An 817464-nucleotide genomic window follows, 5' to 3' on the forward strand; every position below is an offset into this window, starting at 1 on the left:
TCTCTCTCTCTCTCTCTCTCTCTCTCCCTCTCTTCCTCTCTATCCCTCTCTCCCTCTCTCCCATCTCTCCCTCTCTCTCCCTCTCTCTCCCTCTCCCTCCCTGCTCACCCCGCCCACTCACCCAGACCGTTCCGCTGCTCTCTCCAGTGGGTGAGATCCACTCGGTGACGCGACTCTCTCCAGCCTCAAGCGTCAGACCGACGTCAGCCGGCCGTGCCGGGCGGCTGAGCGCCACCGCCACGCGCGCCATCTGTCCGCCGCGCAGCACACTGCAGCTTAGGATGCTGGCCGCTGGGCGGCGCCCCTGCAGCAGCCAGCGGTGGTAGAACCACGGCGCCTGGTCGGACGGGTCCGTGAAAGCGGCGTTCTGGACCAGTTCCAGCTCTGCCGGGAGTGCCAGGAAATCAATATGAAACTGTGTGACAATCGGTAGATTGGCATCTTGCAGAAGCAGGTCAGCTGCAGATATTAAGTTAAAATTTCAATTCACGGTAAACTGATAGCACGTCTGCTCAAAATAGCGTGCGAGCATTTAGAGCATTCGATCGGTATCAATAAAAGCGAGTAAAAAACTGCTGGAATTATAAAGAGGACGTTAAACTCACAAAGACAATTCAATGCAACGTTCAAATCACTGCATAACAAACCTCATCCGACCCGCTCTGGTTTTATAAAAGAGATCCGCTTGGGTATTTCACGATACCCCTCCACCAAACTGCCGTCCCATCTCACCGTGCAGGTACTTGTCCTCTCTGATGGGTGTGGCCGTGCCGGAGGCGGGAAACAGCTCACTGAGCAGGTGGGAGCGGTAGTGCCAGGACGAGTAGTTGGAAAAGTTGGTCTCGATCAGACGGTCGGCCGAGGCCAGTTCGTCAGCGGCCGACCGGCCGGCGCCGGCCACCACGAACCGACGGTAGTCCCAGCAGTGGACTGTGGGTGGCGGACCGTGTCATTGCCAGCGGGGTGTACGAGCGAAACCGAGCTCTGATTTTATATCATAAAAGTCGTTCTTGTCGAGGATTCAGCAAAAACGATTGATTTTTATGAAACATTGAGAAATTGTGTGAACGTCTGCATGAGGTTACAGGTGATACCACACGAAAACATGAGCCGCAGGAACGGAATATGTGAAATGGGATTAGTCTTTTATGAGATAACCATAAATATTTCGCCCAAGTTTGTTTTGTACCAAGCCCATGGTAATGGCAGAGCAGCGACTCTTGGGACTTCGACAGCAAGCCTGTACGCGAACTTTCGGGTAAGTGAACGATATTGACATATCTCAAATGTACCACCTGCTTACCGATCCTGGGCCAAAAAAAAATGTTTTATGGTGTAATGAAACAGCACAGGTACCGGAAAAAATCGCTCTCCGACATCGTGCGAGGATCATACGTAACGTAGTACAAAAAAAGTCGTACCTATGTTTTTCTAAACAAAGTTAAATTTTAGCGTAATGATGAACACTGTTACCAGCCGGAGCTAAAAATTCGCCTTGCGTTTGCTGATAAGAAAATATTTGACACTTAGCAGGAAAACGAAAATGTGAAGATAAACAAGACACCTGTAAAACGTTAATCTTGAGCTGTTCCATGCTGACCTTTTCAATGGATTCATTCTCGTCTGCTGCAAAGTCCAACGACTTTCGACGAACGACAGAGCAAGGAAAATGGCCAACAAAAATGCGGTAATACCGGTTTTGCCGTAAAATATCAGTTCCGTCAACCAAACGTGCATGAGTGAACAAGAAAAAGCCATTCGTTACAACAACCCGCATCCATACTTTGAAAACAAGCTTATTAGTTAGTCTGTCATCAATAATTGATGGGATAGCTGTACCCCCGAGGGGGACGGTTCATCTCGCCGCCGCATCCGTCAGCAGCGTCCCGCCGAAGTGTCACTCACAGTTCCTTCCGTCCAGTTTGAGGTAGCGGTCACAGAGCTGGATCTCCGCTTCCCAGTCCGGGGCGGGCATATTCTCCATCACCCAACACCTGGCGAGAGCACAACATCGCCCGTTGGACCGTCCATCATAACCCGGCCCAGTCTCACGAGCGCGTCGGCAGCCCGGGTCTCCGAGTGATATGAGCGACATGACAGTGAAGGTGGGTCACATGTTAGAAGCCGATTAAATCTAACTATCCCGGCGGCAATTAATCCCGGTATATGTCGCCAAATGCAGAGGCACAAAAATCGGATCATGGGACTAAATATAGAATCGTAACCGACCAGTCCTCAAGATGGCAGGTACTTATGGCGGGTTTTAGCTCAACTAAAAGGAAATATTAATTGGCGTATTTTCTTCAACAGGATACCTGCAGCCACAGCCACACAACAGGCTCTCACTTACCTATGGTGCCAAGCACAGTAGGACTTTGGATTTACGCCGAGACATTGTTCGGTGAACTGAAGATCGGACTTAAGCATCTGCTGCAGATATTCCGAACTCCTGAAAAAAAACGAGTGTAGGGCGATGAGCGTGAACGCTATAGGGTAGACGTTGATGGCACTGGCTATAGACAGTGCTCCACAGTCCATGCGACCAACTTATAAAGAACATTTGAAGAGCTGCTTTGATGAAACAAGCAACTAAATACAAATAACGAGCAGGGATAAGTTTCTATGCGGGCAGCGCTTACTGGAAACGCAAACGATACCAATTCAACGTCATATGATGTCAACAATTTAAAAGCAATGGCCGTTGGTTGCTGACTCCAGCAAAGTAACAGTTTAGAACGTTTGTGACTGGGTAGTTGACAATACTTACTTTTCGGCCTTCCAGTGCAGGAAAATTTCACGACGGTAGTTCCATAACGTGTAAAAGTCCGGATTCACGGCCAAAATCTGAGACAACTGAAGTGCAGTCTCTTCATCGTATACTCTCTCTTTGCGCTGCGGAAAAAGTGCGCACGTGAAAAAAAAATACATAAAACACCATAAACTAAGTCAACTAAAAAAATGCCTAGATCACACAATTGTTGTTTCGGTACGTATTTTACAAGATTGCAGAATGAACATCGAATGGTTCGAGAAACACGTTTTAGCACCTCTCAGATTCACTGGCGGTACGTCATCCCTCTGTCAGTTCCAACTCCTTTGTCCCTTACTGGATCGGTACAGCCGGCTGGAATTTCCATTCTGAGAGCCCGTCAAGTTCCAATCGCTTTGGCGCTTGATAAATAAAACTCCTGGTAGGGATGGTGTATGCTTGGTGCAAGCAGCCACAGTCAGCTTAAACCAGTGATTGGAACGGACCGTGTCTGGCTACAAAAGAATGTTCCACTTTGGCTTTTCAGCTGTCTCAGCAGTCCAATGCTGACACAGTGGAAGAGTTTCAGGTCCCAGTGCAAGGAACTCTGCTTTGTACATGAGCAGACTATGTCTCTGTGTCCATTTCTTTGTTTGTCTCTCTATCCATTTAAAACTGTCGAAGATACAAACTAAAAACTGCATTACCGATTTGTTGGAGTATTTTGGTCAAATTTAATCAACTATCACATAAATATGTTCACTTTAAAATATCACACAACACAATCATCTGTCAAGCAAGCAAGTGACATAAAGCAGCAAAATTGTTGATAAAGTTCATACAATTACTTTCATATTTTCTTCACATGTTTCCCCTTACCTTTTTAAAAAGCAGAGCTGTGCCAGCATTGTATTTCGCAAGCTTCTTCTGGCGCTCTACAGCTTTCTCCGCTTCTTGTTGTTCTGTAGTTTTGACTCTTAGCCTACCATGCTGAAAAATAGCAATAATTATCTTAGTGTAGACTCATGGTTAACTAGGTAGGTACGGCTCTCGCGAGATTGAGCGGTAGCTTTTGCACTTTTACATTTCCCGTTATATCTCAGAAACTAATCGATCTACGATGGAGCCATTTTACGCGATCATGGCCGGCTTGTTACCCACCAAGTCGATCGCATCTTCAACACTCAAAAGCTTAAGACGACGAAGATATAGCCTGAAGTACACTAAACTTTCTAGGTGCAAAACCTACCGCTAAAACCCGTGAGACCTGTGCCTAATATACCAAAAAGTGGCAGTGACAAAAGAAAAATGGAGCACTGCATCACATGAGCCCATTCAACCTGGATGGAGGGAGGCCAAAAGTTAGTTGAGAATAAGGCTGCTGCAGATCTGTTGGCAGGAGTGAGTATTTGTGCAATAATTCTCATAAGCTGTCAGCATGGATAAATGTCTTTCATTCATCGAAGTTGAGTAGGTCTGGCCTCACTCTTCATGTGATTACATAGAAGTGGAAATTAAATAAAAGATTCCTTGAATATTTAAAAGTCCAAAATTAAAACACACAAGATAGTCATGAAGCACATCAGTCAGATTTTTTACATGATAGCATAACTGTTCCTGCAGGCTTTCATGCAAAGTGTTGTTTTTATCTAAGTAAGCATTCACAAAATTAAAGCTCTTTGTTGCTGAGTAAGGCAGCCTTCCTCAGTCCTCCAATCCAAAAGACTGTCAGACTAATACACACCTAACAATACCCATCACACCACTGACAACAGCCTTACTTTGATCAAAATTATGATGTTAATGGGCACCTAGAGAGGTGCCGGCTTCTGAAAAGTAACTGACAAATTGTCTCTGACAAAAATGTACAGATATGACATATACGTTAAGGTTTACTCGAATTGCCTGGTATAGATGATGTCTCTATTTACAGCCCAGTTAGTCAAAGTACTGGGATGATTGCAAAAATGAGAAAATGTTTTATCTATGAATTTGGCAAGCTCCTTGCATAATTTCAATTTGTCATTACAATATCTTTCATTAGCTTGGCCCATGGCCATGCACAGGTTAGGTAGGTATACTGCTAAAAAAGAGCTTTGACCTAGAGAAAAGTTTTATCTCTTCTTCTCTCCACTTCTTGGTGTGGCCTGTACATGTAGCCTTTTACAGGTGTTCATACACACAAGCATCAAGCCCTACGGAACTTGAGCCCCAAGTCAAAGCAAGTAACAGTAACTGGTGGAACTGGAATCTGGGCAGAATCTCATTGCACGCTGCTTATTCCATTTCGCAAGCTGATGTCACACTTGTGGTAGTGTCAGATCAATGGGCTTGTTGACATATCCATGAAAACCCAATTTGACACGTATAATAGCAGCGTGTTGCTATCATCGGTGAAACACCACCTGAAAACGGGGCGCTTGGGGCAATTTGATCAAGGATCTTGAAATTTGCTTGAGCTAATCACATGATAATTACCCTGTTGACACAAACGGGGAGAATATACCAATAATCATGTGACTAAAATGCCCTCCAGCGCCCCGTTTTCATATTCCACCCAGTAACCAATGATTCAGCAGGCAGCTGCCAGCTCCATTTTCTTGGCATTGATAATGCACAAAGAGTAATACTGGTACACTCATGTAAATGATGCTACCTACTGAATGCAAACCAAATACAGCATTGACATTGTATGGGGTAACAATTAAATTCTTAGTACCTACACCCACTGAGGCATGTGTTAAAATAAGAATAGCTATATGGCGATCAGAAGTCAACAACCAAGTTCTATCATTACCATTGTCTTATTACTTTCTTATATGCTTCTCAGTGCAGGAAAAGAGCACAGTAAACATGAAACACTTCCATCAAAACTATTTGAATAAAAATAATGAGAAATCACAAAGTTGCAGAAAAAGATTGTGTGCACCAGAATCGTAGCAAACGCGCAAGAAATGCCGACAAGCAAACCGAAATGCCCAGCAGCAATCAGATATCACGTGATACCTGCTTTGGAAGTGAATAGTTACCACAACTTGTTCTGCAACAGTGTTTTTAACTTTTTAGTATGCTCATTGAGTTATAAGAAATTGCTAACTTGGAAGGTATCAAATAAAAAATATCATATAAATGCAAATTTCGTTTCAGTAATAGTTTGCTGTCACATGACATTTATATCTATCGATGCCACCAAATGCACTATGTGCTACCTGGTGCTACCATATGAATTTATCCTTCGCCTGCAATTTTGTTAGTTCAGTGCAATCAAGGCGTACAGTGCAAGGTAAGCAGGGGCGTAATTTTATATCTCTTTGAGGGGGCAGATGCACCCACAATCCTGAAATATGCCCCCACAATGATGAAAATGCACCCACAAGTCTTTTACAAGCGCCCTTTCGAGAGCACTGCGCCCTTCGCCTGCTCTAACGGCGTCCTCCTGGTCCTGACCGTCTCGCGTTCCTGGATAATGTAGCGTTTTAATCACTCGGCGCCCTTATGGGTGAATGGCGCCCAGTTGACAGTACTGCGCCCTTCCCATAGTCTAACGGCGATCTTCTGACCATCTCGCGCCCTTATGTCTCTGTCCACCGTGCATCCCTCGACTGTTCGGCGCCCTTCTGGCCTCTCAGCACCTCTAGACCATGTAACGTTTTTAATCGCCTGTCGCCTGACGCCCTTCTTGGAGAATGGCGCCCCTTGTCATGATCTCACGGCGCCCTCGTAACCGTTTGGCGCCCCTACGTCCCCACCAACTTAGCGCTACTGACTGTTTGGTGCCCTTCTGGCCTCTTAGGCTCTCAGCTCCCCTGGACCATGCAGCGTTTCCAATCACTCGGCACCCTTCTAGGAGAATGGCGCCCTTTTCATGGTATCTGTTGAGGACGGCTCGAGCATCATTCATTCTCATTGATTCATTCATTCAATCATGTTTCATTTAGATGCGCACGTCCATCAGAGGACTGCAATGCCAGATTCATGTGCCTCTGCGCGAGGATCAATAAAATCAAGATCAGTGTGACAAAGTGATCATGTAAAAGGAGAGAGAAAATTATTGTTCATGGTGGATTTTAGTGTTTTGTAAGATGCCGATTTTTACAATAAACTAATATGATATCGCCATAGAACTAACTCTCCCTGTACAGTACGTACACTGTTGCAGTACGCAACATTGATGAACAATAATTTTTGCGTAATTTGCATAATAATTTGGCGATAATCTTTGCCTTGCTACGGTGTTGCAGTTCGCAATGCCTTCAATAGAGGTAAGATTTTAATTGCTTATTAGCTGAACCAACGGAAACAGTTTTAATTAACGTAAAGTTGATGTAGTAAAAGTGAGTTGCATCATCCGATTGACATGGATACTTCAAGGAGGCCGGTTCCGGCACCAAGACGATCGCTGAGCGCAAGACCGACGCCGACACCAATGCCGAGATCTAGCAGCTGGCTCACGGTGTCAGCTGCAGATTCGTCATCGTCTCTTCGTAGAAGCTATGAAGAAGAGGAGAAACGACTCGAGCTCCTAGTACAGGAAAGTCAGCTCTCTCTTAAGCGACTACGGGAGAAGAAGGCCGCGGAATTTGTACATGACATCAATGACAATCATGATTTGTCGATCGCTGGTCCTGATCTATCCCAAATAGAGGACGATGCAAGAAGTTCTCGCCATACACCGTATGAACGAATGGAATATGGTGACAATGCAAGTTTGCGAATGGGCTCCGGCACCCAGTGCATCTTTCTCAAGGAGACGCCGAAACTCGCATTTACTGTGTTCAGTGGACAGCCGGAAAGGTATCCCTTTTTCCAGCGCCAAGTTGAAGAGGCGAGGAGCAGTGGAAACTTCACGGATCTTCAGATTCTACAGCATCTCCAGGACAAGCTGAAAGGCCCTGCCTTCGATGCCGTTCATGGCACACTCCTCTCAGGCGGCTCCCTGAATGACGTTCTCGAGACGCTGGAGGTCAGATTTGGTAACCGGTTCATCATAACCCAGTCAGTGACGGAGAAGCTCCTGAGCGGGCCGAAAATTCGGAACGGAGACGTGGAAAGTCTGAGTGTGTTTTGCAGCGAAGTGCACAACACTATGTCTGTGCTGCAGGCCATTGGATACCAGGCAGAACTGGATAATTATCGGGCCATATCGTCACTGGCCGAGAAGCTCCCACCGGAGAGTCAGCTCGCCTGGGGTGGCTATGCCAGGGCAAGAATGGAATCCGGGAGCCAGCTGACCTGCCAAATCTTCTATGATTTCCTCTGCAGTCACGTGAGGGACCGGCAGTTCAGTGTTCCCAGAACCAGCAGTGGCGCTACAAAAACCAAACGTCATCCGATATTCGCCACGTCTGATTCCGTAGAGAAGGTGCGCCGGGAAGCCGGTCGGGGAAAACCAAAGGCGCGGAAGGTAGAATGCTACTTCTGCTCTGAAGACCACTGGATCGCAAGCTGTGACCAGTTTAAGCAACTCTCTGTAGCTGACAGGCGTGCCTGGGTGAAAAGGACGAAAGCTTGCGTTTGGTGCCTCAGTACGGGTCACCAGACATCAGCGTGCCGTCGCCAGCGGCCATGCGGCAAGGCTGGTTGCTCAGAGGAGCACCATGTCCTCCTTCATGATGACGTCACAAGACCGGACACCAGTGGAGTTATGTCAGCAGCCTCGCAGCCGTGCCTCGTGCTGATGAAAACTGTGCCGGTCGAACTGAGCGGGCCGGCTGGTAAGAAGCTCTGTCTCGCTTACTTGGACGAAGGGAGCTCTCTTACGCTGATCTCCCAGAAGGTGGCTGAAGAACTTGGACTGCACCAGCGTCCACGCAATCTCACGATGAAGACTTTGACGGGCGTCACGAAGCTCAAGTCGTCACTCATTGACGTGAATATCTCGAACGTAACGACGGGAGATACCTACTCGCTGACAGACGTCTACACGATGACGTCGTTACCTCTCGAAAAGGAAGCGCTCGGAACGACAAAACTTCGAGAGAGGTACGCTGAAGTGAAGGATCTTCCACACGTTGGCGAAGAACCACAGCTCCTAATCGGGATCGACCACGCGGAGCTGATTGCTTCACAGTCACTTCGGCGTCCTTCCAAGAACGGTCCTATTCTGCAGAAGACTAGGCTGGGATGGACACTCACAGGGCGCGTGCTAGACACCGAAGACTCCAGAGCCGCGTGGCAGGTTCATCGGATCGCTCAGGAGAGTCCTACCCTGGAGAGCTTGGTCAAAGCTAACTGGGAGACAGAAACATTCGGCTGCAAGTATCAGTACGATACCCCTCGCAGCCCAGAGGATCGAAAATCTGAAGAGATTCTCAAATCCCAAGTCTACCACAACGGGGAGCGTTGGGTAGCACCCCTGCTGAGAAGGGATCGAGGTGAAAAGTTTCCTCCAAGCCGTCAAATGGCTGAAAAGAGAGCGTTGGCATTCGAGAGACGCCTGGACAGAGACAAACTCTCTGGAGACAACCCCAACGGCTTGGCAGATCTGACAGAGGCGAAACTGCAGAAGATGCTGCGTAACGGTCACTTCCGTAAACTGACTCTGGAGGAGGCGTCACGAGAGCCAGACAACACCTGGTACTTACCTCTCATGGCCGTTAGGAACCAGAACAAGCCGAAAAAAGTGCGTCTGGTTCTAGACGCCGCAGCAAAAAGCCACGGAATGAGCTTAAACGATGCATTGATGCAAGGACCTGACCTGATGAACTCGCTGAGTGGCATCCTGCAGCGTTGGCGGGAGAAGGCAGTCGCTGTCACATCGGACGTGGTGGCTATGTTTAGCCAGGTCAGCATGGACGTAAAAGACCGCCCAAGCCTACGTTTCCTATGGCGTGGCTCACGACGCACCGGCGAGTTTGATGTTTATGAGTCACCAGTGCTCATATTCGGTGCAACATGTTCACCCAGCGTGGCCAACTACTGCTTCAGGCGAACAGTAGAAGACTTTGGAGATGGCGACTCTGTGGTGGCAAGAGCAGCAATGGAAGACACGTATGTTGACGACGTGATCACTGGGACGGACAATGAAGATGAAGCAGCTACGCTCATCAACAAGCTGACAACAGTCCTCAGTCGGGGAGGCTTTGAGCTGGGTCCTTGGGCTTCCAATTCACACGCAGTTCTCAGCCAGCTCCAGCCCGAGCAACGGAATGATGAGGACATCGCGCTCAATGATGAAGAATGTCACCGAGCTCTAGGCGTCGTCTGGAAACCTGGACAGGACATTCTCACATATCGAGCTCATGAGCCGCCAGAATCCCCAACGAAGCGCCTCATTCTGAAGACCGTCATGTCTGTGTATGACCCGATCGGTTTCTTGGCTGGCTGGCATCTTCGAGGCCGGCTGGTGCTTCAACAACTCTGGGATTACAAGCTCGACTGGGATGATGGTATCCCATCTGACATCAACACAGAGTGGCAGAGGTGGACACAAGAGCTGCGAAGAATCTGTGATGTACAGCTACCCAGGCATGTCTTTCAGGGGCATCTGATCAAGGAGGTGGACTTGCACGGATTTTGCGACGCTAGTGAGAGAGGATTCGCCGCAGTCCTCTTCTACCGGTGGGAAGCAGATGGCGAAGTCCACGTCAGCTTTGTGGGAGCTCGAGCAAAGCTAGCCCCCACCAAAAGACTTTCTATCCCCAGATTGGAGCTTCAAGCTGCGGTGCTGCTCACTAGAATGATCTCCTGCGTGAAGAAAGAGGCACGAGTGGTGATCAAATCTACTCTGTGCTGGTCAGACTCAAAGAATGTTCTTGCGTGGATTCAGTCCAGCAGGCGAAGATATCACGTGTTTGTCAGCAACCGGATAGCTGAGATCCATGACGTCACGAGGCCGGAGGACTGGCGATACGTTCCCACTGCGCTAAACCCAGCGGACGCCGCATCGCGCGGTCAGAGTCTTCATGACCTGAGGCCGGAAAGTAGCTGGGCGCGCGGCCCTGACTTCTTGTGGCTTCCAGAGACAGAGTGGCCTTGTAGCGATCATGTCGAACCTGATGTGATCCTAAAAGATGATCCAGAGACCAAAACAGTACTGGCGACAGTGCCGTCACTCGCCGCCACCACTGCCTCAGTTCTACCCGATCCAGACCGGTTCTCTCGGTGGACAGTGGCCGTGCGCGCTGTAGCGACAATGAGACGCTGGTTGACAAGCCGGCGAGACGGAGAATCAGGCGAATTCTCGGTAGAAGAGTTGACTGAAGCAGAACACTTATGGATGAAGTCAGTTCAGGAAGAACACTACTCGCAAGAGCTGAAGGACTTGCGAGCCGAGCTGCCAGCTGATCCGAAGAGCACGATCGCGGGTTTGTCACCGATCCTGGTCAACGGTCTGCTCTGTGTGGACACGAGGATGAAGCATGCTCAATCACTGAGCCCCAGCGCAAAGCAGCCTCCAATACTGGATCGTCGTCACCGGTACGTCCAGCTGCTGTTACAACATCTACATGAGCGGATGGGTCATCGGGCTAATGAAGCTGTTCTCGCAGAGCTGAGGCAGCGCTGCTGGATACCGCACGCGCGGTCAGCAATCCGCTCTGTGGTGAAACACTGTCAAGTCTGTAAAAACCGAAAGGCTCAGCCTCAGTCAGCACAGATGGGACAACTGCCGAGGTCACGCGTGACTATGCTGGATGGTCCATTCGCCTCTACTGCGGTAGATTATTTCGGTCCAATCCTTTCAACAAGGGGTAGGTCCACGGTGAAGTTGTGGGGCATTTTCTTCAGATGCATGGCGACAAAGGCGACCCATCTGGAGCTGACAGACAGCCTCGACACAGAGGCGACTCTTATGGCGATCTCAAGATTTCAGGCCAGGCGTGGAAACGTGAGAGAGCTGTGGTCCGATAATGGAACGAATCTTCGAGCCGCAGAAAAGGAACTCAGAAAATGCATTGAAAGCCTAGACCAGAACAGGATGAGAGAAAAGCTAGCAGTGAGCAAGATCACTTGGCACTTTTCTCCCCCCGCTGATCCGGAGGCCGGCGGTGTCTGGGAGAGAGGAATCCGCACGGTGAAGGAAACCCTAAGACTCATCCTAAAGGAGCAGAGGCCGAGATATGAAGTGCTGATGACACTCCTCTGCGAAGTGGAAAAGATCATGAACTCAACGCCCTTGACTCACGTTTCAGTGGACCCAGCAGATGATGACGTTCTGACACCGTTCCATTTTCTCATCGGAAGAGCGACAGCGTCATACCCTGTTGGAACGGAAGAGCAGGACGGCGACTTGAGGAAGAGGTGGCGGTACGCACAAACACTGGCGGACCACTTCTGGCGTCGCTGGATGCGCGAATACTTACCAGCTATAAGCAGGCGATCGAAGTGGCTGAACAGCACGCGGAATGTGGAAATCGGTGACGTGGTCATCGTGGCAGATGAACGCCATCCACGAGGGCTATGGCCGAAAGGCATAGTTGAAGAAGTGATGACGGGTCAAGATGGGGCGGTCCGATCGGCACGGGTACGGACCATGCACGGACATCTCCATCGACCGGTGCGGAAACTCGTCGTCCTCCCAATTATCTCGAGACAAGGCTCGAGGAGGCCGGGATGTTGAGGACGGCTCGAGCATCATTCATTCTCATTGATTCATTCATTCAATCATGTTTCATTTAGATGCGCACGTCCATCAGAGGACTGCAATGCCAGATTCATGTGCCTCTGCGCGAGGATCAATAAAATCAAGATCAGTGTGACAAAGTGATCATGTAAAAGGAGAGAGAAAATTATTGTTCATGGTGGATTTTAGTGTTTTGTAAGATGCCGATTTTTACAATAAACTAATATGATATCGCCATAGAACTAACTCTCCCTGTACAGTACGTACACTGTTGCAGTACGCAACAGTATCATTGCGCCCTCATAACCGACTGGCGCCCCTACGTCCCCACCAACTTCGTACTACTGACTGTTCGGCGCCCTTCTGGCCTCCCAGCGCCCCTGGACCATTAACATTTTTAATAACCCGGCGCCCTTCTGGGAGAATGGCGCCCTTATCATGGTCTCTCGGCGCCCGTGTAACCTTCGGGCACCCCTACGGCCTGGCCCCCCTACAGCTGGGCACCCACAATTATTTTAGGAAAATTACACCCCTGAGGTACAGTGCAAGGTGTATAAAGCATAGACCCGGGAACAGGGGGGGGGGGGCAGCGGGGGTGCTTGCCCCCCCCTCTCCCAACTTGGGAGCCGAGGGGGCGGCGCCCCTTCAACATTGAGGCAGCGATAAATGAGTTTTCCTCCCTTTTCCGTACTTTTCTTTTCCTTTATACACCTAAACATCAACAGGCACGGCATTTTCCTTGCCACCTGAATGGTTTCTGCTGAAACAGTATCGATTTGACAACATCTGCTATTGTCATCCCGCTTTGATTTGGGCCTGACCTTGGCCTAGGCCGGCAGAAGAAGTCCAGTGGGGTCTTTAGAGACCGGCATGGTACTGTCAGACGCCGGTGGAGCCCTCAGTCACCGGTGTGGGGCCCTAAAAAAGTCACCAGTGGGTGGCCTTTAGATGCGCAGGTGTTGGTTGGGTCCTCAGAGCCGCCGATACAGGGCTTTAACCCGCGACCGCCTGGGGAGGGGTCGGATCCGACCCCCTCCGTTTTTCTTAAATAACTCATGAACCGCCTATGCTATGAACTTGAAACTTAACATACCTTCTCCCCCATCAATTTGACGTCTCCTGTGTAATTTTTAAGAAAAAAAAAATCCAAAACTTTTTGAGATATATCGATTTTAGTGATGTAACTACATGGCGTTTTCAGTCAAAAAGTGGTAAATGTCTAAAAAATCACCAAAAATCAAAGTTTAACCCTCGCCGGTACGGGCCATTTTGCGTCCATCGACGGCACAAGGGGGGGGGGGAGGTTGGTACGACCTCCCTCGCGTTTGGCCCCTGATCGAGCTAGAACTTCGCGGAAAAAACGAGCGTGTTGCCCGTAACAAGACAAAGCCGATGATACCCAATTTTAAGGTCCTAGGTCATCGGGTGACCTTTCAGGTCAGGTCAATGACCCGAAAACCGGGAAAATCGGGACCTCTTAGAAAGTCGTAAAGTGAGGCTGCTATGTGGTTTTCCGGGGTGCTAATCACGAATATCGTGTTAGTTTTGATCACAGATGATGTCTTCAAGCATTTAGACCAGGTCGGGTCAGGTCAGGTCAGGTCAACCGGTAGGGGTTGTGACGGGTATTCGTAATACGTGTCAACCGCCTCTGACAGCTACGTAACATGTTACGAAGGCACCAGAACTACTTCGTTAATGTTCAAATGGTTGCTAATTTCGAATTCAGCTCCAAAAACTAGTCTAGAAACATGTAAAACTCGAAAAAGTGAACCGAGGTCACCCGAGGTCACCAAAGGTCAATGACATGACCTGACCTTCAGGTGACCTTGACTCGGAAAAGAGGTCACAGGTTAAATGTCATTTGGGTCAGGGTCATGAAAATTTTAGGGTAGGTGTAAAATTGATCAATGCGAGGGTACTGAAAGTTTCGTCGCGATCGGCCGCTTTTTACGCGAGTTATTCGCGAAAAACCTTAGGGGGGGGGGGTGGCATCAAACCCCCTGTGCCGGCGAGGGTTAACACGCGCAGTGGAAGGGTTGCGAGTACTACGCCTGCAGTGGAAGGGGGGCGGACGGCGCCCCCCCCCCCTCCCAAGATCTCAGCTCCCAGTAGAGCTAGGAAGACGAAATTTGGAGGGTAGGTGGGGGCCCCGGGGAACTATGTTGTGTGTGAATTTCATGACCCTAGGTCAATATCTTCAAGGTCAAATGTGGTCAAATCTGCCATTTGAGCGACTTTTTGCGTTTACACGCCGATAACTCAAAAAGTTACCGGCCGATTTTCTTTTTTCTTTCACTATACGAAAGAACAGACATTTGTGAGTATGTAGGGTGAACTTCTAGTTAATCAAGCAATAAATATGGCAGTTAGAACTTAGAAGCCTGCTAAGGGTAAGATGTCGCCGGCTGAAGCGGGATCGGCGGACGCGGGAAAAGCGGCAATCACAATTTTGTGTTTACACACTCATAAGTCATAACTCAAGTTTTTACCGGCCGATTTTCAAAATTATTTGACCATAAGATTGCCTGTACAAAATTTGACGCGAATCGAATATAATCAGCGGTAAGGAGCGCGATGTAAAGACGGAACCGTCCCGCCCCGGCACAGTCTACAATTCAGGCGGCTCGTAACGGCTAGCGCCGGCCGCCGCGCCGCCGCACCGCGGCGGCGGCAGGATGCTTGACTTTACACCGCTATTAGTAGAAAAGTTGCGAACCGATTTTCTTATTTCTCGCACGAGAAGATCCGCAATTCAATTCTGGACAAGTAGCCCAAATTTCACATTAATATTATGTTTGCGGCGCGAGTTATTGGCGAAAAACAGGAGGGGTGGGCGAAATCCGCCCCCCCCCCCCCCTCCACTGCGCGTGTTAAAGCAAAATGCAAATTACGGACATGAATAGACGCAGCTTAACTCGTTAAGCCTTAACGAGTTCTTTAAAATGGCCATCTCGAATTTCCATAATATGCGTTTTTCACCCCTAAAAATTAAAAGAAACTATATTTTTTTCGGAAAACCGCTAATAAAATTCAAAATTTTGATAATTAAAAAAAAAACGGAATATATCTTATAGAGCTCTATAAGAACATTAGATGTCCCAAATTTCAACTTTCTATCTTGATTTTTGACCCCCAAATTGTATAAAATAGCTCCAACATGCATAGGGCATGGTGACGTCATAAGCATTTTATCATTCTAAATTATTGGAACTCAATGTGATTCGTTTAGCGTCGGCTAGAGCCGCGTATATTCGAATCCAGTATGAGTAGAGCATGGGTCCCGAAGCCCGCAGAGTGCCAATATACCTAAATTTTTATATGTCTTACTTTGACGACTGACCTGTGATGCCATCAGTCGGACCTTAACCCTCGCCGGACCTATTGGTTTTCTACATACGCGCCGGCTGAGGGGGGGGGCTGTTACGACCCCCCCCCCTCGCCGTTTCGCCCCTGGTGGAGCTAGCGCGTCGCGGAAAAAAACGAGCGGGTGCGCCGTTACGAGACGCAGAGATTGGTACCCGATTTTAGGGTCCTAGTCAACCGGTGACCTCTGAGGTCAGGTCAAGTGCCCCAAGGTACGGTTCAGTTTTTGGTGAATAACTTCCCAAAAAACGGCCGCAGAGCCGCGATTTTGGCAGAATCGTATTCGTCTCGCTCAGGCGCGTCGAATGATATACTTTTTGTTCGGGTCAGGTCAAGTTGGGGTGTTGACCTCAGGTCAAGGTCAGGTCAGCGCCCCCGGGTCACGAAGTTGATCGAAAGAGGTCATGTTGCATATCATTCGATTTGGCAGGTCTTCCTGAGTCCAATGGTGGCTTTCCCGACTCGCTACCTCAATTTGATCAAGAGTTATTGACGAAAAACTAATATGACCTTGATGACGTCATAAATGACGTCACGCAAGGTCAACACTACAAAAGTGACGCATCTAACCTTGCAAGGAGTGCATCAAATCACGATTCTGTGTGCTTGAGATAGTTGGAGATCGTTCCCGGCGCCAGAATAGCAGTTTTTATTTTTCCCCATTGACTTATAATGGTGAGGTCATGAAAATGACCTGACCTCATATGACCTTTAGGAAATATCCGAGATATACAAGTTGTGAGACTCATAATGGATACTAGATCCTGCAAGTTTCATTTCCCTGTGACATCTCCTCTGGCAGTGAGGGCGTTGCGAAGTTGCGACATCTGAAGACCGTGCAGAGGTTCACTTATGACGTCATAGGTCAGTGACCTGACCTGACCCAAAAATGCAGTTCGTGTCAAAAGGTCCAACTTGAATCAAAGGTCAGGTATGCCAAGTTTCAGCTCTCTATCGCCAGCGTGTTCGGAGCTATCGCGAAAAAAACCTATGGGGGCGGCACCCGCCCCCCCCCCCCCCTCCCCTCGGGCGGCGAGGGTTAAGACCAACAAAATTAGGTTTCGCTGAACAGTTTATCAGGCTACAATTTACAGCAGCCGAGTTTGTCTGGAGTACGAATTAACCACCGCAAGGCTTCTCGCGTGATTGAAACCTCATGCAGTCCGGCCGCTAAAGTTTAATAGGATGACATATCACGCTAGTGATTTAATTACTTTTGCACCAGCCGAATCGTGCAACAGAAAATTCGACACTGATCCCAAAGAGTATGAAAGGTAAATAAGACTGATGACAAGAAACTGTGACTAGTGAGACGGCTATGGCAGGCTTATTTTCACCAAATGTCAGTGGGGTGTATAATGTATAATGTAAAAGAATTAGCACGGTGGATCGGAATCTGTCTGGTTTCGGACTACCTTAGCATGTGAACCGGTCTTATCAATTACAACTATACCGACTCCAGCCATAAATCCTTGGATTAAACCTGACGAGACGTCTGCGACGCAAATCACGCTGGATCCAAGTATGTAAATGGTAGTTTAAAAACACCTACAATATATTACACTTGGTTTGAAAACCTCTATACATATATTACATGTTATAATACGCAGGTATCTGTATGTCCCATTTTTCATGTCATTAACTTGCGTATGAAACGCTAAACAAAATGATTCCCTGACAGCTCGGAAATAGACACAGAAGAAACACATTTGAGCACTATGATTATTTAGGTGTATGCATATGTACTAAAGAGGTCGGTCGGCCAGTCAGCCAGACGCTATGCACTTACGCTGTTTGTCAAAGACTGCGTGAGCAATCAGACATGCAATCAGGGAGTGGTGAAACAGAATCGAAGCCTTTCTACTTCCTGTGTCCTGAATGTTGTCCTAGCGAATCTGCATCGGCATAATCTGTAGGTACCCTTCATTTTCTCCTGGCCATGACCTATGTTGTAGCACTGCGGCCCTCGCTAAAACATGCTGATTATAACCTGCGAGATGTCGATTCGCCTCCGCAATGACCCCGTTAGAAAATGTGATTTTCCGCATTCCAATTATCACGCGGATATAAATAGTTGCGGGTGAGCTGATATGATGGTTTAGGGCCAGTCGTATGTGAACGGCTTAGAAAGCAGTCCACAGCGACAGTGATCCGGTATAGACTGATTTTATCGAGATATTGTGGTGAGTTGTCACTACAGACGCACCTCTCAAGAGCCACATGGGACGACAGCTGGGTCAAAAATGCCCAAAATCCATCCACTAGATCGCACATTTGTACAGAGACCGCGCTAATCTGTCGCGTGTTATATAACTCATTAGTTGTTGGATTTAGACGCACAAATAGTTGCGGAGCCACAGTATCATTTATTATTTGCATTTACATTTTGCATCGCATTTATTAAATCATTACATTACGCTTATAATTGTTCTTGGTGAAATCACCAAGGAAAAATGCAAAAATGTAGCCCCAATCATAACTCTCTGTATCGGATTGCGTACTTCGGTGCCCAGGAAATGCTGAACTAATCACTGCATTCCTGAGGTTAATTGGCACCATTTACGGGAAGTATTGTGCGTCTGCGTCACAATTATAACCATTACGCATTGGTATTTATTTTCGAATGGTAGGAAATATTGTTATTAGCAGTGTGTCCCAGAAAGACTGCGGATTTACACGGGTTTTATATGCGTACAACTCATACCTCGGGTCTGTGTCAACACCTGCAACCGATCGTCGCTCAAAGGAGCCTCGAATCATGCCGAGCGACACATCAGCCGCACCGAAAGGCCTCAAAACCTGTAAAATGAATTCGACATAGCCAGTTCACTGGACTGTGAGAGAAATTCTGGAAATTTACGAACAGGCAGGGCTTTGCCTTGATCGCCTTTTTATTCTAGGAGTGCACTAAGTAGAATATTGATGCACTTCTTGTGTGTTTGTATCGGATGCCCAATCGGAGGCACTGTTGGGTCACAACTGTTGTCGCTTGAGACGTTTTAATGAAAGGCTGACCTTTCAAAGTGAGTGTCTTCAATAGTGAGCTGTGAACCGTAAGCCCGACCAACTTTGCTTGCGCTGGTCGCTGTCCTGGGCTTTTGTAAGTCTCTGCTTCGCGAGGACGTGTGGCGAATGCGTTTTCAGAGATCGGGTGGACTCGCTGATTGCGCTCCAGAAATGTGCCACTAGAAATGTGTGCGACTCGAAGATATAAACTGCACCAGTGTGGCACAGACTATATCTCGCTATGACTAATCAGACTAAAAAATGAATAATGAAAAAAGCAGTCAGTTTCACTGGGAAAACAAAATGTTGCAGAAACTCTATACAGTTCTCACCAGCACGTGATGTCACGATGTGCTGAATTTGAAGAAAAAAAAATGCGCCTGTGCCTTTTTACTTCTGTGATCTTAACTCCTCCGATCATATCTACAAGAAGGTCTGGAAAAGATTTCCCATAGACTCTTAATATAACTTACGGTTTAGCACTTACAAAAAGTATCTGCGCACCCCTGCCCTGGCCGTATGGGGGCGAAGGAACTGGCTGGAAAGGCGAGCCAATTTCATTCTCGTAATAAAGTTAATTTGCATCCAAATATACGATGTTTTTCTATGTTTATTGCTGAATGGCTGAACACGAACAAAAATACATATTCAGTCCTTGAATCATCTGGCCCTTCCCGCAGAAATTCAGGCATAATCAGGATCATGACAGGATCAAGGGAGACAGCTAGCTTAGACCTCGTTATATCGCGTATGAATGTGTCAGGATGGTCAATGCCCCCAATATCAGATCGCCATCAAACCGGCTGCCGTCCCACCCCCGTAACGTGCACGAATCTTCTCTGGAACTAGTTATTGAGCCGCGCTCTGCGGTATACCAGACGGACAGAAAACTCTCCAGTAGACAATATCAGCGTCATGGGTTCCATCATTACTGCCACTGGAACTTGTTTCCCCATTAGGTCAGAGTATTTCTAAATATGTGTGATATACCGGCTTTATAAGCTGCCTTTTGGAAAGCATCCAAGGTGCTTTAAGGTGTCTCGTAGAGTGACGGGGCGGCAGTGTGGTGCCGGAAGGGGCTGCGGACGGGTTACAGGCGACAATCAAGCACGAACGGGAAGTGACAATAGCAGCCCGCTAGGCTGCTACTGGATATGCAGCAGCTCGGCGCAACGGTGAGATAACAACGACAAAAATAAGCCACGGTGATGAGAGCGAACATGTCTTGAAAGAAGCTGAGTGATATAACGACATTGCAATTTGTTCTATAATTGGTGTTAACCTTGATATTTTGGTCTTGCTCCTATTTCATTTGGTTTAGCAGAACCTTGCGATGCTGTCATATTTTCCAGCTAGCAATTGCTTTCCTCAGAAAAAAAACATATAGCGACATTTGACTTCAGGTGACCCAAAATGGTGTGCTTCGAGTGTGATCAGACTTGGTTTTGTCGAATTATTTTCTTGGAACAGAACCACATCTGCTGACTACTTCAAGCCATCAATGCCTTTTGTTCACTTGTATATATGCAAAAAAAAAAGGTTTAATGATGTGCGCAAAAAAAAACATCATCGCTGTTTCAATGTGTTTTTGGATGCTTAAACCTTTCAAGCAGCAAGGGAAAAAGCATATGCCTACTGCCTTTTGAACAAGCACGCCGAAACAGCAAGATCTTTTTAGAAACCAAACATCTCTAGTCTCTACCCATGATTACAATGGACACCCCACAGGGTGCAGTTGATGGCTACATAGTGGTCACTCAAAAGAGCAAGGACATAAAATGTCACTTTGTAGCAGTTCTTACTACAGCAGTTTTTGATGAACACATGGTAGAGCGATGAAAGCACCCGGAATGTGTTCCGTTCTACGATATGGATCGACTAATGTGCAGTGTGACATTTTCAGGTCAGGTAATGATGACCTCGGCCTGAGATCAAATTTAACTTCAGGTTGACCTCGATCAAATTACCGCTGATTCGACGCGTTACGACTAATTAGACCACAATGGTGGTAAAATCAATATCATAGTAAATTCATTGCAGAAAAATTATTCGCGCAAAATCTGTCTATATTGATGGTTTTTGTGCTTTTCGGGCCTGAAGTGAAATATAAATGCGACAATGCGTGTTAGCGAAAACTGGTTAAAAGAGCTATCCAATGCCCTTTCTGCGACGCTGTAGCTCTTTTGGTTCACGAGTAATACGCGGATTTGTGAACAAAAATGCCAAAGTCGGGAAAAGTCCACTGGAAAATGACCTATTCGACGTTCAGTCATCTCAGCGTTGATCATAGCACAAAAAAATGACTGCAGGATTTAATAGCTAGATGCGATCAATTTAGTCATTAAACTACCAAAGTCACGTTAAGATTTTATCGATCACTTTTATAAGCCTGGTCCCGCGTAGGATATTTTCGTATTATCGGATTCTTCTATCCTCCCCCTGCTCTCTCGATAACCAATGGTTATATCGAGCCCCACGAAGTGGCACTCGAGCGCTCTTTATGGCCCGTGACAAATCATTTTAAGGAAATTTGCCCGAATGGGTCTAAGTGTGTATGAAGATGAGAGATTTGTGTTACAATTCATCGTTTTTGCGTTAAACTACCTTAAGTTATGTCTACTTGGTGTTTACAAGCTGCAAGAACGCTAGGGTCGGGTCAGCGGAGGTCAACTAAGGTCAAAATAACTTTTTGCTAATAACATGGCACGCGATGAGGCTAGAGCTTCAACCATGGTGTCATTGTGTTCCTTGCGATCAGGCAATTTGATTGATTTGCGATATGATGCACTTTGACTAGCTTAAACTTAGTTAATTACTTTAACCCTCGCCGGCACAGGGGGGGGGGGGTTGATGCAACCGTCCCTAAGGTTGTTCGCAAATAACTCGCGAAAAAACGGCCGATCGCAACGAAACATTCAGTGCCCTCGCATTAATCAATTTTACACTTATTCTGAAAATTTCATGACCCTGACCCAAATGACCTTTGACCTGTGACCTCTTTTCCGAGACCATCTTTGGCCGGAATCGCGATTCGGCGTATGTCGGCTCACAGTAGCCGCGCGTTTGCAAGCTTTTCGTGGTTTCAAACGTTCAAACATGTGATTTGATGTTGCTCCCATGCATTAGGGTGGGTGTCAAGGTCACCTGAAAGTCAGGTCAGGTCATTGACCTTTGGTGACCTCGGTTCACTTTTTCGAGTTTCACATGTTCTTAGGCTAGTTTTTCGAGCTGAATTTGAATTTAGCAACCATTTGAACATTTGCGAAGTAGTTTTGGTGCCTTCGTAGCATGTTACGAAGCTGTCAGCGGTGGTTGACAGTGACACCTACTATGGACATTGGACACCCGGCAGGACACCCTCTGGTTGACCTGACCTGACCTGACCTGACCCGAGCCAGCTTGAATGCATGAAGACATCATCTCTGATTAAACCTAACATGAAATTCGTGATCAGCACCCCGTAAAATTCCTCAACAGCTTCACTTTACGAATTGCGAGGCTCTAACAGGTCCCGATTTTCCCCGACTTCTGGGTCGTTAACCTGACCTGGAAGGTCAACCAATGAAATGACTCAGGACCGTAAAATTGTGTATCTTTTGCTTTCTCTTGTCACGGGCAGCACGCTCGTTTTTCCGCGAAACTCTAGCTCGATCAGGGGCCGAAGGGCAAGGGAGTCCAACGGACCCTCCCGCCCCAATGTTAGCGGCTGGCAAAACATCAATATTCAATAAGGACGAGAGTTAGCTCTTTTGACGTTTTCTCTTTTACATTTTGCTGCTTGTAACCTCGGTTTTAACGACTTTTTAAACATTTTCCATTTTTGACGAAACACGTCCTCAAACTAGGTCTGTAAAGTTGGTACATTTTAAAAACAGTTTTACTCAAATTGCGTCTAGTGTAATGCGCCAATTGATGTAGAAAAGCGTTTGTGAAGTTTCACGTTGCTCATTGCCGGCTAGAATAGTTTTATGACTTAATCAAGAAACATCGGGTGCGTTAAAATTTGCGTGTAATCTGAAGACATCGTCGTAATGATGGCGCTTCTCCTGTCCTCTGGACGACCTTCTGTTCACTTTATAAGTAACCCAAAAGCCCATCCGGCATCCACTCACCACCATCGCCACTAGACCACTATCTACCATGCTAACGGGTGTCCTGTGCTGCCTTCCAGCTGCTGCTGCTGCTGCTGCTGCTGACACTCCTGGTGACCGTCTGCAGAGGAGGACACCAGCGGCGTCACCATCCCCAGTCGGACTTCGCCACCAGACTCTCAGCCCTCTGCACGGCCCCCGCCCTCTGCCCCCTCACTGAGCCCCGCTATGTGGCCGCCTGCTCGCTACCCGACGGCTCCCGTGGCGCCATCTGCGCCCCTCAGCTCGCCTCGGACCGACCTCAGCGCCCTCTGCACGGAGGCCAGACCCAGCTGACGGTGGAGAGGTCGGCGCTCGCAGCGCCCCCTGGATCGTTCTCCGGCCCTGCCGCAGAGCGGCTGTCGGCACAGGCCTGGGCGGAGCTGCAGCGACTGGAGGAGGGGATGATGGCGGACCTGCACCGCGCCGGGCCGGCCCCCACGGACCTGGCAGAGGAGAGAGGATCGGAGGAGACAGAGGAGGAGATCCAGGAGATGGGCAGGATCGGTCTGCAGAGAGTCATCACCGTGCAGGCTGTCGGCAGCCAGACACACTTGTGAGTGGGAGGTGGAGGTCTGATTTATCAAAAATAAGTTTACAGAAAATGAAAGCAGCTCAATTTATTTCTTAGATTAAACTTTATTTCTCTACCGAGTGCTTATTCACACTGAATGCTCAATTTGTATCATTACACTTGTAGAAGAAGAGAGTAGTAAAATGATTCGATTGTGAGGTAGTTAAATTGAGATTTGTTATCTTGAGCATTGCTGTAACATCAAAAGTACTTAGTGCAAGCTTTGTTTCAGGTATCCTGTCGAACACTGGATATCTCCGCAACAAATTCCTGGATGTACTCCAGCCAGGAGCGTCAATTGTGACGTCACTTTCTTCAACCGGTCCCTCAGCGGGGAGTGCAACCACCCTCAGGTAAGCTTTAGACAGGCTGTGTAAGGCAGAACAACTCAGCCATTTATCCATGGTTTCACTATTTTATTCGTTCGGCATTAGCTGATTCGTCAATAACTGAAAATGCTAACTAAACAACTCCTAGCTGATTTAACAAGACCCCATCGAATTTTTGTCCGTAGGATCAACGGGAGGTAGAGCTAGCTTCGCTTCACCGCACCTCTATTGACAAAACCTTCTCGTTTCTGTTGCTACAGAGGCCGTTTCTGGGCCGAGCGCTGACTGGTCTGGGCCGGCTCAGCAGCGCTACCTACGAGGACCGTCTGTACACGCCCCGCTCGTCGGCTGAGGACGGTTCAGTGCTGCCTTCTGCCGACACTGCCGGCTCCCTGGTCTTCCGACACCGCTCACGGCGCCCTCTGACCAAATGGGCCGCCCTGTGGACGGAGCTACTGCAGCGGGACCTGGCACGTCTGAGCACCCTTCGTCTGCCCAGCGGCCGGAGACCCGACTGCTGCACGGAGCAGCACCCGGCCTGCCTGCCTCTGACCGTGGCCGGATGGTGCGTCAGCTTCGTGCGCGCGCTGCCCGCGCCGGAGCTGGACTGCGTAATGCGGCCGACGGCGCCGCTGTCTGCCGCCTCCTCCTACCTGGAGCTGGAGCCGCTGTACGGCAGCTCCGAGGAGGCCGGCAGGCAGCTGAGAGAGCTGAGTGGAGGGCGACTCAAAATGAGCTACAACTATGAGCCTGACTCAGACATCGGTCTGTCTGAGACACTGCCGTCCGATGGCGATAAATCCGCTGAAGACTCGTCTAGAGAACAGAGAGCCATTGGGCTGGGATCACTCAAAACAGGCAACAGAGACCGTGCGACTGGTAGAAGTATTATACCACGAGACTCTGCCGCGAAGCCGCGATGGATACGATTCGGATCGAAATCGGCGAAGGAATTTAAAGATAGCTCAGCTGCACAGTCAGTTTCTAAGCCAACTGTTGTTTCCATTTCAAGTCAGCAGTCAACTCAAAAGTCAAATGGCGATACTAAGGCAGACGCCAGGTTCATTGTACGGGGGGATGTTGTTCCAGATCATCTTAAAAAGGAACATGATTTGTGGCTGCTCAAGGATGCTGCTGGACTTCACGGAGATTCAAAATGGGAGGAGCCCATTGTTAAGTTATCCAATGACAATATCGAACTACCCGAGTCTGCAGATTCCCCTATCGTAGAGCTATTGGAGGACAAGTTGCCTGGTCCGGACAATCCAATTTGGCCAGAGGGTGACCTAAGCTTGCCCGAAGATGGATTCGATCTGTCAGAGGGCAATTTAGGGCAGTTTGAAGAAGACTTTGGTTTGTTGGGTGGCAGCACAGCAATTCTCGAAGAAGGATTACAACTGTCTGACAGCTTAGGACTGGAGAACGATGGCTTTGGTCTAGGCAATGCTGACCTTTGGAAGGAAGACTGCTTATGGGCATGGAAGGAGAATTATTCAGGATTTTTGAAAAGTGGCGCACGCTGGCTGAGAGATGATGTGAAATGGAAAGAAAAACATGGATCTAAAAAGCACCCGGGTATTGCAGAAATTTTGAAACTGCTGCTACGATGCAGAATTAAGGGTGAGAAGGGCATGAAGGGCATGAAAGGACCACCCGGCGAGCGGGGGCCTAAGGGCTGGAGGGGAGCACCCGGGAAGCGAGGGCCTCCCGGACGGGACGGGAGGCCCGGCGTGCCGGGACAGAAGGGAGACCCGGGCATGCCGGGCCCGCCTGGCGTTGGCATTCCGGGCCCACAGGGGCCTATGGGACCGGCCGGACCCAAGGGAGATCGCGGAGAGAAGGGTCACCCGGGACCCGTGGGACCCAAGGGGCCCAAAGGGAAGGACGGTATAAACGGTGTGCCTGGCACCCCAGGGACTCCCGGGGAGCCGGGGCCCCGCGGAGACCCCGGCGAGCCGGGAGTGATGGGCCCCCAGGGACCGGTCGGACCCAGTGGAACAGACGGTCAGACGGGGCCCATCGGACCCGCGGGTCCCGCCGGACCGAGGGGCCTACAGGGACCCATGGGTCCGCCCGGCGAGCGGGGTCTCAGCGGACTACCGGGCAGACCCGGCGAAAAAGGCCACCATGGTCTCAAGGGAGACGACGGGCCGCGGGGTCTGCCGGGTCCGGCGGGCCCCCCGGGTCGGGACGGGCCGGCCGGACCGCCCGGCGTGCCCGGTCTGCCCGGCCGACCCGGCCCCCCGGGACCGCCGGGACCGCCGGGACCAGTCCAGTACATCGTCCAGCGCAGTTCACCGGGACCCAGTCAGGTCCTTGTCCCCAGAGTTACACTTCACGACGTCATGCGGAACTCATTCAGCAGGCTGTTCAGCGGACGGAGTCTGGGTGCTCCTCTTGAGCTTGATCTTAGCGCTCTCGCTGTCCGCACCCCGGTGGAACCCGTGTCTGATCCACTGCTGGATCTACTGAGACGCGAGCACAACAGGGTGGCACAGATCGTCCGCAGCAACCACCCCCTCTGGGAGGACGAGCTCGTGTTCCAGACGGCGCGCCGGGTGGTGATCGCTCAGTGGCAGCACATTACCTACAGAGAGTACCTGCCGCACGTGCTGGGCACCTTTGCCGCAGCAGAGACGGGACTTGGAGGTCCGTTCGGAGACGTGGCCGACCCGACAGTCAGCGTCGAGTTTGCCGGGGCAGCGGTCCGATTCTGGCAGAAGGTACCCGAGGCGCCGCAGAGTGTAGTCGCTGTCACAGCTCAGCGCTCGACTCGCTCATTCTTAGACCTGGTCAGAGAGACATCCTCTCACAGGCAGGCCTTCGAAGGAGCTCCCAGAAATGGTACACTAGAGTTGTATGCTGTGAACGTACTACGAGGCCGCGACCTCGGGTTATCTTCCTACGCCACCGTTCGTCAGCTCTGTACAGGTCGCTCAGTGGCAGACTGGAGTGACCTGGAGGATGTCATGGACACTCCAGAGCTGGAGCAGCTGCGGAGCACCTACTTCAGTCCCCAGGACGTCGATCTGTGGGTGGGCGGCATGCTGGAGAGTCGCGCGCCCTCGGCCAAGGTGGGTCCCACCTTTCAGTGCGTGATCGCCGACCAGTTCCGGCGGCTGCGGGACGGCGACCGGCTCTTCTACGAGCGCAGCCTGAGCGGAGAACAGCTGCGGGAGGTGCGCAAGGCCAGCCTGGCGCGCCTGCTCTGTGATAATCAGCAGGGTCACCGCTTGGCGGCGCCACTGTCGTTCGAACCGCTCGGAGGTCAGAATCACATGGCGCTGTGCTCGTCAGAGGCGATTCCAAAACCCGACCTGAGTCTCTTTTGATTTAACCGGGTACAATGAATGCATGCTATAATTAGGACTCTGCACTGCTTAGGCTATTTTTCGGCGTTGTTAGCTTTGTTTGAAATGGGGTGTGTTGAAGTATTTAATTATATTTATTATTTACGTTTTACTGATTCGTTTATGCTTGTCTGCTGCTGTTATCCGTGATTCTCAACTGATATGTTTTGTTGTTATGGGTCTCGCTGTCTAGTGCCTACCTATTTATTGTGTGATAGTTTCGTGATTCTAGTAATGACTAGCCGTTTAAATGTTTGTCTGTTCAAGCGGGAAGTGGACACTGAATTCCGTTTTAAAACGATCATTCTGTCTACGTTTATCAATAGAGTCGTTAAAACAGCTCAGATCCCTTATGTCAGCGCTGTCATGTACATTATGAATACCTATGAGTTGGATTCATTTATCAGCCTAGCCATTCTTGATGTTCATTGCTGGCTGATCAATGTTCGTACGTCTGTCCATTTTGCTGAGCTAATAAATTTTAAGAAGCGAGTCTGTTTTATCTGAGTGCACAAATTAATATTTTGTGATAGCTGTCGGCTTTTCCGATGCATTTTTATTTGGCGGCTGGTATGATTTAACTACACTTGACTTCCACCAGGGAAAGCGCATTGTTTTGCACGGGTAAACAAAGGATGCGCAAAGTCTTTTCAGATGAGTTGAACAAATCGAGCAGCATTACCGTCGATGCGACACGGAATGAACATGACAGGCCACATGTCACAGAGCCCTGCATACCTATACTATAAACAACATTATGTAGTGTCATAACCATCGCCGGCGCAGGGGGGGGGGGGGTGATGCACCCTCCCCCCCCCTCCTAAGGTTTTTCGCAAATAGCTCGCGTAAAAAGCAGCTGATTGCTACAAAGCTTTCAGTACCCTCGCATTGATCAATTTTACATCTATCCTGAAAATTTCATGACCCTGACTCAAATGACCTATGACCTGTGACCTACTTTCCGAGACCATGTTTGGCCGGATTCGCGATTCGGCGTATGTCGGCTCGCATTACCCGCGCGTTTGCAAGCTTTTCGAGGTTTGAAACGTTCAAACATGTGATTCGATGTTGCTCCCATGCATTCGAGTGGATGTCAAGGTCACCTGAAGGTCAGGTCAGGTCATTGACCTTTGGGGACATCGGTTCACTTTTTTTACTTTTACATGTTTCTAGGCTAGTTTTTTAGCTGAATTCGAATTTAGCATCCATTTGAACATTTGCGAAGTAGATTTGGTAGCCTTCGTAACACGTAACGAAGCTGTCAGAGACGGTTGACACGTATTACGAATACCCGTCATGACCCCTACTGGTTGACCTGACCTGGCCTGACCCGACCCGGCTTAAATGCTCAATGACATCATCTGTGACCAAAGCTAACACGATATTCGTGATCAGCACCCCGAAAACCCCATAGCAGCCACACTTAACGACTTTTTAACACGTCCCGATTTTCCCGACTTTTGGGTCATTGACCTCACCTGAAAGGTCAACGACCTAGGACCTTAACCCTCGCCCGTAAACGGCGATCTGCCACCTTCGCCCATGCAGGGGGGGGTTGGTGCGACCCCCCCCCCTTGGCGTTTGAAAACGGAGCGTCGTAGAGCTTAGCGGAAAAGATCAACGGATTGCTCTCGCCGAGATCTCGCGATTGGTGGTATTTTTTTGGTCCTAGGTCAACATTTGACCTACTTTTGACCGGTCAAAGGTCAAATTTTCGGAAAAATAGACTTTTTTCAACTTTCGGCGGCGATTGCGGCAAAACAGTGGGAGATATCGACTTGAAACCTTCATTATCGTGTTCCTTGATCAATTCTCTATCGTTTGGTATGTATTTCGTTTCCCTAGCTCTAAAAATGGCGCGTTGGGAGCGCCGGAAGTCGGCAAGGTCACAGTCGGCGGCAGAAATTCGAAAAATCAAAATTTAAATTTTTGAAATCTGATTGTATTTTTGGATTTGGGAGGTCCATTTGCTCCCTATAGAAGCTAGTATTACTGCATATTCCCATTGAGGTGACAAGAATTAGCAAAATAGTGGTTCGGGCGCTTTTCAAAAATAGTACCGGACGCTGTTCCTCTTGTGACGTCATAGCTCCGTGACCTGACCTGACCCGGTCAAGTTTCTTATACCATATGATAGCCAATACTTGCCTCAACATGCATGGGAAGTTTCATCACGATCCATCAACCGATGTCCGTACCACCGGCAGGAAACCTCGGGCGTTGGCACTCAGTTTGTGAAAATCCGGCCGGAGGCTGTTCCCTTTGCGACGTCATAACTCCGTGACCTGACATGACCCGGTCAATTTTTTTTTATCAAAAGATGCGCAAGGTTTGCCCCATAAGGTATTCAAAATTTGGCGGCGCTGCGCGCCGCCGTTTTTGCACTATGTCCGAAAAGCCTCAGGGGGGGTTGCACCAACCCCCCCTACATGGGCGAGGGTTAAAATTTGGGTATCATCAGTTTCCTCTTGTGACGGGCAACACGCTCGTTTTTTCCGCGAAGTTCTAGCTCGATCAGGGGCCAAACGCGGGTGGTCGTACCTATCCCCCCCCCCATTTGTGCCGTCGAAGGACGCCTGAAAATGGCCTGTGCCGGCGAGGGATAATGTGTTATGCTAACTTATTAGGGTCAATTCGGAATACATTTATCTTAACAAAAACGGTTGATCATATTATTTAAAAATTGGGCGTCAGCAAATGAAGAACTTTGAAGAAACTTCTTTTATGCATTATTTTGTGAAGGCTTACAATTGCAATATTTGCAGTTCCTGTATGCCATCCCCTTATTCCGGCTATATGTACATATGTGCGCACATACTTATGGAACACTTTCACCGTTACATATAATGTACTGCATCTATGTAGGTGTGTACTTTGTACATCTCAATTACAAGTCATTGCACTGTAACACACATTGCATATCAGATGAGCCAGATTTTGCAACAGCTAGCATCCGAGCAATGGAGACTGAGGTTGAGATAGCCGACACGCCCCAGTTAAAGTGGAGCTCGAACTCTTTAGTGTGTGCCCCTTATCAAAACAGCACTGCGTAGACTGTGTGTATCCAAGTACAGCGCTGCCCGTTATACGTATCTAAGTAGTGCGATGACTGGGCTTATCGTTTAGGCCTACCCTTGACACGTGCCAGTCTGTGGAAATGTAACGGACGTAATATAAAGTTGGTGACCATCTAGATCCATAATCTCGTTCCAAACCCGCTGAACTAAAATATTGTTTATTGAAAATTTGTGTAAAAGTGTTTTACCTACTTACACTGAGCGACGACTTATGACTTACTTTTTATTTTGCGATGGGATTCATGACCGACCCTGGGATCCGGCGAGCTGCGGTTTTGTTGTAACTGGAAGAGTTAATCATAGTACAGTTGAGGAAAACGCAGGACCCAGATTATCACGGTAGAGTAAGTATTTCCGCCTACGGAGGCCAACTTTAAGTATTATGTGATTATATTCTTAGTATTACGTGTATGTATATTGCGCCTTGGGCTGTTTTGATGTGACGTAGAACACACTTATGCCTACTCGTAAGTCGTACGTTCGTCTACAGTGTCCAGCAGGACTTGAATAAGCTCAGTTTTTCAGCGTAGTGAGTTGAGCTGGCATATAAATCGTTCATGACATTAAAGCGGAATCCTTTCTGTACTTAAAAAAAAAACATGGCTTTTCGCGATCTTCAGCATTTTGTTCTGTTTGAGGAAAATACCGAGCTATTGTCAATTTTGAATGCTGCAAAATGGCGTATGTATATGCTGCAGAATGGCATATGTATATCCCGAATATCCCTTCCCTTAGCATCCGCCAGTGGAGTTCATTCCCGGAAACAAAAACATTTCCCAAGTCCAAAGAAGATCACCCATGCTAGCGCTTATAGTGTTACGCACTAAAATTACTCACGCGATGCACAAAGGCATTCCATGAGCGAAAATCGTGCATTTCTTGGCAGAAAAATCGTTCAACACTTACTTTAAAAAAAAAAACTGCGTGGGTAAAGAATGACTAAGAATACTACTTTGCATGCTTTTATGCCGTAAACCGGTGCAAAAGCCGGTGGAAGGAACTGTATGCCACACAACATGCATTCAATCAGTTATCCTAAGCTTGTCTTATCGTTGATGGATCGAATAACTTCAATAACAATTGCCGTCCGCGGTTCGCGGACGGCAACAGTTCCGCGCTGATTCCGCTCGCACGTGTCCAAATGACACCGATCTGTGCCCGTCTGCGGCACTGTGGGCAGCCGGATCGCGCGTGCTGCCCCCCCCCCCCCACGGCCTCACCTCCGGCTTTAGCGTTAATCACCACACCGCAGAAATACAGGAATGTCCACATTCTGCACGGAGCGGTCACTGACCTGCATTGTTGCGCCGCTGCGCCGCAGATTCAAACCGGCCGCGCTGGCTGTCCGGAGCGCGGTGCCAGAGGCTGTACGGCGGCGCTGTCAGGCGGTGTACGCGCCGAATTAGGTTAATGTTGGTGCGGCGGTGGGACGGAGGGCGGCAGTCGCAGACGGGGCGGCGGCCGGAGCGTGTGTGCGTGTGTGTGGTCCGCGGTCACGTGGCGAAAAAAAGGAACGGGCGACGTGCTCCTGACGGACAGATTGGGCTGTTTTGGTGGTTGGCTTCAAAGGTGAGTTCAGGGAGTGGGCGGCACAGGGAGGGGTGGGACTTAAACCATTTTGGGATACTTGGTGATTGAGTTTGATTGAAATATAATATTACTAATGGCGTAAATGGGAACTGTTCTTGTATCTTTGTTATTACCACCAAACTCTGCATGCCCGATGTAATGTTTGGTAAACATATGCAAAGCTTGTTGGCAATCACACGTCTTTCCTGTCCCGGTCAATGGGAAATCGACACATTTCGTCTTTTTATGAATGTCATGGATTGTTTTGATATTTCTAGGAATATTGCTTCGTTGGAAGTTTGAAATGTCTTGCATGGAAATGTTTGAAACTAAAAAAACAAGAATTTCGTAAGGTTACATTGATGAAGCATGGCTTGCTTAGCATGCCTAAGCGATCTTATAAAGTAATGATTCAATGATCTTTATGTTATATCATCTATCTTCAACTTTTTTTACTTGAGTTATCCACACATCCCCCAAGGTTGCAACACCCATAGAGCTTCCCGGTTCCACTATGACCCAGTGTTAAACATCATTTCTTTTACAACAATGGCAACCTTCATTGTCTCCCCAGATCATCAAATATCCCACACTATAATAGGCACCTGCCCGTCCCCCTTTGGTTGAACATGTCACAGCAGCAGTCCTACAGACTCCTGACACCGGAACGAACGGTGTGCCAGAAACGGGAGCCGGCGGCTGTCCGATGTCCCACTGCCGCCGCCGCCGCCGCCGCCGCACGCGCAAAGTCACGGCCATCGCCGGCGGCGCACAGTGTCCCGGATAGCGGCACAGAGCGGCCCGTGGCCTATTCAAACGCACCGGCCGCCGCAGGCTGAAAGACAGATGGTGACTCGGCTACAGAAGGATGGAATCAGATCCTGGTGACGACCTGGATGGATGGACGTCTGGAGTTTGATTTGGTACTTGCTTATCCTCGTCATTTGATGGTTTGAGTTGTTGTCGGATGCGGCCATAGAAGGGATGCGGATTTAGTGGCTGTTTATCTACCCGCATGGCTTGGAGGTTGTCGATAGAATCCAGCCCAGCGTCTTACTTATCAGCGGTTCAGTAGCATTCATTGCATTGGTTCGTAGCATCTAACGTAGATGGAGAACATTGATATGCAAAGGAGTCGTGCAAGGCGGGTGCAATCACAGCAGGATGCAGGAAGGAGTCCAGCGTTCTGCTTACATAATCAAGTAGCTTCTCTAGGTGCTCGCATCCTACTCTACGGTATTGGGTGCGCTCGTGGCACATATCTTTATGCTAACTGCAGGCTACTTCTACAAAGGGAGAGGGACACAGATTGAATGCTGTAGATCCATTGCCTCACAGCATCCCTCGATTCACCATTTGAATCCCAAAGAGCAGCTTCAGGCCGCACGTGTCAAAGAGTCGCCTCGGCCGTCTCGGGTAGCAAAGTAGCACATCCGGTCGGATCTGGCGGCGGCAGCGGGCCTTCCTCCGCGCAGCGAGCCGCACCGCCCGGCCGCAGGTTAACGGACCCCGGCCCGACATTGTGCCCACCGAGTGACTTGCACGAATGGACCGAATCTAGTGACCCACTGCTGCTGTGGTGGCGTCTGCGGTGGCGGCGATGGAGGCGCCGATTCGTGGGAAACAGGTCTCCTGTAGTCAGCTCGGACCATTCAACAGTCGCTGCTTTCCGAATGGTGGTGTGAATGAGACGAACCATTCGATCATGCCGATTGAATGGGGCTGGTGGTGATGCGTCATCATTTGTGGGTCACATTAGTCATGGACTATTATTGACCTGCTCAAAGGTGTTTCCCCGGACTAAATGTTCGTGTGAACTCGGCCTTTTTGTGTGGCCTTGCTGTTTATTTCCGTGGTAATGGACCAGTTTGCCGTGAACATGCATGCCGCTGCTATATCGGTAACACAAATGTCCGACAAATATGGCAACAAACTACGAGTATTGGCTTGTAGATCGCAGTTCCAATGCGGTGTAGCATTGTAAACTAGATAAATCATCCTGATGCGTGACTGAGACTTCAAAATAAGGGCCCCAAGTAAACACTTTGTCAGTTGCTGAAGTCCAGCTTTTGCATCGAGCGTTGTGCCTGACCTGCATAACTTTTAGCAGCTTTTGAGCAAGTTTTGAAACCGAACAAAAACACACGCACCGTTAACAAATGACGACGTATGTGCTTCGAAAACACGTCATCCTATTGATTGACAACCTCCAATATATTGATTACCTCACAACGCCCTTCCCTATTCAAACGCATCCATCCATCACTCCTCCAACGGACGTCCCGACCGCGTGTTCCGCCCGCCGACCGCCGCGGGGTCAAACACCGGCCCGCTGGCAGCGTGTCGGTGCAGTCAGCGGCGGCGGCGGAGCGGGCTGACCTCAATCCAACGGCCTCGATCGGGGTCAGGCGCGCTCCACGCTGCCCGTGCAGACGGACCGGTCCCGTCTGCTGCAGCAGCCGACCCAACCCGTCCGGAAACAGCCCTCGGCGGCCCAGCGACCGGCCTCGACCGGGTCCAGCCCGGCTGGACCCGACTCGACCCGGGAGTCTGACCAGTCCCCGTCCGTATAAAATGGCCCTCGGCGACCGACCGACAGAATCGGACAGGCAATGATTGACCCCGTCCCTTCGTCTGTATTTCCTATCGTCACCCGTCCGCCTGTGTGTCCGGTCGCCATTTCTTCAGCTCGTATGGGAAGCTACCGTTTCGCTCTGATGTGGACCGCATTAGCCATCGATTTGCGGCTTTTTCGGTAATTGTGTGCGCCGTAAAAGCGTTTTAGTGGCGATCAATTCAACACCGTTGAGTTGTTTTTGTTTATCCTCTCGGCATTGTTCAATTCACATCGTGAGAGAATTTCGAAGTCCAGATGCTCCCCAGCTTCACGCCAGATAGCTTGATTTTACTCTTCTCGTTCTGTTGCGTGGCCCCTCTCCATGCTGGTGCTACTGCCCTAGCCTCCAGTGCAGTCTCCCAGCTGGTATCCAGGCCCGGTGTTATGCCCTTAGCCTCCACTGCAGTCTCCCGAAGCGGCCGCCATATTGGTGTTAGTGTCCTACTGCCCATTGCAGTTTCCGGTTCCTGGTGTTATCTGTCTACTCTATACTGCAGTCTCTATGAGCGGCCGCCGCGCTGGTGTTAGTGCCCACCTGCCCACTGCAGTCTCTCGGTTTCTGGTGCTATTTACCGACTCTCTACTGCAGTCTCTATGAGCGGCCGCCTTGCTGGTGTTAGTGCCCTACTGCCCACTGCAGTCTCCCAGTTTCTGGTGCTATTTACCGACTCTCTAATACAGTCTCTCGTACAGTAGCCCTATTCCTGGCGGGCTCCGCCGGGACAAGAAACTGGCGGGGGGGGCCGATTCGGCCCCCCCCCTGAGATCTCGAGAACGAAGCAAGATAGCGACAAGCGGTAAACGGCATCGGATACGCACGGCCAAGATCTACAATTTTTACTAAGGTCATTTTCAGGTCAGGTCAAAGATGACGTCACAGGGGTCGAAAAAGTCAAAATGGCGGCGCTAGATATGGAGAGTTTTTCTCGAATAACTTTCGAATTAGTCAAGATAGGAACAAACTAAGGGCATCATCGTGATCCTCTCGTCAATCCGCATCGAATGATATATATGTTGACCTCGAAAGGTCAAGGTCAAAGGTTGACCTCAGGTCACGTGACCTCGAGGTCATCATGTATATCATTCGATGCGTCTTGACGAGCTGAACACAATGAGACCATCCACGCGTCTATATCTTGTTTTCCTGTACGGAGTTATTGGCCAAAAACCTTTGGTGACCTTTGATGACGTCACATGACCTCACAGCTGCCCAACAGCAAAACAGACCTCAAGGTAGTGAAGGTTGATCGTATATGAAGTCATGTATGGTATATGGGGCCATTCCGACCCGTTTTAGTGGTAAAAACAGGGAGTTGATTTTTCCCCCATTGACTTATAATGGGGAGGTCGCGAAATTGACCTGACCTTAGGTCACCGATATCAAAATTCCGAGATATACAAATTGTACATACTGGTACCCTAACTAAACCCTGAAGAGAAGAAATTGATCGGTCAAAAACTCTAGCTCTGGCGTGATTGCAAACTTTTCTGAGGTAGGGTCACCAAACCGCCTCTGGTGACCTGACCTGAGGTCAGATCAACTCAGAATTTTCAGACCTGTTGCGTAGAAGCCTTTTAGGAAAAGTCAGAAAATTTGAGCTTCCTAGCTCAACGCGTTTGGGAGAAATAACCAAAAAACCTCAGGGGGGGCTCCTGAGGCCCCCCCGCCAGGAATAGGGGTAGACGCCGCACTGGTGTTAGTGTCCTACTGTACACTGCAGTCTCCTAGTTTTCTGGTGTTACGTATCTACTCTTTCCTGCAGTCTCGTACAGCAGACGCCCCACTGGTGTTAGTGCCCAACTGCCCAATGCAGCTCCCTAGTTTCTGGTGTTACTTACCTACTCGATATCGCAGTCTCCTACCTCACAGTACCTGGTGATATGCTCCCTTGTATCAGTGCAGTCTCTGTCCGGCTGATATGCCACTGCCAAGCGCTGCAGTTTTTGACGTCTGCAGCCGCTGCTGCTGCACTGCAGTCCGACTGTGCACACATCTGCGCAGCAGGAACCGTTACAGTTAATCCGGTATGTCGCTGCTAAGTTTCCTGACGTGCCACTTACTGCTAGTTATAGCACTGCCGTCGACAAAGCCCACCGGGCACTACCAGACCGCCCTGCACCTACTGCCTTAAAAAACGGGGAGGCTCGCAGAGTTGTGACCTCTGGATGGCCCTCGTGCCTCATCCTCCTACCTTCATATCAACCCCATCCCCATCCCACCCTCCCTCAATATCGCACCTTTGCATCACCGCACCCAGAAGTGTGTCGAACACATTCAAAACACACTCGCTCCGGCCGAACCGGCTAGGCTAGGAGTCTCTGAGGCGGCGGCCGGTGTCCGGTTCATACCACGTGCCGCGTGCTAACCGGACGCGCTGTTGACCGGACGCTGCGCCGTCCCCGGCACCCGCCCAGCCGGCCGGATTGCTGTGCCGGAGGTATAGTGACGTCACTGGCCGGTGGAGTGCAGGAGTTGCCCAAGAGAACCGGACGCATGATGCGTAGGATTTGTTCTTAACTGCGACATAACTGTACTAAACTGCGCAGTTCCCGTCTAGGTTGTGTTGTGAAATAAGCAGTTTGGCATCCGGCTTGAGTAAGAATTCGATAACATTCTACCTCTCTCAATTCAAAATGCTTGGAAGACTGGACAATGTCCGTCATTGTGCCATCATACTTGAGGGAAGTGATGATGAATCACGCTTCTCTGCACTTATAACACGCACAGAGGGCGAGCCGCTAGTTCCTGTGATTGTGTGAGAGGTATGTTCCTCTCGCTCGCCACACACCCATCCCCAATCACATACTGAGGGTAATTATTGTAAGAGCCCATAATGAGGAGTGCCAAGTGCCTGAGAGCACGCCCTTCCCGGGATTCATTACTCACAGGGTAGTTGAGAGTCAATGGGCCTAGTCAAACGCCATTGGTCATTCTGGACAGGCTATTGTGGTTGGGCCTACAATTAACCTCAAATTGACGGAGCGTCTTCAGCGGAAAGGGGAACTCACCTGTCTTTATAGGTCAGATGTCATTTCATCGGATCTGCTCCAGCGTGGTCCTTGTGGAATTGATACCTCATATTCACAAACAATGACAGTCTGCGCTCATGATGCAGGCATGTAAAAGCAACAGATAGATTTACAATTAGTCATTTCCAAGTCCCTTGTTCCGCCTCTGCCGCAGCTTGCTCGCCCTCGCCGCACCTGTGCCTGGGTCCGCCCCTGCGTCGGTCGATGTGGGTCACTAGGTAGAGACCCGACCATGGCTAAACCACCACGGTCTGGCCGGAGCCATGCCGCGAGGGCGGGACCTTGCGTGCGTCTGTGGGGCTTTTTGTGCGCACCCCGACCCAGGCGGCTGCCCATCGACAAATGACGGATGATGACCTTTTTGTGGCCTGGGAGGTTTTAAAACGGTACTGTTTCCGGTGGACTGAAACGAAACGTTAATATCAACTTAGCGCAACAATTATATGGAATTTGATCGGCGTTAAAATATTTTGATTGCATCATGCTTATAACACTTTGTTCATAGTATTCTTTCTGCGCCCATTTAGGTCTGAATTATCAAGGCTGTTTCACCGCAAAATGTGTGCACTGCTGCAGTTCCCTTGGAAAATCCGACGCTCCTAGACTGTACACAATGGGAACACATTAACTTTGACTTTTTATCACTGCTTGCTAAACGAAAAAAAACACTAGTCTGATGAAATGCTGGATGCAGTGATATTGCTGCAGGAATTATTTTAATTTTATTGTTTTGCATACCATCGACATAAATTGCCACGCTTCTTTGCTTTCAAACCAATCTCCAAATGTAGCTTGCCGAATATGGTCCGCATTTATGTGGGATTTTATCAGAGAACTTGTTTGTACTACATCAACCCTTGAGGGACTATTTAATGATCAACCAATGAACCACCAATAAGATTAGCAAAGAACCTGTTCGCGTAACCCCATCTCTCTCCCTAAACAACCCTAACCATCGCCCTACCTCCCTCATCCCCTCACCCATCACCATCCCGTTCCGGAACCCCATCTCCGGCGCGGCGGTTGCCGGAACCGGATGCTGAGTGCCGCCCGGTCGAGCTCCACTCTCCTCTGTCCCAGCCGACCGACTCCACATCCGTCCCAACTGACCCACTGTGCTCCTGACAACCGGTTGGCATTCGTTTTGAGATCCGCCGCCCGTGGCTGACGACACGGGGCATGACACACCGGTTTCGGGCTCAGCCGCTGGTGTGACACTTAGGTATGCCTTTTGAGATTGTGGCATTTACGAGAATCATGACACATGTTATTTATAGTGAGCAAAAGAGCTGTCATTCCTGAAATATAAAGTAGTTCCTATTTCAAAATGAACGAAGTTTCAAACATCAAAGACCAAGCCTTATACCGAGAACTTTAGGCACGTCGTTTGTTGTTTTAGCACGAGGAGGACTTCCTACACCCCACTTCCTCAGCCCTCATCCTCCATCCTACACTATTTCTTTCGCACAACGATAAGCCTTTTTTGACATATCCTCTCTGCTTGTTGCAGAATGCAGTCTACGTCACTCAACCGTAGCAACTGAACTGTCATATATTGTTCAGGTAAGCCAATGTTGGAGAAGTACACTTGTCATACCTCACTAGTCGGTAGAACTTTCTGATCATTCTCTGTGGTCTTCCAATACAGTCACGTTAGGCTAGTTAGCCTTATTTTTTCTCACCCAGTCTGACTTCACACCCACCAAAAGGGCAGCCAAAAGTGGTTGGTTGAATGGTGCTATGCGATTGATTAGGCATGCCAACAACTTTTTCGATCGGGGGTTTCACGACTCAGAATCCTTCACAACTTACCCTGCTAAAAGTAGAGTATTCGTGCAGCGGAGGCTTAACGCCTTTGACTGCTAAGCAGCCTTTTTTCACTACCCTTGAACACTGACGAAAACTAAACCGCTTACTGGTCCATTGCTCCACCAGAAAACGTGCGTGAAGTAAGCATACGTATTCCTATAGAAAGAAAGTAGTTGGAAGTCTTAACTTGTTCTTGCTAGCTGAATCTGATCCTATGCTGATCCGATCTAGATCTGCTCTACTTCTGATCCTATGTCCTGTTTAAAACATGTCCCAGTTCGGGAGTAGTAGCCTTACGCTCCCACGGTAGCTCAAAGGCTTTGTCATAACGCTTAGTCATGGTACTTTTGTTTGGAAATGAAACCTGCTTTCTAGGTAAATGCGTGTCAATATGTGCGCACTGTGCACGCAATCCATTCACGAAATACCTGGGATGTAAGTAACAAATCAAAGTAGGAATGGAATGCTCATGCTACTTGTGCACTAGCACTACCGCTCATTACACATACACACCGTCAAAGTTCCCGTCATCAGCAGGCCACACGCAACCGTCGTTCAATCTCCTGCAGCACTGTCACGCTCTACCGTAGCACCCGCGTTACGCGCTTTCCCCTGTAAGGAGTTCGTTCACCTTTGACTCCCAGCACGGCACTCTGCTATCTTCGTCCGAATCAGCATCTGAACACGCCGATTTGAGCTAGCCGCAGGAAAAGTTATTCGCCGTTTATGTAACGCAAAGACCGGCACTTGTGGCTGAAGTCGATCAGGATGTGACCTCTGGACTAAAGGTCATACCACACGATTGCCAGACAATACTCCAGAGGCCCCATACAGGAAGAGAACGAATCGAGACGGCTTAGTATGAGACCCAAGTCCTGCACGGGTGCCACAGGTAGATTGGGGCTGCCCCGGTCAGGAAGTAGACCCACAGGACACGACAGAATAATCCCACTATTGTTTGGCGTCGTGCACCTGCCCCGCCCGTATGTTTGTTTACGGAAATGTTTTTGCCGGCCGAGGGAGTGCCGAATCTGCGGATATTGACCGTAAGCCGTCACGCTGCCGATCGAACACGATATGCCACGTCTGTCTGTCGCTCCGCTCTGCTGTTCGTGTTCAATCGCTGGTATCAGCGGTGGGCGCTATGGGTCAGCGGTATTTCTAGGCTCGTTTGAGTCCCGTTCGTGTGACCCATCGTGACAGCATCCTCCCCACCCCCGCTCCATTATCCCCCCCCCCCCCCGGACGGAAGTTCCTACGGCGGTCGGGGTTAGCAGGTCACTTGGGTTGCGCAACCCTGCCTCGAGCGCCGGCCGCTGCAGACCACGCGGACAAAAGGTTACGGTACTTGAGCGGTCCTCCCCTACCACGCCGAGCCGTGGGAGTGTGTCCGGCTATAGCGGAGCGGTCGGTAGCAGGACTTGACTCATCAGATATGGACCCAGTTCCTTCGCGTGACTGCCGCACGCATTCTCAGGGAAGTTGCACTGCATTTTATTCGATAGAATTTCAGACAGGTCTGTGAAACTGAATGCCACAATGCTTTAGTTCGGTGGCTTGAAAATACTTTGAACTCATTCCCAGCAATGACTTAAGCGCCATACAAAGGGATTCGAGTTTCTAACCATCGGTGCAGAGTAATGATGAGATGACTCATATGGAATCGCCCTATCATCAGTGACATTTTTAAATGATATCGATAGATTTACTGGGCTGATTCGATGGTGCACCAAGGAGCGCCCACCTGGCTCCTCAGTCGGCGCCACGGCGCGCCTGGTAACTCGGGCTCCACTCATGGCGCGGCGGCGGTGGCGGCGCGGCGGTCACTGACTGGAGTTTCTCTCCGAGGAGAGTTTCCCTCGCTGACCCTGATAGCTCCTGAGCCGTGGATGGACGAGTGCTCGGTCGGCTTTTTACGACCGCCAGCCACGCCGACCAGCCACGCATGGAGGCCCGTTTCGCTTTCGAACGGCGCGAAATATTGTCCCCCGGCTACCGAGGTGGAACGGAGGATACTTGGTGCCCATGCCCCAGTGCCGGTGGGAAAAATCAGAGCGTGCTGACTTCTCGGGGTCATATGGAGGGTCAGGACGTCCCTGAACACAATACGGTGTGGTACAAGTTCACTGTGCGGAAATAGGGGTCAAGTAGTGAAAAGAAAGCGCCACGCCTTTGCGCACTGCTCCAGATCATGTGCGGGATTTGTTGGTAGAAAGTGCGTGTGTTTTGAACGTTTGGTGTCTTGTTTATGCACACAACAAAGCAGCCTTCCATGATTTAAATGGCTATTATGTGTTGTTTTAATACGGCACAGACGCGCCATATGTAATTGGAGTCGTTATCGTGTGGGGAAATAGCACTCTAAGACAAAATGTATATCAATTTGCACTAACGAATTCTTTGCTGCTGAGAGCATCCGTTTTTTACTGAACCAGATTAGAGAAAGAAATTTGATTACATCGCTTCAATGTGTGTTTAATACACCCATCATCCACAAATGCCAATTAGTTGCGATTGAATCTACAAAGCCGTATCTCTAACAATGACGAAAAGCCCGTATCTCTCAGATCAGCGGGGTAGGTCACCCCAATAAGCCGTTATCTCCAATCTCAGTTCGGTGCCCCTGAGGAGCTTCCCGTTGCATGCCCTCGCGTCATCTGATTGTTCCCGGTAGCTGCAGTGTCCCCTGCGTCCCCCTTGTCATGTCTGGCTGTCGGCGGTCGGCAGATCGTGAGCTGACGTTGTCGGCGGCGGTTCGACGACCCGACGCCGTCGGCCGCTGCTGCTGCTGCGGAGGCGGGCACTTTCTCCCGGGCCAACGCCCGCCACTGGGGGGGGGGGGCGTCGGGGGTACCGCGCCGCCGTTGTGGGTAGGATTCAAGGAACTCGGCCGTCTGGCGGAACCGACGATACTGCCGTCGAGGAAGGTGCCTCTGTCACGGATGTGGTCCGGTTCGGCTACAACGGTTCGATGGGCAGAGTACGTTTGCATAGTGGCAGACTTTTCACTGAATGATCATGCAAATAGCGGTGACTTTCTCCGACCATGAGCCTTGGAATTTGATGCAAATGCACTGAATACATCCGGTTCTGCTGGTTTACTTGTTCCACATTATTCGTGAGGATTGGTATAAGACTTTGCATCACTTTCATTTTCGTTGACATCATATACCTACAAGTAAGATAAGCAGCAACATTGTATTTGATATTGATTTCTCTTCGGTGCATATAGATATCATTATTGCATGACAGATCCATGGCATAGTGCGGTGCTCCCAAAGCATAAATATCTAATCAAACTTCCCAAGAAATCCTGAGCTGTGAACCATGGCGTCTGTAGTATTTTTACCGTCTCGGCTGGCTCAGGGGGAGGTGCGTCATTTCGGAGCAACGGCCGGCACTCACTTTCCACGGCGCGGCCGGTCAGTCGCCTTTCCGGACGGCCGGCGCGGCGCCCCACCCGGTGGTGCGCAGTTGTGTGCGCCTAGCTTCCTCGGCTCTGACTCGCAGCTGAGCTGTCTCAGTCCTGACTCCTGAGCACTGGCACTCGGCTGTGTCAGCTCTAGCACGCAGCTTTCTTAGCTCTCATGACTGCAGCCATGCCCAGTTAGAGTCCAACGAAATAAAAGAATGCTATATTCCGGACTTTATTGTGAAGTGAGGGATAAACAATGCACTGCATAGCCACCCGACAAAATAATAAGTTACATGCATTTGTAATTGGCTATACCTAGTTACCCTAGAATTATATGGGTAAACATTGCGAGCTACAGGATTCTTCTTTTCAAAAGCTTGAACCGTCTATCACGTAGCACATTTTCTGTGAAGGGAAATATTGCATTCAAACTGTAGTCCTGCTGACTTAATCCACCACATTTTTGCTCAACTTCCCAGTGACGATCGCGTGACTTATCTCGCGAGCTCTTCCCGTATGGGGCCCCATAGCTGGCAGGTCCTTGATCTTTGAAGGCTGCCGGATAAATTCTGGTGAATCCAGGAGCAGTTCAATGCACCTCAGCTTAGAGCTGGCCTCGCAATGGATGCCTTGAACAGAAGGATTTTGGCCTCTCGTTCTCAGCGCCGAGCCAGCGAGGCTGTGTTTACAGCTCGTCGGTCAAAAGCCCGAAAGCTTTGTGAATTGTTGCCGCTAGGTAGTTATGGATGTTTTGAAGCCTTGAAAACAAATATTATCCGATGTGATAAATGAAAGCAGTAGGATATTTGCTGCCTTTGGGGTTGCCGCTAAGATAGGCGATTTTTTACAGATGAAGGATGCCTCCATTTAATCAAAGATTCTCGCTACTATTATAGTCTAGGCTTATCAACTTTAATAAAACTTAAATCAAGTAAACAGAAAATATCCTTCTACAATGCTCAATTCTTAATTTTAACGTTTGATTTTTTGACATATAAATGCGGAAAAGTGCGTGCGAAAAGACTAACACTGGCTGTCCCAAAACACCCGTCGATCTGGAAATCATCCAACTGCTTTACATCTTCTTCTCCAGCTAACAGCATGTCCGTCTTGTTGTTTCAGTTCCTGAGAACATCGAGAGCCACCACTCGAGTCCATCTGTAGCGACATACAGCGAGCCCATCCACAGCCACACACTCACACAACCTCACAGCGCACAATGAAGCTGTACCAGCAGACGTCCCCAGACTCGGTCCAGGCATGGACCCAGGAGGACTTCGGCTTCCCGATCGACAGCAAGGCCGGTCTGGTCTCCAGTCTGGACCAACTGTTTCGGCCCAGCTCCCCGGCACCGTCATCGTCCTCCGCCATCTCCTGTGCGGCGGCGTCATCCAGCTTCGCCGAGCTGAAGCCCGTGCCGCCGCTGAAGGCGCTCACCCAGTGCGACTTTGTAGGCAGTTCAGTCGGAGAGGTAGACTCACAGAGCTACTACCCGGAGCCGGGTCCCGGCACTCCTGAGGTCGTGTCCACGACTTCAGTCAGCATCGGCGAGCTCTCGGACTCTGTGATGCTGAAGCCGGCTGAGCCTGTCTCCCTCGAATCAGACTTCTCCTCCACCGACATCGCCGCCGACGACGACTTCGCCTCCATCATCGGCAACGCCATGGTGGACCCACAGCTGGTCGTGCCCGAGAACCTCGAACTGGGCAGCTTCACCAGCAGCGACATGCACGAGCTGGAGGCGTGGATCGACGGCCAGTCGCAGGCGGCGCGGCACAGCGCGGCCGCCAGCCTGCCGCCTCCGGCGCACACCACTCTCCAGTACGGCGGCAGCCCCATGCTGCAGAACCTGCTCTCCGGACACAGTTACGCACCGGCGCGGGCGCCGCCGCCTCCCGGCTACGGCGGGATGCTGCCCGGGGGTCCCAGCGGACCGCTCCACCAGCGGCTGCAGAAGCCGCTCAGCACGTACAGCCCGCCGTCCTACAGCAGCGACCAGGCGACATCCTCCTCCACCGAGTCGGCCGCCAGCGCCAAGAAGCGGCGCGCGCTCGCCAGGTCCTTCATCAAGATGTCGATCGTCTCTGAGGGCACCAAGGACCGGCCCATGCACCGCTGCACGATCTGCAATCGGCCCTTCCTCAACAAGTCCAACATCAAGGTCCACCTCCGCACCCACACCGGCGAGAAGCCCTTCAAGTGTGAGACGTGCGGAAAGGCCTTCCGGCAAAAGGCCCACCTTCTCAAGCACTATCACATCCACAAGCGCATCAGCAGGGACTGATAGAGAGCCAGTGCTGTGCTGTGGGACTGAAGTGCGTTACGAAGGGGGCCAATCGAACTCGCGATGGTCGCCCACGTGTGCGGGCTTTCAAGCGCTGCTGGCGCCGCTTCGCTGACGGAACCCCCCACTGCCGAGTCGGTGACACGACCGTGCCTTGAGATGACCCACCGACCCTCCCCACCCTCGCAGTCGCGGCCGCGGCGGCGGCGGCGGCGCGCGCGTCAGGGCTGACTTCCCAGCGCGGCGCGGCGCGGCCCGGTCGGCCCGGCGGCGCGGCCGGCCGGCCATGTGGGTCAGCTCCGGCGCCGGGCCGGATCTAGGCCGATGAACGCCCCGGTGACAACAGCGCCAGTGCGCATGCGCGGCAGCTGCGTGAGGAGAGAGTCGGCGAGCTGCCCAGTTGCCCCCAGGCGACTCGGGCTGGTGCCGGCTTTTGACTGTGAGAAGGGATGTGCTATAATAAGACACGTGCCTGTGTCAGGTGCATTGTTATGACTGAATGTTTTTTTTTATGTAGCTTGACCTTAGACAGTGCGCATTTCCGGGTTTTGACTTTGAGACATTTAACTAGGTATTTATCATCAAACTGACGTGATGGCTGACGTGAGACAGTTGCGACATTAGATCAGAAAGTTCAACGGACTCGCTTGATTTGGTCTAGCACATTTCCATTCACATTTTACGCCTTTTGTGCAAAACTATCACGGTAGTATATGATCTGTATCAGTTAAATCAGTGCAATGCGGATTTCGTGACCTAGTAATGTTCGACGTGAGCATTCAAAACATTGCGGCTAAGTGATTCCCAATACCCTTTCAAGCATTGACATGTTGTTAACACCAATCTCGCGTGATACTTTTGACGGTGATACACCTGACTCGACGACTCCCTCCCCTCCCCTCCGATCACATCCTGTTCCACATCCAGCCTCCGACTGCAGCCTACACGGCCGCAGAGCCACCCCTCTCGGCCGGCAGGACTTCCTTCTGCAGAGGCCGCCGGACCGGACCAAACGAACCGGGCCGGACCGGACCGGCCGGCCAGACCACTCATGACCACGGCTCGCTCGGCGGGCTCCGAGCCGCTGGAAAGTCGCTGCCCCAGATAGGCGTGTAACACTTCTGGAGGCTCGGCGCCGCTCCGCTGCCGGCGCCGCTCCGCTGCGCGGCTGGTCGGCTGGTTGGCTGGTCGGCTGGTTGGCTAGCTGGTCGGTTGGCTGGCTGCCTGGCTGGCTGACCGGCTAGCTGGTCGGTCGGCCGGTCGGCCGGCCGGCTGGTCTGCGGGCTGGCCGACCGGCTGTCTGCCCGGCTTCTAGGCCGCCCTGCCGACCGATGTTTTAATCTCTCACCCGGCCAAGAAGGACGGACGGCCGGGATCGGTGTCACCCACCGACATCCGGCTGTCCCCCTTCGGCACTCCGGTGTGCGGCTGTGGTTTTACGGCCAGGGGCAGGGTCACAGAAGGGGTGTGTAACCGCGGCGCCGCTGCGGCAGGCGGGTGGTAATCGGGGTCATGTGGAGGCCGGACGCCCGAGAACCAGGCCGGGTTCCGTGAGACGCACCCGAGCGCCGCCGGCGAGCTGTACCCGACTGACTGTAACAGGGACGATACGGAACAAACGCGACAGAGTAGAACCACTGGACGTAGCGCCATCGCCGGGACGACACGGGACTGACTGAGGGACGGACGTGCGCGCAGCGCCGCGGACTGACGGACAGGAGAGCCACTGTGATAGTGTCATGACACGTTGGTCCACCGTTCGGCCACCCAAGTCTGATGACAGCCTTAGAATCGTCCCTCCTGATACTGGTACAAACGCGATAGCACGGGTGCGCGCGCGGACAGAGTCGGCCGCTCTCCCCGGTGCCTGGCAATGTGCCGCTGTCGGTCCATATCCTCGCCTATTTATTCTGTTGTTTTCGGCTGTCGTACGGCGCCGCAGGGGTTCGCGCGGCGTGTCGATGCGCGCGAGACCGCGCGATGGGAGCGAGCTGCAGCGCTCGGCCCTTGGATCGCCGATCTCTGGTTGTTGTTGTTGAGTTTTATTGTTGTGACTGTGGGTGTTGCGTTGGTGCCTGTTGTTGCGGGTGGAACTGGTGCGGTTTCCGATGGTGGTGCGTTATAGTGTCTGCAGCGCGGGTCACTAGTTTCTGCGCGGCTGGAGCGATAGAGTGCGTCTGGCCCCGAGCGGGCTGCTTGTCACCTCGAATTAGTCATTATGTGTTCATAATACATGCGGAAACTGAGTAGAGCACCTGTCCAGTGCTGTTGACTAGACCAGTTACCACTAAGCTTTGTTCTTCTAGCGTGCTGTCTTCCTTTCTGTTTCGTCGCCTCTTCCATTTTAAGCTATGAGGTTATGGTGAGACACGGATGAGCAAATAAATGAACCGTTTTTGGTGAAAATGTCGTTTTATGACTGCATGCTCGTGTTCGCTCTTGATACAACTATCTATTCTCTTCACGAACTATTAGCGATAACATTTTTCTATGCAGGCCAATTTTAACACTTTGCATGGATATTCACGCAAATATCAGCTGCAGTGTGTACTAACAACCGAAGGACTCCTAAAAGTGCGTGTCGCTGCTACACAATCCCCAACTTCACGCTCTCATTGAACTTCTTGTTCTTGCCTCTAGTTGTACTCTTTCATGTTTGCGTTGGAGCTGCTTCTCTCAAATCTAAGTGACAATGTAATGTTTTTCTCCATTATTCTTACCTAAATCTTTGTGTTTTTTTTTCTCAGATACGTCCATCAGCTTAGCGTTCATCGACTTCACTTCTCAATCTTGTCGAACCACGATGTAGGCAGCTGTTGTCTTAAAATAGTTTTACCTCCTTTGGCATTCAATCATAAAAGAATATCTTGCGGCAATGTGCGTTGCATACCTTACCGCAATGACTAACAGTTTAATTATTTCACGTATCAAATGTCAACTTTTGAGTGATGACTTTCAAGGCAATCTAGTCCGTTCATGATAATGGCATTTATAGGTCGAAATAAATGTAATCGTTGGAATTAGTCGTATATTGCTACTGCAATACACGTCATAAAATAATGTTATGTCTTTCGCGTATTCATGATTTTTTGCCTTTTCAATAAGCGTTAAATAAGCAACAGTAATATGTGACTTAAAGGGACCCTCCCACCTTAACATTAGTTTTGAGTTGAGATAGCCAAGTTTGCGGCCAGGCTCAGAAACCACCATTTATCCTGGTCGCAACCCCCGCAGCTTTATGGTGTTCAAGAAATTTCTTCCCTTTACTTGCAGGGTGGGACCAGCGTGGTCCCTATCTCTTAACCATTACGGGAATCTGATGACGTCATCAGGCTTTCGAACGTCCGTCATTAAGTTTGACTAAAACGTTTTGTAGCACTCGGTGGTATATGCTATTTGCGCGCAACATCTGCCGCAAACGCCGCACTTCTAAAATAAAGTCGCTAGAAACAGCGGAGATCCCAAAAAAGTAAACAAAAGTAAAAGTCTAATATCTTGAAAACCGGTGAATATTTTTCGGTGAAATTTGGTATGATATTCGTTTTCGCTCTTTCTGAACCGAGCGACATCACTTTCATGCCAATTCATAAACTTTTTTGAAGGTGGGAGGGTCCCTTTAATTAGCAGGGAAAAATCATTGGAAGCGGAGCCTAATTTTGACATATGAAGAGATAAGAATAAGTAAATCCAATGGGACCAACTGCACCTAAAAAAGCGATATGCTGAAGTTACTTTACACGTAATTTTCTCATTTTCACCAAAGCTCGATAAATCATGCGCAAAGTAGTTTCGAATATCAGAACATGCCACCAGAGTGCAGGTGTCCTGGGAACTCGGGATTAGTCAACTTCAACAATTCATCGCATATTTGTTTTTAATTATTTGCCTATCTAATTTCACATCGGGAGGCACAGCCACTGCGTACGGTGGTTACTCCGTGCCTGGACTTGAGTTTTTAAACTCTTACTTTTTTCTCAATTAAATTGTAAGGATGTCTGATCTCGCCACTCGGCACACGCACATACTCGCAATCACATACAATCATGTAATCGCACCGCCTCAGGAACTGACACGAGATATTAGCAGCGCGCTCGCTCTTGTCGGAAGTAATGCTTAATAATTCAGTTCAGACTACACAGATCGGCCGATTTAAGCGTTAGCCTGCACTGAACTGCCAAAGCACGTGAAAAAAAAAACTCAAATGCGCTACGGACATCAAACAGGCACTGGCGAGCTTCCTTCGTAATTCAATCAGCACCAACCGGGGGTCAAATGACACACGATTGGCGGCTCGTCTGGGAAGGACCTGCCGGGTCGACGGACCCCTAACGGCCAATCTGACTGACTCAATCAGCACAGGGACGGATTACCGGGCGGTGGGTACCCTGGGTGGCCTGTCGCGGGGTGACCGGCGTGGTGGGCTGGGACCTCCCGTGGGGAAGGGACGGGGTGGGACGGACGGGTACGCACGGCTACCGACGCTGACCAGTGGCCACCGCGGGTCGTTTGAAGGAGGAAGATGGCGCTCCCATGGATGAAGTATCCATGGCGCTCCTGTGCTGTCACCGGGTCCAGGTGGGTGTAACCCTTTGATATGACCACCCAGAGCGGCCCGCGTTTGACAAGACGAAATCGCTCCGATCCGCGGCACTTGGACACAAGGAAATGTCACCAGTGTGTCTGGGTTGTGGTTACGTCCAGCCAATAGGGACCGATTCTACAGCATGGGCGCTCGCCGTAGCTTGCAGAAATGTTTGCAAACAATTGTGTGGCTTGTGCACTGAAAAAAGACGCTACCAGCTAGCAAAACAATGCAGTCGTGTAATTGCTACCTTCAAAACAGCCTCTGACGTAGCTGCTTGGGACAAAGAAGTCTCTCGGTGTTTTCAAATACCTCTAGTTTCGGAGATGTCTACATAGTCCTTCAGCTATACTGAGCTTCAGATTCAATTTAAGAGCCCATCACAGCAAATCCCCATCATAGTTCAGCGTTGAAGCCAGGGGTCACCGTATACACATCATAAGGCCAAAGGACATTATTTTATCCGCATGTCGTTGAATTGTGATGAATTGGATATCGACTGGCCAACGTAGAGAGATGGATGTCGGTATGTTTGTCAAAAGGACAGTGAACAGCAAATAGGACCTTTGATAAGGGTAGGCTGATGGATCATCATTGGTTTCCGTTGACGTAGGCATGCCCGCACAATGGACTGTGTATGCCTCGTGGGTCGTGGTTACCTGCGGTGATTATACAGTTATGATGATAAATGTGCCGTATATTTTCAGACCAATTAGCGGGTTTTGAGCTGTGCCATCACTTTGCCAGAAAATGTACCAAACAATCATTCAATCCAGGGGCGGTCACAGCCGTTTTGCTTTTTTCTCTTTGCCTGGTTAGTATGAAGGCCTATAAACATCTAAGTAGGGCATGTTGTACATTTTGCTACAAATAAATTCATCCAACAGTCAAATAGCTAAACATCATGTCAACGCTTATCAAATCATCAATCTTTAACGTTTTGTCTGTCACACAATTATCAACCTAAATTTATCCTCTCTCAAATGCTCAGCAAACAAGGTCATCTATCCTCAAACGATTAGCCATCAAATAATCGATCGACAAATCATCGGTCGTGCGCTTACGCCTCACCATACCGATACCGTCTGGTATTTGCTAAGTAGCTGCGTGTGAGTTCCGCTAAATTAGTTGAGGAGCCTCCCCACCGCGCCGGTTGCTAGGCGATCGGCTGGCCTCGTTCCCCACTCGTCAGCCGCCAGCCGGCCGCCCGTGCTCTGATTGCTCCGCTGTGTGACGTCACCAGGTCACGTGACCGGCGCCGGCGGCTGACCCCGTTGACCCGGTTGGATCGGCGTCGGTCCGTCAAAATGGCGTCGAACGGTACAGTCCGGTGGCTGGGGGAAGGGGGGGGGGGCGTTGCAGTGCCCACGTGTGCGTAGGAGTGGACGGGGAGGGGAGGGTGCAAACCAGTTAGTACGCGGAACGGAACTGGGCTGGGAAGTGTGACAGACGTCAGACGTGAAGCAACCGGAAAGGTCATTTAATGATAGAGAGGTCATATGTGCAATTATTGGCATTGTTGTCGATGCCAAGGTGTGTAGTTTGTTAAAAGTAAGATTAATTAAAAATATAGGGGAAGTTGGGGGAACGCCGAATACTTTTTTCTGACGCCCGTAGCACGCAAGGTAGACAACATAAGCTATTCTTGTTGGCGTCATTCGAGAGGCCAGTCTTTTGCCTTTCAAACATACCAGGCGCATTTGATGAATTCGCATACCGTTAAGCGCACAAACTAAAAATATCAAAGAAGTGACTTTTTCGGCGTTGCCCCGGACTGCGGGGAAAGCCGAAAATGGGAGAAATGATCTACGGGGAATGCCGGCATTGATGTTTTGCCACTTTATCTCAAACTTTATCCAGAATTTTTCAAAGCTGACACGCGTTTTAAGAGCTTGAGGACGCTTGGTGCACACTGGAAGTTATAATTGTGTGATATAATAAGAAAATGCCAGGTAAATAATTCCTTATAGGTAACAGGCCGTTGTGTCGGTTGGAAGTGTAATTTGTGTGACTAAAAATTGGCGTTGCTATTCTACAGCAGTAAAGTCCACGTAGCGTGCTTTAACGTGCGTAATTGCACGTTTTCGGCATTACCCCAGCCAGCCATACTTTCATTTGCAGGCCCATAACTTTTCAACGTGCCGTATAAATTTCAAATAGGCAGCACACTTATGCAAAGACATGCTGAAGATACTTGACCGAATTGGCCAGACAAACGGTAGCATAATGAGTAAGAAATGCAGCTTCAAAGGCGCATGTAGTACAAGGAACGCGTACCTTGAAAACGCTCTTGGCGCCCTCACAGCCGAAGTATTCCGAATGACGACTCGTAACAAACATGCGATAATTGTAGTCACTTAAGCTTCAGAGCATCACTGACAGGTGGCATCCATGTCTTACGGTTTTCGAAATATCTCGAATTTCGGCTTTGCCCCAACTCCAGCATTGCCCCAACTTCCCCTAAACATTTAACATTCCCATTATTTAAGTAAGCTTGGATAGGTTTCGTTAGTCAAACGTCTTTAATTCTTTATCTAAAATTCGTTTGCGAGTTGTAACCTTTTTATAACTTATTACAAACACATGGGTTATAGCGGACAGAAAACAACTGCTTAAATTTTGAATTCAACCCATGCTTGTTTTGATGTCTTTGATGTCTGTATTCACAGTTTTTATGACTTCGCCTGTTAGTGGGCCATGAGTCTGTTGGCGATTTATTTGAATACATAGACAAATAAATAAATGAATAAGCAAACAAATCAATAAATATATGAATAAATAAATAAATAAATAAATAAATAAATAAATAAATAAATAAATAAATAAATAAATAAATAAATATACATTTCTTATTTTTCCGATCAAGAGTGGAGTCCGCACTCCTTACCCCTCCACCAACGTGTGTGTAGGTATGTTCTTTTCAGCGGAGTGTGTTGATGAGCAGCACCTGTGTGACACGGTGTCCGGCTTGGGACTGATCCCCGACCCGGTTATAATAACTAACGGCATCACTAACTCAGCAGGTCCGGCGGCCTAACAGCGTACGCCGTCACACAGGGGGAGCCGGGTACTAAGTGTGTCAGTCAGTCGTATCATAGGTATGGTAGGTGATGGAAATACAGCTGCTAAATGTACGCATGTAGTTATCAACGACGCATGAGACTGTAGATTGCAGAATATAGAATTATGTCAAATCCAAGACGTTTGTTACTAGACAAACATAGACAACAGACACTTAACCCGCGACCTCGTGGGGGGGGCTATTTTTTGCCCCCCCCTCCAGACTTTTCGATATATCTCCAGAACCGCTGCGCCGATCGTCACCAAACTTTCAGTACCCTCCCGGACATCAATTTTACACATTGTGACCAAAAAAATTTCCAAAAGCTATGATAGGTTGGCCGGAAATGACGTCAGAGTGACGTCATGTTCTGCCGTTTTCGACCCAAAAAAGGGTTTCGCGGGAAGAGCTGTCAGGCCTATAGCTTTGCAAATACAGAAAAATGTTTAGGACATAAAAGCTGTAGAATTGACAGGGCTACAAAACTGCTATCTCGGATTTTTGAATTTTTTTGATTTTGACCCCCAAAAATCAAAAAATAGATTTTTGGGATATAACAGTCAAAAAATCCAAAAAGTTTTTTGAATTTCGCAAAAACCGGAATATATGTGATAGTCCTTACCGCCTCTCATCCACATACCAAATTTTAGATTGATATCTCTTTTTTTGGCGAAGTTATAGCGAAAAAACTGTTCAAAATTGATGATGTCAAATTTTCAAACTCAACTTTTAGCAATTCTAGATCTCGTAGTGCAAAACAAAGACCACCATTAGACTCCCCGTGACGAGCTGCATCGAATCGATACCCATTTTATGCAAAAATATCAACTTTGAAATTTGACCTTTTTTGACCTGACCTTGACCTGACCTCCACCAGAAAGTGACCTAAACCGTACCTGATGGTCTTATAACCAACACCATTGGGTTGCAAATGAAAAACTGGCCATAAAACATGCATCGCACAACCTTAGTAAAGTTGGGTTCATGTGGTGACCCTTGGTGACCTTTGGTGACCTGACCTGTGACCTGACCTGGTATGACCAGTGACCTCGAATAGGAACATATGTACTAGACAACTGACGTCTTATCGCTGATTTTCGACAAAATGCGTTTTACTCGGTGTTATAGCGCTTTCCCTAGAAGACCCGTGAACGGTGAAACATTTTATCTTTGATCTGACCTGTGACGTCATCGGTGACCCCGAGGTCAATGAAATTTGGTTTCCCTAGACAAATTTGACAGGGCTATCGAACGCCGTTTGAATTTTGCGGATCCGTCCAGTAGTTTCGGAGATACGAGGGGGGGGCAAAAAATAGCCCCCCCCCCACCACCACCACCAGGTCGCGTTATAAACAGACCCCACCAGGGCGCGGGTTAAGATAAGGCCAGATATATATAATCAGTTATTGTATGCATTTTGATTATTCAGTATCAAAGTCTATCACTTATTACTACAAGCGGTTATCATTTCCGCTATTCAGCCCGTTTTGTTATTCGGCACCGAATATCTATTCAAGCTTTTTAACGGATCTATATCTTGCACTTCGCTTTAGATAATCCAGTTGTCACGGGAGAAAGACAGAGCATAACAGGACAGTCAATTAGCACATTTCATTGCATTAGATTAAATTTTCCAAATGTTCTGATTTGCTCGCCGAATCTCTCGGCAATGCTGCAATATGCGCATAAATGTCTCTTTGGTCAGTTCGCCGACTAAAGTCAAACAATGCCCGCCATCTCACGCTACGCAGTCACATTTGTTTTCATGATAACTCCTTATCTTATACAAAGGTCGTTAGCATGTTTCCCTACTTATCGCAATGCGACAGATCAGAACCGCTTCTTGGAAACCCAGAGAGCAGTGTACTCCCGGAACAAATATGCCATTTTTACGATGAATTCCTCGAAGGCCTTGACTGATATCAGTAGACGTCCGGTGTCTCATTTGACCCCGTCCCCCTCCCCAGACATCTTCCCCTGCCTCCTCCCCACCGGCACCCCAAACGAGCGTCACCCACTCAGAACATCGGATTATCGAAGCGCTACTGTAACAAAGAAAGAATCCCGCCTTACGGGTCAGCGCCCTCGGCCGCAAAGCTCCGCCTGCAGCTGCTGCCTGACCCCAAAGCCGGGGTGCAGCCCGCCGTCTGCTGAGCACAGGCGCGCTGACAGGGGCCCAATCAGCGCTGGGCTCAGGGGGCCCCCGCGGACATCACACTCTCATGGTCAGGAGCGGGGAGGGGGCAGAGGGGGGGGGGGCGGCAGACAGATCATCAGACGGAGGAACGACCTCCTCATAGCGTGATGTTCCCCGGAACTGGAAAACCATGAGGTGGCTGACAGAAGGGTGCAGCGGCGCCGCAGAGGGGCCCCATCGTCACCTGCCTGGTTCGGCGGAAAACTGCAGAAAATGTGACCTCTCGGCCAAACACCTCAGACAGAGGGTGCGCTGCGAAAATTCGGGCAGAACGATGTCTGCGGAGAGGCGGATGTCTGCGGAGCGAGTGAGTGATTTCGCATTTTTCGGTAATGTTCTCGGTAATGCTCAGGGTTCAAGGCTAGTATTGTGCTGTTTGAATTATGACGTACTTTACGTAACTTTATCCGAATAACCTTCGGCGCATTAAATCATCATAAGTAATGGTTCCCACGCCATGCCATGCACTAAATGAATGCTACCTTATGACTTCCCAGTACACGAACGAATAGTCATGGTCAGCGTAAAGCATTTTTAAGAACTGAAGACTCAATATAAAGCTACAGTTACAAAGCTACAGTTACAAAGCATTTTCAAATTTATTTATATGGTCATGTAGAGAAAAAGCGGTGCTACCAAATAGCCATCTCGGATTTTCAAAAATTGTTTGGATTTTGACCTCCTCAAATTCAAAAAATTGTTTTATTTAAACGCAAAAAAAAATCCAAAAAAAAATCCGAATTTCGAAAAAAAACGGAATACATGTGATAGTCCCTGCGCTCTTCTATATACATACCAAATTTTACACTGAAAGAAAAAATGACACCCTGTACGGGGTATTGACGGTCATGTCAAAAATAACACCCGAGTGGGGTGTTTTGAGGGGAGTCGCTGAGCTATTATAAATGGGGTGTTTGGCGTACACCCCAGGAGGGTTTCGACGCATAGTGGGGAGTCGCAGCCGCTAAAGGGGGGTCAGCGCCGGCCCACATGGGGTTCCGTTAGACTGCAGGTGACACCCCTCAAATATCAGCCGAGCACCCCTTTTTGGTCCCTAAGCACCCGACAGGGTGTCAAACTCCCAAATTAGGGTGTAAAATATAGCAGCTCAACTCCCCTATTTTTCTGATATAACTCCCCATATTGTTCCTGACCCCCACGCGGGGAACCGCGCGCCTTCAGCAGGGAATCTCTCAGAGAAGTTTCACTCCCCTATACTTCCGAAAAACCCCCGGCGAGGATTAAATGTCCTTCGGAACGAGAATCTCAGACTATATTTATAACCGGGTGAGGAGTTACTCTTTCCGTTCGCGGCCTTGCGGCGCCCTGTAGTGTGCACGACCAACGTATGACACGGTAATCAGTCTAGATATCATCATGATATAGTTGGCCACTCTACGCTATGCACGCTTTTGCCTTAGCTCCAAACATGCACCAGCCATTCGTGAAAAACAGGTCCCGATTTTACCAACTTTAGTTTGCGCCATCTATCGGTAGGATTTGAAGCTGAAAACACGGGGTGTCACTCCAGGATAATGACACCCCAGAGGGGTTTCAACGGGGGTGTCTCAGCGACACTCCAATTTTTTGGCCTGCAATTTTTGGGGAGTTCGCTAGCCGAACCTCTCCCAAGGGGGTCATGTACATTTTTGCGGCGTCAAAAGGTAATGGGGCTCCCGTGTCGGGTGTCACAACACCCATGACATCCTAAAATCATGAAAACGGAGCCTAATTTAGGAGTATTTTGGAGTATGTGGTGTCAGATTGTAAGAAATGGGGTTCCCCGATTTTTTTCAGTGTAGATCGATACCTCCTTTTTTGGCCAAGTGATAGCGAAAAAACTGTTCAAAATTGATGACGTCAAATTTTTGAATTCAATTTTTAGCAATTCTAGACAACGTAGCGCAAAACAATGACCACCATTGAACTCCCCGTGACGAGCTGCATCGAATCGATACCCATTTTATGCAAAAATATAAACTTTGAAATTTGACCTAATTTGACCTGACTTTGACCTGACCTTGACCTGACCTTCACCAGAACATAATCTAAACTGACCCCAAAGGCTACCTGACCCACATAATCGCATTTGGCATATAAAATGGACCATAAAATATGCATCACATGATATTTTCATATTGTGACCCTCAGTGACCTTACCTCTAAGACCTGACCTGGTGTCAGTGACCTCAAATAGCAAAATATGTGTTTGACGAACATTTCCCCATCGATGATTTTCAATGAAATGCATTTTACTCGATTTTACAACGCATTTCTTGAAATGCCTGTAAACGGTGAAAATTCGACATTTGACCTGACCTGTGACGTCATCGGTTTGACCTAGGTGAATGAAATTGGGTCACAAGGTATTTCCCTGTTGGGGCTATCCAACACCGTTTGCCGCTTGTCGCTATGTTGCGTGGTTCGTGAGATCTTAGGGGGGGGGCAAATTGCCCCCTCAGCAGGGCGCGTTGCTCGGCAGACCCCAACGGGGTGCGGGTTAATTGACTTTTGGACAACGGGTCCAACTGGTTCCGATCCCAACTAAGACCGGGTCCGACTGGTTCCAGAAATGTCCAGCTGGGTCTGGTTCGAGTCTGCTTCCCAAAATTTTCATCTTTTGCCACCTCTACTGACGAACCGCAACAGACCTCGGCACACCTCCCAAACACCCTCCAAACATATTTGACAGTCCGGCTATGCCACCCACCCGCCCCAGGCAGCGACCATCGCCAGCTCGGGCACTCGGCGAGCTAAGCTGAACCCCAGCGCCACCTAGACGTGCTGTCTTGGCCCATCGAGCCAAAGAAAACCAGTGGTATGTGCTGCTCCCGCCAGGTGGCTGCACTTTGGACATTCAGTGTCGTTTTGCGGCACCACTCCGCCTCGAGCCCCGTGAATCGTGATATACGCCATCTTGCTGGAGCCGGCGACGGCCGTCAATGCCCGTACTGTCCATGCGTACTAACTCATGAGATGACACCAATGCCACTCAAGCAGTGCTGATCAGAAATGTCAATTCCAAGAAAGTATGTACATATAGGTACTACCTATAGGGGAAGGTGGGGTAAGACGGCCCAGCGGGGCAAGACGGACCACCAGCCCTCCCGGCTGAACCGCTGCTGGTATGTACTGCTTTATGCACTCATTATGTTTGTTTTCCTTCGTAACAATGGCCACCTTGAGCTCATGCTGCTAGGATGCATAGCTTTTGAGTTATTGAGAAAAATGTTGTTTTTCGTCAAACCGATCTAATATAAGAGGTCTACGGGTGATTCAATTACGGCGCCTTTCTTGCATGATTAGTTTCTATTTTGCACTTAACTGTGAAGAACAAAGTTATAAACTTAGTTATAGTCACACTTTAGGAAAGGCAAGGTTTTGCAATGTTGGGCTATTTGACATATACGTCATGATAATGACAGAATTTAGATTTGGGGCAAGACGGACCACTGTGGTCCATCTTACCCTGTGGTGGTCCATTGTACCCTGCATATGGAAAGTTCTTTTCCAAAACATTGACACAAGTTTAAGTAAGCTAATTTTTCATGAAGGAGTCTTTGTTGCATGTGAGCCATGCATGCAAGTGCTCAGTTAGCATGCATTCATGCCAAACGACAATCAACACACATGTTCCCAGCTTTTAGCTGCACTTCCATCACACATGAGTAAAGAATAAAGGCTCATTTTGTTATTTTACCATTCTGGTTACTTTTTCTTACAAGAGTACAGAGCAGAAGTGTAACTCACAATGAACGGATAGCAGGCACTGCTGGGTGGTCCGTCTTACCCCACGTTTTTTCTTGTCTGAGTTTTTGACATGTCCCTCTTTAAGAACATCCACCACCTAGATGTCTTTAATTTGAAATTTAGTCTTTACACATATCAACAGAGGAAGGATTGAGCATTCCGAAGACTATAAATAATATGAATTACGAGAGCAGTGTAGCAAGATATGCGGCCTCAAACCTTAGCTGGTCCGTCTTACCCCACCTTCCCCTACCTAATAGGCATTGATTATGCCAGTAGCCGGTAGGTACCTATAGGCCCTATTGGCAAAACTATGGGCCTGTTCCAGTCGCACTTCCTAACACCTCTAAAGTCTAAACTCCTCCAAGATTGCTTCCCTGTTCCAGTGGCAGCTCTAGCCCCTACAAAGCCAAGGAGGGCCCTGCTCCAACCTCCTCTATCTTGCTCTTGGAGGAGTTTAGAGGTGTTAGGAAGTGCGACTGGAACAGACCCTATGTAGCCTACTCCAACCATCAACAAAATGATAAGGTCATATCAGCCGACCAAACGACTGTCACGTGAGAAACCGTAATTACGGAGCGAGCGAAGCGAGCGGAGTCTTTCCTTAGATTAACGGAAATTTCTGAGTATGAGCGGCCGGCCGTGCGGACGCTTTTGCGAGGCTTATATCTCAGCAACCACTTGACCGATTTACATGCGGTAATTTTTGTAGGGTAGCTTCATTCCTTTTTCCAAGTATTGGACTATTTCCGATGCATTTGGGTGACCCCTTATGCACGTGCCACGTGCAAAACGAAGAGGTGTCAGTTTTGTAATTGTTGCAATATCTCGGTAACTACATACACTTGTACTTGGCCGATTGCGCTCAAAGTTGGCATGTAGGTATGGCACCCACTAGGCATTGCATATCCATGTGCCAGAGTTGGGGTGCTGCTGCACGTGCGCACGTGCAGGGGTCGTTTCCAGATCTCGAGAACGGCTCGACCGATTGCGCTTAAATTGGGTGCACAGCTAGGGACCGGTTAGTAGGGTGCCGTGCACAAGTCAGTTGGGACCCATTTTGCAAGTGCGCACGTGCAGGGTGCCGCTTCCAGATCTCGAGAACGGCTGGGCCGATTGCGCCCAAATTTGGCAAATCGCTAGAGACCGGTTAGTAGGGGGCCGTGCACAAGTCAGTTGGAGGTACCCCCTCGAAATTTCGCACGTGCAAGGCTCACCCTCTCGCTCGCTCCGTTAGTTGCCCCAAAAGGCGTTATACTGGTACTTTATCGAATTTGCCTTCTTTTGCAAGTTGCAACCATTTATGGTAGCTTAGGTTGATTATTCCTCGAGCGCTCCCTTCTAAACTAGTAGAGTAACTTCTTTCTATTCAGAGCTGACCCATTTTTTGCACGTCCAATGCGTCAGGCCTATAACGGTCTCCAAAACAAGGCATGATATCCGTCTTAATAAGCATTACTTATGTAGGTAGGGTAGCCTGGGGCAAGACGCCCCAGATAATTTATTTTGCTACACAACTTTTGTCCCACATCACCTGGAAGGCTAAATTTGTGCTCAATGCGTTCTTTGGACATTTTACTTTAAATTTCACCCCTAAAATTCATTCACTTATGATCGGACTCCTAGCTAGGAAGTGATTTGTGAAGCAACTGCAAATGGGGCATTTTGCCCCAACCCCAGGGCAAAACGCCCCACGGCCTGGGGCAAGAAGCCCCATACTCTAGATTAAAGATTAAACATGCTAGTTGACTTAAATCTTATATGAGAGGTCTGTTAGACCTTGGGAAGCACGGCACTGAAGTTAGCTCCTTCCACCCTATCAGGTGTTCAGCTAAAACACTATTGTATGAGCAGGTTTTTCACCTGCCTCATAAGGCCAAATAATAAATTATTGCAATGGAAATGTTAAAAAAATACTTCCTTTGCCATCCAGTTGCTGAGAAAAGTACATATAAATGCATAGAAACTTACTGTTAGCCAGCTACCGAACATTAGGAAGTGGGTATTCCGAACAACACATGAGGTAAAACGCCCCATGGGGCGTTTTGCCCCGCGACCTACTGGGGCGTTTTACCCCATCACGTAGTTCGGTCAGAGAACAACGCCTTGCACTCCAGCAAGGCATAATTCAACACGAACCAAGCCGGCATTATAAGCGTTAGATAAAGTTGTTCAAAATACATAAAAGTCGTTAACCTGATGTTGACCATAAAAGAACGCCATGATGCATAAGCTGACAACAAAACATAAAAATCACTCCAAAAACACATTTTTGGCTATATCTTCCTAAAGAGTCATCACAATTTCTTTCCAGTCTGCTCATATAATGATCATATAGTGCACGTTTTATAGAAGAGATGATGTTTCTCCAGAACCTTGCCAGTTCCGAGAAACATCGGTGAGGCGTTTTACCTCGGCGGGGCGACTTGCCCCGGTCTACCCTATGTATAGGTAGCACACAAAAAAACGAAAAAAAAGAAGCAACGTGAATTTACACATCAACGCTATCCTGGAAACACAGCCATAGTGCTGCTTTAGGTAGGTATTTATTGGTCAAAAGCACTTAACACTCAGTGTACACTTATGACTTTATCGACACTTTTTTACGTTCCTCCGACGGTAGCCAGCCCCTTTCTGACCACCCGGGAATCCACCAAACATCTGTCATTATATAAGTCGCTCAGTCCATTGGTTCCGGGCGCGCTCACAGACAACTAATGACGGTCAGTACCGTTCGACGGTACGGGTCCGTATCCCATCGCCAGCCACAGAAGACCGGTGCCCGGTGGCCAAGCCTTCGTCCCGTCACCGACGACTAGTGAGCAGTAGCCAATGGCCATCCCATCGCCAGCCACAGACGGCAGGCCTCAGCACTAACGTCCATCATGGGCTATTGAATTCGCAATGCTGTCTCCCTATCAAAGAATTTAATTTATCGGAATAAAAGGTATATGATATATGTCACTCGTGCACGAAATCCACGAACCAAACTTTCATCGAGGAGCGTTTTACATTTTTTAAGTTCTGTCACTGGAGACAGCCCAACCCTTGACCCAACCACTGATGTATCGGACTTATATTTATACGGACACACTCGTAGGTGCATAACAAAAAGTTCCAGATGGTAAGGCCGCAAGGTGCACCTCTCGTGTCCCAGAAAATACCGACTTCCCAGTGCACAAGGGCACGGCAATTCGTAATGCAGGCAGTTCCCATGAAGGAAGTACACAATGGTGCGTGACAATGCATAAGTACATGGGCAAATTGCATAAGCTGTCTCTAAGAGTAGGCTTAATGTCCCATGTAGTCGTTTATTTTGCCCATTTTCTTTGCTAGTTGGGAGCTGGGACAGCGGTATTATTTGATTACGATTATTATGCTAATGATAGCCCTCCAGGGATGTTACATGATTTATTCCCATCTCGTTCTCGTAGGAAATTATATTTGTCGCCTTACACGGCCTAAAAATAGGCAGCCCAGATGATATGCTTATGCATTTTTGTGATGCTACGCCTTCAGGTCTAACCTCATTCAAGCAAAATGATAAAATCCAGAGGCAAAACACGATAACCTCGTTTAATCATTTCGTTCAGCAGGTGGACCTTTGTTTGCATCATGCACGAGAGAGGTCCACTCGACAGGACCACCTTTTCCACCTCCCACGCTCGCGGCTCGAGACAGGCAAGCGACGGTTCGGCTACCGGGCCGCGGCGCTGCTCAACAGTCTGCCTCCCGGTGTCATCGAACAGCGCCCCGCCCAATCAAGGGCGGCGCCACCGTGGGGGCAGTGGGGGCAGACTGCCCCCACTGGCAGGAGGCCGTGGGGGCAAGACTATGTTTTTGCCCCCACAAAATTTGGCTGATGTTGAAAAGGGAACAGAAGGACCAGTGCAACATTCATGATAAGCGGTTATAATAGCGGTTATAATAGTACGCCTGTTTTTGACGGTCCCCGTATCAAGTGCATTATCAAAACGTTCGTTCTCGGACCGTCTGTCGCATATCTCCTACTCCCACTCATTCTCCTACTCATGTTCATTCACCATGATTGACTCCCGACAAATCATCGGCGTCACTTGCTGGCTGTGCGTCCAGTTAGCGATGGACATTGGCTGCAGACTGGTAGGCCTCAATCACCCTTAATCGTCGAGAATGGTCACGTGCTGACTAAATACCAAGACGTACCCGTATCGGAGACCTCTATGTTGCGGCGTTAGCCGTCTCTGTAGGAGGCGGACTCTCTAGCAAAAGCTATTTTGTCTACAGAAATTAGTTACTGTGGAGCATATTGCTACCAGCCATGGCAACCACGTAAGCTCAGTTACGAACCAATTTCAGCGTGCCTTTAAGCAAGAGAGCCTATAAAGTATAAACGTAAAACTTAGGTGAAAACGAACTTATGGGACACCCTGTAGATATCCACACCAATCTCACGTGCTTTCAAGCATTTTTGGGATGTTTCGGTTGGTTTCAGGTTCAGTCCGAGCTCAGTCTGGTTTTCGGTGGTTTTGCCCGGTGTGTGCCCTCAGTTCCGTTCATCCAATTCTGGCCCAAGGCAACGCAAGAGCGCTGCCGGCATCTAGTAATTAAGACATGTTTTCCCATCCTGAGGCTCTTAAATGAATGCTTAGAGCAAAATGGATGCCAGAATCGTGATCAGCGGCTACGAAATCATCACAAAGGACTTTTCATGTGTCAAAGTCAATCAAAGGTCATTCGAGGTCACATGAGAACCATAATAATTTTGAATGGCAACATCTGGGGGCAAGGTGCTCATGGATTTTGCAGATTGGCGTATGAGACAACAGTCAGGTCACCTCAAGCTTGCCCCCACTGGCGAAAATTCGTGGCGCCGCCACTGCGCCCAATTCGCCCGTGCGGCCAAGGCTGCAGTCTGTCCGGCGATGACGACCGCCCGACGATGACCCGTGTCAGGGGAAGGAGGTGCGACATCCGTGTGCTGTGTGCTGTCTTGAATCGTCCGTTTGTATATAGAGAGAGCGATGTCCAGCGATTGAATCTGTATACCTGTGTTTCTTGTCCCCGCATGTTTTTGTTTGTGCCCGACTCAGACTCTGGACTGTAATCGCCACGCCCCGTGTGGATTGTCCATGAAGGTAATACAATACAATACAATACAATGCACATGCAAGCGTACCTAATCTATCCATGCATAGCATCACGTCTGTTACAGCTAGATCGAAATGCATCTGGACATGATCGATACTGATATCATCTTTTCACTGATTTAATCATTGTAATTTATCTCAATCGCAACTGTAGCCGTTGCGGCGGTCATTGTGTCTGCACGGCGCGTATTTGGCACGCGTTGTCACGTGCGACGAGCTGTGGCGCACTTCCGCTATCGTCGGCCGCACGTCGCGCTACTTTCGTCGCAGTGGCGGCAAAAACCGACGACTGGAGGCGCATATTTCCTGTCCGTCTGTGCACATACCGGTAGTAACTAGTAAGGCACGCACGTCGAGCTTGAAGCACGTGACCGAGATATATACGAGTGCAATAGGAAGGTCTCGTGAAGGCAACGGACGCCGGTTCGTTGCGTTCGCCGTGCCGTTCGGTTAAGTGCTCCTCAGGTATGGCTGCTATTTTGCTGTCATTCCTGAGTACCTAAAGCTGAAAATATCTCATCTTTATTTTTAAAGCATTTTAAGGTTACCATAAGATTACGAAGCTTACTTTTGTTATTGCATTTTGATATTGCTCATGCCAAGAAATACAATTCTTGCTTAGGTATAATTTGTCTGGCTAACTTTAAATGCATTCTAAACTAGCAGAGACGTCAAATGGACTCACGTGACTCATTAGTCATTTCACGCAGTGTCATTGTTTTGCTACTCCTCGTCATGTAATAGCTCACAATGAGCCACTCAGGTCGACACCAAGGCTTCTCGTACCCGACCCCTGCGGTCGTCACATGAGAGGGCCCGGCCTTGGGACGGCTCCTCACAAAGGTACGGCGGTGCCGGAAACGCCCACCGAGCCGTGACACTGTCGCCAAATAGCCGTGAGTGTCGCGAATTACGGCGCGTGTATGGACGGTGGAGGACACGCCGAGTGTAAAGGCACTGGACCTCGCATGCGGGTTGCGAGTTTTTTTAGTTTTCGGGTTTCTTTTAAAAGTAAAGAATACACTCTATGCTGACCATTAATGAGTGACCCACACCACCATGTAACAAGCGAGTCTGCATGTTTTTAGCATGCGAGCCAACTTGCATCGCATTCCAAAAATTGATTTTGAGCTAAAGTTCGATTATCCTCGCTGCAAGGGCTGCGAGTTTTTGTGTGTTTTGTTGAAGTCGAATTTCGGTTCTTTGTGCTGTTATTGCGATAATATGCAATTTTCTGAGTGTGTACTGGCCTCACTGCATTCATGTAGTGACCATAAGAGAGTGGTTTAATCACTCCATGATTGAGCATTATGCCCGCGAATCCAAAACCCGCAGAGTCGCAACCCGCATGCGAGGTCCAATGTGGGGCGGCCTTACGACAGTGGACAAAGTACAGAGTGTGGACTGAGTGTGTAGACTGTATAGCTGGAGAAAGGATACATCCCCCTAAAGTTTAATCCGATCCCCACCCTCTCTCTCTCTCTCTCTCTCTCTCTCTCTCTCTCTCTCTCTCTCTCTCTCTCTCTCTCTCTCTCTCTCTCTCTCTCTATCTCTCTCTCTCCTTATACCTCCCCTTCTCTCCCTCTCTATCTCTCTCTCCCTCCCTCCACCCACCCATCCCACGGCACCTGCACTATCTCCACAGTCGCACCTGGCACCTGGCACCGACACTGACCGCCGCTGATTCGGTCACAGTGCATCTCTCGCCCCGCTTCTTCGGATAACGGACCGGTCCCCTAACGACCTGCTCTTCCGCAATTTACGAGAGCTGCCCGCTGCCGACCCATCCCCATGCTCTCTGGCAGATCATAGGACCGGGTGCTACTCACTGGGGTGCACCTATAGGAACGACGGCGGCGATGATGCCGATGGTGTTGTTGTTGTAGTTGCCAGTTGGTAGTGGTGGTGGTAGTGGTGACGTCACGGTAGACGATGACGTCTGCCGGGGTAGACGGTAGACGATGGCAGACGGTAGGCGGTAGACGGTAGCTTATGGTGGTGTTTGCTGCTGTTGACGCGAGAAGACGGTATACACGACAAACGTTAGACATTAGGTGCTGGTGGTGGTGGACTGGTGGGAGATTGGTTGACGACGGAGACTGTGCCCTGTTGCGTAGCATCATGTCTCGTGGCGTCCTGTCACGTGCTCGGCAGTTGCAGTTCCTGAAGGGGGAAGGACAGCCTGTTGTCGCCACGTGTGACGGAGTTATGGGAAGGACGAGGCTGTTGCTGCATAGAATGGGACGGAAGTGCAGCGTCTCGCAGTTGGCCCATTGTGCGCTGCTTGTTTGGCCGCTGTTGTTGGTCCGCTGGTGTTAGCTTACGAAAACGACCACACACACCTCGAGGACTCTACGCGCAAGGCCGACAGGGATGCGTTCGTTGCATGGAATACTTATATGAAAACCCAGTTCCAGGAACAACATATACGAGTATGGGAAATGGTACTGATGCTACTCCACACTCGCACGACTCCCAAGTGGAATCATATATGAACGAGCGCGGTGTCAAAGGGGTTACAGAATCGGCAAGGGCAGCACTTACGGCAAGGTCTCAGATCTCATCTCTTTAGAAGTCTCACAAGGTCCTCACGATGTTACATGTCGTGAGTTAATTAACATGCCGGCTGCATCAAGAAACTCAATTTCGATATTAGGCGGCTGGTTTTAATGCGCTGACGGTAACACTGAACGACTACCGCAAACCGTACTTCGGCACATACGTGCATTGCATTGATGCACCTCACTCTAATGGCTTATCTCTCGATCATCCTTGTGATAAGCCTCATCGTGTTACCCGCCGGCGAGGCTGAAGAACCAGTAGCCCCTAAGCTCGGCAACCGCTAAGCTCGGTAACCCACAGCCGCATTGCCATAGGCTCGTCACACTGGCAGCCTTCCGACACGTCTGTCGGTGACCTTGTGCGCTAACGTATGGTGATGGGATGTCAGTTGGTATCGGTCGTGCAGGTGACAGGACCCGCACGATCCCTGTGGGGATGGTCGTGCCGGTGACGCCCGCGCGCGGCGGAGATCGGGTGATCGAGATGGGATCCTGGGATGTCACGCGCCCGCTCTCTTCAAACCCAGCTGGAGTTGAAAGGCGGTACAACTGTACAGGTGGCATGAGCCAATGGTTTGGTGCCCACCTCATTTGTTTCAATGGATTGCTATAGGGGTAATGAACAAATCGGGTCTTTAAGTGATCATGGGTCTAAGGGGTGGCCGTGACCGCATGATTTCACGCCTGCGGTCGTCAGTGCTCAGTGGGCAGGTCGTCCGTCGCATTACTATTTCATCCTTTAGGCAACACGGATAATGACTGGCACCACCTCTTTACTTCACAGTAAATAACATTTTGTCTGTTGATAGTGGCGTTTTGGTCAGCAACTGACCCCGAGAATGGACGGTGGACACTTCTTTTCTATGAAGTGATAATTCATGGCGGCAAACGGGCTCATTTAGCTCCTATAAGATCGTGATGATATAATATAGGTACATTTGTTTCATTCATCCATTGTTTCTTTTGACTCCATGTGTAGCTTCCCATTTTTGTCAGTCTGATGCATTTTCACATCAGGGAAAACTACATGGCATTACAGTATCACCCGCTGCCTTTTGATATGTCAATGCCAAATCAGTCCAATTTATCTCCTATCGAACAGACCGGGGTCACATAAGAACCAGGGACAGGCGCACTCAGAGCAGGAAGAGCACATGACGGTGCCGGGTCTATATATTCTGTCTGCGGCCCAGTTCTTGCTGAGACACCGCAAGGGCATTGCTTCATTTCGGGGACAGAGCAGGCTACAATTGCACGCGACTATGACTAATAGCTGCAAAAACTCGGGCAGACTTGCTGTGCAGGAATGCAAGGAAACAGGAAGAACGAGTGATCCAAGAGTGATCTTGAATGCGTGGAGCATTGTGGTTTACGTACATGGAGAATACAAAGTGAAGCGGATTTCCTTTTTAGAAATGAAGACAAGGTCCATTTCACGTTATTTCCTCATTGCCGTGTGCACTGATGTTCTTTCATGCAGCACAAAGACAATGCTGGAAGTAATTTTACGATTGAGCTATTCTTGAGCCGTATAATGTGCATAACATGGGCAACAGAATAAAAAACTCTCCAGATAATAGGCATGTTCCAAAGTTTTAGACATGAATCATTGCTCAGCACGTGGCGATAGCAAGGTCACTTATATATGGCAAAGCCAAATATATACTAGTACACATAGATATTTGGCTGCTCGAATATCGTTTCAAAAAAGTCAGACAAAATGCCTGCATTTTTAGGAGAAGGGTCCATTGGTCAATAACGACTTTCGATTGAGCTAATAAAAAAAACAAAGTCCTATAGCCTGTCCGTGGCCGAGTGGATAAAAGCGCCGGAATTCGACGCTTAGCCGGAAGTGAGAGCCCGGTTCAAGCCCCGGTGCGGGCGGCCACATTTAGCTCCTACGTGTAATGGCGTGCGTGTCTGTGGCAGGGGCCGCACAGAAGCCAGGTAACGTGAGTGAGCGGAGGGGACCGTGTCCAGTCGCGAGGGCACGTTAAACGTTCGGACAAAATTCTGCCATACAACTGGAATTGCGCGATCGGGTGGTGGGGTCAGGGTCAGCACAACAAGCTATGCTTAGTGCGGGCTCTGATTCCTCAAATCCGCCCATTCAGCCATTCGGACTAAATTTATAAAAAAAAAAATAGCTTAGTTTGCTGCAAAAAAAGATAAAATGTGGATCTGCAATAGGAATACGATTGGGCAGCTGCCGTGACAGCGCTTCCAGCAAGCGTCATCAGCTACCATCACCAACTACCACTACCGCCGCCACCGTCATCGCCGCTGCCGCAGAAGAAGGGAGGATCGGGCGGCATCAGTGGCCCTCAATCCGATGACAGGCCGACGGAACGGAGGACGTAGCCAGATGATTTGCTGGACTCATTGGCTCAGGTCAGTTCCGGCAGACTGACAGGTGACTGATCGTCAGTTATTCGGTATTCGGCCAGTGGCTCAGTGAACGGTTTGAGCTAGCCTAGAACCATGGATGATAGAACCGAGGACTGGTGGCGACGAATACCTACTGGTAATGGAGTGGTGTGACAGATTACCAAACTTCCGAGGGCTTTCGCTTTTATCGAGCATCATTGATATGTCTCAGGTATGCTCCTTTTGAGCATATTGAGCTGGTGGTGTTTGGTGCATAACAAAAATTGAATTGATGCTTAGCTCAATTAACATATATTTTGAGATGTGTCATCCTATATTGATGAAGATAAATTTCAAGCTTATTGGCAAAAAAAAATAATCAATGAGTTTGCTTCCGCGCTGAATGACAATGCCAACGTTCCCACCCGCAGTCATATGGTCCGCCCTCCCCTCCCCCCTGGACCCTCACCCTCTGTCACAGTTTGAGAGCCCCGCTGTCGGGCTCACCTGAGCGAACTGGTTGTCAGGTGCGCACAGGTGTGGACCAACCAGCGGCACCGTACCACCATCCCAACCAATCAGCGCCGGCGTAACAGCGGCGCGGCGACCATTCGGAGAAAGGCTGCGGGCCCGGCGCGGCGGCTGCGGGGACGCCGGACGGCCGGCGACGGGCGGCCGGCAGTTGAGGCCCGCTTTTGTCGAGGTTCGCGGCGGCAGGTGTTCGCCAGTGACTGGAGGGGACTGTGCGTGTCCGTGGCGTTTCGTGGCGCCTGCAGTGCGGCGACCATGAGTGGCAGACGGGATGTCGCCGGCCTCTCGCTACGACAGCTGTAACGGGCCCAGACAGAGCCCGGAGCGAGCACCAGCCGGCGAGGCCCCGAGCGTGAGCCTGACCAGGTGAGTGAGTCACTGACCCCCGAGTCCCTCCCTCCCTCCCTTCCCGGCGTCCCCTGCCGCCGCGGCCGGCTGCGGGCCGCCGTCCAGGCTGGGGTAGCCGGAGAGGGCCCGATCGCCGCAGCCGGAGCCGGAGCTGCTGACCCGGGCCGACCACACGGGAATGGGGTCACCGTCAGCCGCCCGCGGGCATCCCGGCTCGCGTCGTGGCATTCCGATCTCTCGCCGGAGCGAGACAAGCGGTCCGAACGAGCCGCGCGATCAGACGCCGTTAGAAGATAGAAACTGGTGCTGAGGGAATAGAGGTGCTGTATAGGCGAATGGTTTGTCATATTGGCATGGATTCCTGGATATTGGAAGCTTTCCAGAGCATTTCTAGGTGATCGCTCAGGGCAGATAGTGCCTGTTACCAGTGTGCAACTCGATCATGCTGCTGAACATCTTTTTTGATTTGTGTAACCTGTCGTAAGCTTTTCAATTAGGGAAAAATGCCTCACCCTCCCCTTGCATTATCGATAGAATCAAGTTTGGTGTAAAGATGTGGGGACTTCATCGCAGCTTGGCGAGCACAAGTGACTAGCACCAATCTTTTCATGGCGCTAAAGCTAAGACCATTCTTACTACGCACAACGGTCTGTTGTTTCTTACGCTTTTGTTGTGATAAACTATGGCATCAGAGCGCATAGTTATCACCACATAAGGGATTTTTCTTCTGTTTTGCTCAGCTCTTAACCGGCGGAAGTCAAAGGGAGTAATAAAAAAATATCCATAAGCCTTGGTTTACTTCAACACGGGCACAATACCCTACAGCAGTTGTTTCATGGATGTTCTAATGCTTATTGGAGTAAAGTGACAGCATCGTTTCTTATATTCGTCAAGATGTCTGGCATTTGTTATCCTTAGCAATGCTGCTTCGACGCAGCACATTGTTTTCACCATGTGTAACATTGGGCCTCAATAGTTCAAAACTGCTTTGACGGCATAGCAGGCGACTGCTCTTATCGGGGCGTAAGTTTTATCTTCTGAAATGGAGGGAAAGGGAACATATTGAAAGACTGTCTGATTTTTCCACTGACGTTTCCTTCTGCTGCCATGCAGCGCACTTTTCTCGCTCCATTTAGCAGCGAATACTCGAGAGTCTATTTCGGAACTCCGACTGTCTGTCAGCTCCAGTTCGCGGAGAGGTCCTCACACCTGCCAACTGCAGTCCTCTGAGAACTTTATCGCCCGTGTTACATTGGCCATTTTTCAGTTGGCTGAACCAAACTATTAGAGGTTCTACCATAAGCGTCACAAGGCTTTGTCGCCTTCCACTTACGTTATTGCCCAAGACATTTACAGAAGATGGATATTGTGTTGTCTGCAAGAGGCAATAGACGTTCATATCAACCTAACGAGGCGAATAAGTGCAACTTGAGAGGGACGAACGCTTAGATCCGATGTGTTTTTCTTGGACGCTCATATCGAGACTCGAGTGGCATGCCTTCTGCGTATGTCGCTATTTGTCCGTTACAGTTGCATGTCCTAGAGCCCGGGTTATGTTCTTTGCTCAACGGAGCATGACTCAATAACGCACAGGCTTGTTGCCGAATTTGGCTAGAAAGGTCTTCAAAGTCTAGTTTTCTTTGATGAATTGCGACATAAAAAAACATCTGAGAGGCGGGTAATAGATGGCTAAGAATAGAAGAATACAGGTTTGGCGCAGTTTTTGCTTGTGAGACATATGCACTCTAGTGGAAATAACACACATTTTATAGAATTCTTACACGAGGTCTTGGCAGTTAAAATACGCAAATCTGACGAGAAATCGGCTGTCACTGCCACACAATTGTAAGCTAGGATAGTCGGCTAATCGACCACACGGAAAGCGTACTCTAAAATAGCATGAATTATTTTGTATTCCATCAAATTAAACTTGAATGAAATGATTGTAGCTATCTCGTAACGATTGTTTTCACATGTTACAAACATGAAACAAATTTACACCCATAAAGGGCTTTACAGAATAATGGATTTTAAAAGTACGCACTACGCACATGCATGTAGCGTTTATGCTTTTGCCAACGTTCTCAAGGTAAAAGCCAGACCTGCAGCATATACGATTCGACACGCTAGAAGGCACACAGTGTAGGACATGAATACCAATGTTGCGGTATCATCCGCCGACAGTATGCCGTCTTACCTGCAAAACGATCATGTCCGGACCAGGGCCGCCGCCTTGTTTGGATCTGTCCCTGAGAAATAATTGGACCGACGGTTATCTACTTATCCATGGCCTCGAAAAGAGCATCGCACATTGACAGGGCTGTCCGGCCACAGTCGACAGATGTAGACAGATGTCTGCTTCGCCTCGTCTTCCTGTGACGAAATGATAAGTTCAAATGCTGCTGAAAAGGCTATCGTCAGTCGTCACAGTTTTTGCTGAAAGCCGCACACATTCAGTGACCTTATTTCTAGCGCCGTGAAGAATACCTTTGCTAAAAGGTTTGGTACCATTTTCAGGTCGACATCTTGGTACAACAATGGCTATGTTGCAAGAACCGCGATTATACAGCCATTATAACACTGAACGAGTGAGATGACACGTATTCCCCTCCCTATTTCATGACCCAGAAGATAACAATCGCTGATCCTGCACCAACCAATAAACTCAATCCCAGTCGAGTCGCGCTGCTGGTCCTTATCGTTATCGTAAAACCCACTGAGGCCGATGCTGCTCTCCTTGAGTCGCCTCCTCTCATCAGCTCGTGCCGCTGATGGCCGCTATAACCCACTCCGTAAGACGGCCTCCGTACGACGGCCTCCGTACGACGGCCCTCGTCAGACGGCCCCAGTCCGCCCGCTCTGCAGTCATGGCAGGCGGCACCGGCCGGCTGACCCGCTCCAGAGCCACTTCCTGATTCTGTGAACTCCCTTACGATCGTGTCTCGGTCCGGCTAACTTGCCGTAATTACCGGTATAGGAGCTTCAGTGCGGTGTGCCGTCGGGTTTCTGCCGCCGGCTATTCTCTGCAGATGGAAGCAGGAGTAGATACTGAGGCATTGCCCAGAAGAACTGGCGTCGGTGCGTCTGTGACACCTGCTTACTGTGACGGATGCAGGATGTGAAGCTGTCAGCTATCTAGGCCATTTGGCAGGCTTACCGGCGCTGCAGCGTTTGTGCGCTGTACCTGGCGCGGACGACCGGACAACGGTGCCTTGTATTTGCACTCTATGGTTTTGGCCCGAAACAATGGAGGCCTGAATCACTCGTTAGCTGTGCCCGCCCACGCGCTGCCAGTTGATAAAACTGGCGGTAAAGTCGCATGGCGCATCTTCTTACACATGGCATGCCTACGGTGAAAGACATTCCTTGCAAGTGTCCCAGTCTTTGATAGCAGATATCACACCGGACATTGCATCAAAGTCTGAACGCCCGTAAATAGTGGTGAACCACTGGCCAGTTAGCGGGTGTGTTTGTAACCTGCTCAAGATTCCGTCCCTGTAACTTTTTCAGCCCACTGCCAGGAGTGCAGGTGTGCTTCATCTCATTCTCAACAGATTGTATTCATTAGGAACGTCAGATACCATAACAATTGGTGAATTATTGTCACAATGTCGACTATTTTGTTTTTGGCTTTCTTTCCCTGGAAATAACCAATGATTTGGACGGTGCTTTGAACGCTGGTAATCCACAAACCACAGAAAATGAATTGTGTAGGCAAGAAAACATAACCTAACTCTCACTGGTATGTGGTGAACGGTGGTATTTAGGAGAGAACAGGGTCCGTTAGATAAATGGCCCGATCGTGGCTGAAATTTCACTAATCAATGATAATTACCATTTCCAGCTGGTCTTAACCACTGGCGAAATCGAAATGTGAGGCAGATGCACTGCGATTTCCGACGCCATGGTATGACAGATGGTGATTGATTTTCTCGTCTTTTTCCCTCTGTCTGACAGGCATATCAATCGGGATGAGCTATGCAGCCTCTATTCACAAATGTGCATTGTGAATTCACATTCACAAAGGGTTTGTGACGCAAAATGTTGTCGCTCCCTTCCGTAATAAGATTTTCCAGCTCGGAACATTCCCCTCGGCTTCGAACAAACGGTTGCTTGATGTTCGCATGTTTCGAAGACTTCAAGCTCCCAGTAATGTACGATATGGATTTTCACAGTGATCTGTGTGTTTGCCCAGGTGGTGCGAGAAATGGGTGAGTTTAATCAGAGCTCGTCATTGTCCTGGGTGATCCGATTTTCCTCGCCTGTCACAATTGACGAATCGACAAGGACTGAGTCTTTTAATTCGACCTGTCGGACTTTCCCGTCTTTGACTGATGCCATTTCTGTCCAACGCTGAGGCTCCAAGGACCAAAACATCGATTCAGAAGAAATGTGGGTTATTGATTGGTTTACTAATTTAATTCCACGAGCTGTATTTGCCTATGGCTTGTCGTGCGTTGTTAGGTTGCAATGAACTGTATTATTCATCGACTTGCCCAATTATTCATGCATCTATGAGTGAGATCACTACAATTACACGCCATAAGAAAACCGCTATAAGCTCTGTTCGTGGTACTGCATTACCATTTTCCGAATATAGCTGGCAGTCAGCTGGACGCTGGAATCGGAGTCTGGACCGGGACGGGGTCGGTTTGAACCCCGGAGACCACGCCACTTCATCATGCTAACGGATCGTTCTGGCTTCTAATGAGGGGTTGACGTAGCCAATCGTCACGATCCGAGACCCCTACCTTGACATCACAACGGGAAGCGCTAAAATACTGCGCCGAATGCCGCTAATGGTCTCGGAATGGGGCGATTTCGGTCAGTTGCGTCCATGATCAACACAGCTGGGGCGTGAGCTGATTCAGTGGTCGTGTGTGCTGACCTCCAGCACGCGGTGGACAGGGGCCTGTCGTGACCGGGGGTGGACCGCGCCGACCGGCCGACAGTAGAGTGACCGTGACTCGCAGCACTGAGCGGCGACCCGGCCGGCGCAGGGCACAGAGCACACCGCTCGCGGAAGTGGGCCGCCCGACCAGCCGCAGTGCCGACCGCCGCGCCGGGCCGTGACCTCCAGCGAGCGCCGCCCAAACCGTGCCGGCCCGACACGCCGGGCGCCGTAAACACCCAAACAGTGGGCCCGTGTGCGGCGCGCGCCGTCACGAGCTAGTGGGTGGCTGGTTAATTCGGTTACCTCAACTGAGAAGGAAATTAGTTTCGATGGAATACAAGACTGGTGGCCCGCGGATCAGGGTCGAATCGCCCGCTCTGTGTGGGAGACGGGCAATAAAATACCGAGCCCGGCACCGCAGACCGGCAGACCTTGCCTCAAATGCCGTGATTAGCCATCTCTTCCAGCATGCTCTGAATAAGTGAAAAGGTTGTTTTGGAATTACGGTGCATGAAAACTACCTAATGTTGTGCAGTTGATGCTCCGAATATATGATGGATAGCGTTGCATGCAAAATTATATTTTCTTTCTCGTAATCCAATAAGGAGCATTCATCTTATTTACTTGATGTTGTTTGCTAGTGGTCAGCATCCATCGGTCGAGACTCGAGTCCATTGGTGCTGTTGCCTGTTGGTGCCAAAAAAGTGGGATTATTTTATTCAATAATCAGCCAGCTATGCACTGCCGTGAGACTCAAGATCATTTATACACATTGTTATATCAAAGCCAACTTTCCTGAGCCTGCGCACAAACCTCTTTCACCGATCGCATGCACAAACCAGTTACGTCACTCACATTGTTGGTCAGTTACTTGTCTGTCTGACGCATGTTGTGTGGAGAGAAGTGGGAGAGAAGACCGCATGTCTGGCGTTGTTGGCCAGCTGGTCTATATCAGCAAGGTGATCTTGTTGTAAAATGTTTGTGTTTCTGACTGGAGACTTTAGTGAGAAGATAGTTTGTGTCTTAGTATCTCCCAGCGATCGTGTGCGCTATGCGGTTTCTCGGGGACAGAGAATTTGAGATCGTCTGCACCGCAACAGACCCTCAGTGAAATGAACGGCCTGTGGCGTGTCATTCTGCCTCGCACGCCCATTTGGAAAGCGTCATAGTGTGCTTACCGAGCGGCTTTTGTTCGAAATGGCCGACAGCGGGAACGTCCCATTGTGTATAATCATTAGCGTGACTTGCTATTGTGGCTCTGTCAAAACAGAAGAGGAGCTCGTGAGCTGTCCAGTATCTACTCCCGTGCGACTTCTTTCTCCGAATCCTCGCTTCTGAGAAAGAAGCCAAAGTTTACGGTGTGAATTGTGAGTCGCAGTGTTTTGCCAATGTTTGCGGTGCCGGTTTTTGACGGAAGCGTCTGGCGGCGATGTACCATTCATTCAGACTCGGACGCTGTCCAAACATCCTCGGGGAGTCGCTAGTGCTAACTACGGCGCCAGAATGACTGTAGGTGTTCGCAGCTGCCGCCGCCCCGGGTGGTTTATACAGGATACGCAAACAGTCGAACACTCAGCCGTTCAGTGCACCCCAAACAGGCAGTCATGGACGCTGCTGAGGGACATGTAGAGAGCCATGGAACAACTGTAGGTGCCAAGGACTCTGGTGTTCGTCCAGCCGTGGTAATCGATTTGACCTACCGCGAGTCCCCGACGCACGTGTGTGCGGCTGCGAAACGCAGCCCGCAGCTCGCTGCGTGGTGGAAATTTATGGACACATGCGCTTCCGGATGTAAAAACTTCGATCCATCGTGTGAGACTGGCCTTGAACCTCACCTTCCACGGGTGGCCAGGCGCGGGAGGAAGCTGTGTGCTGCCCTGTTTGACTTCTTGTGTGGGCTTGTTTACACACCTACCTGCTCTTTGATGTGGCGAGTTTAGGTGCCGGCTACTGACCTTGACTTTCATCTATTCCTAAATGCGATGCGTGTTACGCTTCCATGTGTGTATGTCGATTGACGATTATGTATCTTGTGCCAAAGACGAGCTGCGCATTAAGCTAAGATAATTTTCCAGGGAGAGCCCAATCGCCAGTCGTATTTGTAGACGGATATAACCTCAACTTGTTGCATTGCCGGCCTCGTATTCTTCGAATGTTTTTTACGAGACCCCCTCGGATTAAATACGTGATCTAGGATTCACCAATAACCCACCAATTTCGGTTGTCTGATTTGATCTTCATATGGAGGCCGGTGGTAGTGAGCAATGGGCACCGTTGTTGATTACACAGCCAAACTAACATTTGCACGGCAATTGTTTCCTTCCGGTTCTGGTTCCGAGAGCATCCGAGAGTGTCCGAGGGGCAGCAGACTTAGCCAGCTACATACGCTCCTTCTTGCTATCACATTCATGACTGTTCCGTGTTAAACTGAACCTGAAAACGGGTCAGCAATCCGCTCCTTCACCTTTTGCTGCGTATTTGCTGACTAATTAGTGGCTATTTTCAAGGAAAGGTCCGATTTGATGCCAACCAGGTACAGCTATGTTCCGGCGACTTAAGCGCTTGGTCATGCTTACGTTTATACGAACTGGTATTTTACATGAAGAGTTTTTAAACATAAAGCCGAAACAATGGAATTGATAATGCGCTTGAAAAGATTAATGTTTACTTTCATTTTGCCACGAAACTTATGCTACCTGAGCATTGTACTATCTGCAGTTGTGAGGCACTATGCATTTAGATTCTGTTTTCACATCTACACTGCAAAGTTCCGACAAGCGGCAAAACGAGGGCCTCAACAGCAAGTCCCTTGACAACGCTCGGCCGAGGGCCCGGGGGAATTAAACGGTGAACGATGTTGGTTGTCCGATAGACTTTTGGACCTAACTTTTTGGGTCTCACATTTCCTTCAGGTGCTAGGCCTTGCTCGTCACCACAGCAGCAAACCGTGCCAATGCACCGACAATGGTGCAAGGTGCGTTGCTCGCAGAGATTGACACCTTGTCAGGGGTGAACAGACTCACCTCCTACATATATGTAGTTGTAATCGGCTGCACCGCCGTGTGTTCCGAGACTTGTATCGTCTCTGGTTGCATCTTATGAAGCCAGTGGTGTTAGCTCAGTCTTGAATTGTTTGTAGGCGGTGGCACGTCCCAGGGGCAGGATGTCGAAAACCGTTCCCGTGGTGGAGTCATTTAGAGGCGACGGGAGAGCATTAGATCGCCTCTAATCAGCTGTTTGGTTTCCACACCCCGAAACAATCACTGGCGAAACGTGACGCTGAATCAGAGTTAGGCATATGTCCAGTACTTTTGTATGGTCAGGGCTGACTTCGCCGTGTCACAAGACATGCAGAGTCATTTATGTATCGGTCAGACCGTTCCCTGGAGACAATAGCTATTTCGTCACTGCGGTAGTTTACCCGCCCAGCAATGCTTTACCTCGTCCGTTGGTGGCCGAGAGGCGTGCCGTTGAATAGTGCGCCAATGCTGAAAGGTACCGTGATTGAGCCAGCACCGATTACATCAGGGGGGGGGGGGGGGGGGTTCTGCGCTAGGCTGGCGATAGGGTCGTGTAGACATATTGTTCCCAAATAATGAAACACGCTCTCTGCTTGTAATTAACGACATCGACAGGCCTCCAATCAAATTAGAGTTGAGACGTTGTAGCTCTGATCGGATACATGCGTTCAAGTTCTGCGCGTGCCTCATTTGAATGCCGTTGAACACACACCGACCTAATGATCTCACATATCAAAGGTCACCTAACACCGGCACCTATTGGCACGTGGAGGTGCAGTAGCACATAACCCACATTCGCCATGGTCTACGGGCATTGGGGCTCGGCCTCAACGTCTACATTATCGACCCTGAGTTCTTCTCCTCTCCCTCCCTACTGTTCACCTGACACTTCAACCTGGGTCGGGGGGCAGCAGGTCATCAATTATCATCACTGCGCCCAGCCTGCTGGCAGCGCCTCCAGACTCAATGACCCCAGGGGCGCAGCCACGAGAGGGCACGGGGCCCAACCGGAAAAAATTGGTCTATTTCTGTGCTAATTCCCGGATAAGTGTCTGCTTTTACTCTGCGTCATCGTCGTTTATTCTAGTCCTCAACTCCAAATTGTTGTTTCTTCCTTCCCACTTCGTTTCTCTTTGTCTCCCTCAGTCTATCTCTCTTTTCGAACTGGCGTTTAGACGTTATCCCAGTCTCTCGCAGAATATTTCTCTTGGTCTCTTCAGTCTTGTCGGTACTCTCCTGTCTTTCTTGTTCCCCTTTCTATGTCTCTCTCCCTCTCATCTTCCTCTCCCTCTCTCTCTCTCTCTCTCTCTCTCTCTCTCTCTCTCTCTCTCTCTCTCTCTCTCTCTCTCCCTCTCTCTACCTCTCCCTCCCATCCCTCCTCGTCTGTCAGCCCGTCTGTCGTCTGTCAGTGGCGCACGTCGCCATCCATCAGACGAGCCCCCGATGACTGAGCAGGCCCCTAATTAGCGTCGTCTGGTGACACAGGCCTCGTGTGCTGCCGTCACACGTCCGAAATCTGACACCTGTCACCTGCCAGACAGCTGGCTAGTTACTATTATGTTGCATCATTTTGCTGTAGGCTCGCGTTTCGTATAATAATGCCCCTAATTCCTGCCAGGTAATGTGATCCATGCGGAGCGGAGATGATTTTGCCAGGGTTATCCGTAACAAGCACAATACGGTCCATGGTAACCTTCCTTCTCTCCTTCTCCCTCCTCTCTCGCCCTCTCGCCCTCTCGCCCTCTCTCTCTCTCTCTCTCTCTCTCTCTCTCTCTCTCCCTCCCTCCCTCCCTATCTCTCTCTCTCTCTTCCTCTCCCCCTCTCCATCTCCGTCTGTCCCATTTCTTTTTCTCTCTTCTTTCATCTCATCACCAGCCTCTGCTACCCCCTAGGCGTCCAATCTTTCTCTTTTCCTCAGCACAGCCGACAGGCCGTCCTCACCGCGGAGCCACGCGTTACCTCACATCCTCATACCGCCTCGCTGAGCCACGGAGCCGAGCACAGAAACACAGGTGGGGCATTCCACGTCAAATCAAACACCGAAATCCGTCATCCCCTTCGATTTTTCTGAAAATTTGTAGGCAGACTGGGCATGGTTCAAAACTGAGTTACGTATAATATTTTCGAAATTTGATAAAGTATCGCTGAGATATAGGTCATCGAATATAGCCAAAAATGCCACACATCAATTTTTTAAATGTCTATAACTCTGGTTCCTTTTCTGGTATCAAAATGATATTAACAGGGTCTTGTAGGCAATTGATATGGCTTTGATTTTTAATTATAAAATTAAATTGAAGTGACCTTGAAATGCATTTGACCTTGAATTAAAACAGAAAATTTTAAATAGCAAAAAACACGTCACCTTCGATTCGGGTAATTTTTACATATTATGTCCGTCACAATGTTCCTAACCATCTGTGAAAAAATTGGAGTGGGCCATTCATAACTCTCGCGGCAAACGCCGTTTTCATGCATCAACATCACGCAACCGCGCGTGACCTTGAAAGACAGAGTCAAGACATGTTTGCTTGTGTACACTTTCTGAAATGAATGATTGCTGATTAGTGATATCCCTAACTCTGCGAGAATGGAAATACATAGTCATCGTAGTCAAGCATTCAAGTTCCATAGTAAAAGTGTCTCAGGCAAACGGTATTTTGCGGTGAATTTTGAGCCGTGTGGAAATGTATCATGAAGCCAAAAATTCAACGAAAACATTATCACGCAACGATATCTTCACGTCTTTTTATCTTCACTATACGAAAGAATATATGTTTTTGAGTATGTATGGGGAATTTCTAGTTAATCCAATAATAAATATGGCAGTTAGAGACCTGCTAAGAGTAACATGTCGCCGGCTGAGGCGGGATCGGCCGACGCGGGAAACGCAGCAATCACAATTTTGTGTTTACACGTTCATATTTCAATTGTTTACCAATCGATTTTCAAAACTCTTACACCATAAGATTGCCTGTACATTTATTAGTCTTTCACAAAATTTGACGCGAATCGAACGTAATCAGCGGTAAGGAGCGCGATGTAAAGACGGAACCGTTCCGTTCCGTCCCGGCACAGTCTACAATTCAGGCGGCGACTAGCGGTCGGCGCCGGCTGCCGAGTCGCCGCGGCCGCCGCGTCGCCGCGGCGACAGGATGTTCACTTTACACCGCTATTACTAGACCAGTTGTGAACCGATTTTCTTCTTGCTTGCACGATGAGATGTGCAATTCAATTTTGGACAGGTAGCCATAATTAATTTCGCATTAATACTATGAGATACTGGCGAAAAACAGGAGGGGTGGGGCGAAAGTCACTCTTCCGCCTCCACTGCGCGTGCTAACATACGTTTGCATATGTGCCATTTTCTTCAAAACTTATGAATGGCCCACTCTAATTTTTTTCACAGGTTGTTGAGAATATGGTAGGCAATAAAATATATGAAAATTAGCCAAATCGAAGGTGACGTGTTTTTTGCTATTTCAATTTTTGTGCTTAAGAACAGAGTTAAGCAAATTTCAAGGTCATATATTTAAGTAGGTGTAATTCTAAACAAATGCTTAAGAAATTACCTAAACAGTAAGGTTTATTTCATTCAAATCAAACAAGTACAACCAAAGTTATGGTCGTTCAAAAATATAAAGATGCAACATTTTGTAAAAATTCGATGCCCTATATTTAGAAGACCTGTGGTCAGAATGTGCAAAAAACATCAATGTAATGTTCGGAGCGACACAGGAACTCGCTCACAAATTTATAATGAAATCGCTGATGGTAAGGTGCAAAACAGCCGATTTTTGTTCGATTTGACGTGGAATGCCCCAGGTAACGGTCGGCTGACCGGCTGACTCCGAGCGGGATGGCCGGTCGGTGCCGCTGGCTGCAGTGCTGCCATCCAACGGCAGTCAGGGGAACTAATCCCTTGTCTGAGGCCAAAGCCAATGAGGTGGACGAGAAAACGTCTCTGGGCAAGATTGAGAAGGATGCGATTTCAGCTGTCCACATGTTGTTGAGTAAAGGCTAGTGAAAACCGACAGAACCTGCTGCAAGCTCGTTTAAGGTTTGTTTAGCGAAGCGAAAAATGTGACCACTTGCTTGGAATCCTTTTCTCTGAGATTCTTAGTCGCAAGCCAATGACGTTTGCGGAAGAAGCCGCTCGAGTCGGGAGATAACCGTAACAGGATTCAGCGGTATCGTGATCTATAAACCTTCAGCTAAGGCGTTCGCCTGCTGCAGTCCTATTGTGTCCAGTGATGTTCGAATCACGTGATCGTGACCAGATCACGTGACCGCCCCTTACGCCCCCTCGCGCAGTCGTGGGGACCTTGGGAGTTGGACGGTCCGTGCAGTGGGGGATGGATTCTTCTCCCCGAGGCAGACCGTTCTGCACGGCAGGGGAGCTGGCAGACGGACGGTACGGTGGAGCTCGCCCTTACCTTGGGTTTGCCTCCCTGTATCTCCCTAGTCCCTACTACCCCTCGTCCCCTCGCTGTCCTGAGCAAAAATTCTTAGAGATCAGTACCGTCGTTTCCTCCCCCGCCGCCCCCGCAGTTCCCAGGGAACCGACGGAGAGTGGCCTCGATTTCGTGCCCCTGACAGCCAATAATGCGAAACGGTCGGCCATATTCCAACATTAAAAGGTTAGTTTTATGCCGGGCATCCTTCACTGCAAGCAGATCACGTACGCCGCTCGGTGGGAATTGTATTGATAAGCGTGGGCGGTGTGATGATCATTTCGTGCGGATTGTACGATGTTTTGACGTGAGAAACACCTGAATGAGATTCATAAAGTCAGCCTCATTAAGTTCTGACTACGCAGCTGACAGTGTGGGTGACCCCTGTGAATTTAGTTTGCATAATTTGGAGGTCAGCACTCGTGAATCTGGTGGTGTCAGGTGACACTCAGTACTCCCATTTTAATCGCCTGAGCGCGATAGGATATGAGTATTGCATTTTCAGTTGACAGATCAATTGTAGACTTATATCTTATATCGCTCTATCCATTCATAGATAAAAAGGAACAAAGCATGTTGGATACCTAACAAAAAAAAAATATGAAAAGTTAGGAAATCATCGTTTATTTTATCTTTATAAATAAAATGTAATATGTGCGATCTGAATATTCCAATGCCTTTGAGCTAGATTCCAAGGTTCCCAGTGAAACAGCTTCCTTTGTTGTTCCCGGTATCTCCGCCGCTATTTCCGCCTCTCACGATCTCAGTTCGTGAGCCGTGACTCTTCCTTACCTCGCACGCGTAAAACATCCTCTCTGCCCTCCAAATCGGCTCTCAATGAGTCTGCACCGATCACCGATCGTGTCTTCTCTGGCCTCTGAGCAGTGCCGACCGCCCGACCACCCCATAACTCGGCGCGTCAAGGTCGACCTCGGCAGAGGCGACCTCTCGTCTGCTGCCCTGGGCCTCGGTAACGTCCACCCTCGCCCGACCCCGAGTGACCCTGACGCGGCTGTCAGAGCTCAGCTGGGCCGACAGGGGGAGGGCCGCGGCGCCAGCGGCCTCAGCTGCTGGTGATGGCTGGGTCGTGAGCGACAGGGGACGGAATGGTTACCGCCCAATTCCTTTCAGGGCTCGGGGAGTGTGCCCGTATCTGCGCGACCGTGGGCTAGTGTCGGACGGCGGTCACTTCAAGCCGTTGTAGTTAATGCTGGGGGTTGCATTAATGGCGTTGTCAATTGTTCTGCTGGCTATTGTCCTTTGCGAGAAAAGCGATTGAGGCGGAAAGCGTTAGGACGGACATGTTGCAACTTCCTTGTGCTGGGGATGAATGCTCTGTTCTAGAAACTGTCTTGTTTATTGAGACTTGTCCCCAGTTGAAAAGGGCGGGGTTGGTTCACTTTTGCACACCGCTGGCCGCTGCAGCCTCGAGTCAACTATAAATTGGGTAATATCTTTGACTTCGGGTGTTGCCACTGGCACGTGTGCAGTAAATGTTTCATACATCTCCATCGCCGTTAGTGGTCGTGACTCGTGGACACTTGACGCGTGTATTTTCCAAACAATCACCTATTGACGGCCCCGCCCCCAGTAGAAAGTGACTCGGTCACGTGCCGCTCCGTTCCGCTTGCCCTACCAGGTGAGAGTCATTTTGCCGCTCTTGAGGCAACGGCTAGTCTGTTGCATTGAGAGCGTGTTATGCCACCCAGCACATAAAACAACAGGTGTCTGGATGTGCGGCGTTCATACGACGGCCTTGGAACCCGCTGTCCGCGGCCGGCGTGAAGAGTTACGCTCGCGTACCTTTCTGACTAGAGGACAGCAACACTGCGCTAAATAGTCTAAAGAGCAACAGTATAGCCGGATGGTGATGGGAGCGGTGAACGCTGCCCACGAGACGGACAATATCCGAACTTCTCTTCTTTATCAGGACTCGTGAGGGGAGCGTGAGCGCACGTGAGCGGACGTCGCCCGCAGCGGACGTTACGCAGCCGTTGACCGTCTCAGTCCGCGGACTGTGCGGCAGCGGATGAGCTCCCGTGCGGCTGCAGACCTTCCTGGCCAAATCTGCAAACCTCCCTGGCCAGCTTTATGAATCTCATCGACCCTGCCGCCGGGCAGCCGTCTGATTGAAAGGAATACGAGCATAGAATGTTCATTGCTTTTATTGGACTACAAAGCGACATCGATGGCGATGCGCATAGCCAACTAGCTAAAAGGTTGACGTTCTTTATCGCTGCATGCAAATATTTTACAGAACCGTGATAGTTGCACGATAAAAAATCACAAACTTAATCCACTTTTAGCCTTGATTGGGAAAGGCACGAACAATCGTCATCGTTGACCTGCGGGACGGCTCGAAATGGGTTTAAATTTAGCCGGACCGGGCCGTAATCACCTACTCCGCTCGGCTGGACGGCGGCAGTTCAGCTTTGACGACTGCACTGGTCGGTAACAGCCCCGGCCGGGGTCAGCTCCGCCCGTCGACCCAGCCATTAGCGTGCCGTGCCGAAACCACGCCGGCCGGCGCCGTCACGCGTCACGTCGTCACGCAGTCACGCGCCGGCCAGCGCACGTGACGGTGCCGGTGACGCGCGTGGCAGCCGGCGTGGCGATCAGAGTTGGTTGCAGGGTGGACCTGGTGATTGTTGGATACGGGTGAGCTGGGAGTGTGTCGATGGTGTCTTGTGTATTTGCCGATTAGGTGAGCCTCTGAGCTGCTCAAGGGAGGCGTCACGCTCTCTAAGTGGTATGATGGACTGTTGACGCTTCCTTTCACTGTCCATACGGTCCTCACTGGTCAGTGGTCACACTGATCTATGTAGACCACGTGATGTCAGATAGTGGTGAGACTTGGGACTGAGGATGACGAATGCGGATAACTAGTTATCTCAATGCTTCAATGGACCCCGTGATGAAATAGGATGAGTATTCGTTCTACACATTCTCTTCACTCTTGTCTCATCACATTTTAAGAACAGTCGGAACCAGGTTTCGTGAATTCAGTTTGTTTTTGTCACAGACCTCTGTACAAAGGTGTACCTACAGATGTCTCTGTTTTGATACATATGTTCCACTTCACTCAGCTGTTGTAGCGAGTGGACTGAATGTGTACAGAAGGGATGTGCTCCCACAAAGCCGAGTAGCTGACGCCTCCGGATAGTAGCGGTGATGACCCGCAGCACCACTCGTGGTGACCCGTGGAACCATTGGTGACCGCACGCCGGCCGGTGTGGGAACTGGCATCGCCACTCCACGGGCAGCGTGAGAGACCCCGGTCGGTGCGGCGTCGGCCGCCGGCACGACCCCGCCTGGAACGGGCAACACTTCCTGCGAGACATGCTCCAAACGAGCAGCACTCACTGGCCCTCGGGGGCGCCTTTATAGGATAGTTCACCCTCAGCGAACTTCCCCGACTTTCATGTATATGGACCTCCCAGATTTGACGTCGAATTCGAGAGCCTGTAAGCGGTGGGAATTCTGAAGATGTCGCCAGGCATCATAGTGGTGAGGTCCGTTGAAGACCTTTTTGCATCCCGCCGAACCAGAGTTCCGAGGTGTTTACCGTTCTCAAGGCAAGGATGTCCGAAAGGAAGCAATTTACTGAGGCATCAACGCACTAATGGCGCCAGTTAGGCTTCATAATAGGCAGTACAGTTATGCGTTTGCCTCGGCTGGGCTAGCGCCACCAAGTGTGTTCTTGTATGGGCATTTAGTCATGGGAAGCTGGTTTATGAATTTTAACGCCATTAATGTGTGTGAGTTAGCCTGGCTGTTTCCGTGGCTCCACACGCCTGTGAGGTGTCAATGTACGGGAAATGTGTTTCCTGAACACCCAGCCTCCGAGATCTGTCATGCTGATGGGTTACAGTGGCGAGGCGAGTAAAACGTGTAACCCATTCTAGACATTCTGCCGTCGTGCCGTCAACAGAACGACCGTCACTGACTCCGTTTTCAAACGGCTAAAGATGCCCTGAAGGGTATACTCCGGTTCCATGGTCCTGATTTTCCAGGACCATGGAGGATGATGTCGGGAAGGGGAAGGCATTTGCCTAACATTGTCCGGGGTGAAGGAAACGACGTTGGGGAGCAGACGTTAGTCCTGAAAGAGCTTTGTGGGATGATTTAGATAGCTGGGAAAGAAATCCTTTCCTGTAACTAGCCCCGGAGAACTCGAGTCGGCACGTTAGGTGCACGATAAGGCTGGTATTGTCCAATAACGGCTGAGAGGGGCAAATCATTTGATAAGCGTTCAAGGGTTACAGATTGTGTGAACGATGTGGCGTTATTACCTGCTTGACGCGAGTTTCGTCATCCAATTGATAGGCAAGCTCTTGATTACCGTGATATGTATGTGTCTGACCATATGAAGAACCGTGATCCTCGATAGTACAGTGGTGAATACACCCGCCTGATGTGTGGGAGACCGGGGTTCGATTCCTCGTCGGGGAGCGTCTGTGGTCCTAGGAGTCCTAGCATGCGGGACTTCGGGGACCACATTTTTCGGCAACCGTGCCTAAAATTCTGCTTTTCACGTTGTTAGTGCGTTATAAATATAATAGCTTATGTGCGAAAAGGACCCAACAGAAATGCAAGCAGGCAAGTTGTCACCATTTGCCCTGCCTTTTCTCCTTTTAATGCTGCAATAGCATGTTACACGTTATACCCCAGGGCTTAGTTGTTGGACCAATTCTTTTCATACTTTATAAGCGGGAGGGAGTCAAAGATAAGAGAAGGGATCGCCATTAGATGATTAGGTAACCAGATTCAAAATTATAGGTAATCTAGATTACCTAATTTGCAAAGAATTGTAAACGTATAACTGAATGAAAATGGGAAACAAATAAAAACGCCGTCTTCCCAATTATGAAAAAAGAATAAAAAGCCGTCGAAGGGTAATATGAAATCAAGATTTGGGTACAGATGGATTAGTAGATATCCTCCTGATCAAGCTTTCACAAACTTCAGTGTGTGGCTGTTCATGATATCAGAAATTGTTGTTTTGGCGATTTTAAACCAGCAAAATATTGATGAGCGTCACCAAAATTAGTTATGAAAAGTTGTAACCGATTGCAGGTTCTGAATGTGCATGTGTTACCATGTCGTCCTACCCACATTCACACATGCCACTTGCGGGCTGCGACAGCCCCCACAAAAGAGCCAGCTATATATAAACACACCGTACACATAGAGCTGGACCATTGCTATAGATAGTCCCTCTTCCATTGCCGCCCCTATTGTTGGGCGTTCTCACGAACAGTGACAGCTGTGCCAGTGACAGCACGTGCCGAAGGGACGACCCATCATGCCGAGAATGTGACACCGTCGTTGCCACACACGGAGAGCGGCAGTGGGTGGCCGTGCTGCGAGAGCGGTGGAAAAGTTCGGACACGCGGTGCCGTCGTTACGTAAGGCTTATTGCGACCGCTTGCTCACGGCGACATTTGCTGTGCAAGGTATACGTCAATACACACTCCAGTTTTTCATTTGGTTGCGCTTCCAGAAAGCTGGAGTTCTTTCTTTTTGTCACGTGATTGGCATGTCGATCAACATATTGGGGATCTCATATTGCGTCCAATGATAGTTGTTCATCTTGTTGTTCATCATTCTTTGCGATGTTTTCCGAACTATAGTGTCTCCTGATACGCATCCTGTTCTGCAACTGTGAAGGGGACTCGAGACAATCTGACATATTGATTGGATTGGGTTATTGTTTTGTCTGGGTAGATGGATAATACTTGATAGTTCAAGTTCATGTTGCATGCCTACCTGTCGCCGAAAGGGAAACAGCATACTCCCCGCCCCTCCCTCCCCCAAAAAAACGATAATATCAATGAGTGCAGTCAGGCACACAGTTCACGTACTTCACAAAACGTTCGTGCCGTCCACCGTTAACCTCCGGCGATCCTGTTTGTCGAGGATGTCTCCTTCTAACCAGCACCTGATGTCACATCTGATGTCACTGCTATCATCACGTCATTAGTACGACGTCGCGTGGGGAGATCGAGTTCACGGCGACATTAGACATTTTCGAGTGCCCTGCGCGGTATTGGCTGTTACGGTGACGATAGCCACCAATTCTGACTAGGGGGTGATATCGCTGAACTAACAAAGCTGAGGAGCTGTGAAGTGGCTCTCGGAATCTCTCTGCTCAAGCAGCTGAGGTTCCTGTAGCCAGCTGGCGATGCCATGTGAACAGGAGATAAGATGGCTGATGACATGATTTATTTTTCTGCGCATGAAATTTCGTCTAGGGTTGTCCAATGTCCAACATGAAAGCACATGTTGTCTGCGGATTGGCTGCGCAAGGCAGTTCAACAACGTTGGTTGCAGCCAAATCAAGTTTGTTGACCAATTGAAAATATTAGGAATAACGTTCAATGAGAATAACAAAAACATTACTCAGGTCAATTTCGAACCGAAAATCACTCAGATTCAAACAGAAATTCAACATTGGCGTAGAAGAAACATTACAACGTTAGGGCGAATAACAGTCGTCAAGTCCCTGTTGATGTCAAAATTAGTTCATCTATTTATGGCCCTACCTGACCCCTCTAGAAAAGAATTTAAAAGTCTTGAGAGAATCTTATTCGAATTTGTTTGGGGTGGTAAACGAGATCCAATAAAACGCGCGAAACTTATACAAAACTTTACCGCAGGTGGTCTTCGCATGATAGATGTCCAATCCTTCTGCGCCAGCATGAAGCTGACATGGCTCAAAAGAATAATGGCATCAAACGCATCATGGTCACGTATAGTCGAAATTGAACTACCACCAATTGAAAACGTGCTTCAATTTGGCAGTAAACAACTAGAGAAATTGATGAAGAAGGTTGAAAACAAGTTTTGGAGCGACGTACTAAAAAGTTTTGCAAACTTTAGCAGAGTATACGTACCTGATGAGGCTAACGTACTTTTCGAAAACATATGGTTTTCAGATTACACGAAATTCCAATGTTCAATAATACGTAGCTGGTACAAAAAAGGAATTCGGCTCATAAATGATTTGTTTAACGAAAATACAGGGACCTTACATACCAAAGAGAGCCTCGAAAATGCTTACAACGTGAAGATGACATTTTTATGTTATTCGAGCTTAATCAGGAGCTTACCTGATTACATAAAAAACCAACAAATAAATAAAACACTTGGGCCGATAATGCCACATAGAATGTGCGTGGTGTTAAACAATGAAAAATTTTCACGTCAAGCGTACGAAGCAAATGTAAAACATAAGCAGTTAGAAATACGGAATGCTAATGAACGCCAAAAAGCAAAGTGGATCAGAGATATTGGGGGTTTTGAGGAAAATAGCCTTGCAATCTTAAAAAAGGTCACAAAGTCAGCAAAACTGATAATGTTTCAATATAAACTCATAAATCGCATAGTAGCAACGAATACCTACCTTAAGACTATACACATTAAAGACGAAGATACTTGCACGTTCTGTAAAGTAGAACCGGAAACACTGGTTCATATGTTCTGGCATTGTAATAAAGTAAAGTCCTTTATAGCAGATATCAAACGCAGAATTTTAGATCCGTACGAAATACGCCTCCCTATAAACAGCAAAACTTGGTTCTTCCTAATCGATGCAAATCCACAACAGACACATATATTGGCTTTAGCAAAAATGGTCATATATGAAGCAAGGTTACGAAATATCACACCAGAGGTGACACACCTAATAAACAAACTGAAAATTGTTGTAGAAATAGAACAACAAGCAGCTAATCGCATAAACAAACAAATAGAATTCGAGAAAAAGTGGGGAAGACTAAAAAGCATCGTCGTACAAAACGATGCACATTAACTGCCGTATATTTTTTTTTTTACACAAATCTTTGTACGTCAATCCATAACACAGTTGCACACTTGCAGCACTCTTGCCTGCAAGTGCATGCATTTGCATGCATTTGTGGGCATGTAAATTGTATCTTCATGCAATTTGCATCTCATGTGAGATCAGTTTGCATCATTGCATGATGTAGGCTGATCTGCATGAGGAATAGAAATACGTAAAAACACTTAAAAATACATACATAAAATGCATACAATAAATACATAGTATACAGTATGCATAAATATACACATCATATTTATAAAACAAACATGCCACAAACACCCGGATGATCCCCAAGGTCACGAGCTCGCCGGTCGCGGGAAGGGACTAGCGGCTGTTTTGTCTTGCATGTGATGTGTGAAAGGAGCAAAACAAAGTAGAAAATAGTAGAGATTCCAGTCACGCCGCCGCCGCCTCGATCGCCCCGGTGACCGGGCTGGCCGAGTCGCCGCCGGCGCGTCTTCCGCCGGCGTCGCTCGCTGCATCTCCGGTGTCATTGATGGTTGATAGCCATTGATAGCTGTTAAAAGTTGATATAAAAACTGTTCTGTATTGATAAATGTAAACCTCTGGGCTTTGTTAAATAATTTGTATTTTTTGCAGTGTTGTTATCCTTATCTTGTGTTGAACGTTTCACCCGGACCTTGCCTCGCTGTTTTGCTCACTCTGACTTGTTTGGTTGCCTGTTCGCTGTTGGAGCAGTGCCGCAAAGACCGGTCCCGCGGTGGTGCCATGTGTGCCTTGACCTGTGTAGTGCAACCATTGCAGCGGCGCAGTGATAGTGGGACGCGTGTGAGCTGTTGGGGGGAGTTGTCGTTGCGCGTCGTGCCAGCTGAGGCAGCTGATGAAACGACTGATGAGCCACTGGTGGCGCATCATTGGAGTGGATGATGTCGGATGACTGTGAATGTGATGAGATGATCTGAGTGTAATAAATGTATATAATCGAAAAAAAAACATGAAAGCGCTGAACGAAATGCACTGAAATAATGTCCTTACCGTTTGCCGTTTCTTTTGGTCCCATTGTTTCTTTGATGCTCGTTAATACCTTCCTTGAACGTTCCTTTTAATAATTACCTTTGCAACTGCGAGATAAGCGTTTTCATCATCCTGTTTCGTCTATTATCAGCACGCACGTTTGATGACTTATTTCATTTTCCAGACGACTTTCTTAGTAGGTATTTTATGTTGGGCACACAGTCAGTGTATCCCACTTCACCATCATTACAGTCCCCAGTCCCCTGGTTAGCTTCTGCACTGCACCATATAGCTATAGCTCGTCGCCTCAACATAGGCGCGGGAGCCGGGGGGGCAGTTGGGGGCAGCTTGCCCCCCTCTCCCCCCCCCCAACTCTAGGGCCGTGGGGCGGTGCCCCCACAACTTTGAGACGAAATACTGCACTTTTTTGCAAATGTTTTTCTTTTTTGTTGAAAAAGCCAAGGGACGAAAAATAAGTGGCCTAAAACCGGTGAGAAAACTAGATTTGGGGGTACCCTAGGTTCATCTCCATTATGGTGTGCCCCCCCCCCCCCCGGTCTGAAAGTAGTTCCCGCGCCTATGCGCCTCAACGTCAGCTCACTCGTGCTGAACCCTGAATTATCACAAAATCGTTGTAGCTGTTTCCACTCTGTCTGAACTGGAGTGAACCGCGACATCGTCATTGCACATTGCACGTCGATATGGGACGGTACCGTGTGTCTTGTTCTCGCTGGACTCATCATTTACCTTTTTAGAAACTAAGAACATGTTGATATAAAGGTGTGCGGATCGAGATATGCGCACGTGGGTTAATATTTTTTAACATCATTAAAGTTATGAGGATCTTTAGGGTCTATCAAATATGAAACATGTTTAGTTTTCGTTGCACATCCTGATGAGTATTAGTTGTCACCAGTAGCTTTTCAACCCGATGCCAATATAACGTCCTTGTTTCACATTGACTGTTGTTTGTTGTCAGACGGCTAGACAATGTGTGCCACTTATTTTCCTATTTGTGTCGTGTGAATGCCCTGACGGATGCCCGCTGTCGTATCTGACCGACTGTCTGTCGCGTGTGTCGCCAGGTCTGAGTCTGCCACCGACCCAGCACGGCTCACCACCGACCACCGTGCAGATAAGGCGCGCGCCGCTTCCTTCAGCGCCGACCGCCGCCGAGCGAGCCAATGCCCGACAGTGGTGGTCGTGCTGCGACAGCGTCCGCACCGACTCACCGCCGCGCCTCGTCAGAGCCCGCCCGGCGTGACCTGGCGTGACCTGGAGTGACCAGAGTGAACGGACTGACCCGGTGTGACCTTACCTGAACTTACGTGACCTGGCACTACTTGGCTCAGCTCTATTAACGGATTCAACAATAAAACAGTGATATCCTCCGCAGTTTTGTCAAAACAAGTTGCCAACTGCACACACTTGCGCGAAAGAACATCGCCACCTGAACTCCATAACTCAGTACCCCATCGAGCCGGAGCGTCGCGCCGCACGTGCTGAAGACTATGACGACCCACGCGCTGGTGGCGCGGGTGGCAAAGCTGTGGAAGAAGCGCACCATCACCATCACCGAGGAGGATCCCACGTTCAAGACCGTCTACCTGGGCAACACCGTCACCCAGTGGGCCAAAGGTAAGGATGTGCCTGCTGGAGGGGTGTGGGTATAGCTCGGGGATTTAGCTGTGGGGATATAGCTATGGAATAGGTAGGTATGTCTGGAAGTTTGGCTGGGGACACTTGCGGGGAGGATGGATGCTGATTGCTGAATGCTTTGGTGGTTGGTCTGAGAGAGGATCCAGCATCGCACTTTTGTATCATTGGTTAAGATGTGGATCATTGTTTGTCTTTGAGCAATGTGCACTACAAAATTTGTGAATTTCAGAATGTCTGTCCCAGCCTCCCAACATTATACTTTTAATGCCTACCTACTCGTTATTCAGCTTCGTCATGTGCAGCGCAAGCGCGTCATCTTGTCCTTTGGTACCCTTATGCAGACAATTTGGGACTCGATTGGCTTTAGCAACACCTTCATGACAACTGCGTGCTTTGCCTCCTCCCCTCCCCACCCCCAACCCCTCCATGAGCGGGACCAACCCTCCTGGGCAATCAATATCCTGGCTACGTTTCTGTCCGTGCTGATAGTAAGAAGCTACCCAATAGTCACAAAACCCACGCTAAATTTGGGGACAACTTGCGATGACCTTATTAATTCACAGCAGAAGAATCGTCAATGCTAGGTACTATAGGATATCAGCGTAAACTTCACCGAACAGAGAGAGCGGAAACAGCGACAGATTTTCTGCGGCGCAGTATTTCGGGGAGTGATAGCGGAGAATGCGTAACGGTTTTTACTTCCGGCTGCGGCTGCAGCTGTGCTTTCCGCCAGCAGCAGCTTACTGGCTGCCGTATCCGCCCTTCTTGCCTTCTCTCCCTCCCTCCCTCCCTCCCTCCCTCCCCTCTCTCTCTCTCTCTCTCTCTCTCTCTCTCTCTCTCTCTCTCTCTCTCTCTCTCTCTCTCTCTCTACCTCCCTTCTCTCGCCGTCCCTTTTCCTCTCTTCCCTATTTATCTCATCCTCCTTTCTCTCATTCCCCCTCTCCCCCTCTCCCCTCTCCCTCCCTGTTCACCTTGTTAAGTTTGAAAGATTGGATATGCAGGTAGTGCTAGTGTTTATCATTATTTTTGTGGGCTCTAGATTATCCCATTAGATTTAAAAGAAAATGATGCAACTTTTCTCTCCCACGCGGCTCTTGGAAAGAACGCACTTAGTTTCGTTGGTCTCCCAGGTTGAGCATGCTCGACATTGCAGTGTGGCGCATGACGTAACGCATCTTCTTGGAGATGTGTGCAATCAGCCAAGTGTTTGCGTCCATAGTCCGGTATCTAAGCCACCTGTTGTGATGCACAGTTCTGCGGAGATCTCTAGTAGTTCAAGGTTAATATTTCTGAGAACCTTTTTACATACATTATGACCGTCTACTGTTTGAAATTATTCTTTCGCCGAAATTCATTGGAGAAATAATTCATGCTCAACCGCTGTCATAGTGTTTTCCCCAGGCTGTTTACCAGGGCATATTTTAACATACTGACTGCGTCCCATTTCGGGACGCAGCCCCCTGCCTTTGGGACGTAGCACTCGCGAAATTTGGACCACTGCGTCCCACACTGAAATGTCACGGTTTCAGCGGAAAAGTGCAAGCAATAATAATTAGCATGCCTCGGTCTTTTACTATGCAACAGATGTTGCCTTTCTGATTGCTTTGTGCCCTGATTTACTATGCACCTAAGCACATGTATGCGCTCTCCAGTCCTTGTGCCCTGCCCTATCCTGGGGTCGTACACCTTGTTATGTCCCGTGCCCTACTATACCCCTAGGATATGTGACCTGCCCAGTGCCCTGTCCTAAGGTCTTGTACCTTGCCCTGCACTTCCTTCAGGCCTTGCGCCCTGCTCTGCATTCAGGCCCTGTGACCCTCTCTGCCCTGCCCAGTGCCCTCAAACCCGATACCTTGTTGTCTTCCCGTCTTAAGGACCCCTTCGGTGCTGCTGCCGGTTCGGTGCTGGGCCCGGATTTCGGGAAAATTGTGCATATCTAGTCCTGTTCCTTGCCCTGCCCTCAGATCCAATAATACTGATATTGATAAAAAAAAAATCAAATGTAAGACTTTAGCTAAAGCTGGAGAAGATAATCCATCCCTGGACCTGGGCGGAACCCAGGGAGGCGAGGCGAGTTATCACAAGCAACATAAGTGTCACCTTTAATCCCCTCCGCTCCCCCTCCCCTGTGGCACCATCCGCCGCCCACCACCCATTCATGATTCACATTCGCGTAGTCGCCGTGCTGGACCTGTCGGAGCCGAGGCGAACGTGCGAGCCTGGATGTTAGGCTGACCCGGGCGGAATCGGCGCCCGCCCTTCCGGGGATCCCCGGCCATTGAAACCAAGGCCGTATAAGAGAGGTAGAATCATCCCGCGATTTCCAATGGACCGGTCGCTAAGCATTAGCGTGACTTCACTGGTGGAGACCGGGCGGCGCCCAGCTCCAAGCTGTACGTCGGGTACATTTGGCACCGTATAGTTGCTATTACTGAACGACGAACGTAACGACAACTAGGTAATGACTCTTAATAACTTTTTTACTCACCTAAAGCTGATTTCCTTGCCGGTACATTGCCGACCCGAGCCCCAGGGTTGACAATCATGGGATATGGGTCGGATGGGCGACCTCGCGACGGGAGGAGGAACGATTGCAATTGTTGTGTTCCGCACCGCCGATTGCATTCTCTATCTGCACCCGGGGGGAGGGGAAGCAGGGGCACGTGCCCCCATCGGATCAGGGGGCCTCTCGGGCCAGAGGGGCCTTGCGACGCCAATTGGCGGCTGAGGGTCCACGCTGGCATCTTTCGACTCAGAAGGGCCCCACAGGGCTCGGAAGAACACCTTATGTGCTCCGAAGAGCCACACTTCTGTCCATAAGAGCCCCACACCGGCTTTTTATTGTCCCTTGTCGGCCTTTGAGTGCCCCTTGCCGGCTTCTCAGGGCCTATTGGCGACCTCTGAGGGCTACTTGCCGGCCTCTGAGGGCCCTTACCGGCCTATCAGGGACCAGCAGCTCTAAGGGTTCCACACACGCCTGCGATGACCCCCTAAACCAGTGCGTGGTTGAAGGCCCCCACAACGGCGCCTGCGAGGGACCTCACCGGCGGCTGTGAATGCCCCACACCGGTGCCTAGCTGAGGGCCCAACACTGCCACCTCTGAGTGCAACCGGCATCCCTGAATGAGGTCCCGAAACCAGTGCTTCTTAAGACCATATATCGGCGGCTCTGGGGGCTCAACGCCGGAGCCGCATCGGACGGCCACTCACCGGTGACTTTTGAGGGCCCCACACCGACGACTCTGAGGGCCCCACTGGCGTCTGAGTGTACCTTGCTGGTCTCTAAGGACTCCTCAGGGCTCCCGAAGGCACCGCAGACCTCTTGAGCGCCCCTTGTAGGTCTCTGAGAGCCCCTGTCGGCCTGTAAAGGGTTCGAGCCAGCAGCTCTAAGGGTCCCACACCGGACTGTGACAACCCCACACTGCAGTGTCTCTGAGGGCCACAACGGCAACTGTGACTGGACCCTCACCGGCGCCTCTGAGGGCCCACAGCGGCACCTCTGGGGGCCCGCACCAATGCCTCTGAGAGCATCCCACCGGTACCTGTGAGGGCCCACACCAGTGCCTCCAAAGGCTTCATAACCGGCGGCCCTGAGGGCCCTACACGGGTGATTTTGAGGGGCGTACCGAAGGCACCACACAATCCCTTAGTCTCGCTGAGCTTCTATCCCAATCCCATACCGGTTTCTATCCCAATTCCGGCTCAACTAATTATCAGCCCCCCTCCCCCCTCTATGGGTCAGCAGCGCCGCGCCGGTGTCGGGGGCCAGCGCCATCGGGACGGCAGTCGGCCACGCGCACTCAGTGGTTAGCGCTTAGCAACGGCGGCTAGCGCACGCCCGGTGTGTTATCGGCCGTGAGCCGCTCCAAAACGGCTGCAGTAACTGGTCGATGTAGGTAGTAAGCAGATGCAGAGATGCAGTTGGATAAGGTATGTGCCCTTTCCGATCGAAGCATGTGCCCTATGCCACCTTTGGGACGCAGTAAAAAATCCTTAAAATATGCCCTGCTGTTTACAGTTACCGTATCAGCAAAGAAAGCCACGCGGACAATGTTTCATCATCTCTCTGACAAGCTCCCAACGTCACAGACGCGGATGTCCTCAGAGACATTTCGTGGCGTTGCTGGATGCCGCTGCTAACTGATGCACTGTATATGACAACTGTGTTGAACGGTGTACTGATGGCTCCCAGGCCAGACTTATTTCTTGTCGTTTTCTCGTTTTCAACTCGCATTCTGAGTTCCGATTGTGCAATGTGCGCAGTGTAGCTGTTCCGCACTTGCTTCTACGTCAAACGAGCAAAAAGCGATCCAGTTTTTGTTTGACTTTCCATCCTGCGCAAATATCTCAGCAATTCTGCACGGTAGGTGCGATTAAACATTATATGTGGGGTTATAGAGGCCATAGCCGGCCCTGGTCATTGCGCCTGCTATTAATCGTTTTGATAGCTTAGTTGTGGTCCCTATTTAGGGGTTGGTCTAATGAGAATTTAATACTCCATTCACACTACATAGATACAGTTACACGATACATACACTCTAAAATAACACGATACACCCTAGCACCGATCTACGCCGCGCACGAGGTACGCACTGTAAAAAATATTGACTAGCCCCTCGTCAAATGATTCTCAACGCTAAATGTCGGGGGTACAGACTAGTTTTGCATCCTACTTTTGACACACGGTGCGAGCCCCTGGCTTGTTTTGTGTTCGTCAGATGACAGTTACCAGGTGTCGGTTAGTTTTTACCACGTCCCAAAAATAGCTGGAGCGTTTCTGCCTTGTTTTGGAAGCAGGTCCTCGTTAATGCTGTGTATGATAACAACCTACCTAGTAACAATAATAACGAAAAACAATGTCAAAACGAGGGCGGCTTGTTTAGTGACGATGCTCAAATGAAGCATCGTCTTGTTCCTACTTAACGAATGAAGCTCAAACTAGGTCAAAACTAACGTATTGCTCAACCCATAGTCAGATGACCAGCAGATCCTACGCCGCCCAATCCAGTCATCGAATTTGCCAGCGAATTCGTTTGAAGACCATCATATTATTAAATATCGGTGGTCTTCAAACGAAATCTCTTACCAGTTTGATGACGAATTCATCCGGCCCATTCCAAAAACGCTCAAGATAAAATGAAAGTGTATTTCTGAAATAATATGCTTTCTTGCAATGCACCTTTCGTATATCAAGCGAACCTTTCACTTCCAGCGCCCGTTAACAGTTATCAATCGAATCAGAAGCATGCACATATCGATAGATCTGAACCTAAGAACACAGAAGACATTTTGTAGAGTACCTGTCTGAGCCTATGCAGTGGAGCCCGTGAGCCGCCCAACCGCAGCTGCCTCATGAACTTGATGATAGGTCTGAACCTCAGATTGGCCAGAGCTTGGCCGTCAATAACCAGCTTATTTATATCCACAGTTGTAGTGACTTAGGGTTTGGAATTTGCCAAACCTATGTTTTGATTACCAAGAGAAGTTTTGTACTTCTTGCACTTGCCTTTTCTTCATAACTTTGGCGGAAATCGTCGTAGTGAAACTTCAGTGATCCGTTAGATGTCGGTTCTTGAGAGAGTTGGCCAGGCCGGACACCGGGGGCGGCTCCACAACTTTTGAAAAATTAAACCAAAGTCCTATTGCACTGCATGGAGAGCAATTCATTTAAAATCGCTCTTGTTCCCCCCCCCCCCTCGACAACTTTGCAAACGTCTCTGCGCGATTTAGTTGAGAATAATGGCTTATGGCAAGTTATTGAATCAGAACGTCGATCACTGCAGGTCATATATCGGCAAGCAATTCTTCATAACTAGACACTGCACAAATGGAAACGATACAGGTTTGCCCAGTGATAAACACTCGCACTGCACAGACGCGCGCACCTCCGACCGAACGCGGCACGGCACAGCGCAACTGGCGCCGGGAAGCCGGGAACGCATTAAGTGAAGGATTCACAGGTGCGCAACTTTATTGCGAACAATAAAAACCTACCGCAAACGATTAAAAAAAAAGTTTTAGGGCAATCGGAAATACAAATGTATTGACTTATAGAAATAAAATTGTCATTCACCTTCCAAATAACCCAACAATTTATTTGCCGTAAAAAGTGTCTGGAAATGGAAAGTTGCTAACATGATTCAGCAAGTAGGGAAACGCAGCAGCTACCTGGCGAATAATCTCAGGCTGGTTTAGTGACGAGTGCATTGCTACGGCTTGTTCCTCACCCTTCACAGATTACTATGACAAAACTACACTGTAAAAAAAGTTTACCAACTAGTTAGTTATCCGGCCACTTTTCACTAACCATAGGCGTGTAAGCAAAACACGCATTTCATGACTAAGTGTGTTTTCAATTACACGCAAAAGGTTGAATAGCGTGTTTTGAAACACACCTCCTAGTTTTCGAATATTTGCCAGGTTACTAAGATAAGCCGTGTAAGCGTGTTTATTGACTATCATCGGTGTGTTTTGTTAATAACTACAGACGTGTTAGGTAACACATGTGTTTGTCACACGGCCACTTTTCACTAGCTATATGCGTGTACGCAAAACACACATATTGCGTGTTAGCTAACTAAGCTGTGCGTGTTAATAAACTAAATGTATTTTTGAGAACAGGCGTGTAACTTAACTAATGTGCGTGTTAGTCACCTCTTTTCACAGCCGCCCCCCCCAAAAAAAACGAATCGAATTAAACTCATCAAACATGTTTATTCAAAACTGCATTCAAGCTCCTTCCAGCAAGCTTACAACTGCATACAGTAATATTTCTCTATTGTACTAAAAATGAACCTAAAAAAGTAATCTTCTGTAGGAAACTGCCGAGCGGCAAAGGCGCTCCGTTCTAAAGTTACGTTCTAAGCTATATATAAACGATCAAGGGTCAGGGTCTGATTCTACGACCACCCCCGCCTGTAAATCCGCACCAGCCATTGCACCAAACAGTCTCCAAATACGTATTAGAACATTTAAAAAGCTTTATTTCTGTCGTAGAGGTAAATGAAACTGCAACAAAAAGGCAAAAATTATCTGACCGAACAATCGTGGCTCATATACCTACACAATTTTCTTTGACAACATATAGATGCAGTGAACATAAACCAGTCTGTGATGTGATGCACTGATGCAGTGGACATCACATAAATCAGCACCGCACCGCGTGCACTGCCTGAGTGCCCAATGAACTATTAGGTACATTTAATTTATTGTTTAAAGTTAAATGCAGCCTTAACCTGCAATATGTTCATTCTTCAGTCGGTCATAAATACTTATAGAAATCAATTGACAATCAACCAATGAACAGTGCCTCCACCCTGAGAAACTGAAACGCCAGCAATGCCTGCACTCATCTTCACCATAATCACTCACCATACGAATAAGGATGAAATCCATGTCCAATAATCCATATCATTTCACTGTCTGACTTCATTTAACACCACACCAGCTCCTTATGCCACGCAACACTTATACGCCACAGCAGCTCCTTTATATACCACACCACAACGCACACGTCCTCTCCCTTCTCTGACTTGGCACAGACTGAACATGGCGGGCGCAGAGGGGCGCACAAAATGGCGATTTTTTCAATTAACTAAGGTCTTTGTAATGCTACAACAAAAAGGGTAGTAAGAAAACTAAGATTGTGAATTACAACATGCGTTTGATTTGTTGGCTAACACGTTATCCCAGAAAAAAGACAAAGGAAGCATAAACAAACATGTGTGTCAAATAACACGGCATGGTTTGCACGGATAATATTTGTCGGCTTACAATGATGTTAGCTTTTCTGCTTCGATGAAATGGATGTGGTGTTAGGTTGCAAACATATGTGTTATCTGACCCGTTTTTTGCAACAACGTGTGTTTTAATACTAGATTTTGCTTGAAGAATTAACTAACTGGTTTGTTAGCATTTTTTACAGTGTACCCCTAGTATTTTGATCATCCTGAGGCTGGCTTTCACCTAATAATTTGATGAGGGTCTTCCTCGTTTCGGATTGAGGCGAAAACAAACGGCAAACAACCTTGATAGTTAATTCAGCACTTCAAAACAAAGGTACACCTAGGGTATCATCACAATACCGGATCATAACGACCTGGATAGTTCTCAGCCTGTAAGCTAACTAAGCGGTAACTAGTCAAGTGGTAGGTACCGGAAGCATTGACAACCTGGTGACTGTTTCGAGACCCTTGTTTTGACACATAGCTCGTCAATATTTTTTACAGTGCGGTGCCAGGTCTGGATCATCCAGAGGGTCGCGGCTCCGTGGAAGGTCTTGTGCAGCAAAATCCGCCCTCATTTCCTCATAAATTTGTCTATATCTCGCCAGGCGAGCTGAGATGAGGCTGTTGGCGGACTTTGGAGGCGACGGACACGGGTTTCCGGCAGTCTCCGCCTTCTCGCTGCACGGCTGCAGCAGCTGGCGGTCAGCGGGCGGCTTCGTTTGAGACCGCGGCGGCCACTGCCTTGGCTGGTGAGCAGCAAGGTGGGCTGTACCACCCAGCTCCTCGTGATGCCGTTTTACAGACAGACCGGCAGCTGTGGAGAGCACTGAAACGGCGTTTCCTCGTACGACGGCCATTGAAAGCCGTTGCCACAGCCAAGCAGTCTCCCTGCGGTCGCCTGAGACGTTGGTGAGCCTCGCTCCGAGCTGTTTGACGAATGACCTCGTCGAGGGACCGCAGCTTCCTCCAGTTTCAAATGCTACCGGCTCAAATAGAAAACGGTCCGAGAGGCTCATGTATTTTCTGCACTTCCTTTGCTCGGCGTCTTGGGCGGCGGCTCCGGCAGATGCGGCAGTGGAGGAGATGTGGGATTCGGCATATGTATTTACACAAGTAGCGTCCCACACCAGGCTGGCTCCTTTCGAATACGGGAAGACCGTCATGCCGTCCGGTCTTTTGCCGTCTCCCCTGTCAACTCCGGTGGGTTCCATGATGGACGGGGCTCCAGCTGACAGAAGGGCACGCCGAATGACGTCATTCAGTGTAGTGTGTCTGGGTAATCGGCCTGCACTGAGACGGCACGTGAGAGCGTGATATCCCTTGTTGTCTGCGATTGCACCGCATTTGCATTGATGAGGACTACACACATCCGCTCCAATCCTCAACGCGATTGAAACACGCAGTGTGTCGTTGTCGAGCAGAGTGCCTAGATTTCCCGATGGTATCGCATGCAGCCAAGCACCACTTTCAGGTGTGCCGGCGCTCAGCAATCTGGCCCGAGAAAACTGGTTTGCATTCCCGATTAGGGCATCTTGGAGGCGCTCCGCGATCACCGTGTCCCATGCACGCTGCTGTCCTTTGGCGTCCTCGTCAGGAACTTTCGAGTTACCACCAGTTGCAGCCAGCCAGTCTTCAACAGCTGATGTGCACTCGCGCTCTACGCTGATGGAGTTGGTGGCCTGACGGCATTTTCTCACGATCTCCGCGTCAACCGGAAGTAGAGCTTGGGAAGGGGCTGTAAGAAGCGCCAGATGGACTGCAAGCCGGGCGGTGCGGTTGCGGACCCTTTCCTGCCACTTATCATGCAAACTTGAATCGCACCCCTTCTAGTGAGTCAGCCGCTCAGGTATGGGAATGTCTATATATCTGAGGGAGCGTTCAACATGCAAACTTACACCGGTAATTACATTGCTGTACCCTTTTTAGTAAGCTTCATGGTGAACGTATACGAATACGAAATAGGTAAACCCGTATCAACCCGCAGTCAGCGGGGACTTTTCTCCACTCCTACAGGTGTGATCAGACGTCTATAACAAGCAAAGGACAATACCAAAACTCACAGCTAGTTGGCGTATGTAACCAGCGTGTTTGACTGATTCACAGCAGGAAAATATTGGCCGCCCCGGGTAATTCCGCGCCGGGTCGCTCGCCCAACTCCCAGCTGTCTTTGTTGTCCGCCCTACTGACGGGCTTTGAGGCCAGGTTTCCGGCTGAGGGCGGTGTTCTCACCGTGTTTGTGTCGCCTCGGTACCCGTGAGCTCACCACTCTACGACCGGCCTCCCCTGTTGTTCTCGCGGCGTACGGCCACAGTCATTAGACGGACTGCCCCAGGCGTCAGCAGTTGTCATGGTAACGGCGCCGCCACCGGTTACGGCCCGTGGTTGCGATGGTACGCTGCGGATGCACGTCCCTTGGACGAGTCTTTATAAGTTTGGGTCGCGCTTGGACATAATGGCTTGAGAGCATCATTATGCTTCATCGGTATCGACCAGGCTTATTCAAATTGTGTTTACGATAACATGCAGCAAAGTTAAGCTTCCATTTTGATAGTGCTGTGAATAGCTCAGTAGGGCATTAGGTAACCTCTCTGGCTTATTTTCCAAAGGGCACTTAATTGAAGCGTCAGTGGAACTTCAATGCATCAAGGGTCTTCAAAACAACGGGTGACCACTTAGGTGAATTTATTGAAGGAGCTATGCTGTAAGTGACTTTAATGTACACGTATAGGTGCAATAGAAGCTGTTGTAATCAACTTCAGCATCCAACATAAATTTTCACCGGGTTATGGAGTTGTTCCCGACCGTGAAACAAACATTCCTGCATATTCCGTACATCCCTGAGACAGCGCGCCTTTGGGGTGAGAGTGGTATTACCCAGCTCGCAGGGTGGCATACGGTCGTATACCGAGCCACTTTCTCCCATCTGTTAGACAGCTGTTCGGCGCAGAATGGCCCGGTGGTCCTGCTCGCCTCACCTGTTCCCGGGCAGATCGTGCATGTGTTGTCTTTTCACGGTGTACCGATCCCTGTTATTTCGTGATGGCCTGTTGGAAGTCGTGCGTGACTGAGCGCCTCGTCACGACTCTGTTGTCCCTCCTGCAGCTCGCCCTGTCCTGTGCCTCACGACTACATCTCCGTCCCGTCAAATATCTTGTCCCATCTCACTACCGACCTCTTTTCTCGTTCCAATTATGTGTTCACGCCTGTATGTGTTTCAGCACGTGTCGATGTCCGTTTATCGAAAGTATCTGTACGCGTGAGTATATCTGTTCGTGTAGGTATACGTGCGTGCGTGCGTGTGTGCGTGCATGCGTAGCTGACGCCGTGAGGAGAGCAAACGGTGGCCGTCTCAGGCCACTTGAGGGCGATGCACCCAAGTGACACGAGTGTGATCCGTGTTTGCCCTGCTGTGGTTTATTAGCAAAGCGATAACGAAACAGCTTGAACACACTCGTGAAATGCTCTTATCATCTAAAATCGGTGTTCTAAATCAACATAGCCTGATTTATGTAAATGGTAAACACAACACATTGTTCACAAAACCTCATATATATGCCAGTGGTTTTCTTGAAACTCTGAATGGCTCTTGTTGAGAAGACGTTGGCGTTCTTCACTGATCGTGAAGTACGTTTAATGTTACATTCGCTTTGTCCGCCAAAAAAAAAAAAAATCACTTGATTATGCATATTACTCATGCTTTTACATCCGCTAAGTTTTGCAAATTGTGAAGACATGACCTAAATTTCCCCTCAGAAAAGGCGTTGTGCAATTATTTCGGTGAAATTTGAACTATTGAGTTAGACCCTATTGCTCATTGCAGTAGCGGCTATACCTACCACACGGTCCCTGCTGTGGTTTTCCATTGTGACACGGCAACTTAGAATGCGCAGGGTGCTTGGGATATCCTACGGACTACACTATAAATGAAGTTTATTTGTTTTCTGTGCTGAGTGATATCAATCCATAATTTCTCAAAAATCAATTTCCATCATTTTTGACACACGTTCCGTTTCAAGTCAGTGAGGGGTTCTCTGGAAAATGGCTTATTCTCGCCAATGCCATTACGAACTTCTTGGCAAGGTTTTTGGTCAGGAACTAATCCCTTTCAATTTAATCTGGGCGAGTTTTCTATTAATCCGAAGTGCTTGAATAGAACTCGTCAATGTAGGCACAGGCACCTACATACTATTCCAAAGTATCTGCTAAGACTGGCGTGGGTCTATTTATCGCCCACTCGACCATACTCTTGAGGAACTCTCAGCAGCCTCCACCTTCAAACACACACACCCAATTGAATCAGCTATGCAATTGAGAATTCGAGACATACCCGCCCACTCGGAAACAGCGCAACGACTCGCTCGAACGACGGACGTTGCTACCGCAGAGAAGTCGCCGGCTGTCGGCTGTCGGACATCGGCTGTCCTGTCTGACTTCACTGCATCGCTCAGCGGACGGCAGTCGTTTCCGTGCCACCAGGCAGGGTGTCTCGTGGCTCGGTATCGCTCGGTCTGCCGTCGCCTCGGCCCTGGTGCCGTATTACCCGAGTCAAGGGCTTCCGGCTTAGCTGCTGGTGTCATTTTTAGAGGTGCTGAGTGGCTTATGGGGTCTCAGCGGAAGGGCAGGAGAGTAAGACAAATGTCTGAGTGTGTCGGCGTATAAAGTCAATCCTGTAAGGCGCGAAATCGGTTTGTCGCATGTGACGTGAATAAATTGAAAAGAATGGCTGGGAGCGTAGCGTATTATTTTGGAGGTTGATGAGCTGCTAGGGAATTGTTGAACAGCGTTGTTGGCGTTATTTGGCGTTGTTGGCGTTGGACAGTTATCGATGGTTCGTGCCGGTTGTTGTGGGCTGTGGCATGAGGCATGAGGCAGTGCGGTTAGCGGATGACGTGTGCCAATGAGTATACGCTGGGTGGATGACGAATTGATGGTGGGCACTGGGCAATAAATAGACGGTGGATGTGGGAAGGGGTAGGCGGTAGACTGCAGACGGTGGGGTCAGGCATTAGGCGGCGGGTGACTGACGTTGAACGGTAGACTGTGGCCGATAGCTCTCTCGGATCGGCCCGTGTCCGGTCGGGCGGAGTCGGGTTGGCGGATTGGGCGGTATAGATGCAGTGCCGTTATACACGTAAATACAGAGTTCTGAATTCAGTGTGACGATCGGTCGGGTAGACGTTGGGTGGCACCACGCGTTAGGCGATAAGTCCCCCGGGTCGGCCTCAGTGTCCGGTCGTAGTGGTGTCGGTATCGGCACCGTGACCCGGTGTGGAGCCGGGTCACCCGGTGGTGCTGATTATCACCGGTCGGGCGGGTCGGAGGCCAATGAACCGGAACCGCCCCGCCGCGCGGCTCCCGGTCACAGCGGCTTATATGACACGACAGGCTCGGTTGGTCAGGGAACAAGTATGGTGGTGGTTACTGGTTTGACTGTTTATCGCCAGGATTAGAAAGTTTTCAGCTAATTAAACAAACAATTGAACGAGTATCAAACTGCTGTGATTAAAAAAAGGAAAAAATGGGCGAAAGCAAAGTAAGTTGGGACCGCACATCTCTACACCTAGCCACACATTCAACCGCACTTAAAACTAGCCGTGTAAATTAATTTGGTAGGGTTGTGCAATGCGTCGGGCCTGCCTTCGCTTTGAATGTTGGTACGAGATTCGATTGTGTCCATCGTCTGTGATTTCGGTGTTATTGGGGTGTCGTGCGTTCGCTTGCATCATTTTGTGTAATTGTCTGGTCTCCACGCCTTCCCTAATTTAATCGTCTAGATATTGACCATACTTATTGCTCGTTTTAACAACCGATATTTCATTTCTAACATTGAAACAATGACGGCGGAAAATTCGAGCACATCTCTGAACATCGTCAGATACTCTCTAGGCTGTCACAGCTCATGGTGTGCATGAATCATGCCAATCACTCTGATGGGCAGCTTTATCTTTTCATCGACATCACACCACGGTCGGTTTGGGTTCTCTGAACTCGGCCACACTCGAGGCGTGACCACGTGTAGTGCTCGTGGTGAGGTCGTGATGGGGCCTGTCGAACTCACGCTGACTGGCACAGTGCCCCCGTGGACACCAGAGGAACAGTCAGCTTCAAATTATATTGGCAAAAATAGAGACGAAGTGGAACTTAGTAATTGCTTTTTGGTAAAACCTCCTGCACCGATTAAGTGTAAAATCGTATCATTATAGACTAATGGGAGCATTTATGATTGTAAAGCGAAGTGACTTATTGCAGTAATCTTGTGAAGATTGCTGCAATGCACCATCATGCCGTTTTGATTGCTTTCATTAGTCTATATGCTGAGGCGGCATGTGGCATGTTGGTCGCCAAAAACGAGTTGCACAGTGCGCAATACAGAATTCAGTAGGCCTCTGTGGGCTCCCTAATTTAATTCACGGGATGGCGAGGGCCGGATGGACCGAAAGGTCGGCAGACAGTGCGAAATGGGTTCGGCTGCAAGTGCACCATTGACCGGCAGCACGTGCAGCACGTGCGGCGCCGCGTGTATCACGTGCGACGAAAATTGGGCACGTGCGAGAGTGCTGACTGCCTGTCTTTGAGCGTCAGCCTGGTAGCATAACTAGGTTAGCCTCGGGAGAAGCATGGTAAGTGGTAGACGTAGACGCTGTGAAGTGGAACTGAAATCGAGCTCGTTTATGCTGAGAGGAGGATGCCAGGAGAACCAGAAACCGGAACTCCTTGCCGTACAGTTCAACTATCAATGCTGAGATTTGCAAAATATTTGGTTAGATCAATACCTCCTATTCATTGATGAATTACCTACGTAAACTTTTGATCATATTGACACAGCAAATATCGTTGATTGACAACGATGACCGACCATGTGTCGAAATGATGTGCCAGCTCTCCGCATCGTTATCGGCTTCTTAGACCGACATGGGGGCTTCTCATCAGTTTATCCATCTCTACCATCCTGCACCGTGAAACCTCGCTAATCGGGCCACACTCTTGGCGTTATTAACTGACCCTGCCCTCTTCTCCGGTAGGCGCCGGCAGCGTGGATAAGCCGCTGGCCACGCTCTGGAGAAACTACTGCCAGTCGACCAAACCGGACATCGAGATGCGCGTGACGGTGGCCGTCTCTGGCCTCAAGGCCACCACTCGGGAGCACGGCCTCACCGAGTACTGGAGCCACCGCATCACCTACGCGTTCGCACATCCCAGCTACCCGAAGGTGAGAGGAGAGATTATAGAGCTTTGTAAGAGATGCTGGTTTGAAGAATGACTGGTAGATTTTTGCTAGGAAGTGGACCTGGTCAGTAAAATGTCAGGCGTCTCGTCCTTTATGTAATATGACCTGCGTAAACTTTCGGCCTATTAAGCACAGCTGCCAACATCGACGTTTCCGTTTCTACTCCAGATGTCTCTGGCAAAGTTTAAGGGTTGCCCGACTCTGTCCCGCGTCCGCCGCCGCCATCAGTGGCTTTGCCCTTCTGCCGGGCCTATCGTCTCGGTCTCTATCTGGTTTGCCCGTCTGTCCTCTCTCTCGGGCACCTCGATGGGTTTGTCCATGTTCCGGTTCCGTGGCAGCGCCAACAGAGCGCCGTATATCCGGGAAGCGGCTGCACTGATAGCTGACTCCGAACCCACCGCCCTCTATACGGCGGAAACCACAACGTCACTGCGTATGGATGTGCAGCTAGCTGGAACCGACTGATATTGATGATACATCCGTAATATGCACCACTTTCCTCAACTGTGTCAGGACATGCGGTTGTCGCCGAATCTGCTACGTAGATGTTTATTTATTGAGACAATATTACCGCATATATTACGGCGATTACTTCCGTCGAGCGTGAGTTTCGAGATAAGATCCGCCCCGCCTGCGAACCGCCCTGATGACAATGGTGGGGACGGGCGATACAGGAAGTGATTTGGTGCGAGGACAGTACGGTGGTACCCGTAACCCGACTACCTGTGACGGCCGGTCGACCGCAGAGGATATGGTCGGTGGCTGGTGTAATCAGGCGCTATTTACCCAGGCACCGTCTGCGTCTGGTGAGGCATGAGTCATTCTTATCGACAGGTCTCTCCGCAGTTCTGCCTGAGTGGTCTGTGAAATAGATATTGACGGCCGCATGATGTAAGGCTTCAGCGGCGTCCTGAGCGTTAGCTCGCCTCTGAAAAATATAGAGACGGGAAGGATTATCGAAAAAGATTACCGAAAAAAGATAATCGGTATAGGATGATTTTTCAACAAAAATATATATGTTTAGCCATTTAGCGTATATGTATACGCTTTTAATATAACTATAACAGCAAGTATGTCAAAAGGAGACACAAAACATTGTCGCCCTCATTCAGGAGCCACATCTCCCGTTCCGTCATTCCACGCAGGCAGTAAGCGGTGGTCAGCTGTTCCAACTCTGTCTCACAGAACTCAGCCAACTCCGTGGGAAACTCAGACAAATCCGTGAGAAACTCAGTGAAACTCTGGGAATGTCCCCGCTACGCTCACAGGCAGCCGCAGTGACTGGTCGACGCGGGCGCAGATCGTTGTTTACAAATAACGTTTACATGTTATAAACGCGGAAACCCAGTGTCTGTCTGGCCCTATTTCCCGTCTCCAGTTGAAAAGCTGGACGAGTTATTGAGAGCTATTAGGTTATTGATAGCACAGCCACAGTGTATGTATTTACGTAAGATACGTGTTGCAACTGTACCTACTTGAAACGTGGATAGTGGTTCACGTGGCAAAGACACGGCGTTAATTGACGCATCGGTATTATCAACTTCTCGTTGGTGTTTTTCGGTGCCTTCTTCGAGTTCAAGCGGGTGTCATCAGGCTTTCCCTTTAGTGGATACCTATGATAGCGTACGGATGCTTTAGCCTTCAACTCATCGAAATTGTTCACGTCTTTTACGGTTATTCTTTGTTGTGCTTCCCTGGGAATCATGAAGGTTATTGTCTTGTACTCTTGCGGCACGAACCACGTCTTCCTTACTACATAGCCGGGCCCACGCGATATCACCGTTTGAACCGTGCTCACCAGCACTCTGTCATGACTTGCAGTTCACTGCCGTTGGTGCAGCTGCCTGAAGCCCATCGGGGCCGGTCCAGGACCACGCCCTTCGGCTGGGCCGTGCAGGGACGGCGGGCCGCGGGGAAGCACGGGGGCGGCCACCGGGCGGACGGGGTCGCTCGTGACAACTTCTGTGACCCGTTCGTGTATGAACTCGCTGCGATTATCGCGCTATGATCGCAGGTCAGGCCAGTGCCAACGGCCTATAGCCCCGCCCCGTCTCGACCCGCCCAGGCACGACCTGTTCAGGAGCTGGTTTTCAGCGGCGGGGGGGGGGGGGTCGGACGGAGAGGGTCAGGAGTGGGGCCTCAAGCGGTGGACCATGGACAGCCGATGCTTCGAAACAGCGGCGTAAGCTGCTGAATAGGCACAGTCTCACCTATCGCGAGTTTTGACTGCCGACTCGGTGACTTCCTACTCTGAGACTGATGGGCGCGGACCCGCTTATATCTCTGTTTTGACTGGACTTGCCGGCTCCGAGCTGCTGCTGATTTAGCTACTTCCGCCACTGTTCGCTCCAGCGTTATACCACATACACTCAGTGCTCAGTATGATCACCTGCTGTTCCTATCGCCGGCAACTACGCAGCAGCAGCGGCGGTCCGGGCCGGAGCCGCGGCCGCTGCGGTCACCTGACGGCCCGTCAGGCTGGCTAGTGGCTCCTGTCGATCCTTATATGTCGGCGCCGAGACGCCTACGGGCGGAGACTGTCGGCAGAGCGGCTCGGACCGCCTGCGGTCTCCTCTCAGGCAGAGGTGCGGTCATGTGCGGGAGCTGTGAAGGTCATCATCTGCCACCTCCGGCTGGGGAGGCGGTGTGGGTGTCACCGCGAGTGCATAACTTCCTGATTGAAATGAGCCGTGGAGATGTTAGGATGGTTAATTTGAGAAAAGTGTGTTGAAGAATGGCTCGCAGCTGTGAGAAGAATGATGTTAGAATGTGTTGTTCTCACCGGCTGTGACAGTTCCGTGAGAAGAATAGCACCTGTGACACCTATTCACACACAAAGGATACATCTCTGTAGGTCATCTCGGGGTCCGTGACTTTTTTGTGGTACGGTATTATTGTGGTCTGTGCGTGTGATGCGACATACCGTGACCTTGTGACGTGCTGCGGCAACTCCCTATCACTACGCAAGACGTAACTTGGTCTCCGAGTGTCCGGATCGTCAATCCCATCAGTCGTTCTTCAGTAGATTCAGTGAGGTGCTTTCTGTGTTTCTTATGACGTCATAAGGTGACAGCCGTACGATCTTTTTTACGACCTGAGCAGCCTGTTTCGCTCGCACATGAATAGTTCACTGACCGAGGACAGGGGTGGCCGGCGAAAGCTAAGAACGACGTCTCGCACTTGCCATGCACACTGCACACGTCCTCTGCATTCTGCAATCTGCCATCAAACTTGGTGCATCCATTACGCCATAGCGTGTGGCCACGCTCCAGCATATGGTTCGCTCCCAGTGAGAGCACCGGCCGGTCGGTGGACTGTCCGTGTTTGTATGCCCGTGTGTGCGGTTTCTCGCCCCGGGGCACCTGATCGCTGTAAAAACACGCGCCGGTGGGTCGGCCGCTCGCCCGTCCACTCCCAATTAGCTGGGGCGGGGAGGAGGGCGCCGGGGAGTCGGCGGGGAGGAGGGCGCCGGGGAGTCGGCGGCGAGCTGAGAGCGAGCCCCGCCGCAGCGCTGCGGCCGAGGCGGCGCCCGCGCCCAAGGTCAGAGCGGCGAGCAGGTCCGCTCGACTCCACGCCACGGGCGATGGAGAGGCGAAAAGCTCGTCCAGGGTCTGCCCACAGAGAGAAAACAACACGGCGCAGATTTCACTTTGGGTGGGACGAATGGATTCTGATGGAGTTTGAAAGGGAATGACAGAAGGTTCTATGCTGCTGGAAATTCATTACCGCGACGATTCCGTACAATAAAAGCGACATTAAACTCCAGGAATGTCATTAGCGCTGCGATTACCGACTCGTTTGCGTCAGCCGTGTGAGTTCCGTCAGCTGGGGCTCGGTGAACATGAGGCAATTAGTCTCATCGGCCGCTCACTCGCGCAGTCCGTATCGATATGACTGTGGACCAGTCACGTGAATGATGCAAACAGCCCATGACGTGCAGCTTTACCTGTCCAAAAACCTACCCTTCACCCAGATCGTGTACTGAGGGGGAGCGATCGGTGCTGATGGATAAACTACCATGAACTGAGCAGATGCGTGACTGCTTAGTTCGTTACAAATGCTCAGATGTTGTGCTAAAACAATGGTTATGGTCGAACACACGACAATAAATGTCACTCATTTGGAAGTTTTATATTAGCTGCCTATACTGTTTACAATTAGTGTTTTCAAGGAACCAGTCCTGGTCATGTGCTATGTTTTCACCCCTCCCCGTCCCTAATCGCCCTATGGCAGCTCAAGTTGTGTGACCGCTCTCTAAAGTCGTGTCCTCCCTATGCCCCCCTTCTATCGCAGGTTGTGTGACCGCTCACTGACGCCCTGTGCCCTCTGTGTTCCCAGGTATTCTGCTGGGTGTACCGTCACGAGGGGCGCAAGATGAAGCCGGAGCTGCGCTGTCACGCGGTGCTCTGCTCCTCCGAGACCAAGGCGCGCCTGATGCAGCGTCTGCTGACCGAGCGGCTGCACCAGGCGCTGGTCGAGTTCAGGAAGGAGAAGCAGCTGCGACAGAACGCGCGGCTCTCCGTGGTCAGCGTGCTGTACCCGGCCGCCCCGCGGCGAAAGGTGGTGCTCACCAACGGTGGCGCCAACTACCGGCCGCCGCTCGAGCGCAGCAAGAGCGCGCCCAAGCTGGGAAGTATCGAGGAGGACCGGCTGGGCGAGGAGGCGGCGGACGCGGCGGCGGCGCGCGAGGCGGCCGCCCGCCGACCGCCGCCGGTCCCCTCCCTCGCCGAGATCGCCGAGGAGGAGGAGGAGGAGAGGACACCCACAGCTCCCCGCTCCCCCAGACCCCGCGCCTTCAGCGAGCCGGTCGAGCCGCCGCCGGCCGTGTGCCGCCACCCGGCCGACCCGACCGCCACCCACGACCCGGCCGACGACTCGGACGCCGCCAGCGAGCACAGTGCCGCCAGTGTGCCCAGCGACCCGACCGGCGACAGCGACTGCGAGACCCTGGTGCTGGCCACCACGCCCGAGCAGTGCCGCGTGTACAGGATCGCCGGCTCCGGCCGCTCGCCGCCGGACGCGGAGGACGCCTGTCACCGGCTGCAGGGCGTCGTCGACTTCGGCGCCCACTGGAACTCGACCGGCTGGGTGCGTGTGCCCGACGAGGACACTGCCAGTGATGAGAGCGGCTACTCAGAGGAGCCGCTCAAGGCCGAGTGACCGCGCACCGCGAGGCAGAGGACAGATCTAGTCAGGGCGCGCGGCGCAGAGTCGGCGGCGGGTCGCAGGCTCTCTGTGTAATGTGCTCACTGGCTGGAGGGTTCCACCGCTGCGGGACGCCGCGGCAGGTCGCCCGGTGCGCCCGGCCGTCTCTGATATACTCACTGACATGTGTTGCATATTTATTGTTGGTGTTTGGCTGCGCGCGTGTCGCTGTTTGCCCCTCGTGTCTATGTGCCAAACGGCGAGCGGGGTCGGCTCGATCCTCCCGGTCGGCGGGGCGCCGGCCGCTGCCCAGCGGGCCCCCTCCGGGCGCTGTGTGCCGCTCCACTGCGGTGTCTCTGTTCTGTTTGTCGTTGTTACGGCTGGCCTGGCCTGGTGGGGACCCAATCTGTTCCGCCCCGGCCGGCGAGCGGTCGAGACACAACCCCGCCCCGAGACCGGGCGATATATCCTGTCTGTGCTACTGTCTACTGATGGAATGTGATACGTGATCGCGTATGGTGTAGTACAAGTCCGTAACACATGTATTAAATATCATTAATAGTGAATAAATTGTATCAAAGCTGCTGAGATTGTCGCTGACCAACCGACAGATAAGACAAATGCTTGGGTATCTAGCTTCAATGTACACCGAAAGTCCGCGTAGAGTTTAGCTTCGAACGTTAACACGCGCACTGCAGCGGGTCTGAGCCGAACACGAACTGCAGGGGGGGGGGTTGAAAACAAACCCCCCTGAGATCTCGAAAACGGCGCAACGTAGCGACAAGCGGTAAACGGCGTTGGATAGGTTAAGATGAGATCGACAAGAAATACTAAGATAATTTTTGGGTCAGGTCAAAAACGAGGTCACCAGAGGTCACCGAAGACAAAATGTTACGATTTTCACAACAGGAATTTCGCGGTAGTTTTTCTTGAATAACTTGTCTTGCACACAAGACAGAGGATCGATTCGAACGCCATCGTTCTTAGCTCGTCAAGGCGCATCGAATGATATATAATATGACCTCGAAAGGTCAAGTTGAAAATTTGACCTCAGGTCAAGGTCATGACCTGACCGAAATAGATCATGTTGCATATCATTCGATCCGCATTGACGAGAAAAACACGATAAACGTCGAACGGAGTCTCTATCTCTACTCAATCTCAAGTTATTTAAGAAAAACCGCTGGTGACCTCAGGTGACCTAAGATGACCTGGAGATCACCTTCCAAAGGTCATAAGTGATATGTTTCGGTGAAATCACCAACAGGGACCTGTAATACTATGATCCTGAGCGTATTGAAGTCATAGGATGGCATTCAGAGTAAGTTGAAATTTCTCCCCTTGACTTATAATGGGCCGGTCGCAAAAATGACCTGACCTTAGGTCATCGATATAAAAATTCCGAGATATACAAGTTGTAGCTCGTGATGACTTTACTATTTCCTGTGGGTTTCAAGATCATATCTCAACAACTGTGGGCTTGGTGGGATTGCAAACTTCGAAATTTACGTTTCGAGGTAGGGTCACTTGACCTGACCTGGTGACCTGACCATAGGTCACCTGGGGTCAAAATTTTTACTCAAGGTGTGCAAAAGTTGTGAGAACAGGTATGCAAAATTTGGCGGCGCTACGCGCCGCCGTTTTCTCGCAATTTGCGAAAAACCACAGGGGGGGGGGTTGAAAACAACCCCCCCTGCAGTGCGCGTGTTAAACGTATCCATACGGCGCAACTGGCTCACCGGCATTATTTGGTCTGGAACACGATTTCTGCCAACGTATCACTAACCGAAGGTTCGTCAGGATCATATTGCAAAAGCTGGAGCCGCGCCAACCAAGCTCTAACCACCGTGTCGTACCGGTTAGCTTCGGAGACGGTCGCACAATTCAGCTACGATTTACACACAGATACACCAATAATAACAACCTGCACATATCGCCATTTCCGAGAACCTGAGATGGTAGCCTGACCCGCAATGCACGAAGCGACTGTCAGCTGGGGAGAATCTGAGAATCTGAAATGGTAGACTCACCCGCAATGCACGAAGTGACCGCGCTCGGGTTGCGCAACGATTCGGAAACGGGAGGGAAGTTTTACACTACAAAGCGAGCATCGGTGATTTCGGATCAGTCAGGGTATCGATACCGCTATAAGAGCGTGCAACCAGCAAATGGATAAAGCTCATCAGATATCAGTATCTACTCATCAGTCGGACAAAAGAACCCGCTAATATCTCAGCTTCCTCGGTGGCCGTCGTGGGTCAGTTGGGTACCAAACGGATGCATGTTGGTACTGGGAAAAATACCCCAGTGCGAACTATTAGATCTATTACGGCCGCACGGTCGCTATGGTTCTTTATGGTAACACTATTCGTTCGTATTATCTCCTGGTAGCAGTTTCTGATTCGTTATCACAGCTCTGTGAGGCCGGGTGAGCTCATTTCCGTTCCAACTCGGTCACAGTTGAGACACGACACGACCTCGACGAATGCCGGAACGGTCTCCAGCCGTGACCGATCGCAGGGTACGCGGTAGATAGAGGTGCAAACTGCAAAGTTCCTAGAAGTTCAACTTGACAAATCCGTTTGCTTTGCCCTTTCATGCGCGCGGCACATATTTTACCTGGCGGATCTGCGCAGGTCATTTGGGTCAGAGAACACGATAGTAATTAACGTTTGCAAGCACCCATTGTATCCATAAATAGAATCCTGCGCCCGCGGCAGCGTTTCAGAGGCTGAATTGGCTAGCAGCTTCAGACGGACCTCAGTCATGCTTGGCTCGGGGTTATCGGTCATCTGGTGTATTCACGTGCACTAAATTTAGATACATCTTCAGGTAACTTCGGTCATACAACGGTGGTGTTAACACTGATTGCTGAGCGAAAATATCTTGGAATGAATTGAAGATCTTGGTGTCTATTGCCTAAACGAAATGATCATTAATAAGCAGTTAATTTATTGAATGAAGAAGACTAAAAGGTTAAACAGATGTCTGCTTACGCTGCATCGTGATAGAAGAGATAATTATGCTATTGACATCCGTACACCTTGACCTGGCATCACTATAAGCTGATGGAAACTATTATCCTGTCATAAATTGCATATATTGAACAATGCAAAAACACGTATAACATGCATTGTGTCTGGTGATGTGCTCGTATGCACGAAGTATTGTGCAAGTCATATATTAACCGGTATATCAGTGTGTTATTGCACATCGTCATGGTTTATGAATCATTACCGTGTCGGTAATCAATCACCATGGTGCAATAAGAAAAAAACGGTTACAATTACAGGCATCGACAGTCACAAATGATAAGAGTATAGCGATATAACTAGGTACAACAATGACAAAGAGACAGTTTTGATTAAAATTATGCAAGTGGCTCATGAACTCATGATACAACACAGGATGATTGCATCAATTACGAAGCAATGTCGGCATATTTAACGACATATCATCAGATAAAACGATACACTAATGTCGACATCACATGATAGCCCATTGCCAATTGTACATAATCATCGACTCGCAAATAGTTCGATGGATTACTCATGATTCATCACAAACACCGTTTCAACTTTTTTATCAAAAACACATCAAGTCAAACTCAGCGATTCATTTCGTGCCAGCATAGCTTTGCCCGGTACTAGCCGCCTGCTAGCCGCCTTCTCACTGGCTGTTGACATGCTTCATGAAGAACTCGACCTGCTTTGGATTGCGGAGGACGCGGGGCTGCTTGAACTGCCCCATGAATGCCGTCGTAGTGTCGAACTGGAACTGACGGAACGCCTTGAACGTGCCCGGCTTCACGGTCATCACCTGTGGAAGAGATCGGCGGGGATCAAGGTAGCTCTCAGTAACGTCTTTACACATAGGGGTAAAGATAATGTTCAGTTTTGGCTTGACGGCCGTCTATGTAAGAGCATCAAAGTATGTAGGAAGTAAAAAACAGCTGAAAGCATCGTTCAGTGAAAAGAACACGTAAGTATATAGTCCGACAACCACAGCCCTAATCGAACTTTGCCAAAAAGTATTAAGTACATTTTCATCGCTAATATACTAACTAGAAGACAAAGAAGATGAATTGTAGATACGGATACGTTTTGAACGGAACTGATTAAAACAGAAGATAGTTGCTAAACTGTATGACGTTACCTTCATTGGCGCGATGGAGTCTTTGACCCGGAACGATTTGTACACGAAATGCTGCTCGCACAGCACCTCGTCAATCTGGAAATAAATGGAAATTAGATCGAGGACCAACATGCGCAATGCGCAGCTTAGACTTTGATCACGTGTCTGTGGTTTCCTTCTCATGTGCAGCTCTCAGTTTTTTTTCAAATGTTGTACCTACGCTATCAGTCAATACTTTGATCTACAATTACCTACTTTTTACGTTGTTACGCTCCCCTTTCACATTTTACAGTTTCGTGATGTCTTTCGTGTGTCTCTCTAAGCACGTACAGGGTGGGGCAGCATAATCGGGAATGCTTTTTGGGCTCTGGTCATGAGTAGGCATGGCATTATTTTGATAAATTATATCATGGCAATGAAACGCCCAAAAGTTGTGCATCATCTGACATGACTACATCCATGAGCATGCAACTTCCTGGAAAAGAGCAGCAAAATAGTTCGACGGTGCTCCAAGTGCTTTGCGCGCGCCCATAGACACTAATGTTAAACGAGTAAAACAAGAACATTTTGTTTAAAACAATGCCATTCCACGTAAAGGTTGCTGGACAGGTCAACGTGTTATCACGGACGATAAGGATTGTGTGGGGATACTTAGGACAAAAAGTTAACGTAATCGTCGTAAAATAACTCTTAGCAGAGGACATACAAGATGACTCACTTGAATATAAGGAAGAAGCTCTTGAGCATATTAAAAAGAAACAATGTTCAAAACTTCAGCGACCAAAAATCTTATCACCGACTGGAATACGATAAAAAAGAATGGCATGCCATATAGGGGATTGTATCGAGAATATTGCAGCGGTCATGCAAAGTAAACATCCTGTTGAGGTGATGGACCTATGGGTGGTCTTCAAGGGAGGTGCACGTGGTGCACCCTACTTCATCGAGCCCGGATAAAACGAGCACCTCTGGTAAATACATCCACACTCTGGCAGACTCACGTGGAGTCGTCGGAAGAGAGGATCACTGACGGTCCAGATCACGTCTTACGAGGACTCTGTCCGTGCTGGTACTGCAGTGAGGACGACATGTTATTGTGTAGGGCACCTCCACCTGAGATGAACCAAAAACTTCTGGTCCTTCAACTCCGCCGATTTAAATCCGACCAAATTCTTTATATGGAGCGTTTTTTGGTAGAAGTTTAATGAACAACTTATCATCAGTAAAAACGGTCTTCAGTGCAAGGTACGAAGCTGATGGGCGATCATGGACAAGCAGGAGGTTGCACGTGCATGCGCGTGCTTTTGGACCCGCCTTGAGAAGGTCATCGACGCGAAGGGCGGTCAAATAGGATGAGGGATAGGTAAAAGGTGACCGATTGATGGGATGTTGTTAAAATAGTGCTTGGAGCTATATTTTTAAATTCATGACCAAATAATCCCGTTTGATATTTATTCCCGATTATGCTGCCCCACCCTGTATGCTTGTTTTCATTGACATCATGTCCCTAGGCTTCTCTGCCTGCTCCCGATGGCACTTTTCCATCTAATCCACCAAAATCATCCACCCCTCTCCCTCACCGTCTTCAACTGCTCGGCGGTGACCTCGCCCTTCTCCAGTTCGAGGAAGACCAGGTAATAGGGCGCGCCGGGCCGGGGACTGGGGTCCAGCACACTCTCCGCACTGGTGAAGTCGAGCAGGGTGGTCCCGCTCCAGCGTCCGGCGGCCGTCTGTAGGGCAGCGATGAACGCCTCCTCCGACAGCTTCTCCATGTGCACGTTCAACATCTGGCCGGCCCTGTAGGACAAAGAGGGAAAGAGAGGTTGAGGGAGGGAGGTAGATGGAGTGGAGGGAGAGGGAGCAAACACTGCGCTCACAACAGAGCAAGTATGAAATAATGTAATAAGTGTCCATCATATAGCGTGCAAAGTTCGCAAACGTGCAAACAAGACGCGTAAAAAAAGAAACAAGATAAGTCCAAGAGAGCTTCTTCAAAGGTCATATTTTACGGTGTTATGTGTCAAGCTCCTTTTCATTCAATGATTTTCTGCATGACGTCTTGTGGGTATTGCCATAACAAGTGTCAAATCATTGCATCCGCCACGATTGAACAATACAGGAACACCGCTAAAGAAGGTATCGAAGGCGGACATTTCCAGACGATGTTTCTTACACCCCTTTCTACCTGAACTGGAAGTCGACGCATGGCGCCTGGTGGTAGAAATCGACCACCTTGACGACGTCCCCCAGCCGATACCGGTAGAAACCAGACCAGTTGGTGATCACCGGCTCGTACAGCTCACCGACCTGCAGCGGCCGGAGTGATTTGACAGGGTTAAACGCGTAAACGTGGTGAAACGAAATATCGGCCGTCAGAACCAGTGATGTGGAGCGACGGGCTTGTGAAATAGATGGAGAAGGGGAGGGAGGGACATTGTCTGTAATAAAATAATTTATATATTTCCTAAAATCGTCGATAAATAAAATTGCAGGGCTTTGATGAAAACTTAAATTTAATAGTACGTTTCATAGCCTACAAGAAGCATTGGTAAAAGGCCACGAAGCATATGAACTCGGTTCAATTTTATTCGATCCCTTCTGCTCAACGTCATCAAGCCAAAGCTCCCTGTGCTGTCTTTCGGGCTGATCCTCCGCTTCCGTTATTCGGTACCGACCTTGACCTCTGTGGCGAGCAGCGGCGTGGCTCCCTCCAGCGGCGTCCCGGTGGCGTCCACCGGCAGGAACTCCACCAGAGCCATCGAGGGGATCAGCGCGTAGGCCGGCTCCTCGCGCGCCGACCGCACGTTGATGCCCATAAACGCCTCCGATGAGCCGTACACCAGCGAGACCAGGTCGACATTTCCCAGGTAGGGGAGACACTTCTTCTTGTAGAGCGCCATCGAAGTTCCCGAACTGAGCGCGCTGACGGCCTCTAGGTTCGGAAATATCCTCGATAGGATGCCGTCAAAGCCTGGGAAACAACATAATTGGTATTGCTTCTCAAAGACATTTTGTGCAGTCGAAGGTGTATATAAAGCAGTTCTTTAGTTATTTACTTAAATATGCACTCATGCAATATAAGTGATAAAAATACCGCATAGCTAGATGCTCAAGAAATATTTCTGAAAAAGTCTGCTAATGCCTTTAAAGCAGATACAATTGTAATAAAGTGACTTTAATGAAAACCGCATGACTTCAATTACGACTGACAATTGTTTAATAGCGTTTCCTAGCTGACTAACGCACGGACACGTTAGCATACCTTTATTGAACTCGTTCTCCAATTCGTCGGCCCGCTGCGGGTCGGCCACCAGGTACTTGGTGATGACGCGCCGCTGCTCCTCTGTGAGATCGAGCCCCTCCTTGAGGCGTCCCGACCTCACGTCCGCCACCAGGTCGCGCCAGTTGGTCTCGATGAACATGAGCATGTTGTAGAGACCGGACGCGAACCCGCCCTCGATCCTGCACAGGTTGCGGTCCCTGATTCCGAACAGCAACGACACATACATGGCCTCAGCCTCCGTATCCACCACGTGCGCCTCGAACGGAGTCGACCACTGGGCCAGCAGGATGGACTTGTTGGTGAAGTAGCCGGACAGCGGGCCGATGGGGATGCCAGTCGGCGAGTAGCGCCACCTGGGACGGCACAGAATCTGCATCTCTTTGTACAGCGGACGGTGCGCCGACTTGATCTGCGGCTGGAACGTGAAGAGGCCTGCGAGCATTGAAAGCATGGTGTTTTGCACTTCGCTCGAGATGGGGATGTGCTTCGACTTGCCGGTGGTGCCCGACGAGCAGGCCATCATGACCAGCTTGCTCTTGCCGAGGATGGCGTTGACGTCTCCGTTCTCGGCACGCTCCACGTACTCGGCGTAGTGGCTGTAGGTGGTGACCGGGTGCAGGCGGCGGAAGTCCGCCAGACTGTGGATCCGCCCGAACTGGTGGTCCCGACCGTACTGGGTGTTCTCGTTGGCACGGATCTGACGCAGCACGAACTGCTCCTGAACCTGGAAGAGGAGGTGGGCTGGCTGGGTCAGCGAACAGCGTGTCTCCGTACACCGCGGAATCCTGCAGACATAGGATGTAATTAACATCTAGAAAATGAATGTTTTTTAATCAATGTAGCCATGAAAATTCGAATGAAATGTGTTTCGAAAAAAAAATAGTTAGAATACCTATAATAAAAGTAACGATATCAGATAACTATAAAGTATCCGTAAGTTACGATGTCTTACGAAAAGTTAGGATATAATGTAAATAACGATATTAAATAACTTAACATTATCCGTAAATTACAATATCTTACAAAATGTGATTACGTTTATCTAAACTCGTTTAAACATTCAGCAATGTTGAAATGATTTTCTTTTTAGAAATATCTAAATTATTAACAAAAGAATCTCGAAATTCGTTCGTATCTTTTAGCTTACCGGTAAGAAGTTATCCAGGTCTTTTTTCATTTGTCGGCTTTTAATGGTACCCAGAATAGCTGCCACCACTTCAACGAGGTACATTTCTAGCAGGCTGCGAGTGGTGTGGAATCTCGACTTCTTCCTTGTGTACAAATCCACGGCAAGGATCGTAAACAAGCATATTAACGCTGAAAATGAACAGGAAACTCATTCGTTATAATAGGATTTTTCAGGCCTGTCCGATCCTTTATAGTGCACAAGTGAACACGGCACGAGACGAGCAATAGGAGTGAACGAAAATAAAAAGGTAAAATTAAGAGAGAGATGATATCAAGGCTATAGTGGGGTTATAGCATTCGGCTATAGAAACTAAAATAGAATAGTTATACGATGAATTTTTTGACTGGTCAGTGTATAAGGTATCGGAAATTCACGTGCGCTCTTCACTAAATCGCATGGCTTAAAACGTTTAGACAGCCAAAATCCGACTATAGTAGACTCAGACTGTATCTTATCAATGGCATCTGGGGTTCGCCAGAATCGCGATAGGTAGGTCGCTGAGGTCCCGACCCGCCCTTGACAATCTGAAGAGCCAGACAAGAGCCATGAAGAGCAAGTTTTATCTGGTAATCTTGTAAACGTATGTGACGTGTCATATTGCTGAAGGTCCAATTGCATCACACTGATAAAGGGCATAGGAAGAGGTATGGCATAACGTCGTGTTATAATTGTCATGCTACTTAGCCAAACCGTCCTTATGGCCTTACCGAAAAGAAATATAGGTATGCCATTTCTTCGCAATGCATAACGAGCTGGAACGCTACATGCTTTGCAATTGAAAACCAGATAAGTACTAGAACAGGATTTACTTTGAAGTTAAATAATACGGAATAGTTTATGTTATACATATAATACAATGTAAAATCGGTACATTAAACCACGAGTTGCTCAGGGCGGGGGACGCCTACCTTCACCATTTTTGCTATAGCTAAAAAAGGCACCCCGCAGACGCGCTAAATTTTGGATACCTGTGGAAAATTGATTGAAGCTCATTCATGCCTAGGTTTCAAAAATATCGATAGCATTTTTTTGAGACATTTAAGTTTTGCCGACGTCATGATTTCGGAGTTTTCCACCAAAAACGGCATATGTTTCATAAATCATAAGCACAGAACGGACTAGTGCTGTCAATCGGAACTTTGATCTTCGGAATCCTGATTGTGTCCAATGTCCAATTCGGACTTTGGTTGGACAATGCCACCAGCAGGTTTTAGACGACTTTGGACAATCACTTGTTATACCTCAGCATTTTCATGAAGTAAGCGTGCTTAAAATTGATTGACGAATAGAAAGCTCAGCTTTCGATATGATTAACAGTGTGAGCTGGTTACGAGCGAGCGAGCGCAGCGAGCGAAGCGAGTCTTTTCAATATAACGGAAAAATCTCAGTATGAGCGGCCCGGCCCGGCCCGGCCCGGCCCGGCCCGGCCTGTAACGCTTTTGAGAGGCTTATATCTCAGCAACCGCTGGACCGATTGGCCTGCGGTCTTTTTTGCTGGGTAGCCCCATCCCTTCTACCCCGTAATTGACTACTTTTGATATACCTCAGTGACCGTCGTGGCACGTGCCACGTGAAAAGTCAAGGGTGTTCAAGCTGCTTTGCAAAAGTAGTGATTTTGAGAAGCTCATATCTCAGCAGCCGCTTGGGCGATTGACTTGCGGTAACTTTTGTAGGGTAGCAGCATCCCTTCTACCAAAAATAGGATACTCTCGATGCATGTGGGTCACCCCCAGTGCACGTGCAAAATACAACAATAAGAGGTGCCAAATTTGTTCCCATTTCAATAACTCTGTAATTACTGGGGCGAATTCGCTGAAACTTGGCATACAGGTAGGCACCCACCAGGCAATGCATTCCCATGTGTTGCAGTTAGGGTGCTACTGCACGTGCGCACGTGCAGGGGGCGTTCCCAGATCTCGAGAACGGCTGGGCCGATTGCGCTCAAATTTGGTACACGGTTGGGGACCGGTTAGAAGGGTGCCGTGCAAAAGTCAGTTTGGACCCCGTTTGCACGTGCGCACGTGCAGAATGCCGCTTCCAGATCTCAAGAACGGCTGGGCCGATTGCGTTCAAATTTGGCACACCGCTAGCGACCGGTTAGAAGGGTGCTTTGCACAAGCCCGTTGGAAGTACCCTCACGCCCTTCCGCACGTGCAGGGCTCACTATCTCGCTCGCTCGTTCTTCGCCCAAAAGGCGTTTTACTGGTAATAGTAGGTAGGTATGCACATTAACAGAAAACAAAATAGTATTGTAGAGTGTTAACTATTGCGTAAGTTTCGGACCTCCTTGGACAAATTGCTGGCTTGGACATTTGTATACGGACAATCGACGTAAGTATTGGACATTGGACGGACATTGGACATACATATGCTGAAACTGACACCACTAGAACGGACGTACAGACAAGCGGTAAACGCTATTATAAGACTGCTAATACCACTTGTACTCAATTGGATTTCTACGATTTTTGATAATTTCTAGTGACATCTTCGCGACTAAGCTGCATGAATTTCTTAATTGATTTGTGACCAAACACGTACTCATATAATAGAATGAATGTTACCATCGTGTAGGTACCTACGTGTTCTACGCCTAAAAATACCATCAACATGCTTCATGTGCTGCGGATGCCAGATTTGAATTTCGAGGATATGTTCTTGCCTGGCTGACCTGAACTTGACCCTGACGTATGCTTGACTGACCCCTGCATGGATCTGACAGTCGTGTAGCACTTCAATGAAAGATTGTGCACAGTCTTGACAGAGTTTATTACGAGAGAAGCCCATGAGCACGAGGTTCTAAAGTTCATGCTTCTGGACAAGGCCTCGTCTAACATGTTAACTGGGGGGGGGGGGCAAACCCCGCAGTCATCGGCCTGCCCCCCCCCCCCCCAGTCAGGGCAAAAAGTCACTACTGGGGGGGGGGCCGGCAATAGCCAGCAAACGAGTTTTTATTTCGAGGCGTCAGTGCACATAAAAACAAATGCGTAAACGAAGCAATGTGAGCAGTGAGCACATTGATATACCCGATTACCTAGGGCTGTTATCAAGTGTTTATTTTGTTTGCCTGAACCATTTTTTCGCTCAGCAATACGTTACATTTCGTCTTTTCAGGCGCCCAACTCCGTACCCCGGATATTCTTTTTTATGAATTTAGTCCGAACCTTTTGAATGGAAGGACTCACAAGGACAGAGCCCCGTTAAACAGAGCTTGTTGCGTTGGCCCTGCCCTCTACCCTCCGATCGCGCAATTCCTTATCTATGGCAGAATTTAGAGCCCAAAGTTTAACGTATGCACATAGCCGCGCACGGCCGGTCCCCTCACTGACTTCGACTGGCTACGGCCTGTCACCAACCGTAACCATACTCGCCAGGAGGCTCATAAACATCGAGCGACTCTGTCGCGCTTCGAACCCGGACTGTTATAACCGGGACGCGTGCCCTCACCACGCGGAGTCCAACGCTCTACCGGCAAAAAATTCTCCTTTACGTATCAATCTGTTGTTTCTGTTCAGTGTTCACAGGGCGTCAATCTCTTGTTTTTGCCTATCGTCGTCCTCACTATATGCGGCGTCCAACTTCTAGCTGGACGGTCACCGGTGTGCGGCTTGAGTAGCTCCTAATCGTAATGAAGCAGGCTCCAGTTCTGGGTGGTCGTACGTACGTAGGCGCAGATTGGTGGCCCATCAGAAACCGATGTGGTTCGCAAAAAAAAAATATGCGACAAAAAAATATATGGCATGTAAATTCGTTAGACAAGGCACTGCCACTCAAACAAATGCTTAACACCGAGAAGTGTGATTATTACTGTCTGATGGGGCAATGTGAGGAGGCTACAAACTAATATAAAAGTATGGGTCTGATTGCCTACAATTTCCTTTTTTTTTGTTAAAAGATATTCATGGTGTCAGGGTTGTGATGAAAAAATAAGTGGCCTAAATCCGGCGAGAAAACAGGATTTGGGGTACCCTAGGTTTGGCTCCTTCAGTCTCTGGCCCCCCAGTGAAAATTCCTTAGACGAGGCCCTACTACTGGAAGTCCGTTCACAGGTGTTTGACCTGAACTTGACCCGACCTTGGCCCTCAAAATTCAATTTTCAAGCACTCATCAGAAGTGTTTCGTCGTGTTCCTTCGTTTGCCGCCTCGTGCGTTTCGTTGCGTCTATTGGTCCTCGAGTTATCGGCTGGGGGCGTTTAACGCCCCCCCCCCCCCCAGCAAACGGTGGGTGGCGAAGTACCCCAGCAACTGCCGGGCTAGAAAATAAGTTGATGCAAATTGTTTGCAAACCTAAACAAGACGACACCATTTGTATACAAAGAAAGCAAATCAAATCTGATGACCAAGAGTTGTAAACCAAAAATTGAAATTAAAAATTTTGTTTTACAACTCTTGGTCATCAGATTTCATAAATATGTCTAACAATACTGAACAAAGCAAATCAAGCTGACCGAATTCAGTTTGGAGAAACGTTGAATATATCCTTTCTGCTCTTTTGTCATGTTGTCTGCTGCCCTTTTGTCAATCTTTGATAACGGAGCGAGCGAAGCGAGCGAAGTCTTTCGTGGAACGAAAATTTCTGAGTATGAGCGCCCGGCCGTGGCCACGCTTTTGCGAAGCTTATATCTTCGCAACCACTCGACCGATTTACTTGCAGTAATTTTTGTAGGCTAGCTTCATTCCTTCTACCAAGCATTGGACTATTCCCGATGCATGTGGGTGACCCCTCATGCACGTGCCAAGTGCAAAACGAAGAGGTGTCAGTTTTGTAACAATTGCAATATCTAGGTAACCACTGGGCCGATTGCGCTGAAAGTTGGCATGCAGGTAGGCACCCACTAGGCAATGCATATCCATGTGCTGCAATTGGGGTTCTGCTGCACGTGCGCACGTGCAAGGGTCGATTCCAGCTCTCAAGAACAGCTCAACCGATAGCGCTGAAATTTGGTAAGTACATGGTTAGGGACCATGGTTAGTATGGTGCCGTGCAAAAATCCGTGGGGACCCAGTTGGCACGTGCGCACGTGCAGGGTGCAGTGCACAATTTAGTTGGAGGTACCCCCTCGCAATTTCTCACGCGCAAGGTCCACCCTATCAGTCGCTCCATTGTCGCCCAAAAAGGTGTTTTACTGGTAAACCTTGGTACTTGTATGCATAGGCGCGGGAGCCGGGGGGGGGGGCAGTGGGGGCAGCCTGCCCCCCCCCCCCCAACTCTGGGGCCGTGGGGGCGGTGCCCCCACAGCTTTGAGACGGAATACCACACTTTTTTGCAAATGTTTTCTTTTTTTGTTGAAAAAGCCGAGGGGTGAAAAATAAGTGGCCTAAAACCGGTGAGAAAACTAGATTTGGGGGTACCCTAGGTTGATCTCTATTATGGTGTGCCCCCCCCCCCCCCCAGTCGGAAAGTAGTTCCCGCGCCCCTGCTTGTATGCAATGTGCATTGTGCACTGTGTAATGTTTATAAAGGTGTATCTTACGGTCACGTTTCGAGTACAGGGCATACCTATTGGGCGTAAACTTTAAACATTTACATCCTATAGTATCCCAGTGTACCTTCGTAAAACGTACCTTCATAAAACGGCACGTTTAGCGCGATGTATCATTTAAAAATAAATGTTTTTTTGGTACCGTTTGACGATTGATTAATCGTTATAACGTTGCATAAAGGCTCATTTTTAACGGGAAATGCTCTGAAATTTGTACTGAATATGCCTATTGCCTTAATAATTAAAATGTATATTCTTATGATTACGAAGCGAGTACATATATTCTTATGATTATGAGCACAAGCGTGGTAATCTTTTCACGAGGGACCGACCTCGTGAAAAGATGGCACGAGTGAAGATGAAACGATGCTGAAGAAAACTAGTTGCTATAAATTCTTTAACTCTTTAATTCTGTAAGCTCAAAAACGGGTGATCTTGTCCCGGCTGGGAAAGATCACTTGATCTTTTCCCTTACACTTGATAGTGTGTAAGAAATGAAATTATGCATGGGAAAATAAAAAATTATCAGCATCGTTTCCCGAGTCGTTATCACTCGTGCTGATAGTTCTGTAACCGAGCGACGAGGGAGCGAGGTTTTCTGGAACACGCGAGGAAAAAATATCCGATCTTTCACGAGTGAGCCATGAGAAATCCTGTATCTTTCTAGGTAGAAGGTTATTCACAATGCATTTAAGTGTTATAGTGAAATATATGTATTTATAAAAAGTATATTTCGTGTAATTTGTTAGGGGTGTGAGATAGAAATATCCCTACACTGTAGACCCAATGGCTAATAAACCTCTACTAGACAGATAGAAAACATTTAAATATGTGGTCATTCAACAGAATACATAAAAGACATAAGCGTTTAACTGTCCAATCTAAAGTAGCGTTGTGCACGAAGATTGTCTCACCGTATCCCTTATCCACCTCAGGACTCAATAGCGTGTTAAAACGCGTCCTCTAGATCCCAAACTCGTTACCTGTGAAACACCATTGTAGCACCGACCAGAGCAGCGCCATGATGAGGCCGGAATGAGCGGCCGCCGCCGAGAGCTGGTGACCGAAAATGCCACCCCTCAGCGTGACACTGCGGCGAGGTCAGGTGAGGCACACCGCCTTCACTGTGCTGTCCTATCGGATGGCCGATTAGATATCAGACGTCGCCTCGTCGAGGTGATCGGATAGTTGGCGCACGTGAGGTGCGTGTTTGCTTTTGTTAAGATGAGGTTGCAGTTGTTTGCCGGAGGTCACGACGTATCTCACAGAATGGCATACTTTCCATTTCAGATTCTTCCAGATAGGCAGTGTGAAATATGGCCTACGGATGTAACTTTTATTCTACATTTATGTTAGGAAGCCATAATTATACATATATTAAATAGATTATAAAGATTATATTCTGTCCCGTATGATAGTTAAGCCTGTCCCATAGCTCAGTTGGTAGAGCATCGCTCTCCCGGTAGTGAGTGCCCGGGTTCGAGACGCTCTGGCGCTCGATATTTGAGACTCCTGACGGGGATGGTCTGCGGTTGGTGGGAGCAACCGCAGCCAGTTGAAGTCAGTTGAGTGGGACAGGCCGCCTGTCCGGCTTTGAAGGGCACGCTAAACTTTGGCATCTAAATTCTCCCGTTACCCGAGAATTTACCCGGAATACCCGGAATTGCGCGATCGGACGGTAGGGGTCGGAGTCTACGCTACAAGCTCTGCTTAGCGTGGACTCCGGCTTTGTCAATCCGTCCATCCAAACATTCGAACTAAATTTATAAAAAAGATTATATAGACATTTCATCCGACCGGCGACCACCTTTTGGACCAGAGCCGGCCCCTGATGGTCTCACGTGCGCGCCGGTATGGGAGGCTCGTGACCGTCTCTTCGAGGGCGTAACGCTAAACGCCATGGCCTGTGGGAGCCTCTCGCAGGTCCCTATAAGGGCTGCGTCAGGCCGCCAATGAAGGTCTAATGCAAGCGTCCGAGGAGGCACATCCCTACTTCTGCGAACCCTGTACGCCGGCTCATGTAGGTCCAATGCCGATTTCCGAGGGCTCCACGTTGGTCTCTGAGAGACCCAAGACAATCTCCGTTGGACTCCGTGCCTCGGTGTCTAAAGGTCCCACAGGCCGTCCCTGAGGGCTATTTGCAAACCACTATAAGGGCCAAGAAGGCTTACTGAAAGCTCCACGCTGACTCTAGAAATTCCATCACGGTCTCTCTAAGGACCCAAACCGGTCTCAAAGGCTCTTAGCCAGCCTGTGAACCCCTCCCCCCCCCCCACACACACACACCTGTCCCTGACGACGCAGCACCAGCATCTGAGAGGCGCTCCAACAGAGCCCGGAGGCGGAGTCGGAGGCTGCAGTTGCCGGCTGGCCATTGCTGCTCGCTCCCTTTCACCTCGAGGCGGAGTTTGTGTGTAATGATAATGGCATTGCAAAAATATGCATGGAATTAATATCACAATCTCTCTAGATTTTTCCTGAAGTTCATGGACCGGCCTCGAAGACCATACGAGCCCTTCCCATGCCTGCTAAAAATCATAAGAAGAGCTTAGCCCGGCTTGGTCACAGGCTTCCGTGCCTCACTGGGTCTGTGTTCTGAATCAGCTATAGGCATTCACGCTAATAATACATATGATCTGCACTGCCGGACGCAGACGGCAGAGGGTGGCGCACGGGTCACGTCTCATCTTGAACCCGATTTATAGCTTAATTAACCCGTTGTCAGTGTGTGGAAAAGTGAACGCTTGATGTTTGTAGGCATTTAATCTCCAGTTTTATTATCTCGGTTTTCGTTCCGAGAAGAGCTGGTAGGTTTGGATGCCTTGGGCTGGAGTGGGGGGGGGGGCTTGAAATTGAAAACACTACCAGAATCGAATACTGTATATTCCTGGCCGAAAAATTCGAAAGGCTCAGCCCCCGCGTGCCTCCATTCCCGCGTGTATACCTAATGAAAATATGCCCCAATCCAAATCCCCCTCCTGGATCCGTCAGTGCCCTCAGCAGGGGTGGAGAAATATGCCGAGTTTGGGTTGCACGGGCGCAACAAATCCGCCGCCGCCCTAGCGGTGACATTGACCTTCGCCGTCTGGTGCGGCTCCAAAGCCAAGCCGGCGCAGCCGGCGTGAAATTGGGAAGACTCGTGCTACCTCAACGAGTCAACTCGGTACAATTGTTCACCCCTGCCCCTCAGAGAGTATGTGGAACATGCACCTCTAATCTGAATACTCAGTAGTCAGTCGGCAACGCGCAGAGACAATCAATCCAATGTTCAGCAACGGCGCTGTGTTTTGATGAGCTTGAAATCTGGCGGCTCTTATTGGCACTCGTCCAGCAGATAACGCCCACCAGCGGAAAATATTCCATCCGGCAGCGCTGCAAAAATTTAAACTTATTATTTCTATCTAAGCTTAATATCGCTTGATGCTCCAGATACTGCCTATTTTATTTTGTTATTTATGCAATAGACGTACAAAGAATCTATTAAACCTCTTTTTCTAAGGAAATCTTTGGTGATTAGCAAGCCGCTCACGTCGACAAAAACACCGCTACGACGTAGAAGTTCTGCGTAGAAATACGCAAATACTGGAACTTCTGAAGTATTTAGAGCTTGATCCAGTTTGGTGTAATCAAACTGAATCAGCCAGAATCATGAATAGCATACCTAACCAGAATGGCATTGGACTTGAGCAGCAGGTAAGAGATTTCAAAGTGCGCATGTTTTGTCGCCTTTGTGACTTGTCACTGGAATGGATTGAAAATATGTAACATAGGTCCTTTTCAGGTTAATATATCAATGAGTTTTGATCCTGCCTTTCAGTTTGCAGGCTTGGACCTTCGTGGAGGCTTTCCACCCCCTCAGGCAGCTCAGCGATATGTCGCTCCACCTCATCCTCGGATGGATCAGTTTGATCGGACTGGAAATCAAGCATTTAACAATTTTAGAGGTGAGTTGGCTGAAGCAGAGTGAATCTATCCTTAGCAATTTTTATTAAATGTTTTGAGTTAACTTTGAGTAGTTCAGCAGCTGTACCTATGGCATTATTTTTGCATTATCTTGAAATTTTACTGCTGTTCAACTGCCTATGCTGATTGCTGGGTGTTCCCATGCAAAATATGGTCAAGATCCATCTGATAAGATCCCAAATATACACGAGTGTATTTATGTTTTGCAAAAGATCTGTTTAAATGGCTCATAGTTTTTGCTAAAAATAATTCAATTATTAACTTAAACATTATTAGTTTCAATTGTTCAATTGATTTTAACTATAAACTTTGATGGTAGGTACTATAGTTACCTAATTAGGAAATTTGGTATATTTTCCATGACTATCCAAACTATTGGAGGCATTTTATAGTGAATTCTTTATATTAAAATGGCAGGGATGTGGCCCTATGTGGAAATATTGATAGAGGCTGCTCAATGTCATATTAAGACACAATTTGTTGTCATTAGATGCCAAGGAGTATTTTTAGAAAGATATAGGTAGGTGCTTCAACACAGGTTATTAGCTCTGCCTATTCCAACTGCACACTGGTTCAGTTAGAGATAGACATTCTTATTGTTTCTCTCCTTAAACTTGTTCTAGTAGTGAGCACCGTGCAGCTGCCAAAACTGCTATACAGCCTTTTCAACCAACTTTTCTCCAGTAGGTTTACTTTTTACATCACAATAGTATTTAAACCATTGTCACATTGCATTGTACAACCAGTTATGTGCCCTTTGTGGAGTATTTTTTGCATGGACATTGGACTTGGAATATCATTGTAGCCCTTCTCATTTCCTGTAATATTGTGGTGATTGTGAGACCAGTATGCATTGCACAGCATACAGTGCCCTATGCTATGTGTATTGAGTACTTGAGTACCTCATGAGACCACGACTGACTGCACCAGTATGTTCTCCTGAGTGTGACGGTGTACGTGTGCTCTCCACAGTGGCCGGCCTGCCGGTGGGTGGCGGCTACACGCGGGGCGCCGCCGCCGGCCGGCCCGGCTTCGGCGCGTTCGACCCGCGCGGCCCGCCGCCGCCGATGCCGCCCAACTTCGACCGCGGCTTCCAGCAGCGCGGCGGGTACGGCGACTGCAACCGCGTCGACCGCGACCGACGTCCCGGCTACGGCTTCGACCGACCTGCCAACGGGTCTGCGCGCGGCGCCGGGTGTGACGATTTCGGGGCCGGCCGCGGGCGGGCGCGCGCCCTCCGCGGCCGGCCCGCGGGTGCCGAGATGGCGTGGCGTGAGCCCTCCTAAACACCGAGGCAGCCTCTCATCCCGTTCGCCGCAGCCGACGAAATTGGTGGCGCCCGGGCCGGAGTCGCGGCCCGGGGCGCGCGGTTGTGCCTGGCCTGTGCGCTCGGCACGTCGGCACTGCATGTGCTCGACACACGTCCGCTCTGTCTGTAGCTGGTCCTCTCTCGCTCGCGAGGGCGGCGCGCGCGGACGGCGGCGGGGCGGCCGGCGGCGGCGGAAGGCGCCCCGTCGCCGCCGCCGCCCCCGCCGGCGTCCGGCGCTCGCCGCCCGCAGAGCTCCGTGTAGGGTTGTCGGCGTCCTTTCTCTCTCTATTTGCTCTCGGTCCGACGTCAGGTCGGCCACGCACGCCCCTCGGTCTTGGCCTGTCCCGAGCTGCTGTACCTCCACCTTCATCCTGCTTGGTACCCAAACCACCTGGGGTGGTCCGAATGCAAAGAAAATGCACATTGATGTTAGATGCAAGTCCAAACTGTTGCTGAGATATAGCAATGCAGACCGGTGGTTTTGTTTGAATTGCAAATGAGCAAAGATACAAAAATCAGAGCATGCCATGTTTTCTCATAGCATGCTATCATCAATTGTGGTAGTCTCAGTCTACTTATTCTAATGTTCTGTTCACTCGATCTTGAAGCTACATTTGCCTTCTCTTGTATCCCACATTCAATGTGCATTTTCTGTGATGGTTTTCTCTGCTTGTCATATTTGTCAGACGCTGAACAGCTACATAGATGTGTATTGTGTATAGCTGTGTTGTATTCACAGACATTAGGCATGATACATAAATGTTGCTGTTCTACCATGGCTTAATAAGTTTGACATTTTTAAATGGCACTACATATTTTGCCATTTATTGACATATGATCAAAAGAAGTTGATGTCATTGGTATGAGGAGGAGCATGCTGCTTGTGCTTGAGTGTGAACTGGAATATTCTCTAGATACTATTTTTTATTCTGTTGTTTTTGCTTTTACGGTGTTGTAGGATAATGTATAAATAGTCCACCATGCCTATTCAATCGATAGTAACGTATATTAAATTACCGAGACCAAATCGGACAGATCACGGAAAGCATTCTATTTTTATCTGATTGCCTGATCGCAACCGAAAATTTCATCTCCATCGGCTGCCAATCCAAAATGATCTCATTTCGCCGAATTGTTCAGAACACAGCACGATTCCTGATCGCGCGCGTGACTGTTTCGTCGCACACCTAATTCCGATAGTATCGTGGAAACCGCTGACTCCGTGTGGTCGGCAGGTTCGCTGGTCGTGGCGGCCGCTTCGATCGCGCCGGCGACTTCGGCTTCGGGGACCGCCGCGGCGGCTCCAACAACTGGAACAGCTATGGCCGCAACAACAACAGCCGGTCGGGGTGAGTCGGTCACCGTCTCTGACGAGTCCAGGCTCTTGGTGCATGAGCTGGTCTGGCTCCCTCTCCCACCCTGTCTCTCTCACCTCTTTTTCTTTATTCCCCGTCTTCTTCTCACCCTTCCTTTCTCACTTTCCATTCCTTCTCCATCATTCCTTTTCCCTTCTCCCCTCCGTCCTACTCTTCCCTCTCTACCCTCTGTATCTCCCTTTCTCCCTCCCTCCCACTTTCCTCTCATCCCATGCTTCTGTCCCTCACTCCCTTCCCATTGCAGTGCTCTTACCAATATACCTCACCGATTGTAGGCGCCACCCGATCAGCCCGGGCGGGCACCCCACCGTTTCACCCCGACCCCCGCCGGGGTTCACGGGGTCCGGGGTGGGATCACCCCCGGAGTTAGGCACGGTTCGAGCCGAGCTGACGTGAGTCAGTTAGCGCCGCTGTTGGTGGGCTTCTCCGGGCCGCTAATCGTGTGCAGAAGGGGTCGCACGGTGCGACTTGGCCACAAGTGTCTGCCTTTGACGGTCGGCGGTGACTGGGGAGGATCGGAGCCGAGTGGCTTAAGTGCTTAATGGGATAGTGAGAGGATATTGTGTGTCATCGCGGGTTTGATGTATGTAAAGCTGGTGAAGCCTCCACTGTAGCGAATGGAGTGGAGGCACTTTAATTAGTTAGCGGGGTCTAGGGATTCTTCCCTCAATCAAGAAAATATTGATACAGCAAGAAATTACTCAGCTTTGCTTCTACCGCTTTGCGAGTGTGATTGATTAGCTGGGTCCAGGGATTCTTCCTTCAATCAAGAAAGTATGCATACAGTAAGAAATCACTAAGCTTTGCTTCTATTCATTTGTATCATCACCGTTAGTTAATGAGACTCGGGGATTCCCATTGTTTACGTTGTGTTTGAATGGTCAAGTGTTTTTAGTAAGGCAAATGATGTTATTTTGTCGCCAAACCGACTGAACAAACCGGATAAACGCTGTGTTGACACATTGTTCACAGTCACAGTCCGTTTTTAGTCGTAAATCGTAATGTCTGGCTATTCGGAAGCGCTTCACAAACGGATGTCATATGGTTAGTTCTGTTGTTTCGTCAGCGAAACGGCCCGTTGGGTAATCGGAATTCGACCTTTTGACCTGTTGATCTGTGTAATTGGCCTGCTACATCCCCGTTCTATAACTTAAGACTTCTGTTGAACTGTGGCTGATGGTTGGTTGCGGGACGAGTGGCGTGTCCCGCTTAGTTGAGCGTTAGTTGACCTCAGTATGGACCTCTGCCTTCCCAGTGCCGTGGGTGGTGCGCTGGGGCGAGCTTTAGTTTACCTTTGCTGACCTATCTCCCCAGTGCCAGCGGCGTGGTGCGCTTGGGAGAACGTTAGTTGACCTCTACTGAACTCAAATGACCTCTATTAACCTCTAATGACCTCTGATGACCTCTGACCTCTCTTTCTCCCCAGCGCCAGCGGCGTGGTGCGCTGGGGCGAGCGTGAGGAGGACCTGCGCATGAACGACCGCTGGAAGGAGCCCAACGAGGCCGACTGGACGGTGCCGCTGCACCGCGACGCCCGCGTCGAGGAGGAGCTCTTCAAAAACGTGAGCAGCTGCCGCCGACCGGCGCCTCCCGGCTGCTTATGGTTTCTTTTTCACTTGTGTACTTTACGTGTGTTTGTGTGGATTTATAGAGTGGCGTATAATTCTGCCGTATAAAGGCAAAACCCATTATGTTCGGGTGACCTCTGACCTGAGGCAATGGCCTTTGACCCGACATAATGGTTTTTGCCTTTGTACGGCAGAATTGGTAACCACAAGCTCTTTTCGCCTTGGTATCATAAACCGGTCTAAAATGTGCGAATTAATTACTTTTATGTAACGTTTGGGTTCGTTGAGCAGACGCTGCCATTAAACAACGGCGAACATTTGTGACTCTGAGCAGTCAATGAAGCAAGATGTTTTGCTATATGTGATTGCCTTATCTTAGCGCCTCCAGGGCCCAGGCTACTCCTGAAGGCCAGCTCAGTGTCTTGAACCAGTCATTTCGCTCATTCGTCACGTATATAAATGTCGTACATCTTTCGCGACTGTGGCTCCCCTGTGGCGGTGTCGCGGTCAGATTGTGGATTGTACTGGGCGTACCTCGCTGACAGCGCGGGCGCTGTGGTCACTGACGACCGATTCTCACTGTAATCTCACCCTCGGGAATGTGATAACCCCCTCCAATCCCGCCGCACCTCACACCAAGTCGCTCACACACCCTGTCTCACCAGCCCTTCTCACCAGCCCTTCTTACCGCTGACTTTCTTTCCAGGCGAGCACCGGCATCAACTTTGACAAGTACGACGATATTCCGGTGGATGCCACCGGTAACGACGTACCCGAGTGCATCAACTCGTTCAAGGAGCTCGACTTGACGCCCATCATCATCGAGAACATCGAGCTGGCCAAGTATACGACACCCACTCCCGTACAGAAGTATGCGTTCCCGATCATCCTCAAGTCTCGCGACCTGATGGCCTGCGCCCAGACGGGTTCGGGCAAGACGGCCGCGTTCCTGGTTCCGCTGCTGAACCAGATCTTCATGAACGGGCCGCAGGGCAACGCGCCGCCGCCCGATGTCAAGGTGGGTCACCGGGAGGGGATGCGATGACTATGAGAGGCGAGGGGCTTGGACCAGGCTGGGGTGGGAACTTAGGAGTAAAACAACCTTAGATGTGTGGGGAGGTGAGAAAGTAGGGAAGACAGGGGATGGTTTGCAGGTCTGGTGATGAGTCTAAGGTAGGTGATAAAGACCGATGAATGGTTGGCAATAGCCAGCTAGTTTTGTGAATGCATAGTTCTTACTACTGAAACTTACGTCGTAGTGTTCCCGCATGACGCCTTTTGTTGCTACTGCTTATCGCGTACCGATGTCTGCACATCTCACCGTACCTCCCGTCTCCCCTTTCAGCGTCCGATGGGCGGCCGTAAGAAGCAGTTCCCGCTGGCCCTGGTGCTGGCTCCGACCCGCGAGCTGGCCACCCAGATCTACAACGAGGCGCGCAAGTTCTCGTACCGCTCGCACGTGCGGCCATGCGTGGTGTACGGCGGCGCAGACGTGGGCGGTCAGATGCGCGACCTGGACCGCGGCTGCCACCTTCTGGTGGCCACCCCCGGCCGACTCGTGGACATGCTGGAGCGGGGCAAGGTCGGCCTCGAGAACTGCCGCTACCTGGTGCTCGACGAGGCAGACAGGTGGGTGGTGGAGAGGGCTGGGAGGGGAGGGAGGGGTCCGGCAGGTGCGAGCGCTCCCACAACTCCGCCCGTGGCAGTGTCGTAAACTGGGAAAAGATAAAGAGTGATGTAATGCCGGCGGTATATTTCAGAGGTGGAGAGCGGCTTTGATTGCCGAAACTTTGAATCGAGTGGTGAATGAGACAAAGTTCACTGATTTAATATGTTTTTGATTGCATCATTGTCGATTTAATCAAGTAGTGAATGAGAATAAGTTCACGGATTTAATGTTGTTTTGATTGCGTCATTGTCGATTTTCCCCATACTTATGCAGCTGACGATGATCGCTGGCCAGCTGCTAACCCGCCTCTGCCGTTTGTTGCCAGGATGTTGGACATGGGCTTTGAGCCGCAGATCCGTCGGATCGTGGAGCAGGACACGATGCCGCCAACCAAGGACCGGCACACCATGATGTTCTCGGCCACCTTCCCCAAGGAGATCCAGGTAAGATCCAAATCCATTAGCCAGGCTCCCATAGGAAATCCATGTAAGATCTGGATCCACTGGTCATAGTCCCTAAGGAGATTCAGGTAAGATCCAGATACACTGGTGACGTCCCCTTGGAAATTCATATCCACTGGCTATCTTCCGCCTTCGATACTTTCTCGGCGCTCTCAATCGCTCTGTAGCGCGGAAGTTCGCTGTATGATAGCTGATTCGTCGAGTAGGTACCGGCTCAGAGTACGTTTCGGGGTTATGTACGGCTACTGCTGAACGGCCGAACGGAGCGGCCATGAGGTGCAGTGACGTAGATTCTCAGTACCATGAGCAGTGGTGACTGTGGTGTCGGTGTTATGGGCGCCTGGTGTCGCTCGCCCGTTATGCCGGCCCCTGCCACTGCTGCCGTGTACCCGCCAGTCTCAAAACTCTGGCCCGGTTGTTGCGCCACACTCGGGTGTCCCCCGGGCCGTGGGTCGGGTAGGTCGGGGCTCTGCCAGTCTGTAGGCACCATGGCTCAATCGTATAAACGCCGTGGAATGACTGGCTTAAGTTCAGCTGCAGAAAACTGCCATCAAATGCAAAATGGTTTTCACGCATTTCATGCTATCGTATGTTGACGGTCCAAAGAATTAATCATTTCGTTAACTCGGATAACCGTTTGTCAGCACTGATATTGTAAATGTTGCCAAATGCCGTGAATAGAATAGTACGGCATTTTATCAGATTGGGCCCGTGAGAGGACGGCGGTCGGCCGCCCGGTCGGTCGCCGTTTATAGCTGGCCTGCCGAGCGGGCCGGCTGTCGTCAACCTATAAATACCCTCCCAGCGTCAGCGGCCCGGGGGCAGGGAGGGAGGTCCGTTCATGGGTCGTTCGAGCTCTGGCAGGCACAGTCGTTTCAGGCTCACATCGATCGTTAGACTGGAATGGTAGTTGGCGGTGTATGCCGATCATTCAGACTTGATAAGTCTACATTAAATGTGCCTCTATTTATATTTTGTATGACTGTCTCAGAAGAACTCCCCTTTGCATTATTTGTTTGACGCCCTCTCGTCTGCTCGGTGACCGCACCCCCTCCTGTTTCTGGTGTACCACCTCTCCCAAGTGGCCCCAGGGCCCAGCTATCTATCGTACTTGCACGGACCCCAGCACCCCATGCCGTTAGTGATCGGCCGAGTACCTGGGTTCGCCGTGCTTTAGTGCCTGACGCTAGGTGGCGGCCTCGTCGCACGCTTTGTGCTCGTGTCATCGGGTATCATATGTCAAATAATCGATCACCCATTCAGCCATGTTTGCTCTGCTAACGCGTTTGCCATTTTGCCATTTGCCGAGATCCGTTGTCTTGCCAACGGGCATCGCCTGTATAATAGGCATGACACCAATAGACCAGTACAGCTATCCACATAAAAGGTGTGCTGTTATTTACTTATTTTGCTGGTAAAGGAACGTTGCACGGCTACGTGTATCACGGTTGAGCTGAATGAAGTCTCTTTCGACCATCGTTCTGCCTTAGCTGCAGGAAAGAGATTAGACCAGTTTTCTCGGATTTGATGGTGCGTACCGGGCGGTGTTATAAAAGACTTGTCGCCATGGATTTTATGGCGTGTGAGTTTAAAAATTATTCGAGCCAGTGCACTGGCTCGAATAATTTTTGCACTGCATTGCACCACTGCAGTGGCGCAATGCAGAGATGTACGTCATCAGGTGCGACACCGATAGTCTGGGGAAATATGATGACGTTGATGGGAGATTTATAGCCAGGGGAATAGGATTTGGCAGCCGGGACCTGTGTGATGTGGGATAGTGTTACCAACAAACTGTCCGTCCCACCCCAGCGATGGAGTCCACGGACTTCCCACCGACAAAACCAATGTCCCAATGTTCTTCGACAGCTGTCCAGCCTCCCTCTAACCCTCTCCTCCCCCTCACAGCGTCTGGCCCAGGACTTTTTAAACGACTACATCTTCTTGGCGGTGGGTCGCGTCGGCTCGACTTCCGAGAACATCACCCAGGAGATCGTCTGGGTGGAGGATGACCAGAAGAAGTCGTTCCTGCTGGACCTGCTGCAGGCCACGCAGAACAAGGAGGGTGTCACTGCCGAGAACGGTGGGTTGGAGGGAGTGGTAGGAGGAGGGCCCGGAGGGGTGGGCGTCACTGCTGAAAACGGTGGGTTGGAGGGAGAGGTAGGGGAAGGGGAGGGTGTGACTGCTGAAAACGGGGGGTCATGGGGAGAGGTATGGGGATGGGTGGGGCTCAGGGTGACCAGGGGATGACCAGAACGGTGGGTCGGAGGGGCTGTCTGGAGGGAGGCCGGGTAGTGGGAAGGGTTAGGTGTGCATGGGAGTAACGGGTGATCCAGGGGACGCGGGCGGAGTAGTGTTGTTGGGATGGAAGGACGGGTTGTCCAGGAGTGTCCAGAATGGTGGGTTGGTAGGGGAGTCTGGGTTGGGACGTGAGAGCACGGGTCAAATAGGTAGTGTTCCATGGATTGAAGTCGGCAGTGTGTGGACTGTTGGTGGGTTGGATAAGTCGGAAACGGTGTCTGGTAGGTCAGGCTAGTTGGATGAAGCTTCAGACGAGGTGTGGTACGCCTACCCGCGCAGCTATGTTTGTTTGGGCGAACCTGGGCCGGTGTCGGGTAGCCTATGTTATTTGGATGGAACGGGAGTTAAGTTAGCAGTTGGCATTGTGCACGAGTTCGATGGGCGGCGTTAACCCGGCAGTTGCTGGGGTATTTCGCCACCCACCGTTTGCTGGGGGGGGGGGGGCGTTAAACGCCCCCAGCCGATAACTCGAGAACCAATAGGCGCAGCGAAACGCACGAGGCGGCAAACGAAAGAACGCGACGAGACGCTTCAGATGAGTACTTTAAAGTTGAATTTTGAGGCCACAGGTCGGGTTAAGGTCAGGTCAAACACCTGAAATCGGGCTTTCAGTAGCGTGGACTTCAGGACTTCGCAATGGGCGCCTCTCGTCATAAACTCTGTCAAAACGGTGCACAATCCATCATATAAGGTCTACAGGAGTGTCAGCTCCATGTAGGGGTCAGTCAAGCATAGGTCAGGGTCAAGGTCAGGTCAACCGGGTAGGCACATATCACCGAAAATCAAAACTGATATTCGCAGCCTGTGACACATGTTTTATGTGTAATTTGGGGCGTAGAACACGATGGTGACATTTATTTTATCATATGTGTACGTGTTTGGCTCAAAAAGTTCAATTTAAGAAATGCATCTATCATGGTCGTGAAGTAGTCACGAGAAATTGCCAAGATTCAGTTCACGATTTTGGAAAATGCGGAACGATAATCAATAATCGAAGATAGCCATTTGATTGTTCATGGTATTGGCAGTCTAATGGCGTTTACGGCATGTCTGTATGTCTATTCTGTGATTTTATATGCTTTTTTGAACATATTTATTTATTTATTTATTTATTTATTGAACGTCTTTGGACCATCCACAGGAGCCGTGGCTATTCTCAGTCCAGTGTCACAATCGCTGAACAGTAGTAAAAGTGGGTAAAAAGGTACATGCATTCACATACACACATAAAACGCATAATAAAAGAAAAAGAGAAACATCACAGCGCAAGTTACAAGTTTCACAAGCGGTAAATAAGCCTCACAGACGATAGGTAACTATACCGGAACAGCACCTACTCGTACTCTCTCTTGAGGTAAAGACGCAAGTTCTTTTTGAAGGCATCATGCTTGAGGGCAGTCAGCTCCACCGGCAAACCGTTGTAAAGCTGCGGTGCCCGGTACGCAAACTGGCGTCTACCTGCCTCCGATCGGATGCGAGGTAGGTAAAAACTGTTGTCCTGTCGCGTTTGTCGTATACGTAAATTCGAGCTTTTGATAAAAAGTGAGGCAAGTGGAGCCGGTTCTCCCCACCGGAGTGTTCGGTGGACTAGAGAAAGTGTGAGGTAATCCGACAGCTGTGTAGATGTAAACCAGTCAGGACCTTTCAAAATATCCGAAATATGGTCAAATTTGCGTCTCCCAGCAACCACTCTCGCGCAAAAGTGAATAATCTTTTGGAGTTGCCTATGATTTTTGCCAGTACAATTACCGAACACAGTTATACAGTACCTAACGTGAGAAAGTACTAGACCGTGCACAACTGTTGGTATCACCCTCTGAGGGAGGTAATGCCGAATATGGCTGAGGGCAATCAACATTCCGAAGCACTTACGCACGACATGTGCCACGTGTTCGTCCCATGACAGAGTAGGGTCGAATATCACGCCGAGGTTTCTCACACTCCGTTCCGGGCGTAGAGTCTCGCCACGGAAACGCACCTCGATCGTGGGGACACTGCGGAGGTTCGGCCTGCTGCCAAATACCATATGCCATTTTGACATATGCCATTTTTGGTCGAAAACTCAGAAATCATGACGTCACTAAAACCTCGATATCTCAAAAAATTTCCGACCGATTTTTTTGAAACTTTGTAACAATAAACTTCAATCAATTTCCTACAGGTACCCAAAATTTGGCGCGCCTGCGGCGCGCCGTTTTTATGCTATGACCCGGCAAAAAAAGTGGGGGCGTTTAACGCCCCCCCCCCCCAGCAACTCGCGAGTTAAAGCGAGAATAACGGGACGCTTTGTCTCAAAGAGGAAGGCTGTTCGTTTGTCTTGATTCTCACGGTTGGATTCTCTCACCGATCTGGTAAACATTGATTCGTATGGAAACTGCGGTTTTATTTGGCTGGGATGGTCCATTCATTGTTGTAATCTCGCAACACAATAGAACAAAAAGGATGAAGATATCCCGTCTTTAGTCGATCAGCCGAGCTCCCATGAATGATGTCTGTCACCTTTTTGTTGCGTGCTGTGGCCATACTTCAATGTGCTGTGAGCACGTACAAGTAGATGCCGTCTTGTGGAACGCCTTCACGCCTTCACTTCACTTTAAAGACGACAAATCAGTGTTCGACCCACTTCAACAAACACCATAAAACGCACATGATTACAAAACTTGTGCGTCTTATTATAACAAGACCCTGAGTCCACATCAACTCCTAGGCTGACGCGGTCCTCTCAAAGTCCGTGCGATTCCCTTCAGAATGCCGTCGCGACTCCGTTTAGAAGGCCGCCGCGATTCCGTTCAGAAGGCGGGTACCATGGTGATACTGAGGTCCGTCTGCCCCATGGCGGCGCTGAGGAAGCTGTCACGCGCGCCGAAGCCCGTCGGCGCGAACACGTCTCCCTGCGCCAGGTACGCCGCCCAGAAGCCATACGTGCCGTGAGTCATCACCGTGTGGTTGCACTGGGCGAGCAACGCCAGGTCGCGCTCCGCCGAGCCCGCGCCGCCGGAGCCGGCGATCACGATATCGGGCCCGCGCAGTCGCCGCCGCACCCAGGACAGGTCGTCGCTGGAGACGACGAAGACGGGCCGTCGGTACCGCCGCCGGCAGAGCTGCAGCGCCCGCGTCAGGTACCGCTCGCCCACCAGCGTGCCTTTGTACATACGCCGTACGGCGGTGCGGTAGTCTGTCCGCCGCACGTGCACGCCAATGTAGGTGCACGGGGGCGGTCCGCCACACAGGGCGGCAGTAGACTGCCGCAGTCGTCGCTGGGCCTCCTGGTGGACCGAGTGGCGAAATGTCAGCTGACGCAGAATGGTATCGCGGTATTTGTGGAAGCGCTTTGCATCACATGGATAGTCTGAGATGAGTATTGGACGGCGCCTCTTCGTTGACGCCATCTGTTCGAATTTACTGTATTTTACCTTCAAGAAGCGGGATTCGTTTTTGACGCAGGACTGGGGCAGTGTCGGCAGCGGTAGCTTGCCGAACAGTGGTGAGAGTGCCCGCTGCATCTCCGGCAGGATCCAGGCGGGCCGCGCGCGCGGGTCGTCCCGCTGCAGCGCCCACAAGGTGGCGTACTCACACAGCTTGTTACCGAGCCGACCGTGGGCGCTGATCGTGGTGAACAGGCCCGACGGACACGGGGCTCCTGCTGCTGCTGCGCTGCCCTTACCGCGCCGGACAGTCGGCCGACTGCCGGCGGGTCGGGCACCCTGTTTACCGTCTCTGGCGCGTTCTGCGCCTCTGCTGCCGACTGTCCTGCCTGTGTCCCTGTCGATGCTGCTCGGACTCCTTCCCGGCGGTCGGCTCGGCTGTATCGGACGCACCGGTCGATACCAGTCAGGGGTCGCCAGCAGCAGTAGCAGCAGACTCAGTGTGATGAATGTCGCACAGAGCAGCAAACGCCGATGAGATGGAAACATGATGCCGATGGGACGGTTAGGTTCCGCGAAGACGAGCACACACGTGTAATCCACTCGACTTCACACCACTTTGCAGCAACCGAGCACAGTTCTCCCTTCTGACAGACAGCTTCCACCTCCATAAGCTCTATCGATGGCTGGCTGTTTTTGTCGCGCCGCGCGGCTGCCGACCGCGCAGTTCGATATGTTGACGCCGCGCGGAGTCTCCCCCACACACTGACACCCCGCGGACTGGCGAGTCAGACTGAGGTGACCGCCGTACCGCACCCCACACCGCCGCGCCGGCTAGGACTGAGAGGCGGGGGGGGGGGACCGCGGGCCGCAGCCACATGCGACTCTCGGAATTGTAACGGCAGTCGTTCGGACAGATGGCTGGTCGCTGATAGCAAACCATCCGGTATGAGGGGCGGGGCGGGGCTGTTCGCTGCTCCCCTCCTCTCCGGGGGGGGGGGGGGGGGGGCGAGGGGGAGCTGCTGGACGCAGTGGCGTATTTAGCAGGGTGATGTCACTCCCCATGTTTAGTGCTCCCCATACTTCCATTGATGCTAATAATATATCAATTTTTCCACGGTGCTTGCAATGTGATGTGATTATCAGTTGTGACATTAATAGGTTTTAGAGTGGTAAGGTGTATGATACCCCAATATGAGACTGCTCTATCCGCCCCTTGTGATTGGATATGTGCCACTGCTGGCATTTCCAGTGCTGTGCAGCAGATTGCATGCTTGTTTTGATACCGATCTGTATCGTACCGCTTCTACCCTCCGCACTAGCTGAATTCCCCGACTCGACCCACCACATCTGTCCCCGCCCTCTGACTCGACCTGACCTCTGCCTTCCCCTCTCGTCCACAGCCGCCGAGTCACTGACGCTGATTTTCGTCGAGACGAAGCGCGGCGCCGACAATCTGGAGGAGTACCTGTACCGGTACGCCGGGTACCCGGTCACATCGATCCACGGCGACCGCTCGCAGGCCGAGCGAGAGCTGGCGCTGAAAAACTTCCGCAACGGCCGCTGCCCCATCCTGGTGGCCACCGCCGTGAGTGACGCCCCTGACCGGATGGAGGGGAGGGAGCGGGCGGGGGGGGGGGGGCAGACCGGAACGAACCGGCCAGTACCGGGTGGTGACTGGTGGACCTAGTGGGGGTATTGATTACGAGGCTTTGCCGCTTTGCGTGATGTAACGGCGCTTTTGTTTGAATGGGAGGTGGTAATTAGATAATGTTGAGTATGGTCTGTATTGGTGTGTTGCTATGGCTTTCGTGACTTTTGTAGCTAGGAAGACTAATGTTATGTAACCTCGCTATATGAACAGCCGTGCAGAGTCGCTTGCATATTAATGGTAATTTAGCGCGAATTCAAGCGGCCTATTTTCTGAATCATTAGCACGCCTTTGTGACATTGGACTGAACACATGGCGTGACACCATGTACCCCTCCCTATGTACTCTCGTTTTTGCTCGTCGCTCTCCCTCTGCCCTCCCCTTCCTTCACCCCTACCTCTCTCCCCCTGTGCCGCCGGACTGACCCCCCCCCCCCCCTGTCACCAGGTGGCGGCTCGTGGCCTGGACATCCCGCACGTGAAGCACGTGATCAACTTTGACATGCCGTCCGATATTGAGGAGTACGTGCACCGTATCGGTCGCACGGGACGCATGGGTAACGTCGGCTTGGCCACCAGCTTCTTCAACGAGAACAACCGCAACCTGGTGCGTGACCTGATGGAGCTGCTGACCGAGACCAAGCAGACTGTTCCCGACTGGCTGGAGAACTACTCGCTGGAGGTGCACAAGAGCTCCGGCCACGGACGGCGCGGCGGCAAGAGGTGAGGGCTTTAGGGAATGGATGAGAGAGGGAGAGGGTGTTTGGAGCAGTGTGGGGTGGGGATGGTATGTGGGCGAATTGGTGGTTTAGTGAATTTTATGAATGGAATATGTTGGTTCTCTAGGACTGAGCAGCAGCAAGCCACTTGGGGCTGTGTCGTCACTTCGAGGTCGAGTGTTGTGTTTGGTGACCTTGTTTTGTCAATAGGAGAGTTCATTCGTGGTCTTCCATCTGTAATGGTATTGCCCGATCGTGTGACTAGTTTAGTGACGCCTTTGTTTTCCTTTTTACTGGCAAATTACGGCACACGGCTTCCTTCGCTGGTCGGCTGCCGTCGCCGCGTTAGTTTATCACCACTGACTCCACGTGTATCTGTCTCAGGTTCGGCGGCGGTTTTGGCGGTCGCGACTACCGTCAACAGAACCGCAGCGGCGGCTACAACAAGACAGGCGGCGGCGGCGGCGCGGGCGCCGCGCAGGGCTACAACCAGGGCAAGATGGCCGGCGGCGGCGGCGGCGCCTTCCCCGCCTACGGCATGCCTCCGATGGGCGGCATGTATGGCTACCCGATGCAGATGAGTGGCTACGGCGGCGCGTACGCGGCTGCGCCGCCCCACGCCGCCGGCGGCACCGACAACACCTGGTGGGGCAACTAGGCCGCCAGCGTGCCGGGCCGGCGCGGAGCGCGCGGCCGCGCCGCGCCGCGCCGGTCCCCCTCCCACCCACCCACCCCTCTGTCTTAGTCGCTGTCGGCAGCAGCCCGTCCCGCCCCCGCCGTGTAACACTGGCAGGCGACGGCGTGTGCGGGCGCGCGCTCCCTCGGCGGGCGGGCGCCCCGCGCCGGCCGGCCAGATCCCCCGTCTCCCCCAACTGAGCCCGCCGCCCGCGGTCCAACGGCCGCGGGCGGGTGCGGCACTTCTGATTGTGATGTCGCTCAGTAGATGGCACTACTGCTCACGGCGCCAGCGACCGCCGCCGCGCGCCACCGTCGGCTCTCCGCTCCGCGCGGACGGGCGCACACCAAAGACGCGAGCTCTGACGTCAGCAGCCAGGTGATGTCACGCTGGAGCGCGCACACGCAATTTTTGGGGTGTTCGCTGCTGCCTCTTTGCTCTCATTTTGGTGTGTGTGCGTGTGGTGGCGACGTTTTTAGCGTTATCATTCCGCGGCGTAGTGGGAAACTGTGGTGTGTGCTGTTTGATTTTCGTGCTTTTGCGGTGTAGAAGAACTTGATTACTCAGCGTTATTATTTCCCTTCCTAATCTAGGCGATAGCTAACTATTTCAGCGTCGCGGCGCTTAGGTGTTAATATTTCCACGTCGGTCGGTCGGCGGCCAGTCGGCGCCGGCCCAGCTGCCGACCAGTTATCCGAGAAAACGTTGTATTCTTTCCTGGCCGGGCGGCTACCGGCCCAGCAGCTGCCCAGATTGAGCGGGGCCCAGGCCCGCCCCGCTGTGAGCGAGTCACACCCAGAGAGAGAGTGAGCGGAAAGTAGAGCGAGCGAGCGGCCCGGCCGGCCGTGGCCTGGCCGCGGCCGCCGGTCCGCCGTCAGTCGGCCGGCGGCGGCGTCGGTTTTCTGTTCTGTTCAGCACTTGTTTTGGGCGCGGACGCGCGCGCGCCGTGACGCGGGTTGGCGCGCGAGCTGGCCGCCGGCCGCGGATCTCAGGGCAGACGCGAGCCGACCCGCGCCGCCCGCCGGCGCGCCACCGCGTCTCACCAGGAACAAGTACAAACTGCGCGCGCGCGCGGGAGGCGGCTGACCGCGCTCTCGGCGGGCCGCCCGCCGGCGATCAGGCGGCCGCGCGCCGCCCGTTTGCTTCGTTCGTGTTTTGTAGCCTCTGCCAGGGGCGCCGTACGGCGGCCGCCGCCGTTCTGCGCGAGTAGCCTCTGCCGGGGACGCCGCGTCTGTGGCTGGGCGCTGCGGTCGGGCCGAGCGGCCGGCGCCGAGGCGGGACCCGGCGTCCCCGCCCTACCGGAGCTGCCCGGCCGGCCCCAATCGGCGGCCGGCGGGCAGACTTTATCATTTTTGTACGTGATCTTGCAGACCGATGTACTGTGCAGTGAAGGGGTGCGACTGCTAACGGAGAGAGGAACACTCGTGATCAAACAGCTGTATATCTTTGACCGTAGCGGCCAGAGGGCGGACACCTGCGGGCAGAATACAAGGAAAGAATATGATACCAAATTGAGCGTTTTGCTAGGTGTGTTGGGAAGAGAGGAGTGACCTGCGTGACAGTGACGGCGACAATTTTCAGTGATCTGCGGGGACCGTTCAGGACACACGTTTCACATCGGATGCAGTCGTAAAAGACTACACATTCGTCGTCCCGTAGAGCCCGTGTTGAGGGTTTCTGCTCAGGGGGGGCTTATAATGTTTGATGAAAGTCCATCTGGGTTCAGCAGCAAGTGCTCCGGCAGTGTTCAAATGTAGAGTGTTCAAATACCCAACCACAACCATTTCAACTCTTATATAAGCCTTTGCCCCCAGCAAGTCCCAAGATTCATTAGTTCCTCGCGGTGCCTCCCCTCAGCGACACTCCAGAGCGTTACGTGTGTGTCGTGTATTCGCACGTAGTAGCGGTGTATAAAATAACGGCAGCGCCACGGCGCCAAGTCAAGGCACAGGCAACAGATATGATCGCGGACCGCGGCTGGTCCACTTCGGACCACGGGTGGACCATCGGTCCGCGGCGTCAGTACATTCGTTCGCAGTTTAACAATATCGGCAACTATTTGTAACTTGCGTCGACGGTGGTCCTTTGAGCCACATCGGCAGAGGCGTCCCATAAACGACCTTTACACACGGGGGCGGCTCGCATCCCCGCTAATACAGCATATTTCACAGTAAGGCGGAGACGACGGGTATGAGGCGACTCTGGGCGCCGCCAGCCTCCACACAGTAGGTATCACAGCCTGAAGTACCTCCCGGTACGAGAGAAGGCGATTGACAACCCCCTTGGTCCCAACTGGAGACGAACGGCACACAGACGCAGAGCACCGAAGGCACCACACAACCACTCAGACCCCCAGCTCATCCCGTTCCATCACTGGAACAGAGCATCCCCTATCCGAGCGTTGTTAAGGCGACTCGATCCCACTGCGTCCCTGCGGTGCGCTCTGTCTCCCAGCGCCCCCTCTCACACGTCCATGGGATCCATGGCTCGGGAGAGCCGCGCCGTCTCAGTACGTTTACGCTGACTGCGGCGGACGGCATCGGCCCGCCGGTACGGCTCGTTTTTCAGACCGAGAAGGATGTCCTCGAGCGCGCCGTGGTAGACCTCCTCCTGGCCGAGCAGTTTCTTGTCGCGCACACCGGCGCCGCGCACCCGCGACTCCAGCTCAGACAGCACCTCCGCCTGCGAGGAGGAGAGGGGAGGGGAGTTATGACTCGGGGCCCTTCGTGGTGTGCTGGGATGGAGCAGTTGGCCCCCTCCTGTTATGTTGCGTGTATAGGACGGAGTAAATCATTGTCATGTGACAGAACAGCCAGAAACAACAAACAGACCAGGTGAAAAAGAAAAAGAAAAGAAGATATCATCAATATCAAATGCCAAGTCAAAAAGTAGAAGCCAACACCATCAGCTGCATAACTTTGCTTTAAGTCGCTAATGCTCACTGCAAAGCATAACGTGACAATCATCATGGCGAGAAAAGAGAAGTTGTTGTGGAAAAAAAGGATTGTATTTGGTCCATTAGAGAATGTAAGCAAGGTTCGTCAACGCAAGGCTAAGTGAGTTACGGCGGAGCATTCGGCGGTAACGGGTATAATTGAAGTGTCGAGCACTCGTGAGGCGATTCTTCGCACCGTCGTCCACACCTCAATACCAGCCATAGATAGCCGGAAAGCATTGGGATGACAGGGCTAAGAGAAAGAAAAGTCAGGACGGAGTGAAAGAAAGCTCGATAAGAGCGCTGATGCATATGTGCAGCAAGCAGAGCGAGTGAGGGAAAGCAGAGTGAAGCCGGGCAGATGTGAATTGCTTCACGTCATTGGATGGACGCGGAATAATTGATGCCATAGCCAGGTCGGACCCGCCACCGGTGCCACCAAGCCACGGCCGCCACCGCTGTCCAGCCCCGATTTAGCTGTGCACGCCGATCAAACGTCGGCACTAAGTAATTTCGATCGCCACTCACGGGACTTGGCGACAAGGTCACCTGACGGCCGTCCGCGGAAATACAGCTTCCCACGCCTGTCAACAGGTGGCAGCAGCGGCGCAGTGCGACCGACCAACGGGAACAAGCGTGCAGGCGTGCAAACTCCGTCAGCGCAAGGGAAAAGGCTCGGAACGCGCCGAAATTAAACTGGCATCACTACTGGGGATGGTAGTGATGCTAGTTGGTGTCCATGTCTCGGACGGACCTAAGGTTAACTACAAAAGATCAAGCTGACTACGGAACATATCTACGAGATTTGTTATTGGTCTGTAGAAAAGTGTAAGAAACAGGCGGCGTCCAAGAAAGGGGGAGAAACAGATAAACAAGCAATGAGACAGAAAACAAAAGAAAACGACAAGTTTGATAAAAACACGGCGTAAATCAAACATAGCTATGATAAAACGAAGAAAGATAAAAACGAAAACCGTTGAACAGCAAAGCACCCAGATAGACACCCCAGCCCGCCTGTGTTTCGGCCACAGCGCTCCCGCGCACCTGTTGTTTCTTGGCGTTGATTTTGTTCCTCCTGGTGACATTAGCCACGTTGTTGTTGTCGCTCTTGGCTGCAGCCGCGGCCACCGCCGCTGCCTCCATCTTACGACGCTGCTCGTTCTCCTTCTCCACGTTCTGAGGGTCAGGTCAGGTCAGCAGGGGTCAGATCAAGCCAGCGGCGGTCAGCGAAGATCAATTAATGACAATTTCAGTCGGATGAGTTGGTGAGTAGCCAGTGTTGCATCTAGTAACGCGGAAAACCCTCGCATCTCCTGAGTGGCATCCCCACCCCGACATCCACGCGGCCCCATCCTGTGAAACAAGTAATTCGTAAACAACTTTGCACTATTTAGCAGTTACCAAGTTTAAAGTGAGAAGCCTTTCCGCCACACCTGAGTGACCCACCTCCAGCTCGACTTCCCAAACCAGTCCTTCTCTCTACCAAACACTCGCAGGAATCACCCTGCCCCTCACCTGGTAGGCTCGTACGAAGCGGCTCAGGGTGGCGAAGAAAGTGGTGGCGTTGATGGTGCGCACACTCTCTCCGAACTGCTCCACCACTCTGCCGAACGCCTCCTGCGCGGAGGTGCACTCGGCACGCACCCGACTGCGGGGGGAAGCGGGGGAAGGTCAGTTCAGGTCAGGTCAGGGCTGGCCAGGAGTACTTTACTACTCAGTACTCGGGTCAGGCGGGCACAGGTGCTCATGACGTAGGAGTAAAGCAACGACGACTGGGTATTTTATCGCTCCTGCTCGGTAAAATAGCAGCCAACAAAAACAGCTTGGTGCTTGATATTTACAAGGAGCAGACATACCTTTCACAAATCACTTCCAAGCTTAATAATCCAAAATGTGACCCAGTCAGGTGGCAGCTACATCAGAACACAGACTTTAAGTCAGCCTGCATATTGTGCATAAGCAAAATTATTCGATATTGAAACCAGACATGTCACTATGACTCACTCCATCGTGAGTAGTTGCTCAAGGCATACCGTAGATTACACTATCAGTCAGACGAGGACACGTCGGTTTGATAATTAGCGGAGGACCGCACATTCTGCATTACATACCTACTGTGACTCAATGTAACTACCAGTTATCAATTTCAATCGTGCAAACTGCACAGATATAAGCGCTGATATTCGGACTACAATTGCATTCCCTCAGCGCAATGTGTGTCGATCTAATTCAGCCGGCCTACTTACAGCTGTATCTTCTAAATAGCACCCAATGCAAACACATCCGACCAGTCACACTCAACGAGCCCTGTGCTCGCTCCTGTCCTGTACCGCTCGTCCAGTCCCAACCCACACCGCCCTAAACCCCGTCAAATTACACCTCTCCACCCGTTACTTACCGCAGTTTCTCCTCAGCATTGGCCAGGAAGTCTCGGAGCGTGATCTTCATCGCCTCATCCTTGACGTTCTGCCGGACGAAGTTCTCCCGCCGCGCGCCCTCCATCCCCTTCTCCAGGTCGGCGACATCGGTTAGCACGTTTTCCATGGATACTGCGGGAAAAGGAGAGACGAAGTGAGTGATGACGAGATGGGGATACGACAGAAAGCAGCAACGAGCGTGGGTTTTACAGTGTTCGGGAACTGGAAGAGTCTGAGGGGTGGACTGATGCTGGTGACGTGGGTTGCTTGTTTAGTTTTGGGGGGCTTTAGGGCGAGCCGACTACAAATGTCATTTTTTGTGTCCCTAATATTACATGGTGGAGGTGGATGGGGAAACGGAAAGAGGGGTTAGGGAGGAGACTAGTCGTTGGGCAGAGGAGAGTGATGCCGGAAGGACAAAACGATAAGGCAAAGCCGAGCAAGAGATAGAGGCCGGGCAAGGCGGAAAGGGAAAGGGCTTTCAATGGCATAGCAAACAGAAGATTGCTTCGGTATTTGTTCTGTCAACGACGGAAGGTAGGAAAGTCAAGGCATAGACACTGAGTCACCTAAGTTTACATGGGAGGCCGGAACGGGCTGGTATCGTAGGGTGTTTGCGTTGCAATGATTTGTATACGGGAATCACTCCAAGAGTTGGCGACACCTCAACAAAAATGACGCGTAAAAATGTGAATCAATGAATCATCAATGGCTCCATCTTTCCGCACAAAAACAACAGGGAAAGGGTTCATGGAATTCCCTCTCCGGTCCATTCCCTCCCGAAGCATTCAAATTAGCATTCTAACCCACTCTGCCCTATACACCCCTCCCCCACTCTCTCCACCCCTCTCCCCGCTCTCCGCTCCTCTCACCCTGCGCGGCCTTCTCCACGAAGGTGAGCTCCGTATCGAACCCGACTGCCTCCGGGACCCGATCCCGCACGGTCTGGGCGATGTAATGCAGCAGACACTGGCGCTTGTCGGTCGACTTGGTGTCCGTCAGGTTATCCAGCGAGCTCAGCTTGAAGCCGTAGGCCGGGCCGCGCTTGGCACTGTTCATGTAGTTACCGAACGCCAGGATCACTTCCAGCAGGCGGCGGAACTTTTTGGAGTTGGCCACAGAGTTGGAGGCGGCCAGCACGGCGTGGATTTGCTGCCGGAGGAGAGTTCAGCGGGTTAGTAAGGCTATGCTCAGGTACGGCTGTCCTGATGTTATTCAGGCAAGATCGAGGTCTGAGATAAATAAAAGGTCCATGTGGGCTACCTGGACGTCAGCACAGAATGAGCCTACATACAGTGTAAAAATACAAAGCTACTGATACCCCCACTTCCAGCCCCCTGTCGGCACAGCGGCTACTCACCGGCTGTATAAGGTGAATATTATCGAAGAAGTTGCCCATGTAGGCCATGACCGACAGCTTGTTGGCCAGTCTCTCCACGCGACTGAGCTGAATCAGGTACTGGTCCTCGTCGGTGAGCGCCGACACGTCCTTCTTGTCGGCGATGTACTTGTTGTAGAGCTTGGTCTCCTCCTCGGTGGGCACCATCCTCTGTAGCAGCTCCACCATCTCCAGCGGCAGCTCCTTGAGGCTCAGCAGGTTGATGGCGCGCACCACCTCCTCCACCGGACGGTCCAGCTTTCGGCGGGAGATCGCTGGAGATGGAAGGGGTGGGTTAGAGGAAATTCTGGGAAGTAGTACACGATGAACCCCTTCATATTGGTGCTCGCATTAGAAAGAGAATAGAGAGTAGAGACTCGCGATTTATGTACAGAAGGAGATGCTTGCAACCTATACGGAAGCCTTACTCTAATGATTTCAATGGGATGTGCAAACTATTGCAAGCCAAACACACAGTTACTTTTCTTACGAATCACGGTCATCAAGAACCTAACTCTTCTCACAAAACCCCCTCCCCCCTCCTCTGACCAACACCTCCCCACCAACTGACCGATATTCCTCAGCCTGGTGTGCTCCAGCAGTGAGGTCTTCTCGGGTTTCTTGGCCCGCCGACTGCCCAGTGTCGACAGGCCGTCGGCCGTGTCCACAGAGCCGTTCGGGAGGATGCTGGTGCCGATCTTGAAGTGCTCCTCAAAGTCGGTAAAGTCGATCACACTGGCTAGCTTCTCGTCGTCCAGGTCGTTGAAGACAGTACCGCGCACCTACGGAGGAGAGGCAGAGACGTCAGACTGCTGTTTCCGAGGATAATTGTTGGTGGTATGGCGTTACTTTACTATGCTACGTTACCATACTATGCGGTACGTTGCATATTTTTGCTTGTGCTTTCAATATCATGAGTCATGACAGTGTCCCTCAAAAAGTCAGTCATATTGAAGCCAGCCATATTGATCAAAATTTAAAGTACTTCAGTTACAGATAAGATCATTTATCAATGGCAATGGAAACCAGTAAGATAAGGGTTGAAATGGTCAGCGTTGTCTTCGCTAACCCCGCAGCACCCTATGTGTCAATTATCTACCACAAATAATCGACCCGTAACGTCCTGTCCGTCACACACCATCCCCCTCTTTACTTCGTCACAGTCGGCAGCACAGTTCGGCTCACCTGGTTGGGTTTCAGCGCGATCCAGTTGAGCGTCGGCAGCTTGTACTTGGTCTGGTGTCTCCGTTTAATCGTCATCGAGCCATCGCCCAGCAGCTGATTCTGTCCGGGCGGCGGGGGCGGCGGCGGCGGGCCGCCCCGGCCCGGCAGGCTCGGGGCGGGCGGGGGAGGCGGGGGAGGAGGAGGCGGGGGAGGTGGAGGAGGCGGGGGCGGCGGTGGAGCGGCCGGTCCGGCTGGCTTCACAGCCTCCCCGCCCGCGCCGCCGGCGGTGCCAGCTCCCCCTCCTCCCCCTCCGCTGCCGGCCGCGCCGGACCGAGGCAGGGAGTTGGAGAGGGTCTCCAGCTCCTGGATCTTGTTCTCCAGCATCGACTGGCGCCGCTGTGACTCCTCCTCCTTCTCCGTGACGGCGCGGCGCAGAGTCGTCACCTCCTCCGTGAACTGGGAATCACACACACGAAAGCTCGTCAGTGGAAAGCTCAATACCCCCACCGTGAGCAGACATCACCAAGATATCGCATTTTACATAATGAGGTGATGACTTTTGAAGACTCGCCGCCGTAAGTTTGAACTACTATTTCGTTTTTACGGCTCGATTTTCAGAAGCCACAAAAAAAACGAAGCACAAAGCAATAAAGTACTGATAAAAGTAAGCTCCCAGGAAGCCAAGTAGACAAATGTCGGCACAGCGATATTTGAGGTTGGTCCGAACTTCGAGCTAACAGTTTACTGAGACCTAAAGGTGACTCACACACTGATTGCGACGGTGTGAACGCGTGTTTTTAGAAACCTGATTGATAGGACCGCGTCTGTAGATACAGAATACAACACCCATTTCGGGCCCATCCTTCCCTCCTATCCTAACTCAATACCCTTTTTTTTCCTCACTATGTCACGTCGTATCCCTCTATTTCTCTCTCCCTCTCCCCTCAAACCTTCATGCACCTGTTCATACAGCTGATCCCTCCTTCCCTCTCCCCTCTCACCTTTTGCGCCTGCTCGTAAAGCTGATCCCTCTGTCCACCTCCCTCCCATTTCCCCTCCTCTATCCCTCCCTCCTCCCCTCTCACCTTTTGCGCCTGCTCGTACAGCTGATCCCTCTCTCTACCTACCTCCCTCTCTCCCTCCCTCCCTCCCTCCCTCCCTCCCTCCCTCTCCCCTCTCACCTTCTGCGCCTGCTCGTACAGCTGATCCCTCTCTCTCCGAATCTCTTCCACCGCCAGCTCGGCGTCCGCCAGCTTCCGCAGCGCCTGCGCCTCGGCCTCCTGCAGCTCCTCCTGAAGCTGCGCCAGCTCAGACTCCAGCTCGTCCACACGCTCGATGTACACCACCTTGGTCATCGAGTCCTCCATGAGGGCGGCCACGTCGAACTTGTTGTCCAGGTAGGCAGAGATCTGCACCTGTGGGACGGGAGAGGGGTGGTTAGAGGCGGAGATGGTGCAGCTATGGTGGTGACGAGGAGTTGGTGGGAAGGGACCACTGATCTGCAGGAGAAGGGCGATGCAGAGCAAAGAAGGTGACTGTAAAAGGATAAGGAAACAATGTTTCGTGTTTTACACAAGATGTACTAAAGAAAGCATAGTCCTACAAAATGGCGAAAATGGCAGCACAAACTGTAGTCTGTAAGCTCTGTGTTTGATCTCGCCGAAACAGAATAGTTTCATCGAGTCATCCCAATAAAACCACTGCGAAAGCGCGCCTTCCCCGCCTGAACTAACTTGGAGCGGGGAGGCGGAGCGTCTGGGGGAGTATGTGTCCGCGGAGGCAGCGCTTCTGGGGGAGGGTGTGTCCGCGGAGGCAGAGCGAGAGCGCCGGAGGAGGAAGGGAGAGGAGATCACCGAGGCCGGGTCAAAGCGGCGATCCCCCGGCACACACACCTGCGTCTGACGGTATGGTGGCAGGGCCGGGAGCGAGGGAAGGCGAATTAGAGGCGGCTGGGGAGGTGGGAAATTGTACAGCAGTGGATCGATTTCACATGGAAGCTGCCGAAAAGTATTACCTGCTAAGATTATTGGGAAAGATAGAGTTGGGAAAAGGACAGCATTGGCAGACGCGCTGGTGTGGCGCCATACGCAAATGGTCAAGAGCGCATCATCATTATTTAGTCTTATGATCACACAGGGTGTATCCTATATTCCATAACATATCATCCAAATCCACATCTCGGCTCCACCTATTGATTCGCTCCGCACCCCTGCACTCCTCCCACGCCAATCCGCCGTCCTCCACCCCGGCGCGAGTCCCCCACCTGCAGTTCCTCGCTCTCAGTGTTTCGCAGCTTCTCCAGGTAGCTGTCCAGCCCGAGCACCGAGAACTCGTACTGCAGGTGCACGCGGAAGTTCATGTCCTCCACAGAGTGCACCACGATGTTGATGAACTGCATACAGGCCACCTGAGGAGAGGGGAGGGCGGTGAGATGCCGATCGCAGGCTGGGAGACGAGTTGGTGCCATGGAAAAACTTATGTTAGCTCATCAAAGGAGCATATAATTATTTCATTGCGGACGCCCGCATAATGCACATGAAGTGAAACGCGTGTACGTAAATTTGACCCATTATGTATGTATACTGCAACAAAAGGGAATCATAGAAGCAGGAAAAGGCATCCTGTAGATTTCAATGTTATGCTATTAGAGGCATTTCATCGACAACTGTCACCAGTGATCAGTGGCGGGTCAGAAACACTACAAACTAGGCTTCCTTCCTAGAAACCCTCTTGCCCTCACTCACTCCCTCCCTTTCCTTCTCTTCTCCTGCTCTCCCTTCCCATCCCCACTAACCATGAACTCGATCTGGAAGATGTCGTACTGCACAAAGTACTTCATCAGCGTCTGGAAGCGGAAGTCCTCGGCGCACACATCCTTGAAGTTGGAGAATGCGCCCAGGATGATCTGGTGCCCGCCTTTGACCAGGCAGATGGCCGCCAGCAGTTCCAGCACCAAGGCCTTCGTCCTGACGAGATGGAGGTTAATTAAATAATCAGCGATAATGTGGCATGATATGGGTCATGCATGACCGGGAACCGGCGGACTGGATGCAGCAGCGAGGGCATCGAGCTTGTAGTGTGGATGCTCAAATACTGAACGTAGATATGCGATTCAAACTGCTAGTCACTTGGTATAATGCATGTAATGATAAATTGGCGCAATATGGTCGAGTCATGAACACCGACTACGGGTACTTATGTTGCGTCCATACTGACATGCGTGCAAAATCAACACACGATCATGACGACAATGTCCCAAAATTTGTCGATTTGGGTGGGAAACGACATGCAAATGAAATTTATTTTTCACTCTAACCACCAATTTCTAAGAATAATTTTCCACTCCCAACCAAGAAAACCTAGATTTTTTACCAAGAGCAGTTGTGTGGATGCCAGGTTTAGCATCAACACATTACACGCTAGAATAAAATGCATGCTTTTTGTCGTTTCTCACTCTTTTTAGATCTAATCGAATCAGCGGTTTTCCACTCTCTCCCCTCTTTTTATTGGGTGATTTTCCCCTCTGACACCCAAGACAGAACTCGATTTTGGGACACTGATGACGATAACACATGGAAAATATGACAAACAAATTGTTTCGAGCCTGAACACACCAAGAAAATGAAAACGACGATACGCTTATAATTGACTGATAGTGAGCTATTTGTTTCTCAGTGGTTTTAAGCGATGTACGTCTGTCAGACCCCGAAATATGAAACAATAAAATGCTAGCCTACGAGGGAACTACGCTCCGAATGAAGGGTTACATGTGCATGCAATCAATATGAAAACGTGAAAACGCTTAACACAAAATCCGCTGCAAGCTCGACGATTTGTACCAACCCATTCATTTCTAGATCTTAAATCTAATCCATCTACCTAGGATATTCTTTTTTTTGTAAAACATGACACGATACAAGGATCTAGCGTGCTTTATCAAACGGGACTGGGTACGCCACGATCAAAACGGAATCCACACATCAACGCGGATCTGCTGTAATATAACACCATTCCACTAGCTACGCGACAGCATTCTAAATTTTACTCGACACCTGTCGGCTTACACGGCCCAAATCCAGACGGTCGCTGACAGCGGCTTTACAACAGGAAACAAGGCACACAAGTCACAGACACATTCTGCCGACATAGCCCCATAGAGCAGCATGGCAACACTACAGAACGGGTTAGACCACTACCCTCTCCCAGGACGGCGGGCATCTTACGGAAAAATAAGAATAAATGAAAGTGCAGCATGTTTCATACTAATTCAACAACGCTTTGCGTACACAAAACGCACCACTCTGCTTCCCTATATCGGGACTTCCCTAAAAAATACACAGCGGAAGTGTGTTTGGTGATTTCTTACCACCGGGAATATCCAACGACAACCACCCAGAAATAGTCAACCAAAGCGGTAGCTACACAAGGATAAGGGAATTCCCTAGACAGGCAGCGGCAGCCTGTGATAGGCCTTGTGGCCACAGTCGTCCTGTGTCCTGATTGGAGCGCAAAAGCAAGAGACACTGACATTAAATGTGCCACCCTTCCTCCCAGTCTGCTGTTGATTCCCTTTTGCCAATGCAGCCCCTTCCCTTTTGCCATCAGTGCCGTGCGGGGCGTTCCGCGCCATTCCCGTCCACATCGAGATATACCGAGGTCTCAGGTCGATGTCAACTGCCTGTGATCAAAATGGTCACACATCCAACCGACCTAAATGATCCCCCCGGCCCGTGCCGTATTGTAAAGCCGCTGAACCACGAACCATACTGCAACGCCATGTCATATGCCCATAACAAACGTCCGTACTATACTTTACAATCGTGGAACTCCGTGCCATCTGGCATGGTCCGGTCGAAGGCACTGCTCCCGGTCCGGCCTCCGGCACTCTACCGCACGTGCCCAGCATCTCTGCACTCCGTATGGGCTGTTAAATACCTGAACACCTGCCGCGGGGGCCCGACCTAACCCCGGAGGCAGGTGAGACGCCCACTCCAGCCCAGAACGACCCTACCGCTACCGACATTACGGCCGGCTGAGCGGCCTCGTGGTAAGGTACGATTCAGCTGCACGCGGGTTTAATTACATTAACTGAGAGGAGCTTCAAGTATGGGTTCAGCATTCGGAGCCAGCTATTTCCCTACATCTGCGCCAATGTTCGAGTCAGTCATGAACAAATATGCGCTGCTGCTGCCTGGACACATGTTCTTATCTCACCTCAAGCTCTTGTGGTTGAGGCTGAGGGCGATGTTGTTGATGGCCTCCTGGTGTTCAATGACCATGTTGAAGCCATACTGAAACAAACAAGCACACACAGGACGTCAACAACATCCATCAACAGCATCCATCACTACACCGGTCTGGGCATCACGTTCAGAACATCAGCACGCAACTCTGTCTATGTCATCGTGTGGGAGGTCGTAGTGGATGTGTTTGAAGGGAATGAAGGCGCTAATGCAAATAGCAGGGTCACCGCGCGCTGAAGGGAAGGGAGGACAGCGGGCGGGCAGAGGGCGGGACCGGGTATCAGAGGATGGGGTGGTAACAATGTAATTGTCAGGGCGAAGTCCGGGAGATGACGGGATGGTTACGAAATATTCCAACACACAGCAGTGGGTCCGGTGGTCTGAGGGAGGCAAGCTGGAGTCGCGAGGGCGGGTCTTGAGCCACAGAATAGGTGGAGGAGTGACTAGTGCAAAGCAAGATAGGTGTTGTTTGTAATCAGATGCAAGAGCAGATATGATAGCTAGAGCGAGCAAGTAAGAGTAACGCCTCTGCAACACAAATCATGTCCGTTATTCGGAGGTGCGTATTTCTAGATGAAATTATCAGCAGAGCAGAATGAGATAAATGAAAAAAGGCAGACCGAAATACAGGTAGAGAGTGAAAGCGGAGAGAAGAAAAATGAGTGAGAGTGAGAGAGAGAGAGAGAGAGAGGGAGAGAGAGAGAAAGAGAGAGAGAGAGGGGGAGAGAAAGAGGGGGATAGGGAGTGAGGGGGAGAGGCCGCTAGCCGGACGTCGTTCGTCGTCTCTATCAGTCATACCGGACGCGACCATCCGGTCAGAGCCGAGCTTCGTGTTTCAGGGCAGACAGCCGAGCCGCTCTGGGTGTCACAGTGTGCCGTGCCGGGAAAAGGCTGTCAGGGTGACAGGGTGTCACAGAATGTGACAGATGTGTCACAGTGTGTGACGGATGGGTCATACTGTGGGTAGGTGTTATCAGTATGATGATTATGATTTTGATGATTTAGAGGTTGAAGGCGCCCGGACTGCCGCGGTGGTTATCGGTGTAGCACGGTGTAGCAAGTGTTAGGGTAGCACTCGACTGTCGCCAGACTGAGAGGAACCTATCACGTGCGCACAACGGTGCAAACAGCGGCATTTCTGGCTCTCCCCAAGCCGGCCACAGTCCAGCAGGTACACCCAAGCCTGCCCGGTGACGCCCACACAATCAATCTCCCTCCTCCCTGAGTTCGGTCGGCACGGTGACAGTCCCTCCCCGGGTGGCCGGACCCCCACCCTGCCGCCCCTGTGGTGAGGGCAGCCAGCCCCGCTGTCCGTCGGGACGGGTACCGAGGTGTTGTTCACCTCAACAGCAGCGAGGAGGGAGGCGCGCCCGAAACACACCCCACAACGCCAAGCGGTTAGAAGGCACGGGTCAGTCGGTTCAGCGGAGTAGCCTTACCAATTACAGGTTTACCACCGCGGTAACGACAGGAGCCGTCGATGCCTAATGAATTTTGTCCCGCATGATCCCATCGAACGGAGCAGTGATATGCCTCGTATGATTCCTATCGAATGGAGCAGTGCTATGTCCCGCATGAACCCTATCGAACGGAGTAGTGCTGCCTGTGACTGCTCTCCCCCTGAGCCGTGACAGGTAGCCACGCCCTCAGGCGAAGCCACGTCTACCTGTCAAGCTCATGAACCGTGACACCCCATGTCGACGAACCTTACATAATTAAGTTCTCCTGCGAAGTCCCTGCGTGGTGACGATGCGACACTATTGCGAGCGGTATAGTATATGATGATTTATTACCCCCCCCCCCACACACACACACACTCGCCCAACCTCAGCTTCCAGTCTCATTACAACAGCCAAGGTCAGCGCACCGGTACCATTTCCGGTGCCGTGAGAACACAATGAGAACCCACTGAGAACCCACACGCCGCCGCCACCGGCGCATGAGTAATATGCATGAGAGTTGCAGGCTGCAGAGGCAAGGGACAAGCCATAATCAAAACAGCAGCTTGTCACTCATGTCAAGGATGCTCACAGAGGATATTTAAATATACAACGAGATACAATTTGAATAAGAAGAAGCACTGGGTGTATCTGACTGAAACAACATAAATATCAATATAATTGAACAAAGCACGTAATAAGAACAAGATAAGCCATCATTTAGAGCCAAACTCACCTTATTGTTCATAATGGCACGCAGACACATAATGCACACGTGAATATCGTCTTTGGTCTCTCCCATGTTGAGCTTGCTGATGTGCCGCGAGGCGTTTTTGAGTTTGTGCGAGTCGAGCTGGTCGAGGTAGCTCTGGCGCGCCCAGTTGGCTCGCTCGAAGCGCGGCGGCGCCTCGTCGGCCTCCTCGGCACGCTGTTCATCTACCCGCTGCTCGTGGCTGGGGAGCAGAAAAGACAGCAGACTGGTCAGATGGAACCGAGGGAAATAGCATGGATGAAGTAGTCCCTAGGTAGTTGGTAATCCATGGAAATAGTAAGCCGAGGGTGGGAAGAACACAGTGGGTGACGCGCCTCCGAGCTGCACTGGATAGAAGCGTTTAGAATGGCGTGATTTCAAAATCATATGCTTGCTCGCTCTCCAGATTTCTTCTTTCCCGGAAAAAGCTGCTAGCATTTGACGGGTGAAAATGACTGAATTTTGAAGATGGCCGGTTTCTATATACGACTCATCGAAAAGATTATGAATTCACGCTGTTTTTTTCCTCCAATAAGCTGGATATTACATGAAAGCTCTAAAGAGCTTATTACGACAGCCTTCGTGGTCAATGGTCATTATGCCGTGACTGGGTGGTCACTGGGCTCCCACACACCTCCCACTGCGGCGCAGCGGTGCCGGGGAGGGGCGGGGAGGCGGCGTTTCCGGTCCACGGGAGGTCATTACCATGAGCAGCACGGCACTTCGTCACGTCACCCACACCCGGGGCCACCCTCATACACCCCGATCAGAGAACATACGCTGCCCCAGCGGAGGGTTAACGTAAACAAACCGCGCCTCAATCTAAACAAACACCACAGGAAACATGACCTATACCACCAGTCCCAGATCGTCAGTAATTTACGGTAACGGTGCGTGGGTTTGGCGATACATGTTCATGACAGTGGCCCGATCTCAGACAATGGTCACCCTGCTGCTCAGTGCTCAGTCACGGTTTGGTGCGAGCCGCACCGCGCCGGTCGGGCCGCCAGACCACCGCGGCGGGACCAACGTGCCGTGACCGCGCTCACCGCCCGGCACCTAACATAGATCGGCCACCACTGGGCATTGAACATGGGCTACGCGCACTGAATCTAGGCCGGTCAAGACCACAACGAGGGCTGGTACGACGAGGATGGAAGGAGAGGAGTACAGTCTGTCTTTAAAGTACCGCGCAAAGTGACGGTGGATCCATCAAGCCTGACTGAGAAAGGGCCTGTTTTAATTAAAAAGTCACCGACCAATTGACCTAGGGAATGGACAAGGATGTCAATTGCTTTGGTGACCCAAATTTAGCAGGCCCTTGCTCAGTCAGGCTCGATGGATCCACCGTCACTTTGCGCGGTACTTTTAAGACAGACTGTACATTGCTTACGACGGGTATTAATCAATACATGGGTACCAATAAGTTGGGTTATGGCCTATGGGCAATGGCATGGCTGAAGCGAGTGGAAAGGTCAATGGTGCACCTCCGCACCGGCCTCACGAACCGGCCTCTGTCCACACCGGCCTCACGAACCGGCCTCCGTCCGCACCGGCCTCACGAACCGGCCTCTGTCCACACCGGCCTCACGAACCGGCCTCTGTCCGCACCGGCCTCACGAACCGGCCTCTGCCCGCACCGGCCTCACGAACCGGCCTCTGTCCACACCGGCCTCACGAACCGGCCTCTGTCCGCACCGGCCTCACGAACCGGCCTCTGTCCACACCGGCCTCACGAACCGGCCTCTGTCCGCACCGGCCTCACGAACCGGCCTCTGTCCGCACCGGCCTCACGAACCGGCCTTTGTCCGCACCGGCCTCACGAACCGGCCTCACCGAACCGGCCTCTGTCCGAACCGGCCTCTGCCAAGGCCTCGTACCGAACTGACCTAACATTCCCAGGTCAGTCGCCGAAAACGATACATACAGCCAACGACACTGCACACAGCACGTGGTTACGATGCAGATACCGGCGGACCGGACCCACCTGCCATTCCAACGGTGCCGGGTCCGTAGTGTTGCGCGGAGTCCATGGTCCGCGTCCCGCTCTGGCTCTCACCACCGTACCGTGCACGATAGAGGCTGCGTGATGCCAGCACACGCACGCTATCCTACCACACACGCGCAATCACACCACCAAACGCGCCACTCGCGGCCCGCCTCTGTTGTCACCGTCGTCCCCTCTCACTGACTGACGTCTGTCCTCTCGTCTCCTCCCTCGCCCTCCCCGCCCTCGCCCCTCCCCACGGACTGCCGCTCCCCAACCCACCTCCGACCCAGCTGGTCTTCACACTCCAGAGGGGCCACTAAACTTTATTAGGGGACCCTAATACCGATTGTGAGGGAGGTGACAATGCTGCATAGACCTCGTCAGCAAGGAAGTCCTGTTCAATGTCCCACATAGAACACGCTTGCAAGCAGCGGCGGGAACAGGAGAGAAGTCACCAAACACACTCACCAAAACTGATCGTAGACACAATACGGGAAGCACGACACTTCAGTACTTACCGCATCAGCATGAGGCGAAACGAGAGGTAGTCAATTAGCACCTCCAGACCGGCGTTGTGTTTATCCAGGAACTCTTGGACCCACCTGACGGAACACACGGGAGCACGGTCGGTCAGATGGTGGGAAGATAACACTCGCTAAGTCAATCAAAATGAGTTGGGAATGCAGTAGGCTTCTAATGAGATTATGTTCAAAGTTAAAAAGTAACAGAGCCTCTTGTAAGCTACCGATAATGAAGTGAGGTGTAATGTAATTAAAGTATAGACTGTTGCACCGAAATGACGATTATTTACTGCTGTTGTCGAAACTGAATACCAAGAGACAATCACTCGGCACAGCTTAACCCTAGGTATTAGTGGCAGGCTCCTGGTTAACGATCAATCAAAAGGCCCCCAAGGAGTCATCAAATATGTATGATGCATTTAACTCAAGGTTTCACAAACGATGCGTTTGGCAGGCACACTAGACATAAACGCTTCTCTAGACAGTGTACAACCTTTACAAAATTACCTTTCAATAGCATGACCTGCATTTCGAGTAGCCGCTTTGAGCTCGTCATCATTCCAATCTCGCATTACACACGTACGCCGCTATTTAACCAAATGAGCCATCACCTAACAAGAGCCGATCACCAATAAAACCCGGTTTGGCAGACGACCGAGGGGCCTACAGAATATACAACAACTGGCACCGAGCGAAAACTCTGACTCGAAGGTGCGGGGATGGCTCAGTCAATACCAGACGAGGTGGGTATGCTAGACGGTGATTCTATTCTTTGACGTTGTGAGAGATGACACTAAAACGATCGTGTCAGTTTTGCGATGGACTAGACCACAAGTTGTCGGTGAAGCAGTGTTAATTGCCAATTAAAGAGGAAATAGCAACGCAGAAGCTTCTGATAATGGGATTAAGCATCGAAGAAGAGGGATAAAGTCGCGGTGTGGAGGGAGAATGGCACAAGAAGACGATTTATCCAATAGATGTGGCACAAGTAATGAAAAAAGCATAACTGCTGGACAGTGGACATGTCCTAATCAAGCACCGAAACTGCCGGTCACCCTTGCAGCATTGCACGCAGTGGTCGGTCGGATAGGTCACGTCTCTCCACCATGACACGGAGAGAGAGAGAGACGCTGTCTCTCCCTCTCTCCCCGCGGGTCACGGTCACCCACCGGCGCGCCCACCACGGCTGGCGAGTGAGTCATCCCACCGCACCCACCAGAGAGCGACCCAGCAAAACCACGGGCCGTATGGCGACACAGAGCCCGGGCAAGACACCGGACATGTTGCGCAGGCCCTAGCATATCGTCCAGACAGCGTACTTCATCAGTGCTCGGTCCAGACTCGTATTGCATACGATGCGCTGGCGTGGCCTTATGGGGCTCGGGTCAGACCATAAACGGCAATACTGTCAACCCAAGAATGTCGTATATTACAGATGGACCTGCAAACGCACCCAGGTAGGTTTAGCGTCCAGTCTGAGGATCACTGTCATGGGTGATTCATCCATGATGTCAGCGACTTGACCAGAGCTCTCCGTCAGCAAGCCTTTCTCAATGCATCGAGGATAGGCCCACATTGTTGTAAGGCAAGTGGTTACAAACGGCACCTATCAGGCGATCGTCTCTTATGACGGATGGCTGTAATCATGACTGACATACACATAATCATCCCCACCACCTGCCTAAACACCAGCAGCTGCGGCAGACCCTCCCCCACCCCCACCCCACCCCCCCCCCCCCACCCCACCAGCCAATGGTGCAGTAACGGCCCATGGGACAACACTCCCGGACCCAAAACCTGCACAGCAGCAGCATGCTTCAGGCATTTTACGATGCGAGTTCGATTCGCGGATCGTCCGCGTCCGGTTCCGCCCGGGATTACGCGGTGTTACGCGTCTGTCGCCAGTTTCTCGGGTCATCTAACGGGGATAGACCTCTGGGATTACACAAAATCACACCGCTAACACGGCTATTGGAAATATCCCGAGCGCTGAGGTCCGGGTGAAGCACACGGTCGTGAGAGAAGAGCCGATAATCCGTATGTCGTTCACGTGATAACTCGTTCTAGATCGGCTAAAAGAGGTGAAAAGTTATACCAAACGGTACGATGTACGATAAACGGTACACGGTTTAAAGCGGCCGGTCCATCTGTCCTGCACAACATACCTGTTCATTATCTCTTCACGCCATTCAAAAGAAGACTCGCTTTGAAGTGGTATTTAAGGTTTGGGACGTTTAGCATTTTTAACCACATTGGGGCTTATGGTTTGTGGCTGTCACGGCAGGCACGATAACCCCAACGACAGCAGCGTGTAACATCTATCAGATCAGACAGCACCGTCAGATTTCCGTAATATAACTTTAGTGTTTTACCAAAAGGGGCCAGCACTTATACAACAAGCAAAAACGTTAGATCCATCAAATCAGCATCCACAAAACACACTAATCCTCTGCGACAAAATCAACGGAAACCTTCCAAAAGACGCCAATCAAAAACCGCACAAGGAAAACAAACAGCCACGCCAAACAGTCCGCGGGCATTGGGCAACAGTTGGCCGCTGAGCCGGTTCCACAGGTCTGAGACCGAGACGGCAGCCGCCGCCGATCTCGCCGGATGACTCAGGCCGTCATCGGGCGCCGGCGGCGAGTGACGGCGGCAGCTGCCGGGGGGGGGGGGGGGCACGTGCAACCCCCCCCCCCGCGCGCACACCTTAATCCTTGTACCGGCTCCACCGACGGCGCCACGGCCGGTCCCGGCAGCCGGGGAAGAGCGGCGCATGTCAAGGCACGGCGCAATGGTTGAGGGTTTCAACCATTGCACCGTGGACCTCCTAACGCAAAGCAAGACCACCGGGGGAGCACAGCACCCAATGACACCTCCTCTCCCACACAACTCTCATAATTAATCAGCTTGTTTATAGTGACATAAAAAACTAAGTGCACCGACAGCTGGAGGACATGCCTGCTCGGTACTTTCGTAGTTGATGACCTAGCATTTGCAGCTGGACTTTTTACTCTGGTCGTCTCAGAAAAAGCCGGCGTGACAGCTGCTGCGTGAGCCAGCAGCTATCAGCCGGTGTCGCTGGTCGTCGCGGGTTCCGTGCCAGCCCTCGCCGCAAGTTTCGGACATCAGAACCGTCGAGATCAGAGGCGCGCGATTCAGTGGCTCATGGCTCTCCGTTTCCAAGCCGTGGCTATCAGTGTCCGGATGGGCAGCACCCGTCACAGGACGGTCCGCTGCTCTGAGATAGGCTCCCTTCCGCCCGGCTGTGCCAGCCCACCCACACGCCACCCCCGCTCGACACAGCGCAACCTACGCTCCTCGCGCCCAGTGAGGGGTCAGTTGTGTCAGGGACCACCCCCGCTCTTGTCCGACGCCCCCCACTTGACCCCTGACTCACACCTCTTACGCATAGTGAGCTGTCCACTGTGCAGTGTGCACTGTGCAGTCCACCCGGGACCGTCGCACCACGCGACACCCCAGCCGTCCCCACAGCGCCCGGCCGCAACGAGAGCATGAAACTTGACCCCGGGTCCGCCCACCGCGCCAGCACAGTACTGAGCTACGGAGTCTGAGCCGGTCCACCATTGACGCAGCAAAACAGACTGAGGTACGCGACGACGTATGTCCCTTGTATGAGCAAATCAGCAACCTTTTTGAGCACATACTAGGCTCATACAGCCTAGAATGATTTAGACACTTGATAAAGATGAGCATCAACATTCGAGCAGCAAAGGGTCGAAGATTCACTCCGATTCACCTTCCGGTTTCATTGGTAGCCACCGCTGTCACGAGCTCTCCTTCATATCCAATTCAACGCTCGTCAGCCCACCTTCTCTCATACGACGAGCGAGCCGCCTCCGTGGACTGGAACTAACGCCCACTGCCAGGCACATTATGTGAGAACACTGCATGGTCGGCAATTCCGCCAGGCTCGCTAACTCTGCAGACGGTGGTAATTTGTACCATGCCCTGGTCGTTTGACTGTGACGCCAACCAGGGCCGACAGGCGTGGCCTTGGTCAGCATTTGGCTCTGAAAACACGGGGACCAGTTCGATGAATTTCATCAGCATCGATCTGAGGAGCCGCCAGAGCGGTCAATGATTCAACTATTGGATAAATAATGCGCGACACATGCTATCGAATCCAGCAGCATACAAGACCACTTAACACTACCCAGAAATGCAAAGCGATCTCTCTGAGCTCCCTTAGCAGCAGCCAAAAGCAGACCGATGGAGCGGCGCGCCCTTCCACAAAACCAACCATACAAAAACCACCGCACAAAAAGGCTTCTGGCGTATGCGCGCAGGCGGTGCTGCCGCTCTGTGGCCATCGGCGTGCTCCAGAATTTCGTCTGTGCACAGTTGGCCGCCCGCGCCCCCTGAATGCCCCATTGTGCCGCGCTGGGACCAGCACGATGGCATGACTCAGAACACTCGATGGGCCGAGATGGCTTGAAGCACGCGCTCTAATTGGTACCTGAGCTGTCTTGACAGCCAATTAGCAGCGTGTTTGATCGAGGGAGCCGACTAAATGCTTGTTATGGACAGCACGTACTCAATATGGAACCAGGTTTGTAGAGCAAACAGCCCAACACAGATACGTCGAGATAAGCAGACAGGTTCGATATTGCTTTACGCTTGTTAAAGCCAATGACTATGAGCTAATGGGGTTCGGATGGCGCTCATTTGAACCCCGTTCGAAGGCATATAGGTGCACAACTCGTGCCGGTCTTAAATTTATAACCGTACTTCATCGTTTTAACAAAGAGTAACGGTACGGCTCAATGTCATAGGCTCAATGCAAAAAGCGCCCCACACAATTCTAACATTTTTCTCCTATCCACCGTCAGAATAAAAACACACCAAAACGAAGCAGCCAGAGTACATCCACAAACATCTTACGCCTCTCTCATCCTTTCGACGCACCACTCTGTGGGCGCCCGTCCGTTCTTCACCGGCCCACACCGCAGCATATATCCTCTCCGTGTCCGTGACACCGCCACAGCCACCTGTGGCGTCGGCTTACGGCCCTCAGCTGCCGGGAAACGGCGATAAATCGTACCCACACGAGGCAGCACGGGGTGGGTCGAGGTACGGCGTAGAATAGAGTTCAAGGGGGCTCCGGGCGGGGACCAAAGCAGAGAGAGACATGGGGCCGTGACTGAGAGACATGAGACTGGGATGGGAACAGACACATAGGAAGCCGTACAGAATTGGGACAGGAATGGGATATGGATCCGATATCCGAAGTAAACATGGACCGTGACAGGGTAGGGTTGGGCGGCATGACTGTGTCGAGAAAAGGTGTGGGTTAATACGTCACTCTGAACCACGACATGGGAGGAAAATCTAGCCAACCAAGGTCGCAGAAGCCAACAGTGAATACCACACTCTCAAACTCAACTCACGGTGAGCCAAGCGCAGAGTTGTAAGGTGAATGAGTCATGTGTCGAATCCCCCAATCCTTCGTCGAGACAGGCAGCATGCGTGTCGAAAAGCAATTAAAACGTCACCCTGCAAACGACAGGTGCGAGCAAGGGTGCGAGTTCCTTTCCCGGAAAATGGAGCCATGCTTCCGGTTTTAAATGGTCGTGTTAAATTGCTCAAGAAAGGGTTGAGCAATGCCCAAAGCCCATGTTGTTTACGCAATGCCTATTTTTCCAGGAATTTCAGTTGTGATTAAGAGTGAATTTTCCCGTACGCACAACGTTTAAGCATATACCTCTGTAAACATCTATAGTTGTTAAGATTGCAAAGCAATAAATGACACCGCTGCAAGCCCAAGCAAATCGCATACGTATAATGAGAAAGGCCTTAAAGATGACACCTGAGCTAAGGAGCTGAGCTATGGAGCTCAGCTATGGAGCTAATAGGAAGCGATCAGAAAGGATCACGCCAGTTTTGGCCAAACATTTCACTGTAGCTTGCAATCAGACTTAACTCGGCGGCAGGCTCCGTTCAAGTCCATCTCAGTAAACAAAGCAGCATGTTGATAAACCACCATGCTGATGAGTGATAAGTCCCTGTGAAGAGATTTAGCTACCCGTCTACAAACGTCCGCGACAGACACAGGCCGGTGGACGGCTGTTTGGCGTTAGATCATCATACTGCGACCGTCGCAGACTCACAGCGATGACTCAGCACTGTGGCGCAAACGTCGTGTTTTATCTGCAGACGGGATTTTTGTGACCACAGAGACCCCACAAGTCTCCCCATACGTGTACAATCCCGTCCATGTGACCGACTGCTTCCGCTGGCAGCGTCGGCCTACACAACCACACGGCGTGTACATATGCCATGTCATCAAGAAATATGAACACCTCCGAGAAGATGAGACTGAGACATATTACATCAGATGTATCTTATTCCTCGTGTCATGACACCACAGCGGACAAGTCGCATCTCCGCTAGCGCAAGACTCGTTCACGGCATCCCCGAATGACGCACGGCGGATTCCGCGGATGTTTCTGTGAATCTTCCGGCGGTTTCCTCACCGATCCCCGGCAATCGGCTTGGCCGGGAGCCTGTGGCATTACGTCACCGGATCAGCGGCCGCAGTCTCGTATAGCCTCCGTGCTGGAACGTGGCTCTCTAGGCGGACCTACCTAGGGCGGACTGGGTGGGTACCCCAGCCCGCGGCCAGCTGACACCATCCCGGGAACTACTCTGGGTGGATCCCACTGTTTTCTGGGTGGGTACCCCAGCCCGCGGCGAGTAGACACCATCTCTGACATCGCGATTCTACCCCTGCGGCGACGGCAGCTCGTCATCCCCCGGCGGCTGCCGTGCCCAGAACTCACTCCTCTCCCGGCGTCGGTCAGCTGAGGGCGTAGTCAGGCCGTGACCAGGGCGTAACCAACGCTCCAGGCGGCCGTGGCGACCGCTTGCCACCCCCGTCAGCGACCGTAGCTGCCTTAGCAACTTGCTGCGTCTTGGTTACTCAGTTCGCAGCACGCCCCAGATTGTTATCCGAGAGCAGTCGCAGCGAACGCCGTATCGACTCCATCAAGGTTTCGTCAAGGTCTCGCCTGTGCTGCAAACTTGCATTTCAGCAGAATCCCGAAAACAGGAACGCTCAAAACACTGCAGCTTCCGACGCTGTGCTGCAGAGCGGAGCCTCTGCTCTGTCTGCTCGGTGTGGCGCAGCGCCGTAGATAGTGATGTGGGATGTCTGCCTCCCGCCCGAGACCCACCCCTGTCTGTAGAGAAACACCAGCTGGGCCGGGCTGTTGGATGACTCAGAACAGGTGTGCCTGGGACCCCACCACCCCGACACTCCCGCTGTCTTACAGAAACGCGAACCGCAAATCTGGCCGGACCGTAACCTCGAGAGGCACGTCTCCACGAACAGCATACCGACCCAGCATACATATACGTGTAATCGACTTGCAACTTCCCGCTAGTTGTAAAAAGGCAGTTCCGACCGCAGTCTTTTGTGTGGCATACATGAAGGGCTACAAGCAGCATTTAAAGTGATCCTTCCGGTAACTACAGTGCATGTACAAGATGTGGAAGTGATTTAATATGCACGACCAAATGTTACATTTTCAGCTGCATTAGTGAGGCTTGTCGACTACATATTACTGTATGTTTGTTCCAAATCCTCGCAGATATCAGAGAAAAGGTGAAGTTTTCACGTCAGCTGAGCGATTACCTACACGGAAAATATCGACCGGACTGCATCATCAGAAGGAAATTACCGGGCCTAGCGTTCCGGCCGGGACCACATCGGTTGTATCTGGCGCACAGCAACGGAGACACATGACGACATGGTCTCGACGGCCAGGAGACAAGACGAGGAACCGATGGTCGGACCATCCGGAAGTTTGCTGTGAAGGGTGTGAAATCGGATCCGACCCACCGGACGTTTGCCGGTTAAAAACCACAGCCACAGCCACCGCTGACGCCACAGCACCCATCGCCTCCACCACCGCTGACGCCACCACTACCGCGTTCACCGTCACCGCCTCTGCCAGCAACGTTTCATTCCCAGAGAAAGGCCAGATGAAGTAAGACCACCACCACACTTTCATACCAAATAGCTAAGCCAATTTAGTTCACGGTACCACTGGCTTCTCGCGAAATGGAATAAAACAAGCCTACTTACAAGCTGACTGATAACCAACCACGACACAGACCCGTGACAATGCTGACAACCTACGCTGAAACAGATCGGCCACCTTGCTGACTAACGCTAAGAACCTCGAGACATGTGCTACCACTCTATGTAGCCGTCAGATCCGGGGGCGCCTTGCTCCTGTCAGCACAGCGTTCATGGAAGTTGCGCCCTCACGTTTCTGGGTCTGATCGCACATACAGCGATCTCCATTGAATGGTGACGCTCCCCGTGTAATCTCCACCCAGTCTCCCACGATAGCGGCCTCCACATAACGCTGTCCGGTAGCCCGCTCTGACCGGTACACCGTTCCACACTCACGCCGACGCACCTTCACGGGCGGTGATGCGCGCCCCGCAGGTGGGACTAGGCTGTCATGCTGCCTTGACATGGCCGTCACACTGGCACGACATGGCCGTCACGCTTGACACTACCCCGGCGCGGCCTTACGCCCGCCACATCACCCACTGGGACGGCTTCGAACACCGCCTCAGTTGGCCGCATGCAGATCCTCCTCCATTGGCCACAACACGGTCGCAGTGCCGAGTCAACGGCTCCTACAGCCCTTTCTTTCTACATGACAGCCTAGAATTGCTCGCAGTAAGCATGACTATTGAAGGACGCCAGAAGACCGACAGCGAGTGTTGCACTGCTGGTGGTCGTCCCAACATGAGCTCGGACGGTAGACGCAGAACCAGTGACTCGACGGCACACAGAAGGAGTGCCGGGACCTTGGACTCAACGATGAGTGATGTTTTTGTCCTTGGGTCATTTTCCGCGACCACGGACGGTTGGCGATGAATGACCACCAGTGCGCCTACAGCGGCCACGATGACATCATTCGCGGCAGTCCATCTCATAAACATGAACGCATGCGGCCGAGACGGTGACAGCTACGGTCCATTTGAGAACTACGTTCATTTGAATACTCGTCAGGAGCTGACGGCTGGCGCGCGGCTGAATTATCCCGGCGAGGACGCTCAGCCAGTGCGTGCCTTCTGCTGCGCTGTCTGCGTTCGGGTCTGTATGCGTGTAACGCACAACAGAGCACATCAAAGACGCCGCCAGGAACGCAGACACTGAGACACCGCAGACCCGACAAATATCAGCGACTTTGGGTGGCAACACATTTGATGACCCGCCGCGTCAGCAGCGGCAGAGGCGGGCGGTGACAAGCACCAGCTCAGCACTCAGCGCTCAGCAGTCATCGGACCGTCATCTCCACAGCCGGAATCCTCGCAGACGGCGTATCACAGACCGGCGCCGGCCGGCCGGCCGCTCTCGCCACCACCCTGACCGGCTCGTCGCTGGCTCAGCACGCCCGATGGGTGGCGACCGGCGGTCGAGCTCCGAGAAGCCGCCGCCGCGGCTCCTGTTTGGATCACTATCGAGGTCGTGTCGGCGGCGCCGGCCGGTCGGTCGGTCACCGAGGCGGCCGACAGCCACCGGGACGGAGTCAGATGATCGGGGCTGACATCCAACAGAGCATGGCGCCGCCGAGATGTGGAGCCGACGTGTCGGTGACTTAAGCGCGAGGTGGGGACAGCCGCTCATGACGTTACAGCTGATCTGTGGCGTCAATCTATCAATGATATCCATAGATGCTCGATAGCTAACCTAACTATGACGGCAGGGGCTGGCTCGGTTTTGATGCCGAATTGGACAGACCGGGTTTCTGTCGCCGTGACAGACGGCCGGGCCCGACAGTCGTGATCCTCGGGTGGCTTTACAGCCCAGTGCCCACCCACCACGTCTCACTGCCCCGTGCTGTGTGGTATATCACTCACGGCGACTGGTATATCGCTCACAGGGACAGTGCTCCGAGGCGGGACTATGTATATGGGACGAACATATTACCCCTGGTAAATCAGCTCCAGTAACTTATGTCGGCCGAGTGAAACATACCGAGGAACAAAAAAGTTAAGGCTGCCTTCACCGGGAACTACCTAGTCGCTAAGCGCATCTACCTGGAATCCTATACCCGACCTTGCCACACATCCAGTGTGAGAGTCCGATGTGTGTCGACTGTAGCCCGAGGCCGGTACTCACTCGATGTGGTTGGTGCGGAGAGAGATCTCTAGGTCGCGAAGAACCTGAGTCGAGGTCGAGTCTCCCATCAGCCGCCGTTTCTGCAATAGAATGAACCGTATTGTCAGGGGTCGGGTCAGAGGTCAGAGGCCAGAGAACTCAGCAGCATGTTCAATAGTCAACAGGACCCAACAGCGTGAGAGGCCACTCGGGGTCGGGTCAGGTCACAGTTGCAGTACACATGATAAATTTGGGATTAGATAAGCTTTCCTTATATGCATCGCGATGTTTTTCACATCAGACACTGACGAATAGCCGTACTCAGCATTTCTAGCAATCCTCTCAGACTTGAAAGCCGCGTATGACAAATGTGGAGACCGCAGACAAATGTAGAGGCTCTCCCTAATGTAGAAGCCGTGTCCGCACATCACGCGTCACGCCATGGGCCGTGTCTCACGACAGAGGCGCCAGTGTCCGCGGTACAGGACCGAGACCGGACGCGATGCGCTCCACGCGACATTTAGACGCACTATTTAGATCTCACTCGGAGATAGCCCGCGTCGTAGCTCGGCTGCAGAGCAGACAGGGAAGACGGGTCTCGCTGTAGTGACTAAACCACTCTCAAGCTTCAAGGTGGAGCTCGTTTCGAGTCGTCCTAAGAGCTTAGGTTACCTGTCGAGCTGCAGCACAAACAGTAGCGGCCCCTCCTCTCCCTATCCCCTCCCCCCGTCTCCACTCTGTCCGGTGCTGGCAGCGGAGGCAAGTTGCAGCAAACTAGCACGCAGTTAAATCGATCCTGCACGCACTTCCACGTCACTCCGCCTCACAAGACGGCTCGAAGTCACGTAAGGTCACGGGAGATACAGAACGGCAGCGGCGGCTAAACGAACCCGCTGCGGCCTTCAGCTGTGTTAGTGTGACATAATTCACCACAAACAGAAAGACGAGCCGGGGCGGGACGGCAGCCCTGACGGAACGTCGCAACTGCAAGACAGTTTACTACGAAGCCTCCGGGACTAAGTGTGCCGTAACCATTTACTAAAGCCAAGGATTGTTGACTGGAGCATCCATCCAAACGTGGTCGCCGGTGGAGCTTGTTAGAAAGCAACTTTTGATCTATCACCAAGAAAGTTCGCTCCTACAGGACAAGTCACTGGTCGGCCATGCCTGGAAGTGGACAATGCGACAAGAAGAATGTGAAATCATCTTCACGTGTCACACTTTAACGACGACAGGCATCCATAGGGACATAACGGAGTGACATGTCAGAGTCTTGTTCTGGCGATGAGCAATGTCCAGCCTGTCAGCTGCCACATTCCTCTCGACATATGAATATGGCATCCACCCTGTCAGACATGGCTCCGATGGCTCTTCATCCAGCATACAAATCGACTGGCACGTCTCTAAACGGTACTCAATAGTCTGTCCGTACGCTAGGCGTCACCCTGTAACAAATACCAGTCGAGCAGGCACGCGAGCCCCGGAGCTGCGTGCGGCAGGTCCTGTCGCGCCGCCCAGCCTGCCGTACCCTAGCAGTGGCGCCGGCCAGGGACCGCGCTCCTCACGCTCCACGCTCTGGGCTTCTCCGTGCTCCGCGGGGGCCGAGAGGGCAGCGCTGCTAGGCCGCGCACGTCGGCCGCCTCTTTCTCATGCTAATGCCCCGACCCGAGCGGCGGACGGCGGCGAGCGCCACAGGTAGGGGCAGGGCGGCCGGGGCTGCGGACCCGCCGTCCGCCTTTCGCTGCGGCACGGTAACAGCCCTCCGCCAGGTATGCACAGCCACAGACGGGGGCGGCGAAGGCATTATGCACACGGGCTCGCCGAGCTCCATTCGCAACAGCAGCGGCGGCGTTGCAGCTGGAGCAGCGGTGCGCCGCGGCGCCCGGCCCACTGACTGTATACGGAAAGGGAGGACGCCCGGCCGTCGCGGGGCTGCCCGTCACTCCGTCAGCAATACGCCCGCATCATGGCTGTATTTGGTCATCACCGAGCAGCACAGCGGAGGAAGGCTGGGTGGACGGCCAGTCATCCTGTCCACCTTGCAATCAAGTTGACATCACGATCATTGGGCAGCCATCGGACACCATATTTTTACATATTCGGACAGTTAAACTAGCGAAGTCTTACGTTCTGTAACTTAGGGCTTTAACGTGGGACTTGGCAAAGCGATACGAAAACGATAAAGTAATGTTTAGTTAGTGACAGCACGCCAGTTCATATTGACTTATTTCACTTCACGTTTCCCTAGAGCACTTCTCACGATACTCGCTATCGTTAGCAAGATAAGGTAAACCGGTCCTAGAACCATTAATCACTTCCGTCGAGCGTGACTAGATATTCACAGTAAATATCTCAAGGTAAATATCGGAACTGAGTATCAGCCGGCCCTCCCGAAAATGGCAGAACTTACGCTGATGTCCATTCACTGGAGAGAAGGGGGACAGTCAGTTCGATGCAATCGATGATTTTAAAAAGTAGCTGCAATCGGTGTTGACATCAGAAGCTGATAGTGCACTTCACGTGCTATCGGTGCGCAGACGATTCCAACGGAAACAATCACATCCACAAGAGCGGTACTCAGTAACAATGATGATCATTGAACGTCGCAGAATCAAAGATAAACGGGTCAATGACGCTCCTGCCGAGTTACGACGCGCTGTGTATGAAGGACGTGACGTATTATCCGTGAAATTCTGGCAACTTCTACAGGAAGCATACCACCGAAAAAGATACTTGATAGCAACACGTTCGAATATTGAAACCACTTGGCACTTCTACGGTATCAACATAGTGACCTACTGTCTTCCATGATATAACTCCATTCTAAAAATGCAATCACACTTCAAGGATTATTGTGCTGCTGCTTTTTTAATGCAAAATATTATTTCCATCGGTCGCTCCTTAGTCCTTATCATTGAAGAATGCAAGCGATACAAGCTATCACTTGGCGTTTTCAAAAATCCGCGAACAATGCATTGCCACGTCACCCACCGAGACCAAGACAGTGGCATTCCTCAGAATTACGCATGCATTACGCAACGAGCATACCGTTCCGCGACCACTCAGCATTCCACCTAAAGTGGCCTATTCGAAGGCGCCACTACCGTGGTTTTGGTGTCTGCTTCACACAACACCAATATCGGCGCTCACCAGACTGTAACACAATCCTGTCGCAATGTTGCAATGTCATTCCACGGGAGCCTGGCGGGTGAATATTTTACGAAATTCAGACCGAAGTACAGCCGATTAGACTGGGAAGTGGCCCTGATACATTCAACGAGTAACATTTGGAACGGAACAGTTTTGATGCACGTGAGCAGTCTTGTTCACGGACCGTCCCAAACCGAAGCGGCCCTGCGGCTGATTCCAGCCACGGTCGAAGCCACAGACCCGCTGGCGGCAAGGTTGTGGCGACGGAAGGTCGCTCCGCACTAAACAGCAGCCCAGGGCGGGCGGAATTCACAGGTATGCACAGTGAACTACTGGTTTCAGATTGGGCATGGTAAATAACCGCGATAAGAAGTGTAGTAGGTGGCGTGTACTGAACAAGTTTTCGACACACACAGTGTGTCACTGTAAGCAGTATGCTAGAGGTTAACCTCTCGCTCAAAATACATATCCAGGTGACCATCTATCAGTAAAATAAAATACAGCTTAATCACACTTTCCAAAGCATCAAATCGGTACCGACAATGCGCGGCGATTAGTCGACTCACCCTGTGACTTCTCGACGCCTTCGGGTCGAGGTATGTGCGCAGCTTGTTCAGGTAGTATGCCGGCGCCTGCTTGGCAGATACACGCTCCTGTAAAACAAACGAGCCGCGTCAGCACGCTGAACGCTCCCTGCACCGCCACCCGCCGCTTTGTTAGCACACGGTACATGTTTGACGCACCGTACGCACCGCGCTATTGGTGAAGGTCAATATCACGTCAAAACAGATTCACGGCAAACACTGCAATATATCACCCCTGAGTGATGCTGGACTCAACCTCCCAGCATGACAAGCCGTTGTTTTTTAATCTTCTACGACTACGTCTTAAACCCGCATGCCAGGGAGGTCAAATTAGTTTCAGAGCGAAGCCAAAAATACACGGTCATGTCCCGCTGGATTGGTGGTCCTTTGATCATCTGCCAGCGACCCCAGTGAACCAGAAACCTGTGTGACACATCGCCAGAGTCGCCCACCCAGAGGAGACATCACTGCTCACAACAAACACGACACCCGGAAACAGAGCATTTCCGGCTGCCACGTGACGTCACCAGTGTGCGTGTGACGTCACGACCAGTGGTGGAGAGAGAGAGAGAGAGAGAGAGAGAGAGAGAGAGAGAGAGAGAGAGAGAGAGAGAGAGAGAGAGAGAGAGAGAGAGAGAGAGAGAGAGGGCTGGAGAGGGAGAGAGGCTCCGAAGATGCGGTTGGGTCGGTCAGGGTGTGGGGAGAAGAAACGGAACAAAAACGGACACTGATTCACATTTCACATGCATTGGGGCCGAAGGAAGTACGTCGATACGATTGGATGAGAGGAGGGGTACGGAATGCGTACTGGGCTGTCCAGAAGGGAACATCGGGACAGCTTCTCTATATAATTATACACGGCAATCCATCACATCAAATTGGATGAATTATGCGAAGGAAATAGAAAAAGAAAGCAGCAGTAGGAAAAAAGCAGCTGGCCTTCAGGGGAAATAAATCAAAATTTAAGAAAATGTCCGACATCAGTCTGACATACCAGCTTTGAGATGACTTACTGGGGCGGACAATATCACAGTAATCTTTATTATCCGTCGAACAATGCCACCTTCATTGTTCAGATGTTCAACGCCCTCACTAGTATCATTCACATTTCACACCGTCACCGACATTCCAGGACCCTCAGACTCCTCACGAACAACTCACGGGCGACTCACGAACTACTCACGAACACCTCACGACCGAGTCACGTCTGAGGTCAGAGCCGGTGCGGGGTCACGGAGCACCCTCGCCCGCCCGCCGACCGGCCGCCCACGCTCGTAAAAGCACCGCTGGTCACGGCGTGACCGCAGGGACCGGGCCAGTAGAGCAGCGTCTTCAGACTTTATCCGGGAGTGGTATGGGGTGAGAGAGGTGAGCAAATGTGAGCAGAGTGAGAAGGGTGAGAAGGGTGAGTATAGCGGGTGATGAAACAGAACGCATGGCGGAACAGATCTGCGAGCTGGTGGGTCGCGCACCCATCTAACCACCAGTCGCCGAGGCCATCCCACTTGGTTCTGCCCTGATGGAGCCATCTAACCAGCGGAAGCCATGGACTGGCCTCGGAGCCGGGACAGAGCCACTGCCGGCCAGCCAGCCGCCGGCGAGGCTTGTCAAACCGACCGGTGAGCTGTTTGAGACTGCAGTGGGCAGGGGCGGTCGGGAAAGAGAGACGTTCAGGATGCCGTTATGCCATTATAACGCTATATTTAGTAACAAACAAGGTCAGCTCTAAAAAGGTGTTTAGTTTCCCTGTCCATCTGGACGGCACCACTAGCTGGTAATAGGCCACCGTAAATTGGCTCCATTATGGTCCGTACAGAACCGAAAAGAGCTCAATTACGGGCGACCCGTCTGGAAATTTGTGGTCTGTGGTCAATTAGACCGTAAGAGTCGGTGATAAAAATATAGTCTGTAAATAACAGCTTTAATCGTGCGAACTTAGTAGGAACACGTCAGTGACAGCGAGGGCGGTCGAAGTCAATCAACTGAGCGGAAAATAAGCCTCCTTAGATAGCCCTGAAGGCTTTAAACTTCAATGTTCAGTGTTCCATACTGCTCTGACTGTATAAACAACCATAATTCTCAGTGCTGCATCAGTCACCATCAGCGGCAGTCACCCTGGCTCAGCAGCAGCCTAAACCCCGGATCAGCAGGTGCTGAGGACAGATAAGCAGCCGCCGGCGCGCGATCAGTCCTCATTGCGTAACCGGTTCGGCGCGGCAGACGTCAGCTGCCGAGGGCGGCTCCAAATTGCCTGTCGGTCTGTCGATACCACTTAGCGACCGGTCGGGCTGCGACAAACCAGTCGGCTGGCGCGGAGACCGGCTGTGCCTGACACCTCAGCCGCGCCTGTCCACCGCGCGGAATGCACGAGCGGGCCGCCGGACCGGACCGCCCGAACGGCCCACCAGCACGGCAGGAGGTGAGCCGCGGGGCGCACAAAGACACACGGACGGGCAGACGTAGCGTAACGGACCACACAGTGAAACAAGGGCAAGGCTAGACTGATTCGGGGTGAGTCAACTGACCTCTGAGAGACCGTATTTGTTAGGTAATTGTCGGCAGTGGTTGAGCAGTCTATAAAAACGGCGCAGGAAGCACGTTAGATGGTCCCGAAACCAAGTGTTTTGCAGGATAGTTGACAAATAATGGAGCAATATAACAACTGATCGCGTGTTTAGTCAACAAACAATAGCATTAACAGACATGTGCTTATGTTTTGCATGTTGCAGTACGAAATACAAACCCCATTACGTCTTCAGTTTGCCCGCACAGCACCATTATAACCTAACCTCCATCCCCCGTCTACCACCCCACGGCAGCTCCTTGCCGCCCCTCAGAAAGCACTGTTGACTGAACCGTGAAAGCCTTCGCCTGGTCGCGCGTCCCATTAGCTCAAAGACCGCACGTCAAGAGGGGCGTGTCGACATTCCGCAGATGCCCGGGCGATACCTGTCCACTCCAGGGCTTGGCGTTCACTCCCCGTGGGCTCGTCCCGACGAGTTCGCTTCACGAGACTTGCAAGTCTCGTCTGAGGCCAGGTGAAGACCGATGGATAGGCATTAGGCAGAAACCGCAAATGAGGAAGGTACAGGACCGTGCAATGTCTTCTTCTATATATAGAGACTGACAGAGAGTCGGTGGTAGGGAATGCACGACTGTCGACTAGGGAGGCTCAAATCAATTCAGGAACCTGCCGTTTTGTGACCTGTCTATCGTCGTTGTTAGCTCTTTCACTTTCGGCTCGTCCATCTCATGTGTCTCCTTTACCAAATTTTCTACCGCCTGTTTCACTCCATCCTGTCTCACAAATCGTCCCTCAGTCCACGGTCCTTCCCTGTCCCCCTCCCCTCCCTCTTTCCTGTCTCGTCCGTCCCGCCCGATCCGGGCCTCTACGGCCGACCGGCGCGTGGGGCCGACCACCATCACAATGGCCGTCGGCCCGCCCGGCGCGTGGCGGGGCATTTCACACCCGCCCAGCGGCGGAGGCAGGTGACCAGGCGCCTCCCGTGGCTCACTCCATCCCTACAGGAATCACCCAAACGGCAGCCGGGTGGTAGACGCGGCGGAGAGCTCAAAGTTAACGCGAACGTCCACTCCACCTGGTCAGTCCAGCATTATCCCCACCCACGCACTCCCACACCCCCACAAGACGCCTAGAGGGACAGGTCGGGGGATGGGTCGCAGCAGGCGCTGGGAGGGAGAGGGAGGGGGAGCAGATGTGGGCACCCGCGCGGTGTCGGATCGCCCGCAGCTGGTGCGCGTCTCACGTCAGTGGCGTCACAAATAGCCCACGTCACTGCTGGCTCACGTCATCCTGCCGACGGCGCAGACGTGGGACGAAACATCAGGTCGGCTGGGGAAGGATGGGTGCTTATGTAGATTCTGCTGCGAATGTAGCACATATAAAGAGTAGGATAAGAGTAGGATAAGGGTGACACTGTGGTGAAAGGAGGAGTCCTGCAGAAAGCAGCTTATTATGCAGCGCTGTTACCAAGCGGTGGATACAGAAACAAATATACAACGTCGTCATCACCTGCAGACCCCGGGAATGCTATCAGCGGAAACCCTGATAGTGTAAATGGTGCAGCTCATGGTCCTCCACTGAGGCCTGTGGATGCAGTGAGTCCTTATCAACCACAGTCGAGCCTGTGGATGAAGCCAGGCCCCATCCACCCGCGGTGAGCCCCGCCTCTGAATAGCCGCTCCCTGTGTGCATCAAAGGCCACCGCCGAGATACGGGCCAAAACAAACCAACCACCAAGATAGACATAAGCGTCTTTGCGTTTGAAGGCATCAGAAAAGCACCGCTCAAATGATGGATGGCGCAAGGCCAGCAAAAACCACTGCTGATGTGGCATGATGAATTTGATTGCCTATTGATAAGAAACTAATTAAAAATAAATAGTACCAAAAGAGTACCAAAAGATATCTGTTAAGAGTTGTGCCGAAGACGGCATATGCGGCACAACATGACGGTTGTCCCGCGTTTCTAATCAATCGTCGTAAATCGTCCTTCTTTCTTGTCTTACTCATTCTATAAACATTGCTCAGGGTATCGGTTAGTGGGAGTCTGGCGACCGTAGCAGCGATCTGCGGTGTGCCGGCTGTAAGTCTCCGATACACTTGGATAAACGATAAACACACTTCGGCTACATATGATAGCGCAGGGGACGCCAGGGTTAAGAGTGCCATTGGGCCGCTGATGGTAAATTGTCGGCAGATATGACACAAAACTCCCGCTCGGAAATAGACTCTAAAACCCACAAAATCTACATCAATCGAAAAACGGCAGATTTCTGCCAGACCTTGCAACGTTTGCAAGGTTTTCTAACAGTGGCGTGAGGTAGTGATTGATAGCAGCGGAGACATTGGAACTTTGATCATGACCCTTTTCAAAGTTTTGTGGTGAAAACAGCCAACGCGCACGACAAGCATGCAATACTAAATAAATATGGGCGAAAAGCATCTGAGTCATTCGATATGCAGCGGTAGTGTGGGAGCCGGGGTATTGGCTTCGTTTGTGGCTGCACGGCAGTCTACGAGAGCACGGCAGCACGGGAGCTGACATGGAGCACCACCGAAGCCCGTCAGTGGTCTGACGCGATGAGACCCGGAAGGCTGGTAGAGTCGTCAGTAGCAGCCTCCTCAGCTCTCTCAGAGGGTCCTGCCGCCGCCCGTGGTGGCCACTGCCCAGAGCCGGCGCGGCGGCCCTCTCAGCAGCCGCCGCCTACCGAGCTTGTCGACGCCGCTGCACGGTCGTCCGAGCAGCGTTTGTTTTTGCGTGGCCGCGACCGGAGCGCTCCACCCTTGCCCACCGCCTCCGCCCACCGCTCACCGCCCTCCGCCGGCGCGGCGGAGTCCGCTGCGGACGGCGGAGTCCGCTGCGGACGGTGGTAAACAGGGCAGGTGCCGGACCGGCCGGCGGACCACGGCGTGGCGGACCGGGCCGAGATTTTCACACCCGATACGGCGAGCGCCGGCCGACCGAGGTCGGTGCCAACGGGCCGCGCCGGTGGGGTAGACGGGCTGGGTGGACGGGAGCGGGACAGAGTGGGGCCGAGAAAGAGCGAGGGGTGGGAGAGAGGGAGGGCGGTACACCTGTGACACCTCAGCCACGCCGCGGACCGTCGCCGTCGGGACAGGAGTGGCTCCAAAGCGCCAGGACGGACGGGTTGGGAGGCGGCGAGGGGAGGCCAACGAGAATACGAGAGTCGGACCCCAACAGAGTGCTGGCACTGGGCCAGGCCGCGGCGGTCTACTCCCAACACACGGCAGTTACCGGGGTGAGCCAAGAGGGCAGCGGAGTGATGATGGAGTCAATACCGGACCCAGACGATCTCTCAACAGCGTTCGATTGCCACGATTAGATAACGCTTGTGTTATGAAACACCCACATAGCGGCTCCAACTTACGAGTGGGTCATACGCCGCACCAAGTTGGACTATCAGCTGCACGAGTCAACAAATATCGAACTAGCACTGCGTCCTAAGCGCGAGCAATAAAACAGGATTGCAGAAACGCCAGAGGAGATTCTGACAACGGTCAACTCAAAACAAACAGACGACGCGGTGACGAAGCTACTAACCATCCAACCAATCACTGAAATGGTGCAACAATGTTTGGCACTGAACCAGTTACCAACCGGCGGCTCCTGTTTCCTGGAACGAAAATGGCATGCAGAACTCTGCATGAATTACGACCCGGGCATCCGCTATGTTTAGCATACGCCACGACTTCGACATCAAAGCTGGGCCAACATCGGAGCTGCGCGGATAAGGCTGGCGATCAAACACGGCTGGGAGTGCCCACTGCGGAGTGCTAACTGCGGAGTGCTGACTGCAGAGTGCGGAGTGTGTACATAGTGGGTCACAGTCAGTGCGAGTCGCCACCAAAGACCTTCGAACTACTCTGCTGACTCTCACAGCCGAGCATGATTAGGAGAGCCAGAGGCTGACTTGGTAACAGTCGTCGAGCACATCATAGCCATCATCGGACATCACGGTACTGACGTCAATGCAACGACAGTTGAACATCGTCGGGCGCATCATCGCCAGGGCTTAGGAGGGTGTCGGTCTGAGCGAACGGGATGGGCAGGGTGTGGAGGGGGAGAGAGAGAGAGAGAGAGAGAGAGAGAGAGAGAGAGAGAGAGAGAGAGAGAGAGAGAGAGAGAGAGAGAGAGAGAGAGAGAGAGAGAGAGAGAGGAATGGAGAAAGAGAGCAAGGGGAGAGGAAGACTGAAGAGGAAGAGGGAGAGGGAAAGGAATACGAAGACGGAGAGGGAGAACGGGTGGGGGCGAGACAGCTCATGAGAGATATAAATTGACATACCTGGTCGCAGATCATCTCCCACTTCCGAGCACAGTCGTACTGACGGAGCACTTTGGCCTTATCCGGCGGCAAGTCCATGGAGGCCTGAAACACAGAGAGCATGGAGTAGTCAGTACTTGTCCCGAGAACCCGCTGTAGAAGAGACATCGCAGGACCGAAATATGTCTGAAAATCACAAAACTACAAATAGGGGACAATGACCTTCTGGGGTGTAAGTTGTAACCCAATGACGCTTCGTCTGACTGACAGAGATTCAAAGAATAAATAAATAGCCGTCAGAGAACCGAATTGACGATGATAAATCAATCAAACATGTTAAAATGATACTCCGATCGCGCTCAATGTTTATACCAGAGCCTTATAGTTATCATCCCAATCACTCCCATCATCTAAGGGAGAAACTGCCGTCAAAAGACAAATTGCGTGCGCTACGTCTAACTCTAGTGTAAAACATAGTATCGTGCTGAAAAACAAGCAAGTAACCGGTTTGAGTCGTGTAGTAACCAATTTTTTCGGCATACTCCCAGAAAGGAACAACTCATAGGAGGATAGCGAGCTAGCTACCTACGTCGGTCGGTGTTTTCAATTACCCTGCCTGTGATTACGTTGATTACCTGTTGACACCTCTCATTAACTATCCCTGGCTAGCGGTGCCTGGAAGAATGCAATGGGTGCTAATGACGGTGTTTGAGCGTCTGTTAAAAAAAAGTGTTTGGATGTTTGAACGGGACTATGAGACAACGGCAGTATTCCATCAGAGATGCGACAGTGGCGCTGGACGTCATAACCCGGAACGAGTTCACAGTCCTCACAGCTCACAGTATCATTCAAACTAGCTCAAACGAAAAATGGTGAACAAGTTGTTGCCAGAAGAAAATAACACACTACCGGCAACTTGAGACGAATGAGAGGTCACAGAAGTTTCCATCTACTTCGTCATGACCCTACCGGTACTGCTCATAATGGCCCGACCTTCCCCACTTTTGAACCTTCGGAGCAGCTCCAGAACATGGTTTACAGAACAGCCACCGAACACGGTTTACCGCCCTCAGAACACGGCTCCTAAGAGGTCGCCCTCCATGAGGTGCCGCCGACCGGAGTCGATCCGTCAGCACGGCGGGGCTGGCGCGTCTCATCGTCAGCTCGTCGGCACACGTCGCGGTAAACACGATCTAGCGCGCACGGCTCTGTACTGCCGGCCTGACAAACGGGCCGCTGACGGACCGCCGCCGCCCCCAGGTCGGTCACCGCCGCCCCCGTCCCCGCCCCCGGGTCGGTCATAGCCGCCCCCGCACCCGCCCCGGGTCGGTCACCGCCGCCCCGCCCCCGGGTCGGGTCATTGCCGCCCCCGCTCCGATCAGTTCGGCCACCATCCCACTCAGCCTTTGGCGCCGCTATGCAATTTTCACATGGCAATTGGCACGTCAATCTGGACCGAGATTTTCACTGGTGATTGGGAACGTTGAAGGCGGTCGATGGTGGCCGACAGGAAACGCATAATCGCGGATGTGCCATATGTGTCAACGCTCCACAGCACAAAACTTTGATAATGAAACATCGATATCGGTCCGTGCTGACCTCCAATTTCGAAGTCCTCGACTTTATCTTCTTGACCTTTGTACCTTAGCCCTCTCATAAACTAGTCAGAGGCTAAGGCGCTGGATATCTCCGTCAAAACTGAACATACGACATGATATTACATGAAACAATGCACTCAAACGAGCCGCAAACTATGCATACCACGCTACCTTACCCATCAGCAGCTGGCCAAGTTGGCCACCTGCAGAGACACCACAGCCCCCTCTGGACCCCAGGTACCCCCCCCCCCCCCCGGTGGCCAAATGACTCTATTGACCTGGCCCTGAGGATGAGTCACCCTCCTACTTTGCGACCCCTGATCACCGTCAGTCACTAAGCGCACGGCCGCGGGGCACATGTCACACGGCGTGATAAGAGACGCTGAAGGAGAGGCGGCGAGAGGGAGGATCGTCATTGTAAGTCATTACCAACTTGGTTACAGATAACGAAACAGTATCGGTTCACATCTTTGGTAAATGGAGAGATCGATCAGGTACGATTTAGACGACACATTATAGAAGCATACTAGGGTTACCCGCGTGCTCCGCAACGCGAAGGGGGGATTTTTTGACCCGTGGGTATTGGGTTGGTCTGTGTCGATTTGGTTGGTAGATATCCATTTCGTTCGATTGCTTTTTGACGGCCAAGCATTTTGTAAGAAAACAAAAAGATACATCGCATCGAGGTGCCCGTGTCGTATTATCATGCGTTCTACTTTAGAATGATTCGAAAACTGGCGTGAAGTCTTTTGAGGGCCATCGATGAATTTCGCTAAAAATGACAATGTAATGGTTTGGAACATTTACATTTTTAAGGATACTGTTGCTAATCATGCGAAAATGAAGAGTGAATATTGGACAGAATTGAATGCTCTATCCAATGGTACCATATTCAATTGCCAAAGGTATCAGGTTATGCAGCAAACCCCGTGTGATTAATAAAGTGGCACAAAATTGACAAACACCATTTTCTCCTGTGATTTGCACCACCTTGATTTGGATCAATCAGCTTTTCACAATTTTTATATGAGAGGCGGTACGTTTCTCTTGCAAATAGGCGTTGATTCAACTCGCTCCATTTAACGGTCACCAAAAAATAAAATTAATTCCAAAATCCCTCAAAAACCGCAATTTTTCAAATAAAAGTGCCCTCTCCGGTGCACGTGGCGCGTGCTATCCTCTGCATTGCACACCATTCAATAGCCCGTTCAATTCTGTACACGATGCTGTTTTCCCCGTGCCGGTCGGATCCCTGGTCACCAAGATATTGCACGGGAACTGGACCCGTGTCGGCCAAAATTAGCCATTTTCGCCCGATTTCGCACGCCGATTTATACATGTAAAGTATATGACGCGAATTTGCACTTTTTGAGCACGCACCACGCGCTCCCTATCAATCCGATCGAGCCCAGACCCCTCAAAGGCACGTCGCGCATCCTTGATCTATAAGTTGTGCAAGTTTAACCGCGCTAGGTGCAACGGTCTGGCCTGTAGTCCACGCAAAGCACCACCAAGTCGGGACCTCGGTAACGGACAGACGCACCCTCCTCAAATAGTAATATAGACAAGCGGCTGCGCCACTTGCTTTGCTGCGTGGTAGAAAAAATTGCGGCACCAGCCAATTTGCTTTCGAATGGTGTTTGATTCATGTCGATGTGTCGTCTAGAAGCATAGATATGGACGGAAATGTGAAGAGAATTTAAAAAGAACTGTTGGCAACACCCTGAACTGAGGGCGTTGTTGGATGAAATTTGGGTGATATGGGGTCAAGACGGGTCAAAGGGGTCAGCCCCGGTCACTTTGGGTCAGGCCAGGTCACATAGGTCACCTCTCGTCCGCTGGGATCAGCCCGGGCCACTGTTCTGCTTTTGCCTCCACCACTACCCCTACCCCTACCACTACCCCTACCACTACCCCTACCACTACCCCTACCACTACCCCTACCACTACCCCCACCCCTACCCCTACCACTACATCTACCCCTACCCCTACCCCTACTACTACCCCTACCACTACGCCTACTTCTACCCCTACTACTACCCCTACCACTACTACTACCACTACCCCTACCACTACCACTACCCCTACCACTACCACTACCACTACCCCTACCACTACCCCTACCCCTACCCCTACCACTACCCGTACAACTACCCCTACCAACACCGCCGGGTCATGTCAGGTCACAGAATAATTGGATCCAATCAGTACTAAAATATCAGACTTAAAGTGTTCCCAGCCCTGCCCCTATTCGTGCCATTCCATTACGCTTAATCGTATTTGTCGGAAATGGCGCTTTGTGGCATATGTGGCGCATTGCGACAAACGCGGCGCATTTTCACCCGGCGATTGAGCATGCATCTTGGCACCAAATTGCACCCATATCGGACTATATTTGACAAAACTGTGCGATTTGCGACGAAGATGGAGCCTTGGGACAAATGTGACGCATTGCGGCAAACGCGGTGCATTTGTAAATACCTATCAAAAACTGCACCCATTTAGCAACAATCAACACATTCTCTCGCCACTTTTTATTCAAATTAAAACTTGCCCATCCGCCAATGCGAGGCACCCGCCGCCGATCGGCATGCATTTAGTCCACAAAGTTTGTCGACCCCGGCTCTCAATGAAGATCTACGAACCGATCAAAATTTCATTGGCGTTCTTCCAGCGCGCGCCACGTGCCAACCGTGCACCCCAGCGAGTCGGAACCTAGAAAAGGCGCTGACCCGCTCTGTCACCTAGAAGGTGTGCAAATTTCAACCCCCTACGTCGTACCGTCTGCCCTGAAGCCGTAACAAATTGAACCCACTACACGGCGTGGCGGACACACACACACACTCACAGACAGACGGATTCTGTTAGAATAGTAAGTTAGATGTCATTTGGTTTGGTCTATAGTAGGTATCTTTTGTCTACATGCGACTGTCTAAATAATCAGTAACCTTTTTCGGCGCATAAACTCTGCTTCAGCCCCCAATCGAACATCAGCCTGGTATGGCCACATTCCCCGTAATAAGCCCATTAACACGCTAATACCCGATTCCAATACAGTAGCTGAGCTCAAGTATACCGCACACACGGACTGCATCCGTTCACAGAACGCACAACACAGCTCGCCAGGTAACCTCAGTCAGTTGGGCACGCCCGTGCGTAACCGATCCCTGCCAGGCCCAGCCCGCACGTGCAGTGGTGAATAGGTGCCGCAACAGGTCTCGACGGGAGGAGACGGCAGTGTGCGTGCCGAAAGGGTGTGAGGTTAGAGGCCACTGCAGCCGCAGTAAATGAGAGATGTGCCCGGTAATAAAGTAACTGCTGTCAACTGCCATAAAATCAGCGACAGGCACACCAAACATTGTTGCAGGGGCCCGGGAACGATTTTCAAGTTGGGGGGGCGAGCCTAAAATACCTGACATGATGCGTATGAAACAGTGGCGTAGCTAGGGGTCTAAGGGGACACGTACCCCCCCCCCCCCATCGGGATAAAAGGAACCCTCGGGTCCGAGGGGCCCTGCGGCGCCATTTGACCGCTGAGGGTTAACGATGGCCATATTTTCTACTCAGAAGGACCCCATGGGGCTCGTCAGAGCACCTCATAGGCCCTAAATAGCCACACTAAGATCTCCATAAGGGTCCGACGCCGGCGTCTGAGGGCCTCTTGCGGCTTTAAGGACACTTCGGTGATCTCCAAAAGCCCGTTACCGGCCTCTGAGAGGTCTTACCGGCCTATGAGGGGCCAGTTCTAGGGGCATTTCCCGCCTGTGATGGTCCCACACTTATTTTTCTGAGGGCCCCATAACGGCAACTGTGGGGCCCTCGTTGGCGCCTATGAGGGCCGGTCTCTAAGGACCCCACAGGACTTCTTCTGCCGGCGTAAGGTCCCCTTGCCGGTCACTGAGACCCCCTGCCGGCTTGTAGAGAGTTCGCGTCAGCAGCTCTAAAGGCCCCACACCCGTCTGTAACGGCTCCACACCAGCGTCTATGAGGATCCACAGCAACGCCTGTAAGGACCCTCATCGGCGCCTCTGAGAGAATCACACTAGCACCTCTGAGCGCCCACACCGGCACCTGCATGGCGGCCCCACACCAGTGCCTCTAAAGGCCCCTTACCGGCGGCTCTGAGGGCCCTACGCCGGTGATTCTGAGGGTGCTACCGATAACCGAAGGCACCACACAAGCCCTTAGTGTCGCTGAGCTTTAATCCCATACCGGCCCTCCGAGGGCGCCACGTCAGTGCACTCATTGCCCCACACCCCTCCATCACATCCGGAGCGGGTAAACTGTGTTATACCTGAAACACAACGAGGTCTCGGTCTAGACTGACTGTATTCAGACGGAACGGGTCCCTCGCCGGTGCCCAGTCACGTGACCGTCCCGGCCTCAGGCACGGTCAGCTGGCGCCGGTGGCCCGGCGGCCGGCACGCGACAACCCACAACGCCACATTCCTCCCCACCAGATCTTGACATAAAACAATGCACGATATATACACGAATTAAAACCTATCATACAAAGCGAACACGACCATGAATTGACAAAGCATAGGACGGTGCGTACGATCTTACGCATAACTCAATCGGTCCGGTCCGGGAAGCGGCCCGGGACGGAGCACCCGGTCGGACACTGCCGGCGCCGCTACGGCCGCCGGCGGAGCGCCCAACTCAGGGGAGACCGGCCCGGCCAGCGAGCCAGGCGGCCCGGCGTCAGCCAGCGGCGACGCCAGATCCGCCGGATCCGGACCCCAGTCCGGACTCTGCGCCCCCGGAACACCGCGGCATGGACGCACCCGATCGACATGTCGCACCAATACACGGCCATCATTCAAACGGACAGTGAGTTTCACACCGCGTCGTCCAATCAATACCCCCTGAAGCCAGTTTCTTCCCCTCGAGCCCTGCAACTGTCCGACAGCCGAGACATAAACTGGTTCGCCTATATTCACAGAGTGTGAGTCTGCCTGTCGACACCCCCGGTCCTTACACCGTTTCTGTCGGTCCTGTTCCCGTCGGACAGTTTCCTCCAGGTCGGGTCGCAGCATATCGACCGGCGTGCGTAACTGACGGCCAAACATCAGCTCTGCTGGTGACGTATGTGTCGTGCTATGGCTGACTGTGCGATAGTTGAATAAAAATCGAGACACTTTAGTGTTGACCGAGCCTCTACCCTGCTTATTGAGGCTTCGCTTAAACGTCTGAACAGCCCGCTCTACAAGCCCATTGGATTTCGGAGAGAACGGAGGTGAGGTCAGATGACAAATGCCGTTCACCCGACAAAACGCTTCGAACTCTGGAGAGACAAAACACTGGGCGTTGTCAGAGACTAGGGTTCTGGGGACTCCCCAGCACGCGAATGAGCTTCTCAGCTTTTCCAGGGTGGTTTCAGTAGTAGCCTGTCTGCAGGGAAAAACATCCATCCACTTCGAATAGGCATCGACTATAATCAAAAACATACTACCTTGAAACGGACCGCAAAAATCAATGTGCACTCGCTGCCAGCATCCAGACGGCCACTCCCAGGGATGGATTGGCGTCTCTGGTAGACTGGAGCGCCATTCCTGACATGTGGAGCATTTACTGACCATCTCAGAAATATCACGGTCCATGTTTGGCCACCAAACATAACGTCTGGCGAATGACTTGGTCCTGCCCTCCCCACAGTGTCCACTATGCAGGAGCCGCAGTACCGATGCGCGACCTTGGGGCGGAACGATCACCCGTGCTCCCCAAAGTACGCAGCCACCCTGTGAGCTGAGCTCAGACTCCCGACATTTATATGGCCCAAATTCAGAAGAAAGCGGTACACCACACGAAGGCCAGCCGTCCTGAACATATCGATAGACAGCAGACACGACTGGATCACGCGCAGTCCACTGACGAATCTGCTGTGCTGTTATTGGACTGGAGTCCAAAACCTCCATCATGTGGACCAGCTCCGCTGGCACCGGACTGCTGGCGTCCGCCGGTACGTCGGGCAGTGGCAGCCGGCTCAGTGCATCACAATGGCCCTGTAACCTGCCAGCACGGTACTCTAGCCGATAATCGTAGGCCGACAACATCATGGCCCAGCGCACGACTCTCGGCGACGCCATGAGCGGCAGAGGCTTCTGCTCACCGAGTAAGCCCAGCAGGGGCTTATGATCAGTCTGAACTCTGAACGATCTACCAGCCAGAAAATAGTGGAACTTCTTGACGCCTGCCACCAGGGATAGTGCCTCCCGATCAGTTTGCGAATATCTACGCTCAGTGTCGTTTAGGGTACGAGAATAGAAGGCCACCGGCCTCTCGCCGCCTGGCGTCAAAATACTAAGCACGCACCCGAGACCAATAGGGCTCGCATCAGCGGACAAAATCACATCATATTTCGGATCGAAATGGGCTAACACAGGCGGGCTTAGCAGCAGCTTTTTGCCAGCCTCGAACGCGGAACGCTCAGTGTCACCCCAGCGCCACGGCTGGTTCTGGCGAAGCAGGATATACAATGGCGCTAAGACTGTAGAGAGACCCTTCAGGAACTTTCCGTAATAATTAATACCACCCAGCCAGGACCTCAGCTGACCCACTGACGCTGGCTCGGGTGCCCGGAGAATGGCACGGACTTTCTCCTCGGTGGCTTCCACACCCCTGGCGCTCACCCTGTGACCAAGGTACGTTACCTCGGCCAGCCCAAACTGGCACTTCTCACGGTTGACTCGCAGGCCGGAGTCCTGCAGGCGGCCGAGGACGGCCCTCAGCGCGGCGTTGTGAGAGGTAATGTCTGCCCCAGACACAACCACGTCATCCAGAAAAACCCCGATACCGGGAATGCCCGCTAGGAGCGTTTCGAGGGTTTTCTGGAACAACGCCGGCGCTGAACTGTACCCAAAACTGAGACGAGTCGGTCTCAACAGCCCACGGTGGGTATTCACTGTGAGATACTGTCTGGAGCTCTCATCTAATGGCAGCTGGTTATAAGCACACTTTAAATCTATCTTACTGAACACGGTCGCTCCCGCCAGCTTGGGTAGAAGCTCTTCCACCCGCGGCAACGGATACTGATACGGCGTGGCCACTTTATTAGCTGTCAAACGATAGTCTCCACAGATACGCAGTGAACCGTTTGCTTTCGGTGCGATCACTAGTGGTGCGGCCCATCTACTGTTAGAGACCGGCTCCCAGAGACCCTCGCTGATTTGTTTGTCAAGCTCAGAATCAACCTGCGCTCTATATGCCAGAGGAACGGTTCTGGCTTTAAAGAACCGGGGCTGAACGTTACCATCCACACCAATATGAACAGGGTCACCGCGGTAGCAGCCCAGGCCGTCCCGGAATACTTCCGGAAACTCCGCCAGAATAGGCTCGACCTGGGGATGAGCTGTCAACCGACCTATGGCTGGCCAATCCAGCTTAATGGCCTCTAACCAGTTACGACCGAACAGGCAGGGTCCCTCCCCTTTCACAATCACCAATGGCAACCGGACCACCTGCTGCCCATACTGAACCCGCACAGTCGCCTCCCCACACACAGGTAACACTTCCCCGCTGTATGTCCTGAGACGGTACGAACAGCTGCCCAGGACGGGCGGGTTATCAGGCCAAATCTGTCTGAAAACACTCTCACCACAAACAGACAGCGCAGCGCCAGTGTCCAGCTCCATGGAGACGGGCCGATCATCCAGCATCACGTTCAGCTTGATCGGGGCGCGCCGGTCGCCCGAACACCGGAACAGCGAGTACAGCTCCTCTTCCTCCACCGCCGCGCTCACCGACCCGCTGGCAGAGGCCGCTGCCCCTTCCGGACGTCCCGAAGCACTGGCCGACGATGGCACTATCGCCGGCTGAGAGCCGTCAGCCCCCACATCAACCGCGTCACACTGCACTTGGTCAATGCCCGCACGTCGAGTGGCCGCACACGCGGCTCGGGTATGTCCAAGCTTTCCACACGAGAAACACACTCGCCTGCGGAACGGACACTTCTCCGATGAGTGACCCCGCCCCAGACAGCGAGGGCAGCGAGGGCAGGGACCGGCCCGACCACCCCGGGCAGGCGCATGAAGCCGGCCGACCGCCGCTGGCCGCTCCCCACCGGACACGTGGTGCACAGCTGACTCGCCAGACGGGCCCGTCTGACTCTGGGCGATCTCGCCGGCCTGGCGGGCGGCTGCCTCATGCGCTGTCGCAATCGCTGTAGCCGATTGTAGAGTGAGGTTCTTCTCGCTGAGCAGCCGGGACTGCAGGCGCTCATTCCGGATACCGCTGACGAAACGATCGCGCAGCATCTCCTCCAGTATCCCGGCACAGCAGGTGAACTGGCACGGCCGAGCCAGGTGACGCAGCCGGGACAGGAAGGCCGACACCGTCTCGGTATCCTCCCGGCTGCAGGTGTGAAATCGGTGCCGTGACAGGATCACCGATTCATCCGGCTCGAAGTGAGACGTGAGCACCTCGATGATTCTGGCACAGGTCACCTCAGCTACCCCCGCCGGGGCAAGCAGGTCCTCCAGGAGCGAGAATGTGTCCGGCTCCAGAGCAGTCAGGAGCACAGCACGCCGCTTAGCGTCCACTGAAACCGCGGCCTTCTTGTCGTCGGGAATAAGCAAATCGTTCACGACAAAGAACTGTTCTAGCCTCCTGGCATAGGCACCAAAGCTCTCCTCGTTCCGCTTAAACACGGGCGGCACCCCAAGCCACGCCATGGCTGGTTCCGCACTCGTCGCCAATGAAACACAACGAGGTCTCGGTCTAGACTGACTGTATTCAGACGGAACGGGTCCCTCGCCGGTGCCCAGTCACGTGACCGTCCCGGCCTCAGGCACGGTCAGCTGGCGCCGGTGGCCCGGCGGCCGGCACGCGACAACCCACAACGCCACAATACCTATAATAGCAACGATTTTACCACCGTTGTAGTACGTTATGTATTTCTCAAAGCTGACTCAAGCTGGTGCAGTATAAAATCTGGCCTGTCAAACTTATGGCCAAGATCAGGCCTAAATCAAAGCGGGATGACAATAGCAGATGTTGTCAAATCGATACCTACTGTATCAGCAGAAACCATTCAGATGGCAAGGAAAATGTCATGTGTTGATGTGTAGATTTATAAAGGAAACAAGAAGGAAAAAAGTCCGGAAAAGGGAGGAAAGATCTTTTCTCGCTGCCTCAATGTTGAGGGGGCGCCGCCCCCTCGGCTCTCAAGTTGGGGGGGCAAGCGCCCCCGCTGCCCCCCCCCCCTGTTCCCGGGTCTATGCATTGTTGTTACGTGTTGGACCTTGTGCAAACATGCGCGTAGCTCCTGAAGTCTGAAAAGGTTACATGTTTCAATGCTTAGGGCTTCGAGTCTCACGAAACTTTGAGAAATTTTGGTAATTGTTGGTCAAAACAACCCCTCTACTCGTTCTATGAAGGCTGGAATAGGAGAACAGCTGACATGCGATGGACATTACACCAGAATACTAACGCAATAAGATGGATGGAATTGTGGACAGAGCACCATCCCAATGCTGTTATCATATCAAATATGAAAGGTCATGCACGTTACATAATGTACAAATCAGATTGCATAAACACTACCAAAACAATTGCTCAACGACTGTCAAATGATATTGTTTATCTATTCAAATGCAAAGGTTCATACCACCAAAGTCTGGGCTAATATATACGATACTGATAAATGAATTTGAAATGCATTGCTCCATTACAGTGTTTGTTTCTGTATGAGCAATATATTTTAGTAGGGTGATGTTGAGTTGTGTTTAGGGACACCATAACGGTACCAACAGGCTAATAAATACGAAATTTGCCTTGCATGCAAGTGGCAGCCACTAAGCAGCGGCGCAACTCATCAAACAACCATCGCCTCTCAAACTAATGAAGTTCAGCCCGAATGGTAGCTCCCATTGGACATCTGAGCCTGAGCAGTAGAGGTGGCAAAATGTGAACCCGAGGACCCGGTCCAAAGAACCAGTCTGGACCCATATGGGTCCAGACCGGTTCCTGGATATTTTCTGACGGGTCCAACCGGGTCCTGCCATAACCTATACATCTTGCACACTACACATTATTCCAAAATATGAAGTGTATGTTTCTTTGCACACAGTAGCTCATGAGTATCCCCAGTGGGAAATAGGCTGTTTTACATGATGCAACTAATGATTCCTTCAAGTAGTTTGTATTAATTGACTTTTTGGGAACGGGTCCAACTGGCTCCGGTTCCAACTAAGACCGGGTCCGACTGGTTCCAGAAATGTCCAGCCGGGTCTGGTTCGAGTCTGGTTCCCAAAATTTTCATCTTTTGCCACCTCTACTGAGCAGACTCGGTGTGTACTCAGGTCTCAGCACCACCCACGAGCGCCTTGAGCGGATGTGCCGATCACGCAGCATCCTACCCCGTGTCCGGTGACCTCAGAGTGCGTCAGACGACGGCACCGTTTTTGTCATCGGCCTCAGATGATCGATGCGTCGTCGGTGACTCGCTCCCTCGCCAACAATCACGCCAATCGTCGCCACTTTGAGGACGGTGACGCGGCCGGCGAGCGGGAAGGACGGCGGGGTGGGACCAGGTGGGTGTGTTGGTGGTCGCGTGGGTGGCGGGTGCGTGGGAGGAAATGGGTGTATGTGAGGGGTGGGTGCATGGGGAGGATTGCACGCAAGAGATGCTGGGTGCATGGAGGTGTGAGTGTGGAGAATGCCGGGTGTATGGGATAGATGGATGAGTGTGTCAGGCAAACACAGAACTAGGGGGTAGGCTCGGTGTTGGGTGCGCTGGCGATGCGTACTGTGGGTGTGTGGGAGGGTGCAGGTTGCAGGCTCGCGACTCGCACCCTCGCCCCAGACGGACGGGGCGCCGCGGCGCCTGCAGCCGCGCCGGAAGCGACCGACCGCGCCGCTTCCGGTGACCATGACGTCACGTGTGGCGACTGCGTCATCCGTGGCGCATGACGAGAGGAGGCGGGCCGGGCGGGGAGCGACCGCGTCAGCCGCCCCGTCAGCCGCCGAGAGGGTATGACCGTATGTGCGGTACCAGGCCTTCCGGTCTGTCGACACGTCGACGGAAAGCTTCGACACATCAGCTCATACAATGAGGTACAGAAGCATGGATCAGGAAAACCACTCTAGGCAACAGTAACTGCTGCTTGTTGCATGACTCAGCATCTAACACAGAAAACATGAAGCCATCTTTGGCGAGACCACAATATAAAGCATGCACAACCATTACCAAAACTACAAATCAGGACAGCTTATCACATTAGCTTCAGCTTGTCAGTATTGTTCAACATGCCAACTTGTTCATTAGTAATTCAATCTGCCAGAAGCTTATGACAAACTGTGTCCAACCTCATAGCTTGCTTTCTACAATCAGCTACCTAGGTATTAAAAATCCCTGGGAGATGAAACAGGAAGCCACTGGACCTTTTCTCCTATAGTTAGAACCTGTAATAACATTATGCCAGATATGCCTATGACAATACAAGGTACAAAAAGCTTTCCAGGTTGCCCTTTTCAACCCCAGCTGGTTCGCTCAGGTATGTAGAGCACCTACAGCATCAACGTTACACAATTGTTGGGTTAATGTTGGCTGTAGCTGCCTCAATCAATGACACTGGATGAATTGATACCAGTAAGAAAGTCCTCCAATGTCCAGCTGCAATAATGGATGCTAGTTTATCATGTGAGAAAATCTGGGAAGCTCCCAATGACTGAAAGAAAATGAGCCGCATTTATAGATGGAGAATACTTTAAGAACACTTACCAAAACCTTGTTGAATTTTTCCTCCAGAGTATCTCTGTCTGGCATGGGTAGCTTCATTGATGCTGATGTTGTCACAGTCCCAGGGACAATTGTTGAGCAGTTGCCAGCACCTGTGCGCTTATCCATCAAGGGACTTGGAGATGCCTTCTCCTTTGCGCCACCACTGGATGAGTTCCCCATGATTATTACAATGTGAGGTGATCAATGTCAGGATCACACAACTAAAAATGATGAAACTTTCAACTTAGCACCTGCTCTTTCAAGACACAATTTTGCTTCACAAACTTCCTCAAACTTTGCAAAATGCAAAAACTGACTTTAGATTTGGACAAGCCTCACAAACAGACCATAATTTTGATCTCTCAGCTACTCGATTATTGAAAACCTCCGACACATAGGTATGCACTGTAGCACAGTCCGCCAGTGACACGATATATTGATAAATATGTCACAGCATATATATCTACAGTTTGCACCGCAATCACGCATCAACTGATGCCGCCCGCAGATCCACCACACTCCAACTCGCTTTGGCTTCCGATGTTGTTGTGCTGCTGGGGGCTGCCACTTTCAGCTCGCCACAAAGGGCTGCCAAATGAAGTAGCTAGTTATCGAGATATATATTTCAAAAGTCTCAGACCGTTGAGCAAAGTTGAATTTATTTATAGCTGGATCAAAACAAATTAATAATAATTCAGACTTTTAAGCTTTCATTGGCTTAAAGTAAGGCAACGCAGCTTAATCAATTGTCCTTTTTAGGACAGAAGCAAAAATGTTTTCGGACGCCAAAAAATCCCATGTCGTACATGCACTCTATTTCATTTTGGCAAATAACGTCTTTCGTAGATTGTCACTGCCTTATTTTTACCAAATTTAGCGACAAACAATGGGAAAATTTATTTTTTTACATTGTGTGATATCACTTGAACGATTAGCAAGTGGGTCGACTCGAGACTCACGGGAAACTGTCAACGTGTCATCACTAAGGTAGTAAGTTTTAATTTGACGGCCTGGACTCTTCTGGGAGTTATACAGCATTTCCCTAGGATATTTAGCAATATCGCCAGAATTCGCCGAAATATCTCAGCTACGCCAACAAGTAGCGGACAAAAGGAATTTTATAGGCCCCGTAATTGATTGATTTGAATCCGTACAAGGTAGGTTCGACAAAAACGAAACCAGAGGCAGTGCCCATTGTCAACTTATAAAGCACATGATTTCAGATATATTTATTCCTAAATATGATACCATGTAGAGCAGAGTTCCGAATTCCGCTTACTACGCGTCCATCGAACACGAGACACCGTATACACACCAGTAAACCGAAATGTCCGTTGACCAGGGTGGTTTGCAATGACACCATACAGCAGCAAGCTAACCATAGCTGGTTCCCCGGGTGCCGATATCCTCGCAGCCCTTAGTGCAGAGTTCCATCGCTCGCCTGACCGCGGCACCCGTCCTCTCGGCTCAGAGATCCCACCAGCTGCGCGGCTCCCCTGCCGCACACAGCGACCCCTATACCTCCCAGCGGCGGGACAGTCACCGGCACCGCACCAGACACCGCACGTGCCAGCGGATGGCCGTCGCCTCCAGCGGCCTACGACGCAGAGCGCGGAATGCGCCACACACAGTACACAGAAGACTACACGGCGGATAAAGTGCATGCACAGACACTCACGAATACACAGATAATGAAGTACCCACGGTACACGCGACAGGGATAGGACGAGAGATCTCCGCGCGGAAACCCAGGGCGGGGCACTGCCGGAGCGGCGGACAACCACCATGAACAGAGCCGCAGGGACCGCCGGCGGCACCCAACCGTGTTCCCGACCGGACACGCGGACTCGAATACGCGGATATTCGAGAGGGTTCGACACCGTGCCACAACGCCACAAACATGTACAAAATTATAACGGGAACCGCGGCGCGCATATTGTCTCAAAATTAATTCAGAAACACCCGACAGCTTAGCCATGAGTTTACAATGCACACGCTACACGTCACTCGCAAATCGATTCGCCCGTACAAGCACATGCACGACACAACACACACGCACACTTTAGACAGCCTAATCTATCTAGTACCTAGACCCCCACCCTCCCCATGCCCTGCCCCATCCCGCCCGTCCCCATTCACTAGCGCTCTGATCCAGAGCAGTTCACCACTTGTCTACATAGCTCGGAGACTCGGAGTTCTTCGCATCCCGGTTGCGCAGATGTCAAACTGTGCACAGATCCGTTGACTTCAGTGCTTCACATAGTGTAGTGACACTACCGTCGGTCACAGGGGCTCAAGTGCCTCTTCTGCCGCTCGAGTCGTGTGTATGTGTGTGTGGCAGACTCTCGTCGGTAAGGAGTGGTCGTCTTACATCATCTCGACGGTTTCCTTCTTACCGCCGGCAGCGAGAAAGTCCACGTCCTCTTCGTCGTCCTGTCGGGAAAGACAGAAATGCATGCAGTCAGAATTCAGACCAAGGGAAAGGCACGAGAGAACACAAAGCTAGCTGCATAAATCGTTGCATTTGCAGAAATATTCGAAACCCGGATGGGTAAATCACATAAAACCAAAAATTGTACGCACACAAAAGGCAAATTCTAACCACAAAGAGCATGATCATTTTGAGCCCTGGCACTCACATCGAACCCGAAGCAGTTCTGCATGTCCTGCTTGCTCTTCTGGACGGCCTGGTCGTCGACGCGCCGCCGTCCGCCGGGCGTGGTGGGCCGGCGCGGCTGCTCGCCGCTGGCGCCCCCTCCGGCCGCCTCAGGCAGCAGGTCGGCCGGCAGACCGTCGTCGGCCAGGCTGACGTCGGTGCCCAGCTGGGCGGCGTCGATGGAGGAGGCGGCCGGGCCGGCGGCCAGCTGCATGTCGATGCCGCTGCCGCCGGCGCCGGCCGCCTGGCTCAGCGCCGAGTCGGGCACCACGGCCACCGTCTGCTCCTCGCCGTTGGCGTCCTACACGGAATCAGACGAGGTCAGAGACGAGCCACGGCCGGGCGGGCGGACACCGGAAGCACAACAGGCAGCTATAAACATGATAAACATGCCGTCGGATACAAGGCTGTCCTATCGCCAATCACGTCATTTTATCACACCTCAACTGAAACGTACCCACTCCTCCCAAACTCCGGACTCTCCCGTTCCCCAGCGCCTCCCTCCTTGTCTAACGAAGCCCCACAGACTCTCACCTGCAGATGGATGACCTCCAGAACGACATACTGCTGTCCGTCCTGACCCTGGACGGCGACCATCTTCTGCTCGGCGCCGCCGCCGCGGCCCTGCTGCAGCGCCTCGCCGCCCAGGCCCACCTCCTCCTCCCCCTCGTCCTCGTACATCTCCATCGGCTGCTGGTCCAGCGCCTGGCGGAAGGGATCACAGGAGTGTTGGTTAGCGCTCTGGCAACGCTCTGGCACTAACAGCGCTCGGCGACACGCAAGAAACTGGCGCCAGTAGAAACTAGAGCAACAGAGAAAAAAGAGATCGCAACAAAGCTCGAAAACCATCACTTATTTTTCTAAATTAAAAAAGCTATCATCGTTAATAACAGTGAGTCAGGTATAGATAGACAAACTGTGTTGAATCGTTCGTTCAAGATATCACTAGATTACTAACGATGTCAAAATACAAACAAGAGCTCTGGATGGCAGCTATACAAATAAAATATAAGAAATTGACATTCATAAAACTGTCCAGTGTCGCAGCGGTTGAATTGTCGCCCTTACCGTCACTTTGGTCTCCCGTCCGAGTTTAAGGGCCAGCTGCTTCTCGGCGGCGCTGGCCTCCGGGTCGTGGATGGCCAGGTGGCGGATCAGGTTGCCCTTGTGGCGGAAGGCGCGGCCGCACTCGGGGCACTCGTGCGTCTTCTCGCGCGGCTGTGGCGGAATGTAGTTGGGGTTGTGGTAGAGGTTGACGTGCCGCTTCAGCAGCTGCTTCTGTCGGAACGACTGGTCGCAGTGCTGGCAGACGAACGGCTTCTGGTCGGTGTGGACCAGCATGTGCGACTCGAGGTGGCGCTGCGAGGTTGACATGTACGGGCAGAGGTCGCACTTGAAACACTTCTCACCCTCGTGCGTCTTGCTGTGTAGCTGGAACACAAAACAGAAATACAGCGTCAGCACTGGGACACTCCTAGCAGACGGCATGGTCACGACAATCCTATTTGTTAGTTCAATTTTAACAGTTAGTTATGAAATAGTTAGAGTCAATAAATATATCAGTGCTTGGAATTGTAATAGCCAATTCTCTCACATCCAATCTTAAAAATTGCTGCACTCACTACTCAACTCCGCTGAAGTGGCGTACCTTGAACGAGTAGCGGTCCGGGAAGCTCTTCCCGCAGCGTTTGCACTTGATTGGCCGGTCGGAGGTGTGCAGCTTCTGCACGTGGATGCGCAGGTCGGTCTTACGTCCGCAGGTGGTCGGGCACAGCTCGCAGTGGTAGACCGGCTTCTCCCCCGAGTGGATCTGCCGGTGCGCCTTCAGAGAGTTGCTCTGCGTGAAGCGCGAGCCACAGATGTCGCACTCGTACGGCTTCTCCCCGGTGTGGATCCGCAGGTGGCGCTTCAGCTTGAACGTGTCCGGCGAGGCGTACGTGCAGTGCGGGCACTGGTAGGGCCGCTCGCCCGTGTGCGAGCGCATGTGGCGGCGCAGCTTGCTCAGCTCGACGCTCGAGTAGTCGCACTCTGGGCAGGTGTGCGGCTTCTCCTTGGTGTGGATGTAGCGCACGTGGCGCACCAGCTCGCCCGAGGTGGTGAAGTTGGCGTCGCAGAACTTGCAGCAATGCGGCTTGGTGCCCGTGTGCGTGTTGACGTGGTTCTGCAGCGAGGCCAGCGTCTTGAAGCCGCGCTCACAGACGGAGCACTTGTGCGGCCGCTCCTCCGAGTGGGACTTCATGTGGCGCGACAGCAGGTACCTGAGAATAAGCAGAAAATGTCGATACGTCAGCAAAAGTTCGAAAGACGATTCAGACAGAAATTATGGCACTAGTGTGATAATATCCCGCTCCATGTAGTTAAACCCGTCAAAAACGAATACGATGATGAATTAATGAATCACGAATGAATGAACGATTTATTTATTTATCTATTTTTGAATGAATGAATGGATGAATGAATGAATGAATGAATGAATGAATGAATGAATGAATGAATGAATGAATGAATGAATGGAACGGAATGGAATGAATGAATGAACGACTTATTCTTTACTAGAGGCAAAAAGACTAGTTTTGGGAATATTAATACCGAACGAATGAGACATCTAGCCAGCTGGCTATCCCGGCATCTAGCCAGCTGGCTATCCCGCACCCTCCCCTTGCTGTTGCCCAAATCAGCCCCTCCACCCACCTCTTTGGACTGGTATAGTTGCAGTAGCTGCACATGTGCGCCTGCGAGACCGTCTGGGACGACTTCCTGGGGGCGATCCGCGTGACGCGGGCCTTGTCGTCCTCCTCACCCGACTCCTCCTGAAACGGACGGGTAAACCAGCGAACGCCGGTGAAAATACGAGACTTACACTTCGATCGAATTGAATATCGAATTCGACGTTCGATTTGATATTCGGCCAGGCGACGGAGACAAGAAATTAAACAAGAGAAAGCATAATAGGAGGAAAACAATATGACAAAATTTGAATACAAATACAACCACGCTAAAATTCGAAAGTTCTTTCAAAATCCACGGTTGGTGTGAAGCCTGGATGAATGGCGTGACGTTACGTAAGAAGCCTTATATAAATTGTATCTTAAAGGGACCCTCCCACCTTCAAAACAGTTAATGAATTGGCATGAAAGTGATGTCGCTCGGTTCAGAAAGAGCAAAAACGAATATCTACCAAATTTCATCGAAAAATATTCACCGGTTTTCAAGATATTAGACTTTTACTTTTGTTTACTTTTTGGGATCTCCGCTGTTCCTAGCGACTTCATTTGAAAGTGCGGCATTTGTTGCGCGTAAAGCAGCATATACCACCGCGTGCTACAAAACGTTTTAGTCAAACATTTAAAAATCGTTAGATATCTGCGCTGACGTCACACATTCAGAGGGGTATTCCTATGCATTAGCCCCTCTGAATCAAAATGCTGCAATTTTGAAATTCAATATTTCCGATTTAAGGCATTTCTCGATGTTGGGAGTACCGAAACCGGTAATTGTGAGCCAGGGACCCCATTTTGGCTATCTCAACTCAAATCTAATGTTAAGGTGGGAGGGTCCCTTTAACATTGTTTGTAGAAAAAATCCATGAAATGATATCACAAAAATCCTGCAATTACAAAACACAGAATCCTGCGCCATACCCGTCCGACCGTTACCCCGCCCCACCTACCTCCTCTGGCTGCTCGTCCCCGTCGTCAAAGTCGTACACGCCGATCGTCTGGTCGTCGCCCTCCTGCTTCTGGCCCTCCTCGGCGTCCGGCTGCCAGGTCAGGTCAGATCAGGTCAGCGATAGGGTAGGTACACAAGAAATAGAGATGTGGGTGGGTAACCTATCAAGGAAAGGCGCAAATGAAATGAAACAAACGCTACCACCCACGATAAAATGCGCCATCAATAACTTCGGCTACAGACTATCAGCACTCATTTCATGGTGAAATTTTGACGTACTTTCTTGGTTTGACACTACCAAGTTGAAGTGCGATATAACTCAGTCACAGCGACCCACAATCCCACTGCGCGGATCGCCCAGCCAGCCTCACAGCACTGACCCGACCGGCGCCGGCCCGGGGCGGATGGCGGCCGGTCGCTGACCCAGAGGTCACCAGTCAAGGTCACGATACCGCACTGCTGCTGAGCGCGCTACCGCCGCGCTACCGCCGCCGGACGGAGTCGCGCGCGTCCACGTGAGTACCACTGTTTGAGTGTTCGTAGCCTCGTAAGGCATAATTGAGATCGTGTGAATATGATGGAGCGTTAGATGCATTGCCTTTTCGATTTTTCACGATTTTGTTCCCATTTTGACTGGTACTGCGTCTGGTAACTGCTGTTTTGCATACGAAGATTTCATGCAACGAGATAACGAGACTTCCAACGAGATAAAGTGAAAGGAAATATTCAAGCTGCAGCTTTACTGCCATGATACCAAGTCCCCACTTCCCTAAAAAAGTTGATAATGGCTGGCTGGTGTTACCGAACTTTTCGCAATAACCTCCATCAGGACAAACCTAAGAGTCATTCCCTAAACGTAACGTTTCCATCGCAGTCAAGAGTCGAGGATGATTCGCCGCTTCAGCACCCCGCTGAGCCTCCCCCCCCCCCCTCATCTGACGCACACCCCAGAGCCCACCGGAGTCGGCGCTCGCAATTCGACACCGACCGCCACCGTCTCAGCAGTGTCATAGCGGTTACCACGGTCGGATACCGTGGTCGACACCACGGTGTCCGGTGTCGTATGGCGGTGATAGCACATGAAATTACGGGACGCGTGGGTAGGTACTTACCAGAGCTTATCAGACATTGAACTTAGACTCAATAGGCAAAACATGATTTCGGTAAAATATCAACGGTAAGCAGAGATGATGATCCCACCGCCAAAGGGTCCGGGTGCATGACACTCAACATGACCGAAGCATTGACTCGGATTGGCTAGCTGATTGATTGACCCATTGATTGGCATACACTCGTGAACCAGAAATCGAGAAACCCCGCAGAAAATATAGACGTAGAAAGCATTCAAGACCATCCAGCTCCCGGCATGCAGTTTTCACATGAGTACTTCACCGGCTGAGTCTGTTGTAGGTACCGGCTATAATACTGACCTGCACAATGAGCACATAGCTGACTTCGTCCGAGTTGCCGTCGGAAGGGACCAGCGTGACTGTCTGATAGGCGCCGCCGGCGGCGGCTGCCACCGCCTGGCCGCCGGCCGCCAGCTGCACGGTCTGACCCGCCTCCCCGGCCGCCTGCACCATCGCCGCGTCCGCCGTCACCGCCGTGGCCGTCCGCACCCGCTGCGGGGGAGCACGAGGGTCAGGTCAGGTCAGCGGTCATTGGTCAGTGGTCAGTGGTCGGGTCGGGGTCTAGTGGTCGGCTGGTCTGGTCTAGTGGTCAGGGTAATGGTCAGGTCCGCAGTATTCACCGGTTGCGGTTATCGGTACAGCAGTCGAGGCCACTCACTTGGTCGAGTGACTCGTCTGGGTAATTGGTGCCGGGACCCACTGGTCTCGGCTGGTCAAAGGTCAGGTACCGATCCGTTACGACTCGTAGTCCAACTCGTAACTTACGAGTCGGGGGGCGCTGGTCAGGTCGTCACTGATGGGATTCTCTGGTCAGGGTAACCGGTCCGTGTCACTAGGCAGAGCCAGGTCAAACGGCCAGTTGTTGGCTGGGTGCAAGGCTGTGCGTAACAACACATCAAAGTCAAACTGTAACCATCCAAGCAAAACCTGAGCCAAGACGTGACAGTACGAGCTGCCTACATTTCCTTTCACATAATTCCAGATCCAATACTTCCGCGCTCACCGGGCCTGTGACGGCGCCCCGACCAGCGACTGCAGCCTACCTTGGATCGTCGCAGGCCGCCATCCTCCTCGGTGGCCTCTCGGATGAAGTACTGTCCCGACTGGTCCACGTACACCTGTCCCACCTCGCCGCCCGCGCTGCCGGCTACACCACGCACGGCCGTCAGCGTCATCGGTCTCGGTAGAAACATGCTCGATCAGACGGGTCAGTGCTTATAAGTTGCTCGCGTTAAAGAAAAGTTCCAACTCATTTACGATATAAAGCGAGCTTCATTCTGAATAGCCAGTAAAATGAGCTGAAGGGCGGCCGTTTAACTTTACCCTACCGGACCAACCATACGTAAGTTCCGTTCCATCAATATCTTGACTGAAAAACTGATGTTATTATAATGGGAAAGAAATTAATCATTAACATGGCACAAATGTATTATTTTAGCAGATAAAAAAACGAAACACAGGATAACCTTATTCTGCCATGTTAATGCTTTTCCCCATTATATTTTCAATGATCATCGCAAAAACCACCATCCATTATACCTATTACATATGTAGCTCTGTCTTACCAGGGTCGCTGGTGTTAGTTTGAAGATCTTTCTGGAAATTATCCAGATAATTCTGGATGTCCGTCATGTTTTCTTGGGTTTCCATTTTCAGGCCGTCTGAAAAAGCGAAGGAATATCGGTAGATTATTATAATTGCCGTTTTGGTTCCAAAACACCGCATAACACCGTACATAAAATCAATGGGCAGGAATTGGGGCAAGTTTGGTACGCTGACCGTTTTCTGTAGGAACGCTCGTCAGACGTCAAATGCTTGAGAGTTTAGCATAGCATATCGATCCTCGTAATGATTTTCGAGCATCTCCCCCGAAATACATCAGTAGGTAACTCGCAGGGGTAACTCGTGCCAAAACGACGTTATATCACAAAATCATCTCTTATAATTGAGTTAAAACCAGTAAAACGCCTTTTGGGCGAAGAACGAGCGAGCGAGATAGTGAGCCCTGCACGTGCAGAAGGGCGAGAGGGTACTTCCAACGGGCTTGTGCAAAGCACCCTTCTAACCGGTCGCTAGCGGTGTACCAAATTTGAACGCAATCGGCACAGCCGTTCCTGAGATCTGGAAGCGGCATTCTGCACGTGCGCACGTGCACACGGGGTCCAAAATGACTTTTGCACGGCACCATACTAACCGGTCCCCAACCATGTACCAAATTTGAGCGCAATCGGCCCAGCCGTTCTCGAGATCTGGAAACGCCCCCTGCACGTGCGCACGTGCAGTAGCACCCTAACCGCAACACATGGGAATGCATTGCCTGGTGGGTGCCTACCTGTATGCCAAGTTTCAGCGAAATCGCCCCAGTAATTACCGAGTTACTGAAATGGGAACAAATTTGGCACCTCTTATTGTTGTATTTTGCACGTGCAGTGGGGGTCACTCACATAGATGAAGAGTATCCGACCTTTGGTAGAAGGGATGCAGCTACCCTATAAAAATGACCGCAAGACAATCGCTCAAGCCGCTGCTGAGATATGGGCCTCTCAAAATCATTACTTTTGCAAAACTGCTTGAACACCCTTGACTTTTCACGTGGCACGTGCCACGGCGGTCACTGAGATGTATCAAAAGTAGTCAATTACGGGGTAGAAGGGATGGGGCTACCCAGCAAAAAAGACCGCAGGCCATTCGGTCCAGCGGTTGCTGAGATATAAGCCTCTCAAAAGCGTTACAGGCCGGGCCGGGCCGGGCCGGGCCGGGCCGGGCCGGGCCGGGCCGGGCCGCTCATACTGAGATTTTTCCGTTATATTGAAAAGACTTCGCTTCGCTCGCTGCGCTCGCTCGCTCGTAATCACGCGCAAATGAGACCGTTTCCTCTTAAAAAATTGTATCCCAGCTTATTGAACTGAGATGGTAGCAAAATTGCCGCCTCAAAAAAAAGGAACAAGACATTAGATAGCCGATGTGGTGGGGTTCATATGATCGATAACTTTTGAAGTTATAAAATGCTTTCCCCAAAGAAGCTCGTCAGTCGGCTCAGTCTGCGGCCTCCCGTTTGTTTTTGGTTTGCTTATTGCCACAAAAATAATAACAACAAAAAAATGGTGCCGTAAACCTGTCGCTCGGTGCAGGAAAATTTAACGGGGTAGGCGGTAAGATTGATTATAGCTCCGTATCCGGTAATTGCTATTGGCTCATACTTGTTTCTGCCATTCCCCTGCCGTCTCAGTCTTCGTGTTGGAAAGTTTGGAAGTCTGGATCATAAAATCTCCGCATTTCAGAAAAAGATGTGCCTTTTACTCCCAAGAAATTAATTCATCTTTAAATCTGAATTTTAGATAGTATAGTGGAGTATTCAGCAGGCCACTGCATCGATGAAAATGCATTCCATCGCCGTAGACGCCAACTATCCTGCCCCGTTGATGGCGTCTAAACATTGAGGATCCGGAGACCGGACAGCATCCAAACCAAGGTGAGGCTAGGGCTGAAATGGGTTCCTGTAGGGTACCGTCTCCAATTCGATCTAATTTTACTCCAGGCGCCCTCTTCGACAACGCGTTCAGGCTCACCTTCATGATTTTCTCACTACTGGCGCTAGCGTAGGGGATGGGAGCGACCTCTGTCGGGGAATATGGACGTTCCTGCCGATTCGCGTCGGTTTTACGCATTGCAGGCAAGTATCCAGTGAAACGCATCCTAACTGTGATACGACGAACCAATTAAAAGTAGTATTTTCCATGAAACGTGACTTACCTGTCGACCTTCCCGAGAAACGACGGCGTAATGGCGTCCCAAAATGGCGGTCGATGCAGTGAAAATTTAATAGTGATGACAAAATATTATGCCAAATACGAAGCTTATTTTGCACTCATCGGTGAATTCATACAAAATTAAATGCAAAAATAAATAAACGACAGTTCACCACCTTGATCGCACAATTATGTAACAAGGGAACAATAGATTATTAAAATCAAATAAAATAATGATCTCGTAAAAATGCATATTTTACCATATTGCAAAACTAGAATACAAATGCTTATTCAAATTTCTGAGCAAATAATTTACGATGTTTCAAACTTCAGTTGATAGGCATTTACAACAACGCTCTGAAATATCTGACAAAATCATCAATTTTATTTCTTCTCTATTCCGCCATCTTTGGCTGTTTTCCGGCGTCGTGGCGGTCGTCGCGCGGTGTTGTTTTCCGGTAGGGTGGACTGCTGGTGTTTATTCTGTATTTGCTCACGATTGCTTCCGACAGGAAAACATCAAATGAATTGATTTTAACGTGGGTTTAAGTTTGATAGGTGCGTGGGGAGGATGGTAGTGTAGTACATTTTACCTGCGCCGCCTGCCGCACTTGCGGCTCTGGGGCGTTTTACGATAATGACTGATAGTTTTGTTTGTAATGATAATTTCACCCTGTTTAAGCATATTCCCAGCTATTCGTTTCAATATTTGTATGTTTTAGTACTATTCTCTTTTTGTTTGACTTTTCTTTGTTACGATCACTCAGGTTTCATTCTTGTTTCATTGAAGGCTTTCTGGTTTAACAATGAGAAAGGCATTTGTGAGCTTTGTTTAGCTCCACTTATAATATTATTTAACTACATATGTTTTCATGGTTGACACACACTTCCTTTATTATCCAAGCTATAAACTGGTTGATGTCTTAAGTGCACGAAGGCTGAAGGCATAAATAAACAATATGATCCAATCTACTATGGCAGACTGCTGACTGGGTCTGTCAATGAGCTGAGGCTGGATACTGCATATTATAATCGGATGTGGTTTAATGTTTGAGATAGGAAGCATTGTAAATCCCTTGGTTTTTACTAGTCATGCTACTTTCATTATTTGTGTAATTGTTCTTGTCTGGAATGCTTATTTTAACAATATTTTTCTTTTCAGTGGGTGATGTGAAATAGCTGCCAAGAAGAAGGGCATCTGAGAGCTGCACAGCAGATCAACGCACGAGGGTGACAGCCAGTTGTCACTGAATTGTCTAGAACAATGAGTGTTATCATACGGCTCCAGAACCTGCCATGGTCGGCAAACTCTGCAGACATTCGGCAGTTCTTCCGTGGGCTGTCTATTCCGGACGGAGGGGTCCACATTGTGGGCGGCGAGCAAGGAGATGCTTTCATAGCATTTAGGTAAAGGTCATTTATTATTTCATCGACTGTTATGTTTATGTACCTACTGACCAATGTTTCAGGAAATTGTCTGGTGTTATCCACACTACAAGGTCAATTGCACTTTTTAACTTATTTACCAGTATGCTTCTCGCATCAACTCTTTGAAAAGAGTGATTAAGATGATGTTAGTCACTCACTTCTCATTTAGAAACTAAAGCTTCAAAATGTTGACAGTTGATGCTCCAATTTCTTCTCTCAATTCTTTTGGCAGTTAATTGAGGCAAATTTTATATTCACAAGATGTGATCAAGTGCCATCCCCTCTTGTTGTGACCTGTCCTTCTTGCAATGCTATTTTTGCTTGACATCTGAATTGTTGACATTGGTTTCATCATCATTCAGCATAGCTAACATTTAATGCCTTATTGAAATTACTTTGCCTGTCCTTTTCTTCCATTAGCAGTTTTAAATAACTATAATGCTAGGTTTGACAAGTTTCATCCAGATTACCGGATTTAACAAGCATAATTTAGTGTCATGGTCATTGTCAATCCTAGCTCTCAGGCTATTTTATTAATGCTGACTACACATGAAGGTAATGAAATAGTCAGTTGGATCTAATGGAATGCCAAGATGTTTTCCACCTTTTGAACAAGGTTAGAAGCGCAGGATAATGTTTAAATGAGTCCCTGCGAAGCAATGCTTATCATGCTTAAAGCTTAGTTACGATCGGCACTAAGGATCGATCGCTCGGTAATTATTTCGGTTATTTGTTAACTATTCTAGGCGGGGATTTTATATTAACAGAAATACGTATCACTCCCGAAGCATCACCACACGATAAGTCTATTCGTAGCTCTTAGTCCTTTACCGTGACGGTCTTCAATGATGCGTAAAGGCGGCTCGGAATCGTCGCCGCTATGGCGTGCGGCTGATCTGCGGCGAAATCGAAACGGTGACTCCCGGTCTCTGTTTCACGGCGGAGCGCTGCAGTGCGCTGCGCGCGTCGGCGCGTTGGGTTTCCATGGCAATATCAAAAAACTTCCCTCTGACGCTGCGCTATGACGTCATTGCAAAACGCTAGCACCGCGGCGCCAGCATCATCCGCACGCTAGCAGTATTCGCACTTAAACTTCTGTTCAATCGGTACTAGGTTCTTCAAGGTCTCTGTTCGAAACGCGATTTATCATAAGCTAACGGATCGCACGCAACGTCATTCGAGTGACGTCAGGGATATGCCTCAGCTCCCAGCGCGCTGCAGCGCGTGCAGCGTCGGGCGGTGAAACAGGGCCCCGGTATCTGTTTCGCCTCGATCCTGTCGCTGCACAGCACCAGGTTACGGGGACCGAGACGGAGACGGGTACGGCAACACCTAGGCACCAGCAGCGCCGGTGTGTCGAGGCCAGCCCCGGACACCGCCCGCGTTTGCTGTCCTTTTAAAAGATACAGTTATTAGAAATCAAACTTTTTGCAATGATTTTATTTACGGATGATCAGATGGTCTTTGCTCCTAAGATCGCGTAAAAACATTTGATCTAGCTTACTTTCTACTATTTGCATCTTTTGAACATAACCACATTCATTATTTTCCAAAGCGCAGACAAAACGCTTTAACATGCGGAATGACTACAAATACTGAACAGCATAATCGGCACACTTGTCGATTGGCCCAACTTAGCGAACGCGAGTACGTATGGGGACGATGCATGCATAGTCTGATAATGATAGCTATTACGAGGCATAAACCATCAATACGGATAATGCTTATCAGATACTGCGGATACGAATCCTGCTAGGTCTGAAAAGCTCAAACACAACGAAACGGAACCTTTTCAACGGCCCAAATATTCCCTGGGTATATTTGAATCGCCCAATCAGTTACCTTCACCGTCACGCTGGCATGGAAGCCTAAAACACAGGAGCTTCATCGCTTCACGTGTGTCAACTGTCATCACAGCGACAATCCCTGTACATTGTACATATTGGGAGTGGGCGCGGATTACGGTACCACGCGCGGGTGCTAGCAACTGGGCACCACTCCAACTACTGGTAGCGGAGCCTCACACACGGGCTTCTTTCATGTCTTCGTGAAGGAGCTTTTGGTGTGATCCGAGACTGAAGCAGATGCCATCGTGCGCGGCATCACTGAGTCTTCACGACAGCACCAGCCAATCATAAGAGGGCGGCTCGTGCTTGGAAATATGCTACAAAAGTCATGCACAAATATGTAGTATGTTTTCGTACCCTGCCTCGCCACACACAAAAACAATCATTGTCCATGCACCTTGTCCTATCGTTCAAACGAAGTATCATTTGACCAGAACCACTCATGCAGAAACGAAAAAAAAAACTATCACACATTGTGTTCATTCCCGACTACCACGTGTAGCTTATAAACGACGTACGGGTGACGATTTACGACACAGTAAATATGTAATAGGTTTCGGGGCGCAGTGGCGTAGTCGAATTCGTATGTGGAATTTTATCACATCTAACATGGCTCAAATAGGGCAAATCATAACTCGCTGATACGAAGCAGACCTGACAAACCCGACGACCACAGGCTGGAGAAACGTCGCCAGACCTGATAGGCTATTTGGGGATTTTGTGCATTTACTAGCATGATTTCTGACGGCTCGGTCAGGAGCACGGGTCAATTTATAAACTGTTGAAGAACAGGGTTGATGACAATGGTTTGGTGTATGATTCTCGCATCTGCTGACTCCGGTTGTACGATTTTTGTTTTGGCATGGGCATTCACGTTCAGTTCAAGACACGATCAGCATGGGAATTCACGATCAGGTCAAGACAACCCTACGGTCCCTGCCTGGATAGGAATTTAAAGCAGTGGCGTAGAGTTCACTTCGTAATGCTTAGTATCATTGGCGTCACGCATACAATCAAACCATACACAAATCGAGCTATTAGTGGGCGGGCCGCTTGTCCTTAGCCTAGATTGAGCACTTCTGGAATCGGGCAATGCCGGAAGGTCGAGGTGATATTCTTACGGAGATATGGGAAGGAAATCGTTCATTATCTGAGTCTACCGTTTCATCTGGGTTAAGCTCCTCCCAACAAGTAAACTAGCTAAGAAAAATGCCTTTTTCTTAATGTTCATCGAATGGGTCATGCTGTCCAGAAAGTTCTTAGTGACTTTCGAGATGCAGCTGTCCAGGCTTTCGCAACAGCTCCGTCCAGCACTCGCGTTGCGCGTTGACAGTTTGCGCGTTGCACAGCGTCCATATGCTGTCTCGACGGTAGCCTTGGACTCTCTGCAAACGACAGGTCCTGCCGTGGCGATCAATAACGCTTGTCACGACGGAACATTGGGCACCTTTTGAAATGTTACCTCGCTGTTACGTCGTTAAAAGGCCAATGTCGACCGATCGCAGCTTCGGTACGCTGGTCGCAACGTGAGGCCCCGGATACGAAACCATTATGTTGAACCCTTTATCCGTTAGGGTTGGCAAAGCCATCATTTGCCTGGTTTGTTAGGCTTGTGACCTAAAGTTGACCCCTAGTCAAGATTCACATCGAGATCAGTTCGCAAAAAGGATGGCAAAAAGATGATACGCGAAGTCAAACTTAACAATTCGAAATCACCTTTGACATTTTTTTTTTTTAATTACATAGATATTTAACCTAAACCATAACCATAAGCTGCTTTGTTGACCTCAAGAGGTTTACAGGGGTCTGATTGAGCATACGTTCATCGAGGTCGAAATTTAGAAATCACGTAAATGTGCTTACTTTTGAATCGCTACTATCAGGTCTTACCATACAGCCAACTGATATATTGATCATCAATAATAGAAATTGGCGTAGTAACAAGCAACAAGAAATCAATGCCTAGCAAAATAACAACCTCAGGGGATGTCACCAGTGGACCATCCATAATGAGGGTTTACTGTGCACTGCGTACCTATTGTATTGTATTAAACACCCGTAGAGCATCCACGATAGCCGAGGCTTCATTGCTCAGTGTCAAAAACATACTTAAAGCATTCGTAAAACGAACGATTGGGGAGGTATAAAAACACACATTCAAAACATGCACTCGAGCATCCGCGCTCAGCTCGTCAAATCCGTACCGCCAGTGAGATGTGTAGTGAGCTGTAAAAAGTGTGCATGGTTGAGTGCGAGTGAGTGAAAGTGCGTAGGCTGTGTGAATCTGGCTCATGCTGAGAATTATATTTCCTGAGGTTTCTTTTGATCGGTATTGCTTGCTTGCTGCATCTGTTTGGCTCAGCCACATTTTTAATGTTTTAAAAGCTATGTCAGGTTGATATCATGTCATGGAAGTGTACAAAGCAAAAAATAATAATAACCAGCTTTGAATATGTTTAGATGTAGCATGAAATATTAATTGCCATTTGAACCATTTGACTTTATACATTTGTGACCAAACTATAAGAAGCCAAAGGCCTCAAAGTTCAGACTTATGTATATGCTGAAAATGCAGTAATGGTTACGGGAAACGAATGCGTATCATCATTACATGTAGGCAAATGCACCGCGCTCCACAAAATTTCTCCCGGCAGCAGTTGTTGTAGGGATCTATTTTTACATTTGCATGGCGCTGCCGCTTCTCCGTTCGTACAGCATACGGTCGTTGTTTATAAAAGCCGTCCAGGCTGCTATATTTATGCTTCATGCTCTTTATTCTGACTTTTAATCGACCGATCGTCTTTTACGTTATTTTCGTAATTACGCAGAACCTTTCTCAGAACCAGAACCTTTTGTGAGAGAACCTTTCAACGAATTAGTGATTAGGGAGAAGTAAGGAAAGAAGGCAAACATCCACCAAGTTCTCCCTATCGCGAAGAGCCATAAGCACCCCCGCAGAGGAGCGTTGGTCGGGCCGTCCGACCCCAATGCTGCCCGGTCGCCCGCGGCACGGATGAGGGAACTTGACCGTCGCAAGGGCTTGGGGCGGTTACCAACTAGCGTGACAATGACCGTCAAACACGAGCTGGACGGTGCTCCGTTACCTCGACGATTCTTAGACGGGCTTACGACCAGCCAGTCAAACCTCCGTCACCGGTAGCGATGATTGGAATCGATATACCTCGCCAGCGTTACTTCAGAATTCGAGACTGGCCGAGATGACATCGATTTGGATCAGTTATGCGGCAGACGACGCTCTGACTGGAAATTGGCATGCCTACGACAAACTGCAGAGGAAAGACACTTATCAGAAAACGCACTACTAGACGGACAAAGGTACCCGCGCCGTGGCGGTGGTCTTGCACATCACGCTGAAACTGAGAACACTTCCCGCTGCCCATTGAAATCGGCTCATAGACCACGAAGGGATGTGTAGCAATGGGCGTTCGAAGTTTAGTTTAGCTTCGTAAAGTCGTCGTGGACGGGGACACGACGACTTTAAAGACGAAGTCTTTAAGAAAACAACGAATGGTCGCCAAAAGGGCCTGCACGCAACTTGGATATTTTCTAAGCCAGTGTCAATCGAAAGATAGTTTTCGCGATTTGTATTTTTTTCCCCATATCGCCTGATGCCCCGAAGTCATAGGGCTACAACTCTATTTAAAGTATTCGAAAACTCGTCTCCGCTGTAGTTACTGTAAGCTAGCCCTACATAACTCTCCCGAACACTGAACACCACGTGGAAGTTGTGACTTCATAACTGGCAGCGAAAGTCCATTTTTTTATTAGCTCAAGAAAGATGTTTCGTGGGACGTTACATAATACATGGATACCTATTCGCTGCAACGAATTTTCTGAATATGACTTTGATGCTGAGTTTGGTACTGGGTAAACCTATTATGAACTTTAATCTTGGTTTCTGCCACCCTGTCTTCCCAGCGGCAGTAGCGGCCAACACCTTCAATTAAGGGGGGGGGGGGCACTGCCGACTTTTATTCCCATTCTTTCCATGCAACGCTCATGGGCTAATGTGAAAATGACAAAATCAAGGGGGGCACGGTACCCCCCTCCCCCGTTCCGCCGCCTATGCCCAGCGGAATGCGTCAAAGTAGAATATCCAAAGGTGTTTATGTACATTGGCTTAACTACTAACTAGGTACTGCCGTATCATGCTGAAAATGCCAAATATCAGCACGCCCGTGGCTGGTGGCCTGTCTCGGAAAACTTATCCTGCGTGTCTGTGCACCTGTAGTGTATAGGTACACGTGCACCTGTAGTGTATAGGTACACTCGGGGGCAGATTGATGTTCCACTACTCCCAACTCATCGGGCTCCCATGGCTCAGCACTGGCTGCTGCCAGTGACAGCACTGGCAGGCAGTGCTGAGGGCAGGCAACACTGGCAGTGCAGGCAGTGCTGAGCCATGGGAGTAGGGAGTGGTGGAACATCAATCTGCCTCCGAGTGTACTAATTCGTCTCGATGAGTTCGGCACAGATAACCGGGTCTCACGTCAAGCACTTGCCTCAGTCAGCAATCTAGGTGAAAACCAATTGACCTATGATCAAGTTACGTGGCTGCTAAATGTTCCTGCACTTTCCGGCCTCAGTGACGGAGAATCAATGATCTTAGACTTACAAAATAAAGAGCTGCGCGCTCGCTTCTTCGCTTACGACCTACCTTATCATTTTATTTCTGGAGCTCATTGTCATATGAACTATTTATTACGGACCCCGGACTAGGAATATCTTGACGGCTCCGATTCGGGCCGTTGGAAGTTCGGTAGCCGGTTGCACGCCCGAGAATTCCCGGCGTAACAGGGGACTTCTCTGACATCTCCGCCTGGGTGATGGCACTTTTTTTCTTATTTGTGCGCCCTCCTACAGTCGGGGCAGCGCACCACAGACCGTGACACTCTGACCTGCCTAGTCTGGTGGAGGTCACAGAAAGCACAGCGCCGGACTGGCTTTGTGTCGGCCAGCTCTGTGTGGCCGCTCCCGGGATGTGTTTTCTGGTCGAATGGCCAGTTGACTACTCAACCGTCGGCCCGCTCTGCCGGTCTCGGCTGGTGGCGTCGAATGAATCCGAGCGGCGGCAGGCGGAGCACGAGCTCAGGCTATATCACAACACCGGCACCCAGAGCATTGGTGCCACGTAGCAGTTGCTGCTCTTCGCGGGGCCGAGGGAGTAGCGACTCGCTGGCTTGAGAGCGGAAGATTGAGTATCACGCCTAGCAGAACAGCTTCTCCACTTTCCCCCACTTGAAATACCTACCCGAAATATCTTTGACTGCTGGGCGTCAGGTCTCGCATTACATGGCCTAAACCAGATGGCCGTCGACTTGGTTTAGTGAATACGCTGACTGATGCAGAGGACATTTTCGACTATGTCCTCCCTCAACCCCATCCCCAATTTCGGGAGTAGCTCATTTGCACATCCCCAAGGCGATTCCGATAGTTGGTCGAAAGCTCAATCAGTAATATCGGCCAGCTTTGCGGTTCTGCTCAGTTTCGGCTGTTGGCCAGCGACTATCTACGACGGGCCATTATCTTGAAAAACTCGCTGTTTTACCTATTGCATTCGCCACTCAATGCAAAGCTTAAAATTATGGCTGATCACTGGTCAAGGGTGTAGCACACGCTCTTATTCCTTGTTATTCGAGCTGTTTGGTTGAGTCTTAGTTGTTGGGTCGGGTGAATGCGTACAATCAATCGACTGAATTTGACGGCTACATTCTTTACTCTCATAGCTTATTATTCCGTTCTGTGGTGTAAGCTAGCGATTTCTATTTCTCAACTCTATTTCTCAACTTTTCTATGGTATAGGTGACACTGAATTTAACCCGCGCACCGACGGGGGTCTGCGCCAACTTCGCACCGACGGGGGGGCGGATGACCGTCCCCCCCCCCCGAGATCTCGAGAACGAAGCAAGATAGCGACAAGCGGTAAACGGTATCGGATACGCACGGTCAAGATCTACAATTTTTACTAAGGTCATTTTCAGGTCAGGTCAAAGATGACGTCACAGGGGTCGAAAAAGTCAAAATGGCGGCGCTAGATATGGAGAGTTTTTCTCGAATTACTTTCGAATTAGTCAAGATAGGAACAAACTAAGGGCATCATCGTGATCCTCTCGTCAATCCACATCGAATGATATATATGTTGACCTCGAAAGGTCAAGGTCAAAGGTTGACCTCAGGTCCTCGTGACCTCGAGGTCATCATGTATATCGTTCGATGCGTCTTGACGAGCTGAACACAATGAGACCATCCACGCGGCTGTATCTTGTTCCTGTGCGGAGTTATTGGCCAAAAACCTTTGGTGACCTTTGATGACGTCACATGACCTCACAGCTGCCCAACAGCAAAACAGACCTCAAGGTAGTGAAGGTTGATCGTATATGAAGTCATGTATGGTATATGGGGCCATTCCGACCCGTTTTAGTGGTAAAAACGGAGTTGATTTTTCCCCCATTGACTTATAATGGGGAGGTCGCGAAATTGACCTGACCTTAGGTCACCGATATCAAAATTCCGAGATATACAACTTGTAGCTACTAATGACCTAATAACATCCTGCGACTTTCAAAGGCCTCCGACATCTACTGTAGCTCTGGCACGGTGACAAAGTTGCAAAAAAGTGACTTGAGGTTGGGTCATTCAAAGTGACCTGGTGACCTGATCTTAAAAGGTAGGAGGTTCAAACTTGCACACCATGTGTAAAATTGATGAGGGAATAGTCGTACCAAATTTCGCGGCGCTACGCGCCGCGGTTTTCCCGCTATTCGCGAAAAACCTCAGGGGGGGGGCGGATATCCGCCCCCCCCCCCCGTCGGTGCGCGGGTTAATGTGCGACTGAGATGCAGTGGTATTACGGTCTTGTTACCAGACTTGCTAACCTCTCGTCCCAGCTGAAACGAGCGTATTACGCATTATACTTCTTGAGATAAACATCCATTAGTTCACTGAGAGCATGGCTAGTATGCTGTCCAACAGATTTAGCTTTAGCATTATGCTTCCTAAAAGGAAACCCCATCATCCTATCGGTTGCACTTAAGCCTGCTTTTAAACTTGTCGGGTGGACAGTTTGACCTGAGGTCAAGGTCATGTGATGACTGAAAATGGCCAGTGCTTATCACGCAGAACAGTTGATCGGTATCCACAGGACTACTCGATTATCGTTGTTGTAAACACTTGCTTTTTCCCTTACTTTAACCCGGCAGGCGGTGGGCCTCCCGGCCACCTTCCGCGCGGTGGGCGTAGGGGGTGCATTTTTTGCCCCCCCCCCCTCCCCCGTATCTCCGAAACTACTGGACGGATCGGTAAAATTCAAACGGCGTTCGATAGCTCTGTCAAATTTGTTGAAATTAAACAAATTTCATTGACCTCGGGGTCACAGTTTCACCGTTCCCGGGTCTTCTAGGGAATGCGCTATAACACCGAGGAAAACGCATTTTGTCGAAAATCAGCGATAGGGCGTCAGTTGCTTAGTACATGTGTACATATTAGTACATATTAGAGGTCACTGACAATACCAGGTCAGGTCACCAAGGGTCAGCACATGAACCCAACTTAACTAAGGTTGTGCGATGCATGTTTTATGGCCAATTTTTCGTTTCCAACTCAATGGTGTTGGTTATAAGACAACCAGGTACGGTTTAGGTCACTTCCTGGTGGAGGTCAGATAAAAAAGTCAAATTTCAAAGTTGATAATTTTGCATAAAATGGGTATTGATTCGATGCAGCTCGTCACGGGGAGTATAATGGTAGGCTTTGTTTTGCGCTACGTGTTCTAGAATTGCTAAAAATTGAGTTTGAAAATATGTCCTTATCAATTTTGAGCAGTTTTTTTTCGCTATAACTTGGCAAAAAAGAGTTATCGATTTCAAATTTGGTATGTGGATAGAAGGCGGTAGGGACTATGACATACATTCCGTTTTTTTTTTTCGAAATTCAAAAAACTATTAACAGTTAATAGCCAGTTCGTCGTACGTACGGTTCTCCAGGGTATTAGTCGTTGGTCGCTCGGCGGGCGGGAGGGCAACCAGTTCCGCCCCTGTATCGCGTGACCCATTGCTCCGCCCAGTTACGCACGAGCGTACTCCACGCCGCGTAGTAGCGTGGGGAGGGGAGGGTTAGAATGGTGGCATTGGTAGAGGCTAGAACCGGTTTCCACCGCCATGCCACCGCCCAGCGACATGGAGCGGGGTCAGTGACCAGGGCGCAGGGAAAGGTCAGAGGTCGGCTATAACGTAGAGCTTTGTGTCTCCCTCCCCTCCGCGTGTAACGACCGCACGACAGCGGCCGGCCGCCGATCAGGCTTGACATGTCAAGGTCACCCACAGTCAACGGGCTCAGAGGGTTGGTCGAGTGCGCGTCCGTGGCTGACGACAGTCTCGACCATGTGCTATGGTGCCGATAGACTAGCGTGCGTAATAAGTTTTTGTTCAGTGCATATGGCTGCTGGGGTGTGTCATCTTGATATGATGCTTTCTAACGTCTATGATACGCTTAAAACCTCGCTGGCAGTGGCCGAGAGGGGGGGGGAGGCGGGTGCCGCCTCCACAGGGTGCCGCCTCCACATATTTATTTTTGTTGATAGCTGCGAGAGCTGAAATTTGGCAAGCCTTTGATTCAAGCTGAAACCTTTGATTCAAGCTGAATTTTTATGACAGCAGCTGTATTTTCACCCTCGCCCATATTGGTGTTTTGCCAGCGTCTATCGTAAAGGGGGGAGGAGGGTCCGTTGGACCCCTTTGCCGTTCAACCCCTGATCGAGTTAGAGCTTCGCGGAAAAAGTGCGTGTTGCCCGTGACGAGAGGAGGCCGATGATACCCAATTTTAATATCCTAGGTCATTGGTTGACAGGTCAAAAGTCTAATTTGACAAAGTTGTCAAAGTTGACAGTTCAACAACTCAAAAGTCGGGGAATCGGGACCTGTTAGAGCTTCGTAAAGTGAAGCTGTTATAGGGTTTTGCGGGGTGCTGATCACAAATTTCAAGTTATTTTTGATCGCAGATGATGTTTTCGTGCATTTAGGCCAGGTCAGGTCAGGTCAGGTCACATGTTACGAGGGAACCAAAACTACTTCTTAAATGTTCAAACGGTTTCTAAATGCGAAATCAACTCCAAAATCTACCCCAGAAACATGTAGAACTCGAAAGAGTGAACAAAGGTCATCAAAGGTCAGTGACCTGACTGACCTTCACGTGACCTTGATACCCACTAGAATCCATGGGATTAACATCCTTTCACATGTTTGATCGCTTAAAGCCACAAAAAGACAATAAAACGCGCTCTACTCGAAACACGCCAAAACGCGATTCCGGCCAAACATGTCTCGGAAAACAGGTCACAAGTCAAAGGTCTTTTAAGCCAGGGTCATACAAATTATAGGGTAGGCGTAATATTGATTAACTCGAGGGTACTAAAAGTGTCGTCGCAATCAGCCGCTTTTTGCGCGAGTTATTTGCGAAAAACTGAGGGTAGGAGGTCTGTTCGACACCCTCCTACAAGTGCGAAGGTTAAGGTCAGGCCGTTGACCAATGACGTCAAAAGTGAACCTCTGTAAGGTCCCAAAATGTCGCGACGTCGCAGCACCCTTCGTGCCAGGGGACTTTTCAACGGGGAATGAAGCTTATATGATCTAGTACTATCTCCCAGAGATATAATATAATATGTCACATATCTCCCAGAGGCCTCACAACTTGTATGTAGCTATCTCGTATTTTTCTCAAGAGTCACCTGAAGTCAGGTCGGTCACGCAACCTCACGATTATTAGTCAATTGGGAAATATGAAAGCTGTTATTTTGGCGCCGGGAGCCATCTAAAGCTGTCGCAAGCGCATTAATTCGCGATTTTATACAATCTTAGCAAGCCCCAGCATTCACTTTTCCATTCTTAAAGTTAGGCGACTTCATTTATGACGTCACTAAGGTCACAGGAGTTTTCACCAAAAAGTCTCGATCAAATTGAGCCAGCGAGTCGTGAAGCCACCAGTGGACTTGTGAGGACCTACCGAATCGAAGAAGCGATATGACCTCCTTGAACCAGCCTCGTGGCCTGAGTGGCTCTGCCCTGACATGACCTGAGGTGAACACCTTAAATTGACCTCAACAAAAACAAAGCGTTTACTATTCGACGCGCTTGAGCATGCAAAACTCGATGGTGCCATTGTCTTGGCTCTGTAACCACTTATGGTAAAGTTGTTTACCAAAAACCGATCCCGCGACTTGGCCAGCACTTATACTGACCTCAGAGTTAATCGGTTGACCTGAGACATTCAACTCGGGTACCAGTTGCTGCATCTCATACGACGCACCCGCTCAGTTTCATCCGCAAGGCGCTAGCTCAATTAGGGGCAAAAAGACGGAGAGGGGTCGTAATCGCCCCCCCCCCCCTCGGCCGGGGTATATGCAGAAAACCCAAAATTCCGTTGAGGATTAAGCACTGAAGTGATATATTATGATGCGAGAAGGTATAGTTCAAAACAAGTATGCACACGAGGGGATTTGAATAAAACTGTGTTTGAGGTATGCCTTCTTATTATACATTCGATTTGCTTTAGTTATTGGTAAGAACAGATACAACCAAGAAGAGCGCCCCTGAAGAAAAGGTGGCGCACCGGCCGGGTGCTATTTTAAGGTCTAAGGTCAGTCGGGGACCTCTAAGTTCGGATCAAGCGCTGCATGTTAGGGGTAAAAAATGGGGGCAAAAAAGCATCCCGATTTTGGCAGCATCGTCATGCTTTTTCGCGGCACTCATCCACTCCCTTGGCCGAAATGATATTTCCTTTTTGTATGAGTTCTGGCATAATCCCGCGCATTACGCTGCATGTTGTTTGCGATGAAAAAAATGCATGTTCAGCTACGCTCTACGCAGTACGCACTGACCTAACCACCATCCCATCATTCACCACTAGCCACCATCCCGTTCTGTGCTCCCTTCACCCCACACGAATCAGCCGAGATACTAGTCAGTCGGGCTAGCGCTATCCTATGGTCCCTTCCTGACTGCACAGCGCTGAAACCCAGAGCCAAGACGTCCCGAGCGCGACCTCTGACCCCACGCGGTCCGAAGGGTCGGCCGATGCCTGAGGGCGCGCCGCGCGCCGGCCACCCGGATAGCCTCTGCCGAGTCTCCCTTTCATACACCATTTACTACGCACTCGATTCATTCATGATTCTGTGTTTCCGCGTTCCTCTCGTTAGATGGCTCTACTGATGTCATAGGCGACCCCAGGAAGATTGCGGCCAGAATACCCCAAACGGCAGAAAATGAGGTTTTTGGTGAATATCTCGGAAAGTATTTGGCATACAACGATGCAATTTCACAGTCTCGTGGTAAATGTGCATACACATAATTCGGGTTGATACTTATGCATTTGAACATTGTATAGGACCAGATATGTCCGAAAAAGCAAAACCAACAAGACTTTTACTGGAGAACCGTACCTATAGTCATTAGTCATGCCAGACACACAACATGCCGAGGCTGTGCGGAGCTGATCAGACACCCGATCCTAGATCGTCCACCGTAGCCCGCTTGTAGTGAACCGGCCCTCGGTGGGATGAGACGAGCCAACCCTGAGCCGTGTGTTGCATTGGTTGTGTCGTGTGTGCGAGCCCTGCGGAGCAGTATATCTGCAGGCGCATACTACTACCGCCATCTATGGACTGAAGCGCACAGTAAACACCAATGCCTTCCGCCACCGCTCCACACTGGGCCGGGGGCCCGGAAAAGTGCTAGAAATTATCTGTGATTGAGTTGTTAATCTCAGTGACAAGCAAACATGCTAAAAACGACGTGGGGCTGCTTAACCCTCGCCGGACCTATTGTCGGACCCCCCCCCCCCCTCGGCCAGCCGAGGGGGGAGGGTTGGTACGACCCCTTTTCGCCGTTTCGCCCCTAATGGAGCGAGAGCCTCGCGGAAAAAACAAGCGTGTGCGCCGTTTCAAGACGAAACGATTGATACCCGATTTTAAGGTCCCAGGTCAACCGGTAACCTCTGAGGTGAAGTCAAAAAGCCCAAGGTAGGGTTTAGTTTTTGGTAAATAATTTCGCATAAAATGGCCGCAGAGCAGCGATTTTGGCACCATCGTGTTCGCCTGCCTCAGGCGCGTCGAATGGTATACTTTTTGTCCGGGTGAGGTCAACTCAAGGTGTTGACCTCGAGTCAAGGTCAGTTCAGAGCCCATCAGGCCACGAACTTAATCGAAGGAAGTCGTATTGCATATCATTCGATTCGGGAGGTCTTCCCGAGTCCATTGGTGGCTTTCCCGAGTCGCTGGCTCAATTTGATCATGAGTTATTGACGAGAAACTCCTATGACCGTAGTGACGTCATAAATGACGTCACGGAAGGTCAAAAATGCAAAAGTAAAGCATCGGATCTTGCAAGGAGTGCATGAAATCACGATTCCGAGTGCTTGAGATAGTTTGAGATCATTTCATGCGCAAAAACAACAGTTTCCTTATTTCCCCATTGACTTTTATTGGTGAGGTCACGTGACCTCGAAGAGTAGCAGGCATTAGCAAAAATTGCGAGTAGGACATGACAGAAAGATGATTAGTGGTTTGTATGGCATGGTCATTTTTGGCGGCTCGAAATAACATTTCTCAAAAAGTCTGACTAAAGAGCAAGTTGTTGTTGATTATCACTGACTTGTGTTTGGGGGTTAATAACGACTGAATTTTTTAGTTTGGGCCAAAATTTTTAACAGCATTGTGTGCGTTGATCAATTCTGAGCTCAGGGACATATATTCTATTCTGATTATACGCGTTTGTTTTTCAAAACTTCCAGCGCTTTAAAGAGCGCCGGGCCTTCAGTAGAGCGGCGAGGTGACAATTGCCCCTACATCATGTGGTTTACTTGCGCATATCTCGAAAAGTAGCAGGGAAAAGCAGCAAAGCACCTATATGGAACGAAAGATGAGTAATCAGAGGCTAGTATAAAATGTTCATTTTTAGCTGCTCGAAATCACATTTTTATAAAAGTCTAATTAAAAGATTAGATATGATTTTTAATTACGTCTTGCAGCTGCTTGCAAAAAGCTAGCTTATCTTGCAGAAAAGCGATGCAATATGTAAGAATGATGTTGGCACAGTGAACAACAGTGCCCTAAACTAGTCTGTGAGGAAATTTCGTTCAAAACGACGATTGGTCAGCTAATAAATTACCACTGATGATCATCATGAAAATCGGTAAATGTGGTGGCCACTAGAGAGTCTAAATTGTCTTGTGTTTGGTGACAACTGACGACCTCAATTTTCACCTTAGGGAAAAACTGGCATCGGAATCGTATTCTTCGATCAATTTGGGATTAAATGATACCTATTTTGTTCATATTGCGGAGAGTCAGTTTGGGGGAATTTCTAGCGCTTTTTCGGGCTGCCGGCCTACAGTGCGCTCGTAGCCGTGCGGTCAGCGGTGTTCCCAATGACAGTCTCCGTGACAGTCAGTCAGTGACAATGACATTCTCCCGGTGACAGTCTCCGCTAGCGTTCAGTGGCTCTAGGGAACGGAGTAGATGCTAGATTGGATCTGGGTCACAGTTCCGCTTGCTATACGGAAACCCTCGCTAGTCGCTTCACATACCTAAAAGACCTTTGGTAAGACGCTCTACCATTTATAACGCGGACGTCGCTGGTGGATGATCATTGATTTAGCATTGTTCGCCTGCCTAAATGGCTGCGATGACCAGTTCCACGATGAATATGGAATTAATGGGACAAGTTGCACTTCAGACAAGGGATCACGGAGAGCCGAACTTTAAAAGAAATGAGTGCCTGTGCTTCAGGCACTGTGAACATTGTCGATAGACGTTTGGTAGGTACACATCGTTTTGATGTTTTATGCCTTAAATGGACGTGGTTTTACTCTAGTCATGAAACATCAATGTCGATGATTAATGCCGAATCAATGCGACCTTTTCACATTCCATTATGAAAGGTTTCCTGTTGTTTGACAGGAGCTGAAAATCCAAGTCCTACGAGTACCTACCTACCATGTTTGGCCTATCTTATTATCTTACGGCTTACCAAAGATCAGAATGAATACGAATAAATGCACACACGCGCCGAACCAGACGTTACGCTTGGTTATTTCGACGTCATGCACCGATCAATTGTGGTAGTTCCTTCCGTTTTTCATGATCATAATCATTTATTCTTTACCCTCGCCCCGCTGGGGTCGTGGATTTCCACGCCCTGCTGCGGGGTGTTTCAACACCCCTCCCCCTTTTAACTCTGCTCGTAGGCCACGTAGCGATTCGGGGAAGGCGGTGCTCGAAAGAGCGTAAAAAATAATGACGATATTTCTTCGGTCACTTTTTTGGTCAGGTCACCAAAGGTCATTGAACGCCAAATTTCGTCGATTTTCAGATCGAATATCGAAAAGTTAAAACGAGCTGACGCATAACTCGGAAACTATTGCTACAGCGGCCCAGAAAAGCGCATTGGATTGCATTGTTAACGCTCTTTCGGAGTATTTCTCTCGGATTTGACCTAACTTCAACGGTTTTGCCCGCAGGGGGCAAAAACTGCCAAAATAGACAACTTTTCAGAAAGCTTTTTTTGCAATAACTTTCGACTCACACCTTATACGACCTTACTTTCACCGGCACCGTGCTCCCCTCGTCAAGACGTATCAAATGAACATAAATTTGACCTTGAAAGGTCAAACATGAAAATTTTGACCTCGGGTCAATGCCATGACTTGACCGGAAAGGGTCATGTTGCATATCAGTCGATCTGTGTTTCGGGCTGAACGCATCTAAGGCGTTTTCATCGCTCTAGCATGCGTCTATCAACAGTTATTCACGAAAAAAAACTGTTTACCCTTCGTGACGTGAGATGACTTGATCGTGCGCGGCGCGCGGTGCCACGACCTCTAAACATGCAAGGTCACGCCCGCAGCCCGCTCCAAGCCGAGCCACGCGTAAACAGTTTACACCACCGGTCTCAGGGACGTAAACAGGAGTCATGGGTGCCATTTTCACGTTCAGTGTGTCCAGTCATAGTTACTTGTAATGCAGTTTTTGAGAGTGTTTGGAATGCGTTCGTTCAAAAGAGGCGCCTTTCAGTTGTCTCCCATTGACTTATAATGGTCGCAATGGAAGGTCACCAAGTTTACCTGACCTTAGGTCACCGATATCGAAATTCCGAAGATCTCGAGGGGTCGATATCTCGAGAAATTCGTAGTCCTTAGATATAGATTTTGATACCTGCTGCTGCTCTCATCAATCGCCGAAAGTTTCAAAGCGATCGGTCACTCAGTGTAGCACACATATGCGAATAGACCTTGATAAGACCGAATGATAGCGGCGCACAGTGCACACGCTCGTTTCCGCGAGGGTCTGGCTTAGTTTGGAGGGGAACGGCGAGGGGGCTCCACCAACCCTCTCCCCCTCGATCGTATGTAGAAAAATAGCGATTGTTACAACCTAATGTTGACGCAAATGTGTCTTTAAGCATTTTCCGGCCAGGTCAGGTCACTGACCTATGACGTCATACGTGAACCGCTGCACGGTCCTCAGATGTCGCAACTTCGCAACGCCCTCATTGCCAGAACAGGTTTCACAAGCAGATGCAACTTACAGTATCTGGTGTTCTCCAGAGGTCTCACAGCTTCTATATCTCGGATTTTTCCTAAAGGTCACATGAGGTCAGGTCGGTCACGTGACTTCACCATAATAAGTCAACGGCGAAAAACGAAAACTGCTATTTTGGCGCCGGGATCGATCTCAAGCTGTCTGAAGCATACGGAATCATGATTTCATGCACTCCTTTCAAGGTCCGATGCTTCACTTTCGCATTGTTGATCTTGCGTGGCTTCATTTATGAGGTCACTAGGGTCATACGAGTTTGTCGTCGATAGCTTCCGAGCAAATTGAGCTCGTGAGTCGGGAAAGCCACCAATGGACTCAGTAAGGCCTGCCGAACCGAACGCTGTGCGATATGACCTCCTTTGACCCGCTTCGTGACCTGGTGGCTCTAACCTGACCTTGACCCGAGGTCAACACTTCATTGACCTCACCCGAACAAAAAGTATACCGTTTGACGCGCCTGAGCGAGGGGAACACGATTATGCCAAAATGGTGGCGCTTCGACCGTTTTTTTTTTGCGAAGTTATTGATTAAAAACTGACCCGTGCCTGGGCAAAACTGGGCTCTTTTGACGATTGACCTGACCTCAGGGGTCACCAGTTGACCTGAGACCTTCTTTTATTCCCACTTCTTTAAAAACACTTATTTTATTGGAAACATCAACGGTACCATATATCGTATAAAGTTTTTGTGTGCAGCACCATGGAGTTAAAAATTCGTAATCACTTGTGGTGCACTCACATGCCTCCAGTGTTCATTCACCGTGGTTTTGCTCTGTCTTTATCAAATAGTCCTCACAGAAAAATCGTGCTGCACTTTTGACGTTGAGGTTGGGGTATGACGGCCAAGTATGGATCCAGTAGGTCTTAACCCACGGGGGGGGGGGGGCATAAAGTTGCCCCCTTTACGTTCTGTGGAATATCTCCGAAACCTGATGAGCTACGAAGGTGAAAGTTGACGTGGCTTCAAATGAATACCTAGGCAATGTTCGAGGAAAGTTTGGTAGTTTTAGCACCGAAGATGACGTCACAGTGACGTCATGAACTGTCGTTTTCCGATATGGACCGTTTCTAATGTCGCTGAGCATGAAACTCAACAGTAAATGAACAAGACAGCACGTGCTGTCATCCTAAAACATCTAAGCACACTTCCAACTAGTTCCTGACCAATATTTGGTCCGTTGTAGATGTAGGTAATCGGTCTCATAGGTAGGTATATCATATCGACACCTTTTTTTAAACCCCACATTTGTTCTCCCGTGAGGTTCAGACAAGTTTGTTAGAAACCTTCAAAAAAGGTACAGCCACTCGATTTTTCTCAAGTTTGTCTGTCTTGGCAGATCAAGCAATGCCAGAGCAAGCTTACAAACACACAAATTTGATCAGGATCGGACGATTGGACAATTCTAAAAAAGATCTTTCGTGCATCCCGGAAATTCACCGGAGAACAGATGTGGGGTTTAAAAAAAAAGGTGTCGATATATACCGTGAGCAAACAGAGTGTCGCAAATCTATAATTTGACTTCTGACGTCACTGTGACGTCATTTCAAATGGGATCGACACCAAATTTGGACACAACCTCGGCTAGGTATTCAGGAAGATGTGTGCAAAGTTTCGCTTCTCTATCTCTTCGCGTTCCGACGATATCGTACCAAATGGGGGGGGGGGGGCAACTATATGCCCCCCCCCCCAGCGGCCGGCGGGTGGCGCGGCATAGGCGGCGGAACGGGGAGGGCACCGGGGCACCGTGCCCCCCTTTGATTTTGGCATTTTAACATTAGCCCTATGGGTGTTGCATGGAAAGAATGGGACCAAATGTCGGCAGTGCGCGCACCGACGCGACGGGGGTCTGCGCCAACTTAGAACCGACGGGGGGGCGGATGACCGCCCCCCCCCCCCTGAGATCTGGAGAACGAAGCAAGATAGCGACAAGCGGTAAACGGCATGGAATACGCACGGACAAGGTCTACAATTTTTACAAAGGTCATTTTCAGGTCAAGTCAAAGATGACGTCATAGGGGTCAAAAAGTCAAAATGGCGGCGCTAGATATGGAGAGAGTTTTTCTCGAATAACTTTCGAACTAGTCACGATAGGAACAAATGGGTCAGGTCGGTCACGTGACCTCACGATTAGGCATAAGTTAACCCTCGCCGGCCGAGGGGGGGGCGGGTGCCGCCCCCCCCCCTAGGGTTTTTTCGCGATAGCTCCGAACACGCTGGCGATAGAGAGCTGAAACTTGGCATCCCTAACCTTTGATTCAAGCCGGATCTTTTGACACCAACCGCATTTTCGGGTCAGGTCAGGTCACTGACCTATGACGTCATAAGTGAACCTCTGCACGTTCTTCAGATGTCGCAAATTCGCAACGCCCTCACTGCCAGAGTAACTTTCACAGGGAAATGAAACTTGCAGGATCTAATATCCATTAACCCTATTCCTGGCGGGGGGGGGGGCCTCAGGAGCCCCCCCCCCTGAGGTTTTTTGGTTATATCTCCCAAACGCGTTGAGCTAGGAAGCTCAAATTTTCTGACTTTTCCTAAAAGGCTTCTACGCAACATGTCTGAAAATTTTGAGTTGATCTGACCTCAGGTCAGGTCACCAGAGGTGGTTTGGTGACGCTACCTCAGAAAAGTTTGCAATCACGCCAGAGCTAGAGTTTTTGACCGATCAATTTCTTCTCTTCAGGGTTTAGTTAGGGTACCAGTATGTGCAATTTGTATATCTCGGAATTTTGATATCGGTGACCTAAGGTCAGGTCAATTTCGCAACCTCCCCATTATAAGTCAATGGGGGAAAAATCAACTCCCTGTTTTTACCACTAAAACGGGTTGGAATGGCCCCATATACCATACATGACTTCATATACGATCAACCTTCACTACCTTGAGGTCTGTTTTGCTGTTGGGCAGCTGTGAGGTCATGTGACGTCATCAAAGGTCACCAAAGGTTTTTGGCCAATAACTCCGTACAGGAACAAGATACAGACGCGTGGATGGTCTCATTGTGTTCAGCTCGTCAAGACGCATCGAATGATATACATGATGACCTCGAGGTCACGTGACCTGAGGTCAACCTTTGACCTTGACCTTTCGAGGTCAACATATATATCATTCGATGCGGATTGACGAGAGGATCACGATGATGCCCTTAGTTTGTTCCTATCTTGACTAATTCGAAAGTTATTCGAGAAAAACTCTCTCCATATCTAGTGCCGCCATTTTGACTTTTTCGACCCCTGTGACGTCATCTTTGACCTGACCTGAAAATGACCTTAGTAAAAATTGTAGATCTTGGCCGTGCGTATCCGATGCCGTTTACCGCTTGTCGCTACCTTGCTTCGTTCTCGAGATCTCAGGGGGGGCCGAATCGGCCCCCCCCCCCCCCGCCAGTTTCTTGTCCCGGCGGAGCCCGCCAGGAATAGGGTTAAGAGTCTCACAACTTTTATTTCTCGGATTTTTCCTAAAGGTCATATGAGGTCAGGTCATTTTCGTGACCTCACCATTTTAAGTCAATGGGGAAAAATGAAAACTGCTATTCTGGCGCCGGGAACGATCTCCAACTATCTCAAGCACACAGAATTGTGATTTGGTGTTCTCCTTGCAAGGTTAGATGCGTCACTTTTACAATGTTAACCTTGCGTGACGTCATTTATGACGTCATTAGGGCTGTATTAGTTTTTCGTCAATAACTCCCGATCAAACTGAGCTAGCGAGTCGGGAAAGCCACCAATGGGCTCAGGAAGACTTGCGGAATCGAATGATATGCGACATGACCTACTTTGACCGATTTCGTGACCTGGGGGTGCTGACCTGACCGTGACCTGAGGTCAACACCCGAAGTTGACCTCACCCAAATAAAAAATATATCATTCGACGCGCCTGAAGCGCGATTTTGGCAGCATCGAGGCGAACACGATGCTGCCAAAATCGCGGCTCTGCGACCGTTTTTTGCGAAGTTATTGACCAAGAACGGAACCGTACCTTGGGGCACTTGACCTGACCTCAAAGGTCACCGGTTGACCTAGGACCTTAAAATCGGGTACCAATCTCTGCGTCTCGTAACGGCGCACACGCTCGTTTTTTCCGCGACGCGCTAGCTCCACCAGGGGCGAAACGGCGAGGGGGTCCTACCCGCCCCTCCCCCCCCCCTTTGGCCGGCGCGTATGTAGAAAGCCAATAGGTCCGCCGAGGGTTCATTGGGAAAAATGAAAACGGTTATTTTGGCGCCGGGAACGATCTCGGACTATCTCAAGCAATGGAATCGTGGCTTCATGCACTTCTTGCGAGGTTAGTGCCACACTTTTGCATCGTTGGCATTGCGTTACGCTATTAATGAGTAATGACGTACATGATTAGGGTTATAAAAGTTTTTCGTCAATAACTCCCAATCGAAGTGGGCTGGCGAGCTGGGAAAGCCACCAATGGACTCGGGAAGACCTGCCGAATCGAATGATATGCGATATGACCCCATTCGACCAACTTCGTGGCCTGGGGGCTCTGACCTGACCTTGACCCGAGGTGAACATCTGAACTTGACCTCACCCAAATAAACAGTAGACCACTCGACGACGCGCCTGAGCAAGGCGAACACGATGGTTCCAAAATCGCGGCTCTTCGGCCATTTTTTTGTGAAGTTATTTCCAAAGACCAAACTCGTGCCTTGGGTCATATGACCTGACTTCAGAGGTCACCGGTTGACCTGAGACCTTAAAATTGGGTACCAGTCGGCAGTCGCTGCGTCTCGTAACGGCACTCAACAACTCATCCTCCTTCCCCCTGCCCACTAGCTCCCTAGCCTACCTCGTCATGACTCGGGCTAATCGAATGGTTCTTGACCAACGGCCCGAATGAAGCTGATTTGAAGATAAATCAAGTTGCATATAAATATTAGCATACCTTACCTATACAATGATATCGAAAATGATTTCTTGCATTTCAAATGATTTCGATTGATAGGTACAGTACAATGTAACACAATGAAGAAAGTTAGGTAATCGTTGGGGAGTCAATTTATGCTGAAGAACCAACTTAACTTAAGGAATGGTGAACTTTGAAGACATACCGACTAACGAGCAGCTTTCATTTCTGATAGGAATGCTCAGAGGATATTTTTATACCACCACTCGGCACACATCTATTCGTAAATTTCGCACGAATGCATCTAATGCCCAGTCAAACCAATTGTTTCTTATTTACGTCTCATTGCTGTCCCTTTTTGTAGAATGCTTAGGTATTTGTGTAGGGGCCGTTTGATTGGTCAGTTGCTGAGATGTTACGTGTGATTGGGTTGGTGATGATGGTGTGATGTGCACAGTTTCACTGCTGTATCTTGTTTGTTCATGCAACACGACTGATAAATAGGATCGTACCATGAATCGCAAGGAACTGAACTATGAACCCTGTCATGCCGTGCCGTGCCGCTGTTGGGAGCCCCCTCCCCGTCCCCCGTGTGCCCCGCTCTGCCGCCGTGCCGCCCGGCACCGGTCGGGCTGCAGGTGCGGGCCGCCGATCACACCGTCACTCTGTCCGCCCGGTACAGCTCCGACGAGGACGCCCGCCAGGCCATGATGAAGACCGGCGGCCGGCTGCAGAACGCCCAGGTGACGCTGCTGCTCAGCTCGCGCTCAGAGATGCAGCGCGTGATCGAGGTGGCCCGGCAGCGCTCGATGGCCGCCCAGGGCCTGGCGCCGATGCCGACCACGGCCATCGCGCCGCTGCCGCAGCCGGCGGCTGTGCCCGTGCAGCAGACGCAGCAGCACGTGCAGCAGCCGGTGGCCGTGCCGCAGCAGGCCGCGCCCGCACCGGCTCCGGCACCGGCAGCTGCTGCAGAGCCAGAGGTCATCGAGATCAAATCGGTGAGTAGAACGAACTAGCGCCGGGTCGGACCTGGCGCAGAGTGGTCAGGTCACCAACCGATCAGAGCTATAGCAGAGTGGCGGGCCGAGTGGACGGGCGAGGAGAAAACGAGCGGTCAGACGGCCGGTGAGGCTGTATAGTTATTGTCCGGTGAATCGTTATGGTATGGGGCCTGACAACATATTTATACATCACTCTGGGAATAACCCTATCCCGATCAAGCCGAATTGCACAACCATATGCCGTATGTAGATGGCTTTATTGGCTTCGTTCCAAAACGTGTGATGAAACGTTTGATCATATTTATTAGACGCTAGCAATCTCAGCCGGTTCATGTTACACTCATTTCGTCCTCCGCATGAAATACGATTCGCGGCGCTACGAGCCTGACGGTTCCTTAAAGCTCCGTCACGTCCCGATCAACATTAGATGCTTTGTCGGTAATAGATACTTAAGGCCATGCGATTGCACGAATTTCTTCGTTCCTGAATTTTGATGGGGCTCATTAGTTCGTGGTGTCCCCATTGACGACCTCAGTTCATTAGATATGGGACATGTTTCAGTTGGAATAATATCTGGAGATCGTCAGACCGACATCTCGCCTGCGTTGTCCTCCGATAACCGATCCGCCACGCCCACATACCTGTAGGAGAGGCTGTATTGATCGCCAGAGTCGGATTGCCGAGTGTGCCTTGTGCACCCGCTGCCCTATAATAGGATAAACTTGGAGCGGCTAGTCGTAGCAAACAACAGTTGTAGAGGAACACGTTATAGGTTATATGGTGATTGGTGAGGACTTTTACGTGTAAGTTAACTCTAGCCGGACCTACTGGTTTTCTACACACGTCCCGATCGAGGGTTGAGGGCGGGTGCGACTTTCCCTCGCCGTTTCACCCATATCATATCGCACATCACTCGATTTGGCAGTTCTTGCCGAGTCCATTAGTGGCCTTCTCGACTCGCAAGCTCAATTTGATCGGGGGTTATTGACGAAAAACTTCTATGATTATAGCGGCGTCATGCAAGGTCAACAATGTAAAAGTAAAGCATCGGACTTTGTAACGAGTGCATGAAATCACGGTTTCATGTGCTTGAGGTAGATCATTCACGGCGCCAAAATAACACTCCATATTTCCCCCCCCCCCCCCCCATATAGGCCTATAATGCCGAGGTCACATACCTAGATGACCTGACCTCAGGTGACTTTTTTCGAAACATCCGAAATATGCAACTTGTGAGGCCTCTAGAGGATACTAGGCCCTGCAAGTTTCATCTCCCTGTGAAAGCTCCTCCTCTGGTACTGAGGGCATTGCGAAGTTGCGACATTTTAGGACCGTGCCGAGGTCTACTTAGGACGTCATAGGTCAGTGACCTGACCTAGCCTAAAAATGCGCATGGTGTCCAAAGATCCGTTATGGTCGGTAGGGTCAGGTACGTTAAGTTTCAGCTCTATCGCCATCACGTTCCGAGCCATCGCGAAAAAATAAGTACCTACCTACAGAGGGGCGGCACCCCTTCCCCTTATTCCGAAGTGTTTGAATTGTTCAAGGTCGTTCATCGCAGAACAATTCAAGCTATTTCGTTTATTTTAATTCATAAAATGAGCCGTTTTATGGAAGCAGACTCCATAATTCGTTTGAAGAACAACTCAGATGATGAAATATGAATATCAACCTGAGTAGTTTAAGTAGGGGTAACCTAGTAATAAAGATCAGAGAGGTCTCTCGTAGCGGGAATAATATTGCTAGCGATGATTATATTAGAAATGTAGCATGCTGTCGCAAGTGCAGCATACATATTACATAAGTGAGAGTGTATAGGAGAGATTGAGAAGCGAGCATTTCTGGGCAATTTTTTAGTTGGACTTTGGAGTCTTAAATTCAGAGATCCCGGATGCTAAACCGCTAGAACAATAATAACCTTTGAACGTCGAAATATTTAAATGGACCATCGAAGGGCAAATATCGAACCTGCTTGTGAAACAAGCTTAACTTCGATCCGTCCCTACCTATTGCACGACCATGTATATTACGACAGTTCATGGCATCGCTCTTTTTTAACCCGCGCCCTGCTGGGGGGGGGGTGTTTGAACACCCCCCCTTGTGGTTTTTCGCGAATATCTCAAAAACGGCGGCGCGGAGCGCCGCCGTTTTTGGTACACCTTATCATACATCAATTCTACACATGTTGTGAAAATTTCAGACCAAGGTCATTCGAGGTCAGGTCACCAGGTCACTTGAAGTGACCTCACCTCATAAAAACTTTCAATGTCTGTCATAGCTACACCGAGTGACCGATCGCTTTGAAACTTTCAGCGATTGCTAAGGGCAATAGCATGTACAAAATGTATATCTCAGAATTTTGATATCGATGACCTAAGGTCAGGTCAATTTTGCGACCTCCCCATTATAAGTCAATGGGAGAAAATTGAAATGAGCCTCTTTTGGATGAAAGACATTATAAACACTCCCAAACACCGAATTACAAGTGTTTTAGACACACTGAACTTAAAAATGGTGTCCGTGACCCTTGTTTATGCCCTGAGGTCATCTCAGGTCACGAATGGTATCTAACAGTTTTTCGCAAATAACTTTTGATAGAGGCATTCTAGAGCGATGAAAACGCCTTAGATGTGTTCAGCTCGACGATACGGATCGACTGATATGCAACATGACCCTTTCCGGTCAGGTCATGACCTTGACCTGAGGTCAAATTTTCAAGTTGACCCTTCAAGGTCAAGTTATAGTTCATTCGATGCGTCTTGACGAGAGGAACACGATGGCGGTAAAAGTAAGCTCGTACAAGGCTTGGGTCAAAAGTTATTGTAGAAAAACTGTTTTCGAAAAAATCGGCTATTTTTGCAGTTTTTGCCCCCTGCAGGCAAAACCGTTGACGTTAGGTCAAATCTGAGAGTATTACTCTGAAAGGGCGTTAATAGGGCTATCGAATGCGCTTTTCCGCGGCGCTGTAGCTCTATTGGTTCCCGAGTTATGCGTTGGCTTCTTGGAAATTTTCGACATTTGACCTGGAAATCGGCGAAATTTTGCCTTCAATGACCTCTGGTGACCTGACCTTTGCCCTGACCAAAAAATTGACCGAAGTGATTTCGTCATTATTTTTGACGCTCTTTCGAACGCCGCCTTCCGCGTATCGCTACGTGGCCCAGGAGCCGAGTTAGAAGGGGGGGTGTTCAAACACCCCCCCCCCCCAGCAGGGCGTGGAAATCCAGGACCCCCAGCAGGGCGCGGGTTAATGCGAAGATGTTTTGCGGATGTTCTGTGTGCTCTTTTTTCTGTTTTATTATTAGGTACTTAATTCCTTTCGTATTTGAAAAATAAACCGAATAAATAAGCTCAGATGACAGATGCACACATGAAGCTTCCGTCCGCCCCCCGTCCCGTGCGCAGCGTTAGAGAATTAGCTCATCGCTCCATGCAGTTGCTGTTATGCGGTGCAGCATACCTCTCAGGCGCTCCACACTGGGCCGGGGGTCCGGAAAAGTGCTAGAAATTATTTGTGATTGAGTTGTTGATCTCAGTGACAAGCAAACACGCTAAAAATTAAGTGGGGCTGCTTAACCCTCGCCGGACCTATTGTCGGACCCCCCACCCCCTCGGCCGGCCGAGGGGGGAGGGTTGGTACGACCCCTTTTTTCCGTTTCGCCCCTAATGGAGCTAGAGCCTCGCGGAAAAAACAAGCGTGTGCGCCGTTTCAAGGCGGAACGATTGATACCCGATTTTAAGGTCCCAGGTCAACCGGTAACCTCTGAGGTGAAGTCAAAAAGCCCAAGGTAGGGTTTGGTTTTTGGCAAATAATTTCGCAAAAAATGGCCGCAGAGCAGCGATTTGACACCATCGTGTTCGCCTGGCTCAGGCGCGTCGAATGGTATACTTTTTGTTCGGGTGAGGTCAACTTAAGGTATTGACCTCGAGTCAAGGTCAGTTCAGAGCCCATCAGGCCACGAACTTAATCGAAGGAGGTCGTATTGCATATCATTCGATTCGGGAGGTCTTCCCGAGTCCATTGGTGGCTTTCCCGAGTCGCTGGCTCAATTTGATCATGAGTTATTGACGAGAAACTCCTATGACCGGTGTGACGTCATAAATGACGTCACGGAAGGTCAAAAATGCAAAAGTAAAGCATCGGATCTTGCAAGGAGTGCACGAAATCACGATTCCGTGTGCTTTAGATAGTTTGAAATCATTAAATGCGCAAAAACAACAGTTTCCTTATTTCCCCATTCACTTTTAATGGTGAGGTCACGTGACCTCGAAGAGTAGCAGGCATTAGCAAAAATTGCGAGTAGGGCATGACAGAAAGATGATTGGTGGTTTGTATGGCATGGCCATTTTTAACGGCTCGAAGTAACATTTCTCAAAAAGTCTAACTAAAGAGCAAGTTGTTGTTGATTATCACTGACTTGTGTTTAGGGGTTAATAATGACTGAATTTTTGAGTTTGGCCCAGAAATGTTGACAGCATTGTGTGCGTTGATCAATTCTGAGCTCAGGGACATATATTTTATTTAGATTATAAGCGTTTGTTTTTCACAACTTCCAGCGTTTTAAAGAGCGCCGGGCCTTCAGTAGAGCGGCGAGGTGACAATTGCCCCTACATCATGTGGTTTACTGGCGCATATCTCGAAAAGTAGCAGGGAAAAGCAGCAAAGCACCTATATGGAACAAAAGATGAGTAATCAGAGGCTAGTATGAAATGTTCATTTTTAGCCGCTCGAAATAACGTTTTTATAAAAGTCTAATTAAAAAATTGGATATGATTTTAAATTTCGTCTTGCAGCTGCTTGCAAACAGCTAGCTTATCTTGCAGAAAAGCGATGCGATATGTCAGAATGATGTTGGCACAGTGAACAACAGTGCCCTGAACTAGTCTGACAGGAAATTTCGTTCAAAACGGCGATTGGTCAACTAATAAATTACCACTTAAGTTCATCATTAAAATCGGTAAATGTGGTGGCCTATAGAGAGTCTAAATTGTCTTGTGTTTGGTGACATCTGACGACCTCAATTTTGATCTTAGGGCAAAACTAGCATCGGAATCGTATTTTTCGATCAATTTGGGATTAAATGATACCTATTTTGTTCATATTGCGGACAGTCAGTTTGGGGGAATTTCTAGCGCTTTTTCAGGCTGCCGGCCTACAGTGCGCTCGTGTGCAGAGCTATCTAGCGGCCGGCCTATAAGTAGCAACGGACCCGGCCGCGCGCGGGAGCCGATGCGCTCAGTAGTCTATGGTGGATGGGTCGTGTGCCGTCGGGCTAGAAGCTGCATTCCGCAAAGTGCATTACTATGACGTGTCCGGGTCGGCATATTGTAAACGATGTAATTGAGTTGTAACACACAGCATGATCATCGATATGCTAAGCATTAAAGCATGAACAGTGAACACCCATAGCAACGCGTGCAGTCATTTCCCAATATCATCCGCAAAGCGCCGTATCACTCCACATCGAATTCAGATTGTCGTGATTGCAATTGCTGTGAAACGTTCCAGACCGATGATGGGAATCGAAAGTTTCGGGGTTTCGAGGGTCATACCTAAAATAGTGAACAACCTGCTCAAATGACACATTGGGCATATATGTAGACGGTTCGATCTATTAACCGTTAAAATATGCTAGAAAACAAGAGTCAGAAGTCATCACTTCGATCAGAATGGGTGCATTCAAAGAGTGACTAGTATTTTGTACGTTTAGGATCTTTTTACATAACATAAGTATATTTTGTATTTGGTATTTGGTATCACCGTCAACAGGTCATGGCCAATTAAAGACGGGTAAAAGTAAATATCTGGTCATCTCATGCATAATAACAGCGTTTTAGCAGTTGAAATGGAAAAGTTTGAAATACTACTCAGTACTCGATATTCATTTCCCTACTCGGTTCCTTGCCTATCTACTGCCTGATATTGGTTGGAAATCCACCCGTGTATGTTCAGTCTGCAGTATGCCACGAGACCAATCTAGCGTTGTCCATCAGCCTATCTGTGTGTCGAAATCGGTCCCTAATTTATCCGCCGTCTATTCTGACACTGTCCGTCTGTCTGTGTGTTTCCAGGACCGCGGTGGCAGCGCCGGCCGCTCCACGCGCCGACGGTCCCGCTCCCGCTCTCGGGACCGCGACCGGAGCCGCCGCGACCGCGACAAGGGCAGTCGGCGCTCGCACCGGTCCCGCTCGCGGTCCCGGTCCCGAGACCGGCGGGACCGCAGCCGCCGGGACCGCAGTAGGTCCAGAGACCGCTCGTCGCGACGAGACCGAGACCGGAGCGACCGCGGCGGGCGCAGCGACCGCGGCGGCAGGGAGAGCCGCGACAGCAGGGACAGCCGCTCTCAGGAGCGGAGCGAGCCGCCCGGGCGCCTACTGCCGACACCGGCGGCGCGTAGCAGTCTGCTCGGCGAGCGGCCTAACGAGCGGGATAAGCAGCTGGCGGCCTCCTCGTCTGGCGCCTCCACGCCGACGCCGTCCGGGACGTCTCAGGCCGGTCCGACGCCGTCCGGGATATCTCAGGCCGGCCCGACGCCGGTATCGGGGATGATCACCACGCCGGCCAGCCAGCCGAACCGCTGGGACGCGGCGCCGGCACAGCCGCAGCAGCCGCTCATGACTCCGACGCAGCTGCAGCAGAGACTGCTGCGCTTCCAGAAGGGTCTGCCCATGGACCCGCCGCCCAACCAGCCGCAGATTCCGCCGCAGCCGCAGCCGCAGCAGCTGCTGCTGCAGCATCACCTGCAGCAGCAGCAGCAACAGCAACAGCTCCAACAACAGCAGCTACAACAGCAGCAGCTCCAGCAGCAACAGCTCCAGCTGCAGCAGCAGCAGCAGCAGCAGCAGCAGCAACAGCAGCCGCCGCCGACCAGCTCTCAGTCCATGCTGTCCGGCCCTGGGGTGCCCCCGAACGGCTTCATGAACCAGCCGCCACCGGCAGCGGCCGCCCCGCCGGCACCGTCCCCACCAGAGGGCGTGCGTGCCATGCCGCCGTCCGAGGATCAGAACGACGGCGGCGCGGTCGCCGTGCGGAACATGCCCATGCACGCGTCCTACCGGGACGTGCGCGACCTGTTCCGAGGAATCTACGTCGGCCAGAGCGGCATCAAGATGATCCACGACGAGCGCGGCCGGCGCACCGGCACTGCCTACGTCAACTTCCGCTCCATGTACGATCGACTCAAGGGCCTGGAGCGGTCCGGCAGCTTCATCCGCGCCGCTAGGGTGGTGGTGACTCCTCTGGACGGCGCCGAGTTCGCCAAGGCCATCGACGCGTACCGTCCCGAGATGGGGCCACGTCGGAACTCTTCTGATAACGGCCCGCCGCGCGCTCGCTCGCCCGGCCGAGACGACAAGCCGGGCGTGCCGGAGCCGCGCAAGGGTCTGCTGGAGCACCCTACCGGCGGACCGCCGTCGGCCGGGCCGGATCAGGCGGTGCGCGGGGGCGACGACGTGCCGCCGGAGCTGGCCATGGCCCGCCGCAGCCTGGCAATGCGCGCCACCGGGCTGCTGGAGCGGCCGCAGACGGGACGGCCAGAGCTGGACGCCGGCCGCGACCAGCCGGCGCCGTTCGGTGACCGCCGCCCGGCAGAGTTCAGCCGGCCGCCGCCGGGCGCGCACGACCAGCCCTTCCCTCCGTTCAGCGGCGGCCCCGGCCCCGTGTCCGATCAGCACGCGCGCGGCTTCCCGCCGCCCACTGGACACGACAGCCCGATGGAGGGCGAGTTCGCCATGGGCCGCGGCGCCGGCCGTGACTCGGCCGCCGGTGACAAGGGCATGTTCGGAGCCGGCGCGCGCGGCCCCATGCGCGGCCTGCTGGACCGAGCCGAGTCGCTGGGACGCGGCGGAGCGTTCGGTGGCCCGCCGTCTCTGATGGGCGACGTGGGACGGCCCGACATGATGCAGGGCCCCGGCGACGCGATGGGCCGACCCAAGGGCATGGAGCAGCAGGACCAGTCTGGTCCGAGAGATATGATGGGCAGGCCGGGCCTGATGGACAGAATGGACCGCGGCGGAGGCATGATGGGCCGCGATGGACCAATGGGCCGCGATGGTCCGATGGGTCGCGATGGTCCGATGGGCCGCGATGGACCGATGGGCCGCGATGGTCCAATGGGTCGTGATGGTCCGATGGGTCGTGATGGTCCGATGGGTCGCGATGGACCGATGGGCCGCGATGGTCCGATGGGTCGTGATGGTCCTATGGGCCGCGATGGTCCAATGGGCCGTGATGGTCCGATGGGTCGTGATGGTCCGATGGCCCGCGATGGTCCTATGGGCCGTGATGGTCCCATGGGTCGCGATGGTCCGATGGGTCGCGATGGACCAATGGGCCGCGACGGAGGGTTTATGGGTCGCGGAGGAGGCATGATGGGCCGCGGCGGAGGCCCCATGGGTCTCGGCGGCGGCTTCCCGGGCCGTGATGGTCCGATGGGCCGTGGTGCAGGTCCCATGGGCCGCGATGGAGGTTTCATGGGTCACGGAATGAGCCCGATGGGCCGCGAGAGTCCGATGGGCCGCGGCGGAGGGCCCATGGGCCGTGACAGCCCCATGTCCCGGCTCGATTCGGGCATGAACCACCCAGAAGACCCGGAGGATGAGATCCCCGAACACGAAATGGAGGACGCCGAGCTGCCAGAGCACGAGATGGAGGACGTGAAAATGTCTGAGGACGGCTACAACGATCCCTACGAGGGCGATGAGTTCGACGACAGCTACGAGGGCTACGAGGATCCGCGCGGGCCGCCCATGGAGCCGTTCGGTCCGCCCGGCCGCAGACCGCCCGGTGGTCCGCGAGGCCCTCCTGGAGGTCCTCCGGGTCCGCCCGGCCTGCTGGGACCTCCTGGTCCTCACGGAGGTCCCCCTGGTCCTCGTGGAGGCCCGCCCGGTCCCCACGGCGGTCCGCCCGGCCGGCCGTTCGGGCCCGGGTTCCGCGGCGGTCCGCCGGACGCCGAGGGCGGAGAGAAGGGCGGCAGGCGTAACGAACCGTCTCCGTTCGTGCGCATGGAGAACGTCTCCTACTTCGCCACGCCGGAGGACATGATTCACCTGATGCGCGACTTCCCGTTCGTCGAGATGTTCTTCGAGCTGCAGCGCAACAGCACCGGCAAGCGGACGGGTGTGGGGTATGTGTTATACGACTCTGTTGAGACGGCCGGGGCGGCCATCGAGCAGCTGACTGGCTCCATGGTCAGCGCGCGCAACTTACGCTTCATGTTCAGCTCCAAGTCGCAGTACGACTGGTCGCGCCAGACGCTGCACGAGCCGCCCATCATCGGGCCGGCTGCGGACAGCGGCCAGCACGGCATGCCGGGACAGCCGCCGCTGGCGGGCGGTCCCCGGCCCGGCCCACCCGGCGGGCCGCCGCCCGACCGCCGACCCAACCGTGAGCACTCCGGCGGCCGGGACAGACACCGACGACACTCTGCACAGGACGGCGGCGAGCAGGAAAATGAACAAAACTCCGGCCAGGACGACAACAACGGCACGGAGGACGACTCGAAACCGGCCGAGACAGCCGAGAACAAGTCCAAACAGGATGACACACCTTCGAAAAACGCTCCGACGGAGGCTTTCAAGAGGCAGGACTCGACGCCAAAGAAACCAGAGCCGGTGAAAGACAAGCCAGAACCATCACCCTCTCCAGCTGACAAGAAGCCGCCGGGACGTTCTGCAAACGGCCAGGTGTGCGTGCACATCAAGGGCCTGCCGCCGGCCGTGACGGAGTCGATGGTGGTGGACTTCTTCTCGGACGTGGGCCTGCTGCCGCAGCAGTTACACCTGCTGCTGGACGAGTTCCAGAACCCCAGCGGCGAGGCGTACTGCGAGTTCGCCGACCCGGCCGAGACGGAGCGGGCGCTAACCAAGGACCAGCAGTACATGGGCACGGCCGAGCTGTCGGTGCGCCCCGTCTCTCGTGACGAGGTCCGCGCCGCCATTGGGGACGACGCCGGCGGCGGCGGCGGCGGCGGCGGCGGCGACTTCAACGGCGACGACGGATACGGCTACGACGAGGAGTCGGGCGACTACCCCCGAGAGGAGGGGAGCTACCCACCGCGCGGCCGGGGCTCGCGGTTCGGCGGCGGCCGCGGCGGCGGGGGCTTCCCCGGGCCCGGGCGGCCGCCCATGACCCGTGGACGTGGTCGCGGGCGCGGCGGCCGGGGCGGTGGCGGCGGCGGCGGCGGACCGGTGGACGGCTTCGGCCGGCCCGGCTGCGTTCTCAGTGTTACCAACATCCCTTTCCGCGCCAGTGCCGACGACATCCTGTACTTTTTCGGCGACTTCGGCGTGCGGCCCGAACAGGTGATCCGCAGGTACAACGAGCACGGCTTGCCGTCAAGCGAGGCGCGCGTGGCCTTCAACAGCGGGGCGGAGGCGATGGCGGCCATGAAACGACTCCACCGGCGCCAGATGCTGAACCGACCCATCTATCTGGAGCTGCTGTGAGTGAGCGCAGCAGCCAGGTCAGAGTGAGAACTGTAAAAATCTACTGGTGCCGCATGTGATTGAGAGTTCTGGGCATCATTGGAGGTTTTTAAGTGAGCTTCGCACATGCCAGCGAGATGCCTGTTACTTTGTGCTAGCGAATGAATGTGTTCATACTTTCGCCGAGTTTGATGCGAAGCTGGCATCGTTTGCGTTGTACATAAAGACTATGGTAGGTAGGTGAAGACGAGGACAGTATGTCATTTTGTGCGTTGTGGTTTAACAGGCATCCTGTGTATCATCTGAATGACTGTGTTTGAGGAGAGCGATTGGTCATCATAGTGTGGAAAGTTGTGGCTCTCGTCTCCACCAGCATCTATCTAGGTCGAGCATTGTGGTATGACTTGTGTACAAATCGTATTCAGATGTGTACCTTTCTAGTGTCCACGTATCTAGGGTCTAGGTACGTGTGTTGAAAAGCACTGTTTCTTAATACACCTGATGTGAGAAAAAAAAACTGGACATTTCAGTCGCAAAGCCGTGCCCGAGGTGGACGTTCCGATATGCAGTACCGCCAGTACCTACTGATTACAAATACACCCACACCGAGTTACTGCACAATGCACATTTATATCAATAGCTTTTCAAATATCTTCACCGCAATAGAAAATACTGCGTTAACGCCGTACACACGATTTTGTTCCATGATTAGATCTGAGTTGCGGTACTATACGAGGACAAAGACGGGCCTTTTTCCACATCGGGACGAGTCAAAGCTTGTACGATCGAGCCCAACCAGTTATCCGGACCCACGAAGGTCCTCTGAACGTGAATCTACCGCCTCCAAACGAGTAGCTGAAACTGGTCAGACCGGGTGGTGAGTCAGCGCGTGCCTACCTATCTACGTCATACGGTGACGTAGTCTTGCGTCACACTGGACCAGACGCTGACGGCTGAGCTCCCAGTTTTATGAGGAAAAAGCGGGTCAGCTGCTACGACGTCAGTGTAAAGAGCATTGACCCCGAATGGACACCCAAACGGAGCACAGAGAGTCGCTGAACAAACGTGCACGACATTTGGTGTTATCTTTAGCCACAGAGGGAGTGAAACACCTGTGCGTCCAGGGGTGGACAATTGTGCCGAGTTGGGGTAGCACGAGTCTTCCCAATTCCACGACGGCTGCGCCGGCTTGGCTTTGGAGCCGCACCAGACGGCAGAGGTCAAGGTCACCACCAGGGCGGCGGCGGATTTGCTGCCCCCGTGCAACCCCAACTCGGCATATTTCTCCATCCCTGTGTGCGTCCGTGCATTGCCGTGCCTCTCACGCTGCCGGCCGCACACCCCAGGCGGCGCCACCGAGGCGACCTTGATCGTGCACTCGGGCCGCTGGCTTACACGGCGGGCCGGATCAGCTGGTTCCTGGCACAGAGCGCAGGTTTCAGCACGCTCCCAGCTCCGGGCCTTGGCAGCGCTGGCGGCGCGGCGCGGGCCGAGGTTTTTGTGAGAGGATACTGCGGGACCTTGGACGGAGCCCAGGGACATCTGAACTGAGTCGCCCGTGGACCCTTACATGCACACGCCACATTCAGTACGCGCACGCCAGATTCACCACGCGCATTGCATCACGTGAGATACTGCTGGCCACGTTACTGAAATACATACACTGAGATCGGGAGCATGGCTGTGGTAAATGCGGTAAAAAATGCTTCAGATTTTAACATTGAGATTCAACAGGTGCCATGTGAGCGCTAAGTGGCGCTGGAGACTCAGTCGCGTCAACGATCGCCAGCGAACTCGTCGTGTATCAAACTTCCTTTCACATCCGATACCTACCACAGAGCACGAACCCCAGTATCGAATGGCCATGCCCCGGGCCACAGCCCACAGGCTGAGCCAGCGTTTTTGTCTCGCCGGATCCACACAAAAACCAGCAATGCCAACAAAGCCTGAGCTCTCCAGTCTCATGCGGAGCGACCTATGGAGGCAAAACATCGCGTGTCATGCATTTGGCAGTCGGACGTGTCGTGTCTAAATATGGTCAAGTGTAAAGCATGTCTGATGTCAGTCATTATAGTGCGACTGCGAAGCATTCTTGAGGATACAATTTCACTGGTCACGCCATGATTTGTAGACGAGTGAGCATGTCATACCCGCCTATCTTGCACTCAAGTCACCTATCCGAACGATGCGCCACGACCTACAATAAAAAATAAAGCACACGGGGTGGTGTTTTTAGGTGTATTTTATCACATAAACTAAGCGAACTGATAGGTTTTCGAGCCAACGGAATAGAGTCATCGCATGAAGCCGCGCCAATTGTTCAGGAGGGATCCACCGGGTGCGTGAAAATTCCAACGTCGACGCTGTCTTGGCAAAACAAGCCGACAACCTGTAGACCGTCGGCACCATCCGTAGCTCGCAGTCACGCCACACGGAAAGACAACAATTTGCTAAGTTACCGTTAAGATCCGCGGCGATCGAATACAGAGTCCCGCACTATCGCGCGATAAACTAAAGAACGCGGCTCCGTGGACCTAGCTTAGGATTAGCGCCCACCGTGTCCACAGCCCACACTTATCTTAATATATAAACGCACGGGATTATCATGACCGCCCAGGCTCCCAGGCGTAAAACGGGACACACGTGACAGCTAGTATTCAAAGGCGTGAAACCCAAAGTGTCCCATTATCGCTAACACGCAACAAAGAAACACGCCGCTAACTAAATCAACCACACAATAGCCGAAACGCGCAAATGCGGTCAAATATCACCGTTTTTATATTTGCTTTTCTGGTCCTGTGCAAGCCTACGTCTGACAACATTCCGGCGCGCCCGTGTCGCCGCAGCTAGCCGGGAGCGCGGCTCGGCAGTACCGCGGTGCGCGCCGCGTGCGTCCGCCATGGTCGCCCCGGGCGGGGCCCCTCTCCTGAGCAGGCGCGCGAGGACAGCCCGCCGCCCATCTACAGACCGTATACGCTCTCGTCGCTGTAGGCGATGTACAGGAAAAAGTCCTCCTCGTGGTGCTCCTGAAACGTGCAAATAGGAGTAAGGTGACGTTGTTACTACACTGGGAAGTAAACTTCATATAGTGTAGGCATCAACATTACGATGTAGAAAACATAGGTATATGAAACAACTGCTAATTTAATCTGATGAGGTTCTTGCAACGAATTTGGAGAGCAAAAAGATCAATTTCAAATTATTGTGAGCAGAAAGAAACTTTACAAGGATCACACATGGTATGTCTTGTGCTCATTTATGTAACCTTAGTTTTTAACTTTAACATTATTGCTGATAGGAACTCCAAGAGCTATTATTGGAAATACAGGCAATAAGTATAAGTCACAAACATAACCATAGATGTTGGAAGTGTCCTAACAATGACCAGCATCCCTGAGAACAGGTTCTTATCAAATGTCAGTGTCACATTACACACAGATATTTCAGCATCCATATGAAACATCCATTCCATACAGGTTGACTGCAAGTTCTGTAAAGGCTGACTGCCCAGCCTCCCACTGACCTGGTATAGCGTGCCCATGGTCGCTGAGGTCGGAGGGATCACATTGTTGACAAAAAAGAAGAGGGCGTCCTCTGGCCGCAGGTGGATCCGCTTCCTGATGAGGAAGTAGAACTGGCCCACAGTCAGGTCTGATGGCACCAGGTACTTCTTCTTGTCCAGGTCTCCAATCCTTGCCTTAGGGGCCTTCTCCACAATGACCTGGGAGTAGACCAAGACAGGGATTTTGTAAGCTCAAGCTATTCACAATGCAACACCTTAAGCCAATTGTTATTTGTTTATTGGGACTGCAGAACACACTAACTAGCAACTGCTAAAGTCAATCTATGCCGACTATGATATGATCTTGATCTAAATGATACAGTGTGCCCTCCCCTAAAATGCCATGGATATTTTGATTTCAATTTCAATTCACAACTTTGGCCATACATCTACAAGTCCCAAATGCCAAATGTCCATACCATAACCATACCATAACATATTTGAAAATTCTGTAGGCCACTTGGCCTGTTGGTCGCGTTCTCAATGAGCAGTGCATGGATCAATCATGAATTTGGTAGCTATCAGATACCATGTTGAAGTCAACAGATTATTCATCATGAATCAGGGACGTAGCCAGGGGGCGGGGGGGGGGGCATAGGGGCCATGCCACCCCTAAAAGCGAAAAATAAACTAAAATTAAATAAAAGATAAAAACAAATAAAACAGCTGCACCATACCCCAAAAATAGTGGGCCAAATCCAAGGAATCTTCCTTTTGAAGTAGGTACAGTCCACAGCAGAAGTAATGTGGGGTTTCAGACTTCAGTCATGGGTATGTTCTGCTTCTGAAGCTTAGGAACAATTAGCCAGACTACAATGAAACTTTGAATGTAGCTTATATGTATTGTCACCCTTGCAGCTGGAACTTAACCCGCGCACCGACGGGGGTCTGCGCCAACTTAGTACCGACGGGGGGGGGCGGATGACCGCCCCCCCTGAGATCTCGAGAACGAAGCAAGATAGCGACAAGCGGTAAACGGCATCGGATACGCACGGTCAAGATCTACAATTTTTACTAAGGTCATTTTCAGGTCAGGTCAAAGATGACGTCACAGGGGTCGAAAAAGTCAAAATGGCGGCGCTAAATATGGAGAGTTTTTCTCGAATAACTTTCGAATTAGTCAAGATAGGAACAAACTAAGGGCATCATCGTGATCCTCTCGTCAATCCGCATCGAATGATATATATGTTGACCTCGAAAGGTCAAGGTCAAAGGTTGACCTCAGGTCACGTGACCTCGAGGTCATCATGTATATCATTCGATGCGTCTTGACGAGCTGAACACAATGAGACCATCCACGCGTCTGTATCTTGTTCCTGTACGGAGTTATTGGCCAAAAACCTTTGGTGACCTTTGATGACGTCACATGACCTCACAGCTGCCCAACAGCAAAACAGACCTCAAGGTAGTGAAGGTTGATCGTCTATGAAGTCATGTATGGTATATGGGGCCATTCCGACCCGTTTTAGTGGTAAAAACAGGGAGCTGATTTTTCCCCCATTGACTTATAATGGGGAGGTCGCGAAATTGACCTGACCTTAGGTCACCGATATCAAAATTCCGAGATATACAAATTGTAGCTACTAATGACCTAATAACATCCTGCGACTTTCAAAGGCCTCCGACATCTACTGTAGCTCTGGCACGGTGACAAAGTTGCAAAAAAGTGACTTGAGGTTGGGTCATTCAAAGTGACCTGGTGACCTGACCTTGAAAGGTAGGAGGTTCAAACTTGCACACCATGTGTAAAATTGATAAGGGAATAGTCATACCAAATTTCGCGGCGCTACGCGCCGCGGTTTTCCCGCTATTCGCGAAAAACCTCAGGGGGGCCCCCCCCCCCCCGTCGGTGCGCGGGTTAAGCTATTGACATCTTCTTTTCGATCTCTCTGCATTAAACAATCGCCAGTCAAAGCCAACTGTTGAGATTGGTAAAACCCTACATTACTTTAGCGGTGGGCTGTACTGGTAGGTACCTACCTACGAGACTAGGCCGAGATCCAAGACCTGTGGCCCCTCCCTGAGCAAAATCCTGGCTACGTGCCTGTCGTCGTGAATAGCACTTAAAAAGCAAACTACAAAAATTACAGAAACGAGCAGAATGAATAGGTACTTACAGGAACTCTGTCAGGATACTTCTTTCTTATTTTATCGCCCTCAGCCCGTCTCTTCTCAAACGGGTGTTCTTCTTTGTATTGCCACTTCATGGTGACCACCACAACGATGCGCAGAGCAGAGTGTAAAAAGGAGAACTGTCAGGCTGTCCTCTTGAACTAATTTTCGACCGCGAATAACGATAATTTCACGCTCACCTTCACAAAGGCGCACAACTTGCGCACAACGCAATAATCCAAAACAGTGACTCAACACCTCAAGGTCACTCTGACGAACATCCATAACAATGCAAAAGAAATGTAGTACTAAAAACGATCGACATTCATCGTTGGTTCTTGGCAAATTTGGCTTCCTTTCATTGAAAGTTTGCAAAATATTATTAACAGTTGTATTATTTTTTACAATAATCTTATTTCAAGTCTTTCGTAGCTTGTTCGTAGCGTTATTTTTTATCAAGCGCAAGAACATTTCTGATAACATGCTCCAAAAACACTGCACATCAGCGATGATCAGCCAGCTTACTGCAAATGCGTTACAAATACGGGATAAATTCGTTCCTATTATAGGAGTCGATGGGCTATGTTTGTATTATTGGTGAAGTATAACTTAACATGTGATTTTTTAATGGTAAAAAGCCATCTCAAGCTTTAAAAACAGAGAAAACCATTTTATTTACTACACGCTGTGGAGAAAACAGCCTGATGCATTTTTGTCGGCAGCTTTATGAAAGTTATCTTAGAAGGTATGCATTGCCTTTTTTATCAACGCCATTAATATGTACGTTCCATAGGGATTTTATTTGTATTTATAGATGGAAATATTGGAGAAAACAATTTATCTTTTTTCACCAGAGGCGAGGAATCGATTGCAAGGCTAAATAAACGCCTGAATGAAATCAATATCAACCTATTTTGTGCATTCAAATTAAAAATGTTAATAATGAAATATAACAAAACACAAGTGACAACGGAAGAATATGAAGGAAAGTAGGGAGATGTGAAGTAATTTCCAAAAGTTATTGAAAAGTTCCTAAAAATTTCCTCCGATTCTATTGCTACCAAATCCAATGTATACGTGTTTTTGATACAAAACTGACGCAGCATCATCTATAGATGGCCTTGCATCATTCACTTTTCACGCCGGCGTGGTTGGTTACTTTTGTCGTATAGTTATTTATTTGATATTGATATAACTCGAGGGAGATCCAAAATCACGGATTCAGATTGTTGAAACTGTATTTCTTCTGTTTGGCGAAGAACTTATACCTTGAATTGCTGGATATTTGAATTTGAAGCTAGTGCAAGTTGAAGTGATTGTAAAGCAAGATCAAGATAAGCATAAGCAAAGCCCCACTTTGCTAGCTTGAGCTTGAACTTGAACTGGCGCCTACTTAGTTCAATAATTTTGAAACTGCTTGTTTTAGTTGAAGCAAGTTTTGGCACATTTGGGCAGAATGGTAAGTATCATCGGGTACTTTAAATGTTTCATTGACATGTTAAAGGGACCCTCCCACCTTAACATTAGTTTTGAGTTGAGATAGTCAAGTTTGCGGCCAGGCTCAGAAACCACCATTTATCCTGGTCGCAACCCCCGCAGCTTTATGGTGTTCAAGAAATTTCTTCCCTTTACTTGCAGGGTGGGACCAGCGTGGTCCCTATCTCTTAACCATTACGGGAATCTGATGACGTCATCAGGCTTTCGAACGTCCGTAAAACGTTTTGTAGCACGCGGTGGTATATGCTGCTTTGCGCGCAACAAATGCCGCACTTTCAAATAAAATCGCTAGGAACAGTGGCGATCCCAAAAAGTAAACAAAAGTAAAAGTCTAATATCTTGAAAACCGGTGAATATTTTTCGGTGAAATTTGGTAGATACCGTAAACCAGGGTGACTTTGTATCACTTTTGACCAGTTTGGTACAATATCTTGTATAATCACTTGATATTTCACTCTGGAAACTGTTTCATCATACCAATTGGACAATTCTCTATCTAACTGAGTACAATAAATGTCTTGAAATTTATCATAAATATTTTATTTTTTTACCAAAAAATTGATCATTCTCACCCAGAGGTCGGGGTGACTATGATCACTACATTAAAATCACCTTATGTGTGCCATAGGAGCCCTCGGAAGGGGCTTGTGTAATAAACTTACATGTTTTGAATAAAATCAAAGGCTTTGCTTGACAAAAACTCACACGTTTTACAGTAAAACTATGAATCATTGAGGCATTAAAACAAAGTTGCATGCTCTGGGTCTAAACTCACATTACAGAGCTATAAGCAGCAAAATTAGCTACTTTAACATCTGGCTTCAAGATTAAGTAACAGCCACAGATGTCCTAAGCCACAGGCTACCTGTTCTACATCACACTTTGTCTGCTGGTGGCTGTGGGACCAATTGCCACACTGCTCATGCCCCTCCCAGTTGATTGTCTTTTTCACTTCCCATTGACGCTCCAATTACCACTGAGATAGAGCAGCTCAATGCTCATCCTCCATCATCAGTATCTAAGCCTTTCCTTTCTCTTTCTTTATCTGGGTCTTTCTCATCTTTACCATTATTTTTGCTGGAGATGCTAGCGAATTTATACTTCATGCCAATGACAACAAAAAAACAAGCTGTGACAAGAACATGATTATTCTAACTGGGACCCAAAGTGTCTGCTATAATGCTTCATTGCTTTATTTGACCATTGGCATAGAAAATACAGTTCACAGCAGCTAAATGCTCATTTGAGGCCCGAAATTGGTCTATGATCAAAGTCACCCCGGGTATCATTGTCACCCCGGTTTACGGTATTCGTTTTTGCTCTTTCTGAACGGAGGGACATCACTTTCATGCCAATTCATTACCGTAAAATGGGGTGTTAAGGGACAGTGGGGTGTTAAGGGACAGTTGCATGGGAAAAACTTTGAGTCATATTAACTTCCTAATTTGAGAAGGTTCAATAAAAACTTCAGTGTGGTAGTTGACACTGTTTTGCTCTTGACCATAGGAGAAAATGGTATGGTTTTTCATGCAAGTGATTTGGTTCAAAAATGGATTTGAAAATCATGCTACATTTTCACAAAATTGAAACATCTCCAAAACTCTGTGTGTACCACATAAACTAGTGGGTGTACAGGGAAAATGAATGCATAGGTGTATTGTCACATGTATTGCACAGGTTTCCTGAAAAACTTGTGCAAATCCACCCATTCATTCATCATCCTCTTCCTCTTTTCCGGATACATGCATATTTTGAGGTGGATGTGGGGTGCTAAGGGACAGGGAAGAAAAAATAAAAAATAATATCTAAATATAATTTAATTAAGTAGAAATGGAAAACACCAAATTCCACATAAAATGCTGACAAGTTCATGCTTTTATCTCTAACACATCTTAAGTTATGTAACAAAACATCTCAACACTCTCTTTTACAATGACGGGTCAATGGAGACTGATGTAGGTAAATGTGATGTCATCATAAAAAGGCTAAAACAAAGAGGGCAGCATAATGACAAGTGACTAGCTTCAACATGGGTTTTTATTGATGACAGAAGACTACTTTTTGGTTCTGTTTATCTTACAATTAGCACATTTTCCACATGCGTAAACTGCATTACACGTAATTGGCTAAAAAGGTCATTAGTGGTGAATGAACCTGACTTGTTTTGTGACAGAATATGCAAAACATTTCAATAAATAAATTGTGTGCCCTTCCACACCCCAATTGTGGGCATTTGATGACCATTTCTTGGAATACTATAGGTGTCCCTTAACACCCCACATTGGGGTGCTAAGGGACAGTGATGAAAAATAATAAAAAATAATATGCAGGTATAAATCTTAAAAACTTTAATGTGGCAGGCATGTAAAGCACCAAATTCCACATAAAATGCTGACAATTTGATGCTTCTATCTCCAACCCTTCTTGAGTTATATAACAAAACACCTCAAAACTGTCCCTTATCACCCCGTTTTACGGTAACTTTTTTGAAAGTGGGAGGGTCCCTTTAACTTCAATTGTGGATCAACAAGGATTTATGTGATTCAAGTGCAATGCAATGCATCAACAATGCTGCAAATCAATGCTAGATTAAAAGGCTAAATATCTATCTCTTAATTTCTCTGGGGAGCATTCCGGTCTAGGGGTGAGATACTTGCCTCTAGATTCGGCCATCCGGGTTCGATTCCCGGGCAATGCACGTGGCATTGCCGCTACCTGACCGCTTGTAACAGAGTGAGAGTTCTGGTTAGCGCCTTGGTCCACTGGATGTGGTGCTCAACCCAAACCAACCATAATTTATCTATTAGTGCCATGTATTATGTAGGTATCTGTCCATCTACTACCGTGCTTACCTATATCTTTATTGATGGCTTTCGTACATCACCAGCTGGCCAGCCAGCTGATGCAATCCAGATATTACCAAGGCGGCCTTGGCAAGGCCCCACAGACCTGTCTGCTGAGGGTGGACTGTGGATGGTAAAAGCAGTTGCGAATGGGTTGTTTCACACCCCATCATTAATTCTCACTATATTGGCCATAATGATGACAGGCTTCCAAATGACATTCAGCTGTCTTCTGATTTCTGAACTGCTTGCAGGCACCTGCTTTTACTGTGCACTCTGCTGAGCCGCGTGGTGGCTACACTGCTCTGCTGTCCATGTTTTTCATGCCTCTGTGGAATTGCAGCAAACAACTTTCCGTTTCTGTTAGAGAAGAAAGCTGGGGCACAAATCCCTTAATTATTTGTTTTTAGCATAGGTGCTATAGAAGAAAAGTATAAAGGGGAAGAAATGAAAGAATAAAATGATCATTTTATTACTGCTTTGAACAATTTGAGATGCCCCCCCCCCCTTGCAGATCACTGTGTTTTATGTTAACATATTATTATTGATATTAATTCTGTGGCCTAAAAATATGGAGTACAAATAGGACATTGGGCAGACAATAGGAATAATGACCAAGATCTTTTTTACATATACACTGAAGTGATGACTGATAAGAACAGGAGAATAATTGCTAGCTGAGAGGCATCATGCAGCCCAAAAATGTTGTATCCTGTTCATATTCATTGTTTTTCATTGAGTATGTGAAATGGAATTAGTCAGCATTAGGAATGGGAAGTTTTAAAGTCATGTCTGTTGTGGTAAATGCTGTTTTACAAACAGGTAATTTAGAGCAAAATAGAGCTAGCTATAACATTGCCCATTAGTCCATGCAAAGATAACATGAATCATGTTATCTATGGTCCATGCTTTTTTATTCTTAAAGGGACACTCCCACCTTAACATTAGTTTTGAGTTGAGATAGCCAAATTGGTGGCCATGGCCTGCAAATACCGGTTTGGGCACTCACAACATCGACAAATGCTTTAATTCGGAGATATGGAATTTCAAACTTGCAGTTTTCGGATTCTAAGGGGCTAGTGCATTGGTATGCCCCACTGAACTCTATAATGTGGAATGCGCATCGGCCGCCAAATGGTGTCCAACGGTGCCGCCATGTTGCGCAGACCAGAAAGCGGCCGCCGCCTGTGCTGGGGAATAGGGAATTCGGGACCTCGATTTACGTTTGCGGTCGCTGCATCCGTTACGCTCAAGCTATGTGCACACGGAACCCGGCATCTTACGCAGAATTGAGTGGAGAACAAGATGAAATCCTAAGAAATCATCAGCTATAAGGAACTAATACGTTAAACCCTTATAAGTCAATGGGGAAATATGAAAATTGTTATTTTGGCGCCGAGAATGATCTGAAACTATCTCAAGCATATAAAATCATGATTTCATGCACTCTTTGCAAGGTTCTATGCTTCATGTTGGCATTGTTGCCCTTGCGTGACGTCATTCGTGACGTCACAAGGGTCACCATTTTTCTTCAATAACTCCCGATCAAATTGAGCTAGCGAGTCGGGAAAGCCACCAATGGACTCAGGAAGACCTGCCGAATCGAATGATATGCGACATGACCTCTTTCGACCAACTTCGTGACCTGGGGGTGCTGACCTGACCTTGACCTGAGGTCAACACCCTAAGTTGACCTGACCCGAACAAAAAGTATATCACTCGATGCGCCTGAGCTAGCTGAACACGATGATGCCAAAATTGCGGCTCTACGGCCATTTTTGGCGAAGTTATTTACCAAAAACCGAAGTCGTGCCTTAGATCACTTGACCTGACCTCAGAGGTCACCGGTTGACCTGAGACCCTTACAGCGGGTTCCTACCAGTCACTCTGCATTATACTTTGCCGCATACGACCACTGTACCGTTTAATTCAAGTTTAATTAGCGGTGCATTTGCGAGGTGGGTTCAATCAACCCCCTCGGCCGGGGCAAATGTAGGTCAGGCGAGTGAATTTGAGGAATTCTGAAGATACGATCGTGTTCTCCACTCAATTCTGCGTAAGATGCCGGGTTCCGTATCTACGTAACTTGAACGTAACGGATATGGCGGCCGCAAACGTAAATCGAGGTCCCGAATTCCCTATTCCTCAACACAGGCGGCAGCCGGTTTCTGGTCTGCGCAATATGGCCGCCACCGTTAGACACTACGTCCAATAGGGTTGAAGCGGCATTGCTCCCCTGTGGTATGCCCCCTTAGAATTTGTGACGTCAACGGAGATCTAACGATTTTTAAATCTTTTGCTAAAACGTTTCGTAGCACGCGGTGGTATATGCTGCATTGCGCGCAACAAATGCCGCACTTTCAAATAAAGTTGCTAGGAACAGCGGAGATCCCAAAAAGTAAACAAAAGTAAAAGTCTAATATCTTGAAAACCGGTGAATATTTTTCGATGAAATTTGGTAGATATTCGTTTTCGCTCTTTCTGAACCGAGCGACATCACTTTCGTGCCAATTCATTAACTTTTTTGAAGGTGGGAGGGTCCCTTTAAGATACTGGCATATATTAGTATGCCAGTAAGAGATAATTCTTCTAACCACTTTGATTTTTTTTTCAGCCTGCTGCAGTGGAAGATGACACCATCAAGGTCGACAAGTGGGATGGATCAGCTGTGAAAAATGCTCTGGATGATGCTGTCAAAGAGGTAAGGGTGTAGGCTTGTAGCGTCATTTCCTAAATTGTATTGTTTTCATTGAGCCTTTGTAGGCACTGGTGTGTACTGTAAAAAGTCACATGCGAAGTCAACTGGTCTACCTTAGGACATTTTAAAACCGTCTGATTTGATTATACTCAAGTTAGCGTTACAGTTAATTATTATCACTGTGATTCTATGCTCACGGAAACTGTACGGTAACATCGCTGCCCATCCGCCGATCGCCGCGTCATCTATACGAGTATATTTGCGACTGCCCCGCCCTCTGCCGTCGCAGACGCTGCTCACCAAGTACAAGTACTCTGAGAGCCACTGGCTGATGGACTGGCGGCTGGCCATCTGCACTCTGGCGGTCGGCCTGTCGGGCCTGGCCATCGTCTGGGACTTCCTGCACCCGTTCCCCGCCTCCAGGTGAGAGCGGAGGGAGACGCGCTCTCCGGGGGGGACTCACTCGGGAGGGGTGAGCGACATTGTGTGGAGGGACGACACTCTGGGAAGGGGGGGGGGGGGTGGCGGCACCTGGTACAGCACTTGTCGTCAAACCACCAGGTGATTGGATTGTTTGGTAGCAAACTCGGTGACGTTGGTGTCTTAGAGCCGTGGTAAAATAGATGAAGCTTTATATGTACAGTGTTAACATCGGGTAGATAATTTTAACAATTTCCAATCTCCCTCTGCTCCACGCTCCACTCGCCCTCAGCTTCTCGCGGGCAACAAAGCATGTTTCGGTTTTCACCCTCGGAAAACGGTGACATCACATTGGGCAATATGTTTTCCTATTGCCTGCTACCTTACATAGTAATCATGTATTGGCATGCTGCATCGATGGCTGCTGGAAAGTTTTTTTTTTCATTAGGTAATGTGTTCACAGTGCACACCGCAATTTTGCCAAAGCAATCAGTGACGGCAGCGCTGGCAGTTACTGTCCAGGAATAACGACTGTCCCGTCCCTACGTAGGCGTGAGAAACCCGATCCATGCGTGCTCTGCTCAGCTTTCTATGCCGGACCTGCCGCGGCCAGGCCCGTTTACTATACTGGGGTTGCCAGACCTGTTGACGCCGGCGGGGTCCGCTACCCCCTCCCCCCGCCGCTGGGGCACTGCGTGCCGTTATTACAGCCAAAATCCCCGGTCTGCTCGGACATTATGGAACGTGGCCTTATTCAGGACCGGCGCACGGAGGGGCGGGCCGGTAGAAGTGGGGAAGTCAGTGGTAGGGTCGGGGAGCGGGTGGGGTCAACTGGTCACACCGTAACGGGCTCAGACAGCAAAGTGTTGGTTTTATTGACGCGAAAAAAAAAATCGTGTCGAAGTTTCGCCAGTGGAAAACAAAATCAAAATTACCGTGCTTTACGGGAAGTTTGACTTTTTCAACAAACTGACGCTCGTTTGTCTGTTTTTCGGCGTGTAAGGGTGCGTTGGCAGCGGGGTATACTTAACGCCTCACCATTGCTTTAGTTAACTGTTTATCTCATTAAGAAGTGGGCTGTTTGTGGAAAACAGATAGTTATCAAGCATGACGTCACCGTCCTCTGTTTTACTTCCTTCAGTCAAAGCAAACATGTTTCTCCGAGTTTCACAACTCCTCCAGTCGACTGTTTGCGCTCCGTCCATTAGGGCGGCATATGGCTCTCGTCTGGCGCCGCGGCGGCTCGCCCGTTGGATCCCTTTCACACCTCTGACGTACGCCGGCTGAGCCGCGACCGGACACGGGCCGCCGCTCAGATTGATCCCAGCTGTGGAGACCGGGGCGGGCGGGATTTCGGGTTCCGGCGCCGTCCCTTTGAAGTGTGGTGGGTCTGAACCGGGCCGGGATTCTACTGTCGAGCTTCTCTGTGATCGGACTCTTCCCCCGCGGCCGACGGAATAATGCGGCGGTTCTCCGCGCCACCTCAAAGCCGAGGTGTCGCCTTTCGCCCGTTCGCTCTAGTTGTGACGTCGAATGTGTGGTTTCCATTTCATTGAGGATTTTTATGGATGTTTATTATCTATCGATAGTCGATATGGTGTCGGAATATCGCACTGATGACTGGTAAAAATGCCAGCTTTGTCGTCTTGCTTCATCAAAAGAAGTCGAGATTAATTTCTATATAAGAACCCGCTTCGTTATTTTCTGAGCCTCTTCTATTTCAGCATGGTTTTGCATTTATAAGCCAGCTATCCTATTCGCTGGCATACCTGTAGCCGGTTCTTTTTTCGTTACGGCGCCATTCTTCGTCAAGAGACTCTTGTTCGTTTACAGCCGCGCATTTTCCGCTGGCTCGTCTGCGAGGCTGCATAAATTGAATATCACATTTGCCTTTGTGCTGCGTGCTTGAATCAGGCTCGCTGTTATTGTTCTCACGCGGGCCGGCATTATGGAGCGGCTGGGTCGGGGCGGCGGGGCTGGGACGGCTCGCGCAGCCACCACTGCCGCCACGCTGAGTGTATTTCCGCCCTGCTGAAACGGTAATCGTCTGTGGCATTTGGTAATTGTCCAGGTACCGCGCTCGGCCGGTATCGAGCGCCGATCGGTCGGGGTATGTGATCGGCCGCGCCGACCGGTATTGGTCGCAGGGGTCCGCGCCGGGAGTGGCTCGGGGCTGCGCGCTCAGCTCGGGACGTATGTGGTCATTTGCTCCGTGACTCGTCAGTGAGTGCGCTGACTAACTGGGGTCATTTCTGATCAATCTATCCACCTCTGCTCTCTCTTGATCGCAGTGGTCAATCTCGACCACCCCTGGCTATCCTGACCCCTGCTGACTAATGCCGAGCAATCCTGACCAATTCGGACCAATTCTGACCGCCGCTGACCGCTCCCTACCACCGGCCCAGCTCAGGGCCAGCTCGGTGACAGGACCGGCTGCGTGTGGCCGACGCCGATATCGTGTGATGTATGGCCAGCTAACCGGACATAGGACCGGGGGCGGTGACGGCGGCAGTGGCCTCGATAACTAGGCGTAGCGTAATTATAAGCTGCCCAGTTTGGTGGATAATATAGGGTGACACTTTCAGAGCTGCAAATGTGTAAAAAGTCCACAATATCTCATTAACGTCCATTTTTATATCATCGTTGGACGTGGTGTGCGACTTTTTCTCGAAATATATGTAGGGGTAGTGGCAAAAAGATCATGATAAGATATCTTGAAAGTTCATTTGGCAACATACATACATACATACATCACATGTACATATAGTCCATAATCTATGCCAGACATTATGCTATCCATGCCAGAGTACTGTTCGCTATTTCTGAATGCCGGTTTTACCTGTTGTTCGTTGCGGCGGTGCCCAGGGGATCGGCTGAGCTGGTCTCCATACAGACGCTTCAGGCTCCCGGTGGGCCTGTCGGGCTGGAATGAGTGTTTGTTTAGCTCGATGAGGGTGTATGAACGGAGCTGTGTCCGAAAATCTATGGGGAATTTGGGGAATTGCTTCCGTTGTACGCGTCGTGTACATTGTGTGGGTTGTAGATTATTTTTTACTGAGACTTGGCGTATTTGCTGTTGTTTTCTTGTCTCGTATGTCCGCTCTGACGTGTGCTGTCGGGTTCGGCAGCAATATTTCGTTTCCGGTGCCTCCTCTCGTCTCCCTCCCCGCTCGTCTCCCGTGGCCCGCCGACGCTGGAGCAGCGAGTGCAATACCTCCACTTTTCTGAGCCGGCGCCAGGCTTCAATATCGGCCCGATCCGGCCGACCGCGGCACCGGCACCGGAGCCGGCACCGACTCGACAGGGGTCCGAGCGACTTATCCCGCTCCATGTGGCTATAAATGCTCACACTGGGCCGCTTTCAATGCGGCGGTTATTTCGAACACGTTACAGCACCGGCGGCGGTGCCGCGGGCGTGGTGGGCTGATTAAACCGGCGAATTTGAGGGCCGTCTATCATGGACATACCGGCGTTGGAGGTAAATTAGATAGGGCGTCTCGTCGGCCGTCCGTCGGTCGTCGATCACCGGAAGCCTGATGGACGAGCGGCCTATCGCTCCGGATGCTGAAGGGCTGAGGTCAGATCTATTTGAGACGCGTCTGCGTGAACTGTGGACTTTGAGGAAGTAGCTGTTATCGGTCATCACGCAGGGAATTTATTGGAGCTGTCATAGTGTGGCGCTTAGAGAAATGAGTCCTAAATGGTCTGAGAGACGCATGATTACGGAGCGAGCGAAGCGAGCGTAGTCTTTCCTTAGATTAACGGAAATTTCTGAGTATGAGCGGCCGGCCGGCCGGCCGGCCGGCCGGCCGGCCGGCCGTGGTCACGCTTTTGCGAGGCTTATATCTCAGCAACCACTTGACCGATTTACACGCGGTAATTTTTGTAGGGTAGCTTCATTCCTTCTACCAAGTATTGGACTATTCCTGATGCATGTGGGTGACCCCTTATACACGTGCCACGTGCAAAACGAAGAGGTGTCCGTTTTGTAATTGTTGCAATATCTCGGTAACTACTTGGCCGATTGCGCTGAAAGTTGGCATGTAGGTAGGCACCCACTAGGCACTGCATATCCATGTGCCAGAGTTGGGGTGCTGCTGCACGTGCGCACGTGCAGGGGTCGTTTCCAGATCTCGAGAACGGCTGGACCGATGGCGCTCAAATTTGGTACACGGTTAGGGACCAGTTAGTAGGGTGCCGTGCTCAAGTCAGTTGGGACCCATTTTGCACGTGCGCACGTGCAGGGTGCCGCTCCCAGATCTCGAGAACGGCTGGGCCGATTGTGCTCAAATTTGGCACATCGCTAGAAACCGGTCAGTAGGGTGCCGTGCACAAGTCAGTTGGAGGTACCCCCTCGAAATTTCGCACGTGCAAGACTCACCCCCTCGCTCGCTCCGTTAGTCGCCCCAAAAGGCGCTATACTGGTTTAACGTTTATCGGATTCGGAGTCGTGTGTCATCAGCTTCCGGTTTAGATCTCTTCCTCGGTCCTCCAACTATGGCCTCCGAGGCTGGTGATCTGTCATGTTTGATGTATGGCCCCGCCACTCCTATCTGGCGTAACGTTTTGTTTCAATCGTTCAGGGCGTCGTTTAATTTTTCAAACCTTAACACATGGCATTGTGAAAAATCACACGCGCTCTGGAATGACGACAGTAGCACTTTTCTTGATAACACATCTCCAAAACATTTTTGCATTTATTTTTTTAACCCAACACTTAGGTTCAACACTTAGGTATTCGACCGCCTTATCCGAGCAATAACTTATGTGTATTCTGAAAGAAAATCGTGTAAAACACCGCGCTTAATCCCTGTGTTTTCGGCAATGGCGTGACGCCTCGGGCTTCGTGTGCGTGTCGAATTGGTCCACAAACACGGCTTTTTTGGGTCGGCGCCAAATGAAAAGCTCTGCGAAAATCGCAGCTAGCTAACGAGTTGGCCCAAGTTTGGGTGACGGTGCTGCCCCTCCCTCTCCTGCCCCGGCTTTGCCGACCGCCGAGAGCGCTCGCCAGAGACCGTCGCCGGATTGAGACGGATCCTCCGCCAGCGCGGCGATGGATGCCGGTCATTCGGCTCGTGCAGAGTGGAGTGGTTTCTCTTCGCGCTCCGCCTCCGCGCAACGCCAACGTCACTGCTGTGCCCGTGTCTGTGTCTGTGTCTGTGTGATAGGAGTTCGCAGGGAACAGTGGATAGATCTGGGGAGCTCTGTTCATGTTTAGGCTGCTGAATTGTTGAAATGCTGAATTGTTGGGACCACGAGTTTTTGTTCACCTTGTTCTTACTCCTGATAGGTGCGATAGTGTGTCCGTCACTCCGTCATGCAATTCAGATGCAATCAAAGTCTCCCCTCTGTGTGTTTTCAGGCCGGTGCTGATTTTCTGCGTGTGCTCGTATTTCGTGCTGATGGGTGTGCTGACTCTGTACACCACCTACGTGGAGAAGAATATCTTCCTGGTGGCCGTGCAGAAGGATGCCGCCGGAGTGGACCCCGACTCCAAGTGGGAAGTCAGCTCCTCACTCAAACGGTAAGTCGGTCAGACTTGTTCTTTGACTAGTCCATCTCAGTATGCGATCCGCAGAGCCATTCATTACTGACTCAAGGCCGAGGTGGGGTATATTGTGACCTAGTACCATCCTTAGGTGACGGAAGTGCAGCCATGACTGTCCGGCCCTTTTACCCTATCCGGCAACTATCGTCTTATCGACCGATTCTTGGTACGAGCATACGGGCTATAACCCGAGCTCTCCATGGCTCACATTGACCCGGGCGTTCACGGAAATCGCGCTCAGATGAACTCGGCTGTGCCTGATGCTGGGCAATGACCAGGATGTGCTGGAATTTTGTTCGTTATCAGGAGATTGAACGTGAGCTCAGTTAGTGGGGTTAGACTGGACGGTGTTGGCAGAACTTTGGAGCTGGGGTGGGGCAGATTACGTTCGTCGGTTATCGCTGTATTGATTTCCGGGATTTGAGTGGATGCATCATGGGATTGTAGGCTTATCAAGTGGTCCGTCGGCTCTTGGAATACCGAGCAATATTCATTTAATGACCCAAGTGTTATGAGCCATTCTCTCAATAATTGCCTAATCTAATAAGTCATTGATTAATGTGTACAATAAATGTCTCAGTTCAACTCTCAATTCTCAATTCAAACATTGCGTTGTAAAACACACAAAAAAGTCGCTTCCAACTCGAGTCATTTTTCAAACTACACTCTGCGTGAAGCCTGCACCATTCTGTCCGAATTTCGTTAATGACTTGCAGATTCCGTCGGGTTATCTCTGTCCTGGGATCAAAGGCGTGAAACTTTCCGGGCCGGTCGTTCTGGTTCTGATAGTGTAACGTATTCCTTTGACCCGGAAGTTCAGTATCGAGCGCCGAAGTAGTTCCCGCTCGGCATTGCCGCCCGGCATTAGCGACCCCATTGAGGTGTCGCCAAGTTGGCGCTATCTGAGTGCAGCCTCTCTCAAAATTGTCTATGTCTTGCCCTGTGAAGAATGCGTTCAAGCCCCGGGGATCAGTAATGTGACAGTCGGCGGTCAAGATATCGACTGGGGCCGGGTGAGCGCACCTTTTTAGAAGATCAGCCGTCGTCCGGGCCGCCGTCATTGGGTCCCGCTGCAGGCTGGCCGGCCATTTCCCGGGCAGACCGGGAGCACGGGGCACGCTTCGAGCACCGGCGGCACCGGCGGCGCGCCAGAGACATATGAGACGCGTTCCACCGGGCTATTGCAGCCGTCCGTTGTGTTCAATTGCATTCCGCCGGTAATGGGCCGGCCATTTTATATAGCCGGCAAATGGCGATTATTTTGAAGATCTCGCTCATACATTTTACTATTGTTTTATTTTTGCTTTGGACCCATAGGTCCCTTTTTATGTTTCGTGCAAGTTTGGTTAAAATTCAAGGCTGCAGTCTGGTTCTGGTGGAAGCGTGGTTGAGCATAATGGTATATTGGTTTGAACATTCAGGTAATCATGGTCATTGCAATGCGGGCCCGCTTAGCAAGGGCCCGTGTCAAATGCAACTGTAAGAACAGTTTGATACCCTTGCAGTTTGTTGAGAGTTCTCTCGTTCGAAGTTCGTCTTCTCCAGAGCATGAGCATCGCATGCCGGCAGACCAACTTCCTTGATTGGTATCTAGAATGAAGTCGAACTTGTGGAGAGGCTGGCCGCTTTTATCTGTCGTGTCTCAATGTGTGCTTGCGTGTGAAACTTTGAGACATCGGGTTGTGACCATCGGGTCACAACAGTCCATAAACTCGAAGCGAAGTAGTCAAAGTTTCGGGCACGCTAGGAAATCCATTGCAGGAGTTCCATGACCTGATATCATACGTCTTTGCTTGAGGCTGCATACAGCATGCCTTATACAAGTTGTATTATGCAGTTGTTACCAGTGCAGTGCTGAAGTATCTGAAATATATAAGCATAAAATGAGTGCTCGGAACTGTTGCGTACTTGTGCTTATATTTGTTGGTGCTCTGCTGAGGAGGGTAACAAGTTCATTGTCTGAAATCTAGTACATAGTAAATTTATCGAAATTTGATTGACCTAAGTGAAGGGTGAGAATATTCTTTCAACTTAGGGTGCCGCTCATTCACTAACCAGACAATATTCCACGAATGCAGCCTCGACTATTTTACATCAGAACGTCGCCATCCCTTTACTCGAAGCGTGAGCCGTTTCCGAGTGCGATCCGGCCCGGAAGCTGGACGGACTTCCGGGAACTTCTGACAGGAACTGAGACCGTGCCCGTGTGTCGTTCCGGGTAACCTCCTGTAGGCGACATCCATCATACAGCGCCCGTGTCTGCGCGACCGGCGCCGAATTGGATTAGACCCGCGGAGACGAGCGGAATAGATGTCACGTGCTAGGCGATATGGCGTCTCATTTGGCGAGATGAGGTCGAGATGCCGCGTTTCGGTAACTGGTGTGTCGAATGTTGGGTGCAGGTAAATGTCATCTCGACCTAATTCAATATACCCTGATCTCGACTTTATTGTTGGCTTTATTGCACAGGTGTCTTCCACGGGAAGTGAATGGCAGGCGTATTGCTCGTCAAAATAGACGAGACACGCTGTTTCGTCGTAAGTTATCCTCCGATGCATGGTTCCGTTTGCCGTCTGACTGATGGAAGCATCAAAATGTTTCATGGCGAATGTAGGGCATGCATCTCATCTCCCCATATCCGTTTGACAATGGATCTTTGGTCTTTGGTAGTGGATAGCACAGCCACAGCCTACTCCTTGCATTTCATAGTCTCTTGCTCTTTTTCTATTCATTCAGGAGCTCGCTTCGCTTCTCATTTCCGAGTACCATTCGCCCTCGTCCATTGTGCCCGCTGTCCTCACCCGAGTCGGTCATGGGGCCGACACCCAGCAGGTGTCTAGCACTCGTGATCTGACACCCAGCAGGTGTCTGACACGGTGACACCCGTGTCAGGTGACACCACCAGCCGTCGTGTGCCGCCTCATCCTCTGATGTGTTTGCCCCCGACGTCCGACCGTCGCGGCCCGCTGGCAAGCACCCTGTTTGTTCCGGCGCCGAGCGTCAATGAACGGCGTGGACAGCCATTTTCATTTTGTAATGGCCCCTGGAGGCGTGAGCGGTCCCAGGTGAGGGCAGGGAAAGGGTGGTCATGGGGTGTCGATCTGGTGACTGTGTGGTCGACCGATTTATCCTCGGGGGATGATACTGATACTCCTCCCCGTATTATCGAGTTGGGTGCTCATGGGAGCTATTCATGCTGTCGCCAAACGCTTAGCGAGATTCGCTTTACGGCTGGTCGATGGACTTTACCAGGCATTGTGACCGCTTTACGTTCGCCCCGTTAAGCGGGCCCTGGGCCCGGGCCTGCCAGCGTCGTTCTTGGCTGCCGCTGGAACGTGTGATGAAGGGGCATTATTTGCTCGGATGGCGGCAATGAAAAGGCCAGGGAATGACTGAGTGCTCGTCGGATGACTCCCTCCCCCTTCCTCCGCCGCCGCCTTCACCACCACTCACTTCGGTGGGCTCTATTTTCCACCTCCTTCTCTTTTTCTTTGCTGTCCTGTTTTCTCTTCTGTGCTCTGGTTTCTTTTCCTCTCTCTCTCTCTCCTCTCTCTCTCTCTCTCTCTCTCTCTCTCTCTCTCTCTCTCTCTCTCTCTCTCTCGCTCTCGCTCTCGCTCTCGCTCTCGCTTCTCGCTCTCGCTCACTCACTCACTCACTCACTCACTCACTCACTCACTCAAACTACAGGGTGTCCCATAAGTTCCTTCTCACCTAAATTTTTCTTTTAGAGGCTCTCTTATTTAAAGCCTCGCTTAATTTATTATGTAACTGAGCTTTTGGGGTTGCCATGGCAACTGTGAATGTGCTCCACGGTAACTAATTCGTCTAGGCAAAATATTTTTTGCCAGAGAGTTCACTTCCTGTGGAGACGGCTTATGCCGCAACATAGAGGTCTCCGATACGGGAACGCCTCGGTATTTAGTCCGCACTGGGCCATTCACGACGGTTGAGGGTGATTGAGGTCATCCAGTGTGTAGCCAAGGTCTGTCGCTAACTGGACGCACAGTCAACAAGTGACGCCGATGATTTGTCGGGAGTCAATCGTTGCAAGTTTATGCCCTTTTTTGTCAGCTTTCACGAGTGAGCCATGTGGCCAAAACTGTGTGGCGCCAAAATGGCCGTCAAAAAGGTCTTAGCGTTAGAAAGTTGGTAAACAGGCTTTTCAGGATGCATTACCAGCTGTCTAAGAGTATCATTTCGGGGTACCTAACTCAAGGTGACTTCAGCTCTACTTACCGGAGGGCTCAAAACAGCCAAAAACGTCTTAAAATGGCCAAACATGTGTTTCGTTATGCCTGAGGCTAAAAAAACTGGAGGGCCGGTGACATCAATGTGGTCATCTGGACTACCTAGTCCGTGCTCGAGATAAAACACCGGTCCAAACCCCAAAACGGTCCCATATGGGCGACGGAAAAGGCTTTTATGTCACCCCGCTTTATTCCTATGCAAAAGGCCAGGGTCACGGTAATGTGGGGTAATATGCGTCCAGACACTGATCACGTTGCGATTGATACTCCAGAAACAGTCTTGGGACGCAGAATGCTTCTCCAAGAAGATCTACTAGGAGTTTCAGTTTTCTAGCTTAACTCGAACCGCAAGTATGACCACCTTTTTTAGGAGAAAATGGCATACGGAAGGTCGTAGGCCCATCTTCAAGCAAGACAGTGCATCAGTGCACAGGTCAAGCAAAGCTTAGAAGCAGTGCCAGGAGACTGTGATAGGCGTGTGTGGCAAGATCACATCCCAGCCAACTCATCGGATCCAAATTTCATAAAAATGTGTTGGGAATATTGAAATCGAGGCTCGTCGAAGCTAAGCGGTGTTCCAGCATTGAGGAGCTCACGGCGCATGCCAAGTCAGTCTGGGCTAACTTCAAGCCTGCTATGCTGCCAAACATGCCGGTTGGCATGTCGCAGCATGTATTCATGTGTTTGCCTATGAAATGGGGAGCACATTGAGGGTTTATAAACATATCAAAACGCAATGTACTCTGTTTTACATGCAAATATAAGGTGAGAACGAACTTATGGGACACCCTGTACTCATATGGGCTGTCATCTCGGGTGCTCTCTTCTGCATTTCTGCCGCCCACTTTCATCTCCCGTCGCCCTTCCTTTCATCCCCTTTCCTCTTCTATTCTCCTTGACTCTGCCACGCGTATCGCCATGTCCTGTCAGCGGAAACTCGTCTCTGCGTCTGGGCGTGCTCCTTGGCCCGCAGCCCGCCGCCTGGCTCAGCCGGTCTTTTATCCGGCCGCGGAGAATAGGTGAAGCGTTTGATCGGATCGGCTGGGGTGACGTGGGCTGCCAGCGGAGTCTTTATCAGCGAGCGGCGGGCAGTGGTGGCCGAGCGCTCAGTTTGAGCGCAGAGCCCATGGTGCGGAGATTGGATGGGCCCGAGCTGGACCGTCGATAACGCTGCAGTTTCGGCGCCAATTGACTCCCGGGGCTGGATATCGGGGAAGGGGCTGGACGCTGTCGGCCTATGGTGACCTTTGAAGTGGTACGCAGAAGTTTTTATCCCTCAGAAATCCTTTCTTTGGTTATGATTTTTTGCCGTCACGTCCTCACATTCATGTGCAGTCGGTAAATAGTGTCACGCGCCGGGCACTATCACAATCACGGTAATACGTGCCGGCGGCGTGGTCGTGATTTATGGTTAATAAGCGTGCCGACCGGGACGGGCCGTGATTCACTGTGCCGGCGGCCATCCGTGAACATGCTGATTAGTCTGGGATTACGCAAATGAGGCCGGCGGCGGGCCAGCTGTGTCGCCCGGCGACCGTGGTCCCACTGCTGGCGAAATGTGGCGCGTGTGATCCTCGGTAGCTGACATTGCGACCTCGCGGTCGTGCTATTTCATGGGACAGACCGTAGCCCCTGGTAAATTTTACAACATGCCGCATTTCATGCCTTGTTTAACACCGGCACATTGTGTCAGGTATGAATCAGTCGATCTGAAATATGCTCCGTGATGGCGGTCCAGTTGTGTTATTAATTAGACGGTCCTTGTTAATCTGAATCCATTACTCGATGGCGGTGATACGGCTATTTGCAGCGGTGACCCCGTTTGGCCGGACATGTCGCCGTTAGGTGGGCCGTGATCGGACCTCGGCCCGTCCCTGGCCCGATCAGATCATGACCAGTGTCCGGCTTCGTCTAGCCTCAACCACCGGAGTGTTTACTGTCTCGCTAGCGGCGACTCCTGTTAATTGCTCTATCGTTGATCGCCTGATGGCATTGCTCTATGGGGCGGCAACTCGACCGACGTTGGCCGATTTGACTCGGTTTGCTGGAGGGGAACAAGTTCCGGGATCCCTCCTACGCTCTGGCTAGGAGGTATCTGACCGTTTGGCCGACACGCCGTCCGCTTTGGTGTTCTCTCGCTGTCCTCACTCGCTGAAACAGCCTCGTGTCGCTGTTGATGGGGGTATTCCGTCGTACCGCTCGAGTCCGCTGGGTTAGAGCGCCCCCTCCCTGAGCGCGGCCTCACGTCAGCCGTGGTCCGTGAACGAAATGCACCAGGCCACTGCACGGGCGACGGCTGATAGAGGAGGAGACCCGATGTGACCTGACTCGATCCGACCCGACCCGACCCGACCCGACCCGATCTGATCTGACCCTACTTTACCTGACCTGATCAGACTTGACTTGGCCCGACTAGGCCCGACCCGCTCCCAATGGGAAGAGGAGGATTGGCTGCGACTAGGCCGATTATTGGTGCCGTCGATAATGCTGAGCCGTCGGCGGCGGCGGCGTATGACGCATGTCCTCGGCGATGGACGGCAGTGACCTGTGACCTTCCGTCGAGGGGCTCGGCGCGGGTCGGTCGGGTGACGGGTCATCTGCGCCAGGTCAATGCTTGTGCCCTGCCAGTGTCACCCTCTACCGAAATGTTTTCACTGTTTCATGTCGCATGCAGGTATTGTACTTGCTGACTTGTTCGTCGAACTTGTTCTCGCAAGAACAGCATACATAGAGGGCAGTTTGCATGAGGGGTTACAAACGACATTACACCTTAAAAACATTGGTGGCGGCTCTATAAATAATTGTAGTCTGTTGACCAATCGGTCCGGGAAGGAGCTTGCCTCCTCATTGGCTGACAAACTTTGGTTTGAGAATCCATTATTGATTGGATCCGTGCCGTTCCTTCATTATTGCGTGCGCCAGGCACATAAATTGCATTCAGCGCTTGTGGTGGCCATAAAACCCTACGTGTTTGGAATATAAGGTGCCTCAAATAGGACTTTGGCTGTTTCAGCTGCCGTATTGTGTGCTACTTTTCCATTTATTTTGCTTAATGATCATCACTTTAAGTACTGGCAACTGCGAATTGCCACGAAACGTTCGTATCCATTCATGTAAGCGAACTGCGTGAACTTTGCTAGAATGTGGTTTACGCCAGGACTCGTCGATAACAAGGCAGCAAGACTGACGTTTGTCGGCACGTTTGTCACCTTTATTTTTGCTACCGTACATTTTATATCTACGCATCGCAGATGTTTGGCATGCCGATTTAGTTTGGATTTGTTGCTGAAATGGTGATGACGAAACCCTCCTTCCGTGTCTGATTTTCATCGTCGTGGGGTCGTTCAGCTCCCTATATTCTGTCGCTCAGATTTCTGATCTCCGATCTCTGCCTCTCGTCGGCCACGCGGCGGGTCACGTGCGTCTGAGATGAGCGAATCGCGTCCACTGCGCCCTAAAGCTGCCGTTTGGGCTCCGGACGTGCCCGGTGTCCGCCATTCGAGTCATGACAGCTATAGAGTGGACATGACCAGTCACAGAGAGCTCCGGAGAGGGGTGTTCCCGATCCCCGCACTTTACCACCGCTACTCTCCCGTGTTTTGATTGCATCCGGGATGGTGAGGAGGGGAGAGGGGGTGCAACGGATAGGATGTGCGAGCATGGGTTTTTGAGGTTTCGATATCGTTAACCAATTAAAGACCTTTTCGTTATTTCGTTATAAACTTGCAAAGCTAATTATTTCGGCTCAGCAATGCAGTACTGTTAATTCCCTCGCAGTCTACTTATTTCGATCGTTGATGCGGTTTTTTGCGTTCACCTAACATTGCATCTCCAATGCCCATTGTGTACCGCGACTGACCTCTGAACACCCACAAGCCCCCTGGCCCCTACCGTTGATTTAGGACCTTCCCTCGACTGACCGTCCTCTGTTTTGCCGGCAGGTTCGATGACCAGTACACCCTGTCCGTGCGGTACGTGGACGGGTCGTCCAAGCGCGAGCGGCAGGCCTCGGTCACGCGATCGGTGGCCGCCTTCTTCGACGAGAACGGCGTCCTGGTGCGCGAGTGTCTGGTGCCCGTGGTCACCAAGCTGCACAACAGTCTGCTCTCGGGAAAGAAAGACAAGTAGGCAGCGCTGAAGAAGGGTGAAGGGCGAAGAGGGGGCAACGGCCACAAATAGTGACGCCACTGCCTTCGAAGATGGAGGTGTTTTCGAAGAGGGATGGGGTTGGGTAGGTGGAAGCTATTAGCGCTGCACCTCATGTTCCAGGAAACGCCTATCTCATCACACTGGTGACCCAGCCAAAGTGGCGACGGCGGAGCGTTAGTTTCCGTCACTCGGCACATGCTGGTGAATGTGGGGCGGGTGACAGCGAGCGCTGCGAAGTGCTGTGTGGGATGGAACTTTTAATCGAGAGATGCGAGGGTGAGGTGCGGGTGAACGCTTGCAACAGAGCTAGTTGGTGCGAGGCGCGCCTGAACGCGAGTGCACAGTTTCTTGGGGGCGTGTGGTATGGGCTCCTCTGTTGCCGGGTGCGTTATTTTCGTGTCGTTTGGTGTCCTTTTTGGTGTCGCAAGCCTAGTTCGGTGTCCGTTTTTTCTTCAGAAACAATACACAAAAGTATCGGGTGTTGGTTTTTCGGACGAGTAATACTACACACTATAGTTGTGTCGCCTCCGGTGTAACTCGATACCTCCGGGAGGCGCGCTGATCTCCCGGTGACGTCACGCAGCTGCCTCGGATGACGTCACGGCGGCCGGTGACATCCGTGAGTGTCTGAAGACCGTAGCCCTCGATAGGACACGCGGTGTCGATGGATGCTCTCGGTATCGGGCCGATCTGATGAGCCACTGACGTCTGGTGATGTCCAGTCTGAGGGATCTTACTGGTCATGTCAGTATGGTGTCTTGGGCCCGATTCTGACGAAGTTATATGCAGAAGTATATTAGCAATGACTAATAGTGATCCATTTTACACATGCAGTTAATTTTGAAGCTGATAGCCCATAACCGTCTCACATGAAGTTTCATCCGTAGACATACAACCTGTAAGGCATACAGTCTGTCGATTATAATTAGACATCTTCGTCCGCAATAATACCCTAAGAATTTCGGTCATATCAAATCGTTCATTGAATGATTTGATATGAGTGAAGTTTTTACGATACGATTGCTGACGAGTAACGAAAATATGCAAATACATCGAACGAAAGCTCCAACCAACTAACGAACCGGGTGGATAAAGTTTATTTCGAGTTTTTTTTTACACTTTAAACTCCACATCATGTCTTTAACCCGGCAGGCGGTGGGCCTCCCGGCCACCTTCCGCGCGATGGGGGGGGGGCATTTTTTGCCCCCCCCCCCCGTATCTCTGAAACTACTGGACCGATCTGGAAAATTCAAACGGCTTTCGATAGCATAGCCCTGTCAAATTTGTTGAAGGAAACCAAATTTCATTGACCTCGGGGTCACCGATGACGTCACAGGTCAGGTCAAAGATAAAATGTTACACCGTTCACGGGTCTTCTAGGGACAGCGCTATAACATCGAGTAAAACGCATTTTGTCGAAAATCAGCGATAGCGCGTCAGTTTTCTAGTACATATGTTGCTATTAGAGATCACTGGTCATACCAGGTCAGGTCACAGGTCAGGTCGCCAAGGGTCACCACATGAACCGAATTTTACTAAGGTTGTGCGATGCATGTTTTATGGCCAATTTTTTCATTTCCAACTCAATGGTGTTGGTTATAAGACCATCAGGTACGGTTTAGGTTACTTTCTGGTGGAGGTCAGGTCAAGGTCAGGTAAAAAAAGGTCAAATTTCAAAGTTGATAGTTTTGATTAAAATGGGTATTGATTCGATGCAGCTCGTCACGGGGAGCCTAATGGTGGTCTTTGTTTTGCGCTACGCGGTCTAGAATTGCAAAAAATTGAGTTTGAAAATTTGACGTCATCAATTTTGAAGTTTTTTCGCTATAACTTGGCCAAAAAAGAGGTATCGATCTCAAATTTGGTATGTAGATAGGAGACGGTAGGTACTATCACATGTATTTCGTTTTTTTCGAAATTCAAAAAAACTTTTTGGATTTTTTGGCTATTATATTCAAAAAATCTATTTTTTATTTTTGGTGTTTAAAATCCAAAACTTTCAAAAATCCGAGATAGCAGTTTAGTAGCCCTCTTAATTCTACACCTTTTATGTCTGAAACATTTTTTTCTGTATCTCTAAAGCTGTAGGCCTGACAGCTCTTCCCGCGAAACCTTTTTTGGGTCGAAAATGGCAGAAATGACGTCATACTGACGTCATTAGCGGCCAACCTATCATAGCCTTTGGAATTTTTTTTAGTCACAATGTGCAATAGCTATTCACTGGAGGTTACTGAAAGTTTGGTGACGATCGGCGCAGCGGTTCTGGAGATATAGGTATCGAAAAACTAAAGGGGGGGCGGCAAAAAATGCCCCCCCCACCGCCTGGAAGGTTAAGCCATTCCACAGGTCTAGCATCGCGACGATGAGCATTAATTACAGTTGATATCTTTGAACGAGTTAACTTTTAATTGATGTGAGCAAGAATAAACATAAAATAGATAGGCAATGAATAATTGCCGTCGAGCCAGCCCCTTTCAGAACAATTGCACGGAGTAAGGGCTATGGAACTGATTGGATTATCAGATGTCACGAGGTAAATTGTCGCTGTGCGGCCTGCGATCTGCTTTGGTCAGAATGTAATTGAAGGGGTGTTTCTTTGACCTTCATCAAGGAAATGAAGCTATTGCAATTAAGCAAAATCCTCAGTTTTTGGTCTGCTAATGGTTCGCTTCTTTTTTTTTAAAGAAAACTCAATAATTTGTAATGCAGTACCTAATTGCTGGGTAAATTGCGCTGCGATGCACAAATCACAATCACAGTGCACGCGGTTAGACTGCGTTAATAACGATCATTATATGCTGTAGAACGCTGGAGGAATCGGAGACTTTTGACCTTCCATTAATGAAGGTCAAATAATTACTTAAATGTATCTTCGCAGCAACCTGCAACGCAGCTGATACTTTGTAGGCACTACACTTTGCGCTTTGCATTAATGCTGAAACGGATATCCCGGATTTCAAGCATACCTAGTGCTGAATATTAGCTGCTATATGAGCCAAATCAAAACGCGGAACCTACAGCCAGTAAACGAATGACAATTTTGCGGCGCACATACTGCACCGTCCTTCCGTCTAATGAATACCCGCTGATGTTCGTCAATTATTAGGGAGTTGAAAATGAGCGTAATTAACCCTATTAGTGGCAGGCTCCTGGCTACCCCTATTAGTGGCAGGGGGGCTGTTTACGACCCCCCCCCCCCCCTCGATATCTCGAGATCTAACGGGCCGATTTTCAAAATTCAAACGGCATTCGATTTCGCTCAACGTAATCTACATTTCTAAAAAAGATAAAATTAAAAAATGTCAATAGGGGGGTAGAGGGGGGTAAAAACGGGCAAATTGCAGATACATTTTAGACTGTTTATCACGGCCAGGTTTCTGAACCAATCTTAACGCAACTTTTGCCGATCGATAGAGAATGAACCAGGAATTCACATGGATCCTAAAAATATGCATTTTCAAAAATCATAGGTGGATACAGATCATTGAGATTGGGGGTACACAAAAAGTATAGTAAATAAGGTTTTTGTTGGTACTGTTTCTAAAAAGGGTGGCAATGGTCTTGTTATGTTACAATTTTCTTATGAGACAATGACTACAATTGTATTGGTCATGCATAGGCGGTGTCAGGACACGTATGCTGGGAGGTAAAACATAACCCCCCTTTTTGGACGCCTGGATCCGCCTATTACAGCAAAAACGTGTCAAAAGAGGATGCACAATAACTTTGTATATGTTATCACATGATACCTTTCATTCACTGTTCGTAGAACTGGTGCAAACAGTTATAATACATCAGCATCGTGATCTTCGCCCAAATGACTCGCTTCACGAATAGGACCCCCCAATTCCCAGTGCTCTGGAGCCGCCCCTGGTAAAGTAATGAACTTGAAATTTTCAGGGAATGTGCCCAATTTAGTTTGAGGAAAAGTCAGAAAATTTCAGCATCGTAGCTTCAGCGGTTTTGGAGATATTCCCGAAAAACCTTGAGGGGTGGATGAAAACAACCCCCCTGCCACTAATAGGGTTGGGTATCTATCGTATGCAGCGTGCATTGGTTGATGGGTTTTCTTGCAGGATTATGTTGCATGCCGTCTTGGGGGCATTGCAGCGCAATGATCCAGGGGAGTAGCCAGGTCAAAGGATCTGTCAAATCCAAAAAGCATAGGATTTCATCCGCTATTTTTTGGAGGGGGCCGCAACTGCGTCAAAGGATCTGTCGCAGGGGCCTTTGCGTCGCCAAGGGCCCACTGAGCTAACCAGGGGCCTTAGGGAATAGGTGCCCCGTGTTCTTCAGGGCTCAATCTTATAAACGCCGTGGAATGGATATGCCAGCACTGGCTGAATTTCATCTGCAGAAAACGACTATCAAATGCAAAATGGTTTTCACGCATTTCAGTCCATCGTAATTTGACGGTCTAAAGAATCATTTCGTTGACTCAGATAAACCTTTGTCAGCACTGATATCACTGTGAATGTTACTAAATGCCGTAAATAGAATAGTACGACATTTTATAAGATTGGGCCCAAAGGGGCCATGACCCAAAGGGGCCATGGAGGGCCATGGCCCCTTTGGCCCCCTCCTTGGCTACGCCTACGCCAATGCATTGAATGCCTCTAATAAGTAATAACGTTTGGAATTTGCACATCGCATGTTTTGTTTTTCATATTTCATTCTTCTTACGCTACCTTTATTATGCCCTTTACAAAGCTTTTGACAACGCGATTGACCTTTTAGGCCCCAGGGAGTGGGCCATGGCCCCTTTGCCCCCCCCCCCCTTGGTTACGCCCCTGCATTGATTGGACCAAGTCACGAATTTATTGATAGATTAGTCATGAAGCCTTACCTATTGACATGCATTGCATAAGTTCATAACATTTTGAACATAACATAACAATAACATCATAACATAACAATTCATAACATTTTGAAGCAAACGACCTTTTGGCTCAGTTCCTCTCTAATGAAGCTGTAGGCAGTTTGCTGCTTTTCGCTCTTTCCATATCTACTAATTTTGGGGCGTGAAATCAGCGCTCTAATACCTTGCAGGTATCCAGGATGAAAATGCTGCAGTACAGAAAGAAGGAATGACTTATTAAAAATAGCCTCAAAATATCCCACCTGAACTGCGATAGATCACGATACATAGGCGGCGGAACGGGGAGGGCACCGGGGCACCGTGCCCCCCTTTGATTTCGGCATTTTAACATTAGCCCTATGGGCGTTGCATGGAAAGAATGGGACCAAAAGTCGGCAGTGCCCCCCCCCCCCCTTAATTGAATGTGTTCCGCCGCTACTGACGGTTGAGCATAAAAGAGCCACAGGCCCCCCGGCCTTAATAAGGCAGGTCTCGGCTGCGGCGATGGCCGGGCGCCCGGCGCGAGTGGTGCCTGGCGGTACAGTATAAGCGGTAGGCGTTTGGTGTGCTGCGGCACAGCCTACACTCTCCCACCGGCGCGGCGGTGGCTCATATAGTTTTTCACACTTCGCGCTAGCTTCTCTCATTTTTTATGTATCTAAGTTTTCTGTTTTCTTGAATGGTTTTGAGAACAGTTTTGAGAGACATTATGAATTTAATAAGAAGTATTAACCCGCGCCCCACTGGGCGCGGGCCTATTCATAGCCCCCTCCCGTTTTTCTGCAATAACTTCTAAACCGCTAGACGTATTGACGCCAATCTTTCAGTACCTTCGGTGCAAGGTACCTTCAGTGCCTTATGTGCAAGTTTCAAGCGGATCCAAGGTGTCCAGAATATGGGCTGAGTCCGGGATGGGGAATGGGATGGGGCAGTGCGTTAAATTTATGAACGTTTCGCGCGGCCCAGGTCAAACGAGGTCACATTTACTAGCGGTTTGTGCTGAAGTTACTACATTATATGGGCTTCCGAATGATGTACCTACTTCCGATCGCATTTTGTCGTATGCGTATATTCAAGAACTGCTGTGCAACTGTTTTTCTTTTTACCCTACCCGAAAATGATTTAAGGTCATCGTGTGACTTTGAGGGGTAAATTCGACCGTGGAAAAGTAGATCGAGGCCCTGGTGAGTCGTTTGGTGACATTTTAAGCGTTCTGGCTACTATGTGGGCCACAATCTGCAGTGAAAGTTTACGGGATCGTGATCTTTGTTAGTCTCTGTATAGGCCAAACGGCAATAGGGGTGAGTGACTGCAAATTATTTGGGCCACATATTTCACTTTAAGGGCTATGTTGTGTGCAAGTTTCAAGTGCATCCGAGTTGTTCCGAATATGGGCTAAATCCGGGTTGAATATGGACGGTCTTGACGGGCATCCCAATGGAAAATGCATCAGCAGTAGGTATAGAAACACGGCCTGAATGGTCTGGGGCCCGCCGCCCAGCCTGGTTGATCTTGCGTTTCGGCTAAAGGTGAAATCGTCGAACATTTTCGCTAATCGGCTCCATTATTTCTTTCTTTGAAAAACATGCCCTGCCCCTATGTGTTTGATGGTGCGCTAAATTCAAAGGCGATTCTTGTACCTAAGGTGTAAATAAACGAGCCCAGTGCGCTCAGCTAGATTTTCATGGCAGCATTTGAGTTAAAAAAAAAACTTTAGGACACCCTTGACCCTGTGCAACCAGCGACTCCAAGCATAACATCGGGGACAACCAATAAACAAGTGCATACAATTCCCCAAATGCCGAACGAGATATCTCACCTTTCGGGCAGACACGGGCAATACTTCTGCTTCTTCTTTATGGTGGATTAGGGCACGTAGCCGTCAGGCTCAAGCGTCCAACACGGTCAGCACACAAGCACCGCCCGCCACGCACGGCGTCCGAACAGTATCTGACCTGGTGAGGCCGCCGAGTGTTTGCCCTCAGGCGATCCCGACCCGACCCGCCGATTGGTCACCCGTGCCATGGCGGGGTCACGTGATTAGAGTGGCAGTTTTCCATAGAGCAGTGGCAGCCAGAGCCACCGGATTTTCTAACACCTACAGATGAACCGAAAATACTCGCCGTGTAGCCTTCAGTCTTCTAAATTCCGTAAACAATCCGCAAAATGACATAGCTCAATCGGGATCATTTCATCAAAACATTGTGTGCATTCAGTTTCACACTGAATCAGTGGGCACCAAACCTATTATCCACCCACAAGTATGGTCCACTTTTCTTCCTCCGCTGCCGTTACTGTCTCCGGACATGCAAAAACAGCTCATTACGTCCGCGCTGGCGACAAACAGTGCCACTCGGCCCGACATTGTGCGCTGTTTGTCAGTGTTTGGCCAGCTGCCGTGCCGTGCGACAGGTCCCCTTTCAGTTTGCTTAGTGTCCTGTTGTGCGTGTCCCTCAGCAGGTGGGCATTTGCCGTTTTACTTTCATCAAATGCATGGACGATGTAAAGGAATGTGTGCATTTGCATGCATCTATGTGGGGCATTGCAAGTAAGGTGCAAGTGAAAATCAGAATGGGATCGCCATGAGTCAAGTCGCTTGATGAACTTGCCTGACAAAATATTTAGATTGTGTAGGCATCCGGTAGTTCGGCATTCAATGCTTTCCGTTTCATCTTTCAATGCTGCTGTTCCCTGAGTAGCTCGAATAGAATGCTCTATAAAGGTTTAAGAGTCATTACATACATATTTCCTTCAGTGGGAGCCTTTTGTGATCATGTCAGTTGCAGGCGCCCGTCCTTTAATGAAGAAGGTGATATAAGTTAATCAGCTTTAATTACCTGTCCGTTTCCAAGCACGAGGCGTCTGTTATCTTTCGTCCGAACAACCCACTAAGTTGAATGGATGCTGGACAATGGGAAGATCGACTGCGAAAAAAACTATTTTCTTGTCATTTCACACTTTCCTTTTGTAGTTTATTATTACATACCTATACATAGGTGGTTTATCGAGGAGAGCATCCTTCTACTGAGCAGCCAGCGTCGCAGTCGCTAACATCAGACCGTTCCGCAGATAATCACTTGCGCTCTAATTTCACCCTTAGTTTAACCGACTGCAAAAAAAGATTTCGCCGACTGCATTAAATGAGTCATGAAAGGCACAGCTGAAATGTGGATTTTGCTTATCAAACTTAGCTCTGACGACCCACCCTAACATTTTGGCTAATCTCACTGGCGACATCATTGGCGGTGTCAAACAACCATATGACCATCCCTAATCACTCTTATGTCAACGAAGCGTATCCGTCAATTACAGACTCCAGTAAAGCCACCAGACACCCGCAGGTTGTGTGACCAGCTTTATTGTCGGATCAGCTGGGACCGAGGCGTGTGACAGCGACTGATTGAATTTCCGAGAGCGGTGCGACAGAGGCAGCCAGTGACACGGCATTGGTGAATACACAGTACACACACACATACACACCGACACACACACACCGCGCACATGTACAGTGACCTGGCGGGCAGCCGGCCCGGCGGCGCCCAACATTGACCCGTGCCCAGCTAACTGGCCTCGGTTGCTAGCAACCCCTATAGCTAAACATGGCACATGTGCTCCGACCTGCACGCACAGTTAACGGGCATACGCGGTATGGCACACAGTCATACGCGGTATGGCGCACAGTCATAGCCGCTTTCCCGTCCTTTCACCCGTCCAAACTGTGACAATGCACGCCAAACATGAAAATCTCCGTGAAATCTCTTATACAGTTTATAGAGTATTTCCCGTTTTCTGTTTTATCGCACATAACCATCAATGAAGCTAAATACAAAAGCCTTATCACGCAGTGACGAGTAGCCAGACATATACCGTTATACCGACCTATCCTGACAAAAATACATAGCTTCGCTTCATGCCTAATGCCAGAAAAGCTCCATCTAGGCTGCTAGCTAAGAGTATGGGCGCATTAGACAGGAGAGATGCTTGTGATGAGAGCCAGACAGATGCTCTGGCGGGGTATGATTGATGATGAGTTTTACAGAGCAGGTAGCCGATATCTGAACTCCCAAAGGTGCCGAGCAGGTGCGTTACACAGCACTAGGCGAGCGAGCGCGGCGCACAGTGCAACACTCCCACCAAACACCAACCGACACAGTGCACAGTGGATCAAACAGTTCCGTATAAATGACTAACAGCTCGGCCCGGACCTCCCTCCGATCGGGTCTTACATCAGATGGCACACAAGTCGGTCTTGTGATTCGCAGGGACATATTGTCTGATAGGTATATATGGCGCGTAGAAAATGATGCATGAAGTGATTGTTAATTTGTCGATTAATCTCTTACTCAAGCAGTAGGTGTAATAGCGCAAAATGATTTCCTTGTGTTAGCAATACACATTACACGCAGTGATATGTACAACCATTTTTAACTGAAAATGACATAACCCCCATTAAGCACATCAAATGTTGACTAATTTACTTTTGCCTGTTCGACATTTACAATAATTTCATTACCCTAAAACAACAAAAGTGTACAGTGTACATGACGATATGTCACACAAAACGTCAGCAGAGCGAACTTCCGTGAGCAGATAATCGACAGCTATATTATTATCCCATAGCTACTGGCCAAACACGAAAATGTTTCTAGTGAGGTTCTTGGGTGAGCTAAAAGCTGGCCGCCGAAGAGAATCACACTCGAGTACCGGGCGATAACACTACACTGATTTACATCGAACACCGCATCTGTAGGCCGTACCACCGAGTACCAGCGGTACCAGAGGTACGGTACACCTACCGCCAGACTATGTACACGGACACATACAACAGGTACATGAGTTCAGAACGTCCTCAGACAGTTTCAGACGGCTCAGCCCCGTCCGACTGCGCGCGGCAAAAGCAACGTCAACACCGACCGGAGAACACCCGTCCACAAACCGCCACACGCGCCACACACGATATGACGTCACATAATGTACCGTCTGATGACGTCACCTAGTACCGGTGACGTCACACGCAGCGGTGACGTTACGCATTACGGTGAAGTCACACACAATTGGGAGAGCACACGTGTTAAAACATGATGAAGGACTTGGCGGCGCACTCTCGAGTGCCGCCGACTCTCGCTCTTCCCTGAGAAACCCCTCTCTCCCAGCTCGGCGTCCGCGGCCTCCGAGTGACCCAGAGTGACCTCCGAATGACCTCAGAATGACCTCAGATTCACCTTTTAGTGACACAGTGTTCTGACCGACCACGGCGACGCGTCGACGGCAGCCACCGACAAACGACTCCATGCTTCAGTGATGTGACATCTATCCCTCAACGACAGACATCCACAGCCCACAGTCCAGGTGACCTTGAGTGTTGACCTTGACCCCGGGTGGCGCGGCTCCCGCTGTGACCTTCTGCTGACCTCTGGCTGCCGTCGCCAGCGGTGGCCGCCGCCGCCTGTCGGAGAGCACGGCTTTGATTCAGTACAGCTCAGTCCATGGTCCACAGACACAATCACCCTCATCAACAGCGCCGGTACGTGACGGTCAGCCGGCGAGCCACTGTCATGAAACTCAACAGAAATATCTGCGAGAAAAGAACCCAAAATAGCAAGGCCATCAGAGCCAAATCCCTATACAAATTGCTCAAGGTTAACGTGAGGTAGGGCCAGCTTCCACATTTATACATAATATTTGCTTGTGCTTATGCATAGGTATTGTATAGCGTGAAGTCTACTAATGTTACTATATATCTAGGCCAACCACAATGAACGAGCGCTCAGCGATTCATATCCTTCATAATATGACAATGCAGCTACAACGCCACCATGTCCTCGTAAGATTGCCAGGATCTGCCGCAGACGATTGACTTGGTGTCGGAGGGCCGTCTGTAGATTGATGGAGTTTATCTGGTACCATCCGGCACAATTGAGATGCATGTGCTGTGCTCCTATACGGGGCTTTCTAGCAGTAATGCTGGACAAGGGACATTCAAGTGACGCCCACACAGACCAGAGTTCATGATAAAGGTTAGGCTTAGGCCCACCAGGCTGCGTGGGCCTGGTGGGCCTAAGCCTATTGATCCGACATGGAATCGGCTCACGTGGGATCAATTTACCTGCCATCTCAATAGTTTTACTGGTTTTACATAACTGACATATGTATATTGATAGAGTCAAGTAGGAAAACACGGAACAAATAGTGCATGGACGCGTTTCGATTATTAAATCTTCATCAGCATGACATAAATCACATATCTTGTTTTCTCTGTGATTATGTCATGCTGATGAAGATTTAATAATCGAAACGCGTCCATGCACTATTTGTTCCGTGTTTTTCTACTTGTAACTGACATGCCAGATGGCCTATACAAAGTGCAGTCTATTCATTGATTTCGTCATATTTCGCCAATGTTATTGGAAGCTATTTTATTTCACATGTTCTTTATCCTCTATGCAGTTTATTTCCCACCGAGCGCAGACTAGGCAATGCGGCACAGTATGCTTTCAGGCGCTTACTATCAGCGCCATCTATGAACGAAGCTGAAAGGAATCCACTCATGTGAACTGGGTTCATGATCGCAAACCGGTAACCTCAAAACAGATTAGCAAAACTGTCTGGTTATGCATTTTGTTAAAGTAGAAAGGTTTTGTAAATAACCTGAATTGTGTCGATTCGTGCATTGCATAGGTAAACATTAATTTTTTTTAAACACACTTTCGCTGCCTCTATTTGGAGCGTACCGCTGTGACTGGTGTGACTGACTGACTGAAGACTTAACTCGGTAGAAAACGACCAAAGTTACATTTTCAATTTGATGCCGCACCGCAAGACATCATGACAATCTGAGACGTCGGACCTAAACAGTGTTTAATCACGTCCAGTCACATTGACCAGAGCGGTGGACTGGCACTTTTCTCTGCCGCCCCGCGATTACAGATCACTCTCGATGCGTTTCCAACAAAGCACACGTTTGTCTGGAGTATTTCCTGAGTCGCGACAGCCTGGCGTTTTCCCGGAGCCCCTGCACAGAGCGGCGCTCTCAGACATATGAAACACTCTGTGCTGATTGGTTCCAGTTCCATCAAATGAAGATGCTGTCTCGCATGCGATTGGTGTGCTTTTTATACCGTGATCGATACACCGCCAGGAGATGGAGAATTGATAAAAAGGAATGGAAAATTGGATACAATACTATCCATTGCACTTATCCATTTAAAGTACACACCGAACTTATAAATTATGGCACATCAAACCTTCCTCCTCAATTATATCCCTGTCCCCATTTCCTCAGTCTGTCCCCTACCCGTCACACCCACCTGCCTGGCTCTGTGAGAGGTCGGCGTGCGGCCGGCGGCGGCGGCCGGACAGCGCTCGGCTTCTACCACTCCTCAGCTCGCAGCTTGCCCGGGTCCGGGTCAGACACCATTGACGCCTCCGGAGGAACCGTCTGAAAAACGGCGCACCGCCGGCTAAACGATACATGACGCCACCGAACGTACGAACATGCGCCAGCGCGCGGCACAATTACAAATACGCAGTGTGGTGGTGGATCGATAAGGAGGGCGGTTATGCGACATTTGTGTTTTGGAACGGACGTACACTCATACATACCGTGTGAAGCGGTGAAGTACAGACGAGTAGTCATGTCAAAACAAACACTTCTGGCATTAGGTATTGAAAAATAAATGCAGTGTTAATCCGAGTGCCACAAAACACTATATAACAACAGTTGCAATTCACAAACCAACCAGAAGGGATAAACGAGACGGACAAAATACCAACACTGCTAACACTGCCAAATGACCAGAGACGCAACTTTACATTCACAATGATCAGATTATTTCTTACACAGACACTTGAGGTGGTTCGCTTGTAATATGTGATTTGCCAGCAAAGACGATGCATTAAAACGAGAATATAGAACGTTTTGAGCTGCGGGTTTCATGCAAGAACTCCTTCCGCCACATGCATATCCCAATGCAGAAGTGGCCTGCTATTGAGTTCGCATTTCATTTTGAATCAGGCGATGCATCAGCTGCAGACAATGTGCATGCAGCAGCGAGAGAAGATATCTGCATAAATGAATGCAGATTCGAACTTAATGCTGCGTTCGGATTCACATTGTGGGCCCAGCAAACGCACACTTGGTATAAACAATGTCTCTTGTGATAGTTTAAAACTCAACACAACTGGCGGGTACGAAATCCCGGTCCCATAAAAGACTGACATGAACATCGCGACTGACATGATGTGGCATGGGTCAGGGATCAGATCTGTCCGCCAGATCCCCGCCGATCCATGAGCAGGCATCCATTTCCTGATAACACTCCGGTTAATGGACAGACGATTCTCTCCGTTCCATCAAGCTTACGTAAACTGGAATGGATGATCGGTGAACGCTCTTGATATCCTCAGACCAGGGGGCGGACAGCCGAGGGGCACTGAGGACCCGGGAGACGCCGGCTGCGGTCGAACCGTCGCCATGGCCACACTCACCAGCGGGGAAGGTATGGGGATGTGTCACATGCCGATCCTCGGCCTCGACTTCTCAGCTAGCGGTGACTGGTGGTGAACAGAAGGCCGCGTGCAGGGGATTATCACCAAGGACAGCACAGCGGGGTGGATTCTGAAGGTTAACGAACGAAGCGAGCCAATAGAGCCACCGGTCGCCACCGGCAGTAGCGAGGGGCTTGACGGGATTAAAACCCGTTGCTCAACTCAGTAATTAACTGATAGGTGGCCGGCTAGCTCCTAAGACTGTGATAGCAGTGGACGCTGCACGTTGTGATAAGAGTTAATTATGCGGGGCACGCGCTCGCCGTATTGGGCGAGAGCATAGCGTTTGATTTAAGGCTCGAGTGCAGCGAAATGACCAGCGTAACTCAGCCTGAAGTGCAGCTCCAATTAATTTCGTGAGGGAAAGAGCGTCTCTTCCACCAGAAGAGATAATACGTTATGCGTCTGGAAGTTGAGATGATTGCCGTACAGGCAGAAATATGTAGTGACTGTTAAAGTTTTTCTTTTAAATTTTCGTGCTCATTAGTTAATTTATGATAGTGAAGGTCAGCCAGCTAGTTTCACGCAATGGCTTCCGCATTCAGAACATTACATTGTCCATAAAAAGCTCCAGAGTCCTGAACAAGTTAAAGAGCACGATAACTTCTAATAAAAAACCATCTCTGTATTGTACCTACAGAATACATATAGCCTGATGTGTATATCGGTATGTAGAGCCTGATAACATGTGAAATTACTGCCGCCATTTTCGCAGTGATTGAGTTAGCGCTGAGTACAGATCGACTGCAGGCCTTATGCGACCGTCTCGATGAGTCGGGTGTAATCAAATAGATGCAGTTGCATGATGCATAATCAAATAAACCATTTTCTGAGTATGAACGATATTCACAAAGTTTACCCATACCAGCCGGGTCCAGGAGCATTTCATCCGAGTAGCATACGCTGATATCCCAAAGGAGGCCGATTAGCACACCTAACTAACCAAGTTTGTCCCATCAGCTGACTTTGAACGTCAGCCGTGCCTGCGACGTCATGTTACCGAGACGGCCGCACCAGGCTGCTTGCAAACTACTTCAAAGTTAGCAGAAACAGTGGGGTCAATATTCGTGTCAGCTGCATATTGTTATATTTTAAACGGCAAATGAGCTCTCTAAGATGGCAGCGAACACTGCTAATATCCAGCACGTTCAACATGCCGTAAATCGACATAGGAGCTCTTCCATTTATTAATTGTTCATCACACATCTGCCACCGCGTGGATCGACCACACTGCTGCGAAGTCCATTGTTCAAAAGGATTAGACGATCCATTGTGTTGCCATTAAACGATTAAAGACCGACAAACGCCTCCTTATATCATACTTGCGATGCACTACCAAAAGAGGTTATCTCATCTCATCTCATCTCATCTGTATTTCACATACATGCAACATATATAAGGCATGACAAACGTCCTGGGATTGGTGCACAGCCCAAGTGTCTGTTATCTAATCGGCTAGCTTCACTAGCTACACAATTCATAATTCCTGTCATTTCGTAAAATGCCCAAGCACAACAATAATCCTTAAAAGCGTCGTGCATAGCAAGAGCTTAGCACGGCATTTGCGCATATACCGACCGGACAAAGTGTGCCGGTAACCACGGTTACGGTTGCGGTTGCGAAACGTAACCATGGTTAGGCACGCGTAGGCCGGTCTTCAACTACAGCGTTAAAGCATCATCAATCATGCGGCAAAATGATTAAACTTCACCACTCTAACAGCTTTTAACGTGAAATACCAATCATCCACCCAAACTTTCCACGAATAATGGACCTCCCAATATCGCTTTAGGCCCAGAGCATGACCGTTTAGCAAGTGTTAGGCAGTACTCGTAAATTCGTTCGCCCTGTCGGCTGCAGGATTCGTCGAGGGCCGTAATTTCCGATGCAGTTGACAGTGCCGGTTGCAAGGTTATGTCAGGTCGACGGACGATATGGGATCATATTCATCGCGGCCGATCGATGCAGCGCACACTTTGTGCCCCTGTGTGAGAGGACTCTATTCTAGATAGGAGGTGAAACAGTGCTTATCTGGGGACTGACTTATAGAAAGACTGAGTAGGTATCTGCCATCTCCCACATTGTATAGTTGCTAACCTTAGCAGTAGCACAGTCTTACTGAATTTTTTATCAGAAGGCAACAACTTTAGTCTAATAACGACTTACCATCTTTCTGCCTTCATTGTATGTGCACATATCATGGACCAGGAGGCTCTCCCATTCACTGCCATGAACTATGAACTTTGAGCTAGCTATGAACGATGTCAGAGATCCCGCTCCGACGAACCCAATCACACAGCCGAGCGTCGACTCTATTCCGTGCAACAGGCGACACTCTGACTGCCATTCCGGCGAACCGATCGAACCAAACGGCGGACCGATCGGACCAGACGGCGGACCGGGTGACACCGGCGCGGCGACCGACAGATATTGCACCGAGCTCGCCGTTCGGGACTGACAGTTGCCGCCGCCCGCGGCACCGGTCACGTCCGCCTCCCGGGGTAGGTTGGACAGATCGGGCACACCTCCGGACAGAGATTCATCGCTAGGGATATCAAACAAGTGAGTGATACTTCCTATTGGAGTTACGGAACTGTGGAGAAGAATAGCTGTGTTACAGCCATCTAATAATGCGATTCTGTGACATAGCTGTATTATGCCGTAAATTCTGAAACGAACAGAAAATCGTATGAAACAGTCGTTAAATCGTTAAGAATGAAGTCAGCCATTAACTCATTGCACAGTACATAGCAAAAATTAATCATTTCAACCAACTTACATCGTTTGCGCCTTTCTGCCTTTCAATTCATCCAAACAATGCGGAACGTTCGTGACGCCGCCACGCGGCCGAACTCTTTGCCTCCACCGCGCCGCTAATGCCTTTCGCCGACGGACGACGAGGCAACCAAAATATACGGCCCGCGACACTCGCGGTTACATGGCTCCTCTAAATTTGGTAAACAAAATTTACTTCTCTAGCAACTCCCACACACTTATCGCCACGCATATGACTGCGCATGACTCATAACTTCTCATAACGCTTAGGTGAGCACTTCTCACGGCACGTGTGACTCCCCATGACACTCAAAATGCACCTTTCACAACACGAGTGGCTCCTCGTAACACTTAGGAATGCATTCTCACAGCGCGTGGCTCCTCATAACACCACAGTCCGATCGTGAGAGTGCGTGTCTCGGCTGACACAACTCCCTGCCGGTGAATAGGTACACACACTGGCTCCGATCAGTCAGATGTCGGATAGCGACGGCCACCCGCAGATGGAGCCACCACCCTTGACCATCATCGCACGGCCACATCAGCCGCTCGAGTCCTCCATTCACCGAGTCTGTATCACATCTCACCCCGCTCGGCGCCCGGGCTGAGAGTCGCCACGGTCAGCTCCCGGTCTCTGCCGCGCCGGCCATGCCGCTCAGCGCGTCAGGCTGACGATGCCGTGCACAGGCCGCTCCAGGTCCCGGCCTCCGGAGCGAACCTTCACCTTCCTCACCAGGCCGTCACGGCTGGGCACGGCCTCGACGATCCGGCCCAGAGGCCAGCTGCCTCTCGGAGATTCCTCCATCAGGAGCACGACGTCGCCCGGTTGAACGTTGGGCCTCGCCGACCTCCATCGTCGGCGCTCTTGGAGTGAAGACAAGAGCTCCGTCCTCCATCTTGACCAGAAGCGGTCTGCTACTAGCTGGACTCTACGCCAGCGCTGGCGAGAGTAAGCATCTGCTGACTGGAATCTACCAGGGAGGGGCAGTACTCGTCTAGTCTTTTGAGTTAGTATTTGGTTAGGTGTTAGCGGTTCTACAAGGTCAGTTTGGGTCATGTCGGGAGAGGATATGGGACGGCTGTTCATGATTGCTTCAGCCTCCACCATCACTGTTCTCAGCGTCTCGTCGTCGAGCTGACCGGCGTGGCTGATCAGTACAGCGCTGAGTGCAGCTCTTGCGGAGCGAATCATCCGCTCCCACGTGCCGCCCATGTGGCTGGCGCACGGCACATTCATCTTCATCTCGACGAGATCACAGTTCTCTTTCAGGAGCTCCCTTTGAACTTTCTCGTGGTCCATTTCTTTCAAAGCTTCTTCCATCGCGTTCTTCCCGCCGACGAAATTTGTGCCCCTGTCGCAGCGTAGCGTTCTCACTGGGCCGCGTCTACCGACAAACCTCCTGAAAGCATTCAAGAAGGAGTCTGTCGTGAGGGAATTGGCCGTCTCAATATGCACAGCCCTTGATGCCATGCAAGTGAACAGAACTCCCCATCGTTTGAGCTCGCTCCGCCGTTCCTTGATGTAAAACGGGCCGAACAGGTCCACTGCACTGTGCGTGAACGGCTCGGCAGGGCTCAGGCGGTCTTCCGGCAGGTCAGCCATCTTCTGCTCCACTGGAGATCCACGGATCTTCTTGCAGGTCACACAGGCCAGGATGTGGCGCGAGACTACACCTCTGGCTCCAACTACCCAGAACCCTGCAGAGCGGATCTCCGCTAGGGTCATCCCGCGGCCAGCGTGGCGGGTTTTCTGGTGGCAGTGGTCGACAAGTAGGCAGGTGACGTGACTTGCTCGCGGGAGGATGACTGGGTGCAGCTCAGTCACTGGTAGTTCTGCCCTTCGGATCCTGCCGCCTACATGAATCAATCCATCGGCTCCAAGGAAAGGATCCAACCTCACGAGCCTGCTGGTCTTCTTGACGTTCATCTTCACTTCATCAGTCTTCTTCATTTTCTTCAACACTTTCAGCTCTTCTGGGAACGCTTCAGCTTGCGTAGCCCTTATCATCGCTGTCTCTGCTCTTTGCAGGTCTTCAACCGTCAGTGGTTGTCCAACTGAGTGGCGCCGTCCCTGCAGCACGTCCATGTACCTCAGACATAGCGCAACAGCTCTCTTGGCCCGGTGCCAGGTCGAGAAACGCTGAAGTCTCTCGGTCACGGTGGCACGGGGACGTGTCTCTGATGCAGCAGTCTGAAACGTAACGACTGGCCGAATGGTGTGCTTCACCTCGGGGTCACTCTGGTCCACAGTTGGGCTCACGTTCTGATCCGGTAGTGGGTCCGCACTGTTCAGGAATGCTGGTCCGGACCACCACAGGGTGCTGTCTCTGAGTTCGGCGGCGCTCGTGCCTCTTGAGGCGAGGTCAGCTGGATTCATCTTGGACTCGACATACCGCCATTGACGGGGCTCGGTACGATCCCTAATCTGTTGGACTCGGTTTCCCACAAACACGTGGAAGCGTCTGGCCTCGTTGGAGATGTAGCCAATGGCCACCTTGCTGTCGGTCCAGAAGAATTCGGCGACACTGCCGAGGTCAAGTTCTTTCTGAAGGAAACTGCTCACTTGAACGGAAATCAGTGCTGCGGTGAGCTCGAGGCGAGGGACTGTAACGGGTTTGGAAGGAGTCACCCTGGCCTTACTCATCACAAGTCTACAGCTGACTCTGTTCTGGTCGTCTATGAGGCGGAGGTAACTGCACTGACCGTATCCATGCGTGCTGGCATCGGAGAAGTGGTGCAGTTCCACTTGTTGCAGGGCTCCGAAGTCCATCGGTGTGTAACATCTTCGAATTTTCAGGGTTGACAGGGTCTCTAGCTCTGACATCCATTCATTCCAGCGCATCAGCAGAGTCTCTGGGACTGGTTCGTCCCAGCCGAGACCATCACGGCACAACTCCTTTAGAATCTGCTTTCCTCTCAGAATAAATGGAGAGATGAAGCCGAGGGGGTCAAATATGGAGCTAACCACAGACAGCATCCCCCTTCTAGTTGGTGGTTTCTCGTTGGGCTTCACACTGAACTGAAGTACGTCGTTTTCTGTGTCCCACTCTATGCCAAGAGCTCGCTGGATGGGCAGCCTGCCCGCTCCGGCTTCCAGACTCTGCGTAGTAGAGCAGCGGCTCTCTGGCGGCACAGATTTCAGGACTTCAACGCTGTTAGACGACAGCTTGTGTAGTTCAAATCCACCCTGCTTACACAACTGGCGAGTCGCGTCGATGAGGCGCACAGCTGTGTCTTCGTCATCTACGGACGTGAGACCGTCGTCGATGTAAAAGTTTCTTCTTACGAAGTCGGCAGCTTCTTTTCCACTTTCATCTGCGTAGCTGTCGGCTGCTGTTCTGAGGGCGAACATAGCACATGCTGGTGAAGATCTTGCGCCGAACAAATGTGTCGTCATTCGGTACTCCTCGGGCTCCTGATGCACGTCACCGTTTTCCCACCAGAGGAACCTCAGGAAGTTACGATCGGTTCTGTTGACCCCCACCTGATTGAACATGCCTCTGATATCACATGTAAGAGCGATCGGTTTCATCCGAAAACGACAGAGGATTCCAGCGAGGCTGTTCGTCATGTCGGGTCCTTGCAATAGATGACTGTTCAGCACCTCTCCCCCAAATTCGGTGCTACAGTCAAAAACGACACGGATTTTGTCCGGCTTCTTCGGGTGGTATATGCCGTGGTGGGGCAAATACCATACCCTGCCATTGCTGAGCTGCTGTTCATCTGTTGGGACCTTCTCAGCGTGACCATTGGCGATCGTGGCTTCCATGAACGTTGTGTAGTCACGCCGGAATGCATCATTTCGTACTAGCTTCGAGCGGAGTCCTTTGAGGCGCTGCACTGCTGCAGCTCTGTTGTTCGGCAGTCTGACGTCTCCCTTCAGCGGAAGCGGCATCTCGTAGTGCCCGTCTTCTTTCTGATGGATCTCTTCGGACATCATCTTCAGGAACATCCTGTCTTCAACTGACTGTGGTTTCTCCTCTCTTGTCTCCACAAAGTCCTGTTCAAACATCTCATGAAGCTGCTGAGGAGTCATCTCATGAGCTGTAGTCCTGAATGCGAAGTGACACAGCCTGCGGGTTCCTTTTCCTGCGTCGATGTACTGGCATCCAGAATTGATGTTCTCGCTGTCACAGACAGGGCCTACAATGCCCCATCCCAGTACGGTCCTTACAGCCCACGGGTCGTTGTCGTCACCTGTGATGACGTCTCTGGGCTTCACGGCTTTTGGGCAGTTCATCCCGACGAGGAGGCCGATTCCAGCTGCAGGGTAGTACAGCGGTATCTCATCTGCGATCGGCGCCAGGTGAGACCACTTCCTGGCAGACTCTCTTCTGGGGATGCACGAACGCTCTGCTGGAATCACCTCACGCGAATAGCACTGAGGAAGGACGATGCTGTCACCTCCCTGCACAGGCTCAATCACCAGGTCATCAACGACTGAGCTGGACACAACTGACTGGCCCGTGACTGTCTTCAGCTCCAGGGAGACTGGCTGACCCTGGATCTGGAGAGCCTCGCAAGTGCCGCCTGTCACAAAGCACGCGTCAGACTGTGGGTCAAGGACAGCATAGGTTAGAACCTTGACATCAGGGTGCTCCCTGTGACGAACGAACACAGGCAGGATCATTGAGTGGACGCAGCCTGGTCTCTTATCTCCAACTCCGGACATCACACGCAGGGATGTAGCTTGGAGCTGGTCCGTTGCTCCTTCAGGCCGACTGCTCCTCCTCTGAGTCTCAGCATCTCCGCGCTGAATGAGGTCCCTCCGAGTTTCGCTGATTGCCCTGCTCTGTGCTGCAACAGGAAACTTGTCATCATGAAGGGCAGTGGGGTGACCTTTTCCACAGGTTTCACACTTCATCTTCCTTTGGCAGGACCGCCAGACATGTCCACGCCTCAAGCATCCTCTGCAGAGCCCATACTTCATCACTGCAGCCTGCTTCTCTTCAAGGGTCATCTTGGTAAACTGTTCACACTCTGCCACTGGGTGAGCGGCAGCAACTGAAACACCTGAGCGGTCAGAGCACACCACACACCCTGGTCTGACAACACTGTGGCTGTCCCTCTTTGAGGCTGGTGCAGCAGTCGTCTGGAGCGCTCTTACAACTCTCCGGTCTCTGCGCACATCCTTCTCTTCTTTGTTGGCAGAGTCTTCGACGGGACCACAGGCCACTCTCGCTTCCTTCGCCAGGAACTTCACGAATTCCTTGAATAAAGGATATTCTGCTGGCTCACCATCTTGTGGCTCATACAGTCGCTGATCCACATATCTTCTCCAGCGATCAACCACATGTTTGGGCAGCTTCTTCAACATGTAGCTGTTTTCATGCTGGTCGTCCAACACCTTCAAGTGCCCAGACGTCCTTGACAAGGCATCACACTGCTGAAGAAAGTCTGCAAACTCTCTCAGAGCCTTGCCATCTCCACTCTTGATATTTGGCCAGTTTCGGATCCGTCGTTTGTATGCAGCTGCTCGTACAAACTCGTTTCCATATCTGTCATTGAGTCTGTTCTTTGCCTCTTGGTAAGCATCTTCTGTCCGCAGCTGGATGAATCCAAGAATTGCCGCCTTCGCTTCACCTTCAGTGTATTTACCCAGGTAATGCAGTCTTTCGATTGGAGAGCTGGTCTTGGCTTCTATGTATGTTTCAAATGACTTGAGCCACAACTCAAACTTTGCCACATCACCATAGAACACGTCCGGTTCCAGAGCAGGCAGGTGGCTCTGCTTCACTTCACGCTGCAACAGATTTACGAGGCCCTGGATAACATCCATGCTCTGCTCTTGTTCACTTGTCTGTGGAGCATGGACATTTGACGCTGGCCTTTGCTGCTGACTTGTCTGTGGGACTCGGGTTCTTGGGGCAGCATCTTGGAGTGGCAGGTCCAGCATCAACTGGGACATGCGTCTTGCTGTCGTTGCTTGGAATGCATCTTGGTTTCTGGTGTTGTCATTCATATCTCTTTCAAAATCATCAATGGCTCTTTCCCTTGCTTGGCTGACAGCAAACTCTGTCATCAACTTCATGTCTTCCTCCTCACACTGCAGTTCCAGTTTCCTCTTGTTCATTTCTTGGCTTTTCTTGATAACAGCTGCTCTTGCTGCCAGTTCTGCTTGCTTTTGTCTCTCCTTCAGCTTGGCGGAGCTCAACGTCGAGCTTCCCCCATCTGAATGTTGACTGACTCTAGACAGAGCAGTTCTTGACGTCACAAAGAGGTTTGAGGCACTATCTTGAGGTTCAACACCATCAGCAGGCATTTCTTCGGGCTTGATGTCCGCAAGATACTTCAACACCTTTGCCTTCATGGCATCATTGTCATCAAGCTGACTCAAATGCCTACTCACGTGGTAATCAATCTCATCATCTGGAAGCAGGGACCTTAACTCATGATCAGATGACGTCAGCTCCTGACACAGCTTCAGCCAGTTCTCGAGCTCAGCTTTGACACATCCTATGCCTTCGTTTGCAGACATAACTTCAACCAGCCTCTGACCACTGGACCTTACTGCACTCAATGCTCTCTTGTACACCTTTTGTTTTACACCGAGTTGATACTGAGCTCCCTTCTCTGTTGTCTTACGACTTCTCACGCCATCTGTCACATCATCTGCATTTTGATGCTCAGCCATCATGGAGTGAGAGGATGACCAGGGAATTCAGGTAATGAAATTCAGCCACAGGAAAACAATCAATGTCTACACAAGGTGACAGAGGAGACAATATCATACGTCTACAACTACAGGTGACAATTCGGAGTTGCGTAGAATTGGTCAGGTAAAATCAGTTCATGTAGGTTGTGTTAGTACAGGTCGTCAGCAATTCAGGAGGTCATAGTAACCCGATCAATACAGATCATATGAAATTTGCTATTCGTGGCTAGACTACGATAATTTACTGTTACAGCCATCTAATAATGCGATTCTGTGACATAGCTGTATTATGCCGTAAATTCTGAAACGAACAGAAAATCGTATGAAACAGTCGTTAAATCGTTAAGAATGAAGTCAGCCATTAACTCATTGCACAGTACATAGCAAAAATTAATCATTTCAACCAACTTACATCGTTTGCGCCTTTCTGCCTTTCAATTCATCCAAACAATGCGGAACGTTCGTGACGCCGCCACGCGGCCGAACTCTTTGCCTCCACCGCGCCGCTAATGCCTTTCGCCGACGGACGACGAGGCAACCAAAATATACGGCCCGCGACACTCGCGGTTACAAGCTGATAGAACCTTTTGGCACAAATCGATGGACGACAACACATGTCCCAGTTGCTACGAAGGCGAAGGAAAACTAGATTAACCTCGCTGGGGGACAGGGAGGTTTAGAAGAGATCTATGACCTTTCGCCACGGCAGCACTACCCACAGGAACCACGGCGATTTGATGCAAATGTTCACCTGTAAGTACCATCACTGTGGTGCTGGACTTGGGCCGCTCCATGCCAGATGGGTGCCAAGCAATATCAGAGGCAACGCTGACGGACTGTTCAAAGCAGTCTCCTCTCGATCGTGAAGTGAATCTCGACCCAAACAGCCGCTGTCCGATCTTCCGACTTCCTGGCGACTCCCGAGCGCGCCCGGAGCCCCGCCCGACCTGCCGACTTTCCCGAGTCACCCGAGCGCCGCGTCATTTATCGTGCTCGGTCTCGGCGGGCGTCGCGGGCCGGCGGCACGGAAGGACGTCGGCGGCGGAAGAGGATTGAGGGTGTCATTCCGACCACTCTGTGGGGGCGCCCCGGAAGGCTCCGCACGAGAAATGGCGGTCCGCTGAGACACATCGCGACAGGCCGTGATTGGTCGTGACAAAATGGTGATCGGTCGTAACGGAATGGTGATGAGTCGTGACGGAATGGTGATTGATTGGTGTCCGAGGAGTGAGAACAGATCGATGGTCACAGGTGTGAGCGATGTGAATGATCTCCGACCTCCGCAACACCGACTGTGACAGGTGATCGATCACCTTTTTCTGCTCTACTGGACGTGGTTTAGTATGAAGTTCTCACTGCCTCCGTCCAGTAAAACTGGCGGCAGCATTTACACGCCTATATTTCACATGAACTCCTACTTTTTGACTGACCGTTCACCTCCGCCTGTCTGTGAGCTTCTCCTCGCCATCAGTACGACTGTGTCAGCTCTCACAGTCCTAGACTGCTCACCTCCGCCTGTCTGTGAGCTTCTCTTCGCCATCAGTACGACTGTGTCAGCTCTCATAGTCTCCGTGGAAACCTCAGCCGTCGCCGCCACCGGCCAGAGCTCGCCGCACCTTCCCGTGTTTACCCTACCGTCTGCACCACTTTCGGACAAGGTGCGAGTCAACAACTGCAGACCAAAGTGGCGCTGGTGCCACAGCGGCGCGGCACAATATTCCGCCGGGCAGTGCCACAGGTTGCCGGAAGCCGACGAGAGCAGGGAGGATATTGGTCGCCGGCTGCAGCCATGGGCTGTCGCGGAGGGAAATTGTCTCAGGAAATCTCCGGCAGCTGCCAGACGATGGGACTGCGAGGCGCAGCTCATCGGTAGGTCCGCTGGTGACCCGACCTGGGTCGATGTTGATGATCGATAACCACAAAAATTGATGCGAGCAGAAAGGCAGAAAATGACTACGCATGTAGGTCTACACTCTACACTCTTCATTTACAATACCGAAGGTATAGCCATAAGGCCATATTTGAAAGACGACGGACCAGGCTCATAAGCAAGCGTAAACAAACGCAAAAATATGGTTGGTCCATTGACCTCAAAGGTCAATGGGTTGGTCTTTTGTCACGGCGGAGGAACCAGGCACGCGTTTTTTATTGATAAGATGCTCTGTGAATATCGTACATGTAAGAAGTCTACCATCTTTTCAATTAACCTTACCAAGCTCATTATTCCTGGGGTATGCAGCAGCAAAGGGTGGGATTTCAGTATAAATTGGTCTACAGCAATGTTTTCTGGAAGCCAGAGACAGGGTATTATGGAACATAGCCGCTCTAATTGCAACAAATCACAGGAAATAATCCACTGTATCGATAACAAACAATTATCTGGGCTTACAGCGACACTGATCTCCTATAGCAAAGCAAAAATGAGGCAGTGCGCTGCAGTCTGGTCAAACGAGTTCAGCGAAAGTATAAGCACCGATTTATTATCAGGTGATCCTATACTTACCTGAATGTCAGGGTGGCGACCGATAAAACAGGCCCATTATCCAAGCATTGAATAAAAATGGTATTATGCTTAAAGGGACCCTCCCACCTTCAAAAAAGTTTATGAAATGGCATGAAAGTGATGTCGCTCGGTTCAGAAAGAGCGAAAACGAATATCTACCAAATTTCACCGAAAAATATTCACCGGTTTTCAAGATATTAGACTTTTACTTTTGTTTACTTTTTTGGGATCTCCGCTGTTTCTAGCGACTTTATTTTAGAAGTGCGGCGTTTGCGGCAGATGTTGCGCGCAAATAGCATATACCACCGCGTGCTACAAAACGTTTTAGTCAAACATTTAAAAATCGTTAGATATCAGCGCCGACGTCACACATTCAGAGGGGTATTCCTAAGCATTAGCCCCTCTGAATCAAAATGCTGCAATTTTGAAATTCAATATTTCCGATTTAAGGCATTTCTCGATGTTGTGAGTGCCGAAACCGGTAATTGTGAGCCAGGGACCCCATTTTGGCTATCTCAACTCAAATCTAATGTTAAGGTGGGAGGGTCCCTTTAAAGCTGTTCATACATAGATGATACTTTATATAGGTACGACAGTGACTTTTTTAATTGAGTTTATAAATAACTGGTCTCCAGTTGATGTATATTTGCATTTGTGATAACGTATTCGTAGATTATACTATGTTTCGTATATTATGTTTCGTACTATGTTTAACTTTCCCATACCCCAATTCGCATAGGTAACATGCTTAGTGGCGAATGCGTAAGTTTATAAACCACTGACAGATATAAGCTGCTTGAAGATCTGGAATGGAAAATTCTGATATGCAACTGAACAATTATAACACGAGAAATACGGCACGATCTGAACAGAAAAATGGAGCTCGGGCACAAACTGCTAACAGTCAACATTACATCCATGCGTCGCTCGGTGTACAGCCACGAACTACGACAAGGCGCAAGCAGTCGATGCAAACAGAGGACACAGGTTGAGTGACGAATCTGCACGGAGCTGAGCAGGTTCGCTCGCCAGCGACACTGAAATAAATCGCCAGCTTTTCATCTATGAAAACACGGCGGCCCCGCCGCGGGCAGAGGCATCTGGGAGACGGGCAGACGGGCAGACGAGCAGACGGGCAGACGGGCAGCAGAGTTTTCCGGGCGGCAGAGGAGCAGCCAGACGTCAGGAGAGCCAGAGAGAGACAGGTAACAGACAGGCGGGCGGCAGAGGGCGACAGCAGCAGGGCGGGGGCTGGGGCGGGGGCGGGGGCGGCACACACCTGCGCTGAACGGGGGCGAGAGGCCGGGGCGGCGCGGGCCGGCCGCCGGGCCCGGGGGACGGGGGCGCCGGCGGCCGGCCGGCCCGCTCGGACATTATACGTCTGTGACGGCGCCGGGCTGGTCTGGACTGTCACAGCGTCCGCCAGCCACCTGACGACCGGCCCGGGTTAGTTAGACACACAGACAGACAAATAAACTCCCAGACAGACATAGACAAAGACTGACAGGGGCCACCCGACAACCGGCCATGTTAGTCAGACACACAGACACACAGACAGACACAGACAGACAGACAGACACAGACAGAGACAGACACACAGCGGCCACCTGACGACCGGCCCGGGTTAGTCAGACACACACACACACAAAGACAGACAGACAGACAGACAGACACAGACAGACGGACATAATAGACAGGCAGACAGACAGACAGACAGTTTGACACACAGACAAATATGCAGACAGGAGTCACCTGGCAGGACCGTTCGGCTAGTCAGACACACAGAGGCAAAAACAGTTGTTACCTGACAGGACGACCGAGTTAGGCACACACACAGAGACAAACAGAAGTGGCAGACATCCATCCCATCCGTTACACCACGTGGGCCGTATAAATTGCAGTCCATCCGTACGGGTTGCACACAGGCACACAGGTGCGCTTTAGGCGCACGGAAAATGCGGTGTTAACCTCACACTGACAAACCAACAGACAAGTTACGCCGTCACCTGCGGACAAATTGGTCAGTCACCTCAGCCGGCAAACAGCGCTTGACCACTCCCCTCCATTGACGAGCCAGCAAACGAGGGGCTTGCAAGTTCCGGTCAGTGCTCACGCTGAAAACCAGATGTCCCTGTTTTGCATTACGTAACAAAGTTGCCAGTACTGACAATGTGTAGTTTTTTTTTCTTATGCATCACAGCTTTGATGTTTGGTTTGTTTTGAGATTCTGCAAAATGCCAAGTCATCAAGTTGCACCCCCACAGAAATATATAAAGTATCCAATAAAACTGAAGCTAGTTGACAGTCAAACTGACATTTCGCGGCAGTGTACCGCATTCAAAACCCCTCGAAGCGCAGCTAGCCGTCAGCCCAATCTGTCATACCGTGCAGCAAATCACCCAAATTGACGAGACGTGCTGGAGAGAACTGACACGAAGCGCGACACAGGCTCGCAGACTGCCACTTAGCCATCACAATATCACGGGACGACACGCGCAACAGGTAAACAGGCTCATATCAGCAGCTAAATTCCGAGGCTGTACTGTATGAACGGCCAGGACCACCCTGTAGTCTTTCAACACGTTATTGTTGTCGCTAGATCGACAAAATACCAGCAGGCAGGGATGGCCCAAAAGCTGCTCGAGACAGATGTAACGCCCGCAACGTCGATTATGCTTCATAACGTGTGAATTAAACAGAGCCACATGCCTGAAAAACACATAGATATTTTACAGGACGACTGGTGCATGCATTAAATATGCGCACCTCAGTAACGTGTGACTTGACAGGTCACCGATAGGCCACAACATTAACCATATCTGTTGAAAACGGTGCGCTCCACATATTCGTCATCACTGGAGCAATAGGTACGTGGCAAAACACGAAACGTGTACCACTTCTCTGGGAAGTAAAATTACAGGTAATAACAAGAAAAACAGAAAAGCTTCGCCTTGTTCGTTTCGCGCTGCTTGGCAACGCTAGATGCACAAGTCCAGAGTGCTTGCAATACCTGAGACTGCATATTCTTCTCGCCCCAGATCCGTCCACAAAATAACAAAAACAGTGACTGTGCTGCTATCACCAATGCATTAAATATCAAGCACTCTGTGACATTTACTCTTGTCGTGGCAACTAATTCTTTTTCTCACTATTTTTTTTTTTTTATAGTGAGAAAAAGAATTTCATAAGGCTTCCCAGGCACGCCAGTAACTTATGATTGCTAGGAAAGGCGACACTCGTCGCATTGCTGCCGAGGCAACTACTCTGTGCACGTAGATCAATGTCGGCACAGAGGATCGTGATCAGTCTCAGACATTTCTGCCAGGCGTAACAAATAACGAACAAATTACCTCCGCTGACGATACCATCCATTACGTATTGCTTATCACAATTTGGCAGATTTTCCAGCTATTAGGAGAGCACAGGGGAGCAATTACAGGTGTGGACTTAATCAAGCCAATACTGCGCGCCAGGCCCCCTGTGGGCCATCCCATTCTGTCGGGAGGGCCCAATTTTGGAGTCGGGAGTCGGCAGGCAGCGCCGGAGAATTCCGCTGCTGCGGTGCGGCACTCGGCGGGGCATGGCCGGCGGTTCTGCGAACACGCCGCCTCATCTGCAGCCAAACTGCCGTCCACAGCGGCCCGACGGCGACCACTCCCTCCGGCACTGCCGGAGACGCCAGTCAGCGGCGACCTTTGCCAAGTCAGCCGGGAATGGTGCGACTTTTACTGAAATATCCCTCATAGTGGCTTAACTTTTCTGCCAGCGACTCTTGAATTAGAATTAGTGTGTTATTCATTCAACCGACTCGGCATTGATGCAGGTTTATCAGGTCAATGATGGAAATGATGTGACGTCTCTCCTGCAAAGAACACAACCTCTCCGCTTCAACTCCAAAATAGGCACAAGGCACGCCTAAAACCGGAAGGTGCAATGCACACCAAGTCAGTCACACATTCGCCATCATTGGCTACTTGGCATGTGCTCAAATACAGATTTCTCTCTATCGAAAACCCTGTGGCTGAAATAATCGAATAACTCAATTTTTGCGAACCTGCCTGCGGAAGAAACGCGACCGAAACTGCGCTGCCGAACGGAGCCAGCCTCCACCGATCTGCCGTCGGGCTGATGAGATGGTGCTGAGATAAGCATCAATCAGCGGAGTGTCGTATGACGCCCCTAAAACACTGCTGATGAAGTGCTAAAGACGTACCAGCTGTCCTTTAAGCGTCCTATTAGAGATCACATATCATGACGTGGAATCGATGGGTGAGTGAGTGCTAAATCTGACAGTCAAATCCGACGAATTACGAGTATGTCGAGTGGTGACTATGTAGATTTCATTTCTTCTGTATATTAATTAGAATCAGTCACCACAATTCGCCTCTCTCTCTCTCTCTCTCTCTCTCTCTCTCTCTCTCTCTCTCTCTCTCTCTCTCTCTCTCTCTCTCTCTTCCTCTTTCTCTCCCTCTCCCTCTCTCTCTCTCTCTCTCTCTCTCTCTCTCTCTCTCTCTCTCTCTCTCTCTCTCTCTCTCTCTCTCTGCCGTCCTCTTACGTCAAAGGCATGGTATGAAATAACACATTTTGTGGATATATATTGTGACAGTTGCGTAACGAACGGTAAGAAAAGTTTGGCTTTCATTGAAAGCAATTCAATCCACATTCAATCAACAATTATTGTGGTGTCCTATATCAACTGAAGATATCAATTACAGCAATACAATATTTATTGTATTTATTCGGGGTACGAACTATTGTTGGTTGAAAATGGCTTGGGGTCAATGGTAATCTTGTTTGGTAAATAACTCACAGCAGTAGCCCTTTGGGTTACCGAAAGAAGAGACCACACAAACGGGTTTCATACACTTTCAACCCATTCAATGGTTAAGCTTTAATTTGGATGGGTTCTCAAAACCGGTCTCTTTGGAGAACCAGGCCCATTCCGGTGGGCAGAGAGTATGTAGATCTAGCCATGGGAAGCCCCGAAGCCGTTTGATGTTCACAGCACATAGAGAGACTCCCGTGTGCCCCTTTACCCGGTGACATTTTGGCTGAGGTCTGTTCGGAGCTGTCACGCACACCGAACTTCAAATGGACCGCCGGGTGCCACCCGGGGGCTGAATATGCGATGATTCTCTGGCACTCCGCTGCGCGGCTCGGAGTGGTATGAATACGTTTTACAACTGAAACTTTAAAAAAGGCATTAGATTTTGTTTGACAATTCCAGCATCTGAACACTTTTTAGCTGATAAATTTGAAACAAATTGCTTGTTGACCTCCGTATAAAAATAGAACCACCAAACTTAGACCAAAACGGAAAAGCACACCTAATCATCTACCCGCCAGATTAAATTCTGGTAGCAGTACGCCACATTCTCTACTGCTTGGAGCTGCCTGTAGGCACCAGTAATTCCGTACCACCTTCCTCCAGAGCCGTCCGGCACCCTTCTGCCTGTCAGGGCTGTCAGGACGCCTGTCACAGACTGTCACCCCTGTCACCGACTGTCACCCCTGTCACCGCCGGACAGCTGCGGTGACGAGACGACAGACTGGCTCGAGGAGAAAAACACGACCCCGACACCGGCAACCCCGACACCGGCAACACGGCCAACGACACAGGGTGGAAACGATAAGGGCCGGAATGTTTTGTCGCTTACCGAGACAAGTGAACGGCATGTACGAGCATGTGGCATCTGCGGACCTATTCGCCAGTCGAGGAACTTTTATGAAGTCTCTTAGAGCCTTCTTAATCTCTCTGACATGACTATACGTACCTATATTTGACAACCCATGAGCACATGTATTTATAGGTTTTAGTATCGGACTGCGTCTGTAAATGGGTGTCATACCTGTGGGCGTTCAAATAAATACATACATACATACATACAACCGATCCGCTCTTAATCCTTTCTCTCTCTCCCTCTCTCTCTCTCTCTCTCTCTCTCTCTCTCTCTCTCTCTCTCTCTCTCTCTCTCTCTCAGTTGCTCTGTCTTTCTCCATATCTCTCACCACTCGCTCGTTCGCTTATCTTTCTCGCTTGTCTCTCTTGTTTTCTTATTTACAATCCACTTCAAATAATTCAATGGCGCATTAAGAGTGGACACAATAAAACATTATGAAGGATACGTTGGCGGAAGAATAAAGCACAATATAGACTACAATACAAAATGCCGTATCTTTGATTAAAAAAAAAACTTAATTTCAGAGGGTGGTAGCAATGTAGCAAATGTGCAAGCATAAACAATAGCATAGGGTCGTTCTGCTTTTGGTGCAGTTAGCTTTAAAGCACCGCTTGCACAGTGCACAAACATCAGCACTGCCTCTCCAGCGTACTTCGACAACTGGAGTTAGGTAAATGGCTGCTCGTTTTATTTCAAAGACAGTGTTTGATTAAATATGTGACTAAATAAAGGAGTAGAACACGACTGTGATTGATCGCAGAAAGCACTGATGAGGTTAGCGAAAAGCGTGCACCGACAAATTGAACCTTTGCAACCTCCGGAGAGCGAGGATACAACGTCTGACATTTCCGCATCCTGCATCTTTTTTTTCTACAAATACCACATTCCGTTTTCTGAACAAAGCAAGGCACCTTTCTTAACAATGCACCCACGTAGCCCCATGTCGGCGGTCCGCCCACGCTGCCCGATCAATACTGACAGGCATCATGGCCATCTGAGGTGATTGGTGTTCGTGCCACTGGCAGGAGCAAAGTCGGCCGGTGTGTGACGTGGGCGGGGCTCATGGACTCCAAACTGAGCTGATCAAAGTCGCCGGGCGCCGGCCGCCGCGGGCCCGGCCGGCCCTGCAGCCGGCGCGGCGCCGACACACGGCACCGGTCATGTAGCCGCGATACGGCCGTGGCCAGGCCATTTGGGCGGCCCCGCCGGCTGTCAGTCCGAGTTTTTATGCAGTGGCGATGGAAATACCGCGGTGATAGCCTGATAATAGGAGTGGGGCACAGGCGCGCAACAGACCGATACGGCTCCTAACGGCCGGGGCGGAGCGGCGACCGATAGCATAAATCGCAGTCAATTGGGCATAGCGGCCGTTTTGGATATAACTCGCCCAAACAAACTCTTAGTGTAGAGATATGGTGACTGTTGAGCCAGAGTCCACGTTTACTGAGGACATCTAAAACCGATAAATGGAAAGTAGCTGCGAGCAAGATAGACAATGCGTAATAAACCCGATCTAAGAAGGTGATTAAAAAACCAGCGATCTCTTTCCAGCTGTTATAAGGCTGAGAGCACGGACCCTGCACCTGGGATATTACTGATATAAATACCTTCCTACCCAGCCGCAAATTACCAATCAGATTTGGTGACATAAAGCGGCTCTGAACTTCCAGTATATGATCGATTTTTCCACCGAACTCTAAAACGGAGCCGGATTGGGGAGGTTCCGCGGAGAAATAGGCAATTTGCCCTCTCTGGGAGCATCGGGCACGGACTACGGACGGCACTGGCGGACCACGCTGGCTCGGGCTGGCGGGGGGGGGGGGGGCACTGAGGGGCAGTGCCCTCTGATAGCGGTCCACGGCCGGAGAAATGGCTCCTCGGCCGCGGAGTGCCGGGACCATCAGCGTCAGATGGTCGTCTCCTGGCGGCGCGGGTCAGATACGGTCCGCCAAATGGAATCAGGTATGAGAGGGAGAGGAATGCCGACGGCCGGAGCCGAGGTAGACGGCGAAGGAAAGAGGTGGAAAGAAGAGGAGGGAAAAGGTGGAAGAAAGATAAAGACGATGTGGAAAGAAGGAAATGGATGGGAAGGACTTTGCTGTTAGGTGGTTTTGGCTTATTTATTAATGGTGCAGGGTATTTTCAGTCAATGGCGAAAACAGCACAGTGAAGTTCTAGGCGTCAAATGTGAGCCTAAATTTCAACACAAGTCCAGGATCCGTCTCATCTCAATGTGCAGACGAAACCAGCTGCCCGAGTCACGATCGTGTCTTTCGCGACCTGATGGCGTACCTTATAGCAACTGTATTCCCGGGTGACAGGAACGAAATTAAAACGGCGATGGAAAGCTGCCATTGCGTCTGATACCGGTGCATTGAGTGCAGGTCAAAGGGCTGGCGGAAAGGTCACAGCCTCGGCAGCACTGACTTGTACTTCTCCAGAGGTAGAATTCATGCAGGTACTGAACGTGTTCGCAGGCTACGATGAGGTGTGCTGAGGTTCGCAAAATGAGGTGTGCTAAGATGCAATTATCATGGAACATGTCATAGGTAGTTCATCGATAATCATTTTGTCTTCCAAGATTATCATTTATCAGTGGTGCAAACGATAAATGCGGTTGAGAAGCATGCTTTCTTCAGAGCAGCCTAGTCTAACAGCATTCACGCATGGGTGAACTATATTTGGTAATGAGTCACACACGCATATTCTCACGCGGCTGAGTGTCGTCTTACCATCTTTTTCATCTTCTTACCATTTGATGAACATTAATATGCTCTTCTTTGAGGCTGAGCCCCTTTACCTCCAAATAATTTTCTGTAGGTAAATTATTTAGCAGCATTTCCACTCTGACATAGATTCTTTACGATCCACCGCCACGGCCATTATTAACAGCCGCATCGATGAAAGCATTATCAATAATTACCGCGCTAAGCCCCTTCGGCGAGCTGCGTAAGGAATATTTACTGCTGCTGATCTTCTCAGAGCATCCGCCGACGGTTAATGTCCCGGGAGAGGGACGGACTGGCACACCAAGCGTAAACACGGCTAGTGACCTTGGTAGTGGAGAGGTCTAGGGCTCGGGGAAGGGCCACTCCAGTTTCCGAAACAACTGCAGCCTATTGCGGGCTGTGAAAATGAGAACCTATGTGCGAACGATGATAGAGGGAAAACATGGGGCATGAAAAAGTGCGCGCTTACCAAGCCGATATCATGGAGCGAGGTAAGGAGATATTCGCCAATCTTGCGATCACAGCGGTGTTTAGGTACAGTAAAATGTTTCATGGCCACAGCTTTTCTTAAGCCAGCTAAATCAGTTAAAAGCACCTAAAAAGGGATTTTCATATTGCAAGAAAGCAATCAGACAAGAAAGCAATCATATAGAATGAGGCTTAAAAATAAAGCTCCAAACGAAGGAAGCCACAAAGCAGTCGGTGCGTGCCGTAAATTGAAACTACCACTCCCCCTTCCCCCGCAACACCTGTCGGTATTCTCAGTAAGATCTCAGAATAAGTTTATTTCTCGACGCCACCTTTGATCCAAACTCTTAGCGACAGTATAGAATGTGTCACATCAAAGGGCCTCAGTGCTTCTGGTCCGCTGTCACACGCCTCCAACCCGCTGAACTGGCAACACTTTCGCTGTAGTGACAAAGTAATGCATTCTGGCAGTATGTATGATACATGGTATGCTCATACAAATGCAAGCAGTTTGCGATAAGTTCAACGGCTTTTGTAAAATTACTGATAAAACAATAGCTGAGCGCTTCTGTAGGTAATAATACAATGCTTAAGGTAATATCAAATTGCCTACAATATTATATAAGCTAAGAAATCATCCTCGCGGCTCTGAAAATCTTGTTTCATCAAACGCGAAAAGGCTGCAAAGAATCTGTTTTCGCTAAGCATGTTGTGCGAGTAATATCCAGTAACGTTCTGCCAAAGGAAACGTTCAAAGTAGAGCGTTATAACTTATAATGCATTCTGGGAATATTGTCAAGGGTACACGGATGTATGCAATGTTTAGCAATGCAATGATTCTTTTCATGGCTAACATTTTCAAGAACTCATTCCGATGTGTTCGTGAAATAGCGCCAGGCAAGTATTCGTGTGGAATGTCCAATGTCCATGCTTTTAGTGGCTAGTTATTCGGAGGCATTATGTAAACTGCAATTTAATAAGAAGCATTTCAGGGTATAGTCTGCAGACACGAGCTCACACGCCAACTCCTCGGATACGCCCAATGAGTGCCCGCCCTCAGCACCATGCTGCTGAAAATACTTAGAAAATACGCTACAATACTCAGTGCCGAGTCCATCTAGCCAGTGCACTAAATACTTGTTGGCGCTTACACCTAGGGGAAAATTATTCTTCTAAACAAATCCCGGTCATTCATTTTTTCTCCTGCTGACTAGCTAGCTAGTATCTGATCAAAACGTGATAAAATTGTTTTCATTGAGGATTTCTAAAAGATCCTATCTTTTTCATGCCGACCCTGACATGCACTGAACTCACTACAAGTGCAAAAGCTACCTCGCTGTGCGCAATGCACCGAACCACACGAAAGCAATCACCAAAACAGTCCGGTCAACTGGGACGACCGAGCGAGCCTGACCTTGTGTTTGCTGCAGACTAATTTGCCATTATGTTCCTGCAAACATACGGAGCGGCTTTGACATCCTTGCCAAAACGTCCCGCCTCACTCCACGCTCGCTGGTTAGGGTTAGCGGCCACTCGTGCTGTGCAAGTTGGGCACACACGTCACACGTCCCGTATTATACACAGGGAGGCTCCCCACCACACCAGAGTGACAGACAGCACACAGCGTGAGAGACGGGACAGGTGCGTGGGAGACGGCACACAAGCCTCACCGGGATTTGTCCGGGGTTCGTCTACTCACGCTCATAGTCGTAAAGGCGTAGGAGTTGGTGGGCTTTCCCTTCATAATGCGCGACTGCTGCCATTTCTTTTTGAACTGCTGCAGAACCTGCGGAACGGACAAAACTGTTTAAAAAGTTGAGTTTAAATTCAAATAAAACGATGCGTGGCCTCCTGCAGCATGTCACGAATACAGACTGTACAGTATCTCTCATCATGCACTGCATTTTGCAGCGTTATTTCGCTACTATTCCACTGTAGCTGAAATAGCAGCCCACCCACCATAACCGTTCACATACAGCATGGGCCAACGGTATGCGCCGTCGCTGGTGTGTGTCGCGCTCCCAAAATAGAGCCACGGACGAGACACTGCACTCCCCACGGAGAGCACCATCGCTCGACATCGATTCCCCGTGCGTGATGAACAGGGCCGCGCCGTCTCTCGACCCGGGACGTCACGGAAATAGACGTGTCACGTCACGGAAACGGACGATCCCGTCACGGCACAGCGCGCCGCCGTCAGTCCGCGTCACGGAGAGGACGTGCTCCATAGAGCGCCAGCTTCACGGCACGGGGTGAATCACGGTCACAAATCACGGTTACGTCAGCGTATCGTGAACTGCATGGGTGTGTCAGTTGCCGAAAATGGCAGTAATGCTAATTTTTTGCACTTTGAGCCTTTGAGGTCAATTAGTAACTAATACCTAATTGCGTCCTAGAATTTTAACAATTTGTTATTGTGAGAACCATTTACATACATGATACAAACATGACAACCTAGGCAAACTCAAACGAGCTTGGCTGAAAATATTAACCAAAAGTGTTTGTGGCTTGACAGCAACTTTAACAGGCACATTTTATGCGTAAGCACGTATCAGCTTTGGGCGGGGCAGCGACAACAATCTAAAGGATGTACCCACTTGGCTTTAGTGCCTTTCTGGTGAGTGGCACACTTGATCCCACACATTTACATATTTTATGCAATGTAAACAAAGATTATACGGAGCGTCACGACACTGAAGACAAGGTCACTATCATGTGTACAAAAGGACATGCAAATTAAGTCCATCTTTTGAGATATTCTGCTTTCCAGTGCACGCGTTGTTGTAGTCGCTATCAAAGCGATCGTGGTCAGAAGAAGCTGCGGCAGAAAAGCTAAAGATTGTGTGCAAATCACTTATTTTCTCTTGGCGGAGGGGGCCGGGGGGGGGGGCGATTAATTTGTACTACTTTAAAAACACAACGCATCCTTTGAAGTCTAAGCATATTCTTCATCCAAAAATTATTAATTAGATTTAACCCTCGCCGGCCGAGGGGGGGGCGGGTGCCGCCCCCCCCCATAGGGTTTTTTCGCGATAGCTCCGAACACGCTGGCGATAGAGAGCTGAAACTTGGCATACCTGACCTTTGATTCAAGCCGGATCTTTTGACACCAACCGCATTTTTGGGTCAGGTCAGGTCACTGACCTATGACGTCATAAGTGAACCTCTGCACGGTCTTCAGATGTCGCAACTTCGCAACGCCCTCACTGCCAGAGGAGATGTCACAGGGAAATGAAACTTGCAGGATCTAGTAGTATCCATTATGAGTGTCACAACTTGTATATCTCGGATTTTTCCTAAAGGTCATATGAGGTCAGGTCATTTTCGTGACCTCACCATTATAAGTCAATGGGGAAAAATGAAAACTGCTATTCTGGCGCCGGGAACGATCTCCAACTATCTCAAGCACACATAATCGTGATTTGATGCACTCCTTGCAAGGTTATATGCGTCACTTTTGCAATGTTGACCTTGCGTGACGTCATTTATGACGTCATCAAGGTCATATTAGTTTTTCGTCAATAACTCTTGATTAAATTGAGCTAGCGAGTCGGGAAAGCCACCAATGGACTCAGGAAGACCTGCCGAATCGAATGACATGCGACATGACCTCTTTCGACCAACTTCGTGACCTGGGGGTGCTGACCTGACCTTGACCTGAGGTCAGCACCCCAAGTTGACCTGAGCCGGACAAAAAGTATATCATTCGACGCGCCTGAGCGAGGCGAACACGATGCTGCCAAAATCGCGGCTCTGCGGCCGTTTTTTGCGAAGTTATTCACCAAAAACTGAACCGTACCTTGGGGCACTTGACCTGACCTCAGAGGTCACCGGTTGACCTAGGACCTTAAAATCGGGTACCAATCTCTGCGTCTCGTAACGGCGCACACGCTCGTTTTTTCCGCGACGCGCTAGCTCCACCAGGGGCGAAACCGCGAGGGGGGGTCGTATCCCCCCTCGGCCGGCGCGTATGTAGAAAACCAATAGGTCCGGCGAGGGTTAAGGGTCTCGTCATGTAATGTTCATGTACCGTTCACATTAAAGTTACCAATGAATTAATCGCAAATAAGGGTGATTAAAATTACATTACTTGCTTCATTTAACACATATCTGAAAGAAAGATCACTCACAAGAAAAGTCGCAAAATTAGCCACTAAAAATACTGCTGTTAAATATCTGAAAAAGTGTCAAAAAGTGCCAAAAGTTCAAAGAATTTCGGTTTCATTTGGAAGTTCCCTCCGCAGAAGTAACTAAATAAATTCTGATTCACTCCGAATCGTCGGGGCGCTCGAATTCTCCTACATTTAGCCGAATTAATGCGGGATTTCCACCGACTAATCAGCCACTAATGCGCGCGAACTGTTCGGGTAAGAGGAGCTGCGTGGGCACCTAAGTGGATTTATAACAACTGACAGCACGCAGGCTTGATCAGGCCTCCCTAAAGGGGTGCCTAGATGGCGGAGACGACGTGCTTTTTAGAGGGCAAACGTTGATAGAGGTGAGACAATTAACAACAAGGAGAAGCTAGGCCGGTGACGTTACCTAGCTGTGTGGAGAGGAATGAAAGGTGAATGAAGTACGGAAATGGAGAGGGGAGACGGAATAGGACCGGAGTGGAAATGGAACGGAATCGGGGCTGATCCAACACGGATCAGAAGATGTTCGGGAAAGCGAAACAGGACAAGAACGACAGCATCTGTACATGCAGCTCAGAGTAATATGCGATAGAAACAATCAACTTCGCTTGTATAGTGGTAACACACTGCAGGTCGTCGTCATGACTTACCTCTCCATTCATGAAGCAGAAGAGCAGGGCCACGCAGAATCCCTGAAAACGAGACGAAACAATCAAATTACAGACAAATATTCCTAAACGCTGGGTTAATATCTACCGTACACCACGCCACCTCAATGACGGTAAACGTTAACAAAACTGCAATCAAGTCAATCATACGGTGCAGGTAAGTGAAAGCTAGGGAGGACGAATAGTCGTTTGGTACAGATAGCATTTCCTTCAGAAAATCGAGAACAGTTTGGAAATGATTTATCTGTTGTTCAGGTGTCCGTCTACTTTAGCCACTGATAATAGCGAGACTTATGCAACAACGGTTGTCGTTTGATGACCGGTGATATTGCAACAACGGCTCATCTTACACACCGGATTATCGAAATACTAGTAAGCAGCAACCCCCAGCTGCACTTATGGACATTGGCATCCCATGCGTACGCATTAGATATGTCAACGCATCAACAATATAATACCGCGATGAACTGGAATATGAGGTATAACATCGTTGTGAAGCTCGTCTCTACTTGCAATACCGCTGCGGCGGCCCATTCTACCAGAACTGCTCTCTTTCCAGCCGACAACAAAAAGCTCCATCAGGCGGGTCGGCGGTCCGTTCATTGAGCTGCAGTTCTGTGCCGGTCATTTCAGGACCGCCTCGGACTCGCGCCGCACCATTTCTCATCCTTTTTACTCCGGACCCGCTCCTCCGGCGCTCGGCAGCTCGCCGGCAGCACGGCCGACCTCCTAACCAGGCGTTTGACGCGGCCGACGGCCCGGTCGCCGCTCCGCTGTCCCGCTGCCGACTTTTGCACGGCGCCGCACATCGATCAGCTCGCCGCGTCTGCCGCAGACGCGGCCACATCGCCGCCGCGCGCGCCATCCATCGCGGCAGCCATTATTGCCAGTGCCGGTGCGCGGCGCGGGCGAGCCTGGCCCCCTCCCTCGCTCACCTCCGTCCCCGCTCTGCCGCTCATGAAATATGTCACCAATCAGTGACCAATTAGCGGCAGCTCGGAGTGTTGGCGGAGCAGAGATATAACGGTGTCCCGCACACCAGGGAGCGCCGGCCAAATTAGATCACGCCACCGCACTGCCGCAGCCGCTCGTGCGAGCTAACACGACCGGGGCCGCGTCACGCCCGTCTGGACACCTCTCAGTGATGTTTTTTTTTCCTCCTAATAATTATCCGGAAATCCTATGTCATGTTTCCAGGCGTATGACAAAACACAGTTTAACGCACCGCTCATCATGATACCAAAGTCCGATAAGGTTGGCAGACCTGCGCATGCCACAGAGCAAAGATAACATATCGACTTTTCACAAACCGGTGTCTGCTTTGCTACAAATATTTTGGGTATTTCTCATCAAATAGCAATAACCAATCAAAATGCGAATTGCCATTGCTATTTACGACTCTGAATGACAAGGTAGGATATGTAGCATACTTGCCGATGTTGACGGCTACATGCTGTAGTCTGACATGAGCTGAGCATGACTGCATAGTGCATAAGCCATGCACTTATAGATATTGCATTTTTTACATCATAGTTCTGAACGTTGGCATACCCTATCTACCAAGATTGATCCGCGATTGATGATGTCATTTCGGAGAGTGGTAAGCCCTATCGTAGCGAGCGAAGAATCACAGTCTGGTCACCCCAGCTTCAGTTGAGACAGCGTGACTGATCGCCCTTTTATGGAGACACGACACACTTTGTCCCAACTCCGTGACACTGGTCCGTGAAATGTGCTCTGACATGTCAGCCGAGCTGCTAAAATCGGCTTGCACCACCCCACCCGGGCATAACTACGTGCTGAACCGTTTCGAGTAGGTTCTTGGGCCACAGAACGTCTATTCACGCGACGATTTCAGACACTGAATTACGCCGTTTGGTTTTCTCGATGCTGACGGCTATGGGACTGCTACATGATAATTGTTCGCCCAAGTAATGAAGCTTCATGATTATTCAACAGGAATAAGGTAAAAGAAGCATCAAAGAGCACTATTCCAGGTAAAGAGCAAAAATAACCCAAGTAGGATACCGATACCTCCAAAGATACGTCCAGGAATTGTATTACGGGGCTCGTCTCAGCCTTAGAGACCGTCGATCAACCAAGTGGCAGCGTTAGATGCTTCCACCCGCGCTGAGAGAGATGCTCGTCAAGGATCAGAAACAGCCGTGAACCTTTGGTGCCTTTTGTGAGAGCGCTTCTGGTCAGTTGAGTACATCTGACTGCGCCAACACTCTCACTGAATCCCACATCAGCTTGATTTATCATGCGCGCTCAGGTGTCGACTTTAACAAAACCCAATAGCCAACATCTTATAGCACAATTGTTCAGCTGTAACCAGGCAGCGTGGCTAATTCAGGCCTTGTGCTGCATAAAAGTGGAGATTTAGTGCTCGCTTGGTACTTTGATGAACGAGTGGCTATATTGCGAGCAGCTGTGTCGGACATCAGTGTCAGCTGTGCCGCGTCAGACCGTACTGGAACATCAGTGCAACAAATATCAGGGATGAGTAAGGGCAGAACCCCTAACTGAATAATTACACCAACATGACACAAGGTTAGCTGGGAACTACTATCGAGCACGGACGGCTCACAAGACTTTTATTTGACTTAGGAGAAAAGTGGAAGGCTTCTTACTACATGTACTTATTCTTGAATTGTGCAACCAACAGACTAACTTAGGGTGTGTCGGGTATGTCAATCAAAATATGGAATCCGCTCATACAATTAGGCATCAAAGCTAACCGCAAGTCATGAAGAGCATCAGTGGACATGGTTATGGCAGATCACTGGCTGGCAACAAATAGCACAACAATAAGTCGGCAGCAATAGGTTAACAATAGCAGTGCTTAAGCTGCTACGGTGCTGTTGGCATGGCCGATATCGAATGCTATATCGAATCTGGTCCAATCGTGGAAACAATGAGGCTTCAGTGGCTCCTGAGCTCCGGATAAGTTGGTCGCCAACTATTCCAATATCGGCCGGCCGGCCGCTCCCCTTCCCCCTCCCCTCCCTGATAGTCGGAGAGAGGCGCACTTGTTGCATAAGACAGTTTGTCTGAGGAAGAGTCCAGCCTAGTAGACGTCAGAGAGCCGAGCCTTAGCTCGCTGGAATATTGGCATGGTACGGGGATACATGTCCCGATGCCATTTTTGTTTTATTCTTAGCTGCGTACTTATTACTTTTATGCGATACACTTTGCCTATTACAAGGGATGATCCATGATGATAACGTTCAATGAAATACGTTAGTAATGTCCAAATACCTATTCCCTCGAAAATACATTTCAAGCTTCTTATACCTGTCCGTATGCCGACTGATCAATACAACCGGTCACGGGCCATCCACAACAACACATAAAAGGTAAATAAGGAAACTTTAAAGGTTCGTGACACCCCTCGCACGGCTCCATATCGCCTAACTCGGCGTCTCCACGTCTCCCGGCGGCCGCGCCAGGAGACCCACGGGAGACCTGTACGGCGCGGAGACCGAATTGCGGCCATCCGGCCCCCGGACGCGATGGACCCCCCTCGGTACGTCGACAGTGGCCCGCCGACCTCCGTAAAGACTTGATCCGGCTCAATTTCGGCCGGCGCCGTTCCCTATGCATGCTTGGTGGGATTCGGCGCGTATGGCGGTGCGGAATGCCTCCGTCGGGAATCGTAACCTTCTGCCCTGTGTCAGTGATGCAAATTGAAGCCGTGGTCGGCAGTGTGTTAGTGATGTAAATTGGGGTCACCGCTTGTTCGCTGACATTTGCCGTGTCGGCTGATCAGATCAGAGTTTTGAGGTCGGATGTGGCATTGTGGATACTATGAGATGATTGGTTGCTCCTCAGAGGGAGTGCCAACTACATGGTGACTGTTTGAACGGCTATTGCATCCTATCAAGCATAGTCAAGATGTACGTGCACTCCAGAAGTTTTGAGACTTTTTCAGTAGAGACAGTTGTCTGTTTCAGAGAAGCATGAAACTTGTATGACTCTCGAAATGGAACTTCCCGAGTCCAATGCACCTGCTGTAGCGCTCCTGTCACTGCCTGAAGGCCTGCTGATAGGCCTTCAAAGTGAAGGTGCCCAGGGCCTCTGTCACAGCCTCACTCATCTCCTCCACATCCTCCGAAAGACGGCCCCTGAGCTTCCCTGTCAGTCTGGGGAACATCCAGAAGCCAGGGGGCCAGATCAGGACTGTGGGAAGGGATACGGACGGTTTTGACGCACATCTGTGTCAGATAGTTCGTCTCCATGGTGGACTTGTGGGTGTGTGCGCTGTCCTGGTGCAAGAGCTTCTCGGGCATTTTTGCCAAGCTAATCCCAAAATTTTATTGCACAGCGACCCTCCAAGTTGTCTGTACAAACAACCTGACTGTGCTCTACACTGGTCACTGTGACAAGCCGCGTGCGACTTGCCATGTTCAGGGTGACGCCGTTGCCGTCTTTTGCAACGTAGAAAAACAAAATTACGCAAGTACGTTTATAACAACTGTGGTAAGGACTTTTGAGAACAACAAGTATCTAGCACTGTTCATATGGATTTTACGAGGCCAGTCTCAAAACTTCTGGAGTGGAGTACCGCCTGTTTTTGTTGATGGTAATGCTACTAAGGAACTGAACAAGTTAGACACGTTTAACGCGAGAGCTTGGGAAGGCTAATTAGTCTGTTTAAAAGAGCTTTTCTTCACATGGGTTCAAGTCATTTGCTGAGTGCACTGAATGCCAGAACAAATGCGCTGAGTGTGGCTCTGTTCGCTTTTTCCAAGCAGACCTCAGCAGGTGCGAAACCCGATATACGATCGTCAATCGCCTTTACCAGCCAGGTGAGTATTCTGAGACATTGACGTCAGCGTCAGCCTCGTCAAGTCTTCAATAACGGCAGCAAAGGTGAGCCGCTCTGGACTGTTAAAACGCCACGGCTCAGTCCAACGCGTTCTTTTCTTTTCTTTTTGTACGTAGTACGTACCGATGATACCAACCGACATGAGGTGTCTGTATGGTGTTTTAAAAGTTGTCCGCTTCTCCGGCCGGGCCCAGATTTTACTCTCCGTGATAAAGACTAAAAATGACATTGACAATTCCAACACTGGACTGGGTGGGGCCATCATGAACTGCCTGGGACCATCAGGGACCGATTGGGACCATCAGGGGCCGATCGGTACCGACCAGGACCACCCGAGTCCACTGGCCTCCCTGCCCGTAACTCACCTGGGCCGACGTGGTGACGGCGTTCAGGATCTGGTAGACGTTCTCCCCGGGAGCGCCTGGCTCCGGTCTGAACGGTGCCAGCATGTAGTTCAGGCCGAGCAGCGGAATCAGGATCAGAGTGGCGCGCACAGCCCGCCACGAGTTGTTGTGTTCCTCATTGCCTGGAGACAGAGGGACGGATCGGAGTGACACGACAAACATGCGGGTGTCGGGCTAAATTAAACGGGAAGCAGCGCTGAGTGAACTAAAAGAAGGCGACGACGAATTGAGAAAAAGAAAGGCGCAGGATGAGAGCTACAAAATAAAAATGAGACTCTAGCTGGACGCAGGTAATATGCTGGGAAGGGAACGGGAATAGAAAGAGAACAAACGAAGACGGGGACGGGACTGAGGAAAGAAAGCGGTAGGCGCGAGACACCGTGAACAAGGACAGGGTCTTTCTTCGTTCCGACGCGCAGATTGCGTGTCCACACGGAACAACAGCGTCCGGGAAGTTGGACACAAGTTGGTGCGAGATCTGGCCTAAATGCGTGTCGCCAGCTTCGGGCCGCTGTCACCCTAGTTTGTGTGAACTCAACAACACCGGTGCGTTGATCCGCCACGGAAAAAGTTTGGTCGAGTCTTCACTCCCCTGTCCCCACCTCGCTCTGCGTCGTGAAAGCACAACTTCATGTAGTTGAAATAATGCTGGCTTTGTGTACGAAATAATATTCAAAGGGGATTTTACAAAGAGAAACGACTACAAATAAACAACGAATAAGTTAGTTTAAACCAAGTGTAGCGATCAGTGATGCACTTTGGAGACATTGACTTGAGTACCAATTTCAACATGTAATGCAATTTGCTGGGACGAAAAGTCATCATTGCAATTAACTCCATATGCTCAAACGGAGGGACTCCGCATTTCCCAGAGATGGCGTAATATTTTTGTGAGGCGTCGGCACCATGCGCCGTTTGAACGATTGCTCAGGTTCGGGGCCTTGTGTTGTCAAAACAATCGGTTAATTTTCTGTTTTCTGCCTTCTTCCCATTTCCATCTACGCTAAAACACATTTCTTTCTGCGGGCGCGCCCCTGCATGCGTGTTGGTCCCGTTCATTCTCTGACCGCGGCAGGCCAAACACATAAACCAGCCGCTAACGCCGCGCAGATAGCATCTTGCCGCCGAGACGGACTGTTGCTGTTGGCGCAACATTGAGCTGTTTATACAGCCCTATTTCAGCGCGCGCTCTCGGCCGGTGAATGCCCACCGACACTTGCTCAGAGGAGCACTATCGCGCCGCGGCCGGCGTAATTTACACCGGCTGTAAGGCCGACTTGTAGCCGCTTGATGATATTAAATTCGACACTGACATCACCCAGCATGGACGCTAAATGTACTGACGCAATCCGCCAGCCACCTGACGACGCTGAAGGCGAGCCAATCGACCGGCGCACACAGTCGACCCAGCCGAGGTCACTGATGCTGACCGGAGGTCACTGACCTCTGCGAGGTCACTCACCTGGGGCGGCGCGCAGCTTTCTGACCAGGATCCAAACGATGCGGACCAGGAACACGAAGTTGGCCAACATGGAGGTACAGACGGGCGCAGAGAGCAGCCAGGTGTAGGCCTCCTCCATCCAGCACCTGCGGAGGAACGGAGGGAGGCGGTGGTTAAAAGGGGAACGGAGGGAAAGCAGTGGTTAAAAAAGGAACGGCGAAAGGCGTCCGTTAAAAGTCAAACAGCAGAGGGCGGTGGTTAAGAAAGGAACAACGGAAGGCGGCGGTTAAATGAAGCACGGGAAAGAAAGAGGGGACGCGAGGAAGAAAAGACTTGTGGGAAGCGGCGACCACATACGATAACAGATGTGAGCTTCTCATTAGTTCGGTGACGCTGTGCTGCCATTTTTAAATTTCTTTCGTGTTATTTTCTCTCTTCTTTTTGAAAAACAACAACAAAGATTATTGCTCTCGCATATGTAACATGAAACGTAAATTCACATCAACCGTCCATCTCGCGCTTTGACAATACCTATTGCGAGTAATTACTTTTCCATTTTCTTTTCACTCATCTCAGGAATGTTTAATTTTGGATTATCTACCCAATACTGTCGGAATTTTCACAATCTCCCCGTCCAGTCTTTGTGAAGACGTCACCGCTTCTCGCCAGGCGACGAAAGTGGAAAGTGCGAGGGTCTTCAGAAACGTTTCGTTTTCATCACGCCCTTGTGATATTGGAAACCTCCCTCGCCGCTCGGCGAAATATGCCGGCCCGACGGAAGAGATGATGACACAATCGATGACATAATAGGAGGAGTGGAGTATGGAAGGAGACTGGGCATATATAGGCAATATCACGGGCTGAAGTGCGCCTTTGTCCTTATGATTGCGCATAGGTGCTTCAATAAAACACGGGCTTGACTTATTCATCGGCTGATTTTGAAGTTGGAACTTCGGCGTTTCAAACATTTTCGGCAATGATATGGGCAATGGTCAATAGACAATGACTTGAGGTGGGAAATCTAGGAAGTTCGTCAATTACTAGAATCGTAAACAAATGCTGCAAGCTGCAATCAAATTTATTTTGTAGTTACACAAGTGAAGGTGACGATATAAAGCATGAAAACCGAAGACTGAGGCGTTAGAAGAGAAAGGGACCAATTCGGAGAAAGAACACTACAATAAGGTATACTTATAGTGAGGCCAAAGGTGCAGTGTGATAAAATGCTTTGACTGGCCGAATTTTGGACCAGTGCTATCGCTGATAGTTGAGACTTCAATGCAGCAAGGAACTTCATCCATGTTTTTCTCTTTGCCTTCAAGAGTACAAGCAATTGACAAAAAAAAACATGTTGAGCAGACCACTTCCACTTCCAACAGCACATCAGCGCGCTGTTTGTTTCCAAAATTGTCTGGCAGCTTTTCGTCGCCATTTTCACGGTTCGACTGCATGCTTTGGCAGCGATCGCCTGCAGCTGATGGCTGACGGCGATTGGCTCGGAATGCCGTCTACCTGGCCCGGCCAACCGAAACATTGCAGCAAGCTCTGCAGCTCCCGAGGGGCTCCCACCGCTTCCCTGTGCCATGCTGACCCCTACAGAACAGCTGCTGTCGCCTCTGCCGCTTCCAGAGACGTCAGAGACGCTGCCGTAGGTCCGCAGTTGTCCTCGATCTCCATCATCCCACGGATTCCGCTATTTCCATGCGTTCCGCCGCACAATCCTGACGGATGCTCTGATTTGATGACTGCGGGTCTCGGGCGAATAGACCCCGCATCATTCACGTAAGTACAACGAATGACGGCCGGTTGTATGCAGACCATTATTTCATATATTTTTTTTTTCGGACAGAATGTGGCTCGTTATCCAGCTACTGTGAGCTGTAATAACTGCTGTGACCACTGGGAGCTATGCGGCCCGCACAGAGCCGTCGCATGAGAAGAGGCTCAGCCAAGGTAGCTACCTCGCCAGCCACTGGGGTCACATCATCATCTGCTGCCGCCGCCCACCGCCTTCATCATCATCTCATCCCACCTCGCTCTTCGTGTGAGCCGCTCCAGGCAACGCAGCCTAGATAGGCTCCGCAAAAACGCACGGACTGCAGCTGAGCTACGGCCCATTTGGCAGCTCCAAAAGCCGCGATGAAAGCAGTAGCCGTTCAGCTCGATTGGTATCATATTTTCCGACATCTTCACCTCTCAATTTGCTGCGCTCGTCGTGTGACCTGGTCGATGGGAATAGAGGCGCGCGCGGATGCGGACGGGACAGTCCCCTGTTCGCCGATTACACCAGAACGATGGAAAGTTCTGCTCGGCACAACAAGGCACGGACGCAGCTCCGGGGCGGGTCTGGGCGGCTCTGGGCGGGGGCGGGGGCGGTCCAATCACGCCGCTCGCGGACAAAAAGCGCCGAGCCGCCGGCCGCTCAGCACAATCGCCCTCTGATCGCTGGCCAGCCGCAGCCTTTGTCGTGAAGCGCTCGGCCGGACCGGAACGGCACAGATTTGGTTCACCAGTCGATCACGGGAAAGGGGGTTAGAAGGGGGCAGAGCGGGGCTGGCCAATACCACACGATCGACCTGAAGTAACGTGGCTTGCTTTGAGGTCCAAAAATGAGTTCAAACCAATGACTCCTAGTATTAAGTAAAACTTCGCTGTGTGTTTAAAAAACAACAATAAAACTTAACATTCAATAAAAGAAATTGAATCAAATCCCTACAATGACAATGCCATTATTGTCCTTACCGTTTTATTAAAAGCCAAGTTCAATAACCTTAAAACTAAGATGTTATTAACTGTATGTACCTCAGCTATTTTTAAGCATGGTATCCTTCCGTTCCGTCCTGCACCCGGAAAACATGTAGGTCCGCATAGCTCCCTAAATCATTTATCATACAATCAACGCATGTGGCCCATTACCCTAAACGATCTTTTCCATTTTCAAGATATCTGTCAGCACAAGACTCGATAGATCTCCTCTCAGCCAATCGCAGACCTCCGCGAGCCTACGTCACGACAGGTGACCCGGGTCAGCCAGCTGACTGCGCGGTACGCCCGCAGGCAACGCGGTCGGCTGTCGAAAGGCCCCGGGGCCGAGCACTGGTGAGGAGCGATGGCTCGTGACTGAGACGCCTAGCCTAGTGGCGCGGCGGAGGACGAAATGGATTCGGCAACAAGTCGTCGATCATAGTTCACTTATTGGGTCGGAGAATCAAAGAACATCCTTCAATGCTCCTTGTGCATGACACATATATGGCAATTGGTTAACTTCCTCTGAAAATTGACATATTTAAAAATCTTAACGTTTAAATATCTATGTAGGAAAGGCTCAAGTCAAGTCAAACTTAACGTCGCCAGTAAAGCGCTACGAGAGGTAAGAAATGAAAAGTTGCTCAAAGTTAGTTTAGGTTATTGGTAGCATCGCTTTGAAGTTTTTATATTAGCCGGAGACTTGGAGTGCTTTCATTCACAGACCTTTTGAAGCTGGGCGACTGTGTTTGTTACTGACCGTAAAGGAAGGTCGTGATTACATAATGTCTATTTCGGCTCTCTTTGTTGACCCAAAATACCTGCCTATGCAAGATTGCATGAAGATTGCATGGCAATAAAATATTGGTTTCGTAACGAGTATTTGTAAACGATATGACTCAAAATATGCTGCCTTTCAGACGTCCTCACATACGCAAGTTTCGCTCGATCCCGGTACTACAAATACATGGAAGTTGAACATTATATCAACTCCCTATTTAACAAATCATGCACCGATAAGTGCCACAATTTCAATTAATTAGACCCACCCAATCTAAGGACAACGTTAGAATATGTAGAAGCACGGGTATCGAGCACGCCTGCATATGACACGCCTCTTGTCAGCCGTCCCTGACAGAAAGTGACGTCACTCGCACCGTGGGCGTCCCGGCGTCCCACGCGATATGTGAGTTATCACCTCTGACGTCGGTCCCCCAGGGGTGCGGATGACACCACGGATGACGTCCAATCAGTCATTAGGTGACGGACGAAATGTGGTTTAATCACCGCGAGTGAAGGGTGGGGAGTGGGCCGGCGGCGGAGGCACGGGACTTTTACGGAAGGCGGTGCACAAAGTGCACAATTTGCGGTTTGTTCTATGGTTTATGTGCAACAGCGCACAATTAAGACGTCACAATTCGCTTACGTTCCGTTCGTGACGTGACTTATACATGCGTCCTTGGACATATCCAGAGAGTGTAGGCCGACGTGTTTTGCGTCAACAGAGTGCGTTGAACGGCCTTGGCCCTGGTCCCGGACCTCAGCACAACAGGTCGATTAATTTGACCGAAGCGGGGTGGAGAGCATTCACGCGAAAACTAAGTAACTAGAATTACGAAAAAAACGCCGTAGGGGCTTTAAAATATCACCTCCGTGGTTGTCAGAAACCAATTATCTCGTTTAAAATCCCTAAAAACAAATAGTTGGCTCTTTTAAAAAGCTAAACACAATAAAAAAATTAATTTGCAGTACTCTTTCAAAACAACTAGGCCACATTTTCATGAAATCGTTACCAAGATAATTTGTAGCCGTTAATTGCTATAGCTAGAACCCGCTTTGGCAACCCCTCACAGACATGTAAATTCATCATGACGTCCCATGCTCTGTTAAATCGGTCATAAGGCAAACAGCGACTTAACCGCAGTTGCGCCATGCTGAAGAGCGAATCGTCCGCAAGTTCTTCGACTTGATTTGGCGCTTTGATGCAGGGTATGAGACATTAGAATTAGCCCCATTAACCCACTGCAATTATTAGTAGGTCAGTGCTGCACCATTTGGTTCAGATATGGTTCAGATCATTAGATATCTGATCCTCAAAAGAAGCTCTGAAAAATATCCCCACGACGGAAATCAGCTCACAAAACTGCGCACCTGGCATTAACTAACCGATGCCCTCCTCGAGTAATCCAAGACAATCAGGCTCATCATTAAAACGAAATATATGGAAATGTAATTATGCTCTGCCTTTGATGATGGTGGGGTCTGAGGGTATTTTTTTCTGTTGCAGCGAACCCCATTAATTCCCTCTCTGCAGACTGCTAAGCGAGCCAACTAGCAGATAACGAAGCGATCATCTAGCGCGTGTGTCTGAATTCTCCCCAGTTGACGTCACGGGATATATAAAGCGCTTGTTCGCGAAGCTTCGTCGTCTTTGGTAATGGCAGGCAACGGAGAAGAAATCAGTGAAGGCCTGTACGAATGTATGAAACTGTAACGAATCAGTGAATATTTGATGCCACAAACTTGGAGGCATTGCATTGCTCATCATGAGAGAAGTTCAGATCAGACGAAAATAATAATGCATCCCACAACTTCATTTTGCGTTACATTTATTATAACATTGCTGTTTTTGAAGGCTTAAACAATCTTCGAACAACGTGAGTAGAAGAGGAAAAAAATGACTAGCCCAGGTACTATATCACAAATGGAAACCAGCCTTAACGATGTAGAAGTAAGCATTGACATCACTGTTAATTAATAGCAGCAATCGCCCCAAATTTGCCTGACCAGCAAGCGACAGTGTCCACCATCATGACTCCTATATGTTTTGCGCTGTTCCGACGGCGCCATAGTCAGTCGGTTAGCTCATCAGAGGAGATCAGAGCCGCCTGACCGCCCGGTTCCACTCCAGTGGTCCGAGCATCAACAGAGCCGGCGGCGCCCGCTCCCCTGAGACCGTCTGCTCCACTGACCGCTCCCCACTGTTTGGACCCGGCCCCGGTGAAGATGACCTGACACTGACGGGGATCTTCGACGGGCGGCGGCTCCGTCTGTGCCCCTCCCGACGGGACAAAGTGGGGTGCGATTGGTGGGGCACAGGCCGTAGGGTGTCGTCAGTTGGCTGAGATCATTAATACACCGTACGGGCGGGGTCGCAGAGTCGCCCGAAATTGTCGGGTTCGCACGTGTGATATGATGTCAGCAGGATCAGGGGTTTCGTCAGCGGCGCAGCGTACAGCTACAGTCATTTAGACGTCATTAATTAACGACCATGGCCGTTAACTTCGTAACGTAGTTTGAGATTAGCCCGTAGGTCGCTGGAAAGGTAGCTCAAAGCACGTAAATGCTCGAGTTTACTACAGGAAAACATATGGCAATGTGCGAAATTAATTGTATGAACAGCTAATTCAAATGTATGTCGAAATTTGATAGTGACCCCGTTCCACTCAACATGCCGTGGCCCAGTCCCCCCCCCCCTCCACTCACCAGGAGGTGGTCTCTGGTGGCACGTTCGGCGACAGGCCGCGTACCACCGCGTAGATTCCGGTGAAGATGACGGGAACGATCCAGCCGATGACGTAGAGCCACTTCATCAGTTTACCCTCGGTCACAAACGCCACCGCCAGCACCGTATGCAGGTAAAGACCTGGGGAAGAGGGCAAGAGGTCAGAGGTCTTGTCACGGCCAGCACCGTGTGCGGATAAAGACCTGAGGGTGGGGAAAGAGGTCAGAGGCTAGACACGGAAGTCAGGTGACCTGAGGAGGACGTACAGGTCAGCGATTGTGAAGCAGGGTCAGTCGCAGAAATAAGAAGAGTCTGGACGGGGTCAAATGCAGAAGTCGTCGCTGAAAGGTCAGACGTAGAGATTGGGTTTGTCGCCGGTAAGCTTTGCTTTTGTGATGATAGCGTGATTTGGGATCAGCGAAATCAGGGAGCTAGCAAAAACATTTTCTTACCACCCTGCCAAACAAAACCTTGTTCATATCAGGGCAGCACCAAACAAACAACAAACAGGTTCCCCACAACGATTCTGAATGAACTTATTCAATCATTCTAATATTACTGCCAATTGCTGCTGCAGCTGTCTACTTTAGCACTTAACATGGTTCTCATGGGTCGTTATCAAAGTCATAACTTCTCATGAACTGTCTTTGATGCCATAGTCGCCTTCTATATAGTGCCGTCGTGATGCCATAAATGAGCTGCCCAGGCGGAAGGTTTCGGGCCCGCAGTGATACCCAGCGCCAAGTGGCTGTGCCGCATTTATATCTCACCTATATAATTAGTTGTAATGGTCCAAGAACATCATGCAAATTTAAATTACATATCAGGCCCCGTTTCGGCAGTCATGAGACGATATGCTTAAGTCCCGTCTCCATATCCTCACATAAAAACGATAAAAGTGAAACGCCTTCCGTCGCGCTCCGCGGAATAGTCGCCTGGTCATTTTCTAATCCAAGGAGTCTTATTTAAATCCACCACTTGTATTCTAATCGCTGCCATAGAGCGAGAAATGCCCTTGAGGTAACACTTGGCATCGCCGTAACTTGACGCACTCCGGCTCTCCATTTGGCTCCATGGGAACGGGGCAGTTAGGCCGTTGTAAAACACGCTCGGTTACGGTTACGAATTGCGGACCATTTATTTCCGGTGTTAAGCGGGTCACAGAGAATTGCCTCATCTCCAAAACAAGGAGACGGACTCAGTAATAGGAGAGCGGTGGAAGGACCGACTAAGCGCATTAAAATGGATGAAATCGGCTCCCAAAGTTGCGTAGTTTGCAAGGCACGCTGTGGCACAGACGACGGTTGGAGCAGCTCCAAATGAGAAACAGGGAAGTTAACAGGATATCCTGTCTTATTACGTGATCAAATGTAGCATGAAAACCGCAATGAATAATTTAGCTTCCCCTTCTCTCTCCTCATTAAGCCATCACAGGAACTAACCGAAGCAAAAGAAAGGAAAACGGAAGTAAAACTAGTCATGCCTTGTAAAACGGTTTAGAGACCAAACTCAATGCTTGCCACACATTCGAGGCTCTTTGATTAAGCATATGTTTTCGATTTCATTTACAATAGTTGTTTACCTTCGCAGAACATCCAGAAGTAGTTGGCCACCATGAAGTACTGCACTACTATGTGCATCATGCGACACCAGATCTGAAACGCAAGCGCAAATATCAGCAAAACACCGCATCGACAAGGGCAGTCATTCGTATACGCACCACCATTGCTCTAATAGGTACAATCACTTCGATGCCATGCACGCTCCAGCTCTTTTCCAATTATCATGACTGAAAAGGGGTAGTTTTCATTGGGCATAATTTCATCAGAGAATCACCCCTGGCCACAGACGTGCGATAAAAGAAATATTTACACAGAGTCCTTAGCTTGCCGAGCACGGCATATTCATGTGCGGCGCATCGGGCGCCATCGAACACACGTGGAATGCGTAATAGCGTCAACCAAACATCCTGCACGAATATGTAATCCGCGCTCACGGCGGGAACTCGCCGCGCCCCCCTCTCGGTGGCACTCTGCACCCCTAGTCTGGCAGCCACTTTGCCAGCTGGTGTTGGTGAAAATCAAATCAGGGGCCGCACAAAACCGGCGGCTGCTGACACCGAGCAGCCGGCCGGCCGCGGCAAATTGGAGTGCCCCGCCCGCTGCACTGTCGACGGCTCTGGCGGGCCGGGCCGGGCCGGGCCGGGCCGGGCCGGGCCGGGCGCAGGGGCGACATTTTCCGGCCTGGGACGTGGGTCGGGTGCTGCCACAGGGGCGGCCCGGCTCCCGATCGACTACGGGCTCAATATCAATACCGGAGAACTGAATTATTGCGGTCTCAGCCAAACCTGAGCTCTGTTCGCACCCCGTTTATTTATCAGCAGGCTGCGACCATGCTGCTGCTTCTTGGCTCCTCATTGGTAGAATTCAAGTGGTCTATTCGTTAGACCAATGAGAGGCCAAGCCGCGCCAGCAATAACTTCCTTATATGGGGAAAACCGACAGCACGCTGATATAAAAACAGCGACCGAACAGGGCCCAGGGTAAATTTCCGATTTGGACACACCGGTATACAGTGTTGCAGACATACTTGTTGCTCGATGCTGTGACAGACCCCGACATGGATGGCATAGGTGTCTAAGTTTACAACGAGGGCAAAGTAAATTCACAGACGAAAAAAGAGTGCAAATGTATCTTTTAGAATTTAGGATGAAAAGGCAATGGAACTTCCGATAGACCATTTGAATAATGGTATTTTCTGCATTAAATTTAAATCAAAGCGGTTCTTACTAAAAATGAAATAATTCGCAGCACGACGGTAGCAATAAATTTGAGGTGATACAAATGCATTTACAATACATGCACCAAAGACCGTCAAGCACTTGTCATTCCTGTCAATACGCGCTGTCGCAGATCGATCGATCCGGGAATAAATCATACGCGAACAAGAATATTACGGTTGAAAGAATAATGGCACGCCAAATAGCTTTCGGTTTCCATCGACCTCCGTAGTCAGCAGATATTAATCATCGGTAAACAACAAATAATTCTTTTTTTAGCACAATATATAGTTTCCATCCGCTGGGCAGACGCCTTAAGTAGTTAGCAGCATATGAAGGACGGATAATATAACTCCTCAATCTTCTATCTATGCACCAATTTCAGTGGAAAACGGCGAGGGATCAGCGCTACAATAATTAATTTCCAAATACTTACTTTGAATTAAGCATTGCATCGTGTTTCACGTTATTCGATTTTAATAGATCACTAATTGCTTAAATCCGATCAAGTATGCATCTACGGCCTGTCTACCGCAAGATCTCACAACATTCACATTCTACAAGGGTGGTTCGGGACCGGTTTTCCGTTTTATTGACTTCTGATCGATACTGCACGCCGATGTTTGTTACAAACGACCGGGTCGGTACGTCTGTGCGCCGGTTCGAGCCGGGTGAGGTCTGCCGTCAATCCGAGACAGCCGTCAGGGTACCTCGGCCAAACGCACCATGTCGACATCGAATATTGGGTCGCGCGCGCCGGTAAGAATAGATCAGACGCACGCGGCGTCCGACGCCCGACCGCCCACCTTCACTACAAAGGCGCTCCCGACACAAAAACACGGTCACAGCGCGACCAGAAAACAGACTGGGGACTTCAGGAACTGATGGAAGCCGCACTGATTATGAGCGCGAGCGGGGAAGCGCCTACAGGGCAGGGGTTGGGCATGCTTTGCCCGTCACGGTGAATCACGTGGGGTGTTGGAGAGAAGTTGAATTTTGATGCAAAAAAAAAACTTTGAAAATGATGTTGATGCAGTAAATCGTTAGCCTTTTCCAATTCTTAAGCCCATTCAAGGAACTTGCACATACAAATAAGACACCAACACACTTTAAAATCAGAGAAAGGACAATTGCAGCTTGCAGAGTTCCTTGGCACAAAGTCGCTCATCGGCAGAGGTCCACTGGTCGTTAGTCTGTTTCAAGTACGTCCCTCGTTCGCCACTGCGGAAGGGCAATCAATAGCCCATCTGAAGGACGTATTTGTGAGGCCATCGCCAATTAACGGCACAATGGAAAATAATTTGGTGGCTTCGAATGAATTATTTTCACACCGTTTCCCGGGCGAAAAGCTGAAGTGGCGGTAATGGTAGTCGGGTCAATAAAACTCAATTCAATCAAACTGGCTATAGTCCGAGCATAATCGGCTACGTGGTTATGTAAAATGTTTGTTTTGATCAATTAACATACGAGTAGCTAATCGGACATCCAAAGTCAATTTCTAGCGGAAACAACGCATTTGTGGTTAGATGATAACATGTGGACCCAGCATAACGTTCTTTCAACCGGTTCCGAGTCGCCGTGGAAGCCCCCAAAGCAGGCAACACCATAGCGGTGGCTGGTGTCTCGACAACCACGGTGGTAATGGGGCTCGACCGGAGCGGTTCTAGGAAATTGTCGATCGGGCGAAAACATCCCCTGGTCTGCACAATGCAGAGTCTAGCGGTGGATATCAGAAATGCATTTGATCAAATGACTGGAGAATATGACGGGTGTCGGATACCGTCCATGTCGTATGCGCATTGTCATACCGTTAGTAAACCGTTCGGAAATAGAGAACACACTTGATGTGGTAAATACCGACGCTGATATGAAGCAGAGAAATTCATTAATAAAACCAAAGAACAATTTGAAAATTAATCGAATAACTATACTTTTTATGATTATGATAAGAGAGAAGTACCAAGCTCCTTGAAAAAACGCCGTTTCAATCACGATATCCTAGCAAACAGCGCTACAGCTTGCAAGTATGTTAAGGCTCTTCGATGGCACAATATTTGGCTCTGTTCATAGCTATGCTCACCGTGTTATCATTCAGAAGTTTGACGTCATCCACGATGAACTCGTACCACATGATCCACATGAAGTTGTTGATCATGAACGACACGAACAGGTTGATGTGAATCCGGACACGAGTTGAGTTGAGAGTCGTCCTGAGGAGAGAGAGGAGAGAGAGAGAGGAGAGAGAGAGAGAGAGAGAGAGAGAGAGAGAGAGAGAGAGAGAGAGAGAGAGAGAGAGAGAGAGAGAGAGAAACGAACGTTATAGCGCATGACAACACAAACTTTCGGTTACACCGCACAAAAGCGTTTGGCTAAGGCATCACAGTTTTGTTGCTAAGTTATCACTCGTGCTCTTTCTTCGATTTAAGTAGCAAATAAAATGCAGGCATATTAAGCGACCCGCATTGATTCCAACAGGGTATAAGCTCGGAGATTGAGACGAAGGCGCTGCACGGCGCTGAACTCACCGGAAGTACATGAAGATGAGAAGTGAGATGATGATGGCGGCGAGCGAGATTGAGTAGCCGCAAATGTACACGCTGTTGACGACCTGACGTAACTGTAAATAAAACAGATCAGACTGTCAACGGACAGACAGATGACGAAATAAATGTCACCAACAGTCGAGTGATAATTAGCAGTGGTAACTAGAAAATAAAGGTTTTATTGTGCCAATTTATAGCCACCCTGCTAAGGTTTGCTTACCCCTCTACAATACCGTCACATCGTCACAGTATACAGCTACCTAACTGCATGATACATAACCCTTTTGCCGTCCTCACACACGCACAAGAGGCATCACATCAGACCGCTACTCGATCGCTAGACATTCTTCTGACTAGGACACCCGGCCGTGTCCAACGTGTCCATTGTCCGCGCGCAGTGGACGGCCGGACAGCTCGCGTGCCGGACACGGGGGCAGCATCACCTGATCACCCGTGTCCGATGCCGCACTATGGGCGCACTAACGAGCCCAGGCAGGCACACCGCGCACCGGCACACAGCGCACGGGAGGGTTAGATTAATCCGGCAGGCGGTGGGCCTACCAGCCACCTTCCGCGCGGTGGGGGGGGGGGGGCACTTTTTTGCCCCCCCCCCCGTATCTCCGAAACTACTGGACGGATCCGGAAAATTCAAACGGCGTTCGATAGCCCTGTCAAATTTGTCGAGGGAAACCAAATTTCATTGACCTCGGGGTCACCGATGACGTCACAGGTCAGGTCAAAGATAAAATGTTTCACCGTTCACGGGGCTTCTAGGGAAAGCGCTATAACACCGAGTAAAACGCATTTTGTCGAAAATCAGCGATAAGGCGTCAGTTGTCTAGTACATATGTTGCTATTAGAGGTCACTGGTCATACCAGGTCAGGTCACAGGTCAGGTCACCAAAGGTCACCAAGGGTCACCACATGAGCCCAACTTTACTAAGGTTACGCGATGCATGTTTTATGGCCAGTTTTTCATTTCCAACTCAATGGTGTTGGTTATAAGACCATCAGGTACGGTTTAGGTCACTTTCTGGTGGAGGTCAGGTCAAGGTCAGGTCAAAAAAGGTCAAATTTCAAAGTTGATATTTTTGCATAAAAAGGGTATCGATTCGATGCAGCTCGTCACGGGGAGTCTAATGGTGCTCTTTGTTTTGCGCTACGAGGTCTAGAATTGCTAAAAATTGAGTTTGAAAATTTGACGTCATCAATTTTGAACAGTTTTTTCGCTATAACTTGGCCAAAAAAAGAGGTATCGATCTCAAATTTGGTATGTAGATAGAAGGCGGTAGGGGCTATTACATATATTCCGGTTTTTTCGAAATTCAAAAAACTTTTTGGATTTTTTGGCTATTATATTCAAAAAATCTATTTTTTGATTTTTGGGGGCCAAAATCCAAAAAATTCGAAAAACCGAAATAGCAGTTTTGTAGCCCTTTTAATTCCACACCTTTTATGTCTGAAACATTTTTCTGTATCTCTAAAGCTGTAGGCCTGACAGCTCTTCCCGCGAAACCTTTTTTTGGGTCGAAAATGGCAAAAATGACGTCACTCTGACGTCATTAGCGGCCAACCTATCATAGCCTTTGGAAAAATTTTTGGTCACCATGTGCGCTAGCTGCTCCCGGGAGGGTACTGAAAGTTTGGTGACGATCGGCGCAGCGGTTCTCGAGATATATCGAAAAAACTAAAGGGGGGGCAAAAAAATGCCCCCCCCCCACCGCCTGGAAGGTTAATGCGTGGACGGTATAAGGCGCACGGGATACCCACTGACCAGCGCGTGGATCGCGGCTATTCATTACCTCGGATTTATCGTGGCGTGCTCGACAAGGCCTACTGTCTCTCGGCTACATGAGATGAATGTAGGTGTGCCGTCCTATGGGCATCAACCAGGAGTGCTTAACTTAATTAGTGAGTGGAGAAGAGAGAAATGCGCCGAGGTATTGTGCGAACGATACAAGGGACTCACGCTAACTCCGCAGTGCTATGATCAACCATAACCGCAGGGTGTTTGAAACAAGCAAATATTTCTCGGTAGAATTGTGTTTTTCTATTAGAAGTGGGCTATCACAATTGTCAATTCAAGTAGCTTGAGTGGAATGTATGCGAACAGAAAGACATGATTAACTGAAATGATCCTTCTAGGTTTTTCTGTCCGTTGCAACCATAGGGTTTAAGCCCATCCTGATTCCCCGTTGCCTGCTTTCATATAAGGTTCGTAGATATTGCCTCGATATTGCTCTCTAACGCTTTAACGATTGACCGATCAACTTGACTGGAGGGACGGGAGGGGTGATGAGGTGAGCTTTGGCACTCGTAAGTCTGAACAGCCCTCAGCAGTTGGGTTTGGGGACCCTTAGGTGAATACCTGCACGGTGCTAAAACTGATTAGTATGATAAATTTCGTCGCTATTTCCGTGCACGATAAGCTACCAATGATTACCGAACAATGCAAATTGTTCCGGAAAATGCAAACTGCCAACTGTGAACGCAGAATTAAAACCACCCCACCTCCACGCGACATCCTTAATTCAGTTTCCAATAGCGCGCGCCGCCCACGGATCATCTGAAACTTGATCATTATTCATTGCTTGCTACTAACGAAGCAATAACTCAATCGATTTATGCAAAAGCGATCCATCTGGAGACGTCGACCCGATTAGGGCGTCCCGTGGAGCTGAGCTCTGCCCCCCAGAGGGGCCTGTCTGCCCTCCCTGGCCGCGGGCCGCGCACAGCCAAACCCTATTGATAAACAGGGCTGCAAAGCTGCCAACAGAAAACAAACGGCAGCGCGTGTAAAACAGACGATATTGGACCGCCCCCGGCCGCGGGCAAATCCTGGGCGGACGGGCAAATAGACATCGCGTCCCCCTTCCGTTCCCCGCGACGGACAAACGGCGCACAGTGGGCCAGGCGCTTCAAAAAAGCGGAATTAAATCAATGAGCACAGCTGCGGTGCCAAAAATGATTCGTTACAGGGTAAAATATCATGCTAAAGCCGAATCCGATATCCATTTCCAAATTTGATTGGTTACGCTAGGTCATTGACCTATGACGTCATTTTTTAATTTCTGCGCTGCACATATGCCTGGGACAGGCGGGCGCTATGCCGCATTGGCCGCGCGTTTGCAGTCTTTTCGTGGTTTCTAGCGTTCAAACATGTGATATGATGTTGGTCCCATGCATTAGGGTGGGTGTAAAGGTCACCTGAAGGTCAGGTCAGGTCATTTACCTTCTTCGATGACCTCGGTTCACTTTTTCGAGTTTTACATGTTTCTGGGCTAGTTTTTGGAGCTGAATTCGAATTTAGGAACCATTTGAACATTTACGAAGTAGTTTTGGTGCCTTCGTAACATGTTACGAAGCTGTCAGAGGCGGGTTGACACCTACTACGAATACCCGGCAGGACCCATACTGGTTGACCTGACCTGAGCTGACCCGGCCTGGCCTAAATGCATGAAGACATCATCTGTGATCAAAACTAACATGATATTCGTGATCAGCATCCCGAAAAACCCCTTAGCAGCCACACTATACGACGTTCTAACAGGTCCCGACTTTCGGCCATTGACCTGACCTCAGAGGTCACCATTTGACCTATGACCTTAAAACCGGGTACCGTTGGCTTCGTCTCGTGACGACCTACACGATGGTTTTTCCGCGGGGCTCTAGCTCAATTAGGGGCCAAACGCGAGGAGGGTCGCATCCCCCTGTGCCGTCGAGGGATGCAAAACGGCCTATGCCGGCGAGGGTTAAACCCTTATTTGTCCATTTCGCGCAAAAATGCGCAAAATATTTGCATTGGGCAGCAAGCTATACACCTTGAGGAAAGTCAGGCAGCAAATATCTTCGTGTTGTTCGGTGACGTTTTCTTTATATCCTTATATAAATTCATTGCGTCGTTGCACTACCACGGTTCCGAACAGGCACTGTAAACCCCACCGCTACTAGTAAGCATGAAATAGTTCCCGGGAACTTGAGTACGAGAAACATGCGCAGAAATACCGGCTGTTTTTTTAAAGCTATTTTGTACGGAATAACTTTAATGATTTTACGCTGAGAGCTTTTGAATCGGGGGAACGGAATATGGTACACAGCAGTCATTTCCATCTCCAGTCGGTAAGTCCTACTTTGCGACGTTATAGCATTATCTGCCTTGACATTGGGGAAATGAAACTTGCTTATTCGGAAACTTTGGACATTTTTACAACACTCTATCCCATAATTACAGGAATTTCACCGAAGTTGATTTTCGACTTAATTCCGCTTTTTTGATGCGCCTGGCCCACTGTGCGGCGTGGGCCTGGGTGGTGACGAAGAGGGAGCTACAGGACAGTGGTGCTTGACGCCGTGATAGGTAGTGGTGAAGGAGGTGGTGAAGCTAATGGTGAAGCTAATATATGTTTTTATTGTAATCATCCCTTTCTCAAAGAGCACCACAAGGCACCAGTGTTGTTAATTTATTAGGTCTCAACCACGGCCGTATCATTCAGGGGGGGCTGGCGGTGGTCGCAGGGATTAATCCGGGACCAATCGATACAGCCTCCACCGGTCTCATCAGGGACCCACGGCGGAGCAGCGGCGGTACGCAGCCACCCATCCGGCGACGGGTTCCTCCAGTCAGCGATAACGGAGAGCGTTCAGTGCAGCGGAGAGAGGTGGCCGAGATAGGCGACCGAACGGCTTGGGGAGGAACTCTGATATGACCCCTTGTATACCCTTGTCAAAGCTCATCGCCTTCTCACACTGCACAACATTGATCTCGTGTGAGCCCCACGTCTGTTTTTATTATCATCCCACCTGAGAAAGCAGGCTTGCAATCTGGCAGTGGGGAGCAATCGACAGCGCAATAAAGCCTGCGCGCGTGCCAACTCCAGCGGCCGAAGGCGCCGGTTCAGGCCAGGTGCAGGTTTCAGCCCGCGCCCCCCCCCCCGCAGTGCACGTGTTTGTAGGACTGTCTGTCAACTAGGACAGAGGATGCGCGGGGAGTGTGGAGGAAGTGAAACGAACACCCAGAGGGGTGCATTGGGGTGATCCGTTGGAGACAGGTATAATGGACGGTCTCGGATGACATTTCACCAGAGCGGCTTGTATTTGGGTGTCCTTTGAACGCTGAATGGCGGCTCGATGGCCCCGTTACCGATCTGTGGTCATTACAAACTCAGTGGTTTGATCGGTTCGATCGGTCACAGGAACGATCAGAACGCTACATAATGATTTGTAGATATCGAATTTGGATGAACAAGTTATCTTCATAACGAAATGGTCCTTTCATTTCCACTAAATAAATGAATTATCTATCGCAATCACGACTTCCTACACATGTGAAAGAACTGCCTAGCAACATTCAACAATACCAATTTCAACGACCACCAAATACAGACATCACTATCAACCTCGAACTTGGCCAAGAGACATCCCAGAGTCTCCTCACCCGCCCACCAGTGAAGCCTTTAGAGGATTCCGCTTTCATCTGTCATGGCGGCGCGGCGCGTCACCCAAATCCCATCACGTGCGCAGGCTTCGGCGGCGGCCCGGCACTCTATGGTGGTGATTGCGGAGCCCGGTACGGTATGAGACATGGCGATGGCCCGTTGGGGGGCACGCGCGCCGCCAACAGTGTTCGGATTATCCGTCAGAGCCGGTCGCCGGTCGCAGGAACGCAGTTATCATCGGCGGCGGCACGTCACACCGATGTATTGCACGTGCGAGGAACGCCAAACAGGAGTTTGGGCGATATCAGAAATACCGGAGACAAGATTGGAGGTAATAAGAGAGCTCAGCAGGAGGTGGATAAATACACCTTTTGTCAGTTTATTTCGGTACGTGCGCGTCCATTTTAGACCTAGCGGATTCTTTGTAGACATACCGCAAAGCTATGTATCAGTATAGCATTGCATGTCGGCTGTTTATAGCGATGATTGGCATTAGAGAATTTAATTTCGGCGCAGCAGCAAAAGACGCCCGGTTTCGGCGTGTCCGCATTGTATTTCGGCGATGCTGCTGGAGATTGGAGACGGCCGCACGATATTTAGAACGGCAGCAACCAAATTCGGCGATATTCATTCAATTTCGGTGGCTATTTGGAAGCAAGCAGAGACTTCTTGCTTACAAAATTAGCTTGTTGGAGCATTGTTATTCAGTCAAACGTTTTTCAAGGTGTTTACTGTTGCCACTGTCTCATTGTCTGGACTTGAGTGCATGCCTCCGGCCCTCCACCCTCTCCGTTATGGCCGAATATTCCTTTCGCCATCGCCAGCGATGAGCATGATTTCATGTTCGTGCTTTCTGTGGGTTAAACAAAGCATTACAATGTGCCTATTAATTTCTATCAAGGAAGTACAAATAACACAAGTGCATAGGCACCTGCTTAAAACGAAGCTGGCGGAGAACAAAATCAGGCCGACAGGGTACGCGACTACTGAACTTTGACCCCGCCCATGCGCCAGAGACGCCCGTCGCCCGGTGTCGTCGCGCGGTTGTTGAAAGGATGCGCCGAGCGCCGGATGGACAGTCAGATGCTCAGGGAGGGGGGGGGGGGAGAAAAATACACCTGCCGCAACTACGAGTCTTGTCCATGGGACGGGTTAGAATGTTGGCGCTAAGCCTCTGGGTCTGGTGGTGTTCGTGGGGGTGGGGTGGGGCGAGGGGAGGGGAGGCGTGATGATACGATACGGAATGATTAATTTATTTTCGTGTCCTTCTGCACACAGTAGGTAAGGGATGTTTGATATTTCACGCTGGCAGTTGATTAATAGGAGATGATAACAGGAAGTGCAATGATAACCGATTGGTAGGACTTATTCTGGTATGGCTGAGCTAATTGTGTTATGTTTGATTGACGAGGTGATGGGTTGCTTTCAAAGTGAAGTAAAATAACAGGTCTTTTGATAAAATGGGTTCATGTTTTGGGCAAAAACTTGGCACACAGTGACAACAGCACAGACGTGCTTCAATGAAAGAGAATCGGGGCTTGCCTCGAGTCCAACAACGATTGGCGTTTGCCTTGTCGATCGTCGTCCGCCATGTGCGGACAGGAGCGGGTATGTAATATAAAAAAGAAACCAGCCCACAGATGTTATCTTTTTAGGATAAATAGTACTAATTCAGTAAAGTTTATCAATTTTCACATCAGAATTCGAAACGGGAAACAGCGAAACGATCTTAGGTAGGTACTGTGACGCTAAACAAACAATGACCTGCTTTTCTCCCCCTGAGAATATCTCAAAGCCACAAAGCTGTATGAGGATTCATTTGATGCTCAAGAAGCGTTCCTGAAAATATGAATCACCTGGATGCCTCCGGTTACCCGCCGAAATTGAATGAACAGTGCCGAATTTGGTTGTTACTGTTGCTAAATAGCGTGCGCTACCTCTAAACCTGTGCTGGCGCAGCCGATTCTACTTGCGCTATCGCTGAAAATGGAGCGTTTTGCCGCTGTGCCGAAATTGAATGCTTTACCGCCGACTGCCTGACCTGCGCCGAGATATTATGTGATTCTTGTACATAATATTGCGGTATGTCTACACACATTTCGTTAGTTCTAAAATGGACGATTACGCCCCGAAATAAACTGACAAAAGGTGTAGACCAGAATAGTTCATCAAATTGCGTGTTGCGTAGTATTGGCCTCGATCGTTCAAGATGCAATAGTTATTTGGCGGAAAAAGTAAGACCGATCATGTCAGGAATGATTGGTCTTGCTTCTTACTCAAGGGGATCGATGGTCTATTTGTGCAGACCACCTTACAATGGCGGCTTTTTGCTCAAACCATATCCCAAGGCTATAGAACTCCATATCCCGTCCCAATGAGACCCCGATTCATTTTAACAGTACTAGAGATCGCACAATCAAAGTTCTACGAGTATTTGATAAAGCACGTGCTTTCATGTCGACCTCCCTCTAATTTGGCCCGTGATTTCCGCTCCCGTTGCGAGACCGACCAATCAATTTTCCATCAGTTTTGTGGGCGTATCGTGACCTTACAAGTTCAACGTCCGGCTCGCCAGCAAAGCAAAGCATCGATCGACGAAGGCTGTTTGCAAGGCGTTCGTGTGTGTCGTTTATCGATTTTACTGCTCCCGACCTAACCAGCGACCTAATGTGACCCGCAAACGCCTGAAACGATGGAACTTACGTTGAATTCTGTGGAACTCATGCCTCAATGTAATGGGACCGTATTAGAGCCGGCGATAATCACGGAACATTAGTGTCGGGGCAGACTGCGGCGGGGCAGACTGCGGCGACCCCTAGGAAGAACTAGGGAGAACAGCATTCGACAGATGGCAGCACTAGACGAGATAATCAGGCGATACTTTAATATTAATGGGAAAGAAATCATGCCAATGTTTGCCCTCACCAAGCATGTTACCACGACAATGGAAGAATGTAGTGTAGTACCCCTCCCCGGGCCCGCCGCGGACTGGCAGCGGCGGCCGGAGCCGGTCCGACCTTTGGCCGGCCGGGTCAGGTAACCGGGACGGCCGCGCCGCGGCGCCGCGCCCGGGCCGGCCGGGAGACGGAGTCGGGTGCCCGCCGGCGAGCCGTCGGCAAGGGCGCGGGGCACATTAGTCGAGTTGAATGTTCACTGCTCAGTCTTGAGTGCGAGTGATGTATGTGTGAATCGATATGTGAGCAGCAAAATCCAACAAGAAAACAAATCCGTGAAAGAAAGGCAACGCTGGCAAACATCACCACCATAGTCTTCCTACGCCGAACGAGTTCCACACCAACGTGCATCAGCGAGAGTAAAACTAGGATCCTACTGTGGTCGCGATGGCCCCTCGCCAGCGCACAAAACTGCAGGTATGTTACTGGACATTCCCGGCTACCTAACTAGGTCTGTCGACGGCTTTCACCGCGTGCATGGGGAGATTACCCCCCCCCCCCCGGCGCCGGGCGCCATTTTGTCTCGCCCGTTCCTCGCCGCGTCCCATAACACGCCGGTGGTGATTGCCACTTGCACCTTACTCACTCACGTGATCGCTAACGGCGATTCAATATAGCATACATGATAAGAGTTTGCCCCCATCGCGCCCCCCCCCCCTAGCCGAGGCCGGGCGCCGTGCGCCACATTACTGACCATAACGAGCCCCACACTGACTGCAATCAGGTGTCTCACCACCTGCAATGTGCCTGGGGAGCAGCTCACCCCGGTGTGATTTGCTCAGTGTATGAACCTGTGACTTTCTGTACATTTATCTTGTGCCCGGCCAACCAGGATGACCTCCTCTTCCGTACCTACAATGGTTCTTTCCACCAATGTCATTGCTTGCATGGCCCCAGTCATTGACGTTTCTTAGCCTGCCATGCATTTTTAGCCCTATATACTCTTTGCTTGCCTGGCATCAGTATTGATGTCCATGGCCTACGCCCAATGCCCTGTGGCCTGTCGCCCTGACGCCATCTTGGCGGGTCCGACCAGCCATAGCGTGATCGTGACGTCAGCTCTACGTGGCACTTCCAACGCTGGTAGCGCCGCGGGCGGCGGCAGCAACAATAGCTACTGATGGTCACGTGGTTGCCAGCGGCGCAGGCGCGGGCGTGTGACACTTGACCGTCCTCCGCACCGGGGGCGGCCGGGTGACTCATCCGGCGTGACGTCAGCTGCCCTTGAAAAGGCCATGACGGGCCTGTGGCCGGCGGTCGGACTGCCGTTGATCGGGGGTGTTGCCTTTCACCGGTCTGCAGCGGACCGACTGGGGGTCAGGTCACTGCTGGCAATGTGCCACACTGTGGATGCACGTATGCCTGCTGCTATGCTGCATTGCCGCCATGAGCCTGTCCACCGACCGTATACCTACACGGAACGCACACCTACCTGACACCAGTTGGCAGCGCCAGACTGTGACGCAAAGATGCATTTCCGACCCGGCGCCAAGACTGATAAATAATAAGGGGTCGGCAGACACCCCCTCCGGCGGCGCCTGTTTGCAGTAGTGGCCCTGTCCCATCCCCTCACCTGTCCACTTAGACTCCCCTACAGACATCAAGAGCTGTTTGTGATAGCTGCATCTACACACATACACGGCTGTCCGCGATAGCCCCACCTACAAACAGGCACGGCTGTCCGCGATAGCCTCACCTACAAAAAGGCACGGCTGTCCGCGATAGCCTCACATGCCGACATGACATGCACGGCTGTCCGCGATAGTCTCACCTGCAGACGTGCGTGGCTGTCCGCGATAGCCTCACCTGCAGACATGGACGGCTGTCCGCGATGGCCCCACATTGTCACACGTCAGGCTGTCCGCGATAGCCTCACCTACAAAAAGGCACGGCTGTCCGCGATAGCCTCACCTGCAGACATGCACGGCTGTCCGCGATAGCCTCACATACCGACATGCACGGCTGTCCGCGATAGAGTCACCTGCAGACGTGCACGGCTGTCCGCGATAGCCTCACCTGCAGACATGCACGGCTGTCCGCGATAGCCTCACATACCGACGATAGTCTCACCTGCAGACGTGCGCGGCTGTCCGCGATATCCTCACCTGCAGACATGGACGGCTGTCCACAATAGCCTCACATGCCGACATCCACAGCTGTCCGCGATAGTCTCACCTACAGACGTGAGTGGCTGTCCGCGATAGCCTCACCTGCAGACATGGACGGCTGTCCGCGACGGCCCCACATTGTCACACGTCAGGCTGTCCGCGATAGCCTCACCTACAAAAAGGCACGGCTGTCCGCGAGACGCAGACACCTGGGCGAGCGAGGAGGGGAAGTCGAGACCGTGTTTCCGCCAAAAGAGAAAACAACCAAGGTAGGTGGTAGGTAACTACACCTGCGCTATCTACATCAGCTGCCCGCATGACACTAATGGGACCGTATTAGAGCCGGCGATAATCACGGAACATTAGTGTCGGGGCAGACTGCGGCGGGGCAGACTGCGGCGACCCCTAGGAAGAACTAGGGAGAACAGCATTCGACAGATGGCAGCACTAGACGAGATAATCAGGCGATACTTTAATATTAATGGGAAAGAAATCATGCCAATGTTTGCCCTCACCAAGCATGTTACCACGACAATGGAAGAATGTAGTGTAGTACCCCTCCCCGGGCCCGCCGCGGACTGGCAGCGGCGGCCGGAGCCGGTCCGACCTTTGGCCGGCCGGGTCAGGTAACCGGGACGGCCGCGCCGCGGCGCCGCGCCCGGGCCGGCCGGGAGACGGAGTCGGGTGCCCGCCGGCGAGCCGTCGGCAAGGGCGCGGGGCACATTAGTCGAGTTGAATGTTCACTGCTCAGTCTTGAGTGCGAGTGATGTATGTGTGAATCGATATGTGAGCAGCAAAATCCAACAAGAAAACAAATCCGTGAAAGAAAGGCAACGCTGGCAAACATCACCACCATAGTCTTCCTACGCCGAACGAGTTCCACACCAACGTGCATCAGCGAGAGTAAAACTAGGATCTTAACAGACCCACCCACCGCCCCACCGTCACCCCATTCCTTCCCAAGTCTCCTTCCCCTCCGCTCGGGGCGTCTTTCAGCTACGCAAGAAGGAATCGGCAGACGCAGACACCTGGGCGAGCGAGGAGGGGAAGTCGAGACCGTGTTTCCGCCAAAAGAGAAAACAACCAAGGTAGGTGGTAGGTAACTACACCTGCGCTATCTACATCAGCTGCCCGCATGACACTAATGTGGAAGTTACGATAACGTTGGTGTAGAACACACGCAAATGTTGGTGCGCGGAACTCACGCTGAGGTATGCGAGGTCCACGCAGGCCAATGTGGAATGTTTAACTCACGCTGAGGTCTCTGAGGTCCACGAGGGTCAATTTGCAACTCTCACTCTGCGGTCTGTTTAACTCACGCTGAGGTCTCGGAGGTCCACGCAGGTCGTGTAGTTGGACCAGCCGGACACGCCTGGCGGCGAGTCCGGGTGCCGAAACCACTCCCCGTTCTCCAAACACGAGCGGTACGCCTCGTCTGAAACGGACAAAAAGGCCAGTCAGAAGTTTATCAACATAATAGATCAGTAGTTCAAGCAATGTGACGTGAGACGATTAAGTAACGATTGATCACCACATCATTAGGAGTAAATTCTTCTGAATTATTTAAGCATTCTTAAAAAAAAAAAAGATTCAACTTCTCTGTTTCACCAACTAACCAATTTATGCAATTTAGTCGCACCAATAAAACAAGTAGTTATTGCTAAAATAGAAGTAAAAGTAGTTTGATCGCCAAAATGGTCCATTTAAGTTTCGCAACACTTTCGCGTCGAATCAATCAAGATGAAAAACTCTTAAAGAAAATTATTTGTGGGCGGTATGGTCGCTCTTCTTCTGTTCTTCGTATTCGAGGAAGAGTTGCTGGTCAGAAGTTCAGCATACACTTTATCGTACTGTTTCGAAAGCGCCACTTCCGTAGAACTTTTCCACCACCTAGAACAAGGTTGGCTTACGTGGGCTTTAAATGCGTGTGACCGGAGATGAGGAGGGCATTGGGAGGAGAGCGGAGAGTTATTGATCGACCTACGGGAACTTAATGTCGCACGCCAAAGTTCACCTGACGACAGAGGCCACAGTGGGTCTTGTCCCAACAGCCGGCACACGAGGAAGAAGGCACACCAGACTCATACAGACCACAGACTGGGACGAGTTACTTAACAATGACATAGACACCGCCACCGAAAAATTCACACAAGCAATCTTGGAAGCCGCCCGTGAGACAATTCCTATAAAAATTATTCACGTTAAACCCGGCGATAAACCCTGGATAACAAGACATTTGAAACATCACATGAAAAAACGAGACAAACTTTTTAAAATCGCAAAAGGAACGAACTCGAGCTGTGACTGGGAAGCCTGGCGACTTCAGAGAAATTTTGTTACCAAACTGAACAAAGACTGCAAAGACATACACACCAAACGACAAGTGAATCAGCTCCTCACACAAAAACACAATCCACACCAGTACCACAAAATTCTTAAACAAGCTATTCGACCAAGGCCATGCACACAAATACCTCCACTAGAGACACACAATGGACAAGTAGCGACAGATGATGGCGAAAAAGCCACCATCCTTAATAGACACTTTGTCGCACAGACACAACTACACAACACACCTACGCTTCCACCTCCAAACACGAGAACCAGGCCTGTACCCGAACTAAACGAAATAACCGTAACCGAACAAGAGGTACTGTCAGCATTAAATTCTCTCGACCCACACAAATCTACTGGCCCTGATCAACTCCCCACGAAAATATTAAAAATGATAGCAATTCTCATAGCAGAACCATTAGCAAAATTATTTAATATGTCTCTCAGAACTTCAAAATTTCCTAATCTTTGGAAGGAAGCCAATGTCACACCAATTTTCAAACGTAAAGGATCGGCAGCTGACCCACAGAATTACAGACCCATTAGCCTTCTATGTTGCTGCTCTAAAATTCTAGAAAAAATCATATTCAAACATATTTACGACCACCTCATTGAAAATTCGCTTCTTTCTGACAATCAAAGCGGGTACAGGCCTCACCACAGCACGCAACTACAACTAGCCTACATGACTGACAGCCTCTACAAATCACTGGACAAAGGACAAGACTTTACTGCTGTTTACTTAGACGTGACAAAATATTTCGACAAGATTTGGCATAAAGGTCTCCTGTTCAAGTGCGAAAACGACTTCTCTATCACTGGCTCTCTTCTCGACTGGCTGAAATCATACCTAACTGACCGAAGACAGAAAGTAAGAATAGGGAACTCATACTCAACGACAATGACTTTAAACTCTGGATGCCCGCAAGGCTCAATTTTAGGTCCACTTCTTGCCCTCCTGTACCTTGACGGACTCCCTGGACAGCTGAAAAACACCGCCCTATTTTACGCTGACGACATATCATTATACGCATCATACACACCCGACAACATGACACAAGCACAACTTTCACTTCAAGAAGACCTTAACACAATTGAGCAGTACGCACAGCAATGGGCCATTACTTTTAGTTCATCAAAAACCATAACTCAGACATTCAGCACAAGAAATAACTATACTTCACCTCAACTTCAATTCAATGGGCATCTAATATCAAAAACGGACACTCATAAGCATCTGGGATTAACTCTATCAGAAGACCTGCGTTTCAAGACCCACGTTACCACAATCATTCAAAAAATAAACATTGCCCTCAGCCCCCTCTACCCAATTGCGAAATTCCTTCCACGACAGACACTAAACACCATATACAAGACCTACGTGCGACCATACTTCGACTATTGTGACTGCATTTACGACGGACACATCACTGCACACGACGAATTAAGACTGGAAAGACTACAAAACAGATCCGCTAGACTCGTGACGAACACACTACATCGGACATCCACAGACAAACTTAGAGACGAACTCGGTTGGGACAGTTTGAAGACGAGACGAAAAATCCACAGGCTTTTTCTATACAAAAAGATCATAGACAATACACCTCGCATACCAAACTACATTACAAACATGATCCCAGAGGAGAGAGGGCGCACGGCAGGACGAAATCTCAGAAATCAAAACCACCACACAGTCCCGCGAACTACAAAATCCTGCTACCAGAGATCCTTAATTCCCAAAACATCCCTGCACTGGAACCAATTGCCTACGCACATACGTAACTGCCAAGAGATGAAAAAATTCAAACAAAGCATTAAACTACTACTCGGCACACCACAGCCCCCACACTACAACGCACTAGGAACTAAGGTTGGGAACACTTTGCACACACAAATCAGACTGGGGATGTCCAAGTTAAACGCACACCAGTACTCTATACAAAAAGTAACAAGCCCCGAGTGCGCCTGTGGCTACACACAAGAAAACACAAAACACTTCATCCTTCACTGCCCACACTACGCACTGACGAGGTCCACACTATTTGCACAAGTATCCACACACCTCAACATTGATTTCAACAACCAATCAGACACCATGAAATTAGACACACTTCTAAACGGACACAACACGACAAAGCAAAACGCACCTCAGGTTCTCCTTGCCTTTCAATCCTTCCTCAAAAACACCTCCAGACTGACATAGCCCCGTCTCGGTGGACTGGCGCCGGCCCGCTATCACCGCTTATCAATGCCAACTGTCGCGGCAGCCGACCTGACTCTCCGCGGCCCTGGATTGTACCATATTCATTTATTCTGTTTACGTTGCCAGGTGGTGGTGCCTCGATTTAAGCATCAGCTTTTGCACCACCACCTGGACTATTTGCTTATTTCCATTTTATGTCTAATAAATGTGTTTTGTTGTTGTTGTTGTTTTAAGGGACTGGAATGCTCAGCATGTCATGTTTTTTTTTTTTTTACATACACTTATTGAACTCTTTATGAAGAAGGCGCCTTTCAGGACGGAGACATTTTCTCACAGACCAACAAAAGTCACTCATTTCGGCGGAAGGACTTAACCTCTCCCTCTATGCCAGCATACCTTGCGCCTGACCTTGGTATCAGCACCGTCCCCGAAAACACCACCACCCGTCACGTCACTTAAATACGTCTTAATTGCGCCGCAGCTGCCGACATGCATTCAGGCGATCCAGGAAGTAGCGTAACCCATGGGGTTCGGGGTCGGAAAGCCCTCCAGCGGGTCCCGGAAGGCGCTCCCGCGGCACCCGGCAGGCTGTCAGTCCAGTTAATACTGAGAATCTGCTGCAGGCCGCCTCGCAACAGCAGCTCTCACGGCCTCCTTAGGGAAACGGGCAATATTCGCGCCTAGAAAATCATCGGCCCACGGGCCACATTGGTGCCGACGCTGCCGGCAGCGGCACCAAAGGTTAGGGCAAAGGTGAACTTTCACGCGATTCCTGGATGATGAATTCTGGATGAAGTGTGTACACTGCACGGAACACGTGGAAAGAGCGAACTGTGCGAAGAGAATACATTTCCAACATGGCCATTATGGAACAGACACTTTGTTATAATGAGACAATCTGCAAGGGCATTACTGGGGATAAATACTCATCAGTTGCATATAACAAGCTAAACGGAGTTTTATAGCCTTTTGAACTTAAATAGGTATATCATATAACCAAATAAATGTGTTTGACAAGAGGCATTTGTTGCATGCACAGAGTATACCATAACCTCGACTTTCGCCTTCTTTAGAGAGAAAAAAAAAATAGCTAAGACGATCAACCAATTAATTCAATCTATGACAAAAGAAAAAAACATCAATATTTTTGGCTACCTTTTTACTGTAAAGAACCTTTCAGTCAGGAACGTTTTACTTCCAATAAAGTGGTGTAGCAATTTCGCAGATCTATGCCTCCGTTATCCACGCTCACTTTTTATGACATTTTTACGCGCACGCGTCGAATGGATACCGGGAGATTGGAAAATCCAGAGCCAAGCCGCCATCCAGATTCAGTGACTCGATTAGTCCGTGAGCTCACTCACTCTCTCGAACAGAAATGCTCTCATGTGACAGGATAAGATCGAACGTCGGACCGACTCACGCGAAAAGGAATCTTCCGTCTAAAAACATTTTTAACATCTTACTCGCAATCGCACAGTATGTCATATCAGATGATATGAATACCGAATAGTTGCTAAAGTGGAGACCAAGTATTCATATTTTTTATGACTGGAGTCTTATCATACCTATCACTAATCATATTTCGCTTTAATTAAAATGCAGGAATCTGATGACAATCTTCCTTACAAAACAGTTCGACTTCATTCGCTCCAGGCAATCTTTCCTTGCCACAAACACGTCATAATATGGCGGCCGATAGCGTGGCTGGTATCACAACAGGCCGTCACTCCTCCTCTCCTATCGCACCGGGTCCGGAAACAGCGGTCCGAACGGCGGCAGAGGACGGCGAGCGGCCCGGCCAATCCCGTCCAATCAGCGAGCCGGAGGCAGTATACGTCACTAGTGCCGCTGATCTACGTCACTGGCGACGATTCCGACGCAAAACACTTCCTGGGGCGAATGGCCCGATCAGGCCCCACGATGACCTCCCGGCCGGCCGAATTTGACCTCGGCGCAATGTCCACGGAGGAGAGTTGAATGAAGCCGATTAACCTTGGAGTGCGAGAGAGTGTCCAATCAAAAGAGAAAATAAAGATGAATGTTCGTTTCCATCTTTCTCTTGACAAAATCAGTTTGCCTGTCTAGCGAAGGAGTACTACCCGACTGGGCTTCCGGTTTCCACTTACTTACAAATCGACTATAGGTAGCCTCTAAAAAGTCTCATCGTTCTAAGAGGTGAAATTTACGATTTTGATGGGATTTCCATACGAAGAAAATATGCAAGACGATAATATGTAAATGAACGACAGTAGTAAATGTCAGTATGCGCTTTGTCGTGTCGGTGCGCGCCGTCGTGTGTCATTGCGCGCGGCGTCGTGTGTCATCACCGGAGGACAGGCGAGTGTCATACAGCGCAGCGCTGCCTTACATAATGACCTCCCGAGCTGCCTAATAGCACCCATTGAAGGGCATCAGCTGTGCCCGTTTGAACGCTAAGCATCTACACGTGTTGAATGAAGGCACACTTGAGCGTCGAAACTGCTGTCGATATAAAGCGGCCAGCACCGGGTCTCTCTCGCCAGGAGGCTGCCTCGGACGGACAGGCTAGGGTTACGAGTGTCGCGCCCATCACCGTGACGCCATCATGGGGGCCATCGAGCGGAAGAAGCGCGACTTTTACTGGACTAGCGCCGGCGAGCCGCACGCCATCCGTCGGAAGGCCATCCTGGAGAAGTATCCGCAGATCAAGGAGCTGTACGGCTCCGACTGGCACATGTGCGTGCAGGTGACGCTCCAGGTGCTGATCCAGTTCGGCATGTTGTTTTACGTCCGCGACCTCTCCTGGCCGTGGCTGGTGGCGGTCACCTACGTGGTCAGCGGCACCATCAACCACTCCATGGTGCTGGCCATCCACGAGCTGGCGCACAACCTCGCGTTCGGCCACAACCACGCGCTCGCCAACAAGGTGTTCAGCATCTTCGCCAACCTGCCGATCGGCGTGCCGCTGGCGGTGTCCTACAAGAAGTACCACATGGAGCACCACCGCTACCAGGGCACCGACGGGCTCGACGTGGACCTCCCCACCGAGCTGGAGGCGCGTCTCTTCAGCTCCACCCTCGGCAAGGTGGCGTGGCTCTTCGTGCTGCCGTTCACCTACTTCCTGCGCCCGGTCTTCGTCCGACCGAAGCCCTTCTCCTTGATGGAGATCGCCAACATCGTTGTGCAGGTGGCGGCCGATTTTGCCGTCTACCACTACTTCGGCGGTAAGGGGCTGTTCTACCTCATCGGAGGCTTCGTGCTAGGAATGGGCCTGCACCCGATGGCCGGCCACCTCATCTCGGAGCACTACATCTTCAACCGCAGCAACGAGACGTACAGCTACTACGGCTGGATGAACATGCTGGCGTTCAACGAGGGTTACCACAACGAGCACCACGACTTCCCCGCCGTGCCCGGCTCCAAGCTGCCCATGGTCTCCAAGATCGCCCCGGAGTTCTACAAGGACCTACCGACGCACGATTCTTGGTTCGGCACGCTCTACAACTTCATCTTCAGGGATGACGTCAGTCCGTACTCTCGCATCAAGCGGGAGAAGAAGGCCAACCAGCAGAACGTCGACCTGTTCCAGTAGACGAGCCAGTGGGATACTCCTGACCGTGATGAGGCCAGTGATTATGAAGCAATATAATAAAACATTTCAGGCCGTCTGTCTTTTGCATTATATGTATGCTGGCTAAGGCATGGCCGACTGAATAGCAAAGACGTGCGCAATATTTATCAACAATTTATGTACGTGCCAGCAAGATATTACACACCGTCCTTTCGACTTTACTGCCACAGCTCCAGGAATTTTGTTAATTATTATGAAAATATTAGGTTTTGAAACATCGGGACCAATAAAGCAAAGCTTTGACTTACGTACCTAAATACCGTGGATTTGCACAAGCATTTTGTCAACAGAATCTTCAGCAGTGATACTCATTATGAATTTAAAGCTATTCGAGCAGAAGTTAAATAATCCAATCGTAAAATTGAACGAATTCGGATTTGTTCTTAGCGGAAGTAAGAACGAAGACGATGGACTGACGCAGCTACCTGAAACAACAGCCATGCAGTCTATTTGTTTTGTTTTCTTTTTTCGAACGTGGATGGCACAACAGCAATCATTCTGGGCTCTGGCCTTGAATGTAAGGGCATAGTTATGATGTTAATTAGGGATCAATGACTGAGGTAATCTTATTTTTGTGAAAAAAAAAACTCTGACAAAGACGAGCATGAATGATGGCCGAAAATCACGCAAGGCACACCTCAGGTCAAAAAGAATGCATCTCATAAAAAATTGTGCACGCCTAAAATATAATTATACGCTCACACGAAGCGACACACTTACGTTTTGCGTTCATGCCGATGACGAAGTAGGGGCAGGTGACGGACTGGGTCTCTCCGGCTTTGGTGTAGTTGAAGCAGCTCCAGCCGTCAAACACCCGTGGACAGTACTCCTCGTCTGAAACAGACCAGAGTGGTGCGGTGAGACGAGGTCTGGTGATTGGTGAAGACGCCGTGGTTGGAGGTAGTTAGCAATGGTGACGAGTAAATAAGGGGGGGGGGGTTAGCACACACACAAAAAAAAAAAACACCGTTAGCGGTGTAATTGCACAGTACATATCTGAGCACTTGAGGAAAGTTAATTTAGTCCCTTCCCCGCTTAAATTACTCGCGCTTCTAAATGAACACCAGGAAGAAGGTAATAGAACACTGTTAGGAGGGTTGGGTGTTTTACTACATGTAGTACTACATGTAGTACTACATGTAGTAAAACACCCAACCCTCCTAACAGTGTTCTATTACCTTCTTCCTGGTGTTCTTTTAGAAGCGCAAGTAATATAAGCGGGGAAGGGACTAAATTAACTTTCCTCAAGTGCTCAGATATGTACTGTGCAATTACACCGCTAACGGTGTTAATATTTTTTGTGTGCAACCTATCACCGACTGAATGAGTATCGCTTAACCCGCGTCCCGCTGGGGTATTCAGCCACACGCGCCCTGCTGGGGGGGATATTTTGCCCGCTTGCACCCGACAACCAAATTTGATAAAGAGTGATTGATTCTTGCTCAGCTACGAGAAGCGGTGGGAAAAATAAATTGCGAATGCTTCTGTTAAGTTCTTAAATTTTCATGTTTACACATAACTGTCAAATGTCAGTGTCACTCTCATCGATGCATCATTCACTGACACGATATAAATTAGGACAAAGGCATCAACCTTCCACACAACGACCGTGAAAATAAGAAATAATTTAACATCATACCATAACAACATACAATTGCTTTGATGTACAAATTAGAATATGCGATGCCGCGGCTGCTGCTGGCATTGATCAAAGAGACCCAAATTGTCTGGACTGCGAGCCCTCCGTTGCCTGGCTGCAGATGTTACACATGCTTATATATTCATGAGCTGCTAGTGTCATTTCACCGTTTCGTGCATATGCGGTAAGGTCACCCACATTTGTCACCCGCAACTCGTTAGTAAATTGGCATTTTTACCACTTATCGTTGCATTATATAGGTCAAACGTTTCACAGTTATGAAAAGCTTCAGACTACATAACCAACTAGAAAGCCGTGCAAATTCTGAAGCCTCCCGTCAAAGTTTGACGACTTCCATCAACATCCAAAAAGCCACAGATTACCTACCTATACAGAAAAACATCACGACCCAAAACGAGAACAAGGCGTTACCCTTAAAGTCTAACGGGGGTAAAACGTGTTAGGGCTTCGAACACACGCACAAGGAGCATATTAGCCCACACACTTATTTTATACGTTTTAATGCCAGTAGAAAATGGTCGGACTTCAACTGATGCTGTGTCCTGATGCAGTTTATAGGCACAATTTATCATAGCTAGAAGATAACCGGTGTCATAAACCTCCTAATTAGATGCGATTAGGGCGTGCCTATCCCATTTAGGGGCGTATTGGTGGGGGTTGCATCACATTGCAACATGTCGCTTACGCACCACATGTGCGCATTATGCGCATTATACCTACGCAGCAAAGGGATGATGAGTTGGATTTGGTTATGCAACGAAATTAAATTAGGCCATCGGCTTAATCAAATGTATGGCACACATGTGATATATATTGAACACACGCATTATAGGTTAATGTGTTGGAAAGTCTTTCATTTTTAGCGAGGGATTGGTGACTGACGGCAGCAAAAAAAAATGATGAGCTTTCTTTTACACGCACGATGGTCTTTCGTTAAAAATAAGTTTTCCGTCAAACCATGCATAATGTTAAGATAAAAAATAATGATAATAGGATTCGACCATCTCGAATGACCTGTCGCTAGAATGCTCCTTTGTAAAAAAAAACTCAGTTTGAAGCCTCTTATTCAAATTACAATTTTTACCGTCCAGAAATTGAACAGGTCCTCAGTTTGCCTCCGGCTAAGTAAGACGAACGCATAAAGATTCGGCGGGACCATTGTCACGGCGTCAGCTGTCGGTGACGTCACCGTGTCGTGACGTCACCTTGGCAGTCGGGAGAGGACGCCACATGGCGTCTTGCGACGAACGCCGGACACTGAGCCTGATATTGACGAGATTATACCGAGCCTTTGGCTGCAAGGGGTGTCACAGGTGGACTGCTACTGATGCGTACCATACTCGTGCTTGGTGGAAATAGGCAAAAAAAGGCGATGCAAAGACAATTAATTGAAAAGAAACAGTAAGATATTGTACCTATCGCAGCAAAAAGAAGAAGAATTAAGATTAATATCACTGAACCCAAACTGTCGAGTGTTGCTGATGCTATAATCATCAAACAAACGACAGCTGCCATCCCTATTGAGAAAATAAATTTCGATTGTGAAATGAAGGTTAAAAAAAAACTCGATAATGTACGTAAATGTACCTTGTAAAAATAAATATATTAAACCAGCTGAGCATTTAAATACGTTGCAGCATTGCGTCAATATTCTTGGCAAACTGCCAAGTCTGCGATGGCGTGCCGTCGCCAAGTGCGCACGACGCTTATTTGATTGACGGCGTTTTCAATTGCTCTCTGGCAGGGTGTCCTTCCGTTACGTTGATGACGTCACTGTGCCAGCTGGCACGATACGAGGCACGTGCTGACCGATAACGCCAATAACGCTATACCCCAGTGACGTCATAGTGCAATCCATTGCTGGCAGAGCGTTGGTAAATGAGCCCTGACGAAACGTGCGTTTGCTATTTGACGGCCATGGCAGGGGAGGGTCGTATACGATCTGATCGACGTGTTACCGCATGCTCGTATTTTCAGATAGAACGAACTATGACTGCTGTTTTTATGGGAGAAGAGGAGAAAGAGAGAAAGACAGAGAGAGAGAGAGAGAGAGAGAGAGAGAGAGAGAGAGAGAGAGAGAGAGAGAGAGAGAGAGAGAGAGAGAGAGAGAGAGAGAGAGAGAGAGAGAGAGAGAGAGAGAGAGAGAGAAAGAGTGACCACGAGTAAAAAACATTTTTTGTGACATTTTAGTCACCTTAAGTCCAAGGGCTCGTTTCGATACTGCCATCAGTTTGAAAAAGCGATAGATGACGCTGAAACAGCTGTAAAAGAACACCTGCCAAATTGCTTCAGTCAGGACCATGACAGAGCTGTGGGATCAAATATAACAACTTGCTTTCAGATTTCGACCTTTTTTTCATTGCAATGCCACGGAAAGGCTATTTTTGATAATGCGGACGCATCCTCTTCCTACCTCAAATGGTGCTTAGGTACTGCTTTTATAGAACATGCTTAATGCTTTAGATGGATAAGAAAATGAAGGTAAAAGACACGAAAGAAAATACATCACCACGACATTTGTGTTTCCATGACCACCAATTACCCGGGAGCTACACCCATCTCTGGCGGGCATTCAAACTGCCACATGATCTTCATTGCCGCAGCAAGAAACCAATCAGCCACCATTGCTGCCACCTGATTCACTTAGAGGCGGCAATAAAGCCCGCACCACACCGCCCCCGCCCGGTGAGCTCTGCCGTCGACCTGAGAGCCGGGACTGGCTGAGGGACTGGCTGCGGGACTGGCTGAGGGACTGACTACGGGGATGATTGGGTCAGTGTGTAGGTGGGGTGGTGTGGGGTGGGGGTACTGGTGAGCGGATAAAACAGCCCGCCGTCGGAGAGAGGGCCAATTTCGGCCCGGTGGAACGGTCGCCGCGGGACCAATCTGCGGACCGGCCGGCGCCATCAATCCTGGCCTATCGGACTGCCCGCCGAGGTGGCCACGCCGCGCCAGGTTCGACGGCAGCCAGCGACGTCTGAGTTCGCAGGATTTAACGGGCTTAAGTATTTTATCGTTTATATGTGAACTGAAGTGTTTGCTTAGCTGAGGGTTAATCAAGGCTGCTGGCAGTGCCGAGTCAATATGCATAATAAGTGCGTGACGGAAAGCAATAATGAAAAACAAAATCGAATAGCTTAAAAATATGGGAGTAACATTTTTTTTGCACCAACGCATATTGTTCTAAATCAAACTCAAACAATATGTCCGCTCTAAAAAAGCTCATAAAATATCTGTATCAGCAGGGAAACATTCATCACAGGACTAAACTACGAACCCTTCATACGCAGCACATAGCGACCGGTGGAATTCCATCATGAGCATCAGGTTCTTTAGTACATCTTCGGCCACATAAGGATGAGGGCGGGGTTATGGGCGGGGGATCGATGTGAGCAGTCTTTTTTCTATGACCGCTCGAGACGATAGAGACAGATTCTTGGAATCACTCAGACTGACAGAATACAGACCAACTATAGCCGATGAACGAAAGGGTAGAGCGATCGCCGTATAGGTCCCGACTCACATGCACACAGATCTAATTCTTCGAGCTGGAGCCGCTACTTTAAAACTCCCGAATAGACAGACAAACGAACAGACTGAATGACAGGTATAGGTATGCAAGGCAGACAGATAGGTAGGCCGGCAACAGACAGATAAACAAACACTTAATCATCAAGGAATAAGACACCAGAAGGACGGCATAACAGCTTACTTAAACACAAGCTGTGACGATTACATTGTACACAAGACGTACAAAAAAAAAACTGAAATCATCGACACTTAAAGGCTTAACGCAAACACAGATTAAAAGAGGAAAACAATTCAGTGGGTGAGTTTAGCATCAGCAAATGTTATCTTAAATCGCGCTTTCCTCAAGTTGGGAGAGACTCCGGACCAGCTTACTTATTTACAGCGCTCCAGAGTTCCACATAACTCTGGCACGTGAGGAGTTCAGAAGTTTAGTTCCGCTTTAGAGCGCGCTGGACTTGCTCACCTTCCTGGACGGGGTAGCTGAAACCCAGACACCCGAGCGTCCTACTCAGCCGGGTTCGCTGTACCGGCAGCTCTACTGTTCTCATGGGAAGTAAGGGGCTAGAGCTTTGCATTCATTTATCGGCTCCTCTTCTGCCCGGAGAGGAAACTGGATAGAAGTTGCTCTACTTTTCACAAGGGGAGTGATAGACGGAGACCAATACACCCAACTTACTAAGACGTATTATTGACGAAATGAGGTAAGGATGTTTCAGAAGAACATGACATCAATCAAGGTTTCTGACCTTGGAAGTGCTGTTGGTCTTTGAGGACTCTCATTCCCTCCACCTCCCTTGACTTAGTTATCCCACTTGGCTCACTCTCGACTTAGCTGAGATCAGTGGTGTCCAAACACTCAGCCTTTGAAGAGCGGCCCTTCGCTGGTGAGATAATTTCTCCTGCCTAGCGTCGATTCTCTTCAACTTTAACCTAATTTGCAATCAAACTGACGTTGACTCGAAATAGTTTGGCCGGCTCAGGCTCGTTAGAAGCGGCTACGAAGTTACTCTAGCGGAGAAGCGGCAAAGATACCGACAACTTACACAAGAAGGCCGATCGTATCCCATCAAAAACTCGTCAAATCTACCAAAAACAGCGCCACTGACGGGCTCATTAGCCGTTGCCACTCGTTTTGGCACGGCCGCGGGGTCGGGCCGGAAACCAATCTGGAGATATGGTGGCTGCTCCCCAGCTGCCGACCCGACTTCCCCGGGAGTCGTCATCAGCGAGTAACAAGCTGTGACGCCGTCACCGCCGTCATATACCTCAGAGCGGACAACCCACTCGCGCCAGCCGACCTCCCAGACTGACGGGCAGCCTCCCCGACTGGGGGGGGGGGAGGGGGTGACTGTCCGACCGCCGCGCCGGCCGAGCCGACCTCTCCGACTGACCCGACCTCTCCGACCTCCCCAGCTGACCTCCCCGACAGCCCCGACCGGGGACCCATTGTCCGACCGCCGACCCCCCAACCATCCCGAGCAGGGTTTCAGGCCCAGCCCGCCCGTCCGACCGACATATGCTGCATCGTTGGAAGCCCCGCTTAGTAGTCAAAATTGCAGGGATCGTACTCTTTTAGAAGATTATGGTGTGAAATGTGTCAGAAGCTTTGCAAATCCCGTGGTTGAATACGATCAAGCTGATTTGAATTACTGACGCAACCCCTTGTAAATCCCACAGTGTTGCGTTAGTATCACTGTGGGGTCGATTATGATATGCTTGGCGTTTGGTAGCTGCTAAGAAGCATCGACGAAACAAGCTTGGACAGCAATCATGACATGCCTGTGAGCACATCAGACACAACTATTTATGCATCGCAGCATGCAAAATGCAGCCGCAAATGCAACTGCAAGAACAATTTTGTCTGTTTTGTCTTCTACACTCTAGCTACACTGTAGCTTTTCTCCGAGCCTTGCACCTATTTTTAGAACCCACTCCAAAACAAATGTAAACAAATCCGTCAACTCGTATACGGTGACATCAGGGTCGATCAAACTCCTGTAATGCCTTCTACGATTGGCCGTCGCCCTAGCTTTACAATAAACACACAAATCAACGAGCACGACTCAGGGCTCGTATCGATGAAACTGACGAGAGACTGGGACGGTCAAAGACTGTCAACGTGGACAGATTGACAAGTGTTGTGATGGCTCTGAGCAGCGATTGGACAGTCCCCAGTCATCACTAAGGCATCGGCATGGACGGCATGAGAGTGAATCATGACAAGTTGTGATGACAGATGTCCCCTGTGTCTGATCCCTGCATATTGCTTTACGTCAACAGCTAAAGGCTATCTGACTCCTAACTTCAAACAGCAAATGGTCACAAGAGACTCTCGGTGGCGCGCTGCAGAAATCAGCCAGCGTCTCTGCCTAAATTCTTGGCCTAACGTTCATACGGGGCACTGGGGTGAGGAAGAGGGCCCATTCGAGTGACGTGCACTCCGAGGTCGGCTAATGGGACCACTCTGTCACCGGGGCTGGCCACGCTCCTCCCCACTGGCTCTCTCGGCCTGATGCGCGAGTAGAGAGAGGAGGGGGAGGCACGGTGGAAGGGAACGGTGAGCGGAAAAAGCACAGCCACTAATCTGGATTTAAATGATGGAGCGTGATGGGCTTCGGTGCGACGCATGCTTTTTTATTAGAGGCGAAGAGAGAAGTGCAGCCCAATATACTCCATGGACTTGGTAGACAGCATATGATGACAGGTTGGTCTGTGACGGGCAGATGAAGCATCAACGTTTTTACATGAAAGCAATACTTGCAAAAAAAAAAACGCCAGGAAAATGGTCTGCTGGGTATAGTAGTTCTTTGCTAAGCCGTATGGGAGCCAATCGACAGATGGGGTCCCATTACCTATCCATCTCCCGATCACCGGAGTTACGAAACATTGACCGGGCAAGATTTCAGTAAGCACTGAGCATTCTAAACCGAAAGTTCTCCACCTTGCTGCGCATTTCGCCAGAAAGGGCCCACCTTTATCGTTCTCTCCCGAGGCGCACTCAGGCGCCCGCACAATGGCCCTGTGACCCGCGCCTGTGCCGTTCTTTCGGCATCTGCTTTTACCCCACCACCATCCATCTATGGATGTCACGCGGGGACAATGGGACGCCCGTCTGACCGGTCGATCCCGCCCGTGCCCCCAGGGCGCGTCACGTGACATCGGCTCGTGGGAGGTCATCCCATTCACCAGCGATCGGCGTGGGCCGCAACCCCACCGATCTGCACTAATGTGATTGATGTGAGGTGATGCACGATTGTTCATTTATTTGATCTAGTAACAGTGGGCAGTATGTGTGAATGGCAAACCGAAGAAAGGTATGTAGGTGCGAGGTTAGATTATTATTGAACTGACACAGCAATGATGGCACGTGGATTGTGTATGGTAATCCTGGCACAAGGTAACCTACCGCAAACTTTACTCATCATACTTTACATTCAAACCACGTGAAGGTCTTGGTAAAAAGGGATTATTTACAGTTTCTGGCGCGCCATTCTCCTGCGGCAGTGTTGAATTATTCAATGATTTTAGTCTAGATAAGAGGTGGGTAGCATCAACAAGGCGTTAGAACGTGCCACCCGGCGCCGACCAGAAGGCCAGTGGAGGCTCGCCATGCATGCTGATGGCGCTCCGGACATGTGGTCCGGCCCCGGCAGCAATGTGCCGCAGCAGTTCTCCTTATAAACACTAACGAGAGAGATCTAATACGACGGAATGGGCAAGGCCTCCCATGGCGCATAGCTTACGCCTCATCCAATTACGTCCAGAAAAGAAATAGCTTACCTCCTCTGTGCATGAGCGCGGATATATCAACACCATCCTGCCTCACACCAGCCGAGCCGACACCGGTGACCTGACACTACCGTGACCCTCCCTCGCCCCTCTGACCCACCTGCGGCGCCCGGGGGCATCTCGGGCTGCGCCAGACACTGGTGGTAGCGCTTGGTGATGGCGTCAATACGCCACTGGTCCTCGATGGGCACGTGGCCGCTCTTCAGGGCCACGTTCATGGCCTCCCGTAGCCCAGGGTCCTCGATGTTGAGCACCTGTCAAAAAAGACGAATCATTAGTGGATTGCGTAGAAAAATGAGTTATGAGCATGGTTTTGGTGGTGTGCTAAGCATACGAAGGTTTAATTGTGGACGAGCGAGAGGTAACGGATAGTTCAATCCGGTACTTTTTGTTGTGATGAATGCACCAGAATTTATCGTCATAGCGTAGTCCGCACCTATCGTTCATAGCTGTGAGACCTATCGACAACCTATTTGTGAGGTTCTCTTTGCTTCTGTTTCTAACATTAATTGAATAATGTGGTAAATATGAAAGGCTTTCTGCGTCAATCCCAGAAACCCTGCTTATTACGTGCATTAAATTCTACACAAAACTGGGCGGTGCAAGCGGCCAATCAAAACACGCTGTCAAATCGTCACCCGAAATCCGGCCGCCTTGACGCGACAAAAACATGTTTCTCTACCCCCTGTCACCTGAGGGCGGCGGCTAACGAGAACAACATTTGTCACACCACGTCACATGTCGTCACACAGCGTCACACGTCACCACACATCATCACACGTCACATATTGTGACGGCCAGTTCACAGTGCCGCCAGCGGAGCGTCAAAAAGGCGAGCAATCGTCGCCGCGCCCCGCATAGAGCCCCGACCATCGGGCGAGCGAGGCATCTCGTCTCCAGTTCGACCTCAAAAAGCATCCAGGGGGCTCCAACGTCAGAGATGAAGCTGGCCATCCTGCTCGTCGGGCTCGCACTGGTCCAGCTCTGCGCCTCCATACCACTGCCAGGCGCCGATGACAAAGGAAAAGGTAGGCAATAGTGTCGTTGTTTTGTCATCGATATTACGAGCCAGTTTTGCAGAGGGTGTCGTGTGTTGATTGATCGTGACATAAGGATAGCTAGTGGCAAGAAAATGAACCCTAGTGAGCCAACATCAAGATGAATTTATAAAGTAAATGCGTTTTTTTTTTTGGGGGGGGGGGCATTTGACTGAAAAACATAGTGGTTGGGTCGGTTTATAGTTGAGTTACCGCACCCAGAGCAATTTTGTCATTTCATTTGCTTTTTAACTACAATTTCCTGTAAATAAGAGAACTGACTACATGAACCTAAGAATGTAGCGAACATCTAATTTCTCATTCTCGTCGCAGATGCACAAGCAGAGGCGTTGGAAATATTGACCGGTGAGCCGGGTCCCAAGAACCGGCGGCGAAAGCGGGAGGCTCTGCCCAGCTCCACGGACGATATTCTGGGGGTGGACCCCCTCGGATCCTGCATGCCACCAGGTGAGTGACACCACAATATGCTCCACTGGGCCACCAATGAAGGAATCTAAGATCCAAAGAGGGTGACATATGCAGCTTTGCTGAACAGTTTAAAATTATGAATGCATCAATGAAAATTTCAAGGGAGCCCATGATGATCTCGACAACTCTGGGCTCTAAAAGAGTGATCCATGTCCACAGATGAAAACCAAGAAAACCCTAGTGACAAATACAAACCCGATGCGCCGCCGCCGCCGCCGAAGGAGACGTGCGGTCCTGTCGAAGAGGACAGGTAAAACAGGTCACTCCTGCTAAAGGTGTGTCATCATGAAAACAAGGAGGTGGGAGGGGGAAAAATAACAAAGAGAGTAATGGTTGTTGAATCCTGCACATAATTTGGCTTGAGTGGCGTGCGACATAGCGACAAATGTTGAGCATTGGTAAATGACGGTATGGTCCACGGAAAAGTGATACTGCATGAGAGTAGTTTGAATGTTAGTGGTGACTGGAGCGGCATTCTATTGATGCCTGAGTGTAAAAAATAAGAAAGTTCGTTGTGCGTTACGAATACCTGCGAAAATAAACAAAACAGAAATACGTGCAGGAATAATTTGGTTTGTACATTTTCCATCCTGTCTAGGGGTGTCTTTCCTTACGCAAAATGGTGCCGAGGCATGCAACCGATGTTTATATTTCTTGACTTTTTTCATACATTACAATCGCCAGGGGTTCAACAGAAAAACACGCGTCAAGTCAACGACCGACGCCCTTCTCTAGCTGACACACGGATTGCGCAAATCGCCGGGCATTGCGGCGCTAATTATTCCCTCGAAGCAGGTGTCATACATCAGTCGACACGACACTTGAAGCTGGGCTCTGCGCCAGCGGCCGACGGTGCCAGTTGAGTCTGATTGATGTCAGCCCGCCTAGCTCAGGTCGCCCAACCTCGCCTCAGTAAGTTTTGATTGCCCATGCTGTTCTATAGCAAACTAAGAACGATTAGAATGATGAGAGAAATGACGGAATGGATTAAATGCCAATTTGAAATATAAACGGTGTTCAATAGAAAACAAGGAATTAATTATTGAAAATAGTAATGTTGCTGCGTTTACAATGTGAGACGTACCGGTACCTCTGTAGCAACCCTCCGTTTTCAGTCTTGGAAATCGTCTCACGCCGGTCCCCCGTGTTCGCGCTCCAATTTCCGGACGGTGCAAAAACGACGCCGAGGGGTCGTACGTCTTTTCCGCGGACGGCAGGGAAAGACGCCCGAGACTCGATCAGAAAAAGAGCCGCCAACTTTCCACCGATGATACATGCGGATGACAATGCAGCGGCGGCCCGCTCGCCGATTGGACTGGAGGAATGGAAGGAGAACAAATGATGAAACTGTTGATATCGCTGCAACACCGGGTGAAATTGAATTATTGAACTGAGCCTCTATAGTTCAGTGATCGGCTGTAATTCGTGCTACTAAGGAACACCATAGAAATAATATGTAGCATGTTATATAAGCCCCAGGAATTTTGCATTCAAATACGTTGTGAAATAAGCCCCATTAAATAATATTATCAAATAATTATTTGAAAGAAATAACATTACCTCTGCTTTTGAACTTTTGAACTTCCAAGCGTTGCAATTTAATGGCAAAGCAGCAGGGGCATATTACTGATGATGTGACATCAAACGGCTTCAAACATCCACGGTTGAACGACTTTGAGGTCAATGTTTTGGCTTCCAACAGCTTTCTGAACTCAGATGAACCTTGGCCCAATCTTACCAATGCCGTGAATGGGCTCCATTCACGGCATTTTGCCTATTCACGGCATTGGTAAGATTGGGCCCTTGAGCCGGAACATCCCCTCTCTCCCTCCCCCAGGTGCTACGTGATGTGCGTGGGTGTGGGCGTGGCACCGGCTCTTGGCAGCGGCGCATACAGCCGTGATGAGAGCAGGGGTGTCCTGTGATGAGACTAGGGGTGTCCTGTGATAAGAAAGGACACCTTCGTCGCTGACACGCAGGGTCAGCCCACTTTCCAACTAATTACAGATGGGAAACACGCTCGCGCGTTTGCGTGTCACAGCGACCGACAGCAGCCCACATAGAAGTTTCAAATTTTCCAGCTCTCCGTCAATAGGACCCGGCAGGGGTTGTGGTGAAAACTCATTCATTCATTCATTCATTCATTCATTCATTCATTCATTCATTCATTCATTCATTCATTCATAGGGAAGAAACAAGCCGGACCGGAGTGCCTAGACGGCCTATTTACATCGATGCCTCCAGGGCGTATCTTATCATTTCAGTCATTTCCTTCTTTTTAGATTAGTTTAATTAGCTGGTACAAGACCGTGGTTAGATTCAGTGTCCGCATTACAGGATCACAAATCAAATGATGAGTGATATTTTTGATGGTGGAAGTTTAAAAAGAGCATGGTCTTCAACACTACGGAATAACACGACCGAGATAGAACAGGCAATCAAAATATTAGTTTGCTTGAACGGCAACGTTCATTGTCAAACAGTTCCGCCAAAGTTGGCACCACAAATAAGTTCTAATCAGTGTCAGATGGCATGTCCCATCAATGGCCTAGTCCATATCAAAAAGCTCCCAGATAACTTAATAACTAATAGCTAGTCCAACGAAATTCGAACTACAACGCAAACCGGACATTGCACAGCATATGGACACATGTAATAGACAATGCCTCTAACGACCTGACTTCACTATGCGTTTTCTGCGTGCGTTTTTTGCGGGTTTGCGGGTTTTGCGTAATATGAAATATCGTTCAAGAAAAATAGCAATATACGTTTTTGTGGTGTTTTCATATTAAATTTTAGTTGATATACAGGGTGTCCCATAAGTTCGTTCTCACCTTTTATTTGCATGTAAAACATAGTACATTGCGTTTTGATATGTTTATAACCCCTCAATGTGCTCCCCATTTCATAAGCAAACACATGAATACATGCTGCGACATGCCAACCGGCATGTTTGGCAGCATAGCAGGCTTGAAGTTAGCCCAGACTGACTTGGCATGCGCCGTGAGCTCCTCAATGCTGGAACACCGCTTCGCTTCGACGAGCCTCGATTTCAATATTCCCAACACATTTTTATGAAATTTGGATCTGATGAGTTGCCTGGGATGTGATCTTGCCACACACGCCTATCACAGTCTCCTGGCACTGCTTTTATGCTTTGCTTGACCTCTGCACTGATGCACTGTCTTGCTTGAAGATGGGCCTACGACCTCCCGGATGCCATTTTCTACTAAAAAAATGTGGTCATACTTGCGGTTCAAGTTAAGCTAGAAAGCTGAAACTCCTCCTAGATCTTCTTGGAGAAGCATTCTGCGTCCCAAGACTGTTTCTGGAGCATCATTCGCAACGTGATCAGTGTCTGGACGCATATTACCCCACATTACCGTGACCCTGGCCTTTTGCATAGGAATAAAGCTGGATGACACAAAGGCCTTTTCCGTCGCCCATATGGGACCGTTTTGGGGTTTGGACGGGTGTTTTATCTCGAGCACGGACTAGGTAGTCCAGATGACCACATTGATGTCATCGACCCTTCAGTTTTTTAGCCTCAGGCATAACGAAACACATGTTTGGCCATTTTAAGACGTTTTTGACTGTTTTGAGCCCTCCGGTAAGTAGAGCTTAAGTCACCTTGAGTTAGGTACCCCGAAATGATACTCTTAGACAGCTGGTAATACATCCTGAAAAGCCTGTTTACCAACTTTCTAACGCTAAGACCTTTTTGACGGCCATTTTGGCGCCACACAGTTTTGGCCACATGGCTCACTCGTGAAAGCTGACAAAAAGAGAGCATAAACTTGCAGCGATTGACTCCCGACAAATCATCGGCGTCACTTGTTGACTGTGCGTCCAGTTAGCGACAGACATTGGCTACATACTGGATGGCCTCAATCACCCTCAACCGTCGTGAATGGCCCAGTGCGGTCTAAATACCGAGACGTTCCCGTATCAGAGACCTCTATGTTGCGGCGTAAGCCGTCTCCAAAGGAAGTGTACTCTCTGGCAAAAAATATTTTGTCTAGACGAATTAGTTACCGTGGAGCACATTCACAGTTGCCATGGCAACCCCAAAAGCTCAGTTACAAAATAAATTAAGCGTGGCTTTAAATAAGAGAGCCTCTTAAAGAAAAATTTAGGTGAGAAGGAACTTATGGGACACCGTGTAAGTATTATATTAACATTTGAATATATCTAATGTAAAAGTTGAATTATTTATAACTTTTTTTCTAGAAAGACATTACGCAAAAAAAAACGTAAACGCGCAAAAAACGCAAGCAGAAAACGAATAGTGTAGCCAGCCCTTAAAGGGAGATAATGACCTTTTTCCACAAAATCTGAGTTAGGACCATTTTCTGACAAAACACAACAAGTTATAATGTAAATTAAAACCATTTTGCTCAATTCGGTACCTTGCCGCAAATATCTCAACTTGAAGTCACGTTAGCGGGGAGCGCTGAAAATGACCGTTGAATAAGTACTTACATCACTTTTTGGTACTTGCATGTAATTTTGTAAAACGAGCGTATTCCTTACATTTGATCTTCATCACATCTAGTTAGTTAATGGTCGTCTATAGTGCCTTCAAAAGATATTCATGGTTTGGGGGTGGTTTATGTCTAAATTTACGCAACTATTTTTCCTGTTCATCATCTGACGCCATATGCTGCTATTTAAGTAGCAACGACTCAATTTTGAATCGGTCCCGCCGACTGCACAATAAAAGAAGATAGATACAACACTTTTGCGGCATCACTGAAAAACTTATGCAGTACTGTTATCAAAATTCTCATAACACCGTTCGACAAACCTGAAGTCTTTTTGAAATAAATATGCTTGTATTTTTCGCTTCAGGCTCTGACGCCAAAATAATGAATTTCGTAGTCGCAGTCGCAAGATTTGGCTGCGTTTCTGGCGCATGCCGTTCATTTGTGGCGCAAAATAATACTTGGAAACAAAGAAGAGTAGGCACTATGTACCCCCGAATTAGAATCTAATTAATTCTAAACCGAATTAACTCTAATTCAAATTAGAATCCTTACAACCAAGCAACGACAAGGCGATAACATAAACAAAAACCCAAGCGTCGCTGTTTGAAACAAAAGCGCCATATACTGCGACTTTTTTATAGAGAAGGACAACGCATTTCGGTGGGTGTTACAAGTACTGCAAGTACTGCTTCTTTTTTGCAAAAATAAAAACCTTTTTCACATACGAAAATGTGCTAGGAAATTTTCATATTTTATAGAAACTACAGTTGAAATAGTATAGATGTCGAGTAATTTTTATTTAAGAAAAAAGAAAGCTCATTATCTCCCTTTAAGCCTCCCATGCAGTGGGTCTATAAAAATGCCATGCATTATACCATGCATTCACTACGATACGTCACAAATGAACACAACTCTCAAAAGTGGTAGCAATTCAACGCCGGGAGCAGACCGTAAACAGAAGACCTCCTCCCCCACTCCCATCCAACACATCGGTCTTGAGGCAGCTAGCTGCTCATGGGTCCGGATGAGGTCGACTAATAGGTCGACCCCAGCCCGACCCATAACCATGACCGACCTCAGCCCGACCCATGACCCGGCAGTGACCTGTAGGCCGCGGTCGGGCCCCGGGCCGTCCGCCGTGTCGGTCTGTGGGACAGTTGGCCGAGAGGTCGCGTCGTCGCCGACGTCGGCGGAGATGGATGCGGAGAGGTCGCGGACGACGGGGCGGCGCCGCCGGTCCGCCCCCACTGACGGACGAGCGGCGCCGTGATTCGACACGTGTCCACGCCTGACCGATGGCCCGGTGACACGAGCGGGCCGCAAGGTCACGCGGCACGCAGACGGTGCACGTGGGAAGGTGCGCGCGAGCGTTTTTTTTTGTGTTTGGTGAGCAATTTCTTTTCCATTGTGTATATTCTACATGTTTTTGCGTCATGCAATATGCATTCCTTTAGATCAGTGATGTGTTTGTTACAGAATAGAATGTTAAAGTTATTTTTAATTATTGGTGCTAAATGATATTAACCCTCGCATGTGTGCGGCGTTTGCCAGCTTCTAATGTGTAGGGGGGGGGGGGGTCGGTTGGACCCCCCCTTGCCGTTTGGCCCCTGATCGAGCTAGAGCTTCGCGGAAAAAACGAGCGTGTTGCCCGTGACGAGAGGAAGCCGATGATACCCAATTTTAAGGTCCTAGGTCATTGGGTGACCTTCCAGGTCAGGTCAATGACCCAAAGTCGGGAAAATCGGGACCTGTTAGAAAGTCGTAAAGTGTGGCTGCTAAGGGGTTTTTCGGGGTGCTGATCACGAATATCGTGTTAGTTTTGATCACAGATGATGTCTTGAAGCATTTAGACCAGGTCGGGTCAGGTCAGGTCAGGTCAACCAGTAGGCGTCGTGACGGGTATTCGTAGTACGTGTCAACCGCCTCTGACAGCTTCGTAACATGTTACGAAGTCACCAAAACTACTTCGTAAATGTTCAAATGGTTGCTAAATTCGAATTCAGCTCAAAAAACTACCCTAGAAACATGTAAAACTCGAAAAAGTGAACCGAGGTCACCCGAGGTCACCAAAGGTCAATGACCTGACCTGACCTTCAGGTGACCTTGACACACACGGGAGTAACATCAAATCACATGTTTGAGCGTTTGAAACCACGAAAAGCTTGCAAACACGCGGCTAGTGCGAGCCGACATACGCGAAATCGCGATTCCGGCCAAACATGGTCTCGGAAAAGAGGTCACAGGTCAAAGGTCATTTGGGTCAGGGTCATGAAATTTTCAGAGTAGGTGTAAAATTGATCAATGCGAGGGTACTGAAAGTTTCGTCGCGATCGGCCGCTTTTTACGCGAGTTATTCGCGAAAAACCATGGGGGGGGGGTCCATCCGACCCCCCTACACATGCGAGGGTTAATCGATATTCCACACATAATTTCACAAACAAAAGAAGCCGTGAAGAGCGAAACAAATGAAAACGGAAAACTGTTACCATGTCACCTGCTCTTAGGGTAGGTTCTGTGGTTAGGATGAATTTAGGGTGAGATGCATGTATGATCCCTTACTTAGCACTAGGCATTCTTAAACTGTTTCGTTTCAGTTTTTTTCTGCAACAGCCCCCCATTTTTGATAGGATAATCGGAAGTTGATATCAAACGTACAGCCGATTAATCGTTCACAGAACTTAAAACTGTTGTCACATTGATATTAGAGATGTCAATCGGATACCAACTTTTTGGTATACCGATACCAAACCGATACCAACTCGGTATTTGGTATTTCAATCCTAATGTGTTTGGTATTTTGTTGGTATCATGAACCATCGCTAATGTTTAAGAGGCTAAGAAATCGGTAAAAGGTTGGTATTTTCCTCATGTTCCCAAGTTGGTTTGGTTTCGGTATTTCTCCACGGTTTTGGTTGGTATTTGGTTTGGTATCGGTATTCCGATTTTCCGTAATTGACATCACTAATTGATATTATGCTGCAGTTGACAAGAACCAGCAAACTAGCTTGATGTAACATGTAACATGTAGCTTTTGATGTTCGCATAGAATCTAGGTGGTCCACAAGAATGTTTGGCCTTCTGGTAACGTTACTAAATCAAAAGTTGGATCAATGCAAAGAGTTGTTTGTCCCTGGCAACTGCACCTGAAAGACGGACACATAGGTGGCCGCGAACTGGACGTTTAGGTGGCCGTGCTATTACGGTGTGTGCAGTCGTGAAGTCGCACACAATGGAGCCATAAATCAAAATGTGTATCTATTTCACGCTGAAAGCACACCAAGGTGTGGGCAACCAGCGGGCTGTAAATCCATATAGCTGTCAACACACAGTCTTTGGGGCAGCCGAAATAGAAATAGCCATTTCCTGACCAAACTTGAGCGCAATCGAATAATGAGTTAGTCAGGTTACCATGGAGGAAAGCTGAGCGAAACCTGTTTTTCTCAATGGTCTATAGTACCTTGTGAGTAGCTCCATTTGTAAAATACTCAGTCATGTCGGTACACATGACACCCCACTTAAGCGCAAAACGTACATATAGAATGGTTGAATATGAGTTTATCGATCTCTGCATTCTGCAACGCATAAATCTCCGACCCTTATTTTTTATCCTCGAGTTTTATTTTCTGACTGCCCACAAAACAGCGATATACGAGTAAGGCATCCTCTACAGCGTGACGGACCGACTGCGACGGCAACTTGTGGAGCAATTGACTGTTATGCCGCGCCATTCACATATACTGCAAACAATTCCAAGGGCATAAGATAGACTCGTGTTTCCTATTCGCCAGTGAAAAGCTATTGAAATTGTTTGATTCAAATCATAAAAATGGACGTCAGTCTTGCTACAAATACAACACTTTTTAGAAGAAAAAAATATCCAATTTAATGCTGGACGAAATGGCATTTAATTCACAAAGAAAGTATAATATCGAGGCGCTGAACTGATATGCAGCTCTATCCAATTATCCCCGATAAGGCCGCTTTAGGAAAACGGCATAAATACCGACACATAAAGTGACACTAACAGACGAATCGATAGACTATGGGGCGACAGTCTTCTCTTTACGGGAAGTCTATGGGTACTCTGCTGACTGGATAGGCAAATAAAACTGATCATATTCACTATCATCGTTTCCAATTTTACGAAAAATAACAAATAATAAATGTACATGATTTGCCCGTATCCCATCACAACAGTTCGCTTTCCGAGCTCGACGTTATTTTAAACTAACACCGCAAGTATGTAATTGGCCGACTGACGGGAAAACAAACGGTGCGAAGTGGTCTCAAAACTCCACGCGTGGATCGCTCATTCAGCCGAAGTGCCGGGGGGGGGGGGGCGTGAGCGCCGCCGCGGCACCACCTGGGCCCGTCCGTCACACCCCGTCAGCAGTCACAGCCCCGTCAGCCGCCACACTCGTCACTCCGGCCAGCCACCGCAAGTCGGAGGGACAGCCAACACCAACAGGGCTATCCAACGGCCCGACGCCGCTCAGCCGGCCGTGAGAGACACTCGCAGATGCGTCTGAGAGTGTCCGGGGGCTGCTGAGGGCACCATGAAAGCCGCTGATAGCAGGCCATCAGCCTGACCCAGAGGACACCCAGAAAGGCGGGTAACCGGGGCGAAACCGACGCGGAACCGGCGCGGAACCGGCGCGCGTGGAACCGGAGCAAAGCCGGTCGCGGAACCGGTGCGAAGCTGATGTCAGTGTGTGTGGCCGGACCTCGGGGGAGCAAAGTGCTGAATACTTTAGACACACGGCACCTCCCCGCCCCCGTTTGGAGCTTCTCCTGAGGATTGAGTTGGGAAAGTGCGGCGAGAGAACGTCCAAACTATTATCGCCGGCATTATTGGAAAGGCTGCGAAAAGGGCAAGCGCTGCCGGAGTTCTGCAATGCCGGTGCTGCAGGCCGCATGCCTTGCGCCTTGTAGTAAGGCAAGCAAACATCTGCCCCACTTCTAGAAATAATCTGCGGCAAAGTAAATGTAGTGCTCGCTGGTTTACTGCTCTGGGAGTGTTTTCTTAACAAATCGCCTCTGTGACCTGGGCGCCTCGCGGCGGTCTGGCCTCTGGCCCGTCACGACTGAGTGTATTTCACCGCCGAGACGGAGCGAGTGCGCGCACCGCTCCGCGACTCACGCTCACACAAACACACGTCAGCGGGGCGCTGAAACGGCCTGGCACCGAGCCGCGCCCAGCCAATATCGCTCACGCATTCGACGAGTTCTGAAAACCGGCAATATTGACGCGCGCCCCACCGTCCGGTGAGTGCCGACACCGGGTCATTGGTAACGGGAAGTACCGCGCCTCGGGAGAGCGCACACAGTCCTGAGGACCGACAGACACGCGGCGGGACCCGCGGCAGTGCGCCGAGCCCTCATCTGCGCGACTGGAACGGAGGAGAGACACGCGTCTGGTGCCGTCTGTCACTGCCAGCGAGATCTGAGGCGGAGCGAGCAATATCGCCAGAGCACGGAACCGGTGCGTGACGACATTCCGCGCTGGAACTCAGCGCTGGAACGCTGGTGTGGGTCGAACCGAACAGAGGGGTGAACTTGGTGTGTGTCATGCCAACAGTCCAAACATGAAAAGAATGGCAGTTGTTTCGTAACATGTCAACACGAGCAGTTTTGTGGTCTGTTTGTGGCAGTAAATATTTGCAAATGTTTACAGCCGCTTTTGTGGTTTATGAGTGATGACTAATACCTTCATAGAACCCTAGCCAGTCAATAGTCATCTTTACGAACAAATCGACACATCCCGTTCAGAAAACTTTAAATAGCTCAGGGCTTTAGGCATGTGCATATGCGAGCCAGCATTGCAACAATTATGAAGTTCTTCTTTCGGTCACTTAGGGTGCTTAGATATATTGTTAACATTAAAAAACTCTTGGGGAATAATTGAGGAATGAAAATGAAATGTTTTCACCAAAAGTATCGGCATAACTAATGTAACTAGGTAATGTAACTTGAACGTATAGCAAACAGGGAATTGAGACCGCCCATCCGAGGCTGATAATCAACTCTTACGCCGTTTCGCTCAAACGAGATGGCTTCATGAAAAATGTGTTTATTATGCAGAATTTAGCTTTTCACTTTAAAATACTTCAACAAGAAGCTGAAAAATTTAAACGATGTAAACACAAGTTTTCAATACCAATTCTCCGGCGTTGTTTTTATACTTCTCCCGGGAAACGGACGGTTTGTGTCGGTCGACTACCCCTTGAATTGCTGTTCGGCGGCCCACTGTGGACAGCGCCAGTGCCATACATTATTCCCGGCTGCCGTGGCGACAGAATGACTCGGTAAATCAAATCCCAAATATAAAAGCCCATAAATTTGCGGAAGTGAAGAATGTGTCTCAGCCCCTAAAATATATAAATGACAGGCCTGACCTTCTCTGTCTCTGCGAATTCACTTTCAAATAATTTTCATGAAAGCTTGAATTCAATTATGTCGTCTTGCATAAATATGACACATTGTACAGGTCCATCATGGTTAGTGTTGCAAGAAACACCACGGGAAATCTAATTTTGAGCCATCGTTCCCTAGCTGTGTCCGCTGGAAGCTGCTGCCATAAATATTCATCTCACTGGTGGCCTGTCAGGATCCCCGGAAAAGACGAGACCCACGCGACAGTCGACCGACAGCGAGCGGTCCCTCATCGCGAGCGGCGGGCTCCGCCCCGGCCCATGGCGGGTAGGCTGGCCCGTCGGTCGGCGTGCACTGCGGCACAGCATACCCCTCGCCCGCAGGCGGCTGCCGCGGAGAAAATGGGCCGGCGGCGCCGCGGCGGCGCACGGTGGTGGCTCAGTTCAGCGACAAAAAGGAACACCAGCGCCGACGGAGGCTGGGCGGCGGCAGCGTGCCGCCCCCGCCCCCGCCCCCGCCACGGGACACGTGACGTGCCGCCGGCCGGTCGGCGGTGATGGACGCCGGCGGCGGACGGAGGCGCGGCTCCCCACGCGGCCAGAGCCGCCGGCCACCTCTGCCAAATGGCCACCGGGGCCGGTCTTTAGGGCACACTGATGGAGGCTATCGGTCGTCCAGGTCACGATGCCGACCTCGCCAACAGTTTAGGGTCGAAAAAATGGCCGACGACTCATAAAAACCGTGCCCAAGAAGGGCGCTTTCACACACGTTCGTCCCGTGCAGCGTGAGCGAGATAAAGCCGCCGAGATGTGTAAATGCCAGAATCCCTCACCTAGCAGGTAATTGAATTGTTATAATGTCTTTACTAGAGCGTAAGTGCCGCTCTGTGGAGTCATGTCTTAATAATGTTGCATACATCACGTGGAATGCATAGCATGAACGTGCCATAAATGTTAGGGGACCGTAAAATGATAATGATGCTTTGCCGCACCTAGCCTACCCTGACGTGCCCAATGATCATTTTATGAGCAGTTTGGATTTGGTTGCGCACCACGCAGCTATAGCAGAACTATGTATAATAACCCACGGACGCCATCGGCGCCTCGCACATTTTACGCACTGCAAGGCTGAGAGCACATAGCGAAACCGAGTGCGTGAAAGTGATGTAGAAAGGCTGCTAGACCGAACCGAGCATTAAAGGGACCCTCCCACCTTCAAAAAAGTTAATGGATTGGCACGAAAGTGATGTCGCTCGGTTCAGAAAGAGCGAAAACGAATATCTACCAAATTTCATCGAAAAATATTCACCGGTTTTCAAGATATTAGACTTTTACTTTTGTTTACTTTTTGGGATCTCCGCTGTTCCTAGCGACTTTATTTGAAAGTGCGGCATTTGTTGCGCGCAAAGCAGCATATACCACCGCGTGCTACCAAACGTTTTAGTAAAAGATTTAAAAATCGTTAGATCTCCGCTGACGTCACAAATTCTAAGGGGGCATACCAATGCACTAGCCCCTTAGAATCCGAAAACTGCAAGTTTGAAATTCCATATCTCCGATTTAAAGCATTTGTCGATGTTGTGAGTGCCCAAACCGGTATTTGCAGGCCATGGCCACCAATTTGGCTATCTCAACTCAAAACTAATGTTAAGGTGGGAGTGTCCCTTTAAGCTTCGAGTGTTCTTCACCTGATCACCCGTAAGAAACAAATACAGCATCGCATTTGCAACGGATGAAAAACGAAGGCAGCAGACATAGACGGACAGATACCTAATCATCACACAGGCAAAAAAAAAGAGAGTGAGGGAGTGAGAAAAATCAACAGCATGGCAATTGATGAATGTAGAATGAATGGGAACTAAAAGAGTGGTAAATGTGGCAACGAGGCTAAGTTACATAAAAAAACTTCACGGTAAACAGCATGTGTTATGCTCGTGTCCGGACAAAATTTCGTCTGACATTTTTTCGTCGGACAGTTTTTCGTCCGCAGATTTTCGTCCGACTTTTTTTCGTCTCGCATTTCTTCGTCTGTACATTTTTTCGTCTGTGCATTTTTTCGTCTGTACATTTTTTCGTCTGTACATTTTTTCGTCCGGACATTTTTTCGTTCGTATATTTTTTCGTCTGTACATATTTTCGTCCGGACATTTTTTCGTTCAATAAATTTTACGTCTGTTCACCCAAGGTTGAGTGAAAACAAACTACAATGCTATTCAACTGTGGAGGCAAATGACGTCATAATAATACTCGGGGCGAAGCAGTGCAGTGCCGAAGGCAATGCCTTAGGAGAGATTACAGGCAATGGTAAGTCAAATATTTTTAGGTTAAGTGGTTGTGTATCTGGCTTCAGGCCGAAGGCCTGAAGCCTGATGCATAACCACTTAACCTAAAAATATTTGACTTACCATTGCTTGCAATCTATTCATGCAAGTAACTTTTTCCTTATCCCCCGGTAGGCAAACATCAGTAGGTAAGGTTAGGTAAGGTTAGGTTAGGTTAGGTTAGGTTAGGTTAGGTTAGGTTAGGTTAGGTTAGGTTACGTTACGTTAAAATTGTAGACGAAAAAATGTCCGGACGAAAAACCGCACAGACGAAAAAATATACGAACGAAAAAATTTCCGGACGAAAAAATGTACAGACGAAAAAATGTACAGACGAAAAAATGCACAGACGAAAAAATGTGAAAAAATGTACAGACGAAAAAATGCGAGACGAAAAAAAGTCGGACGAAAATCTGCGGACGAAAAATTGTCCGACGAAAATCTGCTGGACGAAAAACCGTCATGGAATCGTTATGCTTCGTAGCTCCAGTTCCAAAAGATGAACAAAAAGGAGATTAAAAATGAGTAGAAAATGACATATTCAGCAACCAGCAGCCACTAAAAAACGACCACGGCCGCTACTTGCCTCATATCCTGTTCTTTCTGGGGCCAATGGATCATTCACGTTCACGTTCACGTGACTAGTTAATTTTCCAGTCGCTTGCGTCGCTCATCAGCCAAGAGACACACGATGCCAGATCAGTGGCATCGCTGGCGGACAGTCGCTAGCCGGTGAATATTTATCACCGGCTGACCGGTCACCCTCGCCGGCGGCCGGTCGGAGGGGCGCGGCGCCGCGGCGCGGGAGTCAGATCACCGTCCGATTGTCCGGCTGGCCGCTCCGCTTTAACAGCTCACTAACTGCAACTGGCCGGCAATTTGGTGGTCGCTATGGGCGATTGTCGGTGATGGACAATGTCGTGGGAGCGGGCCGGCGGCGTATCAGCCTTGATCCGCATGGTCTGGCCGACTGATGGGGATCGGAGTCCACCGTTCGAGTTACCGCCCGGCCGGCCGTGCAGCGACAGATGCAGGTCGACGTTAAATAGACGCGGCATAACCTTAGACATTACCCAGTGCAGCACAGAGGGTCACCGCCACTCTGATCCCAGATGGCCAGCCGAGGGGTTTAGTGTCCACTCGCGTGAAATTAGCTCTTGCAGGAATGGCGCGCAAAGGCTTAGCGAAGGCATGCGCTGGCCGCGTTTTTATTCCATAATAGAAGAGTACGTTTTCCGCAATTCTCAGCACTTATAGTGGTTTGGGATGTGAATGTACCTATATTAAACATGTAATTACATATACATATGCATACATTACATATAATTATAATAGTATACAGTGAACAAGATAGGGGTAAAAGACAAAGCGTCGTTGGCTAAACTGAGGATACGAATGGAAAACGAAGTCCTGCCCACTCAACGTCATTTTCGTCAAATCACTCCAAAGTCCAAGCTTTTTCAATTCAAAGCACATGAAAAACCTGCAACCCACATCCCACGATATTACCATTTAGGCATTGCATTTTCGTCGCCAACAAATAAACTCTGGCTGTGCAGCACTCTAAAAAATAGACGACAATCTAGCGGAGGCAGCTGTACAACAGATCAACAATCAATATATATTACTGACCGGGCCGACGAAATTATTTGGAAACGAGGTTTGCAAAATTGACGTAGGCCCGAGTGCGAAGCACGAGGGCCGGAGTCAAATTTTGCAAACAGAGTTTCCAAATAATTTCGTACGGCTGAGGTCAGAGGTCAGTAAGATTTTTCCTACATGCCGCATACCTGCTAAGTAGTTTCGACAGGTTTTGGTGACACTTTTATACAATTGTTTTGTCCATAATTTCCTAACAGTGATTGCGCTACTGCTGTGGATAAAGCTTTAAAGGAAATTGATAGAAGAAAATGCATCAAAACACCTACTTCAAAAAGAATCGTGTCTGAAAATATCAACTCAGAATAGCACAACAACTGGATATCCAAGGAACATAATAGGTACATGAATAATTTGTCACGACATAAGAACAAGAAGAAGGCATAATATTCCTAGTGATTAACGTGAATTTTCCAGTGTTCTTGCAAGAATATTTTCTTTATTTATGTAGTCGTACTTTGTTGATGCCCTATGGCTAAACTTTCGTGAAATACATTATATTTTCCATATTTTACATGTTTGCTTCGAGGAAAGGACTACAACTGTCAAATAATAACGAAATAACTTAGGCCCAAGGTATCAGTGAACATATCAAACGAAGATAAGACAACAAGCGATAACGGATTTCGATTACCTAGGCGCACATCTTACCATCATTTCGGCTTTGTAACCAATACAAATATTTCAAAACCCTTGATAAGCAGAGCAGATATTTTTTACCAAAAAATGTTAGTTTTCTAATTGTACGCGGCAAATATCATGCAATAATGATGTCAAATATACATTCCCTGTCAATCCTCTGGGCTAATGCGATAAACTGTAGTTTAGAGGTCATTGCCCTGGGCAGTAAACTCGGGCAGTAAACTTTTGTTTCTTGCCCGGCCTATCAAATAACATGGCATTTTGACACCGACAGTTTCTTGGTCATAGTTTTACTGCCCGGCTCGTGCTGTGCTTAAGACATACCCCGGCATGTAGGAAATGACAGGGGCGCCCAATTAGAGCTAAGTCAAAACATTATTCGATTCCAAGACTGCGAGAAACAGCTGCACCCAGTCTTTGACCTTTGCACTTTCGGTGAAGGATCTTCCACCGAATGAAGCAGAGGTGATACCAGTCGGCGCCTGCAGTGACCGACCCTTCCGTCAAATTGATGCTTACTCTGGTCGAAAGCCAAGAAGCCACATCGAAACCCCCATGGAGGACAATATGGTATATTGCAGTTTTATAAAAGTGTCATCGCTGTCATGCATGCCTTTATCTGGCTTTTGTTTTTGGGTAGGCATACGACGACGCAACTGCATGAAATGGCTATGTGCTAAGAGATTAAGCTCTGGTTAGTGTTTCCTTTGAAATTAAAGACCGAACTGTTAAAAGCATTCGAGAAATAGGTTTAAAAGTTGATTCTACGCTCGTAGCATGTAGTTAGGTATCGACTGCTATTCCAGTCTTGCTTTACAGCGCTTTACAATTGTTTTTTGATTTTTCGGTATGACAACAATTCAAGTGTTAGACCAAAAGGCCAAAAGCATTCGTTTGAACAGCATCCTCCAACAAACATCATCTCAATGTCAGCACTGTGACTAATTCATGCACTAATCCGAAAACCGAAGCCAAACATTCCTCGGGAGCACTCACCGAGTTGTTGTAGAGATCCATTGTGGCGTGCGAAGCTCGCGTGAGAAACTTCCACGGATGAGGTCACAGCAGCCCGATCGGTGACGACTGCAGGAGAGGAACGGAACGCAGTCATAAACAGATCGTACCGGGTTCACCCGCGGTCGAGGGCCGGCCTCTTGCTTGTCATGGCGCTACACAGTCGCATCCATGTCGTGGAGGGGCAGGGTGAGCGACAATAACTCCCCAATGACCCCAGGGTATCCCGTCCCACCTCTGACATCAACACCTGTGAACCGCACATGCTATGACGTATGCATAAGAAAACCGCAGGGAGGGAGGGACGGAAGGAGTGAGGGAGAGAGAGAGAGAGAGAGAGAGAGAGAGAGAGAGAGAGAGAGAGGGAGAGAGAGAGAGAGAGAGAGAGAGAGAGAGAGAGAGAGAGAGAGAGAGAGAGAGAGAGAGAGAGAGAGAGAGAAAGAGAAAGAGAAAGATTGAGGGGGAGAGAAAGACTGGCAAGCGATTAAAAAAAAAAAACATTTGGGGTTTCGTCCAATCACTTTGCATATCGGCTTGATGGGCACAACTTTGTCATGGTAAAGATCGATTCAATTTTTGGAAAGCGAGAACAATGCACCGGACGGTAATTTCGTCAGAAATGCATAAAATAGCTAACTTCCACATCCGTATTATGGTTCCAAAAATAGAGCAAAGTAAACAAAAGGTCGCCGAAATATAAGCATGGGTGATTGGCGACCCATCAGACGATAGTCTGCCTCCTTGACGAAAGTCGATTAATCGATTTGCACTAAATATCTCACGATGACCTGTTAACCGATCATCAAAACAGATCCAAGTGGCGTGATGCGACGTGGGGGAGCGATGAACGTTTATTTACAGCAACATTCACGGACACCTACGTCATCACAGAACATCAGTAATCTGAGTCGGACAGAGACCCTTCATCTTTTTCCACGGAATATTGCATGTAACATAAGTGTGCATCAATGGGAGCTATGCGTGTCGCTCCCATTGATTTTTCAATTGGACATGTAGGTATAGTGTTTTTAAGTGAATTTAAGAGAAACACTGATAGAGAATCGCCGTAATATAAAAGCGTTCCTTTCAGTTTTAGAGTTTTTTGAAAAGTAGAAAAGATTAAAGGATGAAATTATAGGTGCTAATAGGTGTTAGTGTGAATAGGCAATCACGAAAAAAGGAACAAAATTCAAAAAAAAAACATTCCTTTAATTGTCAGCGGGTTTGAATGACGCGTCACGTCTGATCAAGGATTATAAATCTTATGTGCTTCGCATTGCACGTTGTTGCGCTGACTGTTTTTATTTCGAAGTTACGTGCTATAAATTAGCCACTTGACAACCACATGCACTAAAGCTTGTAAGCTTGTAGTAGTCGTATGTTTTGCTAGTAACAGTTCCACTCAGCTTGTCATTGGGAAAGGGTTGCAGCTGGCACATATATCTGTGAGTAATTTATCGATGGGTCTTCACTTGGTCATAACAAACGTGAGGTTACTTATAAATTATTATGAGGTTATTATGAGGTTATTATGAGGTTACTTATTTACTTCTAACCTTGCCTAGTGAAGTTTACAGTGAAATCAATGCTTTCGTGTGTAAAAATTAAGTTAAAAAAACAATTGTCAATAAAAACATAAATACAGATCGTTCATGACGTTTAGAGTAGATAGAACATGCAGGAATGAAAACCTTTGACCGATTGTCTTTCCCTGTCCTCAAATTTGCTTCAGTTTTCTTTCTTCAAGCTATCACTTGTCTGTTTGTTAGAATGTATCGGTCCACCAAAGCCCAGCGTGACCCTCAGTTTCAGCTTTCGACATAAATGTCATAACTTCCTGTCACAGCACGTGTAAATTCGCAGCCCCAGCGTTTATGTTCGGAACACGCATTCTCGGGTAAACACCACGGCTCAGTTAACTAATGTATTATCCATGCACATCGGCTCATTACACGCTAATACACTGACCGCCCATCAGGCCGGACCAACTGTCCGCCAGCGCTCCCCTGGGCGAGCCAACCGCTCAGCCCCGAGCTCCACCCGCCGAGCGCACCCTTGAGCGCACCGCTCAGCGTCTGCCGCCGCCGGCGATGCACCGCCTTATATAGGGGGGCTGGGCACCCGCCGACCAATCAGCGGCCGCCACGTCACCCACGTCACCAGCCGGCCGGGACTGCAGGTTGCAGCGCCGGCGCACGCTGCCGGCGGCCGATACGAACGGCCGCCGCTCCCCAACACACACCCCCCCTACACAAGAGAGGTGTACGACCGCTCACATTTCTCAAGTATGTACAAAAACTTAAAACAACAAAGACCACAATGCACCAAAACGACATAAACCGCGCACACACACTTAAAGTAAACTTAACAATACGTTCTCGAGCGCTCGACAAATCGACACGTATGCGCCGCCTCCCTCAACAATCGGGTCCACCGCACGCTCCGGTGCGTGCGATCCACACAGCTCACGAGCCCCCCGCCTCATACTGTCCAGGGGGGCGGCAGAGCCGCCCGTGCCGCACTCGGTACGGCGCGGGCGGGCCGAGGGCGGCGAGAGGCGTCTCGGGTCCCGCACCGCGATCCGGGTGATGCCGCGCGCACCACACGGCAGCCACCTCTCGTGGCAAACAGCACATTCGTTCACCATACGGTGTCAGGTGGTCGTGGTGCCCCATCTTGGCTTTACCGGCGCCGTCCCGCACTCGGTAGGTGGCTCCTCTTCCTTCTCTTCTTCCGTGGCCCCACGGGCACTTGTGCCGTAGGCCGAACTTTGACTGCCCTCCAGTTGCCGCTCGGAAGTCGCGCTCGTTACCGGCTTTGCGCTCGAAGGGGCGTGTGACCGGCTCGGTCTGCACCGGGGCCCTTGGAGGTGGGGTGGGCCTTTTCCGCCTCCCCGCTCGATCACTCTTACCTCCAAAGTCCAGGGCCCTGCCCCACTTTCCCAGCACCGAGGTGTTGCAAGGCGTCTGATGGCTGAGACGCTGTCGGACGTGATTGTTCGGTGGGATTTCTTCTTGCGCCTTCTGCTTGCCGCTCCACTCCACCGGACTAGCGTCCCCTGCGTCGCCGTCGACGCCCGGACGGCTGATGGCGCGTGCTTCCCTGCCCGCCACCTCGCCAGCCGAGTTGACCTCGCCGCTGGTCTGGGCGGTCTGTCGGTCAGGTTGACCTGCGTTGCCGATGCTGGGCGACCCGCCCTCGCTTTGACTCACGCTCTCAGCCTCTGACCCATTCGAGGTCACCGTGACCTCACCGTGACCACCGTGACCGCTGCTGAGCTGCCCGCCCCCGCATTGGCTCGTCCCGGACCCGTCGCGCTCGACCGGGTCCCCGCATGGGGCCACTGGGGCTGGCCAGTGTCGCCACTTGTCGAACCCTGCTGACTTGAAGACGGCCCGAGCGGTGCAAGTCACCAGGGCCACTGCCCGCGCGCAAGCCTGTGAGCAGCGCCTCACCAAACCGGAGTTCGCGGTCCCCGGCTGCTCGTGATGCCCGCTTCCATCGAGCGGGGGTTGGGTTGTTGGCGGAGCCTCGCTGCCCGCCGGCTCTGACCTTACCGTGCACACGAACGACGGTGTGGTTCCCGGGGGCTGGCGTGACATGACCTCGGCGTCCCCGCGGGCGTGACCGCAGATGTGGGGGCACCCTTCCCACTGTCGTGTGGTGCTACTACCCCCCGTGTGTGTGGGCTGCCCCGCGGTGGGTGGACCGTAGAGTGCAGGTGGGTCAGCCACCCTCCGCTGCCACTCACGGCCGCACTCCGCTGCCGGTGTGTCCCCCCGCTGCCAGTGACCCGCGTGCGCTGTGGGGCCCCCCATTGTCGGGCTGGCAGGCATGCCCACGGCCGCAGTCGCCGGGGCAGGCGGGCGTCCCGCCCATCGCTGACCCCCACGGCTGCACCCGCGACAGAAAGGCGTCCATCCGCCGGCCTCCTCAGACGGACCACGGGGGCACTCCGCCCACTCCAGGCCCGCCTGCTGATGACCGCGTGGGAAGGACCACCCCGCCTGCTCATTAGCATGTGCTTGCCGCGCTGGACAGTCGCGGACCAGGTGGTCATGGCTATTACAACGAAAACAACGGCGCCCAGTACCCCGCCTGTTTGGGTTCGGTGGCCCTCGTTGGGAGTTCCTCGCCCCTGTCCCGTGCCCCGTGCGGTAGGCGTCCCGCCTTCCCGCCGTCTCAAGGGCTTGCAGAGCGCGCTGCAGCTCTTCAATTAGCCTCTCCAGCGCGTCCAGCCGCGCAGTGCCGGGCGCGCCTCGGTCTTGCACCGCCAACGCCTCGCCCTCGCTGGGCGGGCGCATTGCTCGGAGTGCGTCCTGCTGCCGTTCGAATTTATCGGCGACCTTCACGGCTTCGATGAGGCTGGCCGGCTCCTTCGTCAGCACCCGCACCCGCAGCTGCTCCTCACGGAGGCCGCATACGAAGCGGCTGACGACGGTCGCTTCCACGGACGGGTCGCCGGCTCTCGCCCCTGGGTATGCCTCCCGGCCTGCCTGGCGTACCCTGTCGGCGAAATCGCGTGTCGCCTCACCGGGCTGCTGCCGGATGTTTGCCAGCTCAGCGTGCGCCTGCATCGCACTTTTCGCTGTGCCGAAACGGGCCTCCAGTGCAGCCACAGTTTGCTTGAGGTTGCTCTGGGCCTCCTCCGACAGCGAGGCGAAATAGTCAAGGGCGCCATCTTGCAGCAGGCTGACCAGGCCCTGCAGCCGATTCTCTTCGGAGAACGCGATCGTCTTCGCCCGGAACCGTCGGTACCACTGACCCCATGATTGTCCATCTTTCCCCGTGAAATTTTCAAAGTTAGATAAAAGTAAAAGTTCTCTTTCCATGTTACGTTACTCTACTGAGCCGATTCAAAATAAAATAGAAATAAAAATTTACTTTAAATGGTGCAACCCAACGAATGCGTGCCCGCTAGTGTCCGAACCGTCCTACCGACCGCGCCAGTTGTTCGGAACACGCATTCTCGGGTAAACACCACGGCTCAGTTAACTAATGTATTATCCATGCACATCGGCTCATTACACGCTAATACACTGACCGCCCATCAGGCCGGACCAACTGTCCGCCAGCGCTCCCCTGGGCGAGCCAACCGCTCAGCCCCGAGCTCCACCGGAGTTCTATAGCCTTGGCTCCACCCGCCGAGCGCACCGACCCCCACCGGACACGATTTGGTAGCCGAGGTCTGTGACGTCAGCCGGGCGTGAAGTTTTCCCTTCACCATAGGCTTCACACACAAACTGGCCGAAGTTCATGCCAGGATAGCCCGGCTTGAAAGTGCAAAAATGATTAAATTTTGCCCTCAATAGATTCCTTGCTTCATTTTATAACTAAACACGTCCGTTATTTGGCCTCAATGAAGTTAAAAAGTACTCAAAATCGAAGTTCAAGAAGATGCTGTCCGAGCACAATCTGGTAACATCACGTGACCTCTTTTAAGCAGAATGTATATGATTCAAGGATGTTTTTACACGATTGCTGCCTAAAACATCATAAATAATACGCTTGTAACATTTATTGCTTCTGTTTAAGTCATAACATTGCAAAACGCAAAGTTTATCATGGCAGTCACGTGACCAAAGGTATAGCAGGGGTTGGGACAAGCACTCAAAGGATTTCAAGTTTTTTAATTAAATTATATAAATTTCATGATGAAATTGAAAGAATGTATTTTTTCCTAATGAAATACAAATTTTCGTATGTAAAATATTTTCCTTATGGGCGAAATTCTCCATATAAGAAATGTCAGTGACGTCACCAGGGCTTTACTCAAAACATCCGACCAACATCCGACCTACCTGTTTCTTATAGGTATCTTGGAGCGCACCGCTCAGCGTCTGCCGCCGCCGGCGATGCACCGCCTTATATAGGGGGGCTGGGCACCCGCCGACCAATCAGCGGCCGCCACGTCACCCACGTCACCAGCCGGCCGGGACTGCAGGTTGCAGCGCCGGCGCACGCTGCCGGCGGCCGATACGAACGGCCGCCGCTCCCCAACATTTACACGGCGATATCAACACCACCGTCCACTTTCATCGCACGCATCAATCGGCCGCTCTCGTCCCGGCCACCTCATTGCTACTCCGCTCCGCGTTCACACCGACCCCATCTGAGACGTCTGCGGCGCGGCTGCGGCCGATCCGGCGCTCACCACTCAGTCGAATACGACCTCCTCGGACCAGACCCGGCGCTGTTGTTCGATTCGACGGGCGGCCGCCGTCAGTAACGACAAGCCAGACGGCGGCGACGGCGGCGGCGGGTGCGGCATTTGCAGCGCGAACAGCGGCGTTTAGTTTACATTGGCGCAGAACTGTAGGTCCGGCGTTGCTCCTAGAATAGCCACCGGGCTGTGGCCACACTGGGTCTGAGGCGATGAGCCGTGAACGGGTCATGTCGCGCGCACAAAGACAGGCTTTTGTCCAACAACGTGCCGCGACGGTTCAGCCTCACCCGACAGTGGGGCGACGTGCTGCGCACGAGGGGGTTGCGGCTGGCTTGCAGAGGTGTGGGAACGAGGTCTCAGCACAGGGGGTGAGGGAGAGCCAGCCGGGTTTAGCCGGCTCGGCCGATCGACGCGCCGCCCTGGATGGATAAGCTCAGTGTAAGCTGGGATAATGCTGCTGTTTTCACCAATGGATGGGCCCACCCAGTGCTGAGGGGAGGGGGGGGGGGTAAACTCCCGGATTTGAGAGGCCCCGCCGTGGCACATTGTAGGGCAAGGACAACCGGGCGTTAGACCATCCAGTGCACGAGGGAATTACAGCATACCAAATCAATTGAATATGCAGCTAACTCTTACGGAGGATCCGTAATTTCCGGTAAGGTGATGCGCATTGAGCACTCATGAAGCCTGATTGACAGCGAAATGTCAAGAGCAGTAGCATTAAGAGCGATGTGTTCCATTGTAATTCGAGCCGTAAACCCTAATGTATTGCTGGTCCCTTCCCGCCCCCCGCCCCCCCCCCCCCAAAAAAAAAAACTAGAGGAGCAGCAGATGCGTGCAATATCTACGTTGAACGAATCGGTCTATAAACGTGGCGAGTATGCGTGCTACGTTGAACGGTGGCACGCATACCCGTTTTGTGTTATTGGCTGGTCAACGTTAATTGATAAAATAGACAAAAGAACTAAGAAGTGATATGCAGGATTTATTTCAATAAGGCATCGGTCCAGAATGGTTTATCTCCCCCTCTCCCCCCTCTCTCTCTCTCCCTTGCCCTCTCTCACTTTCCGCTCTTTCTACTCTTCCCTGCCCACCAACTCTTTTCCCACTTAAATTATATGTATATTCTATGATGTCTACCACGCCCTCCCATATTGCAGTCCTATCAGTCCACTGAATAGAGTCAATACTTAGCGCTGACCTTTATCCCACCTCGCCCGGCTCCGACTGTATTCCTTGTGAGAACGGAGCGGCATTATAGGCCGTCTCTCGCTGAATACTGAGGTTCAGGAACGAGTGCAGACCGTGACACGACCCACGGGGCGCAGCGAATATTAACCAGACCTGCCAATGCACCGGCTAAAAGCTACCGCGCCGCCGCGGGGCCTCTTTCCACATCAGTACAGATCAAGTCGTACAGTTTTCAGAGTAGGTTTCACCGCGATGGGCATACATGATGCCTGTGACTTCCAGGTACGGCGACTTAGCGATTGATCAGATCAGATCAAAGGATCAAACCAAAGCCTGAAAGGTTGTGGTAATCCGTCCATCTGCCATGGCAGTGTCATGAAGATATGAACGTTCATTTTATATTTAGTTTGTTTGGAGGCAGTAATGAGTAAACATGACAAGTTAGCTTAAATTGGCCGTGATGTAATCATGACAAGCAACGTTTGTTATTCCGTGCAACATTATAAGCACAAAAACATTTTTGCTCATACATACGCGCGTATAAGTTTACGCGTGTGCAAGGAATGCGAATCCACGCGCTGCGGGGTATTATGCTACATTGTTGATTAATTAAAACTAGACGGACCAGGTCACGAATCACGATACTATGTAGGGTTGATGGTCAATACAATCAACCAAGCTCAGCCATCACCAATGAATAAATCCAGACCGTGTCTATCGCGCAATTTGCTTCCAGACATCATGATCGACAGAGAGCGGCATTTGCCGTCAAACTTCAGACTCGGCGCGGGCACCGACTGGCTGAAGAGTTGCCGAGTGAAGCGGCTCTCATGCGCGACTCCCGACGGATCAGGTAACTTCCCGGGACTGGGGTCGCTCAGCGCGCCACTCAGGGACGGCTCGGCCCACACACGGGACGTGCCGAGGTGTTCCAGAGGTCTGCCAGAGCGACAGACAGTCTACCCGACAGCCGCCGACAAAATGGATTCACCGAAACCCTCTCTGTCGGCCGACTGGTGAGCGCTCAAGTTTCCACTTTGAAAACAGCAGCTAATGAGTTAAGAGCTACCGGTAAGAATTTTCATGAGCGTGTTGCAAATGTTTTCTCAAGAGAGGGAGCCGTGCTTTTTAAGTTGCACCTCAAAACGCCCGAACTTTCTGAGCGGTTTGGAACTGCTAACAACAGCCTCTGAACTGAAAACAAGTGCATTTACGGCAGCTGGGACGAGCCGCATTCGAGGCGTGGTCTTACCGAGTTCTCTGCGACCGTCTAAGCGAGCCAGTCCGATGGACCACTTCCCGAAACTCCAGCTGCAAACCGCCACCACACGGCAAAATTCCAACAAACACGTCCAGCATTTCGAGCCTGGTTAGGCAGTGGCGCGCTCGCGGAATGCCACATCAATTACTGGCGACGTTTGCAACTGTCAGCCGGTCAGCCGACCATGAACAGCGCCCCGGGCAGCGCCCGTGTCACACAGTCACGTGATTGTCACGTGACCGCCGGTCACATGGGGGCGGAGCGGGCCGCCAGAAAACAACCGACCGACCGGCGCCCGGCGCCTGGCGCCCGGTGCCAACTCCGCGGCGGCTAGACGCCTCAGTTGGAGCCAAGGTGGAATTCGGGTACAAATCAAGACGTAGAGACTGAACACGACGGCTGTGACGTCAGAGGTGGGTCGGACGAGACAGCGGCGCCGTCGGCGGTGTCGGCGACTGTTTTGGAACCTCTCACCGACCCGGCAGCGGGCCGGTGGATTTCAGCAGAGAAAACAAAACGTAACTCTCCGCCTGACACCGACGTCCGGGAAGGCAACTGGCGACCGTTCCTACTGCTCTGAAAGTTAACACCTCGTCTGTTTTTATTTACGACGAATGAACACGGCAGATGCATGGCACCAAAGGTATAACACTGGTTCAGCTTCCTTCAATATTGATAAAAATGCTGGCAGTTGAGAGCCCTGGCAACAGGACATACAATTAAATCGTTCGGGTCTTAAATGTTATTCACACTTGAATCCTTCAGGGAAAAGAATAAGGAGAACGTTGCAAGAAGTGTTGGGATAATACGCTGGATAGTGTCGCTGCTTGGGAGGTTTTGACTAGAGTTGCAAAGTTTCCCCCAAAGGCTGCTACCGGCACCGCCCCGCCCCACAAATTTTTTTTGGGGATACCGGCATGCTACCACGCCCAAAGCAAAAACACCACCAAATTACCGGCATACTAAAAAACCTGCATTGTTATTCCAGTTTACCCCTACAAGAGATGCCACATTTTCCTCTTAGTGTCCAAAGTTTGAATCATATGCTAATAATTTTTTTTTTTTGTGCAAAACCAAAAATACCGGCATGCTACCGGCAAGACATGCCAGATACCACAAAAAAACCTGCGGTAGTGAAAAATTACCGGCATGCCGGTAATGCGGTAGGGAAACTTTGCAACTCTAGTTTTGACATCTTCCTCACAATTCGACACACTAAGCACTTGCAACCACCTCGTCACACGTACTAAATCATCTTTGGATGTCGCCCGAAATTGAAACACGTTTCCTTGCCTTCTGGCTGGTAACGAGCATCATGGGACATTCGGCTGATTGAGGGGCCGACGGGCAGAGTGCAGGATAAATGGCATCCTGCGTCAGACGCCGGCTCTGCACCGCGAACCGTCCCCGGAAGTCGATAAATTACCTTTCATCTGCCAATAGTATGCGGGCGCCCTTGCGTCATGGGATGCAAATAAGGATATCTGCGGCGACTCGGTCCGCCAAAGGGTGCCTGCCGTGAGGCGCTAAGTGCCGTCCGTAATAGAGCGGTAATCAAGTGGTAATTGAGGGGTAGTCAAGTCATGATTTACACCATGGTCAATGTCATGGGGATGTTTGGAAATCCCGACAATGATACAGTGGCTTTTATTGCCTCTAATTGGATAACATTAGCAAATATGAACATCTCGAACATCTCGACGGACACAAATGAGAGGATATAGGCAGCTGCCTGCTATAAACTGTGGAATATTCAATAATACTTTCGCTGATTCCTGGATGCCACCTGAATAGCTCGAAGAATTTCATAACACACAAGCCATCTGAGGCTGCAGTAAATCTTCAAATAATAAGTGAAGCAATTTTGGCTGTCATGAACTGAATTATGACGTGATTTATCAATATGTTCAAGGTAGCGCTGGCCGTCGAACAAAAGCCGAGGGCTGCAGAATCGGAATAAATATTGTCTAAAATGCCTTCAAACAAAACACATCGGGATATTTACTCAAATGAGACCAAATCAAAGAAACAACAATCCCAGGACAGTAATCAATTTGCAGGAGAATTGGTCGGAGCCATAGGCTGGATTTCACTTGCCTTCATCGTGACCAAGAGATGCTTCGCGTTTTAGTGTGCATTAAAATAAAACGTCTATCGGCAGTTAAAATCTTACGTTCATAAATTCATCGACACGATCGCTCTAAAATGTCGGCCGAAGGTGTTGTGAAGTGCAGAACATTGTTAGCTCCACTCACGAAACGGCTTCAGGCTCGGGCGAGTGCCTTTCGAGGGCGTCGATGAAGTCATATTCGCTCGTAAATAGCGGCGTATTAACGATGGGCCGATAGTTTGAACGACTCACTTCACGGGGCGGAGAGGACCGTTAACAAAGCGGACCTGCCCTTGGGGCCGCGTGAACACGCTCAGGTTTGATCCCCCGACACTGCTCTATATTGCGTCACGCAGATGCGGTATACCATCACATACAGGGATGTGATACCTTCGTCATCACGCTTCTTCTACGTCATACAACGGTCGCTGTAGCTCATCAATCGGATTAAACATTGGAGAATGACAATAGAGAGAGACGAATAATAGGCACCACTACAAAAAATGACGGTGGGTTTGACCACGGTCGTTAGGAGATGTCCATCACTCAGCTCGTTGCGGTGTTCCGAGTCCACGCTAAGCATCTGAATCCGGCCTTCCTGAGGCTGCCAAGACCTACCTCGGACAATGGTGGGGGAAATGCGATTTGCACATTTTTTCAGGTGTGCCTTATGCCACTCAGGCGCGGATAAGACGCTACAGACGGTAGGCAGACAACTGAACCAGTGACAACTGAACCAGGGACAACTGAACCAGTAAAACTGAACCAGGGACAACTGAACCAGTGACAACTGAGCCAGTGACAACTGAACCAGCGACAACTGAACCAGTGACAACTGAACCAGCGACAACTGAACCAGTGACAACTGAACCAGTGACAACTGAACCAGGGACAACTGAACCAGTTACAACTGAACCAGTGGACAACTGAACCAGTGGACAACTGAACCAGTGGACAACTGAACCAGTAGACAACTGAACCAGTGATAACTGAACCAGTGACAACTGAACCAGGGACAACTGAACCAGTGACAACTGAACCAGTGACAACTGAACCAGTGACAACTGAACCAGTGACAACTGAACCAGTATGACAACTGAACCAGTGACAACTGAACCAGTGACAACTGAACCAGTGACAACTGAACCAGTGACAACTGAACCAGTGACAACTGAACCAGTGTCCAGTGGACAACTGAACCAGTGACAACTGAACCAGCGGACAACTGAACCAGCGGACAACTGAACCAGCGGACAACTGAACCAGTGGACAACCAATGTCGTACTGCGCTGTATAAGCATAAGGTAGCGGGTGGCTGGACGGACGGTCTGTGCCAATTTGCCGGTCTGCCAATTGATTTGTGTCCGATCTATTAGAGTGTCCGTCCGAGAGGGCTGACAGGGCTGACAGGGCTGACAGCTAGCCTGGTGGTCGCGAACTGGTGTGGCAACCGTTACGCCCACCTGGGACGCCCGAATAGTTAGCAACGTATAAATGATATTCACTTTGATGGCCTAACTCGGGACAGACAGGGCACGCAACGTGGGCTTGGCAGAGTTCAGCCCGCCTGGGCCCAGAGGAATCTCCGGTATATAAATGGATTCACTGCTCGGGCTTACATCGGGCTTACGCCAAACGTCGCACAACTAGGGCTAAACAACGGCTGTCCTGAGCTCGCCGAGAGGCCCAGAGGGCATACCACCGGCAGAGCATGGGCTTTAGTCGGCGTTTTTTGTGTCATACGCCGACTTTAGTCTTTAGCCCAAGCGCTAGCCGACTTTAGTCCAAGCGCTGGCCGACTTTAGCCCGACTAAAAATCTCGGGCAAGCCGCACTTCAGCTTGCTTGGGCCCGGAGTAAAATTGCTTGCTGGGCTACTGGTTAGTGGTTCAGTTGTCACTGGTTCAGTTGTCCACTGGTTCAGTTGTCACTGGTTCAGTTGTCACTCGTTCAGTTGTCTACTGGTTCAGTTGTCTACTGGTTCAGTTGTCCACTGGTTCAGTTGTCTACTGGTTCAGTTGTCACTGGTTCAGTTGTCCCTGGTTCAGTTGTCACTGGTTCAGCTGTCACTGGTTCAGTTGTCACTGGTTCAGTTGTCACTGGTTCAGTTGTCACTGGTTCAGTTGTCTACTGGTTCAGTTGTCCACTGGTTCAGTTGTCCACTGGTTCAGTTGTCTACTGGTTCAGTTGTCCCTGGTTCAGTTGTCCCTGGTTCAGTTGTCACTGGTTCAGTTGTCACTGGTTCAGTTGTCCCTGGTTCAGTTGTCCCTGGTTCAGTTGTCACTGGTTCAGTTGTCCCTGGTTCAGCTGTCACTGGTTCAGTTATCCCTGGTTCAGTTGTCACTGGTTCAGTTGTCCTGGTTCAGTTGTCACTGGTTCAGTTGTCATGGAACCGCTACAGACAGATGTCCGACCATCGGATAGCCAGGAAAAATCTCCTAATCACTTAACGTGCCATGTGAAAAATAATCATATGGTGCAAACCAAGGCACCTTTTTAATGGTTGTAAAGTCAGATGTCCGGTTAATAACAAAATCTGTCCTCTGTCGTCTGACGAGTTCCACCGACTGATGACAGCCAGCGCCGATTGACCCGCCGGCTGTCGCGATTTTGGCTGATTAACTTCACCCGTCGCGTCGGGCCTCCTCTAAGGCGGAGCGAGAGTCCTCAGCTGCCGGTTGTCAGGGTGTAAGAGACCCGTCAATGACGACTTGTCATCCGTCACAAACGGCCTGTCATCCGTCCGGCGCCCCGCAGACTGTCACCTGCGTGTAACTGGCACTGGGACTATCAGCCACGAGCTCAGTCTGTCATGGATTTACTACGGAGTACGAGTCTGCCATAAATCCAAAAGGATTTGTCACGGGTTTTTGTGGATCTACCGAGGATTTGTCACGGACCTCCAAAAATTCGCTTCCAATATTTTGCCTTTTCAAAGCGGAGGTCTGTCATGGCTCTGTCACGACTCTGACACGGATCTATCACGGATCACGGATATCACGAATCAGTCACGGATCTCTCACGACTCTATCACGGATCTGCCGATGCAGTGACGGCCGCCAGTACTGGGAACCGTGTGTCGGCCGGGTCCGGCCACCGGACAGGCTGCGGTCTGCCGTCTGTCCCCGCGCGGACAGCACACGAAGCCGGGATTAGTGCGGCGGCCGGCGACAGGCAGCGAACGTGGCGGCGGTTTGGTGGAATGTCGCTGCCAGCAGAGACCACCGGCAGTCTCTCCAGACGCCACCGAGACTCTAAACCAGTGATTAAAGGACTGGAGTCGCCCGAAAGGAGTCCTTATAGGCGGGATTGAAGGATTTGTGAAGAAGGTGGCAGTGGTCTCAGAGCTGCCTGTGGTCTTCGATGCCTTTTATCGATATTAAAGCCGAAATAATGATTTACTGCACGTGTCATTCAGATTCAGCGGTGGATTTTCCGTAGAGCATATTCATGTCCCTTTTATCAAACTTTTAAGCCTATATGATCCCCTGACCGACAGGTTCGAGTTAAAGCACCCTCGGCACGTCCATTCATTTAAAAAAGTTTGTGGGCTGGTGGGCGGTGCGGCGCTGCGCGGCGGCGGCGGCGGCGGCGGCGGCTGTCATCTCGGCGGGGAGGCGGTGCGCCGATCGCTGATGACGCCGTTGAGAGGCCCCACCCAGCCGGCGCTCAGCGGCCGTCGCCGATTACGGCCCGAGCGGCGACATAAACCGAGATAGAGCGCCGCTCCGGCCCGCCGCCAGCGCGGCCGCCGCGCCGCGGCCCGCCGAGTGACCCGGCCGGCGTCACACGGCCGGCCGAGCGGCGCGGGCCCGGGAGGGACGGCACGCGGCGCAGGACGGCTCGCGTCGGCCGACAACGCGCTCGCCGCTCGCAGGATGCATAAACGCTTCTGTGTCCCTGAATATGTCTGAAGCTCGCCTATTTTTCTCGTAGAAAGCGTAGAATAACCTATGTAGTTAGCGGTCACAAATTTCCTGACATCACAAATTCTTCCTTCACACGAATCAGGTTGGAGGGAGATGAGATCTAACGTTCTGAGCCAGGCATTGAACGATCTAAAATGATGAGAGCAGCAGCTAGTTTTCTGTTCAACTTCTGTTCAACTCTTTCTGGCCAGAAATGACCATCGAAAACTTTCTTCGCGGCTGGTCCATTTTCACATGTCAAACTTTTGCACTTTTTAGACAACTTGGAAGTGGCATTGTTGCTTTGCAATTGTGCTCGGACCAAATGTAACACAGAACAGTCCAACTCTTGCCGCGAAGGTTTGATGGGCTCTTTGCTTTGACAAGTAACCGGTGCCCCTTACTTCCATCGGGGCGCGGCGGGAGAGGCCGCCCGCGCCGCGCCACGCCTCAGCGCGCCACACCACGCCGCGTCCCGCATACCGAGCGCGTCATTATCGCCGCCAGCAGCGGGCTCAACGACGAAGGCGCGGCCGCGACGTGCCAATCGGTGCGCACCGCCGCGCCACTATCGTCGCTGCTGCACCACCATTGTCGCCGGCGCGCCACAGTCGCATCCGCAGTGGATCGCAGGGATTGTCAACCCGTCACCACGGCATTTGGGACAGAGGGTTGACCTGAATGGTACACGAGTAGTTCGAAATAGTTCAGCGGAGAGTCGACGTTATGAGTTGGACTCATGAGCCCAAAATGAGCGGTAGATCATCTCATGATGTTGGGAATTTAGGCGAGTCAACTTCCATTCAAATCCCTCACATTTTTTTTCTCCTATACATCGATAAAAATCAAAGCAGCATTTTATGAAAGCATGCGTTCACCAGGCCCGGTATTAAATTCCATCATAGCTGCACGCTTCCTTTCCCAAGTCAATCGCCCTTCCATTCTGTGAGCGCCCGGCTGAACGGTCCCAAAGCGAGCGTGGAGCCTCACAAAAGGCGTCCATTGTCTCGTGCCGCGGTCGATCGGCGCAGCGGCATCGGTTTGTTCACCTCACTCTAACGGACGGAAGGAAGCGAATTGATTGATATTCTGTTTGCCATTCACTTAGGTTTGACTAGCAAATACACTGTCAGTTAAAGTGGTTCAGTCAGTTAAATTATTTGCATTCGTCTCCCACCATATCATGTTATTCACACCGCTGTAAGATAGTAGCCAGTTGAATTATGAATGAAAGAGAACTCATCAGCCAAAGAAATACGTCACATATCTTTCATCGACACATGATAAAACACTACATAAGTTAGACCACATAAACATGCTGTAACTTTTCACTATCTATATTTCGCGCCCCATGTATGTCCCTTACAGCATTTTCACACCTCAGAGTTATTACCTCGCCCATTTTACCGTACTCCGTGACGACCTCGACCTCTCGTAACCCCCACCCCCGTACCGCCCAGGTAGGTAGGCTCCCCCTCAGCTGTGCACCATTTACGAAGCGTCGCCTCCGTCTATGGCCTGTTATCACTACATAAATTCGGGTGCGGCCACCCCGGCGGCCGGTGGCGGTGGCCGAACAAGAGTGTAAACCGGCGGCGACCGGAGGGGTGATGGAGGCCTCGTGCGACCACCAGCGGCGGCCGACCGACCAGCTGGGTGGCCAGAGCTGCCATCAGCATCGAAAGACCGACCAGCAGAGTAGTCAGGTCAGAGGCAGTCACAAACTTCAGACCAATCAGCGGGTGAGCCAGCGCACTGCGAGGAGGCAGGACCACTTCCTTGGATGGAGGGACCAGCAGGACCAGCATTGTGGTCATTAGTCAACGTAGCCATCTGCATCAAAAGACAGACCAGCCAGACTAGCACTGAAGACCCTGTGACCAGTGACCACTGACCACTACTCGGCTTCAGCGTGGGCCAGCCCCACCGGTGACCAACGCGCGGGGACCAGCCCGAGTCACGTGTGTCGGACTCTGACTCCAACCGACTGGAGATGAACTCTTGAAACCTCAGTCGACCCGTGGCCTTCACCGTCTGCCCTTGAGCCGTGGCCGACCGGTCGGGACGGGTGGTCCGATCGGACACCTTCTGGGAGGCTGGACAGCGACCGGTCGGCGAGGGAAGGGTCTGTCCCACAGCCCCACACCGATCGAGGCACCCGTGAGATGGGAGAAAGATCTAAGAGATCTGCGCCTCAGAGTGCTGCTGGAAGTGTAGAACGCTAATTCCTAAGGTGCCCCTAGGAATTTTGCGCATCTATATACGCACTTTGCTGAACTCGCTGCAAAACGTATCCAATGTCGGCTCATTTGTATGCAGAAGCTCGCTCCCACGTACTATATTTGATTACTAATCCGGATATCATATTATCCGGGTGTAATATACTGCCACCTGTCATGTTATTGCATACACGGACCGTGGACACCGTCGGTAGCTCACGGAGGACACTGGCGGTAGCTCACGTCCCCCCAGCTGCGTCACAGGTGCAGACTGACGCGGCACGTGCCGGCCGTATGGTGGCGCGTCATCCTTCGCACGGCCGTCATCCCTGACGTAATGACACGCGCCAGGACATGCACCATGAGCATGAGAAGTGAAACACGTGTTGACATAGAATGGCGGAAGGATGGTGCTGCTAGACACAAAAGAGCGTACGGATGGATGGACCTTCTTGGTAGGATGCGAAACTACCAAGAATTGTTGCGTGGATTGTGGTCGACTTATGGTAGTGGGAATATCGGGCATAAAATGTACAGTATGACGTCACCAAGTCTGAAACTAAATTTAACATGGGGATGAGCATTGTAAAGGCTGCTGTGGCTACCAGGATCCAAGTAATAAATCATACGTTATCACTGATGAATGACATTACAATAGAGTAACAATGCCAAAACCTCGGTAAAGGCATGTGTTGCTTCAAAAATCACCGTAGAAAAATAACGGCCGGTCATAAAAAGCGATTCGTTCCGTTCGCATAGCATAAGTAATATGTCTCTTCGGAAGTCTGGCGTCTAGCAAACGGGGCAGCATACGCGCCTTACTTTCAAACACCCCGCAGTCGAGTTTTCTGCTCTATTCCTTACAGCTCAGGTATAAAGATGCACCGCTCACATCTCCGATGCCGGTATGTAGATGCGCCACTCACTCGTCAGATGTGCGCCGTTCACGTCTGTCTCAGCCCGTGCCAGACCGTGTTCCGAAAGTGCAGACATCGCGAGCTCTCAGAGCCGGCGGGGAGCGCCGGCGTCTGCAGCTCGGCTCAATCCCTGTCGTACATAAAACCCGATCCACGCGTGGCACACAGCCAGACCGACGGCCCTCGGAACATAGGCTACGGAATAAATCTATCAACACGATGTGACCGCATTTTCACGTCATCGACGCTAGGTGAAGACGCCACAAAACGGAATGTTATGTGTATAATGATGATTGGTGAGTGAGTTATGAGTTTTGAGTGCGAGGAAACATCATATTGTGCAACAGTCATGATGATATGGAAAAATCGCAGGCGGTTGTTTAGAGTTGGAGATGATATGAGTCGGTATGTTTACCGACGACGTTGGCACGGAAAACCTGAGACCATTGATTCTCGCGTTTGCAATACCACAGGCAGTAGCGTTGCCAGCGAAATAGCGACTTAAATCCGAGACCTGGAACGCAATATTGCTCTCTTCCAGAAATAACCCGACAGATAAATGAGATTCAAGTGCGGCTTCGGTGTTGTAACCCGAATACATGCATCGCGGGTCAGATCAGATGAATATTTGAAGTGATTTGCTCCGAATCTCGGCTGGGGAGCTGTCTTGAAGTGCCGATGTTGATCGAACACATCAGGCTCCTTGAGAAGCCACTCGATCTCCATTCAGAGCAGATATGGCCGCACGTTTCAGATGCCGAGGAAGGTCAGCTCTCGACATTTAAACGGCGGCGAGTGTGGCGCTATCTGAGGATGACGCAGCCCGTGTGATGACGCGGTAGCGGGGAGTGGGCGGTGAGCGGTGTCGGTGTGTGTGCCAGGGAGCCGCCTCTGTGGACAGGGCGCTAATCTGCCGCCACACACCACCAGGAGCCTCGCAGTGGTGACCGCTAATTTATTCTGATTGATGAATGGTATCTATTAAATACATTATTTCAAGGGGGGGGGGGGGGGTTACTGCATAACTGGAGAAGTTGACAGTAACGGCTTTAATGTGGTGTTTTATTCTTGGAATAAGTCACTCTGGAAGCTGCAAAAATTTATCCGAAATTGAAAAAGCTGAAACATGTCAACGATCACTATTTCCAATCTCCATCTTAGCTACTGTGACGTCAATAAGAGGCCTTTGTGACGTCGGTTGCCTTGCCAAACACGTGTAACTCAATATTTTGTAGATCGTACACGATAGTCGTCTTTGGTACTCATAATCAATTATAATTTGACACTATCGGCTGTATTAGTAAAAATCATAACTAGTCACAAGCAACAGATTGTCTCATGATCGATGGTGACACTTTTCATGATGACACGTGACTTGTATTGGACGTGCGACAGTGCCGGATGGGGTTTTTGTCCGTCACACCGCTCCTGAGACCGGTGGCACCAATCCGGGAACCGGTAGAAGAGCCCGGCAGCAGCGGGAAACTGTCACATTGTTGATACATTGCACGTCTCAAATTGTTCAGCGAGCGCGCTCCGGCGACTTGGAGCGGAATAATCCCGACCGAAGTGGTTCCATAACTTTGTAATGCGATAAAGCACGTTTCCCCATAATGCCTGAAAAGCGCTTTAAAAGCAGGTTAAGCCGATTTGCATCGGAAGCTTGATTGGCTGCAATGTGTTAAAAAACCTGCTACTTAAAGCTGCTTAGAAGGGACAGAAAAAACTGCTCGAAGGACAGAAACATGAGAATATCCGTTGAACATGGTTTGAGAAGTCCTAAATCTGTTTATGGCTGTCAAAGTATATATACGAGTATTCCGCAGCAAGAGTAAAATGCAATAGGAGGGAGGCACTGTCTTATGCAATATGCACTGCCACACCAAATCGAAAAAAGCCAAGAGCGCATGATTGCCTTCCCGATCTTCCAAAAAGCCGGCTCAATGATTTAACCAACTTATTCTCAGCTTAAGTTGAAGTTCTGTGAATCCATTCAAACAGTGTGCAATAGATCAATCGTAAAAGGTCAACGATTGGTATGTGGCAGCCGCTGAGATGACTGAAAGATCTTTTCAGGTTGCATCAAAGCCGTTCAAGAAGCGTGTGTGGAAATGTCAAATATCTCCCCCGCCCCCCCCCCCGCCCCCAGTTTTAACTTGGCCAACAAATTGGAAACTCTGATAGCATATAGTGCATGATAACTTGTCACAAAGAGAAACGTGCTGACAGTGTCGACTCTTCTTGCCACTTATTGAAAGCGATCACTCTATCCTGACAAATGTACAACTACAAAATACAAATCCTACGACTACAATGGCTCCTTTGTTCCGTGGCCAGGTCAAATCACGTTGATTTTTAACAGCAATGACAACGCCCTGCCCAAAACCTTCTGCTCGTCACTGTTGTGACACTTTCCCTGTCACTTGTCAGTGCCTCCCTCATCTCACCCTGACCTCGCCCCACCTCACTCCATCCGCCAGTTGAGCGTCCCATCCCTCCCCGCCCCTCCAGCACCCCTTCCCCTCTGCGATAGAGTAACGAGTCCCATCCGCTGGAGCGGCGCCGGCGACCGGTTACTATCAACTGACCACAGGATGTCGATCGAACCAGCGAGCACAGCGACAGAGTTGGCCACGGGTCGACTGAGTCGACCGATACAGCGACAGATTCGGCCACGGGTCGACCGGCCAACCGATACAGACCGAGCCAGTCACGGGCCGATCGGCCAACGAGATTTGCGGAATATCAGCCATCGAGCATGCAAGATCGACTGAGACTGAGGTAGACCGACTGAACCGGCGACTAGACAGACAGACTCGTCCATCAACTGGAGGAACTGTGAAGCGAAGTGGTGGCAGTCGCGGCGGTAGAGGCCAGGTCTTTCCAGAGACACACGACTACGTTCGGCTACAGTCGGTTGGAGGGGTAGCAACAACCAGACCAACCGACAGACAGAATAGACAGACAGGCGGAGTGACCTGTGACATGACAAGGCTTCGCCGTAGCAACCCTCACAAACCCACTGACGCGCTCCTGGAGAGTAGACTCTGCGACTTGTCAGACCGTCACAACACATCATCACGAAGTTCACCGTTCATATCAGATACACCCTCGTGACATTGCGTAACGTCATATCACATCATCTGGAACGGAGGCTCACACCAGAACAGCCTAGAAACGCCCTCCAGACAGGCGTTCCAGTCAAAACAGACTGATGTGTCAGTGTCATTAATCCAGTCTGTCTGGAAGGAATCCCGCCCCGTGCCAAACTCGCCGCAATATGAGCGGCCCGCCCCGAAATCGTCTGATCGTTAGGCGATTTGGAGATTATTCCAGCTCGGCTGAATTTCGCAACTAGCTAGGACCTGATGAAACTGGCTGATATTTATGCTATGGTATCCTCCGTATCAATAGCGGTTTTTGTTATGATGTAGGAATTTTATACGGCTGCGGTTTGACTACTTCATAAAGTGCAACCACTTAGCTCATCATTTATCTCGTCAACCCCTAGCGTCAAAAAAGAAAAGAAAAAAACCAGACGTCCTCGGAAAGCCCCCGCCGTTTTTAGGAAGCCACGTCGTGCTCGAACAACTGTCGGGCCGCAGCTACCAACACAGTCGGTGATCGGGAGCCATTCCCAGCAGCAATCTCCATATGAGACGGTGGCCGAAGTGACAGTCGAGAAAGGGTTTTACGATGACATTACCGGAGCTGGGTACGTCGGGTCTTCCCGACAACATTGCACAGGCCAGTTTGCTGTTCGTAGGCACGCTTGGCGCGTGAATCTAATTGTTCAAATCAAGGCTATAGTTCAAACTTCAAATGCCAAAAACGTTCCAATAGTTGTAACGGCCAAGTGTTTCGGATTAGTTCAGCTATGGTCAACGGATAATTAGAGAATGATGACGGTCATTAATGCATTCTTCGAGTACATTGGATAATAAGATAAAAGCTGAGGCTATAGGCATTAATGCAGTAGGTATGTACCACAAAACTCACAATAATGCAGACGCTACGAGCAGCAGAGTCCAATCGCTAATGGTAGTAAAGTCAAGAAGCAATGTGTGCGAGGAAAGAAATGTGAGGAAGTGACTGTAAGACCTTCATCTAAGTATGCGAAAACGAATAGCATACAACATTTGAAGGAAAGACAATGAACTCAGATATTGTTAATTGGCAATATAGTTAAGAAGACCATAACAAATTGAAGTAGCGTAAAAACAGCTATCGGAATACAAGTGTGGATGAAAAGACAACTTCCTGACTGAATGGATGACCGTCTGGCCGCAGAGAGCGACTATCAAGTGACACTGTTGGTTAACTCCTGTGCCAGCGACCCCGACCGGGCCCTATAATGTCCCGACACCGGCTTTTTGTCCGATAAGCGTCCCATTACCGGCGATCGGCAATGCAAACGGCCCGTGTCCGAGGCTGCCGGACGGCTCCGGTGGGTGTCGCCGACGGCGGCCAGCCACGTTCCGCAGGGGATTAGTGGGCCGCACCTGACGGCAGGCAGCGCCGCGCCGAGAGACGGGCTGGGGCGCCCATGCCGCAGCGCCGGCCTGTGGAGCGTGGCCTGTGGAGAGTCGGCCGAGCTACCGCTGCCAGCCGACCGCCGAGCCGCCGAGCCGCCGAGTAAAGCCAGCCACCCGAGCGGCACCGAAAGGGCAGCTATCCGTAAAAAGCGGAATCGTGGCTATTTGATTGTTTTTACTCGTGCGTAAAATGCGGATTAAATGGCACGGCGGATGGGGGCTGCAAATTTGTGCTGACGATTACAAAAAGCAGCCTGCTTTAAAGGAAGTTATGGTACGGGTCTCGCGGGTTTTAGCGGTAGGTTTTGCACCTAGAAAATTTAGTGTACTTCAAGCTATATCTTCGTCGTCTTAAGCTTTTAAGTGTTGAAGATGCGATCGAATTGTTGGGTAACAAGCCGGCCATGATCGTGTAAAATGGCTTCATCGTAGATCGATTAGTTTCTGAGATATAGGTAACCGGAAATGTAAAAGTGCAAAACCTACCGCTTAATCTCGCGAGAGCCGTACATCGATCAAACTAAAAAGGCGAAGTGGTTGTAGAATAAAGCTTGTATACAGCCAAATAATAAGCAAGATTATTTGCACGATAAAAAGAAACATGTGAGGAAACGAGCGGCTCGATAAAACAACCACACTGAAGGGATGCATTACCTTTATCACTTCATAGTGCACCTGCGCTTGTCATTAGCATTTAATTCAGTTTAGACAATTAATATCATCACCCAACTACCACTTAAGCTCAGCAGCGGTAGACCTGAATTAAATTTTCTGCCACCGACTCTGGCACAATGCCAGCCGCCCGGCGGACTCAGAAACCCGAATCGGTCCGGTAATTCTAGGCAGGGGCGAATTAGTCTGTTCCGAGCACTGGTGAGGGGCGCTGCGTGTATCTTCTACAGCGAGTCAGTCTGCGCCTAGCGGTGGCCGTGACCGGACGCGCGGGGTCAGCTGGTGCGCGCCGCAACTGCTCCGGTGGTCTGGGCCGCGAGTGGTCAGTGGTCACGGGGGCGCTCAGTTGGTTGTGGCTGAATCATACGGCCCATGCCGAGATTTAACAGGAGTGGTAGCAAGTGTTCTGCTGAGAGAGTGGCAGAGACAGTGAGGACGGAACGACGGAGAACTGTGAGGACGGTGTCGTGAGTGCAGCGGACTGGGGCAATTTTAGTGGTCGAGCGACGAGCTCCAGGTTGGAGGACGCTGCAGGATTGGGAGCGAAAATAATGGGCTCAGCCAGGCAGAAGAAAGATGCAAGCGGTCGCGCTCAGGTTCGCGAGGGTTCGCAACGCCGGGCGGCGCCACCGCTGCCGCCTGGTGCGGCGCGTCGGGCCCAGGCGCCGCTGGCGGGCGGGGCCGGTGACCCGGGCCGCTCAGGTGGCGGGCCCAGCCGCGGCCAGGGGTCGGTCAGAGAAATGATCTCCCAGCTCAATTCGAAGAGGGAAGGCTCTGAGCACAGGAGCAAGCGGCCCAGAGATGCGACCGACGACTCGGAGACTGAGGTCGAGACGGACGCGGAGCGGGAGACGGAATCCGGCGTCCTCACGCCGAGACTGCTCCGGGCGGAGCTGGCCGAGCTGACGCGGGTTCTGTCTACCAAGATGGAGGAGTCCGTGGAGAGGCTACGACAGGAGCTCGGCGACATGCGGCAGCGAGTGCTGGACCTCGAGGGACACGTCGAGCGGCAGGGCGTCGAGCTCGACGAGCTCCGCTCGGCGGTCGACCGGCGGGATGTGAGGATCTCGGAGCTGGAGGGAGCGGTCACGGAGCTGGAGATGGATAGGAACCGTCACTTTCTCGTCTTCGATGGGCCCGGCGTTCCTCCTCCTCCGGACGACCGGGAGCCGTGGAAGGAAAACGTCTCGGAAACTGTCGTGAAGACCGTGCGTAAATATCTGCCGGACATTGAGGTGAGGGCGACTGACATTGTGCAGTCGTATCGTGTTGGAAAGGGGAAAAGGATTGTTTGTCAGTTTGTGTCTGTGGGTCAGAGCAGCGTGCGGGAGCGTATTTATCAAAAACGTGTTTCATTAGGAAAAGATGAGAATGGTCGTCGACGAGACAAAAATGATCAGCTTTACGTAAATGAAAGATTATGTGACGCAGCGGAGGCTGCCTACGCTAAACTGCGCAAAGCGAAAAGAGAAGGAACTATTCATAGTGTTTTTACACGTCAGGGACACATCTTTGTTCGGTTGATTGAGCACGGTCAGGTCATAAGAGTGCGTAACTGGAACGACCTGAGTGACGTTCTAAAAACCAGTGAATATCATGACGCTTAGGTCACATGGACATGTTTGTTCGTCATGCTTTTTGTCTTTGCTTGTTTGGATTGGGGCTTTTGTGTTGCGCTGTGTTCTGTGCTCGGTCTCGGACCGTTGCTCGTTGCATTGTGCCGCTCTGGGTCTCGGTGCTCCCGCAGCTGGCTGGCCTGGGTCCGCCGCTGCGTTGTCTCGCCGGCGCCGGCCGCTGCCTGTCGTCTGGGGTGTGCGTGCGTGCGCCGCCCCTGCCCGGTTGGTGGGTGGGGCTGGGGCAGGGGCTCGGGCGGGGGAATGCGGGGAGGGTTTGACGGGCGAGGTGTGGAGAGTGTGCGAGAACGTGTCCGGCGGTGAAAGCGCTAAATTTAGGTGGATTTCGAATGTTACGTGTTGGTATGATTTTTGTCAGTTTCATCTTTAGTCATGGCTGAATTAAGACTTGCCTCATTCAACGTACGAGGTTTAAGGCAGAGAAGTAAGAGACGTGCTATTTTTCATTTCATTCACACAGTATATCCCAATCACATAGTAGCATTACAAGAAACACATTCTTTGGCATCAGATGCTAAGGCATGGAAGGCTGAATGGGGTGGAGAAATCATTTTTGCACACAGTCCGAGCGTAAATGAGTCCGGAGTAGCCGTACTTATTCCCAGATCGTTACAAGCGCGCTGTTCTGTTCTCAGTGCGGAGTCCGATGATCAGGGCCGACTTGTTGTGGCATCCTTACAGATTGAAACATCATGTCTGACATTGTTTGCGGTTTACGCGCCTACGCGAGGGCACGACAGGCAGCAAATGATTTTTTATGAAAATATCCGTGAGAAATTGGAGGCTTTGTCCATAGAAGAACTAAAATATGTTGTTTTATGCGGAGATTTTAACGTACAGTTAAGTAAGCACGATGTCGCAAAACAGAGATTTCGACCTACACGAGCCACAAAAGTTTTAGCAGGTATTTTAGAAGACTTGTGTTTGGTGGATGTGTGGAGGGAATTGCACCCGGACACCGTTCAGTATACGTGGCGACGCCTTGAACCTATGCAGCAATCGCGGATTGATTACATAATTGTCAGTAGACACCTGGTCGAGAACCGCATGGTTAGTGGGGCGGATATCCAACCCGGGGTGTTGAGTGATCACAGTGTGGTAACTTTTACGGCAAAGCTTATTTCTCTCAAAAAGGGGCCAGGATTGTGGCGGTTTAATAAGTTGCTCTTAGAGGATAGTGAGTTTGTCTCGGAAGCTAAGCAAGAGATAAGCCAGGCAAGTAGGGCGCAACATATTTATGAGTCAGTTCATGACATGGGCTTAAGATTAGAAATCCTATTAGGTCAAATAAGGACTATAGCTGTGCGTAGGAGCAAGGCGATGGCTAGAGAAAAGCGAGATAGAATAGCGCAGGCCATTAAAACAAAAGAAGAATTAGAAAAGGAGCTTGCTAGTAATCAGTCCGCGGACGTGATATCGAGATATGAAGAAGCAAAAACGGCGTTGGATGAAGTGCAGGAAGAGAATGGGCGACGAGCAATGCTCTTTTCGGGAGCTCGATGGTTAGAGCAGGGTGAGAAGCCCACGAGATATTTTTTCGGACTTTGTGCTAAAAGAAACGCGGGTAAAAACATAACCGTTTTGAGAACAAGTAATGGGGAACTTCTATCAGAAAATAAAGAGGTATTGCGGATGTGTAAGGAATATTTTGAGAAGTTATATACTTCCAGAGTCAGTAGACGGGATGCTAATGATCCTGATGTTTTGGAATTTTGTTGGCCAGTATGCCCGCAGTTGAGTGAGCCCGATAAGGCATCGTGTGAGGGGCTTATTACGCACGAAGAGTGTAAAGACGCCCTCCAATCTATGCTTAACAATAAAGCTCCATCAGTTTCAGGATTTTCCAAAGAATTCTTTTTGTGTTTTTGGGACGAGTTAGGTGATTTAGTTGTCGATTACATAAACCAAGCAAGAGAAAAAGGTCAATTCTTTTGGACGCAACGTAGATGAGTGATAACTCTCATCCCAAAGAAGGGTGATCAGACTTTGTTGAGGAATAAACGTGCTATATGTCTTTTAGACACGGTTTACAAAATTGTGGCCAAGGTTGTTGCGAATCGTCTTGCGCGGGTTGTGCATGAGCTAGTATCTGAAGATCAGACCGGAGCCATTAGAAATAGATATATTGGAACCAATTTACGGACGATAGCAGATGTAATTGAGCTGTGTGAAAGGGAAGATAAAGAGGGCATTTTAATGGCTTTAGATTTTAGAGATGCGTTTAACTCTGTTGAACATGCGTTTGTATATGAAACGTTGAAGCGTTTTAATTTCGGAGATGATTTCATTGGATGGGTAAAGCTACTTCATAACGGATCTGAATTGTCAGTTATCAATAACGGTTATACCACAGATTGGTTTAAGCCATCTAGAGGATTGCAGCAAGGATGTCCCGCCTCTGCACCAATTTTCGCACTTGTGGTAGAAATTTTGGCTTTAAGTATTAAAGCGAATAATGATATTCAAAGAATACGATGGAAAAGTGAGGAATACATTATAACTCAGTATTGCGACGACACAACCATATTTGTCAAAAATCATGCTTCCGCAGAACGGGTCTGCAGCCTGGTTCAAAATTTTGGAAGTTTTTCAGGTTTGATGCTGAATGTAGATAAGTGTAATTTTATGTGGTTAGGAAAAAGTAAGTTGTCAGAGCGGACAATATGCAGGACGCGTCCTAAATCAGAAGTTAAGATACTTGGAGTTTGGTTTAGCGCTAAACATAATTGTTGTGCTGTTAATGTAGATCCTGTTATAGGCAAAATTAAACGCACTTTGAATATGTGGATGCAAAGGGACCTCACGATAAAAGGGAAGATAACGATAGCGAAATCACTTATAGTATCGCAAATGACGTACCTCATGGCAGCGGGTGAGGTTGATAATGCACGCATCCAAGAGATACAAAAGCTTATTATGAAATTCATCTGGAGGGGGAGGCCACCGAAAGTAGCTGGAAGAGTACTGAGACAGAATGTTGAGGAAGGTGGATTGAATGCACCTGACCTTGACATGATATATAAGGCGCAGCGGGTTGCATGGCTGAACCGAATGATGAAACATTCAGAGCTTACATTTGTGAGAATGTTTTGTCAGAGACTGAAGATCGAATCATTGAAAGATATTTTAAATGGTCACTACAGTGATAAGTGGGTTAAAGGACTGAATTTGTCACCTTTTTATAGAGATATGCTGCTGTGGTACAAAGATATCATCCCACGGAAGGAGCCCAGCTGCGGCAGAGAGGTGCGGCTGCAGCTAATTTGGCATAACCAGGCAATTAGGATTGGAGGGAAAACTATTTACTGCAACGCGCTCGCCAAAAAAGGGGTACGCTATATTGACGATTTCATTGGAGAAAACGGAAGGATGTTAAGCTATTCGGAATTCGTGAGTAAGCATGGGGTCGGATGCGTTGATCCTCTGACGTATACTGGACTGTGTCAAGCAATTCCTGTACAATGGAAGGCCCTGGCTGTTAATACTGCAAAGTTAACTATGGCAGAAAAGACGGCTACTGCTAAAATTTATTACGGAGATCGTGAGGTCGAATTGTCTGGGTTAAGAACTAGTAACTTTTATGCAATGCAGATGCCAACTTTTATACCTACTGCCCAGGAGCGGTGGACTGCGGAAGGAATCGATTTTGGAGATCGCTGGGCAAAGATCTATAGTTTGCCATTTAAAATAACCAAATCAACTCGTTTACAAAGCCTCCAGCACAGAATAACTCATCGATATTTTCCCACTAAACGATTTTTATTTAGCAGGAAAGTGGTGCCAGACCCCTTTTGCGACGAGTGCGGTGAGGTAGACGATCTGCAGCATTATTTCGTGACGTGTCCGCATTTGAGTGCTTTCTGGGATAGGCTTTCGGATGCTATCAGTAACAAGGTTAGGAGACGTGTTCATCTGCAATTTGACAGCACGACTGTATTATTTGGATGCCTGATGGGTCCAAGGTCGCTCAATATGGCTATATTGTATGCCAAGCAGTTCATTTCTCATCAGAAATTTTGGAATGGTGATGTGAGGTTGGATGGCTTTTTGAGATATATTTGTAAAATGTTCGAGGTAGAAAAATGTGCGGCGAAATGGAATGATAACTTAGAGGCATTCAGAGACGCATGGAGGCCATTCATGTCAGACGACCTCCAATTGGAACTGTAAAGTGTCGAGAATGTATTGTGCAACGTGCAGTGATTAGGTTGCATGGGTACTGGCTGCGTTCTTACGTAGGTAGTGCGTAGGGAGGAAAGTCGTGTTTATGTGGATGGTTTTATGTGTGTTTTAGGTGTATTTAGGTTTAAGATGTGTTTTTAATGCATATGAGTTGATGATCTTTGTAATAAAAAAAAAAATCATCACCCAACTACCACTTAAGCTCAGCAGCGCGTAGACCTGAATTAAATTTTCTGCCACCGACTCTGGCACAATGCCAGCCGCCCGGCGGACTCAGAAACCCGAATCGGTCCGGTAATTCTAGGCAGGGGCGAATTATACAAATTGGGATCCTAATTGCGGTAGTAGCACTGGCCTGTTCGTTATCTCCATAGTTTCTCACCCAGTCCCGTCAGCCGGGAACGCTAATTAGAGCATCATCTCACAGTGGTAAGTCGTCATCCGACAGAGGAGCGGGACAAACACACATCCGGGGTGTGCCGGGATCCCACCCGTCTGCATTGTGCAGATCACTGGTGTTCAATGTTGTTGAACAAGTTTTGAGCATTGCTGGTGAATAACTGAGCAATGCGGACGCTATTCGCCAGTACCTTATCCACCTTAGCTGGGTATTTTCATCAGAGAAATCCCTTGCTTCAGGAGGTCACTTATCAGCCACTGAACGCATGGGGATCAGCAAAAATAGTAATAAAAGAACAGACACTACAGCTACTCAAGAATAGCTGGCGTCCCATTAGGCCACAACTTACACTCAACTGTAACAGCGAATTGTGACATCTCACGTCTTTATACTCGTATTATTCTGCAACATTGCTGAATTCAACAGTGTTTGTAGATGCACTTTGTATGCTCAGAATTATTAATATAACCTTATATTCCCCGTAACCGATTCCACTCTGTCGATTGAGATTGACACAGGAAAGAACTCAATAATGCACAGTAATGCAGCCTGGTAAGTTAATCAGGATCGTCTGCTGCACTAATCCAATGTGCCCTCGTAAGTCGGGTGTTAATCAGGCTCGAATCGTTGATACTGATGGCGTTAACGATTGATCATGATATCGTAGGATTGAGTACGGTATTCACAGATAATAGCTACAAACCTAACTACAGATTTTTCGTACCTATATGTCAACCTTCTTAACGACTTCGGTCGCTTTAGCATGCTAATTGCTATTTCATCCATGGCTTTAGTATCGGCGATTTCGATAGAGATAGCTGCTTGAATTTGCAACTAATAAAATTATCTAAAAAGACGCTGAAGCGTGGAAAAAAATCGGAAGAAGTTGCAAAACGAGAAACTATATTGCATGATGAAAACATCTGAATTCTGGATGGTAAACTACCCAAATACAAACAAAAATGATCAGAGGGTAAGAGTCAGCTTACCTGCACCGTGTTATAAGCAGAATGCGTAGAACAGACCTCCGTTCTTGAATATTTCTGAAAGGAAAAAATACAAGCAATCAAAGACAGTCACCAATGGCATACCTATTTCACCAGCATTCATTCAATAAAATGATGTCAAATAAAAAACAATGTCAATCACAAGAACAATAAGTACTAATGGTGCGGTCAGCGGTATGAAAATATGTCGATACATTCGGTACATCGGTTTCGCTCATGAAAAACAACGTGACTTGAACGCTTTAGTTAGTTCATTCCCGCAAAAAAAAATGCTGAATTTCATTTGAATGGATCCATTTCAGCGCGCGGTGAGAAAACGTAATTCAGTCACTGTGTTACAGGGTTGTGCTCGACTCAAAAAAATTTGCCGACTCGACTCATCATTCAACTTCAGAATGCCCTGACTCAACTCTGACTCAAACAAGGAGCTGATTTTTTCCCTTGACTCGACTCATGACTCAAGCGGCTCAATGAAAATATGAGTTGACTCAAACTTGACTCAAATTTTTTTGTTGAGTCAAGTGTGTTGACTCAAAATTGACTCAGATAAAAAAGTTGTTGAGCGGGGGGGGGGGTGAAAAAATCCGGCAGGAGGGCCAGGCCGAAGTTGTTAAGCATGGGGAGGATGAAAAACTTATACTATATATTGTTTCTAGAAAGTTGAGTCAGCTGACTCATGTTCCTAAATGTTTTTGACTCAACTCAATGTCAAAAGTTATTTTACTGACTCAACTCTGACTCAACTCAACACCTTAATATTTTTGTCCGACTCAACTCTGACTCAACTCAACAGCTCAACATTTTATCCGACTCGACTTAAATCTGACTCATTTGAGTCAGAGTTGAGTCAAATTTCTGACTCGACTCATGAGTCAAGCACAACCCTGCTGTGTTAGCAGAGACAATAGCTATTTCATCTAACAGTTATCAAGTCATGGATGAAACATTCATCAAATTTAAATTATTTTACCTTCAGAACTCGGGTGAAACTAATAATGCATTTTTTCGTATTGCCAAGAGAGTTGTCAAATCAACAGCATCTAGCAAATTCGCGACAGTGCTATCGGCCCACTGGTAAACCGATCCGTCTGGCGCCACCCCTGTCCGGGATTCTATTTCATCCTGCAGCCAACCGTGTGCCAAGTTCGTCATTGGCTGCAACTGATTCGCTTTGATGGAGTTCTACGCCTCTTGTACTAGTCACCACGTCACCCCGCCCGCGCTATTCTGATGGCAGCCGCGTGAGGTTCTAACCCGGACTTGACTGAATCACTCGCGGTCCACGCCGGCTCTATCAGGATTCATTACCACTCCCCTCCCTTCCCTCCCTCTGAGAGGATCCCCGGCAGCCCCCCCCCCCCCCCCGGCAGCGGAGAGCACCATAAATTCATCTGTCGCGGGAGGGGCTGCGGGGGGAGGGGGAAGCCACCCAGCCTGTCGCCACCCATGTGGTAATGGAGCTTGACATTGCGGTCGGAGAGATGGATCCCATTGGTGCTGGTGGCTGGCGCAGGATCAACTGGGACAGCTCTGGGAAGATGGTGGGAGGGTCAGTAAGGTAAAAAAGGCGGAACACGTGTTGGATAGGAGCGTGTGTTCCTTTCTGGAAAGATGATTCCTAAATGGAAAGAAAAGATCAATACACTGTGACGGGCTGTGACGGGCTATAGGCGCGCGGTTACCACTGAACTGACGGAGAGGTGGTACTGGTATCGCACGAGTTGTGACTGAAAGAGGAGGCGGTCGCCTGGATATAACTAAACACTGATGACAGGGAGGAGGTAGCTGACATGGGGACAGCAGAGGACCACAATGAAGTGGATAAATGAGAGTTGGCATGTGTATACTGACAGAAGGGAAGAAATAGCCGAGATGGTGCCATTAAAAAGATTTACACGGCACACCTAATAGAAGTGATAAAGAACCCGTCAGCTAAAAATTATCGACTGGGAACTGTCAACTACTGAAAGCCAGACAGAGGGAAATAATAGCCGCAAGAACTGCAGTTTCAAAGAAAACGTGAGATGAATGTCAATTTCACAGGCATTTATTATGTAGAATTAGATGACATAAAGACGAAATATTTTCAGTTTGAGATCAATATTTACTTTTAAGTTTAACTACAATATGCTGTCCAATGCTTATTTGGAGTTAATTGATAACTATTTCTGTTTCATTTTCCTATATAGCGACGCATGTTCTGAAACATAGAAATCAACAAGGGTTGAATAGTGCCGTTTACATTTACCGACCTATCGAAAAAAAATGTTCAATGGAAATTATTGCAATCCTCGGCCAGGACATGCCAATCAACGTGCATTTCTGTGTTCAAATTCTTACTTCCTTATTACACCATGTGCTTTTATCATTCTCAATAAAATATTGTGAATGAATTCCATTCCACTCCTGCCAAGGTCCGCTCAATCCGTTGTCTCGACATTTCATCACGATTTGTTTTACCTACACCGGTTGACATTTGATTGCCGTTGAGACGAATGCCTCTTATCCGCTGACGTATGTCAGAGATGTTCTATCCAATTCCACATGGATGTCTGTTATGTGCTCTGAACAGCAATACATGTCGGCATTCAGTTCCATTGTTTGTGGGGAGTCTGCACCTGCACAAAACAGGCAGTTTTAAGATCGCAATTTCATTCAGAATCACGTTGATCGATATGTCAGTTTTACGTAGCCACAGAAATGAAGCCTTGAAGACCTCACTGCGACTTCAGATAACCGGAAGATGATAACAGATTTCGCTCGCTGCCTCCATCCGATCCTGCCCGGCTTTTCTCGCCAATACCCGGTTCAGCAAACGGGACAGTTTTTTCATGGCAATAAGCTGCAGGCAGCCGGCTGTTCATGAATAGCGATCTGCCAGAATTGGCCCTCGGCGTAACTCGGGAGCCACTTGACCTTGTGAAGAAGACGGTCATGAACAGATCTTGAACTGCCGCTACCATATCCACCACACACCAACCATATTTACGCCCCGGGTTTGCATAAACACATCACTCATATAAGCATGCAGACATGAATCACTGCGCCTTTGCAGCTTGGAAAGCTAAGGCATATTTTTTCTTTCCCATTTTTGGTAAACGGAGGGATGCGCGACACTAGCACAGTCTTTTGTCGTTTGATTTCTGACAATACTCTTCTATCCGATAAACATGCATAAGCGACGTAACAACGCCCCAATGAGCCTCGCGCCCTCAACTCAGTCCCAATTCCCCGGAGAACCCACCCACACAGAGGTCACACCCACCTTCAGGGGCGCGGGAACTACGTTCAGACTGGGGGGAGGGGGCACACCATAATAGAGATCTACCTAGGGTACCCCCAAATCTAGTTTTCTCACCGGTTTTAGGCCACTTATTTTTATCCCTTGGCTTTTTCAACAAAAAAGAAAACATTTGCAAAAAAAGTGTGGTATTCCGTCTCAAAGCTGTGGGGGCATCGCCCCCACGGCCCCAGAGTTGGGGGGGCAAGCTGCCCCCACTGCCACCCCCCCCCCCGGCTCCCGCGCCTATGTCCACCTTCCTGGCCTCCTGACCCCTAACCTTCACCCTGCGCCGGCGCCGGGGCGCCACCACACGCCGCCATCGACACGCGCTATCGGGACGTCATCGGCACGTCATCGACACGTCATCGGGCCGTTTTCCACACGTCAGCCGTCCGGCGGAGTATGCTACCGCCCGGTGAACTGTTTGGGTACGCGATAAACCAGGACCGTTTTTATGCCCCGGAGCACCGCCAGGGGCAGAGGAAGTGAGAATGGTGGAAGGGGAGGGGTAGACGGATGTGTGAAGAGGACATCGTGAAGACTAGATCGTCAACTCCGCCTTGATAGGAAAAGGATGGTTACCGAGTTTTAAGCCAACCGCTTGGGGATTACCATTAGCCTCGCCATACATAATTTTCATGATCTTCAACGGGAAAACGACCCTGCATATCGTCTCCATACACGATGCACCAAAACCGTCCTACCTTTATCAGCTTAATGCATATAAGCCGCCGAGCAATTCCACTCCATCGTCTGTATCTGTGTGTCATGCACAAACTGAGCAGTCCAGAGTGACTACACATCGGTCTATCGGATGCCACGTGCCACACGGATCGGTTAGATCACCTTCACCGGTCACCAACAGAGCTGGAGGGGCCGTGGGCGGCTGTAGGACAGAGGAGCGATGTCAGTACCATAGCAGGCACCGGCAGGCCCCGTGCGGACCCGGTATTAGGCGGACAATAGACATAACTCCACGACTGCGTCGTTCTTCATGGTTCCAGCTGCCGATGGCATGCCGCAGAGATACGCTTATCCAGGCATGACAGACGGAAAACTGACAGGCTCCTAGGTGAAATGAATAATGTGATCAGGGTCGGATAGCACAATTGAAGTCTGAGCGCGCAGGAGACCGAGAGAGGGTGCTGTGGTCGAATCAATCAACTGGCTGGACTATCACGGCTGCACGGCCTCAGAGTTATGGCATCCGTGACGTAAGAGAAATAGGGAAACATGAGATATTGGTGGCTTCGTCTCATCAATAATTCATTTTCCGCGGAGCCACATGATGCATTTGAAGGTGGAATACGAAACGATTGTTGTTTTTCACATGTTGTTGTTGTTGTTGTTGTTGTTGTTGTTGTTGTTGTTGTTGTTGTTGTTTCTTATGCTGCTGAATTGTTGTTTTGTAACGACTATGTTAAAGAACGGCGCATCAAGTGCCAAGAGCAAAGAGCTGACAGATTCTCTTCTTGTTAACAAGCTACGACACTTGATTTATTGCATGTCAGTGTGAATTAGCAAGCACCCTTCCAGTGAATGCCGTCACCAAATGAAGCTCATGATTAACTAAGACATGACAATGGAATGCTGGTGTCTCCAGCAGCCGGTTTTCGATCGCGATTCAATTTGTTTAGCCCCCATGGCCAGCTATGTGCGGTTATGGGTTGTCGAGGATTTTCATTCATTAGTGGATCTGAGATGCGATTAGTTCGAACCAAAGCAATAATAATTTTGTACATGGATTTATTATCTGTCAGCATACAGTGATAGCTAGATTTTGAAGGTTGCCAAGACGTTACCTTACGTCAGATTGTTTAAGTCCTAATCATTGCTGGCGAATGACAAGTGTTTGCCGTGTTGAGGATCCTAATCCACATCAGTTGGCAAAATCTGCATGTAGAAGTGTCATGAAGATGAGCTCTACCACGTGGCATACAAGCTACCGAACACTTATACGGAAACGCGCCACTCCCCTTACCTGTGTGTATCTCCTACCCCCCCCCCCCCTCCCTCCCCCCCCCCCGAGACCCGCAAATGCGGGGTCAGGGTCAACGCTATGCCATGGGCAGGGCTGGCAGCGCACCCACAGTCCGGCCTCATCGACAATACGACACCCGACAGCATTCCGATGGCTGTCTTATCCCGCGAGTGGCTCCAGGATGACCCTCTCCCCACCCGGACCGGCCGCACCCGCCCATAAAATCACCAGATTCCGTCTAGGCAGCGGTGTCTTCGGCGAAAATCTCCAGACTAAGGAACGTGACTGCGAATTTCACGTACTGTCAACATCGCAGTGCCAAAATGCGGCGGGTGGCGCGCTACCGCGTAACGCTTGTCGCGTGGCGCAGTTGCGCCACTCGCAGCGCAGAGCTGCGCCGGATAATCCGCCAAGCCCCTCAAGGTCACGTTAAACATCTCTGCATTATGCTAATCTGTCTTCGAGCCGCGTCCGTTGAGAGAGCGTCTATACGGCGAGTGGAGAGGTGACAGGGGGCCGGACGAGCCGCCCATTAGACCCCCGCCCCACCGCTTCCGGCACTGCGGTCGGCAGGGTTACCGTCTCTGGTCACTGGTCCCACTGGTCACTGGTATCTGGTCTCTGGTCTCTGGTCACTGGCCACTGGTCACTGGTCTCTGGTCTCTGGTTTCTAGTCTCTGGTCACTGGTCACTGGTCTCTGGTCTCTGGTCTCTGGTCACTGGTTTCTGGTCTCTGGTCATTGGTCACTGGTATCTGGTCTCTGGCCACTGGTTTCTAGTCTCTGGTCACTGGTCACTGGTATCTGGTCTCTGGTCTCTGGTCTCACTGGTCTCACTGATCTCTATTTACTGGCCACTGGTCTCTGTTCTCTGCTCATTTTGGTCAGTGTGACCGCAAATTCGCAGATGGCACGCAGTAGAATAATTTCGATGTTGAGAGGGGCACGTAAGCCGTATCTAAAAGGTGCAGCGCTGCTTAGTGCTTGACCATTAGGTGGATCGCTCGCAGTTAGCTTGTAATAACGCTTTACATGTTGTTATGCATTAATGAACTAGGAAATAGATTCATGACGAAAAGATGCCTTTTTGCCCTAGCGCAAATTTTGAAGAATACATGAGCTGAGATCACAAATGGGAGCTACTATAATCGTAAGCGACGATCAATTATCGATCGATCGACGATCGATTATAATCGTAGACGACGATAAGCTGGTAAAAGAATGAAAACACGCCAAATGATTCCAAGTTGACGGAGAACTGGGCTGAGAAAGCCACCCGAAGTAACCCTCTGGGTGTACCCAGCCACCATTGTGACACATATTAGCCCCATATATCAGCGCCATAACCCGAATAGGGAACAGCACATGATCCTCTCATTCGCATTCAGATCTGGCCTCCCGCCAAGTGCTAAACGTAGTTGATGCGAGAGGCCTCCATCATCCGCTCAGGGGCGCGGAGTGTGTTGACGGGCGCACACATCACCGAGACAGCGGGGCCGCAGCCAGCACCGCTACCGGATATACAGTGCACGCACCGCACACACACACACATACACACACATATCAGATCGCCCCGCATCCCTCGCACACGACACTGTTGATTGTCGCACGGGCACTCGAGAAAATAAGAGTGGCTAATGCGTCCACAAAGAAATATCGGCGGCCGCGACACGTATCCATTAGGTATGTCAACAGGGCTCCGGTCGGCCGGCCCACACGGTGGGGACCAGCTGCCGTCCGTCCCGGGGTCGAATGCGAGCCGAGGCACGACTATCGGACCGACCGACCGGCCGGCTACGGCCTCTCCAGCCCACAGCCGGAACCGTTTTGGCCGGAGGTGGCCACAGCGACACACCATGCATCATGCATCTGTGTAGTTTTCTACATGTTTAACTATATGTAGCTTGTGGGGTGCGGTGAAGTGCCCTGAATTCTGCTTGAGATGAATACCAATTACAAAAAAAAACACCGTGTTCAGCTGCCATTTGAAGTGGTAATTTATGCCATTTTAAGTCATTTTAAGTGGACGAGAAAATGGTGTATCAAATACGAGTATGGTGATGGATACCTACTTGCTGAGAGAGATAGCGTTTAACATACAATCCGTAAAACCATTCAAGCCCTGATGCTCAGTTTCTGGCAGAATTCACCGAGTAGTTAATTCTTATGGCTTTATTATATGTCACGAACAATTTTCAGCTCCAAATGGGGATAATCATCACACAAAAGCCATTGTCAAGTTCGATTCCAAACCGCACTTGAGCCTCTGAAGCTGCTTTTGCCCTGTTTTGAGGCTGAGTCCTCCGTCATAATTCCTCCACCCGCGGCTCCATCGACCCATGTGTATGTACGGTTCGAGCAGCGACCCCGTGCCGTTCCGTTTCCTGCGGCCGACCTCGCGTGAGATGACGCAACGGGCGGGGGCGAGCCCGGCGATGGGTCTCGTCACTAGAAAGCAGGTCCCATCACAGACAGGCACACGGAGATATCGGGCAGGGAGACGAGGCGATACCACTGCCGACCGGGCGGGCCGAGGGCGACGCACCGTCTGTTGTTGTAGGACCAGCCACAGGAAAATAGATACCACGCATAGCGCGATGTAATTAATCCCATAAGGGAATAGACGCGTGTGGTGTAATATAATTTACTGACAGCGAACAATACTAATCCCCAAAATTTGCAAAATTGATATCGATGTAAACGGCTATAATGAATGACAAGCATTAAATAACCTATTTATCTACAAATTTCAGGCTGAACGACACCTAAGCTTGGTGCATCTTGGTGCTCTTAGCAGCATGGTGAAAGTACTAACACTTCGGTATTTCAACAGCTACATCACGGTCATCCCTTTGCGATTTTACACGGGAGTGACGGGCAGCCGCCGTATCTGTTTCTATGTGAATCGGCGGCGGTCGCTGAGGGCCACGCGCGGCACCCTGGCCCAGTCACCTTCCGCCTTCCCGTAAAAGGCCACCAGATCGCCACCGTCGCGCCGGTCTAGACCGTTTGAGGGCCATGAGCACGAGCGTTCGGCGACCTCCCGGCGGCGCGGCGGCGCGGCGGCCTGCCGGGCTTACCTCATGTCCCCCGAGAGGGCCGACGCCAGACGTCGCGCCGAACGACAGCGACTGAATATTTAGATGCGTCGTGGGCACTGCAATGATACGTGGATAAGGAAATACGATACAGTCGAATGACAGGCATTGTTTAAGGCGCGGGGCGAGATAGAGATCTGGGGAGAAGCTACAGGAGTCGCCTCCATTTAGATAACGTTTAGCCCGTCCGTTTTGAAATAACGTACCGTAAATTTGGCTTGGCAGGGGATCAATTTGTCCGTATAAGGCGGTCGGAAAGGACTATGGTGAATGTCGCTGAGGAGAGCGCCAATAATGTCTTCTGGGTAGATGGTTGTTTTCACCTTGGCTGTCCAACTGCGGTTATCTGTGCGGGCTGGGCAATAAATCAATCATCGCTCCATCAGATAGCGTGGTGTCGGACGACGCATGGCGAGGGGACTCCAGACTCGTGGCGGAGGACATCCGCATGGACTGGCCCGCCGAGTTGGAGGTAGTGTGAGTGCCATATTCAGACACTCCATCTGCAGCGGGGACACTCATACGAGTGATAAAACTCTCTGACTCGTAACGGGCTAAATAGCATTAGACCGACGCATTAGACGCATTAGACTAAATAGCATTAGACGAAGTATGAGTGTGGTGCTTTCATACCAAAATAATCCTGCCTTACAATAAATCTAGCGCAACAACAGGTCGTAAGTGCCTTCACAGGGAAAACGTGGAGTGAAAACGATATCTTTTGCCTACTCTAGGATCGAGCTTACGTATCCTTAGTCCAAAATCGATCAGACATCGAAAGTCGAAAATAAGCCCTCACCAAATCCAGCTTACTGACCGGAATGTCCATGGACCGTTGTTCAAATCCTTCTCATGCAGTTGCGCAGCGCTGACTTTCTTTTCCAGCTACTGAATCAAAAATTTTACGCCAATGATGTATTTATGGACAATGCCAACAAATAAAAAACGCTGGGCGCCGGAGTTTTCACTCCCGGACAAATCCGTCAGGGCCTTAATTGACAAACGTTGTTGTATTGATAAACTCGGCAGCTTATCCTAACCGCGGCTCCGCGCCGGCTGTCTGTCAAATCATTTTATCCCTGGAGTGCCGGACTAGACAGCCGGGCACTAGCAATATAGTGTGCGTCACAATTGAAACACCTGCGCTTGGTACCCTGTAGTGGCCAGTCAGTAAGTCATTTATCGAAGATCGCTAACGCTAACTTCTTACGTTGCAGTGCCTCACTTCTGGTATTTACATCGAGCGACTCTCCTTCCAGGGGCCTGGGGAACCGATAAAAAAACATACGAGTAGGTAAAAGCAGGGAATATACGCCCACCAATTGAAACCGTTCACTGTTATTCGCCTTTTTTATTCAGAGGGATGGTCTGACCTTTCCCTGTTCCGACGCCTGTATATACTGTTTATACAGACAGATGCATGAAAACCAGGAAGTCTCAGAAGTGATTCATGATTCATTGCACAATGCACAGGGGTATTCTTTAGCGTGAACAATGTATAAACGAACACGAAAAGATACGGTTCGTCAGCTGAGCGCACCTGAGCGATGCGTGAGGGTATAATAGCCTTATACACCATTTCTCCATGGGAGAGTTGGACTAATCAGGTTTTATTGCCATCAGCTAGATATAACGTCTTGATTTTCATTCCATGACATAATTTCTGCAGATGCCAGCAAAACGATGCAATGTGTCGTCCATGTCAGGCTGCCACAAGCTGTTTCCTTTCCACTGAAAAGCCGGTCGGCCATCCGCGGGAGGCCCAGGGAGTGTATCGCTCGATATATTGACAATGAGCGTGGCTGGACGGTTTTTTGCCTCCCGCCGGGCCAGACGGGAAATAATGCCTGTCGACACCGGCTTAGCCCATCATTCCATATATCCTACACTATCTCCTCATCGGAAGACATGTAATAAATACCAAAAGCAGAGGCACGACTTTCCTATTAGGGGCTTATGTGAGCGATGTAGTGAATTCACTGACACAAATAGTTTCCATGGTAGTCGTTCACCTTTTAAAGGAATATCGATCAATTTCATGGAACAGAACTCATGCCTTATGCCATATCATGATATACATATTTTAAAGTTGCATGCCGTCTACATGGCCTTCAGGCAGCTCGAATAGTTCCTTAATCCTTCCTGATTTTTTTTTTTTGGGGGGGGAGGGGCAGAAACGAATTTCTACACTATGTAATGTATCCATCAAATAATATAACCTTCTAATAAATTGAAAACTCTACGAGCTATGACAGCCGCAGTTGCGGAGGTCTGCTGAGCAAATAAACGAACAATAAAAATGATCAACAGATGGTGCAGGCCAATAAAAGCATGGCATATGGCAAATCATATGCCATTTATCAGTAAACTGAAATTGCCTTTTTCAATTAATTATTGGATCGAGCAAAAGGAAAGAAACTGGATATATCCTTCCACGATCATGATCTGGTCCGATCCTGATTTCACGCCGCCGGAAAACCGGTTTCAGGTAGTACAAAGTACGCTCAGGAAGACGAGTGATCTCATCAGGGCCGACACAGGCCATTTCAGTCGCGAACTCGGCCTCAGATGTGCTGGTTTTCATGCAGACAGCGGCGCGGCCTGGGTGCCATTAGGGCGGCTAATCTGCGCCGAGCCAGGACAGGGACCTCAGATAGCGCTGACGAGCGTCTCTCGATGAGTCATTGAAACGCTAGACAAATACACATCCAGGATGAAAAATACGCGTCATGACTCACACGGCGCAGAAGTGTATGTGTCTTGGGCAGCAAACGTGTCTGTTTCTTGGCCACAGCGTGTGTAAAGTAACGAGCGCATATACAGGCCGAACAATGAGCATACATGAACGTCTGCCTTCTTGTCAGGTTTGGATCCCTGGCAGAGGAGCGCTCGTGTGGAGTATCTTTCATACCTGATGCGCTCTCAAATGACCACAAATCAGCACTCACACTGGCCGTTTGAAAGGGCGGCTGTCTGACGTATGTCACATCTCCGACCGGGGCCCGTGCGTGCCACGGTCACAGGGTCACAGGTCGGCCCGGAACGACGAGAGGTCAGCGGTGCGCCGTCTCCAATGCAGGTCACGCCCAGACGAAGGTCGCCACGAGTCTGATCACTCGAGCTCGGCTCCGTGGACACAGGTGACGCGCGGACAGAGACGGACAGACCGTGTCCTCCGCCATCGGACACGGTGGACACTATCGGAGGACACGGTCTGGCTGCCGCATTGGTCGCCCTGTCGCGGCCTTCGCACCGGGACAGCCAAACACATCAGTTTACATACGCAGTCCACGCCGCCGTGCATACCAAGTGTGATCTAAAAGTGGGTGAGAAACCTGGAATGTGCGCTGTGTGGTAACCTCAAGGACTAGACACGGCGTAGCAATACGTCCAAGTAGACGTACGAAGATTGACACACATGACAGTCTTAGACATGCCGTCTCTCCGACAATCGACAAGACGTACCAAGCTCGATAGACATCCCGCAGATCCACTCCTCCCATGAAGCTGTCAGGACAAAATCCCCAATGCGTCTCTGCACCACCGCGCACGTCGCGTGCCAACAAAAATGCGCCAAACGACCGCAGGCGAGCAGCGAGAGAAGCGGAACACTGGCAGCGCGCAGCTGGTAGCCAGCAGCGGCAGCGCGGCGGTGCGTTTGAAGTCGACACCTGCCGGTCCGCTCAGAGCGGACTGAGCCGGTTGAGCGGGTTTTGAACCCACTCAGCACAGACTCCTGTTCGTCTAGCCGCTCGCCGCGGCGCCAGTGCATCGTGTCTAGTTAATGAGCTGTCCATCCGGCCGGTTACGCTATAAATGAATCGTCAGTCGTTGTTCTATTGTTTAGTGAAGCGCTCCTTATCCGGGAAATCGCCCGATTGAGCTGATTTTTTAGCACCGTGTTTTGATTAGATCAATGACGTCGTCTAGGAAGTGGACTCCACAGGGTCATGATCAGGCTTCCTCTAATCCTACGTCAGTCTCCCGGCAGCCTGTCGCCGACACACCTCTCCCGCTGACGTCGACACTTCGAGCCGGGACAAGTCTCGGTCCGCGCCGGAGGAGCCGCAGCGCGCCCAGATACCGGATCGGCCAAGGACAAAAACAGCGATTCCGCCTCATAAGGGCGCTCGCTCGGGGCCCGTCCAAACCGTCTGCCCACCTACCGTATATCGCGGTCGAGAATCAGACGACCGCTGACCTGACGACCGGCGCACCGCTCAGTCCACTGGCACAGGATCCACACAGTCCACCGGCGACCGATCCACAGTCCACAGACGACGAGTCACAGTCCACCGCGACGGAGGCGGCGAGGCGACACGGACACGGAGCGACCCACCCGAGTGTCCCCACCGGACGGCGGCGGCGGCTCGACTGCCGGACTCCGGGGTGAATCCAGCCTCGGTGGCGGCGGCGGCGCGCCGAGGGGAGGGGCGGAGCGGAGGGGGCGGGGCGAGTGACCGCCGCCGCCGCCGCTACCGTCCCGTCCCGGTGGACACCTTTGATATGGCCGATACGGTACACTGTGTGATTATCCAGGTATGTTTACATGTATGGGTTTCAGGCTAAGTGGTGAAACGCAGCTTTGAATTATTCGTAGATAGCAGTCCTGGAAGCAAAGTGAAGAAAGGACTAAAAATGATTTACCTATGGATGCACAAAAATGAGGTCAATGTTTGCAGTGATTGTTAGTTATTTGAAAAGGATTACGGTACTGGAAAAAATCCTTTCAGCGTGATATTTTGGGTAAAACACAGTGTTCTAAAAAGTTCAAAATCACCGGCCACCGCAACCACCGCTAATCCCTCTAAACCCGGCTCCAGGGCCGCGAAACAAAAATGAACAACCTAGAGCGCCCCCTTATCCCCCCTTTCGCGTGCGCACACACACACACTGACCAGATCTCTGGGCAGCCGTCCCAGCTTGGTTGTTTATGTGGCGATTTGGACGCCGGCGCGGCATGCTAAGTGGCCGAGTGCGCGCTGCATTTGGGGGGCGGACACCAGGCCGAGCGGCGGGCGGTGACGCAATGGGGAAGGATGGGGAGGACGGGGCTGCCGGGAGTCCTACAAGAGTCCATACCACAAAGAGTCCTAAGCGTAATGAACATACCGGAATCCTCCTTGAGTCGCGATATTTTTTCTTGTAGTATTTATGTTTTACACCGAACTGTTCACAGGCAGCGCAGCTTGACAAAATAAATACGCATGAAGTTCTGGTGATCCCAAACTGTTTCTTTCGCCTCCGAAAAAGGCTCCCAGTGCTAAATTGTCGTCTTTCCATTCGTTTGAGCCCACCGATTCGCTTAAGACGTTACCAACGGTGCCAATTGCTCAGGTTAAGTACCAACCAAATTGGCGAGGAATCACCCTTTGGTCAGCATGGGTGAGCAGGGATAAAAATTGATAAATTGTGCTCATTGACCAGCCCCAGCCATAGACCTTCACGAATTATAGGTGCCATTTACATTATACAGCATATAGCGCACTTAATCAGCACCATTATCCACGCATTTACGTCCGTTCTTTCGAGATTGTGTCGATTATGCCAATCGGAAAAGGAGCTTGAATGGAGACCTTTCGGCTGCCATCCTTCTGAATTGCAAAGAGAATCCCATGTGAGTGCTTTGAAAAAGTTTCCCTGAAACGATTTAGAAAGTTTCGGTGGCATTTGGAAGTATTCGTCCACAATTCTGCGACCGGCGTAAAGGACAGTGCCCAAGAGGCAATGAAATACAGGTAGCTGGGTATCCGGTAACCCCCGGCGACTTTGAAAACTGGCTGGTGTTGTCATTCCAGCTGGGGCCGAGTTTGCAGAATCAGTTGAAAAATGTGCCGCGACCTGCGACTAAGGCTTGACCGAATGAGCTAGCCTGATAAGTGTAAAAAAAAAATATTGGCAACTAAAAAATACCTACCGAAACTCTGTCCCAAAGACTGTTTCTAGCGTTTCGTTTCAATTCACCACCAGCTCATGTATACCTGAACTAACATATTAAAGTTATTTCAGCCGCACCTACATTAAATTTATGAACACAGATCCATACATGAAGTATATTTGGCCGAAGTCATCCAGTGCTTACTCGCAGGTATGTGTTATTTCGTCGACGCTCGTGTTTCTTCTGCCCCGTTCACTGAAAGCCGCACTTTGTAACGCTTACACAAACGCACTGCTTACCTGTATACCATAAATGCGCAATACGCACACACGTTATTTCACCAAACAGCATGCGAACGGCAATACGTCTTACCTTCGCACACAAAGCCGATGGCTATTTTCCGTCGAGTCCGAACCGGCTACCTCGTGAATAGATAGCAGCGCCGGACTGAAGACGGATATCATTTGTCTTCCATGAATATTGGACGTTGACAAAAAGCGACCCGAGGCCGGCGCACAGACTGGCCCCTGGTTGGTCGATGTATGTGTGTGTGTGGGGGGGGGGGGTGTTTGAATCGGATTGCTTGAATGCGTATTCACTGCTGACCAAAGGCGCCAACGATAAATGCCCGGCGTGATCACGCATTTTGATGGATTATGCTCGCGCACTCGTGGAATATATGGTTGAATTCGCATACAGTGAGCTGTACTACAAATCTTAGTGGCACTTACCGTTAACCGATAAGTTTATTTGGCACGGTAGGTATGTAAAGTTATTCCTATTACCCACGCACAACAACGGAATAAATGAAATTAACGAACGTTAACTTTTATCACCTAAGTAGCCACTTATGATAGCGGTGTATTATAGCCGGTAAAGAACGCTTTTAACCCGGCAGTTGCTGGGGTATTTCGCCACCCACCGTTTGCTGGGGGGGGGGGGGGGGGCGTTAAACGTCCCCAGCCGATAACTCGAGAACCAATAAGCGCAGCGAAACGCACGAGGCGGCAAACGAAAGAGCGCGACGAGACGCTTCAGATAAGTACTTTAAAGTTGAATTTTGAGGTCACAGGTCGGGTCAAGGTCAGGTCAAACACCTGAAATCGGGCTTTCAGTAGCATGGACTTCAGGACTTTGCAATGGGCGCCTCTCGCCATAAACTCTGTCAAAACGGTGCACAATCCATCTTATAAGGCCTACAAGAGTGTCAGCTCCATGAAGGGGTCAGTCAAGCATAGGTCAGGGTCAAGATCAGGTCAACCGGGTAGGCACATATCCCCGAAAATCAAAACTGATATTCGCAGCCTGTGACACATGTTTTACAGGTAATTTAGGGCGCAGAACACGATGGTGACATTCATTTTATCATATATGTACGTGTTTGGCTCAAAAAGTTCAATTTAAGAAATGCATGTATCATGGTCGTGAAGTAGTCACGAAAAATTGCCAAGATTCAGTTCAAGATTATGGAAAATGCGGAACGATAATCAATAATCGAAGATAGCCATTTGATTGATCATGGTATTGGCAGTCTAATGGCGTTTACGGCATGTCTGTATGTCTATTCTGTGATTTTATATGATTTTTTGAACATATGCCGTTTTTGGTCGAAAACTCAGAAATCATGACGTCACTAAAACCTCGATATCTCAAAAATTTTCCGACCGATTTTTTTGAAACTTTGTCACAATAAACTTCAATCAATTCCCTACAGGTACCTAAAATTTGGCGCGTCTGCGGCGCGCCGTTTTTATGCTATGGCCCGGCGAAAAAAGTGGGGGCGTTTAACGCCCCCCCCCCCCCCAGCAACTCGCGGGTTAATGGATGGATAAATTCTTTCTTTTTCTAGTCACAGCTATATATACCCCGCTGGCATCTGTGTGGGCAAACTCTCCGATACCAACCAAAGACAGAGCACCTGGGAGTCCAACTGAGCTCGCAGTTACAGGGCGCCAACCAGGTAGCCGAACGAATCCGTAGGGGCAGGGGTGCATTTTTCGGTCTGTCCCCAGCTGGCATGTTCAGTCCGTTTCTACCGGGGGCAGACAAAGCCTTTCTCTGGCGTGCGATTGTGTCCCCAACCATGCTCTATGGCTGCTCTATTTCCCTTTTGAGTTCCGCGGACATCGAACGCTTAGAACGGTGGCAGGCAACTGCGCTTAAAGGGACACTCCCACCTTAACATTAGTTTTGAGTTGAGATAGCCAAATTGGTGGCCATGGCCTGCAAATACCGGTTTGGGCACTCACAACATCGAAAAATGCTTTAATTCGAAGATATGGAATTTCAAACTTGCAGTTTTCGGATTCTAAGGGGCTAATGCATTGGAATGCCCCCTTAGAATTTGTGACGTCAGCGGAGATCTAACGATTTTTAAATCTTAGACTAAAACCATCGTTAACACGTGGTGGTATACGCTGCTTTGCGCGCAACGTCTGCCGCACTTTAAGGCTGCCAAAGTATTGCTTCCAAATAAAGTCGCTAGTAACAGGGGAGATCCCAAAAAGTAAACAAAAGTAAAAGCCTAATATCTTGAAAACCAGTGAATATTTTTCGGTGAAATTTGGTAGATATTCGTTTTCGCTCTTTCTGAACCAAGGGACATCACTTTCATGCCAATTCATTAACTTTTTTGAAGGTGGGAGGGTCCCTTTAAGGCAGCGTTAAGGCTACCGCGAAGTGCTCATCACTCAGCGCTGATGAAAGCACTTAACATCCCCAATGTTCAGGCACTGTTGCGCCGCTCGCAATTTGCTGCCCTCAGGGATGCTTTTGATGGGGACCATCGTCTCCGTGACGTTTTGTTCAGTGCATTAGCGCGAATTTTTCTGAACACAAGTTCTACGAGACATACTGGCTCGATTGTAAACCATGTGCTCGCCTTGTGTGATGGAAGCCTTGGTAGCATTGTCAGGATCGCTGGCGGCCACGTATCGCCCGAGTGAGTAACATGTCCTACTGTCCCCTGTGGCTTAACCGACTCACTACGATGGCTGATGGCCCAGAACGATACCTGTGCCTGGAGCCTCGTCAGACTGTTGACATGCGATGCTCTCAATCAAGGCCATTCATAGGCCCCGTCGGCTGAAAAGCTGATCGTACTCGTAGTGTATGTAGGTGTAGTGTCCACCGCCGTCTCCGGATTCCGATGTATTCTCACAAACTCGCGGTGCAAAACACTAAGGCACTGCCGTGCTGTGCGGCCGGGCGGAGCCTCTCGACTGCTGGCTCTGACTGGAGCCGAGCAGGGTGCGGCCGCCTCACACTCGTATTACCGGGGGCCCGATGCCGAGCCTCGGACACCCGATGCACTAGGTACTCGATACACTACACATTCCCCCCTCTCGCAAAAAAAGGAACAGCATCACTGCGACACGTAGTAGTCCGGTCGTCTACAGACACGGTCGCTTCGCCTGGGACGCTGCACGCTCACATCGGCGGCGTCCGGCGACGGCTCGCAAGCTGTCTCGGTCGACGGGCGAGAAGCAGCGGCGAGCGAGGTCAGCGGGCCAGCGGCGTCGGCCTCGGAAGTCGTGGCGGTCGACGTGGTCTCGCCGGGCCCAGCGGGGGGAGATGCGGAGGGAGACGCCGGCGCGTATGGGAGACGGGCCAGATGGGCGGCGTTCCAGGTCCGGCCGTCAGCCAGACGGTACGTTGCGGGACCGACGCGCCCAGTGACTCGCACCGGAGACGTGAACCGACAGGACGTCTTCGAGCGGTGTCCCTGCCGTCTCACGCAGACGTAGTCGCCCTCAGTGATGCGCGGCGTCGTCACGCCACGGCGGCGGTCGTAGGACCTCTTGTTGGACTGCTGTCGGCGTCGAACTCGAGACGCCACACTGTCGGCTCCTGGTGTTGACGGCTGAATGACAGGCAGGTTCAGCCTCATCTGTCGTCCATGCAGGAGCTCTGACGGTGACTTCCCAGTTGTCGTGTGTGGGGTGGCTCGATACACCGCCAGGCTCTTGCGTACCTCGTCAATGAACGCTGCTGGTGGACAGTCTGTGATCCACGACTTGAACGTTTTGTTGAAGCGCTCTACGGCGGAGTTGCCTCTAGGCCAGTAGACGGACGATGTGGTGTGCTTCACCCCTCGGGCGGCCAGATACGCAGTGAACTCCCTGCTCGTGAACTGAGGCCCATTGTCCGTCACGATCTCGTCGGGATAGCCCTCTTTGGCCCACACAGTTGACAAGAACTTGATGACATCTTCAGTCTCAGTCGATGACGTCAGGCAGACTTCCGCCCATTTGCTTCTGTAGTCAATCAGAGTGATGGCGTAACGGGCAGTCGCTGGTGCTCCGTTGATTGGACCAACGATATCCATTCCCAGTTTCGACCAGGCGCGGTCCGGCAGGTCGACTGGCTGCATGGGCGCAGGGCGTGCGCGCTGGGAGAGGACTGCGTCGCTGTGCTGGCAGCGCTCGCAACTTCGGCACAGCTCCTCCACCTCACGGTTGATGCCGGGCCACCACGCCAGATTCCGCAGCGCCTGTTTCATGCGGACGATTCCGTCGTGCGCGCTGTGCGCCAGCTCCAGGTATCTGCGGCGGAGCTGAACGGGCACAACAACTTGTTGGGCTCCTCTCAGGATGACGTCGTCGTTGCGCACCCACAACTCGTGTCTCATCTTGAAGTACGGCTGCACTTCAACCGGGCAGGCCTTGGCGCTGCTCGGCCAGCCGCGCTTGATCTGATGACGCAGCTGCTGCAGCTCAGGATCAGCAGCTGACGCGGTGCGGACGTCTTGCTCGGTCAGCACGCTCTCTTCATCTGTCAGAAGAGCGATCACCTCTTCTTCAGCGGAGCTGTCTTCATGCAGGTCCGCTTCTTCGGCAGGAACTGGCATCCTGGAGAGGGCGTCTGCTGCAGGAGTTAGGTTCCGGCCAGGCACGTACTGGACTGTGTACGCATACGGCAGCAGGCGTGCCTGCCAGCGCGCGATCCTCGCGCCCGCTCTCCCCGAGAAGCTGGGCGAGAGCAGTGTCTGCAGCGCCGAATGATCTGTGCGGAGAGTGAACGGACGTCCCCACAGATACAGTTTCCAGTGTTCCACGGCGAGAACAGCGCTCAGTGCTTCCAGCTCAGACACTGAGTAGCGCTGCTCGGTAGGGGTGAACGCCCGAGACCAGAACGCTACGGCGTTTTCTTCTCCATCGGAGCTCAGCTGCGTGAGTACAGCTCCAGCGCCCTTGCCGCTGCCGTCGGACGTGACGAATGTAGGCAGGCTCTGGTCGAACGGCTTCAGTGTCGGGCTTGCAGCTATCTTCAGCTTGACCTCGTTGAAAGCTCGGTTCGCTGTGTCGTCCCAGACGAACTTGGTGCCCTTCTTCAGCAGCCGGTACAGTGGATGGACGGTCTCGGCGTACCCAGGGACGAACCTGAGAAACCATCCACACATCCCCAGGAACGACTTCAGCTCCTTGGCGTTCTCCGGCGGTGGTGCGTCAGTCACGGCCTTGATCTGTGACTGCAGTGGTGTGACTCCCGACGCAGACAGCGTGAAGCCACAGAAGTCGACAGCTGCTTTGCTGAACACAGACTTCTCTCTGTTGACTGTCAAGTTGGCCTCCTTCAGTCGGGCCATGACGCGCCGAAGACGGTCGTCGTGTTCTTCCTGTGACACTCCCACGACCGCGACGTCGTCCATGTAGTGAACACATCCCGGGATGCCGTCCAGCAGGTTGTCCAGCAATCTCTGGAACGCAGATCCTGCCGAGACCAGACCAAACGGAACCCTCGTGAACCGTCGTAGGCCTCGGTGAGTCAGGAACGTGGTGAGCTGACGGGAAGCAGGCTCCAGCTCCAGCTGATGGTATGCGCTCTGCAGGTCGATAACTGTGAAGATGTTGCCCTTCAGCTGGTCTTGGAGCTCCTCTGCCGTCGGCAGGGGATGAACTTCGGCGATGACCTGTCGATTCAGGTCCCTGAGATCCACGCAGATGCGCAGCTTCCCGTTCCTTTTCCTGCTGACGACCATCGGGTGAACCCAGTCGCTGACTTCGACCGGTTCGATGACTCCTTCCTCCTGGAGTCGGTCCAGCTCGCGGCTGACCTCTTCACGAACAGCATACGGGAGTCGGCGGAGCTTGTGACGCACCGGTACAGCATCAGGACGGAGAACAATCCTGTGCTGGTAGCCACGGACTGTCGTCAGTGAGCATATCTCGCCAGGGTCGGGCTGAGACGGTGGCGGTTCCGGGACTTCTGCGCTCCCAGTGACCGCCAGCTGATCGATTGCCCCACTCGCGGGGTGCAGGTTTACGTCTAACTGCTTCAGCAGGTCCAGTCCCATGACGGCTTCTTCACCGTCGGAATCTATGATGAAGAACTCTGTGTTGGCTCGCCGTCCACGGTAGGTCACCAGCGCTGGCAGCGTGCCAAGCACTTGAAGCTGGTGTCGACCAAAACCGAACAGACGAGCAGACGTTCTATTGAGACGACTGCCTTTGAAGAGACGTCTGGCGATGCCGAGTCCTAAAGCGGACACCGTGGCACCCGTGTCAACTTGCAGATTCACGGTCTGCGTGATACCTGGTACCTCCATCTGTACTTCGCACATCATCTTATCGGTATTTGGTACGGCGCAGCAGAGAACAGTCAGCTCGTGACACCTTCTGTCGTCGTTCCGTTCACCAGACCAGCAGACCACGGCAAAGTGACCCGTCCGCCCACACTGCCTGCACGTGGCCCCGGTAGCGGGACACCGACCGCGCTCATTGTGCTGGCGCCGACCGCAGCTGGGGCACGTGTCCGGTTGCAGCTGGGCAGGTCCGGGGCGACGGTCGGCTTGCAACTGGGCAGGGGCGGGGCGGCGGTCGTCTTGCCGCCGGGCGGGTCGCCAGGGCCGGCGCCCGCGGCGCTGACGAGCGTCAGATATCTGATGCAGTGACTGCGCTCCGTCGGCGGCGGGCCGCGCCGGCCCGGCCATGGCGGTCGCCTCGCGTCGGGATCGCTCGAATGCCTCGGCGATCTCCAGAACGCGGTCCAGGGTCAGGCCCTTATCCTGCAGAAAACGCTCGCGGAGAATCGGATGCACTGTTGCTTCCACGACTTGGTCACGTATCATTGCGTCTGTCATTTGTCCAAACGAGCAGTTTACTGCCAGGCGGCGCAGCGCCGCCACGTAGTCGGCCGTCGGCTCGTGCGACTCTTGCCGTCGCTGCCGGAAGAAGAACCGCTCCGCGATCACGTTGACCTGAGGTTCATAAAACTCGGCGAGCTGCCGCTCAGCCGCATGGAACTCGTCTTCGTCTTCTCTCCTCGGCTGGACCGGTAGGGTACGGTACACCCGTTGCGCCTCGGCGCCGACACAGTGCAGAAGGAGAGCCGTCTTCCTCTCCGTGCTGTAGGCCTCACCTCCCAGGGCAGTCAGGTAGTTGTGGAAACTGAAAATCCAGTCACTCCAGGGCAGTGCTGGTTTTCCTGGTCTCGCCAGGAACGGAGTTGGCGGCGACACCCCCTCGACGTTCATCGTCGGTAGTATTCAGGATCTCATCCTCGTCGCCAGATGTAGTGTCCACCGCCGTCTCCGGATTCCGATGTATTCTCACAAACTCGCGGTGCAAAACACTAAGGCACTGCCGTGCTGTGCGGCCGGGCGGAGCCTCTCGACTGCTGGCTCTGACTGGAGCCGAGCAGGGTGCGGCCGCCTCACACTCGTATTACCGGGGGCCCGATGCCGAGCCTCGGACACCCGATGCACTAGGTACTCGATACACTACAGTAGGTATAGGTGTGTATGTGTATGTGTACATGTATATGTGTTTGTCCGTCAAGGATGTTGTAATAAATTGATGATGATGATGATGATAGGAGCTATTGGCTCCGTTCCTCGGGTGTCATAGGCCTTCCAGTCCCGCCGCACTGCGGCGCGGCGAATGCCACTGGAAATAGTCGACACGGTCGGTCAAACCTCATACCGTTGATTTAGCACTTAGCAGAGCTACGCGCCGACGGAGGCGGTAGAACTGGCTCGTTTACCAGGCCAGGACACACGCTGTGTTCTGTGATCTCCGCTACGGAGTGTGTGCACTACACAACCGCGACATGACAAGAGCCTGTCCACAGGCCTCTGAACCAAAGCTGTGGATCAGAGGCACTCAGAGCACGGCTACTTGGAAGTGACCTGGGAACATATCAGCGAGCAAGTGTATGCTACTTGAGCAGCTAATTTCACAAGCTGAGGCTCGCCGTCAAAACCGTGAGAGATGTAGTTTTAAGGCCTGGCTACACTATGCGTTTTCTGCGTGCGTTTTTTGCGTGTTTGCGGGTTTTGCGTAATGTCGTTCTAGAAAAATAAATGATATTACGTTTTTGTGATGTTTTTTATATTCAATTTTAGTAAAAATATGAGTTATATTAGCTTCTGCATATAACTAATGTAAAAAGTATATTATTTTTTACTTTTTTTCTACAACGATATTAGGCAAAAAACGCAAACCCGCAAAAAACGCACGCAGAAAACGCATAGTGTAGCCAGGCCTTTACGCGATATTTAGAAGTCTTAAACACGGTTGTGCAGAAAATATGTAAAGATGTCACGCTTGATTTGCTAGGAGCCTGCAGAGACGACAAATTTGACGAGGCCTGGCAAGTCACATTTGACTTTATATCATGAAATGAAGGACAGGGATGGATACCTAATCGCTGTGTTTATGCCCGGCTTAAAATATACAAAAAAGCAATCTTGGTATACCAATGCCTATTAGCTTCCAACGACATGGCGGCGGCTACACAATCATGAGTTGCGAAACGTACCGAGTTTGAGCCCGCGTCCTTCCAAAAATAAGCACGCCGTATTGATTTGTTGATGTATGTACGTTTCAACCTGAAGAAGGTGCCCTCGGGGGCGGCGACTGTTGATACCGTATTTGGACAACAATCTTAAGTTGTTTGCTGATGCGACTGACAAACACGTAGGTACCTAGTAAATAAATAAACTGCATGCTGCAACAGTACATTACATAAGGGATGCTTTGCACTTAAAGCCTTATACCTACTTAACCCGCGCCCCACTGGGGGGGGGGGGGCTATTTATAGCCCCCCTCCCGTTTTTCTGCAATAACTTCCAAACCGCTTGACGGATCGACGCCAAACTTCCAGTACCTTCGGCTGCATCAATTTGACACCTTGTGTCGAAATTTGAACTTCGTAGCTACCATAGGTCGGCCGGAAATGACGTCAGAGTGACGTCATGTTCGTCCGATTTCGACGCAAAACATTGAACCACGGCAATCGCTCCCAAGAGCTCAGTTTTTAAGCTAGGTCCAATTTCTTTGCATGAAAGGACTCAGAATTGACCGCGCTATCAAACTGCTATCTCGAATTTTCAAAATTTTGAAAATGTCGAAAATTTTATATAATAATATTCAAAATTTATATTTTTATATTTTTCCAAAAAGTTTTTGACTTTTCGAAAAAAAACGGAATATATGTGACAGAACGCATTATTATGACTAACTCTAGCAAGTTTAAGCTGAATATCTTCAAAAATGGCCAAGTTATACGCATTATTGCAAAAAATTCACAATTATCAAATTTTCAAATCAATTTTTCAGTACGTATTTGACATCGTACACCAATATAAATGGCACCATCGTGTTCCTGAGCTCAAACTGCATCCGATAGACATTCAACTTTGAAATTTGACCTTTTTTGACCTAAAAGTGACCTGACCTAAGCTAAATTCGACTCAAAATGACCTCGAATGACACAGACGACATCAAATTCGAAATCTATGGCCTAAATGGACCATAAAACATGTGTCACGTGACCGACGCATGATATAATATTTTCGTGACCTGTGATGACCTGACCCCAGGGATGCGGAGCCGGAGCCGGAGCCGGAGCCGGAGCCGCCGGAGCCGGCATATTTTGCCCGGAGCCGGAGCCGGAGCCGGAGCCGTGAAACAATATAGCCCGGAGCCGGAGCCGGAGCCGGAGCCGTCAAAAAAGGGGGCGACTCCGGCTCCTTTTCTTAAGAGGAAACAATTATTTACCTAGTTCGGTTTGACAGTACAAGGCGTAAAACAATGTGGTATTCAAAATAGCCTTGTTATACAAATACAGAAGCAACGTGCACCAATCCCATCGCCTTTTTTCTTCCACCCGTATTTAATTGATCGCATAGGGGATGTACTGAGTAGAAGCCGGAGCCGGAGCCGCCGGAGCCGGATCATTTTACTCGGAGCCGGAGCCGGAGCCGGAGCCACCATGACATTTCACCCGGAGCCGGAGCCGGAGCCGGAGCCGATTTTTTTCTCCGGAGCCGGAGCCGGAGCCGGAGCCGTCTGAAATTTCCACGGCTCCGCATCCCTGCGGCTGACCCTGACCTGAAAATCAAGGTACAAGTTTGGTACCCTCAAGGTATCTAGAGTATCTGTTCACGAGTGTGGAAACCAAAAATGAGCCTGATCTGACTTGTAAGACGGCGGCCAGAGCCCAAAATGTGAACAAGCCAAAGTGCTAATAATTTTTACTTTGACCTGAACTGTGACGTCATCGGTGACCTCGAGGTCAATGAAATTAGGTTTCGCTCGACAGTTTTTCCGGGGCTATCAGACGCCGTTTGAATTTTGACGATCGGCCCAGTAGTTTCGGAGTTAGGAGGGGGGGCTATGAATAGCCCCCCCCCCCCCAGTAGGGCGTGTTATACACAGACCCCAGTGGGGCGCGGGTTAATTGCGACGTTCTTGGCAAAACGATTCGATTAAGAGACACAATCTACGAAATATTTTGTTGCAGTTAATATGAAACGAATAAGAAATACGACTACGAGGATCGTTTATGTAGAATATGACATATTCCGCACTCCTACGAGGAAAGATTGGATATTTTATGAAACAATAAACATAATAAACATGCACATAAATGCATTCACTAAAGTATAGCCGTTTCTTTTGCAAACAAGTAAAAACCATTACAAAAACGGCTCACTCGAATGCAGAAGCGACAAATGCCGCACACATCTTCCACTTTTGAGAATGTCACCTAGCTCCTGCAAAACGCGGAACACTTTCACGTCAACTAGCGCGCCGAAAAAAAAAAAACTTGGCGTAAAGTTCAGAGCTCGACTGCCAGTTTCGCTAAATAGACTGCATAATAGAGCGGCCCGACTGGTGAACAAACTCATTCGCCGGGTGTCACTCGCAGCTCGCCTAGCCGAGCCGTGCGTACAGTCAACTTCTCGACGCCAGAATAATATAAACGGCGAGGGATGCGGGCAATGTCGCTAGCTTTGTGCTTAGCAAGATATGATATCGATAGATTCTAGGCCGAAGTGTTGGACGTGCGCCACGTCTGTTGGAATTGGGCTGAAAATGTAAATTGAGGGCCAAGCTAGTGGATGATACCAGTCAGGATTCTTTCCGCTAAACCTACCGAGCTTTACGCTGGAGCTGTGAAATTTAGGGCTTCATCAGACAAGCTTCGGATTTAAGCTGTCAGTTGGTGGCTGGTGCCTCTCGATTCGAGTTTTCACTGCCGGAAAATCCACGGAAGGTCGGCTGCTGGTGATCAGAGTGGGCTGAGTCAGCAGACGGCGACTCGGCCGGACTCGGGACCAGCCAGGGCCACACAGGAACACTCGCTGCTCCGGGCCGGGTCGGGGGATATACCTACCTGCCTGAATCCAACTGCGAGACGCAAAACAAACGCTACGCTCGTATACACAGACAGGGTGTTGATAATTTGAATCCGGTACAAATTGTGCCGAGCGGATCAACGAATAATCTCCCTTTCCTCTGCCAAAGGTTTCTGCAAAATACCAAGCGACCAAATGACGAGAATAACAAAAGGAAGAACTACGTGGTGTCAGTGATGCGCGCAATAGAAATCAGCATGACAACAGCAGGCATTTCAGTTTAACTTCGTACAGCAATAAGTTTTAACGGTGCCTTAGGCATGAATCATTGCTCAGATTGCTGCGCAGCCCGTATGCAATTATCGCACAGCATGTTCACTGTTCAGCCAATGCACACAGATACCGAAATAGCATCAATAAGCAATAGCTTAGCTATGTAATGATCAACAATAAACCTACAATAAACACTTAGGTAATCATCTCCCCGACATAAGCGAATTGCCCAATTACCAAGTGTACAGTAGTTTGACAAGCGGCACACCTATAACAGCCCCCGCCCCGACTGCCTCGGGTCTTTCTCTGACACGGCAATCAGCTTACAAACAGCGTCATTACAGACAGATGTTCGGCTGAACATGTGGCCAGATTTGCCGCTAATGTGCACCCTGAGAGACCTGCGTGGCCCACAGTCCACAGTTATGGATGTTCGGAGAGCGGAGACCGTCTGATTGATGCGGGTGGCCCGCGGCATCTCTGTGAACGCGCACCGTCTGTTCCCTCCGACTGTTTTTGTTAGGGCCGCCCCTCAGCTTCTGTTATATAACTACCAAGATCGAGGTCAGCTGTACGAATATAGCTGAGAAGGAAACCAAACTGGGTTCAAAATGCTGTGTTCAGCAAACTTGGTTTGGTCATAATTATAATACAATATGTGTTTTGCCCTGTAAGTGTAGCCTGTAGCGTAGCAAGTAGCCGGGATGTGAGGTAATGATTTAGGACGGCAAAGGCGTCCAAAAGACAGTAACGAAACAAGTGGTGAACCCGGTGACAAAAACGGTGTGAGACGACACGACGAGTAAAAAGAGGCGCTAAGAGCTTCAAAGACTCGGGTCTCAAGTTAAAACAAGGAAGCACCGTCAATGACCGGGGTCACAGGCGGAACAGGACAGCACCACCAGGGACCCGGGTCGGTCACAGGTCACCCATCGGTCACTCCGTCGATCCTACACTTCCTCTCCATGGCGCCGCGCGGCCCCCGCCGACAAGCGCGTGGCCGGCTGGTGTGGTGTGGCCATTGTTTCGCGTCACAATACCGGCCGGGACGTGCCGACTGTGCGCACATTTGGCCATTGTGGCAGCCGACGGAACATCGAGCGCCGCGGCCACCGGACCGTCGAGCGCCGCGGCCGACGGACCGTCGAGCGCCGCGGCCGACGGACCGTCGAGCGGCCGTAGCCGACGGGAGGCGGTAATGGCTCGCGGGGGCGGCGCCACCTGTCTGATTCTGTGTCTGACCGCCGCCCACACAGCGGGAGATGGGAGGAGAGACGACTCGCGGGATGCTCCAGAGAGAAGAGGTGTGGGTTACTGATACCTACTTGCAGACTGATTAGAGCAATGTTGACCCCCGAACGATGAACAGTCGAGGTCGGTCGAGGTGGTCCGATCATAGCACATCGAGACAAGGCCGCAAGTGGATGCGGCAAAACGTGCAGGCGATTGATAGGTCAAGGACAAAGATGGATGAAAACAGATACCTACATACACACATAGACCTCTGTACACCACTGCATTGGCGCATTGGTGTACAGAGGTGTATGATACAAATCATTATCTTATGATTGCCACAGAAGTGGTAGATGGTCACCTACCTTGCTTTCGTTGGCTCGGTCCCCGAGATCCCAACCACCGTGTCTTGCGTTTGTCGGTGGAGCGTCTATCTTCGGTTTACCTAGAGATGATTCATCATCGCTCGTTCGTAACCAAATTGGTACAAAAAAGAAGCGGAACAAAATGCTTAATTTGATAGTTAACTTCATAGTTTGCTTTTCTTGGCTCTATATTTCACTGAACAGTGGCAAAACTGACTTTTATTTTGAGCTCGACAGTTCTATCCCCTCCGGCTATACTGCGCTCGAGGCCGCTCGACCGGCGCCCGGGTGGCCGATCGCCTGGGGCGCTTGTCCATCCGTCCGGCCAATCAGCTGACGACCGGCCGGCGCGGCCTGACCGCGGCTTCTGCGTGGCAGCCCCTCCCTCTCCCTCGCTACCCGCCCCTGTCTGCCGACCAGCCGCGGGCCCCGGGGCCCACAGGTGGTAATAACGTAAAGCAATGTAGTAAAGACGGAAAACAAAACACATGTAAGCTCGTAGGCAGTATATGAAGAGTCGACCAATGGGGAATGGTGCCATGAATGATTGATCGCTTTGAAAGTACCTAGTAAGTAGTTTATTATCACCAAATTCAGGCATTGGTGTGCTTCTCCGTTCTCGTTTCAATGTAATGTTTAGGTATAGGTGTAAAGGTAATATTTATAGGTATAGGTAATAGGCAATGAAGCGTACCTATCGATCACACTAGTTACAACGCATTTCGAAAAGCACTTCAATTAGGGCTGATGACGTCCATTGTGAATAAATTCCTCCATTACATGTATGGTAACCCAGGTGGCAGCGACAGGCGAGCTGAACAAGGTGGCCTCGCAGGGGGCTCAGTCATGGATGGCCTTAGCTAGCGCCACCTGTGATCATGCAATGCCGTGGAGACATCTGTGGACAATACAAGAACCAAAATATGGTCGTAAGTCGTAACCCAGTTTTACCAACAGAAAAATAGCCGCCTACCGGATTTTTTTGCCTAATAAAGACCGCTTCACATACGGAGCGTAAACGCAATGGGTAACGTAAGCGGATAGGGCTTTACCGTTTACGGTCCTTAAGCAAAATATTCCGGCAGGCGACTATTTTTCTGTTGGTAAAACTAGCCACGGCCGTTTTGTCAATTAAAGCGGTTGAGGAGGATAACAGGCCGTATGGAACCCATCTCGTTCTTTCTTATATCGATAACCTAAGGTCTGCACTGATGGGCTATCTACGCAACTCGCATCATGGCGAAGCGACACCCCCAGCCGTGCGCAAATAACAAATTCCTCCCCAGCTCTCTCACGTCGCCACCAGTAAAACAAATCGCTATAAGCAGTCCATGTGTATTTTCACCAATGTCACCCGGTCCACTGCGGGTGAGCCGTGCATACAAAAATAAGCTTCCGACGGCGGCGGCGCTGTGCCGGCCTGCCGGTCGGTCGGGGGCGGGCAGCGGCACGGCGGTTGGTCCGAGCGCTGCGATCTGTGCAGTGTGCAGTGGGACCGCCGGCCGCACTCCCGGGCGCCACGAGTCCGCAGAGTCAGTCAATCAGATAGTTAGAGTCAGATAGAGGCGGAATCAGATAAAGTCGGAGTGCATTTGAGCCTGAGTCCTCAAAAAAACAGAGTCAAAACTAGTCAGAGCTGGACAGAGACAGACAACAGTAAATCCTCATAATCGGACGGACATTAGTCTTCAGAGTCGGAGCCAGGTAAGAGTCGGTGGGTCAATCTGAGTCAGAGTAAGAGTCAGATAGTGATAGTCTTCAGAGTCAGAGCTGTGTCAGGGTCAATCGGACAATTTGAGGAAGTCAGGCCGAGTCAGAGTCAGAGTGTTAGACCTTATAGCCGAGGTCCGTGGGGTCTCAGCCGTCAGCCGGGCACGCCGGTCGAGTCGCCCACCCCTGGCCAACAGACTCTGCCGACTCTGCCTCGGTCTCCGAGAGGCCAGAGGTCGTCCATCCGTCCGCGGTCTCAGAAAGTCAGACGCCGCCCGTCCCCAACCAACGGCAGGCCCGGCCGCACCGCGCACCGCGGCAGCGCCGCCAACATAAAACGCACAGCTAACACCAATCATCCACAACAAATATCGAAGTGTTCCAACAAACTACACATGGGGGCGCGCCGGCCCGCGCCGCCGCCGCGCCGCTTCTGTCTCGCCCACCGGACGCGCGCAGCCAGCTGACTAGAACATACATCTACGTGGAATGTATACAAATAACGAAGCCACCGGCATGCCGTAAAATAGTTCATCTCTCTCGCTCTCACGATCACTCGGAGCCAGCGGAGGGCTGGTCTCGATTTTCTGCGGCGGCCACCGCCGGCGGTCGTGGCAGCGGAGGGGGGACCGGCCGCGGCGGCCGCCACCGTTGAACATTGCACGACTTAGCGTCCTCTCTCTCTCTCTCTCACTGCCGTTCTCACACTCGGAGCTCACACGGCGCCGCCTCTCACCAGCTATCACCGACCGCGGCGGCCGTGCCGCGCGCGCGCCGCTGCCGCTGCAGTGCCGCGGCACTAGAGCTAGGACACAGGTACGGTGCGGCGGCGCGCCCGGCGGCCGCCCGACAAAGTTCAAGTTGTACCGCTTGCCGACAGGTGTCGCGCTGGGTGGCGCGCCCGCTACTTGGCCTCCGACTCGTCCTGCTCCATGGGCTCCTCCTGGGTGGGCGAGACGGGCCGCGCCGGCGACGACCTGACGAGACACAGGGAACACGGTCAAACACTGCACGGCTAGGGAGAAACTAGCCATTAAACACTGCACCGTGGCGAGACAAACACGGCCAAACAGTGCACCGCCAGGGACAAACATAATCAAACACTGCATCGTGGAGAGAAAACACAGTCGAACACTGCACGCCAAGATACAAACACGATCAAACACTGCAACATGGCGACACAAACATAATCAAACCCCGCACTTTCACTCAATCAACCTATACATCGTACGAAAACCATCGCACACCCCACCATGACGGGAAAGACCCCACAACTCCCTCGGATCGTTCCCTGTTCACTGACCGGCAGGCGGCCGGCGGCGGCGACTGGTGCGCTGCCGGCGGCTGGCCGGCGTGTCGGTGGTGCACCGTCAGACCGGCCATGGCCGACAGCGTCTCGGCGTCTCGGTCCTTGAGCGCCTCGGCGTGCGAGAGCGGGATCAGGTGGGCGGTCCGCTTCACACACGGCCAGTGCGGCACCTGACGCGGAGAGGGAAATGGAGGTCAGAGCGCGTAAAAGGTGAAGGGGGAGGGGTATGAGAGGCAGGAATAGCCAGTCAGAGCATACTCGTATAAGACGGGCGAGCCCAATCAAGATCACACCGGGGGAAGATGACAATTGAATGCAGTCGGTTTGAGCACAGTCCGATCCAACAGCATTGATGTTCGAACACGGAGGTTCCACAGTTATTTAACAATGGTCAGACTTCGCTTGTCAGTTCATTCTTCCCTCCTCCCTATGCCCAGAGCCAGCTCCCAATCTCCATTCATATTCCTACATCACTCCTTCCGAGTCAAAACCCTTTTCATTGTCTCCCCGATCCCACTGCTCCCTTCCGCACCCCAACCCACCCACCACCTCTTCAGCACCCCACACCTGTATGTCGATGGTTTTGCGCAGTGTGTCGATGGCCGCCTGGCACGGTTTCCTGTTGAGCTCCTCGTCACTGATGGGCTGCAGGTCGTCTCCGAGCAGGGCGCGGATGGTGTGCTCCGTGGCGTCACAGATGGCAGGGATGTCGTAGCCGCCCTCCAGAGCCATCGCCACCTGAGGGAAGGCAGCGGGCAATGACTGTCAGGCAGCGGCAGGGGAGGCTGCATCGGCATCTGCATGGCCTCAAGATGGAGGAAGAGGTCCGGTAGGGAAGTTGGTCGAAACGAACGAGTGCTTTGATTCACGACTTACACGCGTCAGTAAAGAGAGCAGTAAAGCAATCTGGAGTAAAGACGCTTTTATTTCAAAACAAGACTGAGCAGATAAATTTAATTTAGTTTTTAGATAGCCTGCATTAGGGAATGGCGGCAACGTCCACAGCTTTCCCAAATACAACGCAAAAAAAATACATTGCATTAAAAACATGACCCAACTGAAGCAATACCTTTGTTTCCTTCCTTCCTGAGACGAACTGAGACGAAACTATTACCCTCTCTGCACACAAAGTACCCCACCCTCCTAACAAAGTCCTTTCCATTCTCGTGTACCACTGACCTTTCCGTTGGCCAGAGTCATCATCTGTCGCGTCATCCAGGCGAAGCACTGGGCCGACACCTGGTAGCCGCCGAGCGGGGACGGGTGGCCGCGAGCCGCGTCAAAGCCACTCGATACCAGCACCACGTCCGGCTGAAAGTCCTGCCAGTCACACCAAGGTCAGGGGAGGTCAGAACAGGTCAGGTCAAGCCAACACATCGCCCGACTTTGTCCGATGCAGACTCTCCTTCGTTCATTAGATTCCCGTAAATCTCAACACGACATCAGCTCATAAGAAAGCTTCATTCCTGCACTAACCCGTAGGCTGTCCTTCAGTTACATATGCATCACTGAGACGCTGACTAACGTGAGTAGCCCGCCAACCCTGATCACCTCCCATCCCCACGGGAGGATTTGTTTGTCACTAGGGCACCTACCCTGGCGATGGGCATGACGATGCTCCGGAAGGCGGCCAGGTACTCAGCGTCGCCCATCGGAGGGCTGCAGCCGCCCGACCAGGCCACGTTCACGTTGAAGCCCATGCCGTCCTCCACGCCGCACTGACAGAAGAGGAGGGGACAGGTCAGGTCAGACGGTGCCTAGGTCAGGTTGGTTCAGGCCAGATGGTGCCGGGTCGGTTCGGGTCAGGTTAGGCTATATTGGGATAGGAGATGCGCCACGAAGAGCGTGAAATTCGTGATACATATTGCGGAATGATATTGTCTCGATAATTTTAGAGACGCTGGATAAAATGCTAACAAAACCATCTCAGCATTTTCAACCAAGACGAAGCCACCAATCAACCAATCCTGGCAATGATCTAAGCACCACAGAAAAGTTAGAATCAAAAGTGTCCCACATGTCAAACGCCCCTCCCCTCCTCCCCCGCAGGGCTCACCTCCACGGGCGCGCCGGTGCCCGGGAAGAAGTTGCCGTCGTCGTGGCGGTGCAGTGACAAGTAGAGCACGTGCGAGCTGTCGTAGAACAGCTGCTGCGTGCCGTTACCGTGGTGCACGTCCCAGTCGACAATCATCACCTTCTCGACGCTGAGCTGGAGCCGCAGCAGGCGCGCCGCCACGGCCACAGAGTTGAAGAAGCAGAAGCCCATGGCCTGCTGGCGCTCGGCGTGGTGGCCGGGCGGCCGCACCAGCGCGAACCCGTTCTTGACGGCGCCCATGGCCACTGCGGAGAGAGGGAGGGAAGTCAGAGAGCTGAAGGACGGGGAGGGCTGTCAGGGATCGTCGAGGGATGGGGAGGATAAGTCGGGGAGGGCTTAGGAGCAGGGAGGGCCGGACGGGGTTCTGTTCACCAAACAACTTTAGATACCAAACGATGTGTGGCAGCAACCATAAAGATATATCGGCATTCGGCACTCAACGAACCTGACCTGATTGGCCTGATTTGCCTGGATCGACAAACTACACATATGGTACTTTGATCTCAAATCAGCCCACGCACTGACGAAACTACGGTGCAGGTGGAATTATTTACATTTATTACTCCAATATCACGTAAATACGTTTCCGATTCGTTGAAAGAAGCACCATAAAATAAAGCAACTTAACAATAACCCTCACAGTCGATGATCAAAGTATGTACAACCGTACAAAAGACAGGAAATAACTATTGAAAAAGGCCCGTCGCTCGCTGAGCCTGTCCGCAATGAAAGAAATGACCATACATCCGCCGCTCGAGCAAAGCGGGCCAATTATGACGTCAGTGGGGCGCGGCGACATTCATGACCATACATAAAAAATGAAATGCAATTTTGTCGCTGATTGAAAGCCACAAAATGAAATAATCTTAGAAACAAGGGCCAATTAAAGGCCCCGTAAAGTGGCAATGATAATTTCAATAAATCGCGACAAGTGCAGCTGAGCGCATGGTCTGAGGAATTCGACATGATAAGCTTATGAGTGACTTTGGAACGTCGCCGCGAGTCATACATATGTCAGTAGCGTCACCCGAAGTTCGAGGAGTGACTAGCTGAAGCACGCCATTCAGTGGCATTGCCCTGACGTTGTAAATGCATCTAAGCAATGTTAATAGTGTTGTGAATACACATCGGCCAAGGGAATCTGATGGTCTGACTATGATCCGGCTCTAAGAGCGGCAGAGTTTGGCAGTCCGATGAGCCCGTTAGCTAAAACGCCAGAGGACGTCAGTATTTCATCATCCCGTGATCACGCCCCATTGCTCACGATTCGGTGAACGACGGGGAGCTAAACACACCGAGCGCCAGCTAGTTTTGTAGCTACACCACCCTCTGAGAAACGGAAACCAAACCAAACCCCACCAACTGCAAACTAACAGGCCTCCTCTACCGGTGAAATCAACAACATCAATACACCGTTCGTTCACATAACAACCCCTACCAGAACCAAACAGCGCCCTTCCCTCCCCTCCCGGTCTCTGACCTTTGAGAGCCAGCTCGCTGACACAGCCGGCGGCCATGCGTGCCGCGCTGCTCGTGTGTAGCTCGTTCCACGTGGTGTCCAGATCGACGCCGATTCCGCCGCACGGCATTTTCACAAACGACCGAATCGGCAGCTCGCCCAGTTTGCCCAGATCGAGCTTCTGTCGGTTCAGCGGGTTGGTGCCTGCCGGACACGCGAGGCGGAAGGGTGGTCAGAGAGACAGTCGGACAGCTAGACAGCCCAACAGAAAGTCAGACAGATAGACCGCAGTAGACAGGTCGTCATTATCGTCATTACTAACTGCCTGCAGGCAGGCGGGGAGGCATGTGGCTAATTGCCTTGCAGCATCGCATGCTATTGTTATCGAAATCTCGTAATATCCTAGAAAAAAAAGAAGTTTGACATTCACTGACAAACTGTATCTCGCCACTCGGGTTTAGCCCAACAATCATCACCAACCATCCCATCCCCTGGGCCACGTTCTACCACTCCTTACCCTCCCTTCCCCTCCCCTCCTCTATCATCACAGTCTCCCCCGCCTACCGAAGAAGATGGTGTGCGCCTCGCTGTGGCAGGTCTGGATCTCCTCCAGCGTGGCCTTTCGGCTGCGGATGCGGTCACAGCGGTGGGTGAGACCCGTCTCCTGGAGCCGACTCCAGATGTACTGCAGGCGGGCGCTGTGCTCTGGGTGGTTGGAGCTGTCGCCGCACACACACTGGTGTTTGAGCATCAGCGGGTCGTACACCAGGCCCGTGCCGCAGCCCTGAAACGGAGAGGGAGGTCAGTGGGGCTACCTCTGGAGCTCCCTCTGGAGGGGGAGAAGACGATGGCAGGCACAGGGCTTTTGCTGATTATTTGGAGCTTTGAGGTGCCCCGACTAACAAGGTCAGTTTGTGCCCATCTGGTAGAGGCTGATACAATGGAATTAAATTTGAGCTGGGCGGTTCTAGCCAACTTTCAACGACCTACCAGTCCAGCATCTCTATTGAGGAACTCCTGACACCACGCTCCTGAATTCCTCTCGACCCACAAAACCGTCCGTCAGTCAGCCGCGGCCCTGGCGGCGGCGGAATCGGCCGACGTAATGAGTTTAATCAAGTTAAACGAGGTGGACACGGCGGCTGCACTTGGCCCCAAGGTCGCCCGGAACGCCGCGACAAATTGAACGCCGTCCGCCGCCGGTGTGCCGACCGGCCGCTCGCCGATTCGCCTCATTAGGCGAGTGGTAGTTTGGAATTACAAATCAGGCGACAAGCAACGGCAGGCGATTCGGCGATTGAAGTGGGCTATATATTGTTATGGTTTTACATTTAAGTCTACGTTAATAATGGTTCGATAGCAAATTAATTATCGTCGCGATTCCACCGCCCCAGATGCACACGCGCACTCCCGATGTTAACTGTATTGAGTCCGGCTGACGACTGCGCAACAATACTCATTACTCAAGGACGCCGGAAGCTGCCGGGCGGCACAGCCTACCATCAGGCGCCGGCCGGCGCCGCGGCGGCTGGCAACAGCTGTCAGCTGACTGCGCCGGCATAGTCCGTGCCGGCTCAGTAGCACGCATCACAACACCTCCCCCCAGACGTGGGGGAGACAACACGTCTCAAGAACAAAAACGGTGCCTCCGACAAACACAAACGCACCAACGCGTGTCAGCGCACGATGGCTACACGAACTCGTACACTGGGTCCGACCAAGTCACAGTCAGCCTTTTAGGCTGTCGACGAAGTCGTTTGCTGCGCCTCACAGAGGCGTCAGGCGCGGAGGTCGCTCCGCCAGGGCGGCTGCGGGGGACTTTGTCAGCGGCTGGGGTCCCGCTGCCGGCGATCCTAGTTCGGGCGCTGTCGCCGTCTTCGGTGATGGCGTTTCGGCTGCCATCGGGTGACGTGGTCACCATCGGCCGCAGCGGGCGGAGGTATCGTCGGTTCCGCCAGTAGGTGCGGCCGCTTGGCAGGCGAGCGAGGTAGTCTCGGCGGCTGCCGATGCCAACGACGACGCCTGTCCGGTCCCACAAACCAGTCTTCGGATCTTGCAGGAGAACCTGTTGACCGATGCGCAGAGGTTTCAGCGAGCGGGCGCTCGCGTCGTAGCGCTCTGCGGTCTGGGACTTCAGAGCGGCTGCTCTCTCATCACACTCCTCCGCCGCGCGCTGCCACACCTCGGCAAACGCTCGGTGGTGAGCTGGCACGGTAGAGCGCAGCGGGTGACCGTACAGAATCTGGGCCGGCGAGCGACCATCGGCCCGAGGCGCGTTCCGCAGCTCCAAGAGGCCGTGCGCGAACGCGTCATTGTCCAGGTTGCCTCGGTCGCTGACCTTCTGCACGAGCCTCTTCACTGACTTCACTGCAGACTCCGCATGTCCGTTCGACTGAGGAAAATGCGGAGTGGAGATCTCGTGGGTCACTCCCCACCGTCGCAGGAAGTCGCGGGTGTGACGGGCTGCGAACTGCGGCCCTCCGTCCGTTCGCAGAGTCTTGGGTGCCCCAGTGGCCGCGAAGGCGACCCTCAGGCTGGACACCAGGTCCTTTGCCGACGTCTCTCCAGAGCAATGAAAGACGAACGGCCATCCAGAGAGGCAGTCTACGTATACGAGATACGTTCGACCAGCCCACGAAAAATAGTCCGCTGAGACGGCCTCGAAGACTCGAGTTGGCACCGCCTCGGAGACTAGCGGCTCCTTTTGCTGGCTCGGAAGATACATCTGGCAGGACTTGCACGCTCCGACGAAGTTGGCGATGTCCTGGTCAAGCCCGGGCCAGTAGACAACTTGTCTAGCCCGACGCTTGGTGCGCTCCACACCTTGATGGCTGGCGTGAAGCCGCTCGAGCGTCTCCCGACGCAGACTCTGAGGAATCAGGAGTCGCTGCCCGCATACCAACAGGCTGCCGTCCACGGCGAGACGGTCTCTAGCTGTCCAGTAGGGCCGCAGCGTCGGCTCCAGCTGCGACTTGTGGTCTGGAAAGCCAGCCAAGACCACGTCTCGGAGGGCGCTGAGCTCTGCATCACGCTCAGACGCCGCCCGGACCCTCTGTAGGGTAGCGTCCGGGAACAGTGAGTCTTCCTCGGTCGGATCAGCCGTGGTGATCCTGGCGATCAGGCTTGCGATCTGGTGGGCTTCCTCTTTCTCCGCCTCTTCGTCGTCTGGAGTCGGAGTATCCACCGGTGCCCGGGAGAGCGCATCCGGGATCGCGTGCAGTTTCCCTTGCCGCCAGACAGCGACGAAGTTGAACGGCGTGAGACGTTGCCGTAGTCGCTGCAGTCGCGGGTTGTCGATGTCGATGAGGCTCGTGGAGTTCAGCACTGGAACGAGCGGTCGGTGGTCCGTGACCACCTCGAACTGCTGCATGCCCGAGAGGTACATGCTGCACTTCCGACAAGCCCATGCAACTGCCAGCATCTCAATCTCGCAGACGGCGTAGCGGGACTCCACATCGGTCAGGAAACGAGACCCACACTGGATCAGTTTCCATCGTCCATCTGCATCCTGTTGCCGCAGACAGAAACCCAGCCCTCGCAGGCGTGCGGCGTCGGTCTCCAGGACTGTCCGGCGCCGCGGGTCAAAGAAGTCGAGGACTGGTGGCGAGACCAGCGCCTTCTTCACATCACTGAAGGCTTTGGAGTGCAGCGGCGTCCACACCCACTCGTTCTTCGGTCGCAGGAGGTGTCTCAGAGGCTCGGCGGCGGCCGAGACGTCTGGTGAGAAGTCACCCAGCTGGTTCACGAGACCGAGAAACGATCTGAGGTCCGTGAGGCACGCCAGCTGCGGAAACTCCGCGATGGCTCGCACCTTCTTGTCGTCTGCGGTGTAGCCTGTCTGGTCGATCTTGAATCCACAGAACTCCACCTCATTCCCGGCGAAGGAACACTTGTCTGGGTTCAGTGTCATCCCGTGGTCATCACATCTCTGCAGGATGTTCCACACGTGCTCCAGGTGAGCTGAGTAGCTCGAGTCGTACGCCAGAATATCGTCTACGACTTTGCATGTCTGGGGGATGTCACCGAGAGCAGCGTCGCCTCTTCGGTTGTACTCGTCTCCTGACGAGATCAGACCCATGACGGCACGTTTGTAGCGGAAACGGCCCCATGGCGTGATGAAGCACGTTTTGTCCTGGTCCTCCTCGCGGATGGGGATCTGGTGGTAGCCAGACTTGCTATCCAGCTTCGTGTAGAAGTTTGCTCCGCTGCCGATCGAGGCCACAGCGTCGTGCGGCGACCTGACTGGGTACGCTGGCCTCTTGACGAATCGGTTCAGCTTGGTGAGGTCGACCGTCAGACGGCAGCCAGAGACCGTGCCGTCCGGCGACCGCTTTGCCACCGGCACGATGGGGTGGCACCACTCGGTCGGATGCTCCACCGGCTCGATCACGTCGCTCTCCAGCAGCTCATCCAGCTGGCGCCGAATGTCGTCACGCCAGCAGAACGGTACACTGCGAGCTGTGGAGACGGCAACTGGTGTGGCGTCTTCAGTCAACTCGATGGCCATTGAGCCTCCGGACATCTTGCGCAGCTTCGAGGTGACGTCAAACACTCGTGGGAAGGCTTCCTTCATCGCTGAGAAGTGCTTCCGTCGTTCTTCAGCCGATGGCACGCCTTTGCTTGCATCCCACGTCGGCTTCAGCGGGTGCACCTTCTGCGCCTTCCCGGCGTCTTCAAGTGCAGGAGCAGAGCCTCGTTTGACCACTCTGCGGGGTATCTTGCTCTTCCCTGGCATGGTCTTCAGGGAGCAGACTGCTGGAGCTGGTCTGGAGGTCTCCTCCTCGTCTGAGATGGCAGAACGGATCTGCTGTGGGAACTCCTTGTGCAGTATTCCCAGTCGAACAGCGTCGTGCCACGACAGCAGCGAGCTGTGCAGCTTCTTCACCACAGAGACGGCTATCGTCCTCTTGATGCTTCCCAGCTGCAGTGCGACTTGGCACGCTCCCAGGCAGGGCAGTTCCCGTCCGTCTGCTGCGAACAGGCTTCCAGAGGGCGGCGTCAGCTTCTTGACGTTGATGTCCATCTGCTTCGCTGCCTCCTGAGAGATAACAGACACCTCAGCGCCTGTATCTGGCGTCCATGTCGTTTGTTGCCTGCGACCGTCACTCCGATGCAGCAGAATCTGGATCTGCGGAGCACGCGTCGTGTGCAGGCCTTGGATCATGCAGTCTCGGGGCTGCTGGTCCACTGTCTGTCTGGCAGGTGCAGATGCCGCTCGCGTCTTCATTGTGATGAGCGACACACGTCTGCCTCCATCGGACCTCCGCTGGGTCCGGTCTGTGCTCGCCGCCGGAGCGCGCGAGCGACTGGCGCTGCGACCGCGGCAGACGGACGCGAAGTGGCCTACCTTGCCACAGGCTCGGCAGGTCCTCTTGACGGCCCTGCAGTCGCCGGCGCTACGGTGAGCTTCACCCCCGCAGCGGGGGCATGTCTTCTCAGCCGACCGGTCTCTCGGGCGACCGCGGCTGCGCTGGTACTGAGAGACCCTCGCCAGGGTCGAGCCAGCTGGTTCACGAATGGCTGAGCTGTTAGAGGCGGCATTCTCTGACGCTCGGGCGATATCCACTGCCTTCTGAAGCGTGAGATCCGGCTCTTCCAACATTCTGCGGCGTGCTTCTTCGTCTCGCGTGCCGACAACGACTCGATCTCTGAACCTGTTGTCCTGGCAGTGGTGACAGAAATCACAGAACGATGCAATCTCTTTCAAGCCACAGAGAAAATCGTCCACTGTTTCGCCCGCTTCCTGTACTCGCATGTAAAAATCTCTCCGATCAATGATGACGTTACGCTGGCGGCGCAGATGCGTCTGCATCGCCGTGATGATGGTGCTCATGTCAGCGTCTTCGGGGATCGGCAGGCCGTACCTGACCACCCTGGTCCAATCGTCATCAAGCAGAGCGAGTAGGGCTGCCTTCTGCTCGGGCTGGGCTAGCCTGTTGACGCCAGTCAGCAGACTGTAGCCGTGAAATTTCTGTCGCCAGGATTCAAACTCCTTCAGTGACGCCGATGACGACAGCTGTGGAGCGGGAGTCGCTGATGCCGGCAGTCTGGGCGGTAGATTGACGGCTGCGTTCGTATCGGCTGGGGTGGCCGCTGCAGTAGCCGCCGCGGCTGCAGCGCCGGTCCCTGCCGCCGGCCCGGCCCACATCCGTTCCATTACGGCCACCATACGCTCCTCCCGCTGCTGGCTTTGTCGCTGAGCCTCTTGAGCCAGCTCCAGTTGCTGGGCGAGGAGTTGGGTGAGGGCTCCCAGGTCTACCGACTTGCCCTCCTCCGTCATTGCGAGAAACGCGCGCGAAAACCGACGAAAAAATGCTATATTTAAAGGGACCATCCCACCTTAACATTAGTTTTGAGTTGAGATAGCCAAGTTTGCGGCCAGGCTCAGAAACCACCATTTATCCTGGTCGCAACCCCCGCAGCTTTATGGTGTTCAAGAAATTTCTTCCCTTTACTTGCAGGGTGGGACCAGCTTAGTCCCTATCTCTTAACCATTACGGGAGTCTGATGACGTCATCAGGCTTTCGAACGTCCGTTAAATGTTTGACTAAAACGTTTTGTAGCACGCGGTGGTATATGCTGCTTTGCGCGCAACAAATGCCGCACTTTCAAATAAAGTCGCTAGGAACAGCGGAGATCCCAAATAGTAAACAAAAGTAAAAGTCTAATATCTTGAAAACCGGTGAATATTTTTCGATGAAATTTGGTAGATATTCGTTTTTGCTCTTTCTGAACCGAGTGACATCACTTTCATGCCAATTCATTGACTTTTTTGAAGGTGGGAGGGTCCCTTTAATGATAAAAAGTAAATTATACCGATCGCGCCATGTTATGGTTTTACATTTAAGTCTACGTTAATAATGGTTCGATAGCAAATTAATTATCGTCGCGATTCCACCGCCCCAGATGCACACGCGCACTCCCGATGTTAACTGTATTGAGTCCGGCTGACGACTGCGCAACAATACTCATTACTCAAGGACGCCGGAAGCTGCCGGGCGGCACAGCCTACCATCAGGCGCCGGCCGGCGCCGCGGCGGCTGGCAACAGCTGTCAGCTGACTGCGCCGGCATAGTCCGTGCCGGCTCAGTAGCACGCATCACAACATATATCACCGGACAATGGTCGCACGCCGGCCGGCCGGCACCGGGCGAGCTCACACGCAGGGGGGTGACACGGCTATTCGCGCAATGTATTAATTTATGGGCCGCGCGGGGCCTCGCGATGACGCGGCTGGAGGCAAATGCTCAGCGCGCTAGGATACTTCTGGCGTGGCGGGGCGCTGAACGGTGTGCAATGAATGGGTTATGGTCGGGCAGACAGAGATGAGGTATTGAATTTGAATTGACATCAGCAATCGGGTGGGGAAGGAGAACGTTTCTAATCGAGCTTGGGATGGGGAAAGCCGAAAATATCGCGATCGGCTCATAGCTCAGACAGGGCCGGGTGCCGTACCATGTGTTGTATATTTAGGCTGGCAGACAGAGATGAGTTATTGGATTTAAATTCACCTTACCATCGGTTTCTGGTGGGGTTTGAAGACGTTTTTAGTCAAGCTCGGAGTGGGGCAACCCACTGGCGGATCCAGGGGAAGGCATTTGGGGCAAATGTCTTCCCCCACATTGGCAGCGCCCGAAATCGCTTTTCGAGAATCAGAGAAAACTTCACAACTTTTCTGAGGAAATGTTGGTTAATCACACTGCACAGGAGTGCGCAAGGAATCGAAATCCGAGTTTTTTTAAATTAATTCCGAGAAACCTTTTTGGGGTAAGCCCCCGCAGTGTCCAAGACCGCTTCCTGGATCCGCCAGTTGTGAATAAGTCACGGTCGATACCGAGCTTCGGCGGGACCAGGCGCTGTATACGTTGTTCTTTCAATGAAGAGGTGGACAGACACCTAGCCCCACATCCTACTGCTATGCCCGTGCTTCTGTGGGTGAAGCACTAAAGCATCACGGAATCCCACAGGACCTGCGAGTCGACGAGGTGGCCGCTTTGGCCGCCGGGTACTGCAGCTCCCTGGAGTTGCCTGGGACCGATGGCAAAACAACAGCTCCGGCGGTGCCCCTATGGGCCGTAGTAATTAGTGAATTCCTGTAATGTAGAGATCATATCCTCAATAATCTCCATTACCATTCTATATTCCTAAACAGTATGACAGAACAATTATGCTTGCCTACGTTCAGGCATTACCTCTGATGGTCATACGCCCAGTACAACATGTGTTGTCTGTCAAACAACAATCGACGACGGGATCCCTTCTCATCATCTCTTAAGCCATCGGTTGTCAATTCACCCACCCCGTTTCCCTAAAAATAGACGGTCAGATTCGGCCTTTACGACCCCTCTAGATTCGCCAGAGACGGGATCAGATTGCCGTTATTGCACCCGTCGGCCGTCTTAGTGTCTTTAATACTATATGACAGCTTCGACCACGGACGTCGGACGGGGTGATCGTTCCACGAATGTACGCACCATCCAGGCCTAGGATGCATCGAGGTTTAAAAGATTGCAGTCTGTAGATCAATCAACATAACAATGGTGGTATGCAACCACATTAAAATATCTCCCCGGCTCCCGCAACGTTCCAACGCCCCTCCGTTATGCATTCGCCTTGTGTGTCCGCCGAGCCGGCTTGCCTCCAATGACGTCATCGGCCGGCCGGCGGCGTTCAAGGTCAAACGGCTGGTGTCCTTACCTGGTATATAGGGCCTTGCTCACACGGTGAGTTTGTGTGGGAAGTGTGAGGTGGTTAGCAACAGCGCCGAGGTTGATGGGATCGCTTGTTCTGTGTCAATTAGTTAAGTTTTACACAGCCATCACAGAGTATCAGTTTGTTTGAACGAAAATAAATACAAAGTTGATCACTTATCAGAAGTATCTGCAATCCATACCGGTCATGAAACTGAATAGGATTCCCTCTCCAATCAAACCTCTAACATTTCCTACCCACCAGCGGCTTACTAAACAAGCCAACGCACCACATTCCTACGGCAGCCACGTATCCATCCCGAAGTAAGTCACCGCCCAGCAACTAGCCACACTACCGCCCAGCAACACAACACAAATCCAATGACGTCCGCCCTAACTGACCACTGACCCGTCACTTACCAATGACGTCACAGTGGTCATTCGCGTGGCGTGTGCCACCGTCACTTCCTCCCTCCTACGTCACACCCCGCGTGTTGTGCCTCTATCAACCCCTGCCCGGTGATCGTTCGTGACGCCCGTCACACGTCCGTGACGCCTTACTCGCGCGTGACACCGCCGTACTACCGCCGTAACGACACGTAACGCGAACGACACCGATCGAGAGAACGACGGCAGCTCTGACGAATCGTCCAAAGGCACGACAGCTGACCCGCGTCACGGGCGCCGGCCGGGCGCCCGTGTTTCATGCACGACGTGTGTGCCCTCAATTAGCCCCCATTCCCGCCGTCACCGCCGGCCCGGCCGGTGTGACGTGACGTCACCGCCGGTGTGACGTGACGTCACTGATGTCGTTACACACCTGTTTGCTGACGTAGGTGATGTGCGGGTCGCGCGCCGGGCTGGCCGTGGCCGCGGGGTTCAGCGTCACCAGAGGCGAGGAGAAGGCCCGCGCCAGGGGCCGGATGGCGTGCGTCACTCGCGAGTTGGGAGGTGGCCCTGAGGGAGATAGAGAGAGCGGACACGGTGGTTAGGGCATGTGAGGTCATATTTACCAATAGAATGCTGAAACAACAGGATGTGTGGGTAAGGGAAGCGACTCAAAGTAAACAGCACAATCAACAGTAAGTCGTAACACACGATCACATGCTTAGAACGAACACTGATTTCTCCAATAGTATAGTGATTACGGAGCGAGCGAAGCGAGCGGAGTCTTACGTAGAATAACGGAAATTTCTGAGTATGAGCGGCCGGCCGGCCGGCCGGCCGGCCGGCCGGCCGGCCGTGCGGACGCTTTTGCGAGGCTTATATCTCAGCAACCACTGGACCGATTTACACGCGGTAATTTTTGTAGGGTAGCTTCATTCCTTCTACCAAGTATTGGACTATTCCCGATGCATGTGGGTGACCCCTTATGCACGTGCCACGTGCAAAACGAAGAGGTGTCACTTTTGTAATTGTTGCAATATCTCGGTAACTACTTGGCCGATTGCGCTGAAACTTGGCATGTAGGTAGGCACCCACTAGGCACTGCATATCCATGTGCCAGAGTTGGGGTGCTGCTGCACGTGCGCACGTGCAGGGGTCGTTTCCAGATCTCGAGAACGGCTGGACCGATGGCGCTCAAATTTGGTACACGGTTAGGGACCAGTTAGTAGGGTGCCGTGCACAAGTCAGTTGGGACCCATTTAGCACGTGCGCACGTGCAGGGTGCCGCTCCCAGATCTCGAGAACGGCTGGGCCGATTGTGCTCAAATTTGGCACATCGCTAGAAACCGGTCAGTAGGGTGCCGTGCACAAGTCAGTTGGAGGTACCCCCTCGAAATTTCGCACGTGCAAGACTCACCCCCTCGCTCGCTCCGTTAGTCGCCCCAAAAGGCGCTATACTGGTGATTAGGGCTTACAATAAACCCCATGGACTCATCACAACACAGCTATCCAACAAAAATAAATAACTAAACAGTAAGACAAATCTCATGAGACAGCCTTCACTGGAGACGCATAACACTAAGCGACACATCCTGCTCAAAGATTCGACAGCGGCCCGCATTTGGCATTCCTCTCTCGCTTGACCCACTGACAGCTCCCGGCCGTCCCCGCTCGACATGGGCGGCGTATGCAGAGACCGTATCGATTCCCGTGCATACGGGATCCGCTGCATCCGTGAGCTGTTTCCGGCCGGTCCGGGAGTCACGGAGCACCCGTATCTGATCAGACAGGTCAACGGAAATAGCACCGGTCCCAGGCACCCGGCGAATGCGACTATTCTAGACATCAGCCACAGAGAAAGGTCAAGACATCGTCCCGAACGGAAATTCAAAAATCAGCACTCAGCTGTCCGGAAACCAAGTCAGACAGCCAGTCCAGACATCAACTCAAGTTCAGCCATCAGCTCAGACACATCTGACCATGGGAAATTGTCTCAATGTCTAGAAACCGACCCAGGCGGCTTTCAAGCCAGACAGCAGTGGTTCAGGACCGACAGCCGACAGTGACGGCGACTTCGTCAGTCTGGCCAGACATCCTTCCGGCCGCCGAGCGCACTACAGTGATACCGCATCAGCCAGATTGGATCCGGGTATTGCCCTTCTCTATGGGCGACCTGACACGCCACGGCGAGGGAATGTCGGAATCGAGCGAGTCGGATCAGATGATTGAAGGATATTCTTTAAAAAATAAAAGTAGATGATTAAAATAAGCACGACAACGAGCAGAAACTGGCAAGAAATGGGCCAGTTAGCTCATCATCACATCTTTAAAACGTTATGTAACGTCCACTGCGCTCACTAACAAGGAGTTCGCGGTTCTGTTCTTTCCAGAACTCAGCTGCAGGAAGTCATCCACCACAAGTATGAAAATGAAAATAGTTCCCGTCTTGACCGCCCTCTCCATAGAAACCAACAATATCCACAGATACATCCCAAGAGTGGCCTACCGTCAGCTACGTCCAACACAAACGCCCAGCGATACAGCACTAGCCAACGACGTCGGAATAAGGAAGTTTTAGCCTCACAAGGAGTACTCAAGCTCAATACATTGGATGCTTGTAGAGCGCATGATCCGCCCTCCCGCGAGTACTCGAGCTCGGCGCGCGGTGCACTCACTGCTCCAATCCCTGTCGTGCACCTCCCGCGGTGGCAGCACGTTGGTGACGTGGGTCACGTAGGCCACCACGGCCGGCGGGTGGCGGCGCCGGGCTGTGTGGCGCGCCAGGTGGCCGCAGCCGGGCCGCCGGCGCGCCCGGCACCGCCCCGTCCTCCGTGCGGCCGGCGGCGCCAGCAGTGCAGCCGGCAGCAGCGCGGCACGCAGCAGCTCCAGCGGGCCGCCCACCAGCAGCCGCAGCAGTCCCTCCAGCACGGCGGCGGCAGAGTCCAGCAGCGGCCGAGCGAAGTCCGTCCCAGAGTCCGGCTTCGCGTCCAGCGGCGCCGTGGCCTGGGGCGTCGGCTCGGCGAACGAGGGCTCAGCAGCCATTATGTGTGCGCTTGATTTGTTGCAGAAGATTGCTTAGAGCTTTCCTATTTGCGCTTTTAACTATAATGACTGCTTATTTTTCTAGTTTACATAAGGACAAAATTGTATTGAAATTTAAAGCTATAACACAAAAAAAAACACAAAAGGACAAAAATTTTGACAATGAGAAACATACACAAAACAAGCAAAATGTTTCACAAAAATGTGAGAAGTCGAATTGAAGTAATGGCGGAAATATAAATTTCACGGCGCCACCCACGTGCCGTAATCTACAATGCAGCAACACACCCGGAAGAGTCGGGTACAAAACTGAAGCTCACACGGTGCAGTAGACCTAATTAGTCATTTTCCAGACTCAAACCGATATAGTTCGTCTTCAACAACTTAGCACAGCAGTTTGGAACAATAGCAAATCCAACATCCGTCAACCATGAGAGGAATAGACTACCGGGAGCGAATCATTCGGTGTAAAAGTGCGGCGTGTCAAAACTACACTCTGAAACAAAATGTTTAAAACAGCGAGCATCTCTCAGGAGATCCGCTTCCAACTTGTCTGCTGCCTCCCACACATGAGCATGATACTCGGAACCACGTCGCCCACAAGTTGATTTCATAACATCAAAACGATTCGCTGCAAACTCTTCGAAACAGGGGTTTCATGGTTGTGATACGGGTCACGGGGTACCCCGACGTACCCACCCCTGTCCTGTCTATGGGCAATGTTGGACGACGCGACGCGACTTCGAGAAACGTCACTCTGACGCACAACACGGTACGGTTGAGCGTCACGGTTAATGCCAAACACCGCCGTTGCTGCAGCGACCTGCGTTATTGCTCCAGCTCAGGCAAGCACCAACTAACTACTAACAGGAAATAACACGCTAGGCTGACCGACAACTCGGGATGTCGTACACGGAACCAATAAACACCATCATTGAAAAGCAACTGAGTGAAATGACCCTTTATGTCGCCAGTGTCAAAATGAGACTTGGCTGAGCTATCGCGTAAGTCAGAATACAATTTTTCCAAAATCCCAGGACATCCACACTTCAACACGATCAACCCTTACTTCACAAAATCAAAGAGCACCACTCAGCCCGCCCAAACATTAAAAACATCGAACACAAATCATGGACAACTGGACTTATAGGCCACCAGCTTCAATCCAAAACCCTCAAAATGCAATATTCTCACCACAGCACGCCACTAAAACACGCTAATGACACACCCCGCACGCAGCCACGCTCGATTCTCTGTCGCTCCAGGCGGGTACTCACCGTGCCGTCCCGACAGGCCCATTTGGTGAGAAGGTTCTTCCCGCACCTCTGAGACGTCGATACGGTTCTCGGTCAGGTCGATCACCTGATGGAGGTGAGACACAGTCAGTGTCGTGACATCAAGACTGATATTGTCATTAGTCCAGGGAGCGGGTATAGGGGCCGTAGGGGAGTTGGGGGTTACGGGAGGTCCAGGAGTCGAGACAAGATGCTAAGGGGGCCTCAGGGTGCCCAGGGACTCCAGCGGTTAAGAGGAAGTCTCAGAGATCGACACAGGAGGGGTGGGGACAGGAGTCGCTAAGGCTAATGAATGGGAGAAAATTGAAATCAGGAATCGAACATGAAGATCAGGGAAGCAGGAGTCTCAAGAGTGACAAGGTGCTCAGAATATATCGTACAGTGCTCCGAGAGTCCATGAGGAGAGGCTCAGGAGTCACATGGTACCCGGGAGTCGCGGTCGGTCGTACTCGAATCTCCGACTCGGATCGTCCAGCGGGCCCAATTTGCTCCGCTGTGCCGCTCACACATCGCACACTGCCCATCAACGTCCCGTCCCGTTCCCGGTAGCTCCAAATGAGCAACGTCTGCCCCCCCCCCCCCCCACGGGTTCCGAGCAAGGCAAAAGAACGGAACGTGATAAAGGAAGAACGCCGTCCGCCATCTCTTCTCCCCAGGCTAGCCGAGGAGTCGGGGAGACGCGACACTATTCACAAATCTCATTAGCCAAACGCAGTCAAAGTTCCCGGATGGTGACGGGCGGCGCCCGAGCAGACATTCAGTACCGCCGCGCCGTGAGGCCGGAGATTGGATGTGGGGATTCGTAGTAACGCTACACAAAACGGCAAACGCCGCACGTTATCTCATAGCTACTGCGCGGATGGTTGAAATGAGCCGCGGAATGTGTAATAAAGTGTTCGTTCGGGCTCGACGGCTGACAGTCTGCTACGCCGACGCATCAAAGCAACAGCCTTTGATATACGAGTAGCAGTACATACGTAAATTTATGCAGCCTTCACGAGCTCAAGATAACGTTCCTTTACGCTCCAACTCACCGGAATCATTTAAATTGACTTCGCTTTGGGACCCACGCTTTGGGAGTCAACTCACACCACCGAGTCACTTTCTCGAATCGTCGATTTAACTTCATCCTCGCCGAGTCAGTAAAGTGGCGTTCAGAAGTTCCCAGTCGTATCTGACTTATGTAACGGTACCGGTGGGTGTAGGGAAGCCCCTGTATGTGTGAACGTTACGCCTACGGGCCGGGCGGGAGATTCACAAGAATATCGACGGAATCATTGGCCAGTGTAGTATTTAGTAGCCGCTGTCAGGGCAAAGAACATGGCGATCGTATGTTTTTTACATTAACGGTTGCAATCCACAGCCTATCCATCAAGTACTTGAAATTGTGCAAAGGTAAGGGACTTGCTCACTAGCTGATCTCATGTTATGTTTTCTAATGGACATGAACATTCCATGTCAAGCGTATGTGGTATTTGAGTAACAGCAAACTAAACCCCAGTCTACGAGCCCCGGCACATTGCGCGATCATGTCTCGTTCCAGCATCCATTGACAGATTATACGTCAAGAAGACTGTACCACACACCTCTTCCCGGTCCCCATTTCTGCCCTGCCGTGGCTCTGGCTCTGACCTCTCTCCCTGCCGTGTCCCCTGGCCATCCCGGAGTATAATCCCCCTCCCCACCGCGACCCCAGCCGTCCCCCGTGTCTGACCTCGGCGTCCTTGGCGTCCTGCATCTCGCGCGCCACGGCCGCCTCCGTCTCCTCCTCCACGTTCTCCACATGGTTCTTACTGCTGGCGCGCGTCAGCACCGTCTGACGAATGTGCTGTAAAGGAGAGGGAGGGACGGTCAGGTCAACGGCAAAGAGAAAGAACAGAGCTTAGACTGCGGAGACAGCGGCACCGCCACAGGCAGCAAAACACACACAGGCTAGTGATAAGGCAGCTGAAAATCTATGAAGCATTTCATTTTCGTTTAGGTTTTCACTTCCCGTTTATTGCATTTAAATATTGGTCAGTCTGAGGGAGCAGACACACCCAAGTCGGCTGTTCTTGCTATCTGGGGATGTTGGGTCAACACATCCTATCTTTAGACTGATGTGCTCTACCATTAGTAACACAATTGATGCAGCGTAATAGTAAGACCGTAAGGCGGGCGTGGGACTTGTGTCGAAAAGTAAACTCTAAATACGTAATTCACTGAATATATATTCATTATAAGCTAACTTCAATGCCCACTGGAGTGGCCTAACAAGGTGTTCATTAAATTAAAGCAATTAACTGGTTGCAGGGTCGGAAGCCGAGAGTACTGCCTATGAATAGACTATGAATAGAGTACAGAGTAAAGCCTACTTCAATGCAGTCGGGTTCGCCTTGATAAACCTATATATAGCTTGTAGACGGTACATTGAAGCGTTTCAACTTTAATGTGGTCGAACTTAATAAGGATGAGAAGATCAAACGAAAGTCAAAGCCAATGACACAAAGAACGAGCTATAGTCCAGCTAGAAACACGGACCACTTGGTCAGGTCGAGCTTAAGGTCAGACTTATGGTTAGGTACCCATAATCACTCTCAGTGGTTTTCCTAACAATGACCTCGTCCTCCCCTCCGGTCTCTAGCCGACCCAGCCGCCTGCAGAGCGGTTGACACCCCGGCTGGCAGGCCTCCCCGGCCCTGGTGCACAACTTTCCGCCCGGACCGCCGGGACTGGCGCAGCTGCCGCAGCTGCCGCGGCCAGCTGGGCAGCTGTGCGTCCGGGACAGCTCAGCCCGGCCGGCGAGCTGCCGGCGAGCACACGTCTCCGGCCGGCGAGCTGCCGCCCCGGGCCGGAGAGACTGGCGAGGTCGGCCCATCTGTCAGCACCGCCGTCACACCGCCATCAGAGAGTCTAGGACCGAATGAGGGAGCCTAGATGCCGACTGGGAGAGCATGGGTGCCGACTGGGAGAGTCTAGACGAGACTGGAGAGTCTGAGGTATACTGCCGATTGTGTCTAGGTAGGTCTACTCCAGCCAGCGACGACCATTCCGACATGGCTCCGAGATCACTCACCAGTCGAAAGCTCCCTCTCATCTACCGTCTCCAGTCCCATGCCGACACGACCAGCCTCGTCACCATCCATTCCCCGTATCCATCAGACAGCTTTCTCCCATACCCTCCCTTACCCCGTCTACACCATCCCCTGCGCTCCCGCCCGACCCGACCTCGGTCCGGCGGCACGTCCGGCCGGTCAGCGCGCCGGCCGACATCGATCCTCGTATCGGCGCGCACACACACCGTCGATACCGGCGGACGGCAGCCGGCAGAGTAACGACCAACGACCGACGACCGACGGCAGAGTAACGACCAACGGCCGATGGCAGAGTAACGACCAACGACCGAGTAAGGACCAGCAGCCGGGCAGCAGAGCGACCAGGGTAACGACCGGCAGACCGACAAGAGTAACGACGGGCCGCAGCAGACATATCAGAGTAACGGCCGATGGCAGTATACCAGCCAGAGTAGCGACCAACAACCAGCGAGAGTAACGACCAGCGACCGACCACCGACCAAACAACCTGACCAACAACAGAGTAGTGACCAACGACCAGAGGAGCGACCAACGGCATCAAAACAACCACAGTAAATAACGTCCAACGGAGCAGATCGAGTGAGATTAACGGCGGCCTGACCGAAAACCGATCAGACAGCCCGACCAACGTCAGAGTAACGGCGGCCCGACCGGGGCCCCATGGCGGCACAACGACCAAGGACACAAAATGAGTCGGCACAACGACCAGCGACCTGGCTGTACAGAATTGATTGGCTTTGGAATAACGCGGAAGTGGTAAGCCAGTGTCGAGGCAAGCACCAGCTAAAACCAGATTAAGCCAGACTGTGGCGGTGCAAAATATTAGCGAAATCAATCCAATCAATACAAACAGGGCAGTAGTACTTCAGAGGCTGCCTCTGAGACTGCGTTAGTGGGAGGGAGTTTTGATCACGAGCACCGGCGACTGGACGAACGGCTGGGTCGATCGACGTACATGTCTCGCCTGTCGGTACATGGCTCAGCAGCCGGCGCATACGGTACGGACATTGATCCGCTGAATGTCAGTGAGACTCCGGGGTATCTGATACAATCTCCCGGAGCTGACAAAGGCACAACAGAGCCGGGTAATGGGTATACGTGGGCGATATGCTAAGAAATCAGTGGTAGGGAAGTACAGAGAAAATGTGCACGTGGCGAGATAATGCACATCCAGCCCATGATGGGGATGCTACGAGACGAGGCCAATTAGGTTATGAGAAATCGCTGTTCAGTGCTGTAAACAACCCAATATTAATTTATCCAATCCCAGCCAGCGAACAGCAGACAATGCGCTACGATACCCATGCTAGATGATCATGGCAGAGACGGCCCATGGCTTCAGTGATACAGTATGATTGGCGACAAAAAAGCCGGACACTGGCCATAGTTTACAAAGAAGCCGGACACTGGCCATAGTTTACAAAAAAAAAACCGGACACTGGCCATAGTTTACAAAAAAAGCCGGACACTGGCCATAGTTTACAAAGAAGCCGGACACTGGCCATAGTTTACAAAAAAAAAAAAAAAACGGACACTGGCCATAGTTTACAAAAAAAAGCCGGACACTGGCCATAGTTTACAAAAAAAGCCGGACACTGGCCATAGTTTACAAAGAAGCCGGACACTGGCCATAGTTTACAAAGAAGCCGGACACTGGCCATAGTTTCTTTCCAGTTCTACCTGACAAAACTATGGCTATCTCTGGGGCGGTGTCAAGTCAGCAATAGAAGAAAAAAAAAAACGACCAACGCCCTGGTGCATATTAGCCCAGCAAGTGACGGCGATGGTTCCTAAATAAGACACAGCTTTAGCCAACCAACGATTCGCCTAATACAAAACAAACGCTACGTCAATGGAAAATAGTGGAGGTGGCGACCCAGCCATCCTAGGTACCAGCTACTAGCAGGTTGCGCTGGTGCTGCTTGTGTCAATCCGTGCTGTTTGTGTCTTAGTCTCACCTGTTTAAGGAGGTTGTGCTGGTACTGTTTGTGCGGAGGTTGTGCTGTTTGTCTAGCTCACCTGTTTGGGCAGGTTGTGCTGTCTATCTTTCTCACCTGTTTGAGCAGGTTGTGCTGGTACTGTTTGTGCGGAGGTTGTGCTGTTTGTCTAGCTCACCTGTTTGGGCAGGTTGTGCTGTCTATCTTTCTCACCTGTTTGAGCAGGTTGTGCTGGTACTGTTTCTGCGGAGGTTGTGCTGTTTGTCTAGCTCACCTGTTTGGGCAGGTTGTACTGTCTCTCTATCTCACCTGTTTGAGCAGGTTGTGCTGGTACTGTTTGTGCGGAGGTTGTGCTGTTTGTCTAGCTCACCTGTTTGGGCAGGTTGTGCTGTCTATCTTTCTCACCTGTTTGAGCAGGTTGTGCTGGTACTGTTTGTGCGGAGGTTGTGCTGTTTGTCTAGCTCACCTGTTTGGGCAGGTTGTACTGTCTCTCTATCTCACCTGTTTGAGCAGGTTGTGCTGGTGCTGTTTGTGTCACTCCGTGCTGTTTGTGTCTTAGTCTCAGCTGTTTGAGGAGGTTGTGCTGGTACTGTTTGTGCGGAGATTGTCCTGTTTGTCTCTATCTCACCTGTATGGGCAGCTTCTGCTGTATTGTCTCTAGCTCACCTGTTTGAGCAGGTTGTGCTGTCTATCTTTCTCACCTGTTTGAGCAGGTTGTGCTGTCTATCTTTCTCACCTGTTTGAGCAGGTTGTGCTGGTGCTGCTGTTCGTACAGCTGTCGCTCCTTGACCAGCTGTTCGTACTGCTCGCGGGTGAGGCTGGCCCGCTGAAGCAGCGGATGGCCCAGCGGCAGGGGTGCAGACTGGGTCCGGCTCAGCGGCCTGCCCTGGATGGTCCGGCCCAGCCGCGCCTGGGCCGCCTGAAAGGGAGACAGCAGGCCCAGGGGAAGGTTATAATACAGTGGGATATACACAACTGCTGGGGGGGGGGGGGGGTCACAGAGACACACAGCCAGACGGGACAGAGGGGGACAGGGTGTCAGCAGCACAGGCGAGAGCTCACTGACACAGCGGGGTTGCCACCATGACAGCAAAGGGGTCACCGACACGGCGGAGAGGACGCTAAGAGAGTCTGTCTGCAAGGCCGAATGCCTGTCGATGGCTCTGGCCGCCAGCTGCTTACAACAACAACACGACATAAGAGGGGAGCAGAGCGACTTGGCATTTCGGAGAGCTCTCGTACAAAAACAACCAAACATTATGACACAACCATGACGATTTCAGTACCCGCGTCAGCCTACAGCAGCTTCCTTCCATTACAGAGGCAACAAAAAACGATCGGTGTGTGAGTACAGGGGACACTCATGAGCATGACAGAAGTGGGGGCGCAGAGCAGCAAAAACAAAACTGTGTCAACAGTCAGGCATCGCAAACAAAGACCAATCAAATGTTACGATAACCTAGGTCATTGTAAACAAAGAAAACAAAGCCCGCAACATCGAAATAGCTTGACATGGTTGAATGAAACACTAACCTAGTTCGAGGCGACAGTGCAGCTATGTTTTGATCGCAGGATTCAATCATGGGTACTGATGTCGAGATGGAATTTCGCATTCATTCAGCATCATTCATTCGCATTATATAGAGAAGTCTGTGATTCAGCCTATCTCAAACTTCCATAAACAAATGACAATGCGGCTCTCGAACAATCCACATAATGAGGCATTAGTTACAGATCAGTTTCCATCGCTTATATCATTCCAAGTTACAAAACAAATGAAATAACGGGCCATCAAACCAAACTTCACTTCATGTCACAATGTTTGATAGATGAACAGCTTGGTATACCACTTTTCATCGGATTCCTAAGTACAGCGAGAGATAATACGGCTCGGGTATCTTAACAGAGGTTTCACATTCAAAAACCACGATAGAAATGCATTTTATATTTGAATATTACTCAGATCCATTTAAATATAGGTGCTAGTTTCCGACCGACAAATCGCACCAACCTGAGTTATGTCAATAAATACTAAACCCCGGCGCAGCTATCTGCGTCCGCGACACGCCCAGCCTTTCCACTAACGTTTAGGCGCTTCGAGAGCACGCCGCCATGTGTCTCGGTCGGAACTGACCTCAAAGTGGAGCTGCTGGCGTATTCGGCAGCTCCGTCGGAGTCCCGCCACCATCACTCGCGGGGCCACCTCCTCCCCTCGCCGAGTCACCCTCTCACAGCCTCAGTCGCCTCCCCTGCTCCCCGCGGGTCACTGACCCCACAGCACACCACTTCTCGATCCGGGAGTCCCGTCACCAGCTCTGCCGCTTCCGGTCACCACAATCTCCGCCCACCACTGATACTCGTACGCTATCAGGTGCTCTCGTGCGACCACGCCCACAGAGCTTCGAGCTTCGAGATTCGAGCTTCGAGATTCGAGCACCACCACGAGCAGAGCTTCGCCGTCCCGAGCGGGCCGCGCTTCTGACTCCTCTGCGCACCGCCGTTACCGTCCGCCTTATATGTGGAACTTGCCCCCGCTGATGTGATGCAACTCTGCCCAGTCATCGCGCAACATAACATAGAACGTAATACCCAATCGATGACGTCTTGCAGCCACAGAGCCTTCTCAAACGCAGATCGGGTCGCCAATTATCTGGTAAGACGCGTGTGTTGTTGGGTTACAGTTCTGATCACCACACAGTAAATTGGATCATTTGTGGGGTCACACACGGCGCTGAGACTCCCTCAGAATTGAATATCTACTCAGATATGTGGAAAAACCCGGTACCGCAAATCAGAGACCGATGCCAGAGCCACCTAGCGGCTAATGGCTGAAATAAGCCATCAGAGCTCCACAATAAAAAAAAAAAACAGTATCACCCGACTTGACATACAAGACGTACCTGATCTGGCAACTCCACCCCGGCGAGATCTAGAAACATGAAGATTTTTATAGGAAGCAATAACATAGTAACACGCCGTGGGACTATAATAGGAGAGCATTGACCTTGATTCGCCCGGCTACTGACCTTTGCACAGGTGATTCCATGCTGCGGGTACAGGCCGCCCAGCTTGGTTGGTTGTACCGGGACTGACTGACTGACTGACTGACTGACTGACTGACTGACTGACTGACTGACTGACTGACTGACTGACTGACTGACTGACTGACTGACTGACTGACTGACTGACTGACTGACTGACTGACTGACTGACTGACTGACTGACTGACTGACTGACTGACTGACTGACTGACTGACTGACTGACTGACTGACTGACTGACTGACTGACTGACTGACTGATTGGACTGACACCGGCTACTGACCTCTGCACAGGTGATTCCATGCTGCGGGTAGAGGCCGCCCAGCAGCGGGTTGTACCGGGACTGACTGACTGACTGACTGACTGACTGACTGACACTGGGTACTGACCTCTGCACAGGTGATTCCATGCTGCGGGTACAGGCCGCCCAGCAGCGGGTTGCGCACCTGCTCCAGAGACTCCATCTGTTTGCGGATGTAGGCCGGCGAGGTGGGCGGCGTACACTCGCTGTCAATCACTGAGGCGGAGCGGGGGAGGGGCGGTCAGAGAGGTCACACAGCGGTCAGAGGTCACAGAGGGGTTAGAGAGGCTACAGAGAGGTCACATCATACTGCCAAGAGGTTACATAGCCGTCAGAGAGGTCAACACAGTTAAACAATAAGTATTTCGTCATGCTTCCTATGTCAGATTTTGAAGGTTCACAATGTGATAGCCGGTACAGTCCACAGCAGAAGTAATGTGGGGTTTCAGTCATGGGTATGTTCTGCTTCTGAAGCTTAGGAACGATTAGCCAGACTACAATGAAACTTTGAATGTAGCTTATATGTATCGTCACCCTTGCAGCTGCAACTTTAGCTATTGACATCTTCTTTTCGATCACTCCGCATTAAACAATCGCCAGTCAAAGCCAATCGTTGAGATTGGTAAAACCCTACATTACTTTAGCGGTGGGCTGTACATTGATGCAAGCCTAGATTGGACAATGCAAGTGAACAAATGGACATCCTTGCGACCTGCAGCTTCTATATGAATGTTGCAGAAGTTCCTGAAACCCATGTCTTCATTAAATTCACCATTACAAATTTACAACCTAACAGAAGCAAAATAGATGTCCCGGTCAACTCACCGGGTAAGATGGGGAAGAAGGGTGCCGTCATCATAGGCGCTCCGATGGGGATCAGAGGGGGGTACGGGCCCGGTCGGGACGGCTCACCCTCGCTCGAACCCGAGCTGACCGCCTGAAACACAGACACGGGAAAAGTGGAGAGTCAATTCACACGGTGAGACTCTCATGGCGGGAGTCCCGCCATGAGACTCCCGCTCATGGCGGGAGTCATTCTCACTCGACCGTTTTCACTTACAATAAAGGATGAGTTATAAAGGGGGTTGATAGCATAACTATCTGAGGGTGATTTGAGTACATCGCGGGACATGACAGGTACACCACACACATGAGCTGAACTTGTTGTTGTTATACCATGTCCATGACTCGGCAAAGTTGAGGGCGTCAGTGACACACGCCACCCAATCTTCGGAGAAGGAAAGGGCGTGCTGGTTCGCGGCGTACGCTAACACACCGATCGCGTGTGAGGTGGTACGGCAGCTTCGCAGGAACGGACACCAATGGATCGCTAGAAACATGCGATAAAGCCGTGCGCTTCCAACCAGCTTCGTAGACGTCACAGCCTTCAACTGCAGCCGCCGCCCTGTTTGACGTAACAATACGGGTGACGGAAAACCGGGTCCGACCAACACAACCATGAATGCAGCGCTAATCATCGCTCCATCGTACCCATTGCCCCTCTAAAAAGCCCACAAAGCTGAACCACGAGCACCGCCAAAGCGCTAACTAACTCCACTCCCTCCTTGGAGGTCCATACGAGTCCCAGGGGCTCTCGTAGGGCGGCCGTAGCCACTTCTGCGAACCCGGCGGCCCGTCGGCCATCTTGCAGCGAGCTCGGCTCCCGGCCGGCCGGCGGAGCATCGAACGTCGGCGACTCTATTTCAGTCCATCGGCGCAGTAGTTCCTAAACACGTCCCACGGGCGCGGCGGGGGGACCGGGGGGGGGGGGCAGCGGCCGGTCAGGGACGATCGACCGCTGCCAGGCGGATGTCCGTAGCCGGCTTTGTCCCATGGACAGTTCCGGCGCCGAAGGAACTCGATTACGTTCGACCGACGGCGTCGCGTCGAGGGCGACGTCTGCGTCCGACAGCTGCCGGAGGAGTTTCGGGAGGCGGTGCAGTGCTTCCGCCGGAACCGGTGGCGGAATTCATGGCGCTGCGGCACGTCACGGCAGGGGTGGCGAACGTCCCCAGGGAGTACCCCGACACCAGTGCTCGACGATCGCGGAATTACACATTAACCAATGCGAAACGCATTCCGTTTCTCCACCGAATTCATCGAGATACCTCTTCGCAAAGTCGCAGAGCAGCTAGTAACCCACAACTCGCCACATAACTCATCACGACAGCTACAAAACATCTGTCGCTGAGAACGCGAGGGGTTTAGGGGTTTCCCAGTCGCTCCACTCTCGTTACAACCAATCCAACAGAAACCCCTCCAGATCACTATCGCCATCTTCCGCTACATCGATTAACACCAACGCCAGGTGTCGTTCACGAGCTCTCCTCACGTCACTTCTGTCGTTCCTACAAGTCACAACCATCATGAGTTCAACAACACCGCACATGCGCCGCGACCATTCGTCATCAGCTGCATCCTGATCATCATCATGATCATCAGCATCATCAAAGACACAACGCAGCGCCGCCGAGAGACGAGACGATACAGGACAGAATACTGGGGTGTATCGCTACTAGCTCTGCCGCTCGTCCTGGCGTCTTGTCTGGGCTCTCGGTCGATGCAGGGTATAATGACAATCGAAGGCGTCCGTGACGAGACAGAGCGACAGACAGAGAAGAGCGGTGGACGTGGACAGAGGGGAGGACGGGAGAGGAGAAAGAGAGGGAGAGAGAGGGAAAGAGTGAGCGATTGAGAGAAGAGAGAGAGGGAGACAAGAGAGAGGGAGAAGGAAAAACAGTGAGTGGAAGGGGGACCGACAGCGAGCGAGAGAGAGAGAGAGAGAGAGAGAGAGAGAGAGAGAGAGAGAGAAAAAAAAAATGTAGAAAATGACAGAGAGAGAGGGAAGGTGAAAGGAAAGAAAGCGAGAGAGAGAGAGCGAGAGAGAGAAAGAGAGAGAGGGAGAGAGAGAGAGAGAGAGAGAGAGAGAGAGAGAGAGAGAGAGAGAGAGGGAGGGAGAAAAAGATGTAGAAAATGACAGAGAGAGGGAAGGTGAAGGGAAAGAGAGAGAGAGAGAGGGGAGGGAGGGAGGCAGAGAGGAGCCGGCCGGCCGACCCGCAGGTAAAGGTCACTCGATGGCCACCGTATCGATCCCCTGGCCGTCGGCGCCGCCCGCATCGGTCCGCATCGGTCACCGGACAACGAGTGGTGTCCGCCGCCCGGTCAAGGAGCAGAGCTGAACTGACCTGGCCGGCACGACCCGCCAGAGCCAGAGAGGCGGCACACCCACAACACACAGGAGAGTGTAGGTGGTCAGACAAGGTTCCCTCAAAGTGACGTTAAATTTACCGAGTAGAAGACTGAGGACAGCCGGTCACAACAGGTCAGGTCCCTTGAGGTGCTCGACTCCCTCGAGTACTACAGTTCTCGCGCTACCAAGGCCGGAGAAGCCGTATTGAAGAAAACAGACGTCGGGGGTTTACGTTACGTGTGTGGAACTGTCGTCTTATTGCGCATTAGATGCCGACCGTCTGCAAATGACATCGGCGGCGGCAGTGACGGCGGTGGTAGTACCCCAATCTAACTGCGTCAGACGCAGCAGCCAATCCATCTTGTCGGCAATGGAGGCCAGTTGCTCTGACGAAAGTCCTAGAATCATGAGATGATGGGTATTCGTTGCTCTAGCGCTGGAGTCCCTCCGTGCCACCTCCATCGCCCGTATTACAATCCAAAACTCTTCGCGCACGTTCAAACACAATGCGTATTCTTTCCACGCGCTCAACCTTTACGTGACAAGGAAGCACAGGCCGTCGGACGCTCATCGGACGACGAAATTCATGAACGATCGGCCATCGATCCCCAATCAGGCGACGCTCGTGTCGTGAGGGCTGTAGCGGTCATGACCCGGGGCCAAATGACCTCAATTATCGAGCGGTGTACGAGACGCCAGGTGGGTGACGCGGGTGATCTCGGCACGGGTAGGACATGCGACATGTCCCAGTTGATGTTGGAAGGAGGATCGGGGTAATGAATAGACGTAAACGCCGGTGAGGCGAATGCAATACAGAGTAGCCATTGATTGTGTGGCGAATTATGAATACAGCCGTGACACCAGATGCTATATACCTAATAGCCGCATGTTTGGAACTGACGATTTGACGTCAAAACGGAAACGTAAACAGGAAGCGACAGGGGCGAGAATCTGTTTGTCTGAATTTGTGGTTGCAGCCTGAAAATATGTGTGCACTTTGCACACCATTTGCAGCCAGAGAGTTCGGAAAGAATGGAGGGTATGCGGTTCAGCCGAGTAAAAACATGACCTCTTTTGCTCAGGCAGGAAGGTTCCTTCCTTCAGCTGATAACCATTCTTCACACATTATAACGTGAATTGAGAGCTGGCTCTACGATATGCCGAGGTACCCAGTGACAACAGACATTACTGACTCAAGCCGGATTACCGTAAGGTCCAATGGGCCCGTGGACACGGTTAGTGTCGAGCCATGGCAGAAGCCAATAAACAGGCGTTAGGGGAGCAGAGACACAACGAGAAGCTGATTCAAGCCCAGAACTTCACTCGGGAAGGCACCTTCACTCTGGAAACACTGGATGCTGCCATTTCGAATAAGACGAATAAAATAAAAAATGAAAATAAAACGAGTAACTAAACGCGATGGCAGTGGTCGTTTACGTCCCAGACTCTCCCTGTTTGACATGAAACAGAATTGCTGAAACTTAAGTTTGATTTCTATTTTCCCAGGACACCAGCCCTCGGAACTAGATAAATTGTTACTCCTTTTCGTCTCCCGCTGTCGGCCGCCGAGCAGCCGCCGCCATGCGCCGTCTGGTATCCGACGTACCGTTGCCAGATGGGCCCGAAATACGGCCCCGTCCACCGGCGGCGGCGGCCAAGGTCGCCACCACAGCCCCGCGGCTGCCGTCGCTGCCGGCGGAAGCGGCCGAATGGATGGCCCCCGGGCCAGTGCGGCGGACGGTGGCCAGCGCCCGGCCCGGCTGCGGCCAGCCCCGCCGGCGGGGGCGCGAGCTCAGCACCCTGCAGGCAGCGCTCCGGCGCCGGCCGTCGCCAACAGACGGCCACAAACTTGGAGACCGTCGCGCTTTTACGGTGCCATGAAGGCCGGCGTCCCCGGCAGCGGCGCTCGCCAGCAGCGACAGAGTCCCTTCCGGGAACCCGCCGACGCCGCAGACGAAACGCGGACGTACTTTCGGCGAGCGAGCGAGCGACGTCGTCCGTTGCCGGCGATCGCCGCCGGTTGGTTATTGGGCTTTAGAGCCGGTCGGCCCTCAGCAGCCGCCATTTCTCAGACGCTTGTTCTGAGCAGAGCAGCGTCTCCTGCGCAGTAGCTGCCGCTTATAACCTAGCTCGGAGCTGCAGCTCAGCGCCGAGGCGTCAGCACCAGACAGCCGTAACTCGCGCACGATACAGAACAGAGGAGACTCCCTGAGCTCCGCCCGTTTGGCTCCAGCTGCTGTCCCGTTTCAATGTCAGTCTCTGAGGGCGCGGCTGTTCACCGGTAAACGGTGCGCCGGCCGCCGGGGGCCCGGCCGAGTCTGTCCAGGCCGGCGGCCAAAACAATCACTGCCCGTGGAGGCAGAACAAAGGAGCGGCGCCGCCCGGATGTCCGCGATCGGTGCGGTCCTCTCGTCCCAGCCGGCAGCAGCGGCGGGTGGTATACAGTGGACAGAGGGCGGCCACCGACACAGACATTCCAACCGGACAAAACCAGCCGGCATTATTCAGCGGTGGCGTGCACCCCATCATACGTCGGACGAATGGATACGTCCTGATAGCTATACGTAAAAAAAAAAAAAACGAGCTGACACAGGCCATTAGCGCTCTGGATCACAATGGCTGGTAGAAGATAAGGACATTATCCGGTTGATCGGCTCGGTGAGTACGAGATGGATATGATTTCCACCAAACGATGCGCGACTTCGGTGAGCACAGCAGTTCCATTCGCTTTCGATCAACACACGTGGCATGTGTGGTGAGCCTCCGACCGGTCTAGTGATGTCGGCTGCACTCTTCAGGATCACCAGAGAACTTCGGTGCAGGCGATGCTCAGCAGAACACTCCAAGGGCTGGTACTGTGGCAACCGAGTTACCCAAACTCCCCTCAGCACAGGACGGAACACTTCAGGGCTGGTGCCGTGGCGACCAGACCGCCCGAACTCCGCCTAGCGCTCGCCGTTGCACGCCACCAGCCCGGCTGCCGGGCCGTCCACAACTTTGCCGCGCCCTTGAACGCTCCACTGGGCGCGAGTAGCGCAGTCGGCGACTTGTAGGTCGGAACTCGCCGGTCGCCGCCGCCTCAGTACCCAGAACTCAGCCGTGTGTATCCAGCGGGCCGAGCTCATAACCCTCCCAGGTCCCGGGAGTCGTCTGAACGCTCCAAGTTCAGTCATCTCGCGGCTGGCCGCCGGTCGGGGCCGGGCCGAGCGCGGCTCCGTCGGCCCGTCGGCTCCGGCGGCGGCACCGCAGGGGTTATTTCGGCGCGGTCGATCGGCTCCGAGCAGCGTTCTCCGGGGACGCCCGAAATACTCGGCCGGCCGCCGCGAATAGGCCAGTACTGCGCAGCGCCCGCCACTAGCCGGCCGGGTGTATTAATACCGGCCCGGCCCACAGAGGAACCGGGTCAGTAGAGGCTAGGAGCCGAGTAGTCCGACTGACGGCCATCGCCCGGATGGGGAGAGCCGGAGGGGTCAGCGAAGACCGACGGCGAGCCGGGAGGGGAGGGAGGGAGTCAAGGTTAGAGAGGATGAATTGATATGTGGTGGGGAAGAGACGGGAAACAGATAGCTGAGAGGAAGGAAGAATCACTGCTACGTGACTGCGATAGCATATCCTGCGGTGCCACATGAAATAATGCCGTACTTAACTCAATCGATTCGTCGTTCGGCAGCCCATACCCGCACGCCAGTCACCCCATCAGCCCGCCCACTCCGCTGACGTGGCTGTCCACTGCTGGGCACCCCAGGTCAGCATTGGCCCGCCCCCGGCCGCCCACCTGCCCGCAGTGTCGCCCCGGGCCAAAGGTCGCCCGGCGCGCAGCCAACTATTAGCACGCCCCGTGTCGAACCGTCATCGTCGCGCGCGCCGCCCGGGGTAGGGTCACGCACTGACAAAGGTCAGGCTCATTGGAGCGCCGGCCGGCACCGTCGTCGGTGGGGCTAAATGGCTGATAGCACGGACAGCACGGAGGGCGACCCCCGTGGGGTGCGGTATGGGGCAGAAGGTTCCCCAGTGAAGGAACAAACAGTTTGCCGTAGAGGTAGACTGGACGATGGAAATAATCATATCGGGTTCGATAACCACGGTTACGTACTGAGAACACGTCAAAGCCAAATCAGTGACAAAGGAGATCCATTGGCTTCCCTCACAGAACATACCTAGCCGGACTTTGATGTTCAAAGGTCACCAAGTCTGGAATATCGTTACAGCATTCGTCCATATACTAACAAGGGCGGATGACGTTAAACATTGTGACAAGTTATGACGTGCGGACAGCGACTGAGGCGAGGCCAAGCCCACTCCGCGGTCAATAGTCTGTCCACGACCACGTCTGTTTTCCACGAAACGTATGGAGAGTCGACCAGCCGCGGGGCACTGGCTTTCTCTGTTTCCGGATATGAACAGGCTACAAACGATATCATCGATATCATATTCCTAGATCACCAAAGCTAAAAGCTACCTGGAAATCAAGATCAAGGTAAAACACCTGCACTCGCATTTCGACAACATCGATGACAACATTCATTTTTCATCGACAACAACATTCGACAACAGGGGCGCTTTTCAACTAAAAGCATCACCGAGATGCGTGGACATAAAAATCGGCATTCTTAGAACAATCGTTCATCTTTATACTTACGAGATCTTCCAGCTACGCTCTTTCCCCTTATTCGCGATTAAGGCCTCCTCTATCCCTCTCGCTATACTAAAACAACTTCGCTCGCACCACCCTCCCACGAGGCCCACTCCACCTGTGACTCACGAAACCCGCCCTCCCGTGACTCACGAAACCCACACTTCCCGTGACACACGCTCCCAGCGTGGCGCCGTTCACGTACCGTATGTACGGGCGGCCGTCCCAGTGAGATGTTGGGCATTGACGGACTGCTGTAGAGGGACACCTCCGGCGCGCCGCCGCCGCTCAGTCCGGCCAGATGGAACGGCAGCCCTCCCGCCTCCTGGGGACGGAGAAAGAGACGAGATACACGACCGTCAACATCGGCGATAGATGTGCATGATCACGAGGGGACACAGACACAAATGGATCTTACAGGACGACAAACGTAAGCACAAAATTACATAAGACAAAGACACAAAAATAACAAAAAAATTATCGGAAATTACCATGAAATAATTCGTCACGGCTAATTCCAAGCACACATCCGGTGCACAGACACTGCTCTGCAGTGTGTTCCGACCCAGCTATCACACCCGATCAAACAACTCAATCTGCCCACAGTTTGCGCCACTCTCCGTCCACCAGCCCTCCGCCGCGCTCCACCCCACCCCGGCGCCTTCTATACATCCCCATTCCCCCTCTCCGTCGTCCGTACGGCATGCCCCGTGGCGTGTCCACCCGGCCGTCAAACCACCAGACATGGTGGTCGCACGGCGCACCACCCACAGCCACTATTAGTACCGCGTCGGTGAACACACGGCAGAGCCGCGGTCCGGACAACAGTCAGACCAGGGAGGATCAATGTCCGCCGCTGGGCCTCTTGTGATGGCTTTGGAATTTTCTCTAGTATCTGTAGATTGTCTTCTGTGCTATTGAGACAGAGCGTTTGAACTCAGAGCTTCGTGGGTGGCAGAGCTTGGGAGGAAGTAAAGGGTCTCTCAAACAACTAACACAACGACGATGCACGCGATCTTACTAGGCCATCTAGAAGCGCATTTCCTTTTTTCCTTCCGCCCCACAACATCGGTCAATGATTGTAGAACGCAGCTCGGCCGAACCAGACCTCAGGTAACGTAACGAAGCGTCGACGGTCGCCCGTCCGGCCCCTGATTTGTCTTTCATAACCTCACCCGGAATCTATCGACCAAAAAGCCGGCCCGGGGACTCCCCTGTAAAGGTCAAAAGTCGCGACCCGAGCGGCATGACATCGGGGGCCCATCACCAACGCCCGTCACGCCCCGTCAACAGCTTCAACTCAATACGGACGTCCTACGACTCGCGTAAAACTGGAGCGTCGTATTTACCGCATGCCAACTTCAGACAGGTACTTTCACGCGGCACTGTCACTAGGTCGGAAACCCTTAGCCGACTCCGACACAAAGCCCTAACAAGACCATCTCCAAACATACGAGCTCCTTAAGACGGTGTATTTCGGGACAGGAATTCCCCGGCAAATGTTGAAATGTGAGTGCACGTCTGTTTTACGATGGGTGCGGCCCGCATGCAAGTTATGAGGCCCTTCACGGAGCAGCTGTTGCTAGGAAACAAGCCAGACGCGTCGGACTGTGAAAGGGGAGGACAGGGATGGCGGATAGACTGGCGGGGCAGGAAATGCATACTTACGTAACAGCGGGAACAAACGATTTCCAGGGCTCCCCCGCCGGCGCACCTTACCCAGTATCCAGATGCCTCCAGACCTGACCCCGCCGGCGCCCCTTACCTCCTACCCAGTCGTCCCACGTCCCGACCCCACCAGTGCTACTTACCTGCTACCCAGACGCCCCAGTCCAGCGCCTTACCTCCTGGATGGGCGTACCGCCGCGGCCGCCGGCCATCAGGTAGGAGGCGCTCGGGGGCGAGCTCGGGTCCGACTCCGGGGTGCTGGTACTCGACTCCACTGCGGCACGGGAGGTCACTCAGGTCAGACCGGGTCAGACTGCTCGGGCCGACTCCGGGGTGCTGGTACTCGACTCCACTGCGGCACGGGAGGTCACTCAGGTCAGACCGGGTCAGACTGCTCGGGCCGACTCCGGGGTGCTGGTACTCGACTCCACTGCGGCACGGGAGGTCACTCAGGTCAGACCGGGTCAGACTGCTCGGGTCCGACTCCGGGGTGCTGGTACTCGACTCCACTGCGGCACGGGAGGTCACTCAGGTCAGACCGGGTCAGACTGCTCGGGTCCGACTCCGGGGTGCTGGTACTCGACTCCACTGCGGCACGGGAGGTCACTCAGGTCACCCACAGAGTCGGTACGGTACAACATGGCAAGGGATGTGACGGTAAGGTACTGAATAGCACGGTACAACATGGCACGGGATGTGACGGTAAGGTACTGAATAGCACGGTTCAGCACGGCATTACACTGCACAGCACGATCCAGCACGACGCAGCACGGCACAGTAAGGTACCAAAAAGGTGCAATACGGTACAGTACCGAAGACATGTCCTGCTGTTGGCGACCTAGTTGCTCCCGTGCTCTCATGTTCCACACTGAATATAGGCGTGAAAACAAGGCTAAAGTTTAACTTGGGATGGACATATAACACAAACAGACAATCAAAATATATGCCAAGGAGACATACATAATCATGGACGCCCCGATGGAACAATTGCCGTCTAGACGAGACCGGTCTGCACACTATACCAGGACAAACAGCACAGACGCCATATTCATAGTATGATTTACCGAGAAATAAGCATATGCATTACACCGCCCGGTCGTGGTGCGGACGAAAGCAGGAAATTGCAGGTTTTAGGCACGTCTAACCAACGTAACATAGCCAGAGGTCAGGGGGTACATCATAGAAGCACTCTGTCGGCCGCCAAAAGCTGGACTTTTTGTCAGTAAGGCACGTCCGATCTGATAGTGGGAACAAAACCATTGCACCACAAAGCGTGACAGAGTGATTGACATTTCCAGAGCGAAAAAAAAACGTGGTAGATGAACAGCTAGCGTTCATTATTGCATCAGCAAACCGTTCACATGAAATAACATCAAATGCACCTTGCGATAGGTACTGAACGAAATATAAGGAATATAATAATCGGCCTTTTCAGCTTAGCCATGAGACCAGGCAACAGTCACATCGCATCGATGGTTGCTACCCACACAAGTGAAGTACGAAATAATGAGACAGCGTCCGCACAGCTACAGCAGCCCTGCTGCTTAGCGCAAAAACTCCGAGCGCCACTGGATATGAAGCCTCGCAGATCCTCCGAATATCTTCCTTTATGCGAAACAATAAACACATGCCACGACACATCACATAAGACGCGGTCAAATGTCAATACACATTTCGGTGTGCCAATGATATCGTATGAAGGTGATGAGTTGACAGCGCGACAGTTCCTCATACCGGCGGACAATGTCGAATGCCACTGATGGCAGGAACATGACTAGTAACTAGACGTACAATTATGTTTCGGTATCATACGGTACAGTAATCCTACATTGCAGTCATGCTTCCAAACATCCGGGATTTATAATCCAAGAAGCAGATACAAGCACAAGTAAAAGGTATTACATCTAATTTTCTTTTTCGATTTCCATCACTCCTACAAAGACAACGAAGACCAGCAACGCAGCATTTGCAGACTCAGTTTTTGCTGACGTCATGTGCAATGTGCATGGAGGGAAGTGTTGGTCTGGTAACGACGACTGATAGATGAGCCGATCCTTATTAGCGGTTGGCTGGTCCCAGCAATTCAGACTGCGGTGTACACAGCTTCGGCCACGGCGACTGCGCGCGAATTCGCTCGCTCCCAGCCGCAGCTAACTTAGCATGGTCACTGGTCAGGGTGACACGAAAAACGTCAATCATTGTTGGTCGCACGTCCAGGCATTGATAGATGGTGTCCTGAATCGGATCATGATCATCGAAATCGCAGCGCAGCCTGTTTCAGTGCACAACCGCGCACTGTGTAAATAGTCTTCACTCGCCGGATCGGTAATGTCAAACGAGATTGCCAAATGCTACAAGAACCCGACGACCAGTCTAATCTTGCCTCAGCTGGCCTACTAATGACCGCAAACTGCGGCAGTGCTCCTCCCAGTTAGCTCACTGACGGAAAATGAAGCAAATTAAATCAGTTCTTATATACAATATACAACAAACCAGCTTGTTTGAATAATGCAGGTATTATTATTGAACTGGGACGGGTTCATGTTCACACTTCACGATATTATTCATGCTGTTTCAATCTATTCCTTGGGGGAATAAGGAAGCTGTAGCGGTTACGAAAGTTAAAATAATATTAATAAAAGGACGGTGTATGAATAAAGGACGGTGTATGAATAATTTACCACGAACCGAACCTGTAAATGAAGTTATCAAAGTTTACAAATTAGGTTACCGGCTAGTGCGTGGGATGATGCAGGTAGCACGCATCAAAATTCAAATGCATAAAATGTAAATGTAAAACAGACTTGCGAGATTAAACCCGAAGGCGGTCCAAAAATAACTGAAAGGCGCGGGAGGGTGAAAAACATTCAGCATTCCCTCGTCAAGACGCTATTTTCAATCATTACGTCGCATATGCCATTCACCAGCCTTAGCCACGAAACGAATACAAAGATATTATTAGTACTGGTCTTGTCCATTTTCCAGGAACTAATCGCTGGCGCCGGTGTTACATTCGTGTCCCCTATTAATATACGTGTCGGCAGCGGCAGGGACGGCGCACGCAGGTCCGCTGACAGCCAGTCCTTATTAGGTGCGTATTGACCGGGCCTCTATTCTCGTCCGGCGGACGTTGCCGTGACCTTTGACCGAGGCCGGGCCACGGCCGTCACGGCCGCCACCGGCGTGGTTTATGGGTACGACCAATCGACGGATGTTCCCGACCCAAACACAAGTTCCATGAAGATTATTGGGCTGTTGACAGCATTAAGGATGCCACAGAGGGTCAGCTCACCATTCGCTTGCTAAAGGAACGTCACTTACATGCACTAAGCCTAATCGAAGAAGCGCGCTTCAAGGTTGACAGCATGGACAGGATGGGACAATAGCCACCCCGCGCGAAGCCAGACAATATGGAAAAGCAGTCCACACACGGGCGGCCCAGCCCAGTAAGCCGTCAAAAGCGGCTCGGCAACCCGGCCTGCACGGGCCGGGCCTCGGCGGCCGGTCCAATCGCCACAGAGTTGGACGCCACACCACGTCATACCGCCGCACGGGCGGGCTGGAGCGGCCGCACCGACCAGCAAACACAGCAGATAACGCAAATTACACACGGAGCTAGATGGAGGTGGAAGGCACTTCCACAACACAGTTTATGATGAGCGTAATGCTCATGATCGGGTAAGAACAAAAACAAAAATGATCAATTTTGACAGCTTACAGTTCATACCCTCTGAAAAGTGTGCCCATATCGGCCACTGCCAGCGCTGAATCAGCTTGGTATACGAAAACTGAACTGTTTCTGGTTTACCAGCAAGTGCAGAGAAGAGTCGACCAGTTGCAAGCATATTGCAAGATATTCGCTACGAACGGAGTCGCTGCGGGCCTATTCGCGCACTACAGAGCAGTCTAAACATTATGAACGGATAACCCTGCGGTCTGCCGTTTAAGGGCACTACTCACTATGCTGAGTGGGGTCCACGAACTCGATAACTGGGGCCTGACGACGTAAAATCTCCCATCACGGCACACTAATATCCTTACAAAGGGGAAGCGAGTCACTCGGAAACAAATCAACTAATCATTTAGCTGAACAGTGACACTAAAAAACATCCTGTCAAAAGTCTCAGCGGCAGCTTACTACACCCTTGTATGATGCAAGAAATAATACGGGGAGGTAAACAGGATATAACCCTATTAAACGGCAAAATCTAGGAGTTCCAAGAGGCAAGCGGCCATTGAACGGTTTCTGCGAACACGGTCGCCGAGTACACCCACGTAAAACTGGGCGCTTTTTCTCCCTGCGCGTCCCTGAGCGGCGGATTACTGCCGTTCCAGCGATCGGCTCTAGCGATCGTGACAGCGACCGTACGGACCCTATCAATCAGCGCAAAGGCGGTGCACGTTTCGGCGAAACGCCGGCGCCGGGCTCTGGGATTCCAGGAGAACGCGAGCCGCCGCGCGTGGATACCGCCGTGACCTGGCGGAGGCGGCAGGGTCGCTGGGACAATCTCCGCTGCAGTGATGGGACGGCAGGGTCGCTGGGACAATCTCCGCCGCACTAATGGGACAACAGGCTCGCTAGAACGACATACGCTGGACTGGCAGGGACGGCAGGGTTGCTGGGACGACACACGCCGTACTACATAATGAAACAGCAGGGTCGCTGGGACAATCTCCGCCGCACTAATGGGACAGCAGGGTCGCTGGGACGACATACGCCGGACTGGCAGGGACGGCAGGGTTGCTGGAACGATCTCAGCCGTACACAGCTGGAGCCGGGAGACGTGACCCGCTACTGGAGATTTAGATGAGCCCCATACACGCTCCGCGCTGGTCAACAGCATCAGCTTGTAAACAAGATATTGAGTGGAGACCCTTTATCCTAGTTCGCTGCTACCCAAGAAAGGCTGAGGAATGCTGTACGCTGGAAAGGAACGAGATTAAGAAGTTGACATGGACGCACCGATATGACATTTCATCGGGCTGGCATGTTAAGCATGTTGCCGCATTGGCAGGTACCAATGTCACACAGATGATTGATCGTTTTAATTTGGACAACTCAGAAAGGCCACGAACTAGCTTACATGAGCCACCCAAACGTAATCACAAAGAGATTTAACACATCAGCTAAGCTACTGCATTACACAGCGCAGTCTGTGGCTGTGCACTGTACACGCACTTCACAGGCATCTGACCACCACAACAATCGATATTGAAACACAGGCTCCGAGACTCAAGATCACTGCGTATGACCAGTTGACTCAGCCTTATACTATCATGTCTCGCCACAAGTCCCCACCATACACATTACACACCTATTATCACATAAGCGTGCAACAGCACCCCCACAGCGTATCCATTTCAACACATACGCACACACCCACTCACGCGGTTGATACTCACAGGTCAGCTTGCTCTTATGTTTGATGGGCCGTCCAGCCTGCTCGTGGAACCGGCGTCCCAGCGGTGAGCCGGCACACCTCTCCAGCACTCGCTGCTTGATGCGGGCCTTCAGGCTGATGTTCGGCTCCGAGGCTACAGGTTAGACGGGGCACACGGGTACGGGGCGGGGTTAGTACGACGGACACGGCACGGCACGGCACGGCACGGGGCGGCAATGGGTCAGCGCGGCACGGCACTCCAGGCGGGTTATCACACAAAACACCTTGTCGCGAGCGGCGTTTGGAGGAACGAACTCGAGCCGTCTTATCTCGTGCGATCAATACTGTGCTCTAAATTCAATTTATAGCGCCTATAAGCTATTTAGGTTTGGACACAAGCCGATGTTAACGCTCTAAGGTAACATACTATAAGAATTAAAGCGCAAGTTGAGCGGCGGTTTGTTGATGTCTGAGCCGGCCTCGACGATCGGCCCGGTGTGGCCTCTTTGAATGAGCAGCTCGCCAGCCAACCACACCCGCCGATACAGCGGCGGCGGATGGGCGCCCTGGAATTCCGATATTTATACGAGCTCCGCTTTCTCAATTGAACAGCCCAGCCAGCGACCGACGGCCAAAACGTCTCTCACTCTTTGGAGCGGGGTGCCAAGCCGGCCCGGAAAGCGGCGGCGACCCGCCGTCGGCTCGACTCGAACGTGCGTCACAGGTGGCGAGCACGGATTCCTCAGATTCCGGCGGCGGCCCTGAACGGCGGGTGATTCGGCCGCAGATCGAAAATAGCCTCCGGGCGCCACCGGGGGTCAGTCTGGTACTGACAGCCGGTCGCCGGCACCAGTCTGAGAGCGGTACCGCCCACAGCGCGCGGCGCCGAGGGCAATCAGAGGCTGACGCGATTGGCGCTACCCACGCTGGGACCGGAACGGACCACGAGCAGAGGACCAGATTGGATCAGAGGACACAGTGGACCAGACTGAGGACCAGACGGGACCACACCGAGACCAGTAGCTGCTAATAGCATGCTCAGTAGCATCGCTCCTGTGATCTCGCTGACATGCCTCCCTGACAAGCAACCGCTGATCAATCACGAAATTTAAGCTCGGTTTCTAGAGCGCAGACCAATTCAACTAACAGTTATATGAAGTTGACACAGCTGAGATGAAATCTTCACTAAACTCACTACATACATGATGATTTGCCAGATGCTGGGTTGAAATGTGGACGATAGTGAACGCTAGTTGAACGATAGTTGATATTTGATTTCACCAAACGACATCATCATGAAACTTATCGTTCCCTTGACATGAAAGTGAGCTGGCTGTTATCATATGGACACCTCTTGCAGTCAAATCAAAGTTTTTCTCTAGCGCTATGCACACAAAATATCTTCTCGGCAATCTGAGCCTGGCCCAAGTGATCAATAACATCTTCATCCGAGCACCGTAGGCCTGCGCCCTCACAGCTTCTCGTCAAATTCAGATCACGTCCCGGCCGGCGCACCATCCATGAAAACCAGATCACATGAGCGCAATTCCTTTGGCGGGAGACTGATAACGCGCTGACCCGTATTCCCAGAAACTGACACATTATTCCCCGAAAGTAATTAGTCTGCACCGCGCCCAACGCGGGAATTTTTAACGCACATGGCGGCGGCTGTGGCGACAACAGACGCGCATCGCCTGTCGGCAAATCTCTGCACGCCAGTCTGGGAGTCAATTACAAGTTGTGGCACACCATGCGCGCAGCAGGGCTCCTGTATGAGGGCGGCGGTGTCGGTGGCGGCGGTATGCGTCATCGGCAGACAGACCGGCGTCACGGCCCCGGCACCCGATTACTGCCGGCTGACTGAGCAGAGCTCCGCCCGCCGCCAGTTCCACAGCGGCGACATCGCAGAAAAGATTGACGTCAATCGCTCGCTCGCTCGTTTGGCTGTCGCTTGACGGCACAGTCCCCGGACACGATGGGACGAGGACGTGGGAGGAAATTAAGGCGCAATCGTTAGATGTCTCATCAGAATAGAGGAAAAAGAGGAAGTTCTCCTCTTCTTTGGTGAAGAAACACCGAAGAGGAGCCACATCGGGCCGCATAAACGGGGGTCGAACGGACCCGGCCCGCCACCGGGGGTAGCAGAGCTCGGCCGCCCGCCGCGCGAGGTGGCCACCGCGGGTCGGACGGCCCCGCCAACGCCGAAATAGAGTGGCTAAAAATGCCATCGGCCCGGCCGCTGAAGCGAGTCAGTGGGGCCGGTAGGGTCCACACTCCACGGCAGGGCGGAGTGGTCGCCGTCGGCCGACCGCCGGCGCGGGGCACGCAGTGACACTCAAGGGCCACACGCGGGGTACACGTGGAAGACACGTGGCTCAGCGCGCAGACGAGAGAGGTTAAATGATGGCCGCGCGTGACAGCATAAACGGCGCAATGGCCACGGTGGTGTTACTTCGAGCGAGCGCAAACCAATCTATTTCATAGCGGAATGTTGTTCAATGCTCAAGACAGATATTAAGGGGTCGTAGCCAGGCATAACTAGAGGAATGTAGTCTATACTGCGTGCGGATACCGCAAAAGGGAAGAACACTCGCCAAACTCGACCGCTCGACCCGGCCGAAGCGGGCGCAGCACGCCAAACTCTGGTCAAACTGCACACACACACGAGCAGGAGCGTCGGCGCACGTACCGGTTTTGCGCAGCGGGCAGAACTCGTCGTCATACTTGGAGAGGACCGGCGGCCTGTAGGGGTGGGACGTGGCGTTAGCTTTCTCGGTGGAGCGCTGGTGCACCAGGCTGTTCCGGCCGCTGGTGTTGCCGCTGCCGCCGGGTCGCCGACAGAACAGGCAGGGAGTTAGTGCACGGCACACACACGCAGGGAGTAGAGAGAGGGCGAGAGAAGGGGCGGCAGGCTGTTAGACACACTGGGAGAGACTCGGGGTCCCAGTAGGGCGGGGTTAGAGCATCGGATATGAAAATTGAAAAGTGGTTCTAGTTATAGGAAGCTATTCAAACCATGACAGAAAATATGGGGTAAACAACTAGTATGTTCTAGGAACTCGAACTGCAAGAATCGTGCAGCTGAGTCTACTTTAAATGCACTTAAATCAAGTCTCTAGCTAGAAGCATGCAACCATCTATCAACCAAACTACTCTAAGGCTGACAACAACTTCGCAACTGATGCATCAAGGTCAAATAATAATAATCGTTTCGTTAAACAAGACTAACCCAAAGACCGCCCGGTAACACATCGCCAACGGGCAAACATGCAGATCGATTGCGTTCAGTGGGAGCGACAACCGGGGACTGGCCTATCGAGTGGCCGATCGTTAGCTTATCTATCGGGCAAGGAAGACCTCCAATCGATGGAGTGTGCGTCTCTAATTATTGATATCAACCGCTGCCAAATATCAGCTACATCCCAGCAGCTCAGGGTCCACGACAAACGGCATATGCCGCTTCAATATATGCCACTTTTTGAGTTGAATGTTTTAATCCTTTTTTATTGACAGACAAGTTCAACTTCCTTGCTCGGTTGCCCAGAGCGGCAGTCAAAATAAAATGAGATAAGAATGCATGAATAATTGAATATTGCAAAAGAGGTTGATGAGATGCTTGATAATATGGTCTACCGTCTAAGAGCGCATCAAAATACAGTAATAAAACATCACATGTGTCATGGCTTTAACGACCGTCGACCACGGTTCCTTATGTGACGCTTGGCGGACAGGCGACAGCATTGCAAAGACAGGCAAAGCATTAAGACCCAGTATGCATGAATAACTGCAGGTGCTAACAGCCAGGGAACCTATTAATAGTTACACGGAAATTCACGACGAATTCTTTGAAGCGTCATGATGAGGTTATGGTTGAGGCCGAGGTTGTGGCCGATGCATACCTCATGAAAATGCCATCCAAATTAATTTCTAAACCATGACAACCACATAAAAGGCATGATGCAAGGCGAAAGACCTATTGATGAAACAAGAAATTAAACAACGTAAAAATATCACAGCCTATTGAGCCGTGTGGTTGGGAAGCGGCAGGTGGTCATGAAAATAACATCGACCCCTGGAACAACTTCCGGGGCCATCCGGCATTCTGGTCGCCATGGCAACGACGCACGACACAATCGACGTCGCGTCCGTCCTCGGTGGGGAAGGACTATATATGGCCTTGGGTGGGGCTACTGACCCGCCCGGCGGCACGGTCACTTCATCGGTCACTGCGAGCTGAGTCACCCCCGGCCTGGTCTTCGCGGCGCCCCTGGCACTCCCCGGGATTCGTGTCTCTCACCAATCGCCCTCATTAGTCTCCCCCGTTCCCACCCAGCCCCGCGTACCCTGATTCACCCCCCCCCCCCAATCGGTGCCACCTCCGCAGGCGACACGGGGGCTCGGAAATGACCCCGCGCGACCGGCTAAAGGTCAAGGCCATCTGGGGACTGGGTCCGGGAGCGGTGCGTGATTTATTTAGCGGTCGGGCGGACAGCGAGCGACCTGTGTTGGTCGATCACCATCGGACGCCGGGCCGGGACGCGCCGCAAAAACGACACCGAGGCGGAGACCGAGCAACGAGCCGTGGCGACGGTAGATTCCCCTAAAGTTTGCCATTGAAGGGCAATTAAGACGACGATCTTTAAAAAGTGATAAAAACGGACCAATATAAGATAATTAAATATGGTGATGAAATTGACCAGTAACATGGCAGTAAGATGTATTTTTAAATAACAAAATGAGGCCGAAAATATAGAACGAGCTTTCGTCTTACGACATCATCGGGACAGAGAACCCGATGATGTCGTAAGACGAAAGCTCGTTCTATATTTTCGGCCTCATTTTGTTATTTAAAAATACATCTTACTGCCATGTTACTGGTCAATTTCATCACCATATTTAATTATTTGATCATGGCAAAACCGACCATTCAATACATCAATATAAGATAAGGGGGATTTTAACATGGTGGCATTCGTAAATGGAATTTAGATGTTAATGATAGGTACATTTTATAATTTTGCCGCTGCCCTCACAGAAAATGACACCTATGGGCCATGAATGCGGACATAGATATGGGTAGAAAAGACTTTTATTAGCATGCACAAAATATACAGTTGAGTGCACTTAGAGTTTGTTTAAGTAACATGGATTCAGCACAGCGTTTCCCGTCTGCATACAACCGTAGCATACGTCATATGATATTCGCTAAAATAGTGCTGCAGCCAACCATACCCCACCACTGGTAGTAACAGGACCAAAGGGGTGGGGGAGGGCTAACAGGATCACCGAGGCATGACTAAAATGGCGATTAGATTGACCGTTATGTAGCTTTGCAATTCAGAGGTGCTTCGGCGTACAGAGCTGATCAGTGAATAGGGGGTGGAGTTTCACTGCCTCACACAGGTGCGGGGTGGGTGACAAATGATAGCCGGTACGTCGCCATGCCCCCCACCCCCCACCCCCCTGTAGTCAGTCCCAGAAACTTCGCAGCGCGAGCAAGATTGTCCCTCGCGCTTCATCGCTCGAAAAATGTTGAATCCGAAGTACCTTTTTGAGGGGCAATGCTTCTATTCACTAGCGCTCCATTATATGTTCCAAGCAAGCGCAGATCATAGGTACCTACAACGCGACGTGAGTGTGATACAGTAGTACGGCACATTCGGTTTATGCGTTATTTACGCTGAAATTGTATCTCTTTGAGTGAATGGAAGCGTGCTCAGAAGCACGAAAAGGACAAAATGATCTGTATGGTCCGCATTGAATCCTGTTTGGATGAAAACGCAATATGATGCGCACAATGCTAGACAAAATTCGTGTACGCCCGCCTTGATGCACCGCAGTTGCAAGAAAATGGGCAACACAACTCTACAAAAGCTACGCCGGCGCTGGTCGTTTATATAAGAGCATAGTGTCTGTCTGGTCACTGGTGCAATCAATCATTCACTCCCTTGCCGGAAAATAACTAAATAACTAAATTAAAACTACCCAAGGCGTCTTTCATTAGTCGGCTGCCAGTATTGACATTATTGCCGCTGAGCATACACTCTACATTACATTATATAATTATTATAAGGAAATGCTGTGCGTTGTATTGTTCCTTTGGGTTGGTGCCTCTGAATAGGCTCACCTCGCGCCAGACGGCTAGCTGCCGACGTGGCAGGGGGAGGGGAACGCGCCACACACAGTGACCCGTTCGGTGGTGGTGGTGGTGGTGGGGGGGGGGGGGGTCGAAGGAGGGAGGGGGACTCACCAGTTTCGGTAGGGCGAGCTGGCGGCGGCCGCCTCCCGCTGCTTCTTCTGCAGCACAAACTCCTGTCGGAGAGAGGGCACAGTGTGAGGGGCCGAGTTCCACCGGCGGGCGGGCGCTCACGGCCCGCAGCGAGGAGGGCTGGGTCGCGGACAGAGGGATAGCTGGCGCTGGCGGCATGATGTTAGATGTGACGTAAACGGAAACTGGCAGAAAAGAATGGCAGCCCCAACTATCTGACGTTGGAGTAAAAGGGCTTATATAACATGTAACATAAACAACCACCACATTAACGACAATTGTGCTACTGCGCGGCCGGATGCTACACTACACAATATAGGTAACAAGGAAACTTCATGTGGCTCCAGATCCTTTTGATCTCGTAAGGCACAGACTTGAACACAAGGAAGCATAACGTATGCAACAACTACCCGACAATGTACACGCCAGCACATCGCTCGAAGTATAAGACGCACTTATTATCTCAATACTCGCATTAACGAGCCGGACCATCTACGGAACCCTTCTGTTACAGAACTCCGCCGCAGCTAACAATACCGCACAGCTGCCTCTAAAAACGCTCCACCAAAAATGGTCCTGCCACTGCAACCACGAGCATCAAACAATGAGCAATCCGCCCCCCTTCCCCCCTCCCAGCCAACGAGCACTACAACATTACGAAGATCAGATCAACATCCAAGGTCAGCCTGGTCCCAAAATAGTCGAAGGCCGGCCATGCTAAGACAAGCAAACACCATTCCAAGGGGCGCGGAACCGGTTTCGATTAAAAATCTGAGTAATAATAGCTCCAGCGCGACCAGTACGCCTCACACGTGTACCAGCCCCAATGACCATGCTCCACCTCCTCTCAACATGGGGGCTGCGCCGGTAAACAGGGGACATTGGTGCTATCATGGTCGCTGATTGTTGAGCATTACAAGGGGCGTAGTGCGTACCAAATTCAGCTTTGTTCTACTTTAGTGGTTGGGTTTTACTAAGCTTCGGTTGAATCTTATGTTTGGTATCGGTAGCAGTGGATAACGTAGTTGATTTTTTAATCGTGTTGAAAACATTCCTTCCTCCATGTTCATATCAGCATTATAACAGATAGTAAGCACAAAAGGCAATACAAATATTTTCGAGTCAAATGAACCGGGAGCCGGGAATGTTATTAGGAAGAGAGAAAAACTTATTATATTGCTTAAGCTTGAAAAAAAAAACACATGCAGCAAAACAACAATCGCAGGGAACGCAGAATTCCAACTGAACAATCGCATGAAAAAAGCGAGGGGCACCAAGAAGACAGAGTAATTCCAATAACCTCCATGCGTTCTCGTCTCCTCTCGTCGCGTCCCGACCTGGTCCCGTCTCGTCCCGTCCTGGTTTCCTCTCGTCTCGTCGCGTCCCGTCTCGTCTCGTCTCGTCTGGTCCAGGGCCGTTCTAGTCTCGTCTGGAGCCTATACAGTTCATACTAGTTTTAACAAGTAGCTCCCCGATTCAGTCTTCTATCTTTATCCACCTCGTCTATTATCTCTTCCCTGCCGTCTCGAACCGGTTTGGTCCGGTTCCGCCGTCCCATCCTGTCCGGCTTGGTGACATATCGTCCTTCCGGCCACCATCCACACCTCACAGTCTGACCACGGTACTGCCACTCGCTCGGCACCAGCCTGCCTGTCATTGGGCTAAGGTCGGTCCGTCACTTACATAACCAATACCCTACACCAGCGCTCTGTCTGCGTTCAAGAGTAAACGAATGCCGATACCATCGATACCCTTGGCCGATACTTCTACCAAAAGCGTCGGCATGTGCATGTTATGGATGAGTAACCACGATACGGAAAACACAAACTCACTAAAATAAATAAACGCCTTCGTTAACGGACCAGCATGACAGCGCATCCAGCACGGGTTAGCGATCGCCAACTGGCGGCCAAGGGTCAGAGAGTACATTGGCAGGACTGGCAGTTACATGGTCATTGGTCATCTACTGTCGCGCTCCTACCAACCGATGTCAGCTGAAGGCAAGGGCACGATACTTTGGCAGACGCCACCGTCCAGAGCGGTTCGTTCGCCACGATCAGATTGGTAATCCGGTTCGATAGCACCTCGTGATGATCGGTTATAGATTTCTTACGATTTCGTTTTGATCCCATTGCAGATCTCATTGAGTTCATCCAAATTCCAATCTCATTGCCAGCAATGGCAAAGACTATCAAACGTTCAAAGACTATCAAAATCAAAGACTTCAAAGACTATCAAAAAAGGCAAAGTTAATCAAACATCACGTCCGTATAAGGCATATGCATCCGGTTTCATATTTATCAGTCGATATCGATACAATGCCTCCTTTGGTCAGGTAAGTAAGTACACTCTCGTCAAGCATATCGGTGGCGGGCTCCACACGTCCCCTCGTGTCGATCGTTCCTCCCCTCGAGTTCCAGTGGACTCGACTTCTGACGTCAGCACCAGGTGGACACCATACGGACCGTGGAGACTCCTGACTCTGGATACCGCAGGAGCCGGCACGAGACTGGAATTGACCTAATTACACGTAGGATGTTAGCCTCCTGTCCTTTTTCTTCCTCAAGGCTCAAATAATGCTAATGGTAGGCAACACCTATCTGTTGCCAGCAGCAGTTCCTTTACTTTTGCGGGCGAGTCCATGTGGCAGCCGGAGGGGAGGTCACTGGGGCCACGAATATCTCTGGCGGGACTAGCACAAGGTTCGCCGAAACGCCCGGTCGTGGCGTCGGCTCGCATTTCAAACAAATTAACCACATCAGCCATGACTGATGAAACTCCCGCCTGACAGCTGCAGCAGGTCGCACCCTAACGTCCGCCTCGAGGTTAACTGGCGTTCCCGCGGGCGTGCTGCCCCTGACAGGCCGTCCTTGGTCTCGGCCAAGTCCAACACGTCCTGCGCCGGCCGCCGACTCCACCTCCCAGCCCTGAGCTCGCTCTGCTCCCGCATCCATCGGGCCATCGCGGCTCGGACCCTTTCGCCACCGCTCCCAAAATACGAGCCACCGCCGCCGCCGCCGCATGGGGCCGTGCCAGCGGCGGTGTCAAGGTCGCGCCGGGGGCAGCCGCCCCGCCTCGCCCCGGGCGCCCGCGGCCAGTGACGTCACGGCGGCCCGGGCCGCTGGCACGCCTCCAGCCGGGGGCAGACAAAGAGCCCCCGGCCGGCCAGAGGTGCCATGATTGAGCGCACCAGCGGCGATGGCGGCCCACTATCCGGAGAGGTTTCTCAGCGACCAACCGGAAGGCAACGCGGCGGCGAAACGGCATATCGGGCAACCAGCAGTTAGTTCAGTTAGCAGTTACTACACCAATAGTTGTGATTATCTGTTCTGATACACATTCATACACAAGCACTTGCTGTGGAGCCTCAAGCACCATACGAGGTTTACCCGGAAGCATCGACGTGGACATCGACATCGGCCTCGTTAACGGAGTTCACGTACTCCAAGATTCCTAACAACCCGTAGTCACACGCTTCGGTTCCAACCATTTATGTCACGTCCCTACTATTTCACGTCCTAAATACAACACCAGGCCCATCTTTCCCAACCACAATGTACCCACGTGGGTTTACCTGCTAACTAGATCACACGCCAACACCCAGAAGTGCAGTCCAAGGGCGACCCATAGGACAGCGCCTGGGCCTGTCAGTCTCACCTGGAGCCGCTGTTTGACCTCCGTGGAGGCGACGGCGCTCTGGTGGCGGACGTCCTTCTTCTTCAGCTGCTCCAGCCGGTCCTGCTCCCTCCGCTCCTTCTCCAGCGCCAGCTGCTGCTCCTCGCGCTTCTTCTGCGTCTCCTGGTACTCCTGAGGAGCGCAGAGGGATGGGTAAACGTCAGGAGAGGGAACACAGCCAGAGTCCGGGCAGCAAAGCCGTGTCAGCAGGAGTCAAAGTCGGCCGGGGCAGGCAAAGAGCAGCGGCGAGACGAGATAAGGTCAAGTCGGAGCACGACATCCAGGGCGGAGCTGATGCAAGGAACGCACGAGATCGAAAACGTATGGGGCAGCAGTCGTGAATATTCAAACAAAATGACTGGTTTCATTTCAGACAAAGCATTCTGGTGCTGCACAAAGAAACTTGTTTGAGGGTTTCCAATCCGCTTGCAAAAAAGCGAGCTCAATTACCTATTCAAACGCGTTAAAAACCAAACAATTTCATATCATGGTAAGTGCTACCAATAATTCACTCGGCGTTTGATCGTTACTTTGGCACATTTTACACTTAGAAATAATTTCCACTGCGCTATAATTCAAACAATCAGGCCATTTTTCGAAAGAGCACCAGCATTATAACTGCCCATATAACCCCTCTGAATTCATGCAAAGCCCGGTCAACTCAGCACGCGAAACCCTTGATAATATTCTAATAAATTCCATCCCTAGAAACCACCACCTACCATGGCGTTTTGGCCACTTCAGACCAGCCTCAGTCCCCGCTACCATGTCCCGCGACAGGCGCACACAGCACACAGCACATGCAAAACGCCAATCAGTCCGGCCGCGGGCGTCACGAAGCCGGGTCGGCCCCTCCACACACAGTGATTTGGAGGGGGGGGGGGTCTACCCAGCCCGCTCCCTCCCCACCGTCACCCCTGTCCTTTACCAGAACGCGTGCAATGTGCAACGGTTACTACCATCAGCCGAGGGCGACGGCGGAGTGGGGCGAGGGAGTGGACGGGGTCACTTTATAACAGGCGAGACCCCTTGTCAGGGTAATTGAGCTATGACATGGTCGGGTTACAGCGCGGTCATGCGGCACTAATTACGGGACTTCCGTCCTAACTGCACGGAATGCCCAAACGCTGACAGCGCCTACTGATGCCAGCCACGGCGGTCACGATCGTCTGGGGAGTACCGTCCGTTCGTTCCCAGAAACTGCTGAAGGCTCCGGCGTCACCGCGAGTAAACGCCGACGTAACTTTCCACTCGGCTGTCGCCAACGTGCAGCGGCTGCGGTGGCTTCGTGATGTGGCCGGCAGGAACGCTCTCAGGTCCGTGGCCCAGGTGTGGGTAACTTCTCATTTGCATTCTGGCCAGACACGACCGAGCCGGCAGGTCGTGGAGGGTCGCGACTCTGGCGCCAGGGTCAGAGAGCGCTGCCCTGCTGATGTCTTACTACAGTACTACAGCCACACAGAGGTACGGACAGCGACCGGGAAGATGTAAACGACCGATAAAGATACTGAGGTGGCTCCTTACAAGTTATTGAACTTGTAGTTATTGATCAATGGTGTGATACAGCCGCATCTCAAAACCACACCTTCTAAAGCTCTCTCTTGATGAATCAAATCATTGGTATTCTTCAACACATGCATCAAAACCTGCAGCTTCATCGGCTCGGCGCTCTCCGCAATATTGCCACTCTGCCGGGTCGGTTGCATACAAAGTGCATTCGTTATACCGAGTGCGCGTGCAATGAGGGCGTCCGGCGGGGCGGGGCACACCGGCCCGTTCCCACAGCCGTTCACACAACGCTTTGGTGCCGCATTGGGCGCCGGGACCAACAGCGCGACCGACATCGCCACTGTCCGATCCACGGGACTGCTGGGTATGTCTGTATCGCACTTCCAGACACGAACGAGCTGTGCTCAAGCCAGAAGAGGAGCAGTCGATCATCTTGATATACTTATCGTCAGGAGACAAACATCACTATCTCTGAGATATTTTCCATTTTATTATTTGCCATCGTTTCACATGCTAAAAATCGTCGGATGAAGCTCAAAGCAATTTCACCAGCCCAAAGATTATCCGAACAATGTCCTCTTCATAGGCATCCAACCCTCGCCCTGGCAGGGCATTTTTCATAACACGGCCTGGCAGGGGGGGGGGGGGGGGGTCAATGCGACCCCCCCCCTCGCGATTGGCTCCTATGGCACCTAGAAACACCAAATTTGGTAGGTAGGTGAAGGTGGGCCCCCTGGAGTTCTCGCCCCTGTGCAAATTTGGTTGCTCTAGGTCAATATTTAGGGGGGTTTTGGGGGGTATAAATGTAAAAATTTCGCTAAAAGCAGGTCAAAAGTTTTTCGCTTATAACTTTTGATCTAATTAAGATAGAGCAAAAAGAAAAGCACCAGTGAACTCAGCACGTCAAGGCGCGTCGAATGTTATACTTTTTAGTTGTTTAAGTGTACTTAAAGTTTTTCTAAATTTTAAGTAAACTTAAATTAATAAATTAAGTTCAAGTTAACCAAATTGCATCATCTCGCATATCATTCGATTCGGCTGATCACCAGGAACACAATGATGCCATTTTTTAAGCTCTAGCGTCATTATGTGCCAAATTATTGGCAAAAACGTCATTTGACCTCAGTTGACCTCAATTGACCTGACCCATGGATAAGTACACCAAACAAAGAAGCACCAAGTGACCTGCTGTTATGTACTGTGGTTTCAAAGCACAAAAGTGATAGAACGAAGCGGATATCTCCAGTATTTTCCGAATTTAGTATTTTCCCATAGGTTTAACATTACGACGTAATGACCTCTAACTGACCTCAGGTCAGTGACCTCAAAAAACCCGAACTATATGTTATACAACTCGGTGAACTTAGCACATCCTGAAAGTTTGAAGGAAATCAGTCTAAAACTGTGAGTTGGACAGGTGCAAAAAGAAAATTGAAATTTGACCATGACCTTGTACCGGTTTTTCTGACCTGGTGACCTGACCCAAGGTCACCCGGACCTGAAATTTTCAGGTCATATGTAAAAAGGGTGCCCCATAGGCTGTGCCAAATTTGGCGCCGCCGTTTTTACGCTATCTTCGAAAAACCTTGGGGGGGGGGGGGTCGCATCGACCCCCCCCCCCCTCTGCCAGGGCGGGGGCCAATGCGCCCTACTTTGGACCGCCCGTACTGAATCTGTCGAAGGGCAGCGACCGCCACCCACGCGGTGTTGCAAACAACACGTCAGTGCCCCCCCCCCCCCCCCCGGCGTCGCGCCGCCACCGCCGGCGTCACGACGTGACGGGTGGCGTGACGGCACGTCACGGGCCGTGACGCGCGGCGCTGCACCAAGGTGTCACGGTGTGCCCGCCGCCGCCACCGCATATGCTAAAACGGGCTCACGGACAGACGGCAATCCGAGAAATCCACATTGTTTTCCGGTCACTGCGTCCCAACATCCATAATCAAGAGTGAATGATTGTGAGGATTCCGGAAATGACGTCTCACTGTGACCCGAAGGTGTCTATTTAAAATATTATTCAAGATAAAATCAAATAAGACTTGGACCACCGGAAAGATGCGCATCTTGATTTATTAACACGCTTTATGTTGCTAAAAAATACCTTCTTCAATGACGAGCGCGATAATAATTTCCAGCCACTGAATACGTTTGTACCCCCTAAATACACAATTGAACGAAACATGACATCAAACTGTCACCGACTTCTACCTTATAAGTGCCCGCAATCATTCAGGATGGCTGAAGGAAATCATAGGTCTATCAAGATGCGAGCACAGACAAATGCTAAGGTGTCAACAGAGGGTCGACCTAAAACACAGCAAATCGGTGACGGACATGCACAAAAAGAATAAAGAGAAGTTCGCCTTACAGTTTGGCACTGGAAATTCACACTAAACAGCTAGCAACATACATATAGCGTCGCGTCGCAATTGCAAATTCAAACGAAAAATGCAAATGATTGCGTCGAGACGGCAATGCTCGCACGATTATGCCTGGCTCTGTGAAAAAAGTAGCCCAAATATACATTTGAACCGGAAAAGTACGACTATCAACAAACCGCCTGGGAAAAGCATCCAATTTCGTCTGGGCAGCTTCAGCCATTATCAAACACTTCGGCTGGCTCCCTAACAAAGGCCCGGCTAGCCGGAGGCCCGAGCTATTTCGGGCTCCCAAAACCGTCCATATCAATAGGCGTTGTGCACTGCAGTCACATAACCAGACATTTAATTTTCTTTAGAAAGGCAGCTCAGTCTCTGACAGCGCAAAATCTACGCAGTAGCATGCGACCCACTCAGTCAGTCAAGGCCATGACATTTCCGAGTTTGAACCCACGGCCATCACTGCGGGAAGGCAATCTCACTAGCGTCCGCCACTCATCGCCCGATTCACTTACGATATTTATTTCAAAACCCCGCACACCACTGCGCCCGGGCATGTATCGCTAAGCAAAAATCGCCGCAAACAGTGACGTAACGCCACACGGCGTGTGGGTGACCGTGGATCTCTGACCATAGCCGACCTCGGCAGACCTTGAGCGGGCCGGCAGCCGGGGCACGGAGCCAGCCAGGCGTCATCAGCCGGGCGTCATCGGCCGGCGTCAGACGTCATCCGCCGGGGACGGCTGGCAGCCGCCGCGTGCCATCGTCTCGCGGCCTCCGGTCACACGTTGTCACGTGCACGCGCCAGGGATCAGTGGCGACCGGTGCACCGCACCAGTCGCAGAGAAGAGATCGGCCATGTGGAGATATATTACCAACAGGTGCGCACAAGGATGACCGAAACTATCAATTAGGTCAGGGAAGTGAATGGCTCCTCGCCAAGAGTGCAAGTGCCGAGCGCTGACGGCGTTTACTTGGGTAAAACATCAGTCAAAGCGCCAAGTGCTCTCAGAAACAACGCAACAGTGACCTAGCCCTACTAAGTGACCGTGTCGCTCAGGGCACATGATCTACGGACGGGCACTAGCGGTGCCGGGTGCGGCGGAGACGCAGTGCCAGTGCAGTGCAGTGCAGTCTACATCAGCCCCAGTGCGCGGCGGTGCGGTGGCTGGCCAGGCGGACGGACACACAGAGACGCGCGCCGCCGCGGCGGAGACCACCGCTCGGCGCGCTCGCACAGCAGTGTTCCATTTTTGGAAATTTTGGGTGGAAAATCACACCTAATGGGTAAAATATTTTCATCCCCAAAACCAGGTAAATTGGAATTCTTTCATCTTTGAAAAATGCTCAACTCATGCTCAACAATTAACAGCCAGATTACCAGATATACCTAGCAGCGCCATATAGACAGTTAGAACTTATAGGTTTGCTACATAATACATAATTTCCATGAAAAAAAAAGCGAAATCAAGGCACAAACCCAACAACTTACCCTGACTGACAACGAAAGAAAATAACCTTGCACACTTCCAGCTGTTAATAACAAATATGCGTTGAATGACCTTGATCACCTCAACTGTTTGTAAAAACCAGGCTTGTGTTCTGAATAAATGCTCTTGGATATTCATAACAACTATGATTAGTGGTTTGCTGCCAACGCAAAACGGATGAGCCGCTGCTTGCGCAAATTAAACACTACCTCTGCAATTCGCTTTTGACTAAGTTGCGCAGGATACGCCTACAAAATTTTCATCTTGGGACCCGCAGTCAGCTGGGCACACCCTAGCACACCCTAGGGATGAATTTAAAACTTGGTGGCTCTAACTTCTTTCATATGCAAAATAGGGGTATGAGACAGGTACCAACTTATTCTACATTCATTTCTGATCCTATTGTATCAATTTCACCACAAATTATGTCCGTCAATGGCTTCTAGAGGACTTTAAAGCTCGATGCGTCGGGCCTAGCAGAGGTCCAAGATGAGAAAAGCCACCCTGCGCACACCCTAGGGATGAATTTAAAACTCCGCGGGCTCTGGCTGGTTTCATAGGTAAAATAATGTTTTGAGACCGATGCCAATTTATTCTGCGCTTATTTCTGATCCTATCGCATTAATTTCGCCACAAATTATGTCCGTCAATGGCTTCTAGAGGACTTTAAAGCTCGAGGCGTCGCGCCTGGTAGAGGTCCAAGATGAGAAAAGCCAGCCTGGGCACACCCTAGGGATGAATTTAAAACTCCGCGGGCTCTGGCTGGTTTCATAGGCAAAATAATGTTTTGAGACCGATACTAATTTATTCTGCGTTCTTTTCTGATCATATTATATCAATTTCACCACAAATTATTTACGTTATTAGTTTTTAGATGTCTTTAAAACTCGAGGCGTCGGGTCGGGCAGGGGTTCAAGATGACTGACACGCCACCCTGGCACACCCTAGGGATGAATATGAAACTCTGTGGACTCCGGCAGGTTTCATACGCGAAATGAGGTTATAAGACCGGTAATGATGTATTTTACGTTAATTTCTCATGCCTTTGCAATAATCTTACCGCCAATTATTCATTTCAATTAGTTTCTAAAGGTTTTTAAACACGAAGCGTTCGGCCGAGGGAAAGCCAAGATGAATGAAAGGATATCTTGGCACACCTCTAGGGATAAATTTAAGATACGGTATTCCCAGATCTGCCCAATACATGTTCTGAAGCTGGTAGATGGGATTAAGAAGGCCCTAGCTTTTTAATAAATTATCCCTCGCCCGTATAGGGGGGGGGGGGGGTCGAACGAACCACCCCCTCGTTTTTTCGAGAATAACTCGCGTAAAAAGCGGCCGATCGCGACGAAACTTTCAGGACCCTCGAGTCAATTAATTTGACACCTACTCTGAAAATCTCATATTCCTGACCCAAATGACCTTTGACCTGTGACCTATTTCTTGAGGCCATGTTTGGCCGGAATCGCGATTCGGCGAGCCGCTAATGCGTTCCGTTCACTCCCGTTCCGTTTCGGGTGTTCTGGTCAGTTGTGCTCTCGCTTTCCCTTCCGCTTGGGGTGTCCTGATCAGCGATGCCCTCCGTTCCGTTGCAGTTGCTCTGATCAGTGATCACTGATGCCCTCCGTTCTGTTGCGGGTGCTCTGATCACTGATCATTGACGCTCTCACTCAGCACTTATCACGTGACATGATACGAAGCTACCGCTCCGTTTCGGTGGCCGGCCATGAGGTCGGTGGCATCCTTTTATCATTTTTTTTTTTTGCATCCCGTTCCGTTCCGATATGGATGCCCTGGTTACTGGTTAGTTGCACGCTTTTTATTGCGATATTGCGTATTATGCTGCGCAGTGCACATCGTTCCGTTTGGGGTGCCCTAATCAGTGACCCTTTGTCTAGTCTCATGTAGTGCACCGTTCCTTTCGAAGAGTTGCGCTGACACCGTTTCCATTTTCACTATGCGTAATGAGTACCGACTATCGCTGGCCGTTCCGGCGTTCGGGCCGGGAGATTTCCGGTGTATGTCATGCTGCATAGTGCGACTGCAATTGTATACTCAATACTGCGTCCCGTTCCGTGTGCCCAGAGCAAAAACACCATTTCCAGTATCATCCGGCCATTGTCATATCTGTTGAAAATGGAAAGCTCAAAGCTATACTGCGTACACTGTACGAATATTACCAGATCAGATGCGAACGAAAACTACATACTTATATTGCCGCATATTATCTCAAATATACAGTAATCTTGGAAGCGGTGCTGCCATATTGTAGGCGCAAAACGTCCCAGAGGCCAGAACACATGAGTTATACCATGGATGAAGTAGTACCTGGTAGTAGTAGTACCTGGTAGTAGTAGTACATGGTAGTAGGTAATCCATGGTTATACCTACGGTTTCTGGTTTCATAGCGATCAGTTACGTCAACAAACTGCCCATCAGGGTATCATGATTACCTAAGATTTTATGTCTGACAGTGTCACAGTGATGACCACGCCTCACGCATTACACACTTACATACAAATACACAGTCTGAGTCAACTGCACTAAATCAATAATACAGGACGACAGAATGATACCCTTTGCAACGGCAACGACAGGTTCCTTCCCACTTCCTTTGCTTAAAAAAGAAAGAAAACTTCTCCACATGGCACTAGTACCAAAGCCTGCACATAGAGAGATCTCCCTCACCCGCCCCCCCCCCCCCCCACCCTCCTTAAGATATGACAACAGATTTCAACAGAATCATTGCATCTTCTGCTTCTTAAAGACCTAGTTCGCTCGCATGATGGCGACTGGCGTCGCGAGGATGGAGGTCCGCGGATGATCTTTAGGAGAAATATACAGGCAGAACTCAGAAGGACCGTCCTGGATCCGTGCCAGTAAGCATGAGTAGGAACTTAGCAGATGCTGACGGTAAGATCTGCTGTCTGCATCTGAAACGGAAAGGAAGGTATTGATTTAAGGCTAGGAGAAGGATGGCCACTGGACAGTCATTCAATTGTGACAATGCATTTTGACTTGTGAGGAAAATGAAATCTCACTGGTTGAAGTAGGTATTCATTCTTAGCTGTATAAGAGACAAGGGTGATTCTGAACTTCATTAGTCTCAATCAAACACAAAGGTTGGGATAAAATGGGACGGATTTCGAAACACTTGGCGATCAGATGCTAGTTATAATTCTGCCGTATATCATCCTTACCTATTTGCATCGTCTTTTTCGGTTAGTTTTGGTGGTCAGGAATGGTATGTTCTTTTATTATCAGCCAGCGTAGCGTTACGCCTTTATTGCGAAAGTGATATAGGTTTTCACTTGTTTTTTTTCTCATCCTAGATTTTTTGGTCATCATCGTCACACCCAACCAAAATCCAATTTTAGAACACTGTCGCACAGACCTTGTCAAGCATGGGCTCGTCGGGCAGCCGGTCCTCGGCGCGCTCGTGGTACTGCGCCGCCAGCAGCTGCTGCTGCAGCTGCACCTGCTGCCACCAAACATGCTGGAGAGAGCACACACACAAGCGCGAGCGCCGCTGCAGCTGAGATGGTCCCGACAGGGCCACATCCGGTCCGGTCCAACGGACCGACGGACCGACGGACCGACGGACCGACGGACCAACCACGACCACTGCATGCGTCCAATCGTCGGGGGCGTTTGAATCCATGCAACGAAAAACACATACTACTCGAGGACACTAGAGCAAAGTCTTCTGGATTTCTCAGGAGAGAGTAACGTCGAGTTGCGATAATTAATTGTTAAGTGTTTTCTTTTCGGAGCATAAATTCAAACGATTCACGAGAATGGGAGCACCAGTTGTCGGGTATCGGTCACTTTTCGAGCTCTCCCGTCTCTCAACACTGCATACGGCAAGAACTAGACACGGACCTACGGCACAAGGCCAAAATACACATGTACTGGACAGACCAACGGCCCCGGCCCCGGCGGCTGAAGGCTTCGGAAACTGGGCGCCCGTTATAAATGAACTCATGGTGAGCCTGGCGCACAGCCAGCCATCAAATGGACCTCGCAGACACAAAGCAATACAAAATTACGGAAAACAACACTGCTTAACAAAGATGAAGGGGTACTTAACGGGGCGTTCACTTCATAACAGAACTGTAAACACAGGTGACCCAAAATTGTATGCAACCAAATGCATTCCTAGTAACACAAAGGCAAGCTCAAAGAAGCATAATACATACCTACTATCGGCATAAGATACACACTGCATACGATAAGGATTCACAGAGTAAAAGAGCGGAGCCTGAACAAATCGTTCGTCACTATACATTACAAATGGTATGTTTAACTTTTGATGGTAAATCGTATTCAGAAATACGGCAATGTTGGCCGGATACGTCAGGGAATCAAAAGACAAAAGTGAAATAAATGTCGGAGTTGTAAAAGGCAGCCTAGAAACTTTGTGAATGCTTAAAAATAACACATACAGACATCTAGGAAATCAATTAGCGAGACAACGCGCCCATTTTTCAAGGAAATACTTATAAGTCAAGGGCGAAGCCCTGATGCGACCTAGAACAGAAGAATCCGTAAAAAGGCATTTGCCACTAAGAAGCAGATTCAGTGAGGGAAGGCAGCCGGACTTGGCAGCACTGCTTGACAACAAAAAGCTTTCCAAAAACGTCACAAATTTTAACTCAGCCTCCAGCCGTCCTAAATTACACGTCATATTACCGCACTCGCCCAATTTGGTTAACCCGGCGCACGCCACCTCGCAGCGGCGTGACAGCCATTCCGAAGCCCTCACGCCGGACTTTTAGTGACCACACCCGATCCACAGCTGATTGATACTGTACCACGGGCCAGACAGCAGCGTATGATCTGTTAACTTTGATAGTGGGTAGCGTGGCCTTATTTGCGGTCAGCCGCGGAATGGGCAGCACACGATCTATTTCAGAAAAAGTGCGCTTTGGTAGTCAGGTGGTCGCGATACGATTGCTCAGAAACTGAGAGTCCTTGAAGAGCTCATACTTATAAATACATAAAGAGCGGTGATTTCATTATGACTGAATGATTGTCATTATGATTTCATATGACTGCCATTATTGGTGACCATTTATAAGAAAAACACTGCCCAAACAAGGTACCGCGAAAGGACGATACAACTTCTAATTGAGATGTTGCAAGAGGACTTGCATCACCGAAAGCATGGACATAAATAGCATAAATGCTTGAGCGCGTATCATTGCAAAGATACATATGCATTTCAATCATACCGAAATATCGTCCTTGATGTATCGTTTTATGTTGGCTGTTCAGTGCCGCAGCACACCGCAGTCCCCAGTACGCCAGCAGCAGCGCGCGCCACGCGGTGCTGCTGCTGCTGTTGGTCGTCAGCTCACCTTGATGTGCTGCTGCAGCTGCTTTTCGTGCTGTTCCGTCAGCTGCTGCTGCTGCGCCTGGAACTGCTCCACCAGAAACCGCTGCTGCAGCTCCTGCTGCTGCCGCAACTGAAACGCGACACAGACGGTTAGTAACTGATGTAGCACAACAGAGATGGTTAGCAACTGTAACACAACAGACACAGCCAACAACTGCTACCGCTTCCGTAACTGTAGCGCAAGAAGTACAGTAATCTACTACTCTAGCCAAGAAAACTGTGGCGCAAATACGCTGCAGTCTTCCTAGTTTCCACAGTCTCTCGCTACAGTCTTTCTATCAGAGTCGATCACCGCTGCTGCTATTGCAGAGGCACCTCAGCTTCAAAGTGGTGTCGCTAGCGATCCGGTTGGCAAACCTCAAATCAGCCCCGGTCAACGTCCCGCTAGCTGGTCCGAAACATGCCTCGCATCACCGACATTGCTGACATGCGTCCACCAATCAGTGTGCCGATACGGGAGGGATATAATGAAAGGAATATGTGTAAATATTCCCCAGGACGGACGAATGCAATAGAAAGAAGCCTTACACACACATTTATCCATCCACAAGAGCTTAGTCTTGTCCAGCTGTACGATAAAAAGAAAAGAAATAAAAACACTGACATGACATTTAGTTTGGGGGCTTAAATGGAGCTGACAGAAGTGACCTTCGCCGCTGGTGTGGCTGTGGGGGCCGGCACCCAAATGACCAAACTGCGCAGACCAGCAGAGCTGACTGGCATGTGGCGTTAACATGTCCGCACGCATGACACCCTATACTTCAGGCGCTGTAGTGAGCAAGTGGGGAAGTCATTAACTTGAATTTGCATGAATAACTCGTCATATCTAATAAAAGGAGAGCGTGAAGACAGTAGAGGAAAAGGAGAGAGGCTGGTTTTTCATGTAATTTTGGTTCGCTTTACGATGACATGGCTGTTCTGAGCGGCCGGTATGAAAGGTAACACAAGATAGCGTTTAATCAAAGCATCGATAAGAGTGATAGGGTAAACGAGACTAGTTGAATACACAGGGATAGCGAGGGTTATGGAGCCAATCTAACTCATAAATGGCCGCGCGGAATAGCCAAATGGCAAACATTGTGGTCCGGAAAATGTAATCAAGACGATAAATTTACCTACCCCACTCGGCCCTACCCCGCCCTCAACTGAAAGCACCTACACTGAGCTCCATACAGCGCCCCTACTCGGTTAAACATTTCCAAGCGAGCTACATTAGCCGGAGCCGGAGACAGTAGCCGGAGGCCACCCACCGCACCCCGAACTCGCTGAGCCGGTCAGCACAGGTGGCGCCGAGGTGAGCTGACAGGCGCTCACTAAGCTGGCACTGTTGCCAGGCCGACCACCACGCGCTTCAGAGCGGCGAGATGCGCCTCCGAGAAACGTCGCATATGAGCGTCCACCCCAGCTGCTGGTCTGGGCGGACAGCACGTAATCTCACTGCTCCGAGAGCAGCGGCACATCGCAATAGCCCGGCGGCATGGGCAGCGTTCAGCGGAACTGGACAACATGGCAGGAGCGCGAACAGTCACAGCGGAGGCGCCCACACCCGGCGCGCGAGTCGCCGTTCCTTGAAGACCAGCGAAGTAATCTCGCTGAAGACTACCAAGGTAATCTCGCGAAAGCTAATGTGACACAAAGCCGTGCTTCGGTAATGTAGTTCTGGTAAGCAGTCTAGTATATTAAGCCTGATGCCAGCCAACCCCAACATCCGCGTTCGTACTCGGTAAGCGTGGGCTGTAGGAAAATGGTGCCCGTTGCGTTATTATGTAGTCGACGGCAGCGTTGTTATGTGAATAATACGACCGGTTTGTACCGCTATTTGGGATGAATTATGTCTGAATGCTTAGCTTACATGTTCGTGACATGCGGAGGAACCTTCAAAATGGATGTGGACAAGACCAGATGGCGCTTGACAAATGATATCTACAAATACGGGCATGCTGCTTGGGCACCGCTTGCTTTGCGGTAAACAAAAAGCATCTATTGGTAACGGACACAGCATGTTATTTGCTCCAAGTATAAGGCATGCAATATGCGAGCGCACCATTTAACATGGAAATGTGTAAATAATTTACACAAAAGAATGCAGACAGTATAAGCATGAAACTACCGGGAACTATCTGGATCTCCATAAGCGCACGCGTTGAGAGACTTTCATCCCAGTTCCAGCCTTTTTCAGAATAACCTTCATTCCAGCTGGCGTGCATGCTCTATCAATAGAGCGCGCTCTATCAATTCTATCAATTGAAGAAGCTCCCCCAGCAGCTGCCTCTCGGAGCAGCTGTTCGGTCCAGCCCTGTCGGTGGAGCCCTCGTGACCGGCCGCTCAGGACAGGGCCGAGTGCGTGCGTTGACCCCAGCGGCCGACACGCAGCGTGACCTTGTCAGCGGTGCAAAGTGTGCAAAACTGCGATAGCGCAATAGCCCTGAACGCATTCCACTCTGCTGCGCGAACGCACGAAAACGGCTGGTGCGCATGTTTCAGAGGTTTGCAAACGTATGTCTCACGACTTACCAAAATTAGCCAGCCAATGAAAATGACAACATGATCGAGTGGCAGCCATGCTACTAGCGTTCGACACATTTCTGACATATAATCATACCTGGCAGTTGGTAGCGCATAACTACATGCGGTTCTAAAAATGATAGCCCGGTTAGGTGACCAGTCTCGGACTTCGAAGGCCGGCGTACGCATCTGGCCGCGTCTGGCGCGACGGGTTCCCTCCCTCGCCGTACGCGGCTCCCAGACTGCCCCGAATACGTCTCAGCAGAGTACGCCTCCCGTTTCCCACAAGACGTGTCCCGACTGCGGCCGTCTACACAGTACACAGGGCCAGGGCGGCGGCACCGGGATCGGAATGGTGCTGCTGTTCCGCGCTGGGCAGACCCGGTGGCCGCCGGAACGGTATCGTACGAGCTGCGGTACAGAGCACAACGGCTACAGAATAGGCCAAGCGCTCAGTACACGGTGCTGTGACACGGAAAGCAGGCGGCCACAGACCAGAGTGGCGGTGACAGGAAGGGCGTACACACAGTAAACATATAGGGTAGGATCAAGGCGGTGTTGGAGGAAAGACATGCGAGGAACGCAGCGCGATACCCAAACCAGAAGGGATTGAGAGAAGACTATGCCGAGCGGGTTTCGCACTAATCCCAAAGCGCAGCAGTATAACGCAACAATGACTGTGGAAAGAGGTCAGTCTCCTAGACCATATGGCTTTTTTTAACATTGAGAGATTCTAGCAACATCATATTAATAAAAACAGCTGCACCGCTTTACAGCTCGACAAGAGCGATGCTGCTATAAATAACAGGCTTACCTTCAAACACATTACACAAATGGATGGTTATCTGCTCCTAAGATGGAACGCATAGCAAAAACATCTGACCACTGCTGGCAACATATCGAGCGAATGCAACAAATATACCGAGTGACCGGAATAGCGTCAGCGGACAGGATCCCTTAGCATCCTTCACTCTCCAAATGGAAGCAGCAGACGTCATGGTCCCGGTGATGACGCACCGCCACGCACGGGCAGGCAAGAAGGCGAGCAAACGGACAGAAATACTCCAGAGAAAGGGCTGAGAATACACCCAATCGAAGGCAAAACTTAGACAGAATTAGCTCCCGACGTTCCGGGATAGGTATCAGCTGAATCCAGCTGTCACAAGGCCATTTACTGACATAAATAACCTGAAAAAGATTTGCAATTAAATGAGACCAAGGGAAAAACACAACCAGACGGATGGACGCCATTTTTTACTCTGAGCCCCACCCACGATCGGCTAGCGGTGACATGTCCTGTGAGGGCAGCCAGGCCTTCTGGTCAGTTCGAGCCGCCCTGGACCGCGGCCAGGCCTGCCACACAGAGGTTCACCTGTCAGACGCGCTCAACATCGCCAATGTTTGTCAGAAACACGTCAGAATCGTGCGGCCATGATGGCTGGAGGAGCCGGCCGAACCCTGGACTACGATATCGGATATCCAGCTGCAGTTCAGCATATCGGCACACGTGCACGAATCATGATGCGAAGCAAAGCGGGCGTAAGACGGCGATGCGGCCTGCTTTAAGAGGCCACCAGCAACCACCTGTCGGCCAGGAAGGAAGTGGCCGACCAGGCGCTCGACTGGACCGACAACCTGGTGGTGTCGCTGGTGGTCATCAGGAGCTGTGACAGCTGGCGAACTTTGACAGCAAACCGAGAAGCCCGAGTTTTGACGGCAAGCTGGGAAGCCCATCGACTTGACAGTATTCGACGCGGGCACTGCAGTATCCCGAGTAGGTAAACATGCAGTTGGAGTGACTTCCTGAATAGGCAGCGATTTGACTATGATAATCGTAAATGATTCCATAGATCTGAGTAAAGCACAATATTGAAAAGGCAGCATACATCAAGAACGATACCTTACGGAAAGAAACGCACTGAACACAGAACGTAGCCTTATCCAACTCACATTTTCAGCTCATTGGCGAACGCCAATGAGCGAAAATAGGCACCTTTGATGTCCAAATCAGCGTAGAAATCCTTCCTGCGGAGGCAGTCGCTTCAGTCGCAGCCCGCCAGGCTCAGGACTCGTCAGCGCACAGGGGTTCTCTCGCAGGTTCTCCCAAGACCTGACCTCCACAGGGCATAGAGGCGAGCCGGCGTCGACGCATCGAACGTCGATGTGAGTCGCGGCCGTCCGACGGTACTCAATAACGGCCATCGACCGGCGACCGTCTGAGGGACGGCGACCTGGCCAGATGAGGTAGAGCTTCAGCCACTGAGCGACCCAGCCAGATCAGGAGAGCTGCCATTGGGCGACCCAGTGAGACAAGGAGAGCTGCCACTGAGCGACCCGGCCAGATCAGGAGAGCTGCCACTGAGCGACCCAGCCAGATCAGGAGAGCTGCCACTGAGCGACCCGGCCAGATCAGGAGAGCTGCCATTGAGCGACCCAGCCAGATCAGGAGAGCTGCCATTGAGCGACCCAGCCAGATCAGGAGAGCTGCCACTGAGCGACCCGGCCAGATGAGGACAGCTGCCACTGTGAGACCCGGCCAGATGAGGAGAGCTGCCACTGTGAGACCCGGCCAGATGAGGACGGCGCGGTGCAGCCACTGAGCGACCCAGCCACATGAGGTTGGCCATAGCAGCTCTGCAGTTGTCTCAGCTCGGGTCCTGCTGGCGGTTGGATGGAGATGAACTCGTAATCAAAGTCAGCGCATGGAGCTGGGACTTAGGAGATAGTTTTTCTTTCCACAATCGCAGATACAGCAAGCGGAGGATACCAATGTGACCTGAAACTTCATCTAAGCATAGAGTCGACATGCTAACGGAAAGGACAATAGTGCGGGAACAGAGCAGCCCAGCTACTGAGCAGTGATGATTGAAGAGAGACGTTGGGCAGACCTCCCACAACTTCCGTCGCTGAGCGCTGGTGCTGAGCGCTAACGCTGAGCGCTGATACCACAGCCGCTGACTCCACCGGCTCAGCGCGGCTGCTGCCGACAGCGGCGTCGATGACGGCGGCGGCGTCGGATGGCGTCATCGGCGGGCTCTGGGCCAGAAACCTCTCCCGGCCGCCCGGCAGGAAATACCCATGATCCGCGGACACCCCCTCTCCCCCTCCCTCCCTCCGAAGGGCCGCTGATAGGACGCCAGGGTCAAACGCAGCACGGGTGTCGAATGGGAAAGCCCTGGTTCTCGGCACCGTGTAGGTTTTGACACGGCCGACACTGCCAAAACATGGAGCGGTAGAGTTACCTTCGCCATTCAGCGGACACAGACACGGTCTGGCCGGGTCGACCTCTGCCGGGCGCGCCGCCAGCGGCCGACACCAGTTCCGTTACAGGATCGAACAGGAGGTGGAGGTCGGCATATGAATCGGACAAAGGTCACATGGTGGTGCAACTGTGCTCGCTCCGGGTCACAGCGGCAGCTGACGAGACCCAGGGGTTACTGCGGGGGCGGGGGCGGCGGCAGGGGATATGTCGCCAGCCCCATAATCTACACACTGCTGACTGATGCACACTGCTGACGACAACGCGATCACTCGTGGAGAGGATGCCAGAGTGAACGGGGGGTAACGCGCGAACCGAAACGTGGCGGAAAACGGACAAATGAATCCTTCGAAAGAAATATGGAAAATTATCAATACAGATAGCAACACGGCTAGCATGATCCACCGGACAGAATACGAGCGACCGGTTAAGAAAGAGTTAATAAGACTGTCGATACTTTGGAAACGGCCATTGCCAGCTGTGCCGTACCAGTCTGCGGCACAGCCATGCAACGAGAAGTAGACACTCCAAAAATATAGGCCAAGTCGTGAGAGAGGGATTTAGTAAAAATGCCCTCTGGTTTGTTCTCATTCGAACGCCGTTAGGTTTCGCCGTGTCTGAGTGACGAGACAATGACTAACGTGACATTTCACGCCCGTACTGGCATTTGGCAGTATTGCATCAGCAGAGCACAATGCAGTTCCCAGAGAACAAATGCGCGGAGAAAGAACCAGATAAAACCGGGAATAAGCTACGCCAATTGTTTATAACGCTATCGTAAATTCAGGTTCACTTTTTGCGATCAGTCACAATCTAAGATTTCGATATACTTCGATATAAAGCTGAAACATTGGCAACATAAAGGCTACAAAAGAAATGCAAAACGGGTACCGCCATGCGATCTTCATGCGCATGGCGGTGCCCGTTCATGCGGCTTCATGCGATCTTGTTCTCTTGATTTGCAACGAAGGAATCATGAAGCTGGATCATCGAGAGGAGACCAAACAACCCAAAATTACGAATCAACACAAACCGTCGTGCTGATCTCAGCATATTCCCCTTGTCAGACACAGCCAGCATCACCTCCCTGGAGCGCCTTCCAAGCTGCACCCATGTGCTGACGCCAGGCGGAAGCTGACATCGCTGCCAGCTGGTGTCAAACTACTCATGAGATGCACCTCCCCGAACAATGACGCTGGCAGTGCATGCCGCGCGGCGCGGCCTATCCTACCACCAAGATACCACAAAACAACAGGATATTACCGATGCCTGAACCCGGCTCCGATAGACCCATCGTTATGGATACCACTATCACAAACAACAACACTCAATCGCAGATGATGCCACAGAAAACAGCCATGGCGCCGATCTAGCAGTAACTGAAACCGAAACTTCCGCCTCCCCCACTGCTAGCTGCTGCTGCCACGTCTCTGGGCGATAGGCTCTGATATCAGGCGTGCTTCCGTGGGCTCGTGGAGGGCAAGGGAGAGTCAGAGAAGGCCTGGAATGAAGGCCATGGAGGGCCCAGAAAGGGCCGGATATGGCTAGGGAGACGGAGAAGGCCAGGGAGGCCCGGGGAGGGCATGCTAGAGTCGGTAAGAGCTGGAAGAATCTGCTTCAGCGCGATGTTTAGCCACGGCCACCACTGCCGCCCTGCCGCGGTCAGCTTTGGCGCCGGCCGAGGCCGACAAATCTGATCCCTGGTGACGTCAGTGCGACATCACTGAGGACCGGCCGTGGACCGCGGCCAACGGGAGCCACAGCCCAACGGGAGCCAGAGCGCCCAGAGGGGCGACAAACGAAATGGTGGCACACGGCAGTAGCGGCGGAACACCTTCAATTAAGGGGGGGGCACTGCCGACTTTTGGTTCCATTCTTTCCATGCAACACCCATAGGGCTAATGTTAAAATGCCAAAATCAAAGGGGGGCACGGTGCCCCGGTGCCCTCCCCGTTCCGCCGCCTATGGCACACAGCAGGTTTGGATGTGCTCACCTCAGCCTAAATTGACGAAGAACTGTGGCATGAGCTGTCGCCCTATGTCCTTGGGCATATCCTCGCGACTGTTCAGTGCTCTACATCCGGACAACGGACACAGTTGAAAGTTTCATCAGCAATTCTGTCCGTTTCCGACGCCATTTACCGGTGTCGCCAGTGTAGCACGTCACGTTTCCTCCCGTCCACCCCACGCCGCCACCACTACCCAAACCGGACAGGACTGGTCGGATCCGGAAGGCACGGGTTACCGGCGGACCTAGCGAGGCGGTCCCAGGTCGACATGGGCACACCTCTGGAGGCCATCTCAGCGGATGGGGAGTATGCGGCACGGTGTCCCGACATGGAGGGTGAATGGATTCCGGCCACGTCGCTGACGGGGTTTGAGAAGAGAAGCAACTTCAGGAAGGTATTCGGCCTGTGGAAGTGATTGCATGGTAACGAACCAGACAAGCTCTGACACTGCCAACGGCATATGAGCGGGACCTTGGTATGGTGGGATGCAGTCCTTATCTGACACTTCCAGTTACATAATACATATGCACAGACCATAGGCTAGCGGGACCTGTCACCTTCCCCTGACAGCCAGTGACAGACGGACCCTCACCGCTCGCGGGATGTGCCCTCCCTGACAGCCAGTGACAGGCCCTCGCCCCTGGCGGGATGCAGTCCCTCCCTGACAGCAGTGACAGACGGACCCTCGCCCCTCGCGGGATGTGCCCTCCCTGACAGCCAGTGACGGACAGCAGGGAGGGTGACCGGCGTGACGTCAGCAGCGGCCACCAGCCGGCTGGCAGCGGTCACAGTGACGCCTGGATGTGACACGGGGGTCACAGAGTACACGTTTGTTAACGATATGGCCCCCTGCAGCCGAGAGAGCGCGCGCCTGCTAGCGGCGGGATGTGCAAGTCATGATCTTCGTTAGGCATTCAATCTCAAACAGGTCTTGTGGTTCGGGACTTTTTCGATGAGTGTTCATTCTTCATGACGAAACCAATTTAGATTAACACAAACGGAAGGTACCTTTTTGCAAAAACGGTGAGACACAAAATATTCCGCAGATCTTGTCTCAAAGCGGCGACCAGGGCATGAGGCCAGCAGGCAGCTGAGGAGATCCATAAAAAATAAGCGTAGAGGTTCCGAAAAAAACTTGTCAACACCGACACATGCTTGAGGTCAACAACGTCGCGTGGGGCTACAATTAGAACGTTGCGAAGAGTGCACCCACGCAGTAGCGGCGGAACATCTTCAATTAAGGGGGGGGGGGGCACCGCCGACTTTTGGTCCCATTCTTTCCACGCAACGCCCATAGGGCTAATGTTAAAATGCCAAAAGCAAGGGGGCACGTTACCCCCCCCCCCCCCCCGTTCCGCCGCCTATGCACCCACGGTGGGATAGGCTTTGGCCGTCTAATGTGTAAGAATGTGTTACAAATGCTGAAAAGTACCATCGTGTAAAACCACATCAAAACATGATAGCCTACTAGGATCACACGTATTTTGACTATGATCACCCACGGCTAGACTGGCAGTGATGGGTATGGTTCATTTTCACACACGTTATCACGGACACGTTTTCAAGGATGAGTGATGACGTATAGTAGATTCGTATACCTGTGTCGGACACCCGAGCCGCAGCTCCTAACACTGGCAACTTAGCGGCCCCCCGGCTAAGAGGCGTTGGGCGAGGGCAGACAGATGCCGGAGAGAGCGAGGGAGAGGGAGGGAGGGTGGGAGGGAGAGAGATAAGCGGAGCGGGCGGGCTGGGGCGGGAGGCACGAGGGGAGCGCGGGATATAGGACAGTCAGAGACGAGCCAGCGAAGGGGACGGACCATCGGTCATGGTCTCAACAATTTTCTTGGCTTCTCTCATTGTGTGACACTCGGAGTGACAGAGTGACAGAGAGGCTATGAATAGTGACGGTGAAAGAGGGAGTGGTGGCATGGTATCAGAGGGGCGGTGCCTTGCGATTCAGCGCAGCGCAGGAGCTGGGAGGCAGAGAATCAACCGCCTGTGACGACTCATGACGCGAGGTTTGTCAGTAGATGCCACTGACTACAGGTAAGCGAAGGGCCGAGCTCGCTGTTGTGTAACTGGCCGGGTGCTGCGACAGCTTGACGGGCGCAGTCACCTGCGCTCTCGATAGCAGGGATGCTTTTGTGGGCAGACCGCGAGGGCGCTACTTTCCAGCTCTTGGGAGCTTATTGTCATGGCTGTCAGCTGTCGATGTATAATCAGCGGGTAGACATATTCGCGCGACTTGCGTCATTGCGGAGTCACGCGCTGTCTAATATGGATGGTGTTGTGTTGCTTCGTCAAGAGCTTTTTGACGCTTGAAGCGCGCCACGGCGGCAGCTGTGGTCGTGGGAGCGCTCCGTGAGGACCCAGACTGTGGGTTAGCGCCTGCCTGGTCTCCCGTTGTCACAGTCCGGTGACTGGCTGCCAGCGCGACTGCCGACTGCGGCGGGGGAGCGGGACGGGGTCAGACGTCCCTGTGCATATGGAGTGTGGCAGCGGCTGAGGGCCTGCTGGTTGGTCTTTGAAGCCTTTGGGGGCTGGTGGGTGCATTGCGGTACCTACCCTTGGGGGCGAACGCGGTCAGTGACTTGGTGACCTCGAGTGACATTTTCAGGGCTGATATCAGGTTTGGCCCGTGACCACCTGCACCCTGGTATCGCTGCGCGCTGCACGGTGCAGCGGCGCTTAACCCCTGCGCGCCGGCTGAGCGAGCGGAGCCGGGTGGGTGACGTCATCGAAGCACGCCGCACGCAGCCAGATCTAGGCGCCGGGCCAGGGCCCTGTTTACGGCCGCTGCCAGCGTGCGCTATCACGTGCTAATTGGGTTTCCATGACATCCGTACATCCGTATCTCCAACCCTGCCAAAATGTCGTCACATGTGTGACTTCAGCTCGCAAAATGCGATAGCAGCGTGGTAGCAGCATCGAGTGAAATGCCGCTCAAAACCGGGAATGGCCCTCCCTTTGTCCGCGCGGTCCACGGGCCCGCCGGCGCCGCGGCGCGGCGGACCGGGCAGCGGAGACCCAATAAAGTAAACAGCCCGGCCTTATCGGTCACGGTGTCGTATGGCGGCGCCCGGCCGCATGGCTCACAGCTGGGGCATGGGTGAATGTCCGCTGGAGTCATGGGACGGGCAGTGGGACAGGGCCAAGGAGAAAGGAACATGGTGTTGAGGGAGAGTCGAGGGGGCGTGACCCTTCCGGAACGGGGTGATCGTGGTGGTCCCAGATGTTGTCTATTGAGTTTTTTTACAGACCTAAAGCGCGCGCAGCGGCGCGCCGTCGGTTCGCAGGCACACCACGGCTACCTATCGGCTGTCGCTGTTCCGGACCACGCGGGCTTTGACGTGCCCTCGTCTTTGCGTGGCTTGACCGCCTTTGCCGGGCGAGGAGCAGCCGCGTGAGCGGTCGAGGGTCAGCTTGACCGAGTGGTGCGGGTCGCTGGTTGTTGGCAGAATACAATGCGACGCCGCGGACCGATTAGTGGTGTCACCTGGGATTGGACCTTCGGCATTCCGATTTGTCTATGCTCATTTCGGGAGATGGTTGGACAAAGGTTACACTGGCTTGCACAGCTTGAACAATCACTTGCTCGGGGGACGAGAAGCGCTATTTCTTCTATCCCTGCTTCCTGGTTGATAAGAACGAGCTTAGACAAGCTTCGGCAGGGTGCGCTGAAGGAGCAGAGCGCCGGTGGCGACCGGGCAGCGCCGCGGGATGACCGGGGGGGGGGGGGGAGGGTGGCAGACCGCTACGGGCGCCACTATCGCGGGTCTGATGGGCGGCCGTGGGAGCTCTTGGGAGTTTCTTGCCCTTAACGGCGACAGTAGCTGTCCTAGCTCTCGAGTTTATTGCCCTTGGGGGCGAGCTTGCGGCCCCTTGGGGGCGACGGTAGCTGTTACAGCCCTCGGGAGTTAATTGTCTTTGGGGCGACGATGGCTGTACAAGCTCCTGAGGAGCTTATTGCCCTTGGGGGCGACTGAGGCTGCACAGGCTCTTGGGAGCTAATTGCCCGTGGGGGGCGACGATGGTAGTACAAGCTCTTGGGGAGCTTATTGCCTTGTGGGCGACTGTGGCTGCACGGGCTCTTGGGAGCTTTGCCCTTGGGGGCGACGATGGTTGTACGAGCTCTTGGGAGCTTATTGCCCTTGGGGGCGACGACGGCCGTACAAGCTCCTGGGAGCTTACTGTCCTTGGGGCGACTGAGGCTGTACGAGCTCTCGGGAGCTTTGCTCGTGGGGGGCGACTGAGGCTGTACGAGCTCTCGGGAGCTTTGCTCGTGGGGGGCGACTGAGGCTGCACGGGCTCTTGGGAGCTTGCCCTTGGGGGCGACGATGGTTGTACGGGCTCTTGGGAGCTTATTCCTCTTGGGGGCGAGCTTGCTGCCCTGGGGGGCGACGGTAGCCGTACGTGCTCTTGGGAGCTTATTGCCCTTGGGGGCGACGATGGCTGTACAAGCTATTGGGAGCTTATTGCCCTTGGGGGCGACTGAGGCTGTACAAGCTCTTGGGAGCTTTGCCCTTGAGGCGACGATGGTTGTACAAGCTCTTGGGAGCTTATTGCCCTTGGGGGCGAAGGTAACCGTACAAGCCTTTGGGTGCTTATTGCCCTTGGGGGCGACGAGCTTGCTGCCCTGGGGAGCGACGGTAGCCGTACGAGCTCTTGGGAGCTTATTGCCCTTGGGGGCGACGATGGCTGTACAAGCTCTTGGGAGCTTATTGCCCTTGGGGGCGACTGAGGCTATACAAGCTCTTGAGAGCTTTGCCCTTGGGGGCGACGATGGTTGTACAAGCTCTTGGGAGCTTTTTGCCTTGGGGTCGACGGTAACCGTACGAGCCTTTGGGTGCTTATTGCCCTTGGGGGCGACGATGGCTGTACGAGCTCTTGGGAGCTTATTTTTTCCTTGGGGGCGGGCTTTCTACCCTTGAGGCGACAGTAGCTTACGAGCTCTTGGGAGCTTATTTCCCTTCGGGTGACGATGGCTGCACGAGCGCTTGGGAGCTCATCGCCCTTGGGGGCGAGCTTGCTGCCCCTGGGGGGGGGGGGCGACGGTAGCTCTTGGGAGCTTCTTGCCCATGGGGGCGACGTTGGCTGTACGGGCTGTTAGGAGCTTTTTGCTCTTAGGGGCGAGCTTGCTGCCCTCGAAGGCGACAGTAGCCTATGAGCTCTAAGGAGCTCACTGCCCTTGGGGGCGACGATGGATGGCTGTATGAGCTCTTGGAAGCTTATTGCCCTTGGAAGGCGAGCTTGCTGCCTGCCCTCGAAGGCTTCAGCACACGTCCGAGCTCTTGAAGCTTGCCTTTGAGGGCGACGACGGCCGTTCGAGCTCTTGGGAGCTTATTGCCTGGGAGCGAGCTTGCTGCCCTTGGGGGCGACGGTCGCTGTACGAGCTCATGTGAGCTTTGCCCTTGGGGTGACGATGGCTGCGCAAGGTCTTGGGAGCTTTGGCCTTGGGGCGACGATGGCTGTACGAGCTCTTGGGAGCTTATTGCCCTTGGGGAGAGCTTCCTGCCCTTGGGGGCGGCGGTAGCTGTACGTGTTCTTGGTAGCTTAGCGCTTGCTGCCCTTGGGGGGGGGGGGTGACGGTAGCCCTATTGCCCTTGGGGGCGACTGAGGCGGTACGAGCTCTTGGGAGCTTATTGCACCTAGTGGCGACGATGGCTGTATGAGCTCTTGGGAGCTTACTGTCCTTGGGGCGAGCTTGCTCCCCTTGGGGCGACGGTAGCTGTACGAGCTTTTGGGAGCTTATTGCCCTTGGGGCGGCCGAGGCTGTACGAGCTCTTGGGAGCTTTGCCTTTGGGACCGACAGCAGCCCTACGAGCTCTCAGAAGCTTATTGCCCTTAGGCGCAGCCACTGGGTGCGGCACTGTCGGGAGCCCCCTGGTGCTCGCCGGACGCCGCCGCGCCTGACCCTCAAGGAGCGACACCCAAGGCCGTACTTGGTAGCCGGGAGCGGCCCGGTTCTCTTCCCAGATGTGTGTGCTTTTCGCCTTGGGCGGGAGTAAGAGGTCCGGTTATCTTACCCGATGTTTGCTGTTCGCCCTGTTCTCTCTGTCCGCCGCGTGTCCGCGCCCGCCGCGCCGCGACCGCCCGGCGCGGGGAGGGGCACGCGATGGGGGGCCGAAGGTCCACCGCGCGGCCAACGCGCGGTTGCCGGTCTAATTATTGGATTGGAGGATGCGCCACGGGGCGGCGTCCGCCCAGCTGCGCGCCCCCATCCCTGGTGGGGGGAGGGGGAGGGCGCGGTGACAGGGCGGGCGCTTGGCCGGCTCGAGTGGCGCGGCGGCACACACGGGGGCGCTCGCCACCCCCCTCCCTCGTCACTCGCAGGGGGGGGGGGGTAGGCGCGAACGGCTCGGCCATCCGCGGGCAGTGTGCGACGGTTCGTCGTGTCGCGGCGGCGCGGGGACCGGCACTGGGTCGACGAGGAGGGCGTAACGCGCTGCCTTTTTCGGCGGGCTGCGTGCCAGCAATTTTTTTCGTTTCACAACCGGGCCGCGGGCCGCGGCGGGTGTGAGCTCCGGATGTGTGGACGCGCCAGAGCGACCCGTCCGACTATCTGTATCTGCCGGCGACCCATACGGTCATCTGACCGGTGCGGGCGTTGGGGCTGTACTGTAACTTGGGGCTGTGCAAGCTCTGGGGAGCTTATTGCCCCTGGGGGCAGACCGCGTGGATGCTACTGTCGGGAGCCTGGGGGAGAATGACGGGGGCTTGCGAGTTCTTGGAAGATCATAGTTGACGGTGCGAGCTCTGGGGAGCTTATGGCCCTTGGGGGCACACCGTTAGGGACGCTACAGTCGAAGCTCTTGGGAGTCTGACGAGGGGACTTTGCCAGCTCTTGGGAGCTTATTGCCCTTGGGGGCACACCGTTAGTGACTCTACTGTCGAGAGCTCTTGGGGGCTGTCAGGTGACTGTGCGAGTTTTTGGGTGCTCTTGCCCTGGGACATACCGTTACGGGCGCTGATGTCGAGAGCTCCTGGGAGCCTGACGAAGGGAGCTGCGCGAGCTATTGGGTACTACTGCCTTTGGTGCAGACCGCCAAGGCCACTGTTGTCGATAGTTCTTGAGAGCCTGACCGGTGGCCGGGCGAGCTATTTGGAGCTTCTTGCCCTGGGGGCTAGCTGCTACGATTGTTTCTGTCGCGACCTCCAGGAAGCTTGAGGGGTTACTGTGCGAGCTCTCGGGAGCTCATTGCCCTTGGGGGCAGACCGCTATGGGTGCTACTGTAGAGAGCTATTGGGAGCCTGAAGGATGGCGGCGCGAGCTCGCGAGAGCTTCTTGCCCTTGGGGGCAGACCGCTTGGGTGACAATGTCTAGAGCTCGTTGGAGCCGGACGGGTGGCTGCGCAAACTCTTCAGAGCTATTGCTCTTGGGGGCAGGCCGCTTAGGCGCTACTGTTGGAAGCTTTAGGAGCCAAGCGACTGCTCGAGCCGGCAGGAGCCTATTGTCCTTGGGAGCAGACGGATACGGGTGTAACTGTCGAGAGCTCTTGGGAGCCGACGGATGGCCGTGCGAGCTCTTGGGAGCTTATTGCCCTCGGGGGAAGCCTCTATGGGGCTAGTGTCGAGAGCTCCTGGGAGCTTACAGTTGGGTGTGCGAGCTCTTAGGAGCCTCTTGCCGCTGGGGGCAGACCGCTAAGAGTGTTCACATCGGGAGCTCTATTGAGCATGACGGGTACCCGTGCGAGCTCTCGGGAGCTTATTGCTCTAGGGTTACTGACGAGAGCTCTTGGGAGCTTACAGTGGGCAGTGCGAGCTCCGAGCTCTTGAGAGCATCTTGCCCTGGGGGGGGGGGGGGGCAGACCGCTACGTATGTTTCATGCCACGAGCTCTAGGGAGCGCCAGAGAGCATCACGGATGGCTGCGATTTGCGAGAGCTCTTGGGAGCTTAAAGTTGGCTAAACAAGCTCTCGGGGGCTTCCTGCCTTCAAGGACAGGCCGCTTCGGGTGTTTTTCCCCTGCGCGAGCTAGGGAACATGACGGGTGGCCGTGGCAGCTCTCGGGAGCTCTCCACTTGACTGCGCGAGCTCTTGGGAGCTTAATGCCCTCGGGGCAGACCGCTACGGGCGTTTCCTGGCGCAGCTCAAGGGAGTATGATAGGTGGCCGTGGGGGCTCAATTGGGAACTTGCAGTTGGCTGGTTAAGCTTGGGAGTTCCTTGCCCCGGGGGCAGACTGCTACGGGGGTTTTCCTGTCGCGAGCTCCCCAAGGGAGCATGGCGAGTGGCTGTGAGCTCTTGGGAGCTTACAGTGGGCTGGACCAGCTCTCGGGTTCCTGCCCTTGGGGGCAGACCGCTCCGGATGGTTCCGGTCCCGACCTCTAGGGAACACTACGAGTGGCTGTGGAAGCTCTTAGGAGCGTACAATTAGCTACGTGGCCTATTGCGTGGTCGCTCCGTTTGGCGGGGTTTGGCGGGTGGTTCCAGGAGCAGGAACTGCCACCAGTGGGCGATCGGCCTTTACTCAGCCAACAGAGTGTCTAGATCACGGAGGCGTCAGGCATGAGCCCAATGGCAACTTAGCGGCCCCCCGGCTAAGAGGCGTTGGGCGAGGGCAGACAGATGCCGGAGAGAGCGAGGGAGAGGGAGGGAGGGTGGGAGGGAGAGAGATAAGCGGAGCGGGCGGGCTGGGGCGGGAGGCACGAGGGGAGCGCGGGATATAGGACAGTCAGAGACGAGCCAGCGAAGGGGACGGACCATCGGTCATGGTCTCAACAATTTTCTTTTCTTTTCTTCTTTGTTTTTCCCCTGTCGTGACCCCACTGTGGCGGGTGGTTCCAGGAGCAGGAACTGCCACCAGTGGGCGATCGGCCTTTACTCAGCCAACAGAGTGTCTAGATCACGGAGGCGTCAGGCATGAGCCCAACGAACGTTTAGCGCCGGCTGAAATATAACCTCGGGAAACACAAACCGCTCGTAGCTACACATCACCGAGTGTGCTAAATCCACCCGGCAATAGAGCCGCGGTGCAACAATGTGGTTTGTCGGACAAATCACTTCTGGTTTGTTCAACTACGGCTTTCCGCCGGCCACGCCTCATTGGCTGGTTCACCCGTCATTATCTGCCATTGGCTGTGATGGTGATGGGTCTTTACGAGTGACCCAAATGTGCAGCGGTACATTTGCAGCGGTACCAGGTGCGATGATGCCTATCGGGGGCGTGAAAATAGTCAGTAATTTCCTGACATCGCAATCAAGTGTGGTTAGACAAAACGGTCATCAATGTAGAAGTACGTTGTACATTGAAGAATGCACATACATAGAAGAATGTGCATGCAACCTTTAAGGGTGCACTCTACAGAAAAATAATCGTATTTTTGCGTGTTGTATAGACATCGCTTCTCAGGAAACAGGAAAATCCTTTCTCACCTTCCTCCGCCCTCTTATATGCTTGCTTCCAATATTCGTTACTTACCATCGAACTCATGCCGAACAAGCACGTTCGATGGTTACTTACCATCGAACAGATGTTCCAAACAAGCACGAAAGGAAAGGCGAGCGTCTTTAAACACGTTTCCATTCAGCCGCCTAGGTGTAATTCAACTTTCCTCGACTACCAGACTGGCGTCATAAATGTAGCCCGACTAGCGTGCCACGTTTGTTGTGTCTCGGACGTCACATTGTGTCCATTTTGCCCTCTCACGTCACATCGAGTGATATGATTCTGATTGTGCAGCCACAGCTATGTAATACCGTGTAATGTGTTCACGTGAGCGTTACAGTAATAAAAAAGTGTGTAGGCAGAAAGTTCTGAACAATAGGGCGAACAGAAATACACGAGTGTAGCGCTGCGCCTAGTGGTGCTTTTAGCCGAGCCACAAAACTTGTCAAATGTGTGACGCACGAAGCCCCGTGGGAGGGTGCACTTTATGAAGCGTGTTGAAAAAAAACCTTATGTAAGGAAAACTTGGATAGCTGGCTGCTACCTATAGCCTTTCTAAATAAGCAATTACCTCCAGCTCAGAACCACGTCAGCACTAAGAAAAGAAAATTACGTATGCGCGACACAACGTAGCCTAGCTACCGTTAAAAATAGCGGACACTTGTTTTTCTTACCTTACAAGTGTTTGAAGTGAAGCAAAACGCGAAGTGTTTAATTATATAAGAGAAGCAAAAATAGCACCAGGCCTAAAAGGGGAGCTTACAGCAGCACTCAGTAATATTAATTGAATACGAGCAGCATGTAGCAAGCACGTATTTGTACGCGATGTTATGTAATGTTTGCCAGAGATGTAATTGCAATATAAGAGAAAAATAAAGTATAAACTTGCCATTACGAACCGAGCCTAACCTTGGCAATAAGTCGTAAATATTCAGGAAAAGTAGAACGTCCTAATTCCAATACAAACAATTTTCATTATATGCTTTTAATAAAACGCTAGGGAAGAAAGGTATCATGCATTCAGACCCAGGAAGAATGTAATAAGCGAAGGTCGTTTGGATGATTTGCGTCCTTATTGCCACTGGGCGAGTTGTGCTAAATTAGCGGCACACTAATCAGCATAAATTGTTGACTAGTTGAAACGTTAATTTTCACTTCAGTTTGTCATAACGATGTAATTATGCGCCTGAAGTGTACTGGACTAAGCTAAATCATAAGACATAGCCTACTGCTAATTCACCGGGAGTCTGAGGAATGAGAATGAACCGCTAGGCGACCTTCACAGTAATTCAGTGTAAATGGCCACAGATGCTATTTACAACAGGAAGCTGTCGCCAGCTCCACGTCTTGAGCATGTCTTAACCCGCGCACCGACGGGGGGGGGGCGGATATCCGCCCCCCCCCCCCTGAGGTTTTTCGCGGATAGCGGGAAAACCGCGGCGCGTAGCGCCGCGAAATTTGGTATGACTATTACCTCATCAATTTTACACATGGTGTGCAAGTTTGAACCTCCTAACTTTGAAGGTCAGGTCACCAGGTCACTTTGAATGACCCAACCTCAAGTCACTTTTTTGCAACTTTGTCACCGTGCCAGAGCTACAGTAGATGTCGGAGGCCTTTGAAAGTCGCAGGATGTTATTAGGTCATTAGTAGCTACAATTTGTATATCTCGGAATTTTGATGTCGGTGACCTAAGGTCAGGTCAATTTCGCGACCTCCCCATTATAAGTCAATGGGGGAAAAATCAACTCCCTGTTTTTACCACTAAAACGGGTCGGAATGGCCCCATATACCATACATGACTTCACATACGATCAACCTTCACTACCTTGAGGTCTGTTTTGCTGTTGGGCAGCTGTAAGGTCATGTGACGTCATCAAAGGTCACCAAAGGTTTTTTGCCAATAACTCCTTACAGGAACAAGATACAGCCGCGCGGATGGTCTCATTGTGTTCAGCTCGTCAAGACGCATCGAATGATATACATGATGACCTCGAGGTCACGTGACCTGAGGTCAACCTTTGACCTTGACCTTTCGAGGTCAACATATATATCATTCGATGCGGATTGACGAGAGGATCACGATGATGCCCTTAGTTTGTTCCTATCTTGACTACTTCGAAAGTTATTCGAGAAAAACCCTTTCCATATCTAGCGCCGCCATTTTGACTTTTTCGACCCCTGTGACGTCATCTTTGACCTGACCTGAAAATGACCTTTGTAAAAATTGTAGACCTTGTCCGTGCGTATCCGATGCCGTTTACCGCTTGTCGCTATCTTGCTTCGTTCTCGAGATCTCAGGGGGGGGGGCGGTCATCCGCCCCCCCCCCCCCCCGTCGGTACTAAGTTGGCGCAGACCCCCGTCGGTGCGCGGGTTAAAATATACCTGGCATATCACCCACACTCGACAAGCGCCAAAAAGAGGCCGCCCACTGCGGTCTTATGACACATTATAGAACACACCTAATTCCATTCCGCATGCCATTTTCAGATAAGGGACCCATGCAACAGCGATAAACAACTTGCCACAGATAAATAACGAATCAAACATAACTGGCAAATGAAAAACAACAGAGAACACACATCATGTTATCCATGCGTGTTCACACATGACACTGCAATAAATAAAAACACATGTGTTTGGTGGTTATAAAACAACATGCCTGTTGGTAAAGCAACGGCAAAGTCACAAACGACTAGGAAAAATATTCACACATCTCAAATGCGCACAAAGAAGGTAGAAGAGCCACACACATGCAAATAGACTACAGCAGTCTCAATTAAAATAACGAAAGACGTTTGGAAAATGAGTAGGTAGTTATAGGAATGCAACATGATACATCGAAGTAGCAAAAATGCATGCAAAACAAAATCAAAACAATCAGACCAGTTGCGTTGAGATGATTGTCATAAAATGATAAAATAAAAATGAAGAAGCGGAAGTGAAAATTATTAACGTGCATAGACAGAGCACACACAATAGAGGCGCGGACACCAAGCGACTGACTATCTAACGGCATGCGCCATCAAAGGTCTGCACTACTCGCAACTAAACAGGCGAAAAGGAAGACGCCAAACTTGCTCTCAGATCCACATCAGCTATAGAAACACGCAGACATTTTCTGCGATAGCCTCGGAGATGCGATCCTCGAGAACTTCTGACAAACGCAGTGTTTCGCCATCGAACAGTGCGGTTTAGAGATTTGGCAGCAAGTTTCCCTATCGCCTTTTGACCCGCTCACAGCCACAGCACGGCAAACGGCAAACGGCAAACGGCAAACGACGGTGCACTCACCCGCAGCATCTCTTCGGGCATCGCTTTGTTAACGGATCCCATCTGGCAGAGAGAGGCGAGGCGTCACACACGGAGGACATCGAGCCGCGGCGTGCGTGGTCAAACGTCGACCGATACACGGCCAGACACGCGGACACTCAGTCATTGCACGCGGTCGGACACCCAGTAATAGCACGCAGTGGGACACCTAGTTATTGCACGCGGCCATACACCCAGTAGCCGCACGCGGCCATACACCAAATTATCGCACGCAGCCATACACCCAGTTATCGCACGCGCCAGCAAAAGCATCCGACGAAATACAAAGTCTACAAGAAACTTCGTGAAGACATCATTAATTACGTTGCGATGCATGTCTGACGGACGGCACAACAAGGCGTACACATAAACCAGCCTTAGAGAACGTCGCGTGGCAACAGCCACACGACCTCGAGCAGTCGGCTTTGAATTACAAATGAGCTGCCGCAAACCCAGCCGGACACATACCAGCCGAAATTCCGAGGACCGCAGCTCCGAGACTCCTTTCGCGTCGCTAATTATTACATAGTCCGTCATTTTTTTGTCGTCAGCATCATGTTGAAGCATTCCATTACAGACTGCTATAGGCACTTAACACTAACGACGATGACAAATTGTCCTGTGCGACAGGCTATACAAGCAACTAGAGACGACTCGGGCCACTGGGACGCCACAGAATAGAGCACACGCGATACAAGTACTGACTGAAACAGTCTGCACCATGCGCAGAGGCACAGACATCCGCCTTGGAATTAGGTGGTTCCAGGAGGCGCGTGGGGTCTCAGTGGGTGTAAGAGCGTCTTCCAGCTGAGGGCCAGTCCTAACCGAATCACTGTGGCTCCTTTCCTGGTCGATAGCGGGAAGACAGAGCGAGTTATGAGAGCAGTGAACGGTTGTCCGTTTTGGAAGCAGTGCCGAGCAAATGTGAGTGTATGACTGACATCTTGACCTAAATTCTGACGCGCAAAACGCAAGCGTTACCGAAAGATTGTGAAAAAACAATGACAAATGATCGCTACCAAAAACATTCAAGCATGACAACGAGCTCACATCACAGCTCTGGTATGAGAGTACCAGAATACCGACTAATATGCAATCCATGAATAATGCAGTCAGCACACTGCACGACCTATATGTCCTAACTACGCAGTCTTTGGCCATTCCCTATTATATTCACTCATCATGCGTACGTCAACCGCCGGTTGCCGTCATCTGCCGTCGTCCATCCGTGACTCTATTCATGTACGAGGGGCGTTCAAAAAGTTCCCGGCCCAACCATGAAGGAGTTGGAATTTCGGCCTGCAACGCGGTGTGTTCAATTGTGTGTTATTGGGAAGTCCACTTACGTAGCCATTAACCAATCTGCCCTGTGATTGGTTCAGGCTGCTAATTAATCGTAACATAGTTTGCCATTCCCGGTCAGAATGGGCGACGCCCAGAAGAGAACAGTGATTTGGTTCATGTATTGCAGAAAAATGCACCAAACGTTATTCACGAAAAGCTAGTGCCAACACATGTTGAGGTTTGTCTTTCTTACAGTAGCGTCAAAAAGTGGGCATCTCTGTTCAATTTTGGTCAACAGATCATTAATGGTCACCCCCGCAGTGGCCAGCCATCAACAGCATTGTCTCAAGAAAATATGAAAAATAAGCACTTCTTTTTGAAAAATGACAAATGTTCTGGTCTGGAACAACGCAGCAGAATCGGTGGTGTCTATCAGGTTCCCCAAAGCCATTCTTCGACAGCGTATTAATATGTTTAAGATCTCTGCAAGATGCATCCCCCGTTTGCTGACTCCAGAGGAAAGGCAAACTCGAAAGGAGGCGTAACGCGAAAATTTTGGCCCCTATATCGAAGATCGAAAAGAGTTCATCGAAATACTTGTTACCGTGGAGGGATTGTGGGTGCCACACGTTGACCCTAAGGGCGTGACCGAGTTGCACAAGTGGAAGCACACTGAGTAAAGGCCACCAAATGTGTGCGACGTGTTTAAGTCAGACGGCAAGGTGACAGTGGTTGCATTTTGGGATGCTGGCGGGGCTCTGCTCGTCAACTTTCTAAAACAGGGGCGCACAATTAATAATGAATACTACACCTCCCTTTGATAACAGTAGCGAGCAGCAGCTATCAAGGAGAGACTAGGGAAGCTGACTAAAAGTGTGCGCCTGATCCAGGACCACGCACCAGCACACATGAGCAGGGTGACGATCAGCAAAGCAGTGAGCTGTGGCTTCGAGTTATTGTCACAGCCACTTTTTTCTCCGTACCTTGCACCCTCAGGTTGCCACCTCTTCCCCAACATAAGGAAATTGCTTAGCAGTGGCAACTTCGCTGACAACAAGGAGACAAAAGCAGCCGTCTTGGACGTGCCAGATGCGTCCAAAACCCACTTGGCTATGGAGACCCAGGGGCCTCTCGCGAAGCGCTGCGCGAAATATTTTTGTCTTAACGCTGGTTATTTGACTAAATGAACATTTTTGGTCTAATAAGTCGACGTCGTATCTCTGCTCCTTCATGGTCGGGCCGAGAACTTTTTGAACGCCCCCTCGTATCTATCTTCGGGCCAGCCTAACCGGTCGCGGAAGTGTTCCCGGCCCTTCCGTACTCTGCCACTCACCCAGCCCACCGCGCAGCACTCGAACCGAGCCGCCGGCGCCGTCAGCCGCCCGTCAGTCGCGGCCAACATGTCTCCCCAGCGGGCCATCCCATGGTAATCGGATCAGGCTCAGACAGACGAGAAGCCGGCCGGCTTTAAACGCCCACGCACACCCACTCATACCGACGTAAATAAATTACGACCGGCTTATATAAGACGCATGCAGTATCGATGAGAAAACGAAGCTGTTCTGCAAGGGGGGAGATTCGGAAAAGGCCGAGGTTTTTAGAAGCATTCCCGGGAGGAAAATAGAATTGTCACGACATTTGCAATCTGCGCAATACAGGGGTGGCAACACATGCAATATGTGACGCTATGATCTACGTAAAACAGGCCTCCACGATGCAGTTCTATACTACATTTCAGACACTTGCGTCAGGTTTTTCCGGTGTGCAAATCGTCTTGATATGAACACTCCTCACATTCCAATTACCATATCACCTCCTTCACAATCAGAATGACGATAGGTTCACACCACTTCTTATCATTTTCACCAATCCTATCAGTACCTAATCCTCACACTAGCCGAGCAATCAGCTCGCAATTGCCTCACTCGGCGAAAAACCCATCGCACAACACAGTTCCAAGCTCCCCGTATCCCTCAGCCCACACATTCCCTCATCATTCCACCCGCCGTGTCATTCGCCAAGATCAGCCTCTCGATCGAGTCTCAGTCTCCCCCACACCCAGCGGATCTCACAGTAGCGGCTCGCGCGGCCGCAGAGCCGTTACCCGGTCACCGAGCGTCCCCCCGTTGCGTCAGCGGGCGCGGTGCCGCCGCGGTGCGGGCGTCTGGCCGTCCCAGACACACCAGTATCGGAGAGCTGTACACCGTAACATCCGGTGTGTCCGGCTCGGATGTCCAACCACGCCCGGCTCTCAGCCAACCGTGGTGGCGAGGCCGCAGAGCTGTGCTAGCCAACGCAGTGTGGACGGGATAGAACGCACACAGCGGGATGACATGTGGGACATGCTGTGGGACTGTCTGACTGTGGGACAACGGTAGGAAACATTGTGGAAGCACATCGTAAAAACAAACCGTAGGAACACGCCGTAGGATCCAGTGAATGCGAGCATTGTGGGAGCATTTTATTGAACACACTGCGGGGCACACACTGTAAAGCAGGATATGGTGCAAGACCACAGACGCACGCAGTAGGAGCAGAAGATCGACTCAATGCTAACCGACGCATTCCCACTCAGTGTTGGACTATTTGTGCACACGCACCCGGATGGGTAGCAAAGCGGAAATGTACTGCATCTCCTATCCCTACGGTCTGATACCATCGATTGTGGTTGCTTTCGTTATAACGATCACTTCATTCACTAACCGAGCTAGTGACTTACGAGTTCAACAATCCCGTAGCTGGATTTCAACAAGGTTATAACAAATAAAAAGTCTGGCACTATCAAAATCAGCTCATCTTCAATGTATGACTTCAAACACTTCAGGTTTACAACATATGTCAACAGTTTTTCCTTCGTAGCTCCAGCCTCGTCAGAAGCCCTATCTGCTCCCAGGCAGCTGGGAGCAGACCGCAACATCCTCCCTTTCGAGATACACCGAGTTCTCGGCAGAGACACGGCGGCGAGTCGTCCGGGCGTAGGTGAAGATAAGTACATGATCCTAGCTGGCAACAGCAGCACTGGATGGCCGTGGGACGGCCTATTGAGCAGGAAAAGGGGGATGACTCAGGGAGGGCAAAGTGTCAAGTGCTGAGGGCAGGGTGAAAGGGAAGCTGACATTCATTTTGATGTCCGTTGGACCTGTTCTGTGATTGAGAAGCAGTTCGGGTGAGAAAGTCGTTCGTTACACAGAAATCCTTTCAGAAATTGCAGAGCAGGAATGACGTTGCATAGGGCACATGAGTGCCTTTCTAGCTATGAAACATTTTGATTGATAGAACTGATTGGGCCGAAGTGTCGAGGTGATACTCTGGAGAGAGCGGTGCAATAGAACACGTTGAACCTCTGAGGACTGATAGCAGCATCGCCCACGTCATTGGTCGGGGCTACTGAACACATCCAGTAAACGATGGCGACAACTCGCAAACGGTAAAACGTAAACATTCCGAGCAAAAAGTACCAGATGCATAATGCAACCGCGCAGTTCAGTTTACAGCGCATTTACCAGGCAATGTTGCAGTCCTCGACAGATCTTAACTCACTACGACAACATCTCAACCATTTGCTTTTCAGTCTCCTATTGTGAAACTTCGTCAAACATCGCCGCAGTAGCCAATCGTAATTCGTAAGCACATCCCCATAACAGCCCTGCTAAGTTTCCACACAATCACCCCTACCAAGATTCCTTATAGGCCAACATTTCCTACAGCAAAGTCCCAAAGTCCGCGACCGAGACCGGTCGGCGGTACGTCAAAAGTGACGCGACGCGCGGTCGGCCACGAGACGCGTGGCCGGGTAGGAGGGGCGCTCGACCCCAAGAAGGGACAGACACACACTCAGCCCGGAGGAGGGCGCGGTCGGTCCCAGCAGGACCCCAGGAGGGGACACACTCCCATTCCAGAGGAGGGCGCAGCCGGGCGCCGACTCACCTGCAGTAGCTGCTGCTGGAATGCGTCGTGTCGCGAGGCGTCGTGCCACGCATTGGCCATGTTGTTGGAGTCGGTGGAGCGAACCAGCGTTGGCGAGCCGCTGTTCACCTCAGCTGAAACACGGGGATGAGAACGGTCAGCTAGGTCGGGATGGCATCAGTGGATGGTCACCTCAGTTGAAACACGGAGACGAAAAATGGCCAGGATTTGGTCAGGGATCCGTGGGTGTCCACCTTAGCTGAAACAGAAGGGACGGAGAACGATCAGAGCTGGGTCGGGATGGGATCTGCGGGTGTGAGTGAGATAACGGTCGACATTGGTCGAATACAAGTGGGTGTAGAGGAGTTATCAATCAGATGCCAGAAAACCGTTGGGCGCTGGCCAATCATCAGGGAGGCGATAGATAGATAGTGAAACCGTTTCTGACACCATCATCAGAAAGGCATAAGTTATGGACACCAACACCAGGCAGCGCCCACGGTCCATCGGGCACCAACCATTCGGCAGTTACTAACGGAAGGGTACCAGTCCGCACTGTTACCGGTTGGTAACAGCACCAATCACAAAAAAGGCAATGGTTCGTATTGTTACCTGCTCTTGGCAGCACGAACCGGAAACTATTCAGGTGTTGTTCTACGAGCAAACAACGCTCCCAGCCCAGCCATAGCTAACGAACATGATAAATTAGTGACCTCAACACAAAAGGCATCCCTAACAAGAAACTAGGCATGAACAGCGGGAAGAATAATGACACCGTAATTAAGTTTAGAAATATGTTCGCCGAAGAAGTGTAACAATTGCTATTGTCTTTGTCTTATTTACTACTGACACCGCTCATCAATCAACACTACGAAAGCTCATGTGGTTTCTGAAACCGCTGTAAGAACTTTAAAAATTTGACATCGCTAGTCCCGAATATCAGTTACATGTGGTTGGCGATGCATTAACAGTGCTGGGAATCACTAAAGAAGATGTCAGTGACTGCACCTACGGATTCAACTTTCCTGGCATTGAAACAAACATTGAATTAACGTTATTATTTTGCTAATAAGCCTCTTCGAGCATCTCTACGTGATACGACCCAGTACAAGATCTTTTTTCACTTAGTCGCTGTAGCTGGTTTCAAGAAGTTCGAGCGTCATCTAAAACAGCCAAACTTCTCCGCTATCACTTAAACCTTAGACAACCCAAGCAGATGAACTTACGATGGACCAGCTTTAACGTGCCTGTCAGATCTTCGAAAGAAAACGCTTTGCTTCTCCGATCGATCCAATGCCAGCGACACACGTCCAATGGCGGGACAAAAGCGGTTAGATCCGTGTCATCTGTATGATCTCGAGACCCAGCGGGTCGCAGTCTCCTCAGATACATCACCCGACAACCGCTCCATTTGAGACGCAGCTCCCAATGGTCGGCTGTTCGCTGTTCCCGAATTCCTAACGCCAACGCGACCCTATCAGGGACTTGATCTGAGCCGATATCGGAATAAATCCAAAAAGGAGGTTGAGGGAGGACAGATGAACAGCTAGAAGAGTAAAAATAGCTCGCACAAGTCAATCCATTTAAGGCTACTTGACCTCAAATCTACTTCCTTGCCAGAGGAGAAAAACAGCTTCCTACTAGCTACTCAGTCAGATGGAGATAAAATCGCACCAGAGCGGTTCGTCGTTAGGCTGACAAGCCAGGCCTGTGTTGAGTTAGCTAGTCATGTGCTGTCACAAGTGGAAGAAAACATTCAAATCACGTCTCACAACAATAAGAAATTCGCTGACCAGCATCGTCAACAGAAAGGACGAACAGCAAGTTCTGTATGATCGTGTTGCTAACCGTCTGAAAGTCTTCGCACGTATTTTGTGATTCACCGGAGCGGATTATTTTTAACCGGCTGGTAGAGCAGGCAGGTCCGACAAAAGCTCAAATCCGCCAGCCGAGCCGGTCCCCGGGGACTCCGCCACTCACGGCCACAACACCAAATTGGCCGCGGCCGTGCGTTGCGCAACAATCCAGTTCGGCGCCGCCTAGCTACTTGCGATGGCCAGATAGGCCAGCGAACTGCCGCCAGTGACCGGGCCAACCGGCCGTACCTCACCAGCTCAGCACGGGAGGACGGGGCGAGCAGGCCGGCTCGCAAAGCATCAAAATTCAAAACAAAGAGTAAAGCAAAGTTCACAAAACGAGCATGACATAGACACAAGCTGATGCAACGGCTTTGTCTATTTGGGGACAACAAACATGCGAAAAAGCTACAACTAAACGGTCAGGTTTTCTCACAGCGTGAACCTCACGCCATCGGCCATTGCCTTCCCACGGTAGGATCTGAGTGTCGATAGGCTCGCCGCAAAGTCACACGCCTTTGGACTGGCTCGGCTCCGGCGGCGGTGCGACGCAGGGAGGTGGTCAGCGGCCACACGGCCCACACCAAGTGGTCCGTCCCACCTCTGATTACCATAACTCGTTGGGGAGTGCAGAGTGTGGAGTGGGGAGTCACTCCTTTCCGCTGCCGCCGCCGTCCCCATTCCGGCCATCGTAACGGACACAGACCATCATGGCAGGCATTAGCAGCGAGGCCGGCAGTTTATCACAATTCACCGACCGAGGACTACCTGCCGCATTTATCAAGTCCAATTATAATCGGCACTGGGAGTCGCACGAAAATTACATGTAATGGCGAGATAATGGCGCTGGTGCCGAGCGCTGATGCCTTGTGAAGAAGCGGCCATTTCCGCGCGGTTGTTTCGATTTGTAGATAACAGGATCAGGTCCGGCATATAGCCACTCTGTCGCTAAGCAAAGCATTGCAATAGGTTGTAAATAAAGGGAAGTCAGCGGACCGAAACATAGATGCATATTGCATAGTGCCGTGGGAAGACGAGCGTGATCTATGGCGTACGAAAACGCACAACGTTGAGTGCACGGAAAGACATAACAAACTGTTAACAAACAGCTATAGAACTGAAGCTAATAAGCTATCGGTTCACATATAAAACTAATTAGACACAGAATGACAAATTTCCACTTACGTTTTGGAGGCAGGTGGGTGAATGCAGAGTTGATTTCCATCATAGGCGATTTACGCGCGGACGTATCTGCGAACAGAGACCAAAGTTTTAAAGACAGCCAGGGTAAACACAACCCGAACTGTGTATACGCGTAACCACTTAAATCCGAACAGAATTAATGCAGACATATCGAATAAGTCCGCTAAGCAATGCTTCTCTCCACGAGTGTACTTATCTATCATTCCCACAAGCACCAATTGTGATCGGGGACCTTGTCTGTGTGTTCAGGTGCACTTTAGAGCCTGATGCGACACCGGTTCACTCCATGACGTCAGCCGCTGCCGCCGCACCATCCCCCAAATACGGTCCGGGCAGTCTGGACAATCAGTGCAGTCAGGGCACTTCGCGTTCTTCAGGCGTAGCAGTCGGGGCAGCTAGGGTAGTCAGGGCAATCGGGGCTGCCCAGGAAGCCGGGGCAATCAGGACAGGGCAGCCAGTTAGCCCGAGAAGCCAGAGCGGGGCTTCCACTCCAACTCGACAAGTGATGTAGGTGCCGGCTGTATTTGGCAGTGAGCGGAGCGCCGGTTCTGACCCGACAGCCGGACCTGGAGTGTAGTGACTCACTGCCCAAATCACCTGAGTGACGTGCCGGGGCATTGGCGAATCTAGAAATCTCCCCTCCCCCTCCCGGAGTCTCAGACGTTGCAGGGCAATGGTACAAGGTTTGACCACGCCAGTGAGCACGCTGCATCGCCCGCCACCCACACGCTGATCACCCGGCAGGCACGCTAAACTGGCGAGTTCTGCTGATGAGGTCATACCCAGCCTCGACGTCCACCAGACACCTCCGAGAGTCCACCAAATGCCACCATGACCAGTATCGGCCAGAAATTAATGAAAATGTTCCTTAGACACCACTGCGAGTGTCCGCCAGACAACTCTGCGAGTGTCACCCAGACATTCCATTTCGTGTCCGCCAGACATCAAGATGCGAGTGTTCACCAGACATCAGGATGCGAGTGTCCGTCAGACATCAAGATGCGAGTGTTCGCCAGACATCAAGATGCGAGTGTCGGCCAGACATTACAGCAAGTGTTAGGCAGACATCAAGATGTGAGTGTCCGCCAGAGACATTACAGCGAGTGTCGGCCAGACATCAAGATGCGGGTGTCCGCCGGCACCGTCGCAAAGCGGATTGTCTGTGTAACGCCCACGTGACACATGGGAACGAGGTTCACGATTCGCAGCGCCGACATGATTTGATGGTGACGGCAAACGACGCGTGGGCTGAGACAATAATATGAAATATCTGCGGATTACATCTACTAATGGCCGCGTTACCTCAGCCAAAACGAGTGTAACGGGACTGGTACGAAGACTAGTCCCGGATTCTCCATAGTTCAAGACGAATTATTCAGAAAAGAGCTGACCTTAACTTGTGTTAAAAGTCGGAACAGTTTATGGAGCAACTCTATGATCAATTAAGCACATGGCTGATGAGTGTAGTCAAACATATAACATGCAGAACAAATTAAGTGTCAGCGCGTCCTGATGACAAAACTGAAGTTGGTCGGCCCGAGTCTGATAACTAAAGTTTCACGTGTGATTGCTTCCTAAAGGCATCGTTTGTAAGACTGGCGTGGCATGAACTGCAATCCATTCCACACCGCAGCACATTCAGCACATTGTCTTGTGAGAAACTACAAAACCCAAGCTTTGTTAGAAGTCCACAAATGGCATTGTCAAATAAATCAAGAAGTGTACTTTGTAGGATTACGACTCACAAATGTCAATAACTCATGTTTGATCTTAGCTCGCCGTGACTGTGCAAGTTTTCCTCTATTTATATCTCAGGCTCTATTGTGCTAAACTTGGCGTGCATAACTGACTGGTCGGTCATAAAAAGAAAAACGAAGTCTGGAGATGCCAAACCACGGTCCATCGCATTCCAGGCAGAGTCGGTGCATTTATCAGAATCTCGCTAAGTAAACAACTCAGGTACTTGGACAGATTGGCCAAGGTTATACCTGCCAAATTGATATGCTACAGCTATTCGATAAGCTATTTTTAGTTAACCTCGACCTTCGCTTGAGTCACAACTCACCATTAATATCAAGATATTTTTACAGGACAGGATTTGCAGGATGGAAACGTGTCAAACTTGCTAACAGGAGACCAGCATAAATCGTAACTTATCATGTTCTTGCATATATTTAGGTAGAATTTCATAGAAATTATGAATCATTTAGAGCACTTAGATGCACATCATAATTAGAGGTGCATTCGTAGGCCTCAAAATTTAATGGTAGTTACTGGTTAAAAGAAATGTTGAAAACTACATGCTGAACTGGTTAATGGTACTCAGAAAATTACTCAGAAAAGCACAACGCTATCGCAACCGTCATGCATGGTGCTTGTTGCTCCAAGTGAAATAAGGCACGGACGAATCGTTACTTGCAAAAGACAGCGATGACTGACCCATTAGAAAAAGTAATTTTTAACTCAACGTCATGGCCAGCCAAATGTCATCAGTTGAATGGAAAGCTAAGATTGCACATGAGATCCCTTTCACACAAAAATCGGCAAGCAAATCTGGTAAATGTGGTCTCCAAGTGGGTTTTAAGTAGCTTATGTCCGACAAACATCACAACACGGCGCAAAACGCGTCAAATAAAACGTCACCCACCGATGAAAGCCCGGATTACACCGTTGAACGTCCACCAATGAGGCGAATACCCGGAAATGTTCCTCGAGCCACAAGGCGATTACCAACGCGATACTGCCACCAGCTTAACGCTGGGACATTGTCGAACAGGCTCGTCGCCAAATCGGCAAGTGTCACGGCCTTCTAACATTTTTACGCATCGAGTTATACGCCCACGCTCGTCGTCCTGTTTCAGCTTATCCAAGACATTGATCACCACATGGCAGAATTATATGCAACTGAATGCAGTTGTGATCGGATGTGCGACTTGATGCTGTGTCGCACGTGCTGCGAATGACAACGCCCAGAATAAACACAAAACAAACGACTACACACCACCGCACCGTGGGGACTTATGCCATCCTAGCACGACATAAGTGGCAAATACGAGTATTTTGATATCCACTTTTTTGTCATCCATTTCACGTATAATTGCCCAGTGCATCCATACCCGACCTTAAATCCTTTCAAAAACGATTGCTTACACCTCAAAACACCTCTCAAAGTGTAGCATTGTGCTGACCAGCATCCTGCTTCCCGGATATAGCGAAAAAGCACATGACAATGAAACGCCCGCTCACTCGTTTCCCTGAACAGTAGCTTAAAGTTGCGATATGTTTTCATTATCTGTGTTTAATGAGGAAGATGATGATATACACGAAAATTTTCAAAAATCAACCAAAGGTATCATTTTCGAACGAAATGCTAAAAATTTTAAAATGCTTTTGATTCCAGGAGTTGAATCAGGAAACTGTTACCCTACAAAGTTTGATACGCGGTGGTACGCATGACAACACATATCAAAATGTTCTCCAATAATTTCTGCATCGGGGGCAACTCTCATTTTTTGCCGAAATTTGCCTAAACCAGTCACTATGAGACGTCAAAGCAGACGGTGACGCGTGGTTTCTTACGCCCCGCCGGGCCGCGCCGCGGCGGGTTACCCTGGGTTACCCGACCGCGGCACACCGCCTGGGGGGTTTCCGGTCAGTAGGGGTTGGGAGGAGGGAGGGAGGGGTGATACCATGTTGACCTTGTTATTTTCCATTGCCAAATATTGTTTTTGGATAAATCAACAACGCTGTTGCAACGCTGCGTCTACATTACTGGCTTCTACAGTCAATGTTCACCTTAAGAAGCTTGAGTTATAGAGCTTTGATATAGGCAAATCGAAAACTGATATAACTTCGTAAAGTGGGGGTGTAGGTTTTGGGGGTGGTGATCACGATTTTCGTGTTAGTTTTGATCAATGATGATCTTTTTCATGCAAGGTCGGGTCAGGCTAGACCCGACGATTAGGTGCCCTGCCGCCTATCCATAGAAGGCAGGTGTAAATCACTTCTAAATGGCTTCGTAACAGGTTACGTAAGCACCAAAACTTCTTCAATTAAAGGTTTTAACGGGTGTTAAATTCGAAATTATTTCCAAGCACTCATCTAGAAAAATGCTTACTCGAAAAGGAATTCGAAATTATTTCCAAGCACTCATCTAGAAAAATGCTTACTCGAAAAGGTTAACTAAGGTCATCTTAGCTAAATGACCTCGACCTAACCTTTGACCTTAAAAATGCCAGGAACAAACAGCATTTCATATGTTGGAGCGTTAGCAACCACAACAAGCGCCGATAATGTGCGCTTACATGCGCCAAATCGATAGCAGTCTAGCCTGGTCGGGAGAAACAGGTCATATGTCAAAACTTATGAAAGTCAAGGTCATGAACTTTCAGTTCATGTATAAAATTGACCGACTCTAAGGTATAGAAAGTTTAGTCGCGTTCCACCACGTTTTGCTTGAGCTAGTTGCGAAAAACCGAGGGGGAGGATCTGTTCGACCCTCTCCCCTTCAATTGCAAGGCTTCACAAGGTTAAGTCCGAAATGCCTTTTGATTATTGGGCTAAACATGAGCAAATATCTATTTCTAAAAACAATTATAGCTTCGTTCCACTTCTTGAACGCTTCCACGCCCACGATGCATTGCTAGCCGAAGACGACTTAGCGCTAAGTCTATGGGGAGGGGTGGGGGAGGGATGGATGCAACAAGGGAGCCAACCATGTTGTCTGGGATCAGTAACCATTAGATCAACCATTTGACGGCGAAATAAAGCTAGTAAAAGTAGCGTAGGGTGCGGTATGAATTAAGTCGTGCTAAGATGGACAAAGTCCCCACAGTGCACCGGTGCGGATCCAAGTGGTCAGACATGAAGACTTGCGAGACGGTAAGACTCCGACTCAGTTTCACGTCACCATTCCTGCAGTCTGGCCGATGTAACCCGCACCTCCATCAGCCGTAACTGCCGGCCGCACTGCCCGCGGGCACGGCGTGACCTGGCGCGCGGTCAAGGTCATCCCCAGTACCAATGGCAGGCGCCGCCGCGCATCGACGTCAGTTACGATCACCATTCCACACGGCGATCGGAGCGCGTGGCTTCCACGAAGCGGTCTCCGGGGCCGGCGGCGACGGGCGGAGGCGAGGAGGTGGATTGGGTGAGCGGGTTACTGAGCGCGCTCGGCCCTCGGGGCACAGACCGGTCCGGAGGACCGCTTTAGAAGACCCATCAGCCGGCCTGTCGGTCCCGGGCGTTCAGTTAACGCAAATAGCCGACTACAGGACCGCTACTCTACGATAGAACCGTCAGTCGTGACCGAGTATGTGGCACACGTTCGACAGAATTAGCCATATGGGATAGTAGCGCTATGGGTTACATATGACCCATCGCTTATCAAATCAAAGCGCCATAAAAACTGTCCAGACGAATGCACTTCCGCGTAGGTATCTACGAGACGTCGAGCTTTATGAGCGCTACAAGACATGCAAATCGTGATCTCCGTAAACGATGAGGGACATGAGGCCAGTTTTACCAACAGAAAAAATAGCCTGCTGCAGTTACTTTTAGTATTATGTCGTCCAATAGTTTTGCCAGCTGAAGTGCAAAAAATCAGCCGGCCTAGCTTAGATCTTTTCACATCAGCGGTTATTTTTCACGTAGTTGGTGAAACTTTTGGCCGGACGGCTTTGAAACCTAAAAATAAACGCAGCCGGCGATTCTACTGTTGGCGAAACTGGCCTCTGGTCGGAATCACAGCAGTCCAGAAAAGGAAAAGAAAAAGTACAGACAAAAGGTTGGCATCGAAACCTCCACCCAACCTTGCATAACATCTCACCAGACCAGCAGTAAGTTCTCCAGCTCCCTCCCTCCTCTGGGCCCCTTTCCGCTCGATACACGGTCCCGATTAGGCCGCCGGATGACCGGTCGCCGGCCAGACGCCGCGGATCTGCAGGGTCGCTCAGAGCCGCGTCCAAACACCCTGCAGCCCGGGCCACCGGCAAAGGGCGGCCCCCGACGAAAGGTCGAGACAGACGAGCGCACAACAGCCGGCCGAATGACAGCCCAGATGGCAGTGGCCGTCCGTGCCGGTCCGTTCCCAGCCCGTTTGTTTGGAGATGACTGGCGCTCTTTCGGCGCCGCGCGCTGTCGCTATTTTGGGAGCGGCTGAAGCCCCCCGCTGGAAGCGCTCGGCGAAAATACAGGCCGAAATGATGCCGCAGCGGCTGACACTGGCAGGCTTCGCGGGTGTGAGGAGCGCCCCCACACCACTCATTAATTAAGACTAGAAAAGGTGCACATTCTTCAGCCAGGGAGCGGATACAAACAGGACAAGCGCCGAGGAAACACCGAAATATTTCTTAAGACAGAGTGCGTCGTCTATTTATGTTAAATCCAATTAATTGGTCAAACACATGAAGCTGTACAAGTTCCAAGAGGAATTTCACCAAGTGGAAATTTATCCTAAATTATCTTCTGGATGACCTCAGCATGGTGGACATTCGTGTTACAAACCGGCGGCGATAAAGTTGAGTTGAAATCCCTACGTAAATCCCTACGTAAAACTGACAAACCATTATAAAACCATATGCGAGTCGCGAGCTGTAATAGACACCCATTACGGAACTCTACCGAAACATTTGCAATAGTTGAACTCTTCGAGCATCCACCATTCCGCTACCGCATTCAGACTCACGCGCAGCAAAGAGAAAAATTAAGTGCCTTAATTACACATACTATTGCCCTAATAATTCATTAATTGTGTTTGAATCGCCTAGAAGCAATCAGCGTCCACATATATTGATTAATACTGGCATCACTGTATCAGGTTCGCCTCATTAGGTTAATACAGAAAAGACGAGCCAGCTTATTTGGACATTTATAGGTAAAGCATGCGACATCACATGATTCGTGCCGCGCGTGATCGAGGGATATATTGGAAGGCGGAAGGACGGCAGGAGAGCTAGAGGGGGAGACAGAAGAGAGAAAGAGAGAGAGAAAGAGAGAGAGAGAGAGAGAGAGAGAGGGAGAGAGGAGGAAGAAGAGAGGAGGAAGGGGTACTTTCAGAGCACTGTTTTAGAGCATCGTTTTAGAGCTTGTTTTCCTTCCATTTTCTGACGTTGATCCACCACCACTATGATGACCTCTCTCCCCGTTAGCCCCTCCCCCGGTGATGACCTCTCCAGGCCCCCGGGGGCTGACTCAGCGTGGCCGGGATACCAGGAGGCCTAGTCATTGGGTCAGCCGTCAGCAGTCACCCATACGACCGGAATAGACGACTGAGTCAGGCGCGGGACAATGAGCCGAGACTAACTGCACACCGCACGGCCAAACGCCGGCCAAATGGGTGCACGAGGGACCGCACAAAGTAGGAGCGCCGTAGGGCCGTGGCTGAAGCTCGGGGGCGAGGTGCTGATGGTAAGATGGAGCACACCACGCGGCGGAGGCAGCCCCCGGGTCAATATACGGACGGTGACGGAACTGACGCTCCCGCCGCTCTGCAGCGCCGCACTATCGGCCACGTGGACCACAGCAGCGCAGCGATGTGTAGCGTACGTCAGGGACGAGGAGTGTTTATACCATATCGTATTATTTAACGTCCCCTCTGCAGCTGCATGCAGCTCGGCGTGGTTTCCTGATCAAATCAGGTGCCTGAGAGGGGCAGAGCTTTCCGGTCGTGTCGAATACGAGACGCGTAGACGGGTCGTGAAAGATCCCCACTGACACTGCCAACAGCGCTACTGACATTGATCGCAGACCATTCCCCGTCAGAAGTAAATTACCGGCACTGAAGTAAATCGAACCAATTCCTAACCACGCCTAGGCAGTCAGCTCTTCCTTCCGAGCTATTGAGGCGGACATTTGGGAAACCAAAATAAATAACGAATACTGCGGTCACAACCACTCGCAAACCACAAATAGACTTCTGGCAAAAGTCAATCATTTAAGCTAATCACCTCTTGCCGCGCCGCTGACAACAAACAGCATTAGCTGACCTCGTTTTAACGCTGCCGGGAACCCCAGTAACTCACTACCGCCCCCTTCCCACCTCTCCCTCTCTCCCCGCATCGATCACCATCATCACCCACTTCGAACTCCACCCCCTCCCCGGCCCCGCCCCGGGCGCACCCCACACGCACGCTCGCAGCGCCATCGTTTACGCACACAGCGCCGTCGACGCATGGTCGGAAATAACGCCGTCGACGGGCGGGCGCGGTCGTCGGCGGCGCCCGTAATACCGGCGCCGTCTATAAATAGAGCCGGCGCGGCGTCGGTCGATCGCGGCGGCCGAGAGATGAACGCCGCTGCGCCACAAAGAGACGACGCCGGCGCTAGGAATAGACGCGCCGCCGCGCCGCCGCCCACCAAATGTCAGCTCCAGGCCGCCCCGCCGGAGCGGACCGGAGAATGTCGTCAGCGAACGGCGGGCGACGAGCGCTGAGTGGAGACGGCAATTGACTGGTAGTTGGGGGTGGGATGCTGGAGCGCAAGTTGGAGGGGCTGGACACCTCAGTTATCGCCGCCGAACTGAGACGGGGAGTACAATGCAAATCCCAGGAGCATTGGCCGTGAGGAGCCCAGGGCGTATGGAAGTCGAGAGACTCCAAATGAGGAAGCTCCGGGGTTCTGTTCGTGGCTCGGAGGCTGCGATGTGACGTGTACTCCGCGCACGTCACCAACAATCACGGAGCAGAGTGTCGGCACATCAGCCGCGCCCGTGCAGTTACTGTCCGTATTCCCTAACAAAAACAGTTCACCATTTATCTCAGTGGTGCACGGCAACCACACGCCACTGCCCGCTGCTTCGCGCATGACAGCCCACTGCTCTGTATCGCCGCTCTTATTCTCAGAACATAGAAATGGTCGCTGACAGCGCAATTCCGCTGTCGCCGTGAGCGCTCACCGTCCACTCACCGGTGCTCCCCCACCGGTAAAGACCTCTTATCTCTAAGAAGGCCCCTCTCCAGCACCGCCACTGGTTGCTGGCCAGGATGCAGAAGAATCGTAGCCAAAGCTCCCTTCACCCGACGATTCATAAATATTTCCGGTCAATCAATCTACCGGAGGTGACTGTGGCGCTGGGCGTTTTCACGGCGGACTTCTGCATGCTAATTTATGGCGCTAACGAACCATGTGTTTGCCCGCGTTAATGTATTACGGTGGCCCAACGCGTTAATGTATTACGGTGGCCCAAAGTGGCGCCAAAGTCAGCGCCCAAAACGTCCCGGCACCCGCCAGAAGGCCACCTAAAACAAACCGGGCGGGGCCTCTGCACCGCAACAGCCTGCTGCCGGCATGATTCGCATAGCATCCCAAAACTGGAACGTTCGGGCGGATAACAATGTCACCGGATAAGACTCGGTGTCCCAGGAAGCCACCAAGTACCGTCGAAGGCCAGCAGACGCCACTGGAGACCCCGGACACAAGCTGGAGGAACCGGAAACCTCAGGTATGACCGGATGTTACCAGCTACGACCGGATATAATCGGGACAGAACAATAGAAACACATGTAGTGATTCTCTGCTGCCAACTGCGTCAAGAAGTTCGACGAGCTTCCGCTACGGGGTTGGAAGCATCGCTCCACTAGGAACTTCGATCACATCGCTACACTAGGAAGTTCGATAACGGGTCTGCGTTCGGACGCGGCGGTTTCCCTCAGGCACAGGCTCATCACACCGGCACGTGGAGCACGTCGATCTCATCGATCATCGCCATAGGTCAGCGGTGTAGCGGTCATTGGATTTCAGAGGGCACGCTTCAGGTGCTGGACTCGCCAGCAGCCGAGCTGCACTGCCCAGTGCCCACGCTTGTGCCGTATTGCCAAAGCCCCGACGACACTCGGGTTTACGAGCGAGGTACACAGGCCGACTTCACGACAGCGGTGAGCTGAGCGCATACATGATGCAATCCGTTGGACGTTGTTGTGGTATAGTACCAAGATCGAACATTAACTATCCCCTTGACAGCCAGCAAAGCCAGCATGTGCAATAAATTAGGCCTTGTCGCTGTAATGAGATCACGTTTACCTTTTCCGGGAGTAACTGAGAACGAGTCGTCCGCAGAGGCACCGGTCGGTACACTGGATCAGCGTGTTCAGCAACGAGGACACTGCACTCAAAGTTCACCCACATCATTTGGCTATGCGCAACGCCTTGACGAAGCTCCAGGATGAGCAACTGAGGGGTGAAAGCTTAGCAGCCTTCATGCTCAGCAAGACCTCTTCAACGCACGAACGTCTTCGATGGACGTTCAAATCAGCCCTGTATTTGCTTTCATGCCGCATATTTCCGTACCACCACGACTCTCGGCATCTGGTCGCATGCATTCGAAGCACCCGGTGCAGTCCCGCCCGCGTTCCACAGGATCCCCTGCGAGGTCATGCCGCCCTGGCTGCAGAACTGGGTTATCACCCGGCGTATAAATAGTTGCCTCGATCTGCAAATGGCTGCACCCGAACAAACAGGCCTGTCGGCCGGCCCGGTCGGCGCCGGTGACTCAGCGCAGGGTGTCGGCCGCCCCCTCCGCGGGACCAGCCCGCTGCTAGCGACCGGTGCCGGGCGGATGCTGTCCTGGATCACAACCAATGTGAATTTTGTGCTGCGGTTCCGTGGAATGTCATGGGGGCGGCTCAGATGACGGGAGAGATAAATGCTGCTCCTCTTTCACATGTAACTGGTGCAGTTTACATCGGTGTAAATATGTCTACTTTACATTAAAAATTTTCAGCACAGCAATATACTGATGAATGACATATAGCTGTCGGACTGTCAGAGAACACCAGAAAGATAATATGCATCGGATTTGCTAGGAAAAACACAATAATGCAAACAAATGACGCCGTCGTGATATAGACGAGGCGCCCACGTCACAAATCACCTGGAGACCGATGTTTATCCTGCCATAATCCCCATTTCTTGTACTTATGAGGTGACGTGCCATGGGACACGTCCCACTTGTGGCCAGCGGCACCCATTGACCGGTCATTCATATACAACATACGACGCGGCGCCGATAGCGCCACACTAAATCCTCCCATAGTACCACGTGACCCGTCGTACTAAAGCCGCCGCGTACCACGTGACGCCCTGGTCGAATGCCGTGAAACCCCACACGGCACCACTAAGCTTCGGAAATGCATGGGGCGCCCGGTTTTATTTGCATTCATGGCGTGCAGGGATTCCGGTTTGCAACAACTGAAAGTGCACGTCGTTTGATGCTTGGCGCCAGGCAAGGAGCGTTGCAGTGTGTAGTCTGGCTGAATGCCAGAACTCCAATGACTGCTGATCGCCAGCGCTATTTGCCGATGACTGAGGAAGTTGCCGCAATGAAAGGTCAACGCAACAGAGGGATCCCACGGCACATGATACAATCCACCAGTCTGTGTACCAAGCAGGTCTCAGCAGTGCAAGGATGAATAGCTACTGCACAGCGCCAGCCCATCCGGAAGTGGCCTGTCGCTGCGAGTTAGAAAGCAATCACCCGCTCACTTATAACGCTGACTTCAAAAGGATGCAACCCGAAATAGTACGGCAGATATCAACCCGTACATCATGAACCATAAATATGGACACATTCATATGCATCTTGATGACCTAAGCTGGCAGCTAAGGTGGCCCGTTCTCAGAATAAGCCATGCTAAAACACATCAAACCTTTGTTTAGTCTGAACCTCTGCCTGGTATGGAATCGACAAGAGTCAAGAGTCAGCATCGGGACATTGCAATGATAGCCCCCAATGCATAGGCGCGGGAGCCGGGGGGGGGGCAGTGGGGGCAGCTTGCCCCCCCAACTCTGGGGCCGTGGGGGCGGTGCCCCCACAGCTTTGAGACGGAATACCACACTTTTTTTGCAAACGTTTTCTTTTTTGTTGAAAAAGCCGAGGGGTGAAAAATAAGTGGCCTAAAACCGGTGAGAAAACTAGATTTGGGGGTACCCTAGGTTAATCTCTATTATGGTGTGCCCCCCCAGTCGGAAAGTAGTTCCCGCGCCCCTGCCCCAATGAGTGCTGAGTCTGACTGTTACATAACGTCTCACCCATCCAGCCATGCTCTCCAACAGCACCCAACGGGTTCATCCCATTGCACAAGATAGTCACCACTAGAGAACCTCTCCATCCACCCCGCACTTTTTTATTATCTCTCTCCCTGACCATCCCCAATTGCCTCTGGCCACCAGCGCTGGGCCTGATGGTCACTAAACCATGCAGAGCACCCGGAACAGAGCACATATCTCGTCCTGCCTCACTCGCACCGCCCCCGGACGCTGCTCCGCACCTGGCCCCACAATGACCGGCGCAACGCAACGGTGCCAGCGCACGAAACGACGCCAAAGGCCCCTTCTCATGACCAACACAGAAACAGCGCCTCAACGTGCCGTGCGAGGTCCGGCAAACAGCCTGAGGGCGTCATAAGTCGGGCGGTGGCGTGGGTAGACAGGATACGGCTGAGGGGAGCGGCCTCGTTTCGAGTGCACGGCCGGCAAGCAGGGGTGAGGAGTGGACTGGTGGTGCCGCAAACTGGTTCTGAGGCGTTCAGCGCTGCACGTGGTAGCAGGGCACACCACCATAATAAATAGCAGGACGCCACATAATCTGCAGAGAGAATCTGCCGGCTCGGATCAGATGCACGTCCGGTACACAGTGCCAGAGCAGGTTGTAGTTCCAGGGAGGAAGCGGAAGCCTGTTCCGCCGAGCTCGAGCTAGAAAGATAGCGTCGAGTATGGTCAAGTCGTTCACTGGATAGTTAATCGGACGCCGCACCCGTCCTATGACAGCTGCACCGGGGTGTGCACTGCGCATCATTCACGAGGCCGCGGGCGGCCTCCCCAGCGCGCTCCAGCCCACCGGCTCGGACGGGATCCGGCTCGGCGGTCCAGCCGGTCAGGCCAGTCGGTCGGTCTGCGCGGCTGCGGCTGACGAAACAACTGGCCGCGTGTGTCAGCCGCATCACGTGCGTCAGCGCTGCGCCGCTGACCACGGCCGGTGTCAGCTCCGTGCTGAGCGCCGCACGGCTAATGGTGAGCAGACAGTAGAGGTTTTCTCTCAGCAGAACCAAAATTCAGTTCTCAGTCAAACAAAAGCAATTAAAAGGCGGAACATCTTGTCCACAAAGCATAACTAGTATCGCGACCTCTATTTCTTCAGAGCTTCAATTCTTTCTGCCCAAGAGTCAGGATTTTCCTATCCGGCATTCGTCTATCAATGGCCAATAACTATCCTCAATTTCATTATTCAAATAACCTATCCGGATGAGAGGACCCATGTCACAGAGGCGTCCCGTTCTGCTCACATCTATTGAAAACCCGCCAAAGCAGCAACTTCGTGCTCTTCTTGACCCCAATGCTACCAACCCTTCACCACCACGCCCCTTCCCCGCGCCTACATCCACACGCTCCGGCGCAGTTAGAGTACGGCCTTGACCCCGACGGTCGCGATCCCCCAGGGGAGTGGGCGTGTCCAGACGCGCCACCCGGAAGGACGAGCTTCGACCGGACATCCTTTGGGCCCGGGAGCACCACCGACGGAGACGGCGGCGGCGGGGGCACCCGACGACAGAGACCCGAGCGGCCACGCCGTGGACAATGGAACGCAACATTGCTCTAGTGAGGAGCGCTGAAATCGCTCCGGCAGGCAAGAACACATGGCAGACAGGTGTATGTGACAACCGCATGGTCACAGACATCAACTGCAGAGCGGTGATTACAGACTGAGAGTGATCGCCTCTGGCACATCACGGGAAGGTCAAAGAGGAAGTCGTGACAGAGCTAAGAGGTGCGAAGGGACGATTGCATGGTCCGGATAGCTGGGCCTGCAGAAGCTGAGGTCACGCGGCGCGCTCCAGGAAAAGAGCACATTGGAACGGCGCCAAACGGGTGAGGGGCGCAGGGGTGGAGGGGAGAAGGGTGGGTGCCAAGAGAGGAGGTAGCAACATCCGACGAAGGGTCACTGGGACAAGTGAGAGAGCTTGATGAAGCATTATACTGTGGGGTTCTCCTTGGTGAGGCTCAGCCCTCCGATGGTAACAGAGTTGAGCTATTTCGCTACCGTTGAACCACATTATCCTGCCCTAGCCACACCTCCCGGCTGGCTCTTGACCACTCTGGCGTCACCGGCCGAACCACGGTGTCGGCGGCACCCACCTGCATTCCCGAATCCCTCCGCCGTGCTCCTCTGGACTCTGTCGCGTGCGCGCGCACCACTCGTCCCGTCTCGTCGCGGAACCACCGAGCTGCACTGCGCTCACGCCGCACGTCCCGCCGCGCCGCTGCCGCGCGCCCCACTGGCCGCCGTCGAAGGTCAGCCGGCCGGCGGCAGTAAACACAGCACGCCGCTGCCGCCGCCACGGCGCGCCCTCGGCGCCGGCGCGCGCCGCACCAATCCGCGCCCGCCTTGCAGCGATCAATACCGCCCGGGGGCGAATGGGCGGCGGCGGCTCGGAGGCTGCAGCCCGGCTAAAAATAGACACCAGCTGGGTGTTTTTGCGATGCGGCATTAATAGCGCGCCCGCCGCCGCGACGCGGCCGGTGGCGACGCGTCGCGTCAGTTAGTTTGCGAGATGCGACTGCGCGGTGGTCTTCGAAGTCGACCCGGCCGGCAACGAGCGGCAGGGCTCGCTCGCGCGGACGTGACGGAGCGCAACTTATCGCGTTTGCGGAGCCAGACGCAGAAAGATTACGGATAAATGCGCGACGTACGGAGGATCAGCGAACTATTACGACGCGGAGTAGGTACAATCCTGTCTGCACGGAGCGTTGGCGCACAGTTCACACGATACCTATCCCTGGGCGGGTCACGTTAGCCCTGCCGGCCCGGCGTAGGAGAACTACCCACTGAAGAATGCTGAAATGCTGCAATAGACGGCCCATGATCGTCCCGGAAGGGTAGACGGAAATCAGGAACAGTTGGCGGCCTGTGCTAAATGACGCCAACTATTCATCGTACTGAAACCCAGTCAGAGACCCCGTCGGGACAGCCTCAAATGGAGCGTGCCGTACACCTAACAATCAGTTCGGAGGGACGAAAATAAGCCATAGTAGCGATCTGAGTCTTCTCATTCTGTGAGATCACCATGTGCTGAATATGAAAAAGAGAGGCTTACATAAACATACATTTCCAGAAAACTCCTCCAGACTAACCCGAAGACAAGAACCAATTCCGACGACACATGAAAAAGTGACAGCAGAATAACAACATAAAACAGAGGCGGTTTTGTAAGACAACCCGGCGATGACCTGGCACAAACTGTGCCCAGCAACCGACTGGTGTTACCAACCCATAGCTGACGCTATCATGGTCAGAGATGGGCTGTATTTACCATAAGCGATGAATACCACCCACGTTAACACGAGATGAGATGACCGAGTCGTACGACACCATGGGCTGGGGGGATCCGTGCTATCGTAAGTTATATCGGACGTGGCTGCGAAACTTCTCTCGGTACGAAACTTCTCTTGATCGGAAGAAAATCGGAGGGATGAAAAAAGAGCGGCAAATCGGAGCTACGTTGTACGTAAGTTGTTTCGCAGCGTTTAAATGCCAGTTTTACTACGATTTAAATGCCAAGCAGATCAGCTGACCTCGTAGTACCATGTCGATAAGGTCGAATTCCCCATACGTCTATAGTGTAAAAGTGACCCCTATTGCAAATGGGCTGTCAGGGACATCTCCTCCTCTGTAAATTTGGAGGGATCATGTGTCGGCATTCCCACGTTCGTTTCGGAGTCCATCTGTTCCATTTGGAGCCCGTCAGTTGGCGTCAAGAGTTGGCGCAGCGAGCGCCCCGAAGACTGCGTCTGCGCACGAGGCTTCGCGATGGAGGAGTATTTTGACGAAATCGCCCTCGCTGCAGAAGAAATAGAGGGACTTGTTGAGAAAGAGGAGGCCGCAGTGTGCCGACGACTTTAAACTGTACGCCAACGCCAAGACCAAGGCAATCAGGGGGCGCTCAGATGATCGGGAGGTTTCAATTGATCAGGGACCCACCAGGTGACCAGGGAACCCTCTGATAACCAGGGGTCCTTCCAGTAACCAGGGACTCCTTCAATAACCAGGGGCCCCTCAGTAAACGTGGGCCACTCAGGTTACTGCAAGAGACAGGAGTCCCTTATAACCAGGGACCGGCAAGGTCTCTCAGGTCCGTTTTTGACAAAGCTGTTATTGATGTCATATGCGAGCCCTTTGCCACCAGCAGAGGGCCCTTTCAAGCCTTTTTAGGGCCGTTTAACGTCTCTTGAGTTTCCTTTGAGGCCAAGGGCCTCTTCAGCAGCCGAGGGGTCTTTGAGGCCTTTTTGAGGGCCTCTTAACGTCAGCTGAGGACCGTTGGACGCCATCTGAGGACCGTTTGGGGCCTTCTGATGGCCAGTAGATGCCAACTGAGGGCTCTCTGACACCAGCTGAGGGCACGCTGACACCAACTGGGGGCCTCCTGACACCAGCTAAGGGCGCTTTTATATTTGACACGAGCTCAGGGCCCTTTGACGCCCTTTGAGACCTTCTGAGGTCCGTTTGACGCCGGCATAGGACCCTTTGGGGTCATATGAGGGCCCTTTGCTGCCTTCTAAGCGGCCTTTGAGGCTTTTTGAGGGCCGCTTGACGCCACCTGAGGACCGTTGCGGTTGGACTCCAGTTACGGACCGTTTGAGGCCTTCTGATGGCCATTTTGCGCCAACTGAGGGCCGGGGGGCCCTCTGACACTAGCTGGGGGCCCTCTGACACCAGATAAGGGCCCTTTAAGGCCTTCTGAAGTCCGGTTAACGCTAGCGGAGGGCCTTTTGAGGCCAAATGAGGGCCCTTTGAGACCTTATAAGGGCTCCTTGAGGCTTTTGAGGGCCGCGTGACGGCATCTGAGGACCGTTGTACTCCAGCTGACAACCGTTTGAGGCCTTCAGATGGACTTTTGGCGCCAGCTGAGGAGGGCTCACTGACACCAGCTGGGGGCCCTCTGACACAAGCTAAGGACTCTTTAAGGCCTTCGGAGGGTCGTTTGACGCGAGCTCAGGGCCCTCTGACGCAGGTTTAGGGCCCTTTGACGCCCTTTAAGGTCTTCTGAGGTAGGTTTAACGTTGGCTGAGAGCCCTTTGAACCCATCTGAGGGCCCTTTGAGGCCATCTTGTGGCCCTTCATTTGGCCATCTGAGGGCCCTTTGACACCAGATGAGGGCCATTTGACGCTAACCGAGGGCCCTTCGAGACCATCTGAGGACCCGGTGACCCCATCTGTGGGCCCTTTGAGGTCTTTTGAGGGCCATTGAAATTTCACCACAATACCCCTGGCTGCGCTACTGGGCATTTATGGACTCGTATGGGCCTGCTGGGGAACGAGATGGGCCCTCCCGGTCTTTTTAATCATTATTTCAGTTCATTTTACATAGTCTTCGGCGGTCTAAAGATTAGGGGCCCCAACTCGAATGGGGGGGGGGGAGGCCCGTGTGCCCTCTCCTGTGTGCGGCCTTGCAGACACTACACCGCTTCCCCTCCCTCCGCCATAAACGCACCGCTGCACTGCTAGGCGACGACAAATACGGACCGGCGCTGCAACCGGCTCCCCCGCGGCCTGCCTCGCGTTGACATAGCCCTTCCCGAACACCAGTGTAAGTGTAACCCCCACGCGGCCCAGGTATCGCCGCGCCCACCTGTCCGCGGCGCGGCCTCTGATGGCGTATCGGATCATTGATGGTGCGATACATCAGTCCCACGCACAAGGGGGAAAAGCTCAAAAAATTGAGCGCTCAAAAAATTGAGTGGGCCCCATTATGAAGGAATAGGCGAAACGATGGTATTTTACAATGCCTTTAGCGTCGCACTACGGCAAATATCGTATCCAAATAAGGTATCAATGGCAAGAGAGAACAACAAGGTTTCTTCTCGAACACTCGCCGTAATAATTTATATCGGTGTTCTTGGAAAGAAAGTACCCTAAAGACGCTCAACTTTTTGAGCGCCACTTCTCGTTCGGGACCGCGATACTCAATAAATTGAGCGCCACGACAGACGACAGTCAGCTGGCACTCAAAAAATTGAGTGCCGGCCAGCATCTACACTCAATTTTTTGAGCGTTCTCCGTGACATGTGAAGCCGGTACTGGCTGCCTTTTTTGATGTTATGTTCGTTGAAATACGTTAAACTGAGTTGAAAAAAGATATGCAGGAAGTTGAATGCTACGTGGTACCTAAACGTTTCACAAACCCATGGCATCATGTCACGTTTTCCGCTAGTGGTTTTATCGGTCGCCTTTCGGATTCGGCACACCTCAAATAATTAAACAGGGCTTGAATAATCCGCATGAATACTGTATTGATATTCTCTGACTGTAGTGGGAGAAGGGAATGCGTGAATACAGAAAGATATCCACCCACGCTTGAATATTGGAGAATTATAGCAGGAAAAACTGTATTGCCACGGTTACAACTTACAAGGCCATTGGCCGCAAACAAACAGAAATACTATACAATGTGGGTTAGATTCACAAACATCATCAAGTGTGGATCACAGAGACGAGCAAAACGACATCACATTATCGCATGCCAGCCCGACCTCATTGGAACCGGGTGACCTGCGACCGGAACCTGCGTCTTGCCAGCATACATCACGAAAGCAGGAGGCAACGTCTTAATGCTTTGATCCAAAATATGCCATATAACAAATGATAAACGACCTAAGCTCGGACTAAGCTAATCATTATCAAATCCTTAACATGTAAAGGACGAATGGAAACATCGAGTATCAGACCAGCAGTAGCATAGCAACCCTATCACATCACAAAGAACACGCGGCATTATCAGACAGCCGTTTTGTTATCGGACTACAGGGCGTGGTAGCAGACCAGCTGCGAGGTAGCGGCGTGCGCAAAAGGGCGCGGGCACACCTTCATGTGACCGTGCGGACAGTGCACGCCCGGCGTCACATAGTGGGCGGCATCGGGCTGTCCCGGGCCAGCGTGCCCAGCCGTCGAAGCCGCACAGGTTGTCGGCGCATGTGGGCGCGCGCGGTCACCACGGCCAGCTGCTCACCGCCAGCACAGACTGCGCAGCGTCGCCGCTCCGCCGGCCAGAACACGCAGACAACCCTTCTTGCAGTTGCACAACACGTCGCCAAGCTCATTCACCTGCTCCACCACGTTGTTGACGTCACCGAGTCGTTCAAGTTGTGGCTCGTGCCGCCGAGCATGACCTGCCCGATCGGACACGGGTCAGCGGCTTCTGCTCCAGCGAAGTCTTCATCTTGGTGACGTCTTGCTGATCTCCACAAAGGCTGAGCAGATGACCTTACCCACAGGGACGGCCGACGTCCTCGCCAGCAACCGCTTGGTTGTGCAGATCTGCCGAAAAAAGAAAAGCTGTTGGTGATCTCAAATGATTTTCTTCTTTATGCAGTGGAACAAAATGGAAAATATGTCATACAACAAGAACTAAAAAAAGATGAATGGGTGCAACATTGTTAAAATTCTTCATTGAGTGAATTCTGCAAATGCTTTTGATGAAATGTGTGGTGATTATAAGGATCAACAGACCACTTTACTATAAAACTGCTCAGGATTCCCTGTCTGGACCTGTCAAAAAAAGTCCTGACTGCACACCAACAATGAGCATTTAATCCGAAACCTCTACCAGGTACCTAGGGATAATTAAATACAGGAAAATATTTCACATCATACAAATAAAAACCTTTACTATATTGAAACTGAAAATGTGATGTCGATCCAGTGACCTAAGGGTCTCAAAGTATGAATAATGAATTAATCTATATTATAAATATGGTGGTGACTGCCGACTGGCAACCTAGACCTTGAAAGTGGCCTTGCTTTTCCGTTGACTCCGATCCTCCAGATGGAAATTATATAAAGGATCATTTTTATCTTATTTCATATGAGCCAGTCAGCAAAGTAGCTATCCTGTTTCAGCATTCACACACACAATAGTTGACTGTCAGTCTGTCATGCTGCCAGTGTTCTGAAGTAACGAAGGAGTTGAGTTTTGTTGATTATAAATTGTGATGTTATGTAAAGGACTGGAAAATGAATGTGAAAACTATGAAAACATATTGGCAGAATATTTTCACTTACTATCAGGACATATGGATAGAGAATACATTCAAATTCACATGAAATGCCAAATTTCAAGGTACTCAATCACTGATAGCAGTGGACTATCATGTGTTAATGTCAATTATATGAAAGTTAAGACTGAAACTACCTTTTACCTTATCATACCTAATGAAAAATTGTGTGAATAAAACATTCACAGCTTCTTTGAAGCACTTGGACCACTAAAAAGCAAAAATTTTCACGTAAATATGTTGTGTCTCCTTCCTTCAAAACATCATATCGGATGGCGCCACTTTCGTAGACAGTTTCTTATCTGCACGCAAATCGAGGAAAACGTGAATTGATTGACGTTTACGTGTTTCCAAATTTAAAATTACAGCATATTCAAACTTTTCCTTGTACCTTTTAACATCTATGTATAACTAAAACGATAAAAACTTACCTTCAACACAATGACGACGACAACCACGCGACCCGAGACATCGCGACGAAATAAACAAACGGCGCCGCCACACGAAAAATATTCTCCGATACGGGTAATGTGAAATTGAGTCGCAATCATTTTTGGTAGTATGAAAAATGCTCTTTCCAACAGAACCCTAGTAAAAAACGTGAATTGACAAAAAATCACTTTTATTTCAATATAAATATTGGCCTGTTTTTAAGTCATCCTGGCATGCCGTAAGATTTCGACCTATAAATTGGTGTTCCCCCAATCATTGAAGCCTGAGCAGTGAAAAATATGAAAGCCTAATCTGTTTTGCATCATTAGTCATTCTCCTAGGGTGTTGCCATTTCTCCCTGGGTGTTGCGAGTTGCTTTTGCAAAACGTGTTCCTGAAACGGCTCAATTTTTTGAGCCCTCAGCATTACGCCTATGGGAGCCTCTGACGTCACACGCTCAATATTTTGAGCGCTCAATAATTTGAGCTTTTCCCCCTTGTGCGTGGGACTGACATGTTTTGGTCAGATTTTCGCAATTAACGCGAAAAATTGCCCAAAACACTTTTTAAATTTCAAAATTGAAAAAAAAAAATATTTACAAAAATGACGTGAAAGTGACCGTTTTCAACGTGTAAATTTAAAACGCTCTAGCGCAGCCATTTTTGAAGAAATCGACTTCAAATTTTGCACACGTGTTCATCAACCATATTTGTTCAACATATATTTCGGTTTTGTGAAAATTTTGAAAATTTCTTATATTTTTCTCTTGAAAAAGAGGTAAAGCTTCGCTACGATCGGCCTTCCGATCGACCGAGAAGATTCGTAAAGTTAGTTCGTATCTTCACCATTTGCGATACAACTTGCGTATCTACTTAGCCTACGATGTGATGGATCCCTCCAATATCTGTTCCGATTCAACTTACGTTTGATCGTAACTGCGAGGTGCCTTGCGATCACATGGATCCCCCCAGCCCATGAATAAAATTTACCATTCGCAACGCCAACATGTCATTGCTAACCTGCATTCAACAGGCTGCTCATGAACAAAAATAACTATTGGCCATCAGGCTGTAATGCATCACCGACATCTGACGTCACTGGACCAATCTCAGTGGGATATTTTGGTCCACTAGTACTACGGGTCACAAAGTTCACAAGAAAATCTAGTACACCATAGTCGTCGAGGCTTCACATCTGCCAACGGCCAAACACTGCGGAAAACTAGGAGACCAGCGTGGAACGGGGCCACGGACGTCAACAGAAACGAAAATGGAGGCAAGCGAGCGGCATTACGTAGACAGACCACACTTGGGGAGCCGCGGTTACCTCTTGGCACAGGCCCGGGCTCGTTTCCGAAAGACGTTAGCTCCAATTTCGCCACAATATGCATGCCGACAAAAGAAGATGGATGGAATTCTAAACAAAGCATCCGGTCGCCTGAAGAGGAAAAATTAGCAGGGTCTATTTGGGGTCCCGGAAAGGTAAGGTCGTCATTCGCTCTCAGTACCACATGAGAGCTCGTCGGTGGGGGTAGGTAGAAATTCCTCTGGCTTCTCGTGCCAGTCGAGGGAACAGAATGGGACCCTTCAACATTTTGAAAGCCTTAGTCACTGACAGTAACGGCGAAACACCTTCAATTAAGGGGGGGGGCACTGCCGACTTTTGATCCCATTCTTTCCATGCAACGCCCAAAGGACTAATGTTAAAATGCCCAAGTCAAAGGGGGGCACGGTGCCCCGGTGCCCTCCCCGTTTTGCCGCCTATGGTCACTGAGAAACCTTGTGCAATGCCAAGGTCCAACTGATCACTGGGTCAGTGATTATTTACGCTGTTGAAAATGTTGCAGGCGAAACAAAGAAACCTCCATTCCAAGTATGTTTCAAAGCCTTTAATTTCCCACCATTGGCTTTAAAAAACGTGATCTTACTTGGCGGAATTGCCTGACTAATGCTGATGAAATCCGTAAGAAGTTACAAGCATGGACAAAATGACGCGGCAGGAACATAACTCTCGAAAGATTTTGGACGACAGACAGAAAGCCTCTAAAGCTAAGCAGCACCCACAACATTTGTAAGTTTGTAAAAAATATACACTAAAACGAATGAATGTTTGATTTACCTGATTCACCTGAGGTGTTAGCCCTCAGCCGACGGAAAATGTTCACAGCCGCAGCAGCACACATATTAATGCCAGTTAATTATTAACTTATCCATAATAAAATAAAAGCACATTTGACGGTATCGTTTGCTCAAGGGGCTTTCCCTTGCACCTACAATCACGACACATTAGGATTGTCGGAAATCCGTTTCCGTGCCAAAGGGAGTTCCAACCTGTCCCGATTTAACACAGTCGGCCGCCGGTTGGGTCCACAAAGTTTCGCGAATTGGCACGTCAAGTTGATCCCGGCCGCTTTCAAACGGCGCGGCGAGCGGCCCCCGGCAAAGGCGGCCGCCCACGCCGGCCGCTATTTCGGGACACCCTAATAATACCACCGGGAGAGCAATCAGAACGTGCGAAAGGTCGCTACCGGCCGGCCGTTCGTCTGTGGCCGCAGACTTCAGCCTTCACGGCGGAAATAAATCGCTCCGCTGGCATTTCACCCGTTAGGTGATTGGGTCAGCAACTAAAAACAGGTCCCCCGTGAATGGATCAGAGCGGTATGTTGGAAAATAGAGAGCGAGCGTCATTTCATTGAGGGTAGCGTAACAATCGCATCTTGACGAGGTTCGATGGCCGGCATTCGGCGGTCGTCTCGACATATGATTCCATTTTGATAAGCGGTATAATTAAAATAGCTGACACAAATGTATACGCAAAATTAAAAATACCAAACGCATCTGTTGTAGCAAAAATGCACCCCGAATCGGTGTACGTAAACAGTGACATTGTGTAACAGTCCTGAGTTGCACTTAGCTTAAGCAGCAAGTACACATGATTGTTGGAGCTTTGCAAAGAAAAAAAATCGAAAAGAATTAGCATTGCTGAACAGACCTGCTCGTTACACTTGCTTTATGAAAAAATGAAAAGAAGAAATATTGTGCTATTACATTAGCGTGATAATTATGCACCATGCAATAGACAACTTATTTTTTTCGGCAGTGCAAGAAAAGCGACCGCCTAAGATCAGCACAATCAGAATCCAACGTTTAGGCACTAATGCAACATATCAGCGAAAACTGCTTTTCATCACGAGAACACGCCAAGCTTGTTTTCATGAGTTTCTACGAAACGCATGGCGTATGTATATGCCTAAGGCCACCAGATGCCCATGGAAAAAAATCCAGCGGAGGCCAACGAAACTGGTTCCTGAGATGATACACGATTTAATAAAGAACGGCACTAGGATATGCGGCCGTCACACTGACCCATAGAGAACTCGAAATCCGTTAGCGTCGTTATCTACCAGACCATCCGCGATCCACTGAGGCGATCCCAGCCTATACCGGATCCACTGGTGACAAGGCGGATCTCCAGCAACCTCTAACAGGTTGCTGGAGATCCGCTCTCAGTCTGAGTTCACTTTCAGAGAAGGAGCACGGTTCAGGTGACTATTTCTCAGTCGCTCCAGCCAGTAGCGATGGTAGACTGTCTGGGGGTTTATAGCTGAATCCTTCATGGAATCCCTCAGCCCGGGATCGGCTTTTATTGGGGACCAACACCTACAAGTCGGCCTTTAATCGCCAATCCGTTGCCAGAACATCCAAAGCTCCACTGATATGATCATTCATGGTACACCAGTCTATAAATCCCGTGAACAAGTAGGTACGAATTACGATAGAAGATGAGACAAAGGAAGCGTGACGTAGTGAAGGTAGACAACAAAATATAGTAAAAGTTAGGCAAAGAAACAATTAGCATTTCTCCATTTTTATCCCGTCTAGCCATTTGGAAGTGAGCACTTTGTGAAATTCGACATTCATTACCTGCGCACTGGCGTGAACTGCACCCGGATCCCTATAATCACAGCCCATTCTTTTAGCCCCACAAACAGGTAAATCTAGCCTACACCAGTGATTGACTCTTCACGCGAGCAGCTCAGACGCCCACATAGGTACCACAGCGACTACCGAGCCCCTGACCGGCCTCGCCCGAGCGTTTCCGCTACATTGAACCCAGAATAGACCATCAGCAAATGGTGTCGACTTGAAGTTAAACTCCACAAAACCCGGAACTGCCGTTGGCCATTTTTTCGGGGCGGTACGGAGCGGATGAAACTCATCTCGGTGTGGGCAGGCATTGTGCGGAGTGAATCCAGGATACGGCGGGATGAACGCAGGGGAAATATGACGGCGACGGATTCACCGGGGCTATTTTTGGCCACGATCAGCGGCTAAGACAGCTCACAAGCGATCGAGCATTATGGTATTACGGCCGTACAGGAAGCACTCGCAAATATAGGATCCCAAATAGGTACATAAGTATTGAGTAAGTAAATGCGCAATGCACATTAGACTTACGACCATAGGTTGGTATAAAACCTATTTGTAAGGAGTATTCACTTGCTCGCCGCGTATCTAGGGTAAAGATAGCACACATGATGCGCATTTAGTTCGAAAAAGAAGATATATATGCGATCAATCGCAGCTTTTACCGAGATCACCCGGCGAAGTCAAATCCGATGGAGTTACCAAACCAATGACAAACACAACCCTTTGATATTCCTTCAATACGATTTTATCTCGAACAACCGATGAATAAAGACACTGAAGTCAGTAGCAGAGTTCGATCGATCCTCCCAGCACTATCGCTTACCTGTCTGTGTCGCCGGCGGTGGCGGCGCCCCGGACGGTCCGGCCTGGACGCCGGACGGTCCGGGCGGACTGGGCGCTGCCGCTCTCAGCTCGGTGGCGGGGGGCGAGTGCAGGGGGCTGCGGCCGGCCGGGGCTGGGTCAGGCGCAGAGGCGGCCGCCGGCTCCATCACCGGGGCCTGCGTACCGGCGGGCTCGGCTGCGGCAGCGCGGGGTGGAGGCGAGTCAGTGGACAGCGGCGGGGGGGGGGGGCGGAGGTGCGATAGAGGGGGTAGTTGGCGGTCCTCGCTGCTCAGATGGCGACACAGACGTGCGTCTCTCAACACGGCAGTCCGGCAGCAATGATAAGCAGGGTCGGAGCTCTTTTCGAGCGTCAGTCTCATATTTGTCCTTGGCTATGCCAAGGCTGGGAGGTGGTTATTGAATAACCTGTCCACCGCACTATGGTTGGAAACGGCCTCACGGATGGCCGGGGGTCAACGCGAAAAAATGTTTTGCCCATAACTTGTTAATGCGTAGACCGACTGCGATGAAACTTTGCATGGGTATACCAGTGTCTTTCGTGCATCATACAGTAACTCAGAAATGACGAGGTCACGTCACGTCTTGCGTCTGTGACGTCATCATTGCAAGTATGTCATAAGTCGCCTATGTCTTTCGTTATGTTATCGATATCGCGAGGCATTTTGAACATGTTTTGAATACTGCTATTACTGAATGGATATTGTTGTTATGCTTTAGGGCGAGAAATATCAACGTAGTGACGCACAGTGTCTTACTATTGGTCATAAAGGGTAAAAAATTTGGAGAAAGAGTATTTATGATTTTTTTTAGATTGGGCAAAAAAGTAAGAAATAAAATGACGATCAAATGACAAAACATGCGTCAGATTAACCCGGCAGTTGCTGGGGTATTTCCCCATCCGCCGTTTGCCGGGGAGGGGGGCGTTCAACGCCCCCAGCCGATAACTCGCGAACAAATAGGCGCAGCGAAACGCACGAGGCGCGGCAAACAAAAGAAAAACGCGACGAGACGATTCACATGAATACTTTAAAGCTGAATTTCGAGGTCACAGGTCGGGTCAAGGTCAGGTCAAACACTTGAAATCGGGCTTTCAGTAGCATGGACTTTAGAACCTCGCAATCGGTGCCTCGCGTTTCGCGTTTCGATTATATCGTCATCAGTTGGTCCTAAATAAATTCAGTCATCAGTTGGTCCTAAACAATCTGTCACAACTGTCACAACTGTCACAACCCTTCATATAAGTGCTAAAAGAGTGTCAGATCAATGTAGGGGTCAGTCAAGCATAGGCCACTGGCCAGGGTCAAAGTCAGGTCAATCAGGTAAGCACATAACCCCGAAAATTAAAACTGGTACCTATTCGCAGCCCATGCATGACACATGTTTTATGGGTACTTTTGGGCGTAGAACACGATGGTGACATTCATTTTATCATACGAGTACGTGGCTGGTTGAAAAAAAAGATCAATTTCAGAAATGCATGCGTCATGGTCGTGAAGTAGTCACGAGAAATTGCCAACATTCAGTTCAAGATTTTGGAAAATGTAGAACGATGATCAAAAACCATAGATAGCCATTTGATTTGCCATGGTATTGGCAGTGTAATGGAGTTTACAGCATGTCTGTATGTCTGTTCTGTCAGTGGATATCCATATCCATACTCCAGGATATCCATACACGTTTGCACGATATTCATACTCCAGGTGCAGGGGCGAGCAGTTACTTCTTACGAGGGGTGCGGAGTCGAAGTCAGAGTCGGAGTCGGAGTCGGAGTCAGAGTCGCCCAGAGTCGTGGCAACGAGCCAGGAGTCGGAGTCGGAGTCGGGGTCGGTCAGGAGCCCGCAGTGGAAGTCGGAGTCGGTCCGAATCGGAACAGCTCCATCGCGACTCCCAAACACTGGCAGGGGTCCGGAGTCGGGGACAGAGTCGGCCGGAGTCATGGCAACGAGTCAGGAGTCGGAGTCGTAGTCGGAGTCGGATTTGGCGCCACCACGAATCCGCAACCCTGCTTCTTACCATCATTTATAAGGATAAGCGATTGCAAGACTGACGAGCCGACCTGGTGCTAACGAAGCGACGGGTAGGTACGCCTCAGGAGATGAAGCTTCACGGACGATTTTGCGCACAAGTGCGCAGTCTGCTTTTACGTTCCCCTTACGCAGAATTGAACAGAGATTTATTCTGCCAAAAAGCTCAATGGAGGTCGATGGAGAACTTTTTGTATGTCCAATGAAACATAAACGCAATTTTGCAAATATTGCTGTGGTGACACTGCAAACATAATGCAATGCCGTTCCTGATTTTGAACACGCATGGGAAAAAGAGTCGCTCCACTCGATAGCCAACATAACAAGGATTATTTTGATATATAATAATCCAGTTTTACAACGTCATGGAGGTACTCCACATGCTATCACCAGCGCGGTTGTTTAAACCTTTGACGGCGCACCAAAAAAGTCACTGTCAGAAACTCCCGATTCCACGTACAATAATGGAGACTAAATGCGCAACTAAATAATTTTTTCTGCCCAATTCAAAACATTTCATCAATTTCCAACAAAATGACACCCCAAATATACATATATTCCGAAATTGCCCACGGCCATCCGTGAGGCCGTTTCCAACCATAGTGCACCGTAGCGATTGGTCTGTGGGAACACTAAGGAACGACATCGACCGAAGCCATCCGTATCGGCCTATCAGCTAAAACCTCCTGTGAGCCACAAAGGCCTGACACATTACCTTATCATGCCTGTCTGTCTGGTCATGTCTGGTAAATGAGTTGCCCAGTGCCTACCTAAAGGGTGTGACAATTTTACGACACAGTAAACAGAGCACCAACATCGGCTTATCGTGGTGTAGTTTGTTGTTCATGTGCAGCTTACTGTGTGCTATCAGCGAAGGCCAAGGCTTCGGTCCGAGGAAAGTTCAAGCAGGGAAATCTGCCATTTCGGGAGTCATTGACTGAGTCATTCACTGATACATGAGCTCAAGATATTTAGAAACCAGGTGGCATTGAAAACGCAGTAACATCAGTTTCATGCTTATGCTTTCTTATGCGTTTGCATTTTGCCACTGATGAAAGATTCGAAACCTGAAAAGTCAGGATCACAGTGCCACACATTGGTTGACCAGGCTTTAGAAAGAGCTTTTGAGTTGTAAATAATTTGCTGGTCACTGATGGTATCCCGTCAGGTTAAACGGAAGATAGCTTGCCGAACGGTCTCATATGCCATTGATGGAAGTCGAGCAGGCCGATCGCATATCTTGAGACGATTCTTCGACACGAATATGGATCGATGAATAAGGCTGCGCTCATCAAGTGTGATGCGTGTTTAGATGAATAAAAAGCACCGATTCAGGCTATGAATAGGATTCTGGTTTATCCCAAGTGCAAGAGCAAGCCTACACGCGCATTTCATATCGATTTGCAACCGCCGCTCAATATACATAAATCGGTTTGAACTACGCATAAATGATATGCTCATGAACTTTCCGCAGCAATCCAGCGCGTTTCCCTAAAACACAACATTAATAAAACACCGACACATCAAGGAAATCCCTGAGCGCATCTACGTTTTATGAAAGCATGGGACTCAATTGTAGTAAAGCGCGAAAGCCCCTCAGGTTACGTTTATCACGCGTACTCGTGAGAAAAAAAAAATGGTGAAAGTAGCAACTATGCGACAGTTATCTTCGCGGGTTGCGCCGAGAAGGATTTGACACTTCCACAAGCCGTATGGGATATCGCTGCTCAAATGGCATACTATATGCTAAAAATAAATTTTGTTTTGACTTTGGAATGACTTCAATCCTAATTCCTAACCTTGAGTAGTTGGTGAATCGTTGAAAAGCTTGAATGCCACGCTATGCATGACTTGCTACGAATCATATCGTGGACCAACACCCGATCTTCCCGCGTCCGGTAAACCAATATATATAATTTAAGCAGGCGAGCGTGTAGCGTATTGCAGGTAGATATTCAACAGCTCATTCAACAGCTGCCAGTGGTTTTATAGAGACTAGGTACACAGACCACACGAGGTGCTTCTTTCCGGCCTCGCACTTGCTTTTCCTATGCGGACCGCTTGTTCATATAACTCATGGAAAGCAAACGAAAGAAAGAAATAAGAATGCACATACGCACCTGGAAAATGTTCTTACTTTCAAGTTTCAGTCGCCTTATGTCAGCCGTATAACTAGCCAGTCACAAGACGGATCAATTCCGTCAGACGTTCCATAGTTTCCCAAAGTGGGTCGACTGAGCGATACAGTAGCAGCGGAGTTCCTAAAAATAGCGCGTCTAAATTTAGCCTCCACGCTACGTCGCGGCTTCAAACGGGGGTGATTGGGCTCACAGAAATAGACCTCAAGATTTAAGAGACCGTGCTGTTAGGGCTATATCCGTCGTGCCCTAACCAGAATAGTATTCAAACAATATTCTTTGAGAAGCTTTCACATCCATCCTGTGAGAACTAGTCAGGTATGTGTAGTAACTAACCAGACATAAGATGGTGGTGCACCACGAATGAATCCGATATCCCAGCAACTGTATGATATATGTGCTACAACAGGCTTCAATAGCAACTGTACAACGAACTTCAACGGGACGTCAACATGAACACAAACTTTTTTGCAACCTTATGACACATCTTATCCACATTTCCATTTCAGAACAAAGTCACTCAAGGTCAGGTCACCAGGTCACTTTAAGTTATCCCTTGAAGAAAAGTAAAATGTCTGCCATGACGGCCATAGCTACACGGACTTTGTAGGCCACCTGGCCTGCAGTTTTCGTTCCCATCCAGCAGTGCGTAGATCAATCGGGATTTTGGTATCGGATGCCATCCCAGTGGGCATCCGGGCGCATCTTAAACAGGCCCAAAGAAGGAGCAAGGAAGGCCTCAGAGGAGAGAGAGTTCTACATAGTTGCTTACTTCTGACCCTCAATTGTGCTTGTTCCTTGCTCAACTTTCATGGGTATCGTCAAACTCTTGTTCTCCGGTCCCGACTTGGAGTGCAAAAGTCATCTTGGCGCACTCTATCTCTCCTTGTAGCACCCGATGTCTTGGTCGTGTCTCCGTGCCGTCGTATGTAGTAGAGAGGGGCAGCCGTTCTGTTCTGTGTTTGGACAGCCGTTCTGTGTATGGCCTATGCCTCATGTCCTGATTTCCTCCTTTTTGATGCAAGTTTCATTGTACGCCTTTGCACCCTCTCGATTGCCCTTTGGTCCACCTTGGAGAAGGGGCCCCACCCAAATGCAGCAGCCGTACTCGAGATGGGGCCTGACGAGAGACTTGAATAGCAGGAGAGTTTCACAGTTGATGGCTTGGAATGACTTGCGTATCAAAGTCAGTAGGTACTTGTGATGCCTTTGCTGCCGCACTTGTTGCCTGTTTTCTGAAGTTCAGCTTCAGGTCATTGTCTTTGTGCAGTCAGCAGTGTGCACCCTAAGGTCTCGTTCCGATTCTGCCTCGCCGAATTGAAGGCCGTTGAGTATGTAGGACCAGGTGCACCGTGGGTTGCAGCTGCCAATGTCGAGAACAGTGCACTTGTCTTCATTAAATGGTAGCTCCAGATTTTGGACCACTCTGTGATGGCATCCAGATCGCACTGTAGAAGAAGTCTTCTGTCCTGAGTGGTTTGCACCCTCCTGTACGCCTTGGTGTCATCAGCGAATGTCTTTATCGAGCAATCAACATTTTCATCATTACAATTTAATATTTTCTAGTGATGTTCTTGCTCTTCTTCAAAAACTATGCACCACTTACTAAAAGAACATCAAAATCGGGAAAATGACTTTAGGTGACATCAGTGATCTGGTGATGTAAAAGTGGATCAAAGTGACTTTAAAAACAGCAAAACTGTCTTCATTATCACTTACAGTCACCTGAAAGCCTCATACAACTACTCACTGTGTGGACTATGAACCAGATCAGAGCAAAGCAATGAGCATAAAAATGGCTCCAGTCTCACTGTGCTACTATTGGACTATTATTACCAAACAAAAACGTGAATAGAAAGAACACATCCTTCTAAGGTTGTTAAGTGACACCACACATTGGTATTTATGATACTTTTTATGCAAGGTATCATATTTAGGTTACACCCAATCACATGTTGACTGTTGAGTCATGTAAAGTAAGGTTAGTTAGTTTTTTGAAAACCAATGTTACACCAATTTGTTGCCAGCATGACATATATTACCATGAACTAAAATGCAATTGTCTGCTGTGCCCCACACAGACAGTTGTATGCTCAGACACAGCCACCATCCAATGCCTTCCATCAGATACAGATACTGAGCACCAATGCAATTGCAGACTGACCCTGACCCAAGACCCAGCTTGCAGGTCTGGTCACCTCTGGGCGCTGGCAGCAAATGAGGTAACTACAGTAAGGTTAGGTCAATTAAGATTAGGTTTTGTTATTTCTGCTTGTAGTGTACCTGATTTATTTAGCACTAAATGATCATGTCAACAATTTTCTAGGCTGATATATGGTTTGTGAGAATTTGGAGTGGTTTTTATTGTTTTGAGCCTAGGGTGCAAAAGAGCCATTTCAACACGAATTGGATGGTAGGCGTCAGACCCCATGCAAAAAGTAAGGTATTCTTGGTGTGGGTACAAGCCACGGCTCTAACAACCCACTCGTTAAATCCCTGTTGACCCTGTTGATGTAAGAATCTTGAAACAGCATTCAATTCAAAACCCTGGCTCCCCAGTCCCCACCCTGGGCAGTATTCTGGTCTAAAAGTAAGTTCCTTGCCTCTAGATTCAGCCATCTGGGTTCGATTCCCGGGCAATGCATGTGGCATTGCCGCTGTCTGACCGCTTGGAACAGCGTAAGAGTTCCGGTTAGCACTTGGTCCACCTGATATGATGGTGCTTAACCCAAACCAACCAACCCAGTCCCCACCCTGGTTGCATAAACATTACATCCATCAACAACCATCAATCATTGGTAAGAAGCAAAGTTTATGGTCTATTGCACTTAAGCTTTATAATAATAAAACTAAAGATCATTATTTTGATCAGAACACCCAGTAACACAGCAAGCATGCTGATGATGTTGTCATTTGCAGCTTGAACTTGAACTATGGATCAAACATACCTTTAAAAGAATATCCTTTTATTGGCTGGGCGAAATCTAATCATATACTGTCCGAATATTAATATAAATATACCAAGCTATTATTCGTTATACACTATCTCGACCACTATCATCACACAACTCAATAAACCTTGCAATAAACTTGCAATGAACTACAAAACAAGTTGGAATGTACACAAATGATACGCAATGCTGCGTCCTTGAGACGAAACCGGATGTTTGATGTTTTTACTTTTGTAGATGCGATAACGACATTCGGGAAATTACCCGGAGGTTTATAGAGATATTTTCAGGCATTCTAGAGAAAAACTTCTCAGCTACGCGCTGATTTATTTTGGCATAGACTATTGAGGGGTCAGTCAGACCTGAGGGCTGATGGGCGATGGCTGAGGGTATTCAAATAACAAAGCTATTGGTTTATTCACCATATGAATATGAAGGTAAACATACTATCTACATTCCACATCAGTAAGATAACCAGCCGAAAATGGTTCCCGGCTCGCTTTTCACATCAATGCTTCCCGAAAAGGCCCATGCCAGTGTGTTTCATGGCCTATGAGCGTAAGAAGTGTCTTGTGAAGGATCTTATCAACCCAGCCCATTGCAAATGTTTAAAAAGGCGGCGCTGCTTAACCCTCGCCCGTTTCTTATAAACTCCCGAGTATCTCTAAGCAACGACTGCTACATACATACGTCCGTCTTGTTGAGCGCGGCGGTGGCGACAGCTTCGATGCACTGCTTTACTCAAAACTTGTTCAGAAAGAGCGCGCTGATTCGTGCACTCGTGTATTCGCCCTGGCCGGCAGCGCTGTACAAAATGCCGCCGAGCGGACTAAGTGTGGTCGTGTCAGGCAACGTGAGCTGTCTAACCCGGGAGCGCTGCTCCAACGCAGGATAACCAGATCAGCACTGCGCCAAGGAGCCGGCGAGAAATCATTACAGTGCCGCAAGCAGAGTGAATGTCAGATTATCGAGTCAAAGACGTCGGTTATTCATCCGTATGAGTACGGAACGAAAACGAAAAGTCTTTGCGTGTAACGAGTCAGAATATCAGATAGCCGCAAGAAATGGGACTCGGAAAAAGCGAGGCGCTTCTGCTCTCGGGCGGCGCAACAAAGCAAGCGCTGGGCAAGAAAAGTGAAAGAGAAGACGTGCGATCACGACTAGATCCCCACAGCTTAGGCCATCGCTCTCCGGCCGCTATTGTCGATTTGCATCTCCGAAATCCGCACCCAGTCACTTGATTACGAATCAGAATCACACACATACACACGAGGACGCTCGCGCTCAGCATCGCGCGCGGTCCGACGCATAGATAGACACAAAATCGCGAGTAAACATGTTCTGGCACCGGGCGGTAGTGGCGCAAGCGCTCTCGGTCCTGCAGATGCCGACGAGTCCAGGCGAACGCCGTCGCCGGCAGCTATATGATGCCAGTGTCGCTCGTGGCTACTGCGCGTAGCCAGAGGTAAAACCACCGCCACCTGGTGAAGAAGGCGAGCAGTTCCGCCTCGCAAACTACCGACAGATGGCAGTGCCAGCAGGCTCGGTTGCTGTCGTCTACCCCACATGGTGGTATCTTTGCTAGGTCGTGGTGGAGCTTATTGCAGAACGAGACCGATCTGGAAATAAACAACACATGGATTGAAAATTGTGCTCAGAAAAAAAAAAACTAGTTTGCCGTGCGATAAAATCAATGCGTCATAGGTGGCATGCAAATTAGCGGCAGCCACGCACACACATTTTCAGCAATAAATATCATCTACTACCACGGGTGGAACTTTGTGCGGAGCTGGGATGACCCGGGCGCAGTAAATCCGGCGCCGCCCTAGCGGTGACCTTGACCTCCGCGGTCTGTTGCGGCTCCAAAGCCAAGCCGGCGTCGAATTTGGAGAGCTCGGGCACTCCCAGCTCTGCACAAAGTTCCACCTATGTCTACTACGAAACGGATTCGACCAACGTCTTCCTCCTAATTCCTATCATCCTTCCGGCTCTGAAATGGTCTTATCAGACAGAAAGGGCCTATCCCAACAAAACAAACAAGCGGACTCGGGATTTCAATGCTAAAAATGTCACAGTACACAGGGATCATGTGGCTGCGAAATTAGCCAGCATACAAGCTGGGACTGGATACTGTTACCAACTATCGTCACGCCCTGAACACGGGAAGCAGAGCTTAACTGCAACTGAACTCTCAGCTAAACGGCTCAGCACAACACAAATCTGTTCGTCTCTGGCACGAGCTGTACGCGATTCCCGCCCCGCCCACCGTTTCCCGCCGTCCGCCCGTCCGCCTGACCTGTTTGGGCTCCATGCTGGGGCACTTCCAGTTGTAGAGGTAGTACTGCAGGTTGCCGTCGCCGATGCCGAACTTGAGCGGCTCCAGGAAAGACTTGTTCTCCATCAGGTCGAGCGCGTTGAACACATCGAAACCCTCCTGCAGAAGCGGGAGCATCGTGACCCATCAGTGGAAAACAGTGTAGTGGCGTTATTTTTCTACATACTAGTTAACAATGCTCTCACCACAACTATCAATTATCTCGCAAATAATCGCATCAGTTTCACACAATCATCTGAGCACAAGCAAAACATAGGCCAATATACCCCGAATTGTCTTTTTCGAAGCGCATAAACATCTGAGCGTGTCTCACATTCCACCAGTGACGTCACGCGTCCGGACGCAATCGACTCACGTTTTTGGCGGTGATGAGGGCGTCCCTCATGAGCTGCAGCAGCGGCGTGCTGCGGCCGACGTTATAGAACGAGTAGGCCGCCATCAGCTGTTTGTGCGTCGGGTGGTGCATGATGGTCGACGGCAGGCTGTAGAAACTCACAAAGTCTGTGACGGAGAGCGGCGGAAGCGCACGAGGTGTCAGTGACAGGCAGGGCAGGGTGGTTAGAATTGAGCCGCTGCAATATTTTGTGAATGACGAACTGTATCATGACGCAAATAATGGAAATGATTGTTCACTGTGTCTCATCGTCAACACGTCCCATCAATCAATCATTCTTCTAACCCACCGGTATTATTTCAGTCCTTTCTTTTCCACTGCGCATGCCCTTTCCGTCCTTTCGAACCCGCCGATAACTTCCGTCCTTCCCAACTCAACAGTGACCGTTCAGTCCTCTCAAACCACCGATAAATCCGTCCTTTCCCGGCTACTCACCGGTGACTTTGCCGTCCTTTTCGACGACGTAGCTGTCGACAATGGTGGGTCTCGGCGTGAACCAGTGTCGGAACTCCTCCTCGTCAAACGATGGCGCCAGGTCAAACTGGCCCAGGTACTGTGTGGAGCGAGGGAGGGGCGGCAGAGAAACGGCGTCAGTGCAACGGTGCTACTTCAGTTAAACTATACACAAAAAAAAAATATTCGACCAAAAATGTCACCCTAATGTTTAAATAAGTAGAAATAAGATTCAAAAGCTGATGGTAATTGCTGTTTTTTTATATCATCGCGTGTCCTCCGAATGCCCGTCCAATGGTCACACCTCAATTCACTACACCCCGCACAAACCCGCTCTCAAACTACCACATTCCGAGCCACTATCTTCCCTCCCTTCCCCTCTTCCTCCGCCGTCTCTCACGTCGTTCAGCAGTTTCATGGCGGCCGGCACGTCGGCCGGAGTCAGCCGCCGGAACCCCTCCGTCTCCGTCTCCGCCGGCAGACGGTGCAGCTTCAGCGTCCGCTGCATCGTCATGTTGCGGGACAGCTGGCTGAACTTGACCTCAATCAGCTTCTTGGGGTTCAGCGAGCGGTGCCAGTACCTGCAAGAGGAGGGCGGGGATGTCAGTTGATTATGAGATGCACTGAATACTTGCTGAAAGTAAATGCATGCAATCAACGAATGTAACAACGAAATAGATGGTTTGCGCATTTCTAACTCGCTCTTTCAATTTATAACTTGATAATTAGAAACTCACTCTGCTAACGTTGAATCATGAACCCTGACGAAGATGGAGTCAGAAACCGGCATAGCCATTCCCATACGTCATTTGATTAGCGTATCTAATGCCAAATCACAAACGGTGGCTAACTTTGCATAAGGCCACCATCCCAGACCGCCATTTTAGTGTACCGTTACGCCACCCACGTCGCTTTCTTACCTGCAAGTACCGACGGGTTTGGGCAGCACCACTCCGGCCGTGTACACCGCCTGGAAGATGCCGGTCCGGTTCACTCGGCGCGTGATCTCCTTGATGAGCACAGGCGCCACGCGCTTGGAGCGCAGCTTCTTGTGCACACAGAGGAAGTTCACCTCGACCATACGCTGCGTCCTGGAGAGGGGGAGACAGGGATACAGCGTGAAAGACTGAAATATAATGAAGAGGTGTAAAGCCCTCAGCAGACTGCGTGGTAGGTATTCTTTTTTGGACAAAACCGATAATAACTCAAAGGCTATGTTATCAGTCGGTCGGAACTCGCTGCAAATAGATGCGCCATGCTCCACTCCTTCGATCGGGTCTATCACTAAGCAAAGTATACGCCTTGTGTGGCAATAAAATGCAAAGTTTGTTTTGGGGGCAAATATAGACTTTTGGGTTTTGTTGCCAAACTGGATGGAAAATGAATACGATGATAATGTCAATCTAATGCCTGAAACAGACTAATCCCGCAGTCAGGAAATCGCATGCGAGAGCCTATTCAAATACATTGAAGCACGCTCGCATCAATCGCACGCACCTCCCGGATGCGATTGATGCGGGAAGAATTATAATGTATTTGAATAGGCTCTCGCATGCGATTTCCTGAACGCGGAAAGAGTCTGTTTCAGCCTTAAGGTACGGAGTCTCATGCGTCTTGCTGTTACGATTTCCGAGTGACCGATAGCATAGTATCCGCGTTTCTCGGTTTTGTTGAAAAAAGAATAATTACCACGCAGTTTGCAGAGGGTGTACAGTCACCAGCAGTTGCTACCCATCACCCCCGGACGGCGGGGGAGCAAGCTACCACCGCCCCTGCGAGACTAGCGCCGCCATGCGCCAAGGAGTGGAAACACCACGTGACTGAGGCCACGTGAGGGCAGGGTCACGTGATGGAGGGGCGGAGCATAGTAGCTTTTGCGCCCGACACTAACTGAAATCCGGCGCTGTGATTGGGCGCCTTAGCATGAATGAAGCCCCGGCGCCAGAATCAGCCGTTCGCCTTATATGGAAAGTGAGCCTTTGCGTTTCACTGTTCTGCATTGGTTTGAGAGCCACGGCACCATACGAATTGTGAGCCCCTTTGAACGGGTCACCGCCCGAGGCACTGAGGCGACGGCTGTGCCGGGCAAAGTCTAGCCTGGTGGGAGAGGTGGGCCAGGGAAAGTGCGATCGAGCAGCCACTGGGACGTGGATTGATATTATCCAACCGCGACAAACGATGTCAGCAGCCTCTTCTCGTGTCATGACAGTGTCTATGACACGAAAAGCTAGACAGACAACGTGGGCAGTGCCCAATCAAAAGCTACTAAACGATCCAGTTAAGAAGTTGGCGAGGTAGCCAGACCAAATAAAAAGTTTTTAATTCGATTTTGGTTGACAAATGACATATTACAAGCCCGCTGTGATGGACCAAAAAAAAAAGGGCTGAACAGTTCATACAACTTCTAAAAAGCTCAACGGCTTAAAAATTAAAAGTTAAATGTTAAAATTCAGCCTGCATGTTTAAACTCAGGTCCGGCGCTGGCAGGAAGCTTATATTGCCACTTGCAATTCCACTACGTTGTAATATAACCCAACAGTTCTGTGAGAGCAGCAACTGAAAGCCCCGTTGAGGGGGAGGGCGGCGCGAAACGGCCCCCCTCTCCTTTTCAGTCGATATCTCCTAAAGTATAGCAAATGTCGCCACCGAACTTTCAAGACCCCTCCGGGCATCACTTTTACACCTTGTGACCAAATTTTTCCAGAGCTCTTATGAAAGGTTAATCACAAATGACGTCACAGGGATGTCATGTTCTGTCATTTTCGACCGAACAAAAGGTTTAGCGGGAAGAGCTGTCACGCTTACAGTTTTGAAGATAACGAAAAATATCCAAGATAAAAAGATGTAAAATAAACTGCGCTACCAAACTGCTAACTCTTATTTCCAAACAAAAATTGATCTTGACCATCAAAACTATAGAAGTATAACACCCCGAAAATACCAACAACTTTCAAAATTAAAACTGCAATATATCTTATAGAACTATCTGCTCTATATATGCCAAACTTAAACTCGATAGCTCCATTTTTAGCAAAGCTATGGCAAAAAAACTACTCAAAATCTATTACGTAAAATTTTCAAATTCAATTTTTAGCCGTCACAGAACACACAGAGCAAGCCAAAGACCACCATTGGATTTCCTGTGATGAGCTGCATCGAATAGATACCCCCTTTATGCAAAATATCAACTTCGAAATTTGACCTTCTTTGACCTGACCTTGACCTGACCTCTACCAGAATGTAATATAAACTGGCTCCAATGGCTGTCTAGCCCACACCATTGAATTTTAAATGTGAAATTGGCATAAAACATGTATCACACGACCCTAGCATAGTTGGGTTCATATTGTGACCCTTAGTGACCTGACCTCTGTGAACTGACCTGGCATCAATGACCTCTTTAGGCAAATTAGACAACCAACGCTCCATCGATGTTTTTCGATAACATGCCTTTTATTTGATGTGTTCACTGACTGTAACGCATTCCTTAGACTAAATCGGTGAAAAAATGCGACCTTTGACCTGACTTGTGACGTCATGGGTTGCACCACGTCAACGAAACCTGGTAACAAGGTAGTTCCCTGGTGGGGTTATCGAACGCTCTTTGAATGTTCAAAATCGGTCGGTAACTTTCCGAGATCTCAGGTGGAAGGCGAAACGGCTGCACCACCCGATCAGGTGGTAGGGTCCGCCAATAGCCCAAAGGGGCGCGGATTATTTATTCACTCATATAGTGTCATTTATTGAGAACACCTTTCTCACGCCATGACATGGTTCTCTCGTAATAGAACGAGATGAGGAGAGTGTTTCCACGCCTCCTTATGCACGGCTCTAAGTGTCATTGAGCTATCAACTGTCAGCGGTTTTCGGACAATTTCTTAGTTCTTACTGAATCCAATTTTATTTCAAACGATTGTCACTGTGCTAGTTTTCTTCTTATACGTTTTTGAAAAAGCGCTGAAGAAGTCTTTGACAGACGAAACCGGTCCGCTTATTCTTTGTCTAATTGTTTTTGAATATATTCGTAGACTACTGGCTCTTTACAAAATTTGAGAATGTTTGGTATTACTTTGACCCGAACGATGTGCAGCTGAATTTTCCCTCTTGAATGATTATGGACAGCTCGCGAAATCAACTTCAACCTAAACTACCGACAAGCAGAAGAAAATCCGACACAAGCCTACCCCAATCCTCTCACCTTATTCAACCGTTGAAACGTTAAAGTCATTTGTTTAGTCCGAGTCGTTATGTCGACCACCCGCGCCGTGCTGGGGTTTTTACTGCCTTCCCCCTCAGGTTTTTCGCGAATATCTAAAAAAAACGGCGACGCCACGCGTAGCGTCATTGAAGGTCAGGTCACCAGGTAACGTCAAGTGACCTTACCTCAGAAAAAAAAATCGAAAGCTCGCTGTAGCTACACCGACTGAGCGATCACTTTAAAACTTTCAGTAATTGCTTAGGGTAACAGTATGTATAAAATGGATACCTCGGATTTTTTATGTCTGTGACCTAAAGTCAGGTCAATTTTGCGACTGCTCCATATTAGGTATAAGTCAATGGGAGAAAATTGAAATGCGCCTCTTTTGGACGAATTTCGTTCTACACCCTCTCAAACATCGGTCCATAGATAAACATGACACACTAAATCGGAAAATTGCACCTGTGACTCCTGTGTGTGCCCCTGAGGTCATTTTAGGACATAAAAGGTCTTCAGCATTTTTTGACTTTTGACAGAGACGTGCTAGAGCGGTGAACACACCGTTGATCTGAGGTCAAATTTGAGGTCAATCAGAGCGGTGCCCTCTGGGGGCTAAACCGTTGATCTGAGGTCAAATTTGAGGACATGTTGGCGAAAGAGCGTTAAAAGAGCTATCGAATGCGCTTTTCCGCGGCACTGTAGCTCTATTGGTTCCCGAGTTAGCCGTCCGGGTGTTCAAAATCGTTGAAATCTACAAAATTTGACTTTTGATGAACCCTGGTGACCTGACCTTTGCCCTGACCTTAAAATGATCAAGTGTTTTCCTCCTTATTTTTGACGCTATTTCGACTGCCGCTTACCGCGTGTCGCTACGTGGCCCAGGAGCCGAGTTAGACGGAGGGGCGTGAAACGCCCCCCCCCCCCCAGCACTCGACGGAAAGTTCATGCCACCAACACGGCGCGGGTTAATTGTTATGTTAGCTAGCTCCTGTTGTAAGCTGTGGAGTCGTGGACCTGATCTTGAAGGAACTGGGCCTAACATTTTCATAGCAAACGTAAAAAAAATGTTTAATAGGTTGTGCAAAAAATAGCATCTCTTTTATGAAACATTTGCGACATCTCCATCATCCCCAGACCCCATTAGTGCCGAGCTCCCAACGAGTCCGACGACCATAAAAGCATCCCCATCCCGTCATAGGTGGCGGAACGGGGAGGGCACCGGGGCACCGTGCCCCCTTTTGATTTTGGCATTTCAACATTAGCCCCATGAGCGTTGCATGGGAATAATAGGACCAAAAGTTGGCAGTGCCTCCCCTTTAATTGAAGGTGTTCCGCCGCTACTGCATCCCGTCAACGTGGGTTTATCATAAGGATGCTAAGATTTAATTTCCAATCCGAAGCTGTAATGATGGAAAGCAAATTTACATTTTACATGTGAAACAAGCTGACACAACTCAATATTTCCTCTCTCGCTCCCTCTCACTGATTCACCCATTGCCCTCTTTCTCATTTTACCCTCTCTGGTTTTCCTTTTCTGTCTCTCTTTTCTCTCCTCCCGTCCTTATCCCTTCCCTCCGTCTTTCTTAGCTCTCCTCTCTCTCTCTCTCTCTCTCTCTCTCTCTCTCTCTCGCTCTCTCTCTCGCTCTCTCTCGCTCTCTCTCTCGCTCTCTCTCTCGCTCTCTCTCGCTCTCTCTCTCGCTCTCTCTCTCTCTCTTGCTCTCCCTCTCTCGCTCTCCCTCTCTCGCTCTCCCTCTCTCGCTCTCCCTCTCTTTCTCTCTTTCTCTCTTTCTCTCTCTCCCTCTCTCTCCTCTCTCTTTCTCTCTCTCTCCCTCTCTCTCTCACTCCTTCTCCCTCTCTCTCTCTCTTTCCTCACAATATTCTCGACTGCCACAGCGTTGTAGGGCTTGTTTCCAGACAGGTCCAGGCGCTCCCCACTCCGCAGGCCCCAGCCCACACGGCCCAACAGCTCAAACACCCTCCGGCGGATGACCTCTGACCTCGGCGACCTGACCCCAGCCGACCGATCGCGTCCCTCTCCATGCCTCCGCCCCGCTTCCCCCACTACAGCTGCGTAGTAATTGTAGCGTGTGCAAAGGTCACATGACATTATTTACTTCTGCGGCTTGTTCGGCTGACAAGAGATGGCACTAGTGGTCTGTGGGTCAGAGGCGGGGCTAGGTTCTACGACTTCTTGGGGCACACTTTAGGGCAGAAGAGAGGTTTTTTGGCTCCCCATCCCAAAATGCTTCGAATATACAAAAACAAGCTAGATATTCGAAAATCGGAGGACCAAACGGATCGTTTGACGTATCTTGCGCGACTGAGAATTGATCGGTCTTCAAACTACTGAGCAAAAACGAGGTGATTAGTAGCAAGTGCTGGTGACTGTACTTTCTGTCAGGTAAATATCGCTTCCAAACGTTCAAAATAGCATACTTCAAACAAGGTTTATCCTAGTTAGTACGATTACCTTAGGACGACTCAAAATGTATCACCTTTCCATGCTTCTATCCTCAGGATACTGAAATCCTTCTCCTCCACGCCGCAACCCCCTTCCGGGCTGGACAGGCAACTTTATCTCATGCGGGCTGCTCCCTTGGAGCGGCACCGCTGCTCCTGAGGGAGCGCACCCGTAGCCGGGTACAGTGAGTGCCTTGGGGCTGGGTGGCCTGTCCTCTGAACGGGCTCAGCCCCGGCGACTCACTAGGGTGCCTGCCCAGACCAATGTCTCCCCCTAATTCCTATCATCCTTCCGGCTCTGCAATGGTCTTGTCGACCGAAAGGGCCTAACCCAACAAAACAAACAAACAAACAATCAAAATGTATCCGTTCAATAAAAATTGATATCTGAGACTCAGTGAAACAAAACCATATGACCACTCTGTCGTAGGTACCCACAACCAACTAGGTACTGACCGTTTGTAGATGTTGATGGTGGCTGGGATGGCGGAGATGAATCCCACCAGTTTGTTGGACTTTGTGACACGCACCCCGCAGAGCCAGTCGGTCACCCAGCCCGGTGGACGCAGCGCCCTGTGGAAGGGGGCAGGGGAGGGGTGGTCAGTCAGTGGGCGATCAGGCGGCAGAAACGGTGGTTACTGGTTAGTAGCCCAGCCCGGCGGACGCAGCGGCCTGTGGCGGGGGCAGGGTAGGTCATCAGGGAAAAGTATGGGCTCCTCTCCTAGTGACCCTCCTGGGTCACAGACTGTTTATGTGAAACAAATTCATAAAGGTAATGAAGTTTTGACACTTGGTATTTCATCAAATAAGTGGCGACTTTTTTCTGGTAAGACTCCAAAACAGGATGGGCAGATTTCCAGCTTTTTTTGCATGACATCAGGCCAGCTGCTTTCATCTTCCCGAGCAACGCCCCACGCTCACCAGTCGAGGAACTTTGGCGAGTAGTCGAACCGGAACATGTTGTCGTCATCCTCCACGTAGTTGTTGGTCAGCAGAGTGTACAGCTCGTTCAGCTGTCCAGAGGGCAACGGCGCCGTCAGCAACACTTAGGCAATGGCGCCGGATGGCCAAAGATCAACAACACAGTTAACACTAACGCAATGGTACCGACCAGATGTTCAAAGGTCATCTGCGCCAAAAGGATTAGATCTTGGGCATTGTTCACACATTTACCATACAACGTGTTACGCAAGTGCGTGGCCAAGAATGCGGAGTTAGTTTCATCACAATGATGTTTCAAAGTTCGTTCAGTCGACAATTAGAAACGGAATGGTGTAATGGCGTATGACCCAGTAAAATCGACGGATATCGTCATCGGCGTACGTCCTAGCACAAAATGCAACTCACAAGTACTAAGTGTCCCGCAACCTGATAAGGGAGTTGGGGTTAAAGGAAACAGTTCACTTTCCTGAAATTAGTATTTTGCTATGAATTTACGATTTTTTATGCTCAAAATGATCAGAAAATAAAATAAAACCTTTTTGTAAAAACAATTATTTTCTATATTTTAATATAGGACGAACTATATTCTATGTAAAATAATGTTTGACGCGGAAGCTTATTACGCGTTGACCAATCATATTGCGTAGTTCAAACCTACGCATGCTGCATTAGCTGTAAGCAGCATGCTGATTGGCTGACGATGACGTGGCTGCATTCCTGTGCAAGGCACACATTCCTCTGCAAGGCACTCTTTTCGGAACGAGAAATGGAATATCTTCGTCTAGGGTGATCGTTGAGCCGTAAAAGCTCCTGATTTGTGCTAGTCTCAGCTCAAGCTACGAAACTGCTATTCCAGTTCAAAATCCCATGTTAAAAGTGAACTATTTCCTTTAAATCGTTCGTTTGCTACCGATAAATAAATAAATAAAAACTCAGAAGCTTTAAACAAAGACGGAAAATATGTAGCATTTACGTAAACGGCCATCGCTGATCGCACACATAATTGTTTGAAGTCGTTGCCATCGTTGCATAATACGTATTACGACAAAAAGCACAACATTCTACTCAAGATTACTTAACCAATGATTGTACAGACGAAAAGTCCACCATTTCTGATAAATAACAACTTTTCAAGGTGTTCCATATTACAACGACGGTGTTATGTACAATCGCCAATCCCGGTGATTATTATCCCTCATGTTTGGTCCGAAAGATGCACCTGTGATGCACTTATGATTAAATGCATAATAATAATAATAATACTTTATTGGCCACAAATTTTTAGAGGTTCAACCAGATCCAGAATTACATATCCAGGAGCGCTCAATTTTGTAATATTGCCACCGATTTCCGACAGCATCCATCCTCACCTGCTCTGGATCGTCCAGGTTCATGGTGTCCCACTTGAAGCCATCAGGCAGCGAGTAGGGCTCGGCACGGACCTCAGAGACCTCCTTGTCACCTTCCAGGGGCTCATTACCCTCGGCATCTTGGTCTGTGGCCAGACAAGGGTTGGTGAACAGGGGAGCTCAGAGTGGTACTGGCAATTCACTCACATCAGAGGCATAACACAATAACACATCTGCCATTGAGGCAGCCCACAAAAATAGTGACATGCCATCAATGAGCCAAGACTGAGATGTAAAGAATAATGAATGTAGGCATAATTTTATAAGCCAGGCTCCAAAGCGTGGCAATTTTGACATCTTGTCAGCATCAGCTCAATCACTTGATGCAGATGTTCCATGAATCATGATGCACTGGGGATCTCATTTGATGTCATGCAGATTTTGCATGGGCCTACCCATGGTAGCCTGAACCAGTTGTGTAGCATATAACAGACAGAAGCTTCCAGAATGAAGCCCATCATTCTTTATCAACTTTAACCCTTTTATTCCTTTAAAAGTTCAAAAGATAATATCAGTTGGGCAAACTAGACCTTTGGAATCAAAATATGGAGGCATCAAAAGATTGATTCCTTTTGGGCATAAATGCAGACCATTTCTAACTTACCAATCACATAAAAATAAGAGAGTGTTTCAAGAAGGAGCATGCCTGATCTTGAACAGAAATGCTTGAACTATCTCCTAAGCAAAATAATATTGCTCCTATCATAACAATTTGAATTCTATAGGTAGTTAAAAGCAATCAAGGAATTAATTCACTTTTAACAGGTAATCATAATATTGATTCCCTATCAGCTGGCTAATCATTATTTTGATTCACAGGTAATGTTAACAGATAGGCAACAATGACTTGCAAGAATACAGCATTTATCTTTCTATTATTCTCATTTAGTGGTATCCTCAGCACCACAACTGATACCTATAGCATTGTTGTACTTAACCTTCACTACATTTGATAACAATTCACAATTTTTAAATGTCAAGAATACAAAAACTGAAGCAACAGGTAAAAACCATATAAATAATATAAAAGCACTACAACAATGATAATTAGGGGTTTAAAAATTTCATTTTGCCATTTTACACAAATACTGATTGGTTAGTATGTGATTCATGATACAAAAATAACATACAGTGTGATTTCCTCAAAACAGCTTTTACGTGATGGACAGTGGCTCTGTCTGTTTCCCATTCACAAGGCCAAAGGGACAATTTCTTAGCTTTGAGGTAACACTTTTTGCAAACCTACCACATTTTTCTACCTTTTAAAAGAAAAATCTCACCGTCATGGGCCTTTTTTCAACCGTAACGATTCATTTGAAGTCAAAAGTGTACCCAAATGAATCAAAAAATTGATTCCATGCCCATATTTGGTCATGGCTCCTCCCACCAGAATCAAATTATTGATGCCTCCATATTTTGATTCCAAAGGTCTAGTTTGCCCAACTGATATCCTTGTTCTGGTTCATAAGGTGTGTTTTAGACTTTATAGGTCAAATTTCCACCCTGGTCAATCTAAGAATTGAGAAAATGATAAGACAATTAATACTGCTCAGACAATGTCAAAAGATATCAACTCTTACCTATTTTAAGGACAGGCTGAGTCTCCCAGAACTGATACTTTTTCCGTTTGGCCTCGTCCTGGGTCTTGGCCGGCCCCTGGTGGAACTGTTCCCGGCCCTGGGTGACCGACAGCAGCTCCATTGCCTTCCGCAGGTTGTTCAGGTTCTTCATCTGATTTCCCTGACTGGCACTTACTACCGTGGTATCTTCGCTCTTCTCCTGAGCGGGAGCTCCCTTATCCTTCTTTTTCCTGTGAATGAGAACACATTGGTGAGACGACATCCTGAGCATACGTGACTTTTAACTTTGTCATTGCTGTGGCATTACCTGAAGCCTTAAGACTGGCCTGGATGTGATGAAGGCATGCATTACCAATGTCAGTGATTTCAAGCATCACATTGGTACCATGTTCAATGTTCCTCTGCACCTACCCCTACCCTGCACTTACTTGTTCCCTCCAACCTTGCCATTTGCCGTTGCTCCTTGATTGGCGGATGGTTCTCCACTCATTGCAAAATTTTGACAGTAAAATCGGTTGATCAGAAGGCGACAAACCGAAGGGGGTTATACTGAGTCGCCAGAAACAGCCCAGGCACGACTACAGTTGGGCAAACTAGGCGGCGGGAATCAAAATATGGAGGCATCAAAATATTGATTCTAGTGGGCGGAGCTTTGACCATATATGGGCATACGTGCAGACCATCACAGAAACGTCAATTCTTCAGCAACCGGCTATAATTTCAAGATAATTTTTTCACAAAATGAAGAACAATGTTGAAGCTACCCGCCAGGCACGAAACAATAGCCCTAACCTCTTTGGTTAGTTTAGGAAAGCGTCTTGAAAATAATCAAGATATTGATTCATCACGGCGGCTTATCCCGGCGAGAATCAATATTTTGATTCTGCAAACAGCTGGCTAATCATTATTTTGATTCTGAAATCAGCTGGCTTATCAATATATTGATTCTGCGATCTGACTTTCTGCAGACGTAGTTCACTCTTCAAATTGATTTATGGAATGTTTCTTGCGTGCAAATAATGCAAATTCAATAAATTCATGAAGATATTATCAGCACAGGATCGTGTAATTTTTTCTAGACCTTATTCCCACGGTAGACCAGGGATTTTCAGCACTCACCCTGGCTCCCTGCTCAAAGCTGCAAGCCTTCGAGGGAATGCGTGAAGGGAGCCGTGCTGACCTTTGAATAGGGGTTGTACACCCTGGGTTGTACTGAGTCGGAGCCGGAACCGAAGCCCGACCAAGCCCGACCATTTTACTCGGAGCCGGAGCCGGAGCTGGAGCCGATTTTTTCCTCCGGAGCCGAAGCCGTCTGACATTCTCACGACTCTACATCCCTGCTTTGTAGCATTGATTTTGAGTAAAGGGCTGCGGTCATAGCCTAGTTGTCACATTAGGCGCCAGAAACATACACAGTAGCATAGACCGAAGTCACAATAGCGTGCCGCTGAGGCGACTGCGGACAGATATGAGTGTCACTGGCTGTGACTGCGGCGAGTGTCCCGAGCCGTGGATCTCCCCGGTGCACGATACCTGTGAGTGCAACGATGATGGCGGCGCTGTCCATGGTAAAAACCGGGTAAGGTGTTTCACACGACTCGATTCGACGCTGTCAGGATGATTGGGGTAGCCAATGGCGCTAGTTGCCACGTTCGTCGCTCTAACTTATCGTCTTTCACGTGTTCATGAATGTGTTTCTACGCATCTGTATCCCGTCCCATTTCTGTGGAGTACAGTAAGAGATATTTCGCCGAAGAATATACTCAAGCCCGTTGCACAAATTGCACAATTTGAATGATAATATGATACACGGATGTATTTACAGTCGCAAATAATACGATGATATTCATAACATATTTCACAACGATCCCTGCAATTGCCACACATTTGCCATCACAAAGCCCTGTCGTTGATGCTCACATCCCATGCAAAGCAATACTCACTTTTAGGACACGTCTCTTATTCAATATGGCTACGTATTTGCAAAACATGCAGTTAATAATATTTGAAACTGAGACCTAACCAATAAGACATACCGTGGACAGGTAAGAAAAAACAAATAAACGTCTGGAGAATGACCTCAACGTCTTGATGTTGCCTAATTACAAAGAGCCATTTTCGGTTTCGAATCAAATACATGAAATAAATATAAACAAAATTTGTACAGATACACTCAATATAGGGTTTATGATTAGCACGGCTACCTAAAACATCAATCCTGTCAGGTTGAGCCACTTATGTCCACACCCAAAGCAGGTCGCTTTGGAACACCACAAGATCCCATATTACCACCGAAAACGGTCACCAAGTGGTCTACTGATCAGCATCTTCAGAACATTCTCGACCGAAAAGCTATCAGTCCTGTCTGTGTTTTGGTTCGCTTCATTTGGGCTATGCGCACGTTTTTCTATTCCGGTTCTAGGGACGAGATAGCAGTCATCACGCGCTGCACCAGCTCGTTCTTTGACAGGTTGGTGACGCTGTCGTCATCCGGCAGGATAAACACGTGGCGCATTTCACCCTCGGCCCCGCCAGCCACATACACACTTCCTTGATGATGATGATGAATTGGGGTTTTTAGGCGCCCGGACTACAGTGGTCATCGGCGCCCATATACACACTTCCTTACGTCATATTGTTTCTCGCAACGAGATTAAAGTTCAAAAGGTCGTGATGTAGGTAGTCTCCGCCCAGCCCGAGTCAGGTACTCCACCGGTTGGTCGGGTGCGGCCAGGTCCGCGTAACGCCGCCCTACTTCGGTCGACGCTCTGGTTGACAGGGATGGCGTTGTCATACAGTTGCCTGTCGACTGAACAGCGATTCAAGACGCCATCCTTGACCCTCTGAAGCTAATCCCCGCAACAACCAGTGTTCGATCCTTGGTTGACCTGCAGCAAACAACAGAACACAATAATTAGGACATTTGTGGACAATAAATTAGGAAACTTTGTGTTATTATTCTACTTGTTCAGCAACTATTAATTTTAAAATATACTCAATAAAAAATTAAGTACTTAATGTCACTTAAATTTCCACTGAACTCCACCAGGTGCGCCAACAACTGTCATCTCATGCAGTTATATAAATTCTGCCAAAAAAGTAGATCTGAGGCCAGTTGTACCAACAGAAAAATAGGTGGCTGCTGGATTTTTTTTTGTCTAAAAGTTACTTCACATACAGAGCATGAACGGTACAGCCCTATCCGTTTACGTGCCCATCATGTTAACGCTCCATATGTGAAGCAGTCTTAAGGCAAAAAAATTCCAGCAGGCAGCTATTTGTGTTGATAAAACTGGCCTCTAAAATTAACTTTGGCATGGACAATCCTGAACATTAACTATCCAGCATTCCCTGGACTGACGTACATTAGACACATAATTTTCTGGAAGATCACGCATAATGTAAATATGGCTTACACCATTCAGCAACTTGCTTTTGTTACACTTAAAATAAGCATCATTAAATAAGTAGCAAAAATGGGCGAAGCAATTACAAGCCAAGCTTACATACCTACTATTTAGATAAGGCACACACGAACATGCACTACAACCTTTCAATCTTAACTCGGAACAAGTCAATAACCTAGTTGCCCTTAAATTCAAATGCTACAAATTAAAGTTGTAGCAACAATTGGGTGAGTGAGACACAAGCAGAGGCCAAAATATCCAAATTATGTAAAATACTGGACATGCACTGCCCCCATTTCATGAGTCCACCCAACAATTCTATCATGCGAGACAAAACATTAGGCTTCTTGTAACTAATTTATACCGTAACTTTTAAAGGACATCATATTTCACTGAAATACTACACCTAAGACATCATTTTCAAAAAAATAGAGCTTAAAAAGACAATAGAAGAGTGAGAAGGCGTCCCGCGCCGCTGACGTCGCTACCGCGCCATGTTCCTAAAACCATCTCTTAAAACGAGTTTTCGGTAAGAAACGTTAAGATCACATGCCTGAAATTGAAAAACACACTTCAAAGTATCTAAAAATATGATCCATTGTTACTTACACTTCAGAAAAGGTCGCTTAAACAAAATAAAACCGGGAGCACTACGTTGCACCCGAACACCCACGACGCCGGCGCGAAATGGCGGGAACCGGAAATCGTGGCTAGATACTAAGAAAAAGAATATTTCTTATAAATGAATTATACAACTAAATAACGCATTTTTTATTTTCTTTTAGACAAAATTATGAAAAAATTACAAAGGCTCGTCGTTAATGATAAACAGAGCAAGTTTTAACAGCACGTTTTTGTTGAATTATGGCGGCGAAATCTTTATGCCATTCGTAAAGGTACGCGCGACAAACGGCTGATAGCCATGCAGCGAAAAATTGAAGCCGGGAAGATTTTTGTATTGACTTGTCAAAAAATCTCGCCGTCATGGGGGTTATTTCCGCCGTAACGGGTCGTCTGAAGGTGGGAATGTCCCAAATTGAATCAAAATATTGATTCTATGCCCATATATGGTCAAAGCTCCGCCCACTAGAATCAATATTTTGATGCCTCCATATTTTGATTCCCGCCGCCTAGTTTGCCCAACTGACTATGCCTCTCCAACGAAACACCTTAGAATCTCAAAATATGTTTAATGCCGTTTGAACCCTTGGAATGCTTAACAGCAGATATAACTAGCGATATATCACAAACTGGGCGGAATTCCGGCGCGGACCACGCGTGCACAAAATGGCAAATGATAATCACGGTATATAGAGAACTATGATAATGATAATAATGGCGCACATCCCATTCACGAACGCAGACATTAATTGCTACCATATTCTGCCAATGAATGCTGCCACATTTGATCAGAAAGAAAAATCCCTTTATCTGAACGAAGGTATTCCACGTATTCCACGGATTGTGAACAGTACCTATTTGTTTTCAATATAATCATGTGTGGGGCAGGCTGTTCTTCCTTTCCTCCATTCCGTAACCTCCGTTCTGAAATGTGTCTCCTATTCTATCCCAACCGCTGATTCCTCTCCCCAGTCGGCAGGCCCCCGTTCCATAATAGGCGGTAGGCCTAGTTCGGAGCACGGCCGCTAGCCCGGGTGGTGTTTCACCGGTCTCACCGATGATAGTGGTTGGATAGTGGCACGCAACTACTACTACTACTACTAGTAGTAGTACACGTGTCAAATTGGGTTTCCATGGAGACGTCAACAAGCCCATTGCTCCAACACTACCACAAGTGTGACGTCAGCTCGCGAAATGGAATAGCAGCGTGCCGTGAAACACCGCCCCGGTCCCGTCCCGATCCGGTGAGCTACCGTGCACCTCGGAGCACAAAAAGTATCAATTAAAAAGATTGATTGTGCGGACACGATGACGGACGCATCGGAAAGATGTGGGCAACATTGCTGAAATCCGGCGCAATCTGCATCACCAAATAAAAAGTTGTCGTGCGTGTCTCGCCTTGGCTTCATACCGCATCATCGCGACCGAACAGTTGGTGTGCGCCTGGCTTGGTCCGAGAAAGCCAGCCAGCCAGGGTCCCTCGGGGCCGTAGTTGCCGATCGGGACGTAGCTTTATGTAGCTAACCAAGATACGTTGCCTGTCACAAACAATTTCCGACTGTTTAAAGTCCTTTCTCATCCAAGAGCAGGTTCTACCCTATAGTCCTGAAGGATTCAAAAAGCCTTTCACACATGAGGTAATCTAGAGCATCTGTGTGCTGACCTTGCTACCCACCACAAATGAGACCAACATCAAATCCACCCAATATCGAGGAGCCTTCACCAAAACTCACAACTCAAAACTTGTGTTTCTGTATGGCAATCGGCGGCCTACCTGATATGTATTCATCATCGTGACTTATACATCGGAAATAGCAAGGCACCGACACTTAAGAACCGTAGCGGAAGGCCTATGACAACACCCTAACAAATGGTTCCGCTAGAAAACACAAAGCACGGCATCCGTGCCCTCGCAACAACTTCACACACGAAAAAAAACGTCATAGAAAACATCATACTCACTGGCATTAAATTGTTTCTAACCCACCAATCTCCCGATCCATCGCATAACTTGTCACCCTCCAACGCATAACGATACTCGCCGAGCTACAAGCAGCTCACCATCACAGCCTGAGCGCGCCCTCGACGGCCTTCAGCGCGCTGACGGCCACCTTCGCGCGCTCCTCCAGCCGCTGCACCGTGTCCCCGTCAGCCAGCTTGTTCTTGTTCCGCAGCACAAAGTGGTGTATGAACAGCACCAGACTGTCGCGGAGGTGCTTCAGCTGCGCGCCCGACGCCCGCTGGAAGAGCTCGCGGATGGTGTCTGGGTCCTCGGCGGACATCAGGAGCGCCAGCAGCAGCTGGCGCAGGAAGCGGACCATCGGCTTCGACATCTCTGAGAACTCAACCACCTGCAGAGGGGGGGGGGGGTCAGAATGGAACAAGCGAAGGGCAGCATAATTCAAATCATTGGCACCTTCTGCCCTGAGTATTTATTTACGCAGCTACGACCCCGAACAGTGATGTGTGCTTGGTCATTATGACGACCTTCTGAACTGTGTTACGCTGGTCACACCAATTCCATCACCATCACCTCCTACCTTGTGTATGGAGACATTACGATGAATTACGTCAATCTCCGCCACCCCGTACCTTTAGCACTGCGATGGTGAGCTGGCCGGCCGAGATGAGATGAGACAGCACCTTGGCGAGGTTGCTGGCCGGCCCCGAGCCGAGTGACGGCAGCTGCTTCAGGTGCTCCCACACGGAGATCTTCACACGCATCTAAACAATGGGCCGAGAGAATAGGAGCCGGTAAGATAAGGGAACCAGCGAGCCAAGAAAAGATAAGCCAGAGAGTTGGTAATCGGGCGAGCTTGTGTGAAATGTCTAGTTTGATCTGGCATCAGCGAGAATCGGTAAAAGTGAGTAAGTGACACATTAAATAAGCCAACGATCCGAATGTGGCCACACCCGAGATAACCGACTAACTACAGCATGAGCTGGACACGTCACATCACCAAGCTCGGTCACCACCCAGTCCCACTATCAAATACACACCATGCTAAACCTCACACCCTTTGTTTGTTTGCTGGGAGAGCGCAGCATTGCTCCCTCCTATACCCCGTCCCCGACTGACCTGGTACTTCCTATCCACGGCGCAGAGCCGCTCCAGAAGGTGGCTGTAGTAGGGGTTGTGGGTCCGCTCCCGTAGAGCACAGCCCACAATCACAGTCACCATCTCCTGCTCTTGCTGTGGCCCCTTCAGACCGAGTCGCATCAGCTTCTCAAAGCCGTCCAGGTAGTCCTGAGGACGAACGCGGGGATAGGTCAGGTGTGTGTGGGGGGGGGGGGAGGGGAGGGGAGGGGGAGGGGACAACAGCAAATGCAGTGCCAGTCTAAATGGGTGACAGTAAACCAGGCGAAAACAACAAAAATGGCATGGGTCACTGCCACCGAGGCCGAATAGCTCTGCCGCGTAGCGTTGAAGTCTAGCACTATAACCCTCGCCCGTAAACGGCGATCTGCCACCTTCGCCCATGCAGGGGGGGGGGGGGGTTGGTGCGACCCCCCCCCCCTTGGCGTTTGAAAACGGAGCGTCGTAGAGCTTAGCGGAAAAGACCAACGGATTGCTCTCGCCGAGATCTCGCGATTGGTGGTATATTTTTTGGTCCTAGGTCAACATTTGACCTACTTTTGACCGGTCAAAGGTCAAATTTTCGGAAAAATAGACTTTTTCAATTTTTCCGCGGCGATTGCGGCAAAACGGTGGGAGATATCGACTTGAAACCTTCACTATCGTGTTCCTTGATCAATTCTCTATCGTTTGGTATGTATTTCGTTTCCCTAGCTCTAAAAATGGCGCGTTGGGAGCGCCGGAAGTCGGCAAGGTCACAGTCGGCGGCAGAAATTCGAAAAATCAAAATTTAAATTTTTGAAATCTGATTGTATTTTTGGATTTGGGATGTCCATTTGCTCCCTATAGAAGCTAATATTGCTGCATATTCCCATTGAGGTGACAAGAATTAGCAAAATAGTGGTTCGGGCGCTTTTCAAAAATAGTACCGGACGCTGTTCCTCTTGTGACGTCATAGCTCCGTGACCTGACCTGACCCGGTCAAGTTTCTTATACCATATGATAGCCAATACTTGCCCCAACATGCATGGGAAGTTTCATCACGATCCATCAACCGATGTCCGTACCACCGGCAGGAAACCTCGGGCGTTGGCACTCAGTTTGTGAAAATCCGGCCGGAGGCTGTTCCCTTTGTGACGTCATAACTCCGTGACCTGACATGACCCGGTCAAAATTTTTTTATCAAAAGATGCGCAAGGTTTGCCCCATAAGGTACCCAAAATTTGGCGGCGCTGCGCGCCGCCGTTTTTGCACTATTTCCGAAAAACCTCAGGGGGGGGGTTGCACTAACCCCCCCTACATGGGCGAGGGATAAAGACTAAGATACCTTGATTGAATAACATACTTAATACCGTAAAATACTCTACTCCAGCCCCACTCTACTCAACTAGATTCCACTCCACTCTCACTCTCACTCTCACATCCACACCTTACCCAGCCACCTACCTCTGCCGACATGATAACGCAGAACACGTTCCTCCTCAGGTCGGTGTTCATTCGCTGCTGGCGGGCCAGTTCCAGCAGCTGGGCAGAGTACTGCTGCGCGGGCGGCGCGGGCGGCTGGGCGCCCCTCCCGCCGCCGGTGGCTGGGTCAGCGTCGGCCGTCTGCCGCTCCTTCAGTGTGCCGCTCCAGGCGGAGCCGACCACCCACCACTTACCGCGCTCCTCCGCTGAACGGGGACAACGGAGGGAGGGGAGGCCGAGGGTTATTGTCGTTATCGCCCACAAATTATAAATATCCACCTAGTCACATTAAGTGCGAATTATTTAAATATCCAAGCGATACGTGTTAAAGGTAAGGCTTCTCATTCGGACGGTTATTCCCGGTAGGTCAATAACATCATAGAATAGCAAAATTTAATAGCATTTTGTTATACAAAAAAAAAAAATCGAATGGTAACAAGCTCCGTGACTTAGATAAGCCGCCGTCAGCCCCCACCTTTGAGCAGGTCCTCCAGCGAGATGCTCAGCTCGGTCAGCGTCTGACTCGGGTTCACCAGCGTCTTCAATAGCTTGTTCAGCTCCTGGCCCAGCACCGGGTCGTAGTTGGGAATCTTGGCCATGTTGTTATTCCGCAGAGCCATCACTATGTCCAGCAGGAAACGAACGCGGCTGCTGCAAAATGGAAGGAAAACGAACGCGTTAGCATCGGATAAAAATCACTCAACGGCTATGGGCAGCATTAGCATTACCTATCTGAACAAAGATGACAAGGAAAATATTAAAAGGTAATTTCAATTTCGATCTTTTTTTATGGATTGGAAACACGTAGAAATAATATTTATGCAGAGCACTGATCGCATAGATCCCTCCACAAGGTACACACTGCATTAAGAGCATCTTTAACGAAGCTACGCACTCCAAGCCTCATACCGGCTACTCCCCCAGACACCCCACTCGGCGGGCCCAACACTAACCTATCGGCGCCGTCCCCAGCGGTGGCGGCGGCCGCCTTGGCCTGCAGCCGCAGAATGAGCTCCTTCAGCGCGGCCGGGTCGTCCTTCCGCATCGTGAAGCCGACGCTGCGCAGCACGGTCAGGATCAGCTCCACGTCCTTGGGTGAGAAGCGCTCCACCATGATCTTCAGAATGTCGTAGATGACCGTGCTGTCCGTCACCTGGAGGAAACGTGAGGCGAAAAGTCAATATACCAAACGAATGGTGAAACACGTCACACAGGACAGCTGAAATGCTGGCACTAGCGATACCACAGGGCAAAGCAAGGAATAGGCAACCAAAATATCAATTTACGCTATGTCAAAGAATATGATAAAAAAGGGACACTTGTTTTAAAAACAATGAAGCATGAAGTGTGTTTTATGTAGAGACCGTTATAAGCTAAACGAACTTGTCTCGTGCCAGCCTGCTAGGACCTACGCTGTAAGTGACCTACCCTGAACGTGTAGAGGTGCGCCAGCAGCATGACGAGGCAGTCCAGCTCCTTGCTCTCGCTGTCTCGCTGCTCGTCCATCAGCAGCTTGTGGAACCGCTGGGCCGTCATCAGAAGGAAGTGTGCGCCTGCCAGGATACAGCACAGACCATGTGGCAATGACACATCCTTGTTGTGGTAATCATAAAATTACACCCAATGAAACAAACGGATTACAAAATTTTGCCGGGATATTGGCATATAGAGGCACTCCGATCCAAAACAATCGGCGAGTCCCGTTCTTCCCCTCCCCCCAAAAAAAATCTTGTCTAGTTTTCATTTACAGCAACCGCATCCCCGCCGGCACGTACCGACCCAGTCACACCCCGGCACGTACCGACTTCAGATCCGACATTGGCGTGCAGGGCGGCCAGCAGCAGCACGTGCTCCATGACCATGCGGTCGGGTCGGACGGCCGCCGGCGACACGCACGCCTCGTGCACCAGCTCGGTGAGCGTCTGGCTGGTATCGTGCCGACTGTGGCTGGCGTACAGCTCCTCCAGTAGCGCCAGCACGCCGCGCGCACTGGCCGCCGACAGCCGGTTCAGCTGGCCCTGCAGGCGGCGGCGCAACTGCGCGCGGCGCGCCCGCTCGTCAGCGCTGGAAGCGAGCTGCTGAGCGCGCAGAGCCGGTGGGATGTAGCGGGCCGGCGCGGCGGCGGCGGCGCTGGTGGCTGAGTCGGAGCCCACCTACAGAGCGGAGGGAGGGGAGGGAGGGTTGAGTGGGTCCGTCACGGTGAGCTCGTCACGGTAAAATGGGTACGAGCAATTTGAAGAAAAGCCAACACAAAGTAAAATATGTCTATCGTATGAGTAAATGGTATATAAGACGTTAAATATGAAATATCAGGAAAACATGAAACTGGGAAATTTTCCAGAAAAAAAAAACAAAAAGTCCATCTGTGTTGAGTTATCGAAATGCACGATCAATAGCTTATATTTCAAAAAAAAATTAATTAATAAAATAAATGTCTAGGCAGAAAGTCACATAGGAAATAGGAAGACTAGTCGCGCTTGACTTACCCCGGTGAGAATGGAGCCATCCTTGCCGCGCATTCTTCCGTAGATGTCTTCCCAAACTCCATCGTTATCGTCCTCCTTGGTATCGTCCTTCCGCTTCTTCTTTTTTGTCTTCTTCTGCTCGGATACTTCCTCTTCTTCATCTTCCACTTCATCCAGTTTCCGTTTCAGCTCCTTCTTGGACTTCTCTGGTGACTGTTCCGACTCTTCCTCTGAATCATCTGCTTCAGAATCTGAGCCGCCCTCTAGCATATCAAAATCGGATCCAACATCGTCTTCTTCACCAGCACTGACATTTTCCTTCTCATCCTCACCCAAACCAGATCCTGCCAGTTCTTCATCTGATTCAACATCCTCTTCCTCTTCCTCTCCAGCATCATTTTCACTTCCTTGTTCTTCATCTTCATTCTCTGGCTCAGACTCTCCTGAAATTTCGTCAGACATATCGCCTTCGTCATCGCTGCCCTCCGTTTTGCCCTGGGGTGTTTTACCACCGGCACCGGTCGCCAGCGCAAGGTCTCTCTCGAAGTCGCCCTCGCCCTCATCGTCATCGAAGGCGGGCTCCTCCCCCTTCATGTCTTTCAGCTTCTCCGGATCAGTCACGTCCAGAAGATCTGTGCTCAGAAGTTAAGGATTTATGCGACATATGCGTTCAGCAAGATGCTGATAGTCCAATGTGAAGTAGGAATAACTAGCAAAAAAGCTAAAAACAGTACAATGCTTAATGCTACCTATGCAAATGATGCTTATGCAGTGGTCAGTGCCTAAAACTTGAACTAAGCCTTGTGATTAAATAGATGATCCACCTTAACACCTACAAGCCATCTTATCTATCCACCAGGCAAAGAGTAAAGGTTGGCTGTCTAGTGCAATGCATTTAACAAAATGATTTCATTAAGTTGTTAAACAAATATATGAGCTCATACAAAGCAAACCTAGATAGACAAACAAAAAGTTCAGCATGATGCCAGGCAGCATTAACCCGCGCCAGGCCGGGGCCGGGGGGCGGGGTGTTTGAACACCCACCCCCTTGCGTTTTTTCCCAGATATCTCAAAAACGGCGCTAACGTATCTTTTCCGCATACACTATGAACATTTCAGACCCAGGTCTCTTAAGGTCAGGTCACCAGGTCACCTCAGTCCTCAAGTGACCTCAAGTGACCCCATCTCAAAAAAAGTTAGAATCCTTGTCATAGCTACACCGACTGAACCATCGCCTTGAAACTTTCAGCGATTGATAAGAGTAACAGTATATACAAAACCAATTTCTCGGAATTTTGATATCGGTGACCTAAGGTCAGGTCAATTTTGCGATCTCTCCATTATAAGTCAATGAGAAAAAATTGAAAGGCGCCTCTTGGGCGCACGTCATACCAAACACTCTTAAGCATCAGGTTACAGGAAAACGTGACAAGCTGGACCGAAAAATGGCACCCTTGACCTCACCTTTTGTCCCTGAGGTCATATCAAAGCACATGAAAGGTCCCCATCAGTTTTTGTTACAATTACTGTTGATAGACTAGAGCACTGAAAACACCTCAAGTGTATTCAGCTCGACGATACGCATCGAATGATATGCAGCATGAACTTTCCCGGTCAGGTCATGACCTTGACCTGAGGTCAAATTTTCAAAATAACCTTTCAAGGTCAAATTATAGTTCATTCGATGCATCTCGACGGGAGTAACACGATGCTGGCAAAATAAATGTCACTTTTTAATCAAAAGTCATTGCAGAAAAACGTTTTCATAAAAACGGCTATTTTTAGAGTTTTTGCCCTTTAGAGGCTTAACTGTTGACCTGAGGTCAAATCTTATGGCATGTTGGCATAAGAGCCTTGAAAGAGCTATCGAATGCGCTTTTCTGCGGCGCTTTAGCTCTATTCGTTCCCGAGTAATGTGCCGCGTTTTCGAGAATTGTTGAAATAGGTAAAACTAGGGTGACCCGCGTGCTCTGCAACCCGAAAAGGGGGTATTTACGATCGGCGGTGTTCGGTTGTTCTTGTGTCGGTTGGGTTATCTATCCATTTCGGTCGATTGCTTTTTGACGGCTAAACGTTTTGGTTTGTGGAAAAAATATCCACCGCATCGAGGTGCCCGTGTCTGATAAGCATGCTTTCCACTTCAGAATCTGTCAAATGTGCTTTATAATTTAGGCGCGTAGTTTTATGACAAATTAAAGGCGTAGATAATTTTCACTAAAAATCGTTTTGCATAGGTTTGAAACATTTATATTTTTAAGAATACTGTTGCTTGTCATGCAAACGTGATGATTGGATCTTGGAGAGAATTGAATGCTCTTTCCAATGATAGCATTTTCAATTGTCAAACGTATCAGGTTAAGCAGCAAAATCCGTGTAATTATTTAGTGGCACATTTTGGACAAATACCATTTAATTCAGCGATTTTTTCCACATTGTTTTTGATCAATTAGCTTTTCACAATTTTTCCATGAGAGACGGTACATTTTTATTGCTAATAGGCGCTGTTTCAACTCATTCCGTCTGACGATCACCTGAAATTAATATAAATTCCAAAATCCGTCCAAAACGTCCATTTTTCAAAAGAAAGTGTCCTCCCCGGTGCACGTGGCGCGTGCCAACCCCTGCACCGCACACCATTCGATAGCCCGTTCGATTCTCTACACGATGCTGTTTTCCCCGTACCGGTCGGGCCCACGGTTACCGAGATATTGCACCGGGACCGGGCCAGTGCCGGGCAAATTTGGCTGTTTTCGCCCGTTTTTGCCAGCCGATTAATACATGTAAAGTCTATGACGCGAATTTGCACTTTTCGGGCACGCGCCACGCGCTCGCTATCGACCCGATCGAGCTGAGACCCCTCAAAGGCACGTTGTCCATCCTTGTTCTATGAGTTGCGCAAACTTCAGCGCGGTAGGTGCAACGGTGTGACCTGTAACCCGCGCTACGTAGCACCATGTCGCGACCTCGGTAACAGACAGAAACTACGTCACCACAAATAGTAATATAGACTAGGGTGACCCGCGTGCTCCGCAACGCGAAAAGGGGGTATTTACGATCGGCGGGTGTTTGGTTGTTCTTGTGTCGGTTGGGTTATCTATCCATTTCGGTCGATTGTTTTTTGATGGCTAAACGTTTTGGTTTGGAAAAAAGATATCCATCGGATCGAGGTGCCTGTGTCTGATAAGCATGCTTTCTACTTCAGAACCTGTCAATAGTTCAGTGAACCTGTCAAATGTGTTTTATAATTCAGGTGCGTAGTTTTTTGACAAATGAAAGGCGTAGATAATTTTCGCTAAAAATGGATTTGCAGAGGTTTGAAACATTTATATTTTTAAGAATACTGTTGCTTGTCATGCAAACGTGATGATTGGATCTTGGAGAGAATTGAATGCTCTTTCTAATGATAGCATTTTCAATTGTCAAGCGTATCAGGTTAAGCAGCAAATCCCGTGTATCTTTTTAGTGGCACATTATGGACAAATACCATTTTAATTCAGCGATTTTTCCACATTGTTTTTGATCAATTAGCTGTCCACAATTTTTCCATGAGAGGCGGTACATTTCTCTTGGCAATTGACGTTGTTTCAACTCTCTCAGTCTGATGGTCACGGGAAAATAAAATAAAATCCAAAATCCGTTTAAAATGGCACTTTTTGAAATGAAATTGCCCTCACACTTCCACGTGGCGCGTGCCACCCCTGCACCGCACACTATTCGATTGCCCGTTCGATTCTCTACACGATGCTGTTTTCCCCGTGCCGATCGGGCGCACGGCTACCGAGATATTGCACGGGGAACGGACCCGTGTCGGGCAAATTTAGCCATTTTCGCCCGTTTTTGCCAGCCGATTTATACATGTAAAGTCTATGACGCGAATTTGCACTTTTTGGGCACGCGCCACGCGCTCGCTATCGATCCGATCGAGCCGAGACCGCTCAAAGGCACGTTGTCCATCCTTGTTCTATAACTTGCGCAAATTTCAGCGCGGTAGGTGCAACGGTGTGATCTGTAACCCGCGCTACGTAGCACCATGTCGCGACCTTCGTAATAGACAGAAACTACGCCCTCCTCAAATAGTAATATAGATTTGACTTTCAATGACCTCTGGTAATCTGACCTTTGACCTGACCTAAAATATGGATGAAATGTTATCTTCATTATTTTTGACGCTCTTTCGAACGTCGTTTACCGCGTGTCGCTACATGGCCCAGGAGCCGAGTAAGATGGGTGGTGTTCACTGTTCAACCCCCTCCCCCCCCCCCCACCCCTGGCCCAGCGCGGTTGGCGCCGAGCACCGGCCCGGCGCATTAAGATAAAAAAGTGTGGAATTAATCACAAAAGGATACAGTCCAATCCATCCGAAGCAAATATTTTAGGCAAAGATGGTGTTTTTCCTTTTTTCTTCCTTTTGTTCATCTTCATCAGCGTTGACAAATGCTTTATTTGCTTCTCCTCAGCTTTATTAGCCTCTCGAAGTTGTGCATTTCTTGCCTTTCTTTCAGACACTTTTCTCTTTTCTGCTAGGATTTTCGACTTTTCTGATGCTTCACGAATCTTTTCGACGAGGCTTTTTTCTTGCGGGTGAATTTTTGATGGCATCTCGTCATCCGAAAGTGATTCGTCGTCTTTCTGCGGATGTCTTGGAATGTCTCCAAACATATTGTCTTTTGGCTCTTTGGGTATTTTAGAAGGATGAAGAGGAGCCACTTTCTTGAAACGCTTGAAGTAATGTTCATTCTTTTTCACTTTCTTTTGGATTCTCTGTTCTTTGCGTTTCTCTTTTCTAGTCTTCTTCTTTGACCCAGATACTCCTATTTTCTTTTTACCCATGGTTCAGGTTTTTAAACAAATACAACTCTTAAGTCAGCAGTCTCATAAGACAAACTGTATCTATCACTCCACCATTCTGTAATGAAAACAAAAGGTCAGAAAATGTCTTCAGTTCAGATAAATTTCATGAAGTTCAAATTTAAATATGAAGCTTAACCCTTGCCTTGCATAAGTCCCTTCTTGCAGTTTTGAATGTGTTTCATATTTTAGAATTTTATGTGGCTTTTGTGATGGCAAACTCACATTCAAGATCAAGGAATCAGGAACTGTGGAAGAAATAACCCACAGTACAAATAACAACAAATATGTCAAATATAGATGTCAATCTGACTTAATGAGGTCCTTAAGATAAATCAGCAAACCAACTTTAAAGTTTCCCAGCTCTTCAGGATAACCCAACAAAAGACCAACAGCTAATATTATGGGAGATCACATCAAAATTGGAGGCAACTTAGCCAACTTATGAGAATACTTATGAGGATAAACTAAAATCAGCACACAAAACATCACACTGTTGTCCACCAAAACGCATCTGAGGAAAAAGATCTCAAACTGATCACTTGCGGCAGGAGGAACTGTCATATCAGGCTATCTGGATCCATTAGACATGTTGTCTCCATTTGTACTGATGACTGAGCAGCAGTGCTGGAAATGAGGCCGCTTTCTGGTCCCGGCGTTTTATTCTCCGGGTGGGTTAGCCCCGTCTAGCACTTAGCCTTTCGGGACCCTCTCTGAGCCGCGGTTGTTTTCGCCGCTCAGCCCATTCGAGATGCCAAGTTGATAGTCACACGAAGTTTATTTGGGGCCTTTGAATATACGAATTCGAAATTAATCGAGTCTACAAAAACTTTTTCTTTCATGTATATGCATATATTTAACAGTAACTCCAGACCAGGCTGGCTTGGCTCAGTCGGGGAAACTATGGTAAAATCTGCTATTTTTAGCAGAAATCTGCTAAAAATGGGTACGCATGTGACGTCATCGTACCCAAATATAGCAGATTTGGGTACGGCCCCCGACAAAAGCAGATCTGCACCCTAATTGAAGCAAATGCGCATCAAATGCCTGGCAGATTCATGATAAGAATAGTGCTGAGAATGTCCTCTGATATTTTTGTTCAGATCCGACTATTTTCAAATAATGAATTTGAAAATAGTCGGATCTGAACAAAAATAGCAGAGAACACTCTCAGCACTATTCTCATCATGAATCTGCCAGGCATTTGATGCGCATTTGCTTCAATTAGGGTGCAGATATGCTTTTGTATGGGGCCGTACCCAAATCTGCTATATTTGGGTATGATGACGTCACATGCGTACCCATTTTTAGCAGATTTCTGCTAAAAATAGCAGACTGCTAAAAATAGCAGATTTTACCATAGTTTCCCCGACTGGGCTGGCCCTAAATATGCTTTGTGTAACTATTAATTTTGCATCTCGACTGGGGCGAGCGGCGAAAACAAACGCGACCCTGAGTGGGTCCCGAAAGGCTAAACGCTGGACAGGATTAACCCGCCCGGAGAATAAAACGCCAGGACCAGAAGGCGGCCTCATTTCCAGCACTGAGCTCAGGACACATTCCTTGGTTTATCCATCTTTTCCACTGCATCATTGATATTCCCTCTTTTGGTTAGCTGTACTTTGCTGATTACATAAAATAATCCACTCTCCATATTCATTTTAATTAAGGCAATTTAAGTCAAACTGATTGAATTTAGGAACCCAACTGACATAGTTATTTCATCCCCAAAGTCAATGAAGAACTCAATCACACACTGTCACTAAAGTGGTTCAAGCTGCACACAACCTTTGTGCAGGCTTCACTGTCATGAGACGCAGGCTTCAGTTCACATAGGTAGCTGACGACGAAACCTTTTTACAACACTATCAGCGGTTGAAAGATCAATCATGATGCAAAACGTGATGTAAGCTGAAAACCAAATGATTCATTTATTATAACAATTCAAGTTAAAATGTTACACACACCCAACTATGACTAATCACAGAAAATAAATGTAATCTGAATCTAGCAATTCAAATTAAAATCTCAAGCCCGATGTCCAGAGATATGGGGCCTGTTCCAGCGCCTCCAGTAGAAATTCTTGACTGGAGGCTCTACCAGAGGTTTTACTGGAGGCGCTGGAACGCAATCTGGAGATTTCTGGAGGTTGGCGTCATAGATACCAAAAGAATGACAATTGTTCTCTCTTGATACGCAAAATTTGTTTTCAATTTTATTAAAAAAGATTAACAAAATTATAGCAATGTAATTTTCTTTACATTCAAGTTGTAAAACTCTCAGTCAAAAGTTCTTTGTTTACATTCGTGATTGTCACATGTGTGCCATAATTGTAGACCAGAGCCTCCAGAGAAATTTGGACCTCCCAACTCTCTGGAGGCTACTGGAGGTTTCTGGAGCTTTGGGGAGAGCTTTCTGGAGCTTTCTGGAGGCGCTGGAACGCTCTCTGGAGGATTCTAGAGCTTTCTGGAGGTTTCTGGAGGTTTCTGGAGGCGCTGGAACAGGCCCATGGCCTAAGGGATTGATGTGTTCTAGTTTCTAAACTACATTATTAAGGATCTCTTCACTCCAATCACCTTATTTTAAAAGTGATATAACATCACTAACATCAAATATAAATATCAATATTGATATAAGGCGTGCAATTCAAATTCGCTCACCAATGCAAACTTTTCCAGACATGTGTAGTGTCACACAGTCACCGGAAATGTATCAAAGCCCGTCTTCCATATCTGCCCCAGTGCTGCCAAATCAGGGAAAAGTTTGCAAGCGAATTTTTCGAAGACCTTTCTCTTGCATTGGCGCCTTTTATCATCAGTTTTTTTTTCCGAATTTCGGAGAACTTCAGTGTAATGTGTAGAACTCCGATCTGAAGCCATTCACCAAACAACTATCGAAATCCGACAGCATAAGCACCTACAGTACGTCGGCTTGTAAGGTAACGCTCCCAGGTCAGGTCAGTCAGGTTCACTTCACTGGGGATTGAAACATGAAACCGGTAACGATTCAATGTTTATTCAAAACAAAACTTAAATGTTATACTAAAAGCAGCGAGCAGCATCGATAACGAACATGCACAAGAACAAATATTCACCGCGTGCTGAAAAGCAGGACCGCAACACAGCGACTGCCATCTGCCGGCGCCGGACCGAACCACAGATTCCCACCTCTGCCGCATGGACCTCCCGTATCACAATGAGCGTCCCGACGAAGCTTTCTTGCGCTTACAAAAACCGACTGAGTATCTTGTACTGTACGCTAGCTGCGCAATACACCGGACAGGGGAAAAGGAGCGGCCGCGGCCGCCCCTCCGCAATATACCGGACAGGGGACGAGGAGCGGCCGCCGCCGTCCCGCCGAGACCGAACTGAACCGAGACTGGCGGCGCGGCGCGGCGGACTCCCGAGCTGCGGGCGCCCGCGCGACCGGCCGAGACAGAACAAAAAGATATTGTACGACACCAATTTCGCTGTGTGTATGTGTGTAGTATGTGGGCGCGTGTGTGGCGGCGCGACTCTGGGCCGAGCGATCACACACGCGCGCGCACTCGGTTGGCAGCTTCGGTAGGCAGTGGCAGCTCCGCACAGCGCGGAGGCGTCTACAATTAACAAGAAACCGAGCATCACGTGCCATCAGGTACTATCGGGCGGGCGGCGGCGGCCCGGCGCGCGCGGCGCCGCCCGCCCAGCCGCGCGCCGCTCTACAGAATACCACCGAGCCAGCGCGCACACCCCCAAAGAGATTTGACACGACACGGCGCGGAGAGCGCGCGCGGGCGCACAGACGGCGGCGGCGGAGCCGGCCGGCCGCGGCCGCAGCGGCCACTGAAACGGGAAGAAGCAGCGAACGCCACGACAGCTGAGAGAGCACACGGACGCGCCCCCGCTCTACTGATCTGTCGGTAGCTTTGTTAATGAGGTAAAATTCAGGTAGTGTTACGGCGGGTATCATCAGTTGACTCCCCATCACAAAAATGTGGCGCGGCCGGCGGCGGGCCGCCACTAACACAGACGACGGCGGCGCGCGGCGCGCGGCGCAGCCCTCCACAGAACATCCACAGCCGGAGGGCGGCCGGCGCACGCGGCGCGGCGCGGCGCGGCGCGGCGCCAGGCGCCCCAAAACCCGGCGCTGGCGGCGCCAGCCAGCGCCGGCACAAATCACCCGCTACGCTCGCTCTCTCTCTCCCTCTCTCGCTCGCGCTCTCGTTCTCTCGCTCTGCCCGAGGCTGCAGTTCGGCGGTCAGCTCCCTTGGGAAGCGACCGCGGCCCGTATCACGCATCCAGGCGGCGACGGCAGCGCCGCCTATAGCCGCGACGGTGGCGCCGCCGGCGGCGGAATGCGGCGCTATTCGCCGACGGTGCTGACGGGAGTTGAGCCGGCCTGCGGCGAGGTGCGGCGGCTGCAGTCCAGGACGGCCGTCTTCTCGTCGTTGGCATCCTGGCGGCAAAACGGACACGGTCAGCGACGTCAGGCCGACGGAAGCTGAGGGAGCCGGGGCACGGCCATCGCCACACACGAGCACACAACAATTGTACACAAACACAGCCGAAACTTGAAGTTGGAAACCATATTGGCTGCTTGCATTGATGAACGGAATAATCGGACCAGCCAGATCCAAAGCGCCTGTCCTACAGCGTTGAAAATCGTCTGCATGAAAACGTCCAACGTAAAAAGTGCCCTACACTGTTCACTCGCACTTTTCGATGGGAACGGCTCTATATATCGACCGTCGCAGGCTGACTGCCATGGATCGTGCTGTGCCGACCGGCGCGGCGGTCCGGTGAGGTGGGTTTTCCCGGCGCCGGAGGCTGGCACTGATCGCCTGTGCCGCCGTCGGAGCCGCCGAGGCAAACAGGAAGCATAGACGTAATAGCCGGCACCCGATTGGACAGTTAGGGTTCGAAATATTGATGGCCGGCAATCGCGAGACTATTCAAATAGGGAATTTTTAATTTCGGTTCCGGAGGGCCTGGTAACACCTCAGTTCGCAATTCCACCTTTCCACTTCCCACAGTTTGCCTCAATGTCTGAAACAGTCGCGATTCCCCGCGCTAACGCCTGGAAACTAACTCTGGGGACGGCGCGCCGTGCCGTGCTGGACGCAGTTAGAAAAGCCGTCCCCGACCACCGCTCGGCAGAGTTCGTGGAATTCCTGCAGAGCGCGATCAGCCGGCCGAGTTTCCTTGCCGTCACCCCATTGGCTGTGTCTTTCCATAGCCGTCGGTCGGGCCGACGCCACGCCGATGACGACACCGACCGAATTCGTTCCGAGAACGACGCCGCTTCAGGAACCCATAACCGTACCGACTGTCATAATGGTCATTCTACACTGGAAGCACTAACATTCAAATGAGGCCCAGCCGGTGAAGTCGGAACAAATGGCGTCGACTAACGGCGCACTGTCGTGCTGGGACACCGCAAATTTGACCAAATTGCACCCGTAATGCGTCCGCCCACCGTCCGGCAATTAAAATATCGCGTGATTTTAAAGCACCTTTAATGAGACGCTTCACGCCTGGAAATACGAAATAACGCGTCCACTGGGCGGCTCCCACCGAGTGATTACTATGATTGCCGGCTGTGATCATTATCTCATTTTTGTAACCGGACTACGGTACCGAGCCAAACGAGCTCCAATGACAATCGGCGCCGTGCCGGCTCACACGCCTGTGGCTGCAGTAATGGGGACAGAGTGGCCATCCATTCCCAAACGGCACACGGCCTGCTCAGCGTGGAACAACAGGCCGTTGCATACGGCAGCGTGTTATGGAGTCGGGCTGTGACACATGCTTCATACAAACGCTGATCACATGACAGGACGTATCACAAACCCATTTTGATAACCTATCCGAAGCTACTGCTCTCTATAGCCATATTAACCCCAGTCCCCTCCCTTTCCCTCCCATCCAGTAACCTGCAGGTGACCTCTACTGACCTCGACCTCTGTGCGCGCCTGTCTGGCGGCGGCGTCCTTCTGTTGGGTGACCATCAGGTCCCGCAGGTGGGCCGTCCGCTCCTCCAGAAGGGTCTGTAACAGGACACACCATCAACCGTCTGAGGTCACAGGTCACACTAGGCCATGGGGCGAGCACAGTCGTGACCTCAAGGTAGCTGTTGGTAAGTAACGGTTTGTTTGGTAAGTGGTATTTGTGTTCCTCGTCACCTACCACTCAGTCAATCAGAGGATAAATTCCCAGGGGCGTCGTACAGTGTTTTCCGTGGCCTCGCTCTGGGACATCAAAATCTCGTAAAAATCGTCTCCTACTCTCGAGAGCGTAGCCCGGTAGCTGAGCCATCCCAAAAACAGCTCTAAACTCGGCTGGGGCGGCATTTTTCCGATGGCTGGCCTCCATTACTGGCTATCTCGTCTCTCATCTGCTCTTTACGAGGCACCCGTCTCCTGGGACGGTATTCGGGTGTCCACCGAGCGGGTGCTCTCAGACGGCCCCAGAGGGACGGTCCGCCAACTGCAGAGACGGTGTCCATCCCCGACCCTGACACGGTGCGACACTCCGGGAATGGCCGCACGGGAGCACCACAGGATATCAGGAGTATCAGAGGATGTGGGGCACCACAGGATATCAGGAGAGTCCCACCGTGACACCCGGCCCCGGGAGTATATTTCAGACACCCAAGGGTTCCAGATACCCAGGAATGAGCCCTAGACATACAGGGACACTCAAGGGCGTCCCCATACTACCGAGCCGGAGCCCCCAGGACCGACATCGGGACCTCACACTGTAAGTGATCATTCACATTCATTCGCTCATCAAGACATCATCCACACCGTCTCTCTGTGGTGCGGCACTGACCGTTTTCTGTTTGTTCTCTGCTCTCAGCCGGGTGACGGCGTCTGCCAGAGCTCGCACGGTGTCCACCACAGAGACCCGGTCGCCGGCCGGCAGCGGTCCCACCAGCGCGCTGACCCGCGCCACCGCCGAGTCAAGGTTGGACAGGAGCTCGGCAGCGTCGCTGTCCGCCGCCCGCGCCTGGAGGGAGAAGGGGTAGGGTGAGAGGTCAGAGCACATGTGCGACGCGGAGGTCACAGGCATACGCTCACAGACACACACACAGATACAGAGTGTTGGCTAGGTTACTGGAACTAGCATCGTCGGTACAAATCAAAGGTCATGCTCATGGCGTGGGGTCAAAGTGAGGGTATGCTCGAGGGATGTGTGTTCAGTGGCAGAGCGTCACAAAGTCTGTGTGTAATGCAGGGTCGCCCGAGCCGTTGTCAGCTCAGCTGGTTACTAGTCAAGCTAATCTGATGTCACCTTTCATCATCTAAACCCCTCGGCAGTGCACACAAAGTTAATGACCACAGCGGATGGTATCGCTCACTGTTTGTTTACCGGTCCGTGTATTTACAGCCCTAGCCCGTCCTCTGGTGTCAATGGCCGCACCCCGGCGCGGCCCCGACATTCCCACCGTCTCACCATTCACACATATTGATCCGAGCGACAGCAACTTGTCAGCCGGCGCGGCGGCGATGCGAGAAAATAAACAACGGAAAGCTGCAGCCTGCAGAGCTCGCCAGTTCGCGGAATCGAGGTCAGGGCCGCGCCGCGTCCCGGCACCACTCCTGGACAGATCGATTGAAGCCTTGTGAAGCTGCCACAGCTCCTGTGGGGGTCACGTGACCGTGCGCGGCGCAAGCCCCGCCCCGGGCTGCACTTCCGACCCGACAGCTCGCCTCTGAAAGCTCGCCTCGGGGCTTGCTAGCGTCGTGCCGCTACTAGGAAATGATTTGCATTCGGGATTGGACTGGATTCAGGCAAATCGGGCGCTCTTTGAGCTCGAGATTAGTATTCGAAATCGTATCAGAGTGAAATAAATTAAATTCGTTCGGGAGTTATTCGAGCTACGTCGCTGGTTGATGTGTGCGACTGACGGACGTACCTTGGGGGCAGCGGTGGCGGCGGCCGGCGGCGGCGCAGCGGGCTCCGAGGTGGGCGGCGACTTGTGCGGGGCCAGCGCCACATTGGGCTGGAAGTGTCGCTCGTGCTGCTTGGCGTCCTCGTTCTTGACGACCCGGTCCGGATGCAGCAGCACCGGCGGGTCGTGCGACAGGAACGAGCGGCTGTCGGCGGAGACGGGGGGCGGTCAGAGACGACACGGTGCATCGGCGGGCAAACGACAGAGGCGGAGAGACGGTCAGCGACGAAGCATCAACACTCAACACTGCAACCAGTTGCACCGGGGAGAAACAAACGCGACATTACAGGCACCAAATCACCGTTCGCATACATTGGAGTGACATCAGCGCACAGACCGGTGAGACAGCGCCGGACAGTGGACAGCGGCTATGACGTGATAGAGATCTGCGACCCGGTAAATATCCCACCCGACTCTGGAGTCTGGCACAACTCTGCCAGACGCATAGATTTCAGCCTACAGCAGCCGAGCGGCCGACGCAGACAGACAACAGACGGCCGACGGACGCCCGTTTCCAGCACCGCGCAGCAGCCAGCAAACGCCTCACACTATAGACGATGGATGGCAAACGCCTCACGTATAGACGATGGACGATACAGAGCGGAAGGAAGACAACTGGAAGACAAATGATGCTGTCCGACGGTCACCAGTTCACAAACAGCTCAATCACGAGTCCGCAACAGTCAGCGGCGGCGGACAGTGGCTCTCGAAAACAGCCGTCCACAGCGCCGGCAGAACAGAGCGGTCATTCACGGTGTTATCCTCGGTGACGCCGTCAAACGTGACGTCACCAGTGATTGACCCTGCGTGGGTGAGGAGCACAAGAGAGGTGCGCGGACATTCGACAAGGAAGGCACAGAAAATTCGAACAGAAGAAAGTTCGGTTCGGTCACTGGGAAGCCTTTTCTATTCGAGCGTTCGTGCGATTTCTCAAAGGCCGATATTTCCCGACATCCATCTGACATCTCAAAGGCTGCCATCCGACATAGTTTGGGGAGAAGGCCGGTGCAGCCGCACCCGCCGCTGCCCGGTCCGGCGTCCCGTCCAATAATCATCGCCATCCGTCTGCCCATCCTCGGCGCCATCAATCTCGGCGGATCGGCCGGGCGTCCGTAGTTCCTGGAACGACCGGGTGGGCGCCGGCGCCCCGAATCCGGCGCCCGGCCGCCGGAACTGGCTGTATTTTAAACAGCTCAGCCTCCGCCCGTGCCCGGGCCGCTCGTCTTTCAGCGCCGCAGCGAGCCTCAAGGGCCCCGGACGCGGACCATTAGCAGGGGACGCTCCGAGCCTCGGTGGCTTCTTTCCCTCAATAGTAGTCGGCGGGCTTCCTTCTGCGACCCCGAGACGGATTCACATCGTTTGGAAGCCGCCGGGACTCCTCTCGGCCAGAGCCAAAGGCCGGCCGGAGTCGTCCGGTCGCCGGTCGTCGACCAGCTGCGGCCCACCTGGCCAGCCTTTTTCAGCCCGTCGGTGGCGGCGGACGCTCCCAGCTGCACCGCACTGGGCACGCGTTCAATGGCGGCCGGCTGGCGGCGGCGGCAGCGGCCCAATCTGTTCTCAGAACTGGCGACGGCTGACCATAATAGCCCGTCGGGTGGCCGCCAACGACCGGCAGCGGAGCCACAGCGGCCGCCGCTCCGTCTCCGGCGGCTCGGCACAGACGGGCCCGACGGCCGGTGCGTGGGCCGCGGACGCCACCAGAGCGACCCGTCGCTGGCAACGCACCCGTCCGCGGCAGCGACCGGGCGGGCCGAGCAGTGGCAGCCGCCACCAGGCGGTCCCGTGAGCGCCCGCCCGCTGACACGGCGCGCTGACGGCCCCAGACGCCCGTCAGCCGCCGGCACGCCAGGCACCTCCAGTAGTGACGTCATCACTGACAGACGCGTGACGGCCTGTGACGGGCCGTGACGGGCCGTAGAGGAGCCGCCCGTCGGCTACAGCGGGCGCCGACTTCAGTCGAAACAAAGCGGGTCGCTCTAACGCAAAAACCACATCTGGCTCGCGACGCGAGGTTCTCTGAACCCTCACATGGCAGCCATCAGCCAACAGTCATCCATCCCGCCTTTCAGTCCCCTGAGGCCAAAAATCATCTCAGAACCCTCTCCCAGACCTACCCCACTCGCTACCCGATGAAAGCTGGTCCCTCAGCCCGGCGGCATCACCACAGTGCAGAGCCGGCGCTGCGGTCCAGGCAGCCCGTCGCCCCTCCCCGGCCCCAGCGCCGCCTCCCGGCGCCTCCCACGGCGCTCCCAAAGCCATCAGCGGCCGCCCGGGGGCGCGTCGTTTGCAGACCGCCGAGGGAGTCCGTTCGTGGAATGCGCCCGTCGCCGGCGGCGCGGCTCGCCAATGAATGGCGCCGGGCCGCCCGGCCGCGCCCCCAGTGCCGACGGCGTCCCAGACTCCGTGCAAACGGCGCTGACTGGTCCTCTGCTGGAGCGTGTCGACTCTGATCGGGCCATTCCAGCAGCCAGGACGGCGGGTTCAGGCTGAGCATATCTTACAGCACAATATATAGTGTTGAGAATGCGAGCTTTCACTGAAGTCGGCCAGATTTTGATGGTGGATAACCTCATCAACTATCAAGTCCCATTTCCTTGAGCATGTGTATACCACCGTCCACCACAAAGAGTTTGTCTCCATGCCTGGTTGGTGCAGCGGCATTCACTATACAGTTGGACCCCTCCCGACTCCAGCTGATGCGACGAGGCCTCATCATCGCCCACCACCGCAATACAGCCACACCTCCCCGCACGTCACCGAGGCGGCCTCTCGGCTAACGTCACCGTCACGTCAGGTCATCGCCACATCAGCTGGCATCAGGTGCGTCACGTCACTCGTGGCTACCGTCCTGCGTCAAACCAGCCAAACGGACAGAAAGAAAGGCCGCGAGCAGCGCGGAAAGGAAAGAAAGGAAAGAAAGGCCAGCGTGCAACGGTGAAGTCAGGTGGCCACGACCGCCGAGCGGCACCGATTCAGAAAAACGGTGAGTGTGGAAACTCATGCAGGCTGGCGTGGAGTTGCTGGACTGTTGTGAGGGAACCGAAGGGAAAGTAAGCAACGAGGAGCCGTAACCGCTGATCCGACCATTTTAACGCTTCCTTATATCCAATCAGCAGCAACATAGAGGAAAACACTCCAGTACTCGAATGTGGTCGCATCAGAGCTCCGTCAGCTCCACGGAGCTCAGAGCTCGCAGCCGTGAGATGCAGCGAAAACTGTGAGACACCTGACCTGCTACATCCTCTACTGACCCATCTCATCCTCCCATCACTGACCCTTCCCTTCCGTCTCTATACTCACGAGTGCGGGGTGTCCTTTGTGACCGTGTGGGCGGCGGTGGGCGGCGGCGGCAGCAGGCGCGGCAGGGCGGCCACATACGGCCAGCCGTGCCAACGGTACAGCAGCGCCGGGTCCGGCAGGCCGATCGGGTACAGCAGCGCGCCCGGACCGCCGGCCGCCGCCGCCGGCTCCTCCAGCTTGCAGCGCTTCTCGTCCGGCGCCTCGTCGGCAGGCGGCTGTGAACGGAGAGACAGAGAGAGACGGTTAGGGGGTGGTACAGAGACAGAGACGGTCACAGGGGCGGTACAGGGACAGAGGGATGGTCAGAGAGGCGGAGCAGCTACGGGTAGACAGTCAGAGGGGCGATACAAACACTTGAGGACGGCCAGAGGGGCGATACAGAGACAAATCTTACTCTACTGTGCTCATGAATCATTCTTTACTGTGCTTATGTCCTCATGAAATTACGCAGTATTCAGCATCGCGAATACAGTACCTAAACGGCACGGATCTGGGATTTCGCCAGTTATTTAGAGTACCCCTTGCCAAACACGGTTGGCAAAGCCGGGAACAGAAGCGCTCAACATTCTGCACCCTACGGCAAGGTGAAGGAGGACGCTGGAGACTGACTGCGCCAGGCGGGCATCCACTACACACAGCGCGGTACACGAAGGCCACTGCTCGGCCTGCCTGGCCCGGCCCGCGGCCGCGCCCCTAGAGAGGTCACTGGGGGTCTCGGCATCCAGCCCCAACGGCTCCAGAGCAGCACTTGTTTCCACGTGTAGAGCACGGGCCAAAAGGGGGCCATCGAGTCCATAGTAGGGCGAGGGTCGGCGGTTAGATACTCCTCTGCCAAACTGACGGCAGAAGTGGCCAGATAGACAGTTCCTTCTGCTTTTGTCCAAGCAACAGGACGGCAGGTGTGAGCTGAAGGTAAGTACGTGCTCCGTGTACGTGCGCCGCGGGTAACACAGGCGATGGACGACTCGTCACAACGCCGCCGTGTGAGGTCTGGTGCGTCGCGTGGTGGCGCGCAAGGTGCTAAACCCGGCCATCCCCAACCGTCGGCTCGCCCAGCGTATGTGGTTGGTAGACTACCCCCCCCCCCCCCTTCCGCTGGCGGACATGTAGGTATTCAAGAATCAATTAAAGCGCCCGTATCTGCCTACCTAAAAAAGTTTCTCTTTTCCCATTTGTCTCATTCACGAACTGCAATACAGTAAGGTGCAAGCAGACTATCTTGCAGCCTAGACCATTCGAGCCACACACTATCAGGCCGTGTAGCCGAATCGGCCGTCGGCCGGCCCGGTTTGGCCCGGGCCGCCGCCGGTCGTCGGCCCGCGTCGCCATGGCAACGTGATGACGTCAATGCGGTGTGGCCGGCGGCGGCGGGCGCGGCTTGCACGGAGCGCGTCACGGGCGGCGGCGCTCCGTGCCGGCCGTGACGGCGCCGTTACGAGCCCGCCGCCAACGCCGGCAGAGAGCGCCGTCCCACCGCAAGTGCGCCGTAAATATTAGACGGCGGCCGTCCAAAGTCCGCCGGCCAACACGTGAATTGACCGCGACCGAGCGCCGCCGGACGGTGGGCGCGGGTCGGCACGGAGGCGAGCTTGATGTGCACTTGCGGCACACAGGTCCCGAGGGAAGAGGTGTTCAGATGAACGCCAAAGAAAAGCAATGCTTTAGACATTTAACGGTCTGTGATATATGTTACCGCGATATTTACTGTAAGAGTTGTCTCTGATCATCACAGTTCGTCCACACGGCAAATTCAAAGGTCTCAAGAAAAAAGTGAGTATTCCAAGCTTACAAAGTCAGACAAAGCACGGTCTTCTGCACCATCTCGGCCACACCACAGCACGCTCAACAACACCTTCCAGTCTCAGCCCTGACTCCCGACTGACTCAGCCTCTTAATCCCGAACAATGGCCGGGCGTGCCCTCCGCCCCCTCCCCTGCGGCGTCAGTTCACCGACCCCATTCCCCTGCGGTGTCAGGTTCACCGTCGGCGGGCGCGTGACGGCCGCCCGTACCCAGGGCAGCGGCCAGAGCGGCCAGGTCCGGCCAGCCAGCGCCCGCTCCGCTGCGCCACTACATTTCACTACACTCCCCCCCGATCCTGATCGCAACCAACAGACGCTAGTGCTCACATCACACGCTAACAACGCTCACACGTAGGTATCTAAGACATCGCTCGGCACGGGGTCTCCGTACAACTGCGTGACAGGCCGAGCCCGCGTACCTCGCCTCGGCCCAGCCTCTGTGTCACTCGCAGCTTCCTCCTGTTGGTCTTGCTGGTCGTCTCGGTCATGCCGGTCGATGGGACACCGTACAAAGCAGGGCTCCTCATCCCCAGAAACTGGTTGCTCTGCCTCTGCGGAAGCTGGTTGCTCTGCCTCGTCTGCACGCGGACGCAGATGACGGACATGCCTTGGTACACCGTCAACTTCGACAGTTTGCGGTGACACCACACCAGTCACCACTCCCCTGCCATACTGCTCGTCACAGCGTGCTCTCGGTGATTTCACCCAGACAGCATCTCCGACGTGGTAGCGGCTGTCCCGCTGTCCATCGTTCCTCACTGTCGGAACGGGGTCGACGTCTTTCACTCGGACGTCGTACCGATACACCATACCAGCAGGTGTCGTAGCTTCAGTGACATCGTCCTTCGGCGTTGTATTGTACCTGTATACTGCCTCTGCCACCCCACAGTTCGCTCTCGTCGCAATCACCTTTATGGAGCGATGGTTCCTTTCGACGACTCCGTTCCCTGACGGCACATGCGCCGCCCTGTACCGTACTGCGACGTTCCAGTCGTTGGCGAAAGCTCTAAACGCTCTGCTGTGGAAGGTGGTGGCATTGTCCAGCAACATTTCTGCCGGCGGTCCCCGCTCGCAGAATATCGCCGCCAGCTCCGCAATGACGCATGCGGCGGTCTCGTACCGCAGGAGACGCCAGATCGCAAACCTGGATGGGCCGCAATCCACCACCGTTAGGTACAGACACCCATGATGGTGAGTCACGTCGACGGCGACTCTGTCCCACGTGGTGTCGACCTCCAGGCGGCCTTCGCGCCACTTTTCAGGAGCGGGGTCAACAGACCTGCACGTCTGGCAGGCCGACACCACGGCCTGCGCAAGTCGTCTCGTAGCGAGCTTGTTCGCCCTCCTAGCGAAGTATAGCGTCCTCCGGACACCAGGATGACCAGAAGCGTGGTGAATTTGGGTCACCTCTTTCACCAGCCTGTCGGGGTCGTCACCGTCTCCCACAGCGCATGCTGCAGCCTCCTCTTTGCACATAAGCACCCGTTGCCAGGCGTCCGGCACTCTCGTCAGTGCGTCCGCTTTGTTCTCAGCCGACGAGACACACTGAACATTCACGTCCAGCTCGTACTCGTCCACGAGCATCCTGAGGGTGCTTGGCCTTCTTCTTATCAACATTTCAGAGGCAGCTTTCGTCTTCAGTCGGGCCCTGCCACTGAGGAGGTCGGTCATCCAGTGGTACACCGTCCGTGAGTCAGTCATCAACCGGACTTTTTCCGCGCCCCACAGGATGGCCATGTTCACGCCTTTCAGGGCCGCGTCTAGCTCTGCCATGTTGATGTGTTGTACTCCATTGTCGGGGCGAAGCCAGCTCCCGTCTTCCACTACTTCGTCACCCACTTCAACAACTACTCCCATGGCCAGAGCACTGGCATCCGTCCACACTGTGATTCTGTCGCCCTTCACATCCCACCGTCCCCTGGCAGGATCCTCTGCTCTGACCCGCTTCACAATTTCGTCCATTAGACGCTCCACGTCCGGGTCGTCAATCTCGTCGTCCCAGCCACTTGCTGCTCTGTTCGCACGTCGTTTGAGGAGCGAGGTCGCCGGCCGTAGCCAGCCGCACACCGGAAGGTGCCCCGTCAGCTGCCCGCAGAGGGAGAACACTTTCCGCTTTGTCACCGGTCCGGCAGCTTCTCGGACATCGTTGTCTCTCTTCCACATGAGTGCGCCTTGCTCCCCCCAGACTCGGAGGCCGAGAATCCGAGCGCCTTCCTGTGCGCGAGCGGGGTCCTTACACTCGAGACCGAAGGCTTGAAGGTGCTCGGCCACCTTCTCAGCCGACATTACCTCCTCGTTGACCAGAACGTCATCGACATACGACGATACTGCCTTCTCCACATTCTTGTCCTGCTTCGCCACTGTCTCCAGAACTGTCTTCATGACTCGGGGTGCCACATTAAGACCATACCCAAGTCTCGTCAGACAATACCTTTTGTTTTTGAACTCGATTGTCTGATAGGGCCACAGTAACTCCTCCACATGTATCTGAAGGTACGCCTTCTTCAGATCCAGGAGTGCCACTTTCTCACCCGTCCGGCGCCATTCACGAAGTTTCTCACTGCACACGTCAACGTCCGCCGTGAACGTGTCGACGTGAGTGTTCATTTCCCGGAAGTCAAGGACCGGCCGCACTTTCGCCTTGTTCTCTTGAACCACCGCCATTAACGGTATCAACCCTTTGGGAGAGCCATGCTTTTCTTCGTCGTACTCCAGCAGCCACCCGTTCTCGATCCACGTCTCCAGCTCTCTCTCATAGTCCTCTCTCGCTTCATCCGTCACATGGTACTCGCTCACTCCGTTTTTCAGTTGATCTGGCGGTTTCTTTCCCGACCACTTCCACTCGACAGTCCAGCGCCTTTCCCTCGCATCGAACACGACTCGAAAGTCCTCCTTTTCCACCGCTAGATCCACGGAGCCTCCTGCTCCGGCGCACACGTCTCCCTCGCCTGCAAATCGCACATCAGTAGAAGAACGCACGGTCACACCCCCAAGAGCTTTCACACCATCCATTCCTAAAATTGCACCGAAACCCAGCGGCTTCACCGCTACAACCAACGCATCAAGCACCACAGCATCACCCCCAGGTACCCCAACATCGGTTTCAGCCGTGCCCGCACAGTCTAGTCTCTGACCACTAACTGTCACCATGGACACAGAACGCCTCTTCCACTCGGCGCAGAGCGATGAATGAACCACCGTTCTGGTACATCCCGTGTCGATCAACACCTCACACAACACCCCGTTCACATTCAGGTGTCTCGTTGGTAGTGCGCCGCTCCATCTTAATCCCGAGAGGAGGCCGGCACACGATCCTCCTGTCTCTCCGCGTTTTCCGGACACCGAGCTGCGATGTGACCAATCTTGTCGCACCGGAAACACCGGATTTCGCGGGGGCCAGTGCGGGCCGAACATTCACGGGCGAGATGCCCCAGGCGGCCGCACGTAAAGCAAGGTCCGCGCTCTCTCCTGCCGCTACTAACGGTTCGGCCGCGATCCCGACCGCCTGGTGACTCTTTGACCAGCGCGGCTGCCACCTCCGATGCGCCGTTCTCCTCTCGCAAGATGGCGCGAGCCCTGTCCACCACCTCCGAGAGCTTTAACGACTCCATGCGCGCTCCGGCTCGCAGTATCTGCCTGGTAGAGTCCGGCAGACCTGCCACAAAGGCACACCCCAGGCCCTCGTCCGACATTCCTCCGAACAGCGTCGCAAGCTGCTGCAGCTCCGCCAAGAAAACATCAACTGTTTCCCCGGGGCGGAGACGGCGGGTGCTGAACTGCTCATACGCAGCATATTTATCCACCGCAAACGCACGCTTCAGCGCATCCTTGAGCTTCACCACGTCCTTCCTGTCAGCCTCCACCAGCTGCCGATACACAGCAGATGCTCCTCCTGTCAGCCGCAGAGGTATCACCAGTGTCTGCCTCACTGGCGGCTCCTGCAGCCCGCACACTAGCTCGACCTTCTCCAGCCAGTCGAGCACGTCACCGGAGCCGTCGAATTCCGGAATTAATTTGACATCAAAACTGGCCATGATATTAGGTGCCGAAATAGCTTGTAAGAGTTGTCTCTGATCACCACAGTTCGTCCACACGGCAAATTCAAAGGTCTCAAGAAAAAAGTGAGTATTCCAAGCTTACAAAGTCAGACAAAGCACGGTCTTCTGCACCATCTCGGCCACACCACAGCACGCTCAACAACACCTTCCAGTCTCAGCCCTGACTCCCGACTGACTCAGCCTCTTAATCCCGAACAATGGCCGGGCGTGCCCTCCGCCCCCTCCCCTGCGGCGTCAGTTCACCGACCCCATTCCCCTGCGGTGTCAGGTTCACCGTCGGCGGGCGCGTGACGGCCGCCCGTACCCAGGGCAGCGGCCAGCGGCCAGGTCCGGCCAGCCAGCGCCCGCTCCGCTGCGCCACTACATTTCACTACATTTACCCTGTGTGTTCTGTGTATACTGTGATGCAAAATCCACAAGTTGCTAGAATAGACGCCTAAACAAAGCGGTCCAAATGTCAAGCCGGGCCACGACTTGGCAACAGCCATCTCTTCCTGTTGAGCGCAGCGTCTGACAGTGGCCGCTTCTGTCCTGTCCCCAGAATAGACGGGGCGACGCGACCTCCAGCCGGCCTGTGGAGTTCCCGAGGCGGCCTCCTGCAGGCGGGAGCCGTGCAGAACCAGGGCCCCGACCTGCCGAGGCGCGAGGCCGAATACAGCCTGAACCGCACACCATTCTACCCCCAGAACGCGGAAGGCATCGGCTGGTGGCGGACTATCGTCCCTGGAGCCGACCGAGCGGGGACAGTTTCAGACCCTCTTTCCAGCGACCTGCCCTTACCTCACACCTTCATATGCGTTACGCAGCATATGATCGACCAGATGGCTCGCACCCTCTACATATAGGCAGTATGGACAGCAGGATTTGGTTCAATTTGACCCCAGCCACTGCTCAATTTACCAATACCTCATCACAGTAGTGAAATGCACACACCGTGGCGGCTCCCCCTCCTGAGGCCGTCCCCCCGCACGTCCGCGCCGCGAGGTCAGCCGGACGGCCTTGCTGTGACCGCGGTGCCACGCCGCCCGCGGCGCCAGCGCCGCCGCCGCGCCGCGCTCGCCGCCGTCGCGCCACGTTGACCCCGATCGCGCCGCCGCCGCCGCGGTCGGCCGGCCGGAGCGAAAGAGTGCGGTCGTGCACGGCTGTGGTCCGAAACCCCGGCGGTGGTTTTCTTTGTTGCGAGGAGGCGGTGGTGGGGGTGGGGTGGGGGTGGGTGTGGGAGACAAATGGGCGCCGCCGGGACGGAGCGGTCGGTCAATCGCCGGCGGCAGGGGCGGGGGCGGCGCTGATCCTACTCTCATTGACTGACGGCCGTCTCAGCTCGGCCCAGAGCCTGGCTGTATCACAAGTCAGAACTGTGCAGCATCAGTGAAACCCCAGCACACCAGACGGTGAAAATAAACAACCCTTTCGCTCACTGTAAGCACTGGCCAGCAGGGCCTCGCCATCAATTAACTCTTTCGCATAGCTGCTTTTGCGCAGGGGTCTGAATACATTTATCGCCCGCTCATCTGTTTAACGTCGCCGACTGCTGTGACGAAATGAGAATGCAAATGTGCGGTAGCGCGTTGGAGATAGGATCGCCCGGTGTTGGTAGCATCCTGTCTGTTGACGCCGGCGTGCATGTGGCGGCAGGCTGTGTGCGGGGCGTACCACCGAGGTCCGGGTGCGGGCAGCCCACCGGCAGACCGTCCTCCCCGCCACCACCACCGCCGGACGGCGCTCATAACTCGTGTAAGCCTATCTGCTCTGTCAACAGGCCCTGCCGCCGTAACGACTCAGTTGACCTCTGCTGCAATGCGGGCGATTGTGCAGGAGGCCACCATTTATTTATGCAGCCCATGCGACTGTGCCGTGGCCGCCTGTCGGTCCGTCGGGCCTACTCTCTCACCACCGCTCTGTCGCTGTCGACGCGTCGCTGCCGTCGCGTCGGCCCTGCCGGTCTAGCTCCTAGAACGGCCCGATGTGGCCGCCAGAGGTCACCCCTACCGACGTGCCAGCTGGGTTGGGGTGCTATTTTACGGCACCGTTTTACTACCGCACTGTGAGCTGGCGCCGGCATTCTGCGGGGAGTGTGTCGGGGGACGACGGGTGGGGCGATGGCGGGACAGGGTGGGGTGGGCTGTGGAAAAGGACGCTGTGACGTGGAAAAGGACTTGGACGTGTGTGTCCGTCAGGGAGAGACTCGGCCCGGCTGACGCTGCGCGCTGCACCCTCGAAGGCGGACCTGAATCGTTGGTTGACTTCTCAGCTTTGGTCTACAGGGTAAGAAGTAGACTTCAAAGCTCAAACCAGGACCTGAACGGGTTCGACGCGGGCCTCTCTAGTAGAGAACAGTCCGGTAGTTTGACTCCATGAGGCTCTCCAGGCTAGCGGCACTGAGTTCGATTGCTGCTTGTGCCCCATAATAATACATAAGTGCAGCATCTGAACCCCTAGGCATACCGTGTGGCAGCAACAAATACTTCCTGAAGGTCCCACGAATAAAACCAATCAAATATCTTTGGCATCGTTGACATGTGTTGAGGACGGCCTGCGTCACAGTGTGGCTGACGCCACGAGATCCGAGGTCACGTGTCGAGAGACAAGGCGTCGCCCAAGGATCCGCTTCTGTCACGTGTCATGCACAGACGAATGGGCGGGGTAGGGGGGTGGGGTAGGGACGGGATCGTGTACCGGGGGAAGTCGGGGGGGGGGGGGGGGAGTACCGACCGAGACGGTGTCCAGTGCCAGGCCAGACACCATACCGCTGTGTCTGGGTCTATATTGGGTATACCGGAGGTGATGTCAGCATGGCGCCGACAGTGTCAGCACACGGTCCGCGACCGGTCAACAAAGGGAGACGGGTCGCCGGGCTCAGCAGACGGGTCACTCGGCTCAGAGGGGGCGGGTCGCCTCTCTCAGAGCGGGTCACTTGGCTCAAAGGGAGACGGGTGAGCCGGCTCAAAGGCAGACGGGTGAGCCGGCTCAAAGGGAGACGGGTGACCTGACTCAGAATGAGCCAGAGAAGACGAGTTATTCCAAGTAGTTCATTCTGGTTCTGAGTTAGGACCCGGATGCTGACCTGAGCCCGTGTTCAATCAGTACCTCAGTTCATTACAATCCGAGTTGAGCTATCGCAGCCACAACAGGAGAAGCCAACTCAAACCCAACTTCCAGTCTGGCTGCTCGTTAGTTGGGAACTAATCAAACTGAGCAGCTCGGAACAAATGCCCCCGTGATCCGCGCCTCCAAAGTTACCGGAGCCGGCCCGCCCACGTCCTCCGGTACCGGCGGTGACCGGTTCAATCAGACCCCTCCTCAGAGCACAGCGGCCGTCAGCACGACATCGGGACCGTCCCCGGGCCCCACCCGCTGCCCGGCCCGCTCGCCCGCGCCGCCCGCTCCACCCCTGTACCGCCCGGCGTCGGCGCCCAGCGGCCGGTGATGGCGCCGCAATGCTATGTAGCGCCACTCCCTACAGGCATGACGTGCCCGGCCCGCCCGCCGCCGCAGCGACCAACAAGCCTGGTCGTAAAAGTCATCGCCAGACCCCGTTCCCCTCCCCCGCCCCCGAGCCGTCGTCTCGCCACACCCGTCACCCCCCCCCTCTCCCCTCCCCTCCGTCGAGCTGACCTGTCAGCCTGCCAAACGGCAGTCCCTGCACTCGGCACAGCAGCGCCCCTGGCGGCCGACCCCAGAACCACCAGCAAAACAGCCAACTGCACGCTGCTCAATACAGCGATTGCAAATTATGCTCCGTGCTGAGGTAAGATTGTTTTTGTATCAGGATATCACCGAAAAAATAAACACTACCAGTGGCACATTGCTCCATTTTCGCAGCTTGCATGTCACCGATTCATCAGAAATTCAATATCTACTCCATCCGCGGCGCATCGTTCCACGAAAGTCGCCGCCTCCGCAAATTCAATGGACCCAATGACCGCTGGATTCTGCAACAAAATAAGTCTCAATGCCGCCAAGGCCTTGCGGGCGGCGCCGGCGCCGGCTAAGTCGGATGAGCACTCGCCGCCGTGTAGACAGGCAGATAGCCCAGCTCTCTGGGATGAGGTCGTCGGACCGCTGCTGGACTGGTCGTGCGGGACGGGACGGGACCCCGGACCCTCATCAAAGTGCAATATTGGGCGGCAGCGGCAGCGGTACGTGAAAGGGCAGGCAGCTGAGGAGCGGCAGTACGGCGGTGGGGACGAAATCGTCCGGTGCACTCACTGGATTGACAGGCCTGCCCTGAGAGAAGCCTCGAAATGATTCAGGGATGCATTGACTTTCTGAAAAGGCGAGCTTCGAGAGGGCAGCACAAAAAATCGTGTCGATTTTGCATTTCTTCAGAACAATCAGCTAATTTAACCAAATAAAGTTGAATGAAAAGCACAACAGAACTTGGATCGGTCGTTCTTTTTCCGCATCAATAAAATCAGCCCCGTTAGAGGACCCCAGCCACAAAGCTCTCCGAACCATCCTGTGGTGAGATAAGTCCGAAACCATTCAGCAAACTGTTTGGATTTGGGGCGGATCATCTGAAGGGAGCCGATGAGTGTGCCTGGCGGATCCCGGCAGCTGCGCTCCCCTCGCGTCCCGTCCATATTCACGTCAGCCCGCCCCGCACATGGCGCTTTGAGTCCATTCAGATCCGCACCTTTTTAGAATTCACCCCTCGTCCGAAAAAAAGCCCACAGATCCCTCAGAGCGCTGGCGGGGAAGTACAGTGGAGGACCACGTCTGACGGTTCCCACAGGCTGAGAGCCGCCCCTCCCCTACCTCATGGGGGCCTTTCCATCCCAATGGGATAAAGTCACCGCGACCCGATTCTGTCCCTGGTCAGAATCGTGCCACTGAGCTGCTTGTGATTCAACCGGCCGGTCAGTAGAAGTGCTTGTATGTGCTTCTCTTTCCAGTTTTTACGTGCCCGACATTCGACCTAACCGGCTTCGACTGTAGGCCAAAATGGCGGGCGGACAGCCGGCCCGTAACCCGAGACCAAGGCTTTCAAGGCCGCGACGCGACGCGACGGTCGCCTGCGACGTTCACGAGCCGACCGTCTATCGTTATCGGTGCCGGCCCGTATAAAAAGACCAAACAAAGCCGATCTAAAAACGTCTCGGGCCGCCGGGCGCCACCTCCTCCCCGGCAGCCCGGCCCAGGGCGGTACAAAGAGCCAGCCAGCGCCGCCGCCGCCGCCGCCGCCGCCGACGTGGCGCCGGCCCGGCCCGGCCGGGTCATTACCGCGGCCCAGACGGGGCGCGGTGCACGGCGCCACTACCACCACCGCTCAGCCCATGCAGGCCGGGTCAAGGACAAGCCGAGAGGACCGGCACGGGCCGGGTGGCTGACATAGTTGGGGCCAGTTCGGAGGGCGGGATATCTCTGGTCAGGCGACAGCTGATCCAAGATTATGTCATGTATGTCACCCAGTATAACTCGCTCGCTCTATAAGGAGCGGACACCCCGTCCATTTACACACGACGACCTAGGACATCTGCATGAGTTCATCGTCGCTGCCCACTTTTCCCCGTTAGGACGACAGCGCTAAGGTCACTCTCCCAGGTCCTAAGACCCTGTCCTGAGTCAGAGCAGCAGAGTCCTGTATCGCCAATTTCCTCCGTCTGCGCTGATACGAGCACGCACCGGCCGGTGACTCGAGAGGCCAGACGACGGGCTATCGATCGACTCAGCGTACGAGATCGCCTGACGAGACAGACGTATCGAACAGCCCTACGCACAGACGCACGAGAGCACCGAGCACGTCACATCAGCGAGACAGTTCTATGCGGCAATTCAGCGAGGGGAGGTTGAGCAGACAGCGCGGAAGGACGGACAGCTGGGACAGGAGACAGCTGTCTCGGTCAGCGGGACCGGGCCGCTCTGGCGGCGACCTCCACGTCAGCCGTATCGCGCCGCCGAGGCCGGACCTAATCGGCGAGCGCCGGCCGTCAGTCGGCGGACAAAGCCTCCCGTCCGCCGTCCGCCGCCGGTGACCGCACACGACGGAGCGCTTCTCCACGGTCCGAGGGCGCTCACCGCCGGCAGACGCCATCAAAGCGTCCGCCGTGCCTGTGACGCGTAGACGACGGCGAACAACGACTGCACTCAGCCGCAAACAGCCGCGCAGGACAGGTCATAGCAGCACATGGCAGTCCACGACCGCCCCAACAGTCCACAGTCATCCACGGCCGTCCACAGCCGTGGAACGGCAGCTCTAGTGAGCTCCTGTGGACGCAGTTGCACCACCGCCGCCCTTCCTGGGACCCTCTCCCCTTTGCCGGTACATACGTTGGTATGACCCCACGATCCACACTCTGGACGGGTTATGCTGCGGCTCAGCACGGCCCTGTGATCGTATGAGCTCCGACACGGGGCGGTGCCACGCCAGCCGTGTCCGCCCCCGGCGCTGAGGCGGCACCTTCTCGGTCCGTCCAGGGCGGCAGTGCGCCGTCAGCAGTGTTCGACCTCCGCGACCCGTCAGCGGCCCTGCCCGGTGGCGGTTCACGAGGCCCGACCACCGACATCAGTCTGACACCAGCCGACACCGGTGTGGCACCAGTCTCAACATTCCAGGACTATGCCCTATTGCTTACAGTCACACAAAGCCCAGACGAGAGTAGCCTCTATCTATGAAAATCTTACGTCAAAATAAACAAACGCTTTAACCACTGCCCGCCCCACGACCTCACGCCCTGACTGCGCCCCTGCCAGTACCTCCCCGTCTGCTGCCCTGAGCCCGCCTCTGTCCGCCGTTCCCGGCCAGCTGGCCGCCGCCCTCACTCCCCGGCGACCCCGCAGCCCCCCGGGCAGGTCGGCCGGTGACCGCCCCGCCCCGCCCGCCCCGTCCCTGCCGCCCCCCCCCCCCCCCCCGGCGCGCCCCGCGGCTGGCCGGCAGACCGCAGGGCGGCAGGCGTTCGCGGCACGGACCGGCGCGGTGCGAGGAGGGGTGGCGCAGCCCGCCTGTTGGGCTAGGTAAGTGAGGAGGTGGGGGTTGCGTAACAAAGCGCCGTGATATCGCCCCTCCCCGATAAACAGTCATCGGTGTGGTTCACAGCCTGACACAATGACAAAGATACAACGCAGCGAGCGAGGACTGCAGATAACGCCTCCGGCTCCGACGGTGTCAGCATCCGGATCCTTCGCCTCTGTTTCGATTCCATCAGTCACATCCTCCTTTATTTCGTCAACACCTGTCTCACAACTTGTGAATTTCCCGCATCCTGGAAGCACTCCATCGTCTACCCCATCCACAAAGCCGGTAATCCTACTGATCCATCCAACTATCGACCTATCTCCATTGTTCCTGCCTTTGCCAAACTTGTAGAAAAAGTTGCTCAGCAGCAGCTGTATACCTACATGTCTGGCAACCATCTGTTTTCCTCATCCCAGCACGGTTTCCGCTCTTGTCTCTCCACAGAAACCGCGCTCGCCACCGTATCCGATCACATCCTCTCTGCCACCGACCGACAGGAACTCACTCTCCTCTGTCTCCTCGATCTCTCCAAATGCTTTGACGTGATCGACCACACAAAGCTACTATCCAAACTTCAAACCTATTCTATCGATCCGACCTGGTTTTCTTCTTACCTCCGTGGCCATACCCAATCTGTTTGCACAGCTGACGGGCGAGGAAATCGAGTCCTCTCCGATCCTCTACCCAATCCTATCGGCGTGTTCCAAGGATCCTCGCTCGGTCCGCTCCTGTTCCAAATATTTGCCAATGACCTCCCCCTCTACGCCCCTGGGGCGCACGTGGTGCAGTACGCTGACGATACTCAAATCTTACTATCTGGCAAAAAAGACTCCCTCCCTCATCTCATTGCAACTATGGAACAAATTTTGGACTCATTTGACGCCTGGTTTCATACCAACGGTTTGAAAGTTAACACTAACAAAACTGAACTCATCATGTTTGGCTCTCGTCAAAATTGCCGTGGCTTGGATCCCATCTCGATTCGGTTCCGTGAGGACACGATCCGTGAGGGCCCTACGGTGAGGAACCTTGGCGTGATTTTTGACAAGCACCTCACCTGGGACTCTCACGTATCGGCCCTCGTCCAAAAATGCAACGGTATTCTCATCGGGCTGTCCCACGTGCGTCACCACATCCCTAGTGAACTCCTGCCTACTGTGGTCAGCGCCTTGGTCCTCTCGCACGTCCGTTATTGTCTCTCGGTCTACGGAAACGGCTCGGACAAAAACATACAACGTCTCCAAAAAGTCATCAATTTTGCGCTGCGCGTTGTGTCTGGCCGAAGAAAATTTGACCACATATCGGACGTGCGAGAGGAACTGGGTTGGCCCACCGCCCGTCAGCTGTTCGAAATCCACTCACTCAATTTCCTTCACAAAATACGCTGCACTGGGGAGCCGGAGACTATATCCTCTCAAATCCTGACCAACTCTTCCCTGCGCTCACGCTCGACAAGGCGGGACACTGATCTGGCTCTCCCACGCGTGAGGACCGAAGCAGGGAGGCGCCGTCTGCTCTACAGCATCGCCCAGTTATATAATCGCCTGCCCCATGATTTTAGGAGCCTCTCTATGGGAAGTTTTAAACGCTCTGTTTCCGAGTGGTTTTTTACGTATTTAGGGATGAGTGAATGGTTCGATATGTTTACTGAGTGCTGTGATTTGGATGCATTTTAACTCGTTTTCCCCTTTTAACTCAGACGCGACACTCAGAATAGCCATTTTAATATGGAGAGTGTTTTACTTGTCAATACAATACAATACAATACAACGCCACAAGAATAAATAACATTTGACCAGTCCTATGGCGCTGGCTTCGTGTGGATGGCGTGTGGACATTTATGGGAGTCTTTCCCTCGTATTGCAGATTCCAGCGCAGACGGCACCCGGCTCTCCCTGGCCCGCCGTCTCCTCCAAACCCACGTGGCCTGTAGCCTTGGACAGAGACGTGAGAGCGCCGCCTTGGAGCTGGCCGCTGCGAACGTGGCGTGACTGGCCAAATCGCCGTCAAACTCCGGGGCTCGGCTTCTGGGCATGCCACCCAACACGCATCCTGTTAGGGCTTCAGGCAGGGCTAATGGATCATACCGCGCCCGTGTTCCTTTTATGTGTGAAAATCAGCCCACAACAAAGGCGTGGATTGCGCTCGTAACGAGTAAATCAAGCCCAAAACTGCATTTTCACAAGCCGGTTCCGGTACACGGGTGTGCCGCTCCGTTTTCCCATGACTCGGCCGCGCGTGCACCTCGCATCCCTAGGCAAGTCCGGCCGGCTCTGCAACGGTGTGCAGGTATGAAACAGCCCCAGAAGGCGTACATCGGGTCTACGATGGCGGCGATGACGGCGGCGGCGACGGCGGCGGCGCGGCGGCCCCGCGGCGATAGGCAGTCATCGCCAGGATTCATTCGTTAATCGGGCAGATTGCGACCAGCGCCGCCCACTCCGCCGCCGAGCCACTGTCCGATTATCGAGTCCCACCGACCAGGCCGAGCCGCCGTCCGGCTGACGGACGATGATGACGTCACAGCCCGGATTCTTCGCGTGACGGTGATTCCGCGCCGGTGCCGCCGTCTGCTCCGTGTGCGTGCGGGGTGCGTGGCCGACCGGCCGGCCGGACGGGCTGCGCCGGCTCCCCACCGCCCGGCCGGCAGGTCGGGCAGCCACCTGCGGTTGCATCACAGCCTCGGCCGCGGCGCCGTCACAATAGTGGCGCCCAGACGGCGGGCTTTCGCCGCCGCTTTCGCCACGGGCGCCACCTGGCAGCGGCTGGCGGACCTCGGCCGCTGACGTCAGCCCGACCGACCGACCGACCGCGGCCGGCGGCAGCTCCTTCTCCGAACGGCTCGTTGCAGATGGGCCTCTGACCGCCGGCCCGGCCTCGGCGCTGTGCCGGCGGCTCAGCACAGCCCGGCGCTCGGTCCAGGGCCGCCGAGCCTGAGGCGACCCTAGTGACGCACCCGAGCGCGCGCGCGCGGCCATCCGAGCACCTGCCGGCGGCCCGGCCGTCCGTGCCGCCTGCACACTGCACAGTGCACCCCACTACTATTGCGGCCACGTAGTAGGTGCTTATGCAACCGTCGGCGCCGCGTTCCTACATAATATATTCCGCGGCAGGGAGAGCCATATTCGGAGAAGGAACCCATGTTCCGGGTCTTATCCGGACCTAGACGTAATTCGGCGACTCAATGCTGATTTGTACCAACATGGGACTGTAGGTAACACTGGTCTGCAGTGGTTCACTCCGCCGTCAGTGCGGCCCCACTCGGCACGCCTCTGACTCCAGCGCGCTGTTTTCTCTCCTATCACTCACAGAATAGCTATGCACCAACACAGCGCGTCCGGCGCGGTGTGGCCCCACCCGGGCCCGAAGGCCATCATTAACCCGCCAGATCGGCGGCGATCTATCAACACTAGACACTCGGCGCTCACATAATGATGGCCGCTAGAGCCGCGCTCGCCCATGTACGACATTATTCGAGGCGCTCCGCCTCGCATAATGGCGCCCATGATAGAGTGGCGACATTTCACCACTGTGTGCTCGTCACTGGTGAATGGCCGCGTCTCCTCGCCGGTTCCCGGGGCACGGGTTGATTATATGATGCAGCTAGAGGCGCAGAGCCACAATACACTCATTGCCAGCCGTAATCGTACACCGCACACCATCAGCGGACGGGCCGAGCTGATGACATCTCCGCCGAGTCGGTCCATCCACCATCATCTACCACCATCTCGCGGCGCCCGTATGCCATTCCTCGCTTCCTCTCTCCATCCCATCACCGCGTCTGGATACATTAATCACAGTGGAGAAAAACGGAAAGTTCGCTATCATTTTATCCAGAACGGCGGCGACGTCTGGGCGGGCAGCGGCCATCGATCCGATCCAGACGCCGCAGAGGTCACCGAGGTCAATATCCAGGGACGGATGGCGGAGACGGGTGACCTCTGCCTGATGACAGGTCACGGGCCTCGTGACCCGGTCACGAATGCAGGGATAGGGAGAGAGTGAGGGGCGCCGGAGCCATCAAGGCAATGAAAATTGGTCGAAGAGGTCAGTGACGAAATGATCGTGAATGAGAGCAAGAATGGATGCTTTAATTTGACATAGTCAAGCCTCACGCGAGTAAAAACACACATGGCAAGCACTAAGCAGGACCATATCACTTCATACGAACACAAACGCGTGAAATAGAAATGCTTGCAATACTGCTCAAATCACCACTTCCCTAGCCCAAGCCATACATCGGTAGGCTTTATCCGGCACCCCCGGCCGTCCACTCAGGCTCGCCTCTGCTCCGTATGATCCCGGGGCTCGGCGGGGGGTCCTATCGCACCCGGGCCAGACGGCCGGCGCCACCGCTGATCCATCATCGCCGATTGATAAACAGCGATCCGCGCTGCAGGACAGGTGGCTGCCGGGCCGGGACGGGCCGGGACAGCCGAATATCAGAGCCGACCCCGGACGATGGCGGAGCGGACGACCCACGGCGAATTCTGTAGGTGAGCTCGATCCGGTGCGGGAGGTTGGTTGCTTCGGTACGTGGGCGCCTCAGCACGGCAGCGAGGCACGTCTCAATGCGTGCTAGCGTGTCCCCGAGCGTGTCGATGTCCGACCGATCCGCTGCTGCGGGCCGACCACGCGTACCAGACGCCAACCCAAACAGTTTCTGGGGCGGACAGACTCAGTAAACAGAACGGTCGGTCACCGCTACTGGGACGGCGACCGCACCGCACCGCAGAGCACCCCAGTCGGTCCAGCCAGTCTGTCTGTCTGTCTGCGACAGATTTCACGCGGGTTTTCCAGCACACTCCGAATTCTAGGTACCCCGCTGGGAAGGCAGGGTTGTCGTTGACACGTTATGGGCCCATTAGAGTTCTGAAGAACCCATCGAGTTTCCGCAAAGCTGCGGTTGACACGATCGTAGGCGTCGTCGCGGCTCCATCGGGACCAATGTGACAGCGGGTCTCTTGCCGGGGCCATCACGTCTCTGCCGGTCATGCCCACACCACTTGGCGTGATCAGAGCTCAGAGGGCGCCCGCTCTCTCCTCGCTCTCCCGTTTTTGTGGCGTGTTTCTTCCGACTAACGGGACAAAAACACCGCGCCAGAGCCAGACAGAAGAATGGACGACATCTCAACCAATTAGTTCACGCATTCGGACGCATGTCACATCAGACCACCTTTGACTCTGCCGCGGCGGCGACTGGTTACTCACATATACACACCGGATTTACTACTGCTACTACCCTCTCTAGTGCAGTCAACCGCATGCAAACCTCCCCCACCCTCCCAACATCCACACAACATCCCTAGCCACCACCGCCGTGCACCTAGCAGACAGTGGGATTCACCAGCCCCGTATGTCACAGCGCACCGCATCGCTTCATCATCTACACCAGACCGGTCCGGTGTGGGGGCGGACAGACAGGCCAGCCGATCGGCATCGTTCGCAGAACGGCGAACAGCGCACCGCACAGCCGACCGTCGCGACACGCCGGTCGGTGCAGCCTTCCGAGGACCGCAGGTGCTGGGACCGGCTGGCAAGGCACAGCCGACAGTGTCTCTCCGTCGTCGACCCGCCTGCACACATGTTCCGGCGACGGTAGCAATGGTATCGGAGAGGCCACAATGGCGGACCAGGTGGCGGCGACGGCTTTCGCGGCGAATTTTTACCCCGTGGGCGCTGTTGCATGTCTGTTGTCACCACCTGTTCCGCCACATACGTGACTCGGAGGACATTGGCGGATCTCTTTGGCGGTAGTACCGCTCGACTGACTCATTCCGGGTTGGTTGGTGGGTCAAACCCACCAGCTCCGGGTTGTATACGACAGCTCGGCTCCGACGATACACTCCGCTGACCGGCGCGCGGTTCCGGCTACTGTCTGACCGCGCCGCCGCGGCCAGCTCCTGATGACGCTCCTCATACCGACCCAGTGACGCAGACAGCCGCGGCGGCCGCCACTCAGTCGACCGTGACACGACCTCTCCAGGGACACGCCACCCGTAATGACACTTTAATTTGACTAACAATGCTGTTTGGCGGCGCGGCGCAGCCAGACTGGAATGCCGCCGGCGCGCAGCGATCGCCGCACCGATAGCCGGCGCAGATGCGGCAGATACGGCGCGGCCCGACCGCAGACCGCCCGCGCACAAATACACTGATCGGGAGGCGCCTTCAAACAAACACACGCACGCGCGAGGCGCTCAGTGTATGTATGTATAGACGGTCCAGACGATACAGGCCGCCACACACCGCAAGATGGGATGATTAGGGAAAACAGTGAATAGCTGTGTCGGCCCAGAAACGTCAGCCCACAGCAGACATAGAAACGCTCCAGTTCCATCAAGAGATATGGGCTCAGGAAACAAAGGAAATAAATAGGATTCGTAAATAGAAGCTGGCAATTTCATTAGTGGGAATGTAGTAGTTCAATAATGTTAACATAATTGCATCGTGGCGATGTTCAGCGCAGTAATAAAGTAGAGAGCGGGCATCCATATCAAAGCCAAGTCGAAGGAAAATCATGAAATATGCATTCATATTATGAAAATAAAGAATGTAAACCCGGCCAAATCAGAAGCCGGTGTTTTACAGCATAATTAAACGATAAGTAAAATGTCAGAACAGAAATTATGATTCCAAAAGTTTGCATTTCAGTCTGACTGCGACCAGGTGAAGGAGAGCTTTAGCGTCGTTCCCAACAAACGTCGGGCCGATGGCCGACATCCAGCCGCCCCCAGCCACGATCGCGCTGTCGGCTGAGGACGCTGCGGCACGCCCTGGGGAAGCCGAGTTCCCTTGACCGTAGAGGCCGGCATATGGAAGGCCTTCAGCTGGTGGCAAGCACCTGCCGTTTAAATGGCCCTGGTATGACGCGGTGAAGGCAGCGGGCCAGGAGACGGAACGCCAGGTGCTTCTCCAGACAGCTATCGTGTGTTAAATTGACCAGACACACCAACAAACGGAATGAGGTGTCGCAAGCGACACTTGGTTCAGATGGCTTAGCTCATCGCCAAGAAGCAACGATAAGCTGCGTCTTTAAAACCAGCCGAGGGAAGGTAGAATATGACTTGATTGAATATCCGGAGCGACCGCGTCTGATTCGTCGAAGCCCGTCACCGGTCGGCTGAGCGGGGCGCCACTTCCTGTTGTGGCCTCGTAATGGCGCCCTGATTACGATTTATTAACGAATCGTTAGAAAGTCCGCCGCCCGGCCGCTCGGCGGCTCGCCAGCTCGGCGGCGGCACGGCCTTGCACGTAGCGCGGCCGACGGCCGGCGGACATTAACGGGCCGATTTATGTCCACCGAGCACGCCCCCACTCAGTGGAGCAGGCAGCGCCGGCCGGCCCCCGCAGCGGGCCAGCGCGCCGCACCGCCGACCCGGGCGGCCGGGGGAGCACAATGCCGCTCACCCTGCGCTGCATCCGCCTCGCCGGCCGCCCGGGGCTGTGGAGAAGTGGAGGTGAAGAGGAGGCGGTGAGGATGCGGCCTGCCGGGAACTGCGTCTGGTGTCGGTTCCAAGGAGTCGCCGGCTGGAGGGGTCGCACTCTGACTCGGCAGGCGCTCAGCACCCACGGCGGTGTGCGTGCGGGTCGCTACAACAAAGAAACCGCCGACGCCGCGCATACCAGACGGTTCAGACATCCGTCCGACGCATAACCACATCCGTCTGGGCGACACGAGTTATGGTGTGGTGAGTTCCACAACGCCGCAGCTAAATTATAGTCATTGAATGCGGCCGGTACCCCGCAGCATACCATCGTTCCTAATCTCCCGTCTGTACAGTGACGGCTCCGTTGTGCATTGGTAGTATATTTATTTGCCACTCCGGCCGGCGCGCCTGGCCCTTGCAGCGCAGCGGCGGCTCGTCGGCTGGTGGCGCCGCCCCCGCCCCCGCCCGGGCAATGGCGGCCGGCCGCCCCAACTGCGCAGTAGGCCGACGGCCGGCCGGTCGGAGCGGCTGCAATGTGGGCCGCCGGCGGTGGCGGCGGCCGACCACCGGCCAATTACCGACGACAGGTGGCAATTTGGCGGCATCGCCGGCCGTCCTCGGCCTATCTCCTCTCCCGGCGTCCGCAGGGGCCACTGCGGCCAGACGGCGGCGTACGATGGACCGACCAGCCACCCCAGGTAGTCCCTCAGCGCGCCGGTCCCCGAACATTTCCTCGAATCGCCGCGCCGCGTCGCGCCCGGCCGGCAGATAGCGGGAGCCGGGAGAGGAGCCCATCCACCGTCGCCGAGAACCGGCCGGCTGGCTCGTACGCAGCAGACTGCACGCGGCTCTGTGCCAGCGCACTGTCACGGCATCCGCGGGATTCCCGAGCCATGAGTGGCACTGAGCCGGCGCCCAGCCCACCTTCCTGGTTGGCTTTCGAAAATTGATACATTATGTGGGAAGCCAGCGCACAAACGCAGTAAAGCTAAAAGCCTGGGATATTTACGTAAGCCAGACTCTAGAGTGTTCAGTGGAAACGTAGGTGTAGTTGTGTGAATGCGCACGGCATAATGTTCATCGAAAGCAATGAGGCAGTTGACGGTAAAACCCAGGTAAAACCCTTGCTGTTGCCGTTTTCGGAGCTGCTTTGAAGGACTTCCAAGCATATCAGAAACGCTATGGTGTACCCGTAAACCTGTCGTACGCAGACAACGTAAACGATTGCATCGTAATTCGCAGTAACAATTTTTCATCAGCTTCCATTGTATGACACGAACGTTCACGTCCACCGCCTGGTGTCTTCCATCGGTCCACAATCCGTCCACCGTCTGTCCACCGCCAGCCGTCCACAAACCGTCCATCGCCGTCCACCGTCCATCCTCCATCCGTCCACCGCGCGCTCGCACACAAACACAGACGTGGTGAGCTGCTGCGGCAGACGGCGCGCGGGCGGCCGACGGAGCGTCGACGGGACCCGTTGGCGGCCACCGACGGGTTCCGTTCGTGGCCACCAAACACACGCAGACGGCGTCGACGGACAAGACGCGAACACAGCGGCCAGAGACCGGCGGAAGGCCGAGCGGCGCCGGCGGCCCGACACGGTCAGGCCGGGCTGAGGAAGGAGATGAGAAATGATACTGGTGCAGTTCAGCTAGGGAGCGAGGCGAATGGCAGGGAGATTCCACTATAGCTTGCAGTGGACCCAGTCAGGTCAGCTCGACTTGGTCAGTTCCATCTCACAGCGACTAGCGAGCACAAATCGAATGAGCTGCATCTGGAATCCGAATCCAACCGATCCGAACGGGAGCCGGGCCGGCCCCGAATTAGAATCCAATAAAGTTCTGAAGCGCTGAGCGGTATTCAAGTAGGTCTGACGTCGAGCTGTCGCTCCGCGTAGCTTAGGACGTCATCAGGTCGTCGGCCGCCGTCGCGTCGCGTCGACGGCGCCGCTCCCCGCCGACGGCCCGGGGCGGGGACGGCGCGTCCCGGCCTGACCGACAACGATTAGGACATAGTTGGCCGCCACCGCCGCCGCCCAGGGAGGCTCATTACCTCTGCTGACTTTTAAACACATGCCTGGCGCTGACCTGCGGAACCGAGACGTAAGAGGGTGGCATGATGTGCTCGGTTTGTGACGACAGATGGCGAGCTGACGATGCTGCAGTCACGAACACTCCGTAACCAGAAAGACCGGCCACTGGTCACAGCTCAGTCAGCGATTGTATTTGCTGCTTCAGCAGCTCATCAAGCCTAAGCTCGGCATCCTCTCTTCCATACAAAGTTCTATCGATGAGCCTGGCGTCCTATCGACCCCGCCCGACCGGCGTGTCGGGCCGGGTCACCGACTGTGACCGTGCCAGACACCGCCCGGCTCATTACTAGTCATTAGCCTGTAATGAGCGGACGGCAGCCGGCATTCCGTGCCCATGAGCGGCGCCATTAATCAGCTGACGGTGTGACGTCACACACATACAGACACGGTGCGTGACGCCGCCGCCGCCGGACGCGCGTCTCCGCTTCCAATGCAAATGACGCCGGCGCGGCGGCCGTCGGCGGCGGCGAGAACGGCGCGGCGCGGCGGTAGTGGCGCGCTGCACACCGCCCTAATCACTGACGACTGCTAATCAGCGGCGATTAAGGCGCGCTAACGGTCGCTGCAGCGCCGGCAACGCTCACTGGGAAGTCGGCAGACGCGGCGCCGCGGCTCGGCCAGCGACCCGACCGCCGCGGGAACCGGGTCCCGGAGCCAGCTGGCACTGAGAGCTGAGTCGACAAAGCGCCCTGTCGCCGAGTCTTCCTTCTGTCACACCTACCGGCCAGACAGTCACCAACAGCGCGAGCCAACCTGTCATCGGTCCAATCCAGCTGGGGCTGGCATACCACCGGCAGAACCTAGCCGAGGCTAGGATAGGTAGGTATGTACCGCCGGTGGAAGTCGGCTAAACTCTCTGCCGCTCTCTTCCATCCGCCTCTGTGCCGGGTGCCATTTCCGCCGCTCAGACTCCGGTAACGGCTGCGGCGTTTGTTCCGTCTCGGCGCCTCCGACGGAGGGAGGTGTGGAGCAGGTAGGGCGCCAGCCGAGCGAGCTGTGCCACACCGCGCAGCGCAGCACCGCGTCGCTTCGACCGGCCGTCATAAATAACAACGGTACCCGACAGCACGGCGGCGGCGGCGGCGGGCTCGTCGTTTCGGTTATACCGCCGCCACCGCCGATGCAGCCGTCATCATCGACTCACCCCCCCCCCCCCCGCCGCCTCTGTCGGTACTGGAAAGCGCCGCCTGGCTCCCACTGTGAGAGCCGACACGCACGCACACCGCCCATCACTGTCATGAGCTCCGGCGGCGCGCATGTCACGGCGGCACGGCTCGTCACGGCGGCACGGCTCGTCACGCAGTCCGCCGGCGTGTTGCTCGCCCGATTACCTCCAGCCTCAGTCCCTGAGCAAACAGACCCGGAGCAGGTCACAGAGGTCACTGCATAAGTGCAGTCATAGAACAATGCCCGGCGAGTCGAATACTGCCGTCCGATCACGACCGTTCAACCTCAGCTGCTTACCAAATGCAATGTGCTGTAAAACGGTGGTGACTGGCGGGTCGGAAGCGAACACCATTTCGTACCAACTTTATTAAGCGGCTTATCGTCAAATGAATTAATGTAATATCCTGAGCGCCGCCATTTACCTGCAAGCGTCCCGGTGTGGCGCGGGTTATATAATGGCTAACGAGGCTGCACAGTGCAGCCACCGGGCCGGGTCCGCTTCATGCATGGCCGGCGGGCATGTCGCGGCCTCAGCCGACGGTGGTGGGCGGCGACTGGCGCGGCGGCCGGCGCCCTGCCGAACAGCCCCGCTGCACCGGCGGCGAGGTCGCGCCTCTCACCACATGCCCGCCGACGCCGACCGTCCGAGCTCTCCGTCTGTCTTTCGGAGGCGCCGGTTACTCTTCAAGGTGCTGTCCGTGACAGAGGTAGCGGTCGCCAGTCTACCCGAATCGCACCCGACCCTACGAATGCCCCTCAGCCAGCACCCAGCAGGTATTGGCGCTCTAACCGTCACACAAACGCGGAGATGGCTGGTGACTGCCGTCGGTCGCGTGTGCGACGGTAGACAGACAGCCGGTGGATTTGGCCGTCCAGGCCGGGCCGACCGGTGGCCACCGATGCTATCCCACTGCGGTGCTGCACGCGATGCAATATGACGCTCCTACCTGACCGACCAGCGCAAGGTGTGTCTTATGGTACGGTACGGAATACGAGGGCGAACGTGGGTGGTCGTGCATCAAATGGGCGCACCTGGGTAGGATTAACTGGTGCACCGGCGCACGTCACTCACATACTGCAGGCAAAGGTCTCCGGGCTAAACAGATCTGCTGAGTGTCAGACCCGCACAAGCCAAACAATTGAAAATCCCTTCATATATCAGAACCTCAAGGCTCGTCACTTTTTTTCTCGAATAAATGGAATACAATTTTCCCAAATTTAACCTCAGCCGGAAGCGCAGTCACCGGACCACGTGTTCAGTTAGCGAGATCAGGCGCCTTCACGGCACGGCACCTTCTCACAAACAGACCACTCAACGGCAGCTAATGCCGAGTTTAAGTCCCCGATTCCCGGCACCAGACTGTCGATTGGCCCATACCGTGCCGCGGCCCACGTAAGCCCGTGTTCGGGGAAGGCAGTCGGCCGTACAGCCATCCGTGCCGTCCGTGCCGACCGGGGTAGACGGGTCCCTACGGCCGACCAGTCGCGCCGCGACGGACCGCTTCAATATATACAATCACAACCACCAGTCGGACCGCCGCGCCACTTTCCTACATTCATCACTGCCATTTTTGTTCATGGACTCGGTAGGATATTGAGCCAGCACTCAATAGCACACGGCGTATTAACGACAGCCGGTTCTTTGGCGCGGCCAAATGGTGTGGCAAGGTCTTTGGGACGGCAGGGAAGCCATGGACAGGCAGGCGTGTTTGATGATAGCTTGGCTCAATTCACGGCCGCCGGCTATAGACCCGGTGAGAACCTATGGGGAAGAGATGGAATGAGAGCTGGAGGGGGAGAGACAGAAAGACAGAGACAAAGAGAAATGAGGGGAGAGGAGAGGAGAGAGGATGAGAGAGGGACTGGTATTGATGAAGTTATATCTCGACACAAAACATACAACACTGCCGGGTAGCCAAACTTACATATCTCATACGTGAGCTTTCTGTATTTCAGACCATCCCATGCACGTTTGTCTTCATCTCTAGCCCCTTTCCGAGCCAGCTCTAGTCCCTTTCCCGGTCATTCCCGTGTGCATACCTTCACCGGTCTGTGACAGTCCATTTATTGGCTCATCTGTCTGGCAGCGAACGGTGGACAGAGCCGACAGACGTCACAGGGTGAGAGCAGCACAGGGCGCGGCGCGCCGCCATCGCCGCCACCATCTCTCTATCTCTCCATCTATCCATCTCTTAATCTCCCCGTCCCGCAGACCTGTGGCAGGCCGTGGTGGGACGAGGCGGGGTTGCCGCCGGTTGTAACGCCGCCTCTGTAGCCTCAGTTTCACCGTGAAGCCAGCCTCCGCCGCCACGGCTCATGACAAACCGTCCACGCCGATGACGGGACAACAATCATACCGGCCATCGCTGGAGAGCTGTGGATTTTCCAGAGTCTCTAACCACGGACCAGACGGGTTTGGTGGAGCGGCAGACGCGACCGGTCGTCCCGCGGTCCATCGCGACGGTCCCAGTCGGTCCGCGGGGCCGGGAAGCTCGGTCACCAGATTGGCAGCGATCACCAGTACGACTCGAACACGAACCTCTGTGGTCAGCGGGGCACGGCACCGACAAACCGGCCATTCGGAGGTCACCCAAAGCGGCCCTGAGCTTCCTCCTCGCTATCCGTGCCGGAATATCAGCGGTCGGGGGTTGTGATTGATACTGTCTGCACCGTGATCCCCAGGAAGTGAGAAATCAGGGAACATGATTTACAAGGCAAATACAGGATATAAAACGGATTGAGGCTGTTTGTTACAAAACAACACGATGATAATGTTTGTCTTTGGAGAGTTTGGCCAACAAGATTTGCAGCATTTAGCATTAAAAAATACCGTGACAGCATTGAGCATGACGATTGGATATAGTCATAAGCCTGTCCATATCCACCATACCACTTCCTCCTCTGACAATGAAACACCACTAACTCTTGACATAGATTCAACGCAAACCAGACCGCGCCAGGACACCTGGCCATGTCCTCAGCCCGTGTCCCTGCCCTTGTGCGGCGCAACTGTCCGCCATGGGTCCGGTTTGGGCGAGGTCGCGCAGCAGCCGGATCTGGTTATGCACGAGCTGTCGCCGCCGCCGGGTCTGGTTATGCAATACGGCCTGTCGCCGCCGCCAGACACCGCCTGATGGGTTATGTATGACCGGCCCGAGCAGTGACCTCAGCGGCCGGTCAGAGCGACCCGCGGACCGCCGCTATCACCCTTATCGGGGCCGGCGCACTTCCCCAGATGGCGTCAGCCGACGAGTCGGACGGCTTCCGTGCTACACGACGGTCCGAGTCGACATCGACCGTGGGCGGGTGCGGCTTGTACTTACAGCTGCCGACTAGAAATTCTACCTTCATGAGGATGTATGACTAGGATGTCTCAGGTTTATGCATGCGTCGTAAATTAAACCAAAAATTTACACCGGCCTCTGTAGCCTGTCGAAAGGAGAATGCCAGCTCTCGGCGGCATCCTCAGCCCGCGAATGGGGTTTGGGGGCCAGTGAGACACCACCGGCGGCCGCTGCGAGCGGAGAGAGTTGCGTGCCAGACAGCGGCGCGGCGGCGCGGCCCGCCGTGCGTGCGGCCTTGCGGCGCTGACAAGGACGCGTGACGGCGAAACGGTGCCGCCGCCGCGCCGCTGACGCTGACGCAGGCGGCCGCGCCGCTGCACAGGCCGGACACGAAAGCGGCGCACCGGCGGCGGCGGCGGCGGCGAGGCAGCGGTCACCGGCCGCCGGCACCGTTAGCGGGTCAGGGCCGGCGGCGGCGACGATGCAACGGCCGGGCGGGGGCGGGGGCGGGGGCGGGGGCGGCCGACTGCAGAGCGGCGCGCCGGTGTGCTGCGGAGCTGCGGCATTGAAAACACGTCACGTGGCCGTATGGAGTGGCACGGCGCGGCGCGGCCCCGTGCAGGACACCGCTCCCGGCGCCGTCCGCTCCCACATCCATCACGACCACAGCCAGTCGGACGGCCGGCGCAGTGCGCACACGGCCCCACGCGCGCCGCCGCCGCCGGCCCACCGCCGTCGCCAACGACAATAAGCGTCACGTCTGTCTAAGCGCTGCGGCGGCCGCGCCGTGCCGACCTCGTCCGATTCAGAGCGGCGCTGCAGGGCCCGCCAAACCCACTATTTCACTAGTCGCTCTGACAAATCTAAACGGCGCCGTTCCGACCGCGTAACGACGCCGTAACGGCGGGCTAACGGCCGCGCTGCGCACAGTGACGCGCCGCGCCTGCGCAGCCCGCTCGTTACGGGTCATCATATTTCGCAAACGTTTTCCACGGGCGCACAGGGCCTCTGGCGGGCGGTGCACCGTCCCGCGGAGCCGGCGCGGTGTGGCCGCATGCTAGTGGGATGGAGAAGGCGACGCCACCCAGCGGCTATCCACAGATGCAGGTGCCCCAGCAGCGCGCACCTCACGTGCGGTGACGTCACGCGACAGAGCGCTGTGGGGGCAATGGAGGTGGGGATGGAGGGGAGGGGGCGACAGACCGGAAAACCAGACCAATTACAGACCGACTCGATCATGATTACGACGGCGCGGTGGCAGCGGCCGGATAGCCTGGCGAGGGATTTGTAACGAGTGGATGCCACCGCAGCCAGGCTAGATGGATGGGCTATGTGGTCAATGAAACCGGGGCGACGCATCCGACCGGACAGTTCCAATAACGCAAACATTACCGAGCCAGCAGCACACCAGAGTTCGGCCACTGAAGGGCACTATTAAGATATAAGGCTTGACAGTGGGCGGTCTAACTAACGGAGCAAATTAAGATGTTGGCCTACATCCGCTGATGACAGCCGAGATTGCAGTTAAAGCTGGCTTCAGTATCACTTCTGCATTGCCATACAGCTATAAAACCAACGAAAATGGCCCAATAACTACCGTTAGGATCGAAAACAAATCACCTAAAAATATTCTAACGGAATTAAACCCGGCCATAAATCAGCTAACACATCCAACAAAAACGGGCAATAAAAGATAACGAGCGCGTCAACAACCTCTCTGGCTGCGCCGCGCGGCACGGCGCGCGCCAGTGACGGCGCCGAAATGGCCGCTTTTTTGGCCGGCGCGCCGGGTCAGTCGCACCCACCGTGCGGCGGCGGGCGTCGCCGGCCGTGACGATGATCCGGATACCCTCGGGCGAACGGTGTGGGCGCCGACGCAGGTCCGGGTCACCCGTGACCGGGAGCACGACCGAGACGGGTCACACCCGGCAGAGACATCTCGGCGTGACCTCTCAGCTCGGCGGAGCTCCAGCTCCGCGACGCACGACCAGGCTGCCCACAGACGGTGACAGGCAGCGGCCGACCCGACAGACGGCGGCACAGACGCCGCCGCCGCGCCGCCGAACCGGGTCAATTATAGCAAGAAGTTTATTGCTGTGTAAATGGCTTTTTGCTGGCGCTGCAGCGGCGCCTGGCGCGGCGCGCGCCGCTTTGTTGCCCGCGAGGCGAAAGTGGCGCGCCATTTCGTGTGTCCTGGTGGCGGCTGTCGTCTGGCCGCCGTTGCAGGCCGTCTCTCGGGGAGGGAGGCCCGCCCGCCGGCGGCGGCGCGTCCCCGTGCCCGATGGGGCCCGGCTCGGTGCGCCCCGGGGGTGTGGAGCTGTGCCAGCCGAGCGGGCCGGGCCGGCCCTCTCTCCGGCCGGCCGAGTCTCTCCTTTCTCCGCGGCGCCAGCGGCAGGTCGGTTTCCCTTCAGCAGCGGCCGGCCGGGCGCGGCGCCACCGCACTGGCTGTGTTGGTCCGGGTGGGGGAGACGGATCACGGTTCGGCCGCACGCAGAGCATCGACCCGCAGCGATCTACAGCACACCACCACTTAGGCCCAATCCAGATGTGGAACAGTCTCGTAATCACATGTATACAACGCCCAAACAGGCTAGTGGAGTCTCATTAATCGCAGCGAGTTTATCCAGACCTGAGACCAGCGTCTGATGCAACGAAACACAGGGCGCTGGCACATACCGGTCCAATCCAGTGGATGATATGGATCACATCACCACAAACGAGCCACTTCGCTCTGCATCTTTGGCGCCGCGATGGCGACCATAACACACAGCTGCTCTGCTGTGCCATATATCCCGAAATATGCCATCAATCAGCCAGCAAATCGCCGGGCGCCGGGCCAAGGCACACCCACTTTTCTCCCAGTCACGAACGGACTTTGGGGTGGGCCGTTTTCACTGGCGCGCGGGCCGGTCTCCTCCGCTGAGCTGATCGGAGGGAAGGGCCGCGCAGGGCCGTCCATCAGCGCCGCGTTTGTCTGTGACGCGCCAGAGACGCCACCGTTCGTCAGTGATGCAGTAGCAACCGTCAATGACACGGGGTGTATCGAAACCAGCCGGCGCCAGCCGAAACGAGCGCCTATCGTTGCTGACTGCTGAGATTTAACCGCATAATCCAGGTAAAACACTCGAGAGCTCTTTCAGTGCTGGTTTAAAAACAGAAAATCAACAATCCGAGAAAATAGAAAAGCACCTCTTACGGTTACGATTGTCCAGCCATCATAAATAAAAGGTAAGCATATCCACTGCTCGAAAAGTGGATTGGAGGGTATTATCTAACATTCACAAACACCGATATCACGACCAATAAACATGCCACGACAGCGTGACGACGACCAAGACCAGTTCAAAAGCCATCCTGGCCACCGCCAGCTTCGTGCACGAGCTTACCAAAGCGGACGGTCAAGCCCGGCCATCGATGGCGGTTCGATCGCTTTTCGGGACCGGTTTGGGCCGGATTCGGCCGTTTACAGCGAGGCACGACGCCGGGCACATCCCGTAGCGAGGCTGACCGCAGCGAAAAGTCGTGATCGGAGGATATGGCACACGGTAAGTTGCAGACCTTCGTGAGATTCACATTCCTCGTTTTCATAGAATCGATGTAATGGTGAGAAATGAAGCCATGTTTTCCGAACACAGACATACATTCGGGTCTGTCTGTGTCACCGCGCAGCTGAGGTGTCCGGGGTCTATGCAAATGTCTGCCACCTTTACCTCAGCCTGCCGGCCACTGACATCTGCATTCTGCAAGTCGCGTCCTTCGCCGGACGGCAAGGACGCAGACCGTCGGACAAGCCCGAAGGACATCCGACGCTCTGAGCACGAGCCGAGCCGCACCCGATGAAAAACCGCATGTCTAGGGGCCGTCAGCCATGCAAGTTGAAGTGCAAACGCCGCCACGCTGCATACTAATGCCGATAAAGGGCGATGGCTGAGGCCGGCGGTTTGGATCGCGAGTTTCTCCAGACGACGCGACACGAAGGCGCTGCATTCGCTACCGATGGGGTGGTTACGTAAGAAGGCCGGTTGATCGTCCCACGGGGGCGAGCGATCCGTGGAGCGTAGCGGCCAGCGTGGGCAGACGTAAGCACGGACGCGGTATTTGGTTCGCCTATTCGTGCTGGTGGCGGCTCACGACCGGAGCGCAGGGGTCAGAGCGTGACCTTTGACCTACCGTGACCTGCTGGAGACTGGACACCACTGAGGCTGCTTACCTGGAACAGACAGAAAACATCGTCAGACACGGAGTAAGGTGAACTGATGCAATGAACACATTACAAGTCAGCTGAAAAACATTAATGATTGCAAATATGCAAGCTATGCCGCGCGATGCAGAAGGCGCTGCAGACTGCAGTGGTGTTCCATATCATCCTGCCTGGTGTCTGATAATATTGACATGGTACAGCTTTAAGTACCCTGCGCCGTCGACATACATTGCACTCAACGCACAACTTACAAACTACATTAAATAGCAGCCAAATATCCCGTCTACCTTCAAAGGCCTGTATACAAACACTGCTGATTGCTGAATGCCTGTTCTGAAGGCTCTTCCGGAGGATCCCCTCCAGCCCAGGTTTCTAGAAGAGGTCTTTGATCTCTCAAAATCCATCTCAGCCGAGGTTTCCGGCGCCATCGCCGAGAGCGACAGGCCGATGAACGCCGGCCGCCGTCGGCAGGCTCCCAGCCATATGGAAACGATGGAAATTACATTACTGGCGCGCTGAGGCGCCACGCACGTCCCTACACACCTAGCAGTTCGTTACAGTGTCGCCCCCGGCGGCGGCGGCGCCGGCGGAGGGCGCAGCAGATGGTCGGGAGGCCGGCTACATCTGTGTGACTGGCACCAGACGGCGGGACCTCGCGGCTGTGCCCGCGGACCGATTGGTGGATCAGTCCGTGGACCAGTCTTTGGCCCAGACTGTAGACTAGTCTGTCACCTGTAGACCAGTCTGTGGCCCAGACTGTGGACCAGTTTGTGGTCCAGACTGTGACCTAATCTGCGCGCCAGTCCGCGTCCTAATCTGCGGACCAGTCTGAGGCATAAACAGAGAACTATTCTGTCACTTATTGTGTGTTTCTGCCGAAGGACCGGCCTGTGGCCTTAGTTGTTAGTTTATCCGTCTGGCAGTCTGTAACCAGTCTATGGCTCTGTCTACGGTCTAAGTTTACGTCCGTCAGGTCTACACCAGTCCGTGGTCACGCCCGCGGGCACGACGGGCCGGAACAGCGCGGCTGGCGGCCCACCCGACCCGTGTGCCGGTCTGACATTTGGGCACAACGGGCCGGCTGTATGTATGAGCCCGTGAGTTTGTCGCACAAAGGTCGAGCTGTCGCTGCTCGGCGGCCCGTTGACCTGTCGGTCTGGCCACGTGAGCTGGCGTCGCGCGCCTGTCGGGGCTGTCCGCCGCTGTCAGATGCGGTCCGGCCGGCATTCTCTGTCGGTTCCAGAGCCTCCGCTCGCTGTGAACACAGGACGCCGGTGGTGTCCGGACCGGACGCCGCAGGACCGGTCGGCTCTCCTCGCGCCGACACTCATTACGGCGTAATCCTGCCCGCGTCGCTCTAGCCACTCTGTGATTTGAGTCCATCAAGAGCGACGCACAACGTCATTCGTCACGATGAGGCCGGTGATTTCCGTCATCAGGGGCCGCCCGCCGCGTCCGCCCGGGCGGGGGCGGCGGCGGCGGCGGCGGGGGCCATTCCGACGCGCCGCCACCTCGCCGCCGCGGCCGCAGAGCGCCGGTTGCCCGCGCGACGCCGCTCCATCAGCCCGGCAGCGGTGGCGTTTACGAGCAGCACCGAGCCGCCGCAGTGCCAGACGTAAATATCGCCGCCGCGCCACCGCTCGGGGCTATCCGATGCGTAATAAAGCCGGAACGCCCGGCCGCCGCGGACCGGCTGGTGGCGGAACTGTCTGGCGGACGGACGGCTGTGACCGCAGCTCGGGTGGGCTGCACGGCGGCGCGCACAGCACCTGGCCGTACTGGCACGTCCGGAGGCTGCCGCGAACAGACCAACTGCCGCAGGCGCTAGGCAACAGGCGCAGACGTCCGTCTCGGGTCGCGCGGCCAAGGTCACGCGGGTGGAGCAGCGGCCGCAGAGAGCCGGCCGGGGAGGCGCTGATAGTGAGCGCGGCCGTCTGGGGCCCGCCGCGATACGCCCCGTTTGAGTGTGTCGTACTGCGCATCGCCCGCCGGCCGCTGCAGGATGACTGTCATGAGCGGCGGGGTCAGTGACCTGGCGGTGTGGCGCCTCCTTCACCAGCCGCCGGAGGTCGCCGCCGCCGCCGCCCGCGGGCCGGCTGGCCTCGTTCCACGGCCGCCAGACGACCGAGTTTGTGCAGCCTGCACGATGCTGCGACGCCACGCCATAAACAGGCCGCTCGGCACCGCCTCATGAGCCGAGCCGTCAACAAACGGAGGCAATTCAACGGCGGACTTCGTGGAAGGCGCCGGCGGAGCGGGGCGGGCGGTGGGCGGTGGGCGGGCTGGTCTCTCCGCCAGCCGTAAGCAGACGGGAGAGCGAGCCACCTGTATCCCAGCTGGCCATCGCAGCGCAGCGCCGCATCAACACCGCCTGTTTACCCATGGGTAACGGCCGACGAGGCCCGGCGCCGGCGAACTGGCGCGGCGCGGCGTCGGCGTGGCTGCTTCCGCCGCCCCCGCAGCTCCCCGCCGCTCCCCGCAGTACGCCGAAGGGCATTCCCGGGTCGGCGGTGACGATGGAAAACTCACAGCCGGTAGGTATTGATTGGGGGCAGCTAGCAACTGCGCCGGTTCGCCCACCACCGTGCACAGGCAGTCGGCAACAGCCGGCAAATGCGGAGCTGTCACGAGCGGCAGCCGCGAGTGACCGGTGCCCAGCTCGGGTCGATAGTCCAGGTCGTAAACCTGCAGAGCCAGACGACGAAAAAAGGCAACCAGGAAAAACAGCACTGAGTTGATGGCCACCAGAGTGGAGGTTTACTCAGTGACAGCTCATGACAGTGACGGTGGCATTCCACGTTACCAAGCGCCCTGGAGACCTAACCATCTCAGAGCCCGCTTCTTGCTCGATGGACTCGTCTGGCTAGCAACACAACAAGCCAGCCGCATTCGGTTTCCAGCCGCCCAACTGCCTTTACGAGGCACCGTTCCACCCACGCTGCCCGCCGGCCGTCAGGTCGGTCACTGGAACGGTAAAAACATCGGCCAGTGCTCGGTCGGTCACTTGGACGGTCTACCGGTCTCTAGGCGCCCGTCTCGGCTGGTCGGGCCGCCATAAACACGGCCTGCCTGGAGTGGCCACCCTCCCCACTGAGGGCTGACCTCAGCGGGCCGCGGTCAGCGGGTGGAGACCCGATCTGCAGCGCAGTGGACAGAGCCGCAGTCCCGCGCGGCATGAGCGTCCCTGGAGACAGCCTGCCGACCGGCCGTCTGGCTAAAACAGACGGCGATGTCGCCAGAGGACGCCCGTTTATGTAAACGAACCAGGAGGTAAACATCCCGTCCAGAGACCAAGCGGCGGCGAAAGGCGTAATCAAGCACTAGTCCAGAAATCAAGCGTTCGTAGTGGAAGACAAAATACCACCGTCGAATTCTTTCAAACAGCAGTCACATTTCGCTCGTATTTGTTGGCACGCTAGTTTGTTGATCAAGAATTTCTTTAATTAAAGAAAGTAAACCGGATATTTAGAATGTATCTTATCGCTTGGCTCCGAGCCCAGCGCCTGTTAGCGAGGGTCGTCTCTTTGATGGGGCCCGCGAGCCAAAATCGCGCCAGGAAGACACGTGTCAAAGTCGATGGTGAACACCACCATCCACACAACCACAGCCCAAACGACCGCGAGGTCAAATAGTTTCGCGTCACCCGAAAGGCATCTTCCGGAAGAAAACAACACGCCTGCATCACTGCGATCGTCGCTGCTCCTGCCACGGGATCGGCAGTCCAGCGTAACCGACATTCCAAACACCGGGAGGTTCACGATTGGCGAGGTCGCCAGTCAAGGACGCGTCGCGGCTGCAAGTCGCCACATTTTCCGGCAAGTATCGCGCCGAGCGCCGACTCACCGCCTGTCTGCGTCTCCTTCCTGTTAGCGACTCTCCCTGTTGACGATACCGTCTGAGCAGTCTCAGACTGGTCCGTCCTGGGATATCCACGGTGCGGGTCGGCGCGGTGCCGGCCCTGAGACGGTGTCGGCCGCGCACCACAGCTCGTCACGCGAGGAGGCGCGGCCGGCGACAATCCGCCGCGATAGGGATCGCGCACCGTTGGCGTCAGACGGCCCACGGAAGGACGTCAGCAGCGTGCGTCACCGGGCCAGACTACACAGGGCATTACATCACGGCCGGCGGAGCGGCGTGGTGCAGCGCGCGGACACCGGCCGACCTGCCTCTCCAGCGACTGATTGTGGTGATAGCTTCACCTCGAGTCAGCTACGGTCATCACCCAAACACGGGACAATTCCAAAACAAGAAGTAGCCGATAACGGGCGGATCATAGATAAAGGAACTAATCGATACATCAGGACGTCTGCCAAGGGAGCGTTTCATATTCGGCAGCGATTCTGGCTGGGAATCCTGTGCCTTCTGCACCGCTAAGGTCACCCATTCTGTAGGCTGCCTCGCGTCGCGTCTAGCCGACATCGTCCGGTCCATCGAGACTGAGTTACGAGCGTCTCGGAGGCCACACCGCCGAAAAACAAGGCGCGCCCCGGCGTCGCGACGGCAAATATAAATCTCCGCTCCGACGCCAAACGACTTTCGGGACAATTTAACACCACATTCGGAAAAATGAATAGCCGCCTTCGTGGCGCGACGCGGCGAAATTCGACGCCGTCGCGAGCCGGTCACGAGACGGTCCGTCGCGACCCGACAGCGCCGGCGGCAATGGCGCCGGTCGGCTGCGCCTCGTGCCGTCACAACTTTTCCGACCAGTCGTTTGGGCGACAGCTATGCGCCGTTAGCTGAAGCGAAGCCCGGAGAACAGGCCGCTGAAGAAGTAGCTCCGATGCTGGACGCACGATGACGCCCGCCAACGGCCGACGACAGGCCGTCTGTCTCCGTTGCCGCAGATGTGATTTCCGCCAGCGTTCCTCCCCAATGTCCTGCGTCTCTACCCAATGTCCCAACTTCATCGGGCCGCCCTGCCCCTCCGTCGGTTATCGTCAGTCCGGAACGGGTCCATTTGCCGAGAGCGAGTCGTCCCGCCAGCGCATATGCGGGGTCCGTGCCCTTCTGGCAGCCCCCGGGCAAAATTGGGAGACTTCTCCATGTCATTTTACGCTCCGTGACGGCTTCTACTGAGCTGGAACGCAACTGGCAGAATGCCTCGGCTTTTAGACGGCGTTTTTGGATGTCTGATTGGACGGACATCAATGACTTGCCTGGCACACCAATGCCTTCCTCGTCCCAACGTGGAAAAGATTGTCATCACGAGAAAGATGAGTGAACAAGACATAAAGAAGATATCGGGGTGCAGGCAATAAGGAGGGGCGTAGGGCCACCAGCGGGGGCGGAGCCGGCGCCAGGCGACGATATCACACTAACAAGCAGAGCTTTCACCGTGCCGCGGAGTGCCACAGGGGCTGAGCGTTTGCACCAGAGTCGACCAGCAGTCTATTCAAACTGGCCAGACCATAGCCGAGCCCTGCAGTGACTGCCACGCCTAGCCTGACCACATCATTCTTGGGCTAGCTGTGAGTACGGACAGCCTTACCAGACCAACCACACTACCAAACCACGCCGAATCACACCATATCCCAGCCAATGAGCAGCCATAACCCTACCTCTACACCCGCTCACTGCTCAAAGTGCCAGCCACAAACAGCTTCATGCCTTCATGAAAGCATGCCAATGCGAACGTGTTACTTGCCGGTGGTTTTATTAGAAACCAGGTTCTGAGAAACACCGTGTGGAAATTCACTGAATTATCGTAAAACTGAGCGCATAAAATTGTAACATTTGTTTTAATCAGGCCTCCAGGTCCCTTTCGAACGATAATCTGGAAGTTATCTCGACATGTTGCATTAACCCCCTCAAAGAGTCACATGCAAGTTTAAATAAATAATCGCCGGCTTCACACGGGCTGAGGCGAGCTTTCGCTCGGCTGGTGCTGCACTCGGTATCTGATTTCCAAACAAGGCTGGCCGCCAGGCGCTGCGGACTCGAGAGGCAGGCGGCGGCGACCACAGGGACCGACTGAACCCCACGACTCGGCCGGCTCCCGGGCCGTGATACCCAAGGCCGCTGTGCGGCCACCGCATCACGTGAAAGCTGGCCACGGGCCGTGAGCCTGATTTCCGATCAGCCTCAGCAAGAGTCCCATTCTACGCTCTGAGTCAGCCGGCCGGGCCGTGACTGCGCCTACAGCGCGTCACTCATCGCTCAGAGCTGAGCGCCTGGTAACAGTTATCACGCTCTGCGCGGACCGCGCCGACGCCTATCCGAGCGCGGGCGGAGGGCGAGCGTGCTATGCGGTAGCGGCAGTCGCCTCACAGTTCTATCGGCCCGCGCCGTCCACCAGGCTGTGTCGGCACCGGACGTGGGAACCGATGGACCCGCTCACCCCGCCACTGCAGACGCCCAACGGCGAGGGTGGGTTCGCACAGCACCCGGCCAGCGACCGCCTCTGTGTTACCATCCAACAGCCAAGTCACACACGCCGTCCCAAATCGGTATCTTTGAAACAGATATTCAAGCCTCAGACTCAACACATCGTGAAACACAGTGCTGTATGCTTATTGCTTACGGTTGCATTGAGTAGTGACCATACCCAATACCCATACAACAGCTGATATTCATTATATGCCCCAATAACTGATTCCGTAATTACATTCAGTCGATGAGAACAAAGTAAGTCACGAATTTAAACCAAACACTTGACATCCATCTGCGGAAATTCAGAACCAGCACACGCCAAGCGGCGTTTTGCACCGAGTAACTATGCAGTCTGCACACATCCTCAGAAGTGGAGATAGGATCCACGCGCGGGAGCGGCACGGCGTGCACAGACAGGGCGGGCGCCATTTGGCAGACGGGCCGGCAAACCGCAGCGTATAAACACGCCAACTGGGACGCTTTCTGTTGGACGGCGCCGCCAGACAGAGCGACGCACGCAAACCGGCTCCACCGGTACCTGCGTGCCGAGACGGCCGGTCGGCGAGACGGCTAGCCACCCACCGGCGGCGGCGCGGCCCGCGGCGTCTGCCGGTCGCCGCTCCGCGGCTGCCACCCCGCCCGTAGCGCCGGCGAAGGCCGCCGCTCGAGCCGGCTGATTTGCATCCCAGGCGCCGCCGCCACCGCCGCCGCCGCCGCCCGTCGACGGCGGCTGGAGACGGCCGGCGCCTCGCTCAGACGCGGAGGCGGAGAGAAGCCGAAGAAACCCGGCCTCGGCCGAGTCGAGTCGGCCCGCGACTCAGACGGAGCTGGCGCCCAAACAGGGCTCAGCCCCCAGAAGCTGGGCTAAGCCGCACGAGCCAGACGAGGTCAGCAAGAGCCGGCGCTGCCGCCGGACCCGTCGGAGCCGGCCCGAGTTATGGGGAGACATTCGGCACCGAATGGAGCGGGTCAGTTCTTAGGAAAGCGCCGTCAGCTAGCGGCAGACGTCATGCATAATTCACGTCGCTGTCAGTTCACTGACAGTCGTCGATGCAGGCGCGGCACCGTCCACCAGCTCTCGGAACGTCCAAAAGCTCCCAGGCGAGCGGCAGGCCAGTTCCAGGAGTCGCTCAGCACACCAGACTCTGTTGATTTGAGTCCCCAAAGGATTCAGCCTTCCGGGTATAACGCCACAGACACGGACCGCCACGCTGAGAGTGGTCAAAGTTTAAAGCTGGCGATCCTCTATTCAGCTTCCGTGGTAGAATGTCCGGGTCAAAAGCTGATTGCGGTTGACGTCTTTCTGTTTTGTGGCACTGATCCAGACAATGTGGCTGAACTTAACGCTGCACGACTGAAGGCTGAGAGGCTAAGCGTCATATTGTCTAGCCAAACACTGCCTGAAGCGTGCTTGAGGGATCTGCTGGCGACACCTGCGCCGCCTGAGCGAGCATAAGCGCATCCGCGTTGTGGTCACCAGACGTGTCCCGGTTTATAAAATCAAAATAGCTGCTTATAACTAGCTGTGTCAGGACACCGCTCCCCGCTGGACATCACTGCACAGCCTTCGCCCCGACAATCACCGCCTTGTCCCATCCCCGACCTGCCAGTTCTTCTCTCGCGCTGTCACGGAGTTCTGCTGCGCCCTGACTGCTACTTCCCAATAGGGCGGTGTCGAGCTGTCGCCCGATTATTACTCGATTCCCAGGACTGCCCGTCGCACGCCGCCGACATTCCTCTCCGGAGAGGACGCCAGCGTCACAGACGCTCTCATTCCACGGTAGCTGGGTTGCTCGGCCTGCTGCCATGTGTGACGGTAACAAAGGATTGTGTGTAAACTCAGGTGGTGTAGGCATTCACAAAGAACGGTTATGTATAATAAAAGAAATATCCAACAGAACATCTGTCAGCCTTGTCAGCGTCACATAACGCTCAGTCTCACTGCAGCCAACCCTTTTCCACTGCCTGATCGCGCCTCTGGCCCTCCCCAGTCGGCGCCTGAGCGCGCCTGTGGCCCAGTTCGGCGGCGGCGGCGGCGGCGCCGGCGGCCGCCCCGCCCTTCAGGCCGAGTGACGGTCGGTTTTTGCCGGCCGCCGACCTCGACTGGCGCACAATCAGCTGCCAGCGGCCGTTTTTACTCCACTGAGCGCCGTCCGCCTGCCGGGCGCGCCACCAAAAAATCGCCGCCAACGCCGCGCGGCGCCGGGCCGCCGGTGCCACCGGTGCGTCGTGCCGTGCCATGCCGTGCCGAGCCGCGGCACGCCGAGACCGGCGGCCAACCCGCTCCCGGTGAAGACCGCTTCGTGGAACGCTCCGAAATAGCTCTTGGCTGGACAGCGCGCGGCGTGCGGCGGCGGCGGGGGCCGGCCGCGCTGGCTGGCCTTGGCTGCGGCCGGTCGCGCCGCCGCCGCCGCCGCCGCCGCCGCCGCTCGCTGTGTGTGCAGGAGGTATCGACCGGCGGGCGGCTGGCGCGGCCGTGAATGGGAGAGACCGGCGCCGAGCGCAGCGTTCCGCCGACACCGGCGCACGGCGTCACCGGCTCCGATGGTGGGGAAGTCGACAAAGAGAGACGGCGTTACTCCAATTTTATACAGATACGAGGTGTGGCTAAAAAGAAACCGGACTGCTCGTGCTGACCATAAAGTAGGGGCCCCAAAACTAGCAAGACACTGGACATTAATCTTTATCATATTGTCGTGATGTGTGCCATACGGCACCTCGATATCGCTATTATTCTCCTTTCCACAGCTCTTTGTTTTATTGATGACGCTGACGCTGGTCACTCCGGTCTGGATGTCCTCGACTGATTCAAAATGGGTTTCCTTGACGATGTTTTTCATTTCAGGGAACAGCCAAAAGTCACAGGGAGGGAGGTTTGGCAAATAGGAGGATGCTTGAGCACCGCGACCTGCTTTTCGGCAACGAACTGCTGAACGCTAATGACAGAATGCGCGGGAGCGTTGTCGTGATGGAGCACCCAGTTCTTGGCTTCCCAGAAACTCCACTTGGTGCGCCTGACTCGTGAAATAAGGCGTCCCAGGTCTTCCTTGTAGAAGTGGCTGGTCGACTGTGGTACACCTCCAGCACGAACTGGCGGTGAACGAATCCCCTATGATCGAAAAAGACGATCAATGTCGTCTCCACCCTCGACTTCGACATGCGCGCGGACGTTGATGGACCTCCAGACATTGGGGTCATCACCGACATCCTCACGACCAGTGCTGAACCTCGTATGCCATTCAAACACTTGCATGTTACACATGACTTGCTCCCCATTAACAGCCTTGAACAGATTCAGCGTCTCTGTTGGACTTTTCTCCAGTCTGGAAAGGAACGTGATGTTCCCTCTTTTTTTTCGAAGTTCATCGTAGAAGCCTGGCGATGACAAGGCCGCCGAACATCGATAAAACAAAGAGCTGTGGAAAGGAGAATAATTGCGATATCCAGATGCCGTTTGGCACACATCACGACAATATGCTAAAGATTAATGCCAAGTGTCTCGCTAGTCTTCGGGTCCCCTAGTTTATGGCCAGCACGAGCAGTCCGGTTTCTTTTTAGCCACACCTCGTAATAGGCGCTGCGCGGTTACTGCGAAGTAAGGATACCCACTCGGCAGTGACCTCCTCCACCAGTAAGGTCGCAGAGGCGCCGCTCTAGGACGGACGGCGCGCGCACGCCTCTGCCGGGCCAGGTCGTTGTCCGTATCGATCGAGCTCCGCGTCAAGTTCACAGCCCCAAGTTCAGCGGGCGGGCGGCCGGCGCCGGTCGGCCGCCCCGCCCCGCCCCCGCAGCGCCGCCGCTCGACCCCGCCCCGTCGTCTCGACGCGTCGGATCGACCGGCGGCGGCGACGGCGGCACGCACACACACGCGCACGGTGGCGCGACGCCCGGAAGCGGCGGCGGCGGCGGCAGCGGCCAGATCAATACGGCGGCGGCGGCGGCGGCGGCGGCGGTGACGTCACCGGTCGTCCGACCTCGCGGTGCCGCCGCCGGGGGTTGGTGCCCCCGACAGACCGCGTGCCACCGGGCCGCGATGGCCGCTGCCGCCGTCTGGCACTGAGCCAGCGCCGCCGCCGCGGCGGCGGCGGCGGCGGCGGCGGCGACGGCGGCGGCGGGAGGGGCGGGGTCAGACCGGGCGGTGGGCGGTTCACGCAGGGGCGCATTGACCGGTGGGAGGGGTCGCCGACGCGCAAGGGTCATGTCAGTTATGGACCATGGCTGTATTACAAATTCAGTCGTGGAACGATAAAGCCAGCACAATGCGGGGCGAGGGCGCTGCGCTATCTTGTCATCAAGAATGCTGCCTTCAACACGGAGCATACAGCAGCTCGGTTTAACGAGGAGTTGTATCTTACTAAAATTTGCATCGTCACAACACCTTTCAAGTTTACACTCGCATACATGCTACAAACTGGCACGCCTCTCAAAGTCCAAAATAGTAGCACTGGCGGCTCAAAGAGGCATAAATAGCAAACATGCAATTCGCACAGAAGCGCAATGCCAAGCACCAACACTAGCTGACACCTGACAAACCAACGCCAGTTCGCTCCATACGTCCGCCACCCCTTTGCCGCGGATTCAGCTCCAATTAGCGCTTCGTCTGAGGGTGCCCCGGCGGTGCAGCTGAGAATGAATGGAGCGGCACCGACCACTAATGGTCGGCGCGGCTCCTTCCACGAACGGGCGCTGTTGTGGCTGGGGAAACGCCGGCTGGAGCTCCCAGAGCGGGCGATCGATCGGGGTCACTGCTGGGCGGCCGCTGACCGACCGGTCACTGCCGCAGGCGCAGTGATAGAGCAGTGACCGAGCAGTGACAGAGAACCCGGGCAGTGACCGAGAAGTGACTGGGCAGTGACCGAGTAGTGACCGAACACTGAACAGTGACTGAGCAGTGATCGAGCAGCGAGGAGTGACCGAGCAGTGACTGAACAGTATCGAGCAGTGACTGAGCACTGAACAGTGACCGAGCAGTGACTGAGCACCGAGCGATGACTGAGAAGTGACTGGGCAGTGACTGAGCACCGAGCGATGACTGAGAAGTGACTGGGCAGTGACTGACATGTGGGTCGTGAATGAGCGAGAACGAGAAGAGAGCGGGAAAGAAACCGAGAGAGACAGAGGACGAGGGAGAGAGACCGAGAGAGAGAGAGAGAGAGAGAGAGAGAGAGAGAGAGAGAGAGAGAGAGAGAGAGAGAGAGAGAGAGCCACAGACACAGCGAGTGCGGCGCGGGCGGTCGCCCCGGCAGTCCAGCCACCCGGACACCCGTGGGGCGTTGGCCGGCCGGCCGCGCTGGGAACCGGAGTCGTCCCACCAGCTGGCAGGCGTCTCCACAGTCTCCGCAGTCGCTCCTCAGCCCACTGGGTGGGCCGCATTCCGTCCCCGAATTCAGCGACAGCGCCGCTGTGACTAATTCGGCCGTATGGCGTGGCGAGAGAGCGGAGCGATGGACGACGGCATTGCCGTCCCACCACCCTATGACCGTCGTACCTTTTACTTCCACCGTACCAACGCCACATCACTGTCATACCAACGCCGCACCAACGCTGTACGACTATGTATATAACCAACGCTGTACTATCGCCGTACCAGCGCCGTATGACCGTCGCACTATTGCCGGGCCGATGTCCTTGGTCGTAAGGTGTGTCATATGAGTCGGACCAGCCGACCGTTTCGGCACTGTCCCAAACGGCGTGAGTGATCTACCTACTTGTGGCGACATAAAGTCGACCGTTTGATTGTCCGGCAGTGAGTAATGGCACGAAGTGGACGGCGCATCGTAGCATGGCACTTCGGGATACCCAGGCGGGCTTGACTGATAGTAGCGCCACAGGAAGGGATGCAGACATTGCTACCCGGGCTGCGTTGAGGAGTGACAGCATTTACCATAATCCGATGGCGCTGGAACACTCCTATATATCGCGCCAGGACCGGCCGAGCCGTGCAGCCACTGGCCCCACTGCCGTGTTTGGCGGGCATTCCCAGAAGAGTGAGCCGCCGACCGGCCTGTCAGCCGGCCGCTAACCGATGAACGAGGGTCGCGCGGCGGCTCGGAAAGCTGCAGCAGCCGTACCACCTGAGCTGCATCGATCGCGGCCGGCCGGCCGGCGTGCTCGGCAGCCGCCCGTGCAGGTGACCGGGGGATCTGTGTCACGGGTCACGCCGCAGCTGGCAGGATTAGCCGGCGGCACACAGCCCAGAGCACAGTGCACGGCTGACACCATCAGCCGGCGGCACACAGCACAGAGCACGGCTGACACCATCAGCCGGCGGCACACAGCACACAGCCCACAGCACAGTGCACGGCTGACACCATCAGCCGGCGGCACACAGCACAGTGCACGGCAGACACCATCAGCCGGCGGCCATAGTTGGCAGGGCACACTGCACAGTGCACGAGGTCGAGTCGGCAGCTCGGCTCGGCTCGGCTTGGCTCGGTTCGGCTCGTGTTCATCGAGGACGACATACGAAACTAAACAAATGGTACGGTCCACGCAATCTACACAAATCAATGTAACCCTCTACGTACCTTCGTTGGAAATTGATAATAAGAAACATGATGTTTTTTATCATCAAAGTGGGTATAAAAATGCCGACCCAATATTGGCTCAGGATAGAAAGCAAATCCTGGATCACAGCAGCAGCCACCACAAGCTTAAATCATTTGAAAAAAAACTGCAGTCATTTGCTCTGCTACCAGCAGTAAGATACATTTTAGCTCAATGCGAGCATTAGGACTTATCAATAACAGTAAGCGCAAGCGACCAGACACCAACGGAGCTCTTTGATGATTGAAATAAACCGGTCATCACAAATGACAAGCGACTTAATGAGGGCAAATGGAACATAATCGTTTGCATGCCGCCATAAGTCAATGTCGAATCACTGGAGCGGACTAGAAGCAATCTGAATGATCCATATGGGCAATATTTCACGCCCGACCGAAACTCTCGCAATTGCTAAGCACCAAAAGAGCGATGAAGTCTTCTGAATGCAGCAAGGGCGTGTTGAAATATAAACTATCGGGAAAACGGTATGACATCAGTTATTGCGAATAGATATATAACTCAGGGCGTTCCTTAATTATCAACGTCCCAGCTGCCAACACTTTAAATATAAGCATGAACCATAAGTATATAAGGTACAGAGTATTTGAGAGGCTCTATAAGTTATAACTTACTGTATAGGTAAAGACACAGCCTACGCAAGTACGCACACACATCATGCCGAACCAATAACGCCTCGTCCCGCACGAGGTCGCCGACTCACCTGTTTCCGTTTGAGCGTCAGGTCAAACTTGTTCTTGAACTCCTTGAACAGCGCCTCCTTGGTTTCCATGTCGGCCTGGCCGGGACACAAGAGCAGATAGTTCCTCCACTTGGAGCTGTCGAAGCCCCAGTGCACCGTCCGCGTCTCTCGGTTCTCGTGCGTGTGCGAGGCGAACTTGATGGGCGCGAACAGGCCACGGCACTCGTTGCATTCGATGCAGGGCGCCGGCGGCGAGGTGTACAGCTCGAGCCGCAGCGTGCCGCGGCACTTGCCGAAACACTTGTGGTGCACGTCCATACGCTGGTTGGCGGTGCCCAGCTCATACTCGGACTTGAGGAGCTGCGGCGCGCTGCCGTTCAGCAGTTCACTGCACAGCCGCTCGGCGTCTGTCTTAGTGATCAGTCCGCACTGGGAGGCGCTCGGCGGCAGGATGCCGCTCTTCTTCAGCACGTCCAGCTGCTCCTTGCTGCACGTTGAACAGAAAATGTGCAGCTCGTCGCAAACACCATGGATTTGTGAAATGCTGACTCCACGCAGGACAGAGTTAAGCACTTGTGGGAGGCAAAGTCGCTTCTCACCACCTACAGAAAAACAAGAAATAGTCTCGCCCTCCAGCCAGGTCTCACTGACCTCGCCCCAGGCTTGGTCGGGAGCCGAGAGGATGGGCGGGGGGAAGGGGATACGCGGGGGAGACGGGCTGCACTCCCTAGGGGAGTCACTGTCACTGCTTGCCTGCTTCACCCCCGACGCATCCGATGAAAGGTCACATACACGCTTGTCCGAGGTCGCCTTGGGCACGTTAACGAGAGAAACAGACTTCGATGAAGTGATGGTTGCATTAGGCTTCACACAGTCATCATCACTAGCATTCGCCTCACGCTTGAAATGGGTGAACTCACGTGGTCCGGAAAGGCTGTCCATAGCTGATGAGCGGTAGCTTTTCAGAACTCGCTTAATATGTGGGCTGTATTGGTCCGGCTGAAGGGAATACCGCCCGTTTACCGTTTCCATCATCACGAATTCACCGGCGATGACCTGTAACGCGTCCAAGGTCCGGAGAGCGCGAGCTGAAGCTGGCAATCCGTCTGGACACAAACTTCTTTAAGTCATTGCTGCGCAGCGTGTCCCTAAGCGAATTGCCATGCCAACAGTGTTCACCACAGCCGTCTCCACACCCACACACCGCAGCACCCTCACGCGAAGTGCCGGCCGGCGCACCGAACGTGCAGCAGGGACCCACAGCGGCGCCACAGCGCGCCGCCGCCAGCCGACGCGACCGGCAGAGTTTAGCCAGCTGACTGCGTCGTTGCCATGACGTTGGCTGCCATCTAGTGGCGAAGCTCGGAACCTGCTCGAAATCTCCACTGAAACAAAGGTTCTGAGCTTTTTCCGGGAGTTTAGTGACATTTACATTACTTTTCCTGCATCATTCTGCATTATCTCCAATAGCTTTTTGTTCTATGATCAAAGAAACAGATAAATCTAGATGCAATGTTGACATTTTGGCCTGTTTGGGTTTTAGGACCGGCGGAGGCGGCTGCTCCAGTGGCGCAATCGGTTAGCGCACGGTACTTATACGACAGTACTGAGTTATGCCGGGGTTGTGAGTTCGAGCCTCACCTGGAGCAAGCATTTTCTCCGGATTTCGGCTGTTCTTTCGTTCTCAAGATAACCCGGATGCAATCAAAGATCAAATTTTCCCAATTTTGACGCTCTTGAACGAGGTAGCTAGTAGCTACCACCTTGCATCATCCTGCGGATTGTTAAAGCGGAGCGGTCAGGGGGAGGGTGGCCCACTGGCCAAACTTGCGGTTTTCGTACGGTTTTCTGCGAACATAAGTTACCTAAAGAAAACATATTTTATGCACTTGTTCGTGAGAAAACTCCAGATCCAATCCAAGGTCTGTCAAGGTTATACTATCAGGTCACGTCAAGTGATCGCACCTGAGGAAAAGTTAAAATGCTCGCCATAGCCAGGTAATAGTTAGCTACACCCACTGAATGATCGCTTCCAAGCTTTCATCGATTGATAAGGGCACGTATGTCTACCTATACTATACAATGTATGTACAACGGTAGGTACAACAGGGCAATACAACAGGGCACGTATCCCGTTACGCATGTCTATACAAAACGCATGTCTCAGAATTTTAATATCGGTGACCTAAGGTCACGTCAACCTTTGCAACCCTAACCTTCCATTATACCTAAGTCAGAGGGGGAAGAAAATTGAGCTGCGCTTCTTATTGGACGAAAGTCAAATTTAACGCTTTCAAACATCGGGTAACAGGTAAACATGGAATATCGAATCAGGCAATGGCACTCGTGACCTCAGGTCATCTCAGAGTCAGGACTCAGGTTATGCAAGATTTTCTCTTATACGGCGTTGTTTTCTACCATAACTTTTGATAGACATGCCACTGCCAGAGCGCTGAAAGCACCATGTGTTGAGCTCCACGGTGCGGATCAATTGATAAGCGCTTATCACTTCATGTCATGGCCCGGAAATAAGGTCAAGTTCTCAAAATGACCTTTCAATGTCAAGTTATAATTCATCCGACGCGTCTCGACGAGAGGAACACGAAGCAGGTAAAATGATTCTACGGGTTTTGATTTAAAAACTAAAGGTAAGGTATTGCAAACATTTTCCGCAAAACGTCAATTTTGACAGTTTTTAGGCACTTTTGTCCTAGCTGTAGGCTGTAGGCTACACCGCTGACAAAAACATGCCAGAGAAAGAGAATGATAACAAGAGCTATCGAATATGCTGTTCCGCGGCGATGTGGCGATTCGTTCCCGTGTTATGCGACGAAATTTGTCGAAAGCTGTTCAGACAGGATAAATTTGAGTTTTGACCTTTGATGACCTCTGGTGACCTGACCTTTGACCTTGCCTAGCAAATGACAAAGTGATTTCTTCAGGATTTGTACGTCCTTTCGAACTCCGCCTACCATTTGTCAGGTGTCACTGGTGGCCCAGGTCCCAAGAGCTGCGTCAGATGAAAACTCCTATACAGTGCCATATCTTGAAAGAGTCGAATCGAAAGAGCCCCGTTTCCGTGCGAGGTCATCCAGTAGCCTCAAATGGTCCACTGAGACAAACCACTATGTACAGGCGCGCACACAGGATTTTTGAATGGGGGGGGGGGGCACGACCTTCGAACTGGGCCCCCCCATGCGGAAGGCCCCCCCCCAAAAAAAAAATACGGCCCACGGGGCTATATTTCGGTTGGTTTGAAGCTTGAGCAATTGGTTTGTCAATGCATGGTAAAACAATTATTTCGGTACCAGCTTAATTTTCAAAACATATATATTTTTACGCTAGGCTGTTTTTTCTCAAATGCGACTCAGAGCCGGTACATATACCTAATCATCTAATTTATTACGAAAAACATTTCATTAATAAACATTTTTGCAGGTCCCTCAGAAATCAGTCCCGGGCAGCGACTGACTGCCGGCCGGCCGACCGGCCCCGGGTGGCTAGAAGCAGGGGCCGGTCACTGTTTGGCCCGGATGTGTAGGAGCGGGAGCAGCACTCCTTTTTCACGTATATTCGCATATTTTTTTTAGGCACATCGACATGAAATGTCATTATATCTGATACGATGCGGGATCACAGACTAGAGATCCAGCTTATAACTTATATTTAGTGCTTAACCAATGAATCTAATCAACAGGACTATGTACGATGCATGTCGGACACGTACCCAGAATTTCGCCCAAGAGGGGGTCACCTGCTGGTCACCTGACCCCGGGCCCGCGAGTCACCCGGGCGCCCGGGGTCAGTCAGGCAAGGATGTACCCAGGACCTTTCGATGGGAGGAGGGAGGCACGGTGGGTCCAGTCTCACTGGCAGACGGGTCTCTTTAAAACGGTCTTTGCATGAGAAAATGTGGAAAATTGGCAAGCAAAAGTATCATTTATGCCCGAGGAGTGTGCCTTATGTACACTAATGCCTAATTTACATGGTATTTTACGAGCGAGCGAAGCGAGCGAGCTCCTCAGAGTCACCGGTGTGTGGCGCGTTCAGAGGTGCCAGTGAAAGGCCGTCAGATGCGCTGGTGTTGGGTCCTCACAGGCGCCGTTGCGGGGTCTTAGGGCTTAGAGACACTGGTGGGGCCATCTTTGGCATGTGTGTGGCCCTGCAAAATGGCCTGCAAGTGGAAAGTGGCCCGTCATAGGCTGGCAAGGACACTCGGAGGCTGGTAAGAGGCCCTCAGAAGTCAGAGTCACTGGTACGTACGTGGCCCTCAGAGGCGTCGGCATGGGGACTCTCAGAGCCGCCGATGTAGGCCCTTAAGATGCGCTGGTGGGGGTCCCTTGGAGGTGGGGTGAGGGGCCTCGCAGTTGCCATTGTGGGTGCCTTTAGAAACACTGGTGTGGACCGTGTGTCTATCACAGACGGATGTGGAGCCATAGCAGCCAATCCCTCGTTGGCCGTTACTACTTAGGGCCCTGAGCGGCCGGCGAGGTCTCTCAGAAACCGGCATTGGGCCTTTATGAAGATAATTGTGGCTACATAGGAGCCAATAACGTCCCCCCACAAGCCCTGTGGTGTCCTTCCGAGTTGAAGTGCGGCCAGCGCGAACCCTCTGCTACCAACTGGCGCCGCAGGGCCCCTCGGTTTCGAAGGAACCCTAAGCCCGAGAACGGGCACGTACCCCCTCGCTCCCTTGCTATGTCACTGAATCCAAGTGATGGGACCCTTTAGGTAATCAGGGGCTTTTCAGATGACCATGGGTTTTCAATTGATCAGGGGCCCACCAGGTGACCATGGGCCCCTCTGGTAACCAGGCGCCCCTTAAGTAACCAGGGACCCATCAATAACCAGGGCCCCTCAGTAAACGGGGGCCACTCAGGTAAGTGTAGGAGTCCATCTGAGGCCATCTGAGGCCATCCATCTGAGGCCTTCGAGGCCATCTGAGGGCCTTTTGAGACCATCTGAGGGCCCTTAAGGCCATTTGAGGGCCCGTTGTACACGGTCTTCGGTGGTCTAAGGATTAGTTAGAGGCCCATTTGAGGCGGCCTTCGGCCGCCTCAAATGGGCCCCTTCCTTCGAGTTGGGCCCCCCAACTCGAATGGGGGGGGGGGGCACGGGCCCGTGTGCCCCCCCCCCCCTTGTGTGCGCCCTTGACTATGTATGCTGGGCTGAGGAACCTCACCATGTCCTGTTCTCAGGTCATCTGAGGTAATTTTGCTATGGTAATTTTGGAACTATAAATGGGCTCATACGGGTCAGGACATCCACGACCGGCGTCCCGAGACCCGAACAAGATATTAAATAACCACCAGGTACCCGACTTTTGATATCCATTTTCAGGTTAGGATAGGTCACAGGGTCGCTAAGGGTCCTGTATGTACACGCTGCTACGTGAGGATATCTCAAAGGCCAGCAATGTCCTCACAACAGGCCCTAAGGCTCACCGCTCACATACAAATACTGATGGCCTAAGAGAACCCCACGCCGGCCTTAGGGCCCACGGGCCACGTAGGACTGAATAGTGTTATTGCCAGTCTCTCAGTGCCCACACCGGCTTCTGATCGCTGACGCCACAGGATCACTCACTATTATATTTCATGCTATGCTTTATTATCTACGCACAGCTTTATATGCATTAGGGTTTGTATTTTTGGGTCGGACCCCCACTCACAACACCGTGGCGACTGGCGGAGCCCTGGCTCTAAGAACGTACGCCAAGACACACAGCGGCGTTGAAACCCGCCTTCTGCAGCGGCCAAAACACGCGGCAGATGCTGGCCGTCAGACCATTTGTGTCCATCCGTGACGTCAGTCACGACAGGTGTGACGTCAAACTGGCCGGCGCTGACGTCATACCTCGATCCGGTCAGCCGGGAGACGAGCTGGTGTCTCGGTGGTGACCTGAAAGGGCAGGGGGGGGGAGGCCTGGGTCGGGACCAAGAGGGGTCCCGAGTACGAGTTCGACCCTTCTGGGGAAACTCCGGGAGTCACCGGGAGGGGTGGCGAAGGTCGGTGTGCGTGTGTGTGTGTGTGTGTGTGTGTGGGGGGGGGGGGGGTTCCCCCATTGGAACCCGTTTCGAGCGTATCGTCTACGTAACTGAAAGAGTATGTTGTATTTCTGTCATATTCCTATGTTCGGCGGGAATATACTTTATTAACCAATTTTCGTCGTTGCCCGCTTCCTCCAGTCGTATCCAGATAGGCCCGGAACTTATTCAATACGAACTCGAAAGTCATTCCCAAGTCCACTTCTTAGAGTGGTCCGTTCAAAAGTTGGATTGGAAGCCACCGGACTCAGATAAATTGAGATGAAATCACTGTTATTGAGTAAGGAAAAGATCATCTCTTCTGAGTTAGGCGAACTTTTAGCCCTCGCAAGGGTGTTTTCTACGACCTACACTTTAGGTACGGATCTTAATTAAAAGCTGATCGCTTTTGGTCGCAATTCACACTCATGAGCTATGGGTCGTTAAAATATATCGATAACTGCCAAAAATCGAAAAAAATGCGACCTCCGGCATCGACCTTAACCGACCTGACATAATATATATGTAGGTAGCCGGCATCAACTTGCGGGTATTTCTAAAAAAAAAAAAAATACTTTGACCGGTGAAAACGTTCATTTTTTACCGTAATTATAAAATTATCAAAATTAAGTTCTCAGACATCCCGCTCGATCCGTGGTGTGAGGAAACTGTCAGCGACACTTCTGAGAACGACAGACCCAGTGCCCCCCCCCCCCCACTCAACTCCTCGGCGGACCGCCCCCCCCCCCCCCCCAGCGAGCTTCGTGGAAAGACACCAGCTTTGTGGCCCGTCAGTCGCGCTCTTCCGGCACGGTTGGCTCCACACTCTGGCAGAGGTGATCCCCAGCAGGCCACGGCTCTGGTGTGGCATATGGATTCCGTGTCGACTGTGATTTGCGCAGCATCGAAACCGTGATGGATTATGATGAGAGGACAAACAAAATCAGGCTGGCCGCCGTCAGCCCAGGCTCAGCGACCATGATACGCTTGATGGACGAGCCGCACAGCCAGCCGCTTATCGGGAAATCATTGGCGACTGCGCTAAGCGGATCCACATCAGGGCGTTGTGGTGCATCAACACTCAACAGTAACAAGGTAAAGCCACTGCGGCAGTAACAATAAAATAAAAACGTGGGCTGGACAATGCTCCGATGAGACGTCATTGAAAAATTGCAGCAAAGTAACGGGTGATGAGAAAACGCACCATTCTTCAAGGGCATCCAACTATCAACCGTGTTGCAAAAAGCCTAGCATACAGCGAACTGAAATGAATGCATAATAGCCAGCCGTTCAACTACAACGATAATTTCAAAGATACATAATTTGTGCAAAAGTTCCAGCAAGTGTGAAACCATCTGAAACAGCGCTAGGGTTTTCCAAAAAGTTAGCACATCAACATCCAAAGATCCGGGACACAACGCAACATAAAATAAAGTGCATATTTATGAAGCCTTGTCCAAGCTGTTTACACAGAAATCCAGTGAGGTGGCAGTCACTTACAGATGAGAATGATGCAAGTACCTGTTCATAATAGACAAAATTTCCGTCGACAACATGTCACTGGCACCCTGTGAACTTTATCAGCCACCCAGTGACTCTGTTCGACTGAACATACTCAGCAGTCGGACGGGCAGCAGTCCGAGCTTCCACAGCGCGGCGTGTCAGGAGCAGGTACGCGAACCCAGTCAGTCCGAATTACCTGTCAGACCCACCCGCCGCCGCGACCCCGGGCTCCGAGAGACAGCGGAAATTCATAAAAGATTTATTGATCACCTTGCCCAGACGCCGAGAAGCGCACGGCGCCGGCCGCCAGTGTCTGCCGACCGGAGCGATTTGAGACAGCGGCACCGCCGGGGCGCGCCACAGCTGCCCCTGCCCGCCGCCGCCGCCGCAGGCACGCACCGCGGCGCGCCGCGAGCGTATGGACTAAGTAGAAACACGTGGGCAAAAAAGCCCAGCACAATAGTGCCATTTCGCGCATTCACACATGACAACTATAACCAGCCTAGATAAAAAAGCTTTAGCCTAAGAGCCGCTATCATAAATATAGAGGAATTTAGTGAGACAATTTCTCAAACACCTACGCAGTTAGTGGAATGCAGCTATCCGGAAAAGCCTCACTTAATCAAACTTAACTAATATGTATACACATTGGAATGATCAGGAGCGGCGTGCGCTATTAGCTGCCGTAGTCGGACAATTTGATCGTGACGAAACAGAGAGAGGTACCTCCATTTCTCGCACCATTACTGAGCACCCGCCGACGCTGCACGTCCATAGGCATAACACGATCGGCGCCGGAGCCACGGCTCGCACCGACACGCCAATACCAACACGCCAACACCATCCGTAACAGATTTCCCACCCGGCCGGCCCGGGCGCGCACTTCATGTAAAAATCAACGGGTCTAAAGGAATCGCGTCGCAGTGTAAAAGGCTAAAACGGCCCGGGCGCCGTCTCTGGCCGACGGCGGCGGCCCGGGGCGTCCGATCACCGCCCGCCGCCGTCCAATTCTCGCTCGTCCGATTTGTGGCAGGCCGCCGGCCGGCCGGCCCCGTCGTGTCGCCCGCCGGTGCCGTCCCCGTCTCCGTCCGCGCGCGGCGCACGACGCTAGACGCAGTCCTCCATCGACATGAGCAGCGGGTTCACGTACTCGAACCCCTCGAACTCGCTCTGGTCGATCTTGTCGATCACTTTCCTGCAACGGAGACGGATAGGGTCCGGTCAGCACTCCGGGACACCCAATCTTCCCTAAATACGGAACACACACCCGACCCGGCAGACATCAACAACGAGCCGTCAGCACCGGGGTTATACATAGACACCGGCCTTCGATAGCCCCGCGGCGGATCGGGTTGATACACCCTGCGACCGATACTGCCGATCCCCAGACGTCTCAGATCGGTCATGATCAGACTGGTGACCCTGACCTCTACCGGTTCAGATCCCACCTCCAGACGTCCGGGGGGGGGGGGGGGGCTCACACTACCCGCCTCGTTTTGTGCTGAGGTCGGCACTCAGATCACCCTATCGAACCTCAGCTGTCACCGATATGTGAACAACAGCGCCGGGACGGGTGTGCAGCAATGGTGGACACCTTACCGGTAACAACTACTGCAAAACCATGCACAGCTACATGCTGAACACTCGTACAAATTAATCGGGATAGCAACCGGGATAACAGCACACCAGACAGACACTGAGCAGAGAGCTAATTACATTAAATGGTCGTAACCAGAGGAGCTACGCGACTAGGGCAAACATACAACAGACATGGAAAGCGACAACGAAGCGCACGGTTTGCCGGAATTAAGAAACAACTGGCAACGCGAGTGCAATTGAACACTAATATGAAATTGGTGTTCCGATCACGAATTCGATGGTCAAGTGTTTGTAACTTCAGGATCGTTACCGGTGATATCACGAATCACGAACAAACGCAAAAGTTTGAGTATGTGTTCAGCACGGCAACGTAAAAGAATAACGCATCGAGATTGTCCCATCAAATGCTCCAGCCTCGAAAATCCAGCATTCACATCCACAATGCAAAACAGGTTTGAAGAGAAACATTAAGCTACACGTTTTAGCGTGACAGCTTTGCTTTTTACGGCCATAGTAGCAGTATGAGGTAGCTCCACAGCCACATAAAAAAAATTCCGGTCAGCATTGATACAAGATTACAGATACATCAACATAACGTTCAATTTATCACAAACCATCAGAGACACAATACATTAGAGTTAGAGCCATCGGATCACGGGCTTACTGCCCCACTCCCCAGACGAGCAGATATTGTGCCTGGAGACCGCTAGAGGTCAGAGACCTACCCCGAAGCCAGGCTCGACCGTTCATGAACCCAGCCTGCAAAAAACAACGCCCGACATCCAACCGAGGACAAAAACTTGCATCGACAACCGGGAAAAAATAACGTAAAAACGCCAGACGGCGAGGTGAAAAGCCCCGAGACATGCGCGCAGCTCACAAAAACTCGGGGCACTACCCAGGATGCTGGCGGCATGAAGCAGCCAGGAAGCGTTCGACGATGGGTGGGGGAGTTTTTTTATCAGACAGCACTTAGCTGGGATGGAGATTGAGCAAAAACGACGATAAAGCAGCGTCATTGACCGGGCAGGGAGCGCTGCTGGGGGAAGCAGCTTTGGAGGTTTAATTGCACGAGATGGCCCTATCGACTATATAAGTAAAACCTGCCTATTGCCCGTCTATTCTCCTGAATGTCGTACTTGTTGTATGAGGTGTGCTTAGGCTTACTAACCTTAAAAAATTGTTCCTTACTCCAAGTACTTCAGATAGGAATACAGAAAACGTGAGCCGTCTCAAACTTAATTTGAACGCAACTATGTCTTCATAGTCGTCGAACACTACCGATTGCTGAACCGTTTCGACGAGTCTCATTTCGCAGGCATTCAGGCCGAGTACGCCTGACCTTCACCGCCTTTCAGCCAGAGGGAGCATGTGGGAAGCCGACAAAGGAGGAAAAAAACTGTCAGTCCCAGCAGCTCGGCGGGTCGGGTTCCCGAGCGGCTCAGGGGCCGCGGCTCGCCCTCCCCGCCGTCCGTTCCAGCACGTCGCGTCCCCCGCGCCAGCCATCTGCGCCCACCAAGGTCAGCGGCGCAGACTGCCCCTGAGACGGACCACCACACAAAAACGCACGCGCAAAAACCGCAGCAAAAACTGCACGCCCACAGCAAAAACCCAAACAAAAACCGCACAGGTAAAAAATCCCCGTGCGCGAGCAGAGACAGGACGTGCAAAAAGCGCTGCAAAAACCGAAACAAAAACTGGGACAAAAAGCAGCGGAGGCCGTCGGCTTCGTCCAGTCATGATTAACGATCCGGCGCCGGCCGGCGCGGGTGGAGGGGGAACAAAAAATCGATTACAACTGACGAGCAAAAAACGCCTCGTGCTAATGCCGGCGGGACCTTTTTTGTCGTCGCTCCCCAGCCACAGTATCCGATGTCGACGGAAGAGGGATGGGAGGGAGAGAGAACAGAGAGTGAGGAGAGACACACGCAGCCGGGAGGTCGCAAAGGAAAATAGACGTGTGGCGTGCGCTGTTGGTTTTGCGCGCCGGCAAAACATCGTTACGCATCCCGCCAGTGATGTTTGGAAGGTGCGGTCACACCGGCTGCCGAGAGAACGGAACTGGCTCCTGTCTGCTGCACCTTCCGGAAAGGGAAGCAGCAGGAGGCATTACTGGGGTCCTGAGATAGGGGCCTGTTACGGTACTAAGGTTGCTACCTAACCCTCCCTGGACTCAGATGTAAAGACAGCAAGAGATGCCAGACCACGAGCGTAACGACTGATCAGTTATAACGGTTATTAGAGTTCATAGTACCACCAAATAAAGTCGCGTTGCGTTTGCCCACCGAAGTTTGCAGCATGACCAGCCTACCTCATGCAAAAACAATTATTATTTATCTACCGATGACTTATAAAACGTATCGAATAATAAAACCGGTACCTATATGACGCATTCGACGTCTCTAGTCTCAACATGGGCGCTCCATGGTGCCCTCAGTGGATAAGCATTTGTCCTTGGTCAACAGACTCGCAAAAGGCCCCATAACACTGAATACCAAGTGGTACCCCCTGGCTACGACGGATAATCCCCTGTTCATCCCATCAACTCACGAAATATCCCGGTAAATGGCCTCGTTCATGACGAATTTACTGACCTATGCAACCACCGACCGCATTGACGCATTGAAAGGCGTGTTTGAATTCACAATACACCGCTCACGATACCGCGATCTGCCGAATGATTTTAGCGACGTAAAACAACCGGGAAATGGGCAGCACACCTTCCAACGCCAGCCTGAAAAACCGTCCACCGGCACGCCAGGGGCCACTTTTCCGCTAATTTCTGTCATAAAAAGCCACTTTCGGATGTAGCTGCATGTGATGTATGCAGTATACGACCCGAATCGGCGGCCGTAATCATTTGCCCACTTTACTGCAGACTCCATAAAATATATCAGCACCACTACCGCTGGACCAGCCGTGAAAGCTGGACCGCTGCTTGGTTACAGGCGTCAGAGTGAGGTGTCCTAAAAACCCAATCATCGTCTCCTCTCGCCCATAACACCGGGGCAAGGCAGGCTCTATAGTCGCCATTCTTCATGCAGAGGTGACAGAGAACCAAAACCGCGGGCGTCCGTACAGAGCTCTAAGCAAGCCAGCATGGCGGCATGCAGCAACATCAATAACGGCATATGCATCCATCGTGCAGCAGCAATAAATACAGCCGCAACTGTGAGCACCCTGCTGCTACCTCCCGGCAGTCCGAGCCATCGTCAGGGTGACTAGGGACGCCCGCTAACACCCAGAGTGCACGGCCAACAGACGGTCTTTGCCCAGTCAATATCGGCGTCAATCACACCGACTCCGGCCGACGCCCGGCAACAGGTACGGGGCGGGGCGTTTGTCCGGAGCTGCCGGACGGACGGACGGACAGACAGCGACGGTGACCGAGACAGCACGGCTGGAGAGTGGCAGTCACTGAGACAGCACTACTGGACAGCGACAGTGACCGAGACAGCACTGCTGGAGAGTGACAGTCGCTGAGACAGCACTACTGGACAGCGACAGTCACTGAGATAGTGCTGCTGGACAGTGGGCAGTCACTGAGACAGTGCTGCTGGAGAGTGGCAGTCACTGAGACAGTGCTGCTGGAGAGTGGCAGTCACTGAGACAGTGCTGCTGGAGAGTGGCAGTCGCTGAGACAGCACTGCTGGAGAGTGGCAGTCACTGAGACAGCACGGCTGGAGAATGGCAGTCACTGAGACAGCACGGCTGGAGAATGGTAGTCACTGAGACAGCACTACTTGAGACAGCACTACTGGACAGCGACAGTGACCGAGACAGCACTGCTGGAGAGTGACAGTCGCTGAGACAGCACTACTGGACAGCGACAGTCACTAAGATAGTGCTGCTGGACAGTGGGCAGTCACTGAGACAGTGCTGCTGGAGAGTGGCAGTCACTGAGACAGTGCTGCTGGAGAGTGGCCGTCGCTGAGACGGCTGGAGAGTGGCAGTCACTGAGACAGCACTACTGGAGAATGGCAGTCGCTGAGACAGCACTACTGGAGAGTGGCAGTCACTGAGACAGCACTGCTGGAGGGTGGCAGTCGCTGAGACAGTGCTGCCGGACATTGGCAGTCGCTGAGACAGTGCTGCTGGACGGTATCAGCCTCTATATTGAGAGACCAAGGCGCCTGGAGTCTACCCAAAACACACCAACTGCCACAGTCTACATACGAGTATGAGGACGCTTCAGTTCACAGCCTCCGAGTGCCTGGTTGAGGAGCGATCAGACGATCAGACGGTTTGCCGGTCAGACAGTTTGCTGATCAGACGGTCAGACGACGTGCTGGTTGCGCGGTGGTGTAGTCGGGCCGTTCAGCGCCGAGCCCGGTTGAGTGCTCGGTCGGGGCGCCGCCCGAGCCGCGCGGCCGGCCCGTCCCGCCTCTCGGGCGACCGGCCATCCATCAGGCGGCCCGGTCCGAGTGGCGCCGCTGCTGGGCCGGGGTTTTCCAGGGGACGGCCGCCGCCCAGTGGCAGTGTTGCAGCGGATCCGGCCCGTCAGCCGACGGCGCCCCGAGCGGCCGCTCCCCGCCGGCCCGGGAAGGTCGGAAGGAGAGCTGGCACGGCTCGCCGAGAGAGGTGACGAAATTCGGGAGGAATCTGGGATGGAGGTGTGGTCTACCGCGATAGATACAATTTACTACAGCCATCTCAGCTCAGTCTCCATCCAATCTCTCCCGGCGGAGTCCAGATACCAATGTGCCTTTATAGCTATCTTGGCCAACCCCGAACGATCCCCAGGCGTGACCTCGCAGTCAGTCAGAGCCGCCGATCCCCGCACGGCTCCCGATTTCTGCGAGCCTGTTTCGGACAGCGGACACCCCTGTCGTTCGACAGCGGACACCCCTGTCGTTCGTGACGAAGCGTCGCCGTATCGGACCACCAGCAGCGGGTCAGCCTACGTCTCCGCGGACGGCAACAGCCGCCGACACGTAAAGCCCACCGGATTACCGACAGACCGATCACGGAATCCTTATTAACCGATACATCGGCCACCGAGGCCTCACTTAACATCGGTGACCGATGATTTCGTGAAGGAATTTGGAGAACAAATGGCCACATGTGGTCTGCAGCTTTGGAGGTTGACGGGATCGATGAAATTAGCGGATGTTCGGGCGCGGGAGGCCCTGAATGGGAGCCCTCAGATGTCACGCAAACATTCAGGACAGAACCATGGAACGTCTTAAAAGCTTCTCGGCAAAGAACGACGTAGTAGAGAGCTGACATCACCGACCAAATGCCTTAAGGCTTGCAGAGACTTTGCTGATGCCACTTTTATAAACAACTTGTCTACGATGGGAGCTTGTGTTGGTACTGAAAGGCAATCATGACATTCTGACAACTCCTCGCCGTGTCCTCTTACACAGCCACCCAGAGACGGTCGTGGTGCCGCCCGTCCAGGGATCTGCCGCCGTCACGACGTGGGTCCTGCTACCTCCCCGATAAGCCGCGACCCGCCGCTTGTCCACAACCCGTGTACCCATCAATCGGGAGCTCATGCCTGTACCCTGTGGTCGTTATCCCCTGAGAACAGATGGATGGACTGGTAACTTTGCAAACCAACAGCCAGTCAACAACAGCGCCTACCAACAGCAATGTCAGCCCCCTGGGGGGAGCCGGGAGCAGCAGAAAAAAAACAGCAAAGGAGCACTTTGGAGTCGACATGGAACCGTGTTGCAACCAAGATGAAAGGACAGGAAGGCAGTCACTGAACTGCGGGCCTGTTCAAAGCAATATCTTAAACCGCAAACCGACTAGCCAGCCACTACAAAAATCAACATCCAAAGAAACGAGCACCTTAACAGTAGCATCATAACATCAGTAGCCATCCCTTCGCCAAACACACTGGGGCAGCCACAGTAGTCAAAACGGTGTGGCCGCCTCCCCAAACGGACGGACAGACGGGGTGGGGGCGGTCCGGGGTCACCCATGACGTCATCGTCCGCTCAGACGCCGATTGTTGTGGCACGTGATTGATCGGCTGGTGAGCGGACCGCGTTCCGCGGCCGGCGCGGCGGTGGGTCGCCGCCATGACGGCAGCACTTCGAGCCAGCGGGCTTCGTGACCGAAAACTAACAGCGGCTCAACGGGCAAATGAACCGCGAGATGGAGCCCGGGTAGAGGGGCACCGCCTAACGACTTGGCGAGGGGACGGCCGGCCTTCAGCAGCTCCATCACGATGATATTGTGGCGCCGTGCATAAACAACTTTTGGCAAGATTCCCATCAGGCATTTTGCAACATTCCTTTACGCTCCAGCGGGTCTCGAAGTAGGTCGAAATGGCGATCGGGTGATGGTCGTAGGGGCGTCACCGAGAGAAAGGCTCTGCGGTGGTGCAGCAGGGCTGGCGGGCTGACCCAGTGACACTCTCCGCTCGGGGATCCGGCGGGTCCGGGCGTGTCCAGCGGTCGGCGTCTGACCTCGCCCATCCGTCGGGACCGACTGGGGTCTGGCAGCGACTAATCCTCTCCCCTGAGCAGCGTCCCGGGACTCGGGGCGGGCGCGTCTGACCCTGAGCCCGTCTCAGAGCGACCTCCGGCTGTCCCGGACCGCCGACGGGCCGGCGGAACTAACGCCTTCGGACGGATCTCATTACCGAGCCAGGACGCCGCAGGCCGACTCGGGGATGAGAAGGGCGCACGGAGACAGGAACACAGCACCCAGGACACGACCTAAAGCCTCAGCCATGGATTTGGACAGCCGAGCGAATCTCCAGCAAAGCCGCGGGAATGAACAAATTAGCGACACTGAACGTTACCGGATTGGTGTTCGGCTAATGTTACCGGGAGAGCGTTTGGATGATGTTTCCGGAGAATCTTTTCAAGCTACGAAGAGAACACTAAATTATTCGACCAACGTTACTGGGAGAACGATCAGGTCCTCACGCCAAATAAGTCTCGGCGTTCTAAGTCCTCTTCCATGAAACGACAGGCTAGTGACTGACGGCTAGGGGCAATACGTTGGACAGTGTGCCGCTTTTTGAGCCCGACCAAGGTGGATGAGGCCATAAAGTAGCCGTAGTCAACCCTTATCTTGATTTCAGTGCATGCAAGTATGCACTCTTGTCACACAAAAGGCTCGGTTAGAAACCGTTCGAGCAGAGAAGTGGACCAGGAAGAATAGCACACGAGACGACACATAATCCTCGATGTCTGCAAACGTGAAAACCCAGACACAGCTCAGAGAGGAGCCTTGCAAAGGCCGAGTTCCTTGTCGCGTCTACCCCGTCCGAGATTCTGATGGACGTGAGGAGTGTATTCCGATCACGTTCCGCGAACCGAGTCGCACACATGTCCAGCAGCTGCCGGTTTCACGGAAGACGCCTGGCTGTATGAAGCTCGCAGATTCTGGAAACGATAGCGAGCCGCCTGAGCCGTTCCTGGTTGCGACGTCTCCGTCTCCCCCAGCCGTCGCGCCACGCTACGCTGCCAAACGCGATCAGAGCCGGATCGTAAACCGCAGACCGGGAAAAGGTGCACTCACTAAAGACGGTTAGAAAACTCCAGACCAACTGCATACAAGTAACTAGATAGCCCAACTGGCCAGTCAGTCAGGCAGTCTAGTACGTTCGCTAACGCCGCAAGGACGTATGTCATGAGTCACCTGACGAGATAACTTGCCACTTTACCCACCAAATTTCCACCTGCCGCCTGACAATGCACATATCGCATTCGCAGCCACCTAAATTCGGTTCCCGCCGCTCGCTGTTCCGTGACAGGGGTAAGTCTCGATCACAGTCGGTCGGGGAGTGTATCAGCGGACTCTGTCGGTGAGTCCCGTCCCGTCTCGGTCGTGGCGCGGCCGGGCCCGGTACCGGTGCCAGTGGCAGTGACACCGCTCAGCCGTCGCGGCGCCCCCCGGAAGGCGGCAGCGGCGTCTGCCAACGACTCGCCGGCCGGCCAGACTCGGTTCCGGCTCACGACGCGTCGACAGAGCCGCCGGTTCTCCGTCGTCGACGGGAACGACGGTGTAGCTGACTTAGGCAGACGCTGGGTCGTGGGCTGGGAATCGAGAACAGTGCAAACCACCATACATAAAGAGGAGTGCATAGGCCGCTCCGAAGTGGAAAGAACTGATGAGATGCGAGCCCCCATATGTTGGTGGCATGGCATGGACATTGGAAATGTTTGACTTGAATAGGAAAAGACAGCTGGGTTTCTGATTGAGACCGGTCGAGAACGCGTCGTGGCTCCGACGGGACCAGCGCCACATGGTGCACTCCGTCCAGTGGCGCTCGTCACTCCGTCGACCACGACGAGGTCTTTTAGGCAGACTCGTCAAAGCGCTGCTGACACCACGAGGTGCGCCCAACAGCTGCGTGGTCGCGTCGATGGGAGCATTTGCGAGGGGCGACGGGGAGGACGAGGGGAGGCGGAGGGGGACGGAGGAAGGCGGTCAGCGGTCACAAAGCGCCGCTGTCACGGCTGTCGCTCGCGTTGATCCCGTTTCTCACGGGTGACAGGCCCGCCACTCTGCGCCGGTCCGTCCCGGGTCCATCCCGGACCCGTCTCGGCCGGCCACCGGCGACAAAACGACACTGAATACCGAGCGACGCTCCCCGAGACGCTCAGAGACGCTCCGGGCCGGCCGGAGATGCTGTCAGTGGCACCGACGCCGGCCCAGCCCGGCGTCCCGGACAACATCGTACGCTGACTGAAAGCATAAAAAGCGCCCATGACCTTGGGCCTTACACACGCGGGCGGGGTTCGTCGCGTCGCGACCGTTCAGACCGATAATGTGCGCCTAAACTGAATACCGCGCCGCGCGGAACGCCGGGAAAAATAGACAAAAGCTGCCTGTCCGGGGTGAGTTCAGTTCGTGCCACATAAACAGCACAAAATGCTTGAAAGTAAATAAATCCTCGGAAGACGAGATAACGTCAGCAAAGCTCCACTTAGGTGGGAAGCATTCGTTATATTTACGGCGCTATTTAAAATTTCGCGCAAATGTAACACGCTCTTGTTATTTTTTAGCCTACCGTGCCACGCCGTCGTAAGCCCTGGAGGGCTGACATGCGAATCCGTCCCAAGTTTTTGAGCCGCTGAAAGCGCCTAGGAAAAATGCCACGTCCATAAGAGCGAAAATACCGCGCTGATGGAATGAAAGATGACCCTACACGACAGGATTGGCGAGGCTGAGGGGAGCCAGCAATTCTGCGGCCGAAATTATCTAACAGGGAATTTCCGCAAGTGTTCGCTTGATGGCGATGCTGGTCAGGACAGGCAAGGTCAGACATGAATAGCTGAAACTGCTTGCTTCTTGAAACCCGGCAACGCTTTTAGAAGTAGCCGAGTAACTATTAATATCGCTGTGACAGTGTCCAAAAAACATGTAAAAATGCGTACCCTTACACACAGTTCGTCGAACACTTTCACTATGATATGCTAGAAAGGCACGTTAAGCCCTACTCGGCACTCCCTTATATTCATATTCACACATGGTTGTATGATATGAAGCAAAGCAAAGCACTACAAAAGTGCGGTCGACAGCCTGTGCGTCTTTTTTCGTAGCACAACAGCCAAGTGCATATCTTTTCCACACTAACTCCCAAATGAAATTTACCACCAGTCGACCAGTACAGTCAGCACAGCCGTCACATTACCACCAGCCTCGAAGGTCTACCACGAGGTCACCAGCTGCTCTAGCGACCTGTCACCTCAGGAGGGATTACGTCCCCTCCCACTCCCCGACAAGTCCGTCTTCAGGGCATTAGAGGGAGCTGACGGAAAAGTGAGAGCACTGGGAGTTGGCGTCAAGACGCCAAGCTGCTTGGCGCTCGCTGACTATGGGCCCAAAGCTCGACACACATGTGGATTGTGGATAGATGGTAGGCGGCAGACCAGGCTGGGGCGGCGCACAGACGTTGAAACGCACGGAGCACGGGCGTCATGGGCACGCCAGATGTAAAAACATCGGCAGAGCCCGGAAAGGATGTGTGCAAAAGAAACAATAGAAATGGAAGACGGGACTGCATCGAGTCATCAAGGCATCCCGAAGAATACAGAGGAACAACCGTTCAAGAAGCAGAAGCTTGACCTCATGGCCAGCCAGAAGGTGCCTCATCGTGAACCAGGCGGTGCCCTGTTCCATCGCCTGTCGTCTGGGGCTTCATAGCGGTCTGAGTCATCGCCGTCCGCGGCTGGAGACTGGCCCCTGATCTGCGCCAGACCGCTAAAACAGAGCCATTCAGCCGGGCCACGGTCGGCACTACACAAACAAACCAACAGGCCGGTCACAGGTCGTCTGGCCGCGTCCCGACCCGCTGAGCTCAGCACGGCACGGCCGGCCACCAGAACTACTCCGAGCCGCAGCTCCGAGCCAGCAGCTCCGAGCCGCAGCTCCGGGCCAGCAGCTCCGGGCCAGCAGCTCCGGGCCGCAGCTCCGAGCCGCAGCTCCGGGCCGCAGCTCCGGGCCAGCAGCTCCGGGCCAGCAGCTCCGGGCCAGCGGCGCGTTCCACTCGGGTCACATGCCATTATATGATGAGCGAGTGCCAATCGCCCGAGCGGTTCACCAAATTTCCCTGTCTGGACTCGCCGGGCGTGTCATTCTGCGTGGATATTTCCCAGAGACGTCACTGGCTGGCGATGAAGACGGCCCGTTTCGATCTGACGCAGTCATCAGTCGCTTCCGCTGTCTGTCTCCGGGGCCAGTAATCATTATTTGTTACTGTCCGCACTGCGCACCCATTTGGAAATGTAAAATGTCCGAGGTCCGTTCCGAATCTTTAGGAATTGCCATAATAGTGTCATTTTTCTGAAATATCACCATGAATGGCTCTGAAATACTGAACGCAATTGCTGTAAGTGGACTTCTTGATGAGCTTCTATTCGACGAGGGTATAAATATGCTGGACATCTTGAGCCACTGGATAACGTGATTATTTGAGTTGCTTGGTCGCACTGATAATTTTGCTGGTAGACCTTAACTCAGATAGATCAAATTTGGCTGGAGAAGGAAAGGATCGATCGTCCATCCGCAGCCCGCGGCAAATTTACCAGTGGATTATCAGTCCAACTTACATTACTTTTCAGATTCCCAGTAAAGGATTGCCTGGATTCTCAACGCCGGTCCACACAGTCCCAGTCTCAAAGTCCCGTCAGCCCAGTCTGGTAACCAGTAAAGTCCCTGGTAAGGGGGGGGGGGGGGTAGTGGGACACCACCAGAGTTCCCGTCGGGTTACAGACCATTCCCCGTTAAGCTCTTATCGCACTGCACTACATCCTGTTACGTTTGTGTTGCATTATGTTAGTGTTACACTGAAGACTAAGTCACTACACACTGAGCTAGGAAGCCCAGACTTCACCATCTTTGAACTGGCGGCAGTCCCACGAGTCCCTTTGCTGCAGCCATGCCAGATTGTCCCCGGGCAGCAGACGCTCCGGACTCCGGGCCCAGCCACCCGGAGCGGCCATCCGGCGACTAAATTTATCCGGAAACTTATTACACTGGCCACAGTCTGAATGGCACGTCTGCGGACTGTGCCATAAAACCCCCGGCCGCCATTCACTGGGTGGCGTTTGAAAATGTTTCAAATGTACGACATTTCCAGAGCGGAGCTATTTCACAGAGCCCGTCTCAGAGGAACATCACATAATGCATAATTCAGCCGGGCCGACAGCGTGATGATACTGTTACTTGAGTTGCTTTCATCATCAAAGTAGCACGGATTCCAGAGAACGGAAATGAGACTGACGGCCGGCCGCTCCCTGGGTCGGGTTGCCGCCGAAAGCATTTTCAGACGGGTCGAATGGAACGACCACTGCCAATGTCAATGGCAATATTTTGCAATATTAAATGTTCAACGAGCTTATGAGAGCAAGGACGCCCGGGCCGAATGCAATAACCCTGGCGCCAGCAGCCCGCTCGTGATCTCGGAGAGCCCAGAGGCACGTGCGAACACTTTCCACTGAACATATGAGAGGACGTTACTGCTATTTGAAATGCGATGCTGTTAACCATACGGCTCAATGTTGGACACAAACTATTGACTTATCATCCCACAGAAGAAACTAGCACAACATAAGAAACATAGCAACTTAGTAATTTCATAAGCAATCTACCTAGTAACTGCGTCGTATCAAATGAAAAGCATGGAGGGTAATATTTTCATCCAGCGGAAAAAGGATACGAATACACAAGATAACGACCTCCGAGGTGCATTTTATTGCGAGGAGACCTTCGTTGGTGCAAATATCGATATCCGCACTCGCATTTTCCATCCGATTATATGACACGGATTTCTCCACTAAGATCCTGTTGGCAAATAGCGAGGTACCTCACAATTTTCAGGAAGGTATGGTCGTTGTACGACACCCAAGAAAACGCATTAATATCCTTTACATAACAAACTCACTAATAGTCACTAGATAAAAAAGTACAAGAGCTCGTGCCTTGCGGGCGTAAATCTACTGAAACAGCTCTTGCAATACCCATTGGTCACCTGTGAAGTGCCTGATTCCGTTTACAAATCGGGCGCACTCAAAGCGACACTCTACCTAAGACGATTATCAGGCGTCCGATATGTGTGTTTTGTAGGTGTTCCCGCAAAACCGCTCGCCCGTCTCGCCTTGTGAAGTTCAAAATCTGCCTGCCAGGCCGATCCAGCCAACGCGGTAAAAATACAGGAGCGATGCCATCACTGAACGGCCGATTCGATATGGATGATTTACAGCCCGAGCTACATCGAACCTCAATTTTGCGACCGCATAATGCCGAAACTCGCTGAAATCGGCAGCATATCAAATGTCAGCTAAACATCACAACATCGACGCTGGAACATATTTGGCAGGATACCTCGGCACAAAGTCGCCGCATGAGCATGCGACCTTTACGCTCTGTTCATTTCACTATCTTGTGAATGTGTGTGGCGGTCACTGCTCAGTCTGGCATTCGTTTCATGATGCCCGCCATCTTTCATATCAGCACAAAGGATTGAGATAACATAGAGACAACAGCCAGCGTCACAGATTGTCCAGCACTGCCTAACAGACCATCTCAGAGCGAGGGAACCAGTCTTTTGTCTAATCACCGGCCTGTCTTCCTGTTTGTCGAAATTCACAGAGACGATGCCCGACGACATGTAGCTCGAAATGTGACGTCTGGACCGCGACACGGAAAACCCGGCGAGGTGACGAGCGGAGCACAGACAGGTGATCCATCGCCGGCAGATGGGTGGATTTTTTTGAGACCGGACAAAACCTTCTCCACTTTTAAGCACAGTCCGATCTTGCTAGCGATCTCGCATGATCTTTTTGTATACCACCATTTTCGTTATCGACGATGATCGAAAAGCAGCAGACCATCGAGCACCAAACTCAAAAAGTGCACATAGAACATTACTTAGAATTAGGCATTGGTTTGTAACAACACAAAAGGTTACCTACTCCAAGTCCGCGCGGTTGCAAGTAATTGGTGGCGTTTCATATTTCCAGACGTTAATGGTGAACGAAAGACTGAGTTCGATTAGCGACCGCGAAGCTAGCTGAAGCTGTAACACGGGACGGCGTTCTCTCCAGCACCTCAATAAACAATAGACAACAGCCCCACCGTGACCCGTCGCCTGCTGACCGGTCAGACCAGTTGGTGATGACCCGCAGACTCTGACGTCACTCACAGTTTCATACACGAGCTGCACCCTACCAACCGCCACTACCAGTCCCATGTCCTGCCAATGGCCGGTCCATAGCGATCCCTGGTCATCCCACCCGTCTCCCGCCGACAGCGGACATCTCCTACACCGCCATGACATCACCTCTGGATCTGTTGACGGGTCGCCTGACCTCTCGACCGACCGCGCCGGCTCATGTGCCGATCCGGCCGGCAGGCGATTCCACCGCCTTCGAATTCACCCTCAGTCACTATCTCTACCCAAGTCTCTACTCCGCCGCCGCAACAATCTCTACTCCGCCGCCGCCACCACAGCGCCAACACGGAGATTATGCAGCGCGCTCGGCTCAGACGCCATGTGATCTGAATTTTCCTGGAACGCAGACCAACAAACAGCCTTCAGACCGGCCGCGGTGCCGACTGGCGGCCTTCGCTCGGTGAAAAACGCGGCGCGCCGTGACCCGGCAGGTAGAGGTGCCCGCCGCTCGGCCCGGTCGGCACCAGATCCCAGCCCCACGGACCAGCGTCGTGTGGAGACGCTTCGGGGAAGGCGCTCAGAGAGGAGGAAAAATCGGATCAGAGTCCAGTTACTCGGAGCATTTTTGTGTTACGCGCCGGAGGGCCATCTTGTGTAAGTAGTAAATGGTCAACGAGCATGCAAATGGTGTTTCAGATCAGCACAGGATCACAGAAAACAGCACCTTCCTTCCACATAGTAGGATCAAGCAAAACCATGTTAAGGCTTACGGAGAACCAGTCGCCCGTAACAATCCTACTGTATTCATGTCTGAAATTTATTTTAACAATCATGCCAACGGAACACGTCGAGGCTGATGGAAATTCAACATACTCGTAAAGGGTTTAAGAGGTTCAAGAACCCAATCCTCACCAGCTCTTGTGCCGATCAGCCTACATCAATCGAAGACTGGTGAAAGCTACCTCCAGCTACCCTCATCGCGCTAGCCAAGCCCAAGACCACATGACACAGAAGTCTCACATCCTCAAAAAGAGACCAGTCGACGACCGCCGGGGACTGTCTCCCGGGACGGCTGATGCAGGCGGCGGCGAGAAGCTACATGGTAAACGACAGCTGTGACACCGCTCGACCTGCACACCCAGACGACGGGAAAGCACCGGGACGAGCCCGAGCTTCCCGAAGGCTTTGAAGCGACCACCGCAGTCTGCCAGTGCATCAACAAAGTACATTTGTGCTTGGACAGCAGAGATGCTATCACTACCAGAAATTGCCCGCTCGTGTCAGTGGCATGTGCTTTTAAGCTTGGCATCTCAGCTTTACTGGCAGTCCACAAGTTTACCCATAAATTATCAATGTCAGACTGCTGATTGCTGATTGTTCTGCACCAGACAATGCAGAAAAATGGAGCCCAGCTATCGAGTTGGACATGCCATCAAGCCTCAGAACAATCCTTCCGCTAGGCAACTGTAACGAGCAGTTGATAGACGACCTCTATTGATCACGCAACTATTGATCACAAGATTTCAACTCCAGTCGCGCTGATGCCTGATCGTGAAACTGGTATCAGGAGGTCGGGAAGCCGTCAGCCGTCGCCGTAAAATACCGGGCGACCACAGCAGCAGCGGTAGCAGTGGGCTCGCTGTAAAAATGACTCTACTGCCAGCTCGGAGAGAGGCCAGCGCTGACTCGACTTGTACCTGATGATCCGGCTCAGCGAGGTAGCCCAGTAAACCAATTTGTATATTTCATTACTGAATATCCCTCGCTGAATTCCTCGCTGCAGAAATGCGGTAGGTCACTGCGGGGAAACATCGTCACAAAACAACTTCACACCGATGTACACTCCCCTGACCTCGGACAACAGAATTCCTCCTCCTTCCAGCTGGCCCGCAGGCGGCGGGTACCGGGCGACATTGGACTCCATTTCCTCGCACCGGCCGGCCGGCCGGCACCTGCTCCAGACAGGCGGGCGTTTGTTTCAAAGGGCTCGGCAATTAATCCAGTCCGGATTCCGGGCGCCGCGGCCAGTCCGGCTACACCTAATCAGACCGGCGGAAGCGGGGATCGGCTCTGCCGCCGGCGGTCGACGCTCGGCAGACGGTCCGTAATTGGTCTGATCCTGGCTAATCCCGCGTGGGATCCGGGGACCAGACTATAACAGAGGACAGGCGGTGGGCTCAGCAGGTCACCGGGGTTGTCCGACATCGGTCCATTCAATATCGGTGATGGTAGAGGCTGTGTGGGTGGGTAGTCAGTCACTTAGGCAGTCTACTGCCTAGGGTATCATAGATGCTTAGTTTGAGTCTGGCCTTTCCAAAAAGTCAGACTCATTACGATGATAGCAGGCTAACCACACCACACAGATGCGCCATTTCGCTCTCTTCGTCCGGCGTCTCAACCGATCGATCCTGTCCACCCTGTCACCGTAGAGGTGCTTCCAAAGGAGCCCAGTCCTAGCCAGCAGCGACAGACTGTGTCACGCCACAGGAAATAATGAAAAACCTCCCAACCGACCGGCCGGCGCGGGCCCCATATGGAGCGCCAGGGTCGAAAATGGCCAGAAGGCTACAATCGATGGAGCGCTTGTCACTCCAATCGGCGATACTATTTTTCATAAGTCGTATCCTTGACAGGCCCGACGGGCAAAAAAGGAGGCCGTTACTGACACAGTGGGACGGTTGGCAGCCGGGCGCCGGTTCCGTACGACTGACGGGGAGGAGGGCGAAGGGACGGAGGGACGGAGGGACGGCCCTCCACTGCCGCCGACAGCTCGGCCAGCCGGGAATGTTTGGCAATTACACGGCACGTCTCCCGTCAGCGGCAAAGTTTCAGAAGTGCCGCTCCAGCCGGCGGCCGACCGTTCCACATTTTAACCTGCTGCCAAAGTTTTCCTATTAGTGCAGCAATGTTTCACCGCCCGTCGCCAGCCACGGCAAGAGGTGTGCGCTGTTCCCATAAAACCGGGTGCATCTGTTCGATTCGCCTGAACTGCGCACTTGCTTCCTATTTTCAGCCTCATTCAACCCCTGATCTCTCCTAGAAAGTTCCTTCAAAGGAAGTTTGTGTCGTCTTTTCTTTAACCATTCCCCATCGGCTCTTCACAATGTTCAGTTGTTCTAAATTACATATACCCGGTCGGTCACGTTGAGCAGACAGACCAGCAGCCTCGACACATTCGCTGACAGTTACCTTTCTTTCCCCAGGTAACCCGTGGACACCAGTCCGCCAGTCTGCCGATATGGCCACAGAAGTGGCTACCATCCTGACCAGTTCGCCCACTACCGGATTTGTCAGTCTGACCACGACCCAGTGAGTGCAGACACAGCCCAGTCTGTCGATCTGTTACAGCCCAGCCCAGCGCGGTCACATTCGCGCCACAGTCCAGCTACCAGTCTGCCCACAGCATCCCAAGCCTAGCCCGCCATGTTACAACCCAGCCTAGCCTGCCATTCCGTTACAGCCCAGCCCAGTCTGCCAGTGTGCTGCAGCCCAGCCCAGTCGCCTGCCAGCCTGATAGGGGCCGGCCTCCAGCGTCCGCCGTGCCGGCGCGCAGCTCTGCTGTTGTTTATGTGGCGTCCGTGCAGGCGGTGACGGCACGGACCGGCCCCACGGCCGCCGCCGGCCGGGCTTTCCACGCCGTAAAGAGGGCGGGGCGGGTCAGCCGGCCGGGCCGGTCAGACGGCCGCCCCCGCCCCCGCCATGGCCACCCCCGCCCCCGCTTCTGACCGGCGTCCCGTCCATCGCCATAGCTCCGGCGGCACCGTCCGGCGGCATAAACCAGTCGGACGGCTCGCCGAGATACCGGGAGTCGGATCGGTCGGATCGGTCGCCCGATCGGCCGTCTGTCTGCCTCCCCGTCCCGGTCTGGCCAGCCGCGTCTGTCGGCCGTCAGTGGACCGTCTGTCTTCTGCGGCGTGTCGGCGGTCAGAACGAGCGGTCAGCGGTCAGCGGAGACCGGCCCGCGGCACGTGAGCTATGGAGACCGGCTCCGTAGCGACAGAGCGCAGTCTGTCGTCGGCCGGCGACCTTCGCCACAGCGCGGGGCAAGGGACGCCCGAGAGGTGAAGGGATGGACTTGGAGGACGTCAGGAGCAGGGACAGAGGGACGATGGGAAGATTGTCGTGGATGGATGACTACCACGATATCATGATTATAAAGATCGACAGTAAATTTTCCACTGAGGCGCAAAATACAAGGACGTGTCCCAACGCCTTCAAAATGTCCTCTCCCACAATGGAAAAGTTCAGCAGTCAGCACTCAAGCTCTTTCTCAACATTGCAAGTGACAAATTCACAGAAACATAGTCTCCGGGATTTCGTTGCCTGGCAACAAAGTACATCAAAGAGCACTCAGAAACCAGGGCATTAGGTTGAGCCGGGATTTGCGCCTCGCACATTGGAACAATCGCTGCAGATACGCTATCTCAAAACTCACTCAACGTCCTCTCAATTCAGGCACTGGGGGCGTAAAGAGTTGTTTTTGAGTAGGCGGCTAATGCAGTTAGAGTGAAAAGGAACACTTCCGATTGAGCCAGCTGCCATCTAAATGGCTCAATCCAGAGTGGTGACACTCTGGGCTTAATAAAAGGACAAAAATCGCAGCATTTACTGCTGGGTATATAGGCATGTGTTTCCAGACATTCTCTAGGAAAATGACAGCTGAATGAGAACATCAAACATGTCAGCATTATTGTTACTTCGTTTCACAGAGTCCATTTAACCCACACTGCAATTTTGTTCAAACTTCAAGCCGTGACAACGTGTTGGCTAAAATCTGTGACACCACTGGCGACTGCGCTGTGCCAGCCGGGACGCTCCGTCACTCATACAGGGATGACATCACTGGCGATAAACGCCTGCCAGGCGGAGGGCCGTGCCGCCCGTATAGCATACATTGAGCGGAGAGGGGCGATAGGAGATAGCCGCTAACCGGCGCCACAAAAGGATATCGCGGTAATTAACCCCGGGATATTGGGGAGGGGAGCGCTGGGATGGCAACTTTGTTTATACTAAACCCAAGTATGGAACACTGACAATTAAGCTGAATTTACGAAGTGTCTTAGCGCAAACAAGTTGCATGGCTGCCTTTCTAGGCCAAGGCTGACAGTAATTCGAGGTCAAACCATTTATCGTTAAAAAGATTGCAATTAAAATACCGCTACATTGCAGCGACACCGCATCATTAAACGTCCCCTACGAAGACAGCAGCGACGTCATTGATTTACCGTCCAAAATCTCCTCGGGACAATGCACGGGCTCTCCTCCAGTGCGCGGGCACTAACCAAAGCCCGCCGCCGCCACCTGCCCCGCTGCCCCTCCGAGGGCGTCAGACATGGATCAGTGTTCCCGAGCCCGGGAGATCTCGGCGCCGGCTGCCCACCAGATGAACGGGCTACATCCATCGGTCCGTCCCGACCCGGCGTGCTGGAAGGTACGGAGACGGATCGCGCGTCGGACGCCTTCTCAGTCACTGGGGACGACGCTGCCCAGCTGACTCAAATGGGACACCATTTTTACGGCGAAAAATGCACCTGCCGAGAGATTCGTCTTGGGTGCTCGTGGAAAAGGCAAGTGAGCGATGCAGCTGCCGCCTAGCAAGGGCTGGAAATATCCACAAGAACTTCTGTTCTGTGCCGAGCTTGCCACCGCGTGCCTGCCTGCGTCGGTTACGCTACAGTACGAGCCACTGCGCCAGATACGTGCCGGTCGCGCCGGAGGCGTGATGGCAGGTCGGGGAGCGGCGCACCACTCAGGGCATTACAGGTGCTAATATAGCCCGTGACGGTCGGTGAGGCACCTCTGAAGGCCACACCGGCCCATGATGGCCTCATCTGATCCAGAAAGGTCCTCCGACGACCCTTCAGGGGTCAACGAGCGACCTGAGAGGGGCTCTTAAAAGCCGCCTGGGCCCATACAGGTCTCTCAAAGTCCCTGTAACGGCTCGGGCTCGCCTGCAATGATCCTCAGTGGACCATGTTGGGTCTCCAGGACTCTGCTCCGTGCGGACCCCTGACCGTCCGCAGCCGGCCTGTGTCAGCTGCGGCGTCCGTAATCAATACAGCGCTCCGGCCGCCGCTCGACGGTGCCGGCAAGGGGTGCGGCGGCCGGCCATGAGCTGCTGGCCCTGCCACGATTCCGCCCTGCTACGAGTCCTGCTGGTCCATCCTTGAGTCTGAACGGCGACCGGGTGCTGGAAGGGAATGCGATACACTCACAATGCACTTTAAATTAAAACACATAAGTAGTGAGCTGTGAGGACGAGACCAGCAGGGCACATTGTACATATATGGTCATCACGAACCCAATATCTGCCACGTCGCTGGTTCTAATCCATCAACGCGCCTCCGCCACGGCTCAAAACCCGGAACGGCTCAGGTTGGCATTTTCTAAAGGTCGCCGATGATCAAAGTCACGAGAGACGAGCATGTTGGTGGTTGACCTTCTGGCTAAGCCTCTGCAGGCGACTGACGGACGTATGAGAGCCGTCCCAGCCAGAAGGAAGCCGTGCAGCCAGCCCTGTGGAATAGCGTTTCAGTCCAGCGCGACCTTTGGGGCGATGGGTGGAGGGGATACGGAGCTCCCTGGCGGTCGGGGACGATCGGGGACCATCGGGGACGATCGGCGAGCTGATAGTGCCGTCAGTCACAGAGCTATGCCGTGAGCAGTCAGCACCCTTGTATCCGTGTCACTCAGTCCACACTCATTCCTCAATCCTCACCCATAGTCAATTCGAGGTCTCCCGAAGTTCAGCCGCGTTTCATTTCCACGCCAGAAAACACTTCTGCAACCCCTATCAGAACCAATCCCACCCTTTCGAACGCCGGCCCCACCATCCCCCCCCCCCCCCACCCTAACCCTACCCGGGCCAGCAGCGCTCGGCTGCCACCGGCCGGCGCCGCTGTATATTTGCAGCGGCCTCACGTGCCAGTGGAAAAGTGTTCCACGAACCGGTCAGCCGACCCGGCCCGGGCCCAGAGATCGGCCGATGGTTTACTAACAGCGGCCGCCATGAAAAATACCGCTCGAGGACACTGCAGTAATGTACGGCAGCGTGTTCCTTACATGGCCCGGCCGTCACGATCCGGCCGACCGCCGATATAAGTCACCGTTTTTATGGAGCGGTTCGCAGTAAAGTGTAATCTCCTTTGCAGTCATGAGCCATGGCTAGCGAACGTCCACTATTAGCGAAATGAAAACTGCTAAAAAAAGGGTCGGCGGAGGGATTATTTCGGCACCAGTAGCAGATCCGGTCTGGGTTGTCGTGTCAGTAAATGCGATCCGGCGCCGGGCGTCTGCCGTCAGCAATCACGGCTCTAATACTAACACCAGTGGCCAACAAACATCCACTGGCATGACGGCAGTTCTGGGAACGCCCAGAGTCGAGAGGATATCGGCTAAATTACAGAGGGCCATTGTCGCTGTAACGACTACTCAGTGCTCGCTGGCGGCGGAGCTCGATGTGACGTTCGGTCGTCGGTCAGTGGCGGGGTTCGTAGGGGGGCTGGGTCAGCACCACCGTACTGCGCCCACTGCATGGACTGGGGAGACGGAGACTTGGAGACGGGACTGACGGCGATGGATGGACGGAACAGACTGTCAGACAGACGTCTGAAGAGCTGCCTGCGTAGGTCAGGTCTGATCACCGCCTACCTTATTGATAGAACTATCAAGATGTAAGGTCTTGATAGTTCTATCAACACACAACAGCACAGTGCATCCTCGGAAACCAGGCGAACGACCGAAAAGGACGGAAGCAGCAGTTCGCCTGAGGCCGGGGTGACTAACTGTTGGTTGATAATTAACTCAGATACCTACTGGCTTTAAGTTCCTCGTCCATTTCGTTCGCATACAGAGCCATATCCACCACCGTCCTCTTACATCCTTCCAATTCCTGCGCTCATACCTAAGCTTCCATGACAAAATATCGAAACGCAAAATATCGAAGTCGCAAATTATCGAAATCGCAAAATATCGAAATCGTAAAATATCGAATTGCAAAATATCGAAATAGCAAAATATCGAAATCGCAAAATATCGAATCGCAAAATATCGAATTGCAAAATATCGAAATCGCAAAATATCGAATAGCATAATATCGAAAGCAAAATATCGAAACGCAAGCTATCGAAACGCAAAATATCGAAACGCAAAATATCGAAAGACAAAACATCGAAAGACAAAATATTGAAAGACAAAATATCGAACGCAGAATATCGAAAAAGCAAAATATCGAACGCAAAATATCGAACAGACAAAATATCGAACGCAAAATATCGAAAAGGCAAAATATCGAACGCAAAATATCGAAAAGGCAAAATATCGAACGCAAAATCTCGAAAAGACAAAATAACGAACGCAAAGTGTCGAAAAGGTAAAATATCGACTTGAAATGGCCCTCTGCGGACTCCTTAGAGCTCTGTCGAACTCATCGGGCCCTCTGTTATCTGTAGGCCGCAAAGAGCAATCAGCGGGTCCATGACAGACTTGGAAAACTCTGATATTTTTTTTTGTAGATCTCAGCAGTGGCGGCGGAAGGTAATTTCGGATGGGGGTGCAAAGGTTTCTCAAGGGGCCCCTCTGGAAGTTTCGCCCCCCCCCCAATATTTTTTAGAGTGATTATCATTGCTTTATGAAAAACGAAGATTTTGGAAAACCATCCCCAAACACACAATTTCTGCAAAATATTTGAAATTACAGTGTACCTATCTCAAATAAAGCATAACGAAGCAAATGCAGCTAGTTTTTATCATCTAATCTTGTTTTAGTCTAGCCACCACCCTCAGCATCTCAACCCACTTTCTGGATCCGCAGTGGACCACTAAGGGCCCTACGAGACCGTTCTTAGAAGACCGTGTTTAAAAGCCCCTTGGAAACCGACCCCTTAGAGGCTCCTCCAGAGACCTACATGACTCCCCAGACCGAATGAGCCCTCCGACCAGGGTCGGTCCCTCAGAAGTTGCTGAAGGGTTTCAGAAAGCAGTATACTCGTAGGCTCGAAAGGCTTTTGATGGCTCTCAGAGACTGACATCGGACCCAAAAAAGCCTGTATGGAGACCCTCCAAAGCCGGGATGGCCACCAGGAGCCGATGTTTAGCCTAAAGAGCCAGTATGGAGGACTGAATAGAGGAAAGGACTAGGAGTCTCAGTGGGGCCTTCAGGAGCAAGCGTTTGGGGCCCCAAAAGTATGTGTGGGGTCTTAGAGGCAGGTAGGCCCCTGGAGCGTGCACGGGGTGGGACCCCGTGCCCTAGCGAGGTGGGAGCTAGCGTGTGAGCCCAAATATTCGACTGGCGGCTACTAGAACCTGCATGGGGATTCTTAGAAGCCGCTTAGACCCATATATAATGAGTCATGAGTCCCAAGAGTCGATGTAGGGGCCCTAAAAGCCGGTGTAGGGCCCATGGCCCCATAAGTTCCGGCGTTGGGACTCTCAGAGGCTGGCGAAAGGGGAACCAAGAGCAGATAAAGCGATTCAACAAGCCGACATTTGGCCTGAGAATCAGTGTGGAATTCCAGGAGTCTGCGTGAGCTCTCGGAGACCTTCGTAGGGCCCACAAAGGTCGTTCTGAGTGCCCTCTGAATCTGAACTCTTTGCGGAGCCCTTAGAGGCCAGCATGTCCCCTGACACCTGCCTGCGTTGATTTGAGACCCTCCAAGACCCTCCGAAAACTCTGGGTTGAATCCGTCTATGTTTGATAGCCCCGGAAGATCTATCGAGCGAAACCTAATTTCGACAGAGTTCGACAGAGCTCTAAGGAGTCCGCAGAGGGCCATTTCAAGTCGATATTTTACCTTTTCGACGCTTTGCGTTCGTTATTTTGTCATTTCGATATTTTGCGTTCGATATTCTACCTTTTCGATATTCTGCGTTCGATATTCTGCCTTTTCCATATTTTGCGTTCGATATTTTGTCTGTTCGATATTTTGTCTGTTCGATATTTTGTCTGTTCGATATTTTGCGTTCGATATTTTGTCTTTTCGATATTCTGCGTTCGATATTTTGTCTTTTCGATATTCTGCGTTCCATATTTTGCCTTTTCGATATTTTGTCTTTCGATATTTTGTCTGTTCGATATTTTGCGTTCGATATTTTGTCTTTTCGATATTCTGCGTTCGATATTTTGCCTTTTCGATATTTTGTCTTTCGATATTTTGTCTTTCGAAGTTTTGTCTTTCGATATTTTGCGTTTCAATATTTTGCTATCGATATTATGCTATTCGATATTTTGCGAGTTCGATATTTTGCAATTCGATATTATGCAATTCGATATTTTGCGATGTCGATATTTTGCGATGTCGATATTTTGCGGTTCGACATTTTGCGATTTCGATATTTTGCGCATTCGATATTTTGCTTTCGATATTCTGCCACTTCGATAATTTGTCTTCGATATTTTGCTATTCGATATTTTGCTTTTCGATATTTTGTCCGGAACCCCATACCTAAGCGCCAGTCAACCATCCTTACCTACCTTCATACCCGAGCGCCAGTCCAACAACGGACCATTTTTGGCGGGCAAATCCGTCTGCAATCCGTCTCATCTGGAATCCCATCCCGTCCGTAATCCGTCTGGCCTGACATCCCGTCTGCAACCCTGCCGTCCCGTCCGGACTCTGCCGGAGTTCTCGGGACTGTCGCCGGCCAGATTGATTGACGGCTCACGGGGCGCGCCGGCGGCGGCTCCGACCGGTCTCCGGTGACCTCAGGAGTCGCTGAACGTCAACCCGGCAACCTGTCGAACCTCGTGACGCGTTTCGAGTCACCTGGCATCTCACAACGACCTTCCAAGTCATTTGGGTGTAAGTTCATCTCTAGCCTCAAGCGTCTCATAAGGTTTCCAGCGCATTCCGTCATCTGTTACCCCATGTGTATCTTATCTTTCTTCACCGTCTTACCCTACTTATATCTTTTCATAGGGCCTTCCGGATTTTGCCATCGTCTCATACCGTATCATACCGACTCTCCCATTTTCTGGCAGCCCTTTGTCACCTTTCATTGCCTTTTTTCGTCTCCTGTCATCTCCCATACCGTCTTCCTCACCCTCCTCATCCTTTATCGTCTCCCATGGACCCTGTCGTCTCCCGGACCCAGCACTCGTCGGTCGTGACTGGGTGACCTGCTCGCATGCATATGCATCTCTGCAGCCGGCGCGGCGGTGGTGCCGGCAGCGGCGGTGGCTTTCGCCATGTCTCTTGTCCAGTTGCCGGGTCGGGTCGGGTCGGATCGAGACGGGTCGAGTAACGTTCGGAGGATAACCGCGGGTCACTGCACCAGTCTGTCCACCGGTGGCGGATTGGCTGAGCTTCTGCGAACTGTCGCCTAGCTTGACCTGGAGGTATAACCCGTTTGGGCGCAGCGGCGGTTCGCGAGGTCTGGATGCGCTGCCATTCCGGTTGGGAAGCACGAGTTGGGATAACGCTTAACCGAATCGATTGGCCTACGAGAGCTATCACAGCTAATCAGATGTCATCGCCGCTTTCCACTTGACCCACTCATGAAACTTTGAGACAATCTTGGCCAGGAGAACCACAGCAGCAACAATTTGCTTACATAACGCCTCAACGCCGCAGCTGAGGCACCTTGGCTCTGACCGCGCCACTGCCGAGAGGTCGGACATCTGACCACACCCACGCGGCCACTCCACCCCCTCTGCCGTCTCCCAAAGACACAGCTGCAGAGCGCCGTGGGGGCGCGGCGATGAGCCGATGGCAGTGGCCGCTGCCGTCACGATGGCACGCCGATGGCGTCACGCCGGCTCTCGGTATCCGGCGGGCCATTCTGCTCTCCGCGCAGCGCCGCCCACCGCCCAGCGCCACCGGCCGTAGATAAGGCTCAGCGGCGACGGCGGCTGACGAAACGCCGGCGCCGCGCCGCCGTTCAATGGTCGTCATCTCGTTCTGATGGCGGCCAGCCGGGCCGAGATGGAGAACTGGGAGGGGCCGCGCCTGAGCCCGGCTTATGGGACGGCTCCGAGGGATGGCAGCTTGGACCGGGTCCGGGACCGTCGAACCAAGTGCGGCGGGCTGAGCTCACCAATAAGTGATTAGAGCATGGAATCTAAATTCAAACGGTACACGACAGTCATACTTTGTTAAAAAAAACTACTGCCGAGGGTGTTGAACTAAATAAAAAATAAGCACCCAGCTCTCAAACCGAAACTCTCAAAGCTGTCAGCTCATCCTTCCAAAACCTTTCGTATCTTAACCCGTCACAGTTATTTGCTTAGGCATTGGGGTTTCAGGGCTCACCTACAGCTGAGGTCATGCTGCGCCCATGACCCGCCACAGTGCATCGCTGTGAGGTCCGCCTGAGGTCCCGCTGAGAGTCGCCGGTGGCACTGTGCCCGGCCGACTACCTGACGTGGCCCGGTATGACGGACGGTCCTCGAGGGACACACCCTCCCCCAACCCTCTCCACCCCCACCCCCCTCCCCCCGCCGCCGCCGCCCAGACGAGAACAAGAAATGGAGAGTCCAACGGCCGGCCATGGCGCCTTTGGCACAGCCCGGTCGGGGCAGAGCGCCGAGTGACCTACAGAGCACGGGAGCAAGGGCGGCGCCCGAGCGAACAGTACCAGCTGAGTCAGGCGATTTGGCGCGACTGGTGCGGCCGGAAGCGGGCCAGACAGGAGACAACACTAAAAACTCGGCACAGGTCGCTCCATCATCATACATTTACAGACGATTGAAAGCAGACGTCTCGGCTAATGGTGGGTTTAAAGATCGAATGCCAGTAGATCCATCAGACCGGACCGATTTCTTATGCTTTTCGAGAGAAGACTGGGATCAATGTCTTCTCTTAATCTTAGTCAGAGGTCACAGTATGTCTTAACTTTCGCCCGGGGGGAGGGGATGGGGCCGTAGGGGTGATGCAACCCCTAAGGTTTTTCGTACGTAGCGGCTACGTTTTTACGGCTACGTTCTTACGCTCCGTTTTTACGCTAAAACGGCTCCGAACCCTGGGCGGATGCAGGTCAGTCTAGACTATACAAGATCAGACCAAACTGTAATGGACCCGACAAAACACACTGCAGGATACGGATGGAGAGTCGAGCAAACAAGGCTACCCTAAAACTACAACCAGCCTGCCTCCATGTGCGCCGACTGTCGATCTGACCCGACTACATCCCATCATCCCAGCGATTCACGGGATTCGGGACAGCACTGTTAGCGCCGCCCGCCGGCTGACCAGTACAGCACAGCCAACTGCGCCTGAAGTCCGATTCCAGTTCGTGTCACGTCCTCGCCACAATCAAGGTCGGCAAGCACGACCGACTGCGCCGGCAGACATGAGTTATGTCGGCGTAAATACGGTGCCACAATGCGGCGTCGCGGCCGCCCGACGCCCAGCGATATTTATCACGCTGGTGCAAGTAATTTATGTTCCACAATGCCTCCTTTGCGTGGCATCGCACCGGCTAGGAGGCAGGGCGCGGCGGCTGCTGCCGAGTATGTTCTATTGATTTTGCTCCCGGCAGCCAGCGCAAGACCCGGAGCGGCACACAGGCAAACATATTTTGCTACGTTCGGCCGAGTTGCAGACGGCTCCGGTTAAAGCAGCTCGCCGGGCTGCCAGGCGAGTTGCTCTGTGCTTATTGATTTCTCTCTCACAAGCGCCGTCGAACCATGCTTTCAGCGCGGCGGGGTTCGCAGAGAGCGTGCCGGCCTCGGCTACCTCGCGGCGCTGGTGAAACCAAACATCACCCGGTGACCGGCGGCCCCTCCCCTCCGACCCCCGCCCCCCCTCCGGTCAGCGCCCCCGGGACGCCGCCCGGGGGTCGGCCGTGACCTTGACCCGAGCGACGCGGCTGCAGGCCGGCCGTCGGAGGCCGACCACCACTGGGAATAGCCGCCGCGGCTCGATACCGTCTCTCCGAGTCGGCCGGGGCGACTCGGGAGACGACCGGGCCAGAGTTGGGAGGAGCGGTCCGGTAGCAGTCCAGAGAAGACGGAAAGAACAGAGACGACCGGCAGACCAGAGACAACTGACAGACCAGAGACGACCAGCATAACAGACGTCAGGCAGACCAGAGTTGGAACCCAAGCATCGACCGACACCGGCAGGCCAGTGACGGACGGCCGACTAAGCGTCAACGAGCATGCCCAGTGACAGCCGGCTCGCCCAACGGCATCTAGAAAAGTTTACGACTTTCAGAATACTCTCAGACGAGAGCCGTACCCGGCAACTGCCCGGCTCGTCGACTGTCTGCCACATGACCGTCGCTCTCGTGTCCTGACCCCTCCACTTTCTCCACTCCAGACATAGCCCGGCGCCGTCCCGATAGCCCTCTCTGACCAGTCGTTAAGCGGCGAGCCGTGTCCGCAGAAGGTCACAGTCCCCGGATGGCGACAGACGTCACCGTCGCAGTTTTTCAGAAACCGCCGGCCGGCGACCGCAGTTTCAGCGGCGTAATGATCCCCGACTGCAGACTCCCGGCAGCCATGGCGACAGAGACATAAACGACGGTGACGACGGCAATGACCGCGACGGCCGACAGGATCATCGGTATCGACGTCGGACGGAGCGAGCCCCTCCCACCCTTCCCTCCCGCCCGCCTACACGCCGGGTACCCGGCCTCATGCAATAATCCACAGCCGCCTGGCGGGTGACTCAGCTGGGACCTGAGGGAACAGCGGGCCCCCGACAATACCAGGCGGCGGCGCCGGGTGAGGTCAGACCGCAGGTCGCGGAGGGGCGACAGCGCTGACTCAGCCGGCGTGGTCAGACGGTGACGAGTCCGGGACATTAGACAACGGGGCGGCTGATCAGGGGGGGGGGGGAGGGAGGATACGGGGAGACGAGACAATGCGTCAGAGACGAGGAGTGAGCTTGTGTAAAGAAATTGGAACGTTTCATTGAGGAAAGCATTAGTATATGAAAGATGTGACCCCTTACGAGCGACCAGAAAACAATGAATGTGTGAATTTATCAGTGAACAATGAATGAAACACCAAAATGTATTAATGTATTGTTTGATGGTGCCTCACTCTATTTGTATTTTATGTAATTGCCGGAACGCATAGTAATTTTCACTCGCGCAAAAACACGCGGATGGAAAATTTGATGTGCAGATTTGAGGAGGAAAATAGACAGTCGGTTTTTGGAGGAAGTTAACCGTCTTTTATATTCTATTTATTTTTATATTACAAGCCATTTCGGCCTTCTTCCTTGTATATACGGGTGGTAAAATGGCTCCAAAGAAACGTAAAGCTAACGATGACGAGTATATCGATGCAATCGATGATTATTCCGGCAAGGAAGACGTCGTACGGTGGCTGAACCGAACTGAAATACTGTGCATATTTCAGTGCATAAAATACTGTGCAGGGCAGTGATATCATGAGGATCCTGCCTCTGAAGCTGAAAGGTGACGCATTCACTGTTTATGCACAGTTGCCAGCGAGAGATCGAACGTCGTACGAGTCGGTGAAGGACGCACTGCAGTCTGCGTTTGCGCCAGATCCCCTTGGGGCGTATGAAGAGTTTGTGGCTCGGAAGCTCAGACCAGGTGAAGCAGTGGACGTTTTCCTGGCAGACCTCCGGCGACTGTCCACACTTTTAGGAGGTGTTTCAGATCGGACCCTTCTGTGCTCTTTTATCTCTGGTCTTCCACTATACGTGCGTGAAGCAATGGGCGCCAGCTATCGAGTGCAGGACCTGAGCATCGAGAGCGCCTTGAGCAGTGCCCGACGGGCCGTGAAGAATGACCCGGCGATGGCAGCCGCGGCGGCAGGAGAGCGCCTCACGCAGGCACAGAGAAACAATCACGAAACGACGGCTGAGCCATCTAGAACTGCGAGGCGTGTGACAAGACGGTGCTGGGTGTGCGGCGAACCCAACCATTTGGCGTCTCGGTGCCCTGTCCGTTCGGGAAACGGCGTGGGAGATGGTGTGTCAGCGCCGGCGTCATCTCCCGCGCAGTGACGGGTGGCGCTCTGCCGGTCGTAGACCTGACTGTTGACGGGCACAGGTGCCGAGCTCTGGTGGATTCTGGCTGCACAGAGAACCTGGTTTACAAGTCTGTGTGTGAGGCATGGCGGCCTCAGAGAACAGCGGTAACGTCGATGAGTGGAGACCCGTTTTTCTCCAGTGGGGTTGGAACCGTGCAGCTGAGAACGTGTTCCGGGCAGTCGGCGAATGTTTCTGTGCTGGTTCTTGATGACAAACCGATGGGTGTCGAGATGGTACTCGGAGTGCCCGCCATCTCGGCTCTGGGTGGCGTGATGATTGCATCCCCCTCTGATGTCAAGTTCTGTGGGAAGCCGACTACGCCGCCCACTCCACCAGGCCTTGAAGATGAATTGGTGGTGGACACGCCCGATTTCACAGTACGGTTTGATGCCGACCAACGAGCGTGGACGATGTCGTGGAAGTGGGAAGATGGAGCTGAGCCAGCCAGTCTATCCAGCAGTGTGCCTGAGTATGCCATGTCAGCAGAAGCCAGGCAGGAATTTGAAGCCGAACTTCAGACTTGGATAGACAATGACTGGCTAATTCCATACGATCAGTCCGTCTATGGCCCTCCCCGTGGACTGTTGCCGCTGATGGCCGTGGAGCAGGGCAGTAAGTGCAAGGTGCGACCCTGTCTGGACTACCGTCAGTTGAACAGCCACGTACCTGAGCACACAGCAGAGGCCGACGTCTGCAAAGACACGCTGCGGAGGTGGCGCCGCCACGGTAAGAATCTCGCCGTGGTGGATTTGAAGCAAGCTTACCTGCAGATTCGCACAGACCAGCGCCTCTGGCCATTTCAGACCGTGATTGTCGGCGGACGGCGTTATGCGTTGACGAGGGTCGGGTTCGGATTGAACGTGGCCCCGCTGATGATGAAGAAGGTGGTGCAAGCGGTCCTCAGCCAAGACGCCGATTCGGAGCGCGCCACAATACCGTATGTGGACGACCTGTGTGTCGATGAGGACATTGTTACGGCCGATCGTGTAGTGGAGCACTTCTCTAAGTACGGCCTGGAGTGCAAGCCTCCAGAGAGAGTCCAGGACGGAGCACGGCTGCTGGGCCTGCGGGTTGGAGTCGCAGGAGACGGTGATCTCCACTGGACTCGGGATAATGCAGTCGGTGCCCCTCCTGACGTCATAACACGCCGCGCTGTGTTCTCCTGGTGCGGACGTCTGGTGGCGCACATGCCAGTGTGCGGCTGGCTGAGGCCTGGCTGAAACGTCGAGTCAATGCTGTGACTCACCACTGGGACGACGTTACCGACGATCCAGAGCTGCGCGAGCAGATGATGTACATGGCTGAGCGGATGGTGAAGGATGATCCAGCGCGAGGTCACTGGCACGTCAGTGGAGACAGTGCTGTCGTGTGGACGGACGCCTCCTCTGTGGCGGCGGGAATCGCTCTGGAGACGCAAGATGGAAACATCATCGAAGACGGATGCTGGCTTCGAAAGGATGAGACGACTCACATAAATATGGCAGAGCTCGATGCCGCCCTGCGAGGCCTCAATCTAGCTATCGCCTGGGGCATGCGAGTCATCGAGCTGAAAACGGACTCGGCCACTGTTCATCGCTGGCTCGACGATGCATTAAGTAGCCGAGCACGTCTCCGCACTAAGGCCCACGGGGAAATGTTGATACGGCGCCGAGTCGACATAGTCAAGCAGTTGGTGGCCGAATTCAACCTGCATCTGACAGTGACTCTGGTGAAGTCGGCGGACAACAAAGCGGACTGCCTCAGCCGGGTTCCCGCTCAGTGGCTGCGCGGTCCACTGAACGGAGAGTCCGCTGGGACATGTGGTGCTGCGGTGAATGCTGAGTGCACCAGCGGTGATGAAGATAGCTCCAGCACGAGCGGTGATGGCGGCGATGGCGTCGGGGCAGATGGGACCGAGGACGAAGAAAGAGGACGGCGAGCAGCGGTTCGCGAGGTGCACACCCGCGCAGGCCATCCTGGAGTGCAGAGAACGCTGTTCTTCGCTCGGCGCGAGATTTCTCCGAACATTACGAGGAGAGAGGCGCGTGCTGTCGTGTCCCACTGTGACGCATGCAGGTCTATCGACCCAGCACCAGTTAAGTGGAAGCCTGGGAAGCTGGAGGTGAACGAGTCCTGGACTAGGCTGGCGATTGACGTCACGCACCACCAGCGCAGTCTGTACCTGTCGGTGGTCGACTGCGGTCCTTCGAGGTTCAGTTTGTGGAGATTGCTTCGAAGGGCAGATTCAGCGCACGTCATTGAAGAGCTGCATCGAATTTTCAATGAACGTGGAGCTCCAGAAGAGATCCTGGCGGATAATGATACCGCCTTTCGCAGTCGGGCGTTTGCAGTGTTCGCGGCAAAGTGGATAATTCGGCTGAGGTTCCGCGCCGTCTACCACCCAAGTGGAAATGGTGTGGTAAAGAGGAATCATCGGACCGTGAAGGTCATAGCCGCAAGAACAGGGTGCACCGTTGGCGATGCCGTGCATCTTTACAACGTAACACCTCAGGACGGACAGAGCTCGGCTACGACACCAGCCGGACAGATCTACCGGTACTCGGTCAGGGACAGCGTGAGGACAGACACTGGCACTGGTGGTGATCCAGCGGACGGCAGCGGTCCGGAGGGCAGGGACAGCACCTACACTGTCGGGGACGCCGTGTGGGTCCGACAGCCTGGATCACGCTGTGGTGATAGGTCGCAGCCGGGTGTTGTTACCAGGGTGCCGTCACTTCATATTGTAGAAGTGGACGGGACCCCATGGCACGTTGGTGATGTTCGGCACCGCAGTGAGAGTGACCCTTGAAGGTCAGGGGGTGGTGTTTGATGTGGGATGGTTCGGCACCGCAGTGAGAGTGACCCTTGAGGGTCAGGGGGTGGTGTTTGATGGTGCCTCACTCTATTTGTATTTTATGTAATTGCCGGAACGCATAGTAATTTTCACTCGCGCAAAAACACGCGGATGGAAAATTTGACGTGCAGATTTGAGGAGGAAAATAGACAGTCGGTTTTTGGAGGAAGTTAACCGTCTTTTATATTCTATTTATTTTTTATATTACATGTATCAAGAAAATACCCAATAGTAGATGATCCCCTTGCAGATATCATTCATTAGCTGTAATTTAGCACCAAATCGTTGCAGACTGCAAAAGATATGAGCATAACTGGCTGTAGGATCTTATGTAACTGAATCCGTTGTAACCCCGCGTCCCTCATTTTGAGACGACCTTTCGGCGTTTGTTGCCAGCCGCATTGCCTTACTAATTACGAGCTTTGCGATTGTTGGCTCTGGTAACCGCTGATAACCTTACAATTACCCATTAAATCAGCTCTTGTGGTGCGGCTGCTAACAGAAACGATTCCCACTTGGTATAATTACCACATTGCACCGCCCGGCACACACTTGACGACTAAAAACAACAAAAATAGCTGAAGTAGATTCAGTTAGGTTAGTTTAACTCATCGGTGAAACATAAGATAGACCAGGCAAGAACAGGGACTGTAACCCGGAAAAGACAAATAAGACTGCACAGCAGTTTAACTTATAAATAGCCCATCAAGATGCTAGCTGAAGTTGAGATCATCTGGTATCCGGGATATCGGAAATCTCGGAACGAGAATAGCACGATGGACAATCTCATCATACAAAAACACACGACACCAGTTTAGCTCTGTACCGGTGCCGTCCGTACCCAGCCCAGGCCGGGCCGGGACTTTTCGATCTTTCGATCTTTTCGATATGAGTCGATCTTCTCGTACCATTTGTCATCTCATAATCCGGCGCCACGCCGGCCTCAATTCTGATACAAGTCGGAGTGGGCGAATATTTGGCATAGATTGACCGGGCTGGATCCCTCCTAGCTCGTCACTTCATCTTTCATCAGATGATGGTCTGCGAATCAGACCGCCGTGGTCCGTGTAAACCACCCTGGTCCCCGGATCAGACCGTCCTGGTCTGTGTGGACCGTCTCGGTCCGGCCCGGCGTTGGTCCCAGTCCGAAGGATAAGGCGGGGATCATCACGGGACTATCGCGTGATGCTTGTGTTTGTGGCAGACAGATTGAGAGTTGGATAGTGTACGGGATGCTATCGGTCTGCTTTTGAGCTCAGCTAGTCGGCTAATCTCGGATATTATGAATATAATAAGAATTGCATTCCTTTTTCTAGTACTTCGCCGCATCTTAAGTACTCACCTCTCGTACCAGATGCACTGACTAAGACAAAACAACCACAGAGCAGGCCATGCGAAAACAGGCTCATTTATCCGCCCACGACTGCTGGAGCCCCTCAAACAACAATCCCCCATGGCCGGCGAGCAGCGGCGCCCTTGAACTGGCGACCTGTCTGGAGCGCTCTCTGGCGGCCCACAGGTCGCTCCGCACCGTACTGTTCCCCTGTGACCGGGTCGGTGAGTTCACACTCCCTGACCTGGCGGAGAGCGCCCGGGCAGCCACCGCGGCCCGGCGGTGACACTACCGGGACTACCACAGCTGCCATGGCCCTCGGCGCTCGTCTCGTTCAACTATACCCTTGGATTGGATGTTCATCGGGCCGGCACCTACCACCTGACGGTTTTCTGGTAGTCCCCCCCCCCCTCCCCCTCCAGACCCTCTGACGACCCAACTCGAGCCGACCGAACTCTCCTGTAGCGGCGGCGGCGGGGCGCCCACAATAGCCCACTATTTGGACGTCCAGCTAATTTCGGCCCATAGTCCGTCCAGACCCCACAACTCCGACGGTGGCTGCCAGTAACCCTCCCAGTCTCCCTGCTAGCCCCTCTCCCAAAATGGGAGAAATTAATCGCCAAATCGCCAAATTAATTAAATTAACTTGCCAATAGGCATTCATAGTCACCTGATAATGGGTGGTGACGTAGCGAAACGAATATATCAGCGATCCGCACGGTAGATAATGACGGAGCCGCTGACCAGAATTAATTTCAAAATGGTGCGCGCACAGGCAAAAAGTTGAATTGCATCCGCTAGCATTGTTTTTGTTTCGATATTCGAGATGAACAGTCTATGTATACTTCAGACTTCTGATCTCGCTGTCAACAGCAGACATCCTGGATAGCCATTTCAGTGGAAGAACTCGCGGAACCTGTCGCCTTCAGCTGCGTGGAATCATAACTCAAACAACCGATTCCAGGCTGGATTGTGAACGCATCTTGCCCAGTTGATGGCAGGCCAGACGAGCAGCTCAGCGTCAGGTCATCGTGCTTGAGCAGTAGGTCAGGTCAGTCAGGTGATTTGGTCCGTCAGGTCCAAGCTTTCTAACACTTCGTTTATAGAGGGGTGAATGTCACATGTGCTAGAAAACAAACATAAGGTCGATATTTGGTGAGATGGATTATACTCAACAGGCATTTTGGACCCTACTGCTCGCGATGGGTCGAATTACTCAAATTATAAACATAAAAAATGTTCTGTTGGAAATATACGATTACACTTATCCAACTAATAACGACAGACGCTGGTCAGGCCACGTCAGGTCAGGTCAGGTCAGGTCAGGTCGGGTCACGTCAGGTCCAGTCGTCGGTCACTCACCGATCGTCGGGGGTCAGCTGGACGGGTTCATCGGTGAACTCTGGCGGGAAGTTGGCCAAATCTCTCTCCGTCTCCACGCGGGGCTTATACGGCGGGGTCACCTGCTTCTGTTCGAGCTGCAACAAACGTCCGCCAGGGGCGCCACCGTCAGCGGCGGCCGGCCGGACGGTGACCCGGCGCCCGGCGGGCGGCGCTACCTATCGCACCCGGCGACCGACAACACGGGCACAACACTCAGCTGCCAAAACGAAACGTAAGCACTGCACCGAACAAAACGAAAGCGCAGCCACTCCTGAAAACATAAACGTAAGGCGCTATCGCTGCCTAAAAAACGCAACTCAACGCCAAACACCACTATAACGGGAACGAAAGCCACAGCGGTTGTAACGTAAACCATACGAAGCAGTACCAACAAACACAGGGACAGGGTCCAGCAGGCGGGCAGGCTGGCAGGCTGGCAGATGCAGGCTCAAGCCGACCTCGACAGTGAGCGCAGGCATGCGGGTCGGGTCAGGTAAGCCACATCACTCACTGGTCGGTGGGAGTGAGCTGGACCGGCTCAGACGTGAACAGGGGGTCAAAATACTCCAGGTCTACGTCGCCCGACAGCGGGGGCACGTACGGAGGTATCAGCTGGCGCGCCTCCAGCTGCGGAAAGGCACCGACGCACCAGCGGTTAGTTGGGTTAGTGGGCAGCGGGTGAAGTGGGTTTAGTGGGGTTAGTCAGTCCCGGGTGTAGTGGGGGTTTGTGTCACCTGGGTTAGCGTGGGTTAGTGAAAAAGTGATGCCGGGGTAAGCGGGTTTGTTGTGGGGAAGGGGAGTGAGACAGTAAGCGATGAGAAGTGACCACTCGATTAGTGGGGGACTGTCCGATGCCCATGCTTTATCCTGAGATGTAAGGCTAGAGAAGCGGGAGAAAATCAGTGGCTTGTAGCGTGGCAGAACAACGGAGCAGAGTTATTTTGGCCTGTATGATATACGTCGCTTCTATCATTAGAGCCAGGACAAGTTAGCACAGGGAAGGATCATTCAAGATTCACCGGTTACCAGCATACGTGCAGCAAGAGTTACTTCAACATTCATCAGTTAAAAGTGGCACACACGCACATATTGTTAGCAGAACCTCCAACAACACTTGCATATGTGTTTGAACTTTGAACAGCAAACAACCAAAGCACTGGCACCACATTAATACACGTAACAGCGGTAACATTGACACTCAAACACAGCAAAACTCGTCGTGGGCGCATTGTGGGCTTAATGCACGTCACCAGAACACGCACTTCCAAATAACGCAGACGGGACAACCAACGAGGGCATAACCACGAGGCTTACATCTGCTGCTGACAATTTACAGATAGCATGAACAGCGAAATTCGTATATAGCCGTACATAGTAATTCAGTTAAAATTCGACCTAAATTCGATTTGCAACCCACGTGACATTACGCTATCAAGAGGATATAACTGTATGCTACCCCCAGCGCCTGTCTAGCATCAAGTCCGGTGGAGCCGCTTTATGCTGGTGGCCTCCGTCAAATCTCTAACGTCTTGCCTGCTCAAGGCTCAGTGCAGTAATCGGACGGACAGGCACGGAATACCGCGCTGGCTGGGACAGGTAGCAGCCAGTAGCAGCGGCTCTGATGTGCCGAGAAACCACCTCCGTTGCACAGTCACGCGCGTGAGGCCATTTTAAGCCCGGCCACCACCGTCGGCGCGGCGCGGCGGTGACGAGGAAGACCCGACTCGCCTGTTCCGTGCACTGTTTGTATCAACATGTCAAACTAAGCCTGATTTCGCGAGTAGACTCCATAAATCCGGTTGCCATGATGTCATTTCATGCACAGCGCCCGACCACAAGCGCCCACCGAAATACGAAGCCCGCCGGCTTCCAACAAACTCCCAAATGCCGGCGGTCACATGACGTTAGATCGCTGGCGGGGGTCGCTTTGATGACACCGGTGAAAACTCCCCGCTGCGGGGCCGCTCCACTCCCCGAAATGGCGACACGGCACAGCAAACGGAGCCCGCCGCCCGGCCGTGTAGGAGGCCGGCAGGTAAACATCCCACCCCCGATCGACAGATACTCCCCGGCACGTCGACAGCAGCATGCGACGCGGACCGAGTGACCCGCGCTGCCACACACGCTTGCCGTGGGCCAGTCGGCGGCAGGACGGGGGCGGAAAGGGATATCCAGGCCCCATTTGGGAACAGACACATGTCACGATGCATCGGAGCGCATGCAACCGAGTGACAACAGAGGTGCCGTTGTCCTAGCGGCGATAGTCGACCCACGGCCTGTCGACAGCGCTATTGTTGTCAGATGAGACAAACTGGCTCGACCGCGGCGCGTGGCGCCGTGTGGGGAGCCGCGTGTCACAGTGTCGAGCGCCGCGTGTCAGGTTCGGGTGACGTGTGTTAAGTGTGTGTCGGTGTGTCGGATGGCCCGCTTTAAGTCGGCACCATTACTGACCGACGACAGAGTCACAGACCACAGCCTTGGCCAGCAATTTCAGTGCGACGAAGTGACTAAATTGACCCCGTCACGGCGGAGGTAGCACGGCACGCCACTGTGCTGGCAGCCGGGTCCGAAACGAAGCTCGATCAGGTGACCACCGGCGCTCTGACGACTACCATTTCCTCGCTCATCCCTCACCGGGTAAAACTGTGGCAGTACTTAGCGCCGGATACCGCGCCGGCGAATCTCAAACGCTCCAACTGCCATCCGGAGGGCCGCTCTTGGTAAACACTGACGTCAAAGGGTCGCGCGCGCCGGCCCGATTCGATCGCCGGTCGACTAACATTTGGGTTCGGCGGGCTGCGGAGGCCGGACAGACGGTAAAAATGCGGAAACAGCAGCGCGCCGCCGCGACAGCCGCTCCGCCCGCCGGACGGACAGGAAATGAGCTCGCTCAACAGCGCCGCCGAGCCCCGGTAAATGTTTTGGCGCCGCCCGAACAGTCTGAGGTGATCGCTCACAGCTAATGGACGACCGATTATAAAAGTCAACGGGGAAACATTTACAGCTCATGCAAATAAAGACATTGCCCAAGGCGGTCTTAGCAAAAGCAGGCGAAATATTCCAACAGCGAAGGCTTGTCAGACATTGGGCGGCACACTGCCGAGAAGTTAGGCATTTTCATTGTTCAGAAGTGAACCGTAGGTACTGGAGGTGCGCGAGCCTCATAATCCCAGCATCAATTTAATTACATCTTCAAAGAGTAAGTTCGCGCACCAGAATTTAGAGCGAACGCTTCGCTGGGCTCTTTCCACGCCAATCTCTTCAAAGAATCCAATTGCGCTGCCTCCCGTGAAAAATAAGTCGCTTCAAAGGCACCTGCCGGCAAGACGAGAGATTCCAACCAATTCGTTAGTTTAAAAGTTCCGTCTTCAGGGCTGCCGGAATTTCTCAACAGCGAGTCACGGTGCCGGGGGTCCGGGTCGACCTGTCACGGACCATAAACTGTCCTGCAAGGGGCCGACGCCGGGCCGCTGGCCAGTCGCCGAACAATGCCACGGCGCTCCGCATGCCGCTCGAGCCAAACTCCAAAACTGCGACGCTGGGGACGCGCGCCCACACAAACGGATCTGCCCGACCGACAGCCGGAAAAGCATTAACATACTTGCGAGCGCCAGAGTCGTTAGCGACAACGAACTTGTTCTCGGACGTTCCTGAATTGTATCCGGAAAGCAATGAGCGCGGCTCGAGTGCCTGAGATGCCCGGTTCGTCAACCATCCGGTGGGTCAGCAGCGGAAAAGGGACGTCCACCTAGCTACTGGGGGCCGCGTGACGACATAAATCCGAATTGATGAGCCGCACAGAGGATGATTCACTCTTCTAGAAATAGAAAATTACGTATGCAAGATCTCGGGTTCGGCGCCGCTCAACAATGCCGATGGCGGGATAAAAGGTTCATGACGGCGTTCTTTAAGATCGTTTTCAGCATGTGACGCGGGTTAGTAAATGCATCCTTTTACGTACACAATAATATTCAAGGTTATGTGGATTACTAACATGGATTTACCAACAACGTAAAGCCGTTCTGTCAGATTAAGATGTCACTGAGCCTTGCAATATTAATTTTTTGCTTCTGATAAAACTACCGTGATGAAGGACTATAAAACTTTTATCATATTTATATAAATGTTATCTAGCATAATGATCTAGCGTTGCAATGGCCACGGTAGCTCGCCAGATTGCATGACACATGGGGGCAACACATCGCTACTGGGTATAGTGACCGGAAGTCACGAGAAGCGGACCACGCGATCAACATCTTGGCACAGCATCTGGCACTGCTCTGAACGTTACATAACAGCTTCTAAAAACGGCAGAAAATACGGAAGAGTAAAAAACCACTGCATTCCCAAGATAATATTTGGATACTGTTTAGTTAAATCCTCTTACACCACGCCACTCTATTTCAAGCCGAACTGAGCCCAGCTATGCGCAATCTTATTTTGAACCATGCCCAAGCTCCAACCGAGCTCTCCGCGCTCTGCCAAACCACCGGGCTGCTTTATCCGGAGGGCAGCGTCCGGCTGCCTTGCAGGCCCGTGTCCTGCCCTAATGAAATTTCAGACTGAGCTGTGCCCAGCGGACCGGAATCGGCCGCGGCGGTGCAGCGGTGTAACTTTGGCCCGCTTCCTGCCGGCCGGGCGGTGGAACGCCGTCACCGCCCGGCCCGGAGCTGCACGTACCGGCTGCCGTCCCTACCGGCGCAGAGGCACGGAGCACCGGGCACACGGTCGGGTTAGTCGGGTCAGAGGGGTCAGTCAGTCCACCAGCCGGCGCGGGTTGCGATAGCTGAGATATGAAGAGAAATGCAGTCAATATGTCGCGCTACATGTCACCCAACCGGAGCCATGTATAGCTGCTAGACAAATTGGTGGCGTTTTACAGGCAAGGCTGACAACTGGGAAGATATAGTGCCAATCTGGCACGTGGCTGTTTCAATGCGCTTGTCGTCCGGCCTTTCGGCTTTTCGGCGACTCTGCAACTCGGGTCTGTCAACTGCTGGATACATGACTATTGACTGGGCGCCTTGCTGGGCACAGTGATTGATGGCCGACAGATTCTGGCGGATTATCCATCGCTGCTCAGGTTGCAGCCAGTATGCCAACATTTCCTGGAAAAGACATCTACACTAGCCATAGCCAAAGCCTGGTGTCTCTGCAGGTCTGCCCGTTAATCTGAGCTAATATCCTGGCGCCGCGTGGGCCTCCCACTCGCGATCGAAGGCGCCCAATCAATGTCAATGCTGCGCCTTGAGAGACGGGACAGATCCACACAGCATGATCAGTTAAACACAAGGTAAGTAACATCACGACCACAATGATGCTAGCTAGACCATCAGTGGGAACAAAGCAGGAGACCACCGTGCACGAGCTCTAACCACCATGAATAGTCATGACACGGTCCTTACGAGCCACGTTACACCTTCCGTAGGCATTTTCGTTACACCTTCCGTAGGCATCGTAGACACCACTGCAGTCAGTTATGCCGTGCGGAGTTTCCAAGCAACCCCCGCCAGTTGCGATAGCTGACTCAGTCTCAGCACTCAGCAGCAGTGTCAGCGACACCCGCAGGGACAGTGGATTGGACGGCGGCGGTCGCTAAACCGCAGACCGATGATAAGCCAGCCACCGTCTCTGGTAATCCACGTGCCGACGGCGGCGGACCGGGCGGGGGAGGCCCCTCAGCCGGTAGCTGATCCAGGGGATGCCGGTCCCCGGCCGAGCCCCCAAGTAGTCCCCAAGCTCCACTGTTATGGAGTACAGGAACGGTGACAGCTGGGTGGCCAAAAACGATGGCAAGGTAGCCGGTGGTGAGCGGGTGGAGGGCTGTCAATGCACCCAATGACCTCAGGTGACGGCACGAGACGGCATCAAGAAGTGACCCAAACGACCAAGGTAGATTCTAGCCCTAGGTTCGCTTGATTAGCTTATCAGATGGATTACCTTAGAAACCAGTCCATGTGGAATGAGCTAAGCCACCAAACAAACAACCACAACGATCCACGCCTTCCATCATCATTGACTAAACCGATTTTTTTTTTTAGTCAATCAATCCATCTCGCGCTCTTCAATCATTTTTTTTTTTTGAAGTCTGAGTAAAAAAAAAACCCTCACCACCTTTCACCCCTTCCGCGTACGTACTACGGCGCACGGGCGACAGCTGTCACAACCTGTCACCTGGGCTGTCACACCAGCCGCCACCTTCCTCCTGTAAGGCGGCACGCCACGCGGCCTGTCCGACAGACAAAAAACCACCGAACACGGCGCGTGACACGGCGCCTGACGCGCCGGCGGCGGTACCGCGACAGAGCGACAATGCCGCGGCGGCGACGGAGGGTTCCGCGAAAACCGGCACCGCACGGCGGCCGGCTGGATAGGTAGAGGGGACGCACGGACAGACGGCGGCCTTGGCTCATAGCTGGGACAGGGACGGTATGAGAGAGACGATGGTGGCGCTACGCACGGAGCTGCACTGCTACCTGGCGGACGTTTTGTGAAACTTGAGCGCAAAAATGATACGGTAAAAGTTGCTTTGTGGTCTGGATGCCGACCAGCCCCAATAGCCACTTTGGTCATTGGTGGTACGGGTATCTACTTCCATGCGTGAGCATCACTGCCGTGGCATATGCATTGCAAGTCGGTAACTTATCAAACACCTAATAAGGATCGCGCACCTTATTTACAGAATTTCCTCACATTCGGAACACACAAAAATTCAGCTCTCATTACAGACTTGCCTGGTAAAGTGACCTACATAACGCCACCATACTGCAATTCAATAACAAAGGTCACACGATAGGGCTAGAAAAACAGCACAATGTGGCATATAGACAGTTTACCACACCGCGTCATAATCAACTCCTGTAATCACTGTCATCACACAGCAAACACAGTGACAAGAGACATGAGAACGACATAAACACGCGCGGAGCCCACCATCACTAACCAACACATACATCACTGAGACAGTGACGCCTAATCATTAATTATATTGCATGCATACTCGTTATTAAATTGTCAGACGTCCTTGTGCAGTTACTTTGATACACCACGTCAAGCCGCCCTTTCGGAGTCAGTGGCACCTATTTCTTTTCCCTTCCCACCCACGGCCAATCCTCTAGCCAACCTCTTCCGTAAGTCCCCTAGACATACCAGTTCCCAGTCGATGGACTTGAAGAAGGGGTGGTTGACGATGTCCTGGAAGCCGGTCTCCGGGTGGCAGCCCAGCCGCTCGCCGGGGTTCTTGTTGAGGAATCCCTTCAGGATGCTGCACGCCTTCACGGAGAGCGACCGAGGGATGCGGATCGTCTTCTCCAGAATCACTGGCGGACGGCAGCGGCGGGAGGTAAGTCAGGTGATGGCCCTAGAGAAATGCTGCCGGGTCTCACGGAGCTGGGGCGATGGTGCTTGGGAAGGGCGACGGGCCTACGGGGAGGTGATGGTCCTGATAGAGGGGTGATGACAATCAGGAAACACGTGACGCCGCGATGAACACACCATTAGCGGTGGAGACACTCGAGAGGGCGGCCGATGTCTCCTGCGGCGTGCCAGGGCGTCATCTGGGAGCCGCCTATGCGTGAGTTATGGTAGCCTTGATTACATCCTAGCGTTCAACAGTTCAAAGGTTGCAACATATAACCATAGGTATTAAAGCAAAACCTCGCTAAAATGTAGCTACCATGATGAAAACAAACTGAGTAGACGAATAAGACAAAGAAAACTGAGGTTGCCTTTGATCCATCAAACATGTCCTAGTGTTTGCAAAAAGATTAAAGGACCAGAGATTATAACACACGGTTTGCTGGCTGAAGCTATTAACAAAACTTACAATTCAAAAGTCAGCTTGCCGAAAAATGGGGCAGGATTAGACAGCAAAATGGCGGATCTGAAAACATATTCACTCCAATGCCACGTGGGGCACGCTAAAATCGCCAGTACAGCGAACTTGCACACAATCAGTAGGCCCGTCCAACTTCTGTAATCGGGGCGAGTAGTGTCGGGGTTATATCAAACAACAAATCCCGGCTGGCTAGCCCGCTTCGCTCCGAGCTACGAGCGAGTCTCCCGCTGCCCTAACGTCAGTCTCACGGCACACCACGTCACAAAGTGACGTCACATCACGTCACGTCACACAGCTGACCGGAGACGTGCGCAATGAGCGCCCGTCGGAGGTGGGGCGCCATCGCGGCGGTCAGCTCTGGCGAGGAGAGGCTGGCACGCAGCCCGGCCGGCCAGCACCCTGTCACGTCACAGCGGCGGACCGGCGCGGAGTTCACGAACTGGTTAAAACAGAGCCCGGGACACTCTGCAGCCTTTTGGACCCCCTGTGGTTCCCCACAGCCCTTCCCAGAGGCCCAAGCAGTCTCCTGCAACCGACTGTGCCCCCACGCTAGCAAGCTGCAACCTCCTAAAGCCCTCGTGATTCTATAGAGCTCCGGTAAAAGCCCTGCAGTCAGCCAAAGCATTTCAAATATAGAGATCAATTAACATCACTCATGAGAACCTTCATCCTTCCGGTCATCAGAGCCTGGTCTCAAATTTCCAGCCCCCAGGGATGAGACAACTACGGTTCTACCGACCTTGGAAGAGGTAGTCCTCGGTGTTCTGGTCGGGCGACTCGGAGCAGACGCCGATGTCGAACGGACTCCTTCCGGCCAGCATCTCATACATGAGCACTCCGAGCGCCCACCAGTCGACACTGCCGACACACAGCGACATCTATAGAGTACAAACGCAACGAGAGCTGCCACAGCCAGACGCCGGGCGCCGCCACTGGAGCAGCCACTGCGAGCGAGTCGCCATGAAGAACGACTGGGGCGGGCGGGTATGATCGATCTAAGAGGGTTCGGGAGTGACCCCATATATCAACGATCTGCATAGTCAGACACACAGAATAGGATCAACGACATGTGATGAAAATCACTTATGACATTAATTGCATCCGGAAAATTACGACGCAAACGTTAACACCCAGTGACGCGTGTAGGCATTTCTACGGATACAACAATGCCACCTCAACAGTCATCACACATTCCATTGCTCGCCTACAACAATCACAGGACCAATAATACAGGACAGTGCACTTCAAACCGTGGTCACTCGACGATAACAACAGAAACCCAGAGTCGATGTATGCGATGACCTGCAACTCAACCATGTCAAAATCCCTCTAGCTTTGAAGCTAGAGTACACAAAGCATGTAAAACAGGATTGCATTTAATATTATCCGACCCTGCATGATTGAAATAACCAGCGTCTTCCCTCTCCACCAGCCTCTCACCTGAACCCATAGTCCTCTCCGCGCAGGATCTCTGGTGCAATGTAGTTGGGCGTGCCGCAGAAGGTGGACGTCGAGTCGCCCTGGCGGATGCCCTCCTTGCACATGCCGTAGTCGGTCAGCTTGATGTGGCCCTCGTGGTCGATCAGCACGTTGTCCAGCTTCAGGTCGCGGTATATTATGCCTGGAGGTCGGGAAGAGGAACGGGTGGATGACGACGACGGTGGCGATGATAGAGATGGTGTTTGAATTTCGGGCATTCAAAATGATTTATTGGTGATTTCTGTAACCTTCACGAGACATATTCAATTTTAAGCGTGAATTTGTGCGTGTAAACATGTTGAAAACTGAAGATCGTTGAAAGTTGCAAGAATTCGTACGATGTTGGCCTGAAATGAATTATTCCGCCCATTCCCATTCACTCTATAACCTTTCGCAATGTCTCATAACTGACGATCTAACACTACACAATATCTACGGAACATACGTCGGTGGACGAAGACGTTAAAAAACAAACTCGTCTGAGTGCCCCACCTCTCTCGTGCAGGAAGTTGAGCGCCAGGCAGATCTCGGCCGTGTAGAACTTGGCGTGCTCCTCGGGCAGCTTCCTCTGCCGCTGCATGTGGAACATCAGGTCGCCGCCGCGAACAAACTCTGGAGATAAAACAGCCAAGAAATGTCAATCCACCACTGCGCAAAAACTCTCAAAACACGGGTGTGGACGAGATCGGCACCACGCACAAACCCTTAAAATGGCCCTGGACAGTGAGGTAACAATCGAACATAAGCTCTAAGAACACACCCAACATTAGGTAGGTGCTGGTGACACGGACCGCCCACCACTATCCATCGCAAGGCAGGTGTTGGTCCACATCTCAAACCGCCACCCTGCCTCTCCGGTCTATGAAGTGGCATCGAGCACAAACCACGCGCGGTATAAATCCGGCTGATGAATCCTCCTCAGAACTGTGGGGAGGTGTCCGGAACTCCAACGTCCCCCGCGTCCACCGGCTTTGTGGAAACGACAGTGGTAGGAGAGAGGCGCCAGCCCCCGGGGCCACATACATATTTCATGCGATATTTTATGCCCATAATTCGGCCGTTCTGCCGGCGGCCGGGACGATTCGACGACTTTAGTTCGGAGTATGGCTGGGTGACGACTCTTGGGACGCACTGTGGCGGCCGGAGAAAGGCCGATATGGCGGCCTTTCAAGGCAGCGCTTCAGAACAGCACTTGAGGGCGCCACTTGAGAATGGCGTCTCCAAGCAGCGCTTCGAGCCAACACTTCCGGGGAACACTCTAAGCGAAGACAATTACGTAGGCATTTCAGAGTTCCGAAGTAACTAGTTCAGCCCACATTTACTGCTACGTACTGATGCATCATTCGCCGTTTACACACCAAAGAAAATATCCGTAACCTCCTATGACGAGAGCCCAACCAGCCATTAGAAGCCGGAAAACCACCGATGACACGGTCGCCTGGGGAAGACGTTTATGCGGCGCGATTATCTCTTCGGACATGATTGTCGGCAATAGGGACCCAAATCGCGTCCTCGCATGCCGCGCCACCGTGATGCAAACACAGCGGACGGCGATGACAATGCCGGGCTAATTGGATCGTTCCATGTGATTGTCGGCACGCGAAAGTAGCCTCTATTGACGGCGACCGCTGCTGTATGCGCTGTGTGCTTGACGTATAAAGCGTAATGACCGCAGTCGTGTCTATGTCCTATACCAATAGACAACAGCGTATGCATGCATGACGTACGTTTTTAGTGGTCATTTAATGCTATTATACAGTTATACACACAATGTCAGCGAGCAGCTGATAAGAAATGATAAAGCCTTGACAGCCCAATACAATATACATAATGCAGTCGCATGTTACTACATATGTAACGATTCGAGTTGCCGGAATGCAATCACAGCCCTTATGGAATCAATAAAGATGCCGAAATGCAGACTAAAGGCAGCACTGGGCGATACGTTACCAAACCACCCAGTTTACGCCTCCCGAATCACTCAGGTCACGTTGCTACATTCCAGAGTTCAAGGCATGTCGACATTTGGACCACTGCAACGAGGTTTTTCAACGAAGTTATCAGCGACATGAGCACATTTCAGAAAATCAGGGAAAACAAAACAACTTGCATGTCAGTACGAATACGGCAGTTCATCAGGAATTTGATATTACGACAGGGGTAGTTACTTCATGATTTTCCCATTTAAATAAAAACTAATTGTCATTCTTTCAACAACAAGCATAACACCATCCTCGGAGGCAATTTCGAACATCACGCGGCGGCGGCGACGGCGGAGGCTGTGATGAGGAAGGCGTCGGTGTGCCTGCGGCGTTGGCGGGCGGTGGCGACGGCGGCGGGCGATGGGCGGCGATGTCCTCTGCCATGTCGGACGCCGCCGGGCGGCCCGTTAGGACGTCTCACCACTAATGGGGCCTGCCGGTGCGGCGCCACGTCCGCCACTCTGCCGACCTACTACCGAGAAACACGAGACGCCGCCGCCTCCCCGCCGACGCCAGACAGGCAGGCAGACAGAGACAGACAGACAGAGACACACATCACAGACAGAGAGATGGGCAGACAGACAGGCAGACAGGCAGATGGACGGCGCCGGTCGCCGCAGCCTCGCTGCCAGGAACAGCCGCCGGCAGACGCAGCCGCCGCCACATCAGGCCAGCCACTGGCTTCCGCTTACACCAGCCTTACGCCGAACAGCGGCCGTCGCTGCAGCCACCAGTTTCAGCGTGAATACCAGCCGGCCGTCCTAACTGGTTAAATATAGCTCTACTGTACCCGCTAATTAGTTCTGCTGCTATCGCGAAGATTTGCTAAACTTAAAGTGTGCTCTTGCATCGGCTCATGGCTTGAGTTAACCACTTTTGTCTCAAACTGTTCAGTATTAGGCGAACAGTTACAAGTCATGTTCAAGATTCTTCAGAATGCAGGTCTCGCAACAGATGAAAATTGCCAGAACAAGTTCGATATCCGGGTCCAGTTAATCCACAGTACGTAGTGTTTCATACACTCGGCGTCATCTTCACAAAGTCATCTCTTACGTCTAAAACTCGCCGACACCGGGCCAAAACGTACGGCCGTGTCAAATCGCCGACAGTTCCGCGGCGCTGCGCGGTACGGTAATTGATCCGGCCGCAGGAGGTGATCCATGTGGAGTGTCACGTGGGCTGACACGATGGGATGTTACAGGACGGGGACCGGCGGCGGGCCGGTGATAGCTATATACTCTGGGCCAAGCTCTGGGCGATAGCAGGGTATATTGACTTACAGGGTATGGTCATTTGGCAGCCCAGGATTTGTGATGGATAATGCGCAGCAAAGACATCTCTGGCGCATGCTTTTAGCATGAGGATACTTTTTACAATATATGACGTAATTATTATTTTATTACAGTTTTTGATGATTTTTGTGTTTTTGTTTTTACTTTTTCACCGTAATATAATTAAGACTTTGTATTTACAAATAATTCATGTTTTTGTCAGTGCTGTGGATATGTTGAAAAAAGAATTGACGTCATCAAAGGTTGAGTGAAACAATTTACTACTTTCACGTAAACTTGACCTTGTTGGTAATGGGAAAAATGTAATGTAAACATATATCAGTCTCTGTGCTTATGTTGATTTGTGGTGAAAGCTAGTTATTTATTTGAATTGTGGTGGAGTTTTGGTTCAGTAGGTATGATATATATATTAACCACCCGCTGAAATTCAATGCAAGCAATTTTGAGCTGAAATTTCTGCATCATTTGCGCTGAAAGCTGGGGTCGTGCTGTGAAACATCAAAGAACTCACCTGTTCAACTTACCTGTTGGGGGTTCCCTGCCTTTAAGAGTACAACATAGAGGCGCAAATGTAAGCCCCAATAAAACAAGCCCCTGGCCGGAAGTTCAGACCCTCTTCAGACCCGCTCGCAGGATGAGTCTGCTGCTAGATTGACCAGCGTGCTGAAAAATTTGGTGACCACCATTTGCAATAAAATTCTGCTGCAGCCGTGCGCCGAAAAATTCAGCGGCCACCATGCGCTGAATTTGGCGCATGCGAAATTGCGCCAGGCTGAGACTTGTGCTGAAATTTTTGGCGCAATTCTGCCATTACGCCAAACATATTTGGTGTATTTTTTTCAGTCTGGGCGTGGCCCATCCAGAGCAGCTCTGCGCTCCAAGGTCCTGTGGTGGTGAGCGTCTCGCCTCACCAGAGGTGGACTGGCGATGGTAGCCAAGATGCCAGCTTTCAAACACCAGGTGCCAGAATCAATGCGTAATTATGTACATTTACCTTTCCAGACTTAGCTCTGCCTTAATAATGCTGTGATTGTTTGGAAGACTAATAAATCTTGCATGCTTTGTACACAGGATGACTAGACCATTAGGCAAAACATTTTACCTGCGTTAAAATCGTGCTAGTGAATAGTGACCAATATGCACATTGCTTTCTTGTCCATAAACTATTTTTGGAAGCATTGATTCAATGCAACCTGAATAAAAATATGTACAGTTGTCAGTTACACATAAGCAAATACCATTTTACTTATTAAATTTAGAGCTGCTCAGTGATTGCACAGTTTCTGAAAGAAAGATGGGTATCATGATGCCTGTTGTTCTCGATTATTTGTTTTATAGGGGTGCTGCAGCGTCAACAGGCTCATGATACTTACTACCCTTTTATTATGCCCTTTGTCCACGCCATTGACAATATTGTTGTGCAAGAAAAAGTATAAATTAAGTGTTTTTGCTGGATAAAGGGTGGGATTTATTTGTTTGTTTCTTTTTGTAACTACACGCTCCGCGGCTGAACCTCTACCTGTATGGAGTGTGCCGTGTCATGCTGCGCCGCTTAAAAACGCATTATGTTATGCCGTCCTAATTGCCTCGCATCGTATCTTTTAAAGACAATAATTGAAGCGTGAGCGTAACGTGAAAGGCCACAACATCGAGAACTCCAACACATTTTTCCCTATTTGTTGTCAGGTCTCCGGAATGGCGCGACAGAAAGTCCGGCCCGCCTACGAGCTGCTGTCTGCTTCGTGCGGTCTGGCCGCACAGACGTACTCGGTACATGCCCGGAAAGGAGAAAGAGACAGCCTTCCTCTTCACCATTGACAGCGGCATGGGCGTCCTCAACAGCTCGGCCATCCGAGGGACGCCAAAACACTGCGGAGAGGCTGCTCCGGTACTCCCGGGCAGGAGGACGCCCTCTCTAAGCTGGTGGAAGAGGTGGAGGGACTGCGCTTCGGCTCAGCTGGTCACCTCCTCCCGTTCCAGAAGGGTCTAGTAGTGACAGTGAAGGTGGAGCGGGGTCTGCTCGCTGACGTGCTCGCTACCCTACCGGCTTTCCCAGAACCGGCTGTAGGGCTCGTTCAGCCACATCCGCGGCTCTGGCGGCGGAAGCCCCAACCCCACGACGACAGAGGTGAAGGGGCGCCTCCGCCTGTTCACTCTGATCCAGCTTGCGCGTCACGGGCCCACGGCGTGCAGATTAAGAGTCGCTCACCCGCGGCGCTCCCGGTACCAGCAGCGGAGGCGGAGGCGGGGGCAGAGCCGGAGGCAGATGAGGATCAAGCCGACCAGGCGCAGATGGTGGTGCAGGAGGCGGTATACCCTGAGCCGCCCCAAGAAGTTCCTGAGGGGACGGAGAGCCTGGAGCCCGTTCCTGACGAGCCAGCCCCGGACGCAGAGGAGGAGGCGGAGCAGGAGAGGGCGCAGCTACTGCGGGAGGCCGAGACAGTGCATATACCGCCTGCGCCCTCAGCGGCGCTGGACGCTGAGACTGGTGTGCCGGCCACCGAAGGTGCAATGGCGCATCTGGCCGGCTACATCGCCAGAAAATGCGGCCCCAGTTTCGGCGCGCTGGCGATGGCATCTGAGGACGCGCCAGTTCAGACGCTCTGGACTCGACTGCGCAGCGCGGCCGGCGGACTCACGATCCCCTCCCAGCTCTGCTTAGACCTGTTAAATCAGCTCGAGGCGGAGTTCATATATGTTTCACGTGTTCGCTAAAGTGTCTTGAAAATGCTCAAATGTGTGCCATTCGTGATTTGCCTGATGATGCAGTGCAAGTACTGTGAAACGCGTTGCAGTTAATATAGCTGATGATATGTAAATGCAGTCTACATCCATATCGTGCTCAAATAATGTAGCGCACAAGCTACCCTGAGGTAGGCTTTGAATTCACCGAATTTTCCAGTCGACCGTTCAGATGGAAATCAACTTGAGTACCCTGGTATGCTGAGTATGTTTTCGTAGTGTTACATAGCGTACCGTCGGACAGAATGGAGCTATGCTGCTGTGACATTCATCGAACCTCCCGTTTGATATTGGTTGCATACTGTGCAATGTGCATGTGTGCACTTTCACATATCGTGTTATCTGAAATTGAATCGACCTATGCCGCTGTGCCGCTGCCTGGGTTGCCGGCGACAGCGGCGGAGCGCATCTGATCGGCACAATGTTACAGATCAGGATCCGTCCTGTCTGGAGGTAATCGGACCGGTGTTTGTCTAGCCAGATGTCCTCCATCGTATCACTGATATTCATCTGTAAGGCTGTGCTCTTGCCTAATGCAGCTTCCATCCATTCAGTCAGTTTTGAATTGTAATAGAGGAAGCCAGATGTCATAGATGTCTTCGTTTAAGGGATTGTTTTCGCATGTCATGCATCGGAAATACAATCAAAATAGAATTAATTGATGATCAGCTATGCAACCGCAAATCAGCAGCATCGAATCTATGTACAGCATTGTTATGCACTTCTATAACCGAAGTGATCCGACGAAACACCAGCGACCCTCAGCCAAAATATACATTATATGCCCTGGAACCACAAGTGTTTGCTAATTCGATGCACATGAATACCGCGACTTTCCGCATGGAAATCAACAGCTATTATCACCGGTAACCAAAAACGTTATTGCCAGACGTTCATTTCAATGATAGCAACACAGCAACGCTAGTCAATGGGATGTAGAACTTCTTTCGGTGGCATATTTTGCATACTTCTCTACTTTTCTTCAGTAAAACTGACCCGGGATGCATAAGATAATCCATTTAGCTTTCAAATGACATTAGAAGTTTTGATTTGAGTTTCATAGTTCCTGAGATAATGCGGCTAGAAAAATGGCTAAAATCAGGGATTTTCCCATAGCTCAACATTAGTGAAGGAAAAACTTCAAGCTCTGGTGACGTCACGTGAGGAGGAAGCTGCCAATGACAATGACCGGGGGCCGGGCGATAGCGCCACTGCCTCAGACAGACACACAGACGCCACAGGTGGCCGAGGGGGCGTCAAACGCAGGCAGCGCGCGCGCCGCGTGGAGCGGACTCAGTCTGGGCTGCAGGAACAGTGGTGGAATGTCCGGTGGGGCTAGATTCAGGATGACAGGAGAATGCGCTATCATGTGTCTCATGAATGAGAAATAGCAAATCGAGGCTTGACATTACCTTACCGAATAGGTATCGGCATAAAAAATACAGCTGAGTCAGGCACAGAAAATATCTTCTGAACCCAGAGTAAAGCACAAGACGGCATCTTCTAAGCATAATCGTTGTTGCCAAAACCGATTTATCCGAGAAAAAAGCACTGTGGAACTTGACCAGAGTGGCATCTTAGGCACAAATCAAACAAAATTAAGCCAATCAGTGGCACGTGGGCACAAAATCTGCACCACTTACGATAACCCATTAATCGGTCTTATGGTGATACGGGAAACTGTTCGACTAACGATTCTAAGAATGATCCTGCCAATCAACCAAGTCATGAAACAGAGCTTCAACTTTTCTGCCCATAAATCTGTCGTAAAACGAACAGGGCGCTGATTGGTTGATGGTTCTCAGAACAGCCTTGCGCCGGTCGTAGTCACGAAACTGTCCTCTTATCTTTTCCTGTAGGTCACGTCGTAAATATTTCCACCTTTTCCTGTCAATTACACAGTGAATAACTCCGTATCGATCCGACAGGACAGTTGTCCGACTGAGTTGCAAGGTCAGCAAATGTTTGTCAACAGGTAGACGGACACATCAATGTAGCCTTCTCCCCCAGGAAGTCCTTATAAAGCACCACCTCGCCCATCCCTTATCACCACTTCGACTCTACCAGATCCGTTTAGACATCCACAAGACAACGCATATTAGAAAACACTCAGTCACTAGTCAGACCATTGATAGGCACCCTCGTTCGCTCACCGATAACAAAGAAGAGCCGGCTGGGACTCTGGAAGCACGAGTGCAGTCCGACCAGGAACGGGTGGTTGGAGGCCGTCTCGAACACGTGCTTCTCGGTCTGCACCCAATCAATGTCCTCGTCGTCCGTCACCAGCTCCTTCTTGATGACCTACGACACGCAACGCGGCGGTCAGCACCAACTTTGAACTCCTGTATGTACAGACGGCTATCACAAGAGGGGTGGAACTCCAGGAACTCCCATGTTATAACACAGGGAATGAACGCCAGGTATATACCACAAAGAGACGCAGCGACACCAGACATCCGCACATTGAGTGCGGGAATAGAGTATCCTAAGCGCTCTAATGCACAGGAAACGACCAGGCATTTCGCACCTTGAAACACAATATCATCTAGCGTCGCGCACGTTTTAACAGACGTTGAAATATCGCTCCGCGGCCATCAAGTTCGTCCCACAACACGACCTAACGCAGCGAACACACCAAACGTCTACCGTTATGGCTCTTAATTACCGCCGCTGTGTCATGGAACACACAGAAACGTTTCGTGAATGCCGTCGTTAACCGGCATGGACAGGTGTTGTTGCGTGACTTGCTGACAAGCAGCTAACATAATGATGTAGTTAGGGTGAGGGAATTCGACAGGTAGAAGTTCAGACGCGTGTTACGTAGAAATTTATTGCTGAAGAATCGCCAAATTATCTAAATGATTGAGTGGTAGCAGGAAGCCAATAAGGAAGTAAAGTTAAGTGCATTTCTTGGAAGACATTGCTAATTAATAAACTATCCACAATTAAACCACCACAGTGCCGTTGAGTAGTGCATAAACACTAGGTAGCTTGTGGGATTCGAGCCACTGACCTTCATAGCGTAGACGCGCTTGGTGCGCTTCAGCTCGACCATCAGCACCTTGGCGTAGCTGCCGCGTCCGATGACGCGGATCAGCTCGAAGTCTGCCAGCGAGTACTGCCGCTGACCTCCCGGCTCCAGATCTGACGGGACATGGGGCGGCGGTAAGACGGACGTACTGATAGAATTACTGTGGGTCTTGTGATGTTACACAGTGGGTTGCACTGGGTTACAGGTTCTTGTTACAGTGGGTCATGATCAGACTCCGGACGGCACATCGCTGCTGTATTACTGCCATGGCACTGATTGTGGATCACGGACCCACCCGCTCCAAGACGCTGCACCTGGAATTTGTGAAGACTTTTCGACTTACTTTGCAATAGCGGCAGCTGTCATCAGCAACCAAATTACACTACACCTACGACCTTGAAGCTACAACTAGGATTCTAGCACACTTTCTTCTTCTGCTTTTGCTCTGCTCTACTCTCCTCTCTATGCCTTGCTCTCCTCTGCTCTGCTCTCTCCCACGGGTCGCCAGGCGGCGGCTAAGACGCGCAGTGTCACCGCCCTCCGCCGAGGTACAGGTGGCGGCGCCGGCCGGGCCGCTCCCGGGGGACCGTTTGAGCGGCCCGGGTCGTCGCCTCCGCCCGCTACCTCACCTGGGCTCTGATCCATACGGGCGGCGCGGTCGTCGCTCGTCGCCGCCCGCTGTCGCCGCCGGCGCCAATACCGACCGGGCGGCAGCGCGGCTCAAGGCAGAGTCTCCACCGGCCTCCGTCCCGGTCACACGAGGAATATTAACGGGCACACGCCTACCTGCGCTGAGTCGGGAGGAGACGACAGCTTCGAAAATACCTCGAGCATGGAGAGGAGCCCCTCGAACGGAGGCCGGTCCGAGCGTAGAGGCACAGATAAAGTGACCTTCCGCGAATGTGCGGGCCGAGGGACCGTGCCAGGATGATGGGTCATGAGCCCGGCGGGCCGCGGCCGATGGCCCCCGGGGTGGCGATGGATCAGACGCCATTCGTTATCCCATTCACCGACCGTGAATGGAGCGCCACCGCCGCCCTCAGACAGGGTGGCCAGCCGGTATCGGCCCGGGAGGGAGGACCGAGACAGACACCCCTGAGACATGCCTGAGAGACGGAATAACCAACACCGAGAGACGGACAGCTCAGATGTAGTCGGCCGTCAGCCGAAGAATCTATCGTCAATCCAGCACCAAAAAACGGATGTCAATCCAGTACCCTGAGATGAATCGTGGGCTTCAGAGACTTGGATAGCTTTGGGCACCATTTCATAATGATTCGATCGACGCGTATTCTGACCGGTCGATCACGCAATATCCGCAGCCGCCAACTACGACCTGTTGTTACCCGAGCAACTGCTGTTCGTGAGGAGCCTCGCGTCGTCCTTCAGAGGCGCGGTCTCAACTGCCTAGGATCACGGTCGATAAGTTCGTGATTCGGCCACCCGTCACATCAGCAGCACCTTTTCCATCAGCTGGAGCAGTCGGTGCGTAAATTACGTGATTTTAACTTTATTGGAGTTGACGGCACGTTGCATAAAGAGTCCTACAAAAACAAACGTCTTAAAATCAAATTTTAAGCATCATTTAGTTGATCCGATACAAACGAGCATCACTAGCCTGCGGCAAAAGACGCCAGGGCTGGTATACTACTACTAGTCTCACTTTCCACTTTCTTTGCTAGCCCTAACTAGCCCTAACCCTTTCTTTGCAAGACAAACTTCTGTTGCGGCCGAGGAGAAACACCGCACGCGTGTTTATGACTTCAAACGCGACCCGTGCGCCGATGAAGGCGGTAGGTGGCGAGATTTCCACGAAACACTCCCCTGCGCCGGCGTCTAGCGAGGTGAATTTCCGCCGGGTGCCCGCGGGCTATTGTTTGCAGAAGCCGCGCCAGTGAGGCGCTTTTCCCGTATCGCGCTGTGGACTTAAAGAGGCCGAGCGGAGCGCGTATCAGCTTCCAACGCTCAGGATTATGCTGTTTGACTAGACTCATCTGTTTGCTGACAGAACGATCCGAACGTATACAGCTAGGAAATCAAACAGTGTGTAGGAATGTGCGCCGCGTGTGTCAATTCATCATAGAGCTTATTTAGTATTAAAGGTTCCGTCAGGCCCTATGGGAATCGATATGAATTTTTAGCGATTAAGACAAAATTAGTGCTCACAACATTTAAATACCTTTTTGGAGGCATTCAATATCGGAAAATTCATTGAAGGCGGACGCTCGAGTGCTCCCAAAGAAGTCCGAACAAACAGTTTAATTGCAATCCAAACGTCCACTGATATTGCCTATTGCATCTGGTCGGTGCAGATAATAAAACGATACGAAAAAAACAAGTCCGTTGGAACAGAACTTGAAATTACAGCGATCGTTGCATCGAAGGACACAAGATACTGTTTTCTCAGTTCGAGAAAGTATAATATTCCATCTCTCAGCTACCAAGCAGCCTGTTCAGAAACGGTCTCTGGGTGTCAGGTCGGGCTACCAGAAGCCGTGTCGGTAGCGGGCACATGACCGCTCCAATATCGCCCGGTGCAGCCGATATGTCTTCGCTACCGTCCCCGCCCTGAGCGATGGCCGCCCTCCGGTCTGACCCCTGTACCACTGGCGTCTACCGTACGGCTACCACGTGTGCACGTGCTGCTGAGGGCATGGCCATGGGCGTGTCTTTTGTGTTGATGAACCGGGCGTCCTGACATTGCAGAAAATTGACGAAAATACCCTTCTAACCCACAAATCAATTTGGGTTCAACTCCCTTCTCAATTACCGGTATAGAAGCGCAAACTCTTACTCGATTTACATTTTTTGGAGGGGTGACATCGGTCAACGCCCTAGATGAAACATTTCGCACGACCCCGAAACGGTGTCGGTCGCACATCGAATATGGTCCAGTGCGCACGACAGCCTCATTTGAATAAGGCCCACTCGGACTTAGGCAGCGTCCGTCATAAAGTTGGTCATAAAGGTAGCGTCAAATCGCTTTGATTATCAGCACGAGAGCGACAATTCTGCAGTTCAAGACTATGTCCTACGTTCCAGTGATCTTGGTTCAAGGCTGACGAATAAAAAGGCAGCGGCCGCTTCATATCTTGATCCTGACGCCTACCAAGAACGACAAAAGACATCTAACACGAAGTCTTTTGATTCGTAGCTATCGAGAAGGCGCCGACCACGTCCAGATTGGCCAGGATGGGACGGGATCCCACAGGTCACTGACCCGTTCGGGATGTGGTCGAATCACATCGGCAAGTGACCCGATCAATGATGAAGGTAGCCAATCACGAAAGGCGCACAAAGTCGCTGTAAGAGTAGCCTCTCATGTTCGGCAGCAGGCACCGTCCATTTCCAACGGTGCCATATTCTGAATCTGGCTGAGCTGATTCACAGATTCACAAACAACGTTCGCTGACGAACGCCGACAAAATCGACCGCCAACAGCGCCACAGCCAGCCAATCCTTTTTCACTCAGCTGTCAACAATAGCTTCTCTATATTCAATATGATCACTTGTATTGCTGTTCGGGCGGATTCGGTTTCAATAAGCTGAGAGCAGTGACGGCGCGGGCTGCCAATGCCGCAGCACCAGATACAATCGCCTACAATGTAAATAACTGAGACAGCGCGAACAAAGCGGCTTCCGATACCCGTGTTGACACTTCAGTCAAACTTTAGCGCCGCTGTCGGCGCTCGAATCACCGCCAAATCTAGTCAGGGCTCCGTCCCAACTGGCCGAATCAGCCCACGGGCCGTCCGTCTCACAAGTTGGCCGCGGCTGGCAGGCATCATTGTCGATATATAGGACACCCAGAGGAGCCGGACCGTGTCTCAGGCCATCTGATGACGTCACAACACGACTTCTGACGTCATCACGGCAATCATGGCTTCCAAATTCGGCCCAGCCAAATAGTGAGACGGCATAACGGATTTATGTCGCTACTATCACTCTTCAGAAGACGTCGTCAATGGCTGTCGGCGAAGGGCGTCGATACATAGCTGATGCGCATTATTTACAGTCTGACACCGCACCACTCCTGCAGTGGTATCTAATCAGCGGCACGCGGTGGCACGGAAAGGTGTCGTTACTCACACTTCTACGATTTTAGCTGGGTGAAGTAAAGCCTTTGGATAATTTACGAGTTTACCCAAGGAAAAATACCTCAGCGAATTAGCTGATGCAGTGTTTAGTTAAGGCATCTTTGCACGAAAAGGTGAACCTATCTTTAACTAGCTAGTCTGCAGCAAACCCTTCCAAATATTTCAAACGCGCCACCTCACGTGCACCACCAAACGATTTTCCATCAACCAAATGTGTGCCGACATTTGAAGTGAAATTCAATTCCAGCACAAAAAGCACCGCCGCAAAATGTAGCCGCAAAGGTGAAATCAAATAACAACAATAAGATCAAAGCTTTGAACTGTTATCAAACGAAAAAAATATTCACTCCACCGCAAGAATCGAACCCACGACTACCGCTCCGACTTTCACTGACCTGCCGACGGCGCGTCGACGCTGACCACTTCTGTGGCGGCGGACGGGGGTGGCAGCGTGTCCTCGATCGGCACAGGAATGTGCGCGCTGGTGGGCGGCACCACACTGTCCGCCTCTGAAACAGTGCACCGACAATCAGAACGGGACAGCAGAGTCTCTAAAATAGCACACAGACAGTCAGAACGAGGGCAGTGAGAGATGGGTTAACGACGGGGAAACGACGGAAACGGGTCAAAAAAAAAAAACCCGGAACGGTTTGTGATGAAGCATAGCACAGGGACAGAAAAAAGACGGAAGGAGGGTTTATATGAAAAAAATGACGGGCCGCTACCACGCGCCGCGTTATGCTTTAGATGACGGCCGTTAGACGAGACGATTGTAGCGTAACATTTGCAAACACGGCTTTAGGACAGCATTTCAGAGATAGAGCAGACGTGTTAGGGGTCCCACTGCCCGGTTTAGCACACATAAAACGACGGTCAAAGAGAGGCACGGCACGTAAAAACCAGTGGAACGACGCTTCGGGCGCCAGGTAAACTGGGAGAGAGCGGCAGGTAAACGGGGAGAGAGCGGCGCTGAAATCCGTGCGAAAGGGCGCGGGACACTGTCTGCTCAGGAGACAGGCAAAGAGAAACGAGCCAGAGAAGTCGGTCAAAACGACCGGCCGGCAGTCAGCGACAGTCCGACCGTACAACTGCGGGACTGGTACGAAGATGGGTCGCAGCACTTTGACAATGGCCGAGACAACTTCTTTCGGAAAAGGCGGACTGTTAACATTTCCACATCGTGGCGTGTCCATCCGGACAGGTTTAGAGGGACAACTTTTCTCTCAAGTCTCCCGCGACAGTGACGGACATAGGACAAAACAGTCACAATGCTACTACCGAAAACACATCAGTTTGTTAGCTCTACATACTAGCTAAATGTACATTCTATAATCAAGCATCCTCTAGTTCAGTGGTCGGCAGGTCCTCCGGGGTCGTGCCCCCTTTTTTGGCGCCAGGCAGCGCCATTACCCCCACCTGCCAGATCCCATTGGTGATATAACCATGGTTACTAAAATTCCATACTTTTCCGCGACTCTTTGGGTACCATATCTGCGAGAAACCACAGGCTCCCCCCCCCCCCTGCGGTTTCTCGCAAATATCTCAAAAAAAGTTGAGCGCCACCATTTTGTCACATTTTGTCATGCATTTTGTCTGCACATGTTGTGAAAATTTCAGACCAAAGTCGCTCAAAGTCAGGTCACCAGATCACGTCAAGTGACCTCACCTCAGTAAAGACTGTAACGCCTGTTGTAGCTACACAGAGTAACAGATCTCTTTCAAACTTTCAGGAATTGACAAAGGCAACAAAACATGTACAAAATTTGTATCTCGGATATTTGATGTAGGTGACCAAAGGTCAGCTCACTTTCACGCCCTCTCTCGTTATCAATGGGAGAGGTCGCAAAGTCAATGGTAGAAATTGAAAGACGCCTCTTTTGGATGAGTGTCATTCCTAGCACTGTGAAGCACTGAATCACAAGTTAAACATGACCACTGAGCCGGAAAACTGCACCCGTAACCCCGCTGTATGTCCCTGAGGTCATTCCAGGTCGTGAACGGTATCTTATAGTTTTTCGCCAATAACTTTTGATAAAGGCATGCCAGAGCGATGAAAATACCTTAGATGTGTTTAGCATTTTCTTTCAGCATTTTGCGAAATGCCTAGGCAATTTGCAAACTGCCTGACCCACCAAAGGTCAGCTCACTTTCACGCCCTCTCTCGTTATCAATGGGAGAGGTCGCAAAGTCAATGGTAGAAATTGAAAGACGCCTCTTTTGGATGAGTGTCATTCCTAGCACTGTGAAGCACTGAATCACAAGTTAAACATGACCACTGAGCCGGAAAACTGCACCCGTAACCCCGCTGTATGTCCCTGAGGTCATTCCAGGTCGTGAACGGTATCTTATAGTTTTTCGCCAATAACTTTTGATAAAGGCATGCCAGAGCGATGAAAATACCTTAGATGTGTTTAGCTCGACGACACGGATCACCTGATGTGCAAAAAGACCTTCGATGCTTCTCGACGGGGGGAGCACGATGCTGATAATAGTGAGCTCTTGCAAGTTCTGAGTGAAACGCTACTAAAGAAAAACTATCAGCAAACAACGTACATTTTATCAGCAAACAACGTACATTTTAGCCATTTTTGTCTCCGCAGGCTAAATCGTTATTCTTAGGTTAAATCTGAGGGCGTCATCAGAAAAAAAACGTTAAGAGAGCTATCGAATGCGTTTTTCCGCAGCTCTGTAGCTCTATCCTTTCCTGAGCTATAGCCCAGTTTGTCGAAAATTGTCAAAGGTTGACCTGGAAATTGGCGAAATTTTACGTTCGATGACCTCTGGTGAGCTGACCTTTGACTTGGCCTAAAAAGTGGCCATAGTTTTCCTTCATCATGTCTTACTCTCTTTCAAACGCCGACTACGGCGTTTCGCTAGTGACCCAGGCGCCAAATTAGTAGGCTGTAGGGGGGAGGGGGATCAACTTCCACCTCCAGCAGGGCGTGGATACCCAGGAGCCCCATCAGGGCGCGGGTTAACCCCCATACGAATAGGGGTAGCGTGTATTTTTCGGGAATAGATCACGTTAAAAGGGTCAGATCATAAAAACTGTACCCTCGAGCCGATCATTTTTATCTGTCCTGAAAATGGCATGACCTTAACCCGAATAACCGTTGATTTGTGAGATCTTTCTTGAGATCATGGCAGTCCACAAAATCTCACTTCAAGAAGTTACAGCAAGAGCCGATTTACTCGGGATTTGTCATTGACCTCTGGAAGGTCACCAAATGACCAAGGACCTTTAAATTGGGTAGCAGCGGCTGCCTATCTTCACGGGCAGCACGCTCAATTTTTCTGCAAAGCTCCAGCTCAGAGGCCGAGATGCACGGGTCAGGGTGCAATGGACAACTCCTCTCCCTTGCTTTAGTGACTGTGAAAACGCCAACAGGCGAGCGCCGGCCAATACATGACAGTTACTTTCCACGGCTGTACGGAATGGTGAGCAGCTATGTACATTAAAATTGGCATGCGCCAGCTGATCAGTTCATGCTTTGTGCGTTTGCCCTCGACTAATTTTTGAATCCTGGGGCACAACAGTTGCGATGTCTGTCCCATCAAGAGAGCCATTAATTCTAAAAAAGATGAGGCTTTCTCAGAGGCCCTCATTACCCCCCGCCGAAGGGCGCCATTACCCCCAAAGGGGGCATGCCCCACCATTTGCCGACCCCTGCTCTAGTTGAATTCACACCGCTCGGTAGCTCACGCACTCCCAGTCTGTCACCATCGCGTTGCCACACCCAGCAGGACGCGTTCGGCGGCGAGGAAACACACGCCAGCGCGACCAGAAAAACGCACTCAGAGCGCCAACGAGCCAACGAGACAAACCCTGTTACGGTCCAGCCGCCAGCTCGTTACCACATACTGAGGACGACGACAAACACATCCGAGGCTCTGGCCGGCAGAACAGGCCTTTCTCGACCTTCCAGCGTGCCTGTACCCCTCGCAAAGCTGTCGTATTCAGTCCACTAACGCAGCGCCTGCGGTCCCCCACCCCTGCAGGGTAGGTCCCACCCTCCCCGCATCCCTGCACGTCGCGCGCGGGCCGCCCGCGCCGCCGACTCCAATTTACGATCGGATGGCGTTTTATTCATCGACGGCGCCAGCATATTCGGCGTCGCCGGTCCGAAAGGTCAGGCCGGCCGCGCCGCGTGCCAGCGCCGATAAGCGCCGCCGGTCGCGGCGCCGCCGCTGGGGAGCTGGCCGGTGATGCGATGCATAGGATTGACTGACGGATGACGGTTCAAGTCGCCCGAAGATACGAGCTTTCCGGCCGCGGGGTGACAGGCTTCGGTCGTTCACTGCAGCGCAGAGGTCAAAGGTAGCACGGGTAATGATTTTGGAGAGTCTCGGTTCGTGTTCGGACAAAGTTCGTCACAGGTCACAATCGGTAAACATGAGCTACAATCGCCGAGCTTTTGAACGGTGATTATTTCTGCACTAAATGCATGCAATCAGAAGTCAGAAACCACTTCACGTCTTGAGCACAACCCAGAATCAATGCACAGTTTTCAACGGTCGTGGCAGTGCATCAACGTCAGTAGAAAGCGTTTCATAATGGACACGGTGCGCGACCCAACACAACACTATCTTTAACGCCACACTTAATCCTCTCAAACACTTAAAACTGCAGCGGCGATAACACGGCAAATAAATCCCCTTATCGGGATCTGGTGCCGCACGAGTTTCGCGCTGGCAACAGCGTTGGCAGCGCTCTGTTTTCGCCCCTCCCCTCCCCTACACTCGGAGAGAGGGGACGGGGAGAGAGCCGTGAGGCGGACAGAGCGGCGCTCGCTTGCGTGAAAGCTGCTACCGTTAGCCATCATTACCATTGACGCTGGCACGCGAGACAGCCGACCGCCGCGCCGTGCCGGCGACTCTCTCCCCACTGGCGTCAATGGGCGCATCGGTAGCGCGCCCGGCAGACTCGCAGATTAATTGGTTCGCCACACCGGCAGCGGATTGTCCGCGGCACAAAAAGGCACATCAGGCTCAGTTCGGAATAGCGTTTGTACAGCAAACGCGATATGCGTTTACACAGGAAACGTGATATCTTTACATATCAGCTTTGTATCGAAAATAAACCAGACCTGCCGCCACTAACACCGCAAAAGATCACGCGACAAAACATAACGAACACGACATCTTGAGCGAACATAGCGCGACCTCATCCTCCACCACTCTAATCACACTGAGATACAACAGTGCTGGCGGCAACGCTAGCACAAACACCAGGACCGCATCGGAGGTCACACGGCCTGCCAGAAGTCTGTCCTTTTTTGGGGCGCGATGTCGCGCCGTGCGATGACTGTTTTTGCTGCCGAGAATGACACATTTGTCTCAGTTGTCTCGCCGGACACAGAGATCTGGCGCGGCGCGTGATGGCCCACACAAAGACGGGGAAAACGAGGCAGAGCCCGACCTGCACACGCCGCGTGGTCACCGGAACAGATGGTCGACTTTTAGGGTAGAGGTAACAGGCGACATACGTTTTTGTATCATTCCCCGTGCCAGCATCCCGCTGTTGAGTCTCTGCGTGTAACTGCCGTCACTAATTGTGAGTGAATAAGCATTACCCGCCGGCGCTTTGAAGTTTTACCGAAACACGGAAGTTATTGGGATGTTGTTAGATCGGCGCAGATCAGGTCGACGTGACCCGATGCCTTGACAAATACACCGTTCCATCCACACATGTACCTTAAACAGGTCAAGCAGCACATGGTCTCCTTCTACAGCAAATTTCACAGGTCCCTTCCACCTCAACCCTCACTGGCTTCCTCATAACTCATAAATCCCTACCATCTTTACCACCGCACCCCTCACTGAATCCCTCCCTCACCACACATCCGCCCCGCCCAGCAGCATCCCGCCACTCACCGGGTGAAGGCACATCCCGCTCGCCGTTAGCGGAGTCAGTCACCAGGTGTGTCGGCGCCACCGGCTCGCCCGTGCATTTCTTCTTCAGTAGCTTGTGACACTTTTTATGGATGAGCAGCTTACACTGGGTGCACTTGAAGCCCTGCCGTCCCAGGCCCCAAATCCGGTCTTGGCAGTAGGCACAGGCGGCGCTCTGTCAAAAAAGGTGTGTTTTGTAAGGATCATGGAAAAGCAGCGCAACAAGAGGTTGGAGAGACGTATTGGCATAAGGGCAGTTTAGAAAGCAGATGAAATAACTGGAATAAATACAGTCATACGCCACAGTCATAACGAGACGCCTCGAAGGACCAGCCAATGCAGATCAGGACCGTCGCCACGCCACGCTTTAGCGCGGGTGGCGCGGCGGCCGGTGGTAGACTGTCCCGCCTTACATGCCGGTACTGCGGTACAGTCTACCAGTCCAGTCACCGCCTTCTCCGCACCGTGTGCGCTGTGCCTCAGTGCACCGAACACAATGACAAGACAGGCGCGGAGACATCAACGCATGAGTGCCGCGTGTTTCTGTCTCTGTGTCTGTGCAGTGTGGACTAGTATAAAGTAAGCAGCAGTAGTTATCACCCATCTCCCGACTCCCACCCAATTTAAAATCGACATACCACCCTGCAGTCTCAGTTTACTCACACATGCAGAGTGAACATCGAGTAGTATCTTCGTTATTACATATCATTTCATTTTATTTTGTTGAAATGATAGTGCATTTATCCTTTACTCTTTCTACGGTGTAAGAGCATAAGGTTATTTCCAACACGGCTTATCTCCATGGCAATTTTTCATTTAGTCCCTACAAATGCGGGCGCCATTTTTGTCGCGCGATATCCAACCACCTTCGTTCACGCCCACCCCTTCATCCCAAATTCCTGCGGCGTGGGCTCGGTCGTCTGGTCGCCCACCACACCGTTTCAGCACGAGCTGGTTACCAGGGGAGCGGCGCCTGCCAGCGCCGACCGGCGCCCTCCCACGACCAGTCGGCTAATTGGTGAATGGTTCCGCACCACCCACCGGTGAGCAGCGCTACGCCCCAGCACCGCCGGCGCGGCGTCTGCCCGCAGCGGGGACACGTCTGCCGCAGTGACTCGGAATGGCACCTCTCCAGACCCCCGCCAGTTGGCCCACCAGACACATGGCCCCATCGGGGAAAAATCATAAAAGGCAGACGAGAGGGGATGCGAGAGCCTGCCGTTTGGATTTTCTTCAGATCAATCCCAATACAAAAATGTAGATAACATCGCGAAATTATTCTAGTAGCAAAAGTCGGCACAAGTTAATTTCCTCGTGCATGATCGGCTCATAAGCTATGGACACACCAGCACCGCAGACCATGCGATTTTCATGAGCCCGTCTGGCAGTTTGTGTCGATTTTTCCGCCACCGTCGGCGGTGCCGGGATGCGGAGCTGGCGCCGACTCGGCACCGGCCGTCTCCATTATTCATTGGCCGGCGGTGTGCGGACCGGTCGGACGGTCGGCCGCCGACACTGAATGGAATCTATAATGTAATATGTGGCGCTGGCCGCCGCTGGTGACCGGTGACCGCGGTGATTGTCACCACCGGCCAGATGACCCGGTGATGACCGCCGGCCGGCAGGGGGTAGGTGCCGGCGGTATCGTCCGTGCCGCGCCAGACGGCCGGGTGGACGGACAGACGCCCAGGACAGGCGGTAGGGTGCCGGTGATATGGCCCGTGGGTCGCGACGGGCAGACAGTAATAATGGAGCAGCCGCCACCGCCGATCGCTTCCATCCTTCAGGTGACGATAGATACTAGATACACGATTTGATTAGATGGACTCCAGAATGAATAGATAGACAGGGGTTCCGAGGCGAGACAGCGCCGCTCCAAAACGTCTCTGCGCTCTCATAAAGAGCAAAGGAATGTTGTTCACCATAGCGCTTCAATGCGCATTGCGCAGCACCTCTAAATTTATCCCAACAAATAGAAAGTGTAGTCACAATTGATAACAACGCAGAATTAGACGAAAATTATCAAAAATAAACCACTTTGCATTGATGCACTATGGTGCCATGGTTGAATGTCCTATCCGGTATGCAAAGAACCGACATGTATTATGTAGTGCACTCGGTACGTAAGGCAGTGTATCCTGGTACCCCGGCCAGTACACCGAGTACCCTGGCACACCGGCCAGTACGCTGAGTACCCCAGTACCCGGGCCAGTACGCTGTGTACCCTGGTTTACCCCGCCGCCGGCACGGCACCATCGATCGTCGGAGCAGCGAAGAGCTCAGCTGACGGCCCGCCGTCGGCCGCTCAGCCGCCGCGCCGCCCGCGGGGACATACCGGGTCAGAGGTCATATGTCGCGGTCAGAGGTTACCGGACCCCATCAGAGGTCACCTGTCGCGGTCAGAGGTTACCGGACCCCATCAGAGGTCACCTGTCGCGGTCAGAGGTCACCTGAACCCGTCAGAGGTCACCTGAATCGGTCAGAGGTCACCGGACCCGGTTAGGGTCACCTGCCCTGTCATAGGTCACCCCTCTCGGTCAAAGGTCATCTCTCCCGGTCAAAGGTCATCTCTCCCGGTCAAAGGTCACCTTTTCCGGATAGGGGTCACAAGTATCGGTCAGAGGCCATCTGCTTTGGTCAGAGGTCATCTTTCCAGTCAGAGGTCACCTATCGCGGTCAAAGGTCACCTTTCCGGTCAGAAGTCACCTGCCCTGGCCAGAGGTCACCTGTCTCGGTTAGAGGTCACCGCAGTCCTCACAAGGTGCCTGGTCGAGTGTGACTGCGCGGTGTGACATTTCAGCAATTGGTTTCAAAAATTACTCAGCATCATATAATTCGTCTCTATTGCCTTCTTAACTCTTCTATCCTGTTCTTTTCTGTCGTCCTCGTCAGCTGCACCCCCTTCCTGGGCCGCAGTTCGGTCACTTCCTCGTGCCAGGGTCTGCCCCGACCGTGGCAGATCGGGCGGGGACGGGCGGAGGGGAGGGAGGGCCCTGGGTACATCATCACTCGCCGGCCGGCACGCGCTAACAAGGGGGCGGGACGCCGGCCAATCGGCCCGGATAATGGTCGCCAATGGCGGAAAATTAGCCGGAATCACCGCCAAACGTGCCCAGCGCGTCGCCGAGGAGCCAAAAATGCGCGCGACATGGCTGCCAGCAGACCTTTATAGTTTGCACCCGATCATCAGCAGCGATTCCAAGAGCGATTCGCGCGGCGCAGTAATGGCCTGCATGGGGTAAAATCAAACAAATTTCGACACGGAATGATACCCCAAACAATGAAGCCACGAATATCCTCAAGGAAGGAAAGGAAATAAATTACCTTATTTACGCTAAGAAAATAAGGACTCATAAAGCATGCTATGCTTACCAAGCATATTATGCAACAACATAAAATAATGACGGGATAAATCAGACCATAATCGAGAGCAAAAAAGGTTCGATGAAGCAGCCAATATACCCAAGTGATTTCAAATGCCTTAAACGATTATTTTGGTGGCAATGATGGAGCGTTCTTCGAATGTCTGCAATAGAACGAAGGTCACGTTACTTCCATAAATTTAAATGATGAAAGTATCATACAAAATGCATGGCTTTTCGTTTGCTTCCGAAGATTGATGAGAAGTTTCCAGACGCCTAAATATACTGCCCTTGACTGCCAGTTATTTATGCGGAAACTTTTGATGAATTTAACGGCACCGCTTAGTGTATATCATGATCCACTTTATGCATCCAATGCAGCCAGAAGTCTCACATATCGGCCCGTATTGTATCGCTCTCGATCACTGCGTCTTTCTATGCGGTGACCTGACTGCACCTGCCGCCGGCCGGTTCACATGGTCCACGCCAAAACAGTGGCCCGGGCGGCATGTCGCGGCAATGTCTCGCCAATCAATAACTGGCCCGGAGGCACGCCGCCACCTGGACCGGCCACTTTGAGTCGGTGCGGCCCCCAGCAAGTATGATGGATTGACGGGTATCGTGAGAATGGCACATCACTCGTACCCCCCCCCCCCCACTTCCACGCAGCTTAGCTCTGACGTCATTGGTACCTAGAGGGGGGGGGGGTGACAGCTGGGTGCAAAGTCCGCACAGCAGCAAGCAGGAACTGGAGCGCAGTATCCTCAAAATAAAAGATTCCGGGCAACTTCATCAAACATTATTGTCCTGCATTTCAGCAGGAACGAATATCGAACTTTTTAAGTTTTCATTTCGAAATGCCTCTGTTTTTACTTAGAGTCGCTGTGCCGACATTTCAATCTTCAGTTCAGTAGCACTCACCCGGTTGAAGCGTTTCGCCTGGAAGATATGGCCATTGACCTTGTACAGTTTCCTCCATCGCCGGGCGCCGCGCCGATATATGCTTCCTGGGGGACAGAGCGAGGGCGGCGTCACCACTGGGTAACCGGAGTGGGCTGGAAGGGGGCGGGGTACACGGCAGTACAGACGCACACATGGGGAGTGCACAGACTGCACAGAGCTGACTGAAGCAGGCGACGTGACAAGACACCAATGAGCCGCCTCGGCTGAACCCTACACAGCACCACACCCTCGCGATGCCGGCGGCAGTGAGTGTTGCAGCTCAGAAGCCCTCCGACCCGCCCAGGGCCATCCATTTCACTGCCGCCAGTCGGACGAGCCCTGCGGCTGGTTCGTATGCGGCGCCGATGAGCGCCGCATATGCCGCCGACGCCACGGCGACAAACAAGACGCACTCGAATACCGATCAGAGGCCATCAGTAATATGGAGGGAGGAAAGCGGCTGCTGGGGTGAGCGGGGTTCCTGATCGAGTCTGGTACACGGGTCACGGTCAAAGGGTCACACAGGGTCAGAGGGACGGGTGGCTGAGCCGGAAACTTCGTGTGTAGTTTTATTTGAGGGATACTATATTCATACTTCTAATTTGATGGTTTGCATGACTATTTTAAGAATATTTCACTTGCAAAATTACCACGTAAGTCAAATTACGATGCTACGATTACAGCGGCATGCCCGCTACTAAAAATACCAAGTTGATATGCGCCGCACCCCGAACATCTTGTGAACATTTTCGCTGTACCTGTTTTGCAGCCGGGATAAGTTATTGTTCGGTGGCAGATATGAGGCGGGCCAAGCTCATAAAGGCTCGATGTCATCCCCAACTAGGCGAGCTCTATGCATAAATAGAGGCCATTTTCTGTAGCGGAAGAGGCCAATTCGCCTGCCAACAGCAGCCCAGAGACCCCGTTTAGTCGCCGTTAGTAGCTAAATCACAGGGAGAGACATATGAAAACAAAGTTATTCTTAAGTGAAGGAAGGTACTATAATGCATTAATGTGGCGACAGCGTTACTGAGGTACATGCACTGTAAAAAGCTCAAACTCAGAAAAAGTATCTATTGAGCTAAACCGATCATCGCTATAGAACAGCTCACTTTTTATCAATCCCTGCACGAACTGTCACCTGCAGAATTGACGCATATGTTCTGTCACAAAATATCTTCCAAGTTAATGCACTTCTTGCACGCAACAGCACGGACGTCAAAACTGCCTAACGACCAGCCCCAACTTGGACGACATAAAAGCATTCCTGACCTGAATGGTGAAAACGCTATTAACAGCAAAGAAACACCACAAACACGACCTCGCGTGAACGCTCGTTTTCCACACGATATCGTCATTATTGACAGCAGCTTTTGGGGCGGCAAGGCGGCATTCGCGCACTCCTCGGGGAAATGTTCTCCCCTATGTTGATTGAGTTTCATGACAGCCCCCGCTGACGGCCGGACTATACCATTTTTAGTGCACTCGGCCGAGCCAGGGCTGACCTTTCCAGCGAACGCCAGCTGCCGTTATCCTACCACCTGCTCGACGTGCATAGCACAAATACGGCCATGTGTGACGCACATTCAAGCGGCCAAAATCAATCACACAATCAATCAGCAAAGTTCGAGCAGTTCACGAAACAGCTAATCGATGAACCAACAGCAGAATTATAGTAAACCTATCGTTTTTATAGTAAGCCTTGTGATGGGGTTCGCTTGTCGGCCCGTGAGATCAGGAAAAATGTCGCTTTTTCAAGTAATTCCTTTCCAAAAGCTTAGAAGTCATTCCAAACTTCAAAAGTCAGTTTTATCCGGAAGCCGGCGTCGCTGACTTATGGGCTATGAGAGCATCAGGAACTTCTCATGCGACCCGCAGAAAAGGCAAGCGTACGCAGCACACTCAGACGAGAATCGTTACCAAAACGCGATATCACTTCTCTAAAAGAACTTAAACCAGCAACCTTATTTACCTTCTCTTTGTCCCTTCCTGGGAAGACTATCGTGTCCGATAGTTCACCCTTGAAATAAAAAAAAAACTAATAAGAAAAATGCAATGTGAACACCCCGCCGCCAACGAACCTCCTCCCCCCCCCCCCCCCCCCCAGCCACATCTTCCACCAGTGAGACACCTCTGGTCGATCGCCGGACAGGCCGACCCGGCAGCCGCTCGGTACCGAGACTAGCTGACGGTGCGCCACTGAGCCTGACACGACGCCAGGCCGGGCCGGCCGCCACTGAACTTTGTAAAGGTCACCGTCTGTGGCCGCGACGTGAGAGACCGCGCCGGCTGACCCCAGAGTCGCTCACGGGCCGGGGCCGGATTGCCGGAGCGGTCAGGGAGGAACGGACACCGCCGCACGCGACAGGAGCAGGCAATGTCGATGTAGATGAGAGTGCTCGCGGTCGTCAGGATAAGACGTATGAACGTGAATACAAGAAAGACACGTTATACTGAGACGACGACAGGGGGAGAGAGCACGGGCCAGAAAGATAAGGGTGAACTTTTCAGCTGCCAGCTGCATTCTTAGTATGCATTGCGGCACAAGGAAGTAGTCCTTTGTAAACGTCGCGAACCAGACAAAAGGTCGGTGGGGGTTTACCGGGGGAGTTCAGCGACGTAATCAGATTGCAGTTCAGTGAGCCGTTGCTTCCTCTATTTGCAATCATCTGAATATTCACAGAGCGACTTCCGACATTTTCTGAACTCCGTCTTATTTCGCCTTTCTCCGAGTGCGTCGCCAGTTGCAGGCGCGTATTGGAGCATCGAGCAGCAGTTGCAGCAGCCAAACGCCCCAGAGTGGCGAGAGAGAGGAAGAGAGGGAGGGAGAGAAAGAGAGAGGGAGAGGGAGAGGAAGAGGAAGAGGGAGAGGGAGAGGGAGAGGGAGAGGGAGAGGGAGAGGGAGAGGGAGAGGGAGAGGGTGAGGGAGAGGGAGAGGGAGAGAAAGAGGGGGAGGGAGAGGGAGGTAGAGATAAAGAGGGAGAGGGAAAGGGAGAGGGAGGTAGAGATAAAGAGGGAGAGGGAAAGGGAGAGGGAGGTAGAGATAAAGAATAACAGGAGGCGCTACATTATACAAATACATGTCCAGTTTCAGCTGATGGTCAAAGCATCCCAATAGGTTTTATAGGAAGCGCATTGCTAAGCAAGACCTTTTCCATTGAATATCTCTAAAAAAATAATGTTACCTTCTTCGAATGATAAGCATTATAATTCATCTAAATCACACGCTTGCATTGTAAAAATCATCTGTGCCGGCATAATTATCATGCCCAAAGTGAGTTTCACTCGACTTGTTTTCCCGCCACAGACAATCAATATTTCCAGCTCGCCTTCGGCGTAGCCCCATAGCGCCTCGGGCTCGGACCAACGCCAAAGTAACTCCCTCCATCAAAGCATCATCTATTCTGATGGCCATTCGGCTTTCAACGTCAAATCTAGAATCATCAGCCATAAGCGATGGCCCGGCGGCACTTAAGTACTTCGTCCGCCGCAACTGTCACCTCCGCTTTCAGCTACTGGGCGCCCCAGTTCGCCCGACCGCCACCCAATCTCAAACCCATCACAGATTCCCGCGGATTATCGAGTTTCGATTGAATTTTTACAAAAGAGCTTATCTTAAAATACTACAAAAAACGCTCCGAGCCAAATGTGAGCTCTCATTTGAAACAGCTCCGGGTCTTACACTAATGGGCGCCATTGTTCTCTCTCGCGCGGGCGGCATTCGCGATAGAAAATCAATCGGCGCCGAAATCTCAGTGAACTCCTGCCGACTGGGAGGCAAACAGAGCCGCTAACAACCCGGAGCTCGCACTCGGCCCGGCCCTCCTCCTCGCCAAACTTCACTAAGCGCATCTCTCGCCTGGCTATCCTTTTCGAGTTGCGGAGCGCCGCGGCGGACGAGTGCCCGGACCGGCCACAGAGGGTGGGAGGGGTGGGAGCGGGGCGGGGAACGGAAGACCGGCAGCGTGTGGAAGGAGGGGAGGGGGAGAGGCGCCGGGCCACATGCGGAACTTTATATACCGTGGCGGTTGTAGCTACAACCCCAATTTTTAAAAGTACAACCCCAATGGCAAAACTACAACCCCAACATTGGAAAATTAAGAATTAGCCTGAAACACATGAAAATGAACAAAATATGTATCCCCACAGAAGCAGATAATTGAGATATATCAAGAAAGTGAAGATATCAATAAATTAGGACATCTTTTTGAATTCCAGATGCTAAAAACATTGAAAGTGCTCTGTTAAGAACATATTATTCCGCTGAGACAGTGAGCAGAGCATGATATGAAAGTCAATCACTTCACACTTCTTAAGCATACTAAGTGAATCATATTGAAAGTGTTCCAAAAAATATTAACATGTAACATGAAAGTGTGAAGCAAAAAAAAATCATAACATTCATCATACTTTTGCAGTGGCGAATCCAGCTCAGAGTTTGGGGGGGGGGGGGCAAACCATAACAATTTATCGATTCTTTCCATGCCTCGTCCATAGGCGTAATATTAAAATTATGCCGTTTGGGAGGGGCAAATGCCCATTTTGCCCCCCCCCCCTGGATCCTGATCCGCCACTGTACTTTGGGGTTTTCTCACTAAATATTTCATACCTGTGGGTTGTGCTTATCAAAGAGATAAGCATAGATGAAAAGTTTGACACAAAACAGTAAGCTTCAGAAATAAATTAACCTAACCTAAGCCTCCACCCTGTGTAGCATTCAATCACCATAGTTAATCATAATATCAAATACATTTTTTAAGTGAAATATCACTCTGTTCGCAATTTTGTCAGTTGGCGCAATACCACCAATCAGCACGAATAATATTTGGCTAAAATGACGACACTTGAAATCAACGTTGACGACCATAAAAAGTAAACACCAATCCTGTGCGATAATTAGTGCTGATAATCTTTACTGACAGGTTCGCGAACAGAATGCAAACGATGCAAACTAAGTCACATGCACGTCACATGTAAGCCAGCATGACGCATTTGATACAAATGCAAGGTTTTGGCGACGTCTGTCAAATCAGCAGCAACGAATATCAGCCTCACAGCAGCATATTTCGGGGTCTTTCGATTTGGCTGAAAATCGGTATCCAGGGCCTCCTCGATGCGCTGATTCCGAAAATATGCCTCTTTGGGGTGGTATTTTGCACCGTTAACGAGTTAATGACCAATTAACATCTTAACGGGAAACGGCGGGGTCTTTCGATTTAGCTGAAAATCGGTGTACAGGGCCTCCTCGATTCGCTGATTCCGAAAATGTACCTTTTTGGGGTGGTATTTTGTACCGTAACCGAGTTAACGACCAATTAACATTTTAATGGGAAACGGCGGGTTCTTTCGATTTAGCTGAAAATCGGTATACAGGGCCTCCTTGATCCGCTGATTCCGAAAATGTACCTCTTTGGGGCAGTATTTTGCACCGTTAACGAGTTAACGGCTAATTAACATTTTAACCGGAAACGGCGGGGTCTTTCGATTTAGCTGAAAATTGGTATACAGGACCTGTTTGATGCGCTGATTCCGAAAATGTACTTCTTTGAGGCAGTATTTTGCACCGTTAACGAGCTAACGACCAATTAACATTCTAACGGGAAACGGCGGCGTCTTTCGATTTGGCTGAAAATCGGTATACAGGGCCTCCTCGATGCGCTGATTCCGAAAATGCACCTCTTTGTGGTGGTATTTTGCACCGTTAACGAGTTAACGACCAATTAACATTTTAATGGAAAACGGCGGGGTCTTTCGATTTAGCTGAAAATCGGTATGCAGGGCCTCCTCGATGCGCTGATTCCGAAAATGTACCTCTTTGGGGTGGTATTTTGCACCGTTAACGAATTAACGGCCAACTAACATTTTAACGGTAAACGGCGGGGTCTTTCGATTTAGCTGAAAATCGGTGACGTTCAGTGTCTCAGGGGCACACAAACAAGCCGCTATGTGTTCCTAGCCATCGTGGCTGTGAAGAGTATGCGTTTTGTTTACGATTCGCCAAACAATGCATAATACATTTGCTCGTTGAAAAAAAGAAGATCATCTAGTTAATTGAAGTATTCGGTGATATGAAAAGGCTGTGGCATTTATTATTTAGTTTCCTCAGGTTGAGATAATTTAGATCCAGTGTTATGTTCCTTTGCGGCATTGTGTTCGGTATGTTGTCCTCGTTTGCAAAATATCTCATGTCTGATCAGTCACTATTCCGGTTTATACTACCCGTTTCCGTAATAGACGTATTCCAGACGACAGTGGCATTAATATACAAAGATGGACTCGTTTTAAGTTTTTTAGTCTAAAAATAACGTATCCCTGTTTAGGTCTTCGTTGTCAATTGCCACGAGTGGCTTAAATTGTTACTCGTAGGGAAAGAGCCCTGCTCCAATACTGAGTAATGTTTGTGTCAAATGTGGAAAGAAACAAGTATTCATAGGGACTGTGATTTTGGGCGTTTACCTACCGTTTCCGAATCGCCACGACCAGTACCTAGCGGCGGAACACCCTCAATTAAGGGGGGCACTGTCGACTTTTGATCCCATTCTTTCCATGCAACGCCCATAGGGCTAATGTTTAAATGCCAAAATCAAAGGGGGCACGGTTCCCCGGTGCCCTCCCCGTTCCGCCGCCTATGGCCACGACCATGGTGGCGACTGGCGATACCCGAGTACCTACAACCAGGCACATAGTCAATGGAGGGACGACAGGGTCAGCCGTCTCTCCCTGGAGATGGACCACTTTTATTTTTTTTTATTTTTTTTTGTAAATGAAAATGTGGGCCCCTCCCGAAAAATAGTGGGCCGAATCCGGGGACTTTTCGGGTTTTGGTGGGGTATACCCTGGGCTCCGGCAAACTACAACCCCAATGAAAAACAAAAAGTTCCACCTCTGCGCCGGGCGGCAAAGGCAAAGGCCAACCTGCTCACAAGGAGCTGTGTGCCTATCCGTCTTTTATCACGTGTAAAGAAAATGCATCTCTTCTGAGTCTGATCAGTACACCCGTTGTGAATTCCCACTCTCCCTTTACGCAAGGCCCTCCTGGCATCACGGCCTGGACCACACGAGACCCGAACCCGTCCCTTCGCGACAGCGACCATTCGCCAACCATTCCTCCGCGACCCCCCCCCCTCTCCCCCCGGCCCGTCCGCCGTCGTCTGCCGCCACCGTCGCCTCGTCGCGGCCTGCGTTATGCATGGACTCGTTGACGGTCCCAACGAGGTCAGCCGAGAGCCAATATAGAGGCAGACGATTATTACGGGACGGCATCGCCCAGACACCCCCGGCGCCCGGTTATAGAGCACCGGCCGCCCGGCCGCAGGGGGCTTCTCTCGCATGAAAGAATCCTGTGGTAAGTTGGTGAAAGGAGGATATTAACAGCTCCTTTGCTTATAAATTGAAAAGATAAAGGCTATAATATTTTCCCAGAATCACAGACCTAACAAAACTTCAAAGTTTGGCACTGAATTTGGATAATCTAACGATTGCTTGAGGCAGCGACTGAAGCACCAACCACCTCTGCAAGGTGCTCCTACCAGTCGCTCCCGGGATCAGCTTTTAACCGTAGCTGCTACCGGCCGCTACTGACATCACACGAGCAGCGTTTGTGTAAGTACTTACGGTCTTCACCGGCGCATGGCATCCCCGGGGCGGGCGGCACACCGGGAAACACTGCAACAAAGAATAAATGGGAGTTAGCTAACTCGAAACAGACCTAGGCCACACACCGGCAAACACTGCAACACAGAACAAAGAGGGGCGTCAGTTAACAGGCAGCACAGAGCGGATTCTTGAATAGAGGGTATCAGCAAGCTACAGCGCTGGCACAGGGGGAAGGTTAGCATCGGCGCTGACGCAGGGGAGGATCAGCCCCGGTGCTGGCGCCGGGCGGAACACAACAGGCGCCAAAACAGACACGAGACCGCGTAACGTCACGGACGTCAGCCCAAGGCAGACCGTGATAACAGGGAACGGCGGCGCCGTCGACACGCACAGCGAACACGTCACCCGAGAATACAACATAATACAATGGACTGGCGGCAGAGGGAACGCGAACAGAGAACTGAGGAATAAATATAATTCCGTAACATCAAAGCTTGGCGACTCAGCTGCAGTTCAGTCAAGAAAGAAGCAAGAAATACCAAGCAATCTAGTAAGACTCGGCATTTATACAGGGTGATTTTTTTTACTTGTTAAAAAGTAATGAGGTCTAGTTGCGTTAAAATGCAAATATATATTGCAAAATTATATACCAGGATGACGAGCATTCTGGGACATTTTGATTTCATGCAGACACGATGTGAAGGAACGTCTATCGTGTATTTTAATTGTGCTTGAAGTTACCCCCTCTCTCACCGACACGAATCAGCCCGCCTGAGCACGTGTTGAACAGCACCATGGACTCCCATACTCATTAGGCGGACTGAAAAGGCTCCTATCGCCTATTTTCAGCTCTGCCAGATATTTCCAATGTTTTCTTGTTATATCTGCCATAGCTGGGTCCAAAAACTAGAAGTCTAGGGAGGGCAGGTCGAGGATTTTTATACTGGCGGCCTTGGTGGTGTCTGATTCGCTGTTTTTCTTTCTCCCTGAAGACTGATTCTTCAGAGGCTGCACATATGCCAGATAGACCGTTTGAAGGTTATTTATGACTACAAGCTTGTTCGTGCATTAGTTAACGTCTTTCTGAGGTATCTCCTTGATGATCGCAATGCTTCGAACTGCCTCAATGCTTCAAAATCATCGTTTTGTGTCGTTCCTTACTGAACGGCGGTGGACCATGCGTGCCCAATTGGTGGGACATTTTCAGACTCCATTGGGGCCGAGGCCGTCGGTTAAAAGGGACAAATCATGACACCATACAAAATGTCCCAGATTTATCTATCACGTGCATTGCTTTTTTGCACGCGATTTTTCGATTTAGGGACCACCATTGACGTTTACTTTTTAACAGTTAAAAAAAATCACCCTGTATACATGATTTATTTACCGTCCCGAGATGTTATTTTAGTCGATTCAGAGGGTACACAATTTCTAATCGCGAGGAGAGTGGTAACTTTGCATCACATACACGGGACGCTTGACGCTTCACGGGCGGGGTAGTTGCCCACACAACACCAAAAGAAGAGAACTGCCGAGAGAGGCCATCTCCCTAGGCCTACAAGGAACCCAGGTTTGAGTTACAAACAGCGATATGAACAGCGACCGAACATGCAGAGCATCTACAGGGGATGCTGTGGATGCAACTACGAAAACGACTCTATGGTCATTTTAGTTACAGAGGTGATAAAAATGTATCATTTCATGTTTGATAAAAACCCTCCAGCGATGACTTACAAAAAAAGTGGATTATAAGTGTCGTTTTGACGCGTTCTTATCACACACATTTCTGCACCGGGTCGGCCCTGCTGTAGGTTTCACAGATCACCTGCGCCCCCGCCCGATAATGGGCGACGACGGTGCGGCAGCGGCGCCTGCTCCGATCATTACTGGAGCCCGCGGCGCCCGGCAGTCCAATCCACTTCTCCCCGAGGCGGTGGGCGCCTTTGATCTCTCTGGCTGGTGCATCACCCCGTGACCCAGCCCCAGGTCCCGCCACGACGGTCGAGAGACGCGTTCAGCCTTCAGCGCTAACCCGGCATGACTCGGATGGCAACGGAGCACCGTGCAGCGCTGATCACTTGGAAGCCCACGTGTTCCAACTCGGCGAAATTATTCCATCAAAACTTTCATGCATGAATCAATAATGCAGCTGGTGGATACCATCATAAAAACATACGGCACCTAAAAACATCGAAGCCGACTGATTCGCTTTTCCAGCGACTGCAGTTTCCATTTTAAATATCCGTCCTTCCCCAACCGCCACCTTCACGCGGTGGCGGCGGACCGTTTCATTCCGGCCAACTAGCGGCGGATTTATAATCAATCCGCGGCACCGGCCGCCGGCCAGTAATTGGTCTCGCGGCTGGAGCTGTCACACCGAGAACCCTGTCGGATGACAGCCGCAGCGGCGCTCTTCGATCGTACTCTGCGCCGGTGAAGAGCGCTCCGAGCAGAGTTAAGACGAAACGGGGGCACCGCACGCTTACAGGCTGGTAGCGTAGATTGTTTTGAATTTCTTGTTCCTTTTTTGTAGCATTGATTTTAATAACTTGACAATACACAAGGTACGATTCTTAGCCCCCTAAGATCTTACCCTTTTACGGTACGCTCTTCTGCAGGGTCACTGACGATTGTGTTGACCGCCCAATGACCACCGTCCCCCCCCCCAAAAAAAATACACCCCAGGACTTTGCCTGTGCATCACTAGAAACGTCCCTTGGTGCCTCCCTTCCTTTCGCATCAGAGGCAATATCGCCCCTTGCATGAGCGGGTCACTACTAGCTACGCGTTGAATCTGAACATTTTCGATGGAGCCCACGGTCGGACCCGGGGGTGACGAGGCCACGGGAAGACGCCGTCGAGGAGGTGACACATTCGAGTCCATTGCCCCAACCGCTCACCCCCCCCCCCCCCCCGGTCCAGTCTGTTTATAGTCAGCGTCGCCGCCTGGCTATAAACAGGGCCAGCCAACTTCTCCAAACAAGTCCTAACTCGATAAAGAGGCCAAGCGGCCCGTTCAGAGGGCCGGTTGAGGTCAGCGGCGTGTCGCGTCCCGCCCCAGTTTGGACTGGGCACCGCTCGATCGATGGGGCACGGACCCGCCCCGGTGGGCGGTGGGCGGTGGGCGGTGTGAAGTTGGAGGCGGACAGTGGGCGGTGGACCACGCAGTATTCCCCAGAGGATACCCTAAATACACTGTTTACGACCAAGATACGAATCAACTGTCACCACCTAAAAGCCAGTTGCGCAAGGCCTTTGTGTGGAATTTGATGTCTTCCAATATCAGAGAGATCTGCACGAAGCTGTCAACGCTACTGAATTCACGACTGCGGAGTTCTATAGCCCACACTAGCCTCCCCACTCGTAGAAAAGCTCTGAAAGATATCTCTCGATCGTCGCCCGTCTTTCAAAGCTTCTGAGTGTCACTTCAGGCTAACGACGAGCCCGCAAAAACATCGATTTCCCGTGAAGCAAAAACCTTTCCATTTAACGACCAACCATTCTTCAAGCAAGGCTCTCGCACATTGGCGTCAAAACAGCACGGATTTATGGGTTGCGTGGGCTCTCGTGAGGTCATTCGACGGACAAATTACCGGCCGTACGAGAAGGGTTACCTCCAAGATGATCCCCAGGGCTCAATAACGTCACTCGTCAGCTTACGCCGCAGCCTGTCACGAGCTTGCCGGTGACGCTGTTGGAGTTTGAACTGGTCAGAGGCGCCGGGTGGGAGGAGAGGCCCTTATCAACCGTTGCGGTAGTCGTTAGTTGGAACATTGTTTTGCTGATGGGATGGACGAACTCGCAAACAAGCCCTCTCCAAAGGCAAATGCCGCTGCCAGATCCAACGCAGAGTACGTTTCAGATAGATTAGTTCGCCAACGCCAAATGACAGTCGGCTTTGGTCGGCCCGATCGGAGCTACAGCGGCAGTGCTGAAAACACGTCCGCCGGTAAATTTCCGTGCAGATTTCCGGCCAGCATTTAGCCGGCGTTCCAGCCGTCACATTGCGCCCAATTTACATGCACGGCTGCGCGCCGGACGAAACGCCGGCAAACTTCCCCGTGGACACGCCCGGCCCGGACGGACTTTTGCAGCGCATATGGAGTTTTCCCAGGAATCGTCAGATTCCCCGCGGACGAGATGACTGCATCAGGAACAATTGTGTGCTGCACGCTCGCGGCGTTCTGCCGGCCGGAGGTAGCGCCATGCAGAGCGGCTCGCCGAACCCGTGCTCAGTGGAGGCGGCCCGCCATGACGCCCTTCGCAGTCTCATTGGCCCGTCCAGCAATGTCGCTCGGCAACCGTGACGTCACCAGCTGACGCAAGTGGTATGTAATGACGTCATAAACGGAATTCGTCGTAATTTTGGACCCGGCAGCGAGCGCTGCCATTTCAGGAGCTTTCAATTGCAAGGTCACATTGCCATTCTGCATGTTTTGGGGGTCTATGCGGTAGAAGGAACACTCCTGCTAATTCTTCGATGCTGAAATGCGGCAGAAATGTAGCCTAGTGACCTCGGAAAAGAGGCTAGTATATTTTAATTGCACTTAAAACGACGTGCCGTCGTTTCGAGCACGGGCAACCTCATGTGATTTCCTCGAAACACAGCGGCTATATAAGACGTGGCAGTCACAGCGGCTATGTAAGACATGGCAGTCACGACTGAGCGCCGAAACCAGTGTGGCGACATGAAAGGGCCGAGCACTCTGCTGGCATCAGAAAGGTACGGCGAATTATATAAATCCTTCCATCGGCTGCCAGGCATCCTACAGTCCAAACAGGACAACACCAATCAAACATCGGCGATAAGGGACTCAGATTGCATAGCCCCGCCAGGCATAGGCGACCTTGTTTGGAACAGCGGTAGGGCCTGGCGGCACATCAGGCCTCACGTCCGATTTTGATAGGAGTTTCATGTAAATCAGTGGCTAGACGAAATTCAGACGACCGAGGACCATCGCCCACGTAGACACAAGACAGGAACATAGCCATTCAAATGAAACAGCACGTAACAAGCCAGATCGACCCTCCCACTCGCTGTACCCATGAGCGGAAATTCGAAAACGGAAATCCGTAAAGCCGCGATAATGTAAAAGAAAACAACGTAGTACGTGGCAAAATAAAATGTTGGCAGAAGATAGAGAAGGCGAACTCATCTACATACACTTGCTCAGAAGAGTAGGTGCCGGTCACGAGCTACCCCTCGTGACAGACACGAGCGGTAGCTCGTGCCTGTCACAGCGTAGTCACGGATGGTCACAGAGGTGTCACGAATAGATCACGAGGTGCCACCGTAGCATAACGGGATAGTCACACTTCACGAATGGGTCAGGACTCACACGGTAACACTGACGTCACGGCCTTACTGGGAAAGTTACGAATTCAAGGAGTACTGCACCACAGCCGACGATACAATAGTATATGGCATTACGCATGTATTGGTTATATATTCAATATCATGAGTGATGAATGCAAGCATCTTTATATGAAACATGACGATTTTCAAATCCTAGTGTTAGGTAGTTGATTAGCACAACGAAATCTTTTTAAATACCGCTAGTTAGTATTTACTATGGGTTATCATTTCTTATGACCGCGTCCCGTCTATCTTTAACAACGACCCGGTTCATCAAGGAACATTTCACGGATAATCGAGTGTACGCCACGGCCCATTTAGCACCATTCGCCCAGCCACGGGAACGTATCATGTTAGGGTCGGCGATCCCAGTATATTTCATCATAGTGTGCTCAGTCGACCACTGAAAATGTCCCTTCTTTGCAAGCCAGCGGATTTCCCCTGCCGCGCTTAACAAAAGTTTTGCAAGATAATAAGGCAACGTATTTACCTCAGGTACTGCTATCACGCATAATTTAGTTCAAGTCCCGATAAAAATGCAATAGACAAGATAAATGTACCCCCAAGCGTGTAAAATGCGCAATATCATTGAACTACGCGGAGCATATGAGACAGGCTTTAAATGCAAAGTCTAGTCAGCTACAATTCTTTAGTCCAAAATGCACCATCGTATCAATCTACCCCACCACGTAATTAGTCGACCTGACCCAGCCTGACCAAATGGCTGTGAAGGTGAGCCTTTGCTCTTGCTACACTCGTTCCCATCATCCGGCATCAACCACTCAATATAGCCTGTTCGGCGGGTGTCTGTTTCTAATCACTTCGGCACCCAGCAGATGCCGCTCGCACCCTCAGGCACCCGGCAGACGCCCAGAACACTCTCAGACACCCGGAGGGCACCGACCGCACCCTCAGACACCCGGAGGACACCGACCGCACCCTCAGACACCCGGAGGGCACCGACTGCACCCTCAGACACCCGCAGGACACCGATCGTACCCCCAGACACCCGGAGGACACCGACCGTGCCCCTAGGCGCCCGAGACAGTATCGGCGTTATTGGCGGAGAAATTGCTGTGATAGACATCCGAGATAGAACCACCGCGTCCGACAATCGAATCGGCACCCATGACAAACGGCGATGGTATTGGAGAATAACATAACACAGAGATTCGTTACGGATAAAATTACACACACTGTCGCTGTTACCGAAGAAAGCAGAAACTAACTTTTTTTAGTGGCCTTATATATCCTCGGCCTCGCGTTGAACTTGGAAGCAATTACGAAAATGCATTACGGAAAAATGCAATAGGAAAAATTAATATATACTGAACAGACGTATATTAGTTAACACGAATGGTATAGGTAACTTTAGCACAAAAATGATGATCATGCTCAAGGTGTTAATTTCGAATGAAAATCCTTCAGCAGTCGGCAAGGAGCTAGCAAGAGTGTTCAGGAAATCAAGCAAACAGTCTACGCATGCACAAGCACATTCACTTGCACATTTGATGTTGCTGAATAGTAAAGACCTCCAGTTTTTCAACTGCACTTGTTTTTAGCTTTAGAATCCGTACTTTTTCCAGCGGTGTCATCGCAGCCTATGCATAATTTAGAGGGCAAGACGAGGCTCGGGTAACGTCACTCGCGCACGCCACGGATCCAGGTCGACCGTGCCTTCGACACAGGGTCAATTTTACTTAATACCGAGACCGACAAACAGGCCATAGTTACCTATATTCGTCAGCTCCGTTCAGCCTGAAGCTGAGCTCAAGGACAGCCAGTGTTTTTAATTTCGTTAAGCTATGGTAAATCTAATGTAAGCACACTCACAGTGGAAACTTGGAAAGGCAAAATACGAGTATGCATAAAAAATATGAGAGGTGCTGAAAATTGTCTCAACACCTGTAATATCATAACTTGTTAGCTGCTCTATTGACAAAACTTAATTGATAACTTAATCTCGACATATGACAAGCGCTTTGGATGAAGAATCCATCAGCCTCATCCCTCTTTACACTAGCAGGCGCCAATTCACAGACGATAATCTCTCTACCGGAGACACACACGCGTCACACTAAATGGTGACCCGGTATTCCAGGCAGGCGGCAGCCGCTTCTCATCTGCTCCCGTCCGACTCTTTTCAGCGCCCGCGAACCGAACAATACGCCTCTTCTCAACCCGGATGACAACTGTAATATAGCGAAGCAGACCCTTTTACCAATTACATGGCAGACAGTGATCAGTGATGTCCAGAATAACGTGCAGAACACTAAGAACCGTTCAGTCATACGTTCCGCACACACAGAATGCAGAGCACTCCCAACGAGAAAAGCACTGCGGCATAACTCTTGCATCACCCAATACGCGGCATCGTCCCGATTCCGGGCGGCAGGTCCGCGGCGTGCCAGCCCGGGACACTGGCATGACGCTCCCCCATATTGAACAGATAAAGAAATGATGAGACGGCGGATGGAGACGGTAACCGAATCAGGCCAATCGTGCGGCGGCCGGTGTCGTTTCCGACACAGCCCACGTCACGTCAGACACGATCCCGGGATGGGGCGTTCCGACCCGACCGCAGCCGTTACTCCAATCGGCGAACGTATCAATAGTTGAGTTCACCGCGGCGGCAGCACTGGGAAGGAGCGGAAAAATCCAGCCCAAAGAAGGGCGAATGTAAACTAAGTAATTGCGATAATAATTCAACTGAGCATATTATGAAAAAATATACCGAGAGACTTGGAAAGAGCACTCAGTCGCTTTGAATCGTTCTGATCCTTTGATGTTGCTCCGTCCCCATGCACTCTGATACTTTGATATTATTCCAATTTCCACCTACCATTTAATGGCGATAGCGTGCACATTAAGTGGGTTCTCACCATTCTTTCATCTCAGCCAGTCAGACGGTGGCTGGGCGCGCTGGAGCGCGGGTCACGGTTCCGGTCTGGAACAAAGGCCGCCCCGGCACCGGGACGCAAAGCGGAAAGGTGCCCCGACAGCCCTTCTTCCCCGTCGCCGGCACGGAAATGTTCCGCCGCGCCTGAACGCCGCAATGATGCGCTTTCTTCGCGGTAACAAGCCTGGCATACGGAGGACGATCGTTAATGCGGACGGCTGGTGGAGGCGATATGAGTTCAATGGAGAGAAGTCTAAAACTTCGGCAGGTACAGGCGCCGAACACAAACTTGTCCGAATCTATGTCATGACACGGGTATGGGTGACAACAGCCACAGATGCCAAGACATACACCTTTATGTCATTGTGCCATTGGTTATACCTATTGACTGCCTTAGGTCAGCTATTTCGGTACCTGAACAGACCCGGTACAGCCCGGCGATTCTTCTGCGGCCGCCTCCGCGGCTGCCCCGACTCGGTACAGCCACGGCTCTCCTAGCCTCTGCTCCGGTCCGGTATATCCCGACTCTGCCCGGCCCACCTCTTCTAGACTGCCCGGCCCGCCGCTCCCTGCAGGTCTAGATTCTAGTCTAGGTCTGCAGGTTTAGATTTAGGTCGGCTGTGTCTCTGCTCTGCTCGGCCCAGTACAGCCGCCGCCTCCCTGCAGGTCGGCTGTGCCTCTGCCCGGCCCGGTACAGCTGGGCTCTACCCGGCCCGGTACGGCAGCCGCTCGCTGCAGGTCGGCGGACGTGCTCGGCATGCAGAGCGGCCGGGCGCTGTGCTGAGCGGCCGCTCGGCGCCCGGCGGCGCGGCGGCGCTGTGCGACAGGACGGCCCATTGACCGGAGCCGGCTTACCAAGCGGCTCGGCGCGGCGCCGGCGGCCGCTCGGTACGTCCGGATATTGTCAGAGGACAGAGGCGCACTGGACGCCGAGCCGCGGCACGGCGGCGGACGGTCAGAGACGAGAGGCAGTCGTGTGTCAGCACCGGTGGATGGTTATCGCGGGCATCGGCACGCGACAAACGGCTGACCAGAAAACACACCCGGAGAGCGGCACGGGTAGCACGGGCAGGCCGAGCGGGGGTAGCTTGCCAAAACGGAGCCAAATGGATGCCAAATGGATGAAAAACTCTGTTTCTCACATTTGCTACGTTTTGTTAGAGGAAGAATCAGTGACGACTGATGCTTCAAGGCAAAGTAAAATAAGCATCGAATGATTAAATCTGACCATAGACCTCTGTATACAGAGGTCTATGATCTGACATAATGGTAAGCCACAACAAACATTCACAGCGCACATAGACCTCAGCCTCAGCGCTGATCTCTACCCACTTGCGCTGCCAGCCCGAACAAGTCCCCACAGTACGCAACTAATCAACGCTCGGGGAAGGCGTTTGATCACCTCAGACCGGCCCAGCCCCCAACTAGGTCAAATACCGGCCAGTCCAGCGGAATAATCGGATGACTCGCCGTGCATACAGCAGCGGCGGGTCGGCAGGCGGAATGCATGGCTGCGTGCCTCGACTGGAGAATCACGGAACGCGAGTCGTAAACTGCAGACCCGCGTCGTGAGTTGCGGAATTTGAGTCATGAACCAGACTATGAAACATGAAAAGCATGATCTGATGACTGGGGTCTTCAGACGCAACGGAGATCATCAGCAGCTGAGTCAGGACAAGGATCCTCCGACAATTCCTGATCATGAACTGCATTGAGTGTATATTCTGAGTCATGGACTACAAAGAGTCGTGAACTGCGAACGCTATCAATATTTTCAAGATTTCACCTCATTCAAGATAGTCCCAGTCCTCGAAATCTAGTCCTAAAAAGCAAACAGACGCATAAATATCACTATGAAAGTCGGGGACCGCGGAAAATGTTCCGACCGCCACATGGGAGAAGAATTAGAGCACAGGATTCTCCTCGTGGCCAAGAGCGGAAATCAAAGTTGAACCACAGAAATCAGGACCCTCCTTTGAGCCGAGGTCGAGTCAGGACGGTCTGTTGGGCGGGGCGGGAGACGATGTCACGGAATAAAGAGGCAAGTTCGAGAAGAATAGAGGCGGAGGACGCGGAAGAGGCGGGTCCGGAAGTCGGACTCAGCGGATGTGTGTCGGAGAGCTGAGGTCGGCAGCCGTCTCTGTCAGGAAGTTCAGATCGCAGCAGAGAGCTGGGATGAAGAGAGAGGAAGAGAGAGAGAGAGAGAGAGAGAGAGAGAGAGAGAGAGAGAGAGAGAGGGGGGGGTGGGAGAGGGAGAAGGAGGGAAGAGAAAGGCGGGTCAGAATTCCAAGTCAGAAGGCTGGGAAAAAGTAAAACTCGTTGCATTCGAAAGGAAAAAGGTTTTACATCAGAAAAGCGCTATAATCCAGGATCAAAAAGGTCACACCAGGTCATGTAAGATTATGTCTGTAATGGCCAACATGCAACACGTATTGTGCAACAACTCCAAAATTCATGTCGCTAAATCAGAGAAGATGGAGAGCAGGACAAGAAAGCTGTCAAAGATCTTAGCTATGGGTGACAACGGCACCGAAGACCTAATCCCAGTGCAATACAAAAGAAGTATAGTGGCCACGTAAGAAACATTCTGTAAATATGATATCAAATACGCACGACCGCTAGAGACCTGAAGGCTGGATGACCGCTGCTTCGACAAGGATCTGCAATCACTGCTGTCTGAGCCTCATCAGTCGGACTTGATCTATGGTGAGGCGGCGTGTAAATACCATAGCCGTGGGCAAACAGAGGGGCAGCTGCAGCGCAGCAACACACCGAAGTGGGGCCATCAACAGCTGATAACAGGCTGGCCCAGCGCCAAAGGTCGCGACATCAAGAACATAGGACTACTAAGCAAACACTGACAGGTGCATCCGTAAACGAGACTGTAAAACATTGCGAATAGCTTAGTAAGGACAAGTAACTTTTTTACGATTTCATCGAAATGACACACAAAACAAAATATAAAAACAAACACAAAAACTGAACCATTACAAGAGTGCGAAACACTTCCTCGAATTAACGTCATGAAGACAGCAAACCCCCATGCCCTTGTTTTGAGCTAAATGAAATCCGAAAAATATTGCAAGGCATTTTACCCTTTCATCATACCAGGCGACAATTAACATTCCTTATTAAAAAGCCGGAATTTCCCCACCCCAACAACTCGATAACCTCACTCCAGCGGATCAAAGCCGGGATGTGGCCACACTATCGTTGCTGTTGATTACGACAAGGCTTCCGTTTCAAACAGGGTGGCTAGCAGCCGCGGGGGAAGCGACTCACGTCAAGTCGTGGCTTCGCTGGCCTCCACATAAACCAAACCACCATCGAGGTGACTAAATAAGCCCAGAGCTGTGAACGGGGGCTCGGTCTCAAATGACCGATTTAATAGTGGTTTTTAAACAAGCAATCAACTCCGTCAAGCGGATTTTCAAAACAGATTGAAGGCTGATAGAGGAATAAATATCTATTTTATAAAGTCCTCCTCTGGGGGTCAAGAATTCTGAAAGTCGAAGGCTCAATGAGACGCTAACAAAGCTGCGACACGATCCTTCTGAACGCGGGACCGGGAGATTCTGAAGAGGCTCTGCGGCACAGCATACCCTAGCAGGCGTCGTACGCTACTGCCATCTAGCGGCGGGTCTACGAAGTTCTTCAGCCTCGCAAGATCAACCAGACTCCTGAGAGTCCTCCATCATCCCGGAAATATATAATGCATTAATATGCATGGTCTCTTGTCACAGATCCTCTATGGTTGTCACAGCCAATCACCCGAGAAATAATACAATAGAGTTCATCCCAGGGCAATCACTTGCCCAGATGAAACACAATCTCCCCCAGACGGACGGATGAGGCGAGTCGGGCCTTCCCAGGAGAGGTGACCTCGCCAGACGCCGCGGCAATTCATCCGCCAGCGTCTACCCATGCTCTCGCCGGCCGCTTCCCCGTCATTTGCCCCATAACCCAGCCGGTTCCGGGCCGGCGGCTGATCTCACGTGACGGCCGGCCGTTTGGCAGCGGCACGGCTTGGCAGGCGGGCCGCGCGCGCTGCCACCTTTGTGCTCCCGTCAGCGTAAAACCGGCACCGATGGCACAAACTGGGCATTAGCGGGCCGGCTGGCAGCGGCCGCCGCCCGTCCGCCGGCCCGCTAATCCCGCTAAGGTTGTGACGGATCGGGGCCGCCCGCCGACCGCGAGTTACGGGTTCCGCCGACAGCGGCCGGGACGCCCGCCGATCCACCTCTCCTCTGAATGAACTGGAGAACGAGCGCAGTGGCGTATCCAGGGGGGAGGCCAAGAGGCCATGGCCTCCCCCTTTGGCATCAAACATGCAAGTGGGCCCTTTGGGCTACTTGAGTGCAGTAACGTACCCAAGGGGGCCATGGGGGCCCTGAGAGGCGCCCTGGTTACCTGAGGGTCCCCCTTGATCACCTGAGGGGTCCCTGGTTATCTGAGGGGCCCCTGGTTACCTGAGTGGCCCCTGGTTATCTGAGGGGTTCATGGTTATCTGAGGGGCCCCTGGTTATCTGAGGAGCCCCTGGTTATCTGAGGGGGCCCTGGTTACCTGATTGGTCCCTGGTTATCTGAAGGACTCCTGGTTACCTGAGGGGCCCCTGGCTACGGGGGCCCTGGTTACCTTAGGGGCCCTGGTTATCTGAGGGGCCATGGTTACCTGAGGGGCCTATGGTTTTCTGAGGGGCCCCTGCTTACCTGACGGGCCCCTGATTACCTAAGGGGCCCGTGGTTGCCTGAGAGTCCCTGATTATCTGAGAGGCCCCTGGTTACCAGTGGGGCCTCTTGGAATATGAGGGCCCCTGGTTATCTGAGGGACCCCTGGTTACCTGAGGGGCCCCTAGTTATCTAAGGGGCCCCTAGCTACCTGGGACCCCTGATCCCCTGGGTGACCCCTGGCCAGTGATCTGAAGAAACCCTGGTCACCTGAAGGGCCCATGTTTACCCGGGAGTACCTGGTTATATGAAGGGCCCCTGCAGTCACATAAAAGGCCCTTAGTTACCCGTAGAACCCCTGGTATAACCGTCCCCTGGTTATCAGAGGGTCCCCTGGTCCCCTGGTGGGCCCTTGGTCAATTGAAAGACCCCTGGTCAATTGAAAGGCCCTGGTCAATCTCAATTGAAAGGCCCCTGGTCACCTGAGAGGCCCCTGGTTACCTGAACGGCCCGTGATCACTCGGATTCAATGATAACGCCTAAGTGATGGCCCCCACCAGTGTCTCTAAGCCCTAAGGCCCTCACAACGGCGCCTGCGAGGACCCCACACCAGCGCATCTGACGGCCTTTCACCGACACCTCTGAGGGACTAACACAGGTGACTCTGAGGCGCTCGCTCGCTTCACTTCCTCATAAAATACCGTGCATTTCATGCATACTTCTCAAGCACATTTTCTCAGGGCTTAGACAGCCAGACGGACACAGAGGCCCGTCTGCAAGGGGGGACCGGGCCCACTGTGCCCAATCCCCTCATCGAAAGGCTCTGGATACGCCCCTGCCTGGGTTGACAGCGGCATCCGGGTGACCCGTGGGCCCCTTTGAGAGCAGGCATTGCATTGGGCGAAATCCAGAGTACGTGCCTGCTTGAGTGTCCCAAGAGAAACGACCTTCAGGGCCTCATCCAAAGTACTGGCCCAAGCATAAATAAAGTCAAACTGCGTCAAACTATCTTAAAATGTCATTTCCTCAGAGGCCAAGGCCCCAGAGGCTAGCGTGGGCCCTCAGAGGTCGCTTTGGCGGCCATAAAGAAGCTTAACTCGAGCGTGGGATCCTTTGACGCTGGTATAGAGCCCTAAGGAGCCAGCGCTCAGCCCTCTAAGGCCAGCGTGGGGCCCTCTAAGGCCATTTTGGGGTCTTCTAAGGCCAGTGTGGGGCCTTCTAAGACCAGTGTGGGCTGGCATCGGGCCAATAGAGGCCACCTCGAGGGCCTCGGCAGCAACTTTTCAGATCTTATGCATGTTTGGGTCCCCTGAGGTAGGAGTGGCCCTTAAAGGCCGGCGTGAGACCCTCAGCTGGGGCATCATAGGCTTCTAGAGACCGGCGTGGGTTCGAAGGCGACATAGGGTCGTCAGATTGACTATAAGACTCCCAAGAACCAGCGGGGGGGGGGACCTATGAGGTCAGCCATAGCATGGGTCTCCTGAGGCCATTATGGGGCCCGGAGGCCAGCGTGGTTCACTCTGTTGCCGGTGTGGGGCTTTCAGAGGCCAGAATGAGCCTTCAGAGGTCGAAGTGAGGCCAATGTGGGCGACATAGAGCCATCAGAGTCTAGATCAGAGCTCAACCCGAGTCGGGCCCTTCTAAAGTTAAGGGTATCAGCCCTCAACCAGGCACCAGCCCAAGACACTAAGAGATTAACATCTTCGCTTTGAAAAATATTAGGTACAATCGCAAAAAAATGACAAAACATTTTGCTTTTGATAATCTTTAGTGGTCCCGGCGACGACTAAAGCAAAAAAAAAACTGTATGCCTACTGCTGAAATAAATTGTACACTACATACAGAGCTATCGATATCGATGGCTTTTTCACGTTTTTTTTTTCTTTTTTTGATTGCCGAATGTGCCAAAAAAGGCTCCCTTACCTACATGGTGAAAGTGGCAAAGAACCGCACCTGGGCGTGGGTTAAGTACGCCACTACTGGGGCCCCTAAGGTAAGGGTGGGGCCCCTTGAGCAGGTTTGGCCTCCCCCTTTTCAAGATCCTGGATACGCCACTGAACGAGCGCGTCGTATGCAGATCGGGGATGAACTGAGAGGAATTGGGGCGAATTTACAGGTCCCGGCTTTGTTTACAGGCCAACATCCTTGATTGGATGCAGTCCGGGTAGAGACAACACTGCGATCCGCGCCAAACCGGGGTGGCACTCCGCCATCGGCCATCCTTTTATGAACATTGTGCAACGTTCATAATGTATCACACATCACATAACATGCATTATCTAAGGAACATCGTTCGCTGTGCAATAGCAGTGAAAGGAGCACGGTAACTCATGTCAGCTGGTTGTGAAGCCGACAGCAGGCCATCTATTACTTGCATGCTGGTATTGTTACATCGGGTAAGGCCATTACAACATAATGCTGGGCTAGATGGACGGAAACTTGTAGACAATTACTCCAAAATGGCTGGGTAGTGGGCCAAATGACTGATGACGGAATCGACTACATTCGTCTCCAAACGACGCCAAGCGAGAGACAAGTAAAAAAGGAAAGGCAATCCTGTCTGCACTTTGTCGAGAAATAGGGTAGAAGAACCACTCAAGGGACTTGAAACAAGTTGCAACCAATATCTCCTGTTTTCGACATTGTTTTCAGTTATCGAGCCAAATAACGCATGGGTCGTTTAAAAGAAGGGTTAGAAGAGTATCTGTGATAAGAGGGTTAAAAAACTGAGCACATATTTACACAGAGGTTAAAGGCATTAACTGTAGCCGAAAGGGGAAGAAAATGCAAGGGTGAAGAGAAAGGGATCTACAGGGACGGAACTAGCTACTAACAGAGCAAATAGAACGGTTTGGTCCAGAATGCTGCGCTTCTGAGTTAAAAATGGGAGGGTGACATTGCAGATTGAGCCATTCAAACCAATAAATGAATTGATAACTGACCGCGACGCACATCGTCAGCCCTGCGACTGGTTGGCCGACCTGCCGCCAGAGGCGCTGCGGTCGGGGTCGCTCCTCTCAGTACCTGGCCGCGCCGCCGCGAGATGGCCGGGTTGCTGACCGTGGGCGTCTGCCGGCGGCGGCCGCCGCTGCTGAACCCACACACGACTCGGTCCGTCCTCTGCCGCCCCCGCCCCCGCCCCGGCCGCCGCCGCCGCCGCTGCCGCCACACCGGCCGCCGCGGCTGCCGCCGCCACGGGCGCCGACCGGCCCGGGTACAGGGCGCCGGGCGGCGGCGGGGGACCGGCATTATCCAGCCGGCTCTGGTAAAGGTGCAGCGTGCCCTCCTCACCCACAGAGCGGGCCGGCAGCAGGCGCGGCGGCGGCGGCGGAGGCAGCGCGCGCGGCCGCTCGAAGCACTGTCTCTCCGGGGCTGCGGGAGGCGCGCAGCAGGCAGGCCGCTCCGGCTCGGCGGGTCCGCAGCAGGGCGGCCGCTCCAGCTCGGCGGGCCCGCAGCAGGCCGGCGCCCGCTCCGGTTCACTGAGTCCGCAGCACGACTGTCTATCGGGCGGCACCAGCGGCGCTCCGGGGCCGCAGCAGGTTCGTTCCGACACCGGCGGCGGCGGACAGCACAGGCGGCCCGACGACTGCGAGGCCGGCGGCGGCGGCAGCGGCGCGCCGCGCGGTCGGCACCCGGTCCGCGGCGCCGGCTCGGGCGACAGCTGACACTGACACTGGCAGCCGCAGCCGGCCTCCAGCGGACAGCCGGCGGCCGCCGCGCCGCCGCCGCTGTTGGGCAGGTAGCCGTTACCGGGCCGCGCCGGCGGCTGACCGCTGCCATCCAGTCGCGGTCGCAGAGAGAACGTGCTCCAGTAGCCCCAGGCCATGAGGCCGGCGGCGGCCGGTCGGCGCGCCGCTGCCCCAGCGGGCGAGTGTCGGCCCGCGGCGGCGGCCGGTCGTCTCCGCTGCTGCTCAGGTGCTGCCGGCCGCGGTCGATAGGCGTCGGCTCACTTCAGGGCGGCCGCGGCGCGACCAGCGGCGACATCGCTTCCCAAGATGGGATTCGGCCCTGATGAAACGGTGCTGATACGCTTGAGCCAATCCCATTCGGTGGGCCACTGGGCGACCGGCGCGAATGGGATCGGAGCAACGACCCCCCCCCCGATCACTCTCCGTCCCCCCTCCCCGCCGCCGAACCACAGCCCACCAAACGAGACGGACCGACCCATTGACACCCCGCCGCTCCCAACCGACCCAATGTCACCAGCCGGGCAGACTCGGTCTGACCCTGCCGGACCCTAAATAATCCACCCACTCCAGACCAAAATAATCCACCAAATTCACAGACCCTGACCCATCCTACCGACCCAGACCCGACTCCACACGGTCTAGCCCGGTACGCCAGTTTCCTAGGTCACCAATAATGACATCCCGGGACCCCGAAGTCACCATCACTTCTCCGGGCTGCCCCCAGGTCACCATCACTGCTTCCCCAGTCATCAGGCCACCAATAGCTACTCCGCAGTCCTCACAGGATCCGTCACTACTTCTCAACCCACAGGTCACGAGTAACTACTTCCAAGCCCTCAGGTCACCGTTAACCACTACCCCAGCCCTCGATCACCAACAATCACTCCCCCTGCTCTCAAGTCATCTATAACCACTTCCCCAGCCCCCAGGTCACCAATAACTACTCCCCCCGGCCCCCAGGTCAGCAGTCTCGGCCTCGTCCGTCAGGTCACCAGTCTCGGCCTCGTCCGTCAGGTCACCACTCCGGGCTCCATCTTCATAACGATATGCATCGCCAACAACAGCCGCGCGCCGCGGGCGCAGACATTGTTTCCGTAATAGCCATTTACATAATGACCGCGGCGCACATCACTCATCGGTTTCCGCCGAATCGACAGAACAATACCAGCGGCCAGTGCTCACGCAGAACCTCCCTGCAGGAACGAAAGTACCGGAAAACGGCCGACACTCGGGCCAAACCGCGTCCTCTTCCCATTCGTACGGAACATTTCCAAAGGAAAGAAGCCCTCCCAGCGAGCATTAAAGGGACACTCCCACCTTAACATTAGTTTTGAGTTGAGATAGCCAAATTGGTGGCCATGGCCTGAAAATACCGGTTTGGGCATTCACAACATCGAAAAATGCTTTAATTCGGAGATATGGAATTTCAAACTTGCAGTTTTCGGATTCTAAGGGGCTAATGCATTGGTATGCCCCCTTAGAATTTGTGACGTCAGCGGAGATCTAACGATTTTTAAATGTTTGACTAAAACGTTTTGTAGCACGCGGTGGTATATGCTATTTGCGCGCAACAACTGCCGCAAACGCCGCACTTCTAAAATAAAGTCGCTAGAAACAGCGGAGATCCCAAAAAGTAAACAAAAGTGAAAGTCTAATATCTTGAAAACCGGTGATTATTTTTCGATGAAATTTGGTAGATATTCATTTTTTCTCTTTCTGAACCGAGCGACATCACTTTCATGCCAATTCATTAACTTTTTTGAAGGTGGGAGGGTCCCTTTAAGCAGAGCGCAGAGGACGACCAGCGACCAGTGAGGACGAAACGGCTCCAATCCTTCTGGATACGCAGTTTGGTCGGCTGTAAAGCCGTTTCAGTGCAGGCGAATAGCGCTACTATCGCCGGCCACCGAAACGATACTGAGCCGGCGGCGCCCCTAATGTGCACGTGGGCCGGCCCGACGAGCGACGGCCCAGCGGCGGGCGAGACGGCCCGGCCGACGACCATCGTCCAAACCGATGCTGTCGTTGTCGAGCTATCGGCGCTGAGAGTGCGTGCGGGCCGCCGCGAGCGTGCCATGCCGGCCGCAGAGCCGCAAAGAGAAGACCTCCTTGAGGTCGTCAGCGACTGTCTAGGGTGCTAACCACCGCTGTGGCGCAGACGGGGTCTGCCCACCGGTCACAAAAGCCGTCCCGTCGGGGATATATCTCCCCCGACTGCCGACAAAGCGGCGCGCCGTCCGCCGGATTTCGGCAGATTGGTGAGCGGAAGCCGCCGCCGGAATCCAAACGGGCCGGCTGACCGCCCCTGCTGTGAGCCGCCGCCGGCGCCGCCCAACAGCGCGAGCGATCAGGATTAGCGTGCCAGCGTGGCTCTGCGGAGGAACTACGGCCAGTATCTGTGAGCCGGGACCATCATTGTAGACCGAGCCGGACAAATGCAAACAAGCCTGGATAAGGTTTCCCATAAGTCAGAGTCATATCAGAGGACATATCTATGCAGAATGTTTTCGTGAACCATCACCAGACACCGTGGCACCACAGCACCCTATCTTCTCTTAGCCATCGCCGCCAGCGCCGCCACCCCGGCGCCTGGCGACGTCTGGTCGCCGTCTGGTCTACGTAAGACGATGTTGGCCACGACGCAACGACAGCGACGCAGCAGCAGCAGCAGCGCTTATTGTGGACCGACACGGCCGTCGATGGAGCCAACACATGACGACGTTATGGGCCGGCCTGTCGGTCCCTTCGAACCGCCGCGCCATGCCGTCTCGGCCAAAACCCACAGCCTGCCAAGGGCGCACCGTCGTACAGACAGCTCGGCGTGGGCCAGCGATCGGTCTTAGCCGGCGGCCGGAGCGGCTGATCCAGCCGTTCAGTCAACAGACTAGTGTCGGCGTAAAAACGGGCGTTTGTCGTCGGCGGCCTGTCGGCGGCGACGGTCAGAGGAAGGCCGGCCGGCCGCGGTGGCCGGCCAACGAGCTGTGACGATAAACAGACACCGTCGGACACGACGGCAGAGAGAGAGAGAGAGAGGGGAGAGAGAGAGAGAGAGAGAGAGAGAGAGAGAGAGAGAGAGAGAGAGAGAGAGAGAGAGAGAGAGAGAAGAGAGAGCGTGGCTGAAGGCAGAGGAGGTGGTCGTGGCCCGTGGGTAGGTTGACATTCGCTTCGAAGTTATACTGATAAAGGTGTCAAAGAAATGTCCCATTCGCTGTCTAACTGTCCATATCTGTGCCCGTTTCCACTGCTCGTGCCGGTGACGCCTGCCAAAGCCACGGCGGTGCGGAAGAAGCGGTGGCTGGGCGGCCGCAGCTACTGCTTCACGGGCCGAAGAGCGGGCAGGAGATGACCACGCGACGCTCTCTGGGCCGCGGCGGCTCGGTGGCTCGGTGGCACGGCGGGCGGCGGAGGAGGAGACAGGCGGCCGAGGAGGGGGCGGGAGACGACGCGGCGCCGTCGGCGTTGTTTGCCGAGGAGGCAGGGCAATCGGACACTAATGACGCGCGGTGAGAGGGGCTCCGTGGGCGGCGACCGGCGACCGCGGCGAGACGAGCCGGCCACGCCTGGCCGCCTCGGAGTCACATAGACGCAGCCAGCGGGTAATACGCCACACACCACACACCGCGTGCTGGAGTGGCATGTGTCAAAATGACGCATATACCGTCACCAATGACAGTGATGAGGACAATAAAGTGACAGAGAATGGCGCACGGATCAGGGTTGGCATGTTATAATGGATGTTGTCACAACCCTAAAAAGCTCAAAAATATACAAAGTTGGATGCACGACACCGAAACAGACACCGAACTCGCCGACTTCTGCTGGATTAGAACACACGCAAGCCTTCAGGAACTAGCATTATCAAACAAAACAACAAATTTCTTCCGAGCCACAAAAACCAGCTGAGAAACACCTAAATGACCTGACTTCGACCTAGATATGATTGCATGCTGTTTCTAAGTTTCAGACGGTGTATGCTGGGCCTCAAACAGTCCAGAAAAGCAGTCATCTTCACCTCAAGCCATCGCAGCAGGCACGTCAGAATCGATAGGCGTCCCAATCTCTCCACAGCAGTTGACCTTATCACCTTTACGAGCGGCGGCACCGGAACACTATCCGCCAGTCTCTCCTGACCTCCTCCGACCTCCACCGGCCTCCGTCAGTCTCTACCAGTTTCCACCAGCCCCCACCAGTCTCCACCGACCTCACACAGCATCCGCCATCCTCTACCATTATCCACCAGCCTACAACTCTAGCTCTACGGTCGCCAGTCCTGGGCACAGGGTCGTGGCGCAGGTGGCCGTCGCGGCCTGCCCGGCGGCTCACGCGCGCCAGGCTCGCGGCCGCCGACGGCACCAATCAGAGCAAATGAGGTTAGTGCCGCCGGCCGCATCGGTCGGCCCCGGCCGGCACCCTCTCCGGCACCTCCGCGATCCCCAACGGCGCCCAGCACCCGCCCACGCATCGTGTCCGGCTCAGCACCCCGGGATAGTACCGGTTCGACACCAGCTCAGCACCCATTGTGTCCGTTCAGCAACAGCTGTGCACCAGCCTTGTGAGAACTCCACCAGCTAAGCGTCTGATTGACACCATCTCATAGTGCGTTCTAGTCCAGCAACAGCTCAGCCAATGCGACACCAGTCAGCGCCAGCTCAGCGTTCATATCGGCGCCAGTTCAGTGTCCATCAAGCACCAGCATAGCATCAGCTCACCACCAGTTCTCCATCAACTCTGCACAACTCAGCGTTCAGCTCCGCATCACTTCGACATCAGCCCAGCAGCCAGTCCAGCATCAGTCCAGCATCAGTCCGGCAGCCGTCTCGGTTGAAACAGTCGCCCTGACTGGTCAAATTGAAGTCACACAGCGGCGACCGCCGGCAATCAGGACAAGCTGCGACTGCGGCGACCATACAGCGGCGGGGCGACACCACCAGCGCTGACCAGGCTGGTGGTGGTGACGGTGACTTTAAAAAGCTACGATCAAATAATGTAAAGCTGAGCTCCATCGTTCGGCCGCCATTTTTAGGGCGGTGATGGTGATGGCGATGAAAGCGGAGGCGTAGTTTCGACAATGGCAGCAAGATGGCGTTATTCTTGACGGCAATAAAAGCCAACATTTCAAAGACATTCCCAATGAAATTATGGAATAGAACATAAAACACGAAAGTGCCGTTAGGAGCCCACAGACCCACTTTGAAAGAGAAATAGCCGCTATGTGCCACTTTCCATGAAATGGATTCAAATGTTTCGCCATACGTTGCAGTGTCGTCGCCATTTATCAGGGTTTCAGACGGACACCAGGCGGGTATTTTTACACAGGGCGCCATTCGGACACAACAGCGGTGGTGGACGGTGCTGCTGTGAGCGCTGCTACCGCCAGTGTCTGCCCGGTCTGCAGAGAGCCGAGGGCCAGGGAGGCTGCGATAGCCAGCACGCACTGCCGATCGCTTCAGTGGCCACTATGCTGAGCTCAAACGGGCAGCATTGAGTTCCTCTGAGCTCGCCTAGCCGTCCAGAGGTTCAGCCTGCGCACGGAGTCACAAGTCAGAATACTTAACCACTGCTGAGAAACGATCTCGGCCGCTTAATGAATTATGCCAACATGTCAGCCAGTTGAGAGCTAACGCTGCCGGCATCCCACCTGAGTGCTACGCTCTACGAGCGGAGCGATGAACGCTTTCCAAATGAGGGTCAAAGCCTGCCGCCGTACTAAGCCAGCTGAGGGCTCAACTCTTCTCGACGAACCAGATGAGAACCGAACTCCGTCGACATCCTAGCTGAGTGCTGAACTATGCGCTGAGTTCTGAACTCAACCGATACTCTCGGTGAATGTTGAACTCTGTCAACTTTCTACATGAGTGCTGGACTCTGTCAACATTTTGGATGAGTGCTGGACTCAGTCGTCCTTCCATCTGAAGCCAACATTTCTGGACAGAGTGAGCGTTAAACCCCGCCGCCATAGCCGACCAGCTGAGTGCCTAACCATGCCGGCAGCCCGTTCGGCCGCCGGCGGAAAGTGGGCCCCATAAAAGGCAGGATGTGGCTGGTGGTGACGTCACACTGCCGTAGTCACCGCCTTCCGGCCCGGCGGGCGGTGGGAGGTGGGCGGTGGGAGGTGGGCGGTGGGCGGCGGTGGCGGATTTAGGCCAAAGGCGAGCCTGGTGACGCCCGATGGTAGTAGCCTCACTTCTCCCCACGCTGACAGTCCCCGACTCGGGCACGCTTCAAGATTATCCCGCTCCAAAGGGGCGCGCATTCAACACAGAGATGCACTCGCGCGCCATGGCGACTCAGAGATGAGACGCTGCCTCGTAAATCCTCGACTGAAAATACGGCTGCGGGCCAGCCGGTGGCAGAATCGAATCAGCCAGCCCGGAGGTGTCACCGGGTCCGACATACTCTGCCAGCAGAACAAAACAAACTGCCAGCAAAATACACTCCGTTCTGAGAGGTACAAAGACAATAAACCCCAAAACGGCGCTGCATTGGCAATTACCCCAGAATATCGCCGGATACTTTTACGAAAACAGCGGCGGCGCAGCAGAGAGCGATCCAATGCCAAGAGGTCGCCGGGTATGCCGCCGATGAGGCCATTCGCCGCCAATGAGTCAGCCGGCCGTACCAGGCCAGGCCATTGCCGCCAACCGGTTCAGGAGACGCAGCCATGAGTCAGCGACAGCGCAGCAAAGTTCGTCACCGCCGCCGGCTTCAGCGCCGTCTGCCACCGTTCCCTTTTAACCTTCGAGCACGACCTCGACTTCGTCAGTGTCTCAGTCTCCATCTCAACCTTTGACTTTCTGGCAGTCTGAACCTCAACTCTGGGCTTCGTTTCCATCTTCGTTCGAGTCTCCTTTTCCCTTCCAGTCTCATACTCCGTCTCACTCAGTCATAGGCTCAGTCTCAATCAGTCACAGCCCCGAGTTCCACCTACGCCTGCTGGAACCAGTCGTCCGCCGCCACCGCAACATCCACCATTGCCAGAACATCGCCAAATGTCGACACTGAACCACCCACCGATAGTCGAACACAGGACGAAGGCAGAGCGCCACCGATCACCAGCTGACCAGCCAGCGACAGAAATCGAAAAAACCCTCTCATTTCCCGGAGTCCGCGCTACCGGCGTCCAGAACATTCCAGCAACGTGGAGTTTCGAGGCGCGTCCGAGTCCGTTGGCGCCCGCCCGGCCGGCTGCTGCTCGGTCGGCGCTGAGCCCAGCAGCGCCGGGAGCAGTCGGAGCCACGCCCGAGGAGTAGCCGGCAGCGGCAGCCGGGTCCCGCGGGAGGCCGGGATACGGTCCGGTCGGGCCGGCGGCCGGCCGATCGACCCCCGTATCGGTTCTGGGAACGTCCAACACTGCCGGCCGTGTGGTAACCCGGGGCGGTGACCGGTCGACACGGAACGGGGTCAGAGAGGGCCACCAGCTGGTACCCTACCCCACCCACCCCCGCCGGGATCGGGAACCTACCTCCCCACCCCACCAACCTCCCACCCCGCCCCACCCCGTCCCTATCCCCACACACCACACCCTGTCACCACTCGTCACCAGTTCGCGCGCGCGTCGCTCACGACACCACCGCGTCCCGCCGCGAGCGACACCGTCGGCGCCCCCACCAGCCACGTGACGACGACTGAGGCGGCCACCGACGGGGCGGCGGCGTCGGAGCCGACGAGGCGTCGCTATCGACGCGGCGGTCACGGCCGGGGCGCACCTGACCCGCGCCGAGGTGGCCGGCCGGCCGCCGGCGGCTCCGGGCGGGCGGGCGGGGAGACCGCGCAAGGGGAGGGAATGGCACGACACTGGCCGGGCAGGGAGGGGCAGCTGTCATGCGGGCGCATGGAAATAGCAATATGGTAGGATGATATGCATGACAGGGTATAACAGACTATATGCAGAGCCTGTGTCTGTGTCAGTCCCGATGTCAGCGGTAATATCGGCCCACCCTGCATATTCACGATGACGGCAGCGCTCGAACGGCCGTCACCCGTCCCAGTGAGCGTTACGCCGGCACGGGGACTGTCGCGATTCATGTGCCGCGTGTAACGGCTAGGTATCGACAGCGCAGAGTGATCTGTCGGAGCGGTCAGGCCGGTACCGGAGCGGGGCGGGGTGCAGGGTGCTGTGATAGGGGTGCAGGATCGGCCGAGGGATGGATCGCTAGGGGTCCGCCGCGACAGGGTGGGGTCTGTGAGTGGGTGGATTGGACAGCTTATATACGGTTCATGGAGAATCGGGAGTGAAAACGGGGGTGAACGATAGCCTCTGGGGGGTTAGGGGCGCGCCGACTGCGAGGTCATTTTGCAGATAGCCTTTGGAAAGGAACGGGGGAAATATCAGGACCTTGAAAAAGGATGAGAATGAAAGAGAGAATATGATGTGGCAGAAGGGATAAGCCTGAGAGTTCGTAACAAAACTACCACGTTTCCTTATGGACCAAACGGCGGTGACCCGGTTGGCCTTCCCAGCAGTCTGCCGCAGTAATCGTAACACTGCGGCGGAGCCGGCGCCAGACGCGGCCCGCAGTCCCACGCGAATTCGGCCGGCCGACGGCCACTACAGTGAGGGAGGTTCCAAATTGTCGCCGCCACTTGGGACTGCCGTCTGCCGCAGAGCCGGACAGAGACATTGGCTGGTCTGAGGTTCAGTTTGACGGCCGTGGAGGGGACCGGCGGGCGCCAATGGCCACTGGGCAGCACGGATGGGAGAGGACACGGATGGGAGACGACACGGAAGGGAGAGGACACGGATGGTTACACGACTGGTTACTCGACTGATGAGGGACACGGATGGTTCAAAGCACCGGTGGTTAAGGATACGGATGGTTCAGGACATGGGTGCTTCAGGACAACGATGATTCGGGGCAAATATGGTTTCACAACTGGTCCAGGAAACAGGAACGGTTAGGGCTAAGCTAGTTAAGGACATTGATGGTTCAAGATACGAATGGTCACATAGCTGGTTCAGGAGACGGCTGGTTGGGAACACCAGTCGACAGATACGGACGACCGATGGCACAGCTGGCTGAGGCCACGGCTGGTCGCCCCGCTTGGTCACGACACCGGCCTGTCGTCACCAATGGACGCCCACCCGCCCACACAGCCAGAGGAGACGTCAGGGCAGCCAGAAAATTGGCCCAGACAGCGCGAATCGAGAGATGGTGGGAGCGTTGGAAACGGGCCGCGGTCACACAGCTCGCCAGGGGGCGGATCCAGAAAATCTCCAAGGGAGGGGCCATTAGAAACCAGGAGGCCCCCCCCCCATAATCCCACCTGTTGGAGGCCCCATCTTCCCACTTGTTGGCCCCCCCCCAAAAAAAAACTGCGTCTATTGAGCTTATCTAGCTGTTCAGGCAGCATCTCAACATCTGTGCAGGCTTGGAGGCCCTCTGTGCAGGTTAGGAGGCCCTGTAAAAGTGGTCATCTCTGTGAGTATAAGAGACCTCCAAGTTATGAAAAGCTTTACCAATCTTCTAACAAAGAAGTCTTCTCAGCTAGTCTTCTAAGAAATAACTAAGTGGGTAGGTTAAAAAAAAAACTCATCGGATTTCCGCCACTTTATTTTCAGGAGGCCCCCTTTTCAGCTTTTTAACTTTTTAACTTTTTATTTTATTTTTGAAAAAAAAATCGGCCAAGGGGGGGCCATGACCCCCATGGCCCCCCTTGTATCCGCGCCTGCAGCTCGCTGAGGTCCCAGCGAGCGGAGAACGCGCGTCGACCTTCGTGAACCCTCGGCGGTCGACGCTGCCGCGACCTGATTAAGACAGTGATCACAACAAGACGAAGCTGAAGAAGAGAGCTGGACGGGGGACTCTGATGAGGAGGGATTGAATACGATGAATGGTTTCTCCAGAGCCATAAAAGACGAACCATCCCGAACACAAAAAATGCCTTGCTCTTTTTCCAGGTTGTGCTACAAAAGGCACAAAATTGGATAGGAATGAAAGCCTCCCGTACGGTTTTCGTAGAGGGAGCGAAACTGAATGGAAGAAACCATGTAGCGAGGCTGCGCTGAAAAGAAATAAAATAGCAAATACGTCCAGTGAACGTCAGCACAGACCAGCAGCGAATGCTTAACGAGACGACCGACCTCCACAAATCAATCTATTCCTGGAGGTAGAGGCGGCCGCTTCATCGCAAACACCTCCCAAACTGCGCCGCACTGCATGGGGCTGTAATAGCCGCGGCCTCGTCAGACCACATAAACACAGCTGTAAAACAAAGTAATGGCACGGCGCCGGCTGCGCCGACACTCAGGGCCACCGTCGACGGCCGGCTCCTGGGTGGTCGGTCCGTCGATCCGTCGGTCCGCTGGTCCATTGGTTCGTCGGTCCATCGGTCCGTCGGTCCATTAGTTCGTCGGTCCATCGGTCCGTCGGTCCGTCGGTCTGCTGGTCGTACAGTCCGTCAGTTGGTCCAAGATTGCTTAACTGCTAGGTCGGTCCACCTATGGATCCACCGCGCTGGTCGGACTCTTAGAAATATCCAAACGTGGCTAATTTCATTTTTGCCATGGACCGATACGATATGTGACCACGAGCGATTGGCTCAGCTTTTCCGTGGCGGCGGGGGATAGGCGGGGGATTCAGATTTCACGGAAGGATAGTCTATTTTCATTGACCAAGTTTACACGGCTACTTGACACCCGAATATCTGAAATTATGTCATGCAAATATTCTCCATCGTGCAAAACATTTATGTGGATGGATGGACTTTACATTATCCATGTAAAGCCCTTATCTCTATTTCAATGCATACAACATGCAGCTTTCCTGACCGGCTAAACTACTTTCATTTATCTGATCAACAGGCAACAAGTGTCATGGATATAGTCATTCCGAAAAAAATCGTTTGTCAAACAATGATCTCGTACTGGTCTTACATTTGCAGTGCATTTTAATCCAAGATCAATAGAAATTGGACCCTATGACCATTCGCAGAGAAGTCATTTGGCCAGACATTGTCAAAAATACTGCTATGCGTACGAAATTCAGACGACCCAGCTGCTTCAAACGGCCAGCCAAGCCGCCTTGTGTCGTTCCGTCACCCACCAGCTGTCCATTTTCCATTCTTGTCGCGTCTCAATTTGACCATTTTCGGTCCGCGCCGGGCGGCGGGGAATATCGTCACCAGTCAGCATATGACGCCGGCGGCGACAGACGGACGAACCGCGGGACGAGGCCCGTCCCCGTCAGCCAGATTACAGAGCTAGCTAGCCGGCGCCGAGACACCGCAGAGCGGGGGCCGTACGACGGATGTGCGCCATCCATACAAATATCGGAGATAGATGGACCATCAGCCGCCCTCACGCAAAGCCGATGCAATTTTATGCATTATGAAGATATATGTGGCATCGGCAAGTCAAACGCTGAAAACGCTTTGAATGCAAACTTTTAGTAAGAAATAAATAACAAAATAGTGAAGAAAGTAATGATGACAGGACATTGTCAGGGGACCTGTGAAGGTTTACGAGGCTGAAATACTACGGCAGAATAGTGAGGCCATCGGCAATTCAGCAGACACACGTGTCACGGCTCAAATAAGCATTACAAAACCCACTAACACGAGTCCGTGATTTGTTTCGATGGCATGCACTATTTTCTGATCTTAGGTAGAAGCAAGTCAGCTCATACAGTTTCTCATTTACATGCATGAAGTGCCTTCTTTGATAGCCCATGCCCATCTATACGTTTTTGTTCTTTATCTAGCAACCAAGCCAAAACGCGAAATTTGCATCTTTCTTATTCGACTTCATTATTCAGTGCGAGTTACGGCCGTGCGCCCTAAAAACTTTCCCATGTGACCTATGAATTTGCACTTGCATAGACGGCAGTCATTTTACCTCAACTACCCCGTTCAACCCACCAGCCCTTCCAGCGAGTTCAAAAGGTGGCACTCCGACGAACATCTGACCATGTTTACCCGTACATGCCCGTACGTTAGACAAGTTTCGAAGATCGACATGCGCCAAATATTACCGGAACTCATTTCCCGCCCTCAGATACCATGCCGGTGTTTATAGCGCTCGTGCGAAAAGGTCTTAGACGATCGGTGGGAGGCCATGCGAACAGGGGCGAGACGCTCGCCTAAACGCCTGAGGCTTAGAACCTCACGTCAATGTTAGAGGATAGTTGAAGCATGGCAATGCTAAATGCCGAACCTCACTGAGCTGGGTGTGACCTGTCCCCCGCAGCAGAGAGACACACCTCGGTAACATCCGGATAATGAACTATCGTAACAAAACGCGCTGCCACGGGCGTCTAGGTGAACGGAGTGGACGCTCGCCTCCGGAGGATGACCAAGCACGTAAGGACGAAAATGGTGGTAAGGCCGCACACGGATTCGCCTTTACGCAGCCAGCATAAACTCCAGATGGTTCAACTTTCACAAAGTTTCCAGCTAGCTAAGCCGGCGGATCATTTCGTTTTGAGACATTTTTACAAGAACCGAACAAACTTTGCACTTATCTAGAGTTCAGGTAGCTGAAGTGAACGACAAATTAGCAAAGTTTATTTCGCTTAAGTATTACATCGAGGCAACATAATAGCGTCCCCCAGGCATGGAGCACCTATGCAGAAAATAGAAGTTACCAAGCATTAAATAAATACCATACCACGATACCATTCCAACTAAAAATGTAGGAGATACTGAATATCAGCAGCTGGTCTCTGAAAAAATCAACAAGGTTTAAATAATTTCTCTAATTTCCAAACAAGAACCAGCAGCATGCATCCACCTACCAAACTACCACCACTTCAAGCCCTCGCAAAAAAAAACACCTCCTCTAAGGCTACAGACCATCACGATATCAGCCCACCAAACCAGCCCGGATCTTTCCGACCACAAAAGTTCCAAATCCAATACTACACCACCGAGCGACACGTGCCGCGCTGAGAATACCGCCTCGTCAGCGGAGACGGCCGCGCTCGTCTGGCCCGTCGCGCCCGACGCCCTCCGTCGGCAACTCGTCAACGTCGAGGTCGACGGGCGCGGCGGCAGCGTCTCCGGAGCAGGGGAACGGCGCTGAGTGACGTCAGAGGCCGGTGACGTCGGGTGACGTCGGGTGACGGTGAGGTCAGTGGATGTCAGACTGCTCAGTGCTCCGGGTTTGTGGGAGAAAGGCAGTGAAAGGTGATGGGGACGGAAGAACACAGATCTGAAGAGGTGGCGAGGAAGGAAGGGAAAACAGAGGTGGTGAAAAGGAGATGAGAGAGGAATAAAAATCAGAAGGAACTACAATATCGTGTTATTAGCCATAGATCGCATGAATATATGTATAAACCATATTGGATAATGATGTAAATAATAAACCAATTAATACAAATCAAATATATTCAAAATACACAAAGCTTTCGGCTTAAACAGCCGAAAGCGACGCGATAAAAAGCGATAAAAGCGACGTAAAATTCCATCGTACTTCAAACGCGATAGTGCTACACATAGAACAATGCAACCACTTACCTGATTGGGAAAATACGAAAATATTAGAAAAGAACATGAAGAAATCTACGAGAAAGATCCTGGAAGCGGCTCATATTATCACACGGGACACATTCAACAGTAGAAACGGATTCATTACTTGGTCATCGATGGCAGCAAAATCGGCAGTTGGCTAGTAAAACAAGAAACACGCGATTCATTATTTTCAAGAATTCTTAGACGGTTACTGTGAATATTTGTGTTGTACCGATTATACATTGTCACAACTCACAGTGATCAAGGCTGTTTAAGCCGAAAGCTTTGTGTATTTTGAATATATTTGATTTGTATTAATTGGTTTATTATTTACATCATTATCCAATCTGTCATGGATACTCAACATAAACCATATATTCATGTTTATGTATAAGCTAATGATTATAACCTATTATCTAAATTATAATCTAATGGTTAATAATTAACTGCTATAAAAACAGTTTAGCTAAGCACCTTAATAAAATCGGAGAGGAAAAGAACGCGAAAATGGATGGTAGACGGACATAACCAGCAGGGTTGTAAATCACCATTATCACCTGACATCAGAATCGGTTTTCACATGTTCAGTTACAAAAAGTACTATAGAGTCCCCAGGAAGCCACTGGAGTGGTCGCCTGTCACAGACCCCCAAGAGGTAAAACGATGTCGCGCACAGAGGCGCGTTTAGTGGACGTAAATAACCGAAGGTTTGTTGTCAATAGTTAAAACACTATTCTTTAGAATTGTGTTTTTCTATTGAAAAACAAATCTGAGTTCCCTGACAATTTGGCAAAAGCTGCCTGAGATCAGTACTAATGCATGTAAATCAAACACTGGTATGCATATGTGGGCTGGACGTGTTGATTCTCAGGAATGGTCATCAACAACTGGGTGAGACGACAGTTGTGACGTAAGGTCACCAGAGTGGCATGTCCAGTAAGTGCACTATCTCGAACCGTACTATAAAGCACAAACTCTGTGTGTACTTCGATCGTGAACTATGAACTATGGAGTACATACATAAACCAATCATTGGTTTGAACGTATGAGCCATAGCTCGCTGTTTCGAAAGCGAAATCATGTTGTCACACATCAACACTCAGTCAAAACTAAGTTATGGCTTGCTGTTGTGGAAGAATGAATGTTTGGCTTACGAGTAGACTAGCCCCAATGGACATGTGACAGCGCACTGTTCGAGTAGTCTTACAGTCAGTTTGCCAATCAGCTGGATTGTTGTCAGCGGTTTTGTCCCTGTTCCTTCATCCACGAGTGGCAACAAGCCATCAGAGACAAGTGTTTCGAGACAGTCTTCTGATAAAAACAGGACACCGCGATTGGAAAAGCAATGAAATATAAGTCAACCGACCGCACCAAAAGCATTATGCCTGTAAGAGGTCCTGTTCAGTATCCTGAGTATATTCCATCTTAGATCAGAGTAAACCTATCAAATCTAAAGCAAACTCGTTAAATTCTACTGCACCATTGCATGCAATAAAAAACCTCAGCAATGATATCCGCAGAAAACACTCCACCCGGGGTGCCGCACCACTCAGGCGACTTCAGAGGTAGGCACTTTCCCTGTTTTTCACACAATAATCTCCCAGTTCATAGGTTTTCGTAGCGAACCAACGAGATTGGTTTGGCAGTCTGGGCGAGTGGTGCGAGTCAATAGTGACCAGAGTGTGGCGCACTCAATAACGCGACAGGCTGCCTCGGGACGCGGCGCCCGGGCACATATGGCCGGCCTTAGAACAGCTGGTTATACAACGGGGAGAGTAATGAAGGCACAACGGGGACACGCCTGCTAAAAAAAAAACTCTGTGGATTGTCTGTAAGAGCGACTGACGTGCCACACTGTCGCAGTGTGATTTCCGAAGAGACAAGTAACTAGTCACTAAGGAGCATGGACAGTGTCCTGCTTACTGTGTGAAGTAGGTGCACGCTTCACATTGCTAACTCCAACCTCGTCCTATACGGGTGTCCGGGAGAAACAGAACAGACTAGTCGGATTCCATCCTCCCTCCCTCCCGTCGCAACGTCCTACAGCGCCCAGTCTTGTCAGCGGCCTGTTTTTCGACCGTCCCGTATTAGTTTGCAGAGTCAACAGAACATTTGCATAAAGGCGGACTTAGGTGGCGCGACCGCACAGTCGATAGTTAGCGGCCTGGAAACGCACTTGGCGTATCCATTTCCTGGACGCTTTTCAGGGCAGAAAAAGATGCCGTCGCGGCAGTGTTGGTCGCTTCTTTCCGCGCCGGCGATAGAGTACGCTGACGCTGAGCAGTTCTGTCGGCCTATTTCCAGAAACGGTCCGCGGAAACTGTCTGCAGGGACGCCGCCGCCCCGGTGGGAATGGAGCAACCCAGGCCAGTCGAAGGAAGACGGAGCGTTCACAGCCTCGGCGTGGCCGCGATAAACATCCACACACCGGAGAGAACTCGGCGGAGACCAGCGGCTACCTGAGGCGTCCCGAAGAGACCGCAAACCACTTCACTCCAGAAATTCTGGACGGAATGGAAATCAGGGGGATGATAGGGAGAATCTCTCTTCAAATTATCAATGCCATCGGATAGGCTGTGGTGTGTGAAGACATCAAAAGCAGACACTCAATATCTGATCGGTCGACCGCGACGGCCCTACTAACCCGCTTTCACACTCTCAAATGACGAATGCCTAATCGCGCCGAAAAGGCCAGTCCCTAATCACACTCTCCGATAACCAATCTCCTCATCAAGAACCAAACCAAAGCGTTCCACAACTTCTCTGGTTACTCCTACAAATGACAGCAGCATGCAACAATTCCTGCTCAGCATATCGATCGCACATCCAACCAGTCAATGTGATATAGTTAACCCAGTCAATGTGACTCAAGGCCTATATATGGCCTTGAGTTAACCACTCGATCAACAAACTGCGATGATGACTGGACAGTGGAACAGAGCGCACAGAATGTTTTGATGCCAAGCCCATGGCTTGGCACTGGCAAAGTGATGGAAATATCAGGTGAAAAAGTCTAACCGCGGAGATGTGAGGCACGTTTTCGCTTCGACGATAAATCAATGCAACGTCTGAGTAAAAAAAAAAACTCAACTATTCAATTGATAACTGTATTGCCATGTGACTTTCTCCAAAACACTTTCAAAGGCACATGCGACAGCGTCGCCCAGTCAATATCACGCTGTCCCATCATAATTTTATGTTAAAGGTAGTGTGCCAGCTTTCTTGGACCGTATGGAGTTAATGGCCCAGATAAGGAGAACCGGATTTTTAGAACTTATCCATACCTTCAAAACTCATGGAAACGTCTTAAATTCTTCAAATTTTGAGTAGGGGAGAGTGGGGCAAAGCGGCCACCCGGGGCAAAGCGGCCACCCATCGTTTTAGCCCTTCATAGCTGGCGTCAGTTCAAATTTATGGTTTCCAATTATGCTTCTCTTCACGGTCGTTCGAATGAGCCAGACCGGGGTTTCAGGCCCATCACCATTGTTCTGTGAAACACGGAAAAGCATTTCTTGCCAGGTTACCAACTATGTTTACAATTTTTAAATGTTATGTTATTCCACAACCGTTTGGAATTTTTATAAGCGTTCTTGTCCGTGCATTGCATGGTTATCGTACATGTATTCTACCAATTTTAATGTCTTTTACCCCACCAATAGCTAAGCTGGAATATTTTTGTCTCGGACGGTATGCGCGGGGCAAAGTGGCCGGGGCAAAGTGGCCACCCCCCAATTGGCCATAAGTTGCTTCCATCTGGATAAAAAACATTATTGATCTTCAAATGTGTCGTCATGCATTCATCTTGGCCACTTTTCAGTTGCATGAGTTACCAAATAATGCAATTAAATGTTTATTTTCATGAAAATCCTTTCTTTGTTTACCTACAGGTGGAAGATGATAAAGTAAGCATCCATCCTCGCTTAACCTTATCACCATCAAATACCCTAGTCGTACACGAGGCAACTATTTTGTTTCTCATATCGGGACTTGAGAAAACGCCGGTGGCCGCTTTGCCCCAGGGTATGGGGCAAAGTGGCCAATATGCATAGGTTTAAAGTTTTGTCAATATCTTTCATATGTGAACGCCTTTGGAAATAAAACGCAGTTGAAATAAAAGGCAACTTAATAGGGATCACATTGGTATAGAAAGAATCTTTCCAAGTTTAAAAATCAAGCGTTGGCATCGTGAGAAGCGTTAGGGTGGCCGCTTTGCCCCACTCTCCCCTACCCCAGTGCGAAATTCGCCCCGACGGGTTGTCGGTCGTACCCCAACCACATTTCACACCACTATGAACAATAAATGCACACACTGAAATCGCTATTACCGATATGCTCATCCAATCAAGTTTCGATAAACCCGTTCATCATCATCTCCTGCGGTTTCGAACACGCCTGTTAGGTGGCTTCTGATGCTCGTCGAGGTCGGAATTTCCAAATACGCGTGGTGCGTCGGGCCGCGCGCTCTGACTTCGGCCAAGAAAAATGCGTCAGCTGATCATTGTCATTTCTGCCACTTGCGTGTGGTGAAATGGGGTCATAACTTATAAGACGGCTTTTTCATATCAATTATTTTACATAAAATCATATTTCAAACCATAAATAATGTTCGACAGCCAAATAAAAGAAACAATACCAATACGGGCTTACAGTTTAAGGCTCGACATTGTGTTGTCTACGATTAGACAGCTGATAACTCATTCCCGTACGTCGTATGGTCGTAACGCTATAATGACCTTTGCTTATTGTCACAAGTGCGCCGCAATCGCGATTGTTGCCCGACGCCTGTTTGCAGGTGAGCCCACTACAGTTGTTATACATATCTAAAAACCGAAAAACTTTTAGGCGAAAAAGGCACTATTCCAGGCCCATTTTTGATTTTTTTGCGATATTAGGTAAAAACAGAAGCTTCTTATCCTAGGAAAAATAAAATGGGAAATCTTTCAAAGGTGGCACACTACCTTTAAATTAACTGCCATGATATACTGGAACTTATGATGGTTTCCTTGACCGTCGCGCGCCCCGCCGCTATTTTACTTTCAGCTGTCGCCCACCACACATCTGGCGAAGATTCTGGTGGGCCGAGGGATGTGCTCCGGAAAGGCGAAGGGGCGGGCCCTGCCGTTCCAGTGACCCGCTCAGCGTCGGCGTGCATTCATACAGCGCGCGGTGGGACGGGCCGTCGGTCGGTAACAGCTCCCCTGCCAGCCATCCATTGGGGCTGGGCGTGCCGGCGTGCACCACCGGACCGAGGGGCAGCTTGGGAGGAGCCGAGGGGTAGCGCCCAGGAGGAGCCGAGGGTCAGCGGCTTGGGGACTTGGGAGGAGTCGGTGGTCACTGGTCAGGAGCTGAGCGACTGGGGCCGAGGGGCAGCAGTTGAGGCGGTACACCACTGGCTGACCCGAAGAGACGAGGGACAGCAGCAGAGGGGGCTGAAAAGGAGCAAGGAGGCAGGAGCTGTGGGGCTTGGAGGGAGCCGAGGGCCAGGAGCAGGAAAGGTAGCAGGGGCATGACACCTGAGCAGGACAGTAGTAAAACACTGACTGGCGGAGAGGACAGGGGCTGGGACGGCGGTACAACACCCACTGCCAGCACCACCTCGAGAGTCGCTGACAGGCCGCACAGCGATTGGCCATTGGTGACCGATCAAAGAAGGCTGCTGCCTGCTGTGATAAACATTGGCCGGCGGTCAACCTGCTGCAGGTATTTGTCAGCACCGTTATTGCTCGCTTGGAAATGGGATAAGGCTTTGTCAACACTGAAAACAAGCGGTGTGTTCTTAAGGGGGGGAGGGGGTGGGCGCTCATGTAGGGTATCAAGCGTCCGACAACAGACTGTCACAGAGTGTTTTGTCGCTGGTCGATGTCGGGCGGCTCGATTCCGTGTAACTTCCTTGATACCAATTTCTCTGGTTCATAGCTACCAGTCACGGACTCAGGGGATTCAAAAAGAATAGCAGCACACACCGCAAACCCAGGCCACACCAGCGCGCTTCATGGTCCAGCCGCACACGAGCGCTGCTTCAACTGAAATCCCGGCGAGATTTCTATCTTCAGCAAAATCATGGAGCTATATCTGGGGTGTTCCAAAGAGAACCACGGCCAGAGGATATCTCCGGCCCAAAATAGCCTCCAAAGCTAGGGCGCAGCGCGCACGGGGACTCGGGACTCAATTAAACCCCGGGCACCGGTGCAGGTAGCAATTCCAGCCGGTCCGATTGCGGCAATATTCCGCTGCCGGCCGCTGTGTTTGTCATTTTACGACCGACTGATTAATTTATGCCCTGATCAACCCGATTCGGAACGGCTGACTAGGGTAGACGAGACGCGTTTCTACTCCATGGACCGGTATCCGGTGCTGTGGGTGGTATTCCGGCAGCACGGCAGGCCGAGCCAGCTCTGGACCGACGCGAGTCGTCAGACACACCGACGCGGAGTCGATCGCATTAAGATGCAAATTAGCTAATCTGTTCAGTTAGGACCTGCTGGGCGCGGCGCGGCGGAGGATCTGCGCCGCTCGCGGCCCGGGAGCCGCAGCGCGTGTGCGCGCCGCGGGACGAGCAGAATTCGTTCGGCAAAACGGCACCAACTTTCCGCAGAATTAGGCGCAGTAGAGCCAAGTCATTTCTGAAGGTGAAATGCATCGGCTCATGCAGGGTCTGCAAGCGGGAAATGCAGATTAAAGCGCATCTGCATATCTCACCGCATTTGAAATTCAGGCTCTGAAAGCATGGATTTGCACATCGGACCTAATTTAACATTCTAGCTTAAGATCTGAAATTAAAAATGCGCTGGCAAATCATTGTGAAGTCAAGGCGAATGTTGGGCACTGATCTCACAGTAGAGATCCATGATACATGGTTCGAGTTGAAGAAATGGATCATTGGACTGCGAATTTATAGCAGCGGCCGTCAGATCAAATTGCAAAACGAGCAGTCTAAAAAAACATGCAATATAGAATATATGGTATCAATCATTTCTGCCGAGTGGTTTGAACACTAATTTTTTTTTTTTTTTTTTTTGATAATCACACAAGCAATGGACATAGGCAGGAAAACTTCTATAAAGCTTACCAGATTAAATGTGGTTAGTATATCAAGCGTATGTACTAAATGCTTAACAACTAGCGATATCACTGATAAAAATACGATGACATTAAGTTCCAAACAGCTTCAAAAGTAGCATCTAAGCACGACTTTCAGTCAGGCGCCCACATCTCGCCAAATATCAGGCTCTGTCGACCACTGACAACTGGTCCCTACCGCACATTTTAGTCAGTTCCACCCCGCACATATTGGTTGGGACCACCGACCCATTCGGCGCTCCGTATCCGAGAACTACGGCCGGCTTTTTCAGCCACCTTCAGCTGTGCGTTCCCCCACAGTTCTCGCTCCTTTCCAGCCTGTAATTTCCAGCTGGCGGGCCTATCAGCAGCTCACAAATTACCCCCCTGTCCGGGCCAGTGTTCAGGCCACGGCACGCATAGTGGCCGGCCTTTCTGCACGATTATTTTCCGATGACCGCGCCGTAAATTTTCAGCGCGCTAACCGAGCGTGAGCGAGGAAATAAGCAGTTCAAACGCACTGTCAGAAAGGTTTACTGAGCTCGCAACCAGCGAGACGACAAAACCGACATAGACGACCGAAACTGTGCACTTCAATTGCCATTATCCTAAGAGGAAATCAGGAGAATGTCTGGTTATATTCGAAACTGATTGACCATTGATGGCTCAACAAAATAGAAAATAGCCTCCTTGATGCTGCCATTTTGAAACATTAATGTTGAACACGACTTTTCACGATTTCTATGCAGGTAATTCGCGCTACTCCATGAGTCTGAAGTTAAAAAGATCAACATTTAAACAATTTCCAATGCGTATCCACAAATATGAAGTTAACGGCCACTGAGTCGTGGAGCAGGTCGGATCTCCCACGCCATCTCAGAATTGCCCAGACCAGCTCGGCGGGAAGCCCGCTGGAGATGAATTTGGACCCCATTATGTGCAGTCCAAAGGAGAACAGACCGCATCGCGAATCGATTCCAATCGGACAAACGCGGTGGGGTTCCGGCGCGGCGCCATTTGAAAACACGCCTCACTGACGGAGAGAGAGGGGGCAGAGGGAGGGAGGCGGGGAGGCGTCAGGACATGGATGGATAGAACTGGCTCAGTTGGCGAGACCAAACGATCAGCGGAACTGGACCACCGCCGATATAAGCGGTGGTCTGGAACAGCTGCTAACGCCGAAAATGAACATCACATAGGCGCAATGCGACGAGAGAGGAGAAATATCCAGACTGTCACCCATCCCAATAAAATAACGTAACATAGCAGACCGGCCAGTTGGCTCATTGGAAGGCCCTTCATTATGGCGAAATTGTGTTCCGCAGTACTCACAGATTGTGTAGGGTCTCAGCACTGCATGGGTTCTCAGCTGGAACTGGATCCAGCCGGCCAGTCTGGGAACGGCCCCGGGTCCGTACGGGCGGTACGTCCCGACCGCTGAGCTGTCCGACTCCATACGGGCGGATTGGACGTCTAGATGTGACTAGAGCAGGAGAAGGCGCTGTATTTTTTAGATCCGGCGTCAGATTGAAAAGGTATCACCAATTGACGGTAGACGCAGCTTTGAAAAGTTCGGTAATAGCAGCTTGGATAGCAATACCGTCGGTCAACTTGTATCACATTCAGGCACCAACTAACCACAACTTTTCACTAAAATTGGTACTACACGGCTGCCGGGCAGTTCACCATTTTCTTCTTATTTTTATGCCTACGTATGATCCTTCTTCAGTTACGAATTCCTCATCACCCACACACCACAGCCCTTTTATGACCACCTCTAATCATCACACCTCGATCACTGGCTCCATCACCACGTCTCACCAATCACCCACTACTCCATCACTCACCCACCCACTCAAGCACTCGCGCTGTGTGCGTGTGCTCGCACCCCGCAGCGTCCGGCGCGGGTGGCAGTGTCGACACCTCGCCTGTCGCCGCAGGGCAAACGGTGACGGTCACGTACCGCCACCCCCCCCCCCCCCCCCGGCCGACAGGAGGCGTAACCGAGGCCTGTGATACGATACGGCGCGACCGACCGAGTTAGAAACGGGCAAGCTGTGCTCAAAGCTGGGTCCGGTGCTGGTTTTCGATGAAGCGATCATACCCTCGCCACCACTGTTCTACGATGCAATATTCATGATTCATCCCGGCCCAGTTGCTAAAAAAATTATGAAGTAGCAAGCACCGATCTATTTTAAAGATAACTGCACAAAACTGGTGCGCTCGAGAGCGAATCACAAGTCCAAGCTTAACAGCTGCATTATCACCCGGACCGGTCGATAAATTAGACTGCAGTAACTCGGCAGGACAAGTAGACGATCAGCGTTACCCCTACTCGTCGTCGTGCCACCGCCGTCTCTGTCGCCTCTAATGAGCCGCCGAGTCCCGTCTCCGCCGAGCCCACACGCAGCGCACCCATTCCAGGGACACTTGGGCCGCCCTCGGCTAACTATGCCGAGTAAATCACAGCAGCCAATTAACTTTACGGCTCCCGACGACTTAAATGTGAATAAAGTGACGCTATTTTCAGCCGGCCGGCCGCAAGAAGAGGGCTTCGTGATGAAGTTTGAAACGGGATATGGCGGTGAGGTTTGATTGTGGTGGCGGTCGGTGCCAGGCCGCGCTATGGTTACCTGGTAGGAAACTTATACGGACCCAACACCTACACCTGCGGCGCGATTGGTCGTTTGCAACTGGGGATGTGGGCTGTAGGCGTATGCATGAAGCTAAGCGCCATAAAGACGTGCTTGTGTCAGCTGAGTAGCATATGGGTAAAAAATATGGCGTTCCAGACCATAGGTAATACACGGAGCCATTTCCATATAAATACCTGAGGGCAATCGTACTCCAGGGACGTGGTTACGCTACCATTACTGCAAAGCACAGCGTGTTGAGCTCTGATTAGCGTAAAGCCCTGCAACGCTGCAACCCTGCTACATTGACTACAAGCGGAACATCCGCACACATTTCAGAGCTCGTCGCATTCAAACATGTTTATTGTTTACAGTCCACTTCGGGGGAGAATATTCTGCCCTGACAATCCCGGATGGCTGATGGGCGTTCACAGCGAGTGGCACAGGCGGAGTCGCTCACAGCCCAGTGCCGAGGTGTTTGTGACCACACCAGCACCCCCCCCCCACCCCCCCAGCGCGCGACACCCGACCTGTGGCCGGCCCGCGGCGGAAATAGCCCTCCAGCAGACGGCTGCCGCAATTTCGCCCAGCGCCGGCCCACCGTCTGACTGCCTTTTCTGAGCGAGCGCTATTAAATAGCCGAATAGCGCAACACTCAAATTTAACTACGGCAGAATTGTGCCGCGCCATTCTAAAGGCTCGGGGCAAGTCAATGCCGGTCATAACGGCCTCACAATGTCACGTGGTGGGCTAATAAGCGAGTCGCGCAGTCGCTAAACCGGCGGCTTTATTTCACAAACAAATGAACCTCCTGAATTCGGGAGCGAAGGACAATGGCGCGGCCGTTTCAATTCAACGGCCGCTGCTAGTATAATATACGACATGGAAGTGAGGTTTGCTCTCTGGTAAAAGCTGCTCTCTGCAGCTTAGATTCAGGCAATGCCGGCTGTCCAGTTTCTCCAAGTATATCTGGACTATCATATACAAGAAATCAAATAAGAAGCCACGTCAGAGCTGTACGACTGTTACTAGTAGGTATGTCAATCCGGAGGCACGCATGCAATTCCAGAAATATCTTTCCTCGGTGCAGTAATTCAACAACCACCAATATTCCTGTTGGAAAAAAAGGGCAGTGTCGCTGTCCGTGCACCTACTGCGGCCGGCAGCGGTGTGATCGGGACCGGTCTGGTTGCCCAGCCCCGGGCCGAGCACCCCTCCACCAGCCATGCCACCAGTCTCAGACGGTCAGCCGCCGAGCGGCACTCACCGTGAATGGTGATCTCCGAGTCCTTGTTGACCTCGTACAGTCGGATGGCCTCCTGGAGCTCCTCCTGGGTGGACAATGTGCACGGGTCCCCTGCCGAGGCGGCCATGGGTGACGTTAGCATGGTAGCGTCGTCAGGTCAGAATAGTGGTGTGGCACTGTCTGACGTCAAAAGAGTCCTTACAGACTACGACATGCAAACGACCACGGAAATAGAGATTTGAAGCGGTGACAATACGTCAACAGGAAAGCTTAGTGTGCATTAAAAAGGTGACTCATTCGTCCCTTCCCGCGCACACGTATACGTAAAACCAAGCTGTTTCACCGTCCTTGTGGTGAGTCAGCCCAAAAGCGATGATAAGGTAATCTGATATAGATGTCGCTTGTTATCCATCGTTCGCCCGATAGCTACAACGTCTTTACGGGGGGACTGCCGCGAGCTACCTTTACTTAAAACGATAACCAGCATCCTTATCCCCGGAGCAACTCTTTAACCTTCCTCAGGTCAACCCACCCTTCAGGGCGCTTGATAGCCTACCTTACCTAGCTGTATCGCCCACCCAAAAGCTCAGACAACACACACAACCCTCCCTTTCACAAACCAACCCTTCACGCATTTCGTCTCCGAAGCGATTCTTCTTCCCGGCCGCTGAGACGGAAAACCCACATCTCCCACTGAAAAAGAGACACACTATCTCCAGCCCTCAGGCCTCCCTCTATCCTCCTGGAGCATGTCTCTCACCTGCCTCGCTTCTCTCACCTCCCTCGCTTCTCTCACCTCTCTCGCTTCTCCCACCTCCCTCGCTTCTCTCACCTTCCTCGTCGACCCATTTGACGGTGAACCGTGCGTCGGGCGGGAACCGGCACGTGTCCTTAATCTCGCCCACCAGCGCCTCGAACTTCATGTCGGGGCTGATGTAGGTGATGTAGAACTCGCTGTAGAAGAAGAGGAGGTCAGCCGGAGGAATATAAAAACGGAGGTCGGTGGTGACTGGTGAGTGTCGGTTGCTTTTGACGAGAGCCGACTACAGTGTGAAAACAAGAGAAAAGAACAGAGCTTGGTTCTAGTTCAAGATGTTTGACACCAAGAGAGCAATGGTTCACTGTTCTTAATTTCGTTCACCAACAAACGTTCAACATACAAAGCAGAAGACAGACATGTAATAGAAGATCCATGCACAAAAATGAGTTAGTTTTCATGGACATACTCGTAATAATTGAAAAAGACACATACCTACCCTTCTCAACAAAATGGTACAAAACATGGTCAAGAGAGACTAGAGAGCTGCTTACTACTGCATCACTCAGGGCAGATATTCACATAGTTAGGTGTCAGAGTGAGCAATGTCAGACAGCCCACTAAATTCCTCATGACTGTCAGAACTCAGATGTGCCAGCCACACAACCCAGCAGCAGACTGGTACTCCATGGTTCAGCTCGGCCACTCACCCTTTGAAGGCAGTTTTGACCTTGATCTCATCTGGCACCTGGTCCTGGGTCATTGTGACTGACAGATGTGTTTAGATGAAGGTTACAACTACTTACACCTGCCTGTCAGAAAAGAACACAGCAGTCAGAGGGGGACCTCAGTATACTGTATACAGAAGTCTATGGTGGGGTCAGAGGTCAAAGGTCAGACTGCAAAGCATGGCAACAGAATCAACAAACAGTGCACCACCAGCTAGGGTGATTAATCTGCACCAGCCTGCACCAACCAGAATGGCAATCCACACCAGCCTACACTGAGCAAGAGCTGGCTATAATTTTCACCCCATAATGTACATACATACATACATAATACTAAATACATACATAATGTACACTTTTGATATGACAAACATCATGAATACTTCAATTGCAGATTTCACATAAAAGGTCAATTATTCCCTGACCAGCCCCACTGTAACTCCTGCTTATCAATTTCTTTGAAAATAATGTTCTTGCACAGCAGGTATGCATTTGATAAATGCCAGGTGGTGTCACAAGAAACTACAGGCAGACCGGCTGATGTCATGTCATGTGAGTGAACACTTGCGGGAGTTAAAAAAGCATTTACAAAATAGAAAAATAAAAAGCAAATAGCAAAATAGTAGCTTGTCCCGTAGCCCAGTTGGTAGAGCATTGGACTCCCGGTAGTGGAGTGAGAGCCCGGGTTAGAGACGCTCCGGCGGTCGATGTTTGAGAGACTCCTGACGGGGATGGTCTGCGGTTGGTGGGAGCAGCCGCAGCCAGTTGAAGTCAGTTGAGTGGGGCAGGCCGTGTTCGGGTTTGAAGGGCATGTTAAACTTTGGCATCTAAATTCTCCCAGTCCCGATACCCGTTTGCGCGATCGGACGGTAGGGGTCGGGTCAAAGTCTACGCAACAAGCTCTGCTTAGCGTGGGCTCCGCCTCTGGCTCTGTCAATCCGTCCATTCAAACATTCGAGCTTAATTTATTTAAAAAAGTATTACACATAAAAATTACATTTTCTGATTAAAGTGCTCCTGAATCAAATGAAAAAAATTACAAAACAATACATCATTCAAGAGATTTTCTAAGAAAATGTTCACTATTCACACAGTAATCTGAGTAATGCCACTCTAAACATTAAAACATAAAACAAAACAAACGCCCAGAACCTGCAGAAAAGCCATTTCCCTATCGCCATTTTCTAGTCCATTCGCCATTCGCCGAATTTAATCAAATCACACTAATTCCTAGTGGAAAATGGAAGCTTTTTCTCTCCGATAAGTGGACGTGATACCGCAAGTACCTGCTTGTTATACCGTTATTCACCCTTTGTAGCGGGGGCTGCATTTATGCCCATATATGGTCATCAAAAGTCCATTTATTGACCAATCAATTTTTTGATTTTCGCCTCTTAGTTTCCCCAACTGAAATCAGAATTTTTCATGTTTAGAAAAACCTGAAAGAAGGAAATTCTTATACTATTATGTGCAGTTTGACATAAAGAATACAAACAAACAGTTCCTCAGCTAGCAAATTAAATTCTATTTTCACGGAAAACAACACTCACTCACTGGAAACCAACTTCAGTCACTGGAAACGGTTTATATAGCCTTGCTGGAAACGCTAGAAACCCAGCCCCACAAATCCGCGCCGCACAGCACACATAACACAACCAACACAACACACCTCATTGGTGCAACACACACACACACACACAGACGTTGGGCAGCGAAGGTGACGCATATTTCGTCGCAGGCCGGAGCTACCATATTGAAGTAAGTGCGCTGCCATATATCAGTATTTCTGCCTAGGCTGTCAACATTTTATCGTCTGAGTCGAAAGTTGAAGTTTGAAATACATGTCTGCATATCTATGTAATTGCCTGTATTCCCATAGCCACGTACCCGCGGCCCGCGACTCTGTTCCTCTTTTCGCGCAATCATCCACCATCCGGTAGATCAGACAATTAGTCTCCCCTTTCTCGCCGAGCCTGCCCCTGGCATGCATCAAACTACTCGTTGCACATCGAAGTTCAGCGGTCTCTCTCTCTCTCTCTCTCTCTCTCTCTCTCTCTCTCTCTCTCTCTCTCTCTCTCTCTCTCTCTCTCTCTCTCTCTCTCTCTCTCTCTCTCTCTCTCTCTCTCTCTCTCTCTCTCTCTCTCTCTCTCTCTCTCTCTCTCTCTCTCTCTCTCTCTCTCTCTCTCTCTCTCTCTCTCTCTCTCTCTCTCTCTCTCTCTCTCTCTCTCTCTCTCTCTCTCTCTCTCTCTCTCTCTCTCTCTCTCTCTCTCTCTCTCTCTCTCTCTCTCTCTCTCTCTCTCTCTCTCCCCCGGTGCATGCCATTGTTTTGTAGCATTAGCGTCAATAATGTCGACAAGATCATTCCATGTAAAATGACGATAATAACTCAAGTTTATTGTACAAGACAAAGCTTTCGATACATAAAGTATCTTGATCACTGTCAATGAGATGTAGAATATTTGATGATCAAACTCATTATGCATTGATTGATGACTCATTGATTGATGACTCATTATGCATTGATCAAATATTCTACATCTCATTGACAGTGATCAAGATACTTTATGTATCGAAAGCTTTGTCTTGTACAATAAACTTGAGTTATTATCGTCATTTTACATCTGTCATGGATTCGTTACAAAGATCATTCCATGTTCTAATAATGTTCGTAAATAGCTCCATCCGCAAGTGACGGTTTGTGAAACATTTGCATTATATAATTATGATTCGAATTTCGAACTCATTCATTTTTTTATCAGATGAACTAATTTCATGAATAACGAGGCTATTTACTGAATCTCATGGCACTGCAATGAGGCACTATGTCATTTAATTGTTATGAATGTTAATTGTTAATAACTCGACAGTCGACTCATCATTATGCATTGCCTGGTGAGTGGTGATTGGCTTACACAATCCAGCTTTACAATCGCTTACGATGCGTTTGAACAAAATTCCTGCTTTCTTGTCTCTTCGGTTGTTTGTGAGTGACGTCTCTGTTTCAATTTTGTTTTGTTTTTATAAAAAAAAAAATCAGAGGTAAGGGGACAGAGGAGAGGATAATATCATAAATATGGCAAAGTGCATGGTTTGCATGTGGGCAGACTCGAGGGGGGCAGACTGAAACGGGGACTGAAACGGTAATGAACTTTGCATGCTTGGGAGCAAAAGTTGTGGCCGGGGCCGGTGCTGCGTTTGCGCGCGCGTGTCTGCCCCTGCGTGGAGGTCAAACGAAGGAGGAATGGGGTTATAGGGGATGGGCATTGACACCGGTCACCGGGCACTACGAGGCTCAGCTCCACACTGACACTGGTGCATTGAGATAAGAGGCTCAAGATTTTTATAGGTGTTCAGTCAAGTGAAATTAAGGACCTCAAAGTAAGGCTTTTTTCATTATGAACCAAGCTGAAGCAGACAAGATAGAGAAAAGAGGCATTTGCTTTCTTACACCTTGATTGATGCTTTTGGTGGAAGTTTTATGCATGACGTAAAATGTGTTGGTGATGTAGATGTGTTTTGACATGCTCGTGCCTTGTGGTCCATGAAGAATAACATTTGCAGTTTCAGAAGCGTGATATCAAGGATCCAGGATGCTATGCGCATTGGGTTACGATGCACATGCCAATGTGCAAAATTTACCTGCATTACAAAGATTATCAAGTTTTTGCTTTTATTGTGCTCTGCATTTCAAGTTTAATTCTTAAAGTATGTACCCCTAGGTAGTGTAAATTTCCTTTGCATAAGTAAGGACTCTTTTTGATCATCTTAGACTCCAGAATGTGGATCCCAGGGATCCTCATCCTATGAGGATGGTCATATGATTGTAATTAGTAGATATAATGGACATTAAAGGATCTACCTTGTATGTCTGTTGTGCCCTGGATATGAGGTAACTTTTACTGGTGGCTTTGAGTTCCAGAGAAGGCTGCTGAAGCACAAACATATTGGATGGTTTGATTTACTGTAGAAGAGTTTCCAGCACCGCAGTCCGCATACCCTGTCAGCTTGTGGTCATAGGAGTCTGTGGTGGTTGGAGTACCTACTGCTCTGAAACGGGGTCTGACTCATAGGTCGAAATCTGATTAGTTGACATCTGGATCTGATAGTCTAGGTTACTGAGACCAGAAACATGCCTCGTCCAATGTCTACAGACCAATTCCAGGAAGCATAAGCTATCCACATTCCACATACCCGATGTGCCGTGCCACACGCAAGAACAGTTCACCATCAAAGGCCCTACAGGCGTGCTGAAGAATGTCATCATAAATCCTGGGAACCGTGAAACAGTATGTTTAAACAAATTGGTTTAAATCTACATTGGCTCATTGGCGTTTGAACTACATATCTTAAACCTGAAAAACCAATGATGTTAGGTAAAACACAAATAGGGCATAGGGGCATAGGCGATAGGGTAGGTAAGGTGTCTAGTCTCCCCATACCTCAATATATTGAATTGATAACTTTTGAGTCGCTTTTTTTCGCCGGAAATTTTCCGGACTCCAAATCTGGCCGCTTCACCCTGGTCAGTGGGGATTAGTATGGACTCTGACCCCATCTCGTGTTTATTATTGCCGGGTTTGTTTATTATTGCTGGAGTGAGCGGCGAGAATGATCTCGATTTTCAGGGAATCGGTCGCAGACGCGGACTTGCGCTTGCGTAGCCCGCATAAAAGCGCTGGCTGAGTGGTACTGTTGTGGTTTGCCGGTGGTGGTGCGTGCGGCTGTGTCGAGTGGACTGCTATAAATGATAGCGTGTAGTCATCATTGGGATCATTCGCAGCGTTGTAAGTATTCAATGATAGAGAATACCTTATGTACATATAATGTGGTGTTAAAGAGATGGTATGTTTTGACGATCAACCTCTTCCCACCTTTCTTCTCCTTACCCGATTCATAATCCATTTTTTACCACCGATACCAGAATCCCTGGGTTCATTCAATCAGTACCCTGTACTGTATCCAGTATCCACCATCCATTCTAACCTCTTTCTATCCCAAGGACATGAAATCTACCCCGACTTAGCACGACATGCCGACTGGATGTTGTTATGACATTGTTATGACATGTTTTTCTCACTATCTGGAAGGTCGCTAGCTGTCAGTCTACTCATCCAGTCCAGTTAGTGAGGGCGGCCGCCATGGATGACCTGTTCCCGGCGGTGCGCTCTGTCGCCACGGGCCTGCTCTACGATGAGGAGCTGATGCTGCAGCACCGCTGTCTCTGGGACCCCGAGTTCGAGGAGTGTCCCGAGCGGCTCCGATCTGTCCTGGAAAGGTGAGGAATGGATATCGGGGAGTGTGGGCTTTGTACAGGATCACTGTACTATTACTTTGTATTGAGGTTTCAGGTTTATGCGTATTTTGGTCACACTTCATTGTGAGCTTGTACATGCATTACTATATTACATATCTATCAGTATGTCTTATATTTTAGATTTAATCGACTGGGCCGCTGATCTGTGCTATATCTCGATGTCAGGTGTCGTGAAATGTAACGTAGCGTGTAGCCATGTAACGTGTTAGTCGCAGCAGGTCATGCGCCGTGGGATGACCCTGACCTGACCATTTACCGACCTCAGATGTCGGGAGCTCGGTCTGATGGAGCGCTGTGAGCGCCTGCCGTGCCGGCCGGCCACAGAGGCCGAGCTGCTCATGTTTCACACGCAGAGCCATCTGTCGACGGCCGCCGGAACCAGTGGCTGTCGCGATGTCGAGGCGCTGCAGCAGCTCTCGTCCAAATACGACACCGTCTTTTTTCACCCGGTGAGTGCATTGGAACGCTGGACGGTGTCTACTTAGTACTTAGAGCAGGTGTGAGACATGCAGAGTGTCGTTTAGAGTGCAGTGTTTCTGCCTTTAGCAGTGTCCCTCGTCATTCTCCCCCGCCCTATCGGCTAACTAACCCCCCGCCCTCCCCCGCGTGTGCCCCGTCGCCGCACCCCAGTCCACGTACAAGGCTGCGCTGCTGTCTGCCGGCTCCACACTGAGTCTGGTGGATGCCGTCATTGACGGCACAGTCAGAAACGGAATGGCGATTATCAGGTGAGGAGGAGGAACGGGAAGCTTTAACCTAGGGATGGGATAGCACTGGGCCGAGCACAGGATCATGGGCGGGACACAGCACGGTGCGGGGATTTTTTTCTGATGTGATCGCGAGACTGACGTTGATGAGAGGGGGTGGGTCTATGGTCGGACACGGCATTGGGCTAAATCTGGGATTAGTAGGAAGCCGAGTCGCCGGGATTTTGGTATGGATATGGCTGATTCGGTAAAAAGGTGGGGATGGAGTTCCGGTGAGTTGGAGAGGTGTTTGTTGGTTCTAGACGATAGACAACGGTATACTAATCATTTTGCTTATGCATAATTGTGTCTTTTCGGAGCATGTCCTTGCCAGACTCCTGCCACACAAGATGCGTAGTATGTCCCAAATCAACAGATAACTGGATTTATCATCTCCCTACGATACCCTCGCCCATCCCCAGCTCTACTGCCCTCCCGATCTCCAATCCCCATGCTGTCTAATGTCTAACCCACCCCACCCTCCGCTGGTTCTCAGGCCGCCGGGACACCACGCCGGGCCCTCAGAGTTCAACGGCTACTGCTACTTCAACAACGTGGCGCTGGCAGCACTGCGCGCCGCCCAGCGTCGGCTCAAGGTGCTCATTGTGGACTGGGACGTCCACCACGGCCAGGGCACCCAGCGTGCCTTCTATGACGACGACAGGTCGGTCGGGGCTGACGGTGGCTTTTTGGGGGAGCGAATTATTATAATCGGTTGTAAAAAAGTATTTTGCCTGCGGAGCTCTGCAGTCACACTCTTCTGTAATGATTTGGAGAAATTTATAACCCTTATAACTACGTTGTTATACAAGCCGAACATTGGAGGTAGGGACTATAAACATCAATCGACTAGATGTCGACTAGACGCACATCAATCGACTAGATGTGCGTGTACCAACAGCTAAGACTGACATCGCCTCTTCTCGCGCCACCCTCCATATCTCTGCCAGGGTGATGTACTTTTCCGTGCACCGATACGAGCACGGTGAGTTCTGGCCCGGCCTGCGCGAGGGCGAGTACGACTGCGTGGGCGACGGGCCCGGCCTGGGACTCAACTGGAACGTGCCCCTCAACGGTACCGGCATGGAGGACCAAGACTATCTGGCGATATGGCACCGGCTGCTGCTGCCCGCCGCTTATGAGGTGAGGAGGGGAGGGGAAGGGTGGAGAAAGGGGATAGAGCCTGTATAGGTATGTGTGTTATGTGATTGTAGCCTTTGCTCTGCAGTTGGCACATGATGACAGAGTCTGAACCGCTGTCTACCCCGTCGTGTTTCAGTTTGCGCCGGATGTCGTGCTGGTCTCGGCCGGGTACGATGCTGCGCTCGGATGTCCCCAGGTGAGGCTATGAAAAAAAAACTAGCTGACTTTTTGTGGCGCTGATGACGGGATCGTTGACGTTTTGCTTACACTGCATACAATTACTACCAATTTAAATGATTAACCCGGGAAGAACTCTCCGATGGACGCTTGAACTGCTGACCTTCAATTTGGTTAATATCTGATTCGCCGCTTTTGCGTCTATCCATCAAGTTTTCTACTTATATATGAGAGCTTTTGTATTCATTACCTGACATTAATGCATCACTTTGGGCTCTGTACTACCGCTTGTATCTCTTCCACCGCCCTGTTGACTTCCAACCGTTCCCCTCCCGTTCGGTACCCCCAGGGTGAGATGCGGGTATCGCCGGCGTGTTTCGCGCACCTGACTCACTCTCTGATGAGCCTGGCGTCGGGCCGGCTGGCCGTCGTTCTGGAGGGCGGCTACTGCCTGTCTTCGCTGGCCGAGTCGGCCGCGCTCACCCTGCGCGCGCTGCTGGGCGACCCGCCGCCGCCGCTGCCGGCCCTGCTGCCGCCCTGCGACAGGTCAGACTGGGAACCGCTGTATGTCCGTTCGATAGGTGGAACATTGAGAGGCAGTCGATCAGCTGAGAAACGCTGGTGTGAGAGATGTGATGGATTGTATCAAGCGGCTAGGGCTGAGGGAAATGCTGACCCATTTACTTGGAATTGGTGGTCGGCTTGTGTAAGGTGTGTAAGGGGGGGGGGGAGGTGGCCGGGGGGAGGAGGAGCCCTCCTGTAAATGGGAATATATGAGCCCGTTGGAGGGAGGCCTGAATAAAAAAAATATAGGGCAACACCTGGGATGATGCGAGGGAAAAAAAGTCGAAGGCTTATCCATACGACTTGTTAACAACCACCGTCGCATGATGTGTCAGTTTTTCCGATGTCATGTTTTGACTCGTCTAAATAATGTATTGGCGAGAAGCCCCCTCCGTTGTGTCTGTCTTGTCTAATCTCTCATTCTGTATCCACATTTCAGTGTGGAGGAGACCATTCTGAACGTGGTGTCTTCCCAGCGGCGCAGCTGGGGCTTCCTGACGCTGTACGACACGTACCACCCGGCCCCGGGCGGGGGCGGCGGCGGGGGCGGCGCGGCGGCGGCCCCCGACCAGCACATCCCAGTGGTGGAGTACCGCGGCGACCCGCCGCCCGCCGACGCCACCTACCCCACGATCGGCGCGTGTCCCGTACAGAGCGAGGAGGAGAAGGAGCGCTACCGACGGGAGCTCGACCAGCTCAGAGAGGGTGCGTGAGGGAGACAGGGAGGGGTGTCAGTGGCTACTGACTAGTGGCTGGGTATGTGTGCCTCATTCGCGCCCTGGGTCGTAGCTGTCGGTACCCCCTGAGTAAAGTGAAGATACCTTTTGAAGTCCATTTAGAATATGTTTTCGGCTGTTCTTCAAAAAGATATCAAGCCTTCTCCCGTAGTTTTGTATGGTGTCAAAGCTGCAATTGGGAACTGGGTTAACGTTCATTGAAGAGAAATTTTTGAAAGGTTGCAGCATTCTTCCGTGAACTTAGGTGAACAGTGTAGGCATGAGCTCAGCTGACGTTTCGGATAATATAAAAGCTCGATAGCCATTAGGCGATGTGTGCCGCGTCTCTGCTGCTCTCCTGATTTTTGTTCCGCTCCTCAGATACAGACCTGTCTGTTGTGCCATGTCATCTGCTAGTGTCTCAATGCCCGACAGTGACAGTTGCTCTGTTCCGCAGACACCGATCTTACTGTGGCCCCGTGTCGTCTGGTGGTGGCCAAAACACACCACCACCATCCCAACCCCATGAACGGGTGAGTGGTACAGCGCGACGCCCTTTTAGGTCACCGTGCTTTGAATTGCCACGTTTGTACAGTGTGCATTAGTAAACATAATTGAGTTCATCTTGAATGTTTGCTTTGAATACGTATACAATTAATTGTGTAGATGTTGGTGGGCTAAGTCGTGTATATTTCCCCTATCTGTACGACACTCCGCTGACGCCTACCCTGTACCGTACCGTACTACAGGTACAGGGTGATTCGTTCAGTCTGTGGCGGCGCTGATGCAGGGCTGTCTGGAGGGGAGGGACAGTACAATATCCCATCTAACCCTCCCCTGCTCTACAGGGTGATTCGCTCCGAGTCTGTGGCCGCGCTGATGCAGGGCTGCCTGGAGGTGGGCGGCGGAGCAGACGCATGTCAGGAGGACGGAATCACAGAGGTCAGACGGAGGGAACAGATGGACTCGGACAGACCTGAACGTTCAAACGTTACTGATTTATTTTATAGAAATATTTATGATTTGTTTATGATTTATGATAAAAACTTGGAATCAGTTGAGGAGTTGGTGTGACTGTCGTGCTTCTCAGCCCTGTTTAAAATTGCTTTCTGCCCACCCCTCGGCTTACCTCAGCCGCTCTCTCCCCTTCCCTCCGCCCTGTGTATCACTCCCACCCTCAGGACCTCTGATAACCAGCCCCCGTGCCGCTCACCCTCAGGCCATTGACGCCGTGCTGGAGGACCGGGCCGTGGCCGGTTTCTGCGCCTGTATAGAGCCGGACGGACCGGCCGCGGCGCGACACGCGCTCTCCCGCTGCCAGCGCCTCCTGGTGGTCGACTGGAGAGACTCGCCACTCTGCGGTCAGTCGCGGGAGGGCGGCCTGGCGCCGGGGACTGGTCGGTGGTTAGGGCAAGCTTCTGTCTCCTCGTGCGTTACATACACCCTCTTCATCAACACCCTCTTCAGTGGCGCTGATAGTGGCTGATAGTGTCCCCACCTTTCCACTCCATCGCCAGCGACTCCAGAGGGCTGTTCACGGGCCCTGTGTGCGGTCGGACCGCACACAGCCTCCAAGCTCCGCCCACTGCGTCCGTCACCGCACACCAGTGGCGCGGGAACCGGGGGGGCTAGGGGGGGGGGGCTGAGCCCCCCAGCTTTTCGGCTGGGGGGGCTCGTAATGTATTTGAGCCCTCCCAGCTGGAGGAATCGAAATCGGAAATCTACCAACATAATTTCATAGATTCATACATAGGCGTGGGAACCGGGGGAGGGGGCAGTGGGGGAAGCTTGCCCCCACAACTCTGCGGCCGTGGGGGCGGTGCCCCACAACGTTTCATGAGGCCAGGAACCGTCGGGCAGCTTGTCCTCCCCAAATTAGGGGTTGTGGGTCACAAAGGAAGAAAGCATGTAAGTGAAAAATCCATCTATTTCACTGGCTCGGCAACTCATTTGGCAGATTAAAACCTTTACTCCAGGTTGCCAAAACGGTAGTTTGTTCACTCAGCTGAGACGGAATACCTCACTTTTTGAAAATATTTTCTTTTTTTTGTTGTTGTTGGAAAGGCCAAGGTCTGAAAAATAAGTGGCCTAAAACCGGTGAGAAAACTAGATTTGGGGGTACCCTAGGTTGATTTCTATTATGGTTCAGCCCCCCAGTCTGGAAGAAGTTCCCGCGCCACTGCCGCACACAGCGACCGCTGTGGCCGGCCGGGACTGGCCACAGCGGACCGTCCACCGCACGCAGCCGTGACGTCAGAGCCGCCTACCCATCCCCTACCCCCACGCCTGCTGAACGCACCGCACACACCGCACGCAGCAGTGTGCGGTGCTCGTGAACACCCCTCTGACTGGTGTCTTGTGTTGCCCTGTCCCTGAGCTGTGTCCCCTGACCTCTATCTCTCCTCTCAGTCATCAGTGGCTCCCGACCGGGTTCTGATGGCGCCCGGACCCTGACCTCTGTATGTGACCTCTGTATGTGACCTCTGTATGTGACCTCTGTCCCTCCCCAGTGGCTCCCGACCGGGTTCTGATGGTGCCCCGCCCCTGACCTTTGTATGTGACCTATATGTCTTCCTTGTAGTGGCTCTCGACTGGGGTCTAATGCCGGCGTCTTGTTTCTGACCACTGTGTGACCTCTGTATGTGACCTCTATCCCTCCCCCCAGTGGCTCCTGACTGGGATCTGATGGTGCCCTGTCCCTGACCTCTGACTGTAACCTATCCCCCCAGTGGCTCCCGACTGGGGTCTGATGGTGCCCTGTCCCTGACCTCTGACTGTAACCTATCCCCCCAGTGGCTCCCGACTGGGGTCTGAGGGTTCCCTGCCCCTGACCTCAGTATGACCCCCCTCTCGCCGCAGTGGCTCCTGACTGGGGTCTGATGGTGCCCTGTCTCTGACCTCTGACCTGACCCCCCCCCCCGCAGTGGCTCCCGACTGGGGTCTGATGGTGCCCTGTCCCTCGGACGCCGAGGCCGTGGTTCTGACCATCTCTGGCGGCGGCTGCGAGGTGGTGAACCTGCACCACGACCAGAAGACCACCGCCGAGCTGTCGCCGACCGTCGAGCCGCTGGTGAGTAATCGCGGAGTCTTTTGTCCTGTGATTGCCAACCCCAACTGGCTGCGGAAGCTGCAGCTGCTGCCCTCTCTTCCATGCATACAACCTGCTAAACTGGGTCATCCTCCATTATTTCTTTGTTTTGATGACTCCTTCGCTGACCCAGTGCCCTTTCTTTGGGCTCTGTCTCGAATCACCTTAGTGTGCTGTGTGTAGTTCGGCGGCCCGCCAGCTAACCGTGCCTCTCCGCGCCTCTCTCAGCTCTCGTGGGCGGGCGCGGACCGGATCCGCACGCCGCTGATGCTCGAGTCGCCGTCCCCGGACGTCAGCTGGGAGTCCGGCGAGGCGGTGGCGCTGCTGACGCAGCTGCTGCTGCCGCTGGCGTACCAGCTCTGCCCGCAGCTGGTGCTGCTGCTGGCCCCGGCCGTGCCGCCCGAGTCGGCCGCGCTGGCGGAGCACGTCACCCACCATCTGCGCGCGCTGGCCGGCGGCCGGCTGGTGGTGATCGGCTCGGACGCCTGTCTGCCGCCGCTGCTGGGCCGGCCGCCGCGGCCGCTGCCGCCGCTCGGCGCGCCATCTCTCGCCGCGTTGGCGAACCTGCGCCGCGCGCTGCGCCGCCAGGGGCAGCACTGGCCGGCACTGGCCGAGATGAAGAGGGTGCCCGAGACAGCGCTGGAGGGAAGGAAGCCCTCCACCTACGAGCCCTTCCACTGAGCTCCAGCAGAGCGATGGGCAGCGGCTGACGGTTTCGAGGCGTGCTGATCATACTGTCAACCTTGTGCCGCGTGCCGGGGAGAGCGGAAAATAACTTGCCATATTTCCTTTTGATATTATATACTGCATGGTAAATATTAACTCGAGCAGTTCCGATGCAATGCAATATGTTTTGTTCCGATTCTCCATGCATTTGTCTCGTCAACTATGTGCTTTCAATGTTTGGACCAATATGGATGTATGCTTGCTAAAAAGTTGCGATGTGGCATGCGCGGATCAATAATGGCAGACAAATAATTACGCCAATCACGCGCAAGTACTTAAAACCATTGCGGGTATTGTATGTAATTTGTAAGCGAATGGTAGCGTTGTTGTAATATCGATGTGCTGGTAGTTATAAGAATGGCATGCTTAGGCGCCATTCGATTTATAGGCGCCAGTAGGATTAATGCTAATGCTAATGCTAACATTTGCTTTTGTAGAGCTTGAGTTGTGTACTAAGGCTGTGCGGTTTTGGGTTGTTGGATTCCTTTGCGAACGAGTGTGCATCGTTTTAAGGAAGTTTATTGAAGTGTTCGTCCCGGTAATTCTATTCCCGGTAAGTGCCGTTTCCCTTTAACGTTCCTACGCCCAGTCGTATCACACTGTGTTCATAGGATAACGTAGTCTAGTCTGTAAAAAGACAGCCTCTCCCAAAAGACAAGTTTCTATGCTATGCTAATGCTCCTTTTGCGTGCCTATCGGATTATTTTCATGAGTATTTCAAATGTTTGATACCGTAAGGTGGGGCTATTTGAGACAGTGGGGCTATTTGAGACAGTATTTAAAATTGCTATAAAATAAAAACCACTTAAGATTCATGCTTAATTTTTTGCTCAGGCGATTTACTGCTCGATTCCACACCTCCCTGTGCAAAAATATCACACAAAAATCAAACGATCGTCATTTTATAGCGGTTTTAAATACTGTCTCAAATAGCCCCACTGTCTCAAATAGCCCCACTTTACGGTAATGTTTTGTTGAGTCCCGTCATGCTGGTATTTTTACGTCTACCCTCATTGGGCATTATGTTCCTCGGGTTATTGAGTGGACGTTTTTGATAGATTGTGATGTAACTAGAAAGACAGAATAGCGATTCTTTCCCACGACAATCGTGCCTCGGCTTTCCTTTTACACTTGATTTGTATCCGATATATTGCATGTTTCCGATGGCCAATGTTCCCAGTTTCAGCTGCAATCAGAGCGAACGATAATCAAACGAAGCCGCTCAAATATTGAACCCCGCCGAAGTTTTCCTGATAATGTACATACGCGTGTTTATCGTTCCTATGCTGCAGACATTTGTCTCCGCGTCAATGTCTTCAGAATTCAGCTTCGTCACATGTCATCTTGTCACGTACTGCAGAGTCCCGAGCCCAGAGTGCGATGCATTTTGTTGACATTTGTTACTCCAATGTATATCTACCGCTGAATGGTATTCCACGTAGCGAGTTTTGGCAAGTCCGATGAGTCTATGATCATCAGATGCCAGATGGGCGCAAACTGGTGTGCCAGTGAGACGCCAGTCGCCGGCTTGATGTGCCATTGTTGACGTCAATTTCGAAATACACAGCAAGCTGCTTTATGACTTTTTTGTTGGGTAGGCTAAAGTTTGGGATCGCAGATGGTTTAGCTTTGTACGGTTGCTGGCGAGTGTAGCGCCAGAGGTGCCGCTGTTTTGGCTGTAATTTTGTTTTCAGCATTTGTTTATTTGTCAATGACTAAACACGGCATCCTCAACAGCCCACCTCAACAAATTGCCAGCCGCTGTACTTTGTTCTTCTGCAAACGGATCCATCCGTGTATGACATCGCGATCGCTGATTAGATGAGCAACGAACGGCGAAAAAAAAAAATAACGGGATTGTTCATTGCTGCAGATCGTGAACAAACCAAGCAATCAAATACCCATTTCTGTAGGTAGAAATGAAAAGGCCGTATACCAATGGTCTGCCGAAAGCCACAGTACAGTGTCCGAATTCATTACGCTATCGAGAAAAATGGGAAACTGGCCGGGGGACGCCGCAGGTGTTCCCTATTGTCCAACGCCGAGTGGCCAATAGACATAGACTCACCGCTTGATTGAAGTGGTATGTCTTGCGATATGATTTTCAAACAAAGCTGATAGCGTTCTTTTTGTCATCCTGCTGCACACTGTGCACGGTACTTCAGAGCGGCTGAGTCCATCAAAGTATCACCGCTCAGCTGGCCAGGCGAGTGAGCCGTCAAACCCTGACAGACTGTCAGTGCGGAGACTGATCTGGCAGATGTGGCAGCTCGTCAGGCCGTCAACGGGCGACTGACAGGCCGGCCCACTGTCAGTGATAGTGTGATTTGTGAGGAGGACAGGCGACTTTTTAGAAAATTTACGGTCAACCCAATTACGATTTTAGTGGATGTGATCATAAAAAATGGCTACGTGTTCGTGGTCATACGAAATTAGCACTGAAATGAAATCAGGGGTTGAAATCATGGGAGAAATTGTCAGAGCTTGCTCAGTCACCGTTGAACTTCCAATACAACAATGCGTTTATTCATCATGGTGAAAGGAATTGCCTTTATCTAGCAAGGTTGAATCATGATTGTTCTACTTCTAATCTCAAGCTTTGGAGCATGACTTCTGCCGTCTTCACATAGTCTTCTAGTCTTCACATGAATTTTGAGACTGCTTGGAGCTGCTAAATCTAACTGGCCCCCTTTCAAGAAAGAATACAACTGGCCCGGCTGGTTCCGTAAGGACGGGAAGCATCAGTACGGCTTCTATCCGGTCTCGGCCGGGATCTGACCCGGTTGGAGTCCTGATCCATCTATTTCCGGTTTTAATGACTACAACCCCTAGGCTATCCTTGTCTGCCGCTGTCATTTATATAAATAAGACATTGCACACTCCTGAGCCACTGCATGGTGGTGCAGAGTGCAGAGGCATGCCGGAGGAGCCACATTCAGGGCTCAGGGCTCCATATTGCCCGGCTGACGTTGCGTGACCCGTGAGGCGGTACTGGAGCGGCCCACCAGAAATGGACGGAGCTGCCGGTTCCGCCCAGCTGGTCTCCTCTGGGTCAGGAGATGCACACAGGAAACGCCGCGGAAACGAAATTCGGCCGCGAAATTTCCACTGAAAGCGAGGAGCTGGTGGTGCAATGCGGCGGACTCCGGCCCGGTCAGGAGCACGAGGTCCACATGTGATATGATGACCTGGAAGTTTCAGCTGGAAAAGCTCGGTTATCGTGATGGCCCACGTAATAGGAGAAAATAAATGTTCCTTGCTCATGAGGGTGTCACCATGCAGGACAGCACATATGGACAATTTGCAGTGACATAGCACGGCATATGTTATGCAACCAGAACATATCCGGGCACTCGGCGAAAATCAGTGAGGATATCTTGCTTTGATATTTGCTTACAGAGGATGCGATAGCTACAGCGAACACGGATTATGTGAATATCACGATGCATTGCCAACGCTAATCGCCCATTGAATGATGAACTGTACCTATTATTTACCCGTCAGCTTTCCCATTTAGGCACTAGTAGGTGTGACGTGTCAGGCGTACTTATGCCCTCAGCCCTTTATTGGCTTTCTCTGGGCCCTGCCGTCTAAATGTTTGTGAGTGTGTAGGGATTCAGCTCATTACCCGCCTCTATGCTGGTTGAGCATTTAATGAATGAGTTTACTAATTTCAGTCATTTTTAAATAACGCTGCTTTTCGATACCGGCCGGTTATGGTGTTTCAAACTGTGCTACAGCCTTCGCTTTGTGCTTGATTTATGCCAGCCACTCGCTCCGTTTTGTTTCTTTTTCGATGTGAGTACCTAGGTACTATTTTGTTATTTCAATTCTGTTTCATACGCATTAACGTAGGTATGTAACCGGTATTGATATGGTTGATTATAATTTATAAGCATTTTGCGTACAGTCGAAAATCACGAGTTTCTAGAAACGCGTAGGTGCCTAAACCATGCAACTAGGAACCTGTGCCCTATTTAGGTTTTATTCACGGATTGTTGGAAGCTCTCTATAAGCGTGGGCCATGGCGTGGGCAAAGCATTTATTCCCCACCAATAGTCAATACCTAAAGCGATTTCACTGTAACTCGGATATCGGAAGTCCGAACCCGTATCCTATACATCATTGTAAAATTTTATTGCGATGCGCAGCACTCAGCAGTTAAGCTGTTTTCACTGTTTACGTAGCCTCCAATTAAAATAGGGTGGTCTATTGATTTCAAATCACCCCTCAGATTTCATCATTTCATGAAGTTCTTAGTCTGGCAAAAAAAAGTTCCTTTTAGCTCACAAGTATTTAGAATTCAGAATTCCATAGGGCGGTACCTTCACGTTAGGCTCGATGTTAATGTTAAATGTTACGGTAACATCGCCTTGCTGTTGTTTATTGTGGATTCAGGGCGCGACGACTATAAAGCTCATTTTGTGCCCAACTCTTGCTGTTGCAGTTGCATCGGATAATTCACGCTCTCGCGCTGTCTCTTGCTAGTATCATAAAGGTAAGGTATGTACTCCTTCAGCGAAAATATCCGTGATTGTTGCCGGTATTCGACGGACGGTCCTTCCTGGGTATTGGTTCAGGTTATGCGCCTAGGGAAGGGAGCTCGTCTTGTCAACCAGTATAGTTATTAGTTATGGTTGATTTCGGTACGCACTACGCGACGTTATCTCGTTACCGCGTTTTAGCAGAGAATCGGGAATAATGTTTTGCGTAATTATCTAATGGCGCACAATCGGATCTCTCAATTTAACCTGTGATAGTCCTGAATGCGACTGCCCCCCCCCCCCGTGCCGTGTTGATGTAATGCACGTGTTGTTTATAAACTCCTTCCTTAACTTTGATAAGCATTATTCCATTCCGGGCTGGTGGCCCGTCCGTCGGCTGCGTGTTAATTGACAATTATTCCTCCCATGGTGCAACATTTTTTTTTTGTACCTATCGGCCTACGTTAGCCTTCTGCTGCGGTCACGCCCTCGAACAGTTGTTGTATCGGTGTGTGATCTTGCAGCTCTGTATACGCTTCAGCAGGAGTACCGTTATATTCGTTAAAGGACCGTGTTCTTATTGCACCCTTTAGTTACCCTCGAGCTTAAAAAGCATGATCATATAACACACATCGTAAGGTGTATTGTACAGCCTTGAATGAAACTGAACGTCACCTGTGCACAAACAACATGACTACAAACAAAGCACACAAAAAGCAAACACTTATCACAGCGGCCCAATATCACAGCACGCCCGTCTCGGCCCCCGTGGCCGGGCAGTCTCTGAAAGCCCTCCGGCAGCGCCGAGCTGCGACAGCCCGTTCACCATGGCCGCCACATGCCCTCGTCGCCCAGCTTCAGGTTCAGCGGGCTGGGGCTGCACTGGGAGGAGGCCGGCGCGCGCGGGGCCGCAGACACCGGCGTCACCACGGTGAGGAGACCGCTGTCGGCGCCGCTTGAGTAGCCCGAGCTGCAGCTGTCGGCCGGGCTGGCCGGGCACGCCGTCACCGGCACCCGGGTGCGGAACTGGGGCACCTCCACCGTCAGCGGCGCAGACAGCCGGCGCTGGTCGAGCGCGCGGAACGAGCTGCCCAGGTGCTGCATCACGCGGGTGCCCAGCTCCACATCCACGCCAGGGGTGAAGGCCAGGGCCCGGCTGACCACGGTGGCGGCGGCGGAGAACCCGGCGCGGTACCGATCCAGCTCGGTCTGCGGACTGGCGGCCGGCGCGGCCGGGGCAGCGGGGGCGGCGGCGCGCCGCTGCGCCTGCAGCTTCTGAAGGTGACGTACAGCCAGCTCCAGGACGTCGGCCTTCTCCAGCTTGGCGGCGCTGTCGCCCTCCATGGACAGCGCGTCCACCATCAGGTCGCGCATCTGGTCCAGGCAGCGGTTGATGCGCGCCCGACGCCGACGCTCCAGCAGAGGTTTCAGAACCTGAGGAACAGCGGAGAGAGGCCGTCAAGACCTTGTCCAATGTGCTAACAGTGACAGCAGGCAATGGGCGAGAACAATTCCATGTGACTAATGTTGAAAATATAAACGTTGAAACGTAAAAGGAGAACTACAATGCACTGAACTCAGAAGATTTTTAAAGTACAAATCGTAATAAGTTGATTTTAAGATGCTGTAATAAAAACTGAAGCCGATGCTCACCTTTTTGTAATCGCTGGGGCTCGCCGACTCCGAAGGGATCACTTGGCAGGGTGCCATCTCGACTCTGTTCGTTTCACCGCTCGTCAACACGTGTCTCGCTCACTGAAATCGCCTCTCTCTCTGGAGCTCCTCACTGCTCGCCGGCTCAGACCGTAATGCCGACCGCAGCGGCGGCGGCCGGTTTTAAACAGCGGCCGCCAGGTGCGCGCGGCGCCCGGCGCGCGGGGGGCGGCCGCCGCGGCGTGGGAACGCAGACATTCCCACAGCGCGCGAGGCGCGACGCACCTGGCGCCCAGATGCCGCCGCCGCCGCCGCCGGCCGCGCGTAGTGGGGGCGCCGTATAGTGGGGCGGGGTGAGGGGAGGGGGAGGGCGCACGTGCAGTGCTCGCGCAGCGGGCGGCCGGCCCGAGACGGAGACTGAAGACGGAGGGACGCGGCGCGGCGCTGTCCCGAAGACGGCGGGAAAAAGCGCCGGCCGCGCGCTCGGCCGGCTCCGATGACTGCTGACGCGGGCTGCCGGGAGGGGGGAGATGAGGGCGCAGGGTCGCTGCTGAAGACAGCGGCACCACTGACAGACAGCACAAGGACAGGCGCTGGATTAGCGGGGCCATGTGTGGTGTTTGCGTGGAGCCATCTTAGCTATGGAGGAAAGATTCCTCATTGACCTCGGCCATGTGGCATCCGCGCATGGCAGCGCAGTGAAAATAAAATAAGAATAGAAATATCCATGAATCCTATGCCGGCAAGACTATCTCTAAATAACAATCATATTGAGTTCGGCAATCGGCAGGTCCCACGTATTTTTAATAAATTCTGACCACGGGCTTCTGTAGGACACGGACACAGTGGGCCATCTCAAACGCCTACGATGCCAATATACCTACGATGGGCCGTCTCAAATGCAAGGAACTCAGAATTGCAGTAATTTGGCAAAACACGTGTCTGGGTGCTGGCAAATGGTCACTGAGTGCCCACTGCCTGCTAACTTTTTTCGCTTTGTACGTTTATTTTTCCATTGAATTGCAAGCTTTCACGCTCAAAATAAGCCAATGACGTTTTTGCACTACCGAACATAATAATCGGACAGCACGGCCTACAACTTACATCACATATCATCGTTCTTGAAGAAAGTAAGCATATCATTGGACAGTGTGGGGACACGGCGGTATTTGACAAATGACAAATGATTTCGCTGATCGGATGCAGGGTCGGGCTAGCTGAATAATAGATAGCCGTTCATGTCTCGATGTATGGCGTTTGCCGCTCGTCGCTAACCATTATGCTGCTATCTTGTCTCTTGCAGATTATGCTAAGCGGCCACCAATACCGTCCATCAATTTGGCTTGGAATGACAACACTGAATGGGCCACTGAAAGCACTGAGCAAATGATGTAAGCATTCACCGAAATGCAGGCTAGGTTAGTCGTGTTGCTCTTCCTTTTTAACACTGAATATCACATATAAGTCGCACGCTTTTTCAGAGAACGGGAGAACCAAATGTCACAATTTTGCGGTTTCACCTTGAATCAGTCATTTACATTATAGAATACCATACCTTACCATACGAGCACCCGCTAAGTCTGTATGACACATCCCATACGTGCACAAAAAGTTTGACTTCACATCACCGTCTGTAAAAAAGCTCATGAATCTCGTTCACAGTAATTTGCCGCGATGTTTTGCGGTGCTTTATTCCACCTGACAGTACAATGGAGCCACAAGCAGCCGCGGCGAATACCAAACGTCCAAACGCAATTTGTCAAACGGCCGTTTCGATTGCCCTTTCGTGTTGCGATCTAGTTCGGTCCGAGTCATCCGACGCATTGTGCGGCTGACCAACTATTCGCTGTCCCTTCTAATTATGACCACTCAAGTAACGGCCCGCTTACATGTGTATCAGTCGTAAATCGACCCAATTTCACGCCATAAAAGTCGATCTCACACGACAGGAAATACCCTGTGGACCTGGCTCGCGCAGCGCCCAACGCCTGCCTTATCCGATCTCCCAATTTTCTACCTTTCTCCGCCCACCGCTCTGGCTAGTCGCCGCATACCTGGCTGCGCGCTCCATTGTGTAGCGTCCGGTAATTTACATAACTCGAGCAAGAGGAGGTGCCTCACGACTCGTGCGTGGCAGCTGGAGAGTAAGACACTTTTTACCGCCGCCTCGGGCTCCATCAGGCCGCCCACCAGCCGTCTGACACAGTTTTGGGCCGCGCAGCCTTGGGGCACGCCTCATGGTGCTCATATTGACACCGGTGCCTGCGCTGGCCATCCGCGTTCACCGTACCGCACCTCCACAGCTGCCGCTGTCCGTTTCGACACCGACGCCGACGCCGACGTTTGCACGCGTGAATTCCAGAGCACCGACGGCCGTCTGTCGCGTGCATTCCGACGCGCCCACGGCGTCGGCCGGACCGCATTCCGACAGGTGTGGTCCCCTGCGTCGGAATGCGGGCCGCCGCCGCGCGCCCCGCGGGCCGGCTGCCGCCCGGGGCGCCGGGACGCCCGGGGCGCCGGCTCCCCTGGCCCGGCCCGCGGCGTTCCACCGGGTCAGGTGCTGCGCCCGGTGCTTCAATGCTCCGGAATGCGAGCGGCACGTGCGCCCGTGTCGGCGCCATTGAGCGCTTTAAAGGCCGGTTCCCACGCGCGTGCCGATGGGCCCGGTGGTGGAGCAGTGATATCGATCGGCTGGCAAGGCCGCGTGCCTGCGTCGACCGGCCACCGGGACACCGGGATCTGCAGGGGTCGGCGGCCCCAGGTCTGGGAACTAGAGCGGCAGGGTACCAGAGGAAACTGCGGGAGCTGATAGGGAAGGAAACAGTGCATGTATTTATCGAGTCTCCTGGAATCGAGAGGAGCGGCGCAAAGCTTCGGGGGCAGTGTCTTCCCCACCGGAAAAGAGCGCTGCCTGGTGTGACACGCAAGTGATGGCGCCCATTTACCCAAAAAGATTCATACCATCTGATTCAGAGTAAATCTCGGAGAACGAATGCAGTAAAGTGGATGATAAAATCAAGGGCGGTCAATCTGGTTTCTAATGCAATGCGTCTTCATTAAGTGTGCTTACCTATGTGATATATCTATAGTTTCGCACTCTAAGAGCTAGTGCAAAAAAAAAAATGCAGCGATCGCAATTTGCGCCCTCTAGTCTGTACGTGATAGGTCATAGGAGTGGCTTACGTTCACACACGCATTGACTCATGCTCACAAATCCGCATAATGTGATGCTAAAATGCATCTGTTCTGGCGTCGTTCAAGCATTCTCGGCCTCAGCCACGTCACAATAATCGGCTGGTCGTGGAAAGCAGAGAACTATCGCGTTTACCAGGACCGAGCCACGCCGAGTATCGGTTCTGATTGAGACGCGCGGCGCACACTGCACAAACTTCACTCACAGGCCAGTCGAGGTATGCTATTTGATCACTGATCAGCTACTCGTACGTAGGCCTAAGTAAATTTCGGAGGGACCGCTCCAGTCAATATTTGCCAGATTACACCCAAAGTACCCCGGCTTTGAGAGCGTGGTTGTGAATGCCGTTACTTGGGCTTAGGTTTGTGATAAGGTATAATTTACGGTGGCCACAAGAGGCGTGATATCGGTGCCACCTGCATCTCAACGGTGATGTGGTCGAAAAAAGACCACCACGCTAGTCAAAACGGGGGAGGATCAATCCAAGCTGTAGTGGCTTGCGGTCCGGTGTTTCATACATACAAATACGAAACTTAATTAAAAAAAAACATAGCTTTCAAATCACAATATGCAAGCCAGTCGACGCAAGTAAGGGAGGAAGAGTGAAGACACATCAGTCCTGAGACACGTGAGCAATATCTATCAATAGATAATTTACATAGTTGCACAAGGCCAGATGCGTTAAATGAAGGCATCTCACGCCGACTACTGCAATAATGCTGCAAAAATTATGCAATAGTTTAGCTCAATGCTAAAAATACGGAGTTCCGAGACGGCGTTCAGCCTGTACCTAAGTTATCACTGACAAAGAGCCCAAACACATGCGTTTTGATATATTGAGACGGTTCCTTCATAAAGCCAAAACTCATGATAAACAGATATTTGTTTGATTATTCAATGCAAGAAATAGATAACAGAATAGGAATAAAAGGTAATGAATAAGTAATTATAGTATTGTCTAAGGTTTATGGCAAATCCTCGGAGTTTCTCATCCTTTGAACAAATGTTATCAATTTTCCAAAAACAGCTTTATTTACACGTAGATGTTTGGAGTCCAAGAACATTTTTAATAAAGTGTGTAATAAATTTTTCATATTTATTGTTTAGCCTAAAAGCACATGCTGCATACCGCATAGTTAGTTTTCGTAACGAATCATTTCGCTGGCACGAATGTCATCAATGGGCCGGCCGTTTTGTGACTCATGTCCAGCTGTCGCTGAATTAATCATTAAACGGCTCCAACAACTCTTCAGCGAAGTCGCACATTCCACTGTCTGTACCAACGGATATGTATAAACAAAGGGGAGTGTCCTGACAAGCAGAATCCTGCCTATATTTGATCTTGGATCGGATTGGATTGACCTGCTAAATGGGTTGGTGACGGCCTTAATCCCCAGTGCATGGCTAAATACGTAACTATGCAAGGCACAACTTCAAATGAACAATCGTTTTCTGTGCAGCTTGGGAGATTATAGAGGACGTTGATATATACGTGACACGATTAGCCGCACTCGGCACGCAAAAGTATTTACGCGTGTAACACCATTAGGTGAATGATGGATTATGTAAGTACCGACTTAAAAAGGAACCTTGACTGGACACCTAGTGCGTGATCTGTGGATTATTTTCCATGTGCAGCCACGCTTAAAATATTGCATGCTACAATATTTTGGGAATAATTGCAATGTTCTAAGCCGAGCCAAGTTTGGATGAAGAAGGCTATATTGTGCTTGATGTGTTGCAAAACATCATTTGCCCTCAATTCTCATATTTTTTAAATGTGGTTAGGACTGTTGAAATCTTTCGGGACCTGGATGATATCGTAAATATTCTTTTAGCATCGATCGGTCTGGAGGACATTACCATGTTTTAAACTGACATTCTCAGCGAAAGTCTTTTATCGTGCCTACCATGGTTCTTTGGAGTCGCAAACTATTTATTCGGATTTTTTTTTTTCACAAGAAAACACCGTTATAAAACGCAGTTAAAATTAAAACGCAGGAATGTACATAATCAACACACCTTTGACGACAAATGTAGCGTCTCAGCCAGCCGTACGAAGTTATAATATGCAATATGGCACAGTACCTACAGCTGGCGTTCATATTTCCCCTAAAAGCAGCAATGTAGCGTGCAAATTGTGAAAAATGTCGCTTCTCGCCTGTCGACGTATATGACGACTGGCGCAATGAATCAGCTGGCATTTGGTCGTGTCCTAGAGTTAAATGCCACATTATATGCTGATATATTTTGCAGAAAACAGCACTGAACATTGTCAGATGAATGGCAGGCTGTAAGCAGGACTAATGTCCGGCGGTTTTGCAATGGGACAGGTGGCGTAAGGTAACACAAGACCACATTATCCTTCAGCCCATCGCAATGAATGGGCGGAGGTGAGGCTTCCTTACCAACTTTGGACGAGCAGCTGGTTCTTCAGGGTAGGGGGCCGTTCAAAACTTGGAGCCGCTCATTTCTATGATATATGATGGGACTGTTGATGATCAGTATTCGTTACAGGAATACTTTGGTTATTTTCTTAATTTTTCTAATTTTATTAATTGGTAAGGAAATATTTTCAGCCGTGAATAGTTATCAGCCAAATAGCGCCAACACAACGTTCTAAGACGGCTGTCATTGGCAAAAAGAATCAATTTGTGGCTAACGTTTTCCACAATCGTGTTTTCACTTTACCGCCTCACTAATAACTGTTTCACCTTGTAACCGTTCAGATTTAACACCACTTTCATCGATCGAGAGCTTCTTATCTATCAAACAAACGCAATTATCTGCTACGCCGCTCACTCCCCACACAAACAGCCCCAATCCGCGCCATCCCAGCTGGTTCCTCGTCCTCCACCCGTCCTTCAGCTGAGCGGGGCCGTCCATCATCGGTGACAACCCTCTCGGGCGAGTTCATCAATCCGGCGGCCTCTCAATCAGGCTCCGATCTGGCCCGGCACGCCGCCGGCGACGGTGACCGGCCGGGCGCGCCCGCACAGCGTCTTGATCCACCCGTAATCGGTGTAATCCGGAGCAGCATCACGGGCGCGATTACGGCCGCGGCGCGGCAACACCACCTGCCGCAGACTCCCACGGCCGCCACTGGGTCAGAGGCGGCGGCGCGGCGCCGGCGGGGGGCCGAGGAGGCCGCCGAGCAGCCGCGACCGCCTCCACCTGCCGCCGGCTCCCACGGATCGGGCCTCCGCGGCGGCACCTGCCCGATTCTCCCACGGAGCGAGCCGGTCGAGCATGCGGGCGCCGAGGGCCAACCGAGAGTGATTTGGGCGCCCCCGGAGGGTCCATATGGGTGGCTGCCGGGCGGCTCAGGAAGCCGGCCGACTGCAGACGCTGATGAGGTGGGGACGGGAGGGGAGGGGGCTTCCACGGAGGCTCGGAGGGTGGCGTTATTGCTAAACGGTGGTGCACTGATGAGAGATACGGGACAGGGGGTGGGGAGTGAACGCTAAGGGTTATTTTAGATTGTTTTATTTCAGCCCGAAACAAAGAGGATGCGAGCTGCACTGCAGGAGTGATTGTCGGGCCTCCTGTCTTCCTGTCCATCAGCTGTCTTGTGGTAAAGCTGTTTGGACGGCCAGAGTTGCCAACAAGGCAGCGACAGGGCGTCGCGGAGACCAGGGGAAACCGAACCCGTGCCGACGTCTGCTGTCCGATCGACCGATACCGTTCGTAGACTGAGTGCGAGGGGCGGACCCGCTGGGTGGGAGGGCGGACCCGGACCGCCTGGGAGAGCCGCCGGGCCGCCTCTCCCACACCCATTACCGACTGCCCGAGCCGTCAATGACGGCCAATCATCCTTCTGTTCCTGCTGATCCACCACACCGGCCACCGACTTTCCTCACCACCGCGGGAAAAGCTCCGATAAGCCGACACACGGCCGAGATATCATCCCACGCAGAGCTTTGCTCCCGTTCCCATGAAACCGACCCTCTCCGTCGGCGTCTGCAGGGGTGTCGGCGACGACGACGCTCCGTCGTCGCCGGCTGTCGTCGGCGCGTCGTCTCGGCTCGGCGGCGGCGGGCGGGACGCGCCCCCGGTCGGAGGAATGCGCCGCGGGATCAGATAAGCGTCTGGCGGCCCACCTGCCGCTGGTTCCCACAGTGAGCGCCCGCTGCAGCTTAGTATGCGGCCGAGCTGTGTCGTAAACGGAGACGCGCCGCCGGCTGAGCAGCCCGTATCGGGCGGGCTGCCGAGGCCGGCAGACGGTCCCGAGCTGACGCAGCTCAGTCCCCGTCACCGCTCCTGTCCTCAGTGTCTACATACTGATGTGTACCCGAGGCTCCTCCAGTCAGTCCCAGCTCAGTACCTGATATTTCTGAATCCCTTCGGTGCTTCCGGGCTACCGAACATCAACCGGCGGTTTGTTGTCGTTTCTGGGCCAATGTTCATTTATTTTTATCGAAAAAAGGTTTGCGAACACATTCGGAGTATTTTTTTTTCAAAGAAGTTTTAAGGCAGAAAAAAGCGTTCGCTGTGAAGGAACAAAATCGACCTAGATTGAGTTGTTATTTATGATCGTTTTGCATCTGCATTCTGCATTTGCGCACATTCAGCAACGCCACTTCTAGGGCTTATCTGTTATTTTCATGGCTTTGTGGAGCCAAAAAAGGTTAAGTACCTACTTTAAAACAATAAAAAAAAATGTTTTTGGCATAAGCCCTCAGGCTAGGAATAAAACTATCTGTACTGCATGATGAAATGCAGCATTAAGTCAGACCAGTGCAAATATGTTTGGTCAGAACACACAGCAATGTTCCGTCTCTGTCTGACAGGCCGGCCATGCACAAACCGATCCGACGGGGATCGCCGTTGAGATGCGGGCGGATGTCTGGGGGCACGATCGCGTCAGATTCGCCACTCATGCGCCACGATTCACCTCCAATGCGCCACGACTTGCCACCGGTTCGTGCCTGCCGTGTGGCTGAACGGAGCAGTGATCGCACGCTTTACCAATCCTTCTGTCAGGGCCGGATTCAGCCGCTGAAAAACACAACACTTGAACCAGATTTGGCGAAAATATTGGCCTCTTCTGCTGGGTCGCGGCTCTGGATGGACCCAAACATGTCAGAGAGCAGCACTCAGCAGATGGGATAGAAGCGCCGGGCGACAAACCGCGCCGATTCTGCCGCGTCACGTCTGGCCGATTTGCGCCGCGTCCGCCGTCATTCCGACCTCGCTGGTCGCCCCAGCTGCCGGTCTCCCCATTGAGAACCTGCGCTGGTGGCCGCGGACCAACCCCACCGCAACGCTGCGCGCGCTAATCCGTCCGAGCACTCATCAATGACCGGCGCCGGCCCGCCCATCCGGCCCCCACTCCAAACCGCCGCGTCACAGCTCGCGCGCGAGGCCCACTCGCGGTCGGCGCGCCGCGTGCGTCCCACGCCCGCGCCGCGCCGCGCGCAACCGTCATTCTGAAAAAGGGCCGCCGGCCGCATCCCATTGCGATCACGTCGCGGTGAATGGGCTCCAGCGCTGGTAATGACTGCCCGCTGCACACCTGCCACCGGTTCCCACGGCTCGGCCGGGCGGCGGCGGCGGCGGGGGCGGCGGGTGGCGAGCACGTGACGTCCCGCGTGACCGTGACGCGGGCGGGGCGCGTCACGGAAGCACGTGACGCTCCACCCGCGCCGCCGATCTCAATGGATGACGCCGCGCAATTGAAACAAAATCGATGACTCCGCTTCCGGACTCGTCGGCTGTATCTCAATGGCGGCGCAATCGAAATCGCTGATTTGCGTGCGAGGGCGCACTGATATGAATTTCACGGACGGTGCTGAATTTGAGTTTCGACCCATCGAAATGGGGTGGTGGCATTAACACCGAGTTACGACTACTGTTTGATGACGCCATTCAGAGAGAGCAGTCATTGTGGATGTAGCCACAGCCAGGGTTACATAATGGAAACGGAGGGTGTGGTACTCCAAATGGTGATTGGATTTTGTCAGTGGACGAATTGCAAGTCATTGGCTGTTCGTGTTCATGAAGTTTCCTAGTTTGATGAAAAGTAGTGCAAAAGCGCACCTGGACATGCTTGCACATAGGTATTTATTTCTGCTATGTACTTACACATACGAAGCAGATAAATAAAATAAGGCAACCGACAACCGTGAAAAACATCTCATGCCCTATATCATCACAGCATTGTTAAGAGAAGTGCATAAATGTATCTTATTGTTTGCATCACCATTTATTCGTGCATGCTGTCGCTTTGTAGTAGGTACAGGATTCTTATGCAAATGTATCCCCTATTAAAGCAAGCACTTGGACAGCGCAAAAACATAATAATTTCAGTCTTATTTGTTGCAATGTCATTTGCTCAGGTGGACGTCACTTGATAATAACGAAGTGCTGCAGTAATTGTACAATTTCCTCTAGCTGTCATGTTCTCGGAACGTGTTAACTCCTTGTGCAAGTCCCCACTTGCCCTCGCCGACATTTGTCACAGTGCTGATAGCACCAACACGTGTTCGTACAAGTCGCTGCTCATGGGGCAAAAATGACGCTAATTATCCACACATGCGGTGGAGATAGCCGAAAACGTGAGCCCGAGCCTGTCCATAACCCGTCGTGGGTGCGATGAGAAACCTGACCTGCCGAACATCTGCAGTGATCCGTCAGGCCCTCGTCGCTATTCCTGAAATGTCATATGTTCAAGCATGTCCCTGTTTCGGAAACGTCAACCGTCCTGTACTGGGAATGAGGTAAGAGAGAATGGAAAAATTGCCATCAGATAGGATGTAGACGATTCGACCAGACATAAATAAACGAATAGATAACCCGAGGTAATGTGCAGTGGGACATCTAACGGGGAAGGCAAAGGAACATTAGGTACCAAGAATAAAAGGGCTTCAAATGTCAGAACTAGCGCATCGTGGAGTGACACAACGCCTGCGACGTGATCGGGCCAAAAACATCTTTCGGGGCTTTAATTTTGACTCACGTGCGAGCGGTTTTTTTCATTAGATTATCTGTTCAGACGTGTAAAAACCAGCCGCCTGATGAAACTATTACAAGACGGATGGCGTGGAACAAAGGGCTTAGTCGCGCAGTGGAGATGTTCCATATTCATTTGAGGTTGAGTTAATACTCATCTCAGCTTCTAAATTTCAAGTAGATGGGATTAAGTCACAAAGACATTCCGCAGTACATACCTAACCGGCGCGGTGGTTACTTGCCAGTGGTTCCTGATGATCATTATTCTTACTCACTAGTCAGTTCCATACGCGGCCATTCAAACATTTTTTTATTTAAAATGTTGATAAGGCGGTTCCTAGACGGCCATTTCAGATGAAATCAGAGCTTCACCAAAATCCGCTGTCGATTTTGGGCTGTAGAACGTGATATGTACCAGCTTCCTCCGTCTCGTCGGCCCGCCGCCGCGATCCGTCCGACCGGTCCCGGCGTCTAACACGTGTCCGCTGTCCGTGCACGGCGCACGTGCCCGTGCAAGACGCACGTGAGTCACGCGCGCTCGCCAGCTGCAGCGCGCCGCGCCACCGCCGCCGCCGCGCCAGTATCGCCTGCATATCGCTCCGCAGCGCTGTTTACCATTCTGAGGGCGGCATCAGATAAGCAGCGCCGGCGGCCGGCGGAGGCCAATGATGCAGCCGATTGGGCCCATAAAAGGGTGGTGCGGCCGGCTAGCCACCACCTGTCCGATTTTCTCACGGATCTGCCGTGGTGACGTCACCGCCGGCGCGCCGGATTTGAACGCGGCGCGCCGCCACCGCCGCCGCGAAAGTGTAACAATGGCTGGCAGATGGTGAGCGGAGGAGACTAGGAGAATTTCCTGAGCGAGGGGGCCCCGGTTCCGGAGGGCGCCTCCGGAGCTGGACGTAAACGGAAGCTGAGCGCGTCTTTGTTCGCTGAGGCGACTCAACTTGGAGGAATCAGCACAGCTCGGGCGTGAAAAGTGAAGGCGAGGGTCCGAGGGGACAGGAAGTTCCCAGAAACTCGCACGCGCAGCTGCAGATTCCTAAACAGTGTGTCAGACTTTGACTACATAATGTGTTATTACTCATTCTACGGTCAACGAAAGGCATAATGAAGGGAACAACGGTTTACCTTCGTTTAATGAGCGGCAGAAACGTCTAGGCATTTCCTGCCTTTTTCTGAAATAACAGTCGTTCAAGACCACACAAGTGCCTTCGCTTTTTATGACAATTATATCAATATTCTTGATAAGACTAAAATAGCGGTTTTATGCAAGTCAAACTATCTGGCCGAGAAGTGACAGACGGCGTCGAGTATTGCGTTAAAAAGGTCCTCAAGTGCGTTGATATATTACTAATGAATAAGCCGACGCCTTTATCTATCTTACACCGGATCATAATTGCAGTTTTCTGCCAGGCCTCCTTTCTCTCAGACAAGTCAGCAAGAAAGAGCACTTCCGGGGGAATTATCTTCCATTTAAACGCTACACTGTGCATCTGTGTGGTCCCTAACGACTGCAAGTTAGCGCAACACAGGCCGTAATGACGCCCACCTGGCCTGCTATGGCGATAACAGGCTAACCATAACACAGATTTGTCTTCTGCGGTCGCCGCTACAGCTGGGACGGGCGCTGCGTCTCAATTTCCAGCGAGTAGTTGGGAACGCCGGGCAGATAATTATCGACGGACGTTAAAGTTGAGTGCTGCTGTCGTGGTCGTATGTGATGACTTTCTGGGAAAATGTCATCACAGTGAAATGTGGACAGGGAACGCCAGCTATAATACACGTGGGCGATGTCTCGGCATCTGACTGACACGCGTGGGCTTTTATGGCCGCAGCTTTGTCATTTTATGTGCGCATTAGAAACCTCTCATCGTGACATATAAATCTATTATATGACACAGGTTATATACTGTGGAAGATAAAAAATCGCTTAAGTTCAGTTGAGATATAGGTATGGGCTGAGCTGCTAGTTGGAAATACCTCATTCAAAGACGTCGCCGCATTTATCAACAATGCCACGTTCATGATTCAGCGTTCACTTGCTTGTTTCAAAGAAAACAAAAAGTTTTGATTTTACACGTATGTCACTTACGTAGTTGTTAGGGTTTGTTTTCGTTTTAATTCGCAATAACAGCTCAGAATGAATCGGATATCACGAAAACATTACGACATGACCCTCTAAGGTCACCGCGGTGAAGACCCTTCTGATATCAGCGGGACCTCTCTGTTACCAGCAGAGGACCCTCTGACACCAGCAGATCACTCTGACCTCTAACGTTAGCGGGACCCCTCTGACCATGAAGCCCCCTCTAACATCAGCGAAGACCCCTCTGACACCAGAGGAGGACTTCTCAGTTCTCTCTTACATCAGCGGTCAGCGGGACAGCCCCTCTTACATCAGCGGTCAGCGGGCCGACCCCTCTGACATCAGCGCGGGCTCAGCGGCCGGCCCCACCGGTCGTGCCAGTCGATCTCGTGCCGGCCACGCGCCATCTCCAGCCGCCGCTCGCTGTAAGCCGCCGCTGCAATGCAACCGCGCCGTGTAAGCCCTCCAAAGCCGTCACCGTAAACCGAGCTGAGCCGGCCGCAGGCAGCCGTCGCGCCGCCCGCCCGCCCGCCGCCAAATCAGCCGATCCGTGGGAAAAAGAGGCAGGTGTTGAGCTGACCGGGCCGGCCGCGCTTAAGAAGGTGATTGTGGTGGCGACACGGCGCCGGGCAGCCCGGCGGCACGATTAGCGATAAATCTACGGCCGGCGCGGTGACGCCGGGTCCGGTCGGACCGCTCGCCAGGGACAAAACACAATTAGCCGGGCCGGTTAATTGGTCTGAGGCGGGTCCGTGTGCCGATAGTGGCCGGGGTAGGGACCGAGGGTCGGTCGGGCGCGTCGACTGCGCTGTTTTCGGGGCGGAGGGAGGGTGGTGTTTGTTTGGTGAGAGGCTGTCCGGCCGTGTCGGCTCCGATGGGGCCCAGGGTATTAGTTTGGCGCCTGCTGGTGACAGGGACGCCCATCGATAACGACCTTAACGAGCGTCCCTGCACCAAAGGGGTGATTTTACGCCCCAGTCCAGTCCAAAACTGCCGGTGTCTACCGACTCTGTTTTCCTTCCAATTTAATTGGAGGGCGCCCTTAATCACAAATGGTGTGTGAAACACATATTATCCACTTGGAATACCTACAGACGCCCCATCGTCCGTGAAAACAGTCCTATTTAAGTGCTTGTAATGTTTAACCAATCGTTCTTTGTCCAGAGATTGGCAAGGCAAGGGAAACCTCACCTGAAATTGGATATGTGTGATGTGCATTGTGCACTGTGCAGCGTCAGTAAAACATAGACGTGCTGTAGCCTTTGCTATGGTGCTAACTTTAAATAATCGGAGTTTTTACCGATTTCAAGTAATCTACAGGTCTCATTTTTTAGCAAATAAAATAAAAGAAAAGGTTTTCTTACTGAGCAATTGAATGTCTTATTTTCAGTACTTATTTTGTTAAAGGAAACAGTTCACTTTCCTGAAATCAGTATTTTGCTATTGATTTATGATTTATTTATGCTCAAAATGATCATGAAATAAAATAAAACCTTTTTGTAAAAACAATTTTTTCTATATTTTAATATAGGACGAACTATATTCTATGTAAAATAATGTTTGACGCGGAAGCTTATTACGCGTTGACCAATCATATCGCGTAGTTCAAACCTACGCATACTGCATTGGCTGTAAGCAGCATGCTGATTGGCTGACGATGACGTGGCTGTATTCCTGTGCAAGGCACACATTCCTCTGCAAGGCACTCTTTTCGGAACGAGAATTGGAATATCTTCGTCTAGGGTGATCATTGAGCCGTAAAAGCTCCTGATTTGTGCTAGTCTCAGCTCAAGCTACGAAACTGCTATTCCAGTTCAAAACCCCATGTTAAAAGTGAACTATTTCCTTTAAGTTAAAGGCTTACGCGATGTAGATACCGTATATAGTCACATAGGCGTAGGAACAGGGGGGGCCGGGGGGGCCATGGCCCCCCCACTTTCGGAGGTGGGGGGGCCAGCAATGTTAACTGGCCCCCCCACTTTTTGCTGACTTAAGTGTCTGTCTGTACCTAACCTACCACCCGGTAACTTGACAACTATTCAGCTTGCCCTTTAATGAGGATTCCTTTTTGTTTCTACAGCGTTATTGACCGCAATTTCCTTCACTCAATGAAGGAAACCATATCAGAGACAAGACTGTGAGTCCAGGTGACAGCATTTTGTTGAATACGAGGCGCGGGACAGCGAGCACTAAAAAGGTATAGGCAATACTAAGACAATACTAGCACGGTGCAGGAGAATGCGTATACAAACGACCAACGCTTGACCTTATCTGCTTGGGGTCGGCATAGTTCGTCAAAGGCGTACTAGCTGGGGGCCAGGGTGACCGTGCCTCAGCCTCGGTTCAAACAGGCTGGGGGCCAGCAATGTCTGTTTCTGCCCCTCCCCCTTCCACTTTCAGTGCAGTGGCGGTCGCAGAGGGGGATCAGGGCCATGCCCTTCCCCCCTCCAAAGGCCAATCAGGGGGCCATCATATCATTTGGCCCCCCCAAACAACCAATGGGCCCCCATGGGCGTATGGGGCTCTGGCCCTTATTCGATTGTCACGAGACTCAAGAATCCCACGCTAGCTATTAACAGCTCCCAAACCAGTCTTTGAGGGTCCTACACTGATCTCGGAGGGCCCTTCAGTGGCGGTCAAGCGCCCACATTGACCTCTGAGAACCCACATTGACCTCATTTGAGGGCCCCTAAACCGGCCTCAAGGGCCCAGCCGGCGTCTGAGGGCCTCACACCGGCCTCTGGTGGCCTCATTTCTGTCTCTGGGGTCCCAAGACTAGCCTTTAGGTGCCTTTGAGGGCCCCGCACTGAATTCTGAAGACCCGATGCCGGCCTCTAAGGGTCCGCATCGGCCTCTGAGGGTCCACCTTGGCCTGAGGGGTCCAACGCCGGCCCATGCCGGTCTTTTAGGGCCCCACACTGACCTCTAAGGGCCCATGCTGACCTGTAAGGACCCACATTAGCCTATGAGGCCTTGCACGGGATTCTGAAGACCTGATGCCGGCCTCTGAGGCCCATCTTGGTTTTTGAGGGCCTTCTGCTGGTCTCTGGGTTCCAACACCGGCCCATGCCGGTATTTTAGGGTCCCACATTGACCTCTAAGGGCCCGCACTGGATTCCGGAGATCCAGCCGGTCTCCAAGGGTCCGCATCGGCCTCTGATGGCCCACCTTGGCCTATGAGGGCCCTCCGCTGGTCTCTAGGTTCCAAGTCCCGCCCATGCCGGTCTGTTACGGCCCCACACTGACCTCTAAGGGCCCATGCTGGCCTGTAAGGACACGCATTAGTCTCTGAGGGCCTTGCACTGGATTCTGAAGACCCGATGCTGGCCTCTGAGGCCCATCTTGGTTTTTGAGGGTCTTCTGCTGGCCTCTGGGGTCCAACACCGGCTCATGCCGGCATTTTAGGGTCTCACACTGACCTCTGAGGGCCCATACTGGCCTGTAAGGACCCACATTAGCCTCTGATGGCCCAAGTCGGCATCTTAACCCTATTAGTGGCAGGGGGGGGGGTGTTTTTATCCACCCCTCAGGTTTTTCGGGAATATCTCCGAAACCGCTGAAGCTACGATGCTGAAATTTTGACTTTTCCTAAAACTAAATTGGGCACATTCCCTGAAAATTTCAAGTTCATACCTTTACCAGGGGCGGCTCCAGAGCACTGGGAATTGGGGGGTCCTATTCGTGAAGCGAGTCATTTGGGGCGAAGATCACGATGCTGATGTATTATAACTGTAGGGTAGACCGGGGCAAGTCGCCCCGCCGAGGTAAAACGCCTCACCGATGTTTCTCGGAACTGGCAGGGTTCTGGGGAAACATCATCTCTTCTATAAAACGTGCACTATATGATCATTATATGAGCAGACTGGAAAGAAATTGTGATGACTCTTTCGGGAGATATAGCCAAAAATGTGTTTTTTGAGTGATTTTTATGTTTTGTTGTCAGATTATGAATATTGGCGTTCTTTTATGGTCCTTATTAGGTTAACGACTTTTATGTATTTTGAACAACTATTGTCTAACGCTTATCATGCCGGGTTGGTTCGTGCTAAATTATGTCTTACTGGTGTGCAAGGCGTTGTTCTCTGACCGAACTACGTGATGGGGTAAAACGCCCCAGTAGGTCGCGGGGCAAAAAGCCCCTGGGGCGTTTTACCTCTTGTGTTGTTGGGGCTACCCACTTTCTAATGTTCGGTAGCTGGCGAACAGTGAGTTTCTATGCCTTTATGTGTATTTTTCTCAGCAACTGGATGGCAAAGGAAGTATTTTGTTAACATTTGCATTGCAATAATTTATTATTTGGTCTTATGAGGTAGGTGAAAAACCTGCTCATACAACAGTGTCGTATGCTGAGCACCTGACAGGATGGAATGTGCTAACTTCAGTGCCGTGCCTCCAGAGGTCTAACGGACCTCTCACATAAGATTTAGCCAACTACCATGTTAAATCTTTAATCTAAGGTATGGGGCTACTTGCCCCAGGCCGTGGGGCGTTTTGCCCTGGGGTTGGGGCAAAATGCCCCATTTGCAGTTGCTTCACAAATCACTTCCTAGCTTGGAGTCCGATCATAAGTGAATCAATTTGAGGGGTGCAATTTAAAGTAAAATGTCCAAAGAACGCATTGAGCACAAATTTGGCCTTTCAGGTGATGTGGGACAAAATTTATGTAGCAAAATAAATTATCTGGGGCGTCTTGCCCCAGGCTACCCTATACACCAGTTTTACGAACATTGAATGAAAGGTATCATGTGATAACATATACAAAGTTAATGTGCATCCTCTTTTGACACGTTTTTGCTATAATAGGCGGATCCAGGCGTCCAAAAAGGGGGTTATGTTTTACCTCCCAACATAGGTGCCCTGACACCGCCTATGCATGACCAATACAATTGTAGTCGTTTTCTCATAAGAAAATTGTAACATAACAAGACCATTGCCACCCTTTTTAGAAACAGTACCAACAAAAACCTTATTTACTATACTTTTTGTGTACCCCCAATCTCAATTATCTGTATCCGCCTATGATTTTTGAAAATGCATATTTTTAGGATCCATGTGAATTCCTGGTTCATTCTCTATCGATCGGCAAAAGTTGCGTTAAGATTGGTTCAGAAACCTGGCCGTGATAAACAGTCTAAAATGTATCTGCAATTTGCCCGTTTTTACCCCCCTCTACCCCCCATTGACATTTTTTAATTTTTATTTTTTAGAAATGTAGATCACGTTGAGCGAAATCGAATGCCGTTTGAATTTTGAAAATCGGCCCGTTAGATCTCGAGATATCAAGGGGGGGGGGGGTCGTAAACAGCCCCCCCCTGCCACTAATAGGGGTAGCCAGGAACCTGCCACTAATAGGGTTAAGGTCTCATCCTGCCCTTTGCAGGCCCTGTACTGGTCTCTGAGGGCCTTAACCCTCGCCGGCCGGGGGGGGGGGCGGGTGCCGCCCCTCTATAGTTTTTTTTTTTCGCGATAGCTCCGAACACGCCGGCGATAGAGAGCTGAAGCTTGGCATACCTGACCTTTGAATCAAACGGGATCTTTTGACACCAACCGCATTTTCGGGTCAGATCAGGTCACTGACCCATGTGGTCATAAGTGAACCTCTGCACGGTCTTCAGATGTCGCAACTTCGCAACGCCCTCACTGCCAGAGGAGATTTCACAGGGAAATGAACCTTGGATGACCTAGTATCCAATAGGAGTCTCTCAACTTGTATAATGTATATCTCGGATTTTTCCTAAAGTTCATATGAGGTCAGGTCATTTTCGTGACCTCACCATTTGGTATAAGTCAATGGGGATAAACTGAAAACTTTTTCTGGCGCCGGGAACGATCGATCTCCAACTATCTCAAGCACACCGAATCGTGATTTCATGCACTCCTTGCAAGGTTCGATGCGTCACTTTTGCAATGTTGACCTTGCGCGACGTCATTTATGAAGTTATAAGGGTCTTATTAGTTTTTCGTCAATAACTAGGTACCGATCAAATTGAGCTAGCGAGTCGGGAAAGCCACCTATGGACTCAAGAAGACCTGCCGAATCGAATGATATGCGACATGACCTCCTTCGACCAATTTCGTGACCTGGGGACGCCGACCTGACCGTGACCCGAGGTCAACACCCTAAGTTTACCTCACCCAAACAAAAAGTATATCATTCGACGCGCCTGAGAGAGGCGAACACGATGCTGGCAAAATCGCGGCTCTGCGGCCATTTTTTGCGAAGTTATTCACCAAAAACGGAACCGTGCCTTGAGGCACTTGACCTGACCTCAGAGGTCACCGGTTTTTGTTTGTTTTGTTGGGTTAGGCCCTTTCGGTCCAATAGACCATTTCAGAGCCGGAAGGATGATAGGATATAGGGGGATACATTGGTCTGGGCAGGCACCCTAGTGAGTCGCCGGGGCTGAGCCCGTCCAGAGGACAGGCCACCCAGCCCCAAGGCACTCACTGCACCCGGCTACGGGGTGCGCTCCCTCGGGAGCAGCGGTGCCGCTCCAAGGGAGCAGCCCGCATGAGATAAAGTTGCCTGTCCAGCCTGGAGGGGGTTGCGGTGTGGAGGAGAAGGATTTCAGTATCCTGAGGATAGAAGCACGGAACGGTGTCAGAGGTCACCGGTTGACCTAGGACCATAAAATCGGGTATCGATCTCTGCGTCTCGTAACGGCGCACACGCTCGTTTTACCGCGACGCGCTAGCTCCACCTGGGGCGAAACGGCGAGGGGGGTCGTACCCGCCCCCCGCCCCCTCGGCCAGCGCGTATGTAGAAAACCTATAGGACCGGGCCGTGGAGGGTTAAACTGGCCTCTGAAGGCCCAGACCGTCTAAAAGTCCCACACCGGCCTCTGATAAGTGATAGTCAATCAGCCCAGTTGCAGTGGTCGCTGATATAAAACCTCTTAAAAACGTTATAGGCCTGGCTGAGCCTAGCTGGGCCGTTCATGCTGATTTTTATAGGTATATTGAAAAGACTCGCTTTGCAAGTTTCACGCTTGCTCGTAATGAAAAAGTTGCTGGATGCCTCTGGAATTTGCATGGGTGCCAACGGCTGCGGAGGACAGGGGAACGCGTCCATCAGTTTGAGTTTATGGACGGGAGTCTCCCTGAAATTTCAACCAATTTTTTTTCTTTTTTTGTCTCGATTTTTTTTTTACCTCTGAGCATGTTTGCGAAAACAAAGTGGCCGAAATCCGAGGAGAAATCGGATTTTGGGGGTAGGTTAGGTTTTGGACCTCTGGGACCCTGGCCCCCCCACTTTCGAAAACGTTCCTACGCCTATGTATAGTCACAACGAAAATATATTGCAACAAAAGTCACTTTCCACACTTCAGCCATTTTGCGCTCTCCTTATACCAATGCTAATCACCTATGGATCACGAAACAATATGATACGAAATATTTCAGAACCATAAAAAACAAGCTGTCGTAAATTCTACAAAGATTAGAAATGATTCCTCGGTCTACGTCCCACATATGACATGAATTGTACGATATCCACGCTGCTTTGTATACTTTGCTTTTCACGGACAGTACGGCACTATCACTAAGTAAGTAATACATAAATGTACAACGTACATACAACCACTTATCAGTCAAAAGGAGGATAGAAATACACATACCACTCATAGATCAGTCAATAGTAAAAAATGATCTCACGGTCACACACCTACAAATAAAGCGCAGTGCATAAAAGCACAATCGTTAAAATTTGTGCAGCCTCACGACATGGTCTCGCCACCTTCCCGCCACAGTCCCTCCCCCATTTCCCCTGCCATGAAGGCACCCTCCGGCCACAGGCCAATGGCCATCCCACTCTGACCACAGGCTCATTAGGGGGCAGCTTACCTCAGACAATCGGGCGGCTCCCACGGTCGGGCGCCCTCTGTGCCCTGATTGACGGTACCACAGTTGGGACAGGTCACACCGACTGCACTCCGACCCCTCGAAATTGCCCTCATCCCCCGGCACTCAGTCTGGAGAAGATTGGCCCGTCGGTAATAGTTTTCTGAAGCAGTAGCCACTCCGTACCACGTGGAACCGCTCAGGACTCAGACAAGGCTCAGTGCAATTATAGGTCGTGTTAGTTTCGAGGTTGTAAAGCCAACAAGGGGGTAATTTTGGGGTTTAACATCATAAGTTGGCCATGCAGATTGCAGATGCGCCCTCGCAAGCATCATCAACTCTCATTCGGGTGGTTAAAACGGGACTGTTTAATTCGTGCTCTTTAAATCGAGTTTCCATGAGCTGTTACTCACGCCTACTACCGTATTACATCATTGCAGGTGGCGGCGTGTGAAACAATGACATGACAAAGCTGCAGCTGGCTGGTGACAGGACGCTCTTCGGCCAGGATTTAGTTTATTACGAAGACATTTAGTTGACAGTGGTGACAGTGCCTCGCCGTCCTGTCTGTTGAAACTAATGCAGTGTGGCAGCGTGGCAGTGGTGACAACAAAGTTTACACGACGACTAAGCTTTTAGCCGGCCATTTTAGTGATTTGTTACATGCAAGATATAAAAGATGAAAGCTTTCATTCTGGGTGATGCCGTTTACATGCTTACATGCGTGATCATTGAACTTCAAATTATCGATACTTCACTTGATTGTACATACAATAGCAAGAGTTAAGTGGTGTTCGTTTTTATTCATAGCGTTCTTTCGCCAGTAAATTTCACGTTTATTGCTCATTAGCTTTGACATATCACATGAGACATAGCCTAATGATCGAGCCGCACATGGGTTGCGTACCTATGTCAGTCGAACAAATGGCCGATTTCCTGAACAATTTAGCCAGAAGTGCCCGGGCAAACTATCGAAAATTGGTTGCGATCTGGTTTCATTTAGTTTCATTTTGAACATAAGATGAAATCGACACAGCCAATGTGCGCACAGGAAACAAGATGTTCTGCAATCTATTTGATACAATCAATAATTATTCTCACAAGAGGGCGGTGCTATTAGCTGCCATAAAACAATTGCCACAAAATGGTTACTGCTTTGTGCTCGTCAACTAAGGCAAAAGATGCAGTAGATTCAATGCAAAAAAAGTTTCGGATATATTTTTGATAAGCCAGGGAATTTGGATTTTTTTTTTACTAAGAAATATATAGGCAATCACATTTCAACTTTTAAATAATCATAAATAAATACAAAAGGTAACGTTTCACTTTTGAGGCTAAGTTTTCTATTCGGAACTATGCCATAAACAAGTAAGAACAATAAATATGGAAGTAAAAAGAGAAAAGGTCCCTAAATCATGAATGTGTAAAGCTTATATCCACTTCCAGCCTCTTATTATAAAATAACTCAACAATACCTCGGCTTTAATTCCTAGCTTCTATAGCGTATGGTAGCAAGCATCGTTATTTCCGCAGAAGAACCACATTTAAATGCAAGACCAGCCCTCATAACGGTCAGGCTGCCCCTTCTCGAAGGAAGCTGGCTCTGATTCATGCCTGCAACCGCAATCCCCCTCGGAATATGGCACAAATACATGCATTTTCCTGTAGCTGGGGAGCATAACCACCACTGGCAACCACATTTGCATTAGAAGAGCCGCTGGGGCTCAATTACTGCCGGAGCGCTCCGAGCTGGTATTACCGATTTTCCGTGGCGTCCGTGCCATTGTCTGAGGGTAAGTGGAGGTTCCTGTGGGCCGCTGCCCCGGCCACAGCTGGGAGCTCCAGCAGCCGCTGATCACCGGGTGCCCGCCAGCCCGGCCCTCCCCTGACACACATCGGCTCACCAGAAACGGTTATAGCCCCCCGAAACGCACCTCTCAGATCACCGGCCGTGGCGTACGCGGCGCTACGGGTTTTATCCAACTCTTGCCCAGTGTGACACCTTGACCAAGTCCATAAGGACCACAGACCCTGCGTGAGACAGCGTAGGGTGAACCTTACGTCAGAAACAAATAAGCTCACACATCCCCCTAATTACGGGTTGAAAAGTGAGCCCCTAAAACCGACCGTCGCCTGCACGTGATTGCCCGGCGGCGGCGGCCGGCGCGGCGGCGCACGCTGGCCATCTGTGCTCCGACATTCCTTTCCCCCATTACGGAGCCGAGTCCGCCGCCGTTCCCACGCCTCTGCCCCATGTGCGCGGCCCCTGCGCGGCCCCAGTTTCCCCGTGCCGAGTGTAAATAAATACCGGCGGCGCGCAGCGGCGAAAGAAGAGCCCGCGGTGATTCGCGCCCGCCGGACTCCCCCACCGAAGCAATTGGATCTGGGGGAGTCACTAGACGCTACGGACTGCCAGCGGGAACCGAGGACGACTCCCCAGATTTGTGTTTTTCTGGGTCGCAGAGGGTCGTGTCTCGTCCCGTTCCACACACCAACCGATTCGGGTTAGCTCATGCCCTTCACACCGTCAATATTGACGCATTTACGGCCTAGCCGCCGGAGTAAGTGGCGGGCAAAAGAGTAAACTGACAGTCTTTTTTGGACGGTGATCGGAGTGTAAACACGGTCCAGCGCCCCACAAATTGTCGGGAGAGCAGACGTGTTATTTCAGGGGCTGTGGGCGTGACAGAAAGCAGATGCTCGGCTGGAAAACACAGCGGCCGTGTGTGCTTTACTGAACGAATGCCGCCCTGAGAGCGTGCCGAGAAAGCAGACAAGGTCGTATTCGGTCATCGAGGAGAGCCGAACGGGCCGAACTACTGTGCTGCATTCATAAACAGCTTCTGAGCAGCTTCTGAATCATGCTGTATTGCTATTTACGAGCAATATCTAACGCTAATGTGGCATAAAATAGTCGTCGTAATTACTTTGAAATCAGATCTGTGCCACCCTATTACGCCACATCGGGATCCTTACCACAGGTAATTTAGAATGTTTACGTTTATTGAAACCGAGCAACTATCTATTAGAATTGAACACAGAGGCTCCGAGTATCGATTAATTTGATGGAAAAGCCAAGCCAGAGAGATAAACAACATCATTGCGCCATATTAAGCAAAGCAAATTAAGGCTCCCAAAAAGCAAATTAGGGCTACCAAAAAGCAAATTAATCACATAATTTAAAGGCTCCCAAAAAAGCAAATAAATCACACATTTTTTTGAAAATTACATTTAAGGGCACTAGTATGTCCTACAAATCGTAATTGCTCTGATACTGAATGCCTGATTTAGGAATAAGGACCTCTTGTTTAGTTAATTGCTAGGCCGAATATTCGCTGAACTGAAGTACCGCTCGGTCCCGGTACCTAGGGCCGTAATAATGGGGACTGCAACGCTGCCACAGCACACGATCTGGTGACTGCAACGCAGCACAGCGGCGCAACCACAGGTGCGCGTGAAGCATCGGACTCGGAGACCCGATATCACTGAGAGTCCACATTGTAAAAACATGACGACTTCAGTACCTTCTGTTTTTTAAAAAGGTATTTACACTAACAAGTTATTGTATTGTTTTTGACCTAACTATATTGATGCACCGCAAAATATGCTGATTAAACAGAAGGTGCAAAGCAAAAATGCAAAGCAAAACAAAAGAAAGTAGGTGCCCACCTGATGCTTCGCAAGTAGGTAATTCTGTCTCAATTTAGTGTAATTATTCGCATGTTTACACACAACCTATCAGCTGAACACAGATGGTCGCCATAATCATGGACGTGCATATTTATCAGGAAATATGTCCTGGTCGAAATAGCCTACCAGATTTGCCAATAACTAATGATGCCAGTCGTGCATCAAACTCATTGCCTCTCAATAGCCTTATCATAGCTAATTGGTCGCCCAGTAGCCTCAATTTTTGTAATGCATGAGCCTGAATAGCAGTAGGGCGGGTGGTAGGCAGTAGGCAGCGCGTCCGCGGTGGCCCGTTTTTGCCTGTTGTCCATTACGGCTGTTATTCCGTGCCCGCCTGTGTGTCCGGGGGGAGGCCGTGTCCGTACATCCATTAGAGTCCGTCCCGTCAGCACGGGTCACGGGGTCGGCCGACCCGTGGCCGGCACGGGCCAGGTGCGGGCCGTCCGCGGCAGCCGTGGGAACGGAGACACTCCCACGCCCGGGTGCAGCTGCCGGCCGGCCGCTCCCCTGCGCCGCGGGCTCCGGTAACCAGTGCTCGGCCGGGGAGCGGGCTGTCCCCACCCCCGCGGCAGGCCGAGCCGTGCTCTATTTGGGACGGTCGGCACGCAGCTGTTCAGACGCCGCCCCCAGACGGTCGTCTCAAAGGGGGCATTCTCTGCATGGCGTGGGAACGGCGGCCGAGGAGGGAGTATCGGCACACACTTACCCCGGCTATTTTATGGTTGAATATCACCCCCGTCAGCGGGGTCGGTGTTGCTCACGTTTGAATTTGGGAGGCCATTAGATTTAATTTTTTTATTGGCGCGAAGGGAACTTTCCAGCATGGCTTGACAAAATTAAGCAAGTAGAAATACGTTAAGCATATTAATACATTCTAGATGATCAAATTTGTAAATACTTTCTCATAATTCTAATAATCATGAATGCTTTCCCTTGTCAGCTAACTTACTAAAACAATATAATTTTATATAAAAAGCATTACATGAATGAGTTCATTTCCATTACATTCTGAGCAATTCTTCTATTTCTTAACTTCCGACTACCCGTAAAAGCAGAATAAGAAATCAGGGCCTCGTTTCATAAAGCGAGTCCGTAACTTACGTCGGTTTTTGGTCTTGTATTGCAAGTGCATGTGAAGCAATGGTTAGTTTGAATCGCTGAATTTATTTATTTTGCAAGCAAGAACAGAAGGGAGAAGGGGAAATAAATTTATCGCTTCACACATGCGCTTGCAATACAAGCCCAAAAACTGGCGTGAGTTACGGACTCGCTTTATGAAACGAGGCCCAGGGGCCATTCCATGGCTAAAATACAACTAACTAGGGGGAATTAAATTGGAGGGAGCAATGGTGTGGCTAATGATATCGCGATGTGTGGTATGCTGAGACAGAAAAATACATTTTTTGTATGGTGTGAAACGTTTTTTAGCATGATTATGATAATGATGGAAGTCGGATGGAATAGTAACCTTTTGCTCATAACTATAAAGTAAGCTAAAAACCAAGAATATCAACCTAAAGTAAGCTAAGCCTTAAGTAAGCTAAAATACCAAGAAGGTCCAGCATCGAAAATATATTTTGGATTTGTGCTTAGCTTACTAAAGTTATGAGCAAAAGGTTAGGTATCATTCCATTTGATTTCCATTAGAAGCAGGCATGGTTAAAATGATTACTGTATGCCTGGCCTATTCAAATACATTAGCCAGAGGGGTGTGGTAATAACTGGTGTAAGCAAATTGACCACGGTCAAAAATGCATTACCAGAATGCACTTAAGCCAACATTTTGGGATGGTCTCGTTCCTAAGTCGGCTAAGAGCTTCGGTCCAGAAAATAAATTCATCGTTGGCATACAGTAAAATACATACCAAACTCGGCCGGTGATAAATTTTCAAGACCTCAGTCCTTACTGATTTTTGAACTCGGCCTTCGGCCTCGTTCAAAAATCCAGTAAGGACCTCGGTCTTGAAAATTTATTTACACCGGCCTCGTTCAGTATTATATAATGCAGTGTTTATTCTATATTTTTATCTGACCAGAAAAAAAGCAGCAAACTAGCAGCAGCCAGTTTTGGAAACGCTAATATTACAGTTAGAAATACTGTTCTATACGTACGTACGAGTACATACAACACTACGTGAACCCTAGAGATTGATTCTACAACTGAAGCGCTTGAATGCAGTGATACCAATCAGTAATTTGTTAGTTATATGTTTTTTCTAACGAAACCAGAGATGGCCGTGCGCCTCCTAGTCCCAAGTCCTAAAAATGTGAATGGGACACCCATGACAAATTCGTTCGTGACTTTGTGATTTCAATCAAAATAACTAGGTGTGCTCGTTACGGAACATGGTTTCGAGGTGGGTGGTTTGTTTCCCCAACTTCTCTTGAATTAATTGCGCTGTCAAATAAATTATTGATATCGATGAAAGATAACGCAAATAAGGAACGCTTTCAAGCTGTACTTATTTGCTGCGCTGTAAGGGAAGATAAAAAAGATATCTTTATCTCCTCCGTCTAGAAACTTTTTGATGTGACACATTTGCCTTTTTCCTTCTTCTAACAGGGGATAAGCAGATGTTTGAAAAACTTCGATAAAGCATCTTCATCACCAGAGGCTAGATGCAGTCTGATAAATGTAATACACACATGTACCTGCGTGTGGGGTCTAGAATCACCAGATAACAGTGCAATTTATTGCGTACTTCACTCAAGTCATGTAAAAACAGTAGACTGATACAGAAAAGCAAATGATGTATTATTTGTGAGAAATGTTCATATAAAAGCACTGGAGGAAAAACGCTGGCACACACCACCTAGACTTAGAATTAATCTGACATACAGAGCTGGCCTTATTCCAAATCAATCTCACTCGCATCACCCTTCCCCGATTACATGATCACATATGGGGACCACAGGGGAGACTGAACGCGCTTCACCGCGTGGGAACTGGCGGAGTCTCGCCTCTGGGACAGCGTCTCTCAACCCCCCCCCCCTCCAGACACCTCCCGCGTCGAGCGGTGCTATAATCCGGTACTGAGAACACCGACCAGCGTCGCCCGGTGTTACACGTCCTATATCGACCTGTCGCCATCCGTCTCAGCTCCAGAATAACCAGCGTCAAAGCCCAGCAGCTGCAGCGTCTATCGTCCCCAATACCCGCGTCCCACAACTGCACATTGTTCAACAAGAAGAGACAGAAAAAGGCCGGCAAATCTGAGACCCAGCGCCCACTGTCTTGGGCTCGAACTGCGCATCGGGGGCGGCGGGGCGCGGGCCGACCCAATCATTACCGATTCATAGACGGCGGCCGCTCTGCCGACAGGTCTATAATCAGGGCGATTGTTGGGCCCGGCGCCGCCTCGGGTCTCGGCGGGGAGCCCGGGGTGTGAGGAGCCGCCACAGACGGTACCGTCTTCAGTCGCCACCGACGGGGGACGCCGCGGCGCCAGAGCGTCGGCGGCGGCGGCGGGGAGGGGACGGCAGCGGCGGCGTCTGGTGACGGTGTCTCTGATGACGCCGCCGCGACCCGTGTCCCCCCGCTGTCCCCCGCGGTGGCGGCGCTGGGGTGATGACGGGGCGGCGAGGGGACACGCTGTGACGATGACGTCGGCTCGAGTCGGACACGGGGCGGCTACTCGCGCAACACGGGAGGGCCATAGGAAAAACGGGATGGATGCGTTGGTGGGTGGGGTGGGCGCGCTTGTGAACCTGTGCCGGGCTGTGTTTGGGCTGCGACAAGCAGGGACACTGCTGGGACATGCTGCGACGCAGATGACGGAGGGGGGGGGGGGTTGACGGCGGGGCGCCGCGTCTGTTGAGGGCGGTGTGCCCTCTGTAAAGGGGCGCTTCAAAAGGTGCCGTCTCCGTGGGAAAATGTTACTCTTTTGTAGGCAAACGAAGGATAAGAATAACGCCTTTCATCAAGCCGATCGGAGTCCGGTGAGATTTGGTTAGATATTGAGGCAGGGTGTGTTATTTAGAACTTATACATCTTTTGCTGCCCACGTTTTTCGCCGACTTAAAAGAAGCTATCTTTTTGCTTCTGCAGAAATGTCAAAGAAACAGGCAAGCCAGATGAACATTGCACTTACTTTTGTACCTTGGGATGAATTTACCAGTGTTCTCCGTGTTACACATACATTTAAGCGCATGCCATAGTTACATGCAAAATTGCGTATGAACAATAAACATGTATCTACATAGACTGAATCACGAGTAAACGGAAGCTGAGTAAAAAACACGGTAAAGCACACCTCGACTGCGAAACTCTCTCTCTCTCTCTCTCTCTCTCTCTCTCTCTCTCTCTCTCTCTCTCCTCTCTCTCTCTCTCTCTCTCTCTCTCTCTCTCTATCTCTCTCTCTCTCTCTCTCTCTCCTTCTCTTTCTCTTTCTCTCTCTCCCTCACTCTCTCTACCCCTCTCCCTCTCTCTCTCACTCTCTCTATCTCTCCCTCCTTCTTCGTCTCCTTTTTGCGCATATACATAGAACTAAAACACATGTAGTAATTATTTCAATTAACGTACCTACCTATCGAATATCTAGTACTAATGTACTGAATAAATTCAACTGACCTTGAGTGCAAAATAAAATTCGACAGTGCGTTACCATTAAATTCAGTAAATTGCTTAATACGTATGCATCATTCATTAGATATCTGCTTCGCCTAGGTCAACATGCAAATATGAGCCTTAATCTCTGTGTTATGGTGCATTTGCATGCACATGCGTTCAAGCTAACTACTCCGAAGATATATGACCAAAGTGGTATGCGAAACTCCAGCTGTGGAGCCGGCAAGCGTCGCAAAAATCATCGCCATTCGCATTCCTCTTCCTTGTCAAGGGCAGAAAACAAGCATACCTCGGCATTGTCCTGTGAGGTCTAAACTCTTTTGGTCTAAAACATGGGTGGCTGAAGCTGTGAACAGCTGGCTTGCACACATTCTTGTCTGTTGTGACCCTGACCCTCGCCGGCCGTAATCCTCTTCCCGAGACGCTCCTCCTCGGAGCATTGAGGGTCCAAAACGCCTCCAATTTCTCGCCGGTCGCGCTCCGGTTGCCATTGTGATGATGGTCGATAACATTCCTCGGCGCAGCTCAGTCGTGGCTAAATACCACAGGAACGTGTGAACAGGGCCGCAGAATGGGCCCCGCCACACGGCTGCGAACCCTTCCCCACGGCTCAATCGCGTGCCATCATCCCTTTGATGATCGGCACGGGAGCGCCGCGTGTCGGGCGTCCGCCCGGATCCGCCATCCCCCGCGCACCCCCGGGCACCCGTGGGGCACCCCCGGGCACCCGTGTCGCACGCGGCGTCCACTATCGGCGCTCACACCAGTCATTAACCGGCTGACGTCTGCCGCATTCCTGCAGTAGCGTCCCCGGCAGCGTCCCCATTCATCCCCCTGGGGCACAGCGGTCCGACCAGACTGCCAGCGGCGCAGCGCCCGCAGGAATGCGACGCTGGCGGCGGACACCTGTCTGGTGTGCCCCCAGGTGCCGCGTGCCGGCGGGCATCCCCCTGGCCTGCGGCGGCTGCCCCGGTGGCCGCCAGCAGAGGGGAAGCGCCCGCGGCAGGTGAGCCGGAGCGCCGTGTCGGAACGCGGCGGCGCGTCAGCTGGTGACCGCCGCTCGAGTCGGTCAGGTGCACCCCTGCCCAGGAATGCGCGTCGGCGTGCCGCCAGACGCGATAACATTCCGACGCCGTGTCGACGCGACGCCGGAGACGCTGCCTGCCGTCGATAGCATCGACGGCGTCGGGCGGGGCGTGCTTTGGCCGCGCCGATAGCGCATAGGAAGTCGTCCGATAGAGGTGTGTGACGGAGAGGCGGCCGGGGAGGAATCCGGGCCGGGCGTCGCTGACGGCTCTCTGGTGACGCCCTCAGATAGGCGCCGCTGTCGGCGACTCTGACGGACGCAGAAGAGGACATTCCCGAGTGATGTGATTAATTCGGCGGCCGGTGATGCGGGAAGATTGGACAGACAGCTCGGTGGCGGTGAGTGTTTAATGCGACATCGCCAGAGGCCGGAGCGCGGCTCACACCAGCTCGGCAGCTGGCTTC

At 51.7% G+C, this 817464-nt stretch overlaps 20 protein-coding genes, 2 long non-coding RNA genes and 2 other non-coding genes across 73 annotated transcripts; 11 read left to right on the forward strand and 13 right to left on the reverse strand.

Moving 5' to 3' along the window:
- Positions 1 to 6: 6 nt before the first annotated feature.
- Positions 7 to 5671, reverse strand: LOC122385126 (geranylgeranyl transferase type-2 subunit alpha-like; the record flags this gene model as incomplete). The annotated part of the gene is made up of 7 exons (XM_043373134.1): positions 5547 to 5671; positions 3629 to 3739; positions 2768 to 2892; positions 2351 to 2449; positions 1906 to 1994; positions 733 to 930; positions 7 to 384 (listed from the first exon to the last, which is right to left on the reverse strand). Coding segments are annotated over exons 1-7 (1003 nt in total), but the record flags the coding sequence as incomplete, so codon positions are not given.
- Positions 5672 to 31552: 25881 nt separating this feature from the next.
- LOC122385127 (B lymphocyte-induced maturation protein 1 homolog) lies at positions 31553 to 47273 on the forward strand. Of its 2 annotated transcripts, XM_043373135.1 has the most exons (3): positions 31553 to 31712; positions 38870 to 38922; positions 43706 to 47273. In XM_043373135.1, the coding sequence occupies exon 3, from the start codon at positions 43803 to 43805 to the stop codon at positions 44865 to 44867; it is 1065 nt and encodes a 354-aa protein (XP_043229070.1). In that variant the 5' UTR covers positions 31553 to 31712; positions 38870 to 38922; positions 43706 to 43802; the 3' UTR covers positions 44868 to 47273. The 2 variants fall into 2 exon arrangements, with proteins under 2 accessions (XP_043229070.1, XP_043229071.1); XM_043373136.1 differs by lacking the exon at positions 38870 to 38922 and having other exon boundaries at positions 31574 to 31712.
- A 21768-nt stretch (positions 47274 to 69041) lies between these two features.
- LOC122385123 (protein FAM43A-like) lies at positions 69042 to 112924 on the forward strand. Its single transcript, XM_043373130.1, has 4 exons — positions 69042 to 69411; positions 91668 to 92220; positions 106991 to 107178; positions 111535 to 112924. Exons 2-4 carry the CDS (start codon positions 92094 to 92096, stop codon positions 112354 to 112356), a joined length of 1137 nt encoding a protein of 378 aa, XP_043229065.1. The 5' UTR covers positions 69042 to 69411; positions 91668 to 92093; the 3' UTR covers positions 112357 to 112924.
- Trnai-gau lies at positions 86142 to 86213 on the forward strand. The gene has a single exon. It is a non-coding gene; the product is annotated as a tRNA-Ile (tRNA).
- A 2198-nt stretch (positions 112925 to 115122) lies between the features above and the next one.
- LOC122385111 (probable indole-3-acetic acid-amido synthetase GH3.9) lies at positions 115123 to 127518 on the reverse strand. Its single transcript, XM_043373109.1, has 8 exons — positions 127414 to 127518; positions 120906 to 121075; positions 119738 to 120482; positions 119151 to 119446; positions 118661 to 118782; positions 118056 to 118272; positions 116497 to 116571; positions 115123 to 116160 (listed from the first exon to the last, which is right to left on the reverse strand). Exons 1-8 carry the CDS (start codon positions 127451 to 127453, stop codon positions 116011 to 116013), a joined length of 1815 nt encoding a protein of 604 aa, XP_043229044.1. The 5' UTR covers positions 127454 to 127518; the 3' UTR covers positions 115123 to 116010.
- Positions 127519 to 129790: 2272 nt separating this feature from the next.
- LOC122385118 (ATP-dependent RNA helicase DDX3X-like) lies at positions 129791 to 146998 on the forward strand. Of its 2 annotated transcripts, none has more exons than XM_043373122.1 (12): positions 129791 to 130123; positions 130248 to 130374; positions 131366 to 131501; positions 132938 to 133051; positions 134505 to 134640; positions 135353 to 135664; positions 135992 to 136275; positions 136641 to 136758; positions 138685 to 138859; positions 143846 to 144030; positions 144541 to 144815; positions 145196 to 146998. In XM_043373122.1, exons 1-12 carry the CDS (start codon positions 130079 to 130081, stop codon positions 145467 to 145469), a joined length of 2181 nt encoding a protein of 726 aa, XP_043229057.1. In that variant the 5' UTR covers positions 129791 to 130078; the 3' UTR covers positions 145470 to 146998. The 2 variants fall into 2 exon arrangements, with proteins under 2 accessions (XP_043229057.1, XP_043229056.1); XM_043373121.1 differs by having other exon boundaries at positions 129813 to 130123; positions 131366 to 131570.
- Positions 146999 to 147359: 361 nt separating this feature from the next.
- On the reverse strand, positions 147360 to 197884 carry LOC122385117 (formin-like protein). Its single transcript, XM_043373120.1, has 18 exons — positions 197333 to 197884; positions 184034 to 184117; positions 177189 to 177275; positions 173494 to 173573; positions 163323 to 163406; positions 160800 to 161016; positions 158596 to 158672; positions 156176 to 156347; positions 155645 to 155788; positions 154563 to 154796; positions 153403 to 153837; positions 152789 to 152999; positions 152200 to 152492; positions 151712 to 151991; positions 150821 to 150971; positions 149938 to 150070; positions 149467 to 149598; positions 147360 to 148169 (listed from the first exon to the last, which is right to left on the reverse strand). The coding sequence occupies exons 1-18, from the start codon at positions 197510 to 197512 to the stop codon at positions 147951 to 147953; spliced, it is 3213 nt and encodes a 1070-aa protein (XP_043229055.1). The 5' UTR covers positions 197513 to 197884; the 3' UTR covers positions 147360 to 147950.
- Positions 197885 to 198546: 662 nt separating this feature from the next.
- On the reverse strand, positions 198547 to 216062 carry LOC122385124 (transcriptional repressor CTCFL-like). Of its 2 annotated transcripts, none has more exons than XM_043373131.1 (11): positions 216041 to 216062; positions 206353 to 206448; positions 205831 to 205934; positions 205088 to 205279; positions 203659 to 203748; positions 202680 to 202798; positions 201637 to 202246; positions 201057 to 201419; positions 200523 to 200693; positions 199972 to 200289; positions 198547 to 199765 (listed from the first exon to the last, which is right to left on the reverse strand). In XM_043373131.1, the coding sequence occupies exons 2-11, from the start codon at positions 206435 to 206437 to the stop codon at positions 199700 to 199702; spliced, it is 2118 nt and encodes a 705-aa protein (XP_043229066.1). In that variant the 5' UTR covers positions 206438 to 206448; positions 216041 to 216062; the 3' UTR covers positions 198547 to 199699. The 2 variants fall into 2 exon arrangements, with proteins under 2 accessions (XP_043229066.1, XP_043229067.1); XM_043373132.1 differs by lacking the exon at positions 216041 to 216062 and adding an exon at positions 208541 to 208611.
- Positions 208016 to 244205, forward strand: LOC122385134 (collagen alpha-1(III) chain-like). Its single transcript, XM_043373178.1, has 5 exons — positions 208016 to 208259; positions 209699 to 209943; positions 232955 to 233270; positions 239346 to 240089; positions 240201 to 244205. The coding sequence occupies exons 2-5, from the start codon at positions 209801 to 209803 to the stop codon at positions 243717 to 243719; spliced, it is 4722 nt and encodes a 1573-aa protein (XP_043229113.1). The 5' UTR covers positions 208016 to 208259; positions 209699 to 209800; the 3' UTR covers positions 243720 to 244205.
- Positions 244206 to 245922: 1717 nt separating this feature from the next.
- LOC122385112 (gamma-aminobutyric acid receptor-associated protein) lies at positions 245923 to 250123 on the reverse strand. The gene is made up of 3 exons (XM_043373110.1): positions 249378 to 250123; positions 247222 to 247419; positions 245923 to 246724 (listed from the first exon to the last, which is right to left on the reverse strand). Exons 1-3 carry the CDS (start codon positions 249465 to 249467, stop codon positions 246659 to 246661), a joined length of 354 nt encoding a protein of 117 aa, XP_043229045.1. The 5' UTR covers positions 249468 to 250123; the 3' UTR covers positions 245923 to 246658.
- A 326-nt stretch (positions 250124 to 250449) lies between these two features.
- LOC122385113 (probable signal peptidase complex subunit 2) lies at positions 250450 to 271253 on the forward strand. Its single transcript, XM_043373111.1, has 5 exons — positions 250450 to 250831; positions 256327 to 256413; positions 256700 to 256833; positions 262193 to 262354; positions 270567 to 271253. Exons 1-5 carry the CDS (start codon positions 250829 to 250831, stop codon positions 270751 to 270753), a joined length of 573 nt encoding a protein of 190 aa, XP_043229046.1. The 5' UTR covers positions 250450 to 250828; the 3' UTR covers positions 270754 to 271253.
- Positions 271254 to 278974: 7721 nt separating this feature from the next.
- Positions 278975 to 416633, reverse strand: LOC122385119 (calcitonin gene-related peptide type 1 receptor-like). Of its 5 annotated transcripts, none has more exons than XM_043373125.1 (16): positions 416421 to 416633; positions 403876 to 403929; positions 373675 to 373761; positions 355773 to 355926; positions 347413 to 347526; positions 339859 to 339974; positions 328025 to 328116; positions 327580 to 327709; positions 324303 to 324375; positions 322702 to 322861; positions 316492 to 316616; positions 314991 to 315151; positions 309777 to 309818; positions 306690 to 306776; positions 282944 to 283070; positions 278975 to 281078 (listed from the first exon to the last, which is right to left on the reverse strand). In XM_043373125.1, exons 3-15 carry the CDS (start codon positions 373693 to 373695, stop codon positions 283002 to 283004), a joined length of 1344 nt encoding a protein of 447 aa, XP_043229060.1. In that variant the 5' UTR covers positions 373696 to 373761; positions 403876 to 403929; positions 416421 to 416633; the 3' UTR covers positions 278975 to 281078; positions 282944 to 283001. The 5 variants fall into 5 exon arrangements, with proteins under 5 accessions (XP_043229060.1, XP_043229059.1, XP_043229061.1 ...); XM_043373124.1 differs by having other exon boundaries at positions 282940 to 283070; XM_043373126.1 differs by lacking the exons at positions 403876 to 403929; positions 416421 to 416633 and adding an exon at positions 379494 to 379922 and having other exon boundaries at positions 282940 to 283070.
- LOC122385122 lies at positions 286820 to 294130 on the reverse strand. Its single transcript, XR_006257165.1, has 2 exons — positions 294022 to 294130; positions 286820 to 287894 (listed from the first exon to the last, which is right to left on the reverse strand). It is a non-coding gene; the product is annotated as an uncharacterized LOC122385122 (long non-coding RNA).
- LOC122385120 (sphingolipid delta(4)-desaturase DES1-like) lies at positions 345605 to 346726 on the forward strand. The gene has a single exon (XM_043373128.1). It carries the CDS (start codon positions 345667 to 345669, stop codon positions 346651 to 346653), a length of 987 nt encoding a protein of 328 aa, XP_043229063.1. The 5' UTR covers positions 345605 to 345666; the 3' UTR covers positions 346654 to 346726.
- LOC122385121 lies at positions 356533 to 357766 on the forward strand. Its single transcript, XM_043373129.1, has 3 exons — positions 356533 to 356700; positions 357043 to 357177; positions 357358 to 357766. Exons 1-3 carry the CDS (start codon positions 356613 to 356615, stop codon positions 357450 to 357452), a joined length of 318 nt encoding a protein of 105 aa, XP_043229064.1. The 5' UTR covers positions 356533 to 356612; the 3' UTR covers positions 357453 to 357766.
- Positions 416634 to 433028: 16395 nt separating the features above from the next.
- LOC122385128 (histone deacetylase 4-like) lies at positions 433029 to 556807 on the reverse strand. Of its 22 annotated transcripts, none has more exons than XM_043373139.1 (27): positions 556591 to 556807; positions 549461 to 549655; positions 524219 to 524284; positions 521199 to 521311; positions 515970 to 516011; positions 495479 to 495586; positions 493513 to 493614; positions 484724 to 484873; positions 481049 to 481110; positions 477488 to 477618; positions 474821 to 474952; positions 469594 to 469691; positions 467955 to 468074; positions 460752 to 460863; positions 460015 to 460142; positions 457322 to 457504; positions 453289 to 453402; positions 451557 to 451641; positions 447671 to 447807; positions 438725 to 438944; positions 438182 to 438364; positions 436663 to 436946; positions 436202 to 436324; positions 435786 to 435926; positions 435174 to 435344; positions 434601 to 434776; positions 433029 to 434274 (listed from the first exon to the last, which is right to left on the reverse strand). In XM_043373139.1, exons 2-27 carry the CDS (start codon positions 549624 to 549626, stop codon positions 434202 to 434204), a joined length of 3420 nt encoding a protein of 1139 aa, XP_043229074.1. In that variant the 5' UTR covers positions 549627 to 549655; positions 556591 to 556807; the 3' UTR covers positions 433029 to 434201. The 22 variants fall into 22 exon arrangements, with proteins under 22 accessions (XP_043229074.1, XP_043229075.1, XP_043229072.1 ...); XM_043373140.1 differs by lacking the exon at positions 556591 to 556807 and adding an exon at positions 556246 to 556384 and having other exon boundaries at positions 477488 to 477540; XM_043373137.1 differs by lacking the exon at positions 556591 to 556807 and adding an exon at positions 556246 to 556384.
- Positions 556808 to 557360: 553 nt separating this feature from the next.
- On the reverse strand, positions 557361 to 575126 carry LOC122385132 (glycylpeptide N-tetradecanoyltransferase 2-like). 6 transcript variants are annotated; one of them, XM_043373174.1, is made up of 12 exons: positions 575019 to 575126; positions 570793 to 570957; positions 570365 to 570594; positions 568746 to 568870; positions 567355 to 567446; positions 566890 to 567006; positions 560696 to 560866; positions 560176 to 560356; positions 559758 to 559875; positions 559284 to 559429; positions 558890 to 559027; positions 557361 to 558212 (listed from the first exon to the last, which is right to left on the reverse strand). In XM_043373174.1, the coding sequence occupies exons 2-12, from the start codon at positions 570852 to 570854 to the stop codon at positions 558192 to 558194; spliced, it is 1401 nt and encodes a 466-aa protein (XP_043229109.1). In that variant the 5' UTR covers positions 570855 to 570957; positions 575019 to 575126; the 3' UTR covers positions 557361 to 558191. The 6 variants fall into 6 exon arrangements, with proteins under 6 accessions (XP_043229109.1, XP_043229108.1, XP_043229110.1 ...); XM_043373173.1 differs by having other exon boundaries at positions 575023 to 575108; XM_043373175.1 differs by lacking the exon at positions 575019 to 575126 and adding an exon at positions 574920 to 574938 and having other exon boundaries at positions 570793 to 570884.
- Positions 575127 to 576140: 1014 nt separating this feature from the next.
- On the reverse strand, positions 576141 to 588959 carry LOC122385131 (nucleolar MIF4G domain-containing protein 1-like). Of its 9 annotated transcripts, none has more exons than XM_043373164.1 (11): positions 588906 to 588959; positions 585744 to 586303; positions 581419 to 582029; positions 580734 to 581085; positions 580361 to 580485; positions 579886 to 580085; positions 579408 to 579583; positions 578915 to 579138; positions 577472 to 577639; positions 576985 to 577116; positions 576141 to 576743 (listed from the first exon to the last, which is right to left on the reverse strand). In XM_043373164.1, the coding sequence occupies exons 2-11, from the start codon at positions 586225 to 586227 to the stop codon at positions 576456 to 576458; spliced, it is 2760 nt and encodes a 919-aa protein (XP_043229099.1). In that variant the 5' UTR covers positions 586228 to 586303; positions 588906 to 588959; the 3' UTR covers positions 576141 to 576455. The 9 variants fall into 9 exon arrangements, with proteins under 9 accessions (XP_043229099.1, XP_043229098.1, XP_043229101.1 ...); XM_043373163.1 differs by having other exon boundaries at positions 588853 to 588915; XM_043373166.1 differs by having other exon boundaries at positions 588889 to 588911.
- Positions 588960 to 589240: 281 nt separating this feature from the next.
- LOC122385133 (ski oncogene-like) lies at positions 589241 to 643570 on the reverse strand. The gene is made up of 6 exons (XM_043373177.1): positions 642111 to 643570; positions 597481 to 597695; positions 594145 to 594325; positions 593058 to 593234; positions 592181 to 592273; positions 589241 to 590682 (listed from the first exon to the last, which is right to left on the reverse strand). The coding sequence occupies exons 1-6, from the start codon at positions 643122 to 643124 to the stop codon at positions 590590 to 590592; spliced, it is 1773 nt and encodes a 590-aa protein (XP_043229112.1). The 5' UTR covers positions 643125 to 643570; the 3' UTR covers positions 589241 to 590589.
- Positions 643571 to 643649: 79 nt separating this feature from the next.
- Trnai-uau lies at positions 643650 to 643738 on the forward strand. Its single transcript is given in 2 exon segments — positions 643650 to 643687; positions 643703 to 643738. It is a non-coding gene; the product is annotated as a tRNA-Ile (tRNA).
- Positions 643739 to 649863: 6125 nt separating this feature from the next.
- LOC122385114 (atypical protein kinase C-like) lies at positions 649864 to 770736 on the reverse strand. Of its 7 annotated transcripts, none has more exons than XM_043373116.1 (16): positions 770703 to 770736; positions 769016 to 769117; positions 768381 to 768502; positions 767570 to 767659; positions 726571 to 726621; positions 718936 to 719021; positions 714635 to 714827; positions 709156 to 709269; positions 704646 to 704776; positions 703786 to 703933; positions 696109 to 696228; positions 695578 to 695758; positions 694877 to 694995; positions 693450 to 693619; positions 686280 to 686395; positions 649864 to 650813 (listed from the first exon to the last, which is right to left on the reverse strand). In XM_043373116.1, exons 2-16 carry the CDS (start codon positions 769066 to 769068, stop codon positions 650726 to 650728), a joined length of 1782 nt encoding a protein of 593 aa, XP_043229051.1. In that variant the 5' UTR covers positions 769069 to 769117; positions 770703 to 770736; the 3' UTR covers positions 649864 to 650725. The 7 variants fall into 7 exon arrangements, with proteins under 7 accessions (XP_043229051.1, XP_043229049.1, XP_043229050.1 ...); XM_043373114.1 differs by having other exon boundaries at positions 770588 to 770736; XM_043373115.1 differs by having other exon boundaries at positions 770584 to 770732.
- Positions 699086 to 702430, forward strand: LOC122385116. Of its 3 annotated transcripts, XR_006257163.1 has the most exons (3): positions 699123 to 699285; positions 699734 to 699866; positions 700577 to 702430. It is a non-coding gene; the product is annotated as an uncharacterized LOC122385116 (long non-coding RNA). The 3 variants fall into 3 exon arrangements; XR_006257164.1 differs by lacking the exon at positions 699734 to 699866 and having other exon boundaries at positions 699086 to 699285; XR_006257162.1 differs by lacking the exon at positions 699123 to 699285 and having other exon boundaries at positions 699293 to 699866.
- A 3393-nt stretch (positions 770737 to 774129) lies between the features above and the next one.
- On the forward strand, positions 774130 to 782236 carry LOC122385135 (polyamine deacetylase HDAC10-like). The gene is made up of 13 exons (XM_043373179.1): positions 774130 to 774308; positions 774613 to 774796; positions 774978 to 775075; positions 775590 to 775757; positions 776044 to 776236; positions 776373 to 776432; positions 776763 to 776959; positions 777417 to 777682; positions 778151 to 778226; positions 778542 to 778635; positions 778913 to 779054; positions 780618 to 780763; positions 781010 to 782236. The coding sequence occupies exons 1-13, from the start codon at positions 774172 to 774174 to the stop codon at positions 781460 to 781462; spliced, it is 2214 nt and encodes a 737-aa protein (XP_043229114.1). The 5' UTR covers positions 774130 to 774171; the 3' UTR covers positions 781463 to 782236.
- A 4378-nt stretch (positions 782237 to 786614) lies between these two features.
- Positions 786615 to 788157, reverse strand: LOC122385125 (enhancer of split mbeta protein-like). The gene is made up of 2 exons (XM_043373133.1): positions 787645 to 788157; positions 786615 to 787425 (listed from the first exon to the last, which is right to left on the reverse strand). Exons 1-2 carry the CDS (start codon positions 787699 to 787701, stop codon positions 786814 to 786816), a joined length of 669 nt encoding a protein of 222 aa, XP_043229068.1. The 5' UTR covers positions 787702 to 788157; the 3' UTR covers positions 786615 to 786813.
- Positions 788158 to 817464: the final 29307 nt, after the last annotated feature.

Source organism: Amphibalanus amphitrite, unplaced genomic scaffold (assembly GCF_019059575.1).
Source record: "Amphibalanus amphitrite isolate SeventyFive unplaced genomic scaffold, NRLGWU_Aamphi_draft 000209F_arrow, whole genome shotgun sequence".
NCBI lineage: Eukaryota > Metazoa > Arthropoda > Thecostraca > Balanomorpha > Balanidae > Amphibalanus > Amphibalanus amphitrite.

Excerpts from the sequence above, each read along its gene's own strand:
- LOC122385127 (XM_043373135.1), top strand. The coding sequence starts at position 43,803 with ATGAAGCTGTACCAGCAGACGTCCCCAGACTCGGTCCAGGCATGGACC.
- LOC122385123 (XM_043373130.1), top strand. The coding sequence starts at position 92,094 with ATGACGACCCACGCGCTGGTGGCGCGGGTGGCAAAGCTGTGGAAGAAG. Across the intron at positions 92,221-106,990 it reads CGTCACCCAGTGGGCCAAAG|GCGCCGGCAGCGTGGATAAG; the intron begins GTAAGGATGTGC and ends CTTCTCCGGTAG. Across the intron at positions 107,179-111,534 it reads CACATCCCAGCTACCCGAAG|GTATTCTGCTGGGTGTACCG; the intron begins GTGAGAGGAGAG and ends CTGTGTTCCCAG.
- LOC122385111 (XM_043373109.1), bottom strand. The coding sequence starts at position 127,453 with ATGGCGCTGCTCTGGTCGGTGCTACAATGGTGTTTCACAG. Across the intron at positions 121,076-127,413 it reads GCTACAATGGTGTTTCACAG|CGTTAATATGCTTGTTTACG; the intron begins GTAACGAGTTTG and ends GTTCATTTTCAG. Across the intron at positions 118,783-119,150 it reads TGCTCGCCACAGAGGTCAAG|GTCGGTGAGCTGTACGAGCC; the intron begins GTCGGTACCGAA and ends CGGCCGCTGCAG.
- LOC122385118 (XM_043373121.1), top strand. The coding sequence starts at position 130,079 with ATGAATAGCATACCTAACCAGAATGGCATTGGACTTGAGCAGCAG. Across the intron at positions 133,052-134,504 it reads AACAACAACAGCCGGTCGGG|CGCCAGCGGCGTGGTGCGCT; the intron begins GTGAGTCGGTCA and ends CTTTCTCCCCAG. Across the intron at positions 144,031-144,540 it reads CCATCCTGGTGGCCACCGCC|GTGGCGGCTCGTGGCCTGGA; the intron begins GTGAGTGACGCC and ends CCCTGTCACCAG.
- LOC122385117 (XM_043373120.1), bottom strand. The coding sequence starts at position 197,512 with ATGGGGAACTCATCCAGTGGTGGCGCAAAGGAGAAGGCATCTCCAAGT. Across the intron at positions 184,118-197,332 it reads AAAAATTCAACAAGGTTTTG|GCCTCCATGGACTTGCCGCC; the intron begins GTAAGTGTTCTT and ends TCTGTGTTTCAG. Across the intron at positions 149,599-149,937 it reads GCTTCGTACGAGCCTACCAG|AACGTGGAGAAGGAGAACGA; the intron begins GTGAGGGGCAGG and ends CCTGACCCTCAG.
- LOC122385124 (XM_043373131.1), bottom strand. The coding sequence starts at position 206,437 with ATGGAAACCCAAGAAAACATGACGGACATCCAGAATTATCTGGATAAT. Across the intron at positions 202,247-202,679 it reads AACTATACCAGTCCAAAGAG|GTACCTGCTGTCGCGCCACA; the intron begins GTGGGTGGAGGG and ends GCTTATTCTCAG. Across the intron at positions 199,766-199,971 it reads AGAACTGCTTCGGGTTCGAT|GACGACGAAGAGGACGTGGA; the intron begins GTGAGTGCCAGG and ends CTTTCCCGACAG.
- LOC122385134 (XM_043373178.1), top strand. The coding sequence starts at position 209,801 with ATGAGTGTTATCATACGGCTCCAGAACCTGCCATGGTCGGCAAACTCT. Across the intron at positions 209,944-232,954 it reads GATGCTTTCATAGCATTTAG|CTCCGACGAGGACGCCCGCC; the intron begins GTAAAGGTCATT and ends CGCCCGGTACAG. Across the intron at positions 233,271-239,345 it reads AGGTCATCGAGATCAAATCG|GACCGCGGTGGCAGCGCCGG; the intron begins GTGAGTAGAACG and ends GTGTGTTTCCAG.
- LOC122385112 (XM_043373110.1), bottom strand. The coding sequence starts at position 249,467 with ATGAAGTGGCAATACAAAGAAGAACACCCGTTTGAGAAGAGACGGGCT. Across the intron at positions 247,420-249,377 it reads AGTATCCTGACAGAGTTCCT|GTCATTGTGGAGAAGGCCCC; the intron begins GTAAGTACCTAT and ends GTCTACTCCCAG. Across the intron at positions 246,725-247,221 it reads CCATGGGCACGCTATACCAG|GAGCACCACGAGGAGGACTT; the intron begins GTCAGTGGGAGG and ends TGCACGTTTCAG.
- LOC122385113 (XM_043373111.1), top strand. Across the intron at positions 256,414-256,699 it reads TGGATGATGCTGTCAAAGAG|ACGCTGCTCACCAAGTACAA; the intron begins GTAAGGGTGTAG and ends CTGCCGTCGCAG. Across the intron at positions 256,834-262,192 it reads CACCCGTTCCCCGCCTCCAG|GCCGGTGCTGATTTTCTGCG; the intron begins GTGAGAGCGGAG and ends GTGTGTTTTCAG.
- LOC122385120 (XM_043373128.1), top strand. The coding sequence starts at position 345,667 with ATGGGGGCCATCGAGCGGAAGAAGCGCGACTTTTACTGGACTAGCGCC.
- LOC122385121 (XM_043373129.1), top strand. The coding sequence starts at position 356,613 with ATGAAGCTGGCCATCCTGCTCGTCGGGCTCGCACTGGTCCAGCTCTGC. Across the intron at positions 356,701-357,042 it reads CGCCGATGACAAAGGAAAAG|ATGCACAAGCAGAGGCGTTG; the intron begins GTAGGCAATAGT and ends TTCTCGTCGCAG. Across the intron at positions 357,178-357,357 it reads CGGATCCTGCATGCCACCAG|ATGAAAACCAAGAAAACCCT; the intron begins GTGAGTGACACC and ends CCATGTCCACAG.
- LOC122385119 (XM_043373123.1), bottom strand. The coding sequence starts at position 373,695 with ATGGATCTCTACAACAACTCG. Across the intron at positions 327,710-328,024 it reads CTCATCTTCATGTACTTCCG|GACGACTCTCAACTCAACTC; the intron begins GTGAGTTCAGCG and ends CTCTCTCCTCAG. Across the intron at positions 309,819-314,990 it reads CCGTCACCACGTCGGCCCAG|GGATTCTGCGTGGCCCTGCT; the intron begins GTGAGTTACGGG and ends TCTCGTTTTCAG.
- LOC122385128 (XM_043373137.1), bottom strand. The coding sequence starts at position 556,294 with ATGCCACATGCATTGCCCGGGAATCGAACCCAGATGGCTGAATCTAGA. Across the intron at positions 481,111-484,723 it reads AGGTCAAACAGCGGCTCCAG|GAGTTTGTGCTGCAGAAGAA; the intron begins GTGAGACTGACA and ends TCTCTCCGACAG. Across the intron at positions 468,075-469,593 it reads GCGGTACGCCCATCCAGGAG|GAGGCGGGAGGGCTGCCGTT; the intron begins GTAAGGCGCTGG and ends CTCCGTCCCCAG.
- LOC122385132 (XM_043373171.1), bottom strand. The coding sequence starts at position 571,683 with ATGTCAGACGGCTTCGGCTCCGGAGGAAAAAATCGGCTCCAGCTCCGG. Across the intron at positions 559,430-559,757 it reads AAAGGACGGCAAAGTCACCG|ACTTTGTGAGTTTCTACAGC; the intron begins GTGAGTAGCCGG and ends TCTCCGTCACAG. Across the intron at positions 558,213-558,889 it reads CCAGCATGGAGCCCAAACAG|ATCGGTCTCGTTCTGCAATA; the intron begins GTCAGGCGGACG and ends GTTTATTTCCAG.
- LOC122385131 (XM_043373164.1), bottom strand. The coding sequence starts at position 586,227 with ATGGGTAAAAAGAAAATAGGAGTATCTGGGTCAAAGAAGAAGACTAGA. Across the intron at positions 579,139-579,407 it reads GCTGGAGGACCTGCTCAAAG|CGGAGGAGCGCGGTAAGTGG; the intron begins GTGGGGGCTGAC and ends GTCCCCGTTCAG. Across the intron at positions 577,640-578,914 it reads GCGTTATCATGTCGGCAGAG|GACTACCTGGACGGCTTTGA; the intron begins GTAGGTGGCTGG and ends GTTCGTCCTCAG.
- LOC122385133 (XM_043373177.1), bottom strand. The coding sequence starts at position 643,124 with ATGATGGAAACGGTAAACGGGCGGTATTCCCTTCAGCCGGACCAATAC. Across the intron at positions 594,326-597,480 it reads ACAAAGGACACCCCGCACTC|CCGCTCGTTCCTGTCGCACG; the intron begins GTGAGTATAGAG and ends CTCCGCCGACAG. Across the intron at positions 592,274-593,057 it reads CAGAGAACAAACAGAAAACG|ACCCTTCTGGAGGAGCGGAC; the intron begins GTCAGTGCCGCA and ends GTCCTGTTACAG.
- LOC122385114 (XM_043373112.1), bottom strand. The coding sequence starts at position 769,068 with ATGACCCAGGACCAGGTGCCAGATGAGATCAAGGTCAAAACTGCCTTC. Across the intron at positions 768,503-769,015 it reads GTCAAAACTGCCTTCAAAGG|CGAGTTCTACATCACCTACA; the intron begins GTGAGTGGCCGA and ends CTTCTTCTACAG. Across the intron at positions 696,229-703,785 it reads CCGGCTCTTCTTTGTTATCG|AGTTTGTTCGCGGCGGCGAC; the intron begins GTGAGCGAACGA and ends TTTTATCTCCAG.
- LOC122385135 (XM_043373179.1), top strand. The coding sequence starts at position 774,172 with ATGGATGACCTGTTCCCGGCGGTGCGCTCTGTCGCCACGGGCCTGCTC. Across the intron at positions 774,309-774,612 it reads CTCCGATCTGTCCTGGAAAG|ATGTCGGGAGCTCGGTCTGA; the intron begins GTGAGGAATGGA and ends TACCGACCTCAG. Across the intron at positions 775,758-776,043 it reads GCCTTCTATGACGACGACAG|GGTGATGTACTTTTCCGTGC; the intron begins GTCGGTCGGGGC and ends TATCTCTGCCAG.
- LOC122385125 (XM_043373133.1), bottom strand. The coding sequence starts at position 787,701 with ATGGCACCCTGCCAAGTGATCCCTTCGGAGTCGGCGAGCCCCAGCGAT. Across the intron at positions 787,426-787,644 it reads GCCCCAGCGATTACAAAAAG|GTTCTGAAACCTCTGCTGGA; the intron begins GTGAGCATCGGC and ends GCTGTTCCTCAG.